The sequence below is a fragment of the Scyliorhinus canicula genome, chromosome 10 (assembly GCF_902713615.1).
Source record: "Scyliorhinus canicula chromosome 10, sScyCan1.1, whole genome shotgun sequence".
NCBI lineage: Eukaryota > Metazoa > Chordata > Chondrichthyes > Carcharhiniformes > Scyliorhinidae > Scyliorhinus > Scyliorhinus canicula.
Window position 1 is genome coordinate 176,000,612 of NC_052155.1, and position 1,153,433 is coordinate 177,154,044.

Here is a 1,153,433-nt window from a genome sequence, read left to right on the forward strand (position 1 = left end):
TATTCTTTCACCCCTAGTTTAAAGAAATGAAGCTTAATTTGTGCCAAACAAGCCACATATCCTGCTTTAATCACACCCTTTTGATTGATATGTTTGCATCTGAAATTTGTGTACTATATTATTAAAAGTGTATATAATGTACAATTATAAAAGCAGTAATGAATTTTCCCAGTTATATTTGTTCATTATCTTTAGTTATTCTACCATTAATTATATGAATGTTATATATTAGTACTCAACACTTTATTAAAAGGTTTGTAATTTGTCCAAGGTTGTGCTGAAAATATGTCGTTTCTGTATTGCACCTCCCAGGTGTATTTTGGGACTTGGGAAGCCTTTTGCATTGTCTCTCATTTGGCCACTTTGGTGCACAGTAAGGATGCAGGCCCTCCGATGTGCTGTCTCCTCTCTTCCGCAAGGCTGCCATCTGCCTTTGCTCCAGGAACTCTGCAGGCAGCCCCTGTACTTGGTACTGCTCGATGGCACTAATTTGGCATGAAGCTCACACTGGCCCAATTTGGGTACCTACATTGGGACCTGGAAATTAGACGGGCGTGGGATTCCTGACCCCGAATTGTAAATCAAGCCCAATAGGTTTGTAAAACCAGAGTCTGAATACGTGAACTTCCTCTACCTACGGTGAAGCAGGAATCACAAACCACCTGTAATGAGAGATCCTGGGCTGGATTCCTCGTCGGTGGATCCTCCATTCCTCCAGCAGCGCCCACGGATTTCCCGATGCCGCAGGGGTGCCCACAATGGGAAACCCCATTGGCTGGCAGCCGGGACGGAAGATCCCGCTGCCGATGGTCCCCACCAGGAAACGGGTGCGGCGGGTCAGAGAATCCCACCCCCTGACTCTGCTAGAGCTTCTGGGTCAGAACATTTATGCAAGGACAGAAGGTTGCAAGCATTAGTGTGGTGCACCCCAGGTTCCTGCTAGATAGATGAAATTTAAGCTGCAAAGCTATGTTGTTGCATTAATATAAATCCAACAGGACTGGCTGGAATAGCCCACTTTAAAAAAAAAAGTGAATTCAAAGTCTTCAGGCAAGAATCTGATGGAGCGTCACAGGCCATGACCCTGGTCTGGAACCAAGGTCTTCCGCCATTCACAGGTATTACAAGCATATATTTTTCAAGTATGTTGTACATTGATTCCTCAGATGGGAAGCCTAATGTTCAACAGCAGCCCTCTGTCTCCTTTCTGCACACTTAACCTTGAGAGGATGCAGGGGATCTCTAGGCATCCTCAGCAAGAATTCCCTCGGCGTGATCTTCAGAGAGGTACCCCGGCATCACCCAGTCAAGTCCCAGCGCCTGGCCCTGCCATCTGTCTTCGGCTGGACCTCCAGCCCAAGTACAAGACTGGCTGTGAGAAGATTCAGGGCTGGAGCGACTGAAGAAAGGAAATTTAATGAATGTATCAATTCAGGAAACCTTTGATATGGTGCCACGCAGACACTTGTTACAAAAAAAGGAAGGTACGTGGCACTTGTAGGAATGCAGCTTGTTGGATAAGAGCTGACTGCAATTGGCTGAAATATTAACACAACAGAGAAGCATATCTTCAGATGGCAGGAACTTCCAATGACCTTTCACCAACAGTGAAATCCATTTGTTTGGTTGGCGTTTATGCTGCGTAACAACCTGATGCCACTGCATCTCCTGACTTAAAGTCTTTCACCTCCATAATGTAAACGATGCATGCCGACGCTAGTTCTTCATTACTCAGTTGAAATCTTGGAACTCTCGACTTAACAGTCCTCCCCAGACAAGCCTGCAGCAATCCCAGAACAAAGACCCACCAAGACATTCTCAAGGACAACTGAGATGGGCAAAAAATGCCAGTCTTGACAAACAAGACTAGCACAGTGGGAGGACTTCGGCCTCACAGCTCCAGGGACCCGGGTTTAATTCTGGCCTCGGGTCACTGTCTGTGTGGAGTTTGCACTTTCTCCCCGTGTCTGCGTGGGTTTCCTCTGTGTGCTTCGGTTTCCTCCCAAAGATGTGCAGGTTAAGTGGATTGGCCATGCTAAATTGTCCCTTAGTGTCCAAAAGGATAGGTCGGGTTACGGGTAGGGTGGAAGCGTGGGCTTGAGTAGGTTTCTCTTTCCAAGGGCTGGTGCAGACTCGATGGGCCGAATGGTCTCCTTCTGCACCGGAAATTCTATGATAATTCTATGAACACCTGTATGCTGGGAATTAATGACCAAAGTCTTTTGTAGTAACAATAGCATAAGATCCAGAAGGATGTACGCTTTGAAGGCTTCACAACTCCTACAGTTGGTTAAGATTGTACACGTTGCTCTTCCTGATTGTCCTCGTTGTCCTTCTTTCCTCCAATTTTTTTCCTCAATCGGCCGATGACTCCAAGAGTTGGCTTCTTTGCAGGGCAAAGATATGGAACTTGCAGCAGACCACCCACCCACCCCACAAGTCTGGAAACACTCCTTTTAAAAAAAAAATAAATTTAGTGTATCCAATTCATTTTTTCCAATTAAGGGGAAACTTAGCGTGGCCAATCCACCTACCTTGCAGGGTTGTGGGAGCGAAACCCACGCAAACATGGGGAGAATGTGCATTCCGATTCCAAGCCTCACAGTTAACCATTCTGCTTACAAATGCCTACCAGGAGGAAGAATAACATGGATTGCAATTCACGTTTCTTCTGCCATTAGATCATAGATTCCCGGCAGAAGGAGGACATTCGGCCCATTGAGTCTGCACCGAACCTCTGAAAGAGAATTCCACCCAAGCTCACTCCCCCGCCCTACCCCCAATAACCCCTTAACCTAAACTACACATCTTTTTGCACACCAATAGGCAATTTATCATGACCAATCCACCTAACCTGTGGGAGGAAACCGGAGCACCTGGAGGAAACCCACGCAGCCAGTCACCCAAGGCCAGAACTGAACCCGGGTCCCTGGAGCTGTGAGGCAGCAGTGCCACCCTGCCACCCACTGTGGGTCTGGAGTCACATGCAGGCCAGACCAGACCTGGATGACTGATTTTCTTCCCAAAAGGCACTACAGAACCAGATGGGATTTTACATCAACGACAGTGGTCATGGTCACCAATACTGAAACTAGATTTATTTTCCAGATTTATTAATTTAACCTCCACCAGGATGAACAAATTCCTGCTTGGTGTAAAAATAGATGCCAAGAAACATTCACGACACCTGACCAAGCCGCCCACATTTGCTTAAATAGACGGGAATGTGTTTCTAACACAATTTAATAGCTGTGATTTTACTTTTGACACACTGTCGAATTGCTGTCTGTTGCTGACTGCTATACAATAAAAGAAACTTACTGCGGATGCTGGAATCTGAAACAAGAACAGAAAATGCTGGACAAACTCAGCAGGTCTGGCAGCATCTGTGGGGAGAGAAGGGAGCTGAGGTTTCGAGTTTGGGTGACTCTGTCAAAGCTGGTGAGAATGCGAGAGAGAACGGCTGACGACTGTCATTTCCCCCGCTCTGCCCATTTTCAAACTTCCGCTCACCATTGCTCCCTCCCTGAATGTTTGAGGAGAAGGGATTCCACAGCTGGGGTGAGGGTTTTGTCCTCCAGTCACGACTCAAGTGTAATTCTGTAGGAGGCCCGAGGGGAATGGCAGAAAAGACGTTTTACTTTCTCCCCCTATCATTATGGTTGGCAAACCTCGGGGAAACACCAGTTGGTTAACTCCTTGCTGGCGTTCCATATGCTACTCTTCAACGTGGCAGCCCAGAAGGTGGGTAGACCAGGGGAGCACAAGAACAGATCTCACTCCCGTTCCCACCAGCCATCAGTAGAGCTGCACTTTCTTTTTTTAAATATAAACTTAGAGTACCTAATTCATTTTTCCAATTAAGGGACAATTTAGCATAGCCTATCCACCTACCCTGTGTGGTGGTATGCATCACTGTAAATACACAAGGGGTTAAAGTAAATACATGCAAACTAAATAGACACTAGAGGGAGAACCAGAGACATGACACACAGACATTCAACCAATAGGTCAGTAAGATAGGACACGACCAATGGGCATTCACGACACACACAGAGGTGACACTACCACAGGGGGACATGACACCAACCCATATAAAAGGACACAGCACACATGGGGCGAGATTCTCCCAAAACGGGAGAAATCGTAAAGCTGCCGTAAAACCCGGGCGGGTTATACGGCAGCGCGCCCCTTCCCGACGGGGGACCGATTCTGGTCCCCGGTCGGGGCTAGCAGCCCGATGCCGTAGGCTCCGGCAAGACGGGCTTAACGAAAATCGTTAAGCCCGCTTACCGGAGTTAGCGCCGGCTGACGTGTCATATGACGTCAGCCGCGCATGCGCAGTTTGGAAGACTCCAACCCGCGCATGCGCGGGTGACGTCATCGCGTTTTTGCGCAAAACCCGCGCATGCGCGGGCCGGGTTGCCCCTCAGCCGCCCCGCGAATGGATACTGCGGGGCGGCGGAAGGACAAGTAGTGCGCGGGCATCGGGCCCGCTGCCCGCGATCGGTGCCCACCGATCGCGGGCCCATGGCACCCTTGGCACGGCCGTGGTACTGCCGTGCCAATCGGTGCCATGGTTATAAAAAGCGAGTTAGTGACGCCGTTTTTACGAACGGCAAGACCAGGTGTGTTTGCCGTTCGTGAAAACAGCGGAAAGGGCTGGGACTTCGGCCCATCTAACAGCTGAGAATCGCTGCCGGCCGTAAAAAAACATCGGCAGCGATTCGGGTCGGGACTTCGGCGGGGGGGTGGGAGAATAGCGGGAGGGCGGCAAAAATGTCGGGAAGGCCCTCCCGCTATTCTCCCACCCGTCGTGGGGGGCGGAGAATTTCGCCCATGATCTTCCTCTTTCCAATGGAGACACTTAGTGAGTACAGGCACAGCGTTGATTGAAACACACCACACCCACCATGTGGATTGTAGCAGACTGGTTCGTCAGTCTGAGTAGGTATAGCAGGGTTAACAGGAGAGTCGAATCCAAGTAGGAGAATTGTTAACAGTTTAATAAATGTGTTAAAGCTATCTCCAAGTCTGAACCTTCCTTTGTCAGAGTGCACATCAAGGAAGCAGCTTATGCTACGTCAAGAGCATAACAAAACAGACAGCAGGGAGGTGCAGGTGAAGGTGAATTAAGTCTAAGGGCAGGTGAACTAATCACCTGTCAAGCTGGGAAACGGCACTTTCAGGAGAAGTGCTTTGAGCAGCAGCCTCAGCTATGACTGAGGCTCTTCTGTCGTCAGACTGGCTGAATGGAGCAGAAAGTAGATCCTATCGTTGGCAAAATATGTCTCAGGGAATCTTGAGGCAAGATCTGAGTTTCAAAGAGAAATGTCCTCAATCTGGGTATTAAACTTGAGTGGCTGCTGTTCATTGTTATCCTTATCAGACCCTAGAACTCATGTTGTTGACATAAATGTAACCCAGAATGAGGAAATGAAACATAGCAAACGCTCCCCTCAAGGACTGGGAGACAAGAAGGCGACAGTAATAATGTTGGCTCAGTTGAGCATTCACAGTGGACCAGTTTAGACGGGAGCAGATCCTCATTGCGATATTCTGCACAGAACGTTAAGGACTAAACAAATAGCACTGAGGGCAAGGGTGGAACAGGCACTTGTACAGGAACGGAGACTGAAGTCAGCTGGTCAAGTGGAAGCCAAGAATTACAGTCTGAATAATGAAATCAGCTTGAAGCTATGAGGGTGACTCCGTCTCGCGTTTATTTGGGAGACATAATGTGGTGTCTGCACCATGACCGTTATCACACCGTGGACATGTATAATATAACCTGCTGGGAATTGCACCTCAGCATCCAGGCCACCAATCAGAATTTGGCACGAACCATATCCAGACAATTCAGATTAGCTGTTTGGATCCACTGCCCATGAATGACATTCCATTGCTCTGATTGGCTGGGCAGCACCAGACTTTGTAACCCAGGGTAACGATCGAAATGAAATTAAATGAAAATCGCTTATTGTCACGAGTAGGCTTCAATGAAGTTACTGTGAAAAGCCCCTAGTCGCCACATTCCGGCGCCTGTTCGGGGAGGCTGGTACGGGAATCGAACCGTGCTGCTGGCCTGCCTTGGTCTGCTTTAAAAGCCAGCGATTTAGCTCAGTGTGCTGATTGGACAGTGTTCGGGGAAATAATGCTTCCTAAAATTATAGAGGGTCGCGATTCATCTTCAAATGACTTGGTATTGCCAGGGTGACCCAGAGGTCAGAATGGCAGCAATCAACACCCCTTGTTCCAAAATATATCAACGATTCCTGAACTCCTTCAGACTTCCCATTTCCTCAAACAATACCCAAATCAAAGAGACCTATTTGTCAAAACCAAGTTATAGTTATCACACAATACAGGAATGATACTCAAATCTGGGAAACGTCTTGTCCTGGTCCAGCAAAGCTATTTAAATGCCCCTGATGAAGGTTTCTGCACTGCTATGGCTCCTGGATGTACAGGTCTCCAGGCTGCGAGATGTAAAATAGCCTCTGTGTTTCTGAGGGTACTGGCAATTATATCATTGTTCCCCTTTGCTTCTACATTCTGTGTATTGGGCTGTCTGCCTCTCTCACATCCCTTGACTTTATAAATTATCATATGTATACCTCACTGATCTCCCAATTGTCTAGGCAAGCTGCTTCCATGAATAGGTGATTCACACCGGATTATATCTAGGTGCCTTCTAATCTTGTTACTGCAAAAAACACATCTTATCCTGCCTTTTGACTGTTGGCTACTGTTTTCGCCAGGCAGATTTCCACCAGCCACTGGGCCGATTGCATCCTATTATGGTCTTGTTAGATTTGTGTTACTGCTGTTACTGGGCAAATCCATTACACCAGGATCCCCCGCCTGCTGCAATATTCTGTAACATCAGGACCACCTCAGTGTGGATCACTCACTGGTCAGGGTGGATTACAGAGCAGCTGATTGTGCTGACGGTTGTGTTTCTTATTTACACCAAATATGGCAGTAGGAATTTAATTTCATAGTTCAATATCAATGCGAAGCAATAGGTGGAACAAGATCCTTGTGAATCTGTACAAACAATGAAGAGGTCAGTCACAACTCGTTTGATTCAGCAGTGGATTTTACTGTGTCTCTTTAACTCAGCCATGCCATTATCTGCTTCCTTCTACATTTTCCAGCCTATCGGCGTGATAGCACAGTGGCTAGCACTGTTGCTTCACAGCACCAGGGTCCCAGGTTCGATTCCCCGCTGGGTCACTGTCTGTGCGGAGTCTGCACGTTCTCCCCGTGTCTGAGTGGGTTTCCTCCGGGTGCTCTGGTTGCCTCCCACAGTCCAAAGATGTGCCAGTTAGGTGGGTTGGCCGTGATAAATTGCCCTTGGTGACCTAAAAGATTAGATGGGATTACTGGGTTACAGGGATAGGGTGGAGGTTGGGCTTAGATAGGATGATCTTTCCATGGGCTAGTGCCGCTAAGATGGGCCGAGTGGCCTCCTTCTGCACTATCTATCGTAGATGCCGGGTGGGATGATGTGGTGAATTTGTCAAAGTGAGGATTTCTCACGATGCTCAGGATTTCATGGATGGCCACTGCTGACATCTGCAGCATCTGACAGCATTCCAATTGGGCAGAGGATAGAATGGCTGAATTTTGCATAAGTTGCTGAGACCTCAGCAACCACAGGAGTTGTGAGAACCGGGATGTCCGACCCACTGGGTCTCACTTAGCTGCAGGTCCTACTGGGGCATCCGAGGGACTGAAATACGTTATTCACCAAGAATGAGAGGAAGAGGCCAACCCAGCAAATGGTGATGGGTGGAAGCGGTCAAGGAAGTCATTAAGTCACCCTGCAAAATTGGCGACTGTTCCCAATAAGGGAAAGTAACTATTCACTTTCTCCTTACAGAAGGGAGTGCAGAACCGCAGGGAGAAGCAGAGAACCCTGTGTTCAGCTCTCCATCAACAGGTATCTTGTCAATCCCTGATAATGCATGTCTAACTTGTCCACAAGATGGAGGTTTTGTTCCAGGAGATTGCAGATGTCGGCAGTTATCTGTCAGGAAAGCCTGAGCCACATGGTGAAGCTTAGTTGCTTGGATCTGATGCTCTCAGGTGGTAGAATAAACTGACTCTCTGACGGGAGACCCCACTTATGGGGGTCTTGCCTCCTCACTGCCCGATCCCCGTGTTCAGCTCTGTGGGCCAGCAGGTTGCTGAGGAGGGGGCAGCTGGTGCTGCTGCTGGTCTTTCTCCTTCCGCAGCTGGTGTTCCTCTTGTTCCTCATCGGTGGCTCAAGGTGTGGCTGCATGAGGTGTCCCCCTGCTGTGGGGAAGGCTGACAGCAGGGAGGAGCAGGTGAAGGTGAATTATGTCTAAGGGCAGGTGAACTAATAGAACATAGAACAGTACAGCACAGAACAGGCCCTTCGGCCCTCGATGTTGTGCCGAGCAATGATCACCCTACTCATCCCACGTATCCACCCTATACCCGTAACCCAACAACCCCACCCCCCCCCTTAACCTTACTTTTTAGGACACTACGGGCATTTTATCATGGCCAATCCATCTAACCCGCACATCTTTGGACTGTGGGAGGAAACCGGAGCACCCGGAGGAAACCCACGCACACACGGGGAGGACGTGCAGACTCCGCACAGACAGTGACCCAGCCGGGAACCGAACCTGGGACCCTGGAGCTGTGAAGCATTTATGCTAACCACCATGCTACCCTGCTGCCCTCACCTGTCAAGCTGTCACCTGTCAAGCTGGGAAACGGCACTTTCAGGAGAAGTGCTTTGAGCAGCAGCTTCCCACTCAGACATGACTGCAGCTCCTCTGCCTTCAGATTAGCGGAAAGGGGCAGAAAGTGAATCTTATCATCGGGATTCATTGGCAAAATCTGTTTCAGGAAATCTCGAGGGATGATCTCAGTTGCAAAGAGAAATGTCCTCAATCTGGGTATTAAACTTGAGTGGCTGCTGCTTATTGTTATTCTCATCAGACCCAAGAGATCAGATTATCGACACCCAAATGTAACCCAGAATGAGGAAATGAAACATAGCAAACGCTCCCCACAAGGACTGGGAGACATAAAGGCGACAGTAATAATGCTGGCTCAGTTGGGGAAAGAACAGAATTTCACAGTGGATCAGATCCTCATTGTGATATTCTGCACAGAATGTTAAGAACTAAACAAGTAGCGTTGAGGGTAAGGGTGGAGGCACGTGTACAGGAACGGAGGCTGAAGTCAGCTGATAAAGTGTTAGCCAAGAATTTGCCAAGAATGAAATCAGCTTGAAGCTATGAGGGCCACTCCCTGTTTGAGTCAGTAGTAGCTTGCCATGGGCTATCTCTCGTGGCATTCATCAGTTTTTGGTTGGGATTTGTTCCCTTCTGAATTCGATCCACTTGCCTTTAATGTTCCATTTCTCATGAGGAACCTGTGGGTAACCTGATTAAAAATCCCATCGCCACCCACTCTTCCCGACCCCAACTGTGTAGCTGTGGCAGAAGGAGAAAGTAGACACAGCAAATACCGGATTGCAACAAGCGCAACAATGGATAGTTTATAGTTTCTCCTCATAAAGTCAAACCACTTAACCCCAAAATACGGAATATAAATTCTGGGGGGGGGATTTAGCAGTTTCTGGCCCAATAAAGACTATTTCTATCATGTGCATTGAGCAATTTCTTCAACTCTCCAGCTTACATTTGTCACAACACACTGGGCCCGGCCAATTCCAGTCCCACTTGACCCAGAGTCACAACACAAGTGAAACTAGATTTTATATTAATAGCCGTGGCTTTGCTGGAGTTAAATTGACGACACTCATCAGATTTGAAAATTTAAACACAAGCGTTTATTTATTTTTTTTTTAAATAATTTTTATTGAAATTTTTCGATACAAACATTTACCCCTATTACATTTTAAATTATAACACCACCAGTCCCCCCTGGAAAAACCTCCCCACGCCCTCCCCCGCGCACACCCCCCCTCCCCCCCCCCCCCCCCCCCCCCCCCCGCGCTATCAGTCTAGCAACCAAACCGTTTTTCCCTTCCTGCCGATGGCCTCGGGCAGTAATTGCCCGCGACCCCCCGCTGACGTGCTCCCTTCGTTGCTATCCCCCCCCCCCCCCCCCTCCCCCCCCCCCCCCTTTTCTCCCCGGGTTGCTGCTGTTTCGGCCTCCAGTTCCTATCTCTGATCCAGAAAGTCAAGGAAGGGCTGCCACCGCCGGAAGAACCCCTGTACCGACCCTCTCAGGGCGAATTTGATTCTTTCCAATTGGATGAAGCTTGCCATGTCGTTTAACCAGGTGTTAACACTTGGTGGCCTTGTGTCCCTCCACTGAATCAAGATCCTTCTCCGAGCTACCAAGGACGCAAAGGCCAATATTCCGGCCTCCCTTGCCTCCTGTACTCCTGGCTCCACCCCAACCCCAAAAATCGCTAGCCCCCACCCTGGTTTGACCCTGGTTCCCACCACTCTCGATACCGTCCCCGCCACCCCCTCCCAGAACTCCTCCAGTGCCGGACACATCCAGAACATATGTACATGGTTCGCAGGGCTTCCCGAACACCTGACACACCTGTCCTCACCCCCGAAGAACCGACTCATCCTAGTCCCCGTCATATGGGCTCTGTGCAGCACCTTAAATTGGATGAGGCCCAACCTTGCGCACGACGACGACGAATTGACCCTCTCTAGGGCATCCGCCCATGTCCCATCTTCTATCTGCTCTCCCAGCTCCGCTTCCCACTTGTCTTTCAGCTCCTCTATCGGTACCTCCTCCACCTCCTGCATTATTCTGTAGATGTCCGAGACCTTCCCTTCTCCGACCCAGGCCCCTGACAGCACCCTATCACTCGCCCCTCCATCGGGAAGCATGGGGAATCCTTCCACCTGTCGTCTGGCAAATGCCTTCACCTGCAGGTATCTAAACGTGTTCCCCGGGGGGAGTTCAAATTTCTCCTCCAGCTCTCCCAGGCTCGCAAACCTCCCCTCTATGAAGATGTCCCTCAGTTGCCTGATGCCCGCCCTGTGCCAGCTCTGGAATCCCCCGCCAGTGTTCCCCGGGACAAATCTGTGGTTCCCTCTCAGTGGCGCCGCCATCAGACCCCCCACTTCCCCCCTGTGTCGCCTCCACTGCCCCCAGATTTTAAGGGTGGCTGCCACTACCGGACTCGTGGTATACCTTGTGGGGGGGAGCGGCCATGGTGCCGTTACTAGCGCCCCCAGGCTTGTATTGCCGCAGGACGCCCTCTCCATACGTTTCCAAGCTGCCCCCTCCCCCTCCATCACCCACTTGCGCATCATCGATGCGTTCGCCGCCCAGTAGTATCCGGAAAGATTGGGTAGCGCTAATCCTCCACTGTCCCTACTCCGTTCCAAGAAAATCCTTCTCACTCTAGGGGTGCCATGCGCCCACACATAGCCCATAATGCTGCTAGTTACCTTCTTGAAGAAGGCCCTGGGGAGGAAGATGGGCAAGCACTGGAACAGAAACAGGAACCTCGGGAGGACCGTCATTTTGACTGACTGCACCCTCCCTGCTAGCGACAGCGGTACCATGTCCCACCTCTTGAACTCCTCCTCCATCTGCTCCACCAGCCTTGAAAAGTTCAGCTTGTGGAGGGTCCCCCAGTTCCTTGCCACCTGCACCCCCAAGTACCTGAAGCTCTTTACTGCTCTCCTAAAGGGGAGCCGCCCAATTCCCTCCCCCTGATCTCCCGGATGTATCACAAAGACCTCACTTTTACCCACATTTAATTTATATCCCGAAAAGTCCCCAAACTCCGCTAGTATTTCCATTACCTCCGGCATTCCCCCTTCCGGATCCGCCACATACAACAACAAATCATCCGCATAGAGTGATACCCGATGCTCCTCCCCTCCCCTTGTCAGTCCTCTCCAACCCCCTGAACCCCTCAGTGCCATCGCCAACGGTTCGATCGCTAATGCAAACAGTAAGGGGGATAGGGGGCATCCCTGCCTGGTACCTCGATGGAGCCCAAAATACTCCGACCTCCTCCCGTTTGTAACCACACTCGCCATCGGGGCCGAGTACAGCAGCTTCACCCACTTGATAAATCCCTCCCCAAACCCAAACCGTTCCAGCGTCTCCCACAGGTATTCCCATTCCACCCTATCGAATGCCTTCTCCGCATCCAGTGCTACCACTATCTCAGCCTCCCCCTCCACTGCTGGCATCATAATTACATTCAACAGCCTCCGGACATTTGTATTAAGTTGTCGTCCCTTTACGAAACCCGTCTGGTCCTCATGGATTACCCCTGGCACACAATCCTCTATTCTGGTTGCCAGGACCTTTGCCAACAGTTTGGCATCTACATTCAAGAGGGAGATAGGCCTGTAGGACCCGCACTGTACAGGGTCTTTGTCCCGCTTCAGGATCAAGGAGATCAGGGCCTGTGACATTGTCGGGGGCAGAGCCCCCCCCTCTCGCGCCTCATTGAAGGCTCGTACCAGCACTGGACCCACCAAGTCCACATACTTCTTATAAAATTCCACCGGGAACCCATCCGGCCCCGGCGCCTTCCCCGCCTGCATCTGGCCTATCCCTTTAACTAGTTCCTGCAGCTCTATCGGCGCCCCCAGCCCCTCCACCCGTTCCTCCTGGACCTTTGGGAACCTCAATCTATCGAGGAAGTTCTCCATTCCCCCCCTCCTCCTGGGCGGCTCAGACCGGTACAATTCCCTGTAGAAATCCCTGAAGACCCCGTTCACCTCTTGCCCCTTCTGCACTACGTTCCCTCCCTTCTCTCTCACTCCCCCAATCTCTCTGGCTGCATCTCGCTTGCGCAGCTGGTGTGCTAGCATCCTGCTCGCCTTTTCCCCGTACTCATAGACCGCACCCTGTGCCCTTCTCCATTGCGTCTCCGCCTTCCTAGTGGTCAGTAGGTCAAACTGGGCCTGTAAACTGCGCCGCTCCCTCAACAGCCCCTCCTCTGGTGTCTCCGCATATCTCCTGTCCACTTCTATAAGTTCCCCCACCAGTCTCTCCCTTTCCTGCCTCTCCTTCCTTTCTCTGTGTGCCCTTATGGAGATCAGCTCTCCTCTGATCACTGCTTTCAGGGCCTCCCAGACTACCCCCACCTTCACCTCGCCCGTGTCGTTCGTGCCCAGATATCTCTCAATGCCCTTCCGGACCCTTCCGCACACCTCATCGTCCGCCAGCAGCCCCACATCCAGGCGCCACAGCGGGCGCTGGTCCCGTGCTTCCCCCAGTTCTACCTCTACCCAGTGTGGTGCATGGTCCGAGATCGCAATGGCCGAGTACTCCGTGTCCTGCACTCTCGAAATCAGCCCCCTGCTCAGTACAAAAAAGTCTATTCTGGAGTACACCCTGTGGACGTGGGAGAAAAAAAGAATACTCCCTCGCCCTTGGCCTGCCAAATCTCCAAGGGTCTACCCCCCCCATCTGCTCCATGAACCCCCTTAGCACCTCCGCCGCTGCCGGCCTCCTATTCGTCCTGGAACTCGATCTGTCCAGCCCAGGGTCGAGCACTGTGTTGAAGTCCCCCCCCATGATCAGGCCTCCTGCCTCCAGACCCGGAATGAGGCCCAACAGGCGCCTCATAAAACCCGCGTCATCCCAATTCGGGGCATATACATTTACCAGCACCACATTCTCTCCCTGCAGCCTACCCTTCACCATCACGTACCTACCCTCCTTATCTGCTACCACCTGCGCCGCCACGAACGACACCCTCTTTCCCACCAAAATCGCCACCCCCCCGGTTCTTTGCGTCCAAGCCTGAGTGGAACACCTGTCCCACCCACCCCCTTCTCAGGCGCACCTGGTCTACTACTCTCAAGTGAGTCTCCTGCAACATTGCCACATCCGCTTGCAGTCCCTTTAGGTGTGAAAAAACCCTTGATCTCTTGACCGGTCCGTTCAGCCCCCTCACATTCCAAGTAATCAACCGGGTCGCGGAGCGACCCGTCCCTTTCCCCTGCCAATTAGCCATGTTCTGTCCCCTGTTCGCCCCGGGTCGACCCTCCCCTTCTAACCCGTTCCCCATGGCGATGGCCCCCCCCCCCCTTCTCTCCTCCCGTCCTTCCCTTCCCGTCCTCAGCCTTTCCAGCAGCAACCCGGTATCCCCCCCTCACCCCCCCCCCCCCCCCCCCCCCCCCCCCGGCTAGGACCCCTCCTAGCCGCAGTGTATCCACCATCGTACTCCCGAGAGTCAGCTGGTTTTCGCTGACCCGGCTGCCCCTGCCACACTCCGACTCCTCCCGATGTGGGGGGGGGGAGGGGCCTCCCCCCCCCCTTGCCATCCCTCCCTGACCCCGCTTCAGCGCGGGAAAAACCGCCATTGCTGGCCACACCCCACTCTTCTCTCCTCCCCCCTCCTCCGTCCCGCGCGCGGGAAACAGGGGAAAGCCCGCGCTTTCGCCCGGCCACACCCTACCCCGCCATCTTCAATTCCACCCCCGTCCCCATCCACACCGATAACAAAGCCCCCTTAAAACGAGAGGAAGAAAAAAGAGAAAAAGAAAACACGCATAACCCACTTGCTCCCCCCCCGTCCCGCCTCCCCAACTTAACAATATAACAATATAAATAACAAATCGCAAATAAATACATAAATACATAACTATGCCTGCATAACTAAATAACTAAATAACTACCCAATAATAACGTACTTAACCAACAGTAACCATAACCCTTAAAGAACAGATCAAAAAACAGTAAAAAAGCCCCCCCTACAACAACAATAATTAAGGGAAGTTGGCAACGGGAAGAGACACATAAAAAGGAACAAAGAAACCCCCCATAACACAAGTTTCAAAGAAACCAAACGATCCATCAACTTAAACCAAGTTCCGACCTGGCCTAAGAAAGACATGGGCCACTTGATCAGTCAAGGGTACTCGGGCGGCCTCGACCGCCGGCGTTCCCAAGTTCTAGTTCAGGTCCAGCTTTTCCTCCCGAACAAAAGTCCATGCCTCCTCTGGGGTCTCAAAGTAATGGTGCTGGTCCTTGTAGGTGACCCACAAGCGCGCTGGCTGCAGCATTCCAAACTTGATCCTTTTTGCGTGCAGCACCGCCTTCGTTCGGTTAAACCGGGCCCGCCGCTTTGCCACCTCCGCACTCCAGTCCTGATATATCCGCACCGTCGAATTCTCCCATTTGCTGCTTTTCTCCCTCTTGGCCCACCTCAGAACTTTCTCCCGATCGCAGAAACGCTGGAACCGCACCAGCACCGCCCTCGGGGGCTCGTTTGCCCTAGGCCGCCTAGCCATGACCCGATATGCTTCTTCCAGCTCCAGGGGCGATGGACCGGCCCCCTCTCCCATCAGGGAGCTCAACATCTCCGCTACATATTTCGGGAGATCAGGCCCCTCCAGGCCTTCTGCTAGGCCCAGGATCCTCAAGTTCTTCCGCCTCATTCGCGTGTCCAGCTCCTCAAAGCGGCTCTGCCATTTCAGGTGGAGTGCCTCGTGCACCTCCACCTTTCCCACGAGGACCGTGGCTTCCTCCTCCCTCACCGCCATCTCCTGCTGCAGCTCTCTTATCGACGCCTCTTGGGTCGCCTGGGCCCCCATCAGCCTTGTGGTCGTCGCGTTCATGGACTCTAAGAGTTCCACTTTCAGCTCCGTAAAACACCGGAGGAGAGCGGCCTGCTGCTCCTCCGCCCATTTTCTCCAATCTTCTAGTGCGCCACCGGCCGCCATTTTGGTCCTCTTCCCCCGCTTTTTTTGGGGAGCTGCTGCCGCTTTTTTTGTCGCCCCTCTCCGAGTACCGACCATCAAGTTGGTCTCACTCTCCTCAGGGAGCCTTCCCCCACCGGGATTCGTCTTTACAGTACCGTCGGGGCCCTCCAATCGGCCCTTAAACACCTTTGTCGCAGGAGCTGCCAAATGTGCGACTTAGCTGGTCATAGCCGCAACCGGAAGTCCCACACAAGCGTTTATTAACAGTTATTTTAATTAATTAATAGGCAAAAAAAAGCAACTGGCTTTCTACTATCTGATTCTCAATACCCCCCTCGTGCCCCCCCCACCCCCCCCCCCCCTTCCGTCTTTGTAACGCTCCCTACTCTCTGTGAACACACAGATAAACAACACAGAGGTTGAAAGGGAAACAAATAATAATAAAATGAAAGAATAAGGATCTGTGATTCAGGTTGATGTCTTCCAGATAGATAGAAGATAGAACAGTACAGCACAGAACAGCCCCTTCGGCCCTCAATGTTGTGCCGAGCCATGATCACCCTACTCAAACCCATGTATCAACCCTATACCCGTAACCCAACAACCCCCCCCCTTAACCTTACTTTTATTAGGACACTACGGGCAATTTAGCATGGCCAATCCACCTAACCCGCACATCTTTGGACTGTGGGAGGAAACCGGAGCACCCGGAGGAAACCCACGCACACAGGGGGAGGACGTGCAGACTCCACACAGACAGTGACCCAGCCTGGGACCCTGGAGCTGTGAAGCATTTATGCTAACCACCATGCTACCCTGCTGCCCCAGTTAGATTCTTTCTCGAGTTTAGGCCCTCAGCTGGGAACTTTCATTTCCTTCAGCAGGTGACAGTCTTCACCGCAGACCCACAGAGACAGCAGGCAACGGACAGCAGACAGAGAGAGAGAGGGAGGAAACACAGCTCCTCTTCATTCGAAAGTCTAGAGGTTTCTGGCAAGTTCTCTCCGGAAAAAAAAGAACACCTGGCAGGAGCCAATTGCCGATTGCTGTCAGGCAGAACACGCCCTGGCCAACCCATTGGTTGCCTGTTAACCAATTGAACCAATCCACTCCTGTCTGCTGGGTGCCGAAAAGTCCGATTTTTCCTTTCCCAAATACAAAACTCGAGAACACACTGTTCCAGCAAACAACTGTTTGAAACTTTGAGTCATACATAGGATATAGAACAATACAGCACAGTACAGGCCCTTCGACCCACGATGTTGTGCCGACCATTTATCCTAATCTAAGATCAACCTAACCTACACCCCTTCAATTTACTGCTGTCCATGTGCCTGTCCAAGAGTCGCTTAAAAGTCCCCACACTTCACTGGCAATTCATTCCACGCACCCACCACTCTGTGTAATGAACCTACCTCTGACATCTCCCTTGTACCTTCCTCCAATCACCTTAAAATTATGTCCCCTTGTGACAGCCATTTCCACCCTGGGGAAAAGTCTCTGGCTATCCACTCTATCCATGCCTCGCATCACCTTGTACACCTCTTTCAAGTCACCTCTCCTCCTTCTTCACTCCAGTGAGAAAAGCCCTAGCTCCCTCAATCTTTCTTCAGAAGACATGCCCTCCAGTCCAGGCAGCATCCTGGTAAATCTCCTCTGCACCCTCTCCAAAGCTTCCACATCCTCCCTATAATGAGGCGACCAGAACTGGACACAATATTCCAAGTGTGGTCTAACTAGGGGTTTATAAACCTGCAGCAAAACCTCGTGGCTCTTAAGTCCTTTACTTCCTCTGCTTGATCCACAGACCAAAAATGATAAAGATAAAATTAAAAAATGGGAACAAAGGAAATCAACGGAAGGACTCTTACGCACTCTTCAAATCTTAACCCCGAGATCCTGAGGGCAGCACGGTAGCACAGTCGTTAGCATAATTGCTTCATAGCTCCAGGTTCGATTCCCGGCTTGGGTCACTGTCTGTGGGGAGTCTGCATGTTCTCCCCGTGTGTGCATGGGTTCCTTCGGGTGCTCTGGTTTCCTCCCACAGTCCAAAGATGTGCAGGTTAGATGGATTGGCCATGCTAAATTGCCCTGTGTCCAAAAAGGGTTGGGTGGGGTTGCGGGATAAGGTGGGGAGGTGGGCTTAAGTTGGGTGCTCTTTCCAAGGGCATGTGCAGACCCGATGGGCCGAGTGCCTTCTGCACTGTAAATTCTATTCTATGATTCTAATGATCCCAGTGTTGGGGGATAGTTTGAGAAGCTGATTATTTAATTGTTCACTCCCTCCCTTAGTGTCTGCCCTGAGTCATTCAATACAACCCAAAACAATATTCAACACCAATCAGTGGCCTCAATAGGAAGGTTCTCAACTACATGTATAAACAAACCTTATACAGCAGCACCCTTCTCGTTGTCAGCTGGCTAGCTGTATTTCCTTTGTATCATGCTCGCTTCACAAAGGAAAGCTGTTCATACATTCTGCACGTCTACATTCGCCCCCAAAGGGATCAGCCAGAGAGAATAAGCATTAGCGCAGCTCCATTGCCGTCACTGAAACTGCACCCTTCCTCAAAACCTGAAACCACTCAAAAATAGTTTGCACGAAGCATTCTGTATCTTCATCAGTTAGAATTAATGCACCTGTGAGAACAGTAGTCAAAGCACGGGGTTTGGGCTTATTTTTATTACTTTACCTAGTTCTAAATGGGATTCTTTTGTGTTTTGTTTTCCAATTCAAATGTGCAAATTCAGGACGGTTGGTCACCTTGCTTCCAATGTTCGCAACTTTCCATTGAATGTACCAATTGATAACTTTAATATTGTTCAAGCTCCCTTCACAAAGTAAATTTATTCAGATTTTCTAGCTGGCCACATTCACTCCCAGATAGATGGGCCAGCATTAACACCCGGTTCTGCTCCATTTCCTTCACTTAAACTGATCGTACAAACCTTGCCTCAAATTCACACAGTTTACAAACGTATTGTGAGGTCGCATCTTACAGTGACAGACATTGTCAGCGGGCCATTTGTTCTGTGATGTCACGCTTTGACCCCTCACCTTGATGAAATTGTGTTTGGCAAATCCATGGGTTTAATTTTGGGTCCAATAACTTACTGCGATGGTGTGCAATAATGCCCGCTGTAGAATGTACATTGTAAATATTACAAGTATTGCAATGGCGTTGAAGCACCTCGGAATGGAACATGTTTGGGGTGTTCTCTGCAAACAAAAGGAATATGTTCAAGCCTTGCGGCTTTTTGAATAATCCAGGAGCTTGGGGAGCCTGTAGCTTTCTCCATGCCAATGCGTGGGCCAATCAGAGTCGTCATGCGAATCAATCAGGGCCTTTTGTTTCCTGTCGTATAAATTGTGATTGTTTGAAATTTGCCATTCTTGCATTTGTCTTGATAAGTGCAAGATGAGAAGCAACAGGCCTTTCTTCAGCAATATATAAGTTCTGAACTATCAAGCAACTGTTTACAAATATTAAGATCCAATAAGATACAAATATTTGAAAAAATTGCTTGTTGTCACGAGTAGGCTTCAATGAAGTTACTGTGAAAAGCCCCTAGTCGCCACATTCCGGCGCCTGTTCGGGGAGGCTGATACGGGAATTGAACCGTGCTGCTGGCCTGCCTTGGTCTGCTTTAAAAGCCAGCGATTTAGCCCAGTGTGCCCAACCAGTCCCAAGCCCAATATTTCATGCAAATATTTGATCCAAAATTACATTTAATACATGGGGGTATTGCAGCTTTAAAGCCTTTTGATATGATGTATGGAAGCTCAACTGAATCATCTTCTATAAGATTAATACTGTTCCCTACAGTGGTCTGACTCCACCTAAGTATTCTAAATCCCTTTCACCTGAGGAAGGAGCAGTGCTCCGAAAGCTAGTGTTTGAAACAAACCTGTTGGACTTTAACCTGGTGTTGTAAGACTTCTTACTGTGCCCACCCCAGTCCAACGCCGGCATCTCCACATCATAAATCTCTTTCACCGTCCCTGGAAAGGCCAATTCAATCTCGGTGCATCACATCATCCAGAAATATGAGTTCTTATAAATGCAGCTGAAGCATTTCTAATTTCCATATCGGAAGGTCTGATCTAAGCGTCATTTTGATTATTGGCTCGAGTTCCTGTTGTCGCTTAGATACATGTCTGCTATAAGTCTACAAGCCGTGCGCACTGCTGCACTCTTAACTTGTCACATCAAGAATAAGAAATGTCTTAGGTTTGAATGATTAGAGCAGAATAAATCCCTTTTCTGATTCTTGTTTCGAAAAAATCAAGGTAATTAATGACACCGCATGTAACTCAGAAGTAATGTAACATGGCACGATAGCACAGTGATTAGCACTGTTGCTTCACAGCGCCAGGGACCCAGGTTCTATTCCCGGCTTGGGTCACTGTCTGTGTGGAGGTTCTCCCTGTGCCTGCGTGGGTTTTGTCCGGGTGCTCCGATTTCCTCTCACAAGTCCCGAAAGACGTGCTGTTCGGTGAATTGGACATTCTAAATTTGCCCTCAGTGTCCCCGAACAGGCGCCGGAATGTGGCGACGAGGGGATTTTCACAGTAACTTCATTGCACTGTTACTGTAAGCCTACTTGTGACACTAATAAAGATTATTATTATTAATGGCCATTATCAGATACTAAAAATAATTGTGTCGCAGCTAAACAAAACAAACTGAACGTGAATGTAACTCCTCTCTGAAATATAAGGCGTGATCCAATGGCCTCGTCGCGCTGGACTTGGTGATCTTGTTAGATCTTGTGAGACATCATGATCTGGATCTCACTCTCACTGGGCAAGATCCAGATGAACATATTTAAGTGAGCCATTAGGTTTATTTAATTATGTCGCCTCCCGATTCTCCGGAGGCCTGGGAACGAACGCCTGCGCTTGGGAGACTTCGGCAAGGTGCCTTTTAGCACTGGATCACACAAACGTGGACTAGGTGGAACGACACCTGGGGGGTCTCCCAGCTTATTGGAGGCCCATGGGTGGTCAGGGACGGGGCAGATGGCTCTCCCCCTGGCAGATAGGCACCTTCATGCTGACAGACTGGCACCTTGGTACTGCCATCATGGCACTGCCAGGATGCCAAGCTGGCAATGCCCAGGTACCAGGGTAGCACTGCAAAGGACCAGGGCCTGAGGGGGCCATGCCCAGGAAAGGAGAGATGAGGGTATTATGAAGGGTGGGGAAGTGAAGGATAGGGGTCCTGAAAAGGGGGGAGGGGGGAGCCATAAGGGGGGTGGGAAGACCTGAAAAGGGATGCTCTCAGCAACCCCATAGCACGGTGCCCTCACGGGGGTGTAATGCCCATGTGTGCCGTGGGTGTGGGGTGTGGAGAACCCTCAAGCTCACTTAGAGATCTGGGGAACCTTTCAAAATGGTGGCCCGATCTCTGAGGAGCCGGTCTGGCCGGCAGGTTCAACTCCAGGCTAGCACAGAGAGTGTTGCTCGTTATGCTTTCCATAATTTGCTCTGTTTTAATTACCCTTGCTCAAGAGTCACCGGGTATCTTTCTGATACCACCACAAGGTTCAAAACTGAATACTGATTAATGACTCGATACACCAGTTAGTAAGTTTGAAATCAATGCACATTTATTTACACTTACAGTCAATTATTACTCATACAAAAACTCTACTCACTAAACTACAACTACTACTAAAAGCCTATACTTAGCTACAGGTGCCCACTCAGTCAGAGGAACAATGGCCGTTGTCCGGTTCTGATACTGCTGGCTTCGAACTGGTATAGAATAGTAGCTAGGAGTGTCTATCTCGTAGCGTGCGTTGACCTGAGACTTACTTGGCTGGTGCTTGGCAGGCCTCTCGTCGCTGAGAGCCAAGGCCAAGGTGAAGGTGAAGAAGAAGAGAGCGATCTGTCTTTGGGGACTCCTCTTTATACCCCAAAGGGTTTCGCACCCTTCTGGGCGGCTCCTGAACTTGGCCCCAATTAATTGGACCATGTCCCAATCATTTGTATTGATTCTCTCCAATAAAGGGGTCGTTGCTTGATCGCTGGGCGGGCCCTAGGTAACCGTTGGCCTGCCTTTGTTTTAGTCTCCACTGGCGCCGGGGAGTCTGCCCTGGAACCGATTGCTTAAATGTTTCTCTTTTGTCCCTGGAGATAGCTCATTACTATGCTAATGGCTTGTAGTATTGGTTCTGTCTGGGAGCTGCAAGTTCCAATCCACAGGCAAACCTTGCACCTGCTTGTTTTCCTAGCACTGTCCAATTTTCCCTGTACTCTTTGTGAGTGTCCATTTTGAAATCGGGACGTGGCCACCCAGGTGGCTACAAGAGAAATACCCCAAGGCTCAGAAAAAGGCAAGATCGACTGGTCATGTTACCCCCAAAAGGAGCAGAGCAACGTGACCAGTAGATGCCTGGTGATCCCTCTTCTGGGAGCTAACCGGCTCACCACGCTTCACAAATTCTAACGTGACCTCGTGATGTGAAACCCGCCCATTATGGACGGGATCACGTTTTAGCAAATCTGCATAGTAGAGAGAAACAGCAGCTAGTTTTGCTCTAATATGCATTCCCATGATCTACCCAAGGCGTGGGATCTAACTCATTTGTCTTGGGAGATCTCGGCCGAGCACCGTTCAGTGCTGGTCTCCACAAATGGGGACCAGATGGAGCAGCACTTGTGGGGGTCTTTCAAGGGATCGAAGGCCCCGCAGTGCTTGCCCTCTGGACAAGGTGATATCCTGGCACTGCTGGTGCAACCTTGGCACTCCCAGCCTGGCACTGGCAAGGTGCCCAAGTGGTGTTGCCAAGGGCACTGCCAAGATGCCAGCCTGGCAGTTTCCTCATGCTGTGAATCGGGCCAGGGGTGCCCTTTGGGGATGCAGGGGTCCGGAGGACCCCCTTATTTGTGAGTTGGGGATTGGGGTCATGTCGGGAGGATCGGGACATTGGGAACACATTTAACAATGGCATCCCGATCTCTCCTGCACTGAGGAATTCTGGGAGCGAGTGGAGCTCCTCCGTGCAGCAAAATGGGACAAAGTGCGGCCTTAGCCGCACATTACCCACTGAGGCCCTCAATCTACCCGAATTGCCGTCTGATAGCTTGGTGTTTCTCAACGCTCCGAGTGCCGGGAAACACTCGGCTAATCCCGTGCGCTGCAAGACTCTGTTTTCAGTCGTTTAGATTGTGCCCAAAGTGTGGTTAGATAGCGGTGGGGAGTTCACTGACAGAGCCAGGGAGAAACTCCCAGCAAAACCCGCCTGAAATGACATTTGGATATTTTTCCGTTAGATCGCGCCCTTCATCATTTTTTTGGGTCTTGGGGAGTTTCTTCGTCGTCTAGCCCACACTTAGAGGTGTGGAGCTGAACTCACCGGTTTGATAGGCTACCCAGAGATTGGGCTGTCATTTTGAAAATGGTCAATATCACCCCTTGCACACATGGGCATTACCCACCCCGCCCCCCACCAAATCGGGACACCCCCGCTACGGGGTCATTGAAGGCTCCCCTTTTCAGGCCTCCCCATTGTACCTTTTGGGCCCCCCCTTTCAACACCCCCACCCTTCATCCCTCAGTGTTTAAGAGGCCCCTTCACATCTGCCCTTTACCCCCCCCCCCCCCCCCTCCCCCCCGGCTGCCCCGCACACCCATTATAATTCAATTTGGAACTTTTCATAAACCATGTTGAAGTTGCAGAGGTCACGTGACCCCCTTGTAGCCACCTTAACAGTTCATCAGTGTTAATGAAAAACTGTTTAAAAATGTATGATATCTTTATGCCTGTATTGGCAGGACATGGCAAATATCAAACAGGCAGCAGCTGCTAATCGGTGAGGAGTTGGAACAGCTTTATGTACCCATCTCCTTGCAGGAGAGATGCTGGGGATAATTGGAGTGGCCATCACTCAGACAGGCTGGTGGCTAAAACCATCAACAAAAACGGTATATGTTTTTGCCTTTTGCACATTCTCACATCCTACCTCACAGTTAACAGATGGTGTAACCGTGTACCTTGTGCTTTCCCCCCCCTTTTCCCTCACCCCAAGCCTGCCCTTGAGACGTTATGCCCTCGTACACTCAAGGACTGCTGCCTGGCCAACCAGGCAGTGATGAGAGAGGCCTTGAGGGAGAAGAAATTAAGGAGGAGGTCACTCAATCTGACACTCGCAGCCACCAACGCAAATGCCAACACTGCCCAGTCATCAGAGGGCATCACGGTGATCTGCAGATCTGCGTGTGATTGGTCACCGGGCACCAGTGGGTTACAGCCAGGCCAGGGGAAGGGGCAGCGTAGATGCTCACTTCCTGGAGGGCAGTGTTAGACACACGTTCTTCTGCAGAGGACTTGGGGACGTTAAACACAAAAAAGATTAATCATTGGCCCATTGGCAGGCTTGTCAGAGGACAGGAGGTTGTGGTCAAGGAGATTGGAGAAATCTGTCTCCAACTTGGCATAAGGCGGCAATAATTTCAATAGGGTGCTCTTTCCAAGAGCCGGTGCAGACTCAATGGGCCGAGTGGCCTCCTTCTGCACTGTAAATTCTATGCTAAGCTATGATTAATCTAGGACAAAGGTTCGGCACAACATCGTGGGCCGAAGGGCCTGTTCTGTGCTGTATTTTACTATGATTAGGTAGCACAAACCCATATCCATTTTCAGGGGCCGTCCATTTTTCCCTCAAAGCGTTAGCAAACCGTTTGCCTACGTGAGAGGACGAAGATCAGCATCACAGCTGAGTTTGATCCCCACATATGCACTTCCCTACAACGATCACTAGATGGCGGCCCTGAACAATAACCCAAGCTGATGGTTTAATTCCATCTTCCGCCCCCATTCCACCAGATATCAGAAGCTCAATAGTGATGCCGCAATCCAGTCTCAACTATGATTGGTTAACCCAGCTCAGTTAGAGGATTAATCCTGATATCATGCTCCGTGCCAAGAATTTGAGTGTATAATCCTGGCTGACACTTCAGTGCCATACTGAAGAGTGATATTCATACGATGTTAATACTTCTGTCGGAGGTTTTCCACATGGCCTGTGGGACCTCTGGGGAGGGGAGGACTCTGAGCCATGGCAATGGGGATGACTCCCTTCGAGGCCATCGAAGGGAGGTTTCCCACTTAACACTTTGGGCCTCTTCTTCCTACTTCACAGCATTATCTCGTAGAAGCTTGCGTTAAAATACAGTCAAGGTGCTATTGATGTATCTGGACCACAATCTGCTTCTTTAGTCGTCCCACAGGTGAGGGCATCAGATGGTGGAAACTGGGGTGACTCCAAGAGTGGGCGGCAGGGGGGTAATAGCAGATTACGGTGAGCCTGGAGCATCTGTGTCCTCTTATGGTGTACAGAGGAGTGTTTCTGCTGTCCTTGGCCTCACAAAAATAAATCTGAACGTAACTTTTTGGACTGTTTCTGTTTTATTTCACCAACTCCTCGAGGATACCTGCCCCTCGGAGCTGCTGCGGGCAGCTAAAACCTCTGACCTTAAATCTCCAAGAGGGCATGGTCGCACTCAGAGTGTGCTGAGATTCAAATGCTTATCTTCTTCGGTTCGTAGACCAGGAACTAGTTTCCGACGAACCGTGTCCTCTTGATCAATCTCTGGCCTCGACATGTGCGATTGGGATTTTTTACATTGTTCAGGCCAGGGACCTGCCCTGCCTGCTCGCACAGAAGTGAAAAGAGAAAACAGGGCAAAGAGGCACCAAAGAGAAAATGCTGGAAAATCTCAGCAGGTCTGGCAGTATCTGTAGGGAGAGAAAAGAGCCAACCTTTCGAGTCCAGATGATCCTTTGTCAAAGGAGGAACAGCATCTCATCTTCCGGTTAGGCACGCTGCAGCCTTCCGGTCTCAACATCGAATTCAACAACTTCAGATGATTAGCTCTACCCCACCTCGACCCCTTTTAGAGTAGCTTTGACAAAGGGTCATCTGAACTCGAAACGTTTGCTCTTTTCTCTCCCAGCAGATGCTGCTAGACCTGCTTGAGATTTTCCAGCCTTTTCTCTTTGTATTCAGATTCCAGCACCTGCAGTAATTTTCCTTTATCCAGTGCAAAGAGGCAGGTTACTTGATCAGAGTTGAGGGGCCATTATCTTGCAGGTGTGCGTCAATGAGGGTCAATCCTCTGTGTCTCACGCAGGCATCAATATTTCAAAGACGCCATCTTCAAATTTACCTCAGTTCGGACTTCCGGTGACGGCGGGTGGGAGGCAGCCGCACATTGGAGGGCTCCCATTCGGGAACGGTATTTTCGGGGCTTTAAGTCCGGTCCCAGGGGCCACGGAGGCGGCAAAAGCAGGGAGAAGGCACAGAGAGGAGGCACAGTGAAGGAAAATGTCGAGGGTGAGCAAACAAACGGCCATAAAAAAAACAGCTGAAGGTCCGTCGGGGAGTGGAAAGGTCACCGCGGGGTCACCAAGGAAAATGGAGGCTGGAGCACCGGGGAGGCCGCATTGCTTACGGCTGAAGAAATGACTAAGGTGATGGCTGTGGAATTCGAAAGGCAGTTTACAAAACACATGGAGGCAATGAGGAAGGAGATGAGGGAGGTTTTGAGTGGAGGAGGCGATTTCCCCGGTGAGGATGGAGGTGGCGAGCGCAGTGGCGGAGGTGCGGGAGCAAGGGGAGGCGCTGAAGTGGAGGAGACAATTTTGCAGCATGGTGATCAACGTACCTCGATGGGGAAGGAGATGCGGAAGGTGCTGGAGGTGAACAAGGATCTGCGAGTTAAAAATGAAGAGCTGGAAAACAGATCCAGGCGACAGAATTTGAGGATTGTGGGGCTGCCCGAAGGAGTTGAAGGGCCGAGGCCGACTGAGTATTTGCTGCGATGCAGCGAAGCTATTGGGGGAGGGGGAGGATCCCTCCCGATAGGAACTGGATCGGGCTCATCGGTCGTGGAGGTCTGTACCAAAGGCGAGTAAGCCGCCAAGGGTAGTGACTCTGTGCTTCCGTAGGTACAGTGTGAAGAAGAAGGTCCTGTGCTGGGCCAAGCAGAAGCAGGTGGTGCAGTGGGCTGGAGCTGGTATATGTGTATACCAGGACTTTACGGTGGAGCTGGCGAGGAGGCGGGCTGTCTTCAACCGGGTGAAGAGGGCACTGTACATGAGCAAGGTGCAGTGCGGCATTGTATATCCAGCGAAGCTGAGGGTGACTTACAAGCTCAAGGACTTTTATTTTGGAACGGCGGAAGCAGCGGAGGAGTTTGCGAAGGCAGAAGGACTGTGGCAGAACTGAGAAATTGAGAAATGGTCATGTGCCGATGTAACCTCATGACTGTATTTTCTTATTTTTTGTTTCACTGCGTGCGGGTGTATGGGCTAAAGGAGCCGATGTTGTATATATTTGGACAAGGGAAGTGATGGGACTTTCACTCGAAATGAGGGTTCTTTGGGGTGTAGGTGGATATGTGGGGTTTGTGTGTTAAAAGGGGATTTCTGGGCTTTCCTAGGGTCGGGCAAGGGGGGAAGGGACCCGGGCGGGGGCCTCCACTCTGGCCGGTTTAAGCCGGCCAGTGAACGGGAGTGAGGTGGGGGGAGGGGCTACGGCCATCGGAGCCTGGCAGAACAGGGTCCGAGTGGTCTAGCCGGGGTGGAAAGTTGGGGGGAAGGAACCGAGGTTGGGGGGGGGGGGAAGAGTTTTACAAGAGGCAGTGGAGGGGAGGAGTTGGAGAGGGGGGGGGGGGTTACAACTCTTGGGTATCATGAACGGTACTCTTTCAGAGGTTGGATGGCATTGAAGGGGGGGGGGGGGCTGGGGGGTGGAGTGGACTCTATGGTGACTATGCGCGGTCCCGGACTCCTTTTTCTTTCTCTCCTTTGTTTTTTGTTTCCACCGTGGGAGGGTTTGTTTTATTGGCTGCATGTATTGACAGGTGGGCCGTTGTTTGGGGTGGTGGGAGGATGGGATCGTTGTTATTGTTAAGGGGATTGATTTTGTATTTGTTACCGTTTACTGTCTGTGGGTGGGGTGTAAATTTTGAAGGAAAATGTGAAAATGGAGAATAATAACATTTTAAAAAAAAATGCCTCTGTTCATTGCGGATGACAAAGCGTCTTTAAATCTTTAAACACCCTCGCCTCAGCCCACGTGAACTGGCTGGTTAATTCAGAGACAAAAAAACAAGGAGAAAAAAAATGCAGATCCCGGAAAAAAAGGAAATAAAAACAAAATGCGAGAGACACTCAGCAGGTCAGGCAGTGTCAAACAGAATTGATATTTCAGGTCAACGACATTTCATCACAAGATTAATTCAAATAATTCCCTTATTTGACTTTGGAAAGTTTTCTTTCATCTAATTGACTTTATTTATGGATGCTGAGGGACAATTTCTGTTACCCAAATTGCTGTTGCATTTTCACCCGAGTGCAGCTGGTTTTTCGAAGCAAAGTTCACTGTTACCTCTCAATGCACAAATGCAAGGAAGTGATTTAAAGTTGTGGCTGGTGCTCCGGGCAATTACTGCACAAAATATCACAGTTCACAATGCTTGCAACCTCGCTATTCGGCACACTTTAACACAGGTGAAACGATACCCTTGTTTGTGCACTTTTAATCCAACGATAATTTTTGGAATCTCATTTGCACCTTGAAATCCATCAGGTTGTAACTCCCCAGCATCGGAATGGGAGGGGGGGGGGGGGGGGGGTGAGTTGGAAATCTCCTAAAATGCACTGGGGAATCCCCTTCGGAGGTTCACAGCTAAGGTTTGCAAACTTCCCCTGTCCTTGGAACCACCCGTAAACATGATTGAAATTGCAAACTTCAGTTAGTTCTGACTCGGTTGCACCATTGGTTACCCAGAAAAAGTTAAAAGGATTAAAACCACTTCTAACTTCTGGGTTACTATTGCACAGAACCAGACCTAACCGCTGCCTCTCCCCCCTCCCTCCCCAGCCACGGGAGTGTCTCTGATCCCACCTCTGGGACTTGCCCCCCCTCCAACACACCTGACCCCCACTGAAGAACGTCCAACAGTGAAGTAGTTTACATCCTGCTGGGTTGAAGGTTTTACAGTGTTGGTTACACTGCTGATACAAAATCACAGACCAATGTGTTCAGAGTCTATCGAAAATTCCCACCTGCTCTCCAGGCCGGATTGTGATTGAGAACCAGTTTGTTTCATTTGGTCACCTTTTAAAATCCTCTGCACATCCAGCCTTCAACATTCAAACTGGGGGAAGTGGAGGGTGGGTGCGGAGGGGGGGAGGGTGCAGGCCGTTTCGCAGTGCGGAATAATGTGACAGAGGCTTCACATGTCTAGCGCGTAATGTGTTTTGATGGTATACCATCGTGGCCCTAACTGTTCCAAGCTACCATTGGTGCGCCCCCCCCCCCCCCCCCCACACACACACACACAGTGCTCTCTCAGTGATCCTCAATCTTCTAAGCCCTCTGAGCTCTGCCACTACGTCTAGGTGTGTTCCCAGGATGCACACCAGAGGTGGAGACAGCCTGCTACTTACTGTGCCCTGTGGATTTTGATGCCCCTAGCTTACATCCTCTGGAGGGCCTGGAGCCTGAGGGCCCGGTCAACTAGCCGGTGGTACTTGCCTCGCCGTTCTGCCCGCTGACCCTGAGATGCGTCATTGTCAGGAGGGGGTCTCCGGAGAGCTGGTTACCGCTGTTGTCTCCCTCTAGAGAGGTTCTGTTTGGCCTCCAGCACTTCCTCCTCCCGGTCGGTGCCCGTAAGGCCCTGGGGTTCACCTTGGGGTGGTTGGAGTGAGTCCCAGAGGCCCCTGTGTCATCTGGCTCTGCCAGCCCTGGCGGCTCCCCAATGTACGCACCTTGGCATCAAGACTCTCAGTGACGCCCCTCTGGGGGTGAATAAGGATAGAACGGACACCGACGTCGAGCTTGGCCTGCCCCACAGAGCTGAATATCCACTTGCCCCCAGCTGCCATACATGTGTTGTTCATACCAGACAGAATGACCCTGCTTTCTGATAGAACTCAGCTGTCGCTTATAACTACTGGCCAATCAGACAGTAAGGTCAACAATCCAACATGGGTAGTTTACCAGTGGGAGTTTGTTTGGTTCGAAGTCACATCTCTGCACGCTCCAGTGGAATAAGTGCCTATCAGCAAGACCGGCTGGCATTAGAGCGGCTGATCATGTGGTTTATTGGTTGGCCTTCCAGCTAACATTAACGTCAGGTTGGATTGGGGTCTGCTGAGTGCAAAGTTGAAATACTGTGAGGTGGAAGCTGCCGGATTGAGGTATGGATTCTTGTGGAGATATTGGGGCTGCGGATCGGAGATGTGGCCTGATTAACAGCGGATGCAAATTCAAGAAGAATCCCACTTGATCGTTTGGGATGGTGAGCAGGAAGGCACAGTTTAGTCAATCACTCACGATCCACTTTCCCCTTCAAGATTCATCAATCACCAAACCATCACAGAAAGGCCCCTGTACAATGGTGTCATCCATTGCTGGCATCGTGCTACAAATATTGTTCGATAGCTATGCAGCATGGGCCATTAACACTAAACATGCTAACAATATAATGCAGTGTTAGTTTGTGTGACCCTATAGGTGACTGCATTGTGACTGTTAAACAAATCAGAAAGTACAAATTTTACTTTAGCAGCATTGTGCAATATTGTTAATTTGACAGGAAAATATCCTATTAGTTATTGATAACACTGTGCAGATGATAACACTGATTTTCGTGATTCCCTCAACCTTCATTGACATGTTCGGCACATTGCACCACACAGACACAGTAACAGCAAATTTATGTTTGGAGGAAATATTCAAAATTTGCAACCCAGATAAACTGCGTAATATCTTTTCCATTCTGTAGAAGCAGAAGATTTCCTTCTGCCAGGGTGTGTGATATTATTCAATGTAATTATTTCATTGGAATTGGATTTTATTTTATCAGTAAAGTCACAGCATGGAAAGATCAAATGACTTCTGAGCAACAAAGTGGAATGACTGAATAACATAGGTCTTTACTGTCAGTGAGAAGCATTGGACCCCTCTGGTTTCTCTGTGGAACACAGGTCGGGATTCTCCGTTTCTGAAACCAAGTGTGGACGCCAATGCAGAATTTGTGGACTTTCATGACAGAAAAACTGGCGCCACCACAGGACCAATTCTGCTACTATTAAGGAGCTAGCACTGGTGCCGCATGGAACACAATCGATTCCAATGAAAAACGGTGCAGGATTCGTCGGGTCCGTGATTGACACTCGGGAGGCTGACAAGCTGCAGCCGCACATACACATTACACTCCCCACACACACCATCCTAGCCAACAAGATGGCGCTGGTTGTGCTGGATACAGCTGATGTGTCAGCTGTGGCCAGAGGGCACTCAGGGGGTGCCCTGGGGGACAACTATATGACCCGTGGCACCAAGTTCAAAGTGGGATGTTAGCAGTGTGCGCAGCTGCATGGCTGCCTTCCCGGCTGCGGCAATGGTGTTCCGTGCCGTCTACCCGACCCCACGGCCAATTTCCTGGCCATCCCCCACCACTGCCCGCAGTCCTGGCAGAAAGCCCCCCCCCGGCCAGCGGCGCAATTGTCAGCAAACTATGGCGATGTTGGACACCTTCCGTAACCCCTCTCTCTCCCTCAGCAGCCGCCACGCCAGTTTCACGATTTTTAAAAGCACAAGTGAACCACACCGTCGGGAACTCGGCCCATCGGAGAATCGCAGAGGCCCTGGAGAATACCGGGTCGGGCCCTCTAATGTGGAAACGGTATTTACTATACATGCGTTCCGGAACGCCTTGATGCCACTGTCGAGGTGATGGAGAATTGTGATTTGCTGTCAAATCGGCGCCTGCCGCGATTTTGCCGTCGGAATCAATTCTCCACCCAATCGCGTTACCCGATTTCAGCGTCGGCCAATGAATAATCCCGCCCACAATCGTTAGGAGGCCAGAGGACAAAGACTGAAAGGTTCACAGTGGTATCTGGATCTACATGATCAGCAAGTCTGAAGTCTCTGCTGACTGCTGCCTCTCACTATAATACATTGATCAGAAACTTTCAATACTTCAAAATACACACACATAGCCACAAAATAGAGTGGGATAATAGGTAAGTAGACAAAAGTGAAAGATCTAAGTCAGTGGAAAAGACTCGAGAACCATGTGCAGCATAAAACAGATGACTGATTCACTATGAACCCATTATGCACTTGACAACATTACTTCACAAGTACCCCCTCATAGTAAACTTTCATTTGCAACAAAATTAACAGAACTCCAGCCATGATTCCACCTATATTTACAAGATAATTATGGATGACAAACGGCTATCTAGCCCAGATAATCTCGTCCATCCCTGAATGACAAGCAAATACAGATATTGCCTACTTTATACCAGTGACTACAATACAAAAGTACTTAATTGGCTGTAAAGCAATTTGAGACATCTCGAAAGTTGCTGTATAAATGTAGGTTTTGTTTTTCTTTCATTATATCTGCATGCAGTTGACAGTGATTCGGGGAAATTGGAAGTCTGGCATTGATTCTCTAAGGATAATTAATCATAGAACAATCAACTGATGCTAGGAAAGTGGTTACAAAGAAATCATTACATTTACAAAAGAAATGAAACCCTGTAGCTAACCTCCCTTCAAGCCGCACTCCAATCTCCTGCCAAGAAGCCCTCTCTCTCCCCAACTCCTCTTTAACCACTCTAACCCACTCTCAAACTGCCCCCAAGCTCCTTCTAACCAATGCAACTTGGACACAAACCTCCCCCAAAGTCTCCCTCTAACCTACCGCCAACCCCCACTCCAACCCCTCGCCCAAAACCCTTTCACATCCCCAACCAGCACTCAAACCTTACCCAACCTCTTCTCAAATGCCCCCAATCTTCTTCTACTCTCCTCTCAACCTGCACTCATTGCTCCCTCTTAACCCTCACTCTAGCCTCCCTCTAACCTTCCCCAACCCACACTCAAACCTCCCCAACCCCGAAACCCTCCCTACCAACCTTCCCCACCCCAAGCCCCTTTCCCCCCCATCCCAACACCCCCTATCTACACCCCTTCCCTCCTCACACATACACGTTTTACTTCGCTACTTATCATTTTTTAAGCAAGAACACCCTCCTGATAGTTGCTGTGTTGTTGTTGACTGTCGGGCAGCTGCAGTGTTCTGGCGAGCGTTTCAATAAAAAATTGATCCAACAAGCTGCCCAAAGGCTGGAGGCAACAGCACAGTAACTCAATGAAATTGACACTGACAGACTGGCTTTAAAAAGATCCAAACTCTCCCTGGTGTTTGGCACTGTTTGCACCCCCTTCTCCCAGGCCATGGATAAATAGAGACTTGAAGATTAAACTTTTAGAGGAATAGACAATTTAAGCATCATAATACAAGATACAAGAAATGTTATTAGAAAGATTCTTAACCCTTGGTACCTAATGTCTCTGTCTTCTCTTCTTCTCTCTCTCCCTTATCTCCCTTTCAGAGGCTTCTCACTACTGTTTTATGTTTATAATTCGTCTATTTGCTGCTTTGTAGTTAACCGACAGCGCAGGGCTGGGAATCCTCAAGGAAGTGCTGGTTCTGGGATGCAGGTGTGGTGATATGCATCACTGTAGATACACAAGAGGTTAATGTAAATACACGTAGACTAGCTAGACACTAGAGGGTGCAGCAGAGACATGACACACAGACATTCAACCAATAGGCCAGTAAGATAGGACACGACCAATGGGCATTCACGATACACACATAGAACATAGAACATTACAGCGCAGTACGGGCCCTTCGGCCCTCGATGTTGCGCCGACCTGTGACACCATCTGAAGCCTATCTGACCTACACTATTCCATTTTCATCCATATGTCTATCCAGTGACCACTTAAATGCCCTTAAAGTTGGCGAGTCTACTACTGTTGCAGGCAGGGCGTTCCACACCCCTACTACTCTCTGAGTAAAGAAACTGCCTCTGACATCTGTCCTATATCTACCACCCCTCAGTTTAAAGCTTTGTCCCCTCATGTTGGTCATCACTATCCGAGGAAAGAGACTCTCACTGTCCACCCTATCGAACCCTCTGACTATCTTATATGTCTCTATTAAGTCACCTCTCAGCTTTCTCCTCTCTAACGAAAACAACCTCAAGTCCCTGAGCCTTTCCTCGTAAGACCTTCCCTCCATACCAGGCAACATCCTAGTAAATCTCCTCTGAACTCTTTCCAAAGCTTCCACATCCTTCCTATAATGTGGTGACCAGAACTGCACGCAGTACTCCAGGAGCGGCCGCACCAGAGTTATGTACAGCTGCAGCATGACCTTGTGGCTCCGAAACTCAATCCCCCTACTGATAAAGGCTAGCACACCATATGCCTTCTTAACAGCCCTATTAACCTGGGTGGCAACTTCCAGGGATTTATGTACCTGGATGCCAAGATCTCTCTGTTCATCTACACTACCAAGAATCTTGCCATTAGCCCAGTACTCTGCATTCCTGTTACTCCTTCCAAAGTGAACCACCTCACACTTTTCCGCATTAAACTCCATCTGCCACCTCTCAGCCCAGCTTATCTATGTCCCTCTGTATCTTATAACATCCTTCAGCACTATCCACAACTCCATCGACCTTCGTGTCATCTGCATATTTACTAAGCCATCCTTCTACACCCTCTTCCAGGTCATTTATAAAAATGACAAACAGCAGTGGCCCCAAAACAGATCCTTGCGGTACACCACTAGTAACTGAACTCCAGGATGAACATTTGCCATCAACCACCACCCTCTGTCTTCTTTCAGCTAGCCAATTACTGATCCAAACCGCTAAATCACCTTCAATCCCATACAGAGGTGACACTACCACAGGGGGGCATTACACCAACCCATACATAAAGGACACAGCACACATGATCTTCCTTTTTCCAGTGGAGACACTCAGTGAGTACAGACACAAGGTTGATTGAACATCACACCCACCACGTGGATTGTAGCAGACTGGTTCATCAGTCTGAGTAGCTATAGCAGGATTAACAGGAGAGTCAAATCCAAGTAGGAGAATTGTTAATATTTCAATAAACGTGTTGAAGCTATCTCCAAGTCTGAACCTTCCTTTGTCAGAGTGTACATCAAGGAAGCAGCTTATGCTATGTCGAGAGCATAACAAGACAGCAATTTTATACAGGTTGTCCAGCTGGAAAGGACTTTGAATTGGACCAGCTGATAGTATCTACTCAGGATCCTACTGGCTGGCAATTTCCAACAGGGCCTGTGGGCTTGTTACTTTTTAAGCAACTTTATATGACTCCTCTTTGGATCTAATGCAATCCTTAATTTATTTTGTTCACTATGGTTGGGCCGCTTTTCCTGTTGTGTTTTCGGGCCAAAAAGGATTGTGCACAATAACTTGTGCAATGCATACATGTGTTTCTTAAATATTAACCATTGCCTCTCCACCATGATGCCTTTTGATCAAGTTCACCAATCTATCATTCACGGGATGTGGGCGTCGCTGGCTGGGCCAGCATTTATTGCCCATCCCTGAAGGCATTTAAGAGTCAACCACATTGTTGTGGATCTGTAGTCACCTGTAAAAAAAATAAAAATAATTGCTTATTGTCACAAGTAGGCTTCAATGAAGTTACTGCGGAAAGCCCCTTGTCGCCACATTCCAGCGCCTGTTCGGGGAGGCCGGTATGGGAATTGAACCCGTGCTGCTGGCCTTGTTCTAGCCTACTGTGCTAAACCAGCTCCAGACCAGGCAAGGATGACAGATCTCCTCCCCTAAAGGACCGGATGTTTTTTTATGACAATGGTAAATTTCTCCTTCTGCCGTGGTGGGATTCGAACCTGGGTCCCCAGAGCATTACCGTGTCTCTGGATTACTAGTCCAGCAATAATACCACTACGCCACTGCCTCCCCAAATAATGTCCACCACTTTGAAGAAAGGCAGGGCCGAAGCAGCGGATTTCTCACGTCAGGAGTATTCTCGTCCCCAGCCACCTTACCACCCAGCAATCTGAGCACCAGGTGAACCGGATACATGAGCTGTGGAACCAACAACAGAGGAGTTTACCTGAAATCCAAGTCACAGTTCTGTAGGTGACATCCAGGCCATGAACATTTACCAGCTTCCCCCCCAACATTTGGTGTCCAAGAGCATGTATTGGTTGACGCGCACACTGAGCATGCCTACATCAATTGACCCCCTTCCTGACCTATGGTGAGGTCAGGTGCGGAGACCACCAATGGCTAATCTGCTGCACAACCAGTTCAGCCCTGTTTGTGTCCTTTCCGCAGATCGATTGGCCTTCTTTCATTGAGCATTCTTTCATATGCCTCAGGCTAGGATTTACACCATTCCCAAGGAAAATTCAATTCAGGCTAACTGAATTAAAGTCTTAATGCTCCACTGTCATAACAGCACCAGGCTCAAACTATAATGACCAATGTGTACAAAGATGGCACCTGTTTTCCTTCTTTGCCCTTCACCTGAAGTAAACAAAATGGTCTTCACCCGGGGGCAGGCTGAGTGGTGGGGGACGGTCCATATAATCAGGTGGGAAACCCCGGGTGGAGAATGCATCCCCTTCTCAATGCCCCTCCATTAGATCACGGCGGGAATTGTTGTAGTTTGCTTCCTCCCCTCGGCCAAGTGAGGCTCCTAAGTAGCTAAGGGCATCTGCTCTTTCTAGGAAGCACCTGAGAACAAAAAGGTAGCCTTGTAAAAAAAAAACTACGGTTAGAGAAACTGCTGCTCCCCTGAGTTAATGGATCCCTGCAGAGTTATATCAATAAATAATCTTAATCCACGCTTTGAAGCGACATAGTAGCACAGTGGTTAGCACTGTTGCTTCAAAGCACCAGGGTCCCAGGTTCAATTCCCGGCTTGGGCCACTGTCTGTGCAGAGTCTGCGCGTTCTCCCTGTGTCTGTGTGGGTTTCTTCTGGGCACACCGTTTTCCTCCCGCAAGTCCCGAACAATGTGCTTGTTAGGTGAAATTGGACATTCTGAATTCTCCCTCTGTGTACCCGAACAGGTGCTGGAATGTGGCGACTATGGGATTTTCACAGTAACTTCATTGCAGTGTTAATGTAAGCCTACTTGTGACACTAATAAAGATTATTATTATTAAAGCTGCCCCGACCTGTCAATCGAGATTTATGAAATTGAATGTTAACAATGCAGTTTAAAGCTTTTAGCCTTCTAGGCATACACACACGTTTCTATGCTTTAAAGGACAATGAAATTGACTGTGAGAGAGCCACTTCACCACCTTGAAGGGATTACTTTTAACTTGATCTCACAGACCGTTAAACCTGGCATACAGACAGACTTTTTAAAGGGCTGAGGGGTATATAGGGGATCACTTTCACTTTATAATGAGATAAGGTTAATTTTTAGATACTGCTTGACTGTTTAAAGGGTTTAAAAGCTGCAGGTGGGAAGAACAGCTGATCGAGCCCCACCCCAGATCCAAGACCTGAGCCCCTCCAGCCTAGACACTGAATATATTTAATAAGGGAATAGATTTCTCGACTCAAAAGGCCTCATGGGGTATGGGGAGAGTGCGGGAGAGTGACATTGAGATAAAAGATCAGCCATGATTATATTAGAATTAGAACACAATTCCTACAGTGCAGAACAAGGCCATTCAGCCCATCGGGTCTGCACCGACCCTCTGAAAGAGCACCCTACCTAGACCCACTCCCCGCCCTATCCCCATAACCTCACCTAACCTCCACATCCTGGACACTAAGAGGCAATTTAGCATGTCCAATCAACCTAACCTACACAACTTTGGACTGTGGGAGGAAACCGGAGCACCCGGAGGAAACCCACGCACACACGGGGAGGATGTGCAGACTCCGCACAGACAGTGACCCAAGCCAGAATCGAACCTGTGACCCTGGAGCTGTGAAGCGATTGTGCTATCCACAATGCTACCATGCTTCCCAGTTGAAGTTAAAACCTCAACTGCAAGACAACAGGACATATTTCAAATTGGCAAGTGTCAAGTTCAAGACTGATGCCTGAAAGCATTTCAAGTACAAATTAATGGCGTGAACTACCAGGAACGGTAGTGAAGTCAAAAAGATGAGCGAGATGGATCGAATGTGAGCCTTCACCCGTTCTATTCCTTTGTGATTTCTGCAAATTTGACAAGACAAAAAAAAACACTTAAAAACAAACAGATTCTCGGGATTGAGTTTTTGATCAAATCATTGTCACACAGTATACAGCCAAATTGCATATCCCCCCCCCCCTCCCCCCCCCCCCCCCCCCCTCTCCTTGTCCCCAGTTACTCAATCCCGAAAATATCATGGCAATGTTATTGTTGAAGAGCAGGAAGTTTGGACTGATGAAAAACAAATGAAGGTTGGAAGTCAATGACCACAGGATGAAGAATGAAACTTAAATTACCGGATAAACATGGTTCAAGTAACCGTCTCTTTGACACTGGAGAGTTCTCCCAATTATGTACATGCCTCACTTGGGATCACCAAACAGAGCTGAGGGAATAGAGTTTCACATCTGGGTGCTGTGTACTGTTATGCATATAGACTCAGAGCAGGTATATCGGGATGCTGTCTTGATGATCATTGGATAAGCATCATACAGTTCGACCTCAGACCACCACTTAGAAAACTCAAGAGCGCTCCAAGTAAGAGAGGAAGAAGGGCTTGCTGAAGCTGAGTTATCCCTCTGTGTCTTGGAACCTGAGCTCTCGTCACCAGACCCTGTTTTACCCAGACCCGAATCTACCAATGGCATAATAATATATCATAATAATATAATCATCTTTTATTGTCACAAGTATGAAGTCACTGTGAAAAGCCCCTAGTCACAAGGATCTGAACATCTGCAACATATTAACATATATATGCAGGGGCCGCCCTTCCAGGTTGAGATCTTCCCCAACGCCCCGCAAAAAAAGCATATTTTTATCTTAAAAGTTCAAATCCAGGCTACATCTTAAATTCTGCACAGTGAATCATTAGCACATATCTCCCAGCTGCGAGAGTTAATCCCCAGAGAACAGTGTCAGTTCCTTTTCAATATTAAATTTTCAGGAGAGTACCAGAATAGTTGAATTTAGAGGAGAATGTTCTCATTGTTTTTGCAGAGTGTGGCAGCAGGCAGGAAGTGTCGGTCTCAACGGCAGCTTCCTCCGCCATATTTCGGCAAACATAGAAAAGAAGCTCAAGGGGCAGGTCTCACGTCACATTTGGCAAGGTGGGCTCAGCCAGCAACCTAGGTTTCAAACGATCAGGGTGCAGTTTCTAAAGACCAGAAATCCAAAATAGAATACCCCCACCTCTGAACATACCCACCCCCTGAATAGCGCCAACCCAACAGGACCCCACCCCACCGCAGAACACCCTCTACAGAGCAAACCCCCTCAAGGAACCCCCCCCCCCCCACACCGTGGACCCCTACCCCCTATTGTCAGGGGCAGTGCCAGGGCATGACCCTTTCCCCGCTGAGCAATGCATTTACCTGAACCTCTTTGGTGGGTTCTGCTCACCAGGTGCATGCCATGGGAGACCTGTTGTGATTCATGTCAGCGTGCCCATATGCCGATGGAAATGGACAATCTAACGGGGCATGGGGTGGGGGAACTGGGGGGTTGGGACGGATAATTCAACATGGACGCCTGATAATTATATTTAAATGTATTCTAATGGGCATCCTGACGTCGGGATTCCTATTCCGCCATTGGTGAAGGGGGTGGAGACAGTCGCTATGGGAAAGCCTGCCCATGTAAATCGTGTTGTGGGACTCCCGCTGCTGATCCTGCACCCCCCCCCCCACCCAAAACTCCGCAAATCAGAAAGTCTGTAACTTGGCATTAATTGATCCGCCTCTTCAGCCGCTGTCTCAGGCAGATCCAGTCTCTTTGCAACCTCAGTATTCTACCTCAGATGTACCTCATTGGTCGTAAAGCACTTTGCAGAATCCTGAGGTCATGAAAGTTGCCATAAAAATGCCAGTCTGTCTTTGTTTTCATTTATAATGGAAACTACCTATGTAAACTTGTCACGCTGTATTTACAAGTGGTGATACTGGGCGAGATTTAAATTCTGGGGTCCGGAGCTCAAAGTCACGTCCCTTTCTGGGCTCCTGCACACACATTGCTACTTTAATTGAAAATCCACTTAATTTACAGGGTGGGTAGCTGAACCTGGCATCCTGACGCTATGAAGCAACAGTGCTAAACACTGTGCAACCGTGCCACCCAATATAGGTTATAGGGAAGTCTGCAAAGTCTTACCCAAATGAAAAGCAGCAAGTGGCGAGGGACAGGCAGCACCGTTCTTCAACTTGCTGGCTAAATGGGAGAATAAAGCCAGGGAGAGTGAGAAGGCACCTTTAGATGATGATGTTTCCTCCCTCACATCACTGGCAAATCCCAAGGAGCTGCTCTTCGATCTGGCCAGAGTGGCAAGCAGAAGGATGTTGGAGACAGAGAATTGGGAGTCCATAGTAGACAAGGTGAAAAATTCTCAACAACCCCAAGTTCAAGGGGTGCACAGAAATCTACCCTGTGCAACGAGCTGCCGGCACATTGTTTTCAGCAGCGGAAGTACATAGAACATAGAACAGTACAGCACAGAACAGACCCTTTGGCCCTCGATGTATGTGTTGATTGTGCTGATTTCTCATGACCGTCTGCACCATTACATCCTCTTGAACACTCTGTACCAGCACAGACTCTCAGAACATAGAACATAGAACAGTACAGCACAGAACAGGCCCTTCGGCCCTCGATGTTGTGCCGAGCAATGATCACCCTACTCAAACCCACGTATCCACCCTATACCCGTAACCCAACAACCCCCCCCCCCCCTTAACCTTACTTTTAAGACACTACGGGCAATTTAGCATGGCCAATCCACCTAACCCGCACATCTTTGGACTGTGGGGGGAAACCGGAGCACCCGGAGGAAACCCACGCACACACGGGGAGGACGTGCAGACTCCGCACAGACAGTGACCCAGCCGGGAACTGAACCTGGGACCCTGGAGCTGTGAAGCATTTATGCTAACCACCATGCTACCGTGCTGCCCAATGACCTCAATGAGATCTCGCGCATTATTAGATAGGATGGCACAGGGTGAACCGAAGACCACATCAGAGCGAGGCCGGGGGGGGGGGGGGGGGGGGGGGGGGGGGCAGCAGCAAACAGAGTGGATGCAGGAAGAGAGTGCTGACATGTACAGAATGCTTACTGTAGTCTGGCCCATTGACTGGTAAATGGTGAAATGGTGCAAAGAAGCACCGAGTGGATGCCACCTGTACCCCGGATGGTGGTTAACTCCAGCGATCAAGGGCGAAATGAAAAAGCTGAGGTGGCTACAGCTGATGATAAGGACCCCCCCCCAATGGGTCTCTGTCATCATCATCTGCCTTCTTGGTGCCTCTGGTGGATGAAGCATCTGTAGAATTAACTCCTGTTGCAGTGATATCGACACAACCTTTGCAGGTGCCTCTCCAGCACCACCTTGATGAATTGAGCACCATTGGCATCTCAGTCCCGGATTGGCAGTAGCGCACAGCCTACTTCCACTTCATCCTCAGCCAACAGGATGAGCACCTCATAAGAGTGGCTGTGAATGCAGGTCGCCACAACAGTCATTTTCGGCCACCCCGTTGTGCCAGGTGCCGATCCGGGCGCAATGGGTGAATCACATGTGCCCCAAATCGGGCTCTGTGCCATGTGCCAATGGGTCATTTAAATACCCAACGCCAGGTCTCACCAGCCATGCCTGTGAGACCTCGCCAGACGCTGTTTAGTCGTGGGCCAGGTGTCAGGGCATCTGGTGGGGGGGGGGGGGGTCTCCCAGGTCATTGGAGACCGACTAACCCCCTCCCCCCAAGGTATGCACATCCTGTAGTCCCTTTTAATAAAAGAGACACTTCAGCTGATATCAGGTCTTGACATTTCATATACAACAGATGTTAATTCTTATTCATTTTCATTACTTTTAATAAGTTTCTTTCCACAGTTTGTGCCAATGTATTTTTAAAATTGGTAAATAATGAACTATTTCCGTGCTTATACATGCAACTTTTTTTCTAATGGTTAGGAGCTTCAACCTGAAATCATTCCGTAAAAATTGATATTTCAGAATTAGTTCAGGGTTGTGCACAAAGTGCTCAACAATTTTGATTAAGTTCAGTTTTCCAAGCTGTGTGACTTTGCAATAAACTGCTCTGAATAAACAAAATGACTGTGCAATTCCACCATCGACCTAACTCTGGGGCTGGGGAGGAGATCAGACGTCTCGCTGTTTCTAAGGCAACAGATATTTTTACGGTCTTTGCATCCTGTCGGAGGGCGGATACGTGAGTGTGTCAAATAAGCTCGGGAACATCTGGAGGAGCAGTCGGTGCTCAATTCACATCGAGCATTGGCAAAGCTGCAGGTGGGTGATTTTCCTTCAGACTTCATGTAGATTATTTTACAGCTATCAAAATATGGATAATTACCTAATGTCATCTGTCACAGGTGCAAGCTTGAATACAGAAGTAATTGTAACAGATTTGTTTTAACAATATACGTTCCTCAGATATACTGGTGCATTCCCCAATATTTGAGGCGACTCTTTTTCCAGCTTGCCGGATTGTAATGAATACATTTCATGTTCGGTTTGAATGAAAGGTTTGAAATGTGGACAATTAAGTGGCTGAAAGAAAGATTCCGCAAACTTTATATGAGCTCCTAAGTTGGCCACTCATTGTGCTATTTGCCTGTTTCAGTGCAAAGTGTGATGTCACTGAAGAAACCAAACCAAATCCAGCCACTGACGATTGCAAATGTATCAGCAATTTCCAACAAAGCACAGGTAATGTTTTATATCACTTTGTCTTAAACTCCTTATTCCCCCCCACCCCCCCACCGTGCCTCACCTCCCCTCCCACCAACCCCTCGAAAAAAAAAAGGTCCTGGTATATTCCTGGGTTTATTGTTCAGTGCTGTGACTGAGATCTCCATTCTTTTCTTTAATTATAATAAGGATATCATGAGGTTCGGGGTTGGGATGCCTGCAGTGATAACAGCTTCCTCAGCTACTAACCAACTTGGGAGATCGTTTAAGGAAAGGGTGTGGCGTTTGTCAGCCCCTTCTGCTTCATGTGGCCTGCTAATTGCAGGTGGAATCCTAATCTGGGCAAGCCTGATCACGAAGTATTCCTTCTGTTATTTACAAGTGCTGTAGCAAAATATTATTGATGTACCAAAAATACATTATGCGAATGTACATAACAAACACCCACAGCCACGCATACATACACACAAACACCGGTGTTGCAGAATGCTACATTCTTACAGCATAACAGGAAGCCATTCAGCCCATCTTAACTCTGCTAGACCTTGGAAAGAGGACTCCAATCAGCTCCTCTCTCCTGTTCATTCTCCATAACGCTGCAGTTTGTTTATCCTTTTCACTTTCAGAAGCTCCTGCTGAATTTCCTCCCACTACCTTTCAAGCAGCGCACCAACCAAATAGTAACATATCGCCATGTTTAAAAAAAAACCTCCTCTTCTCCTCTTTTTTTTCTTCTGCCAATTATTTGAAATCCGTATCCTCTGTTTACCAACCCACCTGCCAGCAGAAACTGATCCTCCTGTTCTTTCAATACCCCTCAGAATTTTGAACGCTTCTATCAATTCTCCCCTTAATCTTCTTTGTTCGGAGGATAAGAATCCTAGTCACTCTCGTCTCTCCGCACAACTGAAGTAATCTTGAGAAAACTTTGCCAACGGAAGATTTCCTCTGGCTTAAATCCACAGCACTCCAACCATACATGCTGTACAAAGGAGGTGCGGCCAGTGTTAACCTTTCCACATTCTTCACTATCACTTTAACGGTATTCCACACACCTAGGCTTTGTGCTTGAGTGTTTGTTCTCATCATGTTGACTGAGTTCAAGTCAGCTAGTGTCAACCATTGTCAGGCCGAAGCCAGCATTGAGATCTACTCAATCGCAGAAAAAGATGCACTTGTCCAGGTGTAAAGCCAATGCCACCTATTATATCCACCAAATTAAACCAGGAATTGACTTCTCTCACAAACCAATGGGGTGGCACGGTGGCACAGTGGTCAACATTGCTGCCTCACAGCGCCAGCAGCCCGAGTTCAATTCTGGCCTTGGGTCACTGACCGTGTGGAGTCTGCATGTTCTCCCCGTATCTAGAACATAGAACATAGAACAGTACAGCACAGAACAGGCCCTTCGGCCCTCGATGTTGTGCCGAGCAATGATCACCCTACTCAAACCCACGTATCCACCCTATACCCGTAACCCAACAACCCCCCCCTTAACCTTACATTTTAGGACACTACGGGCAATTTAGCATGGCCAATCCACCTAACCCGCACATCTTTGGACTGTGGGAGGAAACCGGAGCACCCGGAGGAAACCCACGCACACACGGGGAGGACGTGCAGACTCCACACAGACAGTGACCCAGCTGGGAATCGAACCTGGGACCCTGGAGCTGTGAAGCATTTATGCTAACCACCATGCTACCATGCTGCCCCCTGCGTGGGTTTCCTCCGGGTGCTCCGGTTTCCTCCTACAGTCCAAAGATGTGCAGGTTAGCTGGATTGGCCCTGCTAAATTACCCCTTAGTGTCCAGGGATGTGCAGGTTAGGTTATGGGGTTACGGGGTTGGGGTGGACAGGGGGAGTGAGCCTAGATAGGGTGCTCTTTCGAAGGGTCGATGGAGACTCGATGGGCCGATTGACCTCCTTCTGCACTGTAGGGATTCTGTACTTGATCTCAGCCAAAATGCTGAGAAGCGACACACCAATACAGAAGTGACAGAACAATTGTTAACACTTTGGTGCATGATTGATATCCAGAGCCAGTGTAACCGTGATCCTTCAGTCATCAACATTATTGCCGCCCTACATCTTATCTCAAGTGAAACCCCCAGTTACCCTTGTGGAAACTGCCCGATTTTCATTTCTGTGGACTTTAATAGATGAGAATCATAGAATGACGAAGGACAAAAGGAGGCCACTCGGCCCATTGTGCCTGTGTTTGCTCTTGGACGAGCGAGCCAATTAGTCCCAGTTCTTTGCATTTTCCCCATAATCCTGCAATTTTTCCCATTCAAGTGCTTATCCAAAGCCTTTTTGAGAATTATTACTGAATCTCCTTCCTTCACCATTGCAGGTAATGAGTTTCAGATCACAACAACTTACTGCCGAAAACAAATTTCTCCTCCTCTCATTTATGGTTCTTTCATTAATTACCATAATCGTGTGTCCGCTGGTTACTGAACCTCTGTCAGTGGTACCAGTTTCTCCTTATTTACTTTGTCAGAACCCTGCATTATTTTGAACACCTCCTCTGAATGTCCTCCTTGAATCTTTTCTTGTTCTAAGGAGGACACCCCAAGTTTCTCTTCCAGTCTCTCCATGTGACTGAGGTCTTTCCTCCCTGGTACTCATCTTGTAATTCTCCTCTACACCCTTTTGAAGATCTCCACATCATTCCTGAAGTGTGGTGTACATTCACCTGAAGAAGGAGCCGTGCTCCGAAAGCTCGTGTTTGAAACAAACCTGTTGGACTTTAACCTGGTGTTGTAAGACTTCTTACTGTCCAGAATTGGACACAGTGGGCAGGATTCTCTAATCCTGAGACTAAGTGTTGACTCCGTAGTAAACGGCGCCACGTTTCTTGACGGCATCAACACGGCCTCAGGAGCAGCAATTCTGGTCCCTACAGGGGCAGAGCATGGCACTGGAGTGACCCTCGCCGCTCCAGCTCCTTATCCCCGCGTCAACTGGGCGCTGCGGGGTCCATGCATGCGCAGTGGCACCGGTGCCAACACGCGTATGCGCAGTGTCTCCCTTCTCCGCGTCGGCCCTGACGCAATATGGCGTAGAGCTGAAGGGGCCGGCGCGGAAGAACGGAGGTCCCCAGCCCGAGAGGCCTTCCTGCCAATTGGCGGGCCCCGATCGCGGGCCAGTCCACAGCAGAGCCACCCACCCCCCCCCCCCCCCCCTCACGGGGTTGATCCCCCCCCCCAAACAGGACGCCCCCGAGCCCTTCCACGCCGAGGTCCTGCTGACTACGAGCAGGTTAGAACGGCGCCGGCGGGTCACGGGTTTTCTGTTACGCCTGCTCGGTCCATCCCGGGCGGAGAATCACCGGAGGGGCCCCGTAGAGCGTCCCCCAGCCAGCGCCGCGCCGACCGAGCAATGCCAACGATTCTCCGCTCTGCGGAAAATCACGTCCTGGCGTCGGGGCGGTGTGGTGAGATTCTCGCCGGTCGCGACGATTCTCTGGCCCGGGCTGAGAGAAGCCCGCCCAGTACTCCAGCTGTGATTTTTAAAAGTTTAACCTAATGTTCTAGCTTTTTGTAATTTATTTATGAAATCAAGGATCCTGATTGGTCTTTTAAAAGCCTCCTGCCAACTTTCATGGCGCCCAGGACCCGTGCTCGGTCCCAGCCCCGGGGAAGTAAATTAACATGTAAATTCCTGCAGTTCAGGAAAGCGATTCCTCTTTCATATTGCACACAGCAAATATGCTGCAGGATTTAGGAAAAAAGACATGAAATTCATGTCACTTGGCATTATGATGTGCAAACGGCAAAACAGTATAGAACCAAGAATTGTAATGTCCACCTCAAAATACCAAGAACCCTATTATGCAATCCACGTGTTTTAACTAGTAAGTACATTTCTCCCTCCATGATACCTTTTAAGTCACTGAGTTTGAAATCTTTACTGTATTACTTCATAGACGGCACACGGCACAGTGGTTAACACTGTTGCCTCACAGCACCAGGGACCCGGGTTCAATTCCAGACTTGAACGATCGTCTGTGTTGGGTTTGCAAATTCTCCCCGTTTTTGCATGGGTTTCCTCCAGGTGCTCCAGTTTCCTCCCACAGTCTAAAGATTTGCAGGTTCAGTGGATTGGCTGTACTAAATTGCCACATAGTGTCCAGGGATGTGTAGGTATGGGGATAGGACGTGTGGGGGTGGACCTGGGTAGAGTGCTCTTTTAGAGAATCAGTGCACACTCAATGGACCGAATGGCCTCCTTCGATGATTCTTTTAAGCATGGTACAATGCCACATCACTACTGTGGTGATTGTCCCTTTAAGGGCAACACAGCAGAGTAAGGGGTTCATGGCAAATCAGGAAATCACTTCAGGGTTCTCCTCAGCAGAGGTATTTTGGAATTAACTGCAAAAAAAATGGTGCTGCTCTTGAAGATCACTTTTGGTTCATTAATGAACTCTCTGAAAGTATATCATTGTAATGACATCTCATGAAGTCAATGTATCAGTGTGCTGTCCAGGAGATGAAACACTTTAATTTCTCCATAATTATTTTGAAATTGAAATTAAATTTGAAATGTCATTGATTAGACAAAGTGAACTTTCTTGGTTGCAGCTCACAGGTTCATGGCATATGCTTGAGGCTTTGCAACAGTGAGCTGTGAATTTGTGAAGTGTCTGACCTGTGCAGAGCAAGCAGCATGGCAAAATGGTGGTGTAATTACTAATCAAGTTATTTATATAGAAACAGCCAGAAATGAGGCAAATGGGCCGCCCATTACAAATTGCACAAAGATTGTATTCAAAAAAACCCCTGCACAATATCCCATTAGATCGGTATTCCAAAATATATGCCATCCCACTAAGATTTCAAAACAAACTTTTGTCTTCATAAACTTGGTAAGGTTGTTTTGGGTCTGCAAACAGCAGAAATGCTAAAAGTTGAACTCATGAGACCAGTTGTCACTAGTGTTGCGAAAGATTAATTGTGGCTTTAAATTCCAAGCTATGAAAACTCTATTATCAGTTAAGGTTTGTCATGGTGGGTCAGTTTTCGTAAAGGAATTAAAAAAAAAAATTCTAACCCTTCAGAGTGTGGACTACTGAGAATTTTATTTTAAACTACACAAATATGGGGTCAGATTCTCCGATTCCGAGGCTCTGAGTGGAGGTTCTGTGGAGGTTTACGTGGAAAAAAAAATCAGCAGCGCCCCCTCACAGCCTCCGACTTGTGAGGGGATAGTATCCGTGCCACGTAAAACACTGGGCCTCCACGAAATAAATGGCCGGAGAATGGCGGGGTCCGTGCATGCGCACGGCGACGACCTGCTGCGGTCACTCCGTAAAAAATGCCGCCGACCGTGCGCGGACCTGACCTGATGAGATAGAGCCCCCTGGCCACCCTATACCAGTCGCCCCAGTGCTCAAGGAAGCCCCCCAGCCAGCAGCACGCCTCCCGCCCGCCTGTGACGGCGCTGGACACAGTCAGCAGCCGCTACGCCGGGTTCCCGTAAGGCTGAGACCATGAGTGAACTGCGCCATTGTGAACTTGGCCCACCAAGGGCAGAGCACTGGGGGAGGCCTTTAGGTGACACGCTGAGGCCATCCCAACGGCGTGTGGTGTGCTGATGATGCAGTTTCGGAGGGGGCAGAGCATACGAAACCTGCGTCAAACAGACGTCACCCCTGATTCTGGCATTAAAAGGGATTCTCTGCCCGATCGCCGATTACAAAACTGCTGTCGGGGAACGGAGATACCCGCCCTTAGGTTTAAAGGCTTCAGATCCATAATGAAGACAACATTAAAATTATAATATTCAGCGGGTGGTATTTTGTCCTTCACTGAACTATCATGATTGACCTTCCCAGTTTATTAAAAGAAATTATATTTTCAACTTTGCGCACAGGCTGAAATAACGCTCTGGGAAGAATTCCTCTGTGCACTATTTGTTACCAAATCGTAAACGTGTTTATAAAGAGGTTGTTTATGTTTTTCTGCTTATGGGCTCAGAGGGATTAGCTTATAGGTCAGGAAACCAGATGAATCACAGACATACATTGGCTCTTCGCTGGTCCACCAACACCTCGATTTAAAAATTCTGACACTCATTTTTAAATCCCTCTCAACCTTGTGCATTCCTTCCCCTGCAACCTCCTCCAGCCCTCCAACTGTCCGAGGTTGCCACTCTGCTCCAAATCCAGCCTCTAATGCATCCCTAATTTTAATTACTTCACCATTGCAACAGTGCATTCAGCTGCCCAAAGTCTGCCATTGCCTCCGTAAATCTCTCTGCCCCTCCATCTCTCTCTCCTTCTTTAAGATACTCCTTAAAACCTATACCTCTTTGGCTAACCTGTACTAATGTCATCTCATGTGGCTTGGTGTCATATTCTGTCCAAATGCTCCTGTAAAGTGCCTTGGCATGTTTTGCTACGCTATATAAATGCATAACGTTGTTGCATTTTGTAAAGTTTTATTCACAGTGCTCATGTCAAACATGAAGAGATTATTGTGCTGCAGGATTAATGGCATTTTTCTTTTTCATCACTACAATTGATCTTTGGTTTTAAAATCAGGCTTTAGTCTGATGTATGAATTTTTGCTTGCCGTTGAGAAATTTCTGTCTTTTGGCATCCAACAGTTGATTTTCAACTTTCTGAAAAGTGGTCAGCTGACAGAGAGGGGGAGCCAGAGCCCCATCTAGGCCCAAGGCCTGCCTTAAGCAATTTTCTGTTGGGTCTGTAAGTGGGCAAACAGCACACTGGCCTTTACCCACAGGCCTCTGCTTAAATATTCAAGTAATGATCCCAAATAGGCTGTAGGACGCCATTGACAATATCCAGGCAAGTTGGCTTGGAAGAGAGTGTACGGTTCAGAAATGTGTACAACGCATTGAGCAGCTTCCTGGAAATGCTGGAAGCTAAGGAAATGCAGACAAGCAAACTATAAGTCGTTAATTTTGTGCTGTTGGAATGAGCAGGTCCTTTGGGCAACAGTCGGATGCCTATTTGACATCTGGGGTTCTCTGGTAGCATTACTTGAATGAGGACAGAATCCAAAAATGGTTTGGACCTGTCTTTGAGTGAACAGTGCAGCAGCTCTGTCAAATTCATGCCCATCTTGGGCTGAGATCAAAGATTCTCATCATCCCCATGCCACCCCACAAACCAGTGTCAAACATCCCATGTGACAGATACTCCCAAGTCAACGCTGTTTCTCAAGTCCGTGGTAGCAAGCAGGATAGATAATGGGGAGCCAGTAGATATAATATACTTGGGTTTCAAAAAAGTGTTCAATGAGGTACTGCCCACAAGTCTACATAGTAAGAGCCCATGGTGTTGGGGTAGTATATTAGTAAGAGTAGAGGATTGGCAAAATTAATAGAAGACAGAGACTTTGGATAAGAGGGCATTTTCAGGATGCCACAGGGACCAGTGCTGGGGCTACAATTATTTACAATATATATTAATCACTTGGACAAAGGAAGGGAATGTACTATTGCCAAGTGTGCAGATGACACAAAAATGGATGGGGAGACAAGAGCTGAGGATGACCCAAAGAGGGATATAGACAGGTTAAGTGAGTGGGCAAAAACTTGGCAGATAGAACATAGAACAGTACAGCACAGAACAGGCCCTTCGGCCCTCGGTGTTGTGCCGAGCAATGATCACCCTACTCAAGCCCACGTATCCACCCTATACCCGTAACCCAACAACCCCCCCTTAACCTTACTTTTTAGGACACTACGGGCAATTTAGCCTGGCCAATCCACCTAACCCGCACATATTTAGACTGTGGGAGGAAACCGGAGCACCCGGAGAAAACCCACGCACACTCGGGGAGGACGTGCAGACTCCACACAGACAGTGACCCAGCCGGGAACCGAACCTGGGACCCTGGAGCTGTGAAGCATTTATGCTAACCACCATGCTACCGTGCTGCCAGATGGAATACAATGTAGAAACATGTGAAGTTATGCACTTTGGTAGGAAGAATAAAGGAGCTGAATATTATTTAAATGGAGAGAGATGGCAGAAAGCTGCAGCACAGAGGGATTGAGGGTCCTCATGCATAAAAGACAAAAATCTAGAATGCAAGTTCAGCTGGTAATAGGGAAAGCAAATTGAATGTTGGCCTTCATTTCAAAGGGAATCCAGAGGATTCCTACAGAGCAGAAGGAGGCCATTTGGCACCGATTCTCTGAATGCGCACTCTATCGAGGTCCCCTGTCCCGCCCTATCTCCATAATCCTGTTACCCCACCTAACATACACACCTTGAGACACTAAAGGGCAATTTATGCATGGCCAATCCACCTTAAAATGCACATAGAACATCTTTGGATGGAGTATAAAAATAGGGAAGTCTTGCTAAAACTGTACTAGTTAGACCACACCTGGAATACTGTGAACAATTTGGGTCCCCTTTTCTAAGGAAATATACTCTGGTATTGGAGGCAGTTCAAAGAAGGTACACTAAGTTGATCCCCAGTATGGAGGGTACATACTCATTGGAATTTAAAAGAATGAGAGATGACCTTATTGAGACATATGATTCTCAGAGGACTTGATGGGCTTAGAGCAGGGGTGGGCAAACTTTTCCGTGCAAGGGCCGCATTCAGAAATTCACAATTCACAAAGGGCCGCATAGTATATTAAGTAAAATAATTACTTCACCCGGTTATGATTCTGGGCGCCTCATATAGAACATAGAACAGTACAGCACAGAACAGGCCCTTCGGCCCTCGACGTTGTGCCAAGCAATGATCACCCTACTCAAGTCAACGTATCCACCCTATGCCAGTAAGTAATCCAACAGCCCCCCCCACCCATTAACCTTTAAAAAAAAAAATTTAAAAAAAAAAAAAAAATTTTTTTAGAAAAATTTTTTTTTTTTTTTTTTTTTTTAATGACTTGGTGGGCCGCAGAAATACCTTTGGCGGGCCGCATGCAGCCCGCGGGCCGTAGTTTGCCCACCCCTGGCTTAGAGGATGTTTCCCCTTGTGGGAGAGTCTCGGACCAGAGTGTATAATCTCAGAGTAAGGGGTCGTCCACTTAAGACAGAGATGAGTAGGAATTCCTTCTCTCAGGCGGTACTGAATTTGTGGAATTCTTTAAAGCAGAGGGCTTCAGGAGCAGAGTGGTGCAGCGGAAGCGTGCTGAGCTCATAACCCAGAGGTAGCACAGTGGTTAGCACTGTGGCTTCACAGCACCAGGGTCCCAGGTTCAATTCCTGGCTGGGTCACAATCTGTGCGGAGTCTGCACGCTCTCTCAGTGTCTGCGTGGGTTTCCTCCGGGTGCTCCAGTTTCCTCCCACTAGTCCCGAAAGACGTGCTGTTGGATAATTTGGGCATTCTGAATTCTCCCTCAGTGTACCCGAACAGGCGCCGGAATGTGGCGACTAGGGGCTTTTCACAGTAACTTCATTGCAATGCAAGCTTACTTGTGACAATAAAGATTATTATTATGGTTATTAGAGGTGGGCCGTTTAAGGCTGAGATAGACAGATTTTTTATCGTAAAAGAATCAATTGTTGTGGGGATAAGGCGGGAAACTGGAGTTAAGGATTATCATCAGATCAATCATGATCTCACTGAATACAGAAGCAGACTCGATGGGCCAATTGACCTGCTTCAGTTCCTATATCGATGTTCTTGTGGCTTACTGTCTAACCAACTAGTTACAGTCACTATAAAATGGGACTGATGACTCACTAACCACAGTTCAACCACCGAGCCAATGTTAGATTAGATTAGCTGCACAGTTATTGAACATCTTCCAGCACTGTGTGGCAATTTTTCGATGGTGGAGGCCTGCACAGTGATTGCTTCAGCAGCCTTCCTGAATGCAGCGTGAACTACCCTCTTGTAGAGCTCCCTACCTTCAGTTCTCGACAGTTGCTGCCTTCTAGCTCTTCCAGTAAAACATGAACCTTTGATTGACTTTCGGTAGTCAATCTCCAGTGGCTTCTGTCCCCAGATAAGTCAGCCCCTTTTAACTAGCTGTCAAGCTATAAATGCTTCCCCCCCCCCCCCCCCCCCCCCCCCCGGCTGTATAATCTTATTTATCACGGTCAGAAGTATGCAATGCGCTCTTCATAGGTGGTTTGGGTTACTTTTAGTCAATATGAACAGACAGCAATACTGCTCTGTTCCTATATGTCAGATACCCTATCCTCTAATTTTATTGATCCTCTATGGCCTGCCATAAGTGGGATGTGACCAGCCAGAATTTAGTAATGTGCGCAGTGTTTTAGACACAGTGGGTCAATTCTGACTTTTGGATGAGCTGCCAATCCCAGCGGCCGAGAGGCCACAGCCATTTTGAAGCCCCCAGCTTTGGGGCATCAAACTGACCTCCTGAGCATTTAGGCCTCAGGAAAGTGCTGGTTCAGCTGCCAGGAAGGGCGTGGTGGTCTTGATCACAGAGGGTGGAGGTTCCCGGTGGGGTGGGGCAACTGCCCAGATTACTTTTATGAGCCTTTTGACAACAACTTTCACTTCTATAGCACTATGACTGCAAAAGAAGTCACACAGTGTTTCATGGGGATGAAATGGATAGAGAGCTAAAGAGGGAAATATTTGAAGGGGCGGTCTAAGACATGGTCAAAGAGGTGGGTTTGAAGGTGATTCTTAAAGGAGGAGATAGGCAGAAGAGCAATACTAAGATTGTATTGCTACTAGACAATTAGGGACCAGTCCTTTGAGAGATTTTAAGACCTACCTAGAACTGCCAGTGAACAGAAAGGGAGCAGGTAATAATTTGAATGAGTTGGCCCTGCACTCATTGGAGTTTAGAAGAATGAGAGACAACCTTATTGAGACATATAGGATTCTCAGGGGCGTTGACAGGGTAGATGCTGAGAGGAAGGGGTCGCTCATTTATGACAGAGATGAGGAGGAATTTCTTCTCTCAGAGGGTAGTGAAGCTATGGGATTCTTTACCACAGAGTGCTGTAGAGGTTGGGCCGTTAAATATGTTCAAGGCTGAGTTATACAGATTTCTGCTCAGTTAGGGAGTCATGGGTTACGGGGATAATGCGGTAAAATGGAGTTATCATCGCGGATCAGTAATTACCTGATTGAATGGCAGATCACACTCAATGGGCTGAGTGGCCTCCTTCTGCCCCTAAGCTGTCACAGGCACTGTGCTGCATCTCTCATTAAAATCATATTTCTTTTTTAATATAAATTTAGAGTACCCAATTCATTTTTTCTAATTAAGGGGCAATTTACGTGGCCAATCCGCCTGGCCTGCTAAAATCATATTTCAATTAAAATTAAGATTATATTGATTGGGTTTAAGCCTATTCACTCCAATGCCTGGACATTCACATCAGACAATGACAGCCCCAAATAAATGCAGTGGACATCTGATCTGCAAATAATTAATTTTGAAAAGTACACTCTCCTGTTTCTTTCGATCTTTCCAAAGGACGCACTCACCTGAATTCAGGAGCTTGACTCAGGTCTCAATGAATGCTGCTTTGAGTTCACCACCAGAGGGTGTTTGAGGTTATTGGCCGACGACCTCACTTCCTGAGCAGTGCAGGCCAAGAGGAAACGCTAAACCTGTCAATGAAGCAACTCGAGGAACATCACAAAAATTAGCGATTGCTCCCAAATTACAGAGATTAATACTTGAATGCAGCCAAGGAAAAATAAAAACTGCAGTGTAAATGAAACAATATTTGGCATTTGGAGAAAGGTTTTTTGATTTCCTGATTGAAGGGCCACGATACACACATGAGAGGTGCCAGGCATCTGACCACGTTTATATGGAATTCTATAAAATTCAGAGCACAAAAACAGGCCATTTGGTGCAAGGTCTGTGTTATACTTCACAAGAACCCTCTCCACATTACTGCATCTAATCCCACCAACACGTTGTATTCCGCTCACCCTCATGTACCTAACTAGATTCCTTTACGCATACGAATGCTATTCACCTCAACTACTCACTGTGGGGAGGGTGGAGTGGCAGCGACCAAGATTATTTACATAATTCAACAATTTATTTGGTAGACTTCTTTACTTCCATCACCTATGGAAGTAAAATGGCAAAAATGGCAATCGGGGTCCTATTTACCTGATTGGACCATGATTTCTTTAGTAACCATAGAAACATGGAATATACGAGCAGGAGTAAGACATTTGGCCCTTCAAACCTGCTCCGCCATTCATTATGATGATGTTCCCACCGTCCACCCATATCCTTTAGTCTCTTTTACCCCAAGTGCTATAGCTAACTCCTTTTTGAAAACATGCACAGCGGAATTCTCCGTCGGCAGCATCCTCCTGCTGGCAGCGCACCTAGGCCCACGGGTTTCCCAATGGTACGGGCTGGCCACAATAGGAAACCCCATTGGCCGGCTGCGGGACCAGAGAATCCCGCTGTGGGGAGGGGGGTGGGGCCGCGCTGTGCAGGAAAACACGGCTGGTGGACCGGGGAATTTCGGCCACAATGTTTTGGCCTCAACTATTTACTGTGGTAAAGAATTCCAGAGGCTCACCACTCACTGGGTGAAAAAGATTCTCCCCATCTCTGTCCTAAATAGTTTACCCCTTATCCTCAGACTGTGACTCCTAGTTCTGGACTCCCACAAAAATCGGGAACATCCTTCCTGCATCTACCCTCTCTCGTCCTGTTAGGATTTACTATGAGATCCCACCTCATTCTTCTGAACTCCTGCGAATGTAACCCCAACCGACTCCGTCCCGCCAACCCAGCAATCAATCGGGTAAACCTTTGCTGCACCCCCTCTATAGCAAGAGCATTCTTCCTCAGCTAAGGAGACCAAAATTACACAGGTGTGGTCTCACCAAACCCTGTATAATTGCAGCAAGTTATCCCTCCTCCTGTACTCGAATCCTCTCACTATTGTTACGACACCCTGGGCTAGTGCATAGTCAATCCCAGCCCCACATGCCCCAGAGTCACAACACAAGTGATTTAACCAATAATTCTTAGAACAATACCCAAGTCTTTGGCCCTTGGCAGCTTACTAATTACAGTCACCAGGTTTGTAAGTTTAAATACAATTACTGTTTATTTATAACAAGGGCTATCATACAATATGCAGTAAATACAACTGGGTAACAACAAGCTAATATCTAATACTCACTTTAACTATCTCAACCTTCACCCACATACACAAGACAGACAAACGCAGATGGGGCGGGGAGGGGTGACAAATAATACAGTTGTAGGTCACAAGTTAAGATCTGGTTCTTTTAAAAAATATATTATTATTTGTTTTTTAACATTTTATACATCAAACGAAACAATGTAGAACAATAACACCCCCTCCCCCACCCTACCAACCAACAACCCAATAACTCAAAGAATAGCCCCCCACCCCCATAGCAGCTGATGGTAACCAACTCTTTAACATGAAGAATAAATAGGCCCCATCACTTGTGGAACCCCTCAATCAACCCCCTCATTGTAAACATAACCTTACCCAAAGGGGACATGATCCTGAAAAACGACCCCCAAAATTTCTCCAACTACAGACAGGACTAGAGCACATGTACCAGGTTGGCCGGAACTCTCCCAGACTGCTCCCAGGTGTCCTCCACCTCCTCAAACCAGATTATCCTCGACCGCGTTAGGTGCTCCCTGTGCACCATCCGCCACCAGGATGGTAACCCTACCCACCAGGTTCGTAAAATTCAATTTACCGAGCTGGGCCCAGTCCCGAGCCACCTACATCCCCATGTACCTGAAGTGAATAGTTGCCACACAAAGCGACAAACCTCTCCCAAGCCAGATTCCAACCCCCCCCCCCCTTTCCTCCCTCCACCCAGCGAGGGAACCAAAAAGCATTCTCTCTTCTCCAAATTCAATTTATATCCCGGAAAGCCCTAAATCAGCTGAGAAGCCCCATTATATCCCCCACCATAGGACCCGGGTTAGAAATATACAACAAAAGGTCATCAGCATACACTTTATGCTTCACCTCCCTCTCACTATCCCCTTCCACCTATCCAATCTCCTCAGCACAATGGCCAACGGCTCAATCACCAGCGCAACAAAAGGGAGGGCAATTGAAACCCCAGTTCCGTTCCCCTATGCAGCCGAAAATATTCCGAGTTCCCCTCATCTGGACAAACAGGCGCCTTCAGTTCCTTATATAACAATTTGACCCATGTCACAAACTTAGGCTCATCCTCAAACTGCTCCAACACCGCAAACAAATAACTCCACTCTACTCGATCAAACGCCTTCTCCGTATCCTGTGCCACCACCACCTCCAGCTCCCCCCCCCCCCCCCCCCCCCCTCGTTCTGATGGGGACAGCACCACATTTAGCAAGTGCCGCGCATTCAAAGACCCTTTACAAACCCTGTATGATCCTCCCCAACCACCTGTGGGAGGCACTCCTCTAACCACAACGCCAACACTATGGCAAGAACCTTGGCATCCACGTTTAATAGGGATATTGGCCGATATGACCCACACTCCACCGGGTCCTTATCCTTTCTTTTGATTTAAAGTGTCCAATTTAGCGTGGCCAATTGACCTACCCTGCACATCTTTGGGTTGTGGGGGTGTGACCCACTCAGACACGGGGAGAATGTGCAAACTCCACATGGACGGTGACCCTGGGCCGGGATCAAACCCAGGTCGTCGGCGCCATGAGGCAGCAGTGCTAACCACTGTGCCGTCCTCCTTATCCTTTTTAACAACAGCGAAATAGATGCCTGTCCCATCGTCCCTGGGAGGGCCCCTTTAGCCATTGTATCGTCAAACATCTCCACCAACAGCAGCGCCAACTTGTGCAAAAACCTCTTCTAGAATTCCACTGGGAACTCACCCGGCCCCGGTGCTTTACATGTTAGCATCTTCCCTATCGCTGTCCGAACCTCCTCAATCCCCATTGGCTCCTCCAACCCTACCTTCTCCTCTTCTCCTACATAGGACATTCCAGCCCCTCCAAGAACCTCCTCATATCCGCCATCCCCCGGAGGCTCCGACCTGTACAATCTCTTATAAAACTGCTCAAATGCCCTGCTCACCTACTCCGGCTCCACCACCAGCTCCCTCGTCCCATCCTGGACCTGAACAATCTCTCGTGAAGCCACCTGCTGGTGGAGCTGTCCGTCCAGCAAGCAACTGGCCTTCTCCCCGTACCCGTGCATCACACCCTTCGCCCACCTCAATTGACGTACCGCCTTCCCTGTGGACAAAAGATCAAACTGCATCTGAAATCTTGTCCCATCCCCTCCCCCCTCACCATGAACCTCAATACTTCCTGGAAGCTTTTAGTGCATTTTCCACAGGATACCTCAGAGGCTTAACATCAACAGCCAGATGGGCCACATATGTTGATCATAATGCAGGTAACATAGGATCAGGCCAGTACAATTAGGGCAGGTCTAATCACCCAATGAGTAGGCGTCATAAATATGTCTTATGTGTCAACATCATTGTTAGACTTAATAGCTTTTGCCTTTACAATTAGGACTCTTGTTAGTAAATATGCATTGATTGCAAATTAGGTTATACCATTTATGTGAAAATTGGCAAACACCCATGAGTAATTATTTCCAATGTTTAGTACAAATGTAGTAAAACATTCTAAGGTGCTTTACAGATTCACTCTTTACATTTGGTGCCTCTGATTTCCTTAATTATCTTGTGGTCTAACAATATTTCGATTCAAGTGGCTTTCTACCTGCTGCTAATTTTAACTCTAATTTATTGCCAGACAGTAAGTGAAATCCTGCGCACACATTAATAGAAATCACACTGTATGACATTAATAATCAGCATGTTAATGTGCTTATATGATACCTATTTGTGTGTGATTTTAACAGAGCTGTTAACCTGTTTGTTTTAAACGCTGCACTGCATTGATGATCACACAGTGGGATTTCAGCGCAAAATGATCATTCAGACAAAGATGGTTCCAATTTTCCAATGTAGGTTTGGGAAGGTGGGATAGCTTTTATTCTCGGTGAGTTGAAAACAGGAAATTGGAACCATTTCTTAGTTCATGGGATGTGGGCGTTGCCGGCTGTGCCAGCATTTATTGCCCATCCCTAAGTGCCCTCGAGGGGGCAGTTAAGAGTCACCCACATTGCTGTGGTTCTGGAATCGCATGTAGGCCAGACCAGGTAAGGACAGCAGATTTCCTTCCCTAAAGGACATTAGTGAACCGGATGGGATTTTCCAACAATCGACAACAGTTTCATGGTCATCATTAGACATTTTGAATTCCAGATTTTTATTGAATTCAAATCTCACCATCTGTAGTGGCGGGAATTGAACCTGGGTCCCCAGAGCATTACTCTGGGTCTCTGGTTTATTAATCCAGTGACAATACCACTACGTCACCACCTCCCCAATTATCAGATGAGCAAAGGCATTTTATTTTAGCCATACTGTGCTTTCTGAATAGTTACCGTGGTAAGCTCAGATGCAATGAAAAATTGTGCGAACCAGACTTACCTCTGCTTCCCATTTCCCATAGTGCATAATTATTGCCTGAAGCTCTGTTTGAGCAGTCATGGTGATATGTTAGAGAATTCCAGGGCATTAACCCTGCAGCAGTGACGGAACACTGATAATGTGCTGAAGTTAGGATGATGTGTGATGTGCAGGGAACCGGTAGGTCAAGGTGTTCGCTAGATATTGCTGCATTCGCCGTAGAGGTCACAGGAGAAAGCGATGCAATATGGACATAACTTGGGTGAGGCATTTCAGTAAATTGTAAATACTGCAGTATAGTGTGTTTAAGCTCCTGGGTTGCTCTAGAGCAAAGGAGACAAGAGTTCTGCTTCTCCACAAAACACCTTATTTCTTTGATCCTACTTCCCACGCAAATCTCCACCAACAAATAGTGCCACCTGTAACCTCTCTATATATCAGTCACTTCGATTGGATAATTGACATCAAATTCGTATTTAATTGGAAGGTCTGTTAACCCATTCCTAACATAGTGCATTGGTGGCAAAAGGTGTGGGTATTACGTTGAGTGACATTGGCACTGATGAAGCAAACTGCCCTGCCCTGGTTAGTATTGAGCTTCTGAGGGTTGTTACAGCTACACTCATCCAACAATTGCGAAGAGAGAGGAAATTAAGCCAGAGTATTAGCCAATTAACCATGTGTGTGTGTGCGTGTGTATCTGTGTGTGTATCTGTGTGTGAATCTGTGTGTGAATCTGTGTGTGTATCTGTGTGTGTATCTGAGTGTGTGTGTATCTGAGTGTGTGTGTATCTGAGTGTGTGTGTATCTGAGTGTGTGTGAATCTGTGTGTGTATCTGTGTGTGTATCTGTGTGTGTGTGTATCTGTGTGTGTATCTGAGTGTGTGTGTATCTGAGTGTGTGTGTGTCTGTGTGTGTGTCTGTGTGTGTATCTGTGTGTGAATCTGTGTGTGAATCTGTGTGTGAATCTGTGTGTGTGTGAATCTGTGTGTGTGTGTATCTGAGTGTGTGTGTATCTGAGTGTGTGTGTATCTGAGTGTGTGTGAATCTGTGTGTGTATCTGTGTGTGTGTGTATCTGTGTGTGTATCTGAGTGTGTGTGTATCTGAGTGTGTGTGTATCTGTGTGTGAATCTGTGTGTGAATCTGTGTGTGAATCTGTGTGTGAATCTGTGTGTGTGTGTATCTGAGTGTGTGTGTATCTGTGTGTGAATCTGTGTGTGAATCTGTGTGTGAATCTGTGTGTGAATCTGTGTGTGTGTGTATCTGAGTGTGTGTGTATCTGTGTGTGTATCTGAGTGTGTGTGTATCTGTGTGTGTATCTGAGTGTGTGTGTATCTGTGTGTGTATCTGAGTGTGTGTGTATCTGTGTGTGTGCGCGCAACTTGCAATGATTCAGTGCTCTCACAACAGGAGGAGAGAACTGGTGAAAAAGAGCAGCAAGGCTGTGACAAATGGTGCAGTGTACTCTGATGTTTTTCACTGATAACATCTCAGCTATATTTGACTATTGATTGCTATCTTTTGTTAACTCAGTCCTTGCAGGAGAATCCATATGATTTTCGTTCGAAAAATATTCAACACATTTTGAATATTTCTCCACAGGAAACACAAAAAAGCACGCTGGTTGTGACCATACCAGGGAACGAGGACGATGCAGAAGACAAGTGGAAGGACTATGTGCGAAAACGACGGCTTCCACATAAACATATACCATTTAAAACGGATGCTGAGCTCGGTAATGTGGCCTTAAATTTACTGAGGTTGTGGTCAAATTCTTTAATTTTCACAGCAAGTTGGGGGAAAGCAGACTGCTACGGCTGAGTGACCAGAGATGTCTGGTGGTGAAGTTCTATTCCCCAGTTTATTGGGTAAGGTTCTTCTGAATCATGTGTGGCATTTGGTTAGCGCTACTACCTCACTGTGCCAGGGACCCGGGTACAATTCCGGTCTTGGGTGACTATGTGGAGTTTGCACATTCTCCCTGTGTCTGTGTGGATTTCCTCCGGGTGCTCCGGTTTCCTCCCACAGTTCAAAAGATGTGCAAATTAGGTGGATTGGCCATGCTGAAATTGACTGTACTGTTTCCAGGGGGCGTAGCCCCTCCAGGGTTCCAAGCCTCTTAAAGGGGCAAGGTATTCCGATCATCACAACCGTAGTGTCCAAAAGTTGGGTGGGGTTATGGGGATGGACCGGGGGGAGTAGGGGCAGTGGGCCGGGTTGCTATCTCAGAGGATCGGTGCAGACTCTATGGGCTGAATGGCCTCTTTCTGCACTGTTGGGACTCTATGAAGTGACACATTTCAAGAAAGCAAATAATATTATTCCCAATGTCTTTCTGTGGAATCATAAACCGGACAGGGTGTAAAATGAGCAAACTTGCCGGGTTCAGGACTCCCCGCGAGATTCAATGGCCTTGTCCCAACACCAAGTCCAGTGCGACGAGGCCGCTGAATCGCATCGCTAAAGTGAAGAGTATTAACATCAGCCAACACTGATTTCAGAAATGAGCAAATGTGAAAGAGTTCACTGAGGGGGTGACTTATTTGGAGATTAGAGAATTACAATGAATGTGTTGTTTGTGGACTTTCGGAAAGCCCTTGGGGGGGGGGGATTTTCCGTTCAGTCCCGCCGGAATCATGAAATGTGATCGGGCGGAGAATTCGGCATTAACCAAAAAGGTTGGCGCCAGGCACTAAGTGGAATTCCAAGCTTCGGTACCTCGACAGCGGCGTGAATGCGTGGCCACCGGCAGCTCTGCCTCCCTGTCCCACCTCTTTCCCCCCACCCCCAAAATCATTCCCCCACTCCGCACAGAATCCGCCTTCTCCTAAACCTCTCGCCCCTTCCCTGTCCCTCAGGCCTTCACTCCACGTCCCGTGTCCCTTAGTCCTTTATTCCACCTTCCCCCTAGCCTTTCACTCCTTCCCACCACCACAGCTCTCCTCCCCCCCCCCCCCCCCCCCCACTCTGAGGATCCTACCAGGATCACCACAGAGTGTTGGCCCTGGGTTGGCAGTGTCAGTGGGTCTTGTCCATGGGACGAGAATAATTAGGTGAGTTCAGGTGTTTCTCAGATCCTCCGCACACCCCGGAGCACCACTCTGGGGAAGACACCAACATTTTGTTATTGCTTTACCCAGCACCATCCACCATCACAGAGACTATCGCCTTGGTGGGTAATGTTTAGTGATCAGGCTCCTGGGTCACCCACTGGCGAGCGTCACACACATGCTGCAGCACATCAGGTGGAGGCAGGATCTGCCCAGGGGGCGGACAGTTGGAGGGCTGCCGATCCCAGGAAGCAGCTGTCATCCAGACAGATGTTGCACATCTGGAAAGTCTGATCCCATCAGTGGTGCAGATACAGCACACAGGCAGATATTACAGGAAGGGGTGTCAGCGATTTTCCAGCGCCTGCTGGAGAAATCCAGCTGCCTTCAGGTGCAGGAGATGGTGCTGACAATGTGTGGTACCCAGGCCAACACTGAACAGGGGTCGCCATGCTGAAAGGCCTGGGGAAAGACATCAGAGCTATGTGTCAGGACGTCCAAGAAAAAACGGTGCAAAAAGGCCACCGATCCTCCGTCTGTTGCGGGGGCTAGCAGGCATGCAGCCTAGAACACCTGAGTCTAGCTGCCGATATGGCTGGAGAATGGCCGGGTCCGAGGCCGCGTAAGTGCACGGAGGCGGCCTGCAACATGGCACCGGCCGTGCGCGGACCCGGCCTGCCAAATAGTGACCCCCTTTGGCCCAGCTCACCCCCCCCCCCCCCCCACCCCCAGACTGTGACGGCGCTGGATTTAGTCTGCAGCCGTCACGCCGAAAATACCACACGCGACCAACGCCCATCGGGGGTGGAGCATCGGGCGGCGGGGCCTCAGGTAATGGCCTGATGCCGTCCCAACGGCGTGCGGTGTACTCTGCGAGCACACTGTTATGGAGGGGGCGGCGCCTAACATTCGTCTTCACCCTGGCTCGGGTGCTATTCCTCTGATTGTGGAGCCACTAAAACATTAGCAAGAGTCTCGTCTCTCTCTTTTGGGGGATGGAATTTGAAGTGTATCTCATGGCGATAATTTGGTTGTTTTATGGGTCCATGGAAAATGGACAACAGGAAAATGGGGTATGGGATCTTTGGTGGCCAGTATACAATGAACTGAGAATTTCTAATATGTGTGTATCTATGTCTATGTCTTTGAATATTTCCAATTTCTAATATGTGCTCTTGGTGAATGAAGTTTCCCGTCAGTGATGTGAATGGTAAAATTGCTCCTTGTATGTCCCTTCCATGGATATATTGGTCTTCACAGCTTATAACAGGCATAACCATGTGAACACATTTGACCCTTATTCGCACAGGTTAGTATAACGTGCCAGCCTGATTACAGTATAAGAAGAATGTTCCATCTGTTTATTTTGTCCAGTTGCATCCACCTTTCCAATCCAAACTATAATCCCGCACCATAGAGGACTTCGAGGCCTTCAGTCCATGATTATTAATTGAACATTAACAAGGTTTTATTTACTAATTGACTCACTTATCTTTGTTCTTGCATTTAGCTAACCTAACCTAAGGCAGCGCTAACTAGTGAGTAAGGGCAGCTGCTGTTGCTGTCCAAACCGTTAAGTTACCACAACCGACAACTTTGAAATTATTGAAATTGACCTTAATGATATTATATCGCCTTTTTGTTATCAAATGCCTGCTTTAAATGTGGCCACTCTAAGTGGTGGGGACTGTACTAATGTCTCCATATAGATTCCTGCATTAAAATGACCGGAAACGTCTTTTAAATTGTGTTCCTTTTATTTCTAATATGAAATACATGCTTCCTATTTCACTTAAAGTGCCCTTAAAAGTTTATTATTTCAGATATTATTTTTTAGTCTAGCATCACCGAAGTCAGGTAGATGCCAATGATAATGGCAATCATTGCTAATCTCATAATTCTGTTAACAGAGACCACAGATTCTGCCACCTATATTGGCTTGAAGAGGATTACAGATGCAGGACAGCAAGTTGCGACATCGAATCAAGCAGTCCAGGGACAAGCAGGGACAAGCAGTCAGAACCAAAGTACTAGTACTTCCCCCACCACAGCCTTTCTTCAGTATTTCATCATAGCGTCAAAGAGAGGCAATGATAGTGAGGTAATTTGTTCCTTTACTTTGGTTCGTTAAATAATTTGATGTAACATGTTAGAAAATCTTGTAGAATCGATCTGCATTTTCTCCAAAGCAACTCGAGCGTTAAAATGTTACTTTCTTGCTGCTGACTCCATTACCGTGATGCTTGAAAAAGTATCCAAATAGAGCATGCTTAAGTAAAACAAAGTAAGAGGTGGATCTCTGTATGCTTGGTACCCCCGCATCTTCGGGTATCATGCATGAGCAACTACCTTAGCGCCCATGTCAGTTCCAGCTGTTGAGCCCATGTCAGTTCCAGCTGTTGAGCCCATGTCAGTTCCAGCTGTTACGCCCATGTCAGTTCCAGCTGTTGCGCCCATGTCAGTTCCAGCTGTTGCGCCCATGTCAGTTCCAGCTGTTGTACCGATGTCAGTTCCAGCTGTTGTGCCCATGTCAGTTCCAGCTGTTGTGCCCATGTCAGTTCCAGCTGTTGAGCCCATGTCAGTTCCAGCTGTTGAGCCCATGTCAGTTCCAGCTGTTGAGCCCATGTCAGTTCCAGCTGTTGAGCCCATGTCAGTTCCAGCTGTTGAGCCCATGTCAGTTCCAGCTGTTGAGCCCATGTCAGTTCCAGCTGTTGAGCCCATGTCAGTTTGGTTTTGCCATTGGAACATGAGTACAGGCAGGACAATCCCACTGGAACTCCAGGGAAAATTTCTGACAGATCTTGGGCGGTCCGTTTCCCAACGCCGATTTCATAATCGCCATTCAGGCGGAGAATCCCTTTATACGTTGGAATCGGGAGCGGTGCCTGTTTTTGTATGCTCCGCCCCCTCCAAAACGGCATCATTGAGGAGCACACTGCATGCCGTTGGGATGTCCTCAGGGCGTTATCTGAAGGCCTTCCCCAGATGCTCTGCCCCCGATGGGCCGAGTTCCCCACAGCGCGGGGGAGGTATAGCCTCAGTGGTGGGGAACCCAGCGTGGCGGCTGCGGACTGTGTCCAGCACCGCCATAGTCGGTCGGGAGCCGCGCTGCTAGCTGTGGGGGGGGGGGGCTGTCTTCAGCGAGGGCTGGGGGGACTGATGGGGGGTGGCCAGGGGGGCACTATCTGGCAGGTCGGGTCCGCACATGGCTGGCGCCATGTTGTACGGCGCGGCCGCTGCAGGTCGTCGCCTTGCACATGTGCGCCCATGGACCCAGCAGTTCTCCGGCCGTTTATTCCGTGAAGGCCGGGCGTTTTACATGGCACGGCTGCTAGCCACTCACCGGCCGGATGATTGGTGCTGGGGCTGCACCGATTTTTTTTTTTTGACGTAAAATGCCACAGATCCTCCGGACATAGTCTGGAAATCGGAGAATCCATCCCCTTGTCTCCAGTGTGATTTTTCTTTCTCACCCCCTGGTTCCCTTTTCATGGGCGCTGCTGTTTGGGTACATTCACATCAGGAATCATACAATAACATTGAATCATACTCTAGCTGCAAACAGTCAATACAAACTCACTAATTCTGAGTGACAGCTGCAGGTCAGTGTTAGACCCTTTGCTGCTGAGCCAAAGGTTTTTGAGTTCGGGTCTCACTCCAGAGTAAATTTGGCGCCTCCCAAATTTAGGGCGTAGCTTTAATCTACGCTGCCTTGAGGTAAATACAGTAAAGTCATATTGGATGTGAACCAGGCAGTAAACCAAACCCATCCATTTCCCACCCAGCTGGCTATTTTTGCTTGGGGCTTTAATGACTTTTTCAAATTGTTCTTCGATAGAATTTGGGAACGATTCACTGGAAGAATTTCCAAGTCCGGTTTCAGGCGGGTTTGGCAGGGCGTTTCTCAGTGGCTTCAAAGGCACTTGGCTGTTTTATTGGGCCTCGTTGCGTTTCTGTTCATTGAGACCACACATAGAAAGAATTCCTGCACTTGGGAGCTCAGCTTTCCAGGAGTTCCGGCTTCTCACATTCCGGGGCACCATTTTGAAAGGCTGCCCCGATCTCTACACCCCTTCGCCCCCGCTAACCTTTCTTTAGCCCCCTTAAACAGCCCTCTCCCCCCTTTCACGGGCATCTCTCCCGCCCAGGTTAAGACCCTTGGCAGTGCCAATCTGGCACCCGGGCATCTTGGCAAGGCCAACCGGGCACCCTGGCAGTGCCAAAGCGCCCGACTGCCAGGTGGAGAGTCAGGGTACCACCCTAGTCTGTCCCTGATCACCCGGGTGGGTTCTAATGGCCTGCAGGGTCCCCCAAGGTGCCATCATGTCTGGTCCATGATTGTGGAAACGAGTGATAAACGGCACCTGGTTGAGGCCTCACAGGCGCAGCTATCGACTCCCAGGTGCCGGGTAAATATGGCTCATGATGTCCAGCGAGGGCGTGATCCAGATCGCACCGGGCAGCAGATGCAGAGCCCGATTCGGGGCTCTCCCACGATTCGCCCATTGTGCCGGGTCTGTGGTGAGAAAATTACACCCTTTATTTGCATTGGCCAGCCCAGTTGAGCGAAACCAAACCCTGATACGTCAGGCAACGTCTGCCCAATGCCATTACATTATCAGCCCCTCCAATCCCACCCACCACAGATATTAGTGTGCTATGATTTGTGTTCTGTACTGATTTGCTATTTGTGAATTCCTTTATTCATAACAGCAGATCTAATCCAAAATAATTCAGTATTTGGGGTCTGGGTGGATTTGTGCAATTCTTGTTAGCTTTACGGCAATATCAGCATTGTCATGAAGGAGTTTCCCCACCAGCACTGATTCTAAAAAGAATCTTTCCCTTGTTTCCTTGGTAGTTCAGTGGGTAAAGTACTACGCAGTGTGATCCACGATCCCAGATTCACACAAAAAAGATAAATTCAAAATTATTCCTTTTCAACCAAAGATTTAATCCATTTACATCTTCAATGAATAACCAGTTCAATTTTTGATCATATGCACACAATGTGGATATATAAAGCATGTGTGAAGCATGTTTTATTTTTAATCTAATAATGCAACATTAATGTCACTTGGAAGATTATTCTGCAAAGCAGGAACTTCCTCCCCACATCTACAGTTATCAGTGTCAAGCAAGTTGACTTGGAAGGACTGCATTTGCTACCTTGGAAATCATATGATCTATCTAACATACTTGATACATTCTGATTGACTTGGTTGTGCAGTGAATAAATTGCCCATCCCTAATTGCCCATGTGGCGAGCTGCCTTCTTGAACCGCTGCAGTCCATGTGGTGTAGGTGCACCCACTGTGCTATTAGGGAGGGAGTTCCAGGATTTTGGCCCAGCAACAGGGAAGGAACAGTGATATATATCTAAATTAAGATAATGAGTGGCTTGAAACGGAACTTGCAGAAAGAGTTCCCATATCTTGACTGCCCTTCTCCTTCTATATGGTAACGGTCATGGGAAGGTGCTATCTAAGGAGGCTTGGTGAGTTGCTGTAGTGCATCGTGTAGATCAGGGGTGGGCAAACTACGGCCCGCGGGCCGCATGCGGCCCGCCAAAGGTATTTCTGCGGCCCACCAAGTCATTTAAAAAAAAAAAAAAAAATTTTTTTTTTTTAAAAAAAATTATTTAAAAAAAACCAAATTTTTTTTTAAAGGTTAATGGGGGGGGGGGCTGTTGGGTTACTTACTGGTATAGGGTGGATACATTGACTTGAGTAGGGTGATCATTGCTCGGCACAACGTCGAGGGCCGAAGGGCCTGTTCTGTGCTGTACTGTTCTATGTTCTATATGAGGTGCCCAGAATCATAACCGGGTGAAGTAATTATTTTACTTAATATACTATGCGGCCCTTTGTGAATTGTGAATTTCTGAATGTGGCCCTTGCATGGAAAAGTTTGCCCACCCCTGGTGTAGATGGTACAAACTGTTGATATGGCAGTGGTGGTGGGAGTGAATGTTTGTGGATAGGAGCTAATCAAGCAGATTGCTTTGTCTTAGATGGTGTCAAGCTTCTTGAGTGTTGTTGGAGATGCATTCATGCAGACATCTGAAGAGTATGCCCCCACACTCCTGACCTGTGCCTTGTAGATGGTGGATGTCATGATAAAAGGATTATTGTAGTTGTTAGACACAATACGGTACACTCTGTAGTGCATGAGTGTTAAGGGGTCGAAGGTAGGTTTTAACAAGGCCACAGATGCCTAGCAGTTGTGTGTTCATGTTCTGAAAATGTGTTGGAGATGGTCATTGCCGGTCACTTGTGTGTTGTGAATGTTAGCTGTCACTTGTCAGCCAAGCCTGGATACTGTCCAGGTCTTGCTGCATGTGGGCATGGACTGCTTCAATGTCAAAGGAGTCCTGAATGATGCTGAACATTGTGCAATCATCAGCAAACCTCCCCACTTCTGACTTTACGAACAAAATGATGAACAATTGATGAAGCAGCTGAAGCTAATTGTGCCTCGGACACTACGAGGAAATCCTGCAGCGATGTGTTGATTATTGATGTGGAGTTGGTCCTGGGTAGGAATGGATAATGGCTGCTAAAAGAAATGAGAGATAAATATCATAATCTGTTCAATGATCAAAATGTCTGCACTGCACTGATATAACAATGGTTGGAAAGAAAATTGGGCATTTCAGTACTAGCTGTTTACTGTATGTAGTTGATGCAGAATGGATGGTACTGTAATCTAAACTGTGTGAAGCACATGTACACAGCTCAACATTATGAGTGCTATATTGATACAAATATTAGTATTTATAAAGAGGTGGGGAAATGATAATATTCAGAATTGGCAAGAGGCAGTATGTAGCACTCCACTCAATGTTGTCTCCACTCATTTGAGTGATGAGTATCTGTTCCCTCAGTCTGTTGACCTACTGGTAATATTAATGTTCAGAACAAAAAAAATCTGGAACCTTTTGTTTTTAGATTGATTTGGAGCGCTTAAATACGATGCTGGAAAATGGAGCCGACATCAATGCTACTGACAGATACGGACAGGGTGTTTTGCACGGGGTAATGTGAGCCCGATGGCGTGATTAATTTCAAAGAAAGTATTTTTGCCTCGAGTCATATGTTATATTTAATGATTATGATTTTTAAATGTGGCACCATTCCTGCATGATATAAATATTTAATAGATATAGAAGGGGCAGCACGGTAGCATGGTGGTTAGCATAAATGCTTCACAGCTCCAGGGTCCCAGGTTCGATTCCCGGCTGGGTCACTGTCTGTGTGGAGTCTGCACGTCCTCCCCGTGTGTGCGTGGGTTTTCTCCGGGTTCTCCGGTTTCCTCCCACAGTCCAAAGATGTGCGGGTTAGGTGGATTGGCCATGCTAAATTGCCCGTAGTGTCCTAAAAAGTAAGGTTAAGGGGGGGGGGGTTGTTGGGTTACGGGTATAGGGTGGATACGTGGGTTTGAGTAGGGTGATCATTGCTCGGCACAACATCGAGGGCCGAAGGGCCTGTTCTGTGCTGTACTGTTCTATGTTCTATGTTCTAAGATTCTGCTCAAGAGAAATGTCTGTCATTTGCTCACTGATATTTGTCATCAGACAATAACAACTTGCATTTATATGTAGTTAAAAAAACAATCCTAAAGCAAACAAAAAAATGTTGGAACACTGTCTATCATCATGAAAGTGTGGTTAACAATAATTGTGTACAATTGACCTTCTACAAGTATTTTGGAAAATCTACTCTTGACTCGTAAACATATTTATTAAAGGTGTGGAATGATAGTTTTCCCTTCTTTATCATTCATGTAAGCACATCAAACAAATCGCCTCGGCAGTCAGACATAGCGTGCAATTTAAATGAAATGTCTCTCTGGGAAAGGGGTCAGAGGCAGCCACAGGACCTGCCAGGTTCAAAAGGTTCACCTCTGTTCTTTGGGATTTTGTCCCAGTTAAAATTAAAATAAAAAGGCCCTCTAGTTCTCACCCCATCCATCGCACCTCAAGCCCCTCTGCCCAACCCCCGTGGCCACTTATGGCCTCTACACCACTTTATGCCCTTGCACTCACCGCCCATTGTCCCCTCATTCCCCCAATGCCAAGTTATGGTACTTACACGCTACTGACTCATGATACACTGTATAGAACCATTGAACACTATAGTGACAGTGGTATGTGTTTTTTTTAAAAAGCTTTGAATGATTTAAAGGGCCTGATGTTTTTGTCATTAATATTTTAAAGCGTCTGGACGATGACACTTTCTTTGCCCTGGGGAAATAACATTTTTACCATGAAATATAATGAATTCAAGATCTTTTTAAAAGTCTTTTTATGCATCCCACTGTCACTAAGGGGTTCACTGCTTATTCACAATGTATAGTTGGTCATAGTTCAGCATAGGATCCATGATGGGCCACAGCAGAGTTGGTGGAGTACCATAGCTTGGTATTGGGGGCATGAGGGTTCATCGGGATGGGTGGGCAACCTTACCTTGGCATGGGGGCATGAAGAGGACTTTCTGAAACCTAGTTATGCGGACTAGGATTTGTGTCTCATCTGGGGTGCTGTGAACCATGATTCTTTCCAAACCTGGCCCGACTCCAGGAGTATGATTCTCGCTTTGGGTGTTTCGGTCTCAACGTTTGCGAGAGGTCCCGGGTTCAAATGCCAGATGAGCAATTGTGGGCAGCACGGTCGCACTGTGTTTAGCAGAATTGCTTCACAGCTCCAGGGTCCCAGGTTCGATTCCCGGCTTGGGTCACTGTCTGTGTGGAGTCTGTGCATTCTCCCCGTGTCTGTGTGGGTTTCCTCAGGGTGCTCCGGTTTCCTCCCACAGTCCAAAGGTGTGCAGGTTAGGTGGATTGGCCATGATAAATTGCCCTTGGTGTCCAAAAAAAAAGGTTCGTTGGAGTTACTGGGTTATGGGGTTAGGGTGAAGGCGTGGGCGTATGTAGGGTGCTCCTTCCAAGAGCCGGTGCAGACTCGTTGGGCTGAATGGCCTTCTTCTGCACTGTAAATTCTATAATTGCAAAGGTGTGGAACATGCCTATCTCTGCAATGGAGCCTGCCATGTGAGGAATGCATTTGGCCCGTATCAGCCCACCCAAAAATCAGCCCACAATGGGGTCAAGAATCCCAGAATCGGGACACATCCGTCAATTTTAATGGACTCCCTGACTTGATGAAAACCCACCCCATATATGTGCTCATCCCTCACTGCCACTTATGGCATTTCAATAATGCAGGGAATTTAACTGTATGCTAAAAAAATATACATTACTTTTTAAAATCATGTTACATTTTCAGACAAACCTTTCCCTGGTGGGTCAATCTAAATCCTTCAATGTGTTATATTAGTAGCAGGAAAAGACCTATTGATGACATGATCAGCTTTGAATTTACATTGCCCTGAAAGTTGGCTCATTCAGTGTTATTGAAATGGAACTTCCTCAAAATCCTAACTACACCTCAAAATCTCTGTCAATAGGCAGCCCGAACATGGCACCCTGATGTTGCCAAGTTTCTGATCGAGAGAAATGCTGACGTGAACAAGCCTGATAACTACGGTGTGACCCCACTGCATGTGGCCGCAGCAAAAAATTATCCCGAAATGGTTGACTTTCTCCTGGATTGCGGCGGTAAGTTATTTTGCATGAGAAGCCACATGAGAGCAGCGCTGCACAAGGTTATTAAAGAATGAAAAACTTGCATTAATATAGCATTTTCCATGACCATTTGGTGTCAGAAAGCACTTAACAGCCAATTAGGTACCTTTAAAATTTCATCACTGTTGGAGGGCAGGAAATGTGGCAACCACAGTGTGCACGAATGGTGTATTCAATTGCAATGTTGACTCACTTGAGCATAAGAACCAAGACTGACACTGCAGCACAGCGCTGAGGGATTGTTCTATCTTTCAGATGAGACGTTAAATTGAGGCCTCACTTGCTTGCTCAGGTGGATCCAAATAATCCCATGGCACTATTTTGAAGAGGAACAGGGGAGTTAAGTCTCCTTGTCAATATTTATCCCTCAATCAACATCACAAATGAACAGATTATCCTGATTAACTTTAGGACCTGTGAACCATAATTATGATCACAATACTGTTTCAGAGATGTGATTAACTGATTTGATTTAGATTTTTTGTCACGTGTACCAAGGTACAGTGAAAAGTATTGTTCTGTGTACAGTCCAGGCAAATTGTTCTATACATGAGAAACGTAGGACATACGTTAAATACACAATTTACATACATAGACATTGGGTGAAGCATAGAGTACAGTACTACTCAGTAGAGAAGATGCATAGAGAGATCAGATCAGTCCATAAGAGGGTTATTCAGGAGTCTGGTAATGGCGCGGAATAAGCTGTTTTTGAATCTGTTACTGCGTATTCTCAGACTTTTGTATCTCCTGCCCGATGAAATAGGTTGGAAGAATGAATAACCTGGGTGAGAGGGTTTTTTTATTGTGCTGCCCACTTTCCCAAGGCAGCGAGAGGTGTAGATGGGAGTCAATGGATGGAAGGCAGGTTTGTGTGATGGACTGGGCTGTGTACACGACTCTGTAGTTTCTTAGGGTCTTAGGCCGAGCAGTTGCCATGCCAGGCTGTATTGCAGCCAGATAGGATGCTTTTTATGGTGCATCTGTAAAAATTGGTAAGTGTCAATGTGGACATGCCGAATTTCCTTAGTTTCCTGAGGAAGCACAGGCGTTGTTGTGCTTTCTTGGTTGTAGCGTCGACGTGGGTGGACCAGGACAGATTGTTGATGATGTGCACATCTAGGAATTTCAAGCTGTTGACCATCTCTTTCTTTTGGTGTGCACAAAACTGACTGTCGCATAGTCTGCATTATGTTTCAGAGATACCTCACTGTCTCAAACTACTGGATAGCCAACAAACGGTTGTGAAAAGCAAGTCTTTCTTTTCATATTTTTTTTTAGCTGTCCTCGCACTACTCAAGAAATGATGACTTCCTATTTACAAAATGGACCTCCCTTCTCCCCAACAAAAGTGTCCTGATCTTGCTGCAACCATTTCTACCCCTGAGGCAGCAGTGTGGCTTATAGATGCTGCTGTGGATAGCCAGTCTCTTCACTGTGCTGGGCATGCTATGGTTATATGAAAAGCAACTGACCTTGCATTATTGTATGAAGTCAGCTCATAGGTACATGCCACGCCCAGAGAACAATTCATCAGACCCAAGCTGTGGCCGCTTAAAGGATGGATTTCAGAGGTCTGGGAATCAGATGCTTAAATGCGTTGGGAAGGTGGACTTGGTCAGTCCTCGAAGCATAAAACAGGCTCAGGGCAAATCAGAAGTCCCTTGTATATTATATCCAATGTTCTTTTCATCCCACTGTCAAAGGCTTGCATCACATGCACCTCTCCTCTAGGCTAGGGAATGTAGTAACGTCCAGAGAGACTAATGTAGGATACACAATAGAAGATCAAACGCAAAAACAAAATTCATTGGATTATCTCCAAGTGGATAACAAACTTTTGTCAGAAATCATTGCAACAGATATGTTTCATTTTAATTGCTGCTTTATGACCTCCACTCCTGACCTATATCGGACGTAAGAGCTGATTAATTTTTCAGTGCTAATTTCAGTGCCAATCTGTAGTCAATTGAAAAGAGGCAGTTTCCTCTTTTCACCTAACTGCTCTTCTTCTGCTCTGAGATGTACATTATGAACTTGACTAAGCAGTATTGGAACTCATCCTAACTGTAGTAGGACTGTGAAGGTAACGGTCCTGGCGTCGTAATGAAGCGATGGCCATTATTTTTGAAAATGTCGACTTTAAACTGTCAATGAGCATGTCTACAAGAGCAGATCAGAGGCTGGGATCCTGCAACGAGTAACTTTCCTGACTCCCCAAAGCCTGTCCGTCATCTACAAGGCACAAGTCAGGAGTGTGATGGACTACTCTCCACTTTCCCAGATGAGTGCAGCTGAAATAACACTCAAGAGGTTTGACACGAGCCACGACAAAGCAGCCCATTTAATTGGAACTCCACTGACAAGCATTAATTCCCTCCTCCACCGACGAATAATAGCAGCAGTGTGCACGATCTACAAGACTGCAGAAACTCACTAAGGTTCCTCAGAAAGCACCTTCCAAAACCACGGCTGCCACCATCCAGAAGAACAAGAGCTGCAGACTCATGGGAACACCACCACCTGGAAGTTCCTCTCCAAGCCACTCACCATCCTGACTTGGAAATAGATTGCTGTTCCTTCACTGTCACTGGAGTATCCTCACCACATGGGTTGTAGCAGTTCATGAAGGCAGTTCATCACCACCTTCTTGAGGGAAATTAGCAATGGGCAATAAATGCTGCCAATGCCCACTTCCCACAAATTAATTAAAAAGAACAAATGTTGTGATTTGAACTGAGACAGGGGAAACTGCTAAAAAATACAAAGCCACATCCCAAAGTGAAGGTGAGAAGCAAACAACTCACCCTCAGAGAAGTGTGAAGAGAGACATTTCCAACAATCTAGGCACCCATTGAAACTCGTAACCGTCTAATGAAGAGATATTAAAAATACAAAGTACTGGATATTGAAACGATGGCTGCCACAGCCAGACACAACCAAAACCTCTAGCAAATACACAATGGGTGAAGTATTTCAAGGCATGATTGACCAGCCATTTGAGAGAAATGGCAAATGACACAGATGTGTTCAGAAAGTCTTCAGCAGAATAAACAAGTTGAAAAATGTGTTTTTCTGCTTTTAGTAAGCTTTTTATATTGTATGAATGAAGTGGCGTATAAATTTCACCTTAAGCAGTAGCGCAAGCAGGCAGTATCAAATCAATCAATCTGACCAATACTCAGCTTCACCGATGAGTTTCTATCCCAATGTTTGGATTTCAGCTTTCTTTGTGTTCTATGAAATGAAGTTCAGAGGTGCTGGGGGTGACATTTAGCAGGCGGTGAAATCCATATTGTGTTGTTGATTGGTAGAAAAAGAATCAGTGATTTTTAAGCTGCCGCATCAATATGCTGGCTTTTCTGCTACCCAAAAAGAAGTATTATGTTAAAGTACCATGATACCTAAAGTGACAAGAAAACTTGGCTACAATGCAGTAATGTGAATATCACAGAATTGTGTACTATTGTCATCTTTTTTAGCGGACGTTGAAGCAAAGACATCTGGAATGCTGCAGACACCAGTTCATTATGCGGCTAAGTATGATGCTAATAATTCCCTGCACTGTCTATTAAAACATGACGCCAACATGAAGGCTCGAGACTACAAACAACGGACCCCTTTGCAACTGGCAACAGAGCTTGGTAAGATTCATAATTTATTTTTATTAGATGGGCTCATAAGGTGTGATTTTCCCATGCTCGGCAGCCCTGGACCACCCAGAGTTCTGTTGGCCACGTACACTTGCAAGGCAATATATTTAATTTTGCATCAACTTTGTTTGGTCTGAGGATCCGGGTTCCTCCCATTTTGCAGCAGCAAGGATATGACCTGAAGATTCGGAACTTTGGACGAGGCGCTGTAACTTCCCTGCTGCTGGGGGCATCACCTGAAACTTCTCCATCGTCCTCCCGCAGCATGGACTTGTGTCACTCACTGATGGTGCAATTGTGCTTCAAAATCTCTTGGCTCCCCAACTCTCCAACATTAGGTACAACCTAGAAAAAGACACTCCATTTATCCATTTGATCAGTTGTAGAGAGTGAGGGCTTCCGTTCTCTCTCTTTTCCTTCACAGCCTGAGATCTTGTTTCCCTCTTTATTGGTACCACACATGTACCAATGGTTTCGACAATTATTCACCCTTCCATTCATTGTATTCTGTAGTTTACTGTAATTCATTTTACATTCCCACAAGTTACACCCCCCCCCCCCCCCCCCCCCCCCCCAACTACAATTAACCACAAGCCTTCTCTTCCAACCTCATCAGCTTGGACTTGTTTGCAGTAAATTACATTTGTCACTTGTCAGCCCATTTTCCCCAATCTGTCCAGATCCATCTGTGTTTGGTCACTTGTCTGCTATTATTTGTAGCTTTCACCATGTATGCTAATGACCAGTTTAGATGCCAGCGCTAAAGAAAGTGCAATTAAACAGACTGCCTGATTTGCACTGAGGTTTAGTGTGTGAATATATGGAAAATACACGTGTAAAAATGACATCAAAAGACCTTGGGCGCAATTCTCCCAAAGGGAGATTGGGCGCAATTTTCCGCTCCCCAGGCCGGGTGGGAGAATCGCGAGAGGGCTGCTCTAGCACCCACCGCGATTCTTTCCCCCCCCCCCCCCCCCCCCACCCCAGGGGGGCGGCCTGGGTCTGCCTTGGAGCCACCGCCGGATTGTAGAGTGGCGTTTCTGTGTGGAACATTGGGGTGAGGTGGGCATGGCTATCGATGCGTCGGGGATCTGTGACAGCTTCTGCCGGTGGTTGGACCTCCAAGTCGAAATCCATGCCGGAAAGAAGTCGGTGTCCGGCGTCTCTTTCTCCGACACCTCGGCATCCTGAATCGCAATGTAATCCAGAACCAGGGCAAGATCAGGGGCAGTGAAACCTGTGGGGCTGGGACATTTTGGATTGGGTTCAGCTGCGGACGTCGTCAATGTTCCAGTTGCCCTCCCGGCCTCGTGCGTGCACTGCATAGGAAACTGGCCAGCACTTGGCTAACACGACACTCAGGATCCATGCGGCTCCTTCGCCAAAACTTCGGATGTACACCGAATCGCCTGGGGTGAAACAACGCAATGACATGCGGCGGGCGGCCTGGGTCTGCCTTGGAGCCACCCTGCCCGCAGTGGACCTTCCCAGCAGGGTCTAGGATGGTCAAGCTCAGCCGGGTGCAGAGGCGATGACCCAGCTACAGTCCAGCCAGCACAACCCCATCATTCTGTGCAATGTGGTCCAATAACTAATCATGAACAGTGCCAACTGAGTCTCCCAGGTCTGTTTCCGTATCCCCTGCTTAAACGCCTGGACCGCCCGCTTGGCCAAACGGTTAGAAGCTGGGTGGTACGGGGCAGTGCGCGCATGGCTGTTCCCATTTGCGGCAACAAAAGAGGCAAATTCAGGGCTTGTAAAAGCTGTCCAGTTATCAATGGAGCCAACACTTATGAAAAATAAATTTAACTGAGAGTCTGAGCTATTCAAAATGTGCAAACTCTACCGTCCTTAGACATAGACGGAAATTGCAGGAAATACCCAGCAGGCCTTGCAGCATCTCTGCTGAGAGAAACAGAATTAATGGTTCACGTCAATGATCGTTCATCAAAACCTGATTTCCAACATCACCATGTTCTGAGGCCGAGGATGGATCAAATTTTAAATCTGCTGCAGCATTGTTTGTAACTGCCTAACATTCCTGCAGGTAACCAAATTGTTCTTTTTTTATAATGTTCTCTCTCAGATCGATCTGAGTCAGCTCAATTGTTGCTGCAGTGTCAAGCAGATGCAGGAGTTCATGATAATACAGGGCAATCGTGTCTGACGTTGATGGCTGCATGCATGTCTCAACTTGTGAGTAAATGAAACATTAATTTTGATGTCCGCATGACAAAAGATGTGGTACAGGGGCATGGTTCTACTGCAAATCTACAAGTGATCTACGACTGCCCGTCTCCCATGCACCCTTCACTGTCACACTCGATGACCATTCACTCTCCTCCTTTCACTCCACTGCCTGGTGCTGATCTTATAGCTCTCACCCTCTCTGCAATTCTCTCCCATTCACTTTAGCACTGCCCTCATGCTTTCAAATGTCTCCTAATCCTTCACTTGAACGCACTTCTATTCTCCCCAAGTAAATTCCTCACTTTCACTTCCCAATCATCAACTTTTCTTTCTCTTGTATAAGGAATGCTATATAATCTGAGTTGTTGTTGTATGATTCCATCATGTGGTTTAGCACTGAGGCTTAGAGTCAGGGAGGCTTTGGTCTGGAGCTTAGTTTGTTAGGGCAGTGCATGAGTATACATAAAGGGGTGTGGTACAGTGGCTAGCACTGCTGCCTCACAGTTCCAGTGTCCCAGGTTCAATTCCGGCCTCGGTGACTACCTATATAGAGTCTGCACGTTCTCCCCGTATCTGCGTGGGTTTCCTCTGGGTGCTCTGGTTTCCTCCCACAGTCCAAAGATGTGCAGGTTAGATGGATTGGTCGTGCTAAATTGCACTGTAGTTTCCAAAAAATGTTTAGGTGGGGCTACTAAGTTACGGGGATAGGGTTTGGCGTAGGCTTAAGTAAGGTGCTCTTTCCAAGGGCCGGTGTAGACCCAATAGGCCGAATGGCCACCTTCTGCTCTGTAAATTCTATGACTCCATAGGAGGGGAAGGGAGCTAGGGTTGGTGTTTCTACTTCTTGTCCAGTGACCCTTGCTATTGGATGTACACAGTTAATCACCAATTAATGGCCACAATTTATGAGGGCAGAAAAGAAAAATCATCTTTGTTAAGATACTAAAGAGTTACCAGCGTGCATAGAATTGTATTCTAAAGTGACTGACTACCTTCATGAAAGGCAAGGAGGTGGGGCAAAGTTTAGAAGGATATTTAAATCATCTCCAGAATGTATGTTGAATAAAGGATCTCTTTTTCCTTAATCTCCTAGGCATATCTAGCCTTGGATCAATTCATCATTAAGGATAGAGCTAACCGAAAACAATACTTCATGCTGAACCTTCTGATACCCCAACCTTCAGGTGAGTTGACTCATCAGTTAAATAAATGTGTTGTTTTACAGTCTGACTCGAACAAATAGGCTGAGCCTCAGCTGAATACTGTGGACCCATGTGCAAATGTTATGGATCTAAGACTTGAACAATTATCAGGGGACATCTGATTGTTGAACAAGTTAGATTAATGCCCAATCTAGAGATATAACTGTGCTCCAGTCACATGGTAAGCCTCCAATGTATATCCACCTGCATACCTACCTCTTCTTAACTCTTTATAAGTTTAGATGAAGTGAGTGATATAACTGCAGTACTGCCAAAACTGCTTATTTAAAACAGACAGGGAGCAGGTCATTCACAACTTGCTCATAGTCCATGTCTGTTCTCCTTGTCCGGAAGCAGCTTTGTTACTCTTCTTTGAATCCTGTCCGGGGATCAATAACTTTTTCCAAGATAGGACACACAAAATTGCACTCAGATTTGCACAGTGACTTTATCAGTGATTTAGAATTGTTTGTGTTGTCTGAGAAACCCCCAGATAATTCATAGATGGCTTTGCTGATCAGAGCTACAAATAAGCCGGTGATTTTCAATGAAGATTCAGCAGCTCCAAATCTTCTTTTCTAATTTTGTTAATAACCCCTCGTGTTGCTATTTGTTGCTGGAAAATCATTGCATTGATCTCCCCTCACTTCACTGTACAATATAGTTTGTTGTTTCAACTCCTTTTGTTTCCAAATCAGTTTAGAAATCAATTTACTGTCACCACTATCCAAACAAATGGCATTTAAGTGCGTCCTAATGGAGCGAGGTGGCTCTGCATTTGACCAATCAAATTCAAAGTAGGACCTTTCCATTGTGTTGCCTTATAAGACCATAAGACATAGGAGCAATTAAGCCATTCGGCCCATCAAGTACACTCCACCATTCAATCATGGCTGATACGTTTCTCATCCCTATTCTCTTGCCTTCTCCTCATAACCCCTGATCCCCTTATTAATCAATAACCTATCTAGCTCTGTCTTAACGACTCTCAGCGATTTGGCCTCCACAGCCTTCTGCGGCAAAAGAGTTCCACAGATTCACCACTTCTGGCTGAAGAAATTCCTTCTCATCTCTGTTTTACAGGATTGTCCCTTTAGTCTGAGGCTGAGTCGTTTCTCCTACTAATGGAAACATCCTCTTCACATTCACTCTATCTAGGCCTCTCAGTCCAAAATGCACACCCTCGCACATTTCTACATTGTATTCCATCTTCCACGTTCACTCCATCTAGGCCTGCTGGGACCTTTCCATTGTATTGCCTTGTAGGACCTGCAGAAAATGTATCATGACTCCCCAGATTTAACAATTTTCATTTAATTTTATTGCACTCATTTATTCTTCTGTTTAAATATCAATTTCAGCAGGCCTACCAAGTCCAGAAATGTAATGTAAGAGGAGGCACTTAATTGGGTTCCAATGAAGCTAGGCTAGAGTGACTCTGTTTAAACTGCCTGTTGTATTCTGTGGCAGAATTCTCGGATTAATTTTTCTACCTGTGTTTAATTTAGTCATTAAAGGTTTTTCATGTTTACTTCATTTGAGAAGTCGCTGTAATCTTCACAGTTTTATTCAATAAAGGGAAGAGATTAATGGATCCTGGTCAGGTACAGAATTTTCAAAATTCATAGACCCATAGGTCTATCTGAAAAGAACTTATTTTCCTTCTGCAAGATCCACACACAAATTCCTCATTTATGAGATAAAGCGTGCTAATGCTCCTTGGCTTTGCAATGCGTCACTTCAGAGAGAGCCAGTAGCAAGTGCACGGTTCATAATCCCTCAGATTCCAATTTCATTTTTAAACCTCTTGTTAAAGAAATGCCTCTCCAATAATCCAGTGGTGATCAACGCATAATGTTGTTTCTTCTAATGCTAGTGCCATCTGCCTGCTTGAGTGGATGTAAAAGATCCTTGGCACTATTTTGAAGAAGAGCAGTTCTGGCCAATATCTATCCCGTAATCGATATCGACGAAAAAAAGCAGATTATCTGGTCATTATCGTATTGCTATTTGTGAGAGTTTTCTGTGTGCAATTTGGTTGTGCAGGTGCCTACATTACAACATTACACTTCAAAAGTATTTAATTGGCTGTAAAGCATTTTGAAATGATCAGTGTCTGTAAAAAGCATTATATAAATGCAATTCTTTCCCTCCTTTCTCTTCCAGTTTGAGACTTTGTCCAGTCCAGTGCTAAACTGGATTGTGCAGGCAAGGAATCTTCCTGGTCCATATCAAGTTTGAATCAGAGAATTGTATGGAAGAATTTAATTGAACTTGCCAGAGCAGGCAATTTGGCAGGGGGATTGGGAGCTGGGAGAAATGGATGAGAGTACCTACCATCCTATTCCCAGCATCAGGAAAGCCACGCCCCTATTATGTTGAGCGCTGGGGGGGCTTGACACAAGAATCCCAGCTGCTTCCAGGAGAATGCCTATCAGGCTCATTAATGAGCCACTTCACATCAATTATCCCTGAGCCCACTGGAGCATAGTGGTGGCGCGGGGATTTAATGGGACCCACATAGCTCTCCCCTGGCTCCTGAAGGCTGGCCTGGAAATCCTATTAGTATTGTGTGAGGTTTCATAGTGGGGGATTCCCTCATTGACAGATACCCATAACCCAATTGAGGGACCTATCATCAGAAAGCGAACCCCCCCCCCCCTCACCCCCACGCACCCATGCTACAACCGTTCCTGCCACCCCAACCATCCCTCCACTCTCAATCGTGTCCAGGGATCCTCTGGTTGGGTGCGGAGCCTGACAGCATGTAAATTAGCACAGTGGGCTAAACAGCTGGCTTGTAATGCAGAACAAGGCCAGCAGCGCAGGTTCATTCCCGTACCAGCCTCCCCGAACAGGCGCAGGAATGTGGCAACTAGGGGCTTTTCGCAGTAACTTCGTCGAAGCCTACTTGTGACGATAAGCGATTATTATTATTATTATTATTATTAAATTGCATCACATTGTGCCTCCCCCACCAAAGGCAAGCGGGCCTCCCATTGCTTCTCCAACCGATTGCAGGGGGAGTCTTGTCATGGGAATTAAATCTCAGCCACGGCATGTTTACAGCAAAAAAGAAGCCAATTTGGCACATTAAGTCTGTGTCAGCAGTCTGCAAGAGCAACGCAGCTGGTCTCAGGCGCCTGACATTTCCCCAAAGCCCTGCAAATCTTTTCTCATCGGGCACTTGTTTAGTTCCCTTTTGACAGTCACATTGGATCACACTTGCAGGCAGTGCATTCCAGACCTTAACTACTTGCTGTGCAGTAAAGATGTATCTCAGGTCACCAATGGTTGGGGACAGTACATTTGCCCTGAACATCTCTGTGAAGGAAAATTCACCCGGAGTCCTTTGTTGCTGCCTGCCCAACGGCCGACGTGAACTTGTAGGTAAAATCGTTATGTTGGATTCACCAGTGAGGCTCAAAGATAAACAAAATGATCATTAAAATGTCAGTACAAGAGGAATTCAGAAAATCAGTGCTTCCGTGTTGCTTCTAATTCACTTCAAGAGACAACGCTGCAAATCAGTCTGGAGTTCTGGCATCCTGTTATAGCTTTATGGTGACCATCATGCATCGGGTCCTGTCCACTAGGCACAAACTCCAGACTAGTTTTGTGGAGACAGAGACTCTTCCTCAGCGTTTGGTATACGTCAGTGGGCAGGTGCACAGATTCCATCTGTGTGTAATACCTGCAACTTGTTTTTTTGTATAAATTTAGAGTACCCAATTATTTTTTTCCAATTAAGGGGCAATTTAGAGTGGCCAATCCACCTAACCTGCACATCTTTGGGTTGTGGGGGTGAAACTCACGCAGACACAGGGAGAATTTGCAAACTTAACATGGACTGTGACCCAGGACCGGGATTCGAACCCTGGTTATCAGTGCCGTAGTCCCAGTGCTAACTACTGCACCACGTGCCGCCCAATACCTGCAACTTAACCTTCATTCGGTACCTGATTTTTACAAGAACAATGCTTTACCATTTGGTCACCACGCCTACAGTCACTAGAAACCAGAGGCTTGTATGGTGATACATTTCAATTAGGTTGAAACAGCACCGAAGTAAAAGGGAGCTGGAGTAGGAAATAGATCAACCTCATTTACATTATCTGCGTCATGAAGTATTCATTCAGATGTCCTACTTGCATCCTCAGCTTTTCTCACACCTACTGATTGAGCAAAGACATGCCTGGTGAGCTTCATTGATGGTGATGGAAATGTACCTCATCTATGAGTTTAGGTTTAGAGTCTGAAATGTTTTTGTTAGATATTCTGTACACCCTGACATGAGGAATAACCTCTGGCACATGGATGGACGGAAGTGGGAATGGGGAACTGGAATCTCCCAGTCAATCCACACCTCCCAACACCCAGCAAACTTCAAGTAGTACTTCCAAGATTTTTGGCTCAAAGTGTGTTTCTAGAAGGCCTTCTACTAATCCGAGTCTTCTCCTCCCACAAATAAAAGGGAGAGTCATTAGTTAATCCTCTGGACTGATTTTCAGTACTATGGACAGGTCCTAGCATTTACAATGGATAGTCCCTTCTCCACCCTACAGAATTCCAGTGCCTTTAACTTCTCCTTTCCATTCGGGCTTGGGAAGGTACTGGCAGGCACACAGATGCAAACCACCTGAAACCCAAAAGATGAACACATTTTCTAGATTTCTCCTTTATGAATGTCACTGGAATTATCCAGCAAAACTCACTCTGTAATGGCAACTTTTGTCTTGGATTATCTTTAAAGTCATTACGCAGGGTCCCAGTCATGAAGCACCAAACTTGAGCACTTGGAATTCATACATTTATTATAAGTTGCGCAAAATTCTTGTTTAATGAAGTTGATTTATAATAGAGGCAAAGAATTATGGACAGATACTGCAGTTGTAGCTTAATCATATGCGATAGTAACTTTTACAAATTCTGAAAGTTGTATTCAGTATTCAGTAACACTTGCGATTTTTCACATCTCCTTTGAAATAGAGACCGACAACAGTCGTGCCAAGTCCTTAGTAAGTATTACCTCAGTTTTGATGAATAGAAAGTTATGCTAAGGCTCTTGGGAAAACCTCTGTTTTCACTGAAATGGATTGAACAGAGATTGATTGTTACATGAGGTTCCTCAAAACTAACAATCAATCATTAGCTCATACCCATGAACTAAGAACGGTCCAGTATTTTAGCTGGACCTATTTGTAATTGTTAAAATATTCTTTCATCGGATGTGAGTGTTGGCTAGCAAGGCCAGCGTTTGTTGCCCATCCCCTTTGAGAATACGATGGTAAGCCGCTTTTATGTTTTCACTGAAATTATTGATGAATGCCTTGAAGTTCTATTCCATGTTTAAATTGGCAGGGCAGTCTCTTTATTCAGAGATCAGGTATAAGCTCGTTCTTTCAAATGTCAAGTGATCAATAGATGGTAAACAGAAGAATGAATCCAGGAATGAATTCATGTGAGTGGAAAATTTGAAATGTTTACTTTCAGTCATCAAGTTTCAATTTCACCACGTGAACTATTTTCAATTTTGCTATTTAATTTATCTAATTAAATTAATTTCTCTGAAACTACCCTTTTTTTAAAAATCGATCTCTTTAAGATGTCACCAACTGGAAACATCTAAAGAGAAGTATATGGCGAGGAAATGTTGCCGTGTTCACAGAAAATAATTTCTGCACTGGAGAGATTCTTTTTAACTAATAGATTAATCTGTGCAGATAAACTTTATTCTGTAACTTTTCAAACACGGTAAACAGAAGCTCCTGCCCACTTCAAATAATCTTTCAGCATTCAAGATTAGAATTGACATTTCAAATCTATTAAGCTTAGAATGTGTTTGAGGCTGAGAGTTTAGATGCTTTTGAAAGGAAATTAGGCAAGTGCATGAGAGAAAAGGAAATAGAAAGACAAACTGAAAGGCGGAGATCAAGTAGGTGGGACAGGTACAGATCCATGTGGAGTATGATACCAGTTGGGCCAAATGGCCTACTACCGCACTGTGAATTCTTTGCAAATCTTTGTCAGTTGATTGCACGATAACAATATAATGGAGTGGTGTAGCATTAGTTAGTGTTCTCTGCTGGGTCATCAGATTGAGCTGAAGGCTGAACAATTTGTTATAGTAAATGACAGAGAAATGCTTGGACCCAGTTACATTACTACTGTACTGTTGGGGCAGCTATTGTGTAAATGGTACCCAACCCGAGTGCAAAAGAGTGGGAATCCAAGGAAGAGATGGGCTCAATCTGCTTTGCGTCGGTGTCAGTTTGTGCCTGGATGTTTGGTTTGCAGTAAACAAGTTTAGCGTTGGTGTGAAATTACAGACTGTTTTGTACGAGTATTGGGGTATTGTGTGTGTGTGAGCGCATCGTAAACAATGTCCTTGTGCATTTCCTGGTGGTTGGTTGTAGAGCATCATTGACAAAGCCTGTCCTCTCACTTCAGAAATGGGAAGGCAGCAAACAGGATATTCAGCACAGAAACAGGCCATTCGGCCCAACCAGTCTATGCTGGTGTTTATGCTCCACTTTAGTCTCCACCCATCTTTCCTCATCTTAATCTACCGTCATAACCATTCATCCCCTTTTCCTTCAAATACTTGTCTTACTTCCCCTTAAATACATCTATGCCATTCATTTCAACCATTCCCCCTGGTAACGAGTTCCACATTCTCACCTCTCTTTGGGTAAATAGTTACTCTCTGAATTCCCTATTGGGTTTCTTGCTGACTATAATATTGACAACCTTCACGGACGACAGGATCGCAACACTGGACGAACTGACAGAGAAATTTCGGCTAGCTGGGGGGAACGAGCTACGGTACCTGCAGCTCAAAAACTTCCTACGAAAGGAGACAAGGACGTACCCACAACCGCCACGACAGACACTACTGGAAGACCTACTGGACGCAAGTATCCTAGAGAAAGGGAACTGTAGTGACATGTATGACCGACTGGTAGAAATGGCCGACACCGTACAGGACGCAACAAGAATGAAATGGGAGGACGACCTGGGGATTGAGATAGGGTGTGGACTCTGGAGCGAAGCACTGCATAGGGTCAACTCCACCTCCACGTGCGCAAGGCTCAGCCTGACGCAACTAAAAGTGGTACATAGAGCCCACTTAACAAGAAACCGTATGAGTAGGTTCTTCCCGGAGGTAGAGGACAGATGTGAATGGTGCCAAAGAGGCCCGGCCATCCACGCCCACATGTTCTGGTCTTGCCCCAGACTTGTGGAGTACTGGACAGCCTTCTTTGAGGCTATGTCCAAAGTGGTGGGGGTGAGGGTGGAGCCATGCCCGATAGTGGCGGTCTTCGGGGTTTCAGACCAGCCAGATCTATTCCTGGGGAGGAGGGTGGACGCCCTTGCCTTTGCCCCCCTGATCGCCCGCCATAGAATCCTGTTTGGCTGGCGGTCAGCAGCACCGCACAGAGCTGCAGACTGGCTGTCCGACTTCTCGGAATCTCTCCAAATGGAGAAAATCAAATTTGCCATCCGAGGGTCAGACGACGGCTTCCACAGAACGTGGGAGACATTCATGCAATTGTTCCGGGACCTGTTTGTGGCCAACGTACAAGAGGAAGAATAGTCGGGTGGCCAAGAATCAGGGGAAAATGGACGGGAATCGAGGGAAGGTAGCCGGGGGGGGGGGCGCTACGGGTTCGTTATGGGGGTTTGATGGCTAGCTAAGGCCCAAAACCAAACTGTAAATAAATGCCTATAAACATGTGCCTCGGCCATTTTGGGGAATGTAAAATATGTATGCCGGCTAAAGGGGGCAGCCACAGTTGTTATTATGAAGATGCTTACCTGTAAATATACATGTAAATTTTTGCATGTTTTTTTATCTCTCTCTCTCTAATAATTTGTAATTTGTTGGATATAAAATATGAAAACTCAATAAAAAACATTAAAAAAAATATTGACAATCTTTAGTTTCACTCTTCTCCACAAGGGGGAAACAACTCTATCAAAATGTTTCATAATTTTAAAGACGTCTATTATGTCACCCTGAGCTTTTTCTTCCCCCAAGAGAAAAGAGACCTGCCTTTATCAATATTTTCCTGATGTGTATATCCATTTATTTCTGGTAACATACTTGTAAATGTTCTCTGCAACCTTCCAGTGCCTTGCTATCCTATATGACAGAGTATAGAAACATAGAATATAGGAGCAGGAAGAGGCCATTCAGCCCTTCGAGCCTGCTTCACCATTCATTATGATCATGGCTGATTATCCAACTCAATAGCCTGAACCCTCCTCCCCCATATCCTTTGATCACCTTCGACTAATGTGCTATATCTAACTGCTCCTTGAAAACATACAATGTTTTGGCCTCAAGTACTTCCTGTGGTAATTTCTGCAGGCTCACCACTCTCTGGGTGAAGAAATGTCTCTTCATCTCTGTCTTAAATGGTCAAACCCGTATCCTCAGACTGTGACCCATGGTTCTGGACACCCCCACCATCGGGAACTTCCTGCATCTACCCTGGCCAGTTCTGTTAGGATTTTATAGGTTTCCATGAGATTCCCTTTCATTCTTCTGAACTCCTGCAATTACAATCCTAACCGACTCAATCACTCCTCATACGTCAGTCCTACCATCCCAGGAATCAGTCTGGTAAACCGTTGCTGCACTCCCTCTGGAGCAAGAACACTCTTCCTCAGCTAAGGAGACCAACACTGCACACAATATTCCAGATGCGGCCTCACCAAGGCTCCGTATAATTGCAGCAAGATGTCCCTGCTTCTGTACTCAAACCCTCTCGCTATGAAGACCAACATACCATTTACCTTATTTACCGCCTGCTGCGCCTGCATGCTTACCTTCAGCGACTGGTGAACAAGGACACCCAGATCTCATTGCACATTCCCCTCTCTTAATTTATGGCCATTCAAATAATATTCTGTCTTCCCATTTTTGCTACCTAAGCACATTTATCCAAATGATACTGCATCTGCCATTCATTTGCCCACTCACTCAACTTGTCCAAATCACACTGAAGGACCTCTGCATCCTCCTCACAGCTCTCCCAACGTTGTGCCTTGAACACTCAACCACGAGAAGCTAAATATATCTGAGATTATGCCATTCGTTGATCATTAAACTACTTCTCTCCTTTTGCCTGCAAATGTGATTCAGCTTGAAGTGATTGTTCAATATCGACAGCTGGACCTCATCATGCATCCTGTTGTGCAAAAATTAATTCAAATTAAATGGAAACGCTTTGGAAGGTAAGGTTAATTTCCTCAAATTGAACACTTGCCCTTAATTTCCTCTACTTAAGCCTTTGTCTTCAGCCTCCACGACAAAATCCAATCCCTCGCTATCAATTTCATTCCCCTCTATAACCATTGTCTCAGGTTGAATCAGACTATTTGCCACCTTGGCAATCCTATTTGACCCTGATGTTGAGGTGCCAACCCAATATTCTCTTCGGCACCAGATTGGCTGTGTCCACCTCTGTAATATTGCTCCATTCTATTCATCAACCCATGTGCTGTTGAAACCTTCAACCATATTTTTATGACCTCCAGGTTTGGCGATCCCAATGCTCTCCTGGAGTCTCCCATCTTTCACTCTTCCAAAATCTGAGTTCATCCAAAGCTCTGTTACTTATCTCCTAACTCACATCAAGTTACTTTTGTCCATTATTGCTGTGCGCCCTGACATGGAGAGGCTCTTGATCCACAAAGGCCTTGACTTTAAAATTCATATTCTTGTTTTCAAATCCCTCCATGACCCCATTTTACATTTACAGTGTAGAATGAGGCCATTTGGCCCAGCGGGTCTGCACCGGCTCTTGGAAAGAGCACCCTACTTAAGCACACACCTCCACCTTATCCCTGTAACCCAGTAACCCCACCTAACCTTTTGGACAGTAAGAGGCAATTTAGCATGGCCAATTCACCTAACCTGTACATCTTTGGACTGTGGGAGGAAACCGGAGCACCCAGAGGAAACCCACGCATAAACGGGGAGAAAATGCAACTCCACACCGACAGTTACCCGAGGCCGGAATTGAACCTGGGTCCCTGGAGCTGTGAGGCAGCAGTACTGCCTACTGTGCCACCGTGCCGCCCTAGACAATGGAATTCACTTCTCCCCTTCCTACAGTCTTTCCTTAAAACATAGCAAAAGTCCCTTTCTTTGCACTAGTGTTAATTTTTATCGAGTAACATCGTGGAAATTGTTTTGGGATGGTTGACGATGTTTAAGGTGCCATACACTAACAACAACTTGTATGTTTATTATTTTTGTCGGCTGCATTATATGCTTAAACCTTTCTGTTTCCTCACTAAAGGAGGAAATTCACAATGTGTTTGGTTTTCTAGGCGAGGGGTTGCAATTATGTTGATCCTAAATATCTTCTTCATTTTGTCGTGGACTATTCTTGGGCTTACTTCACACCTGTCATATGATGACAAGTTAAAGTACAATCTTCCTGGTGTAAGTACAGTATTTCTACTTTAACTCCAAATTACATCAAGTCAGAATCAATTTTTTACAGATAAAAGAAAATAGAGTCAATTTAATTTTGAGTAGGCAATGGGAATGACACTGGCTCAACTTGCCCAAAGTCTTTGCCAGGTGGCCAGGGCCATATTGAGTGTGGGGCCTTATTTCAATGTTGTGGATGGGCTACAAATGGGTTTCTGAAACTCACAGGTAACTTACCAGTTGGGAGCTAGTGCACATTTCAAACTTGCACGTCAGATACGCGTGCTCGTATCTGAGCTGGTACCTGGTAGTGAGAGAGGGTGTGATGTGGGTGAATCTGTGTGCGACTCTTCAACTGGTGTCAGTGGAGGGTCCTTGGGGTGTCGGGTACCTCTGGAGGATGGTGCATCTGAGGGAGGAAAACAATTTGTCAGTGATATCCATCAGCAAATATTGAATGTGCATGCAGGTGAGACTACGGACAGCAGCAGAATGGTGGCACCATAATCGTTGGATCACTGGGGCCTCTTGCTTAGATGGGAGGGCCCTACATGTTTTGCAGTCTCTGGCTGTCTCGCATCTATCCACTTGATTTTTACCTTCCTCCGAGACGCCTGCCTCTCCATGACCCTGGGTTTCCAGGACATCCACCTCACATTTTCTCAGGATGAGCAGGTTGGCCAGCCCACCACCTGTTCTTGGGCTCAGTGGCATTATGTCTTCTCTTGTCCTGATGGACAAAAATCTACTCATTAGTCCACCCTCCACCTGAAACACTGTAATCAGGCTGCCCACCCTCCCCTCCAAATTTTGGAAACTAAGTTGAAGTGTCCATTACATTTGCAGACCTAACCCTTATTTACACCGAGATCTTCCTTAGCCTTGGAACAGTAAGAAGTCTTACAACACCAGGTTAAAGTCCAACAGGTTTGTAGGACTTTAACTTGGTGTTGTAAGACTTCTTACTGTGCTCACCCCAGTCCAATGCTGGCATCTCCACATCATTAGCCTTGGCAGGCACAGGTGCATGTGCCTTCTGTCACTGAATCCTATACCCTTGAGTGACATGAAAGATGCCTCCCTTCAACAACTCTCCGCATAGTACCATCCTAAATCAACATTCACTCTTGCCGAACATACAAGATCATTTTTTTTGCACTGTATCCAGGTGCAGAACACCAGGTCATACCCGCTGACCTTGGCTGCCACCTCTGCCCAGGTCTTCTTTGTTTGGTATGGTGGTCTCCTCTTGCCATCCCACAGCATCAGGGTGTCGCGCCTGGCACTCACCGCTTTCCACTAGAGTGAGCAGGTACTCATCTGAGAAGGGGGCACTGAGGCTACAACTGCTGCCAGGTTTATGATTCTCTCCTGGCCAGCTCCCTGAGGCTCCTCACCAATTCGTGCCAGCCTTCGGGGAGCTGCCTCTGCTCTTTTTAAAGCCCCCAGTGGGTCCCCATTGGACCCAGTGCCCATCAAGCTCCCGCCTCTGAGCATATATCCGGCTGTGTTTCACGCTAGCCTGCCCTTAATTGACCAGCCAGTGTCGCATCATGAGTCAATGCAATTATGGCCAGAAGCTTCCAGGCCCACTGATTGCGCAGGAAAGACGTAGGGCTGGATTCTCCGATTTGAGGCTATGTCCGGAGGGAGTGTCTAGTTTGACTTCAAAAAAGTTAGTGCCGCCCGCCCCCTCACCGATGCTCCGACAGGTGAGTGGCTTGCAGCCCCGCCACGTAAAACATACGGTCTTCCCGATATAAACGCCCGGAGAATTGCCGGGTCTGCTGCCACATATGCATATAGTGATGACTTGCAGCGGTCGGGTAGTACAACATGGCGCCGGCCGTGCATGGAACCGACCTGCTAGATAGTGCCCCCCTGGAAACCCCCTCTTCACCCCTGGGCCACCCCCACCAGTCTCCCCAGCCCTTGCCGAATACACCCTGGCCAGTAGAACGGCTCCCCCCCCCCCCCGGACTGTGGCGGTGCTGCACGCAGTCCGCAACCACAATGCCGGGTTCCCGGAGCCCACATGTCCCCCATGCCATCATGAACGCGGCCCATTGAGAGCGGAGCATCGGGGGACGGCCTTCAGGTAATTTCCTGAGGCCACCCAATGGCGGGCAGCGTACTCCTCAATGGTGCCACTAAGGAGGGGGCGGAGCATCCAAAACAGGCACCGCCCCCGAATCACTCGTAAACAGGGATTCTCCGCAGGATCACCAATTACGATATCAGCATCGGGCAATGGACAATCCCGCCTTGTGTCCATAATTCAGGCTTTGGACTGCAAAAACTGGATACACAGATTGCAGAAATATACTAACTCAGTGAGTCAATAGGATTCAATGTACCTTTCATGGCAGGCTATGAATATAATGTTCATGACTAGCTAGTTTTCCTCTTCAATATCTGTGTCGTAGCTGTTGGCGTGGGTGCGGGTTAGCTCAGTTGGCTGGATAACTATCATGTGGTTTAGGGCCATGCCAACAGCATAGCTTCAATTACCTTTCTGGCTGAGATAGACGAGTGACCCAACTACCTGCCCTGGCCCTGAGAGTGGAAGGCAATAGCAAACCATCACTGAAAGGAAACTGCCAAGGAAATATTTGTTTGAAGCATCGGGTCATGGGCCACGAGCAGACAGGAATGAATGATTAAATTGTTGGCTTATCCTGACTCGACTTACTTCAGCTATCTGGACTTCTCAGGGCTCTGTTCTGCCCCCCAATCAATAGGCTCATCCATTCATGATGGAACCCTGTCTACCTATTTGCTTAAGTAATTCGGGCATTATTTATTATGCGCTTTCAAGAACTGGATAACATCGAACATTAGTTGGGGGGGGGGGGGGGGGGGTTGGGGGGGGGGGGGGGGGGGAGGGGGGTTGTGTATATTAAGGATGACTATGGGATGGCGAGTGTACGGACCAACAATACCAACTCCCAATACTTCCAGCTGCACGGGGCACCAGACAAGGATGCCCACTGTCCCCGCTGCTGTTCGCACAGGCAATCGAACCGCTAGCAATCGCGCTCAGGGCAGCAAAAAATTGGAGGGGGATCCAAAGGGGAGGCAGAGAGCACAGAGTCTCACTCTATGCAGATGATCTGCTCCTCTACATCTCGGACCCACAAAGCAGCATGGACGGAATCATCGCGCTCCTGAAAGAGTTTGGAGCCTTTTCGGGCTACAAACTCAACATGAGCAAAAGCGAGATCTTCCCAGTACACCACGGGGGGGGGGGGGGGGGGGGGGGGGGGGGGGCAGCACAGCACTAAAGGGGCTGCCGTTCAAACAAGCCCGACATAAATTCCGCCAGCCTGGCGGAGGAAGTAAAAAAGGACCTGCAAAGATGGAACACTCTCCCTCGCGGGGAGAGTCCAGACGATCGAAATGAACGTATTGCCCAGGTTCCTCTTCCTGTTTAGATCCATTCCAATCTACATCCCCAAGGCCTTCTTCAAAGTACTGGACAAACTTATCATGGCGTTCGTATGGGGGGGTAAAAATGCTAGGATCCCAAAGAAGGTCCTACAAAAAACAAAATCCGGGGGGGGGCTAGCTCTCCCGAATCTACAATTCTACCACTGGGTGGCAACAGCCGAGCGAGTAAGGGGATGGATCCAGGAGCCAGAAGCCGAGTGGGTGCGTGTGGAGGAGGCCTCCTGCATGGGGACCTCCCTCCGGGCCCTCGCCACGGCAGCACTCCCATCCCCATCCAAAAAACACTCCAGCAGCCCAGTGGTGACAGCCACCCTCCAATCCTGGAACCAACTGCGGCAGCAATTTGGCCTGACCAAAATGTCGGACAAGGCTCCCATCTGCAACAACCATAGGTTCACACCAGCACTGACTGACGCCACCTTCAAAAGGTGGAGACAGGACGGGGGGACACTGACAATCAGGGACCTATACACGGACGACAGGATCGCAAAACTGGACGAACTGACAGAACTTTCGGCTAGCTGGGGGGAACGAGCTGCGGTACCTCCAGCTCAAAAACTTCCTACGAAAGGAGACAAGGACATACCCACGACAGACACTACTGGAAGACCTACTGGACGCAAGTATCCTAGAGAAAGGGAACTGTAGCAACCTGTATGGCCGACTGGTAGAAAGGGACGACACCGTACTGGACGCAACAAGAAGGAAATGGGAGGACGACCTGGGGATGGAGATAGGGTGGGGACTCTGGAGCGAAGCACTACATAGGGTCAACTCCACCTCCACGTGCGCAAGGCTCAGCCTGACGCATCTAAAAGTGGTACATAGAGCCCACTTAACAAGAAACCGTATGAGCAGGTTCTTCCCGGAGGTGGAGGACAGATGCGAACGGTGCCAAAGAGGCCCGGCCAACCACGCCCACATGTTCCGGTCTTGCCCCAGACTTGTGGAGTACTGGTCAGCCTTCTTCGAGGCTATGTCCAAAGTGGTGGGGGTGAAGGTGGAGCCATGCCCGATTGTGGCGGTCTTCGGGGTTTCAGACCAGCCAGATCTATTCCTGGGGAGGAGGGCGGACGCCCTTGCCTTTGCCTCCCTGATCGCCCGCCGTAGAATCCTGTTTGGCTGGCGGTCAGCAGCACCGCCCAGAGCTGCAGACTGGCTGTCCGACCTCTCGGAATCTCTCCAAATGGAGAAAATCAAATTCGCCATCCGAGGGTCGGACGACGGCTTCCACAGAACGTGGGAGCCATTCATGCAATTGTTCCGGGACCTGTATGTGGCCAACGAACAAGAGGAAGAATATCGGGTGGCCAAGAATTGGGGGAAAATGGACGGGAATCAGGGGAAGGTTGCGGGGGGGGGGGGGGGGGGCCTACGGGTTTGTTATGGGGGTTTGATGGCTAGCTAAGGCCCAAAACCAAACTGTAAATAAATGCCAATAAACATGTGCCTCAGCCATATTGGGGAATGTAAAATATGTATGCCGGCTAAAGGGGGGAGGCCACAGTTATTATTACGAAGATGCTTACCTGTAAATATATATGTTAATTTTTGCGTGTTCTTTTTTTTTCTCTCTCTCTCTAATAATTTGTAATTTGTTCAATATAAAACATGAAAACTGAATAAAAAACATTTATAAAAAAAAAAGGATGACTATGGGTAATCCTTGATTCCTTTTTGTTATTTGTTTATGTAAACATGCGGGCTAATGTTTGGGGGGTTGGTGGGGGATGGGATCGTTGTTATTGTTATGGGGATTGACATATCTGTTGCTGATTATTGTTTATTGTTGGTGGGTGTAAATTCGGGAGAAAATATGAAAAAGGAGGAGAATAAAAATATTTATTTTTAAAAAAAAGTAATTCATTGCACACTCATCAACCTGCCCCAATACGAATGCCTTCAGTACATGTAATTTTATTTGTTCGTGTAATTTAGTAGTTGATTCACTGAACCAATCACCTCGATAACACATGAAAATCCTGTCCTTTTTTTATTCCTCAGAGTCAGTTCTTTTGTCTTCCATAATTCATATGCTATGTCTTTCGTGGCTCCACACTTGGTTTGTTTTTCACTGGTATTCACTGCTTCATCAGCTTCTCTGGTCACAAATGGAACACCCACATCTCCATTTCTGCTATTTAAAAAAGTCCTCTTTTTCAACTAAATACACCTTCTGAAGGTTTAAATATTACCTTCATAGAGCTGGGGTAGATCTACAATCCTCCTTTGCCTACCTGGGCAGGATACAAAGAAATAGTTTCTATCTATTGCAACCTTTCTTTTCTGCTTGTATGCTGTGCTCTATGTATGTCGTTCTTCTTGTATCCTCACTGTTTTGAATTTAAGATGTTCTTATTCATTTTTGGGATGTCAGTGCCACTGATGTGGCCAGAATGTATTTTCCGACGCTAATTGCCCAGGAGAAAGTAAGGTGAGCCACCCTTTTGAATCAATGCAGTCGTTGTGGTGTATCCTGCTCTAATCCATCCCTTTCTAAAACATAAGTGTCTCACCCTGTTCCTCACCTCCTTCTACAATCCTCAGACTTTAACCCTGCCGTTATTATTTTTTAATTGTCTTTGGCATTTAATTGCACATTCTAAGTTGCCATGAGATGGTTTCAGTGGGCCACTTTCTATTATTATTTTTCAACTGAGTGGCTTCCTTGACAAATTCAGATGTCATTAAAAGTCAATCACATGGTGTGAAAATGGAGTTCCTTGAAGGCCAGACCAGGCAGTGTTGGCAGATCCCCTTCCCCTGAAGAGTATTCATGAATCAGTTGAGTTTTTGAGACAAACTGGTAGTTTTCACCAGAATCTTTTCTGATGCTGGCCACACATGGCCAGATTTTTATGGAATTCAAATTTATTTCACCCTCATTTACCTTGCTTTTTTTTTTAACCTTGCCACTCAAGGCCTTGGGCCTTATTCATTTTTCATTGAACAAACTTGAAGCATTAATAATGCTTTTTTGAAATCATGCAAATAAAATTAGTTCTGATTCATGTTCCTTTCTCCCCACATCCCTATTTTTCTTTGATGTTGAAATGTTGCATTTAATCTTGGCATTACTTCAACTGGCTGGGAGGATTTTAAAAAATAAATGCTTTTATTGTCATTTTATACAAAAAATGCAAACAACTGTAAACTAAAAAAAAGAAAACAATAATCTAATCTACGCAACCTGCACCTCTCGAAACAAGCCCCCCACCCCCCACACCCCCCCCCCACCCCCCCCCCCCCCCCCCCCTCAACCCCCCTGTAGCAGCCAATGGTGACCAATTCCTTGAAATACAGTATGAACCATCTGCGGAAGAGCCCTTTAATTGACTCGCTCACGGGTGTATTTGACTTTCTCGAGATGCAAAAACTCCATTAAATCCCCATTTCATGCCAAGGCACTAGGTGGCGTCGTCAGCCTCCAACTCATCAGGATTTACCTGTGAGCAACCAAAAATAGGTTTTGCCACATGTAAGAAAAAAGTGTGATAACCCTCCCGAGATTGATCTCCCCGCAGACTTCGTAGAATAAGTGGTCCCGTGGTGCGTGGGGTTCGCTAGCGGGACCTTTAAATGCAGCTCCTGGACCCAGACCACAGTTCCCGATAGTCCTGGGCCGGGACGTTTGATTTGTGTGCCGGGTAGAGGCTTTATTTTCAGTTTAAAATAAACCAGTTTGGCCTTTCACTCCGGAATCATTACAGAAGGAATAGTATGTGTTGCATTTGATGTGTGGATTCTGAAATCATAACAGTATGAGGTGTAAAGTCATAGCTGAAGGACAATGCTAAATTCTTAGTCTTTTGTTCCTTTTGAAGGTATTTTCTTTCTCTTACGTTGTATGAATACAGGACTGGTGGAAAATACTTATTGCTGCCATAGCAGTTGCACTCACTGGCTCTCAGCTTATAGAGGAATTTCTAGAAATCCATTCTTCGAATAGAAATTTTACTCGCTGGAAAGATTGGAAAGCCAAAGAAATAATGAAGGATCTTAACCTGTGCCACCCAAGGTGGCCAGAGGTAAGCAAGATGATCCGACGAGAATTTTTTCTGTTTAAAAAAAAATCTGAAACATTAAAAAGCAGGGTGGCACAGTGCTGCCTCACGGCACTGAGGACCCGGGTTCGATCCAGCCCCGGGTCACTGTCTGTGTGAAGTTTGCACATCCTCCCCATGTCTGTGTGGCTCTCACCCCCACAACACAAAGATGTGCAGGTAGATGGATTGGCCACGCTAAATTGCCCCTTAATTGGGAAAAAAAAATTAGGTACTCTAAGTTCAAAACAAAAGAAAATAATTTTTTTAAAAAACATTAAAAAGTAAACCGTGCAAACACATTTCCTGCAATTCTTTTTCAATAATTGTTTAGCAATGGAAAAAATAGATTACTGCTTAATACATGATTTAATTCTTGCAATGCCATTGACAAGTTTTATTCAACCAATCAGCTTCAGAGATAGCAACATATACTTGACCTTGATGTGTAAATCTTCACACCTGGTGCTTGGAAATGTTACTTCCACGGCGAAGGACCTGAATGGTGCCATTGTCTACGTAGGAGGCACAGCCAAAATAATGGAGAAAATTATAATTGTACGCAGGAACAGGAGTAGGCCATTCAGCCCATCAAGTCTGCTACGTCATTCAATTAGATCATTGCCGATCATCTATTTCAATTCCACTTTCCCACACTATCTACATGCCTCTTGATGTCATCAATCTCCAGAATTCCTTTGAATAAAGCTCTTTCTTTCAGTTTATAATGCGAATGGGTTGGTCAGTAGTTTGTGGCCTCTAATTCCCAACTAACTATTCACCATCTCTCTATGAGTGTCAATAAGAGTCCACACCTGGTTTAACTAGGGAAGAAGCAGCCTGAAAATATCAATGGGTGACATCTTATCCTATTTATACAGACACTGTGATGCCATCATTTTGGAGACTGATTTCTGTCTTGAACATATTCAATGATCGAGTTTCCCCAGCCCCCAGGTGCAGAGATTTCAAAGTTTCAAAGGTACTGAAACAAACCTGTTGAAAATAAGTTTTTCATAGAACAGTCATCGAACTTTTCAGCAGACATTTTCCTGGGCTATTTTTTTCCAAGAGGCGTTCGGCTAGAGTAAAATTTCCTTAATCTCTCGCTCATAGATAAGGTCTCAGTCTGGTTTGAATGAATATACAAGCACTGTTTATTTCTTTAAGAACTCATTTTGGTACATTCACACAAAATTAGATCAAAAGACTTTCCCCACGTGCCTTGAAATATCCTTCAGACACTGAAGAGTGAAAGCAAAAACTTCAAGATAAAAGTGACTCCAGATTTACAAATTAAAAGTCATTTCAACAAAAGTCCTTAAAAGTAATTTGTACAAATGCTTCAAGGATTCTCCGACTGCTAAAGTTCTTCTCTCCAATCAGTCAAATGGATCTAATTCTTCAGGGAATCCTTATCTGGGTTTAGCCCCTTACTTAGTTTCATTGGTTCTAATTCTCAGCTGAGACCCCCTTGATTCGTTCAGGAAAATGTCAGTCACTTAACAGGCAATTGGCTAATTAGATTAATCAATTACTCCAAATGAATTATCTTTCCCACGACTCTTGCCCCATGTTCAAACTCCCTACGTCACGTCTGGTCTCAGTTACGAGATTGTTTCAAACTCGTTAAATGTGCCCTCAATATCTCTTACTTTCAGTAAGAGTACTTGCAGTACATTATTCGTAACATCTGAGACAGTCATGGACAGTATTCAAAAGTTTAGCCAATTTTATAGCCTACTCATATTTCTACAAATTCAATAATTTTCGAGAATCATTTAATTTTCCAGTATATTTTAGATAATATTTTAAAGGGCTGCCCCCTATAATTGTTGAATCCAACAGCTGGATTCTCCAGTCCTCCAGCCACGTGTTTCTTGGCCGTGCGCCGTTTGCTGGTGGCGAGATTCCATACTCCCACCGCTCCCACCTCTTGTCAATGGGATTTCCCTTTGAAGCCACTCCACCACATCACCTGAAATCCACGGGCAGGGATACACTGTCGACGGGAACAGGGAATCACAATGACCAGAGAATTTCAGCAGTTATTTTGATGCTCCAAAGTTTGTGTTCACAATTGAAGCATCATCTGCTGTGCTTGATGCTGGAACTGGATACATCTGTTTACAGATATTGATCATCCTGTGCTAATTTGTTTTGACTGACAGGAGGAGTCTTATCTCAAGAAACAGCTGGCTGGACTGGAAGAAATGCATCCCAGCTATTTTAAAGATTTCTGGTAAGTCTGTTGAATAAAGTCTGTTCAATTTACATTGCGAATGGGTCGCCTCCACTGTTCTCTGTGGGAAACAGTTCCATGGACTCATGACCCTCTACGAGAGAAAAAACAATTCTAATTTCCATCTTAAATAAAGCAACTGCTGAGACCCTAGATGCTTTGGTTTTAATTTTCAAAATTCCCTAGATTCTTGGACTCAAATTGGAAAATAACAATTGTAGCTCTTCTATTCATGAAAGGAGGGAGACAGAATGCAGGAAACTACAGGTCAGTTAGCTTAACATTTGTCACAGAGAAATTGCTGGAATCTATTATTAAAGAGGGTTTAGTGGGTACTTCGAAAATAGGTTATCTTGTTGTAACATTTAAGGTCCTGAGGGGTCTTGACAGGGTGGATGCTGAAAGAGATGTTTCCCCTTATTGGCGAGAGTAGAGCTAGGGGACACAGCAGACTTCTTATGTCTTCCTCTCAACTTGTGTCATTAGCAGATTTAGCAATCATACATTCAGTTCCATCATCCAAGTAATTGATATAAGTTATAAAAGGTTAAAGACCCAGCACTGATCCATGTAGCACTTTGTGCATCATATCTTGCTAATCAAACCTTGGCCCATTTATGCCTACTTCCTGTTTACTGTTAGCTAGCCAATCCTCCATCCATGCCAATACGTTACCCCCTACATAATGAGCTCTCATTTTGTGTAGTAACCTTTTACGTAGCAGCAACTTATTAAATCCCTTCTGCAAATGTAAGTACAGCCCAGCCACAGGTTCCCCTTGATCCACGTGGTGTATCACTTCCTCAAAGAACTGCAATAAATTAATTGAACATGATTTCCCTTTCACAAAACCATGCTGACTCTACCTGACTGCATTGAGATTTTCAAAGGGCCCCATTATTTCCTCTTTAAAAATAGATTCCAGAAATGTCAGGATAACTGGCCAGTAGTTTCCTGTTTTCTGCCTCCCTCCTTTCATGAATAGACTCGTGCTGTCAGCTGAAGTGAATTGTGCTATTCCTCTTGACTATACTGTCCCCTACTTACATTGCATTCCTATTACCTCCCCCTGCTTGAATGGTGCCATGGTCAGTTTGCCCATGCATCTTGCAGTTACCACTTTCATCCATGAGGCTGCAAGCACTTCATTCCAGTTGGACATTTTCAAAAGCTGAAGCCCCTTCCATTTTATGTTCTGGGTTCCTATACCTGCCTCAATCGGAGTCACATCCTTCTGTCCCTGATCACTGACCAAATCAGAAGTCCATGTCCTAAAGGGTGTGACTGCCCCGGTACAAAGTGTCCCGGTAGCTTTCCCACCTCCCTGATGCCTCACAGTGTCTGCAGCTGACATTTGCTCAAATAACCCATCAAGGCCCCGCTAGGCAGCATCTTCTAAACTCATGACCGCTCCCATCTAGAAGGTCAAGGTCAACAGGTACATGGGAACCACCATCTGGAAATTCCTCTCCAAGCCACTCAACATCCTGACTTGGAAATGTATCGCTGTTCCTTCACTGTCACTTGGTCAAAATCGTGGAACTCCCTCTCTAACATCCCTGTGGGTGTACTTATACATCATGGACTGCAACAGTTCAATAAAGCCGCCTCCAACCACCTTTATCAAGGGCAATTAGCCATGGGCAGAGAATGCTGGCCTAGCCAGCGAAGCCCACAACCCTTGGATAAATAATAAAATGGACTCTGAGCCAAACCTCCTCAAGACGCAGACATTTACTACAGACGTGTTTGCCCTGGATCACACTGGCATCCAGGAGCTTCCACATTCTGTAGTCGCAGCACACCTCCCTACCCTACCATATTTATTATGTTAATTGATTTATTTTTCTTAATTTACAATTAATAAACACTTCTGCACCCGATAACCTTTAACAATGCTAGTAACCCTTACTACAACTGATAAAGTCGTATAATTACTGATAAACTAAGTGAGTTTTGTAGGTAAATGAACTAAATATTCATAACCATTACCTGTTTTCCTGTGATGTCACACTTTGATTTTATTCATCTAGAGCCAAAGACGTTGGGATTGGACTGTCTCCGGCTCCTCTTTTCACTCACTCTTCTCCATGGGGTTACTGTCTCCGCCTCTTTTCACTCACTCTTCTCCATGGGGTTTACTGTCTCCGCCTCTTTTCACTCACTCTTCTCCATGGGGGTTACTGTCTCCGCCTCTTTTCACTCACTCTTCTCCATGGGGGTTACTGTCTCCGCCTCTTTTCACTCACTCTTCGCCGTGGAGGTTACTGTCTCCGCCTCTTTTCACTCACTCTTCGCCGTGGAGGTTACTGTCTCCGGCTCCTCTTTTTCACCCACTCTTCGAGGTGGGGGTTACTGCCTCCAAACTCACTTTTTGTCTATTCTTCTAGGTGATGGGTACTATCCAGGATTCTCTTTACCCAACATTCTAGGCGGTGGCCAGAACCTCTGGGTCCTCTTTCTGTCTGCTCTCCCACACGTTGGTTGTTGCCTCCAAACTGTTTTCACCAACTCTTCGATTACTGCCTCTGGTGCTCTTTTCACTTTCTCTTCTCGATGCTTTGGGTGTTTATTTCAGTGTTGCTAATGGGAGCTGTGCTCATGTTGGCTGCTGAGCCTTTTACAAAAAAAACAATGGATGAAATTCTCCATTTGGGAGATCCGCCAGAGCTCAATTGCACTTGACTTGCGTTCCCAATGAGGAAGCGATTCCCAATCCTTCCTATGCAAATTTATGCATGGCGAGGAGTGCAAGGGATTCTTGAAGGAATCCCACTATTGGGCTGCCATTTTGAGGTTCCACAGTTGGCCATCGGCCCCCCCTCCACATCACAATTCAACCACCCCCCCCCACGCCCCCCACCGTGCACTTCAGTCCCCTCTCCCAGATTTTCTGAGGTGCCCCTCCCCCAAGTACAGGGGTGACCTGATCCGTGCCCCCACACAGAGATTATCTGAATAAAGGGACCCCCCTGACACCTTCTGAATAAAGGTCAGATCTTGGGCCCCCTGAGACCCCTCTAAATAAAGGGACCTCCCCCACAGACCCCCCACCCCTCGATAAGAGACCCCTATCAGGAAACCCCCAAGAAGATAGCAGTCCAGACACAGGCAGTGAAAAAGTCACTGCTTTAACACTCACCTGTGCAATACACCTGCTGGCTCAGACACAGCAAGCAGTGACACAATGTGTCACCTCTTAGAAAGAGAGAACAATCATCTGTGTTTAACCCCCTCAAATCTTTGTCTGCAAGTCATTCATTCATTTCTCTTTAATACTGATTTTGTGAGGCTGTGATGAACATGTTCTGGACTACCTCTTTGTTCTTTTGTTCTTAGTACTGTCATCTCAGGTCAACCCATGACTCCACTTATCTCCATGGCCCTCTATAGCACAAATGCCAACCTAGTGCTAACTAGAGGCAGCACGGTAGCATGGTGGTTAGCATAAATGCTTCACAGCTCCAGGGTCCCAGGTTCGATTCCCGGCTGGGTCACTGTCTGTGCGGAGTCTGCACGTCCTCCCCGTGTGTGCGTGGGTTTCCTCCGGGTGCTCCGGTTTCCTCCCACAGTCCAAAGATGTGCAGGTTAGGTGGATTGGCCATGCTAAATTGCCCGTAGTGTCCTAAAAAAGTAAGTTTGGTTGGGGGGGGGGGGGGTTGTTGGGTTACGGGTATAGGGTGGATACGTGGGTTTGAGTAGGGTGATCATTGCTCGGCAGAACATCGAGGGCCGAAGGGCCTGTTCTGTGCTGTACTGTTCTATGTTCTAATGCCAACCCATGGCCACCACCTTTTACCCTTACACCACCCATGCCAACTCACCCAGTCTCTACCATGGACAGACCTTGGGAGCCATGCTAAGATGAAAGAAAATAAAAGTCAAAAGTGCACAGTGCAGACTTCACTCATTTAAAAAAAACATTCTAATTCATAAAAACATTCTATACATTCAAATTCCTTCAAGTACTTAATCCCATATAAACAAAACATTACTTCAAATAGTTAATTCCATGTGAAAACACTTCAAAGACAGCTGATCTCTTTCTAACCACTTGGACCTGTCAATCAAGCTGTGAATTTACAAGCTCTCTGGTGTGATAATGATTGGAAGTAGAAGCAGCCAAGAAACACTAATCATATAATGATAACCCTCAGGCTTAGGTCAACAAGGGAAATTGCAAGCAGAGTCACAAAGGGCTTTTACAATATTTTTACAGGGTTTTGGATTTAAACGACATGACAACTTTAGGTTCCACTGAGCTTATCCAGTTTTTATGCACATTCATGGCTACTCTTTTTTAAATAAATTTAGATTATCCAATTATTTTTTCCAATTAAGGGGGCAATTTAGTGTGGCCAATCCACCTACTCTGCACATTTTTGGATTGTGGGGGCGAAACCCACGCAGACACGGGGAGAATGTGCAAACTCCACACGGACAGTGACCCAGAGCCGGGATCGAACCTGGGACCTCAGCGCCGTGAGGCAGCTTTGCTAACCACTAGGCCACCGTGCTGCCTATTCATGGCTACTCTTAACAATTTTTCCCCTCCCAAAGGGAACCTTGCCTATCCAAATAACTCTGACAGCTTTAGTCCCTTTTCTGAAATGTTTAAATCCACAAGCCATGTTTTGCCCGTCCCAGTAATGGAAATTGCTTCCGTTTGAAGGAAGCTGCACTTTTACATGAACAGCTGCCTCCATGGACCACAGATGTGCAAACTACAACCTGACTCTATTCCCCCCCGCACTGGTGAAAACGATGGGTGCCGGGTTCGGGGAAGGGATTTCCAGAATCGGGGCTCTGACGTGGAGCTCTTCCAGCTTTGTGAAAATTGAGGCCAAACTATTTCTGCTCACAGCACTGTTTGTTCACTAATGCTGAGCACCCTCTGGACTTGCCTGTACTTAAAATTTACATAACTATTGTCATTATTATTCCAGGAATCTGTTTGATTGGATGGTTTACCTGCTTCTCTTTGCTCTGATTGCAACTCATGTGGCTGATCTGTCAATGGACAGTGACTTTATTCATGTTGCGCATATTCGACTATTTGCTGTGACCATCATATTCCTTTGGCTGCGACTCATGAAACACGTCCGAGCTATCAGGTATGTAACTCACTGGTGTGATCTTTTCCCTGAAATAAAGATGTCTATAGATTATGATACATTCCTTCCCTGTTCTGAACACTGTAATTCACGTTTCCATGATGCATAAAGTAATGCAGGTGAATATTATGCATGACATTCTCTTGTATTCCCATTCAGTTTATGAAAGATGACTCATCGTTTGCTATGAAGGTTCTGCTGCTCAATTTCAGGATTAAAATTTGCTGCAGTGAGTTTATGGCTATTACTCTCTGGAACAGTGGGCAGGGTTTAATGCTCTCTAGCTGACTGATTTGAAGACAGGTGGACTCATGAAATCCAAAGCATGGATTTTCTGCTGCCTACCCACTTGCTGCTGACATGTCCAAAGCATTAGAGCAATGGCAGAGGTGTCTGCCCACCATTGAGCTTATCGAGGTCTATGTGACAAATTAATGGTCACTTAAGGGCCTCATCCTGTCTCTGTCGCTATTTTATCCATAGCATGAAGAGGCCCATGACCTGTTGGAAGTGTAGCAGCTTTAGCTGTACAGGCTGGTGTTGGGTGGGGGTGGTGGGACCTTCTTTGCAGGTCAACTCCTAGGCCCTTTAGCTCTCCCACCCCCAGCACCATCCCCCACCAAGGTCCTACTCCACCCCTGACCCTCCCTATTAGCTTCTCAAACCCAGATTGAACCCCTTTCCCTGACCTTGCCAGCCTGGTCCCAGTGATATCTTGGATCTATGTCCGCGCTTCTCTTTGTCTGCCTTGCCTGTAGTCACCAACAGTGGCTATCACTCCCATCGTGTGCAACTGGGATTACTGAGCTGTCAGCCATTTGGGACTTCCTCCCGAGATAGCGGAGCAAATCTCGCCTAAACCCAATTAACGCTGTTTTCCAGTGTTAAATTGCAGTCGGGCAGCCATCAGAATCGTAACCGTGAGGGTGAAGGTGTGGGAGGCAGGGACCACATCACCTAATAAAATACAGCCCAGCTACATCCATCTTATTTAGATTGAATGCAATGTTAACAAGAAGTTTTATTGTTATAACCCCCATGAAACCCACGAGGACAACCCGATTGATCTCCCCATGGGGTTTGCGGAGTATGAGTTCCTCCGATGAGGGGCATAGGTCCAACAGCAGGTCATTAATTCCCCGCATTAAATGCCAGGCCAAGGAACTGGCATCTGAGGATGGTCCCGGCTGGGACTTGGACTTTTGCTTAGTTGCTGTGTTTACTAGCTGTGAGTAGGAAATAAACTACTTTTGACTCACCTTTTCGGGACTCCTCATTGACTACAATATTGGCGATGAGGATAAAATGAAACTACAGACGGTGCTGCTGGCCACATAGACTACGGCTGCTTCTCAACGCAAATGAGCAAGGTTTGCACTGTTTCAAAATTGCCGCTCTTTGATAGACTCAATGCGTTTGATGAGGGTGTGAAAGACTGGGCTCAGTTCGCAGAGTGTATGCGCTATTTCTTCAGGGCTATCACTGGGGAAAACTGCCAGAAAGTGATTCTTTTGGCCACCTGTGGAGACACTACTTTAAGCATCATAGTCTAACCTACCCTGTGGCCCCAGGCTCCACGATGTTCGAGGAATGGTGCTCGTGAAAACCACTACGACCCAAAACCGTCGGTCATTGCTCAAAGATACCAATTTAATATGGCCATGAGAATCCCCGGGGTGTCTGTAACCGAGTTTCTAGCACAATTACGCAAACTGGCGGAACAGTGCGAATATGGACCATCCTTGCCCGAGATGCTACGAGACAGCCTTGTATAACGGCGTGAACAACATGGCAACAGAGCTTAAATTGCTGGTCGAACCGTTATTGGAGCAAAAAAAGGGCCATTGTAATCTCCCTCTCACAGGAAAGCACATGGAAGGGAGTACAGGAGATCCAGGGTACATCCGGGGTGGAGGTGAATAGCATAGAACACCTGCCATTCAGATGAGTTGTGCCCCCTAAGAGCGGGACCTCTGAGACCCACCCTTGCCCAAACACTGTCAGGGTCAGGCCCATTGGCCAGGGGCCACTGCAGCCAGTTGAGACAGCTTCCCAGAACCACTGGAGGAGGATGACCAGCTGTGCAACACCTGTAGCCGGAGAAACCACAGAGACCAGCAATGCCAGGTCAGCCAAGAAGCGTGTCACTCTGGTCAAGGCTAGCACCCACCTAGAGCTAGGACCCTCCACCTAGAGCAGCCCAAGGAAGACAAATGTATGCAGTTGATTTCAATGCCGCGCCCGCAGATTGTCCCTTCAAAATCACTGTCCAGGTGAATGGTCATCTGCTAGAAATGGAGCTGGACATAGGGACTCAGTGATAGGATGGCAGACATTTGAAAAGATCAGGATGGAAATCCACCAGAGGATGAATGTAACCTCCTGGAAAACCTGGCAATTAGGTATTTGTATTGAAACCAGACAAAACCATCCGCCTGTGCGGGAATTACAAGGCCTCTGTAAAAAAGGTCTCTCGTTGGGACAGATACATGATTCACGAATAGAAGATCTCCACGCAAAGTTGGCTGGAGGACACTCTTTTTCTAAACTCAAATGAGTCACACATACCTCCAATTGGAGCTAGATGCAAATTCCAGAAAATTTGTGACCATTACTACCCACAGTGGCCTCAAGGTTGCCATTCAGAGTGTCATTGGCTTGTGCCATTTTCCAGGGAATCATGGAGAACATCCTCCAAGGACTACCAAGAGTAGCGGTCAAGTTGGATGACGTCCTGGTCACCGGAGCCACTGAAAAGGAGCACCTGAGCAACCTGGAGGAAGTCCTCTGCCGGTTTTCCAAGACAGGCATCTGCCCTAAGAGAGGAAAATGCATTTTCTACGCCAAAGAGGTCACATATTTAGTCGACCGCGACGGCCTGCACCCAGTTGGGGAGAAGGTGCAAGCAGTCAAACAAGCTCCCACACCAGAGAACGTGACCGAGTTGCTGTAATTCTTAGGACTTGTGAATTATTACAGGAAGTTTATCCCTAACCTGGCAACCCTCTTTGCACCACTGCATGTGATGCTGAAGAAACATCAAGAACGGCGTGGAGAGCGGCGCAAGAAGAAGCCTTCGCCAGGGTGAAGCAGTGACTGTCGTCATCAGGGTTGTTGACCTATTTTGACCCCACAAAGTCCCTTTTGGTCAATTGTGATGCTGCTCTGTGCGAAATGTGGGTGGTGTTATCGCATCGTGTGGACGACGGACAGGAAAGACCGATAGTCTATGCTTCTCAGACTTTGGCCGCTGTGGAGCGTGACTGTGCCCAGATTGAGAAATAAGGGCCTGTTGTCTTTACGGTGAAGAAATTTCCCCAGTATATGTATAGGTGTCGATTCATCATCATAATGGACCATAAGCCATTGCTCGGATTGTTTAAAGAGGAAAAGGCGATTCCGGCAATAGCATCTGCCCAGATACGGCGATGGGCCCTATTGTTAACGGTGTACGAGTATGTGTTTGAGGATCTCCTGGGCACGCAGATCGCAAATGCGGATGCTCAGAGCCGGCTCCCATTGCCGACACGATACCCACCATCTCCCCCAAGGGCTGACGAGGTCATATCAACCTTAAATATTATGGATACCTTGTTGATCACCACAAATAAGTGACTGGACGCAGAAGGACCCAGTGTTGGCAAAGTAACGCCAAGTCGTCTTAGACGGGTGCCAGCCAGGGAAACCACCAATAAGCTGCAGGCTTTTGAGACTAAGCATCAAGAGCTCAGCATGGAGGGCAGCATCTTCCTGTGGGGAGCTCGTGTTGTGATACCAAGCTAAGGCAGACAGACCATATTCCAAAATCTACACAATGGACATCCGGGGGTGTCAAAGATGAAAATGCTAGCCAGGAGCTATGTATGGTGGCCAGGCCTGGACGGCAAGATTGAGTAACTGGCCCAGCAATGCACCATGTGCCAGGAGCATCAGAAGACCCACCAGCTGCACAACTCCACCCATGGGAATGGCCGGGCCAGCATTGGGCACACCTACATGCAGATTTTGCCGTACCTTTCCGTGATTCAATGTTCTTGTTGATAATGGACGCCCATTCCAAATGGCTAGATGTCCACTGAATGCTGTCCTCCACTTTAAGGGCCAACGTCAAGAAGCTACAGCTTTCATTCCCATGGCATCCCAGAGGTATTCATAGATAGCATAGACTGTACAATGCAGAAGGAGGCTATTTGGCCCATAGAGTCTCCACCGGCCCATGGAAAGGGCACCCTGTCTAAACCCACACCTCCACCCATAATCCAGTAATCCCATCTAACCTTTTTTGGGACACTAAGGGAAATTTAGCATGGTCAATCCACCTAAACTGCACATCTTTGGACTGCGGGAGGAAACCGGAGCACCGGAGGAAACCCACACAGACACTGGTGTACGTGCAGACTCCACACAGACAGTGATCCAAGCGGGGAATTGAACCGGGACCCTGCCGCTGTGAAGCAACATTGCTAATCACTGTGCTACCTTGCCGCCCCCATTGGTCATGGACAAAGGTACTCCGTTCACTAGCGAGGAGTTTGCACACTTCATGAAGACTAACAGGGTGAAGCACATCCAGACGGCCCCATACCACCTTCCTCAAATGGTCTGGCTGAAGGACCAGTGCAGATTTTCAAGAAAGGCATGAGGAAAACATGCCGTGGGACCCAGGGAGATAAGGCTTGGGCACCTTTTGTTCAGCTATCAGACCACACCACACGCTTCGACCGGAGTGGCACCAGCTGAACTGTTGATGGGCCGGAGACACCGAACCCGCCTTAGCCTAACGTTCCCCAATATTAGCGGAAAAGTAGAACAAAGACAAGACCTTGAGAGGCAGTACCGAGGCAGACAGGCGCAGGGCAGAGGTTTCCAACAGGGGGATGCAGTATGTGTCCAAAACGTCAGAGACAGTGCCCAGTGGATACTAGGAACTGTGGTGAAACAGACTGAACGGTACCGTACTCAATAATGACACAAGAACGGACGGACCGTGTGGAAGCACCTAGATCACCTCCGGAGCAGGAGCCAACATCAGGACAAACCTCACTGGAAGAAGCGTCGCCCAGCCAGGCCGGCCCAGCACAGGGAAATCTGGGGATCTCACCCCCTAGGGTCCCCGATACTGAGTCGCATGAAGCAGAGGATTTAGGATCCGACATGAAGACTCAGAAAACCGAGTTTTCGGACAATGGCCTGGCCAGGGAACGGTCGCCGATGGTGCCTCTCAGACGATCGACACAAAAATGTGTTTCCCGACTCCGCTTTTACCCCCACAGGGGACACAGGATAAGGTAGTTTCAAAAACAGGGTTGGGAGACGGGAAGGTCTCGTAAATTTCTAATGGAGTGGGAGGGAACCCAGATATAGGAGATAAAGCACAAATGGGAAGATGAGCTGGGCAAGGAGCTAGAGGCAGGTCTGTGGGAGGACGCTCTGAGCAGAGTTAACACATCCTCAGCATGTGCCAGGCTCAGCCTGATTCAATTCAAGGTGGTTCACCGGGCACACATGACGGTGGCCCGGGTGAGCAGGTTGTTTGGGGTAGAAGACGGATGGGCAGGAGGGCCCGCAAATCATGTCCACATGTTTTGGGCATGACCGAAGCTTAGGGGATTCTGGCAGGGATTTGCCGATGTCATGTCCACGGTGTTAAAAGCGAGGGTGCCGCCGAGTCCAGAGGGGGTGATTTTTGGAGTGTCGGAAGACCCGGGAGTTCAGGGGGCGAGAGAGGCTGATGTTTTGGCCTTTGCCTCTTTGGTAGCCCGGAGACGGATTCTATTATCCTGGAGGGACTCGGAGCCCCCGAAATCAGGGGGGTATGGGTTAGCGACTGGGTTTCTCTGGCTTGAGAAAATTAAGTTCGCCCTGAGAGGGTCAACATTAGGGTTCGTCAGGAGGTGGCAGCCGTTTATTTACTTCTTGGGGGAAAATTAAACTGTGAGCAGATACAATAAAGGGGGGGGGGGGTTATGGAATGAGGGGGGTAGGGGAGATAGTTAAGTTTAGGCGGAGTCACCATAAATGACTCAATAAAATGTTTGTTAAAGAAAAAATGTGTTCCCCGACATGCTACATGCCCCCAACCCAGCCCCACAACAACCAGAGGCGCAACCGTGGGCAAAGCAGAGAAGACAACCTCCTCCACTCCCGACAACAGAGGGACCTACGCACTTTTGGGGGGGGGCGAACCGAGTGATCTCCCCGTGTGGCGCATGGAGTACGAGTTCCCTCGCTAATGGGCGGAGGCCCAACAGCGGGGCTCTTTAAATCCCCCGAGATAAAAGCCGGCCCAGGAAGGAGCCGGAATCTTGGGATGGTCCCAACTGGGATTTGGACTGTTGCTTAGGTGTTATATTTCCAAGCTGTGAGCAGGAAATAAACTACTTTTGACTCACCTTTTCGGAGCTCCTCATTGACTACAATATTTGCCACCCTGTTTTTTTTTTCACATTTACTGCTCTTTCTCCCGCTTCTCCCCCTCACTAAAATGCGTATGAGCAATTGGATGAGAAGAACAGACTTATTGTGTAGTGACCTCTTTTGCAATTGTTGCAGTGTCTTCCGACACATGAATGATTTAGAACTCTTGAAAAAGATAGTGAGGCATCATCAGTGCCGATAAACCATCCCACAGCAAGCGTCACTGGCTTTAAATAAGGAGCAGAGACAATTCATCTGATGTCATGTATTGTTCCCGGCAACATGACTTGTCCCCAGTTTTCTCCAGCTGCTGCTATTGAGCCACAATCCTAGGTGATGCGTCCTCCGATATTTTTCTTTCACTGGGAGAAAAGTACATGTGACAGCACATCTGATCATGAAAATGTAATTCTGCCCAAGCATCTGAGCTCCCCCCTCCCCCGCCCCAGCTGGATAGCCTTCCACAATCCAGATCCAAACCAAAACACTGTAGATGCCAGAAATGTAAAACTCAGTGTGCGATCTAACGGAAATGAAACAGAGTCTCGTTTTGGGCTCATATAGCTGGGTGTTTCCTGACGTGCCGAGAACAACCAGACTATTGAACGGGACTCTGCTTCATTTTCAGGCCTCGGCGAGACACCACCTTGCCGGCCACCCAGGGGTTCCCGATCACCTGGGCGAGCCCCCACAAACGCCGGTACGCCTGGTCCACGTTTGTGGAAACCAGTGCTAATCGGCGCCCTCTCCGGTTCTTTGAGGCAAAGCCGTTAGATCCCGCGCCTTGGGACGTTGAAAATACTCAGCAGGACAAGCAGCTCCTGTGGAGAGAGAAACAGAGTTAATGTTTCGGGTTAAGGATCTTTCATATATAATACACATGCATACAAAACCATCATGCACTTCTGTAAGTGTGACTGTCTGTTGGAAAATTTGCCATGTTATTGCTAGTGATAACGGGGCAGCAGGGTAGCATGGTGGTTAGCATAAATGCTTCACAGCTCCAGGGTCCCAGGTTCGATTCCCGGCTGGGTCACTGTCTGTGTGGAGTCTGCACGTCCTCCCCCTGTGTGCGTGGGTTTCCTCCGGGTGCTCCGGTTTCCTCCCACAGTCCAAAGATGTGCAGGTTAGGTGGATTTGCCATGCTAAATTGCCCGTAGTGTCCTAATAAAAGTAAGGTTAAGGGGTTGTTGGGTTACGGGTATAGGGTGGATACGTGGGTTTGAGTAGGGTGATCATGGCTCGGCACAACATTGAGGGCCGAAGGGCCTGTTCTGTGCTGCACTGTTCTATGTTCTATGTTCTATAATTTAAGGGTCAAGGATTAAAGATTGAGAATATTTTCTATTAGAGTGTAAAGACTGTCTCAATTCCCATCCTTTCCGAATGGCAAGTTACAGTCAAGCACCAACCTCTTGCCATTCTTCTCGTATACATTTAATGTTGATGTGATTTTTGACAATAGCAGCTGAATTATGTCCAGTCATTATTTTAAAAGTTAATATAAAAATTTTTATACATAGAATTGCATTGATTCTATATTTAGTCGCACTGATCTCTCCCAGAGTTCATGCTCCACACAAGGCTCCAGAGCCACTTTTCATTTAACTGTATCAACATATCCTTTCTCCCTCATGTGCTTATCTAACTTCCCTTTAAATGCATCTATGCAACCTCATCTATTCCCTGTGGTGGCATGTTCCACATACTTGGGAATCTTTGGTTGAAGGAGTTTCTCCTGAATTTTCAATTATTAATTTATTAGTGACTATCTCATATTTATAGCCCTGAGGTTAGGATTCCTACACAAGAGGAAACATCTCTACCTTTGCTTAACAAATCCCTTCATAATTTTAAAGACTATTATGTTACCACCTAGCCTTCTCTTTTATAATGAAAAGCGCCCCAGTCATTTAAACCATTGCAGATAAATATATCCTCTGAATTCTGGGGCGGAATTCTCCGACCCCCCCCCGCAGGCGAATCACCTGGGGCCGGCGCCCGGGGCCGTCGTAAATCCCGCCCCCGCCATGGCCGGAATTCTCTGCCACCCAGGAATCAGCGGGGGCGGGAATCACGCCACACCGATCGGCGGGCCCCCCGCGGCGATTGTCTGGTCCGCGATGGGCCGAAGTCCCGCCACTGTCAGGCCTCTCCCGCCGACGTGGTTGAACCCACCTCTGGTGCCGGCGCGAGCAGGCGGCGCAAGCGGGCCCCGGGGACCTGGAGGGAGCGCGGGGTGATCTGACCCCGGGGGGGGTGCCCCCATGGTGACCTGGCCTGCGATCGGGGCCCACCGATCGGCGGGTGGGCCTGTGCCGTGGGGGCACTCTTTTTCTTACGCCGCCGCCAAGGCCTCCACCATGGCGGAGGCGGAAGAGACCCCCTCCACCGCACATGCGCCGGGGTGACGTCAGCAGCCGCTGACACTCCGGCGCATGCGCGGACTCACGCCGACCGGCGAAGGCCTTTCGGCCAGCCGTTCGCGTCAGTCAGCGGGGCGCCAAAGGCCATTCGCGTCGGTCGCCGGAGCGGGAGGCACTTCAGCGTGGGCCTAGCCCCTAAAGGTGTGGAGAATTCCGCACCTTTGGGGAGGCCCGACGCCGGAGTGGTTCTCGCCACTCCGGTATGCTGGAACTCCCCGCCCCGCCGGGTAGGGGAGAATTCGGCCCTGGTTTTGCCCTTGCAAATCCTTGGCTCTATTGTCCTTATAGCACGGAAACCAGAACAGTACACAATTCTCTGTGGTCCAGCCAGTGTTAACGTGGACATAAATATTAACATAACGTTTGACATAACTTCTCCGCTGTCCAATTCTATCCCTCTTAAAATGGACCCACTCATTGGTTTGCTTTCTAATGGCCTTATTAACCTCCATCACTACTTTTGGTTTTATGTATACCTATACCCCTAGATCCCTTTGCTTCTCCATCACATTTAGATTCTTCTCATCCAGGCAATATGTGGCCTGTTTATTCATCTGGCTAAACTGTAACACCTCACTCTTCCATTTATTTATTTGTATAGTATTGTTATTTTTCTCATTTAGGGCTCTGGGACCTTTCATTGTAATGCTTGGGAAGATTATCATCGACCTCTTGAAGTTCCTCTTTATTTATGGAGAGTTTTACATTCCTTTTGCGTGTGCATTTTGGATCATATTTGGCGGTAAGTCCTGCAGATTATTAGACGGAAATCGCATTTTAGCAATTTGTTGAGTTAAGAGGACATTATATCTCTTTTGGACAAAGGATTAGTAAATGCCCATATTTCTCAACAATTAATTAGCTATAGATAAGATTGCAGAAGGGCGTGACTGTAAAAGGAGCAATTTCTGCCAATACCGTTTCATTAGTGGGCCATTAACAAGCACTCTCCCATTTCTCATTAAAAGGGAAATTTCAACCTGATCAGCAGAACACTGAAAGCTATTAAAGTTTTAAGGATTACAGAATCATGACTCACGCAAAAAGTAGGAATTATTTCACTGTGCAAGGGTAATAAAGATAACCCAAAGAACAGAAGTGACAGGAGCAGCTTTATCTGTCAGGAGAATTTGGGAATTGAGGAAGATTAATTTGATATTCCAAGAGGGTAGACAGAAAGTGAAATGGTCTGGCTTGAGTCATCGAACTGATGGAGAGAGCATTGAAAATCTGGATGTGCTGGAAACTCTATATGAAGAATGATGACAGCAGGTTATAGGATGAGATAAAAAGGGTGGAGGATGTCGAAACATTAGTGAGTTAGCAGTACATGCTCATTGTGACTGATTTTTAACAAATTCATTTCTGGGATGTGGGCGTCGCTGGTTAGGCCAGCATTTATTGCCCATCTCTAGATGCTCTTCAGAAGGGGGTGCTGAGCTGCCTTCTTGCATCATTGCAGTCCTTGAGGTGTAGGTACACCCACTGTGCTGTTAGGGAGGGAGTTCCAGGATTTTGTCCCTGTGACAGCGAAGAGTATGATGCCATGTTTTCTAAAACAAGAGGTGCGATTTAATGGCCTTGTCGCGCCTGACTTGGAGACAAAACTAGGCCAATGAATCTCGTGAGAGGCCAGTCGCGAGATACGTGACACACAAAACGTCTCGCGACGTGATCCAGCTCTCGCCCTCACGTCTGTGCCACACAAACGTGGACCAGGCACCCTGGGGGGGGGGGGTTCTCCAGGCCTTTAGAGACTGCCAGGTGGTCAGGCTGTGGGCAGAGTGGTATCCTGGCACTTCCGCTGGCGCCAAGGCACTTTGGTACTGCCAGGGTGCAGGCTGGCAGTACAAGGTGCCCAGGTGCCAGATGGTACATACCAGGCATCCAGCCCTGGGGTGCTCCCTTAAGAGGTGGGGTGAGGGAGGGTCGAGGGCCCCGTAAGAGGTAAGTTGGATGCAGTGAGGGGGTACGGAGGTCGTGGTGTGGTGGCTGAGGGGGGTTGAAAGCTCAGGGCGGCATTTCAAAATGGCACCTCAATCTGTGAGTACGGAGTAGGGGGGTTGGGTTTGATCGGGGTGCTGAAGCGCTCCAGGTCAGGGATCGCCCCTGGGCCAGGGGGGTTGAAGGGCTTTGCCTCTGTGAGGCCTCCAAGCCCTCTTTGAATATTGTGAAAACACATAACAGAGGCATCCACAGCCGCAGCCTGTCTGTCCTCCCAAACTTTCCCAGGACAGAGCCCTGCTGCAGCTTCTATCCTGAAGGTCAATTTCACCCTCTTTGACCCTGAGCGATCTTTAGCTTCACAGGTTGAAGGCTACGTCAAATGAGGAATTAGCATTGTTAGTTGTGAGAGCATTTCATGCTCCTCAACTCTCAAGAGGACACAAGTGCCATGTTTCAGAGGATGAGTTGCACTGTATGTCCAGCAACCTTTGATGCCTAAACAATGTGCCTGAACTCCCAGAGCTTCTGCATCATGGAGGCAGCTGGCAACAATCAAATTCTTAAAGAGCAGGGCTTCACCACTGAGGATCCCCTTGCGGAGGATCCTCTTGCGGCCAAAGGGTAAGTGTGAGGATGAGTGGAGGGCATCGGAGCACAACCTCCCGAATGTTCCCGGCAGAGTCTGGCGTCCCGGTGCCTTTGATGTGGCCTGCGGTGAGTGTACAAAGCCAGGTTTGCCAGCACAACTGGCTCGGTGGATGGCACTCCGAGAGAAGGTGGGACAGTCATGGTAACGCAAGGGGAGGCTTGGGAGATATGAGGGTTCCAGGATGGAAACCCTATCTGATTGTTGGTCTCCCTCCCTCTCCAATTCCTTCCAGATGAAATAATGTTTGCTGGTGTGGATCGCGCGGAGGCTGCTCTCACTGTCCTTGTGGACTTGACACCCAGTGGAGGAGGATGACACCTGCTCCCGGTGGCCTTGAAGACCACCGCAGCCCTCAACATCTGTGTCAATGGGTTATTGCAGGGCATGAGCGGGAACCCATGTGGCACCTCGCAGGCATATGCTCTCAGGTGTATCCGGGAGTGACTGAGAGGGAGGGGGTATGCAAAGTGTCCAACATCGCCATAGTTTGCTGACAGTTGTGCTGCTGGCCGGGGGGGCTTCTGCCAGGGCTGGGGGGGGGGGGGGGGGGGGGGGGAGTAGTGGGTGGTGGCCAGGAGGTGGGATTTGGAGCTGCGCACACAGCGAACAGTCCACTGTGAACTTAGTGCCACGGGGCGTATGCATGTCCATCCAGGGTACCCCCTTGGATACCCTCTGGCCCCAGCTGACCCATTAGCTATATGGGTGCGCGGAGTACCATCTTGTTGGTTTGGGTAAGTGTGTGGGGGGAGTGTAATGTGCAAGTGCGGCTGCAGCTTATCAGCCTCCCGAGTGTCGATCACCGACCCGACGAATCCTTCACCATTTTGTCATTAGAATCGATTGTGTTCCACGCGCCACCGGTGCTAGTTCCACAACGGTAGTGGACTCGATCCAGGTGCGGCGCCAGTTTTTCTGTTGTAAAAATCCACGGAATCTGCGTTGGCATCAACACTTCGGGCTGGGTTCTCCGATTGCTGACGGAGAAATCGCGTTGAGTGATCGGTCGGAGAATGCGTTCTCACACTGGAATCGGGGACGGCGCCATTTTTCCGATGCTCCGCCCCCCTCAAAAACGGCGTACTCGAGGAGTACGCCACACATCCTCGGGATGGCCTCAGGACGTACCTGAGGACCTCTCCCGATGCTCGCCCTGATGGGTTGAGTCCCCGACAGCGTGGGGCGCGTGTTCTCACAACGTTCGGGGACCTCATGTGACAGCTGCGGACTGTGTCCAGCATCGCCACAGTCGGGGGGTGGGGGGGTGCCATTCCGCTGGCAGGGGGGGGGCCTCAGGGGGGGGCTGGGGGCACTGGTGGGGGTGGTCCAGGGGTGGCAAGGGGGCTACAGGGGGGTCGTTTTTGGCAGGCCGGGTCCACTTGCAACCAGCGCCATGTTGTACGGCATGGCCGCCGCCTTGAACATGTGTGGCCACGGACCCGGCCATTCTGTGGCCGTATCTGCAGGTAAAGCCGTGGCTTTACGTGGCGTGCACCGGGCAGAGGATCAGTGCGGGGGTGGCGCCGGCTTTTTGGTTGTAAGGCCAGGTGGATCCTGCGGACATAGCCGCAGAATCGGAGAAACCAGCCCATGGTCTCAGAAACGGAACCCCCCCCCATTATGTTTTTCATGTATGGAACAATCTGTCTAGACTATACGCAGAGCAATACTTTTCATGTACCTCGGTACACGTGACAATAAACCCAAATCCAATTAACCCAAACCCAATCCAATCCAACAGCGAGGTGACTTGCTGGTGGAAGTGGAGGAGGGGGAGGCGAAGGGACATGTGGCCTCGTCTGAGGAGGAGACAGACCTGGAGGACAAACCCAAGGAGAGCCGGAAGATGGAGGGAGGCTGTGGCAACGGTCCGACATGCGAGGAGGCCCACGGAGGCCCACATCATCTCCAGATTCTCCGAGGATGAGGCTGTGTTCATCAGCTCAACACCACCCACACCCCTATTTCCCTCCTATCCCCCATTTTCCTCCCCTACCGTTTTCCCCACCCCATCACACCGCCCCCTCCTGACCACCCTGTTTCTCTCATTCTCGGGTCTGTATGACATCACCCCAGGGTGCTGGGCCTATGTCAGCAGGTCAATATACAAGGCAGGAGAGATGATCACTCACTCTGAGGAAAGCTCTGGTGCTCCTCAGGATCTCACAAAGTCTGCCTCCTGTCTTTCTGCTGACAACGCGCTTGGACCCACGCTCTAAGCTGCAACTGCATCGAGGGCTTTTGATCTTGGACCACTGTGCATCGGGGACAGGGGACGGGAGTGCAGGCAGACCCGCTGTGAAGATCAAAGTGACAGAGGCTTCACATGTATCAGCAGTGACATGTTTTAATAGTGAACATTTTAATAAGACACATTTACATTCCCCCTAGCTACAGATAGTGACCTCACCACTGCCCACTCGGTGTTCCTCACTCTTCTTGGTCTTCTGTGATCGACTGCTACATCTAGGTATGTCCCCAGGATGCACTTCAGAGGTGGTAGCAGTCAGCTGCTTTCCACATCCTGTGGCTTTTGAATGCACTTGACGGGGGTCCTCTGGAGGGCCTGAAGCTTGAAGACCCCAGCCAACTTACTGGTGTGACAGGCATCACCGTGCCACCCTGTTGTCCTTGAGATGTGTCGGTGGGGGAGTGGGGGGGAAGGGTGGGAAGGGGGGGGGGGGGGGGGGGGGGGGGGAGGGGGGGGGGGGGGGGGGGAGAGGATTTTGAAGAACTGGGGACCGCCGTAGTATTCTTGGTGAAACTAGCACTTTCCAAGGTTCAGGACGATGTGCTGAGGGATGCAATAAAACTTTGGGAATCCACCCCAGAGATGCAATAGAGATGGTGGATGGGAGCAAAGCGGTTGATATTATGTACATGGACTTCCAATGGGCATTTGATAATGTGTCAAACAAGAGGCTTGTCCACAAAGTTTAAGCATAGTGTACAAAAGCGAGGAATTAAAATAAATCTGAAAAACACTTTAAATTTAGTACTTTATCCAGTTCTGGGTACTTCATTTTAGGAAAGATGTGAAGACCTTAGAAAGGGCACAGCTAAGAGTAGCAGGAAAGTGTCATGGATGAGGAACTTAAGTTATATGGATAGATTGGAAAAGCTGAGGATGTTTGAAAAGCTGAGGATGTTTTCCTTGGAGAAGAGAAGATAAGAAGAGATTTGGTGGAGCGGTTCAAAGTCATGAAGGGACTGGAAAGCGTAGGTAGGAGAAAATGTTCTCATTGTTCTCAAGCACCAAAGTGCACCAATTTAAGGTGATTGGCAATAGAAGCAATATGAGGAAAAACGTTTTTTATGCAGTGAGTTGTTAGGATCTCAAATGCATTAGCGGAGTGGAGGCAGATTAAATCATGGCTTTCAAAAGAAAATTAGGCATTTGGTTGAAAATTGCAGGGTTCCAGGGAAAAGATGGGAGAGTGAGACTAGGTGAGTTGGTCTTACAGAAAGCCAGAATCGATCTGATGGGCCAAATGGCCTCCTTCTGTGCTATAACCACACTCTATGATTCTATGATCTGTTATCTTCCATAATTTGTATGTTTCTAGGGTTAGTATCAAATATGACAACTCTGCCCCAGATGTTGTTCACTGTCTTTCGTATTACTCTGGTTGATGATTATCGGTTTGAGGATATGTATTTAAAGGACCCAGTAATGGCCTATTTTCTCTGCGGAACATTCCTTGGGATCTCAAGCATTCTTTGTATCAATCTTCTGATCGCTCTGCTTTCAGACACGTTCCAAAGGTAAGTCTTTGTGAAAAATACTTAAGACAGGGCATATAATATGACTTTGCTTATTCGGTCATTGGGTTAACGCAAGCGTTTTGTTACAGTTACTGATACAGACCTTGGGTAGCAATGATGGTGATATGGCACATCGTAGAATTTGTGGGGCAGAGGAGGGAAACTCGTCCTGCTTCCCGATCCTGAGTACATTGATGGACCTCAGTAGGGCCTTCATTAGATAACAAGCAAGAACATGATCAGATTTTGCTGTAGTGACTCCATAGCAGAATGGCACTTCACAACAGGTTTGGCAAGCGCGTTCACTGCCATCAGCACAGCTATTAATACCCTAGAGAGCCCAGAGAGTGAGGTTGAGAAAGGTGCAATAGGTGAATTATAACTCACAAGTAAAAGCATCCGAAAATAAATTAAAAAACATCTGGCCAAGTTGCAAAGCCGTATCATATGTCATAAGTATAGACAAAAAATTGCCATTGTCATGGGCTTGTGTTATAACCTGCCCAAGTCCTATGGGGTTGGAGCAATCAATCGCCCCGTGAGTCTCGCTGAATATGAGCTCCTCCATTAAAGGGATAGAGAACACTAAATCATCCACAGTTGAGTTCTGTATAAAGCTGGCCAGGTATGGTACTGACAGTTTGAGACACAGCTGGGATCTGGTGTCAATTGTAAATACGGCAGTGTGTCAATGAACCACGTTTTCCGAAATCTACTGGGTCCGGACTTGTTTGTGATCTACAAAAGCTTGTCTTCATTGTTTGCCACATTCTTTGACTGTACCATGAGTAAATGCAGCAGCTGTTGGATAATTTACAATAGTGAGTCGCCAACATCATTGTAGACCTCCTGGAGGGACTTACAGAACTGCAGTGTCATGAATAGAATGACATTTCCATGGTGACATGCAAAGAAGCCAAAGGCAGGGAGTGGAAAAAATGCAGAAAACGCATTTTCACACAAATGCTATGACTGATGGCTGAGTCTTTAGGCACCCAGTTACTGGAGCCATTCACTGCCATATTTGATAGTCTGGTAGGTTGTTTGGAGAGAACCATGTTAATGAATATAGTCCACATTGGAGATACCCTACTTACATTTCTTTTTTTCTTAGAAAATATTTTCCTGAAGCATTTGTAATTTTCATTTTAACACATTCACGTCTCTTAAACAACCGCGCAGGCCGACCCACGTAATAAAAGAAAAAAAAAACAACCTATAGAACACCCCCTACTCTTTCCCCCCCCCACTCTATTCTCTAGCTGCCTGTAAACTATATTCTCTGGCCCGTTGCCATGCCTCCTGTTTTCCTACCCCCCCCAACCCCTTTTTCCCTCCCCTCCCCTTACTGCTGACATTCAATTTTCCTTGAAGTTTTCCTAGGGGCTGGTTTAGCACAGGGCTAAAGAGCTGGCTTTTAAAGCAGACCAAGGCAGGTCAGCAGCACGGGTCAATTCCCGTACCAGCCTCCCCAAACAGGCGCTGGAATGTGGCGACCCGGGGCTTTTTACAGTAACTTCATTTGAAACCTACTTGTGACAATAAGCGATTTTCAAGTAGTCTATGAATGGCTGCCATCTCGGGGCGAACCCTTGAATTGATCTTCTCAAAGCGAATTTAATTTTCTCCAGACTGAGAAACACTGCCATATCGCTGATCCACACTCCTGACTTCAGGGGCTCCGAGTCCCTCCATCCCAGCAAAATCCGTCTCCAGGCCACCAGGGAGGAGAAGGCCAGAACATCAGTCTCCCTCCCCCTCTTGGCCCCCGGATCTTCCGATGCCCCAAATATTGCCAATTCTGGACTCGGAGTTACCCTTCCTTCCAGGACCTCTGACATAACTTCTGCAAATCCCTGCCAGAATCCCCCCCCATACTTACATTTCTGAGGTGGCCATTACCAGGGCACAGCAGGAGCAGAACTGAATAAATGCTTATCCTTTGAAGTACATCTCTCCATTTTTGCAAATCTTTTAAAATAATTAAGAAAATACCAAGCATTGATAAGCTCTGGGTCCTACTGCATTATCAGACCATTCCAGTTATTGCAAGAACATATATGACTTGGCACCCAACATTGCCTCATCGTTTGCCCCAACATTTTAGACATGTAAAAATTAAGGTATTGAGGCTGGCTGTTCAATTTTTACTCCTGACAGCATAATCTGAAATGTTGTGGAGCCTTGGATAACCACAGATGTCAATTATCAATTTTGCTTATCTTCAAAAACGCACTGGTGCATTCAAAGGGTTTCAAAGGAAAATCTCCAAGCATAGCACTCTGGCAATTCATAATCCTTCAAGAGTTGACCTTCTTTTCAGTGGAGTAAAGATTGAGGAAGGAAAATATACAATTGCTGTGGAAAAGGTAATGGAGAAGTAAGATATTTATTTAAAGTAGGGCATGGGTTCAGAATTTTCGGCAGTAGTATCAAAATCAATAAGCAAAATAGACTCAAGAGGAGTATTTCCCAATTGGATGATGCATTGGAATAACAAGCACCGAGCAAGGGCAATTTCATCTGTGTCAATTGGCTCTTCTTATAGATGAGTTTGAAGATTACAGTAACTGTATTAATGAACAGTAAGAAGTCTTACAACACCAGGTTAAAGTCCAACAGGTTTGTTTCAAACACGAGCTTTCGGAGCGCAGCTCGTGTTTGAAACAAACCTGTTGGGCTTTAACCTGGTGTTAACCTGGTGTTGTAAGACTTCTTACTGTGCTCACCCCAGTCCAACGCCGGCATCTCCACATCATGTATTAATGAAGATGGTTAAATGCTCAGTGGGATATGATGATGGGTGTGTTCTTGGAAGGTGGGACTCGGGCGCGATTCTCCGCAAATCCGGCGAGCCGTGAAGGCTGGCGTGAAACTGGCCGTGTTTCACGCCAGCCTCGGAGCTCCGTCCCGGGACCCGATTCTCCCCCCACCCCCCCGGGCGGGGCTAGTATCGGGGCCGGGGGAATCACGGCGACGCAGAGTTAGCGAACGGCGCTAACTCCGCCCACCAAGAGTCACGGCGGCTGACGCGCACGATGACGTCAGCCGCGCATGCGCGGGTTGGACGGCTCCAACCCGCGCATGCGCGGATGACGTCATCACGCAGACGCGTCAAATCCACGCATGCGCGGGCCGTCATGCCCCTCAGACTGATCCTGCGGGGCGGCAGAAGAACAAATAGTGCGCGGGTATCGGACCCGCTGCCCGCGATCGGTGCCCACCAATTACAGGCCCATGCCACCCTTGATTTGGCACCCGTGCCAATCGGTGCCATGGTTGTCTGGGACGGGCACTTTGCGGCCGTTTTCACGAGCGCTGAAAGCAGGTGTGATCGCAGCCGTGAAAACGGCCGTAAACTCCGCGGTATTCGGCCCATCGGCCTGCGGAGAATCGCTGTTCGCCGTAAAAAACGGCGAGCAGCAATTCGTGTCGGGGTGCGGCCGGAGGGGGGGAGAATAGCGGGAGGCCGTGAAAATTGTCAGGAAGGCCCTCCCGCTATTCTCCGTCCCGTCATGGGCAGCGGAGAATCGCGCCCACTGTTTGATAATACTTGTGTGAAATATCTTGGGGACATTTCGCTATGTTGAAGGCACTGCATAAACACATATTGTTGCTGGAGGGCAGGACTGAAAAGTGGAGAGGTGAACAAACATATTAGAGGCAAAGTTTGCTTACTTTCAGGATTATGGCAGTGATATTCACCAGAATTGCGATATTGAAGCATTTTGAGAGTTTTTGCACGAGAGTTAGGGTGGGACTGCTGTGGATTGGTCAGGGAGGGTAGAGTTTTGAGAGCACGGATGTGGGCGAGGGGCATGCATGTTGTGAAAGCATGGGCAGGAAGATGTTGTGAGAAGTGGTAATGGGAGGGAATGTGTGAGAACTTGTGGTGGGGGGGGGGGCAGGCGCTGTCACTGGGGAGTTGTGGTAGAGCTGTCAGGAGGATTTGAGAGTGCAAGATGGTGTAGTTAAGGCCGGCTTGGAGGGGGCGGTGGAATTTGTGAGATCAGGACGGAATTGTCAGGGGCAGTGGAGGGAGCTGTGAGAACAGGGTAGAGTTGGGGGAGCAGAGAGCAACAGTTTCTTCACAATCGCCTCGCAGGCTCCACTGGGGGCTCTGCTGGTCCTCGAAGCTCATTCTCTGAGGAAACCCCCTCCAAACCAGAGCTTGCCCCAGGGCGGTCTCACAAGAGTCTCCACTTCATAATCAGCACGACTGCCTCGGAGGAGGAGGAGCTCACAACTCCGATTATTTTCAGGGCAGTGATTCACAGTTTGGGAACTCCTGGCTTAAGCAGTCATAATATAGTTCAGATAACAGCCTGGGGAAACGTAATAAGAGGCTAGGAAAGAGACATCTCAACTGCATAATGAATACCAATGACTTAGGACACACTTAGACAGAACCTTCCCTCAAGGGATTAATGCAGAAGGTGGTGGGATGGTCAGTTGGAAGAAAGTACAGCCCATGATGTGGTATATTGTACATGTTCTGTGGAAAGGGTGAAGACATCTTCCAAGGTTTTCTTTCATGCCTATGTTTGTAGTTGATTTTGTGACATGATCTGTTGATTGTTGAAGCTTCTTATTTCAGAGTTTATGACAATGCAAATGCAAATGCAGCCATGCAACAGGCCAGCATTGTACAATACGTTGAAGACCATCTCAGTCGTGACAGAAAGAACACATTCAAAGAATTTATTCATAAATCATGCGCGCCTTTAGAAATATTCTTTGACGATGACCTAACGGTAGATCAAGAAGATGATCTCAAAAAAGTCACCATCCAAATAAAGGTAGTGTGAATCTTCTGATTAAACCGTATTTGGTTAAATCGACTGCACCACAGGTCTGAAACAACTGCAGCATAAATTAGAGTAAAGGGGAATTTGATGCTGCGGGGTGGGTAACAAAATTGTCGTCTGGGAAATGATTTTGTATTCAATCCAAACTGACCACCCAAGGGAGTGAAGGTTTACTTTATTTGAGGCTTGCAGGCATTTCATATGGAATAGTTTGGGAATTCAAATTTAGTTTTAAAATGTAGAAATTCAAAGCTGACGTTGAAAAAAGTATTCATAAAGATTTTGGATTCATTTCCAGCCTGACCTATATATGACTGTGGTCCCAGGCCAAAGTGGTTGCCTCTTAATCCCTATCAACTGGCCTAGCAAGCCATTCAGTTTACACACTGCAGTTCAGGGAAGAAGGCCCATCAACAGCATGTCAAACTTCTAAGGGATGGACAAATAATGCCTTTCCTATGATACCCAGCTCCCAAGAACCAATTAAAAAAGAAAATATGGGCAGCACGGTGGCGCAGTGGATAGCACTGTTGCCTCACTGCTCCGAGGTCCCAGGTTCGATCCCGGCTCTGGGTCACTGTCCGTGTGGAGTTTGCACATTCTCCATGTGTTTGCGGGGTTTCTCCCCCACAACCCAAAGATGTGCAGGTTAGGTGGATTGTCCATGCTAAATTGCCCCTTAATTGGAAAAAATTAATTGGACACTCTAAATCTATTTAAAAAAAAGAAAATATGCTTGGGCATTTTAATATGCTCTTGGAAAGGGGCAAGATTCAGGGATATGTTTAGAAGATAAATAAATCAGTTTTAGATCTGTGCAAAAAAGAGAGTCTTTCTGGACCTTGGCCTATCTTGAGAATAATTTTAATATTCTTAGTTATAATTCAGTTCAGAATGAACACAGGTCCACGTGACAATACTGTTACAACTGTGTACAAGTTTGGCAATTTTACTGAGAAGCCAAAAGGAAAGCTGGTAAGGGAAATTAAATTAATTGTATCAAATCAGTTAAGGCGTTGAGAAGCATCTGACCATCTGACCATTTGACCAAGTAGTAATCAATATGGGCTGATTTGTCCAACAAGTATCAAAACAAGGCATTTACCCTAAACTCTGCTGTATTGATGTCAATGGGTAATAGAATCGAACTGAGTGTAAAACCATTATCGTTTCATTGTATTTTTGCATGACCTGCAATATTTCACCCCCTTTGAGCTTAATAAGGCAATGGACTTTGGTGCGACAAAATGAAATGTTGGTCAATCAGTCACAGCATTGAGCGCTCACATAGTGACTCAATAATTGGATGCAGGGGATATATTTCTTGTTGATTCCGAGTAGGAAAAAGGCCACTTTAAGAGTCCAATCACGTGATATATTGATGACATCATCGGCCGTTTGCGTGGGCTATCCTAACAACATGTAGAGTAAATAACTTTCCAATTAAGCTCTTGTTTGTTTGTACCTTCGTGGTCTGCAAATGTATCCTTTAAAAATACCACGATATCCACCTATGGTTCTTCATTCCAACCTGAGAAGAGAACCAATTCTGTTTCCTATTTAGCTCGTCTCTGTTCTCTGAGAGGGGCAGTTAAGAAGAAAGGCCTGTCCAATCCATTGCACCAGTCAATGTTCTCAATGCTTGCTTCCTAAGTAAAACAGAACTTATCTGAGGTTATGTACTCACTATTATCGATAGCTAGAAATTTCTTTCATTTTAACCTCAAACTCTGAAATGTATCCCTGTTCAGGAAGATATAGATAATCTCACAAAGTTATTACAAAGGGAACAATGGGAGATGGCTGATTATCAACAGAGTCCGAGAAGCAAATATTTCAGAAAGTCTTGGGGTAACAGCCGCAGCCAAAGTCAAGATGAAGATTCGGAAGAGTAAGTAGCTGGACCTATATTTTCAGTCTCTCTTCTATTGCTCACATTACGACACAGTTGTTGAGTTCATGTTTGCCGTTTTGCATTTGACATCAAATATTATTGTCCAGCAGCCATCAGGTTGTGGGTAATCCGTACAGGCTCTCAACTAATAATTGCATGATTAGGACAGCTTTTAATGTTTGGTTTTATTTGAAATATCTCTCCCTATACATCTCTGCTTCTCTATCTCGCTCTTCGCCTTTAAGGTGCCCTTAAAACCTACCTCTTTGATCCAGTTTTTGGTTGCCTGTTGCCTGTTGTGAAATTTTGCTGATAGGATTCCTCTGAAGTGCTTTGGGATTTTTTTTCTAGGTTAAAGGTTCTATTTAAATACAAGTTGTTGTTTCTGCCCATAAAGATGGATTGAATGCAAAAGATTCAACAAGGTACCTTTTTCTCTGGGATCCAATTTTATAATCAGAGCTGCAAAACAGAGCAATGGACGCAGTCGGCAGATGGGGTAGAGGAGCCACGATTGTCAGTTGGGAGGCTAAAGACTCCCTCAAGAGGCCTAGTTGGGGAGCACTCCTGCCCCACATGAAACACATAGATCTGGGGTGGGATTCACCGACGGCGGGATCCTTCGCTTCGCCGGCAGCGCACTCACGCCCGCGGATTTCCTGAAGGAATAGGAGTGGCTGCAATGGGAAACTCCATTGGCCGGCTGCCGGCGGGGGTGCACCGTGCCAGAAACCGTGTCTGGTGGATGGAAAATCCCGCCCCTGATCTTTATAGAGCTGGCAGTCCCTGCCTCCCTTTCACTTCCAGGGAAACCCACATGGCAGCAGTGAATTTTAATTTGGGCTTCCAATTGTCATGTGAGTGCCCAATTTATTTTTTAATTTTAAAAAGTTTTTCCAATTAAGGGGCAATTTTAGCATGGCCAATCCAGCTACCCTGCACATCTTTGGGTTGTGGGGCTGTGACCCATGGGGAGAATGTGCAAACTCCACATGGACAGTGACCCGGGCCGGGATCGAACCCGGGTCTTCAGCATTGTCAGGCAGCAGTGCTAACCACTGCGCCACCTTGCTGCCCCTTGAGTGCCCAATTTAAATATGTTAAGTAGGTGCCCCGCCTCTCTTTGGCAGAATAATTGGGCAACCCAATATATGCGAGGTGCATTTGAGACAAGTTGGGGACATACTCCCTGTAGTTATGACCTGTAAAAGCCAGTTCTATGCATCCCAACCCCATTGCTCTCCCCAGGCATTGGGGGAAGTTTAATATCGAGGCCATTGTTTCTGATGTGTGGGAAGATCTGTGAAAATCAGTGACTGGAGAACAAGCTGGATGACCTTCAGAAACAGGAGGTATTCAACAAGCCAGAAGCCCTGTGTGCATCATGTTGAGTTGAATTGATTTGATTTATTATTGTCACATGTATTAGTATGTGAAAACTATTGTTTCTTGCATGCTGTACAAACAGTGCATACCGTACATAGGGAAGGAAGGAGAGACTGCAGAATATAATGTTACAGTTATAGCAAGGTGTAGAGAAAAGATCAACTTAATACGAGGTAGGTCCATTCAAAAGTCTGATGGCAGTAAGAAAGAAGCTGTTCTTGAGTCGGTTGGTACGTGACCTCAAACTTTGGTATCTTTTTCCTGATGGAAGAAGGTGGAAGAGAGTATGTCCGGAGTGCGTGGGGTCCTTCATTATGCTGGCTGCCTTTCTGAGGCAGCGGGAATTATAGATAGAGTCAATGGATGGAAGGCTGGTTTGCGTGATGGACTGGGCTACATTCACGACCTTTCGTAGTTTCCTGCGGTCTTGGGCAGAGCAGGCTCCATACCAAGCTGTGATACAACCAGAAAGAATGCTTTCTATGGTGCATCTGTAGAAGTTGGTGAGGGTCGTAGCTGACATGCCAAATTTCCTTAGTCTTCTGAGAAAGCAGAAGGGGAAGTATTATGAATACCGCTCTTTTAGTATTTTCCTGTACATCCACATTGCAGCAGGAGCTCATTTACATTAAACTGCCTCTTCACACTAAGATGCTTCATTCCTCATTTACATGACGTCATCCCATTAACAGTATATTGCTTCATTATCGTTACACTAACTAATTCACATTACATTACTGTATTAACAATGCAGTGCCTCATTTAAATTGCAACACTTTATTTAAGTTGCATCTTCTCTATATTCCACCACCTCATTTACCTTACACTAATTCAATTACTTATACACCATTTTACTTACTTTGTACCATCTCATTAACTTTCGATTATCTCATTAACATACAATGCCTCATTTATTTTGTAAGGCATTCACGAAAGATAGGGTTACTATTGACTGAAGTGCTGTAATTTAAAGAAAGCCATAATGTTTATTTTCTTTTTCAGAGGCACAACGCTAAATATAGCACTGCACGAAGAGATTACGAACCTGCAGTTGAAGGTTTCGGCCCTTCACGAGCAGCAGGAAAATACTACGTCAAAACTCACCAGCGAAATGCAGAGAACACAAGATTTGATTAATGAAATTCTCAGGCACATTGGAGCTGGTAATAAATGAATACTATTATAGAAAACCATCTGCAAGAAATTACCAATGATTAATCTGAATACCAAACATAGAAAGTTTAAATGGTTTTATGGTGAATAAAGTTGCCGTAGTCCCAGATGACTGTAGATTGTTTTCCCCTTTGAGAGGGGGGCTGACTGGGGGTGATTTAACCTGAGGGCCACCACACCTTAGGTGAAGGGGCAAGGCTGTGAAGGCAGGGCCTTCATGAATAACCTCAGCAGGTACAAGAATTGAACCTGCATTGATGGTCTTGCTCTTCATCATGAACCAGCTGTCCAGCCGACTAAGCCAAAGCGACACCCTAGGGTGAATAGCAGGACTTCTGAAGTGATTACAAGCTAACCTTATTTGGAAGCATTCAGCAGTTCAGGCAGCATCCGTGAAGAGAGAAACAGAATTAACATTTCAGGCTGATGACCTTTCACCAGTTCATTAATTTTGTTTCTCTCATCAGAGATGCTGATGGACCTGATGAGTGTTTCCGTATTTTGTTCATTTTCATTTCGGATTTCCAGCATGTGCAGTATTTTGCTTTTGCATCACCTTATTCGGGCTTTGGATGGTATTATTTGAACTAAGACGGAGCTTCAAGATATCCATAATAGTTATCTGCATCAAAAAAAATGTCACCATCATCAGAATTTACCTCCCTCGTCTTCACACCTACTGGCTCTTCCTGTTCCCTTTCCAGCTCTTTCGACTAGGTATTTTCCTCTCATCGGTTTTTCTCTTTCCATTCTTCAATGGAGTCTTCCTCACTCCCCAATTCTCTTTTAGTCATTCTATTTTTCCGTTGCACCTTCTGCGCATCTATGCGTGTATGCGCCTCTCACTCTCTCTTCCCTGTTGTGGCATTGTCAAACTAAAATTAAGTAAAATCTGGAGTCTGATGGTTGGGCATTGATTCCAGCACATTTGTATATTGGTGCCGCTTCAGGTTGTTTGGAGAAGGAGTCCAAACCATAAGATAGGACCTGAAAATTATTATTTTCCTGGCAGTGGATTTGTGCACACCTTCATTTTGTTTACATGTTTTCGCTATTTTTTAATGTCAGCAATATAAAACACATTTTTAGGTGAACATCATGGCCAGGTGAGGAACAGCCAAGACAGCTGTGTCAAAATTGCTTTTGATTAAATATAATTGAGAGAAATTTAAATATAATTGAGAGAAAATGAACGTTAGGTGGAAAGTTTTCCAAGTTACAGTAAATTAATGTAACAAGTAGGAAATAACAAATTCACAAGGAGAAAAACCTAGTGAGTATGAAGAAGAGAAACTCAAAAGACAAACACAATGATCAAATTGTGGATGACAGATAGAACGCACATAATGGGCGAAATCGAAAGGCCGCACGCTCCCGATCAAGGGTGCGATACAGCCGGTAAATCTCGCGAGAGGCCTCTCAGGATTTACCTGGCTCGCCACGCCTCGTGAGATTTAACGGGATCTCACAAAATGTTGCATTCTGGATCCCGACCACAATGGGCAGGATCCAGATCTGGTTAATCTGCATATTGACGTGCTTCACTCAGCAGCCAGGGGACCAGGCATACCGGCACTTGGGGGGAACTGCCAGGGGTTCGGGCCCCTGGGTGGCGCGGCTCTGGGCAGGGTGGTATCCTGGCACAACAGAGGCCATTTGGGCACCCTGGCAGTACCATCCTGGCACCCTGACAGTGCCACCCGAGCATCCTGGCATTGCCAGGCTGGCAGGGGTCTTACCAGGCTGGCAGTGCCAAGGTGCCTGGGTGGCATTTTGCCTGTGCCAGGTATCGTGCCCGGGGGTGCACTGCCCTTATTAGGTGGCGTGTGGGGGAGCCCGAAGACCCCCTTATAGGTGAGTTGGGGCAGTGGTGGATCTGGGGTTCGCATTGGAGAGTCTCAACCTGGCGCCCCGATCTCTTCTTGGGACTAAGTGCGGCCTCGGTGGGGCATTCCCCGCTGAGGCTCCAAAATAAAACAGATTCCCGTTAGGTAGCAGCGTCTTTCTTGGTGTTGCAAGCGCTGTGAAACACCCGGCTAATCCAAAATTCTATGATTAACCTAGGACAAAAGTTCGGCGCAACATCGTGGGCCGAAGGGCCTGTTCTGTGCTGTATTTCTCTATATCTATATCTAAATGTGCTCAACATGGGATTCTGTTTCATTTCCGTTAAATCGCACCCAATGTATTCTCATAAAAATACTATGGGGTCATTGGGGGCATTTTGTGCATCAATTTTAATACCAGCAGGCGTCATAGTAGATTTTGACATCGGGATGTTCCATATATTTGGTGAATGATAAAGTAAATTTCAAGATATTAAGGAAACAGATGGGAGAAACCATTTCCTCCAGTTGTGGAATACAGAACTAGGAGCGTAGTCACAAATGTAGAGCCAGAGCGTTAAGTACTGAAAGTTTGGAAGTTTGGAACTCTCCTCTGTAAATGACAATTGACACTAGATAATTTGTTAATTTAAAAATTGAGATTGATGGCTTTTTGTTAATGCAGAGGGGGGATATGTGAGTTAGGTCCCATATTAATGATCAAATTGAATAGTGGAACAGGTTTGAGGGGCTTGATGGCCTGGCCTTCCTATATTCCTGAAGGGGCTTGATAGGGATGATAGAGGCTGAGAGATTGGGCTGGATTCTTCTGCCCCGCCCACTGCAAGATTGCCACAGGCGGGACGCGGACCACATAAAAGTCCATTGACCTCGGGCTGGAATTTCTGGTCGCTAGGGACAACGTGGCCGGAGAATCCCCTGGGCGGGATTTTCTGATCCTGGGGCTAAGTGTTGGCGCCGTCGTAAACGCTGGAGCGTTTCACGCCGGAGTCAACAGGCCCCTAGGAGCAGGGATCCTGCACCGCACAGAGGGCTAGCAGGGCACTGGAGAGCCTCACGCTGCTCCAGCTGCCGATACCGGCTTCAGAACGGGTGTCGCAGGTCCGCTATGTGCGCTACAGCTGGCGCGAATTTGCGCATGGGTTGCCTTCTCCGCGCTGGTTCCGACGCAACATGGCGGAGAGCTACAGGGGCCCAGCAGGAAGGGATATAGGCCCCCACCAGGATAAGCCCGCTCGCCGATCGGTAGGCCCCGCTCGTGGGCCAGGCCACTGTGGAGGCCCCCACCGGACTCAGATTGCCCCCCCCCCCCCCCCCCCCCCCACCATCAAGCCGCCTCCCCCGTGAACGCCAAGGTCCCACCGGGTAGGACCAGACAAGAATGGTGCCAGCAGGACTTGGACTAACTCGGTGGGCACTCGGCTCATTCCCTCCCCCCCCCCCCGGGCAATTCTCTGACCCGGCGTGGTCAGAGAATACCGCCCATGGATTTTTGGTCTCTTGGAGAATTGAGCGATATGGGGAGCTGGCAGGAAAGTGGAATTGAAGCCCACGTTCAGTCACGATCGTAATGATCAGGCTTGGTGAGCCATGTTAGTCTACTCCTGCTACTATTTATTTGTGTTCTTGTGTTCCTGGGTCCATGCTGAAGATCAATGGTCATGAGCTGCTGGCCAGAGAAAAATAAGAAATTGATTCGGGGTGCCCATTGACTGAAAGTCAAAACAGTGCTGGCTAAGAGCTTGTTTTTAAGCCTGTCTTTTTGTTACCTTTGACCATAGGCTTTTTTCCCCCTCAGCTTTCTTGAAATACTAATTTTGTCCCTTTTGGAGCAGTGAGAAAAGAAGGCTTAAAATTTACAAAAAAAAACAGTCAATACCTGAGGTGATGCACACGAGGTGTAACGATGAAGTGTGGTTACAGAGTGGTGTGAGCAGCTGTGTAGACATGAGTCAGTCTCTGTTTCAAGGTCAAACTTCCCGTCCTTATTTTTATACTTTCATGACATTCCTTAGTCTGTATTTATAATAGAAGGAGCCTTTTTCCTCCCGCATTCACACCTTTCTATCAGTGGGATTTTGCTGCAATTCCTCTGGTAAGGGAGATGTAACTACAGTGTGAGAAGTTCATGTCGCCAGTTTTAGTTACAAATGTGGACGCAGGAATATATAATGGCAGAAATGGTACACACAAAATTATGGGTTGGCAGGGTTGTGAGGTGGAGGGGGGAATGGTTGTGTTGCTGGTGGTCAATTATTCCATCATTTTCCTGAAAGCAAGCAGGTTTGCAGCAGAGGTGGCAGCAAAATGGGCCTGAGAGGTCTTTTGTCATGTCACCCCTTCTATTTAGATTTCTCAACCCTTGTAATTGCCAGGACAGCTGGCTTCCCTATCAGCTTTGTGCTAATGATAGTGGAGCTGAGATTAGTGAGGGCAAGGCATCCAAACCTGGTCTCATTTTCGGTCCTTCGTTCTACCTGCATTAACAGTGTTTCAGAAAACTACAGTCAACCTGGTGGTAGCTGACACCATGCCATTCTCTATTCACTGGAATTTGTGATAGCTTAGGTCGGAAGCGAAGCGTCAAATGGTGGATTTCCCAAACCCCAATATTAGGATTGGTCTTCAGTTCTCCTGGGACGCCATGGTGAGCTGGGGCCCTTGACTGCCCAGCCTCTTCCCCACTCTCCTCAACCCCTCAAGGACAGAGCAGCACCTTGTTTTGTGTCCTGATTTATGTAACTCCCCATTAATCGGTGTTTTTGATTAACCAGTACCACCCATTGCCGCAGTCTGCCGGATAGTAAAAATGTCACTGTGCTGTGGGGAAAGTTGTGAGAAATGGATGGAACGGCACTGAAATGGCTTCATGGAGGAGGAGGACCTTCTTGTGGTCTACAGAAACAATACTAAGAAACAATACTTTTCACTGTATACTAATACATGTGACAATAATAAATCAAATCAAATCTTTCACCAGTTTATCCTTAATGGCATATTGGTTAAGAGGCCTGGACCTTGCTGAGGCTTCCAGAGGATCTTGCTTTCAGATATTTAGGGTGCTTCTGCCCTATTAAATACCTCATTCAATATTCTGCTGCCACAGTATTTTGGAGTTTGCTCCTTTGCACTGGCGAGCTTCCTGTTTACAACATGAATCCCCAGGGACCTGTCGCCTTCTGCAATGACCAGCAATTATGACACGACAGAAAATTATGAGACATTGTTATTGCTTTGCTCATGCACCAATAGCTCATACAAATATTGTTGTCTTGCGCTATTCAATAGCAGCTTTCATTACAGATTGTTATCTTTCCATTCATAAACAGCTTTCCACACACACGTTGCTTTGAATTTATTGACTGACAGTTCATTGCAAACGTTTACCTTCCTTTCTGATTATTCACTGAACAAATGTATCAGTCTGGCTTCTTCCAATTACTCATTGGAACATTAACAGGATTAATTGGCAGACGGGTGAAGGGATTCCTGGCTGCCTGTGGATGGATGTCACTAAGGCTCATTGATGAACCAATTGGTGCCCATTATTCATGAGCCCACTACAATTTAGTAGTGGCTTAGGGTTTAATTGCAAGAGTTTCCTGCACTACCCAAAGGGTACACAGCAAACCCTATGTGGTTCACCACCAGCATCCAGGTGGGGCCCCTCATAGTCTGTTACTCTGTGCCTCATCAAAAGACCTCAGCATTGGGAAGGGAGAGGATAATTGAAAGCTGCCCTTGCTGCCTTCTCCTGCGACCGATACCCCACAATCCAAATCCTGCCTTCACTCAACTTTGATTGGAGTCCAGCAATAATCCTAGGCCTCTGGTGGGATGTATTGTCACCAGTTATCATCACCCCTGCCGGCACTGGCAACCTGAGGCACTGCCCGCCCACTGATTGGCCAGCAGCTCATGGTGGGTGGGGATTCCACCAGCAAACACAAGAAGGCTCACTGGTGGCCACTTAATTGCCTGAAGAATACTTGATTCCATCGGGCATCCACATGGAATTTAGAGGGATTCCCTGTCTATTTTCCGACCAATGGATGAGATCTCGATCAGGCAGACAGAATCCCACCCTAAGATTTTCCTGGAATTTCCTCGAGGGTTCTCCCCATCTCCCACTATGTTCTTAACAGGAATCCAGGAGAAGTAGCAGAATTGACCATGAATGCAGTTTCTCCGAGGTTTCCACCAACTTTAGGGCGTGCAGTTGGAGGAGAACCTGCAGGAATTCCAGGCACGAGTGGCAATAAATTAAAATCCCAAGTCTCATTACATTGTGATGTTAGGAGGCACAATAAATTGTCTTGTACCTATTTTATTAATCCAATATGGAACACCGAAAAAGAAGATTGAGTATTTTATATATCGAAGAATACGGTCAACACTATTTGCAGCAAACCACAAATCAGTTTGTTTATGCTCTCCAACAATAAAAATTACTTTTTATCCTTTCTCTCTTCAAAATCATCTTTTAGGTACCAGTGGGACCCATTCATCACATGAGCCACATGGGGATACACAGGGTCGCACTACCCAATGGTAACCAGTGTTTATTTGGTGTTTTGCATTGTTCCGTGCTCCTTAAGAGTGTATTTTTGTTGACTGCTAATTCTCCAGATTCCAGCTCAAAATTACAATCTCTTTCTCTCCTATCTGCATCTATACAATTCCGACAGTGCAGAAGGAGGCCATTTGTCCCATCAGGTCAGCACTCGACACTCTGAAAGAGCACCCTATCTCGGCCCACTCTTCCGCCCTATCCTCCACCTTATCTACACATCCATGGACACTTAGGGCAATTTTAGCATGGCCAATCCACCTAACCTGTACATCTTTGGACTATGGGAGAAAACCAGAGCAGCCAGAGGGAACCCACGCAGACACAGGGAGAAAGTGCAAACTCCACACAGGAAGTCACCCAAGGTCCCCATTGAACCTGGGTCCCTGGCACTGTGAGGCAGCAATGAGGTTGCAATGTTTGCTCACATTCTGTCCCGTATAACAGCTGAACACTGGAAGGACTGCAGGCAAACAGCTGCTCTACTGCATCTATTCTAGTTATTTTACCTCCTTCATTCCTTTTGGATGGCGGTCTGGAAACGCTTTGATGGTTTTAAATATCCTCTAGATCCCACCCGGGTCTACATGGCCTGCTTCTGACAGAGGGATACCCATAACCAATCAATTGCCTCATTCGTGCTTTCAGTGGCAATAGAGTATATCCACTTATGTGATGCAGCATGAGAGTCACACAACATAGACAAAGCAACTTGGGACATTTGCCAGTCCAAATGAATAATTCACAGGCTGCAGGGAGAGCAGGGGAAATGATACAAGGTGCGAGTCCTATTACTGCAAACCCCACCCTACCATGAAACCAGCTGACCTCATTCAAATGAGAGGGCCATTGGTTCAGTAAAGTATCTAATTCATCACACAATCCAAGCTTCCCTGCATCAAGGAAAAAGTGCTGAACCTGTCAAACACATTGTCAACAAAATATCCTGAGCTCTGGTAAGATCGTCACTGCCAGGAACCTCAAATACTATACAATGACCAAAAACTATACATCTATTTATCTACCCAGTATCTATATCCAAAATAATAATTAATACTATAAATATATATACACTTTAATACGGTTAACTGCTTGTGCAGATTTTATTACTCTGAGTGTGCTGCAGAATGTTAAACCACACTGCAAGTAGAGATAATATTTAATCCACTTTTAAAAAATTTAAAGTACCCAATTCTTTTAATCCAATTTTGGGCAATATAGAGTGGCCAATCCACCTCTCCAATATTTAATCCATTATCCGTCATGCACTGTCTGTAAGGCAATCAAATTATAATTTAGACCTGATCTTATTTTATGCTTACTTGTCTCTATGAACAGGTCAATGCATCGCCATATATCACTGAAAGTAACACTCCATTTTTGTGTGACTGACTGCGTCTTTCTCTTTTCCCTAGAAATCCCTTGGCATGTACGCAATTAATTCCTCAAGGCGAGGATTCAAAGTGTAAACTGAACAAGAGGTCTGGTGAAAAAAATGCTGCTGCAGAAATGTCAACACAATTAGAGACATTTTATAGAGAAACATTTTATTTCTGATGGATGGATGCAAATGTTGACATTAGTGTATTCAGAGATAAAAGATTAATTATAAATATATACTAATTACAGCATCATAACTTACTACATTAAGCTTACATCGTTACCTTCCAACATTCATAAACTATTTTTGATTTTAGGTGCATGACTTTAATCTAGTTTAAGCTATGGACTATGCCAAAGCTATGGATATTATACCAAAATAATTAGTTGCATTTTTGCAAGAGAATTGCAGCTTCCAAAGAGGTTGGCGATAACTTTGGCTTGATGTGTTAATCTAAATTATGTGATAATATTGAATCACCAAGCCATTTTACATCCCTCCCAATATTTGTTGCAATTGATTCCACCTGTTGAGTGCAGTTGGCTGCACTTGGGGTCAGAGTGGGAACTAAGTGTGCCAGGCTGTGTTTTGTTGAAATTAAAATTCCTATTGCTCATGCATTTGATGATTTTCCCAGAAGAAGCCTTGCTACAGAAGTGTCTGAAAAATGTTGCTCACCAACCACACTTCCTCAGGGAAAAGCACACACAACGGGATGTCTGCCTTTTGTGTATTGTCCATTAGTAGCACTTGGTGTGGCATTTTGATAATTGTATAATATCTGATTACAAGCACAATAAGTTCCAAGGTATCTCCTACAGTGGAACATCCCTGGGTTTCATAGCAGGAAGGCAAAAGAATAATCTCACTGGTACCCTTTGGTTGCTAATCTCGGGTTTCATCAACTTGATGATTACTTTGTCTATAAAATAAGGATTGTTTATGGCCCTGTCATGTCAATACTGCTGAAGGATAGATTGACGTTAGTCCTGTTAGGGTTAAGAGCATTGGGAAGAACCTGCAACACTTGTGTTTTTGACGGAGAGGGAAGTCCCAAAACAGTAGGAACCGAGGATATTTCTTTGGGATGTATATTCCATGTTCAGGATAAATGAAAGCTGCAGGTGTACAAAGTCAGAACTGACTTGCATTGTTTGTGGCCGCCTCACAGTCAAGCTTGCGATTATCAAATGATCTATCAGAAAGTGACTGCGAAATTAGGATAAAGTTACCTTCCCAAGTGAGTTGGCTTTTAGGTATTGCAAATCATTATTAACGAAAAGCTTAACTTAAATAAGATATGCTGGCCTCTTCTACACACCAATTTTCATCAGTGCATTGGTGGCTGTATCTTCAGCTGCCTAGATGCTAAAATATCTCTGCCTTTTTAAATCTCTTTTCCCTCCTTTAAAGACGCTCCTTAAAACCTACTTCTTCCACCAAGCTTTTGGTCACCTGTTCTAATATTTTCTTATATGGCACAGTGTGACATTTTTGTTTGATCACACTCCTGTAAGGCATCTTGGGACATTGTACTATGTTGAAGGCACTATGTAAATGCAAGTTGTTTATTTGTAAGAAGCTGTGAGATGATTTATACAATGTTACTTGAAGCCTCCCAACTTTTTTCTTATCTTTAAATTTTGCTAATTTCCATCTGTGATTTCAATAATCAACTTTATTGTATCAGAGATTGTGCGAAATGTAATTAATTTATTGACTAATAAAGTCTGTTCCACCTTGAATTCGTAGTTTGTGAGTACCTTTTAAACAGCGGATTGGCTGTAGTCATATTAAGGAAAGTCCTGTCCTTGGGTTGCCGTGGTTGAACGCTCCATTGATCCCAAGAGCAATGCAATTGGGAGCCTTATGTTCCTGGCAGGGTTACCCATGATGGTAAATTCGGAGGGGAGGAACCAGACAAAGCGCAATCCAAAACAAGTCCTAATGGCAGATCATGCGGAGGATACTTGTACGGTATTAACGACTGCGATGGGATGATGGCTACAGCAGTAGGAAGGTCCCCAGGAGTCGAGATTCCTTTGCTACTGGAACTGGACCTACCTTCTGTCAAGGACCATGTGTCTGCTGGTGAGTAACAGCATATCCACGTTAAAAGATGTCCCACCCAGGCATTTTCCTAGAGGAAACCAGCACCCCAACAAGCCCTGTGGCGAGAGGTGATAGGGACAGAGATCTGGAAGTCCCTACTTTGGACTGACACATAGGCGGTTGAGTTCGATTTAGTCGTCTCACTTTTGGAATAGGAACAGAAAATAGGTGTTTGACAGTTCCTGTTAAAGGAACTTTGGCAAACTGCTGCAGTGCATCTCATTGCTGACACTATGGCCAGGATTCTCTGACCTTGTGCCAGGGGGCCCCCACATGGCCTGGCCCGTGATCGGGGCCTACCAATCTGTGGGCGGATGGTTCTGTGGGGGCCTTCTTTCCTCCATGCCGGGCCCCTGTCGGGCTCCGCCATATTGCCCAGGGGCCGGCGCGGAGAAGGGAACCCCCGCGCATGTGTGGAAATACGCCGGCCGTTTTGCGCAGGCCAGTCCGCGCATGCGTGAGATCACGCCAGCCGAACGACTTTCGGTTGCGGCTATGCGGAGCTAAGCCGCACGTTCGGCAGCTCCCGCTACTTAAGGACTTTTGGGCCGATTTGAGGGCCCCAAACGGCGCTGTTTCGACGAATCCCGGTGGGGGAAGGTGTCTAGAGGAGCATTCCCCATAATTTATGGTGCTCACCCGGAGTGGGGCAAAGGAAAAAGCTGCAGCAGCTCCCCAAGAAAAGCGGGGGAAGAAGGACAAAATGGCGGCCGGCGGAACACCCGAGGACTGGTGGAAGTGGGCGCAGGAGCAGCAGGCCTCTCTTCTGCGCTGTTTTGCGGAGCTGAAGGCTGAGCTGTTGGACTCCCTGAATGTGACTACCAACAAGCTGCTTGGGACCCAGGCGGCCCAGGAGGCGTCCATTCGGGAGTTGCAGCAGCAGGCCACTGAGAGGGAGGAGGAGGCCGTGGTCCTCGTGGGGAAAGTGGAGTTGCACGAGGCACTTCACAAAAAGTGGCAAGAGCGCTTGGAGGAGCTGGACGTTCGCACGAGGCAAAAGAATTTGAGGATCCTGGGCCTTGCGGAGGGGCTGGAGGGGTCGGATCTCCCGGCGTATGTGACCACGATGTTGAGCTCATTGATGGGGGCGGGGTCCTTCCATTTGCCCCTGGAGCTTGAGGGAGCTCACAGAGTGCTGGCCAGGAGGCCTAAGGCAAATGAGCCCCCGAGGGCGGTGCTGGTGCGGTTCCATCGATGCAGCGACCGGGAGTGTGTGATGCGCTGGGCCAAGAAAGAGAGGAGCAGCAAGTGGGAGAATTCAGTAGTGAGAATCTACCAGGACTGGAGTGCGGAGGTGGCGAAGCGGCGGGCCGGGTTCAACCGGACGAAGGCGGTGCTGCATGCCAAGCAGGTCAGATTTGGAATGCTGCAGCCTGCGCGCCTGTGGGTGACATACAAGGACCGGCACCACTACTTCGAGTCCCCGGAGGAGGCATGGGCCTTTGTACAGGCGGAGAAGCTGGACTCGAACTAGGGCCTGGGGACAAACTATGGCCGTTGCTGTTTTCGCTGTTGCTGTTCTTTAACTTTGACATGTGTGTTTTTTTATGCTGGTTTTCTTTTTGCTCTGTTTCCGGGTGGGTCTGTCTGTTGGGTATGGGTGTGGGGTATGTGGGGAATGTTGGGGGTTTGTATTTTATATGTTCTCTTCTGCACGGGGCTGGGGGTTGGGGTGAAACTGGATTTTGGGGAGCTGCGTCAGAAGGGTGGGGTGTGGCAGTGTGAAAGCGCGGGCTTTCATCTGGTATCCCGTGCCGCGGGGCAGGGGGGGCGGAGCTGGCGGTGGGGTCGTGGCCTCTACTGGTTTTCTTTCCCGCGCTGAAGCGGTGCCAAGGAGGTGTGGCAAGAGGGGGATGACCCCATGCCGGGAGGGGATGGGTTTTGGCGGGAGCTGCCGGGGTCAGCAGAAGTCAGCTGACTCATGGAAGTACCATGGAGGGTGCGTCGCGGCTAGGAGGGGTCCTAGCCTGGGGGTGGGGGTGGGGGGGGGATACCGGGTTGCTGCTGGAATGGTCAGGAAGGAGCTGGTGTGGGCCGGGGGGCGGGGTAGAGGAGAGGGGTTATCGCCATGGGGAACGGGTCGGGCGGGACGAGCTGGCCTGGGGCGAGCAGTCGATAAGCTATGGCTAGTTGGCGGGGGAGGGGGGTGGGTTGCCCTCTGATCCGGCTGATTACCTGGAACGTGATGGGGCTGAATGGGCCGGTTAAGAGAACTAGGGTATTTTCTCATCTGAAGGGGTTGAAGGCGGATGTGGCTATGCTCCAGGAGACCCACTTGAAGGTGGCGGACCAGGTTCATCTGAGGAAGGGGTGGGTGGGGCAGGTTTTTCACTCAGGATTGGATATGAAGAACCGGGGGTTGGCGATTCTGGTGGGGAAGAGGGTGGCGTTCGAGGCGGCTGAGGTGGTGTCGGACAAGGAGGGCAGATATATTATGGTGACGGGTAGGCTGCAGGGAGAGAAGGTGGTGCTGGTTAATGTATATGCCCCGAATTGGGATGATGCTGGCTTCATGAGGCGCTTGTTGGGCCGCATTCCGGACCTGGAGGCAGGGGGCCTGATCATGGGGGGAGACTTTAACACAGTGCTGGATCCCCCACTGGACCGGTCCAGTTCAAAGACAGGTAGGAGACCGGCGGCGGCCAAAGTACTGAGGGGATTCATGGACCAGATGGGAGGGGTGGATCCCTGGAGGTTTGGGAGACCGAGTGCACGAGCGTATTCCTTTTTCTCTCATGTCCTTAGGGTTTATTCATGAATAGATTTTTTTGTCCTGAGCAGGGGATTGATCCCGAAGGTGCAGGATGCCGAGTATTCGGCCATAGCGATTTCAGACCATGCTCCGCACTGGGTTGATCTGGAGATGGGGAGGCGCGGGACCAGCGCCCGCTCTGGCGCCTGGATGTGGGGATGCTGGCTGATGAGGAGGTGTGTAGGAGGGTCCGGAGAAGTATTGAGGGGTATCTTGATACCAATGACACGGGGGAGGTCCGGGTGGGGATGGTCTGGGAGGCTCTGAAAGCAGTGATCCGGGGGGAGCTGATCTCCATCCGGGCCCACAGGGAAAGGAGGGAGAGGAAGGAGAGGGAGAGACTGGTGGGGGAGCTCCTGAATGTGGACAGGAGATACGCGGAGGCACCGGAGGAGGGGTTGCTGGGGGAACGGCGTAGTTTGCAGGCCAAATTTGACTTGTTGACCACCAGAAAGGCGGAGACACAGTGGAGGAGGGTGCAGGGCACGGTATATGAGTATGGAGAGAAGGCGAGCAGGATCTTGGCGCATGAGCTCCGTAGGCGAGATGCTGCTAGGGAAATTGGTGGAGTGATGGATGGGGGTGGGAATGTGGTGCAGAAGGGGGCAGAAGTAAATGGGGTCTTTAGAGACTTCTACGAGGAACTGTACCGGTCGGAACCTCCGATGGGGAGAGGGGGGATGGAGAGCTTCATGAACAGGCTATGTTTCCCAAGGGTTCAAGAGGAGCTGGTAGAGGGGCTGGGGGCACCGATAGAGTTGGAGGAGCTAGTCAGGGGGATTGGACAACTGCAGTCAGGTAAGGCCCCGGGGCCGGACGGGTTCCCGGTGGAATTTTATAAAAAGTATGCCGATCTGGTGGGCCCCCTGTTGGTGCGAGCCTTCAATGAGGCATGGGAGGGGGGGGGGGGGGGGGGGGGGGCTTTGCCCCCGACGATGTCGCGGGCACTGATCTCACTGATCCTAAAGCGGGATAAGGACCCCTTGCAGTGTGGATCATACAGGTCTATCTCGCTCCTCAATGTTGACGCCAAGTTGCTGGCGAAGTTCCTGGCCACCAGGATAGAGGATTGTGTGCCAGGGGCGATTGAACCTCTGGCTATGGCGTTGAGGGAGTCAGGGAGATCGAGGGGTCTGGTGCGGTGTGGGGAGGAACATCGGGTATCGCTGTATGCGGACGACCTGCTGTTGTATGTGGCGGACCCAGAAGGGGGAATGCCAGGGGTGATGGAGCTGTTGGCGGAATTTGGGGGCTTCTCGGGCTATAAGTTAAATTTAGGCAAGAGCGAGGTATTTGTAGTACACCCGGTAGATCAGGAGGAGGGAATTGGGAGGCTCCCGTTTAAGAGGGCAGTGAAGAGTTTCAGATATCTGGGGGTGCAGGTGGCCGGGAGTTGGGGGACTCTCCATAAGCTTCATTTTACCAGGCTGGTGGAGCAGATGGAGGAGGAATTTAAAAGGTGGGACATGGTGCCGCTATCGTTGGCGGGTAGAGTGCAGTCCGTCAAAATGACGGTTCTCCCAAGATTCTTGTTCCTCTTCCAGTGTATGCCCATCTTTATCCCTCGGGCCTTTTTTAGAAGGGTGACCAGCAGCATAATGAGCTTTGTTTGGGCGCATGGGACCCCGAGGGTGAAGAGGGTCTTCTTGGAGCGGGGTAGAGATGGGGGGGGGCTGGCGTTACCCAATCTCTCGGGGTACTACTGGGCGGCCAATGAGTCGATGGTGCGCAAGTGGGAGATGGAGGGGGAGGGGGCAGCATGGAAACGGATGGAGAGGGCGTCCTGTGGAGATACAAGCCTGGGGGCCCTGGTAACAGCGCCGTGGCCGCTCCCTCCTACGAGGTATACCACGAGTCCGGTGGTGGCGGCTACCCTCAAGATTTGGGGGCAGCGGAGACGACATAGGGGAGAAGTGGGGGGCTCGATGGAGGCTCCGTTAAGGGGGAACCATAGGTTCGTCCCGGGGAACATTGATGGGGGATTTCAGGGTTGGCACAGAGTGGGCATCAGGCAGCTGAGGGACTTGTTTATTGATGGGAGGTTTGCGAGCCTGGGGGAGTTAGAGGAGAAATTTGGGCTCCCCCCGGGAAACATGTTCAGGTATCTGCAGGTAAAGGCATTTGCTAGACAGCAGGTGGAGGGATTCCCTTCGCTTCCCGCGAGGGGGCTGAGTGACAGGGTGCTTTTGGGGGTCTGGGTCGGAGAGGGGAAGATATCTGATATCTACAAGGTTATGCAGGAGGTGGAGGAGGCGTCAGTAGAGGAGCTGAAAACTAAGTGGGACGGGGAACTGAGGAAACAGATCGAAGACGGGACATGGGCTGATGCCCTGGAGAGGGTTAATTCTTCCTCCTCGTGTGCGCGGCTTAGCCTCATCGAATTCAAGGTGCTGCACCGGGCCCACATGACTGGGACGAGGATGAGTAGGTTCTTTGGGGGTGAAGACAGGTGTGTCAGGTGCTCGGGGAGTTCAGCGAACCATGCCCATATGTTCTGGGCATGCCCGGCACTGGAGGAGTTCTAGAAGGGGGTGGCGAGGACGTTGTCAAGGGTGGTGGGATCCAGGGTCAAGCCAGGATGGGGACTTGCGATTTTTGGGGTTGGGGTGGAGCCGGGAGTGCAGGAGGCGAAAGAGGCCGGTGTGCTGGCCTTTGCGTCCCTAGTAGCCCGGCGAAGGATCTTGCTACAATGGAAGGATGCGAGGCCCCCAAGCGTGGAGACCTGGATCAATGACACGGCGGGTGTTATTAAGCTAGAGAAGGTCAAATTCGCCCTGAGAGGATCGGTACAAGGGTTCTTTAGGCGGTGGCAAACTTTCCTCGACTTTCTGGCTCAATGATAGGGTACTGGGACAGTTGCAGCAGCAACCCAGGGGGGAGGGGGGGGGGGAAGGGGGAGGGAAAAGGGGGGACAGGGGGGACGATGACTATGTTTGTTTATTTAATTTTAAATTATTTTTAAGTTCTCTTGTTGGGGTGGGGGGGGGGGGTTGGGGCGGGACATGATACATGCGTTGATACGGTCTGGGGGGTGTTACAGTTGTTATGGGTTTTTTTGTTGCATTGCATTGTTTGTTGTTATATTTTATATTTTCTGTAAAAAATTCCAATAAAAATTATTTTTTATGGTGTGAGATCACACCAGCCGTTCCGCGCATGCACAAACTCGCGCCAGCCCTTCGCTGCCGGCTGGAGCTGCGGGGACAACTCCGGTGGCAACCTAGTGCCCTAGAAAGGTGAGAATTCCCCACTTCCTCACTCCGTTGACACCGGAGTCATTGGCACCCATTTTCCCACCGGCGTGGGGACATTGCCCCATTTTGAGAGATCCCGCCCTATGTATTGGTGGTGGAGGGAGTGAATGTTTAGGGTGGTGGATGGGATGCCAATCAAGTGGCCTACTTTGTCTTGGCTGGTGTTGAGCTTCTTAAGGGCTGGAGTAGCAAGTGGAGAGTATTCCTTCACACTCTTGACTTGTGCCTTGTAGATGGTGGACAGGCTTTGGGGAGTCAGGAGGTGATTTACTCGGCGCAGTATTCCCAGCCTCTGACCTGCTTTTGTAGTCACAATATTTATATGGCTGGTTCAGTTCAGTTTCTGGTCAATGGTAACCCCCAGGATGTTGATAGTATGGGATTATGGGATTCAGTGATAGTAATGCCATTGAATGTCAAGGTAAGACGGCTAGATTTGCTTCAGTTGGAAATGGTTATTGCCTGGCACTGGTGCAATAAGAAAGTTACTTGCCACTTGTAAGCCTCAGCCTAAATGTTGTCCAGGTCTTACTGCATGGGCTGCTTCATTATCTGAGGAGCTGTAAACAGAATTGAACACTGTGCAATTATCAGTGAACATTCGCAATTCTGACTTTCTGATGGAGGGAATGTCACCAATGAGGCAGCAGAAGATGGTTGGGCCTACGATACCAACCTGAGGAACACCTGCAGCACCCTCCATGACTGAGAAGATGGGCCTCCCGCAACCACAACCACTTTCCTTTGTGATGGAAATTATTCCAGCCATCAGAGTTTTAGCTCCAACCCCCAGATTTCTATTGTCTTCAATTTTACTCGGGCTGCTTGATGCAGCATTTGGTCTGGCATTACCTCTGGAATTCAACTCTTTTATCCTTGTTTGGAACAAGGCAGAAACGAGGACTGGAGCCACAAATTAGCATCTGTGAGTAGGCTATTTGAGGGTCGGTAGCCATTGGTAGCAGTGTTGACTATACCTTCCATCAATTTGCTGATGATTGAGAGTAGAATGCTGGGGCTGTAAGTGGCTGAATTGGATTTGTCCTGCTTGTTTTGAATCAGACGTACCATATGTATTTTCCTCTTTGTCGGTGTTGGAACCAACAATTCTATGGACACGTGCTTGTAGGATTAGAATAGCGGTTTTAATATACTTACAACAGAGCCAGCCTGTTAGCCGTTGAACTTTCAGTGAACTGGCCGGCTGACCCTGTGGCACTGATCTTTATACAGCAGCTCCCGGGGCGAGGAGTCCTGGGCGGAGCCAAGGGAGGAGCCCCGTACAACTCTCAAGCATTCCCAGAGCTACTCCCCCTGGAGGTCAGATAGTGCAACTGCACTTATAATATACTTAAAATATAGACACATGTATATACAGGTTATGATCCGGTGTGAATCACATTCACCACATTCACCCCCTGTAAAAAAGATCGAGTCCAACGGGGGTGGTGGCTCACAGAGTTAGTCTATCCGGTGGACGAATTGTTCTTTTCGATCTGCGGAGCACCAGGGTTGCAGCCTCTTGCGGTGGCTGGGTGGGTGTTGAGAGCTAGGGTACTATGGCAGACTCCGGGGCGGGTCTCGTCCGAACTTTATACACCTCTGGCTCGACCGGAGACTGGGGGCGCTGGGGGCGGGCTGGTACTGGCGCGTGGAACCGGTGGGGTGAGTTTGCGGGATCGGGGGCGCGAGGGGGCGGCAGCATAGGGAACGGGATAAGGGGTTCCTCAGTGGGGGTAGGGGGGGGCTGGATCCAGCGTGTGCCAGGTCCCGAAGGGATACTGTGTCCTGGCGACCGTCCGGGAACTCCACGAATGCATACTGGGGGTTGGAATGGAGGAGGCGCACCTTTTCAACAAGGGGGTCAGTTTTGTGCCCCCTGACGTGCTCACTCAGGAGGACCGGGCCTGGTGTCCTCAGCCACGCCGGAAGTGAGACTCCCGTGGTAGTGCCCCTAGGAAAAATAAAGAGTCGCTCGTGAGGGGTTTGATTTGCAGCTATACAGAGGAGGGATCTGATAGAGTGGAGCGCGTCTGGGAGGACATCTTGCCATTGGGAGACTTGGAGTTTTCTAGACCGGAGGGTCAGTAGGACGGTCTTCCAGACCATCGGGTTCTCCCTCTCCACCTGCCCGTTCCCCCTGGGCTTGTAACTGGTAGTCCTGCTCGAGGCGATGCCCTTGTCGAGCAGGTACTGACGCAGCTCGTCGCTCATTGGGCTCACTGGGCTACATCGCTGGCTTTTAAAGCAGACCAAGCAGGCCAGCAGCACGGTTCGATTCCCGTACCAGCCTCCCCAGACAGGCGCCGGAATGTGGCGACTAGGGGCTTTTCACAGTAACTTCATTGAAGCCTACTCGTGACAATAAGCGATTTTCATTTCATTTTTTCATTTCATAAAGGACGAACCCCGGTCGCTGTGCACGTAGCTGGGGAAACCGAACAGGGTGAAGACACTATGCAGGGCCCTAATGACTGTGTGGGAGGTCATATCAGGGCATGGAATGGCAAAAGGGAATCGGGAGAACTCGTCGATGATGTTGAGGAAATAGATGTTCTTGTTAGTGGAGGGGAGTGGCCCTTTGAAATCGATCGCAAGGCGTTCAAAGGGCCTAGAAGCCTTGACCAGGTGGGCCCTGTCTGGTCTATAGAAGTGCGGTTTGCACTCCGCACAGATCGGGCAGTCCCTGGTGACCGCTTTTACCTCCTCGTTGGAGAAAGGCAGGTTTCGGGCTCTGATGTAGTGGGCGAGCCAGGTGACCCCTGGATGGCAGAGGTCCACGTGGATGGCTTTCAGACGGCTGATCTGCGCGCTGGCGCATGTCCTGCGGGATAGGGCATCCGAGGGCTCGTTGAGCTTCCCCGGTCGATATTTAATATCGTAACTATAGGTGGAGAGTTCGATCCTCCACCGAACGATTTTATCATTTTTTATTTTGCCCCTTTGCGAGTTGTCAAACATAAAGGCAACCGATCGTTGGTCGGTGATGACGGTGAACCTCCTACCTACGAGGTAGTGCCTCCAGTGACGAACAGCCTCCACGATGGCTTGTGCTTCCTTCTCGACTGAGGAGTGTTGGAGTTCTGAAGCGGATAGGGTATGGGAAAAAAATGCAACGGGCCTCCCTGCCTGATTTAAGTTGGCTGCTAGAGCAGGGGTGGGCAAACTACGGCCCGCGGGCCGCATGCGGCCCGCCAAAGGTATTTCTGCGGCCCACCAAGTCATTAAAAAAAAAAAAAAAAAAAAAAATTTTTTTAATTTAAAAAAAAAAATTTTTTTTTTAAGATTAATGGGGGGGGCTGTTGGGTTACTTACTGGTATAGGGTGGATACGTTGACTTGAGTAGGGTGATCATTGCTCGGCACAACGTCGAGGGCCGAAGGGCCTGTTCTGTTCTGCGCTGTACTGTTCTATGTTCTATATGAGGCGCCCAGAATCATAATCGGGTGAAGTAATTCTTTTACTTAATATACGATGCGGCCCTTTGTGAATTGTGAATTTCTGAATGTGGCCCTTGCACGGAAAAGTTTGCCCACCCCTGTGCTAGAGCTACTTCTGAGGCGTCGCTCTCAACCTGAAAGGGAGTGGATTCATCCACCGCCCGCATGGCTGCTTTGGCGATGTCCTCCTTGATGCAGCTGAAGGCTTGGCGTGCCTCAGCAGACAGGGGAAATCGTGTGGCCTTAAAGAGTGGGCGGGCTTTGTCCGCATATTGAGGGACCCACTGGGCGTAGTATGAAATGAACCCCAAGCACCGTTTGAGGGCCTTGGGGCAATGAGGGAGGGGGAGTTCTAAGAGCATGCGGTCCGGGTCTGGGCCCAGGACTCCGTTCTCCACGACGTAGCCGAGGATGGCCAGTCTGTTTGTGCGGAAAACGCATTTCTCCTTGTTATAAGTGAGATTTAATTTCTGTGCCGTTTGGAGAAAACGGTGGAGGTTGGCGTCGTGGTCCTGCTGGTCATAGCCGCAGATGGTAACATTGTCCAGATACGGAAACGTGGCCCGCAGCCCGTACTGGTCTACCATTCGGTCCATTGCTCGTTGGAACACCGAAACCCCGTTGGTGACGCCGAAGGGAACCCAGAGGAAGTGGAAGAGGCGGCCATCGGCCTCGAACACTGTGTAGTGGCGGTCCTCCGGGCGGATTGGGAGCTGGTGGTATGCAGACTTCAGATCCACCGTGGAAAATAGCCGATATTGGGCGATCTGATTAACCATGTCTGCAATTCTGGGGAGGGGATACGCGTCTAGGAACGTAAAGCGATTTATGGTCTGGCTATAGTCGACGACCATGCAAAATGTTTCCCCGGTCTTGTCGACCACCACCTGAGCTCTCCAGGGACTATTACTGGCCTCTATGATCCCCTCACTGAGCAGCCGTCGGACCTCCGATCGGATAAAGACCCTATCTTGTAGGCTGTATCGCCTGCTGCGAGTAGCTACTGGATTGCAATCTGGAGTGAGATTGGCGAAGAGCGGAGGGGGGGATATGCGCAGCGTGGCGAGGCTGCAGATAGTGAGTGGGGGCAGGGGCCCGCCGAAGCTGAGGGTGAGGCTCTTGAGGTTGCACTGGAAATCCAGGCCTAATAAGAGTGGCGCGCAGAGGTCGGGCAGGACGTAAAGTTTAAATTTAGAATAACTAGCACCTCGAATTGTGAGTGTAGCGATGGTGCGTCCTTGGATTTGGACTGAATGGGAGCCCGAAGCGAGGGCGATAGTTTGGCTCATCAGAAAAATAGAAAGCGAACAGCGTCTTACCAGTTCTGGGTGTATAAAGCTCTCGGTGCTCCCGGAGTCAAAGAGGCATGGCGTGCTGTACCCGTTGATCTGGACCTCCGCCATCAAACTTCGTAGGTCCTTGGGGCGGGATCGATCCAGGGTGACCGCGTTGAGTTGCGGGCCGCGTGGTGAGTGCCCGAGGAAGTCGTAGTCTTCAGATGAGCTTTCTGAGCATGCCGATGCAGATGGGGCCCGTGGATCGCACGTGGTGAGCGGCGAGGAAGATGGCGGCCCCCATGAGTCGCACGTGGCCGGCCGCATGGTGGGGGTTTGCCAAGATGGCGGCCCCCATGGATCGCACGTGGCGGGAGGGGGCGGAGTCGGGGCGTAGGCCGCAGCGTTTCGGGCCCCGCGGGCCCGCTGGTGTTGGGGGCAATTTGTTCTCTCTGCAGTGGAGTTAAAAACTGGGGCCCTTTTCATAAGGCACACTCTGGCATAGTGGCCTTTCTTTCCGCAGCTGCTGCAGGTCGCGAATCGGGCTGGGCAGTGCTGCCGCGGGTGCTGGCTTTGGCCACAGAAATGGCAGGCTGGGGCAGCTGAGTAGCTGGCTGGGGCAGCAGAGTAACTGGCTTTGGCAGCGCGGTAGCTGGGGGGCCGTGCAACACAGGCCTGGGGGGACTGTTGGTCGGGGGTCCACGATGGGGTCGCGGGGTCTGCGGGAAATGACGTGAGGCTGCGGAAGGAAACTTCCATAGTGGTAGCAGCCTCCACAGTAGTGTCTAAGTCCTGGGCCCCCTTTTCTAGCAGTCTTTGGCCCCCATTCAGCACAGTCGGGTATATGTAGCTTTACTGGAGCAGCTCGGCGAGGGAGTGGGTCAGTTCCAGAACCCAAGTCCTCAGTGCTACAACTAGGACGTATTGGGCTTTGTTGCATTCCATGTGCTCAGCCGTTTCTTGATATCTTGTGGCGTGAGTCAAGTTGGCAGAAGCCTGGCACCAGTGATGTTTATGATTTTTCTCCTGGGATGCTCACAGTAGTGTGCTGGATATTAATCTTGAGTTGTTGGAAATGCCAGGATAATGCTGGCAATTTCCATTCTCTGGTCTATAGTGCCAGTTCCATATCTCTGAACCCTCTATTTTCTGTCCCCTTGGCACTCTCTTCTTCCTTATCATGCTATTCCTTTTGCAATTCTCTCAGCTTCTGCTGATCTGATTGTAACATGACGTTACCCCATTTCTCCTTGGCACTGTACAGACAAAGCTCCAAGCAAGACAAAAGACAGGAAAGGATATGTGAAAGGTAATTATTTATGATTGTACAAATACTAGACCAGGCTCCAGATCCAGAGGTTCACTGGCATTCCTGATCCTACAAATAATCTGTTTTTCCATGTCAAGTTCAAGCCCAGGTCCCAGTGTACACAGTAGGAAGCCACTGCACCACCCAGTTCCTTAAATTATTTTTAAATGGCCTCTTTGTCATCGTCAGTTTTATATATACACAGAAATATGATGCTTCATCAGTGTAATTGTGCATGTTCTGCATTTTATTTGCTTATCACAGATTATTTTCATATTACCACCCAAGTATGTTTCACAAAAACGTCCTTTCTAAAAATTACTTCCTTTTTCTTCTCCTGAAGCCAGTTCCATTATATCTTTTTATAAATGCTGACAATCGTCCAATACTTTACTCAAACGATGCTGTTTATACCGGACTGTAGGCAAGGTGTTCTGCAAGCTATTCATCTACTGGAGGGGGCCATAGCCAAACCCATACATTGTATCCACTTGTGCACATTTTTAAGTTGGATCGGTAAGCAGGTAGGAGGACCCTGCCGTTAACCTCGAGTGCTGAGATAATGGAAGCACCGCCCTGTCAGCATCATTGAGATGACGTAATTCAACATGATCAGCCAGGGGTCAGTACTGAGAACTACCTGATATGGTTCAGAATCACACCTCACCATACGTGTATCTACTGAGTTGTTGGGTGAAACAATTATTTTTTGGAAAATAATATATTTTCCTGAGGTATATTTCCCCCCGCCCTTCCTCGTCTCTTCCTGTATCAGGTGTATGTATCATTTCAACTCAAAAAGATGGATAGTTGTTTTTGTCAATGTTTGAGTCAAGCATCGGCTATGTATCAGTTGGTGGCTGTTTTGCCGTTGAGTCTCAAGGCTCTGGATTCAAGTCCACTCCAGGGTTTGGGCACAAAAGTCAAGACTAACGCTTGGACTCAATGCTGAGTACCTGCTGTAGTGTTAGAGGTGTTGTCTCTCAGATGAGATGTTAAACCGAGGTGTCTTCATGGGTGAATGTATACGATCCCACTGCGTTATTTCAAAAAAGAGAAGGGGAGTTATCGCTGGTGTCCTTTTCAATCGACACCATAAAAACAGATTGTCTGACCATTATCACGTTGCTGTTTTTGGGAGTTTGCTGAGTGCAAATTGGCTGCTTCCTTTCAAATTGCAACAGTGACAGCACTTCAAAAGTATTTAATTAGCCAAAAATGACTTTATGGGGCGGAATTCTCTGGCCGCGTCCGGCCGGCAACTGGAAATTCCCGCCCTGTGTCAATTGACCTTTCCATGGTCCTTGTCCCCCCGTGGCAAACCTGCGGCAGGCGGGGCGGAAGAACCAAGCCCAAGATCTTTTGGACGTGAAAGCTGCCACAGAAATGCAAGTCTTTCCTTTACAAGCCAGCCATTAGAAAATGCTTGAGATGACACCTGGAATGTCTCTCCGCCTTGTTACAACAACCTGAGCTAGTGCCTGGTCAATTCCTGGTCCATTTGACCCAGAGTCACAACACAAGTGAATTAACCAATAATTCTTAGAAAAATGACCCAGGTCTTTGGCCCTTGGCTGCCCAATAATTACAGTCACCAGGTTTGTCAGTTTAAACACAATTACTGTTTATTTATAATAAGAACTATAATGGAATATGCAGCAAAACAACTGGTTAACTATTACCTAATTCCTAATTCCCCACTTTAAATTGTACCCCACCCTCTACACTCACAGACAAGACAGACAAGCACAGAGGGGAAGTAAGGGAGTTTTAAAAATAATAAGTAGAAGAGAAAAAGAGCCTTTCTTTCAAATGCGTGTTTCCAGCACTTTACATCTCTTCAGACTTTGCTTTACAACATAGAACATAGAGTGCAGAAGGAGGCTATTCAGCCCATCAAGTCTGCACTGACCCACTTAAGCCCTCACTTCCACCCTATCCCCATAACCCAATAACCTCTCCTCAGCTTTTTTTTTGGTCACTAAGGGCAATTTATCAAGGCCAATCAGCCGAACCTGCACGTCTTTGGACTGTGAGAGGAAACCGGAGCACCCGGAAGAAACCCACGCAGACACGGGGAGAACGTGCAGACTCCGCACCGATAGTGACCCAGTGGGGAATCAAACCTGGGACCCTGGTGCTGTGAAGCCACAGTTCAAGGCTTTTACTGCCCATTCATTCAGGCCTTTGTTTCAAGAATACAGTATTCACAGCCTTTCAACAGAGTTCTGGGGCTGGATTCTCTGAAACGACGCCAAAATTGCATTCGGTGATGGGGCGGAGAATCCCTGATGATGACAAAATCGTGGGCAGCAACGCTTTTGTGATGCTCCGCCCCCTGAAAAGAGGTATACTCTAGGAGTACGTCACAAGCCATATCCATGGCCTCAGGCCATTGTCCGAGGCCCACCCCACGATGCTCCATCCCCGACTGGCTGAGTTCCCGACGGCGTGGGGCACGTGTGGTCTCACACGTCGGGAACTCAGTGTGGCGGCTGCGGATTCAGTCCAGCACCTCCACAGTCGGGGGTGGGCCGATCCGCGTGCAGGGGGGGGAGGTTTATTCAGGGCTGGTGGCACTGTGGTGGGATGGTCCGGGGCGCACGAGCGGCCAAAGTGGGGGGGCTATTTTTGTGGTCCGAGTCCGCAGGCTGCGTCCACCATGAAGCACAGCGCGGCCGCTGCAGACCGCCGCCATGCGCATGCAATGCTCCGGGCCGTATCGGTAGCTAAAACTGGGAGCACTACGCTGCCTGGCTGCTAGCCCCCTCCCCCCCCGGAGCAGGGATTCGGTTGCCATCTTCCACCAGATATCCTGGCATAGAACACCACCGTTTTCACGCCGGCGTGAGGACTTTGTCACCCAAACGGAAAATCCCAGCCCCTGGTCTTTGCTATCAAGCCTGTAATGATTTTCCTGTAGGTTAATTCATTCAGATTCTCTGCAGCTTCGGGAATACAGCACTCACAGGTGCCAAAAGATTTGAAGCTCCTGTTCAAACTAGCAGAGGTTAGCAGAATGTTCTCTCCTATAAACTACCCATTCTCTCTGCTGTCGATTTAAAGATACATGTCCATTGATCAGCCATGGATCGAAAATGATACTGGTAAAATAAAAGAAAGGTGAAATAATGGAGTAAAGAGGAAGGACCCTTACACTCTGAATTTCCTTCCCATTGCATGGAAAAATGCTTGCTTTTCATCAAGTAAGGTTTGTTCATTGTCGTAAAAGTGGATTCTCCGCCCCTGCACCAAACGGAGAATCCAGCCCCCTACCTCTGCAGTCTTTTGTGGAAGAGAGTTCCATTGACTCACTTTTTCCCCTCTATCTCTGTCTTAAATGAGCAAACTCTTATTTTTAAGCCACAACCCTCTAGTTCTAGATTCTCCTCCAAAAGGAAATATCGGGCGCGATTCTCCAGCCTCGTTGCACTCTCGCTCGAGCGAACCCCGCCAGACCCCACCCCACACACTGAGGACCCGGTCGCCCATCAGATCAGGGAGGGACCCACAGGGGAAGTCCCGCAACAGTCCAGGATGTACAGGCGTCGCTAGTCATTCAAACAGAGGACGCACAGTGCATGCAACAGGAGGCTCCACTTCAACAAGGAGACAGTGCGGCACCTGTGCCATGTTGGCACCACGTGGAGAAGGAGGCAGCCGCTCCTGGTGACTGCCAAGGTCACTGCAGCCCTGAACATTTACGCTCAGGATCATTCCAGGGCTCGAGCGGGGATCTGTGTGGCTTTATCAGAGGGGGTAACCCCGGGGCCGCGGGTGGCCACCGTCGCCCTCCAGGGGACGGGTCCAGGTTGGCACCCAGCGTCCCTCCTCCCGATCGGTGCCATCGGGCCCTGGGGTTCACCGTGGGATGGAGGGTCAGCTGGCTTGAGCCCCGGCTGCCCCTGCATCATCAGGTTCTGCCAGCCCTGGTGGTTCCTCATGATCCGCACCAGCGTGTTGACGCCCTTGGTGATGCTCCTCAGTGACTGGACAAGCTCCGCAGCGCCTCAGTCATTCCCATCTGAAAACGCGAGATGTCCCGCAGAACCTCATCAAGGTCAGCCTGGTACTGGGTGACATCCAGTGAGTCGGACATTCTGGCCAAACCCTCAGCCCTGTTCATCACTGACTGCACAACGCCTTGGACATCCTCACTAATGGTGCCGACAAAATGCACCAGGCTCTCTACTGTGGTTACCACCTTAGCAGTGTTGATCTCGGTGCCACGCATTGCTGGTGACATCTCCTGCACCCTCTGGGACTCCTCCAAGCGGTTATGAACCTGCTGGAGTATCACTGACATCTCCCTCTGAGTGCCCTGGCCGCTTCCTAATGTCGCCATCAGCTCCGGGATGACCTGTTCCAGAGGCTCAGCATCAGGCTGGGACACAACTGGGTCCAGGGATCCATCAGACCTCTGATTACTGTCTCACCTAGGGGTTCCTGCCTCCACCTAATGTACATCAGCAAGTGTGTGGTGCTCACCAGATTGTGCCCAGAAGCCTGACAAACTTTCTCACTGAGGTGCGTGTATCTGCGCTGGTGGAGGGTGGGGATGACAGCTGTGACACCTCAATCGGGTCTTCCATGGAGCTCCCCTCTGATGTGTTCTCCTGGGATGTTGGCGAGACGGTCACTCGGGATGGACCAGAGCCGGTGCCATCGGCTGGAGGACCTGTGGGAGAATGGACATTTGGTCAGTGGGAGGAATGGGTCAGTCAGTAAGGCAGTAACAACTCACATGTGACAGGTCCTCCGGGTGTGGCCCGGTGGATCTCACCTCTGTGGCCTCCGCCAGTCTCCGCGTTAGTGACCGCCCTGTCCCCGGCCACCACCGTCACCTCTAGGGCCCACTCCTCGAAGGTGGTGAGGATCCTTATGTCTGACACCCCTCCCCCAGTCTGGGCCCTCTCCTGGCGATTGTGGGAGAGCTTTTCCTGAGGAGACACAGAGAGGGTATCATTAGCCACACAAGGGGTTCACAGTGGTGGGAAGGGAGGTGTAAAGGAAGGGTTGGGGGTTGCATGGAGAGGTGGGGGGGTGGATGCTCATGTGGGACGGAAAAGTCTCAGGGGTTGGGAGGGGGAGGGTGTTAGTGTCAACTCACCCATGCTGCCCGGTGTAGGGTGTTGGCCTTCTTACGGCACTGGAGGCCAGTCCTCCTTGTCTAGCTCCCCGAACTTATAGCAGCCTCCACCCCATCCCAGGCAGCTCTGGTGCCTTGCGGCTCATCCTTTGGAGCCCTCGGGGAATAGGACACCCTCCGGGCCTCGACCGCATCTCGGAGACTCGCCAGGTCCGCATCACCAAATATTGGAGCCTGTCTTCTCGGCACCATGGCTGCTAGCTGCTGCCGCTTGCTGCATAAGTTCTGTTTAAATGTTGCTCTCCCTTTATACAGGGAATTTAGAGCACATGTCTAATACAATTTTACACCAACAAATTTGTGAAACTTTGAGCCAGGTGCACAATATATATCAAATCAACTTCATTGCATGGGGCAGCATGGTATAGCACAGTGGTTGGCACATTTGCTTCATAGCTCCAGGGTTCCAGGTTCGATTCCCGGCTTGGGCCACTGCCTGTGCGGAGTCTGCACATTCTCCCCGTGTCTGCGTGGGTTTCTTCCGGATGCTCCGGTTTCCTCCCACAGTCAAAAGATGTACAGGTTAGGTGAATTGGCCATGCTAAATTGCCCTTAGTGTCCAAAAAGGTGGGGTGGGGTTACTAGGTTATGGGGATAGGGTGGAGGTGTGGGCTTGGGCAGGGTGCTCTTTCCAAGGGCCGGTGCAGACTCGATGGGCCGAATGGCCTCCTTCTGCACTATAAATTCTATGATAGTGACAATCAAATTTATACAATTGGTGTTGTCTAAAAATTTCAGCTCATTTCGGTATGGTCAACATTTTCCTTCAACCACTATTATCGAGTTATCAGGTAATTTATTTTATTAATTTCTGTAAAGAAGTTGGAGGATATTACAGTGAGAAAATTATTTGCCGCATTTTTCTACATTGAAGCAATCTTCAAAAGCACATCACTGTCTGTAAAATGCTTTGGAGTGTCTTGATGCTATATAAATACATACTTCTTTTGTTTTAGAGGTGATTAACATGATTGTTTTGTAAAGGTGGGGCAATCTTGCAATAATGGTCATAACGCTCATTCTTTATAGGTTAACTATTCATTTCCACATTTCTTTTAGGAATCTGTGCTTGGGATATGGGCAACTCTATCAAGGCACATTTATGTCCATGTCAAATTGCCCTGAGGGTATTAAGAGACAACCACAGAGTGTGGCATTGGTTCACATAATAGACCACATCAGGCTCCTAGGTTAATGGAATTTCAACAATTTATCTGTTTATTTTTCTGGTGCCAGCCCCAAAATTACTGCTAATCCAATGCAATCACAACTTGGCTGCTGTGCCCCCACATTGAACCCTCCATTGTTGGTTATTTACCTAAATGGAGAAGAGAAAATGGAGTGCGTGTGATCTTTAAAATGTGGAGAGGCAAAGATAATGCTTGGTATAAGGAAGCTACTTACACAAATGTAGGGCAGATTTAGCAAAGCAGAAACGATGCTAGACAATATAAGGGATTTACATTCCCAAAAGAGTAGAGGGTCTGTAAAATATTTTACAGAAACAGGAGGTACAACCAATTAACACCTGGAAGATTCTAGTATTTGATTATCTCTCTTTATCATCTAACCACAGACAGAAAAATGATCAAATACTCTGAGGAAACTAGATGATTCTTGTGCATTGGGGGCCAAAGTAGTGTATAGTAGGTGAAGGGGCATTTTACAAATTTGCTCTCTCGGCGCAGAACTCTATCCAAGTAATAAATTTTGGAAATTTAGACCCCCCCTCCCCACACACACACACAATTTTCCTTCTATTAATTTTAAGGGATGACAAGCTGGGCAGCACAGAGCACAATTCCCAACATCTCCCTTCAGCAGGCCACGCACTGCAGATGGAGTGGAAATTTATCAAATTACTCCTATGATTTAAATCGAGATGTCAGAATATTGTTGAGATTTATTTGACTATCTTTTGAGATCAAGATAGAATTTTTGCATTGTGGTGAATGTGATTCACACTATATATAGTTGCCAATATCACTCCATGTATGTATGTTCGTTATCTACCCATTGTAAGATCAATGCTGTATATAGTTGCCAATCTAACTCTGTGTATGTTCACTATCCACCATTGTAAGTGCAGTTGCACTATCCGAACACCAGGGGGAGTCGCTCTGGGAGTACGCGAGAGTTTGTACTGGGCTCCTCCCTTGGCTCCGCCCAGGACTCCTCCCCCTGGGACCGATGTATAAAGATCAGTGCCTTAGAGCCAGCCTGCCAGTTCATCTGAAGTTCAACGACGAATAGGCTGGCTCTGTTGTAAGTGTATTAAAGCCTCTGTTCAGATCCAACTACACGTGTTCGCTGGATTGATGGTTCCATCAATTTAATACATTTAAGAAGCTGCCGAAGTAAAGCATGGAATCCGCTCTAAAACCAGGACGTCTAGAACTCGATCCGCAGGATGCAGAGGCGAAAGAAACCTTCTGCCACTGGCTGAAATGTTTTAAGGCCTACCTGGCCGAAATCAGCACTGCTGAAACTACGGAGGAACAAAAGCTCAGCCTACTGCACGCGAGGGTAAGCCACAGAATTTCTACACAACTAAATCCAGCTGGTTCCTACAACGCAGCGCTGGCGATTTTGGACAAAATGTATATTAGGCCCATGAACGAGGTTTTTGCCCGCCATGTGTTCACGACTCGCCGACAATGGTCTACTGAAACTTTAGCTGAATTTGCACGCGAATTGAACAATCTCGCAAATGACTGCAATTACCAGGCCGTAACCGCGGCCGAACATAGGGAGCTTGCTGTGCGGGATGTTTTTGTAGCGGTCCTTCGATCTAGCTATGTACGCCAGAGACTATTAGAAAATGGGGTTCAGGGCTTAGAGACTACCGTAGAGGCTGCTATCACAATGGAAGTTTCCTTCGCAGCCTCAACTCGTTTCCCCGCTAACCCCGCATGGGCCCCCGACCTGAGGACCCCCCAAACCTGTGCCGCAAGGCCCCCCAGCGATCGCGCTGCCACAGCCGGTTGCTCTACTGTCCCAGTCAACTACTCAAGCTATCCAGCTGCTCCAGCTAATTACTCAGCTTCCCATCCAGCTACTCAGCTTGCCAAACCAGTTATTCAACTGCTCCAGCCTGCCACTTCTGTGGACAAAGCCAGCACCCGCCGCAGCACTGCTCAGCCCGATCCGCGACCTGCAGCAGCTGCAGGAAGAAAGGCCACTATGCTAAAGTGTGCCTCGGCAGAAGGGCCCCAGCCCTCAACACTCCAACAGTCCAAAAACATCGCCCCCAGCACCAGCAGGCCCGCGGGGCCCGAAATGCTGTGGCCTACGCTCAGGCTCCACCCCCTCCCACCACGTGCGATCCATGGGGGCCGCCATCTTGGCAAACCTCCACCATGCGGCCGGCCACGTGCGATTCATGGGGGCCGCCATCTTGGACGCCATCTTGATCACCACCCTCCATGTGCGATCCACGGGCCCTAGCTGTATCCCCAGACCCAAACAGCTCATTGGAGGAGTACGACCTCCCCGGGCAGTCACCACATGGCCCGCAACTCAGCGCAGTGTTCCTGCATCAAGCTCGCCAGAACGCAGCGGCATCTACTCGGCAGGACGCCCGATCGGAAGAATACGACTCCCCCGGGCACCCACCATGCGGCCCGCAACTCAACGCGGTCACCCTCGACCAATCTCGCCCCAAGCATCTGAGAAATTCGATGACGGAGGTCCAGATCAACGGGTACAACACGTCGTGCCTCTTCGACTCCGGGAGCACAGAGAGCTTCATACACCCAGAGCTGGTAAGACGCTGTTCCCTCCCTATTTATCCCGTCAACCAAACTATCGCCCTCGCTTCGGGCTCCCATTCCATCCAAATCTAAGGCCGCACTACAGCAACGCTAATGATTCGAGGCGCTAGCTATTCCAAATTTAAACTGTATGTCTTGCCCAACCTCTGCGCGCCACTCCTCTTAGACTTGGATTTCCAATGTAACCTCAAGAGTCTGACCCTCAGCTTCAGCAGGCCCCTGCCACCACTCACTATCTGCAGCCTCGCCACGCTGTGCATCGCCCCCCCCTCCTCTCTTCGCCAACCTCACCCCGGATTGCAAACCGGTAGCCACCCGCAGCAGGCGGTACAGCCTGCAGGATAGGGTATTTACCAGAACAGAGGTCCAAAGGCTGCTCAGTGAGGGGATCATAGAGGCCAGTAACAGTCCCTGGAGAGCTCAGGTGGTGGTCGTCAAGACCCGGGGAAAATTCCGCATGGTCGTCGATTATAGCCAGACCCTCAATCGCTTTACGCTCCTAGACGCGTATCCCCTCCCCAGAATTGTAGACATGGTAAACCAGATCACCCAATATCGGGTATTTTCCATGGTGGATCTGAAGTCTACATACCACCAGCTCCCAATCCGCCCGGAGGACTGCCACTACACGGCGTTCGAGGCCGATGGCCGCCTCTTCCATTTCCTCCGGGTTTCCTTCGGCGTCACTAACGGGGATTCGGTGTTCCAACGAGCAATGGACCGAATGGTAGACCAGTACGGGCTGCGGGCCACGTTTCCGGATCTGTATAATGTTACCATCTGCGGCCATGACCAGCAGGACCACGACGCCAACCTCCACCGTTTTCTCCAGACGGCCCAAATATTAAACCTTACCTATAACAAGGAGAAATGCGTGTTCCGCACAAACAGGCTAGCCATCCTCGGCTACGTCGTGGAGAACGGAGTCCTGGGCCCAGACCCGGACCTCTTAGAACTCCCCCTCCCCCATGGCCCCAAGGCCCTCAAACGGTGCTTGGGGCTCTTTTCATACTACGCCCAGTGGGTCCCCCAATATGCGGACAAAGCCCACCCACTCTTCAAGGCCACACTATTTCCCCTGTCTGCTGAGGCGCGCCAGGCCTTCAGCTGCATCAGGGACGACATCGCCAAAGCAGTCATGCGGGCGGTGGATGAATCCACTCCCTTTCAGGTTGAGAGCGACACCTCAGAGGTAGCGCTGGCAGCCACTTTAAACCAAGCAGGGCGGCCCGTTGCATTTTTCTCCCGTACTCTATCCGCTTCAGAACTCCGACACTCCTCAGTCGAGAAGGAAGCACAAGCCATCGTGGAGGCTATCCGACACTGGAGGCACTACCTCGCAGGTAGGAGGCTCACCCTCATTACCGAACAACGGTCGGTCGCCTTCATGTTCGACGACTCGCAAAGGGGCAAAATTTAAAATGACAAAATTCTTCGGTGGAGGATTGAACTCTCCACCTACTATTACGATATCAAATATCGACCGGGGAAACTCGGATGCCCTATCCTGCGGGACATGCGCCAGCACGCAAATCAGCCGCCCAAAAGCCATCCACGATGACCTCTGCCACCCAGGGGTCACCCGGCTTGCCCACTACATCAGAGCCCGAAACCTGCCTTTCTCCAACGGGGAGGTAAAAGCGGTCACCAGGGACTGCCCGATCTGTGCGGAGTGCAAACCGCACTTCTATAGACCAGACAGGGCCCACCTGGTCAAGGCTTCTAGGCCCTTTGAACGCCTTGCGATCGATTTTAAAGGGCCACTCCCCTCCACTAACAAAAACATTTACTTCCTTAACATTATTGACGAGTTCTTCTGATTCCCCTTCGCCATCCCATGCCCCGATATGACCTCCCACACAGTCATTAGGGCCCTGCATAGTGTCTTCACCCTGTTCGGTTTCCCCAGCTACGTGCACAGCGACCGGGGTGCGTCCTTTATGAGTGACGAGCTGCGTCAGTACTTGCTCGACAAGGGCATTGCCTCGAGCAGGACTACCAGTTACAACCCCAGGGGGAACGGACAGGTGGAGAGGGAGAACGCGACGGTCTGGAAGACTGTCCTACTGACCCTCAGGTCCAGGAAGCTCCAAGTTTCCCAATGGCAGGAAGTCCTCCCTGACGCGCTCCATGCAATTAGATCCCTCCTGTGTACAGCTACCAACCAAACCCCCCACGAGCGGCTCTTCATTTTTTCCAGGGGCACTACCACAGGGATCTCACTTCCGGCGTGGCTGAGGACGCCAGGCCCAGTTCTCCTAAGGAAGCACGTCAGGGCGCACAAGACCGGCCCCATTGTTGAAAAGGTGCGCCGGCTTCATTCCAACCTACAGTACGCATTTGTTGAGTTCCCGGACGGTCACCATCTACCCCCACCGAGGAACTCCTTTCCGCGTTCCCTATGCGGCCGCCCCCTTGCGCCCCCGATTCTGCGAGCTCACCCCACCAGTCCCGAGCGCCAGCACCAGCCCGCCCCCTCCCCGCCCCCCGTCTCCATTCGACCAGGAGGTGTATGAGGCTCGAACAAGACTCGCCCCGGAGCCGGCAACCGTACCCCAGACCTCGACGTCCGCCCAGCCAACGCAAGAGGCTGCAACCCCGGTGCTCCGCAGATCAAAACGGACAATTCGTCCACCGGACAGACTGACTCTTTGAGCCATCACCCCCGGCGGACTTGATTTTTTTAACAGGGGATGAATGTGGTGAATGTGATTCACACTATATATAGTTGCCAATATCACTCCATGTATATATGTTCGTTATCTACCCGTTGTAAGATCAATGCTGTATGTAGTTGCCAATATAACTCTGTGTATATATGTTCACTATCCACCATTGAAAGTGCAGTTGCACTATCCGACCACCAGGGGGGGAGTTCCTCTGGGAGTACGCGAGCGTTTGTACTGGGCTCCTCCCTTGGCTCTGCCCAGGACTCCTCCCCCTGGGACCGATATATAAAGATCAATGCCTTAGAGCCAGCCTGCCAGTTCATCTGAAGTTCAACGACGAATAGGCTGGCTCTGTTGTAAGTGTATTAAAGCCTCTGTTCAGATCCAACTACACGTGTTCGCTGGATTGATGGTTCCATCATGCATAACTTTGCTTAATATATGATGAGATAGAATCTAGGAAAAATTGTAATGAAGGTAGTCTGTAAGAGAAACAGATTGAATGACCTTGTTAAATGTTAACAAACCTTTTTAAAAATAAATTTAGGGTACCCAATTATTTTCTTTTCCAATTAAAGGGCAATTTAGCGTGGCCAATCCACCTAACCTGCACATCTTTGGGTTGTGGGGGTGAAACCCATGCAGACACGGGGAGAATGTGCAAACTCCACATGGACAGGGAACCAGAGCCGGGATTCGAACCCAGGTCCTCAGCGCCTTAGTCCAGTGTTAACCACTGCGCCACGTGCCACCCTTAAATGTTAACAAACCTGACGTTAAAAGGGTAACTAAAGTAGCATTTATAGCATTTACATCAATGGAATGAAAATTGGATGGGTTCTGTAAACAGCAGGTGATCTGCTCTGACAGGTAACCTCCCAGTTGGTGAAATTGCAAATTACTCCCATGACAGTTGAAATTGGGCTCAGTTAGACCTAATTTTTGGAAATTACAAGGCTCCTTGAAGTTCCAAATGGCAACCACAGTGTGTGCAGACACATGCAGCATGGCAGCACAGTGGTTAGCACAGTTTCTTCACAACTCCAGGGTCCCAGGTTCGATTCCCGGCTTGGGTCACTGTCTGTGCGTTGTCTGCACGTTTTTCCCTGTGTCTGCGTGGGTTTCCTCCAGGTGCTCCGGTTTCCTCCCACAGTCCAAAGATGTGCAGGTTAGGTGGATTGGCCAGGATAAATTGCCCTTAGTGTCCAAAAAAAATGTTTAGCTGGGGTTACTGGGTTACAGGGATAGGGTGGAGGAGTGGGCTTATGTAGGGTGCTCTTTCCAAGAGCCGGTGCAGACTCGATGGGCCGAATGTGCTCTTTCTGCACTGTAAATTCTATGATTCTAAGATCTGTTGCAAAGTGCACCAGATGTCATATTGGTTAAAGCAGGGGTGGGCAAACTACGGCCCGCGGGCCGCATGCGGCCCGCCAAAGGTATTTCTGCGGCCCACCAAGTCATTTAAAAAAAAAAAAAAAAAATTTTTTTTTTTAAAAAAAAATTATTTAAAAAAAAACAAATTTTTTTTTTAAGGTTAATGGGGGGGGGGGCTGTTGGGTTACTTACTGGTATAGGGTGGATACATTGACTTGAGTAGGGTGATCATTGCTCGGCACAACGTCGAGGGCCGAAGGGCCTGTTCTGTGCTGTACTGTTCTATGTTCTATATGAGGTGCCCAGAATCATAACCGGGTGAAGTAATTATTTTACTTAATATACTATGCGGCCCTTTGTGAATTGTGAATTTCTGAATGTGGCCCTTGCATGGAAAAGTTTGCCCACCCCTGGGTTAAAGGGTTGCACATATATTGCATGCCAGAACAAAGCATAGTGGACACATCATATGGACACATCATAATGTCAATGAGCACATTTTGGAGCTCCTCACTGCAGCTTATGCCTTCTCTTAACTTCCCAGAGTTGAATACATATTCACCAGTGCCAGAAAAAGGATCATCAACTTCTTACAGGTTAGGGCGTGGTTTATTTTTTCTGGCAGTTGTTGAAATTCCACATGTTTTGAGTGCTTTCCCATACTTGTTAGAAGTTTCAATAATGTCTAGGGAGTGGTCTGGATGACGCTGAAGTACTTACATGGTGACTTAAAGGCTTGTGCACAAAGTAGTTACTTCCTGTCATGGGTGGCTTGGTAGGGCATTGCTGGCATTTAGCATGACTGAGAAAATGATCAGAGACCACATAAAGCAGGACTAACTGCATGATGAGGTAGGAGGAAAGAAGGGCCCAGAGCTAGAGGCCATATTCATATTTATTCTTTAGGGAGTATTACGATGCCAGTTGGTGTTATAGCTGGATGGTAAGATCCCAGAATGGAACCCTTGCTCAAAAAACGTGGGTGGGAACGTTAGCCGTGCCGAAATCGGGAAATGCAATTGGGCAGAGAATAGCTTCTGATGTCAAAATCGTGGCAGGCACCAATTTGACGGCAAATCATGATTCTCCGTCTCCTCGAAAATGGCGTCAATACGTTCCACTTTGCACAGACAGTAGACAGCGTTTGCAGATCACTAGCGGGCCTGTATTCTGCAGGGCCTCCACGATTCTCCACTCCCAATGGGCTGAGTTTCTGATTGCGTGGTTCACTTGTGCTTTTAAAAATTGTGAAACTGGGGTGGTAGCTGCTAAGGGAGAGAGAGGGGACACGGAAGATATCCAACATCGCTATAGTTTGCTGACAGTTGTACCGCTGGCCGGGGGGCTTCTGCCAGAGCCGGGGGTAGTAGTGCCGCAGCCGGGAAGGCAGCCATGCAGCTACGCACACAGCTAACAGTCCACTTTGAACCTTGTGCCAAGGGTCGTATGGGTGATATCCCGGGGCATCCTCCTGGGTGCCCTCTGGCCTCAGCCGACCCATCAGCTGTATGGGCGCGCTCCAGTGCAACCAATGCCATCTTTTTTGCTTTGATAGATGCGTATGGGTAGTGTACTGTGTATGTGTGGCTGCAGCTTGGCAGCTTCCCAAGTGTCAATCACGGACCCGGTGAATCCCGCACCGTTTGGAATCGATTGTGTTCCACACGGCGCCAGTGCTAGCCCCTCACCCGTAACAGAATAGGTCCAGGTGCAGCACCGGTTTTTCTGTCGTAAAAGTCCACGGATTCTGCGTTGGCCTTAGTACTTGGTCTCAGAAACGGAGAATCCCACCCCGTAACCGTTCAAAAATAAAATGTGGAGGAACAGTCTTAGGACTGCTAATTAGTTTTAACAACAAGAAAAACACATTTATGCAATATGAAAAAATTGGATTATGATGCAATACTCCTTTACTCCCCCCTTAGCTTCACAATTAAACACATGTTTTAGGATTAATAGGGATTACAAAGTACTTCTTAATCTACAATGGTCACATTAATACAAAGTCCCTTTTTTTATAAATGTTTTTTATTGGGTTTTTGAACAAAGTATATTTACAGTTATGCACACAGAATAAAATATATATAAGAACATAAGAACATAAGAACTAGGAGCAGGAGTAGGCCATCTGGCCCCTCGAGCCTGCTCCGCCATTCAATTAGATCATGGCTGATCTTTTGTGGACTCAGCTCCACTTTCTGGCCCGAACACCATAACCCTTAATCCCTTTATTCTTCAAAAAACTATCTATCTTTACCTTAAAAACATGTAATGAAGGAGCCTCAACTGCTTCACTGGGCAAGGAATTCCATAGATTCACAATCCTTTGGGTGAAGATGTTCCTCCTAAACTCAGTCCTAAATCTACTTCCCCTTATTTTGAGGCTATGTCCCCTAGTTCTGCTGTCACCCGCCAGTGGAAACAACCTGCCCGCATCTATCCTATCTATTCCCTTCATAATTTTAAATGTTTCTATAAGATCCCCCCTCATCCTTCTAAATTCCAACGAGTACAGTCCCAGTCTACTCAACCTCTCCTCATAATCCAACCCCTTCAGCTCTGGGATTAACCTAGTGAATCTCCTCTGCACACCCTCCAGTGCCAGTACGTCCTTTCTCAAGTAAGGAGACCAAAACTGAACACAGTACTCCAGGTGTGGCCGCACTAACACCTTATACAATTGCAACATAACCTCCCTAGTCTTAAACTCCATCCCTCTAGCAATGAAGGACAAAATTCCATTTGCCTTCTTAATCACCTGTTGCACTTGTAAACCAACCTTCTGTGACTCATGCACTAGCACACCCAAGTCTCTCTGAACAGCGGCATGCTTTAATATTTTATCGTTTAAATAATAATCCCGTTTGCTGTTATTCCTACCAAAATGGATAACCTCACATATAGAAGAGAAGAAAACAAAAAAAAAACTGGTAGGATATTGTGCACTAGCACAACAACAGCAACTCTGTACAGTTAGCAATATTATTTTTAACACAGAAGTAGGCACCTGTTTGTGGGGAGGGTGTGAAACTGGGGAGATACATATACATTTAGGTGCCGGAGAAACAATTACATTAGGCATGCCCAATACAGAGAGGGCAATACAAGAATGGATCTGGTGTTGGTGTTGTTACTTGCTTCTCCCGGACAGTTTTCGCTGCTGTTGTCGTCTCGCGTTCACCTCCGCTTCAGCCGTTCGGCCCGTCTTTTGCCCGTATTTTCCTTATTCTCTGTTCCAGTATTAGCCAAGTTTGTTATCGTTTCCCTTGCTCTCCTTTCGGCTATCATTCCCTTGGCTCCCCCCCCCCCCCCCCCCCCCCCCCCCCCGGTTCCCCTCAATTATTCCCTGTCTCCTCCCTCTTCCCCCCTCCCTCCTCTCCTGTGGTTCGCCTTTCTTTTCTCTTAGGTTTAGCTGTCTCTCCCCCCCATACAAAGTCCCTTTTAAGCACACAGGAGGACTGCAGTCAAATGCACGTCTTGCGCTCTGATCGCAAGTTAGTGCCCGTGGATTTCTCATCAAAATTCCCCCAGATGATGATGACATGAGAGTTTCCAAATGCTACTCCCAAAAACACACTTTAAAAATCTCTCATAATAATGTTTTCCCTCAGTGGTTTACATTCTGAAAACCCAGACCAGGTTTTACAAATGACTTTTTTAACCCAAGATTCAGTTCCACTTTTAACTGCAAATCCAGTCCAGGACTTTACACCATCCCTTTTTAGATTTCCTTTGTCTTAACTTCTTTTACAGAAATTCTGAGTTCCAGCAACCGATTGGCATAGTTAAATCAACTCACATTCCACAGGCTGTAGTAAAATCTCACATCTGAAAATCATTCAGACATATTTCTGGTGTCTCAGCCCTGTCTTACCTTTACTGAACAGTTCCATGTTCTAGTACCTTTAAGATCAGGCTTCTTGGAAACTACTGTTCATTTCTCTGGTTTCCTGAACTAGTTGCTCTTCAAATCTCTGTACTTCCTTTATTTAAAAAAAAAATGTTTCAATTGAGTTTTCATGTCTTATATCCAACAATTTATAAATTACAAAACCGCGCAAAAAAACCCAAATATATTGACAAGCGAGGATCTTCACAACAATTGTGGCCGTGACCCGCCTTTAGTCAGCATATATATTTTGTATTCCCCAATATGGCCAAAACATGAAGTTACGGGCATTTATATTCAATTTGGGCCGTATATAGCCATCGGACCGGTCTCTTGAGCCTATGTCCCTCCTGGTTGTCCGTTGCCTTCCTTTTGTGTGCCCTCGCCCCTCCCCCTTTCCTCCCACCTGCTCCTTCCTTCCCCCCGTTCCTTTCTATCTTGCCTGTGGCTCTCCCGTGTCTTGCCCCCCTTCACCCCCTCCTTACTCTACTAGTTGCTGGCTACGAACAGGTCTTAAAACAAATTGGTGAATGGCTTCCATGTCCCATGGAAACCTTTTTCTGACCCACGGATATCGAATTTTATTTTCTCCAGCCAGGGATCATTCTTGTGAACCTCCTCTGGATCCTTTCCAAGGCCAGCACACCCTTCCTTCGATACGGGACCCAAAACTGCTCACTATACTCCAAATGGGTCTGACCAGAGCCTTATGTAGCCGAAGAAGTACATCCCTGCTCTTGTATTGAGACAATTATACATATATAAGACAACTCGGGATGGGCAATCAACCCTCGGATTTGCCAATGATTCCCACACTCTGAGAATGAAGATTAAAATATGCAACAAGGCTCTTCAGTGCATTTTGAATCTCAATTAGCTAGGCATTCAAATGAAGCAACTTCAAATTACTAGGAATACATCGTACTGCAGCTATCCATATGCTGCTGTATCTGTTCTGGCTGTATAATGGCTAATATCATAAGGAAATAAATCTTGTGCTTAAACATAATTTTGTTACTCTGAAGAAGATCGGCTCCCTTATTGCAGACTTATTATTTTCTCCCTTGACCGGTTTCCAACTGATTCATTTGAGAACAAAGTCAACCATTTGCAAATATGCAAGCTCCAAATGCAATTACAGCTCAGCATGGATTCTCCAAGGCAGTGTGAAAGTGGCACTAGAATCTGGCTGGGAATCCTGGCACTCTCCCATATGACCATGTGATGAGCTTGGTCTCGACCGGTGTACAATCTGTGACTGTGGAGACACGCGACAAGCACTTCAGCCTCTTGCAAGCATTGCAGCAGCCCTTTCCTACAGCTTTTTAAAAAATAAAATTTATTTGCAAGAAAACCATTTTAACATGCAGTACTTTCAAAGGTGTCACCATTACGTTTACTCCAAATTGGCCCCGAGAATTTTCTTGTCAAACAGAAATAGCTGCAGATGGTATCTCCCACAATAATTGGCATCAGTTACTAGCAAGCATGTGATTCTTCAATGATGTTAAAATAATGATATACTGACTGTGTTATTTTTCTAGTTATCATCTGCAGACAATCACTTGGCAAACTTGCAGCAATCATATTAGAATCAATACTCCTCCGTTGAGGATACAAGAACTCTGCAACAAAACTGAGCATCTTGGCCGCTGATGTTTGCCATGATACCCGCGGAAATAAAACTCCTATCAATTCCACTGGATGTAAAATGTAATCATTATGGATATATTGGAGTGATTTCCCAGAGGTACTTTCATTGCAAGGTACAGATGAGCATCATCTTTATCCATCAATGAGATCACAGGATTTTATTTATTGCCCATAATTTTCTCTGTAAACCAGCAGCTTTTCCTGTTGACTGCGGCTTGGCAATCATCCCTGTTACATTGTTCTCCAGAGAAGCACTAACTGGAATGCACAAGGAAAAATACATGCGTAAATAGCTGTTCAAATATTTAAAAGATGTTACGATGGAAGCACAGGGTAAATTATTTCCATTCAGCTGACAAGAACAGATTTTTAACATTTGGATGAATTCCAAGTCCCTAGATTTCCCTCTCTTCTATTTTAGCTTCCTTTCACACATTGGCTTCCTTTCATTCTGTTTCTCTTTGTTTTTGACTCTGCTGCTCTCCTTCTCCTTCCCACAATGACACAAGCCAGTCAACTTACAAACACAAGGGGTGATTTTGAGTCTGGGTGAGCCATCAGTGAGAACAGCGCCGCGGGTGGAAAATTTGGTGAGAATCGGAAAACACGACTCTTCCGGCGAGATTGCAATTTCCGATTTTCCAGACCCCTTGTTAACAGTGTGATGGGAAATCCACCGCGGAAGGCCGGGAACCTTATTTTAATGCATTCTAATATCGTTAGCGAGCCCTTCCTCTGGGGCTTCCCCACTTACTGAATATTGATCAGTCACCAGTGTAATGTCACACCGGCACGATTTACAGCAGCTGTATAAAAAAACAGAACCTGGCGACCTCACCTCCGAAGCAGATATTGTAGGACAATGCTCAGTTCGCCAGAGGGGCCAGTGGAGAGGACACAGGGGACCCAGATAGGATCATCCCGGAGCCAGTGCAGTGAGGGGGATTCAGTTTTGGCATTTCGGGGATGGGGTCACTCGCAGGCCTTAGAAGCCCTTCATCTCTGTGAGCCACTATGTGTAGAGGGGCTGGCGGCTGGTATCCAGGAAGCCCTTCCCAAGTCCCCCTTGCTGGGTTTGTGGCAATATCACCACTGAGGGTTTGCCCTTCCAGAGTGGCAGCTGGAACGTGGGTGGGACCAGGTGCATCAACAGGGACAGCACTGGGGATGACTGTCAGGTTTTTGGGTGGGGTCCCATGAGAGGCCAGGCTGCATGGGCAGAGTAGGGTACTTTGAGAAGGGGTATTTTCCAGCCTTATGAGGCCTGAAGGCCCTCATACAGGGGAAGGACGACTGCAGTCAGAATTACCCCCCACACTCATGCAGCACTATGACACCAGGCCACATGTACTGTATGGAGGTTCAAGGCCACTGGTTATAGAGGCCAAACTGTCAGGGATTAGTTTTGGGAGGCTGGCTGTTCCAGTTGAAAGGCTTATTTAATTCGCAACCCATGTGTAAATTTTAGTTTAATAACATTATCAAAATACAGAAAACAGTGCAACAAGGACACCAAACACTTGGCACCCCAAAACACATATACCACCAGCCCTCCCCTGACCTACATCAGCGGAAAAGGACACCGGCCCAACGCACCAGAATAGGCCACTCCAACACGGAGCACGGCAGACGAGCAAGAGAAAGAACAGTCCACCCCTCTCAAGAGGGCCATAATTCAGCCTGGAATAACTCCAGCACATCATAAACCGAACCGTACAGAGCACATCAAAAGACAAGGAGAAACGCTACCAGCTGCCGAGGCAGTGCCTCCCCCCCACCCCACCCAGGCCGCAGAGACCTACATCGGTGAAAGAACACTCAGTACGTGTATGGGAAAGTATGCGATGAAAGTAGTTCATGCATATCGGCGTAAGAGTGTGCATGCATAAAGATATATGTGTGAATAACTGTGTGTGCTCACCAGTCAGAGTATGTGTGCGTGAAAACGAGCGGCCCAACTCACTGGAAAAGGTCTCGCTGGCACGGGGTGGAAGGGAAGAAAGAGAGGGAATATCCCCACCCCCACCAGCATCAGTAGTGTACACTGAAAGAAAACACAAAAAACGGGCAGAAACATAGCAAAGACTCCAGCGCAGACAGTAGACAAAAAAACCAGCACCAATACCAATACCAATACCAATACCAATATAAGCATATGAGCAAACATTAAACAACAATATGCAACAGTACAAAGACACCAGCCATTAACATGGCCTTCCAAACTGGAACCAGAAACAGTTCCAGTTGGAAGTGGCCAACTGCCTTCAAGGACGTGTCATTACGGCCTCTGGGGTGTCCAGTTGAGGTGAGCTACCACTACCTCCTCCTGTAGTCCCAATGTCCGGTCGCTTGTTCCTGCCAGCCCCCAGTCCAGGCCACAAATGTAGGAGCGGCAGGAACAACACTTGACTTCCATACATTGGCTTCCAAGCAGAAAGGGGGACAGGCAATTGCTAACTCCAGCCTCAGGCTGAACCCCAGGCCAGGCCTTATCTCTGTCTGTCTGCCTGTCTGTCTCTTGACCAGGAGAAGGCATTCGATAGAGTGGATCGTGAATATTTATTTGGAATTCTGCCGGAATTCGGGTTCAGGATGCACTTTGTCGACCGGATCCGACCTCTGTACTCTGCTACAGTCTGTCTTGTTAAGGTTATCGGGTTCTTTATGGCACCCCTTCGCTTTGGAAGAGGCATGTGTCAGGGCTACCCCTTGTCTGGTCAGCTATATTCTATCCACGTGGAGCCTTTCCTGTGCCTCTTGTGGAGGAAGCTGTCAGGGTTGGTTCTGTGCAGGCCGGGCATTGGGGTGATCATTTAGGCCTTAATGATGACATGCTCCTCATGTTCATGGACCCTGCTGACCTGCGGGGGATACGCAAGTGCCAGACTGTGTACTCTGCCAGGATCAAGTGTTCCGGGTTTCAGGTCAATCCATGGAAAATGGACTCTCTCCCAGGGGAGCTCAGGCCTTTCACCTGGAGCAGGACCAGCCTCCTCTACTTGGGAGTCCACCATTGCCTGGCTGAGGAATACTGGCCGGTGAATTGGCAGGAGCTGGAGGCCAAGTTCACCTCTTGCCTGAGATGTTGAACTGAATTGGTCTGAATGCTGTCTTACAGGGGTCGAGTTCTGGTCATTAACCAGATGATTGCCTCCATGCTGTAGTACTGCCTGAACACTTTGATTCTTTGACACCCGACAAGTTGATGCATCGCAAAGCAGTGAAAATCTGTATCACAACAAATGACATCCATGACCTCAAAACAATCGTGCTAAGACCCAACGGTACTTGTGGTCTTGAGGCAGCGCAGATGTGCGGTGGACTCCCATCTGAGCGTACCCCTGTTCGGCTGGAATTTCACACTAGCCCCAAGCCCCAAACCCTGCCTCAGTAGCTGGAGCTCCACAACTTGAGCCACCAGAGGAAATTACCTCTGTGCCCTTTCGCGCAGTGTGGAGGGGTTTCTTGTTTGGGCTGCTGCTGCACAGCCCTAACTTCCTTGCCCTCGCCCGGACACATCTTGGTGCACCCTGTTTTCATCCGGATTCGGAAATCCCCAATGAAGGTCCCTCCAAGGAGGAGTCCTCCCTCTTAACAGCGGGGAACTAAGGTGGAGGGTGTTGCACGCAGAATTCCCATAACAATCATAGGATGCATCGGTTCATGGAATTGCAAGATGCTGCCTTTATTGCAGAGGCCTCAAACAGGCATTATATACTGTCTTTGCACGTACAACAGGCCCTCAACTTACACAAAACATCGTTATGTATTCTGGTCTGAGACCCCAGACATCCATTAGGCTTTGAAACACCTGAACCACGGGAAAACATTGCTTGATTGACAGTTCTATCTCTTTGCCAATCGCACAAATGTTAATTTACACAAGATAATTCAATTTCAAGTGCTTGTAGTTTCAGCTATTGATACTTTAGAAAAATTACTTTATCAGAGTTACAAAGCCATAGCTCAGTGTGGACAGGGGCAAACCCCTAATCCAGCTCCTTGTCTTCTCCAAAAAGCAATTCAAATTGAATGGAATTCATGGTCCCCACAAGAGAGACATACCAGATCCAGGCATTACACCTGACCTCACACTTATATTAGCTAAAAGGCCAAGAAGCGATACCTCGTGATAATTTAAAGGGTCTGGATGATTGACACTTTAATTGGGCTATACTAAAAAGGAGGTTTTTAAAGAAAGTATAAAGTTATCAATTAGTCAATTCAGAAAGATTTTTTTTTACAGATCCTATTGCCACTATGGATGGCACGGTGGCACACTGGCTAGCACTGCTGCCTCACAGCACCAGGGACCCGGTTAGATTCTGGTCTGGGGTCTGTCTTTATGGACATTGCACATTTCTCCTGTGTCGTCGTTTTTTTCCGGGTGCCTCGGTTTCTTCCCATAGTTCAAAGACATGCAGGTTGGGTGGATTGGCTATGCTAAATTACCTCTTAGTTTTCCTGTGTGCGTGGTGGAGGGTTATGCTTGATATGGTGTAATACCTCTCAAGTTAAAAGGCCCTGGCGACTCACTAATCCAGGAATAATTAGCTGCAGAACCAAACAGAAGTTTGATCGATGCATCGTCAGGATGTGGAAAGGTTGAGAGAGATTGTCACTATATTACTCATTGCTTCCTTGCAGTGAGTGGATAATGGGCAAAGACATGCCATAGCTTGGTATGGGGGGCATGAGGGACCACTAGGGTGGATGTAGGGCATACCTTGTCATGGGGCATGAGGTAGCATGGATGGGACATGGGGAGTGTGTGGGGAATGAGGGAGTGTGAAGGGTGAGTGTGGAGGTCTTCTTAGAGAAAGCTGAGAGTAGATTTGACATAGGTGTTCAAACTTATGCGTATATATGCATAGATGACGTGTTCCCATTGAGGAAGGGTCGAGAGCCAGAGAACACAGATTTAAAATGATTGGCAAAAGAATCAAAGGCAACATGACGCATAGCCTTTTTAGGCAGCAAGTGGTTATGATCTGGAATGCCCTGCCGAAAGGGGTGGTGGGAGCAGATTCAATTATGTCTTTCAAATAGGAATTGGATAAGCACCTGAGGGGGAAAAAAACATGCAGAGCAATGAGCAAAGGGTAGCAGGTAAGGTAGTCTTCCTTGTGGATTTAGAGTGTGTAGAAGCTTAATGGGGAACTTCATTGGACCGAGGAAGAGGCGACCAAGCTGTTGCATTAAGTTCAGGTGGCGATTATCCAGCGAGATTGGACCATGAAGGTCCAAAGGGTCATGGGGGATGGAGGGAGGGATTTGGACAACTAAGGGAATGCCAATCTCTGCCGAAGGCAGTTCAAGCATGATACAGGTGAGATCAAGAGTGATTGAGGGTGGTCAAGAATGAAGCTGGGAAAGTTGAGGGTAACAGAGGACAGGTCAAGGGTGATAGGAGTGTCGAGAATAACGGTTGGCAGGTTCAGAGTGACGCGGTCAGGCAGATCCTGGGTGCTGGTGGGGGGGGGGGGGGGGGGGGGGGGCGGGTGGGGAGAGGGGGCTGCTGTAGCCACCGAAGTTGGCCATTTCCCTGAATACAAAATGTAGGAACGCAAAGCATATAGGATAAAATGGACAATGTTTGCAGCCCCAGCAGGCTGCACCTAGCAGGTGTGGATTCTGTCTGCTAAGAAAGTAGACAGCACAGAAACGAACATTCTGTATACTAATGAGGCAAACACCGGGATAATTAGCATGTTAATGGAACGATTCCAGATATAATGGACACAAATGGGGAAGCAACTGCAACATTGTAAAGGATACCAGACACTCAGGCACCAGCAGGGTTCGAAAACAAAGAGCCTGAGAACCTGCCCAGTAGCTAAGGAACAGCCTCAGTATTGGGGGGGATTCAAACATATCGATTGGGAAGAGACCCAATCGATTCCAAGCAAGGTAAAGGAGTCCACCCAAAGGGGCGCGGATCCCTGGGACCTATAAAAGACAGGTCCCACACATGGTTCAGTCTTCTTGTCCAGCCCTCCTCTCTCTTTGACCTGCACTCCTCCGTGGACCAGCACCTCGACCAGCTTTTGCCAAGAAGACCCTGAAGGAGAGAGAGAGAGAGGTACGGACAGCAGCCGCCAGCAAGTAAGTGTCTCACAACGATCGCTACCAGAGATAGACACTCCTGACCCCTTTTAACTTATACCAACCTGAAGTATACAGACTAGAGCAGAGCAAGAGGCCTTGTTCCCTGACCCGGCAGTTCCTTCGAGATAAGTATTAGTTTATTTAGCGGTAGGAATAGCTTAATCCTTTTAGCGTGTGCATGGATAGTTATTATAATTGTATTATAATAAACTCAGTTGTTTGAACTTACTAATTGGTGTATGGTTTTATTGCTTTGAACTTCACCTTGAACTTGTGGCGGTATCTTAACGGTACCTGGCGACTCCAGAGCTAAGTAAAGAAACAGAGCCAAATTGAGTGTTAAGCACACTCACCCAGAACGACCAACACTGCTCGACGGTGACAGGCTTGAGGGGTGGGCAGCTCAAGGTTAACAGACAATTGATCAAAGATGATGAATGGCCCGAGGGTCACAAAAGGCAGGGATAGGGTGATGGGAGGAAAGATGGAAGGTGACAGAGATGGTGCAGGGTGATGGCCTGGAGCTCCAGGGATCCAAGTATGGAATATGGGAAGAGTTTGAACTGAGGGGAAGGATGGAGGGGTTCTAAAATTCATGGGCATTAATCATTGTACACTTTCAAGAACTGGACAACATCGAACACTAGTTGGGGGCAGCAATTCAGGTTCAAAATCCTCCTCTTAAACAGGTAGAATGATGCTGCTGGCTTGCTGGGAGTGGATTGTCCATTCAGGTGGCATTTAAACGTGACACACGGGCCTTCAATTGCTGTGAGGCAATGGCAAGGTTAGCGGCATTCTGCTGCTCCCACCACACAATTGGCCATACACCTCAACTGTGATTAGTTTTTAAAAATATATTTTTATTCTCCTTTTTCACATTTTCTCCCTAATTTACATGCACCAACAATAAACAATAATCAGTAACGAATATGTTAATCCACATATCAATAACAACGATCCCATCATCCCACCAAACCCCAAACATTAGCCTGATGTTCACATAAACAAATGAGAAAAAGGAATCAGGAATCACCCATAGTCACCATTAACACACACAGTCCCCCCCCGCACCCTCCCAACCACCCCCCCCCCCCCCAACTAGTGTTCGATGTTGTCCAGTTCTTGAAAGTGTACAATGATTAATGCCCATGAATTTTAGAACCCCTCCATCCTTCCCCTCAGTTCCAACTTAACATTCTCAAGAGTCAAAAATTCCAACAGGTACCCTGCCACGCCTGGGCACAGGGTGGAGAGGTTGCTCTCCATCCCATCAGGATCCGCGATAGCTACAACATCTGCCTCCACATCCGTTTCCAACCCCGGCTGGTCCGACACCCCGAATATGGCCTCCCGAGGGCCCGGGTCCAGTTTCACGTGCACCACTTTAGAGATTACCCTAAAAACCTCCTTCCAGTAATCCAGCTTTGGACAGGACCAAAACATATGAACACGATTTGCAGCCCCCCCCCCCCCCCCCCCGCAACGTTCACACACATCTTCTACCCCTTCAAAGAATCGGCTCATCCTCGCCCTTGTGAGGTGTGCTCTATTTACCACCTTCAGCTGTATCAGCCCCAACCTTGCGCACGAGGTGGAGGTGTTCACTCTCTGGAGCACCTCACACCAGAACCCCTCCTCCATATTCTCTCCCAACTCTTCCTCCCACTTTACTTTGATCCCTTCTAGTGGTGCCTTCTCCTCTTCCAAACTAGCTCCGTAAATTGCCGACACTACCCCCTTCTCCAGTTCCCCTGTCATCAGCACCTTCTCCAGCAATGTGGAGGGCGGCTCCACCGGGAAGCTCTGTATTTCCATTCTAGCAAAATCTCGAACCTGCATGTATCTAAATATTTCCTCTTGCTCCAGCCCATACTTTGCTTCCAGCTCCTTCAATCCTGCAAACCGACCGCCAAGAAACAAATCTTTTACTGTCCTAATCCCCTTCTCCCATTTCCAAAAATTTACATCCCACTTCCCTGGCTCAAATCTGTGGTTCCCCCAAATCGGCATTTCCCTTGACTCTGCCCCCAACCCGAAGTGTTGGTGAAACTGCCTCCAAATTCTCAATGAAGCTATTATTACCGGACTCCCTGAGTATCTTCCCGGGGCCATCCTGAGCGGCGCTGTTGGTAGTGCCTTCAATCCGGACCCCCTGCACAAACTCTCCTCCATTTTGACCCACTGGGAATCCACCCCTCTGACCCAGCTCCGCACCTTCTCCACATTCGCCGCCCAGTAATACATCAGGTTCGAAAGACCCAAACCCCTGCCTGCCTTCCTCTCTGTAGCAGCTCCCTTCTGACTCTGTCCACCTTCCCTCCCCACATGCTCAACTGTGATTAGTTAATTGGCTATTCATTACGTGATTATGTGTGACCAGCCTTCCCGCCATTGAGTGGAGGTCCCGCTCACTCCTGGTCCCACTGTGTGGGCACTCCCTGTTGCAGTAAGATTCTGCACATGCTTCCTGCCCACCATGGTGGTATTACATAAGCTGGTTGCTGCTTCATGGCTGAATTTATGGGTCAGAGTTCATGCAATGCATCTTTACTGAATGACAGGCTCCTTTAGGTAAGCCTCTCTGATGGTCTCTCAAAGATTCTGGCGGAAAGATACCCCTGTTCAGCTTTTTCCTTCAGTGTAGCATTTTGCTGTATGCCTCTCTCATTTCCTCTTCAGTGTTGCTTCTCTTCGTGTTACTGACATGTCGAGGTCCACTGCTCACGCTGAAGAATTAACAATGGATTGAAACGAGGGCAGGTTTATTGGGCGACAAATTACAATTAATTTTCAAGTATAATCTAATTAATAATTATTATAACCCACTAAATCTATTCCAGCAATAATAATCTTTTAGCATCACAGCAAATCTGTTCTCTGGCCTCAATTTGAGGGACAAGTTTAGACAATCATAAAGATGGACTGTGTAATTATTGACATAGGGGCAATATACTGATTCTATCAGGACACTTACTGTCCTCTGATATGAATAGAATGGTACATTGTCGTTCTCAATAACTATCAATTTGAGAAGTGTAAAATATCAGAGTTCGGTTAAGTGTTCAGGAGTATGTAAAAATTAAAATTATACCCAAAAGAGAGCAAGGTTGGAAAAAAACAGATCAGCTAGAAAAAACCGTGAAGGCACTAAATCAATGCATAAAGTGAAGCTGTCCTTCTCCATCGGTTAATAATGTTACTTTCTTGTTTTTGTTCTTCATTTTATGAAAATGATTGGGCGGCAAGGTAGCATAGTGGTTAGTGCTGTTGCTTCACAGCGCCAGGGTCCCAGATTCGATTCCTGGCTTGGGTCACTGACTGTGCGGAGTCTGCACATTCTCCCCGTGTCTGTGTGGGTTTCCTCCGAGTGTTCCGTATTTCTACCACAAGTCCAGAAAGACGTGCTTGTTAGGTGAACTGGACATTCTGAATTTTCCCTCTGTGTACTAGGGGATTTTCATAGTAACTTCATTGCAATGTTAATGTAAGCCGACTTGTGACAATAATAAAGATTATATATATTATATTCCAAACCCACCAAAAAATACACATTGAGAAAATTCTAAGATTTTCTCAGCTGAATCAAATGGGCTCATAGCACCTGACATCTTGGCAGGAAGTGCCCAAATTGTCCCACCTGTGCCCTCTGGTTGTGATCCCACCCCTTCCTTACTGTTTTCCGGGCCAGGGAAAGGTCAGTGTATTTGAATGAAGCAGGTGGGCACCTACATCAAAAGGGGTGCATCCAGGCAGCTATATATTGTGGCAAAGTGTGCTGGCTTGGGAGGGTACTGATACTTTCACACAAATGTATAATCTGTGCCCCAGTGGCCTTATTTGCAAGTGGGCTAAGAAACATTGAAAACATTTCCTGAGGAACATAGGAACAGGGTGGGTCATTCAATCCTTCAGAACCCTGGTGCTGTGAAGTAACAGTGCTAACCACTGTTCTACTTGCCGCCCAATCATTTTTAGTAAGATGTTGTTTCTGCGGCCTGAAATATTCTGACCATCAGTTTTGCGATTTCCAACAGCTTTTTGGAGAAAGGAGATCCAGATTTCCGCCACCCTTTGTGTGAAGAATGGCTTCCTGAGCTCATCCCTGAATGATCAGGTTCTAATTTAAGGCTTTGTCCCATTATTTTGTATTCCCCCACCTAAGGAAATAGTTTCTCTCTATCTACCCTATCAGTGATGATCCAGGTCAAAAACCAGGCCTGGATGCAGACAGCCACCAGCCAAGCAGTTGATTATGTTTGCTTTCATTCAGCAATGTAGCTTATTCATGTCCCACCAGGCCTAACCTGGGATTGTCAAGTCATACCTCCTCTTAGATTGTTGTACTGCTTTTGTGGCAGGCTGATGTTCTGCCTCACAGAAGCTCTCGGGGAAGGTGCACCCGGGTCCCTGTCTAAGTTGTGGTGCTTCCAATGTACTCCCATCAGGAATGCAATAGAGCAGTTGCAGATTTTCAACCACCAGTAGTTATTGTATTGCATTGTTACTGCATACTAGACTGTTAACACTGAGGGCCACTGAGTAGGAGGTTGCAGAATTGAGCCTCATTGGGTATACAAACCTCCAATCTTTCATTGGATCCCATTAATGTTGGGAAAGCAGAAACTACTACTGCGGGGAGTCAGTGTCCCTGACATGATGTAGCCATCCCCGAGGTGAGACAGCGCAGTTTTCCAGCAAAGGCTGGATCCAGGTAGATCCAAGATCTGCACTGTGTTGTCTGTTGAACTCCCGTTGGGTGTAAGATTCGAGGCCTGCGAAGTTTCAGGGCAGCAGGTAATATGGTGTACCATAAATTGGGTGAAAAGAGGTCCACACTCTATTCTGTCATTTGCATTCCAAGTCAGTGAATATCTGTACATTACTGTTTCTTCTCAGAACTCTGAAAGTTAAAAGATTGATTCATTTAATAGGAGCCATATGCTGAGTTAATCCTTTACTAATGCCAACATATAATCAAAAATACTACACTTTTGTAACTGACGGGGCAGCACGGTGGCCCAGTGGTTAGCACTGCTGTCTCATGCCGCTGAGGACCCGGGCTCAATCCTGGTCCCGGGTCACTGTCCGCATGGAGTTTGCACATTCTCCCCGTGTTTGCATGTGTCTCACCCACACAACCCAAAGATGTGCAGGATAGGTCGATTGGTCACGCTAAATTGCCTCTTAATTGAAATAAAAAATTTGCGCACTCGAAATTAAAAATAAACTTTTGTAACTGATGAGTTATCTCAAGATGTGTTCATATTTCAAACCATTCAAGAATTAAATAGAGATCGCAACATGGAAACAAACTGTTCCGCCCAACCTATTCACGTTGATGTTTATGCTTTGCGGGTGCAGCAGACCTAACCCTGTATGCCCATCTTATTCCTATATCCAATTAATTCCTCTTCTTTCAAACATCTAGTTAATTTGTACACGGGGTTCAATTTTAATTTAGCAAGGCCAGTGTCATACCTGGCTAGGAATAGCAGCAGACAGCTTTGGTCAGTTTCAATGGCCAGACCTCATTTGCATGCTGCTTGCTGGCCAAAATATTTGGGTGGGCAGGGGGAAGCAGCAGTTTGGCCTTTAAAATCATGGGGACTGACAGCCGGGGGAAACCTCACACAAAATGAGTGGATTTTGGTGGGGCTCAGCAGAGGACACAAGAACATAGGAAGTAAGAGCAAGACTCGGTGATACTCCTGAACATTCTGGACTCAGCAGCCTCCTGCTATTTTCTGTCTTGGGCTTTGATGACCTATGTGCTGCCAATTGCAGTGACCAACCTCTTTGCAATGTGTTTGCCATTTTGCTTGCAACGATAGGTTACAACATCACTAGCCTACCCACCATTCAATAAGATCTTGGCTGATTATCTCTATCATTCAATAGAGCTGCTATCTTCCAAACTCTCTGGTCAGTGGCAAGATCTTTGTCACCTCCACTAAATACTATCCATAATGGCAAAGATCTATGTAAAGAATTGCAGTCTCCATAGATACAGAAACAATGACTGATTTTTGGAAACATTGCACAGCATGACTAAATGCAAATTTCAGACTCGACCTAAAAAGCGAAAGAAACTAAATATGCCTTTTTAAATTTCAAAACATTTTTATCTTACGCCTTCAATATCTAAAGTTATGCCAAGGCAAATTCTGATCCAGATGGTAGAAGGTGTGTGGAAGCAATTCTAAATCGATTGACCTGCCAATTTCCCCCCCTCGCACCATGTGGCAAAGTGCTTGGGTTCTGTTAAGCAGCTGTTTCCAATGGCACAACTGATACTGTAAGTTCTTGTTGTTGGCAAGAACAACTATTGTACCAAAGTCTACATTATGGAGTGTCGGAGATTGGGATTGCATTTAGACTTCAACGTGGCGCAGATGAGTTATGGATCTGTGGCCAATATGTCGCACATGTCAAATTTGTGAACTGGTTTGTACAGTCCAAGTAAGTTACTGAATATTAGGCAGACCACAGAGTGAGGAGAAAGTACAGGCACAATAACTTTGGGAGGTCTTGTTCATCTTCTAAATGTGTCACCGTTGATGAGGTGGTAGCACCTTCGTCTCTGAAGATTGTGATTAAAGTTCAATCCCACAGAATTGCGCACAAATACTGACGCTCTAGTGGGACTCAGTCCTGCCCTTTCAGTAGTGCCAGCGTTCAGATGAAACATTAAGCTATGCTTTCAGACAGATTTAAAGTACCCGATAGCATAATTTCAAAAAAGAGGGAAGAACTTCTTTCTCGTGCCCTTTGCCAATATGTATCCTTTAATTAATAAAAACAGATTGCCTGGTCATTATCACGTTACTGTGTGTGTGCCAATTGGTTACTACATTTCTGACATCATAACAAAGACTATGTTTCAAAAATACTACATCAAATGTAAAGCCCTTTAGGAAGTCCCAAGGCCGTGAGAGTCCAATGCAAGTCCACCTTTCGCTCTTCTTTCCACCTAAATAAAGTACAGCATTGGCAAAAGCCTGGGAGCAAGTTGTTTGTCCAGAACAGCCTTCATAAAAGGGAGGCTGTGGAGAAAGTCTGACTTTCACTCTGTATAATAAAAAAAAACTCAATAAAGAACAGCTGTATTAGTCAACGTACACCCTAAAATTTCACGAACAATGTTAAGGATTTGATCAATATTATAGGAGCTTAGAAGGTGTGACATAGGAACAGGAGTAGGCTATTCCGCCCTCAATCCTGTCCCACCATTCAATGAGATCATGGCTGATTTGTGGCCTAACTCCATATACTTGCCTTTGGCCCATACCCCTTATTATCTTTGCTTAACAAAAATCTATCTCAAATTTAAAATTAATAACTTTTCCAGCTTTAACTGCTGTTTGGGAGAGAGAGTTCCAAACCTCGTCCACTCTTTGTGCGAAGAAATGCTTCCTAACTTCTCTCCTGAACGATCTGGCCCTAATGTTTAGACTGTGGCCCCTGAATCTCCAACCAGTGGAAATAGCTTATCTTTATCTACCCTGTCTTTGCCTGTTAATATCTTGTATATTTCGATCAGATCACCCCTTAACCTTCTAAATTCTAGCAAAAATAATCTGCCACCTAATCGGGTGTACCTGATAACTGGTATTGAAATGTTCAATAATTTACAGGATCTGATCAGTGTTTATCTACAAAGTACAAAGAACAGAAGGGATAATCAGCATAGACTTGCAAACAACAAATCATGGCTTACAAACCATAGAATTCCTACAGTGCAGAAGGATGCCATTCGGCCCATCAAGTCTACACCGATCCTCTGAAAGAGCACCCCATCCAGGCCCATTCCCCTGCCCTATCCCTGTAACTTCATAACTCCACCTAACCTACACACCTTTGAACACTAAGGGGCAATTTAGAATGGCCAATCCACCTAACCTGCACATCTTTGGACAGTGGGAGGAAACCAGAGCACCCAGAGGAAATCCATGAAGACACAGGGAGAATGTACAAACTCCACACAGTCAGCCAAGGCCCGAATCGAACTCCGGTCGCTGGCACTGTGAGGCAGCAGTACTAAGCACTGTGCCACCGTGCCACCCCTACTGGAATTCTTTGAAGGGAACAAAATTGTTTGACAAGGGTTATCCAGTGATTGTTATTTATGTGAATTTTGAGAAGACATTTAATGATGTTCCACATATAAGGCTCTTGGAGATTTATGCTCATTAACATAATGGTAAATTAACTAATTTGATGGAAAGCTTGGCAAAGGGAAGCAGATGGTCAAAAACCTGAGGACAGCTGTAACTGTTTCCCACAAAAATCTTTTCTGAGTTAGAGGGAGGACATCAGGTGTTTTCTAAGAATTTTATATTAATTTCAATTGTGTTGCGACTCCGAGTCAAGTGGGGCTGGAATTGACCGCCCACTTGCCCATAACAACAGTTAAATCAGTACAAGCAGAAGAGCAATTTCTACACATATCCTGTTGTCTAGGGTATTACAGTGAAGAGAGAGAGAGACCATGACTGCTGGTCACATGGTGACATTCAGGTACTTAGCTCACCTGCATGTTGAGCTTCTTAAAGGGACATCACTCTTAAAGTGATGTTACAACATTGGCCAGAATGGTCAACATCAACTTAGCACAGAAGAGGTCCACTATCCAGTGCAGGATGAATGATCTAATTTGTATGGCCAGTGTGAGTCAACCTTCTCCTCACTCCCACAAGCCCAACGGGCATTTTCAGGGTTACATTCTAAATGGGATCTCACACATTACCAGCACAAGTAACATCATCACTGATTCTCTCACACACTTTGACATATTTGTTTCTTCTCAAATCCTGCGCAGTGCATATTTACCCCTTACAGAGGTCCACTCAGCACCCACACAAGGCAGGCATTTTTATTATCTGCCTTGACATCTGTCCTGCTCACAGGCTGTCCATTTGTTCTTTATGTAGGCAAGCTGGTCCACAACAAAAGGGAGAGATCCCAGACCGGAAGGGATTTCCTGAGCTCAGGCCCCTCTCTCAATTTGAAGAGGATGCAGCAGAGCTGACCAACAAGGACCAGGATTGTGCCTGCATGACGGTGAGACCAGCATCTACCAAGTAAGTGAGAACTCATCACAAGCTCATCATTCACCCAGTGAAACTGTGAATGTTTTGTAATGTTGGTTACTATGCAACAAACGAGTAATTATCTCTTCTCTCTGTGCAGGCACCAGTGAGAAATGGCAGAGGTCCACAGGCAGTCAGCTCCTTGGCAAAAGCTTACCGACCACCTCAAATGAGGATCCTGAGGGCCCACTAGATACAGAGCCATCACAGTATTCTCTGCACCTTCCACCAGTGCAAAGGCACATACCTTGCTAGAACTTAGTTGTAGATAGGCTCAGGGTCACAATCTGGTGAGCATAGCATTGATTCTGGTCCACAAAAGTCGGAAGTAGGAACATCCAAAGTCTCAGACACGGAGTACTGACATGCCAGTGCTCCACGTTCAATACTAATACGGTGGAAACAGCCATGGAGAGCTTGGTTCAATACATCAAGCCAGATATGTGGCAGGAATGGCACTCCATTGCTGTAGACAAAGGTAGGATGCAACAGTGGCTGAGCAAGAGGGGACAGAGAACCTCAACCTCACTCCAGGTGCACCTTCTCTTCAAGTGGTCAGCCAGGAGCCCTCAGGCACCAATAGGAACAACAGCAGCTAGACACTCTGGGCCATCCATCCAACTGATTACAAGCATGTTCAGCTGATCAGAGATTCATCTGCTCTCCAGTCATGTGCACATCTGTACATCACCTCAAGATTACTACCCACCCTTCCACCTCCATGTTTTAGAGCTTTAGACCTCATTGACACATGTTGGTCCCTGTGCTTCCTGCTAGATAGTTGAAAGTGTGTAACCTAGGAGTTCTGTGGAGAGGTCCCAAAAGACTGATGTGGACATGAAGGCAATATCCATGAGTGAAGATTGGTCTCTGTGAAGTACCTGATCACAACGCAGGCAAAAGGCCACATGTGCACTGAGGATTTCAGGCTCCTGTAGGCTGATGAATGCAGTGAAATACTGGTAAGATGCTTGAAGAGGCTGCACCTTCTCAACTGTATTCATGAGACATCCTATTGTAGTTATCACATTACAGAAAGGCTACATGCTCCCAAGGCTGCCTTATCTCCCCTCTGGCATGTCGGGTTATGCAGGGAGCAGCAAGCCACAATGATGCATGAAATCCTCTGTGGACTGTACTGGAGAACACCTGAGCTGTCCAGACATCAGAAATACATCTTGAAGATGTTGATGTTGTGCTCTATCAATGAGTATGTTGCGGCATGATCAGCGTTATACCTTTCTTCTGAAGCACTTCATGGTGCAGAACGGACGTCTGAGCCACATATTTTGTCTTTGTCACTGAGGAGCCAACCCTTAGATACGTTGAGCACCTTGATGACACCTGCAGGTGACTAGACAAGTCCCCCGGGCCTGATGGAATATATCCAAGGATTCTATGGGAAACAAGAAATGAAATTGCAGAGCCGTTGGGAATGATCATTTCGTCCTCGCTGTCAACAGGGGTGGTACCAGAGGATTGTAGAGTGGCGAATGTCGTGCCCCTGTTCAAAAAAGGGAATAGGGATAACCCTGGGAATTACAGGCCAGTTAGTCTTACTACGGTGGTAGGCAAAGTAATGGAAAGGGTACTGAAGGATAGGATTTCTGAGCATCTGGAAAGACACTGCTTGATTAGGGATAGTCAGCACGGATTTGTGAGGGGTAGGTCTTGCCTTACAAGTCTTATTGACTTCTTTGAGAAGGTGACCAAGCATGTGGATGAAGGTAAAGCAGTGGATGTAGTGTACATGGATTTTAGTAAGGCATTTGATAAGGTTCCCCATGCAGAAAGTAAGGAGGCATAGGATAGTGGGAAATCTGGCCAGTTGGATAACGAACTGGCTAACCGATAGAAGACAGAGAGTGGTGGTGGATGGCAAATATTCAGCCTGGAGCCCAGTTACCAGTGGCGTACCACAGGGATCAGTTCTGGGTCCTCTGCTGTTTGTGATTTTCATTAACGACTTGGATGAGGGAGTTGAAGGGTGGGTCAGTAAATTTGCAGATGATACGAAGATTGGTGGAGTTGTGGATAGTGAGGAGGGCTGTTGGCGGCTTCAAAGAGACATAGATAGGATGCAGAGCTGGACTGAGAAGTGGCAGATGGAGTTTAACCCTGACAAGTGTGAGGTTGTCCATTTTGGAAGGACAAATATGAATGTGGAATACAGGGTTAACGGTAGGGTTGTTGGCAATGTAGAGGAGCAGAGAGATCTTGGTGTCTATGTTCATAGATCTTTGAAAGTTGCCACTCAAGTGGATAGAGCTGTGAAGAAGGCCTATGGTGTGCTAGCGTTCATTAGCAGAGGGATTGAATTTAAGAGCCGTGAGGTGATGATGCAGCTGTACAAAACCTTGGTCAGTCCACATTTGGAGTACTGTGTACAGTTCTGGTCACCTCATTTTAGGAAGGATGTGGAAGCTTTGGAAAAGGTGCAAAGGAGATTTACCAGGATGTTGCCTGGAATGGAGAGTAGGTCTTACAAGGAAAGGTTGAGGGTGCTAGGCCTTTTCTCATTAGAACAGAGAAGGATGAGGGGCGACTTGATAGAGGTTTATAAGATGATCAGGGGAATAGATAGAGTAGACAGTCAGAGACTTTTTCCCCGGGTGGAACAAACAATTACAATGGGACATAAATTTAAGGTAAATGGTGGAAGATATAGGGGGGATGTCAGAGGTAGGTTCTTTACCCAGAGAGTAGTGGGGGCATGGAATGCACAGCCTGTGGAAGTAGTTGAGTCGGAAACGTTAGGGACCTTCAAGCGGCTATTGGATAGGTACATGGATTAGGGTAGAATAATGGAGTGTAGATTAATTTCTTCTTAAGGGCAGCACGGTAGCATTGTGGATAGCACAATTGCTTCACAGCTCCAGGGTCCCAAGTTCGATTTCGACTTGGGTCACTGTCTGTGTGAAGTCTGCACATCCTCCCCGTGTGTGCGTGGGTTTCCTCCGGGTAATCTGGTTTCCTCCCACAGTCCAAAGGTGTGCAGGTTGGGTGGATTGGCCATGATAAATTGCCCTTAGTGTCCAAAATTCTATGATTAACCTAGGACAAAAGTTCGGCACAACATCGTGGGCCGAAGGGCCTGTTCTGTGCTGTATTTCTCTATATCTATATCTATATCTACATCTAAAGATGTAGGAGTCGTGTGAGTTTCCAGAGTATCTCACACATACCTGCATAATCTGCTTGTGGTAATTGCAGATCAAATGTATATTGAGTCAGTGGACACCTTTCCTGTTGATGACTTGAAGTGGCAGCTGTTGGGGAGCCCTTAAAGCCATATAAATGTAGTCAATAGCACTATGGACCTATGGGAATCTGGAGATAGCAGCAATGTCCACTGCTCTGGCAGCCAGGCCGATGTCAATTAGAGAAAACTGCACATAATTGTGAACCTTGCTAAATTGGGCATCGATGACCTCCTGTATATATTTGTGAGCTGATGCTTGAGAATTCCCAGAAGTCCCCAGTGGAGCCCTAGATTGAGCCACTCGCAGAGGTTCAGAGGGCGATGACTGGGAATGGATAGCCTTCCAGACCCTGCAGCAGTAACATCTCTTCTACAATGTAGCAGATGTGAGCCACCACATTCCGAGACATGGGAAGGCATTGATGACACCATCTCTCACTCCTCTTCAGGTATGAGAAATGTCTTCTGTACAGCACACAGACAGTTAGGTGAACATTTCTCGAGGTCACGATTAAAGCGCAGGTCGATAAGTGCACACCATTTATTTTTGGTTGTGAATCACGTTCATCTATTTAGCTGCCGGTGTGGCCTTTTGATCTGGAGTGGGCAAGTGATTCTGGGGAGCTGTCTTTTAATGAGTATTCATGACATTTAAATGTATGCAAATGAATTTCCCAACATGGCACGGCAACCTACCCAACCCGTCAAGAAAGCTGGCAGCGGATAATTGCTATCTATCTTTATGCCGGCGGGAAACTTATTTTTGGACGACCATCAAATTTTTCCAAGCCACCTGCCATGATGACATTGCTGGCAGAAGTTTAAAAAAATACTGCCCTACGTTTAATGCTTATAACAGCTTAAGAGTGAAAGATATACAAATGTTTACACTGATCAGTCGTGGCTTTGATTATCCCATGAGGTTAAAAATGGTCAATATACTTGTGCAAATATTTAACTTTTGTGTTAATCAAAATCAGTATTTGGGAACTGAAAATATTTTGACAAATGTGATGTGGTACAGGTGGGATGTGCAGTACAATTTCCATTAATTTCCCCCAAATCACAGAATACTACAATGCAGAAGAGGCCATTTGAGCCATTGAGTCTGCACCGACGCATGAAAGGCCCTGATCTGCCCATCTAAACCCACTTGCCAGCACTTGGCCCATAGCCTTGAATGTTATGGCGTGTCAAGTGCTCATCCAGGTGCTTTTTAAAGGATGTGAGGCATCCCGCCTCTACCATCCTCCCAGGCAGCGCATTCCAGACCGTCACCACACTCTGGGTAAAAACATTTTTCCTCAAATTCCCCCTAAACCAGGGCAGCATGGTGGCCCTGCAGCCTCATGGCACCTAGGTCCCAGGTTCGATCCCGGCTCTGGGTCACTGTCCGTGTGGAGTTTTCACATTCTCCCCGTGTTTGCATGGGTTTCGCTTCCACAACCCAAACATGTGCAGGCTAGGTGGATTGGCCATGCTAAAATGCCCCTTAATTGGAAAAAAATTAATTGGTTACATTAAATTTTTATTTTTTTAAAATTCCCCCTAAACCTCCTACCCTTCACTTTGAACTTGTGTTCTCTTGTAACTGACCCTTCAACTAAGCGGAACAGCTGCTTCCTATCGACCCTGTCTATACCCCTCATAATCTTGTACACCTCAGCCAGGTCACCCCTCAGTCTTCTCTGCTCCAGAGAAAACACCCCAAGCCTATCCAACCTCTCTTTATAACTTAAATGTTCCATCCCAGGCAACATTCTGGTGAATCTTCTCTGCACCCCCTCCAGTGAAATTACATCCTTCCTATAATGAGATGATGAGAATTGAACACAGTACTCCAGCTGTGGCCACACCAAAGTTCTATACAGCTCCATCATGGCCTCCCTGCTTTTGTAATCTTGCCCCAATTGATAAAAGCGAGTGTCCCGTATGCCTTTTTTTAACCACCCTATTAACCTGCCCTTCTGCCTTCAGAGATCTATGGATAAACATGCCAAGGCCCCTTGGTACAATGGAACTTGCCAGTGTCAGGCTTTTCAGAGTATATTTTCTTGTTAAATTACTCTTTCCAAAAAGTGTATCACTTCACACTTTTCGGGGTTAAATTCCATTTGCCATTTATCTGGCTATTTGACCTTCCCGTTTATATCGTCCTGTAACCCAAGACACTCAACCTCACCGTTAACCACCCGACCAATCTTTGTGTCATCCGCAAACCTTTTGATCCTACCCCCTACATAGTCATCTGTGTCATTTATATAAATGACACAAAAAAAATGTCCTTTAGCCCCAATCTCAGATGTACACTCTTTATTGCTCTTTTTTCATTTCCGAAGCGAATATTATGATAGAGAATCCTTGACCACTTGTTGCCCAATTGTTGTGCAACCTAGAACTGAATTCAGATCAACCTTCATGCTATCTACCTTGGCAGGATTAAAAAAAACAGAACTATATGAGCAGTGTGCAATCCCATATGCTACTCAGTCCAATTATATATTTTTAATATTATTCTTGGTTCAGGTGTAGTACAAATTTCTCAAGATGAGCAGTTGGGGTGTTTGGGATGGGTAGGTGGCCTTCTTTTAAGGTCCTACTAATTCCCCCGTTTAGTTAGTTACCAGGAAGAGTTCGAAAAGAGGCCAGGTGGTGCTTTCGCACTCTTACATCTTCTTCAATGTGTGGGGTAGTCAGAATCTCTTCATTGGTTTGAAAGATTCATATTTAGTGGTCTGGCGATACAGCACATAATGTACTCATACATTATGTACAGAAGCTGTAGGCTGTGAGTTCTAAGCTGAATCTATAATTTCTTACTTGGTGAGTTCTCACTCTCAGTGTTTCTCCACAGGGAAGGATAACAAATCAGATGGTGAGTCATCCCATGCTTTCTCATTATTCCAACAGTTCTGTTTATCTGTCCTTGCTCATATTAAAGCATCTCAGTGTGTCCTAAAATGAATTGCTTGCAGAAGATCTGTGGTTGATGTTATGAAGACAAATGCACCAGTCAACTTGGTGCGAGCAACATACCATTAATAACAGTAAAATGAATGACTGGCAAAATTTGTTTTGCTGGTACTAAATATTGAGGAATGAGTGTTGGCCAGGAACCCATGCAGTTTTTTGAATACAACCATGAGTTTTATGAAATTTCCCTGAACTATTGGAATAGGTATATCAACTCATCTAAATCAGGCATTGTCAAACTCGGGGGCGCGACCCGCGGTTCGGTCGCGGGCGGGTGTCGGGAGGGTCGCGGAGCCGTCCGTTGCGGCGCTCCCGATCGTGCAAATCTGCACGCAACAGCCTCATGTTAATAATGCCGGCTGCAAGCGGTCTTCAAAATGGCCACGAACATGTAAAAGAAATGTGGCCACACTGCGCATGCGTGCCAAATCATCGGCTCGCATGCCAAAACGGTTGCAGCTTTTTGTTTTACAAGTTCGGGGAGGGTTTTATTCATTTATTTTATTCATTTTATTTTTATTTTATTCATTTATTTTATTCATTTTCTTTTTCTTTTACAAGTTCGGGGTGGGGGGGTTTATTTGATAAACTTTTGCAGGAAGAAAATGCAGAACTTTGGACAGATGGAGACTCCATACCTTCCGACACCGGAAGGCTTCACCTTCATCCAACCGGTTCCATTGGAGGTGCGTGTACGAGGGCCAAAGGGACCCAAAACCATTTCCTCCGTTTTTATCAGCAGCAAACCAGGAAAGAGAAAATGGTGGGTCGTGCAGATCAGCCGGCGTGGGTTGCGAAGGTCGGCTAGTGTGGATCGCAAAGGCTGGCCGGCGTGGGTCGCGAAGGTTGGCTGGTTGATTAAAATGGGAAAAAAAGTGAAAAACACTGATCTAAACGACAGTAATTCAGAAAGTGCAAAGTTCCTGGATATTTCACTGAAGGGGTGGACGGAAGGTTCATGATTAGCATTAGTACAGGTTTCACATATGCACTTGAGAATTATAAATATAAGCCGAGAAATTTGACCATGCCACATCCATTTGGCAAGTGTTAAATGGCGTACAAGCCTCAAATATAATGGGCAGGAAAAACACTCTTTTCGAGGAAGCCTATGAAACTAATGATTAATATTCCACATTGTACGTGATGCATTGTCGTGACAGGTACCCACCATGGTTATCAAAAGTCATCAATAAAACTTCAGTACTTGACCACCTCCTTGGCTATAGAGTCAGGGAAATATTTTATTCCAAGGCTGGGGAAAGGCACTTGTAAGCTGACTAACTATGAACTTGTAAATAATTATTTATGTTAACTCTCGAAAAAAGTTGGAATTGAGTTGTTTGATAAATGTGTCTTTTGTTCTGAATTTGGTGTTGGGTGTTTATATTTGTACAAGTGAAAAAATATTCAAACTAGCTGATGTGAAGGAAGGTAATCAAATGTTGGTGGCTAGGAAGCTGGTGATATGGATTGCAGGACAGTTTGGTGTATTGGAGATGGAATGGACAATTTAAATGAAGACCTCTGCTCAATCATTCTTCAAGAGCTCTGGCAACTTGGGAAACTGGTAGTCAATGCCATTCCTGCTAGAGTTTTCGCTGTTCAGGCGATGGTAAAAAATGTCCCTTATGATGATCAGCAGCAATTATCACAATCTGGATATTTCCTCAGGAGTGTCGCACACAACTCTTTTGGAATGATCCAAGTGGCAGAACTGTAGGTTCAGCATCATGACGCTTTGCTGATCATGTTTTCTTAAAGCAGCATGGATCTCATTGTAAGCCTGCTCTAAAACTGTGTGCATGTTTCTGGCAGAAGTTATAATGCACGTTGAAAGGGGATATGCTTTATTGCCCAGTAGAAAGCCTCCAATTTTCTGGCCTGATTGGAATCAAGGCAGCACAGAGGACTAATGCAACATGAAAGAGCCATGACTGCTACCTGGAAAAGAGGCACACACCCACCATATGCATTGCCTGTGTTCACAAACCAGCTAAATCTCCTTATTTGGCCTGGCATCCATTTTCTGTGAGCCTTCAAATAATATTCTACATTAAAGCTGCTATTTAAATGCAAGTGATTGTTGGACAAAAATGTTTAAACAAATAATTTAGCCCTTTATTATAAATCATAGGCTAAATGTTGGAGCAGGTTGGATTTTCCAATATGTCTGTATTATGTCTATTTCTCATTACAGCAAATGTCATTTTAGGCACTTGCTAAGTTTTCTCTAGCAATTGATCATTTGCCATCCTAGTCAGCTGTTTTACCAATAGTTTCCTTGCAAAATTCACTAAAAATTCAAAGTGAATATGAACACTTTGATTTCTGTTTAGCTTGTTTCAAAGTAATTTCCTATCATCTGTTCACCCTTAGCTAATGATAATAATAATCCTGGTTAATTAATTCCATCTGTAATCGTGCATTGGGCACAAATGTCCCTTAGCTCCACACAATTACTCCCTCCCCCATAGTTTCAACGACGACTTGAGTGGAGATTCATTAACTCAGCAGACAGCTGTGGTATGGCTTTATCAATAAGTTTATGAAAAATACAGCTTGGATATTTCTTCTCACAAGTTTTTTACCTTGTCTTAAATATCTTGCATACCTGCAGCAAAATTAGAAGTGTGTTCCTTCAAAGGTTCTTCCAAATTTTGCTACTTATAACATGTAAAGAAACATTTCTTCTGCTTCATACACAGGGCATGAGCTTAATAATCAATCAATCACAATGATATATTGCAAATATCTTATAAATCTGAAAGTTTAAGCTGGAGCTGAACATAAACCAAAAATTCCAGCAGCAACATAATCTTAGTACAGTGGGGTTTTCGCAGAATTTTTGGTGCAGGCTGCGTTAGTTGTTTCAGAAACTTAAATTGCCTGAGAACTGCCCAAAATGGTAGAACAATCGTTTCCTGGTAATAAAGCTAAAATGATTTGGATGTAGTCTGCAATGTGTTAGATTTGCAGTGCAGTTCAGCAGTTTACACTTGTTGATTGACCTTATTCCCAGCTCGAGACCCCTTGAAAATATAACAATCAATTCTCACAATTTGACATTTACTGGACGGAGAATTTTCCACTGAAGCTATTCAGCAAAAAAGTGACAATCATAAATGTATCTGGCAAATAAAATGTTGTCATATCCAATTTTCACAAGGGTATATAATGCCATTGTGATATTTTAAAAAAATTATTTTATTAAGGTATTTGAAAATTTAAATAAAAATAACAATGACATCAACATGGTATAATAAACATTCCCCCGCCCATCTCAATCTTCTCACACCCCAACCATGAAACAACAATCTGACCCTACCTCCCCCATTGGAATACTGCATCTGCTGACATTTTAATTTTCCCCGAGAAAGTCGACGAACGGCTGCCACCTCCAAGTGAACCCAACCATTGACCCTCTTAAGGCAAACTTTATTTTCTCGAGACTGAGAAACTCATCCAGCAGTTGTCTACACTTGGGGGCTTTGAGTCCTCCACATTAATAAGATCCATCTCAGGGCTACCAGGGAGGCAAAGGCCAAGACATCAGCCTCTTTCGCCCCCTGAACTCCCGGCTTTTCCGACACTCCAAAGATCGCTACCTCCGGACTCGGCATCACCAGTGTTTTTAGCACCATGGACACTGCCTTAGCAAAACCCCGCCAAAACCCTCTAAGTTTCGGGCATGCCCAAAACATGTGGACATGATTTGCTGGGCTTCCCGTGCACACCGATCTTCTACCCCGAAAAACCTGCTCATCCTAGCAGCTGTCATGTGTGCCTGCTGGACTACCTTAAATTGTATCAGGCTGAGCCTGGCACATGATGAGGAGGTATTGACCCTGCTTAGGGCATCCGCCACAGACCCGCCTCTATCTCTCCTCCTAGCTCGCCCTCCCATTTGCCCTTAAGTTCCTCCACTGGAGTTTCCTACGCCTCCGAAAGGTCCTGGTAAACATCTGAAACCTTCCCCTCTCCCACCCAGGTACTAGAGACTACTCTATCATGTATTCCCCCGTGGCGGCAGCAGCAGAAAGACCGGCACCTGTTTTCTCAGGATGTCTCGCACCTGCAAATACCTAAACCCGTTCCCTGCTGGCAATTCAAATTTATCCTCTAAGGCTTTCAAGCTGGGAAAGCTCCCATCTATAAATAGATCCCACATCCTCCTAATTCCTTCCCTATGCCATCTCCTGAACCCACCATCCAGCCTACCCGGTAAAAACCAATTATTATTATAAATCGGGGTCCAAACCGATGCTCTCTCCACTCTCTTATATCTCCTCCACTGCCCCCAGTTTCTCAAAGCCGCCACCAGCACCGGACTTGTGTGTTATCGGGCCGGCGGGAACGGAAGAGGTGCCGTTATCAGTGCTCCCGTGTCTTTACATGACGCAGCCTCCATCCGCTCCCATACCGACCCCTCTCCCACTACCCACTTCCTAACCATGGCTATATTAGCCGCCCAGTAGTAGTTGCAGAAGTTCGGCAGTGCCAACCCACCCTCCCCCCCAACTGCGCTCCAGCAACACTTTCTTCACTCACGGGGTTTTACTCACCCACACAAAGCCCAAAACAACCTTATTCACCCGCTTGAAAAGGCCTTTGGGATGAAGATGGGGAGGCACTGAAAGACAAACAGAAATCTGGGGAGTACCGTCATTTTCACGGTCTGTACCCTCTCCGTCAGTGATAGCGGGAGCATGTCCCATCTCTTAAAGTCCCCTTCCATTTGTTCTACCAAACGGGATAGGTTTAACTTGTGCAGTGCCTCCAATTCCCGGGCCACCTGGATTCCCAGATATTGAAAGCTCTTCCCTAACATTCTAAGTGGCAGCTCTCCCAGTCTCTTGCCTGGATCGCGAACATCTCGCTTTTCCCCATGTTCAATTTATACCCCGAAAAATTGCCAAATTCCCCCAGGATTCACATTACTTCCCCCAGGGGGATGGGAACCGATGCAGGAAGTTGGAAGTTAGTAAAACAGGGACAGAAGCAAAAGGAAGTAAGGGGGAAAGTGCAAGGCAGAGAAGACATAGTCAAAAGTCAAAAAGGGCGACAGTACAAGGTACAGTGACTGAGGGGAGCCCAGTGAATAGGCCCAGTAATACTAAAAGGAATAAAACTGGAGATATTAAGATTCAAAACAGAGGTAAAAAAACCAACATAAGTGTACTTTACCTGAATGCTCGTAGTATTCGGAATAAAGTAAATGAGTTGATGGCGCAAATCATCGTGAATGACTATGATTTAGTGGCCATTACTGAAACATGGTTAAAGGATGTTCACGACTGGGAGTTAAATATCCGAGGGTATCAAACTATTCGGAAGGACAGAGTGGATGGTAAGGGAGGTGGTGTAGCTCTGTTATTTAAGGATGACATCCGGGCAATAGTAAGGGATGACATCGGTGCGATGGAGGATAAGGTTGAATCCATTTGGGTGGAAATCAGGAATAGTAAGGCGAAAATGTCACTGATAGGAGTAGTCTATCGGCCAACAAATAGTAACGTTATGGTGGGGCAGGCAATAAACAAAGAAATAACTGATGCATGTAGAAATGGTACAGCAGTTATCATGGGGGATTTTAATCTACATGTCGATTGGTTTAACCAGGTCGGTCAAGGCAACCTTGAGGAGGAGTTTATAGAATGTATCCGCGATAGTTTCCTAGAACAGTATGTAATGGAACCTACAGGGGAACAAGTGGTCCTAGATCTTGTCCTGTGTAATGAGACAGGATTGATTCATGATCTCATAGTTAGGGGTCCTCTCGGAAGGAGCGATCACAACATGGTGGAATTTAAAATACAGATGGAGGGTGAGAAGGTAAAATCAAATACTAGTGTTTTGTGTTTAAACAAAGGAGGTTACAATGGGATGAGAGAAGAACTAGCTAAGGTAGACTGGGAGCAAAGACTTTATGGTGGAGCAGTTGAGGAACAGTGGAGAACCTTCCAAGCAATTTTTCGCAGTGCTCAGCAAAGGTTTATACCAACAAAAAGGAAGGACGGTAGAAAGAGGGAAAATCGACCGTGGATATCTGAGGAAATAAGGGAGAGTATCAAATTGAAGGAAAAAGCATACAAAGTGGCAAAGATTGGTGGGAGACGAGAGGACTGGGAAATCTTTAGGGGCAACAGAAAGCTACGAAAAAAGCTATAAAGAAGAGTAAGATAGAGTATGAGAGTAAACTTGCTCAGAATATAAAAACAGACAGTAAAAGTTTCTACAAATATATAAAACAAAAAAGAGTGGCTAAGGTAAATATTGGTCCTTTAGAGGATAAGAAGGGAGTTTTAATAATGGGAGATGAGGAAATGGCTGAGGAACTGAACCGGTTTTTTGGGTCGGTCTTCACAGTGGAAGACACAAATAACATGTCAGTGACTGATAGAAATGAGGCTATGACAGGTGAGGACCTTGAGAGGATTGTTATCACTGAGGAGGTAGTGATGGGCAAGCTAATGGGGCTAAAGGTAGACAAGTCTCCTGGCCCTGATGGAATGCATCCCAGAGTGCTAAAAGAGATGGCTAGGGAAATTGCAGATGCACTAGTGATGATTTACCAAAATTCACCAGACTCTGGGGTGGTCCCGGTGGATTGGAAATTAGCAAACGTGACACCACTGTTTAAAAAAGGAGGTAGGCAGAGAGCGGGAAATTATAAGTCAGTGAGCTTAACTTCGGTAGTAGGGAAGATGCTGGAATCTATCATCAAGGAAGAAATAGCGAGGCATCTGGATAGAAATTGTCCCATTGGGCAGACGCAGCATGGGTTCAATAAGGGCAGGTCGTGCCTAACTAATTTAGTGGTATTTTTTGATGACATTACCAGTGCAGTAGATAACGGGGAGCCAATGGATGTGGTATATCTGGATTTCCAGAAAGCCTTTGACAAGGTGCCACACAAAAGATTGCTGCATAAGAAAAAGATGCATGGCATTAAGGGTAAAGTAGTAGCATGAATAGAGGATTGGTTAATTAATAGAAAGCAACGAGTGGGGATTAATGGGTGTTTCTCTGGTTGGCAATCAGTAGCTAGTGGTGTCCCTCAGGGATCCGTGTTGGGCCCACAATTGTTCACAATTTACATAGATGATTTGGAGTTGGGGACCAAGGGCAATGTGTCCAAGTTTGCAGATGACACTAAGATGAGTGGTAAAGCGAAAAGTGTAGAGGATACTGGAAGTCTGCAGAGGGATTTGGATAGGTTAAGTGAATGGGCTAGGGTCTGGCATTTGAATACAATGTTGACAAATGTGAGGTTATCCATTTTGGTAGGAATAACAGCAAATGGGATTATTATTTAAATGATAAAATATTAAAGCATGCTGCTGTGCAGAGAGACCTGGGGGTGCTTGTGCATGAGTCACAGAAAGTTGGTTTACAGGTGCAACAGGTGATTAAGAAGGCAAATGGAATTTTATCCTTCATTGCTAGAGGGATGTAGTTTAAAACGAGGGAGATTATGCTGCAATTGTATAAGGTGTTAGTGAGGCCACACCTGGAGTATTGTGTTCAGTTTTGGTCTCCTTACTTGAGAAAGGACGTACTGGCACTGGAGGGTGGGCAGAGGAGATTCACTAGGTTAATCCCAGAGCTGAAGGGGTTGGATTACGAGGAGAGGTTGAGTAGACTGGGACTGTACTCGTTGGAATTTAGAACGATGAGGGGGTAACTTATAGATACATATAAAATTATGAAGGGAATAGATAGGATAGATGCGGGCAGGTTGATTCCACTGGCGGGTGAAAGCAGAACTAGGGGGAAGTAGGGGAAGTAGATTTAGGACTGAGTTTAGGAGGAACTTCTTCACCCAAAGGGTTGTGAATCTATGGAATTCCTTGCCCAGTGAAGCAGTTGAGGCTTCTTCATTAAATGTTTTTAAGGTAAAGATAGATAGTTTTTTGAAGAATAAAGGGATTAAGGGTTATGGTGTTCGAGCCGGAAAGTGGAGCTGAGTCCACAAAAGATCAGCCATGATCTCATTGAATGGTGGAGCAGGCTCGAGGGGCCAGATGGCCTACTTCTGCTCCTAGTTCTTATGTTCTTATTCCCTCCAACGGGTCTGAAATATACTAGAGCAGGTCCACTGCATAAAGCGAGATCGGTGCTCCACCCCCCCCCCCCCCCCCCCCCGGAACCAGCCCTTTCCAGTTCCTAAAGGCTCTTAACACCATAGCCAATGGCTCTATGGCCAGAGCAAATAGTAATGGGGAGAGGGGGAACCCTTGCCTCATCCCTCGGTGTAATTTAAAGTACCCTGACCTCAGCTGGTTCGTACGCACACTCGCTACTGGTGCCTGATAGAGCAACCGCACCCAATCAATTAAGCCCTCACCAAACCCAAACTTTCCCAGTGCCTCCCACAGGTAATTCCACTCCACCCGATCAAAAGCCTTCTCCACATCCATCGCTACCACCACCTCCACCTCTCCTTCTGAAGGCATCATAATAACATTTAAAAGCCTTCGAACATTGGCCTTGAGTTGCCTGCCCTTTACAAATCCCGTCTGGTCTTCCCCTATCACCCCCGGACAGTGGCGGACTGGGTCTAAAAATATTGGTTGCCAGGAGACAAAGGGGGCCCACCCACAACTACAATGCTATCATTTAATTTTCATAACGAATAAATAAAATTTTCAAAAAATACATATGGAAAAAAGGGTACAATTAAAATTTTTGTTGAAAAAATGTGTATTTCTTAGTAATTACAGTGTACATGTACTGTACATATTACTGGCAGTAGATATCAAATGTAAATACAGAATGTTATAATTGAATTTTTTATTTCTTTTTTTTTAATTTTAAGTAATTGATTGATATTTTTAAATAGTTTACTGCACAATTTACACATTAACAGATAGTTCAAAAGCACAATAGAGCATTGCATGCAGTCCACTATATTAAGAGCAATCGTTTGTGTTCGCTAGATGATTGTGCGAATCTGCCAATAATTCCTTCTGCATCCAATTCATCTAACAATTCCTTTTCAATGGATAGCAACATGTATGATTCCAAATTCTCCTCAGACAGCGAATTTCTTAACCTTGTCTTTATGATCTTTAGCTTTGAAAATGTCCTCTCACATTGGACTTGAGTAACTGATAGTGTGCAGATAACTTTATAAAGTTCATAAAGGTTATCATATGCCTTGTCATGAAGTCTGTTGGATGCCAGAATTTTTAGTACACACGATGGGCAAGTGCTGCAAATTTTACAATTGTTGCAACTGGAATCCATATTCTCACCATCATTAAGCAATAGCTTTAATACATTAAAGTTTGAAGCAAAAGAAAACAATTCCAATATTACTTGATCTTTGCTGATTTGTGAAAACAGCTTAATAATACTTTCCAATGCTTCATCTTCAAGGCCCTTCTCTGCAATAGTTTAAAACTTTGCTGGGTCCAAGCAGGACAAATCTTTATACAACTGTTTGTGTTGTAAAAAGCGTGATTCTAGTGACTGGACAATGCGATCCATTATTAGGTTAAACACATTTACTCGAAAATCAGCTAGAGAATCTGAGGAATTTCTTTCATCATCAATAAGCTCATCTGCCATTCTTTTCTTCTTCCTCTGCCTCTTAACTGGCAATGCTGTTTCCAACGTATCAATTTCCAATGTTTGATTTTCATCCATATTCATCTGTGAAATCCTGTCATTACATTTATTTACAAATTCCAAAGCCTTGCTGTGAACGTTATCAAATGTTCTTGTCTGTTCCTTCAACTTTGTTGTAGCTGAATCTACCAAACTCCATGCAGTAAACATATCTAAACCACTTGTCTGTAGATAACCTGATAACGGGGTTGTAGTTTAAAATATATACAAGTAAGTAAATGCTGTCAATATGGTTTCAAACTTTAGAAGACTTTGAAGTAAAGCATTTGCTTCATGTTTTGTTTTTGCATCAACCTTTTCTGAATCTTGTATCATTGATAAGCATGTCAATAGATTTACGAAAGTACTGGCAGCGGCATCATCAAAACGTCCAAATATAGTTGTTGCTGCATTGGATTTTCCTGACCATCTGGTCTCACCAATTAGCTTTAATCGTTTAATTTTTTCTTGTCCTAGATATTTTCCAACAACCTCTATCCATACAGCCATTCTCTTGTATAATGCTTTCACAAAAGTTGCTATATTCTGCAGCAAATTGAAAAAAGAAACTGCAGGCACACAACATTTTGTTGTTTCAGTTATCACCAAATTCAAGACATGGGCATAGCACCATATATGAACATGTTGATCAGCCACATCAGCAATTTTACTTTGTAAACCATTATACTGGCCATGGTAGCTTGCAGCGCCATCTGTGCTATCAGATAAACATTTTTGGGGGTCAATTTTAAGATGCTGTAATGTTTCAATCAATAGATCAAAAAGTCCCTGTCCTGTACCATCATTACTTGGCACAACTGAAAGTAGTCGCTTACAGATAATACCATTAAGCACATACCGAATAATAATGCTAAACTGATCGATGGATGAATTATCTTGTGTTGAATCAACCTGAATAGAATAATATTTTGCTTGAGAAACTTCATGACTAATTCTTTCTTGTATCATATTCTTCATAATTTTGATTAACATGTTTATAGTTGTTTTACTCAGGTATGTAACAAGTCCACCACGGCCTTTACTTTGAGCCTTTCCTTGTTGCTCTAATCGTTTGATTCTTTGTTTAGACTTGTTTTGCACTGCAGAAACGTGAGCTGCCATAATGGGGTCATATTTTGCCATCAACTGCACTGTAGCTAAAAAATTGCCATGATTCAGAACCTCATTATCTAGAGTGTAGGCCGATTCATTTCTGTGACCTCGAAAAGGAAGTGCTTGCTTGCCTAACATCTTTATGATGTCTATAATCCTCATGACAATACTTCTCTGCTTCAATACTTCTTCTTTCCTTTTAATTAGTGATGTTGCAAAATATTTATCTAAGTTGCCATCATTAACCACACTGATATATTGCTGAGCTTTTCTGACATGTGTTGTTGTCGATTCATGTAAAGTCAAGCTCTGGCTAATATGCCTGTAGTCACTAAAGCCACGTACAAAGGGTGATGGATTACAAGTGTTGGGAAACTCAAAGGCTAAGCAGTATGAACAATATAAGCATCTATTTTCTTTGTTATATGTTAGCCATTTTCTTGGGACTGAGTCATTCATAATTTTCCTCTCATACAAACGAGCATCAAATGGCAGATCATCAAGTGGCTGAAGTGGATGTTCAGCAAAAAACTGTTTTAGCTTTGCTCGTGATGGATATTGGAAGATTCCAGTAATTGATCTTTCATTTTCTTGCGTAGGTTCATTTACAGGATGTGCTTCAGAAACCAAGTCATTTATGCTTGAAGGAATATCTGATTCCCTGTCACTAGTTGAAGCTATGTGTTCAGATGTTGCAACTACAGGCAGTACAGATACCGGAACAAGGAAGCCAGAAGAAATATTGGGCCTGGGTTGATTAGTAATGGATGCACTTGTATTTGTCTCTACATTCAAAGTAGCTCTTCTCTGTTCTTGTAACTCGCATGTCATTGCATCATCACCATGAGCATTGTTTCTTGCTTCTTGATTATTTGTTGCAGAACTGGATATTGATGTGGATTGTGCTTGTGGTATTTTTTTTTTTTTTTATAAATTTAGATTAGCCAATTATTTTTTCCAATTAAGGGGCAATTTAGCGTGGCCAATCCACCTACTCTGCACATTTTTGGGTTGTGGGGGCGAAACCCACGCAGACACGGGGAGAACGTGCAAACTCCACACGGACAGTGACCCAGAGCCGGGATCGAACCTGGGACCTCAGCGCCGTGAGGCGGTTGTGCTAACCACTAGGCCACCGTGCTGCCCTAATGCTTGTGGTATTATAAACTCTGTAATAGGACTGCATCGCTTGGCTGATTCCTTCCTTTCTGCTTCTTTTTGTTCTTTGCGTTTTAGTGACCCAGATTTATGCTTTTTCTTTTCCATGCTGGTAGGGGTAATATTCCTGAAATAAAAACTTAATTAAAAATAGCCCACATTGGGAAAAATGAATATTGATGATTGCAAGAATAACTTGAAGGAACGCCAGATAAACCCCTACTTGATAAAAAATATAAAATAACTTACTTACACTTCAATAGGCTATGTTCATTAGTCAATACTACTGTGGCCTATGCAGCTTCAGAAGAGGAGACAATCCACTGTCCAGTGTTCACACCAGCAAGCAACTGAGACAACTGTTGAAACTTAGAAGTTTGGTCCGACTATAGTAAGACATTAAGAATGGTCCCACGACCAAAGTTAACATGTCCAGTTTGATACCAGTGTAGTGTTACAAGTCGCAACCCTTTGAGTTTACCGATCATGGCTTATCACTTCAATATCTTTGACCTCATGATTCACGGTCAAAGGTACCGCTTCTCCTTTTCGATGACCTCACGACCCTATGTAGTGCTTGATATCCTTTCAAGTTGCCGACCATCTCAAATCACGAACTGTAACTTTATCTTTAAATTCACACACTCTTGCTGAAAACGTGGATTTCCAACTATGTCCGACCCGGGTGAACCAGCCCCCCCTCCCCAACTCCTTTTCACATCCGTTTAACACTGCTTCGTTCCTTCATACACTGAGTGATTATTTGTTTGTTTCTTTATTGCATTTTTATTTGGTATTGCTCTTTTTAAAAACAATTATATTTTATTAAGTTAGAATACATATCTCAGGAAAGAAGTTGGAGATTTATTTATCTAATTAATTATAATTTTTAAGGGCCCTTCAGAGATTCACGGGCCCCTTCTTGGCTCTCCGGGCCCTGGACCGCTGAACCAAGACTACTGCTTGATATCCTTTGAAGTTGCCGACCATCTCAAATCACGAATTGTAACTTTATCTTTAAATTCACACACTCTTGCTGAAAACATGACCACTACCTCCCCTGCTTCGTTCCTTTTCATGCACTGCTTACTTGTGTCCTGTTCTCTTTTTTTTCTTATTCCTTTTTTATTACTAAAACAGTTGTCTGTGTTTGTTTCTTTATTGCATTTTTATTTGATATAGGGGGCCCACTTCATCAGGGGCCCATTTGCCATCGGGCAAGCTGACACCCTGGCCAGTCCGCCACTGCCCCCGGGACACAGTCCTCTATCCTTGTGGCCAGTATCTTAGCCAGCAGTTTGGCGTCCACATTCAGTTGAGAAATTGGCCTGTATGACCCGCATTGATCCGGATCCTTCTCCCGTTTCAGGATCAATGAAATTGAGGCCTGCGACATTGTTGTTTGGGGGGGGGGGGGGGGGGAGGACTCCCTTCTCTCTTGCTACATTAAGTGTCCTCACCAGCAGTGGGCTCAATATCTCTGAAAACTTCTTATAGAATTCCACCGGGTAGCCGTCAAGCCCCCGGGGTCTTGCCCGACTGCATGCCTCCCAGCCCCCTGATTATTTCCTCAATCTCAATTGGGGCTCCCAGCCCTTCCACCAGATCCTCATCTACCCTCGAGAACCTCAACTGATTCAAAAACTGCCTCATCCCCTCCACCCCAGCCGGGGGTTCCGACTCATACAATTTACTATAGAAGTCCTTAAACACCTTGTTCACCCCTGCTGGGTCCAGGACAGTATTCCCGCCTCTACTCTTTACTTTACCTATCTCCCTGGTGCCTCCCTTTTCCTGAGCTGGTACGCCAACATTCGACTTGCCTTTTCCCTGTACTCATAAATTGCCCCCCCTTGCCTTCCTCAAATGTTCCACCGCTTTCCCTGTGGTCAACAGCCCAAACTCCACCTGCAACCTCCGCTCCCTCAGTAGCCCCGTGTCCGGGGCCTCCGAGTATCCCCTGTCTACCTGGAGTATCTCCTCCTCTAATCTATCCCTCTCAGCCCGTTCCACCTTTTCTCTGTGGGCCCGACCTCCCATTTGTCCCCAAGTAACAGTTCCTCCCCTGTCAGCAAAGCAGCTCCCCCCATCTCCTTCACCATTCCCCCCCCCCCAGCAACAACACTAGAAACTCAACCCCCCCCCCCAAGTCAATCCCCAGCTTAACACCTGCTCACCCCCCCACTGCGCTTCCGAGAGTCAGCTGACCCATGCTGACTTGATAGCGCCCGCCCCCGGCACCAAGCAGTCTGTCTCCCCATTGTTCTCTCCCCTCCCTCCCCACATGGACAAACATTTTAAAAGCATCACATTCTCCAGTAAACAAACATCTGAAAAAAATGAAGAAACAGCCACTTTAGAAAAATAATCAACCAAAAAGCAGAACCAACCCCAAAGCCCATCCCCCCTCTAACCAGCTCCCTGCAAGACAAAGTTACCTTTAGCCACCCAAACAGCCCCTTACTACACATAGCACTACTTATGCAGCCCAGCACAACAAATCACCGCCACAGTACTTCTCCAAGGCTTCAGTGTCTTTTAATTCGCCTCCAGCCTCTTTTCTTTAATAAAAGTCCATACTTCGTCTGGTGTTTCAAAGTAGAAGTCCCGTTCCTCATGTGTGACCCACGGACGGGCTAGGTAAAGCATCCCAAACTTCACCCTCTTCTTAAAGAGGCCGGTTAAACCCAACTCACCTCTTGACCAGATCCGCGCCCAGGTCATGATAAATGCGCAGCTCTCCCAGTTCTCCCATTTGCTGCTCCGTTCCTTCTTGGCCCACCGCAGAACGTGTTCCTTGTCCAGGAAACGGTGACAGCGTACCACCATGGCCCTCGGCAGCTCATTCGCTCTGGGCTTCTTTGCAAGGGCTCTGTGCGCTCTATCCACTTCTAGGGATCGAGGGAACGCCTCAGCCCCCATCAACTTCTCCAGCATGTCCGTCACATAGGTCCTCGCATCCGATCCCTCACTGCCTTCAGGGCTTCAGGGAGGCTGACAATTCTAAGATTCTGCCTCCTGGACCTGTTCTCCAGGTCCTCCAGCTTCTCCCTCATTCTTTTCTGGCGGTCGGTCATCATCTCCACCTTGGGCTCCAGCATGGTTATGTACTCCTCGTGCTCGGACACCTTTTTCTCCACCTCCTGGATGGCTCTCCCGTGTGTCTCTTGATTCTGCACAACTTGATCAATCGAAGCCTTCATTGGGTCCAACGTGACCTTCTTCAGCTTGGCGAAGCAATCTTCGAAAAAATTCACCAGCTGTTGTCGACTACTGTACCTTCTCCCCGCGGCCCTTGTCTCCGCCATGCTTTCCTGCGTTACCAGCTCTGCTCGTGTCTTCCTTACAGGACTTTGTCTTCTCACACGGCCACTTCTGGTCCAATTCTCCATACACCGGAGGGGGATTTCTCCTTACTGTCTCACTCTTCACCGATTTATCCCATAAATTCCGGAGAAAACCGGGGGAAAAAAGTCCAAAAGTCCGTCACAGGCGGGAGCTATCAAATGTGCGACCTACTCCTCCATGGCCGCCACCGGAACTCCCCGCCGTTATGTGATATTAAGTGAGTCATGACTTGTGTGGGCTTCAGGACATGAGTGATTGCCTAACCTTCCAGTTTGCCTTGGTCAAGAGCTTTAATGCCACAAATCCTGTTCTTGCTTGTGAATCACATTTTGCAACCATGAGACTTGCCACACCCTAGATTAAGAACTTCAATGCACTAACACAATCAGTTTTTGTTCCTTTTCTGATTCTGATTATTTTTTGAATTTTACCATTTTGCTTCCTATGCAATTCTTCCAAACTGAAGTGATGGTGCTGTACTGCGTTGCCTTTGAGCATTCAGTTACCTTTAAAGGCTGTGTCATCATCAAGTTACCATATTTATATTATGAATAGCCTGAAGTGAATACCCCAAAATGCTTGCCGAATGATGCAGTACAGTACAGTTTAAGGGTTGTCCAAAGCAGGTTGTTTGCCTTGGACCAATGTGCTCTCCCTCTCTCTATTCATTCATGGACTGTAGGCGCCACTGGCCAGATGGGCATGTATTATTGCTCTTCAGATGACAATTATATTAATGGAAATGTGAGGGCATAGTTTTTTTTAAGACCAGTGCAGCAACGGGGCTTTGCACACATCCAATCTGTACCAGAAAGTGATGGGCTGAAATTAATTGATACATCTACCTTGAATGATACCTCTTCAGTGATGATACCTCTTAAAGCTAAATAGTTAGCATGCCACTAGCGTAGTTTTACATAAGTTACTTTATTAAGGATTCAGATAAAATATAGAAAGTGTACCGAGTAATCATTATTAACCATTAAACATGTATTTTTAGGACATAGCAGAAATAAGTAATCAATAGTGAAACAATCCAGGGTGCTGGTTCTGTTATTCAGTTTCTCACAAACAAACAGCACAGGATGTTGAGATTGTACATAGCTGTCAGGATGAGGATCCTGGCATCAATCATGGGTTGCTTGCGATTCTATTGGGTGAGTTTAAACATAGCAGCTTCAGGGATTGGATCACATCCAACTGGGGAGAGCTATTGATTTTTGAATGCTGTGTATATGCTGAGTTTGTGTCTTTGTTCTGTAGAAGGACTTTGGCAGTTTTCCAGGTCTCTCATGTACATGAAAGCAAGCTTGTAGAATATTAAACCGTCTTCAGATTTTTGATGTGTCTGCTGTTCTTTGTACTGAGTTGAGCCACAGGGGGAAAGCCCACATGGAAGCCGACTCAATACACAGGCCTTGAAACCGCGCCTACATACCTTCCCTCACTAAATCGATGCACAGGATTACTGGGAGTGGTACGATAATAAAAGAAGATTAAAAAGCTCTGCAAAGATTGATGAGATAATTTGAAGAAAAGTTTTGCAAGCCTGTTTTTCCCCCCCTCTGGTTCTGCTTAACTGTTCCCGGTTACCTGTAGCAGTTGCCTAGATGCTGTTATTTTTCACGTGTGATCCATAAAACAGCAGAATTTCCAATGAGAATTTCTTGGCCCTGTAGCTCTTCAGAGAAACAGGAAGACCAATGGAGAGATATCAGGGAGACCAGGTGCACCAGAGGTAGCCTACACACACCCACCAGAATTGTTATGCCCTCATTGATAGACTCAGGTGTGCATATCACAATGCCATATTGGATAAACAGTGCCTGTGGAAATTAAAATTAATAAGGGGAAACATGTATCACATGTTCCAAGTTAACCTGAGGACAAAGAGGTGGAAACTTGGGTTTCTTCCGGGTGCTCCGGTTACCTCCCACAGTCCAAAGATGTGCAGGTTAGGTGGATTGAACATGATAAATTGCCCTTAGTGTCCAAAAAAGTAAGGTGGGGTTACTGGGTTACGGGGGTGGGGTGGATGTGTGGGCTTGGGTAGGGTGCTCTTTCCAAGGGCCAGTGCAGACTCCATGGGCCGTGAAAGATCATTGTATTTTCACTTACCTTTCCACCCTTCCCGAATATCTGCTGCCTCAGAAAAAAGTATTTAGAACAGCAGCTGTTACAAGTTATCAAAGACTTCCTCTGAAGCCAAGTACACTTCAAAGGGCTTCAAATCCCCTGAAAGTCTTTGAAATGTAAACATTCCATTCAATTAACATAACAATACATTGCATTAGCCAGTGATGGCTAATGCAATGTGCTTGGTGGATTGTTGATCTATCTTTCATTTCATGCTTAAATGCATCTCAAGTATTCTGCTTTGATGCTAACCACAATTTCCAAACACTCTTTAAACTTCTTTTCCAATTAAGGGTCAATTTAGTGTGCCCAAACCACCTATCCTGCACATCTTTGGGTTGTGGGGGTGAGATCCACGCAGACATGGGGAGAATGTGAAAACTCCACATGGACAGTGACCTGGGGTTAGGATCAAACCCTGGTCCTCGGCACCATGAGGCAGCAGTGCTAACCAATGCACTACCGTGCTGCCTGTTTATAACACTCTTTCTATGATTGACAGTTCCTCACCACAGCAGAAGCAGCTAAGCACTTTCACTTTCTCTTTTAACAGCAGATGGAGGTCTCTGTGGGGATCTCTGATGAGATGTCGTTGATGGGGTGGATCTTTGTTCTGGTGGTCTCTGTTTGAGGGGGGTTCTCTGTTCAGGGGTCGCTGTTCGGCAGGGTCTCTATTTGAGGGGTCTCTGTTTAGGAGGGTCTCTGTAAGGGGGGGGTCTCTGTTTGGGGAGTCTCTAATGGGGCATTTGATGTGGAGGCTGGGGGGGGGTCAGTATTGGGTCGCCCTCATGCATGTGTGCTGTGGGGGTGGGGGGAGGTGACCACTTATTTCCGTAGTGGGGGGGGGGAAGGATGCCCCTTCTTGTCAGCAGAGAGGGGGCAGGATTTTCATTGTGTGGGGGAGAGGGACTTGCCGCTGGACCTCTATATTGGACCGCCCGGTCTAAACGACAGCCCAATGCCAGGATTCGATGGAATTTGGTGAACTCTCTTCCATGCACAAATTAACATGGTAAAGGAGAGGTAATCACACCTGGCCCGTTCCTAGCGGCAGCAGAGACCAGTAGCGAGTCTCCGCTAGCGGGAGCACTTAGTCCTCAGAACAGAGAATCCAGCCGAAACTTTGTTGTGCAAGACTAATACCCATTGGTAAAACCCGATACCCGGGTCGACACCTGAACACGTGGCATCCGAGCTCACTCCACAATGGAAAGAAATAACTTTGAAATAATGTGGGAGAATCATGATTTCAGGGAGGAGGCAAAAGTAAAATGCAGTGCAGGCAGTCAATACAGGCAGCCATTGTTGAAAGTTTCATTAGCTGAGCGCAAGTGTGGGGATCCACTTTGTCAGCAAGTGAACAGTGACGCCATCGTGAAATTCAGGAAGCTCCGAAAGCAGAAGATACACCAAGGACCAAGGACGCGATTCAACAACCGTATTGCACCCAGCATGGATCCAGACCACCAGTGAATAGTAGGAGAGGGACAAAAAATTGAGATTTGTGCCGGGTGCAAAACATTTTATGATTCACCGGGTCGACTCCTGATCATGCCCCAAAATGGCGAGAATATCATTAACCCTCATTTGCATTCATTTCAATCTCATTAACGAGGTGGAAGTTGAATGCAGCAGCCTCCTGGTAATTACCTGACACCCCAGAGGGAAGTCACACAGGCGTCGTTTAGTGCTTCTTTAACTCCGTGACTGCATTATTCTGAATTCTCCCTCTGTGGACCCGAACAGGCGCCGGAATGTGGCGACTAGGGGCTTTTCATAGTAACTTCACTTCACTGTTAATGTAAGCCTACTTGTGACAATAAAGGTTATTTATTTAATTTAAAACTGTCTTGAAGCCAAAAGTAGTCCAGCACCATAAAAAACATGCTTACAAAATTCATAAATTAGTTGTCATTAAAAACCAGGCATGAAAAGGTGTATATTTTAACCAGTAATCCAAAGATTAAACCAGCAGCTAACCTGATAAGCCCTTTGAATGGTGATGCCAACATGGCTTTCCTACCTATGTTCGGGCAATGAGATAGTGAGTTTATCATGCAGTGAATCAGATGTAGGTCAGTCCAATTTCAGGAGTGAGTTCCACAACAAGCTTCGGACAATTATTTAGAGATTTACAGGGGGCGATTCTCCGCTCCGCGGACCAAGTGCCCGCGCCGTCGTGAACGCCGTCGCGTTTCACAACGGCGCAAAGAGGGCCCAGGCACGACCTATTCTGGCCCCCACAGGGGGCCAGCACAGGGCAGGAGAATCGCTGCTCGCCGTTTGCGCCGATTCTCCGAGCGGCCCAGCGCGATTCGTGCGGCGCTGGTTTCGGGGGGGGGGGGTGGGAGAATTGTGTGTGGGGGTCAGGGTGGCGTGGCGTGATTCGCATGGCGCCCCGGCGATCCTCCCACCCGGCGTGGGGGGGGGGGGGGGGTGCGGGGAGAATACCGCCTGTAGTCTTTTTAATGTTTCCAAAGGAGCTCAATCTAGGGTAGGTGGTGCACTTTCAGTATGGAATGAGCATGTGCACCTGCTATAATGGACCCTTCAATGCCCTTTTTCTGTCTTTGCGAAAATAGGCACGGCCCACTCCAATTTCTATGTCAACATGACTGAGAGATACATTATAGGATATGTCTTCACCTTGTTCCTGTAGAATGACAATACCCAGAATACTTCAGTGCAACCAATATCATTTGCCAACAAGGTAAAAAGGCAAGAGACCTTTCAGTATCATTGGCAAAAAAATTTATGTGACAGAAAGAATGTTACAGTTTCCACCTTATGGGGAATTGCAATGGCAGCATGTATTGTGACAGCCAGGCCAAAAATGTATAAATGTCAACTGTGACAATTAATTTTCTGTAGCTTTTTGTGCTGCTTCCTCTGCTGTTTGAAATGAGTGGGGCTGATGTGTCATGGTTCTTTACTGATGGAGTGAGCCATTTCCCACTTACATGCTGGGAGTGGATTTCAGAAAAATATGCATCACCAGCCTGTGATTTTCCATCCATTAATTTTAATAAACAGAAAATCAGGAGTTGAGGGTGTGCCACATCCTGACATGCATTTAGAATATCTGCCAGGACTCACAAGAAAGATAATTTCCCCTCATGAGTTATGAGGAAAATATAATAAAAAGAGTAGAAACTAATCCATTGTGGCTGCTTATATATAATAGTTTCTGCAACACCTTCTGTCTGTCATTTGTCTTTCTGACATACTGAAAACATCCAAAGGTCAAAAACAAAGATTGATGCTCTTCTAACAGCTACTAAAGCAACAAAAAAATATGTTTTCACAATATGAGGAACTTTACCTCAAAATATTCTCGTGTTCCTGATTGCATTCATTGATGTTTTTCTTCATGTATTTTTATATTTGACAGAATAAGATGAGTTTGGTGTTAGTTGTATATTAAGTGCATGCAGCGGGGCGAGGGTGGGGTGGGAGGCATTAACTGGAGATTCAATTGTGTCCCTACAAATAGGAACAGACTGAAAATGCGTGGAGTGTGGAGGAGCATGTTTATCTCCCATGAGTAAATGCTTATGAAAGAATGTAAAGAACGGTTCCAGTTCTATCCTCCACCACCTGGCCTTCTGGTGTATAACATGGTAGCAAAGGACCCAAAGGTGAAGGTTGGAGATGGAGAAAAACATTTCCAGAGTAAAAATTGCAAATCCTTATTACCATTATGGAAAATGGCTGAAAGCAAGTGTAAATTGTTGGGGTGAGTATGATTACAGACTCAAAGAACACCAAATGGTACCATATGACCAGTGGAAGAATTAACTGGACATGTGGACACAGGTTACATCTGTACCAAAGAGGAAACAAAGTATGGCTTTGGTGTTGTCGTAAAGTATTTTGTGAACTGGATGCCTGTTGGTTGGATAGTGATGAAGGTTTGGACCTTCCATTCGAGCTTTGGTGTGAAATTTACAAGAAAGGTAATCGATTTAAATAGTTTTGAGGCCTGGTCAAAGTATGATAGATTTTGGAAAATGGATGGTTCTTCCTTGAAAGATTGTGCAAAAGATTGATAAAATTCAATTTGGGGAGGCCTGAATCAGTATTAGTGTTTAAATTACTTGTATGTGCTTAACGGGTCTTTATGAGGACATATGGGGCAGGATTCTCCATCAGGCGATTCCAAAATCGGGAAAAACAATCGGGCAGAGAATCGGTCTTGACTCAAAATCGTGGTGGGTGTTGGGTTCACGCCAAATCGCAATTCTCCGGTGCCTCAATGGTGGTGTCAATGTGTTCCACTCCGCACGTACGGTAAATGCAATTTGCATATCATTAGCAGGCCTGACCGGGTATTCTCTGGGGCCTCCGCTATCCTCCGCTGGAGGGAATGCCAGATGGTGCGGTCCACTTGTACATTTAAAAATCGGAAAACATCGCCGTAGCTGAAAACGGAATGAGAGGAGGTAGGCCATGCAGAGGCGAGCCGAGGGCTGCAGGTCCTGACACTGGCCAGGCTGGCCGGAGAGAGCGGCCAGGCGATGGGCCGTGGGGCCCCCCAACGGGACTGGGGTGTCCAGGCACAGACCGCCAATGCTGCAATCTGCAAGATAGCCTTCTTGCTGTGCACACCACTGACCGCCCACCGTGGCCAGTGGTTCTGCAGAGTCACACCTGCCTTATGAGCCAGAGATGTGGAGCTGATGGGGTGGGGGTTGGGGGGGGGGGGGTCATGTAAAGGCAGGGCCCGCAGTAACAACCAAGGCCATTATCTAGCCCGCTAGACCTGGGGGGGTATGCACCATGCTAACATGTCTGACCTTCACCCCCCGCAGACAATGGATATTGGAATTCATCTAGCAATAGTGGCCTTCCTCCTAGTCGCTGCAGCCCTGGAGGATGCACTGCGACTGTATGAGCTGGAGCTGCTCGAGGAGAAGGACGATGCAGCAGTCGAGCCTGCCCCAGAGGAACTGGAGGCAGCCTGCTGCCCAACAGGCCGAGGAGGAGGAGGAGCAAAGGAGGCTCCACATGAGGCCTCGTGTGTACCGACAGCGCCTGTCATTTGAGGACCTGCCGGACCCGGCATGCCTAAGACTCCAGATGAGCAGGGGGACAGTGCAACATATCTGCCAGATCATGGCGCACCTTGCAGTGCAGGGGAATGGGGGAGGACACCCGCTCCTGGTGAACGTCAAGATGACGGTTACCCTGAACCTCGAGGCAACAGGGTCTTTCCAGGAATCAAGTGGGGACCTGTTGGGGATCTCTCAGAACTCAGTGCACAGGTGCATTTGCTCCATCACGGAGGTCCTATATGGGGCCCGTTTGGCACAATACATCAATTTCAATGTGAACCGAGACCACCAGGATGCCCAGGCAGGGGGGGTTTGTCCCCATCATAGAGATGCCCCGGGTCTAGCGGCTGATCGCGGGTTGTATGTCCCCTGCAGTAGACAGGCAAACTGAAGGAGGTTCCACTCGATGAAGGAGAAGTTGGTGTGTGACCATGAGATGCGCATCATGCACAAATGCGCCCGATACCTGGGCAGTGTGCACAACGCCTTCATCCTGGCACACCCTTCGAGCCCCCCCTCGCCCCCCCCCCCCCCCCCCCCCCCCCCCCGGGCTGGGGTTTTGGCTTCTTGGTGACGGGGTTATCCACTGCAGTCGTGGCTGATGACACCTATCCGGAGACCAGAAACCGATGTGGAGACCAGCTACAACGACACCCATGCCACCACCAAGGGGGGTGATCCATCGGTGCTTTGGCATTCTGAAGATGCAGTTCAGGTGCCTGGACTGCTCTGGAAGGACCCTCCAGTATAGCGCCAGGTGAGTCTCCCATATCGTGTTGGCATACTGCGTCCTCCACAACATCAAGCAGTAGAAGCGCAACGTGCTGGAGGAAGAGAATGAACGCAGGTCTCCTCGTCAGATGAGGAAGGTGCAGGGGAGGGGGAGGGTGGCAGGACATGAGACCCAGGTAGGCACGGGAGGCTGCAATAAGTGTGCTCCTGGGCCGGTGAGCACGGGACGCTCTGATCACCTCCAGGTTCACCGACTAAAAGGACTGACCAGAGGCACGGACATCCCAACTGGCCACCGTCCCCTCCCCCCCATGGACACCCTCTGTGCGCCCCGCCCCTATTGCAACCCCACTGTGATTCTTACCTGACTCACTATGGGGTGCGGGCCCTATGGTGGCAGTAACAGCGGGAAGGCCCTTGTGACTCTTGCCCACTGTTGCACTTTCCGCCGTCCACCTGGATGATCCCTGCATGGAAATTGACCACTCCATCACATGGTCCCACCAAATCCCTGGGGTGGTGGTGGTGGGACGCCAAAGTGGTGAGCGCAAGCTGAACTGTGGTCCCTGGGCCAGGGATAGGAAGGGGGAATCTGAGGCACTGCAGTATTTCAACACCTCACCTGTGGGAATCTTACTCCCTCGAGGTGCCGATGGCCCTCCGAGTTACTCCATGGGATGGGGTTACGAGTGGAGCTAATCCCCGAGGCCTGCTCACCATCTGGCACTGCCAGTCTTGGAGGCCCGCTCTCTCATTGACTGGGGTCTGCGTGCTCACGGCCATGGAGCACAGGGAGTGGACCACCTGTGTCTGGGACTGCACCACATCAGGCTGCGATTGTGCCACCACCTACTAGTAAATGCGCTCATGGTAATTTACCACAATTCTCTGGACTCTGGGGCAGATTGGAAAACAGCAAATGTGACATCACTGTTTTAAAAAGGAGGTAGACAAAAGGTGGGTAACTATAGGCCAGTTACTGGGGAAAATGTTTGAATCTATCATCAAGGAAGAAATAGTGAGACATCGGGATAGAAATTGTCCCATTGGGCAGACGCAGCATGGGTTCATGAAAGGCAGGTCTTGTTTAACTAATTTACTGGAATTCTTTGAGGACATTACGAGCGCAGTGGAAAGTGGAGAACCGGTTGGTGTGGTGTATCTAGATTTCCAGAAAGAATTTGACAAGATGCCGCATAAGATAAAGGTGCATGGCCTTAAGGATAATGTAGTAGCATGGATAGAGGATTGGTTAACTAACAGAAAGCAAATAATGGTGATAAATGGGGTTTGCAAGTGCAGCAGGTAATTAAGAAGGCAAATGGAAGTTTGTTTAAAAACAGGGAGGTTATGTTGCAGCTGTAGAGGGTGCTGGTGAGGCCACACCTGGAGTACTGCGTACAGTTTTGGTCTCCTTACTTGAGAAAGGATGTACTGGCATTGGAGGAGGAGCAGTGAAGATTCACTAGGCTGATTCCGGAGTTGAGAGAATTGGCTTATGAGGAGAGAGCGAGTATACTCATTGGAATTTAGAAGAATAAGGGGGGATCTTATAGAAATATATAAAATTATGTAGGGAATAGATTACAAGCAGAGAGGTTGTTTCCACTGGCGGGTGAAACTAAACGTGGGGGCACAGCCTCAAAATAAGGGGAAGCAGATTGAGGACTGAGTTGAGGGGGAATTTCTTCACCCAAAGGGTTGCGAATCTGTGGAATTCCCTGCTCAGTGAAGAAGTTGGGGCTACATTGTTGAATGTTTTTAAGGCAAAGATAGATAGATTTTTGAACAGTAAAGTAATTATGGCAAGCGGGCAGGTAAGTGGAGCTGAGTCCATAAAAAGATCAGCCATGATCTTACTGATCAGGCTCGAGGGGCCAGATGGCCTACTCCTTCTCCTAGTTATTATATTCTGGATCGGAGCCACATCAGCTGGTGGCCATGCCATCTCCCTCTGTGTCTGTGTCACGTCAGCCAGCAGCTGGGCAATGCCGCCGACACTCTCAGCCATGACCCGCTGGAGCACCGCTGCAATGTCCAGGTGGCTCATAGGCGGACATGTGTCTCATCGATCACCCCCTGGACCTGGGGCATCTGGGCCGTGACGACGAACCCTGCTGACCAGGCATTCTGGTGGGCTCGGTCCATATTGAAGCTGATATATTGTGTCCACTGGCAGCTTGCGGTCACGCCTCTGGGAACATGTCTTACCTCCTCTCCCTCCCTCAGCAGCAAGTTTTGCGAGACAATTCTGTGGCCTTATTTCATCACCTAATCTATTCTAAGTTATAACCACCTATCTATAGGTGCGGCCACTGGGTTGGCAGTAACAGCGGGTCTGGTACATGGGATGGAGGATGATGGCAACCTGCTCTGCGAGGAGTTCTATTGTTCGTACCGTTTGACATCTGACTCCTGCCCACGGTAACACTTTCCACTGTCCGCTTGGGTGACCCCTGTATGCGAGCTGGCCATTCCATCACATGGTCCAATCGAACCCTTGGAGTCAAGAAGGGGTGCGGCAGGGGGGATGTTTTTGGGCGAGAGGGAGGGGGAGGTGCGGGGTACTGGGGCAGATAACTGGATCCGACGTGGGGGCCCGGCCCCACCACCTCCGCTGTCCCGCCCATCTTCCTCCTCCTCTTCAGTCAGCCTAGCTCAGCTCAGCCCATCCCTCACACCCTTTTGAAAGAGCACCGAGGCAGGCTGGAACTTTGGTGCACAGATGTTTGTTTTGAAAATAACATGTCAACATCACAAAAAAAGGTTTGTGCCATAGCCCCTAACGCTGTCCTTTGTGCTGCACCCATGCCAACTTAACTGGTGTCTACCTTTCTGGCCTTACGGACTCTAACGCTACATCTAGGTGGATTCCCAAGCTACATCAGTCAGTGACTGTGCCACTTCCTGCCACGATTGGCACAAGTCAGCCAGCGCCCAGGCAAACCGCCGATGCTCTCAGCATAACCCGTTGTGATTGGGCCAAGCTCTGGAGCGCTCTTACAATGTCCAGGGCAGCTCTGTCCTGCGCCTCAGCTACCGCCCACAGAGTGCCCCAGGCCTTGGACATCCTGTCCCATGGCCGATCCCTTCGCCCCCCCCCCCCTCCCCCAAGGCCCCACTGCAGACGCCACCCTTGTATTGTTGATCTGGGTGCCACTCATTGTCAGCACCGCCTCCTACCTCTACCTCCAACTGCACCTGCAGGCACGCGATTGTTGCTGATAGCCCCTCATGTAATCCCTGGCTCTGTGTCTGCATTTCTATTATCAAAGGGACCACCCTTTACCCGTCTGGACGGCAGCTAGTCCCTGGGATCGGGCCGTCCTTCGACCGTCTGAACTCTCGGGGGTTCCTACCTCCAGCACGGTAGCATTGTGGATAGCACAATGGCTTCACAGCTCCAGGGTCCCAGGTTCGATTCCGGCTTGGGTCACTGTCTGTGCGGAGTCTGCACATCCTCCCCGTGTGTGCGTGGGTTTCCTCCGGGTGCTGCGGTTTCCTCCCACAGTCCAAAGATGTGCAGGTTAGGTGGATGAGCCATGATAAATTGCCCTTGGTGTCCAAAATTGCCCTTAGTGCTGGTGGGGTTACTGGGTTGTGGGGATGGGGTGGAGGTGTTGGCCTTGGGTAGGGTGCTCTTTCCAAGAGCCAGTGCAGACTCGATGGGCCGAATGGCCTCCTTCTGCACTGTAAATTCTATGAAATCTGATGTACCGGAGAACGTGTGTGGTGCGCAACTTATAGTGCCCCAGGAGCATCTTCACTAAAGTACCCAACCGAGGCGAGTGTCTCTGGGTGGAGGGTGTTAGTGACAGATGTGGCAGGAGGTCAGTGTTGTTCGCGGACTGGTGCTCCAGGGTGTCTTGGACTGGCGATTGGGGGCTCGCGTCAATGTCCGTGTCCTCGACATCGTCCCATTTCCCGAAATGACATGAGCTCTTATCTTGCATGTTAAACTAACCTTTTACATTGTACTTTAATCGGATGGCTTATGGAAATCAAAGTATACAAGACATACCAGTTCCCCTTTATCTACCTTACCAGTTACATCTTCAAAACAATCCAATTAATTTATCAAACATGATTTCCCTTTCTTAAATCCATGTTAACTTTGAACACACAGTGCATTGTTAAAACTTCCTTACTAACAGATTCCAGCATTTTTCTGATGACTGGTGTCAGGCTAACTGGTTTGTAGTTCCTCTTATATTTTCTTTCTCCCTGCTTTCCAAATGTATTACATTTTCTAACTTCCTATGAGCTGGGGCCATTCTAGAAAATTTGTAATAATCATAACCAGTGTATCCACCATCTCTGCTAGTACCTTTAAAAATCTAGGACACTGGCTGTGGTGATTGTCCCTTTAAAAGCAACAGAGTAAAGGACATCTGGCCTGGATGACCAATCAGGACTCAGAGTGAGGAAATCACTCCATAGCGAGAGAGGCTCCTATTCAGAGACGTTTTGGGAGCCAGCTACAAACATGTGGCTGCTGTAAAATTCTTGGTAATAAATGCTTTATGTTCATCAGTGGAAGTGCATCTTTACACTGGTCAACAGGTCCTGGATGTTTGTCGGCTTTTAATCCCTTAAGTTTCTCTAATAGCTTTTCTCTTCTGATATTAATTATTTTAAGTTCCTCACTTATTAACGCCTTGTTATGTAATTTATATATTTTACTATGCAGAGGGACACGATATTTATTCAATGTCTCTGCCATTTTCTCATTCCCCAAGATAATTTCTCCTGTCTCTGCCTCTAAAGTCCCAATGTTTGCTTTAGCTGCTTGCCTCCTTTCTACATACTTCTAGGGCAGGATTCTCCCCTACCTGGTGGGGCGGGGGTCCCGCGGGATGGAGTGGCGTGAACCACTCCGGCGTTGGGCCGCCCCAAAGGTGCGGAATCCTCTGCACCTTCAGGGGCTAGGAACGCCCCGGAGTGGTTTGCGCCCCGCCGACTGGCGGGGAAGGGGCTTGGCGCCGCACCAACCGGTACCAAAGGGCTTCCGCCGGCCGGTGCGAGTCGGCACATGTGCGGGAGCGCCAGCGCATGCTGGCGCCATCCTCGCGCATGCGCAGAGGGAGTCGCTTCTGCACCGGGAATGGTGGAGGACCACGGTCTCCGGTGCAGAAGGATAGAGTGCTCCCATGGCACAGGCCCGCCTGCGGATCGGTGGGCCCCGACCGCGGGCAAGGCCACCGTTGGGGCACCTCCCGGGGCCAGATCCCCCCGCTACCCCCCAGGAACCCGCCCGCGCCGCCAGGTCCCGCCAGTAAGGGACCTACTCTAATTTACGCCAGTGGGACCAGCTACAGACGGGCGGGACTTCAGCCCATCGCGGGCCGAAGAATTCGGGCGGCCCAGACGCCCACTGAGTCGCGCCGGACCCTGCCATTCTCCGAGGCGGGCGGCACGACTCACGCCGGGCCGGTTTTTGGGGGGTGGGAGAATTGGGAGGATGGCGGGGGCAGGATTCATGCCGACCCCTGGCGATTCTTCCACCCGGCGGGGGGGTCGGAGAATCTCACCCCCAAAATCTCTTGCATACAATCTGGTTTCATAATCCCGAGTAGTTTACTAGTTTGGTCATAGAGAGATCTTGCCACTCTTTAGCAAACAGCCAAGACTTTTTTCCACCTGGGACTACAGGCATCAAACGGGTCACTGGCAATGCAGTACTCCATCAGTAGCATTAGTAAGAAGTCTTACAACACCAGATTAAAGTCCAACAGGTTTGTTTCAAACACTAGCTTTCAGAGCACTGCGCCTTCCTCAGGTGAATGAAGAAGTATGTTCCAGAAACATATATACATATAGACAAATTCAAAGATGCCAGACAATGCTTAAAATGTGAGCATTTGCAGGTAATCAAGTCTTTACAGATCCAGAGATAGGGGTAATCCTAGGTTAATGATGTGTGAATTGTCTCAAGCCAGGACAGTTGGTAGGATTTTGCAAGCCCAGGCCAGATGGTGGGGGGTGAATGTAATGCGACATGAATCCCAGGTCCCGGTTGAGGCCGCACTCATGTGTGCAGAACTTGGCTATAAGTTTCTGCTCGGCAATTCTATGTTGTCGCGCGTCCTGAAGGCCGCCATGGAGAACGCTTACCCAGAGATCAGAGGCTGAATGCCCTTGACTGCTGAAGTGTTCCCCAACTGGAAGGGAACATTCTTGCCTGGTGATTGTCGCGCGATGCCCGTTCATTCGTTGTTGCAGCGTCTGCATGGTCTTGCCAATTTCCAACCTTCGGGACATCCTTTCCTGCAGCGTATGAGGTAGACAACTTTGGCCGAGTCACACGAGTATGTACTGCGTACCTGGTGGTATCTCACGTGTAATGGTGGTATCCATGTCGATGATCTGGCACGTCTTGCAGAGGTTGCCATGGCAGGGTTGTGTGGTGTTATGGTCGCTGTTCTGAAGGCTGGGTAGTTTGCTGCAAACAATGGATTGTTTGAGGTTTGCAATTGTTTGAAGGCAAGTAGTGGGGGTGTGGGGATGACCTTGGCAAGATGTTCATCTTCATCGATGATGTGTTGAAAGCTGCGAAGAAGAAGTTTCTCCGCTCCGGGAAAGTACTGGACGACGAAGGGTACTCTGACGGTTGTGTCCCGTGTTTGTCTTCTGAGGAGGTTGGTGCGGTTTTTTGCTGTGGCGCGTTGGAACTGTCGATCGATGAGTCGAGTGCCATGTCCCGTTTGTACGAGGGCATCTTTCAGAGTCTGTAGATGTCTGTTACGCTCCTCCTCATCTGAGCAGATCCTGTGTATACGGAGGGCTTGTCCATTGGGGATGGCTTCTTTAATGTGTATAGGGTGGAAGCTGGAGAAGTGGAGCATCGTGAGGTTATCTGTGGGCTTGCGGTAAAGCGAAGTGCTGGTGTCCTGTTGGGCTTTAACCTGGTGTTGTAAGACTTCTTACTGTGCTCACCCCAGTCCAACGGCGGCATCTCCACATAGTAGCATTAGTGTCATCGAACTGGGGTCCGCAGGCCGCTAGGGATCTGAAGAGATCCTGCAATGGTTCTGCAATGCAAGACCTGTCCAAGGGTAGTCCAAGTTGCTGAATGCCCAGTGGTCATAGTCAGTGACCAGCAACTAGAGACATTCCCTGTGTCAAGCTCTTCTACACTCCTCTAATGTACCTTTTCTGCATTCTTGCTTTTTCAGTACTCCACTTTCATCAAAATGTGCTGCCCCCCCCCCCCCCCCCCCCCGGCCAACCCGCCAATTGTCTTTGCTTTCCCTCTGTTCTGCTAGGGAGTTTCCATGTTCTGCTCTCCTTGGAACCTGTTAAAGTGGACAGATGTTGCAGTGTGAAGTAGTCACACCCATCTCACTGATAGTCTTTAGATGTAACACCTACATTATGTATATTATAATTCAGATGGAGATCTGTGACTCCTAATCCACTTCAAAAGGGGTCATTAAACAAAAATGTTTGAACCACTATTTTAGTTTATGTGGCTAAATTCTTCTTGGAGCTTGACAATTCTTTACTCCAAAAGGAGTGCTTATAATTCAGCCAAGTTGAAAATATGTTTGTGATCATCAAGTGAAGGCAAGATCAGGCTCAAATGTGATTTAAATCTATTCAGCTCTGAGGATATTGTACGGTCTCACACATGGCACTTCAAATTGTCATGGACACAAATAACCTTGCAGTACATCAAACTGTATCTTAAGCATGAGTCACTATCTTTTGGAGAAGAGGGAGGAAACATGAAACAAAAATGAAACAAGCAAATGAAATTAGCTGTTAAAACTATGTGGTGAAACAGGCCAGAGAGGTTTGACTACAACACCCATATTACGTCTTTAGATTAAGCTAACCGTGGTAGCTAGAACTGAGGGCGTAGCAAAATCCAAAATACTTTGTTTTGCATGTGCACTGGGAACCATGCCATTAGAGAGTTTAAACCAAATCTTCTGTGCATTGCTTCCTCCACATCCTTTAAGCTACCGTCAAATTGCATCACAATGTGATGTGACATGCTTTGTCGAGACTATATTTTTTAGTAATTTTGATTTCCTGTTACAGGATACCTACCAATAATAAAATGCATTACCTTTTAACTGGAAACTTGGGAGATTGTAGATGTGTGTTTCTGCTTGCTCCTCACTTCCTTGAGGTCGTGTTCCATCTAACAGATCTGAGAACACCTCATTAAATTTGCCAATGAACACAATTGTGGTTGAGTGATAACTGTCCCGGAGTAAGAAAATTGCTGTGCTAGGACAAGTATTCAAACCACATCATCACCTGGACTGCAGCCATTTTACTCTGTCCTATTTTTAGTGCAAGAAGGTTATTTTTACCGATAGGCAATTAGACATAGAATGTGTTCAAAATCATATATAATATACCTTCCCGTTTAAAAGTCTGTTTAAAAATGTGGATATGTAATATTTTGAAGACATCAGCCCGGTTTTTCATCATTTTTAAATGCAAGGTATAAATTTCTTGGATATATGTGGGGGAAAATTGTCATTTTGTATTGCGTGCAGATAGAAAGTGCAAAAATGGCCAAACACAAGTTATTACTGAACATTCCGATAAGGCTCTAATTTTGACTAACAATAGTTATTTATACCGCCATAATGCACAAGTGAATATTTAGAACCAGTTATCACCAAGAAAAATATAATGCGAGAGGAACACAAGATATGATCCAAACTTGACATAACCAAACTGTCAGTATGCAACTAAAACGGATCACACAACTATGAAATGGCAATGAGAAGTGACAATCAATGTCATGAAAATGCATCCTGATAAATGTCATTCTGTAGTTGTGTAATCATATTTTGTGTGCTATAAAGCATATGTGATGTCTTCAGAGATATTTGATTCTTATGGGTCATAAAGTCACATTCAGTGAATTGTACTGAAAAAAGATGGTGCACACATGTGCGTGTGGGAGTGTTGTCCTGAGGGGAAAAAGTCCATCTGCGGCTTCATTTTATTTTGAAAGCTTGACTTGATATATAGAGAATTGAAGTTTATATAGAAAGTACATTATAAAAGGGCATAGTACCAAGCCATTATTGAACAGTCTGAAAGAAAGACTGCAGTGCCGAGTTCACTTTATAGTTATGCAGCCAGTATTTCAAATGTAAAATCTACATTTCTGCATTGTGTGGATAAGCTATTAGGAAAACAAAGGTAGTTTTAAGGGATTTATATTTGTATGGGTAAACATTAGAAATAAGATATATTTTTAAGTGGGTTTGATTTTATGTTTCTGTGCTTGGAAGAGTAAAATCTATAGTTAGATTTATTCTGAACAAAGATGTTTGTATGTGCTGGGTTGGTTAAGCTCCAACTGGGTTTCTATTGTGCTTAGAGATGGCGACGCTGTGAAAAATTAAAAAAAGGCCTGAGCATGTGGAGGGTCTTTGTAAGGTAAGAAGATTTTAAGTTTTAGTTTAGGTAATTTGAGAGCAGTTGAAGGTAAGATCTTTATGAGTGAACATCTCTTAACTCTGCCAGAGGAAAGACTGGACAGGGCAGGTGCTGCAAAGAGGAGTGCAAACCACCAAGGGAAAGCATTATTATGAGAGGATTTTAAAGCGTGTTTTTGGGAGTGAAGTTTGGAACCTCTCATAGAATTTACAGTGCAGGAGGAGGCCATTCGGCCCATCGAGTTTGCACCAGCTCCTGGAAAGAGCACCTCCACCCTATCCCTATAACCCAGTAACCCCACCCAACACTAAGGGCAATTTTGGACACTAAGGGCAATTTATCATGGCCAATCCACCTAACCTGCACATCTTTGGACTGTGGGAGGAAACCGGAGCACCCGGAGGAAACCCACGCACACACGGGGAGGATGTGACTCCACACAGATAGTGACCCAAGCAGGAATCGAACCTGGGACCCTGGAGCTGTGAAGCAATTGTGCTATCCACAATGCTACCGTGCTGCCCTCTCATGTGGCAACCATCTGGAGGGATTCTTTTTAAAAAAATTTTTAGAGTACCCAAATCATTTTTCCAATTACGGGGCAATTTAGCATGCCAATCCACCTACCCTACACATCTTTGAGTTGTGGGGGTTAGACCTGCGCAAACATGGGGAGAATGTGAAAACTCCACATGGACAGTGACCCAGGGCCAGGATCGAACCTGGGACCTCAGCACGGCAGGCAGCAATGCTAAATACTGCGCCACCGTGCTGACCCTATCGGGGGGATTCAGAGGAGAAATCCACAGACACTAACTTGAGTTCAGAGCACAGTGTATACTTGACCACAGTCATGTTGTGCACTAAAATTGGACTTTTTTTTGCGTTAATGAGACCATTGTAGCCTTGCAATCCATTTGACCTTTAAATCTGTGTGTACTTGTTGAACTAAAGGGAGAGTAAAGAAATATTGTAGAATAATCCAACTTTTCATGTTTAATAATTTTTTTCTTGTTGTTAAAACTAATTGACTCAGCCTCCACATTTTATTTTTAAAAAGTTAAAGTTACAGTCTTTTGAGCCATCTAGTCTGGAATCTTCCCGTTCAGTTATATCAACTGGGGTCGTAACAAAGCAAACACACTTTTTCTACAATTAGCAAAAAAAGACACAAAATTAAATGAAGCGCATAAAGTAGAGTAAGGTAGTAATTATGTTACTGAAATAATAATGCATTTGAGTACATTGTTCAAATATCATCATGTCAATTTCAAAATTTGAGTTTAGTTTACAAAATGTATAAATAAAAAGCTGATACCATAATAAGTAACGTTAAAGTTGTCAGATTGTTGTAAAAACCCAACTAGTTTGTTCATCCCCTGTAGGTAAGGAAACCTCCCACCCTCATCCAATTTGGCTTGTTTGATTCCAGGCCTACATCAGTTGATCTGTTTTCTGAAGTGGCTGACCAAACTAGCTAACTGTATCAAATGTCTCCCAGAAATATTTGCCAGTGGCAACCTCATCTCAAAAATGAATTTTAAAGAGTGAACAAGATTTTCACCCAGAGCCTAGAGATGGAATATAAACAATTTTCTTTGCTATCATTTTCTTCCTTCAGGTGGACAAACAATATTGTTTTACTCAGATTGAAATTGCCAAAGTATAGAACCACTTTTAAATGTGATTCAGTACTATAAATGAAATTTTAGAAGAGCAGCGCCGATCTAGCGGCACAACAGATGTATCATAGTCCATTCTATGTATTAACAGCACCATCTTCACATTAGTCTTGTTTCTTTACTTAATTTGAGTGTTGGATTTAACCAACTTCCTGGCACCACTCTCATCATTGACCACCCACTTTGAAAAGAAGTACTTCCTGACCCCAGCCCTAAATCAGCTCTTTACAATCGTAGTCTGAAAATTCTTGTCCTGCTATTCTATTTGAAAGTATTGTTTTGAGTTTGCTTTAGATATCTGATTACAATGCTCTGTTGGCTGATGTTTTCAATTGATAAATGTTTTCCAGCCATTATGTTTTGCACACCATGTGGATGTCCAATTTGCCTCTTTTTATTCCTATCTACATTTCACATTTTTCCTGATGTGCATGCCGTAACTTTAAAAAAATATTTTCAATAAACCTTTTGTCATGAATTTACTGTGTTTAATTCCTGTCTCAATATAACATAAAAGATAAATGCAATGAATAAGAAGCAAAAAAAGAGCAGCAAGTCTGATTTGATGTGTAATGGAGAAATCAGTAATGAGGAAAGGTTAAAGGCAGAGTTATACAATATGTGGTAAGATTACATAATAATAATAATCTTTATTTGTGTCACAAGTAGTCTTACATTAACACTACAATGAAGTTACTGTGAAAAGCCCCTAGTCGCCACAGTACGGTGCTGTTCGGGTACACGGAGTGAGAATTCAGAATGTCCAATTCACCTAACAAGCACGTCTTTCGGGACTTGTGGGAGGAAACCAGAGCACCTGGAGGAAACCCACGCAGGCATGGGGAGAACGTGCAGACTCCACACAGATAGTGACCCAAGCCAGGAATCAAACGTGGGACCCTGCCGCTGTGAAGCAACCGTGCTAACCACTGTTACCACTGCTTAAAATTAAGACAGCGGGAAGAGACGGAGAGTTAAATTGCCGAAAGAGATCTTTAAAATTCAGCTGAATGCCACAATTGGAAAATTAGGTTTCTACAATGATGAGTTTCAATGGGCTTGAGTAGCCTTTACTAACTTATTATGGTCACAAAAAGCAAACACTCAACTACAGAATTATTCATTTTTACTTCTGCATGCAGGAGTATAATGCATACAATTTTAAGAAACCTAATTTTCTGAGATTGTGTTCACAAACTTCTGCCACAGTACCATGGCTTCAAGAAATAGCTTCCTAATAGGCTGTTGAAGAATGAACCAGAGAAAATCCCTGATCAAAATAGCAGCAGTCGCTAAGAGTGTTGTATTAAAATACCATCAGCAAGCTGATCTGAGTCTCCCAGATATACAAACGCAAATAGAATTATGTAGATGTCAAGCTTCTGTGCAGAGTCAAGACAGCTGAATAAGTATTAGGATTCCAAACGTGAACTATACAGATACTGTGATGCAAGGACACATGGTATAGGCCTGAGTTGGAAGAAACTTAATAGAGACTGACATGGTTGAATTGAGAAAATCAGAGAATGGCAGAGGGGTACTAAATGCACTATATAAATGTAAATTAGTGTTGTTGCCATCTATTCTCCATTTGGTATTTTTCCACAGGAGGTTATTTGAGATTGAGAAACACACAGGCACAATCTCATTGTACCCTGTATCGCACAACACGACATATTGCATTGTCATCCAGATACTTTGGGAGAAAGTGTTGGCAAGTGTATGCATACGTAGATATGAAAGAGGTCAGTGAACTGCAGTATAACAATCTGACCAAAGGCTTCATAAACTGCAATTAGGCCACCTAAACCCTTTATTTGTAGTGTTGATGAAAGATCATTAGCCTGAAAATGTGTCTGTTAATCTCTCCAAGAGGTGTTGCTTTATCAGCTGAGTGTTTTCATTGTTCTATGTTTTGTTTGATTTCCAACATCCACAGTATCTTGCTTTTGCAAAGTCTACATTACTTGTTTAAATTCATGGAGGCAAGTCAATTTTTGTACACAATGATACACACGCATTCTTTTATTTGTTTCAAGAAGTTAGCCCTTCCTCTTGTAGAAGAAGTTGACTATTTTCCGTGAGTACAATATCATAGCCACTTGTCTCCATCCTCGCCAAGTATCCATTAGTTAAACACTGATGGTGAGCTTTGACAGACCAGTTGACTGACTGTAGAGATTGATGCGCTCTCAACCAATGTTTAGACTTTCAGCTATGATTGTTTGATAGCAATTAAGAGAAGGAATCCTGGACAATTTAATCTCCCTATCCCAAGGTCATTGAGGCCAAATGTAATAAGCCAACTGATCCCTCAACCCAAAGTAGCTCCATTCAGGCTGAGCATGGGCCATATGCTCAGCTGCTCACAGGATAATCTTACTGATCCATCCATTGGACTTCAAAAGAATTTATTTTAGTTTAGTTGAAATTATGAACTTTAGAACACAGTTATCAGACTAAAAGGTATATTGAATCTAGGATTGAGGGCTTACGGTATTGCCATTTAAAATTCTGAACTACATGATAAAAACTTCCTGTTTTGAACAGAATATATGCAAAAGTGACATTTCCTATGAATTTTCATTCAACAATAATTAATGATACTGCAAATCCTCTTACTAAATTAGATGTTCAGATCTTTTGTCATAAATAAATTCATATAAATCTTGTATAATAGACTTGATGATAGCCTTTAACCCAGGTCAACACTTTCATATTTCAAACAGCAAAAGGAACCTTTCTCTAAAACAGGGGACATTAATTGACTTATTTTACCCTAAAGAATATACATTTATGTTCACACACAATAATGGATAATCAAATAAGTAATAATGAAGCCACTAAATGTATCTGAAGCACTAATGTAATCATGTGGTACCAGATGACATTTGTAAACCAGTTGTGAGCTTTCCTCCACAGTATTTACGGTCACCTGAACCCCTCCATTGGATTATTGTCTCGTAATTCATTTAGAGGCAACCATTACAGGCTGTGCAACACTATCACATTGTAATGGAATTAAATGAAAGAGGAGTAATTCTTTCCCATTTACAATATATAAACTCTGCTATTTTATTAACTTGCTTCCTTTGAGTGTGGCCTGTTTTCATTGCCTGGTAGGATAATTTAATACAAACAATATGCAGGTGAAACTATAGGGCTATCTATCAATAGACAGTTGTTTTTCTTTCTCTATCTGACTGGGTGAGCAATTATTTAATAATAATAATAATCTTTATAGTGGTTGGGGCGTGTTTACACTTAGGGAGAATTCAGAATGTCCAAATTACCTAACAGCGCGTCTTTCTGGACTTGAGAGGGGAAACCGGAGCACCCGGAAGAAACCCACGCAGACACAAGGAGAACGTACAGACTCCACACAGACAGTGACCCAAGCCGGGAATCGAACCTGGGACCCTGGCACTGTGCAGCGACAGTGCTAACCACTGTGCTACCCTCAATTGTTTTGTTCTGCTTTCCAGTCATTCATGTACAGATATTTAAATATTTATTTACACATATAAAAAAAATCTACCACTATTAAGATTATTTAAAAATGCCCATTTTTAAAATATAAATTTAGAGTACCCAATTCTTTTTTCCAATTAAGGGGCAATTTAGCATGGCCAATTCACCTACCTTGCACATCGTTTTGGGTTGTGGCAGTGAGACCCATGCAGACCAGGGGAGAATGTGCAAATTCCAAACAGACAGTGACCCAGGGCTGGGATTGAACCCAAGCCCTTGGGGTCATGAGGCAGCAGTGCTAACCACTGTGCCACCATGCTGCCCCCATATAAATGCATATTTAATACAGTACACATGCAAAGGATGCATAAAATATATGTAATCGGAGCAGAAGTAGGCCATTCGGCTTTTCAAGCCTGCTCAGCCAGATAATGGTCTCTGGGGCCTCACGGTAGCATGGTGGTTAGCATCAATGCTTCACAGCTCCAGGGTCCCAGGTTCGAGTCCCGGCTGGGTCACTGTCTGTGTGGAGTCTGCACGTCCTCCCCGTGTGTGCGTGGGTTTCCTCCGGGTGCTCCGGTTTCCTCCCACAGTCCAAAGATGTGCGGGTTAGGTGGATTGGCCATGCTAAATTGCCCGTAGTGTAAGGTTAATGGGTTAAGGGTATACGGGTTATGTGGGTTTAAGTAGGGTGATCATTGTTCGGCACAACATCGAGGGCTGAAGGGCCTGTTCTGTGCTGTACTGTTCTATATAATGGTTGATCTGTTTGTGTTTCAAGTTCCACGTTCCCATCAACCTCCAATAACAAAGAACAATACAGCCCTTCATCCCCCCAAGCCCGTACCAGTCATGATACCAACCATTGCCAAAACCCTCAACATTTCCTTGTGCCATATCCCTCTATATCCAAAACCCAAGATTCCCTTGCCAAACAAGAACCTATCTACCTCCGCCTTAAAAATATTAATCGCCTTTCGAGTTCTAAAGCCACACAACTCTCAGAGGAAACATTTCTCCTCATCTCTGTCCGATAAGGGCAACCCCAATTTTAAAAACAGTACCCTGTGTTTGTTTCACCCACAAGAGGAACATTCTTTCCAAGTCCACCTCGCCAAGACCATTTATAGACCATTTATTATATCTTATATACATCAATCAAGTCACTCCTCACTCTTCTGGACTCGTGGAAAACAGCCCAACCTGTCCTCAAAAGGCAACCCAATCGTTCCAGGTACCAATCTAGCAAATCTCTGAACTGCCTCCCATGCATTTACATATCTCCCAAGGAGACCAAAACTGCACACAGTATTTGAGATGTGGTCTCATCAATGCCCTTTATAACAGAAGCACAGCATCCTTACTTTTATGTTCACTTCCTCTTCTAGTGGAAGATAGCATTTTATTACCTTTATTACGTCTACACCTGCATACTAACCTTTTTATGACTCGTGCACTAGAACACCTAGATCCATCTGCACCTCGGAATACTATATCTGTTCTGTTTAAGTAACCCTTTCCTCCTGCCAAAGTGAACCACTTCACATTTTCCCACATTATGTTCCATCTGCCAGATTTCTGCCCCCTCACCTCATCTATCGATACCCTCCTCCAAACTCCTTACGTCTTCTTCCTAACATACTTTGTGTCATCTGCAAACTGACCTACCCTGCCTTCGCCCCCCCCTCATCCAAATCACTGACACAAATTGTAGGCAGGTGAAGCGAACAGCATAAAGGCTCGGCAAACACAAAGAAGGTGAAAATAATAGAACACGGTGCCTGGGTTAAATTAAATTCGGATTGGGGGGGGGGGGGGGGGGTAAAGAGGTCCCCGAGGAGAATAAACATCGTAGTTGCACACAATGCTGCAAATCCTGTGTCATTCAACATATATATATATATATATATAGCCACTCGATAGCAAAAAGCGTCAAGCTTACTCGTTGAGGAAGAAGGCCGGGGGGGGGAAGCAGACAACCTTTTGCAGGGCTCGGGAGCCCGTCGGCTTCCTCAACGGTTTTTAACGGACAGCCCCCCCCCCCCAACCTCGCGCGCGTGCGTGCAGGCGGGGCTTCACCGGCACGCGCACCAAACCGCCGGCCCTCCGGGGGAGGGAAAACTGAGCCATTGACGTCACCTAGGTGCCGCGCGCTGCCCGAGAGCGCGTGCGCGTGGCTAGCCCGCCCCCCCGAGCCCCCCCCGAGCCCCCGATCGTCGTTCCATCCAGCCGAGGCCGGTCGCGGTGGCTGTTGCTTTCACTTCCCTTCCCTGTGCTGTGAGAGCCGCTTTCATTTTCTTTCTCCCCACCCCGGGTCGGAGGGTGTTTTCTTTTGTTCATCGGTGCACTCAGCAAGAAAGCAAGCACTCTGTCCACGCCCCCCCCCCCCCCCCCCTCCTCCTCCCGGTGTGTTTTCCGCCCCCCTTTTTTTCCCCTCTTCGCAACCTGCCGCATAATGTCGACATGATCCGTGAGGAGAACAATGGCAATTCTCGGCATTGCGAAAAGAGCAGCAGCTCTCACTCACTCACTCCGGCGATAAACACTGACTGCAGACAATAGTAGCGCGTATTTTTTATTGTTTTGCAATCGTCTCCCAACAAACACCTTTTCGCAGCATTGATCCCCCTTCACCGCCACTTTTCTCTTCCTCAGAAGGAAAGGCTTTTTATTTATTTATTTTTGCTCAGGAGGACGGGCGCAACTGTTGGGTGGACTGTGAGGGAATTGTTTCGCTCTCCCCTCCCTCCCCTCTCTCACTCGGAGCGCAGAGTGTGAAGGTATTTTCATCCTTTGGTTTGTGGACGCCAGGCTTTTTTTTGTGTGTGTGTTTTATTCGGAAAAATGGAGGCTGTTATAGAGAAGGAATGCAGTGCGCTTGGAGGACTCTTCCAGACCATCATCGGCGACATGAAGGTTGGTGGCTTAAAAGTATTAATTATCCCCCTGATCATTGCATGGAATAGATTAAGCAAGGAGTTCGCGCGTTTGCACTTGTTTGCTGTTGCCACCCACAAGGAAGGGGGATTTGTGACAGTGGCCAGAATGTACACAAAGTTAATTGTCGAACATTATTAGGGCGATGGGGACGGCGGTTTGTCCTTTTTCCCTTGTAGGTTTCCGAGGAAAATATATACATTGACTGGATTAAAAACTAAAATGCACAAGTGTGCCCCTGAATTCGTGGTGTTTCTGGTCGCAAATATTTTTCAACAAAAACTGTTTGGAAGGCTATAATAACCAGTTTGGAAACTGCACCTGTCAAGTTTCTAATAATATAAATATACGCTACTGGTTTTTCTTGGTACAGTTGGAATTTTGCACACTACATGTACATAGGCAGTTCCATGATTCACGATCCCCCCCCCCTTCAAATGTTAAGGTTGTAATCCGCACTGGGAGCTGTTTTCATTTTTAGCGAACGTATAAACCGCTTTTCTGCAAACGAATCTATCTTGGTGTTCGAGTTTGATTGAAGCATGTGAAATTATTTCTGCCGAACTGACTTGGGAATTTTCATTTATTTAGTATTGACGTTCAGAAGCTCGGTACTTGGACTTGAATCGAATAAGCATTTTACCGAGATGAACAGTGGATTTGGCACATTTTCAGTTTACCTCCTAGTCCTCAAATAAAAACCTGTTTAACTTCAAGTGGTTATGCAGCGTTCTTGCCCAGTTGATTTTAAACAGGTTGTATGTTTTTAAAAATGTGTTTACCAAATGAATTTTTTTGCAAAATCTATTTCAACAATTTGTCATCTTGTGACACTGCTCGCCAGGGCATGCTTTAAGCGATTATAATTTTTAACCCAATTATTTTGTCACTCGATTTGTACTCCTATAATTTTCCCATTGACATTGTGTATGCTGGTGTCCCTGTAAAAGGATAATGTTAATTCCTGTCAAAGTGTGCCATTAGGCACTAAATTTATGTAGATTTTATTGTGACTGGGTTATGTGATTTTTTTTTCCCTGAAAGGAGGTGTATTTTCTTTGGGCGTAAAATCTTATGAATAGTGCAAATTCATTTGCTGCCTTTTCCAGTGATGAACTAGATTCAAATCCAGTGCAATATAATTCTTATGCGAACTGGAAATTGGATAATTTATTTTTTCAGATTTTTTTTTTGCATTTCCCTTTCTTGAAGCTATTGACTATTGTTGGGTTACAAAGGCGTTGATTGCAATGCCCTTTTGAGCCTTTTGAAGGCAACTCAAGCAAATCCAGTTTTGGGAGGGTCGAGTGGCAGGAGTATGTGGATGTGTGGGTGACTAATTTTCTCCTCAATGAGCAAGGAGTGCTTGAGGCCAATTGTATCACTCCTACTTAAACCCTGGTTGAAATCGGCTAATAACACCGTGTGTGTTGAATCTGGAACCGTGTCTATATGGCCCAGCTACATGGCATATTTAGTGTTTGAGACATTGGAGAGTTTGTATCTGTAATGTAAAGCAAATTCCCAAGTCCATTTTGGTTTGGAAAGAAAACGTTTTTTTGTTGCTAATTTGCTGCCTGCCTCCTCACTTGAAGGTGGTTACTTCTGGTGGGGTACAGATCCAGAACACAAGAAATAGGAACATGAGTAGACACAAATGGCCTATCGAGCCTGTCCTGCTGTTCAATATGATCATGGCTGATCTTGAGCTTCAACTACATTTTCCCACTTACTCCTCAATCCCTTAATTTACTGTGAGACAAAAAATGTGTTCCAACCTTAAATGATGGAGAAAACAACCCTCTGGCATTCTTCAATTTTTCATGCACCACTCTAGACCTTCAGTGCTAACTATTTCATCAAGCAAGACATTGCAACTGATCCAAACCCTGTTTTCACCTGACATGTATTTTCTTGGAGAAATCACTTGAGAAGTGGAAACCTTGATGGATTTGACATCCTCTTGATCAGGAATGTTGAAACTAATGTGGACAGCACGGTGGCACAGTGGTTAGCATTGTTGCCTCGCAGCGCTAGAACCTGGGTTCAGTTCCGACTTTGGGTCACTGTCTGTATGGAGTTTGCATGTTCTCCCCATGCCTGTGTAGGTATTCTCCAGATGCTCCTGTTTCTTCCCAGTCTTTGAGGGTCAGACATGATGGGCCGAATGGCCCCCTTCTGCACTGCAGGAATTCTAATTCTAATGGTAGCATTTCTGTAATCACACCCCACCTAATCCCTAACTGAGAATGTTTAACTTTGCACGATCTGTAAATTGCATATTAAGTCATCTGGCCACTATTTTGACAATTTAAACTTCGTGCAAATTGAATTGCCCTGGGTACAGATTTGTGAAGCATTTTTTTGGTTGACAAGGTTGATGGAAGGGTTTGAATAATTGAGTTCATTTGCACTGCTATAACACTTTCTTATGGGCAGATCAAGAAATACATCAATTTGTGTGGTATTTTCAGGTTGTCATGGAGCATCAACATGAAATTTCATAAAGTGGTGCAGTATGCATTTATGCCCACTGTCACCCACAGATTAAATTCCTTATCCCAGCAATACAGCTGCATATATGTTGTCCCTTGAATTTGAATGGAGGCATTTTATTCACTTCCTTGGTTGTGCTTATTAGATTTTGCGCAGTTAGTTTTGCATGATTGGGATGGAATCCTGGAATATGGGTTGCAGTTGCTGCCCTGGGTTAGACTGAACAATATGGGAATGTGGGGACCAAGGATGTTGAAATATGTAAACAGGTCAATGTGTGTCATGACAGTTTTTTTCTACTCGTCTCCAGATTGTCTATCAACAGTGAGGGCCATCTTGTTTCCAAGTTGCCTATAATATCAGTCCTGAATGATCAGATAGGAGGTATGAATCATCTCAGATGACTGCAGTCAAAATGTTTAAATTTTTCCCCCCAGCCACAGCATTCCCAAATTTTCAGAAGTTTATTTGTGTTGCAGGTGACAAGCTACAATCTGTATCCTGTTCCTCCTGGGCATTTTAAAATATTGCGCAAATATTTATTTAGCGTCTTACAGTAAAGCTGGCATTTTTTTGATTTGATGCAGTGGTTGTAGATGCATACCAGCACAAAAATGCCGATGTCTCAGGATACTAAAAAGCAAAATAAAGGTGGGAGATGCTTCCAGGAGCATGACTCGCATATCTTTTTCAATTTGCACAGAGTGGTACATCGATACAGCCTTAATCTGCATTAGCTTTTGATTAAAATGTAAGTATCTGTGCATGGGTGGTCTGGTAATGTGGTATATTGTTCTGTGAAATCACTACGTGGATTCACGTCTGAGAGCCTGAAAATTATCAGCAAGTGCTGAATAGGTATTAGGTGACAGCACAGCAAGGAAGCAAAATTGGAAGGCTGGAGTACTATCATTTACATATTTTCCAGTAATTAGCGATGTCTGCCCGTGTCAGAAATTTAGATTTTGTTATATTAAGTGTAGTTGGGGAAGTGAAAGATTAAGGCACGCTTAACTCAGCAAGGAACAGCTTGTTTTGGATTTGGTAATTTTGAAGCCTGACCTTTCATCTGTGTTTTTAAGTGAAACAGATTTAAATGGATGCAAAACCAATCCAGATTGAAGGCACAAAACCAAGACTGCAATTGTGTGTCATCCTGTATTTGTTGTAAGTTGATTGTGAAGGACTGTCATTCCATGATTTGCTAATAAGGAGAGCAGTGACCTCTAAAGTTGACCTGAATCTAATTGGATTTCGTTTGTAAAAAAAACTTTTGAGTTGCTAGTTCTTTCAAGCCAAATGGATGTCTCATTTAAGAATTATGGAGAAATTTGTAATTTAAGAAAATGGACTATAGCTTCAAACTATGCATACCTTTGATTTGTAGCATCCTCAATTTTCTTTAAGTTTCATGGAGTTTTTCTTGTTCAGTAAGTAATTTATTTTGAAAAATATATGCTGCTTTCTAAACAAATGTTTCTTTATGCTGCTGTGGGTAAACCATCAGTTGCCAACAGATGTGAAATGTATTGATTTAAAAATAATTTGCAAAGTTGCAGCAGTAATATTTGGCTAATTGTAGCAACTAATTAGCTTAACGTTTTGTTCAAAATGGTGCATTATTTCGAGGAGTTTCTTTTTGATACTTGAGTTTCACTTACAAATCTATTTAATTTCTCTTGAAGTTATAAATCATAGTGATTTGGGCATGATGTGTTTTGGGAGAATTTCCTCCCATCTTAAGCCCATGGGATGTGGTAGATTTTGTACTATCACTCTGGAATAGTGTTTTATGTGTCAATTTTATTTTGTTTTCTGCCATTTTAATTTAATTGCAGTTAATACAGAGTTCCACTTGCCAATTGGATAAATACTAGGTGAAAAAACTGATGTATATGGGGAAATAGCAAGCGAGTGGGACTAACTGACTAACAACATTTGCTCTTCGAAGGAGCGGCATACAATCCAGAGGCCAAATAATCCCCGATGCTTAGTTATTCTGTGATATATTATTCTTGAAATTCAGGTCAATTTGTTTGGCAAATTATTTGTTATGTACAGGCCACTAAACCAAAAGAAAGGCTGTTTTGACAGGTAACATGCATATATAATTTGCAAAGTAGAAACAAAGAAGTTGAACAGCTTCTCCCAGACTTGTGGAGCATTCTAAGCCTAAAACAGAATTAAATATGTCTGCAACAGACCAACACTGTGTCCTCTGACCTCCTAAGTCGTGTGTTTTGAATCCAACTTGGTTATTTGAACACCCTGTGGCTTTTTTGGATGTTAGACCATTTCAGAGTGAGATTGTTAAACTAAGCACAGTGGGTTGGTGAAAATTGTCAAAGTCTGGCTGCATTGAAGGGTCTCTAATTGACAGACCAGTGACTGATATACTGTTTTGATCCTCCCAGATGAGGTCCTACAATTAAAACATAGTACAAAGCTCTGTAAAAGAGCAGTAAGTCTAAACAACCAAAATTATTTGTTCTTCAATGTGATAATCTATTTCTGTTAGACTCATGAATAGTAAGAACATTCAAGTTTCAGTATTATTCAGAGTTGTTGCTAGGATTTCAGTAAAATGTTATGAACATGGTGTTTCCGTGCTCTGTCCATTGTGAAAACAGTGAAAAATAAAACTGTAGGATGTGCCCTGATAGCTTCGCTATGACTGCAGAGGGAAATCTAGCTAATTGCATGTTTCTTACTGATAGTAGTGGTTAGAATAATGTGAGGTGATTAATTTAGGGTATTTTGCAAGATAGAACATATTGGTTTAAGTGTTTTTATTCCCACCCCCCTCCCCTCGCACAGCACAGATATGATAATTCTGGTTGACAAATTTATTTTAAGAGTATATGGTCGTAAGAATAATTCCTCCTCGTGATTTTGGAAGATTAGTTCAATAATTCTTCACAAAACAGTCTATTTTTACTGTAATGAGACCAGGTTAATTAGTAATCTGATGATTAGGAATCCTTTGAGGAATAGTGATCAGATAGCATACAATTTCGCATTGAGTTTGATGTGACATACCAAAGTTTGAAACTAGAGTCAAAATTTAAAGCCCATTACATAGACATAAAGAGTGAGTTTAAGGTAGGTTAGGAAATTAGATTACAATTGGGACACAATTTAAATATTATTCATGGTTAACTAAATAAAAAGTTTAAGGGTAGTGTTCAATCAATACAGCACGGTAGCATTGTGGATAGCGCAATTGCTTCACAGCTCCAGGGTCCCAGGTTCGATTCCGGCTGGGTCACTGTCTGTGCGGAGTCTGCCCATCCTCCCCGTGTGTGCGTGGGTTTCCTCCGGGTGCTCCGGTTTCCTCCCACAGTCCAAAGATGTGCTGGTTAGGTGGATTGGCCATGATAAATTACCCTTAATGCCCAAAATTGCCCTTAGTGTTGGGTGGGGTTACTGGGTTATGGGGATAGGGTGGAGGTGTTGACCTTGGGTAGGGTGCTCTTTCCAAGAGCCGTTGCAGACTCGATGGGCCGAATGGCCTCCTTCTGCACTGTAAATTCTATGATAAAAAGGGGAGAAATCCTATATTGTCACGGACATAGTTTGTTTTACTTTTGTTCATAATCAAGTTTTTTTTAATGTGAGGTGTATGTCTTCTCTTACCCCTCAGGGTGGCTTGTCCCAATTTAGATACATTCCAGCAGCAAGCTTTTGTGAATTTAAAAAGAAAGATAATTTTTGCAGCAGAGATGTTAACACATTGGGCGGGATTCTCTGGCTGCGTCCGCCCGGCGACTGGAGATTACAGGCACTGACCCAGTAGATTGGAAGGTAGCAAATATAAGAGTGTTATTCAAGAAAGAAGGGAGAGAAAAAACTGAACTACAGGCTAGTTAGCCTGATATTGGGGGAAAAGCTGGAATCTGCTATTAAGATCATGGTAACAGAGCACTAAAGTAAATATAAAAACAGGCAGTCAGCATGATGTTATGAAAGGGAAATTGTGTTTCACAAATCTATACGAGGTTTTAAGGATGCAAGTAGCTGGCTAGATTGAGGGGGGGGGGGGGGGGGGGCGGCGGCGGCGCATGTACTGGATTTGAATTTCCAAACAAAATTGATACTGTTGTGATGAAAGGTAGTTGCACAAGATAAAGATTTGTGATATGTTGGTCTTTATTAAGAGAGGGGTGGTGTACAAAAGTAAGGGAGTTTTGTTTCAATTGTAAAAAGCTTTGGTGAGACAACACTTGGTGTGTTGTGTTTAGTTTTGTCTTCCACAGCTGATGAAGAAAATACTTGCTTTGGAGGGAGTGCAATGTAGGTTTGCTAGATTGATTCCTGAGATGAGAAAGTCTCCTATGAGGAAGGTTTGAGTCAATTTGGCTTATACTTTCTGCAGTCTAGAAGAATGAAAAATGAGCTCAGTGAAATACACAATATTCTGAGGGGGCTTGTCAGGTGTAAAGATAAAGTCGCCATAGCCCCAGATGACCATAGGTGGCTTTCCCCTTTGAGGGTGAGAGCTGACAGGTGGTGATTTAACCTGAGGATCACCACACCTCAGGTGAGATGCAAGGTTGAGAAGACGGGCCTTCAGGGGGTACGGGAACTGAACCCATTTGCTGACCCACTGAGCTATATTGCTGAGAGACTGTTTCCCCTGATTGGGGAGTCTAGAACTAGGACAGAGATGAAAAATTTCTTCACTTGGGAGGGTTGTAAATCTTTGGAATTTTCTGCCCCTGTGGGCTATAGAGGGCATTCAAGGCTGAGGTTGAGAGAATTTTTGACTGAGGAGATTGCAGGGAAGAGGGTTAGTGTGGGAAAGTGGAGTTAAGAAGCAATCATGATCTTATTGAAAAGTGAAGCTTGCTTATTGGCAGTTTGGCTGCCACTCCTCAAGTTCTTTACAAATATAAGAAAGTAATACCCTTAAATAAAGGCGATTTAGAGAATGCAGGAATATGCAATGGATCTTAATACAGCCAGTTTTTAAGTGATGTTGAGTAGAGGCCAAATGGTTCCTCCTTGCTGATGTAGATAAGGAAAGAAAAATTATGAATGAATTACTGCTGGAAAATTCCTTGATATCCCTACCTAATAAATATCTGTTGATCTCCCTAAGATCAATCTCTAGCATTATATTATATCCACAACAAGTTCACTGCTTCAAAGGAGAACACAGATTTATTGGCAGCATCTTTGTTGCTGTGGAAACTGGTGCTAGGATACCAGTAAGATTTTTATGCTGTCTTTGTGCTTTAATATGGTGAAAAATAATGGTTTGAATTTAGGTCCGAGTGTTGTTTCCGTGCCATTTTTAGATAAGTTTACACTGCTACCTTTTTGAACTGTTGTGCTTTAATTTAGTATCAAATGAGTATTTGAGTTCTGCTTAAATCGGGTGTCAAGAATTAAGTATAATTGTGAGCTTGTAAGCCAAACCCCAACAAAATGCGCCATCTCAAATAAATCTTGCATGTTTTATCCATTATACAATGGCTTTGCTAACACACAAAATTAAAGCAAACATTGACAATGAATGTTATTAATCCTTAGTGTAGCAACAAATGCACTACAACATCAATGATGAATTCTGATCAGCTGCTACCTGATCACATCACAGAAGGAGGCATGTTTTATGGTGATTTGTGCTTCTCGTATACCTCCTATCTGCCATTCACCTACTGACAGTTTAAATGACTGTGCTTGGACATTTAATGACTGACTAGTGATATAATCTGCTCTTCTAAATTAAATGTTGCTTAATTCAAATTATCTGATCTTTTTTACATTTTCATTTGGCTCAATATTTCAAATGATTACATTTTTTTATGGATGGGAAACATTTTCATTATCAAGAGTAGACTGATGGACTCTGCAGGGGTTGGAGACAGAAGAGCTTTAGTGGATTTTCTTTGGAATCACATTGGTCCACGGAGGTATGTCCAGCAATGAAAGATAGGAACTCATTGAATGACCCTTTGAAAAGATTTCGTAATCTGACACTTGAGACAGAATGGTTAACCCGACTCATTTAATGTAACCTGGAGGACTGGGCTGTCATTCAGGATTGAGGTACTTTCCACGTGGCTTCAGGTAACCCTGATTAGCGTAAGCAGTGGTACGACTACAGGTACCAGACCCCTTATCTGGACCTGCAAGCCATTACATTTGAAGCTGGGGCCCTGATTAGAAATTTGAATAATACCCTTTTATTCTTTATTTTTCATAGTTGCTAGGCCTTGCCACATGTCTGATCCTGAGCCTCCCAAATACAGGGTCTGGTACCTGTAATTGGGCATTTTTCTGTGGTCTTCACTGGTAAACCTTGGTTAAGACTCCCTTGTACACATTGGTTAGCATGGATAGGTATACTTACCAAATATGGGGTCTAACCAGAATGTTTTAACTGACACCAGTTCCACGCCTTTATAATCGAGCCTCCTGAGATTAATGCGATGATTGGATTGGCCTTTTTAATTTATCTTTTGCACCTGACCACTACTTGTAGTGATTATATAGGTCCGTAAAGCACTTTGATCCCCCACAATCCTAGCTGCTTTTCACTGAGGAACTGACTTTTATTTACTGCTTGTCTGAATGCACAGTATATGATGCAGGATGCTGTTCATCAGATTAGTGTAATTACTTCAGAATTAGGATCAGGACTAGGCCACTCATCCTGCTCTGCCATTCAATTAGATCATGGCTGATATGTTTGTAACCTCAACCCCACATTCCAGCCTACCCCCGATAACTTTTCACACTCATGTTAATCAATAATCTATCTAGCTCTGCCTTAAAAATATTCAAAGACCCTACTTCCACTGCCTGTTGACAAAGAGTCCTAAGACTCATAACTCCGAGAGAGAAAAAAATCTCCTAATCTTTGACTTAAATGAGCGACCCCTTGTTTTTAAGTAGTGACCCCTAGTTCTAGATCCTCCCACAAGCGGAAACATTCTCTCCACATCCACCCTGTCAAGACCCCTCAGGATCTTGTATGTTTTAATCAAGTTGCCTCTTACTCTTCTAGACTGCAGTGGATACAAACCTAACCTGTCAAAAAACTTTCCGCCTAAGACAACCCACTGGTTTTGGTCCAGTGAACCTCTCTGAACTGCTTCAAAAGCATTTGCATCTTTCCTTAAATAAGCAGACCTACTTCACACAGTGCGACAGATATGGTTTCACCAATGCCCTGTACAGCTGAAGCATGACCTCCCTAATTTTGTAACAAATTCCGCTCACAATGAACAATAACATTCTATCAGTTTTCCTAATTACTTTCCTAATTACTTGTACTTGCATACTAGCCTTTTGCGATTCATGCATGAGGACACCCAGATCCTCTGAATCAGAGATATCTGCAATCTCTTACCATTTAAATAATAAGCTTTTTTATTCTTCCCGCCAAAATGGGCAATTTCACATTTCCCACATGAGACTCAATTTGCCAGATCTTTTCCCACTCGCTTAATCTATCCATGTTCCTTTGTGGCCTCCATATGTCCTCTTCACAACTTTCTTACCTACCTTTGTGTCTTCAGCAAATTTAGCAACCATACATTTGGTCCCTTCATCCAAGCCGTTTACGTAAATTGTAAAAGGTTGAGACCCCCAACACTGATGATCCCTATGGCACACCACTCGTCACATCCAGCCGACCAGAAAAAGACCCATTTTTGCTAACTGTCTCCTGTTTGTAGCCAGTATTTTGCCCCCTAGATCATGTTCGTTTATTTTCCACAATAACCTTTGATATGGCATCTTATCAAATACCATCTGGAAATCAAAGTACAATACATCCACCAGTTCACATTTGTCCACAGCACTTGTGACTTCTTCAAAGTAATTGGTTAATCTGTTGCATATATTTGTTGCCAGGGCCCACTTCTAATTCACGATCATGGGCATATTAGGGATATTATGCCATACCAGTATTGAAGTGTAGCAACAAGACCAACCATCTCCAAATTCTGAAAGTACAATAAGAATATTGTTTTAATTAAGCACCAGAGATTTTATTTAAATTTCTGATTATTTACTTGTGTTGCTAATTAAGAACTCCTAGTCATATCAAAAAGGTGGGAGAAATTGTGCTTGTTTTGTATTTGAGAGGATAGATGTTGTTGACGAAGAACTCGCATTAACACTGGGTATCAAAATTGTGCTCCTGGGTCAGGAATTGTACAGGCCAAATGCAAAGCAAATTTCTATTTGCAAAAACAATGTGTTATGACACCAACCATGTGCTTCAGTTAGCAATGTTTTATAATAATTCAGCTGGGTCACATGCTTTTGGAGAGAAAGCAAAGTGGCTGACATAAGTAATCAGGATCGACAGGCAGACGTTTTATTTACAGCTAATGTTCCACATTACTCTTCCTTTGGCATCTGCCTAATTTCTAGTCCAAGGTAATCTGACATCAGAAAATGCACACCTGGATGGAAAATGCAGAAAAATTATAAGTTTTATGCTTCATGTATGTCAGAAGTTTAATCTCATTGGTTATCATATGACATAAAAATTATTAGTTGTTATAAAATGCTGTGTTTCACAATGTTTTCTTTTCCCCATAGGGGAGTTACCCAATCTGGGAAGATTTTATTAACAAAGCGGGTAAACTACAGTCCCAACTCAGGTAAGATTTAACGTTTGTTTCAAAACACTTCCTGCTTCCATAGTAGTATTTGGAGACTCGTATCTGAATATAATGCTTCTGCTTTGAATTAAAAGGCACACGAGGGAGGGGATAAAGGTAAATTTATATGGTAAAATAAAAAAAATAAAAAAAATCCTGTTGTTACCAGGATATCCTCCTGAGAGCTTCATGTTGTCAGAATGACGGGCTGTCAAGTTACCAGCAAAGGTCAGGAACATACGACTTGAACTTGTAACAATGGATTGCATTGGGATTTGGGAGTGGTCTTACTCAAATCTGCAACATGTGGATTATGATCAGAAAGGTTAAAGGGGAAAACTGCAGCCGCAAAGGCAGATGGTCTTTCCCTTAAAATTGCAGTATACCACAGAAAATTGATTAGAATGATAATTGCAACAAGTCCCATGACATTTTAAAAGTTTTATAATAGTTTAATAAAGAAACAACTGCTTATGTTGTCTTCACTTTATTCTGATGTAAATTAATTGAAGGCACAAAGACTCTGATTACTTTTACTATATTTTTTTATTTTCACAAAATTAAGGTCCACTGCCACTTCGCAATGCACAATAAATTGCCCAATTCACTATAGCCACAATATTTAATGGGTATTGTGTAGGATATGTAAATGTTCAGACTGATCTGGCAAAAGGTTCATTCATGTGCAAAATAGAAAAAAGGTTTATACCCTAAACCGTGGAATGTTTGATGTTTACATTGGATAACAAGTAGGAATGATTAGCCTTGCTTCCTCATTTGTACAACTTCATACAAATGCAAAATTGCTATCATCCTGTGGGGAGCAAAAAAAAGGACAGAATCTGTATGATGTGAATGCATCAGCTGCTAAAGTTTTCCTCATTCCCTACATGAAATACTTAATAGGTGTTTTACCCTTACTGGTATATCTGGACATAGTCCTTTATACTTTTCCTTTAAGTATACACTGTGGGTGTTTTCCTCAGTACGCATGGCTCAAGTTGTCATGTTCCGGCAGGACTAGAAAATAACTAGTCAACTTGCTATTTTCAGGGACCAATGTTTCAGGTGACTGAGTAGATAATTTCAAAGATTTCACAGTGCACTCCTGGAGATAAAAATTCTCTCAAATGAACCCTCCAAATTGACCCTTGCTGCAGTCCATGCTTCTGCCTTTCAAAAGTTGTGGCGGTTGGGAACAAGGTGGGGGAAAAGGAAATAATGATATTTCCGGTCAAGGGAAACTGCTAGGTTTGAGGAGGAGGATAGCTAGAATTTGGGCAGAAGAAGCTGCATCCCCCCTATGACTCCTGATCATTGCTCGATCGCAGAATTTCAATTGGGAACTCCCGCTAGATGGATCGATCTTGTTGAATTGGAAATATGTGGAACGAGGAGGAGGTGCTGCTCACAATTTTGGAACGACATTCTTGGGAACATTAGAGTGCTGGGAACATCAGAGTGCTCAACTCAAAGAGCCCTTGACTCAATGTACGTGCAGGTATTTGTGCTTTTTCCGCACCCAAGAAATCTGAACACTGCAGTTCCTATTAATTTTGTGACTTCCAGTCTTTCTAGGACCAATAAACAATAATGGTTACAAATTCTTAGTTCCACTGTGGTGAAAAGAAAGCTTGAGATTTAATATTACACTTGGATTAAGGAAGATGGTTCACATTCCTATCTTTATCCATTCTTGGATAGCACTATTTTAATGCATTTTTTGTAACAGTTGGCAACTCTATTCTGAATGGCTTGCACTTGTGGAAGGAGAATGGATCCAAGGCATTGAGACTGCTTCAACAGGTGGCATAGTAGCATAGTGGTTAGTACTGTTGCTTCACAGCACCGGGGACCTGGGTTCAATTCCTGGTTCGGGTCACTGTCTGCGGAGTCTGGAGTCTGCATGTTCTCACCATGTCTGCGTGGGTTTCCTCCGGCTGCTCCGGTTTCCTCCCACAAGTTCCGAAAGACGTGATTGTGAGGTGAATTGGGCATTCTGAATTCTCCCCCAGTGTACCCGAACAGGCGCCGTAGTGTGGCGACTAGGGAATTTTCGCAGTAACTTCATTGCAGTGTTAATGTATTCCTACTTGCGACACTAATAAAGATTTTTATTATCTTAGGAATTGTGCTTGAAATTGGTCAATTTGCTCTGTTATTTCCTTACCCAATTCAATGGCAAACATTGGCATATGCTAGGGAAGAAGTATGGCCAGCTTCCATCAGAAATCTTTGCTACCTACAACATTGCATATTATAAGGAAGGACGATGTCTGCCCTTCTGCCAGTTATAGAGTCTTAAGTGTGTGAAGCATTTTTTTTCATTTGTCTATGGGATGTGGGTGTCACTGGGTGGGCCAGCATTTATTGCTGATCCCTGAGGGCAATTAAGAGTCAGTCACATTGCTGTGGGTCTAAGGTCACATGTAGGCCAGATCGGTAAGGACAACAGATTTCCTTCCCTAAAGGATACTAGTGAACCAGATGAGTTTCATGGGGACATTTATTACTAGTCCAGTGACAATACCACTACGCTACTGCCTCCCCGAGAATTAACCTGGCCAAATGAGTTTCCCTGCATCTGAAAATCACAATTGTGAAACTATTCCACAAGGTTTAAATTGTGAACATCATGGTCACATGTATGCCCCTTAGTATGCAATATTTTATGTATTCTACAGTATTTGCAGATATTTTTCTTCAGGTCTAGCTCGCTAACTCATTTGAATGGTAATAACTTGACTCAGGAACTCGTGACCCACTTTTGGCAAGGGGATCAGTTGGACACAACTCTGGTGAGGCTTTAGAATGTGAGAACTAGGAGCAGGAATGGGCCATTTGACCCCTTGAGCCTGCTCTGCCATTCAATAAGATCATGGCTGATCTTTTTTGGACTCCGCTCCACTTACCTGCCCGTTCACCATGACCCTTTATCTATCTTTGCTTTAAAAACATTCAATGAGGTAGCCGTAACTGCTTCACTGGTAAGGGAATTCCACAGATTTATAACCCTTTGGGTGAAGAAGTTCCTCCTCAGTTCAGTCCTAAATCTGCTCCCCCTTATTTTGAGACTATGCCCCCTATTTTGAGTTTCACCCGCCAGCGGAAACAACCTCCCTGCTTCTAACTTAACTACTCCCTTCAGAAAAGCGGGGGAAGAAGGACAAAATGGCGGCCGGCGGAACACCCAAGGACTGGTGGAAGTGGGCGCAGGCGCAGCAAGCTGCCCTTCTGCGCTGTTTTGCGGAGCTGAAGGCTGAGTTGCTGGACTCCCTGAATGCGACTACCAACAGGCTACTTGAGACCCAGGCGGCCCAGGAGGTGGCCATTCGGGAGTTGCAGCAGCAGGCCGCTGAGCGGGAGGAGGAGGCTGTGGTCCTCGTGGGGAAAGTGGAGTTGCACGAGGCACTTCACAAAAAGTGGCAAGACCGCTTGGAGGAACTGGACGTTCGCACGAGGCGAAAGAATTTGAGGATCCTGGGCCTGGCGGAGGGGCTGGAGGGGTCGGATCTTCCGTCTTATGTGACCACGATGTTGCGTTCGTTGATGGGAGTGGGGTCGTTCCATTTGCCCCTGGAGCTTGAGGGAGCCCACAGAGTGCTGGCCAGGAGGCCCAAGACAAATGAGCCCCCGCGGGCGGTGCTGGTGCGGTTCCATCGATTCAGCGACCGGGAGTGTGTGCTGCGCTGGGCCAAGAAAGAGAGGAGTAGCAGGTGGGAGAATTCGGTAGTGCGAATCTACCAGGACTGGAGTGCGGAGGTGGCTAAGCGGCGGGCCGGGTTCAACCGGACGAAGGCGGTGCTGCATGCCAGGCAGGTCAAATTTGGAATGCTGCAGCCTGCGCGTCTGTGGGTGACATATAAGGACCGGCACCGCTACTTCGAGTCCCCAGAGGAGGGGTGGGCCTTTGTACAGGCGGAGAAGCTGGACTCGAATTAGAGTCTGGGGGCACACTGTGGTTTTTGCTGTTGCTGTTTTGTAATTTTGACATGTTTTTTTTATGCTGGTTTTTTGCTCTGTTTCCGGGTGGGTCTGTTGGGTATGGTTTTGGGCTATGTGGGGAATGTTGGGGGTTTGTGTTTTTTATTTTCTCTTCAGTACGGGGCTGGGGGTTGGGGTGAAACTGGATTTTGGGGAGCTGCGTCAGAAGGGTGGGGTGTGGCAGTATGAAAGCGCGGGCTTTCCTCTGGTTTCCCGCGCTGCGGGGCGGGGGTGTGGAGCTGGCTCTGGGGGCGTGGCCTCTACTGGTTTTTCCCCGCGCTGAAGCGGTGCCAAGGAGGTATGGCAAGAGGGGGATGACCACATGTCGGGAGGGGACGGGTTTTGGCGGGAGTTGCCGGGGTCAGCAGAAGTCAGCTGACTCACGGAAGTATCATGGAGGGTGCGTCGCGGCTAGGAGGGGTCCAAGCCTTGGGGGGGGGGGGGGGGGGGGGGGGAGGGATACCGGGTTGCTGCTTGAATGGCCAGGAAGGAGCTGGTGTGGGCCGGGGGGGTGGAGGAGAGACGTTATCGCCATGGGGAACGGGTCGGGCGGGGCGTGCTGGCCTGGGGCGAGCAGTCGATGAGCTATGGCTAGCCGGAGGGGGAGGGGGGGCGGGTTGCCCTCTGATCCGGCTGATCACCTGGAACGTGAAGGGGCTGAAGGCGGACGTGGCTATGCTCCAGGAGACCCACTTGAAGGTGGCAGACCAGGTTCGTCTGAAGAAGGGATGGGTGGGGCAGGTTTTTCACTCAGTATTAGACGCGAAGAACCAGGGAGGTGGCGATTCTGGTGGGGAAGAGGGTGGCGTTCGATGCGTCTGAGGTGGTGTCGGACAAGGAGGGCAGATATTTTATGGTGAAGGGTAGGCTGCTGGGAGAGAAGGTGGTGCTGGTTAAAGTATATGCCCCGAATTGGGATGATGCTGGCTTCATGAGGCGCATGTTGGGCCGCATTCCGGACCTGGACGCAGGGGGCCTGATCCTGGGGGGAGACTTTAACACAGCGCTGGATCCCCCACTGGACGGGTCCAGTTCAAGGACGGGTAGGAGACCGGCGGCGGCCAAAGTGCTGAGGGGGTTTATGGACCAGATGGGAGGGGTAGATCCCTGGAGGTTTGGGAGGCTGAGGGCGCGGGAGTATTCCTTTTTCTCTCCTGTCCATAGGGTTTATTCCCGAATAGATTTTTCCGTCCTGAGCAGGGGATTGATCCCGAAGGTGCAGGATGCCGAGTATTCGGCCATAGCAATTTCAGACCATGCTCCGCACTGGGTTGATCTGGAGATGGGGGAGGCGCGGGACCAGCGCCCGTTATGGCGCCTGGATGTGGGGATGCTGGCTGATGAGGAGGTCTGTAGGAGGGTCCGGGGAAGTATTGAGGGGTATCTTGATACCAACGACACGGGGGAGGTCCGGGTGGGGATGGTCTGGGAGGCCCTGAAAGCAGTGATCCGGGGGGAGCTGATCTCCATCCGGGCCCACAGGGAAAGGAGGCAGAGGAGGGAGAGGGAGAGACTGGTGGGGGAGCTCCTGGATGTGGACAGGAGGTACGCGGAGGCACCGGAGGAGTGGTTGCTGGGGGAACGGCGTAGCTTGCAGGCCAAGTTCGACTTGTTGACCACCAGAAAGGCGGAGACACAGTGGAGGAGGGCGCAGGGCATGGTATATGAGTATGGGGAGAAGGCGAGCAGGATGTTGGCGCATCAGCTCCGTAGGCGAGATGCGGCTAGGGAAATTGGTGGAGTGAGGGATAAGGGTGGGAATGTGGTGCAGAAGGGGGCAGAGGTAAGCGGGGTCTTTAGGGACTTCTACGAGGAACTGTACCGGTCGAAGCCACCGATGGGGGAGGGGGGGGGTGGGGGGATGGAGAGCTTCATGAACAGGCTATGTTTCCCAAAAGTTCAAGAGGAGCTGGTGGAGGGGCTGGGGGCGCCGATAGAGTTGGAGGAGCTAGTCAGGGGGATTGGTCAAATGCAGTCGGGTAAGGCGCCGGGGTCGGATGGGTTGCCGGTGGAATTTTATAAAAAGTATGTGGATCTGTTGGGCCCCCTGTTGGTGCGAGCCTTCAATGAGGCATGGGAGGGGGGCGGGCTTTGCCCCCGACGATGTCGCGGGCGCTGATCTCTCTGATCCTGAAGCGGGATAAGGACCCCTTGCAGTGTGGATCATACAGGCCAATCTCGCTCCTCAATGTTGACGCGAAGTTGCTGGCGAAGATCCTGGTCACCAGGATAGAGGACTGTGTGCCAGGGGTGATACACGAGGATCAGACAGGATTTGTCAAGGGACGGCAGCTCAACACTAATGTGCGGAGATTGCTAAATGTTATTATGATGCCGGCAGTGGAGGGGGAGGCGGAGATAGTGGTGGCGCTGGATGCAGAGAAAGCGTTTGATAGAGTTGAGTGGGGGTACCTGTGGGAGGTGCTGGAGCGGTTTGGATTCGGGGAGGGGTTCATCAAATGGGTGAGGTTGCTCTACGCGGCTCCGATGGCGAGTGTAGTTACCAATGGAAGGAGATCTGAGTACTTCAGGCTCTACCGTGGGACCAGGCAGGGGTGCCCCCTGTCCCCCTTGGCTCTTTGCACTGGCGATTGGACCTCTGGCAATGGCGTTGAGGGAGTCAGGGAGGTGGAGGGGTCTGGTGCGGGGTGGGGAGGAACATCGGGCATCGCTGTATGCGGACGACCTGCTGTTGTATGTGGCGGATCCAGAAGGGGGAATGCCGGGGGAGATGGAGCTGTTGGCGGAGTTTGGGAGCTTCTCGGGCTATAAGTTAAATTTAGGCAAGAGTGAGGTATTTGTAGTACACCCGGGTGATCAGGAGGAGGGAATTGGGAGGCTCCCGTTTAAGAGGGCAGTGAAGAGTTTCAGATACCTGGGGTGCAGGTGGCCAGGAGTTGGGGGACTCTCCATAAGCTTAATTTTACCAGGCTGGTGGAGCAGATGGAGGAGGAATTTAAAAGGTGGGACATGGTGCCGCTATCGCTGGCGGGTCGAGTGCAGTCCGTCAAAATGACGGTTCTCCCGAGGTTCTTGTTCCTCTTTCAGTGTTTGCCCATCTTTATCCCTAGGGCCTTTTTTAGGAGGGTGACTAGCAGCATCATGAGCTTTGTTTGGGTGCATGGGACCCCGAGGGTGAAGAGGGTCTTCTTGGAGTGGGGTAGAGATGGTAGGGGGCTGGCGTTACCCAATCTCCCGGGGTATTATTGGGCGGCCAATGTGTCGTTGGTGCGCAAGTGGGTGATGGAGGGGGAGGGGGCAGCATGGAAACGGATGGAGAGGGCATCCTGTGGAGATACAAGCCTGGGGGCCCTGGTAACGGCGTCGTGGCCGCTCCCTCCTACGAGGTATACCACGAGTCCGGTGGTGGCGGCTACCCTCAAGATTTGGGGGCAGTGGAGGCGACATAGGGGAGAAGTGGGGGGCTCGATTGAGGCCCCGTTAAGGGGGAACCATCGGCTCGACCCGGGGAACATTGATGGGGGGTTCCAGGGTTGGCACAGAGCGGGCATCAGACAGCTGAGGGACCTGTTCATTGATGGAAGGTTTGCGAGCCTGGGGGAGTTGGAGGAGAAATTTGGGCTCCCCCCGGGAGACATGTTCAGGTATCTGCAGGTAAAGGCGTTTGCTAGGCGGCAGGTGGAGGGATTCCCTTCACTTCCCGCGAGGGGGGTGAGTGACAGGGTGCTTTCGGGGGTCTGGGTTGGGGAGGGGAAGGTATCTGATATCTACAAGGTAATGCAGGAGGTGGAGGAGGCGTCAGTAGAGGAGCTGAAAGTTAAGTGGGAGGGGGAACTGGGGGAACGGATCGAAGATGGGACATGGGCTGATGCCCTGGAGAGGGTTAACTCTTCCTCCTCATGTGCACGGCTTAGCCTCATCCAATTCAATGTGCTGCACCGGGCCCACATGTCAGGGTCTAGGATGCGTAAGTTCTTTGGGGGCGAAGACAGGTGTGTCAGGTGTTTGGGGAGTCCAGCGAACCATGCCCATATGTTCTGGGCATGCCCGGCACTGGAGGAGTTCTGGAAGGGGGTGGCGAGGACGGTGTCGAGGGTAGTAGGATCCAGGGTCAAGCCAGGCTGGGGACTCGCGATTTTTGGGGTTGGGGTGGAGCCGGGAGTGCAGGAGGCGAAAGAGGCTGGTGTGCTGGCCTTTGCGTCCCTAGTAGCCCGGCGGAGGATCTTGCTACAGTGGAAGGATGTGAGACCCCCAAGCGTGGAGACCTGGATCAACGACATGGCGGGTTTAATTAAGCTAGAGAAGGTCAAATTCGCCCTGAGGATCGGTACAAGGGTTCTTCAGGCGGTGGCAACCTTTCCTCGACTTTCTGGCTCAACGATAGGATACGGGGTCAGCGGCAGCAGCAACCTGGGGGGGGGGGAGGGGGGAAAGAGGAGGGGGGGGGGGGAGAGACGATGACTATGTTTGCTTATTTAATTTTAATTTGTTTTTAAGTTTTCTTGTTGTTTACTGGGTTTGGGAGGGTGGTGGGGGGTGTGATGCATGCGTTGATACGGTCTTGGGGGTGTTACAGTTATTATGGGGTTATATTGTTGTTTTCATTGTTTGTTATATTTTCTGTAAAAAATTCCAATAAAAATTATTTAAAAGAAAAATACTACTCCCTTCAGAATTTTATATGTTTCTATCAGATCCCCTTTTATTCTTCTAAATTCCAACGTGTATAGTCCCAGTCTACTCAGTCTCTCCTCATAAAGCAATCCTCTCAATTCTGGAATCAACAAAGTGAATCTCCTCTGGACCCCCTCCAGTACCAGTACATCTTTTCTCGAGTAAGGAAACCAAAACTGTACACCGTACTCCAGGTGTGGCCCCACGAGCACCCTGTACAGCTACAATATAACCTCACTGTTTTTAAAGTCCATCCCTCTACCAATCAAGGACAAAATTCCATTTGGCTTCTTAATTACGTGCTGCACCTGCAAACCAACGTTTTGCGATTTATGCACAAGGACATCCAGGTCCCTCTGTAAAGCAGCGTGCTGCAATTTTCTAACCATTTAAATAATAAATTTTGCTGTTATTTCTATCAAAATGGATGACCTCGTATTTACCAATTTTGTACTCCATCTACCAGACCCTTGCCCATTCACTTAAACTATCTATATCCCTCTGCAGACTTTGTGTCCTCTGCACACTTTGCTCTACCACTCCTCTTAATGTCATCTACGAACTTTGACACATTGCAATTGGTCCCCAACTCTAAATCATCCAGTAAATTGTGAATAACAATAGCCCCAAAATTAATCTCTGAGACACACCACTAGCCACTGATCATCAACCAGAAAATCCCCTATTTATCCTTATTGTTTGCTTTCTGTTAGTTAACTGATCCTCTATCCATGCTAATACATTATCTGTAATACCGTGCACCCTTATTTTATGCAGCAGCCTTTTGTGCGGTACCTTGTCGAATACCTTCTGGAAATCCAGATACACCATATCCACTGATTCCTTGTTGTCCACCGCACTTGTAATGTCCTCGAAGAATTCCAATAAATTAGTTAAACATAACCTGTCTTTCATAAACCCATGCTGCGTCTGCCCAATGGGATAATTTATATCCAGATGTCTCTCTATTTCTTCCTTGATGATAGATTCAAGCATTTCCCCCACTACAGAAGTTAAGCTAACAGGCCTATAGTAACCCACCTTTTGTCTACCTCCTTTTTTAAACAGTGGCATCACATTTGCTGTTTTCTAAATCCCCCAGAGTCCAGCGAACGTTGGTAAATTACCACAAGCACATTTTTTATTTCCCCCGCCATCTCTTTTAATACCCTGGGATGCATTCCATCAGGGCCAGGAGACATACTACCTGTAACTCCATTAGCTTGCCCAACACTACCTCCTTAGTAATAATCATTTTTAGATCCTCACTTGCCACTTTGTATGCATTTTCTTTCAATTTGATACGTTCCTTTATTTCCTTCGATATCCACTGTTGATTATCTCTTTTCCTACAGTTCTTCCTCTTCATCGGTATTATACTTTTGCTGAGCACTGTGAAGAATTGCTTTAAAAGTCTTCCACTGTTCCTCAATTGTCCCTAAAAGTCTTTGCTCCCAGTCTATCTTCGTCGACTCCTCCCTAATCCCATTGTACTCTCCTTTGTTTAAGCACAAGACATTGGTATTAGATTTTACCGTCTCATCCTAACTACGAGATCATTAATTATTCCTGTTTCATTACACAGAACCAGATCTAAGATAGCTTGCTCCCTCATAGGTTCCATTAAATTATGTTTGAGGAAACTGTTGCGATTACATTCTGTGAATTCCTCTTCAAGGCTGCCTTGATCGGCCTGGTTTGACCAATCGACATGTAGATTAAAATCACCCATGACAACTGCCACACATTTTTACATGCACCAGTTGTTCTTTTGTTCATTGTCCACCTAACCATGATGTTATTATTTGGTGAAGAATATTTGGAAAGTATAAAAAAAACACTTGCCATTTGACTCTTAGTCTGAGTGAATGAATGTCAGAACAGTTTAATTCAGTTTCCTTGTAACTTACACTTAACGCTGTTTGCTCTTATTTCTGTATTAGAGATGCTGCTTATCTTGGGCATGCAGACAGAATAGTGAAAACCAAATTTTAAAATAGTTATTTGTATCTGAAATGCTTTTGTTTAAATAAATTACCATGCAAGCCTTTTGTTGAAAGCAAATATTAACTTGTTGAACATCTGATCAATAATTGACAGGATAAGACCATTGGCCAATACAGCCTGTTCCAGATAATTGTGATGTGTTGTGCATCACAATGGATGCATTCTCCACTCATTCAAAAGCCATGACATCTCCTGGGAGAGGTAGAAAAACAGTTCGATTAAACCAGGCCCCAAAGGAAAAAAAAATTGAACTCTGTCCACCTTATTGGTGTTTGCAGTTACTCTGGGTGACCAATCTAGCTCTGATTAATGTTGTACAAAAGCACATGACTGTACAAGGTGATGTGCACCTCAATCAGAAACCAGCCTAATTCTTGATTGAAGGAATTCATGAATCGTCTTTCACCTCAGAAACAGGCAGCCTGATCCCCAGGCCTACTTTTAGCTGGGAACATGTATATAATTAATGCAATTCTTGGTAAACCGAGCAGACCGTCGCAAGTTGGACATTAGTATGCATCTCTTGATGTTTTCCAGCTATGAAACACAGCCAGGGAAAGTGTTCGTGCATTTTATTCCTTCCGTAGTAATCTGATGAGCCTTCTCTAAGCAAAATCTCACCTAGGTTTCTAATCTTGATTTGAGCAGGCAAATGCCATTTTGTTTCCCCTGTGGCCTTTCTCCTTGGAACCTATTTACAACTCAACATTATACTTGAACCAACTTTTATGTTGCTGAACAGTTTTGATTTAAACTTTCAGTTTAGGATGATCAATTGTACATAGCTGAGAGGATTGGGATTATCTGGGGAAATAGTGCAGAGGTTCCCAGGGAAGATATTTAGTATCTCTATTTGTGTAAGTGGACATTAGACTGCAAAGCAAAGAGTGGCTAATCCATTCAGTAGTAATAATCTTCCAGCATTCTCAAACTGGCAACTCTCTTGAAATTGGTTTAGATGGATTACTCTTCAGTACTAGATTGGAGAACTTGGCAAGGTAAAGCTCTTATCACAAAATCAGGCACATGATATGTATGATTTTTCATTCATTCATTTTAGCTGGTATTGCCAAGCACCACTTGTGCCCACTTACATATGAGGAATATCAAACCTCTTAGCTAGTCACTCTCCAGACAGATTGCTCGACAGAGCTGGCATATATCTAACCAATGGAACTATTTTTTAATAAAACAATAAAATAAGTAAACCTTATTTATTAACAGTTTTCACATTTTTATTTTTGTTATAGGACAACGGTGATGGCTGCTGCTGCCTTTTTGGATGCCTTTCAGAAAGTGGCAGATATGGCTACAAATACCCGTGGTAAGTAGTCCTACCTTTAGTAGCTACTGCAAGACTTTAACTGGGTGACTTTGTTTCCAGTTGGGTTGCATTTGGATAATACTTTCAATGTGTCACCCATGAAATTAATGCTTTGGTACTGCCACACACCAACCTTTAAATTATAAACTTAAGGGGCAGCAATGAGAGTTTAATGCTCTGTTCCTCATATAGATTGACTTTTGGTTGGTTACTGCAACTACACATGGATTTTCTTTCTCATTATTTGCTCCAAGAAATGAATAGAATGTGTTGTAGAAAAACTGTGGTGATGTTCTGATTATGGATTAAAAAGACATATGTTATTGAAATAAAAACGAAGTGCTGGAAATACTGATGTCTAGAAGCATCTGTGGAGAGAGAGAATCATCATTAATGTTTTGGACTCCAATGTGATGGGTTTTATGCAGTTGAAAAGGAATGGGGGAAGGAAGAACATAAATGAAGGTTTAGGATAGGGTAGAAAGTGGGAGTGATTAAATGGCAACCATGTCATGGGACAACATGTGTAGTAATGGTTGTAGTTTATCATAAGAGCACTTGCTCAGAGTGAATGTGAACGGCATAACATGCTCTCTCCGAAAGCAGAAACTTGGGGGGGGGGGGGGGGGGGGGGGGGCGGCGGCCGCAAGTTTATGGTCTGTAATTGTTGAACTTGGTCCAGAAGGCTGCAAAATAAAATGTCTTCTGAAATCAGTATATTCACAAAGTAAATCCTCCTTGTGTCGTGCATTATAATAAACATTTTAACCAAATTTTATTTTGAAGTCCCTTCTGTTCTTTTCTAGGCTCATCATTGTATGAGCACCTGCAATGGATGATATTGGCAAAGGGACAGCCTTGGCATATTCCTTTATGTTGGTGTAGAAAATGACTGTGTAATTAATGCTGTCAGTCATCTGGAGACACTTGTTAGGATTGTGTGGGGAGGGGGCAAATTGCTTGTGCAGATAGTTTTACATGCTGATTCTTGGACCAGTGAGTTTTAGTTTAGCCAAGGATGATAGGAAATTTAGATTTGTGTGTAGACTGAAACTGCAAAACTAAAATTCAATATGATATCTAAATTTGTTATATTGTAGCAAAAGCACTCTGTAATTATCAAGACCTACATCGAAGATAAAGGGATTTCAACATAAATCCCTTCTGTTTGCCTGCTATACCTGTGTGAGAAAAATAAGTGAATGATCCTCCTTGGCTTCATAAGTTACTGCTTTTCAGACAGCAATGTAGAGTCAATTAAGTTCACTGTATGCAACATTAAGAAGTGACTGCACAGGCCACGACAGCTGTTGCCTCTGCAAATATGACAGGTGAAGTGTCAAAGACCACAGTTAGCTGGTCACTCTCCAGACAGATTGTTCGACAGAGCTGGCATATTTACATTTATTGTCGCGTGGAAGATAACCCACTTGTATCCATCCACAAAAGATGAGATTAATCTAAGGCAGCCAAATTATCATGCTATCATCTTCCCATGATTATCAGTAAAGTGTTGGAGTCATCACAGTAATATCTTTGCAGCCCCATCATTTTGAACCCTGGATATAGACCATCAGGTCCTGGGGATTTGTCAGTTCAAGCGCCTTTAAGTGTTCTCCAGAACCTTTTCTCTGCTGATAACGTATTTCCTCACTTTTAACATCTTGGTTACCTTCTCTTTCTGGTACGCAACTCGTGTCTGTGACGACAGGCACAAAATATTAGCTACTCTGCCATTTTGTCATTCCCAATTATTATTTCTCCTGACTTTTTCTAAAGGAAAAGCTCTCTTAAGCTTCTCTCTTCCTTTTCATATACTTGAAAACGCTCTTACAATCTTTTTATATTCCTCACTAGTTTGCGCTCATTCTATTTTTTCTTTTTTATATCAACTTTTTGGTGGCCCTTTGCTGTTTTGTAAAATCCTCCTTATCCTCACTAATGCTACTATTCTTTTAATTTAATTCTAACTTTTAATCTAATTCTATCCTTAACTTCTCTAATCAGCCACATTTGGATCTTTCTTGCTGAATTTTGTTTTTCATGGAATGTATTTTTGTTGAATATTTTGAAGTGTGTCTTTAATTGTTTCCCACTGTTTATGGCTGCGCCTTTTAGACTATTTACTCGCTCAAATGTAACCAGTTAAAATCAAATTACTGCGGATGCTGGAATCTAAAACAAAACAGAAAATTCTGTAAAATCTCAGCAGGTCTGCTAGCAACTGTAGAGAGAAAACAGAGCTAACGTTTCAAGCCTGGATGACTCTCATTAGAGCTAGAGAGAACTGGAAATAGGATGAGATTTAATTTATACTGTTGTATGGGTGGTGGGAGCACAGTAGGGCTGGATAGAGGGCCAACGATAGGTGTCGGCTGGGGAGAGATTAACAGTAATGGCATGGACAAAAAGACAAAGGGGATGTAAATTGTGGTGATCATAGCTAAGAAGGGTCCTGATAGTGGCCCAGAATCAGAATATATTAATGGCAGAACAAGGGTAAGCAGTTTGTCAAAGGACAACCTGTAACAAGGAGCAGATGGCCCTTGTGGGGTGGAGGAGGGGACGAGTGTGGTAAGGGAAAACCAAGATGGAAAGTGGGGTGAAAAGGAGATGGAAAAATGAATCAATGGACAAAATAAATAAATTGGATATGAAAATGGGATTCATGAAAATGGGATGATGGTGGAGGAGAGAGTTCACACTCTGAAGTTGTTGAACTCCCTGTTAAGTCTGAAAGTCTGTAACGTGCCTAATCAGAAGATGAGGTGTTGTTCCTTCAGTTTATATTGGGCTTCACTGAAACATTGCAGCAGGCCAAATATGGCCATGTGGATATGAGAGTAGGATGGTGTGTTAAAATGGCAAGCGCCAGGAAGGCCTGGGTCCTGCTTGTGGATGGATTGAAGGTGTTCTGCAAAGTGGTCACCCAGTCTGCGTTTAATATAAATATAGAGTCTAATATAGAGTAGACCGCATTGGGAGCAGTGAATGCAGTAGACTGCTGGATTGAAGGAGGTGTATGTGAAGCACTGCTTCACCTGAAAAGTGTGTTTAGATCCTTGGATGGTGCGCAGGGAATAAGTAAAGGGACCGGTGTTGCATCTTCTGCGATTGCATGGGAAGAGGATGAGATGCTGGGGGTGATCGAGAGTGGACCAAGGTATCCCGGAGGGAACAGTCGCAGCAGAATGCTGACAGAGGGAGTAAGGGGAAGATGTGATGACATCATGCTGGAGTTGCCAGAACTGGCAGAGAATGATCCTTTGATTGTGGAGGTTGGACTCTTAGCCAGTTCTCCCCTCATACTTTAAAATAAATTTAAGAGGACCCAATTCATTTTTCCAATTGAGGGGCAATTTAGCGTGGACAATCCACCTACCCTGCACATCTTTGGGTTGTGGGGGTGAAACCCACGCAGACATGGGGAGAATATGCAAACGCCACACTGTGACCCCAGGGCCGGGATCGAACCTGGGACTTCGGTGATGTGAGGCAGCAGTGCTAACCACTTTGTCTCCCCTCATACTTATGTAATTGGCTTTGTTTAGGTTTAAGATTCTTGTTTATGATGTTTTTAAACTTAACATTGTATTATGATCACTAATTCCCAGTTGATCTTTTATTCTTTTATTTTGAGATTACGAATTAACTCTACCTCATTACACAATACTAGATCTCATATAGCTTTATTCCTGGTTAATTCCACAATGTATTTGCTCCATTTTAACTGTCAAGGAAACATTCTACAATCTCAACTTCAAGACCACCCGTGCCAATTTAATTGGTCCTTTCTATATGAAGATTCAAGTCCTACACAATTATTACATTGTCTTTAAGACACGTTTAAATAATATTTTCTTTAATGCTTTGTTCAACAGTATTAACTACTGTAAGAGGGCCGATAAATTATTCCGTGTTTCCTAACCGTGCTATTCCTAATTTACACCCATGCTAATTTTACTTAATCTTCTGAGTCAGGATTTTTGCCCAGTAAGGTCCTGCGGTCAACCTTTGCCATCAGGACTACCCTTCTACCTTTTCCATTCTGCCTGTCTTTTCAAAATATTATGTACCCTGGAATATTTATTTCCCAGCCTTGGCTACCATGCAGCCGTGTTTCTGAAACATCAATTAGATCGAAACCATTTAGAAACATAGAAAATAAGGATGGCACGTTGGCGCATTGGTTAGCACTTTTGTCTCAAGACGCCGAGGACCCTGGTTCGATCCCAGCTCCGGGTCACAGTCTGTGTGGGGTTGCACATTCTTCCCGTCTCTGCGTGGGTATCACTACCACAACCCAAAGATGAGCAGGGTAGGTGGATTGGCCACACTAATTTGCCCCTGAATTGGAAAAAAAATGAATTCGGAACTTTAAATTAAAAAAGAAACACAGAAAATAGAAGCAGGAGGAGACCATTCGGCCCTTCGAGCCTGCTACGCCATTCATTATGATCATGGCTGATCATCTAGTTCAATCCCCGGATCCTGCCCCCAGTACTGAAGAAGCTTGATTTCATCCAAGATGAAACGGTTTGCTTCTTTGACCCCAGAGCCACTGAATTTCCTATCCACATCTTCTACAACTGATGCACTAGAGCAGTTCAAGGGGGATAGCTCATCGCCATGTTGAGGCAGCTGGAAAGAAGCAATACATTGGCTTTCTCAGTGCCGCCCAGTTCCTGAGAGCAAATTTTGGGCATATGCTTCTGTGTCTCCTGTGTCTCTATTGTATATTGTCCTTCTATAATGTGTGCAGGATCAGAGGGACCTGGTTTCATATGTGCATAAATCAATGAAGATAGCAGGACAGGTTGAGAGAGCAGTTAATAAACCATACAGCATACTTGGCTTTATCAGCCTCAGTTGGAACATTGAGTCAAGTTCTGGCCACCACACTTTACAAAGGATGAATGAAAATGAAATGAATGGAAATCGCTTATTGTCACGAGTAGGCTTCAATGAAGTTACTGTGAAAAGCCCCCAGTCGCCATATTCCGGCGTCTGCCCGGGGAGGCTGGTACGGGAATCGAACCGTGCTGCTGGTCTGCTTTAAAAGCCAGCGATTTAGCCCAGTGAGCTAAACCAGCCCCTATGTGGAGGCATTTGAGAAAGTGCAGAAAAGATGAACAAGAATGGTTTTAGGGGTGAGGAATTTCAGTTACATAGAAAGGTTGGGAGAAGTTGAAACTGTTCTTGCTGAAGAACAGCAGATAGTAGAGGTTTGACAGAGGTATTCAAAATCATGAGGTATCCGGACAGATTAGATGGGGAAAACATTGCCATTGATGGAAGGTTGGAGAACCAGAGACCACAGATAGTTGGTAAAATAAAACAGTGGCGACATGAGAAAATACTTGCGTACTGAGAGTGGTTGGGATCGGGACAGCACAGCCTGAGCATATGGTGAATGCAGTCAGTGGAGGCTTTAAGAAGGGAATTGGATCATTATCGGAAAATTATATGCAAGACAATGGGGATGTGTTCAGGAGAATAGCACTAGGAGAATTGTTCCTTCAGAGAGCTATAGGAACACAATGACTGAATAGCCTCCTTCTTTGCTGTAACCATTCTATGCTAATCGGTGATGAACTTGTGTAGAGATGATTTTGTTTGCTCCAGTTAACTCTACGGTACAGTTTCATGGGTTCCAGCAGTGCCTCTATGCCAGATGAAGTTGTTCAGGTATGAATCGTAGCTAAAATACTGACATATGTTGGCATTGGTGGCTGCTCTAGGCAGAGTGTAAACTTATGTGGGTAACCACTTGAGAAGAATCTGGGTGATATTCATGTGGACTTCCGTGGATATCTATTTTGTACAAGATCTGAATTTCCTTATTAACAGTAAGAAGGAAACAAAGACCATGGCTACATGTCACTGATGGTTGATGAATATTAAAACCGCTATTCTAATCCTACAAGCACGTGTCCGTAGAATTGTTGGTTCCAACAATTTAATATACTCGGGAAACAGTCGAAGAAATCATGGCAGCAGCCCTCAAGCCCGGACGCCTAGAACTCGACCCAGAGGATGCAGAGGCTAAAGAAATTTTTTCCCACTGGCTGAGATGTTTTAAAGCCCACCTGGCAGAAGCCAGCACCGCCGGAACAACGGAGGAACAAAAACTCAGCCTACTGCACGTGAGGGTAAGCCACAGAATCTCCACACAGCTAAATCTGGCCGGTTCTTACACCGCAGCACTGGCAATATTGGACAAAATGTACATTAGGCCCATTAACGAGGTTTATGCACGCCACGTGTTTACGACTCGCCGTCAGCGGCCTACAGAAACGAGTTTGTAAGGGAATTGAACAATCTTTCCAATGACTGTAATTATCAAGCCGTTACCGCGGCTGAACATAGGGAGCTTGCTGTGCGGGACTTTTTCGTGGCGGGCCTTAGGTCTAACTATGTGCGCCAAAGACTGCTGGAAAAGGGGGCCCAGGACTTAGACACTACTGTGGAGGCTGCTACCACTGTGGAAGTATCCTTCCGCAGCCTCACTTCGTTTCCCGTGGACCCCGTGACCTCATCGTGGACCCCCGACCAACATTCCCCCCAAGCCTGTGCCGCACGACCCCCCAGCTACCGCGCTGCCAAAGCCAGTTACTCTGCTGCCCCAGCCAGTTACTCTGCTGCCCCAGCCAGTTACTCTGCTGCCCCAGCCAGTTACTCTGCTGCCCCAGCCAGTTACTCTGCTGCCCCAGCCAGTTACTCTGCTGCCCCAGCCAGTTACTCTGCTGCCCCAGCCAGTTACTCTGCTGCCCCAGCCAGTTACTCTGCTGCCCCAGCCAGTTACTCTGCTGCCCCAGCCAGTTACTCTGCTGCCCCAGCCAGTTACTCTGCTGCCCCAGCCTCTAACCCTCCCACGGCTCAAAGCACTCGTTCCCTGAATTCACAGGCCTGCAGGCCCCGAAATGCTGCAGCCTGTATGCCGACTCCGCCCCCACCCGACATGTGCGACTCATGGGGGTGGCCATCTTGGCAATCCTCCTCCATGCGGTTGGCCATGTGCGACTCATGGGGACAGCCATCTTGGCAATCCTCCTCCATGCGGCCGGCCATGTGCGACTCATGGGGGCGGCCATCTTGGGATCCATCCCCATCAAACTCTGAAACTCACCTCGACGACTACGAACTCAGAGGGCAGTCATCACGGGGCCACTCCAGCACAGCTGATCGAGCCGCCAACTACCCGCAACTCAGCGCAGTCACCCTGGATCAATCCCGCCCCAAGCACCTACGAAGTTCGATGGCGGAGGTCCAGATCAAGGGGTACAGCACGCCATGCCTCTTTGACTCCGGGAGCACCAAGAGCTTTATATATCCAGAGCTGGTAAGACGCTGTTCGCTTTCTATTTTTCCGGTGAGCCAAACTATCGCCCTCGCTTTGGTCTCCCACTCAGTCCAAATCCAAGGACGCACCATTGCTACGCTCACAATTCGAGGCGCTAGTTATACTAAATTTAAACTTTATGTCCTGCCTGACCTCTGCGCGCCACTCTTATTAGGCCTGGATTTCCAGTGCAACCTCAAGAGCCTCACCCTCAGCTTTGGCAGGCACCTGCCCCCACTCACTATTTGCAGCCTAACCACGCTGTGCATCTCCCCCCCTCCGCTCTTCGCCAATCTCACTCCAGATTGCAAGCCAGTAGCTACTCGCAGCAGGCGATACAGCCTACAGGATAGGGTCTTTATCCGATCGGAGGTCCGACGGCTGCTCAGTGAGGGGATCATAGAGGCCAGTAATAGTCCCTGGAGAGCTCAGGTGGTGGTCGTCAAGACCAGGGAAAAATTTTGCATGGTCGTCGACTATAGCCAGACCATAAATCGCTTTACGCTCCTAGACGCGTATCCCCTCCCCAGAATTGCAGACATGGTTAATCAGATCGCCCAATATCGGCTATTTTCCACGGTGGATCTGAAGTCTGCATACCACCAGCTCCCAATCCGCCTGGAGGACCGCCACTACGCGGCATTCGAGGCCAATGGCCGCCTCTTCCATTTCCTCCGGGTCCCTTTCGGCGTCACTAACGGGGTTTCGGTGTTCCAACGAGCAATGGACCGAATGGTAGACCAGTACGGGCTGCGGGCCACGTTTCCGTATCTGGACAATGTTACCATCTGCGGCTATGACCAGCAGGACCACGACGCCAACCTCCATCGTTTTCTCCAAACGGCACAGAAATTATATCTCGCTTATAACAAGGAGAAATGCGTTTTCCGCACAAACAGACTGGCCATCCTCGGCTACATCGTGGAGAACGGAGTCCTGGGCCCAGACCCGGACCGCATGCGCCCGATATTTAATATCGTAACAATAGGTGGAGAGTTCGATCCCCCCCCTCTTAGAACTCCCCCTCCCTCCCTCATTGCCCCAAGGCCCTCAAACGGTGCTTGGGGTTCTTCTCATACTACGCCCAGTGGGTCCCTCAATATGCAGACAAAGCCCGCCCACTCTTTAAGGCCACACGATTTCCCCTGTCAGCTGAGGCGCACCAGGCGTTCAGCCGCATCAAGGAGGACATCGCCAAAGCAGCCATGCGGGCGGTGGATGAATCCACTCCCTTTCAGGTTGAGAGCGACGCCTCAGAAGTAGCTCTAGCAGCCACTTAAATCAGGCAGGGAGGCCCGTTGCATTTTTCTCCCGTACCCTATCCGCTTCAGAACTCCGACACTCCTCAGTCGAGAAGGAAGCACAAGCCATCGTGGAGGCTGTTCGTCACTGGCGGCACTACCTCGCAGGTAGGAGGTTCACCCTCATCACCGACCAACGATCGGTTGTCTTTATGTTTGACAACTCGCAAAGGGGCAAAATAAAAAATGATAAAATCCTTCGGTGGAGGATCGAACTCTCCACCTATAGTTACGATATTAAATATCGACCGGAGAAGCTCAACGAGCCCTCGGATGCCCTATCCCGCGGGACATGCGCCAGCGCGCAGATCAGCCGTCTGAAAGCCATCCACATTGACCTCTGCCATCCAGGGGTCACCCGGCTCGCCCACTACATCAGAGCCCGAAACCTGCCTTTCTCCAACGAGGAGGTAAAAGCGGTCACCCGGGACTGCCCGATCTGTGCAGAGTGCAAACCGCACTTCTATAGACCAGACAGGGCCCACCTGGTCAAGGCTTCTAGGGCCACTCCCCTCCACTAACGAGAACATTTATTTCCTCAACATCATCGACGAGTTCTCCCGATTCCCTTTTGCCATTCCATGCCCTGATATGACCTCCCACACAGTCATTAGGGCCCTGCATAGTGTCTTCACCCTGTTCGGTTTCCCCAGCTACGTGCGCAGCGACCGGGGTTCGTCCTTTATGAGCGACGAGCTGCGTCAGTACCTGCTCGACAAGGGCATCGCCTCGAGCAGGACTACCAGTTACAACGCCAGAGGGAATGGGCAGGTGGAGAGGGAGAACGCGACGGTCTGGAAGACCGTCCTACTGACCCTCCGGTCTAGAAAACTCCAAGTCTCCCAATGGCAAGAAGTCCTCCCAGACGCGCTCCACGCAATCAGATCCCTCCTCTGTACAGCTACAAATCAAACCCCTCACGAGCGACTCTTCATTTTTTCTAGGGGCACTACCACGGGAGTCTCACTTCCGGCGTGGCTGAGGACACCAGGCTCGGTCCTCCTGAGGAAGCGCGTCAGGGGGCACAAAACTGACCCCCTTGTTGAAAAGGTGCGCCTCCTCCATTCCAACCCCCAGTACGCATTTGTGCAGTTCCTGGACTGTCGCCAGGACACAGTATCCCTTCGGGACCTGGCACCCGCTGGATCCAGCCCCCCCCTACCCTCGCTGAGGAACCCCTTACCCCGTTCCCTATGCTGCCGCCCCCTCGCCCCCCAATTCCGCAAGCTCACCCCACCGGTTCCACGCGCCAGAACCAGCCCTCCCCCAGTCTCCGGTCGAGCCAGAGGTGTATAAAGTTTGGACGAGACCCGCCCCGGAGTCTGCCATCGTACCCCAGCTCTCAACACCCACCCAGCCACCGCAAGAGGCTGCAACCCCGGTGCTCCGCAGATCGAAAAGAACAATTGATCCACTGGACAGACTAACTCTGTGAGCCACCACCCCCGCTGGACTCGATTTTTTTCACAGGGGGTGAATGTGGTGAATGTGATTCACACCGGATTATAATCTGTATATACATGTGTCTATATTGTAAGTGCAGTTGCACTACCTGTCCTCCAGGGGGTGTAGCTCTGGGAATGCTTGAGTTGTACGGGGCTTCTCCCTTGGCTCTGCGCAGGACTCCTCCCCCGGAAGCTGCTGTATAAAGATCAGTGCCACATGGTCAGCCGGCCAGTTCACCGAAAGTTTAATGGCTAATAGGCTGGCTCTGTTGTGAGTATATTAAAACCGCTATTCTAATCCTACAAGCACGTGTCCGTAGAATTGTTGGTTCTAACACCTTGTACCTGAAACATTACAAAGTGAATATCAGTAATTCCTCATTTCAATCTGAGGTATTTATGCTTTGAAAGCAAACAATGCCATTAACTTGCATTGGCTTGAAGGAAGTTGTCCACACCAACTCTGGTTCCTGATTCTCATGTGGTTGTTGAAATTAGGAGGGAGTTTTGAAACCTGAGATTTGCAGCTCATGAAAGTACATCATTGTCGCTGTGGGTGTTAAATTAATTTTGTGCCTGCAATGTTGTAGTTGGAGGCATTAAAGTGACTACCATTTTACGGCAACTTCTTTTTCCCAGCAGGGCCAGGTTTGGTATATTTTATTGTACTTGTGTTTGTATAAATTATTTTCAGCAACTGCCACCCATGGTGATTTATTGATGATACTAGCTTTCCGGAGGTAGGTGCACCAGTGTTACATAGGTTTTTTTGTGTTAAAGCCCATATGTCTCCTTTTCTTTGAGGGCTTCTGGCAGCTGCATGTTGGCTATTTAGTACAGTTACTGGACATTGTGAAAATATGCTCTGAGACAGAGTCATAATGTTGCTTAAGTTGTACATCTCTACATTATACACTGATCTTTTCAGCAAATGAGATCACAATGCTTGTTACGCTGAGAGAATTGCCACTTCCGAGATGTCAGGAAGCCCTTAATTATGCTTTCTAGTGGGAAAATAGCAGTAATTTGTTCTAGACCTATAGATCTGCTTTTGAGCATTGATATGATCTGAAGAGGCATAAGCTGCTGTTTTGCACAATTATCTACTCCTTTTGAACTTGTTAACTTGTATTTGAGTTTTGGCCAGACTAGACAGCCAAACCATTTAATGTGTTAAAGGTGCTAAATATCTTGAGAAAATGCTGATATAAGTTTTGCTAGAACTGCCCCTTGACTTTGAGGATATGTAATTTCTTTTGAGTAAATTTTCCTTTTTTTGTTAAATAGTGAATATATTGGTTGCATGCAAGAGATTAACTTGGAAGGAGACCATTCAATAAACCCTTTCATTCAAAATATAGCTTGCATTAAGCCTTGGAGCAATGTTGGACTTTTACTTGGTTGTTTGCATTCGTTAATTCTTTGAAAACTTGTAACGTGGTCCAGCTTTTTTATTTTCCAAGTGATATGTGCAACAGATGCATATCAGCTGGTTTGCTGTTTGAAAGTCTGTGTGAATGGATTTTGAGGAAAGAATAATTGCAACTAATATTTATTCATAAATGGACTGGATTTTAAGGAGAGGATAAATATTAGTTTCATTTGTACTTAAGAATAAGGCTCCATCCTAATTAATCTGATTCTCAGGATGACCTCCATGCTGAGAGTGGAACCAACATGATATTGTCTAAACTAAGCAGTCTTATAACCAATGGAAAATGATGGAAGTGACTCACAGTATAGTTAAGTTGTACCTACTCGCCAATAATTTGTTTGATGCTAAATATAGATTTAATCAGAAATGACGTGTTTCAGGTCTCATTGCAGCCTCAATTCAAATTTAGTTGCAAGAGTGGAATGCAGAGGAAAGATGGGAGTAGTTTCCATTAACATAACATTATTTGACTAATGAGACCGAGCAAAACTAAACGGGGATGGGGTTGGGGCTGTAGGGGGATTAAACTCCAGTCGCTGGAGATTTAACTAACACAAGGGAAAATAACTACGGTTGCCATTAGTGCCAATCATCGCAGCCCCTGGGGATTATTGCTAGAGTTCCTCGGGGAAGCACACTCAGGCCAATTACCTTAAGCTGCTTTAGCAATCTGTCTGTTTGCTGATAATTCCACAGCGTTAAACTCCAGGCAAAAATCCGGCATGATTTTTAAAATAGAAATTCCAATTAAGGGGCAATTTAGTGTGGCCAATCCACTTACCCTGCACATTTTTTGGGTTGTGGGGGTAAGACCTTCTGCACTGTAAATGCTATGATTTCCATGACCCAGACCCACACAGCGACAGGGAGAATATGCAAACTCCAGACGGACAGTGATCCGGGACTGGGTCCTCGGTATCATGAAGCAGCAGTGCTAACCAGTGCACCACAATGCTGCCGAAAAATCCTACAATGATGAAGCAATTCATACCGATCTATAAGAGCATTTGGATTGTGTTCAGGTTTAGACTGGGGAGTGGCACTTGCATATATACATGTACCACCTTCAATAGGATTGTAAGGCCCAACAATCCTACTCCTCTCTTCAATAAGGTTGTAACATCATGTTGTTATCGTTGACCAGAAGGCTAAAAGCATCAGGCATTTCAAAAATGTGGATACAGAGGCTAGTTACTATACAATTAATTGTTTATCTTCTAATCCTTCAAAGCTTTTACACCATCCATAGGTTTAAGTCAGGAGTTTGATGGAATATTTGTGACTCATCTGGATGGGTACAATTGCAGGATATTCACTACTATCCAGGGTACAGCATTCTGCTTGATAAAAGATCTTGCCATTGGAGCTTATTTAGCCTCTCTGCCACTGGCCACTGGAAGTTAGCTGATGAATTGCATTAACTCACCAAGCTTACTGAACAGCATCTTCCAGCATGAATCCTCTACCACCAAGACCGAAAAGAGCAATAATATCACTGGAGCATAATTGCCTCCAAGTGCCACACCGTTTTTACTTGTACCACCGTTGCAGCTTAGCCTTCTACAATAGCCATGCATTCAGATGCTTTTGTTTGTTGCTGTTGTATCTTGTGAATGCAGTGATGCTGCATTAGGAACTGGATCAGTTCAAGCAGAACACTGCCAACTCAGCAACTTGTGATGGGCAACTGAAATGTAACTCTGACAGCATTCTTCAGATCCTAGGAATTGAAATTAAAAAATTATAAGGCCTGTGCAGTTTAGGGAAGTAATTAATTTTGGAGAGTGTCCGTTACTGTGGCAAAGTTGATGGCTTAGTATGATTTCCTCCTTGCCTATTTTTTTGTGTTGCTCGAGAATTTGTTTGCTTAGAAAATGAAACAAATGGGGATCAAAGCAAAGTTTATTGCAATCAAATTGATGACAAAACAATCTAATAATTATTGTTCTGTAGGTATTGCCAGTTGAAATGCTCTTGAGTGTGCATTTTGGATCTGAGTGAAATGCTATCTTCCGTTTCCCCTACTTGCCAGCTGACCATACTTTGCCGCAGTTGATTTGTGAGCAATTCCTTTCTAAAGTTTATAAATTTATTTTTAACTGACATTTCCTGTCATGAGGAGCTACATTTAGCTAATTTCCCCGTAAAACTGCTGATGTCGTGGTTGAAACGGGTACTAGAATTGGTCAGGATGGTTGCGGCAGCTGTATTTTATTTTGCCACCAGATTGTTTTTTATATTTCCCTTGTGGAAGTGTTGTGCTGCAAAGAAGCACAGAGCAAAAGGGGATAATTTTTTAGTGTAGGATTAGGTCTTCAGCAATTCCGCAATATTAAGGGATTTCAGATATGAGCTATTGAATTTCTTTACACTTCGGTCTTTATCCATAATTAAGATAAGAATATTGACTGTCAAAACTAACTTGAGCCTTTGTAGAACTTGAACCCTGGGGGTCCTGACTTATGGAAGCAAAGCTCACACCACCCTATCTTGCTTGACGAAGAACGTATTACCAAAATCCAATGTGCTGAGAGTCACTTGGGGAAATAAAACAAGGTAGCAAATTGAGTATTCCGGGTGCAGACAAAGCTGTCTGCATTTGCCAGAAACCTGATTGTTTCCTTACTGATGATTTGATAGAATCAACAGGGTACAAAACCAGGCATGTATTTCAGTGGGAGGCAGTGATCCGGCCAACTGTAAGGCGACCATTTGAAAGGCACAATCAAATTGAGTTGTGATTTTTAACCAAATTACGGGGTGCTGGTATCTATTGGTCTTATGCGTTGTATTATATGAATACAGTCAATCATAACTGGCAGTATCAGAAATAACTTGACACTTTCACAAGCTGCAAAATCTTCCATATTTCTGCGGTGGTTTGATGGAGCTAATAGCCTGCCAGACATACTGCTGAGAATGTTCATTACATGTGCAGTGGGATTTGAGGACCTTGGTTGCTATGGGAACATGGTCATGTGCCAGATTGTGGTGTTGCTGTGGGACTTAACCTTTTTTCAGTTTTTTTTGTTTCCTTTTGTTAATGGCGGATTTAATTCATATCCACAAAATTGCACAATAAGGATCCATTCAATGATGTAGAATAAACCTTTTAACATATAAAGCTTTTAATTGCTTAGTAGTTATTGAACATTTGCATTTTGCAATCTAAAACCGTAAGGCCATAAGACATAGGCGCAGCATGAGGCCACTTGGCCCATCGAGTCTGCTCTGCCATTCAATCATAGCTGATATTTTTCTCATCCCCATTCTCCTGCCTTCTCCCCATAACCCATGATCCCCTTATTAATCAAGAACCTATCTATCTCTGTATTGAAGATACTCAAGTGATTTGGCCTCTTCAGCCCTCTGTGGCAAAGAATTCCACAGATTCACCACCCTTTGGCTGAAGAAATTCCTCCTCATCTCTGTTTTAAAGGATTGTCCCTTTAGTCTGAGATTGTGCCCTCTGGTTCTAGTTTTTCCATCATGAAAATGGAAGACTGTTTTTAGACCTATGGAAGTTTAATATCCAAGCCATATGCACCTTGAGCCTACTCCATCATTCAGTAAGGCCATGGCTCATCTTCTACCTCAACACTACTTATTCTACCATGTTCCTGTATCACTTCATTCTCTTAGTGTCCAAAATTACTCTTGTGTTCTAGTAACAAAGGAGTTGTACCTCAATTGCCATACATATCTGAGCAGTTTCAACTGCCAGAAAGGCAGACAGGCAGAACTGAGATATAAGTAAGATATTAAGTTTTTGATTAGTAAGATGTCGGCCATCAAAATATTCACACATTCCTCAATTATATTTACTTAGTTCGTCAGTATTCATTTCACCGAGATCTCCATAGCTGTCTTTTGCTTCCTTCTGGTAAGTTGGCCCAGCTGGTGGACAGTTGATCTTGTCGGAGCTGCAGGCTTGCAATGTTCGGTTGCACTCACTGGTATTACATCAAAGCAAATTTGTAAAACTGGTCGAGAAATAACATAGGTTGAAATACCTGGCAAATTTACTTTAATGTTGCCACTGGCTATGCAATACATAGTACAGGAGCTGACACCAAAGCACGATTTGAAAGAGGCTTATGTGAGTAAGGCCATTTAGTCTGTGAGCATGTCTAAAACATCAAGAATTGCAACAATTGTATTTAACTAGCAGTTCCAGACGAGCTAAAGAAAGCATTGGGGCGAGTGTCCATTTGTTAATCCTGATGGTGAAATGCAACAGTAAAATCTCCATTTGAACAGTTGCAGGCATTGAACCCTGGTTTGCATTTTGGCTAATTTAACCTACCAAAGTGTGTGGGGATAAGTTGTTTGTTACAGTGTTGGGGTGTCTTGTAGAATCATAGAATCCCTACAATGCAGAAGGAGGCCCATCAAGTCTGCACCGGAGGGTGCTCTCCTTAAGCCCACACCTCCACCCTATCCCAGTAACCCCACCGAACCTTTTGGACACTAAGGGGCAATTTAGCATGGCCAATTCACCTAACCTGCACATCTTTGAACCGTGGGAGGAAACCGGAGGAAACCCTGTCTTCTTTCCTTTGACAGGCAAACCAGTTACTCATGCTAATGCAAACCACTTCTGTTTTTGGCCCTTGAAGTAATACTATGTGGAAGAAGCTGCTTTAATATAGAAGAGAAACCTCCATTTGTACATGGGAGATTAGAAATGACGGCCATTGTTTTCATTGCCTTTTATTCCAAACCGATGAGGTCAATACTTACATGACTTCAAACTAGTTTGGTTATGAGAAATGCTGTTATTTGCATGCAACCTCTGATTTGTATACAATATCTAGACAGGTGTGTACCATGGGGTACTCCCGCTGTTATAAACCCCACAGCTGAAATCCTGTTTGTTCCAAGCTAGGAAACCACAAACATTGAATACAGCCTGTCATTGTCACATTGTAATTCTCGATTTAAAAGATCATTTGTCATTAGTTTGTCAAAAGTAATAAAGCAGTGTATTTCATACTGTTGCTGCTTTGATCAGATTCAAGAACTCTGTTGTCCAACTCTTGGTGATTACACTTCTCAACCTGACTCTCAACTGGCAGCAAACTCTTGATGTTATACATGTCAGAAGACGGAATATTCCCTTCCTCCTGGGTGCCTAAACCTTTATCCCCCTGCCCCCCAAAATCTGGTCCGTAAACACCCCCAACTTACTCGCCATTGACTTGTGTTTACTTGTGCATCAATTTTCTTTGTGGTTGGTAAAGCAGTTCTGTCAGGGATTGTGGGGCGGAATATGCTGGAATAGTGATTTCGGACCATGTGTCACATATTTGGATGTAAGCTATAGGATGGGGCGGGCACAGAGACTGGGGTGGAGGTTGGATTTGACGTTTTTGGTGGATAAAAAGCTTTGTGACCAGGTGGTATTGGCGATACGGGGAGGTCTCTGTAACTAAATTCTGGAAGGCATTGAAGGCAGTGGTTGGGTTGCAGGTACTCAGTGGCCCTGACTAGGGAATTGCTGGCAGCAAGGAAGAAATTGCAGGGACAGTTTGATTGGTTGGCGTGGAAGGTGGTGGGTCAGCTATGTCGGCTAGGGAAGGTGCAGTATAAGTATGGGGTGAAATCTGAGGTGGCAGGTAGCGGTAAGAGAAATTGTGCAGGTGAGGACAGCGGGGGGGGGGGGGGGGGGGGGGGGGGGGGAAGGAAGAAGAAGAAGAAGAAGTAGAGAGAGTGAGCGAATGTGAGAGTGAGGTTGGTGACTGAGCCAGAGAAAATAAATGAGGTGTTAGAGGCCTTTTATTGGGGGTCTATTGGGCTGAACCACGAGGGCAGGAGGCAGACCTGGGACGGTTCTTGGACGGTTAGTGTTCCCAGAGGTGGAGGAGGTGTAATGGCAGGCATTGGAGGAGTCTTTGGGGTTGCAGGAAGTAATGGAACGTATGGGTATGATGCAGTCGGGGAAGGTGATGGGGACCACACAGCTTTCCAGCAGAATTTTACAAACAATTTTTGGCAGAGTTGGCTCCTCACCTTTTGAGCATGTTGAATGAGTCACTGGAAAAGGACGAATTGCCAGCTATACTGGCACAGTGTTGATCCTGAAAAAGGACCAGGATCTTGCAGGCCCATCTTGTTATTGGCCGTGAAAGTGCTGGCCAAGCTGTTGGCGATGCAATTGGAGGGGTGTGTGCTGGGGCTGGTCTGGAGGACCATACTGGGTTCGTGAAGGGGCGGCAGTTGTCCAGTAATATTAGGAGATTATTGAATACGATTATGACCCTTTCATGGGAGCGAGTGCCGGAGGTGATTGTCTCAATGGATGCGGAGAAGGCCTTTGACTGGATGGAATGGTGATACTTGTTCGAGATCCTTGGCAGGTTTGGCTTTGGGATTGGGCTGAGTTAGTTGTTTGTGTACGGCTATTGTACCTATCCCCCATGATGAGTGTGAGAACACATTTGGGGCATTTAATAATAATAATCTTTATTGTCACAAGTAGGCTTACACTAACAGTGCAATGAAGTTACTGTGAAAAGCCCCTAGTTGCCACACTCTGGTGCCTGTTTGGGTACACAGAGGGAGAATTCAGAATGTCCAGTTTGCCTAACTGCACATCTTTCGGGACTTGTGGAAGGAAACTGGAGCACTTGGAGGAAACCCACGCAGACACTGGGAGAACATGCAGACTTTGCACATACAGAGACCCAAGCGGCAATCGAGCCTGGGACCCTGCCACTGTTGAGCATCAGTGCTAACCACTGTGCTACCGTGCTGCCTTAGGCTGTATGGGGGAGAAGGCGGGGATGCCCGTTGTTTGCATTGACGATTGAACTCCGAGCTTCAAATGAATGGCAGAGGATTGTGAGGGGGGTTCATGAGGGTGTCTTTATATGCTGAAGATTTATTGTATGTGGCGATTCCATTGGAAAGTATGGGAGAATTATGGACTTGGGGAAATCTGGGGCATTTGTTGGGTATATATTGAATGTTGGGAAAAGCGAGGTCTTTCAGGTGAATGCCCAGGGGAGAAGTGTGAATTTTGGGGCCTTGCCATTCAAGGTGGCCAGTGTTCGGTTTTGGTATGGGATTTGGGTGGCACATGATTGGATTACTATGCACAAGTGGAATCTGACAGGTTTGGTAGAGTGGGTTAGAGGGGATCTGAAAAGGCGGGATGCCCTGTATCTGAAGCTGGTGGCAGGGATAAAGCGGTGAAGATCAATGTGTTGCCAAGATTTTTGTTTATTTTTCAACCCCTTTCAATTTTCCTTCCCAAGGCGTTTTTTTCCGGAGGTTGAATAAACTGGTTTCAGAATTTGTTTGGGCAGGCAAGACGCCGAGGGTCAAAGACGCCGAGGGTCAGTAGAGCATTGTTGCAAGGGGGAGGGGGGGCTGGTGCTCTCAAACCTGTTGCATTGCTATTGGGCAGCGAATGCTGAGAAGGTGAGAGATGGTGATGGAGAGAGGGCTGGGGGTGGTCAGACATTGTTGGGTTGGAGGAGGACTCTTGTTGGGGGACGCGTCTGAGGGCCTTGGCAGTGGCCCGCTTACGATTTCCCCGGGGAAAGATACGAGCAGCCCGTGGTACAGTATCCAATTAAGATTTGGAACCAGTTCAGGAGGCACTTTAAACTAGGTCATATGACAGTAATGACCCCAATATGTAGGAACCATACGTTTGGACTGGGGGGGCGCGTGCAATAGATGGATGGATGGGAAGTGGCGGGGCAAAGGATAGAGCAGGTAAGAGATCTGATTGCAGAGGGCACGTTTGTAGGGTTGGAGGAAGTGTGAGAGACGTTAGAGTTACCAAGGGGGAGTGAGTTTAGATACTGGCAGGTGTGGGACATTGCGGGGAAGGAACAGTATTTTTTCCTCAGTTGCCAGGGTATACGTTGCTGGTCCTGGACAAGTGGGAGGGAGGGAAAATTATGGATATATATGGGTGATTGGGGAAGAAGGGGATGGCGCTGGTGGAAAGGATCAAGCGGGTGGAAGGAAGAGCTGGGGGTTGAGACTGGGTGGGGAGAGTGGAGTGAAATAATGTGTTGGATCAGCTCAACCTCCTCTTGTGCGAGGATGACCCTTATACAGTTTAAGGTGGTAACTAGGGTTCATATGACTCTGATCCAGATGAGTGGGTTTTTCCTGGGAGTAGAAGATGTGTGGGAGGGGGCTGGCGAACCATGCTCACATGTTTTGGGGACGTGAAAAGCTGGACAGCTTTTGGGAGGTGGAGTTTGAGAGCCTATCGGGTATTATGGGGATTAAGATGATGCCGTGCCCTCTGGTGGTGATTTTTGGGGCGTTGGAGGCACCAGGGCTGCAGGAGGGAAAGGGGGCCGATGTTGTGGCCTTGCCTCTCTGATTGCCTGGTGACGGATATTATTGAACTGGAGGACGGCAACACTGCCTTGGGTTGAGGTGTAGTTGGGGGATTTGATTTGATTTATTTATTGTCAGGTGTATTGGGGTACAGTGAAAAGTATTGTTCTGCGTACAGTCCAGGCTGATTGCCCCATACATGAATACATAGAACATACTATAAATACACAAACAAAATACTTAAACATAAGACATTGGGTGCAGCATTCGGAATATAGTACTACAACAGTAGAGAAGAAGTGTAGAAAGATCAGCTCAGTCCGTAAGAGGGCCATTCATGAGTCTGGTAGGAAATAAGGTGTTTTTGAATCTATTGGTGTGTCCAAACAATTATATCTTCTGCCTGATGGAAACAGTTGGAAGAGAAAATAACCCGGGTGGGAGGGTTTTTTGATTATGCTGCCTGCTTTCCCAAGGCAGCGTAAGATGTAGACAGAGTCAATGGATGGGAAGTGTGATGCACTGGGCGGTGTTTGCAGCTCTCTGTAGTTTCTTACTGGGCCATACCAGTTGCCATACCAAGCTGTGATGCAGCCAGACAGGATGCTTTCGATGGTACATCTATAAAAATTGGTAAGAGTTATTTTGGACCTGCAGAATTTCCTGAGGAAGTAAAGACGCTGGATTGCATTTGGAATAAAATATATATATTTAAAATATTTCATTGGAAGCATTAATTCTGATGATGTTGAGCATTAATCAGACGCCCAACAGAGGTGGTGTTTGGGTGTTTCCCAGCTTCCTTGAATTAGAAAAAATTAAACCAGTACTTTGTCTAAAAATTAAATAACTTAATCGATGCTTGAGTTTCTATGTCTTGTATGTTTAAAAAGGCCACCATCCAACAGAGGTAGAAGTGAAATTACTGTATGTAATTTGCAAAAATGTGTGCAAATTGACATGCTACTTTGCATTTATGTTTAAATAAGAAGCTGATTTGATGGTAGGTTGTTCCCTGTATGCTTAGAAATATAGCAGATGGAGGGAGAACTGTGTATCTACACGGATGTAGTGTAAAAACATATTTTGTATTGTAGCTGTAATGATGTGCACCTGGGTTCATCCTTGTGCAAGTGACATCTAAAAGGCTGGTGACAACCTTTCCCTGAATCCTGCAAAAGTGGTGAATTCTGAACTTGTTTGTTTATTCCACTGATCTGTACTTATTTGAATTAGATTAAACATTTACATGGCACTGATGTAGAACTTGTACCCGTATGACCTTTTTTGTATATTCTTGCCAGGCAAGGATCGCTTAAGGAAATTATTCTTGTAATACCAGTTCAGTGGCCAGGATAACGATGGCCTTTTTAAAAAAACATTGGATGATCGAGAACATTGGTTGCGATAATGCCAAAACAGCTGCTGTGTGGGGAGCTGAGCTGCATGGTCAGAAACCATGGTTGCTTCTGAAGAACTACTTTGTTGTCAAAAACTGCACTGCCTTTTGAAGCACCTGCACCTACCTGCATCTTTTGCTGGTGCTTTCGGCCTTGAGTGGCAACAGTTCAAATGATAGATTACACTGGTATAATCTGCTCTGGCTCTGTGCAAGGTTACATTCAAGAATGGCTTTGCAGATGTCAGGACGTTTAAGGATATCATAAGATGGGTGGTGCTTCCCAGGTGATTGGAGGCCCCCAGATAGTTGGCCTCTGGGCAGGGTGGCACCCTGGCACTGCTGGTGTCACCTTCGCACTGCCAGGCTCACGGTGCCAATTTGGCAGTGCAAGCCTGTCACTGCCAGGGTGCCCAGGTGGCACTGCTAGGCTGGCAGGGGCACAGGGTGCCAGGCTGGTGGTGCCAAACTGGCATTTTTCCTGTGCCAGGGATTGGGCCCAGGGCTGGGGGGGGGGTCATGACCTTGGGGGGAGGACCAATGGTCGGGTGGTCGTCGCTGGGGCCAATATGACAACAAAGTGCCGTTAGATAGCGAGGTTGTTCCCAATGATGAATGGCTGCCATCTCTGGGCAAACCCCTCCACAGACCCTCAAGGCAAACTTTATCCTTTTCAGCCGAAGAAACTCTGCCAGGTCACTCATCCACACCCCCTGATTCTGGCAGCTAGCAGGGATTTGCCGACGTTATGTCGAAGCTCCTGAAGGTGAAGATGGTCCCGAGTCCAAAAGTGGCGATCTATGGAGTGTCAGAAGACCCTAGAGTCCAGGGGGCGAGAGAGGCCCATGTTTTGGCCTTTGCCTCCCTGGTAGCCTGGAGACAGATATTATTAGAATGGAGGGTTGCGTCGGGGGTGGGGTGGGGTGGGGGGGGGGGGGGGGTTTAAAACGTTTGCCTTGAGAGCGTCTGTGGAGGGGTTTGCTCGGAGATGGGAACAGTTCATCGATTTCTTTGAGAACAGTTAAGGTGGCAGCCTTGGAGGGGCTAAAATGGGGAGGTTGGGGAATTGGGGGGGGGGGGGGGGGTGGGGGGGGGGAGAACGGTGGGATGTTAGGTATTTAGTTGATTTGGTTATATGCAGCCCGTCAGCTTGTTTTGTTTTTGTGTTTGATGTGTAAATATATAAATGCCTCAATAAAACATTTTTCAAAAAGAATTTCACAATTTTCAAACCTATCTTAATTGGGAGGGTGAGAGGAAGGAGAACAACAAAGGATATGGTATCTGTGTTACATGTTCATTTTTGACTTCCTATAAAGTAAGAAAAGCCAGCTGGCTGCATGCAACCAAACATGTGTGAAACTTGCTCCTTAAATAGAAAAGGAGAGTAAATGCTGAGAGGACAGCTTTCTTTCCAAGCTGATAAATACCATCTGCTGTAGATATGGAGAAATGCCTTTGAACTCTGGATAACAAAATGCAAACTAACACCTGCAATCTGAAATCACTCAGTATCAACATCCAAAAAGTCATCAAAGTATTTGTAAGACTCTTCCTGTAACATGGCTTTGAGACTTTGAATATTCAAACCACTTGTATCAAGGAGGTCCTAAGTTTGATCTGTCATAGCTGACCTTAGCTAATCATTGCTGTATCTGTGTAACCTGTATGCCTTTGGTGAGTAAGGGGTAAAAACTTGTCCAGGATTTGCATTCTTCAGGTGAGGACGAGAACAAAGATAGGCTATGTTTGCCTGACAGCACCTTCCAAACCTGCAAACCCTACCATCTAGAAGTAAAAATGCACCGGATGCATTGGAATACCTCCACCTGCAAGTTCCCATCAAAGACGCACATCTTCCTGACTTGAAACTATACCATGATGTGGAGATGCCGGCGTTGGACTGGGGTGAGCACAGTAAGAAGTCTTACAACACCAGGTTAAAGTCCAACATGTTTGTTTCAAACACTAGCTTTCGGAGCACTGCTCCTTCCTCCGGTGAATTCACCTGAGGAAGGAGCAGTGCTCCGAAAGCTAGTGTTTTAAACAAACATGTTGGACCTTAACCTGGTGTTGTAAGACTTCTTACTGAAACTATACTGCCATTCCTTCACTGTCACTAGGCCAAAATCTTGGATCTCCCTACCCAACAGTACTGTGGGTTGCAGCAGTTCAAGAAGGAGGCTCACCAACATCACCTCGAGGGCAATTAGGGATGGGTAGGAAATGTTGGCCTAGCCAGCAAGGCCAACATCGTGTTTAAAAGATGTGGGCCTTGTTTAGAGTAAAGCAGTTTAGGTTTCTGCATAAGTAATAGAACTTACAGTGCAGAAGGAGGCCATTCGGCACATCGAGTCTGCACCGGCTCCTGGAAAGCGCACCCTACCCAAGGTCAACACCTCTACCCTATTCCCATAACCCAGTAACCCCACCCAACACTAAGGGCAATTTATCATGGCCAATCCACCTAACCTGCACATCTTTGGACTGTGGAAGGAAACCGGAGCACCCGGAGGAAACCCACGCACACACTGGGAGGATGTGCAGACTCCGCACAGACAGTGACCCAAGCTGGAATCGAACCTGGGACCCTGGAGCTGTGAAGCAATTGTGCTATCCACAATGCTACCGTGCTGCCCTTGGCAGCAATGACCACTTGATCAAGATATTGGAGGGTGACTGATGTCCATCGAACCATACCCCGATAGAGGATTAGTGCATTCAGAAGAGGAAAGAAGAACCGGCAAGAGAAAACATTTTTGAATATGCATTCCAGTGAACATGTGTATATTTAAAAGAATTCCATGTTATTTTCTGCATTCTCATTCTCTTTGTAATATGACATGCATATACACTGTTGGCTTCTATTCAGTTTAAAAATGCTTGTAAGCTGGGGTTGTTGGTGGGGGTAGAGAGGTGTTTCACTTCATAAAGATTCAATTAGTCTCACTTGGTAAAATGAGATGATCTGCTTGTGACATGATTATAAGACTTTATGTGGAGATTTTCATTTTCCTGGGTTAGTGGATTTTTTGAAACCGTAAAATCCCTCTCAATGGGAAATTATTGTAAGCTCCCTTTCTTTAGCAGTAGGTTATACCAATTTGATGCTCCACAACTGTACTTGGCTATAGATTCACACGTATATGGATTATCCTCTTTCCGCTCCCCTGTGCACAATCATAACCTCAAATAATGTGGACCAGGAATGTCTTGGGAAGGAATTTTCCTAGCCATTCTCGTGAGAGCATAATAGGAACATTTTATTGTAAATTTCAAAATCAACACTTTGTGTGAGACATGGCATGGTGGCACAGTGGTTAGCATGGTTTTCTCATAGCGTCAGGGACCCAGGTTCAATTCCGACCTTCGGTGACTGTCTGTGTGGCGTTTGCACGTTCTCCCCATGTCTGCATGGGTTTCCTTCCACAGTCGAAAGATGTGCAGGTTAGCTGGATTGGCCATGATCACTGCCCTTTAGTATCCAAAAGGGTAGATGGGGTTATGGGGGTAGGGTGCAGGTAGCACGGTAGCATGGTGGTTAGCATAAATGCTTCACAGCTCCAGGGTCCCAGGTTTGATTCCCGGCTGGGTCACTGTCTGTGCGGAGTCTGCACGTCCTCCCCGTGTGTGCGTGGGTTTCCTCCGGGTGCTCTGGTTTCCTCCCACAGTCCAAAGATGTGCGGGTTAGGTGGATTGGCCATGCTAAATTGCCCGTAGTGTCCAAAAAAAGTAAGGTTAAGGGGGGGGTTCTTGGGTTACGGGTATAGGGTGGATACGTGGGTTTGAGTAGGGTGATCATTGCTCGGCACAACATCGAGGGCCGAAGGGCCTGTTCTGTGCTGTACTGTTCTATGTTCTATGTTCTAGGTGTGGGCCTAGATGGGTGCTCTTTTGAATGGTCTGTGTAGACTTGATAGGCCAAATGGACTTTTTTTGCATTGTAGGAATTGTATTACTTTGTCATTCCTTTTAGATGTTCTAATGTGTTGGGATATGGTCATATTTATTTTGAGAACTGTCATAATGGAATAAAAAGGAGAAAAACCCCAATATAGTAGTGAAACATTTTGTGTGAAATTGTAACACACATTCTTCCATGTACGAAGTGCATTGCTAGCTGTAAAGTATTGGTTCCAATGGAGCACTTCAGTGTAAATGTTCAACTGCATGTTTAGCCGTGAAGTGCTACGAACGTGAACTGTGGAATTTACCAATTGTAAATGTTGAACTGTTTACTGCACTGGTAATTTCTCCATATTTTGACTTGGTGACTCTAGAAATCTTGTTGGATTTGATCAATTTTAGCCATTCTGACATGAACTCTGCATTTGTTTGATTCTAGAATTTGGTACTGATCAAAGATATAGTGTTATGCTTTGATTTCATGGAAAATGGCACCCAAGCCAATAGCAAGCAAGGGAAAATGAATGTAAAAATCGCAATGTCTGCAGAAAGTGTTTGCATGGTTATACAGAAAATCGGCTTATTTTGTAGAACAGTGCGAATTGTTTCAGAAAATGTTAGATATGAAGTACTCCTCCTTACATACCTGTTTTGTTAAACTTTTAGCACCGTAAAAAGAAATGTGCTGCCTTATATTTAGTTCAGGTGTAACCAATCCTATTACATTTTAATTAGATGTTTTTCAACATGTGAACTGCAGAGCTGCTGCTTGTGGGGTTGGGATGGTCAGGCCAGAATTGAAAGATGGGTAGGGGTGTGGGGCAAGAATATGGGAATGATATGGGAAGGATAATATTTCATGATGTGAGGATGGCATGAGAGGTGAGAGGAAGGGGATGGCATCAGAAGGGTGCTATGAGAATAGTAGATGAGTCGATGGAATTTGTTAAATATACTCAATTTGATTGCATATATTTTGTGGGTCATGGCTAGCCCAATGTAATTGTCACTGGATACAAGCAAATAATGGAGAATCTGATAGATGGAATTACTGGAGATTTTTCCCTTGCAAAGTCAAAAATGATCATAACTATGCTATGACTTGGTTGTGATTTGTAGAGTGAGCTATGCAGACAACATATTGCTGCAAATTAATAATAGGTACATAATGTATTGGGTATTAAGAAATGCAGTATATTTTGATGTTCTGACCAACTGCGTAGTTATCTCTCTAGCTGTGCACAAGGTCATTAATTCAGACCATATTTTGAGCAATAATTCTAGTTGAATCTTAAGTTTTATAAAGTTGCTAATGAAATGAGTTATTTCTGAAGCATCTATCGGAAAGTAGTACCCTGACAGTGATGTCACATAATGACATCCATTGCTGGTATTGGTATTTTTGTCACTGGATAATGTATTTAAAGCTAGTTTTGCTCCCATGGTGCTGCACACTGAGGGAAAAATGAAATATACTTGATGTAAGTTAGCGTGAACTGGTAGGGATAGTTTGACTGGGGCGTGTAGGCTTGAAAATTTCAATGCAAATTATAACAAGAAATGTTGGGCGCGATTCTCTGGCCTCCCCGTGGTGTGTTTCTTGGTGGCGGGAGGCTGCCTGCCGTTGGCCGGTGGTGGAATCTAGTTGATGTGTTTTCCCACTGAATCCACCCCACCACCAGAAGGTCCTGCTGGCGTGAACAACCGGAAGATCTTGCACGTTATGTTTAGATACTACTATTGGTAAAATTATGTCTGTCTACAATTCCCGCTGCCTCGGAAAGGCAACCATCATAATTAAGGACCCCACGCACCCCGGACATACTCTCTTCTACCTTCTGCATGGTACCGTGGTGGTTAGCATAAATGCTTCACAGCTCCAGGGTCCCAGGTTTGATTCCCGGCTGGGTCACTGTCTGTGCGGAGTCTTCACGTCCTCCCCGTGTGTGCGTGGGTTTCCTCTGGGTGCTCCGGTTTCCTCCCACAGTCCAAAGATGTGCGGGTTAGGTGGATTGGCCATGCTAAATTGCCCGTAGTGTCCTAAAAAGTAAGGTTACGGGTATAGGGTGGATACGTGGGTTTGAGTAGGGTGATCATGGCTCGGCACAACATCGAGGGCCGAAGGGCCTGTTCTGTGCTGTACTGTTCTATGTTCTATGTTCTTCCGTCAGGAAAAAGATACCAAAGTTTGAGGTCACGTGCCAACCGACTCAAGAACAGCTTCTTCCCTACTGCCATGAGACTTTTGAATGGACCTGCCTCGTATTAAGTTGATCTTTTCTCTACACCTTGCTATAACTGTAACATTATATTCTGCAGTCTCTCCTTCCTTCCCTATGTACGGTATGCACTGTTTGTACAGCATGCAAGAAACAATAGTTTTCACTGTATACTAAAACATGTGACAATAATAAATCAAATGAAATGATTTATTAACAATATAAAAGCACTTTACAAAAGTCATCTATAAATATAACATTTAACCAAAAACACAAAATTAGGATGGTGCTGTAAATTGTGATGGATTTTAGCTGACATACTGTTTTCAAAATGTTTAGCTCCTCAGCTGCAAGCTCATCATTGATTCGTCTCATTTGTTGATGATACCAAATTATTTTGCTAGGTTTTACTGCTGACCATGTTTTTTTTCAGCATATTACATGGTTGTTTTATGAATAAGAACTAAATGCTCCATTTAAAGCTGCACGATGAAAGAGGTGTCTTTGAAACCAAATATAGCAGGCAGGTGGTCATGTTGTCAGATAGTCATGTGGTGTATGATTGTTTCCTTGATGCTGAGAAGTGTAGTCACAACATGTGGGTTGTTTATAACAGTTGATGGAACTTCCATTTCTCTCTGTGCTGTTCACGTTAGAACATGATCACATGGACATAATGAATTTCTACATTGATACATTAAAGCATTTAGTTCCCAACTTTGAGAAAATGAGTTTCCTTTGTACATCTCTTTTTATTTGAATAAAAATAGAAAGTTCCAACTTTAAAAAAAAAGAAAAGGTAATGGGGTGACTGATTTTGAAATAGTTACGGTACATTCTTAGTGAGGAGGTATTTGCTTTTCCTTGCAGAGTGGCGTCTTGGCTCCCCTGGGCAAGTTCAAATTGGCAAAACCCTCATTCCTACCTTTAATTATTGTTGGGATTATGCTCAATTCAAGAAAATATTTTCAATGTTTTTACCACCAGATCAGAGCTTTTTTGGACTTCGCAACTGCTGAAGCTTCAGTCTTGTATTTGGAGATTATCTAACTATCCTGGCTGAGCTGCATGGAAGAGTTTTAGTATTGCAGCACTGTTTCCTTCTTGTTATCTACAATTTCAGTATATAAAAAAAAAAATTCCATTGAAGGGGCAATTTGGTGTGGCCAATCTGCCTACCCTGCTTTTAGGTTGTGGGGATGAGACCCACACAGACATGCGGAGAATGTGCAAACCTCCCACGGATGTGACCCGGGGCCAGGCTCGAATCCGGGTCCTCGGAGCAGTGAGGCAGCAGTGCTAACCACTGCGCCACTGTGCCGCCCACAGTTTCGGTATAACGATGATGGTAACATCAGATATAAGTGGCAATGACCGAATTCAAACTCTTAAATAGTTGTGTGCCTGGGAATATGTTGATGTATGCTATGAAATTTGTTCCTCCAAACTTTTTTGTAACATCTCTTTTTCCAGTGTGGAGTTGCAAAAGGATTATCGCATAGTAGGAAATAACATGAGATACAGGGAGAACATCATAATTAAACAGCTGTTTATAGAACAGTACAGCACAGAACAGGCCCTTCGGCCCTCGATGTTGTGCTGAGCAATGATCACCCTACTTAAACCCACGTAACCCAACAATCCCCCCATTAACCTTACACTACGGGCAATTTAGCATAGCCAATCCACCTAACCCGCACATCTTTGGACTGTGGGAGGAAACCGGAGCACCCGGAGGAAACCCACGCACACACAGGGAGGACGTGCAGACTCCACACAGACAGTGACCCAGCCGGGAATCGAACCTGGGACCCTGGAGCTGTGAAGCATTGATGCTAACCACCATGCTACCGCGAGGCCCCAAACATGACTGTTTGAGCAGTCATCCTGTTATGACAGAACAGCACCGTATTCAGATGTTCACAGTAGACATTAACTCGATCAGGGACCCTTTTGCAGTGGTAATCACTGCAGTGGCACATCACTTTGTACAAAAATAGCTGTCATAATAAAAATACATATATATAGCTGTGTTGCTTGACACCTGCACCTGCTTAAGGCTGCATCATGTATTGCATGCTGCTGCTTTAATTGTATTTATTAATATAAAAGCAAAATGCCCTTTTAGTCAAAGATGCTCATAAATAATCTATTGTATTAAATGATTGTAATGTTAACTCACATATGATGTTTAAATGTTAAAGTTGGAATCATGAAATCAAAATGACTTGACAACCTAGTTAACGAGATTTGGGATGTGCTTTGGATTGCACAGTAACAAGGTGACATCATGGCAAACTCCGGTGCTCACAAAATAGGATATTCTCAACATGAGTGCAGAAGGGAACTGGAAATGTTATTCTTGTATGAACTTTTTTATTGCTGCAGATTTTGTGATGGTAGTCTCGGTACAGAAAATATGGGACTGGGAGATGTGATCTAGTTAATAGAGGATCACGGGAATGCATGCTATTCAGGCAGCAGTTTCCAAGTATCAAACTGAGGGGCATAAAATTATTTATTTGAACATCCTAATCTGCCTCCAAAATGAGAATCAATAACCACCTTAGGATGCTGAAGGACCTCTGAATAGAATCATAGAATTTACCGTGCCGAAGGAGGCCCATCGAGTGGGAAGGTATATGATCCGAAGAATAGGGTTAAATAATTGAGAAATTCTCTGTACAAGCTGCAACCTCTTTGTTTTTCTCCTCCCAAACCCAGAAAATTGAGTACAACTCGAAAACAGCAATTGACATTTGTTGAATTGCTCAACTTTTAATTTGAATATTATTATCTTGAACCTTCTATCCCCATTCCTAATCGACTGTTTACCCTGGAACACCCATTACTGATAATATGGTACATAACAGAAGAAATATCCAAGGCTAACCACATAGTGCAAAGCTTAAGCTCAAGGCTGTGCGTCACGCTGTAATCAGTAACTGTATTAATATAAAAGATCGCTATTGAGATGTCAAAATTGTTTACGTATCACATTGGCATATTTGCACATCAAAAGATTTCAATTTGGAGCCAGGTAACTACACGCCAATTTGCTGTAGCTCAGAAGATCTAAAAAGGATCATTTGCTCAAACTCCATAACTGAATTTGTTGAACTTGTGGCCAATGCTTTGATAAAATACATTCTTCTTTCTCTACTGACAAAATATTTGATAGAAGATGATGTGCTTAATTAGCCTGAAAGAGGTGTCTGGTAATAGATACTACCAGTTATGGATTGTCCTTCAGCAAGTACCTTTTTAATATCTACCCTTGAATAGCCTAATTGATATTGATTTTCTTGGTGGTGTTTGTAAATCTTGCACCAATTGCTGTTCCAAGTAAATGGTAGCTTTTCCCTTGCACGTTTTTCACTGCATTATTTTTCAATTCTTTAAACATACTATCTTAACTTTAAAAATTGAAGGATGTGTTTTCAGTATAAGAAATAGTGCATCAAAGTCGGTGAAATTCTTGCTGTAGAGTTTAGTAAATTTGCAAATATGAGGCAGAAATTGACCAGCTTTGCTTCAGGTTTTATTGTGGTGGGATATAATTCTTGGGTGTCAGCAGCACTTCAGTATTTCACCCAAATGGTTGTGTTTGTGTTTTTTGGCAGGCTACTTGATCTGATTTTTATCCTGAGCTACAATTAACGCCTGCACATTTTGAAAAGGGACATTCGATCAAGAGCAGGAACCTTAACTTTTCCTCCCTCCTTTGTAGCTCAGCCATGTCAACCTGTTGCGAGATCAACAAGTTCTGCACACTGGGATGAAACCTTACATTTTTTTGGGACTGCACACTTCCATCACAAAAGAGAAGGGGCATTTTGCAGTTTCATTTGCATTTTCTGGGGAAGGAATGGAGGAGGCAGATAGGATTATTGTGCCCATTAAGTAACAGTAATGCATTGTAGTTGTGGGTAAATACTTGGCTGAACTGAAGTGGTTTGCATAACAATGCAAGCTTCTGTGAGATTTTTACATCAGTAAGTGAATTTAAACTGGACTTGTTGCACCACTCTAAATGCAAGGGAGGGAGTGAATTTGAAATTAATTTGTGAGCTATGGAATATAACAAGCTTAGATATCCAACTAATGCAGAGCTGTAATCACCAAAACCAATAAAATATTGAACTACACAGCTAGAAGAGTAAAGTATATGAAATGTTGGATGGGATAGCAAAGGTCATTCAGGAAAATTATTTGGACAGGAGCATGCACTCAAACTCCTAAAAGTGAAGTTTCTGATTGCTGTTAAAAGTTTTTTCAATATATGGAATTGACTTGCCGTTAGAGGAGTAGAAGCTACTTATGTTTAGCTGCAACATTGGGCAGCAGAGAGACTTGTGCACTCTGATTTTGCTTTGCTATGAATTGACATGAAAATTGAGAAGAATCCCCGTAACCCCACCTAACCTTTTTGGACAAGAACAATTTAGCATGGCCAATCGACCTAACCTGCACATCTTTGGACTGTGGGAGGAAACCGGAGCATCTGGAGGGAACCAGCGTGCACACGACGAGAAAGTGCAAACTCCCCACTGACCGGAATTAAACCCTGTGGCTGTGAGGCAGCAGTGCTAACCACTTTGACACCGTGCCATCAGATATCAGTTTCTACTGTGGACCAACCACCTTTTTTGTTCCGGAGAACTTTTCGTCCTTCCCTATTGTTGAAGGCAGGGCACCTGGCTGGGATACGGTATCCACAACTGAAGTTATGTTCCGATTATTTCACCTGGTTGACCATTCTTTTTTTTTTAAATTTAGATTAGCCAATTATTTTTTCTAATTAAGGGGCAATTTAGTGTGGCCAATCCACCTACTCTGCACATTTTTGGGTTGTGGGGACGAAACCCACACAGACACGGGGAGAATGTGCAAACTCCACATGGACAGTGACCCAGAGCCGGGATCGAACCTGGGACCTCAGCGCCGTGAGGCGGTTGTGCTAACCACTAGGCCACCATGCTGCCCCTGGTTGACCATTCTTAGTGAAAAGTATATGTTAGGGTTTTATTCAGTCCATCGGAGTAAATCTTGATTGCATACCAGCCCCCAATATCTTGCAAACTGTTGAGAGTGGTTAAGCTCTCTATCCCCCGCCCCTTTAAGGTATCTAGCCTCTGCCCCCTTTCACTTGAGAGGCACCCAAGGCAAATTTGAACAGCTCCATCCAGACTAACTAATAGTGTCTTTAGGGATTCAATCTGGGAAATTCCTGGCTGACCTATTCACTGCTAAGATATTTGTAATTTACATTAATTTAAAACAATACTTGGGTTTATACATTTTTTTGTTTTCTAAAAATGACTAATTTTATGGAAACCTTTTTCTGTATTTATAAATATTTCAAAAATAAGCATTGTTCTTTGCCTTTAACCTCACTTTGAGAAGAACACATTTTGATAGCCGATAGAGATGAATTGGCAGGGCCATGTTACATTTTCAGTGAGGATTTAAACTTGTGTGACTGGGTAGAGCTGTAGGGATGTTTGGTTTGTTGATTGGTTGTTCTTGTGATAAACGATCCAGTTTGGACAGTTTAATATTAGAGTTGGTGCAAGCTGTTTCAATCAAATTGCTATGTTATTACTTTTGTTGCAATACCAGTTAATGTTATAACTGGAGGGGAATAACAGAATGGGACTGACCCTGGTTTCTTCTAAAACGTGGAGGAAAGATTCTGAGGATTGCTAATTAGTTTTAACAGCAAGGAATTTAAAAAAATTAAACATGAAAAGTTGGATTATTGTACAATGCTTCTTTACTCCCTCATAGCTTAACAAATACACCCCAATATTAAAATTAACATGTGTTGCAATGTACATCTTAAGCTACAATGGTCTCGTTAACAAAGTCTCTTTTAAGCACACTGATTGGGTGTGGTCAAATAGACACACTCCGCTCTGAACCCAAGTTAATGTCTGTTGAGTTCTCCTTAGAATCCCCTCAAATGATTGTCACTTGAGAGTTTCCAAAATCCACTCCCAAAAATGCGTTTTAAAATTTTCTTTCCTAATAATGATTTGCATTCCAAAATCCAGATTAGGTTTTCTAAATGACACTTTTAAACAAAGTTTCTGCTCCACTTTTACAGTGAATCCAGTCTAGGATTTTACACCAAGCCCTCTAGGATTTCTTTGTCTTGACTGCTGTACAAACGGTTCACAATTGCTTTAACGTGTGATTCCCAGGCCATATTAAAATAGCATCAAACATTTAATTTCTTCTGAAGTCTGCTGTCCCAGTTTAAAACTAGTTACTGCAACTATATTTTTAACTCCGATACTTAGTTTACTGTTCCTTGAATTCTTCTGAAAACACCTAGTTTACTGTTCCTTGAATTCTTCTGAACACACCCTGGTATCTGTTCACTTAACTTCAGTTGCCTTAAACATTCTTTCTGTCCCAATTCCCTGGTTATCCGCACTGTTCTTTAGAAGCTGCCTCTTTGCAATTCTCTTGTCCTGTCCAGCTTATCCTGGCAGAGTTGAGAGGAACTCACTTCCCAATGTCCTGTTTCCAACTGCAATATATCCAGCTAAAACTTTAACCCTTACAAAGGCCTCCAGTTGTTAAGCCATCCCTGCTAGTTCTGTTTATTCTTCACGCCCTAACCCCCTCTACACACAATAGAATCAGTGTTGGAACTTAACCAACCCCTGCACATACAAACACCGTTGTCCGGAATGTATCTAACTATAGGTTTTACCCTTCCAGCCACACATTAAATTAAACCCATTTAAAACCATACTTGTATGTGTTTCTGGAGCCCACCTTTTCATTTACCTGAGCAGTGCTCCAAAGGCTAGTGATTCGGAATAAACCTGTTGGACTTTAGCCAGGTGTTGTAAGACTTAGTACTGTAAGTATTCATTAGTCTTTCTTTGGTTAACTTAAAATTAATATTGAGAATTATTTTGGGTGCTGGAAATTAGAAATAAATACACCAATGAACACCAATAAGTTGGCCTATGGTGTGCTAGCGTTCATTAGCAGAGGGATTGAATTGTGAGGCAATGCACCGCCTGTGGAAGTAGTTGAGTCAGAAACATTAGGGAACTTCAAGCGGGTATTGGATAGGTACATGGATTACGGTAGAATGATGGGGTGTAGATTAATCTGTTCTTAATCTAGGACAAAAGTTTGACACAACATCATGGGCCGAAGGGCCTGTTCTGTGCTGTATTTTTCTATGTTCTATGTTTACCAATGCAACCTTTGCTACTACCTTTCTTTTCCTAACACTTTCCTAACACTGTTACACATTGACTTGTTGAAGTTTACAAAATCATAAGAGTTAAAACCTACGTTTTGAAATTACAAAAGCTTTTACTTTCCCCTTCCCACAAAACAAATATTTGCAGTTTCTTACCTGAGTATATCAATCCCTTGTTGGATGTGGACTAGTCTCGATGAATGGCAGACGAGCAATCTGATCCCAGGTTTCTGACCTCCTGCCAAACCAGCTAAATCTTTTACAGTTACTGTTAAACAAAATAGGTTAGGAACTCAATTTGACATTTTAAAAATATCTATCTGTTGTATTCATTCATGGTGTGCTGTGCTAATCCATTAAAGCAACAAAACATTGCTCCATGAATTCAATCTTTTAACAATAAGTCAAGTTCCATTGTAGTGAACCGAAGAGAGCAATCAGCCTGTCGTTTGGACATTAATTATGTATAATCTTGAGCCCTTTACGTTTGTGAACCTTCTGGATTCCTTTTCAGTATCTGACATGTTTGACGCCAGCAGTGAAGAAGCTGCTGTCTATAAAACCACACCCTTCAAATGTATTTTGGCATCCAGTTTGGCATTGATATAGCGCTTTATCGTTTCCTCAGCACCTACCATTCAATAGATTACTTTGTAGCAGGGCTCTCTTCTCCACTCCACCCACCAATCCCACCCAAAGCATTTTTTTTTGCTTGGGAATCAATTTGTAGCACTCCTAACCAGTTACTCAACATGGAAAAATATTTTCTCCGGAACTTGAGTCTGTATTTACTCTTTGCTTTCTTTTTCTTTGATTTCTCACGCTTACTGCCCTATCTTTCTTCAATCCTGTGCACATCAAATTAAACTTGAGCTCCACTTGTGATTCCACCCCAGGTAAGGGACCCAATTTTAGCATTGCAATACAGGGGGCGAGGGCATGCATGACTGCCCCTGTTCCAAACTAAGCAAGTACCAATCTAAATATTTAGTACCGACTTTCAGAAGTTGATGCTGATTTGATTCTACATTTATGTTTTTTCTCCCATGTGCGCAGAGAAGAAAAGTGATGTTGGAGTGACCTTCATATGCATTTATTTATGATTTGCCCTGTATACCTGATGGGAGCCTGATTTGAAAATCAGGGATGTGTTCTTGAGCTGATTTGCGGAGTATCCCATGTGCTGAGAAACAGTGACTGGAATGCAACCCACTTCTGGTCCAGGCTTAGCAAGTTGAAGTCTGGACTGCAGCGAGGAACATCACATCATGGTTCATAGAAAAAGACCTGGAAGCAGATGCAGAACTGCCTAATTTACAACTAATTTAGGTCACATCAGGATGCAAAGAATCAACTTGGTTCATTTAGTGGTGAACCTCCAGAAAATGTGTTTGATCTGTAAACAGCAGTTCCAATAAACGTAACACTATTTGATGAAGACCTGACTTCTATGAAAGTAGACTTCATTTGAGGGTGATGTTGGAGTAGTGGTCATGTTACTGGGCTAATAATCCAGACTAATGCTCTGGGGAGTTTAAATTCAGTTGAATAAAATGCTGAAATTGAAAGCTAGCCTCAGTAATGATAACCATGGAGCTATCCGAGATTGTATTTAAAATAAACATCTGGTTCAGATTGTCCTTTAAGGAAGGTAGTCTGCTGTCCTTCCCTGGATTACCTACATATGACTTCAATGGTGCAATATGACCTCTGCAATGGTGCGGTGAGCCATTCAGTCCAACAGTATTAGGATGGGCAACAAATGCTGACCTTGTAGGTGACGCTCACATCCTATAAAAGAATAAATAAAAAAGTATATTTTCCAAGGTGCTTGATCCATGAGTTATGCCTTATTTTCTCCGTTCTCTTCCCCAATATCTTTCTGCTGTTCCTCACTATCCTTTTCCTATTGTTTGATCCATCTTGTTGGACGACAGCAAGCTTTTTCCTGTAAGTGGATAGTGGTGAAAAATGTGCAAGAAAGAAAACAAGGTTTCGAGAAATAGATGTCTGAGAGGATGTTGAGTGGTGTGGCGCTCAAGGATAAAGGAACTTAGAGATAGCTACAACCATGGATTAGTCTGCAGTTTTAAATTTTATTTCCCTGCTTAATGCAGTTGTACATTTCTACAAGTAATACCTCTTGTCTGGAGAGGCATTCTGGGACATGGTACCACTATCACAGGCACTGCCACAGCAGTCCTTGAGGTGGATGAAGGTTTTATTTGGTAAGGAGAAAAACATGACTTGCTGGGGGAGAAAACTTGAGCCAGCCCAATCTTTTTTTCTTTCTTTACCCTTGCTGCCCTGCCCAAGCCCAATTCAAGATGGACTTGCAGCTGAAAATGAGCCTCCGTACCATACTAGCAGAAATAAGCTAACTGCTGCCTTGTGTGCTGCAATTTCTACATAGATTGCTTCTTTCATCACCCTGTGGCGTTGAGACCAATTTGTAGCAGACTAACAGTTGTTGATTGGCTAACCTCGACAAAGATTGCAGTTTTAACCTGGGGGCTCCTTGATCTGTATGGTTCAAATTTCACATACGATAACAAATTTATCCAAGAAACATCAGGGGAGTCTGATCATTCACGCTCTGATGGAACATCATTTTACAGCTGTTACGGATTTCAGTGGTGTTTAGCAGGGAGGGAGAAAAACCCTTGTACTAGTTTTGTGAAATTATTCAGATTGCTTTTGATGTGTACACTACACTTTGTCATTTAATTCAAAGCACGATTTGAAAGAATTCAAAAATAGCATTTATCCTATCCCTTATACTATGACTTCATGAGATAGCAGTTAAGGCTAACTAAATTTGACCATGCTCTTTAGAAACAAAATTTGACTTGAATTGTCGGTGTTCTTTAGATTCTCCTGTTCTTTGTGATAACGAGCTAAAATTAGCGCTGAAGACAATGGCAAGAAGAAACTGAAAATATAACTGACTTTGAAGATAAAAAGTGAAAATTGGTTAATAACTGCTGTAAGCAGCATAAAGTTCTGAGTAGCATCGAGAAGGAAAGTTGTGACCGCTTCCTTAGCGAGTATTTAATAAATGAATTATGTTTGAACTGTAATTTTCCCAGAATTGAAGTTAAATATCAGATATTTTTATTAAGGCATTTGTATGAACATTAAATACAAACCAACACGAGAGTAAGAACAAACTGGAACAGGTCACATTTGTCATTTAATGTGCAGTGTGGCATGTTCAACCACAGTTTGCCTGTTAATTCATATTTACCTTGTGTTAATTCTTTAAAATTTTTTTTAGAGTACCCAATTATTCTTTTTCCAATTAAGGGGCAATTTAGCGTGGCCAATTCACCTAGCCTGCGCATCTTTGGGTTGTGGGGGTGAAACCCATGCAGACATGGGGAGAATGTGCAAACTCCACATGGACAGTGACCCAGGGCCGGGATTCGAACACGGGTCCTCAGTGCCATAGGCAGCAATGCTAACCACTGTGCCACATGCCGCTCGAACCTATTGTTAATTCTGAATGAAAATTGTTTTAATTCGTATAGTAAAGTTTAATTTATTTGTTTGAAATCTTGGGCTTTCAAACTTTGTCTACTTTAAACAAAAGGTTACTGGTCCCTGACTAGATTGTGACATGTAACACTGAATTGCATAATTATGATGAAGCTCAGAAGAACATGTACCCTCAAATTTGCAATAAATGTAAAATCTGACCCACTTGGTCTGCCACTTAGATATAATCAAATTTCAATTAGGTATCATAAAAGCAAAAGCTTCATGGTTTATATGAAAGGAAAGACTTGCATTAATATACTAACTTGGGCACCCCAAAGCACTTCACAGATAATGAGCTTCATTTGAAATGTTGTCATTGCTCTAATGTAAACAACATGGAAGTGGATTGTTGCTCAGCAGGTTTGCGATGAAGCAAAGGATCGTATATCTGTTTTACTTGTTAGGTGAGGGCATAAATGTTGGCTGGAATGCTGAGAGAAACCCCACTGCTCTTCAGAGTAGTGTAGTGGAATATTTTGAAACCACCTATAAGGACAGGTGGGGTTTCGGTTTAACATCTCATCTGAAAGATGGCACCTCTGACAGTGCATCACCCCATACTGTGCAAGTGCACGAGCCTAACATATGGACTGAATCCACAAGCTTGTGACTGAGGCGAGAGTGGTAACACTGAGTCCAGTTTTGACATCAGCGTGTAACAATTGCAATTGAATGGTGTGACCCCAGAGACTAATTACATTCCCTGACCGTGGGTTGGGTTTTGTATTTGCTGAATTATGAATACTGTATCTGGAGACTCTTCCAGAGACACTTCCAGATCCTATGGGGATCATATTAAAATTGTCTAAACCGTTATAGTGGCGAACTTACTAATGGGCTAAGCTGGGTTTGAACCCCTTCCCAAAAGTCAGGAGCTGACTGCTGGTGTATTGCACAATTTAGTCTCCTATTAAGATTATAGTTTTCAGATTTTTACACAATTTTGCAAAGTAACTGCTTTCAAGCAGGTCAGCACAGTGGATGCTTTCAATTTTTCTTGCAAATTCTTAAATAACCTTAAAATCAAAACCTAATGCTAGTTAGCATTGTTGCTTCACAGTGCCAGGGTCCCAGGTTCGATTCCTGGCTTGGGTCGCTGTCTGTGCGGAGTCTGCACGTTCTCCCTGTGTGTGCTGAGTTTCCTCCAGGTGCTCCGGTTTCCTCCCACAAGTCCTGTAAGATGTGCTTGTTAGGTGAATTTGCCATATTGAATTCTCCCTCAGTGAACCGGAGTGTGGCGACTTTCACAGGATTTTCACAGTAACTTCATTGTGGTGTTAATGTAAGCCTACTTGTGACAACAATAAAGATTATTTATTTATTTAATGCAAGAGAGGTTGTGCACTGTACACAAAATCTGAATAATGTTCAAACACAGTTCTGAGATTGCCAGATCATTGAGAAATGGGTCAGTCTTAGATTTGTAGTAGCATTTGCATAATTGTGCACTAGTGTAACATCGTCTAAAACTAATTTTTGTCAACCTTCATCCATGTGTGAAGTATTAGACTGAACTAAACTATCTTGTGTTTTCATGGTTTACATCACCTGTCAGAAAATCTCTTGAAAAAACTTTATTTTTGGAATAATATTTGCGTCTTATTTTCACGTCACATTTGGTGACGACTTAATTTTTAAAACCTCCATATATTTTTATTCTGTAAAATATAAGTTAATATTCATGCAAAATTGTCTCCACTGTGGACAATTTTAGAAAAGTTAATTGGACAGGATTCATAGAATCATAGAATAGTTACAGCACAGGAGACCATCTGGCCCATTGTGTTCTGCTAGATTAATGTTTTTTTTGGATTAATTTTAGATCATGGGCTAAAAGTCCCTTGCTGTAAATGTTTGCCATATTTATGAAAACTGAATTTAACCATGGAATATTTATTAAGTTTCAAGCTGCGTACTATTATTATGGGAGGCAATTAAGTGGGTTTCAGTTTCAAAATATTTCTTAAAGTAATTCTGAAGCTCATTAGGAGATGTACAGTACAACTTCCATATAAATGTTGCAATCATTACACATACAGTCTTTCAAATCAGAGTTAAATGTAGATGTCTCCATGCCAATACATTTAAAAAGTTGCTTTTAGGAACACCCATTTGGCTAAAGTACAACCGAAATGTGGTATTTTGGAAAAATGCGATATAAATAAACATTCAATTTTAATAGATAAAATTACTTCTACTGAGACAAACAATCTTAACAAGTGTTTACTGTCTGCATTTTGTTAAGCATTAGTGGATGTCAACTTCGCATCTCATTTGGTGTGAGCAGTGATGATTCAAGATCATAGACATAGGGACACATAGGTAGAATCAGCATTTTCTTTTCTCGTTTTGAAGTCATTGAAACATTTACATAAATTTGTAACTATTCACCTGAGTTCTTTTAACGTGGCTGAGTTCATGCGAGTTTCCACAGAATTACATGATTCCTTTCCAAGATCACAAAGCCACCTTTAATCCTTTTAGCAGCAGGGACACCCTCTGATGTGAGTTCATCTAGGAAGCACCACATTTAAAGATCTCTCCCTCAACCTGCATACTTTATAAGGGCCTTTATGTGTAGTAAAACATCCCAAGGCACTTCACAGAAGTGTTATCAATTGAAATCGGACACTTAGCTGGCGACTAAACTACACTCTTGTATACAGGAGCAGGAAAAATGTTGCAGCTGTATGGAATGGAATGTGTCTGCACATTTTACACATTGGTCGGCTGAACTGTGCCCAGCATTGTGCTTTTTTGCATGTTTTCAGTCTATTACATAATTACCCGGGAAACGGTACTGACAGACGTCCAGTGACATTCTGTCTGACCGAGTTTTTAAGTTCAACAGTTAGGGCTCCGGTTTCTGAAGTTGAAGTTGTGAGTTTAATTTCCTATTTGAGGTCGTGTTCAGCTTTGAATGCATGAACATGACGTTGTTAAAACTGCAATATTGAACCTGTTAATCTTTCCAGATGCTAACAATGGATGTGAAGAAATAAAATAATCAACTAATCTTGAGTTGCACTCTTTAGCAAGATCAGGGTAGAGCTGTTGTTTAAGGTGAAAACAACAGCTCAGTTTACAATTTTTACATTTAATAGTACAGAAGTGCCAACAATGAGTGTGACGTTTTTAAAGTAATTATGGAGAATCTTCTGAAAATGTGGCGTGGATCGTGATTGTCGGTCATTCTGTAAACGTGGGTCGCTGGGAGAAAAAGTTTGAAAAACACTGGCTTAAATCAATTTCAGAGAACAGTATTCTTGTTTTTAAAAAGGCAACTTCATATGGAGAAAAGGGGGAACAAGGCGTGGATAGCCTTTATTGAGATGGGATGGTTTAGGGTGGATGGGTCTGTGTTCACTGAATAAGTTGGAGAGGAAATAGCAAGTGGAAGATCAAAGATTATCTGCAAGCAGATATTTTGCTAATGGACAAACAATGGTATAAAATCTCTTGCAAGACAAATGTAAATAATTCATGTACTGTCTGACAGACATATGACTTTGAATGTCTGCCATGGAGCAAATAGAAAATAAATTATAGAATGCAAATAATGGTTTTTGTTAGCCATTGCTCCATTGCTGGAACTTAGAAGTAACTGAAAGACTTGTTTGGCTTATTGAAGTGAGCATATTGCGTTAACAGGCTGCTAGAGAATGATGCCCTTGTGTTTCTCCACATGCGAAAGCAAGATTATAAAAACTACAGGCTGATCAAGTGCCTTTTTTGAAGTATAGTTGTTCACAACAGAATGTTGCACTTCGTTTAAGCAATTATATATTTTTTTGAAAATCATAGTATATTTTGTAAATGCAGTAGTTTTCAATGAATGAAAACAATTCAGCTAAGTTTACGGTATTCCGAATGTAAGGACTGTGTACTTTTCGACCTTTATAGCGAGGGTGGGTTTCACATTTGTATCATTGACTAAACCAATTACATAGCTAATAATAAATATATAGCGGGCTCTATTTTACTGATCAAACTGATTAAATCCTGGCTTCGATTCTGCATTATTCAAGTGAAAAGATCAGTAAGTCTGCACTGTGGGAGCATGGGAGCGCAGAACTCTGCATGTGCACATTACCCTGATAAGATTCCACTTTGGTTCAATGTTCCTTGCATTTTTTTGTATTCATAACTATTATATGTATCTATACTTGGTGCCTAGTTAAAACATGTCCAGCTACTGAAATGTCAAAGCTCTGGAACAAGATCAAAATGAAGTTCCATCCTGTGACAACAAGCTGTTCCAGTTGGACCCATCCCATCTCTTCTCTCTTCCCCCCCCCCCCCCCCCCCCTATCCATCCCCATTCTTCTGAAGGGGAGGTAAGTGAGTCGTTATCACTGGATGGATATGTGACAACCACATCAGAAGTAATGCTGGTAGAAGTCTTGGTGTAGGAAGGTCTTTTACAGGTTAATGCCACAGGAGAAAATTTGGGCAATCTAGTGTCCATCTTATCCCCTCTGGTTGTAAGTTAACAAATTAAAGATACTGGCTCGTTGTTTCCCTCCAGTGAATTGTTGTAAAGCTCTTGAAAATACCAGTTTGAAAGATACCAACTGCTCTGTTGAAAATCGTTTACTGAAAATAACCGTGTGAGACTGCTCCAAAAGCATAATACAATTATATTAACTTTACCTGTTTGACAAAGGGTCACCTGGACTCGACGTTTTCACTTTTCTCTCTTCTCTCCTGACAGATTTGTTGGGATATTCCAGCAGTTTCTCTTTTGGTTAACTTTACCTGTATTGGGCTGCAAGGTCCAGATTTTTTTTTCTAATTCTGATTGAAAAGGAGGATACTTTCTCACACCTAGACTGGATTAAAACTTGATGAACTTCAAATATAAATAACCTATGTTAAGATGCACAAGAGTTGCTGGATAGTTACCAAGAGGGCTAAGGATTATCATTGATGTAAAAAACCCATCTGGTTCATTTAGTGCCTTTTGGGAAGGAAATCTGTTAGCCATTATTGGTCTAGCCTACATGTGACTCCAGACCCATAGTGGGAGCTGCAGTGGTTAGCACTGCTCCCTCACAGCTCCAGCAACCTGAGTTCAAGTTTGGCTTTGGCTGACTGTGTGGAGTTTGTGTGTTGTCCCTGTGTCTGCGTGGGTTTCCTCCTAAAGTCCAAAGATGTGCAGGTTAGGTGGATTTGTAATGCTAAATTGCCTATTAGTGTCCAAAAAGATGTGTGGTTTAGGTTAAGGGTTATTGGGTTAGGGTGGGGGAGTAAGCTTGAGTGGTGTGTTCTTTCGGTGGCTTGGTGTAGACTCAATAGGCCGAATGGCCTCCTTCAGCACCGTAGGGATTCTATGATTCACAAATGTGGTCAACTCTTAACTGCCTTCTGCAATGTCCTAGCAAGACACTCAGTTCAAGGACAATAAGGATTGGCACCAAATGCTGGTTTTATTAACGACGGTCACATTCCATGAAAAAATAAAGGTAAACGACAATATTGTTGCTTACAATTGATTGTTGTCCCAGTTTAGAAGGATACTCTGCATGGTGTACACTACATTGTGCTAATTGGTTTGTATTTCAATAGCGTTTCTCACCAAGTTAACACCATACGTGGCTAAGAAGAAACTAGTTGATAATTTTAGATGAGACTGATGAGAACAGTATTCTGAAGCAAATTACCTCTATATACCACGTGCATTTAATGACCTTGTCTTCAGTCATTTTAAGAAATGAGTTTCTCTGTGCCATGAAACTAGTGCATAGTTGAATAGTAGTATTTGCATGCAGAGAGAAGACAGGTGTTGCACCCCAGGAACGAACATTTCCGAAGAGCAAATCATTAACCATCTGCTCACAAGTAGAACTGTAAACCAAGCAATAAAAGTACTACACATTATTGATGGCGTACAGCATCTTATTTTTTTGAGATGATATTATCCATGCAGCATGTTTCTTTTGTGTCCACACTACAGCATGTCAGCAGAGAGCATAAAGCACTTTTATGTTGTTTCACTCCCTAGAGAGCTGCATTCAGACATTCATAACCTCCGGGCACAAGTCTCCCATAGTTTATTTCTTAATACTGCTGTCACGCTTGTTGGAGATGACTTTTGAATGTGACTGGCATGTGAGATGTGAGAGCTGTTTTGCAACAAAACCCCAGTTTCGGTTTGCTCAAATTCATACTGCACCAGATTACTTCTGTCAGTGATTTAAATTTTTTTTGTGTATAATAGACTCATAACTATATAACAAAAATGCTTTCCTTTCCCATTGGTCAAATAGTAGCCTTTTTGCTCTGCATAAATACATGTTTAAGCACTGAAACTAATACTTTTTTGATATTGACCATGTTCGTAGTTTAGCACCGATAGGCTGGTTTATGTTCTATGTGAAGCTAGGTATTGGGAAAGGAAATCACTGCACACAGAAAAATGTGCAAGGAATCTTAAAAATTTACAGAACTGTGAAATTGGCAGTGTCTGATGACATCTGCAGCTCGGGAATCTGATTCCCTTTATGTTTAAGCAATGCCAAATGCTGGAATACAGTGGACCTGCTGTTGATTGCATGCTCGAAATACAAAATTGCCTATAGTGTTATTGTGGTATATTGAGGGAAGGGTTGGGACTTGGGGAAAGCACATTATTGGTAATTGCACAAACTAATCATTTTATTTCCCTCGGGTAGAGTGAGAAAGAAAGACCAGACTGCTTTTGGAAAGGCATTCTTTTTTGAGGACTGTTTAATGCAATCTTTCGCATCAAAATGAGCTGTAGTATACCAGCTTCATAGGGTATTTGTCCTAATTGTGTAGGTCTGCAAATTAGGATGATTAAGTTTAATACAGAACTTCACAGTTTTGCTTATCCTAATGGTCCCCTGAAGTTTATAGAAGAAATCAGTAACGCCAACAATTTGTTTACTTACAAAATATATGGGCACAGATTCCAATAATCTAACAAGCAATTAACTGGAAGCTGAATAGCATTATGACATTATGGAAATCACCGATGCTCAGTTTGGGTTCCGCCAGGACCATTCTGACCTGATTTTGTTACAATCTTGGTCCAAGTATGCACAAAAGAGCTGAATTTGAGAGGTTAAAGCATTTGATCCAAGTGTGGCATCAAGCAGTTCCAATAAAATTGAAATGGGGAAGAAAACTCCCCACTGCCTGGAGTCATATGGAGCACTAAAAAAGATGGATGTTAGAGACTAACAAACTCAGCCCTCAGACCAGGATGCAGAGATTTATCAGGGTAGTGTATTCAACCCAACCATCTTCAGCTGTGTCAGCAATGATCTTCCCATAATCGGGCAGATATGGTGATACTTGTTAATGTTCAGTTGCATTGGTAGCTCATTGGGTACTAATGCAGCCTGCTTGCATGCAGCAAGATCTGGAAAGCATTCAGCTTGGGCTGATAAGTGGCAAGTAATATTTGTGCCACAAGGTGCCAGGCAGTGACCATGTCCAACAAGAGAGAGTCAAACCACTTCTCGTGGACCTTCAGCAGCATTTCCATCATCGGATGCCCCACTGTCAACATTCTAGGTGTGGTCACCATTCACCAGAAACTTAACTAGAGCAGCCTCATAAATGCTATACGTGCAGGAGCTGGTCAAGGGTTGCATATTCTGCAGCACATTGTCCATCTCCTGACTCCCTGAAACCTGTCCACAATCCACAAGGAAAATATTAGGAGTGTGGTGGAATGATCTCCACTACCCTGGATGACTATTTGATTGCATTATTGGCTGATCCCTCATTCTTCATAAACTTGAAGTCATCCAAAACTTCTCTTGTGTCTTCGTTCGTAGCAAGTTCCCTGACACTCCTGTACTCATTCACCTACATTAGCTCCTGGATAATCTATTTGGATTTTAAAAACTCATCTTTGTTTTCAAATCCCTCTAATGGCCTTGAACCTCCCTACCTCTGTTATCTGCTCCAACCCCAGAACCTTCTGAGACATCTGCACTCTTCTAATTCTGGCTTTTTGAGCATTCCTTGTTTTGATTGTTCCACTATTGGTGGCCATGTATTCAATTGCCTGGGCCCCACGTCTGGAATACTTTCTTTCCACTCTCTGCCTCTCTACCTCACTTTCTTCCTTTAAGACACTCCTTAAAACCTATCTCTTAGGTCAGATGATCCAAATCTTGGCCAAATATATCCTTGCATGGCTCCGTGTCATACTTTTAAAATGCTCTTCTAAGTGCCTTGAGATGTTTCATTACATTGAAGGCACTATATAAATTTTGTTCTCTTTGAGTGCATCTTCAACAACACTGAAGAAGTTTGGCACTCTTTTGGACAAAGCAGCCTGCTTGATTGGCATCTCTTTGAGCTTTTTCTCCTCCCCACTACTGGACAACTCGCCTGCAGGATGTACCATTCATAAATTGCACTGCAGCAGTTCACCAAGGCTTCTTTAACCGCAACTCCCAAACCTTTGACCTCTGTCACCTCGAATGGCAAGGGCAGTTGGTTCATGGGAACACCTCTTGCAAGTTCCCTTTCAGGTCACACACTATTCTGACTCCTGGAAATATTGTTGTTCTTTCACTGTCACAGAGTCAAAATCCTGAAACTCCCAAACCAACAGCATTGTGGGACTATCTGCACCATGTGGACTGTAGAGGTTCACTTCTACTTTCCAAGGGTAGTTGAGGATGGGCAATAAATGCTGGCCTTGCCAGTGACACCCACATACTGTGAACAAATTCAAAAAAAGTGTGGAATTGCTTAATCATTACTTTAAGATTTACATCTCCTTCTCTCCTAATGTTTTCAACTATTGTATTCTCCTGAAGTACAGCATAAGCCATGTTAACTGGGTGTCCCAATTTTAAAAGAAATAGAACATGGATAAATACAGCGCAGAACAGGCCCTTTGGCCCACGATGTTGTGCCGAACTTTTGTCCTAGATTAACAAATTAATCTACACCCCATCATTCTACCATAATCCATGTACCTATCCAATAGCCGCATGAAGGTCCCTAATGTTTCCGACTCAATTACTTCCACGGGCAGTGCATTCCATGCCCCCACTACTCTCTGGGTAAAGAACCTACCTCTGACATTCCCCCCCTATATCTTCCATCATTCACCTTAAATTTATGTCCCCCTGGTTTTGTTCCACCCAGGGAAAAAAGTCTCTGACTGTCTATCTATTCCCCTGATCATCTTATAAACTTCTATCAGGTCGCCCCTCATCCTTCTGCGTTCTAATGAGAAAAGGCCGTGCACTCTCAACCTTTCCTCGTAAGACCTACTCTCCATTCCAGACAACATCCTAATAAATCTCCTTTGCACCTTTTCCAAAGCTTCCACATCCTTCCTAAAATGAGGCGACCAGAACTGCACACACTACTCCAAATGTGGCTTAGTACAGCTGCATCATCACCTCACGGCTCTAAATTCAATCCCTCTGCTAATGAACGCTAGCACACCATAGGCCTTCTTCACAGCTCTATCCACTTGAGTGGCAACTTTTAAAGATCTGTGAACATAGACCCCAAGATCTCTCTGCTCCTCCACATTTCCAAGAACCCTACTATTAACCCTGCATTCCGCATTCATATTTGTCCTTCCAAAATGGACAACCTCTCACTTTTCAGGTTTAAACTCCATCTGCCACTTCTCAGCCCAGCTCTGCATCCTATCTATGTCTCTTTGGAGCTGACAACAGCCCCCCTCACTGTCCACAACTTCACCAATCTTCGTATCGTTTGCAAATTTACTGACGCACCCTTCAACTCCCTCATCCAAGTCACTAATGAAAATCACAAACAGCAGAGGACCCAGATCCCTGTGGTACGCCACTGGTAACTGGGCTCCAGGCTGAATATTTGCCATCCACCACCACTGACTTTATCGGTTAGCCAGTTCATTATCCAACTGGCCAAATTTCCCACTATCCCATGCCTCCTTACTTTCTGCATAAGCCTACCATGGGCAACCTTATCAAATGTCTTACTAAAATCCATGTACACCACATCCACTGCTTTACCTTCATCCACATGCTTGGTCACCTCCTCAAAGAATTCAATAAGACTTGTGAGGCAAGACCTACCCCTCACAAATCCGTGCTGACTATCCCTAATCAAGCAGTATCTTTCCAGATGCTCAGAACTCCTATGCTTCAGTACCCTTTCCATTACTTTGCCTACCACTGAAGTAAGACTAACTGGCCTGTAATTCCCAGGGTTATCCCTATTCCCTTTTTTGAACAGGGGCACGACATTCGCCACTCGCCAATATCCTGGTACCACCCCTGTTGACAGTGAAGACAAAAAGATCATTGTCAACGGTTCTGCAATTTCATCTCTTGCTTCTCATAGAATCCTTGGATTATATACCGTCAGGCCCGGGGGACTTGTCTATCCTCAAGTTTTTCAAAATTCCCAACACATCTTCCTTCCTAACAAGTATCTCCTTGAGCTTACCAGTCTGTTTCACACTGTCCTCTCCAACAATATGGCCCCTCTCATTTGTAAAAATGAACAGAGGTAGGAGGGAAAGAGGCTAAAATGGCCTAATTTTCCCTTTTAATTTTAGCGGAAACCATTCAAAAAATAGTTTAGCAGATAGACACTGCATCACTTTGTGAACCTGTCATGGCACCTTATTAGTACTGGGTGGTGCATGAAGTCTGTGATGTTACATTTGACCGAGAAATCAAGATTAACAGAGCTGCCCAAAATAATGGCTGTTGAACTACAATTCCAAACCAACAGATGCTGATACTTACATCATTAACCTAAATAATTTTTACAGTCACCACTTTATAGTTGCAAATTTAAATTTCCTGTTTTGAATATTCACAATTGTTGCTCCTATAAATTGAGAAAATCAGCATTCCCTTTATAAATAATCTAAGGAAAGGAAATGTATTTCCTGTTCAGATTGAAATGTAATGTGGAGAGGGACTGCATAATTTTCAGTATGCTAATGATTACTTTGAAGCCTTAAACCCATAACGTCATTTGATTAACTGTAGGAATAATGAAGGAGCTGCTTCCCCCTTTCCCTCTATTGGGAATGCTGCTTTGAGCACAATTTCAAAGTACTGCTCTACATATGTGATGGTGTTACATTTCCAATTAACAAGCCATATGTTTTCATAAATGGCACGTTTATGGATTCAAGACCAATGTAGAAGAATGTTTTGATAAACTATGGTGAATTAGGTTAGGGATACCAAGCAAAGCTTTTATTTAGGTACATGTATACACACATAATACATTGTAAACTTCAATATCAAGAGTTAATAAATCCGTTCTGCAGCTACATTTGATACATACACTATTGTAACGGCCCAACTTATATTGCGAAAACCGGAAACTAGCAGGTCAGTTGACATCTGTGGAAAGAACAGGAGCTTGCATTTCATAGAATCGCTATGGTGCAGAAGGCCATTCGGCCCATAGAGTCTGCACCAACCCTCTGAAAGAGCTCCCTAGCCTAGGTCCAATCTTTGGACTGAGAGGAAACCGGAGCATCCAGAGGAAACCCAGACACGGGAAGCATGTGCAAACTCCAAACAGACAGTCACCCAAGGTCCGAATCAAACCCAGGTCCCAGGTGCTATGAGGCAGCAGTGCATGCCACTGTACCATCCACATATGTTCAGGGAAAGGGTCTGGATCTTTAATGTACACTTACCTGTTTTCTTCACAAATGCTGACAGATCTAGTCTATATTTCCCCAAATTTCAGGTTTCTGCTTCAGACTTCCAGCACCTACTTTGCTTTATGCAGTTGTATTCTGTTTAGACCTTTGGAGCTGAATGTTTATCTGAGTGTGAAGATGTGCTATTGGCCACACTTTGATGTTTTTGGGGGGAGGAAATCCAATTTTCCTCCACATTCCCGTCCCCATGCCATTTTCCACTGGCCTTTTTATGTGTTGGACAAAGGTAATGTGCAAAAAGCACCTCCATCCTTACCCAGGCCAGATTTCCTCCCACATTCTATTTTTGCCTGGTGGTGTGGGGTTTTGGAAGCCCATTAAAAGCAAGCTAAGATAGAGAGTTGTCACGAAAATGGGAAACTTGCTGAGGCGTCGGCAACATTCTGAAAAAATGTTTTGCAACAAAATATCACTTTTCAGTACTATATTGTAATGGAGATGTCTGCATTTTTAATACAATGGTTCTTCCAGGGGATCTCTCGTGCAAAGGTTAATTGATCTTTACATTGTCCATTCTCCATTTAAATTATACAATAATGCAGTGATAATGTTATGAAATTCCCTGTCACGCTGTGCTGTCATCTTTATACTGTGATTTACATGGCGTGACAGTCCTGTCTGATTTTTTTTTTGTTTAAAAATCCTTTTTGTGACACCTGAAAAATATCTAGCCACCTGTTCCATTCAATTGATTGACAGGAACTCTGCTTAGAAGTTGGAATGAGCACTTTGTTTCCATTGCAGAGTACTCAATATTTTGGACTACTGTGACTATTATGAATACTTGGCTGAACTTCAAGTACTGCTGGGTTGCAACACATTAGGCGTTCCATTCATCTGAGAATGAAAGTTTTTGAGAGGTTATAATAGACTGTGACTTAGAGATGGTTTTGAGTTTGTTAACACGAGCTAATAGGACTACAAGTATTTTTGTACCCACATGGCAGAATGATTAATTCTTATCAATGATGGTGTGTTTGATTGATGAAAGCTTTTATTCTATTGAGAGGTTTATTTTATTTCAAGGACTGTTAGATATTTTCCATTGATATTGCATGGAATCTATAAATACATGATGGATGCTGGGTGAGTGGCTATGAAAGATAAATTGGAGTGCGTGGGGTGGTGATGGGGGTGAAGGGTGAGGTTTAGGGCATTTTAACTATGCTGAAGCAAATTAATGCCACAATCATTTTAAATATCCTTGATCAAAATTAATTGGAAGTACTGGAACTGTGGTGCTGGCTCTGAGGTCCGTTGCTTGCCTGCTCAGCAGCCTGCCTCTACACTCCTCCAGTACTGGTTCACGGCTTGCAAACTGCATTGCAAAGCCAAACTCTGCGGGGAAAATACAACAATCCCAGGCAAAGTCGCATATCCGTTTAGAGTTCAGTTTGCAAGCTGCAAAATGGTCAGACTTACAAAATGAATGCCCAAGAAGAAATTACAGTCCTTGGTCTGTACAGTAAAAAGCCTGTATCTTTTATGCCTGGTTGAAAGTCATTTTTGGTGTTTATGGGGTATGTTAAATTTATTATCTGGTATACATTGCATTTAAACATTTTGCACATTGCATGTAGGTTTCCATGTATTGTAACCTATACACAGTTTACCATTTATAATGCCGTAAGAAGTTTGCTTTCGTTAATTTGCTTTCACCCTGGTGTAGTACTCTGCAGGCTGCTGCTTTGTTTAAGCGTGTGACCTACATACTGGGAAAATGGCTGGTTGCTAGATACTCGCATTGCTTCTTCAGAGACTGACTTGGAAAAGAAATCTAAAGGGCACTTTGAGCCATTCCAACCTATTTTTAAGTACTCTCAATTGATTGCTTCTATCTAAGATGTTTTAAATTATTGTGGCATTGATTTGTTTCAGTATGGCCTGAAATTTTTAAGATCAAAAGCTTGATTTTTGGCACTGAGCCATGAAATATTGCCAGTGTGTGTAATGCTCTTGGTTTTTTTCCGCTGCTTGATGCCAGTATTTCTTCTTTTTTTCTTGCACCCTTCTCTGCCTTTCTCACCCATCATCTCCAATTCTATCAAAACTGCACGTCCACACTAATTTTGTTTTGTGAAGCTTTGAATACAGGAAGCATGAAACACATATTGTGTACAGAATTGACTCCTCGTCAGCGCACAAGCTCAGCTGTTTTGTTTAAACCTGTTCCATTTTAGTTTTGTTTATCCCTCTCTCAGGAATATTGTTTTTATAAGCAATGCAAATCGAATTGCAGAACCCTTTCCTGTTCAAATAAGAGTGGTAACCAGAGTGCATACCCTATTTACACACTTCAAATATGACAGCATAGTAATTGGGGTCCGTGGGCTGTGGCATGCTGGAGCCAGTTGGAATGCATTACTCCCATTCAGTTAAAATTAACTAACAGACCTGGGATTGAACCTGATTTCTTGGTGTTTAAATTTAAAGACCACAACCATAGAATCATAGAATTTACAATGCAGAAGGAAGCCATTTGGCCCGTCGAGTCTGCACTGGCCCTTGGAAAGAGCAACTTGCGTAAGTCCACACTTCCACTATCCCCGTAACCTCATAACCTAACCTGCACATCCCTGGACACTAAGGGGCAATTTAGCATGGCCACTCCACCTAACCTGCACATCTTTGGACTGTGGGAGGAAACCGGAGCACCCGGAGGAAACCCACGCAGACATGGGGAGAACATGACAGACAGTGACCCAAGGCGGGAATCGAACCTGGAACCCTGGAGCTGTGAAGCAACACCACTGTGCTACCGTACCGCCCACATTAAATCAGTGTCACACATTATTCTATTAGGGAGTTAGAAAAGTGTGTTTTTTTGGAGGCAATAGATTATCAGGTGTAACATATAGTATTAGAATTTTCTCTGCATTGGATGGTTGCGCTGTGTCAAATGAGTTTTCTTTGGCTAAGTGTTTAGAACGGTTTTGGCTAACTGGATTGATATAGTCCATGAGGGGATATATGCATCTTCCTGTTCACCGCAATTCTGCAGCTGCTGTCATTCCTCCCTTCATCCAGTTTTTTATGAAGTCCACCTATCCAGTCCACCTCCGATGTGACCTGATGTTTCACCACCTTTTGTCACCAACAGGAGACTTAACCTGCCTTTCCAGTGGTCATATTTTTAAAATTTCCGCATCACTTCAACTAAATGTCTGAGATGCTTTACTTTAATTTCCCTGTGGAAATGGGCTCTTCATCCTGTCCAGCAGACACTCATGATACTTTGACACATTTCAATAGCTGTAATTCTCTTATCAGCCTTCCAAGGGTCCAGGTCTTGCAACCATATCAGGACTTTTGCTTATTCAAGTGAATAGCAGCAAAAGTATCCAGTTCACACTCTGGTTTGAGTTTTTTCTTCATCACATGTCAGCAAAAATAATTTGGAATTAACTGCTGCCATAACAGTTTATTGCTTTTGAAAAATAAATTGAGAGTGTTGTGTTATGTAATTTGGAATAACATAAGCTGCCACTTGATGCAGTTTTAAGTAGAAGATGCTCCAGACTTTGAAGTGAGTTCAATGTGTTTTATTGAACTATTAGCACAGTTCTCAATGAGTTCGACACTCTGCTAATCTAAATGTAGTAACTCAGTCTGACTGAACCAGCCTTGCTCTAAGCCATGTGCTGGGGTGTGTCCCTCTCTTACTCTGTCGATGTTGGTCTGTGGAAGCAGGCGGGGTGTGAGTGCCTCATCCCTTTTATAGTGAGATACCACCCCTGAGTGTCCTGATTGTTCATTGGTCATGTCCTATTCTGTGTGTTCATTAGCTGCATGTTTGCATATCATGACAGTACCCAATTATTTTTTAATCCAATTAAGGGGCAATTTAGCATGCCAATCTACCTAACCTTTGGGCTGTGGGGGTGAAACCCATGCAGACACGGAGAATATGCAAACTCCACGCTGACCCGGGGCCGGGATCGAACCCGGGTCCTCCGTGCTATAGGCAACCACTGCGCCACTGGGCTGCTTCTAACAGTTTATTGCTAATACTCCAAAAATGAAATATAAAACTTGATACAAATACAAAATTCAAGAAAAAAAATCGCAGATATAGCCATCCATTTGTAATCATTGGAACGGCCACAATTCTTGATCTTCGCTTTACTCCTCCCCGCATGGTCCAGTTAACCCAAGAATGTATATGAACCACCCATTTCCTGATGCTTTTAACACTTTTATAGTACAAAGAACCACTCGTGCTGTTGCGGCTCACCTTCCAGCATGACCCATGCAATGAGCGCACTTGTACTGTGAAGACAATCTGGCAGAATGAACAACTTGCATTTACATAATGTTTTTAATGCAGAAAACATCAAAAAAATAAAAGCATACAGACTGGGACCCCGGCAGCATTACGAAAAAAGGCATCAATCTCCCTGAAACTCACTGTTCCTCCTCCCACACTACAATAGCCCAAAGTCACATAAGTTGCTGATCATCATCTCCAGCCCCCATTCCAACTGTGCTGCCTCCTGCTCACAAGCATGTTCTTTTTCGTTACCTGTAAAAGCAGTAATGATCCTTCCAGTTTCCTGCCTTCGACCTTGAGGCCTGTTGACATCACTGTGTTACTACCTGCTGCAGCTTGAATTTATTTTGCTAGCTTCTGTCCACCAAAGGTAGTCCTGAAATAATGCAGAATTGTTGTTCAGATAGATCCCAGAAACCACTGACCCCTGAATCAAGAGGGCGGCATGGTAGCACAGTGGTTAGCATTGTTGCTTCACAGCACTTGGGACCCGGGTTAGATTCCAGGCTTGGGTCACTGTCTGTGCGGAGTCTGCACATTCTCTCCATGTCTGCATTTGTTTCCCTGGGTGCTCCGGTTTCCTCCCACAATCCGAAAGTTGTGCAGGTTTGGCCATAGTGTCCAAAAACGTTAGGTGGGAGGGTTACTGGGTTACGGGGATAAGTGGAGGTATGAGCTTAAGTAGGGTGCACTTTCCAGAGCTGGTGCAGACTCGATGGGCCAAATGGCCTTTTTCTGCACTAAATTCTATGATTCTATAACCATATAACCAAAGAATAATCATATTATCTCTGAAAATGTCATTTTGAATGGCAATTCACAAATTCTTCTCGTTGTGCCAAAAATTGAGATTTACAGCAGTGCATTTATACAGTCATAGAATTTACAGTGCAGAAGGAGGCCATTCGGCCCATCGAGTCTGCACCGGCTCTTGGAAAGAGCACCCTACCCACGCCCATACCTCCACCCTATCCCAGTAACCCCACCTAACACTAAGGGCAATTTGGACCCTGAGGGCAATTTAGCCTGGCCAATTCACCTAACCTGCACATCTTTGGACTGTGGGAGGAAACCGGAGCACCCGGAGGAAACCCACGCACACACAGGGAGAACGTGCAGACTCCACACAGACAGTGACCCAAGCCGGGATTCGAACCTGGGACCCTGGAGCTGTGAGGCATTTGTGCTAACCACTATGCTACCGTGCTGCCCTTGAAAATAAGCTGTGAAAAAGCGCTTTGGGAAATCTGTCTATAAACCCGACTCCAACAATATATTCCATTCTTCTCTCTGCAAAAGGTGAAGTAAACGATATGACCCTCTGAGCATTCTTAAATTGTGGATTAAACCTCATCTTCAAAGCCCTCATTATCCACTCTGCTAGCTGACTGTCAACGTTTGGAGGCTGAATGATCTTATCTGTGGTAAAGAAGGAAAATAAATATGTACGATTCAATTACTTATGTCAAGGGCTGACATTCTCGGGGACTAGCAAGAGCATACGTTTGCTAATCATGCAAAAGCATTCTTCTTGATATCACTGTTGGTACCCCAATCTATGTGTTTGCAGAAGGCTGTTCTGATGAGTAACTATATTAATGCTGCCAAAAAGGGGATATGAAAAAGGACTTGCGAATAAGATTGGGGAGAACCCTAAGATATTCTATAAATACATTACATTAAGGGAAGAGGTTAACTAGGGAAAGAGTAGGGCCCTATAGAGACCAAGAGGGCAATCTGTGTATGAAGTCGCAGGACATTGCTACGGTGTTAAATTACTACTTTTCATTGGTTTTCACTCAGAAGGAGGAGGTAGGAACAGAATTCAGGAAATGGGACTGTGGGGACCTTGAGCAGTTTGACATAGGAAGTGAGGAGGTATTGGAGGCTTTGACAGGCTTAAAAATAGGCCCCCCTAAGCCCGGAGGAATCCCATGCTGCTGTGGGAGGCCAGGCAGGATATTGCAGGGACGCTGATGCAAGTTTTTAATTTCTCTCTGGCCACAGGGAAAGTGCCAGTGGACTGGAGAACAGTTAATGCTGTTCCAATTTTCAAGAAGGATGGTAGAGATAAACCAGGGAATTAGTGACTGAGTCTTATGTCAGGGATAGGGAAACTATTGGAGAACGTTCTGGTGGAGAGAAATAATTTCCACTTGGAAAGGCGTGGGTTGATTAGGGATAGTCAGCATGACATTGTCAGAGGGTGGCCATGCCTAACAAATTTGATAGAATTCTTTGATAAAGTGATCGAATCTGTGGATGAAGGATGTGCAGTTATGTGGTTTATATGGATTTTGGCAAAACCTTTTTACAAAGTCCCACATGGGAGACTGAGAAAGTAGAAGCTCTATGATATAGATGAGAACGTGGGAGGAATGATGAGTAAGTTTGCAGATGGCACCAAGATTGGTAGGGTGGTTAACAGTGAAGAAGAGGGTCGAAGGTTACAGGAAGATATAGATGGGTTGGACGGATGGGCAGAGCAGTGGCAGAAGGTATTTAACCCTGATAAGTGCAAGATGATGCACTTTGGGAGAAGAAAGAGGACAAAGGCATATGTAATGAACTTTAAATTCTTCTTTCCACTCTTCAAATTTCATTTTGTATCTTCAAATGTGTCCATTACATTGCTCACTACTTAAAAGATTTGATTTAAACAGTAGAAAATAGAAATGCTGAGGTTTATAGGACAGTTTTGGTTCAAAATTATGGGTAAATACTACCCCACATAACCTAAAACCTAAGTTATTTCCAGGTCTAGATGGAGAACCAAATATACCTGGAACTGTGGTACAATTAACATTATTGAGGTAGTGTCAGTTCCAAGCATTCAACAATTTTGGTGTTTCCTAGGAGGACAAGTACCCACTTGTCAAGTATGCCTGGTGTAGTATAATTTCACTGGTCACAAGACTTTGTTTAATATGAATTTGATATCAAAAGTTACAATAAGAATTCCTATATACGTAGTTGTATTTTAGAGGTTGTGCGGTGCAATGGTGCAAAAAAATATTTTTGAGCAGTCTATCAAGCACACTAAAGAATATAGTAGTCATTAATCTAGGTCTTTTTTTTATTCCAGAGAGCAGTCGAGGCTGGGTCATTGAACATATTCAAGGCTGAGTTGGGCAAATTTTTGATCTACGAAGGATTATAAGGGTCAGACAGGAAAGTAGATTTTAGTTCATGATCAGATCAGCCATGATCTTATTGAATAGCAGAGCAGGCTTGAAGGGCCAAATAGCCTATTGTTATTCCCATTTGTTATCATCTTAAGACACTAGAGTTGATCTGTGCAAGATGTGATTGTGCTGTGCAGATGACTCTGAGCATTCTTCAGCCACGCTGGAAATAATATGCCAATAATTGTGAAATGAACATGGCTGCCTTTGAGGCAAATATAACATAATTTGTTATGGCTGTCAGTATGATCAAATCATTTTATTTTTTTTCCCTGTGATGGGAAATATTTCAGCCTTAAACACGGTCTGTCAAATTGGGCAAGATTTGTTATAAACATGTACTACAAACCTCAGATACAGTGGAATTTTGTTTGTCTTATTGTAAGTCGCATTTAAAAGAGCTTCTAAATTTTTGGTGGGGAAATGTTTGGAGTACTTAGCAGTAAATGCATATGTTTATTGATGACCGAGGGCTTAATTGCAGAAATGTCAAGTTCACATGACAGATGAAGGAGACTAGTTTTGTATTATGTTGACTGCCGATGTGGCAGCCTTCATATGTTTTTGACATTTGAAATTCTCAACGCTTGGCAGAGGGGACGAAAGGAAAATTGATGCAAAAATTTGTACTTTAAAAAAAACATGTGTTTGAGTATTTTATCCATTGTTGATCTTGTTAGTTTTATTTGAACCTTTCTTACCCCTGCAAAACGTGGTGATAAGGATGGGGAATGTTCTTTTCTGAGGGTTTCTCCCCCTCCCTCTTTCCCAAACAACAATGTCATTACCATATCCCAAGAAACCTAATTTTGGGATAGGGTGGGTTGGACTGTAAATATGACTATCTAATCAGTTGTTACTGTGATTGGTGTGGCCTAAGGTCTGCTGACTCTGTCCCAATATGAGTTGTCCTTCTCCAGCAGCAATTTAGACCTATGCCTGTCATGTGCAGGAGCTGAATGAGTTAATGATATCTTCAGCATCTTGCTCGTGGTTTTGTACATTTAACTTGGAAGAGCAAGAAGGTAAAGGCAGTATAAAATTCCTGGTGATCACAGGGAAAGATGAACTTTGGTCACCATCTGGGGTCTCTTCCAATGAAGCAGAAGCATTTGTTTGCATTGTGTTGACTCATGGAAAAAAAACATCAGTTCCATTTGGGAGCCTTTATTGCAACAGAACTGTTGCTTTGTTGTGGCCCTGCACCATGAACCCAGTCTGAATGGTCTGGTAGACCAGTATTTTCTACATGTTGAGTAACCTGCAGTTCATTTTCATTTGGCATACCTGACAGAATGGGCATCGGTGTAATTCTGGGCGTCCTGCAATATGCTCACAGCAACACTGCTCACTGCCACATACCGTAACACACAAAAATGAAAATATAGAAGATTGAACCATCTTTGGTTTCATTTTTCACTCGGGTGGCACAGGGCTTGCATTTGAAATTCTGCAACTTGAAAGAGGGAGATGACTAGCCTCAATCGAGAGGTTGGGGGAGGTGTTTTGTTGGGCTGAAGAGAGGATGAGTTAGCATCAGAAATTCCATGGAATCTTGCAAGGGAGAGAAAAAGTCTGTGATTGCATATTTGCAACCTTAACAAAAACGAATAATATTCAAAGGAGCACAAAACTTGGTCGTAATTGGGGCCAATGAAGTTGCAATGGAAAAAGAGATTGAGAACACAAATTGGAAAAGCCTTTTCATATATCCTGCCCAGATGTATAAGAAATGGTTGTGCATTTAAGAAGCAGTAATTGTGTTGGATGGATTTGGCCTTGTATGGTCAGCTTTTGTTGAGGAAAAAAATTAATCTTCGTGATGAAGGGGGAAGCTAAGCTCTTTACCACCTTAATTAAGGATAAATTAGAGTTATATTAGGTGTCAGTGCACTTGGCCACAAATGTCAATAAGATCAGAGAGCATTTATTTACACATTGGCCTTGTGACCTGAAGTACAGAAGTGACCATGTTTGCGCACTAGCTCTCAGCATTTATATTGTTCAAAAGGGTCTTGATGGCAAATCCTAAACCTACAAAACATGGTTCAGCCTGTGGTTTTCACTATTGCTAGAACTGCAGACCACTAAATATGAAACTGCCGGGTGGAGACAGCACAGCTAAGAGCTGATAATTGATTATTGGACTTGCAATAGTGTGATCAAGTTGTGCACCTGAAGACTTTTCTAAAAGGCATTGAATAAAACCAAGATATTGTGATTCAGCCATTGCATTGTATGTAGCATGTATTGAGAAAAGGCTTTATGATAAGTGAATGATGAGCAAAAGAGTGCAGAAGGATTAGATTCTCACTGGAATGAAAAAAAAACCGGTTCAGTGCAGTCCTATTTTTCTTCACCCAAAGGGAGGGTTATTAATGTTAGAGAACAGAATATTTATTTCACTTTTCGCATCCAGTGACCAAATTGGGCATGATGTGAGCAGCTGTCCTGATTGAACCATGATTTTTAGCCTCCTGCCTGACTTCAAGAGGTCTTTAATGCACCAGTGTGACACTTCTACTTTCCACATCATTCTTTCTTTGCCTCTGAGATTTAGTTTGAGCTAAATTTATTTTGTGTTTTAGGCCCCTGTCCAAGACTGCCAAAACTTATGTGGGATCCTTCTGGCCCATTAGCCAGAATTAGCAACAATCAATTTGTTTCATAAAAAAACATTTTTTCAATTTTATTTTATGCATGTGTATATAATTTATGTATTGGTGATCTTCATACAATGAACACACTCGCTATCATCAGAATTTACATCACAAAGGATTTGCATATCTTCCATAAATTGTATTAGGTGTGGTTGTGTTTGGAAGGATTTCATTCCAAGTACTGCTGGGGGAGGGGACTAAGATAAGAGAAGTAGGACAGTAACCAATTGTAACATTTCTGGAGCAAAACTTGAAAAGTGGCAAACTGTGATTGATGGCTGCTATGAAGAGAATTCTTTCCCCCAGTTTCCACTGTTTCGTTCAATCAGAAGGTCATATATTTTTTTTTAAAGCAGAAGTGACCAGATACGCCATTCTGAATGGAGGCTAGTTGAAGCTCCATGTAAGTTACCTTTTTCCTGCTCCATCAAGGTTTCCTGCTACATCAAGGTTTAATGTGCCATTTAATTTGCAAGTTAGTGTTTGATGTAATATCAAAACTTTGTGTATAACTAGCTTGAAATCGGGGCACCATGCAGGTATAAATTCTGTTTATTGTGCCATAGGCACAAAACACTCACTGGAAAATATATTATGAATGACCCAAATAATTACATTCCAGCATATGACTGTTCACAGCCATGATTTTATGGACCCTGAGAGGGGTTTCCAACCACGTATTTAAATTAACACCTTTTTTCACTTCTAACAACACCCAACTTTACCCAATGTCGGCTCACCTGATGCTGAAACTCTTGTTCATGGCTTTGTTACTTTCAGACTTGACTATCACAACGTACATGTGGTCTCCCCTCATTCTATTCTTCATAAACTTGAGGTCATCCAAAATTTTGTTAACGTGTCCTAACTCGCACCAAACCCTTCCCCACTTGTACTTGCATTGGCCTGTTGTCAAACATTGTCCTGTTAAAATTGTCCTTTCTTTGAAATTCCTCCGTGGCCTCTCTTTTCTATCTTTGTAATATCCTCCAACTCCACAATCATCTGAGATATCTGCATTCGTATAATTCTGATCTCTTGAACATTCCTGATTTTATTCTCTCCCCAATGGTAGTCGTGCTTTAAATTGCCATTTGGATCTTTAGGAGAGTGCCTCTATCTTGTGGCGCCCTCTCGCAGTCCACGTGCATGAGTACTGCTTCCCTTTCCCAGTGGGGCTGTTGGTCAGTAATTTGGACCCTACTTAGCCCAACCAATGTACTGTTCTTCATCTTTCATTGGATTGCCAAAGCAAATTCTCTACTAATTGGCTGCCTCTCGGAAAATTAAGCTGGCAGGCTCACTACCAGAATACACGTGCTCAGGTTGCAGAAATTGACCTGACGTCACATTGCAGGTGTTCATGGGATAATTAGGCCTTGCATCTCCTCATGCCTGTTCTTCACAATTAAACGGTAATATCTAAGTAAACAAGTTGTGTTCAGAATACAGCAACTGAAATTCCGTGATGACCGAGATTAGCTGGATTGCCTTTGGGGATGGTGGAATTTGGGTCAGAAATCAGTTTTATTTCAACAAATAAATTCTAAATCAAATTCCACTTGGGTGGCAGTAGTTGGGGGAATGTCAGGGGACTGATTATCTTGCACATAAATCAAAATTACTGATCTTTACTAGTATTTCTGGATCATGATCACTTATTTGAGTGGCATGCTGTTTTTACCCTGTGAACAGAATGGTGCTCATGTCTTTGCACCTTTTGTAGCACAGGTTGCCCTCTTCAACTTATGGTGATAACTCCATCCCAGGGTCTGCATTGCTGGTCATGGACAAATTGAGGCTCTGCTTCTGCTGGCAGAAAAGCACTCAATAATTTTATTCCCACAACATTTATTTTTTCACAATCAAGTTCATTGAGTTTTCTTCTAAACCAAGAATGGAACACTTCCAGCTTAGTTCAATTATAGCAGTAATATTTTTTTTAATGGTTTATGGTTGCTCCATTAGCACAACTGTTTCCTTTTATAAGATTCTACAAATTATTTCCAGGTTATTAATTCACACGGCAGCAGCTTCTGGATATAAAGGAGCATTATTTAGATATTTTGCTGTCTTAAGCATCCAAAGTACATCTGGAAGTAGCAGTCCTATCTGTCTCCCTTTCTCCTATATCACTGGTACTGGACACTGACTCAGCATGGCTACTTATCAGGAAGATGGACGAAATAATAGCAGTCAGATTAGTGAAGCCCTATTCAATTATTCTTTGTAATGAATCTTAAGATTGCTTGGAAGAAGCAACTACATGGGGACCTCTAGTGGAGGCTTCCATTACCAGATGCTCTTGTAAGTTCCAGACTTTTAGGGAGTTGTGAAGCAAGCCCCTGTGCATTGCAAATGTTGCTCATATGATCCCATTGCCCCCCCCCCCCCCCCCCCCCCCCCGCAAACTGCCAGCTGCATATTCTGTTAAATGCTGGTATCCAATATCTGATCTAAGACATGCCTTACAAAATCCAGACCCAGGTGATCCCTATCATTGAGCCAAAGGAGCTTTTTTTAAAAATGGTTTCTTAATGTCAAACCCTTAAGTCATGCATGTTTTAAGTTGTGCGTGTACCCTGATTGCTCCATTTGGTTTGAGTAACAGTTGTGCATCAAGGATACTATAAGGCAGTACTTGTTTAATGCAAATATCTTGTGGATCATACAGTAATGTATTTTTGCATATGTGCTGTTCAGTCTCATCATTCATGATCTAATCATTGAAGCAGATCATTGTTCAGAGTTTAGTGCTAAGCTTGAGGTACCTAGGAATGGGGTCTTCCAACTAATAGCCTTGCTATGTCGATATCAAGTGTTTTTGACCTTGCTTGTCACAAAGGGTTGGTTTGCTGCTTTGCTGTCAATAGGGGCTTTTCTAGATCACGTGGGCATTCCTAGCAAGTTGTTGAGTGGCATTAACAAATGTAGATGTCCACTGGCTCAGCTGGATAGCTGCCTCAATGTGTGCAACGCTGATGTGAATTCCTAGCTAATGTGGGACGGGAAAATGACTGCTGCTTTTGCAAGATCCTGAGGGCGAAGATGCTATCTAAAATGGAAGATTTTGTAGCTTGAACTAAATGCCCATTTACTAGTTGCTGCATTTGTACACTTTTGCTTAATTGATAGTTGTGCCAACAAATCTTACTTGTAGACAGTATCCTTTAGTTATCAACTGCAGCTATGAATACTATTTTTAGTTAATGAAATAAGAATCTTCTACGAATGCTTATTATACAAACTGCAGCTGTTGAGCATTCTCAAGTCCCCGAGGCATTTATGAAATCCATGGTCTCTGTTGTTGAATGCTATACACAAAATTTGGAGTAAGGAGTTTGATACAAAGGGAAGCTTATCTTAAAAATTATATTGATTCTCAAATTTAGTTCACTGCCAGATTTAAGGTGTGCTGAAACATAAGACTTAACTGCACGAGTTGTTGACTTCTAACAATATGTTAGTTTCTATGTTCGACATCGCTGCTGTGTTTGGCCACACCATTTCAACCTATATTTCAAAGTAATTCATTACTTTATGCGTTGAGTTATTTTGAGGCAAATCTCTTCTATTTTGCTCTTTCGCCCTTGTCTTGCCCTTTTCTACTTCTCTTTTCCTTCTATCCGAGGCTGGTACATAATGCTTCAGCAATACATGTGATTGTTTAGTTTTTAGTTTGATTTCACATGACAACTTTAATTAGTGTTTCCAGCAGCAGTTTTATTTTTGTAGTCATCCAGTTTTGAAGCATTCCTAACATGGAATCCATTGTATGTAGTTGTTTACATTTCTATACAGTGTTTCTTTGTTGGGACAAGTGCAACAATGGCAGACCATAACGCTTGCATCTTGGTTCCAAATTTTCTTAAAGGATCTGACATATTGATGACCAACTTTCCTGGCGTATCCTTTTTTTTTTTTGTGAGGTCAAATGTTTAATAATATCTTTCTGATAAGTGCTTCTGTATTATCCATGATTGGGAACATTTCTGTAGCATGCGAGTTAGGTGGTATAATAGAGTGCATGCAGTCACAACTATAACGAGAATAGATGTTTCAAAACATGCTAGTTGGTAAGAGCAAAGAAAGATTTTGTGTTAAAAATGTAATGTTCATGTGACTGCATTACAATATTAGTTGAATAATTGCTGGCTAATTTTAATGGCAGATATTCCTTGAACGGCAAGATCCTGAAAAGTCACCCACTGTAGCCACCCCTTTGAATTTCATTTTAACAGTTCAAAATTTACTTTCTACCTATTAAGTGTGTAAAAAAAAAACAAACCAAATGTACCTGATTTTTAAGCCACAAGCTTCTGTTATATATTTGCGTATCTTCCGTCTGGGTTCTGATTCATTAACCTGACCATTTCAGCACAGCTATACATAAAATGTATGATTTTATTGTAGGAAAACTTTGATAGCAGTGGACGGGTTATTGAAATTATCACAACTGAAGCCCTGTCACTAATCATGTTGGGCCAGCTGCATTGACAGTTAATAGACAAATAATTATTAGGGTAATAGAAAGAATTTACTCCAAAAGAGAGGATAGGTGTCCAGTCGGTCATTTTGTAGTTCCCCAAAAGACAGAAGGACTAAGTCTGACCATGCAAAATTGATTTATCGAACAAATTTTAAGATAGTTATGCTACTACAGGTTATCCCAACCAAGGATATTGGCTGGCTGTCATAAAGATAAACAATGCATGCTTTTATGTTGCCATATAGTTTCATGTAGTAAAAGGTTCAAAGTATTCTTGTTCAACTCCTCAAACTTGTTATTTTCAGAAAGTAGTTGTTCAGCATGGTTGGGTGGGGTGCAGCTGGATCTCCTTCAACCCCACTACTTCCGAAACAAAGTTGACATGGAGCTGACTTGTTAAACAAGGGCTGCGTTGGATCCTGCCCCTCATTGGGGCAGAGGTCCTGCCCTCGGGAGCTGCTGGCCTTTGGGATTGGCCAGCAGCTCTATCAGTCCTGGCAGCTCCAATAGTGCTTTAGTGACCCTTTGCCAGGACTGCAAGAACAGGAAGAAGGCCCGTGGATCCCCAAAAACAGGTCAGTCCAGTGTCTTGACCATGGAAGTGGCAGATAGGTCAGAGAGGGATTGAGGCAAGCAGAGTTCAAGGCTACCGGCTGCTTTATCTTGCGGGGCGGAGTGGGGGGTGTCCCCTGATTGGCAATGAAAACCCCCAAAGATCGAAGACCTTGCTTTCTGCCCTTCATCAGTCATGTCTGACTGCTCATGCTAAATGTTTTATGGTGTGGGCAGTGAACTATCTGGGTCAACTGGCCTGAAAAGAAGCTTATTTGACTTATGATTAGCTACTTCAAAATGAGCAAATAGAAAAGCAGATGGTAGGTCGATCATTTATTACAAATCTCAGATGTGATGGGTAGCATTGTTGGTAGCACAATTGCTTCACAACTCCAGGGTCCCAGGTTCGATTCCGGCTTGGGTGCAGAGTCTGCACATCCTCCCCATGTGTGCGTACATTTCCTCCGGGTGTTCCGGTTTCCTCCCACAGTCCAAAGATGTGCAGGTTAGGTGGATTGGCCATGATAAATTGCCCTTAGTGTCCAAAATTGCCCTTAGTGTTGGGTGGGGTTACTGGGTTATGGGGATAGGGTGGAGGTGTTGACCTTGGGTAGGGTGCTCTTTCCAGGAGCCAGTGCAGACTCGATGGGTCGAATGGCCTCCTTCTGCACTGTAAATTCTATGTGCTATCCTCAAAGCATCGTCATTAGTCCTCAAACAGAGCTAATTCAGCTTCATACGTTTTATCAAATAAGAGCTTGTGATCATGGTAACAAGTCTACCAGGAAGATGAACACCAGTTTTTGCAAAATACATTGATCCGTTGATAAAAGTTGAGTGTACTTCATAGGAATTAGGAGCAGCAGTAGGCAATTCAGCCCTTCAAGCCCACTCCACCATTAAATAAGATCATGGCTGATCTGGTCTCAAAGCCACCTCCCTACATGTTCCCCATATCCCTTTAACCTATTTGTTTTATCAGAAATATATCTATCTACCCTCTTGAAACCATTGAATAATTCAGACTCTACCGCACCAGGGGACAGTGAGTTGCATAAATTCATCACCCTCTGCGAGAAATAGTTCCTCCTCATCTCAGTTCTAAATTTACCACTTCTCAAGCTATATCCGTGACCACTTGTTCTAGATTAATAATAATAATTGCTTATTGTCACAAGTAGGCTTCAATGAAGTTACTGTGAAAAGTCCACATTCTGGCACCTGTTTGGGGAGGCCGGTGTGGGATTTGAACCCGTGCTGCTGCCTTGTTCTGCATTACAAGCCAGCTGTTTAGCCTACTGTGCTAAACCAGCCCCACAAAGGGAACATTTGGTCTATGTTTACTTTTTCAATCCCTTTCAGTATCTTATACACCTCACAGTTCCCCTGTCATCACTCCAGCGAGTATCAACCCAAACTGTTTAATCTTCCCATCATACATCAACCTCTTCATCCCTCGAATCAATCTGGTGAACCTCCAACTCCCTCCAATGCCACCACATTCTTCCTCAAGTAAGGAGACTAAAACTGGACACACTACTTCAGACGTGGTCTTGCCAACATCCTACACATCCTACACAATTGCAGCAATACTTCTCTACTTTTATACTCCAGTCCTTTTGCAATAAATGCCTACATTCCATTTATCTTTTTAATTACATCTGCATACCGGTTTTCTGTGATTCATGAACAAAGACACCCAGATCCCTCTGCCTAGACGCATTTTGAATCTGTTTTCCATTTAGATAATTTGCCTTTTTTCTCAGCCAAAATGGATAACCTCATACTTATCCACATTAAATTCCATCTGCCAAATTGTGGCCCAATCTCCTAGCCTTTCGAAATCCATCTACAAAACCTCTTCACTGCCTGCTTTCCCACCTATTTTTGTATCATCCTCAAATATTGCTATGTTACACTCTGTCCCTGCTTGCAGATCATTTATACAGATTGTAAACAGTTGAGGTCTGAGGACTGAACCCTGCGGCACTCCATTCGTTGCAGTTCGCCAGCCAAAGAAGGACCCATTTCACCCGACCCAGATTCCTGGAACTTTTAAGTATTGATGTTTAAAGTAGGCAGTTGCACTCTAGTTAAATGATTAAACCCTGAATTAATTTGAGGGAATGGAGTTAAAAGGAGGGGTGTTTATAGCCAACCCTGAACTTTAAAAAAAATATGCCATTAACTAATAATTGACCACAAAAATGTACCATTTTAAACCACAAGTTTGTTTATTCCTATTTGATTTAATCTAATGTACTAGTTAAAGTCATTTACAAAAGGCTTTGTATGTATGATAAAATATAGAGTTTGATTGCCATTATCTTAAGAACTTGCAAACAAACTGAAGCTCAGTCCGTGGGTTTACACAATTGACAGTCCTTTCTGATACTCAAAAGCAGCATTAAATAAGGTTAATTATTGTTTGACACCATTAATGAGCTTCCTTTATGAGCAAAAAAATATATAATTTTAGCTAGCAAGAATAATTGTCAAGTCTCTGAACGACATGAAAACATCTGTTTCTCACATTTGAAGTGATTAATCAACATTTGTCCTCTTTGATTTTTTTGTTCAGGGTCAAATTGTTATTTTTAATATTTAAAACCGAGAAATTGGCTTAAATGTGTTTGCAATTCAATGTCAGAACTGCTCAATTTTTTTTCATAGTGCGTCAATGATTTGTGTGGTACTGTTTCCTCACACTGAACTGCCATGAGCAAAATTTACTTTAATGTTGTGTCAGTCTGTAAATTGTGCTTAACTGTGCTGTTATAATACCCCAATCATGAAGGTTTTAAAAACACAACCAAATCGATATTTCCAGTATAGAACAAAAAGGCTCCATCTTCAAATAATAATTGAAGATGACCGTGGGCGGGATTCTCCGTTCTGCTGCACCAGTTTTCTGATGCGCGCCCCCCGCAAGCAGCAAGATTCTCCATTCCGCAGCCTCACGCCGCCGGGAAAAATCCCCGGGCGAAGGTTCGCTGCCGGTACAACGGAGAATGCCAACAGCAGAGAATCCAACCCCTTGTGTTTTGCATAGCTGACTCCTGGCTGTGACTGGCGACATGTTGCATTGCAGTGGAAGTGTCTCCAAAGTAGTATTGGGTCAAACAGGGTAGCATTTAAATAATGATGTTAGCAGGGAGCTGCCCATTCACCTGTTGCTGGCCACCTTTGAAGGGCAATGAACTTATAGAGAAAAACAGTTTAAGTTCAATCAATTAGAAATTCAAAGCCAATTAAGATGTTCTCCTGCATTTTTTAAAACTGGCTGTAATTGTAAGCAATGTAGGACCATCTTTGCTAGGTGATCATTATGTGCAGCACCAGAAAGACCACCTTAACTCGGTGGACTGATTTCTGCACAACCTCTCCAGTTGTACTGGAGGTTATGAATGGGGGTGTTAAAATCGGGTCATGCTGATGCCAAATATAGTGCTGTACAAGACTATTATAACATCTGTGCTGACCTGATTTGTCTTGTAATAGATACAAACTCAAACCAGGGAAATAAGGGTAGCATGGTGGTTAGCATAAATGCTTCACAGCTCCAGGGTCCCAGGTTCGATTCCCGGCTGGGTCACTGTCTGTGTGGAGTCTGCACGTCCTCCCCCTGTGTGCGTGGGTTTCCTCCGGGTGCTCCAGTTTCCTCCCACAGTCCAAAGATGTGCGGGTTAGGTGGATTGGCCATGCTAAATTGCCCGTAGTGTCCTAATAAAAGTAAGGTTAAGGGGGGGTTGTTGGGTTACGGGTATAGGGTGGATATGTGGGTTTGAGTAGGGTGATCATGGCTCGGCACAACATTGAGGGCTGAAGGGCCTGTTCTGTGCTGTACTGTTCTATGTCTATGTTCTAAGTATCAATGGTAGTAATTCTAAAAGTTAACATCAGTGTTGGCCAGTTTTTTTCTAATAAGTTAGTGAAATAACTGTAGAAACCACATAAGTGGTAGAGTACTGGCCTCGAAGTCTTATTCTGGAATAAATTGTGTGTCATTTTATTAGTTTCATAAAGCAAAACAATCCCTGATACATTTGAATCGTGCATCATTTACATGATTTCTTGCATCGAATAAGCTTAAGAGAAGTGCTGATAAGTGGGCATTCCTGTATCAACTGATGAAACAATCATATAATCTTTGCATTCCAGAAGAAGAACGTTTGGCCCATTGAGTTTTCGGCACTTTTTTGACATTTGTCACCAAACTTCTGAAAGAGCACCTGACCTAGGCCCCACAACCCCACATTATCCTCGTAACCCCACCTAACCGTTGGACACTCGAGGCAATTTAGCATGGCCAATCCACCTCACCTACACATCTTTGGATTGTGGGAGGAAACTGGAGCTCCCTGAGGAAACCCACACAGACATGAAGTCAGAATCAACCCTGGGTCCCTAGCGCTGTGAGCCAGCAGTTCGAACCACTGTGCCATTGTTTGAGAAATCTGATTTTTTTTTTTGTTTGGCTTGGCTCATTGCATGACCATCTGTATTGCGACCATCTGTTTTGCTTTTAACTATTGCATGTTATTATAGGGGAAACAGTGGAACGTAAGTTATGAGGTGGTGGAACTCTGAAATGGGACTTGTTTTATTTGTGCAGTTGTTGCTCTTGGGCAACATCACTAGCAAACCGTGAATAACTTGCTGCTTTCTGGATTTGAGATAGTATTCAATGTATTGTTTCTGTTGGAAACAGGGCTGAAAGGCACTGAAGCCTTTTGGTGAAACAGATTTAAGGTATTCTGCAGGCTAGTTTGACCAACAGGAGGGAAGAGAACAGGATAGCATCAAATTTAGCTTAGTTGCCACTAACCTGCCTGTTATCGTATGAAAAGGCATGCTTGCCCATCTGCCTTGTGGATATTTTTAAAAACTTGCCAACAGTCTCAAAACAATAAATTGTTTCTCTCTTTCAGATCAGTTTTAGAAAAGTATGGACAAGAGTAATTTTGGTCTTGTTAAAAAGAGTAAAGTTGAAAGATGAGGATGGTAACTTCAATTGCCACTGTTTCAAAATTGTTTGTGGAATTTTCCAGCTATCCGCACTTGTACAAACTCCACTGAGGAAAAAATGGAAAATAAATATATTTAATCAAAAAGTTGGATTTGCGATTTGATGGTGGCAAACAGGCAAAATTGCTTTCTTCTCACCAGATGACTGCACCTGGGTAAACAGGATAGGCAATGATTTGTTCATTTTCCAACTTTTATTTATAGAGTGCCTTAAGTTTTGAAATATGTCCAAGGTCGTTTGCAGTTGCAATAGGTAGGAAAACAGATCTTGTGATTTGAAGGAAGGGTTAGGAAGAGTGACTAAAAAGCTGGTTGATAAGAAAGGCCAGATTAAAATAATCAAGATATGACAAAAACATGGATCAAGATTTTAGCCATGACGGTACTGAGGGTTTGGCTTAGGCAGTTTTGTGAAGCTGGAAGTATGTAGTTGGTGATTTTGCCTGAGTTTGAGGTCAAATAGGCCTTTAAGATTTTACATGGTCTGTTTTAGTTTTGGTGATGGGAATGGAATCAAAGTGAAGTTTTTGATCTCTGCCGTCAACTTCACCTCGTGTTCAGTTGGGAGTATGTTGTGGTTTGTGTATGAATTGATGTCAGTCAGACAGTTTGACACTATAGAAATTGTTGTGTGCTTGACTACTGTATGCTGCTGAGAGATCAAGGATGAATGATACATTACAGTCAGAGTGATATTTGTGATTTTGACCAGGGCAATCTTGGCACTTTAAGGAGAGGGGGAGGCTAGTCCGCAGTGATTTTAAACAGTATTGACAGATGTGCACAGAGTCATGAGATGTCAGAACCTTGGAGAGAAACGGGAGTTCAGACAATGGGATTAGTTGGAGCATATGTTAAATCATTTTTGCATTAATTATTAAGCTCTCAGAGAGAAATGCAGTATGAGCATTACTCTTTTATAGCTGCACATGTGTTGTCAGTCCTTGTTGGAGATTCTAGAGAAAGGATTCTATGCTGCTGATCTGTCAGCAGCCTGGTGCTCTCTGTTGGAAGGAGTTAGGCTCATTTTCTCTCAGTGTTGCTGGGCACAATGCATCTGCCAATGGTACTTAGGAATATCAAATCTTTCTCTTTTCTAACCAGTTTTCATCTCTACCAGTAAGACAATTAAGATGGCACAGTTATTGCTGCAGAATATTGCATAATGGCATGATTGGGTTAATCTTAAATTCTTAACACTGGGAGAGCTTCTGATCTGAGCTGAAGTAGCAGAAAAATACAAATCAGAACAGTGCTTCCTCGCAGGCAAGTCAGGAAGATTTCAAAGTTCTTTAAGCTGATGCTTATTCATATTTTATGAATGCTTAATGTATTCACAGTTTCTCTGCAATTTTAACCATCAGTAACCTATTCAAGGGTTAACCCCTTTAAACAGGCAAAGGAATTTAGTGTAACAGGACTATGTTCATATAAAATTGTTCTGTATATATTCCAGCCTCTCAGAACTATTACTGGACCATCCAAAGCAGAAGAGGATTAGAAGAATATTTAATTCAAAGAGCCCGTTTAAATGCAGGTCAATTATTTTTCTCTGCCATTAGAAACGTTATTTTAAATAAAAGCTAGGATTTAGGAGCAGATGCACGAAAAGTGTTATTGTCTGATGCTGACTTGGTAAGGATTGGGTGATAGCAAATTTTGAAACTCATTTTCCATTACCTCTGAATTATTGAAAAGGTCTCACTTTGTTAGTGGTCTTGTTTTGCCATTCTAAGTTCTCAAAAGAGGGATCTTTTACATGACCACTTGAAGGTAAAGGTTAAAAAAATGTATTTCTACCCTCTGTAGATTTGTTGTCATTTTAATTTCCTAATGAGCAGCTTCTCCAAAGATGTTCGAGTGATGACATGGACATCATAAGCCAGCTTTATATTTGGCCTAAAAAGCCATTTCAGAATCCTGGCAGGAGCAATGAGTCATAAAAATAACCCTTCTAGTCATTGCATGTTCGAGTGAGCGTCACACTAATTAGTGATTGAATAGCTCGAAGAATATTTTCAACTGTGATGACTTTCATTTCATAATACAAGCTCGTTTTGTTCCCATTATGTGCATCTACAAAATAAAGTTGATCAAATGCCATTTAGACTTGAGCTGAAAATGTATTTTTCTTAACGACAATAAAAGAGTTAAGATTGTGGAGTGAAAGGAGAGCACAGTAAGGCTTGTGATCCTAACTGTTAACCAATTGTCTTAGCCCACCTTTCCCCAGAAAAAAGTCCAGAATTAGATATTTAATCAATCTATCGTTAGTTGCGTACCAGACAACTATGGCTGCCACTTTTAACTCTGCTTCGAAGAAGTGCTTATGAAAGTTAATTCAATTGGTTATGCTCCTTGAATTTATCAGTGGCGAAATGTATTCTCTTATTCAATTATTGCCCGTGAAGGAAGGGAGGGGAAGAATTTGTTAGCTCCAGTACTCTCACTTTACTCTCGCTTTACTCATAAGTGAGTCTGTACTGGGTTGTAGTTGTTGGTATTAAGGTGCTGAAGGGTTCTATATTACCTTGTGTGCTCAGTATTTTTTATCTATCTCATTCTCAGTAAGTTGGGGTGCTCCCTTGTCTTTGCATGTCTTTCCCCTCTCATTTACATTGTTTGCTAATTTTCCTTGGTTAATTGCTCCAAGGAAACCATTTGGTCTGCCCCAAACCATGTCCCCAGCTAATCATCAAAAGCCCTATAAAGAACATCTTAGTGCAATTTCTGACATTCTATTGTTGCTCGTTGTGCTTTACTTAATTTGCTCTGTTTAATCACCTTGCTCTAGAGTCGCCAGGTATCTTTATGATACCACCACGAGGTTCAAGTTTGTGCTGATCAATAACTCAATACACCAGTTAATAAGGTTCAAATCAAAACACATTTATTATATATACAGTGAATCGCTACTCATGCATAACATACTACTCACTAGACTATCTCTGACACTAAAAGGCCAATACATAGCTTTGGAAACTGGCCCACCAGGTCAGGGGAACAAATGGCCTTTCGTTCGATTCTGAGTCTGCAGGCTTCAAGCTTGTATGGACTGGTAGCTAGGAGCTCCTATCTCGTAGCGTGTGTTGACTGGACACTTACTTGGTTGGTGCAGCTGCCAGGCAGGTCACGGTCAAGGGTTGTTTCGAGCTGCTGAGACACCCTGCCAAGAAGCTGTTAGGCCGAGATCTCCTCGCTGAGAGCCAAGTGCCAAGAAGAGCGAATTGAACTTGGGGACTCTATTTTATAGTCCCCAGGGGCTTCGCTCCCTTTTGGGCGGACCCCCTACCTGGTTCCAAGTGATTGGACTAAGTTCTGATCACTTGGATCGATTTCTCCAATACTGGAGCTGTTCCCTGATCGCTGGGCGGTTCCTAAGTGTCTGTTGGTCTTCCTTTGTCTTGGCTCCTGCTGGCGCCGAGGAGTCTGGTTTGGTCTTGATTACTTTAATGTATCCAATTGTTCCCGGGGATCGCTCATTACTATGCAGATGGTTTTTGGTTTCGGTTCCGTCTGGGTTCTGCAAGTCCCAATATACAGGAAACTTTGCACCTGCTTGTTTTTCCCTGCGCTTGACTGAATTTCCCTGTATTCTTAGCGGGCATCCATTTTGGAGTCGGGAAGTGGCCAACCCAGGTGGCTACACTATCCTGGTCATAATTACACTTCTGTGAATACCAAACCCAGATTAGACCTCTTTGTTGCTTCGATACTCTGATCATAGTACGTCATCTCTCTCTGTGTCTAATCTTTTCATGTTAATGGTTGATTAGCCTAATTGCTCCTGTGGTACTTATTTTGCTGTAACATTGCCGATTCTGAATATAGTCTGTTGCTAGCTATTTTTTTAAAAATTCTTTAGTTGCTTGGATTTTTTCCTCATAGACTTTGAGCTATTGTTATCTATCTTCAAAAATAAAGTTTTTATCATTAATTTACTGCAAAAATGAGGATTTGTTGGATGTTGCAATGTCATTCATTTAAAGGCTTGATGAAAAATATCAGAAGTCCTGGTGTTGTTTCCAGATACTGAAGTATCATGAGGGATTACATTCATTTACTGTTGAAGCATCTTTTGAACTGTAGCAACACAACACTGAGGCAGTTTTAATTTGAAGTGGAACTGATTAGCTCTGCCATCTTGTGTACAGGTTAATTTTACATTTACAATTGAAATATACAGTGCAGCTTTACATATTTTTGCTAATTCACTGGTTGCATCACATCTTAATTAGCCACATAGGAAGTGGCTGCAGATTATGTAGAAGGTAACAGTGTTACCACATCAATGCCTCAATAAAGCTAATCACAGAAGCTTCCTGCTGCATTGCAGTGTGCCTGCGTCATAACTGAATAGTAATACAGCGCAGCTCACTAAAATTCACATTGATTTTTTTGAGCTAGAAATATGCCCTAAACTAAAATGTTAATTTAACTGATCTTTTTTTTGAAAGCAACAGTTTTATTATTGTGCATTGTACTGTTCTAGTCTTCGGTTATCTCACTTTCTTAATACACTGCAAAGCAGAGAACAATTAAGTGATATTTTATGCCTGACACAATCAGGGATTTAAATAAGCTGCAGAGCAGAATCTGTTGAGTGCACAGTAACCAGCTGGAGTGAAAGGAGAGAGAGTCATGTTGACGTAATTTACTTGATGTGTGGAGAATTTTGGCATACATAAACAGGCCCATTCATTGCGTAAAACCAGAGCAGATAATGCTATTAACTGGTGTTTAACCAAGCGGTTTATTTCATTAGAATTCAATTTGACAATCAATAAGAATAGTACATACAAGTATGTTAATATATATAAAGTAAGTGAGGGGAGAACATTAAGGTTTAAAGTTGACAAACTAAGTTATGAGGAAATTAATACAAAGCAGATTGTCCTGTAGTCATTGTGTATGTCTGCTCACGACAATCGTTCATTCGCATTTTAAAGTACTGACCAATTTTACGTTCACTCCCTCTTGCAAATATATGCAAACTCATGGAGGAAGGTATTCTGAATAGAAGAAATGCCCTCTTTGCCAACCCAGTGAATTAAATGGATTAATAATCTGCAGTGGTACATGTAATTCATAACTTTTCTAATTTGGTAACTTCTGCTAGGTTTAGCAACTGCATGCTGTACGATTTTAATTTATTTGTGTGACTTGTAATGCAGAGGATATTAAAATTATACAGTAATGCTCATTTATAATGCTATCTTTAATATTGCAAAAGATTTTCATACCCTTATCCATCCTGCTTTTAGGAAGCAATTTGAGTTCAGTTGCCCAAAGCAGGCCTCTCACTGAGGATTGAAGATGTTCTGGGTGTAAGTGTACAAGGTTACTCCTCTGTGTGTGTATAAGCATGTGTGTGAAAATGATGTGCAATAGAGGTAACAGGTAGTGGCAGTCTGCTGTGAAAAGGCACCTCTAGTCTGTGGAATTAAGAAGATTAGATTTAAAAGGAAATTTACCTAATTTTAACCCAAATGAGCCTAGGTTATATCAGGTGACTTTTAGACTAGTTTTAAGACCAGACAATTCAGACAGCATTGGTTTGAAGTTTGGTGTTTTCAGTATTTAAATTGGAAAAATTAAACAGTTGTACACTGCTTTCTTTCAGTGTCGGCCATCCATATCAGACTGCCTCTTGAATCCATCTTAAAGACAAAAATAAGCAGAGCACCAATTGCTGAATGTACCCTGAACAACATGCATGTTTCTATTTGACATCCCTCTTTCTACAAGTGCTTTAAGCATGCTCCTATTTAAAATTAGTGTTCTGGATGTTTAAAGCCTCTGGGTGGAGCATCTATTGAATGTGTAATAAGATGGATTCACCCAAGTAACCAACTAACATTGCATTCAATAATAAGTACTTTGCAGGCTGGCAATATAAATATTTAGAACTCTTATTTTAAAGCCGACCACACAACTGCCAATGAGAAAAATGTGTTGAAAACAGCAATAACCATTTTCTGGATATTCAATGCACTAATCACTTGCAAGTATATTTTGAGAAATTTGCATAATCGCAGGCAGCCAATATTGAAACTCGGGTGGATGGAGCAAGATAGAGAATTAGCAATTAATCTAGCATGAATACAGCTATGATCCCAGTAATTTGATTAGACCATTATATTTATACATCACGACAGTTACATGGCAGGGACACCTATATAATTACTAGGAAATTCTTCTCGAGCAGTCCTTCAAGACCTAGGATGACTTGCTTCCACTCTGATTCAGTGGGTTGAAATGGCTGATAAGTCCACTGCTCAATCTGCAGGCTTTACCACATGAGGGACAGGAGGTGCTTGAAGAGTTGGCTAAATGGATTTTACCTCTGCATGTTCCCGACAAAGTCTCTTGATGTTCTTGGTGCCTTCCTGATTGAGCCTTCTCTATTTTGATTGGTCATAACCCAAGACCGGACCTCCCATGAGTTAGTATGTTTCACCCCTTCAGTCCAAAGATGTGCGGGTTAGGTGGATTGGCCATGCTAAATTGCCCTTAGTGTCCAAAAAGGTTAAGTGGGGTTCCTGGATTATGGGAATAGGGTGGAGGTGTGGACTTGGATAGGGTGCTTTTTCCAAGGGCTGGTGCAGACTGGATGGGCCGAATGACTGCCTTCAGCACTGTAAATTCTATGACCACTTCAGTGATGCTTTGAGGACATCCCAAAAGTATCTCCGCTGTCTTCCTGGGAGTCTCCTTCCACAACCAAGTTCCCAGTTGTTTCAGGAGTCTGGTGTCAGGCATACGAACAGCATGTCCCATTTAACGGAGCTGGTTTTGAATGATTAGAGCCTTGATGCTGGGCAGGTTGACTTGGGAGAGTTGGCTACTGTTGGACCACCTTGCCACTGGATTTGGAGGATCTTGCAAAAGGACGGTGCTACTTTTGCAGAGATTTGAGGTGCCGACTGTAGGTTATCTTCTAGCAAATGGCAGTGGGATTCCTCTAAAGAATAATAAGCACTTGTATAGATGGAATTTATTGCAGGGCCTCTTAATTTACAGAAAATAAACCACGTTGTATTTTTCCAAATTTAACAGTACCTCAAGAATTACAGATTTCCATCTGTCTTTAGGAATATGGCATAATATTTGAGTTGACTTGTAATTTTGATTTACTTCATTCAGTTCTCAGATGGTAGGCTCTCAAATTACTTGGTGGGAGTGATTGGAAATCATGGCCATATTCCTGAATTGTCAATCTGGATAATCTACCTGGTGTAAATATGCAGTTAATTGATTTTAAAGTTTTACATTGTGCATCTAACTTTAGAAATATTGCCTTCATTTATACTCTGGGTTACTTCAAGGATAGAGTGAAATCAGAAAGCACCTTTTTACACGAGAAGTAGTGGAAATTAGAAACTCTTCCCCAAAAGGCTGTGAATGTTAAGTCAGTTTAAATTCTCAAGACTGACATTCACACGGTTTTATTTGGTAATGGGATTACTGTAAAACATAATAAACTCCAAATTTTGAGTGCAACAAGTAAAGAGCATCCTTTGACAGAAATTTCCTATTTGAAATATTGTACGCAAAGTGAGTTGTTTGGCACCTGGGATTTACCCTTCTAAAATGTTTAGTCATGATATAGTCATTGTTGCACCAGAATTATTTCAAAAGGATTAAAATGATGGTCTACAAATTTAACTAAGTGGCATTTGATGTTTTGAAGTGTGTAATAAAATGTATTGAAGTAAATTAAAACTGACGTGTGAAAAAGTTTGTGAAAAAATTAAATCTTTATGAAGTTTAATCTAAACTTCTCTTACCGATCCTGCCAGGATAAATGAGGTAGCTTGTGCAGTTTATATGTGCTAATATATTATGTGCAGTGTTCAGATCAGATTATTATATAACATAGCTGAACGCCAAAATAAAAAGATTATTTCAGACTGAAATTGGACAGTTTATTCCGATGAAGGATTGCGCTCCTTAAATTGGTGTAATGTTAACTTTTTATGGAAATTGAACAATTCATTGGAAGCTGTATAATTAATGTCCTGTTTTTGTTGGGAGCTCAACTCTGGATTATGGTAGTCCTGTATACTAGTGTACAATAGTCCTGTAAGGCATTTATATTTAATTGTCCTCAGGACTGGCAAATCTGGAAATTTAGATAATTTTATTTAAACATCCATCAAAATAATGGTTGGCAGTAATCCTGCAGTATGTGAGGTGATACACTTTGAAAGGAGAAATGGAGGCATAAATGGGAAGCAGCTTAGGAAATCAGAAGCACAAAGGGACTTGGGAGTCCTTGTTCACGATTCTCTTAAGTTAACATGCAGGTTCAGTCGGCAGTTAGGAAGGCAAATGCAATGTTAGCATTCCTGTCGAGAGGGCTAGAATACAAGACCAGGGATGTACTTCTGAGGCTATATAAGGCTCTGGACAGACCCCATTTTGAGTATTGTGAACAGTTTTGAGCCCTGTATCTAAGGAAGGATGTGCTGGTCTTGGAAAGGGTCCAGAGGAGGTTCACAACAATGATCCCTGGAATGAAGAGCTTGTCGTATGAGGAACGGTTGAGGACTCTGGGTCTGTACTCGTTGGAGTTTAGAAGGATGAGGGGGCATCTTATTGAAATTTGCAGGATACTGTGAGGGCTGGATACAGTGGATGTGGAGAGAATGTTTCCACTTGTCGGAAAAACTAGAAGCAGAGGATACAATCTCAGACTAAAGGATGATCTTTAAAACAGAGATGAGGAGGAATTTCTTCAGCCAGAGGGTGGTGAATCTGTGGAACTCTTTGCCGCAGAAGGCGGTGGAGGCCAAATCACAATGTCTTGAAGACAGAGATAGATAGGTTCTTGATTAATAAAGGGATCAGTAGTTATGGGGAGAAGGCAGCAGAATGGAGATGAGAAAAATATCAGCCATGATTGAATGGCAGGGCAGACTCAATGGGCCGACTGGCCTAATTCTGCTCCTATGTCTTATCGTCTGATGGTCTTATTTATGGTGTATGTATGTACATCTGCAGTATTTTCCTGCATTAGACAGGATTTAAACTTCAGCATTAAAAATATAATTATGAATTTCCATTCTTTGTGATAATGTTTGTTATCAGCTTGCTATCAACAGGAACACACTGCTTTTCAAAAAGAACTTTGAAAACCTGTTATCATTTAGCAATTTTTGGCACTGGGAGTGGAGACAGTTTCCTGGATCAGATGGAGTCTGCTATCACTGCAAGATTAATTCATTTCCTTTAATGACTGTAAAAGCTTGTATGCTTGTGCTATATAATAAAGTAGATTCTGAAATGTTTGTTTGATTGCTCGAGAAGTACACAGCTGCACATGTGGCAATTGTAATAAAGGATCTCAAAGTTCAGCGCAAATTGATCTTTTAATAACATCCTAGGTTTCCAGGGTATTCAGCAAAAAGTGAAAATAATGAACGGGATGGTCTTATTTAGTCAGCTTTGGAACACAAAAGGGCATTTGTCACTGAAGGGCTCAAAGTCATTTCCTGGAGGGTATTCACAGTCAATTTGAATTGATAATTTGAATGTTTGAATTTCAAGACAAGGGTTGATTGTAGCTTAACCGGAATGAATGAACTTCCACTGCAGTTGCACATCTGAACTTTTCACCAAATGATGATTCCACTGATATTTGATCAGCATTCAATAAACTTGTACTGTGGTAATTTATACTCAGCCTCAGTTTTATCTAAAAGTGGGACTGAATACTGACTGTCATGGGACTGATGAACTATTCATTATTGCCTTAACACTTAACAAAGGTTTTCTTGTTCCTCCTTGAGATCTCCAGCACACAGATGCCAATCTTCAGCTAATTCGGCAATTATAGAGTAGTTATAATGGGGGACTTTAATTATCTGAATATAGTAGTGTAAGGGGAAGAGAGGGGCAAGAGTTGCTAGAGCCGGCTGGTCCAATGTATGCATCCGGCCCGCAAAGCTCCTCTGTGCGGCACCTGGAGTCAGTTTTCAAAATGCCAGTCAGAGGTAAATTTACATGGAAGGTTTTGTGTAGAGATGCTCCCCAATCACACACCATTTCTCACCTGTGTTTGCTGTTGATAAGGCTTACGAGTCACCATCTCATTTGGCCTTTCCCAGCATCCCCTCCCTCATACCCTTGTTATAAAAGAGAAAAAGTATGGAGGTGCCACACTCTGGATTCTTACAAATATGGTGAGAAATTTTATTAAGAGATGTTGCTTGTACAATCTACGATGGAGAGCTGCAAACACAAGCAAAACACACTGCTGATATCACAACAGATCATATGATGCTCCACAGCAGGGATGTATTCTCTGATACGTATCACACCTCCCCCCTTCTTTAGTACAATGACTTACCATTTATACCCAGACCCACCTATGCATTATCCCTATATGTGTATATATACACAACTCAATACAGTCTCTCAGGTGGACGTCTGTACCTATTGGATTGAATTCGACATTCTGGAACCTACATACTCAAGACCTTGGAAGTATTCTCTTTCCCTTCAGTAGGCAGTACTTCCTGGGAAGTTATTCCAGTGTCCGTCTCTGTAGGTATTGGAAAATCCTCCGAAACAGAATCTGTATTTGTCTCTGCCAAAGTATCGCTGTCTAGATTTTCCAATGAAAGTACTTGAGAAGGATCAGTAAGACATTGCCAAATTCTTTCATCATCTGTCTGCACGGTGTACAATATTGGACCTGTCTTTGCTAGCATCACACAAAGGTATAATTTCTCGGTGGTGTAGCTTCTGGCTAGCACTTTCTCCTTGATTGAATATTTGCTTTTTAGAGTTTTGCTCCCTCCTCACAATCTGTTTGTTGTCATTTGATAATCTCTGAAGTATTAGCTGGTATCAACAAATCAAACCGTGTTCGCAATTTCCTTTTTTACAGCAACATTGCTGGTGAACTCTGTGTCATTACGTGTGCGGTGTTCCAGTAAGACAATGAGAATTTGTTCACTTTTCTTGCCAATGTACCTTGATGGAATGTTTCAATGATTGAACAAAACGTTAGGCCAATCCATTTGTGGATGGTACGGAGCTGATCTGATGTGGTGATCATTTCCCTTAGGCAGTCCTTGGACTCCTTTGAAGTGAACTGAGTACCATTGTCACTTGGATTTGCTCCAAATTTGGCAAATATTCTGTCTAGCTTCTCAATGGCCTGGTCTGCCATTGTGGATTTCATGATCACAACTTTCGGCCTTTCAGAGTGGGCATCCACAATCACGAGGAACATTGTGACCCTCCACTGGACCAGAATAATCTGTGTATTCTCTGCCATGGCTGTGTCGGCTATGATACAGGGCCCAAAATTGCTCACTATACTCCAAATGGGTCTGACCAGAGCCTTACACAGCCCCAGAAGTACATCCCTGCTCTTGTAATCTAGTTCTCTTGACATGAATGCTAACATTGCATTTGCATTCCTAATAGCTGACTGAACCTGCATGTTAACCTTCAGGGAATCTTGAACTAGGACTCCCAAGTCCGTTTGTGCTTCTGATTTCCAGCCTTTACCCATTTAAAAAAAGAGCTTGTCTCTGTTCTTCCTACCAAAGTGTATAACCTCACACTTTTCGACTTTGTATTTCATCTGCCACTTCTTTGTCCATTCTCCCAGCCTCTCCAAGTCCTTCTGCAGCCCCCCTGCTTCCTCAATACTACCTGCCCCTCTGCATATCTTTGTATCATCTGCAAACATCGCAACAGTGTCCTCAGTTCCTCCTTCCAGATTGTGAAAAGTTGTGATTCCAACACCGACCCCTGAGGCACATCACTTTTCACCAGCTGCAATCCTGAAAAGACTCCTTTGTCCCCACTCTCTGCCTTCTGCCAGTCAGCTAATCCTCTATCCACACCAGGATCTTACCCTTAACACCATTGTGTATTAACTTATTTAACTTCCTCCTATACGGCACCATGTCAAAGGCCTTGTGGAAATCAAAATAAATCACGTTCACTAATTCTCCTTTATCTACCTTTCTTGTTACATCCTCAAAGAATTCTAACCGATTTGTCAGACGTGACCTCCCCTTGTTGGTGCTGACTCAGTCCATTTTATCATGTACTTCCAGGCACTCCGCAATCTCATGTTTAATAATGGACTGTAAAATCTTACCAATGATCAAAGACAGGCTAAGCGGCCTATAATTTCCCATCTTCTGCCCCCCTCCCTTCTTAATCAGGGATGTTACATTAGCCATTTTCCAGTCCTTTGGGGCCCTCCCTGCCTCCAGTGATTCCTGAAAGATCATGACCAATGCTTCCACAATCTCCTCAGCTATCTCATTTAGCTATCTCGGGTGTAGTCCATCCGGTCCAGGTGATTTATCCACCTTCAGATCTATCCGTTTCCTCAGATCCTTCTCCTTAATGAAGGCCACTACATTCATCTTTGCCCCTAATTCTCCTGAAGTTATGGTATCCCATTGGTGTCTTCTATCTTGAAGACTGATGCAAAGTAACTATTCAGTTCCTCTTGTCATTTCTTTGTTTCCTATTACTATTTCTCCAACCTAATTTTCCAGTGGTCCAATATCTATTGCCTCTCTTATTACCTTTTATATATTGAAAAAAACCTCTTGCTGTCTTCTTTTATATTGCTAGCTAGCTTAGACTCCTATTTCTTCTTCTCTCTCTCCTTCCCCCTTAGTGCTTTTTTACTTGTCCTCTGCTCGCTTTTAAAGGCATCCCAATCCTCTGGCTTCCCTCTATTCCATGCCACCCTGTCTGCTTTTTCTTTTGCTTTTTTGCTGTCGCTTGTCTTCTCTTGTCAGCCATGGATGCCTCATCCTCCTCTTTGGGATGAATTTTGGTTCTGCCTCTCGAATAAGCCCCAATGCTGATCCACTGATTTTCCTGCTAGGCTCCCCCTCCAATCAACTCCGGTCAGCTCCTCCCTCATCTCTTTGCAGTTACCTTTATTCAATTGTAATACCGTTACATCTGATTTTAGCTTCTTCCCCTCAGACTGCAGGATAAATAATTCTGTCATATTATGGTCGCACCCCCCTAAGGGTTCCTTCATTTTTAGTTCATCAGGTTTACTTTAAAGCCCTAGTTATGAGATTCGCAAGGACTCTGGTCCCAGCATGATTCAGATGAAGACCGTCCCATCGGAACAGGACCCCTCTTCCCCAGTACTGGTGCCAATGTCCCATGAATTCAAACCCATTTCTCCCACACCAATCTTTGAGCCACGCATTTACCTCCTTAATCTAATTGACCCTGTGCCAATTAGTTTGTGGCTCAGGTAGTAATCAAGCGATTACCTTTTTGGTTCTGCTTTGTAATTTAGCTCCTTACTGTTCACACTCCCTTAGCAGAACCTATGTCCTTATTCTACCTATATCGTTGGTACCCATGTGAACCATGGCAACTGGATCATTACCCTCCCACTCCAAGTTCCTCTGCAGCCCAGCTGAGATAACACAAACCCAAACACCAGGCAAGCAACACAACCTGCGGGATTTTTCGATCCTGGTTACAGAGAACAGTGTCAATGCCCCTAACTATATTATCCCCAATTATGACTAGATAAATTTTCTCAACCCCCACTTGAATGACTCCATGGTGCTGTAGTCTGTTTGCTGATCCTCCCTGCTATCCCTGATCCCGTCCACACAGGGCTCAAGAATCTCAAATCTGTTGGACAGGGACAAGGGCTGAGGCTCCTGCAACCCTACCTCCTGGATCCCTCTACCTACCTCACACGCAGCTGCACCCTCCTGTCCCTGACCACTGGCTGAATTTAAGTTAGTTATTCTAAGGCGTTCCTTTATCCTCAGCATAAGAGATGTCCCTCATGTCATTGGTCAAGGACTGTACTACGCAAGCACAGAGGAGTAACACTCTGATTCCCCATAATAAAATTCAATTCTGGACTGTCAACTCTAGTCTTCTTGTGATTTGGGCTTGATGTCTGGATTTTTCCAATGAATTTCTGACTGGGTTCTGTTTTGGACCATATCCATCACCTTCTCCATAATAGAATCAGTTCTTGTGTGTCTCTGAAGATAAAGTCACAAATACATTATCCACAAGTGAGAAAAACAAGATGTTGACAAAATGTTCTCCTGAGGCATGCTTTACTTGCAACTGCAATCTTGACAAAGCATCAGCATTTCTATGGTGCTCTGACTTCAGATATTGGATGTTGTACATGTACGACGGCAATATCAAAGACCATCTTTGTAACCTACCTAAAGAAGGTATAGCTTTATATGGCCCAAAGATCATTGGCCAGGGATGATAGTCCGTCAAGAGTAAAATGACGTCAATAAAGGTGGTGGTGGAACCTTCTCACCCCGAATTGATGAACAAAGCCTCTTTTCTTTTCTAACTGAGCGTATTTAATTTCTGCACTAGTAAGAGCCTGTGAAGCAAGAATTATCAATCATTCCTGTTCTGAAGGCATTAAGCACGAGACACCTGCACCAACCCATAGGGGTTGTAACCTCCATTTGGGATTGTAGTGAACCAACAACTCTGACTTCGGTAAGGCATCTTTCACCTTATTGTGTGCAGTTTTGCATTCTTCTGACCAGTGTGATACCTGTTAGTCACATAACAAAGTGTAAAGCCTTCAATCGTGTTGCTAAGTTCGGCACAAATTTACCATAATAATTGACCAATCATAAAGATGACCTTCGTTGTGTCTTGTTTTAAGGACCTGGTGCTTCTAAGTTATGTTAACCTTGCTTCCCTGTGCAAGCCATGACCCAGGTAATTTATGGATGTCTTGGAAAAAGCCCACTTTTCCATTTTAACTCTGAGAAAATGGGTGGGATTCTCAGTCCCTGGTGTGGCGCACCCTCGGGACTCTCCATCTCACCAGCAGGGGTTTCCTATTGTGGACAGCCCCAAGCCGCCGTGAATTCCCCGGGCTGCCGGCGCAATGGAGAATCCCGACAGCAGAAAATCCGGCCCAATGGCTCTCTAGTCGCTTTAGAGGAGCTTCCAAGTTCTTCAACCTTTCCTGTTCAGTTGAACCGGTGATGGTAATGTCATTTAAAATACCATTGCACCACATTTAGCCCACTCAGAATTTGATCCATGGACCTCTGAAAAAGAACAAGAGCAGATGTTATTTCAAAAGGAAGTCTTCCGTAATGAAACTGACTTTTGTGCATCACTCTAGTGAGTAGTGGCTGTGATTTTGTAGCCACATTCATTTATACATACGCCTGTGAAAGATCAATTTTACTGCATTTGTACCCTGAAAGTCCAGCAAACAAGTCTTAAATCAGCAGCAATGGCTAGTGATCTGCGCACAATACTGGGTTAATAGTTGTTTCAAAATCTCCACAAATTCTCACTGAGCTATTACATTTGAATTCAGGAAATATTGGTGTTCCCAATCATTTGTAGCAACTGGCTCAATGATTCTTGTTTGGTCTATCTTTTTTAGTTCTTCTTTGACTTTTGGTCTGATGGCATATGGAATGGTTTCATGAAGGCCCTCCTTCATCTCTCTCCTCGCCTGAGGTGTGGTGATCCTCAGGTTAAACCACCACCAGTCAGCTCTCCCCCTCAAAGGGGAAAGCAGCCGACGGTCATCTGGGATGATAGTGACTTTACCGTACCTCTAGCTTTGAGACACTGTCTCAAAATTTTGCTTGATTTTTAGCAGCACTTCAACTTCAGCCATTGAGCTTAGTGAATCTTTGAACACCTTCTCGTACTTCTCCAGAAGTTATTGTCGGTTGCTCTTTTTAGTCCACTCGTTGATTTACTGCACCCCAGTTGAATTTAATCTTTGCCAACCATGCTCTATCAAAAAGAGCAGGAGAATTTCCAAGAACAACAAGAAGAGACAACTCCACCGTCTGTCCATTTGCTTTTACTTTCACCATAATGCATCCTATTAATAGTATGACCTCTTCTGTGGACACCCATCGGATCATGTTTGACAGTTTTAAAGGCAGATGCTTCATTTTTTGATTATAACTTGTCTCCGGTATTAACAATGTAGCTGCACCCTAATCTAGTTTGATTTTGTGACCCTCTAGTTTTGGATATGCCCAAAAGCATTGTTGTTTGCTCTGCATCCACAAGATGCCTAGTTTCAGCTCCCAAAGTTGTTTGGGTAGGTCATTTTCTGTGTGATCTTGAACTTCAGCTGCTAATTTATAGATATGGCTAGACTGCTTAGATGTGGACCTTTTTGCACAGTTCCTGTGTTTATTTTCTCTACTCCAGCATTCCCCCGCTGAGTGTCCAACCCATGTACATGGGTAACATGGTTGTCTTGTTTCCTGTGAACCTTCGCTCCACTCCCTATCTGTGAAGCTTCTTTTGTTGCTAACTCCATAAACATGGCAACTTCCACAGCAGCTTTGAGAGTTAAATCGCTTACAGTAAGCCGTTTCCTCTAAATAGCTTTGCTGCGGAATCCACAAGCCAGTCTATCACAAAGAGCATCATCAAGTGCTGCACCAAACTTTCAGTATTTTGATAACCGCCTTAAAGTCTCTACGAATTATAAAATGCTTTTACCTTCTTCCTGACTATGGTGGTGGAATCAAAACCTTCTTGCAATTAACAGGCCTAGGTGAGAAATGCCCGTATAAAACTTTCATTATTTTGCAATAGGAATTGTCTCCCAGTTTTTCCGGATGAAGCAAATTATGTGCCACCATAAAAGTTTTATGCCTACCGAACTGAACGACTCAAACACTGAAGTACCTATGAGATATAACTGGAATCATCCCTCATAAGTTCCAAATCCCATAGTTTTAATCAAATTTATCCACGATGCCCATTTTTCGTGCTATTGCAGATACTGGATCCTCTGATCTACACTCAACCAACTTCCTCCCTTCCGATTCTTTGGATATATGGCACAAGTGATCCCTTTATCCACAAGGCAACTTTGAATTTCTCTTTTTGCCTGACTGGGAGTAGCGGCCTGTACAGAATCAGAAGACTTCACACGAGCGTCAGGCCTGCCAGATCCTTCCCTGGGCCTGCGCTAGAGCAATGCCTCTCCATAAACTCCAACCACCCACCTATGGACGATGGGAGGAAAGTCATATTGGCCACTAATACTGCTGTTTTATCGTGGCTGTGACTGCGCAGGAGTAGGGTCAGCTGTATCTTGTGGTGGCACTGACTCCAGTGATGAAAGGGCAATGGTAAGGGGAGGCTTTGAGCAATTTCCTCCCTCACTGCTCAGAGAAATGCAGGAAAAGTGACACCCTGGGAAGCCCAAGCTCGGGATACAGGACAGCAAGTCAAATTCCGGGACAACCCTGGAAAATTCAGGTCACGTGGTCAGCCTGGGGTTGTGTAGAGACAGCGACATAGCTGAGGTATTAACCGGATACTTTGCAACTGTCTTTACCAAGGAAGGTGCAAGAAGAGGTAATTCAGGCATTTGAAGGATTTAAAATGGGCGGCATGGTAGCACAGTGCTTAGCCTTGGACCCATGTTCAATTCCTATCTTGGGTCACTGTGCGGAGTCTCCAAGTTCTCCCCGAGTCTGTGTGGGTTTCCTCCGGGTGCTCCGGTTTCCTCCCACAAGTCCGAAAGACGTGCCTGTTAGGAGAATTGGACATTCTGAATTCTCCCTCAGTGTACCGGACAGGCGCTGTAGTGTGGTGACTAGGGGATTTTCACAGTACCCTAAAAAGCCAATTTGTGACACTAATACAGTTTGTTGCTATTATTATTAGAAGTTGGGCATAATCTGAGAAAGAGCAGCATCCTAGACTGACACCCACACCCAACATTCACTCTCCACTACCAATGCACAATGTAGCATATACAAGGTAAACTACAGTAACTCACTTTCTTCATCGTTCTTTCAGTGCCACCTTCCAATCCCACGTTTTCCACCACTGTAATAGTCCTTCCTGATTCCCTTATGTCTCCTTCCCTTATTTTTGCTGTTGGTCATTTTGATCCATGGATGTTAAATGGACTTATGCCTTCAAGTCGAGCAGGGGGAGAAAGGAACTCAAAAGTTACAAGAGAACACTCTGCGAGAGATGGGGTGGGGCTTGGCTTGATTGATTGGTTGGTTGGTAGCCAATGAATTGGCCAAACTGCTATATTCTGCCCGGTAACAGGTGGTGATTGGATCCTGCCTAAGAGGGGTGATTTTTCAGAGACCCAAGGAGCTCAGTTTGAATCCTGGACACTTGAGGGGAAGGACCTGATCCTCGCTCTGGCTCTCAGAGTTGATGTATCCATGAACCTACAGTGAAAACCTTGAACTGAAAGCAAAGTTTGAAGAGGAGAAAGGTGCTAGAAGCAACCATCTGAAACGAAGACACTTATCCCTTGACTTTCACCTTATTGTTTTCACCCATCTCCTCCCATGTGTGTGTAGAGGGTGGGAGCAAGTTAAAGTGGGGGGATTAGGATTTAGATAATAGTTAACTCTTGTTTGCTGCATACTTTTATTGTTCGAAATTGTGTTTACATTGACAAACCTCGTGACTGTAATAATTAGGCAGCCAAGGACCAAAGATTTTGGGTATTTATCTAAGAATTATTAATTTCAATTATGTTGCGACTGTGGGGTGGTCGGACTGCAATTGACCGTGCCCTAGCCCAGGGTATTAAGAACATGAGAACTAGGAGCAGGAGTAGGCCATCTGGCCCCTCGAGCCTGCTCCGCCATTCAATGAGATGATTGCTGATCTAATAAGAACTAGGAGCAGAAGTAGACCGTCCGGCCCTTCGAGCCTGCTCCGCCATTCTATAAGATCATGGCTGATCTATTCGTGGTCTCAGAACCACTGGACTCAGCTCCACTTTCCGTCCCGAACACCATAACCCTTAATCCCTTTATTCTTCAAAAAGCTATCTATCTTTACCTTAAAAACATTTAATGAAGGAGCCTCAACTGCTTCACTGGGAAGGAATTCCATAGGTTCACAACCCTTTGGGTGAAGAAGTTCCTCCTAAACTCAGTCCTAAATCTACTTCCCCTCATTTTGAGGCTATGTCCCCTAGTTCTGCTTTCACCCGCCAGTGAAAACAACCTGCCCGCATCTATCCTATCTATTCCCTTCATAATTTTAAATGCTTCTATAAGATCCCCCCCTCATCCTTCTAAATTCCAACGAGTACAGTCCCAGTCTACTCAACCTCTCCTCATAATCCAACCCCTTCAGATCTGGGATTAACCTAGTGAAGCCTCAAACTGGAAATTGAGGGAATATCTGCTCCACTGCTCAGAAGAAGTATTGTAACACTATGTATAAGGACAAGGACAGCAGATGTATGGAAATACCACCACCTGTAAGTCTCTCTCTCTCTCTCTCTCTCTCTCTCTCTCTCTCTTTCTCTCTTTCTCTCTCTCTCTCTCTCTCCCCCCCCCCCCACCCCCCCCCAAAGCTCCTGTTTCGGGACTATAATGCCGCTCCTTCACTATTGCAGGGTCAAAATCCTGGAACTCCCTTCCTAACAGCTCTCTGGGTGTACCTACACCATTTCGACTGCAGTTCAAGAAGGCAGCTCACCAGCATCTTTTCAAAATGCTGGCCGTGCCAGTGACACCAACATCCCAAGAAAGAAGTTGTAAAAAGCAACAGTTTAAGCCCGTATTGTATTATGCACAATGCTCCATGCTTCACTGGGCCTCAAACTGGAAATTGAGGGAATATCTGCTCCACTGCTCAGAAGCAACTTTCAAGAGCGCTGAATTCTATTGTAAACCAGTTGTCTTATCCTTGTAACTTGTGAAAAGAAAGACCATACAGACCTGTCTTCTGCTACTGTCACAAAATGCTACTCTTCTACGTGCCAATCTTCGATAGTGTGGTGACTAAAACATGTATTATAGTTAACAATGCATGCTCTGTTAGATGTTATACACACTAGATGGTTAAATAATAACCATTGCATTACATTGCTTATATTACCAGAAATTAACTGTCACTTCTTTTCAAAATGTTGTTACTTGGTTAATTTTGAGCTTTGAACTTCAAGGGAAAAGAAAAATGTTCACATGGGCATGAAAAGAATCATTAATTAAATTTTAAAAAAGTATGGAAAATTAAACTGAATTGGGGTTGTGATTGACAAATTGAAACTATTGCAATAATGCTCGGTGGCAATGAGTAAAGAACATCAAATGTCATGATCTATGGATCAGGCTTCCACCAACACGATGATGGAAGCAGATAGTATTATTTAATTTGAATGAAATTTGGAGATTTGTTTTCCGGAAATATATTTTGAGATATAGGTTTAGTAACTAAAACATAGCATGTGATGAGTGTAACCTACTTGGCAGGAAGAGCGTTGTACATTTGGATCCCAAACTTTATACAAATGGGTGTTTTCATTGCCTCATGTCTGGATATATTATGGACTGTAACATAATTACGCAAAGTCATGCACATGCAACTACCAGAAAGGAGGAAGGCAAACAAGCTGGACCATTGCCTTTTCTCATCTCGGAATTGAATGTCCCAATTAGCTTTATGGAGATCGGGTGCTGCAAACTCTGCAGCGTGCACATCCCTTAATGTGCAATGCCATTGGATCTCACTGCAGTGAATCTGGTGCTTTAATTTAAATTGCATTCTTTCATTTACTTCCTTTGCCACAATAATTTAAATTCTGCTTAATTTGAAACGAGCTGTTTATAAAACAAATTGACATTTCAGTGTTTGTTTTACACTCAAATCCAAATTTAAGGAGCTGCCTATCCCATTTTCTCCTTTAATCTTTACGGTACAGCTTCATTATTCCTGATTTGTAGTTTATTTTGCTTTTATAAAATATTTCTGCTTCTGCAGATGAGCCATCTCATTTTGTCACTGAGACATGTTGATTGACATGACATAAACATATTGTTGATCATGGTCATGTTATTACCCGAGGACAGTGCTTATCAAACTTTTTCCAAGGTCCCACTTTTAGCAACCGGCGGAACTTTGCGACCCACACCGACCGACCTTCACGATAAATGCCATGTTTGCTTACCTTTAATGCAAAAGGGGAGCCTGCATGGTCCTCAGAATCTCACTTAATTCAAATGCAAAGCAGGAGAGGACAATGCACAAATCAGGTGCTGACTTCAATCAGTTCCTTTGGGACTGTCTTCATCTTTACGAAAATGAACATATAAATCCTCATGAAGGACAAAACCATACCTCAAAAAATCATCTTTACTGCTTTGTTCCCAAGTTAAGTTTCTTCTTTGTAATCAGGTTAACCAAAGGCCCTGAAGGTCTGTGCAGAGCGAGTACAAGCACTGCTCTAACCTGCCATGGACTCCTGAGCTGCTCTGTCGAGCAGATTCTGTTGGGAGATTCTGTCGAATAGGTAAACTGCCTTTTTGAGTCTCTGGCCTTCTCTTACTTTTATAAAAAAAAAACCATTCATCTTCGGGGAGAGTAGCTCACCAAGCCTCGGGCGCAGGAATCGGTTCAAAATACTCGCAAGGAAGAATCTTCTTTTCAACCATGGGGATGGAGCACCTCAGTTGCCTGGTCTCACTCATCCTGAGCACCCTGTACAAAACCTCCTGGACACCAGCCGACACTCAGATGTCTCCACACAAACTGGGGCTGAGCCCCAAGCCGCAGACATTTCTGTTTCTCTCTTCACCACGGTGACCACTCCCCATCACTGACTTGCCCTCTCCGTCAGACATTTTCAAACTTGCCCACCATTCTCAAAGTAAAAGACGGGCTGCCCTCCTGCAATCAGGACCACAGAAGGAACAGCATGCCCGATCTTTCCCTCCCCCCCCCCCCCCCCCCCAAACACCCGTGGATCGCGACCTTGACTTTGAAAAATCCTGCTGTAGGAATCTGGTTTGGAGTTGGAACAGACAGGTTAGGGTGCAAGTGGAAAAAGAATGCACAGCTGCATGTGGGTCACCAAAATAAATAAGAATTACTGAAAAAAGGGACATGCTGTTGAAGTTTTTTGTCTTGCGCTTATCAGAACAGATTCTCAAGAATAATTCTGCTTGAGAAAAGAATGCTGATTGGTTGGCAAATGCATCTGGGTGAGGTGTTGCAATGGAGAATGCACCAAGGAATGCCAAGCTTCTGTTTAAATTCAAACCAGGCAGGTTGACTCTGATCAAGGCATTGCAATTTGGATTGAACTAGGGAAGGCTATCTCTTTCCTCCCCCACCCCTAAGCTTTTGTTCAGTTGAAAAAGGCGCAATGCATAGTGGTTGGCAAACTTTTTGTTGTATTACAAATTAACCAAAGTGTGCTGATATTGAGCTGTAGCAGAACTGTTGTTGAACTGCAGGCAAGACTACCTGCATCATAGAAATTACAGTGCAGAAGCAGGTGATTCGGCTCGTAGAGTCTGCACCGGCCCCTGGAAAGAGCACCCTACTTAAGCCTCCACCCTATCCCAGTAATCCCACCAAATCTTTCTGGACACTAAGGGCAATTTAGCATGGCTAATCCACCTAACCTGCACCTTTGGATCTTCTTAATAACATTGAAAAGATTTTGCATAAATCAGTTGCTTTCAAAACTGGGGTTTCAAATGAGATTGAAGTTAAATTTCAAATGATATAAGATGGACTCTAGGGCCTTGTATTGCTTGTCTTCATTGTGCTTGAGTGGTGGTTAGGGACCTTGCGCTTTAGTTATGCAGCCACGTTTTGCATCAAGTAGACTTCTGAAACTTAATTTTTTGTACAATTTTGACAATTGCACCGTGAGTAATGTATTAATCGCAAGGCAAAAAAAATAGTTAGCCAAGTACTTGTGATTTGGTTCAACAACCGGTTTAAAATTTTTAAGTTTAAAATTGTGTGCAGCACAAATGTATGCATTTTATTGCTGTATTTTATGATTTAAATCTACCACTGAGAGAATAAAACAAAAGAGATGTTGCTTAGATTATCTATATTTTTGCATTTCAGAATAATGCCGATCTTCTATTCTGGAATTCTTTTTTTCCCTAACGTTCATTAAATGAGGACCCTGTCAATCCCATTTTGTTTTATTAAAATCTGTACATAGACTAGACTTAAAATTGGGACTATTTGTATGTTAATATACCCTAATTTGCCACCATATTGAGACTTGCATTGCATCACGGGCAGCATTTTAAAAACATGTTGTTGCCAAAGGGTTTCAGTTCTTCTTACTATGTGTCTAACTATTGATTTCAAATTCGAATGTGAAATAACAAAGGCTGGAATCTCAAGTGCTTTTCTGTATCGATGTTGGTTGAGTTGAGTGCTGTTATTCACATAATAGATTTCTTGTGTACAGCACCGCCATTCTTATTGGATAGACTACATAGAGTGTATTTTGATTAGCTCCTTGGAGTGGTACTTTTCCAAAACTGGTTGGCAGCAGTTGCCGACAAATTATTTTTAAATGACAGTGATCCAGATCAAAACCACTTGCTCGAATGCTGTTTCCATGACCTCAGTTTTACTTTATAGTAAGAAATCTTATAACACCAGGTTTAAGTCCAACAGATTTGTTTCAAACACTTGCTTTCGGAGCACTGCTCCTTCCTCCGAGGAAGATTCAGCTAAAACAAAACAATAGAAGTGAATTTACCCCTTCTTAAATCTAGGACTTAGACTAGATGAGCAATTTCCTCTGAGGAAGGAGCAGTGCTCTGAAAGTTAGTGTTTGAAACAAACCTGCTGGACTTTAACCTGGTGTTGTAAGACTTCTTACTGTGCTCACCCCAATCCAACGGCAGCATTTCCACTAGTGAATTGATTGCTTTTTTAGCAGAATTGCACATCAGCTATTTTCTCTGCAAAAATGTTTTAGTTCCTCATGTAACTGAACCTTTTACTAAATCCTATTTTATTGGTGCTACTTCATGACAGATAAGAACATAAAACTTCCAGTACAATTTTTGCACTTGCATAACCCAAGAAAATTTATGCTGAAAGAAATTTATTTGCTGTTCTTTTTAATGCACGTTAAAATGAAATTGTTCATCTAGTCGAAGTCCTTGATTTAAGAAGGGGTAAATTCACTTCTATTGTTTTGTTTTTAGCTGAATCTTTCAGCGGTGGCCAAGTATAGCAGATGTGCAGCTGGTTATTGAGGGGAAAAAAAACTTCCATTGCTTAAATTTCAATTTGACTGTGGGTGTAGAGCTGTTGAGTGATTTCCATTTTGCTGATGCAAATGCATAAAATATATCGCTGATAATATTATTAATAAACAGAAGAAAAACACATCACTAAATTTAAACATTGAAAAATACATAGCTGAGTGGTAATTGTCTCAAAGAGAAGCGGTGCATAAATATTTTGAGCTGCTAAACAGAGCCGTCTGTACCTAACTTGAGAAGGCACCAGTTGTGAACTTAATTTCGATCATCTGAACATTCCCAAATGAGCATAACTGAACATTTTTAGTCACAAATTAAACATCGCAATGAGCAGCATAGTGCTATTTGTAACTCGCTTTTAGCATCTACGTTCCATGGAACGATCTTGTGACAAATGTTATTGAAGATAACTGGGTCAATTCTCAAAAGGGAAAGATAAGAATTTTAGGCAGTGTTGAATGGAAAAGAACCAGGCAAAATGTACTTATGCAATACGATATAGTGACTTGAAAATAATGCGTTCAGAAGGGAAATGCCTGAAGATAAAATATATCACCATGAAGGTCAATTTTGTACTTTTGTATGTGAAATTTAGTAAATATTCCACGAATAGGCTTCCAGTGCTCTTTCCATTGACCTACATATCATTAGTTCAGTCAAAAATTAAATAGTTAGACGACAAATATTTTGAGGGGGTTTAACAGTTATTTTCTGAAGGAGTAATGTAATGACATTATATACTATTTGAGCATTATCAGCCAAATGTAACAGATGTAGACGCATTTCATTTGAACTTAATCTTTCCCATTTCGTCAAGGCACTGACACTTGCTGAGCTCCATTTTCATTGGTGCTGAAACCCACTAGTGCTCCACTCAGATTCCTTCATGTGTACTTTTATGGTGGCTTTCAGTGGGTAATCTAATTTTGACCTCACCTGCTGTTGAGACGTACACAACGCTTTTCACAACAGAGATGACTGGATACCAAATGGGAACCCTACCATGCATTTTTCCTCTTTACACCTTCCTACCCCTCTTTTCCATTTTCAAATTCCTCTCCGTTGCTCTGTCTGTTTCCCTCTTCCCTTCCACAAAAAACATGGGAGCTCAGTTGTTATAGTGCCCACAACTAAACTAAAGTGGAAGTTGGGAGAAAAGTATATTTGTGAGCTGCATTTATGTCTCTCCTTGCTTCTGTGCCTGATTCAAAATGAACAAGTAGTTTTAATACTACTGAACATGTTTACTGAGTGTTGTATCCTCAATTAGTGACATTTTTCATGGCCCAAGTTGAGGAGTAACTTATACAATGAGCAACTGTCTATTCTCCAAGGTACTGGCACACGCTAAGTACAATAGTCAGGGCAGCTGAATAAAATCAAGCTCAGGCATTTCACAACAGTTGCTTTTCTAATTCCATATTGTTTGTTGCAGTTTTCATCAGCAGCTGAAAGTGAATAATTTCACTGGGTTTCTGAAATAATTCCCAATTTCTGGGAATTAGATTAGTCCATGATTTTGTAGGAAATATTTACAGGAATCTGAAATGTCCTTTGGAGATCTTTTACTCATCCCAACTAATCGAAGAAAATTCTGTTATATAGCTGTTGCATTTGTGTATATATTCATATTCCTATTTTGTCTAAACCAAAGTTATCCTACTCCATTCTAGCCAGAAACTCTACAGAAGTGCTGATTCTATCCTTCTCCCTGGATACTCAGTGAAGTTAAACTTGATAAGGTACACCGTTGTTATCTATCACCAAGACTGCCAAATCCTAACGGTGTTGCTGTCTATGTCCTAATTTAAAGAAAAATTGTTCATTGGATGTGGGCATCATTGGCTAAACCAGCATTTGTTGCTCATCCCTAATTGCCTTGCGAATTCCACTGTAGATAAACTCCCATCCTCCTGTACAGACCCTGACAAGGTTTTGTTCTACCACACGTCTGTAACTCTTTGATCTTCTACACTATTGATATTGGTGCTTTCAGTCTGCTCTCTGGAATCTCTTGTCAGATTTGATGAGGTATTCAAAATCAGGAAAGGGTTTGATAGTTAATAAGACTCTGTTTTGACAGGCACCAGTGATCATAGAATATCAATTCAAGATAATTGGAAAAGAACTAGAGATGAAATTAGAAGAGGTTTTTTAACTTGGCGAGTTACAATTTGAACTGCATTTCCTGGAGGATAGTAAAAGCAGATTCGGTAGTAACATGCAAAACTGCCTTGGGAAAAAATTGAAGGTGAGAATATTGCAAGATTGGGGAAAGAGCAGAGGAGTGGGGCTACACAAACGTGATGGGAAAATGGCAGTCTCCTGTGCTGTATGTTTTAAACATCCCATAAAATTAGCAGGTTGCTGGAATGTTGACCCTTTCTCTTTCTAAGAATACCTCAGAGATGACCTAAATAGCATGTAATGCCCAAAGCACTACTCTTTGATGTTAACTAGAATTACATTGTTTAAATAAAAGTCAATACAGAGGATGTTATGATGATAGTTAAGCATACTACCATTTTCATTTCAAAAGCAGGAGTCAAATTGGATTTGGGTTTATTGTCACATGTCCTGAGGTACGGGCGGCATGGTAGCATAAAAGTGGCACGGTAGCACAGTGCTTAGCACTGTTGCTCCACAGCTCCAGGGACCCGGGTTCGATTCCCTACTTGGGTCACTCTGCAGAGTCTGCATGTTCTCCCTGTGTGCGTGGGTTTCCTCCGGGTGCTCCTGTTTCCTCTCACAAGTCCCGAAATATGTGCATGTTAGGTGAATTTGACATTTTGATTTCTCCCTCAGTGTACCGAACAGGCGCCGTAGTGTAACGACTAGGAGATTTTCATAGTAACTTCATTGCAGTGTTAATGTAAGCCTACTTGTGACACCTAATAAAGATTGTGTTGTATAGTGAAAAGTATTGTTTTGCGTAGTTGAGACAAATCGTTCCAAACATGAAATAATATAGGCCACACATGGACACGGGCACAGGTGAAGCATACGGAGTGTAGTGCTATTAGGGGAGAGAGAGGCATAGTGGTATTGTCACTGGACCAGTAATCCAGAGACCCAGGGTAATGCTCTGAGGACCTGGGTTTGAATCCTGCTAGGGTAATTGGTGGAATTTGAATTCAATAAAAACTGCAACCATGAAACCATTGTCGATTGTCATAAAAACCCTCTGGTTTGCTACCGCCTTTTTAGGGAAGGAAATCTGCCTCCTTACCTGGTCTGGCGTGCATGTGACTCCAGATCCACAGTAATGTGGTTGCCCTCGAGGATGGGCAATAAATGCTGGCGTCGACATCCCATGAATGAACAAAAATGACCCAAAAAAATCCAGTTCAAATTGAGGTGATGAAAGTTGTCGTTTCGCTGTCAATGTCTAGTGAAGCAACTCCTAATGGGTGCATGGCAGGGATGGGTAGTTGAAGGAAAAAAGCAGAACCGTGCCCTTGTAAATGGACGATTTGAACTGAATATAATTCTGTAAAAGCGCACAGTCTGTTTTGTTTATTTCAATCTGAAGGCACGGTGGCCCAGTGGTTAGCACTGCTGTCTCATGGTGCTGAGGACCCGGGTTCAATCCACTGTCTGTGTGGAGTTTGAAGATTCTCCTCGTGTCTGGGTGGGTCTCACCCCCACAACCCAAAAAGATGTGCAGGATAGGTGAATTGGTCATGCTAAATTGCCCCTTAATTGGGAAAAAAAATAATTGGGTACACTTTTTTAAAAATTGCAATCTGAAGAGAAACTATTGTGTTGCACTTTATATATTCCAAAGTTTGCCATATTCTGAATTTTGCCTTTCCTAACTTGTAGCAAATTCCATTCATTCATTATCTTTGTGATTGCTGACCTATTTTGACTTCAGTTCAGCACTGCTTCTGTTCATCCACAAATCCCTCCATGGCCTTGCACCCCTACTTTCTCTCTATCCTCCTCCAATTTTTGGTACTCTGCATTCCTTCAACTCTGGTCTCTTGGATTGGCAGTTCTTTTGTGCTTGAATCCCAAGATTTTGAGTTTGATCGAGTACAAAAATCCACACTAACATTCCAGTGCATTATTGAGGGAGTAGCTGCATTGTTGTAGGTGCTGTCATTTGGATGTGATGAATTGAATCCCCATCTGCCTGCACACGTGGCTGTAAAAGTTCCCATAGCACCAGTTCAAAGAAGAGTAGGGGAGCAGTGTCTTGCCAAGTATCTTGACCCTGTGATCAAAACACAAAGAAACAGATTATCTGGTCATTATCAAGTTGATGTTTGTGGAATTTCTCCGTGTGATATGTTGGCTGGTATGTTTCCTATGTTACAGCAGTGACTGCATGTCACAAAGTGCTTCATTGACGATACTGTAAAATCTGGTGGTTGTGAAAATTGCTATATAAATCCAAGTTTTTCTTGCGCTTGTGCTTTGTCAATTACCTTTGATCTTTTGAAGGCCATCGGCCAACAAGGCACTAAACTTTGGAATTCCCTGCTTAAACTTTGCCACCTACTCACCTTGCTCTCCTCCTTTAAGATGTCACTTAAAACCCACCTCTTTGACCAAACTTTGGTCACTGAGCTTAATGCGATGTCTTTTGGTTCACTGTCAAATTATGCTCGTTAATGGTACTGTGCATGCGATGGGAATGTGGAAATGAGGTTGCAATCAGATTATCTGAGATCTTATTGAATGGCAGAGCAGGCTCGAGAGGTTGAATGGCCTACCCCTCCTAATTTTTATGTGAAGCCCATTGGGATATTTTACAATGTTAAAGGTGTTCTATAAATGCAAATGTTTGTTCAACTTCTACAACAAAACCTCTCAAATTTCACTTTCTTATACATAAGCCACGTGAATTATTTTTGCATGGAAGTCCTTTTTGCTGCGTAGTAAGGAACATGTTAGGGAAAATGAGGGGATGTTGTCTTTACCGTTGTCGGTTCGCCATCTTCCCTTACAATCAGGTAGTTTTTTTGCCAAGGAAATTCTGGAAATTCAAAACATAATTACTAAAAGGGAGTTCTCATTAGCAGTACCAAGAATATTCACAGTCATTAATGCCCGACCTTCCCTGAGTGGAGCAACTAAGCTCTTTAAGCTCTCTACAGGCTGTGATGATGCATTCTGAGGTGGATTTCCTTGCTGAAGCTCATGTTCCTCATTAATTAAGAAGGTTCAGCTCGAACTGGCCCCAGTGTCTGGTATTCGTATGTTATGTTCCAGCTATCTTTGAAGAGAGAAAGTTGGCCCACAATCATTTGCAAAACCTTGTCCCTCTCAGCTGCGTAATATGAGAGTTTTGATGCAGATAGTTTGAAAAAATAGATATGACGCACTTAATTGCTGCAGTTAAACTTTCCTGCTTTTTAAACACCGAAGCACATTTTGTATTCCTTGAGAATTAATAATTTGTAACTTTGAAGATAATTGCACTTTCTGCCTCCTTAACTTTGCAGTTAAATGGGTTTAATGCTCTCGTGTAATCTTGTATTATTTGGCACAAACAGGCAATCTGTGACTTTCTCTCCCTTTATGGAACCAGGGTGCACAATTGCTTTATTTGATAAAGCTATCTCAACCCATTAGCAAACAAGGTAGGTGGATGGTAGAATACGTTGTATTATATTTCATGTGTTGAAACACCATGTGTTGTTATGATACCCTGGGCGAGTGTGCGGTCAATTCCATCCCCACAGGCTCTGGAGTCCCCAACACAAGTGAATTAGCCAATAATTTATATATAGGTTCTGAGATCTTTTGACCCTTGACATCTCCAATTACTTCAGGCACCAGATTTGCAAGTGAAACACAAAATAATTGTTTATTTGTAGCAACCATCAGATAAGACATGCAATGATTATCATAGAATATTGGCAATCTATTATTCCTGTCCCCCCTTTACCGTCCCACCCTATACCCAAACGCACAGGACACACACACACACACACACACACACACACACACACACACACAGGAAAGGGGTAAAATGCTAGGGATTGAAATAGTCTCCTGGTTGCTGATAATGAAATTGTTGCAGCTTGTTGTCCTCCCAGGACACGAGTGTTGAAACCCCACTTGGATTGCTAACAAAGTTCTGGCTGGAGCATTCAGGCAGGACTCTCAGGCTGTTGAATCTCCTATAGGGTGTCATTTTAACTTGTATTTACCTGGTCTTTGAATGATCCACCTCGGGCCTGTTTAATTCTGACTTGCCCCCACCAGATTAATGATCAGCCTCACTGAGATGACACGAGTTCTCCACACCTGAGAATTTAAAAAAGGTTTTCAAACAAACCTCCCTGCCTGCAGATGGTGCTGGACTGAATTTTCTCTATAGGTTACACTGACTGTACAGAGAAAGATCTTTATCCTGGACTTTCAGAAATAATTCATCAAATGAGAGAGAAATCAAGAGTTAATCAAAATTATCCCACCCGAGACGAGTAGGACATAGGTTTTGTGTTTGCTTGGTTTCTCAAATGTGTGAAAAATAGTGGGTGGATTCTCTGGCCCTGACCATGGCAGGGCCTGTTGCGAAGAATAACACAAAAATTGTCATTCCAGCCAGCAACACCGGAAATGCTGACAAAATCTGATGAAATGGCAGCTGCATCAATGACCTGTTTTGCTTGCAGAAGAATAGTTTCCAAAACATTGTGAAGTCATTATATTTGATTTTTAAAAATGTGTTAAAGGGATATGGGCAACAGGTGGGGAGGTGGATTTGAGACCAGGAAGAGATTAGCCATGATCTGATTGAATGGCGGAGCAGGCTCGAATGGCTGAATCCCCTACTTCTGCTCCTAATTCCTATGTTCCTAATGCCTTCTAGCTGCATGATCAAAACAAAACTAAAACTCCTGAGAATAAATCTGCCTTTGCAGAACGTTCTGAAAATAGCAACACCAATCAGCATTGAGTGTTAATTAAGACCTGGGAATTCAAAGTGGTTTGTTGGCTGCCAGCCAAGTCCATCAAAATGTGTCATCATGAGACCAGACCAAACAGCAGATCTTACCGGGGGATTCCTGAGACCAGACCAAACAGCACATCCTGCCTGGGGTTTCTTTTTCCTTAAGTAAAGGAGAAATCCATCTTCAAGGCGTAGACTCCAGTAATTGCCCAGGTACAAAAATTATAAAAGCCAAAAAGAACCAAAACTACAAGGATTTACACGAGGATCCTTACATTGTGCAAACACATTCTCAAGATTATAAAGAAAACAAGCAGAAAATATTGAAGTTGGGTCGCGTCTGTGGAGAAAGAATTAGTTAATGGGTTGAATTTTCCCACGGGCTTCAAGAACTCTACATCGAGGCCAAAGACCACACTTGTCATCAAGGTACCTGCCATGCAACTTTGCGTGTGGCAGGCTCCTAATTGGGTACTTCTATGTCCACCAACCAGTAACGGATAGTAGCAATATCCCAAGCCATACAGCTCAGTGAGAGGGCTTAAGTGTTCTTGCCTTGTGGCAGTTGCCCCAATTGAAGTGAGGCAGAATTGTGAGCTCTTGGACACCTCACTGGAGGCGCTCTCGGAAGCCAGCTGAAATTTTTTAATTACAGCGAGCTCACAGTTAGGACTATCAGTGTGGTTGCATTGGGAAGCTGTTCCAATCTGTATTTCTCTCCCCATTTGCATCCTAGCCTGCTGCTGGGAACATTCTGGGCAATCTTTCCCCCTCTGTCGATTTACTTTGAATCTGTTACATTGTTAACATTTTTCAAGGACACCAACCTGAATATTGCACAAATTTCATTGTCCACAGCTGCTGTCTGACGTGTTGAGTAATTTCAGAATTTTGTGTTGATGTTTCAGATTTTGGGTACCTGCAGTATTTTGCCATTCTGCAGACAGTTCTGTTGATAGTTAAATGATTACTATATTACTTTCCCAGACTGTTCTCAGCTGGACAACTGATGATGCTGACTTGGTGCTTCACTTTTCCAATATCACCTCAAATATTTAAATCCTAGTTGACCATTTTCAGAACTGTGCTGTATTAGTATAATCTAGTTGTGGAGATTAAAATACGTTCTGGAGATTGAAATACGTTCTGTGCAGTCATTGAATGTGGTTCCATCTCCTCCATGTGCAAAACACCATCCTGCTTACAACTATTTTCCCTGAAGTATGGCAAAGGGCTTTAAACTCAACATTTTCATATATTGCAGCTCTTGTCTGCTTTTGTCTTCCAACAAAATTATTCCAGCGCAAAGTCTTAGGCAGTATAGGCTCTGACGATCATGTAGTTTGCACATTGTTGAGTGAGAATGTAACCTCCTATGTTTCTCTATTAAAAATTATGCACTCATAATTTAAGCAGGTTCAAGAGCATTTAATCAACAAAGAAATCTCTGCTGAATGTGTGTAGTTATTTGTTATCTATTCCACTGTTGGAGATTACGATTGAGAAGTAGAAAGGTTTTTTTTTTAAAAAACCTCCATATTACATTGTTACCTTTTGGGGATAACCAAGGCATAATAAATGCCTTGCTTGCATCCCAAAAGTGAATTTTTTTAAAAAATGACTAAAAATGTTACAGTAAATAAAATATTTTGTCACCTCGCATTAAATCATTCTCTGTCATTTGAAGTGTTGGGCCTTAAATCACTGCTGTAGTGTCTTCAGTTTTTTGATAGCTCTTCAGATTTTTTTTGATTGTTTCAGTTGGCAAACCTCTCATCAGTAAACTATATTGTGCCAGTAAATGCAAATATGGGAATAAATATCCAATGGCGAGTACAAAAGTTTGGTGAGATGTTGAAGAATGGTGTTGTGAAAGCAGTCTTCTGAATAAATAGCCCATCTGGATTTGTTAAGAAAGAAGGCTGTCGTGGCAGTATGGTGGCGCAGTGGTTAGCACTGCTGCCTCACGTCGCTGAGGTCCCAGGTTCCATCCTGACTCTGGGTCACTGTCCGTGTGGCGTTTACACATTCTCCCCATGTTTGCGTGGGTTACGCCCCCACAACCCAAAGATGTGCAGGGTAGGTGGATTGGCCACGCTAAATTGCCCCTAAAATGGAAAAAATTAATTGGGTACTCTAAATTTATTTTTAAAATATTTAAAAGAAAGAAAGAAGGCTGTCACAACTACTTAAGCTTGTCCTAATTCTGTGTCTGTTATGATTTTTGATAAAATGATATTATCAACACTTTACATGCTGTTCATTTTCCCTTCTGGTTTTGCTTTTGTGAACTAGTTTTTCCATCACGAGAAAGCATAGTAAAATTCAAATGTAGTCTTCCTCAATATTTAGATTTTTCTGGTAAAATTCAAGCTGAAGTTTCACAACCATGCCTTATTATTGTTTTGTGGAGTGAGTTGATGTTAGCCGTGAATTATGCTTTGAAACCATTGAATGCAGCAGCCATGCAAAGAGATTTATAATTTGTAAAGAAAATGGACAGTCTATTAACTGAAGTGGTAAAGTTGGGCGGATCGGTAGTGTTAGTGGATGTAGCACCATCTGCTGGAGGCACTGGCTGTCTAAATTGTACGTTCTCTTGGACTTTGCCTAATCAGTAAAGAAGTGCACATAGTTCCCTTTCATGCACATCAAATACTTCCCTGATGGTATACTGGGTAAATGCATTGTGTGGTGTGGTACTCGCTCATTCAATCTTGCTCTGCAGTGAGTTAATCTAGGCCAGAGCGGCAAATGCTGTGCTTAATTTTTCCTCAGAACCTCAACAGAAACCAGTTGGCTGAGGTTCCTAATCCTGATTGTTAGCCCATGAATAATTTTGGAAATGGGCAAAGATTTGATTAAACTTGCTTGTCCTACCCTTTGCAAATGAACACCCAACTCGAGGAAGAGTTGAAATCATAGTGCATTCATGATGACATTGAGTGCCCTGGTGAGAAGAACTAGAATTCGATCAACAAAATTATTGTGAACCCGAGTGCTTTGCAGAGCTTTGCTTACTAATTGGCAATGAAATTGGCAATGTTAAGTGAAATAGCATTCATTTGTGTTCCCCAACAGAAAGATATTTGGATGCGTATATACCAGATCTAGTAGCCGAGTTGAGAGGGCACCGTGTAAAATTCTTTGGAGTAACAAGGCTCACAGTGATTCAATTTGACATTGTTTGAATTGATAGTATCAAACTGGGTTGAAAAGGTGGTTGGGATGCTTTTACCTCCCTGAATGAATCATAGCTAATATGTGACTTAACTCCATTCCTTGGTTCTATATCTTTTAATACCCTTACTTAACAAAAATGTATCATTCTCCGTTGCAAAATTTTCAGTTGACCTAGCCTCGATAGCTGTCAGATTATTGTCACTGAAAAATTTACCTGCTTTGTGTTGAGTAGTGCACATGGATTTAACCATGCAGTTAAAGTATGGTAGCTGCAGTGTAAATGCAGCATTAATAATGTTCTTGATGTGTCTATTAGTAAATTGTCCTTGGTGCACTTTTATGTGAAAGAACTTGTGTGGAAGAACTACTTCAAGAAGAAGTAGATCAATGCTAGACTTGATTCCTGGATTCTCTTCATTTGGGTGCCTGATGGCAGCCAGAAAGAAAGTCCAGTATTGGTTTCTAATGATGTAATGGTACAAGCCACCTCTTCAGATGGCCTTTTCTTCATTCCCCATACAATCCTGGGGCATTTGGGGCAGCACGGTAGCATTGTGGATAGCACAATCGCTTCACAGATCCAGGGTCCCAGGTTCGATTCCGGCTTGGGTCACTGTCTGTGCGGAGTCTGCACATCCTCCCCGTGTGTGCGTGGGTTTCCTCTGGGTACTCCGGTTTCCTCCCACAGTCCAAAGATGTGCAGGTTAGGTGGATTGGCCATGCTAAATTGCCCTTGGTGTCCAAAATTGCCCTTAGTGTTGGGTGGGGTTACTGGGTTATGGGGATAGGGTGGAGGTGTTGACCTTGGGTAGGATGCTCTTTCCAAGAGCTGGTGCAGACCCGATGGGCCGAATGGCCTCCTTCTGCACTGTAAATTCTATGTAAAATCCTGCTTTGTATTGGAGATTGTTTCTGGCAAAAGCTAGCATGTTCGGAGCCTATTGTGCTGAGAAGTGGTGTTCCGACTACAAATGTAAACACTGACGAGATAAAATGCGAAGTACAGAGGCCCAAAATGTTACAAACCAACATAACTGCTATATATTTTGACCTTTAGAAACTGACTTCAGTTAACATATCACTGCAAATAAATAAAAGTGCTTTATAATTATGTGCAAGGAGGCATCCATCATGGTTGTTTTCTTCTGCGTGTTTATGCTCCTTGTTCTTTTTAATTTTAGAGTATAGTTTGTTAATTCAGTGTGCTTTTGCATGAAAAGAAGCATAATTAAAGTAGTATTTAGCTTTGCACTAAAAAAAGTTAATTCAAGTTGACTTGCAATTCAAACAAGTAAATTTTGTTTTGGCCCGTGTGAAACAGGAGTGCATTTGAGAAAAGGTGGAGTTGAACAGCCTTTAGTTCTATTTTGAAACATAAATTTAGAAATATTGGTACAAAAACAAAGTGACTGGACAGCTATAAAGGAGTTTAATGATTCTCTTTCCTTCCCTTGTTAGGTGCAACAAGAGAAATCGGTTCAGCATTAACCAGAATGTGTATGAGACACAGAAGTATAGAGTCGAAACTTCGTCAGTTCTCAGCGTAAGTTCTGCTTTTTAAAGTGTTAAATTATGAATGCACAGTGTAGAAATAGATTATACATTTTAATTGATTCAGAATCTGCTTAAACTGATAATCTTGAAACTGATCTGGCCAAATTCAACAGGTGCTTATATAGAGGCCTAGTTTTCAGGAAAATGTATTTTCTCTCATTGGGCTGACCCAATTCATTCTCCGTTTTGTGCTTCCAATCTGCCAAGTGACATCGATTTACATTTTTAAATTTCTGTTTGGGCACTGTTTGGGTCACTTTAGGTCATACATGAACAGCTTTGTCTGGAGAACATTTATACAAGCAAAACACGAAAATATTTAAATGAAATCTTTACTAATCGAGTTGAGTACATTATATTTAATGTTGCATGTTATCATTTTAAAAATAATTTTATAATGGTAATTAGCATATTGGTTGCCTTTCCATTCAATGGCTTCTATATAACTGCGTTTACAGTACACAGGATATTTTTGTTTATTCCTTCGCATTAAAAATAACAATTGTCTCTTCTAACATTACTTCGTAACTTAGAGCTCTGATCGATTGCCTGATAAATCCACTTCAAGATCAAATGGAAGAATGGAAGAAAGTGGCCAACCAGTTGGACAAGGATCATGCAAAAGGTACATTTAACCAAGGATTCAAATATGGTTTTATAATATGCTGTAAATGTCTCCAGTCAAAGAAATACAAAAGTACCTTTATTTGAAACAATCTAGTCTCATTTACTATAAAGGTATTGTTTTGAAAATAAGTTAAATATATAATTGACTCCCCTTATTTCAGATTAACCTAAATGACACATGCCAGGGGTTGCCAGACTTTGAGACACGGAACCTCAATGGGACTCTTAAGAGCAATGGGGAACCCCAAGCATTCTCAATGTTGACGCCATCTTTTCTTTTTTGCTGCAAAATTTTTTGTGCAAACACAGAAATCAAACGTAAACCAGTCTTTTCTAGCTAGGCTTACAGTCACAAATGCATTCGCCAGCTGCATAGCCCCCTCACATTAAACACTGGCAAAGCCACCCTCCCATAGCCCTTAACATTAACCCTTGGAAGAATTACCCACTTTAGGAGTGGATAATATGGTAATAAACATCTCTCTTATTGAAAAAATATACTTAAATCTTACCCATTGTCATTTTTAATTGGAGGAATGATGCTGGAAAGCTGATTCTCATATCTGACCCAGACATCTCTCACTCCCTCACACACATATACACAAACTCACCTCATCCCCTCTCACACAAACACTCCTCTCTCTGAGCCCCCCCCCCCCCCCCCCCCCCCCCCCAACCACACACACACACACACACTTCCTGAGGCCACACCTCTGCCTATAGGTTACGCGCATCCTCTCCTCAATGCTGTTGTCCCACTTCTGGCCATCTCCCGTCTCACTTTCAATCTTCACTGTTGGCCATGAACTTTTCTGCCCAGCAACAGAGGTTGAATAAATCAAATGGGCCAAGCAAGATGTCTCTGAGCACTGGATGCTGGTAGACCTATTTGATTTCTCCTTTTAAACTTTGCACTTTTGAACCGGTGTTTGTGGACCCCCTGAAGTCCCTTCACAAACCCCGGGGGGTCCATGGATCAGTTTACTACGGTGCTATCACATATGTTACAGTGCCATGTTAGTTCCAAAGTTACAGGTAGGCAGGAAGGCGCACATGCGCATGGCTTCACCATTTATATGCAAATTCAACAGATCTGGATCTCACGACACCTCTCCATCTCTGTATCTCACTTACCACCTCTGAGACGCTGCTTAAAACCCACCTCTTAAAGCAGGCTTTTGGGCATCGGGCCTAATATCTCCTCATGTGGCTTGGTGTTGGGTTTTGTTTTGTAATGCTCTTGTGAAACACTTAGGATATTTTATTATGCTAAAGGGTCGACATACAAAAGTAAGCTGCTGTTGTTGCTTTAAGGTTGAAGTCATGCTACTTCGCTTGAAACCTATTGCATCAATTTTATGCACTATTCGGAAAATCAGCAGATGTGGTATTCATGCCAAATATCTGCTGATTTTACTAAATAGCAGTGTGCTCTACAGTAGGAGATGAATACAATAGAGAAATTGCTATAGTAGGGAAAGCAATGTAAAATATTATATGCCTTGACAGAAGTTTTCTTTCATTAAAGAATATAAGAAAGCTCGACAAGAAATCAAGAAGAAATCATCTGATACATTGAAACTTCAGAAGAAGGCAAAGAAAGGTACGTCATCTCAAAATGCATATTTGCACTACTGTTTCTTATTACTCTATAGTGCAATGTAAACATTTTATTGGTGGATTTATCTCATTAACTATCATGATTTTGAACCAACTTTTTGCGCACAGCTGTATAATGTATTGATACCAAATTATGGATATTGTCGCCCAATTCATATTAACCCAGGCAGAGGTAGACAGGAAGAATATATTGACTCAATACAGCTGCTTGTGCCAATAAAAATAAACTGTTGACTTGAGTAATACAAGAGTGTCCAGGCCTGTTCTTAATTGGTTTCAGACAACATTACATGCTAATTTCTGTGACATAATAACACCGTTGTACTTGAATTTGGTTTACACATTGTACCATTTTTAAAAGAAAACAAACTTTAGCTTGTGCCAAATGAGTATTCTATTTATTTCTGAAATGAATTGACATGCACCACGAGAGGGGCAAAATACAAGTACTGAGCAATTTCTGCATTAATTTACACTCTGCACTTCCCTTCTAGGAAGATAAATCAGTGCCGTCAGCATGAGTGTAGGATTGATGCTCATCAATGTTACGGTTTCTTGAATCCCAGGAAACCCAAGTAGCGTTCAAGGTTATCTTTCCAAGGGACCAGACCAAAGCAGCAAATTTTGAAATCCCATTATTTTTAGAAAGTTATTTATGCATGAGAAAAAGCATGCATTTCTCCAAGTTCATTCTTCTGCTCGAATCTGCAATCATATCAGAGTATTCAAGAGTTAATTTGAGTAATTCCTGTGTTCATGCTACCATACCTGGAAGACCATTTTCTTTTTCTTGTGCTAATCTGCCCTCATCCGCATATGATTTACTGTTTGGGCGTTTTAAGAAGTTCATTGCAACAGGTTCATGCAAATCAGTACTTGTATAATGTCTCCCATCTTGAATTATTATTGGCAATCTGGTCCACAATGAAGGAAGAAAATTGCAGCACCTACATATTGGAAAGAATCCATCAATGACTGATTACGTTTGTAGGGATTGGTACAGGGTCTGAATTAATTCTCTGAAAAACTGGTGTCAACCATTTTGAGATTTGGGCCCATCCAAATGTTGTATTGCTCCTGTGTCATCAATGAGCCCTGAGATGCTGAGCATCAGCCATTGTGTTTAAATCAGCTTATGAATGCAATATCCTTTTTAAATATAGATTATACTATTTCAGATCTGGCAGAAGATCATTTTAGAACATTTTTTAAAGGTGAATTTTGTTTTTGGGTCATATCCAATGTAACAGTTTGTTTCATGTGACTGAAAGTAATGAAACCGTTAATTGCTATAAATTTATCACGGAAATTAATTCATTATCCGTGTTTGCATTCTTTCAGGGAAGAATTAATTGTGAACAAAGAGTGCCTATTATTTGAAATCGTTCAATTAAAACTGATTTTTGTTATATTTTGGGTCACTGCACATTTATGATCGCAGTGTAATTTATGGCACAGATTAAGAAATTAGGCCGTTGCAGCATGCCACAGGTTACCACTAGTATTCTAATTTTAAAATAATTGCTAATAGAATTTTTGATCATGTACAGTCAAAACATCCTTGAATCCCTTTGTCTTAATTCTCTAGACTTTTCAATGAACATTTTATGTTACTTAGCATTGCTACCTGCTTTGTTGCACACAATGTATTGCTTTTCCTAAAGACAACTTTGGCTTTGCTTTTCTCAATATTAAATGTTATTTATTGAAGGATGTGTAATTGTGCTTGTATCAATTACTAATGTCTGTTTGTGTGCCACAGCTGTCCCACATCTTGGCTAGTTAATTTTTCAAATGTATAATTTTTCATGTAAAAGAAAGTTAAGCATTTTAGCAACAAATCTTCACAGGATATGAATCTTGTATAAAAGGCATTAATTTATGATTTACATTTTTTATTCGGAATCTTAAATCAATATGGGAGTATTGAGAAATACTTTTTATAAAGCAAAGCTGACCAATACATTTTTTTAGCCGTCCATAATTTTGGTAGAATAAATTATGTATCAACAATAAGCTCCAGCATATTTCTTCATCTTTTTAAAAAAAAAAGGTGTGTGTGGTTGCTGCGTGCGTGCACTTGGATGCTGTTCAGTTCTGATTCCTAACCTCACCCAGACTCCAGTATTAATGTTCCAACATAACTTTCTGATCTCTAGCGCGTTTGACGAAAACTGAACATAATTTACTTTTAGAAGCTTTCTTTGAGTTCTCATATTTTATATCCAAGAATTATACATTGTCAGAAAAAAACACGCAAAAACTAACACATATATTTACATGTGAGCATCTTCTTAATAACTGTGGCCGTGACCTAACTGGCATACATGTTTCAAGACCTGCTCGTAGAATGTAAAATAAGTTGATGAAAGGCTTCCACATCCTAAGAAAGTTGCCTTCCTATCCACGATGGAGAATTTTATTTTCTCCAGCCTGAGAAATTCCGCCAGGTTGGACAGCCAATCTGCAGTCTTAGGTGGTGCTACCGATCACCAGCCCATCAGGATTCTCTGGCGGGCGATCAAGGAGGCAAAGGCTAGGGCATCGGTTACTCCCTCCCCATGAAAAAACGGGGTGATCTGATACCTAAGGACCGCCATTTTTGGGCTTGGCTCCATCCTCACTCCCGTAACCCTGGACATGGCCTTGAAGAAGTACGTCCAATACCCGGCAAACCTCGGGCAAGCCAGAACATGTGGATGTGGTTGGTCGAGCCTCCCTGGTACCATTGGCATTTGTCCTGCACCTCTGGGAAGAACCTGCTCGTTATAATTCTGGTTAGGTACGCTGTGCACCACCTTTAGCTGCGCTAGGCTCAGCCCTGCACACGTGGAGGTGAAGTTCGCCCTGTGCAGTGCTTCGATCCAGATCCCTCCCCTTATCTCTATGCCTAATGCCTCCTCACATTTGTTCCATGTCTCGCCCTGGGGGAGCGTACCTCCTCCAGCAGTCGCCCATAAATGTCCCCACAGTTTCCCTCCCCTAGGTCACCCGTGCTCAGTCTTTCTACTAATGAGTGGAGTGACCTAGGGGAAGGAGTTTCATTATCCCATGCTGGTCCAGAGGTTTGAGATGTAGAGAGCAGGTCATCTGCATAGAGTGAGACTCTGTGCTCTCTGTCTCCCCTTTTGATACCTCTCCACCCTTCGCCACTCTGAGGGTGATCACCAGTGGCCAGAGCAAACAAGGGTGAGGACAGCGGGCATCCCTGCCTCTGTGCAGCCGGAAGTAGTTAGAGCTGGTGGTGTTTGTCGATAGCCTCGCCATGGGAGCACTGTACAGCAGTTTCACCCAGGAGGTGAAATCTGGCCCAAACCCGAACCTTGCCAGCACCTCGATGAGGTACTTCCATTTGATTCAGTTGAAGACCTTTTTGCATCTGGTGTTTTCTCTCTGGATGGGGTCATTATCACGTTTAACAGGCGCCTGATGTTCAATGTTGGCTTCCTGCCCTTGGCAAAGTCCGTCTGGTCCTCCGCGACTACCTCTGGCATGCTCCAACCACCTCGCCAGGGCCTTCGTCAGGATCTTTGAGTCAGTGTTAAGTTGTGAGATGGGCCTGTAGGATCCGCACTCCATCGCATCTTTGTCCTTTGTGGGTATCAGCGATATTGAGGCTTGGACCAGTGTTGGTAGCAGGGTGCCCCTTACTAGCGAGTCTGCGAACATCTCCCGCAAGTGCGAGGCCAGTGCAAGTGCAAATTCTTTTCCAAGTCCCCTGGGAATCCATCTGGTCCCAGTGCCTTCCCTGCCTGCATGGAGTTGGTACTCTCCATGACTTCCCCCAGTTCGAGTGGTGCTTTCAGGCCCTGTCTCTGATCTTCCCCCATGACTGGCATGTCCAGTCCTGTCGAGGAAGTGCTTCACATCTGAGTCTCCCTCCAGGGGAACGGAGTTGTATCGCCCTTGATAGAAGGTTGCAAAAGCTTTGTTCTTTTCTGATGCAGCGACTGGCCTGCCGCTTCTGTCTTTGACCTGAGCTATTTCCCTTGTAGCTGCCTGCTTTCTCAACCGGTGAGCCAGCGGGAGCTGGTTTAGCTCACTGGGCTAAATCGCTGGCTTTTCAAGCAGGCCAGCAGTACGGTTCGATTCCCGTACGGGGAGGCCCCGGACAGGCACCGGAATGTGGCGACTAGGGGCTTTTCACAGTAACTTCATTGAAGCCTACTCGTGACAATAAGCGATTTTCATTTTCAACAGGCGGCCGGCTTTGTCTCCATGCTCATAAAAGCCCCTCCATGTCTGGCAAAGCTGGTTGACTGCTTTCCCAGTGGAGAGCAGGTCGAAGTCCATTTGCAACTTTTTCTTCTCCGCCACCAGTTCCAGAGTTGGTGCTATGGAATATCGCCCGTCCACCTTCAGTATGCAGTCGACCATCTGTTGCATGGCTGTCCTCTCCTCCCTGTCTTTACATGCCTTGAATAAGATCATTTCCCCCCACGATCACCGCCTTCAGCATCTCCCAGAATATGGCGGGTGAAACATCCCCATTCTGGTTGTTGGTTACATACCCATCCACGGCCTGTGATACCCGATCGCACAAAGCCGTAACGGCAAGGGGGGCTCGGCCCAACGTCCATGGGTGGGGGGGGGGGAGGCTGGGGCTGTTGAGCCCGGCCCGTCTCCAGTCTCACATCCACTTGCTGTGGAGCGTGGTTGTAGATTACGGTTGCGGATAATTCCGCTCCCCCTACCCCTGGAAGTATCAGTTGTCGAAGTCAATCCTCGACTAGACCCTGTCGACCTGGGAGAAGAAGGAACATTTCTTCTCCCTGCGTGTGCAAACCTCCATGGGCCCACTACCCCTATCTGTTCATTGAAGATGTTCAGCTCCTTTGCCATATTCATTAGCTTTCCTGATTTGAGGCTGTATCTGTCCGTCCCTGGATCGTCTCCCCCCCCCCCCCCATCGCTCTCTCTCTCTCTCTCGCTCTCTCTCTCTCCCTCCTTCTCGCTCTCTCTCCCTCCTTCTCGCTCTCTCTCTCTCCTTCTCTTCTCTCTCCTTCTCTTCTCTCTCCTTCTCGCTCTCCACCGGATGTGTCTGTCGGGGATTTCAGCCATGGTTTTCTATCTGAATTCCACACCGTCCCAGTTGGGAGGGTACGTGTTCACGAGGATTACTGGCACTCCTTCCATGAGCACCACTAACCATGATCCCCCCCCCCCCCCGTCCATAACTGCCTCTGTCGCCGTGAATGCTATCCTCTTGTTCAGTAATATGGATAATCCCCTAGCCCTTGTCCCGTAACACGATTGGGATGTCTGACCCAACCAGTTCTTCGTTGCTGCAGTTGGTGCTTCTCCCTCAGGTGTGTCTCCTGGAGGACCGCCCTGGGGATCAACCATACTTTTTTGGATGCACCCCTGCGTTCCAGGGTTTCCCTTTGTCCAGGGATCATCCAAGATAGCTGTCCGTGCCAGTCACTCTCGTGTGGCTGGACCCCTGCACTCCCGGATGTTCAGGGTCCACCAAGATGGTTGCTCTAGTTGTCACCATTTTCTCTGGCTGAAGAAATTCCTCCTCATCTCAGCTTTAAAGGATCGTCCCTTCAGTCTGAGCCTGTGTCCTCTGGTTCTAGTTTTCCTACTAGTGGAAACATCCTCTCCTCATCCACTCTATCTAGGCCTCTCAGTATACTGTAAGTTTCAATAAGATCCCCCTCATCCTAAACTCCTAACGTGTACAGACACAGTGTCCTCAACTGTTTCTCATATGACAAGCTCTTCATTCCAGGCATCATTCTTCTGAACCTCCTCTGGACCCTTTCCAAGGCCAGCACATCCTACCTTGGATATCAGCCATGATTGAATGGCACACAGACTCAATGGGCCGAATGGGTTAATTCTGCTCCTGTGTCTTAGGTCCAGTCGCTGAGAAGTATGGTCTACTTAGGGCAACAAAATTTATGCAGGACATTGCTCAGTTGTATGATAGGCAGAATGTCTTTTTAGACTGACGGGACCATCCTGTTAATGACAACTACCACTCACATAACGACTGCAGAGTAGCAACGTGAAATGGCTTGAGATTGAGATACTTTACTTTTCCAGAGTAATTTGAAGTTGACTGGACATTTTTTTCAGGTTTAGAGGTGGTGGTCTTTGGCCTATTTAGGGAAGGCAGTGGCATAGTGTTATTGTCACTGGATTAGTTATCCAGAAACTTGGGGTAATGCTCTGAGGACCCAGGTTCGAATTTATTGAATTTGAATTCAATAAAAATACAGAATTGGAAAAAAAGAATCTAATGGTGACAATGCAACCATTGTCGATTGTCGTAAAAACCCACGTGGTTCACTGGTATCCTGTAGGGAAGGAAGTTTAACATCATTATCTGGTCTGGCCTTTGTGACTCCAGATCCATAGCAGTGCCCCCTCAAGGGAAATTAGGGAGAGGCAATAAATACTGGCCTAGCTAGCGATGCCCACATCCCACAAAAGATTTGTTTTTAATTTTGCGAGTTTGCATGACACATATTGAATAATGATCTGATCAGGATAGCCATTGTCCCGCAGGATAGCTTTGATGTGAATTTATTTATCTGTTAAGTTTTTAGGTTTGGGCCGTATTTACAAGATTACTGACGATGCTTGTCTATGGCAGTAGTAGAGAACTCTTAGTGGATTTCTTAATTATCACCTGGAGGCAATATAGACATGCTGCCATTTTCTAAACCCATATCCATTGAACTTATGAACTTAGCAACTCGTTCAGCTTTAATTGCACCGTGTTTGTCCAAGTGGATGGTAGCCATGGAATCTCCTCTAGATCCAGCGCTTGCCAGCACTTTTGTTGATTTCAATGGGAAATGCATTTTTGATGGAATGAACACTCTCACCCCTCTATCCCCTGCATATTTCTGATACATAGATGACATGGTCACAATCTTTGAATTTGCAGCCATGTTTAAGGACTTTCTTGTACACCTTAATATGCTCCACCCTGCGCCCAAATTCATTTTTAAGATGGTGCAATCTAACGCGTTCCTTTGGGCATTCTAGTTGAGAAATCTCCGAATGAATTCTCCACTACTGTCAACTGCAACCCTCCCTTCGCTGGAATTCTCGTCTTGGGCTCCAGAGAGCATGTTTCAATGGGTCCGTCCCCATCATTCACTTTCTTCAATTCCAAATAGTGATGGATGCTTCTCTGTTGGTTTAGGAGCATAGGAGATTAATCTTCAAATAGTCCAGGTGTCAAGCACTGACGTTTCTGGCAGTTCTGCTGGTATTGAAACATTTTCTGCTGTTCATTTAGGGCATTTTTCTTTGGATAGATACTGTTTGATCAACAACTGAAGAACAGAAGCTCCTTGTACGTTGTTTCAGGATGTACAATTATTTGTGATAGCTAAGGAATCTCTTTTGCCCCTCCACTTAATAGGAGTGAACTAGTGCAACAGGAATTCTATCACTTTCCCATCCACAAAAATAGAAGGATCATTGCTAATGTAATTCAAATAAATTTCCTCAAATTGCATAGCCCAAAATCTACCTGTTTGTATTCCTTTTCGTGCTTGTACTATTCAGCTTTGATTCTTGGGGAACTGGTTAATCTGCAAGAAGAACTTTGTCATAGTAGGAGGGTCATATTCTGTGTCCAAAGCCAAAATATTTTCATCTGGTAGTATGGTTATTGTACAATGCTTATTTCAAACTGAAGTCTTTCCATGTTGGCGGTTGAGTGATGTTTGCCAGGGATCTCTTTTAAAACAGCCTCAACTTGACATCCTGCAAAGCATTTTCATGGGATGTGGGCATCACTGTTAAGATCAGCATTTTTTATATAACAAAAAAAATGCATGGAACAATTTGCCACCTGCAGGGATGAGACCCCAATTTCAGCAATTCCTTTCCTGAGTCACCAAAGTTAGATGGCATTGCAGGAATAGAAATCTCATCATGAGACGTGTCCTTGCGTTACCTGATGCCATTCCTGACTTTCTGCAACAAATGTAATTCATACTTAAGGTGCAAATCCAGCAATTTCCTAAAACCCCTGGTGAGATTAACAGCAGGAGTGCATTTTTGCAAGGCAATTGGCAAAGCACTGCACATGATCCAGCTATTTGTGGCTATTTGCAACTCCTAGCGTATCTCATTCTTCCTAAAAATTGTTTTTTAAATAAACACACAAATGACGATGTGTGCGGTAAACTCTCCGTTATTTTCCCATCAAATCCTGTGCCTGTATATCACATTTCACTAGTCTATTTATCACCACTGTGCCCTACCTCCTCATCATTTTGCAAATATGTTCTAAAGTTATCTCCTAATTCCATATGCTCTCATTTTGTCTGATAATCTCATGCAAACCTTATTAAAAACCTTCAGGAAATCTATCTGGATAATAACCATGGACACATCCCTGTGCTCCTTGCCAGTCATTTCAGACATATGCTACCCTTCACATGTCTGGTGATGTTTTGATCAGCTCATGCATGTTTAAATGCTATCATTCTGTCCCTGATGATCAGTGACTTTACCAAAACTAGTGCTAAACTGGCAGGCCTGTAGTTTGCTGGTTTCCCCTTCTAAAATAAGTGTAAATCCATTTTAGATCTTTATTTTAGTTACAGCATTATGTAATGTGCTATATTCTGGATTTAGGAAGTGGTCCCGTTTATTGGTTACAAACAATATAATATATTTTAATTTAAATATGTGATGCATTTAGCAAAATTCCCCTAATTGTCAGTGGTTTGAAATTTGACACAATGCCTGGGTTAGCAATGCAAAAAAATAATTTGAAGACTCTCTTCCTGAAAGTGACCCAATATCTTAGGCTGCTGAAAAATGTTCAATGCAGCCTGTAAATGGCAGTTTTGTGTCAGCTCTGTTGATCAGATTCTGATAGCAAAGAGACGAACAACATTCTCGAGGGTTACAGGCAGAAATTTGTTCTGGTTATTTCAATACGTTCATTGTCCCATTGCAAAACTGGAAATTTATTCTATTCCCTTCCCTGTACCCAAATTTCCCGGTCTTACCAGACCAGATGCAAATTTGTATTTGGGAAACCGGACTACAAACCCCAACAATTTTTCAATTTGTAAACTTTGAGGAAATGATACTTCAGTCCCAGGAGAGATTCCACTGACAAATAGGAATTTTTTGTATTAAAACAAGCTTTATTATTAACACAGGATTAACCCCATTAACATCCAATGAAATAACAGTTTTTCAACTAATAGTTAAACAGTTCTTTAAAATAAAAGGTCTTTGAGCTTACTTTCCCATCTCGTTCTAAAATTTCAATTAAGCAAAATCCACATACAGGTCAAATACCACTTATTAATAATATATAAATATAACTTGGTGGCTTACAGATTTATTCACAAAGTCCTTAGAGAGAAGCTTTCAGAAGTCAATCTGAGAAACGCAACTCCTTTCCTCAGAATCCAGCAGAACTCTAAGATGGAACTAAAAACACACAGGTTAGAGTTGTAAACTAAACTAAAACAGACCCACCCCCTCCCATGAGTGACATCTCAGCCTGCCTAGCTGTTAACCTGTTAGTCAGACCTTTAGAAGACATATTAACTGGATACCTTTACACCAAGTTATGTTAACAAAATATTGCTGCAACAGACATATATATAAAAATTTCATACATTCATCACACCAGCCACTCTGATTTTCTTCATGTTCTTTAATACGCTGTAGGAGGTTGGTTTTGTTACGCCTATTCTGCCTCTATGGAAGCTCCTTCTGATCAAGAGTACAGGTTGTGAGGATTTGAGCCTATGGATCCATGTCATCTCATTCCTAAGATAGCACAGCCTACCAACAATACTTTACGAGAAGTAGTTTCCTCTGTTGTACCTTAATAACTGATGAAAGTCACAAATAAATTTAATCCTGTGATAAATGCACAGTAGGCAGTTTAACTTGGTTGCAATCTTTGCTTATGAAATTAAATTATTCCTCTTACTCCAAAATAAGATACTACTCTTTAGTGTTTTAAAAGCAACCTGATTGCTTGTTTGGATTCCAATTAAATATGTGTCCACTGCTCCTCTTTGTTGCTGGCCATCAAGAGACCCAGTTTAGAAGCATAGAAGTGGCTTTACAAATGGGTTTGAGTTTGACTATTTGAGTCTTGGAATTAATTAACTGGCAGGAAAAATTTGAAATCATCAAAGTTGGAATCATTCAGTACACCATGCCTGTTCTAACTTTTTGAAATAACTGTCCAATTAGTCTCACTTACCTATTCTTTCACCATGACCCTACAAAATTTTTATTTTCAGAAGTATGTATTCGATAGCTTTTGGTAAGCTAACATCAAACCTGTCTCTGCCATCCTTGTAGAAAATTCCAAATTCAAATTCTGCTTACGTTTCCTTCGCCCTTCCTTGCTCCTTGGTTTTTTGACAGCTATCCTAAATCTGTGTCCCCTGGTTACTAACCCTTCTGTCAGTGGATACAGTTTCTCCCTGATTATCTTCACAGAATCACAGAATAATATAGTGCAGAAGAGGCCTTTCAGCCCATCAAGTCTGCACCGGCACAAGAAAAACACCAGGCCTGCCTTCTTAATCCCATTTGCCAGCACCTGGCACATAGCCTTGAATGCCTTGTATTTTATGACTTGCCAAGTTTTCATTCAGGTTCTTTTTAAAGGATGTGGGGCAACCACCCTCTATCACCCTCCATGGGCAGTGCATTCCAAACCGTCACCACCCTCTCGGTGAAAACAATTTCTTCAAAATCCTCCTTAAACCTCCTGCCCCTCACCTTGAATTTGTGTCCCCTCGTGACTGACCCTTCAACTAAGCTGTCCCTATCCACTCTGTCCATGCCCTTCATAAGCTTATCCAAACTCTTCATAATTTTGTATACCTCTATTAAATATGGGCGAGCAACCCTAACTTCCCTGGTTTCTCCATGTAACTGAAGTTCCTCATGCCTGGTACCATTCCATGAAGTCTCCTCTGCACTTCTCACATAGCCGTCCTAAAGTGTGGTGTCTGGAATACCCCAGCTGAGATCCATGCTATACAACTTTAAATAAACAAATCTCAGTTTAGCATTAAAGATTGTAAATTATAGTTGGAATAAATTATAATGGGCATCAGCCTTTACATTTAAGTTTTTACAGTTCTATATTTTCTGATCTTTAGGGGATACCTAACAACTGCAACTTCTAATATTGTACTGATAGAAATTTAAACTTGCAGTAAGCTTTTGATAAATTTGGAAAATGTGTGGTTCTGAAAATATTAACTCAATGAATATATGGTCACATAAAATGCCCTTTCATTTGCAGAATAGTATCAGAGCCTTTATTTATTAACATTAATTCGTTTGTGCATTTATACTGAACCAGCTGATCAAAAGTGATGTGTATAAATGGCTATAGTGAATCTTTACTTTTCTTTCAAGTCAACTTGTGTTGAAATAATTTCCACAACTTTTCTAATTTTCTGCTTTATGTTTAAAAAAAAAAATTAAATAATAGGATAAGATAAATTTAACACATTGTGATATGGGTCTTAAGGATGATTCATTTTTGACTTTTATCTTGTTATCACATTATTGCATATAATTTTTCCTATATTGATCCTTACCTTGTTACATTAATGTCATCTAACTGTTGGCATCCGCGAAAAAGTAATTGGCCCAAAACGCCATGAGTGGCTATATCATGAGTACAACAAAATTGATTGGACATTTTTAATTCCTCTATTAACTCTACATCGGATTGTAAACCAATATACCATCAGTGACTAACTTGGAACCTTGTAGGACAGTGTAACCATGCACAGATATAACTTGAGTCAACAATCTTGTTGTTCTGTTGAAATAAAGTATGGTTTGCATATACATTTATGAATTGGCACAGAAGTCGATGCAGATATTGTGCATAACACCATGAAGATTGGTTTGACTTATTCTTTTTTCCTTTTTGTATCAAATTTTGCTGTGCCATATCTTCTGCTAGCTGATGTTTTTGGTAAGTTGAGCTCTACCGTGCTGGCTGGTGATTAAAACCTTTTTGTGGGATACATGTGTATAAATGATATTCACCAGTAACTGCCAGTCTGTTTCTTCCCTTTGCCTCTCTCCTCTTCACATCACAAAGAGTCTTTGAATATCTCAATGTTCTTATAGTAGCACCTTTGTTTTGAAATGAATACAAGAGTGGCACACTGTGCAATATCTGTTCTGTTATACCTTAATTAAAAGTAAATCTAATGCAGTGAAATAAATATTTTAATCTACAATGTGACTGAACACCATTGCCTAGAAAACATTTGCATTTTAGCAATACTTGAGAAATTGGGGATTAAATAACACCAGAAGTTTGCTAATGAATATGTCAAAATTCTATTGATACAATATGTAAAGGATTATGATGGTGACGGATTTAACTCTCCTTATGAATTTTATTTCAGAATGATGCTTTTCTTAACAGTTTAAAAACTTGCATTTATATTCATCGCACAATTTTGATATCTGAAAAATGTGATTTAATCGTAAGACATAGGAGCAGAATTAGGCCACTCGGCCCATCGAATCTGCTCGGTATTCAATCATGGCTGATATTTTTTTCACCCCCAATCTCCTGCCTTCTCCCCCATGACCCCTGTTCCCATTATTGATCAAGAGCCTATCTATCTCTGTCTTAAAGACGCTCAGTGATTTGGCCTCCACAGCCTTTTGCGGCAAACGTGTTCCACAGATTCACCACCCTCTGGCTGAAGAAATTCCTCCGCCTCTTTTTAAAGGATCGTCCCTTTAGTCTGAGATTGTGTCCTCTGCTTCTAGTTTTTCCTACAAGTGGAAACATCCTCTCCACGTCCACTCTATCTATGCCTTGCAGTATCCTGTTAAGTTTCAATAAGATCCCCCCCCCCCCCCATATCCTTCTAAACTCCCAACGAATACAGACCCAGAGTCTTCAACCATTCCCCATGCGACAAGCTCTCCATTCCAGGGATCACTCTTATGAACTGCCTCTGGACCCTTCCCAAGGCTAGCACATCCTTCCTTAGAAACAGGGCCCAAAACTGCTCTCAGTACTCCAAATAGGGTCTGACCAGAGCCTTGTATAGCCTTAGAAGTACATCCATGGTCTTGTATTCTGGCTCTCTCGATATGAATCTCAAAAATCAACTGTTAGATTGCTATTACTCGTATGCTTGCCACTGGCTGCTCGATCATTTTGATGTAGATTCTTAATTTTACTCAGTTACATATACCTTTGCTTGTAACAAATGATTCATCAATCAGCAAAAAACTTGAATTGAACTTCTTTGTATGAATGTGCTATACACAGATTTTCAAGCTGTAAATTATACAATCTCATAGCTTAATCATATGTTTAAGTGTTGTAAGGTCCACTTCAAATTCAAATCTTCATACCTTCCAAACTCGCAACTTCTACTGCCCAGAGGACAAGGGCTGAAGATTCATGGGAACAAGACCAGCTGCAAACTTCCCTCCAAGTCATACAACATCCTGACTTGGAACTATATCACTATTGGTGGGTCCAAATGTTGGAACTCCTTTCTTAACACCACTGTCGGTGTTCATGCAACACATGGACGGCAGCAGTTCAAGAAAACAGCACACTCCTGCCTCCTCAAGGACAATTGGGGATGGGCAATAAATGCTTGCCAAACCATTGAAGCCCACATCGCAAGAAGAAATATAAAAAAAAGGATCAAATATAAAAAATACCAGAAACACATTTCAGATACACCCTGCTCATGATGTTGTAACTCTTAATGCATGCTTCTGAATTTTCAGTGTGCTCTTCTGACAAGCATAGCTTCCAAGAGTAAATTTACTCGCACATCTTCAAATTCCCCACACCACAAAGCGGTATAACATTCAACACATATTTTGGCACTTCAAGAGTTAGCTCAAAAACGACATTGGGAAAGGTTTGGGAGCCATCAGCCTATAATTGACTATTTTCCCACCCTCTAGCCATCCTTTCTCAAAGGGACTTTCTGAATAGTAGGCCAAAGGGAATTTGTCACATTAGTACAATCTTGCCACCAGGAGAGAGGTATAAGCCTAAAAACCTTTCGAGTCAGCAATTTGATTTAAGGGAGGAAATATAGGTAGTGACGGCTGTACATTGGAAGGAATACGAAACCTAATCAAATTTGTTGTGTGTGCAAAAACCATAAAGTTGCTGGAATGCTTACTTCAGTTTTCTAACACTTGATTTTTAATTTAAAAAATGTTTTAAATTAAAAAGTTAGCAAATTAGGTTAATTACTAATTGGCATTACAAATGGGCATAATAAGGCACACTGAAGTTAAGAAACATTTACAAGTCTTGTAGTGAACAGATTAAAAACTGCAACATCCTCAATTCATGTGCTGAAGACCTGGAGTGGATCTTAATCTCACCATAACAACTTGTATAGTGCCTTTAGCATAGAAAACATTGCAAGACATCTCACAGATCTGTGCTCAAAAAGAAATTGATGCTAAGGCAAATAACGATATTGGGAACAGTGAATTCAAGTTTGGGACCTCGATGCCTGAAGGTATGGCCACTAAATAATGGTGTTAGGTAATGGGCGTAAGGGTTGTCCAAGAGTCCATTTGGAGAGAAACAGATGTGACATGCCACCACTAAACCAAGGTTGGCATTTCAATGTTAGAATATATCTCAAAATAATACTGAGGCTCTAGAAGTTATGTTAAATCATGTTCCGTGCACTTTTGATCATGTAACGCAGAAAAGACAGAAACTTGCAAGACTTCATTCCAGATATGAAGGGGACGGGTTATAATTAAAACTGAAGCTTTATAGTCCAGAAAGGTCAAACGCAAACCACATCAAATTACCCAATTTCAAATTGTAGACCGGCAAACTCAAATTATTTCAGGGGACACCAATGAAGTAGAACCAGAAAAACAAAAATGGGAATGAATGAGTTCTGGAACAAAATCATGAAAAATACTTTAGATGGTGAGAATAATCACCCAAGCGACACAAAATAGACTATATCATGTAATAGTATTTAAATTACAATTACTTTATTATCATGCAGCGGTTAATGTACTAGAGGGATGAGCTTCAGTGGTCAAAGTTATTTCTCATCTGACTTTAGGACAATTTCCCCTTACCTTTACTTCCCCTGCCCAGGCACTGGCTTGGGCACAGTTGTATTAGGTGTCAACCAGTGACTTTTGTACAGTACCTTGCCAATTATGCATGCCTGACCTTGAGTTTCAGCAAGCTGTTTGGAACATGACAGCCAACTCTAACTCAGGATGGCACGGTGGCGGCCTCACAGCGGCACAGACCCGGGTTCAATTCCAACATCGGGTGACTGTCTGTGTGAGGATCGCACTTTCTTCCCATGTCATAGTTGGTTTGGTTTCCTCCCACTTTACGAAGATGTGCAGGTTAGGTGGATTGGCCATGTTAAATTTCCCCTTCATGTCCAAAAGGTTAGGTGGTGTTACTGGGATAGGGTCGGGGTGTGGGCATAGGCAGGTACTCTTTCCAAGGGTCAGTACAGACTCAATGGGCCGAATAGCCTCCTTCTGCACTGCAGAGATTCTATAATTCTATGATAAGGGCATAAGAAAAGCAAGCAGGAGTTGGCTATTCAGTTGTTTGAACATGTTCTGCCATTCAGTGAGATCAAGGCTGATCTTTTACTTCAACACCATTTTTCTGTATTATTCCCATATCCAATGATAATTTCTCCCCTGGTTCTCGACTTGGTTTTGTGAACCTTGGTTACACTCCCTCTATGGCAAGTACACATTTCCCTTGGTTCAGAGACCAAAACTGGTGTGGTCTCGCCAAGGCGCTGTTTTTATACCTATACTCAAATCCTTTTGTAATAAAGGCCAACATACCATTTGATGACTTAATTACTTGCTGTACCTGAATGTTCGTTTTCAAAAACTCATGAACCCAAGTCCCTTTGAAGTACAACACTTCCCAGCCTTGTGTAATTTAGGAATATTCTCCATTTGTGTCTTCCCTATCCAAGTGGGAAACCTCATATTTATCCCCATTGTATTCCATCTGCCAAATGTTTCCCACTTTTTAAAAATCTCTCCAAACCCTTTTGAAGATACTTTGCATCCTTCCACAACTGCGGAGCAGACTCGATGGACTGAATGGCCTAATACTGCTCCTATATCTTATGAACTTGTTTCTTATATTTCCACCTAGTTTTGTATTAGCTGCAAACTTGGAAATATAACATTTAATCATTGATCCAGATTGTGAATAGCTGGGACCGAAGCACAGATCCTTACAGTACACCACTAGAAACAGCCTGCCAACTTGAAAATTATCCATTTAGTCCTCCTCTCTTTTCTGTCCATTAAACAGTTCTCAATCCATGCCAGTATATTCCCCCGAATGCCATGTGCCCTTGAGCCTCTTGTGTGGAACCTTATCAAACGTTTTCTAAAATGCCACATCCACTGATTTCCCCATATCTAGGTTTGTTAAACATGATTTTCCCTTTCATAAATCAATTTTAACTCTGTTCACTCTTATCATTATTTTCGAAGTGTCCCCTTGTCATATACTTTATTATAGATTCTAGCATTTTCCCTACGACGGATGTTCGGCTAACATTGGGAAAGATTTGGGAGTCATCAGCCTATATTTGACTAACTTCCCACCCTCTAGCCATCCTTTCTCAAAGGGACTTTGAATAATAGGCCAAGGAGAACTTGTGTTTTGTGACATTAGTACATTATTGCCACCAGGAGAGAGGTATAAGCCTATAAACCCAAGAGTCAACAATCTGACCTAAGGGAGGAAAATAGAGGCTATTAACTCCTTTCTTAAATAGTGGGGTTACATTTGCCACCTTCCAATCTGCAGGAACCATTCCAGAGTCTGATAATTTTTTCATCTCTCACCTGCATATACATTTCTCACAGAATCGCGATGAATAATGAGAATGCTTAACTAAATTTCAGCTTCCAAACACCGCAGTGCTGAGACCAGTTGTGCTTCTTCCATCAGAGATCATCTAATTCCAAACAGTCTGACGTTTGAAACTGCTTTATTTTCTATTTTGAATTTTGATGTCATTTCCACAAAATGCTTTTGATATAACATCAAAACCACAAGGACTTGAGACTTGGACAGAAGAGAAACTACGCCCGAGTTTGCATATTGCCCCTCACACCCGGCTTTACCCCTCCCACCCGGCTTACTCACTCTTCCAACTTCTTCCATCGGGCAGCAGATACAGAAGTCTGAGAACACGCGCGAACAGACTCAAAAACAGCTTCTTCCCTGCTGTTACCAGACTCCTAAATGACCCTCTTATTAACTGACCTCATTAACACTACACCCCTGTATGCTTCATCTGATGCCGGTGTTATGTAGTTACATTGTATACCTTGTGTTGCCCTGTTATGTATTTTCTTTTATTCCCTTTTCTTTCCATGTACTTAATGATCTGTTGTGCTGCTCGCAGAAAAATACTTTTCACTGTATGTCGGTACACGTGACAATAAACAAATCCAATTCAATCCATACGCTGAAACAACATGCAGAGACTTGATTTAAATCTTTCTGATGCCAGGGATGAATTCTACATAGTCTGAGAGTTGTCGGCTAAAGTTTGTTGCTTGGTCTTACCTTTCATTATATGAGCATCTTGTATTATGGAAAATTGAGAAATAAAATATTCCAGTAAAAGTGAGACGAGAAAGATAATTCTACAATGGCTACAGTTCAAAACCATTGATGTTTACATCGTTTAATGATTTATGTAATTAAAAAGTTACAACATGGTCTAATGACTGCCTTTCAAAACATTTAGAAGAGCATATTTTATTGATGACCGAAGAATTACAACTTCTACAAACTATTGCCCAATTTTAAAATGCCATATAAGTAGTAGAAATGTTAATGTTTGAAACAAAAGATCTGCCGAGCATTAATAGTGGAACTGAAGAGGAGTCTGCAACTTTACTGTGATAATTTGAGGAAGAGAGGAATTTTTGTGCTGTGATAATCTGAGGAAGAGGGGAATTTTTGGGCAGGAATAGCGTTAGGATAGAAAGTATTCTCACTAGCATCATAATCCTTTACAAATCTTCCTGCCTGGCAAATTTATTTTTCCAATGGATAGCATACAACGCTACCAATCTTATTTGTTTCAGCTCAGCCAATTCAGAAGTAAATATAGTCTCACTATCTATTTGTCATTCAACCAAATCGTTTTGCTGTTATGAGTGGGTTTGCTTTGAACCCATCTCCATTTAGATTGGTTCTACGAGGCAAAGGGAGCTGAAACACCCCTGTACCTGTAGTTGATGTTTTCCTTTTATTCTCCCATCACACTTCCCACCCCTCAAAGTAAACCTCTGTGTAGTAGCCTTGTTCGTGGTTAATTGTTCCTACTGCACTATCTTGATGTTTTGTGAGTAGATGTGCACTGAAGTATTATTGTACTGGTGATCGCATTATAGAGGCACCATAATTTGTAACATTAATTCCGCATGTTACTGATGTCTTGTCCAAGTTTATGACTATTCATATACTTAAAACATGAGGGATGCTTTTGGTGTTTCGTGATGGATTACAGGTTGGGAAGCGGGCACAAGTTTGCATTTTTAACAGCGTTATAATCTGGTCCATGATCAGTTTTGATATTTCTGCATAAGAAATCTGAAATTGGCCTCATATTATGAAAGATGGCATTTATGTAATTGAATGTATTAGACCTTTTACTGAAAAGCTCTCCAGGTCCATTATCCTTTCTAATTTACTGAACATCTAAGAATATTTGAATGCAAACAAGTGTTATTTCCTGAAATAGTAAGGTAAGTAGCACAAATTTGGACATTTTATTTCTGCCAATGTAGGCTTTTTCGGACCCACTGGAATATGTTATTTAAATATTGTTTTATCACTTAAGCATTGTTTTTTAAAACTGTAGGCATCATTGACGGTCAAGAAAAGCATAATTTGGTCCAATGCGAAAGCAAATAGTTGGTTGCAAATTGTGTGAAATAATTAAAATAATTACTTTCGGCTGTAGCGCAAACCAGAAAATCAGATGAAACATTTACAATGCTCAAGATTTGAGAATCAAATCTGCAGCATTCATTTGGTAATAAAATTTTCATCTGCATATTTGTTTTACCTCTGTTTGTTTATTTGGAGGGGGTGGCAAATCTTGCCCCTCTTGTGTATGGAAAACCAAAATACATTTTATTTTAATACTTTGGCAACAGATATACTCCAAATGAAGGGGATTTCTGTTTAAATTTTGGTGGGGGTAAAGAAAAGGAAAGCTAGTCAAGGACAATGGCACCAATTTATTCAGCTTTCTCGTCAGTAGTGTTTGTTTACTTGGTCTGTAGCACTGCACTAAAATGCTGTTTATGGTCTACATAACAAAAATAATTGTTCACAAAAATAATTGTTCATAGGCTGCAAATTCAAAGAAGAAATGAAAACAACTCAGTGTCTGATAGCCTAGTTTATTTATAAATCTTAGTACCAAGTCCGAACACTTAGCAGAGAAAGCAGGAATATTGCAAAACACACAATTGTAGAAGAGAATTTATAAATTGAATTGGCTCCATGCCCATAACTATCTGTATAAAGTTGTAAACTATTTTCAGAAGATTGCGTGTACATCTTAGATTTTTCTTCTCACACAGTATCTGAAATTTAAAGAAGAATTTGCCCTTTACAAAACCATAATTGCTCATTTTTAAGATCATTTCTCAAGTTCCCCCGCTTGGATCCTGTAAGCATCTCCGTGGTCAGTCGAGTAGCCACCGATACTGCAGGAGCCTCTGCCGCTTTGCTCACAGAGCTCTTGAGGCTTCCAAGTTCGGCGACGTTTCCTTATTTTTCTGCTGCCTCGTCTGGTATTTATTGGACATCCCTTTGATGTGGGAATCTTAACTCAATAATCAAACCAAACTCCAGCCCAAATCTCTCCCCAAAATTGGGTGAAAACGGCTCAAATAAAAGTTTTCTGGTGGGAGCCATCTCGTGTGCGACTGGTCTTCTACATGACGCCACCGGAAGCCAATAGGGGAGACAGAATCTCTTATGAGGTAAAAGGAAATGAATGGTGATAGGGCAAAAAAAGAAACAAGAGGTGCCTAGAAAAAATGTGCCACTGTCTGAAAGCGAAAATAAGAGGAAAAACTGAAACATGCAAAGTAAAGGAAATAAAGAAGGGAGGCGGGTAGTTTACAGGCTGAAATTGTTGATCAGGGAGGAACAAGATTTCATCCCAAATATATTTTGATTTAATTAACACAATACTGCAGAGTCTGGAAATATGAAACAAAACCAGCAGCCGCTAAAAATCCTCATGTTTGTCGACATGCAGAGAAAGAACAGACCAAGTAACGTTTCAGGTGTGGACTTGATCAAAAGGAATGGCTCTATTCCTGAAACATTAACCTGCCCTGCTGGGTGTTCAGAGGATTTTTTTGGTTTTGTTAATATTCTAGGAAGGCGAAGAGAAAAGATGAAGGCCATTAATTTATTTGTTTGAAATTGATAATTATTTCTCTCTTTTCAGGAAAAGGAGATATTCAACCCCAGCTGGAGAGTGCTTTGCAAGATGTAAATGATAAATATCTTCTTCTGGAAGAGACAGAAAAACAAGCTGTCCGTAGAGCCCTCATTGAAGAACGCAGTCGCTTCTGTGCTTTTGTCTCCATGCTACGACCTGTAGTTGTAAGTTTGTTTCTCATTATATTTAATTAGTAAGGATGTTTCCCGAAATACATTGAACATTACAAAAACTAGAGTCTTTTGCATTGGCCGGCTGGGTGACGAATGTATTCATTTTACTCCATTACTTGGATTCTAAACCCATTCTTTATTTCTGTTCGAAACAAGGTTATGTCCATCATTGTGCTACAATTTTGTGCATGTTTAATCCCTATATAGGAGAAAAGAAGCACTTGCATTTATGTAGCACCATTCACAACCTTGGGATGTCTAATAGCACTTTAAAGCAAATGAAGTGTTTTTGAAGTTTTAGTCATTGTTCTCATGTAGGAAATCACACAAGCCGATTTGCACACAGCACCAATAAGGTGCAATGTGACCAGATAATCTATTATCGTTATATTAGATGAGGGATAATTATTAGCCAGCATATTGAGACCTCTCCTGCTCTTCTTCACAGCTGCCTTTGGGATATTTTGCACCCACTTGAGAGAGTAACCTGGGTCTTGGTTGAAAATCTTAACCGAGTGATGATATCTAGTGAGGTACACTCTCAGTAACGTACTGAGATGCCAGTGTGGAACATATGTTCAGGGTTCTGGGGCAAGCCTTGAACCCATGCCTTCTGACTAGGCGTCAGAGTGCTATTATTGAACTATGGCTGAAAAAGTTTAGAAAAATGACCATAACAAAGTACATAGAACATAGAACAGGCCCTTCGGCCCTCGATGTTGTGCCGAGCAATGATCACCCTACTCAAGTCAACGTATCCACCCTATACCAGTAACCCAACAACCCCCCCATTAACCTTATTTTTTAGGACACTAAGGGCAATTTAGCATAGCCAATCCACCTAACCCGCACATCTTTGGACTGTGGGAGGAAACCGGAGCACCCGGAGGAAACCCACGCACACACGGGGAGGACGTGCAGACTCCGCACAGACAGTGACCCAGCCGGGAATCAAACCTGGGACCCTGGAGCTGTGAAGCATTTATGCTAACCACGATGCTACCGTGCTGCCTTAAAGTACAATATAAATAACTGTTTCCTGTCATTTGTACAAAGACTTAATTATTCATCTCACCAGACTTTTAAACTCCCTGAAGTTTTTGTACCAACACCAAAAATGTTTTGTGTAATAAAAATGCTGTTTGGCCAGGTTAAAAAGTTAATAGCAGATAATTGAGGTTTTACTATATGCTATCATAGAAAAGACTTTCTCTTCTCACTCCTGGACAGTCATCAAAACAATACTCTCAATTGCTATTCCAAACTTTGAATAATCTGTTTCTTCCCATCTCCTCCTTTGACAATTCTGCTGGCAAACTCACCTGATCTTCCAGTTTACTGATATTCCATGCACACATTAGCTGTGAAGCCTGCCCCAAACTGAGTCAGCCAGAAATGCTCCCAATGCCTATCACTAAGTTGGGAATTGAAAGGTAATGTGAGCTCAGCGCCAGCTGTGCAGTACTTTCAGCAGAGAGGAAGACTTGAAGACTCTGCTTGCTTTTATGCATTTGTGTAGATGAAAATGCATTTAAACAAGCAGACCCTCGCATCCAGATTAATGCCACTGAAGCTGCAAGTGGGATTGCTGGACGTAAGGGCGCAGCTTTAGCAATTGACTCTGTTCAAGGATGGCCATGGCTTACACTGACTCTCTCTATGTTGTCAGAAGCAGATGGGCGAGTCAGCTGCATGGCAACAGATCAACTGTGCAGCACTAACTGTTCTTGCCAGCAGGATAAATGGACAGGAATGTTGCTGAAAATTAACACTTGCTTGTTCGTGCAGATGGTTGAGAAAATGCATAATTGAGATTCTACTGTATTTCCTAATAGTTGTTGCAATGAGAGTTGGGTGAATTGTTACAATGGTGTGATGCATTATTTGAAATACACACTTGTGCCTCACTTTTCGGTCAGGTTTGCTCTTCACAGCTACTGGTACTTTTAAGAAAATAGCTTTAATATAAATATTATGTGCAAAACTGATGTGTTTGTTATTAATTTAGTTTTATGCAGCTAGCAGAAGTAATGAACTCGAGTTATTCAATGGAATATAACCGACTATCCAGCATTAAAATAGGGGCCTGACCTGAAATTCCAAATAATTAAGCATTGAATATTAACCTTAAAAGCTGTTTCTCATGAGTGAAATTTACACTTATAGTTCAATACATTACGTAATACAGTTTGCAATTTTAGTCTTTCCTGCATTTCACTTGCCTCCAAATATAGGCCCAAATTTTCCTACCATTCCCGCCGGCGGGGCTTTCTGGCCCTGCCGACGGCGAACCACTGTCGCGGGAAACCCCATTGACCGTGTCGAGAGCAGAGAGAACATAGCATTGAAGCATGTGTTATGAGGAAAGATTGGAGAAACCTGGGCTAAATTTGTACTTTTGAACCTTGAAACACTGCATCCAAGAGAAAACCTTGGAGGTATGCGATGATACAAAAAAGTCATCTAGAAAATGTATGTTCATCGAATTGCAAGAATAAGACAAAGGGACACTTTCAAGTGAGTAAAATGTAATTTCAGGATAGCTTTCTGGAAGCAGTTCACCTAAACAGTTATCAATGCTCTTAGAGTTCCTGATTATATTTGTTTCCAATTAAGGGGCACTTTAGCGTGGCCAATCCACCTCACTTGCATATCTTTGGATTGTGGGGGTGAAACCCATGCAGACACGGGGAGAATGTGCAAACTCCACGCGGGCAGTGACCCGGGGCCGGGATCGAACCCGGGTCCTCAGTGCCACGAGGCAACAGTGCTAACCACTGCGCCACCGTGCTGTCCAGAGTTATCAATACATGGCACCTACACTTCCAGATAGTCCTAAAAGAGAATTCCCTGAAATCATTTAAGAAACAATTGTATTCTGCCATCTAGAGACTTTTAAGTCCTTCTAGATGGATGAACTAAGATGGGGCGAATGGATTTTCTCATTTATAATTATCTGAGAGATGTAGAGTGGTGAAATATAAAATCAAGCCAAATCTTTTCAAATCAAACCATATGGAACAGTAGCACTGGAGCTTCTGCAGTTTAATCATGAGACTGCAGTTCGTCATCCACTATGACACCCACGTATGGCATAAATATTAAAACCACCCACACAAATTATACCCACCATACATCAAAGATTTAATCTTGACAAAATCGCCCTAGGCTTGACTTGATGGTTTATTTTCATTTGACTCCGTTGCTGTTTCCTCCTGGTAATGCAAAAGTCAGGTGCTATTTGTTTAGCTTGCTTTTGCCCACTTAATTTCTGTGAGCTTTTTGCTTGGCAAGTTTCTGTTAGCAGAAGATTAAAATTGCAGTTACCTTCATGGGGCATCAGGGCCCCGTGAGTGGTGCAAACAACTGTACACCTCCTTAACCGTAACCAGTCAGATTGAAGAATTGTGAGTGAACAGTGCTAAGTCTGAACCAAGAAGAGCAAGTTGGAATAATTCAATATCAAATCAAAACAGAACAAGCAGTTAGAGAGGGAAAGAAAAGTTGGGTTGAGAGAGGAAAAAAAGAGACAAAGAAATAGTAAAATAAATTGTAAGTATTGAAAAAAACATCTTCAACAACAATTAGAAGGTTAAAGAATGAGAATCCACACTTGTCAAAGTTCATTTTCAGTGCCAGAGAGGTTGTGTAACAGTAAATAATCACACCATTAAAAAGGGTACTTAGACTGAGGTAAACACATAATAATAATAATCGCTTATTGTCACAAGTAGGCTTCAATTAAGTTGCTGTGAAAAGCCCCTAGTCGCCACATTCTGGTGCCTGTTCGGGGACGCCGGTACGGGAATTGAACCCGTGCTGCTGGCCTTGTTCTGCATTACAAGCCAGCTGTTTAGCCCACTGTGTGCCCACTAACTTCTTGTGGTGATTTTAGTCCATATCAACGGCCCAGGTACAGGAACTTTATGTCAAATGTTGAACAAATTTGAACAGGGAACTGGACAGTGAAATGCCATTTCCATGCAGCTTACAGCAGAGTAGCATATCACAGGTAATTGTGTACAATATCATTGCGTACTTTGAATATTTAACTGCGCCTCAATACACAAAGTTGCTATCCACTTTACGCATAAAGAAAGGTGAGTGTTTTTAACCTGTTTTTTTTTGAAACAGTAAATTGTGATCCATTCTGTTTTGTCTCTAGAAGTGGACCTCTGCTTCAGTTAAGTGCATCTTTCACTCTTGTCAATTTGCTAGTTGTTCATTTTGCACATCAGTGGCTTCAGTGAGAATGCCAGTTCTCTGCAGTGTGTCTGTGCCCCCAGAAACTGGATTGGGTTTCTCCAAGCTGCATTGGGTTTGTCCAAATAAGTTTCATGTAGGAACTTCAGTTAACAGGTGAATTTCTTCTCATCAGTCTGGGTTGGTTTTGATGCTGAGCCCCAGAAGTCAAGCACAAGTACCAAACCCACTGCAATTATTAAAAAATGGATTAATTTTTATGTACTCAACTCCCTCTTTTCAATAATAAATCTATATTAGTGAAGTGTGGAGTTAGTAGTGACAGAGCAGGAAATGAAGTAGCAAGCTATCACTTTGGGAAATTCCGTTGATCCACATTGGCAGCATGCATATCTATCATGATAGTGATATCTGCAAAAAAAAAAAAAAAAAGTTAAATATATTAGCCAGGCATGTTATAATCTTCACAAATCCAAACTGACTCTCTTTGAGTAGCTCATACTTTGTCGCCACTGAATGCTGCTTTGGGCATTTAGGGCATTTTAAGGGTTAATTTCTATCTAAAGTTTAGTCTTTCTTTAATTTAGTTACTGTTTGGGTTGGAAAAAGGTGACTTTTAGGCCAGCTTTTAGGCAGGGTTTATACAGACTTTGCTAAGTAGGATCTGGGATGTAAGAGCGCAAGGAGAGCGGCAAAGACACAGGATAAAGAATGCAAGGTGAATTAAAACAGCAGGGAAAGGGAAAGTGGCTTCAAAGTGACGTCACAGGGAAACGGTGAGCTGAATGGCTGGTAAGGAATCTACATTTGGGGACTAATATTAAATAGCAGTAAATTTATAAAAATGTATTATAATTAAGGGACTGAGAATAGTTTAACTGTATTAAAAAACCTAATTAACTGAACTAGCGATGGCAGTGCAGGCGATTTGTTGTAGCTGTGGTTATGTGGGAGCTGGTGGATGCCATTGCAAGCCACGGTGACCACATCTGCAGAAAGTGTTTGTAATTCAAGGAACTTCAGTTCAGAGTTGATAAGCTGGAGTTTGAGCTTTGGACACTGTGCCACAAGGAGGAGGAGAGTTTCAGGCAGCCTGTGTTTCAGGCAGCCAAACCAAGTCAGTTAAGTACATCAATCTTGGCCAGTGGTCAGGGACAGGAGGGTGTGACTGCAAGTGAGGCAGATGGAGGGATCCTGAATTTAGCATTGGAGAAGCCTCAGCTCTTGACCTTGTCCAAAAGTATGAGGTACTTGCTCTCTGTGTGGATGTGGGAAAAGACTGTAGGGAGGCTGGACACACAGACCACTGCACTGTGGTACAGGAGGCTATTCAAGTGGGGGGAGCAAAAAGACGTGGTAGTGGATTCCATAACCAGGGGTACTGATAGCGCCCTTAAGCAAGACAGAGAGTCCCGCATGGTATATTGCCTACCCGGTGCCAGGATGAGATACATCTCTCACCGGCTTGAAAGGATATTGGAGAGGGCGGGGAGGGATCCAGGTATTGTTGTCCACATTGGGACAAACTACTGTTTGGGGACTTTCAGGAACTCGGATCAAAATTAAAGAACAGGTCCTCAAGGGTTATAATTTCTAGATTATTACCTCGGGATAAGGATGAGAAAAATAGCTAAGTAAACATGTTTTTATGGGGCGGTTTGGGAATGAGAGGTTCCATTTCGTGGGGTACTGGCATAAGTATTTGGACAGAAAGGATCCATACAATTGGGACAGGCTCCACCGGAACTAGTTTGGGACCAGTGTCCTAGCAGAAAGGTTAAATAGGGTGGTCACAAGGACTTTAAACTCTCAATTGCGGGGGAGGCCTCTGGGAAGTCGATAGATACAGTTTCAAAAACAAGTCACAGGACAGAGGGTAAATCCTACTTCCGGTCAGCAGGTAATGGCAAAACTAATATAAGAAATATATTGATTAAACCAGAAGAGAGAAATAATAAACGGATGAGTAATGCATCTGTGCTGAGGGACAGGTTAGAGTGCATGACCCACATAAGAGTTCTATAAACAAATGCACAGAGTGTAAGGAATAAACTAAATGAGTTGCAGACACAAATTCAAATTTGAAATTATGATATAGTAGCTGTTACTGAGACATGGCTGTGGGATGGTCAGGACTGGGAACTTAATATACCAGGTTATAAGGTTGACAGGATGGATAGGGAAAATGGCAGGGGGATAGTAGCCTTACTGATTAGAAGCAGAATCAATTCATTGGTAAGAGAGGACATAATGAAAGGAAAGCATCTGGTGGAAACCTTGTGGATGGAACTCACCACCACCTTCTGAAGGGCAACTAGGGATGGGCAATAAATATTGGCCTAACCAGCGATGCCCACATCCCGTAAATGAATTTTTAAAAATTGAGGAATAATGAACGATCAAAAACTGTGATAGGTGTTGTATATAGACCCCTGTTAGCCGCTCTGGAGTGCTAGGTTGTATAAATTCAGAAATTAGGCAAGTGTGTCGCAAAGAGTAGATTTTAACTTTAACATAGATTGTTAGTTAGGAATAATTTCCCGACATCAATGTGTCCTGGATGCAACAAGAGGACAAGCAATATTGGATTTAGTAATGAGCCAGATTTAATTAGTAACCTAATTGTGTGTGAACATTTAACAAATAGTGATCATAACATGATAGTTCAATGTAATGTTTGAACGTGAAAAGCATAAATCAGCTACTAGAATTTTAGATTTAGATACGGCCGACTTTAATGATATGAGACACAGCTTATCCACAGTAAATGGGGGAAATCTGCGAATGGATAAAACACTGAAGAACAGTGGGAAATGTTTAAAGAAACATTTAATGCAATAGAGAACCAGTTTATACCGCTGAGTGGGAAAAGCTCCACTTCACAGAAAAAAAAAACAACCATGGGCAACTAAAGAGATAAGGAATAAAGAAAGGGCTTAGAAAAAGGCAAAAAATGGTGCAAATACTACATAATAGGAAAGATACAAAGACTGGCAAAGGGCCACAAAGCAGCTTATAAGAGCTTCTAGAAGGGATTATGAAAAGAAAGTTGCAAGGGACATCAAAATTAATAAAATGACGTTTTATAGTTACATAAAGGGTCTGGAACAATGTTAGCCTGCTAGAGTCTGAAAGTGGGGATATTGTCAATAACCATGGGGAAATGGCAGAGATGTTGAATAATTACTTAGCCTCAGGTTTTACAGTAGAAAAGGATAGCTTGCCGGAATGCCCGAGGGTATTAATTGTGGATCAGGGTCAAAGACTAAATAAAATTAATGCAAGTAAAACATTAACAATGAGGAAATTAATGGAACTAAAGAGTGACAAATCCTCAGGACCTGATGGTTTCCATCCAAGAGTGTTAAACGAAGTAGAGGAGCATACTGTAGATGCCCTAGATATCAGATTTCCCTAGATTCAGGGGTTGACCCTCTGGATTGGAAAATTGTCACTCCGTTTTTTAAAGAAGGACAAAAGAGGAAAACCAGCGAATTACAGACTAGTGGAGTCTATAATCAAGTATAGGGTAACTGAACACATCAAAAATTTCAGTTAATCAGGGAGAGCCAGCATGGATTCATAGGTCGGTCATGCCTGCCAAATCTTGTTGAATTTTGTGAAGAGGTGACTTAAGGTAATAGACACAACCCCGCCCTATTCCAAAACCCCACCTAACCTTTAGACACTAACGGGAAATTTAGCTTGCCCAATCCACCTAACCTGCAAATCTTTGGACTGTGGGAGGAAACCCACGCAGACATGGGATGAATGTACTAACTCCAGACAAGTCGTTTGCTGCCTTCATTCTTTGCTATTTAAAGGAAATAACTTGCTCTCCAGGAGTTCTTTCTTATGCACTTTTCTCCAAGTCTGTGGTGAGCGCGCCTTATTCTGGAGGTTTGTCTTCCAAGGATTCCATGAGTCTTAATTTTGAACTACCTCGCAGGTGTCCCAAGTTTAAGTTGTGAATATATGACTGCATTAGGGGTTTTGTTGTCACTCATATGTACTACATGCCCACTCCACCCGAGCTGCTTTTTGAAGTACCACGATGTTAGGAATTTTGTCCTATTTGATACTCATGATGTTCCAAATACATACCAATTGGAGCCCATCAAATTCCCTACCCTGGAGGAGGTGGTCTGTGTCTCATGGGCATCCACATATTACCACAGCTATGAGCATAGCAGATTTTGTTGCCAGTTTGAAAGCTTGTTTCCTCCACAGTTTCTGAAGTAAATGGCCAAATGCTGAGCTTGCTTTGGCATTTCTGTTTGCCACCTTGCTGACAGTGTAGATATTTCAGGACATTGTGCTTCAAGTGTAGATTAAATTATCTACAGTCTTCAGGATTGTACCATTGATGGTTAAAATGGGTGGAGTATCTGTCTTCCTTAAACTAATGTGAACCCAAAGTCATCAGCTTCTTTTAAGGGACAGTCCATGATCCTTTGAAGGCCATTCTAACAATGTGACACACAGGTGCAATCATTAGCAAACATCAATTCCTGCATCATCTCTGATACCTTAGTTGAGGATTTCAGTTATTTACGGTTGAAGAGATTCCGGTTGAATTGGATGTTTATTATTTTCATTTAATGCACCAAAAGGCGTGGCAGCAAAGGATATAATAAGTACAGCAATGATGATGCATACACCATTCCATCATGAAACTGCTATGTTAGATTTTCAGCTCTATCAGCGTATGCAAGTTTGGCTAAGACTTTACACCAAGCACCTATTTTGTGTGCCAAAGGGCTTTGTCAGGTCAATAAAAGGCATATAGAGTCCCATCTGTTGTCTGCAGCATTCACTTTATATTTGCAGGAGGATGAAGATTATGTCACAAATGCCTCTCCTTTTTCTGAACTCACTTTGACTTTCTGGCAGTACATGCTCTGCTATGTGGCATGATGGTTGCCTTTTTGGTGAGGTATTACTTTTCACCTTGGTGCATGCATCCTGTGGTTCGTCGAGCATTCCACTCAACCCTTAACTCTGGTGATTATAACAGCTTTTATGTTGCTGATAAAGTCAATCTGCCAGTGTTTGGATCTTGGATGAATCCAAGTATTTTTGTACTCTGCCTTCTGTCTAAAAATGGTGTTCGTGATTGACATATTCTAGCAGGTGCAAAGATTCCATGCCATCACTGTTAATTCTCCCCACACACTGATTCCCCAGGACCCCCCCCCCCCCCCCCCCCCAGCCTGATAATCAGCTTTTACCCTTTCACTGAAGTCCACCCTCATGTGCTTGTCCTCCTGTGGAGTATTTCCAGTTGTTTGTCAAGTTCCTCCAAGAATTGGTCCCTGATATCCTCGGGGCTATCCATTGTTGAATTGTACACAATGATGATTGCTGCATACTTATTTCAGAAGGGGTAGGTGTAGTCATGAGGCAAGTGTGTCTGTCCCTCGGAAGAGTATCCAAACTTCCTTGCAATGTCAGACCTGATGGCAAAGCTGGCACCTCCCATTGGCGCCTCACTGGTTGGCTTGCCTACCCAGAAGAATTTGTATCTTGCAGATAGCTCTGTTAGCTGGCCCCCTCTGCTAGGTGAGTTTTGCTGAAAGCTGCAGTGTCAATATTGTTTTGTGATAGCTCCTTGCCAACCAGAGTAAGGTGGTCAGGAGCTGTTGTCTTTATCAAGTAGACTTTATACATTCCAAGAAGCTAAATAGAGTTCCTGTTTCTTCTTCAAAATGAGTGCATTTCAGGATCTAATGGGAAGGAGTCAGTAAGATGTGCACACAAGAAACATTTGTGTGTGCATTGATTGTTCTGGAAATGGATTGCACTTGGCTGGCTTCACTCACTTGGTCGTGCACATCTGATTCCAGATGTGACACGTTAAGACAACTGGGGCTGTTATCAATTACAATGGATAATCTATAGCACCTTCTGCACCAAGCCGATGGACTGTGTGAAAGGCAGTCTATATAGCTGTGCTGTGATTCTTTCAGTACCATTGCCTCTACTCTGTCTGTCAACCTGCTTTTTTCATGCACTTGAAAAAAGGTGATTGGAAATGCACACGAGCTGCGTACTACTGTCACTTGCTTTAGCCTGCAAACCAAGGTATGGCCTCTGACTTGCACAAGTAGCTACATGGAGCCAAAGGTGAGCTGGGTGAGTGTCGAGGAACAGGTGCAGTTATCAATCCAGCTATGAAGTAACACGCGCCTGACTTTTGGCATGACCCCTCAAATAGCAAAACAGCCATTGCCAGCACAGCAGGAGTGGATAATGTCCAGGCTTGGGCTGGCAAGTAGCAGGTAACACATGTAGCAAGTGAGTGGCAGGTGATAAGCATCTTGAAGACTAATCTTCCACCAACCACCAGTGTTATCCCAATTATTTTAGAGCCCTCACTATCAGCAGGAGGCGTTTAGGGGCCATTGATTTTTTAAAAAAATTTAGAGTACCCAATTATCTTTTTTTCCAATTAAGGGGCAATTTAGTATGGCCAATCCACTTAACCTGCACCTCTTTGGGTTACGGAGGTAAAACCCACGCAGACACGGAGAATGTGCAAACTCCACACAGACAGTGCCCCGGGGCCGGGATCGAACCTGGGTCCTCAGCGCTGTAGGCAGCAGTGCTAACCACTGTGCCTCCCGCTTGGGTGTCACTGTTGATCAGAAGTTAACTGGACCAGCCATATTAACATGGCAACGTTCTGACTCCAGATTGGATTGGATCTGCCATTTGAACCATCAAAGCCTCCCTGCCTTCCATAGAGTTTAAGTCAAGGATATCATAGATTACTCACCACTTGCATATTTGGGTGCATCCGTAATAAAACTCTGGGTCAACAACATCCAGGACAAGGCAATCTGATTTGATGCATGCCTCCACCCCATTGGGCTCGATATGCTCTATCTCCGCCATAATTTGGTACAATATATGGCATGTATAGCAGAAACTTATCAAGGTTATTTCAACAATACTTCACTCCCTTGTAACATCTGTCACCAAGGAGAGTGGGGGCTGTGAATACATTTGAATTTCATTACCTCCAGGTTCGCCTCAAAGTCATGCACCATTCTGATTTGGACATACATCATCCAACCTTAAGTATTGCTGAATCAATGCGAGAGGAAGAGGCTCCACAAATATCCCCATCCTCAATGATGGGGGAGCCCAGCACATCAGTACAAAAGACAAGGCTGATGTATTTGCACCAATCTTCAGCCAGAGATGCCAAGTGAATGATCCATCTTGGCTAACTCCAGAGGTCCCAGCATCATAGATACCAGTCTTTAGCCAATTCAATTCTCCTAATGTGTTACCAAGTAATGGTTGAAGTGACTGGATACTGCAAAGTGTCCTGATAACATTCCGGCAATAGTACTGAAAACTTGCTGTGCCCCTATTCAAGCTGTTCAGTCTAACTATAATACTGGCATCAACCTGGCAATGTCAAAAATTGTCCAGTTATTCCTGTACACAAAGCCAAACAGATCCAACCTAGCCAATTATCGCTCCATCAGCCCACTCTTAGTAAAGTGATATAAGGGGTCAACAACAGTGCCATTAGGTGGCACTTGCTAGCAATAATGTGCTCGCTGATGCTCAATTTGGGATCCATCAGGCCACTCCGTTCCTGACCTCATTACAGCCTTGGATCAAACATGGACAAAAGAGCTGAATTCCAGAGATGAGGTGAGAGTGACTGCCCTTGACATCAAGGCAGCATTTAATCAAGTATGGTATTAAGGAGTCCTAGCAAAATTGGAGGCAATGGAAATCAGGGGAAACGCTCTGCAAGCTGAAGTCATACCTAGCACAAAGGAAGATGGTTGTGGATATTGGTGATTAATCATCTCAGTTCCAGATATCACTGCAGGAGCTCCTCAGGGTGATGTCCTAGGCCCACCCATCTTCAGCTGCTTCATCAATGACCCTCCTTCCATCATAAGGTCAGAAGTGGGGTTGTTCGCTGATTGCACAGCAGCACCCTCAGATACTGAAGCAGCCCATGTGCAAATGCAGATAGAACTGGACAATATCCATACTTGGGCTGACCAGCAGTAAGTAACATTCACAGCACACAAGTGCCAGGCATTGACCATTTCCAACAAGAAAGAATCTAACCATCATCCCTTGTCATTCGATGATTACTATTTCTGAATCCCATTGCTGAATTCCTGACTAACAACACCTTAGGGATTACCATTGACCAGAGACTGAACCAGACCAGCCATATAAATACTGTGGCTATATCAGTATTGACCAAATGGTGAGGAACTCACCTGCTGACTCCCCAAAGTCCGTTGACCATCTACAATGCACAAGTTAGTGAGGGAGATGGAATACTCTCTACTTGCCTGGATGAGTGCAACCCAGTCGCAACGTATGTACCGCCAACAAGATGCACTACAGCAACTCACCAAGGCTCCTTCGACAGCTCCTTCCAAACCCACTATCTTAGGACAATAGCAGAAGACATGAGCGTGAATTTTCCAGCCCTTCATGCGTCAGAATCTTCTGATTGCACAGGTGTGAACAGAGATTTCAATGGTTTGCCTGCCCTGCCGCAGGGAAAACCAGCTGTGGGGGGGGCTGAAAAACTCTTAACCATGGGAACGCCACCACCTGGAAATTGCCCTCCAACCCCCACACCATCCTGACTTGGAAATATTTTGCCATTCCTTTACTGTTCCTGATCCAAAATCCTAGAACTCTCCTGTAACAGCAGCATGGGTTTATGTACACAACATGCAGTGGCTAAAGAAGGCAGCTCACCACCTTCTCGAGCGCAATTAGGGATGGACTATAAATGGTGGTCTCGCCACTGATGCCCACATCAGTGAATGAACAAAAAAATACTGCCTAATTCCCTACTGAACACAATTGTGGAAGCACCATCGTCACAAGGACTGCAGTAGATCCAGAAGAAAGCCACTGTAACAGGATAACTTGGGAAATATAAAGCCAGGCTTGCTAGCATCGCCGTCACACTGAGAAAAATATATAAACTGAAGAATACAAAAGATTACTGTGAAGTTGAATTTTGCTAAATTCTGGCTTTTCAAATTAATCTATTGCATGACCAATTTTAAATATTAACATTAGTGAACAGTATATTAACCATATGAGGCCACTGTCTTTTCGGAAATATTGAAACATGAACTGTTAATTGTTTTCATGTGTTCAATGATTCGGACTAGTTTTGGCATGCTAGACAAGGTCATCATCTTTAGAAGTGAGCCTATATAGGGGCTGGTTTAGCACACTGGGCTAAATCGCTGGCTTTTAAAGCAGACCCAGGCAGGCCAGCAGCACGGTTCAATTCCCGTACCAGCCTCCCCGAACAGGCGCCGGAATGTGGCGACTAGGGTCTTTCCCCAGTAATTTCATTTGAAGCCGACTCGTGACAGACAATAAGCGATTTTCATTTTTCATATAAATGAATTTTAAATACAAGTACTTTATCTCTCTTAGCAGGAAGAAATGTCCATGCTGGGAGAAGTAACCCATCTGCAGACTATTGCAGATGACCTGACTAACCTGACAATGGACCCTCATAAACTGCCGACAGCCAGTGAGCAGGTCAGTGATTCGATTCAGGAGCCCATGAAATGCTGAAGATTTTCCCTTGTGCTTGAGAAACCATGACTTGAGTGTTTTGCATATATTCAGAACCTTCGTGTGTCAGTTGCAAATCCTGTGGTGACAATTCCGTGTATTTTGTCAATGTGTCTCAATGTTGAAATGATCAGGGTCACATTGCAAGTTTGCTTCCTACATTGTAAAATGTATAAACTATGATTGATTTTGCAAGGAGTTTTTTATGTTGTCAATTTTATTATTTTTCTTCCAGGTGATTATTGACCTGAAGGGTTCTGATTATAACTGGACATACCAAACCCCTCCATCTTCTCCGAGTACCACCATGTCCAGGAAATCAAGTGTCTGCAGGTATGTGAATGTACAGACTATGACTAACTGTAACTGCAGGGTGATTTTTACATGCCGATTAAGAGATTGTGTCAAAATTTAATGCCTGATTTGTATCATATTGTAGTGCCTGCATTTTGCCCACAAGTTTGGTTTGTTTCTTCTGTGAAAGACAGGCATGTCTCTGTTTAAATGTAAACAATATTTATTAGCTGCAGTATTTCAGGAGCAATTCATATGTTAAAATATCAGTGTGTAGAAAGACAATAGCAGCTGCTGATTAGAATTTGATTAGACAGTATCTATTGCAGATTAGATTTATTTTTGTATAGCATTTAGCTGCCCACCGTGCCAGTGCCCGCTCTCTGAAAGCTATCCACTTGGTCGTATTTCTTTACCTGTTCCTTATTAAATATTTATTTCTCATTTGTATGAAAAGTCAATTGAATGATGTTATCATGGGATTTCATGATGACCTACTGTACAGGATTAACATCCTACACTGTACTTTCCTGCTAGACAATTTATCAATCTTCTAAATGAAGTTTCATCTCCTGTCTTCTCGGGTCATGACTTTCAGGTGGACATGACACTTAATTATTCATTCTGGTAAACCATTTAATTAAGGGGGAAACAACGTCAAGCACCCTTCAAGAAGTTCAAATGCTGAACATTCTGTTTCGAATCCATTCTGACCCACTTAAGAGTTCATTATTTACTGCTTGTTTTCTTTGGAACAGATTAAAATTGTATTTAGCTTTCTAAAAAGCTGAAGAATTTATTTAAGTCCTACATGTAGTGTCTGGGAATCCAAAATTGTATAACTCCGGAGAATGCTTGTTGACTTTGAGATGTGACATCAACTTACTGTAAACCTGATCTCCCTTACCCCCAGTGAGAACCATTGTAAACATGTGTTTCAAGACTTCATCTGCACAGGGCAGTAAAGCAGTGGCTCCGCAGGGCCACTGATTTCAACTTTAAATTTATAGTGATCCTTTTTTATCGGGTTTGAATATCTGTCAGCATTTTACAGAAAGTGTTTTGTCATTCTGTTTGTTCTCAGAATTAACTTTTGCAGTTAACCTTCACTTGATCTGTTGAATACAGACTGTCCCATTGCAGCTTTTAAATTCCACTGTTTTCTATCTAATCTCTAAAAAATAATGTAATAAAACCAGTGGTTGTAAAACTGCGGAATATTTGAAAAGCGAGCTCAAATAATTGTTTTTTTTATGCAAAGGGCCAAACATGAAGTATTTTATGTTTGCAGAAGAATAAATGTTTCCCAATGTGATAGTCAACCTTCTTGTCCTGTGTCTAATTGATTATGTTGATCACTGTTGGAAAAAGCTCCCATTCTTTGTGATGTATAGTAGCTGTTTGCATGCTGTGTTTGCATTCATGTCATAAATACTTGTTCCTCATTTTGCTCCAAACAAGAAAAAAGTTGCAAGGTGTATTGCTGTCTTTAGTTTATTGGATGGACACGCTACTAATTTGAGCTAGCTTGGTCACATTGTCAAATAAATAAAGCTGTAGGCTGAAAGAATCAGCTGGCATGCCAGGTGTAGTGAATGCCCAACAATTTGCTTTTCCTTTCTGCACCAATGGCACAGTTCCTGTTTATTTTACTTTCTTGGTGTTTTTGCGGCTTAACAGTGAATGGCTAATGCTTCTGATATGTGGAGCCTGAGTGTTTAATTGTACATGGCCTTCCCCTTCCTGTCCTCCCTTTTGTCTCTCTTAGCAGTCTGAACAGCGTTAACAGTAGTGACTCCAGATCCAGTGGATCCCACTCTCACTCACCCACTTCACACTATCGCTACCGCAGCTCCAACCAGCCCCAACAGGTTCCAATGAGGCTGTCCAGTGTATCATCCCATGACTCTGGCTTCATGTCCCAGGATGCATTCCAGTCAAAGTCGCCTTCCCCAATGCCACCAGAAGGAACCAACCAGGTATGTGAAATTGCATGGAATGTCAGCTGCGAACTATGCTGTTTTTGGATATTAAAAACCTATATTAATGTAATGCCATGAACCCAGTGAATCTTTTGAGGGCTGCCAAGATGAAACATAACCATGTATGACTGTTCAGGCTAATATCAAACTATACATTTCTCAAACTTTAAAATGTAATCAGCAATGGAAAGCTTGAAGAAATTTAGCAATGCTAAATAAAATTGTTTGTAGTTGAAAATCTGCAAATTTCTCTGCATTTGTCTTATGCTTATTAGTTCTTAAAAATAGATGTTTGACAGGTTAGGTGCATTGGCCGTGCTAAATTGCCCCTTAGTGTCCAAAGATGTGCAGGTTAGGTGAGGTCGCGGGGATAGAGTGGGGCAGTGGACCTAGGTAGGATGCTCTTTCAGAGGGGCGGTGCCAACTCGATTGGCCAAATAGCCACCTTCTGCACTGTAGGAATTCTATTTAAAAAGTAAGGAGTTGTGCTATATAAACTCAATTCAAATTTTTATGAACATTCATGCGAATGTTGCTGTTTGTTCCTTGCAATTGTTAGTGGTAGTTAAGCAGCAAGACAAACTAGGGCAGTCGAAGGAAAATTGAACACTTAATTATCTCAGTCCCAAATGTTAAACCTGTAGGCTTGTTAAAAGCTCAACACTTGAGATTTTGGAAAGAAAATTGATCGTTCCTATTATCATCATCTCATTCTTACATCTGGTTAATTTCTGCAATATAGATCTTCAACCATTGCCAATAACTACTTCTAAACATTATTCAGTGCAGGCATATCTCCATATCACTGTTGTAATGTGGAAAACAGAGCAATTGGTAATATGTTATGCAGTTGTCTCTAGAATCATGAGACAATGGGCATTGCCATCCAGTCTGAAGTTCTTGCTTTCTTTTTAACTACTATTTTTGTCTAGTTTCTTTTAGCTGTCTCTCATATAATCGAGAGATATGTTCATACTAATTCAGATTTAGTAAGATAGAATTAAAAACAAAAAAATGTTGGAAATATTCAGCAAGTCAGGTCACATCTTTGAAGGTGAAATAGATTTAACGTTTCAGGTTGAAGACCTTTCACCCAAGCAAGGATAAGTTACAAATATAACAGGTTTGAAATAAGCGAAAGCGGGAGGGTAGACGGCTCAAAAGGGAAGGTCTGTGATTGGTGGAAGACGGGCGAGGTTAAACAACAAACAAATTGGTGGTGCAGGGTCAAACATGATTGGACAAGACACAAATGATTTCTGGAGGAGGTGTGAATGGCAGAATGATGAAGATCTTGCATGTGAAAGCAAAAACCTGTTAGGAAAAAGGAAACAGAATGAGGCACGGTTTGAAATTGTTGAACTTAATGTTGAGTCCAGAAGGCTGGAGAATGCCTAATCAAAAGTGGCTTTCCCTCCAGCTTAAGTTAAGCTACACTGGAACACAGCAGGATGCTAAGGAGAGCGAGGTTCGCCTGAGAGAATTAAAATGATAGGCGACCAGAAGTTTGGAGTCATGCTTGCAGGCTGAACGGATACCTTTAATGTACAGTGTCATCGCTAATTCATAGTGGGGCTACTTTTTGCATGATTAGTAATAGTATCATTTAACCTCTTGTAGTAGTGTAACATTACTTTTTCTCACTTTATGTGCAATCGGTGTGTTTGAAGCAGATATAGACATGCTAAGTGTAATCGCATTAATTATGTTCATTTCTATTGCAAGCATACTGCTTTTTCCATTAATTAGGCTTGCCAATCTAGTTGCCTTCTTAATTTGAAACAAGATTCTTCAACAAACTAAATTGTTCACTTTGAATCTTTGTGTTCTGTGCATTAGTATGAACTTTCTTGCCTTTATTTCCTTGCAGTTTTTTGATGGAGTTAATTGTTGAAAGTGTTTTGTGGCAAGTTGGCTCTAATGCAGTGCTTTTCTTCTCTGCTTCTTTTGCTTTTCCTCTTCCATTTCTTCCCTCCCACCTATTCCTTTTCCCCCATTCGCCATATTGGTGTGCTGCAGAATTCGTCAAGCTCAGCCTCCTCTGAAGCATCTGAAACGTGCCAGTCAGTGAGTGAGTGCAGTTCACCCACTTCCGTAAGCTCGGGTTCTACCATGGGAGCCTGGGCATCAACAGAAAAGGTGATAAATCTCCCAGTGTGTGAAACTACAAATTGAGGACATAGGAAATGTTCAGATTACTCTTATCTTAGGCACTTCCATCTTTTTTTAATCTGTTGATTCCCATAAAATGTATGTTTGTGGATTGGAGTGTTCTGAAATCACACAGTGCTAAGGACTCAGTTAAATAAAGCCCTCACTGACGTGACAATGAACTGTATAGACCTAGATTAGACACACTAGTTGGGATTGTGATGGAAACACAGTTGATCAAGGATAGTGTGTGTGTGCCCAACAAAATTGGGATCAATTGTTAGTGTGATTTTCTTTCTCTCTCCTCTTCCCCCCCCCCCCCCCCCCCCCCCCCCTCTCCATTCAAATAAAAATTGCTTGCTCTTGCTGACGGAACTCTCCGGAATCAATGTTTGGTTGAGGTTCTAGAGGGCCATCAAGCCATCAACATCTGAGCAACTGGACCTGAAAAAAGGACTAGTGTTTTCAGGAGAGGATGGGTGGAAGATCTCGTTTAAAAATGCACCAGCTGCTAACTTTATAATCATGTAAACCTATACTAAAAGGGGGTACGTTTGCATCTATAACTTAACAATGGCAAACTGTCGGTGTAGATCCCTCTACTGTAAAGGAATACCTGAGCACAATACCTTTAGCAGAGTTATGGAAAACTACAAAAATGCTTTTGTGATATTTGTAGTTATATGAGGTCATTAATTTCCTTAATAAATTTTTTTATTTAAAGCAAAGGTTCAGAAATATAGAGTGCTTGCTTAAAATATAAGAATAATCCTTGTGAGCTCATTTTGTACAGGATATTTGTAATAATTTGGAAATAGTGTTCCCAATTCATCGATATTTCTTCCACTGAATTTGTATTTTGGTTACTGTGACATTTTTCACAATCATTTTTATTCCATTTTGTGTGTTTTTGTTTTGTTTTCCTTTTCTGTTTATTTGCAGTTGACAAATGGGTTTGATCACTTCAGTTCATCTAGTGAACCATACCCTGCTTCAGTTGGTACACACTTTCTCCCACATTTTCAGCCCTCTTCCCGACCCTGTTCCAGACCTTGTTCAGCCGCTCTCCCAGTTTATCCTCATTATTATACCATTGGGCCTGGCATGTTTCCATCATCCAAGGTTCCTAGCTGGAAGGTTTGTGCTTTTCATGTTTTTTTCAAGTAGCTTTTGAAAGTATGTTTCCTAGAAAAGTTTTCTCATGTTTTTATAAACATAATGACAATTTGTAACAAGCTCTGATAATTTTGTAATTTTTTCCAAAGTATACTGGATGTAATTTAGTAAAGGTAAATGGCAGTATTTGCAGTTAATTTATATTGTTGCTTGCATAATAGCTTAGCTTATGCTGTTAGTAAAGTAAAGCCATGGCGATATGGCACTGTGATCACACGTGCACACACACACTACTTTCTGGGGGGGGGGAAATTCCACAGACACTCCTCCAAGGGGGAAAAAAAATTCTCTCATCTCGATCTTATGCTTAAACTGTGTCCCCTCGTTTCAGTCTTCCACGCAATAGGAAACCCTAATATGAGCGTGTTTGATCGACCTCACCGCGTCTGACTAGGTACGCGACAAGGTCAGTAAATCGAGTCACGCCTCACAAGATCTCATGAGGCGTCGCAATCTGGATTCCGTCCACTGAGGTCGGGACCCAGATTTGCATATTCAAGTGAGCAGTTAGTCTCAGCCTCACCTTGGAAATCTTGAGTGGGCGCCGTTTAGCACTGGCTTTCACAAACGTGGACCAGGCATATTGGCACTGGGAGGGGTGTGTATTTCTCTGGTAATCGGAGGTATGTCTCTGGCAATTGGAGGCCCCTGGGTGGTCGGGCTCGGGGCAGGGTGGTATCTTAGCACCCCGATACCATCTGGGGGCTGGCAGTGCCACGGTTGCCATTATGCCTGTGCCAGGGATCGGGCCCTGGTGTGTACTTCCCCTTGTGAGGGGGAGACACGGGGGGCTCTGTGACTCCCTTATTGGTGGGTTGGGGGATTGGGAGGTCCGGAGGCCGCAGTGGGGTTTCTATAGATCAAATGGCGCTAGTGCAACCTCGGTGGTGTGTTCTTTGCGAGGCCCAGAAATGAAGCAAAGTCCCGTTTAATAGCAAAGTTGTTCTCGCTGCAAGAAAACACCCGAAAAAACGAGCTTGATACGGGAATCTGTTTAATTTCTGTTAAATCACGCCCTATATTCACCCTATCAAGTCTCCTCAGGGTCTTGTATTTCAATAAGGTTACACCTCATTCTTCAAAGCCAATGGGTGTAGGCCCAACCTGTTCAGTCTTTCTTCACAAGATAAGTCCTTCATCCCAGGATGAGTCGAACCTTCTCAGAACTGTTGTTAAAGCATTTAAACCCTTTTTCAATACGGAAATCGAAACTACACAGTTCTCTAGATTTGGCCTCGCCAAGATTCTGCACAGCTGTAAATTTTAATATTTCATTTCTTTAGCAGTAATGAGCAACATTCCATTTTCTCTCCTAATCACTTGCTGTACCTTCATACCAGCCTTTTGTGATGTTGTATAACAGGACATCCAGACCCCTTTATACCACCTTCCTCCCTTTTAGCAGAAATAGTGCTGCTGTGCTGAAGCAGTTGTGTATTACAGTAATTTATTTAAGTTGTAGCTGTTACTGTCCTCCCTAATCTTCTCCATTTGTCTATCTCCTCTTCTTCCTTTGACTAAACTTTTAGCCATCTGCACTAATATCTTTTTATATTGCTTGGTTTTGTTTTTAACACTTTATTACTTGGAAGATGCAATGTAAAAACAAGTTTCTGTTGCTATTAAAGAATTTGGGATGGGTGCATGCATAGTTTTCATACACTACCTTTTCTTGCATGATTCCATTAAATTATCTCCCATCATTTCCCAAGTTCTCTTCCTTCCTACCCCAGCCTACAGTATCCCAGAAACAATTCCTTGTCTGAGAAGGCAATCTGTTTCCAAGCTGTCAAATCCATTTGATTAAACTAGTGAAGGTAGCCATTGGTGGTACTGCTTCCATCTTGCTTTTATTTATACACATATATAAACCCCAGTGGAGAAACATCTGTTTGACTTCTCTAATACTTGAGGGTGCAGTGCTTTGGAGCTTTCAATTTGATATTCATATGAAAGTTGAAAAATGCAAATTTATTTACTTATTTAAGCGCGTATTGTATTTTAATTAGGACTGGGCCAGACCAGGTCCCTACGATCAGCCAGGAGTAAATACCTTACCAAGGCGTAAAGACTCTGAGCAGCGACGAGATGCTGAAGCTAAGACCCCAGCATCTATTGGCCAGAATATCCAAATAGAGGAGGCACAGAGAACTAGAAGTATGACTCTCTCTACTACAGCAAGGGTAATAACTATTATGTTGTCAATTTAATATTAATTTGTGCCCATTTTTGGAGATGCTAAATACTTAATATAACCATTCGGGGATGGATTGCATACATCCTTTTCTTATCATTGCATATGAAATATTTGTCAGTGGCCTTGACATCTATCATTATGAAGTACTTCGAGAGGTTGATCATGAGACACATCAACTCCATGCTCCCAGAATACCTTGATCCACTGCAATTCTCATACCGCCACAACCGGTCCACAGCAGACGCTACCTCCCTGCCCCTTTACTAATCCCTGGAGCATCTCGACAAGAATTACACCTACGTCAGACTCCTATTCATTGACTGCAGCTCCGCCTTCAACACCATAATCCCAACCAAGCTCGTATCCAAACTCCAAAACCTAAAACTTGGCTCCTCTCTCTGCAACTGGATCATCGACATCCTGACCCATACACCACAATCAGCAAGGATAAACAACAACACCGCCTCCATGATAGTCCTCAACACCGGGGCCTCACAAGGCTGCGTCTTAGGGAGCTTACTATACTCCCTATACAAACACGACTATGTGGCAGAATTCGGCTCCAACTCCATCTACATGTTTGTTGATGACACAACCGCAGTGGGTTAGATTTCAAACAACGATGAGTCAGAGTACAGGAGGGAGTAGAGAACCTAATAGCATGATGCAACGACAACAATCTCTCCCTCAATGTCAACAAAACTAAGTAGCTGGTCATTGACTTCAAGAAGCGAAGTGTCATACGCGCCCCTGTCTGCATCAGTGGTGCCAAGATGGAGATGGTTCAAATTCCTAGGTGTACACTTCACCTTGGTGCACCAACGTCAACGCTATGACCAAGAAAACACAACAGTGCCTATACTTCCTCAGGAAACTAAGGAAATTCGGCATGCTCACATTGACTCTTACCGTTTTTTACAGATGCACCATAGAAAGCTTGGTATGACAACTGCTCAGTCCAAGGCAGTAAAAAACTACAGAGATTTGCGAACACAGTCCAGTCCATCATGCACCCACCTTTCATCCATTTATCTCCTGCTGCCTCAAAAAACGGGCAGCATAATCAAAGACCCCTCCCATCCGGGTATTCTCTCTTCCAACCTCTTCCATCAGGCAGAAGATTCAAAAGCCTGAGAACACGCACTAACAGATTCAAAAACAGCTTCTTTCCTGCTGTTATCAGACTCCAAAATGGCCCTCTTATAGACTGAACTGATCTCTCCACACATCTTCTCTACTGTGTAGCACTACACGCCATATGCTTCCCCCAATGACTTACTATGTATTTACATTGTATACCTATCGTATGTCCTATAAATCTTAACTTGTATTTTGTTGGCTTTATAGAATAGGCATAGTTAATGCTGGGTATGATTTTACATTGTAAATCGTTTCATAGTCTTTATAGCAAATTCAACTTGGAAGTTTATTTTAAGTGGTTCAATTTTGAGACTGAGTTTAATGGTGCAACAATTCATTTTGTATCCGCAAAGGGTGAATTCATGAACAAATTATTCCTCGGAAGAGCTTAGAACAAGCTCAAGGATGTCAGTTTTTAAATATGAGAAACTGAGCTAGTATTTTGCGAATCTTGATTTGAGAACTAAAATGGTAGGATTAGATTATAGCTGTAACATTAGTGCAGTTATAACTTACTGTAGATTCTGTGTATTTAGCAGCAGGGAGAAGAGGCGGAAGTTCATGAAGAACTGGCACTGGCCCTCAGCAGAGGTCTTCAACTGGATACTCAGAGGAGCAGTAGGGATTCCTTGCAGTGCTCCAGTGGATACAGCACACAGACAACCACACCATGCTGCTCTGAGGACACGATCCCTTCGCAAGGTAAATGTCATCACGTAACCTTTTTTTGTGGCTCAACAGCTCGATTCTTGCAATGCTCTGACACTATAATGGTCAGAGCAAACTTTAATGAAAAGCAGGTCTAGTGGTGGATAAAGCAATATCAGACTCTGTTCAATATCCAATTCCATGTCAATTTCCTAAAAGTTACCATAAATCATACTGTATAAGACAACCCCATTTTTCTAGCTCCAACAATCGTCTTTTGGGTGTAGCTCTCACCCCCACCCCCTCTTTTTTTTTCAGCCACTTCATGCTATACGCCAAGCAGTAGTCAACCTTAATTTTTCACCCCACAGATGCTTATTTTACTTGCTGATGTGTTATAACTCGGTGCAAGGGATAGAATGGTAAGCTCCATCCAGGAAATAGTAGTTTAAAAAAAATGAAATTAATGGCACTTTACCTGAATGCATGAAGCATCCGCAAGACAAGAGATGAATGAGTGACACTAATAGAGCTATATGGTTGAGATCTAATCACCATTTCAGAGACATTGACACATGGTGACCAAGGCTGGAAAATAAATATTGCAGGGTACACAACATTTTGAGCAGACAGGCAGAATGGAAAAGGAGGAATTGGAGTCCTGATAGTAAAGGATGACTGAAGGACATTACTGAAGAAAGATCCTGGCTCAGAAGATCATGACGTAGAATCAGTATGGGGGGAGAATAGCAAGGATCATAAAACAGTAGTTTATAAGCCCTCTTGCAGTAATACTGTTGAACAAAGCAATAAACAAAATATTATTTAGGGGTTTAATTGTGTTGGACTTGAACCATAATATAATCCAAAAGCCACGGGTGATCTTGAAGCATCTTCATATAGAAAGGACAAATCACAAAGGCAAGGGTGGACTTGAAGATGAGTTTGTAGAATGTTTTCTTCACAGTTTAAATGGAATAATACATTGTGGAATTAACCAGGAATAAAGCAATTTTAGATCTAATATTGTGCAATGATGCAGAGTTAATTAGTAATTTCATAGTAAAAGAGCCACTGGGAACTAGTGATCATAATATAATTGAATTCAATGTTAGGTTTGAAAGCACCTAAACAAGAAATTTAATCATGTAATTGGCTTTGTTTAAATTTGAGGGAGAACTCATTGGGTAAATAAACTAAAAGATATAGCCATAAATAAGCAGTGGGAAACATTTAAAGACACGTTGCTCAACATGACCAATAAAACTAGATGCCATTGAAAAACAAAAACTGAGCCAAAAAGATCCATTTGTGGCTTACTAGCGAAGTTGGTGATAGAAGTAGATTCAAAGAACAGAAATAGAATTAAATGAAAATAATAGTAGCATATATGAGGATTGGGAGTGTTTTAGAAACCAGATACGGGCCACAAAAAGGTTGATATGAAAGGGAAAAAATAGAATGAGAGCAAACAGATTGTAAGTGAAAAAGAAGAGAATAGCTAAGAAAATTCTGATCCCCTGAGAAGCAGAGACAGAAGAAATTATTATGGGGAAATGACAGAGATATTGACAAATATTTTGGGTCTGTCTTCACAGGCACAAGTTGCATTCCAGAAATAGAGGGTAACCAAGGAGCTTAAAAAAAAATTCATATCAGAAGAGAAAATGTACTGGAGAACCCAAAGGGACTAAAACTGACAAATCTCTACCACCCGATGGCCTATATCTAAGGATTTGAAATGAGATAGCTGCAGAGAAAATGAAGGCTGTGGCTATGATTTTTCAAAGCTCCCTAGATTCTGGAACAATCCCAGCAAATTGGAAGTTAGCAAATATGACGCCACTGTTCAAGTAAAAAAAGGAGAGAGAAAATAACCTGACATCAGTTGTTGGGAAAGTGCTGGAATCTATTTTTAAGGAAGTCTTAACAATGCACTTAGAAAATTGTAGTTTTTAAAATATTCATTCACAGGATGAGGATATCGCTGGTTAGGCCAGCATTTATTGCTCATCCCCGATTGCACTTAAATTGAATTACTTGCTAGGCCATTTCCAAGGGCAGTTAAGAATCAACCACATTGCTGCGGGTCTGGAGTCACACGTAGGCCAGACCAGGTAAGGATGGCAGATTTCCTTCCCTAAAGGACATTAGTGAACTAAATGGGTCTTTACAACCATCGACAATGGTTTCATGGTCATCCTTAGACTTTTAATTCCAGATTTTTAAAAATTGAAGTCAAATTTCACCATCTCTGGGTGGAATTCAAACCCGGGTCTCCAGAATATCATTCTTGGTCTTTGGATTGTTCAGTGACAATGGAATCCCAATGTCAGTGGAATCAGATATTCTCTACATATTTTTATGAAAGGAAAATAATCTTCGATACATCCATTTGTATTTTTAGAGGATGCTACTAATAAGATAAATAAAGGAGAACCAGTGTATGTAGTGTCCCTGGATTTCCAAAAGGCATTCAATAAGATGCCACACAAAAAGGTTAAGAAGCAAGATAAGGACTCATGGATTTGAGGGTAATATATTCATGAATGGAGGATTGACGAAGGGACAGGAAACAGTAGGCATTAGAGGCATTCTCAGGTTGGCAGGCTGCGACTAGTGGAGTGTCACAAGAATCCGTGCTGTGGCCTCAGCTATTTCTAATGTATATTAATTCTTAGACAAAGTATAAAGTATTGTCTCTAAGTTTGCTAGATGGCAGTATAAGTTGTGAGGAGGACACAGGCTGCAAAGAAATATGGACAGATTGAGTGAGCAACAAGATGAAGTGTAATATGTAGAAGTGTGAGGTTATTCACTTCGGTCATTAAGAATAGAAAAACAGAATATATATTTTTTTAAAGGCATAAAACTTATAAAAATCGATTTAAGATGTTGTACAAAGGTGTGTGGGAGTTTAAGACAAGCTCATCCCTTGCGTCAGATGTTGGTGACATTTCAAAATGGCGACCGCCTAGACCCATGCTGACAGTTCACTTTTCTTACTCCGCATATAAGCCGAGCCCAACTTCATAGAATCCCGACAATGCAGAAGAAGTCCATTCGGCCCATCAAGCCTGCACCGACCCTCAGACTCGAGTACCCTGCTGAGGACCACTCCCCTGCTCTATCCCCGCAACACCACCTAACCTGCACATCTTTGGACTGGAAGGGATAATTTTAGCATGGCCAATCCACCTAACTTGGACATGTTCAATGGTCAACTTATACACTGGTTGCCGTACAAACATCAGTGTTTACACCTCTATTTATATGAGATTTCTACCATATGCTGATATTGCTAAATGATGTGGTTGGAGATGATCAGGAGATTTTTATATTGGAATGGGATGTATTATATAAGTTTGTAGCACATTAATAGCAATTTAACTGGAAAACAGTAGCGTGGTAACACCTTTGATTTTCATCAGAATAATAGGGAGGTACTTTAATTCTTTAACGAATTGAGGCATGTTTGTCTTTGAATAGCTTCCATCATTTGACTTCAAACATCATTCAGCAGTGGTATAAAACAATGGAGCAATTAACCTGCTTCTGACACCTCCTTTTGATATGTTCCCCTTAATTCCAATTCAGCCAGATGTGCAGCAGTCTGTTTTGCTAAATTGATGTAACTAATAATTTCCTATCGTAATTTTTTTGACAAAACCGATCATATCATAATTGGACAACTCATTTGAATTTGTTTTGAAAGGCAATCAGCTTTGTTCAACTGATTAGTGTACAGATATTGGTTAATGAAACATTGAACCGTATTTAGAATTATATAATTCCTACAGTGCAGAATGAGGCCATTCGGCCCATCGACCCTCTGAAAGAACACCCCACCTATGCCCATAAACCCACCTAACCTTCACATCTTTGGACACTAAGGGCAATTTAGCATGGCCAATCCACCTAACCTACACATCTTTGGACTGTGGGAGGAACAGGAACACCCAGAGGAAACCTAGGCAGACACTGGGAGAAAGTGCAAACTCCGCATGGCTGGAATAGAATTGGGATCCAAAAATTACCGTTTCGGATTTTACAGTCTGTAATCACTGTGCCACCCAGTTAGTTTTTTTCACTGTTCAAGACCTTCAAGTCGCCCACAAATAAGTGATTTATTTATAAGAAAGGATCAACTATTTACAATTTCTCAATTGGCAGAACTATTACAGAATTTTACTTCAATGCAGAGTTGATTAAAATTTTGAAATTTCTAAAATTAAGTTTGTTTTAAATGTCCTATTCAGTTTCAGATTATGATTACTTCTCGGTTAGTGGTGATCAAGATATTGAACAGACAGAGTTTGACAAGTCCTCCACCATACCACGGAATAGTGATTTAAGCCAGTCGTATCGTCGAATGTTCCAGGCAAAACGTCCCGCATCCACAGCAGGTTTGCCAACAAACAGCGGACCGGGGATGATGACGCCAGGAGTCGCTACAATCAGGCGGACGCCTTCAACCAAACCATCAGTCCGAAGAGGAACTATAGGAGGAGGCCCAATACCAATTAAGACTCCGATGATCCCTGTTAAAACACCAACTGTGCCTGATGTAAGTAGCTTGTCAGGTGTGCAGCCTGGGCCAGAGGAATATCCAGAGCAGGGTTCCGAAGCTGCAGAAAGCTCACAGGTCTCTCCAAAGAGAAGTAGTATATCATCAGTTGCTTGCACAAAGGCGCCTGTAATCTCAACGGTGACATCCCAATCCATTAGCCCCACAGGCGAAGAGAGGAAGTCTGTGACGAGCCAACAGATGATGACAGAAGTTGGAGCATCCAGCTTGGATACCACACTGGCAGCTGCACCTGGGGATCAGTCTTGTACCGGTACAGCTTTGACCCTGCAGGAATTGGATACAGCAGGTGAGCATTCCATGGCTGGTGCTGCAGAGCCCCCTCAAGGTGAAGATATGCTGAGCGCCATTCGACGTGGAGTGAAACTGAGAAAAACAGCAACTAATGATCGCTCGGCTCCAAGGTTTTCATAAATGTATAAATTGTATGGTAGAGATGACAATAGAGGTTTCTGTGACTTGGAGAAATCTATTTTGTTGTAATCTCAATAACATACTACCATGTATTTTGTTTGAGAAGCTCCTGAGAGAGGAAACTGGTGGAATAAAGAGAAAAGGCAGTGGGAGTGGGGAATCTTTACTAGTTGCATTACCGTTTGGATTTTACGGTCTGTAAATATTGAACATTGTTTTCTGTTGTAGCTGCTTTTTGGTTTACCTGTTGCTTTTTTTCCCTCCCTTCTGCCAAACCAGAAGGTGCCAAATCATATCTGACATGCTATGGATTTCATTGTAATTTGACAGAGCACAACATGATAAATATTTTTTAAATTCTGAAATCAATAATTTCATTTCAGAAACTATTGCATAAGGTGTTTTTCCACTGAAAGCTGATGAAGAGTGCACTGCATTTCTGGTGCACAGAGAAAAATGAAAGTTAATTTATTGGATTTTTTTCCATGTTAGAAGATTTATTTCTATAGGATGGAGCGATAAGCAGCATCACTCAGTATTAACCTTAGTTACTGTCTGAACAGTAATTAAATGGAATTATACCAGACTACCAGCTAACATTATTTAAGCAATACAGTGCAAATAGGGTAAAATGAGTCGGCGTGAATTTAATGTTTAGTCATAAATTGGTGCCATTACAGTAACAATCCTTACGAAATGGATGTTTTTACACTTATAGTTAAACATACAATAGTTTTCTAGTGCTTAATGTTGATCCTATTGAAATGAGCCATATCCAATTACACAATTATAATTTCATGTTGTTTAGACATGGATTTCTGTTAAATTTAATTGTCCACAGAAATGAGCTTGTTTGTATGCACGTGATCAGATGTTATTTCTTTGTACCCACAGCAGATCATATGCTTTCTTCACCCTTTCTTTTTCCCTCTATTTTTCTAATTTTAAATACAACTTTTAGGCTAACGCAATGGAAAGGTAACATATCTTTTAAAAATAACTCAAAAGGTAGCAGGGAGTTCTCCAGATAACAATGCCTTTTTCTCAAAATTTCTTCTTTAAAAAAAAATAGTTTAACCCAGCAGGCTGGGGTAAGTGAAAACCCGTATAGTACAACTTTAAGAAAAGTAAACAAAATCTTCATGCTATGACAGAGCAGTAGCCATACAATTACAGCTCAGGTCTCATCCCTTGTGCAAGTGTGCGTTCTTTTAAAAATAATTTCAGGGGCTTGTTTGTTACATATTGCAGCTCTTGATTCATTTCAAACATATAGTAATAAAGAACATCACAAAATAAGAATGTACGAGTATTGTGCGCAGTTGCCACCTCCTGTGTGCACAATTATTTCTTCAATACATATTTAGCATTTCTGGTAAATGCGAGTCCTTACTGTCATGTCAGTTTTGTATTTTATTCATTATGCTAACTAATAATGGCTGGTATAAATCATGGAGTTTTCAGTAAATACATAATGTCACCTTCAACTGTATTCTCTCTCTCTCTCTCTCTCCTTCATTCCCAATGCCCTTAAGGTGTCAGCAAAAGGTGATAGTAGGTATGTTAACTTATACCACTTTCTTCTCTTAAGTGTTGGCCACTTAATGCATTTAAATGCAAGTGTTTTTAACCCCCTGACTTGCAGATGTTTTTGCATAATCTTTTTAACTCCTCAGGAGTCACGGACAACAGGAGATTAAATAATTTCCATTAAACACTGAGAATACAAGGACGTTCGGGATGTTCAAAACCTAAAGCCGGTGTTTATATTAAATAAAGTGGTGTGAAGCTATTTTTATAAGAGAAGTTGGGAAAACCAACAATTGGAAATTTCATAGTTGCAACATGTTTAATAAACAAGCCCCTGGCTAGACAATAGCATTATCTTTGTAGTGCGCGTGGTGATTCTGATACTAAAACAAAACAGGTGATACAGGAATAGTTGATGCACAGTAGTAACTCCAGCTGATGCAGATTGCAGATGATGCTAATAGGTGATCGTTACTTAATAGCTCTTAAAAATAAAATCATAGAGATACAGTTGTAACTTCAGTTCTATAAAAGCGTAGGAAATCTTTTAAATAAGACATAGTGTGTCAAAGTAGATTCTAACATTATCACATATCTTGCATCTCTTTATGAAGTTGAATATTAAATGATGTTGCCAAAATTTTAATAATGTGTAAACTGACGATTGTTTTTGAAATAGTAAAAATTTGATGTGTTTTGCATATTGTAAAAGCAGGCTATCACACTGAAACTAGAATTGTTTCTAATGGTAAATTATTGTGGTTTTGTTCTTGGGTTTGTATTGAGAGTTGACCTCTCCACGTGCAGTTTCTTTTGTTTGACAGGTGTAAATATAACAATCTATAATTTTTGTGTCACCCTTTTCTGTGTAATGATTGCTTCAGCCCACATTAAAGAAATGTTAAAAAAATGTTTTGCTTTTGTAATTAAGTATGTGTTCATAATTTATCCAAGTTGTTCTAAAGTTGAAAGATAACTTGCTCTTGTAGTTATTTTCTGATGTCAAAATTTGCATGTACTTTGCATTAGGTGTTGGCAACCAAGGTATTGCCAGCATAAATTTGGTAGGGGAGGGGGGGGGACTCCTTGCAGGTCTTCTCCAATTACATAATTAAATTTGATGGCATAAACAGCAGCTTGTTTCTCCATTTTTTAAGATGCATTCTTTCATGGGTTGTGGGTGTCACTAACAAGGCAAGCATTTGTTGCGTATCCCTTATTGCCCTCGGGAAGGCAGTATTGAGCTGCCTTATTGAACAACTGTAGCCCATGTGGTATGGAGGTACACACAGTGCTGTTAGGAAGGGAATCCCAGACTTTTGACCCAGTGACAATTAACAAATGGTGATATAGTTGCAAGTCAGAATGGTGTGTGACTTGAAGGGAACTTGCACTTGTGCTGTTCCCATACATTTGCTGTCCGTGTCTTTCTAAATGGTGACGTGCATGAGTTTGGAAGGTGCTGTGGAAGGAGCTTTGGAGAGTTGCTGCAGGGTATCTTTTAGATGGTGTACACTGCTGCCACTGTGCATCAGTAGTGGAGTGAGTGAATGTTTTAGTGAGTGGATGGGGAACCAATGAAGCGCGGCTGCTTTGTCCTGGATAGTGCCTCGCTTCTTGAGTATTGTTAGAGCCACACTCATCCAGGCAAGTGGAGTGTATTCAACCACACTTCTGACTTGTTCATTGTAGATAGTGGACAGGATTTGGGAAGTCAGGAAGTGAGATACTTTCTGATGAGCTCTTGTAACCACAGTATTTATATGGCTGGATCAGTTCAGTTTCTGGTCAGTGGTAACTCCCAGATTTTGATGCTGAACTCCTCATTGACGGTAATGCCATTTAGGGGGCCAATTGGTTCCTTTGGCTAGATAGCTAGCATGTGTATTAGTGCCAATAGCACAGGATTTGATCCCGTTTCCAGCTGAGGCAGACTCTGAACCTGCCTCTTCTTCCTACCCAAAGTAAAAATCACAGAAAGCTAATGTGGTTTAGCCATTAATCACCAAGTCGTCTTCAGGTAGAAGTAGAAAGAGAATGCTATTGAATGTCCGTGGGAGATGGTTAGATTCTTTCTTGTTGGAGTTGTTACCTGCCACTTGTATGATATTAATATTACTTGCCACTTATCAGTCCAAGTCTGAATGTTTTCCAGGTCTGACTGCATAAGGACATGGACTACTTCAGTGTCTGAGGAGTCATGTATGCTATTCAACATTTCTGATCATCAGTATAATGAAGCTGAAAACTATGGTGTGCACATATAATTGCAATTGTGTAATAGATTGAATGCTATATTTTCAAAATAGATGAGATATCAATAGGCCATATCTTGCCACATGCTATGCTGGCAACAGAGCATATTAACCAAAACGATCCGGGAGGTTTTCTATAGCTACAAAAAACATTTGTGGTTTTATAAAAGTAGAATTGTGAAGTGGATGATATAACAAATCAGTGAGCTATTGTACCTCTAGTTCTTGTTTTGGAATCAACTCCAAATGAATTTGGTTGTTTTGTGTAAAGTGAGGTAATAGTGCAATGAGGGAGGTGGTGAATTCTTTTTAATTCTGCATTTGAACAAAAGGATTCAAGTGCGATAGTTCCTCTGGTAACAGGCCGTAAAATGTTCACTGATGTTCCAGTCTCTTTTCAGAATAATAGTTAATTGAGATAAAACGGTCGGTGTGTACATGGAAGGCATACTTTACGATTACCTCACGGTCCACTTACAATGTTCTGACCTGTGAGTGGACTCCTTTGATGTGGAGTTAACACAATGGGGTAGAATTTGCATGGGGATTTCCACATTCTGCTGTGCTTTGGTGAAAAATCAGCAGAACGCCGATCAGTAGAAAGGCATCACTAACATGAGTCCAATGCTCCTACTCCAACTTTATAGACTTAAGACCAGTAAGTAGATTCATCGTCTGTTTGAGTGAAAATGATTAATGGCTTTGAATCTTTTAAGAAAATCTGGCGTGCTATTGAGAGGCTTCCCACATATTAAGAAGAAAACATTTCAGGTATAACCACTTGAGCTGCTGTGATTGCTTCTTTTGAGTACGAACAAAAATGTGGAGGAGAATAACTGGATGGTGCAGTAATTTGGATGGCTGAACTCTGGGTTCAGATAAAGCTAATACTTCAATCTGCTTGCTGTAAGAATCTAATGTAAACTGAGCTGGGCCAGGCTCATTCCCATTCGTAATGGGCATGGACCACAGTGCACCACTGTGCCGAACAGTGTAATCTTAGTAGGGCAAAAGGATAGTTGACCTAGGAAAGAGCTGGTGCACAAACAGTGTAGTTGGGGGCTTTACTCGGCATCTGACTATATTACTGGAGGCAAGAATAATTGATGCTAACACTTGCTCCGAAAAAGGGAAAATACTCTTCTCCAATACAAACATTCCTTGACTTAATAAGTGCAACTATGAAAGTAAAACCTGGAAGCCGCTGTGTGTTAATTCACTTGCTCCATGGAAATACCAACACTTTCCTTTGAAGCAAAAATGAAACGAGACGTTGCTAATCTTAGTTTTAAAAAATTGTCAGTATAACTTCGGTTAACAAATGGACTAGTTTGGTTTTAAAAATTGTAACAGTGATCAGTGCCAACACAATAACCACCTGATCATTCCAACAATGCACAACTTAATTCTGCTGTGGATTAGCTTTATTAGCTAATGGAATTCTAATTTCATAATGGTAAAGTGGCATGATTTCATGCTTTTCTTTAAGTTATAGAACAGGCCCTTCGGCCCTCGATGTTGTGCCGAGCCATGATCACCCTACTCAAACCCACGTATCCACCCTATACCCGTAACCCAACAACCCCCCCATTAACCTTACTTTTTTTAGGACACTACGGGCAATTTAACATGGCCAATCCACCTAACCCGCACATCTTTGGACTGTGGGAGGAAACCGGAGCACCCGGAGGAAACCCACGCACACGGGGAGGACGTGCAGACTCCACACAGACAGTGACCCAGCCGGGAATCGAACCTGGGACCCTGGAGCTGTGAAGCATTTATGCTAACCACCATGCTACCCTGCTGCCCCTACTACCCTGCTGAAATGGGTAAAAGAGCCAAAAAAGTGGCAGACCAAAGAGGCATGATATGGAAACATGCATTTTCACTGAGTGCAAGGAAAACAGTGCAAGGCAACTGTGCCACAAGGTGGCAATATAGTATGCCTGGCAGACGATCACAGCCAAATCAAACCTCAGCAATAACCTGTAGGGCCAAGAATACTTGCAGAAAATAATATACCATGAGGAACACAATGAGGTAAGTGTGGTCAACAGCACCATGTGTTCTATTGACAGTGTACGGTTACATTACAATATAGGTAAAAGGTAAGAGGCCGTACTGGACCTGGTATTGGGAAATGAGCCCAGCCAGATGATCAAAGTTACAGTCGGGGAGCATTTTGGGATCAGTGACCATAATTCAGTAAGTTTTAAGGTACTGTTGGATAAAGATTAGTCCTCAAGTGAAGGTGCTAAACTGGGGGAAAGCTAATCATAACAATATTATGCAGGAGCTGAAGAATCTATATTGGGGGCAGTTTGAGTGTAAATCAACATCTGGCATATGGGAGGCTTTCAAATGTCAGTTGATAGGAATTCAGGACCGGCATGTTCCTGTGAGGATGAAGAATAAGTATGGCAAGTTTTGGGAACATTGGATAACAAGGGATATTGTGAGCCTAGTCCAAAAGAAAAAGGAAGCATTTGGAAGGCTGGGAACAGACGAAGCCTGTGAGGAATATAAGGAAAGTAGGAAGGAACATAACCAAGGAGTCAGGAGAATCTTGGCTTTTTATACAAAGAGCAAGAGAGTAGCCAGGGAAAGGGTTGGCCAACTCAAGGACAGAGGAGGGAATCTATGCACGTAGCCAGAGGAAATGGGCATGGCACTAAATGAGATTTTGCATACGTATCACCAAAGAGGACATGGTGAATGTTGAGTCTGGGGAAGTGTGTGTCAGTAGTCTGGGTCACATTGAGATCAAAAAGGTGTTGGGAGTCTTGAAAAACATTAAGTTAGATCAGTCCCCAGGGCCTGATGGGATCTACCCCAGAATACTAAGGAGGAAATTGCTAGGCCTTGACAGAAATCTTTGTATCCTTACTGGTGAGGTTCGAGAATAACCAATGTTGTTCCTTTATTTAAGAAGGGTAGCAAGGATAATCCAGGAAATTACAAGCCAGTGAGCTTTATGTCAGTGATGGAGAAATTAGTGGAGATGATTCTTTGAGACAGGATTTACTCCCATTTGGATTTATTAGTGAGAGGCAGCATGTTTTTGTGAAGGGGAGGTAGTGTCTCACTAACTTGATTGAGTTTTTCGAGGAAATGACAGATGATTGATGAAGGTAGGGCAGGGCAACCCTAGCTCTTGACTGCTCCACCAACCACCCATAACTCTCACTGACCACAGAGGCCTCTGGTCTTGCAGCTGAAGACTGTTATAGGGAATTGGCAATCATGGTTAAGTATGCACTTCATACATCCCAAGCGGATCCCTGTGGGTGGGAGGGCCATGTAGCATGTGGCGATTTTGCCTAGCAGCCCAATCACACCTCAATGCATGACATTGTGCTTGAACACTGAGCCAGCACCACAGACACTGGCCACCTTTGACCACCCCGGGGATGGGCTCTAGCCCTGGGCACGTGTCTTCTGCAGCTGGGTGTCTCAGGTGGGAGGGCTGGGGGGGTGTGAGACATGTCTGGGAGAGATGGAACATGAGATTGGTGGTTAGCCACATCGTGGAACAAAGGGCCAGAGCCGTCATTGATTGTGGTGAGGATATTTTAATGTTCCTCATACATGTGTACAACTCCCCCGCCCACCCAGTGTCCTCAGCGATCCTTGATGTGCTTTGCCTTCCTTGATCAACCATTACGTGTAGGTGTATCCCCAGGAGGCACATCAGAGGTGAGGTGGAGGCAGCCAGTTGCTTACCGTGGCCTTTGATGCCCCTGGTTGGTATCCTGTGGGGCTGGAGGGCCCTGGCGCACTTGACTGGATTGAGGATTGGCTGACTGACAGCAAAGGGTTGGGATAAATGAGTCCTTCTCTGGCTGTCAAACTGTAACTAGTGGGGTGCCGCAGGGGTCAGTCCTCAGAGCTCAACTATTTACAATCTATATAAATGATCTGCAAGCAGAGGCAGAGTGTAACATTGCAAAATTTGCAGATAATACTAAAATAGGTGGGAAAACGGGCAGTGAAGATAAGATTTTAAAAATTAGATGGATATAGATAAGTTAAGAGATTGGGCCAAAATTTGGCAGATGGAGTTTAATGTAGATAAGTGTGAGGTTGTCCATTTTGGCCAAAATAATAAAAAGGTAAATTATGGAAAGCAAATTCAAATTGCATCCAAGCAGAGGGATCTGGGTGTCTTTGTTCATGAATCACAAAGTTGGTACGCAGGTACAGCATGTAAATAAAAAGGCAAATGGAATGTTGCCATTTATTTCAAAGGGCCTGGAGCATAAGTCGAGAAGTGTTGTTGCAATTGTATAGGATGTTGTCATTAAATGGTTTCAAGAAGATAATTTCTGCTTTTAAAAAATGGTTTCAAGGGATATGGGGAACAGGTGAGATAATTTGAGACCAGGAAGAAATCAGCCATGATCAGATTGAAGGCTCGAAGGGCTGAATTGCCTGCTTCTGCTCCTAATTCCTATGTTCCTACTTGCCAGGAGAGACACGAGATATTGGAAGGAGTCATGGAAACACCAGCTGTTTATCCAGATGCTATCAGACCTGTTGATTCTCCAGCATTTTTTGTTTCAGATTCCAGTATTTGCAGAATCTTTTATCTTGAAGTACATCCATGGAATCAGAAAAATTTCCAAAATGAATCACTTCTACACTAAGGCTTTGATGCCCTTCCTATGGCAGTGTGGGGTTCATAATTGAATGAGGCCAAACTAGTTATTTATAATGGTTTAGCATAACTTCCTTGCCCTTGTACTGATCAGATTTGATAGCTCAGCATCCCATGTGCTTTTTAAGGACTTTTTCAATGTGTCCTGTGACCTTCGTGCATGGAAACACCCCGCCATGTCTTTCTGCATCCACTTTAAAATTAGATAATTGTAAACTTAAAGCAGAATGTGATGTAGTTTTGATTACACTTGCAGAGCCAGCACCCACATAATGGACTAAATAGTGCTCTATCTGTGCTGTAGAGATCTTTGGTTTGTGCAAGAGAACACAATCTTGTTCCAGATAATGTGAGTTGGTGCCTCTAAGCAATATTCTACCAGAATATAGAGTGCATTATCTACCCAAATATTTATGGACTATAACAGCTTAGAAAGGAAAATCCACTCCATTAAATTATGAATTGTAATTCTGGTTTATAAAAATGTAGCTTCATATCTGAACTTCCCCTTGTGGATAGTGAACACATTACACACTGCTAGAAAATTAGAAACTAACATCTAAATATGATTCAAAACATTAGCTCCCCTCTCTCTCTCCACAGATGCATCAAACCTGCTGTGATTGTCCAGCATTTTCTTTTTTTGTTTCAGATTCCAGCATACACAGTAATTTGCTGCTAACTCACGAGTGTAGGACATACTCTTAGAAATATTTAAAGTCAGCAACTTAATCCAGGAATTAATCAAATTTTTACCTAAAGCAAGACATTTTGTAGTAGTGAGATATCCCAGGGGCCTTCACAACAAGCACTGTTGGACAAGGCTGATGCTGAACCACATGGGAAGATTTTGGGACAGGGAGGGAACTGGCGATTTGGATAAAGAAGTAGGTTTTGGGATGGAATTTCAGGGCTGGAATGAAGGCACAACCACCGTTGGTGGAGTGATGAAAAGTGGGAACGTACAAGAGGCCAGAAATGGAAGAGTGAATAGATCGTGGAGAACATCCTTCATCATAAAAAAAGACAAACATTTATTCTCAGTTTATTAGACTTCATTAAGTATACAAACATTTCAAAGCCGTGTAGGCATCAGCTCTCTGGATATATCATCTACTGTTGACAACACTGGGACCATCTTTTTCTATCTGCTATCTGTTCTGCTTCTTATGCTGGGCGTTCACGGGGTCTTGTGACAATGTTCCACCACAGTGGAGGACGGTCACCCTCCTTCCGAGCAGGGGGCAGAGCCTCATTCTGAGGATTATCAGTCACTTCCTCTTTCAATTGCTTCACCTATAGAGGGGAAGAAAATAAAATGTTACAATGTAGGTAGCCTTCTCTTCCTTCTATACAATATCAGGATCAAGCCAATACTAAATGCAGTTTTAGCTTGTTTGTAATGATTTGACTTCCAAGTTGGGTCTAAATCCATACTTTTAAAATTAGAACCCTACACTGGCTGTAAAGAACGACTGACATTTTTTTTTTGACCAGAGATTATAGTTGCATTTTTGCTCAAATGTGTAAATCAATTTACTCCAGACCTTTAAACACAAATTGCTCCATCTGCTTATCACCTGGCTTAGTGTGCCTACGGTTGACATTTATTGCAACACTGACCCTTTGAGGACAGTGGTCGTCAGTGCAAATTAAATTTCTGACCACTCATGCAGTGATAGGGAGGCAAGATGGAGAGAGGGGTGGAAAATTGTGGCAAATGGGCTTCTTCATTTCCCGACCTCACAACACTGACTGTAGATGTTACAATGTGCTGAATGGCACGTTGAGAGGGATGTTTCTCCAACCCCACTATTCAATAGAACTGTAGTTTTTTTGGGCCTCAGCAAGGAACTCCCCGTCGAGGTCACTAAGTAATTTCCGTGCAGGAGGACTACATAGAGCATAGAACAGCACAGCACAGGCCCTTCAGTTCACAATGTTGTGCCGACTATTTATCCTAATTTAAGATCAACCTAACCTGAACCCCTTCAATTTACTGCTGTCCATGTGCCTGTCCAAGAGTCGCTTAAATGTCCCTAATGACCCTGACTCCACCACCTCTGCTGGCAGTGCATTCCACACACCCACCACTCTGTGTAAAGAACCTACCTCTAACATCTCCCCATTACCTTCCTCCAATCACCTTAAAATTAAGTCCCCCCCGTGACAGCCATTTCCACCCTGGGGAGAATACTCTGGCTATCCACGCCTCTCATCACCTTGTACACCTCTATCAAGTCACCTATCTGCCTTCTTCGATCCAGTGAGAAAAGCCCTAGCTCCCTCAACCTTTCTTCATAAGATATGCCTTCCAATCCAGGCAGTATCCTGGTAAATCTCCTCTGTACCCTCTCCAAAGCATCCACATCCTCCCTATAATGAGGCAACCAGAACTGGACACAATATTCCAAGTGTGGTTTAACCACGGTTTTATAAAGCTGCAGCAAAACCTCACGGCTCTTAAACTCAATCCCCCTGTTAATGAAAGCCAACACACCATACGCCTTAACAACCCTATCAACCTGGGTGGCAACTTTGAGGGATCTATGTATGTGGACCCCAAGATCCCTCTGTTACTCCACACTTCCAAGAATCCTGCCTTTAACCCTGTACTCAGCATTCCCGTTCGACCTTCCAAAATGAATTACTTCACATTTATCTAGGTTTAACTCCATCTGCCACTTTAAGCCAAGTTCTGCATCCTGTCAATGTCCTGTTGTAACCTGCAACAACCCTCAACACTATCTACAACTCCCCCCAACCTTGGTCATCGGCAAACTTACTAACCCACCCTTCCACTTCCTCATCCAAGTCATTTCTAAAAACCACAAAGAGCAGAGGCCCCAGAACAGATCCTTGCAGGACACCACTGGTCACCGACCTCCAAGCGGAATACTTTCCATCCACTACCACTCACTGTCTTCTTTCGACCAGAAAATTCTGTATCCAGACAGCCAAATTTCCCTGTATCCCATGCCCCCTAACTTTCTGAATGAGCCTACCATGGGGAACCTTGTCAAGTGCCTTGCTGAAATCCATATACACATCCACTGCCCGACCTTCACCAATGTGTCTCGTCACATCCTCAAAGAATTCAATGAAGCTTGTGAGGCATGACCTGCCCCTCACAAAGCCATGCTATCTTTAATCAACTATGTTTTTCTAAATAATCATATATCCTATCTCTCAAAATCCTTTCCAATATTTTGCTCACCCGACGTATGGGTCTGTAATTCCCAGGGATTTCCCTATTCCCTTTCTTGAACAGGGGAACAACATTCGCCTCCCTCCAGTCATCCGGTACTACTCCAGTGGAGAGTGAGGACGCAAGGATCATCGCCAACGGCGCAGCAATCTCCTCCCTCGCTTCCCGTAGTAACCTTGGGTATATCCCGTCAGGCCCAGGGGACTTATCTATCCTGATGCTTCTCAAAATTTCCAACACATCCTCCTCCTTAATATCAACCTGTTTGAGTCTATTAACCTGGTTCACACTGTTCTCATGGGCAACAAGGTCCCCCTCTCTAATGATTAGTGAAGCAAAGTACTCATTTAGGGCCTCCCCAGCTTCTCAGACCTTAAGCACAATTTCCCTCCACTATCCCTGATCAGCCCTACTCTCACTCTGATCATCCTCTTATTTCCCACACAAGTGTAGAACGCCTTGGGGTTTCCCTAATCCTACCTGCCAGGGCTTTTTCATGTCCCCTTCTAGCTCTCCTCAGTCCATTTTTGAGTTCCTTCCTGGCTACCTTGTAACCCTCTAGAGCCAAGTCAGATCCTTGCTTCCTCAACCTTACATAAGCTTCCTTCTTCCTCTTAACTAGAAACTCAATTTCTCGTCATCCAAGGCTTCTTCATCTTATCATTCCTTCCTCGTCTCAGTGGGACAAAACTATTCAGCACTCGCAGAAAGTGCTCCTTAAACAATCCCCACATTACTGTTGTGCATTTCCCCAAGAACAATTGTTCCCACTTTATACTCCCCAGCTCCTGTCTAATAGCAGTATAATTTTCCCTTCCCCAATTAAATACCTTCCCATGCTGTGTGTTCCTATCCCTCTCCATGACTGGTAAAGGTAAAGGAGTTGAGGTAACTGTCACCGAAATGCTCTCCCACCGAGACATCTGACACCTGGCCTGGTTCGTTGCCAAGCACCAAGTTCAATATGGCCTCCCCCCTAGTTGGCCTATCTACATACGAGTCAGGAATCTTTCCTGTACACACCTGACAAAATCTGCTCCATCCAAACCATTTGCACCAAAGAGGTTCCAGTCAATATTAGGGAGGTTGAAGTCACCCATGACAACAACTGTTACTTCTGCACTTTTCCAAGATCTGCCACCCAATCTGTTCCTCTATCTCTCTGCTGCTATTGGGGGTGTCTATAGAAAACTCCCAATAAAGTGACTGCTCCTTTCTTGTTTCTGACTTCCACCCATACTGACTCTATAGACAAACCCTCCTTGACAATCTCCTTTTCTACAGCTGTGATACACTCCCTAATTAACAGTGCCACTCCCTCTCCTGTTTTACCTCCCTCCCTATTCTTCTTAAAACATCTAAACCCCAGAACATCTAACAACCATACCTGCCCCTGTGAAATCCATGTCTCCGTAATGACCGCAACCGTAGTTCCAAGTACTGATCCAAGCTCTAAATTCATCTCCCTTATTTCTGACACTCCTTGCATTGAAACAGACACACTTTAACCCATTCCACTGAGTGCAACTTTGCCCTATCAACTGTCTATCCTTCCTCTCAGACCTGCTGCATACTATTTCTGTCTGTTCAACAGCTACCTATCCTCTGATCCATAGCTCTGGTTCCCATTTCCCTTCCAAACTAGTTTAAACCCTCCTGAAGAGCTCTAGCAAACCTCCCACGGACAATATTGGTGCCCCTCCAGTTTAGCTGCAATCCGTCCTTCATGTACAGGTCCCACCTTTCCCAGAGGATATCCCAGTGATCAACGTATCTGAAGGGTTCCCTCCTGCACCAGCCCTGTAGCTACGTGTTCAGCTGCACTCGCTCTCTGTTCCTTGCCTCACTTGCACGTGGCACCAGTAGCAATCCTAAGATCACTACTCTGCTTGTCCTGCTCTTTTGCTTCCAACCTAACTCCTTAAAATCACTTTTTAGATCCTCATCCCTTTTCTTAGCTATGTCGTTGGTGCCTGTGTGTACCACAACTCCTTGTTGCTCCCCCTCCCCCTTAAGGATCCTGTAGACTCGATCCAAGACATCCCTGGCACCCGGGAGGCAACAGACCTTCTGGGAGTCTCGCTCGCGACCCCAGAATCTCCTACCATTCCCCTAACCATCGAGTAAGTCTCCTATCACTACTGCTTTTCTATTCTCCCCTCTTCCCTTCTGAGCCAGAGACCTGGCCGCTAGGGCCTTCCCCCGGTAGGGGCGCCCCCCCCCCCCCCCCCCCACCACCACCACCAAAAAATCAGCATCCAAAACGGTATACTTGTTTTGAAGGGGAACAACTACGAGGGATTCCCTGCACTGTCTGCCCAGCTACTCTTGTCATGTACCTTGGGTGTGGCTACCTTTCTGTAAGTCTTTATCACCCCCTCTGCCTCCTGGATGATCCGAAGTTCATCCAGCTCCAGTTCCCTAACACGGTCTCTGAGGAGCTGGAGTTGGGTGCACTTCCCGCAGGTGTAGTCGGGGACTCCCTCACCACCCACATCTTATAGGAGGAACATGCAACTGCCCTTGCCTCCATCCCCTCTGATCTTACAGAATGTAGCTGCCCTGTGGACCAACTGGAACTCCGCCCTCCAACTCTGCTCCCAGTCAGCCGCACTCCCGGCTCCCTTCTCGCTCTGAGGAAATGAAAGGAGCACCTTGCTCCCTCCTTACCCAACTCCCATAATCACCAAACTCACTATAGCACTCAAATGCACCCAAATTCAGCACTCGATGCAAACAAAGTCTGCAGTGTAGCTGGCTCACTTTTATACTGTGACTCCAGCCTCTGAAAACTGGCCTAATTCAATTAACTAATTAACAAGCTCCAGCTGAAAGTAGAACCCTGGGGTTACAGCTAAATTCACCTTCTAAACCAAACAGCAACTTTTAAGTTAATTAACTAAATAAAAGAAATTAGACTTTAGATAAACCTGAACCCTTATTTGGCGACTAGGGACTTTTCACAGTAACTTCATTTGAAGCCGACTTGTGACAATAAGCCAGTTTCATTCATTAACATCCCTCAGTCACCAAACAAATGCACCCAGATTCAGCACTCAGTGCAAAAACCATTTATAAAAGGCAGCCCCCCGATCTTTCAAACATTCTCTTGCGCACCCAACCCGGCCTCGGAAATCCCCACTTCACCCAACTTACTTCTTCTGGGGTCCTCGAACAATCCCCTCCTTTACCTCACATGGGCAAGAACCTGCCCAACCTCTGGCATAGTCAACATGGTACTGCCAGCCTGGAAGTGCCACCCAGGCACCACCCTGCCCAGTGGCTGACCACCTGAGGCCTCAATTCCCCAGCGAGACCACTTCTCTCCCCCCCCCCCACCCCCGGAGGTGCCATCACGACTTTGTGAGCCAGTACCAAACTGCGCCCTGTTGAGGCCTCGCTTGCCAGTGAATCCGAACGAATTGGGAGAGCTTAATTTAAATGAGCCTAATGGATAACTTAGATATGCACACTTGGATCTGGCCCAGCGAGGCTGCACCCCTGAATCGTGCCCTGTATCTTGATTTTGTTTTATTTGTTCATTGGACTTGGGCGTCGCTGGCTGGGCCAGCATTTATTGCCCATCTTGACATTTAAAAGTCAACCACATTGCTGTGGATCTGGAGTCACATGTAGGCTAGACCAGGTAACAATAACAGATTTCCTTCCCGAAAAGGACATTAGTGAACCAGATGGTTTTTTTACAACAATGGTTTCATGGTCATCATTTACCATGTTGCCATGGCACCATTTGAACCCAGGTCCTCCGAGCATGACTGAGTCTCTGTGTTACTAGTCCAGTGACAATACCACTGCCTCCCCATAATTGGTTGTAAAATCCTTTGGAATATCATGAAATTGAAATACAAGTCTCTCTTATATAGAAATTACACATGTATAAGTATATCGAACACCACAATGGGCTTGTACCCACCTCTTTCTCCCAACTCTGGAAACGCAGGTTCTTCCATTGCTCTCGCTTGGCAAAGTAATCTGGATACATTGCCTTCTCAGACGGATGCCAAAAATCCAGATAGGATTCAGATGTCTATCAGAAGAGGGGGGAAATCTGCAAGTCACTCATTAGATACATCAAAGCAGGATACAACTAAGTGCAAAAGCAACTATGTTTAAACCAAAACTTTTGAAATTTTGCTTATAACCCTGTATCAAGTTACCCTACGGACTTCGGAACCAAGACTATATATCCAGACTTCTCTCCAAACTTACCTTTTTAAAATCTCCCAGGTAGCTTAAAGTCAGAGAATGTGTACCAAGCCCTGGAAAGATCAGTGTGGTCAGCAGAGTGAAAGCAGATTGGAAAATCCAGGTCTTTGCCAAGTTAGAAAATCACAGCCAATGAGTCAGTCGAATTGCTAGAGTTAACCAATTTCACCAGATTATGGATATAAAAAATATACTTATTATCCTCCAACAATCCCTGCTGGAACCGAGGATTTGCAGATGCAGGTCGAGGGCAGGATTTAATTCAGAGAAAAGTTTAAGAAATAACTAAGACAGCTCTCAGGTCAGCCAAAGGGTTAATGGGAAAGGAGAATTATTTGTAATTGTGGTCGACTAGGAACAGCGTTGTCAGCTATAATGATTCAGGGTATTGAGGTGTTGAGCGATGTGCAAAGAGAGCTGAAAGGACTCGCAACGTCTAGTGGATAGACTAAATTGGTACTTTGTCTCCGTCTTCACTCAAATATGGTACGCAACTGGAACTAAATTGCGCTATCAGTAAAAAGTTTTAAAATAGATGGACACACAGTTTATAAATAATAAATAACTTTACAATAGCGAGGGCTGCTGGCTAGGGTGTTGTCCACCAAGAATTTTTTTTAAGGAGATAGGGCGATTCTATGGCAGCCCCTTGCCTGCATCATTAATAGTTCACTGTAGTCTAGGCTCTGCCAGGCGCCTCATGTAGCTCTATTCTCTGAAAAGGAGATGAAGGCGGACATGGATAACTATGGACCTATGAATGTAACTTGGGTAATATGACTACGGGAATCATTAGGGATGGAATATATCACTTAGAGAAAGCCATATCAGGGTTACTTAACACTGACTCTGAAAAAGGTCACGCATTACCAATTTGATTGTATTTTTAAGAATTTGCCATATAGTGAATGAAGGGAACCAGAAATAGTTTGATTTGGCTTTTAGAAAGCACTTAATAAGTTACGTCATAAGAGGCTGTTTATAATGCATTAGTTTTATATAGTAAGGATTTCACCTCACACCTTGTAGCAATCATATCTCTCATAGGACGTGCCTCCTGGTGCATCGGGGAAAATGTAGGGCTGCGGGTGCTGCTTTGACCAGAATTCCTCCTCACCAGCTTTCAGCAGCTTAGTCGCCTTTATCATGTCTTTTTCATCTTTATGCTCATCGAATCTTGCTCGCAGCATGCAGGCATAAAAACGGTACTTGTCCCTAATTAGGAAAAAAAAAGCAAGTGTCACAAACAGTGGTATGTTGTGTTAATGCAGGATCTGTATTTTCACAATTCATTCCAACAATTTTGCACTCTTAATGAATTAAAATGGTGGTATGTGTATCCCAATATTACTGTTGTGACCGTTTTCTTGTTTCAGTTACCATAAATACTTTAGAACATAGAACTGTACAGCACAGTACAGGCCCTTGATCTCGAGTGGTGAAAGGTAAAATGCTCAGCGCCAATATTCCACTGTGCCTCTCTGGATATTAAAAGGTGATATAGAAAGTAAATAATTTTGGGGGAAAAAATAAATTTGGTCCACTAGTGAAGAGTTTGTTTCTTTTCTCTCTGCAGACTTGAACATCAGTTTAAAAATGCCCAGCAGCCTGTTATGCATACAATGTGACTGTCTCCTTGAACTAAAGTCATAATTAGCATTGAACAAATATGTGTCTCATTTTTCACGTAAACAATGTTCTGCGTACAAACCAGCAATACAATTTTGGAAGGAATAAATACTCTTGGGAAGACAGTTGAGCTTAATGCCAAAAGCTTTTAGCAGAAACCCGTGTAATATTTCTGAAATGTGCCCAACACTATTGCTGCCATTTGATAGAGAAGGTGAAGTGCTCTGTACTCCACATCAGATAACATCCAGTATGTGCAAACAAACAAATGTAGACCATTTGATAAGATCATGGCTGATCTGATAATAACATCAAATCTGCATCTGCCTACCTCCGACACCTATCACCCCCGTGCTTACCAAGAATGTACCCTTAGAAATATTAAAGGACTCTGCTTCCACCACCTTTTCAAGAAGAGTTCCAGTCTCACGACCCTCAGGAAAACATTTTACTTCATCTCCATTTTAATTAGCCAGCCCCTTATTTTTAAACAGTGGCCTCCTAATTCTAGATTCTCTCACAAGAGGAAACATCCTCTCCACATCAACCTGGCAAGATCCCACAGGATCTTGTATGCATCAATAAAATCACCTCTTACTCTTCTATCCAGCGCATACAAGTTTAGCCTGTCCAACTTTTACTCACATGACAACCCTCCCATTCCTGGTATTTAGACTGGTAAACCTTCTCTGAACTGCTTCCAATGCATTTACATCCTTCTTTAAATAAGGTGACTTATACTGTACACAGTACTCCAGATGTGGTCTCACTCGTACTCTGTATAACTGAGGAATAACATCCCTACATGTCTTCAATTCCCTTCGCAATAACATGTTCATAGACTTCAGCACCGCCTTCAAGACTGTCATCCCGACAAGACTAATAATCAAACTCAATCTTGGATTGACCCCTCCCTGTGCAGCTGGATCCTGACTTCCTCACCAACAGACTAGGATAGGTAACAGCACCTCCTCCACAATAGTCCTCAACACCGGGGCCCCGCAAGGATGTGTGCTCAGTCCTCTACTGTACTCCCTATACACACACGACTATATGGCAAGATTTAACTCCAATTCAATCTATAAGTTTGCAGATGATACAACTGTGGTGGGCCAGATCTCAAACAATGATGAATCAAACTACAGAAGGGAGATAAATCACTTGGTTGCATGGTGTATCGAAGACAACCTCTCGCTATACGTTGGTAAAGCCAAGGAACTGATCATCGACTTCAAGAAGCGTAGCACCCCCTAACCCCCTCCACATCAATGGCTCCGAAGTGGAGACAGTCGATAGCTTTAAGTTCCGGGGGGGGGGGGGGGGGTCACCATCACCAACTGCCTGTCCTGGTCCAATTACGTTGATGCAACAGTCAAGAAAGTTTAATATTCTGTTCATGACGGTGTATATCAGGGGTGGGCAAACTTTTCCGTGCAAGGGCCGCATTCAGAAATTCACAATTCACAAAGGGCCGCATAGTATATTAAGTAAAATAATTACGTCACCCGGTTATGATTCTGGGCGCCTCATATAGAACATAGAACAGTACAGCACAGAACAGGCCCTTCGGCCCTCGACGTTGTGCCAAGCAATGATCACCCTACTCAAGTCAACGTATCCACCCTATACCAGTAAGTAACCCAACAGCCCCCCCACCCATTAACCTTTAAAAAAAAAAATTTTTTTTTTTAAAAAAAATTTTTTTTTTTTAATAAAAATTTTTTTTTTTTTTTTTTAATGACTTGGTGGGCCGCAGAAATACCTTTGGCGGGCCGCATGCGGCCCGCGGGCCGTAGTTTGCCCACCCCTGGTGTATATCATCTCACTTTCCCCAGTAATGGTGCCAGTGCCCAACAAACTAAAACTCATGTCTCTCACACCAGTCTTTGAGCCACGCATTCATCTCCCTAATCTGAATTGTCATATGCCAATTTGCAGGTAGCTCAGGTAATAATCCAGAGATGGTTACCTTTGAGGTTCTGCTATTTAATTTAGTGCCCAGTTCCCCACATTGATTACACAGAAGCTCCTTCTTGTCCTGCCTATGTCATTGGATTCTCCCCCTCCCACTGCAGGTTCCTCTCCAGCTCTAAGCAGAAATCCTGAACACCTGTACCAGACAGGAAAAGCAGCCATCAGGACTCATACTCTGTTGTAGAGAACGGTATCAATCCTTTAAGGTGCCAGTTTAGTTCACTTGGCTAGATAAGTGGTTCATGATGCAGAGCAAGGCCAACAGCGTGGGTTCAATTCCTGTACCGGCTGAGGTTACTCATAAAGGCCCCACCTTCTCAACCTTGCCGGAGGTGTGGTGATCCTCAGGTTAAATCACCACCAGTCAGCTCTCCCCCTCAAAAGGGAAAGCAGCCTATGGTCATCTGCAACTATGGCGACTTTACTGTCCTCTACTATTACATTCCTTGTTACAACCACCACCACCACCCACCCACCAAGCAGCACAGAATGGCTTCCTTTATCGGTTACCACCCCCCCAAACCGTGAACTGCTTCCTTTACCACACTGCCAGAGTCCATTAACCCATCCACCCTGCAGCCCCCATTCATCCAAACAAACTGGGCAGAAACATACCGGTAGAGAAATGGAGGCGAAACCTGTCGATTCGCTGAATGTTCTACCTAGAGGAGGGGTTTTAATGTTTAAAATGGAACGGTAAGTTGTGGGCAGCCCCGTCAGAAGTACTTAACCCTGATAAAACCAGAAAACAAAACACTGCGGACTTGAAAAACGAGGAAGGAGGCATTCCCAAAATAAAAAGCTTAGATTTTGAAATGTTCTGCATTTAGTGTATTCTGACTGCGAAATTATCTTTAAAATGGTAGCATTTTAGAGAGGTTATTTTTCCTCAAAGGAATATCATGGAATATCACAAGTACAAAGAGTTACTGGATAAACAAAACCCATGTTTAAAAGCAATTGGAGTGGTGTTTCTTCAAATTGATTGAAGTCGCTTTATAAGATTAATTTTAAATAGAATTATGATTGTTCAAATACATTTCTTCTTCAAATGGTGTTTCTCCTACGAGAGGCCAGTATGCATCACTGCTCAATATCAAACTCGATCCTACCCCATGCGACATTTTGCTCACTATCCTAGAATTTTACTGTCCATGTGGAGTTTGTACATTCTCCACATGTCTTCCCCCACAACCCAAAGATGAGCAGGGTAGTGGATTCACTATGCCAAATTGCCCATTAATCGGAAAAATTAAAAAAGATGTGAAGAAACATTCTTCAAAAAAAATGTTCACTGTCCTTTCAGGGGCATGAAGATCAAATGTATTGATTCACCCATTTTACGGTGTTCAAAATTGTGACAGTGTCTGAGGACGTGCGATCTGAAGGATCTGTAGCGTGAAACCGTCAGCAAAATGTTGGATAAGTTTGGTTGAGCGCATGGGATCACTTATAGGAAGGAATGTAGAGCGCGAGAGCAGGGGAGTTATGGAGATGCCGAAAATTATGAAACGAATTAATGGATAAGCTACTGCTAACACTTACAGCAATGTGAAGCAAGCTAGATGGTTATGATCATTATACTTTGGCAAATTGTTTCGACATGTACGGTGGGATGTCAATGGTAATGACAAATTATTTGAAGTATTCAACAGTTGAATTCAGAAGGTACAAGAACCAGAGTAGCTTCCCACAATAATTCTTGTAGCATTCAATTACTATGACATAAGACGACCTCACAAAATGGGATCAATGAACATTGAGAACACTTTGGCTCGAATCCTATATGACACAAAAGAAGTTGGCTATTGAAGGCCAATCTTGCAGCCCTGGGTTACCGTTGCAGAAATAACATTTTTTAACCCAACACAACCAATTACCTTTCTTCCAAATTTGGGAGGGGGGAGGGGGGTGGGCTATTTGTTGAAAATTGTACATTGTTTAGCTTCATTCACAATGAAGTGGCCAACTGTAGCCCTCTGTCATTTATCTCTAGTTTTACGCTGACAAATGGCAGGTAACATTCATGCCACACAAGTATCAAGCAATGACAATTTCCAAGAAAATGACTAATTATCCATCCAGCCTTCAAAAGCCAGATCAATAAAATGAGAACAGGGGAGAGGTCTTGACTCTGCAATGAGTGCCTCATCAGGTCTTTCCACAACCCACAAAGCTGTAGCTGTGGGTTAATGCATTACTCAGGTTACGGATGCCTAGACAACTCTTAACAGTGGCTAAAAGACTGGGCCATATGCCACAGCTTTAACTTTTAATGCAGCATGGAAAGATCAGTTTGTTCCAGGAGTGATGATATAAGAAATAGGGCGTGGTTATTTTATAAGTAACTTTTTATATAACTTGGTTATATTTAAATTTTTACTTCAGCTATAAAACTAACAGATTACAAGCAGTTTCTTAAACTTAACAGACTTGTTCCACTTACACAAACAGGCACGGGTAAGATATGCATTTAACATAGCATATTTCTTCTGTTAGGGACATTTGATCAGAACCCTTTTCCAAAGCCTGCGTCGGTGGCAACATTTGGTCTTTCCACAGCCTTTTCCTGTAACTGTTCAAAAGGAGCATTCCTTCCTCTCTCTCTCTCTCTCCAGCCACCCCCTGAAACAAAGGTTTTCCCCTGAGGTGGCCAGACCTGAATCCTTTATCGTCATCTTGTTTGATTGCCCATTCCCGTTTATACAGAACACAGCTATACCATTCATATGCAACTAATCTGCCACTGATGGACATGTAGGTCATCAGGCTCTGTGATGGATAATGGCTGGTCAACAATATAGTCCCAAATGACAATGGATCTTGAGTGGATCATCCTGGCTGAATCGGGGCATCCTGTGTATTCTCACTAATTCAGAGGTTAACTTTGAATGGGTAACTGTGGGTATATCTCTTTGACTTTGCTGCTAGCAGTCTTTTTCACTCAAATTGCCTGCTACATCTTGGACCCCATTTCTGCACCAAAGTTCCTAATATCTTCCTCTCATTACATTCGCCATTTGCTTGGCTGGATAGAATTGCATTAACGATAATATAATCTTTATTAGTGTCACAAGTAGGCTTACAATAACATTGCGATGAAGTTACTGTGAAATCCCCTAGTCGCCACACTACGGCATGTTCAGGTACACCGAGGGAGATTTCAGAATATCCAATTCACCTAGCGGCACATCTTTTGGGACTTGTGGGAGGAAACCCATGCAGACACAGGGAAAATTTGCAGACACCTCACGGACAGTGACTCAAGCCAGGAATTGAACCCAGGTCCCTGGTGCTGTGAAGAAACTGTGCTAACCACTGTGCTACCATGCCACCCTAGTCGTCAAGAAAGCATAGCACAATTGAGGACAGAACAATCTACATCACTGGCACCTCTACCACTAGACTCATTATTTAGTTCCTTCATCAGCAGCACAATGTGGCTGTAGTTGTGTCAGGTACAGGATACACTGCAGCAAGTCATCATAAATTATTGCAACCTCTAGAGTGACATTTTGAAGGTAATTTTGTTCCCACATTCATCTCTAAGTCACACACAATCTGGAGTAAAAATTGTGGAATTGCCTACCAAATATCATACCACAAGAATTTCAGTGGTTCAAATCAGCAGCATGCGATCACCTCCTCAGACAGAATGGGGCGTGCCTAAGAATCCAGCAGCCCAAGAACAAATATAAAATATAATAAATCAATTTTTTGTTCCTCATTAGTGGAACATTGATCAGCTATACTGGTGTTCATCTTTATCAGTTATCAACCTGTGTATTTATTCCAGTATGTTGATTTTATTTTTGATTTAATACTTTTCAGCTCATTAGTTCTTAATAGTTTAAAAGTTGTCTTTTTGATAATCTTTATTGTCACAAGTAGGCATACATTAACACCGCAATGCAGTTAGTGCAAATCTCCTAGTCGCCACACTCCGACGCCTGTTCGGGTACACTGAGGGAGAATTTGGAATGTCCAACTCACCTAACAGCACGTTTTTCGGGATTTGTGGGAGGAAACCCACGCAGACACTGGAAGAGGGTTTTCCTTGCAATAAATCAGATAATCTAAGGAGAGTTCATGGACAATATATATTCTGCTTAAGTGAATTTCTGATGTTTAATGGCTTCAAATACTAATTGTAAGCAGTGAAAGTAATTCAGTTTCAAGCTAGAACTTAATTGCGGTTTGGTTCTGGAACTGTGAAGTCAGGAAAATGTTTAGTAATTTCAAATTTATGTTAAAGTTTTAAAACAAAACAAGGCACAATGGACTGCTGCCTCACAACGCAAGGGACCTGGATTCAATTCCAGCCTTGGGTGATTTTGGATTTTCTCCACGTGCTTCAGTTTTCTCCCACAGTTCAAAGATGTGTAGGTTAGGTGGAGTTACAGGTATAGGGCGGGGAAGTGGGCCTTGGTAAGCTGCTGTTTGAGAGGGTTGGTGTAGACTCGAAAGGCTGAACAGCCTCCTTCTGCACTGCAGAGTCTATTGTTCTGAAGTATGGCAGCCGGAACCAAAGCAGCAACCATGCAACTTACACAAAGAGGTCAAATAAACTATGTTAACATTTCAGGTGGACTACTTCATCAGAACAGTCCCACTCCCACATTCCCACAGGGGCTGGTTTAGCCCACCAGGCTAAATCACTGGCTTTTAAAGCAGACCAAGCAGGCCAGCAGCACGGTTCGATTCCCGTACCAGCCTCCCCGGACAGGCACCGGAATGTGGTGACTAGGGGCTTTTCACAGTAACTTCATTGAAGCCTACTCGTGACAATAAGCAATTTTCATTTTTTCATTCCCCCCCCGGTCTTTCTCCTCACAGATGCTGCCTGACCTGCTGAGTGTTTGGAGACAATTTTATTTCAGATTTTCAGCATCCGCAGTATTTTTCTACTGACAGTTGTAATGTTATGAACAAACATGTAAACGCACAATGTTCTGATTTACAAGCATTTGTGCATTCTGTCGTTTTGCATGAGAGCAATTAAATATCCTAAAACAAAACACCTCCTCCATGCATTTCAGCCGAGAACCTTGTGTGAATCGACCAACCCCCCCTGGACCTCTGTGAATCCACCTCCAACACCACCACTTTCCCCAACTCTGAACCCTCGTTTATTGCATTGACTCAAGTGGGATAAAGGACGAACCTGAATATGCACCAGGATTCCAAGTGCCGCAAGGCCCTTTTGTAAAGTCGAAGTACTTTCTGCTGGTGCGTCAAGTAAGCTGCCATCCTTCAATCCGTCCTTTCCCGTCACCTTCCCTTGCCGGGCACCATGGGCCGGCGGAGGACTGCCGAGGCCGAGAGGGATCATGGGATGGCGGAGGCCCGCACGCCGGTGAGGCTGACGGGAAGGCGGAGGGCCTTGAGCCGCCAGCGCCGCAAGGTGTGATGGGAATGCGGAGGACCGAAGCGCCATGGACTCCGAGCATTTAATGTTAGCTGCAAATCGGTTTTTATACTGGAGTTGTTTAATTCCGGTGCCCATGTTCCAGGCTAATCAATGTATCAACCATTAAAAAAAATAGACCCGGATCTCCCGGATAAACCAAACAGATTTAGCAATGTAAACTGGGGACAGTCTCAGAATATATGGCCAGTATGCAGTCACTGAGACGAGTAAGTGCCTACTGGTGATTTGTGATGCATTCAATTGTCGTGACATTGTTCAGTCTCCAAAAGAATGTTTTTGTTGCCCACCCCCCTGGAAATACCTGAAGGTTCCAGTGAGGTATTTATAACCCTTTCAAAAGACATTAATCCCTACAAACAAATCCCATCAAAGGGTTACTCAGATGGATTTGGTTGCAACCTCAAAGGGAAGCTCGGGTAGACATGTAAGTGGACCAGAGTAGCCTCAGAGATTTTAAAAAAGGGACTTTCTTGACAACTTGTCTTTAACGCAGTCAAAATGCATAACGATTCATCAGAGTGTTATCAGACAAAAGAATGAATTTGCTCAGGTCGTTCTATGGCTTTGTACAGCAAATGAAATAGTTTTGAATGGCAGTCATTTAGTGTGCAGGTTTTGCAGCAGCCAATGTGTACAGCAAGTTCCCACAAAGAGCAGTGAGATAATGGCCGGAAATCTGCAAGAATTTCTTAAATGTGATCCTGAAATACCCACCTGAGAGGCAGATGGCGTATCGGTTAAAAAATTCACATGAAATTAGATTCTAGAAGCTTTAGTGGAATTGTTGCGAACATACTACACACCTGGGTCTTTTATCCTCTTTATTCCTTAAATATTTGGGCCTCACCATTGATTCTAATTTAGAAATCTCCATAAGCGAGCCCTATTTCTCCATGTTTTCAATGTTTACTCTGATACCTGGGTAAGTTTGGTTGTGTATTAGAATGATAAACAGAAATGCTTTTGTAAGGTTTTTGGGTACCGATTGGTATGTCTCTCTTGCAGGGACCATGAATTGAATTCAATTTGAATTGGTTTTGGAGCTGGCAAGGAGCTGGATTAGGGATGTGCCCCTTCCACTCTGAGCTTTAGCTTTGTAAATCTGATAAAGTAATTTTTAAAAATTTAAAATCTGCCGTATCTCCCAAGAAGTAGCAGAATGACACTATATCAGATCTTAATTTACGCTTTGTATTGACTGAATTGATCAAACAAGCAAAACGCCTGTTCGTTATTGCTCCTGCGAAGGACCTATATAATCTTGCACTGAAAAAGCGCCGTTAAATTGTAAAATGTCCCAAGGAGCTTCACGTGGGATTTATTAGAAAGTAATTGACACAGAGCCAAACTAAAAGTTTGGTCAAATAGGTAAGTTTTAAGAAACGTTTTAAGTGAGGAAAGAGAAATGGAGAGGTTTAGGCAGGGAATTCCAGAACTTCGGACCTACAGCTGAAGGTACGGTTTCCAGTTGAGCATGGGAGCGCAGGAGTTGAGGATGTGAAGGAAATCAAGGACGTGCAAGAATCCAGGATGAGGGGAAGGAATAATTCTCAAGGGTTGTTGGAGATTACAGAGATAGCGAGGGGGAGGCATTGGAGGGGTTTGTACACAAGTATGCGAGGCTTAAATCTGAAGTGATGCTGGACCAGGAACCAATGTAACTTAGCATGAAGAGAGAGTATTGATGGGTAACTGATACAAGTTAAGATATGGGCTCAATTTTACAGATGGTGGAGTAGATGTCCAGTTGGCAATAGCAGGCTGGAGGTAACATCAGATAGGCTGTGGCATCTGTGCATATAGCCTTCCGCTAGAAATGATATCTAGCCTATATGCAGTTTAGGTTTTGTAAAAAAAAATCTGCAGCCTACTGCAATTGCATATCATAGGTCGATAATTAGGACTGAATTTGAGTTGTGAACAAAACTGAGGCATCATTGCTAGTGGCTAATATTCTAGGTTGGCATACACTAAGTTTCAAAGTTGTCCTGATCTCACGCCAGCACATTTCCCATTAAAGGAATTGGGAGATTGATTTGCCCTACATACCCCATTCATCACTATCTTAAAATTATGCCGCCGCTGGACTGGGGTGGGCACAGTAAGAAGTATTACAACACCAGGTTAAAGTCCAACAGGTTTATCTGGAATCGTGAGCTTTCGGAGAGCAGCTCCTTCATCAGGTGACTCGCCTCAGCCATCAGTCGGCCATCACATCCATCCTCGTGCCGCACTGCCTCCCTCCGCCAATTGAGAAGCAAAAAGACTAATTAACCCAATTGGATGACGCTTGTCTGTCAGCCAAACAGCCCTCCCCCCCCCCCCCCCCCCTCCTTTTTATTGATCGCCCCAAGATCTTTCTCCAGGGTTGGATAGAGCAGCGACCTGGAGATTGACTTTCGATTCCTGGAGACTCCAGCCCAACCCCTGGAGAGGTTTGAGGTGGAGATGCCGGCGTTGGACCGGGGTGAGCACAGTAAGAAGTCTGACACAACACCAGGTTAAAGTCCAACGTGTTTGTTTCAAACACTAGCTTTCTGAGCACTGCTCCTTCCTGAAGAGGCTGGCACTGCACCTGACTATTCAATGGACACGCTCTGTTTTGTAAACGTTTCTGAATCGGAACCTGCCGTGGGCTAGTGGCAATGGGAGGGGGGGGGGGGGGCGATTTGCAGGTGGATGGACTGTGCAGTTTTGGCATCAAGAACAACCCACCCAGGTTCGCCATTATCACCCCCCGGGCTGGAGGTTAACACGGTGCAGCCAAAAACCCGGGGGCGCGCGCGGGAATCCGGGCCACGTTCCACTATCCGAACCCGCGGCGGCAGATTTGAATCCCTGACGGTTGGTCTGGCCGGCACACTCGTCCTGGGAATAGGGAAGGAACCGACAGTTTCTGCCCCGCTGCCGGATTGCAACTGGCTCCTCCAAATGGCCGAAGTAAGACCAGGGTGGAAGCAGCTGACATTTACTTCGACCCCGACCCGACCGCCCCCCCCCCCCCCCAAAAAAAAAATCCGAACCGTTTCGCATGATTTTAGGATAGAAACTGGAAGAGTTGTCAGACGAGGGGAGACGCAATCCGCGTTTGGAGCTCAGAAAAGGTCCAACCCTCTCCAAAAACAGAATTACGTTGATGTAGCCCAGGACTCCCCAAAGGGCTTTCCAACCAGTCAATCAGCTTTGAAGTAACTTGCTGCCTTTGGAAGGAATTTGTGCACAGCGCAGTCACAAATGGCCAATTGACCACATAATCTGTTTTATTTAAATATGTTGACCTCTTCCCCCTTCCTCTTCTTCAAAGTAGTCATTGGGATATTTTGCCTCCACCTGAGGGAACAGACAGGACCTGGGTTTAAGGACTGTTTGAGAAAGAGGACACTTCTGACAGAGCAGCACTCTCCTCAGTGCACAAGCTTTGATCTCTGTGCTCACCTCCTGGGGTGAGATTGGAAACCACAGATTTCTGACCATGGAGTCCATTAATATTACACCCTGGACACCTATGGGACCCTCTGACATAGAATTTACAGTGCAGGAAGAGGCCATTCGGCCAATTGAACCTGCACCGGCCCTTGGAAGGAACAACCTACTTAAACCCATGCCTCCACCCCATCCCCCTAATCCAGTAACCCCACCTAACCCTTTAAACACTAAAGAGCATATAGTTGCAGTTCCAGGGCACCCTAACACGTAAGGTTTCGAACTCTGGTTGCACCTGTTTTGTGGAATTTCATTATCTCCCACATCCTGGTCAGCATCATCAATCCTCAACTTCGGTCAATCAGGCCTTTTTACACCCCCATCTGTATTTTATTTTACAATTCATTAGCAAAATTATTCAAAGTCTTTTTGTTAAAGAATGCAATGTTATTAGCACCCCAGTTATTTTTCTCCAGGATTGCTTGCAACAGTGCCCTTCGATCACTGGTGAATTCCTGGAATCGCCAGGATAGTTCTGGAGGGTTGACAACCCTGTGATGATGAACCATGTTGCATGATTCTTGGCTGATGGAAGCCGAGTTGTACTGCGCACATCTTTCAATTAAATTGGACCCAAAAGGGGCATGTTGGGTAGTGGTCTACTCCCTGACGAGCAATAGACTTCAGATATAAGAAAGAAGTTTGAAAAATAAGCTCCTAGAGTGGTTAGGAGGCTGAGAGGACCATGAAGATGATTTTAAAATTCCTGCTTCTATGTGCCTAAAAAGCCAGAGTTTTGTTGTGAGTTCTGTATTGATGCATATAACTGCATCTCCAGGAAGTATCGCCTTGTTGAAATCGTATTGACGTAACTCTTAAATTTTTTAACCATTTTAAATGTTGCAATAATACTACTCTAAATATCAGGCATTAATATTTAAAAATATACTCATGCATTGTCTGTGGTGTTGTTCAGCAAATATAGGAAAACATGCTAACATAAGATAATTAAGGCATAGGAGCAGGAAAAGACTGTCAGGCCCGTTGAGCCTGTCTGCTATTCAGTATGATCATAGGTGATCTCCACTTTCCTGCTTGTTCCTTCATTCCCTGAGGCTAAAAATCTGTCTATCTCAGTCTTAAATATATGCTATTTTACAAAACAGGTGCATCGTGACGTAGAACCATAGAATTCTTGCATTTGGCCCATTGAGTCTGCACCGATCCTCTGAAAGAGCATCTTACCTAGACCCACCCTCACCCTATCCCCCTAACCCCAACTAACCTGCACATCTTTGGACATTAAGGGGAATTTTTTTACCATGGCCAATCCACCTAACCTGCACACCTTTGGACTGGGAGGAAACTGGAGCACCCAGAGGAACCCCACACAGACTCGGGAGAAAGTGCAAACTCCACACAGACAATCTGCAAGGCCGGAATTGAACACAGGTCCCTGGCGCTGTGAGGCAGCAGTGCCAACATGTAATGCATATATATATAATTTTGTTGTGCTCAAGGTAATAATATTTAATTACTGTAAACAAACCAAGAGTAGTCAGGGTTTAATTGTTGCTGGTGACAAACAGTTTGTCAGAATTGAAGAAAGGTAAATGTGAAAAAGGAGAATAAAAATATATATTTTTTAATGAATTGAAGAAAGGTTAATGCGGTCAGAAGGTATGTATTATATGTAAGTCTATTTTATAAAAAGCTAGACGGCATCCTAAATATCAATTTTGGATAACAAAATGGAAATGAGTAGAGGTAAAAGGGCAATTTTCAACCAGGATGTGGAAGGAAACAAGAGAAGAAAGTTTTCAGTAACGCGTTTTATAAGAGGTCTGGTGCCTTGAAAGCAGACCACAGACCCACTTCAAAGTTGCATAATTCAATGTTTTGTAAAGGGTTGCTCCGAGCTTGCTAGTATGCTTCCTGTAAATGATATTACCAGAGCAGGCTAGCAAAGGGAATAACCTTGTACAAGAGTGCTCATGTCAACAATTTTTTTCTAAGAAAGACTGATATTTTCTTCTGTTGGTGAGTTAACAGGGCAAAAGTCAGTGGTTAAAACAATGAGGGATAAAATTTAAGGGGGGGGGGGGGCATGGCGGCACAGTGGTTAGCACTGCTGCCTCACAGCTCCAATCCAGCCATGGGTGATTGCTTGTGTGGAGTTTTCATTTTCTTCTCATTCCTTCAGGTGCTCTGGTTTCCTCCCACAATCCAAAGATATGCAGGTTAGGTGGATTGGCCATGATAAAATTGCGCCTTAGCTTGCAGACTCCTTCTGCACTGTAGAGATTCTATGGTCTTACGGAATGTATGAAGTCAATGTGGGTATTTAATTTCTGGTGGAAATATACCCACAGTGACGCTGTCAAGGTCAGACTCTTCTCACCTCCCCTCTGGAGTTCAGCTCTTTTGTCCTTGTTTGGTAAGAAGTCTTACAACACCAGGTTAAAGTCCAACAGGTTTGTTTCAAACACGAGCTTTCGGAGCACGGCTCCTTCTTCAGGTGAATGGAAAGGCTTGTTCCAGAAATGTTTATATAGACACAGTCAGAGATGCCCCGGAATGCGAGCACCTGCAGGCAATCAAATCATCAAAGATGCAGAGAGAGAGATGCAGAGAGAAATCTTTGATGATTTGATTGCCTGCAGGTGCTCGCATTCCGGGGCATCTCTGACTGTGTCTATATAAACATTTCTGGAACAAGCCTTTCCATTCACCTGAAGAAGGAGCCGTGCTCCGAAAGCTCGTGTTTGAAACAAACCTGTTGGACTTTAACCTGGTGTTGTAAGACTTCTTACTGTGCTCACCCCAGTCCAACGCCGGCATCTCCACATCATGTCCTTGTTTGGAGCAAGGCTCTTGTAGTAATCCACAGGGAGGCAGGAGTTCCGTCACCACACCAATATTTATTTACAATAACGATATTACAGGAGCAGCTCCAAACAATGCTGCTAGCAGTCCAGTCAACTTAAGACTGGCTCACAGAGCCTACACAGGTGCTTATATGGGCCCCCTCAATGAGCTATCATTGAGGGAGCTCATACTCCAATTGGCCAACCAATAAAGCTAATTGGAGTTCATTACCCCCCTACCCCCCCCCCCCCCCCCCCCCCCCCCCCCCCCCTCCTCCCAAGGTCCGAGGAATTCCTACCAGCTGGCATTCCTCTGAGCTTCTTCCTGCTCCTCATGTCTGGGTCTGTCACCTCTGTCGTCCGCCGGGTCATTCTCCGATGTGGGCGGGGTGTACCTTATAGGTGCCCGTCTTTTCCTTGACGACCTCCTTGGAAGTTGTTCTTCCTCCTCCTTGGGGAGAGGTGTCGCGGCGGCCTCGTCGAACGTGTCCATCTCTGACGACTGGATTACGGGGTCTGGAGAAATTGCTCGGGGCTGGGGTGTAGGTATCCTTTCTGTCTGGGCTATCCCAGCTTGAGGCGGTCCTGCTTCGCCTGCCTCCAGGTGGGGTTCCGCTGCCCTTATTTGGTCTAGGTGTTTCTTCAGCACCTTACCTCCTATTGAAACCTCATAATATGGGCCCTGTTTGGGACTCTACCGTGCCTTTGACCCACGTTGGTCCATTCCCATAAGTCTTGGCCCAAACCGATGCCCCCACCTGGAAATGTCTCTGCTGCCGACTATTATCATGCCCCCTGTGTTGGGCCTCCTGTTGTTTCTCCACTTTCCCCGTTAAATTTGGGAAAAGGAGAATCAGCCTCGTTCGCAGCCGCCTTCCCATTAAGAATTCAGCTAGCGCTATGCCCATTGTGGAATGCGGTATGGTCCTGTAATCAAACAGCCAGCGGGAGAGCTTTGTGTCCATTGACACTGCCGGCTGCTTCTTGAGTCCCGCTTTAAGTGTCTGGACCGCTCTCTCTGCCAGGCCGTTGGTCGCTGGATGGTAAGGAGCCGTTTTGATGTGACGGACTCCATTTTCCTTCAGGAATTTTACAAATTCCCAACTTGTGAATGCCGTTCCATTGTCGGACACCAATACCCCCAGAAGTCCATGTGTTGCAAACGAGGCCCTGAGCTTTTCAATTGTCGATGCTGTGCTTGCCGCGTTTACCCGGTGGATGTCCAACCATTTGGAGTGGGCGTCCACTATCACCAAAAACATTGAGTCCATGAAAGGGCCGGCGTGGTCAATATGCAGGCGGGTCCACGGTCTGCCTGGCCATTCCCACGGTTGCAATGGCGCCGCTGGTGTCACTCTTTGCCCCTGTTGGCACTCCTGGCACCGATGTACCAAGGCTGCTATGTCTGTGTCCAAACCTGGCCACCAAATGTAGCTTCGAGCTAGCATCTTCATTTTAGACACCCCTGGGTGTCCGTGATGTAACTCGGTTAAGATTGCCTGACGGCCCTGAGCTGGGACTATTACCCGGGCTCCCCATGATAGAATACCGTCTTCTACGGTTATTTGGTCCCTTCTGCTCCAGTATGGGTGCATCTGGGGCTCCACTGGTCTTTCCAGTCCCCTGTTAGCAGTAAATACTTCATCTTGGCTAAAACTGGGTCTTTTTGCGTCCACCACCGAATATGTTGTGAGTCTACTGGTAGGGTGTCCAAAAAATTTAGAGTCATTACTGTCTCCTCTACTTTTGGTATTTGCAGCGGAGTGTCCGGGAGGGGATGTCTGCTCAAAGCATCTGCATTTGCTACTCGCGTTCCCGGTCTGTGCTGCAGAACGTATCTATACGCCACCAGTAGCAATGCCCAGCGTTGGATTCTAGCTGATGCAATCGGGGGTATTGACTTGTCTTCTTTTAACAACCCTAATAACGGCTTATGGTCCGTCACTATGGTGAATTTCCGCCCGTACAGATACTGGTGAAATATTTTTACTGCGAATATCACCGCCAGTCCTTCCTTCTCGATTTGGGCGTACTTCCTCTCAGCCATCGCCAAGGTCCTCGAAGCATAGGCTATTGGCCGTTCTTCCCCATTCCTTCCTCTATGGGCTAAGACGGCTCCTACCACGTAGGGGGATGCATCACAAGTGACCATCAACTCCTTCCTTGGGTCATAATGCTCTAGGACATTTTTGGATGACAGCTGTTCCTTAATGTCCCTAAATGCTCGGCTTTGGCGGGCGGACTATTTCCATTCTTGCCCCTTTTTTAGTAGCTGGTGGAGGGGTTCTAGGATGGATGCCCTATTTTCAATAAATTTTCCATAATAGGTTACCAACCCTAGAAATGATCGTAACTCCTGGACCATGGTGGGAGCTGGGGCTTATTTTATTGCCCTTACTCTGTCTTCTAATGGGTGTAAGCCTGATTCATCTACTTTATATCCCAGGTACGTCACTTGTGGGACCAGAAAAACACATTTTTCCCTTTTTAGCCGTACGCCTGCCTTTGCGAAACGCCTGAGCACTTCCTCCAGGTTCCTCAAGTGTTCCCTGTTTGTCCTACCCGTGATTAAGACATCGTCCAATTAAATCTCCACCTGCGGTAGTTCCTGCAGAATATTATCCATCGTACGCTGGAATATAGCGCAGGCTGATGACACTCCGGAAGGTAGCCTAGTATAACGAAAAAGGCCCTTCAGGGTGTTGATCGTAGCGAACTTCTGGGAGTCCTTGTCCAGTTTTAACTGCAGGTAGGCGTGGTTCATGTCCAGTTTCGTGAACAAAAGCCCACCTGCCAATTTGGCATATAGGTCGTCTATTTTCGGGATTGGGTATTTGTCCAGCAGTGCGTATTTGTTTACCGTCTGTTTGTAATCTCCACAGAGATGTATCGAGCCGTCTGGCTTCAAAATTGGTACCACCGGCGCTGCCCATTCCGAGAACTGTACTGGTCTGATAATGCCGTCGCGCCGTAACCTTTCTATTTAGTCATCTACTTTCTTCCTTAATGCAAAAGGTACCGGCCTGGCCGTACAAAATTTCGGAAGGGCTTCTGGGTCCACGTGCAAAGTTGCTTTGGTGCTTATGATTTCCCCCAAACCTTCCTGGAAGACCTCCGGGTATTTTGGAGTACTCCACTCAACTGCCCGCTTCCACTCTGGAAAAGTTTCATCCAATCTAATTTTAGGTCTTTCAGCCAGTTTCGTACAATTAAGCTCGGTCCGGAGCCCTCTACTATCGTCAACGGTAATCTGAGCAATTGTTTCTCATATTCCACGGGTACATGAGTCGTGCCTAGAACTTCCAGAGGTTCCCCCGTGTAGGTTTTGAGTTTCGTCGATGTTTTTGTTAGGGTTAGTGGCTGGAGTCCATCTTTCATTTTTCTAAATGCTGCCACTCCCATTACTAATACGGCCGCACCCGTGTCTATTTCCATTATTGTCGGCCGCCCGTTCACCCGTGGCGTAATCTTAATGGGTTCTGCTTTCTTTGTTGCAATATTATATAATTGTTCCCCTTCGGAGGAGGATGGGGCATCTAGGTTGTGTACTTCCCTGCGTCCCCACCTGCTATTCCTCTTTTGCCACCTCCTTCTAGGGTTTCTGTCGCTGTAACCCCACTCTGTCTGGTGCCAGAAACGGTCCTTCTCTGTTGGGGGGGAGGGGGCCTCAGCCGGTACTTCCCTCTGTCTTCAGTTAGTCCTGGCAGACGTGGGGGCAGTTCTGGGGTTTTCCTTTTTCCCTCTATTCCTCAGGCTTTTCCTGAGAGCGGCTATCTGGTAGCTGGACCCGTTGTGGTAGTTCCTCTCACAGGTATCTACCTCCATTGGCGTGCCCTGTAGTTCCTGTGCCCCACTTGCTGCCTTTTCTAGGGACAGTGCGAGCTGTAACGCCTGCCTGCAGTCTAGCTCCGTTTCCGCCAACAGGCGTTTCTGTATTGTGAGGTCGTTTATACCACACACTAACCGGTCCCGAAGCATTTCATTTAGCGTCGGGCCTAACTCACATTTTTCCGCCAGCCTTCTCAGGCGGGTCAAGAAATTTGTGACTGACTCCCTGTCTTCCCGCTTCGCTGTGTAGAATCTGTACCTACGCAAAATGAGGGGTGGTTTTGGGTCGTAGTGCTCTTTCACCAATTCCGTTAATTCTTGGAAAGTTTTCGTGTCCGGCGCATCGGGATAAGTCAGACTACGTATAATGGCGAAAGCCGAGGGTCCGCACTCCGACAGCAGGATAAGCCGTCTCCTTTCGTCCGTCAGTATATCATTTGCCCGGAAGAAGTAACACATTCTCTCCACATACTGGGACCAGTCCTCAGTAGCCGGGTCGAATGCCTCTAACCTCCCAAAAGACGGCATTTTAAAAATGGCAAGGCTTACCCTCCGAGTGCGGCAGCTGGTCTCCTCAAAATTCTTAGTTTACCTCGTCGCCACTGTAGTAATCCATGGGAGGCAGGAGTTCCGTCACCACACCAATATTTATTTACAATAACGATATTACAGGAGCAGCTCCAAACAGTGCTGCTAGCAGTCCAGTCAACTTAAGACTGGCTCACAAAGCCTACACAGGTGCTTATAGGGGCCCCCTCAATGAGCTATCATTGAGGGAGCTCATACTCCAATTGGCCAACCAATAAAGCTAATTGGAGTTCATTACAGCTCTAATGAGGTCAGGAGCTAAATACCTTGTCGGAACCCAAACTGCGCATTAATGAGTAGGTTATTGTGTCAGTGCCACTGGATAGCACTGTCAACGACACTTTCTATCACTTTGTTGATGATTGAGAGAAGACTGTTGCGGCAGCAATTGGTCGGTTTTGATTTGTCCTGCTTTTTGTGGACAGGACTTACATGCCCAATTTTTCACAGTGTTGTGTAGATGCCAGCATTTTAGCTTTAATGGGACAATACAGTGTGGATCAGAGAAAGAGAAATCAGAAAATTTTATTAACTAGAAGTTCTGAAGAAGCAAAGGGATTTCAGTATCCACGTACACTAAACCGTCAAATGCTAGTGTGCAGGTATAAAGTGTAATCAAAATGGCTCGGAGAATGATGGTCCTTTTCTCAAACGTGCTTGAATACAAAAGTGAAGAAATGATTCTTCAGTTATTGGTATTATATTACCATGGTATTGCTGAGACTCCCAACTAGATATATCGGAACTAAACCTCAAGAAAGATGTATTGGCTTTAAAAAAGGCACAATGGAGATTCACAGAATAATACTAGAGTTTAAAGGGTTAAATCATGAAGCCAGGTTGCATTAGCTTAGTTTGTATTCCCTTAATGTTAGAAGGTTAAGTAAGTGACTTACTTCAGGTATTTAAAATGATAAAGAGATTGAATAACTTAGACTCAGAAAAAGTATTTCAGCTGCTGGAGAAATGCAGAATAAAAGTCATAATCTTAAAATGGGCCACTTAGGCATTACAGAATTACAGAAAGACAAAATCACAGATGATTTCAGCACAGAAGGAGGCCATTCAGCCCAAGGTACCTGTGCTAGTGCTCCAAAGGAACAATTCACCTAGTCTTGTCCCTGTAGCCCTGTATATTCTTCCTTTTCAGGTAATAATTCAACTCCCTCTTGAATTCCTTGATTGAACCTGCCTCCGTCACACTCTCAGGCAGTGCATTCCAGATCCTAATTACTCGCTGCATAAAAATGTTTTTCCTCATGTCACCATTGCTTTTTAAAAAAAATTCTGTGTACTCTTGTTCTCAGTCATTCCACCGATGTGAACAGTTTTTCCCCATCTATTCTGTTCAGACTCCTCATGATTTTGAATCTCTCTCTCTCAATCTCCTCTTACCTTCTCTTCTCCAAGGTCCTGTATAGTATAGGACCAACTTTTCCAATCTATATAGGTCAGCGGTGGGCAAACTTTTCCGTGCAAGGGCCGCATTCAGAAATTCACAATTTTAAAGGGCCGCATAGTATATTAATTAATAGTCCCGGTCGTAACCAATTAGCGTGCGGCATATACCTCAGCGCTTCCCCCGGCGGCATCCTGCCTTTAGCCCTCTTTTTCTCTACTTTTCAAAAATGGCGCTTCACCCGGTTATGATTCTGGGCGCCTCATATAGAACATAGAACAGTACAGCACAGAACAGGCCCTTCGGCCCTCGATGTTGTGCCGAGCAATGATCACCCTACTCAAGTCAACGTATCCACCCTATACAGGTAACCCAACAGCTCCCCCCCCCCAATTAACCTTAAAAAAAAAATTATTATTTTTTTTTTGATGACTTGATCTTGGTGGGCCGCATAAAGACCTTTGGCGGGCCGCATGCGGCCCGCGGGCCGTAGTTTGCCCACCCCTGATATAGGTAGTTGAAATTCCTCATCCTTGAAGCCATTCTCATGAATCTTTATTGCACACTAATGATTTTACACCCTTTATTATTTATTATTCGAAGGTGTGTCACTCAGAACTAGACACAAGATTCCAATTGAGGCTGAACCAGTCATCTATACATATTTAACATAGCTTTGTTGTTTTTGTACTCCATGCCCTATTAATAAAGCCTAGGCTACTGTATGCCTTAATAACCACTCAACTTGTCCCCCCGCCTTCAATGAATTACGCTTTTATCCCAAGGGAGACTCACATTTAAAAAATCAAACTCTCAGTTATTACCTGGAAGAACTATGCCACAAATTTGCTCTTTTAAATAGAAACTTCTACTTTACAAGAGTTAAAAAACAAGTATAATTCATTTAAGCCTTATTTCACAAACCCTTATTCTTGAAATCCAAAATTCTTGACAGACCATTTCCCATTTTGTTTTTAATCCACCGAAGCTTTACAGGACATTGCAGGTTCTTTAACACTTCTCCTGGGGCAAAACCAAGATGTGCCACAGCTCTCAGGAATTCACTTTTATTCTTTTCAGTTTTGCAATCTCGCACTTTGACTTCCAGGGCTGTTTCCATCTGTGAAGATTCCACTACTAACCCCTCCTCTAGCTTCATGAGACAAATTTGACGATTTAAATTCTTCCTGAATTTGATTTAGACTTGATGGGTCCACTCACACTCCATACATAATGATTCCAGATCAGGAAAACCAAGATTCCATTTTTTTGAAATAATTTTTATTGGAATTTTTTACAGAAAATATAACAACAAACAATGAAATGTAACAAAATAACCCCATAATAACTGTAAAACCCCCCAGACCGTATCAGTGCATGTATCACACCCCCCCCCCCAACCCCAATGAACACCAAAAGAAAACTTAAAAATAAATTAAAGTTAAATAGACAAACATAGTCATCGTTCCCCCCCCCCCCACTTTTCCCTCCCCCTTCCACACCCCCCCCCCCCCCCCGGGTTGCTGCTGCTGCTATCATTGAGCCAGAAAGTCGAAGAACGGTTGCCACCACCTAAAGAACCGATCCTCTCAGGGCAAATTTGACCTTCTCCAGTTTGATAAATGCCGCCATGTCATTGATCCAGGTCTCCACTCTTGGGTGCCTCGCATCCTTCCATTGTAGCAAAATCCTTCGTCGGGCTACTAGGGACGCAAAGGCCAGCACACTGGCCTCTTTCGCCTCCTGCACTCCCGGCTCCACCCCAACCCCAAAAATCGCGAGTCCCCATCCTGGCTTGACCCTGGATCCCACCACCCTCGACACCGTCCTCGCCACCCCCTTCCAGAACTCCTCCAGTGCCGGGCATGCCCAGAACATATGGGCATGGTTTGCTGGACTCCCCGAACACCTGACACACCTGTCCTCACCCCCAAAGAACTTACTCATCCTAGACCCGGACATGTGGGCCCGGTGCAGCACCTTGAATTGGATGAGGCTAAGCCGCACACATGAGGAGGAAGAATTAACCCTCTCCAGGGCATCAGCCCATGTCCCGTCTTCGATCTGTTCCCCCAGTTCCCCCTCCCACTTAGCTTTCAGCTCCTCTACTGACGCCTCCTCCACCTCCTGCATAACCTTGTAGATGTCAGATATCTTCCCCTCTCCGGCCCAGACCCACAAAAGCACCCTGTTGCTCACCCCCCTCGCGGGAAGCGAAGGGAATCCCTCCACCTGCCGTCCAGCAAACGCCTTTACCTGCAGATACCTGAACATGTTCCCCGGGGGGAGCCCAAATTTATCCTCCAACTCCCCCAGGCTCGCAAACCTCCCATCAATAAACAGGTCCCTCAGCTGTCTGATGCCCGCTCTGTGCCAACCCTGAAATCCCCCATCAATGTTCCCCGGAACGAACCGATGGTTCCCCCTTAACGGAGCCTCCATCGAGCCCCCCACTTCTCCCCTATGTCGCCTCCACTGCCTCCAAATCTTGAGGGTAGCCGCCACCACCGGGCTCGTGGTATACCTCGTGGGAGGGAGCGGCCACGGCGCCGTTACCAGGGCCCCCAGGCTTGTATCTCCACAGGACGCCCTCTCCATCCGTTTCCATGCTGCCCCCTCCCCCTCCATCCCCCACTTGCGCACCATCGACACATTGGCCGCCCAATAATACCCCGAGAGATTGGGTAACGCCAGCCCCCCCCCCCCCCCCCCCCATCTCTACCCCGCTCCAAGAAGACCCTCTTAACTCTCGGGGTCCCATGCGCCCAAACAAAGCTCACGATGCTGCTGGTCACCCTTCTAAAAAAGGCCCTAGGGATAAAGATGGGCAGACACTGGAAGAGGAACAAGAACCTCGGGAGAACCGTCATTTTGACGGACTGCACTCTACCCGCCAACGATAGCGGCACCATGTCCCACCTTTTAAATTCCTCCTCCATCTGCTCCACCAGCCTGGTAAAATTAAGCTTATGGAGAGTCCCCCAACTCCTGGCCACCTGCACCCCCAGGTATCTGAAACTCTTCACTGCCCTCTTAAACGGGAGCCTCCCAATTCCCTCCTCCTGATCACCCGGGTGTACTACAAATACCTCGTTCTTGCCTAAATTTAAATTATAGCCCGAGAAGCCCCCAAATTCCGCTAACAGCTCCATCACCCCCGGCATTCCCCCTTCTGGGTCCGCCACATACAACTGCAGATCGTCCACATACAGCGATACCCGATGTTCCTCCCCACCCCGCACCAGACCCCTCCATCTCCCTGACTCCCTCACGCCATAGCCAGAGGTTCAATCGCCAATGCAAAGAGCAAGGGGGACAGGGGGCACCCCTGCCTGGTCCCACGGTAGAGCCTAAAGTACTCCAAGATCCTTCCATTGGTAACTACACTCGCCATCGGGGCCGCGTAGAGCAGCCTCACCCATTTGATGAATCCCTCCCCGAATCCGAACCGCTCCAGCACCTCCCACAGGTACCCCCACTCAACTCTATCAAACGCTTTCTCTGCATCCAGCGCCACCACTATCTCCGCCTCCCCCTCCACTGCCGGCATCATAATAACATTTAGCAATCTCCGCACATTCGTGTTGAGCTGTCGTCCCTTGACAAATCCTGTCTGATCCTCGTGTATCACCCCTGGCACACAGTCCTCTATCCTGGTGGCCAGGATCTTCGCCAGCAACTTAGCGTGAACATTGAGGAGCGAGATAGGCCTGTATGATCCACACTGCAAAGGGTCCTTATCCCGCTTCAGGATCAGAGAGATCAGTGCCCTCGACACTGCCTCCCATGCCTCATTGAAGGCTTGCACCAATAGGGGGCCCACCAGATCCGCATACTTTTTATAAAATTCCACCGGGAACCCATCCGGCCCCGGCGCCTTACCTGACTGCATTTGTCCAATTCCCCTGACTAGCTCCTCCAACTCTATCGGCGCCCCCAGCCCCTCTACCAGCTCCTCTTGAACCTTTGGGAAACATAGCCTGTTCATGAAGCTCTCCATCGGAGGTTCCGACCGGTACAGTTCCTCGTAGAAGTCTCTAAAGACCCCATTTACTTCTGCCCCCTTCTGCACTACATTCCCACCGCTATCCGTCACTCCACCAATTTCCCTAGCCGCATCCCGCCTACGGAGCTGATGCGCCAACATCCTGCTCGCCTTCTCCCCATACTCATACCACGCCCTGCGCCCTCCTCCACTGTGCCTCCGCCTTTCTGGTGGTCAACAAGTCAAATTTGGCCTGCAAACTACGCCGTTCCCCCAGCAACCCCTCCTCCGGTGCCTCCGCGTATCTCCTGTCCACATCCAGGAGCTCCCCCACCAGTCTCTCCCTCTCCCTCCTCTGCCTCCTTTCCCTGTGGGCCCGGATGGAGATCAGCTCCCCCCGGATCACTGCTTTCAGGGCCTCCCATACCATCCCCACCCGGACCTCCCCCATGTCGTTGGTATCAAGATACCCCTCAATACTTCCCCGGACCCTTCTACACACCTCCTCATCAGCCAGCATCCCCACATCCAGGCGCCAGAGCGGGCGCTGGTCCCGCGCCTCCCCCATCTACAGATCCACCCAGTGCGGAGCATGGTCTGAAATTGCTACGGCCGAATACTCGGCATCCTGCACCTTCGGGATCAATCCCCTGCTCAGGACGAAAAAATCTATTCGGGAATAAACCCTATGGACATGAGAGAAAAAGGAATACTCCCACGCTCTCGGCCTCCCAAACCTCCAGGGATCCACCCCTCCCATCTGGTCCATAAACCCCCTCAGAACTTTGGCCGCCGCCGGTCTCCTACCCGTCCTTGAACTGGACCGGTCCAGTGGGGGATCCAGCACTGTGTTAAAGTCTCCCCCCATGATCAGGCCCCCTGCCTCCAGGTCCGGAATGCAGCCCAACAAGCGCCTCATGAAGCCAGCATCATCCCAATTCGGGGCATATACATTAACCAGCACCACCTTCTCTCCCTGCAGCCTACTCTTCACCATAATAGATCTGCCCTCCTTGTCCGACACCACCTCAGCCGCCTCGAACGCCACCCTCTTCCCCACCAGAATCGCCACCCCCCGGTTCTTCGCGTCCAATCCTGAGTGAAAAACCTGCCCCACCTAACCCGTCCTCAGACGAACCTGGTCCACCACCTTCAAGTGGGTCTCCTGGAGCATAGCCACGTCCGCCTTCAGCCCCTTCAGACCCCCCCCCCCCCCCCCAGGCTAGGACCCCTCCTAGCCGCGACGCACCCTCCATGGTACTTCCGTGAGCCAGCTGACTTCTGCTGACCCCAGCAGCTCCCGCCAAAGCCCATCCCCTCCCGGCATGGGGTCATCCCCTTCTTGCCACACCTCCTTGGCACCGCTTCAGCGCGGAAAAGAAAACCTGTAGAGGCCACGCCCCCACCACCAGCTCCGCCCCCCCCTGCCCCGCAGCGCAGGAAACCAGAGGAAAGCCCGCGCTTTCATACTGCCACATCCCACCCTTCTGACGTAGCTCCCCAAAATCCAGTTTCACCCCAACCCCCAGCCCCATACAGAAGAGAAAACACAAACCCCCAACATTCCCCACATACCCCACAACCATACCCAACAGACAGATCCACCCGGAAACAGAGCAAAAAGAAAACCAGCATAAAAAACACGTGTCAAAATTGCAGAACAACAACAGCGAAAAACAGCAACGGCCATAGTGTGTCCCCAGACCCTAGTTCGAGTCCAGCTTCTCCGCCTGTATAAAGGCCCACGCCTCCTCCGGGGACTCGAAGTAGTGGTGCCGGTCCTTGTATGTCACCCACAGGCGCACAGGCTGCAGCATTCCAAATCTGACCTGCCTGGTATGCAGCACCGCCTTCGTCCGGTTGAACCCGGCCCGCCGCTTAGCCACCTCTGCACTCCAGTCCTGGTAGATTCGCACTACCGAATTCTCCCACTTGCTACTCCTCTCTTTCTTGGCCCAGCGCAGCACACACTCCAGGTCGCTGAATCGATGGAACAGCACCGCCCGCGGGGGTTCATTTGCCTTGGGCCTCCTGGCCAGCACTCTGTGAGCTCCCTCAAGCTCCAGGGGCAAATGGAAGGACCCCGCTCCCATCAACGAGCTCAACATCGTGGTCACATACAACGGGAGATCCGACCCCTCCAGCCCCTCCGCCAGGTCCAGGATTCTCAAATTCTTTCGCCTCATGCGAACGTCCAGCTCCTCCAAGCCGTCTTGCCACTTTTTGTGAAGTGCCTCGTGCAACTCCACTTTCCCCACGAGGACCACATCCTCCTCCTCCCGCTCAGCGGCCTGCTGCTGCAACTCCCGAATGGACACCTCCTGGGCCGCCTGGGTCTCAAGCAGCCTGTTGGTAGTTGCATTCAGGGAGTCCAGCAACTCAGCCTTCAGCTCCGCAAAACAGCGCAGAAGAGAAGCTTGCTGCTCCTGCGCCCACTTCCACCAGTCCTCGGGTGTTCCGCCGGCCGCCATTTTGTCCTTCTTCCCCCGCTTTTCTTGGGGAGCTGCTGCAGCTTTTTCCTTTGCCCCACTCCGGTTGAGCACCATAAATTATGGGGAATGCTCCTCTAGACACCTTCCCCCACCGGGATTCGTCGAGACAGCGCCGTTTGGGGCCCTCAAATCGGCCCAAAAGTCCTTAAGTAGCGGGAGCTGCCGAACGTGCGGCTTAGCTCCGCATAGCCGCAACCGGAAGCCCGAAAACCAAGATTCCTAATGGCTTCTATGTTCCCTCTTCTGATGGCTGGATGATACACCATTACATTCTCACAGTCCTCCAAGCTGGCCAACTGTTGCTGTGAGAAAACACACAGATAAACCTAAAACAAATGACTGCCTGCCTGAATTCTACCCCATAGCGACATGGCACACCTGGGATGTTTTAGATAGATATTTTAATTTATTATCTTATATTTTAACCTGGTTCTTAGATCTGAAAAGTGTATGGATACTTTAAGATCTTCACTTGCTTACCCGTTGCTTCCAAACCTTTCTTTGATTTAGGACCCACGTGAATAATTTAAACCCATTATGAAGACACTAAAAATTTTGCCTGTACCAAGACCCAGAAAGGTGCCATTATTGTTTACTGTTTTCATCCCTCTCATCTAATCCCTTTAAGTAAATATGGACTTCCCTTTAATTATAATTACCTTGGGTGTGTTTACCAATTTCATTTATCTTATATGTAAAAATCCAATTCCTAAAACCTATGAATTATGACATTAAACATTTTCACCACAATGCACATTTATACTGAGATCCTGCTGTTCCTGTACCCCCTTTAGAATTGTACTCTTTATTTTATTATTTCTCCATGTTCTTCCTACCAAAATCAATCATTTCCCACTTCTCAACGTAAAATTTTATCTGCCACTTGTCTGTTCTTCCACAAACTGTTCTTTTGAAGTTTTACACTATTCTCTTCATATTTCACAATACCTGTACTTCCAAGTTTTCTGTTGCCCATAAATTTTGAAATTGTGCCCTGTACATTATGGGCTAGGTCATTAATAAATAAATAAAATAAATAATCGCTTATCGTCACAAGTAGGCTTCAATGAAGTTACTGTGAAAAGTCCCTAATCGCCACATTCTGGCATCTGTTCAGGGAGGCCGGTACGGCAATTGAACCTGCACTTCTGGCCTTGCTCTGCATTACAAGCCAACTGTTTAGCCTACTATGCTAAACCAGCCCCTAATCTGGAAGAGCAGAGATCCTAGCACCGTCCCCTGAGGTCAACTCGCCTTCCTCCAGATTAAAAACATCGATTAACCACTGTTTCCTGTAACTCAATCGATTTTTTAGCCATGTCTGTTGTGCGGCACTTTGTCTTTTGGCAGTCCATGTACACCATATCAGCAGCATTACCCTCATCATCCCTCTCTGTCATCTCATCATCATTAAATTAAATTAAATTTTCACAGATAGTGGAAATCTCAAATTCCTTCCCCAAAGGACTGCAGATACAGGGTCAATTGAAATTTGAAAGATATATATATTTTGATATAATTTTGATTGGTAAAGTTATCCAGGAATATGCAACAAATCTCAGTAATTGTAGCTTAGGTAACAATCGTCCATCAACCAACAATAGTGGAACTGGATCTTGGAGCTTAATTATCCATTCCTGTTTCTATGATTTCTTGACAATTTGGTTATTTTGGTGCATGAATCTATAATGTGAGCAGCGATCAGTTAAAAGGAGTGTTAAAATAAATGTAGAATGGCTGGGGCCAGGCAGAAGGCAGTCAATAATGAAATAAAAAGGATGTGGCAGCAAATAGTACTGGGATGTGGCTGAAACCTCAGAAATGGTGAGACCGCAAGAATTGATGAGATTGAGGAGATGGCTGTGGAGATAGGTGTAAGGGTTGTTATGCAAGGTGTCTGAATGAGGATAGAATGCACAGAAATCAAGAGAGAGGCAAGGAGAATGTAGGTATAGGTTGAAATTATTCAGGATACAAATACAAGGAAGCAAAATTTCAGAAGGGCATCGACCAAATAGAATCATAGAATCCCTACAGTGCAGAAGGAGGCCATTCAGCCCATCGAGTCTACACTGGCATTCTTAAAGAGCACTCTACATAGGCCCACTCCCTCACCCCATAATCCTACCTAAGCTTTTTTGTTTTGGACACTTGGGTGCAATTTAGCGCCCCAAGTAACCTTCCAATGACAGGGCCAGTGTAATTTAGTGTTAATGTAAGCCTACCTGTGACACTAATAAAGATTATTATTATTATTTGACAAGTGGAGTCGGGTTGGGGGAGTGTGATTTAGAGTCCGACTTGCTAAAAGTGGCAGAGCTTTGAATATGTCACACTTATTGTAGGGTGTTTTATTGAACACCAGCGAGGAGAGCGTTGCTGTAGTTAAGGTTTGAGCTAATAAAGGAATGTACATGAATTTTAGTGGTGGTGTGGCTGAAATTGAGGCGGAAGTAAGAATGGGAACGTTGCAGATTTGAAATCAATGACTGATCAGAATTTTCCAATGAATCATCAATTACTTCCCTCTCTGTGTTTCCCTCCAGAATGCATGATCACTTGTAAACAAGACCCTTGCCACCTATAAGCTCTTTGTGGATGACTACATTAACATCATGGTTTTGTCTGAAACTTGATTCAAAAGGTGCTGATATTGTACCAAAGCCTCATAGTCTGATAATTCTGTGCTGCCCAAACAGTCTTTGTGGCAGCTTGGCCCTAACCACAAATCACACCTTGGTCTCTGTGTAGCCTGGCATCTTCTCCCTCGAGCAGCACGTTCTATTTCAGTTGTTTAAAGTCTTTGTTCTTTATGGGGTCCTGTGGTTGTTGACAAACTATAGCAATGATATTCTACATCTATCTGAATGTAAAATAAGACAACAGTAACAGTACAGACTGCTTATTTGGACTGCAGTGTTTTATATGAGGATGCAGTTATTCACTAATAATCATAGAAAGAACTTTACCTTGTTTTCTACACTGATTTTAGGTTGATCCTGAATTGAAACGAAAAAAAAGGAAAGATCAGTCAAAATTAAGTGGAATTGCCAAAGTTAAACGAAAATATTCTTATAAATCCAGACGGGCTGATAAGAGCACCATATCAGGTAGGTGCAATCCTAAAAACATTTCAAATTTCACAAAAATGTTTCAAAAGACCTTTGATGTTATTGTATTTGCATGAAGCAATTTGGGTCTGTCGTTCTGTTTCCGCCTGTTACGTGCAGTTCTTTGTTTGGGGCATGAATTATAATGTGCCCTACGCATTATGCTGGTGAAGACCAGAAAAAAGTCATTGATGGTCTTTACCTGGATTGGCGCTAGACATATGCAAATATGATGAGGCCGAGTGGCAGCATGCGATCTAATGGAAAAGTTTCTAAGCGTCATTTCAGGTGGGTTTGGCTGGTGGTTTCTCCCTAGCTCTAGTCGACGAGTTCCCCACCACTGTCTAACCACATTTAGTCAATTTTCTGGGCCCCGGGGAGTTTCTTGCTGGGCTAGCCCACACTTAGAATGATTTTCATCACTGGAGAGCTGGTTAGATCACAGGAAGCCATTAGATCGGACTTCCATCTTGAAAATCAGATGGAAATTACCTTTAAATTGCCTTAATTAGCTTTGTGCCGCGTCTGGGTGGGATCTGGATCGCTCGGCGCTGATCCCGATTTGGGCCTCTCCCTCGATCTAACTGGCTCACTCGATACTCGCCGGGTGCAACGTGACCGTTAAATCGCGCCTGCAGCATTTGAATTAGCCTCTCTATACTGTATTGTGAAAATGTGGTCTACATGCACCCAAACAGCAATTCTTAAAATGCTGGCTCCAATGAACCATTCATTAAATACAGAACTGGAAGGTACAGAAGTGGTAGTGCTCCTGTTAGCTAAACTACACTGTTGCCAAATCCTACTCGGCCCCTGTTCAGCTTCTGCCCTCTCTACGGATTGCTTTCCATTAACAAACACCTCCTACCCCATTACTATCCCTGGACCTAACAGAGAGCTATGAATGCAGTTGCCAAAATTTTATTTTATTTTTTATAAATTTAGAGTATTATTTATTTATTTTTCCAATTAAGGGGTAATTTAGAGTGGCCAATCCACCTATCCTGCACAAATGCACTGCCAGCAGAGGTGGTGGAGTCAGAGTCATTAGGGACATTTAAGCGACTCTTAGACAGGCAGATGAACAGCAGTAAATTGAAGGGGTGTAGGTTATGTTGATCTTAGATTAGGATAAATGGTTTGCACAACATCGTGGGCTGAAGGGCCTGTACTGTTCTATGTTCTATCATTGGGTTGTGGAGGTGAAACCCATGCAGACATAGGGAGAATGTGCAAACTCCACACAGACATTGACCCAGGGCCGGGTAATGAACCCAGGTCCTCAGCGCCACAGTCCCAGTGCTAACCACTGCGCCACATGCCACCCCAGTGACCAAAGTTTTAATCGTTTTAGTGCTGAGGTGACTGAAAACTAAGTAATTTGCTTTTTCATTTGCGGAATGTGGACTAAGCCAGCTTTCAGTGCCCATCCTTAATTGCACTTGAGAAAGTGGTGGTGACACTGGGTGGCGACATGTAAAAGCGGGGTTTGCACTTTTGGTTGCTCCGGCCGGGATCTATATTTATTTGGATGTTTTAACCCCTTTATTCATTCTAAACAGGTACAACAGGTTCCTCTTGCTCCAAATTCATACCCCAAAGGAAGGGGAAAGAAACCAGGAAATCTGGAGTAGATATTCCTTCCACGGACTCGGGGGCCTTGTGGAATTCTTGAGTAGCAAAGATAGTGACCGCAGAACCACAGCCATCAGCTGTCTTGATTACAATGGATATATTATTGGATGCACCTGCTGAGGCAGTGTTTTTCAAAGTGGGGGTCATGACCCGCAGGTGGGTCACGGGATGATGTGAAATAGCTCGCCAAAAGGTCTGCAAAAATGATCCGCGAGGATTGCCTGACCATGTTGCCCATTTTGTCCCTGGGTGAATTCTGGCTGCAGTACACTATGTGGCCACATGAGGCTGAGTAAAGGCCGGTGCTGTGGGCTTTCTATCTCCCTGGGTCATTCTTATAGTCACCGCCACAGCCTCCAGCAGCCCCTCCCGTTTGTGCAGCAGCTGATCAGCCAGGTTAGTCAGCACCTGCACCTACAACTGAAGAGTTTAAAAGAAAAAAATTAATTATCTTTAAATTTATTTCCTGTAGATTCTCCTCCTGCACAGTGTTAGTTTCCAGCACCCATTTTTAAAAATCAGGCCTGCATCTCCCACCCAAAATCAAGTGACTGCTGACTGGAATATATTTCCACAAGTACCCCAGTCAGTAACTCATAGCTGGAACACTGCCATCTACAGAATTTCACAGACAATTCTTGTGTAGCCTTTGGGGATCTCCCCACCTTTCAATTGGTCCATTGTCACAACGCTGATTTATGTTTGTCCCAATCTGAACTTGGCTCTGGGGCAACGGGTGTGGGTTTGGGAACTCCATCCATCCCAGTTAGGGGGGAAATGCATCTGTTCAAGTACAGCTCACACAAAGAGACCGACTTCAGGGTTAACATGTTGAATCGGATGCCACTGTTACCATTGTCCATTAATCTTGAATTTCTGTTACCATTAACGTTGTCAGTGTTGGTTCAATTTCTGCGTCAGTTAATCTTGTTGATGTCTGTTGAGTTTCAGTTACTCTTAACCTTGTCAATCAGATCTATGTTTAAAGTTGTGCTGTGTGTGCGTAAGGGGTTTAATGCATATTTTAAATTGGGATCCGCTTTCCATGCACTTCCTGAGATCAGACTTTGCGATCAATGGAGAGTCTCCTTCCTTCCCCATCAGCCCAAAATCCAGACGTGTTTCCAAGAAATTCCTCATTTCCCCTTCAAACACCTCAGGACTCGCACACTGATCTGTGCTGAAATATTTATTTAAATTTCCAAATGGCAACAAAAATAGAAAATATATTTTTATTTACATTATTTTACATGTAATAATATAGAAGTGATGATACAGAACAATGAATGTTATATTTGAAGAAGGAACTACGGAGAATCTATTGTGAACGTGGCGAGGGTCGCGAGAGGTGGCCATTTTGTAAAAATGGGTCGCCAGAAAAAAAGTTTGAAAAACACTGGGCGAAGGAATTTAATGTACAATTTAAAAAGCACTTTGAGAGGCAATGGAAGTTGGTCTCTGAAAGATTATCTAAGTTGATTGAGGAAAAGTTGAGCCCAGAGGGAAATGCCCTTCTAAGACTTTCATTAATTCAATGTAGGACTTATCTTCTGGTTTTGCTGGGTGAGCTAAATCCTGTAGTAGCATAAATGTTTGCGGCCAGCTGAACCAAGAAATGTCATGACCATTAGGATCTCCAGTGTCTGATTTGCTATTAGAAACAATTGGAATATTGTCTCATATGAATCACATGTCTCATAATCCTCATCAAACACACCGTGGCCCCCATTTTTCCTGCCATTTTTGGATGCCAGCTCCTCGGAGCTACACTTCCTCCTTTCTAAGTTTTAATAGGTAATATGGCACAATCGCTTTTAACAAGCAACTAGAAATTATTTTCTGTTTTGCCTAACTATAGTTCGACTATTTCCCCGAATAGAGACCCTTGCAGAGTCGGTCGACTTCGAAATGCAACCATTCCCTGCAGCCCCTTTAGCTTCCCCACGTGCCTGTTCCCTGAAGCCTAGACCCTACTTCAACACAAGCAAGTCAACCGCAACTGACTTCTTACTCACAGTTGAAGTCAAAAAATGTCTTTTTAACCTTCTGCATTGTGACAGTACTTTGCCCGACGTCTGTGCAAGTCCGGTCTTGAGAATCTTCCGTTGTTCCCGATGCCGTCCCACTGTTCGTCAAGAAATCTTCCTTTTGCAGCGAGTTTTCCGACCTCAATCCTCGTCGCCAGTGTTCTCTCCTGTTATAGTTCTTTTTTGCCACAAAGAGAAATGGGTATGTAGGTGCCCACACTCTGAATTCTTCTAAAACACAATGAAATGAAAATCGAGAGGTTCATTAGAGATGTTGCTCATACAATCAAAAATGATAATCTCCCCAAAGCCCACACACTCTGCTGACGTCACTACACATCACGTGATGCAAAACCAGCAGGAATGTATTTTCTGATACAGAACACAATGGTTGTAGTAATCCACGGGAGGCAGGAGTTCCGTCACCACACCAATATTTATTTACAATAACGATATTACAGGAGCAGCTACAAACACTGCTGCTAGCAGTCCAGTCAACTTAAGACTGCTCACAAAGCCTACACAGGTGCTTATACGGGCCCCCTCAATGAGCTATCATTGTGGGAGCTCGTACTCCAATTGGCCAACCAATAAAGCCAATTGGAGTTCATTACACCCCTCCCTCCCAAGGTCCGAGGAATTCCTGCCAGCTGGCATTCCTCTGAGCTTCTTCCTGCTCCTCATGTCTGGGTCTGTCACCTCTGTGTCGTCCGCGGGTCGTTCTCCGAAGTGGGCGGGGTGTACCTTATAGGTGCCCGTCTTTTCCTTGACGACCTCCTTGGAAGTTGTTCTTCCTCCTCCTTGGGGAGGTGTCGCGGCAGCCTTGTCGAACGTGTCCATCTCCGACTCTGACGATTGGATGACGGGGTCTGGAGAAATTGCTCGGGGCTGGGGTGTGGGTATCCTTTCTGTCTGGGCTATCCCAGCTTGAGGCGGTCCTGCTTCGCCTGCCTCCAGGTGTGGTTCCGCTGCCCTTATTTGGTTTAGGTGTTTCTTCAGCACCTTACCTCCTATTGAAACCTCATAGGATATGGGCCCTGTTTGGGACTCTACCGTGCCTTTGACCCACGTTGGTCCATTCCCATAATTCTTTTTTTTTTAAATAATTTTTATTGAAAAATTTTGAATTTATACAACAACAACGAACCATAATAAAATACCAAAAATAACAATAATATTAGCAATCATAAACATTCGCCCCACCTCCATGAACAACACAGCATTTTAACAACAACGTAAATTAACACAATATTAAGTTACATAATAGAAACTACAATAAGGAACACCCCCCCCCCGGTTGTTGCTGCTATTGACCAAGATACCTACCTTTGAGCCAGGAAGTCCAGAAAAAGCTGCCATCGTTTATAGAACCCTTGTATTGATCCTCTCAGGGCAAATTTGACCCTTTCCAATTTTATAAATCCCGCCATGTCACTGATCCAGGTCTCCACACTTGGGGGCCTCGCATCCTTCCACTGCAGCAAGATCCTTTGTTGGGCTACTAGGGACGCAAAGGCCAGGACACCGGCCTCTTTCGCCTCCTGCACTCCCGGCTCTACCGCAACTCCAAAAATCGCGAGTCCCCACCCTGGTTTGACCCTGGATCCAACCACCCTTGACACCGTCCCCGCCACCCCCTTCCAGAATTCTTCCAGTGCTGGGCATGCCCAGAACATATGGGCGTGGTTCGCTGGACTCCCCGAACATCTGGTGCACCTGTCCTCACCCCCAAAGAACCTACTTATCCTAGTCCCGGACATGTGGGCCCGGTGCAGCACCTTAAATTGGATGAGACTAAGCCTCGCACATGAGGAGGAAGAGTTGACTCTCTCCAAGGCATCCGCCCAAGTCCCATCCTCTATCTGCTCCCCAAGTTCCCCCTCCCATTTAGCCTTCAGCTCCTCCACCGATGACTCCTCCACCTCCTGCATTACCTTATAGATGTCAGACACCTTCCCCTCTCCAACCCACACCCCCGAAAGCACTCTGTCCATCATCCCCCGCGAGGGCAGCAAAGGGAATCCCTCTACCTGTCGCCTAGCAAACGCCTTTACTTGCAAGTATCTGAACATGTTCCCTTGGGGAAGCCCAAATTTATCTTCCAGTTCCCCCAGGCCCGCAAACCTCCCGCCAATAAACAGGTCCCTCAATTTACTGATGCCCACCCTTTGCCACCCCCTAAATCCCCCATCCCTGTTCCCTGGGATGAACCGATGATTGCCACCCAGTGGAGCCTCCATCGAGCCCCCTGTTTCCCCCCGATGCTGTCTCCATTGTCCCCAGATTCTTAGGGTCGCCGCCACCACCGGGCTCGTGGTAAACCTCTTAGGGGAGAGCGGCAACGGCTCCTTTGCCATGGCACCCAGGCTCGTATCTCTACATGACGCCATCTCCATTATTTTCCACGCCGCCCCTCCCCCATCACCCATTTAGGCACCATTGACACATTGGCCGCCCAGTAGTACCCCAAAAGGTTGGGCAGCGCCAGCCCGCCTCTATCCCTCCCTTGCTCCAGGAACACCCTCTTCACTCTCGGAGTCCCATGTGCCCACACAAAGCTCAAAATACTGCTAGTCACTCTCCTAAAGAAGGCCCTGGGGATAAAGATGGGCAGGCACTGAAAGAGGAACAAGAACCTCGGAAGCACCGTCATTTTGACGGACTGCACCCTCCCCGCCAACGACAATGGCAGCATGTCCCACCTCTTGAACTCCTCCTCCATCTGATCTACAAGTCTGGTGAAATTATGTTTGTGGAGAGTTCCCCAGTCCCTGGCCAGCTGCACCCCCAGGTACCTAAAGCTCTCCCCTGCCCACCTAAGCGGGAGCCTACCAATTCCTTCCTCCTGGTCTCCAGGGTGTACCACAAACACCTCACTCTTGCCTAAATTTAGTTTATAACCTGAAAAGTCCCAAACTCAGCTAGCAGCTCCATCACCACCGGCATCCCTCCCACCGGGTCCGCCACATACAGTAACAGGTCATCGGCATACAACAACACCCTATGTTCCTCTCCACCTCGCATCAAACCTCTCCACCTCTCTGAATCCCTCAACGCCATCGCCAGCGGCTCGATTGCCAGTGCAAACAACAAGGGGGACAGGGGCAACCCTGCCTGGTCCCTCGGTAAAGCCGGAAGTACTCCGACCTCCTCCCATTCGTGGCCACGCACGCCATCGGGGCCTCATATAGCAGCCTTACCCATCTAATAAACCCTTTACCAAATCCAAACCTCCCCAACACCTCCCATAAGTACCCCCACTCCACTCTATCGAAGGCCTTCTCCGCATCCAGTGCCACCACTATCTCTGCCTCCCACTCAATCGCCGGCATCATGATGACATTCAACAATCTCCGCACATTCGTGTTCAGCTGCCTTCCCTTCACAAAACCTGTCTGGTCCTCGTGTACAACCCCTGGCACAAAGTCCTCTATCCTGGTGGCCAGGAGTTTTGCCAGCACCTTGGCATCTACGTTGAGGAGAGATATGGGCCTGTATGAACCACACTGCTGGGGGTCCTTGTCCCTCTTTAAAATTAACGAGATCAGCGCCCGCGACATTGTCGGGGGCAAAGTCCCCCCTTCCCACGCTTCATTAAGTGTCCGCACCAGCAAGGGGCCCACTAGGTCCACAAACTTTTTATAAAATTCCACCGGGAACCCATCCGGCCCCGGTGCCTTCCCTGACTGCATCTGCCCGATCCCCTTAACCAGCTCCTCCAGCTCAATCGGCGCCCCCAACTCCTCCACCTGCTCCTCCTGCACCTTCGGGAAAGAAAGCCCGTCGAGGAACCTCTCCATTCCCCTCCTCTCCCCCGTTGGCTCCAACCGGTACAGTTCCCCGTAAAAGTCCTTGAAGACCTCATTCACCTCTACCCCCTTCCGCACCACATTCCCACTCTTGTCTCTCACTCCAGCAATTTCCTTAGCCGCATCCCGCTTGCGGAACTGATGAGCCAGCATCCTACTCGCCTTTTCACCATGTTCGTACACTGCCCCTTGTGCCTTCCTCCACTGTGCCTCCGCCTTTCTAGTGGTCAGCAAATCAAATTTAGCCTGCAGGCTGCGCCTCTCCCCCAACAGTCCCTCCTCTGGTGCCTCTGCGTACCTCCTGTCTACCTCCAGCATCTTTCCCACCAGTCTATCCCTCTCACTCCTCTCCCTGTGTGCCCGGATGGATATCAGCTCCCACGAATCACTGCCTTCAGGGCTTCCCAGACCACCCCCACCTGAACCTCCCCCGTATCATTCACCTCGAGGTACCCCTCAATACTTGGCCGGAACCTCCTACACACCTCCTCCTCCGCCAACAACCCCACGTCCAACCGCCACGACGGGTGCTGGTCCCGCACCTTCCCCATCTCCAACTCTATCCAATGTGGAGCGTGGTCGGAGATTGCAATGGCCGAATACTCGGCCTCCTCCACTCTCGGAATCAGTCCCCTACTCACCACGAAGAAGTCTATCCGAGAGTAGATTCTATGTACGTGGGAGAAGAAAGAGTACTCCCGTGCCCTCGGCCTCACAAACCTCCAATCCACCCCACCCATTTGGTCCATAAACCCTCTCAGTACCTTGGCCGCCGCCGGCCTCCTACCCGTCCTGCCTCCAGATCCGGGACCCGTCCCAACATACGCCTCATAAAGCCCGCATCATCCCAATTTGGGGCATACACACTAGCAAGTACCACCTTCTCTCCTTGTAGCCTGCCCCTAACCATAACATACCTACCCCCCTTATCCGCCACCACCTCCGATGCCTCACACAACACATTTTTCCCCACCAGAATCGCCACTCCCCGGTTCTTCACATCCAACCCAGAGTGGAAAACCTGCCCCACCCATCCCTTCCTCAGACGGACCTGGTCTGCCACCTTCAGGTGGGTCTCCTGAAGCATTGCCACATCTGCCTTTAGCCCCTTCAGATGAGCAAGTACCCTCGACCGCTTCACCGGCCCATTCAATCCTCTCGCATTCCAGGTGACCAACCGAATCAGAGGGCGTCCCGCCCCCCTCCCCCGTCGACTAGCCGTAGCCCGTCGACTGCCCGCCCCAGGCCAGCACCCCCTGCCCGACCCAGTCCCCACAGCGACAACACCTCACCTCTGTCCCCCCAGCCCCCACCATCTCCTTCCTGACCCTACCAGCAGCAACCCGGTATTCCCCTTTCCCCCCCTCCCTTCCTCCCCAGGCTAGGAACCCTCCTAGCCGCGAACCATCCTCCATTGTACTTCCGTGGGTCAGCTAACTTCTGCTGACCTCGGAAACACCCACCAATAACCCGACCCCTCCCAAAGTGGGTTCATCCCCCAATCTATCCCTCCTCCAGGCACCGCTCCAGCGCGGGGAAGAACCAGTTAAGGCCCCGCCTCCCCCCCGTCATCGTCTCCACCCCCCAGCCCCGCAGCGCGGGAAACCAGAGGAAAGCCCGCGCTTTCGCACTGCCCCACCACACCCTTCTGACGCAGCTCCCAAATACCAGCCCCCCTCCATACCCCCACTCCGACATAGAATACAACAAACCCCCCCAACCCTCCCCGCAAGATACAAAACTCAAACAATGTCCCACAGCAAAAAAAACATAACAGAACAACACCCCCATAAATAACCATATCAAAATTGCAAAAGTACAAAGAAAAGAGAACACAGCAACAGCAGAATCCAGCAATAAAGTATTACAACCGACCCCGCAACCCCCAACCCCTAGTTCAAGTCCAGTTTCTCCGTCCGCACGAAGGCCCACGCCTCCTCCGGGGAATCGAAATAATAATGCCGGTCCAAATAAGTTACCCACAGGCGCGCAGGCTGCAACATTCCGAACTTTATCTTTTTCTTGTAAAGCACCTCTTTCGTCCGATTAAATCCGGACTGCCGCTTAGCCACCTCTGCACTCCAATTCTGGTAGATCCGTATGACCCCATTCTCCCAATTGCTGCTCTTCACCTTCTTGGCCCAGCGCAGCACGCACTCCCGATCACTGAACCGGTGGAACCTCACCAGCACCGCACGCGGGGGTTCATTCTCCTTAGGCCTCCTGGCCAGTACTCTGTGTGCTCCCTCCAACTCAAAGGGAGCTATGTTTCTGCCCATTTCAACAGCCTGTTTATTCCCTCTTGAAGTCTATTACCATCGTCACAGTTTACTACACCTCCGGGTTTTGTATTTGCTGAAAATATTGTAATTGTGCCTTTGAAAGAACTAGAAAAGAAAAAAAATGCCGGGTTATGGGAAAAGTGCAGTGAAGTGGAACTAGTTAGACACTTCTTACGGAGAGTTGAAATGGATTGAATGGTCTCCTTTGGTGCTGTATTATTCCATGATAATCTGCCAGAATCTGTAGCTTTTCTAACCTTGACTGTCTTTCTGTTGTCTACTAACTCCCTGGGCGGGATTCTCCGACCCCCCCCACCGATGGGCTGAAGACCCGTCGCTGTCAAGCCTCTCCCGCCGGCGGGAATCAAAACACCTACCTGACCGGCGGTATTGGCGGCACGGACGGGCGCCGGGGTCCGGGGGGGCGCGGGGCGATCTGACCCCGGGGGGTGCCCCCACGGTGGCCTGGCCCGCAATCGGGGCCCAGCGATCGGCGGGCAGGCCTGTGCCGTGGGGGCACTCTTTTTCTTCCGCCTTCGCCATGGTCTTCACAATGCACGTTCGGAGACCAGGTGCGGAGACTTCCATACCTTTGGGGCGGCCCAACGGCGGAGTGGTTCACGCCACTCCAATACGCAGGGACCCCCTGCCCTCCCGGGTAGGGGAGAATCCCAGCCCCTATTCCTGTCATTCATCATGAGATAATGGGGCGGGAGACTCCGTTTGCCGACTTCAAAATTGCGATACGTGATTGGAAGGAGAATAGGTTCCAACGGCAAAATCGCGGAGGGCGCTGATTTGACACTAAATCGCGATTCTCCGTCACCTCAACAGCGAAGTCAATGCGTACTGGAATGCACATACAGTAAACACCATATGCATATCATTAGCGGGTCTGACTCGGTGTTCTCCAGGGCCTCTACGATTCTCCCCCTCCGATGGGCGTGAAACCGGCATGGTGGCTGATGAAGGAGAGAGACAGGAGGGAGGAAACAGAGAGGAGCGACTGTGGGCTGCTGGGCCGGACACAGGTCGGGCTAACTGGGGTGGTGTGGTGAAACAGGGCGAGCGGCTGGGGTGTCCCCCCCCCCTACCCGTCCCCCCCCCCCCCCCCCCCCCCCCCCCCACCCCCCCAGGACAGGACCTTCATCAAGTCTGAGGTCCAGCGGCTACTGCGGGAAAGCATCATCGAGGCCAGCAGCAGCCCCTGGAGAACCCAAGTGGTAGTTGTAAAGACTGGGGAGAAACACAGGATGGTCATTGACTACAGTCAGACCATCAATCGGTACACGCAGCTCAACGCGTACCCCCTCCCACGCATATCTGATATGGTCAATCAGATTGCACAGTACCGGGTCTTTTCGACAGTGGACCTGAAATCTGCCTACCACCAGCTCCTCATCCGAATGGCGGACCACCAATACACTGCGTTCGAAGCAGTCGGCTGCCTTTACCACTTCCTTAGGGTTCCCTTCGGTGTCACTGAGGGGGTCTCGGACTTCCAACGGGAGATAGACCTAATGGTTGACCGGTACGGACTGCGGGCCACCTTCCCGTACCTCGATAACGTCACCATCTGCTGCCACGATCAGCAGGACCACGACGCTAAACTTTTCAAATTTCTCCACACCGCCAAACTCCTGAACCTCACGTATAACAAGGAGAAGGGCGTGTTCAGCACCAACCACTCAGCCATCCTTGGCTATGTGGTACAAAATGGAGTTCTAGGGCCCGACCCCGATCACATGCGCCCCCTCATGGAACTCCCCCACTGCCCCAAGGCCCTCAAACGATGCCGGGGGTTCTTCTCATACTACGCCAAGTGGGTCCCTAACTATGTGGACAAGACCCGCCCACTCATCCACTCCACAGTTTTCCCCCTGACGGCTGAGGCCCACCAGGCCTTCAACCGTATCAAGGCCGACATCGCCACGGCCGCGATGCACGCGGTCGACGAGGCCATCCCCTTTCAAGTCGAGAGAGATGCATCAGACGTTGCTCTGGCCGCCACCCTCAACCAGACAGGCAGACCCGTGGCATTCTTTTCCCGCACCCTCCATGCCTGCGAAATTCGGCACTCCTCTGTCGAAAAGGAGGCCCAAGCCATTGTTGAAGCTGCGCGGCATTGGAGGCATTACCTGGCCAGCAGGAGATTCACTCTCCTCACTGACCAACGGTCGGTTGCCTTCATGTTTATTAATACACAGCGGTGCTCAGGCATGGAACGCCATTACTAGATCCATCTTGCTGTGCACCCACTGGCCACCCACCTTGGCCCTGCTTCTGCAGAGTGACACTGGCCATATGGGTGCCTCCACCCTTGCAACACACCCTCCACCCAGCCGCCACCGATCAGTGGCCTACCCAGGGCAACACCCACAGTAGCCCATATGGGGCCACTGTACAAACCCCTGGCAGGGGCATCACGGATGGGCGCCAGGGCCAGAGGCTCATATGGTGCCGGCCAATGATGGGGCCTGCGGTGCAGGGAAGGTGGGGGGTGGGAGGAACACGCGGGGGCAGAGCTCGCGGTTTCAACCGGGGCCATCATGTAGCCGTTGGTCCTGGTTGGGCGTGGGAGTATGTATGGTGACGGTCGCCCTCAACATTTACGCCACGTGGTCTTTCCAGGCACCGAATGGGGACCTGTCCGGGATCTCTCAGACCTCGGTGCTGCCACGTTGGCCCTATATGCCCAGGCGTCTTAATACATCCATTTCAATGCGACCGTGCCCATCAGGCTGCCCCCGCGGGCAGTGGGGTTCACTGACATTGAGGGGTGCCCCGGGTCCAGGGCGTGATCAACGGGATGCATGTCCCCATACGAGCAGCAGCTGATGACAGGCCGCTCTACGCCAACCAGAAGTGTTTCCACTCAATGAACGGGCAGCTGATATGTGACCATCAGCTGCAGATCATACATGCCTGCACCCCATACCCAGGCAGTGCACATGACGCCTTTATCCTGGCACACCCGCCAATTCCTGACGAGATGTCGTCCCCCCCCCCATGGCTGGGGAGTTGGCTCCTGGGTGACAGAGGTCATCCACTGCAGTTGTGGCTCACGTCACCTATCTGGTGGACACAGAGACCCGCTACAATGACGCACATATATCGACCAGGAGCATGATTGAGCAGTGCTTTGACTGCATGAAGATGCAGTTCAGGTGCTTGGACCGCTCTGGAGGGGCCCTTCAGTATGAAGCTGACAGGGTCACCTGCATCATGGCTGACTGCTTCGTCCTCCGCACCATCATGCAGCAGGGGGAGCGATGTGCTGGAGGAGGAGGAGGAATGGCAGGCCTCGCCTGACGAGGAGGTTGCGGAGGAGAGTGAGGATGGCCAGGACATGGGGCCCAGGCAGACAAGGGAGGCCACACACGACGTGTGCGCCAGGGCCAATCCACACAGGAGGCTGTGATCACCTCCAGGTTCTGGCCAGGAGCATGGACACCGCAGCCCCCCCCCCCCCCACCTGCAACCCACTCTGTGATACATACCTCACACTACGGGGTGGGGCCCTGGTTTAGCAGTAACAGCGGGTCTGGCCCATGGGATGGAGGATGGTGACAACCCGCTCTGTGATGAGCCCAGGTACTTCGCATCGTTTGGCAATGTCTGACCCCTGCCTACTGTAACACTTTCCAGCGTCCACCTGGATGACCCCTGACCCCTGCATGCGAGCTGGCCATTCCATCACACGGTCCCATCGAAACCCTTGGGTGACTGTGGGGGTGGGAGGGAATGAAAAATGAAATGAAATGAAAATCGCTTATTGTCACAAGTAGGCTTCAAATGAAGTTACTATGAAAAGCCCCTAGTCGCCACATTCCAGCGCCTGTCCGGGGAGGCTGGTACGGGAATCGAACCGTGCTGCTGGCCTGCGTGGTCTGCTTTAAAAGCCAGTGATTTAGCCCAGTGTGCTAAACCAGCCCCTAAGAGAGCCCAAGCCACCTATAGGGTCTGCCCATTCCCCCCCAACATCCGCCCATTCCCATCCCCCTCCCCACGCCGGACCAGCCCAACCCTCACACCCATTTGACAGAGAGGCGAGGCAGGCTGTAACAGTGTGAACAGGTTTAATGTGAACGAATATATACAGATTTGTGCTCTAGCCCCTATAACTGTACTGTGCTCTACACCTGTGCCAAATCAACTGGTGTTTAACTTTCTGGCCTTATGGGCCCTAACGTTATGCCTGGGTGGTTCCCAGGCGGTACAGCAGGAGTGGAGGTGGTCTGCTGTGATTTCTGCCCTGAGATTTGGGTCCCCTTTTGAGAGCGTCTTCTTGGGCGCCCAGGCCTGGATGGGCCCGGCTGCTGCTTGACTGTACTAGGTGGCGTGGTTCCGCCCTTTCCTGCCCACGCATGAGACGTTCTAGTCAGCTTCAGGTTCACCGACAGCAGCAGCATCCTCCACCCCCACCAGCCAACCACCCCCTCGCATGAACACCCACCCTGCGCAGCAGCGGGTCTGGCCCATGGGATGGAAGATGATGACAACCCGCTCTGGGATGTGCTCTCGTGCTCCAAACCATTCAACAACGTCTGACTCCTGCCCACGGTAGCACTTTCCTCCGTCCACCTGGGTGACCCTTGCACGCGAGCTGGCCATTCCATCACACTGTCCCATCGAAACCCTGGGGTAGGGATTGGCACTAGATTGGTGAGCGCTGGCTGAACTGTGATCCCTGGGTCAAGCCCAACTCCAACATCTGCAGCCCCCCACCCCCTGCCGTCCTGCCCTGTGTGCACCCTCTTTTATCTGAACAAATATCTATAGGTTTGTGCCCTAACCCCTAATGCTATACTGTGCCCTGCACCCGTACCAACTCAACGTTTGTCTACTTTTCTGGCCTTACGGGCCCTAACACTATGCCTAGGTGGATTCCCAGGTGGTACATTAGGAGGGGATGCGGCCTGCTACAATTCCCACCGTGTAACCTGGGTACCCTTGGCAGCCGTCTTCTGGGTGGCCGGGCCTGGATGGGACTGCTGCTGCTCAGTTGCCCCAGTTGACGTGGTGCCACCCTGTTGAGGTGTCCCAGGTAGCCTGCTGCTCATCGGATGCATCAGGGACGGGGGGGGGGGGGGAGAGAGAATCTGAGGGGCTGTGCTGTTCCAGCCCCTACCAGCATGAGCCCATCACCTCTTGCTGCCTCGGGGTGTCCGATGGCCCCTGGCTACTCCATGGGACGGAGGGTGCGAACTGAGCTGTTGCCTGAGGTTGCCCCGCCACCTGGCACTGCCAGTCCTGGATGACCACATCCGCCCCGACCAGAATCTCTACGCTCGCGGCCATGGAGCATAGGGAGTGGATCTCTTCCCCTGGGACTGCGCCACATCACGCTGCGAGTGCACCACCACCCTCTGGGTCCGTGCCACATCAGCCAGTGACTGCGCCACCTCCCTCTTGGTCACATCGGCCAGCACCTGGACAATGCTGCCGATGCCCTCAACCATTGCCCGCTGTGACTGGATCACTTTTAGGAGTGCCATTCCAATGTCCAGGTGGCCCTGGCACAAGGCTCCCTGTGACAGGGCAGGCCTGTCCTAGACCTTGGCCACCGCCCACACAGTGCCCCAAGCCTTCAACATCGTGACCCATGGCCGAAACATTCGCCCCCAAGGCCTCCACTGCGGATGCCACCCGTGCGGTGGTGGCTTGAGTGGCACGCATGTTCAACACCATCTCTTGCTACTGCAGGTGGTTCAACTCCTCCAACTGCACCTGCAGGCACTGGCCCATTGCCGACCCATCATGCAGTCTCTGGCTCTGAGACTGCATCTCCACAAGATGAGACTGCCCTTTCCAGAAGCCCAAAACCCATCCGGGCGGCAGATAGCCCCTGGGGTCGGGTCGCCCTCCGACCGTCCGCCCCCTCGAGGATTCTTATCTCCACCTTCTGTACCGCGGCATGTGTGTGGTGCACACCAGATCGTGTCCCAGGAGCCTCTTCACTAAATTGCCCAACTGAGAGGAGTGTCTCTGGGATATTGGAGGGTGTTGGAGACAGCTGTGATGGAAAGTCGGTGTTGTCCCTTGACTGGTGCTCCAGGGTGTCTCCAGCTGCGGGTCAAGGGTTCCTGTCTGTGTCCTCCTCCTCCTTGCTGGTCTCCTCCTGTGGTTGGAGTTGTGGTTATGGTTGGGGAACACCAGAAGGGTGCTGCAAGACACAAGACAAGACGCATGGTTGGGCTGCAGTTTGGGATGGGGATCGGGGTGGTGACATACGTGCCATGGGGAGCTGCGACAGCGGGGTCCCATTTGCTGGCCCAATGCTGACCTCCGTCTTGGCCACTGCCCGCTCCCACCGATCAAGTCCCGGGCCTGCTGCTATGCTGCAGTGAGGGGCTGCGGGCCCGGCGGTCCCCCTCCGGTTTTCTCCCACTCCCGCCATTTGGGCAGCACCATCTCCTTGTGGAGGGGGAGGGGACAGAAAATGTACAGTGTTAGACAGTCCGATGCATGCAGTACATGGGGTAGGACGCTTGTGGCCTTCATGGCCAGGGCACTCGGGCATGGTGGCCAGTATGGCTGCTGGCAGGTGGTGCAGGGTGAGGGTTCGGTCACGTCTGAGGGGATGGGGAGGGGTAGGGTTATTGGTGTGTGGGATGGGGTTAGTGCCAGGGGCATTGTGAAGCCCACTCACACCGGCCGCCTTGAGAAGGTTATGCAGTTTCTTGCGGCACTGCTGGCTGGTCGTAGCGGTGTTGCCCATGGCACTCACAACCTCCCCTACCTGCCCCCAGGCTCATGCAAGGCGGTGGGTGCCAACCTCCTCCCCACCACGGGGTCCAGCGTAGACCTCCTATCCTCCACTGCATCTAGTAGGGTCTCCAGCTCAGCTTTGGGAAACTGCGGTGCTGCTCTCCTTGCTGCCTTGTTCGATGGGATGGTGCATGTGGGAGTGGAGTATTTATATGCGGCTGCAGCTTGGCAGCCTCTCGACTACCAATCCCAAATCTGCCGAATCAGACACTATTTTTCATTGGAATCGGTCGTATTCCACGTGGTGGCGTTGGAAGGTCTTAACTGTTGGTGGATTGATCTGGGAATGGCGCCAATTTGTCATAGAACACCACTGATTCAGTCCTGGCATCAGCACTTCGTTTCTGGCGCGGAGAATTGCGCCGCAGATGTGATCATTTTGTCATATGTAATCTCGTAGTACCCATTGCTATCTAAGATTTTGTGAGTATTCCATTGTACTTTAACAGCAGTCCACATTAATTTATTTATTTTTCCCCAACAGCTTCTGGAGCTCATCACAGCACTTTTTCAGGTTTAGACTGGAGAAATGTACCTGGTGAAGAGTTTAACCTTGATTTAGGAAAATTTACGGAATCAGAGGAGGCAGCACAACAACTAAATAATGCCTTGATCCGATATTTTATTTTTGTTGCAAGATCAAGATCAGTTTATGCACCTGGCACGGTATGATAAAATTCTGATATTGTTATAATAGTGGATGGTTGATCACAGAAAAAGGTGTTGAAAAGACATATTGTAGCACCTGATATATCATCAAGCGGTGAAGGCAGATAGATATCTAGGGCGCGATCTACAGGCCACGTTGCGCTTGATCAAGAGCACAACGCAGCCGGTAGATCCTGGGAGAGGCCTCCCCCAGCCTTCCCGACAGTCACGCCTCGTGGGATAGATTTAGATTTATTGTCACATGTACCGAGGTATAGTGAAAAGCATTGTTCTGTGTACAGTCAAGGCAGATTGTTCCATACATGAAAAATATAGGACACATGATAAATACACAATGTAAATATATAGACGTAGACATCGGGTGAAGCATACGGAGTGTCGTGCTACAACAGTAGAGAAGATGCGTAGAGAGATCAGTTCAGTCCATAAGAGGGTCATTCAGGAGTCTGGTAACAGCGGCGAAGAAGCTGTTTTTTGTATCTGTTAATGCGTGTTCTCAGACTTTTCTATTTTCTGCCCGATGGAAGAAGTTGAAAGAGAGAATAACCCAGGTGGGAGGGGTCTTTTGATTATGCAAGGCAACGGTAGGTATAGACAACGTTAATGGAAGTAGAGGCAGGCTCGCATAATGGACTGTGTACACAACTCTCTGTAGTTTCTTATGGTCTTCGACCAAGAAATGATACAGCCAGATAGGCTGCTTTCTATGGTGCAACTGTAAATATTGGACAAGTCAATGTGGACATGCCGAATTTCCTTAGTTTTCTGAGCAATTATAGGCGCTGTTGTGCTTTCTTGTTTTAGCGTCGACATGGGTGGACTGGGACAGATTGTTGGTGATGTGCACACCTCGGAATTTATTTGGAGCTGTCAACCATCTCCACCTCAGCACCACTGATGAAGACAGAGGCGTGTACAACACTTCACTTCCTGAAGTCGTTGACCAGCTCATTAATTTTGCTGACATTGAGGGAGAGATTGTTGTTATTGCACCATGCTACTAGGTTCTCTATCGCTCTCCTGTACTCTGATTCATCATTGTTTGAGAACCGGCCCACTACGGTTGTGACATCAGCAAACTTGTAGATGGAGTTGGAGCCGAGTTTTGCCAGTCGTGTATGTAAGGTGTTTAGTAAGGGGCTAAGTACACAGCATTGCAGGAGCCTGGTATTGAGGACTAACATGGAGGAGGTGTTGTTGTTTATCCTTACTGATTGTGGTCTATGAGTCAGGAAGTTGAGGATCCAAAGGGAGGACCCAAGTCCTATGTTTTGGAGTTTGGGTATGAGCTTGGCTGGGATTATGGTGTTGAAGGCGGAGCTGTATTCAATAAATAGGAGTCTGACATAGGAGTCCTTGTTTTCAAGTTGCTCCAGGGATGAGTATAGGGCCACGGACCACAGACTTAGCATCTGCTGTGGCCCGGTTGTGGCGGTATGCAAATTGCAGGGGACCAAGGCAATCTGGGAGTATGGAGTTGATGTGTCTCATGATTAACCTCTCGAAGTACTTCTTACTGATAGATCTCAAGGCCACAGGACTGTAGTCATTGAGGCACGCTGCCTGGTTCTTCTTTGGCACCGGTGTGATGGTGGTCTTCTTGAAGCAGGTGGCCACCTCGGAACAGAGTAGGGAGAGGTTGAAGATGTCTGTGAACATACCCTCCAGTTGGTCTGTGCAGGATCTGACTGCAAGACTAGGGACTCCGTCAGGACCCGTTGCTTTCATTGTGTTCACCTTCAAGAAGGCCAATCTAACTTCTGAGGCTGTGACGGTAGGTATGGGTGTGTCCGAGGCTAATGGGGCAGTTGACAGTGGTTTGTTGGCTTCCTGCTTGAAAGGAGCATAGAATGCATTGAGTCCATCAGGGAGGGATGCTTTGTTGCCAGAGATTCTACTTGGGTTTCCTTTGTAGCCCATTATATTGTTTAAGCCTTGCCAAAACCGACGAGAGTCTGTGTCGTTAGTCTTTGACTTTACCTTGGTCTGGCATTTTTTCTTAATGTCCCTGATGGTTTTGCAGAGTTTGTACCTAGATTTATTGTATAGGCCAGAGTCAACTGTCTTGAATGCTTCAGACCTAGACTTCAGTAGGGAGTTGATCTCCCGGTTAAATCATGGTTTCTGATTGGGGAACCGATGTAATACCTTTTTTGGTGGGCACTCTTCTACACACTTACTGATGAAGTCTCTGATGGTGGTGTCATACATGTCTAGGTTGGCCGTTGAGTTCTTGGAATATGGCCAAGTCCAATGATGCCAAGCAATCTGTTGGAGCTCTTCCATTGCCTCGGACCAGCATTGCACAACCTTCTTAACTGGATTCTCCTGCTTAACTTTCTGCTTATATTCCGGGAGAAGAAACACCGTCTTGTGGTCTGATTTTTCAAAGTGTGGTCGGGGGATGGATCGTTCGGTGCCTTTGATGTTTGTGTAGTGGTGGTCAAGGATGTTTAGGCCCTGGTGGTACAGGAGATGTGTTGGTGGAATTTTGGCAATACGCTCTTGAGGTTGGCCTGGTTGAAGTCCCCGGCCACAATGAACAAGGCCTCTGGGTATTCTGTTTCATTGTTGTTTATAGTGGTTTACAATTCATCAGCCTTCTTCACTTCCGCCTGTAGACCACTGTGATGATGGCAGAAGTGAACTCCCATGGAAGGTAGTATGGACAGCACTTCACAGTCAGGTATTCCAGGTCCGGGGAACAGTAATTCGCCAAGGTCGCCATGTCTGAGCACCAGGAGGAGTTGACGAGGCGGCAGACCCCTCCACCCTTCACCTTGTCTGATGATGCCGTGCGGTCCATCCAGTTATTGGGAAACCCTCAGGTTGTATGATACAGTCCGGTGAGGCAGGAGTGGCCATGTCTCTCTGAAACAGAGCACACAAAGGCAAGTCTAGCGTTAAGCTCATCCAACTTGCTTTGGATCTTTTGGACTTTTTCCAGGTGTATGCTGGGGAGGGGAGATTTGAAACCGTGTTGTTTCAGTCTCACCTGCAGACTGGCGTGGTTCCCTCGTTTCCGAGATCGGCAGCTGCTTCTGGATGGTCCCAGGATCTGATGGGAGAAGTCTGACCTTATGGAAGGTAAGTGATTGAGTCTGGAAGGGTCCTGGGCTCAGGTTGTGGTTTCATTGGCCAGGCCGGGTGCTCCGGGAGCCAGGTCAATTTCTAGTCAGGGTCAGGCCCCTGCATCGGACCTCTTCCAGGTCGAGGTCAGCGTCGGGTTGCTGGAAGAGTCCTGCTGGGTTGGGTCATGTGTGTCAGTCCACAGACTTTTGGAAGATACCCAGACCTCTAACTAAACATAAAAGAACATTGTTAGAGAAACTACTTTTAAAATTAAGTTTTAAAAGGTTTATTCGATTATAAGATATGTAGGAAGAGGATCTGTGGGGGAGAGCTCACAGAGAGTTGCCACGCCCACGTGCCATCTTGGATTACCCAAGTCCCGTGAGGTTTTGGAATCAGTTTCCCGCCCAAAGGGGGCGTGATCCATTTAAACCTATTTAGGTAAGCTTATCCAGAAACTACTGGCCTCCCAGAAGCTATCAACCTACCCAGCGAAGCCGGGGGCGGTTCACCACTGGACCACACAAATGTGGATCAGGCAGAATGGCACCTGAGGGGGGAGGGGTCTCCTGGTTCATTGGAGGCCCCTAGGTGGCCAGAGATAGTGCAGGGTGGCCCACTGGCCCAACCCTGGAAAGTGGGCATCTTGGCACTGCCCAGATGGCACCTTGGCATCGCCACCTGGGAATTACCAAGGTGCCCTGGTGCCACTGCCAAGCTAGCAGGAGTAGTGCAAGGGTGACAGGGTGCATCCCACCCGCACATCCCCCACCCCCACAGATTCGTGCCCTATCACTAAACTGTGCCCTGTACCCGTGGTAACTTAAATGATGTCTACTTTTTGGCCTTATGGGCCTAACACTATACCTATGTGGATTTCCAGATGGTACCTCAGGAATGGAAGTGGCCTTCTGTGATTCCCGCCCTGTGACATGGGTCTCCTTTGGCGGCCATCTTCTGGGGCGGCCGGGCCTGGATGGGCCCGGCTACTGCTCGGGTGTCTCAGGTGGCATGGTGCCGCCCTGTTCTGCCCGCTGCCTGTGTGATGCAGCAGGGACAGGTATGGGGGTGGGGGGAGGTCCGAGTAGCTGCGGTGTTCCAGCATTACTCCTGTGGGAGTCACTGGCACAGGAGCCATCACCCCCTCCTCCCTCATGGTACCCGATGCCCCCCGGGCTACTCCATCGGATGGGGTTGCTCCACGAAACCAGCATGTAAATCTTCTGCAAGCTGCAGCCCCTCCCCACCTCACTTTCATTTACGAGCCATCCTAAATAAGCTAGCAAAGTAGCTCCCCGCCAGATCCTATCCTATCCCAAGAAATAACAAATAACAAAATACGTCACTAATCAAAAACCCCAAATCCCTTGCCCTACATTTTTACCTTCAAGAAATTGCTGGGCTCCCTATTCCCTTCCCCCTAAAATACGCACTCTAACTCTTGAGAATCCTATAAGGTTCAAAAAACCAAGGACAAAGGGAGATAAAACCCCCATACTAACTAACAACTATTTGAAATGTAATCAACTGTATCATTCAAATTAGTAAAAAGGGGGGAAAGGGTCAATGCACACAGAAATATAAATATAAAACATTTGTAACAACAACATCTCCACAAGACACGTCCCAACCATCAATCAAGTCTCATATCAAGTGGGCAGCACGGTAGCATGGTGGTTAGCATAAATGCTTCACAGCTCCAGGGTCCCAGGTTCGATTCCCGGCTGGGTCACTGTCTGTGCGGAGTCTGCACATCCTCCCCGTGTGTGCGTGGGTTTCCTCCGGGTGCTCCGGTTTCCTCCCACAGTCCAAAGATGTGCGGGTTAGGTGGATTGGCCATGCTAAATTGCCCGTAGTGCCCTAAAAAGTAAGGTTAAGGGGGGGGGGGGTTGCTGGGTTACGGGTATAGGGTGGATACGTGGGTTTGAGTAGGGTGATCATTGCTCGGCACAACATCGAGGGCCGAAGGGCCTGTTCTGTGCTGTACTGTTCTATGTTCTCTATATCAAGTCCCCTCAGTTCAGTTCAAGTCCTTCCGCTTTGATAGACGCCCCTGCTTCCTCCGCGGTACCGGAAAAATGACCTTAGGCCTTGTGTGTAACCCTCAGTCCCACCGGGTATACAATAATAAACTGCAATCCGATGAGATAAAAGTGGCAATTTCGCTCTATTGAAGGACGCCCTCTTACTTGCCGATTCTGTGGCAACATGTTGACATATGCGGATATTGGTACCTCCCCATCACACCTCTTGTTTTCCATGACCCATTTTAGAATCCATTCCTTCGATCGAAAGCTATGAAAACATGCCATCACATTCCCTCATGGCTTCACCCAAGTGACCAGTGGGCCCAATCAAGCACAATGGAGGGCCCCTGATTATCCTCCACCACCAATGTCTTCAACATTGCCTCAAAATATTGAGTCGGCCTTGGACTCTCCACCCCCTCAGGAAGCCCACGATCCTCAGGTAATGCCACCTTAATCTATTTTCCAGGTCATCGACGATCACTCTCAGGCCCTTATTCTGCTCTTTCATTCTTTGCAACTCAGCCTTTAGTGAGGTCATCTGGTCACTGCTGTGACAGCGCCCCTTCCACCTCCCTCAAAACTTCGCCGTGCTGCTGCATTTTCATCAATGTCTTTTCCAGGTACTAGGGCCTCACCCACTGATTTTCTAAGGGTCGCCATCATTTCTCTCCCATGCCACTCAAAATGCTTGCCGAATTGTTTAATTCAGCAGCCATTGCCTCAGCTAATTTATCAAATGTAATCGGCATGATTCCACCTGAAGTACTTGCCTCCACCATTTTAAGTCTCCCTGAGCTGTGCACCTTACCCGATTCCTCCAATGGATTTGCTGTTTCCACCTGTTTTAATTAAGGTTTTTTATGTGCCACTGGACATCTTTAATCCCTAAATTCTTGATTGGGCTGGTCTGCTCTCTAAATGCTCCTGAAAAAATTGCCAACTCTGGTGGAACTACCTTCCACCCGGCCGCCTTCTACCTCCCGATCCCAAAAAAACGACTCTTATTACCTTACTGATGGGCAGTAGTTAACCATGTATTATTTTCTGCTTCAGATATTTTTCTTATGTGCAATGATGTTTGCCTCAACCATGTTTGTGGCAAAACATTCCATGTTCATAAACGTCCTGCATAAAGAAATTTTAAACTGGTAAGCCCTTGTCATTGATTTCTCAATCATGTTAATTTTACCTTTTTCACTCAATAAAAGCCTTTCAAAGTTTTGCAATTATCTATCGAATCTACACAATGAATGTTTAACAAGCAACAAACTAGTTTTCCACTGGCAAAGAGCAGTTGAAGGTCATTAAGAAGGAAGCTGAAGGTCGGATGGAGAAGTAACAAAAAATAGGAAATCAGTGAAGGGAGAGGAGCCACCTTTTGGAGGAAGAAGGAAATTATGAGAGCAACTGAGGAGAGCAGAGGAAAACAAGGAACGTGAGAGAAAATGTGGGGCAAAGTGCAAGGTAATGTTCACGTACGTATCCTTCCAGTTAGTGTTGCTGGAGAATGGTCAGGAGTGGGATATCCAGCTCACTTTATATTCGCTCACCCAAAGGTGCTAAGACCAACTGTAACTTTCTAATTATTATCCTTACTGAGATCAGTGAAACAGACACAGGATGAGGGTGGGTCTGGAATCTTGGTTTGCCTGACTCATTAGCATACAGGGAAAGTTGCTGACCCATTAGGAAAACAGCGTGACAGTTTTCATTCCAGAGGCAATGTACCCCACCCAATTTTCTTTAAGGACTTTATGGTATTGCATGGTACAATTTATTTATTCAAATTAAGCAATAGTCAAGCTCTTTAAAAAATGTCTTATTCCCTTTATTGTACTGAAATTTGATGAAAAAAATCAATTGTGTTCTAGATCGATCGGGAAGAAATACAGAAGTTATTACAACAGGGAGCGAAAATTGACTCAACAGATAAATACGGACAAACATTGCTTCATGAGGTATTTATAGATTTTAACTTTTAAAGCAAGTCTTGTAATGATTTTTTCATACCATCTGTGTGTTACTGGCAAGGTCAGCTGCTCATCCCTAATTGTCCTTCAGAAGGTGATGGTGAGTCAGCTTCTGGAACTATCTGGTTCAGGTACACCCACCGTACTGTTGGGAAGGGAGTTCTAGGATTTTAATCCTGCAGTAGTGAAGGAATGGCAATATAGATACAAGTCAGGATGGTGTGTGACTTGGAGTGAACTTTCCGTTGGTGGTGTTCCTGTGCATCTACTGCCCTTGTCATATTCTAGATGGTAGAGGGTTGGAATGTGCTGTCGAAGGAGCTTTGTGAATTGCTGCAATGCATTTTGGGCGGGATTCTCCATGACAGGACGTGTTCCCCGATGGAACGGAGAATAGGGCCCGGGGCAAAATCGGGACCTGATCGCCTTGCTCTGGACCCCCCCCCCCCCCCCCCCCCCCCCCCTCCCCACTGGTGGCAGGAACAAGGTCCATGCTGCATGCCAGTGAGAACATGTAAATAGATGCAAATGAGTCTTAATGATCTATTTGCATCCATTTAGCGGGCCCAGCGCCCTACGCTCCAGGCTTTCGTGATTGTCTGGTTTCCGTGGCCGGGAATCACGTGGGCACTGAGCACTTGTGGTCTCTACCAGCATGGCCCTTGCGATGGCCAAGGGTTGCCCCTGAGACCACCTGAGGGCCACCCTCCCCAAACCATGCCCAGCATACCCAATCCTCCTCTACCAGACTGCCCAACCCAACGGACCGGCTACGGCACCTTCCTATCGGGCTGTCCACTGAGGTAGGCAGCCCGATAGCGGAATTCCGTGGGAATCCCTCTTATTCCATGCCATACATACATTTTCATGGCAAGAAATGCAGAATTCCTTACCAGTTTGCGCTCCCAGGTGGATTGTTAAACCGGTTGTAATTCAGCTCCAGTGGAGAACAGCCTCCCAAACAGAGAATCCCGCCTTTTTTATACAGTACACACTGTGCATCGGTAGTGGAGGGAGCTGATGTTAAGTTGCTGGATGGGATGTCGATCAAATGAGCTAATTTGTTCTGGATGGTGTAGAGTTGTTGGAGCTGCAGTCCAAAATTCCTTCACATTCCTGACTTATGTCAGTAGATAATAGACAGGCTTTGGGGAGTTAGGAGGTAAGTTATACACCCCAGAATTCCAAGCCACAGTATTTACATGGCTGGTCCAGTTCAGCTTCTGGTCAAAGATGGCCCCAGGATGTTGATTGTGGCGAATTCAGCAATTGTAATGCCATTGAATGTGATGGGTAGATTCTCTCTTGTTGGAGAGAGTTATCACTGGTACGTCTGTGGAATGAATGTTAGTTACCACTTTTCAATCCAAGCCTGAATATTGTTCAGGTATTGCTGAAGATGGACACAGACTACTTCAGTATCTGAGGAGTTGCAAATTATGCAATCGTTGCACAATCATCAGCGAAAATCCCCGCTTCTGACCTAATGTTGGAAGAAAGGTCATTGATGAAGCAGTTGAAGATGTTTGGGCCTAAGACCTGAAGAATTCACAAGACAATCCTGGGACTGAGATTATTAACCTTCAACAACCACAATCGTTGGTTTGCAAATTGCACAAGGGCCTCCTTGGTCTTCTGGGCATGCCAGACCCTCTCTGCCGCCGCCTGTCTATCCTTTGGCTGGTCCTGTGGGTCCTCCTCAGGCTCGTCGCCCAGCCCTTCCTGGTCCAGTTCCTCCTCGACCTCCTTCTTGGAGGTGGCTGCACATTTCTCCTTCTCCACCTCCAGTACGTTGCTGTGCCAGGTTGTGGAGGGCACAGCAGTCTACCACCAAGCAGACGACCCCCCAAGGGGTGTACTGCAATGCACCACCAGAGCGGTCGAGGCATCGGAACCGCGTTTTGAGCAGCCAATGCACCACTCAATGACTGCCCAGGTGGCCATATGGGCTTCATTATATCGATTCTACGCAACGGTCACCAGCCTCCATACTGGCATCAGACAGGATCTTCACAACTCTGCCAACCTTCAGGGTGCCATACATATGCACCCGGTCTCAGCAAGTTCCTGTGGACTCAGACCCTGGACTCCAGTCACCCACTCGGAACATTACCTGGACCAGATGCTGTTTCCCTTCCCAGTCCACACACCCACCCTCTAGTCACGGGGATGGCCCCAATGCTGTGGCCCAGCTCCTGGGTGTTGGAATGTTGGCTGCTGATGCCTCCGGAGTTCAAGCAGAGTGTCAAGGCCTCTCAGTCTGATTGGGATGTTTGGAGGTAAGAACCGCCTGCGTCATGGCACGTGTACCCATAGGGATCCACTTGGGAATATTTTTGTTTATTAAACAGTCAACAGTAACAAAGTGTTGACTTCTATCTTTATTACCATTAATAACTACAATGTGTGAGTGTGTTCCGTGTATTGGACAAATGATCACACAACAAGTATTTAGTATAATCACAGTTTATTATTGAGCATAGGATTAGTTCTATATTCAATAAATTATAGGCTACTACACATTAGACTATATCTAGCAGTTTAAACAACCTTTACTTAGCTTCCAAGTGACCGGCTCTGTGCAGGTTAGATAAGGCCTTTATCTGGTTCCCCATTTGTGGTGGCTGGAGGTTTTCTAGTTCGTCTTGGCTGCATGTCGTCTTTCAGGTGCCGATCGCGAGTCCTTGAAATTGGCTAGTTGATGTGCTGCGTTTGGATGACAGAAGCCAGTCCCAGAAAAGACGCAGAATGTTGGTTGCGCAGTTCTTCTTATCCTCCGATCTTTCGCGCTCTTTTGGGCGGTCTCAGGTAGGGATCCAATTGATCGATAGGATTTCAATCTCCCTAATCGATTCTGGCCAATTAGGGGTTGGTACCTTGATGGCTAGGCAGGTCCCAGGTCGGTAAGTGTCCAAGGCACGTAGGCAATCCCAAATAAGGCAAACAGGCACCCCCGAGTCTGCCAGTTATGGCAAATTTAAATCTGAAGCCCATTGTCCTTGGAAGACCTGTGAGTGCCCGCTAGCAGGTGCGGGTTTCTGTATAAGTCTGAGTTGTTGTTTGCAATATACACAAATTGTGTCCTGTCTGTGTCCAAAATTCCCATCATCCTTTGCGGGCGCCCATTTTAGATGGCCACAAAAGATTTCAAAATCAACTACATAACAATCCACAAATCACATTAATCATTAAACGACAAGAAAATGTCACTGTTCCATATTGGTACCAATACAAAGCTATATCAGCTCATTTTCACAAAGAAAACCACACAGTATAACCCATTGCAGGTTACACTACAGAAACAGAGGAAATACTAAGAATGTGTTATCATGTTCAGTACTTTGTCATAGAAATGATCTGTCCATCAATGTGTTACTTGCTCCACGTATCAATGCCATTCTCCATCCAGGAGCTGCAGCTGTGCAACCCCTCCCACATGGCCCAAGCGCACCGGAGCGAAATTCTGGCATCCACATATTCCATGGGTGCTCAAGGTGCAATTGAACATCTTTGACTTCCAGAGTGCTTAACTTGCATTAATGTGGCAGTCACATGCAGCACCCACCACACCAGCAACAAAAGTATCAGCAATCTGTAAAAGCATTTCTTCAATAGCATCATCAGGTGGCATGTTTGGACCAATGTCATGCACCACATCCCGCAGCCTTTTTGCTTCAAACCAGATTGCGTTCTAGACTCGCTCGTCCCACTGAACCCGGTGTTCCAGGACTTGGCTATCATGGAAATAATTGTCCTTTCCGGCTACAGAAAAGGAAGGAAACAGCAACAGCATCTTCCAGGTATTTGCAGCCACCAGAGAAGCAAGAAGCGATCATAGCCTGCAGCTGTGAAATGCTTGCTTTGCTAGAATTGCCAATTCTCCATTAGAAATAGGTTTCAGCTGTGCAGCCAGAGGCTGCCACGGTCAATGAGAGTTAAGTTGACCATCACCATATTACCGCAGTCAGGGCTCCGCCCCAGGTGTGTTTGGTGGGATGGACACGAAACAACTGGAGCTGACCCCATTATAGGTATACATGATCCGGGGTTGGGGGTGGTGGCTCATGAGCACTGGAGGAAGGAAAGTGTGCTTGATTTACCTCGCAATAGTGGAACAATGAAAATTAGGTTAAATGTAATGGACAATCAAAGAAACTGGATTCAAAGAATCTCTACAGTGCAGAAGAAGGCCATTGAGTCTGCACCAACGCTTTGAAAGAGCACCTCAACTAGGCCCACACTCCGCCTTAACCCTGGGGGAACCTAACCTGCACATCCATTAACGCTAACCTGCAGATCCTGGGTCACTAAGGGCAATTTTATCATGGCCATTCCACCTAACCTGCACATTTTTGGACCGTGGCAGGAAACCGGGAACACCTGGAGGAAACCCACGCAGACATGGGGAGAACTTGCAAACTCCACACAGACAGTTGCCCAAAGCCAGAATCAATCCCAGGTCCCTGGCGCTGTGAGGTAGCGATGCTGATGATTGTGCCACCCTCCTAGTAAGTTTGCTGTAACAGTACATATGACGCTTTCTAGCTATGTAACCAAATCTCTGATTTTCTTATTTTTAATTTATATTTTAGGTGGCACGAAATTGGCATGTTGATACAGCTACCTTTTTAATTGAAAAAGGAGCTCAAGTAAACCAGGCTGATTATTATGGTCGAACTGCTCTCCATGTTGCTGCAGCCTTGAACTACATTGGAATGATTGAACTGTTGTTAAAAAATCAAGGTAAATATGCAAATGGATTGTTGATTTGTGATGATGCAGTGTGCCTAATTTGTGTTTCTGATTTGGACACCAACTGGTGTATGGCAACACAATTTGAATACCTTACAAAAATTCTGGGGTGTCATTGGTTTTACCCATGTAGCCATCTAGCCCAATGTACAAAAAAGGGTTTAATATTAGTGTTCAATTGATGTGTGATCATCAGAACACAATGATGTAAGTGATTTCTGTGCTTCCTGGAGTTCTCACATTACTGTAATTATAACGTAATTAAGCCTTTATTTGAAGCAGTGGGCAGATTGGAAGCATGGTTCCTGGGAGACAGACTAAGAGCAAAATATTACCCATCCTCCTCTCTGGAGAAATGGTAGGACCATTTTCAGGTTGTGAACCCAACCTCTTGATTCGTGAACCTTTCATAGCTTTTTACCCGAGCAAACCAATTAAAACCTCACCTCAGGTTCCCAGAGCAATTAGGGAGGGCAGCCACTGTCAGAGGAAGGATTCCTTTATAAAAGAGACTTATGTTTCAATAAAGCTCAGGTAGGGCCGAAGGGCCTGTTCTGTGCTGTACTGTTCTATGTTCTATGTTCTATGTTCAGGTTGCAGGACCCACAGGAATGGAGACGCATTCTGGGAAGATGCTCCTTAGTCTCTCATTTTATTTGAGCGTGCAGCTGAGGGAGTGCAATGAATTGATATTTCCGAAAACAGAAAGGTGGAAGAGGTCTGCCTCACCAACTAAAGGGATGTAGATGGAATTGGCCAATATGTTTCTTTTAACCTGCAGACCATACATGAAAAAATTTCAATACCTCAGGAAGGTATGACAGGTGAATGGCACAGTCCCCACATTCTGAGAATGGTCAGCATTCATCTACACAGCCAGTTTCAAACCAGCATATCTCGTCACTCCAGTTCTCTCTCTTCAGGTACGTTGGGCAGGATTTTCCTTGTGGACGTCTAAACCCTGCCAACAGGCTTAAATATGGATCCGAAGACTGCACTGTGTGGGAAACTTTGATTTTCCCCACACCATCTAATTAATGGAAAGAGGAAAGCTCACCATCCAGTTAAGACCATCAGGCAGACTCTTGAAGCTGAAGGGCCAATTAGACACTTCAAAATGGCAATGCCTCCTTTACTCATTTTAAAATTGGCTTTTGCAACCTGCCCATCATTGGGAGCTCATCTCCTTTCAGCGGCCTCTCAGCATCCATTCCATCTGCCCTCTGGAATGACGCAGCACTGGAGACCACATGCAGTCCATGAATCCCATGCCAGGGTCTGTAAAACAGGCCAACTTTCTTGCTTTTCCCTATAATTCTTTAAATTCTTCTTTAAGTATTCATTGAATTCTCGTTTGAAAGTTTATTAATTAATCTGCCACCAGGATTTCAGGCAGTAGATTTTAGATCGTAACAACTTACTACAAAACAATCTCCTCATGTTGCATCTGGTTCTCTTGCCAATTACCTTAAATTGATGTCCCTTGTAATAATAATAATATAATAATCGTTTTTGTCATAAGTAGGCTTCAGTGAATTTACTGTGAAAAGCCCCTAGTTGCCACTTCCGGCGCCTGTTCGGGGAGGCTGGTGCGGGAATTGAACCTGCGCTGCTGGCATTGTTCTGCATTACAAGCCAGCCGTTTAGCCCAATGTGCTAAACCAACCCACAGAAAGGGCTGTAGAAGCTTGAAACTTTCACTGACTAAATGATAGCTAATGCCCCATGCAAATCTGTCCAAACTGGCGTGAAAGGACTGCTAATTCCAAGTGCTGCAGGGGGCCAACAGGGACCCGGTGTAAATCTAGCAGCTTTTGCTGCAGATACGGGCCCCCGCACTTCCGCGTCAGAGGCCACGCATGCGCACGGCGGCGGCCTCCAGCGACGCACTGTGCTCCATGGCGGACTTGGACTGTGGAGCCAGATCCAAGAAAGAGACCCCCTGGTTGGCCGCGCGTCCAACCCTCAACCCCCACACGAACATTCCCCGGCTGCCTATAAGACCCCCCCTGGCCTCCGATCCGCCCACTCCCGACCAGTCCGCAGCCGCCACGCGAGTATTCCTACCGGCTGGAGCACATTAGTTCCACGCCGTTGGGACTTCGTCCGGTCGGGAGCGGAGGATGTCGGAGCGGGCTTCTGGCAATGGCCCCAGGCGACCCGCAAAATCGGTGACTCAGCGCTGGTTCTGGTTTCTTGTGGGAACATCGATTCTCCGCCCCCACGCCGGCCACGATTTCAGCGCGAGGGTGTGGAGAATCCAGCCCCATGTTTCTAAACATGGGCAGCACGGTAGCACAGTGGCTAGCACTGTTGCTTAACAGCTCCAGGGTCCCAGGTCCGATTCCCGGCTTGGGTGACTGTCCGTGTGGAATCTGCACGTTCTCCCCGTGTCTGCGTGGGTATCCTCCGGGAGCTCCGGTTTCCTCAGTTCAAAGATGTGCAGGTTAGATGGATTGGCCATGCTAAATTGCCCTTAGTGTCCAATAAAAAAGGTTCGGTGGGATTACTTATTTACGGGGATAAGTTGGAAGTAGAGGCTTAAATGCGGTGCTCTTTCCAAGGACCAGTGCAGACTCGATGGGCCAAATGGCCTCCTTCTGCAATGTAAATTCTATGATTCTGTGAACATCAAGTTTATTGTGGTACCTCTTGCAACTAAGGTGACCATTGAAGGATCTTCGGAATACTGGACTCCCCTGCCAAACCCCATACATACATGCGTGCACAATTTTTCAAATAAAACTTAAAAATGCACATAATGGCCTGGATTCTCCCAACAAGAATTGTGATTGGTCAGAGAATGAAAAGTGGAGTTAAACAAATTGGGAATTGTGTTCAGCGCCAATTCCCACATAATGCTCTGGTGGTGGCAGTGAGGTTGGTGTGCCGGCGGCCCCATGCAAATCCGTCATTTGCATAGATTTGACTGCGATTAGCAGGTTGGACACAGCATGCTCCACCTATCCGTGATGCTTTACCCCTCAGGCGGGAGTACACAAACGTGAAATGGTGTAAGCATTTAAAAGCGGGGCCTGGGCACCATCGCTGCTAATGGGAAGCGAGACAGTAAGGGAACTCCCAAAACATTCGGCCTTGCTGGGGATGCCTGCCTGAACCGCAGGGAGTAGCGGGGAATGACTTGGTTCCACATCTGTGCACTCCGGGTGCCCCCTTGGAATCGGCCCGCCAAGTGTAATCCTCAGAAGCGCAGCCCCACTGCAGAGGAAGCAGGGAATTAGCAGAGCTTACCCTGGCCTTTGGCACCTCCCTAGCACACAGCCCCTCTCAGAGTACAGGCCCCACCAGTAACACTATCAGGTAGCCCACCCCTCAGGACCAGGAGCTGTTTGCAAGCCCTGCCAATATACCTCTCCCCTGCTCCCATCAATCCTGGCCAGGAAACCCAACCAGCTTCCTGTCACAATCCGTGTGTTACGCCCAGGCCACATCAAACTGAAGCTCAGCTCACAGAAAATGCACACTTCCCTCCCTCTAGAAATTCTAGAATCCATTATCAAAGATTTGACAGCAAAGCACTTAGAAAACAGTGGCATCATCAAACAGAGTCAACATGGATTTATGAGGTGGAAATCATGCTTGACAAATCTACTGAAATTCTTCGAGAATGTAACTAGTAAAGTTGATGAGGGTGTTGATGAGACCATCAATTCACGCGACACGTGGTTAGAAGTGAGCAGTGGTTTTAATCGTCTTACAACAGAGCCTTCCTGTGACGAGATGAACTCTAGATGAATTGGCAGGCAGGCTCCGACTGCCAAGCTTTATACAACCAGTGGGGGGCGGAGCCAAGGGTGGAGCCCAGTACAAACGTCCGTACATTCCCAGTACACCTCCCCCTAGGGGCAGAGCCGCGCAACTGCTCGTGTGCCGAGCTTACAGAGGCATGGTACAACATGTGTGATAACAGTGTAAATTATGCTATTATGATTCACCACAGGGGTGCCAGTGGATATGGTTTATTTGGAATTTTAGAATGCTTTTGACAGAAGTCCCACATAAGAGATCAGTGTAAAAATTAAAGCACATGGGATTAGGGGTAGGTTACTGAGAGGGATAGAAAACTGGTTGCAGACAGAAAATCAAGAGTAGGAATTAACGGGTCTTTTTCAAATTGGCAGGCAGTGAAGAGGGGTTGACTGCAGGGATCGGTGCTATTCACAATATCTATTAATGATTTAGAGGAGGGAACAAAATGTAATATCTCCAAATTTGCAGATGACACCAAGTTGGGTGGGAGGCTGAGCTGTGAGGATGATGCAAAGATCCTTCAGTGTGATTTGGACAAGGAGAGTGAGTGGGCAAATGAATAGCAGATGCAACATAATTTGGATAAATGCGACACGGGGAGAATGTGCCATCTCCACACGGACAGTGATCCGGGGCCGGGATCGAACCTGGATCCTCGGCGTCGTAAGGCAGCAGTGCTAACCACTGCTCCACCGTGCTGCCCCCCTGAAGCTAAGTGTTGTCACCGGGGGAGAATTAGTGGATTCTACAACAGCAAAACTGGTGTCGCACCTGGACCAATTCACCGACCGTTAAGGGGCTAGCACTTGCACCACGTGGCACACAATCGATTCCAATGAAAAACGGTGCCAGATTCGCTGCGGTCGGGATTGGCACTCGAGAGGCTGACAAGCTGCAGCCGCATATGAGCACTCCACTCCCCACACACACCATCCCAGCCAACAAGATGGCACTAGTTGCACTGGGGCGCACCCATCCTGTTAATTGCCGGCTGGGGCCAGAGGGTACCTAGGGGTGTGCCTGGGGGGAGGGCACCCATACGACCCATGGCACTAAATTCACAGCGGGCAGTCAGTGGCGTGCGCAGTTAAATGGATGCCTAGCAGGCTGTGGCAATAGTGTTCCGTGCCCGTCCACCCTAACCCCACAGCCCACCTCCTGGCCAACACCTACTACTCCCCCTGGCCCTGGCAGAAGCCCCCCCCCCCCCCCCCCCCCCCCCCAGCCAGCAGCACAATTGTCATCACACTCAGGTGATGTTGGACACTTTCCGTAACCCTCTCTCTCCCTTATCAGACACGGCGCCTGTTTCACGATTACTAAAAGCACAAGTGAACCTTGCAGTCGAGAATTTCTCCTGGCGGAGGATCACAGAGGCCCCAGAGAATACCGGGTCAAGACCGCTAATGATATGCCAACAGCATTTACTGTACATGAAGAATGGAATGCATTGATGGCACTGTCGAGGCACCGGAGAATTGCAATTTGGCGTGAATCCGGTTGCCTGCCACAATTCCGGTGTTGGTCGCCGGAGAATTCCGCCCTGTATATTTTCAAGAAGCAGTTAGCGACAGCACTTGGGGCAAAGGGGAACAAGGGATATGGGGCGGAGGGGGGAGTCAGGATTATGCTATTGAGTTGGATGATCAGCCATGGTCATAATGAATGGCGGAGCGGGCTTGAAGGGCTGAATAGCTTCCTCCTGCTCCTATTTTCTATGTTTACCCCTGCGTCCCCACGACATGAGACTTATCACAAAGGGTAAATGCTACCATCAGTCAGGCAGGCGTGCAAAGCTTACAGAAGCCATGTAAAGATAATGGGATGTCCTCACTGGATGTTCTCATTACCCTCCATGAATCTAGCAGCGAGTGTGACCTGAGCTCACCTTCCAGTAAGCGCATCTAGAGCTCCACTGCCACATCTGGCCATCGCAATTGCATTGTAGCCAACATACTTTCCCTAAAATCATAGAATCCCTTCAGTGCAGAAGGAGGCCATTCAGCCCACACCCCCACTACTTGCCTTCAAACAATCACGCAACCTCAAACCATTGTTTGCAGAAAACTACCCAGCCTTCAGAACAGCGACCACGCCACCACACAACCCTGCCATGGCAATTTCTGCATGACGTGCCAGTTCATCGACATGGGTACCACCATTACACGTTAGAACACCACCCACCAGGTACGTGGTACATACTCGTGCGACTCGTCCAATGTTGTCTACTTCATACGCTGCAGGAAAGGATGTCCCGAAGCATGGTACATTGGCGAGACCATGCAGACACTGCGACAACGGATAAACGGACATCGTGCAACAATCGCCAGGCAGGAGTGTTCCCTTCCAGTGGGGGAACACTTCAGCAGTCAAGGGCATTCAGCTTCTGATCTCCGGGTAAGCGTTCTCCAGGGCGTCCTTCAGGACACACGACAACACAGAATCGCCGAACAGAAACTTAGAGCCAAGTTCCGCACACATGAGTAAGGCCTCAACCGGGACCTTGGATTCATGTTGCATTGCATTCATCCTCTACCATCTGGCCTGGGCTTGCGAAATCCTACCAACTGTCCTGGCTTGAGACAATTCACACCTCTTTAACCTGGGATTACCCCTCTCTCTGGATCTGTAAAGACTTAATTACCCGCAAAAGCTCGCATTCAAAGCATCGTCTTGCATCTTTGACTTTGTCTATATATATGTTTCTGGAACCTACCTCTTCATTCACCTGAGAAAGGAGCAGTGCTCCGAAAGCTAGTGATTTGAAACAAGCCTGTTGGACTTTAACCTGGTGTTGTAAAACGTCTTACTGTGCTCACCCCAGTCCAACGCCGGCATCTCCACATCATGTTATCATCTCCAAGGAGACCATTAACTTTAAAAAAAAAAGAAATTCAATAACTATATGTATTGTTTAGCTTGCCGTGCTTTGCAAGCCAGTGGAACCACAGAATCCATGTTGCTAGTTTGGTTGCTGAAGTAAATAAACAGAACCTGCAAAGTTAAATCACCACCATGCCTACATGTGTATTGATTAATCTTTGAAAAGCTATCAACAGTATCAGTATTAAAACGGAAAGAATTACACCACAGGTTGCACATTTCTAACACAAACTGCTATCATATAAGAATTAAATAAAACAAGTACGACTAACTTTTCATAAAAACTTATTCTTAAAGCCAGAAAATCTTGATCTGTCATTCCTCATTCTATTTTTATTTTTACCCTATATTTTCCATGATCTTGAGGTTTTCTATCCCAGGACCAAACTAAAATGTACTGTCACTTGATTCACCTTTTGAGGTATGAGGTTTCTTGGGGTCCTTCCATCAGCATTCAGCTAAATGACCCTCTAACTCCTCTAAAGGATCTCACGATTGTGAACAGTCCAGCTCCAAGCATGGTTTCACTATCTTCTTGCTTGGCTGCCTATTGCTCGGTTTAGCTTAGTCGTCTGGCAGCTGGTTTGTGCTGCAGAGTGACCCCAACAGCCGGGTTCAGTTCCCATACTAGCTGAGATTATTCATTAAGGCCCTCCTTCTCAACCTTGCCCCCCGCCTAAGGTGTGGTGATCCTCAGGTTAACTCACCACCAGTCAGCTTTTCACCTCAAAGGGGAAAACAACCTCTGGTCACTGGGACTATGGCAACTTTGCTTTTACAGCTCCTGGCAGCTTTCTCTCTCTACCTGTTTCTAAGCTGTTTCAGTTCCAAACAAATTACCAGTTTTCTGTGACAGATGTGCCTAAAATAACATGGTACCTCGCTTGGAACATATCGCCATGGCAAGGTGGCACATCTGGGATATCCCAGTTACAAATCTTAACTAATTAATTTGAATTGCCCAAGCCTGTCCCTTGATCTGAAATATATCTGGACTCTTTAAAGAACTTGCCTTCTTTATCAGTTGCTTTCCAACCACCCTGAAAAATGAAACATGCTGTTGAAGCTTTTCATTTTGCACTCATCAGGACAGTTATAAGAGTACCAAATATTGAAGGGAACAGCAAATTTATAATGCAAGAGAAAAGGATGTTGATTGGTTGGCAAGTGGACACTGATTGGTCGAGTGTTGCCATGGGCAATGCACCAGAGAACAGTTGTACCCCAAGCTTTTGTTTAAATTCAAAATGGCAAGTTGATTCTGATTAGTCAAGGCATAGCGATGGGGTATTCCTCAGCGAACAGTTGGCCCCCATGCTTTTGTTTAAATTCAAAATGGCAAGTTGATTCTGATTACAGAGAGTTGGTATTTGCCCCTCTATGATGATATTTTATTTTAAAGGCTGAAAAGATCTTACAAATTAGGGAGTTTGTTTCACAAATTAGTACCTGGGACAACATAATCTGTGTTCGGGTTTCGTTGGGTCATGTGGGATTCTTGTATGAAGCCCACTTTGAAGAAACAAATCTTTTTCACATATTCTTACTTGTATCTCTTAATTTATTTCTAGCAAACATTGAGGCACGAACTACTGAAGAATGGCAGACCCCATTCCATTATGCAGCTAAGTATGATGCAACAAATTCTCTCCAGTGCTTATATGACAAGGGTGCAAATATTCATGTACTGGATTACAAGCAAAGAACTCCATTGTATCTTGCAGCACTCTATGGTAATTGTCAAACTGAGTAAAACTGAATAATTAATCAATGCCATACATCAGTGTACCTGTACTTGGGAGTGATAAGATGCATATTTGATCTCATAGTTGTTAAGTAAGATGTTTCTTTGGAGGAAAAAAATGAAGGATGAGTCAATCAAACATTTTAGTAACAACGTAGATCTAAATAAAAATCGAAACAGAGGGCAGCACGGTGATGCAGTGGGTAGCACTGCTGCATCACAATGCCAAGGTCCCAGGTTTGAACCCGGCTCTGGGTCACAGACCGTGTGGAATTTGCACATTCTCCACGTGTCTGCGTGGGTTTCGCCCCCACAACCCAAAGATGTGCAGAGTAGCTGGATTGGCCACACTAAATTGCCCCTTAATTGGAAAAAATGAATTGGGTACTCTAAATTTATAAAAAAAAGGAAACAGAAATTGCTGGAAATACTCTCAATGTCAACCAGCAAGTGCGGAGAGAGAAACAGGGTACATGGACTGAATTTCATGCTCTGCCACTGGCAGTTTGAAGGTGGAGTGGCCCGTTAAATCCAGAAAGTGGACTGAATTACAATCCCAGTTGACATATAACTGGACGGAACCCTCAAAAGACCTTGAGCAGGATTCCCCATCGGCTGATACGGAATCGGGAAGAGAGATTGGGTGAAGAATCGGCTCTGACGCCGAAACTGTGGCGGGCGACTGTTTCATGCCAAAGCGCAATTCTCCAGTTCCTCGACAGCGGCGTCAATGCGTTCCACTCTGTACGTACATTAAACACCATTGGCATATAATTAGCAGGCCCGGGTCCTCCGCGATTCTCTGATTCCACTGGGACAAATTCCCGACGGCAAGGTTCATTTGAGCTTTTAAAAGTGGAGAAACATTTTGAAATGGAGAGAGGTGGTAGGACATGGAGAGGCGCGACTGTGGGCTGCCGGGCTGGACACTAGCTGGGGTGGGGGGGGGGGGGGGGGGGGGGGAGTCGCTGCCAGGCTGGATGGGAAGGGGGTGAATGGGGTACGGGCATGGGGAGGGGTGACCACACCATCACAGGATTGGGGTGGTGTCCAGGCAACCTCGCTATCAGTGATTGATCTATCCTCTGTGCCTGCAATCTCCAGGGCTCGTTCCTCGTATTGGGTGAGGACTTCAACCTCTGGTAGTCCGTCCCTTGTTATGGATCTTGCCTCCCCCCCCTCACCAGGCGGGTGAAGGGCAGCGCACCTGGTCATGAAGGGGCTGCACTGGTCAGTGCACAGGTGAAGAGGTCCAAGCATGAAGATCGGATGTGGGAAGGGTGAGAGCTGTCAGCCAATGATTTATGGAGGGAGGGGTTGGAAATTTGAGGGATGGCAGGTGAAACTGATGCCAGAAGAGAGGTGGTAACGTACAGATCAGAAGAGGAGCAAGAAGAAGGGAACTATTGCAGCTAGAGAAACTTTGTGCGACACAGGTCAAGATGGCGGAGGGTAAAGGGTCTGCCTTGCCTGCCCAGTGATCAACAGGTCACCTGATGGACTTCTTAAATGAGAATTTTAGCTGACAGAGGAGGGAGGCCCAGGAGGACCTGGCCAAAGGGCAAATTGATCGTGCGGAGTAGAGGCTGGAGTCCCAGGGCCAGGCCATTTGGAAAGTGGAGGAGGCAGTGGGGGAGCACAAGGAGCAGCTCGCCTTGTTGGTAGCTAATGTGGGTCTGATGCGAGAGACCCAGAAGCGGTTAATGGAGAAGGTGGGGGACCTAGAGAATTGCACCCGGAGACAGAATCTATGAATCATGGGGATGCCTGAAGGCATCGAGGGAGTGGAGGCTGGCATGTATGTGGCCAAGATGCTGTAAAAGTTGATGGGGGAGAGGACTTTAGACCGGCTCCTGGAGGCCAACCGAGCGCACAGGGCACTGATGAGGAAGACGCAGGCGAATGAGCCACCGAGGGTGATGGTGGTGCATATTGACCGGTTCCTGGAGAAGGTGAAGATATTGAGATGGGCAAGGCAGACGAGGAGGTTCACCTGGGAAGGGAACGAGCTTCGGGTATACCAGGATCTGGGTGCAGAACTGGCAAAGAGGAGAGCCTGGCTTATTCGGGTGAAGGCCACCCTCTTTGAAATGGGGGTGAAGTTCAGAATGTTGTACCCGGCCCGCCTTTGGATGACTTTTAATAGCCGAGGACATTATTTTGGAACACCAGAGGAGGCAAAGGAGATTTTAAGAAACAATAGACTGGCAGGAGAATGAAGACATTGAACTGTGGAGGAGGTGTGAGGAGATGGGTACTTTTCTGTCCATTTTTGTTTGTATCTTTTTTCGTTTGTTGGTTGTTGGAGAACTTTTCTCCTTCGAGATGTTTTGTTACGTTGAGGGTGCATCTTTTTTCTTCTTCCATTGTTGTTTGTGCTATGGAGCTGCGTGTGCAGTGGGGGGTGGGGAGAGGAATTAGTGAGAGGGGGTAGGAGACTCAGGCTCCTTGTGCGGGGGCTGCCAGGCTAGCTGGGCGGGCTAGTTCATGAGAGCACAGTGGGGAGTGGTCAGTTGGTTAATGTAACAGTGGAGGATGGGATTGTTGTTTTGTTCAGGAGAGGGGGCTGCTGCTGACAAAGGGGTTGTTGCTGTGGCGTATCATGGGAGGGAGTGGTGATGGTGGACATCCGTGGGTGGGTCTGGAGGGTCACGTGACATGGGCCGTGTGCTGGTCCAAGAAGGCTGGTTGATCAGCAGGGGAGGGGGTTTGCTCTCCAACCAGGCTGGTCTCATGGAACGTGAAGGGGCTGAACGTGAAGGTTCTGTGCTGTACTGTTCCATGCCCATGTCCATGAATGGGCCAATTAAACGGTTGTGCGTTTTCACACACCTGAGGAACTTTTTGCAAGAAACACACTTGAAGATCAGGGATCGGACAAGGCTAAGGAAAAGATGGGTAGGGCAAGTCTTCCATTCGGTATTGGACATGAATATGCGGGGGTTGGTGTTTGAGGTGGGGAGTATAGTATCAGATTCGGCGGAAGGTTCGTGATGGTGAGTGGCAAGCTGGAGGGGATTTTGGTTAATGTTGGTGAAGATCCCGGACCTGGACTTGCACCGGTTGATTATGGGGTGGGGACTTTAACACGATTATTGACCCAGTGCAGTGGTTGAGCCGAGGTCGGGGAGGGTGTTGGCGGTGGCGAAGGAGCTGACGGTATTCATGGAGCTCATGGGGTGGTGGACCCGTGGCAGTTTGGCAGGCCAAGGGTGAAGAAGTTTTCATACTTCTCCCATGTGCACAGGGTGTACTCTCGGATTGATTTTTTTGTTGTGGGCAAGACATTATTGGCGGGGGTGGTCGGCTCGGGGTACTCGGTGTCATAATATACACACAGGTATATGATGGTGAGCAGACAGGCAGTGATTGACACACAGGATGACCAATGAACATACAGAACACAGCAGCCAATCACCAGACAGGACACGACCACTATAAAGCCAGAGGGCACTAGTTTTCCCGTTCTCTTGGGATCCAGCCTCTGAGACAGTCAGAGCCCATGAGTAACAACTAGAACATTCGCCATGTGGTAGTAAGATAGTTAAGAATTCAATAAAATCAGGTTGCATTTCTTCAAGTGTTGGAAGCCTGTCTCTCTCACCGCTGCAGTAAACGCAGTCCTCGCAGACCCAGCTTACTCAACACATCACTCGGTGATCGTGATTTCAGACCACGCGCCGCATTGGATGGACTTACAAGCGGACTGAGGGGGGCACATCACCCACAGTTGAGGGTGGACATAGGGTTGTTAGCGGATGAGGAGGTGTGTGAGCAGGTGAGGCACAACCCTCATCCCACCTCACCCCACCACCACCCTTCACCACATGCCGACACCTGTACCAGCTGCCATGCAGACATTTATCACCCCTCCTGCAGACACTTATACTTTACCCGATTGATCCTATCCCTTGAGTTCAGCACCATGCATGGGGAAAGTAGGACCTAAGCATGGCATGAATTTCAGCCTTAAGCTACCTGCAGAGAGGGTTGGAAGCCTCTGGGGTTTGACATTTATACTACTTTATCCCCAAAACTCCCTCTTATAAAGTATTTTACAGTACACATTGGAGAAGCGATTATAGACATTAGTTACAAAAAATACTTGTGCCATCCACAAACACAGGCATCAGGGCAACAGCAAAAGGATAATCATTAACCTTGCTGAGTACTTCTCCTGAGCCATAATGTCTGCCTGAGACTTAAGGCTAACAGGTGTATTGACCAACCACCAGGGTCATATGTGTTCGGGCAACTTTATTAAACTGGTATCATACTGACATGAGTGCATCCATGAGTGAATTGGTTTTTTATTTTCTTGAAAGCTGCCACGTTCACTGACTTGGTGATGCCATGGCTGGAAAGACTGTACCATGTAGATTTGCTTAAGGATGTGTGTTAAGAGAGTCCTAATCACATTCCACAATGTCCACATAATGCTTTTGCTGATGTTGCAGATGTGGAAATAAAGGTTACACATTATGGTGAGATTGTGTGAGAATTAATGCAATGGAAGATCCAGATGGGAGTTTATTGTGGAGGATGGCGGGGTACATTTTAGACCCTTGAATTAATGTGGGACATTGAATCACATTGAATATCTGTTGAATGCATGATAAGGATTAATGCAAAATATATTTACAAATGTGACAACTATACACAATGAGTGCTACAAGTGTGCACTCAAAACTTCTTCATTTCTCTTACCCAGCACGACATTGAGGTGCAGCCCCAGTATCTGGAGCAGAGGTGACTGTCGACTGTTATGCATGTTGTCTGGGATGGCTTCAGTGGCTTCAGCGGGTGTCCTCTTGTGGCCCAAGGCCTTGAGGGCCCCAGTCTGCCAGCGGTTTCCTGCTCCGGTGTAAGTGCATCTTCCTTAGCCTGACCTGCTGGAGTTGATGGGGTGACTGGCAGAGTCGAGGTGAAGCAGCAAGGCACTCTTGGAATGTCTGGGATTGTTGCTCCCATAGCACATTTCTGGTGCTCCTCCTCCCTTTGGGTGCCCGATGGTCCCTCACTGGCTACTTGAGGAGAGGAGGCATTTGGAGGGACATCGAGGTGCACTGCCTCCACTCACCTATGCACTGCTGGAAAGGGCCTATGGCGAGAGGTATGGTGTATAGGTCTGAACGCAATTACAGCAGAAACTTGAACCTGGAACTCCAAGACAACCACCATCCTACCAACTGAGACTTGGATGCTTTCGCATGCCAGAGCCACAACATCAGACAGAACGTGGACAAATTCTTCCATCTTTTGTTCCAGTTTGGAATGGCATTCTGACAACTCTGCTTGATGTTCCCCTGCCTCTCCCTGCATCTCCAAACATATCTCTTAGGGACGATTCGAGGCGCTCACATTGGATTCAGCAAAGGCTTCCGAGCGCCAGACCTCAGCTGCCGCTGCCTCTATCTCCTGTGAAAATGGGTGTGTGAGGTGTTCACCAGACAGTGAGCCCGAGCCTATTCTAGAACTAGGTCCCACCAATGTGCGTGTACCTGTGCTGGTGGAGGATGTGGATGAACGCAGTGACGGTTCTTCACCTGAGTTACAACTGCTTCCTCCTCAGAAATGGTCTGGGTGCCGGGGCTGAGTCATCTGTTGGAGGATGCCCTCCCCCTTTTTCTTGCTGGTAAATAGAATAGAGAGAATTAGTGATTGACTAAGGAGGCTCAGACATTAAAGATCACTTACAGTCATCCACATGTTGTCAATGCATACTGGATGCACTGTCTCTAGCTTTTTGAGGAGGATCTTGCCTTCCGTGCAGAAACGATCCTTATCTACACTCTCCAGTTCTGCGGCCTGTCCTTCGAATGGTGAGATGATCCAAAGCTCCCTGCTGGCCTTGGCTCCCTCCTTTTTGTTATATGAGATATTGTCCTGCACAAAGATAGATGTATTGATGGATGCATTATGAATCAAAGAGCCGTTCAGAAGCATGCATGCCTGTTGTCTGCTAACCCCTGCCCAGTAAAGGATTCAGAAGACTTTTTTGCAGGAACGCACATGAGATGGTGATCTTAAAGTGGCTGGTAGACATTCAGTGATGATGTCCCATCCGCTGGTCATATATGAATTTTTGTAGACTCTAACCCTTAGATTGCCTGATGTCCTTATGAGAGTGCGAGTTTGCAGTGAGTAGAAGTTTCACTCATCCTAGCAGAGCAGAGAAGATCATTCAAGTATTTGCAGCACTGCAGGAGGGTCCTTTTCTGAGTGCCACAGGTGCTAACCTCCCCAATGACTTTCTTCCAGGTTGCATGGTCAGATGGAAGGAGCTCCTGCTCCCATCAAACTCTCTATGTCACATCTGGTCTCAGTTACGATATTGTTTCAAGCTTGTCGAATGTACCTTTCATATCATATCATATCAGAACTTGTACATTATCCATAACATTTGAAACAGTCTTGGACAATATTCAAACGATTATAACATACTCATATTTCTATAAATTCAGTCATTTTCAAGAATCATTTTAGGTAATATTTTTTTTTAAACCTCTATAATTGTTAAATCCAACATTATCCATCAGCTCATGGAATGACCAATGACGATTGTACACCTTGGGCTGTCACTGGCCTCCCCTTCTGGGTCCCTCCTTAGCCTAATGGGTGGCTGGGTCTTCAGGGTTTGCGGCAGCCCTCTGCACATGGTCTGCCCGCCTTGGCTGTTGCAAGCAATGCAAAGGCAGTCTCCGTAGGATACACGGCAGCAGATATTGTTATATCTGTAAGGAATTGGAGAAGGAGAGGAACTGACAATCAGTTGGGCCTTACACCCCGAGACGCTCAACTCCCCCAAGCCTCCCCCACTCTACGTATTCCGCCTTCTTTCAGATTGCCATTCAGCGAGCCTCTTGTGCTGGCAAACCTTGCTTTGCAAACTCACCACCGGTCATATCAGGAGCCCCCAGACCCCAGACGCCTGCTCTTTAGTGTTTGATTGTTGGCAGCTGCCTCTATGGTGCTGACACTCCTAGAGTTCAGCCACACTGTGCAGCCATCATATGCAGTACACTAATCATCCACTGAGACATGGTACATGTGCTCTTGAGGAGGCACTTGAGAGTTGAGGAGTGTTAAGTGCTACCACAACTAACAAGGCTAATTCCTCATTGGAAATAGCCTTCAGCTATGAGGCTAGAGGCTGCTCGCAGTCAAAGGGAGTGAAATTGAATTTTATGAGAGAAGATGCAGCAGGGCTCTATCCCGGAAGTGCCTGGCAGGGCAGACAGGCAGCAGCAGTGGTTGCACCTGTTATGGGTCTCCACAATATTTAAAGATGGATTGAAGACCTCTCAGGTGCACAGACCCTCACCCCCCCCCCCCCCCCCCCCCCCCACCCCGCCGAGAGTGCTCACGATCTGGATCCAACCCACCATGGGCTAAATTTCCATAATGAACTTTGCAGTTAGGAACAATTAAATATGTCTCCACCAGAGCTAACCAGTCGGCGGAACGGCACTTCAGGGGGTCTCCCTGGTGATCAGAAGCCCCGGGTGGTTGGCCTCTAGAGTGACACCCTGGCACTGCTGATGCCACCCAGGCATCTTGGCACTGGCAGTGCCACCTGGGAACCCTGGCCCAGGCTGGCACTGCCAGGAAGCCCAGGGGGCACTGTCAGGCTGGCATTTTGCCCACGGCCTGGAGGTGCCCTGCCCTTATGAGGGGGGCTGGAGGACCACATAATCGGTAAGGTAGGGTATTGGGTGGGGTCTGATGGTCACATTGGGGGATTGATCTCTTCCTGCATTGGTGAGTGGAGCTCCTCAGTGCAGGAAATGAAGGTAAGTGTGGTGTCAGCAGGGCTCTCCACGCCGAGGTCCCAAAAAAAAATTCCTTTCGATAACGGAGTCGTTCCTGGCACAAACACCCCACTAAATCCGCCCACAGCTGGACTCTGTTTTTTTTTCCATTAAATCGCGCCAATACTAGGCCTGCACGGTGGCGCAGTGGTTAGCACTGTTGCCTCACAGCGCCAAGGACTCGGTTTCGATCCCGTTCCTGGGTAACTGTCCGTGTGGAGTTTGCACACTCTCCCCCTGTCTGCATGGGTCACACCTCCACAACCCAAAAAGATGTGAGAAATACGCTGAGTAAATTATATTTATCACCATTGAATGACATTGAATGGTTAATGCATCAAAATACCTTTTAAACATGGAGCTGTAATAAAATGATTTTTTTTAGGTCGGGATGAAGCCGCATTATTTCTCTTGAAGCTTGGCTGTCATGCTGATGCGCTAGATGTTGATGATCAAAGTTGCATGAACATAATGTTACTCAAGCAGCCTTCTGTGGTGAGATATTAATTGACATTGCTTAGATTTTCAGCGTTTTTTTTAGTATTTACTGCAATGGTGATATATTTTGCAGAAATTAAAAAACCCTGCAGTAGAGTTTTTGCTTTGGCACTGTCAGGGGAATAAGTCTGAAAGAATCTCCAAACATTAAACAATTTATTGATTTAACACCTGCAAGGAGCAATTCACTGGGTGCACCATGCACTTCTCCTCTTAACAAATAAAATAATCAATTCTTACGCAGTTTGAACACACAACCCACTTGAGCTGGACACAATCCAATCGTAATGATTATAGATTACATACATTGATTGTTAGATCCAATGAAATTGGTTACTAGGCAGCAAGGGCTGCGTGATCAGCTCATGAACGGATAGAGGCCCCCTCATGATGTTTTCCAGAGCCCCTTGTCAACTATCCTTGGGTCTTCTTGATACATCGCAAACTGAGACTCTCTTATCTTAACCTCATTACTGACTGGTACCACAGTCAGCATTCCTCAGAGGCAGCTGCCCAGGGGCTACTGATAAGGGAAGTTCTGCTGAATGAACCATTTCTGTGTAAGTTGGCCTTCACAAAGGATGTGGCCAAGTCAGTTAGCTAAACCCCATGATGCCTCACAAACTGTTCCACTTCATTTCTAGCTAGAATTATACATTATTAGTGTGTATCAAAGAAATTCTAGGTATTCAGAATATGACACTTTTAGAAACACACACACACATATACATATATATACATGGGTATTGCAGATGCCTCTGCCCTGGGAACTCACCTCAACAGCACCATCAGTGATTACAACAAAATTGTACACATTTTGAAAAGTATTTTATTCCTCCTGAGTTGCTGCTAAGATTCATGTGCACATCGGCGAAATCTTCCATGAACCACTGCAATCCTTATTTAAAGAAGGAGATCATAGAGAGAGTGCAATGGAGATCTGCCAATCCTGAGATGTCACCGTTGTCTTAAGAAGAGAGATTGAGGAAACATGGAGAAACGTTACTGAACAAATTCACAGGAGTTTGCTGATATATATTTAACACAATGGGCAGAATTTTCCTTGGATTGCATTAAGTGTGATAGCGGGTGAGGAAATTGTGTGCTGATCCTGCTTGTCACAGTGATGGGTTTTCACATCCTGCTTCATTAATTGTGCATTCTATGAAACTTGCCAGATCACTGTTGGACGGCTTCCGGTTTGCCAGCCCTAACACGGCTTCATCGATTTTTGTATGTGGATGTCATATTTAAAAGGGTACAGCACGCACACTTCTCAATACTTACAGCGCAAGAGTGCTCCACTGAAGAGATGGCCCCAAAGGCAAAGAAGAGTACGACCCCCAGATTTAGTGATGCCCATTTGAGTGTCTGCTGCACGCCGTGGAGGTCCGCTGCTATGTCCTCTACCCCTGCTCTGGCCGCAGAAAGGGCAGCTACCTGACAAATCCAGCTTGACAGGTGGTGGCAGCGGTGATCAATGTGAACAGTGCCCAGAATATGTCAGTGCCAAAATAGGATGAATGATCTCATCTGTTCTGCCAAGGTAAATCTACCATCTCATCACTCACAACTCACACATAGGTATCACCACTCACTGTCCCACACATGCTCTCACATCGCCATCTGCACCAACCCCTCTGCTCATCTCATCCACATTCCTTCCATGGCTCTACTAACTACCCACAAGTGCCAGCCATCCTTCTCATCTGTCTTGTCGTGCGTCTTGCTTACATCCTCTCTATTTATCTTTATGCAGGATAAGAGCGCGCACAATAAAAGGGAGAGATCCTAGAATAGGAGTGGTATGATAGATATCGAAGGCCTGAGCATCTTTAAAAACAGAGCCATCATGCTGGCCGGAGATGATGTTGATGGTGAGGTCAGTGGCATACACCCACGTAAGATCCTGAACCAGTACATCCCTCTGTCAACTACTCTGAGTGCACCATACTGTGTGTTACACGGCTGCCATGCATGAATAATGTCCACTTTCTCTCCTAGGCAAATCTGCCACGGGCCTGACGCCCTCGGGCAAGCTGCACCCTGGCTTCAGCACTGAGTAGACCTCAGATGAGGACCCTGAGGTCAGCATCGTACCAAGTCCATCACGGCGCTCACCTACTCCCTCCATCAGCACAGCGGCACACACCTCAGTGTAGATGCAGAGCAGGCTCAGGGTCATAACCTGCTGAGCACAGGACATAAATTGGTCCACAGCAAGCAAAGGCAAAGGCAATTGAGGTCGCCGGCACTCGGAGGACTGCTGGAGGCAAGGAATCTGATCTGTCTGAGTCAGATGATGAGCCTCCAGACGCGATCCTCAATCAGTTGATGGAGCTGCAGTGACAATTACGGGAGCTTCAGGAAGGAATATCAGCTGCACCCCTCAGATTGCAACGCACGATGGAGGAGTCTGTTTACCTTCAGCCTGAGGCGATTGTGCAGTCATGCCGATGCACTGATGTCTACCTTGGCAGGTTGGTGATCTGCATTGCTGTGTGGGCTGAAATCCATCACTGAAGCCATAGCTGGCCTCCAGTAATGTCAATGCAAAGAGGGGTACAGGGCAGCTCATCTCGCTCCAGCTTACCCTTGTCCTCAAGGAATCAGCAGGGGTCCTCAGGCACCTATTGAGAGGAGGCCCAACAGCTCAACGCCCAGGGGCCATCCACCCAGGTGACCCTGGAAATGTCCGGCTGATCCAAATCCCCTCTTCCTGTGACCCCCATCAGCTGCATCTTCAGAGGAACAGGAGGTTGCACCTGGAGCACAACAGGACACCCAAAGGAGACCGGAGCCCTTCAGGTCTTGGCCCTCCAGAGGATTCCGGCCAACGTCATCACAGGCAACAGAGTGTAGCAGTCAGCAGCCTGCCTCCACTTTCGCTGTGGATGTTGGGATGCACCAAGATATAAGAGTAGGGTTAATAAAAATAAGAATTATTAGGAGCACAATTGTGGCATGGGTGTTCACAAGATGCATATCAGATTCACAGCTGTAAATATAATATGGCCCATTCCACATCTCTTGTGTTTCCCCCCTTTCGATAAACAGCTATGTTGCAGTCACTCATCATAGTCCCTCCCTCCACTTATTGTGAATGTCATGATCATGCACATTCATTTGTGTAGGATGGTCACATGTTACTGCCGTGTTTGGCCATTTTCATCTCATTTCTAACATCACTGATTTGGTGCCTGTCATGTTATCTGTTCTTGCAGAGGGCATGTTGTACAAATACTTGCCAAGGATGCCTCCTTTTCAGTATTGGCTGTGTGACATGGAGACAGAAGTCTTCTCCCATGTTGTATGCATGATTAAAAGATGAAATTGTAGTACGGAAGGTCAGAAGTGTTGCCACATGGAGAAGGGTGATATGTCCTGGAACTTCATGCACTCTGTCATCTGCCTGGTCTTGGATGCTATGACCACGTACTATAAGGAATTGAGCGATCCTGTCTGGCAGCCACATTTGTGACTTCCTGACTACGTTCAATAAGCTGTGCAATAAGTGCATGCACCTTTCCAACTTCAATGTACTAGACTCTGGCCCACTCAGCCAAACCTTGCGCTGGAATCTACAGACCTGAGCGTCTGTTACCATGGAGGTGTGTGTGTGTTGTGTTCATACGACCTTTGTTTCAATGTATGGCTGCAGCGCTGTGCATTCCCTCACCTGATCACTGGACATGCTCACTAATGCTGCATCAAAATGGTCACATGTGGTGGGCCATTGATCTGTTGAGTATGATTGGGGCATGAGACATATAAAACTGAAGCTTCAGTCTGTTCAATATTGTAAACATCCTGCGGGCCCAATGGTGTCAGAGATCCTTCAAATCACCATGAGTGCACAATGTATGAGGTAACCGGCTGCCATGCAATTGATTGAATGTTGACAACCTCAGATGGTGCGCGTCCAGGTGACAAGACATGAAGGCTGTCATCCCTGAGTAAGAGGCCCAGTGGGATTGATAAGTAGGTGACACGGAGGACTGACTCATATGTACGTGGATTGAGACTTCCCTAACCTTTGGCTGCCTTGACCGCAGCTCACCCCTCAGTTGCACCATCACCATAACTCAGAATACATAGTTCCATTGCTGATATGGATTGCCTCGAGGAGGGCTGTCCAATTGAAAGCTACCACTCGCAAGACAACTCATGATAGTGCATCAGCTCCTGCATCATGTAGGCTGATGTATGAATGGAAAGCTGCAGAGATGTTAGCACCTTCGGACCTTTACTGGCAAAATGCCCTCCCCCAGACAGCGTCTCATATCAATGTTCCCAAGGCTTCACCAACATTCAGAGGATAATGCCAAGGGGAGCCTGTTGGGGACATACAGACTCCCATTTTTAAAAATGTTTTTATTGAGGATTTTTGTAATATACAGAGCAAAGATAAGCAGGGACATACATTTGAAAATAAAAGAAAATAAAGAGAAATATATACACATCGTTGGCTTCTGTTATTTACATCTGTTGTCTTACATTATTTACAATGGTTACAGCTTTTTTTTTCATTTTCCAATAGGCGTTGGTTCTGACTGGGTCCCCTGCTCCTCTCTCCTCCTTTCTTCCCGACCCCCCCTCCCCCTTTGGCCTTCTGGTGTGCCTTCCCTCAACTGCTCTTGTGTCCTGCTCCTGTTGGGTTTGCGTGGTGCCATGTATTTTTGCCGGGCATTGTTGTGTTCCATGCCTCCTTAATCCCCCCCCCTTCCTTCTCCTTGTTGTACCGTGACTACCCTATCCCTTTCTATTGGCTTATTGGCTGTTGACTACAAACAGGTCTTGGAACAACTGGGTGAATGGCTCCCATGTTTTGTGGAAGACCTCTTCTGATCCCCAGATGGCGAATTTAATTTTCTCCATTTGGAGAAATTCCTATAGGTCGGACAGCCAGTCTGTAGCTTTGGGTGGTACTGCTGACCACCAGCCAAGCAGGATTTTCCAGCAGGCGATTGGGGAGGCAAAGGAAAGGGCGTCGGCCCTCCTCCCCATGAAGAGATCTGGCTGTTCTGATACCCCAAAGACTGCCACTTTTGGGCAAGGCTTCACCCTCATCCCCACCACCTTGGACATTGCCTCGAAGAAGACTGTCCAAAACCCAACAACTCTGGGGCAAGACCAAAACATGTAGGCGTGCTTGGCTGAGCCTCTTTGGCACCATTCACATTTATCCTCCACCTTCAGGAAGAACCTGCTCATTCGGGTTCTAGTGAAGTTTGCCCTGTGTACCACTTTTAGCTAGCTTCATTAAGCTTAGCCTTGCACATGTGGAGATGGAGTTGACCCTGTGCAATGCTTTACTCCAGAGTCCCCACCCTATTTCAAACCCCAAGTCCTCCTCCCACTTTTCATTTGCCTCATTCAGTTGAGTGTCAGCCCTCCTTTGTAGTCGCCCATACATGTCGCCGCAATTCCCCTTCCCTAGATGCCCATGTCCAGTAGGCCCTCTAGCAGTGGTTGTTGTGGTGGTCGTGGGTATGTCTTCATTTTCCTGCGTAAGAGGTTTTTGACCTGCATGTATCTTAGTTCATTCCCACTCGCCCCGTCAGCTGGAACTTCTCCATTAGTTCCTCGAGTGTTGTCAATCTGTTATCTGTGTAGATGTCCCTAACTGTCAGCGTGCCCCATCCTGTCTCCACCTTTTGAAGGTAGCATCCATTGTCATGACAGACTCCCATTTGAAGTACAGAGTTAAAACGATAGAACTCCCAATGCTCGACTTGTTGTTGACACCTCATGTAGGTCACTTTTCCAACGGGATGCTCACTCCATCTCCTCTTCCTCCTCCTGGACTCTTGTGATTATGAGGTCTTCCCATGTACACCTCCCTTATCTGGCCTGTACTATGGCCTCTTCACTTACATCATCTGCTTCCTCAACCTCATCGTTGTCATTCCCTTTGAGGTCCTCTTCATTGGAGGAAACTGGCAACTCCTCTACCTCATCATCAGCAAATTTGTCCCTCCTTTGCAGCACCAGGTTGTGTAGCATGCAGCAAGCCACAATGATCCGTGACACCCGCTGGGGAGTGTACTAGAATGCTCCAGCAGATCTATCCATTCATTGGAATCACATCTTCAGCACCCCTATGGTGTGTGGCATTAGTCTCATTTTACCTTCGCTCTGCAGGAGTCTGAGAACACTGCCCTCGAGCCAGCCCTGGATACCGTGTGGTCGCTCAAAGATCTCCAGGATCTGTGATCTATTCAAGATACATGAGTCATGGGCGCTTCAGGATATCTGGCACAAATCTGCAGGATTTGCATGTTATGGTCGTTTACCATCTGTACATTTAGGTAGTTTATGTATTGTACTGCCTGCTGCCAGGGAGCTTTGATAGCCACATGAGTACAGTCAAAGGCACCCTGCACCTGTGGAAACCGGGAAATTTAATCTTGGACCAGAACTCTGGCATCCTGGTGTGTTTGATCTCTGTTAAAGTTAATGTAATTTGTAGCCTTGACAAAAAGGGCATCTTACCTCATATATGTGTGGGGATGCCTGAGAAATCCCCATTCTAGCCCTGTAAGGAACCAGTGGCTTAGAGGTTGAGCTGTTACTCCAAAATTCCTAACCCTCTGATTTTTTGAAGAAATTACAAATGTATCTAACTGTGCAGCTTCTGGGTCAAAGGTCAGGACAAGTTTAAGAACTATAATTGTGATCGAATGAAGTTATCTTGAACTTTCATGCTGGATGATTTTGTTCAAATCTACATATTAATTTTATATCCTGATTTTTTTCAATTATTCTCCTCAGGCATATAATGCACTAAACCAGCTCCACCTTATTGATCATTCAAACAAAATACAGTTTTTTTACCTCAAGTACCTGGAACCGGATATGCATAAAGGTGGGATTTATTTTTATATGTGAAATGCCGTAGATGAGTTCATGTTTAATTCAGGAGGTAAATTGATTGTCTGTTTCAATTTGGTAGAACTACTGGGTGGAAACAGTGGACCGGATTCTCTGTTCCAGCGGCTAAGTCCCAAGGTCGGGAACTCGCCCCATCGGGGGCAGAGCATCGTGGGAGGTCCAACCGATGACATGCCAACACCATTGCAAAGGTGTGCGGTCCGCGACGCAATTATGCCACTTCTGAGGGTGCAGAGCATGTCAGACTGCCATCAAACCGGCGGTGCCCCCGATTTGTGCATCTGAATGGATTCTCAGCCCGATCACCAATTATGATATCAGCGTCGGGCAACGGAGAATCCCGCGCATTGTGTTTGGGTAAAAACATACCACCCCAAACCTGCTCTTTATCCAGCAGATTAGTCAACTTTGAAAGGACAATTGTTGGACAACTGGATTTCATCCTGAATCAGGTGGAAAGTCAATTTAAAATGCATTGCGCATGCTCACTATAGTATCAGCTAGAGTTGTAATGGTGCTCAGAATATATGTTTGAAGTTAGGTTGCGTGGCTGGCAAGAACAGGCATGCTCCTCCAGGCTTCGGAAAAACAAACTGCTGCCATCCTGAATTCCTCCATCCTGGGAGTGTTTTCCTTGCCCCTGGACCTCTCTTCTTGGGCAGGATTCTCCGACCCCCCGCCGGGTCAGAGAATCGCCCGGGGCCGGTGTCAATCCCGCCCCCGCCGTGTCCCGAGATTCGGTGGGGGCGGGAATCGTGCTCCGCCGGTCGGCAGGACCCCCGCAGCGATTCTCCGGCCCGCAATGGGCCGAAGTCCTGCCGCTGACTAGCCTCTCCTGCCGGCGTGGATTAAACCACCTCTCATACCGGCGGGATTGGCGGCGCTAGCGGGCGCCGGGGTCCTGGGAGGGGGCGCGGGGCGATCTGACCCCGGGGGGTGCCCCCAAGGTGGCCTCACCCGCGATCGGGGCCCACCCATTGGCGGGTGGGCCTGTGCCGTGGGGGCACTCTTTTTCTTCCGCCATGGCGGAGATGGAAGAGACCCCCTCCCATGCGCATGCGCCGGTATGACGTCAGCAGCCGCTGACTCTCCGGCAGAAAACCAGTTGCCCAGGGCACCATTAAATACAAGGGCCGGGATTCTCCCCTACCCGGTGGGGCAGGGGGTCCTGGCGTGTTGGAGTGGCGTGAACCACTCTGGCGTCGGGCCGCCCCAAAGGTGCGGAACTCTCCGCACCTTTAGGGGCCAAGCCCTCACGCTTCTGGGATATGGGATGTTGGGCGGGGGCAGTGTTGGAGGATGCCATGGGGCGGGGCCCCCAGGACACTTGAACGTTCCATGTGGAGTCACTCCCAGAGAGGTGGCAGGGAACAGGACCAGAAGTATGAGGTTGACTTGAATGACAGCCTACTCAGTGAGCCGCTCCCCCCGATATGTTGCCTTCCACAGTGCGCCCCTACCCCCAACAGTGAGTGGCACAAGGCCTGTGATGTGGGGAGATCTATTGTCACCACTCGTCCTTGTCAATAGGGATACCGGTGGCTGCTGCCACTCATGTCAGCGATAGGCTCTGTGGCCCATGTCCTATTTCCTCCAGTGGGGTCTACTGTGGGTGTGCTCGTTGGGTGGACAAAGTGTTAACCTGCTAGCGGAGGGGCGCTTGTTTGTGTGGTTGGGAAGGTGACCTTGTGCCACCAATTGCCACCATGCTTAGAGGCCTGTGTGTGGGCAGGCACTACAAATGGGGGTGAGGGAGGGAAGTGTGTGTCTGCTGGAAGCTGACCTGCAGTTTGATGTGTGTCCTGGGTGTGACACACAAGTTGTGACAACCTAACTGGGGGCTGGATGGATGGGAGCAGGGGCAGGGTGGGCAGGCAGGTCTTGGAGAATGCTGGTGGTCCTGAGGGATGAGCTAGCTGATAGTGTCACTGGTGAGGCCTCTGCCCTGAAAGGGGCAGCGTGCCAGGGAGCTGTCAAATGCCATGGTGTTATCATTCCATTTCATTTTAGCTGTCTTTTACCTTTTATTTATTTCTTGTCTTTCTTTATATATATATATTCCCCCATCTTATCCCCCCTTACCTTCTCTTCCCTTTGTTCCCCCTTCTCCCCTTTTTCTCATTTTACCTCTCTCCCACCAATGTCCCCCCCCCCCCCCCGCAGCTACATCTGTCACAGCTTACCCTCCGATTTTAGTTTCTCTGCTATTTGGCTTTTCACACCATTTATTCTCCCTCGGGACTGACTATTAGCACTCTTTTCTCTTGGTTTCTGTCTCATGACTCATCTTTCATCCCCTCACCCAACAGTATAAATATGTCCCACTTTCGAATCCGTTTAGATTTGACAAAGGGTCATCTGGACTCGAAACATTAGCTCTTTTCTCTCACTAGACGTGCTGAGATTTTCCAGCATTTTCGCTTTTGGCGCCATGGTGCATGTGTCCTTTGCTTGCAGTGAGCTCTGCTATTCCCCTGCTTCCCCTGCAGTGGGGCTGAGCTTCTGATGAGTGAACTAAGGAGTGGCAGCACCTGGCGGGCCACTGATTGAGCTTGGCCACGCCCACCCCATTGATGATACATTTGGGGTCTGAGGGTTTCCAGAGGGGAAGCCTGGATGGGCTCCCAAATGACCTGAGGCTCTCTAAACACTTGCAGGACAGAGTAAGCAGTAAGCAGAGTGAACAGCCAGGGGCCTGTAACTTGTACCAAAGGGATGTATTTAAAACAAATACTGCAGCAATGGCGGCTTGAGCCAGGCCATAGATAGAATTTCATAGAATTTACAGTGCAGAAGGAGGCCATTTGCCCCATCGAGTCTGCACCGGCTCTTGGAAAGAGCACCCTACCCAAGGACCACACCTTCACCCTATCCCCATAACCCAGTAACCCCACCCAACACTAAGGGCAATTTTGGCCACTATGGGAAATTTAGCATGGCCAATCCACCTAACCCGCACATCTTTGGACTGTGGGAGGAAACCGGAGCACCCGGAGGAAACCCACACAGACACGGGAAGAATGTGCAGACTCTGCCGGGAATCGAACCTAGGACCCTGGAGCTGTGAAGCAATTGTGCTATCCACAATGCTACCATGATGCCCCATCTCTCGAGGGGGACACCCAAATACACGATGTGTCACCAGGTTGTCCCATGCTACTCCCCCTGGCCCAGGCAGCCACCCCCAGCAAGTCTGACAACTTTGAAGACTTCTTAAAAGTTTACTTACCTTCACTCCTCAGCAACCATAGTATCCAGACCTCGTTTGTAAATACTTGCACTAATTCGCGCCCGCTTGATTTCCACCTGACAGCGGCAGAGCATCATGGAAAGGCGGACCACACTGTGCCCAAACCGCTAATCACTTTTAAATGCATGCAGATGGCAGATTTGCATGTCCCCACCATCACAGGGTGCAAACCTTGTTTTTGCTGCCAGGGAGGGACTGGGGAATGGCACCGGAACTGGTGCCAGGCGCAAGCCTCGATTTTAGAAGCACGGCTCATTCTCCGGCCAATCTTGATTTGCGTTTCTGGCATCGCGAGGTGGAGAATCTAGCCCATTCTGTCCCTGCTCTCATAATGTTCCGCTCACAAATGTTGACTTTCTTATTTTTATATCAGCTATTATTTCATTGTACTGTTCCTAACCTCACTTGTCACTAAATTTTAACATTAAAGCCGGTACCCAAATCAGATTCAACCACTGTATCAAGTATAATCATATTTTATAAAAGCAAAATGCTGCAGATTTTGGAAATCTGAAATAAAAACAGAAAATGTGGATAAACTCAGCAGGTCTGGCAGCATCTGTGAATAACTCTGTTTCTCTGTCCAGAGATACTGCTAGGCCAGCTGAGTTTATCCAGCATTTTCTGTTTTTATAAGCAGACATTAGATTGTTTCTGGATCCAATCGATGTTTGTTGTCTATTTCCTTGAAGCTCCACACTGGTAATGCCAAACTGTCTTGTGTTCAAATAAATTCACTTCATGAACTTCAGGGAATCTTCTAGCAGCAGATTCTAACACTGATTCTCATGCTGTCTATTGACACTGCTAAATTAAAGCAATAGTTAATGCAAGTCTGACAGCCAAGTTAAATTTTAAATTAATGTGAAGCACAATGGTACAGTGGTTAGCACTGCTGCCTCATAGCGCCGACAACCTGGGTTCGATCTCGGCCCAGGTCAATGTCTGTGTGGAGTTTGCACATTCTCCCTGTGTCTGCGTGGGTCTCACTCCCACAACCCAAAAAGATGTGCAGGGTAGGTGAATTGGCTATGCTAAATTGCCCTTTAATTGGAAAGAAAAGAATTGGGTACTCTAAATTTAAAAAAAAAGTATCAAATTATGTCATCAACAATATATACTGAATCCTAAAGCCATTTGGGCTTGATTGGATCCAACAACTAGCAGAGCAACGCCCTGTCGGTGCTAGTTAGAAACAATCTATTATGTATAAACATTAATCACCACTGATTTTCAAATGTGCATTATCAAGCTATATTCTGCTAGCACAGTCCAAAACCAGCTCACCGCTGAAGCATTTGATCAGCTTACATGGTAGTCTGACATATTTAACTTCAATTTGCACAGTGCTTCAAAATGGTGACACTCTGGCATGGCCCCCTAAACACAATGGGCATACATTAGTGAGGACATACATTCCTCACTACCTCTGACTTGGCAGCGATCAAACTAGTTCTGGGTCAACCTTCAGATTGTAGGCAACTTAAAGACTCTTTTCTATTAATTCTTTTCATTTCTTTGGCAATGTTCTGATTCCAAAACGGATTTCTCGAGAATGGCAAGGGCTTAACTTGAGTGAATTTGAATCTGAGCAGTTGGTGTGGTTTGTCCAATTCTCTTTGTTTTCGTAAAGCCTTGACACTTCATCCTGAGAAAGAAATTTAAAATCCTCCAGAGACAACTGGGAATTCGAGTTTGATAGCAACATTGAAGGGTATGAGCCTTCAATCCTTCCTAAGGCACTGCTTCACTGCACAATTCTTCCTAAGTCACTGCTTCACTGCACAATCCTTCCTAAGGCACTGCTTCACTGCACAATTCTTCCTAAGCCACTGCTTCACTGCACAATCCTTCCTAAGCCACTGCTTCACTGCACAATCCTTCCTAAGGCACTGCTTCACTGCACAATCCTTCCTAAAGCACTGCTTCACTGCACAATCCTTCCTAAGGCACTGCTTCACTGCACAATCCTTCCTAAAGCACTGCTTCACTGCACAATCCTTCCTAAGGCACTGCTTCACTGCACAATCCTTCCTAAAGCACTGCTTCACTGCACAATCCTTCCTAAGGCACAGCTTCACTGCACAATCATTCCTAAGGCACTGCTTCACTGCACAATCATTCCTAAGCCACTGCTTCACTGCACACTCCTTCCTAAGGCACTGCTTCACTGCACAATCATTCCTAAGGCACTGCTTCACTGCACAATCCTTCCTAAGGCACTGCTTCACTGCACAATCATTCCTAAGCCACTGCTTCACTGCACAATCCTTCCTAAGGCACTGCTTCACTGCACAATCCTTCCTAAGGCACTGCTTCACTGCACAATCATTCCCAAGGCACTGCTTCACTGCACAATCCTTCCTAAGGCACTGCTTCACTGCACAATCCTTCCTAAGGCACTACTTCACTGCACAATTTTTCAATGTGTTTAATTCTGGAGTTTCACAGAGCTACAAAGTGTTTTTTTGGACATTACTGCTTGGAGGATAGAGGGTGGGATTCTCCGTCGACCAACGCCAAAATCAGGAAAGGCAATTGGGCGGAAAATTGGTCTTGATGCCGAAATCGTGGCCGGCGCCAGGTTCATGCCAAATCGCGATTCTCCTGCGTCTTGACAGCCGCGTCAATGCATTTGCATGCCATTAGCTGGCTGACCTGGTATTCTCTGGGGCCTCCACCACCCTCCGTCTCCACTGAGGGGGGGGGGGGGGGGGGGGGAATTCCTGACAGTGATGTTGTGCTTGGTCTTCTATGCCTGGGAAGGAGACACCACATGAGGCTCAAGCATGCCACCAGTGCCTGTCATTCAAGGACCTGTCAGATCGGGCATGCCGTCAAAAACTCCGGCTGAGCAGGACGACAGTGCGACACATCTGCCAGATCATGGGGAAACCGGCACTGCAATTCTCTTTGTTTTCGTAAAGCCTTGACACTTCATCCTCCAGAGACAACTGGGAATTCGAGTTTGATAGCAACATTGAAGGGTATGAGCCTTCAATCCTTCCAGAGGGGGGAGGACCTCCACTCCTGGTGGCCCTGGTGGTCAAGATGACGGTCACCTTGAACTTCTACGGCACGGGGTCATTCCAGGCGTCGAGTGGGGACCTGTCCAGCAGCTTACAGAGCTCAGAGCACAGGTGCATCCGTGCGCCACATTGGTCCTATATGCCCGGTTGGCACAATACATTAATTTCAGGGTGGACCAAGTCCATCAGGATGCCCAGGCAGCGGGGTTCGCCACCATTAGATGTCCTCCATATAGTTCTCTTTGAATTTGGTCTCTGCAGCGTACTGAGTGTTGTTAATGTCATTTCAAAGATAATGGTGTTTAAGTTGAAAATATTTAAAGTGTGTGTGTCCCTTTAAGAAGTCAGAAGATTTCAAAGTGGCACCACAGAAGATTTGCATGCTTCCAACTTTCGACGTGAGTTTTATAATAGCAGGGCCAGGCAGGAGAAGGATAAAGCTACAAAATTACCGTGACTTGGATCAGAACTATGAACCAGTACAGTGGTGTTGGCTTACCATGGATAAGGTCTGGGTAGGGATGGCAGAGGTCTTGCTGGCCGGTGAGCCAAAATTTTTGTGAGACATTCAGGCTTTCATTTTAACAGGGGTTTCTGTGTGTTTGATGATTTATTTTTCTTTTGTTGTGCTCCAGACTTGGGAACCATGCCAAATTGGAGGTTGGGCTAGCAACAAATGTGCCTGACTGAAGAAATAGTTTAGGCTTCCCTAGAACATTAAAAAGATTGTGGGCGGGATTCTCCGTCGGTGGGATCCTTCGCTTCGCTACAGTGCACTCACGCCTATGCATTTCCATATAGTGTGAGGGTGGCCACAATGGGAAAATCCCATTGCCTGGCAGGAGGATCCTGCTGCCGGTGGGGGCGAGCCACACCAGAAAACGGGTCAGGCAGGACGGAGAATCCAATGTTGTATCTCACCCTGCAGGCTGTTGGCTCTGCTTTGTTGATCCACAGGGATCCAGTGAAGACTTTAGCTTGAGCTTAACGTCTGCCCTTTGGAACCATTGACCGCTGAGCCAACTCTGAAGATCTGTCTTGGTTAAATCTGATATTTAATGTGTAATTTACAGTTAATAATTAACAGTAATTTGCCTACCAATCCTCGTTTAACTTATGTTAATTCTGGGTTTTAGAATATAGGTTATCTAAGAATTTTTGTTTGCTCTGTTTAATTCTTGCATAGTAAATATTATTTTGGTTTCAATCATGGAATCGTGTGTCTTCATTCTTTCAGTAAATAACTAGGATTTCAGATTTCTTTAAGTAAAAACTTAATGAGTGGCATTGCAATGTTTGTTCTCATAACCCTTATCTGGAGGTATTTTGAGCTTACTTCCATGGTTTGTAATAAAATAAGAAATTCCTGTAAGGAGGACAACCCAAGTTTTTACGTCAATACAAAACATTTTTCCCCATATACAAGTAACTTTTAAAATAAATTTGGAGTACTCAATTTTTTTTTTCCAATCCACCTACCCTGCACATCTTGGTTTGTGGTGGTGAAACACACACAGACACGGGAAGAATGTGCAAACTCCACACGGGAGGTGAACCCAGGTCCTCAGTGCGTAGGCAGTAGTGCTAACCACTGTACCACATGCCGCCCCCTATACAAGTAACTTAAGATTTACTTAACTCCGAGGAAAATATAACTATAATCATCAAAATTAATGGGACTAATTGACAGCCTGGATATTAAATATGCTGGGTTGAGTGCACAAAATAAAATCTAGTAGGGATAACTATGCGTCTCTTACAGAACCTAATATCCCTTTCTTTAAAATCAATGGAATTTTGTACCATCTGAGTTTCACACATTGTAATATCACAATCATGTATTGGTGCACATCAAGTTTCTTTTTTTAAAAATTTAGAATACCCAATTCATTTTTTCCAATTAAGGGGCAATTTAGCGTGGCCAATCCGGCTAGCCTGCACACCTTTGGGTTGTGGGGGCGAAACCCACGCAAACACGGGGAGAATGTGCAAACTCCACACGGACAGTGACCCAGAGCCGTGATCGAACCTGGGACTTCGGTGCCGTGAGGCTGCAGGGCTAACCCACTGCGCCACCGTGCTAAACAACTAGCCAAGAATGGTTTTCGATCCATCGACCTCTGGGTAATGGGCCCAGCACACTTCCGCTGCGCCACTCTGCTCGCGGGTGCACATCAAGTTTCTACACAATGTGACATTATCCAGATTATTATTTCTTTTGTTGATAAATATTAGCCATGACACTGGGGAGAACTGTTCAAAATAGTGCCAATTGACCTTTCACATTCACTTGACATGGCACATGGGACCTTGGTGCTGTACTGGGATAGTCAAGATTTTATGTTCCAGTCTCTGGACCCGCAAACTTCACACTCCGAATCCAGAGCATTGCCACTGCAGCAATGCTCAGTTTTCACTGGAACAAATAGAAATTAAAATTTGGTGTAATAAATTAAAATCAGTTTTGATATATTTAATGCTTGTGTTTTTGCCTACAGGACAAGAATCAAACAGAAATAAAACAGTACGTATTTTTTTGGAGGGAAATAGCACTCATTTCAAGACTGCAACTACAGTTTGGACGAGTGTATTCTACCTAGCCTTAAAAAATATTTAAAGTAACTAAGTAGTAGCCTGCATAACAATATTTTTAACTCAATTATTTCAAAACTAGATTTTTAAATAATATTTCACTGTTCTATAATTGCTTAATTTAAAAAATATATTTTAATTCTCATTTTCCACATTTTCATCAAATATACACCCAACAAAAGATAATCAACAATAACAAATACAATAGCAATCCCCCGACCAACAACCTCTTGATTATACAAACCCCTGCATCCCAAATACAAAACAAGAAAGAAAAAGAGAATCCACGGTCATCCCATACATGGTAACCAATAAACCATAAACTCAACACCCCCATCTAATATTTGATGGCATCCAATTCTTGAAAGTGCATGATAAACATTGCCTATGAATTGTAGAACCCCTCCATCCTCCCCCTCAGCTCTAGCTTCACCTCTTGAGCATTAAAAATTCCATCAGGTCCCCCCCGCCACTCCGAGCCGCAGGGAGGAGAAGCTGCCCTCCACCCCAACAGGACCCGCCTTCGGGCAATCAGCGAGGCGAAGGCTAAGACATCCGTCCCCGCACCCGCCTCCAGCCCAGGCTGGTCCGATACCCCAAATATGGCTTCTAGGGGCCCTGGTTCTAACCTAACGCACCATCCCCGAGATTACCTTAAAGATCTCCCTCCAATACCCCTCCAGTTTCAGACAGGACCAAAACATGTGAAAATGGTTTGCGGGGCTCATCCCACAGTGCTCACACACATCCTCCACCCACTCAAAGAGTCGGCTCATCCTCGTCCTTGTGAGGTGCGCCCTATATACCACATTCAACTGTATCAGCCCCAACCTCACACACAAGATTGAGGCATTCACCCTCCGGAGCACCTCACACCACAGCCCTTCCTCCATACCCTCCCCCAACTCTTCCTCCCACTTTGCTTTAATCCTCTCCAATGATGCCTTGTCCTCCCCTAGAATCCTCCCTTGGATCGCCGACACCACCACCCTCTCAATTCTCCCTGCCGTCAATATCTTCTCCAACAATGTGGAGGCCAGCACTATCGGGAAGTTCCTTTCTGGCGAAATCTCAGACCTGCAGATATCTAAATATCTCCCCTACCTCCAGTCCATATTTCTCCCCCAACTCCTCCAATCTCACAAAACGACTCCCCTGAAACAAACCCTTTAATAACCTAACTCCCCTTTCCTCCCATCTGCGAAAACTCCCATCCCCCTTCCCTGGCTCAAACCTATGGTTCCCCCTAATTGGCATCTCTATTGACCCTGCCCACAACTTAAAGTGCTTCCTCAACTGCCTCTCGATCTTCAAAGTCGCCACCACCACCGGACAGTTGCTTAAATTAATGAATTAATTTAAAACATTTCAGTGTAACAAAGAAAATTGAAAATTAGTGCAATACGAAAGACAATATTTCCTTGCTGTTTAACATATTTCCAGCACATTATAGAGGCAATTTAAATTTTTATCCTGGAAAAATTGTGAGGAAGCCTTTCTTTCATAAAATTGCTTCCTCCTCAAGATATCAAGTGCCTTAATATACTTATATTATCAGGAGTGCCAGTGGCACTGGAACTCTGGGTGTCTCACTTTCATATCCCCAGTGCATTTAAAGTGACTTAGACTGAAATTTATAGGCAGCACAAGTCATATAAGGATCTTACTGTGGAGATAAATATAAGATGAGTGCATTTCACCAAAGAAGCACTAGTATGGTACTATCACCTATTGCATGCAAGAGCACCTGTAACCTCACTCACCAGTTAACATTGAAGGTAACCACTGCATTCAAACGTTATGCCATAGCCATCAATGTTTGTATTAGGCCATGAAATGATCCTGAAACTACTGTTAACAATGCAGCCTCTGTAGTGGTTGGCCTCTGCTTACTACTGCCTCTCTCTGAGGGAACAAGTCAGTTGGCAGATGAGGCATTAGCCTGACAGCTGGCTGCCACATTCATGCCTAGCTGAGAGGTGAAGAAATGACCAACAATCTTGTCTGAATAAACCCTTAGTTCCAATTGGGATTGCAAACCTGCTGTTGGTTTCTCTCAAGGTGATCCACTCGCCTCTCTCAGTTTTCCAGCAGAACATTCAAACTTTTGTAATTAGAGTGGGTTTGTTTGATCATTTGCCCTTGCTGAACTTGCATAGCTGCTTTTCAATGCACCAAAGACGCTTAGATAAGGGGAGCCTAGCTGTAAAAGAATTGCTTACAAAACATTCTTGTTTTTTTAATAGCTTGAGCTGATAGTGAAGTACCAAATATTTGACATCTTAAAACATCCTGTAATTCAATACTACATTGATCTGAAGTGGGAAAAATATGGATTGTAAGTAAATATTATGCTTTCTTGTTAATTATCATTATAATGGTGAAGGATTTCCACTTCTCTGCTCTCGATTCTAAGATTCAGACCAGGCAACATCCTGGTAAACCTCCTCTGCACCCTCTCCAAAGCCTCCACTTCCTTCTGGTGGTGTGGCAACCAGAATTGTGCGTAATATTCCAAGTGCAGCCTTACCAAGGTTTTATACAACTATAGCATGACTTGTCAGTTTTTATACGCGATGCCCCGTCCAATGAAGTCAAGCATCCCAAATGCTTTCTTGATTATCTTGTCCACTTGTGTTGCCGCTTTCAAAGATATGTGGACCTGCACGCCCAGATCTCTCGACTTTCTATATTCCTAAGCTTTGCCACTTACAGTATATTTTCTCTCTATGTTAGACCTACCAAAATGCATAACTTCACATTTGTCTGGATTAAACTTCATTTGCCATTTCCGTGCCAAGTCTCCAACCTATTTATGTCCTGCTGTATCCTCTGACAATCCTCAACACTATCTGCCACTCCACCAACGTTGGTGTCACCAACTTGCTAATGAGACCAGCTACATTTTCCTCTGAATTGTTTACAAACAAGAGGTCCCAGCAGATTTCTGTGGAACGGCACTAGTCACAACATTCCATTCAGAAAAACACCCTTCTACTGCTATCCTTTGCCTTCTGTGACCGAGCCAGTTCTGTATCCATCTTACCACCTCACCCCTGATCCCGTGTGACTTCACTTTTTGTACCAGTCTGCCATGAGGCACTTTGTCAAAGGCTTTATTGAAGTCCATGTAAACAACATCCACCGCCCTTCTCTCATCAGTCATCTTTACCTCCTCAAAAAACTCAATCAAGTTATTGAGACACAACCTCCCCTTCACAAAGTCACAGCACGACCTGCAATGTTCATCTCCTTCCCAGCAATGTTCACCGCTCTCCCAGTAACGTTGATCTCCCTCCGAGCTCATCTCTAGGCTGGAGAGTACTCACCCCCTCCCACACTTACTCTACCTCTCGACTCACCTTCTGGAATCCCTGGCCAATGCCAGAATCCCCAGCCAATGCCAGAAGAGTCAAGATTGTTGAGGAGTGTGGGATGCGGGTTGAGAATTTTTGTGAGGTGAAAGCACAAGTGAACACTGTTAAGGGGTGAGAGAGAGGGAGTGATTGTCATTGGCTGTGAAGAAGGAGGTGAACATATCGGGCGGTGAGGGTGGGTTTTGAGCATTGTTGAGGTGGGGAGTTTCACACCGTCAATGGGGGGAGGCTCTGCAGTGCTGTATATTTAAAACAGTCTAAGTCAATGAACGGAAGACAGACCTTAAGGGGAATGGCTGCACTGGAATTGTGATCGCCACTTGGCCTCCTGACTCTATCCCTGAATCTCTGCTGCGCTGACATTGGTTAGCACTGCTGCCTCACAGCGACAAGGACCCGGGTTCGATCCTGGAACCGTGTTTCTGTCCGTATGGAGTTTGCACATTCTCACCCCCGCAACCCAAAGATGTGCAGGGTAGGTGGATTGGCCACGCTAAATTGCCCCTTCATTGGAAACATTTGAAAAAAGATGTTCGACAGGCAGGGGTTGGAGAATTATAGCTAAAGTGAGGTTTACGACTCTTGATTGCTATCCAATGACTCCTGTTGGAAGTATAGTTGTGGGCATCAAATGAGAACAGCAGTGAATCATAGAATCCCATAGAATTGCAGAAGGAGGTAATTCAGTCCATCGAGTCTGCAAAAGAGCACCCTACCAAGGCCCACTCCCCCCACTCTATCCCCACCTAACCTTTGGGCAGTCTAAGGTGGCCAATCCACCTCACCTGTACATCTTTGGACTGTGGGAGGAAACTGGAGCACTCAGAGGAAACCCACGCAGACACGGGGAGAATGTGCAAACTCCACACAGGCAGGGACCCAAGGCTGGAATTGAACGCGGGTCCCATTGTCAAGGCTTACATATGATGAATCATTACTTGGACAAAGTACCAAAGGATATCTGAAACTCCTGGAATGGAATAAAGAAGCTAAGAATTAAAAAAGTAATCATCTGCCACAATTCAGGCATAAATTTCCCTGAATGTAATGCAGATAACGTTAAATTAAACTGGGAATTCAAAGCGTCACAAACGCTTGACAGATAAAATAGGCATGGTCTGTATGATCACACGAAAAATTTAAGTAATCAAATTATATGTATGAAATAGACAGTGTCAGTAGTCACATTTTGGCTAAATTATACCTCTTTTGTTAAACTGAATAATACACAAGGGCTCTAATCATTTTAAAATCAATTTTCAGTTTTGGAGCCTGCGTGAATTTGCTGCTAAAGTTTTTGTTTATCATCACTTGGACTATCTTCTTGACAGTAGTAGATTGGGCGTTGAGGCACATTTACCGTTTCCCCAAGGTAAAATTTAAGTGAATTGAGAATGTCACAAAATCACCATTTGTTTACTGTGATTGTTTTGTGCATTATCTCTATTTATTTGTTGATGGTTTTCATTAATATGAATAAACCTAATGATGAACTTTCATTGACTTTGAAGGTAAATTACGGAATATTGATCCACAAATTGCTTTTACATTTAACAATTTAGAGTATCCCCTAGTACGTGTAGCCAGTCATTTTCCAATTATTTGAATGACAAAGCACAGCAACATTAGATATTTTAAATCTATCTCTTGTACAAAGACCAGACGTTGTCTGGTGCAGTGGACAGCCTCTCTGTCTTTGAACCAGAAGCTTTGGGTTTGTGTCCCACATCAGGGCTTGAATGACGAAGGAATATGCATTTGTTATATGGCTAAACAGGGGCGAAATTCTCTGACCCCCAGCAGGGTCGGAGAATCGCCTGGGGCCGCCAAAAATCCCGCCCCCGCCGTGGCAGAGATTCTCCGCCACCCGGGAAGTGGCGGTGGCAGGAATCTTGCCACTCCAATCGGCGAGGCCGAAGTCCCGCCGCTGGGAGGCCTCTCCCGCCGCCGAGGTTTGAACCACCTTTGTAACGGCGGGATCAGCGGCGCGAGCGGGCCCCGGGGTCCTGGGGGCGGCGGGAGGCGATCGAACCCCGGGGGTGCCCCCACGGTGGCCTGGCCCGTGATCGGGGCCCCCCGCTCAGACTCCGGGCCAGTGCCCTGGGTGCACTCTTTCTCCTTCCGCGGCCGCCACGGCCTCCGCCATGGCGGAAGCGGAAGAGAAACCCACATCGCGCATGCGCCGGTGGTGACGTCAGCGTCAGCTGGCCACTGACGTCACTGCCGGCGCATGCGCCGACCGGCGAAAGCCTTTCGGCCAGCCCCGCTGCCGGGGGCGCCGGTTTTTTGCGCCAGTCTTCTGGTGCCAACCGCTCCGGCACGGGGCTAGCCCCCAAAGGTGGGGAGAATTCCCCACCTTTGGGGAGGCCCGACCCCGGAGTGGTTGGCGCCACTCCCCTACGCTGGGACCCCCGTCACACCGGGTAGGGGAGAATCCCGCCCTATGTTGAGTATCAACCTGCAAATCCCTCCAATTCATGCCAAAGGCCGGCGGAGGAGCCTAAATAATTCCTGGTCACTCATGTGATGGAAAGAACTTTGGAGCCTCTATCATCAGTATCCATAGCTATAACATGCACGTGAAAGTGCACGTTGCAACAAAAATTCAGGCTCGCTCTGAACACTGTACTGTATGGCGAAAGTGACTGTCCATGTATCAAAGATTATTTTTGTGCTTTTAGAAGCAATTTTGATAGAGACTTGTTATGGTAATAAATGTTTCAGTTAGGCAATGCAGTAAAAACACCAATTGAACCAGTTAGTGCGGTGGGAAGAGAAAGAAGACAAGTCATGCTGTATATCCAAATAATACAATTATTGTCAGAATATACACCAGTATATCATGGTGCAGACACATACTGATGGACACACACAGGGACCAATCAACAGGCACAAACACGGCAGCCAATCACCAGTTAGAACACATGCACTATAAAGGCAGAGGGCATCACTTTTCCCGCAGATTCTGGATGCTGCCTCTCAGAAGCACAAGAGCTCATCAAGTATAGTACAGACTCACGCCACGTGCTGAGAGATTCAACTGGTTCGGACAGGTCTCTAGTTAAACTAGCTTCGTGTAAAGCCACAGGGCGCGATTCTCCGCACTCACGCCGGTTCGGAGAATAGCGGGCCGCGCATATTTTCACGGCAACGCCGGTCCGACGCCCTCCCGCTATTCTCCGAACCCCGCACAAACTACACGTCGGCATTCCCGGCAAAGGCCTCGAAAGACCCCCCGACATGACCAGAAGCCCGACTTATTGGCCCCCCGCTATTCTCCGGCCCGGATGGGCCGAAGTCCCGACGTCCTCACGCCATGTTTTCACGCCAGCCAACACACCTGCTTTTCAAGTTCGTCAACCAGTCGTGCTGGCTGACGAGAGCTTCGAGTAGGTCAGCGCACCGCTCAGTGCACAGCTGGAGTCTGGCCACAACGGGGAAGGCATCCCCGAGAACGGGAGGGGGTCCAGAGCGGGGGGGAGTGTGGGAGATGGAGGGGGGAGTGTGGGAGACTTAGGGGGGGAGTGTGGGAGACTGAGGGGGGGTGTGGGAGACTGAGGGGGGAGTGTGGGAGACTGAGGGGGGGAGTGTAGGAGACGGAGGGGGGAGTGGGGGAGACGGAGGGGGGGAGACGGAGGAGGGAGTGGGGGAGACGGAGGGGGGAGTGGGGGAGACTGAGGGGGGAGTGTGGGAGACGGATGGGGGGGAGTGGGGGAGACGGAGGGGGGAGTGGGGGAGACTGAGGGGGGAGTGGGGGAGACTGAGGGGGGAGAGTGGGAGACTGAGGGGGGAGTGTGAGAGATGGAGGGGGGAGTGGGGGAGACGGAGGGGGGGAGTGGGGGAGATGGAGGGGGGAGTGGGGGAGACGGAGGGGGGGAGTGGGGGAGACGGAGGGGGGGAGTGGGGGAGACGGAGGGGGGAGTGTGGGAGACGGAGGGGGGGAGACTGAGGGGGGAGTGGGAGATGGAGGGGGGAGTGGGGGAGACGGGGAGGGGAGTGGGGGAGACGGAGGGGGGAGTGTGGGAGACGGAGGGGGGGGAGACTGAGGGGGGAGTGGGGGAGACTGAGGGGGGAGTGGGGGAGACAGAGGGGGGAGTGGGGGAGACTGAGGGGGGAGTGGGGGAGACGGAGGGGGGTGTGGGAGACTGAGGGGGGAGTGTGGGAGATGGAGGGGGGAGTGGGGGAGACGGAGTGGGGGAGACGGAGGGGGGAGTGTGGGAGACGGAGGGGGGGAGACTGAGGGGGGAGTGGGGGAGACAGAGGGGGGAGTGGGGGAGACTGAGGGGGGAGTGGGGGAGACGGAGGGGGGTGTGGGAGACTGAGGGGGGAGTGTGGGAGATGGAGGGGGGAGTGGGGGAGACGGAGGGGGGGGGAGTGGGGGAGACGGAGGGGGGGAGTGGGGGAGACGGAGGGGGGGAGTGTGGGAGACGGAGGGGGGGAGACTGAGGGGGGAGTGGGGGAGACTGAGGGGGGAGTGGGGGAGACAGAGGGGGGAGTGGGGGAGACTGAGGGGGGAGTGGGGGAGACGGAGGGGGGTGTGGGAGACTGAGGGGGGAGTGTGGGAGACGGAGGGGGGAGTGGGGGAGACGGAGGGGGGAGTGGGGGAGACGGAGGGGGGAGTGGGGGAGACTGAGGGGGGGAGTGTGGGGGATGGAGGATGGGAGTGGGGGAGACAGAGGGGGGAGTGGGGGAGACAGAGGGGGGAGTGGGGGAGACTGAGGGGGAGTGGGGGACACTGAGGAGGGAGTGTGGGAGACTGAGAGGGGAGTGTGGGAGACGGGGGGGGGAGTGTGGGAGATGGAGGGGGTGAGTGGGGGAGACTGATGGGGGAGTGGGGGAGACTGAGGGGGGAGTGGGGGAGACTGAGTGGGGAGTGGGGGAGACTGATGGGGGAGTGGGGGAGACTGATGGGGGAGTGGGGGAGACGGAGGGGGGGAGTGGGGGGGTAGGGAGAGAGTGAGCGAGTGACCCGTCCAACCCCGGTTACAAAATGTCTGCCACCATGCCATGGCGTGCCGGTCACGAGGACACGGCCGCTGGTTGCCCTGTGGCTTATGGACACAGGCCACTGACGCACCGGTGAAGAGGATGTAGTTAACTGCCCGTTGGATGCAGAAAGTGACCAGGAGTTAGGCTGCCCGCGTGTCAGCAGCGCGACCAGGCCACCGGGACACACAGGTATCCCGTGGCAGGCGGCTGCCGAGGTGTCGACTAACCTCCATCTAACATGTCCCGTTTCTCTGCCCCCCACCACCCTTCTGTAGGTTAGCACAATGTCTGCGAACAGAACGGCTATGTTCTGCGCAGTGGTGGGGGCCGCTCTACTGGATTTGGAGATGCAGCAGCATCCACACCCACAACCCGCAGTGGATGCAGGGCCAGCTGTAGCAGCAGAGGGAAGGGCCGAGGAGTTGCCAGTCGTCGAGCAGCATGGGAGGGAGGAGGGGGAGGAGGAGAGAGTGAGGGTGCAGCCACGGCACCAGAGGCGACAACCAAGGCCGAGGGTGTACCGTGTCCGGATCTCTTTCCTAACAACGACGGACATCACCTGCAGGAGGAGACTCCGGCTGAGTAGGCGGACGGTGATACATATCTGTCACCTCATGGCGCACCTCGCCCCACGTGGAACGGGGGGAGGACACGCGATCCCGGTTGCCATCAAGGTGATGGTCGCTCTTAACTTCTATACGACCGGCTCCTTCCAGTCTCCGAGCGGGGACCTCTCCGGGATCTCCCAGTCATCGGTCCACAGGTGCATCCGGGATGTGACTGACGCCCTCTATGCCATCGCGGACCGCTACATCACCTTTCCCGAGGACCGAGCAACTCAAGACTCACGAGCTCGTGGATTTGCCAGCGTGGCCGGGATACCGATGGTGCAGGGGGCAATCGATTGTGTTCACGTCCCCATGCGCCCGCCTGTAGGGGACAGGGAGGTGTTCACAAACAGGAGGGGGACATACTCCATGAATATCCAGGTGGTATGCGACCCCCACATGACGTTCATGAACGTCTGTGCAAGGTTCCCAGAGAGTGTGCATGACACCTACATACTGGAGGAGTCGTACATCCCTGCGATGTTTGAGGGACATCCCCCCCCGGCTGAGGGGCTGGTTGCTAGGCGACAGGGGTTATCCGCTGAGGTCTTGGCTGATGACGCCTATACGGAGGCCTCAGACCAATGCGGAAACACGATACAACGAGGCCCATGCAGCAACCAGGGGTGTGGTGGAGCGCTGCCTTGGCCTCCTGAAGATGAGATTCAGGTGCCTGGACCGATCTGGAGGGGCCCTGCAGTACCAGGCCGACAGGGTTGCTCGCATTGTAGTGGTCTGCTGTGCGCTGCACAACATCGCGATGCAGAGGGGAGATGACCTGCTGCAGGAGGCGGAGGGAGAAGCTAGTGGCAGTGGTGCCAGCACAGAGGAGGAGGAGGAGAGGGAGGAGGAGGAGGAGGCTGGCAGAGTGGCGTGCACAGCACGCAGACACGACCCAGGTGCTGGTGATGTCGAGGCGGCACGACGGGCCCGGCGAGGACGGCGGGCACGCGACGCCTTGGTGGCAGCACGGTTCACGCGTCGCATGCGACGTCCCCGCTGAACACCGAATCACCACCTGCATCGCTAGTCGTGCAGAGAGTCAACACACAACTACCACCACCACAAACCCCCCCCCTCAGTGTACAATGCTCCACTTCGATATCACCCTTATCACTGGGTCCAGACGGTATGGCACAACATTGATGGCTGTGTCAGCGGGTGTGATCAGTGCCATGTGGAATGATGACAGTCCGCTCTGCGATGAGCTGTGAGCTCAGAATCGTTAGAGAGAGTCTGACCTATGGCAATAGCTGAATCATCCACCTTGGTGGCCGCTGAGTTCGTCACTGACACTCCATCATGTGCCCGCGTGGGCTAGCTGTGGGAGGGGGGAGGGGCAGGGACTGCACACCCGGCACCGAAGTTTCACCGCTCGTCAACCCCAGCGACACTCAGTCACCATCACGATTCCTGTGGCTGTGGAACAATCACACGGTATTACAAGTAAGGTGGAACAGTACGTTTAATATTAACAATAATTTACAGGTGCCCTAGCCCCTATAACTAAACTGTGCCCTTCACCCGTGCCAACTTACTCAGTGTCTCTCTTTGTTGCCTTACGGGCCCTACCACTATGTCTAAGTGATTCCCCAGATGATACAGCATGAGTGGAGGAGGACTGCTGCGAATCGCCCCCTTCGACTCGTTTCTCCTTTGGCAAGCGTTTCCTGGGGCGACCCGGCCTTGATGGGCCAGGCTGCTCTGCGGGCGTCTCGGGTGATGTTGTGCCACCCTGCTCTGCCTGCTGCCCACCCGATGCACCAGGGATGGGACGGGGGGAGGCCAAGAATTCCGGGACGTCCCGTGATGGAGTTAATGGGACGGGCCCCGAAACCTCCTCCTCCCTCGGGGAGCCCGGTGGCCCCCGGGCCTCACTTTGGGACAGAGGTGCGAGCGGGGAGGTGCCCCGTCGCGCCACCGACACCTGGCGCTGCCAGTCCTGGAGGCCTGCAACGGTATCCACCAGGATCCGAAGGTTTGCAGAGGTGGAGTCCAGGGAGTTAGACATTCCCGCCAGGGACTGTGCGATCTCAACCTGTGAGTGCACGATGCCATCCAGCACATGTGTCAATCGGTTGATGCTCTCCGCGACTGACTGCTGGGACTGTGCCATCGACTGCTGTGACTGTGCCATGGCGTGCTGCGACTGGGCCATGACCTGCTGAGTCTCGGCCAAGGCCCGCAGCGCGCCGGCAATGTCATGTTGGCTCTGGCGCATTGCTGCCTGTGAGAGGGCAACCCTGTCCAGGGCCGAGGATGATGCGTGCACATTAAACCCAATGCCTTGCATAACCTGACCCATTGCCTCCACTGCGGATGCCACCCGTGCGGTGTCGGCCTGGGTTGCTGCCATGAGCGGCACCACTCCCTGCTCGTGGACGTGGTTCGACTCCTCTAACAGCGTCTGCAGAGTCTGGAAGACAGCCCTCATCCCGTCATTGTGTCCCTGGGTTTCTTGATGCATCGGCTGTGCGGGTAGGTTGAGAAACTCCAGGAACTCGGAAAACGTCTAGGAGCCAGCTGGATGCTGGGCCTGGCCTGCCCTCCGCCAGTCCGGGCCCTCGGCTGCTCCGACCTCCACCTGCTGTACCTGCTCAGCTGTGATGTGCGACCCAGACTGTGACCCAGGAGCCTCATCACTAAATAGCCCAACCGGGGTGAGTGTCTCTGGGATAGAACATAGAACATAGAACAGTACAGCACAGAACAGGCCCTTCGGCCCTCAATGTTGTGCCGAGCCATGATCACCCTACTCAAACCCACGTATCCACCCTATACCCATAACCCAACAACCCCCCCCCTTAACCTTACTTTTATTAGGACACTACGGGCAATTTAGCACGGCCAATCCACCTAACCCGCACATCTTTGGACTGTGGGAGGAAACCGGAGCACCCGGAGGAAACCCACGCACACAGGGGGAGGACGTGCAGACTCCACACAGACAGTGACCCAGCCGGGAATCGAACCTGGGACCCTGGAGCTGTGAAGCATTTACGCTAACCACCATGCTACCCTGCTGCCCCTATGGTGATGGTGGATGGTGTGCCGCAAGCTCGAGGTCGTCTTGGGTGGACGCCTCCTCTATGTCATCGGCCCGCTGAGAGGCCGCAGGGCGTTCGCGGGCCATTTCTCTCTCTTGCTCTGTCACCGCCCTCTGGGCGTCCTACTCCACAGATTCGGTTGGGGAGGATGGGACACCCCGCTGATCGGGCACCCTCTGTCGTGCGGCCCTGGGTGAGGTGGGGGCAGATGCCTGTGTCCGCCTGGAGGCAGACGGCCCTGGTCGTTCGGCATCACGTCCTAGGGAAGAGAATGAAACGGGTTATTTAGAGACGCTCGGCCGGGCGCTGGACGGTCCCAGTGGGCAGGGTGTGAAGTGACAGAGGATGGTGGAGGTGTTCCAGTGGGCAGGGGTGTGAAGGGACAGAGGATGGGGGAGATGTCCATGTGGGCAGGGTGTGTGAAGGGACAGAGGATGGGGGAGGTGTCCAAGTGGGCAGGGTGTGTGAAGGGACAGAGGATGGGGGAGGGGGGGTGTTTGTCATGCAGGGTTGTCTCACTTGATGCAGCTCCACCAACCTCGCATTGCGCGATCTCCCGGGTGGCAGATCCCCCAACAACGTCCAGTGCCCTCTGCTCAAATGTGGTGAGCGGGTGCAGGATGGGCGAACCCCCTCCAGTCTTGTTCCGCTCACGGGTGTTGTGAGCCGTCTTGTCCTGTTGGGGGAGGGGGCATAGGTAGATTATTACAATACGGCAGGTATCAGCAGTCCGTTCAGATACTGGCACAGTTTGGGGGTCAAGTTGTAATAAGACCATTGCATCTCTCCACAGGGGCCAGAGCGCTGGGTCTGTGACAACTTTGTGAACCACCTTCCACTCACTCTGCCCCAATCCCCCTCCACCCCCCCCCCCGTGTCGGGGGGGGGGGGGGGGGGGGGGGAGGGGAGGTGGGAGGTGGGTGATTAAGTAAAGGGGGGAGGGATGGTTGTGACCTGGGGGCACCCTCTTGGCACTTACCCTGGCAGCCATGGTGAGGTCGTGCATCTTTTTCCGACATTGCTCTGCAGAGCGAGGGGTCTGCCCCACAGCACTGATGGCAGCAGCCACCTCACGCCAGGCCTGGCGCACCGCGCTGGCAGGGTGGCGATGCCCTCTACGCGGGCAGATGATGCCCCTCCTCTGCTCGATTGATTCGAACAGCGTCTCCACGTCAGCCTCCACGAATCGCGGGGCTGCTCTCCTGAGCTCTGACATCCTGGCCTACAGTTTCTGTGCTCGCCCGCGCCTTTTTACGGCGTCAGGCGGCATCACGTGGGCGTGTTCGTGTCGTCGTCGCATTCCGCCGTCATCGCGCACGTGGTTGACGCGGCCCCGTTCCTAGCCCATTTCCCGGACGTGAATACGTCGGGAACTGGGCCGTATCGGGACGTCGCAAAAGTCGGCCGTTTTGACGGCCGACTTCGCGATTTTCCGCGGGTGCGGAGAATCGCGCCCACAGTTATCGTATGTCTATTATTTTATAAGTAGTTAATAAAATAGTGTTGAACCTTCTTCAGTATTGGGGGCATATGTCTGCTTCACAAGTCCACAGTGCCCAACACTTCATGGTACCAGTAGTTGAGGGATCTTAGTACTTCTGAGACCTACTTATCAGTGATGAGCCTTCCACCAGTCTTCAGCGATCCTGCAGTATGGACTCCGTTCACCTGCCGCCGCTCCTCCGCATTACCGGGAACCTGGGGTCCAACTGGAAGATATTTAAACAGCACTTCCAGCTATACCTCGAGGCCATGGACCTGGAAGCTGCCTTGGACGCACGGAAGATTGCTCTCTTCCTCTCCACAGCCGGGGAACATGTCCTCCACATCTTTAACTCGCTCACCTTCGCTGACAGGGAGGATAAATCAAAGCTCAAGACGGTCCTTCTAAAGTTCGACAGCCACTGCGAGGTCGAGGTAAACAAGAGCTTCGAACGATATGTATTTCAGCAGCGCCTACAGGGTAAGGACGAACCTTTCCAGTCCTTTAGCACCCACCTCCGTGTCCTTGTGCAGTCCTGCAACGACGGGTCCGCCTCTGACTGCATGATACGTGACCAGATAGTGTTTGGTGTGCAGTCGGAGCCCCTGCGCCATCAGCTGCTTAAAGTAAAACAGCTCACCTGTCCACTGCCATAGAGACCTACGTGTTCTATGAGCACACCTCCACGTGATATTCCCGCATCCAGGCCGCTGAAACGGCGCAGCAAGCTCCCCACGAGGCAGAATGGGTCCAGGTTATTAAGTCTCTCCAGGGTCTAAGTCTGGACGAAGGCGGCCATTTCGCGCTCCCGCGCTGGGACGCAACGAACATGGTGACATCAAGGACCGTATTACGCAGGCGCACACGTCGCTGGATCGCACCGCGCATGTGCGGTGGCGCAACGAACGAGCCGACACAACGGCGTGCGGCAACTGTGGCTCCACCCACTTAAAGCGGCAATGTCCTGCGAAGACACGACGATGTTTGCAGTTTGGCAAGCTTGGCCACTATGCTGCTTTATGCAGGTCGACCCAGCCTGCTAGTTTCAGGAGATCCAGCCAGCCTCGCAGGGATGTCCGGGCCATTCAGCCCACAATCAACGAGCCTGTTCCAGACCTGTTCTCCAACTTTGACAGCAATGACCTGCAACCCCCTTTCCAAGTTAGCATCATAACCAAGCACAGGATGTCTCCTAAGCGCAGCACCAAACCCATTCCGATACACAGTATTGATCCGGATGATGAGTGGTGTGCCACCCTTACGGTCAACCGGTCCCCAGTGAAGTACCACCTGGACACTGGCGCTTCCGCCAATCTCATTGCATCGTCTGACCTTCGCAGCCTCAGTGTCCAGCCTGCCACCCTGCCATCTGCATGCCAACTGCTTGACTATAACGGGAATGCCATCGCTGCCAGTGGATCCTGCCAACTCAAAGTGACACACCGTGCTCACAAAGCTGTCCTATCTTTTGAGATCGTTGCCGCCTCAAAAGCCTCCTTGCTTGGTGTGCAGGCATGCAAGCTGGTGAACCTGGTGCAGAGGGTTCACTCTCTCTCTCCCAGCGACGTGTCTGCCTCTCCTGACACCGACTTCAGAGCGCAACTTGACTCCATCATCCAAAACTACCACAACGTCTTCGTGGGCATGAGCACGCTCCCGTATACATACAAGATTCTACTCAAGCCCAACGCCATGCCTGTGGTACACGCACCTCGCAGAGTCCCAGCTCCCCTTAAGGACCACCTCAAAAAACAGCTCCAGGTCCGAGGGGTCATATCCAGAGTCACGGAACCGACCGACTGGGTGAGTTCCATGGTCTGTGGGAAGAAACCGTCCGGTGAGCTAAGGATCTGCACAGATCCTGAAGGTCTTCATAGGAATATCATACGGGAGCAGTACCCGATTCCCAAACGTGAGGAACTCACGTGTGAAATAGCCCACGCCAAACTCTTCCCAAAACTCGACGCCTCAAAAGGTTTCTGGCAAATCCAGCTGGATGAATCGAGCAGAAAGCTGTGTACATTCAACACGCCCTTTGGCAGATACTGCTACAACTGAATGCCATTTGGCATCATCTCGGCGTCCAAAGTATTCCACAGAATAATGGAACAGATGATGGGGGGAATTGAAGGAGTCCATGTCTACGTCGATGACATAATAATCTGGTCCACCACCCCGCAGGAACACATCAGCCACCCCAAACGCGTCTTCAAGCGCATTCACGAGCATGGCCTCCGCCTCAATAGGGCCAAATGCTCTTTCGGCCAGTCGGCCATTAAATTCCTGGGTGAACATATCTCCCATTTGGGTGTGCGACCGGATGAGGACAAGATTGCTGCCATCACATCCATGAAAACGCCCAAGGACTAGAAAGCGGTTCTCTGGTTCCTGGGCATGGTACACTTCCTGGGAAAGTTTATTCCCAATCTCGCCTCACATACCGCGGCCCTCAGGAACCTGGTTTGTAAGACAATGGACTTCCAGTAGCTCCCTGCCCACGTGCTCGAGTGGAGGGAACTGAAGGCCAAGCTATTCACGGCCCTAGTGCTGGCCTTTTTCAATCCGAACAAGGAGACTAAAATCTCTACGGATGCCAGTCAGTCTGGAATTGGAGCCGTGCTTCTGCAGCGTGATGAGGCATCATCATGGGCCCCCGTTGCGTGTGCGTCACGGGCAACGACCCCCACGGAACAGCACTACGTGCAAATAGAGAAGGAGCACCTCGGCCTTCTGACCGATGTCGTGAAGTTCCACGACTATGTATATGGACTTCCCCAGTTGATGTGACCATCAATTCACACGACACATAGTCGGAGGTGAATAGTGGTTTTAATGATCTTACAACGGAGCCTGCCTGTGACGAGATGAACTGGCAGGCAGGCTCAGACTGCCAGGCTTTATACTTCTGGTTAGTGGGAGGAGCCATGGGCAGAGCCATGGGCGGAGCCAAGGGTGGAGCCCAGTACAAACTCCTCATCTCTCCCGAGGGGCAGAGCCGCGCAACTGCTCGTTTACCGAGCTTACACAGACACAGTACATCATATATAATAACAGTGTGACTAACACGAACTGTGATTCACCACATTCACCCCCTGTAAAAATTGAGTCCAGCGGGGGTGATGTGTCTACCAATTCCCAATTGAGAATTACAAGTTACAAGTTACAATTTACAGGTTATAAATTACAGGTTAAGTCGATCTGGCGGCCGAGTCGGCCTCTGGGATCGATCTATTGGTGGCTGGGTGGTGGCGGTCAGCGAGGGAACCATGGCGGACTCCGGGGGTGATTCGGCCAGAGCTTTGTGTCCGACTGGTTCGACTGGTGACGGGGAGCGCCTGAAACCCAATGGCGCGGGGGCGCGGAGCACGGGCAGCGGAACTGCAGGCGTGGGGGCACCGGGCGCGGGGGGTTGGGAGGGGTATAGTGTGAGGGGTATCTCAGCGGCTGTGGTGTCAGAGTTGGATCCTGCAGGTGCCAGGTGCCGGAGGGAAACAGTGTCCTGACGGCCGTCAGGGTACTCTATAAATGCGTAGTGTGGGTTTGAATGGAGCAGGAGCACTCTCTCTACGAGTGGGTCAGTCTTGTGAGTCCGGACGTGCTTCTGGAGGAGAACTGGGCCCGGTGTCTTTAACCATGCTGGGAGCGAAACCCCCATGGTAGTGCCCCAGTTCTGGGTGTACGAAGCTCTCAATGCTCCCGGAGTCGAAGAGGCACGGTGTCCTGTACCCGTTGATTTCAACGGTCATCATGGAGTTGCGGAGGTGCTTTGGACGCGACTGGTCCAGTGTCACTGCGCTGAGTTGCGGGTAGTCGGCGGCTCGATCAGCTGTGCTGTGGTGGCCCTGTGATGACTTCCCACTGAGTTTGTAATCTTCTAGTCGAATTTCTGTGTTGGAAGAAGATGGCCAGCCCCGTGGATCGCACGTGGCGGGCGGCGAGGAAGATGGCACCCAAGATGGCGGCCCCCATGAGTCGCACGTGGCCGGCCGTGTGGAGGGGGGTTGCCAAGATGGCGGCCCCCATGAGTCGCACGTGTCATTTGGGGACGGAGTCGGAGTACAGTCCGCAGCATTTCGGGGCCTGCGGGCCTGTGGATTCTGGAAACGGGTGCTATGGGCTGCGGGGGAGTTAGAAGAGGAAGCCTGTTTTGCCAAGCAGACCCGGGCATAGTGTCCCTTGCGACCGCAGCTGCTGAAGGTCGCGTTGCGGGCCGGGCAGTGCTGCCGTGGGTGCTGGGGCTGCCCGCAAAAGTGGCACACTGGGGCTGCGTAGTGGGTGAGTGGCCGTGTGGCGCAGGCCTGGGGCAGTCGCTGGTCGGGGGCCCAGGATGGGGTCCCTTGGTCCGCGGGGAACGAGGTGAGGCTGCGGAATGAGACCTCTATAGTGGTAGCTAGTTCTACCATGTCCTCTAAGTTCTGGGCCCCTTTTTCTAACAACCGCTGGCGCACATAATTCGATCTGAGGCCTGCCACGTACACATCCCTAATGGCAAGTTCCATTTGCTGTTCAGCGGATACAACCTGGTAATTACAGTCCCAAGCTAAAATCTTTAACTCCTGCAGGAATTCTTCCAACGACTCTGCGGGGCGCTGGCGGCGGGTCGTAAAAATATGGCGCACGTAGACCTTGTTGATGGGCCTCATGTACATTCGATCTAGCATGGCTAGGGCCCCTGAATATGAGTTGGTACTATTTAGTTGAGAAGATATACGGTGGCTCACCCTTGCGTGCAGTAGACTGAGTTTCTGCTCCTCTGTAGTTTCTGGAGTACTTGATTCAGCCAGGTAGGCCTTGAAACATCTGAGCCAGTGTTGAAAGATTTCTCTTGCCTCTGCAGCCTGCGAGTCGAGTTCTAGTCAGTCAGGTTTGAGGGCTGATTCCATAATTGTTTTTTGAATTGTTTCTTCGATTTCTTCTTATCAATTTCTTCTTGGTTCCTAAGATCATTAAATTGATGTGACCATCAATTCACACGACACGTAGTTGGAGGTGAACAGTGGTTTTAATGATCTTACAACGGAGCCTGCCTGTGACGAGATGAACTGGCAGGCAGGCTCAGACTGCCAGGCTTCATACTTCCGGTTAGTGGGAGGAGCCATGGGCAGAGCCACGGGCAGAGCCAAGGGTGGAGCCCAGTACAAACTCCTCATCTCCTCCTCGGGGCAGAGCCGTGCAACTGCTCGTATACCGAGCTTACACAGACACAGTACATCATATATAATAACAGTGTGAATAACACAGACTGTGATTCACCACACCAGTTTACTGTTGAGACCGACCGTCACCCGCTCGTCAACATAATACAAAAGGACTTGAATGATATGACGCCTCGCCTCCAACGCATCCTGCTCAAGCTCCGGAGGTATGATTTCCAACTCGTTATACCCCTGGCAAAGACCTAGTTGTTGCCGACGCCCTCTCCATGTTGGTCACCACTCCATGCGATCACGAAGGGTCCGGTTGCCAGGTCGACGCTCACGTTCAGTTTGCAGCCTCCCACTTGCCAGCATCGGATGCACGCTTGGTACTCATTTGCCGCGAGACAGCGGCTGACCCCCTTCTGCAGCGTGTCATGCGCTTAATGACAGACGGGTGGCTAAAGGGCCAATGCCCACAGTTTTACAATGTTCGTGGCGATCTGGTGGTCGTTTACGGGGTTCTCCTGAAGCTAGACCGCATTGTGATCCCGCACAGCATGCGCCAGCTGGTCCTAGAGCAGCTGCACGAAGGCCATCTAGGTGTTGAACAATGTCACCGCAGGGCCAGGGAAGCTGTCTATTGGCCGGGAATCAATGACGACATTGCCAAAGTGGTACTCAACTGCCCCACCTGCCAGCATTTTCAACCCGCCCAACCACAGGAGACCCTGATGCCCCATGAGTTGGTCACATCGCCCTGGACCAAGGTGGGCATTGACCTGTTCCACGCATTGGGCAGGGACTATGTGTTGATCATTGATTACTTCTCTAACTACCCGGAGGTCATCAGGTTGCACGACCTCACATCTTCTGCTGTCATTCGGGTGTGCAAAGAGACGTTTGTCCGGCATGGCATCCCGCTCACAGTGATGTCGGGCAATGGCCCCTGTTTCACAAGCTAGGAATGGGCCAGCTTCGCCCGGCAGTACAACTTCGCACACATCACGTCCAGTCCCCTGTGCCCTCAGTCCAATGGCAAAGCGGAAAAGCTGGATTCATATAGTCAAGCGGCTACTCTGCAAGGCTGCCGATGCCGGATCTGACTTCCATCTCGCTTTGTTGGCCTATCTCTCCGCTGGGCTGTCGCCTGCACAGTTACTGATCAACCGCACCCTCAGGACGACGGTGCCATCGATTCACACCCTGAATCTCGATCATGTCCCCGTGCTTCACAGGATACAGAAGTCTCAGGCCCAGCAAAAAGCGACACACGACTCACGTGCTGCTGATCTCCCTGACATCCAGCCAAACGACAAGGTTCACATTCATCTACCGGATGGTGGCTGGTCTGCACCTGCTGTTGTCCTCAGGCAGGTGGCCCCCCCGTTCCTTCCTGGTCTGCTTACCGGACAGATCCATTCGGCGCCGCAATCGGCGTGCCCTTCGCCTTGTTTCACAGTCGTCACGGGATCCTCCGAACAGCTCATCTGCTGACCCTGCCATGGACTGTGCAGAGCTTCCAGTCACTCTGCCTACCCCTGACTGTGTTGCAGCCCACCCAGCTCCTGACTTGGCGGCTATTGACCCACCCTTGAGGCGGTCAACCAGAGTTCGTCGCCCACCTCAGAGACTGAATTTATGAACTTTGCAAATTTATGGACTCTCTGAGATGTTTCCTTCCTTGTTAACTCGTTTTCTATTGGTTTGTATATAGCACTGTTCTTGTTCAATTTGTTGCATACCAATTATCTGCACCAGGCACCTTCCCTTGTATATAGCTTCGTTTTCCTGTATATAGATTTGTACATATGTCTTCGCACCTCAAAAGTAGTTAGGAACATTCTTCATGCACCCACACTATTTATTGTCACACATTCACATCACAATTTTTTAAAAGGGGGAGAATGTCATAATATACACCAGTATATCATGGTGCAGACACACACTGATGGACAGACACTAGGACCAATCAACAGGCACAAACACCGCAGCCAATCACCAGTTAGAACACACGCACTATAAAGGCAGAGGGCATCACTTTTCCTGCTCATTCTGGATGCTGCCTCTCAGAAGCACAAGAGCTCATCAAGTATAGTGCAGACTCACACCGCGTGCTGAGAGATTCAACTGGTTCGGACAGGCACAGGTCTCTAGTTAAACTAGCATTGTGTAAAGCCACAGTTATCGTATGTCTATTATTTTATAAGTAGTTAATAAAATAGTGTTGAACCTTCTTCAGTGTTGGTGGCGCTTCACAAGTCCACAGTGCCCAACACTTCAAACCGCACTTTTACCGGCCAGACCGTGCATGCCTGGTGAAGGCCTCCCGCCCCTTTGAACGCCTCAGCGTGGACTTCAAAGGGCCCCTCCCTCCACCAGCCGAAACACGTACTTCCTCAGTGTGGTCGATGAATATTCCCGATTTCTCTTTGTGGTCCTATTCCCTGATATAACGTCTGCCACCGTCATCAAAGCCCTCAACACCATCTTTGCTCTGTTCGGTTTCGCCGCCTACATCTACAGCGACCGGGTATCCTCATTTATGAGCATTGAGCTGCGCCAGTTCTTGCTCAACAGGGCATTGCCTCGAGCAGGACGACCAGCTACAACCCCGGGGCAACGGGCAGGTGGAGCGGGAGAATGGGACGGTCTGGAGGGCCGTCCAGCTGGCCCTACAGCCCAGAAATCTCCCGGCCTCCCGCTGGCAGGTGGTCCTCCCCGACGCACTTCACTCCATTCGGTCGCTCCTGTACACCGCGACTAATGAAACCCCCCATGAACGTCTCTTTGCCTTCCCCAGGAAGTCCACCTCCAGGGTTTCACTCCCAACGTGGCTGGCAGCTCCAGGACCTGCTCTGCTCTGTAAACGCGCGCAACTCCACAAGGCGGACCCGTTGGTTGAGAGGGTACAGCTACTCCACGCCAACCCGCAGTACGCTTATGTGGCGTACCCCGACGGCCGCCAAGACACAGTCTTCCTCAGGGACCTGGCACCAGCTGGTTTCCCCCCCGCCCCGGCGACAACCTCCTTTCCCCCGGCACACCCCACCGCAGCCCCCGCTCCAGGACATTCTGTCCTCCCACCCGAGGATGAAGAGGATTTCGACATGCTTCCGGAGTCACCGATGACCAAGCCGGCGCTGGAGTCGCCACCAGCACTGCAACGCTCTCGACGACAGATCAGGCACCGGACCGTCTATATTTGTAACCTTCTCTGTAATTTTTAAAAGCAATCTGTATGTATATAGTTCTCCACCACCCCCGCTGGACTCATTTTGAACAGGGGGATGAATGTGGTAGTCACCACTGATGTATTATACTGTATATATGGGTTTTACGGTAAGACCCCTGTACTACAGGTACGGGGTAGATCCCTGCCTGCTGGCTCCGCCCAGTTGGCAGAGTATAAATGTGTGTGCTCTCCGTACAGCAGCCATTTTGTCAGCTGCTGTAGGAGGCCACACATCTCTGTGTAATAAAGCCTCGATTATATTCTACTCTCGTCTCGTCGTAATTGATAGTGCATCACTATGGACTGCTATGAAATTCTGAACTTTAATCAGTTTCTCACCACAGATGAGTTTGGGACCCAAACATAGGCCCGGGCCCTGTTTCCCACCTTTGTGACCAAAATCAATCCCATTATCTTTTCCTGTTAAGTCTTATCAACCACTTCACAATTCTAAAAACCGGGCGGGTTTTATGGCAGCGCGCCACTTCCCGACCGGGGACCGATTCTGGTCCCCGGTCGGGACTAGCAGCCCGACGCCGTAGGCTCCGGCAAGACGGGCTTAACGAAAATCGTTAAGCCCGCTTGCCGGAGTTAGCGCCGGCTGACGCGTCATATGACGTCAGCCGCGCATGCGCAGTTTGGAAGATTCCAACCCGCGCGTGCGCGGGTGACGTCATCGCGTTTTGCGCGAAACCCGCGCATGCGCGGGCCGGGTTGCCCCTCAGCCGCCCCGCGAATGGATACTGCGGGGCGGCGGAAGGACAAGTAGTGCGCGGGCAGCGGGCCCGCTGCCCGCGATCGGTGCCCACCGATCGCGGGCCCATGGCACCCTTGGCACGGCCGTGGTTATTAATAGCGAGTTTGTGACGCCGTTTTTACGAACGGCAAGACCAGGTGTGTTTGCCGTTCGTAAAAACGGCGGAAAGGGCTGGGACTTCGGCCCATCTAACAGCTTAGAATCGCTGCCGGCCGTAAAAAAACGGCGGCAGCGATTCGGGTTGGGACTTCGGCGGGGCGGGGGCGGGGGGGAGAATAGCGGGAGGGCGGCAAAAATGTCGGGAAGGCCCTCCCGCTATTCTCCCACCCGTCGTGGGGGGCGGAGAATTTTGCCCTGTGTTTTGTCTATTCTCATAAAACACCATCTTGCGATGAAAAAAAACCTTTGTGCAAATCAGGTGAGCTTTATTTAAATCATAGAAGCTTACTTTTGCATAATATCTTTGGAATAGATTTTCTGAAGTTTCTGCAATTCTAATTAAATTTAACATTTGCTTCTTGTTTGATTTTTAGGATTGGTGGAGAGTTGTACTCGGCATTGTTTGTGTCACTGAACTCTTGGTGTTTGTTGGATTTAAAATGGTGAATTTCATAATCTGTAAAAGGAGGTTCATGGCATGGAAAATTGCAGAAAAACGGATAATTCTTCAAGACAAAAGATTTTGTCATCCTTGTTGGCCATTGGTAAAAATCTATTTAAGTTTTCTTATATTCTACATTTAGAACTGAAGCGTTTATGAGCATTACTCTTAACTAATCTTTTCTAATTATAAAGCAACATTATTTTCTCAAGTGGTTTTCCAAACTTCCTACGTTTCCTCTACAAACCCTACTGCCTTTCATCTCCATCCAATAGCAAGGGAAAAGTTTCAAGAACATTTATGCTTACATTTTGAGGCAGTATCAGTATCTTAATACTTTGTCCACCAAAATACACCCCTGTTTCCAACATGAAAAGGGAACGCTCATCTGACAAAGTTGATAAGAGACTCAAAGCAGATTTGGCTTCAGGCCTCAATTGAAAAAAATGTACGAGCTCTGGACACCAATCGAGCACCAATTAATCAAACCAGTGCAGCTGGACAGTTGAGACCTGATGAGCCCTGAATGACTCCAACCCCAAGCCAGCCAATAGGTAGGCTTTTGGGTGATGGGGAGCAGTTGGGAGGCAAAGTGGGTAGACAGGCCAGGTGGGTAGTGGTTAAGCCTAGGTAGCCAGGCTTCAAGCAGCCTCCAGTGGTTCCTTTAAAACCACTGGATAAATTGCTCAAAATATGGTAAAGCTATAATTGCACAAATTTGAATTGCCTTCCAAGTAGATACAAATTTCAAATTGTTGCCTTCTAACTGACAATAATACCCCATTGTGCATATACAATGCACCTAATGGCTATTTCAGAAAGCCACCTGATTAGTATATATATGCTCCTATTAATAATAATCTTTATTAGTGTCACAAGTAGGCTTACATTAACACTGCAATTAAGTTACTATGAAAATCCCCTATTAGCCACACTCTGTTCAGGTACACTGAGGGAGAATTCAAAATTTCCAATTCACCAAACAAGCACATGTTTCGGACTTTGGGAGGAAACCGGAGCACCTGGAGGAAACCCACCCAGACATAGGGAGAAAGTGCAGACTCCACACAAACAATGACCCAAGCCGGGAATCAAACCCTGATCTCTGGTGCTGTGAAACAATAGTGCAAATCACTGTGCTACTGTGCCACTAAGCATCTTACCATCTTTCTAATCATGAACCTGAAAAGCTGGCAGGACTACCATTCAAACAAGCCCAAAGCAAATTCCGTTATCTGGGGATCCAGATTGCCCACGACTGGACACGGATCCACATATGGAACCTGGCCGGTCTGGCGGAGGAAGTCAAAAAGGACCTACAGAGATGAGACATACTCCCGCTCTCCCTAGCGCAGTGTTCTTCAAACTTTTTTTCCGGGAACCCATTTTTACCAACCGGCCAACCTTCGGGACCCAACCCGGCCGACCTTCGCGACCCACACCTGCCGACCTTCGCGACCCACTCCAGCCAATCTGCGCAACCCACACCGGCCGACCTGCGCAACCCACCATTTCTCTTACCTTGTTTACTGCTGACAAAAATGGAGGAATTGGTTTTGGGTCCCTTTGACCCTCGTACACGCTCCTCCAATGGAACCTATTGGATGAAGGTGAAGCCTTCCTGTGTCGGAAAGTATGGAGTCTCCAACTGTCCAAAGTCCTGAATTTCTTTCCTGTAAAATTTTATCAAATAAACCTCCCCCTGAATTTGTAAAAAAATAAAAAATAAAATGAGTAAAATAAGTGAAAAAAATTAATAAAACCCCCCCTGAACTTGTAAAAAAAAATGAATAAAATAAATTTTTTTAATGATTAAAACCCCCCGAACTTATAAAAAAAATAAAATTATTAAAATAAATGAAAAAAATAAAAATTAAATGAATAAAATAAATGAATAAAAACCACTACAGAACTTGTAAAACAAAAAGCTGCAACTGTTTAAAAAAATAGCGGCCGCACTGTGCATGCGCGCCGATCATCGTGCACACATACGCAATGCGGGCAAATTTTTTTTTTACATGTTCGTAGCCGCTTGCAGCCGGCGTTATAAAGAGCCGGCTGCTGCACGGGGACTTGCGTGATCGGGGGCGCCGCGGACAACGGCTCCACGACCCTCCCGACACCCGCCCGCGACCCACCCGCAGGTCACGCCCCCGATTTTGAAGAACACTGCCCTAGCGTGCTCCCTAACATGGAATGAATAAGGATGGTGGAGAGCTCCTGTACAGGTATCACCCTCCAGGCCCTTACCATGGCAGCACTTCCATCCTCGCCAGCCAAACACTCAACAAGCCCAGCGGTGGTAGCCACACTCAGAACCTGGAATCAAATGAGACAGCTCTTCGGCCTAATCAAAATGTCCACTATGGGCCCCATCTGCGGCAACCACAGGTTTGCGCCAGCCATGCTAGATGCTAGATGCCACCTTTAGCAGGTGGAGACAGGATGGGGGGATCTTCTACACCGAGGACAAGCTAGCGACCTTAGAGCAACTGACAAAAAACCTACAACTACCCAATGGGAACGAACTGTGGCACCTACCACAAGGAGATAACAATATACCCACGGACCCAAGACACATTGTTAGAGGAACTACTGGACGCAACCTGGGAGGGGGGAACTGTGGGACTTGTATGAACGACTATTAGAAAGGGAATGCTCCCCACTGGACGAAACACGGGAAAAGTGGAAGTAAGAAATAGGGATAGAAATAGGGCGAAGCACTGAACATTGCCACCTCCACCTCCACTTGCACAAGGCTAAGCCCCATGCAATTGAAAGTGATGCACCGAGCATACCTAACAAGAACTCGAATAAGCAGGCTCTTCCCAGAGGTGGAGGACAAATGTGAATGGTGCTAGGTAGGCCCGACCAACTACACCCACATGTTCTGGGCATGCCCCAGACCTTTTGGGTTCAGCCTTCTTTGAAGCAATGTCCCATGGTGTGGGGGTGAGGGTGGAGCCAAGCCGAAAGTGGCAGTGTTCAGAGTATCGGATCAGCCAGAACTATTTATGGGGAAGTGGGTTGACACCCTTGTCTTTGCTTACCTACTGGCTCGCCAAAGAATTCTGCTCGGCTGGCGATCAGCTGTACCACCCAAAGCTGCGAACTGGCTGGCAGACCTGTCGTAATTTCTCCACCTGGAGAAAAACTAATTCACCATCTGTGGGTCAGAGAAGGGCTTCCACAGATTGTGGAGGCCATTCACCAACTTGTTTCAGGATCTGTTTGAAACCAACAGCCAATAGAGCAAGGGGAGGGATGTGCCCACGGGGGCCAACAAGGCACCAGGGACAGGAATGGAGGGTGGGGAGGGAAGGGGTAGGCTAGGGGGAGAGAGAGGGTGGTTGAGAAGCAGAGTGCAGCTCCATGCAGCTGAAATGCTGTTGTTAAATCCGTGTAGCTGGAACATAGGATGAGCCCAGGAGCAGTTGATAATTCATGTAGCTGGGGAATTGGAGCTGAGAAAAGCCCTGGAGCAGTGGTTGCTCAGTGCACCTCTGAGTTGAGGCTCAGAAATCATAAAATCATAGAATTCCAACAGTGAAGAAGGAGGCCCTGGGTGGCCCACTGGTATGTGGCAGCCGGCTGAAGGGGTTGTGGCAGAGGGGTGAGGAGGGTGGCGGAGGGTGGGGTTTGGGGGTGGAGGCACACATACGGCCGGTGTCACGGTGCAGAACCAGGGTCCAAGGTGGGTGGTGAATGGGTGTGCAGTAGGATGGCCGCGGTAATGGCGCTCCATGCCAGGGCATCACTCCAGTCCCATAGGGTGGGTAACCCCGGCCACGTGACCTGTTCCCCCATCACCTCCCCTTCCCATGGTCCTGGCAGACCCTGCGCCCACCCTAGCCAGCCCGGCCACCATCCGGCCTGGCTGTCCATAGTTGCTCCTCTTTGTGACCTACCTCCTCCCCTTCATCAGCCACCACACCGGTTTCACGATTTTTAAAAGCACAAGTGAACGGGCCCATCAGGGGAAGAGAATCATAGAGATCCCGGACAATACCGGTTCGGGCCCGCTAATGATATGCAAATGGTGTTTACACATTGCAATACACATTGACGCCGCTGTCGAGGTGACGGAAAATCACGATTTTGGCGCGGAACCTATTCTCCGCCCAATCGCATTTCACGATTCCGTTGTGGCAAACGGAGAATCCCGCCCCATATTCCCATGGCCTTTTGACAGTTCTGGAAGGCCTTGGATACTAAACATTCACCCACTCAGTTTCAGCACAGCGGGTGGTCTACTGATCCAAAAGTGATTGAAACTTTTAAGAGACTGCAATAATAAATGCCTTTCACATGATTTCTTGTTTGTTTACAAATTTAATAGGTACTCAAAGCATTACGGTTGTTTTTGCAATGGAGTACTTTTTTATTTTGCGTATCAATAATGTTGGAATTCAGGGTTTTGTTAGATTATTAGAGTTTAATATATCTTACAGCACGTTAGCATTGTGGATAGCACAATCGCTTCACAGCTCCAGGGTCCCAGGTTCGATTCCGGCTTAGGTCACTGTGCGGAGTCTGCACATCCTCCCCGTGTGTGCGTGGGATTCCTCCGGGTGCTCCGGTTTTCTCCCACAGTCCAAAGATGTGCGGGTTAGGTGGATTGACCATGATAAATTGCCCTTAATGTCCAAAATTGCCCTTAGTGTTGGGTGGGGTTACTGAGTTATGGGGATAGGGTGGAGGTGTTGACCTTGGGTAGGGTGCTCTTTCCAAGAGCCGGTGCAAGCTCGAAGGGCCGAATGGCCTCCTCCTGCACTGTAAATTCTATGTACAATGGTTCTAAAATAAATCCCATTGCTGTTGGATGGCTCCTGAGTACTGTACATTGTTAATACTGGGTCAGTGGCTATGGAGGATGCACTTGGGGCATAGGTTAGTATGGGATGAGAGGGTATGGAGGTGGGTAGGGCATAGGGGTTGGGTGGTGGTCAGGGGGTATGGGGTGGAATGGGTGATCTGCAGCATGGATGGTGGGTGAGGTTTCGGGGACCTTTAAATAATATTGGGTGATGGGCTTCTGGGCTATTTGGCCAGCCTCTGCACCCACACTCCTCACACTTCCTATCACAGCTCACAAAATGCACTGCAAACCCGACCCCTGGGTGAAAGGATAGAAATCTTGGGCAATGTCACATATGAGTCAAATGCGCATTTCGGAAACCCCAATAATCTGCATCTTGCGTTGCCCCAAACTGACACGAAGATCCAGCTCCAAATATTCAAAATATGTGATTGTGCATCCAGGTTTTGGTGCTGACCATCAAGTTTCAGAAAGGCGAAGTGGCGCAGTAGTTAGCACTGGGACTACGGCACTGAGGACCCGAGTTCGAACCTGGCCCTGGGTCACTGTCCGTGTCTGCGTGGGTTTCACCCCCACAACCCAAATATGTGCAAGTTAGGTGGATTGGCCACACTAAATTGTCCCTTAATTGGGAAAAAAATAATTGGGTACTCTAAATTTATTTTAAAATAAGTTTCAGCAAGGCAGCCAGAAGCTTCTCACCTCAAACTGATGCAACTATTATGTGATTGTGTGTCTATGCTGTGATCAGGAGGGTCTTGTCAATTCACCCACACACTTTATGATTAGTTGTGCTGCTCATCATGCCACTGAGAAGTCAAATCGCAAGGACCCAAACTTTTGTCTGCAAGAAATCTAATAACTTTTAATTATCTTCTTTGACAAAAGGCAGTTGTGGTTCTTGGTTTCAAATAGCATTTTTGATGATCTGAAATTGCAACCGAGTCAACCCCTTGTGATAATCTAATACTTAATCCCGTTATGTTTCAGGATGCAGTTTATTATTGCCCTGGTGACTCCCCTGGAAGCACTATAGTATTACTTTGGGACTGCTCTCTTGATCGAGATGGGTCTTCAAACCAATGCTCATGTTTGGAAATCATAGTTGGACAAACAGCAGGAAGCTCATAGTTTACTGTACTGTATTTTGACAGGTTAAATTGCCAAACTCTCCAGATTCATATATGTGATGTGTGCCTCTACTGGGGATAGAGTGCATTTTGAATTAGGCAAAGGGAAACTTCTCTCCCTCTCTCTTTTGGTTTCTTTCCCATGTTACATGGGGTGCCACAATGCTGATTGACCACCTTTCATAACAACTGGCATTCTTGGACTTGATGGTTGGCTTTACAGCCGGATACCCTTCCTGTTCTAACCCTCCCCATTTATTCGGACTGGGAACTTCAACCAATATATACTGGATACTTGCACCAGTGGCTGGGTTCTTCCTTGACCAACAAATCTGAGAATGGGACACAAAGGTAGAACATTCTGGCTCAGAGGCAGAGATGCCATGGCCTGAATCACAGTGGCTCATATTTATGTGGATTTCTCTATTGATTGCTTTTGAAAAGCCTTGTGGTTTTATTGTGAATAACAACATTTCCATTGAACAAAAATAATCTAATATTGAAGGAAAATACTGTGAATGATGCAAATCTGAATTTAAAAAAGAGAAAATACAGGGAAAAACTCAGCGGATCTGGGAGCATCTGTGGAGAGCACTCTGAAGAAGTCATACGGACTTGAAACTGATTTAGCGGACTCAAGTTCAGCGGATCCATGCCAGCCATATCGGAGTTGTTGAATAGAGCCTGTTAACGCTGTATCTCTCTCTACAGATGTTGCAGACTTGCTGAATGTTTCTACCCTTTTCTGTTATATTTTTTAACAATCGAATGTTTTGTGAGCATTTATAAGTTCGCAAAGTTGATTTGCCCATAAATAATTACTTCTATTCTTACATTAGGAGGCAACTTTTATACAGAATGAACTGAATAATCTTGCAGCAACAAAATTATATAGCCAAAAGTTTGGGTGAGTCTGATAGATTTAATTGTGCTTTTTTTCAAACGTTTGCTCCAAATGAAATATACAGAACTGTAAGCCCTGATGTTAAAAGACTCCTGGCACAGTGGTTGGTGTTTTATAATTTATAATACTTGTAATTTTCCAACCATATGGATTCAGGGAACTTTTGCCTGATGGCATAGTTATTAAAAACAATTCCAGGTGCAGCAAAAATCCAAAATGTTTAGCTCACTGGCTAAATCGCTGGCTTTTAAAGCAGCCCAGCAGGCCAGCAGCACGGTTCGATTCCCATACCAGCCTCCCCGGACAGGCACCGGAATGTGGCGACTAGGGGCTTTTCACAGTAACTTCATTGAAGCCTACTCGTGACAATAAGCGATTTTCGTTTCATTTAATTTCATTTAGTTCGCTGGTATGTATCAGATTAATCATACTCAGTAACGGATGCAATGGGATGCACAGTTGCCATTAATATACATGGACTAGGAAGGGGAAATCTGCTGGTGTTCTTGCTCCTGGTTATTATTTAGTGACTATTGCTGAAAATAATGTGTGTATACATCAAAGAAGAACAAGATTAGACTTGACAAATGTTTTCCACAGTCAAATTGTTGATTGACCCTCACTGCTTTTTCTGGGATCTGAAGAATAATCTTTTGGAAGAAACACTGAACAGTAGTGTATGCCTGTGAAGCTATATCTAAGTAATAGTTAATAAGCATGAAATTCCCTCTCTATGGCATGTGGAAAGCCTTTTGTGTGCCCTGTGCCATTGACCACTTCCTGCATGATCCTGCCTTCTGGGATTGCAATAGGAGTGCAGGAGCGTTTTCAAGACCTGTGTATTGAGTCAGCTTTCACATGGGGTTCTTCCCTGTGGTTATGGCTCAACGTAGTACAGAGAGCAAAGACACAACAACCTGTATAAGACGACTTTATTAACCCAAGCTTGATTTTGTGTACACGAGAGATGAGACCTGGATGCTTGCCAAGATCTATTTACTAAACACTGATAAAAACACATCAATTATACGATTTCCAAAAATCAATAACCCTCCCAAGTTGGACTTGATCCAATCCTTGAAGCTGTCATGTTCAAACTATACAATAAAATTGTGACCAACCCATGATTTAACCTCATCCTGTCACCTGTTATTTACCCAAATTCTGTATCCATTCTAACATTGTTTTTCTCGGTCCATGGATTGTGTCAGAGGTTATTGGGGCCACTGATAAAACTTGTTTACTATGTCCGCTGTGTAATCTGCTGACTACACATCTCGTGTGTCTCAAAAACATTGGCAAGTTAGCTAGCCTAAATCCCATCATGCATTGTGGCTACTGCTCGTAGCCAGAGTTTACATGATTATCACTGCTATATCCTAAAATACAGGTTTAATGATTAATAATGATTACTGGGTATACTTTCCATAATTAATCTCAATCCTTAATAAACTAACTTCTGCAGAACTACTTTAGTGACATCCAAGCTATTCAGTTTTAAGAGGTCTCATTGCTGGACACCTCCTTCAAGGAGAAGGACCCAGGCTGACATATTCATTGCCTGTGCTGAAAGGCTTTGAATTGTCATCTGGCTGCTTTGAGGTCAGGATTTCAAATTTGGATCTCACAGATCAAGGCCACAAATTCGTACATCACCAATCAATGATGAGGCATTGTGCTGCAAGACAGGACCTCAATCAGTGCTAAGTATAACCCCCTTATGCCCTCACCTCAATAAATTTCTGGCTCGGTACAACGTTGAACACTTCTTCCATCGCCTTTGTCTCCATGCTCACTTCTTAGGGAAGTAGCCTCCCCCCACCTACCCCCATTCAACAGATCCTTTCACTCACCTACTGTGCCTCTACCTGGACCCTCCCTCTAGCCTTTTACTTGTGTGGTGAATGTAATTCACACTGTAATATATATGATACCATATTATTACAAGCGCAGTTGCGTTGCCCGACCACTAGGGTGAGTAGCACTGGGAATGCATAGGAGTTTGTACAGGGCTCCACCCTTGGCTCCGCCCATGGCTCCTCCCCCTGGACTGCTGTATAAAGATCGATGCCCAGAGCCAGCCGACCAGTTCATCCAGGGTTCATCGTGTTACAGGCTGGCTCTGTTGTAAGTAGATTAAAACCACTATTCATATCTTAAAGCACGTGTCTCGTGAATTGATGGTCTCATCAATTTAATCTACTTAAGAAACAGTAAGGAACAATCATGGAATCAGCCCTCAAGCCTGAGCGATTGGAACTCGACCCACAGGGTGCAGAGGCAAAAGAAATATTTTCACGTTGGCTCTGATGTTTTAAAGCCTACCTGGCTGAAGCAAGCCCAGCTGAAATGATGGACGTCAACCTCTACCATTTTCTCCAGACGGCTCAGAAACGAAATCTTACATATAACAAGGAGAAATGCGTTTTCCGCACGACCAGACTAGCCATCCTCGGTCCGGACCGCATGCTTAGAACTCCCTCTCCCTCATTGTCCTAAGGCCCTCTAACGGTGCTTCGGATTTTTTTCCTATTACGCCCAGTGGGGCCCTCAATATGCGGACAAAGCCCGCTCACTCTTTAAGGCCACACTATTTCCCCTGTCAGCTGAGGTGCGCCAGGCCTTCAACTGCATCGAGGACATCGCCAAAGCGGCCATGTAGGCGGTGGATGAATCCACCCCCTTTCAGGTTGAGAGCGATGCCTCAGAGGGAGCTCTTGCAGCCACTTTAAATCAGGCAGCGAGACTAGTCGCATTTTTCTCCTGAACCCTCTCTGCTTCGGAACTCCGACACTCGGCAGTCGAAAAGGAAGCACAAGCCATTGTGGAGGCTATTAGTCACTGGAGGCACTACCTCGCAGGTAGGAGTTTCACCCTCATCATCGACCAAAGATCGGTTGCCTTCATGTTCGACAACTCGCAAAGGGGCAAAATTAAAAACGACAAAATTCTGCGGTGGATGATCGAACTCTCTACCTATAGCTACGATATTAAGTATCGACCGGGGAAACTCAACGAGCCCCCAGATGCCCTATCCCGCGGGACGTGTGCCAGCGCACAGAGCGACCGCCTAAAAGTCATCCACAACTACCTCTGCCACCCGCGGGTCACCCGGCTCGCCCATTACATCAAAGCCCGAAATCTGCCTTTCTCCACTGAGGAGGTAAAAGCTGTCACCAGAGACTGCCCAATCTGTGCGGAGTGCAAACTGCACTTCTATAGACCAGACAGGGCCCACCTGGTCAAGGCTTCTAGGCCCTTTGAACGCCTCGCGATCCATTTCAAAGGGCCACTCCCCTCAACTAACAGGAACGTTTACTTCCTAAACGTTATAGACGAGTTCTCCCGCTTCTCCTTTGCTATCCCGTGCCCCGATATGACCTCCCATACAGTCATTAAGGCCCTGCATAGTATCTTCACCCTGTTTGGTTTCCCCAGCTACATACACAGCGACCGGGGTTCGTCCTTCATGAGCGACGAGCTGCGTCAGTACCTGTTCGACAAGGGTATCGCCTCGAGCAGGACTACCAGCTACAACCCCAGGGGGAACGGGCAGGTGGAGAGGGAGAATGCGACGGTCTGGAAGACCGTCCTACTGACCCTCCGGTCCAGGAATCTCCCAGTCTCCTATTGACAGGATGTCCTCCCAGACGCGCTCCACGCTATTAGGTCCCTCTTATGCACCGCGACCAATCAGACCCCTCACAAGCGGCTCTTTAGTTTTTCCAGGGGCACTACCATGGGGGTCTCACTCCCGGCATGGCTGAAGACACCGGGCCCTGTACTCCTCAGGAAGCACGTCAGGGCGCACAAAACTGACCCCCTTGTAGAGCAGGTGCGCCTGCTTCACTCAAACCCCCAGTACGCCTTCGTAGAGTTCCCTGATGGCCGTCAGGACACCGTATCCCTCCGGGACCTAGCACCCGCAGGATCCAGCATCCCCACTATCATTGCAGAGGTACCCCTCACTCTACACCCCACCCAGCCGCCCCCTCGCGCTCCTGAGCCCACTAGCTCGCTACAATTATTTCGCGCACCCACACCGGCTAGCTCCCAGCGCCCCCAGTCCCCAGTCGAACCAGACGCAATAGCCCCCGGAGTCCGCCATCGTACCCCAACCCACAACACCCATCCAGCCACCACAAGAGGCTGCAACCCCAGTGCTCCGCAGATCGCAGCGGACGACTCGACCGCCAGACAGACTCAATTTGTGAACCACCACCCCCATCGGACTTGATTTTTTTGTACGGGGTGAATGTGGTGAATGTAATTCACAGTGTAATATATATGATACCATATTATTGTAAGCACAGTTGCGTTGCCCGACCACTAGGGGGAGTAGCACTGGGACTGCATAGGTGTTTGTACAGGGCTCCACCCTTGGCTACGCCCATGGCTCCTCCCCCTGTACTGCTGTATAAAGATCGATGCCCAGAGCCAGCCGACCAGTTCATCTAGGGTTCATCGTGTTACAGGCTGGCTCTGTTGTAAGTAGATTAAAACCACTGTTCATATCTTAAAGCACGTGTCTCGTGAATTGATGGTCTCATCAACTTGCTCGTGATCTTTTCATTCAGCGTGACAGAAGCCATCTTAATTTCTCTGTTCCTCTCACCTACTCCAATCAGTCTCCTTCTGAACTCTCTGAACTCCATTCTCTCAAGTACAGCCCTGAGTTTGTTATTAAACCTGCCGACAAGAGTGGTGCTGTTGTTGTCTGGCATACTTTCTGAAGCTGAGTGCCAATTCTTAGACACTTCTTCCTATCTCCCCTGGACAATGATCCCACCATGGAACATCGAGCCATTGTTTCCAGGACTATCACTGACATCTCTAACTATCTTGGGAAAATGCTGGAAAATCTCAGCAAGTCTGGCAGCATTTTCTGGCAGAGAGTCATGAGACTCGAAACGTTAGCTCTTTTCTCTCCCTACAGATGCTGCCAGACTTGCTGAGATTTTCCAGCATTTTCCCTTTCGTTTCAGATTCCAGCATCCGCAGTAATTTTCTTTTCTCTAACTATCTTCCTTGTACACCTTCCAACCTCACAGTCCACAACTCCACACAGCCCACTTCTACCTCCTTCTCAAAATCTACAAAGACGACTGTCTTAGTAGACCCCTTATTTCAGCCTGTTCCTGCCCCACTGAACTAATTTCTTCCTATCTTGACTCTTTCATCATTCCCCTTTTCCAATCTCTTTTTTTTTATAAATAATTTTTATTGAAGTTTTTACAAAATACAAAATATAAACATCATAACTCTATTAGCGTACACCCGCGGTAACACTCCGTAAACAGTGCCCCCCAGCTGCAAGAGCAACTTCAAACAAAAGGAAACAAAAACAAAAAAAAACTAAACAGAAACCAAAAGACAGAGAAAAGAGAAAAAGAGAAAAAAAAACAAGGGAGAGAGATAGCACCCTCCACAAACCCATGTGTACAGTTCTCCCTCCCCCCCCCCCCCCCCGTCCTTACCCCCCCCCCCCTCCCCCCCCCCCCCCCCCCCCCCCCCCCCCCGGGGTTGCTGCTGCTGTTGGCCTATTTCCCTACCGTTCCGCCAGGAAGTCCAGAAAGGGCTGCCACTGCCTGAAAAACCCTTGTACTGATCCCCTCAGGGCAAATTTCACCCTCTCCAATTTAATGAACCCTGCCATATCCGAGATCCAGGCCTCCACGCTTGGGGGCCTCGCATCCTTCCACTGGAGCAAGATCCTCCGCCGGGCTACTAGGGACGCAAAGGCCAGGACCCCGGCCTCTATCGCCTCCTGCACTCCCGGCTCCACTGCCACCCCAAAAATTGCGTGTCCCCAGCCTGGCTCGACCCTGGATTCCACCACCCTCGACACCGTCTTTGCTACCCCCTTCCAAAACTCCTCCAACGCTGGGCACGCCCAAAACATATGGCCGTGGTTCGCTGGGCTCCCCGAGCACCTAGCACACCTGTCTTCGCCCCCGAAAAACCTACTCATCCTCGTCCCGGTCATGTGAGCCCTATGTAGCACCTTGAACTGTATGAGGCTAAGCCTCGCACAGGAAGAGGAGGAATTCACTCTCTCCAGGGCATCCGCCCATGTCCCCTCCTCAATCTCCTCACCCAGCTCCTCTTCCCATTTACCCTTCAGTTCCTCCACCGAGGCCTCGTCCACCTCCTCCATCACCTCCCTTCTCCGACCCACACCCCCGAGAGCACCCTATCCCGCACCCCCCGTGGAGGCAGCAAGGGGAACCCCTCCACCTGCTGCCTGGCAAACGCCCTCACCTGGATGTACCTAAACATGTTCCCCGGGGGGAGCCCAAACTTCCCCTCTAACTCCCCCAAGCTTGCGAACCTCCCCTCCACAAACAGGTCCCTCAACCTCCTAACCCCTGCCCTGTGCCAGCCCGGGAATCTGCCATCAATGCTCCCTGGGACGAACCGATGGTTCCCCCGTATCGGGGCCTCCATCGAGCCCCCATTTCTCCTCTGTGCCGTCTCCATTGCCCCCAAATTTTGAGGGTAGCTGCCACCACCGGGCTCGTGGTATACCTCGTTGGAGGGAGCGGCAACGGCACCGTTACTAGCGCTTCCAGGCTCGTGCCCACACAAGACGCCGCCTCCATCCTCTTCCACGCTGCCCCCTCCTTGCCCATTACCCACTTACGCACCATCGCTGCGTTGGCCGCCCAGTAGTACCCACAGAGGTTGTGCAACGCCAGCCCCCCCCTATCCCTGCCTCGTTCCAGGAACACTCTTCGAACCCTTGGAGTCCCATGCGCGCACACAAATCCCGTGATACTGCTGTTGACCGTCCTGAAAAAGGCCTTTGGGATAAAGATGGGGAGGCATTGGAACAAGAACAAAAACCTCGGGAGCACCGTCATCTTGACGGACTGCACCCGCCCCGCCAGTGACAGCATAACATATCCCACCTCTTAAACTCCTCCTCCATCTGCTCCACCAACCTTGTGAGGTTGAGCTTGTGCAGGGCCCCCCAACTCCCAGCCACCTGGACCCCTAGGTACCTGAAGCTCTTCCCTGCCTGCTTCAGCGGGAGCCTACCAATCCCCTCCTCTTGATCCCCCGGATGCACCACAAACACCTCGCTCTTGCCCAGGTTCAGCTTATACCCCGAGAAACCCCCAAATTCCCCAAGGATCCTCATCACCTCCGGCATCCCCCCCCCACCGGGTCCGCCACATACAGCAGCAGGTCGTCTGCGTACAGTGACACTCGATGCTCCTTCCCCCCCCCCCCCACCCCGCACCATGCCCCTCCAGTTCCCTGACTCCCTCAATGCCATGGCCAGGGGCTCAATTGCCAACGCGAAGAGCAAGGGGGACAGGGGGCACCCCTGTCTCGTCCCCCGATGCAGCCGAAAGTACTCCGACCTCCTCCTATTTGTGGCTACACTTGCCATCGGGGCCTCGTAGAGCAGCCTCACCCACCGAATAAACCCCTCCCCAAACCCAAACCTCTCCAACACCTCCCACAAGTACTCCCACTCCTTTAACTAGCCTCACTAGTCTCACTCCCTCTGGATACCCTGTCTTTATGCCTGTCTTTTTGTGGTATTTTTGGAACACTCCTTGTTCCAGTCCTATTCAGACCCATTCTCACAATTCTTTTTCCGGTACATTGATGATTGTGTTCGTGCTGCTTCATGCTCTCATCTGGACCTGGAAAAATGTAACAAATTTGCTTCCGATCTCCGCCATCTTTCACCTTCACACGGTCCATCTGAAACTTCCCTTTCCTGACTTCTCTGTCTCCATTTCTGGTGATAGACTAACACCAATGTTCATTAGAAGCCCACCATCTCTCACAGTTACCTCGACTACACCTTCTCGCACCCTGCTTCCTGCAAAGGACTCCATCTGCCTCTGTCGCTAACTTTCAAAACAGCATTTCTGACATGTTTTCCTTTTTCCAGAGCAGAGGTTCCCAACCCTCTGTAGTTGACAGGGCCCTCAACCATGTCTGACCCATCTCCTGCACTTCTGCCTTCACCGCTCCTCCTCAGAACCATGATTAGGTTCCCCTTGTCCTAATTTTAAGCCCGACCAGCCTCCACATTCAAAGGGTTATTCTGTGCCATTTCTGCCAACTCCAGCATGATGCCACCACCAAACATACCTTCCCCTCACCCGCCTTGTCAACATTCCATAGGGACTGTTTCCTTTGTGACAACCTGGTCCACTCTTCTTTATCCCCAATGCCGTTCCCACGGCACCTTCCCATGCAATCGCAGGAGGTGTAACACCTGCTCCTGTACCTCCTCTCTCCTCACCATCAAAGGCTCCAAACATTCCTTCCAGGTAAAGCAGCGATTCACTTACACTTTGTTCAATTTAGTCGACTGCATTCAGTGCTTACAATGCAACCTCCTCTACCCTGGGAAGACTAAATGCAGGCTGGGTGACAGCATTCCGGAGCTGTCAGTCGCTTGCCATTTCAATTATCCATTTTGCTCCCATACCCATATTCCTCAGCCTGCTACAGTGTTCCAGTGATGCACAATGTAAACTCAAGAAACAGCATCTCAGCTTTGGATTAGATATTTACAGCCTTCTAGAATTAACATTAAGTTCAACAACTTCAGACGATGAATTCTATCCTCCATTTTGATGTTCTTTTATCGAACCCTCTCCCCACCAGCCCCACCCCCAGGAGCCAGTCTGTAACCTGTTCTTAGGTTTTGCTTTCAGAGACCGCTGACCCTTGTTTCACGATGAACACATTCTGCTATCTACCTTTGTGCCACTATTATCACCGGCCTTAGTTTTTAACAGCATTATTACCACTCTGTCTCATATGACATGTTAGTCAAATCTCTCCTGAGCTGTCAACTACCATTGACTGCCTTCTCTTCTGCATCTGACTCGGATGCCGCTCCCCCCTCCCCACCCCAGCTCAGGGTGCTACAAGACTGCCCCCTAATTGGGGCCTTATCTATACAAATTGCCTGCCCTCATCCGTGGAGCGAGCAAGCAATCTGCTTCTCAGGAAGAGAGAAAACATCGGGCAGGGGTGATTTTGATGCAGCCCCTTCCTACTTCCTATTCCTGAACTCACTGCATGAACCCTCTGAGGTGTCCCCCTGCAGTACAGCTGTGATATTCTCCTTAATAAGTAGTGCAACTCCCCCAACCATTTTATCCCCACTATCCCACCTGAATCATCCAAATCCTGGAACGTTCAGCTGCCAATCCTGGAACGTTTAACTCCCTCAACCAAGGCTCTGTAATGGCAACAACATCATAGTTCCAAGTACGAATCCAAGCTTTTGAAATTCATCTGCCTTACCTGTTATACTTTTCGCATTGTAACAACTGCACTTCAGACCACCAGTCCCGCTGTGTAGAGCAACACGTCCCTGCTCTTTCTTTGAGTCTTACTGGCCCTATTCTTTCATTCCCCCTCAGTTATTTCAACTTCTGACCTATTGCTTTGGTTCCCATCCTCCTGCCACATCAGTTTAAACCCTCCCATATGTCACCAGCAAACCTTGCGGCCAGGAAATTTATGCCCCTCCAGTTTAGATGCAATCCGTCCTTCTTGTAACAGTCCCAACTGCCCTGGAGGAGATCCCAATGGTCCAGATATCTGAAACCCTCCCTCCTATACCAGTTGTTTAGCTGTACTATTTTCCTATTTCTAGCCTCACTGACACATGGCACAGGGAGTAATTCCGAGATTATAACCCGAGAGGCCTTGTTTTTTAACTTTCTACCTAATCCCTGAACTCCTGATACAGGACCTCGTCACTCTTCCTGCCTATATCGATAGTACCAATATGTACCACAACCTCCGTCTGTTCACCCTCCCCCTTTAGAATACCCACTTCCCGTTCAGAAACACCCTGGACCCTGGCACCAGGGAAGCAACATACCATCTTGGAGTCTCTTTCACATCCACAGAAGCACCTGTCTGTGCCCCTGAATATCGAGTCCCCTACAGCTATTGCTCTTCTGTGCTTTGTCCCTCCCTGCTTAACAACAAAGCCAGCCATGGTGCCACTGCTCTGGCTGCTGCTGCTGTTTTCCCCTGATAGGCCATCACCCCCCCCCCCCCACCCCCCCAAACAGTATCCAAAATGGTATACTTGTTAGAGAGGGGATATCACAAAGGATTCCTGCACTGACTATCTGCCCCTTCTAGCAGTCACCCATCTGTCGTCCTGCACCTTCAGTGTAACCACTTCTTTAAAACCCCTGTCTGTGACACTTTCCTCCACCACCATGCTCCTAAGTGCATCCACCTGCTGCTTCAAATGATGAATACAATCTGCGAGGAGCTGCAATGGGTGCACTTCCTGCAGATGTAGTTGCCCGGAATGCTGCAAGCTTCACAGACCTCCCACATCTCACAAGTGAAGCATTTTACCCTTCCACTGCCATTTCTAGAACTAATTAATAAATACATATAAAAATAAATACATATTAAATTAAAATAAGTTACAGTTAACTATATGCGTGCTGACACTAGATTTGTACTATAAAGGTAAAATGCTAATTTCAGTAATCTCCTGCTTCTAGTTTAAATATCCCTCTACTTATGATTAAGTAATTAATTAATTAGGTTCAATTAGTTTAACAATGTTTCATTTTCAAGCTGAGTGCAGATTCCCTACCAACAATCAGGTTACAGATTTCCTGTGATGTCACTTTTTCAGTTTTTTTCACCTGAGGTCAGTTCTCTATTTACTCACCGGCTGGAACTCCCCCCTCTGACTCTGCTCCCAGTCAGTGGCTCTCTTTGTAAACTCCCGGCTCTCCTCACGCTCCTTGAGGAAATGTAGGAAATTAAAGGAGCACCTCGCCCTCTCCTCACCGAACTCCCTCAGTACCAAACTTCCACTTTAGCACTCTAATGCAACCCAAAGTCAGCACTCCAGTTCAGATGTAATCAGCACTGTAAGGTGGCTCATTTTTATACTGCCTAAATCTAGCCTCTGAAAACTGGCTTAGTGGGGGAATGTAAAATTCAGGCCAATATATAGACAAATAACAGAGTAAGAAGGCTTCTTCCGAGTCAATGATTCATCATTATCTCCATCACTTTTTAGCATCTCTATTCTATTAACCCATTACAGTGTTCTATGGGCTCTCCTGCTGCATGCACAGGTAGCTGAAAGAGTTTAAGGAGAAGGAAGCAACTTGGGACCTGTTCAGCCAGTTGTTGCAATCATGCAGGTGAAGTGGCTACATCAAATTTCTGTACTGGTCATTTCAATCTGAACAAGTGCAGGCAGGTGACCACTGCATCCAAAGATTGGGACAATTGTTTTCTAGCTCATCGTCATTCAGGGCAGCAAGGAAGCAAAACAAACAAAATACTGTGGTTGCTGGAATCTGAAACAAAATAGAGAATACTGACAAAGCATGGCAGCATCTGTAGGGAGAGAAAGCAGAGTTAACATTGACCCTTCTTCCGAATGAAAACGAGGGAAAATGTGTCGGATGTTATACTGTAGCTGGGAGAGATTACAGCAAAAAAAGTAGCAAACTTAAGAACAAGAGACAGGTGGCCTGGTTGGGGTGGGGGTTGCATTGAGGCAAAAAATGTATGGGATAGAAAAAAGAGGCGTTAAGATGAAGGACAAAGATCATTGTCAAAAGTTGTTGGGCTCAATGTTGAGCCCTGAGGGCTGTAATGTGCCTAATCAGAAAATGAGATGATGCTCCTCTAGTTTGCGTTGGGCTTTACTAGGGCATTGCGGCAGGCCAAGGATGGACAGGTATCCATGAGAGAAAGGTGCTAAATGAAAATGGTAAGCAACAGGAAGGTTGGGGTCATTCTTGCAGGCTGGGTGAAGATGTTCTTCAAAGCGGTCATCCAGTCTGCATTTATTCTCCTCAATGTGGAGGGCACAGCAAAGAAACAACATTGAAGAAAATAAGGGGAAAATAAATAAATGAACAGTTAAATTAAAAAAGACATTTTGACTTTTGTAAGTAGTTATATTTTAATTTCATTTTTTTTAGGTTCCTTTATGACTGTCTGGTAATTGCTCTGCTTCTGCTTGTCATACTCACACACGTGGTGGATATCAGTTCACGTCCCAACTACATTTTGTCATGGCTTCATGTGCAGTGTGTAGCAATTACACTTCCTCCTTTGTGGCTCTGGAACTTGAAACACTTCCAGCCTTTCAAGTGAGTCATTTTGAGTAATCAAATCCAATGTGGTTGAGTACAGTAACATTTTATTGATTTTGTTCAACAACATTTGATATAAAAGTTGAATTATATGTGGTTAAGCCTAGGCCCAGATTTTTGCTCCCGGTTCTTGTGTACCGAGAAGGAAATTCCCAGCCCCATGACCTGACCTTTAAAATGTCTCCCTGAATGTCTGATTTTCGGGCCTGGGAGGGGGAAGGCTTGTGGGTAGGTGGGCTAGAATGAGAGTCAAGATGAATGATCCTGCAAGTAGTGAGGGGTCAGAGACAGGTCCAGCATGGATTGGGCAATTTGGATGCAGAAAGACACATTTGAGATATAGGTTGTCAGTGGTGAAGTTCCTGTTCCTCGAAGAAGGCATCATTGCCTTGTCGTGTGAGTGTCAAAGCTGCAAATGGTATCTAACTGTTAGTTTACTCTGGAAAAGACACCCCATCATCAGCTTTTTCTATGGGGGAATTGTCATTGTTGCTGCCCTATCAAAGGAGGTAGGAGAATGGGGATGACAAATATATCAGCCATGATTGAATAGCAGAGCAGATTCGACGGGCCGAATGGTCTAATTCTGCGTCTATGTCTTATGATCTTACTCTCGACTGAATCACTAAAAGCATGGGATGGACTCACAAGCCACAGCCATGGAGATGGAATCGCCATGCCACCACTTGGCACTGATATTATGCAGTCATGTAGTTAGCTGTCAAGATTTAGTGGGTGGATGAGTGATGGACACTGCCATGCTCATTGTCCCATCCAGTTTCCTCTTGCCATTAGGGTGGCACAGTGGCATGGTGGTTAGCATGCTGCCTCACAGTGACAGAGATCTGGGGTGAATTCCGGCCTTAGGTGACTGTCCATGTGGAATTTTCACTTTCTCCCTGTGTCTGTGTGGGTTTCGTCTGGGTGTTTCAGTTTCCTCCCACAGTCCAAAGATGTGCAGGTTAGGTGGATCGGCCATGCTAAATTGCCCCTTAATGTCCAAAAGGTTAAGTGGGGTTACTGAGTTATGGCGATCTCTCTGTATCTGTGAACTTGAAGGGGGGGGGGGGGTTGCAGGTTTAGTGGTCTATTTTCGGTCTAAAAGTGCCAAATTCCAAACTTCTAGGAGTAAAGCCACCTTTCCTGTGACTGCTCAGCACATCCCTGCTAGGAAGTTGTCCCACACGTTTCTGATCAGGGCCTTCACGTTTAAGTGGAAGGTGTCAGAAAAGAAGACCATTACTCTACCCTGTTGGCTTCCACAATGAAACTGCAGCAACCAAAGAAGCCTGGATCCAAATTGTGGCTGCGATGAGCACAGCAAGAGACCATCAATGCTCATGGATTCAATGTAGGAAAAGGTTCAATAACTTACTGGTTTCTGGCAAGGTGAGTGGCTTTTCTCATCCACTCAGAGTTCCAAGGGAAGGGTGATAACTGTATTCTACAGCTTGGTCATGAGACATGGTACATGTCTCTACTTCAGCACTGAGGCTTCTATCTGTACCAGCTCATGTAGATATGGACAGAACAAGTGTGAATGAATACACGCAGTGAAGAGCAATATCCCTCTATGCACTATATATGAGGCGAACATATATTTGTTTCTTTACAGTCCAAAAGGGTGAAAAATGCTACAGAGGCGGCCTAGATTGGGAATGGGCCAGCCTTCCTGAGAGGCATAAGTTCTGTGGAACAAAATGGCCATGGAGATTGCCAGGGTGTCAAAGAGCTGTCTTGTGATGGTGAATCCCTGTTAGCAGGTGATAAAGGGAGTGTTGAAATCACTTTGGCACAAGGTGGTAATGGTGGAGGTCATGCTGTCAGCTCACTGAGCATAATGGGACATTGGCATGAGAGGGAGTGCAACAATGGCGTTGCGACATAAGGGCAGTGTGAGCATAGTTAAGACAATTGTGTAAATCAGAGAGTGCTTTTGGGATAAGAAGGACTATACCTAAATACCACCTTTGTGTCTGACACAGGTTCCAGGTCTGCTCTCTCACACTCTGGGCTAGGTCATCCCTTGGGCATCAAAAGGAAGAAGAGATGTCCAAGGAAGTTACATCACATCTTACTTACCCATACACTGTTGATTCAGATACAAGCACTTGGGGGAAAGTCACCTCACCAGAGTCATCTGTGCACAGATTCCATTGGAGGAGGGAGGGAAGTTATCCTCTAATGGGCAGCAATGTGGGAACCTCAGGAGTCTGAAATGCTTATTAAGCTAGACAGAATCCAGCGCAAAAAAAAATACACTTGATTGACACCCATCTACCACCTTTAAACTTCAGTCTCTTCGCCACCAATGGAGAGCGGCTCTATATCTTGTTAATTTACAGAAGACATGTGGATATCTGATGGAGTTCCCTGAGGCAGTGAGATTTTTATGACTGTTAATGGAGGAGCCCACCCCAGCCATGAGCTCCACATTGTCCCAGGGGTTCAACTACATGAGCTCCAACCTTGAGAGATTGCCCCCCCCCCCCCACCCACCCCATCTCCATCACCTGGGACCTCATAACCATTAACCTGCCTTCCCTCCCCAGTGAACCCATACCAGTCACAGTGCCAATTCCCCCCAAAACCTGCCCACTTCCATTTTCTATGCTACCAGTCTTGTCCTCCTCATTGACAACTACACTTGCCACACCCAAATCCTGACCTTCCCACCCTACCACATCCCACTTCCCTCTCCCATTATCATAATTGCTTTGTTCCATCAGTCTTTCCCCAAGACCTTCAGTCTTTCCCCAAGACTCTGCTATTGACTCCACTGACCCTTCCCTACTTTTGTAATCTTTATTTTACAAGTAGGTATACATTAACACTGCAATGAAGTTACTGTGAAAAGTCTCTAGTCGCCACATTCCAGCATCTTTTCGGGTACACAGGGAGAATTCAGAATTTCCAAATTATCTAACAGTACGTCTTTCGGGGCTTGTGGGAGGAAACCGGAGCACCTGGAGGAAACACACGCAGAAACAGGGAGAACGTGCAGACTCCACACAGACAATGGCCCAAGCCGGGAATCAAACCTGGGACCCTGGAGCTGTGAAGCAACAGTGCTACCCACTGTGCTGCCATGTTACCCCTATAATATTCTCCCCTCTTCGCCACTCACATCCACTCTTGCCCACTCACTATCCACCCTCCCCTGCATCCCCTTCAATTATCCTCTTCTCGAGCCTTCAATGCCCCCTTCTCGTGCTTTCACCTCCCCACTTTCTACCTTCCCACTTTCTACTTTCAGCCTCCACCATCTTTATGCCTTCACATCCCCCCCTCTTCATGCCTTCAACCTCTCACTCCTTGTACCTTCAACCGCTCCTCTTCGTGCCTTCAAACACACCTGCCCCCCCACTTCGCTTATTGCCTCCTCACATCCTGAGCAATTGTCCAGGCAGCATCAACTGACTGGTAAGTCCTATAAGTTTCCCGTGCCGGGCGTATGCCATGTTTGTCAAGTTGGGTATCTGAAATGTGTAAATGCCCATTGTCAGTGCAGTAGATTTGCTGACGATGCAGATTCTGGTCTGTTTCCCTGTTCATGCACTTTCATAAAATGCATTCCCAACTTTCACCAGCAGGAAAGGCAACCTCCCATTAACCTGCCTTGCTCGTCTGGTGAGCAAAATTCTCACCTGATTACACAACATCATGCAACTGATTTTTGGCCTTCCACCACATCTTCTGCCTCTACCTTTCAAGATTCCCATTGTTGCTAGGAGGGGAAGATCCCGCCCAGAGTGTGAGACCAATGTCAACACAGGTTGACTTACACAAGATACATAAAAGCAGCTGGTCATTTAAATCACCAGCTACCTCCACTGAAGTGGGATTTTGGAAGAACAGGAATGTGGAATCTGGAATGCACAGATTAGAATAGGTAAGAGGAGGACTGAGCTTGGTGGATTTTTATGGACAATCAAGATACCCCTTTGGAGAGGTAAGATACCCCTTTTGATAGGGTGTCAGTATATATTTGGGGGAGGTAAGGCAACCCTTGCGATTGTTAAAAGGGAATATTATTATACATTTTCAATGCATAAACCTATTGGAATTTGAAGCTACAAAAGAGCTGTTTAGTTGTCAAGAAAATGTTCAGGAACTATCCTTCTGTAAAGGAACTTTCCAGAAACTATCCAGCTGTCAAGGAAATGTCCAGCTGTCAAAGAACTGTCTAGCTATTGAGGAAATGTTAAGGAGCTGTCCAGCAGTTAAAAATACCCAGGAAGTGTTAAAAACTGTCAGAACTATTCGGGAAGTGTCAATGCTTTCAAAACTATCCAGAAAGTGTGAAAGCTGTCAAAGGACTGTTAATTAATGCTGGATGAATTGGCATGGAGGAGGTAACGGAAAATTACAGTAGGTGGAAAAATAGGGTGAGTAGAAGCTCATTAAGTTGCCTAGGGGTGTGGATAATTGGATTGGCTGCCGGGAAGGCATGGATTAACATAGATAGGCATGGATGTGGCAAAAGAAATGCATGGGGGGTGAGGTCTGGTTGGATGTTTTAGTTTCGTTATTTATTTTATTTCAAGGCAGTGCTAAAATACAGATGCAGGCCTTATGCCCAGCCTGCCTTTGCAGCTGGAAGCTTGCAGATTTGTTCTGAGGTTGTCCACCCCAAATCACTTTTGAGCCCACACCTCTCACCCTACTCTCCAGTTGAAAATCCAACCTGTGGGCGGGCATTTTAAAGGTCAGGTTTGATGAGCTGTGAGATCTCCCAACTTGGTGAACCAGGCCTGGGGATGAAAATCTGGGTCAAAGAGTAAGTAAATTAATAAAATAAGCTTGAAATTCTGTATGGGAGATTGTTGAATTGCCATTTGGTTGGAAGATCAAAAGAATGATGTGGAATCTGTTTCTGTCAGCATTCTGCTCTGTGGAATGAATGCAAGGAAATTACTGTGCTTATATAAAACATCATTGCCTCAGTATAACAGCTCAGGCCAAGTGATTCATAGCATGTTGGTGTAAGACAATTTGAAATTATGGCTTAAAGCCATTCTGTCATTGTTTTGTATTTTTAGGAAGAATGAATGGGCGGTGGCCTCCTGAAAAATTGGAAGAGCAAATTGACAATATGTTTTAAGTTAATATTCGTGTTTTAGACCAAATTATACTTCAATCATTACCATATCATGTACAGAATATACTTCACTACAACAATTCAAAGAATTCAATATATGTCTATTGATGAACGAAACAAATTGCAAAAATTTGTAAGACGTGTTACTTATGTTGTCTTGATATTTAATGTTAAATTATTTTAGAAATGATGTGCATACTTTCTCCCAAAGGTTTTTTGGACCATTTCTAGCTATGGTTAGCAGCGTTATTCCAACCATCTTTAAGTTCCTTTTCATCTACATACAATTTTTTGTACCATTTGCATTTGCCTACTACGTGATCTTTGGAGGTAAGACAAATATTCAATCTGCTTAAATAATGGGCATTGTTTTAGTAAATATTCCATCCTGTATTATTTTAATAACACAGTGATGTATATGGCAGCAAGGTTTAAATCAAGTGGGATCATTTGAGTTTATTGCAAAAGTAGAAAATAATAATTTAAGGCTACCAATCTGTTGCATTGTGATTTGTTTGTTTTTACCACAAAATATACTTAGAGCTTGATTTTCCCACTGTGTTGCACCCAGTGCCAATCAGGGTGCGGTGAGTGAATCGTAGGAGAAGCCTAAATCGGGATTCGCGCCTATGTTGCAATTCATCCGGTCCTTTCCCGATGGTGAGATGAAGATCTCACCCAAAAATGGTGAGAAGCTCATTAAGCCTAATTTGCATTCATTTCAATCTTATTAGCGAGATTGAAGTCGAACGCAGCGGGCTCCTGGGAGTCACCCGCTTTCCCAGCGAGATGCCATGTGGGTGTCGTTGAGTACTCCTGTGCAAAAATGGGAATCCTACGCAATGGCTACCAAGGGGATGTGAGGAGGTGAGTAGCCCTTTCCATTTACCATCAAACAGCTCAAGGACACCTGAGCTGCTGCCCCAGTGTTCGGGGAGGGGGGGGGGGGGGGGTTGCTCTACGTTTGTGAGGCCTTCAAGCTATCTCCAAATATTGTGGAGAGCACTAACAGGACAAACAGAGCTGCAGCTTGTGTATCCTACCAAACTCTCCCAGGATAGAGTCATGCTGCAGCTTCTCTCATGAAAGTCATTTTTACCCCCTTTAACTGTGAGCAACCTCTAGCTTCACAGCTTAAGGCTATTTCAAAGGAGGGATTAGCCTTGTTAGTTGTGATAGCATTTCACCCTCCTGAACTCTCAAGCGTCTCCTCGAAGCAACAGGTGCCCTGTCTGAGAGGATGATTAGCGAACTGAATGTGCTGCACCATTTTATGATTGAACAGCTTGCCTGTACTCTCGGAGTGTCAGCACCAGAGAGGCACTTGTCAACAATTAAACACTAAAGAGCAGAACTTCACCATTGACGACCTTCTCGTGGTCAAAGAGTAAGAGTCTGGATGAGCGCAGGACAGCTGAGTGTGACCTTCCTAATGTAGCTGGCAGAGGTCTGGGTCTAGGGGTTCCTCATCTGGCTAGAAGGGAGTGTGCAGAGTGAGATTTGCCAGCACAACCGGCTGGCTGGATGTCACTCTGAGAGAAGTCAGGACAGTCATGGGAAGGGTGGGAGAGGTTTGGGGATTTGAAGGTCCCAGGATGGAAGACCTAACTGACTATTGGCCTCGCTCCTTCTCCAATTACTTTCAGATAATAATATGTTAGCTGGACTCGATCCAGTGGAGTCTGCTCTCACTGTGCTTGTCGCAGCCGAGGGAGTCAGATACCGAAGAAGGCAATAAGATCAATGCAAGCTGGAGGTGGTACCACATGTGCGGGCTGCCGCTGTACACCCTGAAGACCCAGCCGCCCATCAGGCTGAGGAGAGGGCCAGAAGGGGAGACCACGGACGTACCAAAGTGTACCGGAGCCATTGGTCTCTCCATGAACTGATGGACAGCATATGCTGCAGAACACGTCTCCTCAACAAAGAGATAGAGCGGCACCTGTACCACATCTTGAGGACATAGCACACTGTGGAGGAGGAGGACACCCACTCCATTTCTACACCAACGGTGATTTCTGGACTTGAGCAGGGTCCTGTGTGACATTTTGCAATCTCCTCTCACTGGTGCATCCTAGAGGTGATGGATGCTCTCTCTGCTCGGCATCCAACGATATCACCTTCGACCTTGACCAGGCCCACCAAGATACCCAGGCTGCAGGATTTGCGACCATTGCCGGGATGTCCCAGGTCCAGAGAGCTATTGATGGCATGCATGTCACCCTGCGAGCATCGGGGCATCAGGAAGTGCCCTATATTACCAGGAAGGGATTCCACTCCCTGAATGTTCAGATCATGTGCGACCACCGCCTTAGGATCATGCATCTGTGTGCCCGCTATCCTGGTAGCATGCATGACAGCTACATCCTGGGCCACTCAGAGATCCGAAAGCCTGAGACCGAGGTGGAGACCCAATCCAATCAGGCCCAGATTGCCATCCATGCTGTCATTGAACGGTGTATAGGGCTTTTAAAGATGCGGTTCCGCTGCCTGGACCGCTGTGGTAGGGCTGTACAGTACAGCTTCCAGACGGTCTTCTGCTTTGTAGTGGTCTGCTGTGCCCTCCCCAATCTGGCACAGCAGCGGGACGACATGCTGGGCAAGGAGAAAGAGAAGGAACATGCCGCCTTGTTGGAGGAGAACGACATGAGGGGCTGGAGGATGAGCCCAAGGATGAGCCGGAAAATCAGCTCAACACCCCCCCACTTCCCCCAATCACACCGCCCCTCCCCGGCGACCCTGATTCCCCCTCCACGGATCCATGTGACATCATAGAAAATTTACAGTGCAGAAGGAGGCCATTCGGCCCATCGAGTCTGCACCGGCTCTTGGAAAGAGCACCCTACCCAAGGGCAACACCTCCACCCTATCCCCATAACCCAGTAACCCCACCCAACACTAAGGGCGATTTTGGACACTAAGGGCAATTTATCATGGCCAATCCACCTAACTTGCACATCTTTGGACTGTGGGAGGAAACCGGAGCACCCGGAGGAAACCCATGCACGCACGGGGAGGATGTGCAGACTCCGCACAGACAGTGACCCAAGCCGGAATCGAACCTGGGACCCTGGAGCTGTGAAGCAATTGTGCTATCCACAATGCTACCGTGCTGCCCATCACTCTATGGTGATGGGCCTGTGTTGGCACTGTCAGCAACCCACCATACAAGGCAGGAGAGCGATAACTCGCTGTGGGGAAAGCTCTGGTGCTCCTCAGCTTCTGCTAACACTGACTCCTGTCCTTCTCCTGTCCGTATGCTCACATCCATCTGCATGGTGGAGTTTGTATCAGGGGCTTTGGCCACTGTTGGGGGGAGGGGAGCGGAGAGAACAGGGGGCAGACTTCTCTTTCCCCCATCTTACCCAGCCATTGCTCTACAGAGTTCAAGCAGGAGACAAAGGCATGCAGGTATTTCCATATCTCGAACATCTACAGGATGGTATGTTGGAAATAGTTGGAAATGGTTGTCAATCTTTTGACAGAGGATGCCATGCGTGCACACGCCAGAGTCATAGCGCTACTAATGCCCTGGATGTCTATCTCCATCATTCACTCATCGGAGCGCATAACCTCTGGAATCTCTAAGATGCTCCCGCAACCTTATTGCTTCAAGATAAAAGACATTTGGTTGAATAATCCTTCTTTGGCAGGATCTAAAGCATTAGTTTTATCACTGGGAGAAAGTTCTGAAATATTCCTTCCTGACCTCACAAGATAGCTGAACCAATATGCACAATATCTATCTAAATTAAACTAATCATTTGGAATCTAACAAAATCAAGGAATTCAGGAAGATTGAATTGAGGCATGATGTCTCATCATGTCTCACCATCAATTTGACTCAAGACACATTTAGGATCGAACTGTGGCTTTAATCAGCTAGTTGTTAGCCCGGTGGTCGACTACAGAGAATGACTGACCGCCGGGAACCCTGGGTACTTATACCCCGCCTCGGAGGCGGGGACTACTTGCCTCTCGACCAATTGGAGCGCAGTCACATGACTAGTCCCAACCAATCGGACGGGAGGCACATGACCAGCCAGAGCCAATGGGAAGCCAGTGCTCTGCACCAACGGCAGTCCTCATATCCATACCACCACATTCACCCCTTGTGGAGAAAGAAGTGGGGGGGGGGTAAGTGGGAGAGGTGGGGAGGGGGTCCGAGGACTGGTGGTATGAGCAGCGAACATCGATAGGGGTGAGCTGCCCACTGGCTCGTGGCGAAACAATACTACTACTACTAACAACAGAATAATCGCAAAAATGTCCAAGAAAAAAAAAATGGCAAAACAATACTACTATACTAATAACAACAGAATAAAACGAAATGTCCAATAAAAAGTCCCATGGCCGCATCAGATGGAGACGATCAGCCTGTCGGGTGCCCGTGGTGTTCTGGATGACCTTCGCAGTGGAGCCGGTGACGTCGGGCCGATGGTCGTCCTTGCCTCCGGGAGCATCGGTCGTAGATATGTCTCCGTACCCCGGGCCGGTGGTGGAGACGCTGTGATCGGGGGAGAGGGGGCATGTGCGCTGGGGCGTGGGGGGCGCCGGGGGGAATTGGGGTTGGAGGGGGGGTGTTGGTGTAGGGGAAGAAGGCCGCACGCCGGCGGGTGCCAGGTCCCGGAGCGAGACCGTATCCTGCCGACCGTCGGGATACTCCACGTACGCATATTGCTGGTTGGCGTGGAGTAACTGGACTCGCTCAACCAACGGGTCGGACTTGTGCACCCGCACATGCTTCCGGAGCAGGATGGGCCCGGGGGTGGCCAGCCAGGTCGGGAGAGGGGATCCTGAGGACGACTTCCTGGGGAAAACAAGAAGACGTTCATGAGGTGTTTGATTAGTGGTAGTACAGAGGAGAGAGCGGATGGAATGAAGGGCGTCGGGGATGACTTCTTGCCATCGGGGAATAGGGAGATCTCTGGACCGTAGGGCCAGCAGGATGGTCTTCCAAATGGTGCCATTCTCCCGCTCAACCTGACCGTTACCCCAGGGGTTATAACTGGTCTTCCTGCTAGAGGCTATGCCCCTGTTGAGCAGGAACTGACGCAGTTCGTCACTCATAAAAGAGGACCCCCGGTCGCTGTGGATGTATGCGGGGTAACCGAACAGGGAGAAGATGGATAGGAGGGCCTTTATGATGGTTGGTGTGGTCATGTCGGGACAGGGGATGGCGAAAGGGAATCGAGAGTATTCGTCGATAACACTCAAGAAATATGTGTTACGGTTGTTGGAGGGGAGGGGACCCTTGAAGTCTATACTGAGACGTTCAAAGGGGCGGGATGCCTTGATCAGATGCGCTCGTTCGGGGCGGTAAAAGTGCGGTTTGCACTCGGCGCAGACGTGGCAGTCCCTAGTGCCCGTCCTGACTTCCCTCGACGGAGTATGGCAGGTTACGGGTCTTAATAAAATGGTAGAAACGAGTGACCCCTGGATGGCAGAAGTCCGTGGGGAGGGAGCGGAGGCAGTCAATCTGCGCGCTGGCGCAGGTACCGCGGGATAGGGCATCGGAAGGCTCGTTGAGCTTCCCAGGACGATACAAGATATCGTAGTTGTACGTGGACAGCTCGATCCACCACCGCAAGATCTTGTCGTTCTTGATCTTGCCCCTCTGTGCATTGTCGAACATGAAAGCTACTGACCGTTGGTCTGTGAGGAGGGTAAACCTCCTGCCGGCCAGATAATGTCTCCAGTATCGCACAGCTTCGACTATGGCCTGTGCCTCCTTTTCCACCGAGGAATGGCGGATTTCGGAAGCGTGGAGGGTTCGTGAAAAGAAGGCCACGGGTCTGCCCGTTGGTTCAGGGTGGCCGCCAGAGCTACGTCAGACGCGTCGCTCTCGACCTGGAATGGGAGGGACTCGTCGCTAGCATGCATCGTGGCCTTTGCGATATCCGCTTTGATGCGGCTAAAGGCCTGGCGGGCCTCCATCGACAGGGGAAATGAGGTGGACTGGATGAGGGGGCGGGCTTTGTCGGCGTAGTTGGGGACCCACTGGGCGTAGTATGAGAAGAAGCCCAGGCAGCGTTTGAGGGATTTGAGGGAGTTGGGGAGAGGGAGTTCCATCAGGGGGCGCATGCGTTCGGGATCGGGGCCTATCACTCCGTTACGCACTACGTAGCCAAGGATGGCTAGACGGTTGGTGCTAAACATGCACTTATCCTTATTGCAGGTTAAATTAAGGAGTTTTGCGGTTCGGAGGAATTTTTGGAGGTTGATGTCATGGTCCTGCTGGTCGTGGCCGCAGATGGTGACGTTATCGAGATACGGGAAGGTGGCCTGTAAACCGTGCTTGTCGACCATTCGGTCCATCTCCCGTTGGAAGACCGAGACTCAATTTGTGACACCGAAGGGGACCCTGAGGAAGTGGTAGAGGCGTCCATCTGCCTCAAACGCGGTGTACTTTCGGTCACTCGCGCGAATAGGGAGCTGGTGGTAGGCGGACTTAAGGTCCACCGTGGAGAAGACTTTGTACTTCGCGATCCTGTTAACCAGGTCGGAAATACGGGGGTGAGGATACGCGTCCAGCTGCGTAAACCTGTTGATGGTCTGACTGTAATCGATGACCATCCGGTTTTTCTCCCAAGTCCGAACTACCTGCACTTGGGCTCGCCAGGGACTGTTGCTGGCCTCGATAACTCCTTCCTTAAGGAGCCTCTGGACATCGGACCCGATGAAGGTCCGGTCCTGGGCACTGTAGCGTCTGCTCCGAGTGGCGATAGGTTTACAATCTGGGGTGAGATTAGCAAACAAGGAAGGGGGGTCCACTTTGAGGGACGCGAGGCTGCAAACAATAAGGGGGGGAATAGGGCCGCCGAATTGAAAGGTCAAGCTCTGCATGTTGCACTGGAAGTCCAGTCCCAGAAGTGCCGGAGTGCATAGACGGGGGAGAATGAGGAGTTTAAAATTTTTGAAAACCCTCCCCTGGACTGTGAGGTCCGCTATGAAGCACCCGGTGATTTGGACGGAATGCGAACCTGAGGCCAATTCAATTTTATGTTTAACTGGGTGGATGGGGAGCGCGCAGTGTCTTACTGTGTCGGGGTGGACGAAACTTTCCGTGCTCCCGGAGTCCAGCAGGCACCTCGTTTTGTGTCCGTTGAGCTGCACCGTCATTGTAGCCTTGGCGAGCGAGCGTGGTTGCGACTGATCGAGCTTGATGGAAGCCAGTCGTGGTGAGAGTTCCAGATCCTCCTCAGTGGCAGAGTAATTGCTTGCAGGGCCTTCCGAGTTGATCCAAGATGGCGGCGCCCAGGACCTGCACATGGAGCCAGGGCCCCAAGATGGCGGCGCCCATGGCCCGCACATGGCGTCCGGGGCCCAAGATGGTGGCGCCCGTGGGAGCCTCGTGGCGTCTGGGGGCAGTGTCAGCGGCGTCCGCGAGACGGTCGGGGCAGCTGGGGGCACGGGTCGGGAGGGCCGTGGGGCCGTTGCGGGAGCCGGGAGGCGGGCCGGAGAGGTTGGTGCGCTGTGTGGGGCCCTGGGGGGCCCGGGGGGGCAATCCCCGGTCGCTGCGCGGGACAGCAGCGACCGACTTGGTCTGGCAAACCACCGTGTAGTGGCCCTTCTTCCCGCAGCTCTTACACAGAGCGGAGCGGGCCGGGCAGCGCGGGCGGGGGTGCTTGGAGAGGCCACAGAAATAGCAACGGGGCCCCGCTAGTTTATCGGAGCGACCCGCAGCGCAGGCTTGGGGGGGGGGTCGGGGTCCACGGAGGATGGGGGTTGCTGCATGGCCGGGGGCGTATGCGCGGGCGTTCAGGTCAGCAACCTCCAGGGAGGTTGTCAGAGTCCGTGCCTCAGCTAGGCTGAGGGTGTCCTTTTCTGACAATCGTTGGCGGATGGAAGGAGACTGCATGCCAGCAACGTAAGCGTCTCTGATTAGAAGTTCCATGTTCCATGAGACATGCACACGTTCTCCCTAGAGCTGCGAGGGCCTGGTAAAACTCATCGAAGGACTCACCAGGGAACTGTTGTCTAGTTGTCAGGAGATGCCGTGCGTAAACTTCGTTGGCCGGCCAGAGAAAGTGTCCTTTGAGAATCTCCATGGCCGCATCAAAGTCGTCTTCGTCTTCGATCATTGCGTAGACCGATGTGCCCACGCATGAGTGGAGGATGTGGAGTTTCTGCTCCTTGGTGGGCTTGCCGGCTGCAGTCGTCAGGTAGCTATTAAAACACGCCTGCCAGTGTTTAAAGATTGCAGACGCATTTGCAGCATGCGGGCTGGTACGGAGGCAGTCAGGCTTGATGCGAAGCTCCATTCCAAAATTCTAGCTGATTAAATTGATGTACCATCAATTCGACTCAAGACACATTTAGGATCCGAACTGTGGCTTTAATCAGCTAGTTGTTAGCCTGGTGGTTGACTACAGAGAATGACCGACTGCCGGGAACTCTGGGTACTTATACCCCGCCTCGGAGGCGGGGCCCACTTGCCTCTCGACCAATTGGAGAGCAGCCAAATGACTAGTCCCAACCAATCGGATAAGAGGCACATGACCAGCCAGAGCCAATGGGAAGCCAGTTCTCTTCACCAATGGCAGTGCTCATATCCATACCACCACAAGGCAGAAAATCAGTTATGATCTTATTGAATGGTGAATCCAGCTTAAAAGCCAGAATGGCTTACTCCTGCTCCGATTTCTGATATTTTTCTGTTTTTATCTGGAAGTCTCCCATCTCATAAGAAGATGGTTGGTGCAAAGGTAGTCAGTCCTGTGTTAATCATTGTCTGGTGTGAATCAGGACCCCCACTCTGGCACAGCATTTCTGTCGGCATTTGCTGCAGAGGAATACAGTGGAGTAAGAAGGTGCTTGATTCTGGCCTCTGTTTTCTCTAGGCCAACTTTTTGGCCAGCTGAGCTTTATGTTTCTGCTTATCTCTTCCAATGTCTTCCTAAACAGTCAGCCTCCAGACATCTGCAATTGGCATCTTCACAGCTCACTTGCAGGTATTCTTGCAAAGGAGATATGAACATCTCGGAGGTTGTGACCAAGTGACCAATTCACTCTACAGAAAATCTTTGGGTTCATGATGTCAACCATCTGATGAACCTACAGCTCTATCATTCAAGCACTGCTAACTGCTGTACTTTAGTAGTCCCAGTAGTATACCAACCACTCTGTTATAAACACATTCTATCATCTCTACCTAGAATTAAAACTTTTTTAAAAAACATTTTATCGAAGGCATTTAAAAACATTTGCAAACACAAAATGGCAAAATCAAAAGGACAATGGTAGTACAAGCCCCAACCACCATACCATCAATAAACGGCTTCCACCTCGAAATGAACCCCTCCTCCACCATACAAATGGCGAACTTAATCTTTTCCAACTCCAGAAATTCTGCCAAGTTGCTCACCCATATCCCGCATTCAGTGGCTCCGGGTCCCACCAGCACAACAAAATCTATCTCCAGGCTATCAGTGAGGCAAAGACCAAAGCATTGGCCTCTCTCCCCACCTGCACTCTCAAATCCTCTGACACTCCAAATATCGCCACCTCTGGACTCAGAGCTATCCTCGCCTCCAAAACCGTTACCGTAACCTCTGAAACCCTTTCCAGAATCCCCTCAACTTCGGGCAAGCCCAAGACATATGAACACGGTTTGACGCCCCCCCCCCCCCACCCCCACCCCCTGCACACCTATCCCCTGCACACTCCCAAGAAGAACTGACTCATTCTGGACACCATCTTGTGGGTCATGTGCATCACCTTAAACTGAATAAGGCTTAGCCTCGCACACGGCAAATGGCTCACACATGGCTCCTCCTCCCACTTACGTTTAATCTCCTCTACGGGATCACTCTCCCTCTCCATCAACTTCCCATACATGTCCGCCTCCCCAACCTCATCCTCTGATAGAAGCTTATCCTGCAGCACCGAGGGTGGCAGTCTCGAAAACAACAGCATCTCCTTCCTCACAAAGTTCCTAACCTGCAGATACCTGAAACTGTTCCCCTTTAGTAACTGATACGTCCCCTCTAACTCCTCCAAATCTGCAAATTCCCCAACGAATAAATCCCTGAAACTTTCTATCCCTACCTGCCGCCACCCCCGGAAACTCATGTCCAGCCCCGCCAGCGCAAACCTATGATTATCACATATTGGCACCCACAAAGATATGCCTTCCAATCACAAATGCTGCCTAAACTGGTTCCAGTGCCTTAGTGCTGATAGAGAGGAAATTGCTGAGGCCTTGACAGAAATCGTTGGATCCTCACTGTCTTCAGGTGATATCCCGGAGGACTGGAGAATAGCCAATGTTGTTCCTTTGTTTAAGAAGGGTAGCAAGGATAATCCAGGGAACTACAAGCCGATGAGCCTATCGTTAGTGGTAGGGAAATTACTGGAGAGAATTCTTCGAGACAGGATCTACTCCCATTTGGAAGCAAATGGTGGTATTAGTGAGAGGCAGCATGGTTTTGTAAAGGGGAGGTTGTGTCTCACTAACTTGATAGCGTTTTTCAAAGAGGTCACAAAGATGATTGATGCAGGTAGGGCAGTGGATGTTGTCTATATGGACTTCAGTAAGGCCTTTGACAAGGTCCCTCATGGTAGACTGGTACAAAAGGTGAAGTCACACGGGATGAGGGGTGAGCTGGCAAGGTGGATACAGAACTGGCTAGGTCATAGAAGGCAGAGAGTAGCAATGGAAGGGTCTTTTCTAATTGGAGGACTGTGACTAGTGGTGTTCCGCAGGGATCAGTGCTGGGACCTTTGCTGTTCGTAGTATATATAAATGATTTGGAGGAAAATGTAACTGGTCTGATTAGTAAGTCTGCAGACGACACAAAGGTTGGTGGAATTGCGGATAGCGATAAGGACTGTCAGAGGATACAGCAGGATTTCGATCGTTTGGAGACTTGGGCGGAGAGATGGCAGATGGAGTTTAATCCGGATAAATGTGAGGTAATGCATTTTGGAAGGTCTAATGCAGGTAGGGAATATACAGTGAATGGTAGAACACTCAAGAGTATTGAAAGTCAGAGAGATCTAGGTGTACAGGTCCACAGGTCACTGAAAGGGGCAACACAGGTGGAGAAGATAGTCAAGAAGGCATACGCATGCTTGCCTTCATTGGCCGGGGCATTGAGAATAAGAATTGGCAAGTCATGTTGCAGCCACACTTGGAGTATAGTTTTCAATTTTGGTCGCCACACTACCAGAAGGAAGTGGCGGCTTTAGAGAGGGTGCAGAAGAGATTTTCCAGGATGTTGCCTGGTATGGAGGGCATTAGCTATTAGGAGCGGTTGAATAAACACAGTTTGTTCTCACTGGAACGACGGAGGTTGAGGGGCGACCTAATAGAGGTCTACAAAATTATGAGGGGCATAGACAGAGTGGATAGTCAGAGGCTTTTCCCCAGGGTAGAGGGGTCAATTACTAGGGGGCATAGGTTTAAGGTGTGAGGGGAAAGGTTTAGAGGAGATGTACGAGGCAAGTTTTTTACACAGAGAGTAGTGGGTGCCTGGAACTCGCTGCCAGAGGAGATGATGGAAGCAGCGACCTCCCCGTGTGTGCGTGGGTTTCCTCCGGGTGCTCCGGTTTCCTCCCACAGTCCAAAGATGTGCGGGTTAGGTGGATTGGCCATGCTAAATTGCCCGTAGTGTCCTAAAAAGTAAGGTTAAGGGGGGGTTGTTGGGTTACGGGTATAGGGTGGATACATGGGTTTGAGTAGGGTGATCATGGCTCGGCACAACATCGAGGGCCGAAGGGCCTGTTCTGTGCTGTACTGTTCTATGTTCTATGCGTAGGATGGGAATAGAGGGATACGGACCCAGGAAGTGTAGAAGATTTTAGTTTGGACGGGCGGCAATGACAAATCTGTTGGAGTTCTTTGAAGATATAACCAGTGCAGTTGACAAGGGGGAGCCCGTCGATGTGGTATATTTGGACTTTCAGTAGGCGTTTGACAAAGTCCCGCATAAGAGATTATTGTGCAAAATTAAAGCACATAGGATTGGGGGATGTGTATTGAGGTGGATAGAAAACTGGTTGTCAGAGAGGAAACAAAGAGTAGGAATTAATGGGTCCTTTTCAAATCAGAAGAATGAGGGGGGATCATAGAGACTTATAAAATTCTAACAGCATTAGACAGGGTCGATGCAGGGAAGATGTTCCCAATGATGGGTGTGTCCAGAACGAGGGCTTACAGTCTGAGGATTCAGGGTAAACCATTTTGGACAGAGATGAGGGGACATTTCTTCACCCAAAGAGTGGTGAGCCTGTGGAATTCATTACCACAGGAAGTAGTTGATGTTAAAACATTAAATATATTCAAGAGGCAGCTGAATATAGCACTTGGGGAGAATGGGATTAAAGGTTATGGGGAGAAAGCAGGATTAGGCTATTGAGTTGAATGATCAGCCATGATCGTGATAAATGGCACAGCAGGCTCGAAGGGCCAAAAGTCCTCCTCCTGCTCCTATCTTCTGTGTATCTATGTATATACCCCAACAACCCCTTAGCCATCGCCAAAACCTTCCGGGACCCAGGGCATTACCAATCCAACCCTGAATCCAGAATCATGTTAAAATAACCTCCTATAATCAGCTGGTACGCGTCCAGGTCAGGAATCTTCGCTGAGACCCGCCTCTCAAAATCCACATCGTTCAAATTTGGAGCATATACGTTCACTAGCAGCACGGTGTCCCGTCCAGCTTCTGTCTCACCATCATGAACCTCCCCCCCCCCCCCCCCCCCCCCCCCCCGGATCAGTCACAATACTGCCCACCTCAAAGGCCACCCTTTTGTTAATCAGTAACACCACTCCCTCGTCTTCATATCTAACCCTGAGTAGAACACCTGCTTCACACAGCTCTTCCTCAGCCTCGTCTGGTCCCCCAACTTCAGGTGCAACACCTGCAAAAAATGTTCACCTTCAAACTCCTTAAATGAGCAAAAACACGCAACCTTTTGACCGAGCCATAGAAGCCCTAGCATAATTAACTGGATCAGGGGGCTCCCTGCCTCCTCCCCCCCAGGTCCAATCCTCGCTCCCCCTTAAGTCCTCCCCAAGATGTTTGCCGCCACCTCTTCCTTCCCAACTGCACATCAACTCCGCCCTTGTCAGCCTCCCTCCCCCCTCCCCCTAACCCAGAAACAAACAGCAAAGGAACCCAACCTTTCCTCCCCATTCCCTCCACAACTCGAACCCCCACTTCACTCCCATTAACTAGCAAACCAGTTAGCATGGTGGCCCCCTCTCGAAGCCTAGGCATACCCCTCTTCCCCCAACCGCCCCTCAACCACAACTCCCCATAAACCACAGTAGAAATGAGAAAAAAGTCATAAAGAACACACTCACCCCTCCGCAACTGTGACCATTAAATATACCCATTGACCCACTGTACAAACCCACATTCCCCACATTAACATCTCCATAGTTTAATGTTCCCAGTTCATGGTCTCTCGTAAATTCACCCGCGTGCTCCGTGGAGTGTGTTGAAATAAAACTCCCGGTTCTGGGGCGGGATTCTCCCCTACCCGGCGTGACGGAGGGTCCCGGCGTAGGGGAGTGGCACCAACCACTCGGGTCGGGCCTCCCCAAAGGTGGGGAATTTGCCCCACCTTTGGGGGCCAGCCCCGCGCCGGAGCGGTTAGCACCAGAAGACTGGCACAAAAAACCGGCGCCCCTGGCAGCGGGGCTGGCCGAAAGGCTTTCGCCGGTCGGCGCATGCGCCGGCAGTGACGTCAGCGGCCAGCTTCCGCTGATGTCACCACCGGCGCATGCGCGATGTGGGTTTCTCTTCCGCTTCCGCCATAGCGGAGGCCGTGGCGGCCGCGGAAGGAGAAAGAGTGCACCCAGGGCACTGGCCCGGAGTCTGAGCGGGGGGCCCCGATCGTGGGCCAGGCCACCGGGGGGGGCACCCCCAGGGGTTCGATCGCCCCCCGCCCCCCCCAGGACCCCGGGGGCTCGCTCGCGCCGCTAATCCCGCCGTTACAGAGGTGGTTCAAACCTCGGCGGCGGGAGAGGCCTCCCAGCGGCGGGACTTCGGCCCATCCGGGCCGGAGAATCACCGCAGGGGTCTTGCTGATCAGCGTGGCGAGATTCCCGCCACCGCCACTTCCCGGGTCTCTGCCACGGCGGGGGCGGGATTTTAGGCGGCCCCAGGCGAGAGTCGGAGAATTTCGCCCCTGATGTGTGATCCACAAATGAGCGGGGTACAACACCCCAAACTTTATCCTTTCCTTGTGGAGGGCAGCCTTAATGCGGTTATACCCGGCCCTCCTCTTAGCCAATTCATCTCCCAAGTCCTGGTAGATTCTCAGCTTGTTACCTTCCCAGATGCACTTTCTTGTCTGCTCCGCCCATCTCAAATTTTTCCTTGTCCAGGAAGCAATGCAGCCTTTACACCATCACCTTCGAAGCCTTCCCACCCTTCAGCCACATGCTCAGCGCTCTGTCCACCCGATCCACCTTCTCCCTCAACCTCTTTTTGCCTCTCCAGCACAAGCACCATCTTGATCTCCAGCTATTCCTCATGTTCGGCCACCGACTCCTCCACCTTCTGGAGCGTATAGCCCTGTGCATCCAACCTCTGCTCCACCCTCTCGATCACCACCCTCAGGGGCTCCACCATCTTCGCCAGATCCACGGAGGCCTCCAGCCTCTGCTGCTGGAACTTTGCATTTAGGAATTCCACTAGTTGCTCGGTAGACCATTGGGCAGGCAATGCCACCCCAGCAATCTCCACCATCGTTTCTTGTGTCGCACCTTTATTACCCTCTCGCTCAATAGTTGTGGAGTGGGTGAGTGTGTTATTTATGACTTTATTCTCTGCCTCCTACTCATCACACTTCTTGTCAAGTAAACCATAAACCGTTCACACTGACAGAGCAACACTATCCCTCTGTGCTCATGCACATTTAACCAACCAAGACCCCTTAATTCAGGTGAAAAAGCTCCATGGAATTCCACCTTGAGCCAGAGCTACCAAATGTGCGACCACTCACACCATGGCCACCACTGGAAGTCCTATAAAATTAAAACTTAACCACAACAGCAACAGTTTGTATTGATATAGTGGCTATAAAATGTCTTAAGGCACTTCATAAGTGAATTATTAAACAAAATTTTACTCTGTGCAACGTCAGGAGATATGAGGGCAGATGACTAAAACCTTGGACAACTAAGTGGGTTTTAAGAAGAATCTCAAAGTTAGAAAGAGATGTAGAGAGGCAGAGGGGTTTAAATAGGAAATGCCAATGCTTTGGGCCGAGGTGACTGAATGCATGTATGGCAATGGTGGAGTAATTAAAATTGGCCATCTGGAAGAGATCTGAATTGGAAGAGTACACATATCTCCATGGGTTACAGGGCTGGAGGACCTTATAGAGAGAGGGAGGGGTGAGGTCATGGAGAAATATTGAAATGAGAGAGAGGTTTTTAAAATCAAGACCTTGCTTAACTTGAAACGAATCCAACAATTGGTGAACCAGAGATCATTGTAGGCCAGTGAGCACATTGGTGACAGATAAATGGTTTTGGTGTGAGTTAGAATATAGTCAGCAGAGTTTAACCATTAATTGCATTTTCAAACTAAATTTTAGTTTGTAACTAAAATAGCCATTGCCTTATTAACTGTTTTCTTTGCATTACATTCTGAGATTTTAGTACAGTTTGTACTTTTGTTATTAAAAATACTAGTTTAATTATCTTTCTTTGATTACTTTGAAGGTCACCCTCATCTACCTGAATTCAATAACATCGGAAGCTGTCTATTCACTGTGTTTCGTATTAGTGTTATTGATGGTTACAATTATGAAGCAATGCATGAAAAAGATACAGTTATGACTTATATACTTGTAGGATCATTAATTGCTTTAGAAGCAATTCTAGCTATGAATCTTCTTATAGCCATGTTAACGCATGCATTAAACAGGTAATTTATATTAACCGTGCAACTCATTTGCAGTAGAGTGTATAATGATGATTTCTTATGTGTTTCCTCATTATATACTATTAACTCCCCATTCTCACTCTCTGGAGAGCCAACACTTACTTTACTTACTCGTTTCCTGTTTAAATACCTGTATAAATTCTTACTATCTGTATTTATATTCCTAGCTTCCTATACTCCTATATTCCTACATTCCCGTATCAGCCTCCCCGAACAGGCGCCGTTTTGTGGCGACTAGGGGCTTTTCACAGTAACTTCATTTGAAGCCTACTTGTGACAATAAGCGATTTTCATTTTCATTTCAGCTACCTTCCTCTCATACTCTAATTTCTTCCTCCTGATTAATCTTTTAGTCATTCTTTACTGTTCTTTATATTCTGACCAATCATCTGGCATGCCACTCATCTTTGCACAGTTACATGTTTTTTCTTAAATTTGATACTTTCCTTAACTTCTTTAGTAACCACAGATGGTGTCTCTTCTCTTTCGAATTTTTCTTTGCAACAGGAATACACTTATTCTGAGTTTTCCGAAATATCCGCTTAAATGTCTGCCATTGCTCCTCTATTGATCTATACTCTAGTCTAGTATCTCAGTTCACTTCATCCAGCGCAACTTTCTTAACCACATATTGCTTCTATTTATGTTTAAAATATTAACCATACACCCGCTCTTCTCTCTTTCAAACAGAATGTAAAATTCAATGATATTGTGATCTCTGCTACCTAGGGGTGACTTTACTCCGAGATCATTAATTAATCCTGACACATTACACAATGCTAAGTCTAATATAGCCTGCTCTCTGGTTGGTGTCAGACTAATAAATTATCTCAGAAGCATTCAAAGAACTCTTCATCTAGGCTACAACTGCCAATCTGATTTTTCCAGTTTATATGTAGATTGAACTCATCCATGATCACTGGCGTTCCTTTATCACAAGCACCCAATATTTATTCTTGCATACTTTGTCCTATATTGTGGTTAGGGGACTATAGACCACTCCTGCTAGTGATTTATTTCCCCTGCTATCCCTCATCTCCACCCAAATTAATCCCACATCCTGATCTCCTGAACCAAGGCGATTTCTAACTATTGCACCAATGCTATCCTTTATTAACAGTGCAACCCCTCCATCTTTATCTAATTTCTTATTCTTCTTGAAAGTCATTTATGTGTCAATATTCAGGACCCTGTCCTTCCCTCCCGCAACCAGGTCTCTGTAATGGCTATCAGATCATATTTATTTACTTTCGTCTGTGCTACCAATTTGTTTACTTTGTTATGAATGCTACATTCATTTAGACATAAAGCCTTTAGTTTTGTCTTTAACAATAAATCATCAAATTCTGAAAACATAAAAGAGTAGCAAACCTTGGAGGGTAGCCCATAGATTCCCGAAGATAGCAGGTTGGGTGACAAGGTGTTCAAGGCATAAGAGATCTTTTACTTTATTGGCCAAGGCCTAGAGTATGTAAGAGTAGGGAGACTACGCTGGAACTGGAAATAACACTAATTAATGTGCAGCTAGAGTACTGCCTGTAGTTCTAATCATATTACAGGGATGATGTGATGATACTAACAATGTGCCAGGAATGGAGAATTTTAGTGAAGAGCAAACATTGGATAAGCTGGAACGGTTTTGTTGGAACAGAGGAGGCTATAATTGCAAAAAATTATAAGGGGCTTGCATACAGTGGTAGAGTGGATAGGAAGGACATTTTATATTAACAGAGAGGTAAATTACCTGGGCATAGGTTTAATAATTGGTGGAAGGATTAGCAGGGAGTTCAGAAGCGCTTTCTTTTCATTTAAAGGATGGTGGGGGTCTGGATCTCAGTGCCGAAAAGTGTGGTTGAGGCAAAAACTGTCACTCAATTTAAAAACACTTGGATATGTACTTGAGGTGCTGTAACCTACTGGGCCGTGGACCAAGAGTGGTAGTTGGGATTTAACTGGATAGGTTTTTACCAGCCAGCATGGACACACCCCGGCTGGGATTCTTCAAAACGGCGGTTAAGTGTTGACGCCGGTGTAAACACCGGAGTGTTTCACGCCGGCGTCAACAGGCCTCTTGGCCCAGCGATTCTGTGGCCCGCAGGGGGTTAACACTCTGCCGGCCCCACGCGACATGGCGGACCTACACAGCGGGCCAGCGCGGAAGGTAGCCCCCCCCCCCCCAGATTGTCCACGCCCGTCGATCGATGGCCCCCGTGGAGGCCCCCCCTGGAGACTGATCCCCCACGCCTCTCACCAGGACGGCCACCGCCGCTGATTGTCCAGTCGCCAGAGGTTTGCGTCCCGGTGTTGGGCTCGATCGTGGGTCTGACGCCCCATTCCCCGCGCCGAGCGCAATTTCAAGGCGGAGACTCGGAGAAGCACGGCTTCCAAATGGCTTTCTCCATTTCTCAGTTTCTATGCTTCAATTCCTCAGATGAGGAATGCGGCTCATATGAGAATATCAATGGGATGGCATACAGAGGAGTGCTGAATGGAATTGCACACGAACATGCTGGGCTTTTGTCACCTTTTTTGTCACCAACATGGTGGTGTCCAACTGCAACTTGCCAAAAAGTATGTTGTAAGGCTAGTCCTCTCTGCAGCCTCTGTTCCATCACCCAGCTGCATCAAAGGCATTGGCACTACTGTGCCGATATCTGTTTAAGTCTTTGTGTGCCCAGGCCACCTAATTCTCTGCCACTCCTGTGAGAATGAGACAAGACTCTCAGTCAAATTCAGCAGCTCACAAAAACATCTCAAAAGTACATTCAGACATATTGGGCGAGATTTAACGGTCTTGTCGTGGCCGACTTGATGTAGGGACAAGGCCATTGAATCTCGTGAGAGGCCTCTCACATTATCTCACAATAAGAAGTCTTACAACACCAGGTTAAAGTCCAACAGGTTTGTTTCAAACACGAGCTTTCGGAGCACGGCTCAACAAACCTGTTGGACTTTAACCTGGTGTTGTAAGACTTCTTACTGTGCTCACCCCAGTCCAACGCCGGCATCTCCACATCATTATCTCACAAGATATTGCACTCTGGATCTCAACCTCAGCATATTTACAAGAGCCATTAGGCGGGATTCTCCCGGCACCCTGGACCTAATGGCTGCGCCGGGGAGACTTCGCCAGGGCGCTGTTTAGTACTGGTTTCCACAGACTTGGACCAGTCATAATGGCCCCTGGAGGGAGGGGTATCACAGGCCTTTGGACATCCCTGGGTGGTCAAGGACAAGGTAGGGTGGCACCGTGACACTCTTTATGGCACTCAGGCACCAGGGTGATTAGGTGGCGCCGACAGGCTGGCAGAGGCACTGACAAAAAGCCATCGCCAGGGATTGGGCCTGGGGCGGCCTTACCAGGTGGAAGGGGGCTGAGTGGGTGTTTCCGGTGGCCTCCCCGAGGTTGATGGGTTGAGGGGGGTCAAAAAAGGAGGAGAGGGCTGAAAGGCAAGGGAAAAGATCGGGGCAGCCAGAATAAACGGCGCTCTGATCTGCAAGGAGCCTTTCCTGCTGGGCTCACCAGCAAGGAATGACTCTAAGTGCGACCTAGGTGGAGAGGAACTCCCAAGGCCAAAAAAATGGCAAAGTGCTATTGAATAGCAGAGTGCTGCAGCCATCTGGAAACACCCCACTAAACCTGCCCAAAATTGGACATAGATTTTTTTCTGGTTAAATTGCGCTCATTGCAATATAAAGTACAAAAAAATTACCAATTTTGATATCTGGCCTTTTAAATACATCCACTAGGGGGTCAATCTTACTGTTTGATCATTTTCTTTTCAACAATGGGTGTTGGCAAGGCATGATTTGTCCAAATTTGGATTCTGGCTCATCAATCAGTTGGGCTGCGTGCCATCAGGCTACTGTTAATTCAACATGGCTGGGCCGCACAGGGCATGTGTCCATATCTTTAGAGAACGCCGCTTGGACCTCACAAGTAGCCAGTTGTGTATCCTGCACCACCATCCTAGATGCAAAATTGATATGAATGTGTATGAATTTTAAATGAAAACTGATTGAATGAGTGTTTCACTTTGAACAGCTTTTTCCTCAGTGGTGTCCTTGTTTGTCACATCTATGAAATAAGATAAACAATTCATGAAGCTGATGTCACCATGCACTGAGAAATAGATTGGCTTGGTACTCGATCCTGGAAGTATAATCTTATTATTGGACAGTTTACTGCGTATGTTATGATTAGAGCAATTAGTCGAGATTGCTTTGAGATAAATTTTCATCTTAAACACTTTGGGTGACAATCTGACAGATTGGATCACCCCACTTTACAACTTGCCGTGATTTATATTGTCTTGAAGTCATGTCGAGAAGGAACTAGCTTATTTCAATGTGTCATAAAGATCTTTAACTCATCTGTTTAATGAATCTCTTTATAGAGATTACCTTACTGGGATTGAAAATAATTTGAAAAATATCTCAAAAACATTGTTCAATTAATTCAAGGTGCGGTTTATAGCAATAGAATTTCATCCTTCAATAATTTACTGCAATGCTTTGATTTTATTTTTTATGCAGTGATAAAAGTTACTTGCAGGAGCAACTGTACATGCAAAGGGCACAAATCCTGTTGTCCTTGGAGAAATACCCATATTTTTCTACAAAGAATAATGAAGTGCACAATTATATCTATGCTATTGCTGATCCAATTGTAGCACCTTATTTCAAGGAGGAGAACATAACTGAGGAAGAGCACTATTTAAACACTGTTGTATTAGAAATAAAAGTAAGTGGTACAATTAATTTCTAACAAATTATACTATCACATTTATCTTATTTACTCCCTGCATTTTACTTCATAATAGTTGATGCATCCCATAACTGAAAAATATAATTAAGAACAAATCCAGCCTACCTTATCAAACCCAGCCTACCAAATCCAGCATTCTTATCTTATCCCATAATCTATTTTCTTTCTAAAACCAAATGTACTTGTCTGCTGAAGCTGCCTGTGACTTCTGCTCCAGTGGGCCTTCTCATGCAGTTTATTCCCTAATTCAGGTTTTTTTTTGGGCGGGGGGCGCGGTGGTTAGCATTGCTGCATCATGGCGCTGAGGAGCCGGGTTTAATCCCGGCCCTGGATCACTGTCCATGTGGAGTTTGCACATTCTCCCCTTGTCTCATCTCCACAACCAAATTTCAATGTGGACTGAGCCCACCAGGATGCCTGGGCAGTGGGATTCGCCACCGTCGCCGAGATGCCCCAGGTCCAGGGGGTGATCGACAGGATGCATATCACCCTACGAGCACCTGAAGGTGACAGGCCATTCCACTCGATCAAATGCATCTCATATGTGACCATCAGCTGTACATCATGCACATCAGCACCTGATACCCAGGCAATGTGCACGACACCTTCATCCTGGCACACTCGCCAATACCCGGCCTTTTCGAGGTCCACCCACGGCTGGGGGGCTGGCTCATGGACAACAGGAGTTACCCGCTGCGGTCGTGGCTGATAATGCTTATCTGGAGACCATAGACCAAAGTCGAGACCCGCTACAACAACACCCATGCCGCAACCAGGGGTGTGAGTGAACGGTGCTTCGGCATCCTAAATATGTGGTTCAGGTGCCTGGACCTTCTGGGGGAGCCCTCCAGTATGATGCTGAGAGGGTCGTCCACATCGTGACGGCATACTGCGTCCTCCATTGTACAGCAGATCGACGACGTGCTGGAGGAGGATGATGAACACCTGTCCTTGTCTGACGAGGAGGATCCAGGGAAGGGCAAGTAAGGGCAGGTCAGGGGGTCTGAGCAGGCACGGAGGCCGCTCAAAGTGTGCACCAGGGCCAACGAGACACTCCAGGTTCCCCGTCTGGGAGTGGGCAAGGGGCACAGACATCGCATTGTACCTCCACACACCCCACCCCCTCCGGCCGCAACCTCCTCCATGATACATCGCTGCCGCACTACGAGGTGTGGCCTTGGATTGACAGTAACAGCAGGTCTGGTCCATGGAATAGAGGATGATGACAACCTGCTCCGCGATGAGCCCTGGTGCTCCACATCGTTTAACGCCGTCTGACTCCTGCCCATGGTAACACTTTCCACTGTACACCTGGGAGATCCCTGCATGCGAGCTGGCCATTACATCACACAGTCCTATCAAATCCCTGGGGTGGCGGAAGTGGGGATGGTGAGGGGGTGGAGGGGTGGCACCGGAGCAGTGAGAACTGGATGAGCTGCAGTCTCTGAGCCAAGCCCACACACAGTATCCGCCCATTCCCCTCCTCCTTTCCACCTGCTCCACCTCAGCGGCCAGCTCAGACCAGCCGACCCTCACACTCTTCTGACACAGCACCGAGGCAGGTTGTGAAAATTGTGCACAGGTGTTCAATATGAAAACATATATACATACACTTGCCCTAGCCCCATCACTTAATTGTGCCATGCACCCTTGCCAACTTAACTGGTGTCTACTTTTCTGGCCTTACGGGCTCTAATCCAATGTCTAGTTGGAACCCCAGGTGGTACATTAGGAGTGGCAGTGGCCTGCTGTGATTCACGCCCTGTGACCTGGATCCCCTTTGGCGGGTGTCTTCTGGGGCACCCGGGCCTGGATGAGCCCGGCTGCTGTTCGGTGTCCCAGGTGGCGTTATGCCACCCTGTTCTGCCGTTGCCCACCAAATGTGGCAGGGACAGTGGAGGGGGGGGGGGGGGGGGGGTAGTCTGAGGTTCATAAGTTCATAAGCTATATGAGCAAAATTAGATAATTCAGCCCATCGGGTCTGCTTCGCTATTCTATCATGGCTGATATGTTCCTCATCTGCTACTTACAATTTTACAGGCCAAGAGCTGGATTGCAAAATCAGCCAGAGCATCTTCTCCCTGGAATATATGACCTAGGAGCGGGAGTAGCGAATTCCTCAAATTCACAACCCTTTGGGAGAAGTAGTTTTTCCTCAAATCTGTTTTAAATTTGCTACCTCTTATTCTATGACCTCTCATTTTAGAATGCCCCACAAGAGGAAGCATCAGCTCCACATCTACTTCATCAATACCTATTAGCATCTTGTGTACCTCAATGAGATCTCCCCTCATTCTTCTAAACTCTAGATAGTATAGACCGAAACTGCTCAATCTCTCCTCATACGACAAACCCCTCACCTCTGGAATCCATCTCGTGAACCTCCTCTGAACTGCCTCCAATGCCACTACATCTTTCCTCAAATAAGGGGGCCAAAACTGAGCACAATATTCCTGGTGCGATCTTACCAATGCCTTGTATAGTTGCAACAACACTTCCTTGCCTTTATACTCAATTCCTTTTGCTATATATGCCAGCATTATTATTTACTGCACCTGCATGCTCGTTTTATGTGACTCCTGCACGCGGACACCCAGATCCCTCTGCATCGGAGCACCTCGAAGTCTCTCCTCATTTAGATGATAGGTTGCCTTTCCATTTTTTTGACCAAAATGCATGACCTCACACTTATTCACATTAAACTCCATCTGCCATATGTTGGCCCACTCTCCTAATCTATCTATATCCATTTGCAAGGTTCTTATTTCCTCATTGCAATTTACTGTCCCACCTATTTTTGTGTCATCTACGAATTTGGCTACAGAACCTTCTATCCGCTTATGCATGTCGTTAATAGAGATTGTAAATAGTTGGGGCCCAAGGACCGAACCCTGTGGCACCCCACTAGTTATATCTTGGCATCCAGAAAAAGACCCAATTATCCCAACTCTCTGTCTCCGGTCCATCAGCCACTCTTTTTTTCCAAGCAAATAAGTTACCCCTAATACCATGTGATCTCACCTTGTGAATTAACCTTCTGTGCGACACCTTATCAAACGCCTTTCGGAAGTCCAGATATACTACATCAACAGGATCCCCATTATCCACTTCGCTTGTTACATCTTCGAAGAAAATTAGTCAATCATGATTTGCCCTTCATAAAACCATGCTGACTCTGATGAATAGCACTTTGGCTTTCCAAATGACCTGACATCACGTCCTTCATAATTGATTCTAACAATTTTCCAACAACAGATGTTAAACTAACAGGTCTGTAATTTCACACACTCCCACATTCTGCCTCTCTCCCTTTTTGAATAAGGGCGTTACGTTAGCATTTTTCCAATCCATTGGAACCTTTCCCATGTTCCTGCGGGAGTCACCGGCATGAGCCCCATCACCGCCTTTAGGTCCTCCTTCAGCTGCTGTAGAAGTTCACGAATCCTGCCCCGCCGTCAACACTTGTCTCAGGAATGGAGAATTCCGCCAAAGATTCCTGAGGAAACAGACCCGGGTTGAAACCAGATTAAAAAGAATACACACCCATTTGAGCTCAGATCCCAGTTGTGCTGTGCAGAGACTGAAGAAGAAGGAGAATGGATCCAGGAGCTAAGAATAGGCAAATACAGAATTCTGCAGCATTTTCCATGCCTCCAGGTCCATTGTGAGCAGAGTTGAAGAGGATCTGCAGATTTGTACCATTTTTGTGAAGACCCATGGAACTCTAGTTAATTGGATGTTGCTATCAGTTTGGGATTAGGATAAATCCTCAAAGAAAAGGAGCTGGTATTATTCAGAGAAATGTCAGTGCTTTGAAGGAAATCATGGCTCTATCCAGCGCCATATATGTGAGTGGACTGCTGGTAAATCCATGAGATCTATCTTTGTTAAATCTGCTATTTTAAGTGTGATATATAGTTTATATTGACTACAATTTACCTATTAACTCATGTTAAATATAAGGTGATTTTGGTTTGATTGTTAAAGTAAAAGTTATAAAAAATGAAATCTTGTCCATTTTTTTACTAGACCATTCAGCAAATTTTGTTTTGTAATTTGTTCATCTCCACGGTGATTGCAGCAGCCATAATTACCCCACGGATTTTCTAGGCAACTGTATAAATATTTCTAATTTTCAATTCTGTTAATTTAGAACTTGTGGGGAAGAGCTAATATAATGCCACGCCTATAAACTAAAGGATAACATCGAAGAATTTGTGTTTCTCATAAGCAGCGTGGCAATGCATGATCAAATTCCCAATTGATCTCAATGCTACAGAGTATCAAGTGCTCAGTATAACGGGCAGCTGATTCAATATTGCCTCTTTTATGCCATGGCATAACACAAATTTACACCCCAAAATTTTGGCAAATTACCTTACATAAATATAAATCTACAAGATGGTCAAAGACTATTGTCCTGACATCAAACATATCTTTAAGGAACTTCATCCTTCTGATTTCTCACAAGCAAATTGGATTACCTCCTACTTGTATGTGAATGGAGAATAGTAGGTAGTTTTTTTCATGCAGCCAAAGTAAATTATTGAGTATTAAATTAGGGGCACGATTCAGTGGACTTGAGTTGGTAGGCTGGCAGGTGCCTGGGTGCCAGAGGGAGAGCCAGGGTGTCACCCTGCCCTGTCTCCAACCATCCAGAAGTCTCCAACCACCTGGGAGACCCTTTCAGGTGCCATTATGCCTGGTTCATATTTGCGTGGATCAATATTAATTGGTGCCCTGGTGAGGTCTCGGACGTCGGGTGAATTCAGCGAACATATATTTAAACGAGCCAAATGGCTCATTTACATATGCTGATCTGCACCACGCCCAGTGAGGACGAGATCCAGGTCGCAACGTCTCGCGAAATGTTTTGAGTGTTGCAAATCTCGTCAGAGGCCTCTCATGAAACTCAACAGCCTCGTCCTGATACTAAGTCGGGCACGACGAGACCGCTGAATCCTGCCCTAGACCTTCGTACAAAACATGGAAATTTGCGTGTTTCTTGTGAACCACAGTGATATATTTTATTATGCTTTCTATTGCAGTCAGATTTAGAGAAACTCATACAAAAAATTGAAATGGATGAACACAATATCTTCCTGCACCAATTGATAAAAATGTATGGAACGGAGGAAATAATAGGAAATATGTCAACAAGACTTAGGTAATATACAGTACAGGAATAGTTTGCTGATTGTTGGCTCCCAATGTGCAGGCATGTCTGATGAGAGCACTCATGTGGAGGTCAGGACTAAAATGTGTGCTACGGTCCCAGCTGAAGTTTCTACTGGACAGTCAGGTCCCAGAGTGCAACATGGTTCGACAGATCCTAACTTTTATTTTTTGTTTTTTTAATATTTATTTTTATTAGAGTTTTCCCATTTTTACAAAGAACGCAACAAACCCTCAAAACTGGTACGCTTCTGCGTACATGAATGCAGAAAAAGGCAGGAGACAACCAACCATCACGTGCAGTGAGTTCAAGACAGTGCTACAAAACGTTTGGAAACCTTGTAGGAACAAGTCAGACATTAAGGAACCTATAAATTTGAGATAAGGGTTCCATGTTTTTTGGAAGGCATCCAATTTAGAATGGAGTATGCAAGTTAGGAACTCCATTGACATTTATTCCATGATAATTTTATTGCCAATTCTGAATTGAATGATATTTATCGCTAATCCAGGAGCAAAGGATCTTCTTCCATGTCGCTAAGTTAGAATATTGAACAGCCTTTTTTCATCAGTGTCAATAATTCTCCTTTCTGGGAGCCCTAGAACTAGGAACTAAGGATCAAATTCGAAGGCCGTACCAAATATTTTCTCAAACTCTAAGTAAACCAGATCAATAGGATTTAATTTTGACACAGGACCAAACACAGTGAATGTAGTCTCCCGCGACTAACTTGCACTTTTGGGACAGCAAGGATATAGATGGGTCAAACCTGTGTCTCAAGCTTGGTTTGATATGCAGATGGTGTAATATTTTGAATGGAGTCTCCATCGTTCTATTATAGACTGAAATTTTATTGACATTTTCCCACATAGTTCCCCAGGTCCCCTCATCAATGTAGACTGTGAAATCTTTTTCTCAAGCCCGCAGTGTCTCCACTATACTCACACGCATTCTAGAACATAAAGTGTCATAAAACCTGCTGATTAATTGCTTAGGTTCCATAGAGATCAGAATTTTTTTCAACTGAGGAGACAGATGAGTCAAGATGCACGGTTGTCTTATCGTCTCTGATTTGTAAATATTTGTAAAAGGAGTATCTCGGGATATCAAATTGTTGGCAAAACTACTCAAATGATAACAAGGAAGCAGCATTAAACATGTCGCCCAGCCTACATATACCTCTATCCCTCCAGATATTGAATCCATGGTCCATAAGACCTGGTGATAAATTGGGTTGCCCTAAATGGGAGAGAATGTGGACGTTAATTTAGATCTCCCTTCCAGTTGATGGACCATTCTCGATGCTCTTAGAATGTTGATAATTATAGAATTTTCACACTTGACAAACCTATCCTTGAAATTCGTGTGAAACAACAGGGACTGTAAGGAGTATTATAGACTGGGCTGATTCAGTGTCGAGCCAAATGGAGGACGAGGTTCTCTCTGACCTATTCACTTATGAATTTGAGATGAGAGGCTAATTGATACACTTTAATATTCGGCAGCCCTAACCCACTTTGAGGTTCATTTTTGTTCCATATCAATGAACTGAGCATCCCATTGATTTCCTTCAGGACCCTAACAGACAATACGATTGGCAATAAAGATTGGCTAAAAAGGCAAATTGAATGTTAGCATTTATTGCAAATGGATTGGAGCATAAAAGTAAGAGACATGTTGCTGTAATTGTATAGTGTGTTGGTGAGACCACATCTGGGTATTGTGTCCAGTTTTGGTCTCCTTATTTGAGGAAGAATGTGGTGGCATTGGAGGCAGTTCAGGGGAGGTTCACTAGATTGATTCGGGAATGAAAGGGTTGACGTATGAGGAGAGATTAAACAGTTTGGGCTTATACTCGCTGGAGTTTAGAAGGATGAGAGGGAATCTGATCGAGGTGTATAAAATACTAGATAAGAATGATAAAGTAAACGTAGATCAAATTTTCCCCCTTGTGGGGAAATCTAGAACGAAAGGTCATGGATATAGGTTGAGAGGCGGTAGATTTAGAACTGAGGTGAGGAGGAACTACGTTTAGTAGAGGGTGGTGTATTTGTGGAACTTGTTGCCCCATAGTGTGGTAGAATCTGAGTCATTAAATGGTTTCAAGAAATATATAGATTTATTTATTATTTTTAAAATGGGCCAAAGTGATAGAGGCAAAAGGTGGGGAGGTGGATTTGAGACCAGGGAGAGATCAGCCATGATCTGATTGAATGGCAGAGCAGGCTCTAGGGGCTGAATTGCCTACTTCTGCTCCTAATTCCTATGTTCCTATAGATCTGTAAAGGATAGGCAACATAATAATATTAATAACCTTTTATTGCCACAAGTATGAAGTTCCTGAGAAAAGCATCTAGTCGCCACATTCTCGCGCATGTTTGGGTAAGCTGGTGTGGGAATTGAACCCGCGCTGCTGGCCTTATACTGCATCACAAACCAGCTGTCTAGCCCACTGAGCTAAACCAACAAATTCATCTTAATCACTGTTATCCTGTCCAGCCATGACATCGGCAAGGAACACTAATGGTTCCACTTAATAGATGCAAGTAATGTGGAGGGAGCTTGCCCCATACAAATGTCTAAAGGAGGGAGTAACTTCAATACCCAAATAAATAAACCCTGAAGGGGACACCTAACTTGGAAATTGACAAAGGGGAGAGGTCTCCCACTAAGCCTTCCCAATGTCACAACCTTAGACTTTGTAAATTTGACTTTATAACCCAGGAAAAGGCTAAATCTACCCACCAGATCAACAGAATCATAGAATTTAAAGTGCAGAAAGAGACTATTCGGCCCATCACATCTGCACCAGCCCTTGGAAAGAGTACCCATTTAAGCCCACGCCTCCACCCTATCTCCGGAACCCAGTAATCCCACCAAAGCTTTTCTTGGACACTAAGAGCAATTTATCATGGCCAATCCACCTAACCTGCACATCGTTGGACTGTGGGAGGAAACCTGAGCACCTGGAGGAAACCCAGGCAGACACGGGGAGAACGTGCAGACTCCACACAGACAATGACCCAAGCCGGAATCACACCTGGAGCTGTGAAGCAACAGTGCTAACCACTGTGCTACCGTGCTGCCCTCATAATATTAGCAGGGATGGAAACCTCTGGCTTAGATACAAATAGCAACATGTCATCTGCATATAGCGCAATCTTTACGATGCTTCCCACCATCATGTAACCCAGAACACTAGGGATCCAGTCTAATTGCATCCGCTAGGTGCTCAATAGTTATTGCGAATAATAATGGGAATCATGGGCAACCCCTGCCTAGTCCCTCGCTAATGATAAAAATTCTTAGAACTAGAACCACTCATAACCAGCCAGAGGTCTTTTATAAAGCACTTGTTTCCACCTAGCACATTAACTCCCAACACATAAACATATAAAATAAATAATTCAATTTCACCCGGCCAAAAGCATCTAAGGAGATTACCACCTCATCTAACGCCCGTTTTCTTTCCTTCAAGGCAAGAGCCACTTCCCCTCTAGAAATGGGAGCATTCAGAACCAATCTTTGGTCCCCTCCTCCCTCCATGGCTCTTTCCCCACTTCACTTCCATTAACTGGCCTACTTGCGAGCTGGATTCCCTCACCCGAGGCAAATAGCCCACTTCCTCTGTACCAGACTACCCTTCCACCGGCACCTTTTTATTGACTAATACTGTGACACTCTGATTGCTAGATGAGAACAAGATAAAAAATACCTTCCCACCTAATCCCTCCTCGACTTTTAAGTGCTTCTTGTCATCTAAATGAGTTTCTTGCGACAACGCTATGTCAACGTTCTCTTTTTTAAAGAAAGACAAGGAGTTGGATTTTCTGGAGACTAAGTGCAGCCGCCAGAGTAGAATTGCAGGAGCTGCATGCTCCCGCTCGAAGTGCCAGCCAGGAGAAATTCAGGTCACGTAAATGGGCCAGCATGCTGCCCAGGTGCTGCCCAAATGATTCCCAGCACTGCTGGTGCTTGATTCGCTGGGGTCGGGAATTGCATTAATAGCCTGACAAGCTTGAGCAGCATTTAAGCGCTCCACTCACCACAGACTGCCATCCAGCCAAGAAGCTGGCTGCGCGAAGACCTACTCCAAGGTCCCGGCAGTCGAAGATCAACACAACGTTGGACGCCATCGAGGAGAGGAGGGACGGGAATGGGACTATTTGGCGCCGCCCTTTTGGCGCCGATCATTTGGCGCCGACCTTTTGGCGCTCATCGGTTTTGGCGCTCGCCTTTTGGGCGCTCATCTGTTTGGCGCCAATTCAGACTACTTCAGCAATTAATGATAACAATCTACAGCCTTGGTGCTACATAAGCCTGTTCTCTTTTCACATTTGAAAGCTGGAAATACAGTTTTGCTTTTAATTTCTCTTAGACCCCATACCAGAAATGGCTGAAAAAATTCTAAGCAAGAGAGACAAACCAAAATTAACACACGATGGATATTTATACGTATTTGATAAATGTAGCAAAAGCGACCCATTGTTAATGTTTTGGAAATGCGAATTAAAAAACGAGTGTAAAGGTCGCATTCACACTAAAAACAATGAAGTAGTGAAGGAAGTGAACGGACATTCTCATGGTGCTTCAGCAGTGGGTGTGGAAATTGCTACCATCAAAACAAGTTTGAAGCGTAAAGCTGAAGAAACTCTTGAAGTGCCGTCAACAATTATAAACGGATGTCTTGAAAATAGTTCTCAAGCTGCACAAGCATCACTTCCAAACTCAGAGGCTATGAAAAAAATCGTAAGAAGAAAACAAAATCTAATAAAGTCTGCTCCTCCAAACCCTGCAAATTCAAGAGAGTTGTTGATCCCTGACGAGTACAAATGCTATGTGACGAGCAATGGTCAAAGTGAGAACTTTTTAATTGGCGATGGTGGTCAAGAAGATGAGAGAATTTTAGTTTTTGGGAGACAGAGCTGGGTAGTTTTTTTACGTGATTCAGAAGTGTGGTATGGAGATGGGACATTTAAGATGTCTCCTCCGTTATTTTACCAGGTTTATGTCATTATGGCAAGAAGGCATGGTGGGGTTTTCCCTGTGTTGTATGCTCTATTACCGAATAAGCGTCGAGTAACATACGTTAGAATGTTCCGGATGATTAATGATTAATGCTCCAAATCAAAAACTTCTGAAATACATTAAGGCCGATGAGCGTATCTTAAACATCGCACAACAGTTTGATTCACGGGCACCACTTGAATATTTACGTGGTTTATCCCACAGCTATGAACTGCATTAAACTTTTATACTCATTTTACTTAATATTTGGTGTTAGAAATAAATGTCATGTTTTATCCATTATTATTATTATTATTAGAACATAGAACATAGAACACTACAGCGCAGTACGGGCCCTTCGGCCCTCGATGTTGCGCCGACCTGTGAAACCATCTGAAGCCTATCTGACCTACACTATTCCATTTATAGAACATAGAACACTACAGCGCAGTACGGGCCCTTCGGCCCTCGATGTTGCGCCGACCTGTGAAACCATCTGAAGCCTATCTGACCTACACTATTCCATTTATAGAACATAGAACACTACAGCGCAGTACGAGCCCTTCGGCCCTCGATGTTGCGCCGACCTGTGAAACCATCTGAAGCCTATCTGACCTACACTATTCCATTTATAGAACATAGAACACTACAGCTATTATTATTAACTATGAAATGCATTAAACTTTTATACTCACTTTACTTGTTATTTGGTGTTAGAAATAAATGTCATGTTTTTATCTATTATTATTATTAACCTATCATTACATTCCTGGCAATATATTCAATACACAACAAAGGCGCCAAAACAGCTGGGCGCCAAAATAATGAGCGCCAAATCAATTTAGCGCCAAAATAGCGGTGTCAAATGATCGGTGCCAAAAGGGCGGCGCCAAAACATACCCGACCCAGGAGGGACACCCTCTTCCCCAGGGTAGGGCGGAGACTCAAGCCCTCCATTCTCAACAATGCCTGGAATGAGGTGGCACAAGCTGTCAGTGCCACCAGCATCACGAGGAGGAACAGCACACAATACCGAAAGCAGATCAACAACCTCCTTATGGCAGCTCAGCTGAAAAACCACATCTGTGCCCCTACCATCATTAACTTCCCTCGCTCCTCACATCAGCCCCCAATTCCCTAGAGGTTAACAACAGCCCACCTGTTGCAACGACAATAATCTCTCCCTCAATGTCAAGAAAACATTGTCATCGACTTCAGGAAGCATAGTGGAGAACATGCCCCTGTCTACATCAATGGGAATGAAGTAGAAAGGGTCGAGAGCTTCAAGATTTTAGGTGTCCAGATCACCAACAACCTGTCCTGGTCCCCCCATGCCGACACTATAGTTAAGAAATCCCACCAACAACTCTACTTTCTCAGAAGACTAAGGAAATTTGGCATGTCAGCTACGACTCTCACCAATCTTTGCAGATGCACCATAGAAAGCATTCTTTCTGGTTGTATCACAGCTTGGTATGGATCCTGCTCTGCCCAAGACAGCAGGAAACTACAAAGGGTTGTGAATGTAGTCCAATCCATCACTCAAACCAGTGTCCCATCCATTGACTCTGTCTACAATTTCCACTGCCTCAGAAAGACAGCCAACATAATTAAGGACCCCACGCACCCCGGACATACTCTCTTCCACCTTCTTTCGTCAGGAAAAAGATACAAAAGTTTGAGGTCACGTACCAACCGATTCAAGAACAGCTTCTTCCCTGCTGCCATCAGACTTTTGATATTTCATTTGGTCTATCCCTGGCAGCACCGTCTTCCCCACCACAAAGAAGTCAATTCTGGTGTATACATTGTGCACTGGGGAGAAGAAGGAGAACCCCTTCTCCCCTGGGTGGGCGAACCTTCAGGGGTCTACCGCTCCCATCTGTTCCACAAAGTGACCGAGTTCCCTTGCCATGCTTGGAGTATCCTCGTTTTGGAGCTTGATCTGTCAGTCGTTGGATCCTGTACACAGTTGAAGTCCCCCCCCCACCATGATTAGTCGTTGCGTCGCTGTGTCGGGGATTTCTGCAATGGTCTTTTTGTTGAAGCTCGTGTCGTCCCAGTTGGGCGCGTACATGCTAACTACTGGTGCCCCATCCAGGGCCCCACTGACCATGACGTATCGTCCCCCTGGGTCCGTAACCGTCTTCGTCGCCCTAAACATCGTCTTCTTCCTGATCAGTATTGCCACCCCCCTGGCCTTTCGTCCCATAGCAGGAATGGTAAGACTGCCCCACCCAGCTTTCTTACCCACAGTCGGTCCTGCTCTCTCAGGTGTGTCTCTTGGAGGAAGATTATGTCGGCTTTCATATTTCTTAGGTGGGTGAGGACTCTGGATCTTTTCACTGGGCCTTTGGGTCCCCTTACCTTCCAGGTGACTATCCTAGTGGGGGGCTTCTGCCCCCTCGCTCCTGTGGGATTAACCATACTTACGTGGTGGACGTGCCCCTGCCCTCCGGGGTTTCCCTTTGTTAGGCAGCCGTCCAGGATGGCCGCTGTCACTGCTCTCCCCAGTCGGGGCCCTGCGCTCCGGGGTTTCCCTTTGCCCAGGGTGCACCTGAAATGGCCGCCCACTGTGCGTCCGCCACGCGGGTGTCCCCTGCACTCTGGGGTCTCCCTTACTGTACTGGGTGGATGCTTGCAGCGATTCCTTGTTCCGAGCTTTTGGTTGTGCCATTTTGTAGCTCTATTGCTATTCTCTTTCTAGCCCCCCACCCCCTCGGTCCCTCCCTTGTCCCTCCCTTTCCCATAAACCTCTCTTTTGTCCCTCTTTCCCCTGCTCCTATCCCCGTTTGCTCTCCCGTCTCTGTTGAGTGGTTCCCCCATCCCATCCCCCCCGGCCTGGTGCCGTCCCCCCTGTTGGGGGCGCGCTCGGCCCTGCTTTGTTGCATGTCTCCGGCGCTAGCTTTCCTGCTAGTACGGTGGCCCCTCTCTCGGGGATTACTGTCTCGCTTCCCCCTCGCCCGACCTCTACGGTTTCCTGGCCACTCTTCCCCCGTCCTACCCTGCACTCCTCTCGCTTGCTCTCCCTTCTCCACTACTCTCGTTCCCTCACACTGGGGTCTGGTCTCCCACCTGAAACGGTCCATCAGGTAGTTGTTTGCTTTTTGTTTGGGTGCACTTGCCGTGGCGGGGATGACGACAGGGGGGGGGGGCCTGGCGTTGCCTCACCCCTCCACCATCCCCTGATGCGTGCTGTTTCTACCCTTGCTGTCGGCTTTCCAGCCGGTGCTCCTCGACAAATTTGTTTGCTTCGTCGGGGGCTGTGAAGAAGTACTCTCTTTCTTGGTATGTGACTCAGAGTTTCGCTGGGTACAGCATACCAAAACATACGTCGTTCTTGTGAAGAGCTGCTTTCGCTCTATTGAATTTGGCCCACCTCCTGGCTAGGTCTGCCCCAATGTCCTCGTAGACTCTAATGAAGTGTCCTTCCCATTTGCAGGTTCTGTTTTGCCTGGTCCAGCGCAGGATTATTTCCCTGTCTTGGTACCGGTGCAGTTTAGCTATAACTGCCCTCGGGTGGTCCCCTGCCTTGGGCTTCGGGCGCAGCGACCGGTGTGCTCTCCATTTCTGGTGGGTTGGGGAAAGTTTGCCTCCCGACTAAGTTACCCAGCATCTCAGCCACATATGCCGTGGGGTTTCTACCCTCGATCTCCTCTGGAAGACCCATTATCCTCACATTTTGCCTGCTTGAGCGGTTTTCCTGATCATCCACTCTGCCCTTCAAGCTCTCCTGTGTTGTGCCCAGTCTCGCCACCTCCTTCTCCAGGGCCGTGATCCGGTCGCTCTTGTCAGTCGCGGCTTTTTCCAGCTCCTTAATGGTCACCTCTTGGGCTTCCAGTTTCTCCTCTTGGGCTTCCAGTCTCTCCTCTGCTCTGGCCAGGGCGAGTTGCACCTCCGCCAGGGCCTTGGTCATTGCTGCCTGCACCGCGGCCTCCATGTCTGCCCTAGCCTCTGCCTTGTTTTCCTGCTGATGTTCCCTCAGTGCCTCAGCAAAGGCTGCCTTCCAGTTCCAGTTGCCCCCTGGCCCAAGGGGGCAAAGCTCCTGTCTGCCCAGTTCTTTTTGTTGCGGCGAACCTTCCATTCCGCCACTGCGTTTGCCGGTTAGCTCGTCTGAGTGGGCTCGCCCATGGCCCCTTCTGCTTCTGATGCCCTTTCTCCCTCTGCTTTGGCTACCTTCTGGCATTTTTTTCCTTTTTTTTTCTCCCCCCTTTCCCAGCCTGACATAGTCATACTCACAGAATCATACCTTACAGACAATGTCTCAGACACCGCTACCATCATGCCTGGGTATGTCCTGTCTCACCGGTAGGTCAGGCCCAGCAGAAGTGGGGGCACAGTGATATACAGTGGGGAGGGAGTTGCACTGGGAATCTCCAGCATTGACTCTGGACCCCATGAAGTCTCGCAGCTTCAGGATAAACATAGGCAAGGAAACCTCCTGCTGATTACCATGTACTGTCCACAATCAGCTGATGAATCAGTACTCTTTCATGCTGAACACCACTTGGAGGAAACATTGAGAATGGCAAGAGCGCTCTGGGTGAGGGAGTTCAATGACCATCACCAAGAGTGGCTCGATAGTATCACCACAGACCGAACTGGACACGTCTTAAAGGACATAACTGCTAGACTGGAACTGCAGCAGGTGGTGAGATAACCTACAAGGGGAAAAACATACTAGACCGCATCCTCACCAACCTGCCTGCTGCATGACCGATCAGTAGAACTGACCACCAGACAGTCCTTGTGGAGTCCCGCCTTCACATTGGGGATACCCTCCATTGTGTTGTGTAGCACTGCCGAGCAACTCAACACTGGGCATCCATGAGCCACTGTGGCCATCAGCAGCAGCAGCAGAATTGTACTCAAGCACAATCTGCAACCTCATGGCCACATATTCTCCACTTTACCATTACCACCAAACCAGGGTACTTCCATTCGACTCTGGTGAAGGCCTTTTCAGCGTCCAGGGAGACAATCACCTCAAGTGTTCTCTCCCCGGATGGGATCATGATAACATTCAGCAGGCGTCTGATGTTCTCTGTTAGCTGTCTACCCTTGACAAAGCCCGTCTGGTCTTCGGCTACCACCTCTGGTAAGCAATCCTCCAGCCTTTTGGCTAAAATCTTGGCCAATATTTTCACGTCTGCGTTCAGCAGCGAGATGGGTCTGTAGGAACCGCATTCTGTTGAGCCTTTGTCTTTTTAGGTATCAGTGAGATTGAGGCTTGTGCTAGCGTGGGCGGCAGGGAGGCCCTTGCCAGCGAATCTGTGAACATCTCCCACAGGTGCAGGGCCAGTGCTGTCGCAAATCTTTTGTAGATGTCCACCTGGAGGTTCCCCTTCAAATCCCTCACCACCCGGACTTGGAAATATATTGCCGTTCCTTCATTGTCACTGGGTCAAATCCTGGAACTCCCTCCCTAACAGCACTGTGGGTGTACCTACTCCTCAGGGGCAGCAGAGGTTCATGAAGGCAGCTCACCACCACTTTCTGAAGGGCAACTAGGGATAGGCAATAAATGCTGGCCTAACCAGCGATGCCCACAACACCGTAAATGAATTTTAAAAAAATATGTCGTCCATGACTGTATAGATGCACCTGCGTGTGGACGCTTGCGATATTCCACACAGGCCCCTGTTCGTTCCCTGGAATGAGCCAGTGGCATAAACGTTTAGGGCAACTGTCATCTTGGTGGCCACCAGGAACAGGTGTGCTCCTCCATTCCCCGTGATGGCAGGTTTGCCACCATCTAGCACAGGTGATGCATGGTCTCCCTGGTGAGCTGAAGTCGATGGCAGCACATGTGGTCCGAGGGACAGGCGCCGATGGTATACACGTAGTCTGATGCAGCGCCTCTGCTGCACCTCTCCTTGGCCTGTAGGACGGCATGCACTTGAGACTCACTGGCTGGCCCCTGCTCTTCTGGGGTAGGCTCTTCTTGTGCAGGATCCTATCAGGGCTGGATCTGGAGCTCTCGCCACCATGGATACTTGATAGCAGTAGCGGCCAGTTAGATAGCGAGCATCGCAGGTTGTAGTCTGAAATCCAAGTCTCTGCGGAGGAAGGGGAGAGAGGCAGAGGATGCCAGCAAGGTGAGGATTTCCTTGACCATCTGGCACAGCAGTGGGGTGACATGCCAGATGAGGAGGAGGAGGAGGCGGACCAGGAGGTGTTGGTGGACAACAAAGATGAGCCAGAGGATGGAGGACAACCTGAGAGGGCCCAACACGTCAGGAGGATCAGGGAGGCCCTCATTGTCTCCAGACTCTCCGAGGAGCACTCAACACCCCCACCCATTTCCCACCCCCAACCCTCCCCCTTTTCCCCCCCATTTCTCCCTCCCTTCAACATTCCTCCTCCCCCATCACATTCCCCCTCCCTGACTACCCTGTTCCCTCCAAGGGTCTATGTAACATTAATCCAGGGTGATGGGCCTGTGTTTGCACAGTCAGCGGGTCACTATACAAGGCAGGAGAGTGATGATCACTCATTCTGATGAATACTCTGGTGCTTCTCAGGATCTGATAAAGTCTGACTCATCTTTCTGCTGACAACACGCTCACACCAATCCTCAGAACAGAGTCGTCATCGGGGAGCTTTTAATTGACCACTGTACGGGGGGGTGGGGGGAAGGAACAGGGGTTGGGGGGCGTGTAGGCAGGCCCACTGTGATGATTAACATGACAGATAGTGAATATTCTAATATGACCGATTTCCACTCTCCCTAGTTACAGATAGTGAAACCGCCAGTGTTCTTGATCTTCCGTGGTCTAATGCAACATCTCGATGTGTCCACAGGATGCATATCACAGGTGTAGGCAACCTGCTGCTTTCCACGCCATGTGGTCTTTGATACCTTGGTGGATGTCCTCTAGAGGTCCTGGAGCCGAGTACCCCTGCCGACATACTGGTGTCACAGGCATCACCGTGCTCCACTACTCCCTGCTTCCTTGAGACGTGTCAGTGTCAGAGAGGGGGATTCAGAAGAACTGGAGATTGTTGTCGTCTCCTTGGTGGCAGGCCCCAAGTTGCTTCCAGTGCCTCCTTCTCCCAGAGAGTGCCCATAGGGCCCTGGGTGACTCCAGGGGGTGGAGGGGCAGCTGGAATGAGCTCCAGAAGCCTCTATGTCATCTGCCAGCCTTGGAGGCTTCCCATTGTCCATTGTTTGCGCCATGATGTCGACACCCTCAGCGATGGTCCTGTGACTGATCCACATTCTGGAATGCCTCGGCAATACCCACCTGAGCCTGGGATATGTCCCTCATCGACGGTACATGATCTTGAGAGCCTCAACCATGGTCTCGAGACTGAGCCATGCCTTGGACACCACTACTCAAGGCGCGGACGTGGTGAGAGAGAGAAACTGAAAAACTGCCTCGAAAATCATTTTTGTGATGCTCGAGATGCTGTGAAAACTCTAATTCAGTTCTCTGAATATTGACCCAATAATTCCCAGCAGCAAGTTATGCCAATGTACCAACTAGAATGTAAAATTTATGATGATAAATGTAAATCAATGAAGCAAGCAACTGCACAAACTGTTCATGGGAACTTCTAAATCAGGGGTGGGCAAACTTTTCCGTGCAAGGGCCGCATTCAGAAATTCACAATTCACAAAGGGCCGCATAGTATATTAAGTAAAATAATTACGTCACCCGGTTATGATTCTGGGCGCCTCATATAGAACATAGAACAGTACAGCACAGAACAGGCGCTTCGGCCCTCGACGTTGTGCCAAGCAATGATCACCCTACTCAAGTCAACGTATCCACCCTATACCAGTAAGTAACCCAACAGCCCCCCCACCCATTAACCTTTAAAAAAAAAAAAAAAAAAAAAATTTATTTTTTTTTTTTTTTTTTTTTAATGACTTGGTGGGCCGCAGAAATACCTTTGGCGGGCCGCATGCGGCCCGCGGGCCGTAGTTTGCCCACCCCTGTTCTAAATAGTCTGAGGGCTTAGTCAACTGCACTCTGACACCAATACCAAGATGTCCAGCTGCACCTCGACACCAGCATCATCTCTCACACCCAGATCTGCATTCTCACTCGCAAAGATGAGGAGAATGAACTGTTGGATAGAATGAACCACTGGATATAATGGATGTTGATGCATCTGCTGCCAGTCAGTGAATGGTGCAGTATTGTAAATTCAAAATAGATATGTTGCAGCATTAATAAAAAATAAACCTTTAGTGCAGTGTCATCATTTGTAGATTCTCTTTCTGGTGGTGCAGCTCCTATGTCACATCATGTTCCGTGATTCAACAGACACTCGTTGGCAACACGTAACTTCTAGTGCTTCTGTACCAAATGTTAGTGCAATTATGTACAAGAATGTTATATTGCTTTACAGTATGTAATATGTCTAGAAATGATATGCAGGCACTGTATGTATTGTTTTATAAATAATTGTAATAGACTTGCTGTTTGGAGTGAGTGTTATTTTGGTTTATTTTTTCGGTCGATTAGGCTGAAGTGCTCCCTCATAGAAATTATTTTATTTAATCATTTGCTGATGCCACTGTGTTTTTGTGTATGGTCCTTCATTGTGAAAAAAAATCCAAATTTTTGTTTGACCGTGTCACTGTTCTCTGATTCTCCTGCCTTCCACAATAATGTATAAAATCTATTTATACAATCATATAGAGTAGGCTATGTATTTGTTAATGAAGGAAAAACACAGGCCTACATGCTTTATTTTCCAATATTATTAATATCATTGTTTTACTGTAATTCTTTTTTTAAATTATGTTTATTCTCCTTTTTCACATTTTCTCCCAAATGTACATCCAATAATAAACAATAATCAGTAATGAATGTAATGTCAATCCCCATATCAGGGTTGGTTTAGCACAGGGCTGGTTTAGCACAGGGCTAAATCGCTGGCTTTGAAAGCAGACCAAGGCAGGCCAGCAGCACGGTTCAATTCCTGTACCAGCCTCCCCGGACAGGCACCGGAATGTGTCGACTAGGGGCTTTTCACAGTAACTTTATTTGAAGCCTACTTGTGACAATAAGTGATTTTCATTTCATTTTTTTTCATTTCAATAACAACGATCCCATCCTTCCACCAAACCCCAAACATTAGCCCGCATGTTGTTTTACAGTAATTCTAAGGTGAACCACACAATAACAGTTTTGAAAAATATATATTTCATTTCAAACACAAAGTTAAGTTCAAAAACAGTGATCAACTTGTAACAGGTTACAAAGTTTGAAAGAAAGGCTTGTCATGTGAGTTCTGTTTGCTATCTTGAACTGGAGGAGGGTCATCCTAGCACAGGATGAAGTTGAGTTAATTTGGTGCATGATCTTACTCCAAATCCCTCCTCAAAGTTCGATTCCCAACTCCTCCTACCACTTCTTTCTTATTTCTTCCATTCGTGTCATCAGTTTCCAGTAGCCACCCATAAATATCTCCAATCTTTCCCTCCCCAGGGGGGAAAAGATCTTCCAAATCCTAGGAGTTTTACATGCCCACACAAATTCTGAAATTAATCTGTCCAGTCTACCAAAGAATACTTTTGGGAGGAATATTGGAAGGGTTCGAAAGACGAATAAGAATCTCGGTAGCACATTTATCTTAACTGTCTGTATCCTTCACATCAGGGACAACGGCATGAATTCTTCAAATCACCTTTCACTACCTCAGCCATTTGTCCATTGTGGGCTGTTCATGTGTTATTTGTATACCCAAGTATCTAAATCTTGTCCTGGTCACTTTAAACAATAAAAAATACCAATTTTAAGGAAAACCCTTTTTAACGGAATGAACTTGGCCCCAACTCATCTCGTAAAAATGGGATTTACCTGAAGTAAGTAAAAGAATGAGCAAAAATATAAATGGGCTATGTTGCAAGTGAATTTTTTTATAAATGGGTTGTAAATACTAATACATTCTTTTACATGGAACAATAGTATTCCTTAATGTGTTGCTTTAACGAATAGAGTATTATTTTTGCTGAGGAAGTTTTTTTTTATTGTTCAAGGAATATGTGTTCCTGGCAAGACCAGCTTTTATTGTCCCATCTCTAATTGTCCTTGAGACGGTGGTGGTGAGCCATTGTTCCCATTGAATACAGAATGCCGTCAATATATTTTTCTATGCAAGAAGTCTCAACAGGATTGTTGCTGTATTGTATATAGGAGATACTATTGAGCCATCACATTGTCAAGAAATTTAATTCAAGCATTTTATAGATCATAATAAACCAATGATTTTGATAGTGGATGACTGTAGAGATTAATTAGAGTTAGTTGCTGTACTGTTCTATGTTCTATGTACGTTTAGGTGAGCAAGCTGACAATTTTAATATCACCAGGAAATAATTGTCTCATTTGTTGGATGTCGGACATTGATCCATCAATAATGAATACCTAAATATATTACTTTATGTCCTCTCCTATTAGTGAGGAAAGGGTGACAGTGATCCTGAAAAATGTAACAAACTTGCAGAAAGCCGTCACGGTGCTCCACAAAGAACAGGATGAAAATTACAATCACCTAAAGAATAACATTGAGGAGCTGTGCAAACTATTTGAAATGGAGCTAAAATACAAACCTAGCAATGGTAAATTAAATACTTTATTACTCATTGCTTTAACATTTTAATGATTTAAATTTGTGTAGCTGCCAAATGTGCTGTTGGAAAATTTTGTAACATCATCCAAGTGTGCACCCATATTCCTGTGAACCAATGTACACAGTGGGGGACATTGGAATGGACGTCGGGATATCAGTGGTGCACTGCCCATTTTCCTTCCATCCATTAAATCTAAAGATAGAAATTTGTAATCCATCTGACCATGATCTTGCTCTCTCTAGAGGGGTGGCTGGCTGATGGGTGTACTGACAGTGAAAGTCCTGGTTGGTAGTATTGTCCCACAGGAGAGAAAATTCAGAAAATTGGTCCTGAATTTTGAGAATTATGAAATTGCTCTTTTTGGGATGCATATTTGGACTAATATCACTCTGCAAACACATTCTAATCTCAACTGTACTGTGAAGAACACATGCCAAATGGCTGGGGCACTTTCTAAAAGTGATGAAGTGAAAGCAGAAAGGGAGCTTTCTCAGTCCTTTTTCATATTGATGCACTATCAATTAAGACGAGACGGGAGTAGAGTGTAATCGAGTGTGGTGAATGTAACTTAGTAATTCACACTGTATTTACCAATACCATTGTAAACGCAGTAGCGTTATCCGACCACTAGGGGGAGTAGCTCTGGGAATGCTCAGGAGTTTGTACAGGGCTCCACCCTTGGCTCCGCCCATGACTCCTCCCCCTGGACTACTGCATAAATACCCTTGTCCAGAGCCAGCCTGCAGTTCATCGAGAGTTCAACGGGTAACAGGCCGGCTCTGTAGTAAGTAGATTAAAACCACCGTTCATATCTTAAAGCACGTGTCTCGTGAATTGATGGTTCCATCAATTTAATCTACTTAAGAACAGTCAGGATCGATCATGGAATCAGCCCTCAAGCCTGGACGCCTAGAACTCGACCCGCAGAATGCAGAGGCAAAAGAAATCTTCTCCCACTGGCTGCGGTGCTTCAAGGCCTACCTGGCAGAAGCGAGCACAGCCGAAGCAACAGAGGAACAGAAGTTAAGTCTACTGCACGCGAGGGTGAGCCACAGAATCTCAACTCAACTAAACTAGGCCGGTTCATATACTGCAGCGCTAGCGATACTCGATAAGATGTATGTAAGGCCCATTAACGAAGTTTACGCACACCATGTGTTCATGACTCGCTGCCAGCGGCCTACAGAATCACTCGCCGAATTTTTAAGAGAGCTCAATAATCTATCAAATGACTGTAATTATCAAGCGGTTACCGCGGCTGAACATAGACAACTTGCTGTACGCAATGTTTTTGTAGCAGGCCTCAGGTCTAATTATGTGTGCCAACGACTGCTGGAAAAGGGGGCCCAAGACTTAGAAACAACTGCGGAAATTGCTACCACGATGGAGGTCTCCTTCCGCAGCCTCACCTCATTCCCCGCGGACCCCGCGACCCAATCATGGGCCCCCGACCAGCGACTCCCCCAGGCCTGTGCCACGCAGCCGCCCAGCCACCATGCTGCCCCAGCCAACCACCATGCTGCCCCAGCCAGCCACTATGCTGCTCCAGCCAGCCACTATGCTGCTCCAGCCTGCCATTTCTGCGGCCAGAAACAGCACCCGCGGCAGCACTGCCCGGCCCGCAACGCGACCTGCAGCAGCTGCGGGCGGAAAGGCCACTACGCGAGAGTGTGCCTCGCAAAAAGGGCCCCAGCTTCCAACTCCCCAGCGGCACAAAGTAATCGCTCCCCACACCCGCAGGCCCGCGGTGCCCGAAACGTTGCAGCCTATGCCCTGACCCCGCCCCCTCCCACCACGTGCGATCCATGGGGGCCGCCATCTTGGCAAACCTGCACCACGCGGCCGGCCACGTGCGACTCATGGGGGCCGCCATCTTGGGCGCCATCTTCCTCGCCGCCCGCCACGTGTGCGATCCACGGGCCCGACCTGCATCTCCACGCTCGGACAACTCATCGGAAGAGTACGACCTCCCCGGACGCTCGTCACGCGTCCCACAACTCGGCGCAGTCACCCTGGATCAATCACGCCCGAAGCATCTGCAAAATTCGATGGCAGAGGTCCAAATCAATGGGTACAACACGCCATGCCTTTTCGACTCCGAGAGCACTGAGAGCTTCATACACCCAGACCTGGTAAGACGCTGTTCGCTCCCCGTTTTCCCCGTGCGGCAAACTATCTCGCTCGCTTCAGGCTCCCATTCTGTCCAGATCCAGGGGCGCACCGCCACGACACACAATCTGAGGCGCGAGCTACTCAAAATTTCAACTCTACGTTTTGCCTGACCTCTGCGCGCCACTCTTATTAGGCCTAGATTTTCAGTGTAACCTTAAGAGCCTCACCCTCAGCTTTGGCGGGCCCCTGCCCCCACTCACTATCTGCAGCCTCGCTACGCTGCGAATCTCCCCCCTTCCTTTCTTCGCCAATCTCACAAAGGACTGTAAACCCGTAGCCACTCGTAGCAGGCGATACAGCCTGCAGGCTAGGGTATTTATCAGATCAGAGATCCGAAGGCTTCCCAGTGAGGGGATTATAGAGGCCAGCAATAGTCCCTGGAGAGCTCAGGTGGTGGTCATTAAGACCGGGGGAAAATTCCACATGGTTGTCGACTATAGTCAGACCATAAATAGATTTACGCTCCTCGACGCGTATCCCCTCCCCAGGATTGCAGACATGGTAAATCAGATCGGCCAGTATCGGCTCTTTTCCACGGTGGATCTGAAGTCTGCATACCACCAGCTCCCAATCCGCCCGGAGGACCGCCACTACATGGCATTCGAGGCCATTTCTTCCGGGTCCCCTTTGGCGTCACTAATGGGGTCTCGGTGTTCCAACGAACAATGGACCGAATGGTGGACCAGTACGGGCTGCGGGCCACATTTCCGTACTTGGACAATGTCACCATCTGCGGCTATGACCAGCAGGACCACGACGCCTACCTCCACCGTTTTTTCCAGACGGCACAGAAATTAAACATCACCTACAACAAAGAGAAATGCGTTTTCCGCACAAACATACTAGCCATCCTCGGCTACGTCGTGGAAAATGGAGTCCTGGACCCAGACCCGGACCGTATGTGCCCCCTCTTAGAACTCCCCCTCCCCCATTGCCCCAAGGCCCTCAAACGGTGCTTGGGCTTCTTCTCCTACTACGCCCAGTGGGTCCCTCAATATGCGGACAAAGCCCGCCCACTCTTTAAGGCCACACGATTTCCCCTGTCAGCTGAGGCATGCCAGGCCTTCAACTGCATCAAGGAGGACATCGCCAAAGCGGCCATGCGGGCGGTGGATGAATCCACTCCATTCCAGGTTGAGAGCAACGCCTCAGAGATAGCTCTAGCAGCCACACTAAATCAGGCAGGGAGACCAATCGCATTTTTCTCCCGTACCCTCTCCGCTTCAGAACTCCGACACTCCTCAGTCGAGAAAGAAGCACAAGCCATTGTGGAGGCTATTCGTTACTGGAGGCACTACCTCACAGGTAGGAGGTTCACCCTCATCACCGACCAAAGATTGGTCGCCTTTATGTTTGATAACTCGCAAAGGGGCAAAATAAAAAAATGATAAAATTCTTCGGTAGGGGATCGAACTCTCCGCCGATAGCTATGATATTAAGTATCGACCCGGGAAGCTCAACGAGCCTCCGGATGCCCTATCCCGCGGAACATGCGCCAGCGCGCAGATTGACAGACTGAAAGTCATCCACAACGACCTCTGCCACCTGGGGTCACACGGCTCGCCCACGACATCAGAGCCCGAAACCTGTCTTTCTCCAACGAGGAGGTAAAGGTGGTCACCAGGGACTGCCCGATCTGTGCGGACTGCAAACCGCACTTCTATAGACCAGACAGGGCCCACCTGGTCAAGGCTTCTAGGCCCTTTGAACGCGTCGCGATTGATTTCAAAGGGCCACTCCCCTCAACTAACAAGAACGTTTACTTTCTAAACGTCGTAGATGAGTTCTCCCGTTTCCCATTTGCTATCCCGTGCCCCGACATGACCTCCCACACAATCATTAGGGCCCTGCATAGCATCTTCACCCTGTTTGGTTTCCCCAGCTACGTGCACAGCGACCGGGGTTTGTCCTTCATGAGCGACGAGCTGCGTCAGTACCTGCTCGACAAGGGCATTGCCTCGAGCAGGACTACCAGCTACAACCCCAGGGGGAACGGGCAGGGGGAGAGGGAGAACGCGACGGTCTGGAAGACCATCCTACTGACCCTCCGGTCTAGAAAGCTCCAAGTCTCCCAGTGGCAGGAAGTCCTCCCAGATGCGCTCCACGCTATTAGGTCCCTTTTGTGCACAGCGACCAATCAGACCCCTCACGAGAGGCTCTTCATTTTTTCCAGGGGCACTACCACGGGGGTCTCACTTCCGGCATGGCTGAGGACACCGGGCCCGGTACTCCTGAGGAAACACGTCAGGGCACACAAAACCTTGTTGAGAATGTGCGCCTGCTCCACTCCAACCCCCAGTACGCCTTCGTCGAGTTCCTTGACGGCCGTCAGGACACAGTATCCCTCCGGGATCTGGCACCCGCAGGATCCAGCGCCCCCTCTACCCCCACAGAAGGACCCCTTACCCTACACCCCATGCTGCTGCCCCCTCATGCTCCCGAGCCCACGAGCTCGCTCCACCAGTTCCGCGCACCCGCGCCGGCCAGCCCCCAGCGCCCCCAGTCCCCGGTCGAACAAATTCAGACGATCGGGCGCCTTGATCCGTCGTTGCGAGCGCCGCAGTTCTGGTGGTGATTCAGGCGTCGGTTTGGTCGTCGGTGACTCTGGGAGCGTGTCGACCTCATCTTCATCCCCGGGTGGGACCAAGGGGAGGACGGATCACCCTGGAGCGGGGGCTGTGGTGGGGTGCGCTGGGGGGAGGGAGGGTGGTGCCGGGGCAGAGGGGGTGGTGGTGTGGGGAACAGCTGGTGCCAAGTCCCTGAGAGAGACTGTGTATTGGTGGCCATCGGGGTACACTACGTAGGTGTACTGCGGATTCGCGTGAAGTAGCTGTACCCTCTCAACCAACAGGTCCGCCTTGTGGAGCTGCACGTGCTTGCGGGGAATGGGCCCTGGAGCTGCCAGCCACATTGAGAGTGAAACCCTGGAGGTGGACTTCCTGGGGAAGGCAAAGAGACGTTCATGGGGAGTTTTGTTAGTTGCAGTGCAAAGGAGCGGCCGAATGGAGTGAAGGGCGTCGGGGAGGACCTCCTGCCAGCGGGAGGCTGGGAGATTTCTGGACCGTAGGGCCAACTGGACGGCCCTCCAGACCGTCCCATTCTCCCGCTCCACCTGCCCGTTGCCCCAGGGGTTGTAGCTGGTCGTCCTGCTCGAGGCAATGCCCCTATTGAGCAGGTACTGGCGCAGCTGATCGCTCATAAATGAGGATGCCCGGTCGCTATGGATGTAGGCGGGGAAACCGAACAGAGCGAAGATGGTGTTGAGGGCTTTGATGACGGTGGCAGACGTCATATCGGGGCATGGGACGGCGAAGAGGAATCTGGAATATTCGTCGACCACATTAAGAAAGTATGTGTTTCAGTCGGTGGAAGGGAGGGGCCCTTTGAAGTCCACGCTGATGCGTTCAAAGGAGCAGGAGGCCTTCACCAGGTACGCTCGGTCTGGCCGGTGGAAGTGCGGTTTACACTTCGCGCAGACCTGGCAGTCTCTGGTGATAACCCTGACTTCCTCGATGGAGTAGGGCAGATTGCGGGCCTTTATGAAGTGATAAAAGTGGGTGACCCCTGGGTGACAGAGACCGTCGTGCAGGGTCCAGAGTCGGTCCATTTGTGTGCTGGCACATGTACCTCGGGATAGGGCATTGGGGGGCTCGTTGAGCTGACCGGGGCGATGTAAAATCTTGTAATTGTAGGAGTGGGCGTAGTACGAGAAGCCCAGGCATCGTTTGAGGGCCTTGGGGCAGTGGGGGAGGGGGAGTTCCATGAGGGGGCGCATGCGATCAGGGTCGGGCCCTAGAACTCCGTTTTGAACCACGTAGCCGAGGATGGCTAATCGGTTCGTGCTGAACACGCACTTCTCCTTGTTGTAGGTTAGGTTGAGGAATTTAGCGGTGTGGAGGAATTTGGAAAGGTTAGCGTCGTGGTCCTGCTGGTCATGGCCGCAGATGGTGATGTTATCCAGGTACGGGAAGGTGGCCCGCAGTCCGTACCGGTCAACCATTCGGTCCAGCTCCCGTTGGAAGACCGAGACCCCGTTATTGATGCAAAAGGGAACCCTAAGGGAGTGGTAAAAGTGGCCGTCCGCTTCAAACGCGGTGTACGGGCGGTCCGCCTTGCGAATGGGGAGCTGGTGGTAGACAGATTTCAGGTCCACTGTCGAGAATTCCCGGTACTGTGCAATCTGATTGACCATATCAAATATGCGTGGGAGGGGGTACGCGTCGAGCTGTGTGTATCGATTGATGGTCTGACTGTAGTCAACGACCATCCTGTTTTTCTCCCCAGTTTTCACAACTACCACTTGGGCTCTCCAGGGGCTGTTGCTGGCCTCGATGTTACCTTCCCGTTGCAGCCGCTGGACTTCAAACCTGATGAAGGTCCTGTCCTGGGCACTGTACCGTCTGCTCCTGGTGGCGACGGGTTTTCAATCTGGGGTGAGGTTTGCAAACAGAGAAGGCGGGTCGACCTTAAGTGTTGTGAGACCGCAGACAGTAAGGGGTGGTAGGGGCCCGCCATATTTCAGGGTTAGGCTCTGGAGGTTGCACTGGAAATCCAGGCCGAGTAGCAAGGCAGCGCAGAGGTTGGGGAGGACGTACAGCTGGAAGCCGCTGAACTCTACGCCCTGGATGGTGAGGGTGGCGGTGCAGTACCCCCGGATCACCACAGAGTGGGATCCGGAGGCCAGGGAGATTCTCTGGTTAATGGGGTGTACCGTGAGGGAGCAGCGCCTTACCGTATCGGGGTGGATGAAGCTCTTAGGGCTCCCGGAGTCCAGAAGGCAGGATATCTTGTGCCCGTCGACCTTCACTGTCGTCGACGCGGTCGTGAAGTTGTGTGGTTGGGACTGGTCGATCGTGATGGAGGCGAGACGGGGCTGGTCGGTTTCAGGCGATGAGCAGCCCAATGAGGTGCCTGACGAGCAGGGGTCCTGAGGCGGGGAAGATGGCGGTGCCCACGGGCCGCACGTGTCCTGGGGCAGGCAAGATGGTGGCGCCCACAGGCCGCACGTGTTGTGAGGGGAGCAAGATGGCGGCTCCTACCGGCCGCACGTGGTCTGAGGTGAGGAAGATGGCGGCACCTGTGGGTCGCACGTATGGGTTGCAGGGACAATAGCGGCGATCGAGCGGGCCTGGCACACAGCAGCGAAATGTCCTTTCTTCCCGCAGGCCTTGCCGAGCACGCTCCGTGCCAGGCAGCGTTGCCGGGGGTGTTTTGTCTGTCCGCAGAAGTAGCACTTGGATCCCCCGGAGTTGGTTGGCTGCCGCACGGCGCAGGCCTGGGGTTGGCTGGGGGTGGTCGCTGATGGGGTCCACGATAGAGTGTTCGCTGGCGGGGTCCACGATGCCCAGGAGGGGTGGGCCATGTGGTCTGGCGCATATGCCTGTACATTGCGTGAGGCGACTGTGAGTGAGATCGCTAGTTTCTTGGTCGCCGCGAGGTCAAGGGTAGCCCCTTCTCAGAGGTGCTGGTGGATGTAGGCCGACCCTATGCCCGTAACGAACGTGTCTCTAACTAGCAGGTCAGAATGTTCAACGGCTGAAACGGCCTGGCAATCGCAGTCTCTCACCAGGGCGTGCAGGGCACGCCAGAAATCTTCCACAGACTCACCGGGGAGTTGATCCCGCGTGGACAGGAGGTGCCTGGCATAGATTTTGTTGGTCTGCTGAGTGTAGTTCTCCTTCAGTGGCGCCATGGCCTCAGCGTAGGTCAGCGCGTCCTGGATGAGGGAAAAGATTTCGGAGCTCAGCCACGTGTAAAGGATCTGGAGCTTCTGTGCCTCTTGAGGGTGGTTCTGTCGCAGATCCGATGTTGGCTTCAAAGCAAGCCAATGTGCGAAGGCCGACTTGGCATTGTCTGCTTGAGGATGCAGCTACAGGCGATCCGGCTTGATGCAGAGGTCCATCGTTGTACAATCTCTGCGTAATAAATTGATGCACTATCAATTACGACCAGACGAGAGTAGAGAGTGATCGAGGCTTTATTACGCAGAGATGTGTAGCCTCCTGCAGCTGCTGCCAAAATGGCTGCAGCTCGGAGAGCCCACACATTTATACTCCGTCTACTGGGCGGAGCCAGCAGGCAGGAATCTACCCTCATACCTGTAGTACAGGGGCCTTACCGTAATACCTCGTATGCGGTATATACAACAGTGGTGACTACCACACATATATCTCTTATAACCATGTATCGAGCAAAAGTGACAGGAAGCACAGAATGAGGGAGTAAACAGGAAGTGGCATATGCTCTTGCGATGCATGTTGGTGCAGACTTGATGGGTTGAATAGCCTCTTTTTGCACTGTCGGGATTCAATCAACCAAATAGGAAAGACAAATGCATTAGGTAGATGATAAATGCTGCAAAAATGCTAAATGAAAACAAAATGTATTTCAGCTGCCAATTTGGACAATGTTGAAGATCGGACAACACCATTACTGAAGTTAATAAAGAGGAAGTGGACTCATAGGTATGTGATATTTAGTAACTAAGAATATACACAAAATTAAGGATTTTCCTCTGGATTCGCTTGATCAAATAAAACTAATATACTACATAACCACATCACATTGCTTCTGTGACCTGAATTCCAGAGAACACAATTTTGCACTCATTCACTCCTCAGTGTGTGGTAGATGGCTTCATGCAAGAGTGAAGACCCTACAAACTAGATTAACTTTTGTGTCAATGCGATGACATTTCATGCTGTACATGACACAAAACTGTCGTACAACTGAGTAAAGTTGTTGAAGGGTGGTGATTTTGGCAAGCAGTATGAGAATGCTTCCTCACTATCATCATGATAGTAGGCAATCTTAAAAAATTTGAAGTTAAATTTTTAACTGACATTTTTATTTCAACTAAGCTTCACTTGCTTGACTCCGCGGAGTGTGATACAGAGCTCGCAATACAACTTAGAGCTGTTGAATGTAGTACAAAGTACAGCATAGTACAATTGCTAATTTTCATTAATTTTCTTATTTACACATATGTGCATTTATCTTCAGATCCACCCAAAAAATTGAAGATGTGGAGCCTAATAAAGTATGATGCAAAGAAAGGAACAAGAATCAATCTGATTTTTTTTCTCAATGTTATCACTTCTGTAAAATTAAAGATGTAGTTCCCATAATTATATTTTTCCAAGTGTAGGTAAGAATTAATCTATCTGTGAAATAATGTACTTTCCCACATGATCCATTTTAAAGATAGTGGTGTTTTCCAGAAGAGGTTATGTATTTGGGCACCTGTAACTTAGCATCATTCATCGGACTAGTTTGCAAAGCCTAAGAGGGCGAAATATGAATACATAAATGGTGTGCTTCCCAATATCAACAGTGATGGGGAGAATTACATTATCTTAAAATAGATCATGTGGAAAACGAAATATTTTAACGTGTAGATAAAAGTTATTTATGGAAGTTTTACAATAATAAAGAGTTTCCTATTGCATTTTTGGTGTGTGTAAATATGATAATAAATTATGTTTTGAAAGCTGATAGATTTATCCATATTACTAGAAATTATGTTATTATTTTATGGGTGTCACTGTCTAAGCCAGCATTTATTGCACATCCCTAATTGCGCTTGAGAAAGTAGTGGTAAACCGCCTTCTTGAACCACTGCAATCCATGTGGTGTAGGTACACCCACAGTGCTGTTAGGAGCAGAGTTCCAGGATTTTCAGAGTGAAGCAATAGCGATATAGTCCCGAGTCAGGGTGGTGTGTGGCTTGGAGGGGAACTTGAAGGCGGTGGTGTTCACATGCATCTGTTGTCTTTCTCCTTCCAGTGGTACATGTCATGCATTTGGAACGTGTTGTGGGAGCCTTGGTGAGCTACTGCAGCGTATCTTGTTGTACATTGTTGCCACTGCGTGTCGGTGGTGGAGAGAGTAAATGTTTAATGTACCAGCCCCTAATATTATGATTGTCAAGTATTGGGAGCCTGAATGACATGTTACATTATTCTGATGGAGCCTATTGGTGGTGGGTGCACAAATAATTTTACCACTTAATTTTTCTTCTTGCATGCCATTGAGAAGACTGCCCACAGTGCACACTCTGGCCCTGAAGGCTGCTAAAATTTCATCTATTTCACAAGACCCAAATTTTCATGGATTACAGACGCTTCCTCCTGATTTAGGTAATTGGCTGTCCTGCTCAAATGTTCTGAGGGGGAAACAGGGGCTGGTTTAGCACAGGGCTAAATCACTGGCTTTTAAAGCAGACCAAGGCAGGCCAGCAGCATGGTTCAATTCCCGTACCAGCATCCCCGAACAGGCGCCGGAATGTGGCGACTAGGGGCTTTTCACAGTAACTTCATTTGAAGCCTACTTGTGAGAATAAGCAATTTTCATTTCATTTCATTGTAGCAAAGAGGGAACAGAGCGAGGTAAGTCACAAATAGTGATTTTATCTTTGCTACCACCCTATTCTTGTTAAGCAGAGGAAGTTAAAATCGTCCTTCATAGACGTGATGACCCTCATGAGGACCACGGGAAATCACTCGTAGATCTACGCATGGGGCTCGTGGGGTACGTGTTTCCATGGTAATGGGCGGAGGCCCGCCCTGCAGGGACCCATTACTGAGCCGTTTAAATTACATCCCAGATCCGCACTGGGTATTCTGTTAGTTCTGGGTTGGGACACCTTGGGTGTGACTTGACTTTTGAATTTAGAATAAATCTGTTTAAACCTTCACCTTCGTGTCTCCTGGATTGCTACACTGGCAACGAGGAGCAAGAACAGGATTCTAGACATTACCACTGTTTGGGAAACTTGAGCCATATGATGCAGGTGTGGAGAATTGGCCCCAGTACACCGAAAGAATGCGCTATTTCTTTTGTGTGAATGGCATAGAAGGTGATGACCAACTAAAGGTAATCCTTTTGCCCGCTTGCAGAGCTCCGACCTTCGGCATCATAAAAAATTTGACTTACCCGGCAGCCCCGTATTAAAAACTTTTAATTAACTGCTAGAATTACTGGCAAACCACTCCGACCTGAAACCATTGGTAATTCTCCAGCTGTATAGGTTTAATGCAGCTGGAAGAATCCCTGGAGAACCCATAACGGAATTCCTGATCAACCTCAGGAAACTGGTAGAACACTGTGAATATGGGTCATCCCTGCCTGAGATGCCACTGGACCGACTGGTATGTAGGATAAACTACTTTGTGACACAGAGAAAACTGCTTGCAGAACCTGTCCTGGACTTGAAAAGAGCCATAAAACTGGTGCTGCCCCTTGAAAATGCTGCGAAAGGGGTCCGGGAACTTCAGAGTTCAATGGACTGCAGCCTTGTTCAACTTTGCAGGATACCTGTATAGGAAAGCGGGGCTCCCCGTGGAAAGCATCTCCGTGCCCCATTTACCACCTGTGCACCACTCAGCCACAACATGCAAGGATATGGGGTTGAGGGCTGAGAAACCCCAGAAATGTTTGGGAAGCTTCCCCAGAGGACTTTGGGGAACAGCTCCTCACCACATCAAAGGAGTTAAGTGCTTTCTGCTGTGATAAAAGAGGAAGTGAAACCACTTAGCATGTTGATGTGGAAGGGAAAGAGTAGGAATTGTATAGAATCTGTAGTTAAAAGAAGTGGGCTACAGAAATGCAATGTACATAGTTAAAAATATAATTCCATGTTGTTGTTGAAAATAGTGTAGTATACTTTGGGGAGATGCAGTATAAAGGATTAACAGATGGTGTCGATGATGATACGCCACTGACATCAGTTGGTCATGTATTAGACTTTCTCTCTCGGTTGCAATCTGGCCCACAAGCTTCATACCTACTTTGTGACCTGTTTAGATGTAGAACTAATAACTAGTGTAAACCAGATCCCAGCGTCTTTCTACTAACCAAGTCCCATGCCGAGGACCATCTGAGAATAATGCCAATTTGTTTATATTAAATGGTGATTTGAGTTTAACTTATTTTTTAAGGAAGGTGTCCTACTTATCATGCTGGAATGGGGCTTGCCTAGGACTTGATAATCTTCCAAAGCTAAAATTATGGCAGGAGTACACTAGCTAAGCCCAGTAGTTTCAGCCCCTTTTTCTCTTAGCTTGAACTATGTGTAGCATTAGTTTGCAATACATCTGATAGCACAGTATTGTCACTTTTGCTATGTTAAATTCACAGCAAGATGTCAAAACTCTCCTGATATCTCTAACTGACAAACAAATAACTGACTATGCACCTCACTCTACAAATTATGAATCAGATTTATTAAGAAATAGAATTAGAAGAGCAAACTCAACATTTCATTAGGTTACAAAAACAAGCTTATAGTTCATATTTCAAAACATAAATATGCCTTTGAATTCTAGCTACTCTGTAATATTACACTGTACCTTGGACCAGTGTCCATTATGCAAAGTATATATGTAAATTTGGTTATTCATAGAGTCCTTCATCATGAACATATTTTAAGGGAAATTATGCAGCTTGATACAGAAGATTTTCATAACCTTGTCATTAAAGCGATATGCACTACATTTAAACTCTGTATACAATTTTATTGTTAGAATATATCATTCACTACATTAATATATTTTAAAGTATACACTGATACATTCCATTCTTGTAAAAAGTATTTATCTCAACAGTTCCATAAATAATTCTATGCTGAATCCCTATGATCAACAACAGCTTTTTCTGTTCCACTCATGCAATGTGCATTAACTGTCATCTGTAGTCTTGTAGTATTTGCCATATCTGCAAAAAGAATTTACAGTTACCATAACGGTATAATATGAAAAGTACACTTCACAGAATGTGAATGTATTTGAAAGCAAAATTATTATTTACACTATATACATGTAATATCTTCAGTGATTCAGGCTCCAAATAAGAAAATGCTCACAAATGTCTTCACTATCTTTAACAAATTAATGATCCCCAGTCTCAGGATCTTTGCAGCAGTCACAACCTGCAGATGTATCTCTGGGTCAGAGGATCCAGAGGTGACATTGTCTTAAGCTGTGTCACTTCCAAGCACCAGAGACTAGTACTCTGGGGTAAGTTAGAAGTGCCTGCACATGTTAGTGCACCCATCTCTAGTGAGCGTCAGCAAGAAAGAAACAGCTTTCTGGCGGACAAGCTCCTCTCCCAGCTCAATGAAGGAGAACAAAATGACAACCTTTGGGGTCCAGCTATGAAAAGAAACCTGCCTCTTTTATATTAGGTATTTGAAGGCCTGCCTGGGAGTTTCACCAACATGGGTGACAGAATGGAGGAGTCTGTTTCCTGCTAATGTGGTGTCATCTTACCAGGCATCACTACTTTGCAATCTGCTTTGAAGAGTGGGTCATCCTCTTAACATGAGTCAAAGTTCACCAATGAAACTTTGGTGGATACAAATGACTGCCATAAATGCTCTGAACTCAAACCTGTGCTTTGATAGCATCACTCATCTGCAATCAGCTCTTTCAAAGATCAGAGTAAATGTTAAATCTCAGCTCATGGAAGTGGCAATGGAACACCAGGAAAAGCATGTGCTGCCCTCCGTCAGCATGTCGGCATATCTGCTCTCTTGCCACCCCATCAACCAACACCAACCACGATCCAGAAAGCCAGACTGCCCATCAGCAACTGGAGTCTATATTCATGTCCTCAGAAGCTCGAGCTTCAACCCACAAGGGTTCCCAAAAGAAGCAACAGTAGCCTTCCACAAACTTTGTGGAGGCTACTGGGAGAGCATCGTGTAGGAGTAGATATTTTTAGTAAAACACTGGGTTGCTCATTTGGGCAATGAAATAATTCACTACACTTGTTTTTAAAATGAAATTGAACATCTTTATCACACTTGGAATTTTGTTTATGCTTGGCAGCAGCCATGTGTGTAACTTGGTCTCTAACAGTCATCCATTGTCTTTCATAGATGATGTGGAGATGCCGGCGTTGGACTGGGGTGGGCACAGTAAGAAGTCTGACAACACGAGGTTAAAGGCCAACAGGTTTGTTTCGAATCACTGCTCCTTCCTCAGGTGAATGAAGAGGTAGGTTTGTCTTACTATGTGTTTGTGGAATCCATCTGTTCATTCTCCTGATGAAGGAGCTGTGCTGCGAAAGCTAGTGATTCGAAACAAACCTGTTGGACTTTAACCTGGTGTGGTAAGACTTCTTACTGTTTCCTAGATGAGTATACAAATAGGAGGATGGATGAATGTAGCAGAATGAAGACATCATGGTGGCTGCCAGCAAAACAAGCACTGACTTCTATGAGAGCACAGCCTCCTCATGTACTCTTCCAAAAAACTTTATGAAAACCTCTGAGCCTCATCCCTCACCATCCAAAAGGCTTTCTTGCTGTTTGTGCTAATTGTTCAGGCTTCAGTTGGCCCTCTTTGGAATCACAGAAAGCTTACGGTACAAAAAGAGGCTCCTTGGCCCATTGTGTCTGCATAACCAAAATACGAGCCAGCCAGCCTAATCCAACTTTCCTTCATTTGGTCTGTAGTCCTGCAGGTTACAGCATTTTTGGTGAAAACTAGCACATTCCCCAACTATTCATGCATCCAAGGGAGTGAAGAAAATACTGCATCTATGATAAGCAGTGAATGCTTAATCAGGGTCATAAGGGGAAAATAAATCAGAAAGAAACAATCTGGAAGGTCAAAGCTGCCTTCACAGTTCTAATGAACTCTGTGTGGATTAGTGTCCCCTTAAGGCAGTTTTCAGTCACATTAGTCAGTTTGTAAAGCCAATTCTGTTCAGTTTTACTGTGAGTTTTCTGCTGGTCAGGACATCTCACCCACTCTGTTAAAATCACATGAGGATCCTAATGCTGCCATATGACACCCAATTTTAAGTTATTCTCTTCTGGTGGGTGTGTTTGCTGTTTGAATCAGCTGTGGAGTTAAAATGGTAGGTGGAATGCCCCCATCCCGGAACTAGGTCCCATTGCAGGGTGAGAATGTGGAGAGTTTCCCGTGGACCTTGGTCCGAGGAGATGTGTCTTGGACCAAGTGCTGTGGTTTTCCACGGTCCAAGGTTGCAGGCAGCCTCCATCTCCAGGCTCCGGAGGCCACCCAGGCATTGTTCAATTGAATGCTGACATCTGCATGCCACGTCATTTCAAATGTGTTCCACGCCAAAAGGGGGCTTAGGACAATTCTACCCAGTGGGTCGAGTGACCTGGGTGGTAAGTAGATTTGAGATTTTACTGCTCACTCATCTTGTTCCCATCAGGCAGTTAGTTAAGGTTAAAATTGGGGAGGTTTATTTTTAAATGCATGTGTTAGACTCAAGTCTGATATCAGATATTAATTTGCACATACAATGTGGGGCCTCACGGTAGCATGGTGGTTAGCATCAATGCTTCACAGCTCCAGGGTCCCAGGTTCGATTCCCGGCTGGGTCACTGTCTGTGTGGAGTCTGCACGTCCTCCCCGTGTGTGCGTGGGTTTCCTCCGGGTGCTCCGGTTTCCTCCCACAGTCCAAAGATGTGCGGGTTAGGTGGATTGGCCATGCTAAATTGCCCGTAGTGTAAGGTTAATGGGGGGATTGTTGGGTTACGGGTATACGGGTTACGTGGGTTTAAGTAGGGTGATCATTGCTCGGCACAACATCGAGGGCCGAAGGGCCTGTTCTGTGCTGTACTGTTCTATGTTCTATGTTCTATGACATGAATCCTGTGGACATTTCATACTAATTAGGGAGGGCTGCTGGTATCAGGCATGCACTTGGACTTTAATGATTAATGAACATAGTTAACAACAATTTGAATCTACCCTAATAATGTTCTCGCAAATTACATTTTCTTAAAACTAGTATTCTCTGTTGAACTGCTGGACTTCTTCCCAGTAGGACAGGTCTTTATTCGTCAATGCTCAGGATTAGATAAGTTTCCCTGACTCCCATGTGCTGGCAGTAATCATGCTGTTAAGATATTAGTCACCTTGAATATCAATGAAGGTGATGAAGCATGTAAAGGCTGGACTGAAATTAGATGGGACAGAAACCTTGGCTTGTTGCCTCTCTCATTAAAAATAGATTCCACTGACTAAGGAATATATGAAATAAGGAATGGAATTCGCCGGCTGTTGGGATTCCCTTTTCCCGCTGGCAGCACACACCTGCATACGGGTTTCCCAGCAGTGTGGGGTGGCTTAAATAGGAACCCATTGATAAACGGCGGGAGTAGAGAATCCTGCCGCCAGTGAATGTCGCTCCGACAAGAAACAAGCGCTGGGACACTGGAGAATCCAGCCCAAGATTTTGTCTTTTGAGTGATTTAAAGCACAACATTCCATTGAAAAATTGGTCAACAATAATAGAAACATAAAAAGTGTTAACCGCATGTTTAAGATGTAACAAAAAGATATAACATCTCATTTTAGGTACCTGGGGATGCAGGTTGCTCGGGAGTGGGGGGTAGGGTTGGGGGGGGGGGGGGGGGGGGGGTTCCGCAGGTACAACATTTCTAGTTTGGTGGGGAGAGTGTGTGGTGGTATGATTAGCATAGCTGCCTGCCATTGGTGCAGAACACCGGCTTACCATTGGCCCTGGTCGGTCATGTGCCTCTCGACCGGTTGGTTGAGACCAGTCATGTGACGGCTCCCCGATTGGTCGACAGGCTGAGTTAACCCCGCCTCCAGGGCGGGGTATAAATACCCAGTACTCCTGGCAGTCATCCGTCTACTGTAATCGACCGCAGGGCTAACATCTAGTAGATTAAAGCCATACTTTTGTTCAGCAACGTGTCTCGCGTTCAATTGATAGTACATCAATTTAATCTACTAGAAATTTGAAGATGGAGCTCCGGATCAAGCCCGAATGCCTCCGCATCAGTCGGCAAACTCCGAACGCATCGGCAATCTTCAAGCATTGGCTGGTGTGTTTCGATAGCTATCTGGCGACCGCAAGCAGCCCCCCCACCATGGCACAGAAACTTCATATTCTCCATTCCAGCGTGGGCATGGCGGCCTACGCGATGATAGAGGAAGAAAAGGAATATGACGTGGCCATGGATAAGCTAAAAGGACAATTTCTTAAGCCGGTAAATCGAGTGTACGGCCGACATCTGCTGGCTACCAGACAACAGTTCCCCGGTGAATCCTTAGACGATTTTTACCGGGCCCTCGCTGTCCTGGAGAGGAATTGCGCCTGCCTCCAAGTTTCAGCCACTGAGCACATGGAAATTTTGATCAGAGATGCTTACGTGGCTGGTACGCAGCCCGCCACTATCCGCCAGCGGATGCTGGAAAAAGACGACCTCAGCCTAACTGAGGCACGGACTCTCTCCACCTCCCTGGAGGTCGCCGACTTAAACGCCCGCTCCTATGTCCCCAGCCGTGCTGCAGCGCCCTGGGCCTCCTGGCACGCTTCCCCACCGCCATCCGCCGCTCCCGACCCCCCTCAGGCCTGCGCCGCGGGACGCCCCGACAAGTTCGCGGGGCCCCGCTGCTATATCTGTGGGCTTGCCAAACACCTGCGCCCGCGCTGCCCGGCCCGTTCCGCCCTTTGTAAGAGCTGCGGGAAGAAGGGCCATTTTTCGTCGGTCTGCCAGACCAAGTCGGTCGCTGCTGTGCCGCGCAGCGACCGGGGATCTCCTCCTCCGGGCCCTTCCGGGCCCTTCCAGCGCACCGGGTCAATCTTCCCTCCCCGCCCCCGGCCTGCGCGCCTCTCTGCTCCCGCTCTCAGCCGCTCCGATCGGCCCGCCTGCACCGCTAACCCCGCCCCCAGCAACCACGAGGGTCCTGCGGGCGCTGCCACCTTGGGCCCCGGACACCACATGCGGGTCCTGGGCGCTGCCACCTTGGGCCCCGGACACCACGTGCGGGTCCTGGGTGCCGCCATCTTGGGACCCCGACTCCACGTGCGGGTCCTGGGCGCCGCCATCCTGGACTGGCACACAAGGTCCTGCCAGCACCCACTCGGCCGACGACGGCGATTATGGATCTTCTCCACGGCTTGCGGCCATTCAGCTCGACCAGTCACGTCCACGCACGTTCGCCAAGACGGGCACGAGACGGACTGCCTGCTGGACTCCGGGAGCACGGAAAGCATCGTACACCCTGACACGGTAAGACGCTGCTCGCTCCCTGTCCATCCTGTAAAACACAAAATCGGGTTAGCCTCAGGTTCGCACTCCGTCCGCATCACCGGGTGCTGCATTGCGGACCTCACGGTCCAGGGGAAGGTTTTTTAAAATTATAAACTCCTTATCCTCCCCGACCTTTGCGCACCGGCACTCCTAGGACTGGACTTCCAGTGCAACCTGCAGAGCTTGACCTTCCAATTCGGCGGCCCTATACCCCCCCTCACTGTCTGCAGCCTCGCGTCCCTCAAAGTGGACCCTCCCTCCTTGTTTGCTAACCTCACTCCCGATTGCAAATCCGTCGCAACCCGGAGCAGATGGTACAGCGCCCAGGACCGGACCTTCATCAGGTCCGAGGTCCATAGGTTGCTGAAGGAAGGGGTCATCGAGGCCAGCAACAGTCCTTGGCGAGCCCAAGTGCTAGTGGTCCGGACTGGGGAGAAAAACCGGATGGTCATCGACTACAGCCAGACCATCAACCGGTTTACCCAACTGGACGCGTATCCTCTCCCCCGTATTTCCGCCATTGTAAACGAGATTGCGAAATACAAAGTCTTCTCCACGGTGGACCTCAAGTCCGCTTATCACCAGCTCCCCATCCGCGTGAGTGACCGCAAGTACACCGCGTTCGAGGCAGATGGGCGCCTCTACCACTTCCTCAGGGTTCCATTCGGTGTCACAAATGGGGTCTCGGTCTTCCGACGGGAGATGGACCGAATGGTCGACAAATACGGATTACGGGCTACCTACCCGTATCTCGATAATGTCACCATCTGCGGCCACGACCAGCAGGACCATGACACCAACCTCCAAACATTTCTCCAAACCGCAAAACTCCTTAACCTGACTTACAATAAGGATAAGTGCGTGTTTAGCACCGACCGTCTAGCCATCCTCGACTACGTAGTGCGTAACGGAGTGATAGGCCTCGCCCCGAACGCATGCGCCCCCTGATGGAACTCCCTCTCCCCAATACCCTCAAATCCCTTCAACGCTGCCTGGGTTTCTTCGCTTACTACGCCCAATGGGTTCCCAATTACGCCGACAAGGCCCGTCCCCTCATTCAAACCACAACCTTCCCGTCGTCGACAGAGGCCTGCCAGGCCTTTAGCCGCATCAAAGCGGACATCGCAAAAGCCACGATGCGCGCCATCGACGAGTCCCTCCCCTTCCAGGTCGAGAGCGACGCATCAGAAGTAGCTCTAGCGGCCACCCTGAACCAAGTGGGCAGACCCGTGGCCTTCTTCTCCAGAACCCTCCAGGCTTCCGAACTCTGCCACGCCTCAGTGAAAAAGGAAGCCCAGGCCATAGTCGAAGCTGTGCGACACTGGAGGCACTATTTGGCCAGCAGGAAGTTTACCCTCCTCACAGACCAACGGTCAGTAGCCTTCATGTTCGATAATGCACAGAGGGGCAAGATTAAGAACGACAGGGCAGCACGGTGGCCTAGTGGTTAGCACAACCACCTCACGGCGCTGAGGTCCCAGGTTCGATCCCGGCTCTGGGTCACTGTCCGTGTGGAGTTTGCACATTCTCCCCGTGTCTGCATGGGTTTCGCCCCCACAACCCAAAAATGTGCAGAGTAGGTCGATTGGCCACGCTAAATTGCCCCTTAATTGGAAAAAATAATTGGGTAATCTAAATTTTAAAAAAAAAATTAAGAACGACAAGATCTTGCGGTGGCAGATTGAGTTGTCCTCGTACAACTACGATATCTTGTATCGTCCTGGGAAGCTCAATGAGCCTCCTGATGCCCTGTCCCGCGGTTCCTGCGCCAGCGCGCAGATAGACTGCCTCCGCTCCCTCCACGCGGATCTCTGCCATCCAGGGGGTGACCCGTTTCTATCATTTCATAAAGACCCGCAACCTGCCCTACTCCATCGAGGATGTCAGGACAGTAACCCGTGACTGCCACATCTGCGCTGAGTGCAAACCGCACTTCTACCGCCCCGAGCGCGCGCATCTGATCAAAGCATCCCGCCCCTTCGAACGTCTCAGCATTGACTTCAAGGGGCCCATTCCCTCTAGCAGCCGCAACATTTACTTCCTGACGGTGATCGATGAATACTCCCGCATCCCCTTCGCCATTCCCTGCCCCGACATGAGCACATTGACCGTCATTAAGGCCCTCCTCTCCATCTTCTCCCTGTTCGGCTACCCCGCGTACATACACAGCGATCGAGGGTCCTCCTTTATGAGCGACGAGCTGCGTCAATTCCTGCTCAGCAGGGGCATTGCCTCTAGCAGGACGACCAGCTATAACCCCCGGGGTAACGGACAGGTCGAGCAGGAGAATGGTACCATCTGGAAGACCATACTACTGGCCCTCCGGTCCAGAGATCTCCCTATTTCCCGATGGCAAGAGGTTATCCCCGATGCCCTACATACTATCCGCTCCCTCCTCTGTACCACAACTAATCAGACACCTCATGAACGCCTTCTGGTTTTCCCCAGGAAGTCGTCCTCCGGATCCCCTCTCCCGACGTGGCTGGTCACCCCCGGACCCATCTTGCTCCGTAAGCATGTGCGGGTGCACAAGTCCGACCCGTTGGTGGAACAAGTCCAGTTACTCCACGCTAACCAGCAGTATGCGTACGTGGAGTACCCCGACGGTCGGCAGGCCACGGTCTCCCTCTGGGACCTGGCACCCGCCGGCGTGCGGCCTTCCCCCCCCTTCACCACAGACCCCCCCCCTTGTCCCTTTTCCCCCAGCGCCCCACCAGGCCACCCCTCCCCCATCCATGGCGTCTCCACCACCAGCCCGGGGTACGGAGACAGTTCAAGGACCATCGCTCCTGGAGTCCAGGACATCAGCTGACCCACCACCATCAGCTGAACCAACGTCACCAACTCCACTGCGGCGGTCTGCCAGGACGTCACGGGCAACGAAAAGGCTGATCGGGCCCATTTAACTTCAGCACCACCATGGACCTTGTATGGAAACTATGTACTGTTGCTAAATGTCTGGGCCAGTGGGAAGCCAAGGATACATTTTTTTTTTCTCTCCTTACTACTCATACCACCAGTTCTCCCCCCCCCCCCCCCCCCCCCGGCTTCTTTCTCCGCAAGGGGTGAATGTGGTGGTATGATTAGCTTAGCAGCCTGCCATTGGTGCAGAACATCGGCTTACCATTGGCCCTGGTTGGTCATGTGCCTCTCGATCGGTTAGTTGAGACCAGTCATGTGACGGCTCCCCGATTGGCTGAGTTAACCCCGCCTCCAGGGCGGGGTATAAATACCCAGTACTCCCGGTGGTCGTCCTTCTACTGTAATCGACCGCAGGGCTAACATCTAGTAGATTAGAGCCATACTTTTGTTCAGCAACTCGTCTCGCGTTCAATTGATGGTACATCAGAGTGAAAGCCGATCTGGCAAGGTGGGTTGGTCTCTCTCTGTCACTGGTGGGTCGGGTACAGGCGGTTAAAATGAACATGTTACCGCGATTTCTGTTTATTTTCCAATGCCTACTGATTTTCCTGCCAAAGGCATTTTTCAGAGAGATTGAAGGAATGATTACCTCGTTCGCATGGGGAGGGAATGTGGCCAGAGTTAGAAAGGTGCTGCTACAGAGTGGAAGGCAGGAAGGGGGTTTGGGTCTTCCGAACCTGATATATTATTACTGGGCGGTGAATGTGGAGAAGGTACGGAGCTGGGTCAGAGTGGTTGATTCCCAGTGGGACAGAATGGAGGAGAGTTTGTGCAGGGGGTCGGGATTGAAGGCGCTAGCAACAGCACTGCTTCCGACGGCCCCGGGGAAATACTCAGGGTGTCTGGTAATAATAGCTTCATTGAGAATTTGGAGGCAGTTTCGGCAACACTTCGGGTTGGGGGCAGGGTCAAGGGAAATGTCGGTTCGGGCGAACCACAGATTTGAGCCAGGGAGGTGGGATGGAAATTTTCGGAAATTGGAGGAGACGAGTATTAAGACACTAAGGGCGGAATTCTCCACAAGGCCCGACGCCGTCGTGAAACCTGGAGAGGTTCACGACGGCGTCGGAAGCCTCTCCCGGCCCCCTATTCTCCCCTACCCGGGGGGATAGGCGGGCCATACCGGGAAACTCGACGGAAGGCCCGGCGCGCCAAGAATGACGCCAGCCGTGCATGCGCGGTTGCCATCTTTCCCCTCAGCCGCCCCGCAAGACGTGGCAGCTTGATCTTGCGGGGCGGCGGAGGGGAAAGAGTGCGTCCCCTTGAGACGCCGGCCTGACGATCGGTGGGCACTGATCACGGGCCAGTCCCCTCCCGAGCACGGTCGTGGTGCTTGATCCCCGATCTGCCCCCCCTAAGCCCCACACTTACCTGGCGCACCATGTTCACAATAGCAGCGACCAGGTGTGGCAGGCCGATCAGTCCATCCGGGTGAAAAACGGCGGCCCGCGTTTCTCCGAGCCGTGTGTCGGAAAACCGGACACGCCATTTTAGGGGGGGTGGGAGAATAGCGGGAGGTGCGGGAGCAGACCTCCCGCTATTCTCCCACCCATCGTGGTTGCGGAGAATCGCGGCCTAAAAGATTTGTTTCTTGGGGGTCGGTTTGCAGGATTGAAGGAGCGAGAAGCGAAGCATGGCTGGAGCAGGGGGAAATGTTTAGGTACATGCAGGTTCGAGATTTTGCCAGAAAGGAGATACAGAGATTCCCGGTGGAGTCGGCCTTTACATTGCTGGAGGAGGTGCTGACGACAGGGGACTGGAGAAGGGGGTAGTGTCGGCAGTTTACAGGGCTATTTTGTAAGAGGAGAAGGCACCACTAGAAGGGATCAAAGCAAAGTGGAAGAGTTGGGATAGGGTATGGAGGAAGGGTTCTGGTGTGAGGTGCTCCGGAGAGTGAGCGCCTTCACCTCGTGCGCGAGGTTGGGGCTGATACAGTTGAAGGTGGTATACAGAGCACACCTCACGAGGGCGAGGATGAGCCGGCTCTTTGAAGGAGTAGAAGGCGTGTGTGAACGTTGTGGGGGTGGGGGGGGGGGGGGGGGGGGGGGGGGACGCTAATCAGTTTCATATGTTTTGGTCCTGTCCAAAGCTAGAGGATTACTGGAAGGAGGTTTTTAGGGTAATTTCTAAAGTGGTGCACATGAAACTGGACCCGGGCGCTCGGGAGGCCATATTCGGGGTGTTGGACCGGCCGGGGTTGAGAACGGGTGTGGAGGCAGATGTTGTAGCCTTCGCCTCGTTGATCGCTTGAATACGGATCTTGTTGGGATGAAGAACAATCTCTCCACCGTGTGCCCTGGCGTGGCAGGGGGAACCTGTTGGAATTCTTGACTCTTGAGAAGGTTAAGTTTGAACTGAGGGGAAGGATGGAGGGGTTTGATAATTCATGGGCGTTATTCATTATGCACTTTCCAGAATTGGATAACATCGAACATTAGTTGGGGGGGGGAGGGGGACTATATGTGTTAATGGTGACTGTGGGTGATTCCTGATTCCCTTTTGTTGTTTATGTTAACATGCGGGCAGTTGTCTGGGGTTTTGGTGGGAGGATGGGATTGTTGTTGTTGATTTGGGGATTGACATTATATTTGTTACTGCTTATTGTTTATTGTTGGTGGGTGCAAATTTGGGAGAAAATGTGAAAAAGGAGAATAAAAATATTTTAAAGAAAGATATAACATAGTACCTTTATGACTCAGTATTCTTTCTGGATTTCTTGTTTAAAGCAGCTAGTAAAGCAGAATTCTTCTTCTCTAACCTTGGGAGTTAAAATAAATAGATTTTTGATGTGATTTGGTTAATCATATAGTTTCCCCTCCCAATAATAAATCCACCATGTTATTTATATGGTAATCATAGCTAAAAATTGTAATCAATCAGAATTTTGTTTCAGCTGTGATTTGCATCGTCCAATGTGATTTACATTTCAGGGACAAAAAACAGTAAAACAAAAGTGAGACTAATGAGAAGGAATTAAAATGCATTTATATAGAATAATATAGTAACCATAGCCAAACTTGGAGGAACAATGGAATGAAAGGGTGAAACACAACTTTTAGAATAAGTCAGACAAAATACAATAAGTGGACAGGAAAATAGCAGATCATATTTAATGCACCACCAATGGGAAGGAATAATGGGCATATATTCCATAGATGCTGTTGAAAAACAAGGATGAAGTTTAAAGAGATCTAGAAGCTTTAACAAATTCAACACTAAACAACTAATGTCGACCAGAATCAAGTTAATTGAATGTTGAACTGCATATCTGAAATAATAGAATACAAGTCAGAAGTAAACATGGTCTAACAATACAGTGCTCTGGTGAGACTGTTTTTAGTATCTTGTGCCCATTTCTGTTATAAAGTATATATAAAATCAGTGTTACCTCAGAATCTGCAAATTAAACATGCGGAGTCTCTGGTCAGCAAACTGGACTATTTTGTTCAATCCATCAACCTATTAAAAATGCACATTCAGCATTGAGGATATACTGGAAAACAATGAAATGCTCAAGTCTCAATCAATGTAAAATTAAAATTACTGCTCAATAAAAATGTAGCTATTCACTTTGTTGGGCTTTAATTCTTCAAATAATGCGAGCTTCCTAGTGGAATAGAATTAGCCTGTACTTTCAAGTGGCTGAAAATAGCTCAGGGAAGTCAGGAATGTGAGGAACATTGGATGATATCTGAAAATGTTAGTTGTATTGCCAAAAAAAGGATCCGACAAGCATTTTGGTGGTGGTTTTGCTGACATCTGCCCCACACCCTAGAAATTCCTCTACTGCCAGGTTCCCTGCTGCCAATATTCTGGATATATTGAAGAAACTGACACCCAGGTCTTTGCAGAATTGAAATTAGGGTCCGGCATGGTCCTGACTTTGAAGATCCCAAAGTTGATTCTAAATTTTTTGCCAACTGCTCTCTGTCAAAGTAATTTTGAGGAACTCTTAGGGGAGATAGAGACGGCTGGCAGCATTTTTAAAAGAAATATTGTCATGACAATGGATCATAACCTCGAAATATGTACGGACATGCTGAACTTTTAAATGAGACATGTGTTTTTAATAAAAGAACATGCAGGACAAAACTGGCTGAGAATGAAAATTAACCATTGGCTAGATTTCCTTGACAGCCCAAGGTGTACAGGCGACACTGGTCTTTCGAACTGATGTTGGACAGCATGTGCCACAAGAGGTTCCGCCTCAACAAGGAGACAATGCGGCATCTCTGTCATGTTCTTATGTACTTGACACCACATGGAGGAGGATACACGCTCCCGGTGCCCGTCAGGGTCACCACAGCTCTGAACCTCTATGCCGTGGGATCATTCCAGTGCTCGAGCGCTGACCCCAAGACGTGCCATTGTCAGGAGGGTGGACTCAGGAGAGCTGGCAAATGCCATCATCTCCCTTCGGGAGACTCCAGGTCGGTCTCCAGCACTTCCTCCTCCCGATTGGTGCCAATAGGGCTCTGGGGGTAAATTTGGGATGGAGCAGTAGCTGGATTGGGCTCTCGATGTCCCTGCATCATCTGGCTCTGTCAGTACTGCTGGCTCCCGAATGTGCACACCATGGTGTTGATACCATTAACGATGCCCCTCTGTGAGTGGGCAATGCTCTGCAGCGCCTTGCCAATGTCCACCTGAGTCTGGGACATGGTCCTCAGCGACAGGGACATGCTCTGGAGCTTCTTAGTGATGCCCATCTGAGACTGGGACATGCACCGCAGCGCCCCGGCAACGTCGACCTGAGACAGGGCCACATCCCCCAGCATCTAGGATATGCTCCGCGGTGTCTCAGCAATGCCCACCTGAGACTGGGACATGCTCCGCAGTGTCTCAGCAATGCCCACCTGAGACTGGGACATGCTCCGCAGTGTCTCAGCAATGCCCACCTGAGACTGGGACATGCTCCGCAGTGTCTGAGCAATGCCCACCTGAGACTGGGACATGCTCCGCAGTGCCTCGGAAAGGTCCACATGTGTCAAAGACATGTTTCTCAGAGACTCAGACATGCTGTTGAGGCTCTCAGCCATGGTCGCCATAGCTGAGCCATGCCTTGGACACCACCACTCATGGGGCTGACATCGGGCTCCAGGCTCACCGCTGTGGTCGCCATGCTAGCAGTGTTTGCCTCGGTGCCACGCATCGCTGGCGCCATCTCCTGCGCCCTTAGCCTCTCGGACTCTTCATTTCAGCTATGGACCCACTGGATCGTCGCTGACATCCCGTGCTGAATCTCAAGGCTGCACCCTATCAACTGCATCAGCTCCTGGATAACCTGGTCCAGAGGCTCTGCACTTGACTGGGACTCAGATGAATCTGGGGATTCAGCAGATTTCCGACTGATGTCTCCCCTGGACGTTTCTGCCTCCACCTGATGAGCATCTGCAACTGTGTGGTGCTGACCGGATCATGCCCCAGCAGCGTGTCCCCTACTTTTGCCCAGTCAGCGCTGGTGGAGGGGATGATAGCCCTTCTGCAAGGTGTTCTCTCGAGAGGTGAGGGAGGGCCCTTTTTGGGCTGGCACCCGCCAGCTGGAGACCCTGTGGGGAAGGGACATGTGGTCAGTGAGAGGGAAAGATAATCATGCTGGCATGAACAACTCTCGTGTGACAGGTCATCTGGGCTGGGCCAGCGGATCCTCACCTCTAGCTCGACATCGGTGTCCTGCTGCTCGTCTGGGCGCTTTCCTGCCGATTGTGCGCCAATTATTCCTGCCGGACACAGGAGGGGGCATCGTGAGCCGAAAGCTTCATGTACTGTGGGTGGGAGTGGGCATGGCGGGGAGCAGGCATGGACACCACTGCTGGGCATGGGTGGGGTTGGCTGTGGCACGGTATTGTGCTCGGGGGGGGGGGGGGGGGGGGGTGCCAGGTGCAGAGTCACCGGGGGGGGGGGGGGGGGGGGGGGGGGTCTGAGGACAGCAGGCGGGACCGGTGCCAGTGGACCGCTGTCAACTCACCCGTGCGGCCTGGTGGCGGTCATTCATCCTCTTACAGGCAGCACAGGCTGATCTGTGGCTGACCCTCCAAACCCCTCAGGGGAACAGAGTATCCCTCCTGGACTCAACCGCGTCTATGAGCCTGGCCAGGTCGGCATCCCTGAGCTGGTCTGCGTGATGACATGGCTGTGTGCTGTCTGGGGTTTGCTCTGTGCAATCGGCGTAAGTGCTGCTCCCCCTCATTAGAGGAGAGCTGCCGGACATTGTCCCAACGAATCTATTGGCGGGACATTCATTTGCAGGGTAAAGCCCGTAGGGCATCATTAAGTGTGCTAATTAACGTTAGATAGCGGTGACAGCCTTGCCGGGTCAGCCGCCGGGAATTGGCAGATTCCACTCCCTACCACGTTTAGAACAAATTTAGTTACATTGCATCCTTTATATACCATAGTAAAGTATTTCCATGTGGACAGAATAAAATGGGAAAAGATATTTAAATTCTATGAGATACAGGCAAGAGTCCATTCCTAATGTTGTGGGATAAAGATATTTGTTGTCCAGAGGGGATATTGAAGAAAAAAGTTTGGATCAGCAGCATTCTTGGTGAAACAAAAAAAATTCCTTTGCTAAATATAAGCTCAGTAAGAAGTCTTACAGCACCAGGTTAAAGTCCAACAGGTCTGTTTCGAATCACTAGCTTTCGGAGCACCGCTCCTTCCTCAGGTGAATGACGAGGTGGGTTCCAGAAACATTTATATCGACAAAGTCAAAGATGCAAGACGATACTTCGAATGCGAGCATTTGCAGGTAATTAAGTCTTTGCAGAGGCAGAGAGAGGGGTAACCCCAGGTTAAAGAGGTGTGAATTGTCTCAAGCCAGGACAGTTGGTAGGATTTTGCAAGCCCAGGTAAGCGTTCTCCAAGGCAGCCTTCAGGAGGTGCTTCAACGTAAAATCGCTGAGCTGAAACTTATAGCCAAGTTCCGCACACATGAGTACACCCTCAACCTGGAATTCATGTTGCATTACATTCCCCTCCCCTCCCCCCCCACCATCTGGCCTCGGCTTGTGTAATCCTGCCAACTGTCCTGTCATTACACTAGGAAACCCGTGCTCTCTCTAAATATGTGAAAAGGATAAATAATATAATTTCTCCTGAAGGTTACATGTTGCACTTTTGTTTATCTTTATTTCTCTTGAATCGAGGTGAAACATGTGGGGTCGATTTCTTCAAGGCACTCCCTATTCCACAAAAACAATGAGCAGAAGTTTTCTATTAATTCATTAATTTTGCAACCGGGTGTTTTGTACCGTATTCCGTGGCGGGGGAGGCCTGATGGAACATAGTCTGCCATTCTATCCGGACACCATGTTGAAAAGGTGCCCAACATCACTGATCCACTACGGAAGGTGGGCGTCCTGAATGAAGATGGGTCTTCAGGAGTACACTGAATTCAGAAGGTGGCCCTCCAGCAACATTCTGGAGTTGGAAGACGGACCGCTTCCAGTACACCGCATCTGGACAAACCACCTGCAGTTGCTCCTCACCCACCGCTGTGGTGTTCCAGGGTCCAGTGTTCCCAGCAGCCCCACATCCTGAACTCCAGGAGGCATTGTTCACTGAGTCATTGTAAATGGTACAGAAATTGACGAATTGACCGACAAGAAGATCACTCACTGCTATTATCTTAACGTATATATGATGAATATTGTTCATTAAAAACTCATGTAAAATTGTGGCCTCCGTGGCATCAGAACACCAAGGCATTGGGCGAAATTCTCCCAAAGGGAGACAAATGGCCGACCCCGGAGTGAAAACTGGAGTGTTTCACTCCAGCGTCGGAGGCCGCTCCTCGCCGCCTATTCTCCCCTCCCTGGGGGGCTAGGAGCGGCGGTGCGTCAATCTCGGGCGCCAGGCCTTGACGCTTGCGTCAAAGCGGCGCCGCCTGAATGACGTCACCCGCGCATACGCAGGTTGGCCGGCGCCAACCCGCGCATGCGTGGTTGCCATCTTCCCCTCCGCTGCCCCGCAAGACATGGAGGATCGATCTTGCGGGGCGGCAGAAGGAAAAGACTGCGTCTTTCAGAGACGCCGGCCCGACGATCGGTGGGCACCGATCGCGGACCAGACCCCTCCTGAGCACCCCCCTGGTGCTCGATTCTCCCTCCGCCCCCCACAGGCCCCACACGCAGCGGTCGCGCGTTGTTCATGCCGGCAACGATCAGGTGTGGTTGGCGCCGGCGTGAACCGCTTGGCCCATCCAGGCCGGAGAATCGCCGCTCGACGTGAGCGGCGATTCTCCGAGCGGCCTGTCGCACAACGCGACACGCCGTTTTGGGGGGTGGGAGAATCGCGTGCGGGTGCCAGGGCGGCGTGGCGTGATTCGCCCGGCACTCCCGCGATTCTCCCACCTGGCGTGGGGTCGGATAAAAAATTCTGCCCAATGTTTTGAGTCCGTAGCACTTCTTCAAAGCTAGAGAGAGATAGAAAGGTGATTCATTTTATACTGTTTAAGGTGGGGTGGAGGAGGTGAAGCAAAATAGGTCAAGGATTAAAGACTAAAGACAGTGCTGATAATGGCATAAAGGTAAGATGGCAGAATTTGTTAATAACAGAACAAGGGTCAGCGCTTTGTGAAAGCAAGACTCAAGAACAAACAACAGATGGCCCTGGAAGGGTGGGAAACTGGAGTAAAAATTGGATTTTTAAAAAAGGAGGCAACTTGGAAGAGACAGTTCATGAGCCTAAAGTTGTTGAACTCAATGTTAAGTCCAGAGTGTACTATAGCACTCTTTCTTTTCAATAAACATTTTATTGAGGTATTTTGGTATAGAAATAACAATAAAATAGACAAGATACATGAAACCATAAACAGTGCAAAAACCTTTTATCTTTCGTACAGGTCCCACCCTTATGGATGGATTAGCCATGCTAAATTGTCCCTTAACTGGAAATAAAACGTTCTCTCTCCACAACCAGACTGCTGAGTTTTCCCAGTTTTTGTTTTTATTTTAGATTTCCAGCACCCGCAGTGTTATGCTTTAATGATTAATATACTACCAGCTGAGTCGAAACACACAAGCCTTCCTCCCTGCGCCAAAATCAAGAAAACTGCCCCACAGACAAGTCCAGTGACATTGTCCTATTCACAGAATCAGACCTTTCAGACAATGTCCCAGACTCCTCCATGAACGCTCACTCTATCCAGTCAAACAAGGGAAGAAAACTTCCTAATCACCTACCCATCCTCCCTCAGCAGATCAGACTTCAGACAATTTGATTACCAAAGAATGGTTCCGTGCACCAATGATGAAAAGTATATCTATCCCAGCTCTGGTGTTGAAGCCGTGTGCTCCAGAATCAGCCCACCTTTAGTCAAGCTTTTCCAGGAATACACTTGTGAGTATATAACCAACAGTGGGGAAAATGTCCAAGGCGCACCCTGTCCACAAAAAGCAGGATGAATCCAAGCCAGTCAATGGACACCCCCTCAGTCTCCTCCCAATCATTGGAAAAGTGATGGAAGGTATTATTAACAATGTTATCAAGCTACAATTACGCATAATAGCCTATTCACTGATGTGACCTCATTACGGCCATAGTTCAAACATGGGCAAAAGAGCTGAACTCCAGAGGTGAGGCTAGCCTGATTGCCCTTGTTACCAGGGCAGTTATTAACCATGAAGGAGTCTTGGTAAAATTGAAGTCAATGGGAATTGAGGAGTAGGAAATCTCTTCACTGGTGCGAGTCATATCCAGAGTAAAAGAAGATGCTTATCGTTGTTGGAGGCTATCATATCAACAGGAGGTCATCACTGCAGGAGTTCCTTAAAACAATGGGCTGGATTCTCTGCTGCATTGTGAACTCCACTACTGGCAGAGTGGGCAGTGGAGAATCCTAGTGAGACTAGCTGTCTCACTCTAAAATGCAGTTTTGCCAAAAAAGAGATCCCCCCACAATGGGCGGGATGCACATTGCGGCATCACAGTAATGTAATCTTCACAATAATGAGTACCTTGTACTGGAGTTCATTCACACACGTGTGGAGCCTTATATTTTCTGTTGCAAGCAATTTAAGCTCCTCAGTCGATTTGCCTCGTTTATATTTTGATTTCACTGCCTGAAAATGTAATATGATGGATTCCAGTTAAACATTTTTCTGAACATTGACCGTACAGCGAAGATGATCATTTAGTATTATTGGTAATTGATGCATATCATTACAATAATTAGGAACAGCTCAATAATTTGTTCTTAATCTAGGACAAATGTTCGGCACAACATTGTGGGCCGAAGGGCCTGTTCTGTGCTGTATCTTTCTATGTTCTATGTTCTAATCCGCAAATCTTTGTTACAGCATTAAACTGCATCATTTTCAGTGTTACAGGATAGATGAAAAAGCTTGGGCTAGTGTTTCTCCAAACAAAATGAAAGTACATATGAGTATAAAACAGTAATATTCCCTTTATACTCGTTCCGTCAAAATTAATGAAGGCAAGAAAATATATATCTCTCTATTTATTTTATCAACAATGAGGTTGAATGACATTAAAGCCATTTTTAGTTCAATCTGGAAAACAAGTTGCATGTTGGATAGGTTTGAAACAAAACACCTCATGAAATTCTGCTCTGCCATCGGGCACATTTGTTCCCGTGGAGAGTTGTTCCTGCAGCATTATTTGTGCACTAGACCATCCCGGGGGCAGAAGAAAATGTGGGAGAGCAATTAGCAGAAAGGGCAAGGAAGTCAGAATGGTTCGTGCCCTGCGACAGGCGAAGCTGAGAATAAGCATTCTACACTGCAGGCTCTTTACTATAAACAGAACATTTTTACCAGGTTGACTTGAGCACAAAGGCAAAAATACTTTATCTAAATTCCCAGTTAAAGGATGGTTGGTTATGCACCAGACTGCTTCACACCCTGGATTTTGCAGTAGGCACCATATAAATATGTTAAAAGGAAAGATCCAAAAGCATGAGTGTGTTAACATATAAGAACACAAGAACTAGGAGCAGGAGTAGGCCATCTGGCCCCTCGAGCCTGCTCCGCCATTCAATGAGATCATGGCTGATCTTTTGTGGACTCAGCTCCACTTTCCGGCCCGAACACCATAACCCTTAATCCCTTTATTCTTCAAAAAACTATCTATCTTTACCTTAAAAACATTTAATGAAGGAGCCTCAACTGCTTCACTGGGCAAGGAATTCCATAGATTCACAACCCTTTATATATTGTGGCCATTCACATCTTCACATTTGTCAACATTTTCCAATAAAACTAAACAATTTTTAGTGTAAAATGTTTCCTTTAAAACTAAGGAAAGTGTGTAAGGCCCATAATAATCTGATTTCCTTTTCACCTGGTCCTGTTTCTGTTTACATGATGTCACAGCTTTCGTTTGATGGTAATCTTCAGTATGTTTATTACCCTCTCCTGGGATTGGCTTGTGTGTATTCACATCCTGCAAAATATCAATTAATCACCTGATTTAACTGAGCAAGTAAAATGTCACAAAATTCTTTTTTTGCTTGGAAGCAGGTGTAAAGGTTTTGGGACAACTGAGAGATGGTGGGCTGATTTAGCATAGAGAGGACTGGACACCTCTCTTCGCCCCTCTCCTGAATTGATAACAGTTTGAGTTTGAAGAGAAGCTGATATTGCCAATTTAATAGATACCCAAGAGTGTATAGCTCAGTTCAAGAAATAAGCCACCAGGTTCCTTACTTTAACACGTAAAGAGTTAAGTTTTATTGACGAAACTCACTCCGGTTAAGATGCAGAAATTATTAACAAAAGGTTTAAAATGTACAAATATGTCCAACTACCACTCATGCGAAAGCACACATACAATTCCCCCACCAGCCTGCCAAAATATAAATAAAACTCTGCCGATATCAAAAAGCTTGGCCAAGGATCAGGTCGGGAAAATAATTCATGGTAACTCCAGAGGCTTATTTACAGCTGAAGGGTCCTTTTCCAAAGTGGAGCAGTCGGTCTGCAGTCGTGCTTGTTGATTCAAATTTCACCGTTAAGAAATCTCGGCCTGTAGCAATGAGGTCTTCTGGTGGGTTTCTTCACATCAGAAACAGTTCTGTTTTGAGCGAGGTTTCGGAAGAGAGAAAGGCTGCCGCCGCGTGGCAGTCTTTCTGACAATATGAAATTCACTGGGTGGGATTCTCTGTTGGCGGACACCAAAATCGGGAAACGTGATTGGGTGGTGAACAGATTCCGAAATGCCAAAATCGGGCCAGGTGCCGATTTTCCGCCAAATTGTAATTCTCCGTACCGTGACAGTGGCGTCAATGCGGTCTGGAACGCATCTACAGTAAATACCATTGGCATATCACTAGCGGGCCTCCACGATTCCCCGGCTCCGATGGACAGAGTTCCCGATGGCGCAGTTTACTTGTGCTTTTAAAAACCGTGAATCCGGCATCATGGCTGCTGAGGGAGAGAGAGGAGGTAGCACACAGACATATGTGACTGTGGGCAGCCGAGCCGGATGCTATTGGGCTGGCTGGGGTGGGGGGGTGTGGGGGGGGGGTGGGAAGGGGGGGGGGGGTGGGGGTGGGGGGGGAGGCCTTGCCAGGGCCGGAGAGGAAGGGGGGCTGACAGGGGAACAGCCCCCCCCTCCCCCGGCCATAGGACTGGGGCAATGTCCAGGCACAGACCAGCACTGCTCCCACCTGCAAGGCAGCCAATGTGCTGCGCACCCCTGACCACCCACCTTGGTCCCTGGTTCTGCAGCCCCATTCAGCCACCATCAGGGGCGTTACTAACTGTAGCCCCAATGGGGGCACTGGGTAGAGGCTGCGGAGCGTACTGCTGGCAACAGCAGTGCCAGCCGACGGTACCCCGGCATCAGGGACAGGCACCAGGGCCAGAGTCCCCCACAGTGCCAGGCACCAACAGAACGAGGGGTTGCAGGGATGGGGTGGATATGCGGGGGGGGGCGAGCCCGTAGCGTCAACCGCGGCCATCATGTAGCCCGTTGGACCTGGTTGGGTAGGGGGGAACGCACCATGCTAACATGTCGGCCTTTCACCCCCTGCAGACAATGGATATTGGAATTCGATCAGCAATAGTGTCCTTCCTGCTAGTTGCCGCAGCCCTGGGGGATGCCCTGCGGCTGTATGAGCTGGAGCTGTTTGAGGTGCAGGAGGAAGCTGCAGCAACAAAGCATGCCACAGAGGAACAGGAGGCAGCTGCCCAGGATGGTGAGCCGGCCGCCCAAAATGCCGAAGTGGAAAAGAAGGGGCGCATAAGGTCTCGTGTGTACCGGCAGCGCCTGTCACTCCAGGAGCTGCCGGACCGGACATGCCGTTGAAGACGCCAGTTGAGCGGGGAGACAGTGCGACATATCTGCCAGATCATGGCACACTTGACACCGCGGGGGTATGGGGGAGGACACCAGTTTGCAATGGCCGTCAAGGTGATAGTCGCCTGAACGTCTAAGCCACGGGGTCTTTCCAGGTGCTGAGTGGGGATTTCCCAGACCTTGGTGCGCAGGTGCTTCCGTGCCGTCACGGGGGCCCTATATGCCCAGGCGGTTCATTACATCCATTTCAATGTGGACCCAGCCCACCAGGAGACCCGGGCAGCAGAGTTCACCACCATTGCCGGGATGCCCCGTGTCCATGGAGTGATCGATGGAATGCATGTCCCCCTACGGGCACCTGGAGATGACAGCCACTCTACACAAACCGAAAGGGGTTACACTCAATGAATGTGTAGCTGATATGCGACCATCAGCTGCGTATCACGTAAGTCTGCGTCCGATACTTGGGCAGTGTGCACAACGCTTTGATCCTGGCACGCTCGACGATTGCTGAAATGTTCGAGATGTCGCCCTGGCTGGGGGGGTTGGCTCCTGGGGGACAGGGGTTATCCACTGCGGTCGTGGATTCTGACGCCTATCCGGAAGCCACAGACCAATGCGCAGACCCGCTACAAGGCGCATGCAGTGACCAGCAGCGTGATTGAGCGGTGCTGTGGCCTCCTGAAGTTGTGGTTCAGGTGCCAGGACCGCTCTGGAGGGGCCCTCCAGTATGATGTTGAGGGTCGCTCGCATTTTGGCGGCCTACTGCGTCCTCCACACCATTGTGCAGCAGACGGGTGACATTCTGGTGGAGGATGATAAATGCCAAGCCTCGTCCGACAAGGAGGATGCAGGGGAGGGTGAGGATGGGCAGGACATTGGGTCTAGGAAGGCACGGAAGGCTGCATGATGTATGTGCCAGGGTCAACACGCATGGGACACTCTGATCGATTCCTGGTTTGCCGACTGGGCTGAGGGAAGACACACTATCCAGGGGCATGGACACCTTGGCAGTGCCACCTGGGTACCATGGCAGTGCCAGATTGGCACTCCTGGGTGCCAGCCTGGCACTGCCAAGGTGCCCAGGTGGCACTGCCTGGTGGAAGGGGTACTACCGTGGTGCCAGGTTGGCACTGCCAAGGTAGCATTTTTTGCGCGCGCGCTATCGGGCAGGGGATGGCCACCGTGAGTGTTAGAGGTGGCAGCTTTAGGCTTTTGAAACTTGCTGGTCTTCATGAGCTGAACAGAAACAAAGACATATGGATTCACACAATGGCACTGAACAAGGTAATTATTGTTCTAATGTCCTCGTACCATTCCGTCTGCCGCTTTTCAATTTGCAGCATGCAACCTTCCAACATAACGTGCCATTCTACATCAAATATTTTATTGAAATAAATCTTTCGGAGGTGGCATGCTGAGACTGTGCTTTGAAGGTTCATTTTCTGAAAGGACTGGTAGGAGATGGCAAGGGGCCAGAACTCTCTCAACTCTGTCGATGTGCAGGTGCCTGGTTGAACTCAGCAATGAAGGGGAAACTGAAGCACTGGGATGATCTTGTATGGAAAGAATTGTAAAGCATTCGCAGCACAGAAACAGCCATTCGGCCCAAAAGCTCCTATCCAGTGTCAATGCCTCATGCGAGACTTCCCCCACCCTCATCATTTTCATAACATCTCCCTCTATACCTTTCTCCCTGATATTCTCAGCTGGCTCCCCCTTAAATATCTCAATGCTATTCGTTTTATGGGCGGCACAATAGCACAGTGGTTAGCACTGTTGCTTCACGGCGCCAGGGTCCCGGGTTCAAATGCCCGCTTGGGGTCACTGCCTGTGTGGATTCTGCACATGTCTGTGTGGGTTTCCTCCCACAAGTCACAAAAGGCGTGCTTGTGGGGTGAATCGGACATTCTGAATTCTCCCCGAACAGGCGCCGGAATGTGGCGACTAGGGGCTTTTCACAGTAACTTAATTGCCGTGTTAATGTAAGCGTACTTGTGACAATAAAGATTATTATTCTATAACTATTAGCAAATTCCACATTCTAACCACTCGTGGGTAACAGCAGAACAACAGCTTGTTGTTGGCAGCTATTATGAAACGCCTACAGTAGGTGTATCGGTGGAACTTTTTTACAGCAACCACAACCGGCCAGCCCTCTTTCTCAATTTGAGAATACCTCCACTCAGCATCTGAAAGGGTCCTGGATGCGTATGCCATAGACTTTTCCATTCCATCTTTCCAGCGGTGTGAAAGTACCTCACCAATCCCGTGAGGGGAAGGATCACATGACAAAACAAGTTCCTTCTTCGAGTCCAAATGGCCAATAAGTTGGAATGCAGCAATTGTTGTTTAACTTTATTGAAAGCCTCCACCTGTGGTATCTCCCAAAACCTTCTGTAGTACTTCTGTAGGAGGGTATGCAAGGAGGTGAGTAAGGAGGCCAAATTTGGGATACATTTCTCTCAATAATTTACTAATCTCGGGAAAGATTTTAACTCAGTGACGTTTTTTGGAGTTGGTGCTACATTGATGGTCTTCACCTTGTGGGGTCCTGGGTGTACAAGGGGGTCCAGGGTGTACATGGGGTCCAGGGTGTACTAGCTAGATGGATAAAGAATTGGCTGGGCAACATGAGACAGGGAGTAGTAGTGGAAGGGAGTTTCTCAAAATGGAGAACTGCGACCAGTGGTGTTCCACAAGGATCCGTGCTGGGACCACTGTTGTTTGTGATATACATAAATGATCTGAAGGAAGGTATAGGTGGTCTGATTAGCAAGTTTGCAGATGACACTAAGATTGGTGGAGTAGCAGATAGTGAAGGGGACTATCAGAGAATACAGCAGAATATAGATAGATTGGAGAGTTGGGCGGAGAAATGGCAGATGGAGTTCAATCCGGGCAAATGCGAGGTGATGCATTTTGGAAGATCCAATTCAAGAGCGAACTATAGAGTAAATGAAAAAGCCCTGGGGAAAATTGATGTACAGAGAGATCTGAGTGTTCAGATCCATTGTACCCTGAAGGTGGCTGCGCAGGTCGATAGAGTGGTCAAGAAGGCTTACCTTCATCGGAAGGGGTATTGAGTACAAGAGTTGGCAGGTCATGTTACAGTTGTATAAGACTTTGGTTCGGCCACATTTGGAATACTGCGTACAGTTCTGGTCGCCACATTACCAAAAGGATGTGGATGCTTTGGAGAAGGTGCAGAGGAGGTTCACCAGGATGTTGCCTGGTATGGAGGGCGCTAGCTATGAAGAGAGATTGAGTAGGTTAGGATTATTTTCATTAGAAAGATGGAGGTTGAGGGGGGGCCTCATTGAGGCCTACAAAATCATGAGAGGTATAGACAGGGTGGATAACAACAAGCTTTTTCCCAGAAAGGGGGACTCAATTACTAGGGGTCACGAGTTCAAGGTGAGAGGGGAAAAGTTTAAGGGAGATATGCGTGGAAAGTTCTTTACACAGAGGGTGGCGAGTGCCTGGAAGGCATTGCTGGCGGAGGTGGTAGAGGCGGGCACGATAGCGTCATTTAAGATGTATCTAGACAGATACATGAATGGGCAGAGGGATACAGATCCTTAAAAAATAGGCAACAGTTTTAGATAGAGGATCTGGATCGGCGCAGGCTTGGAGGGCCGAAGGGCCTGTTCCTGTGCTGTAATTTGTCTTTGTTCTCTGTCATCTACCTGATGTAAACCTTTTTTATTCACCTGAGAACCCAAGTAGGTCACTTCATTTTCTTGAAAAACACATTTTCCATCTTCAGGTTTACCCCAGCTCTCGAGAATTTATGCAAGACTTCTAGGTTCACCAGGTGCTCTCGTTCGGAAGTCCCCATAACCAGGATGTCATCCACGTATACCACCAATTTGGGTAACCCTTGGAGTATGTTCTCCATAATCTGTTGCTAATGAGACCCCAAAGGGAAAACAAGTGAACTCAAATAGGCCCTTGTGCGTGTTGATAGCAACACACGTCCGGGATGGCTGGTCTATTTCAAGTTGAAAATAGACGTGGCTCATATCCAACATAGTGAACGTCTGGCCACCGGCTAACCTGGTGTACAGGTCTTTGATTCGAGCCATGGCGTATCTATCTAGCTTGGAAACGTGACTGACAGTTAGCTTATAATCTCCGCAGCGGCGGACCGATGTGACCAGGTTAAGGACAGAGATGGCAGGCGCAACCACTCTGTAAACTGTATGGCCATTATTATGCCTCGATTATCCAGGCAGCCAAGATTGGTCTCCACCTTTTCCACGAGGGAGTATGGAACTGGTCTCACAGTAAAACATTTAGGCGTAGCATCGGGATCAACATAAATCTTGGCTTTGGCTCCTCTTATTTTTGCTGTGTGGGCCTGTAGCGGCCTTGGCTTCTTCCTTGAACAGCATTCATTTTGCCTATTCCTATAACTTTGTCTTGGTTGTGCCCCTTGGCAGTGCTTACAACAGTCCATCATCTGGAATTTGCAACCTTCCAGAACATGTTTCCTAGCCATTGCATTTCCTTGATTGCTGGCGATGCGGGTTGAGCTCCGATGCTGTAATGGATTATCTGACATCTCACTTACACAGCGCCCTCAGATATGAATGGTCATAGTTACACTAGGCCCCGCCCCTAACCGGAAGACATTAATGTCTGACACCCTTGTAGCTCCTGAGCTCCTTTATCTGCATTTTCCAATGATACAGTAGTCCCCCTTTATAACGCGGGTGTTGGGGTCCAAGACCCCCACCCGCGTTGCATCCGAGCCGCGGATATCCACGATGGGAGTTTTAAATTTATTTTAAAATCTATGCATGCGCTTCCCATTGTGAGTCTCCGGGGGGCGGGGGGAGAGGTCAGACCCCCGTAGACTCACAATGGGAAGCGCATGCATAGATTTTTAAATAAATTTACAACACCCATCGTGGATCTAATTAAAACAAGCACTGCTGCATTTTTAACAACTTAAAAGTTGGATTGGAGGGAGCGAGCAGCCGGCAGTGTCAATTTCAGCGGCCGGCTGCTCTCTCCCTCCAATCAGCGGGCAGTGTCAATTTCAGCGGCCGGCTGATTGTTTCAGTGAGAGAGCAGCTTCCCTCTCCGGATCAAAGTGAGCCGGCCCCTGAAATTGACACTGCCGGCTGATTGGAGGGAGCGAGCAGCCGGCAGTGTCAATTTCAGCGGCCGGCTCACTTTGATCCGGAGAGGGAAGCTGCTCTCTCACTGAAACAATCAGCCGGCCGCTGAAGTTGACACTGCCGGCTGCTCTCTCCCTCCAATCAGCCGGCAGTGTCAATTTCAGGGGCCGGCTCGCTTTGATCCGGAGAGGGAAGCTGACAGTTGGGGTCCATAAGCCCCCCCGCCATATATCGCGAACCGCGGTATTGCGGAGCGCGGTATAACAGGGGACTACTGTAGAACTATTACGAGGGCCTTTTAAAATCCAGATGGGGTTCAGCCAATAATTTTGTTCTGGATTGTCAAGTTGTTTATTCCGCATACCAATCTGTCTCGCAACATTTCGTTCAGAGATGGTCCAAATTCACAATGTTCTGCCAATTTCCTAATCTGGCCAAAGATTGGGTGACAGGTTCTCCCAGGTTTCCCCCTCCTGTGTTAAACCTATATCTCTGGGATGTAACAGAGGGCTTCAGATCATAATAGTTTTTTACCAAGTCTACTGAATTGTTAAAAGTCTTTGAGTCGTGGAACCATCTGGTTAGGTCAGACTTCTTACCACGCTGAATGTTGGGGTCCCGCATGCTGTCACTTTCTGTTTGTCACCTCCCTCAATATTATTAGCCCGGAAGAAGTAATGCATGCGCTGTGAATTGGGTCCAGTCTTCTCCGCTTACAACAGAGGGTTCACGTTTACTGAAGAGAGCCATTTTTTTTCCTTACCAGAGAAGCCGCTTTTCTCAACAATGAAGGTTGCTTGGGGAAAGAAACTGCTTTACTCCTCGTCGCCAATGTAACAATCTCATCTTAAGGCCAATCTTCCCACACCATACCCTCTTATTTCCATAACGGAAAAGGCTGCAGCCACAATTTACAGCACACAAGTCCAAGCCCGGGGACCTACAGAATAGCCGCTCAGGTTGAAGCAGCAGGTTTCCCCGCTGCTCATTTCCCTTGGGCGAGCGTCCGCCTGCTCATTAGGGAGGTTCATACTCCATACAGGGAGTATGATGATCCGTAAAGATGATGGAGGAGTAAGGAGGTGAGTTACTTGCTGCAGAATTCTTAGCCTCTGATGTTCTGGCCACCGTATTCATATGGTTGGTACAGTTCAGTTTCTGGTCAGTGGTACCCCTAAGTTGATAGTTGTACAACAGACCGATCCAGGAAGGCTAGGCATGCTCAGGAGTGTAAACCTCGGCTGGGCACAAGGCCAAACTAGGTTCGCTCTGTTCTAGCCCCACTAAAGTCATGGAAAATATGCACATGTTGTAAACCACACTAGAGAAATTTTAAATTCTATTTTGAGTTACTTTATGGCTCAGTCACTAAAGAAAGGATTAGATACATTTTACACAGCAATGAGAAGCTCTTTGCAAACCCATAGAACTATCGCTGTATACTTTATTAACAGACCCTTTGATAGATAAATCAGAGTGACATCCTCATCATTAAAATAAAAAATTATATTATAAAGCAAATCCATGGTGGGTGGGGGGGGAAACAACTTTTATTTATTAGTAATTAAGTCCTTTTATCTAACCTCATCTTCACATTCAATAGCTGTCTTCTTATCCGACGTATCTTCCTGAGGAACAGATTTGCCAATATCGGGATCTAAGAATCAGTACAGAAAAAATAAATTTGTGTATTTCATATTTTACATCGAGTTTCTTTTGGAATGTTAACTCTACTTGCTTGGGGGTGGTGGGGGCAAAGAGAGTTTCAGATCCCGATGACATGCGGGAGAGAGGCAGGTGTAGGTTACAATTTCAGAAATCTGAAGGCCAGCCCTGAATCAGCTCAAACGTGTTCACTTTCAATTTTAATGGTGACTGGGCAACTGATTCGTGAGAGGCAACTCCGTTTTTTTTAAGTATGCTAATAAGGCTGCATGCCTCAACTATTTAGTTTTAGCAGCTGTGACCTGGCTTCGCAGAATTTGGTAGCTGAGGGGAGACGAGAACAGCAGGTTGGAGCAAATAAGTGCCTTTCCAGCACTGCATGTGGGCCAAGAGGAGCAGGAGTGCTTCCCACTTCAGCTCTCCAAGTAAACCTGCTTCTCTCTCACCTGTGTTCTGAAGCTCTCCAACCAAGTGATTTTTCCCTTTCCTGACCCGCGATCTCTTCAAAACGCTTACCCCATGTTCCCCCTCACACCATAATCCTTCCCTCACTCATCCCCACCACTCAGCTTTGGCCTTCCAACATCTGCCTTCCCAGCCAACAGCTGTCCATCTTTTCAATCTGGCTGGCTGCTGGATAGGAAACAGAAATAAAGTTCAAATGAGATTCAACATGAAATTCAATAGGGCCACTGGATAACCCGCATTTCTGGACTGCTATGAACCCCACAGGCCCAACCCCATAGACATTTGGTCCTCTATCCTCGAACAACTCATCACAACTCTAGCCTCCTGCAGTAAAAACTCTTCTATCAAACACCGATTTGGAAACTATAACACTTCTCAAAACAAAAGAATATTTGGAATCTCTGCATCAATGCAATTTGCCTCAAACACTCTATGTGCACATACCCACCACGATGCATGAATAAGTTCCTCCTAAATTATTTTATTGGCCTAATAAAGATCCCCATGCTTGGGAATCAGCACTCGCGTCCCCTCCATCAAATCCTTTAATAATCTAAAATACTTCAGCATACATGAATCCCTGATGGGATTGCTGGAGGCTAATTTTCTCAAAGTCCATTAATCTGTCCTTACCACAGTAACTGGCATTGCAAACCATTTCATCTCTTTCAGCATTGTTGGTATCATTCACATCATCCTGAATTTGAGGTTGAACAGAAAGAGATTAATGTTGTGTCAACCCCAAAATGTAATTAAGTAAAAACGTCAGCGCGCTTAATTAATTTCACTGCGGTCCAAGTTCCAGAAATAAACTTGCCATACTGGCGGGAACGGTTTCTCATTTCCAAAAACTGACGCTACAGTACCACAGAGCAGTAAATTTAGTGGTTGCCTTTTATCTGAATCAGCCCATTACTCACCCTATATGGTTTCAGTCAGCATTGAAGATGTGCATCCAAAGTTCCGGATCAAAGAAGGAGTTTTATTAATGTATTGAAATGTGGGGCAGAGATGTTCTGTATTCAAACTTCCCAGTATGTGGATATGCAGGGCGCTAACAGAAAACTATCCCCAGGAATCTAGGGTCAAAGTGTTGCTATGGACTGGGACGTCAAGTAAAAGTTCATTTAGGAGGGGACAGAACGGAATGATAAGCTTTTTATCAAACAGAGGTCTCTGTTTGACCATTTTTCAATTTGTTTACCTTACTCTCTAAGTTCCACCTAATTTTATACTAGTGCAGTGCGCCAAAGAGTTATTTAAATCTGCACGTTGCTGTGAAAATTATTCAAATTAGCACATCCTGGAGAATTATCATTAGCACTTGACATTTCAGGCAGGATGCGCACCAGTTCTAAGTCATTGATAACTGACCCCTGTAAGCAAAAACACACCCAAATATTTTACAGAACAACAGGAAGAATGTTTCAGCGGCCTGATTTCTTTTCAGGATGCTGAGTACTTGGCTGGCCCCCTTGCCATTTCAGGTTCAAATGCGCACTGATTGGCGGCAGGCAGGACCTCCGTCAGATTGGCTGACAGTTCTCCAGCCCATCCAGGCATAGCACTGCACTGTCATACCTGAGACTAAGTCCCAGGAACCACAGCTCTGGTAAATATCAAGGGCACCGGGAGGTCAGGGTAGGGGTTGCCCTGAGGGGTTGTGGGAAGGCTCCAATCTGAAGGGGTCATACCCCCTTCCCACCCGAGATCGAGGATGAGAACCTGTTCTGTTTCCCACCCTCAGTCATCGGCCACCCATTAGCCTAAGAATTGAGGCTGGCTGGGAAAAGGATCTTTAGTGACCACTTAAGGGCCATAACTGGGGCATGGACAGGTTTCCCTTGCAAGGTCCTGTCCACCCCACTGTAAAATCACCTCCGGGTCGGGGCTGGTGAGGTGCCAGAGAGAATCCAGTCCATGCTATTTTTTGCTCCCACCCCCACCTCGGAACCCACTGATGGGGGGGGAAAGGGAGTTCAATGATGTCAAGAATGCTACAGGTAGGAAGGATGCATTGCAACACATCTGACTAGAAGCAAGAGCACATCTCGCAGTGTCATCGTAAGTTAAACCTTTCTTCTCAATCTTCACCTCAATGTTTTTGCATGGTGATTCGCTGGAAATGTGTGTTGATAATAGCGTAGTCAGGGCAACTGTCTAAGACAGTTTAAGAATTGAGAAAGAAATGGAGGAAGAATTAGAGTCAGATCAGGTACAGAAGGAAAGAGGGAGAGAATGGAAAATTGACCAGCAAGATGCAACACACACAAGTCACTTACCCCCCAGGAATTTGCTGGTTGATTTGCACATTAATAATGCCATGAATTGTTAACACACCTTTACGTTCGAAGCCAGACCAGCCAATTGTTTAACCATCAGCGCCTGATAACTCACAGAAAGGGTGAAAGGTTTTTTAATATGTGAGACTTTCAAAGTGGCTCAGTTTCTGCAATGGTTAAAGAATTGGACAGAGCAGGCAGGGATTGACTCACGCAGATTAACAGAATCCTATCTGGACATTAAGATCATCTAGGGCAGGGGTGGGCAAACTTTTCCGTGCAAGGGCCACATTCAGAAATTCACAATTCACAAAGGGCCGCATAGTATATTAAGTAAAATAATTACTTCACCCGGTTATGATTCTGGGCGCCTCATATAGAACGTAGAACAGCACAGAACAGGCCCTTCGGCCCTCGACGTTGTGCCGAGCAATGATCACCCTACTCAAGTCAACGTATCCACCCTATACCAGTAAGTAACCCAAACAGCCCCCCACCCCATTAACCTTAAAAAAAATTTAAAAAAAAAAAAATTAAAAATATTTTTTTTTTTTTTTTTTTTTAATGACTTGGTGGGCCGCAGAAATACCTTTGGCGGGCCGCATGCGGCCCGCGGGCCGTAGTTTGCCCACCCCTGATCTAGGGAATCCATGTTTCCCACCTTGCTAAGGTCATTGTCTATTATTACCCAGCTCCCCTATGCTTTCCCATCTCCTACACCCACCCCATAATAATATCTACTGGCCACCAGTATATTGAAATTTTTTGTACAATAATACAGCACCGTTCTTATCTGTAAGGCGTTGAGAGATGAATTAATGATGAGACAAAAATAAACTAGAGTTTCACACAATATGTCAACTTTTATGCTTATCGTATCCAAAAAGTTATCTTTGTATCAAGCCATGACGGTTCATACCTGTGATATCTCTGAAGTTGTGCCAATGGTGTCAGTTTCTAAGTACAGCTCATCTTTCTTGTTGCAAACTGAATAAATATCTGGTTGAGAAGTGCTGCCTAAATGATGCCGTCTGCTGATACAATCCTCGGATTCTGGGTTATCCGCTCCTTGACTGTGTTTCTCATTCTGTTTGTTGCACATTTTCAAATGTTGCATCATATCTGCAGAAATATCACAAAAGATCATTTCAAAACGTGCATCATAATCTTTATTATTGTCACAAGTAGGCTTACATTAACACTACAATTAAGTTACTGTGAAATTCCCCTAGTCGCCATGCTCCGGTGCCTGTTCAGGTATACAGAGAGAGAATTCAGAATGCCCAATTCTCCTAACAAGCAAGTGTTTCGGGACTTGTGGGAGGAAACCAGAGTACCCGGAGGAAACCCACACTGACACAGGGAGAAAGTGTAGACTCTGCACAGACAGTGACCCAAGCCGGGAATCGAACCTGGGGCCCTGGAGCTGTGAAGCAACAGTGAGAACCACTGTGGTACCGTGCCGCCCATAATTTAGCAGAAAGCAAGATTCGGGTTGAGCCGGCTGTAAGTATATTACTGAGCACCTGGGCAGGGGACAGGGAAGGCACGAGCTGGCACACCTGGCAGAAACTCTCTGAAAGCTGATGTAACACCTGTGGACGAGAGGGCAGCCAAGTCCCAGGTTAAGCTGCAGGGGTAAAAGATTTGGATCTGGGCATGCTTTTCTATTTCATTATCCCAATGTCTGCTTTATTTCTGTAATTGTAACCGGAAGCCTCAGTGGCAGGTTGGGACCAGATAGATCAATATCAGTCAGCATGAGATGGAGTCCTGCTCTCTCTCCTTTTTAAGGTTTTAGCCTCACTTCCAACCACTTGCTCACCTCCTCACCAATACGACAAATTCTCAACAGCTCTCAGTTCTGACAAAAACCCTTTCAAGTCCTAGTGCATGCCAGGATCTCTCACCTCACCTCACCATTTCTGGATCCCCCAATTCCACGACCGCGTTCCCAGTATTCTGATGTGACCAAGGATAAGCACACGGATTTTAAAAATTCTTTGATGGGATCTGGGCATCACTGGCAAGGCCAGTGTTTATTGCCTTGAACTGAGTTAAAAGTCAACCGTATTGCTGTGGATCTGGAGTCACGTGTAGGCCAGACCAGGTAAGGGCGGCAGATTGCCTTCCCTAAAGTGAACCAGGTGGGTTTTTACAACAATCGATGATGGTTTCATGGTCACCGTTTCTGAGGCTAACTTTTCAATGCCAGATTATTTTTCATTGAATGAATTTATATTCCACTAGCTGCCATGGGGTTTGATCTCCTGTCCCCGGTACATTGGCCTGGGAATCTGGACTACTAGTCCAATGATATTAACACTTTTCCACCATCTCCCGGTAAAAGTAACAATGATATCCTAACTGGCTTGTGACATGGGTCAATCTTCCCTCCTCGCCCTTCTCAACCTGTCTGCAGCCTTTGACACGGTTAACTTCACCGTCCTCCTCCAACCGCTCTCCACTGCCATCCAGCTGGGTGGGACTGCTCTCACGCCTTCCCATTCCTATCTGTGTAATCATAGCCAGAGTATCACTAACAATCACTACTCTTTCTGTTCCTGCATCAGTACCTCTGGTGTTCCCTCAGGACCTGTCCCCTCCTATTTCTATTGGCAACGTCATCTGAAGGCACAGCGTTATTTCCGCACGCACGTTGACAACATCCAGCTACCATCTCTCTCAACTCATCCATTGTTACTAAATTGTTGGACTGCTTTATCTGAGATCCAATGCTGGATGCGCAGAAATGTCCTCCAATTGTATAATGGGACAGACTGAGGCTATTTCTTTCAGTCCCTGCTCCAAACTCTGTTCCCCAACTATCAACTCCATCCCTCTCCCCTGCAATAGTCTTCAGATTAGGCCAGTCTGTTTGCAAACTTGGTATCGCACCTGATCCTAAGAGGAGCTTCCGACCTCCTATCTGTGCCATCACGAAACCTGCCTATTTCCACCTCTAACACTGCCTGACTTTATCCATCTCAATGCTTCTGATGTTGGACCACTCATTCAGGCCTTGTTTCCGCTGGATTTGGACTCGGTACAGTCAGAGTTTACAGCAGAGAAAGCCACTTTGGCCCCTCCTGCCTGCGCTGGCCATCATGCACCAATCTATCCAAATCCCATTTTCCAGCCCTTGATCCGTAGCCTTGTATGCTCATCTAAATGCTTCTTAAATGCTGTGAGGTTTCCCGCCTCTACCATCCTTTCAGGCAGAGAGTTCCAGATTCCCAACCTCCTCTGGGTGAAAAGGGTTTTCCTCAATCCCCTCTAAATCTCCTGCTGCTGACCTTAAATCTATGCCCCTTGGCTATTGTGACCTTTACTAAAGGGAAAAGTTTCTACCCATAACTTTGGACACCTCAATCCAGTTTCCCCTCAGACTTCTTTGCTCTAAGGAAAACAATCTCAGCCTAACCTCTTCACCTATTCCCCCTGTTCCGCTGCCTTCAGGGATTTTGGGACAAGCACACCAAGGTCCCTCTGGTCCACTCTACTTCCTAGCGTCAAATGAACTTTCTATTCCAATGCACTCCTGGCTGGTCACCCAGATTCTACCTTCCGTAAACTTGAGGTCATCCAAATACCTGCTTGCCTGTCTTTACATACAGCAAGTCCAATTCCACTGTCATCCCTGTGCTTCCTGATCTACACTGGCTCCCATTCAAGCAAAGCCTCAATTTTTAAAATTACATCGTTGTTTTCAAATTTCTCCATGACTTCGCCTTCCCTCTATGTTTGTACACTCTTCCAGCCTCACAACTTTCTGAACGATATGTGCTCCACTAATTCTGGCCTCTTGTGCATCCCCGGTTTTAATTACTCCCCCATCGGTGTCCGTGCTTCCAATTGCCTGGGTCCCAAGCTCCTCCATAAGCCTCTTTGCTTCTCGATCTTACATTTCGCTTTCAAAACACCCCTGGTCGTCCCCAGACTTTGAACATCATGAGAACTAATTAGGAAAGGCCCACCTTGAGCATCGCAAACATCAGGTGTATTGTGGTTGTTCTGTTCTGCCCTGAAACGATAAGTCCTCCCACTCGCATGACTGCTGCCACTTGTGGAATCTGGAGAACTGTTTTTAATAGAGGGGGACATTTTAATAACGACAGCAAGATTTTGAGCCAATCTTAGAAATACATTGGGACAGAAGTGGGCAATTCAGCCCCTTGAGCCTGATTCACCATTCAGTTAAATCATGGACACTTATATCTTAATTCTGTTTACCACACAGTAGATGTATCTCTTAATACATACATTTATTACTGCAATGAACCCTATCCCTTCAAAATGCTCCAGATCAGATGGCATCAATTCGGTTCACATATAGGACTGACTTCCCTGGTTTCTCTCCAGTCACATTAGCAGAAATTGGGTCAACATCAACTGACCAAATAATTGGTAACATTTCTGCTGGGACGAGAAAGCTAAATATAATTTACAAAGAACCTTTAATTATGACGTTAAATTTGGGAGTAGGGAGTGTTAGTAATGAGCCAGGTTTCGGCTGCATTGCCCAGAATGCCCTGCACATATACTGGACATTCAGCCCAACCAATCCATGCTCCTTCGTCGAGTCTCCTCCCGCCATCCCTCGTCGAATCCTATTGGCATAACCTTCTAAGAAGGATCTTAGAGATCCTGACCAGAATCTTTCGGTTGTCACTCTTCTTATCGTTACTGGATTCTGGTTTCCAGTCTTCCTTAGGAAGCAACCACGCAGCACTTGCACCCAACAAAAGTGCAGAAACTTAATGGGCGTGATTCTCCACCCCCTACGACGGGTCGGAGAATAGCGGGAGGGCCTTCCCGACATTTTTCCCGACCTCCCGCTATTCTCCCCCCACCCCCCCCACGGCCGCCCCACGACACGAATCGCTGCTCGCCGTTTTTTTACGGTGAGCAGCGATTCTTCCCTATCCGATGGGCCGATTTTCCCAGGCCTTTACGGCCCTTTTCATGAATTTAAACACACCTGCTATCACAGTTCGTGAAAACGGCCGCAAAGTGCCGTTCTGCACAACCATGCCACCGATTGGCACGGCCGCACCACGGCCGTGCCAAGGGTGGCATGGGCCCGCGATCGGTGGGCACCGATCGCGGGCAGCGGGTCCGATTCCCGCGCACTCTTTGTCCCTCCGCCGCCCCGCAGGATCAGTCCGCGGGGCGGCTGAGGGGCATGACGGACCGCACATGCGCGGGTTTGACGCATATGCGCGATGACGTCATCCGCGCATGCGCGGGTTGGAGCCGTCCAACCCGCGCATGCCGGCTGACATCATCGTGCGCGTCAGCCGCTGTGAGTCTTGGCGGCTGGGCTTAGCGAGCGTTCGCTAAGCCGGCGCTGCCGTTCTTCCCGGGACCGCGATGCTAGCCCCGACCGGAGGGGTGAATCGGGTCCCGGGAGGGGGCGCGGAGGCTGCCGTGAAACACGGCCGGTTTCACGGCAGCCTTTACGACTCTCTGCATTTGCGGAGAATCGTGCCCAATGTGTGTGCATGATATTCGATAAAGCAATGATGTCGCTGGAGGAAATGTTCTTACATAGAATCTCTACAGTGCAGGAGGAAGCCATTCGGCCCATCGAGTCTGCACCGACCCGCCAAAAGAGCACCCAACCAACTCCTCCACTCTCTTCCCGTAACCACAACTAACCTTTTGGACACTAAGGGGCAATTTAGCATGGCCAATCCACCTAACCTGCATATCTTTGGACATACATTTAGTATTACTGTAACATGGATGGGAGGATTTCAACTAAGAAATTGAGGAAGGCGAATGGCAAATCCTACAGTATGTCGGTGGGGGGGGTAGTTAAGAATAAACATAGTGAAGGTGCAGCTCAGATGACACGAACAGATCAAAAACCCTTACCCTTTATAGCTTTTTAGACTAGAGCATGTGATGGATGTAGGAATTTGGGATGTTTTACATGTTGTTGCAGTCATGTTATTAAAAACCCTGGTTTAAAATATATACAAGACATAAGAGTATCAGTACTAAATTCAAGTTTGGAGCAGCATTTGTGACAAAACATAGAGCTGAGTTTTTAAGATGGCCAGGGCTCAACCGCACATCCCATCGACTCCAACAGGCTCGCTGCCATTTCGTGTTCTATTGAGCAATGTTTGGCGGCAGGTAGGTTTTCCATCTTCAATTGCACGGCATTCCTGCCTTGCAGAGCTCCCGACTACTGCAGCGCTGTGTCTGGAGAGCTGGCTGATTGGCTGATAGATCCCCATCCTCTACAGAGACAGCATTGCAGTAGCTGAGTAGTCGGAAGAGGCTCTGCAGCAACATGCCTGGGACTAAGAGATGGGACAGGGAGGCCAGCTAAGTGTCAGGGATCCCGGGGAGGGAGGGGACTCCTGGGGAGTCAGTAGGGTGGAGGGGGGTGTGATCGGGGTATTGACTGATAGGCTGACAGGCGAGGGCGAGGAAGGAGGTCTGGAGATGTGGGTCCTTGAGGGGAGGGTGCCCCAGTCAGAAGGAGTTTTGCTTGTAAGTTTTGGGGGGGGGGGGGGGGGGGGGGTAGTTAAGAATAAATATAGCGAAGATGCAGCTCAAATGACACAAATAGATAGGAAAACACTGGATCGTTTCTACCTTTTTAGAATGGAGCCTGTGATGAATGTAAGAAATTGATATGTTTACATTTTGCGGCAGTAATGTTATTAAAAACCATGATTAAAATACATAGTGCCTATGTTAAAGCTGTAATTAAGATGTCCACTTACTTGGTTACTGATAAAGGGTTAATGAGCATTGTTTATATTCTGGATGGTTCCCTGGAGTGTAGATAACTTATGAGGGATGGCATTTAGTCCTAGATAAGCAGGTCATGGAACTTAGCGGGATGTAATTAATGGGAGGAGCCAGGTCTGTCTGTAGTTTTGCAAGATTGTAAGTTGAACAGCTGTTTGCCATAGGATTTGAGGCTGACAAGACAGAGGTGTACTGGATCTTCTCTTGAAAGGGTCTCTCTCTAGAAGTATTTACACAGATAAGCAAGTAACCCGTTTTGTTAACTTCATTTAGAAGTGACATTTGAAATGTATTTATTGGGTTGCTTAATTGGAATTAATGGCAGGTGCATATCGTAAGTTCAAGTTTTGCCTTTTATTTAAGAACTGTTTAACTGATCACTGTAAAGCTATTTTTTTGACGTTGATGTGGTTAATTCTGTGTTTAAATTAAAGTTTGATTTAACATAAAAGGTACCTATTGGTTAGAGTCATTACTCCTGGGGTGAAGAATCCTTTCCTCACAGTTTTATAAATAGAAAAATAGTTTGGGGCTCCCGTCTGATATCCTAACAAAAGCTGGGGTCCAGTCAGGTATCATCAATCTTTATCCCAAAATCTTCCAAAAGCTCTTAGACTATTCGGGGAATTGTGGCGGTACATTCTGGTACAAAACCCTCCATTGGTCCAGTCCCTCCCTGCTGCAGATGTTCTTACAGAAATATTTCAATATGACATAATCATCCTCAAAAATGGAGATTATTTTTTGGTGTAACTGGTCATGGCAGGCACCCTTTTTACTCATAGCAAAAACATACAAACATATGAATTAGGAGCAGGGTTAGACCACTCGGCCCCGCTCTGCCATTCAATAAGATCGCGGCTGATCCGATTGTAACCTTGACCCCGCATTCCTGCCTACCCCCAATAACCTTTCACCCCCCCTTGTTAATCGAGAATCTGCCTAGCTCTGCCTTAAAAATATCAAAAAGACTCTGCTTCCGCCGCCTGTTGAGGAAGTTTCAAAGACTCACCGCCCTCTTCAGAGTCATATGGACAAACTGTGTTTCTCGCTCCACAGTCGCTGCCAGACCTGTTGGGTTTTTTGAGGGTTTTCTGTTTTTGTTTCAGATTTCCAACATCTGCAATATTTTGCTTTTATTATACCCTTTTCCTCAGCACCAGCTTCAGCTAAGCCATCGTAGTAATTGTTGATGTTGCACAATAGTAATCACGGCCTGAGGGGCTTGAGCATAGGTCTCAACATTTTGATAAAAATCCATAATATCTGCTTTTTATTAAAATATCTGTCTGCCTGTTGAGAAAGCTCACAGTAAATGAATTATCTTTGAAATATAGTCCCTCATTCTGTTCCTTACATTACAATAGTGACTACACTTCAAAAGTATTTCATCCACTTTGGGATGTCCCAGGATGAGAAAGGGAATATACCTCCTGCCTCCCAAAACCTGTCCACCAGCTACAAGGCACAAGTCAGGAGTTTGATGGAATATTGTCCATTTGCTGGATGAGTGCATCTCCAACAACACTCAAGGAGCTCGACACCATCCAGGACAAAGCGGCTCCCATCATTGTTGCCCCTTCCATAAACATTCACTCTCTCCAGCACCAATGCACTGCGACAGCCGTGTGTACCATCTACAGGAACTCACCAACATCACTCAGGCAGCACCTTCTAAATCCATGACCACCACCATCTAGAAGGGCAAGAGCAGCAGATACCTGGGATCCCTGCCACCTACATTTCTCCTGCAAGTCACTCACCACCCTGACGTGGAAATATATCGCCGTTCCTTCACTGTCACTGGGGCAACATCCTGGAACTCCCTCCCTAATTGCACTGTGGGTGTACCTACACCTCATGGAGTGCAGCGGTTCAAGAAGTCAACTCACCACCACCTTCTGAAGAGCATCTAGGTATGGGCAATAAATGCTGGTCCATCCAGCGACGTCCACATCCAGTAAATTAATTTTAAAAATGCAAGTACTTTCTTTTCAATGCGACAGCCTGTTTGCATATAACAAATCCTCCAAATATCAATGAAGGGCACGACTCAGCAGACAAACGTTTTCACCCCCCAACCTTGTCAAGGCCCTTGGGAACCCTCCACCCCCCTCTCCCAATTGGCAAGACTCTCATGGGCCGAACCCTTGGCAGTGCCAACCTGGGAACCCTGGCAATGCTCTGGTACCCGAGGATCTCTAATGGACTGCGAGACCCCCACCCCCGAGGTGCCGCCACGGCTAATGGCTCATTTAAACATGCTGATCTGGATCTTGCATAGAGAGGGAGAGATCCAGATTCCCACCACTCTTTGGGTGAAAACATTTTTCCTCACATTCCCTCTAAACCTCCTGCCCTTACCGTAAACCTATGCCACCTGGCCATTGACCCCTCCACCAAGCGGAAAGGTTTCTCCTGTCTACTCTATCTGTACCCGTCATGATTTTATACATTTCAATCATGTCCCCCCTCAGTCTCCTCTGCTCCAAGGAAAACAACATCAGTCTATCCATTCTCTCTTCATAACTAGAAATTGCCAACCCAGGCAAACTCCTGGTAAATCTCCTGTCCACCCTTTTCAGTGCTATTCCATCCCTCCTATAATGAGAAATCCAGAAATGCACACAATAATCTAGCTGTGTCCCAACCAACGTTTTATATAGTTCCAGCACAACCTCCCTGCTCTTAAACTCTATGCCTCGGCTAATAAAGGCAGTATACCATCTGCCTTCTTAACTACTATGTCCACCTGCCCAGCTACCTTAACGGACTGGTGTACATGCACCACAAGGTCCCTCTGCTCCTCAGTGCTTCGCAGGGTCCTGTTGTTCATCATGTATTCCCTTGCTTTTTTTGTCCTGCCCAAGTGCATCATCTCACATTTATCTGGATTGAATTCCATTTGCCACTGATCAGCCCATCTGACCAGCCTGCCTGTATCCCCCTGTTGTCTATGGCTATCCTCCTCACTATTTGCCACCCCACCAATTTTCATATCATCCACAAACTTACTAATCAACCCTCCTACATTCATGTCTTAATCATTTACATAAACCACAAACAGCAAGGGCTCCAACATTGTTCCCCTGGGGGGGGGGGGGGGGGGGGGGGGGGGGGGCCATTGACAGAGGCTTCCAGTCAGGAAAACACTTCTCACCCTCTGCTTCCTGCCACTCAGCCAATTCTGGATCCAATTTGTCAAATTTCTTTGGATCCCATGGGCTCTTAGCTTTGCTACCAGTCTTCATTGGAACCTTATCCAAAGCCTTGCTGAAGCCCAAGTAGACTACTTGGTCAAATGCATTGCCCTCATCTACACACCAGGGGCTGGATTCTCCGACCCCCTGCCGGCTCGGAGAATCGCCGGGGGTCGGCGTGAATCCCGCCCCCGCTGTCTCTCAAAGTCTCCGGCACCAGAGATTCGGCTGGGGCGGGAATCGCGCCGCGCCTGTCGCCCCCACCCCCACCCACCACCCCCCCGGCGATTCTCCGGCCCATGATGGGCCGAAGTCCCGCTGCTGTAATGCCGGTCCCACCGGCGGGAATCAAACCACCTCCCTTACCAGCGGGACTGGCGGCAAAGGCCCTTCCTGCCGGCCGGCGGGGCGCCAACCAATCCGGCGGGGGCCTAGACCCTCAAGGTGAGGGCTTGGCCCCTGAAGGTGCAGAGAAATCCGCACCTTTGGGGCGGCCCGACACCGGAGTTGTTCACGACACTCCATCCCACCGCGCCCCCCCGCCCTGCCGGGTAGGGAAGAATCCAGCCCCTGGTCACCTCTAATTGGCCTCCCCATAACAAGACCATGCTGACTGTTCTTGATTAATCATTGCCTCTCCAAATGCAGATTAATTCTATCTCTCAGAATTGCTTCCAATAGTTTCTCCACCACTAAGGTTAGACTGACTGGCCTTTAGTTTCCTGGTTTATCCATTTCTCCCTTCTTAAATAATGTGTGGTGAATCACAGTAGCGTAATTCACACTGTATTACACATGTTGTACTATGTCTCTGTAAGCTCGGCACACGAGCAGTTGCGCTGCTCTGCCACTAGGGGGAGATGCACTGGGAGTGTACGGGAGTTTGTACTGGGCTCCACCCTTGGCTCCACCCACAGCTCCTCCCCCTAACCGGAAGTATAAAGGTTGATGCTGAGAGCCTGCCTGCCAGTTCATCTGGAGTTCATCTTGTCACAGGCAGGCTCTGTTGTAAGACGATTCTAACCACGTGTCACGTGAATTGATGGTCTCATCATAATGGCACCATATTGGCTATACTCCAGTCCTCCGGTACCTCTCCTGTGACCAAAGAGAAATTGAAAATTATTGCCAGTGCCCCAACACCATTAGAATCGTATTTGAAAGAAGATTTGTCAAAGAGTCATTGGTCTCGAAACGTTGGCTCCTTTCTCTCCCTACAGATGCTGCCAGATCTGCTGAGATTTTCCAGCATTTTCTCTTTCACCACGATGCTTTTGTTGTGTTGCTTTCCAGCGTCCGACCATCATAGCTTGGAGCCATGTCTCCCTTGGCAGAATGGAGAAAGATGGAATCAGGCCGCTGCCACTAAGTGGCAAAGAACAGACTGAAGGAATTTCTGGTGCTTGTGGAGGGGTACAGTCAGCAGCCAGAGAAAAGGCCAACAACAAATAGGCCAGTGCTGTTGATAAAGGTGGACTCACCAACTACTGTCACTTCACATCTCCTATTTCCCCTTCCACCAAAACAACCCCCGCACCAATACCTTCATAAAGTCTCTCACTACCACAGAGTTTCGACAAGTTCCTTCAGAAGGTAAAAGTTCCACTTTTCCTCTGCCGGCTTCCAAATCCCCCCCCCCCCCCCCCCCCCCCCCCCACCCACCCCCCGCTGACAACTAAACCTCCTCCCCTTCCACAGAAATGATCTCCGAATTCTCTGCAACAAACAAGTATTTGTGGGTTTAAAACAACGATTTACAAATGCATTCAGCTGAAAACATGAAATTACAACAGTGACCACACGTCGGAAGTACGATATTGGCTGTAAAGTGCTTTGCGATGTATCAAGGTTATGAAACCTCCTGTACAAATGCAAGATTTTCAATTCATGTGCCAAAATGTTGCCAATTAAAACAACGGTGCTATACCTTCCTCTCGCCTCATTTTTCCTGGGTCTTTTGTTTAAAGCAGCTAGCAAAATGGAGTTCTTCTTTTCTAACCTATAAAATGAGAGAAAACTATTCGTCATGGTTCATGTTTTCAGTGATTTCCCAATCTGACCTTCATCAGTAAAGGATATAATTTGGCACATGCAAGCCATTGAATGGTGGTGCAGACTCAATGGGCCGAGTGGTCTAATTCTGTTTCTATGTCTTATGGAGCATAATAACAGTTTAAAGACAAGCAGAGTTCCTCATTGAAAAAAGGCTATTAATTATTTGAATTATTTGTGATTAGGGTCAACCAAAACCTGCAGACACAAATATTATTCCAAAGTCTTCTGGTCTTTCCAACGTTGTTACTTCTTTTAAATTAAAACCTAATGGTCTGGATTTGACGTGCCCCGCTCCCCAGGTTTTGCAACAAGGCGAGGGAGCATGAAAGTGCATGGACAGGATTCACTCCAGGATCCCCCCCCCCATTCAGATTTGGAAGCAGTTGTAGGTGGGGCGGGGGGCAGGCGGGGCCTTTGACAGGTAACCTGCCCTTACCCCAGTTAAGGCCCCTAAGTGGCCACTTTTCCTACCCTGCCTCAATGTTTAGGCTGACAGGTGCTGGATAGATTGGGGGCGAGTGGAGGGAAGAATTAAAAACAAATCAAAATCATCAATCTTGGGGGTGTAAAGGTAGCGGGGGTGGGGGAACACACACTCCATCAGAAGCACCCTTCCCTCAAGGACTGCATGTGTCCTGACCTCCTCCCTACACCCCCCACCCAGAAACTCTTCATTGATCAGTCCCATCTCCGCAGCCTAGTCTGAATGTGTTCAATGACAGTGGCAGTCTGTTACAGCCACATTTCTTAGCCAAGCCAATAGAGAGGGAAATCTGTCTTACTGATCAAAAATATTATTTTGTATTTTAGAAATGAGTAGGAAAAGCTACTGACCCCAAAAGCATAGAATTCCAATAACACATTCAGGATTTTAAAACTTAAAAGATGTATTCACCAGAAAAAAACGTAAACACATAAGATTAAAATTACATACTTAAAACTGTCTTACAAAAATCACCCCCCCCCCCCCCCCCCCAAGCCCCAAACAAAAACCCCACCTGGTCAACATTAATAAGTTACCTTCTTGCCAAGAACTCCCTTCTAGATTTTTAACTATATAAATCTAGTAATATGACTCAATGAAAGGACTGCTGTCACTTTAATAAAGGTATACCACACGACTCCTGAAACAATTCCACTTTGATGTGGGAATCCAAAAGAAAAATTCAGAAACAGGCTGATTTCTGAAAACAAAGACTTTACTGGCTTGACTGGGATGAGTGCTTCAAATGCGCAACTTCCACACCTCCCAGTACAGATCTGATCTCAAGACATTTCCCCACACAGCCACCACAGCAACTCTGCTGAACATATTTCCTTAAATATCCTTTTTCCCTTTCAGATTCCATTGTCCTCAAACACCTCTTTGAAATAAACTTTTCCAAAATATAAGAATCTTTCACGTTTTCCTTTTCCCTTCTCTTTCAGGTCAATAAAATGTAATATACCTTCCCCTGTTTACTCATGGAACCGTGGTAAGTTGTAATCGTTCGCTGCCACTTTGGAAATTCTCTTTGATATTCACCAGCTGAAAAGTCAAGTTCCTCCTTATCTCACAATGCAAATTTTAAATCCAACCTATATGCTTGTAAATCCAACCTCATCACAACCTCTCATTGCAAATGCCTAAACCGTACACCATTGATCTCTCAGCTCTCAGAGACAGGCTGTCTCTAATGACCTTCCCCCCATTCAATAAATAATGGACACACACACACAGAGCCTACTTTACAGGATGCAACATAATCTCCAAAATGTTTTTTAAAGTATCCATTACACACAATCTTATTATATTGGCCTTTTGGCACCATTCATAATCTCAAAATTTGGATGAGTAGGGTCCCAGTGGATTATTTGTGCTGCAGAATTTGTGAAATTTCACTTGGAAAAACTGCTAAAGGCTTCAATGATTAAATTTGTCTTTGTGAAAGTGTGCACATTGTCTACCTGTCTACTTGCTACGATTGCCTCTGCTAAGCAGATTTGTCATTATTGTTGCAAGATCTGCAATAATATGCATTACCTTAAAATGTGCAAATTATTCATCTGAAGTCGTTGGTCAGCAAACTGGATTATCTTGTTGAAGCCATTAACCTGTTGAAATTTTAACACAATGAAGTCAACTAATTTAATAATACACTCAGCATCCAAATGGTGTGAACAACCTGTTGTTATTGCAATCATTCAATCAGCTATTGAAAGGATACGGACAGTCCAATGGTTATTCACAGCTCATTGCACCTATGAGTACATGAACCTAAATGTTGTTTTGTTGCAGCTCCTCTCAGCACACATACCATGAAGTAATCATAATCAATAACAAAAATCAAAGAAAGAAGTCCATTGGAACAGGAGGCTAGAGGGCCAATGCGAGATCTCCCAGTAATGAAGTCACCACTCCACTGTCACAGATGAGGGCTGCTAATGTATGGGGGAGGTAAGGGTAAGGAGAGGAGGGGCAGAGGGCGGGGAGGACAGGAGGTCACCTCAAGAGGTTAAGAGATTTTAAAAATTTGGATCAATAAAAAATGGCCACTGATTCTCCGTTTTGCTGGGGGCTAGCAGGATGGCAGCGTAGAGCACCCGGCTCTAGCTGATGATACGCCCCGGAGAATTGCTGGGTCCGTGGCCGCGCATGGCGGCGGCCTACAGCGGCCGCGCAATGCTTCATGGCGGAGGCCGCTCGTGGGCCCGCAAAATCGTCCTGCCCCTCAGCCGGCTCGCGCATCCCGGACCACCCCACCACAGCGGCCCCAGCCCCGAATAATGTCCCCTCCTGCCCGCGGATTGGCCCTTCCCCGACTGTGGCGCCACTGGACTGGGTCCGCAACCACCGCGCTGAGTTCCCGACGGGTGGGACCACACGGGTCCCGTGCCGTCGGGAACTCGGCAGGTCGGGGACGGAGCATCGGGGGGGGGGGGGAGACCTCAGGCAATGGCCTGCCGTTGATACATGGCGCGGTGGAGGGGGTGGAGCATTGGGGGGGGGGGGGGGAGACCTCAGGCAATGGCCTGCCGTTGATACGCGGCACGGCGTACTCCTCAAGTACGCTTTGGAGAGGGCAGAGCATCGCGAAAGCGGCACGGCCCCTGATTTGGTCTGGAAATGTGATTCTCTGGCCGTTTGCCGAATGCATTTCAGCGTCGGCGACCAGAGAATCCAGCCCATCGTTAACAAGACCATAAGATATAGGAATAGAATTAGGCTATTTGGCCCATCGTGTCTGCTCCGCCATTCAATCATGGCTGAAATGTTGCTCATCCCCATTCTCCTGCCTTCTGCCCAAAACCCCTGATTAATCAAGAACACCATATTTGTGCTTGGGGTGATGTTACATACAGGGCTACAGACCAAGAGCTGGAAGGTGGGATTAGACAGACTAGTTCTTTCTTGGAACCTAAGAACAAGGAGCGGGAGTAGCCAATTTAGAATCTTGGGCCTGCTCCACCGTTCAATACAATCATAGCTGATCTCATCGTGGCCTCAACTCCACCATCCTGCTCCTTCTCCGTAACCCTTCAACCCATTACTAATTAAAAATCTGTCTAACTTCTCCTTAAATTTACTCATTGTCCCAGCATCCACCGCACTCTGGGGTAGCGAATTCCACAGATTTACAACCCTTCGGGAGAAGTATTTCTTCTCAAGTGTTTTAAATTCGCTACCTCTTATCCTGAGATTATGACCTCACAATCGAGAGCTCCACAAGAGGAAGCATCCACTCCATGAATACTTTAGCCATACCTTTTATCATCCTAAATACCCCAATTTCATCTCCCCTTATTCTTCTAAGCTCTAGAGGATACAGGCCTAAACTGCTCAATCTCTCTAAGACAAACCCATCCTCTCTGCAATCAACCTAGTGAACCTTCTCTGTACTGCCTCCAACGCCACTACATCTTTCCTCAAATCAGGGGGTCAAAACAGTGCACAATACTCCAGGTGCAGTCTCACCAATGCCTTATATGGTTGCAACAACACTTCTGTACCTTTATACTCTATTCCTTCAGCTATAAGTGCCAATGTTCCATTCACATTCTTTGTTATCTACTGCACCTGCATGCTAGTTTTCCGTGATTCATGAACGAGGACCTCTGGATCCCTCTGTACCTGCGCATTTTGGAGTCCCTCCCCATTGAGATAATAAGTTGCCTTTCCATTTTTCCGACCAAAATGGGTGACCTCGTACTTAGAGCATAAAACATATAGTGCAGGAGGCCATTCGGCCCATCGAGTCTGCACCGACCTACTTAAGGCCTCACTTCCACCCTTCCATCCCCGTAACCCAATAACGCCTCCTAACCTTTTGGGACACTAAGGGCAATTTGGCATGGCCAATCCACCTAGCCTGCACTTCTTTGGACTGTGGGAGGAAACCGGAGCACTCGGAGGAAACCCACCGTATCCACATTAAACTCCATCTGCCATATTTTGGCCCACTCACCTAACCTACCTACATCCATTTGTAAGGTTATTTCCTCATTGCAATTTACTGTGCCATCTATTTTAGTGTCATCTGCAATTTTGGCTGGAGAACCTTGTATCTCTGTATCCAAGCCGATAATACAGGGCCCCATGTTCGATTCCCGGCTTGGGCCACTTTCTGTGTGGAGTCTGCACGTTCTCCCTGTGTCTGCGTGGGTTTCCTCCGGGTGCTCCGGTTTCCCCTCACAAGTCCTGAAAGACATGCTGTTAGGTAATTTGGACATTCTGAATTCTCCCTCCGTGTACCCGAACAGGTGCCGGAATGTGGCAACTAGGGGATTTTCACAGTAACTTCATTGCAATGTTAATGTAAGCCTACTTGTGACAATAAAGATTAATATTATCCAAGCTAATAAATAACCCTTACCCCATGTGATCTAACATTGTGTATTGACTTCCTGTGCAGTCCCTTATCAAACACCTTCCGGCATGTCCAGATTTGATTTGATTTGATTTATTTATTGTCATGTGTACAAAGTGTGGTCGAACGACCACCTAAAATGGCGTCCCGCAAAGGATGCTGGGAAAGTTAGCCAAGTATAAGGACAAGCAGTCTGCAGTTTAAATAAACATTGACGAGCAAGCTGCAGCCTAGACATCGCAATACACAGGAAAAAGACCATCTCCAGGCCATCCCAGGAACAATAGAATTATCCCGTCAATCACACTTGTTTGCCAGACACAGCGGCGCCCAAACTCCTTATTTGGAAAGCCTACATGCCCCCAACACTTGCAGGCATGGCCACTGAGCGCCTACCCCGAAACCGATGTGGCAGCCCGATTGGACTTGATCAATCAGGGTGATCGAACCCTGTTCAATTGATTGGCAATGACCCAGAAACCGCCCAAAAGGGGCGCAAAACGCAAGCAGGTTAAAAGGTGCTGCACCATCTTAGGATCTTCCTCTGCAGCAGCGCGAAACAGAACAACGGTGATCTTCACTGCCCACCATGAAGAGGACCATCATGCCACCAAAAGAAGACCAGAGCATCAGACCAGACCAAGGACCGAACATCGAGGACTACACAAGTTGAATACAGATAAAGGCCTTTAGCTGCCTGGGTACTTGCTACTCATAGAGGTTTACAGCATGAAAACAGGCCCTTCGGCCCAACGTGTCCATGCCACCCAGTTTTTACCACTAAGCTAATCCCAATTGCCCGCATTTGGCCCATAACCCTCTATACCCATATTTCCCATGTAACTGTCTAAAGGCTTTTTAAAAGACAAAGTGTACCTGCCCCTACCACTGCCTCTGGCAGTGCGTTCCACACACTCACCACCCTCTGTGTGAAAAGATTTCCCCTCTGGACCCTTTTGTATCTCTCCCCTTAAACCTATGCCTTCTAGTTTTAGATTTGCCTACCTTTGGGAAAAGATGTTGACTATCTACCCTTCTATGCCATTCATTATTTTATAGACCTCTATAAGATCAGCTCTAAGCCTCCTTCGCACCAAGGAAAAAAGTCCCAGTCTACCCAGCCTCGCCTTATAACTCAAGCCATCAAGTCCGATAGCATCCTAGTCTTTCCTGCACTCTTTCTATTTAATAATATCCTTTCTATAATAGGGTGACCAGAACTGTACACAGTATTCCAAGTGTGTCGTTACTAATGTCTTGTGCAACTTCATCAAGACGTCTCAACTCCTGAATTCAATGTTCTGCCCAATGAAACCAAGCATGTCGAATGCCTTCTTCACCACCCTGTCCACCTGTGTCTCCACTTTCAAGGAGCTATGAATCTGTACTCCTGGATCTCTTTGTTCTATAACTCTCCCCAACACCCTACCATTAACTGAGTACGTCCTGCCCCGGTTCTCTACCAAAATGCATTACCCACATTTATCTAAATTAAACTCCATCTGCCATTCATCGGCCCACTGCCCAATTGATCAAGATCCCATTGCAATCCTTTTTTTTTGGAAATGTTTTTTATTGAGTTTTCATATTTTATATCCAACAATTACAAATTATTAGAAAAAAAAACACACAAAAATTGACATGTATATTTACAGGTAAGCATCTTCATAATAACAACTGTGGCCGCCCCCTTTAATAGGCATACATATTTTATATTCCCCAATATGGCCGAGGCACATGTTTGTAGGCATTTGTTTACAATTTGGTTTTGGGCCTTAGCTTGCCATCAGACTGTCGCTTGCGGCTTTGTCCTTCCTTTTTTTTTGGAATAATTTTTTCAAGTTTTCAACAACAAATTTTTATCACAACAGAGAAAAACAGTAACCCCTCCCCTCCAATACAAAAACAATAAATTAACAAGAAAAGAAATAAGCGTAAAACCATGCGAACAAACCCCATAACGAACCCGTAGCCCTCCCCCCCGGCTACCTTCCCCCGATTCCCGTCCATTTTCCCCTGATTCTTGGCCACCCGGCTATTCTTCCTCTTGTTCGTTGGCCACAAACAGATCCCGGAACAATTGCATGAATGGCTCCCACGTTCTGTGGAAGCCGTCGTCTGACCCTCGGATGGCGAATTTGATTTTCTCCATTTGGAGAGATTCCGAGAGGTCGGACAGCCAGTCTGCAGCTCTGGGCGGTGCTGCTGGACCGCCAGCCAAACAGGATTCTACGGCGGGCGGCTTTAAAATTCCGGCTGCGAGCGGCTTTAAAATTGCGCGTCTTCAATATGCTCAATGGCTGAGCTGCAGAAATCTCTTTGATGGAGAATTTTAGAGATTAAAAAGATTCATAATACTTGAGTTAAGTAATTCCTCCCCATCTATGTCTAAAATCATCACATTGCAATTTGTAGACATATCCCCAGGCTGTAAACCACCCATCAGAGGAAAACTTACATTCTGCATATGCACTGTAGAATCCTGAGAGAATAATGCCTGTTTCAATGAGGCCATTTCTCATTCTTCACTACTCTAGGCTATAGAATATAAGCCCAGGGCTCACCTCCCGCATTAAAGTTAAGAGAAATGGTGAGTGTGAAGGTCGGCCGGCGTGGGTCACGAAGGATGGTGGTTGGTAAAAATGGTTCCCGGGCAAAAACGTTTGAAAAACACTGCACTGTGCCACCAATCTTGTTGTCATTTGCCTCCTCAATTCTCATCCAAATCATTAATATAAATAACAAATAACAGTGGACCCAGCACTGATCCCCGAGGCATAGCGCTGGTCACAGGCCTCCAGTTTGAAAAACAACCCTCTACAACCACACTTTGCCTTCTGTCGTGAAGCCAATTTGTATCCAATTCGCTACCTGACCTTATGCAACAACGTACCATGCGGTACCTTATCAAAGGCCCTGCTGAAGTCTGTGCAGATAACGTCGACCGCACTGCCCTCATCTACCTTCTTGGTTACCCCTTCAAAAAACTCAATCAAATTAGTGAAACATGGGGCGGGATTCTCCCAACGGGAGACTAAGTGCCGACGCTGGAGTGAAACCTGGAGTGTTTCACTCCGGCGTCGGAGGCCGCTCCTCGCCCCCTATCTCCCGCGCGCCGGGCCTTGGCGCCGCGTAAAATGGCGGCGCGTAAATTAAATGACGTCACCCGCGAATGCGCAGGTTGCCATCCTCCCCGCGGGCACCCCGCAAGAAATGGAGGAGTAATCTTGCGGGGTGGCGGAGGAAAGGAGTGCATCCTTCAGAGACGCCGGCCCACCGATCGGTAGGCACTGAGTGCGGGCCAGACCCCTTTTGAGCGCCCCCCTGGTGCTCGATCCTCCCTCCCCCCCCCCCCCCCCCCCACAGGTCGCCCCCGCAGCGTTCGCGCACTGTTCATGCCGGCAGCGACCAGGTGTGGTTGGCGCCGACATGAACCCGTCGTATTGGGTAGGACGCTCGGCCCATCCGGGCCGGAGAATCACCGCTGACCCATTACAAACGGCGAGCGGCGATTCTCCGAGTGGCCTGCCGTAAATCTCGGCGCGCCGTTTTGGAGGGGGGGGGGGGGTGAGAATTGCGCCCATGATTGTCCACACACAAAGCCATGTTGACTGTCTCTAATCAGTCCTTGCGTCTCTAAATGCCTATAGATTCTGTCTCTCAGAATACCTTCCAACAACTTACCCACCACAGACGTTAGGCTCACCGGTCTGTAGTTCCCAGACTTTTCCCTGCGGTCCTTCTTAAACAAAGGCTCAACATTCGCTACCCTCCAATCTTCAGGCACCTCACCTGTGGCTGTCGACGATTCAAATGTCTCTGCTGGGGGACCCGCAATTTCCTCCCTAGCCTCCCACAATGTCCTGGAATACATTTCATCAGGTCCCGGGGATTTATCTAACTTGATATGCTTTAAGACTTCTAGCACCTCCTTCTCTGTAATATGTACACTCGCAAGTTAAGTTAAGGTCTAGTATGAATTTAGTATTCTGTAAAATAACTTGTGTTGGATGGTGTGATTGATTAACTGTGACATTGTGCGATTGTGAATACACATTATTTGATTAAACAAAGCCAGCTCACAGTCATTTGTCCACTGCATAGGGGTTAAAGACGAACTATGGCAGCAAATAAGGTGCAGTGAAAAGTATTGTTCTGCTTACAGTCATGGCAGATCGCTCCATAAATGAATGCATAGAACACACAATAATAACGGTTATAAAAATATGCAGAAAGAGGATCTGTAGGGAAGAGCTTGCAAAGAGGCGCCACACTCCAGCACCGATATACTACATCTACAGGATCTCCATTATCCACTTTGCTTCTTACATTTTCAACGAACTCCAGCAAATTTGTCAAACATGATTTACCCCTCATAAAACCATGCCGACTCTGATGGATTGAGTTTTGACTTTCCAAATGTCCTGATATTAATTCCTTAATCATAAATTCTAACAATTTGCCAACAACAGATGTTAAGCTAACTGGTCTGTAATTTTCGACATTCTGCCTCCCTCCTTTTGTGAATAAGGACGTTACATTAGCATTTTTTCAATCGGTTGGAACCTTTTCCGTGTCCAGGGAATTTTGGAATATTATAACCAATGGATCCACTATCTCCGCTGACACTTCCTTTAACACCCCAGGATGTGGGCCATCAGGCCCGGGGGACTTGTCTGCCCTCAATCCCAATTGTTTGCTGAGTATTGTTTCCCTATTGATGCTGATTGTTCTCAGTTTCACCCTTTCTATTACCTCTGAATTGGCCGTTCCTACAGGGATGGTACTAGTGTCCTCTACCGTGAAAACGGAGGCAAAATATTGATTTAGCATCTCTGCCATTTCTGTGTTCCCTAAGATTAACTTTCATCTTCCAAGGGACCAACATTCACGTTAGCGATTCTCTTCCCTTTTATCTACTTATAGAAGCCTTTTCTATCCTTTTTGATGTTTTGGGCTAGCTTTCTTTTGCAACTTACTTTTTCAGTAATCCTTTGTTAATGTTTAAAAACTTCCCAATCTTCCATCCTGCCACTGGCCTTCGCAACATGGTATACCTTAGATTTTATCTTTACAATGTCTTTAACCTCCTTGCTTAGCCATGGATGATTTCTACACCTCTTATCATCTTTCTTCTTCTCTGGAATATATTTTATAGTTGTGAGGTATTAGGTATTTCCTTAAACAACTGCCCCTGCTCATCAGCTGTCCTACCATTCAGCCTTCCTGCCCACTCTACTCGGGCCAAATCTGTCCTCATGCCTGTGTAAAATTTTACCTTTGTTTAATTCCACAGCGCTAGTGTGGGACTCCACTTTCTCACCCCCAGACTGAATTTTGAATTCTGCCATACTATGGTCACTATTCCCTAGATGATCCTTAACTATGAGGTCACCAATTAATCCCTCCTCATTACAAAATACCAAATCCAGAGTAGCCTGTTCCGTGGTTAGTTCCGAAATATACTGTTCCAAGAAACAATCACTATTACATTCAATGAACTCTCCCTCGAGGCTACCCTTAATCCAGACTATGTGCATATTAAAGTCACCCATGATTATTGTTGTACTTTTCTCACAAGCCCCCAGTATTTCCTGGTTTATACTGTACCCCACTGTAGAACTACTGTTGGGTGACGTATAGATTATTCCTACCGAGGACATCTTCCCGTTGCTATTTCTTAGTTCTACCCAGACTGATGCCACATCTTGATCTCCGCTACTTATATCATTTCTCATTACAGCACCAATCCCTTCCTTCACCAGCAAAGCTACACCTCCTCCTTTTCCTTTCAGTCTATCTTTCCGGAATAGAGTACCCTTGGATATTCAATTCCCAGACATGGTCTACTTGTAACCATGTCTCAGTAATCGCCACCAAATTATACCCCTTTGTCTCTATTTGCTGCGTTAACTCGTTAATGTTGATCTGAATGCTTTCTGCATTTAGATACAAAGCTTTTAAATTTGTTCGATTGTCAAGGTTTCCTACCCTTTTATAATTCCTTGGTACAAGAGGACATTCACCCGTTCTGTCTCTCACCTTTATTTTCTGGTAACCATCCACCACATCGCTAACCTCTTCCTTTAATTTAATTTTGGTTTTCTAATTTTCCTTGCAACTGAACACCCCCCCCCCCCCCCCCCCCCCCCCCCCCCTGGCGCCCGGCCCCCATTCAGTTTAAAATCCTATCTTCAGCCCTAGTTATGCGATTTCGCCAGGACTCTGGGTCCCAGCATGATTCAGGTGAAGACTGCCCTACTCCAAACAGGCTCCCCTCCTTCCCCAGTACTGGTGCCAATGTCCCATGTATTCAAACCCATTTAAATCTCTCAGACCAAAATGTGCATCTGCACATTTTATACCTTGCACGTCAGTTCTTTCACACATTTGTGAAGTTTTACATTTTCTGCTGCGAGAATCTTGCACTCTTCGTTCTTCTTCACGATGCGTTTTTGCACCATTTCATTCTAAACGTAAATTGAAATTAAACAATGGAATTGTAAAATGATCACCAGAATCTCCATAATGCCTCACCACAGAAACCAGAAATGTTTCTTTTATAGAAAATGTACAGGAACCAGAGAAGTTGAATGTATGTGTAAGACAAATGAAAGGAGAGGAACCACAAACTCTGGCGATTTACATAACAAAGGTCAGCATTAGAGTGTTCATGGAAAAAATCATTTCAAAATTAATTGGAAAAGGAACTTGGCAAATATTAAACACATTCATTTGGTAACGCAGAACTTGAGTATTTTTTTTTTAAATTTAGAGTACCCAATTATTTTTTCCAATTAAGGGGCAATTTAGCGTAGCCAATCCACCTACTCTGCACATTTCTTTGGGTTGTGGGGGCGAAACCCACGCAGACACGGGGAGAATGTGCAAACTCCACACGGACAGTGACCCAGAGCCGGGATTCAAACCTGGGACCTCAGCGCCGTGAGGCAGCTGTGCTAACCACTAGGCCACCGTGCTGCCCTTAGAACTTGAGTATTGCTGGCATATTTTGTCAAAGCTTTTTGTCTCGACTCATCAGGAAATTTTACAAGAAGTCCAATGTCAGGGGCAACCACAAATTTATATATAGTGTGCATACGGTACAAATTTGCTGTATTCCTGCAAAATGCCCTGATGAATGCCAGATGAAAACGGGTGGCATAGTGGTTAGCAGTGCTGCCTCACCACGCCAAGGAACCAGGTTCAATTCCGGCCTCGAGTAACTGTCTGTGTGGAGTTTACACGTTCTCCCAGTGTCTACGTGGGTTTCCTCCGGGTGCTCTGTTTTCCTCCCACTGTCCAAAGATGTCCAAAGGGCAGCACGGTAGCATGGTGGTTAGCATAAATGCTTCACAGCTCCAGGGTCCCAGGTTCGATTCCCGGCTGGGTCACTGCCTGTGTGGAGTCTACACGTCCTCCCCGTGTGTGCGTGGGTTTCCTCCGGGTGCTCCGGTTTCCTCCCACAGTCCAAAGATGTGCGGGTTAGGTGGATTGGCCATGCTAAATTGCCCGTAGTGTCCTAAAAAATGTACGGTTAAGAGGGGGGGGGGGGGGGGGTTGTTGGGTACCGGGTATAGGGTGGATACGTGGGTTTGAGTAGGGTGATCATGGCTCGGCACAACATCGAGGGCCGAAGGGCCTGTTCTGTGCTGCACTGTTCTATGTGCAGGTCAGGTGGATTGGCTATTCTAAATTGCCCCTTAGTGTCCAAGTATGTGCAGGTTAGGTGGGGTTATGGGGATAGGGCAGAGGAGTGGGCCTAGGTAGGGTGCTCTTTCCAAGGGGCTGTGCAGACTTGATGGGCCATGTGGCCACCTTCTGCACTGTTGGAATTCTATGGGAGCACTCTGTCGGCCATGCTCTGCCAGAAAAGCAGCTCGCAGCTTGGCCGGTAAAGGCTGGAGACCCTACTCCCGGGATCTACATGGCTCACAATGCCCCGCAAGATCTCATTGGACGTTGCAATGTAAATTCAGCCCAGTGCGGGAGGGATCACTTTTTGGCAAATCTGCATATTAGAGCGAGACAGCTAGTCTCACTCTAATATGTAGATTCCCGAGGTACCTGAGGCTTTGGGATTCATCCCCTTCGCCTCAGGAGACCTCAGGTGAGCGCTACTCAGCACTGGTCCCCACAAATGGGGACCAGACGGAACAGCACTCTTGGGTTTCTCCTTCTCTTAGAATGATGTATGGTTCATAAAATCACAAGGAGGGAGAGGCGGAAACAAGCGGAGCCAAAACATACTTAAGAGAGATTACAGATTAAGCATCTTGTTTGTAGGTTTCTGGCATAGGATCACGCCCACAGGGAATACAGGTGGGAAAATTACACATTTATGGCCGTGTTTTTCCATCCACTAAATTAACTGATGTAAAATTAATTAATTGACGCCTCTGTCGATGTGTCAAGGGGCAAAACTTGCGCGTCTATTTTTTCTTCTCGAATACAAACACTAACCTTGCTGGTTCTATGGGATGACGTAGGGCTGCCTAAAGAGTCTCTCACTTTCAAATCAACTGCTGCACATTCCTGAAACCAAGCAAATGTTTCTTTATGAATTGCTTCTCCCACCTTAATGTCTGGTGTTTGCCAATAGATTATAGTTACTTTCCCATTAACTAGTAAACTATTGTATATATTACATAATGGAGCCTTCAGCCGAATTACTTTTCAAGCGTTAACATTCTTTATTAAAATAGTGGAGGAGGTTAAGGGAGGGAGGGAGGTGGGGGGGGGGGGGGGGGGGGGGCGTTGAGGCAGGAACAGTTAGTGGGGGAGGAGGGACTGGGGAAATGTGTATGTAAACCACGTTGGCTGGTTGTCAATTGGGTGAGGGTTATTTACTTTGTTGTTTATCCTCTTGGCCTCCACCCCGTATAGCAGCCGCTCAGCGTCCCCGAATCTTGGGGCAAGTCTCCTGCGCGCCATTGTTGCGAGCTGGCTGGGTGAGCAAGTGCAGCTTAAGTGCTGCTCAACCTTGTTAGCTGGGGGGGGGGGGGGGGGCTGGCGAGCGCGGTGCCGGCGAATCGGCTGCGAGCCTTCATTTGCGGCGAGAGGCCAAAGGGTCTCATTAGTGGACCAATTAATGTTGAATTGCGTTGCCGGCCTCGCTGGGCCCGAACGCCGGGAAGCTCGCAGCAGTTCCTGCTCGCTGCCACACTTAGAAATCACTTCCGGAGAATCGCGCCCCAAGTCCTGTGGCGGGGGCTGAAATTTGGAAGTGTTTCCCCTGTGGCGGGCGGCAAGAAAACATACCAGATCTTCCAATCCCGACCTCATTATTTAAGCACCTGGGTGTTATATGGCGTGTTCAATGGTGGGTCAGCCCTGATGGCGCTATCGTATCTGGGCACCGTATCCAAGAGGCGCCCAACATCACTGACCGACTATTGAAGAAAGAAGGTGGACCACCTGGAATTGAAGATAGATCTCCCGGAACACTCCGAGGCCAGAAGGTGGACCCCCCTGAGAACGGACATGGATCTCCCGGAACATGCTGAGACCGGAACACAGACCCCCCCTCCCAGGACACCTAATCTGGAAGGTCCACCTGAAAATGTTCCCCAGTTCCACTGCTCTGGTGTTCCAGGATCGCAGGCGGCCTCCATCCTGTCCCAGGCATTGTTCAGGAGAGCCCCAACATCCGCAAGCCACGCTGTTCCGAACATGTTTCATGCCGGTGTGTTTTCTTGCCGGCATCACAGAGAATCGGGAATTGGGGGAGGGCTTTATCTGCATCCAATTAATGGGGTGCAAATGAGTTTCATGCCGGTCTTTGGTGGGTTTTCTGGCCTGCTGTGGTGGGCAGCAGCGGAAGATTCCCCTGTAAATTCACGCCACCGGAAAATTATTTCTGGGTCTCCCGCCATATTCAGCCCCCTCGCCCACCATTGAACCCGCCGAAGGAGGCTTGGGAAATTCCGCCCCTATACAAGTTCAAATAGACAACAAACCGGACAATCGCTAAAACCCAATAAATAGAAAGAAAAGCTGGTAATGGTTTCTTTTCTTACAGATACATTCCTGATTAAAAGCATAGGATTTGATTTTCTTGAAAGTGGTTAATCAAGCCTCATACCATAACAATCTGTACTAAACATATATACTAAGGATGTTCACCTCTTGTTTCGAATGTTTGATATTATTGTTCGTCTCAGGTGCTTTTTCCTTCAAATCTATGTTTTCTTTATGGCCAGTGTCCTCACCTGGAGGTATACCATTAGAACGGCTGTTGGATTCCTGGAACAGAATTACATTGTACACCTTAACGCACTTTTTACCTGACCACATTTGTGGATTAATCGCTGTAATCTGGGCACTTCCACTTAAAACAGACTAGGAATCTCATGAATATTGTAAATGAAGGTCAATTGGCACAGTCACAGGGTCCAAGGATATCATCAACTCTGCCTGTTTGCTCCAACCAGCTCTTGCTCCTGCCCACTGAGGGAGAGGTGAGGAGGCACCTATTTAGAGTGAAACTTGCAAGGGAACCTCAGGTGCGTTTAAGGAAAGCTTGAAGCAAACTCGTTTTTACTGCAATTAAAGAAAAATACTGTGGCAATCGGAAACAAAAACAGGAACAAGCAGGAGCTCCCTCTCTGTCGCTCTGAAGTAGAGCCACATTGGGCTTGTAACATTAACTCAGTTTCTCTCTCCACTGATGCTGCCAGACCTGCGGAGATTTTTCAGTATTTCCTGTTTTATTTTGTTTTTAACTGCAGCTGGGGTAGGCGATGGGCCTTAAAGATTTCCAATATTTTGCCTTCTTGCAGGCAAAGATGCTGCATAAACCTTTCCCTCCCACGATTAACGCCTACTCTTTTTCACTCTTCTTCCCTTTTAAAGTTGCTGCTGCAGGCTTATCAAAATCATATTTCATGCACTCTACAAAAAGTGTCAATGAAAAAAGGTTAAGGATAGACATCGCAAGTTTGAAGCAGATTTTCGGACAGAGGGGAAATAGCAAAAATTAAATGGGTCGACAGTAGCTATCAATTGTCAGACTGTTTTACAAAAAGAAGGGCTAGTTCACAGAAACTTTTGGATATTGTTAATGAAGGGTGCCTGTTTCTGTGACTGTTATTTTTTTCTTCCAAAAAAAAAGAAAAAACGAGAAGGTGGGGGAAATTACATGTGTGTTTTTGAGTTTCTTATAATTTTGTTTTCACCTAATTATTTTTTTTCTCCAAGAAAGGGGAGACTTTTAAGTAATGGGTTAAGAGTTTATGTTAAGTATCCAATAATTGACACTGATATGTAAAGAGGCTTCAGGTGGCCTTTGGATCAGGTGATGTGAAGATAGTGTTTTGTCCAGTCTGTTGAAGTGAAATAAAAGTGTTTGAGAAAAGGAGAAGAACCTTTGACTCTTTATACAACAGCAGCTAAAAGTCTCACAGGTAACTGACCCTGTTATGATAGAAATACTGCTTGAGGTAGTTTGCCCTCTGAAGGGTACATCTGGACCTCCCATGCCTTGAACTCCTGCTGTGCAGGTGATTGATCATTCTGGCTGGCAGCTGTGTAGTTACAGCAGTGCCAGAAGACAGTAGTGGCCACTGTTGGGAAAATAACCAGCCCACATGAAGAGAAGGTAAGTTCGGGAATTTGCGGGGAGGGGGGTGCATGGCTGGGTAAGTAGTCAAGTTAAAGAAGCTGAGGGTGGAGGAAGGGCAGAACATTTGGGAACAGAAACTATAATCAAACTGAGTCAGCGTGGCTTGATGAATGGGAAATAATTCCTGACATTTATTAGAATTCTTTGTGGATATATAAAGGGGAACCATTAGATGTAACATACTTGGATTTCCAAAAATGTGTTTGATTAAAGTACCGCATAAAAGGTTACTAAATAAAATAAGAGCCCATAGAGTTGGTGGTAGTATATTAGCATGTATCGGGATTGGCTAACTGATAGAAAACACAGGGTTGAAATTAGCCAGCCTCTTCGCCGTGGATGCAAATCCCGTTATGACCGCTAAATCTTGTGAGAGGGCATAACGGTTGTTGCGCCGTTGAAATATCAGTTTGAGTTCTTACCCTCCTCCCGCTGGTGACATGTCAGGTTAACCCCAGAAAGGGTATGAACCTGATTTTTCACAGTTTTTAATATATTTACATTCACTTACCGGGCTTCACGCCATTGCGCAGGCATTACCAGTGGCGGGGAGAATGGGTGGTACCAGTGATGGGTCAGGGTGTGTCCAGACGCTGATGGAGAGGAGGGGGTTGCGGGGGTCTTGGGTCACCCTTATGATTGCGTGATGTGCGGGGGGTGGGTTGCCCCGATCTTTGCATGGTGGGGGAGTTGGTTGCCCTTCTATGAGTGGGGGTTGGGGGTGTTTCCTTTACCCGCTGGGGGGTCCCGAAGTCTGTTACGTGGCAGAGGGGGTGTCTTTAATTTAACCTTAAGATTGTTGAGACCTTTCAAAATTCCACGCCGATCTCAGACTCCCTGTTTTGCTGGTGTGTTTTGGCCCCGCCCCTCCAGCTGGCTGTGTGATCTTCACCAAATTCTTGCACACAGCATTGTATTGCCAGGCGAGAGAGGCGTCTGAGAAGCCGGCGAATTTCACACAGCTTTTCTCTCCTGATCCAGCACTCTGCAATTTTGGGAAAATTCTTCCCAGAGAATTGGGACAAAGGGGGTATTTTCAGGATGGCAACCTGTAACTAGTGGAGTACCACAGGGATCAGTATCGGGGCTAAAATATATATTAATGACTTGGATGATTTGAGGTGAAAGTTTGCGGATGACACAAAGATAGTTGGGAAGGCAACTGATGAGAATTGCACAGAGTCTACAGAGGTGTAAAGACTGGTTAGGTGAGTAGACAAAAACTTTGCAGATGGAATGAAATGTAGGAAAATGTGAAGTTATTCCCTTTGAAAGGAAGAATAAAGGAGCTAAAGTTCAGCAAGTAAGGGAAGGAAAATGGGATGTTGACCTCTATTTCATAGGGAATGGAATATAAAAACAGGGAAGTCTTGCTAAAATTATTCCAATCACTAGTTAGACCACACCTGGAATACTGTGAACAGTTTTGGTCTCCATATCTAAGGAAAGATAGACTGGCATTGGTGGCAGTCCAGTCTAGGTTCATTCTGGGTATTGAGGGATATTCTCATGAGGAGAGGTTGTGTAGATTGGACCTGTACTCAATGAGGTTTAGAAGAATGAGGCAACGTTATTGAGACATATCGGATTCTCCGGGGGGTTGACAGGGTCGATGCTGAGAGGCTGTTTCCCCTTTTGGGAGAGTCTAGGACCAGAGGGCAGAATCTCAGATTAAGGGGTCGCTCATTTAAGACAGAAATGAGGAGGAATTTCTTCTCTCAGAGGGTAGTGAATCTATGGAATTCTTTATCATAGAGGGCTGTAGAGGCTGCATCGTTAATTACGTTGAGGCTGAGATAAACAGATTTTTAATCAGAAATGGAATCAAGGGTTATGGGATAAGGAGGAAAAGTGGATTTGAGGATTATCGCATCAGGGCCGGGATTCTCCCCTATCCGGCGGGGCGGGGGGTCCCGGCGTAGCGGAGTGCCGCCAACCACTCCGGCGTCGGGCCTCCCGAAAGGTGCGGAATTCCCCGCACCTTTGGGGGCTCCTAGGCCCACGCCGGAGTGGTTGGTATCACGCCGACTGGCGCCAAAACCAGCGCCAACGGCCTTAGACGCCCGCCGGCTGGCGTCGGGCTGGCCGAAAGGCCTTCGCCGGTTCGCGCATGCGCCGGTGCGTCAGCTGCCGCTGACGTCACCACCGGCGCATGCGCGGTAGGGGGGTTCTCTTCCGCCTCCGCCATGGTGGAGGCCGTGGCGGCGGCGGGAGAAAAAGAGTGCCCCCATGGCACTGGCCCGCCCCGCCGATCGGTGGGCCCCGGTCGTGGGCCAGGCCACCGTGGGGACACCTCCCGAGGTCCGATCGCCCCCCCCAGGACCCCGGGGGCCCGCTCGCGCCGCCAATCCCGCCGCCACCAGAGGTGGTTTAAACCACGGCGGTGGGAGAGGCCTGACAGCGGCGGATTTCGGCCTATTGCGGGCCGGAGAATCGCCGCAAGGGGCTCGCCGATCGGAGCGGCGCAATTCCTGCCCCCGCCAATTCCCGGCTGGCGGAGAATTCCGGCCATGGCGGGGGGCGGGATTTTCGCCGGCCCCGGGCGGTTCTCCGACCCTGCAGGAGGTCGGAGAATTTCGTCCCAGAGCAGTCATGATCTCATGAAGGAGAGACCTGATGGGCCGAATGACCTACTTTAGCTGCTATATCTTGTGGTCTTATGGGGAAGCGTAAAGAGGGTTACCATGTTGGGTGAGGTGCCCGCAATGGGCTTGAGGTTCTCCAAAAGAAGATATTTCCACCTACTTCCTTCCTGTCGGACCGAGGCCTCTGCAGTGAAAGCTGCCAAGCAGCTCGCCTTGTCCCCACAAGCTGAAAAAATTGTGATGGAAGCAGAAGGAAGTCCTTAATTGTTCACTTAAGGGCCTCAATAGACAGAAGGGCAGGTGGGTTGCCTGATACCTTCATGTCAAACAACCAAGGAATGGGTATGTGTTCCTCAACTAAACGCTTATTTACCCAACTATGAAACTTAGGCTAATGAATTTGTAAACAGACAAAATTCCAAATGCTGATTATAATTACCCGGCAAATAATGATTCCTTCCATTGACGAAAGGATGACATCTATTTTGGAGAGTATTTGGCTGGTTCTCCTGACGCAGACAGAATTGGCGCAATCTCCTTTTTCTGATGGTTTTTTGGTCGATAAATCAGAGTGCACCAACTTCATGTCCTAGGTCAAAATGTAGTAATTAAAGCAAACTTTAGTTGTACTTCAAAGCAAAAGTAAAAAAAATATATATATATATACTGGCAGGAATGAAATCAAATTATAGGCTGAGATTTTTCGCCATTCCCCGCTGACGGGATCTTCCGTTCCCGCTGATGGCAACTCCCATCAGGCGGAAAAGTTTGCGAACAATGGGAAACCCTATTGACAGCGGCGGGACTGGAAGGTCCTGCTGCTGCCCAATGGTGGGTCACCTCTGTAAAACACACCGCTGGCGGGGTGGGGGGGAGATTTTTCAAAATTCTCAAGATGTGACGGAACTGCACGGCAAAGCTGCATGTATTGACTGAGAAACTAACGCTTGGCTATGTCAATGAAACTAATTGTTGGTGCAATTGTGCGACTTGCAAGGACAATTAAGAGTCAATCGTGCAGTGCAGGACTGGAGTCAGATACCTGACTGACAGGGTAAATGTTGCGCGTCTCCGTGCTGAAGATCATTAATAAACCGGTCTTCTTTTTCCCCCACCCTGGTGCTCGCCCACAATTTACCAAATCTCATGAATTCAACTTTGCGGCATACCATGGGGTGATTTGAATTCCTGGTTTACAAGCTGGTAGCCTGCTGCACAGCACCTAAACTACTGTGTATCCTTTTAAAACATTAGGCCATAATTATAACATTTTGACAAGATTGGGTGAACACAATCATTATGCACAGTTATTACCTAACCGTAACAATACCATTGTACGGTAATTTGCTTTGGAACCACTAGAAAGCTCAAACATTAAATGAAAATGCTTTTTAAATATCTTTTGCCATTTAACAAGTGAACTGGGACTTTTTGAGCCTTTCAGCATTGGAAAATAACACCTAGTTCCACTGTAAATAACACATGGTGCAGGTGGGAAATTCGTAAAGAGAAGTTGTTTTTGGACAAGGAACAGCATTTTGCTGATCCTATCCATCAGCCTCCATATTTCTTCTTTACTGCTTGTTATATTCTCAGCCACACTTTTTCACCACTGTTCTTGATTTCTCCAAATGCAGATCTCCCAGATTCCTACCTTGGTGAATTTCTAACTCGTCCAAAATTCAACTAGAACTACCTTATCCCACATTAAGTCCTGCTCATCCATTCATGCACCAGGTTCTTAGCCTCCCCAAATACATTGGATTTAAAGTCATCATCCTCATCGTCAGATCCCTCTCCTCAGCTCTGCCCCGCTGTAATTTCAAAAGATCTTTCAGGCTTAATGTCCTCACCAAAACCTTTTGTCCTCCGCATCCGGCCTTCTGTGTATGTCCCTCGACCTCCCTAATTGCTTCTTTAGCTGGTTGATGCTACTCCCTCGCCAAACCCTCCATTCACTCGTCTGGACCTCCAAAAAAGTCTTGTGTGAAACCCAATGCTTCCCACCAACATTTTGGTCGCCTCTCCTAACTCCCTGGCCCTTAATATGTTTGGTGTCTTCAGATGTCCCCTATGCAAAGCACCATGAGACATGTTTTTACACTGAAGTTACAACATCAATGAAATGTGTTGCCATTGGCTTCTTCTAACATGTAGAAAGACAAACATTATTTTTGAATGAAGTACACACAGACAGAGTACCACAAATAGCCATTGCCTAAAACTCCCAGTTAAAAAGAACAAATATATTTAACGTCTCACCAGAATAATGTTAGCCAGCATTTTCATGTTTTGTCTGATTTCTTTTTCTTTCAGTTTGGAAGTATCTTTCAATGTATTCATTTCAGTTTTCAACGTCTGCACCACAATATTGGTTTGCCTTTCCTAACCAAAAACACAACGTAATAAAGGAGGGAGGAGGAGGAAGAAATGTAAAAGTTGTTTACATTTTCCACACGACTTTGTTTTTCCTTCTCGTATTTACTACGCTTTTTGATTCTCTCTGCAAACAACGCATATGTGTAAAACCTTTACTTTTTTGAATCTTCAGGAAGTTAAAAAAAGTTAACTTAGGAGTGAGTCCCTGTTAACATCCAGAGGCAACATGGAGCCAGACTCATTCGCTGCGGTTTGAAAATGTAACGCATCTTAAGTTCAACTGGGTTTTGAGCCATTAAATGTCTCTGTGTCGCATCTTTTGATTGTAAAGCTCAGTTTCAACATATCCCCACTCTTGGAAGCTCTGTTAAAAGATCTTGCTGAATACCTTTCATTAATCCTTACAGGCTGTTTTTTATTAAGGTACAAACCACAGCCAACGATCTACTAACTACTTAACTTAACAAATTGCTATAAAACACCACATAAATGCCATGACTGCTGTCTTTAGGGGCAGTCTATTTCATAAGGTAATTTTTCCCATAGAAATCCAGTGCGAAAAGTTCTAACTTGAGCCTTCTAGTTTTCTTTTGAAGACTTCGGTTCAACCTCATATGATAAATGGCACAGAAACAGGCCATTCGGCCCAACCAGTCAATGCTGGTGTCTGTGCTCCATTCCAGCCTCCTCCCATCTTTGCTGATCTACCCATGGAACAAAGAAGCAAAATTGACAGTCGCTCCATGTCAGGAGCGAAAATGAAAGTTGCCTAAAGCAACAAAAGGGCCTTTACAAGGAAGATGGTGGAAGGATATTGCCCCTGGCTGGTGTGATTTTCCAGAGCCAGCCAAAGGTCCATTGACTTTGGTGACACCGGTAAACCCCACTTGCGGGTGGGACCGAAGGATCCCGCTGGAGAACCAGGGTCAGTCCCAGAAGAAGCGGTCAGTGGCATTTAGGAATGAGATAAGGAGAAAAGCAACTGGTTGTGAGTCTTTGGAATCCTCCAATCCAGAGAGTTGTCCATGCTCAGCCTTTGAGTATATTCAGGACCGAGATCAATAGATTTTTACATACTAACAGAATCAATACTAACAGATATGAATCTGGAGATAGTGCAGGGAAGTGGAGCCGAGTTAGATCAGTCAAGATCTTACTAAATGGCAGAGCCAGCTCGAAGGCGCCTATGATCTACTCCTCCTATTTCGTATGTTCAAGTATCAAAGTTACGTGCTGATATCTAATTGTTTCATTATGGCTCCCACAATTTCTCAGAGAGGTTGGTTTTCCCGCAGGCTTTGCCCCTGCTCAAACTGTGCACAGCGAACCCTGCCGTGGTCTTTCAGAGCCAATTCCAATTCAATGCGCCCAGTAAGAAATTCCCAATTAGAACGGCGCCTCCCACTATGACAACTCGGCAATGGAGAGGAGCACAATAGCTGCCACAATAAAGGCTTTGAAAGGACTGCAGTTTGCATTTTGATGGGATATGGTCATGTACTGGTAAGCTACCACAGGTGGGGGTCAAACACTGTTTCTTCCTGTGCAAAGGGTGTAGGTAGTAAAGCAGATTAGGAGACAGCAAAAGGATTCTGTGGTGGGGGGTAGCACACGAACCATCTGTTGTGTAGACAGTGATGCGACAGTACCTTCACTGGCATTCCGATCAGCTTGCCCAAAGAGCAGTGGAAGATGGGCGTCAGAGAAATCCCTGCCTACAGTTCCCACAGTAACTGTGAATAGACAGAGAAGGAGGCAGCCCGCCATCAGGGAGCAGCAGAGGCATTGTAGCCGACTCTCATGTATGCACTTCACAAAGTTGTGACCAGCAGAATGCTGCACATCTACTGCTGCCTTACTGAAAGAACATAGAACATAGAACAGTACAGCACAGAACAGGCCCTTCGGCCCCCAATGTTGTGCCGAGCCGAGAACTCTGATACTTACTCACACTAAAGGAAACACAGGCATTTGGAATCCTGAAGACATTTCAAAGTGCTTCACAGACAATAACATTGCTTTTCGAACTGCTGCCTCTGTTTTGTAGACAAGCACAGCAGCCAAAGTGTGCACCGCAAACTCTGATAAATGGCAGTGCCATAAATCATAGAATCATAGAATTTACAGCGCAGAAGGAGGCCATTCAGCCCATCGAGTCTGCACCGGCCCTTTGAAAGAGCACCCTACCCAAACCCACACGTCCACCCTATCCCCATAACCCAGTAACCCCACCCAACACTAAGGGCAATTTTGGACACTAAGGGCAATTTATCATGGCCAATCCACCTAACCCGCACATCTTTGGACTGTGGGTGGAAACCGGAGAACCCGGAGGAAACCCACGCAGACACGGGGAGAACGTGCAGACTCCGCACAGACAGTGACCCAAGTCGGGAATCGAACCTGGGACCCTGGAGCTGTGAAGCAATTGTGCTAACCACCATGCTACCCAATGACTAATTGGGACTTATTTTGCAGTGCTGATCAAGGGATAAATTTTGGCCACGACATCAGCACTGCCACGCTCATCTTGGCAGGCAGATAGTGCCTTTAGTTAACATCTTACTGCCACACCCACAATGGTGCGGCACCCCCTGCCATACTGAACTGAAGGCGAGAATAAGCACTCAGATCCTTAGGCGGCGTTTGAAGTTGTGATTTTTGGACTCATCAACTCGTAGGGTTAAACTCCTAGGTTAGGAGTGCTACCTTACACTTGCTCTTCCACAAAGTTTGCCTATGTTTAAGTTGACAGATATTGGTGCTGCAGCTCACAGTTGTATGAAAGCCCTGGCATGCCAACAACTTGCAAAGTGCATCACACATTACATTTCTGTAACACAGCCTTGCTGCACAATAAGAACAAACATGCGCATATTAATAACCTTTCGTGACCCTGGGGCATGCCGAGGTGCGGACTTTTGAATGTTAGGCAGACACATCAGGAACCAATTTGCACACATCAAGATCCTATGCACAGCATAAATCACCTTTTTGGTGATTTTGGGTGAGGAAAAAATGTTGCCTTTAACACAAGAAAAACTCCCGTGTTCTTTGAATAGTGCAATCGGATCCTGTGTTTATGTGTGCCTGAGAGACAAAATGGGGTGTGGGTTTAATGTCTTGTCCAAAAGGCAACCCCTTTACTTGTGCAATGCCCCCTCCTCGGTGCCACACTGCACTGGAGGGTCGACCAAGATAATGTGCTGTGGTTTCTGACATGGCAGCCTGGAAGAACAACGCCCCACCACCCTTGAACACACCTGCACACGTCCTCCAATTCTCACCCTCTCCATAATGTTTGCAAGCAGCAACTCGGCTGTGGCGGCTGAACAGTACACTGGTGAGGAGCAGCACGTTGTGTAGCGGCTAGCCAGCTGAGGGCTAGGAAACACATGGCCCAATGGTCACATGCTGCTGCCTTTTATCACTCACCCCCCACAGCCCTTTGGAAATGTAGCCGTGCCATGACATTGGACCACCATCAGATCACTGGAGCACCACAAGTTAGCGAATCTCCCTCTCTCTGGCACTAATTTGGTTTGTCCAGCTCTTTCAAGCTACTTTCTGATATTTCTAATGTTGCCTTGAAGCTCATCCCCGAGTACCAATTCCAGTTTCGACCTTCTATGGGTGGCCATGTTACAAGGGCAGTTTATTCCAGGAGTGCAAAACGATCAAGCTTTGCAGAAATGCCTTGGTACACAGTATATGTCCTGTAAACAAAACTGGAAAAAGCACTCTTACAGCTACCCCAGAGTGCGGTGGATGCTGGGGCAGTGAGTAAATTTAATGAGGGGTTAGACAGATTTTTAATTGGGAATGGGTTCAAGGATTATGGAGAAAGGGCAGGCCGGTGGAGTTGAGGCCAGGATGAGATCAGTCATGATTGAATGGCGGAGCAGACCCGATGGGCCAAATGGCCTAATTCTTCCCCTACATCTTATGAACTTATAAAAGATTTTCAGCCAACAACTGCTCAGAATGTGACTACCTTTCGCGTGCACCTTATTTTGTCTGTATGCTGCTCTGCCAAGGACTCTGTAGCCACTTTAACTTAAGGCAATTAAATTGGCAGCAAATGTGTATCCTGTCCTGCCACCTGACGGTCTGCTCCTGCCTATCTGCTGATCCCAGCCAGCTTCAAAGCAAGCAACTGAGCCAATGTAAAAAGACGCGGCCTGGTGTCCAAATCGCTCAGGCCTCATAGTGCCGAGGTCGGGACAATTTGGCCACCCACCCTCCACCCAATTTCCACCGCAATTTGAAACCAGGGTTTCACATTTGCATGCTGGCGTGCCAATTATTTGCCACTCGATTGTAAACAAGTATGCCCACATTATTTGTAAAAAAAAAAAATCGCCTGCCTGAATTTGTCACACTGAAGTGACAGCATTCCATTGGTGGAAGCACTGCTGGATTACCACCGGCAGGAAGGTGTAATTACAGCATCGGCAACTTTGCACAGTTGCCAGAAATAACGACGTAGGAATTTATTGTGAAAATAACACAAGTGATTAGGACAAAAAATATTACTTTAAAATGGTGGCTGGAAGTTCACACTCAGCAGTGACCGGCAATAAATAATTCATGCACATAAAAACATCTTCCTTATCCTTAATCATTTCTCAGGCGAGTCTGCTCTCAGCATGAAGTCATTTAGTGAGAACGTACTTTCTCCTGCTGCTCGGCAGCCAGTATGTCAAACTCCTTTTTCCACCTCTTGGCGTCCAGCTCAGCTAATCTCTTTTTCTTGGTCTCCTCCTCTGCGACCTGTTGTAGCCGGTGGTTCTCGCTCCTCACTGCGGAAATTTCTTGCTTCAGGTTCAGTGTGTTGCAGTGCTCCTTCTCAGTCCGCACACGAAGCACTTCAATCTCATCAACTAGCTTGCTGTAGTTTTTGTTAATCTGCTCCCTCTCCGCAATCCTTGCCTCCTCGTGCCTCTTGTACTCCTCCTGGCAAGGAGAAAGGAAATCAATTTTTCTCTGTGCGTTTCTTAAATAGAATTTTAAAAAGGGCTTACTTGCTGAGAAATATTTTGAGAATCTAAACCCAGTTCGCCTTGAAGGGTTGCAAACAACAAATACAGGTGTCCGACAAAGCCCACAACTTCATTGACAGCAAAAAAAGATAGTAAACGTTGTTTAATTATATTCTCTAATTCTTTAGGCTAAGGTTACTTTGATTTTGCAGTAATATTGAACCTTTTAGTTAAATTTATTGAGACTGTCACTTCACACTGAGGGACCAAACTGTGCTTCCTGCAAGCCATGGAAACACTGCTATACGTTAGTGTAGAGAGATATATCGTTCAGTTTGACTGGCTTCCACTCTAATCTGTTCGGAATTAACCACAGGTTCCATTGTTTCCATTCATTGAATAGGAAATAAATTCATGGAATAGCTAAACGTTCCACGGATAAGCATTGTTTCCTTTGAGGTAGTTAAATTGAAATAAACAAGCTCGTGACATGAGGTGCAAGATGAGACATATTCTACATTTGCCATTTTTGTTTTGGAGGTTGTGGGGAGGAAGGGGAGATGCCAAGAGAGTACATTCAAATTCTTTTCTCGGGAGTGGCGATGGATTGGGTGGGGGAAACACATTATGCACAGTCCGTGGAATGAATGAGCATGGTTGCGAGTGAATTACCTTTCTCATTCCAAAAACAGTGGGCGAGATTCTCCGCAAATGCGGAGAATCGTAAAGGCTACCATGGGACAGGCCGTGACCCACAGCAGCCTTCACGGCCACTTCCGGGGCCGATTCACCCCCCCCCCCCCGGGCGGGGCTAGGAGCGCGGCCCCGTGCGTCACGGCCTTGACGACGGTCGTCACGGCCGCACGTCAAGCGTCACGGCGGCTGACGTGGCCGATGACGTCAGCCGTGCATGCGCAGGTTGGACAACGCCAACCCGCGAATGCGCAGTTGGCGTCTTTCTCCTCAGCCGCCCGGCAAAACATGGCGGCTTGATCTTGCCGGACGGCAGAGGGGAAAGAGTGCGTCTGCTTTGGACGCTGGCCCGACGATCGGTGGGCACCGATCGCGGGCCTGTCCCCTCCCGAGCACAGTCGTGATGCTCCCGTGCCAATCGGGCCTCTAGATGCCCCAAACGGGCATCTGGCGCCCGTTTCACGACGGCAGCGAGCGGGTGTGTTTGCTGCCGTGTTGAAATGGGCGTGAAGGCCCGGCCGCTCGGCCTCGGAGAATCGCCGCTCGCCGTAAAAAACGGCGAGCGGCGATTCGTGCCGTGGGTCGGGCGTGGGGGGGGGAGAATAGCGGGAGGGCGTGAAAAATGTCGGGAGGCCCTCCCGCTATTCTCCCACCCGGCATGGGGGGCGGAGAATCGCGCCCAGTACTTTTTATAGCACCTCTAATATAGTAAAACAGCCCAAGACGATGCGCAAACAAACCTTGAGACACTGAGACATGTAAAGAGATACCAGGAGGGGGAAGCAAAGGCTTAATCAAAGAGGTTGCTTTTAAGGAGAGTCTTCCAGGAGGTGGGAAGAGGGTTAGGGAGGGACTTGGACGTGCTGAAGGTACGGCCAACAGTGGTAGAATGATGAAAATCAGGGTTGCGCATGAGGTCAGAATTGAAGGCTAACAGAGATCTCGAGAAGTGCAGGGTATGACCAAGTTACAGAGATAGGGACAGGTAAGTCCATGGAGGAATTTGAAAATAAGGATGAGAAATATAGGGCACGGTTTACTGGCCACGTCCCGCCAGAATTGGGATGGGATGGGACATGGTAGGGAGAGGCCTCTTCCGGGGTCCCCGACAGTCGTTAAGCAATCTGGTTCCCGTCCACAATGGACAGGGCCCAGACTTGCAGAGTTAAGCAAGTTTAAAAGCTCACTTAACTCTGCTGATGGCCGGCTGAACCAGCACCCGGGATCTACCAGTCTTGCCAAGGAGACCCCAGCCAGGCCCCGTTTACTACTTGTCCCTGAAACGGAGGCCCCAGGGTGGTTGTTATCTGGGCAGGGTGACACCCTGGCGCTGCTGATGACACCCAGGCACCTTGGCACTGCCAGCCTGGCAATGACACCTGGGCACCCCGACAGTGCCACCTGGGTGTCAGTGTTGGCACTGCCAAGGTGCCCAGATGGCACTCCCATTGTGCTACGCTGGCACATTTCCTATCCCAGTGATGGGGCCCGGGGCTGTGTGGGTGGGCACGAGGACCCCCTTATAGGTGAGTTGGGGGGTTGGGGGGAACGCTTGTCAGCGTTCCTCAGTGCAGGAAATGACGTTAAGTGCGGCCACGGGAGGCATTCCCCACCGGAGCCTGAAAACACAAGAGTGCCATTAGATAGCGGGGTCGTTCCCGGCGTGTAAACCTCTCAGAACAAACTCTGGTTTTTTTTGGTTAGATCGCGACCATCAAGTCAATGTAGGTTAGGGAGCACAGGGTGATGGGTAAAATGGATTTGCTGCGATTTAGGGTAAGGACAGCAGTGTTGTGGATGAGCTTAAATTTACTGAGGGTGCGAGGTAGGAGCACAGAAATACGTAGTCAAATCTGGAGGTAACGTAGGCATGGATGAGAGTTTCTGTAGCAGGCGGGTTGAGACCAGGAGGAAGGTGATGTTTTCTCAGGTGAAAGGCGCTGAGCCTGGAAGTTGGTGATCTTGGAGATGGTGAGAATATGGGGTTGGGAGTGAAGCAAGAGTCAAACAGCATGTCATGGTTGCGAACAATTTAGTTCAGTTTCAGACAGTGGCTAGGGTTCTATGTTCGCTTTCATATATTTGAAATAATGCTACTTTACAGCTTTGTAAGAGCAATTTGTACATTGGCTGCAGCTGACATGATTGTGATGCACGCTGGAAAAATAACACATCCGCACTCCACATCTGCACTCCTGCACGTCAGGAGTTCTCCGAACCACTCCGACAGCTGGCTCAGAACAGGATTGATTTGGAAGGTCTGGTAGCCGATTTCTTGGCTGTCTCCTTGGCTGTGGGGGCAAAGCCAAAAAATAGGAGGCTCGGATAAGGGTACAAGGTAGATCTGCAACTCTGAGACCACAGACTGAACTCAGCTCGCTAATATTTCAAGGTTGTTCCTGGCACACGAGGCAAGATGTGACAGGAGATCACTGAATTCACAATAGTGATGTTGGCTGCTGTTAATCATGACCCTTAAAGACATACCAGTATGTTGGGCCTCGCAATGGCTCCCACAAGAAATGACGGACCTGGTGTTATGGTCCTATGCTACACATCTGGCTTTACCTTAGATACCTGGTTGGGTTTAGTGGCAGTTACCTTCCATAACTTCTGTGTCCCTTGCATTCCAGAGTTGCAGCACATGTGTGTTGCTATATTCCTGGTGATGTAATATGTCCCTCCTTGGCGTAGAAACTGGAAAGCACATCTTTCACGCAAGCTCACGTAGTGCTTCCGCCACCCCCCCCCCCCCCCCCCCCTCCCTCCCCCCCCATGGAATTGCTGCTCCCATTCATGTCCGGCATGTACAGCGATGGGAGTGGCTGACCTGGTGGCATAGTTTCACATTCATCATAGAATCCCTACAGTGCAGAAGGAGGCTGTTCGGCCCATCGACCACACTACCTTGGCCGAATCCCCTGCCCTATCCCTGTAACTCCATCCAACCGCTGGACACGAAGGGACAATTTAGCATGGCCAATCCACCTCACCTTCACATCTTTGGACTGTGGGAGGAGCCCAGAGCAGCGGGAGGAAACCCACGCAGACACGGCGGGAAGTAAAAATTCCACACAGACAGTCACCCGAGGTCAGAATCAAACCCGAGTCCCTGGGGCAGCGGTGCTAACCAGTGTGCTGTCGCGCTGCCCATTCCTGGAACAAAATCGCTCAAGTTGTGCTTGTGTTATCTAATACTGACAGTTCTGAAACAATGGGATAGTGCAGAAGAACAGCCAATGCTAGAAATGCATATAAGTTATTACTTGATACAGTGAGAGTGAGATGATCACTCGGATAAATGCAGTTGCCAAAGTGACCAGGACAATGAGGCCATGTGCAATAGGGCCTGCCCAAATGAACGTCCCAGTCCATATCCAGAACTTTCCAGCCGTTCTCACCGGCAGGATTTCTGACCCTGCTAACAGTGAGCCTCCGCCGTGGGTTTCCCGGCGCTGGGGAGTGCATAGAACGGGACACCTCATTGGCCAGCGGCAGGATCTTCTGATCCCACAGCCAGCCAATGACGGGCCTGCTCTGCAGCCGCAAAACACACGGCGCGGGGGCACAGAAAAACCCACTCCCTTGAAGCTGCCCAAAGGTAGAACATGTATCAAATTATGTCATTCTAGTTATTTTAGGGGACACCAGTACTTTGTAATAGCAATATATTAGCAGTCAACCAACTGAATAGTTATTACCCTACAATTTTCAACTTGCAGCATCAACATCATTAAGGCAGCATGATTGAGCTTAGGGCACTGACTAACTCACACACCTTTATGCATACATACTCAATCACCACTACTATCCAATGATAAGCAGACATGAAGCACAATTCTGGTGGATAATCATAGTTTTGCCTGTTCTAAGCTAAGGACGTTCTATAATGTTATGATTCTATATGACCCCTCTTTCAAGAAATAAAATTTAAAATAAACTAATAATTTTTTCTTACTTTTAAGGACTGGACTTGCTGCTCCAATTTATTTTTTTCTGTTGAGATTTCGGTTAAATTCACAAGGGCCGCCTCTATCCTTTTCTCCAACTTGGCTATGACAATGAGCATCTGCTCATTTTCCGCTGCTGTACTGTTTAGATTTGCTTGCAGATCAACACACTGATCTGCCAAACTTTTGTTCTCACACACCACACATTGGTGATGTTCCTGTATCTGACTGTAATCAGCATTCAGTTTCCCAATTTGCAAGTGAAGGCTCCTGTTGGCCGCCTCTAGTTCCATAAGCTGCCACTGGATTTTTTGCAATCTAACCTTAACGGTCTGCGCAGTATCTTCAATTGCGTCTTTTGCCAGCAAAATCTTCTGGTTGTACTGATGCATTTCTTCTGCAGCACCTTCCAAGTCTTTCAAGCTTATGATCATCCGATCTTTTTGTGGCGGGCTTTTGCCCACCAGTTCTACTTCGGAATGGTCGCATTTGAGACTCGAGACCGGGGTCCGAAGAGCCTCATTGTGCTGTTCTGAGTGCTTTTCCAGATCGGGCACCCTCTCCTCCAGGCACATGCTCCCTTCTTGCGGCTTTACAGTCTGAACATAATTGTTTAGGCAATTCACATTGCACCTTGAGTGACACGTTTCAGAGGGTCCACTGGCAGTTTCACACTTTGCATTTTCAATAGGTGCCGTTAACAAACTGCTTTGTTGCTCCGTCGCTAAATTATGATCATCTTCGCAAACACTAGCCAGAGATGATTCCTCCCCAGGAAAAACGAGAAGGCTCTCACTGTCAACTTCACTAATCTCATCCTCCTGGAATGTTCTTACCTTTTTCGAAAGGAAAAGGGAAACTGTGTTAGGGCCGTTAAGAGAATTTTTATTCCGTCTTTCATTTTAAAAGCAGTTATTTTTCTTTTATAAGGCATCATGAGATCTGCTTCCTCTACTGTTTTTGATGGCACTTTCTCCCTTTTATGCTGATCTGGTCAGCGACTTAACACCCACGGCAATACTTTTCCCTGTTATAACTTTATCAAGGTTCATCATGACTGTGAGTGCTTCTATCCAAAATATTATCCCTTTCTGCTCTAAAAAATGAAGGTGGGATTTTCTGGTCCCTCTCACTGGCGGGACTTTCCGGACTTCCTGAAGCTGGCCCACCCAAGGTGGGTTCCCCGACGGCAAGGCCAGCGTGTAACGCAAATCACCAGTGACTTTGGTGGGGCCGGAAGATCCCACTGGCACCCGTTCCTCTGCATAACTCCCATCTCTGATAGAATGTGGATTAATTTCCTCCGTACCTCCACCTAGGCTGTCAGATCTAAATAGGGCACAATAGTCTAACTCTGGGCCAATCGGCTTACGATTGGAAAATACATGGCCAGTTGGGCTGAATGGCTTGTTTCTGAGATGCAAATCCTACCGATCGGTAACTCTCTACAATGTAGTCGGGATTTTATTTATACTGTGGCCAGGATTTTCTGGCCCCGCTTTAACAAGCTTCCCATTCAAATCTTCACTGACTTTGGTGGGAACAGAGGAACCCAGCGGTGGGCAGGACTGGAACATCCCGCTCTAAATTTAATTCTGCAAACGAAACACACATTTAGCGTAACAGTTTCATCCCACATTGGGAAAATGAGCGATGGACTGAATATTTTTTTGTTTCATTGTTGCCACAAGTGCTTTGATGAAAGTAAGGAAAAAACAACATATGAATGAACCTCTTACTTCATTTTTAGGCATTTGACACCATATCTGAAGCAGCTTGGTTCGAAGTCCCTCTGTCAATAATTGATTTGCCTGCATTAAAGCCTTAACGTGATCGAGCTGCTTTGCCACAGAATCATGCTGCTGCTGTATCTGTGAATTTTCGGTGATCGTTGTACTGAGCTCCTGTGGTCCGTTCTTCAGCTCATCCTGTTTGGGTTTATTTGCCTTCTGAAACATGAATCATATTTTTTAAATGGTCAGTACTGCTGTCATGTTACAGAGGGCTGCTTAATTGAGGACTGGCAGTGACAAGGGGCAAGACTTTCAGCTCTGTAGCGTCAAGGTTTTGGGCCAATTGATTGCTGTTTAGAGTTCCAAAATGGTACCTATGGTGCGTGCACATACACACTTGTGATGCAAAAAGAGCGCTGGATACCATGCTGGTATAGGCACTACGTCATGATGTAAATTACCGCGCCATGCTGATTTGATATCTGCTTTGGTTCAAGGTTCAACCGATATACCCCCCCCCCCCCCCCCCCCCCCCCCTTTAGCTTGCGGAATAAGCTTTAAGCTGCAGGGAGAGCTCACCCACCGTCAACCACTAGGCCCAACACCCCACTCCAGCAGCCTAATTTAAAGGCCTCATCAACTACTTCCAGGTTACAGACTGGTTGTTGTTTGAATTTGGCTGGTTGTTGCTTTAATTTTACACATTTTGCACGTTATTCTGTGACTGCTTCAAGTTTAAAAGTGGAAGGGCGTGGTGTGGCAGGTAGTGGAAGGGCCTGCTCTTGCTCCCCATTCGTATGTTCGGAGGTATATTTTGTTATAATAGGATTCATTGCTCTCCCAGAGACACAACTTCTGCACTTATCAGAGCTTCACATACTCCGATTAGGCTCAGCCACAAGTTGCTGCAACATATCTGGTCAGTCCTTGCAGTATCCCCAAATTGAGGAAATGAAATTGAGAATAATCAAGGAAGCATATATGATGATCACAAAGCTGTATATAACTCTGATGATTGAGGTGGCTGGATCAATGGGATGTCGGTGCCAAGGAATACAAAGGTACAATTTAATGTTGCAGCTCCCATCATCAACAAGCACCACCTGGTTGGTTATTTGCAGGAGTCGTGTAGATTTGGCAATCTCAGTACTGGCATTCTAATAATATGGAATGTACAAATATAATTTTTCTACTGAGTCAAATCAAAGTAATATTGTCAACCGACCTCCTCTCCAGCAGCATCACCTGCCTGCTTGTCGGAGTTGAAAACATCATCCTTCATGATGGATTCTTCACTATCACTGTCTAAGAACAAAAACAGAAATAGACAGGCATGTTACATACTACACTTCCATAGACCTGTGAAAGGCACAGTGTTTCTTTCGGAAGTCTAGCCAACTTTAAATCCCACCATCATTCATTCTTCACTACATAAGACAAGTATCTTACTTGAAAAAATGACCTTACTTCTAGTCAGATTTAATGACTAACAATTAAAATTGCGCTGGCTGGTGGGTGCCATTTTTTGGCGGTCAATTTGTGAAACACAATTTTGTTTGTGACTGAAAAACAAGGGGCAGAAATGTGCTGGTGTTTTTCTAGATAACTAAGAGTGACCCATGATCAGTATTTATTTTGAAACAATGGAACTTATCTGATACCTTCAAAGAATGCGTGCGGGCCATATGGGCAACAACCTGTCCTCAGTAAATTAACAAGTCCAAAATTTCTTCCCTTCCATTCTTGCCCATCCTAATCTTACCTTTGATAATATCCCTTCCACATATTTTAAGACAGTTCCATACTGTTTATAAGTGTCAGTCAACTGTGCACTGCCATTTGGAAAGCCTAATTAATTAAGCCTTATATGAAGGTACTGATGGATGGTCACAAGAGCATGGCAATGTGTAACAGACTAGAAGCAGAGTTTCCAACCAACAACCTACACTCACTACCATAGAAGGTGCATGCAAGATTGGTGAAAAAAAGGTGGCAACTCTTTTTGCTGGTTTCCGGCCCAATTAATGCAGCGCGCAATATTCCAAAAGGTGCAATTTCTGGTCTAAAAACAGAAAGAGTCATACGGACTCGAAACGTTAACTCTGTTTCTCTCTCCACAGATGCTGCCAGACCTGCTGAGCTTTTCCAGCATTTTCTACTTTTAATTTCAAATTTCCAGCATCCGCAGGATTTTGCTTCTGTACAATTTCTAGAGCTGTGCACTCCGCTTGATGCTGAAAATGAAAGCCCCAAATATGCAGAGCTCTTTAAGGTGCTGTTGCTATTTTTGTCCATTATTTTTGTTCGTTTTCAGTAACTTTGCAGGCGCATTTTTTGGAATGATTTTTCTTTTTAGGGTATTCTATTGTTTTTTTTCGAGCCACCAAATTAGGTGGGCAATGTGATGGAGGCAGGAAGAACATTGGAATCCTGCCAGAAATAGTTCACTTTAACAGAAGCATATGCAAGACTTTAAAACAGGTCTTATGAAAAGAGGCTCAAACAACACAAACATGCACACAGCTTGGGAAATTCTCAAAAAAAACTATTCATTCCTTTCACAGATGAGCCCCCCAGTACCATTTGAGCGCATCTATCTCAACCCTGAAATCTAGATAACTAACAGCGATCCATGCCGAGTGTTTATTCGGGGATCTATCCTATACCTTAGAGTCCTTCACTGTACAGTGGGAGAGCCATGAGACGGGATTCTCCGAGCCCACGCCGGGTCTGAGAATGGGCGGTGACGCGGGAAATTCCCGGCACGCTGCTCCGACGCTGGGAAGCGATTCTCCGGTGACTGGAGAATCGGCGCCAATCGCGCCTGCGTGGTCAACGCGGCGCCGGCGGCCCCACCGGCGATTCTCCCTGGGCGACCGGCCGAATTCCTACCGAGTCCCTCCAGCGTGGTTCCAACCTGGTATCACCCGGCAGGAGCTCAGACCCGCAGTTGCGGTGGCTGTCCTCGTGGGGGGACCGGGGGGGGATCAGACTCCGGGTGGGGGGGCTCCACGGCATCTAGGCTCGCGTTCGGGGGCTATCCATGGGCGGGCACCCGCGATCTGGAGGGGGCCTACCTCCTTCCACGCAGGCCCGCTGTAGGGCTCCATCATGTTGGTCCAGCGCGGAGACGGCCGTTGCGCACATGCGTGGACCCGTGCCGGCAGTGCAGGGCCGCCTTCTGCCGCCGGAGCACCGGAGCAGCGTGCAGCACTCCGCGCCGTGCTGGCTCCCTGCGGGCCGCTGAATCATGGGCCAGGAGGCCCGTTGACGCCAGCATGCACCACTCCGGTGTTTACGTCGGCATCAATATATGTCACATCATATCAGATCTCATTCTCAGGTTAAAAATAAAGTGAATTTATTGATCAACTAACAAGTCAATAACCTGAAGGATAAAATGCAATCATGGACTTATGGAAAAGTAAAAAAGAGTCGCAATTTATTGTAAGCCCATTCTTTTAAAGATAACTAGCTCCACCACTTTACCTTTTCCTGTGAAGATTCTAAATGGTTTTAGTATAAGACCATAAGACATAAGAGCAGAATTAGGCCACTGGGGCCATTGAGTCTGCTCCGCCATTCAATCATGGCTGATTTTAGTATAGTATAGTACATTAATGCATCTTAGTAAACAAATAGACCCTCTTCATTCATGACTTTTCCACCAGTTAGAGTCACAGAGCTTTACTGGGAAAAAGAGGCCCTTTGACCCGTTGTATCTACGGTGGCCATCGAGTACCTATCTATTCTAATCCCATTTTCCTGGTCCATAGCTTTGTATGCTTTGGCATTTCCAGGGATCACCTAAATGCTTCTTAAATGTTGTGGGGGTTTCCGCCTCTCCCACCCTTTCAGCCAGTGAGTCCCAAAGTTGCAATGGCTATCGTTTTTTGACCAGCATTTGGTGCCAGGTTTTAGAGGAAGAGGGCGACTTCTGCCCTCTGCCTCAATCCCACTGTAACCTCGTCCCATTTCCTGGAGTAGAGGATAATTGAGTACAGAAGGAAATTGCTGTGGCACATCACTACTGTCTAAGTGTGGCCTTCATTCTCCAATCAATTGCTTTTGAAAACGGGCCACTTGGACATTCAAACATCTCCTTTCACTGTCCAACATTCCATTTGACGTTTTATTTACGTGCTGTACCTGCATATAGCTTTCTGCACTTCATGAACAAAGACACCCAGATCCTTCTGTTCAGACGCATTTTGAATCTGCTTTCCATTTAAATAATAATTCGCTTTTCTATTTTTTTTGACCAAGATGGACAACCTCACACTTATCTACATTAAACTTCATCTGCCAAATTTTGGGCCAATCTCCAAACCTATCTATATCCTTCTGTAAAATCTTTATCTTCCTTCACTGCCTGCTTTCCTACCTATTTTAGTATCATCCGCAAATTTTGCTTTGTTACACTCCCTGCGTGCAGATCATTTATATAGATTGTGGCAACCCACTAGTTACAGTTCACCATCCAGAGAAAAAGCCATTTATCCCGGCCCACTGCTTTCAGTCAGTCAGCCAACCCTCAATCCAATCTAATACTCTAACCCCAAACCCCTGCGATCTCAGCTTCTGGATCAGTCTTTTATGTGGCCCCTTGTCAAACGCCGTCTGGAAGTCTAGATATACCACATCCACAGGTTCCCCATTATCCACCTTGCTGGCTACGTCCTCAAAGAACTCAAGCAAGTTTGTTAAGCATGACTTAGCCTTCATAAAACCATGCTGACAATGGTGGATTGAGCTTTGTCTTTCCAAATGTTCAGTCATCTCCTCCTTAATGATTGATTCCAGCAACGTCCCAACCACAGAGGTCAAGTTAACCGGTCAATAGTTTCCTACTTTTTTGCCTCTCTCCCTTTTTGAATAGTGACGGTGTTTCCAATCCACTCTTTCAGTGTCTTGCATCATTTTTCTGGATGTGGGTGTTGCTGGCAAGGCCAGCGTTTGTTGCCCACCCCTATTTACCCTTGGACTGAGTGCCCTGCTTGAGCATTTCAGAGAGACGTGAATCAACCACATTGATGTGGGTCCGGGCAAGGGAAGTCGATCTCCTTCCCTAAAGGACATTAGTGAACCAGACTCGATAATCATTGTCGTGGCCACATTTATTGAGACTAGTTTTCAATTCCAGATTCATCAACCAAATTTAAATTCTACCATCTGTTCGGTGGGATTTGAACTCGTGTGCCCCGAGCATTAGACTTGACCTCTGGATTACTACTCCAGTGACATTACCACTAGGCTACCATCACTCCATAATCAGAAGATTCCACTGGTTCAGTCAACTTACCACAGGAAAATGTCCCAGAAAAAGATGATAAATCCAGATTTTGTGAAAATTCTTCCAAAGCATCCAAGCAAAGAAGACTGCTACCACAATCTGCTTTTCTTATTTCCTCTGGGTAGTCGTTACTGTTCATTTCATCCTGGTTTGAAACAAACAGAAACAGAGAGGTGGTACATGCACCAGATTTGCAAATAGTATCTTGAATACAAGGGCACCAATTCATGCACTAAAATCCTCTACACTTATCCTCATGGTGTACAAGATTATGAGGGGCATGGATAGAGGGGCTGGGCAGGCACTCTTTCCCAGGGTGGAGGGGGTCAGTCACCAGGGGGCATAGGTTTAAGGTCCGTAAGGGCAAAGTTTAGAAGAGAAGTGGGAGGCAGGTTTTTTTCCCACAGGGGATGGTGAGTGCCTGGAACACGTTGCCAGGGGAGGTTGTGGAAGCAGATACACTAACGGTGTTCAAAAGACATCTTGACAAACACATGGATAGGATGGGTATACAGGGTTACGGCACAAGGAAGTGCTGAGGGTTTTGCAAAGGTTGGTATCATGACCGGTACAGGCTTGGAGGGCCTGTTCCAGTGTTGTATTGTTCTTTGTATATGTATATAACTTTGCATAAATTACCATGGTATATTTGGAAAATTACTGATTTTCAGTTTGTTATAGTTAAGTGCAAGCTACTGTGCATTGTTGTAAAGTAAATGGGTATAATGAGAAACGTGTGAATGATAGCGAAGAAGCAAAGTGTGAAGTAGAAAGGGATCTTTTGTTTGAAACCTCATACCATTATTCCAGCGCATCAGACAAAGCTATAACTTTTGATTCACCCAATGGACGAACAAGATCACCGTAAGAGACACATCAGCATGGGCTTCAGATAATACTCCAACCAGAACACAGAAAAAAATGGCCTCCATCTTGGTTTCCATTAAGGGCCCAATCAGATCATAGAAAAAAAAAGACAGATAGCCAGCTCATGAGTTTGAATGATATTTCGCATTTCCCAACAGATAAACTTCATTATAAGCTCCTTAAAAATAGACCTGGGATGAAAATTAAAAGAAGATATTATTTCAAAGGTGTAATCTGAAAGAAGTGGGGCTGGAGTTTCAATTGCTGGTGGGGGAAAGACCTCATGCAGACGTGACTTAATAATGATGGTCCTGGATGTTGTCTCCGAATCCCAACGCCTCGGGGGGGGGCAGTCTGCAATTTTCAAAGCGAGGGTGGGGCAGAGTGAGCACTGAACCTGCTCACCTCCAGGTAAGAGCCTAAGGTTCCTTTAGGGTCCTGCCACTAGGCCAGGCAGGCTGGGGCTCATTTTCAGTGAGGATTTAAGCCAGGGGTGGGCAAACTACGGCCCGCGGGCCGCATGCGGCCCGCCAAAGGTATTTCTGCGGCCCGCCAAGTCATTAAAAAAAAAAAAAAAAAAAAATTTTTTTTAAAAATTTTTTTTTTTTTAAATTTTTTTTAAGGTTAATGGAGGCGGGCTGTTGGGTTACTTACTGGTATAGGGTGGATACATTGACTTGAGTAGGGTGATCATTGCTCGGCACAACGTCGAGGGCCGAAGGGCCTGTTCTGTGCTGTACTGTTCTATGTTCTATATGAGGCGCCCAGAATCATAACCGGGTGAAGTAATTATTTTACTTAATATACTATGCGGCCCTTTGTGAATTGTGAATTTTTGAATGTGGCCCTTGCACGGAAAAGTTTGCCCACCCCTGATTTAAGCAATGCTGCCGCTGCCTTGCTGAAGAGAGCAGACAGCTCCTCAGAGGGCTGTCATCTCAGGTTCGCTGCGGGGAAAGATGAAGTTTTTTTTTAAATTGCTGTTTAAAGTGGTTGAAACCTCAGATATCCTGCAGTGGATCGTGCAATTTATGCTGCTGCCCCCCCCCCCCCCAAGGAGCTGACTGCTCTCTTCAGCAAGACAGCGGCAGGCCCCATCACAGCTGTGTTTGACTTGGCTGCTGGTGCGAGACAGGCAGCTTCTGCTCGTCTCTAATTGGACACCTCCTGCTTAATTAGGGTATTTAATGTTGAGGCATGGCCGTCGGGAACCAAAATTCATTCAAGCGTCAGGTTCCCAACCCACCCTGAAAATGTGGTCAGTGGTTTGAATGGCCCGAATATTTGTCCCCAGGTTGGGGGTTTACCAAGTTGAGAGATTTCCCACCTTGGTGTTTTAAAACTTTTAAAACTTTCAGTCAGAAAGAGAAGTTGGGGCAGTCGATCCTGGTAAGAATGCACGGCTGCCAGAGTTGGAGACGGGCTGGGCACAAGGTTTGTTTCAATGCTACAGCATTGTGTTTAAATAAACAAAAAATAATCAAGCAAAAAATATTTCTCCAACCTTCACCCACTCCCTATGCCCATTAATGTCAACCTATGCCTATCCCACTTATGCTAACTCACCTAGTACCCTTGGGAAGTTCCTTGGCAGATTTGATACAACCTGGACAGGGTTGATACTTCCTGATTAGCTTTGACAGGTTTGACAGCTGTACAGCTGGACAACTTTTTGACAGCTTGACAGCTCCAATACGTTTGTGCAAAGGGTGCCCTTGATGCTCCCAAAAGGTTCCTTACATCATAGAATCCCTACAGTGCAGGAAGAGGTCATTCAGCCCGTTGAGTCTGCACTGATCTACTCAGCCCTATATCTGTAACCTAACCTACGCACGAAGGGCAATTTAACATGGCCAATCCATCTAACCTGCAAATCTTTGGACTGTGGGAGGAAACCGGAGCACCCGGAGGAAGCTCACGCAGACACAGTGAGAAAGTGCAAACTCCACACAGATTGTCACCCAAGGCTGGAATTGAATCCGGGTCCATGGCGCTGTGAGTCAGCGGTGCTAACCACTGTGCCACCATCTCTCAAATGTATCCTGAGCCCCTATCCAGAGGTGTACCTTACCTCTCCAAAGGCTATCCATAAGAATCCACCAGGTCTCCTACCTGTGCTATTCCGGTGCTACTCCAGATTTCAAACCCCTTCCAAAATGCCACTTTATCTGGGCCAAAGTCCCTTATCATTACGAACTGTGAAACAGAACCCACACTCAAGTTTGCAAAATTTGACATAATGTTAACACATCCACACTCATAAGTCCTGTCTGATCTGTGGAACATACACAACATTATAAACATGATATATATCATTCGTGCTTCCTCCACTCAGGTTGGTCGTAAATGCAAGTGCTCTTACCTGTGATAGCTCTGAAGATGCACTGATAGTTTCGGTTGCAAATGATAGTTCGTCTTTTGTGTTGCTTATTGAACTAGTTTCCAATGGAGAAATACTGTCACACTGACATTGATTGTAGCTGGCTCCCTTTGCCTCTAGGTTATCCATATTCTGATTCCACTTTTGAACTTTTTCATTACTCATTCCCAACTGCAGGAAGATTTCTGCAAAAGTATCAAATGTACAAGTTAACATATAACATTTTATTTAAAGATATTTTACGCCAACATACACTTCTTTAAGCAAATGCGTAACCACATATACGGTATTGCTTTACACACTTGATAGCCCCTTCAATTTCCAGCTTAAAACCTCCCAAAAACCTATGTCGCGCATATAAAGTCAAACCACATCTCCCAGTCTGCTGCCCACTCCTAAAGGATTGAAGTTCATTGTTCCCTTCCCTCTATCACATGGGTACCACCATAAGGCCATATTTAAAATATCATCGCCTAGATTTTCCACTCGAGTTGTGTCAGGGTCCAGGTATTACACCAGTGGACTTAGGCAGAAGTGTCTTCAGCAACCACTCCACTAAGTCCCCACTCTCTTCTGTCACTTCCAGGATCTCTGACTAGAAGTGATGGGGATACACATATTACCTAAAACAGTTGTATTATAAAGTGAGACAAATTACAAATACGGGCTACCCATTGTATTTTCTAGCATGCTGATATAGCAACGCTAAATGGGTTTTTCATGATTTCCATCCACTGCTGTCTTTGACTGGTATACGGGTCATTTAAATGTTAGGAAGGTAAATCTATGGGTGGAATTTTCCTGTCCTACCCGCCGTGGGTATTGCAACAGGCGGGAGCGGAGAATCTAGCGAGATCGAGAAAACCACCAGCGTAAAAATGGTTTGTAATTTTCCCAATGGTGGGTTAATGTTGGTGTCGTGACAGGAACGCCTTCTGTATTCATTGCCATCTTATGAATGTGTCATAATATACACCAGTATATCATGGTGCAGACACACACTGATGGACACACACAGGGACCAATCAACATGTACAAACACCGCAGCCAATCACCAGTTAGAATACACACACTATAAAGGCAGAGAGCACCACGGTTCCCGCTCTTTCTGGGTGCTGCCTCTCAGTGTAACAAGAACTCATCCAGCCCAGCACAGACTCACAACACGTGCTGAGAGAATCAACTGGTTCGGACAAGGCTTAGGTCTCTAGTTTAAGTTAGCATCATTTAGGCCCACAGTCATCGTGTGTTAGTTAGTTAGAAGTAGTTAATAAAATTGAGTTGGACCTTCAGCAGTGTTGGAAGTGTCTGTTCATCTCTCAAGTCGACATGAGCCAACACTTCAGAATGCTTGTTAAATTAGCATCATGCGGCGCCTTCCAATCTTGCGCTATGGCAGCAGGGAATCATGTCAGTCAGAATCTTGTTTGGAAAAGAGTGGTTTGCCCAGGTCAGAGGTCGGTTCGCTCGCGACTTCAAGGTGAGGGCAACAATATACAAAGGCTAAATGCCGCAGTGCTGCGCCGGTGCCAGTGCAATGCCCCCCAACGTTGTAGGGTTGGTCTGCACCTGACGGCTGCCTCTGTAGTCACAAGGACACCACTGTCCAGTGGTACTCTGGCAGGGCTCAACATTCAATTAGAGACCATTACTGCGACTGAAGGTGGGGTGTAGGGTTTGTGCACAGCATGGTGTGCAGTGGTTGCTGTCCATTGGTTTATCTGCAGATGAGAAGCTAATGGTTATTGGAGGCATCTACAGCCTGTATATGGGGATAAAATAATAAAGGTCAGAGAGGGGGGAAATTTCTTTGGGGTATTCTCCTCGATATGTGGTCGTGTACAAAGCCTCTGGCTGGGGGTTGGTAAGAGATCCACATGGAGCATGGGCACATTAACAGTGATGGGCTTGGGGACAGGGTGGGAATATCAAACCCAACAACAATGGGACCCAGCCTTACTGGGGGAGTCTGCAGAATAAGAGAGAGCTCTACCTTCACATCGCGAGAATCCAAGTAGATTTCTGGGACACGGACAGCGAAGGGGGAGTGTGAAAGTTGGGAAGTTGCCTGAGTCTTCCCCTCTGAAGACAGACCTAAAGTAGTTGTTGAATTGCTCCACCATTTCCTTGTCCTCTATCATAAATTCTCCCATTTTGGGTTGTAAGCACTGTTGGTGCAAGAGACCTGGTCTGGGGATGCTTCTAACCTGTTGCTGCCACTTGTCTGAGCTGAGAAAAAGGAGGATGACATCCTTGGGAAGGTAGCTATTGCAACGTATGCCTTTTTCAGCGTAGTAACAGGAAAATGTAGGAGTCTCTGGCTTAACATCACAGTCGCTGCATTTCAACATTAACACACAGGAATGTGAATTTTGGCAATTCAGGCAACCATTAAGGAGATACATGTTTGTAGCATTTTTGACATTCCTGAGGACTGTCACCTGCTTTCAAGAGTTCAATTTATAAAGGCCCAAAATGCATCCAGTCATTAATCATGAGCAACTTATTGGTAACGAATATGCCTGATCAGAGATCGGACCACTAAACTAGGTCAGGTCTTGCATGTCATTCAAACCTGCTCCAACCTCTGTGGGATTCGATGTAAAGTATCCGGGTTGGCTTCTTGGCACCTGGTGTGTCTGTTAGCATCTCAGACACAAGACTGCATCAGTGGCAAAGTTAGTAGGTCAGAAACCACCATTGATCATTACAGCTGCAATCGATTATAAATTCTGAGCTTCGCTAAGTTCAGCCATTAATCATTAATCTTTCATTTCAAGAAAAGGACAAAACCATTCCGGATGCAGGGCTCAATGCTGCTTTTTTTGAGGTTTCTAATTCAATGGCGGAATAGGAGGAGGGAGGGGCGAGGTCGATCGCTACCTCAGGAGGATGAAAGTGTAATATTTTTACAACAGTGGTTGCACATCCGATACCCAAAAGTGATTTCAATATTTCCATACTGTCCTAACCCTACCACTATGCCTGGGTGGAACCCCAACAGAGCAGCAGAGGTGGAGGCAGCTTGCTGATAGCTATGTTCTGATGTCTGCAATGACTTTGGCAGGTGTCTTCTGGTGATCTGAGGCCTGTAGGCACCGGCCTGATACAGTCTGCTGATCAAGGGCAAATGCACCCTCATTGGCTCGAGCAGCTGGTATGGAAGGGGTCACAAGTAGAGACTCAGAGTAGCTTGTCACCCTTGGAAAGTCATGAGTGGAAACCCCAGGATGTTCAACTGATGCTCATCTACCCTGTGGGTGTCCAAGGGTCTCTCTCTCACTGCATGGGGAAAAGGGGAACATTGTCCCCTCTTGCCTAGACATTGATGGTGTCCACCAGCGCACGTGGACATGGAGTCCATAGGTTGAGCGCAAATCCAGCAAAGCCTGCTGGGTCACCTTTCCAACGTTACATCGAGACGCTCACATATCGGGGCCACGACTTCAGGCACAATGCGGATGGATACTCCATCCTTCGCTCTTGTCTGCTGCGCAAAGATGGACTTATACTGAAATACAGAAGTCGCTGTCAGTTTGATTTTTGTTTGCAATTGATTACGAAGGGATAGGGTAGACATAGAGACCTTTCCACTAATGGATGAGGCCAGAACTAGGGGTCATAAATATAAGGTTTCTGAAAACAGACATGTCAAAGCTTTTCATCTTGAACTCATCAGGTCTCTTCACAGAAATACCAGTATAAGGGGAAAACAAAAATTTATGCTGCAGGAGAAGAGAATGCTGATTGGTTGGTAAGTGGACTTTGATTGGTAGAGGCGTTGCCATGAAGAATGCACCAGTTGATGGTGACTGACAGATAACTGCCAAGCATTGTTTGAAATTTGAACTAGGCAGCTTGACCCTGATTGGTCACCGCATTGCTTAGGGGAATAAATCAGCGAATGGCTGTAACTTATTTTGTTTAGCTGAAACAGGCGCAATCTATGTACATTTATTTTCGGTCTGCAAAGAACAGGGGCTGTGTGTATTAACATGTGTAGCTTCCAGTACATGCGAATATGCCACACTGCGAGCTTGACGCACAATCTTAAATTGGTTGTCAGCGTAATTTTTAGCACACTGAGGGTTATTTAGCAAATATTGCGACCAATCACATCTAATGTTGGACACCGCATTTTGTGTTCTGTAAGCATGGGCTGGTTGTGCATGGTCTGTACCTTGCTGTTCATCTGACCCATAAGTTAGCCATCTAACCAACTGAGGTAACCAACCCTCACTTAGTATAAGATAATCATTACTAAATCCAATAGGGAATTCAGGAGAAACATTTTTAGTCAGAGTTTGATTGGAAAGTGGAACTTGCTATCACAAGGAGTGATTGAGACGACCACAGATACATTTAAGGTGACTCTAGATATGAGGGAGATAGGAATAGAGAGTTATATTGATAGGATTAATTGAAGAGTAGCGGAGAGGGCTCGTGTAGAACAGAAACACCAACATGGACCTGTTGGAGCAAATAGGCTGGTGCTGTGCTATCGATGCTACATGGTGCAGTGGGGTCTCTCATTGCAGCTGTTCCGTGTGGTAGTCACCACTGTTTGTATAATACGTATATGAGAGGAAATACGGTAAGGCTCCTGTATTACAGGTACGAGGGTAGATCCCTGCCTGCTGGCTCCGCCCAGTAGGCGGAGTATAAATGAGTGTGCTCAACGAGCTGCAGCAATTTCGGCAGCAGCTGCAGGAGGCAACACATCTCTGTTTAATAAAGCCTCGATTACTCTATACTCTCGTCTCGTCGTAATTGATAGTGCATCATTCCGATGCACCAAAGATACAAGGGCTGCAGTAAGAGGACATTCCCCAGCTGTCTCCCAGTCCTGACCAAGAAATATGGAACAAATAGCATTACGGAGAGCCAAGCAAAGTGACGCGGGACAAAATATAAAGTTACAGGACAGTCCTGTAAAATACAAGATGCTTGATCAGCCTGTTAACTGCTGTAGTTCGCTACCAAAACTCGATTGAATTTATCCTTATGCCCTCCCACAAAGAATGGCTTATAAAAACCCATAAAGTTTGGAAAATACTGACTACATCATACAGCAATTAAAGAAACAGGGGCGGGGCAGCACGGTGGCTCAGTGGGTTAGCACTGCAGTCTCATGGCGCCGAGGTCCCAGATTCGATCCCGGCTCTGGGTCACTGTCCGTGTGGAGTTTGCACATTCTCCCCGTGTTTGCGTGGGTTTCACCCCCACAACCCAAAGATGTGCAAGGTAGGTGGATTGAACACGCTAAATTGGCCCTTAATTAGAAAAAATTAATTGGGTACTCTAAAAAAAAATTTTTAAGAAACAGGGGCGATACATACGTAAAGGAAAAGTGAATTTTTTTTTACACTCACCATTGTGGGTGGATATTTAAAATGGAACAGTGAAAAGGGGAGGAAGCTAAAACCTGATCCTTGCAAATGACCCGAGTCCATTCATGCTCAAAAATCACAGCTACGGGCAGCACGGTGGCCTAGTGGTTAGCATAACCGCCTCACGGCGCTGAGGTCCCAGGTTCGATCCCGGCTCTGGGTCACTGTCCGTGTGGAGTTTGCACATTCTCCCCGTGTCTGCGTGGGTTTCGCCCCCACAACCCAAAAATGTGCAGAGTAGGTGGATTGGCCACGCTAAATTGCCCCTTAATAGAAAAAATAATTGGGTAATCTAAATTTATAAAAAAAAAAAAAAAAAAAAAAATCACAGCTACATCATTGTCTACAATTGGAAACTATTTCTGGTGTTTTGAAAAGTGTTTTGTAACTAGTTCTGTGAATGGGACATCGACCAATCACATCTGGCTCACAATTCAGGTTGTTCACCTCTAAGCGTCACAGAATGGATAAATAATTTTAAAAATAAATTTAGAGTACCAAATTCTTTTTTTCCAATTAAGGGGCAATTTAACATGGCCAATCCACCGAGCCTGCACATCTTTTTGGGTTGTGGGGGTGGAACCCACGCAGACATGGGGAGAATGTGCAAACTCCACACAGACAGTAACCCATGTCCAGGATCAGACCTGGCGTCATGAGACAGCCAGGGCCGGCCCAAAGTACCGGCAACTCGGGCAGTCGCCCGGGGCGCCATGTGCTAGGGGGCGCCAGAGACTCGGGTCCCGCGCATGCGCAGTTGGGCCGGTGCCAACCAGCGCATGCGCGGTGGCCACCCTCCCCCAAGGCGGCCCCTTCCGCCCGCACGCCGTCCGCCGCCCCCCCCCCCCCCCGGCCCCCCCTAGGCCCCCCCCCGCCCGGCCTCGGCCCCCCCCGGCCCCCCCAACCCCCCTCGCCCCCCCCTCTCGGCCCCCCCCTCCTCTCGCCCCCCCCCTCTTGCCCCCCCCTCACGGCCCCCCCCTCTCGGCCCCCCCTCCCTCTTGGCCCCCCCTCGCCCCCCCCCCCGAAGGGCGCCGAAGTTGAGCTTGCCCGGGGCGCCAGCAACCCTAGGGCCGGCGCTGGAGACAGCAGTGCTAGCCACTACGCCTCCGTGCCACCCCTAGAATGGGTAAATTTCAACGGGTTTTGTTCTCCCGATGTCTGGGTGGGTTTCCTCCGGGTGCTCCGGTTTCCTCCCACAATCCAAAGATGTGCAGGTTCGATGGATTGGCCATGCTAAATTGCCCCTTTTTGTCCAAAGGTTTTATGGGGTTAGGGGTTGCGAGGGAGTGGGCTTAGGTGCTGTGCTCTTTTAGAGAGTTGGTGCGAACTCGGCACGGTGTAGGGCACAACAGCGGTGCAATGGTTAGTGCTGCTACCTCACAACTCCAGGGACCCGAGTTCAATTGTGGCCCCAGGTGACTGACTGCCTGTCTGGAGTTTGCACTTTCTTCCCGTGTGTGCGTGGGTTTCCTCGGGTGCTCTGGTTTCCTCCCACAGTCCAAAGATGTGCAGATTAGGCATATTAGCCAGGTTAAATTGCCCCTTAGTGTCCAAATGGTTAGGTAGGGTTAACGGGTTACAGGGATCGGGTGGAGACATGGCTTAAGTAAGGTGGTCTTTCCAAGGGCCAGTGCAGACTCGATGGGCCGAATGGCTTCCTTCTGCACTATAGGGATTCTCTGATTCTGAGATTCAATGAACTGAATGGCCTCTTATTTCAGTGTAGGAGTTCTATAGTTCTCTGATTCTATGACTTCAATTACTTTCACCAAGATCAAAGAAAATATCAGAACTAAAGCATTTAAGTCACCCTTACCCTGCACTTCCATTCATTTGGTAAAAGTGGCACCATAATCTTTTGTTTGTGGCATCGTACAATCATTGATACACACTTCCTGCAATGTTCTTACTGTACTTCTGCATTACACTTTTTTAACATAGCCACGTTTATACAAAATTTTTGTTACTAATTCCTTGCAATCATTTGACATATCTAGAAATTTAATCCATCTCAACCAAACTTCCTCTAGTTGACTGAATCCTAGAGAATAAATCTTCGTGGTGTTCACATATATTCATCTGTTAGAACATCAGCAACAGCTTAGCAGGCAACCTAGCTACTCAGGAAACTCCAAATTCTTTAATTTGCTACTATCTTCTCATTAGCAGAAATTTCTAAAATTCAAAATGAGCCTTTAAATTTCATTTAAGTGGATGAGAACTAGCAGGTCACAATCATGTGATTAATCGAATCAATGAAGTTGTTTTGTGCATGCTTAAATAGCTTCATTAATAACCTCAGCCTCTGTTAAACATAGACATAGACATAGAACAGTACAGCACAGAACAGGCCGTTAATGTTGTGCCGAGCCATGATCACCCTACTCAAACCCACGTATCCACCCTATACCCGTACCCAACAACTTGGGCCCACCCATAACCTTAACCTTACTTTTATTAGGACACTACGGGCAATTTAGCATGGCCAATCCACCTAACCCGCACATCTTTGGACTGTGGGAGGAAACCGGAGCACCCGGAGGAAACCCACGCACACAGGGGGAGGACGTGCAGACTCCACACAGACAGTGACCCAGCCGGGAATCGAACCTGGGACCCTGGAGCTGTGAAGCATTTATGCTAACCACCATGCTACCCCGCTGCCCAAAAAAAGCCTGTAGTAAGAATTTTAACTGAGGTCTCTCAATTTCTTAGTTCCAGGGAGATGCCAGAGTTTAATTGTACACAGTATGTACAAATCCCTCCTATCAATCAAGAGGATTTTCTCATTACAGTTTGCCCTCTGATTAAATTTCTTTTTCTTCCAAATAATCCCACAAGACCTTGGATAACAAATTTTCATTTTCCTTCCTCACAGAATGTTTACATGGGCCTCAAATTTGTATGTAAAGTCCTCCTGGTTTACCACTGCAACTTTTGGCATGAAATTAGCAGCACTACACAAATCGCACTCCCCCCCCCCCCCCCCCCCCGGGAGAAATCTTCCATTAGAATCCTCTGGGTGCTCCGCTTTCCTACCATGGTCCAAGGATGTGCAGGTTAGGTGGACTGGCCATGATCAATTGCCCTTAGTGTCAAAAAGGTTAGATGGGGTTACTGGGATAAGGTGGAGGTGTGGGTTTAGGGAGGGTGATCTGTCCATGGGCCGGTGCAGACTCGATGGGCCGAATGGCCTCTTTCAGCACTGTAAATTACATGTCCATGTCTACAGCAAGGCTGGGTTAGGGTATCAGGTGGGCGGGAGGAGAATTGTATTCATTGTAAAGTGGAAGCTGGCATTCTGAGATTGGTATGGCGTACTGGTCTCCATGAGGGTGGACGTGACCCCCACCAGCGGGCTCCATGTGGAGAAAGTTTATTTTGGACTGGGTATGAAGCAAATGGGCCAACTGCAGCATTGGGGTGGGGATTTGGTTGGCATGGGTACAGCCAACTCAGATTTCCAGTGGCTCAGGTCAAGCAGGTGCTAAAGATGCAGCACAGGTGACATTTGCACCTGTCTGCTCCTCTGACTACATACAGGTCAGCATGAGAGGGGACTGGCAGGTGTGATCTCAGCCCAACTATTGGGATTGCCATCTGTAGAATTCCAGGGTTATTGTAACTACGAGCAACTGAATGAACTGCTTAAATTTTATCCCTGAGCGAGAGTGAGATAAGCAATAGCTGTCCTTTTCTGTCATGCCTACTTACAAAGCCAAACAATTAATTAATTTATCTCAATGGGAAGCAGACTAAGATTTTTTTTTGTTCTTCACTGGAAGGAACGTCACCCCAGTTATGAGGTAAAACATTACTCCAGATTTTCCTCTGAGCTACGACCATTCCTTTTGCTGTAACTGCCCATTGGTCGCAGAGTATGCAGCAGGCTTTTGGTCCATTCTATCCATGGCATGTGCAGTCCAAGGAAGTAGGAGAAAGGAATTGCCCAAACCCACATCATTAGCTGACGAGAGAGTTGTTTTCACAAGCAAATTGCAAAGCAAGGAAGTGACTCCTGGTACTTGAAGAGGTTTCACTCTTTAGTCTTCCACAAAGGGATTGTCACGGGAGGTGCACAATGGTAACATTCGTTTTCTTTTAAATTCAGCAGGTTTTTCTTAAATGAATCCTTAGAGGGTCAACGGAATCCTTAAAAAGACTTACCCTCAGCAAAGCCAATATTCATCCCATGTGGCTTGTTTTGTTCTGCAATGCTATTGATGGTCTCTGCAGTCAGCATATCATTGGCACTGAGGAAAAAAGGTCATTTTCAAGACAGTTGCACTGGCAAGGAGGACCAAGTTGACAATGGTCATTGGGCTTTTCAATGTTTCAGGAAGTTCTGCATTCAAATTGCGCAAGTAAATTGGGTGTAAACTGCCTTCCAATATTTGTGGTTTTATTCAAACCAGCATTAAATTTCAAAAGACTTTTAATGTTGTTGCCAATTTGTTTGACCCCCACTGGTCTCGGAGACAGGAGGTTGTGGATTCACGTCCACTATGTACTTCCAATCTAGGCTGACTCTTGTAATGTTGAGGGAAGCTACATTGTCGGAGGTGGCATTGCTTAAGAGGTGAGATCTCAGACACCGCAGCCTCACCTGTCTGATCAGATGGGACACAGAGAATCTCATTGCCCACGTGGGTAGAATATTTATTATGTCATGGGATGTGGGCATCACTAGCAAGGCCATCATTTGTTGCCCATCCTGAATTGCCCTCAAAATGAGTGACTGGCTAGGCCATTTTGAGGACAGTTAAGGGTCAGCCACATTATTGTGCAACAGGAGCCACATGTAGACCAGACCAGGTAAGGACAGCAGATTTTCTTCCACAAAGGGCATCAGTGACTAGATGGTCTTTTAGGACAATCGATGATATCTTCATGGTCACCGTTACGTTACTGGGACGAGCTTGCAATTCCAGATTTTCTTAATTGAATTTAAATTTCACTAGATGTCATAGTGGGATGTGAATCTATGCCCTGGCAACATTAGGCTAGGCCTCTGGATTACTAGTCCAGTGATATTACCACTACACCACCCATAGAAAGCAGGATCACCAATCCTTCAGTTGCAGCTTTGAGTCTCCAGAAATTGATGAGCAATGCTGGAAAAATGCCATTGGGGTATTAAAAAAGTATGTCAGTCATTTTCTTTGAGTGTTTAATTAAAATATTAAAAATGGGGGTAATAAGAAGGTTGTTGGGCTGACAGTCAAGCATCATCCAATTGGGAAATGAGTTTTCCAGTTGGTGTAGGAAGGCCATGTGCCCGCATTGTGGATTTTTGGTCCAGTAATAGCTGGAGCATGGAGGGCAAGCCAAGTATGGAAACCTCTAGCAACACAAGCTGGCAACCTACAAACAATAAACAATGGAAGGGTGGCACGATTCATCTGTGTTACTCTGCCCTCTGGTATAGCTGGCTTACTTTGCCTGGCAGTTCAATTGAAAACGCTCACCATTTGCTGCCATCCTTCACGGTACCATAGTCAGTGAGACAGAGGGAGGAGAGCCAGGTGTTGTTGTCCATTTGCACTGTGCCGCCTGGTGATAGCCTCCCAAGGCGCTGCCTCGTCAATTCACACCTGAGCTCGTCCCGCCCCGCGCGCCATGCGGCTCAGACCACGCATGGCGTCACTCGCCCCCCCCCCTTTTGTGACGTCACAATAGCCCCGTTTCGTTACACCTCGCGTTGCTCCATGACGTCACCCATTGGCAACATTGTGCTGGCGGGAAAGGGCCGGCAGTCACTTTTACCAGTATTTCCCATAATCTCAGCTGGATTCTTCTCCGAGATATTTATGAATGCAATATATATAAAACGACACAGGCGACTTAAATGTTACCCTCCAAAAATAATTTTATTACTTTTATTGCTGATCACATTACTTTTACTATCTGCTTTTCTATAATTTTAGGTGTGTTCTTAAAATATATATAAACACATTCTATAATACATGCATATAAAACGAATACTTTTTATTTCTTATCACTACTTTTATTACCTGTATTTTTAGAATAGCAGCTGTATTCTCTAATATATATATATACACACACACACACATTATATATAACGACACCGGGTACTTCGATATCATCATCTATTAAACAATAGGTATTACTTTTATTACTCCTCACATTACTTTTAGTACCTGCATTTCTATTAACTCGGCTGCATTCTTCTCTGAAATATATATTTCTAAACACGTCCATCTATAGAACAACTATTTATATATACATATCTGTTTAGAAACCGAGGAAGGTCGCTTCCATGTTATCATTCAAAAAAATCGTTAAAAGATTTTTTTGTAAACAAGGAGTCAACCTCACGTGCATAAAAGAAACGTGTAAAACTTTAAAAGTCATGTTATTAGTCTTTCCACTCCCGTCCACACGCCCAGCAAACACATTTTGAACCGTAGTCACAATAAACCTTGGGTTGCTCGCTGTTAGAGAAATATTGCAAAAAAAAAAAACAATTTTTGGTTTGTTTTCAGAACTTTTTAGGTCGAGGTGGGTTATTCACTGACAGTAGTTTTGAATCGTTGATGAAATTGGTCGGGGGAATAAGTCAAATGAAATGGAAATGTTATGAGGGCGGACTTTTCTAACTTTGTGGAACCTTTTTAAATTAACCTGTCAACACCATCACTGAATTGGCTATATTTTAAAGAAAGGCCGCCCCAGTTTATAACCATGAACGCTGCTGAGTGGAGAATCTGAGCTGGCCATTCTGGGTTGAATTTTGGCGTTTCTGGTTCGGCGTTTCGAAAACGCGTTCATTCGGACGGAGCAGTACCGGCGCGGCCGCCGTTGTCATGGCCGCCTCGTGTCCTGGCCGTTACCGGGGGATGAGCAGAGCCCGGGGCCTCTCCCCGCTCCCCGGGCAGTTTGACGATGCCGAGTCCGAGCACAGGTACAGGAGGAGCCGGGAGACCGGCCCGGGCCCCAGGGACCGAGTCTCTCATTCCGGCTATTGCCTCCCCCCCTCCCCTCACCATCCCCTGCCCCCCTCTCGCCATCCCCCCCCCCTCTCACCATCCCCTGCCCCCTTCTCACCATCCCCCCTGCCCCCCTCTCACCATCCCCCCTGCCCCCCTCTCACCATCCCCCCTGCCCCCCTCTCACCATCCCCCCTGCCCCCCCTCACCATCCCCCTGCCCCCCTCGCCATCCCCCCTGCCCCCCTCGCCATCCCCCCTGCCCCCCTCGCCATCCCCCCTGCCCCCCTCGCCATCCCCCCTGCCCCCCTCGCCATCCCCCCTGCCCCCCTCGCCATCCCCCCTGCCCCCCTCGCCATCCCCCCTGCCCCCCTCGCCATCCCCCCTGCCCACCCCTCGCCATCCCCTGCCCACCCCTCGCCATCCCCTGCCCACCCCTCGCCATCCCCTGCCCACCCCTCGCCATCCCCTGCCCACCCCTCGCCATCCCCTGCCCACCCCTCGCCATCCCCTGCCCACCCCTCGCCATCCCCTGCCCACCCCTCGCCATCCCCTGCCCACCCCTCGCCATCCCCTGCCCACCCCTCGCCATCCCCTGCCCACCCCTCGCCATCCCCTGCCTACCCCTCGCCATCCCCTGCCCACCCCTCGCCATCCCCTGCCCACCCCTCGCCATCCCCTGCCCACCCCTCGCCATCCCCTGCCCACCCCTCGCCATCCCCTGCCCACCCCTCGCCATCCCCTGCCCACCCCTCGCCATCCCCTGCCCACCCCTCGCCATCCCCTGCCCACCCCTCGCCATCCCCTGCCCACCCCTCGCCATCCCCTGCCCACCCCTCGCCATCCCCGCCCACCCCTCGCCATCCCCGCCCATCCCCTGCCCACCCCTCACCTCCCCCTGCCCACTCCTCACCTTCCCCTGCCCACTCCTCACCTTCCCCTGCCCACTCCTCACCTTCCCCTGCCCACTCCTCACCGTCCCCTGCCCACTCCTCACCGTCCCCTGCCCACCCCCTCACCTTCCCCTGCCCACCCCTCACCTTCCCCTGCCCACCCCTCACCTTCCCCTGCCCACTCCTCACCTTCCCCTGCCCACTCCTCACCTTCCCCTGCCCACCCCTCGCCGTCCCCTGCCCACCCCTCACCTTCCCCTGCCCACCCCTCACCTTCCCCTGCCCACCCCTCGCCGTCCCCTGCCCACCCCTCGCCGTCCCCTGCCCACCCCTCGCCGTCCCCTGCCCACCCCTCGCCGTCCCCTGCCCACCCCTCGCCGTCCCCTGCCCACCCCTCGCCGTCCCCTGCCCACCCCTCGCCGTCCCCTGCCCACCCCTCGCCGTCCCCTGCCCACCCCTCGCCGTCCCCTGCCCACCCCTCGCCGTCCCCTGCCCACCCCTCGCCGTCCCCTGCCCACCCCTCGCCGTCCCCTGCCCACCCCTCGCCGTCCCCTGCCCACCCCTCGCCGTCCCCTGCCCACCCCTCGCCGTCCCCTGCCCACCCCTCGCCGTCCCCTGCCCACCCCTCGCCGTCCCCTGCCCACCCCTCGCCGTCCCCTGCCCACCCCTCGCCGTCCCCTGCCCACCCCTCGCCGTCCCCTGCCCACCCCTCGCCGTCCCCTGCCCACCCCTCGCCGTCCCCTGCCCACCCCTCGCCGTCCCCTGCCCACCCCTCGCCGTCCCCCTTCCCCCTCTCGCCGCCCGTCTTCCCCCTCTCGCCGCCCGTCTTCCCCCTCTCGCCACCCCCCTTTGCCCCTCACCTCTTGCCACCCCCCTTTGCCCCTCACCTCTTGCCACCCCCCTTTGCCCCTCACCTCTTGCCACCCCCTTCCCCCCTCTTGCCACCCCCTTTCCCCCTCTCGCCACCCCTTCCCCCTCTCGCCACCCCCCTTCACCCCCTCTCGCCACCCCCCTTCCCCCTCTCGCCTCCCCCTCTTGCCACCCCCTTCCCCCTCTCGCCACCCTTCTCACCACCCCTTCCCCCCTCTCGCCGCCCCCTTCCCCCCTCTCGCCGCCCCTCTTCCCCCTCTCGCCGCCCCTCTTCCCCCTCTCGCCGCCCGTCTTCCCCCTCTCGCCGCCCGTCTTCCCCCTCTCGCCGCCCGTCTTCCCCCTCTCGCCACCCCCTTTCCCCCTCTCTGCACCCCCTTCCCCCCTCTCTGCACCCCTTCCCCCCTCTCTGCACCCCCTTCCCCCCTCTCGCCACCCCCTTCCCCTCTCGCCACCCCCTTCCCCCTCTCGCCACCCCCCCCTTCCCCTCTCGGCACCCCCTCCCCCCCTCTCGCCACCCCCCTTCCCCCCTCTCCGCCACCCCCTTCCCCCCTCTCGCCACCCCCTTCCCCCCTCTCGCCACCCCCTTCCCCCCTCTCGCCACCCCTTCCCCCCTCTCGCCACCCCCTTCCCCCCTCTCGCCACCCCCTTCCCCCCTCTCGCCACCCCCTTCCCCCCCTCTCGCCACCCCCTTCCCCCCTCTCGCCACCCCCTTCCCCCCTCTCGCCACCCCCTTCCCCCCTCTCGCCACCCCCCTTCCCCCCTCTCGCCACCCCCCTTCCCCCCTCCTCGCCACCCCCTTCCCCCCTCCTCGCCACCCCCTTCCCCCCTCTCGCCACCCCCTCTCACCACCCCTCCCCCCTCTCGCCTCCCCCCTCTCGCCTCCCCCCTCTCGCCACCCCCCTCTCGCCACCCCATCCCCCCTCTCGCCATCCCCATCCCCCCTCTCGCCACCCCCCATCCCCCCCTCTCGCCACCCCCATCCCCCCCTCTCGCCACCCCCATCCCCCCTCTCGCCACCCCATCCCCCCCTCTCGCCACCCCCCTTCCCCCCCTCTCGCCACCCCCCTTCCCCCTCTCGCCACCCCTCCCCCTCTCGCCACCCCTTCCCCCCTCTCGCCACCCCCCCCTTCCCCCCTCTCGCCACCCCCTTCCCCCCTCTCGCCACCCCCTTCCCCCCTCTCCCCCCCCCCTTCCCCCCTCTCGCCACCCCCTTCCCCCCTCTCGCCACCCCCCTTCCCCCTCTCGCCACCCCCCCCTTCCCCCCTCTCGCCACCCCCCTTCCCCCCTCTCGCCACCCCCCCTCCCCCCTCTGCCACCCCTTCCCCTCTCGCCCCCCCCCTTCCCCCCTCTCCACCCTTCCCCCTCTCGCCACCCCCTTCCCCCCTCTCGCACCCCCCCTTCCCTTCCCCCTCTCGCCACCCCCTTCCCCCCCTCTCGCCACCCCCTTCCCCCTTCGCCACCCCTTCCCCCCTCTCGCCCCCCCCTTCCCCCTCTCGCCACCCCCCGATCCATGCCATGACTATTCCAGTGCTCTCCTGGCCATACTCCCAATTCCATAACCTGGAGCTTATCCAAAACTATCCTAATTTCTAGTGTCCTCTCTATCCATCAGCCACTGGCCTACAATGGCACCCCATCAGACAAGACTGCGGCTTTAACATTCTGAATCTTGTTTTCAAATCCCTCCATGGCCTCAGCTATCTCTTCCTGCCCTGTAATCTCCTCTAGATCTAGATCACCTTTCGTGAGCTCTGCACTCCAATTCTGGCATCTTGCATATCCCTATTTTTGTCCTTCCACCCTGGCTGCATGCTTTTACTGTCTAGGCTGTAAACCTCCCTACACCTCTCCACCTATCTACCTCACTTTAAGACACTCCTTAAAACTTACCTCTCTATAACCAAGCTTTTAGTGATTTTCCCCAACGTCTCCTTTTGTGGCATTTTAAAATTTTGTTTGGTAGCACTCCTGTCCAGCATCTTGGGATGTTTTACTATGTCACAAGTGCTCTGTAAATGCCAGTTTTTGTTGTTTAGTGATGATGGCTGTCCTGAGAAAACAAAAGAGGCAGCAAAAAACGTCAAGAGTCTGCATCTGAACAACTCGGACAAAGAAGAAACTTATATTGAGAGTGATGATGGTGAAGACTGGGACTGGGATGATTGTGATGGAGACTTCACCAAGCGCTACACTGCTTCCAGGGGTTATAACCAACAGGTAGACCGCTGCTTTGAAATTTCATTCAATGTTGACATCACTTATTTGGTTGTTTACAGTGGAAAATGGAAGACCATATTGGTCCCGATCTTTTATTTAAAACAAGTCGACATGCATAATTCTGCTGCTATCTGATTCGAAGAATTTTGAGTTAATTCACTTTCCTGAGGCGTTCACCATATTCAGTGATGAAATTAACTAAGAATAAAACAGTCGGACAATTTTGTCTTGTATTATTGAATGCTTCTCTGTGTTCCAAATCCAGAACTCCTCATATATTTGAGAAATTTTGTGTAAATTGAAAACAAATTTAAGCAAACCATGTTGTTAAAGCACATTGCATTTAGTAGCTATGTAAATAAAGCAATATGTACTTGAGTTTTAATTGTTATTAAAGTTCACCTAGACATTTCATTTGTTTTAAAGCCTCTTATAATGGTGGATTCTGTAGTATTTTTCTTGTACTAATCTTGTATGTTAAAATTTGATGAACAGGAATCTTTTGTCTTGTGTATTGTAGTTAACTGTTTCTTAATGTTAACATATGCTCGTTTATTACTAAGGTCTAATCTTAATTTTAAGCCTGTGACAAAATGTGATTCATTGTTTCTTTGTTGTGTCATTTCAGGCAAATCGACAGACTTCTGGTAATTTGGCAAAGATGTCCACTCCTACGGACAAGGTTCTGAGAAGGTTTGAGCATAAAATTAACCTTGGTAAGTTTGTTGGGACAGAACCTGTTCCAAGTAGATGAAATAACTTGATTTAATAAAATATATTTGGTTGTTTAAGTTGTTCAACTAAATTATCTGTAATATTCAGTACTTGAGTGAGTGGTGTTTCCATGGCTTTATAACTGCAAATTATTTGCCAAACAAATATAAAACTTCTGAATTCTGTTAACTTTAAACTGCAAATTTTTTTTGCATGCTGCCTGGGTGGCACGGTAGCACCGTGATTAGCACTGTTGCTTTGCAGCGCCGGGGTCCCAGGTTCGATACGCGGCTTGGGTCACTGTCTGTGCAGAGCCTGTACGTTCTCCCTGCATCTGCGTGGGTTTCCTCCGGGTGCTCTGGTTTCCTCCCGCAAGTCCCAAAAGACTTGTTAGGTGAATTGGACATTCTGAATTCTCTCTGTCTACCCAAACAGCCACGGAGTGTGGTGGGTGACATGGGGATTTTCACAGTAACTTCATTGCAGTGTTAATATACGCCTACTTGTGGCACTAATAAAGATTATTATTATATCGTTTAGTTCATTTTACATAAAATGGACACTTGACCTATGATACGGAATTGAGTTCAAATTCAACGAAATGATCATAACATTTCTATTTGAGTTTTTGACCTTTTTGTTCATTTATTATGCATTGAACCCTTGTGATGTAGCAATTTGGTACAGATGGATAGGAGGTGAGGTCATGCTTTTTCCTGAGACGTTGAATTTCAAATCTCAGCGCACTAAATTATGCCAGAATGCATCTTTACAGGGAGAGCCAGAAGGAAACTAGAGATGCATTAAAACTGGGTCGGTATCATGCGCCTCCTAATGACTAATTGTAAAGTAGTATTGTCAGATACTACAAGGGCTGGTTTGGCACTCTGGGCTAAATCGCTGGCTTTTAAAGCAGACCAAGGCAGGCCAGCAGCACGGTTCAATTCCCGTACCAGCCTCCCCGAACAGGCGCCGGAATGTGGCGACTAGGGGCTTTTCACAGTAACTACATTTGAAGCCCCCTTGTGACAATAAGCGATTTTCATTTTCATTTCATTTCAGAAGTCGAGGGATAGGCCACTTCCCTGCCTATCCAGTTTTTCAGTGGTTCATGTTGTTAGGTGTAAGGAAAGCTCTAATGCAGCCTGTATGTTACCATCATTACAAGAAGATAGATCTTGGTGATGGGTGCAGAAACGTCTTTTCTGAAGAATAATTTCTCGTCTTTCAACTTTTTTTGTCAGATAAACTAAATTTTGATGACTCTGTGATAAACAGGGTAACTGAAAAGTCAAGGCAGAAACATACAGACATGTAAGTAAAATTTGGAGAGGTAAAATTTTAAAATGAGTATCACATTTGAGCAGTTTTTATTAGTGTAAATAATACGATGTGTATTCTTATTTTTTTTACAAATACAGATTTCTATTGCATTACGGTTATTGATAGCTAAAGAAAGATAGTTCCATTAGTGGCTGAACTAATTTATCCAGTGAGTAACTGAGCTATTTTATCAGATTTCAGGTTCAATCCTGAGTCTGTGATGAGTTAGATGATATCAACTGGGACAGCAACCCGGATGCTATAATTGATCTCCAAGCTAAGTGGTTAAGGACAGGTGAATGAGCCAGAGCTGCTACTTCTGTTTGCTGTTCATTGACTTGTTGCTCGTTTTACTGGAGTGTGATTAACACGCCTCCGTTTAAAGGCCGTGTGCTTAACACTACTATGGCTCTGTATGTGTAATTATGCTCGGAGTCGCCAGGTGCCGTATTTAGATACCGTCGCAAGTATATCAAGGTCGGGTTCAAAGTAATAAATCCGTACACCGATTAGTAAGTCCAAACGATTGGTGTTTATTATAACAAATATAATAAATACACATGCATACGCTAAAGAGACTAACTTACTTCTAATACTAAACAACTAAATACTTATCTAGACAGGAACAGGCAAGATCAGGGAGCAAGGCCTTCGTCCCGTTCTTGGTCTGTAACTTTCTGATTCGCAAAGTTGTCAAGGGCTAGCAAGGTCTGGATCACGTAGCGATCGTTGTGTTGGCGCTTACAGTTCGATGGCTGAGGCTCAACGGCCGGTGATGAAACTGGAGTCAGGATGTGATGTAACAGGTCTGGGCCGGAGCAAAACAACAGACCTGGGCCGGAGCAAACAACAGACCGAACCATGTGCGGGACCTACTCTTATAGGTCCTAGAAGTCCGTGCCCCTTGGGGCGGGTTCTTTCACCTGCTAGGTATCGATTGGGTCTTTCCCAATCGATATCTTTCAAACTCCCCAATCTTAGGGTCGTTCCTCGATGGGTGGGGCGGTCCCTACGGCTCTTTGTGTTGGTTGCTTTGGCGCCATTCTGTCTGGGCGTCTATGGAAAAGTATCCATTGATACTTAAATGTTTCTATTGTCCGGGGTCTGGATCTGGATCACCTCATTACTATGCAGATCTGTTTCCCATTTGCACCTTTGGCTGAAACTCGGCACCTGGCTAGAAACTGGTTTCTGTACGTGCAAAATGCAAAACAGTCTTCTGCAAGCTGTTTGTCCTCACTAAGACTGTTTTTCCCTGCAGCCTTAGCAGTTCTCCATTTTGTAGCCCAGTGTCCATCTTAGATGGCTACAGACTCCTGCTGGAAGTGCAAATGTTAGGGTTGGCTGCAATGATTATTATCCATGGGGCAGAGCCCAAAAATAAGTCGAACCTCTTGAGGAAAACAACACAAGAAATATAGAGGGACAAATAAGACATTTAAGTTGAGCTTTATTTTAATTTGTTCTCTGGTTCTGTAAATTGCTGGCATGACCATGTTATTTCGAATCCTTACAGTGCATAAGGAGGTCATTTGGCCCATTGAGTCTGCTCTGACCCTCTGCAAGAGCATCCTACCTGGATCTATTGTCCCACCCTATCCCTGTAACCTCGCCCTAGCTGCACACCTTCAGACACGAAGGGGAAACTTTAGAATGGCTAATCCATCTAACCTGCACATCTTTGGGCTGTGGGAGGAAACCGGAGCTCCCAGAGGAAACCCACGCAGACACAGGGATCACGTGCAAACTCCATACACAGTCACCCAAAGCTGGAGTTGAATTCCGGTCCCTGGCACTGTGAGGCAACAGTGCTGATCATTGTGCCACCATGTCATCAGTAGTTCCCTTGAAACAATTACCATGTGGCTTACGATTGAGCTACTGTAGTCCTTATAGTGATGGTGTTAGCTAATGAATCCTAGCGTTTAGTTTAGCCTTCAGGTACTGCCTAAAATGTGTAATTCAGATTGGATTAGAGCTAAATTATTGCTGCAAAATAATGATGGCATCTCAATGATGCAAACTGTCACTGATGCGCACATTGGTCAGTCTGTGGAATGGAAAGGAAACCCTGTGAATTGTAAATTGCTGGCTGTTTGTAGCATTTCTCCTTCCCTGGATTTGCTTTGTGAAGATGGTTTCTCGCCCACCACATTCACATGATGATATTCATGAAATTGCTGCATTTGCACACTAATTTCTCGTTAAATCTACCATATAGATTTGTCTAGTAAATACCCTTTTAGCGATATATTACTTGTTAATGATTGCCAATCAATCCTTCCCAACCAATCAAGCCGCAATCCTTCCCCAGTGAACTGTAAAATATAAAAAATGTCAAATTTTAAGTTTACATTTTTTTTCTTTGAATCAAAAGAGGAAGACGACCTTCTTTCTTTCCCTCTGTTTCCCTTTCTGTATCTGATATGACATGGAGTTCATTCTCAGTTCTTCCACTATTTCTCAATCCTTTAATCTCACTGTTTAAGGAGATATGTCCCAGGTGCCCTGTTGCCCTCGCTATGCCATTATATGCTTGTGCTTCCAGCAACTTTATGCGAAGTATTTTAAAATTTGCACGTGCTGCAGCAAATTAAAGTAACAGGGGTAGGCCTTATGTTTCCCTGCTCCAGCAAAAGTAGGCCAATTTTTTTAATATCTGAATGTAATGAATGGTCTACAAGTGGTTTTGAGAAAGCCTGGGGAGGGTCCCATAGAGCTCCGTAATAGGACCCTTGCTTTTGTGGCATATGTGGGCAGAAAGATTACAAATATAATTCAGTTGAGAGCCATTTGAGGTGGTGGTCTGTTCCAGGAAGCAGCAATTCCTGTTGGATTGTTCACTGCTCCTATTTTGCAGTGCCACAATGGAGCTATGCATTTCTGGCCAGGTCTTCTGGTCCCAGCTTCTTCAGAAGTGGAGTTGTCTTCCATTAAACTGCTTCCTCATAATGCTAGCATGTCAGGTGGGAGGCAAGCCATGCCCTTGTTTTACTGATGCACTGAAAAGCTTTGGAACATTTAAACAGCTTTTCAGTGTTTTAGTATGTGGCTGAATATGTAGGTATGTAAATGGAAGGGTGGGTAAGGTGGCAGGTGGGTTAAGGATAATTGGGCTTGGTCAGGAGGAGTTATCAGGTTGGGCGGGGAGTCGGTGGTTCAGGGGTTAGGTGGGGTTTCGGGGAGGGAGTCGCTGGGTCAGGTTAGGTAGTCGGGGGAGGGGTCGGTATCAGGGGGAGTAGTTGGGCTAGGGGGAGTGTCACTTGTTTGGTTATCCACGAGAATACTAGGATTTTTCCAACTAAAATTTCCTGGGTAATCAGCCAGGTAAATAAATGTTTGAAGTCATGCACTAACTTGGAGCCAGAGACTTTGGAAGGTCCCGTAGAGCAGAGGAATTGCCCATCAAACTTTGCAGGCAGTTCCCAGAGAGAGTGGTGGGACTGATCGGAAGATCTGAGCCACTGGGTTGGCAAACAAGCCATGGAAACATAAAATAAATGGTAGGACATTTAAGAAGTGTAGAAGGACTTTGGAATGGATGTTCACAGATCTCTGAAGATAGCAGGGCAGGATGAGGCAGTTAAGATAAATGGGGTATTTTCTCTTTACAGGTTTTTAAATCTGTTGTTTGCCACAGTTATGTTGTATCTGGAATGTTGCATTACACTGTGCATAACCTGACGTGTATTTGAGCTGGTTTAACTTTCTTCATTACTGACTTTTTTTTAGGTTCAGAGTTAAAGATAAATCTGACCGAGCCACTGTAGAACAGGTAATGATCAATTATATGAATGAAAAACATACATGTGCTTGAGTAGCTCAGAGAAATGATGTATGTTGCAATGCTACCTTTAACCAGGATGCGCATAACATTGGTATGTTTCAGTAAATCAACAAGTGTTTAAAGATTTGTACTCGTGAAATATATAACAGCAACTTGTACTGCGGCATGGTAGCACAGTGGTTAGTGCTGTTGCTTCACAGCGCCAGGATTCTAGGTTCAATTCCCAGCTTGGTTCACTGTCTGTACGGAATCTGCATGTTCTCCCCGTGCCTGCGTGGGTTTCCTCCGGATGCTCCGGTTTCCTCCCACGAGTCCTGAAATATGTGTTTGTTAAGTGAATTGGACATTCTGAATTCTCGCTCGGTGTACTCGAACAGGTGCCAGAGTGTGGCGACTAGGAGATTTTCACAGTAACTTCATTGCAGTGTTAATGTAACTTGTGATACTAATAAAGATTATTCTTATTATTTATATGGCACCTTTAATTAATAAACATCCCAAAGCACATAGCATATTGCATATTTATAAAAGTTAGAATTTTTGTATTGCTATTTTAATATGTATAATTTATAACTCCAGAGCAGAAATGTGTACATAATTAAGTATCAAATATTGTGGCAGAAAAATTGCCTTCACAATTTATCTGACATTTCCAATTATCCACATACAGTTTTCTTTTTGTTAAAATGGAACTGTCTGGCCATTTTGAAGCAGCAGGTGAAATGAAAGGTGCAGACTTTTATTTGGTATAAAACATATTCATTATGCAGCCAGAATTGGGTTACTGACATGCTAAATTATTTATATTTTTAAATAAGTACTCCAGGAAATGGAAAGTTGGGAGGTCATTTTCTGTTTGAAAACCCAAATAAAATAAAATTAGCTAAAATTTTTGGCTTTGTCTAATGCAACATAAAACATGGACTTTTCTGGTCCTGTAAAGACCCCCTATTTTGAGTTTCCGTTTCCCTCCTCAGTAGCTCCAAGATGGATGTCACAGTCCGAGGATTCAGGGTAAACCACTTTGGACAGAGATAAGGAGACATTTCTTCACAGAGTGGTGAGGCTGTAGAATTCATTGCCACAGGAAGTAGTTGATGCTAAAACATTGAATATATTCAAGAGGCGGCTCAATATAGCACTTGGAGAGAATGGGATCAAAGGCTATGGGGAGAAAGCAGGATTAGGCTATTGAATTGGATGATCAGCCATGATCGTGATGAATGGCGGAGCAGGCTCGAAGGGCCAAAAGGCCTCCTCCTGCTCCTATCTTCTATGTATCTATGTGAGAGACTTTGGAGAGATTGCCTTGAGTGTACATTTGGTCTACTGCATTGCGCAAGCATCTGTTCAGTTACTGTAAATCAATGTTTTTTTAAAACTCCAGCTTTTACCATTTTTCAGGTATTAGATCCGAGAACTCGAATGATTCTCTTTAAAATGCTGAGCAGAGGAGTGATCTCACAAATCCATGGATGTATCAGTACAGGCAAGGAGGTAAATCCTTTCTAAAGGCGATGAGAATCACTTTATCGTGAAAAGTATGTACTGTCCCCCTCTAAATGTTAAGTTTTCTCAGCACATGCTAACCATAGTTATGGGATGGGGCCAGCTAATGGCAAAATTATTCTTAACTTTGGAATGACACAGGAAACGGGATAAGAAAATATAAAGCTGGTTATTAGAACTGGGGAAGGAGTGATGAAGTAAACTTTCTGGGAGTCATGACTTGCCATGGCCAATTGACAACTCCACAACAATGGAAATGTCAATAAGTAATGTCAGTAACACTGAGTAGCAAGCTCTTAATGTTGTACTGAAATCTCTCAATCTGTTGACATGGAAGAGGCCAAAATTATTGACGATAAACAAAATGCAATGTGCTTGTGGGAATCCTAAAGATGGCCGGAGATAGTGGGGGAAAGAAAGTTAAAAATAAAATGATCCATTGAATGGGAAATAAACCAGTACTATTACAATAAAACTTTAACAGGAAATTAGAATGCAGCTGGAATGTTTCACCCTTTGACAAGTCAACAACCTGATCTCCCCCGCCACCTCCAAGATGAAATTGACTGTTGCTCAGATTGAAGCCCTTCTCTCATCTTTGCCTTCCCACCTGTACTTGAAGCAAAATCAGTTTACAGACGCCTTTGGAGCAATATTTGCATTCAGAATCCCCCCCCCCACCCCCAGGTCACTTAAAGCTTCACTACCTCATCCATCTCTACCTGCCATTTTCCTATTTTCTTCTCCTCCTTCGCCCCCTCTTTTTCTCTACATCTTTCTCAATCTCCCATTCATCTGTACTCTCCTCCCACTTTCTACACATCAAGGCTGCTTCTTTGACCTTCAGTTCCTTGTTTCCCAGCAATGGTCTCCTCTGCTACTTCAGAAATGCTGTCAGGTGGAACCAGTCAGTATTTTCCCTGTTCTATTTAGCAATCTACTCTTGCCCCATTTCCTCCTCTGACCTTGCCCTTGCTGGGGTGCCAAAGCCAATAGTACTAATTGTGTTTTAAACACCCCAGTTGGGTCAGAGCAAACTGGGAAACAAAACTTTTGGTTTGGATAGTTTAGTATTAATAATTGGCAGGGGTGGGCAGGACCTCTGAGGGGAAGCTGGCCGTTGCCCGAATTAAGGCCCTTAAGTGGCCACCCAGCCTTACATTTTAGGCTAGTGGGTGGATGACAGCTTGGTGGGGGGGACTGGGGTGCACAAATGAACATAGCTGGATCTCAGGTGGGGGTGGTGGGGGGGGGGGGGGGTGTCCCTGTCTCCGTCTCCGTTTCGGTCAGAATCCCTATAGCCCCCTTTTGACTTGGGGCACCCATCCCCTTAAGGCCCAGTGACCTCTGGACCTCCCTCCACACACACACATACACACAACCTCCTGACCCTGATCACATCATTCGCTGTTCTGGAATCCCTGCCACTTGTCTTCCAGTTCCCAGGTCCGATTGCTAGGCAGCTCTGTGCAGTGATTCTTACGGCCACTGCAGCGCTGGGCAGCAGCTGTCCAAGGTGAGACTTCCTCCGGACAGTGAGGCAGAAGTCTCGCCTTATACCAATCAATACCCCTTGGGTCATTGTGATGGTAGGGGCCGAGTCCCGCCATCCTGATAATTTAGGCTACAGTTAGTATCTATCTTCTTTCAAGCCTCCTTTAAAAGTCACCTTTCTGTCTCTATTTACTAACAGGCAAATGTATATCATGCAACTACAATCACTGGAGAAAGCAGAGCAATAAAGATCTACAAAACATCAATCTTAATTTTTAAAGATCGTGATAAATATGTTAGTGGTGAATTCAGGTAGGTTTTTCTCAAATTCCTCTTTTCTATGTTAAGTTTCTTAATTTATAGGCGCAGTATCTTAAATGCGATTTGTGAACTGTAGAAACCAGAGGAATGTATTTATCCCTCTGTTATGTACAACAATTCATGAATTGCATATATGCATACATATCCATTTTAAGCACCAAGACACATGCAATATTAGGTCAGATGACCAAAAGCTTGGTCAAATAAGAAGGACAAAAGCAGGTGGCGAGACGAAAAGATGTAGGGAGAAAATTCCAGGGCTTGGAGGCCGAGACAACTGAAGGCACGTCCACCAATCGCGGAACAATTATGATTGGGAATGCGCAATAAGCCAGAATTAGGGGAGTGCAGGTATCTAGGAGAGTTGTTGGTTTGGGAGCGGGGGCGGGGGAGGAATGGCACGGAGGGATCTGAAAACAAGGATGAGAAATTATAAGTGAAAATGATGCGTAACTGGGAGTCATTGTACATCAGCAAGCATAGCAGTAGGATTATGGTCGACCTCAAGTTTATGGAGTGTAGAATATGGGACACCAGCAGGAGTGCATTGAAATAGTTGAGGTAACGCAATAAAAATTGGTAAAATTTTATTGGCAGTAGTTTAAATGGAAAACTACAACCTCTGAGTTAATCATCAGGCCTTCGAATAGCTTCTGCACATTGAAATTGTCTACCATCCCAGGGGCCACATAGTAATTGTTATCCTCAATGTTTCTTACCTGTAAGTCTTTTTCATTGCCATTCAAGTGGTTGGACATGCAATGTTTTTCAAAGATATTTATAATAATCTATGGCTCCAATGTATTTTCATATTTAAAGCTACTAATGTTACAGCAGGATCTCCGCTTTATTCACTTTCATAATGCTGGTTATGTATTTCACACTCTTCATGATGATTTAAAATCTGCACAAGAACTGCCATTAGTTGTAGAAAGATTAAAAGAAATGCATTTGCCTAACAATTGAAGTAGTGATTTGGAAATATTAACGCTTTTGGAAACCAACTTATTGAATTTAATGTGCTTTTTGAACAATAAAGAAAAATTGAAAGAAGCAGTAACTCTCTTTTCTAGATTCCGCCATGGATATTGTAAAGGAAATCCAAGAAAAATGGTGAGGACTTGGGCAGAAAAGGAAATGCGAAATTTAATCAGGTACCATGAGTAACATGTCAGGACTTTTCGATTCGCCTTTATACAGAGCTGTATAAAAATAGCAAGCCTACAATTTAGTTATAAAAAGTGTCACGGTTTTGAAGTTAGAACAGATTTGCAAATTTTCTTAAAATGCCCTCCGTGCTGTGAATCAAGCCGACTAGAACTTGGATTGTCCTCCAAAGTTGTCTTGTTGCTCCAGCATAGTGCCAGGGATACCAGGGACATCAACCAACACTACTCTGTTCCCCAAGGCAACAGGCCAGTTTTCCAGAACAAACTGGCTACCCTTACTTAAGGAATACGTTATTGTCCATTCTGCACAGTGGCCCGATCAATAGCAAGAATGTTCATGTGCCTATTACAAACACAATGCCTGAACTTCCTTGGAATAGGGAATCGGCATCGGATTGCCACTCCGTGCCCAATTACTTATTTTATTTTCCAGCCTGTCTCGCCTGACCATCTGACTCGGGCAGGGTTGAGATCCAGGCAATGCAGCACATCCCCGGGGCCTGGAGTGGAAGTGAAGAGGCAGCACTCCCCTTTTTTTAACGGCACGACCTGCCAGAAGCCAGATGTGTTCAAAGGTCCATTGAAATTGAGGGGCTTGGAGCAGGCTGGTGGGAGGGGCTCGGACCAGGTAGTGGGGGGAGGCCGGGCCGGAGGTTGCTGGGGTGAGGATGGGGGCCACAGGAGGTCGCTTGGGGGGGAGGGGGGGGGGGGGGGGGAAAGAGAGATGGCGAAGGAGGTCACCAGAGGTGGAGGACACCGCGACCGGAGGAGGTTACTGGGCAGGATCTGCAGGAGGTCATGGGGCGGCAGGCCGGAGAAAGTCGCTGAGGGTGGGGAGCCAGCCAGAAGGAGTCCATTGGGGGATGTGACCCGGAGGTAGTCGCTGAGGCGGAGGGCTCTGGGAAGGGATAGATTTGAGGTCAGGAGGGGAACCAGGAAGGTTGAGTAGGTTGTCGAACTTCGTATTGGGGACAGCTGGCGTCCCGACTTGCCAGGGAAGGGGGGTGGTGATTGTTGTGCGGGTGGTATTGGGCCTTGAGAGTGTGAGAGGAGAGTGCCCGGTGAAATTCTTGCTCTTGCACTTTATTGATTCTTTAATTATATGTTCTCTTGAACTAATAAAGATCTAGGACGATACGATTTGAACACTCGAATGCAGCTCCAGAAAACTTGCTCTAAATAAACAGATTTAATATGATAAAATAGGCGATGATGGTATTCTGTGCAAGCATGCTAAATGTTTGCGATAGCAAAATGCAAATGCCAGGTCATCTATTTTACAAAGATGTTAAATGTAATTCTGTTTATTTTGGACATAGGTTGCAAACAGCAGAAATCCCCTGTCCAGAACCCATCATGCTGAGGAGTCATGTGCTTGTTATGGGTTTTATTGGTAAAGATGATATGTGAGTATTTTTTTCCTTTTGTGGAATTCAAATCTGCACCTTTTTATTTAAGAGATATTCGATAATTTAGCTAACAAAGCTGTATGTTATGCACATACTCATCTAGGATTGGAAGAAGATAGGATAGTTAAATGGGGGTTTATGGTGGCGATTGTGGTTTTTTGTTTAATTAATTTATTACCCATCCTTAATTGCCCGTGAATTGAACTGAGCGACTTGCTAGGCCATTTCAAAGGACATTTTAGAGTCAACACATTACTATGTATCTGGAGTCGCATCTCAGGCCAGACCAGGTAAAGACAGCAGATTTCCTTTCTGAAAGGACATTAGTGAGCTGGATGGTTTTTACAACAATCAACAATGGTTTCATGGTCATTAGCCCTTTAATTCCAGATTTTAAAAAAATTCTATGATGTGCTGGGATTAGAACCCAAATCCCCAAAGTATTACGCTGGTTCTCTGGATTACTAGTCCAGTGACAACACCACTACCTCCCCTATGTGTGTGTGTCCTGGAATCAATCCTTTGCTTTTGTGGAAGTCATTCATTTCAACCTTTGGTGGGTGTACTTGTAAATAAGTGATAGGCACACTAAGCCGAACTGAATCTGGCACGGTTATGAAAGGAAATAAAGTGATTCATAAACAGAGCGTATCAAAGGATTCAAGTAACAAGGAACATCAGTTTACGCAACAACCTGCACTTGGGTAGAAACTTCAGTACAGGAATAGGTGTCACGGCAATCACAGGAACGTAAACAACCAAAATTGTAATCAAGAAAAGGAAATATTACCACAGGTACTTAGAGGCTAGGTGAAAGAGATTGGGCATTCTGAAAGAGGAGGGAGAGAGGTGTAGAAGCAGAGGGATATAGGCAGGAATATAGACCTTGGAGTCTAGACAAGTGAAGACATGGCCACAAATGGTGGAATATTGGAAGTGTGCGATGCACTGGAGACCAGAATTAGAATAATTTTTTTGGAGAATTGTAGGGCTGGATGAGGTTGGGGAGCAAGGTAAGGATGAGTCAATGTAGGTCAGCAATGCAGGGGTGATGAGTGACTGGAACGTGTTTTGGGTGAGTTCAGGTTAATGGAGGGTGTAAGCTGGGAGTCCGGCTAGGAAAGCATTGAAGGTAACAATAGCATGAATGATTGTTCCAGCAGCAGAAAGGCTGAGGTACGGTTGGAGACTGGTGATATTATTGAACTGTAAGTCAGTAGTCTTTGTGAAGGACAAGAGTTGGAAGCTCAGCTTGGAGTCACATAGGATACTGTGGCTGGTAGAGCCTGAGTGAGTGGGGAGGAAGAGCAATGGAATTGGTGGCAAGGGAATGGAGATTGTGGCAAAGCCAAAAGGCAGTGGTCTTCTCCATATTTAATTGGAGCCAATTGTTGCTCATCTAGGGTTGCATATCAAATAGGCAGTCTGATAACAAAGAGGCAGTGGAAGAGTTGAGAGAAGTATTGGTGAGATGAGACAGATTTCACAGCATACACATGGACCTGACTTTGTTATCTTTGGATGATGTTGATATGGAGCAGAAATAGGCTAATGATAGATTCATGGATACGCCAGAGGTAACTGTGCAGGGGCCGCTTCGGAAAACCATTTCAGGAGATTATCTGACTGAGTGGGTGTTTGAGTGCAATCGGGTAGGGGCAGTCCCACTCAGCAGTATAATGAGATTAATATTTTAAATATCATTGGAACATTTTCACCCTAAGGGTAATAGAACAAAAACTAGTGGGTTTGAAAGGACATTGAGTGGATGTAAAAGAATATTCTGTGAAAAGAATAGGAGACGCTAATCTTTCGAAAGGAAGCTTAATGAGCCCAAGGGTCTACTCCTATTTGCAAAATTTATGTATTTATATACCAAATTTACTCCCTAGGTTTCTCTTCTACTTTGCCAGTTCTAATTTTTATATTGTTCTAAAACTCTCAAGCAAAGATTTAATTTTCCTGATCTGTATATAATCTGCTCTTTGATTCTTGATGATAAATTATTTCACTAACCTAACTAAGCGCAACTTTTAATAGTAAGAAGTCTTATAACACCAGGTTAAAGTCCAACAGATTTGTTTGGAGTCACTAGCTTTCGGAGCGCAGCTCCTTCCTCAGGTGAGGAAGGAGCTGCGCTCCGAAAGCCAGTGACTCTAAATAAACCTGTTGGACTTTAACCTGGTGTTGTAAGACTTCTTACTGTGCCCACCCCAGTCCAACGCCGGCATCTCCACATCACAACTTTTAATAGTATTTGGAATGCCCCATTTATCTTTAATTTGCCACTCTAGTTCTCCCAAAGACTAGAGGTGGAATTTACCGGCTGTTCACGCCAGCGGGATATTCTGGTCCCACCTATGGCTCACGGGTGTCCTGGCGACGAGGATGCAGTCAACGAGAAATCCCGTTGACGACGGCGGGACCAGAAATTCTCACTGGTGAGTCACCTCCACCACTGAAAAACATGCGGCGGGTTGGCTGGTAAATCCCTCCCTAAGTGAATTTATTAAATGAGTAGCTGAACCGCACGAATCAGCAAAGTTCCAGCTTTGCTCTCAGCCAGGTAAGCTGATTTCAGTTAGGACAGCAACAGCTGAGACATTAAGGAGGGTGTAGTCAGCACAGGATGTTTGCACTTGTTGAATACTGTGGTAATAGTGATCAAGATTTAGACTGAGTTTGTTTGTATTGGTTGAAAAGCCTCCTACACCTACTTTCAAAGCACAGATACTTGAACAAAGTAGCAAATTATTTCTGGCACCCTGGGACAACTCCAGAAAGGAGTCAATGCCTTGGGAGAATATCTTATCAAAATACTTTTTCCGTACGTTAAACATTAACTGACATCAACTTTTGTGTCATAACCTCCTTTAAAAATGTAAAATAAACATAGATTTGCAGAGTAAACTTTGCAATTTTGAAGAACATACTAAAACATAATCAAAATGCTCATAAATGAAGCCTAATTAAAAACATTGCATATTTGAAGATAATTCAAAAGTTCAAATGTCTATTGATTTTCCTGTTGACCATGCCATACATACTCACTTTATGTTGGTTGCACAACCAGATATCTCTTTTATTGTCTATAAAAGAAAATTGTATACATTTTTGTTTCATTTCTTGTGAGCAACTTGTTTTGAAGAAGGATTTTTAGGAATGACTCGATAATAATTCTACAGGGTTTAAGTAGCTATCAATGGACATATAGGTTCCCTGCAATCTGTACACTAAGATCTCACTATAAAACACAAAAATTTCTATGTATAGTTTAGAAATAAATTGTTGAAGACTTGAATTCAATTTTGCTACAAAAAATCAGTGAATATACACAAACATTTTGCAGTGAAGGGAATTAATAGCCAGTGCTTTAACTGCCTTGCCTTTTATTCCCTAGGCCAGCCCCACTGTTGAAGAATGCTCACTTGTCTGAATCCAAGGCCCGTGAACTATACCTATTCATTATTCAGTACATGAGAAGAATGTACAAGGATGCCAAGCTGGTTCATGCAGATCTCAGTGAATTTAACCTGCTGTAAGTTGTACCCTGATGTCTTTCTACCTATTGAATCTTGACAGCCGTTAGCCTTTCTAATGCATTTGTTCCTTTATAACTTCTCTCAAACTTCCTCCATACCCTGTCCAAAACAGAGGCAGTTTTCTACGTTAAGAACGCTGTATAAATGTGCATTGTTATTAGGTTATCTGTTGCATTTACCTATCCTGAAATGACCAAGACCAGTATGTAATTCTGTAATTTCTTACACCAAAAGTTACAGAAATGTTTTGACATGTGTAATAACTGAAGCAGCAAGTACTTGCATTTATATTGCTGTTTTAATATCAGAAAACGGGTAGTTCGCAAGACTGTAATCGGCAAAAAATTGACTCACGGCTAAAGAAGGAGGTGTCTGTGTGTGATTAAAAGCTTTATCAGATGGGTTGTAAGGAGGAGTTAATAGTGGATAGTGAGATATGGCCATGATGATTGCCATATTATTCAATACATTATTGATTATTACACATTATTGCACATCAATATAGAATGTAGGAGTAATAGTGGACCTGGAAGCAGTGAAACTTGGAATAATTCACAATGAACTGTGTAAATTTATTTCCTGCCTCGGGCTGCTTATTGTGTGTAATTTCAGTCATTTGTTTTTCTCTCTCACACACTCCCGGCCGTATTGTATGCCTATTTTACACAAATTACTATTTTTTAAAAAGAGGTGTTTTAGTAAGGAAAGAAAACTTAGTTGAGCTTCATTACAGTGGGTGGACTAGACTATGATGGGGGGAAATCACATAGAATTTAGAGTCAAAGAAATGGCTGGAAATAGATCCAGGCCTCGGAGCTGACTTGTGGGAGAACCAGGACCTTCAAAGTTAACAAATGTAAAAAAAATAAGAAAGTGGCATCGCAGGACAGCAGGGTTGGCTGGTGAGTATTGCAGTTGAATTTTTACTCTTTAAGCTAGAGAGGCGTGTCAAGCTCAGAACAAAGTATCTAAGTTACCATTGCTTAATTAATGAGCTTTTATTAAAACAACCTTGAGTTTATTTCTGTTAAGTTTAGTTGGGCTAATAAGTAGAGGCATGCAAGGGCATCTCAGTCCCATTTATTGCACATCCTGTTCCATGTGGGTATTCCAGGACAGTGCAGATAGTGTTTCAGCTGGAGGAGATTGAGCTCCGCGCTTTGGAACTCGAGCAGTCATTGGTGGTGCATCCGTGTGGCTGGATTTCGTTGGTAGCACATTTGTAGAGTTTGTCAGCCTGCAGCCTATCAGTATGTGGGTAGAAAGCGAATGAATGACTGAAATCCTGGGTTTATAGGTGGAGGCATAGAGCACAAAAGCAAGGTCATTGTGATAAACCATACAACACTGTGGTACGGTCTTAACTGGAGAATTGGGTATGGTGTTTTAGAAAAGTTGTGGAGACTTGGAGAAGGTGGGGAATGGTTTCAGTTTGGTTGTGTGGGTAGATTGAAGAAGCTGGGGTTCTCCTTGGAGAAGAGAAGGTTGAGTTGAGATTTAGTGGAGAGGGGTCTGAGCAGAGAAGATAAGACAGAAGGGCCGAGAACCAAAGAATGTTGATTTAAAGGTGATTGGCAAAAGAACAAATTGTGGCATTGAGTGAAAACCCTTTTACTTAGCGAGTGGTTAGATTCTGGAATGTGCTACTTGAGCATGATGTATGCAGAGGCAATCAGGGTTTTCAAGGACTAATTGGAAAGTACTGGGGGGAGGAGTAATGCAGGGCCAGGGATAAAGGGTGAAGGAGTGTGACTAACTTAGTTGCTGTTGTAGAGAGCTGGCACAGACATGGCAGGCTGACTTACCAGCTTCTGTGCAATAACCATTCTCTGATGTTAGGAATTTGCATTTCATTAATAGGCCAGTCAGCTCAACTGGCCTCTCCACTCCACACAAGTCTTCTCTCCTTATTGCATCTTACCTCATCTGCATTTCACATTCTAACCATTCTCTGGGTAAAACGTTGATTTTCCTGAAATGTTTGTTCAATTTCTAGTTATGAGCCCTTGCTTTGGAACCCCTACAGGTAGAAACATTGTCTCTGTGCCCACTCTGTCAAACCCTTTTATACAAGCCCTACATTACGTCACATCTCATTCTCTTGTCTTTCATGATTGTTGTAACCTTTCAGATCTGGCATAATCCTTCTAAATCATTTTTGTACCTTCACATCCTTGTAATATGCACACAGTACTCTAAATATGATATGTTAATAGGTTTCCCACCAATATTAAATAAGCAGCTATGCTAAGTATAATTTATTACTGCATTTATAGGTGTATAGAATGATTTTCGAAGAAATTGATGGGACTATTTTTGTATCATTTGCCATAAGTATGTTGAAATTCATTTCAAAATAACTCATCTTCATGACTTTGTTTAGTTTTATCTGTAAAAATCTTGGTACAGCCTTGATGGAAGTCAAGACTTTGAAGAAGGAAGGTGATTTGTACACACTTTATTTTTCTGGTATCCTGCAGGTACCACAATGGGGGAATTTATATAATTGATGTATCACAGTCAGTGGAGCATGATCACCCTTGTGCCTTGGAGTTTCTCCGAAAAGACTGTCTCAACATTAATGGTGAGTCAAAAACAACTAATTTTTAAAGTGTTTATTGCAATTTTACATTTTATAAAGTAGCGCAACAAAGTTAGAAAATAATACATTGCTGTAAGCAAGGACAGGAGGGGGGGGGGGGCAGAAACAGCTTAACCCACATGAGTGCAGAATGGAACGGGAGGATGACATCAGAACTGTCTTAATACAATCCCCATCACAACCTTCTCTTTCTAGATACCAGACTATCTGTAGCCAAGAACAGATTAGTATACACACCCTTGTAAAAAACAAAAGAACGTACACAGAAACCTCAGATCTGAGTGGAATAACGTGCGTACTACAAAGTGCAACTAAACCCCCAAAACAAACCCAAGGCAGAACCAAAACTATGAGGGGGGGGGGGGGGGGGGGGAAGAGAGAGAGGACTGGCAACAATAACAACACATTCAGACTATGATCAAACCTTCAGGGCCTCCCAAAATAAAATGGGAAGGATAGAGAAGCAAAGGAAAACCTATCAGGGCTATACAACCAGATGGTGACACCCACCAGTGAAGAGGAGAGCAGGCCACTCAATCGACAAAAGGGTGACCCGACACCCCCCCCCCCCCCCCCCCCCCCCCCCCCCCCCCCCCCCCCCCCTGCCGAGGGGAATAGTAGGGTACCCACCAAGACACACAACTCAACCCTTTCCCAGGGCTCCGTGTACCAGCGAGACAGGGAAGCAAAGCCCAGCCTCCAGGAAGCCCCTTGCCTGCGTGTCTGTGTCCCGTGTCTGTAGGGGCACCAGGATAACGGGCACAGCACTGGACCTGGCCAGACCAACATCAACCGACATGCAAGAAACTATATCCCCAGGACCTCCAACACACCCCAGACACCTGCACCCTCGTCAAGTCTGTACCTTTCCAGCCCCATCTACTGCAACGTGCCATAAGAAGATAAGAATTCCAGCCTGGGGAGGGGGTCCTCCTGCCTGGGAAGAAGAAGAACCGTCTAGACACCCAACATTAGGCAGCCTGGGAGTGGGCACCACCGGACCACATCAGCACAAGAACCAACATAATGATCATCCGAATGAAGAGAAGAAAAGAATCTCCAAAGAGCAGACAGCCAGCCTAACTTAAAGCAACCACCATCACAGAAAGGATATCCAGAGCAATTACCTCCTCGGCAACCCAACCACTACAACAGTCCAGGGGAGAAATGCTGAGAGAGACACCCAAATGGAGGAAAGAAAAAAAAAACAATCTCGAGGAGGAGTCCAGTCCTCCCCAGGATACAAACTCAGCCCAGGCCAAAGAAGGATAAAGACACCGATTCTTAATTCAAAGAACATTAAAAATAAATGTATGAATCCAAAAGAAAAACCTGAAATAGGTTAGCTCTAACTGGATAAGCTCAACCTCGGTGAGGGCAAACTAACCCTACCAACCACATCCATCCTCCCACCCGTCACCCCATCACAGCTCTACTCATCCTCTTCGTAGACAGGTCAGGGAAACAAAAGACGTTCCCCTTCCCCAAACACAAGGATTATAAGACAATAACCAAAAGAGGTAAAACTGCACAAGTCACACTTCCCATAATTTGTTCCATGATTTTGCTGGAACAGGATATGGATAAATCAACGACCATGGTCATCATGTGAACATTTAAAGAAAAGACAGCAATGTAAAGTAATCAGCAGGGAGTAACATCCAGGAATATAGAAGATCCACACAGTAAGTTACAGGATAAAGACACCCTCCATGTCACATGAGAAGGCAAAGGATCAATGAGCACTCAACAGGATCTCTCAAGGATTCCAACAGTCGAAGCGCAGTTCTGTAATTCAATCAGGAACTTATCTCCCATCTCTAGCCATGGACCAGGCTCGTGGGGGTACCCTGCCCGACTCCTATCTCGTGAACCCAGCAGGTTTATCGACACCATGCAGCAGGATTTCGACAATGCAAAGGTGGCCCCTAACCAGGGACAGTGCTCTTTCAAGTGTAAGAACCCTCCCATGCGCCTCCACCACTCTTCAAAAGGTACCTCACAGTCCTTCACAGTGAGCTCTAATGACCTGCACCGCAGAACCAAAATTCTCAATCAAGACAACATCTTCAATGGCGGCCATTATCGGATGCACACAGCACCTCCCAAGCGAGAGCCCGCTCAGCCGAAACAGAGCCACTGCAAGCTGGGAACCACTGCAGCTCACTCCGACGGTCTCTGCTCTTTCCTGCAAAAAAGCAATCGGGATCTTCCGGGGACATAGCACTAGCCAAGCCAGTACGCAATGTGCACTAGAATGAATCATGGGATTAAAACATGAGCAGAGCTGGAGTTCCCAAAAACGCAACCACTCCGCGCTCACATCATGTGACCCCCGCACAATTATTTTTGTTTTTGCTCTGATCTTTTCCTTGCTATGGGCAGCACGGTGGCATAGTGGTTGGCACAGTTGTTTCACAGCTCCAGGGTCCCAAGTTCGATTCCTGGCTTGGGTCACTGTCTCTGTGGAGTCTGCACGTTCTCCCCGTGTGTGCGTGGGTTTCCTCCGGGTGCTCTGGTTTCCTCCCACAGTCCAACGATGTGTGGGTTAAGTGGATTGGCCATGTTAAATTGCCCTTTGTATCCAAAAAGGTTATGTGGGTTACTAAGTTACGGGGATAGGGTAGAGATATGGGCTTGTGTAGGGTGCTCTTTCCAAGGGCCGGTGCAGACTCGAGGGGCTGAATAGCCTCCTTCAGCACTGTAAATTCTATGAAAATGCTCAATAGTTATATAGTAAATCTGTCATATAGTAGGTTAAACATAGAATATTTCATGTAAGTGTCCCTTTAAGAAATGTGGCTTGAGTGATGTCATTGTGTGGGTGGAGCTGGGCTGTGGCTCTGTTTTACTTTTAGTTTACACTGTTGGAAGCTGGATTCAGCCAAAGAAGGTTTCTCTTCTCTCTGCATGTTAAAAGGTATCCAGATCATCGATAATTTGCTGTTTTCTGTAAATTCAAACCTACTGTTGTAGCGAATAGGGTTTGTCTGGTTTATTAGATGTTGTTATCAAACAGTTAAAAGGGAAGTTATTAAGGGTTATATGAGAACTGTACCTGTTTGCTTACTGTGTGTGTTTATAGAAATGTTAACTGAATTCATAGAATAAACTTTGTTTTTGATTAAAAGTGTTTAAGGCCTTTGTTGAATAACACCTGAAAGGTTATGTCCTTATGCTCCTCATAACCAAAATCTATAAACGGTTGTGGGTCAGGTGAACTCCATGATATACTTTGGAGTTTTCTAAACCCTGGCCCATAACAATATGCATAAACCAGCTAAAGTTTTGAGTGTCAGAACAAGCAAACCACCACCACGAGAGAAAGTAGTGGTACTGCCACTAGACTACTATTCCAGAGACCATGGCTAATGTTCTGGGATCCTGGGGTTCAAATCCTGCCACGCAAATGGTGACAATTGAGTGCCATAAAAATCTGGAATTAAAAGTCTAATGATCATGCAACCATTGTCAATTGACTTAAAGGTAATCTTCTCGTTGCCCTTTACGGCAGGAAATCTGCCATCCTACATGTGATTCCAGCTCTATGGTTGACCCTTGAGTACCCTCTGAAATGGCCTGGTATGCTGCTTCAGTTCAAGGGCAATAAACTCTGGCCCAGGCAGCAATGCCCGCATCCCCAAGTAATTAAAAATTATCTATATTTTTTTATATATGCACTATGAGTTGACCCCTGATACCTTCTCCCGAGTGCACTACTACTTTTTTAAATTTTTATTATTTATAAATTTAGAGTACCTAATTATTTTTTCCAATTAAGGGGCAATTTAGAGTGGCCAATCTACCTACCCTGCACATCTTTGGGTTGTGGGGGTGAAACCCACGCAGACACGGGGAGAATGTGCAAACTCCACACGGGACAGTGACCCAGGGCCGGGATTCGAACCCGGGTCCTCAGCGCCGTAGGCAGCAATGCTAACCACTGTGCCACCGTGCTGCCCCAGTGCACGACTATTTAAGAAGTATTTTTAATTGTGTAAATAGAATTTAAAATGTTGTCTACTGTGTATCCATTGCACTGTTCATTTCAAGCAAAGGCTGTCCAATTAATTTGCATTTTTCTACTAAAAAGAGCATAGTGTTTATGCTTATATTGTTTTATTATTCACTATTTTATTGGCTGCAAATTGGCATACTGTTTAAACGTGTTTGTTTCACTTTTACGATATGACATTTTGTTAAATTCTGTTCACATTGTATCTGATTGGGAGACGGTAGTACAGTGGTATTGTCACGGGAGCGGTAATCCAGAGACCCAGGGCAATGCTCTGGGAAACCGGGTTCAAATCCTATCAATAAAAATCAGGAATTAAAAGTTTAATGATCATGAAACCATTGTCAATTATCATTAAAAACCTCACAGGTTCATTAATGTCCATTTAGGGAAGGAAATCAGCATTCCTTACCTGGTCTGGCCTACATGTGACTCCAGATCCACAGCAATGTGGTTGACTTTAAACTAGTGATGGGTCAGTAATATTTATGTTGGTAGTTTTGAGATATTTTTATTATTCCACAACAGTGTTGTTCCATATTTATACACTGTCTTCATCTAATAGCTGCCTGAAACAGACCTCCTTGATCTGTAGAATGTTCCAGATTTGCATGCTCGGTCTTTACAGAATTGAAAGAATTGTGTGTTTTCCATTAATATTGAAATGTCTTCATTATTGTCTTCTTTTTCTTTTGATAGAATTTTTCCGTAAACATGATGTTGCTGTCATGACTGTGCGAGAACTTTTTGAATTCATCACAGACCCTTCAATTATGAAAAATAATCTTGATGCTTACCTTGAGAAAGTAGGACTTTGTACACCTGTATTTTTATAAAATGAAACATTATTTCTTTAATCAGTAAGACCCAGAAACTGTGCTCTTGTCTGTACACATCCTGCCAACTGTTTCTATATTTAAATTCCTATCTATCGATAGAGGATGGAAATTGCCTACATAGGCTTTTCATGCAATTCAGTCTGTGTCTTTACCAATGCCAGTGTTGTACTTCTGGTAATTAGGCAATGGAAATAGCTGCAGAAAGAACAGAAGACGAACGATCCAACCAGGACAAAGTAGATGAAGAGGTGTGTATCTTCGACTCAAGAGAATCTATTGGAATGTTGTTACCTATATTTTGGCTTTCATTTTATGCACATGCTTTTTAATGTTCGTCCAGTGACATTATGGTTCCCTTTTGGCACAACATGGCACTGTTGTGGCACAGCAGTTGATAAGTACCAGACTACCAAAATTCCCAAGGGAAACTTGAATCAACTGCCACAACAATTTGCAATTTGTGTATTAGGAGGAGTTATCTAAAGTCAAGATATGTAACATTCAGGACATGTGATATTAAATATTAAAGTTAAACATTTGTTAAAATAAAATGACACTTAAAATGCAAGAACAACTTTACACAGTTAACAGTACTTCTATCAACAGTTCCTAAAATATTTTGGTTAAACTTGATGGCAACGATCCTCATAGAGTTTTAATCTATAGAAAATATTGACATCTCATGAAATTATATATTTTTTTAAAGCAGCCATGTTGCACACAACAAGATCTCATAAACTGCAAAAGTTGCAAAATACCAGTGGTGTTGTTCATAACACTGGGAAACTCCGTGCTTCTGTTTTACTGTGCATGGGAAGTTGCGTTTGAGATGGTGCCTCAGTTTAACATTTCTGTTTTCTAATAATGCGGCAACGATAAGTGTTCAGAGTCCTGTGGTAAGCCTTGAAACTGCAACTTTCTGGCTGGGAGCTGAAAGTATTATCTTCTGACCAAACTAGAACTGTAATTGATTATTTTGTGTAAAACTTAGGACGGTATTGCACATATAATCAATCAAATAAACATACTTTAAAAAGGCAGTGAATGTAATCCTCACTTCGACACCAAGATAGTGTTAATATTCTAGAATTATTTTGGTTAATTCTTGTCAATTCTGACCAGTGGTTATTATTTTTAAATACATTTATTAACCTTTCTGTAGGTGTTCAAAAATGCCTACATTCCTAGGACGCTGAATGAAGTGGAACATTATGAACGAGATGTTGACATGATGATGAAGCTCAAGAAAGAAAATGTGACCACAGATAGACAGCATGACAATGTAAGTGGCTGGGGAAAAAAGATTGAGTTTTGTGTGAAATATTCTAAAGATTTTCTGCTCATTAAAAGAATGCTCCAGGGAAAGACATTGGCCCTGTCCTTGTTCATTGGTGAAAATATTCCCACTTCTTAAAAATGAATTATCCATGTTCCTACCCTCAAGAAACTGTTCTTCCAACAGAAATTGTTATTTTCATGTTCTTCCAGCTGGACCTCTGAAAGTTTTTGTTCTACTTCTTTAAATTAATTCATGGGATGTAGATGCCGTGGGCTAGGCCAGCATTTATTGCCCATCCCTAATTGCCCTTGAGAAGCGCGATTAGCCGAGAGTCATCGCAATCACCCGGCTTTTTCTGCAGCGGTGACAATCTGACAATTTTGGATATCCACACGTGCCTGGTTACCTGCAGATATCTGGAGGTTGCTGTCGCAGTGCTGGCTGCTAGACTTGGCATTGAAATCGCTGTAATGGCATGAAATTTTGTTACTTAACCATTAGTTCCACACTAAAGACGAGTTTTTTAAAATAGTATATTCAGGAGTAAGGCAATCTTTAACCAGGTAATGAGTGATAAATACTTGCTGAACAACCTGTGACACTGGAAAATCTATTTTAAAACTGGCGACTCATTCCCTCAGAAGAAAATTATGTTGTAGCTTTTTTTAAAAATCTGCTTTTTTCCCCCTCTTTCACCCGTAATCCCATCTATATGTGCCAACCTTTTATTTCACTTCCTGTACAATAGTATAAATATACTGTTTGTTTCCTTTTTATTTCTTGGTTTGCCGCCTGCCTCAGTGAAGATACCCTTGCTTTGCTTGTTCTGCTGATAAATGTCACAAATTCCCAGTATGTATTGAATCAGGTGCTGGATTAATAGAGATAGCTGATGAGAAACCTGCAAAAAGTCTGTGGCCATGTGCACTTGAGGTGAACAACAGCTACTGTTCCTTTGCCACTGAGGGGACAATTAGGTCATTGTGTATCTGTCAGACCCCTGACTTAGGTGAGGATATCATAGGCCCGAAGGTGAGCTAAAGAAATATATATATTTATTGGTGATGGCAAACCACACAATGATACCTTCGTGCAAAGGTGTTTACTTGTACTCCAAATCCCAGTACAAAAATATTATTTACAATATACCGGGGAAAAAATGTTTTGACAGACGAAAATAACAACAACTTAATCAAACACAAAACAAACCCTTCCCCAGTATGGCTTTTCAGCTATGAGCTACTGTGTTGGTTCCAGCTGCCTGAAACAGGCGCGAGTCCAAATACAGTAAATACTTAAAATAACATACACCATTATAATCACTTGCAAATTAACAATCCGGATTTTAGATACAAATCAAATACAGAATAAATCTAAATACAAGTATAATAATTCCATAAGTTAATCAGACACTTTCAAAAACACTCCCGACTATGGATCTCCCCAACATCGGAGATCTGAGCATGTGCAACTTTTGAACAGACACTATACCGAACATGAAAAACAAGGTAAGTAATATAGACAATGTCAAGTAATCTATTTTTTTTTTTTAAAGTACCCAATTCTCTCTTTTTTTCCACTTGAGGGGCAATTTAGTATGGTCAATTCACCTACACTGCACATCTTTGGGTTGCGGCGATGAGACCCACGCAGACACGGGGAGAATGTGCAAACTGCACACAGACGGTAATCCGGGATTGAACCTGGGCCCTCTATGCCGTGAGGCAGCAGTGCTAACCACTGCGCCACCGTGCCACCCCAAGTAATCTAGATTTACTGAGGTTATTAACAGCATGCCAGAAGGCCATTGACTGGGCTCTCTATCAGTCTCTTCAACATTTGATTATAGAGATGAATCAGTAAAGTGAGGGAAATTCAACAAAGAGAATTCTGATTTCACATCCAGTCTCAGAAACAATGGTACAGAAACAATGGTACAGCAACCATCAGTAGGCCATCCGTTATGTGGCACAAGTGTATTAGGAGGGGCCATGGTATTTTGCATGTTCCTATTTAAGGCACCCCTACAGAATCAACCTGAATCGGAGCATCAGTTGAAGAATGAAATTTGACTAACTCTGACCTAACAAAATGCAAAATATCCAGATCCCATTTGAAGCTGCCTTTGTGGCCTTCGAGCTATTCTCTAATGTTCCAAACTAATGATGTATTGTGCAAATATTTCCTTCAGTGCTGATTATTGTAGCATAGTGGTTAGCATTATGGCTTCACAGCGCCAGGGTCCCAAGTTCGATTCCCAGCTTGGGTCACTATCTGTGCGGAGTCTGCACATTCTCCCCGTGTCTGCGTGGGTTTCCTCCGGGTGCTCCGGTTTCCTCCCACAAGTCCCGAAAGACGTGCTATTAGATAATTTTGACATTCTGAATTCTCCCTCTGTGTACTCGAACGGGAGCCAGAATGTGGCGACTAGGGGCTTTTCACAGTAACTTCATTGCAGTACTAATGTAAGCCTACTTGTGACAATAAAGATTATTATATTCATATTTTAATTAATTGATGTTTTAACATAACATCCTTTTTAGAAGGGCCAAGTTCATGTATTCTTTAAGAAGTATCGCGTATTTAATAGATCAAAACCTTTTGTTCAGTAAAAGCTACATAGGCAGAATTGTTCTATCTATCTGTTTATATCCATCCTTAATTATATTGTATGCCATCATAAAAGCATAATATTAACAAATGTTTTACACTGGATTTAAAACCACATAACTGAACTTTTGCTTTTACTTAGATTCTGTACCAGACAGTGACAGGAATGAAGAAAGACTTAACTGGTGTACAACAAGTAAGATTTACAATCATTATGCCAAAGAATTTCAGAAGTAAAGAATCTTGTATCCAGTTTTTTGAGAGACCTTCCGGATCTGGTTCAAATTACAAGCAAGGTTAAGGAAGTTGGACTTATTTTATTTGGAAATGAGAAGATCAAACGGTTATAAAGGAGATTTATAAAATTGATCTGGGCAAAATATTCATTTTGGAGAAGGACTAACTTTCCAGAAATGCCATTAAATAAACAATACAAGTACAATTTTGAACTAATTGAATCAGTTTCTGAAGACACGATACTTGGGCTTGTTCAGCCAATTAGCTTTTCCTGTTAAAAAACTCATCAAAGAAAATGAATAATTATTGTCCATTTGACTGCACTAATAATGAACTTGTCAGTGGGGCCCTTACTGTTAATTTATCATACAGATTCTGATGGCAGATTATTTCTTATTAATCCAAATTAATTTTTACTTATTTATACCAGGTGCCTGCTCTTCTTGAGAATTCCGAAGAAAAGTCTAATTCTGAAAATGATACCTCCGACTCGGAGCTTGGTTCTGAAGAAGAAGGGCAAAGCATCTCCCCTAAAGAAGATGAGCAGGCAGACAAAACTAACAAAAAGGTTAGCTTTCATTTGATAGTAGATTCCTTTGGCAGTCATACACAGAAGAAGGGTGGGGGGGGGGGGGGGGGGGGGGAGCTTTGTAGGTTTATTGGTGTCCTCGCATTTAAAATCAGCCAGTGATTTAACTGATGAATTATGCTGTGTTTGATTATTTTGGTAAATGCAGCAAATTAGGTTTTAGTGCTGTTGTGTACTTTCAATGTAATTGTTCAAAGTAAAGTTACGCGAACTAATATTTAGGAATCCTGAACAATTTATAGCTTGGTTATTCATTATTTATCACTAATACTAGTCGATAACCACGGGGAGTAAAGATGAAATCCAAACTTCAATTCTACAGTTAGAGGCAGGGTATAACTTAGCCAGGGCTGAGCTAGAACTGCAGTGATAGAGACTAGATAGTATTAGAGGGAGATTTACAGACAACACAAAAAGTGACTTTGAACATAAAGAAAAAAGGTGGCTTTGTGCTATCCGGCCAAAGAGTTTCAAGGTAAGTGGAATGCCTGGGGCTTGCGTTTGTTGATATTGCTAAGAATGACTGGATGGTGTGAGAGATTTCACCATTGACTGGTTGGGGTGGGCTCGATGGACCTGATTCTTTTCCTTTTTGGGGCCAATCACGTTCTAGGACCAAGGAAGTAAGTTTTGAAGCCAGGCCCCCAGTCAAAAATAACAGTGGTTTCCTTGGTTACGAGGAACACTGGACGTAGTGGATATTAGCTTTTCTAACTAGTGCAATCTTTTTTGACAGTAAAGTTGTATTCCTGAAAATATAAGATGAAATTATCATTTCATTATTTGCGCTGTTCAATGAGCTATTGTGGTAAACTGACGAAGTTGCCTGGAAATGAATACACAGGGAAAAAAAAGTAAAAATAGTGTTGTTTCATCTATGTTTATGACCCACATCTGAACAATGTTATTTCTGTTTCTAGGATAAGAAAAGAATAGTTAAAGAAGCCCAGCGAGAAAAACGAAAAAACAAAGTACCTAAGCATGTCAAAAAAAGAAAAGAGAAGGTTGCAAAAATGAAGAAAGGGAAAGCATAGAAATTTGAATAGTGCTTTGTATTAGAGCAGCTGGTGACTTCAGAATTGGTTGGCAACCATTCACAAGATTATTAAATAAGGAAGACCATATGGTGCATCTTAAGCAGAATTTCTGTTCCTGGACCCAGATTATGTGACAAATTCTTGTGGCGTGACCCAGATGGAGATTTTGGAGAAGGGGCAAATCAAGTGGCCATCTTGGGGGGACCCCATTCAATTACAGACAGCAGGTGGGCTCCCAAAACTGGAGGGCCAATAGGAGCCATCCAACTCTTGAAGATCGGTAGCACCACCATCAGAGGTGGATGCTTCTGGTGTAGGTTGGCATTTTTCAACTGCATTCCGAACCTTGTCTGAATCACATCGTAAACACAAATGTTTGTGCAGCAATTTGGGAGCATGCATCCCATTTCTATGGAGACCAATAACTCAACCAGTACCATATAATCCATAACAGTATGAAATTTCCTGAGGGGCTTCGGCTTCAGCCTGGATGCGATCAGGAAACTCCCAGAAAGTTGTGTCCTCGAGCAGTATAATTGGATAGTCACTGCTGGCAGGCGGATGGCCTTGAACCCAACCCCCCAAATCTTAGTCAGCATCCCGCTGCCGAGCAATCTCGAGGGGCCGTGGTGGCAGACTGCCAGGTAGGGCGGCATTGGATCATTGCCTGCTGCCTGCCCTCCGATTTCATCTCCGCAAAAATTCAGCCTCTTGTCTCATCCATAGAACCATTGAAAAATTATAGAACAGAAAGAGGCCTTTCAGCCCATTGGGTCTGCACCACCTATTGAGAACAACCCTACAACTCCCAAGTTGCTGTGCCTAATTATATCTTGAACAGTTCCTCTGTTTCCTCATCCACTACTCTATCTGGAAGTCAGTATTATGCATGTGCAAATAGAAGGAATGTGAATTCCAGGAAAATATTTATGAAGGCACCTGCTGTCAGAATTTAGCACATATTTTACGATCGACATTTCTGAATCGCGCTAAGTGGATCGTAAACAAATTGGGGCAGGATTCTCCGTTGCCCGATGCTGAAATCAGGAACTGTGTTCGGGCGGAGAATGGCTCCCGACGCCGAAATTGGGGAAGGCGGCAGTCTGGCGCTGGGTCACGGTGCTCTGCCCCTTCCAAATCGGCCTCATCAGGACACGCACCGCGCGCAGTCGCATCCCTGTTGGAATGTCCTTGGCTGGCCCACCCACAATGCTCCACCTCCGAGGAGCCAAGTTCCTGACGGCGCGGGCCACGTGTGGTCTCCGTGGTCGGGAGCCTTGCGTGCCGGCTGCGGGGAAAGAGAGAGGACATGCGACAGTGTCCAGCACCGTCATATTCGGCCGAGATCCGTATTGCTGGGTGGGGGGCTTCTGCCAGGACTGGGGGGAGTGGTGGAGGGTGGACAGGAGGTGGGCTGCAGGATCGGGGTCGGTGGGTACACGGTCCAGCACACCTGGCGCCATCATTTCTGGCACGACCGGTGCATGTGTGGGCATATGCAAAGCTGCAGTCTGTCAGCCTTGTGCGTGTGCAGCACGGACCTGCCAATTCTCCAACCGTGTTCCTCTGGTGTTTCACGCAGCGCCGGTGCTGGCCCCTCACTAGTAGCAGAATCGGTGAGGGTTGCGCGCCGATTTTCCCATCATGAAATACCACGGATCCTCCGTTGGCGTGGCACTTAGTGTCGGGAACGGAGAATCCAGCCCAAGGTGTCCAATGAATATATTTTCTCCAAAATTTTAATTTCCTTTATTTTTAATGTATGTGCATTGGAAAAATGTTCAATCAAAAAAGCATTCAAATAAATGGAATAAAGATTACAGGAAACACAGTTTGAGTATTGTTACAGAATGGCGAGTTGGGTTCACATTGAGCCCAAACTGAGAGGGTGGCTGATTTTGATCCCAAATCCGAATAATGAGTTCACACTCCGCTTTTGAAGAATGCTGGTCAATAGCACTGAATTTTCTAAAATGCGGCACAAATTGACAATTACATTCAGAGAGCCTGAAGGATACATTGTTGGAAAATTAAAAATTTTCAAGTTGAGATTAAAACATGTTATTCGGGCGACGTAGGGGGGAATTCTTAACTCTGCCTTTGACTATTGTATTGTCCTCAGCATGTCTTTGTGCTTTCATGATGTTTCCAAAGTAAAATACGTGTCTTTCCAAATCACTAACATCACCTTGGTGAGTTTTTAAAACATATAGACAACTTGTAGCTCCAAATCGTTTTGAATAATCAGCTCTCATTATTAATATTTATTATTACGTCTACAGTTCTTTTCGCCCTTCATTGAAGATGTCTTGTGGTGTCATTACCATTGTTGGGTCTGCTCCCTCAGCAAATTGTTAATCTTCTGAGCAAGATTTCCAGCCACAGTAACTAGGGGGAAATGTTCAACACGGCTTAGCAAATCTTATGCTTTTGTACATACATAGAAACAAGTGACTTATTTTTGAATTTTAAAATACATTCTGCAGTTTTTTATCAAGTATAAGTTAATCGACCGTATGCTGCATTTTCTTGTGCAAAACATAAGAGTTTTAATTCTTTTTTTATATGCATTTCTAATTGAGCTTTTTATTTGTACACACTGGTAAACCCAATGCTTGTACAAAATAAAACTTAATACCATGGCATCTGTGCCTCTTTTATTTGAATATGAGATCGCTTGTAAACTGTATTGTCTCAGCTTTATAGCAAACAAAACAATGTGCAGGTGAGGTTCAACACTAATTAACTCTCCAGATTGAGATAGTATTCACATTTGTTTTGTTTTCAAAGTTCAGAACATCCTCTTAACATTTCATTTGAATTAGTTTGAGGACGCACCCCAACCCCAATTTTTTTCAAAAATCTTTGCAAATTTGCCTGTGAAGACAGTGTAACTATGGTGACTATACCATGTGGGCGAATGTCGACTAGAATTGAGGTACAAACTTCCAATTACCAATTTTGTAGGATGTGTCAACCATAACAATACACAGTTGGCTACTGCAAGCCATAGAAATGCCACAATGAATTGAGATGAGCTCTCTGGGACATCATTATTGGTTTTCACTAGTGCACTGACAACACCCAGCTCAATTTTACCACCATCTCTCTCAACTCTACTGTTGCTAAATTGTCAGACTGTTTGTCCGACGTCCAGTACTAGATTCGTGGAAATTACCTCCAACTTCATTCGCCCGCTGCCAACTCCATCCCTGGCAACTGCTTCTGTTCAAAACTTTTTTGACTGAAATGAGCTTTGAACCACATGATTGAGCCATCACCAAGGTCACCTATTTCTATCACCCAACTTTGCCCCAACATCAGCCCACAAAGCTTCATGATACCTGCCCTCTGCTAATTCTGACCTCTTGAACATCTGCAATTTTAATCGCTCCAAACATGGTGGCTGTGCCTTCAGTTATCGAGGCCCTGAGCTCTGGAATTCCACTTGACGCCTGCCTGGCTCTCGACCTCAATTACCTCCTTTCAGACATTTGGTCATCAGACCCAATATCCTTGTGTTTCTAAATGTATTTTTTAAAAAAATTTTTATAAAGCTGAATTTTTAGAAATAGCGTATCAACCTTTCCATTTGATTTGACCATAATTTTTTTTAATTCTCACCTTGCCATTCCCCTCTAACCCCTCCGCCTCAGTAAAGGTAAGGTGAAGTCGCCATAGTCCCAGATGATCAAAGGCTGCTTTCCCCTTTGAGGGGGAGAGCTGACTGGTGGTGATTTAACCTGAGGGTCACCACACTTCAGGCGAGGGGCAAGGTTGAGAGGGTGGGACCTTCATGAATAACCTCAGCTGGTACAGGAATTGAACTTGCGCTGCTGGCCTTGTTCTGCACCACGAACCAGCTGTCCCATAACCTGAACCACCAAGGCAGTATTTCTACTGGATCTGATTTTTTTTTTTTAAAAACCAGCTGGTTCCAGATCTGGAACAAATTACTTTATAATCTCTTCATAAATGTCTTATCCTTACACTAGGAATTGGTAAGAAAGTGGCTCTAAATTAGAGGATGTAATTGTGAAAACTGGTTGTGGATTGCTTGAATAGTCAAGGCCACAGTGTGGCAGTGTTGGTTTAAACATCTCCACATAGTGCTTTAAAACGGAAATATTGATGCCAATTGAATTTGTGTAGTAATTTTAACATGGATACATGTCACTTCTCAGAGGCATAAGACAAAAATGGACAAGAAAAAAAATAGCTACTGGGAGAAGTGGTCTGAGGTTGAATCAAAAAGGTGGGATTTAAAGAATGACTAAAAAATGGAAAGGTTTACGGTGGATCCCTGGGATTCAGCGGTTAAAAGCATGGTTAACATTGATCAGGTGAAGGGAGGAGACATATAGTGTAAAGTTTAGTCGGAAATGCAAAGCAACAGGAGTTGAGTCGCATGAACTTGGAATAGTTATGAGGCAAGAGAATGAAGAAAGAAACCTGGTATAGAGGGGAGCCTGGAATTCGGGTTTAATTTAGGGGTAAAGTGGAGCAGAAGGATCCTGGGTGTTTGGTTTTGGAAATAGAGTCAGGAGTGTTTGTTGTGGTACAGCCACATCTGATGATGGTATTGTACAGCTAAACCGGTTTCACTCGGGTATCCTGAAGTCTGCTCCCCTTGACCTGAGGGAGTGAAGGTTGGGAGGGCACGTGGGGTGCTGGTGTCCCACCGCAAAGATCAACCAAAATGGGAGAGTGAATGTTTGCTGGGAACATGAAGGTATAATGAAGCAGATCAACAGCTGCAGGATTATTGAGACAAATGGTTGGCCAAGGATTGTTTTAGGATTGAGAATCATTGAAAGTGTGGTCATTTGAAGGAAGGGACAGCATAGGGCTCTTTATGAAGGGAATTTTATTCTCTCAAATACTTTTCCTAATGAATGAAAGAAACTACTGAGAATCCTGATGGTTAGAAGTGTGCTTCAACACTTCAGATGCTTTCCACATGTATTCATGAAAAAACTTTTATCTTGTTAGATTGCGAGTTGCTTTTACTTTTTTGTGAATTTTGTACTTTTCACAATGAGCGGTGTTGGTGCAGGGAACATTTTCCATTTCGAGCACTTTTTTAGGGATTAGTTAGAGTAAAACTCCCTCTCCTCTGCTTCAACGAGCACACTTACCACACTACTTCTCACCTGCAGCGAATCTGAATGCAATTAACAATCCAATGTTGAATTTGAATTCCAGGCTCCCCTCTATACCAGGTTTCTTTCTTCATGCTCTTGCCTCATAACTATTCCAAGTTCATGGGTGTTGTGGTAGAAACCCAAGCTCACTGAGAACAGGATTGATACCATGAAAATGGTACCACTTTTCTCAGCACACAGGAGATTCTTACTCCATCCCTTTGTGGTGAATAGGAAAGGTGAAAGGCTAATGGTTACGATTGCACCATTCAGTTCCCTAACCTACCTTTACAGTTTTAAACCCAAATGTTTCTTTAATGACGCCATCCAGGTACACCATGTGAAAAACGGGTCACATTAGACAGAAAGCATTATATGGAATTTACAGCACTGAAAGATGCCATTTGGTTTAGGAAGTCCATGCCAAGGTTTATATTCCACAGAATCTCCTTTCACCTTCATTAAGCTGCATCAACAAGTCCTTCTCTTCCTTTCTCCCTCATGAGTCCCTACAAATGCACCTCTGCGAGTCACCTCAACAATTGGTCGTGAGTTCCACATTTCAACCTCTCTGGGTCAAGAATGTTTCCCTGAATTCCTCATCAGATTGACGAGTGACCATCTTACATTTATGGACACTAGATTTGGTCTTATCTGGAAGTGGAAATGTTTTCTCTATTTTTGCCATATAAAAACTCTTATCAACTTAAAGACCTTCATCAAATGGCCCTTCTTTTCCATAGAAAACATCCCCATGTTGTTCAATCTTTCCTGATGGATATAACTTTTCAATCTGTCATTCTCCTTTGTAGCTTCTACAGAGCCCCTATTTTATAATATGAAGCTCCGAACTCTTCACAATGTTGTTTAATCTAGACATTAAACACGACTTCTCTATTTTTAAAGTTCTATTTAGATCTAGAAATGAACTCCAGTGCTTTACTCACCTACAATGCTACTTTGGGTATGTGCTTCACTCTTGTTCCTCTGTTTCATTGAGGCACTTACTTTCCAAGCAATATGAAGCCTCCATCTTCTTGGATGACTTTGGAGTTTGCACGTTCTTGCCATGTCTGCATGGGTTTCCTCTGGGTGCTCCGGTTTCTTCCCACAGCCAAAGATGTGCAGGTTAGGTGGATTGGCCGTGCTAAATTATCCCTTAGTCTTTTTTTTTTAATTTAAGAGTGCCCAATTATTTTTTAACCAATTAAGGGGCAATTTAGCATGGCCGATCCACCTAACCTGCACATCTTTGGGTTGTGGGGGGTGAAACCCACACAGACACGGGGAGAATGTGAAAATTCCACCCGGACAGTGACCCGGGTCGGGATTGAACCCGGGTCCTCAGCACCGTAGGCAACAGTGCTAACCACCGTGCTGCCCTGCCTCTTGGGGATAAGGTAGGGACTGGGCCTAGATAGGGTACACTTTCAAAGGATCATGCAGACCTGATGGGCTGAATGGCTTCCTTCTGCACTGTAGGGATTCTATGATTATTCCTACCGACGTGCCACCTTATACTCATTTATATTTATATTTGTACTGCTATTTGCCTATCACTTTATCAAACTAACTTCCAATGCAAATACCCTTTGTTCTTTCCTCCCCGAATCTCTTGTTCTCCATCAGTTACATCATAAAATATATATTTTTTCCACATCCCCTCGGTATATTTCCAGTTTTTGCTCAGGATGAATGAGGTTGCATTAATATAGCACCATTCACGGCAGTCCCCTAAATGCTTTGTACCAAATTAAGTACTTTTGAAGTGTAATTACTGTTGTGATGTAGGGAAATGCAGAAATTTGTACACAACAGGGTATCACAGACACCAATGAGATAAATGACCAGGTAATTATCTGGATTTTGGCAGAGTCATGGAGACTCCACACTTTCTCCAAAATGACACTGACCCGCGATCCCCATTTCCAACAGATCCTATTTACACCAGTGGAGGAAACTGGGCAGGATTTCATTCAGACATGTGGCAAACCCAAACCCAGCAGGGCTACTTCAACTTAGTGGTAACTTCAAACAGACCCTATTTATTTTGCTGGAGCAAATTCCAGCAAAATAGGACCAGTATGTGACCTTTGATCTTTAAGAGGCGATGTGAATGTGCATTAAAGGTGGATAAGGTCTGTGGAACCGTCAAGCTGTCAAGTTATTTAAAACCCCTGGTCTTTAAATTTGGGGAGAAACTGCCTGTTGTCCCTGTGTTGAAAGAAATCGGTACTTACCGTTTCAATAGCCATTTGTTGACATAGGTCTAACGCCTATCATTATAGTATTATTCTTGACTGCTTTCACAATGTATCATTATCATAGTGGAGGCTGTAAATTCACAGGGTGAAATTTATGACACATCCCGGGGTTATTCAGGGATTTGCTGTCTTTGTGTAGCAATGTATACAGATGTTTGTTTTTATGAGATTAAGTACTCAAAAGGTTTTCAATGGCTTTTATCAATGAGAGTATTTTTCTTGTAGTGGAGTCTGTAATAGATACTTAGATTTTTATCATACCATGGTTCCTGAGATCCGTCTGTGGTGGTTGTGAGTGAATGGCTAGGCAAAGGGTGATGGGTGGGGGCCATGGGTTGAAATGAGTTGACACTAATTGACATAAGGGATTAAGGGGCCATGGGGAGCAGTAGACGAACATAGGTTGGCATAGAAGGGGCAAGGATGGGGGCATGAATTGGCCATTGGGTGGGTGGGGGGTGAATGATGAGAGCTGAGGGCCTAACATTTTATTGCAACTGGGTCAAAGTCTGAGAGCACCAGCCCACCTCGGCACGGCGGTTCCTGTGGGCACCTCCAAACCGTCTCTGGGGACAGTGGGCATAACTATAGCATGCACCCGTTCCCCTCCACCTGCCCCCGGAACAAAATCTGGCCATGCGGGGCTGTTGTTTTTCCAGAGGCAGGGGCACTGCGCTGGGAAATTTCCAACTCTGAGATTACACCTTGAGAGTGAAAATTCAGGCCCACAGTTTGAAGGATATTGGTTGATGGACAATGATACAAGCATCCAGGAAGCCAGGACCTTGGTTTAACATCTAATCCAAAGGATTGTAAATCCGACGGAGCAGCATTGCCTTAACTGACCGTCACTGCACTGGGAGTGATAACGTCCTGTCCACATGTCCCTGCAGTGGGAGTGTAACCAAAATAGGGTCAAGTATTCAATCACTGGAAAAATAGCTTACACCGAGAATTAGTCTACTCTGAAGCTTTTGTAGATTGAGAGCTGCTTGTAAAACCTTGGCTTTCGTCCTTGGGAAGAAGCCAATTTGTTAAGGTAGCAAAAGTGTAAGAAAAGTGTAAGAAAGTGAATCAATCACTTTTTTTTTATTAACTGACTCACTGAAGGGGTGAGACTGAAATGTCAAAGATGTGTACTAAGTTGTTTTTTTTTTTTAAATCCACCGACCAATCGGGTCTTCTGCCAAATGCTGCTCAGATTGGAAGCAGTTGATTTGCTCTGTGAGTCAGTCTGTCAGGGTCACACCCCTTGACTTGCCCGCATGAGGAGACATCTGATCTTTTCTCAGCCCCTCCCTGTGCAGGTGTGGTTCAGACTGCAAACTCAGCCAAATGAGAAAATGAAATGTGCATGCCTCAACCTTCGACTCTCGTGTATTCATGTTCGAGTGCTTAGCGCCAAGTGTGACTCACTCTAAGGTATAAAAAGAGGAAGGATGCAACATTCACCCATAATGAGATTCTGCTCGAATAAACCAAGCCTCATATTCCTAATCTGATCGGTAATTAGATAAGTGATACGGCACTTGGACAGGCAGGTACCTGACAAGTTCCGGGTTTGATTCTGCTGCGCTAGCTTATCTTCTTTGGTCTTTGGCCTCATTGACATGAATGTAAGAAAGAAGAATTTTGGTTTGGGCCCACGCTTCTGAACACTGATCAATGACCTCGCCTGTGAAATGCATGTATCATATGGAAACTATAGCAGGTGTGGCTCTAATCACCTCCAGCATATTTGAATATGCAATGTTCAGGCTTGAATGGAGAGGAGCAGGCACTTGGGTGGGACACCTGAGGACTGTCGGTGCCTATTGAGCTGCCTTCAAGCCAAGGGGCAAATTAGGAATAATTCGGTTGATTAGAAGCTGGCACATGGAGGCTATATGCAGATATTTTTATTGTTTCACAGATGTAGACATCACTGGCTCGGCCAGCATTTATTGCCAAGCCCTATCTGCCCTTGAACTGAATGGCTCAGCCACTTGTGTGTCAAAAACATTGCTGTGGGTCTGATGTAGGTCAGACCAGGTAAAGACAGCAGATTTCCTTCCTCGAGGAAGGAACCAAATGGATCTTTTTTACGACAATCATTTTGTAGTTACCACTAAATTTTCATTGGATTTGCCATGATGGGATTTTTTAAAGATATAGTCTTATTGGAGTTTTCCCATTTTTACAAGTAACGCAGCAAGCCCTCAAAACTGGAATAGTACGGCATGAATATTTCTCCATCTATGAATAGAGAAAAAGACAGGAGGACACCAATGTAGTTGGTTCAGCTTAAATAATTTGCTCAGCAATCACCATTTATACAAAAAAATATTATTGAAAGGACAAGTGAGAGGGTGGGGCAAAAGGTGATAAAGCTATGAAAGAACAGTGCACATTTTGTGTACAGTATGTTAAAGGCAGTGTTACATAGCTTATGGGAAACCTTGTAGGAGCAAACCAGACATTATAGAGCCTATATATTTGAGAACGGGCTCCTATATTTTTTGGAATGCACCTGATTTGGATCAGAGTATGCAGATTAGGAATTCCATTGGGATACGTTCCATGATCATTTTGTGCCAACTCTGAATGGAAGGAAATTTATTGTGAATCCAGAAGCAGACAATATTCTACCATACTGCAAATGTTGGGATATTATGCAGCCGTTTTTAATTAGCCTCAATTATCTTTCTATCTGGGAGCCCCAGAATTAAGGACAAAGGATCAGAACATCTTCTCAAGCTTTTTAAGTACATCGGACCAATGTGTGCCAGCCTCCCCAAACAGGCGCCGGAATGTGGCAACTAGGGGCTTTTCACAGTAACTTCATTTGAAGCCTTCTTGTGACAATAAGCGATTTTCATTTCATTTTTCATTTCGTAGTCTCCCTCAACTACTTTGCACTTTCAGCACAGTCAAGATATGGTCAGGTCAAACCTGTGTCTTAAGCTTGGCGCGATATGCAGATTGTGTAATATTTTAAACTGAGTCTTTGTTCTATTGCAGACTGAGATTCTATTGGCATTTTCCCATATATTACCCCAAGTCTCCTTAACAATATTCACTGCCAAGTCTTTTTCCCAAAACTCCAGAGCCTCTAGTATCCATGCATGACCTAGAGCATAGTGTCATAAAACTTGCTGATTAACTACTTAGGTTCTGTGGATATCAGGATTTTTTTCCACCAAGGAGATATAGTGTAGTAATGCAGAGATGTCTCCTTAAGGATAAAGTCTGAAAAAGGAGTATCTTGGGATATCAAATTGTTGACATAGTTGCTCGAAAGGTAACAAGGAAGCACCACTAACCATATTGCCCAGCCAACAAAAACCTCTATCCCTCCAGATATCAAATTAATGGTCCATACGACCTGGTGGGAATCTGGATTGCCCTGAATGGGGAAAGTGGAAGTTAAATTAGATCTCCCTTCCAGCACACAGATCGTCCTCCATGCTCTGAGTGTGAATGATTATAGGATTTTCACACTTGACAGACACAGCCTTGAAATTCCTGAGAACGAACAGAGCCTGCAAGGAGTGTCTAGACTGGCCAGCTTCCATATCAAGTCAAATGGAAGAAGGGTTCTCTCTGACCTATTCTCGTATGAATCAAAGAAGAGAAACTAACTGATACATTAAAATATAAATACATTATAATATTCGGCACCCCTAATCTTTGAACTTAGAAACTGCAGTTTGGCTAGTTTTAAGCAAGGTCTATTTTTGATCCATGTAAAAGAATTTTGATTTCCTTTAGGACCTTAGCAGAAAGCAAAATTGGCAAGATATGCCAATATGTAAAGGATCTGCCCATTCATCTTAATCAGTCCTATCCTACCCAGCTACAATGTCATTTGAGTACAACGTGCTTAACAACGGGGGAACCATCTGGGGGGGGGGGGGGGGGGGGGGGGGGGGCTTCCTTTAAGACTTCCCAGAGGCATAGCCTCAGATGTTGTAAAATAAATTTTATAACCCGAGAAAAGACTGAATCTACCCACATCAATAATAGTGGGAACAGAAATGTCCAGCTTAGGGGGGGGGTGGCACATCAGCACAGTGGTTAGCACAGTTGTTTCACAGTTCCAGGGTCCCAGGTTCGATTCCCGGCTTGGGTCACTGTCTGTGTGGAGTCTGCACATTCTCCCTGTGTCTGCGTGGGTTTCCTCCGGGTGCTCCGGTTTCCTCCCACAGTCCAAAGATGTGCAGGTTAGGTGGATTGGCCGTGCTATATTGTCCCTTAGTGTCCAAAAAGGTTTAGGTGGGGTTACGGGGAAGAGGGTGGAGGTGTGGTCTTAAGTAGGCTGCTCTTTTCAAGGACCGGTGCAGACTCGATGGGCCAAATGGTCTCCTTCTGCACTGTAAATTCTGTGAGTACGTCATCCATGTACAGTGTAATTTTATGATGCTTCACTCCACTGAATTACTCAAATATCAAAGGATTGAGCCCCCAGGGGCTCAATAGCAATTGCAAACAATAACGGATAACTTTGCCTAGTCGCTCGCTGGAGACTAAAATGATCAGATCTATAACCACTAATAAGAACTGTCACCGGTGAACCTTTATAAAGCACTTGCATCCACTTAACAAACTCCCCATACAGCCCAAACGTCTGCGGCGTATGAAATAAATAATTCAATTCCACCTGATTAAGAGCTTTCTCTTCATCCAGAGAAATCAGTAAGCAATCTAACGCCTGCTTTTGAAAGACCTGAACGATATGCAACAACCTCCTGACATTGTTGCATGAATTTTGGTCCTTTATGAGCCCCGCCGGGCCTCCCTGGATGGTCATGGGGAGGATGCTGTCTAGGCATCACGCCAGCACCTTCGACAATATTTTCAGAAATCACGATACTGCCCATGGAGCAGGAATTCACTGTGTGTTGAATTGTTTTTGGAATGAAAAAATAGCCAATTCTAGTATGACATTGGTGGGGAGCAGAGAAGAAAGTGAACATTTTGGGCGGAATTCTCCGGCCGTGCCCGCCCGGTGACTGGAAATTCCCACCAACGGACCTTTACATGGTCCCCATCTCGCCTGTGTCGATCTTGCGGCGGGTCTGGCCGAAGAATCCAGCCCCTTATCATAGGATGCAGTGCTCTCCACATATCTAAATACCCCTCCTCCTCGCAAACCAATGCTAAAGCCTTTTGTTGGTTGGGTGGGGGATTCCTAATTTCAGGGAGCATGGGCAGCACGGTAGCACAAGTGGACAGCACTGTGGCTTCACAGCACCAGGGTCCCAGGTTCGATTCCCCGCTGGATCACTGTCTGTGTGGAGTTTGCACGTTCTCCCCGTGTCTGCATGGGTTTCCTCCGGGTGCTCCGGTTTCTTCCCACAGTCAAAAGACGTGAAGGTTAGGTGGATTGGCCGTGATAAATTGCCCTTAGTGACCAAAAAGGTTAGGAGGGGTTATGGGGTCGGGTGGAAGTGAGGACTCAAGTGGGTCAGTGCAGACTCGATGGGCCGAATGGCCTCCTTCTGCACTGCATGTTCAATGACAGCTGAAGTCTCCACCGACAAAGGAATGCGTTGATGTTAATTCAGCGGAAGACTTTAGTAACAAAATCAGGGGAATCATTTGGAAGACCATAGACATCAATTATCGAGATATTTTCCCCATACAAGTAGCCCCTTGACAATCACATACCTACTCCCTTATCCTTCACACAGTCCCCCATTTAAAAAGGCGCATTTTTATTGACTAACATGCAACTGGTTGAGAATGAGGCAAAAAACACCTGCCCCACCCAGTCCCTTTTTAATTTTAGGTGCTCCCTCTCATCGAAATGAGTTTTTTGCAATAATGCTTCGTCAACTTTTTCCTTTTTAAGGAAAGATATAGGGTGGAATTTAATACAAACATTTCTAAGTTCATTTGTGGAAGGTTTTTCAGGGAGTTTCCCATCAGCTCTGCCAGCGAGTTCCCCACTTGCTATCAAACAACACTTAGTCACGTTTTTGAACCCTGGGGAGTTTCTCACCGGTTTAGCCCACACTTAGAATTTTTATCAGCACTGGGGAGCTGAACTCAGAGATCGGGCCACCATTTTGAAAGGGTGCCCTGATCTCTAAGTGAGCTTGTGAGTCACCCTCACCCATAGGCTATGTCATTCCCCCACACACATGGTCACTATCCCATACACCATTCCCCCCCCCCCCCCCCACCACCCCAAGTGAGGGCACCTCAAAATAGGGGTCCCCCCTCTTCAGGTCCCCCTCCATGATCCCCATCTGTCATCCCCCTCAACCTCCCAGGGGCCCCTACCTGCCCTGTAACTCCCCACCCTTCAACCCACCCCCACCCTCCTTTCATGGGCATGACCGTTACTGACCCTTGTCAGTATTGTCCTGGCACCCTTTCACTGCCACCCTGGTGCCTTAGGAAAGTGTCAGCTGGGCAGTGTCAACGTGCCCGCGTTCCAGGGGGAAGGCCAGGGAGCCACCCTGCACTGTCACTGACCACCCGGGGGTCTCCGTTGGCCCGGGAGGCACCCCAGGCGCCGTTCCACCAGGTCAACGCTTATGTGGACCAGTACGGAATAGAACCCAGCTGCAGCCTCCCTGGGGAGGCTGGTAGATCCCAAGTAAGCTCGTCTATGTAGGTTGAAACCCTACTTAGGTGAGCACCTTTTGGTCACACCCCCGGGATTTCGATTCCAGCACCTCGCGGCATCTGGGTAGATTCCATGAGGCGTGAATGCTGTTGGGAAGCCCGCGAGAGGCCTCTCCTAGCATCTACCAGCCGCGTCGCGCTCGAGCAAGAGCACAACGTGGCCGGTAGATCGCGCCCATAATTCTTTTCTTTTAATAAGTTGCACATTCCAGGAGCAAAGTTCCAAAGTAGCTGCTGCCATTGCTTATTCAGCCACAGAGAGTGTAGGTGTTGATAGATCGAGAAAAAAGGCTTTTGGTGTATGCCCTGCTTGGGCATAGACCAAAACATACCTCCTCCATCTCCAACCTTACCAGAGACGCCATTGACACATTATGAAGTATTTTTCTAGGATATGAGAGCTGCCTGTACACTTGCAGGAACTAATCAACGATTCCTTAGCCCCAAAATTTAAAACAAATATGCAAAGTTGTCAGCTCTAATTTCATTAGAGGGTATTCCGCACCAAATGTGAGGTCCCTAAGGGCTTTACTTACAAACTTTCCATCATTACAGCAAGCAGTCTTTCCTGCAAAAAAGAGGTGGTAAGGTACACCACAATAAGGATAAGTGTCAAATGCTTCCTGCATCCTAACCCCTCCCATTAAGACTTAAACCACTCGCCCATCACCCAGCAGCGGCACTACTCATATTTATCATGATTATCATGATACGACCATGAAGCATATACTATCATTATAAACATACGGATAAGAAGAAGGGGATTTTCACAGTAACTTCATTGAATTGGCAGATATCACCCTCAGTATAGCAGGATATAGCAGGGCATAATGCACTCAGACAGCCTTCAGCCATTCACTAACTTAATTAAAACCCTTACACCTCTGCTGTATGCTGCTGAGAAATCTTGGAAGAAAGAGACTATCATTCCATCACAGAGCAAGTTCCCATTACGTCTCGTTGCCTCCAATACTCTTTGATGATCTCCAAAGTTATGAAAGTGCATAATTACAGGCCAGGGACGCTGATTGTCCCTCAAAGACAGGATACAATGTGCCCTTTCTAACTTCATGCACCCAGCTTTTGTATCCAGATTAAGAATTGTGGTAGCCAGCTCTCGAAGAATTTAACCGGGAGCTTACCCTCAGCTCCTTCTGGTAAACAGACAACCCGGACATATTTCCTCTGGCCTCGGGTTTTCAGATCGTCCAGTAATTCTGGCAACGCCATGTAGCTCTTTTCCAAGCATTGTAAGCGGTCTTTCGACAGTAAGGAGTCTCTCCTCCACTTCGTCGAGCCTTTTATCAATGTTCTGCAGTTCCATGGCATGAGCACTGATGTTCTGTGCTGCCAAGCCAAGTTTCTCATCAATGGCCGTCATCAGCTGTAATGCCTTCAAGAATGTTGGATCGAGGGCCCGTTTGAGGATCAAGCCCTACCCAGTTCCTTCTGACTGCTCCCTTTTGTCGATGATTGTTTAAGGATTTCTCGGCATTTGTCACCAACATTTAGCCGAAAGTCCTCCAGGGGTATAGCTTGGAGTTCTCACTCCTGGATTAGGCATGAGCACAAGAAATGAGAGGATGAAAGGAAATGCACCTATTCCTGCACTCAGGGATTTGAACCAGGTACACACAACATTGCCCTGGGGCTCTAGATCATTAGTCCAACTGTAATACCACTATGACATTGCCTCCCTGTGCTTTTGCACGTACTGTATAGACATATAGATAATGAAATCAGATGGATTCCACTCATTTTACTAGAGCTTGTTTAAAATAAATGCTTTGTAATGTAGCCTTTGTGAATCTAACTCCTGTTTCCCACAGGAAAAGGGGAGATAATACTGGTGACAAATGCCTAGTCACAGGGATTGCCTGATGACGTTCCCAGCTACTGCCTGGATTGTTAGAGTGGAGTTGCAGTTGTTTAGATTTCAGTCAAAAGCTGACTGCTGTGGTTTAGATTATTCCCAATCAAGTCATTCATTTAAAAAAAAAACACAGGTCATCAGTAAATGATTTTAATGGTGTAACCCAGTTTTCAGTCGCTTATCGTGCTTTACTTATCTCGGTGAGGTTACCAGACACATCTGGAATATGTCAGATCTGACAATGAATCCCTCCAGGAAGCATTACAGCTGGTTTTCTGTGGTATTTGAAACTAAAGTAAAGATGAAGATGAATCCGAGGAAACATCTCTCGTGGTATGGTAGGGTCTTAATGCTCAACATTAATTAAGAGCCACTTACAACAATAGTGCACCATAGGTTTCTAACGTTTGTTAGTAGAATAACACCCAATAAACCCTGAACTACAATACCGAAAGGGAGGCAATAAATAACAAAAACGGAATTCTGTTTAGTGTTGGGGAGGCGGTGGAGTAGTGGTATTGTCACTGGACTAATAATCCAGAGTACTCTGGGGTCCCAAGTTCAAATCCTGTTCCTGCAGATGGTGAAATTTGAGTTCAATAAAAAAAATGTAGTTAAAAGTCTAATGATGATTAGATGAAAAAACCCATTTGGTTCATTAATGCCCTTTAGGGAAGGAAATCTGCCATCCTTACCTGGCCTGGCCTCTATGTGACTCTTACCCCTCAAGGGCATTTAGGGATGGGCAATAAATGCTGGCACAGCCTACGCCGCCCACATCAATTGAACAAATAAAAGAAAAAATATTCTCCAAAATCTCAACTGACCTTTTGGAATTTTCAAAAAGTATCCTTTACAGAGTTGAAAGTCATTTGATTTCAATACAAAATCTCACTCTGGCAAAATCAGTTTGTTCCTCTGGTGTAAATGTTTAGTACGTGGGCAGCACAGTAGCATTGTGGATAGCACAATCGCTTCACAGCTCCAGGGTCCCAGGTTCGATTCCGGCTTGGGTCACTGTCTGTGCGGAGTCTGCACATCCTCCCCGTGTGTGCGTGGGTTTCCTCCGGGTGCTCCGGTTTCCTCCCACAGTCCAAAGATGTGTGGGTTAGGTGGATTGGCCATGATAAAATTGCCCTTAGTGTCCAAAATTGCCCTTAGTGTTGGGTGGGGTTACTGAGTTATGGGGATAGGGTGGAGGTGTTGACCTTGGGTAGGGGGTAGGGTGCTCTTTCCAAGAGCCGGTGCAGACTCGATGGGCCGAATGGCCTCCTTCTACAATGTAAATTCTATGATAATACATGCTTTTTTCTTTTTGACTGAACGTTTGAGGGTCACAATAACGTTGCAGAGTACAAATGTTGCGATGGGGAGAGTTGAGGGAGTAGGAGCAGGAATCGGCCATTTGAGCAGATGCCACTGCACATTGTTTGTGCTACATTTTGAGGGACTCTGAGGGTACATTAGAATCTTACAGCACTGAAGAGGCCTTCCAGCCCCTTGTGCCTGAGCTAATTCTTTGAAAAAGTGGTAATTCTTAATCCCGCGCCCCCACCTTTTTGCCCATAATCCTGTAAATTTCTCACACACAGTAACTTCCCTAATTTCCTTTTGGAGTTAATTATGGAATTATATAGAACCTGGAATCAGTGCAGATGTTGCATCTGCTCCTCTTGCAAGGGAAGGTGCTATGAGAAGGGAATGGTGTTCCGTGGGTGATGGAAGAATGGACCAGGGTATCACAGGACTAAAAGTCCCTTTGGAATGTTGATAGGGAAGGAGGTGGGGAAGGTGTTTCTCCAGTCTTATTCCAGGTCTGAGTCACGGATCCTTCTTTTTCTCGGATCTTCCATGCGCCCCATATACCCTTTGCTATCCTGCTGTGGCCATCACACTCCTTTAGACCCCAACCTTTTGTCTCTTTACTTGTCTCGTCCACTTCTGTCTTGCACCATCATCCCTTTTGTCATTTGATCACTGTTGTCTTCCATCCTATAACAGACCTTCCATTTTCTTATTTTCTGAAGGAACTCAACCTATTCATAGAGCAGATAAGGGCTTTGGACCCATGGCGATTCACCCACCCAGGTGAGAAGGAGTTCTTCTTCTCCCAAGTACGTAGGGCGCGATTCTCCGCCCCCCCCACGCTGGGTGGGAGAATAGCGGGAGGGCCTCCCGACATTTTTCACGCCCTCCCGCTATTCTCCCCCACCCCACCCCCACGCCCGACCCACGCCACGAATGGCCGCTCGCCATTTTTTACGGCGAGCGGTGATTCTCCGAGGCCGATGGGCCGAGCGGCCGGGCCTTCACGCCCGTTTCAACACAGCAGCAAACACACTTGCTTGCTGCCGTCGTGAAACGGGCGCCAGATGCCCGTTTAGGGCATCTGGGGGCCCGATTGGTACGGCAGTACCATGGCCGTGCCAAGGGGGGTCATAGGCCCACGATCGGTGTCCACCGATCGCGGGCCGTGCGTCCATAACGGACGCACTCTTTTCCCTCCGTCGCCCTGCAAGATCAAGGCACCACGTCTTGCGGGGCGGCTGAGGGAAAAGACTCCAACTGCGCATGCGTGGCCGACATCATCGGCCGCGTCAGCCGGCGTGACGCTTGACGTGCGGCCTTGACGACCGTCGTCAAGGCCGTGCCGCCGTGACGCACGGGGCCGCGCTCCTAGCCCCGCCCGGGGGGGAGAATCGGCCCCGAAGTGGACGTGAAGGCTGCCGTGGGTCACGGCCTGTCCCACGGCAGCCTTTACGATTCTCCGCATTTGCGGAGAATCTCGCCCGTAATGTCTATTCACATATTGACTTCTTTGTAATGGTAAAATCGTGCTTCCAGGGCTAGTAAGGGCTGAATACTCCACGATCGTAATCTCTGACTATGGTCCACACTACATGGATGTGAGGTTGGAGACGGGCAGTGCCTGATGCCCCCCATGGAGGTTGAACATTACCCTACTGGCCGATAAGGCTTTCTGCGAGAAAATATCTCAGGCCATAGACAAATATATTACTAAGATCCAAAGTGGGGAGGTCTCGCCCTCCATGTTCTGGGAGGCACTGAAGGCTGTGATCGGGGGAGAAATTATCGCTAATAAACCACGGAGAGACAGGGCAGAGAGGGTGGCCAGGCAACAACTAGTCGACTCCATACTGGAGGAAGACCGGCGATACTCCGAGGACCCGACCGTAGAGCTCCCGGTGAAGAGGAAAAAGCTACAGATGGACTTTGACCTGCTCTCCACAAGGAAAGCAGTGCACCAACTGCGCACGAGGACCCTGTACGAGCACGGAGACAAGGCCAGCCGCCTGCTGGCTCACCAACTGAGAAAGCAAGGCAGCCACGAGGGAATGAACACATATCAGGGATAGCAGAAGCAAATTAGTAGCGGAGCCAGACGTCAGCAAGGCTTTTGAGACCTTCTACCAGGGGCTGTACACCTCGGAGCCCCCAGCACGAGACTTGGGGATGAAGCAGTTCCTTGATGGACTGGACATGCCAGTCGTGGGGGAGGACAGGAAATGGGGCCTGGAAGCACCGCTTGAACTGGGATAGGTCATGGAGAGCATTAGCTCCATGCAGGCGGGGAAGGCTCCGGGAACAGACAGTTTCCCAGCGGACTTCTACAAATGGTTTGCGACAGCACCTGTGAGAGATGTTCACAGATTCGCTAGCGAAGGACACAGTGCTGCCTATGCTAGCACAAGCCTTAATCTCGCTGATACCTAAAAAGGACAAAGACCCAACAGAATACGGTTCCTACAAACCCATCTCGCTGCTAAACGCATATATTGGCCAAGATCCTAGCCAGCAGGCTGGAGGACTGCGCACCAGAGGTTGTAGCAGATGATCAGACCGGCTTTGTCAAGGGTAGACAGCGAACATCAGACGCCGGCTGAACGTGATCATGACACCATCCGGGGAGAGAACACCTGAGGTGATCATGTCCCTGAACGCTGAAAAGGCCTTCGACAGAATCAAATGGAAGTACCTCACAGAGGTACTGGAGAGGTTCAGGCTTGGAACAGGGTGAAACTCCTGTACTCCCACGCCGAGCGTGCTGGCAAATACCACCAGCTCCAACTGCTTCCAGCTGCATAGAGGCAGCAGGCAGGGATGCCCGTTATCCCCACTGCTTTCGCCCTAGCGGTCGAACCACCAGCGATCATGCTTAAGACGATAATGAACTGGAAAGAGATCCAGAGAGGAGGCAGAGAGCAGAGTCTTGCTCTATGCGGATGACCTGCTCCTCTGCATGTCGGACCTGCCAAGCAGCATGGAAGAAATCATAGTGCTCTTGAAAGAGCCTTCTCGGGCTACAAACTAAACCTGAGCAAAAGTGAGATCTTCCCGGAGTACCATACGGTACCCTAACACCCAAGTCCACGCACACACGCAATCAGCTATCATCGTAACACAAAAATAAGCAAACTACTGCGGTGCTGGGAATCTGAAACAGGGGCAGATGATGCTGGAGGTGAGGGAAAGATGTTTTCAGGGTAGCATCACTCTGGAGTTGGCGGAAATGGCAGAGGATGATCCTTTCAATGCGGAGGCGAGCGGGATGGAAAATGAGGGCAAGGCTGTAGCCATGCTGGCCACGCAAAATGGACACTGAGCCAAACTAAAATGGAAGGCTGCTGGGAAACAGACAGTTCAGCCAGAACAGCAGTCTGCAAAGAGCAGTTTGCATTCTGCAGCAGCAGAAACCAGTTTGGGCTCAGGTGAAGAGACCTTAGCTAGGTGCAAATGGCAAAACGCTTTGCATGCTAATGAGGCCATCAGACTTGAACACCCACACAATAGATACATTTGGTTCTGAATGGACACATTCCAATCAAGACCCAGACATCGAGGCACCAGAAACCTCCGAACAAAAGGACATAAGAAACGCCCCCTCCATCACGGAGACCCCCTCACATTGGGGAATTAATCCAGTATCGATAAGAAATTGATCCAATAGGTAGAGCCCGCCCGAGAAGAGGGAAGGACAACGGAACCCCTATAAAAGATAGGGACCTCGTGTTGTCCGGTCTGTTAAACCTGTGCTCCGGCCCCGACTGACACCTGGTATCCTGACTCCAGCCGTTGAGCACCAGCCGCCGAAACCGTAAGTTCAACGCTCGCTACGCGATCCAAGCCCACTAGACTCCCAAGTGCCAGAACGCTTGCTGAAGGCTGCAGACAAAACCAGGACGAAGGCCTCGTTCTCTGACCTTGCCTGTTCCTGTTAGATAAGTATTCTGTTTGCTTATGTTTAGTTGTAGCTTAGTCTCTTAGTGTGTGTGTGCATGAGTATTTATTATTAACTGTATAATAAATGTTGATCGTTTGAACTTGACTAATCGGTGTATCGTCTTTATTACTTTGAATTTGACCTTGGAATACTTGTGACGTTGCCTATACGGCAGCTGGCGACTCCAGAGCTTAAATAATTACATAGAACAGAGCCTAGCAGTGTTAAGCACACGTCGAACTCGGAGGCGTGTTAATACACTCCAATAAACGCGTTTTACGCCCATAGTAAAACGTGCAACATTTAGTGGCGACATCCGCCGGGACCCTGTTGCAAGTGGAAACACCACAGTGTCCAGGACCCTGAAATTTGAATTAGAACTCCAAATTGCAGAGAAAGAAAGAGATCACAAGTATTCAAGGTGTTCAAAATAATAAGCGAAATTCGGAAGTGTGTTTAGTGCATGCGTACTAACAGGGCTGTAAGGTAAAACTGAAAGCTTTTTGTTGCGACAAACTTTCGGTAGTTTTGTAATCGGAAAATAGCGTAAGCCGTACCCTTTTTCGAAACACCACCCCAGCAACCCCCTGTTCCAAATTATAAAAAGAGAGTCAGAGGAAATGGCCATGCAGGCAATGGAACGTCTGATGGATCCAGCAAAGTTTGTGGTCGCAGCGACCAGCAGCAGTAGCAGAGTAGGCCAGTGTCCCACGTGGGAGCTGGAACTCCGCAAATATTTACAAGGAAAGGGATGGCCCCTTTGGAAAGAGTTTTGTGCAAATGAGGAGACAGGTCCCGGAAGTATAGGTCATACTTGGTGGGAGAACCTCTCTCAGATACACAAAAAGAGTTTAAGTAAAGCACGCAAGCCGATGGCGATTGTGTCCTGCTTGGCACAGTTGCGAGGCGCAGAGGAGGTCATCAGGACGCTCCGGGCAGATTTAGAGGAAAGGAACCGAATGAGTAAGGTCGATGTCAGGGACATCGAGAGAGAAAACCTGGATCTTAAAGGGAAGTTGGCAGAGAAGGGTAGAGAGGTGGATGATGCCAAGAGGGCTCACCAGTCTTGTCTAGCTCATCTGAACAGTTCCCAGACCCAGTATGAGAAAGCCTATCAGGACGTGCAACGTGCCGTTCTGATAAGACAGGAATCGGAGAAGCAGGTGGAGGCATTGCAGAGGCAATGCTCCGATCTCAAAGCAGCTTTGAGAGCACTCCACGCTGCAACGACCGAACAAAGACAAAGCACAGTTGACCACGCGAAATGCAGGAAACAGATTGCGGAACTGCAATCTCTGCTTTCGGTGCAGAATGGCTTCCAAAGCACCTTTGGAGCTCAGTTAGATGGGGAAAACGCCCCAGATTGGCAGGAATTAAGCGAGACAGCGCAGCGGTATGTTCAGGGAACATGTGCGCCCGCAGCTCAGCAGAAACGACAGGCACCCCAACCCCCCACAGCTCAGATCATAACCGCACCCATGAATCCCGTAACCACACAGAGGAAAGCCGAATCCGAAGGCGCCCCAGACATAACTTACACCACCCCTTTAACAGTAACCCAGCTAAGGGACGCTTGTGAAAAGATCACTCCGTTCCTCCCCACCGCAGACCCCCACCAGTTCTTCGCGAAAGTAAAACAGCAGGCTACCATGTACGGCCTGGATGAGAGAGAGCAGGTTAAGCTCACCGTGTTGAGCTTAGACCAGAGTGTAGTGGCAGCCCTCCCCGACCCACAAAACGTGGCAGGAGGCAGCCTAGAGGAGATGCACACTGCTATTTTAGATGCCATCGGGTACAATAGAGGTGACCCCGTAGAAGGCTTGAATAAGTGCAGGCAGAAGAGATCCGAACACCCCACAGCATTCGCTGGAAGGCTGTGGATTCACTTCAGCGCAGTTTTCGGACAGCTAGATAGAGCGCATTTAACCCGCGAAAACATGGTTAAGTGGACGCGCACAATTATCTCACACGCAACAGAAGCAGGACAGAGCGCTTGCAATAATTACGACCCCTCAGAAGAGGCCCATAACGAGAAATGGGTCCTCAAAAGATTGTCCCGCGCTTGGGAGCAATCGCTTCAGGCAAAAGCAAAGGTTAGATCCCCAGAAGAGGCTCAGGCTGCTGCAGATATCCAAGCAGTCAGAGAGCACCAGAAGCCCGCATGGGTAAATGAAGGCAAGAGCAGCCCTCAACAGAAAGGACAGGAGTGCTATAACTGTGGACAGTTAGGGCATTGGGCAAAAGAGTGTAATGCACCCCAGCGATCTCAGAGAGGCCAGCAGACAGGCACTCTGAACCGCAACAAGGCAAAACCCATCCACAATGTAGCAGTACAGTCAGGACCCACCAATGTGGATGAGACGAACTGACGGTGTTCGGGCTCCCCCACTTGGGTCTGTGACACACTATGGGACTCATCAGGGAGGCCCGTAGTCACGGCAAAAGTCAAAGGGAAGCCCATAGAGTTACTGTGGGACACAGGAGGATCCCGCACAACCATTAACTCCACAACCACGGCACACGCAGACACGTGGCCGACCACCTCCACCATCACACTTAGCGGGTTCACCGGACACTCGCAGCAGGGACATATCACAGCACCCGTAGCGATCCAGCTAGGGAACATTAGCACAAGACACCCCGTAGTTTTAGTAAATCTTCCCCGGACAGCAGAGCACATCCTGGGGATAGATTTTATGAACGCTCACAGCTTGTCGTTCGACCCAGTGAACCAGTGTGTCTGGCGAATGGCTAGATCAGACAGAGCCCCAGCCACCCTCACAGTAGGAGACTACGCTAATCGGATTAGCGCAGTGGGAGAGTACTCATTCGACCTGACTACACTCCACACCGACAGACAAATTAAGGCCCTACTAAACAAACACAGGACAGCATTTGCAAGTCACCGTCATGACTGTGGCAGAATGACTGGACAAGTTCATGTTACCGGACAGGACCCCCGACCGCAAAAGCAGTATAGATTTCCCCTCGAGGCAGAGGTGGAAATAGAAAAAGTTATAGGCAGCTTGTTGGACCAAGGTGTACTGAGAACGGTAGCCTCCACCAACAATGCCCCTATTTGGCCAGTGAGGAAGCCCGATGGATCATGGCGTCTGACCATCGATTATCGGGAACTCAACAAAGTAACCCCCGCAGTAGCCCCAACGGTAGCTACTAGTCCCGAGACCATGCTCAAGCAGGGTCTCAACGCCAAGTACTTCACGGTATTGGACATCAGTAATGGATTCTGGTCAATACCATTGGCAAAAGCGTGCCAATACAAATTCGCATTCACTTTTAAAACGCAGCAGTACACGTGGACATGCCTCCCACAGGGATTCCACAATTCACCCTCCATTTTCCACCGACAGCTGGCAAGTGGATTAGAAAAATTTTCCCGACCCGAATGTCTGGTACAGTATGTAGACGACCTACTACTGCAGACAGACACAAAGGCAGAGCACATTTCGCTTCTGGCCGAACTCCTAGAACTCTTAACTGAAATTGGCTGTAAAGTTAACCCGAAAAAGGCCCAAATATTGGAAAGTAAAGTGATGTATTTGGGATCTGTCATCACGCACGGCAAACGCGAGATCGAATTCAAAAGAATTGATTCGATTGTCAAATTGCCCCTTCCCCAGAATGTCTCAGCCCTCCGGTCGTTTTTAGGACTGGTTGGCTATTGTCGGAACCACATCGACGGATTCGCGACAAAAGCCGCCCCACTTTCAGACCTCCTTAAGAAAGGAGCCCCCTGGGAATGGCTTCCGCAGCATACAGGCGCTGTGGAAGAGTTGAAACGAGCCCTTAGTGCAGCACCCGCGCTGCTAGTCCCCGACCAACTTTCACCGTACGCAATAGAGGTAGCGAGCACAGATCTGACCCTCTCGGCCGTGTTGCTTCAGGAACGGCACGAGCAGCTAAGACCAGTGGCTTATGCCTCCCGACTGTTAGACCCAGTAGAACAAGGATTTTCGGCCTGTGAGAGGCACCTCCTTGCTGTCTTCTGGGCAGTACAGTACTTTTCCTACATAACCGGACTCAACCCCATTACTATTCTGACCGAACACACACCCACACAGCTACTACTAGACGGTCGACTGAAGGACGGTTCAGTTAGCCAGATTAGGGCAGCTAGGTGGACCCTACTTTTACAAGGACGGGACATTACTGTAAAACGGACACGCACCCACACATACTTAGCAGACAACCTCCAATACCCCGGACAGCCCCATGACTGTGAAATTGTAGCTCCCCTGCATAACACAGGACCCTTTTTAGCCAAAACACCCCCCAGGAAGATAGGGAACCCGAAACAAAGCCCCCAGCCCACAGACACGTGTGGACCCTTGAGGATTTATGTAGACGGTTCCTCCACAGTTTTAAATGGTGAGCGTATCACAGGATGCGGCATCTATGTAGAGGACGCGCAGGGGCGCGCTCTCGAAGAAATAGCTCTTAAGTTACCAGGTCACTTAGGCGCGCAGGCAGCAGAGCTAGCAGCCATAGCGTACATAGTGGACCACCCCGATTCTTTCCCCAGCCCAGCAGACATATATTCAGACAGCTTATATGTCTGCAATAGCCTGACAGATTTTCTGCCCCTGTGGAGGACACGAGGTTTTGTCTCCGCAGACGGAAAACCCCTTCCATCAGCCCCTCTACTCCAGCATATTTTAGCGAAAGCGAAGGACAGGACCTTCGGCATTATAAAAGTAAGAAGCCACCATAGGTCATCACCCCCTGGGAATGTAAAAGCCGACGCGTTGGCTAAGGCAGGTTCCAGGAGAGGACACTTATGGACCCCCCCAGCTAGCGCACCAGCTAGCGCCCCTGTGAGCGCAGTCCAAGTCTCACAGACTGATATTAAAGATCTCGTGGCAGCACAAAAACAGGACGGAGACCTCAGGGAGGTTTTCAAGGGAAACTTTGTGCCTGCTTACGAGCACTTTAAACACGCACTGACCACACATGAGGGTGTGATCATTAAGGACCGACTTTATGTGGTCCCACAGCAGGACAGGAATCAGATGATTGCCTTATTCCATGACGGACACGGGCATCAGGGAATTGATGCAACAACGAGGCACCTCAGGCAACTCTGTTGGTGGCCTGATCTCAGGAATGATGTAACACACTACATAGAGAATTGCCTGATTTGTGCTCAGAATAACCCGGACAGGTATTCTAAGAAGGCACAACTTCGGCATACTCGCCCAGTTAACGGCCCTTGGACAAACCTCCAGATCGACTTTATAGGTCCATTGCCCCCTTGTCGGAATGGCTATAAATACGTTCTGGTGGTGATAGATACCTTTACCAAGTGGGTAGAGGCATTTCCCTCACGAACAAATACAGCAAAGACAGCTGCAAAGATCCTGACCCACCACATCTTCACGAGATGGGGTTTACCCCGAAGTATCGATTCGGACCAGGGATCTCACTTTACAGGACGGGTCATGAGGAACGTCCTGACAATATTCGGAATCAAACAGAACTTCCACATTGCGTATCATCCACAGTCCAGCGGGATTGTGGAGCGCATGAATCGGACCCTAAAAACTACCCTTAGGAAAATGGTTCAAGAGAACAATTCCACATGGGATTCAGTGCTCCCCTTTGCACTTATGTTCATAAGGAACACTGTCTCCACATCGACAGGATACACACCACACACACTCATGACCGGACGCCCTATGAAAGGTACAGAATTCCTTTTAGGACTGGACATGACAAGCCCCGAAGTGACGGCCCTCACACATGAAAAGGCAGTTAAAGAACTAGTTGAGACTGTGAGGTCTGCACAGCTCGCAGCCGCAGTCCAGCTAGGGAAACGCCGACAGCAACGGACTGCCTGTTTCAATAAGACCGTACACACCACAGAATTCCAGGTTGGGCAACAGGTAATGTTATCTGTTTATAACCCCAGCAGTTTTTTGGCTCCAAAATATTCCGGTCCCTACTCAATTTCGGACAAAATTAGCCCCTCCGTATACAGGATCAAATATCCTAATGGGAAGACCGCGTGGTTCCATATAAACCAGTTAAAGGCATATGGAACACAGGCCAACCATGCTCACCATGTCCTGCTGGATGCAGCAGAACACTTCACCCCGCCCACCAGAGACACTTTTCCACCATCCCCCTCACAGACCAGTTCATCAACGGACTCGCCCACGACTCCGCCCACAGACCACCACAGACCACGCCCCGACACGCCCACAAGCTGCCACAGCAGAGACAGTAGGACAGACACTGACTCTGAAGACAGCGACACCACACAGCCATACAGCCCACACTGCACCAACTACGACCCCGACTCCAGTGACCCCATGGAACTCACTTACCTCAAAAACCCCGAACCACCACCCGACCCCGACTACCCCGACAACACACTCGACGCTACACAATGGCACAGGGACAATTCCTACAGACTTGTCCGCAATGACGAGAGTGACCCCCGGTCACACAACTCCAAAATAGCATGCCTGATCCACACAAGGGTGTGGGATCCGGGAGAGCAGGACGACACGGTGTCTGACTCCCGACACGGCAACCCCTTTGTGACCCTGTTCACAGCGGCAGAATCAAAGTGAGGTGTCCAGATGATGTAAGATAGGAATCGTTTGAGGGAAACGATGTCCTTTCTGATGGAACCTGCACGTATGTTTGTCTTCGTTTTATGTTTGTTTGTCTCAGGAATGTAAATGTTTCAGCTGGAGGATGGACATCTTCTTTTCAGCTGAAAAGATTGTGACCACCTCACATGCACGTTAGTTTGTCCGCAGATACTTCTGAGAACTTCGGTTTGATTGGAGATCTTTTCCAAAGTTGTAAGGCCACACGCCAAATAGTTTATCTGCAGATATCTCTGAGAACTTCAGTGATGTCCTCAGTTGGAGCACCTTGGCTCCATTGTTTTTAGGTGCCCCTCTATTCGGCGAAATAGAGGCTGCAAGTCATGGTAAACACATTCGTACCCGTTTTTTCCAGGTTACTCAGGCAGTGGACAAACGGCACTGAGGACCCGCCCTGTCTGAGAACCAACCCTTGGTCAGCCAAGCTCGGGTATGGCACAGCACGCCCTACCCGGGGATTCCATCCAACTCGTACCCGTAGCGGCCCATACGCAACTCATTCGGATGTTTCTTTCCAAATCTTGTTTTCATTTTACGTTAGGTAGCCCTTCGGCCACCATCCCACATGCTATTTACATCCGGGAACATTCGGATGGTAAATCAGCAAAGCCTGCGAGACGGCTCGCAGAAGGAAGGATTGTTAGGTGTATGCTGGTCTTTAAATTCGCTTTTTGAAAAAAAAATGAGGGGAGTCACAGGGTGTGACTTAGCCAGTCATTTTAAAGGGTCAATTGGGATTTGAAAGACAGATGCACTAACAAGTAAAGGTCTTAAACTGTGTATTGACAGATACTGTGCTTGATCCCAAAGGTTTCAAAGGACGAGACAGAGGTCGAAGCCAGGATTGTCAATACCGGAGGAAGAAGGAAGAGAAAGAGGAAGAACAGCAAAATGATGGAAGCCCACTTATACATATGACATTAAATAGTAATATGTGTGGAAACAAGACACGTTTCCCCCACAACCCCCACCGTAAATGTTAGTACAGCAAACCCCCAGTGCTCAGCTCTGATCAGCGAGGTTCAGACCTGGTGTACTAAATTCATGACGTGGTACTCCATGTCCTACATAATCGAATCACTGTTGGTGATTGCGATCCTCACCATCCTAGTGCAGACCCTCAGGTTGAGGAAATGGAAGAGGAGAGCCTCTCGTTCCAGCACCTCACCCATCTATAGAGTGCAATCCCCCATCTTCGGATTCCACCAAACCCCTCAACCCCTCACTGATTACAACACTCTGTAAATAAAATTCAGCCATGTATTATATTGTTCCATACTCGACTGCCGAGTTGGGAAGTGTGATGTTGTGGTGTGAATGGTTAAGGTTTAGAGTGATTAAATGTTTAAGTTAAGTTAAGGTTAATAGTGATAGGTAGAGGTTCCCAATTGTAGTAATGCATGTCCCTTTGACATAGGGCCAAGTAGAAATGTTAGTTAAATTTTTTTTCTCTTCTTCCCATAGTTTAGAACAGAGTAGAACAGGAACCGGCAAGAGGTCAGAACACAAGGAGGCAAAGCACATAGGTGATCCTTCACAATAGTATGATTGTGAGGATCACAAGGAGGGAATGTAGCCATGCTGGCCACGCAAAATGGACACTGAGCCAAACTAAAATGGAAGGCTGCTGGGAAACAGACAGTTCAGCCAGAACAGCAGTCTGCAAAGAGCAGTTTGCATTCTGCAGCAGCAGAAACCAGTTTGGGCTCAGGTGAAGAGACCTTAGCTAGGTGCAAATGGCAAAACGCTTTGCATGCTAATGAGGCCATCAGACTTGAACACCCACACAATAGATACATTTGGTTCTGAATGGACACATTCCAATCAAGACCCAGACATCGAGGCACCAGAAACCTCCGAACAAAAGGACATAAGAAACGCCCCCTCCATCACGGAGACCCCCTCGCATTGGGGAATTAATCCAGTATCGATAAGAAATTGATCCAATAGGTAGAGCCCGCCCGAGAAGAGGGAAGGACAACGGAACCCCTATAAAAGATAGGGACCTCGTGTTGTCCGGTCTGTTAAACCTGTGCTCCGGCCCCGACTGACACCTGGTATCCTGACTCCAGCCGTTGAGCACCAGCCGCCGAAACCGTAAGTTCAACGCTCGCTACGCGATCCAAGCCCACTAGACTCCCAAGTGCCAGAACGCTTGCTGAAGGCTGCAGACAAAACCAGGACGAAGGCCTCGTTCTCTGACCTTGCCTGTTCCTGTTAGATAAGTATTCTGTTTGCTTATGTTTAGTTGTAGCTTAGTCTCTTAGTGTGTGTGTGCATGAGTATTTATTATTAACTGTATAATAAATGTTGATCGTTTGAACTTGACTAATCGGTGTATCGTCTTTATTACTTTGAATTTGACCTTGGAATACTTGTGACGTTGCCTATACGGCAGCTGGCGACTCCAGAGCTTAAATAATTACATAGAACAGAGCCTAGCAGTGTTAAGCACACGTCGAACTCGGAGGCGTGTTAATACACTCCAATAAACGCGTTTTACGCCCATAGTAAAACGTGCAACAAGGCGGAACCCCATCATGGTTATCGGAGTGGTGGGAAAGGTTGAGAGCTGAGCTGCGGGGAATGGGCCGAACCTGGGTGAGTGCTCGGGGGGGGACCTCAGTTAAGGAAAAGAAGCAAACCTTTCAGAAGCACCGTTTTCAAAGGTGACACATTCAGAACAGATGCGACGGAGGCGGAGAAACTGGGAGAATGGGATGGAGTCCTTACAGAAAGCAGGGTGTAAGGAGCTGTAGAAAGAAAGAAAACATAGAAAAAATACAGCACAGAACAGGCCCTTCGGCCCACGATGTTGTGTCGAACATTTGTCCTAGATTAAGAACAAATTAATCTATATCCCATCATTCCACCGTAATCCATGTACCTATCCAATCGCCGCTTAAAGGTCCCTAATGTTTCCGAGGGTGGACTTTATACTTTAGGGTAGACCGAATGGCCTCTTTCTGCACTGTAGGAATTCTATGCTTCTTGGAGTGTTTTTTCCCTTCCTTCCTTCTCCAGTGGTACATCTTAACCATCCTCCCAATCACCCAACAACAGTTCGTGCCATGATGAGACTGAAAGCCTTCAGCAACTTGTGACCACCCCCCCCCCTCCTTCCCTCCTTCTTCCTGTGGAAAAGTGCAGGGACTCTGCTTTTTGCCTGCCAAGTCATGTAGTTGAGGTAGCTGGGAGTTGGTGGGTTTGCAATGAATATTGATGGTCAGTCTATCACTAGAAATGGAGACAGCGAGGTCAAGGAAGGGTAGGAAATGTCAAAGATGGAAGGAAGGGAAGGAAATGTCAAAGATGGAACATGTGAAGATGAAAGAGGGTGGAGATTGGAAGCAAATTTGAGACATTTTTCCAGGTCCAGATGAGAGCATAAAGCAGCACCAATACAGTCATCAAAGTAACAGAGAAAGAATTGTGGTAGGGAAGCCGAGTAGGACTGGAACGAGGAGTGTTCCACATAACCCACACCAGGCCATCTGTCTTTTGTTTGCTGTGATAACTGCTTTCTCTCCTACAGATGCTGTCAGACCTGTTGAGTTTCCAGAATTCTCTGTTATTGTATCACCATAACACAGCTGGGTTCTTCTCTTAAGCTGGAAAGCCTCTGATTGATCCTCCAATGTCAAGAACCTGTCAACCACCCTCTATAGACCAGAGAGCCTAACGTCGGTAGTAGAGAAGTTGCTGGAGTCAATTATCAAGGATTTCATAGCACAGCATTTGGAAAGCAATGGTGTAATCAGGCAAAGTCAGCATGGATTCACGAAAGGAAAATCATGCTTGACAGATCTATTTGAATTCTTTGAAGATGTAACTAGTAGAGTTGACCAGGGAGAACTGGTGGATGTGGGTAATTTAGACATTCAGAAGGCTTTTGACGAGGTCTCACATAGCAGATTAACATGTAAAGTTAAAGTGTATGGGATTACAGGTAGTGTCTTCAGGTGGATAGAAAGCTGGTTAGCGGTCAAGAAGCAAAAAGTTGGAATAAATGGGTCTTTTTCTGATTGGCAGGCAGTGACTAGTGAGATACCTCAGGGATTTGTGGTCAGACCCCAACTGTTCACGTTATATATTAATGATTTGGACGAGGGAATTAAATGTATGATCTCCAAATTTGCAGATGATACAAAGTTGGGTGGGAGGGTGAGCTGTGAGGAGGATGCTTCAGCGGGATTTGGGCAGGCTGAGTGAGTGGGTGCACGCATGGCAGATGTATTATAATGTGGATAAATGTGAGGTTATCCGCTTCTGGAACTAAAATAGGAAGGCAGATTATTATTTGAATGGGTTTAAATTGAGAGAGCTGGATTCTCAGCGAGACCTTGGTTATTTCGTTCATCAGTCACTGAAGGTAAGCGTGTAGGTACAGCAGGCAGTAAAGAAGGCAAACGGTATACTGGCCTTCATAGCGAGAGGATTTGAGTATAGTAGAGATATTTCACTGCAATTGTATAGGGCAATGGTGAGGCCACACCTGGAATATTGTGTGTAATTTTGGTGTCCTTATCTGAGGAAGGATGTTCTTGCTATGGAGGGAGTGCAGCAAAGGTTTACCAGGCTGATTCCTGGGATGGCGGGACTGTCATATGAGGAGGGACTAAATCGCTTTGGGTTATATTCAGTGGAGTTTAGAAGAGTGAGAGGGGATCTCATAGAAACTTACAAAATCCCAACAGGATTAAACAGGGTAGATTCAGAAAGAATGTTCCCGATGGTGGGAGAGTCCAGAACTAGGAGTCATAGTTTGAGGATAAGGGGTAAACCTTTTAGGACTGAGGTGAGGAGAAATTTCTTCACCCAGAGAGTGGTGAATCTGTGGAATTCACTACCACAGAATGTAATTGAGACCAAAACGTTGTGTAATTTCAAGAAGGAATCAGATATAGCTCTTGGGCTAAAGGAATATGGTGGGAAGGCGGGATCAGGGTATTGAACTTGATGATTAGCCATGATCATATTGAAACGGTAGAGCAGGCTCAAAGGACCGAATGGCCTCCTCCTGCTTCTATTTTCTATGTTTCTATGAACCTGTCTCCATGTCAATTAAGGGGTCAGTGACTGTTTCTCCCGGAGGGGTGAGAACAGGTCCTGGAAACAACCCAGGCTCCTGTTTCTCACCCTTAAAGCAAAAATTGCGTCCTTCGTTTGACCATGCACCTATTAAGTGCCTTGAGATATGTTGCTGCTGCATTGAAGGTGTTACGGACAGGACAGAAAGAAACTTAACTTCTTTATCCTCTCCCTATCTGTCTGCAAGCAGGCGTGATTTTCAATTATTTTTAAAGTAAGCTGTGGTGTGTTTCCCCAATCCCTCAGACAGAGTAATCCCATTCTTGCAGAAAACTCAGGTTATGATTAACTCAGAAGGTTAGTTCATTCACATTCAACCCAAGAGGAGTGGGGGAGGGAGGTGCTGGTTTGCAACATCACACGCTCAGGGGACATAGAAAAAAGGATTATTTACAACTATGGGTAACAACAGTAAAAGAACCACAGAAATGAATATAAGTTCACCCGATTTCCAGGGTTCAAGAAGTCAAGATCCAAAGGTTGTCTCCTTCACGGTGGGGTTCAGTCCAGATGAGTTCCTGATTCCAACCAACAGCACAAAAATCCAGGCACAGTGGTTAGCACTGTTGCCTCATAGCACCAGGGATCCGGGTTCAGTTCCAGCCTTGGGTGACTGTGTGGTGTCTGCGTGTTCTCCCCGTGTCTGCGCGGGTTTCCTTTGGGTGCTCTGGTTTCCTCCCACATTCCAAAGATATGCAGGTTGTGTGATTGGCCATGATAAATTGCCCATTAGTTACAAAGGTTGGGTGGGGACATGGTGGGGGAGTGGGCCTAGGTAGGGTGCTCTTTTAGAGGGCCGGTGCAGACTTGATGGGGCGAATAGCCCCGCTCTGTAGTGTAGGGATTCCATGATCCTATGAGTCTATGAAAAATACTTGAGATAAATGACAATGCAGCACTTGGCAGGCATTGATCATCGACTTTTAAAATCAACCGGGATTCGAGGAGTAGGGAAACAGTGGCTTACTGCTTGGTTTATTGGCAGATCTGCTGTAGCTCTTTCTGGTTGGTGTTGAATCATCAGACTGAGGTTTTCTCAGTTCTCAAAGGAATATAGAGATTTCAAAATGGTCATTCAAGTCATGTGACCTTCTTTCTCACAATGGGATATTTATCTATTGTCTGGGACTGACTTTGATTTCAGGACTGATAATGTCCCAGCCATTAACCTTTGAAAGAATTACCACTCATATTGAGGTTCTTCTGTTGACTACCCTAGAAGGGGGAAACTTATCAAGGTGCAATGACATTCATTGTCCTCTCACTGGTCCCCTCTTGACATTGACTTGGACATGGGTCTGTTAACATAATGCAGGCATAATGAGTTTTGATCAGTTTTGTGATTACAATAGGGTGTGAGATTCCTTGTTGATGAGGGTAAGATGTTTTTTTCTTGTAACCCCTGTTGCTAGCTTCCCGAACAATGGGCCAATCCTGTGATCACGTGACTTGCAGCAGCTATCTTTTTGGTTCCGCAGAAAGTCAATTTTAAAACTAACAAAAAAAAAACAATAACGTTTTGATAAATGCAATTTTGGATGTTTTATTGACCTAACTAGGTCAATCCCCTGATCAATTCCTTTGGGGCTTTGATGAATAAGCTGATCTGAAAAAAAATAGACAAGGGGGCAACACATTTGGTCTCAACTCACCTGAACTTGGGAGTGGAAGATAAAGATTAGCTAAGAATTTCACTGCTAATGATCGTCTGGTAATTCCTGCTGCAAAGCGAACATTATGTGCGCACAGAATTGGGATTAACAATAATAGCCTTTTCAACACTAGGTAACCTGACACTCACTATTTAGACTTGCACATGAAAGTGGCTACTTTGAGAAGACATCAGAGGGGATTTAAAATCATATCCTCACATGAGTTACTAGATTCAGCTGACACAGGAATCTGTAGGTGGAAAGGTCTGACTGACAGAATTTCTGCCCTTAAAATACTATTCTGGGCAATGGTGGCTGTTTTGCTGATGAAGGCAGAGTTAAAGAAAAGGAAAGGACGTCTCAAAACACTAATTTTGCCCAGAAGAGATCTTGAGGTATTCCCCTTCAGTTTATGAATTATGAATTGGCAACTTTGATTTGGCTTTGATAAGACAATTGCTGGCTGGGTGATCAAGTTCAACAAGGGTGTAACCAGGGACACGTGGGCGGGGTTAGGCAGAGATAGTCAGCATTAATGCAATCTGGCCAAAAGAAACCTGTATCGCCTGTAACTGGTGGAATACAAGTGAGTCATTGTGAGAACATCACAGATAAGGTACAAGGGCAACTTTTTGTGGTATTTCAAATATTGTACACTGAGTTAATATTTTCTGATATGCCACTGCAGATTAACACTCTGTAAATTTATAAAGGCGCTCTATGTCACTCTGAGTTCTCGGGTTGCCAACTTATTTCTTGAAGCATGAAAATGTGATTTTTGATCATGTGGTGTTTGATTGTGGGACAATTGCCTGCAGTTTGCAAATACTATTACATTCACCTTGTAAAGGCTGGGACACATGAAGTTGAGTGTCTTTGTCCCCCGCAGTAAGCCAAATAAAATGTTTTTGCTAACTAACAGGGAGGGAACCACTGGGCAGAAGAGTTGGCAGATGGAATTTAACCCTGAAACGTGTGAGGTGATACACTTTGGAAGGAGTAATTTGACAAGGAGGTATTCAATGAATGGCCTGACACTGGGAAGTTCCAAAGTACAAAGGGACCTTGGCGTGTTTGTCTACAGATCTCTGAAGGCAGAAGGGCAGGTTAATAGGATGGTGACTGGAGTTTGCACATTCTCCCCATGTCTTCGTGGGTCTCACCCCCACAACTCAAAGATGTGCAGGATAGGTGAATTGGCCATGCTAAATGGCTCCTTAATTGGAAAAAAAAATGGGTACTCTCAATTTAAAAAAAAAATAGGGTGGTGAAACAGGCAGATGGAACACTTGCATTTATCAATCGAGGCATAGATTAAAAAAGGAGGGAGGTCATGTCGGAGATGTATAGAACTTTGGTGAGGCCACAGCTGGAGTACTGTTAGAAATTCTGGTCGCCATATTATAAGAAGGATGTGATTGATCTGGAGGGGGTGCACAGGTATTTCACCAGGATGGTGCCTGGGAGTACAGGGGCACGGATGTCTTGCTGCAATTTTACAGGGTCTTGGTGAGGCCACACCTGGAATATTGTGTGCAGTTTTGGTCTTCTTATCTGAGGTAGGATGTTCTTGCTCTAGAGGGAGTGCAGCGAAGGTTTACCAGACTGATTCCTGGGATGGTGGGACTGATGTTATGAGGAGAGATTGAATTGGTTAGGATTGTATTCATGGGAGTTCAAAGAATGAGGGGGGATCTCATAGAAACCTATAAAATTCTATCAGGTCTAGACAGGGTAGATGCAAGAAGGATGTTCCCAATGGTGGGTGTAGAAGCCAACTATTTTCTAATACACTTGATAGATAAAAGATAGCTATTTAGTGTAAATATTAAGCCCCAGTTTTCAAATTCCCATTTTAAATTCATTCACTCATAACCTCAGGTCATCCCAAAACATACAGAGACACAAAACAGCATGAAACAGCATAATTCCATTATAGATTAAAACAGCACATTTGCAAGACAGTTTGACACTATACTTGTGCTGTCAGATCAAGGACAGAGCAACACCATAGTAATATGAAGGCACCATTGTTCACAACGCAGATAACAGCTAAATCAGCAGAAGACCAATTTAAGCTGGTCGCGATAACAGCACAGAATCGCATTCCATAACATGCACAAGTATTCAGACATGAAACAATTAAAACTAATGTTGCACATTGAAGATTGACAGCTAACCATCAAATCAAACTCATTTGATTCTAACCCAAACCAATTAGGATTACATAGGGGTGTAGATAGGTGGCTAAAGACTGATATGATTTAGTATAACCGTGAGGGTCCGTATGGCCATTTTTATCTGGATCATTCTATACTTTGATCTAAACTATTCTCTATCTCCATACTTTCATTTATCCACTCTAACTCTTGACGTAAATGCAAGTTGTTTGCCGTAAGCAAGAAACCATTTCTGTATTATTTTAAAAGTTAAATTGTGTACAAGTCGCTTCTCTTTAAGTCCTTTTACTAGCCAAACTTATTTGAGAATAAGATTTAAGTTATTCTCAATTGTGATCAAATAGAGGCAATAAACGATTCTTATTTGCATCCGAGAAGTTTTAACTCAAATTTCTACTGAGTTTTAGTGTTCGCAAGTGCCACTAGATCAGCATGGTAGATCTCTTACAGTGGTGTGTCCAGAACCAGTCACAGTCTGAAGATACGGGGTAGACAATTTAGGACAGAGATGAGGAGAGATTTCTTCACCCAGAGGGTGATCGGCCTGTGGAATTCATTACCACAGGAAGTAGTTTATGCCAAAATATTGCATATTTTTAAGAAGCATTTAAATATAACACTTAGGTGAAGGGAATCAAATGATAGGGGGGGGAGGGGAAAGTGGATTAGACTATTAAGTTGGATGATTAGCCAGGATCATAATGAATGACGGAGTAGGCTCAAAGGGCCAAATGGCCTCCTTCTGTTCCTATTTTCTATGTTTCTATGCACATTTAAGTTATGAAGAGAGGTTGGATAGGCTTGGGTTGTTTTTGCTGGAGCAGGGAAGATTGAGGGTCGACCTGATCGAGGTGTACAAGGTTGTGAGGGACATGGACAGGGTAGATAGGGAGCAGCAGTTCCCCTTGTTGAATGGTCGGTTACGAGGGGACACAAGTTCAAGGTGAGGGGCAGGAGGTTAGGGGGGATTTGAGGGAAACCTTTTTTACCTAAAGGATGATAATGGTCTGGAATGCAGTGCCTAGGAGGGCGGTAGAGGTGGGTTGCCTCATATCCTTTCAAAAGCACCTCGATGAGCACATTCAAGGCTATGGGCCAAGTGCTGGCAAACGGGATTAGGTAGGCAGGTCAGGTATATTTCATTTGTCGGTGCAGAATCGATGGGCCAAAGGGCCACCTCTGTGCTGTTTTATTCTGTAACTAATGGCCGAAATTGGGAAATTCCCTGATGCCATGCATGGTTCTCCACTGCCCGAAGAGGTGCTCTTTGTCTCCATTGAAAATTACTCACTGACCCTGTCCGCGAGCGACTCCATGTCCCTGTCTGACAGTTATACCCAGATCCCATCGTAGAGCTACTCTCTGATTCCTCACACCAACTGAGTTACTCTCTGATATACCAATGTGGGAATGTTCACTGCCTCCCAGAAACTGAAAGGACTCTATTCTGTATAATCCGCAAGCACAGCAGAAATGTCGGGAATTACCCAGAAGGCCAGGCAACTTGTCTAATGCCGGTAAGACATAAGCTTGTTGGTCACTGTGTCTGATCTACCCCCTCTCGGTGCAACGTGTAAGTGAGTATTTGTGAGAAGAACATCAAAACTTAGCTGAAACTGCCCTCATCCAATATTCTCGTGTCTATATAATTCTATGTAATTTTTAAAAACCTTCCTTTATATAGTGCTTTCTATACATAGAAATCTCAATGCATTTTAGCAGGCAATGGAGTTCTTTGTGCAGCATGTTGGAAAGAGCAGCGCCTGGTGAGCATAACAACAACAGAAATGCTGAAGACAACGAGGAAACTCAGGGCCATTCATTTTCTTTTCCTTTGACCTCTCCAACGCACCCCTCCCTGATGAGCTCAATGCATTCTATGCCCGCTTTGAGGAAGAGGTCAGTGAGAGCGAACCCTCCACCCCAGAAGCCGCTGATGAACTTGTATCTGAGATCACCACTGCAGGCCTCAGAGCAGCCTCCTCGAAGGTCAACCCACGGAAAAAAGCTGGCCCGGAGGGGGTACCTGGACGAGCGCTTAGGTCTTGCGCGGATCAGCTGGCGGGGGTATTCGCAAACATCTTCAACCTCTCTTTACAACAATCTGAGGTCCCTATCTACTTCAGGAAGACGACCATCATCCCTGTGCCAAAAAAAAGTCAAGCAGCGTTCCTTAATGACTATCGTCCAGTGGCTCTGACATCCATTATCATGATGTGGAGATGCCGGCGTTGGACTGGGGTGAGCACAGTAAGAAGTCTTACAACACCAGGTTAAAGTCCAACAGGTTTGTTTCAAACACGAGCTTTCGGAGCACGGCTCCTTCTTCAGGTGAATGGAAAGGCTTGTTCCAGAAATGTTTATATAGACACAATGTGGAGATGCCGGCGTTGGACTGGGGTGAGCACAGTAAGAAGTCTTACAACACCAGGTTAAAGTCCAACAGGTTTGTTTCAAACACGAGCTTTCGGAGCACGGCTCCTTCTTCTCCTGAAGAAGGAGCCGTGCTCCGAAAGCTCGTGTTTGAAACAAACCTGTTGGACTTTAACCTGGTGTTGTAAGACTTCTTACTGTATATAGACACAGTCAGAGATGCCCCGGAATGCGAGCACCTGCAGGCAATCAAATCATCAAAGATGCAGAGAGAGAGGTAACTCCAGGTTAGAGAGGTGTGAATTGTCCCAAGCCAGTTCAGTCGGTAGGCCTCTGCAAGTCCAGGCTTGTTGGTGGGGGCCGAATGTAATGCGACATGAATCCCAGATCCCGGTTGAGTCCGCATTCATGCGTGCGGAACTTAGCTATAAGTTTTTGCTCAGCAATTTTGCATTGTCACGTCTCCTGAAGGCCTCCTTGTAGAATGCTGACCCGGAGATCAGAGGCTGAATGTCCTTGACTGCTGAAGTGTTCCCCAACTGGAAGGGAACAGTCCTGCCTGTTGATAGTCGCACGATGCCCGTTTATTCGTTGTCGCAGTGTCTGCATGGTCTCGCCAATGTACCACGCTTCGGGACATCCTTTCCTGCAGCGTATGAGGTAGACTACATTGGTCGAGTCGCACGAGTATGCGCCGCGTACCTGGTGGGTGGTGTTTCCACGTGTAATGGTGGTGTCCATGTCGATGATCTGGCATGTCTTGCAGAGATTACCCTGGCAGGGTTTTGTGGTGTTGTGGTTGCTGTTCTGAAGGCTGGGTAATTTGCTGCAAACAATGGTTTGGACTTGCCAACAAGCCTGGACTTGCAGAGGCCTACCGACTGAACTGGCTTGGGACAATTCACACCTCTTTAACCTGGCGTTACCTCTCTCTCTGCATCTTTGATGATTTGATTGCCTGCAGGTGCTCGCATTCCGGGGCATCTCTGACTGTGTCTATATAAACATTTCTGGAACAAGCCTTTCCATTCACCTGAAGAAGGAGCCGTGCTCCGAAAGCTCGTGTTTGAAACAAACCTGTTGGACTTTAACCTGGTGTTGTAAGACTTCTTACTATCCATTATCATGAAATGCTTCGAAAGGTTAGTCATGGCACGAATCAACTCCAGCCTCCCAGATTGCCTTGATCCATGTAGCCATCTAAGGTGGACACCAGTCTACAAAATGGAGAACCGCAAAGAATACAGGGAAAAACAGCCATAGTAAGGACGCACAGCTTGCAGAAGCATTTAGCATTTAGCACGTTCAAAAACCGGTTTCAAGGCAGCTGCAGAAACTCAGCCAAAGGTGCAAATAGGAAAGCGATCTGCATACTAATGAGGTGATACTGGCCCAGTCCCAGATACAATAGAAACATTTTAAGTATCAATCGATACTTTTCAATAGCTACCCAGCCAGGATGGTGCCAGAGAAACCAGAACAATGAACCCTAGGAACCGCCCCAGCCATCGAGAAACGACCCCAGGATAGGGGAGTTCAAAACGTATCGATTGGGAAAGACCCAATCGATCCCCAGCAGGTGAGAGAGCCCGCCCCAAGGGGCACGGACCTCTGGGGACCTATAAAAAGAAGGTCCCGGACATGGTTCGGCCTGTTTTGTCTCCGGCTCCTGCTGTCTGCTGTTGCCTCCTGTCTCCGGCCTCCGACTCCAGCCTCCAGATCCTTTCTTTTACACCAGCCGTTGAGCAGCAGCCATCGATAAGTAAGTGCCAAAACGACGATCGCTACGTGACCCAGGCATTGCTTATACTCTTGCCGACTATTAGCGAACAGAAGTTGCAGACCAGAAAGGAACAAAGGCTTTGTTCCCTGACCTTGCTTGTTCCTACTTAGATAAGTATTAGTCGTTTAATAGTAGAAGTAAGTTAGTCTTTTGGCGTGTGCATGAGTATTTATTATAATTGTTATAATAAACTCTAATTGTTTTGGACTTACTAATCGGTGTATGACTTTATTGACTTGAACTTGACCTTAGCACTTGTGACGATGTCTCTTCCAGCACCTGGCGACTCCAGAGCATAGAAATAAGAAACAGAGCCAAACGAGTGTTCAGCACACTGTCTCTATTGGAGGAGTGTTAAACACACTAACTTAGAACGACCAACATCCACTACAGTTTGCCTACCGCTGCAACAGGTCCACAGCAGACGCCATCTCCATGGGGTTGGGCGAAGGTTCAGAAAGCACCAGGGAAATCGAAAGCAAAATTTCCACGGCCATTAAGGGCAAAACACAATTGGTGTTTTTGCGTTCATCATAATAACCTGCGTCAAAAACTAGATAACCATGGTAACTCATTGTGACCAGCCTCCTCACCTTGTCCCATGTGTGTGTGTTGGGTGGTGCCCTTCAAATTATGTATAGACAATTGTCTCTTTCTAATGGAGGCAGATGCCTAGGTCCTTTGCAGACGTTGGCCAGTGACCAATAATGGGACAATAGGAACATAGGGACAGGTTTAGGAAAGTATTCATAGTTACAGTTACTACTAAATTATATACAAATCAGCTTTGGAAGAGGCCTGGTCAGATCTTTTTCATTAAGGAAGGGCACTGAAAGTCTTTTTACTAAATACTTTGGTTGCCTCATCATGAGCTCCGATCCAGTAAATTTGGCATCTCCCAGATTTTCACTCCCCGCCAACTTTCACATTCAGGATGTATACCTTTAAAAACCTCCACCCTGCGTCCACAGGATCCACTGAAACCACCTATAGATTCCTTGGTGAGTAGGCACCAAACTGTGAGCACTTTGAGACAGGGAAAAATTAAACTGTCAACGGTAAGATCCGTTTGATCTGAATTGTTTTTTTTAAATCAAGCAGTTTATGAAAATGTTTTGGCCGAATTGTACTGACTCATGTAGCTCTCCCTACTTGTCAAGGCTTTCACTGTTAATAGGAAGAGAAATTAATATTTAAAAAAATACCCTTCATCAGCAATTTTGTCGGTTCCTCATTCGTTATCGAGCTGGGAAAAAAATTTCAATATAGCTTTGGGCAAGGGTGGTTCTGTCTTACAGAATTAGATTCAATTCTGTGAAGTGCATATGGTCTAATTAACTGATTGAACCACAGCCCATTTTTAATTTCACCTTTTATCCCAGTATGCAGAGCGAAGCTGTTCCCATTGATAGGCTGTGACCAATAATCTCTCCCTCTGCCAAAATTTCAGCAGAAATCACAGGCCAACAAAGGACAAGCGTCCTCTTTAATTTCTTGGCATCATGTGTTCCAATCCTATTCCACACTAACTGGCTCTCCTCAACACCCAGTTGCCCAAGTTTCACCAAGGGCATGTGTTTCAGTTCCTTAGCTGCTTCCTTATTGTTGTTTCATAGAATAGAATTTACAGTACAGAAGGAGGCCATTCAGCCCATCGAGTCTGCACCGGCTCCTGGAAAGAGCACCCTACCCAAGGTTAACACCTCCACCCTGTCCCCGTAACCCAGTAACCCCACACAACACTAAGGGCAATTTTGGACACTAAGGGCAATTTATCATGGCCAATCCACCTATTCTGCACATTTTTGGACTGTGGGAGGAAACCGGAGCACCCGGAGGAAACCCACGCACACACGGGGAGGATGCGCAGACTCCGCACAGACAGTGACCCAAGCCGGAATCGAACTTGGGACCCTGGAGCTGTGAAGCGATTGCGCTATGCACAATGCTACCGAGCTGTCTGCAGCTCGAAAACAGGGTTAGTATTTCTCTCTCTTCATTGGCTCACTGCCTGGGCCAAACAGTAATATTTTCTCACAGACAAAAAAAAAATCCTAAAATTGTAACCTGCTTCGTCCCAAACGCCCGAACAGTGCATGAATGATATGGGAGTGTTGAAGAAACATAGGGTGGAATTCTCCCAAAAAAACATCTAGGTGTGGTTCTCGGTGGGAAACAAGGTGCCGTTCCCGCCGGGTGAATCGGCGTGATCAAGATCGCAATCAAGTTCCACATTTGGAAATTTTGGGACCAGAGGTGATTCGCGCTATGGGACCAGAAGAGCCGGGAAGACAGAATCCTCAGGGATTGGGCCACCATTTTTAAAGGGAGCTCCAATCTGAGAATAACCCTACAGCCCCCTCCTATCACTGGCAAGGGCGCTCCCCCACCCTCATTGCTGGCAAGGCACCCAGCCCCCAATCCCTGGCCGGGACCCCACCCCTTAATTGCTGGCATCAGGCACCCCCCACAAGTAAACAAACCCCATTATGGGGTCGCCAAAGGCCCTCCACCCCTTCAGGCTCTGTAAACCTGCCACTGCCCACTAGCACCCTGGCAGTGCCAACCTTTGTTCTGAGCACCTGGAAACTCTTGAGAACAGTCTCTTTTTAAAAAACTGCAGTTAGTAAAACAGCTGCTCCTCAGAGTTGATGGACCCCTGTAGAACTATATAAATAAACAACAGCAATCCTCTCTTTGAAACTGCCTGGACTTGCCAATCAAAGTGATTTTAAGAGGTAATGGTACGCAAAATTGAATGTCAACAATGTAGTTCAAAGCTTTTAGACTTCTAGGCATACAAACTGGCTTGAAAAAGTTAAAGGACATTGAAATTGACTGTGAAACAAAACCCACTTACCTTCAACTCACAGACTTTTGGACTTGGCATGCTGACACTGTTTAAAGGGTTTAGGACTTTCGGACGAGGTTCACTTTAATCCCTCATAACTTTAGTTTTGAGATGCTGACAGAATGTTTGAAGGGTTTAAAGATGGCAGATGAGAAGACCAGCCAAATGACCCCATCCTACGAAAGACGGCGACCTAAGCCCCTCCAGTGGGACACAAGCCCTCTCCCACCCTGTCCCCCACCTCTCATGAATGATCCCTCTTGGCACCCTGGATGCAATTGTAGGGAGGGACTAAGCCCTTTGCCTCCCCTCCGAGTGCATTCTGCCAGTTCCCCGTTTCTAAAGACTTGCACAATTTCACGCACGCCTGGCTGGGGGTGGGGTGGGAGCTGGAGCATCCCTGGTGGCTGGTGATCGGGTGTCCTGCTAGTAAATAAGATTCAGATCAGCTCTAATGACCCGGGGGGTCCCGGCGTGTCGGAGTGGCGTGAACCACTCCGGCGTCGGGACGCCCCAAAGGTGCGGAATTCTCCGCAACTTTAGGGGCCAGGCCCTCACTTTGAAGGGCTAGGCACTCGCCGGAGTGGTTTCCACTCCGCCGGATGGCGTGAACGGCCTTTGGCGCCACGCCGGGGCAGTGCCAGGATGCCAAGGGGCAATGCCAGGGTAGTACATGTGCAGAACTTCTCCCCCCAGGGCTTTACTTACCTGTGTGCGCCCAGCGGGTTCCCTTTGCCTTGTTCATGTTTTTCAAAAGAAGTTGTACATCTCGCCGACGTAATTATATTATAATTAATTGAAATGAGGTCCTTGACCTTCTTGGGCACGAATCTCTTTATATCACCGGCGAGGGGGGGAATCAGAAAATGAGGTTTCATTTGCTGGCAATGTTCGAAATGACAAAAGGAAAATTTCAGACCAGCATCGTGAGCTATTTCACTCAGAGTGATATTGGATTAAACTCAGGTAGATTAATGGATCTGGAATCTGGAATCATACAAGAGGTATGGGTTATAAGGCAAACTCTCAGATCGTCATAGATGATTGGGCAGACATGCATTCCATTTCCAAATCTTCTCGCAGTTTTGTCAAAGATCTAATGGGATCTTTTGAAATTTGGTTATGGGAGAACTGAATATGGAGGACCTAACAATCTGTCCATAAAAAATTGCCAATAAACAGGCATGAAAATTATGTTGCTATTTATATTTTTTTGTGTTTTCTCTTTGGAATACATTGGAATTTCAAAATGACTCTGGCGATAGCTCATAATATGTTCTGAAAGTTTATGTCTGCCTTGTCACAGGTGATAAACTAGTCCCCACTAAGACCAAAGCTGAAGTATTCAGCCAGTGTTGTAGCAGTTTTTTGAAATAAATTCCTGAGAAATTGCAACATGAACAGAGAATGCTGGACAATCGCAGCAGGTCTGACAGCATCTGTGGGGGGAGAGAAGGCAGTTGACGTTCCGAGTCTGGATGACTCTTGTTTCCCCCTCCCCCCCACTCCATTTGGGCCAACTGTTCCTGGTTTCTCTTTAAACACCGCCCACCTTTGATATGCCATTCACACATTCTAACTTTGGGTGCCACTATCAACGTGCTTCGTGGCATTACAATATGTTGCCAAGCATAGTTTGGGGGTTGAAACCGGTCCGTCGTGCATTTTTCTTCCTCCATAATTGTGACGCGAGCAAAAAGCCAAACGGGTAAGCTCCTTTCAACAAACAAAACCCAAGTTACAACTTGAAGCCATAGGAAAAGTTGTTAGCTGTTGAGGCTGTAAAGGGTTTTATAACTATTGAAGGTCTCAAAATTAGAACTCAGTGGCAACTTTGCTTTTCTGTCTCGGCTTGTTTATTTCAATATCTTTTAACAGTGCGCCAAACGCACAACCCAACCCCCGCGAACGCGCCCCCCCCCCCCCACCACTGCCACCATTACCAAAGAAGCATCTCACGACCAACAACTAAAATTACAACTTGTACTGTTTATTTTAGCACATTTGCAGTACAGCTTCCCAAGATGCTTCATCAGAGCATTGTCAAACAAAATTTGACACCGAGCCACAAAAAGAGGTATTATAAGTCAGTACTTGTTTGATAAAGTAGGTTTTAATGAGTGCTTAAAAATAGGAGGGGAGGGGCAGAGAGGTTTCGGGAGAGAATTGCAGAGGGCCCGGCAGCTGAGGATGCCAATGGAGGAGCAGTTAAAAGGAGGTTGTGCGAAAGGGTAGACTTGGAGGAGAGCAGAGCTCTCCAGAAGGAGTAGGGCAGAGAGAAGTTATAGAGATGGGAGGGACATGGAGGTATTTGAAAACAAGGATGAGAATTTTAATATCCAGACGTTACCAGTCTGGAAGTCAATGTTGATCACCTAACTGACTAAATATAGGTTGGGGAGGGGCGGCACGGTAGCACAGTGGTTAGCACTGTTGTTTCACAACAGCCGGGTTCGATTCCCGGCTTGGGTGACTGTGCGGAGTCTGCACGTTCTCCCCGTGTCTGTGTGGGTTTCCTCTGGGTGCTCCCACAAGTCTCGAAAGACGTGCTGTTAGGTAATTTGGACATTCTGAATTCACCCTCTGTGTACCCGAACAGGCACTGGAAAGTGGCGACTAGGGGCTTTTCACAGTAACTTCATTGCAGTGTCAATGTAAGCCTACCTGTGACAATAAAGATTATTAACATCAGATTATGAATGCTTCAGCACTTTCTCCCTGTATTTGCGTAGGTTTCACCCCCGCAACCCAAAATTGTGCAAGGTAGGTGGATTGGCCACACTAAACTACGCCTTAATTAGGAAAAATGAATCGGGCGATCTAAATTTTAAAAAAAGATATGAATGCTTTAGTTGCTGTTTCAAAAGAGCGAATAGTTTTAACTTTTTCTATCCCAAAAATCTTCTCTTATTCGGAGAGATTTAAAAATATTTTTAAAAATTATTATTTTTCAAATGGCAAATAGAAAATAAGTTGCAAAATAAGTATATCAATGAAAAAATTCAGGGCGGTATTCTCCCAGCCACGCGCCGGGCCGGAGAATCCCCGCAACCGTGCCACGCCACCCCGACACCGGCACGCAATTCTCCGCTTCGCTGAGAATCGGCGCCATTGGCGCGGCACCAGTCGTGGGCCGCTGTATGCGGCGGGGCCACCGAGTCTCCAGCCCGGATGGGCCGAGCGGCCGCTCGAAAAAGGCAGAGTCCCGCCGGCGCCGTCCACACCTGGTCGCAGCCGGCGGGAACTCTGCGCGCAGGGTCGGGGGGTCGGCCTGGGGGGGGGGGGGGAGTGAGGGGGGGGGGGCAGGAGGGGGGCCTCCGATAGGGCCTGGCCCGCGATCAGGGCCCACCGATCAGCGGGCCGGCCTCTCGCTCTCCGGGCCTATTTTCTTACGCGACGGCCCCTGAACTCCCGCGCCATGTCGCATAGGGGCTGGCACGTTGAGGAAAGCCACTGCGCATGCGCGGGTTGGCGCGGCGCACAGTTCACGCCGGGATGGGAGGCTGGAATGGCGTGAACCGTTCCAGCGCCGTGCTGGCCCCCTGAAGGGTCCAGAATTGGTACTCCCAGTGGCCCGTCGTGAAACGCGACAGTGTTTCTGACGGTGTGCACACTCTGCCGCTGAATGGGAGAATCCCACCCTCAGTGTTCATGTTCATTGCTTTTTCCAAAATACTCGAAGATTTTTAAATAAATGTCAAAATCAAAAATGTTTCTGGAGGGTCATAAAATATTTTGGAGATTGTCCCAAAACATTTAACCTTCATTACTTGTTTCCTCTGCAGGTTTTCATGAGTAATTGACTTATAAAGGTGTGAGTAAAGAAATGTTAGCCATACCTAAAGATTAAACATGACAACAAGGGCGGCACGGTGGAACAGTGGTTAGCACTGCTGCCACACTGTGCCAAGGACCCGGGTTCAATTCCGACCTTGGGGGGGGGGGGGGGGGGGGGGGGGGGTCGGCCTGTGTGGAGTTTGCAAGTTCTTCCTGTGTCTGCAGGGGTTTCCACTGGGTCCTCCTGTTTCTCCCCACAGTTCAAAGATGAGCAGGTTAGGTGGGGATAGGGCGAGTGGGCATAAGTAGGGTTCTTTTGGAGAGGGTCGACGCAGATCCGATGGGTGGAATGGCCTCCTTCCACACTGCAGGAATTCCATGGTTCCATTGTTCTAGGACATGGTTTAAATCCCACTATGGCAGCTGGTGGCGGAATTTAAGAGCAATTAATTAATAATTCTAGACTGGGAGGTTATTCTCAGTAATGGTGACCATGAAACTATCGTCGATTGCCGTAAAAACCGATCTGGTTCACTCGTCATCCTTTTGGAAGGAAACCTGCTATCCTTACCCAATCTATCTAATGTGGGGCGGGATTCTTCGCCCCCCTGGGGCCGGTGTCAATCCCGCCCCCGCCGTGTCCCGAATTCTCCGCCCCCCGGAATTTGGCGGGGGCGGGAATCGCACCCGTCGGTCGGCGGGCCCCCCACGGAGACTCTCCAGCCCACGATGGGCCGAAGTCACGCCGCTGACAAGCCTCTCCCGCCAGCGTGGATTAAAGCACCTTACTGACCGGCGGGATTGGCAGCGCGGGCGGGCTCCGGGGTCCTGACCCCGAAGGGTGCCCCCACGGTGGCCTGGGGGTCCTGTGCCGTGAGGGCACTCTTTTTCTTCCGCCTTCGCCATGGTCTTCACCATGGCGGAGGCGGAAGAGACCCCCTCCCCTGCGCATGCGCCGCTATGACATCAGCGGGCGCTGACGCTCCGGCGCATGCGTGGACTTACGCCAGCCGGCGAAGTCCTTTCGGCCCCGGCTGGCATGGCGCCAAAGACCGTTCACGCCATCCGGCGGAGTAGGAACTCCAACACGCCGGGACCCCCCCGCCCCGCCGGGTAGGGCAGAATCCTGGCTGTGATCTCCAGTAATGTTGTTGACTCTTAACTACCTATGAAATGGTCCAGCAGGCTATTTGGTTGTGGCAATTAAGGATGGACAACAAATACTGCCTTTGCCTGCGACACCCACATCCATCACTAGAATAAATAATTGTAAGAAATACTTTCTATTGAGATCGGTATATATTTTGGACTAATTTTCCAGCTCCACCGCCATCACCTTGGTCATCTTCTCCACCGTACGTAGTGCGGCCCCACCATGCGGTCCGGCATCTGCCATCTTGTCAGCACTTTTGCTGGTCCTCTCATTCAACTGCGAGCCCGCGTTTCCTCCCTTCTTCGACGATATCAGGAGCGGCGCTGTTGCTAGTGCTTTCAATCCCGACCCCCTGCACAAACTCTCCTCCACAGGACTCCGAGCAAAGCTCGAGGACTTGGAGAACCGCTCGAGGTGGCACAATCAGAGAATTGTGGGCTTGCCCGAATGGACAGAGGGCCCAAGGCCAACAGAGTATTTTGCTCAGAAGTTGGCGGAGTTGACGGGGGAGGGTGAGAACCCCTCCCGGTATGAGCTGGACCGAGCTCATCGGTCATTAAGGCTGAAGCCCAAAGTGAATGAGCCGCCAAGAGCAGTAATTATCTGCTTCCATAAGTACTGCATGAAGGAGAAGGTGTTAAGCTGGGCGAAGCAGAAGCGCGAGATGCAGTGGGATGGTGCTGGAGTTCGGATCTACCAGGACTTGACGGTGGAGTTGGCAAAAAGACGAGTGGCGTTCGGGCAAGTGAAGGTGGCACTGTACAGGAAGGGGGTGCGATTTGTTATGGTATACCCGGCGAAGCTGAGGGTGACGTATGATGCCAAAGACTTTTATTTCAAGACAGCGGAGGTGGCTGAGGCGTTTGTGAAGGCAGACGGCTTGGGACAGACGTGAGGAGCGGAGCTGGAAGAGAGACTGTGAACTGTGATTGGGGAACTGGAAAATGTATAAATGCTATAACTTTCTTTTTTACTGATGTGTATTGTAATTTACTTCTCTTCACATTGTTACAGAGTTCAAGTTATTGGTTGGGTTGATTGGCATTCTGTGTTGCGACGGTTATATCTTATTTTAGTGAATTGTATGTGTTGGATTGTTGTTTTTGTTTTTTCTTTCTCTGGGACTGGGTGGGAGGGGACAGTATACCTTGGCGGGGGGAGCCACCTTTGCTAGCTAACTAAAGTCGGCTAGTGAACGGAGGTGAGGTGAGAGGAGGGCTGCAGACATTGGAGCCTGGTTAGCAGGTTTCGATGGGCCTACGAGGCGAGCGAGGGGGGAGGGGGGGGAGGTGAAGGGATTGATGCTGGGAGATGTTTTTGCGAGAGGAAATGTAGGGGGGGTTTTGTGAGGGGGAGAAGGGGTTTGATGTTAATAATGGGTCGGGGGGGGGGGGGCTGGAACTTGGTGCAGGAGCCAAGGTTGGACAGGTCACGGCCGCGCTCGCTGGTCCCATCGGGGGGGGGGGGGGGGGCGAAGGCGCTGGCTGGGCTAATGGTGGAAATGGGAGGGGTGAACCCTGGGAGGTTTCTGCACCCGAGGGAACGGGAGTACTCGTTTTTCTGAGCAGTCCATAAGGTATACTCGCAGATCGACTTTTGCGTGGTGGGAAGGCTTTGCTGGCTGGGGTTAAGGGGTCGGAATACTCGGCAATTGCAGTGTCAGATCACGCTCCGTATTGGGTGGATATGGTGCTGGAGAAGGGGGTAGCGCAGCGGGCAGGGTGGAAATTAGATGTGGGGCTTTTGGGGGACCAAGGGTTCTGTGGCAAAATTGAATAGGTAATTGAGGAATATGTAGGTTTCAACTGTACGTGTGAGGTGTCGAAGGCAGTCGTCTGGGATGCTCTGAAGGCGGTGGTGAGGGGGGAGGTGATTTCCTTTAAGGCCAGGGTGGACAAAGAGGAGAAGTTGGAGTGGCAGAGGGTAATAGATGAGATTTTGGAGGTAGATAGGAGTTATGCAGAGGATGGGGACCCAGCGAAGCTGGAAAAGAGGAAGGAACTACAGGCGAACTTCGACCGACTATCCACCAGGAAGGCAATGCGTCAACTGAAACGAGCAAGGGGTGCAGTTTATAAGTATAGTAAGAAGTCTTACAACACCAGGTTAAAGTCCAACAGGTTTGTTTCAAACATTAGCTTTCGGAGCACTGCTCCTTCCTCAGGTGAATTCACCTGAGGAAGGAGCACTGCTCCGAAAGCTAGTTTGAAACAAACCTGTTGGACTTTAACCTGGTGTTGTAAAACTTCTTACTGTGCTCACCCAAGTCCAATGCCGGCATCTCCACATCACGGAGATAAGTATGTTAGCAGGTCAGCTCCGGAGGGAGGCAGCGGTAAGGGAACTTGTTCAGGTGAGGGATAGGGCAGGGAAGTTGGTGATGGCTCCGGATCTGACTAACAAGGTTTTTGAGGAATTTTATGGGAGGTTGTACAGGTCAGAGCCACCTGGGGGAGACCGGGAGATGCAGGAATTTCTAGCTGGGTTGGAGTACCCGAGGTTAAGGGAGAGGGACAGGGATACATTAGAAGGAGCGATAGTGGAGCAGGAGATAAAGAATGCAATTGGGAGGATGCAGTCAGGGAAGGTGGCAGAGCTGGATGGGTTTCTGGTGGAATATTATAAAAAATTCAAGGATAAGCTGGCACCCCTGATGATGGGGATGTTTGAAGAGGTGATCGTGAAGGGGGTGTTGTCACAAACTTTGGGACAGGCATCGATTTCCCTGTTGCTAAAAAAAGATAAGGATCCGACGGAGTGTGGGTTGTATAGGCCTATATCACTTCTAAATGTGGACGCAAAAGTGTTGGTGAAGGTACTGCGGGTAGGCTGGAGGAGTGCCTCTCGAAGGTGACAGGTGAAGATCAGACGAGGTTTGTGAGAGGGAGGCAGCTCTTTTCAAACGTTAGACGGGTATTGAACGTCGTTATGACACCGGCAGAGGGGAAGGAAACAGAGGTGCTTGTGGCATTGGACGCTGAGAAGGTGTTTGACCAGGTAGAATGGGTTCTTACATAGAACATACAGTGCAGAAGGTGGCCATTGAGTCTGCACCGACTCACTTAAGCCCTCACTTCCACCCTATCCTCGTAACCCAATAACCCCTCCCTAACCATTTTGGTCACGAAGGGCAATTTAGCATGGCCAATCCACCTAACCTGCACATCTTTGGACTGTGGGAGGAAACCGGAACACCCAGAGGAAACCCACACAGACACGGGGAGAACGTGCAAAATCCACACAGACAGTGACCCAAGCCGGGAATTGAACCTCTGCCGCTGTGAAGCCACAGTTCTATCCACTTGTGCTACCGTGCTGCCCCAAAACTAGAACTTGATGGCAGTTCTGGAGTGGTTTGGGATTGGACCAAGATTTGTGAACTGGGTAAAGCTACTATACAAGGAGCTGAGGGCGAGTGTCCGCACAACCAACATAGAATCATAGAATCATAGAACAGTACAGCACAGAACAGGCCCTTCGGCCCTCGATGTTGTGCCGAGCAATGATCACCCTACTCCAACCCAGGTATCCACCTTATACCCGTAACCCAACAACCCCCCCCCTTAACCTTACTTTTTTTTAGGACACTACGGGCAATTTAGCATGGCCAATCCACCTAACCCGCACATCTTTGGATATCAGCTCGAGATACTTTTCTCCCCATTGTGGGACGATGCAGGGATGTCCTATTTCCTCCCTGCTGTTTGCACTCGCGATTGAGCTGTTTCTATCACATTAAGAAGTTCGAGGATATGGAAAGGAATCGTGCGGGGGGAGGGATAGAGCATAGGGTGTCCTTATATGCCGATGATTTGCTGTTAAACGTGTCGGAACCAAGTGTGTCGATAGGGGGAATATTGGAGCTGCTTCAAGTGTTTGGGCCTTTCTCAGGGTACAAACTAAATCTAGGCAAGAGTGAGTATTTTGTGCTGTCTCAGCCGGGGGTGGGGGCAGGGGTGGGGGTGGGGGTGGGGGGGGGGCTGGGGGGGGGCTCCGCAGGTACAACATTTCTAGTTTGGTGGGGAGAGTGAAAGCCAGCGCCGGCCCTAGGGTTGCTGGCGCCCCGGGCAAGCTGAACTTCGGCGCCCTTCGGGGGGGGGGGGGGGCCGGAGTGACCACCTGCGAGCCTGGATCCATCCGCCATGTTTGTGCAGGGCGGCCTGAGGGAGGGCGGCCACCGCGCATGCGCTGGTTGGCACCGGCCCAACTGCGCACGCGCGGGACCCGAGTCTTTTACGCAGCGCCCCTAGCACATGGCGCCCCGGGCGACTGCCCGAGTTGCCGGTACCTTGAGCCGGCCCTGGTGAAAGCTGATCTGGCAAGGTGGGATGGTCTCCCTGTGTCACTGGCAGGTCGGGTACATGCGGTTAAAATGACCGTGTTGCCACGATTTCTGTTAATTTTTCAATGCCTGCCGATTTTCCTGCCAAAGGCTTTTTTCAGAGAGATTGAGGGGAGGATTACTTTGTTCATATGGGGAGGGAAGATGCCCAGAGTGAGAAAGGTGCTGCTACAGAGGGGAAGGCAGGCAGGGGGTTTGGGTCTCCCGAACCTGATGTACTATTACTGGGTGGCGAATGTGGAGAAGGCACGGAGCTGGGTCAGAGGGGTTGATTCCCAGTGGGTCAGAATGGAGGAGAGTTTGTGCAGGGGGTCAGGATTGAAAGCACTACCAACAGCACCGCTCCCGATGGCTCCGGGGAAATACTCAGGGAGTCCGGTAATAATAGCTTCATTGAGAATTTGGAGGCAGTTTCGCCAACACTTGGGGTTGGGGGCTGGGTCAAGGGAAATGCCGATTCGGGAGAACCACAGATTTGAGCCAGGTAGGTGGGATGGAAATTTTCGGAAATGCGAGGAGAAGGGGATTAAGACACGAAAAGATTTGTTTCTCAGGGGTCGGTTTGCAGGATTGAAGGAGCTGGAATCGAAGTATGGGCTGGAACGGGGGAAATGTTTAGATACATGCAGGTTCGAGATTTTGCCAGAAAGGAGATACAGAGCTTCCCGGTGGAGCCGGCCTCCACATTGCTGGAGGAGGTGCTGACGACAGGGGGACTGGAGAAGGGGGTAGTGTCAGCGGTTTACGGAGCTATTTTGGAAGAGGAGAAGGCACCGCTGGAAGGGATCAAAGCAAAGTGGGAGGAGAGGTTCTGGTGTGAGGTGCTCCGGAGAGTGAATGCCTCCACCTCGTGCGCAAGGTTGGGGCTGATACAGCTGAAGGTGGCATACAGAGCACACCTCACGAGGGCGAGGATGAGCCAATTCTTTGAAGGAGTAGAAGATGTGTGTGAACGTTGTTGGGGGGGGGGGGGGGGGGCGCTAATCACGTTCATATGTTTTGGTCCTGTCCAAAGTTAGAGGATTACTGGAAGGAGGCTTTTAGGGTAATTTCTAAAATGGTGCACGTGAAACTGGACCCAGGCCCCCGGGAGGCCATATTCGGGGTGTTGGACCGGCCAGGGTTGGATACGGGTGCAGAGGCAGATGTTGCAGCCTTCGCCTAGTTGATCGCGCGAAGGCGGATCCTGATAGGTTGGAGAGCAACCTCTCCACCTTGGCGTAGCGGGGGGACCTGTTGGAATTCTTGACTCTTGAGAAGGTTTAGTTTGAACTGAGGGGAAGGATGGAGGGGTTCTACAATTCATGGGCATTATTCATTACGCACTTTCAAGAACTGGATAACATCGAACATTAGTTGGGGTGGGTGGGTGGGAGGGGGCTGTGTGTGTTAATGGCGACTATGGGTGATCCCTAATTCCTTTTTGTCATTTGTTTGTGTGAATATGCGGGCTAATGTTTGGGGTTTGGTGGGAGGATGGGATTGTTATTATTGATAAGGGAATTGACATATTTGTTACTGATTATTGTTTATTGTTGATGGGTGTAAGTTTGGCAGAAAATGTGAAAAAGGAGGAGAATAAAAACTATTTAAAAAAAAAAAATAACCACCAGATATTTCAAATTATTTTCCCTCAGAAAGTACAGAGATATTTACAAGGATGCTGGCTTCTGGTCAATTATCTCATTTGGCTAGAGCTGGTTTGTGATGTGGGGAGAAGCCAACAGCAGTGGTTCAATTCCCGTGCCGGCTGAGGTAATTCATGAAGGTCCCATCTTCTCAACCTTCCCCTCCCTCGCCTGAGGTGTGGTCATCCTCAGGTTAAAACACCTCCAGTCAGCTTGCTCCCAACGGGGAGAGCAGCCAATGATCCTCCAGGACTGTGGCGACATTTACATTTTACCAGAACTGAGAGAGGTTACACCCATCAGGAAAGACAGAAGAGGCTGGAGAAGGCTTTGTGAAGATCTGATTGGGGCCTTTAAGATTATGAAGGAGGTTAGCGGGATTAAGAAGGAAGATGAAATGAAAATCACTTATTGTCACAAGTAGGCTTTAAATGAAATTACTGTGAAAAGCCCCTCGTCGCCACATTCCGGCGCCTGTTCGGGGAGGCTGGTATGGGAATTGAACCCGCGCTGCGGGCCTGCCTTGGTCTGCTTTCAAAGCCAGCGATTTAGCCCTGTGCTAAACCAGCCCATTTGTTGGAGAGACCGTAACTGTAGGCCACAAATATATGATTCTCACTAATAAATTCTAAAGGGAATTGAGCAGAAACTTATTCACTCACAAGGAACAGCAGAGATATAGATGCATTTAAGAGTAAACTAGATAAACATGAGGGAGAAAGGCATGGGTTATACTGATTGGGTTAGTTGAGGAGAAGTGGGAAAATGCTGAAGTGAGACATGGAACAGTTGGGCCAAAGGACTTGTTTCTACCCTGTATATTCTATGTAAGTAAAAAGTAAAAGTAAAGTCGCCATTGTCCCAGATGACCATAGGCTTCTTTCCCCTTTGAGCGGGATTGCTGATTGGCGGTGATTTAACCCAAGGATCGCCACACCTCAGGTGAGGAGCAAGGTGCAGAAGGCGGGACCTTCATGAATAACTTCAGCCGGTCGGGGAATTGAACCCAAGCTGCTGGCCTCGCTCCCCATCACGAACCAGCTGTTCTGCCAATTGAGCTGAACCGGCCCATATACTATGCAATGCGCGCAATCTGACATTCATTCAATTCTGTATACGCTGAATAACGGTAGAGGTAGAGGGCGGTACGGTAGCACAAGAGTTTGCACTGTTGCTTCCCAGCTCCAGGGTCCCAGGTTCGATTCCTGGCTTGGGTCACTGTCTGTGCTGAATCTGCACGTTCTCCTCGTGTCTGCGTGGGTTTCCTCCGGGTGCTCCGGTTTCCTCCCACAGTCCAAAGGTGTGCAGGTTAGGTGGATTGGCCATTTAAATTGCCCCTTATTGTCCAAAAAGGTGGGGTTACCAGGTTATTGGGATAGGGTGAAGGTGTGGTCTTAAGTGGGGCACTCTTTCCAAGGGCCAGTGCAGACTCGATGGGCCGAATGGCCTCCTTCTGCACTGTAGATTCTATGATTCTATGAACTGTTTTGCCCATCTCATTGTGTGATTAAAACGTGGGCTGTGATGCAACAGCGGCAATTATAAAACAGCACAGTGGAGTGGTGGAACTAACAAATAGCTCTTTGTGCTGATGAAAACTCTCCCTCAGGCAAAGGCTCTTATTCAAGAATAACCTGCCTCTAAAGACAAGGGCGTGGTATGAAGAGTTTTGGTAAAATGCTCTTCCTCATCTTGCTAAATCTGATTCAAGAAACAAAATGTAAATCTACAAACAGTGATTAGGGCATTGCGAACAAGATTAGGAATCCTATTTTACATTTTATCTCACGTACACTGTAGATTTAACCACTTAACCTCACAAAGGAATTTTTATGGGGCGGGTGCTGGAAATCTGCTACACTTCAGAAGACGGTCAGTAGGAAAAGGGTTCGGAATATTATTTTACACTGTGTTAACAGTCACACAAAAATGATTCCACGCAGGAAATAAAGCCAAAAGTGATGGTGTAGATGCTTTACAGCAGAAAATTCCTCAATCAAACAGAATGTAAATCTATTTTGTTGTTGAAAAGACGTGTATTGAGTTGGGAGAGGGGGTTGGCGCATTTTCTCCTTGCTGGTGCTAGACTAAGCACAAACTCGCTGCAAGTTTGTTTTGAGTTTTACAACAGACTGTATTTATGTAGCATTTACATGTGTCACTGTGTGAAAGGGGCAGACCGGGTTGTACGGGAGATGAAAAGAAAGAGGGGGCTGAGTGAATACAGCATTTCCACTAATAGCCTGTTTGTTATCCCACTTTTCATTGTCATGTTGCAGCTTCGCTCTCTATGAGGCGGAAGAGTGAGGGATGGATAGGTGACATTCAAAGGTTAGCCATTCTTGAAAAACAGATTACCATCAGGGGGAAATTCGGATGGTAACATCCTTTTTTAAAAAAAAATTCCCCCCGTTAAGGGGCAATTTAGAGTGGCCAATCCACCTACCCCGCACATCTTTGGGTTGTGGGGGTGAGGCCCATGCAGACACGGGGAGAATGGGCAAACTCCACACCGACAGTGACCCGGCAGAGGGCACCACGGTTCCCGCTCATTCTGGGTGCTGCCTCTGAGTGTAACAAGAACTCATCCAGCCCAGCACAGACTCACAACACGTGCTGAGAGAATCAACTGGTTCGGACAAGGCATAGGTCTCTAGTTTAAGTTAGCACCATTTAGACCCACAGTCATCGTGTGTTAGTTAGTTAGAAGTTAGTTAATAAAATTGAGTTTAACCTTCATCAGTGTTGGAAGTGTCTGTTCATCTCTCAAGTCTACTCTAGCCAACACTTCAGTGGGGTTCCCAGTTATCTGCAGCTCTTGTCCTTCTAGATGGTAGTGGTCGTGAGTTTGGAAGGTGCTGCCTGAGGAACCTTGGCGGGTTACTGCAGTGCATCTTGTAGATGGTACACACGGCTGCCACTGTTTGTCGGTGGTGTAGGGTTTGAATGTTTGTGGAAGTGGGAGCAATCAAGCAGGCTGCTTTGTCCTGGATGGTGTTCAGCTGCATTCATCCGAAACATTGCATGCTCTTCTTCAGAGCTCTTCTCCACTAAGTTCAGTGACGCTTTGGACTGCTGCTGCTGTTGTTTTTTTTCTTTTGCAATGATGCATTTTGCCTCGAGCAGCTTGAATGTTCCCCTTTTGGTTGCTTCGGAAGCACACAAACACACTAAAGCCCCCCCCCCCCCCCCCCCCCCCCCCCCCCCCCCCAACTCCCTCGTTGATAGGAGGCCACCTCAGATTTGTGTTGATACTGCGAGGCCTTCCCGCTCCTTGGGTCCTATCCTGTGCCAGGACTGTGTCCGGTTCTCTGCTGTGCCTGTTGATCCCGCTGCAAACCTTGCAGCCACACAGCCTCATGTGTGGTTAACCCTCCCTTCAGCCACGCTTTGAAGCTTGGTGGCTCCTTTTTTAGTGCACTCCGTCGTCCAAGATATCTCAATCGCTTTTTCCAACGTAATGGTGGTCTCCGTCAGAAGCTTCTAATAAGGTTATTAAAGTTATGGATCCCACAAATCAGCCGATTCCGCAACATGTCACTGAGTGAGGTCCTAAACTCAGTGAGTGCACAGCAAGCTGGAGAAGCCCGGCTATGAAAGCTGATACAGAGTCTTTGTGGTCTCTCATTGCAGAGTTATAACATTGGAGGATAATCGAGGGCCTTGTGTGGAAATGTTCTTTAACCAATTTCTCGATCTGGTCAAAGATCTTGAAGTCGGGTGCTCTGGGTCCGTGAGGCTCTGAATCAAATTATACAGTTAGGGCCCACAAACTGTCAGAAATATCACCTTCTGCTTGTCCTCGCTTGTGATCTTGCTCACAGTAAAGAAAACAGAACCGTCTGATGTACTGACTCCAACTCTTACCCCCTTGGTCAATCGAGTCCAGTTTTCCAGTGATAGGCATTTCCTCTCATGGTTCGAATGATTCTGACACTTGCTGGAGCTTCTCTACTTTCTCAACTGTTCCTTCCTTACCTCCTCAATTCACAAAAACCATCGGCCGTGATCGAAAGCTTTTACCTCATCGCCAGTGTGGTGGCTTGAGGCATACACTGGAGGCTTCCCGCAGTTAAAGGGGTTTATTGATAGAATGCAAAGGCAGTTAGATAACAGGCACATAACACGATACAACAGATCTTAACACTTAGGCTCCCTGGTCCACATTGCCTGGGCTTCTGCTTTCAAAGCCCTCCCCCCCCCTACCACAAACTCCCCATTGGCCATGGTGTGATTGGCCCTGAGCAGATCACCTGGTCTGTGGAGGCCACCTCCTAAAAGGGGCTGCGCTGCCACAATCGGCTCCGTAAATACTAGGGCACAAGAGCAGGTCAGAAGCTGGGCATTCTGCAGAGGGTAACTCGCCTCCTGACTCTCCAAAGACTGTCCATCATCCATGATGCACGAGTCAGGAATGTGATAGAATACCTTCCACGTCTGGATGAGTGCAGCACCATCTTGGTACCATCCAGGACAAAGCAGCCTGCTTGACTGACACCCCATCCACCATCTTAAGCAATCACGCTCTCCAACACCAGTGCCCAGTGACAGCAAGTATGTACCATCTACCAGGTGCACTGCAGCAATTTTCCATGCCTTCTTCGACAGCACCTTCCTAACCCAGGACCTCTGGCATCTAGAAGATTAAAGGTCACATAATTACGGGAATGCCTCCACCTGAAAGTTCCCCTGCATGTCACCTAACATGCTTACTTCAAAATACATCACTGTTCCTTCGTTGCTGTTGGGCCAAAATCTTATGAGACATGTGTTGCTGTACATCTTACAAAATGTGCTAAAATGAACTTATATACATAGGAAGGTGTAGCGCAGATGAAACGGTAGAAACTATATTTACAGAGGTCAAAACGATGAGGTAACAAAATTGTGCAAAAGTTCAGTCTATAAGTTTAGTCTCTGTGGCGGGTGATGAATTCTGGTTGATCACCTCAAGGGTGGATCAGGGGCCGCCTGCACTTGGATAGGCAGGACCGCCGCCAATGCGGTGGTCGCAGGGGTCGGCAGGAATGCTGGTAGATCGGTGGCCTCATGGTAGGGCACGTCCGGAGGAAGCATTGTGTGTGGCGGGGCATCACAGTCAGGTGGCGGGCGTGGAACTCTGCGCAGCGCCCGTCTGTTGCGTCGTAGGAAGGAGCCATCAGCCATGCGGACGAGCAACGATCTCGGGGCTACTTGCTTGACCACCACAGCTGTGGCTGACCAGCCACCGTCAGGCAATTTTACACGAACATGATCAGTTGGGAATAGCGCGGGGAGATCCCTGTCATGAGCGTCGTATGCCGATTTCTGTTGGACCCGAGACTACTGCATCTTTGTATGACCGTGTGGTAGTCAAGATCTGGAACATGGATGGCTGGAACTGTGGTCCTCAGAGTGCGATTCATGAGCATCTGCACCGGAGACAACCCAGTGGACAGCGGGGTTGCCCTGAATGCCAGCAGTGCCAGGTTGAAGTCGGAGCCTGAGTCTGCAGCCTTGCATAGTAATCTCTTGACGCTATGGACCCCTTTTTCAGCCTTCCCGTTTGACTGCGGGTAGGAGGGGCTGGAGGTTACGTGACGGAAGTTGTACAGCCGTGCAAAATCAGACCATTCCTGGCTGTAAAAACAGGGACCGTTGTCACTCATCACCGTGAGCAGTATCCCATGCCTGGCGAACGTTTCTTTGCAGGCTTTAATCACTGCCTTCAACGGGAGGTCAGACAGTTTCACCACTTCTGGGTAACTGGAGAAGTAGTCGACCAGGAGGACATAGTCACACCCCTTGGCTTGGAAAAGGTCGACACTGACTTTGGACCATGGGGAGGTCACTATCTCATGTTGCTGCAAAGTTTCTTTGGGTTGAAGTGGCTGAAATTTCTGACATGTAGGACAGTTGAGGACCGTGTTGACAACGTCCTGGCTGATGCCCGGCCAATAGACTGCCTCCCGAGCTCTGCGTCGACATTTCTCGACCCCCAGGTGACCCTCATGGAGTTGGCCGAGCACCATAGCTCGCATGCTCTGCGGAATCACGATCCTATCGAGCTTCATGAGGATGTCGTCCACCACCCTCAGGCCGTCCTTGATGTTGTAAAACTGGCAACACTGTCCCTTCTGCCAGCCATTCGTAAGGTGCTGCATCACACGCTGTAGCAGAGGATCCTTGGCCGTTTCCTCACGAATTTGGATAACCCTCTCATCAGAGGCCGGAAGGTTGGAGGCACACAATTGCACCTGCGCGTCGATTTGGCAGACAAAGTTAGTTTGTTCACACACGGTGTGGTGATAGACCTGGAAAGGGCATCTGCAACAATGAGTTCTTTGCCTGGCGTGCAGACAAGTTCAAAGTCATAGCAGCGTAGCTTGAGAAGGATTCGTTGTAACCGAGGCATCATGTCATTTAAATCCTTCTGGATGATGTGGACTAATGGCCTGTGGTCCGTCTCAACCGTGAATTTTGGGAGGCCATACACATACGTGAAACTTGTCGATTCCTGTTAGGAGGCCCAGGCAGTCCTTCTCAATCTGAGTGTACCGTTGCTCAGTGGGCGTCATGGCTCTGGAGGCAGACGCCACTGGAGCCCAGGACGAGGAGTCATCCCGTTGGAGGAGCACCGCCTCAATACCGTCCTGACTTGCGTCAGTGGATATTTTGGTCTCCTTGGTAGGGTCGAACAACGCCAGAACCGGGGCTGTGGTGAGTTTTGCCCTCAGCTCACGCCATTCTTTCTCATGAGCGGGCAGCCACTGGAATTCCGTCGACTTTTTGACGAGATGGCGGAGGGCTGTGGTGTGGGACGCCATGATGGGAATGAACTTCCCGAGGAAGTTGACCATCCCTAGAAAGCGGAGGACCGCTTTCGTGTCCTCTGGGGTCTTCATGGTGTTGATCACTGAAACCTTGTCAGCATCTGGCCACACGCCTTGCTGCGAGATGTGGTCACCAAGGAATTTGATTTCTGATTGACCGAACGAGCACTTGGGCCTGTTGAGTTGGAGACCATGCTCATGGATTCTGTGGAATACCTGCCTGAGGCGATCGATGTGTTGTTGAGGAGTTGTGGACCAGATTATGACATCGTCAACATACACTCGCACCCCCTCGATACCCTCCATCATCTGTTCCATGATGCGGTGAAATACCTCCGAGGCAGAGATGATGCCAAAAGGCATCCGGTTGTAGCAGTAGCGACCGAACGGGGTATTGAATGTGCACAGCTTGTGACTGGATGCGTCCAGCTGTATTTGCCAGAACCCCTTGGAGGCGTCCAGCTTCGTAAAGAATTTGGCATGAGCCACCTCACTGGTCAACTCTTCTCGTTTTGGTATCGGGTAATGTTCCCTCATGATGTTGCGGTTTAGATCCTTGGGGTCGATGCAGATTCGAAGTTCCCCTGGCGGCTTCTTGACGCAGACCATAGAGCTGACCCAGTCTGTGGGTTCTGTGATCTTTGATATGACGCCCTGGTCCTGGAGGTCCTGTAATTTGGGGCAGCACGGTAGCATTGTGGATAGCACAATCGCTTCACAGCTCCAGGGTCCCAGGTTCAATTTCGGCTTGGGTCACTGTCTGTGTGGAGTCTGCATATCCTCCCCGTGTGTGCGTGGGTTTCCTCCGGGTGCTCCGGTTTCCTCCCACAGTCCAAAGATGTGCAGGTTAGGTGGATTGGACATGATAAATTGCCCTTAGTGTCCAAAATTGTTTTAGTGTTGGGTGGGGTTACTGGGTTATGGGGATAGGGTGGAGGTGTTGACCTTGGGTAGGGTGCTCTTTCCAGGAGCCGATGCAGACTCGATGGGCTGAATGGCCTCCTTCTACACTGTAAATTCTATGATCTATGATCTAATTGCTGCTTGAGGTGGTCCTTGAGGGGTGCTGGCACCCGACGTGGTGCGTGAATTACAGGGGTGGCGTTTGGTTTGAGCAGGATTTTGTATCGGTATGGGAATGTGCCCATTCCGTCGAACACGCTGTGGTACTGCGTGATGATGCCATTAATTTCAGCCTGGACGTTTTCACCAGGTGAGGCCGTCGCCTGTGAGGATGATATGGTGTGGACTCGCTGAACCAGGTTCAGGAGCTTGCAGGCCCGAGCACCGAGCAGGGATGCTCTGTCAGGTCCTACGATCTCGAACCGCAGCGTCACTTTAATTGACTTATTGGACACTCCGAGTTGGCACGAGCCACTGGCAGCTATGGCATTGCCATTGTAGTCAAGGAGCTGGCAGGCCGGTGGAAGAATACTTGGTCAGATGCGGATGGTGTCGAGATCGGATTTCGAGATGAGGTTCGCCGATGCGCCGGTGTCCAGTTTGAATTGGATGCGAGCCTTGTTAACTGTGAGGACAGCACACTACTCATCGTCGGGATCCATGCTGAGGATCGGGAGGTGCTTCACTATCTTGGAGAAAGGCAGTGCATGCTTCGTAATGATGCCCACCCGGTATGGGGATTTTAGGCACTCAGCATCAGGATCTGTTGGGCTGTCGGGGTCGGAGTCTGGCATACCCTGCTGTAATGAACGGACACTTCTGCGCCGTGGCTGGGATCGCTGGATGCTGAGCAGTGGAGCAGATCTGCAAAGGGCTGCGTAGTGGCCAAGCTTGCCACACTGTGGACACCGTCGTGATTTTTGCCAGACATTGCCGCTTTAAATGGGTGGAGCCACAATTCGGACACGTCATGACGCTAACGTCAGTACGTTCCGTGAGCCATCGCGCATGCGCAGTGTGGTCGAACGACGTACGCACCTGCACAGTCTGGTCGTCGGTCTCGCAGTCCCCTCGGTCGTGGCGCGCATGCGCAGGGGCCCAGGAAAAGCGCGCAAAATGGCCACTTTCGTCGATACTTAGGCCCTGCATTTGTGCGATAGCCTGCATCCGTTCCGCCTTGTGGGAGGCTAACTTTTCCGTTTCTGCCGCCCTGATGTGGGAGTACCGATTGTTAGCATGTTCGTGGAGAATGCACGTTTCGATGACGATGGTGAGGGTGAGCTGCTTGACTTTCAGGAACTGCTGGCGAAGGGAATCGGAGTGGACCCCGAAAACGATCTGGTCCCGGATCATGGAATCAGTTGTGGAGTCATAGTTACATGACTGCCCGAGGATGCGGAGATGGATCAAAAAGGATTGAAAAGGTTCATCCTTACCCTGAAGCCTCTGCTGGAAAACGTACCATTCAAAGCTCTCATTCACCTCAATGTCGAAGTGGCTGTCGAACTTCAGCAGGACTGTTTTAAATTTCGTCTTGTCTTCGCCTTCAGTGAATGTATGTTAGTTGTAGATGTGGATGGCGTGATCCCCGTTTGTGGAGAGGAATAGCGCGATCTTCCTGGCGTCCAATGCGGTCTCAAGGTCGGTGGCTTCGAGATAGAGTTGGAACTTTTGTTTGAAGATCTTCCAATTTGCAGCGAGGTTGCCGGCGATGCAGAGCTGCGGAGGAGGGCGGATGCTGTCCATGTTACCGGATGGCTGTTTGCTGGTCAACGCTGATTCACTCAAGGTAGGTCCGTCAATTTTCAGCATCACTCACTGGTACCATGATGTGTTGGGCTGGCTGAGTCGATGGGGACTGCACTTGCTGCAGTGTAGCGAGAGACAGACCTCCAACACTTGATAAGATGCAACACAATTTTATTTAACGTCTAAACTATTATACATGTTCAACTGTGGGTTGACACTACGCTGACTTAACTGGAGACCTGGTACTAGCCTGACCAGACTTACTAGCTACCACATGGTGTTTGCACTGGCTAGATCACAAACTCTGATTGTCTCAGAGGCTGGGCCCCGAGAGAGCGGGAAACCTAGTGCCCTCTGGCTTTATAGTGGTCGTGTCCTGTCTGGTGATTGGTTGCTGTGTTCTGTGTGCTTACTGGTCATCCTGTGTGTCAATCACTGCCTGTCTGCACTCCATTATATACATAGATGTATATTATGACATTGTCCTCACTGAATATTACAATACACTTTCATATTTTGTATTGACAATTCCTGGATAATAAAATTCAATTGGACTCTAAACCTTTTTTTTTTAAATTGTAAATAAACAACCACCATTGAATGTTTGGAAGGTTATAAGCACAGGAACAGGATGCAGTCCAAGCCTGATTGGGCTATGAGGTCAAAATAAAATCACATGTTTAAATAATCTATTTATTTAGATTACGTCTCAACCTATTGTTACAGATAGATTTCTAACCCTACAATGTTCAATATCTGACTTGTCTTACGCTGCAAGAATATATAACGAAGGAGTGACACACATGCAAAGAGATTGCAAGGACGAGGGAGAAGGTTTTTAATGAGGACGCGAGGAGTCCACACTGTGTAAGAATAGCAAACTTGGTTTATTTGCAATGACTTTATATACAACTCCCAGTAGATCCCAACCAGGCCTCTCCTTGGAGAGAGGGGGTCTATCCCCGTCAGCGGGGGAGCTTGTACTCTGTGAGAACCATGGGGAAGATAATCATTTCCACCCCGTAAGCCCCTTGTGGGATATTACAAGGCTGTTGACCTTTGTTGTTCCAATGCGATCACTAAGCTTGCTCTTGCACAGCCAAGTCTGGCATAGTGCCCTGGCACTGCGAGTTTAAAGAAATAGCAATCACTGTCACGGCCAGCTCCCTCCACAAAGTGCACACCACATTATGGTCAAGCCCCTGCCCTCCAGACCTAGCCCAAACTCAATCAAAGCTCTTTCTTCATTAGAAGGAGTACAGTAAGAACTCTTACAACACCAGGTTAAAGCCCAACAGGTTTGTTTGGAATCACTAACTTTTGGACCGTAGCTCCTTCATCAGGTGAGTCACCCGCAAAGTAGCAGTCGTGTATTTCAGGCATTGTCAAACTCGGGGGGCACGACCCACTGCTGGGTCGCGGGCAGATGTCGGGAGGGTCGCAGAGCCGTCTGTCGCGGCGCTCCCGATCGCGCAAATCTGCGCACAACAGGCGCAGCAGCCTGCTATTAATAAACTATGCGCATGCGCGCTGATGATCGGGCACGCATGCGCAGTGCGGATGCTTTTTTAAAAAATGGTTGCAGCTTTTTATTTTACAAGTTACAATTCATTTTATTTTTATTTTTATCATTTATGTTATTCATTTTATTTTTACTTACAAGTTCGGGGGGGTTTTATTTGATGAGATTTTACAGGAAAAAAATGCAGTTCTTTGGACAGATGGAGACTCCATACTTTCCGACACTGGAAAGCTTCACTTTCATCCAACAGGTTCCATTGGAGGAGCGTGTACGAGGGCCAAAGGGACCCAAAACCATTTCCTACATTTTTGTCAGCAGCAAACAAGGTAAGAGAAAATGGTGGGCTGCGCAGGTCAGCTGTCGTAGGCCGCGAAGGTCGGCTGGCGTGGGTCGCGAAGGTTGGCCGGCGTGGGCCGCGAAGGTCGGCTGGCGTGAGTCGCGAAGGTTGGCCGGCGTGGGTCGCGATGGTCGGCCGGGATGGGTCCCAAAGGTTGGCCAGCTGGTAAAAATGGGTCCCCAGAAAAAAGTTTGAAAAACACTGGTGTATTTTATCATCTGTTTTCAGCACACACACCATCTCCTTCCACACTCTCCTCCAGATATTTTCAAGCCCTACTTTCTCATAGCCTACTTGGGAGATAAATGGAACCCGCATTACAATATTTCATTCCTCCTACGACATGTCACGCCTGAGCCATTACAAAATTACTTACACAACCTACATGCCTCTATTTAAGTTAATTCACGGTTGCCAGTATGTGGGCTGAAGTTTCAGCCAGCTTCAGTTCTGATGGTACAATGGCAGTGCGGATATTTTGGGTCCCATATTTCTGTACATTGGCCTTCTGTATTTCCTACTTAAGTGTACTGAGTTTCGCATTTCCTATCCAAACATAACACAGACGCACTTTCATTTTTTGAGCTTCTCTGGGCTTCAAATTCGCTTTAGAAATGTTTACACAAGCTTGTTTAAAAATGTTGCAGTCAATCTTGCTGACATGGGCAAGGCAGAATTGGAAAAGGGACTGAATGGATAGTCGGGCATGAAGGTGGGCAGTTATTACGAACTACTTAAGGAAAATAATAATAATTGCTTATTGTCACAAGTAGGCTTCAATGGAGTTCCTGGGAAAAGCCCCTAGTCACCACATTCCGGCACCTGTTCGGGGAGGCCATTACGGGAATCGAACCCGCGCTGCTGGCATTGTTCCACAATGCAAGCCAGCTGTTTAGCCGACTGTGCTAAATGGGAGGTAGTAATTGAGTAAGATAAAGAGCTGAGGCTGGGCCTTTAGAGGATAGGAGTATTGAAGGGTGGAGGGTACAGTTAATAATTTATTGAACATTGGGCCACGGAGGTAGTTGCATGATGAAAAGTTGTGTCTGGATGGAAAACCTGGGCAGAGGTGAAGGGTCTCTTTGAGGAAGTGAGCGCTATGAGAAGGATGACAGGTGTGGAATAAACCATAGAGTGACGATATTGTTGCTCCTTTACTGTTGCTGGGTCAAAATCCTGCAACTCCCTCCCTGACAGCACTGTGGGTGTACCTACAGCACCTGGACCATAGCAGTTCAAGAAGGCGGTTCCCCACCACCTTCTCAAGGGTAATTAGAGATCAATAATAAATGCTGGCTTAGTCAGCGATGCTCACATTTCAAGAACAAATTTTCTAAATCCCCTTTGACAGAGTCAATGCAGTTTTGTTGGTCTTGATCTTCGAGTTGTGTCATGCTACACATCGATGATATACTTAACAGACCATTTAGAAAATAAAATCATCTACTTCATAGCCATCTGATAATAGGTTAGAAATGTTATTTTTAAAAATAGCAATCCAATTATTAACAATTGTACTTGTACTGCACTCACCACTGTTTCTAAGTTTCAATTTTAGCATCATTACTAATCCCTTCACTCTCCACAGCGTCAATGCCCCTTTAAATGTTCAAACAGAAAGAAATGTTTTTCCCTTTGAGTCAACAAAGGTTGAATAACCTTTTTATGCTCAGCTATGAAGGCCACTGCTCGCTGCCTCTCACATGCACCAGGTCTGGTAAACCCCGGGCTGTGATAGCCAAGGAATAAGCAAACAACAAGTTGATTGATAGGTATGCAATGAAGAGGTGGTCCGTTCCTGCTCTGACTCCTTCAGCTATTTCCCACAGCCAGTTTTGTGTTGGCGGTAGCAGATGTTTTGTGTCTGTTTCTGTTACCCAACACCAATGAGATAATATGTGCGCAAGTAGGACTTTGATTGAGGTATGTGCACACCAAAATGATCTTCAGAGTCCTGACCAAATTTCAATTTATTCTTACCACTGCACCACTGAAGTAATCAACACATTTTTAAAGAACAACAAAACCAACCTGCCTCAAGCTCACTTTTCATCAGCCAATCATCAAGCTGACAAGGGCAAAGGTGGTATGCAAGTATACAATGGGAGATTGGAAAAGAATGAGGAAGGCAACTGTTTCACGCTAGCCAAGTCAGGGATTGAAATCCAGACCTCCATTTAATGGGCAGCAAACTATTGAACTCAAACTGTACCCGGAGTTTAAATCGCGTCACTCCCTCCGAGTGGCAATCTCTGGCGGATTGCCACGCTTGATGGACTAACCCACACCGGGATTCCAAAGCCCCTGTCTCTCCCAACCCTCCTCACCCAGGATGGGTGAGACAGTTGGTGTGTTGGGTAAGCGAGGACTGCGTTTACTGCAGCAGTGAGAGAGACAGGCTTCCAACACTTGAAGAAATACAACTGGATTTTATTGAACTGAACTCTTAACTATCATACATACTTTAACTGTGAGTTGACACTATGCTGAGTTGACTGGAGACCTGAGGCTAACCTGACCAGACTATCTTACTAGCACATGGTGTGAGTTCTAATTGTTTCTCATGGGCTCTGACTGTCTCAGAGGCTGGATCCCAAGAGAGCGGGAAAACTAGTGCTTTATAGTGTTTGAGTCCTGTCTGGTGATTGGCTGCTGTGTTCTGTGTGTTCATTGGTCATCCTGTGTGTCAATCACTGCCTGTCTGTGCACCATCATATACCTGTGTTGATATTATGACAACAGTAGCAGCAAAGCCCTGCATCGGTGAGGAATAAGTGGGGTGCAGAGAGGTAAGAAACACCCTCTTTTTACAGCATTAGCTGCCATAAAGGAGGTGCTTAAAGGGAGAATGAAGAGGTAAGTGGGACAAACAACAATGGTGGGGGTGGGGTGGAGTCAGGTCAGACCGGTGAGGGGGGGGGGGGGAAGTGTGGTTGCACCGGGACTGGGGGAGGGGGGGAAGTGGGGTTGCACCGGGACTGGGGGCGGGGGGTGGGGTTCGAGTTGGGCTGGGGTGGGTTGGGTCAGGAGGGATGGTGGGGTTGGGAGGAAGGGATCGGGTCGAGGTTGGTCCGTATGGATGGGTGGGGGGCAGTGCCGGCTCAAGGCACCGGCAACTCGGGCAGTCGCCCGGGGCGCCATGTGCTAGGGGGCGTCAGAGACTCGGGTCCCGCGCATGCGCAGTTGGGCCGGTGCCAACCAGCGCATGCGCGGTGGCCGCCCTCCCCCAGGGCGGCCCCCGGCTCGGTCCGCCCCCCCCCGCTAGGTCCGCTCCCCCCGCCCCCCGCTCGGGTCCGCCCCCCCCTCGGGTCCGCCCCCCCCCCCCTCGGGTGCGCCCCCCCCTCGGGTCCGCCCACCCCCCGCCTCGGGTCCGCCCCCCCCCGCCTCGGGTCCGCCCCCCCGCCTCGGGTCCGCCCCCCCCCGCCTCGGGTCCGCCCCCCCCCCCCACCTCGGGTCCGCCCCCCCCAAGGGCGCCGAAGTTCAGCTTGCCCGAGGCGCCAGCAACCCTAGGGCCGGCGCTGGTGGGGGGGGTGTCCTGAGTGAGGCTGGGTCTGGGGATCTTTTAAATAGTTACTCTAGAGTTAGAAGTGATTTTTTTTTTCATCTTACTCTTTCAGAGTAACCATCAGGGTAAAACTGGCAGAACCATCCAAAATTAGCGATCTAAATTGCTTCTGTCAGATGGTTCCCTGCCCAGCGCAATTGTAATAATAATAATCTTTATTATTGTCACAAGTAGGCTTACATTAACACTGCAATGAAGTTACTGTGAAAAGCCCCCAGTCACCACACTCCGGCGCCTGTTCGGGTACACAGAGGGAGAATTCAGAATGTCCATTTTACCTAACAAGCACGTCTTTCGGGAATTGTGGGAGGAAATGGGAGTGCCCGGAGGAAACCCACGTGCACACGGGGAAAACGTGCAGACTCCGCGCAGACAGTGACCCAAGCCGGGAATTGAACCCGGTCCCTGGTGCTGTGAAGCAACAGTGCTAACCACTGTGCTATTGTGCCGCCCATACCCGGGGAAGTTCGCACTTCTGGGAGACTGCCAGGTAAACTCTTATGTGGGAACTTCCTTGAGGGATTCCCCAGCACATCACTGGGGTACTCCTAACTGTGAGGCTGGGGAACCAGCTAATCTCACTTTGCCACAAGACGGACGAAGCCTTCATTTATGGCTTTGTAACAGCCAGGCCCCACTTCTTCCTTGCCGGTCCACCAAATTGCATAGGATCCACCTTGTTCAAAACTCCATTGCCCACATTCCAAATCATACAGGCTCTGATTCTGCCCTACTGCCCTCTCCCCCAATGTCTGGGCTTGCATCCTCTACTCATCCATCCAACTTCATTCTACAACACCTTTAATCCCTCAAGGACATAGCTTTTAACCGTCATGTCTCCGCTCTCAGATGTTGCATTCTCAAACCACTTAATCTTGCTGCATCACTCCCGACCTTCAAATGGATCCTCAAAATCGATCTCTTCAAGTACACCTTTCTTCTAGCTTCATTCTGGTGTCTACTCCTCCAACCCACACCTACTTCTTTATGATTGGTAGAATTGAGTGACTTATCAGGACATGTCAAAGGGCAATTAAGAGTCAACCTGATTGCTGTGCGTCTGGAGTCACACGTAGGCCAAACCAGGTAAGGACGGCAGATTTCTTTCCCTAAGGGACATTAGTGAACCAAATGGATTTTTATGACAATCCCATAGTTTTATGGTCATCATTACTGGGAATAGCTTTTAATTCTGGATACATTAATTAATTGAATTTAAATTGAACCAGCTGCCATGATGGGATTTGAGCCTGTGTCCCCATAGCATTACCCTGAGCCTGTGGATTACTAGACCAGTAACAATTTTGTCCAATACCTACACAAGATAACGTGCAGTAGTTCAACCGCATGACTCACCACCATCGTCTCAAGGCCAATTAGGGATGTCAATCACGCTCCCAACCAATGAAATTGTTTTAAAAATATAACGGTTTACAACATCTTCTGTTTGACTGTTTGTTCTTTAGGCATACAAGTCCAGTTGCCATGCAAGTCCCACACCCTATGTGGAATTCCTAAGGCATTACAGCATGCACCAGTGCAATGGTCGGAAACTAATGAGGTAATTTCAGATGTCTGTTGCCTTGGAGATGAGTTAGCCTTTCAATGTTTTAGAAGTTGTGAAAACTGCATTTTGGTAAAAGATAAGCCTGGCAACCATGCCTCATTCAGCAGGAGATGGATAAGTTTGAAGATATAGACGTCAGTCTAATGGAGGGCAGCTCCCAAGATGCAGAACACCATGGAAAGGGGCCTTTGGGCAATGTGTATACATGGAGAAGTAGGAAAAGAAAAAGTGTCCGAAAACAGCACTCGACTATAATGGAATATGACAGGCTTTCTGATGTCTGTATTTTTGTATGATTTTGAATATTGCTGAAAAGAGAAACAGGTTGCTGAAGCTTTTCATCTTGCACTCATCAGGACAAATGCAAAAATGCCAAATTTGAAACAATCACAATTTATACTGCAGGAGGAAAGAGTGCTGATTCATTGGCAAGTTGACTCTGATTGATTGAGGCATTGCCATGAAGGGGAACTCATAGAATCCCTACAATGCATAAGGAGACCATTCGGCCCATCGGGTCTGCACCGACCTTCTGAAAGAGCACCATATTTAGGCACAATTCCCCACTCTATCCCCGTGACCCCACCTAGGGACAATTTAGCTTGGCCAATCCATCTAACCTGCATATCTTTAGACTGTGGGAGGAAACCAGAGCACCCAGAGGAACCCCACGCAGACACGTGAAGAATGTCGGAATCGAACTCGCGTCTCTGCCGCTGTGGGGCAGTAGTATTAACCACTGTGCCACCCCCAGCTCCCCGAGCTCCTGGATAATTCTAAAAAGGCGCAGGCTTGAACACATTCCTTTTGTTAGCACTGCTGCCTCACAGCTCCAGGGATCCTCATTCAATACCAGCCTTGGGTGACTGTCTGTGTGGATTTTGCACATTCCCCCCGTGTCTGCGTGGGTTTCCTCCAGATGCTCTGGTTTTCTCCCACTATCCAAAGATATGAAGGTTAGATGGATTGGCCAAGATAAAATTGCCCCCAAGGTTAGGTGTGGTTATAGGGATAGGGTGGGGAATGAATCTAGGGTGCTCTTTCAGAGGGCCGGTGCAGACTCAATGGGCCGAATGGCCTCCTTTTGCACTGTAGGGATTCTATAGTTTTAGAGATCAGGTCCATGCTTATATACGTCACTTCTACCAACTGTATATTGAACCAGGTTACAAACATGACTGAATATTTTAAATATTATCACCTTGCACCATTGGCTTTGTCTTTATATGCTATGTTTGTGTAACCTACCTCTTCACTCACCTGATGAAGGAGCTACGCTCCGAAAGCTAGTGATTCAAAATAAACCTGTTTGACTTTAACCTGGCATTGTAAGACTTCTTACTATTTTAAATGGGTTGTTCGTGTAGATATTACTGCACTCAGGATTGTTCAGCAAGTGCTGCATCACAGAGACACATCTAACAGTAGCTGTTTCGTTTTGAGTTTGCAAGCACGGGGTGGTGAAGTACAATCTGTACTCTGCATATTATGAACGATAGAAGGAACATGCTGTTTGATCAGCCAATCACTGGGACCCCTGTCCCTTCTGGTACTTTGAAATTTGTTGTCCTATTCTATAACAATGTTAAATCTAATTGAATTACGACCACTGCCAGCAAACTTGCTCCTACTGAGACCCTTTCCATCTGCCCAACTTCATTCCCTAAAACAAAATCCAAAATTTTTCCTTTTTGAAGTAGGTTCCCCATGCACCAGTACCAACTTCCCCAAAATGTATTTTAAAAATCTATGCTCTCGATGCCTTTTACACTGATTTTAACCCAGTTCGTATGAGCGTAAGGTCTGCCTTATGTGCTATGTTTTGCATGGTTCAATCGTCTGCTAGAATTCACCCTCTGGGATTACAGATTAAAAATGACAGCTCGGTAGCTGGAGGCTGTCAGCGATGGTGGAATTGCAGCTCTGTCTGTTAGTTCTTGCCTTCAGAAGAGAATGGGAACTGAATAAAAATGTCCCCGCTCAGCCTAACCGAAAACACTTCAAAAACTTTCAGGCGTTCAATTCAAAATATGTTTGCTTAAGATTTTTTCAGTTGCACAAGAGCCTACAAACATTTCGAACGCAACTAAAACTTTGAACTGCATGGGAGTGCGCCCATGGTGAACAAGTAAGAGCCTGCATTCACTCAGAGCCAAAAATGACTGTAACTTTGTACCTTGCCCCAGGTAAAGGTGTGGTTTGGGAAACTGTCTGACAGGCCCTCCATACAGTATTAAAACTATTTAGTGCCTCGAATGTGCAAACAGACTGATTGCACCACATCACAACAGGGGAATGGCCAGTATAAAATCCCAGCCAAACACATCACATCAGTGACTCATCTTTGCAAAGTTTGGTCTGTATCATTTTTCTAGGTCATTAAAAAGTGGCATCAGTGAAGTGGGCAAACATGTATATATTTTTTTTAAAATACTTTTATTCTCATTTTCCACATTTTCAACACCCAACAAAAGATAACTAACAATAGCAAATACAATAGCAATCCCCCAACATACAACCCCTTTATCATACACACCCAAACCTCCTCCCTGCATCCCAAATGCAAAACAAGAAAGAAAAAGAGAATCCATGGTCATCCCAGACATGGTAAACAACAAATCAATAGACTCAACATCCAACCCCCCCCCCCCCCCCCCCCATGTTCAATGGCATCCAATTCTTGAAAGTGCATGATAAACAATGTCCATGAATTGTAGAACCCTTCCCCTCAGCTCGAACTTCACCTTCTCGAGCGTTACAAATTCCAGCAGGTCCCCCCGCCCACGCCGAGGCGCAGGGAGGAGAAGCTGCCCTCCACCCCAACAGGATCCAGCTTTGGGCAATCAGTGAGGCGAAGGCTAAGACATCCGCCCCCGCGCCCGCCTCCAGCCCAGGCTGGTCCGACATCCCAAATTTGGCATCTAGGTGCCCTGGTTTGAATCTCACATGCACCACCACCGAGATGACTTTAAAGACCTCTTTTCAATACCCGTCCAGTTGCAGAGAGGACCAAAACATGTGAATATGGTTGGCGGGGTTCCTCCCACAGCGCTCACACACATCGTCCACCCCCCTCAAAGAATCAGCTCATCCTCGCCCTCGTGAGGTGTGACCTAACGGCTGTTTGGAAGGGCATCAGAAAAGGCAGCCAGGAATGATAAGCTCAACTGGCTGTGAAGAATGCCAAACAAAATTGAGGCCAACGATTGTGCACCCTCTCAATCCACTCTCTTTCCAGCATCAGAGACTGCCTCCAGGAAAGGGGTACCTGAGCCATACCAGGTGATGCTTAACACAGAGTTGACCTTCGTCTTACGAGATGAAAGGCTGCCACCAACAAGCTTATGACCAGTTTAGAGGAAGTAGACAAAGACAAGCGGTTTCCATTTGCTGATTATGCAAGTACTGGGGGACGGAGAGAGATACGCAGGGCAACATGAGGAAGCATCTTTTAATGTAGCGAGCATTTATGGCCTGGAAATTACTGTCTTCCGAGGTTTCAAGTGAGAGCACAGAGTGATGGGGAAAAGACCAAACTCTAACAGAGCACCCTCTTCCATATGAATTCTTTCATTGTCTACACTGCCCGTGGGTTTACGCTCTCCCCCCCGCCCCCCCCACGCCATGGCGGATTTTCCAGGGTGGCAGCTCGCCAGAGGCCGCGAGCAGTGGCATTTTGCATGGCTCACTGCCCATGCCTCCGGGGAACCTACCAGTCAATGGCAACCCACCAGCCAGCGCCCAGAGGTCACAGCTGTCAGCAACTGTCTCCCAGTTGTCAGTGTCAATTTACATCTTCATATCTCATTTGCAACTATCCTTGTAGCGGAGGTAGGGACGACCAGGAAGGCGTTGCCAGTTCATCACAGAGAAGGTCTTTGATATACAACTGTCACCTATCTGATGAAGGTGGCCAAATCAGTGAAGACTTGGTCGACTCAGTAATGGGTGCCTGCTGATGGAATTAGCATACTGCCGGGACCTCTGAGTTGGTGACCTTCTCACGGCTCACATGGCACAGGAAATGTCGCCGAATTTTAGGACTTTGCACAAAGTTCCATGATCCATTGCATGTTATTATTTCTGTGCGTGAGAGATGTTTTGGTGCATGCACAGAAGAAACAACTTGTGTATATTTTTTTTTTTATAAATTTAGATTACCCAATTATTTTTTCCAATTAAGGGGCAATTTAGCATGGCCAATCCACCTACTCTGCACATTTTTGGGTTGTGGGGGCGAAACCCACGCAGACACGGGGAGAATGTGCAAACTCCACACGGACAGTGACCCAGAGCCGGGATCGAACCTGGGACCTCAGCGCCGTGAGGCGGTTGTGCTAACCACTAGGCCACCGTGCTGCCCTACTTGTGTATATTCTGCATTGAATTAAGGAACTTGTGATAGGCACGTACCTATTGGTGGCTCAGCTTGCTGTACAACATTACACTTCGAAGTAAAAACAGAAAATGCTGGAAAAGCTCAGCAGGTCCAGCAGCATCTGTGGAGAGAGAACTAGAATTTACATTTGGAGCCTATATGACTCTTCAGAGTGCATGCTTTGAAGTATTAAACTTAGTTAACTGATAATACTAGCATATAAATAAAACACCCTTCATCCTTATCCAGCATCTTTTATTTAAATGAAGTCCAATGACCATATTAGATTAACCGCTCAGGGAATCTAATCCTGAAAACATCTGTTTCAATATTTAAGTGGTCAGAGCTAAGAGACAGACATTTGAGACTGGATTTCCCCCACTCACCTGCCTGAAATTGAGAAGACACATTGGACAAATTGGAGAGCAGAGCTCAGTTTTCCTCTTTCTGTCACTGCCAGGATTGCCACCCCTTTCCCACCGGACGCAGGACCCGACAAGCCTCCCCATTTCTCTCCTGTTTGCCACTCTCTCTGCCAATTCCAGGGACTGCCACGAGAAAGAAGGAATGGCACTGGAGTGGGGAACAGGAGAGGGGGAGGGGGAACAGGAGAGGGGGGGAAACAGGAGAGGGGGGAAACAGGAGAGGGGGGAAACAGGAGAGGGAGTTGATCTTATTAGGTGCACAGTGCATTAGGATTCTAGTATCATGATGGAAGAAGATGTCAAGATCCTTTGATGAGCTTACAATGAAGTGTGCCACGTCAATCATATAGAGCTCATACTGAAATGTAGCACTTTATTATTGTTTGCATGCTCTATATTGCTATTAAATCTAGTAAAGTACATGACCACTTCAGCTGTGAATTTAGGAAAGCTAAATTGTAGCAGGTATTCAACCTATCCCTAGAATGAACTTTGTTGTGCTTCTTTTGTCTAAGGAATTGCTTTTTTACAACATAATAATAATCTTTATTGTCACAAGTAGGCATATATTAACACTGCAATGAAGTTACTGTGAAAAGCCCCTAGTCGCCACATTCCGGCGCCTATTCGGTACACAGACGGAGAATTCAGAATGTCCAATTCACCTAACAGCACGTCTTTCAGGACTTGAGCACCAGGAGGAAACCCACTCAGACACGGGGAGAACATGCAGACTCCACACAGACAGTGACCCGAGCGGAAATCGAACCTGGGACCCTGGAGCTGTGAAGCAACAGTGCTAACCACTATGCTACCGTGCCGCCCATCTATTTAATCTGTCCCATGTATTAGCTTTTTAGGAAATTATATTTTAGTTCACGCTTTGTAAAAAGTTAGCCACACTGTTCGAGTCTACTAATGATATACTGCTATCCCTCCCTCCCCCCCTCCCCCCCCTCCCCCCCCCCCCCCCCCGGGTTGCTGCTGCCACGACCCCGAACGTCTATCTCTGATCTAAAAAGTCAAGGAAAGGTTGCCACCGCCTGGAGAATCCCTGTACCGACCCTCTCAGGGCAAATTTGATCCTTTCTAGCTGAATATAGCTAGCCATATCGTTAATCCAAGTTTCAACGCTTGGAGGCCTCGCGTCCTTCCATTGAATTAATATCCTTCGTCGAGCCACTAGGGATGCAAAGGCCAGTATTCCGGCCTCCCTAGCCTCCTGTACCCCCGGTTCTACCCCGACCCCAAAGATCGCAAGCCCCCATCCTGGTTTGACCCTGGACCCCACCACCTTCGACACCGTCCTTGCCACCCCCTTCCAGAACCCTTCCAGCACCGGACACGCCCAGAACATATGCACATGGTTCGCTGGGCTTCCCAGACATCTGACACACCTGTCCTCACCCCCAAAGAACCGGCTCATCCTTGTCCCCGTCATTGAGCTCTATGCAGCACCTTAAATTGAATGAGGCTCAGCCTCGCACACGAGGAGGAAGAATTGACCTTCTCCAGGTGCATCCGCCCACGTCCCGTCTTCTATGCTGCTCTCCCAGCTCCCCTTCCCACTTGGCTTTCAGCTCCTCCCCTGATGCTTCTTCCGCCTCCTGCATTATCTTGTAGATGTCTGATATCTTCCCCCCTCCGACCCAGACCCCCGAGAGCACCCTATCACTCGCCCCCTTACTGGGGAGCAGGGGGAACCCCTTAACCTGCCGTCTAGCAAATGCCTTCACTTGTAAATATCTGAACATGTTTCCCGGGGGGAGCTCAAACTTCTCCTCCAGCCCTCCCAGGCTCGCAAACCTCCCCTCTATAAACAGGTCCTTCAGCTTGCCGATGCCCACCCTGTACCAGCTCTGAAATCCCCCGTCGATGTTCCCCGGGATGATCTATGGTTCATTTCTAACTATATAGTACCAATATTCACGTTTAACGTTTGCCTGTTAAGCTTAATGGTGTAATCAATGTTAAAGTAGTGACCACTGAACTGTTGAACTGAGGCTAACACGACAGCAATGATCAGTTCAATCATGTCAGTAAACCTAATTAAACACTTTCCGAACTGTAAGTTTCAGAAAATGTTAATTATTTGATAATAAGTGTGAGAAAACAATTAGTTCTGCAAAGGAGAATGTCTAGGCATACACCACCAATTATACAGAGCAATACAGGCTCATAATTGAAGGTTTCAGCTGGTAAATAGATTAACAATTATATAAAAAAGACTGTAATTATCAATGATAATTATGTAAGCGGGTTGTTGTATCAATCTCCTTACCCAAAGGAAAAAGAGGCAATTAAGCAAGGAAAAGGACAGTTGTTAATAAGAATTAAACCACTTACATTTTCTTTAAAGAGTTGTATTTAACTATTGTGTAATCATTTCATAGAATCATAGAATTTACAGTGCAGAAGGAGACTATTTAGCCCATCGAGTCTGCACTGGCCCTTGGAAAGAGCACCCTACTTAAGCCCACCCCTCCACCCTATCCCTGTAACCCAGTAACCCCGCCTAACGTTTGTGGACACTAAGGGTGATTTATCAAGCCAATCCACCTTACCTGCACACCTTTGTACTGTGGGAGGAAACTGGAGCACCCGGAGGAAACCCATGCAGACACGGGGAGAACGTGCAGACTCTGCACAGACAGTGACCCAAGCCGGGTATGGAACCTGGGACCCTGGAGCTGTGAAGCAACAGTGCTAACCACTGTGCTATTGTACCGCCCAAAAAGGGGCAGCTGTTATTGAGTATGTGGATCAGTGGGGGCGGTGGGTTAGTGGTATTGTCACTGGGCTAGTAATCCAGAGGCCCAGGGATAATGCTCTGGGAGATGGGTTTGAATCCCACCACGGCAGCTGGCTAAATCTGAATTCAATAAAAATCTAGATTTAAAAGTCTGATGGTGAATGTGAAACCATTGTCAATTGAGTCACTAATACCCTTTAGGGAAGGAAATCTGCCATCTTTACCTGGTCTGACCTACATGTGACTCCAGACGCGCGGCATTGTGGTTGGCTCTTAACTGCCCTTTCAAGGACAATTAAGAATGGGCAATAAATGCTGGCCCATCCAGTGATGCCACATTCAATAAAAATCATTTTTTTGTAAATCATTAAAATCAAAGATAATGAGCTCATACCCATAGTATAATGTTTTTGAATCTCCAACCTAACCAACATCAGGTGCAGTTGTAATTACCAACTTTTAAGTGCATGAATTTAGTACCTATGCATGTTTGCTTAATGAAGTTGTGATACTTGATGTCAATGTTCAAGAACCTTTTGATAAAATCTTGCTGCACATTCAACTCAATTAGGAGTAAAAGATAGCTACAGCCTTGCATGTAGTGTCATCATTGTTCCTTCCTTTATATCTATGTTCATGACAGCACAATTGATATCTTTGTTTCCATATATTGACCTATTTTCTTGACCATATCACCTGTGATATTTTGAGCTGCATCCTGTTGAATACTTTTGTGTTGCACTCTTGCTCCTGTCATTAAATTTGACTTTGTTGTGAGTGTGACCTCTCATCTAAATCTAATCTGACTATTGTGCATTAGGGTGGCAATGTCAGCTAATTTTTTTAGATGCTAAATCCTACAGTGAGAGATATGCATAGAATCTAATACTGGGTGTGTACATCTCAAAAGTGTTTAAGACGTGACTGCAAAAATCCTTCACAGGTGTCAACATGTTCCAACAATACAACCTACTCATCATTGACTTTTTTCTGACAGCAAAATAAGTAGTATCTATGCACTAGCAAATGTCCTATTCCAATATCTCAACGAACCTTTTATACCTATCTAAATATTTTCAACAATATTTGGGCTTAATGTTGAATTTATGACTGCATTCAATGTTGACAATTTTAATGACAAATATTGTGTGTTATTGTGAGCATTCCCCATTGCAGAGTTGGAACGTGATCATTCTATTGAGTAGGGGAGATGATTAATTTGAAGACAACATGAATTGTGTTAAAGATATGGGCAGGATTCTCCATCCCGCCTCATCCGTTTTCTGGTGCAGCATGTCCTCGCCGGCTGTGCGATTCTCCGTCCCAGCAGCTGGCCAATGGGGTTTCCGATTGTGGGCGCCCCCACTTTGTCAGGAAATCCATGGGCGTGAGTGCGCTGCCGACAAAAGGGAGGATCCCGCCGAAGGAGAATCCAGCCCCGTGTTCATATGGTTTAGTGGGACATGCACCGACGCCTCATGAAATAAATTTAACAGCTGCAGAATAAACTACTATTAATAAATTATGTTGAACCACTAATTTAGAAACAAGCTATGAATTATTTATCACATAGAGGCTACTTTATATGGACAATATATTTAAAACTTGTGACTGAAGAATTGTCAATCTACCCACATGATCCAGAACACAATGCGATCGCCTCTTTACAGCTTTTCCATCCTTTCCTGGTTCACATCGTTACAGGGAATTCTTCAATGAATTCAGTGAAATTTACATGCTTTCGAGGATCATTGTTATTCACAAATTGCACAGTGCTTGCCGATATGTATATTTTGGATCATACATAGATCGGTATTTGATCCGGCATCACTATTTTGAGTCCCCGGAGGAGGCGTGGGCCTTTGTGCAGGCTGAAAAGTTGGACTCGAACTAGGGATTGGGGACTGTGGGGATTTTTTGTATCACTGTTTATGCTGTTGCTGGCTATTCTGGTTTTTTTTTCTGCTTTCGGATGGTGTTGGTTATGGTTTTGTGTTTTAAGGGGGGGTGTTGGGGGTCTGTTTTTTGGTACGGGGTTGGTGGATGGGGTGGGACTGCTATTTGGGAGCTGCGTTGGGGGGGTGGGGTGGGGCAGTGTGAAAACGCGGGCTTTCCTCTGGTTTCCCGAGCCACGGGACAAGGGGGGTGGAGCTGGAGGCAAGGGGCGTGGATATCAGTTCCGTTTTCCCGCGCTGGAGCGGTGCCAAAGAGCTGCTGCAGGGTGGGGGTGACCCCATATCGGGAGGGGTCGAAGTTAGGAGGGGAGCTGCCGGGGTCAGCAGAAGTCAGCTGGCTCACGGGAGTACTATGGAGGGAGTGTCGTGGATAGGAGGGGTCCTAGCCTGGGGGGGGGGATACCGGGTTGCTGCTGGAATGGCCAGGGAGGAGCTGGTGCGGGTCGGAGTGAGGTTCTATCGCCATGGGAAACGGGCCGAGTGGGGGGTGCTGGCCAGGGGCGAGCAGTCGATGGGCTATGGCTAGTCGGCGAGTGAAGGGGGCGGGGTGCCCCCTGATCCAGCTGATCACGTGGAACGTGAAGGGGTTGAATGGGCCGGTTAAGTGGGCAAGGGTGTTTTCGCATCCGAAGGTGGACTTGGCCACACTTCAGGAGACTCACCTGAAGGTGGCGGACCAGGTTCGTCTGAGGAAGGGGTGGGTGGGGCAAGTTTTCCATTCAGGGCTCGACGCGAAGAACCGGGGGGTGGCGATCCAGGTGGGGAAGAGGGTGGCGTTTGAGGCGTCTGAGGTGGTGGCTGATAGTGGTGGCAGATATGTGATGGTGAGGGGTAAGCTGCAGGGGGAGAGGGTGGTGTTGGTAAATGTGTATGCCCCAAATTGGGATGATGCTGGTTTCATGAGGCGTATGTTGAGCCGCATTCTTGACCTGGAGGCGGGGGGCCTGATCATGGGGGGGGGGGGGGGAAACTTCAATACGGTGCTGGATCCCCCACTGGATCGTTCTAGTTCTAGGACGGGCAGGAGGCCGGCGGCGGCCAAGGTGTTGAGGGGGTTTATGGACCAGGGGTGGATCCCTGGAGGTTTGGGAGGCCGAGGGCTCGGGAGTACTCTTTTTTTCTCCCACGAGCACAGGGTTTATTCCTGTATTGATTTTTTTGTCCTGAGTAGGGGGCTGGTCCCGAGGGTGGAGGATACCGAATATTCGGCTATAGCGATTTCGGACCATGCTCCGCATTGGGTGGATCTGGAGATGGGGGAGGTGCGGGACCAGCGCCCGCTTTGGCGTTTGGACGTGGGGTTGTTGGCTGATGAGGAGGTGTGTAGGAGGGTCCGGGGATGTATTGAGAGGTACCTCGAGGCCAATGATACTGGGGAGGTCCGGGTGGGGATGGTGTGGGAGGCTCTGAAGGCAGTGATTAGGGGCGAGCTGATTTCCAACCGAGCCCATAGGGAGAGGGGGGAGAGGAGAGAGAGGGGGAGACTGGTGGGGTAGCTGCTGAGTGTAGATAGGACGTATGCGGAGGCCCTGGAGGAGGGATTGTTGGGGGAGCGGCGTAGCCTGCAGGCTAAGTTTGATTTACTTTAAAAAAAAATTTAGAGTACCCAATTATTTTTCCAATTAAGGGGCAATTTAGCATGGCCAATCCACCTACTCTGCACATCTTTGGGTTGTGGGGGCGAAACCCACGCAGACACGGGGAGAATGTGAAAACTCCACACGGACAGTGACCCAGAGCCGGGATCGAACCTGGGACCTCAGCGCCGTGAGGCAGCTGTGCTAACCACTAGGCCACCGTGCTGCCCTAAGTTTGATTTACTGACCACCAGAAAGGCGGAGACACAGTGGAGGAAGGCGCAGGGAGCGGTCTACGAATATGGGGAGAAGGCGAGCAGGATGCTGGCGCACCAGCTCCACAAGCGGGACGCAGCTAGGGAGATTGGTGGAGTGAAGGATAGGGGTGGGAATGTGGTGCGGAAGGGGGTAGAGGTTAATGGGGTCTTCAGGGACTTCTATAGGCAACTGTACCAGTTGGAGCTGCCGGTGGTGGTGGTTGGGGGGGGGGGGGGGGGGGGGGGGGGGGAGAGAGAGAGAGAGAGAGAGAGAGAGAGAGAGAGAGAGAGAGATGGAGAGCTTTTTGAACAGGCTGCGATTTCCAAGGGTGCAGGAGGAGCAGGTGGAGGGACTGGGGGCGCCGATCGAGTTGGAGGAGCTGGTTAGAGGGATTGGCCACATGCAGTCGGGAAGGCGCCGGGACCGGATGGGTTCCCGGTTGAATTTTATAAAAAACATGCGGACCTGTTGGCCCCCCTGTTGGTTCGGACCTTTAACGAGGCATGGGAGGGGGGAGTTTTGCCCCCCGACGATGTCACGGGCGCTGATTTCCCTGATCCTGAAGCGAGATAAGGACCCCCTGCAGTGTGGATCAGACAGGCCAATTTCACTGTTGAACGTGGACGCCAAGTTGCTGGCGAAGATCTTGGCCACTAGAGTAGAGGACTGTGTGCCGGGGGTGATACATGAAGATCAGACGGGTTTAGTGAAGGGGAGGCAGCTGAACACTAACGTGCGAAGGCTGCTAAATGTGATAATGATACCGGCAGCAGAAGGAGAGGCGGAGATTGTGGTGGCATTGGATGCGGAGAAGGCCTTCGATAGGGTTGAGTGGGGGTACTTATGGGAGGTGTTAGAGAGGTCCGGGTTTGGGGAGGGGTTTATTAAATGGGTGAGGTTGCTGTACGAGGCCCCGATGGCGAGTGTAGCGACAAATGGGAGGAGGTCCGAGTACTTCAGGCTCAACCGTGGGACGAGGCAGGGGTGCCCCCTGTCCCCCTTGCTTTTTGCGTTGGCAATTGAGCCTCTGGCCATGGCGCTAAGGGAGTCGGGGAGGTGGAGGGGTCTGGTGCGGGGTGGGGAGGAGCACAGAGTGTCGCTTTATGCAGATGACTTGTTGCTGTATGTAGCAGACCCGGTGGGGGGAATGCCGGAGGTGATGGAGATTCTTGCTGAGTTTGGGAGTTTCTCGGGCTACAAGTTGAACCTGGGCAAGAGCGAGCTGTTTGTTGTACACCCGGGCGATCAGGAGGAGGGGATTGGTAGGCTCCCGCTAAAAAGGGCAGTGAGGAGTTTTAGGTACCTGGGGGTGCAGGTGGCTAGGAGTTGGGGGACTTTGCATAAGCTTAATTTTACTAGGTTGGTGGAGCAGATGGAGGAGGAGTTCAAAAGGTGGGACATGCTGTCGTTGGCGGGTAGAGTACGGTCCGTTAAAATGACGGTGCTCCCGAGGTTTTGGTTTTTGTTCCAGTGCCTCCCCATTTTCATTCCGAGGGCCTTTTTTAGGAGGATGAACAGCAGCATCACGGGATTTGTTTGGACGCATGGGATTCCGAGGGTGAGGAGGGTCTTTTTGGAGCGGGGCAGGGATGGAGGGGGGCTGGTGCTGCCCAACCTCTCTGGTACTATTGGGCGGCTAATGTCTCGTTGGTACACAAGTGAGTAATGGATGGGGAAGGGCAGCATGGAAAAGGATGGAGATGGCGTCCTACGGAGGCACGAGCCTGAAGGCACTGGTAATGGCGCCGTTGCCGCTCCCTCCAACGAGGTACACCACGAGCCCGGTGGTGGCGGCTACCCTCAAGATTTGGGGGCAGTGGAGGCGACACAGGGGGGAAGTGGGGGGCTCAGTGGAGGCCCCGCTGCGGGGGAACCATCGGTTTGTCCCAGGGAACATTGATGGCGGGTTCCTGGGGTGGCACAGGGCGGGCATAAGGAAGTTGGGAGACCTGTTCATTGACGGGAGGTTTGCGAGCCTGGGTGAGCTGGAGGAGAAGTTTGAGCTCCCCCCGGGGAATATGTTCAGGTACCTTCAGGTCAAGGAGTTTGCTAGGCGGCTGGTGGAGGGGTTCCCTTTGCTGCCCCCGCAGGGGGTAAGGGATAAGGTGCTTTCGGGGGTGTGGGTCGGGGATGGGAAGGTGTCTGACATCTACCAGGTGATGCAGGAGGTGGAGGAGGCGTCAGTAGAGGAGCTGAAGGCTAAGTGGGAAGTGGAGCTGGGGGAGCAGATTGAGGAGGGGACATGGGCGAATGCCCTGGAGAGGGTGAACTCCTCCTCTTCATGTGCGAGGCTTAGCCTCAGTTCAAGGTACTGCACAGGGCTCATATGTCCGGGACGAGGATAAGCGGGTTTTTTGGGGGTGAGGACAGGTGCATTAGGTGTTCGGGGAGCCCAGCGAACCATGCCCATATGTTCTGGGCATGCCCGGCACTGGGGGAATTCTGGCAGAGGGTGGCGAGGACGGTGTCGAGGGTGGTAGGGTCCAGGGTCAAGCCAGGATGGGGACTCGCGATATTTGGGGTTGGGGTGGAGCCGGGAGTGCAGGAGGCGAAAGAGGCCGGTGTTTTGGCCTTTGCGTCCCTAGTAGCCTGGCGGAGGATCTTGTTGCAATGGAAAGATGCAAGACCCCCAAGCGTGGAGACCTGGATCAATGACATGGCGGGATTCATTAAGCTGGAGAAGGTCAAATTCGCCCTGAGGGGATCGATACAAGGGTTCTTTAGGCGGTGGCAGCCTTTCCTCGACTTTCTGGCTCAACGATAGGGAACTAGGTCAGCAGCAGCGGCAACCCGGGGGGGGGGGGGGGGGGGGAAGTGTTCAGGGGGTATTGTTTGTGGTAATTTAATTTATTTTTAATTTATTTTGTTGTGCATTGGGTTTGGGTGGCGGGGGGGGGGGCTCGTTATGTGCGTTGTTACGGTTCCGGGGGGTGTTTATTATTGTTATTATTATAGTTTTGTTGTTATACATTTTTCAAAAATTTCAATAAAAATTATTTATTTATTAAAAAGATCGGCATCTGGTGATAGCACGACATGTTGAGCTATGTGGAAGCTTTGTTCCGGTCGTAAAGATGAATCAAGGGTTTGATTATATGGAGCAGATACTTTGTCAACAAGCCACTCCAGGCACAAACAACTTAATAGCATATTTGTGCCCTCCTATCAATTTACACTGTCCTCCACAAAGTGATGTTTATCCTTTACCATACTTTAGTGTAGGGGTAAAAAGGAAAACTTGCATTTATGTATCACATCACAAAGACATGTTCCAAAGAGTTTTACATACAAGAGTTTTGAAGTGTCATCACGGTTATTATGTGGGTGAATGCAGCAGCCACTTTGCACGCAACAGAAGGGAGCCCTTTGCAGAAAAGTGTTGGCCGACCATAACAACATAAAATAGATCAGTGCATTGCAGAAACATCATTGTACTGTTAGCAAATAATGCTCCGTGTAGCAAATTATCTCATAGGCAGGGGCTGTGAGTTCAAACAATCCTCACAATATCTGTGGTGGCGTGTTACCGTACACTCAGTGAGTCCAAACTGCTGTGGCAACATGCACTTCCACATGCATGTTGTTGTCTGGAGTGATGGATAGCAATGGTACAGGCTCCGACATTCTTTCCGTCACTTGACCGGGACTCTCTCCCACTCTTGCTGGCATATGTTAGAAGATTTGAGAATACTCAACCTAGTCTGGCCACACTGTGAACGCACCTTCCTTGGCATCAAGTTCTGGGGTGGGACTCAAACCTCCGCGGAGCTTCTAGCTCAGAGGCAGCGGCACTAACCACTGCACCCACAAAACCTCCCAACAATATATGTGTAGTGCAATTAATATCATAAAGTGCTGCTTGGTGTTTTGCGCAATGTTACGACACCCTGGGCCACTGCGTGGTCAATTCCAGCCCCACTTGACCTGAAATCGCAGCACGGTTGTAATTAACCTTTATTTTTTAAATATCCAAGGTCTTTGGCTGCTCAATAACTAGTCACCAGGTTTGTAAATTTAAACACAATTAACTTTTTATTATTAACTGTTACTATAATTAAATAGGGAACAAATACAACTGGTTAATTACTGTCTAATCTCCAACCACCCCCTTTTTTAACTCACCCTACCCTCTACAAATACACACAAACAAACACAGAGGGGAAAAGAGGGGTGTGAAATAATGATGAAAGTAAAAGGATATGAGACTTTGTTTCATAGTGAGCATCTTACAGTTTTCAGTTTCTTTCAGATGGATGTCACATTTTCTTTCAGCTTGTAATGGTCTTCACTGCAGACTCCCAGAAATAGCAGGCAGCCAGCATTCTCGAGAGAAAGAGGGAGAGAGAGAGAGAGGGGGAGAGGTTGAGAGAGAGGGAGAGACAGCTTCTTCTTTCAGGGTCTAAAAGCTTCTGCCTTCAGACAGTAGGCAGCAGAGCAGAGAGAGAGAACTGCTTCCAGCTTGAGGCTTCTCCTGGGTTCTCTCCAAAAAGCCACACCTGACAGGAACCAACTACTGTTGGTTGCTGGGCAGAATACTGTCCCTGGGCAATCCACTGACTACCAGTCAACCAAATGAACCCCTCCAATCTCTTGGGTGCCATAAAGTCTGGGTTCTTCTGCCCACAATACAAAACTTTATAACACAGTATACTATTTTGACACGTTGAGTCCCTTACTTCCTCTGCTCGGCTATGGTATGTCTCCATTTATGATCCATAGACAAAAACACAAAAGAAATATGAACTAAGGGAGTCAACCAGAAGGACCCTTACAACATGAGAACAAATGAAACTCTGGGAGAATTGACCAAAATATTGTTTTTATTGTTGTCATAAAGGCAGGGAAAATCGCCCATGTAAAGAGCATAAAGGAGGGCATTTCAGAGGATAAGGGCATAAAAATTTGAAAGCTTTGCCACCAAGATAGGAATGGTGGTGTGATGTGCCAAGGGAAGATGCACTGTTGACTAGAATTGAGCTAAGAATAATGCAAAACCCGTGTTGCACAGGAACATGGCAGAATATGGGGGATGGTCGCATAGTGGTTACAGGACTAGTAAATCCAGAGACTTTGACTAATGACCCAGTAATCCTACCATGGCAGCTGGAGAATTTTAGTTTAATTAAATAATGATGAAATAAAAAAGCTAGTGTCAGTAAGGTTGACCATGAAACTATTGCATAGTTGTAAAATCTCACCCTGGTTTCACTAATATACTTTATGGGAGACAATCGCTCTATTTACCTGATCTGGCCGACAATTAACTCCAGATACATAAATTGGTTGATCCTTAAATGCCCTCTTAAATGACCAAGCAAGCTATTTCATTATATTCAAGAAGCAGGTGACCATCACTTTCTCAAGAGAAATTAGGGATGGACAATAAATGATGGCTTTGCCAATGCTACACATAGCTTATGAATTCATTCAGGATGTAGATAAGGACTAAGATGTTGAATTTGTTACATTGAGAGACAGAGAACTAACGGACATGGAAAATAAATTGGGCAATGGGAATTACTATGGCACAAGATATTGGCAGCAGAGTTTCGGACAAATTGGTACACGAGGAGATTAGTCACTGCTGTGATAGTGTAAGCAGAGGCGGACTTACACTTTTGGGGGGCCCCGCGCTCTCCCTCTTAGCAGCCCGCTCCCATAGCCAATGATGTCAAGACACACCCCAGTGCTGTCAAGCCCTCCCGCAATGATGCCATGTCCACCACGATTCCGAATAAACATGTCAAAATCCCAACACATTGGCTCACCCAATGACCATCGCTGGTCAGGCTCATCCCAAGTGTACTACGGATCTCTTGCTGCGAACCGATTCAGTAGGTTTGTGGAGTCACCAAATCCCATTCCATCATCAGGAAATGACCCAATCATCATGGAGAATACATAAAGCAAACACTGGATATAAACATGTTATGTGTGTGACTGTCTATTGTACATATATGCATGGAATTACTGTAAGGTTTGTGTTGTAGCGGCCAGGCTCTGTACAGGTATGATCTGTGTGACAGATTTGCATTCTTGCCCTCAGAGGTCTCTGATGTTTATACCCCGCTGAGGGCAGCCTGAATCTGACCTTCGGGGTGGAAGCTCCTGACTGTGTTGGGGTGGCTGGCTGACTGGCCTCTTGGGGAGCCAGGGCAGGGACTGAGCCAGCCTACCCTTCCTCGGCCGAGTGTAGCCAGTACAGGTCCACCATGGAATGCTGGATCACCGGGTCATGGCCGGGTGGAGGGAGGCCCTGTGGGCCGAACAGCCGCAGCTCAAACTCCTGGAGCAGGCCCTCGGTCTGCAGGGTGCTCGCCCCGTCCCCCTGAGTTGGCCTCCTGTTGCCGGGCAAACTTCCTCCGGCCCATCTCGGGGATGAGTCCGGCTGAGCATCTGAAGAGGACCTGACAGAGCAGGAGCACAATCGGAGGTCGTCTCTCTGTGGAATGGGACAGGGCGATGTTAATCCATGCAAGGGTTACAAATGGCAACTGTGATAGTGACATATGGAAGCTGCGGAATTTGAAAATGTTCCACTATTGTGCAACTTCATACTAAAGGACCCACCATTTGTTATTTTAAAGTATTTCCCCCTGCAATTTTCAGTTTAAATGGCAAATTGTTTGCAAGCCTCTGTTTGAAAGTGGTGATAGGAAAGCATGCAAACGTGAAACACAACCCTGCACTCCACCCCGATATATCTCTGCTCCAATTGGCAGCTAGCCTGGGTCAGACAGAGGTTTAAAGCATTTTTTTAAAAATTAGACAAAACAAAAGTTCGCCTTTCATTTCGCCTGAAATATCGCACCTCACTTTCACTTGATTAAAAAAGGACTATGTACTGGAAAAGTTTCAAGAACTTCAACAATATTGTCGGAAATGTAGGCTCAAAAATCATAGATCATAGAATTTACAGTGCAGGAGGAGGCCATTCGGCCCATCGAGTCTGCACCGGCTCTTGGAAAGAGCACCCTACCCAAGGTCAACACCTCCACCCCATCCCCATAACCCAGTAACCCCACCCAACACTAAGGGCAATTTTGGACACTAAGGGCAATTTATCATGGCCAATCCACCTAACCTGCACATCTTTGGACTGTGGGAGGAAACCGGAGCACCCAGAGGAGACCCACGCACACACGGGGAGGATGTGCAGACTCCGCACAGACAGTGACCCAAGCCAGAATCGAACCTGGGACCCTGGAGCTGTGACGCAATTGTGCTATCCACAATGCTACCGTGCTGCCCATAAATGTTCAACTTTGAGTTTTAATGAGCTGGAGCTCAAATCGTGAGCATTTAAAATAGTTTTTCTTTGACACAGAGAGTACCCGTCTCCCAGCTAACATTAATACTTTCACCATTTTCACAAAACTGAGTGATGTGTTATGTACTCTGGGATAACACAGGCTGCAACTAGATGCAGCTTTAACCAAAAGATACTCCAGACCTTGAAAGTTAGTTCAATCTGATTTATTGAACCAGTAGTACAGTTAGCACAGTTCTTTGTGAGTTCGACTCTCTGCTAACCTAAGCGTGGTTACTCTGTCTGACTGAACCAGACTAGCTCTTAGCCACGTGCTGGAGGTGTGATACTGCACATACACCCTGACTCACTCTGTAGATGTTCATCAGTGGAAAGAGACGGAGTGTGAGTGCCGCGTGCCTTTTATGATCAGATATCACCCCTGAGTGTCCTGCCTGCTCATTGGTCATGTCCTGTTCTCTGTGTTCATTAGCTGCCTGTCTGTATATCATTATCTGTATGTCTGCATATCATGACACTGAGGTGTTGGGTTAGGCTTAATATTGACACACTTAATCGTTTGCCAAACTTATCAGCGGCTCTCCAGCCCCACACACTGCGGTTTTTAAAACAAACACCGCCCAACATGGTAGCACAGTGGTTAGCACTGCTGCTTCACAGGGACCCGGGTTCGAATTTGGCCTTCGGTGACTGTGTGTGGAGTTTACATGTTCTCCCTGTGTCTGCGTGGGTTTCGTCCGGGTGCTCCGGTTTCCTCCTACAGTCCAAAGACATGCAGGTTAGGTGGGGATAGAGTGGGGGACTGGATCTGGGTAGGGTGCTCTTTCAGAGGGTCTGTGAAGAATCGATGGGCCAAGCGGCCTCCTTCTGCACTGCAGGGATTCTGTGGAAATCAGCGACTCACAAATTTTACACCAATGCTTCTTGTGAACACTCTACCTGGTTGGAAAAGAAAACGTCAGAAAAGGGGTGTGGGTATGATCTTTATCTCAGCACAACAGTTGTTTCACTCCTCAGAACAGAGAAGCAGAGATGGACTTGTACTTTTGGGGATGCGGGGCACACACACAGTCACCTCCCAGAATTCCCCCCACCGCCATTCGCCGGGGCCCTGCGCTGCAGCTCTGTGTGTTTCATTGTAAGTCCTCCTCTGGGTGTAGGCCAAGAATGTTGCTGAGATAAGTAGCATAAGATATGGGGGCAGCACGGTAGCATGGTGGTTAGCATAAATGCTTCACAGCTCCAGGGTCCCAGGTTCGATTCCCGGCTGGGTCACTGTCTGTGCGGAGTCTGCACGTCCTCCCCGTGTGTGCGTGGGTTTCCTCCGGGTGCTCCGGTTTCCTCCCACAGTCCAAAGATGTGCGGGTTAGGTGGATTGGCCATGCGAAATTGCCCTTAGTGTCCTAAAAAATAAGGTTAATGGGGGGGTTGTTGGGTTACTGGTATAGGGTGGATACGTTGGCTTGAGTAGGGTGATCATTGCTCGGCACAACATCGAGGGCCGAAGGGCCTGTTCTGTGCTGTACTGTTCTAAGTTCTAAGTAGCATTCTTAATGATGGGAATATGGGATTTGTAAGGATCAGTTATCAGGTCACACAGGACACGAAAGTTGCGCATAGTTTATTCAATTTGAGCAAGAAGCCAGGAAAGTTGTACAGTATAACAGTCAGTCTGGAGTTGAGACAATGCTTCAACAGTGACCACACTTCATAAATACTTCATAGTCTGTAAAATGCAGTGGGACATCCTGGGGCCATGAAAGGTGCTGCAGAAATGCAGCCACTCTTGTTGTTAACATCAGAGTCTAAATGACTATGGAAAATGTTAAGCACAGTCTAAATCAGTATTTTCCTTCACCACAACAAGATGAACACACAATGATGTTTCAGCTTAAAGTACTAGATTGTTTATGATAAACATTTGTATTCGCATTTAACGTTAACTGCGGTCACTGAAACACCACAATCGGGCATGTACAGCTACATGTTTTAAGACATAAAATATTAAGACACAAAATACATTCTTTAAAGAACTCAAGTTCAATTATACTCAATTTTGTTGGCAAATGTTTATCTTTCAAATCTACTTGTGAAGTACTCACTCTGCGATAGTTTGCACTGTCTGAAGTCTGTGATCACAAGAATTGTTGACCAACCATACCCAGAGATAATGAATTGCATTTTTGCAGTTCCACTCACAAGTCTCACAGCCTTTCACTGGCAGCCACGGCTCGGTAACTAGCACATTGGTCTTTGAGTCAGAAGATTCCAGAGTCAAATCCCACTTGAGCTAAAAGACTAAACTGACAGCCCAATCCAACGCAGTAACGAGGAGATATTTCACTGTCGGCGGTTCTGTCTTTCAGACTAGACATCAAGCCGAGGCCTTATCTACCTTCTCAGATGGATTGTAAAAGATCCCATATGGCCCTGTTTTGCAGGGGGCTGAACCCAACTGCCCTTGTCAATATTTATCCCTCAATCAACCACCACAAGAATGGATTATCTGGTCATTATTATCTTGCTGTTAGTGGGAGCATGCTATGCACATAATTGGCTGCCATATTTCCTTCATTATTTCACCTCATAAGTACTTCATTGGTTGTACAACACTTTGAGATGTCCACTGGTCATATAAATGCAAGAGCTTCTCTTGATTGGCACAAAAACAGGTGGTCTATGAATTAGAGCCTTAGATTGGACTACTTCCTCTTCTGGAGATGTCTTTCAAATTGTTTTTGTTTTGTATGGGGAGTACATTTGCAGGGAACATTCTTCTCCCTGAAGTTTGTGATCTAAAATCTCTCAAATCAAAAGCTGAGAGGGGCAGCGTGCCAGGGTGGGTGCCAATGACCACGGTGCATGCGTCTGCTGTTTGTGGTGCGCTCTGCTCTTCTCCTGCTTCCCCTGCGGTGGGGCAACGCCTCGGATGGGTGCACCGAGGAGTGTCAACACCTGATGGGCCACTATCTGCACCGGACCTTGCCCATCCCATTGATTGGTCGGCTGGGGTCGGAGGATTCTGGGGGTGGCCTGGGTGGGGGCGCCCATATGGCAGGTGGCACCCCAAACCCATAGCCCATCTACTCTCCCGTGGCCCTGGCAGATGCCCCAGCCAGCGGCACAACTGTCAGCCCACCGTTGCACCTTTGGAATCTTTGTTTTACCTCCTCTCTCTCCCTCAGCAGCCACGACGTCCGGTCCCCACTTTAAAATATCACAAGTGAACCAAGCCGGCGTCACTTCTGCCTGGGGGAGGCGGAGCATCGCAGGAGGACAGAGACGACTGGGTCGGACCCGTTAATGATACGTTAACGAATACTACTGGAGGTTTTGCATGCCCTGCTGGAGCAGGGCGTGGAATGTGTTCTCATCTTATCATTTCATTGAAAATAATAACTAGCTTTTAGCAACTTTGAAAGTATCTCGTGAATGATTAACTAGCTCTTCAATTACCAGACGTGTACATAAATACCACATCTGTGTGCAGTCAGCATTATATTGTGGCAAAGAAAGAATTGGTTTTGACAAAGTGTCATCCGGAATCGAAATGTTAGCTCCCTTCTCTCTCTCCACAGATGCTGTCAGACCTGCTGAGAATGTCCAGTATTTTCTGCTGTTGTTTCAGATTCTAGCATCCTCAGTAATTCGATTTTAGCTATAACGTAACAACTGTATTTATTTCCTGCTTTTCTGGACTCTCGGAGTAATCCACTAACTTGATTAATAGAATCGCAGCTGATTCACTCCCAGGTTTCTGTCAAAAAATCTGCATTATCTGCTATCTATTAAACAGGTTTGGAGGTGATTGTTAAGGAGAAATCTGCACCTCAGCTATCGTTCATGTGGACAGAGACACTACAGTGTTTCTGGGTTGCTCTTTGTAAATTTTAGTACACATAACATCTATTTATGTGGGAATTTCATGTTTCAAAATCTGACATGGGGATTTCAATAAGTCAAACCCAAGCACACAGAAATCTCCACATTGGTGATAAGGTTTTCATGTTGAAGTGGGAGGGTGTGGGTAGGGTGATGAAGAAAGCTGGTCAAAATGATTGGTTGGTGACAGGATTTCAAAACAAAAAATGTGTGTTGCTGCCTCAATATTTCCACCAAAAGTTGCATACGCCCACCTGAGTAATGCACGTACAATTAAATTATAAATTTAAAAAAACTTTTTGCTCACCATTGCTTCAGCCATGAAGTTCTTTATTGCCCAGAAATTAGATTTAAAGTTGATTTACTAAATCTGGTAACACAAGCAAGTTAAACTGGGTACTGGGACCATCTTGAACTGACCATTGGAGTAACATTGGGGTAACCATCAGCACCAAAATATAACAAGCGCCTCTGAAAGAGGCGCAAGGTGAAACTAAAGCTAAATCATAATTCATTTTCTTCAATGATTATGGACGTTTTGTGGTGTACATCTGCCAGGGTCTCAAGTATCCTGTGGACCTGTATGAATCCGTAGAATCAAAAGAAATCTGACAGTGCAGAAGGAGGCCATTTATTTAACTCATTAAGTCTGCATCGACCCTCTGCTCCAGAGGCAATGTGCTATGGAAGGAAAGGGAGTAACCAAGTTACATCATCTAGTTACATCAAGTTTACAGCACAGAAACTGGGATATAAGACCGTAAGACATAGGAGCAGCATTAGGCCACTCGGCCCATCGAGTCTGCTCTGCCATTCAATCATGGCTGATATTTTTCTCATCCCCATTCTCCTGCCTTCTCTCCGTAACCCCTGATCCCCTTATTGATCAAAAACCTATCTATCTCTGTTTTAAAGACACTCAGTGATTTGGCCTCCACAGCCTTCTGCCCAAAGAGTTCCACAGATTCACCACCCTCTGACTGAATCAATTCCTCTTCATCTCTGTTTTAAAGGATCGTCCTTTTAGTCTGAGATTGTGTCCTCTGCTTCTAGTTTTTCCTACAACTGGAAACATTCTCTCCACGTCCACTCTTTCCAGGCCATGCAGTACCTTGTAAGTTTCAATAAAATCCCCCCTCATCCTTCTAAACTCCAACGAGTACAGACCCAAAGTCCTCAACCATTCCTCATACACCAAGCTCTTCATTCCAGGGATCATTCTTGTGAACCTCCTCTGGACCCTCTCCGAGAAATTTAAAAAAAAAATGAATGTTGCAGCAAAGTACAAACGTTCTCAGTCCACCACCAGTCCTTTCCTTTTCGCGAAGTCCAGTGCGTCCTCCGGCGACTCAAAATAAAAGTGCTGTTCCTCGTATGTGACCCAGAGATGGGCCGGATACAACAGTCCGAACTTCACCTTTTTCTTAAAAAGGATTGATCTGATCTGGTTAAAGCCCGCTCTTCTCCTGGCCACCTCCGCACTCAGATGTTGGTTGATCCGCAGGATACTGTTGTCCCACTTACAGCTCCGTGTCTACTTGGCCCACTATAGAATGTGTTCCTTATCTGAGTACCTGTGGAATCTCACCACCATTGCCCTCGGGGGGGGGGGGGGGGGGGGGGGGGGGTCTCCCATTCACGGCTTCCTCGTGAGTGCTCTGTGAGCCTTTCCATCTCCAAGTGTCGGGAGAATGCCCTATCCCCCAGCAGCTTCTCAAACATGTCCGCGATGTATGCCCCAACGTCCGCTCCTTCGGACCCCTCTGGGAGCCCAACAATTCTCAAGTTCTGCCGGCGGGACCTATTCTCTAGGTCTTCCACCTTCTCCGGGAGCTTCTTCTGCTGGTTTCTCAGCATCTCCACCTCCAGCTCCACCGCAGTTTGATGTTCCTCCTGCTCAGCCAGCGCCTTCTCTACTTTCTGGATCGCCCGATCTTGGGCATCCAATCTAAGCTCCAGCCGCTCAATTGACTCTTTTATCGGGTCCATGCAGTCCCGTTTCTGCTTAGCAAAGCCTTCCTGAATAACTTGCATCAGCTGCTCCGTTGGCCGCTGGGTCGACAAGCCAGAGGTCCGGTCCTCTGCCATGCTATCTCCCACTGCAGCTTCAGCCCAAGCCTTCTTTGTCTTTCTGTTTCTGCCTTTCTGAGTACTTCTCCATGCACCAATGTGGGAATTCAGTACACAATTGCCTCGGTCATCAATTTTTCAATTCAAGTCCGGTAGAAAATGGGGGGAAAGGTCCAAAACTCCGGCCTGAGTGGGAGCCACCAAATGTGCCACTTACTCCTTCACAGCCGCCACCGGAAGTGCTCCTCTGGACCCTTTCCAACACTACCACATCCTTCCCTAGATACGGGGCCCAAAAATGCTCATAATACTCCAAATGGGGTCTGACCAGAGCCTTTCTAGCCTCAGTGGCAAATCTAAGTGGACCTCTGGAGCAGACCTTAATGCTGTTTGATTTTGCTATGATCTCGCATGGGAACAGGATTGTTTAGCAATGCTGCTATATAAGGAACATTAATCAAAGCTTTGTAGAATTCCATAAAATTCAATTCCACATCAGAAAACTACCTGAAAATTTACCATGAGGCTTCCAGTCTGTGTTGCATTCAGCAGTTTAGAATATAGTGACATTGGTATAAATTAAGGTGAACAAGGAATGGAAAAGGGTCCATGGTCACTGGAGAATGCGTTCAAATCTAATCCAAAATCATGAGATGAACTTCACCTCTGTTTGCAGATTGTTAAAAAAGTACTTTAAATACATTAACCAGTCTCAATGAACCTGAGGAAGGAGCTGCGCTCCGATAGCTAGTGATTTGAAACAAACCTGTTGGACTTTAACCTGGTGTTGTAAGACTTCTTGCTGTGCCCACCCCAGTCCAACGCCGCCATCTCCACATCATGAGTCTCAATGAAGTTCAAGTTGGCATAGATGGTCAGGACCAAATTTGGGATTCATTTAGCAAATCTCACTCTGAAAGGATGGAAGTATTACAGTGTAATGATGTACATACACACTTACGAGACTTGGGCTGACGAACTGGGGGGAGTATTGCCTAGAAACTATTACCCAGTTCGGCCCCACCGGTCTGTTTATCCTTCAGAGTAAGGATGACTTCTACTCTCCATCAAATCAAACTCTCGGCCACTGTTTCATATAAGGGGCGTGGTCGTTGAAAAAGTTCCACTATTGTGCAGCGTTAACATTCTTCTTATTAAAGAGCCCAACATTTGTTATTTGAAAAAGTGAACCTTCAACTCAAAAACAATAAAAGCAGGTTATTTAATCATAATTGCAGAGCTGTTTGTGGGATGTTGCCATATAGAAATTGGTTGCTTTGCTTTTGTGTGTTAGGCAGTGACTACATTTCAAAGGTAATTAATTGGCCGTCAAGTGCTTTGGGACATCTTGAAAATCAATTTACATCTCCCTGACACTGCCCACATCTGCCCCACTGTAGCTCATCCACGTGGAAACCCTGATCTATGCCTTTTGTCATTTTTGGACTGAAGCCTATTCCAGTGCGTCCTTGGCTGCCCTCGTTCCTTGTACCCTCCATAAACTTGAACTCAACCAGGACAGAGGTTCATCAAACTCTCGGCCACGGTTTCATATAAGGGGCGTGGTCGTTGAAAAAGTTCCACTATTGTGCAGCGTTAACATTCTTCTTATTAAAGAGCCCAACATTTGTTATTTTAAAGCCACTCTTAGTTTTTTTAAAAAGCGGTAAGTTGTTTACAAGCCTTTCTGTTCGAAAGTGACGATGGAAAAGCAGACTTGAAACACGACCCTGCTACTCCACCCCAGTAGTTTAAAAAAAACAATCAGACAAAACAAAAATTCACCCTTCATCGGACCTGCAATTGTTGATTCAGTCTCAATTAGTCACATTATAAACCAGGAACCCTATTTCAGATTAAATCCCAGTTGATCAGAAGCATTTTCAAATGTTTCCAGTGCCCGACCACCTCACTTTCACTTGATTTTTAAAACAACTTTGTGCTTAAACACCGGGAACTTCAACAATCGAGTCGATTAAAAACTCAAAAGGTTTCAACTTCCAGTTGTAATGAGCCGGAGCACAAATTTGGATCATAATAATACTAATCTTTATTGTCACAAGTAGGCTTACATTAACACTGCCACCACTTTGAAACCAAGCAACAACACACAGATTTTACTCCATAATGCTTCTGGTGTACCCGGTTAGAGATAAAAGTCTGAGGGGAGGGGAGATGATGTGAATCTCGTTCGAATAGACATTTTTCTTTGAAAAGCACACACACACACCCTAAGACTTGGTCGCTGGAGGGCAACAGGCGTTCCAGTCTCCAGCACAGGGAAGGCAAGTTAGTTACTCAGGTGTGGCTTGGCTGAGGGTGTAACTTCGCAGCTCACAAAGTTTGGGGAGGAGTTTGAAGAGGCGGAGGGAGAAAGATTGCTCTTGCAGTTTGATTGCAGTGGCTGCGGGAGGTGGAGAGGGAAAAAGAGCTCTCCTCCCGTGCAGCGCAGCCGGGTTGGATTTTCGATCTCTTTGTTGAGGGTGGATTGAGGGCAACCCCCCCGGTTGCAGCCATGAGTTTGCACGGCTCGCAGACGGCGCTGAACCGCCGCTCCGCCTCCCACCTGGCCCGCATGTCCGGCGACTACTCCACCCGCAGCGACGGGCCGGGCGACGTCTTCATGCCCGCCATCCAGACGACGCACGGCGGAGGCAATCTGCACCTGTCCGGGCAGAAGCTGCACCGCACCCTGGGGGCTGGCGGCGAGCAGCCTGTCAGGTACGAGTGCCGGACGATGATGGCCAGCATAAACCCGCGGATGTCCACTCACAACATAGTGGAGACAACACATCACCCCAGGTAAAGACTCTTTTGATCTCCCCCACCCCCAACTTTGCGACAAAGTTATTTAAAAAAAACATTTTGTTCTATTTTAACACCTCAAAATATTTTGGCATAATTTTCTTTGGTAATTGTATGTTTTTTTGTGTGTGGGAGAAAAGGACTTGGGTGTGGAGGCGCGATCAGAAAGTACTTTCAGAAGTCCTTCAAAATGGACACATTGCTGGCAGAGAGTCTCACCTGCACAGGGCGTGTCAGGCCTCTGGCGCACCTTATTTTTTTTCAAAAAGAAACAAAACAAAATGAAGTCATGAAACGAGATAGCTGTGTTTCTGCAGTTTGCCTGTCGGCAGACAGTCGACGTGACCTGGAATCCGGCCTCTTCCGCAGTGTTGGGAACCAGGCCGTCCAATTCTATTGGATCGCTTGGAAAAAGTGACATGCTTTCACAAATTAAGCACTGTGCAATAATAATAATCTTTATTAGTGTCACAAGTAGGCTTACCGTAACACTGCAATGAAGTTACTGTGAAAATCCCCTAGTCGCCACATTCTGACGCCTGTTCCCGTACACTGAGGGAAAATTCAGAATGCTTGATGTCAGATTTCTTTTAAATCCTCGCTGGTATTGAACCTTCAACTCAAAAACAATAAAAGCAGGTTATTTAATCATAATTGCAGAGCTGTATGTGGGATGTTGCCATATAGAAATTGGCTGCTTTGCTTTTGTGTGTTAGGCAGTGACTACATTTCAAAGGTAATTAATTGGCCGTCAAGTGCTTTGGGACATCTTGAAAATCAATTTACATCTCCCTGACACTGCCCATATCTGCCCCACTGTAGCTCATCCGCCGTGGAAACCCTGATCTATGCCTTTTGTCATTTTTGGACTGAAGTCTATTCCAGTGCGTCCTTGGCTGCCCTCGTTCCTTGTACCCTCCATAAACTTGAACTCAACCAGGACAGAGGTTCATCAGACTGTATCTTGACTTATATTATGACCCACTTGCCCATTTACCCTGCACTCATTGGCCCCTTCGTTTCAAGTCCTTCCAATGGCTTCACTGCCAATGGGAAGTAACAGGTGGGGAAGAGGGTTTCGGCGGTAGATGAGCTGAGATGGGGTAAGGTCAGGCAATGTTAGAGAAATAGGGGGTCTTGGTGGTGGCTAGCAAGTATGGCCGAACTGAAGACATGGCTTCAGTCTTCCCAGTGTTCAGTTGGAGGAAATTTCTATTCAGCCAGTACTGGACATTTGGACAAGAAGTCTGACGGTTTAGAGCTGTAAACACATTGAGAGAGGTGGTGATATGGTAGAGCTAGGTGATGTCTGTCTGCAAGTGGAAACTGTTTTCTGATGATACTGAGGGGCAGCATGTAGGTTAAAAATGGCGGCGAGGATATATCCACAGTGAATGCTGGAGGTAATGGTGTTGGAACATGGAGAAGGCATTGCAAGTAATGCTAGCTATGACTAGTGAGATTAAAATGTGAATGCAGTTCCACATAGCTGGAAGATGGTTAAGAGGTATTGGAAAGGCCAGGGCCCCTAGAGGCCATTTTCAGGGTGTCAGTCCGGCCTGGGCTGCAGGTGGGTGCGGGGGCAGATAATTTAGCCTTCGCCTCTCTGATTGCCCTGAGGTGGGTCCTGTTGGGGTGGAGGTCAGCTTCTCCGCCCTGTGCCTCGGCTTGACTGGGGGACCGGCTGGAATTTTTGATTCTCGAGAAGGTGAAGTTTGAGCTGAGGGGGAGGATGGAGGGGTTCTACAATTCATGGACATTGTTTATCATGCACTTCCAAGAATTGGTTGCCATTGAACATGGGGGGGGGGGGGGGGGGGGGTAGAGAGGGGGTTATTGGTGGTGTTGAGCACATTGTTTATGGGATGGCAGTTAATTTTCTGTCTGGGCGAAGTTGAGGTTTGTATATTGAAGGGGTGCTGTTTGGGGGTTGGTATTGTATTTGTTATTGTTGGGTTTCACTTGTGTATTTGTTGAAAATGTGGAAAATGAAGCAAATAAAACGATTTTCAAAAAGAGGCATTCGAAAGATGGAGGATGATTTGGTTAATTTTATTGAAGGCTGCAGACAAGTTGAGATGGATACGCTAGTTTACCGTGATCATAGTAACAAAGGATTTATATTGTGATGTTAGAACTGTTTCTGGAGTGTGACAGGGCGGAAAACTGACTGGGAGAATTCAGACGTATTGTGCGAAAGATGGGTCCCGATTCATAAGGCGACCACACATTAAATGACTTTGGAGAGGAAAGGGAGGCTGAAGATGGAATAGTAAGTTTGCAAGGAGAGTAAGGTCAAAAGTTAGTTATTTTGAGAAAAAGGGTAATGGCAGCAGATTTATCCTGAGTGCTTAGTACAGTATCTGAAGAGAGAAAACCTTGGCTAAATCAGCTGGATGGGAGCTAAAAAGGAAAGTTGGCTGGTCAGCACTTTGGGAATTGGGTTGAGTGAACAGTAGGTGGGTCAAATGGAGAGGATGAGCTTGGAGAGGGCATGAGGGGAAATATGAGCACAATGTGAGAAGGTTTTGCATTCAAGGCTAGGGTGGAGAGAACCCTTTGGGTCTGGGAGGGAGGCAGCTGATGGGTGGATCTCAACTTTAGTGAAAAAGAAGCCCACGCACTCTTCGAGGAGATGGGTTTAAGAAGATAGTTCGACAAAGAAATTAAACTAGGATTATGTTTACATTTCATAATGATCCTGAAATAGTGAGCATTTCTTGCAAGGATTGATCTGGTCCACCTAGTTCTGGTGATGAATGGCTGAACTAAATGTTCACAATTCCATATTCCCTGGACTTAAGGGATTGGCGATGAGGGTGACACCTGGGGAACAGTCTGGGCGCGAGAGCATAACTGGGGCATGTATCAAAGGCGGAGGTGAGTGTGTGATTTATAGCAACTGTTTTGTTGTACAGAGGAACAAAGGCTAGGCAATTGACATTTTGAAAGTTGTTTGTAGTTGTAAATTAAATGGGAGTGGTGGAGTGGACACAATGAAGTAGGAAGGGGTAGTGCGAGTGGAAAATGATACAAGGAAGTGATCAGAAATGGCCCCTCTGTGATTAATGTGATGGAAATGGTGAGACCATGGATGATGGTAAGATCAATGGTGTTGTCATAGTTATGGCTTGGGTGTTTACATGGAGGGGAGCACTGGGTGAGGGTAGGAGGGCAGTGGAGAGGGAGCATGAATTGAGATGGAGGTTGAAATGATTGAGGGTGTGAAGTCACTTGGGCCAGAGGATGAGGAAAGAAAGCAGTGAAAATATCTTGGTGAGAAAACTTTAATTGTACTTAGGTGGGTTGTAGCGAATAAGGATTTTAAATGAAAGGTGATGCAATGGAACAAGGCGAGAATTTAAACGTGATACATGGGGTTAGCTTTGGGAGGGGTGATTTAGCAAAATTGACCCCCAGTGAATGTGGTAGATAGGAAACTCCATGAATAGAGCGGGCCACTTCTGGTTGCTGCTCAAAGGGATGCAGTGATGAGTGTCTTGATGGGCCCTTCGGAGGATACCAAGAGAGGCATCATGAGAAGCTGTTGGCTTTTCGAAGGGTGTTGAATCTAGTGTGGCACCAGGATAGCAGAACGGTCAAGTAGCTCTGAAGGTAAGGTTGGGTTGGGGAATTGGGTTGGCATGGGAGAGATGAAAGAAAGTGTGACGACAGGTGTCTAGGAGGGTAAAGATTAAGAATTAAAAAAGAACTACAGCCGTGTGTTAATACAGAATAAACTGATTTTGATAAACACGTTTGATTGTACTGCACACACTCTTGTCTGTTTCTTTTTCAGTAATATGGATTCGCTAAAAAGGCACTATAACCTGATTGGAGAGATAACGGAAAGCTGTGCGAAGAACCTCCATCAGGCAGACCAGCTACTTCAACAGGTACATTCTCACAAAGATTGGAGCAAAGGTTTTAGAATACAAGAACACCTTTCATGAACAGAATGTGATATTCATATACCTGCAGTATCAATGTAACAAAGGTCAAAAGTGATTTCCAAATGTACTCTATTTTTAAAATGAAAGTACATGATCCTGCGCACTGGCCTTGGGGTTTTCTGTTTTATTAAAACCTTCCAGTCATTTTTTTATTGGCTTCTTCCATTAATAATGTATTGGTTTCATTTTTACCCCTGTAACCTCAAGTTTTCAGTCATTAGACCTATAATATGATTCAGACAGTGATCACCCTTACAGGTATGATAATACTATGTAGAGGTAGTGGGGTAGAAATACATCTCAGAGAGTTGTGAAACACGGAGCTTATCGCACCAATTGTCCGCTGTCTAATGTTCAGTTATATTGACTTCATTAGAAGTGTATATTGTACTTTACATTTAACAGGTGGCTTGTGAATAGTGTCTGGTTTGCAATATTGTATAAGACTAATATCAACTCCAGTAAAACTGGAAAATAGTTGATTTGCTGATCATTGGCATGATATTTAATTAAAAATATTCTTGAATTATAGTGAAGTTGGAATTGGTTTTCTATTAACATTCTTGTCTAAGCTGCCACCCAACATAAAACATTTTTAAAAAGTCAACACCATTAATAAATTTGCCACAATTAGAATACTTGCCAACTTCCAATGCTGCAGGGGACACTCTTGTTTTAAACATCTCTCCATGCAAGTCTCACTGCATATTGAGAGTGTTTTTCAGATGAGGGGACAGACTTGGGCTGAAAAGTGACGGGAGTATTTGCAACAACAAGAAATGGCTATCTTCAACCCTAATCATCCAAGACCCTGCCTGCCGTTATCAGACCATAATTTTCATCTTCTGCGGGTGTTGCCATTTATCATAACCATAACTAGATAGCATGGTAGAAGCTGGGTATTCTTCAGTGACTTCCAGACTTTCTGCTTTTTAAAAATAGATTTGTTCTTCGGTTGGAGGCGTTGTTGGTAAAGCCAGCATTTGTTGGTGGAGGGGAACTGGCTTCTTGAACCACTGCATTCCACCTGCAAGGCTTAAATCAGGAATATGATAGAATATTCGGTGCAGCTGCATTGCACCAATGCTGAAGAAACTTGACAACATTCAGGACGAAGTAGTTTGCCTTACCCTGGAGAAAGTGAATCTTGGAAGAATTTACTCCCAATTGTGAGAGAGTAGAACAGACCACCTGGGGAAGATTATGGAAACAAAGTAATTTGATATATTTAAAAGCATATGGATACTTAGTTGGAAAGTGTGGGTGGGAAGGGATGTGGAGAAGAGGCAAGGAATTTGGGTTAACAAAATTAGGGTGCAAATTCGATGCACTTGTCTCCTTACTATTTTTGCTTTTGCACCTATGTTACAATAATAAGGTTGGCACTTCTTCAAATTTTAGATATCTAGAATGAGGGCAGTTTGTTGCTATCAATAAAGTGTCTGAGCCAACAGAAATTGTTACAGCAGAAAAAATTGGATCCTGAAATACCTGACAAAAATTTAGAGTACCCAATTAATGTTTTTCCAATTAAGGGGCAATTTAACGTGGCCAATCCACCTACCCTGCACAGCTTTGGGTTGTGGGGGCGAAACCCACGCAAACGCGGGGAGAATGTGCAAACTCCGCACGGACAGTGACCCAGAGCCGGAATCGAACCTGGGATCTCGGCGCCGTGAGGCAGCAGTGCTAACCCACTGTGCCACCGTGTTCTAATACCTGACTTTTTGAAGGAAGATTAAGAATTGGATTCCACTTATATTGTTATTTGTGCCATCTTCAAGGGCCGGATATTTGCTCCTGAGTTGGTGCATGCGAAGGTTTATGTGGTTCACTTGCTTGCAGTAACTCCCCAATTGCAAATCACATCAGCTTTTACAGACTCGACGTAGAATGGCCAGCATGAACACTTTAAATAGTCTGGCTGGTTTGAGTCATAGAATTTACAGTGCATACATGGCCTTTAGTTTTTTTCCATGTCGGTGCAACATCGAGGGCCGAAGGGCCTGTACTGCGCTGTATCGTTCTATGTTCTATTCAGCCCATCAAGTTTGTACCGACCTTAAACTGCAGTGTAGTGCACTCTATGATGCAGTAACTGGTTTAGTTTTTAAAATGTCTGCTGAACACAAAGTCGTTTCTGACCATGCTAATGTCTACATGACTAAATAACATATCCGATTCAGACGACAACATAATTGTCACACTACAAATATTGATTTTGAAACTGAGGAGTTTAAGTTGGAAGAATTCTTGAATCAGCAGATCTGCCTCAATATAAAGGGCCTATTCAATGCAGTCTTTGCTCTGGGCTGGCAGAGTGCATGATGGACTTTGACCTGCTGCCTCTGGAGACAGTTTGGGTTTTGAGGCAGGCTGGCTTGAAGAATTGCCTCACTTCTCTTTTTTTAAAATTTTGGCTCATTCTGTAAAAGACTATTGGGCGCTCTAGCCCTCATCCCTCCAATCCCATGCCGCCTCACTACAGTCGGCAGTTCTCCACTGCCTTGTGCATTTGAAAAAAAACTTCTAACCATCTAATAACTTTAATTCGTACACACTTGATACAGAAAATAACTTTCATTGATGAAAACCCATTCAAAGATTTTAAATACTCTCAAGTGGTCAATCTGTGATTTAAAATAAACTTCTATTCAGTAATCACATCCAAGACAGCTGATTAGTTAATAGCTTAAGAGCATCAATCAAAATTGAGCTAAGTGGTTTTAGCCTTTTGAATCTCAGCCAAGCATTCATAATGAGCTCAGCTATAATAAAAACCTTTGGGAAATGTCTATAATGAAACTGCAGGAACTGTTTCTAAAGTTAGACCACATTGTTTGTCAATCAGTGCACTAAAAGGCATGTGCCTTTTCAAATTCTGACATTTATAGCCTAATTTGTTTATTTTTGAAGGGCTTGTGGGTTTAATTCACTTCAGACCATAACAGGTGAACACTCTCTTGATCTGCTTACTACTCATCCACAACTTTTTGGCTCCCACAACTTAAGCCCCATGGGAAAGCTCAGCAGGTTAATGTTTTGTCTCTGTGTGATTTGCTGCCTGAGCCCCCTCCCCACCCTCTTTCCTCTATCGGAGAAAATTTTATCAGTTGGAAATGGGGTGGCACATTTGCATTCAGGTCCTCCCCTCCATTTATAAAGATCCCTGGAGTCAACCCTACTCTGTGAAAATCCGGCCCCCGAATCTCACTTTCCATGCGGCAGAGGGAGCTAAGCAATGTATAAAATTACAATTGAAAAGATACAACTGAAATGGCTTAAACAGTCCATGTCAGCATTTATACTTCACTCAAGCATCCTCTTACTCTTATTTAACTTTTGTCAGCATCACCCTCCGTTCCCTTCTCTCCCTTGTGCCAATTTATGGGCAGTACAGTGGTTAGTACTGCTGCCTCAGTGCCGTTTTGACCTTGAGCGACTGTGTGAAATTTGCTTTCTTCCCGTGACTGTGTGGGTTTCCTCCGGGTGCTCCATTTCCTCCCACAGTTCAAAGATGTGCAGGTTAGGTGGATTGGCCGTGGTAAATTACCCCTTAGTGTCCAAAATGTTAGGTGGGGTTACTGGGTTATGGGGATAGTGTGGGGCTTCGTCTAGATAGGGTGCTCTTTCGAGGGTCGGTGCGGACCCAATGGACAGAATGACCATCTCCTGCATTTTAGGGTTTCTGTGATTTAGTTGCCCCTTGAATGCAATTATGCTTGTTTTAATAAGGCCACAACGAGTAAAATAAAGAAACATAGTTTTATTTACAATGCAACATATACAATACCCAGTAGATCCCTACCGAGTTCCTGGTTTAGTTGGTGCCTTATTGGCTTTTATCAGAGGTTAATAGAGATCCCGGGCGGAATTCTCCGCTCCCGCGCGGCATCGGGAATGCCGTCGTGAACTTGGCCGAGTTTCACGACGGCCTCGGAGGCCGCTCCTCGCCCCCTATTCACCCCCCCCCCCCCCCCCCCCCCCCCCCCCCAAAGGGGCTAGAAGCGGCGCTCCGTAAATCTCAGCTGCCGGGCCTTGACGCTTGTGCCAAGGCGGCGCGCCGAGAATAACGCGACAGCGTCGCCTAAGTGACGTCAGCTGCGCATGCGCAGGTTGGCCAGCTCCAACCCGCGCATGCGCGGCTGACGTCACAACGGCTGACGGCTCCAACCCGCGCATGCGCAGTTGCCGTCTTCCCCTCCGCTGCCCTGCAAGACGTGGCGGCTTGATCTTGCGGAGCGGCGGAGGGGAAAGAGTGTGTCCCTTGGAGACGCCTTCCCGACGATTGGTGGGCACCGATCGCGGGCCAGTCCCCTTCCGAGCACAGCCGTGGTGCTCACTCCCCTCTCCACCCCCCACAAGCTGCAAACGGAACTTTGGCGCCATGTTCACGGCGGCAGCGACCAGGTGTGGTTTCCGCTGGCATGAACAGGTCGGGAACGTCAGGCCGCTCGGCCCATCCGGGCCGGAGAATCGCCGGTCGCCGTAAAAAACAGCGAGCGCTGATTCATCCGAGCGGGGGGTGGGAGAATCGCGGGGGGTGCCAGGGCGGCGTGTCGTGAGTCGCCCGGCCCTCCCGCGATTCTCCCACCCGGCATGGTGAGCGGAGAATCGCGACCCCCCGTACTCCGCAAGGACCACAGTGAAGACCATCATTCCCACCCAGAGGGTCCGTCCGGACTATTACAGTTGTTCGTTAACTGTTTCCTCCCATTTTCTACCAAAGGTGTTTAGCTTTGATGGAAAGTAGTTCCAATATGAGAGATACCTCACCCGAGGCCTTTCCTCATAATTGAGCCGCCAAGTTGGTCCTGAAATTCAGCAGCAACCTCCCAATTTTCTGTTGGGGAAACTTCTGGAGAAATGCCAAAAAATGGCCAATTTCTTTTCCATTTCTCTGTCACACTGCGGGGACACCACAGCACAGCTGTTCTATTCCACAATCCATGAATGTGCGCTTGCAGCAGGAATTACCGGCAACCACTGGGGAAGGGAATCCTGGCTGATTATCGTTTTTACCCCAGACGTTGAGGCTGGCTGCAATATGCCTCCCGCCATCCCAACTCTGATTAGCGAATTCATCACAAACTAGAAGTTCAACTTGAGACCGTCTTGACGTATAGCTTTCCATTGTACCTCGTGTTTATAAGTTCTGGGTATGTTTTGTACAGTTTTAAATTTAAATTGCAGTTTGAGACACATTAAGGGCTTGGTGCTATTTTCTGTTAAGCACCATGGCTCTGGACGTGATGGTTGAAGCTCTATCAAGGCATTTTCTCAGTGTATTTATTTAGTTTTACCAGGCGGTTGCCTTTATTTACTAAGTATCCTCAAAGACCCTCCTGGCACTAAAATGTATGCCACAAAACCAAGGATGATTTAATTTGCCTCTTTATGCTCCCCCTCTGCAAACAGTGTGCTATTATCAATGGGAGAAAACCCAGATTTAAAACGTAGGAAAATGTAGCTCAGTGGGTACCAGCTATTTACAATCTATATGAATGACTTGGGTACAGGGATAGAAGATTCTACAGCCGAATTTGCAGACGACATAGTTTAGTTTAGGCAGATACAGCGAGAAGAGATGGAGGGACTTGGGGAGCGTGTGTATAGGCCAAGTTGGCAGGGTATTGTTGTTGGTTGGGGGGGTGTTACGCACTGAATTATGTTCACATTAGTATTTGTATCTTTTGTTGTTATAAAACCATCCGTGCCTTAATAAAATATTTGTTTTAAAAAAGTTTAAAACATTTGCAGATGACACAAAAATAGGTGGGACAGTAAGTTGCATTGAAGAAATAAGAGCCTTACAAATGAATATAGATAGGTGAGGAGAATGGGCCAAAATGTGGCACATGGGGTTTAACGGGTATAAGTGAGGTCATGCATTTTGATCAGAAAATTGGGCCGGCAACTTATTATCTAAATGGGGAGAGACTTTGGGGTGCTCTGTTGCAGAGGAATCTGGGGATCCTTGTTCATGAGTCACAGAAAACTAGCATGCAGGGGCAGCAGGTAATAAAGCCAATGGAATATTGGCATTTATAGCTAAAGGAATACAGTATAATGGTCAGGAACTGTTGTTGCAACTATACAAGGCATTGGTGAGACCATACTGGAGGACTATTGTGCACAGTTTTGGTCCCCTTATTTGAGGAGGCTGTTCTCGGGAGGTTCATTAGATTGATTCCAGAGATGAAGGGTTTGTTGTATGAAGAGAGATTGAGAAGTTTAGGCCTATACTCTAGAGTTTAGAAGAATGCGGGGAGATCAAATTGAGGTATACGAGATGATAAAGTAGACATGGAGCAGGTGCTTCCTCCTGTGGGGCATTCGAGAGCAAAAGGAAAAGAGGTAGCAAATTTAAAACAGAGTTGAGGAGAAACTACTTCTCCCACAGGGTTGTGAATCTGTGGAATTTGCTACCCCAGAGTGCGGTGGCTGCTGGGACAGTGAATAAATTTAATGAGCAGTTAGACAGATCTTTAATTGGTAACGGGTTGAAGGTTTGTGGAGAACGGGCAGGACGGTGGAGGTAGGCCAGGATGAGATCAGCCATAATTGAATGATGGAGCAGACTGGATGGGCCAAATGGCTTAATTCTTCCCTATATCTTATAAACTTATAATAGAAGCGCAGCTGGATTGTCTTCTTAAACATGGTTTATATTTTCTTGAATTTAAAAGATTGAGGTGTAACTTAATCAAGGTGTTTAATGTGAACAAAATGGATTTGGTAGTTTAGATGCAGATAAACTATTTCCTTTGGTGAGAATATCAAATATCACCGGAGTTGCCTCCGCAATATCCTGAAAATCCACTCTCAGGATAGACGTCCTCTCCCAGGCCAATATCGCCAGTATCGAGGCACTGATCCCGCTTGACCAGCTGCGATGGCCGGGCCACATTATGCGCATGCCCGACACAAGCATCCCGAGCAAGTGCTATACTTGGAGCTCTGCAATGGTAAGCGATCAGTCGGAGGGCAGAGGAAATGCTACAAGGATGGTCTGAAAGCCTCCCTAAATAAATGCAACATCCCCATCGACACATGGGAATCGCTTGCCTTAGAACGCACCAACTAGAGAAGAAGCATCCGCGAAGGCACCAATCACCTTGAGCGCCTTAGGGTGGAGCATGCGGAGGCCAAGCTTAAACAGCGGTAAGAGAACGCAGAATCCAGAACTTCTCACCCACCCACCCCATCAAACGCCACCTGCCAAACCTGTGGCAGAATCTGTGGATCCAGCATTGGACAATTCAGTCACCACAGAACCCACCTCCCCAGAGCGGAAGCCAGTCACCATCGCCACTGAGGGACTGCCCAAGAGAGAGAATCCAGAATAAGGAGAGATAACCTTAAAATTAAAGCTAAGCCATTTCGGAGTGAAATTGGGCAGTACAACAAAAGGTAAAGGGAATCTGGATCTTACTTCCCTAAAGGACCACAGGTGTGGAATCAGGTGAAATCATCAGCACCAGGTTTGTTAAGGTATAGAGAGTACAGAGCAGAGGTAGGTAATTGGAATTAAGCTTCAGATCAGTTATGATCTTGCTGAATAGCAGAACAGGCTCGAGAGTGTAAATGGCCGTCTCCTGTTCTAATGTCTCCAGTTCCACACGTACTCTGTCAAACTGGTTGAACAGGACTCCCCCATTCCTTTCAAAGCTAATCATCACAAGCAGTAGGGACTTTTGTAGTGTCCGTACCTCTGAGCCGGCGCTCCAGGTTCAAATTACACCCCCGCGACGTGATGCTCCAGGAAGGTGCATTCATAACACAACCAGATTGACTATCAACCTGCAAATGCTTCTCTTGCATGTCTGTGGCAAGAGCGGGAGAGATTCCTGGTCAGCCTTGTGATGGAAAGAAAGGTGGATCCTCTACAATTACTATCCATAGCACCAGGTGACAACATGCACACCACGTGTGTTGTCACAGAAACCCTGACTTGCTGAGTGAACTGTAACACGCCACCTTTGATTCTTCTTTCCAATTATTTTCTAGATTCATAACGAAGCAAACGATAGTCAATGTTGATTCTTGCTGTGACATCAACTGCAGTTTGAAACATTTGGTACCAATGAATGGTTACTAATGGCATTATGTGGGAAAACTAAGCAATAAGAATAGTGTCTGTAATCTGATCTATGCCAAGCCCCACTGTGCTCTGGAATGGAAATTTCCACGATTGGTATAATTTTCCCCACAGCACAAAATGTGCCACCATGTAAGAATAAACATTTCTTCTGAGGAACATTATTGGTTATAATTTTTATGCGGCTAAATTAATATTGTTTTGTATATGAATGGAGTTGTGTAAAAGTGGACCTGCAAAGATTTTGTTTAAGCGTAAAGATATCTTTTCATTGTAAAGGTTTTGATGGGCTTCGCTAATATAGGGCCCCAAATATTAAAGGATATAACAGGGCAGTGGTAATAGGAGTAAACTAGCAACATAGATACATAGAAGATAGGAACAGGAGGAGGCGGGATTGTTGGGTTAAATTCAATATTGGAATCAGTACATCTGGTAATTCATTGGGCTAAAAACAGAAAAAGTGACTATGAAACCTACACCAAGTGGGTTAACTTGTAATAACCACCTGTAAAGCCATGAACACAAAGCACAAGGGAGGGTGTCCCCTTCACAGAGCAAATAGGAACAGGTAATAAATGTGGATCAACATTGTGCACATCCTGACGACAAAGCCCGGAGCTACACGCTGGAATCTTACCGTGAACTTCAGGATCCCAATGTCACTGCATAAAGTGGGTCCTGAGCCTTCATGTTCTGGCAGTTGGAACGGCTCAGCAATTTTACAACAGTGGCAGCCTAATTGACTGCCTCCAGGTCCACCATTCAATTAGGGACAGTAGGCAGGCTCCTAATGCTGTCCATTCAATCAGAGGACTGACAACTATGAAGCCTCAGTTGCCACCAAGTGAGGCGGATACATAGATACATAGAATATAGGAGCAGGAGGAGGCCTTTTGGCCTTTCTAGCCTGCTCCGCCATTCATCACGATCATGGCTGATCATCTAACTCAGTAGCCTAATCCTGCTTTCTCCCCATAGTCTTTGATCCCATTCTCCCCAAGTGCTATATTGAGCCGCCTCTTGAATATATTCAAAACTTTCGCATCAACTACTTCCTGTGGTAATGAATTCCACCGGCTCACCACTCTTTGTGTGAAGAAATGTCTCCTTATATCTGTCCAAAATGGTTTACCCTGAATCCTCAGGCTGTGACCCCTGGTTCTGGACACACCTATCATTGGTAACATCTTCCCTGCATCTACCCTGTCTAGTCCTGTTAGAATTTTATAAGTCTCTATGATCCCCCCTCATTCTTCTGAACTCCAGCGCGAACAATCCCAACCTAGTCAATCTCTCCTCATATGACAATCCCGCCATCCCTGGAAACAGTCTGGTAAACCTTTAATGCGCTCCCTCGAGAGCAAGAACATCCTTCCTTGGAGAAGAAGACCAAAACTGCACACAATACTCCCAAGTGTGGCCTCACCAAGGCATTGTACAATTGCAGCAACACATCCCTGCTTCTATACTCAACCTCTTGCAATGAAGGCCAACATACCATTAGCCTTCTTTACCGCCTGCTGCACCTGCATGCTTACCTTCAGAGAATGGTGTACAAGGACACCCAGGTCCCGCTGCACACTCCCCTCTCCCAATTTACAACCATTCAGGTAGTAATCTGCCTTCCTGTTTTTGCTTCCAAAATGAATAACCTCACACTTATCCAAATTATACTGCATCTGCCATTGGTTTGCGCAGATCTTGCTGTAGGATCACTGCATTCAATCTTCCCACCTAATTTGGTATCATCTGCAAACTTTGAGATGTTACATTTTGTTCCCTCATCCAAATCATTAATATATATTGTGAATAGCTGGGGTCCCAGCACCGATCCCTGTGGTACCCCATTAGTTACTGCCTGCCAATTTGAAAAGGACCCATTAATCCCTACTCTTTGTTTCCTCTCTGTCAACCAGTTTACTACTGTATCCACCTCAATACATTTCCCCCGATCCCATGCGCTTTAATTTTGCACAATAATCTCTTATACGGGACTTTGTCAAACACCTTCTGAAAGTCCAAATATACTACATCGACTGGCTCCCACTTGTCGACTGTACTGGTTACCTCTTCAAAGAATTCCAACAGATTTGTCAAGCATGATTTTCCCTTCATAAATCCATTCTGACTCTGATTGATTCAGCCACTGCTTTCTAAATGTTCCGTTATAAAGTCCTTGATAATGGATTCAAGCATTTTCCCCACTACCGATGTTAGGCTTACTGGTCTATAATTCCCTGCTTTCTCTCTACCTCCCTTTTTGAATATTGGAGTGACGTGAGCTACCCTCCAATCTGCAGGGACAATTCCAGAGTCTATAGGATCATGGAAGATGACCACTAATGCATCCACTATTTCCAGAGCCACCTCCTTAAGCACTCTGGGATGCAGATTCTCAGGCCCTGGGGATTTATCCACCTTCAATCCCATCAGTTTTCCCAGCACCATTTCTCCAGTAATGTTGATCTCCCTCAATTCTTCCCTCTCACTAAACCTTTCATTCTCCAACATTTCTGAGGTCTGATTTGTGTCCTCATTTGTGAAGACAGACCGAAATATGTATTTAATTGCCCAGCCATTTCTTTGTCCCTTATTTAGTATTTCTCCTGTTTCTGTCTGCGTGGGCCTACATTTCTCTTTACCAATCTCTTTCTCTTCACATAGCTGTAGAAACTCTTAGGGCGGGATTCTCCGACCCCACCCCGCCGGGTAGGAAAATCGGCGGGGGTCGGCGTGAATCCTGCCCCCGCCGTCCCCCAAATTCTCCGATCCCCCCAAAAATCGGCCCGGTGTGAATCGGCCGCCCGCCTCGCAGATTGGTGGGGACCGGCGCGACTCAATGGGCCCCGGGGTCGCCCGATTTCTGCGGGCCGCAATGGGCTGAAGCCCCGCCCGTTTTTTGCCAGTCCCACCAGCGTAGATCAGACTAGGTCCCTTACCGGCGGGACCTGGCGGCGTGGGCGGGCTCCGGGGTCCTGGGGGGGGGGGGGGGGGGGGCGCAGGGCGATCTGACCCCGGGGGTGTCCCCACGGTGGCCTGGCCCACGATCGGGGCCCACCAATCCGCGGGCGGGCCTGTGCTATGGGGGCACTCTTTTCCTGCGCGTTGGCTGTGTCAGCCTCCACGATGGCAGACGCGTAGGTGAACCTCCCCAGCGCATGCGCGGGGATGACATCAGCAGCCACTGACGCTCCCGCGCATGCGCGGGCTCTCGCCGGTCGGCGGAGTCCCTTCGGCCCCGGCTGGCGTGGCGTCAAAGGCCTTCCACGCCAGCTGGCAGGGTGCAAACCACTCCGGCTCTGGCCTGGCCCCTGAAGGTGCGGAGAATTCCGCACCTTTGGGGCGGGCCGACGCCAGAGTGGTTCAGCTCACTCCGTCCCGCCGGGACCCCCTGCCCCGCTGGGTACGGGAGAATCCCGCCCTTTGTGTCAGCCTTTATGTTCCCTGCAAGCTTCCTTTCGTACTGTACTTTCCCCTTCTTAATCAATCCCTTTGTCCTTTTTTGCTGAATTCTGAACTGCTCCCAATCCTCAGAACTATTAATTTTCTTGGCCAATCTGTATGGTTCTTCCTTGGATGGGATACTATTTCTAATTTCCCTTGTAAACCATGGATTGGCCCTCTTACCCCCTTTGCTTTTGTACCAGACAGGAATGAACAGTTGCTGTAGTTCCTCCATGCGTTCCTTAAATGTTTGCCATTGTCAGGGCAGCACAGTGGCCTAGTGGTTAGCACAACCGCCTCACGGCGCTAAGGTCCCAGGTTCGATCCCGGCTCTGGGTCACTGTTGGTGTGGAGTTTGCACGTTCTCCCCGTGTCTGCGTGGGTTTCGCCCCCACAACCCAAAAACGTGCAAGCTAGGTGGATTGGCCACGCTAAATTGCCCCTTAATTGGAAAAATGATTGGGTACATCCGAATCAACTACTTCACTCTCCATCTTGATAAAAATTTCTATCATGTTACTGTCGCTGATCCCCAACGGGTCTCGTACAGCCAGATTGGCAATAATTCAGGAAGTCTTAACTAAATGAGAAATTCAGAGGGCCAAGCGTCAGCGGGGAAGCCCTTCAGTAGGGCGTTGTTGGGGCTGCCTTCCTTCCGCAGCTCCTTCTTTGGACCATGGAGCCTGCGGCTCTGCTTCTCTCCCCTCCCCGCACCTTGCAGATTCGATAAAATGTCCCTTAGTGGAGCCTCTAAGTATGCAAATTGATAGCTCACTTGCTTGGAGAAGACTGCTGTTCTCCATTTGATCCTACCAGTGGCAAAATATCACAGTGATGGGACTGCATCAGGGAGCGGTCCTGAGTCACAGTATGGATTACATCAGGGAGTGGTCCTGACAGAGCTCTGCACCCCACCCTCTCCATTAATTCGCTCTTCCATCAATGGCTCATTGGTTAACATTGAGTAGCCCGGTTATGCAAGTAGCCTGGTTATGCAAGCCAAGAATTAAAACAAAATTATTATTGTGATGTTTGCAACTGTGGCTAGGCTGGCTTTTATTTTGAATTACTGTGGGTCACTTTGAATTACCGTGGTCCGTGCAATGGTGATGTTGTTAGGTAATGAGTTCCAAGATTTTGACCCAGCGATGATTGAAAGAACAGCATTTTATGTGCGAGTTGGTAAGAGAGCCTGGAGTTGATGGTATTCCAATGCATCAATGTTCCTTTTACATCCCAGGCCTGACCCAACATCCTGACATGATAATAATCTTTATTATTGTCGCACGTAAGCTAACAATGCAATGAAGCATCTGTGGAAATCCCCCAGTCGCCACATTCCAGCGCCTGTTCGGGTACACGGGGAATTCAGGATGTCGAAATCACCTAACAACACGTCTTTTGGGACTTGTGGGAAGAAACTCCGGAGCACCTGTAGGAAACACAGGCAGACATGCGGAGAACGTGCAGACTCCACACAGACAGTGACCCAAGCCGGGAATCGAACCTGGGACAATGGCGCTGTGAAGCATCAGTGCTAACCACTGTTCTGCCGTGCCGCTCACATTTGGCATGGGTCACATTCAACACATGCAATTTGGACACACCTAAGGTAGTAATTGGCATGTTGTAAAACAAGCACTGTTAGATGTCCAAGAGTCGCTATGTTGACCGTCACAGTTTGACAGCGTTGCTGGTGGCCATCTGAAAGTGATGTTGGAACAATTTAAAAATGCAAAGAATAGCCCTTTCAGAGGTCCTTCAACAAAATGCACAACAAAAGTAAGATGGAGCAAGTGCTGTGTATGCTGTGACTGGTTATGTCAGTTCTACAGTGACCTTGGACTGGAGGGTATTGAAGAAAAGTGGGAAAGGAGATTTTCAACTGACTCCAGAGCACTAATGTGCGCCCTTTCCAGCTGAACTTGGTCCTCACCTGACATCCTTTATATATGAGATGGGCTGGAAGCTGAATATTAGTTGGTGTTCAGTCTCGCTGGTGGGAAGAATGCCTCTTGGGCAAGATTCTGAAGATGTGCATGACCTCCACAAAATCATAAGCCAGCAAGTTGTCAACTTCAGGAGAGAAGGAATGTGAAACTCATAATGTGTTTGTTGGGAGAACCCAGTCTAATATTTCCTTGTTTTGGGTGTACAGTTATAATAGAGCATCAAGTGAGGTTAGGAGCATGAGGAAGAACTACCTCTATTCCATGGCAAAATTCCTGTGGTGTGTATGTACCAGAGTTGCGTGCAGTTTGAGTAGTAATTGTTACTGTGTGACTGGGGGCTACAGACATCCTGGGTGGAATTCTCCGCTCCACTGGCAGCGCACCCACGCCCACACATTTCCCGGTGGCGTGCGGTGGCCATAATCCCATTGGCATGTGGCAGAAACAGAGAATCCTGCTGCCGGCAAGGGCGCACTGCCCAGGGGCACGTGGCCGGCGGTCCAGAGAATCCTGCCCTCTGAGTAGTTTATAAATGGCAACTTAACATTCAGGGTACGTTCAACAATTGCACTACATCGAGAAACTGCGCAAAATACAATGTATTCAAACGCAATTACTGAATGCTTCAGCCAAACTAAAACAACTTGTCATATTTCTGTACAAAATTATTTGAATATTTTAACATTAGTCATTTGTAAAATGATGCCGTTTCTGCTTAGTGGAATAGAATTTTCTTTGGTGAAGATCCATTTTTGTTCTCGCACTATTTCGTTGTAGGATTTGAAAGGTTTTGATTTGGGTTTGCAAGGAAAATACAGATTACAAATTGATGAACATTTGAAAGTCGCTGGTGAGCAACTAGCAAGTATTGAAGACCATGCCAATGTTTTGAGAATTAACGGCTTGGATTTTGAACCAACTCTCAAAAGGTAAGGAAAAATACTTCTATTCAAGTGTAAGCTGAATTGAAGATCTGTTTAGAATTGTAGAACTGGGAATCTGCCATTCAGGCCTCTGGGCCTGTGCCACCATTTGACTAGATCATGGCTGATCTGTACCTCACTTCCATCTCCATACTTCATAATATCTTCACAAAAACTTGTAAATATCAGTTGGGCATTGTGATTGGTAACAGAACGTGTCCTTCTGATATCGCAAAATTGAAAACCTATTGGCTGAAATGTTATGGTCCCTTGCTGGTGGGTTTGTAAAATGCAGCGCTCCCCCCAGACCCGTTTCCCATTGGGCGTTGGGCAGCCCATCTGTACTTGGGCCTATTGAGGCTGTTAAGTGGCCAATTATTCAACCTGCCACTATTATCTGGACAGTTTTGTTGACTTAAACATGGGGCAAACTAAACAGTGCACAGAATACAGGTAAGAATATGGCCAGGAACTTTTATGTCAAACAATTCTGTCATTTAATTTGCAGAGTCCAATGTGTACTTTTGAATTGAAGCAGCACTAACTAGGGTAGCATGGTGGTTAGCATAAATGCTTCACAGCTCCAGGGTCCCAGGTTCGATTCCCGGCTGGGTCACTGTCTGTGCGGAGTCTGCACGTCCTCCCCGTGTGTGCGTGGGTTTCCTCCGGGTGCTCCGGTTTCCTCCCACAGTCCAAAGATGTGCGGGTTAGGTGGATTGGCCATGCTAAAATTGCCCGTAGTGTCCTAAAAAGTAAGGTTAAGGGGGGGGGTTGTTGGGTTACGGGTATAGGGTGGATACGTGGGTTTGAGTAGGGTGATCATTGCTCGGCACAACATCGAGGGCCGAAGGGCCTGTTCTGTGCTGTACTGTTCTATGTTCTATCTTAATTCTGTTCCGTATTATGATGGTGTAGGCATGTTAAAAGTAACTTACTTTCATTCTCAATTGCTCAAAAAGATCTTCCCCTCTGACAAGCCATTGAAGATCAGACACTCATTTTAATAATAATAAAAATAATAATCTTTTATTATTGTCACAAGTAGGATTATATTAACACTGCAATGAAGTTACTGTGAAAATCCCCTCGTCGCCACATTCCGGTGCCTGTTCGGGTACACAGGGAGAATTCAGAATGTCTAATTCACCTAACAGCATGGGCGGGATTCTCCGACCCCCCCCCACCCTGCTGGGCCGGAGAATCGGCAGGGTGCCGCGCGAAGAGCGCCACACCGCCCCGCGCCGGGACACCATTCTCCTGCCCGTGAAAAACCGGGCGGGTGCGCATGGTGCAGGGCCGCACGGAGAATCGCCGCAAAAGGCCGTAGCGGCGATCCCCCGGCCCAGATGGGCCGAGTGGCCGTCCGAGTCCCGCCAGCGCTGTTCTAACATGCTCTGGGCCGGTGGGACCTCGAGGTTGAAGGGTCCGGGGGCGGCCTGTGGAGAGAGGGGGGGGGGGGGGGGGATCCAACCCCGGAGAGGGGATCCAACCCCGGGGAGGCCCTCCGTAGTGGCCTGGCCCGCAATCGGCGGGCCAGCCTCTCTGGCTGCGGACCTCTTTTCATCCATGCTGGCTCCTGGATCCCTGCGCTATTTGGCGTCGGGGCAGGCGCGGGGATGATGGCTACTGCGCATGCGTTAGTTGCCGCCGGCCCAACTGCGCATGCGTGGACCCCGCGGTGCTGGGTCGATGACGGACCGGCAGCTGGACCGACGTGGGCTGCCCCAGCGCCGTGCTGGCCCCCCCAGGATCCAGGAATCGGGTCTCAGAACCGGCGCCGGCGTACTTCCATTTTGGCCCCGGCGCCAGCACTCTAGAATCAAACCTGGGACCCTGGAGTTGTGATGCGACAGTGCTAACCACTGTGCTACCTTCTCCATCTGGGAGATCCAATCTGTCACACTTGTAAAATAAAATAAAATGTTTTTGCGGCAATTTTTTTTCTGTAGCTCCAAATTAAATGAGACCATTTTAACTTCAAAGGCTTTTTCATTGCAAGTCCAGCTGTCCCTAACTGAGCTCGCCATTAAATTTATTTGCCAGGGTAATAAAAAAATGTTGGATGAATTGTGTAATTACCGAAATTCTGTAACTGCGATATCATTGCAAATCGGAATAATGATGGAAGCCCAGGAGTATTAAGGGTGAACAGAAAACAAAGTGGGCCAGAAAGTCACCTGTTTATTTTTACAATGTTTGTTGCAAATTAGTCTGATTCATCAGATTCTTGTGTCCTTTTTGGCCCAATTTTAACCCACCCTCACCCAACGAGAGTAGTGCGTAGCATGGTGGTTAGGATCGAGCAGAGTCCACTTACTGGCCTATGACTGTGCTGTTAATGCCTGGGCACGTTTTGCCTTATTTTTGAAGTCGGCGGAGGTTCCTGCTGCAGACGAACATGTGGCTAGTTTAAATTGAGAAGTCTCCTCCCAATGACAGAGTAGTCAGCAGACACCAAGATGCGTAAGATTTGTTGGGCTGGAATCCTTAGGATGGGTTGTTGAGTCATTAATATGAGGAAATGGCTGAGGAACTGAACAGCTATATTGGGTCGGTCTTCACACTGGAAGACACAAATAACATGCCAGTGACTGATGGAAATGAAGCTATGACAGGTGAGGACCTTGAGACGATTGTTATTACTAAGCAGGTAGTGATGGGCAAGCTAATGGGGCTAAAGATAGACAAGTCTCCTGATGGAATGTATCCCAGGGTACTAAAAGAGATGGCTAGGGAAATTGCAAATGCTCGTGATAATTTACTAAAATTCACTGGACTCTGGGGTGGTCCCGGTGGATTGGAAATGAGCAAACATGACACCACTGTTTAAAAAAGGAGGGAAGCAGAAAGCGGGTAATTATAGGCCAGTTAGCTTAACTTCGGTAGTAGGGAAGATGCTGGAATCTATCAAGGAAGAAATAACGAGGCATCTGGATGGAAATTGTCCCATTGGACAGATGCAGCATGGGTTCATAAAGGGCAGGTCATGCCTAACTAATTTAGTGGAATTTTTTGAGGACATTAGCAGTGCGGTAGATAACTGGGAGCCAATGGATGTGGTATATCTGGTTTCCAGAAAGCTTTTGACAAGGTGCAACACAAAAGGTTGCTGCATAAGATAAAGATGCATGGCATTAAGGGTAAAGTAGTAGCATGGATAGAGGATTGGTTAATTAATAGAAAGCAAAGACTGGGGATTAAAAGCAAATTACTGCGGATGCTGGAAACTGAAACGAAAGAGAAAATGCTGGAAAATCTCAGCAAGTCTGGCAGCATCTGTGGGGAGAGAAAATAGCTAACGTTTCGAGTCCGATGACTCTTTGTCAGCTCACAGGCAGAGAAAGTGGGAAATATTTATATGAGTGAGAATGAAAGATGAGTCATAGCCACAGAAACCCAGGGAAACAGGGTATTAATGGCCACAGAAACCAAGGGGAAAGAGTACTAATGGCAGTCCCCAGAGAGCACAAAAGATGTGAAAGGTCATACAGCAGGGAAACTAACATCCGAGGATGAACTGTAGATGTGGGGGGAGGGGAAGCAAAGAGGAGAAAGGTGGATAAGATGGGGGGGGGGGGGGGGGGGGGATTAAATGTATATTAAGAAAGAAAGAAATCATAAAAGATAGTTAAAATGGAATGAAAACAAATGGGTCGAGGTGGAGTAGAGCTGATCATCTGAAAGACTGGTGATTAATGGGTGTTTCTCTGGTTGGCAATCAGTACCTAGTGGTGTCCCTTGGGGATCTGTGTTGGGCCCACAACTGTTCACAATTTATATAGATGATTTGGAGTTGGGGACCAAGTGCAATGTGTCCAAGTTTGCAGATGACACTAAGATGAGTGGCAAAGCAAAAAGTGCAAAGGATACTGGAAGTCTGCAGAGAGATTTGGATAGTTTAAGTGAATGGGCTATGGTCTGGTAGATGGAATACAATGTTGACAAATGTGAGGTTATCCATTTTGGTAGGAATAATAATAAAAGGAATTATTATCTAAATGATAAAATATTAAAACCTGCTGCTGTGCAGAGGGACCTGGGTGTCCTAGTGTATGAGTCGCAAAAACTTGGTGCAACAGGTGATTAAGAAGGTGAGTTGAGTTTTATCCTTCATTGCTGGAGGGATGGAGTTTAAGACTAGGGACTTATGCTGCAATTGTATACGGTGTTAATGAGGCCACACCTGGAGTACTGTGTACAGTTTTGGTCACCTTACCTGAGAAAGTATGTACTGGCTCTGGAGGGTATGCAGAGGAGATTCACTAGATTAATCTTAGAGTTTTTTTTTTAAATTTAGATTAGCCAATTATTTTTTCTAATTAAGGGGCAATTTAGCGTGGCCAATCCACCTACTCTGCACATTTTTGGGTTGTGGGGGCGAAACCCACGCAGACACGGGGAGAATGTGCAAACTCCACACGGACAGTGACCCAGAGCCGGGATCGAACCTGGGACCTCAGCGCCGTGAGGCGGTTGTGCTAACCACTAGGCCACCGTGCTGCCCTAATTAATCCTAGAGTTGAGGGGGTTGGATTACGAGGAGAGGTTGAGTAGAGTGGGACTGTACTTGTTGGAATTTAGAAGGATGCGGGGGGGGGGGGGGGGAATCTTCTAGAAGCATATAAAATTATGAAGGGAATAGATAGGATAGATGCGGGCAGGTTGTTTCCACTGGTGGGTGAAAGCAGAACTAGGGGGCAGAGCCTCAAAATAAGGGGAAGTAGATTTAGGACTGAGCTCAGGACGAACTTCTTCACCCAAAGGGTTGTGAATCAATGGAATTCCCTGCCCAGTGAAGCAGTTGAGGCTCCTTCAGTGAATGTTTCAAGGTAAAGAGGAATAAAGGGTTATGGTGTTCGGGTGGGAAAGTGGAGCTGAGTCCAAAAACGATCAGCCATGATCTCATTGAATGGAGAAACAGGCATGAAGGGCCAGGTGGCCTACTCCTGCTCCTAGTTCTTATGTTCTCTCTTGACTTATTCCTGTGAGGTAGGCTCTGTTACGGACACAATATCCCAATTTTCGTGCTTTGTGCTCCACCTAGAGGATAAAGAGGAAAATTGATTCCACAAATTTGCTGGATACCTCTCATAATAACACTAGTGTGGCAACCGCAAGATTAAAACTGACAGCGGAAAACTGATATTATACTTTGTTGGTGCTCTCTTCAGCTAGACCTGTTCAGTATTCACTATCTTTGAAACTTCCCTGCAGTGTGCAGCAGCTTCGGAATCAGATGCATATCATTTCAAAGACTATCACCGACCGATACAGTGAGCGAATGATTGAACGGAGCCGGTCACTAAGGCACCACAGCATCCCAAGACACAAAACCTCCTGGGACGAAGGAATGTCAAGATCGACTAGTGAGCTGTTCAGTTGGTTAAGCCAACAAAGGGTAAGTCAAGTTTTTAAAAAGTGTCTTAAGTGTTTTGAGAATAATGAAAAGAAGGATTGGCTTTATTAATTAAAAACCTGAATTCAAAGTTTTTTCTTCAGTTTTTTATCCTTACGTTGTGCCATTTGTCCACTGAACCATTTTTGATTTTAAAGAAAAGGACACCAGGAATAAATCTTAACAGATTTGGTGATAAGCATGGAATGAAGTTGGTGTTTACATCAATTAGACATTCATCTGTCGAAACTATGGGAGAATTCATCAGATGCAAATTAGACATATTTTCCCAAAAGTGAATATAATGGGGCGAGCATGTTGTTATGCCACCTATTGTATAATGAGATGGTTAATAATGTTGTTATTTCCAGCTCAATGTAAAGTGGCTAGAAGGGAGGGAACTGGGCTCGGTTGAAGGAAAATTGGGATTCTTTTTGATCTTCACAACGCATGCATGTTAACTGACTCATTAATTTATTTCTTTATAAGGCATCCCTCTTAATGTTTCTTATTGCAGTCCCTAAGTCCAAGGCTGATGAAGTTTAAGTGGCAGCTTGAGGAAATCCTACACTGCCAAGCATTACCACAATGAAATGTCTGCAGAATCTCAATTATTAATCAAGTAGCACTCAGCACTTTGTTGTACCTATTTTACAGCTTCTGAGCTTGGTTGACAGAGAGGTGTTATCAGCCGTGGCTGAAAGGATATTTCTGGTCATGTTGTTATGGCTAGGGAGGTCAGGTATCATTGATTGTCTGAGAACAAAAGAATGGCAGCTGTTTGCGTAAAGTGTGTTGCCATGCAGAGGGAAGTAGCCGGTGTCACTCGCAAGCCATTAATCCAGCAATTTCCAACGAGGCTTTTATTGCCTCATTGGTGTTGCAGTCTTCCTTTGTAGCATTCCATTTCTTTGTTCTCCCTCCCGTTCAGTCTCCCCACCTGTTTCCCCCTCCCTCTAATAATTTGGGTATATGGTTGAAAATAAATTAATTTGATAAGAGCCTGATCAGCTTTTTCGCCAACTGTTTTGCCAACTGCACTGTTGCTTGTTGGAATATAATCTGAAGCCACTTGAAAATGGCCAGTTACCCCTTTGGAGTAGTTGTCACTTTTACAGCTGTGCCCCAATGGCAAGAAGCTGCATGTTATGTGCCAACTGCTGGTAAATCTCATTTTCTGCACTGGGGCAAATGGAAATCTTATTACACAAAAGCAATAAGAAAAATCTAGATACGAATTATTTTGGTCGGTCAACCGTCTGGTATTGGTATCCACAACGTGGGCGCTGCCTGTGCTCCAGATACTGTCCTTTCTTGGTTTCCGTCCTCCCCTCCATGTAGCCTTCATCCACTTACTCCCAAGCATGGACATCATGGAACTCCAGGAGGTAATATAGTAACTATCAGTTGTATAATGCCACATGCCTCATGATGCTATTAAATGATCAATTTAATCACTTGTGCACAATCTACGCAATGATTTATTCAGCTAGAAGTTTATTACTTTTTAAAAAAAAACATACTTCACTCATTAGGCCTTTAGGCTAATTAGGTTGATTGAATAGTTGTGCTTTGCTTTATGAAGAACTCTTGCTATCTAGCCTACAATACAATGATATGCATTTACTGGCGCAACACGGACAGAACCGTCTGCAGCTAGATAGGTCCTAGCAATACAAAACCTGTGTTGTACATGGTGACACCCGTGCTTCAAGTGGTTTTGGTATCCGTGGCCGGAGAGCAAAATTGTGCCGGTTTAAAGAGTTTCAAAGTGGAATTTAGTTAAGGGCAGGATTATTTCCTTGGGCATGGGGCAAGCATCCACTGCCAGAGGGGGAATTGGGAAATGAAAGGGAGAGAGGTATGTTTCGAGTGGCTGGCTTTGGAGGCAGGAATCTGGCTATAGACCTTGCTGCTTGGGTGGTGTTAGGGGAGTTAAATCCAGTTCTTGTGTGTTAAATGTCAAGGCCATCAGTATTGTTTTTATGCTTGATTTTCCGAACCACGTGGACAGAACTGTGTCTCTTAAGGTTTAATTTTTTTTCACCCCTCTGGTGTCATTCCTAAAGCTTGTGTCTTGTATTAAGTCAAAATGTTTGGCACCAAGATCGCAATTGACAATTAGCCTTGTGTAATAGGAATGTATAGTAATCATAAATATTCTTATTAAATTGATCCCTCCATTTTCCATACAGCAAGCATTAGACATGCAAGAATGGGGAGTAGATGCAGCCTCGGTAGAACACCAGATAAACGAGCAAAGAAAATACCATAGGAGCCTCGAAGACTATCGTTGGAAAATAAATAAAGCCAAAATGGAACAGGTAATTATGCAAAGCCATTGTTGAATATCCCCCCCCCCCCCACACACACAAATAATGCTTTGCTATAATGGAAATAGATTTGGAAGGAAGGCTATGACTGTACTTGGAACAGTATTCCAGAAAGCAGGACCATGCTTACAGAATATTTTCCAAACGGGCCTTTGTTACTCGAGACACTGCTGAAAATGGAATGTTCTCAAGCAAGCTGTAAACATTCCCTTCCTGATATTGTTGCACTGTTGTTAGGGCAGGGTGGTGGCACTGCTGCCTCACAGCGCCAGGGACCCGGGATCGATTCCGACCTTAAGTGGCTGTCTTTGTGGAGTTTGGACGTTCTCCCCGTGCCTCTGTGCGTTTCCTCCGGGTGCTCCGGAATTCTCCCACAGTCCAAAAAATGTGCAGGCTAAGTGGATCGGCCGTACTAAGTTGCCCCTAAGTGTCTAAAAGTTGGGTGGTGATACTGGGATAAGGCGAAGACTCGACGCAGACTCGATAGGTTGAATGGCCTCCTTCTGCATTGTAGGGATTCTATGATTCATTCTCTTGAGTTGTATGGAAGTGGAAATCCACGGCCTGTGTTTTTGGTTATGAGGAGATTCCATTTTTGCATGAACTGTGAGTGAGGCTGCAGATTTATCATTTTTAGCATTTGAAAATGAGCATGATAATGTAACCAGAAATAGCCTAACGAGTATTAAGCTTGTGCTGGAAGTATGTATGAAGATGTTTTTTAAAATTGAGACTGAGAATTGGTGAAGAACCTACGAACATCATTATGTCATGGTGGGATATTTTGCTGAGAGTTACAGGTCAGTGTCTTGCTTCAAACCACATTGTTTTACTGCGGACTGTGCCCCTCCTTCCATAGCAGTGGCGCTAACAGGTAGTTGTTCCATATTTCAAAGTACAGCTGGAGAGACACTGGGACCAACAGCTTTGCTTTCGTTTTGAGTTATAGAGAAAAAAAAACTGGTGCATTTTCTTGGTTTGGGTGACATTCCATGGCTAAGCCAGCTGTGGGGGTGTTGCAGATGGTTCACCTCGTTTGCACAGTTGAGGACAAGGTGGGCTGCAAGTGGTCCCCAATGTATGAGACCCATTGTTGTGTTATTCGACCGGCTGCCTTAGCAAATAGCTCCAAAGCCTCGGAGAGTTTGTTGCCAACACTGAGAGAACTAGAATCTCTCTGTAGCCATCGTTGAACTTTTGTTGCGGGTCAGTTACAATTTTAGAACCAAGATCTGGAGCTGGCCATCTTGGTAAACACGTTAAATTTGTAGGATTCTGGTGGCTAAATGACCTACAGCCCTCTGTTGGTAATTTTTAAAGTTGCAGTTAAGCACATCTGCTTCTAAGCAGAACTGAAAGTTTAGGATTTGGGCTTCGCTGGATAGATCAGCATTTATTGTTCATTCCTAATTGCTCTTGAGGAGATGGTGGTTAGCTGCCCTCTTGAACCATGTGGCGTAGGTACACCCATAGTGCTGTTCAGGAGGGAGTTCAGTGATTTATATTTTCCACAATGTATTTCACAGTTTAAAAAATAATGGGCATTTAGCATGACCTTGGCCAATAATACTTTATGTGCATTCACAAAATCCATTTTAGATCATTTCACTTATTTGTGCAGTTGCTTCTTTGAAGTGTCTGGTTTTACTTCAAGGCCAACAATGGCTGTGCTGCACAATACAAATTCATTCACACTGAAAGTAAAATTCCCCACCATTGCAGAAGCCTAGAATACGAGGCATGTTCAGATTTATTTTCCGATTCTACAGTGACTTAATCAGTAGTATATATTGGGCCACTGCTGGCCCCTGCTTTCATAACCCGACTGGAGGCCACAGGGTCTGCAACATCAGAGTACCAGTGGCCCCACCTGAATATGATCTCCCCAGATCAGGGGCCGGAGCTACACCCTTAAGTAAAGGTTCACTGGGATGTAAATACCCAAACATGGGCCAGGTGCGGGAGACCCTTCGGGGAGTAGGAGTTGTATTCTAGTAGGTAAAATAAATATTTTTCTAACAGCCATCGCTTCCGTGTGGTCGCTCGCCTGGAATCTTACATTGGGCCTCCCTCATTCTTTGGAGGAACAGCAGGCACCTCTAGCTCGCTGCAAATATTATTACAGGAGGCACGGATTTTATTGACATGGTGACCTGGTTAGGCTGTATACTGGATGCATGCTATTAGTTGTGGAATGAATTTCAAGTCCATTCTATTTGGAAAATAAGAAGGTGGGCCAATGCATATGCCAAATGACTCAACAAACAATTTGCTCAATTGCAGCTTCGGACATTATCCTTCAATTACCACTTGTGATGCCTTGCCGATGCCTGCTTTACCTTAACAGTAAAACTTGCATGGAATTGAAAGATTTTAAAGACCTCATATATTTCATATTATGCTAAGCTGTGCACTGGTGACACTCACCTGTGGGTAAGATTTTAACTTTCATTGCCAAGTGAGAAACTGGTGGCAGCAATTTAATACCGTTGCACAGCCCTCCTGATTTTGTTTTACTTTTCCTTGCCAAGCGTAACGATATAATGTGTGGCTGATCCTTAAAGTTTTAAAAATAAATTTAGAGTACCCAATTCTTTTAATTCCCATGAAGGGGCAACTTAGCGTGGCCAATCCACCTACCCTGTACATCTTTGGGTTGTGGGTGTGAGGCCCACGCAAACATGGGGAGAATGTGCAAACTCCATACAGACAGTGACCTGGGGCCGGATCGAATACGGGTCCTCGGCAGCGTGAGGCAGTAGCGCTTGCCACTGTAGCACTGTGCCTCCCTGTGGATCCCTAATGTTAATGGTACATTTACTGCCTGCTGCTGAAGGTTAAAATTTCTCCTGCCTACTTCCTGGTGTTACGTACTTGTCCTTTCGGCTGAAATTCAGAAGTAACTTTGAGATTTGCTGTGGGTGTCCCAGGTAATACAGTAATGAAGTCTTTCTGGTTTACTGATCGTGGCCAATTCTGACAAGCCTGCTTTCTGATTGGAGCAAACTGAACAAGACGTGGATATGCTGAGTGGGTGTCATTAACGAGGATCTTCTGTGATATTAAATAAGTTGTGATTAATTTATTTGCTGCTTAATTACTCTTGTCTATGGATTTGAAGATTAAGCCATCTGGATAACAGTGTCCACTGATTACACGCTTTGCCTTTGTCTCCAGACAGGCAACTATTCTGACAGTACCAGAGAAAACTTGCTACTTATGGAAAGTGAATACGATATGATTTTGGTAAGCACAAATCTTTCATTGAGCTAAAAGCAGATTTTTTTGGTAACTTAATTCAACAGATAATGAGTCTTGATTTTTGCATGCATACTAGAAAGCTTCATCGGATAGACTTGATCAACTAAGAAAGCTCCAGAGCATAATTTCAGCCACAAGCAATGAAATTATGTGGATCAATGAGCGTGAAGAAGAAGAACTTGTTCACGATTGGAGTGATAAGAACACGAAGATTGCTGAAAAACAAGAAGCTTTTTCTGTAAGTCTTTATGCTTTGGGATAAAACTCATTCTACAGGTTTAAATTGTTGTGACCGTTTGAAATTTGGCATTCTTGCATTTGTCTTGATGAGTGCGAGACAAAAAAGCTTTGACAACATGTCCCTTTTCAGCAATATGCAATTTCTCTACTATCAAGTGTTCACTGCTTTGTTTGTGGGCATCTTATGTTTAATTATTAACATTTTACTTACTTTTGCTAGATAATGATGAGCCAATTGGAAGAAAAAGAAAAGCAATTAAACATACTCAAACAAGATGGTGACCAGCTAGTAGCAAGTAATCATCCTGCAGCTGACAAGATTGAGGTAGGGATGCTTGGTTAATCCTTCATTTAGGGGCAGTGTAAATCTTGACCTAGTCTTGTCAATCAAGGTTAATGTCAGGTTCAGAGATAGGGAAGTGATAGCACTTATATACATATAACAGGCGCAATTCCACGCTCCCCACGCCGGGTGGGGGAATCGCGGGAGTGCCAGACTCTGGCACCCCCCACGATTTTCCCACCCCCCCCCCCCCCCCCCCCCCCAATGCGACACGCCGCTCGGAGAATCGCCGGTCGCCGTTTTTCACAGCGACCGGCGATTCTCCGGCCCAGATGGGCCGAGCGGCCTGACGATCCCGACCTGTTCATGCCGGCGGCAACCACACCTGGTCGCTGCCGGCGTGAACACCGCGCGACAGGTAAGTGTGGGGCCTGTGGGGGGGGGCGGAGGGAAGAACGAGCACTACGGGCGTGCTCGGGAGGGGACTTGCCTGCGATCGGTGCCCACCGATCGTCGGGCCGGCGTCTCTAAGATGCACTCTTTCCACTCCGCCGCCCCGCAAGATCAAGCCGCCACGTCTTGCGGGGCAGCGGAGGGGAAGACGGCAACCTGCGCATGCGCGGCTGATGTCACTTAGGCGCCGCCGGCCGCGTCATTCTCGGCGCGCCGCCTTGACATGCATCAAGGCCCGGCGGCCGGGTTTCTCCCAATGCCACTCCTAGCCCCCCCCCCTGGGGCGGGGAAGAATAGGGGGCGAGGGTGGGGGGAGAATAGGGGGCGGGCGGGGGGGGGAGAATAGGGGGCGAGGGGGGGAGAGAGAATAGGGGGCGAGGGGGGGAGAGAAGAGGGGGGAGAATAGGGGGCGAGGGGGGAGAGAAGAGGGGGGAGAGAATAGGGGGCGAGGGGGGGAGAATGGGGGGGAGAATAGGGGGGGAGAATAGGGGGCGAGGGGGGGGAGAATAGGGGGCGAGGGGGGAGAGAATAGGGGGCGAGGGGGGGAGAGAATAGGGGGCGAGGGGGGGAGAGAAGAGGGGGGGAGAATAGGGGGCGAGGGGGGGAGAGAAGAGGGGGAGAGAAGAGGGGGAGAGAATAGGGGGCGAGGGGGGGAGAATAGGGGGTGAGGGGGGGAGAGAAGAGGGGGGAGGGGGGAGGGGGGAGAGAAGAGGGGGGAGAATAGGGGGCGAGGGGAGAGAAGAGGGGGGAGAGAAGAGGGGGAGAGAATAGGGGGCGGGGGGAGAATAGGGGCGAGGGGGGGGAGAATAGGGGGCAAGGGGGGAGAGAAGAGGGGCGAGGGGGGAGAGAATAGGGGCGAGGGGGGGAGAGAATTGGGGGAGGGGGAGAATAGGGGGCGAGGGGGGGGAGAATGGGGGGGGAGAGAATAGGGGGCGAGGGGGGGAGAGAAGAGGGGGGAGAATAGGGGGTGAGGGGGGGAGAATGGGGGGGAGAGAATAGGGGGCGAGGGGGGGAGAATAGGGGGCGAGGGGGGGGAGAGAATAGGGGGCGAGGGGGGGAGAGAATAGGGGGCGAGGGGGGAGAGAAGAGGGGGAGAGGGGGGGAGAGAATAGGGGGCGAGGGGGGGAGAATAGGGTGCGAGGGGGGGAGAATAGGAGGTGAGGGGGTGGAGAGAATAGGGTGGAGGGGGGAGAGAAGAGGGGGGAGAATAGGGGGTGAGGGGGGAGAGAAGAGGGGGGAGAATAGGGGGTGAGGGGGGGAGAATGGGGGGGAGAGAATAGGGGGCGAGGGGGGGAGAATAGGGGGCGAGGGGGGGAGAGAAGAGGGGGCGAGGGGGGAGAGAAGAGGGGGAGAGGGGGGGGAGAGAATAGGGGGCGAGGGGGGGAGAGAATAGGGGGCGAGGGGGGGAGAATAGGGGGCGAGGGGGGGAGAATAGGAGGTGAGGGGGTGGAGAGAATAGGGTGGAGGGGGGAGAGAAGAGGGGGAGAATAGGGGGCGAGGGGAGAGAAGAGGGGGGAGAGAATAGGGGGCGAGGGGGAGAGAATAGGGGGAGGGGGGAGAGAATAGGGGGCGAGGGGGAGAGAATAGGGGGCGGGGGGAAGAATAGGGGGCGAGGGGGGGGAGAATAGGGGGCGAGGGGGGGAGAGAATGGGGAGAGAAGAGGGGAGAGAATAGAGGCGAGGGGGGGGAGAGAATTGGGGGGAGGGGGAGAATAGGGGGCGGGGGGGGAGAGAATAGGGGGCGAGGGGGGAGAGAAGGGGGGGAGAGAATAGGGGGCGAGGGGGGAGAGAAGAGGGGGGGAGAGAATAGGGGGCGAGGGGGAGAGAATAGGAGGCGAGGGGGGAGAATAGGGGGCGAGGGGGGGGAGAGAATAGGGGGCGAGGGGGGGAGAGAATAGGGGGCGAGGGGGGAGAGAAGGGGGGGAGAATAGGGGGCGAGGGGGGGAGAGAAGAGGGGGGGAGAATAGGGGGCGAGGGGGGGAGAATAGGAGGTGAGGGGGTGGAGAGAATAGGGTGGAGGGGGGAGAGAAGAGGGGGAGAATAGGGGGCGAGGGGAGAGAAGAGGGGGGAGAGAATAGGGGGAGGGGGAGAGAATAGGGGGAGGGGGGAGAGAATAGGGGGAGGGGGGAGAGAATAGGGGGAGGGGGGGAAGAATAGGGGGCGAGGGGGGGGAGAATAGGGGGCGAGGGGGGGAGAGAATGGGGAGAGAAGAGGGGAGAGAATAGAGGCGAGGGGGGGAGAGAATTGGGGGGAGGGGGAGAATAGGGGGCGGGGGGGGAGAGAATAGGGGGCGAGGGGGGAGAGAAGGGGGGGAGAGAATAGGGGGCGAGGGGGGAGAGAAGAGGGGGGGAGAGAATAGGGGGCGAGGGGGAGAGAATAGGAGGCGAGGGGGGAGAATAGGGGGCGAGGGGGGGAGAGAATAGGGGGCGAGGGGGGGGAGAGAATAGGGGGCGAGGGGGGAGAGAAGGGGGGGAGAATAGGGGGCGAGGGGGGGAGAGAAGAGGGGGGGAGAATAGGGGAGAGGGGGGAGAGAAGAGGGGGGAGAGAATAGGGGCGAGTGGGGGAGAATAGGGGGCGAGGGGGGGAGAATAGGGGGCGAGGGGGGGAGAGAAGAGGGGGGAGGGGGGAGAGAAGAGGGGGGAGAATAGGGGGCGAGGGGAGAGAAGAGGGGGGAGAGAAGAGGGGGAGAGAATAGGGGGCGGGGGGGAGAATAGGGGCGAGGGGGGGGGAGAATAGGGGGCGAGGGGGGGAGAATAGGGGACGAGGGGGGGAGAGAATGGGGGGCAAGAGGGGAGAGAAGAGGGGCGAGGGGGGAGAGAATAGGGGCGAGGGGGGGAGAGAATTGGGAGAATAGGGGGCGAGGGGGGGGAGAATGGGGGGGAGAGAATAGGGGGCGAGGGGGGAGAGAAGAGGGGGGAGAATAGGGGGTGAGGGGGGGAGAATGGGGGGAGAGAATAGGGGGCGAGGAGGGGAGAATAGGGGGCGAGGGGGGGAGAGAATAGGGGGCGGGGGGGAGAGAATAGGGGGCGAGGGGGGAGAGAAGAGGGGGAGAGGGGGGAGAGAATAGGGGGCGAGGGGGGGAGAATAGGGGGCGAGGGGGGGAGAATAGGAGGTGAGGGGGTGGAGAGAATAGGGTGGAGGGGGGAGAGAAGAGGGGGAGAATAGGGGGCGAGGGGAGAGAAGAGGGGGAGAGAATAGGGGGCGAGGGGGAGAGAATGGGGGAGGGGGGAGAGAATAGGGGGCGAGGGGGAGAGAATAGGGGGCGGGGGGGAGAATAGGGGGCGAGGGGGGGGAGAATAGGGGGCGAGGGGGGGAGAGAATGGGGAGAGAAGAGGGAAGAGAAGAGGGGGAGAGAATAGGGGCGAGGGGGGGGAGAGAATTGGGGGGAGGGGGAGAATAGGGGGCGAGGGGGGGAGACTGGGGGGGGAGAGAATAGGGGCGAGGGGGGAGAGAAGGGGGGGGAGAGAATAGGGGGCGAGGGGGGAGAGAAGAGGGGGGGAGAGAATAGGGGGCGAGGGGGAGAGAATAGGGGGCGAGGGGGGAGAATAGGGGGCGGGGGGAGAATAGGGGGCGGGGGAGAATAGGGGGTGGGGGAGAATAGGGGGTGAGTGGGGGGAGAATAGGGGGCGAGGGGAGGGGAGAATAGGGGGCGAGGGGGGAGGAGAATGGGGGTGAGGGGGGAGAATGGGGGTGAGGGGGGAGAATAGGGGGCGGGGGGAGAATAGGGGGCGGGGGGGAGAATGGGGGGGGGAATAGGGGGCGAGGAGCAGCCTCCGATGCCGGCGTGAAACACTCTGGGTCCCAGGTTCGATTCCCAGCTTGGGTCACTCTCTGTGCGGAGTCTGCACATTCGTCCCGTGTCTACATGGGTTTCCTCCGGGTGCTCCAGTTTCCCCCCACAGTCCAAAGATGTGCAGGTTAGGTGGATTGACCATATTAAATTGCCCCTTAGTGTCCAAAAAAAGGTCAGGTGGGGTTATTGGGTTACAGGGATAGGGTGGAGGCGTGGGCTTAAGTAAGGTGCTCTTTCCAAGAACCGGTACAGACTCGATGGGCCGAATGGCCTCCTTCTGGTTTAGCACAGTGGCTAAATAACTGGCTTGAAATGCAGAACCATGCCAGCAGCGCGGGTTCAATTCCTGTACCGGCCTCCCCGAACAGGCGCTGGAATGTGGCGACTAGGGGCTTTTCACAGTAACTTCATTGAAGCCTACTTGTGACAATAAGCGATTATTATTATATTATTCTGTACTGTAAATTCTATGATTCAATGAAGCTTCTTGCTGTCATTTCCAGAGTAGAAGTGCCACGTGTATATTCTGGAAGATCCTAGAAATAAGAACTTGGCATGCATTTTTGCCCTGAATAATCATGATCCAGTACATGGACTCTAATATTAAACGTCACCTTTTTCAAGAGTCCGTATGCATGGAACAAAAAAAAAATCTTCATGCTTGCTGTTTGAAAAAAATGTTCATAAGAGTCTTCAGCTTGCAATAGAACAGAAAACACTAAGAAAAAAAAATATGTGGGGGATTCTCCGGGGTCGCCAGCTAGCGACGGGAGTCAAGATGACCCGGTGAATTGGGTAGGAGGGAAATAAATAGGTTTCATGTCAGACATGTAATCCATTGCTGGTCTCCTGACCGACCCTGTCGGCCCTGATGAGGTTCCTGCTCACTAAAGCCTGAATGTAATTTACGTACAAGATGCCCGATTAGCTGCTGCCTGGGATACTCCAGGATTCGCACCGCCGTGAATTGATGCAAATCCTGACAAATGGGGAGCTGGTGGCTTGCGCTCTGAGGGGCGATAAGGAGCTGAGTACTTTCCTTACACTTGTCTCCAGGGTGCTGAGGGGGGACCTTCATGGGAGCTGAGGGTGGGGGGGGGGGGGGGGGGTGCTGGAGGTGCTCAGATCGGGGATGTTTACTGGGATGCGGGTTGTTTGGCTGGTCTTCCCATTTGTAGCCTTAAACAGTTTGACAGCATGCCAAGTTCAAAGATCTGTGAGATGGAGGTAAAAGTATTCCCTTTAATGTAGTGGAAACCTTTTTGGATTTTTTTTTTCCACATTGCCCGTTAATTTTGTCAAGTCTGTTTGCATGGCAAGAAGCTTTGAACTGCATTGTTTGCGTTCAATTTTTACGGACTGTTGCCTTTTAAAAGCCTTTTGATTGGCAGATCAAGATAGCTTCAAAGGAAGGGTTGTTTTTGTTTATTTATAAAGCTCTATGGGGGTCCATTAACTCTGGGGAGCAAGAGATTCCTTGAAAGCCCACTCACCTGCCAGAGAGATCAGGACCTGCCCCCCTCGGTTCCAGCAAAAACCCCAATGTGCCATTGAATGGCATGTCCGGTTCGCTCCTAACGCCAGCGGGAAAAACTCCGGTTTTCCGGGAAACTTGTGTAGCTTTATAAGAACACTGACAGCTACGTAATTTTTTAAAAAAAGATGTGCACCAATGGTAAAGTCACATATGTACCTATGTGTCAAACATATGAAACATGTATTCGGACACCAGGAAAAGCTTGTGTAAGAATGGTAATATTCATCAGAGCAAATTATACATTTCTATTTTCATCACCATATGATTTTTTTTTTACTGAATCAACAGAAACATTTTAGAGAATATTATGCACTTTTTTTAAAATTGCAGGCCTACATCGATACTCTACAGACACAGTGGAGTTGGATTCTCCAACTTACCAAGTGCATTGATGTTCATCTGAAAGAAAATTCCAATTACTTCCAGGTATACTATCCAGTTCAGCAAATCAGTCGAATGTAATTTAAATTTGAAAAATTATTTGCGGCCGATTAGGTGAGGTACTTTTGTTTCTTGTGTTAACTTTGAAGACTTGCTGATGGGGCAGTGTGAGCTGGAAGAAAAAAAAACAATATTTTAATAACCACTTTGCCCTGTGAGTTTGCACCCTCACTCTGTCTAACTCTGGCACCTGGGATTCCTCAACATTGACTCTGGAAGTCTCATGGCTTGAGGTTAAAATATCATGGGCAAGGAAACCTCCTGCTGATAACCACATACCGGCCACCATAAGCTGATGAATCAGTACTCCCCAATGTGGAGTGAAGGTGGCAAGGGCGCAGATAATGCTTTGGGTGGGGGACTTCAATGTCGGATCAACCCTGGTTCAATGAAGAGTCTGGCAGGAGCAACGTCAGGCATACCGAAGTGTCAACCTGGTGAAGCTACAACATAGGACTAGTGTGTCAAACAGCATCAGCAACAAATAATAGAGCAAAGGGATTCCACAACAAACACATCAGATCTAAGCTCTGTAGTCCTGCCACATCCAGCCGTGAATGGTGCTAGACAATTAAATAACTCACAGGAGGAGGCGGCTCCTCAACTATCTCCATCCTCAATGATGGAGGAGCCCAGCACATATCTGCAAAAGACAAGGCTGAGGCATTCGCAACAATCTTCAGCCAGAAGTGCCGAGTGGATGATCCATTTCTGTCTCTTCCGGATAGCCACAGCATCACCAATATCAGTCATCAGCCAATACGACTCACTCCACGTGATATCCAGAAACGGCTGAAGGTACTGGATACTGCAAAGGTTATGGCCCCGACAATATTCCGACAATAGTACTGAAGACTTGTGTTCCAGAACTTGCCACGCCCCTAGCCAAGCTGTTCCAGCAAAGCTATAACACTGGCATCTACCGGCAATGTGAAAAATTGCCCAGGTGAATCCCGTACGCAAGAAACAAGACAAATGCAAGTATGCAACCCAGCCATCAACCGTCCTACCAGTACACTCTCCATCATCAGAAAAGTGATGGAAGGAGCCATCAATAGTGTTATCAAGCAGCACGTACTCAGCAATAACCTGCTCATGGACGCTCAGTTTAGGTTCTGCTGGGGTCACCTCCCGACCTCAATACAGCCTTAGTTTAAACATGGACAAAAGAGCTAAATGGCAGAGGTGAGTGACTATCCTTGATATCAAGGCAGCATTTCACCGAGTCTGGCATCAACAAGCCCTAGCTAAACTGGAGTCAATGGGAATCGGGGAAACTCTCCATTGGTTGGAGTCATACCTGGCACAAAGGAAAATGGTTGTGGTGGTTGGAGGTCAATTATCTCAGCTCCAGGACATCACTGCAGGAGTTCCTCAGGGTCGTGTCCTAAGCCTAACCATTTTCAGCTGCTTCATCAACGACCTTCCTTCCATAATAAGGTTGCAGATGACTATGTTCAGCACCATTTGCAACTCCTCAGATAATGAAGCAGCCCGCTTGATTGCTCCCCCTTCCACAAACATTCAATCCCTCCACCATCGAAGAGTAGCAGCCGTGTATACCATCTACAAGATGCACTGCAGAAACTCACCAAGGTTCCTTCGACAGCGCCTTCTAAACCCACGACCACTACCATCTAAAAGGATAAGAGCAGCATATACCTGGGAACCCCACCACCTGGAGGTTCCCGTTCAAGTCACTCGCCATCCTGACTTGGAAATATATTGCCGTTCCCTTACTGTCGCTGGGGCAAACTCCTGGAACTACCTCCCTAACAGCTCAATGTGTGTACCTACTCCTCGGGGACTGCAGCGGTTCAAGAAGGTCAACTCACCACCACCTTCTGAAGAAACTAGGGATGGGCAATAAATGCTGGCCTAGCCAGCGATGCCCAACACCAACATCCCGTAAATGAATTTTATTAAAAAGGGAAAAGTATTTGACGGAAATGGTTCGGTGTCAAGAGATTTCAATTAATTGGCTAACTTGCACTCTTCACTGTACATTTGTCTGATTCTGTTCATGCTGATATATATATATTAACTCCCACGTTCCTTCATGTTTTTGTAGTTTTTTGAGGATGCTCAAGCAACTGAAAACTCATTGAAGAAAATGCAGGAATCCCTAAGAAAGAAATATGTTTCTGATAAGTCAACACCATTGCAGCAATTGGAAAAGATGATTACAGAATCCGAGGTATTTAATAAATCATTGGAGATCTCAACTTTAAAATGTTAGAAGAATTATCAGATATGCTAAGTTTCCTAAAGATCTAACAATTAAACATTGGATGTGACTTTCCTATGCTTTCTCCACATGACCTTTCTCCACGTGAAAAGGGGTGGAGACCTATTGTGTCATCCTCTGTACCTCTGCATTGCACAGGAGTTCCCATGGGAGAGGAGAGCTGGGTGTCTCTGCCTTGTGTTATCAGAGAGCAGCTACAAAGCTTGAAGCTACATTTTGCTTCTGATGCTGGCATTTCCTAACTCACGGGCCTGCGCTAGGAATGCCCCAGGTCGTATCAACAGCCCGCAACACCAAACTCAGCCATTGTTCAACTGGATGGTGGCAAGCGAAGGTGTGGTCTCAGAAAATTGGGAGCAATTAACTTTATGGGCTGTTACTTTTGTTTAAATTATTTTTGGAATGCGGAAGCATGAGACATAAGATCGTACCGAGCATACAAATGGAACAATTTTGATGTACTCTTGGACTTCTCAACATTTTATGGTAATGCAGTAGCACATGTAGGAACATGCGATCCCAGTGACCTGCTTCCTACTATTTGGCTTTGAATTTTTCATTCGTTGTATATGCTTTCTTTGTTTTACTTTGGCAGAAAGATCAAGAGAAAATCCATGAATACAAAAGACAGGTGTCAAACCTGGTAACCAAATCACAGAAGATAGTACAGTTGAAACCACGCAATCCCCCTATTAGCACTGATCATCGGACTCCAAATCAAATCGTTCTCAAGGCTCTCTGTGACTACAAACAGGATCAGGTATAATTTCTGCTGAACATTTTGCTCACTGATCCTTGTCAGCTCAGTCACTCTTGTAAATCTTTAAAATAGCCAGTGCAAAGTGGGGTTTCTATTTTTAAGTGTTGAAAGGCTGGCTGGTAAATGATATTTTTTGTGCAGAGGGTCCAGTGAAGCATGCTTATGACGTACAAAGGAAAGTACAGCACAGAACAGGCCCTTCGGCCCGCTAAGTCTGTGCCGATCATGATGCCCTATCTAAAATAAACCTTCTGCCCTTACTCAGTCCGTTACCTTCTATTTCCTCCCTATTCATGTACCCACCCAGATGCCTCTTAATGTTGTTAATGTGCCTGCTTCCACCGCATCCTCTGGCAGCACGCTCTAGGCACCCAGCACTCTGCATGAAAAGCTTACCCTGCACATCTCCCTTAAGCTTTCCATCTCTCACCTTGAAACTGTGCCCCCTTGTAATTGGCACTTGCACCCTTGGGAAAAGTCTCTTGACTATCCACCCAGTGTAGACCTCTATCAGGTCTCCCCTCAGCCTCCATCTTTCCAGTGAAAACAATTCTAGTTTCCTCAACCTCTCCTCATAGCCAACACCCTCGAGACCAGGCAACATCCTGGTGAACCTTCTTTGCACTCTCTCCAAAGCTTCCACGTCCTTCTGATAATGTAGTGAGCAGAACTACATTGGAAGAATATGCTTGCTTTATATTGTTATAACAAATAAAAATCCGTTCGAACATGTGGGATATGTCCGATCAAACTGAGAAACTACCCCGTTGGACAAGAAGACAAAATACTGTAGATGTTTGAAGTCTGAAATAAAAACAAAAATGCTGGCAATACTCAGCGGGTCAGGCATCATCTGTGTAAAGAAAGAAACGGGGTTAATGGGCGGGATTTATCCACCATCCCGCCTTGTGTTTGTCAGTGGCAGAGGCAGCCCACTAGTGGGATCTAGACAACGGTTACGCCTTTGTCAATGGGATTTACCGTTGATGGCACCACTCGTCACTGGGAAACATGCGCACTGGTGTGGGACTGGAATCTCCCACCGGACTGAACAGCCGGTAAATCCCATCCAGTGTTTTAGTCAGGATGACCATTCATCTGATGACAGGTCGTCATGATCTGAAATGTATTTTTCTGCTCTCCGCAAATGCTACGTTGCCTAATGGGTATTTCTAGCATTTTTGTGTCATTTTGTTAAATAGAAATTGAAAGTATTAGAAACTTCCTTCAGCACTACGAAATTAAGCACCTCTAAAAATTCCATTGTGTCATATTTCTTTATGTTTGTATCTTTCCCATATTTGTTTAGTTAATTGTAAAATTACGGTGTCACTGGAATAATCAGATGCCACAATTAATCTTTTTAGATGTTATGCCAATGTAACCAATCCATAACATTTTATTTGTGACATTAATGAAACGTTCATCGAGTCAGAGGTCACACCAGTGCTAAGATTAGTGTAAATTCAAAATAGCTGTGCCAAGGTTTTAGCATCGATCTGATCTGATGAGAGTCAGGTCAGGCCCATTATGATTTTAGTGAGCGGTAATGGTGGCCTTGTGCAGCAGAGTTTATCAAATGTATTCTGCTAAGCTTGGGTTATGTACGTAGCCTTTTTTGCTTTCTATAACATCAGATTGCAGTACATTTTTTTGCACTGTGAATTTTGGGCTACCAAACAATTGGAATAAAACTGATTTGAGGATTTTTATGGGCGGTATGGTGGCACACTGGTTAGCACTGCTGCCTCACAACGCCAGGGTCCCAGGTTGGATTCCCAGTTTGGGTCACTGTCTGTGTGCAGTTTGCACGTTATCCCTGTGCCCGCGTAGGTTTCCTCCGGGTGCTCCGATTTCCTCCGACAAGTCCCGAAAGACGTGCTTGTAGGTGAATTGGACATTCTGAATTCTCCCTCAGTGTACCCGAACAGGCGCCGGAGTGCGGCGACTAGGGGATTTTCTCAGTAACTTAATTGCAGTGTTAATGTATACCTACTTGTGAAACTAATAAAAGATTATTATTATTATTATTAAAGCCCAAGTTGTATTATCCAGTAATTCAAATTGAGTTATTTTAAATTAATAACTAAGTTAGTGGCTGAGAACGGTTTGAGATTGCGAAGAGTTGCCAGGAAACAGTTTATCAAATATTGAAGTGTTTTTTGGTTCAAGCGTAGGTTTCCTATAGTTTACTGGAACCAATATGCTAAATAGTGGCAACATTTACTTCATTGTACTTTCCTTGAGGGGATATAATATGCTTTTAAATAATTTCGCTACAATTTTAATAAAATAATTATCTTTTCATTTTTATTTTCCAGCGGGTTGTCCACAGGGGAAATGAATGCATTTTGTTGGACAACGCACAACGCAGCAAATGGAGGGTGATAGGACCTGGTGGGATGGAAATGATGGTTCCATCTGTTTGTCTCATCATCCCACCTCCAAATCCTGGTGCAATTGAGCTTGCAAACAAGTAGGAAATTCCATCCCTTGTTCCGTTATTTGTCTTTGCAAGTTATGAATACAATTTAGATGCTTTGTTGATTGTTATTTTGTTCTTTGAAATCAGAATTGATCAGTACTATGAGGCTATCCTTGCTCTGTGGAATCAATTGTATATTAAGATGAAGAGCTTGGTATCTTGGCAATATTGCATGATGGATGTCGAAAAAATACGCAGTTGGACCATATCAGTGGTAAAGACCTTCAAAATAAATTTTTGTGTGTTCTCAAAATCTTAGCTGTTTGTGTGTGTGTGCGTGTTGGGGGGGGGGGGCTGTTGTGATGGCACATTAGGTCATTCATAATATAGAAAACAAGTAACAAGTGTATGTCGCTTCAGTACTGTATCGATTAATTTCAAGACCGGCGTTCCACAATAGCCAAGTACAACACGATTGTCGGGGACATCTTAAGATGAAACAAGGAAGGACAATGGCTTGGATTTCGCTGTAGTTAAGAAATGAAAATTGCTTATTGTCACAAGTAGGCTTCAATGAAGTTACTGTGAAAAGCCCCTAGTCGCCACATTCCGGCGCCTGTTCGGGCGGCTGGTACGGGAAAGATGGAAAAGCTGTCAATGTTTGCCATCAATGTTCCACTTAAAACTGGCAGCAACTTTGGGGGTCCAGGTGACCGCAAGATAATGCGGAAATTCGGAGGTTGCAGTTGGAATATCCACCTCCATAAAGTGCACCATAGAGGTTTCTACAGGATGCAGTCTCTATTGCAATAATGGTGATAACTTCCACTCCTACACTGTCTTGCTGTAAAACCCCTTATAAAGTTACACTTTGTTGAATGAGGTGTAACTGGGTTTTTAACTTGATAATTGATGCTATCTTCCATTCCTGGCCCTGAAAAGCTGATTTAATTTATTTGTGGCCAACTAATTTTTTCCACCATGGCAGCAAAAATTCCATATTTTCTTAAAAATAAAATGGTTTTTTATTTTTCAGTCTCTCTTCATTTTAGCTTCTACCTTAATACAGTCATATGATTTTGGTACCTGAGAATTTAAATGAATACTGGAAGATTTTAAGTGCTTTTAACTTCTTAGTTTGCAGTGTGTCAGTTTGATTGGTTGCCTGCCTGCTTGCTGATGTCACCGCTGCTGCATGTAGAGATACCTCTTTGGCTTGATGCCAGATTTAAACGGCCACTGGGAAAGGGAAATTCCCACCATTGAGATCATAGGGGCGCGATTCTCCGACCCCCACGCCGGGTGGGAGAATCGCGGGAGTGCCGGGCGATTCCCGCCACGCCGCCCTGGCACCCGCACACGATTCTCCCACCCCCCCAAAACGGCGTGCCGAGTTTTGCAACAGGCCACTCGGAGAATCGCCGCTCGCCGTTTCTAACGGTCGAGCAGCGATTCTCCGGCCTGGATGGGCCGAGCGGGCCTGCCCAATCCAACCGGTTCCCGCCGGCACCAACCACACCTGGTCGCTGCCGGCGTGAACAGTGCGCGAACGCTGCGTGTGCGGCCTGTGGTTGGGGGGGGGGGGGGGGGGGGGGGGGATTGAGCACCAGGGGGGTGCTCAGGAGGGGTCAGGCCCGCGATCGGTGCCCACCGATTGGCGGGCCGGTGTCTCTAAAGGACAGACTCTTTTTCCTCCGCCGCCCCGCAAGATCAATCCTCCATGTCTTGCGGGGAGGACGGCAACCACGCATGTGCGGGTGATGTCATTTAAGCGCCGCCGGCCGCATCATTTAGGCGCCGCTGCTTTGACACGGATGCCAAGGCCCCGGCGTGCAAAATTGACGCGGCGCCGCTCCTAGACCCCTGGGGGTGGGAGAATAGGGGGCGAGGAGTGGCCTCCGATGCCCGAGTGAAACACTCCGGTTTTCACTCCGGCGTCGGCACTTAGTCTCCCTTTGGGAGAATCGCGCCCTAGATCTTTTGTGGGCAGCTTTCTTTTGAGGTCAGTGGTGAGTGACCTCGCTTCGCCACTGACTGTAAACTCCAGGCTGTGACCTGTCCTGCTGTGATGAACCACCGTCACAGCTAGCTCGTGGATTAGCCTGTAGAGTGAAGCCTCTGCTCTCCATCAATACATGGGACTTAAAAGATGGGCAAAATTTACGTAAAATGTTGAAACTGAGAAGAAAAATAAAAAAACTTCATCATGTCTGTCTATTCAACTTTGCTAGCTATTAGAGAATTTGTTTGTCCTCTTCCCGTGGGGAATAATCTGCTCCAGGGGTGCGTATCAGAAACTTGAGGTTATGGCTTGAATGTTTTGCTCCCATGTCAGGAGCGCACAGTTGGGACAATTCTCATCCCCGCAAACCCGGCTTAGGAGAAAGCGCCCCAGAAGTTGTCTTTTTTTGTTCCGGGGTGGTGGGGTTCCCTGGGAATTAGGCATGGCAACCTGGAATGACTACCGAGGATGCTGGGTGTGGAGGTGGGCTGGGCAGAAGACCCGCATCAGTGCTGCAGTATTGTGTTGAAGTTTTTTCAATTTAAAAAGTAAACACAAAACACCACCCCCCCCTCCCCCAAGCATGACAACCAATGTACTCCACCCACCTCATGGCAGTTCATACCCTCCATGCCGAGTTATGCCCCTCAGCCAATCTCAAAAGCCCTTTATGGCCCTTTTGCCAAAAGTACCAACTCATGCCAATGCATCCCTAACCACCCACCATCCTTTGCCCCGACAGCAATCATGGCAACATATCCAGTATCCACCATGGACAGACTTCTGGAACAATGCTGATGTGACTGGAAGCAGTTGTTAATTTGTATGGGCAGCTGCCTCCGCAAAGCGCACGAAGGTGAAATACGACCTGCTCCTATTCCCGACCCTGCGAAAATGGTTGGTGCAGGACTAGAGTGGGACTTCTCATTTTTGGCATCTCTACCGTTTTTACAGAAACATAGAGACTTCCCATCATTGTGAAAATCCAGGCCTATGTTACACCGGCTTTCCCCCCAGGGAGCTGATGTGACCTGGTAGGGAAGTAGCTAACAAAGAAGCGTACCTTGCAAGTAATCTTTCTTTTGTTTTCAGTTACGGACAATGTCTCCTGAGGATTATGAGCTTGTCATAAGAAACCTGGAAAAGAACTTTAAATATTTCCAGTTGTACAGTAAGGATTCGCAATACTTTTCTGATGAAGATAAGAGAAGACTGGAATCAGATTACAGCTCCAGCAGAGAGCAATATGTAAACATGGTGAATGTTTTGGTTGACGAACGACGAACCAAAGAAGAACATGGTTTGTAATATTACCATTTTGTGTGTGTGTGTGTCTCTGCTGCCTGGTACTGCCACCCTGGTACTGCCACCCTGGTACTGCCATGGTAGCACTGCAAAGCCAGCAGGAGCATTCCCAGGGTGCCAGGGCAGATATGTCAGGCTTCCCAGGTGCCAGGATGGCACTGCCAAGGGTCAGGGCCTCGGGTGGGTCATGCCCATGAAAATGTGGAGGGGGTTATGAAGGGCTTGGGAGGTGCAGGGGTCTCTGGAGGGTTGGGGGGTGAAGGGTGGGGTCCTGGAAGGGGGGGCTCTGAAAGGGGGCATGAGAAGACCTGAAAAGGGGGGCACTCAACAACCTCCAAAGCGGTGTGTCCTTACTTGGCGGAGGGTGGGGGTGGGGATATGTGTGGTGAGGACTCTCAAGCTCACTTAAGGATTGGGGACCCTTTCAAAATGGCGGCCCAATCTCTGAGGAGCCAGCCTGGCCAGTGAGTTCAGCTCCGCAGCAATGAAAATAATTGTGGGCTAAATCAGTGAGAGACTCCCCAAGGCCTAAAAATGTGACTAAAAGTGATCCCGTCCATATTTACATAGCGATATCGTGCAAGATCAAGTTAGATCTTGTGAGGCGTTGCGGGCCGGGTAGACCCCGGGAGCGTGGTCTCCCAACTTCTATCGGCCAGGCTTCGCCACGGCGAGCTGTTTTTCGGGCTCAGCGTGACGTAAGAAGCATGTCGTAAATATGGCTAGATAGCAGTGGGGAACACGCTGACAGAGCCGGGAGGAAACTCCCAGCAAAACCCGTCACAAATGAAATGAAAAAATGAAAATCGCTTATTGTCACAAGTCGGCTTCAATGAAGTTACTGTGAAAAGCCCCTAGTCGCCACATTCCGGCGCCTGTCCGGGGAGGCTGGTACGGGATGACTTGGCAACATTTCCGTTAGATCGTGCAGAAATGCACAACCAGGAAGTGGCAAACATGTTAAAAAGATAACTTGTATTCCTTTTAACATTAGAGGAAAACAACATATCAGGCATACAAGGGAACCTAAATCACAGAACGGTGCAGAAGAGTCCCTCCGGCCCATTGAGTCTGCAATGATGCATGATAGACACCTGACCTGTCTACCTAATCCCGTTTACCAGCCGTTGACCCATAACCTTGAATGTTATGACGTGTCAAGTGCTCATCCAGGTACTTTTTAAAGGATGTGAGGCAACCTGCATTTAGCACCCTCCCTGGCAGTGCATTCCAGACAGACACCACCCTCTGGCTGAAGGATTTTCCTCAAATCCCCCTAAACATCCTGCCTTCACCTTGAACTTGTGCCCCTTTGTAATTGACCCTTCAACTAAGGGGAACAGCTGCTCCCTATCCACCCTGTCCATGCCCCTCAGAATCTCGTACACCTTGATCAGGTCACCCCTCAATCTTCTCTGCTCCAACGAAAACAATCCAAGCCTATCCGACCTCTCTTCATAACTTAAGTGTTCCATCCCAGGCAACTTCCTGGTGAATCGCCTCTGCACCTGCTCCAGTATAATCACATCCTTCCTATAATGTGGTGACCAAAATTGCACACTCGACTCCAGCTACCGTCTCACCAAAGTTCAGTACAATAACGTGACCTCCCTGCTTTTATAATCTATGCCTCGATTGATAACGGCAAATGTCCCATATGCCATTTTCACCACCCTATTAATCTGCACTTCTGCCTTTAGAGATCCAAGGTCCCTTTATCCCTCGGAACCTCCCAGTGTCAGGCCATTCAGTGAATACTTCCTTGTCAAATTACTCCTTCCAAAGTGTATATCCTCACACTTTTCAGGGTTAAATTCCATCTGCCACTTCTCACTTCACTTGACCATCCCGTCCATATCTTCCTGTAACCTAAGACACACAACCGCACTATTAACCACCCGTCCAATCTTTGTGTCATCCGCAATCCCCCCACATAATCTGATCCAACTCCCCTCATAATAGGCGAGGGATTTACAGGTATTAGTGAAAATAAAAATTAATGGGACTTGAAATAGACAAATCTTCAGGACCTGACAGATTCTACCTCATGTTATTAAGAGAAATATGTGAGGAATTTGCAGGCACGGTAAGTTATTCAGTGGTTGTGGGCGTGGCTCCCCATTGACTGCTGACGTGACCTTGTTGTCCCACTGAAATGCATGGCTATTTGCGTTACTCACCGGCCAGACCACCGGGGTCTCTACCGCAGGAGCTCGCTTTCGACAAGACCAGGGGAGCTGGAAAATATCCCCCACCCGGCTCCTCTGATTCAGAAATTTTTGGTATTGATTGGAAAATTACAAATGTCACTATTATTTCGGGGCGGGGAAGGGGAAAACAATAAACTCCAGACGTCCGAGTTTTAACATCAGTTATGGGTTTACTGGAATTTAACCAAGGACAGGATAGCTGAGCGTTCAAACAAGTAGGAGGTAATATCAATATGTTTAACTGACCTAATTCTTAATGAGTACTTTGCATCGGTATTCACAAAGGAGAGGGACAAGGCGGATGTTGAGGCTAGGGATGGATGTTTAAATACTCTCGGTCAAGTTGTCATACGGAAGGGGGAAGTTTTGGGTATTCTAAAAGACATTAAGGTGGACAAGTCCCCAGGACCGGATGGGATATATCCCAGGTTACTGAGGGAAGCGAGGGTCGAAATAGCTGGGGCCTTAACAGATATCTTTGCAGCATCCTTGAGCACGGGTGAGGTCCCGGAGGACTGGAGAATTGCTAATGTTGTCCCTTTGTTTAAGAAGGGTAGCAGGGATAATCCAGGGAATTATAGACCTGTGAGCTTGACGTCCGTGGTAGGCAAACTGTTGGAGAAGATACTGAGGGATAGGATCTATTCACATCTGGAAGAAAATAGACTTATCAGTGATAGGCAGCATGGTTTTGTGCAGGGAAGGTCATGTCTTACAAACCTAATATAATTCTTTGAGGAAGTGACAAAGTTAATTGATGAGGGAAGGGCTGTAGATGTCGTATACATGGACTTTAGTAAGGTGTTTGATAAGGTTTCCCATGGCAGGTTGTTGGAAAAAGTGAAGTCGTATAGGGTTCAGGGTGTACTAGCTAGATGGATAAAGAACTGGCTGGGCAACAGGAGACTGAGAGTAGTGGTGGAAGGGAGTGTCTCAAAATGGAGAAGGGTGACTAGTGGTGTTCCACAGGGATCCACATAAATGACCTGGAGGAAGGTATAGGTGGTCTGATTAGCAAGTTTGCAGATGATACTAAGATTGGTGGAGTTGCAGATAGCGAGGAGGACTGTCAGAGAATACAACAAAATATAGATAGATTGGAGAGTTGGGCAGAGAAATGGCAGATGGAGTTCAATCCAGGCAAATGCGAGGTGATGCATTTTGGAAGATCAAATTCAAGAGCGGACTATATGGTCAATGGAAGGGTCTTGGGGAAAATTGATGTGCAGAGAGATCTGGGAGTTCAGGTCCATTGTACCCTGAAGGTGGCAACGCAGGTTGATAGAGTGGTCAAGAAGGCATACAGCATGCTTGCCTTCATCGGACGGGGTATTGAGTACAAGAGTTGGCAGGTCATGTTACAGTTGTATAGAACTTTGGTTCGGCCACATTTGGAATACTGCGTGCAGTTCTGGTCGCCACATTACCAGAAGGATGTGGATGCCTTGGAGAGGGTGCAGAGGAGGTTCACCAGGATGTTGCCTGGTATGGAGGGTGCTAGCTATGAAGAAAGGTTGAGTAGATTAGGATTGTTTTCGTTGGAAAGACGGAGGAGGAGGGGGGACCTGATTGAGGTCTACAAAATTATGAGAGGTATGGACAGGGTGGATAGCAACAAGCTTTTCCCAAGAGTGGGGGTGTCAGTTACAAGGGGTCACGATTTCAAGGTGAGAGGGGGAAAGTTTAAGGGAGATGTGCGTGGAAAGTTTTTTACGCAGAGGGTGGTGGGTGCCTGGAACGCTTTACCAGCGGAGGTGGTAGAGGCGGGCACGATAGCATCATTTAAGAAGCATCTAGACAGGTATATGAATGGGCGGGAAGTAGACCTTGGAAAATAGGAGACAGGTTTAGATAAAGGATCTGGATCGGCGCAGGCTGGGAGGGCCGAAGGGCCTGTTCCTGTGCTGTAATTTTCTTTGTTCTTTGTTTTGTTCTAATTGTAGTTTTCGAGGAGGCTGCCAAAATCGTGGATAGGAGACTATATGCTTGTGCTTGTAAAAGGCAGTTGAGGTTGTCCAAAATAAGTTGTTAGAGTAAAGGCGCACACAATTTGGGAAACCTTTTGTTGTGGGTTGCTAATTGTTTGACAGGTGGAGGCAGAAGGGAGGGATGTTTCCGAGGGTGGAATATTCCGGCCCCCTCCCGTCAACAGGATCTTCCGGTCCCGCCACATAAACGTCCGCCCTCTGGGTCTGTTCTCTGCTGGTATCTCTCCGATGAAGGCAATTTTTGCGAACTCTTTTTTTTTTGTCTTTCATTAAAACCTCATCTCCAACCATAAGACCATAAAACATCGGAGCAGAATTAGGCCACTCAGCCCATTGAGTCTGTTGCGCCATTCGATCATGGCTGATATTTTTCTCACCCCCCTCCCCCCCCCCGTAACCCGTGATCCCCTTATCAAGAACCTATCTATCTCTGTCTTAAAAGCCACTCAGTGATTTGGCCTCCACAGTCTTTTGTGGCAAGGAGTTCCACAGATTCAGCACCCTCCAGCTGAAGAAATTCCTCCTCATCTCTGTTTTAAAGGATCGTCCCTTTAGTCTGAGATGGTGTCCTCTGGTTCTAGTTTTTCCTACAAGTGGAAACATCCTCTTCAAGTCCACTCTATCCAGGCCTCGGAGTATCCTGTAAGTTGCAGTAAGATCCCCCCTCATCCTAAATTCCAACGAGTACAGACCCAGAGTCCTCAACCCTTCCTCATACGACAAGCTCTTCATTCCAGGAATCATTCGTGTGAACCTCCTCTGGACCCTTTCCAAGGTCAGCACATCCTTCCTCAGATATGGGGCCCAAAACCGCTCACAATATTCCAAATGGGGTCTGACCAGAGCCTTATACAGTCCCAGCAGTACATCCCTGGTCTTATTCTAGCTCTCTCGACCTGAATACTAACGTTGCATTTGCCTTCCTAACTGCCGACTGAACCTTCATGTTAACCTCAAGTGAATCTTCAACAAGGACTCCCAAGTCCCTTAGTTCTTCTGATTTCCTAAGCCTTTCCCCATTTAGAAAATAGTCTGTGCCTCCATTCCTCCTTCTAAAGTACATAACCTCTCACTTTTGCACATTGTATTCCATCTGCCACTTCTTTGCCCACTCTCCTAGCTTGTCCAAGTTCTTCTGCTTCCTCAATACTACCTGTTCCTCTACAGATCTTTGTATCATCTACAAGCTTAGCAACAGTGCCTTCAGTTCCTTCTTCCAGATCATTAATGTATATTGTGAAAAGTTGTGGTCCCAGCACTGACCCCTGAGTCACATCACTAGTTACCGGCTGATCCATCCTCCTTCCCTGCAACTCCACTATTATCCAGCTAGGTGAGACTGTTGCTTACCTAATGTATCATTCTTATTTACCTTATCGTTGTTGGTGAATCTCCTTGCAATGGTTTTTCATCCTGCTCCTGCTCTGTTAAATCTGGACCTATCCTTGCCCCTTCTATTTCTCATCTGTATGCTTGTCCCTGGGTAACATATCTGAAAGCATTTAGTTATCACGTGGTCAGTTTCAGTATTAAAGACAAACTCTGGTTAGCACTTATCTGTGAGGCAGATGTGAATCTCTGAAAAATTATGGTGGTGAATCAATGTTAGTGTTTTAATTGTACTGGCCAAAGGACATGCAACAGGAAAGCTTTGAGAGATCAGAGACACCTTTCGTCTTCCTTCTGCATCAAACTTTTTCCCACTTGCCCCAACCCCACCCCACAAAGTAAGCACAGAAAATACAATTCATGTCATGATTAACTTAATAAAACAGTAGAATACCCACATGGCTAAGAATGGAATTGAAAGAAATGAAGGTAAGACTAGATCAATTAATCAAATACCATACTGGAGGGTCCTCTGGTGTTGATGGAACTGAATGAATCACCGATGGAATGCAGATTGACAGATTTATACAGAACGTTAGCTGTTTCTTTATTTGTGAGGTGGGTTGTTGAGAAAAATGCTGCATTATCATTTTAGAGCTTTGACTGCTTTGTGGGTAATGTACGCTTCTTGAGACTGAGGATTCCTGATGAAGCTAATTCTCTGTTTTTAAAAAATAAATTTAGAGTACCCAATTCTTTTTTTCTAATTAAGGGGAAATTTAGCTTGGCCAATCCACCTACCCTGCACATCTTTTTGGATTGTTGGGGTGAGACCCATGTAGACATGGGGAGAATGTGCAAACTCCACACAGACAGTGACCTGGGGCTGGTATCGAACCCAGGTGCTCAGTGCTGTGAGGCAGCAGTGCTAACCACTGTGCCACCGTGCCGCCCTCTCTATGGTTCTTGAAGGTAATGGTCTTCATAGACTTTATTGATTTATCTCATCCAAAGCTTTTACATTGTTTTGAAACACAGGAACATACGCAGTACCGCCAAAGATTGACATGAATTTCCAGCATGAACTGCAGAACATACGTCGCCGTTTAGATCAGAATGAGAATAAAATGATGGAAAAAATACATCTCCTCATTGATTCTAATGCGCAACTGGACTTTGCGCACAGGATGTCTGAGTTGGAGGTTAGTAGGAAGTGACAGCAATCTGAAATTTTAATGTTGAAATTTTATAGCAGTTATTTGTAATGCTTGTTTGCATTTATTGGTGATGAACTTTATAAATATATACCAATTGTGTTATGAAACCTGGTTAATATGTGTGCAAAAATAGCTCCAAGTTGATCACTACTCAGCTAACTAAATAATAGGTTATTTGGAGAGGTGACATGAGTCCCAGAGCTGTAAGAAATGTTTTAACCTTTGGCCTAACAATGACAGAATAGGCAGCGTTTGACAAGGGCCCCCAAACGTTTCTTATTTAATGCTTTTATCTTATTTGTATTTGTTTTTTAAAGCATTTGCTTTTATCTTATTTACTGTTTCTGGTTTTAATAACTTGGCTAAGTTCACCAAATAGCTTTATTACCCCTAAGAGTATTTAAAATAAGAGGGAAAAGATGAAATGAGAGAAACCCCCCCCCCCCCCCGCATTGGCCAGCAGTGGGATCTACCCCCCCCCCCGCCGCATTGGCCAGCAGTGGGATCTCTCCCCCCCCCCCCCCCCCCCCCCCCCCGGCCGCATTGGCCAGCAGTGGGATCTACCAGTCCTACCAATGTCTCTAGGATTTTGCGTGGCCTGAACCTGGGAGCCAGCTGCCAGGGGGCCGCTATCGGCAGTACACTAAGATCCCACCAGTGGGAAGGGCCAGAAAATTATGCCCAAAGAAATGATGGAAGACAGAAAATCAGAAATAGAACGCTCTTCACTGAATCGGAGATATTTATAATGTTGCGTCACAGCAACCTTTGTACTAGAAGTGACTGCACTTGACCATAGACAGACTGACGAGAATGCATTGGAATTGGATTCTTCAATTATTAGCATGTCTAACAAGTTTTAAAAAAAATCTTACATTTTGTTGGAACTTGTTAATTTTAAATAGGTTGAACATTATCAATAATTAGCAATATTCAGAAACCCCAGGCTAGGTATTCTGCTTTCAAATTAGTGATTAAAAAATCCAGGTTGTGCAATTTCTGGTATAAATGGTGCCAAAGGGGCAGCATGGTGGCCTAGTGGTTAGCACAACTGCCTCACGGCGCTGAGGTCCCAGGTTCGATCCCGGCTCTGGGTCACTGTCCGTGTGGAGTTTGCACATTCTCCCCGTGTCTGCGTGGGTTTCGCCTCCACAACCCAAAAATGTGCAGAATAGGTGGATTGGCCACGCTAAATTGCCCACTTAATTGGAAAAATAATTGGGTACTCTAAATTAAAAAAAAAATAAAAATAAATGGTGCCAAAGTAGAATTTCACCGTGAAATAGGAAAGCACTCCATTAAACAATGTTTTTATCAAGATGGGTACAATTCAGTCAAATAAACTCATTGCGGGCATCATGGTGGTGCAGTGGTTAGCACTGCTGCCCCATGGCGACGAGGGCCCAGGTTTGATCCCGACTCTGGGTCACCGTCCGTGTGGAGTTTGCACATTCTCCCCAGCTTTTCCCACTGTATTTTCCAACTCTTAAGGGGCGGATTCCACTATGTCATGCTGGCGGAGCGGACTTGCCAGAAGTTTAAATTTCTGAACGATAAAGGGGGCCCTGATTTTAATAAACACCCCCCCCGCCTCCCAACCTGGCAATGCCAGGGTACTGCCCGGACATGACCGTATCCCCCTTGGGGGCTGTACTTAGCTGTGCACCACCACCCTGTTCTGTTTATCAGTTCCTTGTTTTACAAAACCCATGTAAACCATGCTGGCGTGACAGGAATTTCCTATGTAGGAGGGGAGATACAGCAGTAAGCCCCGTTAAGTACATGGTAATGTATTCTGATGGGGCTCCCGTCATTACATAAACTCCCATTACTGGCAGGGGCGGCTGGGTGGGGACAATCGATTTGAGAAAATCTCACCGGCATGAAGTCCACTTTGGGACTCCCCCCTCGATTCTCTGCATCTACCGCCATTGCCACCAGTGGCCCGTCAGCCCGTTGCACAGCGCTGCTCAAAAACAACTCGCTACGTATTCTGCGTCCCTTCATCACATATTAATGTTCGGCATTAGTGCATGAAAATTAAGTAACGGACTCTTTGCTGGTTGGTTAATCTTTGTGTGCTATCTCTTAGAAATAGTGAATCTACTAGGCATCTAGATTACATTTGAAATCTGTCCTGGATTTTTAAAACCCAATTTTGGGTTTAACATCAAGTTTTATTACAAGAAATGTTGAATACTGCCAATTTGTTTCTGTGTTTGTTTATCTTTTTTCTTGATTTCACTTCTTGATTTTTTTTTTACAGGTTGCCCACTATGAGTTGAATACAATTGATGATGACTTTGTCAACCTACAGAACAGGTTGTATCAGTTGCCCAATATGTCAAGTGAATTAAGAGCATTCTTTGAAGCAGAATTTGGAGGGATAGCCCAGAGACTGAAGAACGGCAGTGATTTTTCTTCTGCTTATTTAGAAAGGTGCGAGGCAGAGAAAATGAAAGCTATGATTTATAAATTTAAGTAATCTGAATGAAACTGCAATGGATCACATGCATGTACAAATGTACTTTAGAATAGTATAAATATGAAAAATGCAAAGGGTGATGTTGGGTAGGGGAATGCAACATTGAGGGTGGTTTTGTCTGCCATATAATCCTGCCACATGGAAAAAAAACCTTGCAGTCACAGTACCATGATGTATCGCTGGCCGGACGGCCTCTAATTTGCCCATTGCGCAATGAAATCGGACATTCGATGATCCGGGTGCCATTTCTAAAGTTCACCCTAGTACACGACTAGCAAGCCAGGAAACACATTTCACCCAGGTGCATCCCCCTGGTACTACCCTGGAATGACCCTCTTGAACTAAACTCAACTCGAGCTTTTTTGGGAGTACTGCTTGCCAGATGCATGCCTTTTGAGACCAGTCATGTATCACGGTACCGTGGATGGATTTTTTTGATGTGGGGGGAGTGATTCCACCATGTGGGCCTGATAATTATATGTAAATTTATTATTTCATTATAATGTGGTTCCCGATGTTCAACATTGAGAAACGTGGTCTGTCACTGACGGCAGAGGGAACAATCGCTTCCTGCTTTGATGCTGTGAAAAGCAACTTTGGCCTTCTTGTGATATTTTCTGCTCCCATTTCCAAACTCGCCCAATGCAAATTGGAGCAGAAAACCTTGGCCATTGTCTACTTCTACACGGACACGGACCCTATATGTCTGCTGTTGAAACCCTCAGCCATGCTTGTGTTATGTCCAGACTCGCAAGATCCCAGTTCTTCCCTGACTAACCGTTCACATTGCATTCTCCACTCATCCAAAACCCTGCATGCCCAAACCCCAATCACTCATTACCCCTGTACTTACTGACTGACCATTGGCTCCTTGTTCAGCAATTCCATAATTTTAAATGATAATTAATTATTCATTTAAAAAATTCTATCCATGCTTTCAAACTTCGTCATAGTGTTTCCACTCTCTATGGGCGCAATTCTCCGCTCCCCACGCCGGGTGGGAGAATCGCGGGAGGGCCGGGTGACTAATTTCACGCCCCCCCCCCCGGCGATTCTCCCACCCCCCGCTCGGAAGAATCGCCGCTCACCGTTTTTCACGCCGACTGCCGATTCTCCGACCTGGATGGGCCGAGCGGCCTGCCGTTCGCGACCGTTTCACGATGGCGGCAACCACACCTGGTCGCTGCCGTCGTGGACATGGGCGCCAAAGACCCGTTTGAAGCTTGTGGGGGGCGGAGAGGGGAGTGAGCACCATGGCCGTGCTCGGGAGGGGGCTGGCCACCGATCGTCTGGCCGGCGTCTCAAAGCGACGCACTCTTTCCCCTCCGCCGCCCCGCAAGATCAAGCCGCCACGTCTTGCGGGGCAGTGGAGTGGAAGACGGCCACCGCGCATGCGCGGTTTTGAGGCGTCAGCCGTCGTGATGTCAGCCGCGCAGGCGCGGGTTGGAGCTGGCCAACCTGCGCATGCGCGGGTGACGTCACATAGGCGCCGCCGTCGCGTCATTCTCGGTGCGCCGACTTGACGCACAAGCGTCAAGGCCCTGCGGCCGAGAATAACGGAGCGCCGCTCCTAGCCCCCCCGGGTGGGGGTGAATATGGTGAGAGGAGCGGCCTCCGAAGCCGTCGTGAAACTCGGCCGACTTCACGACGGCCTTCACGATTTTTCCCGGGAGCGGAGAATTCCGCCTTATATCTCTCTAACTTCCCTCAACCCTCTGATATCTGCTCTCATCTGTTCTTTCTCCCACTACTTCATGGGTGGCTCTGCCTTCATTTGCTTCTAGAGTTCTTCTAGAAAGTATCTAGAATTCCCTCCAAACCCCCGGCCACTCACTCATTACTTCAGTCCTTTACTACCTGCCTCGTAGACCAAGCTTTTGGCCACCTGCTATTGCATTATGGTGTTGTCAAATTTTGTTTGTTAGTAGTTCTTCAGATAAAACATATTCCATTAGCACAGAAGACTGGTAAGGATGCATCCTAAGAAATCAGGGAACTGTACATATACAGACTGCATGATCCCAATTCAGATCATAGTTATGCCAATGTTATAATTGTGGTTTGAATTTGGCCCAGGTGTTTTCTAGAGGCTGATATCATCAAGCATAAGCTTTAATGGAGGCACATGAAGATTTTACATTTCAATTCTGTTAGTCCATTTAGTCATCCTATTGTGAAATATGTTTTAAAAATCTAGTTCAAACTCTTATTTTTGGACATTAGAAATTACAGTTTGCAGGGGAAAAGCAGCTGATTTTTTTTTTAAGAAAGCATTTTGAATAATCATGGAAAGCTGGTAGCCAGACTACACAATGACAAGCCTTCCCTGTTTTATTTTTTCATGGCATGCCAGAGTTTATTGCTCACACCTAATTGTCATTGAGAAGGTGGTGCTGAGTGACCTTCTTGAACTGCTGCAGTTCGTACAATGTTGATACAATCTTAGTGGTGGGAAGTTGTGTGTGGAGGCTGAGGAGATAAGCCAGATACTAAATGAATACTTTTCGTCAGTATTCACTCAGGAAAAAGATAATGTTGTGGAGGAGAATGCTGAGACCCAGGCTATTAGAATAGATGGCATTGAGGTGCGTAGGGAAGAAGTGTTGGCAATTCTGGACAAGGTGAAAATAGATAAGTCCCCGGGGCCTGATGGGATTTATCCTAAGATTCTCTGGGAAGCCAGGGAAGAGATTGCTGAGCCTTTGGCTTTGATTTTTATGTCATCATTGGCTACAGGAATAGTGCCAGAGGACTGGAGGATAGCAAATGTGGTCCCTTTGTTCAAGAAGGGGAGTAGAGATAACCCCGGTAACTATAGGCCAGTGAGCCTCACGTCTGTTGTGGGTAAAGTCTTGGATAGGATTATAAGAGATACGATTTATAATCATCTAGATAGGAATAATATGATTAGGGATAGTCAGCATGGTTTTGTGAAGGGTAGGTCATGCCTCACAAACCTTATCAAGTTCTTTGAGAAGGTGACTGAACAGTAGACGAGGGTAGAGCAGTTGATGGGGTGTATATGGATTTCAGTAAAGCGTTTGATAAGGTTCCCCACGGTCGGCTATTGCAGAAAATACGGAGGCTGGGGATTGAGGGTGATTTAGAGATGTGGATCAGAAATTGGCTAGTTGAAAGAAGACAGAGGGTGGTGGTTGATGGCAAATGTTCAGAATGGAGTTCAGTTACGAGTGGCGTACCACAAGGATCTGTTCTGGGGCCGTTGCTGTTTGTCATTTTTAGAAATGACCTAGAGGAGGGCACAGAAGGTTGGATGAGTAAATTTGCAGACGACACTAAAGTCGGTGGAGTTGTAGACAGTGTGGAAGGATGTTGCAGGTTACAGAGGGACATAGATAAGCTGCAGAGCTGGGCTGAGAGGTGGCAAATGAAGTTTATTGTAGAGAAGTGTGAGGCGATTCACTTTGGAAAGAATAACAGGAATGCGGAATATTTGGCTAATGGTAAAATTCTTGGTAGTGTGGATGAGCAGAGGGATCTCGGTGTCCATGTACATAGATCCCTGAAAGTTGCCACCCAGGTTGATAGGGTTGTGAAGAAGGCCTATGGTGTGTTGGCCTTTATTGGTAAAGGGATTGAGTTCCAGAGCCATGAGGTCATGTTGCAGCTATACAAAACTCTAGTACGGCCGCATTTGGAGTATTGCGTACAGTTCTGGTCGCCTCATTATAGGAAGGACGTGGAAACTTTGGAACGGGTGCAGAGGATATTTACCAGGATGTTGCCTGGTATGGAGGGAAAATCTTATGAGGAAAGGCTGATGGACTTGAGTTTGTTTTTGTTAGAGAGAAGAAGGTTAAGAGGTGACTTAATAGAGGCATACAAAATGATCAGAGGGTTAGATAGGGTGGACAGTGAGAGCCTTCTCCTGCGGATGGAGGTGGCTAGCACGAGGGGACATAGCCTTAAATTGAGGGGTAATAAATATAGGACAGAGGTAGGTTTTTAACGTAAAGAGTGGTGAGGCCGTGGAATGCCGTACCTGCAACAGTAGTGCACTCGCCAACATTGAGGGCATTTAAAAGTTTATTGGATAAGCATATGGATGATAATGGCATAGTGTAGGTTAGATGGCCTTTAGTTTTTGACTTCCCATGTCGGTGCAACATCGTGGGCCGAAGGGCCTGTACTGCGCTGTATCGTTCTATGTTCTATGTTCTCGTGCCATTTGGAAAGAGTTCCAGGATTTTGACCCAGTAACAGTAAAGGAACAGTGATACAAGTCCGCATGCTTGGAGAGGTGGTGTTCCCATGCATTTGCTGCCTTTGTCCTTCCAGGTGGTGGTGTTCACCGATTTGTAAGGTGCTGTTGAAGGAGCTTTGATGAGTTAATGCAGTGCATCTTGTATATTAAGTCGTCTCACAACACCAGGTTAAAGTCCAGCAGGTTTATTTGAAATCGCAAGCTTTTGGAGCACTGCTCCTTCATGGATGAAGTGGAGGCAGGTTCACAAACACAGCATACATAGGCAGAGACACAATTGCAAAGACAATTACAGGTTGGAATGTGAAGAATGTTTGGAATTCGAGTCTTTACAGGTAAACAAGTCTTTACAGGTACAAACAGTGAGAGTGGAGTGAGCGATAATTACAGGTAATCGAGGTGAGAATTGTCTCAAGCTGGGACAGTTAGCAGGATTCTGCAAACCCGGGCAGTATGGTGGGGGTTACATGTAAAGTGACATGAACCCGAGATCCCAGTTGAGGCCGTCGTCGTGCGTGCGGATCTTGGCTACCAGTTTCTGCTTGGCGGTTCTGCATTGTGTGTCTTGAAGGCATCCTTGGAGAATGTTTACCCGAAGATCAGAGGCTGAATGTCCTGACTGCTGAAGAGTTCCCCGACTGTAAGAGAGCACTCCTGCCTGGTGATTGTTGCGCAATGTCCGTTCATCCATTGTCGTAGTGTCTGCATGGTCTTGCTGATGTAACGCACCTCGGGACATCTTGTATATGGCACACGCTGTTGCCACTGCGTCATTGATGGAGGGCGTGAATATTTTGGGGGGGGTGCTGATAAACCATGCAGCTTTGTTTTGGATTGTTTTGAGCTTGAGTGTTGTTGGAGTAGTACCGGCCAAGTGGAGAGTATTCCATCACACTCCTGATTTGTGCTTTTTGGACAGGCTCTCTAGAGTCAGGAAGTGAGTTGCCTAGCTCAGAATTCTTAGCTTCTGACCTGCTCCTGTTGTCACAGTATCCAAATGGCTGGTCTAGTTAAGTTTCTAGTCAGTGGCAATCCCCAGGATGTTGATAGTAGGGGATTTAGTGATGGTGATACCATTGAATAACATGGGGTGATGGTTAGATTCTCACTTGTTGGAGATGGTCGTTGCCTGCCGCTTGTGTGGCATGAATGTCATTTGCCACTTATCAGCCCAAGCCTGAATGTTGTCCAGGCCTTGCTGCATGTGGACCACAGACTGCTTCATTATCTGCGGAGTTGCAAATTAAGCTAAATGTTACACAATCATCCTACATCTGTCCTTATGGGCTGGAGATCATTGAAGCAGCTGAAGATGAGGGTGGCACAGTGGTTAACACTGCTAGCTCACAGCGCCAGGACTGGGGTCGATTCGACCATAGGTGACTGACTGACTATGTGGAGTTTGCAAATTCTCACCGAGTCTGTGTGGGTTTCCTTCGGGTGCTCTGGTTTCTTCCTACAGTCCAAAGATGTGCAGGTTAGGTGGATTGGCCATGTTAAATTGCTCCTTCGTGTCCAAAGGCATGAGGATAGGGCAGGGGAGTGGGCCTAGGTCGGGTGCCCTTTTATAGGGTCGGTGTAGACTCAATGGGCTGAATGGCCTCCTTCTGTACTGTTGGGATTCAATGTATGACTCCAACCAAACTTTTCCGTCATTCCCATTGACTTCAATTGTGCCAGGATTTTTTGGGTCACTCACAGCTCTGGAATTCAGTTCTTTTGTCCATGTTTCGACCAAAGCTGTAATGAGGTCAGGGGCACCATGCCCCTGGTAGAAGCAAACTGAGCCTCAGTGAACCAGTGAACCAAGTTGTAGAGTAAGTGCTGCTTGGTAGTACTGACAGCGACCCTTTCCATGACTTTGTTAATAATTGAGAGTAGACTGATGGGGCAGTATTTGACCGGGTTGAATTAGTCCTGCCTTTTGTAAACTGGACATACCTGGGCAATTTTCCACATAGATGCCAGTTCAGCGACAACTCTAGTGGATGCTGGTGTGGTAGCTATACTGGAATAGCTTGGATAGTTCTGGAGCACAAGTCTCTGTTACTGCTAGAACGTTGTTGTGGGCCCATACCCATTGCACTACTTGGGAAAAACCCATAATAATAATAAACTTTAAGGTGTCACAAGTAGGCTTACATTAACACGGCAATGAAGTTACTGGGAAAATCCCCCAGTCAACGCACTCCGTTGCTTGTTCGGGTACGCTGAGGGAGAATTCAGAATGTCCAATTCACCTAACAGCACATCTTTTGGGACTTGGAGGAGCACCCAGGCGTGCAGACTCCACACAGATAGTTACCCAAGTGGGAATCAAACCTGGGATCCTGCCGCTGTGAAGCATCAATCACTGTGCTACCATCCGAACATAGACATAAGAATTATTGGTGAATAAGGCTTCCCCATTGCAATTGAATCAAAAATGTATCCTTCTGCTTTATTATAGCTTTGTAGAATCCCCTCTTCTCAGCTTTAAGAACCATGCTGGAGTGTTATTTGTGAGCCCATGTTAATTGTTTATTTCTGTTTTTGCACGAAAGCACTAATTGCATTAATTTGGTTTTAGAATGAAAGCACTGAAGTTGCTCTTTCAAAATATTCTGGAGGCGGAGGATGTGATAAAAGTTTATGAAGCTCGACTAACTGAAGAGGAAACAGTCCCAATGAGTTTGGATAAAATAGAATTACACAGATTCAATCTCAAGGTAAACAGAATTGTTTTTAATTTGTTCAGGAGGTGAGGGCGTCGCTGGCTGGGCCGGCATTCATTGGACTGAGTGGTTTACTGGATAATTTCAGTGGGCATTTAAGAGTTAGCCACATTGCTGTGGGTCTAGAATAACATGTAGTCCAGGTAAGGATGGCAGATTTCCTTCCCTAAAGGACACTAGGGAACCAGGTGGCTTTTTACGACAATCAACAATGATTTCATGGTCATCATTAGACTTTTATTGACTTCAGATTTCACCATCTGCCGTGGTGGAATTTGAACCCGGGTCCCCAGAGTATTATTCTGGTTCTCTGGATTACCAGTGACGACACCACTGCTCCTCTGCCTCCCCATACCACTGTGCCACAGCCTCCCTGTATCCTAACTATATCAGAGCCACTTGTGTTAACTTTCAGTTCTCATTAAACACATTGGGGGTAATTTTCACCTTTTTTGCGGGTAGATAGTTAAATTGTTGTGGTAGATTGCCCGTCCATTGTAGAACTTGTCCTATTTGGTCCCATTGGTTTCCACAAAGTCCATGTGATCTGCTCAAAGTATCACTGGGGTACATCTCAATATTTCTATTTTTACCCCTGCAGTACAAAGGGATCAGTTTTAGGGTGAAAACAGTGAGTGTTAGGTTATTCAGCGATGGAGGGAATCACACCCAAGACTGGATCTGTACTCCCACAACATGCATACACTTTCCAATAGCAGTCAGTGAATCAGCAAATCTTCCCCTGAAAAACTGCCTCTGCTTAAGCCCACTTTGATCTGCCTCTGCTAAGCCCACTTTGAGATACCAGATAACTTAGTTACCTAACTGAGGAGTCTAGAAAATGGGACAAGATTCTGCAAACGTCACTGGGTGGTTTTGTCTTCCACCCTGCCCATCTCCCGCCAGTTTTACGCTGGCACACCTGGCCAGTATTAATGTTCGAGCTAAAAGCCAAACCATGCAAATTGGAAGTCTGAAAAGTAATTTGATGGGACAGTGTCAGGGTGCTGGAGGGAGGGCTATTGAGGAGCTCCACTGGGGGGGGGGAGGATTCCTCATATTGGTTTTGTGGGCGGGAAGGGTGGTATCGTGTGCATTGTTGGGGGGGGGGGGGGGGGGGGGGGGGGGGGATTTCCGGTGTCGCATATCGCCAATCAGAGCTCCCATTAAAACGCTGCCCTGATCTTGGATTCCCGGCTGTGCAGGGAATTGAAAATTCCGCCCGTTATCTTTTTTTTAAATAATTAGCCTTGTGCACTAATGTTTTACACTGTTTTTCTCTTAGAAAATGAAGAGTGAACTGGATCAGAAGAAAGACTTAATTATGACGATGCAGCAAAATATGCAGAAGTCCCACCGAATCAATGATGACATAATGCCATCTTTCTACAAATGTGATATTGACCTCACGAAATACAATGAAAAGGTCACACAGCTGTCTGACCGATGGCAGAGAATTTACAAAGAAATTGATAGCAGGTTGGATATTGCCTATTTATAATTTTTTAAAATTAAGTTCAGTTCAGTCGGTAGCAATCTTGTCCTGAATGAAGAGATTATAGGTTCACATTTCATGTCAAGGATCCTGGAAGTTTGAGCTTGTCAATTCTACACTGAACTGGGTTTTAGTTGTAAATTGAAGGGAGGGTACACAAGAACAGGAAAGGTAACTAATAGTTTGAACACCACTAAACACATCCAGTTTATAGTACCTCTGATAAATGTACAAAATCCTGCTGAAGTATTGGTAGCTGTCATAGAACCATCAAATCTCTACAGTGCCAGGGGAGGGTTAGCCCTCCCGAATCTACAATTCTACCACTGGGCAGCAACAGCCGAGCGAGTAAGGGGATGGATCCAGGAGCCAGAAGCTGAGTGGGTGCGTGCGGAGGAGGCCTCCTGCATGGGAACCTCCCTCCGGGCCCTCGCCACGGCAGCACTCCCATCCCCACCCAAAAAACACTCCAGCAGCCCAGTGGTGACAGCCACCCTCCAATCCTGGAACCAACTGCGGCAGCAACTTGGCCTGACCAAAATGTCGAACAGGGCTCCCATCTGCAACAACCATAGGTTCAAACCAGCACTGACCGACGCCACCTTCAAAAGGTGGAGGCAGGACGGGGGGACACTGACAGTCAGGGACCTATACACGGACGACAGGATCGCAACACTGGACGAACTGACAGAGAAATTTCAGCTAGCTGGGGGGAACGAGCTACGGTACCTGCAGCTCAAAAACTTCCTACGAAAGGAGACAAGGACGTACCCACAACCGCCACGACAGACACTACTGGAAGACCTACTGGACGCAAGTATCCTAGAGAAAGGGAACTGTAGTGACATGTATGACCGACTGGTAGATAGGGACGACACCGTACTGGACGCAACAAGGAGGAAATGGGAGGACGACCTGGGGATGGAGATCGGGTGGGGACTCTGGAGCGAAGCACTGCATAGGGTCAACTCCACCTCCACGTGCGCAAGGCTCAGCCTGACGCAACTAAAAGTGGTACATAGAGCCCACTTAACAAGAACCCGTATGAGTAGGTTCTTCCCGGAGGTGGAAGACAGATGTGAACGGTGCCAAAGAGGCCCGGCCAACCACGCCCACATGTTCTGGTCTTGCCCCAGACTCGTGGAGTACTGGACAGCCTTCTTCGAGGTAATGTCCAAAGTGGTGGGAGTGAGGGTGGAGCCATGCCCGATAGTGGCGGTCTTCGGGGTTTCAGAACAGCCAGATCTATTCCTGGGGAGGAGGGCAGACGCCCTTGCCTTTGCCTCCCTGATCGCCCGCCGTAGAATCCTGTTTGGCTGGCGGTCAGCAGCACCGCCCAGAGCTGCGGACTGGCTGTCCGACCTCTCGGAATCTCTCCAAATGGAGAAAATCAAATTTGCCATCCGAGGGTCGGACGACGGCTTCCACAGAACGTGGGAGCCATTCATGCAACTGTTCCGGGACCTATTTGTGGCCAATGTACAAGAGGAAGAATAGTCGGGGGAAGGTAGCGGGAGGGGGGGGGGGCTACAGGTTCGTTACGGGGGTTCGATGGCTAGCTAAGGCCCAAAACCAAACTAAATAAACATGTTGAGGGGGGGGGGGGGGCGCAGTTACTACTACGAAGATGCTTACCTGTAAATATGTATGTTAATTTTTGCGTGTTTGTTTTTTTTTCTTTCTCCTAACAATTTGTAATTTGTTCAATATAAAATATGAAAACTGAATAAAAACATTTATAAAAAAAAAAAAAATCTCTACAGTGCAGAAAGAGGCCATTCAGTCCAGTGAGTCTGTACTGACCCTCCAAAAGAGTACCCTACCTAGACCCACCCATTAACACCAAGGGGCAATGTTAGCATGGTCAGTCCACCTAACCTGCATATCTATGGGCTGTAGAAGGAAACCAGGGCACCCAGAGGAAACCAACGCAGGCACTGGGAGAACATGCAAACTCCACACAGTCACCCAAGGCCGGAATCGAACCCAGGTCCCTGGCGCAGTGATGCCATCTACGCACTGACTTTGTGGCTGGGTAATTCAGGATTTGAATTTTGAATGGTCGGATTGCTATAAGGAGATAATATTTGTAAAGAAACGGTAATTGAAGGAGTGCGCCTAATTCCAGCATACTGGACTTGGTAAGATTGGTTGTGCATTTCAATTTACATTCCTTTGGGGGTGGTTCAAAAGGCATCTTCAGCAAGAAGCCTGCCTGAAGGAAAGGCTCCATCTTGAATAAAATGCCTTCTGGAGCCAGAGTGTTGTGGCCTTAGACTAATAGTTTGGGGTGACACGGTGGCACAATGGTTATCGCTGCTGCATCACAGCACCGGGGACCCCGGTTCGATTCCGACCTCTGGTGACTGTCGATGGAGTCTGCCCATTCTCTCCGTGTCTGCGTGCGTTTCCTCCGGGTGCTCCGGTTTTCTCCCACAGTCCAAAGATGTGCAGGTTAGGTGGATTGGCCATGCTAAGTTGCTCCTAAGTGTGCAAAGCTTGGGTGGGGTTACAGAGATAGGGCGGGATTGGGTCTGTGCAGGGTGGCCTTTCAAATCGCCGCAGCAGACTTGACGGGCCGAATGGCCTCCCTCTGCACTGTGGGGATTCTATGATTCTATGTCAATACCCAGTTTTCTGGTGAAATGGCCTCATTTGTCTCCATTACTGACGAGAGGCTGAGGTCACTCCAGACTGTCCCCAGTAGAGAATGTGGAGTTAAAATCTAGTAGTGGGGAAACATGGCAGCTAAGGAAGGTAGAAGTGTCTTAATAAGGGGCTTTTCACATTAACTTCATTGCAGTGTTAATGTAAGCCTACTTGTGACAATAATAAAGATTCTTGTTATAGTGAAATGAAAGATATTAAATCTTATGGAGAAGGATTTGGATACTCCCACAGATAGACATCAAAGCACTTCACAAAAATTGTCCTGAGTGTATCATAATCTCTGCCCCATTTTCATAGAATCCCTACAGTGCAGAATCAGGCCATTCAGCTCATCGGGTTTACACCGAACCTTCGAAAAAGCCCTCTACCCACGCCCATCCCCTCTATCTTCGTAACTCCATAACCTGATCTGCACATCCCTGGACACTAAAGGGCAATTTATCATGGCCAGTCCACCCAACATGCACATCTTTGGATTGTGGGAAGAAACCCACAAAGACATTGGGAGAAGGTGCAAACTCCACACAGGCAGTAACCCAAGGCTGGAATTGAATCTGAGTCCCTGGTGCTATGAGGCAGCAGTGCTAACCACTATGCAATCATGCCGCCCTTTAAATTAAGTCACCCATTTTATATCATCTCTGCCCCATTTTTATAGAATCCCTACAGAAGACGGCCATTCAGTGAATTCTTATATTGATGTGAAAGTATATTGATGTTTGGTAGGTGAAGATGTTGAGGGATGTCCAGATCTGTAATCAAGTGGGGGGGGGGGGGGGGGGGAAACCCAAGTACCTGTGTCCCAAACAATTTCAGGAAAAGGGTCCAAATTTTTGTGGGCTCCAAAGTAAAGGGTGTTGAAGTGGACCAATTCTGAACCCAGTTTAATGCCACCCATACTGACAAAATCAGGTCATAGCAGATTCTTAATGTTTACTGATGTTTGTAGGACTCTTTTAGGATTAGCATCAGTCAGCACTAGCTGCCCAATAGCAGTTCATTTACATTTGGGGAAGATTGTGGTTTCAACGTAAATACTGGACCAAGCAGTGTATATTGTAATGTTCACGTTTAAAAAAAAATTCATTTATAGATGTGGTTTGCGCTGGCTCATCCAGCAATTTTTCCCGATCCCTAATTGCCCTTGAGAAGGAGGCGGTGAGCTGCCTTCCTGAACTACTTCAGTCCTTGTGACGTAGGTACACGCACCGTACAGTTCTAAGATTTTAACTCGGCTACAGTGAAGGAACGGTGATATATGCCCAAGCCAGGAAATTGAGTGGCTTGGAGGGGAACCTCAAGATGGTGGTGTTCTCGGAGTCTGTTGAGTGGTCCTTCCAGTTGGTAATGGCCATGAATTTGGGAGGTGTTGGCTGAAGAGCCTTGGTGAGTCTGTGCAGTGCGTTTTAACGATACACAGCAGCAACTGTGCGCCGATGGTAGAGGGAGTGAACGTTTGTGGATCGGGGCCACCAAGCGTATTGTTTTGTCCTGGATGGTGTTGAACCTCTTGAGTGTTGTTGCAGCTGCACTTATCTAGGCAGATAGGGAGTATTCCTTCACACTCCTGACTTGTACCTTGTAAATCATGGACAGCCTTTGGAGAGTGAGTTACTCATTGCAGGATTCCCAACCTCTGATCTATTACAGCCATGGTGGCCGGGAGTTTCTAGCACTAGCCCCCCATCCTCCCCTGCACCATGTTTTCCAGCAGTGGAGGACGCTCGCCATTGGCCGCTGGCAGAATCGTCTGGTCCCACTGAAGTCTATAGCGTTCTGCATGGTTCGCTCGACAGTCCCATCACCGGGGAACCCACCATGGGGGTCACCTTCAGCAGGACTGAAGGAGCATGCTGGTAGAAAGGGCTAGAAAATGCCGCATAATCATTTGGCAAGACCAGTTCAGTTTCTGGTCAATGGTGACCCCCTGGATGTTGATAGTGGGGGACTCGGTAATGGTAATGTCATTGAATGACATGGGGATGATGATTCTATGATTCTTTCTTGTTAGAGGTGGTTTTTTTCCTGTCACTTGCGTGGTGTGAAGATTATTTGCTACTTGTCAACCCAAGTCTGGATATTGTCCAGATCTTGCTGCCTTTGGACATGGTTTACTTCAGTATCTGAGGAGTTCCAAATGGTGCTGAGCATTGTGTGATAATTAGCAAACATCCCCAATTAGAACATAGAACAGTACAGCACAGAACAGGCCCTTCGGCCCTCAATGTTGTGCCGAGCCATGATCACCCTACTCAAACCCACGTATCCACCCTATACCCGTAACCCAACAACCCCCCCCTTAACCTTACTTTTATTAGGACACTACAGGCAATTTATCATGGCCAATCCACCTAACCCGCACATCTTTGGACTGTGGGAGGAAACCGGAGCACCCGGAGGAAACCCACGCACACAGGGGGAGGACGTGCAGACTCCACACAGACAGTGACCCAGCCGGGAATCGAACCTGGGACCCTGGAGCTGTGAAGCATTGATGCTAACCACTATGTTACCCTGCTGCCCACCTTAAGATGGAAGGAAGGTCATTGAATCAGTTGAAGGTGGTCGGGCTTCGGACACTACCCTGAGGAACTCCTGCAGTGATATTTTGGAACGGAGATGTTTGACCTCCTGCAACTGTTTTCTTTGTGGGTGTGACTCCAGCCAGCGGGGAGTTTTCCCCCTGATACCTATTCACTCCAGTTTTGCTGAGGCACCTTGATGCCACACTCTGCCAAATGCTCCTTGATGTCAAGGCTGCGACTCTCTCTTCACTCTAAGTTACTCACTCATAGCTTCTCTTATTCATGCTTCTCCGGCAGCTGTTCCTTGCTACAGCCCAAAACATTTCTGAAGTTGTGGCTAGAAACCTTGATATGACAGTAATTTTGCTGGCTAATAATTTACAAGAAAAAAAATAAAAGTTAAATCATAAAGACATTGCAATCAATTCATTATTACTCCCGTGGAATTAGTTATGTTTTTTTCCTTTATTCTGCAGATATTTAGACTTAGATAAGGAACATAGGCAATTGAAAGACTATGGAGAATTGTTCCAGAACCTGAGCAAGTGGATTGACGTGACAAAACAGAAACAGGATACATTGCAAGTTAATAGATTTGGGGATATAAATATCCTAGTGGATCAGCTAAATGAGCAGAAGGTTTGTATGAATTTACCTTTTTGAACTATACTGTCTTCTTGTAATTACTGGACAAAGTCATTGTTATACGTGTATTGATTTCAAACCGATTTAACTGGTTAAATCCAGTGAAAGTTTCATAAGAATGTAGGAACCAGGAGTGTCAGCAATTCAGCCCCTCGAGCCTGCGCTGTCATTTAATACAATCATGGCTGACCTCATCTCAGGCTCAACTCCACTTTCCTGCCCATTCCATAACCTTTCAACCCATTACTAATTAAAAATCTGCCTGCCTCCTCCAATTTACTCCAACATCCCGGTATCCACCGCACTCTGGGATAGGGAATTCAACGGATTCATGAGTAATTTCTCCTCGTCTCCGTTTTAAATCTGCTGCCCCTTATCTTAAACTATTCTAAATTGCCCCACAAGAGAAAATATTTGCTCTACGTCTACTTTATCAATACTTTTTATCTACTTGTGTACCTCAATTAGATCTCCTCTCATTCTTTTAAACTCGAGAGTATAGACCTAAACTGTTCAATTGCTCTTCATAAAACCAACCCCTCATCTCGGGAATCAATCTAGTGACCCTTCTCTGAACTACCACTAATGCAACTACATCCCTCCTCAAAATGTGGAGATGCTGGCGTTGGACTGGGGTGAGCACAGTAACCTGAGGAAGGAGCAGTGCTCCGAAAGCTAGTGTTTGAAACAAACCTGTTGGACTTTGACCTGGTGTTGTAAGACTTCTTACTGTGATCCCTCCTCAAGTAAAGGGACTAAAGCTGTACACAGTACTCCAGGTGTGATCTCACCATTGCTGTATACAATTGCAGCCACACTTCCCTACTTTTATACTCTATTCCATTAGCTATAAATGCCAAAATTCCATTTGCCTTCCTTATTACCTGCATACTAGTTTTCTGTGATTCTTGCACGAGGGCACCCAGATCCCTGTGCACTGAAACACTCTGGATGTTTCTCTCCATTTAGATAAGTTGCCTTTCTATTTTTCCGACTAAAGTGGATAACCTCACATTTATCCATGTTAAACTCCATCTGCCAAATTTTGGCCCACTCACCTATCCTATCCATATCCATTTGTAAATGTCCTATTTCCTCATTGCAACTTACCATCTGCAAATGTGCCTTTTGTACCTTCTATCCCGGCATCCAAGTTGTTAATATAGGTTGTAAATAGTTGGGGCTAGAGGACTGAATGCTGTGACATCCCACTTGCAACCAGAAAAAGACCCATTTATGCTGACTCTTGGCCTTCTTTCGGTTAGCCAGGCCTCTATCCAAGGTAATAAATTAGGTAAGATAAAGTCGGCATAGTCCCAGATGACCATGGGCTGTTTTCCCCTTCGATGGATTGTGTTTTGACATTCCAAATATCCTGTTGTTACTTCCTTAATAATGGATTTGAACAATTTCCCAACAACAGATGTTAAACTAACTGGTCCAATGTTTCCTAATTTCTGCCTCCCTCTCTTTTTGAATACGGACATTATATTAGCATTTTTCAAAATCACTGGAACCTTTCTTGCATCCAGGGAATTTTGGAATATTGCAACTAATCGATCCATTATCTCCACTGCCACTTTAAGACCCTAAGATGTAGGCCATCCGGCCCTGCGGACCCCTCTGCTCTCAATAGTTTCTTCAGCACTAATTGAGGAGGGGACGTGGACGGATGCCCTGGAGAGAGTGAATTCCTCCTCTTCCTGTGCGAGGCTTAGCCTCATACAGTTCAAGGTGCTGCTTAGGGCCCACATGACTGGGACGAGGATGAGTAGGTTTTTCGGGGGCGAGGACAGGTGTGCTAGGTGCTCGGGGAGCCCAGCGAACCACGCCCATATGTTTTGGGCGTGCCCAGCGCTGGGGGAGTTTTGGAAGGGGGTAGCAAGGACGGTGTCGAGGGTGGTGGGATCCAGGGTCAAGCCAGGCTGGGGACTCGCAATTTTTGTGGTTGCAGTGGAGCCGGGAGTGCAGGAGGCGAAAGAGGCCGGTGTTCTGGCCTTTGCGTCCCTAGTAGCCCGGCGGAGGATTCTTCTTCAGTGGAAGGATGCGAGGCCCCCAAGCGTGGAGGCCTGGATCAATAATATGGCGGGGTTCATCAAATTGGAAAAGGTGAGATTTGCCCTGAGGGGATCAGTACAAGGGTTTTTTAGGCGGTGGCAGCCTTTCCTGGACTTCCTGGCGGAACGGTAGGGAAATAGGCCGGCAGCAGCAGCAACCCGGGGGCGAGGGGGGGAGGGAGGGCGGGCGGGAGGGGGGGGGGTTTGGATCGGGGGGAGGGAGAACTGTATACATGAGTCTGTGGGATGTGGCGGGTGTTATCTCTTTCCCTTTTGGTGTTGGGTGTTCTTTGGTTTTTTTTCTTTTGTTTGTAGTTGCTTTTGAAGTTGGGTGGGAATTGTTCTTGGGGTGTTACCGCGGTTGTTTTGTTAATAGAGTTGAGTTGTTTATATTTTGTAAAAATTTCAATAAGAATTGTTTTTTTAAAAAAAATAGTTTCTTCAGCACTTTTTCCCCATTGATGATGATTGTTCTGTTCGGTCCTTTCTATTACCTCTCCATTACCTGTTACTTGAAAAGTGAGGCTTTATTAGGCTCTCTGCCATATCTGTGTTCCCCACTATGAACTCTCTGATCCCATCCTCCAAGGGACCGACATTCATTTTAGCTACTCTCTTCTGTTTTATATACTTGCTGTCCTTAGTTATATCTTGCACTAGTTTTCATTCATAAATTTACGTTGGTTCTTTTAATTACCTTTTTTCATAACCCTTTGTTGATCTTTAAAAATTTCCCAATCTTCCATCCTGCCACTGGCCTTTGCAATATGACATGCCTCAGTTTTTGTCTTTGTATTGGCCTTAACCTCTTTGCTTCGCCATGGACATTATTCCCCCTCTTGCAATCCTCCTTCCTCTCTGGAATATATTTTAGTTGGGAGGAATTGAATATCTCTTTAATGACTGCCACTGCTCATCAACTGTCCTGTCTTTTAGTCTTCCTGCCAAGTCCATTAGAGATAAATCTGTCCCCATGCCTAGTAATTACCTTTATTAACTCCAGAAAGCTCGTGTTCGACTCCAGTTTCTTGTCCTCAAACTGAATATGAAATTCTAACATGCTATGATCACTCTTCCTTGGAGGATCCTTAACTATGAGATCATTAATTAATCCCCTCTCATTGCACAGTATCAGATTCAGAATAGCTTGTTCCCTGGCTGGGTCCACAACATATTGCTCCAAGAAACAATCTCTTATGCGTTCAATGAACTCTCCCTCAAGGCTACCTTTGCCAATTTGATTACTCCAGTCTTTTTGCATATTAAAATCACCCATGATTGTTGCCGTACCTTTCTTACAAGCCGCCAGTGTTTCCTGGTTTATACTGTGCTCCACCGCGGAACTACTGTTTGGGGACCTATAGCTTACTCCTACCAGGGACTTCTTCCCTTTGCTATTTCTTATTTCTACCCGGACTGATTCTATGTCTTGATCTCCAGTGTCTTTTCACTACAGCACAAATCCCTTTCTTTACTAGTAAAGCTACACCACTTCCTTTTCCTTTCTGGGTATCCTTCCAGAATACCCTTGGATATTCAACTCCCAGGCCTGGTCTCCGTGTAACCATGTCTCAGTAGGCGTCAACAAATCATATCCCTTTGTCTCTATTTGCGCCGTTAACTTATTGATTTATTCCGAAATGCTTCGTGCATTCAGGTACAAAGCCTTCAAGTTTGTTTTATTATCAAATTTCCTTACTCTTGTAGCCCTAGATGTGCGATTCGCCAGGACTCTAGTCCAAGCTTGATTCAGGTGAAGACCCCCCCCCCCATCGGAACAGCTCCCACCTTCCCCTGTACTGGTGCCAATGTCCCATGAATTCAAACCCATTTCTTCCACACCAATCTTTGAGCCACATGTTTACCTATTTAATCTTATTGACCCTCTGTGCCAATTAGCTCGAGGCTCAGGTAGTAATCTGGAGATTATTACCTTTTTGGTTCTGCTTTTTAATTTAGCCCCGAGCTGCTCATACTCCCTCAACAGAACTTCTATCCTTGTTCTGCCTATATCGTTGGTACCAACGTGGGCCAGGACATCTGGATCTTTTCCCTTCCGCTCTCAAGTTCCTCTACAGCCCAGATGAGATATCCCGAATCCTGGTACCAAGTAGGCATCACAACCGTTGGGACTCTTGATCACAGAGAACAGTCCCTATGCCCCTAGCTATCCTATCCCCAATTACGGATACAATTCTCTTTTCTCCCCTCGCTTGAATGGCTCCCTATACCACGGTGCTGTGGTCAGTTGCTCCTCCTCCGTACAGACTCCGCTCTCATCCACACAAGGAGAAAGAATTTTGCCCTGTTGGACAGGGGCTGAAACTGCTGCAACCCCCCTGTCCCTGAGCACTGTCCAAATTCAAGGTAATTAATCTAAGGGGGAGTGGCTATCTCCTGAAATACAGTGGCCAGGTAACACACTCCCTCCCTAGTGCATCGCTGCAACCGAAGCTCAGACTCCAGCGTGTCAACTCTGAGCTGACGTTACCCGAGCAACCAACACTTGCTGCAGATGTGGTCACTAGTAACCAGCTCCCACATCATGCAGGTACAGCACATCGCCTGGCCTTGCATCTCTATTTTATTTACTTGCTTTTAAATTTGCATTTAAAAAAAAATTTCCTGCTGATATTTAGTGTTTTTAATCTGTTGAAATATTTCTCCTTTTCACCTTTAACTGGCCGGGTCCACCTCTCTCCATGTTGTTTCTCGCTCTGAATCTCCTCTCCCTTTTCCTGCTGCTTTAACTGACTGGATCCTCCTCTCTCTATGCTGTTTCTCGTTCTGAAGCTGCTCTCCCTTCCCCTGCTGTTCTAAGTGGCCTGGTCCACCTCTCTCCGTGCTGTTTCTCTTGCTGAAGCTGCTCTCGCCCCTGTTGTTGTAACTGGCCGGGTCTGCCTCTGTCTGTGCTGCTCCTTGCTTTCCAGATTGTTCATTGAGCATCTCAAAAAAGCTGATGACCAATTGTGGTATTGCATATTTCCACAAAAAAAGATTTACAGTAACTGTTCGGTATCTATTTTGCCTGCATTTTGGGGTTGGAGCCAAGAAATGGTGCGAGTTGTTCCCTCTCTTAAGCTTTAGGAAATCTAAATCATGCTGAAACCAAACTAAAGAGAGAAAGACTAATGAGATTGAGAGATAAGGGACAGAAAAATAGTTAATTCTTAACCCTAAAAACGCTGAAGGAATCTGACTCCACATTTGTAAAGTAAAATTTTCAGTGCCAGAGAGGTTATTTGGAAATAATTATGACATGGCATGCGGTTTAAAAATTAATAATAATCTTTACGAGTGTTAGAAGTAGGCTTACATTAATACTGCAGTTAAGTTACTGTGAAAATCCCCTCGTCACCACACTAGAGCGCTTATTTAGGTATTACACTTGAAAGCACCAGGGTTAGTTTATTCCACTATGCCCAGTGGACAATTACAGCAACTTCATGTTGTTGCATGGATTTCAATTCTGGACCTCTGGGAGGACTGGGGTAACTTAAAAAGCAACTTTAGGATTTGCATTTTTAATTGTACATGTGCGCGCTTTGGAAGTTGTCCAATTTACTCCATAAAAAAGTGAGTGTTCAGGGCATCATTGTTCATTTTAGCATAAATCTGGGCCCTGAATTATACACTGGCAATGATTAAAATACATTGTAGGATCATCATAACTTGTGTCTGTTCTGCTTCTCCACACCGTTTTATTTTCCCCACTTTTCTGGTCTTTCCATGGCATGCAACAGTTGTTGTGGATTGAGAGTGGGAAGTCCGCCCCTCAAGTTCCCTGTCGATTCTCTTACCTACTCGCAGCAAAACTCATCATTATGGCTTTGTTGTACCTCATTCTAGTTTTTCACAACCCTCTACCCGCTTTGGGCAGGCGCTGAAGTTTCTGTCGGACAGCATACAGCTGCGTTCAAGATATTCGCGGAAACCCAGTGTACTTCATTACCCTGGTCCAGTGTAGGGAAGGAAATGTGTGTCCTTTCCGGCTTGCAACATTGGTAATGACCTACTGTGGGAGCAGCCAGGGATGCTTTCATCAAAAAATTGGATTTATACAGCATGTTTGACATGGTTTAATGTCTGAAGCCATCTCAGTGAAGTATTAGTAAACAGAATTTTGAGGTTTTAGGGCAGATAAAAGCCTGGTCAAAAAGTGAGATTTTCACAAGCATCTCAAAGGCTGAGATGTGTGCTGGTGGAGGGATGCTGTTCTGGTGTTTTGGGTCTATGTAGGTGGAGGCATTGCAACCAAGAAAGAAGTTATTGAAATTGGAGATGGTGGAGTGGGGGAGGGTGGTGTGGTGCGGGGTGGCTAGAATTAAGAAGCACAGAGTCTCAGAGGTTTGTATGGCTCAAAGAGGTTACAGAGATGGGGAGGTAGTGATGTCATTGAGGGATTTGACAAGAATTTAAAATATAAACAGTGCTGGAAACACTCAGCAAGCCCGGCAGTAACATTGGAGAGAGAAACCGAGTTTAATGTTTCGATTCGCATATGACTTACCTCCCATTCACCTCAACTCTGAAAATGAATGTTAATTCCATTACCAACCATTCATTATTATAACTGAGATGGACTAATTTTATTGAAAATGTTTTCCTTATTGAATGCAAACATACTTTATTGTTGAACAGAAGTTGTACTCTGAAGTAAAGAGCAAACGAGGCAATGTTGAAGATTACCAAAAGCATGCAGACCTATGTGCAACGTCAGTAAAGGTAAGAAACTCCAATACGGTCTTGTAGGCGAATAATTTAATTTTGTATGTGTTATTGTGGGATATGTTACATACATAATTATTTGTTAAACAGGATTATGAGCTACAACTAGCGTCCTACAGTGCTGGTTTGGAAACACTGCTTAATATTCCAGTCAAAAGACAGCTGACTCAATCAATTTCCAGTACAATTCTTCATGAGGTAGGAAACACTTACTTGTTCTGAACTTTTGCTGCAGTCTATTGCCTTGTCTTGTGTTGAGCACAAAAGTTATCACTGACTAAAATAGTAATTGAATTTTTAACCCCTTGACATGACATTCTCTGTTCACTATTTCAATTACGGCATAAATCCATTTATTTAAACCCATTAAACATCTGGTTGCTAATGAAACCTAGAATAATTTGCTAACCTTGTTAGGTGTTCATTGAAGTGTAAAATGTGTTTTTGAATGTTAGCCCTCACTTCAGAAATATTGGGCGACATGTTTGACCACGATAGAGGCAGAGTGCCATTGGCTGGCAGCAGGATATTCTGGTTCCATGGTCCCATCAATGCCGACGGGGTTTCCTGGTGTTTGCACTGGGGCTACCATTGCTGGGGGGTTGCCGTCGGTGTGACCAGGAGATCCCGCTGTCTGGAACAGCCGGAAAACTCTGGCCATTGTTTTAGAAACGCCATTAAGGTGTGCTGTGTGTTCCTGTACTTGAAAGTTGCTGTAAAATTACATTTTCTATCAAGCTGCATGACAATCAGTAAGCAACCGATTACTACTGGTAATAACTACAGACCAACGCTTATCCTTGACCTTCCTGCATTCTCAGTTAATGCAGCATTTAAATCTTAATTAATCTTAATAAATCCAACACTATTAAAAGTTATATTTAAATTATTGCTCATAAATTTCCCATGTTTTCCACTCTGTGGGTTTTTTCCCCCCTTTATACCATCTAGTTATTGTTGCATAGTCTGAGCTCCCCCCCCCCCCCCCCCCAGTCACGGCTAATTTAAATAATACAAGTTCATATATGAATGGCAGTATAGCACATCGGAGTTTGGAGAATATTATAGTCCCAGCTAATCACATCAGCAGAAAGTACTTTCACCTTGAGCTGCTTCATCTCCCAGAATGTTAAGCTGGAGTCTGAGGTGTAGACATTATGGGGTATCAGGGAAGGGAAACATTGACAGGTTTGATTCGGGGGAGAGGGGCCGGTTTGTTGGGAAGTGGAGAGGACTGCCTCCTTGCACTTTTACCAGTGGTGGCTTCAGAGCAGCGGCAGCAATCCACCCACTCGCGGTGGGAAGCCAATAACGGTTTTGGAAAGCTATGTGGCGGGATTCTCCATAGCCTTACGTCGAAATCTGGAAGGCGATTGGGCGGAGAATGGCTCCTGATGCCGAAATCGCAGCAGGCACTGGTTTGACGCTGGGTCGCGATGCTCCACCCCCTCCAAGTCGGCGACATCGAGACGTGCGCCGCACGCAGTCGCAACCAGTTGGAATGTAATTCGCGGGCCTGCCCATGATGCTCCGCCTCCGATGGGCCGCGTTCCCGACGGCGCGGGCCATGTGTGGTCTCAGCAGTCATTAGCCTGGCATGGCGCCCGCGGAGGGAGAGAGAGAGAGGGCATGTGGACAGTATCCAGCACCGCCACACTCGGCTGAGATCTGTGCCGCTGGCCGGGGGGGCTTCTGCCAGGGGGGAGTGATGGGGGTTGGCCAGGAAGTGGGCTGTGGGGTTCGGTGGGTATGTGGTCCAGCACAGCTCGGGGCCATCTTTTCCGATGCAATCGGTGCGTGTGTGGGGTGTGTAGACTTTATGGTCTGTCAGCCCTGTGCCTGTGAAGCACGGACCAGGTGATTCTCCAAAAATTTCCACGCATTCCGCTGGTGTTTCACATGGCACCGGCGCTAGCCCTTCACCGGCAGCGGAATCGATGAGGATTTCACGCAGATTTTCCCATCGTGAAACACCATGGATCCCCCATTGGCGTCGTACTTGGTGTCATGAACAGAGAATCCAGTCCATGGTAGTTTGACAGTGGCAGATAGGACCCTACATGTCTGCAGCTTGTCTACTCACAGGAGGTGACAGCAGCACGTGAGGTTGGAGTGCCACTGGATATATATGCAAGGGTCACCCTAAATCAGGATATCTGCAAACCTAAAGCTTGAAATGTCTTGAGTCATCTGCAGATCGATCCATTGGAGATTGGCCAGAATTCTCCTTTTGGGAGGCTGTTTTGGGAGCACAAATCAGAGGCGATTCACTAGGCAAGGGATTTCTTTGCGAATCCCACTATTGGGCTACCATTGTGAGCAGGCGGCTTCATAGCGAGGTCTGGCGACTTCCTCCTCTTCTCTTCCCCTCCCCCCCTCCCCCCAAACAACTCAATCCCGCACCTTCAACATGTGATTTTCTGTTAATCCGCCCCCAACAGTACGAGGGTGACCTGCACCCTGCTCAGAAACCACCCCCCTCCATTACAGAGACCCCTGCCTGGAGCAATCCAGACAGAGACAGTGAAAATAATCGCTGCTTTAAAACTCGCCTGTGCAATAAACCTGCTGGCTCAGGCAGAGGAAGCAGCCCCTGTCAATTTACAGAACGAGAAAGCCACATCAGCTTAATTTAAACTCCCTCAGATCTTTGATCTGCAATGCTTTCATTCATATAAATGTGAAATTGATTTTACTGGGCTATGATTGACAGCTTCCACACACCACCAGCTCCTTGGATTATTTAATCTCATTTCCCTTCACACTCGAGTGGATTTCAAGTAGTCAGCTGTGAAACTAACAGCATGTTTCATAGAAGTTACAATGCAGAAGTAGGCCATTCGACCTATCGAATCTGTGCTGGCCCTTGGAAAAAGCACCCTACTTAATCCCATGCCTCCACCCGATCCCCACCTAACCTTTTTGACACTTAAGGGGAAATTTAGCATGGCCAGTCCACCTAGCCTGCACATCTTTGGACTATGGGAGGAAACCCGGAACACCTGGAGGAAAGCCATGCAGACACTGGAAGAACGTTTAAACTCCACACAGTCACCCAAGGCGAGAATTGAACCGGGGGCCCTGGAGCTGTGAGGCAGCAGTGGCTGCCCTTTTCCCTTTTGTTTCAGATTCCAGCATCCGCAGTAATTTGCTTTCATATTATATGGCTTTGTGCCAACGTGCTGCCACCAAGTTTATAAACATCGAGCAATGATTGACAGCTTTTCAACCACATCAAAGACGGTTAAGTGCTTTCTGCAAAGAAAAAGTGGAAGTGAGAGCAGGATTTGCAGCATGGCAGCACAGTGGTTAGCACAGTTGCTTCACAGCTCCAGGGCCCCAGGTTCGATTCCCGGCTTGGGTCACTGTCTGTGAGGAGTCTGCACGTTCTCCCAGTGTGTGCGTGGGTTTCCACTGGTTGCTTCGGATTCCTCCCACAGTCCAAAGATGTGCAGCATACGTGGATTGGCGATAATAAATTGCCCTTAGTGTCCAAAAAGGTTAGGTGGGGTTACTGGGTTACGGAGATAGGGTGGAGGCGTGGGCTTAAGTAGGGTGCTCTTTCCAAGGGCCGGTGCAGTTTCAATGGGCTGAAAGGCCTCCTTCTGCACTGTAAATTCTATGATTAGCATTGTGGAGGGGGGGGGGGGGGGGGGGTGGCCTTCGATGAACTTTGGGGGGAACTCCCTTCCAAGACCGCGCAGGCAAATACGTGCACCCATTTTCATTCACATGTGCCCCGACCCAAAGTACGGAAGATTCAGACAGACTTGGAGAATCTGGTGCTCAACCCATTATTAAGATGCGAATGGGTCAGTTTGACCCCTTTTGCATCACTGCATCAGGAACTTTGTTACTGGCGGCGGGCAGCAGAGAATCCAGCCCTGCATTGTGTGTAGGTAAATAGCTTCTGATCCCATCAGCAAGATGGCATCTCCATCTTTTGTCTCTCCTTCAGTAGCAGGTGGCATTCACATTGGCTCTGCTGGCAGCCCTTCACTTTGGGTACTCTGGCCGTCCCAAATTCTCAGGTGCTCATTGCCCCTAACTGGTGCTCCAGTGATCCCGGAGACATTGATTTAATTGGTCCTTTCTGTGAAAGTTGTGCCCATTTATTTGCCATGCATGTATCAAATTTACAACTTCGAAATGAGCCCAATATTAGGCTCGTGACTTGAAGGGGAAAATTCACCCTATCCTGTCTGTCATTTCCCTTTAGCTTGGAAAATTGCACACGTCATTTTACTATTTAACAAAAGTGAGTGGACAGCCGAGGGAATTGTAGATATAAACGTCTGCTGCCGGGAGTCTACAATTAAGGATCAGATGACTAAACGAGCACCTTGAAAATTTTTGGCCGACAGATGGCCAACATTGGAATTGTAAAAAGTATCCCCTGCCCAACAAACCTGATTGAATTTATTTAAAAAGGTGACGAAAATTGTGGATGGGGAATGCCCGGTTGTCATTTATGTGGTGTTTCAGAAGGCATTTGAGAAAATGTCTCATAGAAGACTGTTGCCCGAAGTAAATCGAGTTTTGTAAGCAAAATTACAGATCTGGTTCAGAAATTGATTGAGTGGTAGGAGTTCGAAAGCAGGGATAAGGGGCAAATTTTCTAATTGGGAGGATATAACCAATGCTGTCTCACAAGGACCGGTATTGGGGTAGAAAGCTGCATGTCCAAATTCATTGATGGTACAAAGATAGGCAGTATTATAAGCGGTGCTGATAGAAGCATAAAATTACAGATATTTTGTAGATTAATTGAATGGTAAAACTGGAGCAAAGGGATTTTGGTATAGGTAAATGGGTGGTTGTCCATTTGGGAGTTAGATAGAATAGAACACGGTACTTCCTAAATGCTAGAAACTGTGAGGATCCAGGTACATGGATCATTAACCAAAGAGAAAATGCTCAAATCTCAGCAGGTCTGGCAGCATCTGTAGAGAGAGAAAAGAGTTAAAGTTTCGAGTCCAGATGACCCTTTATCAACATGGATCATTAAGGTGCCATGAACCAGTGCAGAAAATGATTTGAAAAACTTATGGAATGCTAGCCTGTGTATCTGGAGGGCTGGAATGAAAGGAGGGTGATGTCTTGCTTTGTCAGTGATACAAAGCACTGGTTAGATCATACCTGAATTACTTGAACAGTTCAGGTACCGCACCTTGGGAAGGTCTTGGAATGAGTGCAGAGGCTAATATACAAAGAGAAATTATACAAACTAGGGGGTGTATTCTGTTATGTTCTTCGTTGCAGCCGCAAAGAGAGGGACTTTGAGTTGGCACATGTTGAATTCGTAAAACATAGTGCATGGGGTTTATTTATAAGATGCTGCTCAAACGGGTACAATGGTGAACTCCACAAAAACCTGTGAAACGGTCCGACGCTGTCATTGCGGAACACGTGACATTACACTATTACACTCTGATACATAACGTCCTTCCCTCATTACTCCTTTAGTGTCCCTGACATTTTTACTTAATCAAACATTTAACACAGATCCAACATACGATGTCATAACTAACATTATATTACGGATACACATATACATTAGTAAGACAGTCTCTTGGGTGGATGTCTGTCTCTTTTTTTAATAAACAATTTTAATGAGCTATTTTTGGCATTACAAACAACAACAGTATAAAACAAAGGACAATAAACATAGTGCAATCACCGACTCCCATTCCGCCTAATTGACCCCCTATTCTACGCTACCCTAGCCCTCCCCCCATGCTGACGATTAGTTCTCTGCGAAGAAGTCGATGAATGGTTGCCACCTCCGGGCGAACCCTAACAGTGACCCCCTCAGGGCGAACTTAATCTTCTCTAAGCCGAGAAAGCTCGCCTTGTCAGTTAGCCAGGTCTCCGATTTCAGGGGCTTTGAGTCCCTCCAAGCTAGCAGTATCCGTCTCCTGGCTACCAGGGAAGCAAAGGCCAAAACATCAGCCTCTTTCTCCTCCTGGACTCCCGGGTATTTCGAGACCCCAAAAACCGGCACCTCTGGACCCCTTGCCACTCTTGTTTTCAATACTCTGGACATGACGTCCGCAAACCCCTGCCAATATCCCCTAAGTTTTGGACACGTCCAGAACATGTGAACATGGTTCGCTGGTCCTCCCGTACATTTTGCACACCTGTCCTCTACCCCAAAGAATCTACCCATCCGGTCATGTGGGTCCGGTGGACCACCTTGAATTTGATCAGGCTGAGCCTGGCACATGTTGCGGTCGCTTTGACTCAACGCGTCTGCCCATAAGCCATCCTCCATTTCACCACCAAGCTCCTCCTCCCACTTACGCTTCAGCTCCTCGGTCTGCGTCTCCTCCAACTCCATGGGTTCTTTGTAGATGTCCGAGATGCTCCCCTCCCCCACCCATCCTCTAGACACTACCCTGTCCTGGATCCCCCTTAGTGACAGGAGTGGGAAGGATGATACCTGCCTACGCAGAAAGTCCCGCACCTGTAAGTATCTAAAGTCGTTCCCCCTTGCCAACCCAAACTTCTCCTCTGCGTCCTCAAGCTAGGAAAGCTCCCCTCTAAGAACAGGTCCCCCATCCTCTCAATTCCCGCCCTTCGCCGTACTCGAAACCCCCCCATCCAAGCTCCCCGGGGCAAACCGGTGATTGTCACATATTGGGGACCAGACTGATGCTCCCACTGATCCAGCGTACCTCCTCCACTGACCCCAGATTCTCAGGGCTGCCATCACTACGGGGCTGGTGGAGTACCTCGCCCGCGGAAAGGGCAGAGGTGCCGTTATCAATGCCCACAGACTGTACCCCTACACGAAGCTGCCTCCATCCGCCTCCAAACGGACTCCGCCCCTACCACCCACTTCCTTATCATGGCTATGTCAGCCGCCCAGTAATAATTACTAAAATTTGCCAGCGCAAGACCCCCCCCCCCTGATTCCGCTCGAGCATCGCCTTCACTCATGGGGACTTACCCGCCCACACGAAGCCCAGGATGATTTTATTAACCCTCTTAAAAAAGGACTGCAGGATGAAGATTGGGAGACACTGAAATAGGAACAGAAATCCTGGTACGACCGTCATTTTGACCGTCTGCCCTCTCCCAGCTAACTGCAGTGGGAGCGCATCCCATCTCCGAAACTCGCCCCTCATCTGTTCAACCAACCGGGCAAGTTCAACTTGTGTAACCAGCCCCAGTTGCTCGCCACTTGTACCTAAACGGCAGCTCCCTCAGCCGACCCTCCTGACCCCTTCTCTGGACTACAAACATCTCACTCTTTGTCATATTCAGTTTATACCCCAAAAACCGGCCAAACTCCCCCAAAATCGCCATAAGTTTGCCCATCCCTGCCCCTGGATCCAATACGTATAAGAGCAGGTCGTCCGCGTACAGCGAGACTCTATGTTTCACCCCCCCTGAACCAGGCCCTTCCAACCCCTTGAAGCTCTCTGAGCAATTACCAGCGGCTCTATAGCTAACGCAAACAACAGTGGGGAGAGGGGGCACCCCTATCTTGTCCTCCGGTACAGTCTAAAATAGACCGAGGTCGTCGTATTCGTCCTTGCACTAGCCTCCGGGGCCTGGTACAACAGCCTGACCCAGTCGATAAAGCCCTTACTGAACCCAAATCATCCCAGCACCACCCATAGATAGTCCCACTCCACCCGGTCGAACACCTTTTCCGCATCCATTGCCACAACTACCTCAACCTCTCTACTCTCCGGGGGCATCATGATCACATTGAGCAGCCTTCTTATATTGGCCACCAACTGCCTGCCCTTAACAAACCTGGTTTGATCCTCCATAATCACATCCAGCACACACAATCTTCAATCCTGGAGGGCAAAATTTTGGCCAGCAACTTGGCATCCACATGATGTCTGTCTGTTGACAGAACATAACATTCAGGAACTTGACTCTTTGAGGTACTAGGAGTGTATTTCTGTACACTGGTTGGTGTTACATCTAGCGAAACCAACTCGGGAACTGTTTCTGGTTGTGTGATGGTTCTGTCAATAATTTTGGCAGTTGTAGTCCTCCAGTCGGGTCTGCCACTGGTAAAAACATCTGGTACAGATTCTGTACTCGAACTACGTGTAGATAATAATTGGTCAGTGTGCCAGCGCCAGATTTGTTATACATCGGATTGTAAGTATATGAAAGCGGACCAGTTTTGGCTAATACAATTGCTGGAGTCCATTGTCGAAGTCTATGGACTTCTGAACAGCTCGGGGCATTTCTCGGCCCCAATGGGTCTGTAAAATTCCAACCGAGGAAATGCTTCTATACGCAGGTCTTGTAGAGTGTTCTGAACATGAAATTGATGCTAGATCATTCTAATTCTTAAATCTGCGATTAGTAGATATTTGTTACCCAAAGACAGGCTGCTGAGCAGCCACGATCTCGTTGGTTGGCAGCACAGGCTTGAGGGATTAAATAGCCCATAATCCAAAATGTTCCAGTCCTGCAGAAACGTTTTAAGTAAAACAATCTATTTCCTTCTTAACTCGTGCAATTTTTTCTATGCTTCTCCTTGATGCCTTTCAGTCCCAATCTCTTTTCCTTTGTGCATCCTCATGTCAGGACAGCTGATGCTTTCCAGCAGGGCCTTGCGAAACTGAGGCTGTAGGTCATTTTCTGCTTCAGTGTGAAGTAATTTGCCTTCCACCTTATGAAATGCAGTCCGAATCATAGAATCTATGGCACCGAGACAGGCCCTTCGGCCTAAACTGGTCGATGCCAACCAAAAAGCCCATCTTTTTGGGCCAAAAGCTAGCCCCATTTGTCTGCATTTGGCCCAATAGAATCAACGGCACGGACACAGAAAATTTAAAGTGATGGAAGGTGTAATCAACAATGCTATCACCGGCATTTTCTCAGCAATTACCTGCTCAATGGTGCTCAGTTTGGGTTCTGCGTAACAGCCTTGATTCAAACATGGAAGCGATCCTCGAACCCCCCACCCCAGCCCAAGCGCACTATGGGAGAGTCCCCGCCCTGCACCCCAACACCCAAGCAGGGCACCCCCAGCCCGATCGTGTTCGAAAAATATCTGATTGGCATCCTTGCAGCACCCTGGCCGTGCCGTTACCATCTGGCAGTGCCAGCCTGGCACCCAGGTGGCACTGCCAAGGTGCTAGGCTGGCACTGCCAGGGTGCCCAGGTGCCACCAGTAGTGCCAGGGCACCACTCTTCCCAAAGGATGCCAGAAAACATTCTTTAATGAGGCTGATATCAGGTGAGGAGAGTGATCAAACATTTTGTCACTGAACTTCTGGTGCTAATTGACTCTGCAGCAGTTGATGTAGGTCACTGCATATAGTAATAGTGGTTATGTGATAGTAAACTAGTAATCTAGAGGTCATGCCAATACTATTTTAGCAAGATGTGAATTCAGTGAACATGGTAATATGAATTCCAGAAATAATCTGGGGCCTTTTATAAAAATCCCTTCTTGTTTTAATTTAGTCTGCAGATCTGCAATCTCGTTACGTAGAACTTCTTACAAGATCTGGTGACTACTACAAGTATCTAAGTGAGATGCTAAAGAACATGGAAGAAGTAAAGGTGAACTTATTTTTCTTTAGCTGTTCCAAGAAAGTTAATATTCACATTGTTGCTCTTCCTGAAAATATTGCAATGGTAGCGGGCTGTTTTCCAATAGGAAGTAAAAAGTATTCTCTTTTGTAATATAGTTTGGTGTATATTTACCAATTGAATAGCCTTTTATTTACTCTCTAAAAAATAACGATGGGTACAAATATAAATAACTTTTTAGATTGCATTTTGTTTGTATTAAAATGTAGGATACAAAGCAAAATATCACAGGCCACTTCCATCTAATTTTAATTATACAGATAAAAAACACAAAAATAGAACTTTTGGAAGAGACACTTAAACATTCCCAAGATGAGAATGCTGATAGTATTCAGAAGAAGAAGTTTCTTGATCAACATTTGAGCCAGGTTCAAACTGATTGTACAGACTTGAGGAGAAGGATTATGATCCTAGAGGAGCAGAAGCGAAATATTGAGTTGGACCGTGATACCATAAAGCAGGGGAAGGATGCATATCTTCTCCAAACAAAAGAAATTAATGAGAGCATTACAAAGCTGACATTTGAAGTTGATGAGGAAAGAAGAAAGAGAAAAGCAGTTGAAAACCGGTACGAACAACAAAAGAATGAACATGACAGAACTTCACAGTTGACGCAGAAAGGACTGGATGAGACTTTGTGGCAAAAATCAGAAATTGAGAAATCAATCAAAGACAAAGAGAGAGATATAGAAAGGCTTAGGAATGCATTGCAGGAAGAGTCTTCAAAAGTCAGACGTCTTGAAAGTGAACGAGATAAGCTTAGGGACAAGTTTGAGGAAGAAAACAGGACCTTGAAGTCACAGATTGAAAGAGAGATTCATATAAGAGAAACCACGATTACAACACTGGGTCAACAAAAGGAAGATGGTATCACAACTTTGAAAATTCAGTTGGAGAAAACATTGAAAGAGAAACAGAATCTCACGGATGAAATAGAACGATTAAGAAGTTCCATCAGAGAGACAGAATTCAGGAGAAAAACAACAGAAAATGATGCTTTGCAGCAGAAATCAGCTTGCGTTGAGGAATCGAGAAAGAGACGGGAACTTGAAATAGAAATTGAAACACTCACCAAATTTAAAACAGATGAAACGCTGAGGCTTAAATTACTTCAGCAGGATACATCCAAGGCTATACAAGACAAAGGAAAGGAGATTGATAAACTAAGAAGTTTGTTCGACGAAGAAGTCAGAAAACGGAAATATTTAGAAAATGAAAATGACAAATTAAAACAACTGCAAATTGATTTTCAGAAGAAGGACACAGAAAGAATTAGCAAAGTTAAAATTACAGAGCAGGAGGTTACAGTCATAAAGATAGAACATGAGAAATTATCCAGAGAAAAATCTAGACTGGAGCAAGAAATTGCACGTCTTCAGAACGATATAAGGGAAGCAAACCGTGTCAAATACAAGGTAGACGAGGAATTAATACACCTGAGGAGGAATGTACTTGAAGAATCTTCAAAGAGAAAAAGGGCTGAAGAAGAAGCTGAACGCGTTGAAAAGAAACTCAGGGAGCATACGCTCACAATTACACAGCTCACGCAACAGATTGAGCATATCTCAATCATGAAGAAAAAAGTTGAAGATGATCTCTGCCAGCAGCAGAAAGCTTTTGACCAACAGCTGAAAGAAAAGAATATAAGCTCAGGGGAATTGAACAGACTGTATGTTGATGTAGAAACATTGCGTCGTCAGTTGAATCAAGAACAGGAAAATACAAGACAGGCGTATCAGAGAAACGAACATTTGCAAAAGACTATTGAAGAAAAAACCAAGGCTTTGAATGAAAGATTAAGCGACATAGATAGACTGCATTCAGTTGTAGAAAATCTCACAAAAGAACGACTCAAGCTGGAAGAAGAGTTAAGGAATTTGAGGTCAAATTATGATGATATAAATAGAGTCCAAAATGAAGCCGAAGATGATAAATCAAAAACTATCTCTGAACTGAGGCTCCAGCTTGAACTAACAAACAAAAGAACCACTGACCTTCAAGGGCTAATTAATGAGTTAAAGAATGAGAGGGAAAAATTGAGACTGGAGGTTGAAAGATTCCAAAAGCAGGCTCTAGAGGTACATGCAAGTTTTACTGTTTTATCATGTAAAGTATTTTTTATCAGTTTTATTAACAATCTTTACTCGGTGTATAAAAAAAATCCCCAAATGAATGCTTATCTAATTTAGTATTTTACTACTTCAAATATTCGCAGTTGGGCACCCTTAGTTATGGAAGTAAATTATGGAAGAATTCCTGTGAGAATTCCCCAATCTCCCAACATAGCAGATTGGTAAAATGGCTGTTCATTCTCTGGATTTTCATTCAAGCTACATCACCTAATGAGGGAACCCCTGCAGAAAGTATTGCTGCTTTGCAGAACACTCCCACACCGTACGTAAGTAGGACCCGGACCTTCTTGTCAATTGCCATTCCAACTTGCCGTCTTCCTCTCACGTCCAAATGTCCAATGTTCCAGTGAAGCCCAGCGCAAACTGGAGGAACAACACCTCATCTTCCGATTGGGCATGTTACAGCCTTCCGGACTTAACATTGAGTTCAACAACTTCAGACTGTGAACTCTCTTTCTCCACCTTCACCCTATTTTTAGTTCTATCAATTTATTTTCATTTCTCCCAGTGATCTAGTTTTCCCTCACCTTTGTTCCCCCTCTTCCCACCCCACATGGGCCATCTGTTCCTAGTTGCCCTTTGACAAACTGCTCACCTTTGTTCTGCAATTCACACACTAATCTCTTTCTGTGCCACTATCACCACCCTTCTTAGTCTTAATTACCCTCATTTATGTTCCTTTTGTCTTTCTGCCTTCTGCCCTCAACATCATGTGCAGGGAAGGTCATGTCTTACAAACCTAATAGAATTCTTTGAGGAAGTGACAAAGTTAATTGATGAGTGAAGGGCTGTAGATGTCATATACATGGACTTCAGTAAAGCATTTGATAATGTTTCCCATGGCAGGTTGATGGAAAAAGTGAAGTCGTATGGGGTTCAGGGTGTACTAGCTAGATGGATAAAGAACTGGCTGGGCAACAGGAGACTGAGAGTAGTGGTGGAAGGGAGTGTCTCAAAATGGAGAAGGGTGACTACTGGTGTTCCACAGGGATCCGTGCTCGGACCACTGTTGTTTGTGATATACATAAATGATCTGCAAGAAGGTATAAGTGATCTGATGAGCAAGTTTGCAGATAATATTAAGATTGGTGGAGTTGCAGATAGCGAGGCGGACTGTCAGAGAATACAGCAAAATATAGATAGATTGGAGAGTTGGGCAGAGAAATGGCAGATGGAGTTCAATCCAGGCAAATGCGAGGTGATGCATCTTGGAAGATCTAACTCAAGAGCAGACTATATGGTCAATGGAAGAGTCTTGGGGAAAATTGATGTACAGAGAGATCTGGGAGTTCAGGTCCATTGTACCCTGAAGGTGGCAACGCAGGTCGATAGAGTGGTCAAGAAGACATACAACATGCTTGCCTTCATCGGACGGGGTATTGAGTACAAGAGTCGGCAGGTCATGTTACAGTTGTATCGGACTTTGGTTAGGCCACATTTGGAATACTGCGTGCAGTTCTGGTCGCCACATTACCAGAAGGATGTGGATGCTTTAGAGAGGGTGCAGAGGAGGTTCACCAGGATGTTGCCTGGTATGGAGGGTGCTAGCTATGAAGAAAGGTTGAGTAGATTAGGATTGTTTTCATTGGAAAGACGGAGGTTGAGGGGAGACCTGATTGAGGTCTACAAAATTATGAGAGGTATGGACAGGGTGGATAGCAACAAGCTTTTTCCAAGAGTGGGGGTATCAATTACAAGGGGTCACGATTTCAAGGTGAGAGGGAAAAAGTTTAAGGGAGATGTGCGTGGAAGGTTTTTTACACAGAGGGTGGTGGGTGCCTGGAATGCTTTGCCAGCGGAGGTGGTAGAGGCGGGTACGATAGCATCATTTAAGATGCATCTAGACAGATATATGAGCGGGTGGGGAACAGAGAGAAGTAGACCTTGGAAAATAGGAGACAGGTTTAGATAAAGGATCTGGATCGGCGCAGGCTAGGAGGGCCGAAGGGCTTGTTCCTGTGCTGTAATTTTCTTTGTTCTTCTTCGTTCTTTGTTCTATCTTCATCTATTTTCACCTATCCGTGGCCCCCTATCCAGCACCACCGCTCCATGCTCTCCCCCCCCCCCCCCCCCCCCCCCCCCGCCCCCCCCCCCCCCCTCACAGTATAAATCTGACCCTATTTCCAGTTCTCTCCAGCTTTGACAAGGCATCATCCAGACTCCCTTCTATCTCCACAGATGCTGTCAGACCTGGCTGAGATTGTCCAGAATTTTCTGTTTATGTTTAAGAAACTTAGCATCTGCAGTCATTTGCTTTTATCTGATTGCTGCTTATTTATATTTACAGAATCTGGGATTTAAAATTTTAATTAAAACAATTAAGATCAAACATTACTACAGTGCGTTTTTTCCGAACACTTGTCATAACATGCAGATAATTGTCAATCCCAGAAAAATGGCAAAGCAGTTGTTTTCTACCATTTGATCTTCTGTCAAAGTTACAAAAAGATTGGGGACCCCTACCAACATTCATCAGTCTGTAATTGTGGTAGTAAAAAAAACGATTCTTTTCAATTTTCTTAAGTAGCATCTTGAGGTTTTGAGCACTGTGACATTGTGATTATACATAGAAAATGGAAGCAGGAGGAGGCCATTTGGCCATTCGAGTCTGCCCCGCCATTCATTATGATTATACACTGATCCTGCCTAGCCCCCCCCCCCCCCTCCCCAATAGCCCTTGATCTCTTTAGTCCCAAGAGCTGTATCTGATTCCTTTTTGCAATTGCACAACATTTTGGCCTGAACTACTCTGGTAGCGAATTCCACAGATTCACCACTCACTGGGTGAAGAAATTGCTCCTCACCTCAGTCCTGAAAGGTTTACCCCATATCCTCAAACTATGACCGCGATGAATCCAGTGATTCTCTCAATCGTAAAAGCTCCCAAATCTTCATTACCTAAAGGAACAAGGGGGACAAGTAAATGCAAAATCTCTTCCATGTCACACTCCATCTTGATTTGGAAGTATATTGGGCCAAAACCGCAGAATGTTGTAGAGTTGTGAGTACCTGAACCATGCGAACTGCAGTGGTTCAAAAAGGCAGTTCACCACCTTCTCGAGGATATTGACGATGGACCTTGCCAGTGATTTCCACATGAATAAAAGAAAATCTCCGTAGCACTACAAAATTACATTCCATTTTGTTGTTCCTCATGGGATGGAATTATTCAGTTTCTTGACCTTTTATGGTCATATATTTGTGCAGGAACACACAGAAAATGACTAAATGAACATTTACAGCTTTTGTCTGAGGTTCACCAAGCAGAGAGTTCCTCCTAGTGCAGGGGGCAATAGATGCCCTTCAACTGACATTATTTTTTAAGTGATTATGCGGGCATTATCTCATTGTGAGATCTCACTGTGTGCAAATTGGCTGCAGCTTTCCCTGTGGTACAGCAGTGATAACACTCCAAAAGCACTTTAATCCCTGTAAAGTGATTAGAGGCCTGTAAAGTGATTTGAGACACCTTGAGGTTATGAAAGATGCTCTAATAAATTGAAGTTTTTTTTTCTTTTCATATTTTATGTTTGGCACTCCTTTAAATTGCTCTCTTTCTGCCACTCAAACCCTTTGTTTTGTTTTTTGTAATTGATGTGATAGTGAAACATTAAGGATGTCCAATCTTTTTCATCCTGAATCTTTTATTTTATCTGCCTCTGCGAAGTATTGTTCATTCTTTTAAATTATTCCATGTTCTAAATGTTTAATAAGGGTTTTATTTCATTTCTGACTTAATTTTTTAAAACATTTTGATCGAAGAGTCCTTTTCAAAGATGCTCTTGTGTCAGTCAATGTTCCAGGGCACCCCCTGGTACTACCTAGGCAGTGCAGGGGTTCCCCGAGTACCAGGAGGTGCTTGGGCAGTGCTGGTGGTGCCAGGGTACTACCTGTGGATGACTCTGTTCTCCACCCCCTCCCCGAACACTGCATTCAACTGAGCTCCCCTGGGATGCCTGCTTATCTGATGCACACCTTTGGAGACTAGTCAAGATTCACACCGTTCTGTCATCATGCCACTGTGGATAGATTTTGTTTACAGGGGTGGGGAATTATTCAGGCATACGGGCAGGGGACAATGGGTCATGCGTTCATTGGAGTGGAAATTTCCAGACCAGTGTCTTTCACAAGCTCAGGGCATCCCAAAGCACTTTACAGCTCAGTTAACTACTTTTTTTTAAGTGTACTGTTGGAAATTATGAAAAACATTTTCCCTGTAAAATGGCCTAAAGGACAATAGCAGAAGCTGACCATGATTATTAAGGCCAATGTATTCACCTTTATTCTTTTCTTATCTAGATATGTTACAAGGACTCTGCTTTATTCTTCGAGTCAGTTTGTCTAAACCTGTTTCAGTTCTGTCTGGCTATAGAATTTGTGAATTGTCTGACAATGTTAACCTTCTGGTTTACTCGAGTAGATTCCCACAACATATCATTGATTCAACTCTCGCTTACTATTCACCATACAACTATTATATAGCATGACTAAAAGGCTATAGACTCTCCACATTTGTTCACATTGAAACAACCGGCTTCCTTCAACTTTTGAAATACCTAGCTGAATGAATGTTTGTTCCCCAAATTATCTGGGAATACTCAGATTCCAAGATTATCTTCTGATTTGCCAAAAGGAGACAAACAATTCTACTTATTCTGAAACACATGGAAGAGACGACATGTAGCACCTTAAAATGTAATAAAACACTCCGGGGCATTTCAGAACAAGATATAACACTGAGCTACATGAGGTATTGGGGCAGATGACTAAATTTGGTCAAATAGGTAGGCTTTTAAGAATTCCCGTAAAATGAGGAACTGAGGTCGAGAGGTAGAGATTTAGGGATGGGTTCATGACCTTTGGTCTCGGGCAGTTTACTCGCCCACCAATGGGGAACAATTAAAGTTCCGTTATCTTGAACCATGGCTTGTTACCTCCTTGTCGTTTATCAAAATTCCTATCCTCTTTGTCCATTGTCCATCTTGTTTGTGAAGCCCATTTACAGCTGTGGGAACTTCACAGAATTTTCACAGCAGTTTTCCAGAACTTTACTGTAATCAATTCACAAGGGAGCTCTGTGGCATTCAATGATTTTAACCCCTTCAAGAAGGGTGGCACAGTGGTTAGCATTGCAGTCTCACAGCACCAGGGACCCGGGTTCAATCCCAGCCTTGGGTGACTGTGTGGAGTTTGCACTTCCTCCCCGTGTCTGCGTGGGTTTCCCTCCAGATGCTCCGGTTTTCCCCCACAGTCCAAAGGTGTGCAGGTTAGGTTGATTGGCCAAGATAATAAATTGCCCCTGAGTGTCCAAGGTTCTACAGGTTGGTGAGGTTACGGGATAGGGTCGGGGATGGGCCTCAATCGGGCACTCTTTCATAGGGTCGGTGCAGACTCGATGGACCGAATGGCTCCTTCTGCATTATAGAGATTCCTGATTCTAGAAGCAATGCAACTGGGGCTCAAAACGTCATAGTTATCCTGGGCTTAAATATATATACAAGTTGATTTCCCATTCATGTTCTACCAGGTGGATAATCATATCTCTTTCCATGGTTTTTCTAAAAGAATGCTTGTCATCTTGATCTTCTTTTCAGTACTATCTGGTTATATTTTTTTCGAAATAAGTTCTATACTGCTTTTGTGAGTATTGTTAAATCTTACTTGGACAAACAAACAATAATTAATTGGACCACATTTTTCCTATGCATGCTCAGTACCAGGATACACCAGAAAATCATTGGTGTGTCACTTACAATTTTTCATTAAGTAGGCAAGGCGCCGTAACAGCATAACCTTGGAGTATTACCCAGAACTTGACTGCCAATGTCGGAAGGAGGAAGTATTTGATTACGAGGATCTCTGCTGTCTTAAAATGCGACTGCCCAGTTGCGTACAATCAACAATGGAGGCATATAACCCCTTTCAATAAATCGATTTCAGAATTACCTATTTTCTTTATATAGTGATGTGATATAAATAGATAGCTAATCACCGGAGGAATATTTTTGAGACTCATAAACTAAAATAACCTGGCTCCTCATTTGAAAGATTAATTTCTTCAACACAAACTTGAAATTAAGAAAGGGCGTACAACAAGGAATAGTTAACAGCAAGAACAGCAAGAAATTAGTTGTGTTACGATCCTAAATGGTGTCACTACTGGGCGGGAAGATTCCAAGATGGAATCCTGGCTCAAAAGATCGTAATTTTTACCTTTTTTTTTAGAAAATGTGAAGGAACAGAATTACAGGACCTCACAGCAAAAAAAAATGACAGAACATGAAAAGTTTGATTATAATACACTTCCTTTTAGCTTCATAAATGTATACAATTTTTAAAAATAACACACCACACTGAATCAAATGGCCATTGGCACTCAACTGACCACCTGTGGATTTCATTCACAATCCCTCCAGATGATTGTCACATGAGTTTCCAAATTCCAATCCCAAAAAAACCCCACACTTCAAAACCCTCTTTCAAACAATGATTTCCTCCGGCTGTTTGCATTAAGAATCCACTCCAGGTTTTCTAACTCTTTTCAAACTAAGTTTCCACTCCACTTTTAACAAAGAACCAGTATCAGGCTTTCCATCTTTCCTTTCAGGTTTCATTTGGCTCAAGTGCTTTTACAAACTCTGAGATTTTGCCACTGATTTCCACAGTTATTTCAACTCCCGTTCCACAGGCTGCAATAAAATCTCACAACCCTTAGATTCGCTTCAGCTATGTGGCTTGTATCCAACCTCATCAGCTTTTCTCTTCCAAAGTCTTTTAATTTTCATAAATAGCATCTTGCTCTCAAAGGCAGTTCCTCTTTTCCTTTAACTTAAGACTCCGTGGAAACTTGTCTTCATTTCTCTAGTTTCCTTAATTAGCTGTTTTTTAAGTTTCTTCTGGCAAAGTTGAGAGAGGTGTTCCCTCTCTAGCCTCCTATAACTAACTGATATGAAATCAGTTAAAAGCCTTCCTCCACTCTGGTTGCTAAGCCAGGACTTTATGCTTCTGCCAGCTTGTTTAATTTTCACACCGTAACACTCTCTAAGCATAGCAGAAGCACAGTTTTATCTGAAACAAAAAAAAACCCAGTTGCAAACACCTTTTGTCTAACATGAATCTAACTATAGGTTTATCCTTCCTTACACAGAAACACTAAATTAAACCCACTTAAAAACTCTATCTTATTTCAAATATTTAACAATGCAAATATAGATCCCTTAAAACTACATCTGTTGTGTTGACAGTTGGAAGAATCATTCTGAAGAACAATAGTCTGGTTTAAAATAAGCATTTTAAAATGTCATTCTGTCATACAGAATTTAAATATTGCTGGGAAAAAAAGAATCCATGCTTTCAAAGCTTTTTGTCTGGGACTCCTCAGGCTAGTTTGCTAGAATATCAATAGTAAAGTACTACTAATACTTATTAGTTGGCAATTGGATTCTGGTAGAGGCACTGCTTGTAGATGCCAGTTATGTAGGTTATACATCCCATCGGCTGGCAGATCACCCTTTGGCTTTTTGCAAAAGGCTAAGTACAGACCATGCCTAACCAGCCCATCCTTGCAAAAGGCAAAACATAGTGTTCAACATTAGATGTGATTCTGCAACTGGACAGCACCTGCTAAACAATCTTGATTGTGCTAAGAATTACACTGAAAAGCAATTTAAGATTATCAGTCAGACTCTCACGGTGGCTCATGTACACATGCTAGAAGCTATATATGTTCTCACACGACCCTGTCCTTTGCAGATAAGGTACATGTCCATGCATTGTGCCTTTTTCAACAGCCCTAACCACACTGTGGGTGTACCTACACCTCAGCGAATGCAGTGGTTCAAAAAGGCAGCTCACCACCACCTTCTGAAGGGCATCTAGGCTTGGGCAATAAATGTTGGGCAATAAATGATACCCTCAATCAGTGAACAATTAAAAGAAAAAGTTATCCTCTAGTTAATTCCCCATGGCAATGCCTTGATCAATCAGTCCACATGCCAATCAATCAGCGCACTCCTCTCATGCAGTATAAATGGTTGTTCCTTTTCCCTTTGGTATTCTTGCAAACTGTCCTGATGAGCGCAAGATTAAAAGCTTTGACAATTATGTCTCATTTTTCAGCAATACTCATTTTTAAAAGTTTCATATTGTTGACTTCACGTTTGAAATGTGAAAAAAATAATATTTATCTTCTACCCTGACATAGGCAACTAATATGATTCAACAGACCCGTACTGCTCATAAAGACATTTTGCAAGAAAAAGAATCGCTTCTACTGAAGATCAAACTATTGGAGCAGGATAAATTAAGACTTCAACATTATGAAGATGAATTAACTCGAATAAAGGCACTGCTAGAAGCTGAAACCCGCTTGAAGCTGCGACTTCAGGATGAAAATGATGCGATCAAATCTGATCTAAGTTACCAAAAGAATCAGGCAGACGTAGGACGGCGCGATAAAGAAAAGACGAGTAGTGAGTTTGAGCGTTTGAAGGCTGAAATCGACAGACTGCAGACAGAACTGAGAATGACGGAAGCAAACTATAGGCAGAAACTGACAGAAAGTGAAAGGGCAAAGCGATCTGAACTGGAAGCACTGCGCATAAAAACACAATTAGAAATTGACATGCTCAAACAGGAACCGCCAACACTCAACAAACAGACTCAGACAGATCATGTATTCACGGTAGATTCTTCAAAACTTTTATTTGATGGAGTCCGTAAAAGCGTCACAGCAAACCAGTTATATGATTGTCAGCTCATTGATAAATCGACTTTAGATCAGCTGCTAAGAGGACAAAAAACCGTCATGGATGTTTCGGGTGAAATCAAATTGAATCTTCATGGGTTGGAGAACATAGCTGGAGTCTACTCACAGAAAAATGGAGAGAAACTCTCACTGTCTGAAGCAACAAAGAGGAATATTCTTGCTCCGGATGTGGCCTTGTTACTTTTAGAGGCACAGGCAGCTACTGGGTACATCACCGATCCAAACAAAAACAAAAAGATGACCGTGGGAGAAGCCGTTGCGGTGGGCCTGGTCGACTACAAAGATGGAGACAAACTTCTGGTAGCGGAGAAGGCTGCAACTGGATTTAAAGATCCGTTCACTGGAAAAGTTATCTCCCTGTATGAAGCAATGAAAAAAGATTTTGTTGGCAGAGAAACAGCTCTCCGCTTGTTTGCAGCACAGATTGCAGCAGGTGGAATAATTGATTCAATAAACAGTGTATATTTACCAAAAGAGCTTGCGTATAAACGTGGGCTAATTGATGCAGAAATATATCAGATGCTTACTTCTCCTTTTGATGATTCAAAAATTTTTGTTGACCCAAACACAAATACAAAAGTTGCCTATCAACAGCTGAAATTAGCCTGTAGAACAGATCCTGGAACAGACATGCTTCTTTTGCCAGTACAAAAGAATGAAATAACATTACCAGGGATTAGAAAAGATGTGTCAGTAGACCATCTTTTGGAAGCCAAGGTTATAGATGAAGCTACAGCTGCTGCGTTTAAAAGTGGACTCATAACATTAGATCAACTCCATGAACTGTGTAGAGGTTACCTGCAAGGCAAGAGTAGTATCTCGGGAGTGTATGTTGAAGCCACAAAGGAGAAGCTTCCAATCTATCATGCCATGAAGAAAGGCTTGCTGAGACAGGGCACAGCTCTTGAACTTCTGGAAGCTCAGGCAGCCACAGGGCATATAATTGATCCCGTCAATAATCAAAGACTGACAGTTGAGGCTGCTGCTAAAAAAGGACTTGTCGGTCAAGAATTCTTAAATAAACTTCTTTCAGCAGAGAGGGCTGTTACAGGTTATAAAGATCCTGAAACTGGGAATATCATCTCATTGTTTCAGGCAATGAAAAAAGGCCTGATTGAACACACTCATGGAGTTCGCTTGCTGGAAGCCCAAATTGCGACTGGTGGAATTATTGATCCAAAGTTTAGCCTTCGTTTGCAAGTTGACGTCGCTTACCAATGGAATTACTTTGATGAAGAACTGAATGAAATTCTGATGGATCCAGGTGATGACACCAAAGGCTTCTTTGATCCCAACACAGAAGAAAATCTTACCTATCTTCAGTTAATGGACCGTTGCATTAGTGATAAAGCCACAGGCCTTTGTTTGTTGCCGCTGAAGGAAAAGAAAAAGGAATCCAAATCCAGCAGGTCTTCTGCGGTGAGAAAGCGTAGAGTTGTTATTGTAGATCCTGAAACAAATCACGAAATGTCGGTGCGCGAGGCCTACCACAAAGACTTGATAGATTATGAGACTTTTCTGGAACTTTCTGAACAAGAGGCAGAGTGGGAAGAAATAACAATTACAGCATCAGATGGGACCACAAAAACAGTTATTGTTGACAGAAAAACTGGTAATCAATATGACATTGATGAGTCATTAAAGAAAGGTGTCATTGACAAAAAGAGTTTTGATGACTACCGCTCTGGAAGGATGACACTAACGCAGTTTGCAGATATGTTCACTGATAAGATCAACATCAGCACATCTGAGAGCAAACCAAATAGTTTAACAAACAATTGTCCAAGTCCATTGCCAAGTTTTAAAATAACGGCTTATGAGTTTTCTGATGATTCCACCCCCATTGCAGCCATATTTGACATTGAAACATTGGAAAAAATAACAATTACCGAAGCCATACGTCGTAATATTGTTGATGCTATTACAGGACAGAGGTTGTTGGAAGCCCAGGCCTGTACAGGAGGTATAATAAATCCTGGAACTGGTCAAAAGCTGTCCATCCAAGATGCTATATGTCAAGCTATTGTTGATGAAGACATGGGAAAGAGATTAAAACCAGCCCAAAAAGCATATGTTGGTTTTGATGATGTGAAGAGCAAAAAAAGGCTTTCTGTAGCAGAAGCAATGCAAGAAAGTTGGCTACCGTATGAAGCTGGACAACGCTTCCTCGAGTACCAGATGGTTACAGGTGGATTGGTTGTGCCAAATAGTGCAGGACGAATCACCATTGATGAAGCAGTAAGTAAAGGGTTGATTAGTGCCAAATCAGCTGAAAAACTGCAAGACACCAGTAGTCATTCAAAAATCCTAACATGTCCCAAAACAAAATTGAAGATTTCATATAAACAAGCAATAGACCGTTCAATGGTTGAAGATAAAACCGCCCTGCGCATGTTGGAAGCGGCATCATTTTCTACAAAAGGAATTAACAGTCCTTATAATGCAGGCGGCTTCTCGGGACCAAATTCCCGTTCAGGTTCCCGGTCGGGTTCACGAAGTGGGTCGAGACGAGGAAGTTTTGATGCCACCTCATACAACACATCTGTCAGTACATTTACAACTGTAGTAAGCAGTTCTTCCTCACACTAATCCTTTGCTACAAATATCTAAATATTGTGCATTTTCAAAATGTTTAACAATCCAAATTTTTCTTTTTCTTTTTGAAACTCTCATGTTTTTATTAAACACTGGTTCCCTGTCAAGGTCAGTAGCTTTATGTTACAGAGAGAAAATTAATTTGCATTGAATTTAGTAATCCATAGCCCAAGGTTTCTAACAATGAGAAATTATATTTTACATAGTTAATGCTATGCGCAACATAGCAGTTTCGAAGTGCCATGGACTGGTGCCAATGCAGAGAAGCAGTTTAAAAATATTAAAACCGGAGGAATTCTATTGTACAGCATTGATGTTTTACTCTGCAGCGCAAAGTTTCTGTACAGAGGAACATAAATTGATCTTAAGTGGGCTCCACTGTAGTGAATGTAGTTTCATACTGACTTGTAGTGGGATGTTTCTAGATCCGGGGGGGGGGGGGGGGGGGGGGGGGGGGGGGGGGGGGGGGGGGGGGGGGGGGGGGAAGAAGAAATTGTGCTTAAAATTTCTTTTTTTTTGAACGATGAATATTCAGTACCAAGATTTTCCAGCCATATAAGACCATAAGACATAGGAGTGGAAGTAAGGCCATTCGGCCCATCGAGTCCACTCCGCCATTCAATCATGACTGATGGGCATTTCAACTCCACCTACCAGCATTCTCCCCGTTGTAATGAAAATAAGTGATTTTTCAGTTTGTATGCATGCTGAATTGTGTATTCTTGCTTTTCTTCATGAATAAACTTACATTATTTGAAGTGACTTTGTATATGATCAAATAATTAGATTATCAATGCTACCACGTTCACTTGTTGAAATATCATGGGCGGGATTCTCCCATTTGGTGGCAGTGTCCACGCTGTCGGAAACGCCATCGGCTTTCACGACGGCGTGAACGGGCCGCTGGGAGTACCGGTTCACGGCACTCCAGCCTCCCATTCCGGCGTCAACTGTGCGTCGCACCAATCCGCGCATGCGAGGTGGCCTCCCTCAACGTGCCGGCCCCGACTCAACATGGCGCGGGAGTTCAGGGGCCGGTGCGTAAGAAAATAGGCCCAGGGAGTGAGAGGCCGGCCCGCCAATCGGTGGGCCCCGATCATGGGCCAGGCCCCATCGGAGGCACCCCCGGGGTGGGAGTCCCCCACCCCCCCACAGGCTGCCCCCCGACCCTGCGCGCAGAGTTCCCGCCGGCTGCGACCAGGTGTGGACGCCGCCGGTGGGACTCTGCCTTTTTAGAGCGGCCGCTCGGCCCATCCAGGCCGGAGAATCGGCGGCCCGGCCATGTTGAGCGGCCCGCAACCGGCGACGTGCCAAACGAGCTGGCGCCAATGCCGCTGATTCTCCGCTCCGAGGAGAATTGCGTGCCGGATTCTGGGCAGCGCGGCACAGTTGCGGGGATTCTCCAGCCTGGCGCGGGGCTAGGAGAATCCCGCCCCATGAGTGTTACCTCCACATTCCCAAACCCGAGCCATTTTCCTTTGGCTTTTTTGTGGGTTGGGAATGCTAAGTGTGGAAAACACACAGTGGGGTTCCAATTCTAAATGAGGGAATGATGATCAGATTTCTTCCCACACAACATTCTTGTCTGGCGCTGAGAGGTTTTGGAAGCTTATATAAAGTACAACATAGAACATAGAACAGTACAGCACAGAACAGGCCCTTCGGCCCTCGATGTTGTGCCGAGCAATGATCACCCTACTCAAACCCACGTATCCACCCTATACCCGTAACCCAACCCCCCCTTAACCTTACTTTTTTTTTAGGACACCGGGCAATTTATCATGGCCAATCCACCTAACCCGCACATCTTTGGACTGTGGGAGGAAACCGGAGCACCCGGAGGAAACCCACGCACACACGGGGAGGACGTGCAGACTCCGCACAGACAGTGACCCAGCCGGGAACCGAACCAGGGACCCTGGAGCTGTGAAGCATTTATGCTAACCACCATGCTACCGTGCTGCCCCATCTGAGAAGGAATGACAATTTCAAGAAATTGTAATAACAGTTTGTCCCATTGATGAGGCATCTGGTTTGTTGACACAAGCTAATAGTTTACAAGTACCACAACGTTATTTTTCACATGGCAGGATACTTTTTTTTCTCAATCAATTATCTGGGAGACAAATAAAATGATCTCTAAAACATGAAATGGAGTTGACTGAAACCAGTAACTGGTGTCCTCTGGTAACGACACATGAGGTAGCATTCACACAAACTACAAAGCTTGATTGTTTCCAAGACAGTGCACCAATGATCTATCTTCACATGACGATCCCACAATGGAACAAGCCATCAAAGGAAATAGTTACAGCCCCATCACTTGAAATATTCAGAATCTATATAGTTTTCATTATCAGGGACTAACGTCTCAGCAGGCCATGTGTGGCTCAGCACTGCCCATATAAATGTTTGTAGAATGCGGATGTTAGTTTGTGATGCTGACACAACAGAAGGAGAAGGTTCTAGAAGTGGCATGATGATTTGAGGGGGCATGGGCTGCCAAGGCAGATGGGTGAGGGTGAGGATGAGGTTGGGGGGGGGGGGGGGGGGGTGTTAAAAAGTGTCGACCTTTAAACACTGTTGGAAGCTGGGATACATATGCTGGAAAACTGAGACGCGCCTTTTAACTGGCCCTTTTCTGCACCCACACACCTGACAAACTCCAGAGTAGCTCACAAACCCGACCCCGATATGAAAAGACAAAAATGGTGTATGAAGTCACACAAGGGTCAGTGCGCAGATTGAGAGCCCTGACAGTGTGCAGGTCCGGTTTTCCTGAGCCCAGAGGAAGATTTGGCCCATCGAAACTGGATGGTGTAAATGATGGATGTTGCTTTCTTAAATCTATTCCAGCTAAGTTGAAGTAGGCTCTCCATTGGTTAGTAACGGTTTAAGCAAATGGGCAACATGAATTTACTTTCTAGTGGACCAACAACATATCCAACAAAACGAGCATTGCATATGAGGAGTTCGAAATTCTGCTTGTAGATTCCAGAATGGTCAATTTAAGAAACATTGAAAACTTGCACATGTACACTTTCTACTTGGGTTTAGACATCTGTCAACAGATCCCCTGGGGCACTGGGGTAAGTGAATATTTATAACCGTTGGCAAGGATTCTGCTGATATCCCACCAAGTTGGAACAAATGATCAGTAGAACTCTGCTGAAATTCAGGGCTGCAATTTCTACTCTTTAGTCTAATGCTACAGTCTTGAATAATGCAACTAAATATTAATGTTTTGAATAGAATAGCAAAACTGAAAGACATATTAGCCTTAAAATTCCATATGGCAAGTTTGCTGGATTTGTATCAATGGATCTGGAGATGTACCAGTTGACTATCTACATGCTGAACAGACTAATGTAAGTGATGCACGTCTGACTCCTAGAGCCTCCCCATGCACACAAGGCATTGGCCAGGCGTGTAATGGAAAACTCTGAGAGGAACTGGATCAATGCTCAGGATGTTCAGTACCATCCAGAACACAGCATCTGCTTGATCTACACCATTCAACCAGCTTTCACATCCATTCTGCCCCCCCCCCCCCCCCCCCCAACTATTAACCCAGTGTGGCCACAATGTGTACTGTCTACAGGATGCACTGCAGCAAGCCAACAAAGCTTCTTTGGCAGCTCCACATAAACATGCAATCTACGCCACATGAAAGAATGAGCCAACACAGGGAACACCATCTCCAAGTCATGCACCGTTTTGACTTTTTTTTTTACATAGAATTTACAGTGCAGAAGGAGGCCATTCGGCCCATCGATTCTGCACCGGCTCTTGGAAAGAACATCCTACCCAAGGTCAACACCTCCACCCTATCCCCATAACCCAGTAAACCCACCCAACACTAAGGGCAATTTTGAACACCAAGGGCAATTTTGGACACTAAGGGCAATTTATCATGGCCAATCCACCTAACCTGCACATCTTTGGACTGTGGGAGGAAACCGGAGCACCCGGAGGAAACCCACGCACACACGGGGAGGATGTGCAGACTCCGCACAGACAGTGACCCAAGCCGGAATCGAACCTGGGACCCTGGAGCTGTGAAGCGATTGTGCTATCCACAATGCTACCATGCTGCCCCTTGAACATCTATCACTGTTTCTTCATTATCATTGGATCTAAATCCTGAACTGTCTACCACACTTGGATTGCAGTGATTTATGAAGAAGGCTCACTACCATAAACTTGAGGGAAACTGAGGACAAGCATTAAATATTAGCCTGGAAAGTGGTAGATTCCCGAGGTTACTTTCTTTTGCAATTGTGTAAAATATTAAATTTCTATGAGATGACTGCCAGCACAAATTCCACGTGAAACAGGAGTAACATGCTAGATACTTGGAAATTAAATGCAGCCACTTAAAAAATCTACCTTAAGTTCACAGCAGCAGGTAAGGGAAGGAAGTGTTGTCCTACTTTTCAAGAATGTCTTCTCTTGAATCATCTTATCTCTATCTATCTATCTCTATTTATATATCTCTATCTCTCTTTATCTATATCTATTTATCTATCTCTATCTATCTATATATCTATCTATCTATCTCTCCCTCTCTCTCCCTCTATCTCTCCCACTCTCTATCTCTCCCTCTCACTCCCTCTATCTATCTCTCCCTCTATCTTTCCCTCTCTCTATCTCTCCCTCTCTATCTCTCCCTCTCTTTATCTCTCTCTCTCCCTCTCTATCTCTCTCTCTCTCTCTATCTATCTATCTCTCTCTATCTCTCTAATTTATCTCTATCTCTCTCTAATTTATCTCTCTATCTCTACATATAGAGTTATTCTCACACAGAGAGACAAAACAGACAAACACAGAGTGGAGGAGTGGGGTGAACATAATAGGTAAAAGGAGAGTCTTTGTTTCAGTAGGTTGTTTTCTCCAACTAAGCTTTCAGATCCAGGACTCTGTTTGCAACCTGTAATGCTTTCACTGTAGATTCATTCATTCAGATTCTCTGTAGTTTCAGAAATACATCAACTCACAGCCTTTCTGGAGAGAGGGGGTAGTCCTTGTCCCTGTGCTTCCAGGAATCAATCTGACCTCCTTGGGTCTCTGAAAATCATTCCACTTGCGTATGAGTCAATTACCACCTGTTACCGGGCAGAATAGGATCTTTTGGCCAATTCATGCTCACCGGTCAATCAATTGAACCGAGTTCCACCCCATCTCTCAGGTGCTGAAAAGATTGGGTCTTGATGTCCGAAGCTAGCAGCACCATATACTATGTAGCAACTTCTTAAATTCCTCCTACTCTGCTGTTTGACTTAAAGCTGCATGTCCATTAAACATCCATTGATCAAAAACAAAAAGGGTAAATAAGGAAATCAGCAGGAAGGACTCTTACATACCTCCCTCCCTAAAGGGATAAAGTCAGGCCATTATAAGGTATACAATACATAAATCACAAACATATATCTATCCATCCCCATTATATAAGTTCCCTTCCCAGACTCTACATTAGTAACTAGTCTGCTCTTAAACCCGTTATAAATAATATCTAATCACATTATTCTTTCCGGGAATATGTACAATTTTAATATTGAACTGTTGTAATAATAAACTCCAACAGAATAATCTTGTGTTCCAAGTTTTAAACTTGCCTATAAACGCTAGCGGATTATGCTCCGTATAAACACATATGTCAGACATATACTTCCAAATACTGAAGAGTTAGTCCCACTGCCCCTACCCCCAGGTTACTGGCAACTGTGGCCATTTTAAATGAAAAGTCCAAGACTGCCGATACTAGGTCGCACATTAACATGGCCTTCAATCTCCCAAGCTCTACTTGGTGTTCTGTGGATCACATCTTTTTTGCTGTTTCCACAACATATTCCAGTCCCTAACTGAGACTGTCTTCGTGGTTTTAGTTGAGACAGATGTGGCTTATTGGTTCAGAGTTTCTTATGTCTACATCATGATTAGTTAATGGAGTGCCCCCTGGTGTTTACCTTCAACTCTCTGTATTCTTTCAGTTTCTTTATTAGATCTTCTCTCTGTTCTTCTTCTGCTGATAGGATTGCACCTTTGGTTTTAGAACTCCCTCTGGTATCTTCAAACAGTGCCTTGTTTTCACTCTCTTCTTCAAAATCAATGGCAACGTGCATCACTTTGTCAGGTTTCTGATCATCCAATTTGGAGAACCCCCCCCTGAATGAGTTTATTCTGCATTTCTGTCTCTTTCTGTGTCTTGTGTAATGCAGCCAATTTTTCTGATTGTCCAATGAATGTTTATCCAAATTTTGAGCATCTTCTGCAGCCAAACTACAAGCAGTATTGTCAATACTGAGGGAAATATTTGGTTCATTTTTAATCATAAACACCCTTCAACCCCTCCAGCTTTACATTCTCTCTTTTCCTTCGCATGGTTACTTTCAGTGACACGTAAAGCCGAGGGTCAATCTTCGCATAGTTGGATGACACTATAGGCACCAGTCTTTGATTTACAGCTTTTCCCTCTTCATCGCAGTCTTCGCAATCATAGCTCTTATCTCCATTTATTAATACAGATTTATACAATTTGCACTTTCCAGATTTAACTTTTCTTCTTTACTTTCAGATGTACCAAGGTGAAGCCTGTGGCTACGGGTGTCCATGGTGGATGTGTCAAATTGAATAGGTCTTGTTCCTTTAAATGGTGGTGTCCTGCAACTGCTTTTCATATCATTATCAGAATCAGACGATGGCACGTATTTGGTTCCATGAACTTTCTGCTTTTTGTTAACAGATGCGGTTGCAGAATCACTCTATGGTTCTTAATCCACCTTCCTAATTTTTTTAAATTAATTGATCACTGATCATTTCACCTCCTTTGCTATTTGCTTCCTTTACCTTGAAGAGATACTGTGTACCTTTACAAGGATGTGGGTTAATCAGCCATTTACTTGGTGTAACTTCACAGTTATTCCTGTCCTGATCCTGAATGCCTGATGCCATGCTATTGTGTATATTTCCCTTCGCAACAGGTATGCTCTGGGATATACTCGCACCTGAACTAAATGGCAACTGGTTTACTGCAAGAGCTGGTTTACTAACAAATTACGATTTTCTGTCTTCTTTCCTAGCCTTGAAAGAATTACTTGCCACTTGGTCAAGATCAGTTAGTAACAGGTCTATTTAATGGCAGTTGGTTTATCATTTCTTCATAATCTAACCCCAAATCGGATTCAGAACCCTCGTCTGAATCTTCATCACTGTTTTTACTACTAGATTCAGACTCCTTCTTAGGGTCACTTTCAGTCTTGGAGTTCTCTGAATCTGGTTTTCTGCTAGATTTTGTCTTTGACAATTTCTGTGAGGAATCATTCTCACAGTGATAATTTCATCACTATCCGCAGAATCAGATTCACTGCCATTATCAATTGATGTGATTAATGTCTTTCAACATTTCTTTCTTTGAGTCATTTAATGCCCAATGAGTTTTCCTAATTCCCACATGTCCTACCATTGGTATCTCGCGCTATCTGCAGTACTTCGCTCAGACCCTCTGTAATCATGGGTGAAGCTACAACCTTCACTACTTCCAAATGGCCAGCACTGTAGTACAAGTGGATAGCACTGTGGCTTCACAGAGCCAGGGTCCCAGGTTCGATTCCCCACTGGGTCACTGTCTGTGTGGAGTCTGCACGTTCTCCCCGTGTGTGTGTGGGTTTCCTCCGGGTGCTCCGGTTTCCTCCCACAGTCCAAAGACGTGCAGGTTAGGTGGATTGGCCATGATAAATTGCCCTTAGTGGGAGGGTTTGTTGGGGATAGGGTGGAAGTGAGGGCTTAAGTGGATCGGTGCACACTCGATGGGCCGAATAGCCTCCTTTTGCACTGTATGTTCTATGTTGTTCAAATCATTCCCCAAAAATAAGTACTCTGTCCAATAGGAATTTCTTAACCACTCCAATAGATACATAGAAGATAGAAGCAGGAGGAGGCCTTTCAGCCCTTCAAGCCTGCTCTGCCATTCATCACGATCATGGCTGATCATCCAACTCAATAGCCTCATCCTGCTTTCTCCCCATAGCCTTTGATCCCATTCTCCCCAAGTGCTATATCTAGCTGCCTCTTGAATATATTCACTGTTTTGGCATCAACTACTTCCTGTGGTAATGAATTCCACAGGCTCACCACTCTGCATGAAGGAATATCTCCTTATATCTGTCTGAAATACTTTACCCTGAATCCTCAGACTGCGACCCTGGTTCTGGACGCATCCTTGGTAACATCTTCCTTGCATTTACCCATGTCTAGTCCTGTTAAAATTTTATAAGTCTCTATGAGATCCTCCCTCATCCTTCTGAACTCCAGCGAGAACAATCCCAACCTAGTCAATCTCTCCTCATATGACAGTCCTGCCATTCCTGGAATCAATCTGGTAAACCTTCGCTGCACTCCCTCGAGAGCAAGAACTTCCTTGCTCAGAGAAGGAGACCAAAATTGCACACAATGGGCGAAATTCTCCGACCCCCAGCAGGAATCGCCCGGGGCCGCCGAATATCCTGCCCCCGCCGTGGCAGAAATTCTCCGCCACCCGGGAATTGGCGGGGGCGGGAAACGCGCTGCACTGAGCGGCGAGCCCCCTGCGGCGATTCTCCGGCCCGCGATGGGCCGAAGTCCCGCCGCTGGGAGGCCTCTCCCGCCGCCGAGGTTTGAACCACCTCTGGTGGCGGCGGGATCGGCAGCGCGAGCGGGCCCCCGGGGTCCTGGGGGGGTGCCCCCACGGTGGCCAGGCCCGCGATCAGGGCCCACCGATCGGCGGGCGGGCCAGTGACGTGGGGTCACTCTTTCCCTTCCGCCGCCGCCACGGCCTCCACCATGGCGGACGTGGAAGAGAATCCCCCAGCGCGCATGCGCCGGTGGTGACGTCAGCGGCAGCTGCCTATATAATCCGCACCTATCCCATTCACTAATACCTTTGCTTTAATTGAACTCTCTAGAGGGAAAACCAAATCGTTCTCCCATAAGAGACTTTGAGTAACACCTGTCCTTTAGGATAGTTATGAATTTGGCTACATCCGGTGATGCAAATGGGGTGATCTGCTCCTTCAAACAAAACCCCTATGTATCTCTCCTCTACCTCATTCATCACACCTGCTCCTACAGCAGTGTTTATCTCAGGTCTCCTTAGTCCCATTAAAGCTACAGTCTGCCCTGTAGTATTCTCCATTTTTGTTTCCTTTTCAGAATTCTCGTTATGAACTCCCATTATGCACCTTGGGCTTTCCTCGCTACTTCCAGCATGCTGAAGGAACGTGTCCCACCTTATTACAATAGTAGCACCTAGCCTTTTGAGTCTCACTTTTACCCTCAGTACCTTCCTTCCTGGTCTGAGGAGGAGTACTTGGAGCGTTCCCAGCTATCCATTCTTCACTTTGGCTACCTGCTTTCCTTTCACTCTCCCACTTCCTATCCTTTTCAAAATTACAGGGGTGATGAAACCAAAGTTTAAACTTATGGATTAGCTCATAATCGTCAGCCATAATTGCTGCTTGTCTAGCAGTCTTCACCCTCAGGTCTTCAACATGGGTTCTTATCTTAGAAGGTGGGGAACGGTTAAATTCCTCTTAAATACCTCTCTCAGAGCCTCTTAGGTAGTTGCAGCTCCCAATGCTCGTATCCGTCTATCAGAATTGTTCTGCTTAACCATTTCAATTTCGGCATACGCCGGTCCCAGCTGTCTCCTTAAATTCCAAAACTTGCTTCGGGAACTGATTCATATGCACCCAGAATAGCCTTTTTTACCTCATCATAATTCTTAGACACCCCCTCTCACAGGGAAGCATAGACCTCCTGTGCCCACCCCGTCAATTTACTTTGTATGGGTAATGTCCGCTTTTCTTTAGCCACTCCATTTGGGTTACTATTTTCTCACAAGTCCTAAAAAAGGTTTTTACCTCCTCTTCCTCTTCGAATTTTGGGAGGGCCTGTATAAATTTAAGCCACTGCATTTGTGTTACTATTTTCTCAAAAGTCCTAAAAAAGATTTCTACCTCCTCCTCCACTTCGGATTTTGGGAGGGCCTGTATAAATTTAAACCTATCTCCACTGGGTTCTATTCTAAAATTAAACTCCCCTCTAGTTCCGGAGAGCTCCCCTCTAATTTTGAGGGCTTTGAGCTGGAACTCTCTCTTTTGCTTTTCCCCCACTCTCTCTAATTCCAACCTCAGCTCAATTTTCACCTCCATTTCTTTTTCCATTCTTTTTAATTCCCTCTCATGCTCAAACTGCAACCGAATTCTCTCCAGCTCAGTTTCTCCACCAGAAAATGTCTTTGCTGCTCCGTGGACCCTCCTGTGTTTCTAACATCTCTTTCAAATTTTTAAACGTTGAGCAATTGCTTCAGTTATCTCTACCTTCCTAGCTTTAGCTGCACCCTCTATTTTTAATTCACTTGCCAATTCGACTACCTTGTCTTTTCAAAGCCCTTTTAAAAAAATATATATTTTCATTCAACGAGTTGCGGGACAATGTCGCAGTGATGCAGCTGGTAAGCACTCTTGCAATGGGTATAGTGCAAAATGTCTTTTTTGTAGTAGTGTGGATGCTAGCCCTCTCTTTCTCTCTCTTCTCCCCCCCCCCCCCCCCCCCCCCCCCCACCTCAGCTGCTGGTCATGAGCATGTCTGGAGTGGAATCCTTCATCCGACATCCTGATGGCAAATTTGATCTTTCTAGCCTCAGGAATTCAACCAGTCTGATGCCTTGGGCAGTGCTGCCGATCTCCAGGTGAATTATCAGGGAGGTGAAGGCCAGGGCGTCGGCCCCTTGCCCCCGAAAGCGTTCTGGCTGTTCTGACACCCCGGAGACCGGCAGTAATGGGCATACCAACACCCACAACCTCGGACATGGCCTCGAAAAAAGTGGTCTAGAATCCGATCAGTCTTGAACAGGACCAGAATATTTGAGAGAGGTTGACCAGACCCCACTGAAATCGCTCACATCTGTCTTTCATATCTGGGAAGAACCTGCTCATGTGCATCCTGGTCAGCTGTGCCCTGTGCACCATCTTCAACTGCATCAGGCTCAGCCTGTGCAAGATCTCACTCCAGAGTCCCCTCCTCCCCCGCCATCTCGATGCCTCGTTCTTCCTCCCACCTCTTGTTTAGTCCAGCAATCATCCATATATGTCTGCGCACTTTCCTTCCCCTAATTCGTCCAGATAACAATGTGGCTAGCAAGGCGTATCTCGGTAACTGGATGAACGATGGGACCTCCTTGCGGAGGCAGTCCCAAATCCGAAGGTACTGGAGCTCATTCTCGTTTGGGAGCTGGAGCTTCTCCATTAGTTTCCCCAGGGTTGCCACTCTGCCGTCTACATACAAGTCCTTGATGTTCAATACCCCTTCCATCCTTCTCCAGGTTTTATACGCGGCGTCCATTTTGGCCAGGATGAACCTGTAGTTTTTGCAGATAGGGGCTGAGACGGATGTGTCTTTTAGCTTAAAGCTGGTTCCAGGTTCTTAGTGTGGCTACCACTATCTGGCTTGTTGAGTACTTGGCCGGGGGGAAATGGGAGTGGGGAGGTGACCAGTGCCTGCAGGGAAGTCCCAATACAGGAGATGTCTTCCATCTGCACCCATTCTGGCTCCTCTAGCCAATCCCGCACCCTTTCTACATTTGCTGCCCAGTAATAGAACAGGAGGTTCAGCAGTGCTAAGCCCCCCGACCTCGCCCTCTCTGTAGGATGGTTTTGTGGTGTACTTTCTGGTGTTCTTTCCCGCCCACACGAAGACTGAGATTAGTTTGTCTACATTCGTGAAGAAGGATTTGGGGATGAAGATTGGGAGTGATGTAAACATGAAGAGGAAATTAAATTTTATGCTCTGCACTTTCCCCTGAGCTGAACATTGGCCCAAACCGTTCTAGTACCGCAACAAGATACTTCCACTCCACCCGGTCGAAGGCTTTCTCTGCATCCAAGGAGATGATCACCTTTGGTATCTACTCACCTGGTGGAGACATAACCACATTTAACAGGTGTCTGATGTTTGCCATCAGCTGTCTGCCCTTGACAAATCTGGATTGATTTTTCGCAATCACTTCTGGCAAACAACTCCCCAGTCATCTCGCCAGAGATGCTGCAGTATATTTTCCCACAGTTTCAATATTTCAGATTGAGTTTCAATATTTCCCCATTCCCCCCCCCCCCCCTTTGATTCTTCTAAAAATTAAAAGAGAATGAATCAATAAAAGCAAGCACAGAGGAACACATTCAGAAGTTGCCTCTGATCGTCCCTTTGTTTAAGAACAGCCTTCACACTGGAATGGGACAAGTCAATATACTGTTACAATCCTTTAAATATAGGAAGCTCGCTTATTAGAGAAGACGGGATATTTCGAGAGGCATAATCTTAGGAGGTGCTTTGGTTAATTTTTTCAGTCTAGTGGGTCTGGGCAGCTAGGCTCACCTGTAATTGTCCATTATGGATCTGTTCTTTGGAGCGCCTGACATAATCTTGAGCAATCTGTGCATGACGTGTTGGACCACCAGCATGTTGTCGATTCTAGGGAGCAGTCTGCAGTGCTTACATATGTCACGCCCTCCTTTATGGGTCCTTTAGACCTGGCACAGTAAACTCAGCGCCCTTTCTCTGTCCCCACCTGGCCGAATGATAACCATTTCATGTCCATCTCGGTGGAAGTTAAGAAAATTTAATTAATACAGGGAGACCAATAAATGTTGGGGAATAGTCCCGAATCTTAAATTCTCAATGTCTGAACGAACACTCACTGGTAAGTCTTGGGCTAATTTATTAATTTCATTCTTTGCTTCCTATGTGGATGTCATTTCAACTTGAGTCACATATTTTAAGGTTCCAGTTTTCACAGGGTAGTATCTTACTTTTTAACCCCTTATCTCATTATTATTCATGCATAGACTTAAAATGATCTCCAATCATCTGTATCCATCTTATGGATACTCCTCGCCAGGTTTACTTGCTACCAGGCTCTTAATTGTTCCTATCCGAATATACCCAGTCCCTTCAATTGTGCTCATTTTGACAGGTATCATTGTGTTTGATTCAATCCAAATTATTTTGAAGTCAGTTTCTCTGTGGGGTATGTGTCAGTGCCTTGATCATTTAATTGTGTTGTTTCACTCTATTGGCCCCATTTCTTGCCATGTTGTTTGTCAAATAGTGTGCTTGCAGGAATCTGGGGCGGGATTCTCCGACCCCCTCGCCGGGTCGGAGAATCGCCCGGGGCCGGCATCAATCCCGTCCCCGCCGTGTCCCGAATTCTCCGCCACCCGAGATTCGGCAGGGGCGGGAATCGCACCGCGCTGGTTGGCGGGCCCCCCGCAGCGATTCTCCGGCCCGCGACGGGCCAAAGTCCCACCGCTGACAAGCCTCTCCCGCCGGTGGGAATCAAAACACCTACCTGACCGGTGGGACTGGCCGGGCGGGCGCCGGGTTCCTGGGGGGGGGGAGGGCACGGGGTGATCTGACCCCGGGGGATGCCCCCACGGTGGCCTGGCCCGCGATCGGGGCCCACCGATCGGCGGGCAGGCCTGTGTCGTGGGGGCACCCCCCGGGAGACCCCCTCCCCTGCGCATGCGCCCGGATGACGTCAGCAGCCGCTGAAGCTCCGGAACATGTGCGGACTTATGCCGGCCAGCAAAGTCCTTTCGGCCCTGGCTGGCGAGGCGCCAAAGGCCATTCACGCCAGCCGGCGGAGCAGGAACCACTCCGGCACGGGCCTAGCCCCTCAATGTGAGGGCTTGGCCCCTAAAGGTGCAGTCTCCGCACCTTTGGGGCTGCCCGAAGCCGGAGTGGTTCACGCCACTCCAACACGCCGGGACCCCCCGCCCCGCCGGGTAGGGGAGAATCCCGACCCTGATGTTCAATGCATAATGGCAAGGAGTTTCAAACCCTTGAAAGGATCTATTTTCTTGCCTATTAGTTACTTCATATGTAACTCATCTGCACACTTACGCAGTGCCCCAAATATCACACCACACATTCTTGAACCTTTTGTGATCTCATCAAAAAATCTCAAAGTTGTTGCTTATCGCTCCACGTAGGGTCTAGATGCCTTGAGTGGTGTCCAGAGTATCAAAATTTTGTTCTCTTAAGTAAAAGCATAGACAAGGACACAAGCATTACCAAGAGAATGTTTATCAATTTACTAGCCTCTTCTAGACTTTCCCCTTCATATTAATGCCAGATTGAAATATTAGAACATAGAACAGTACAGCACAGAACAGGCCCTTCAGCCCTCAATGTTGTGCCGAGCCATGATCACCCTACTCAAACCCACGTATCCACCCTATACCCGTAACCCAACAAACCCCCCCCCCCCTAACCTTACTTTTATTAGGACACTACAGGCAATTTTAGCATGGCCAATCCACCTAACCCGCACATCTTTGGACTGGGTTCTATTGAATTGCACCCAATATTCTATTTCCTGTTTTGATTTCCTGTCCTTAACGCCCACCCTCAATTACTTAATCCTGTCCCAATCATGAGCTCTGGAGAAATCTTGCCGTCCAATAAAATATCTTCATATTTAAAACATTTCCATTTGATTCCAGGCAGTAACATTTTGATTGCTTGTTCTTTTTTAAGGTAACTTGTCAAATTACATTGCCTTTTCACATCCCAAATTCAAACAACAGTGTTGTTGGCATTCAGATTTTCATTAATGTCCAGTTCAGCTCTTCCGTGTCTTAAGTTGTAGGATCCCTTCTTCAAATGAGGCTTTGCCCTTATGTTCATGGGAACCACCTAAACTGTTGAGAAGGGAGAGATGGCGGCGGACATCTTGGGGTGGGCCTGGAAGAGTGCGTGACGTGGTCCGGGGGGGTCTGGCTTTAAAAGGGATATAGCTGATTGGCAGGGGAGGGGGACAGGGAGCAACCCCCCCACCCCTCCGGATTGGCTGGTCGCTTGGAGTGTGCAACGGCTGAATGGGCCGGATAAGTGCTCATGTGTTTCTGTGCACTTGAGGAGTTTGAAGGTGGACATTGTATTTTTGCAGGAGACGCAGCTGAAGTTGGGGGACCAGATGGGGTTGAGGAAGGGATGGGTGGGGCAGGTGTTCCACTCAGGGTTGGACATGAAAACGAGAGGGGTGGCATTGTTGATTAATATGAAAGTGGCATTGAGCTGGGGCCGATCCAGGGGGTCGGTATTGACGGTCATACTGATTATGGAGGGTGAACGTATCTTTGTCGTGTGCAAAGTTAAGCTTCATCCAATTTAAGGGGCGCATAGGGCCCACATGACGGAACGAGGATAAGCCAGTCCTTTGCAGGGGTAGAGGATAGGTGTGGGCGATGCGCATGGGGAGAGTGGGGGGGGGGGGGGGGGGGGGGGGGGGGGGGGGGGGGGGGGGGGGGCCTTAAATTACGTCCAAATGTTCTGGCCGTGTCTGAGTTTGAGGGGGTTCTGGTGGGGGTTCTCAGGCGTGATATTCGGTCTGTCGGAAGATCCGTCGGAAGATCCGGGAGTCCAGGTGGGGAGAGGCCGGCGTATTGACGTTTGCCTCCTGATATCCTGGCAGGAATTGGAGTCTCCGAAGGCATGAGTGACCTGGCAGAATTCCTCCGGTTAGAGAAGATCAAGTTCGCCTTGCGGAGGTCAGAGGAGGTTTCACCCGGAGGTGGAAACCGTTCATTGATTTCTTCAAGGGGAATTGAGGGGTCAGCAGGGTGGGGAATAAGGGGGAAAAATTAGGAAGGTGGGTTGGGGTGTTGGTATTGGGGAATGTTGGGGGCATGTGGTTTCTGTTCATGTTCTGTTCATGTTGATGTTTGGTCTTCTGATATTTTCATGTGTATATGTAAAATGCTATTAATAAAAATATTTTAAAATAATTTAAGGGCAATTTGGCAAATTGGATCCAAAATTGACTCAGTGGCAGGAGATAGAGGTTGATGATTATTTTTGTGACTGGAAACCTGTGTCCAGTGGTGTTCCACAGGGATCGGTGTTTGGGTCTCTTGCTTTTTGTAATATACATTGATGATCTCGATATGAATGTGGGGGGTATGATCAGTAAATTCACAGATTATACAAAAATTGGTAATGTGGTGAATTGCGAGGAGGAATGTCTTCGAATACAGGATGATATAGACAGGCTGGTCAGATGGGCAGAATGAAATTTAACCCTGAAAATTGTAAACTAATGCATTTTAGGAGGACCAACAAGGTCAGGGAATATACAATGAACAGTAGGACATTAGGAAATAGAGAGGACCCCAGAGGGTCCTTGGGGTGCATGTCCAAAGATGCCTGAAGGCAGCAGGATATGGAGATAGCAGGCATATGGGATTCTTGCTTTTATTGGCCAAGGCATAGATTATAAGAGGAGGGAGGTTATGATAGATCTGCATAAAATGCTCGATAGGCCACAACTAGAGTACTGTGTGCAGTTCTGGTTGGCACACTTTAGGAAGGATGTGATTGCACTTGGGAGGGTGCAAAGAAGATTCACAAGGATATTGCTGGACTGGAGCGTTTCAGCAATGAAGATAGGCTGGGGTTGTTTTCCTTAGAGTAGAAAAGCCAGAGGGGGGACTTCATCGAGGCATACAAAATTATGAGGGGTATAGATAGGGTAGCTAGGAAGAACCTTTCCCTCTCAGTCCAGGGGTTAATAACCAGGGGGCATAGATTTCAGGTATGGAGCAGGGGATGTGAGAAAAATCTTTTTCACCCAGAGGGGTGGGAATCTAGAACTCACTGACTGAAAACATGGTAGGTGCGGGAACCCTCAGAACTTTTAAGAAGCATTTAGGAGGGCACTTAAACACCTATAGCGTACAATGCTATGGACTGAATACTGGAAAAATATGTATTTGATGGCTGGCCTCTGACTCTATGAAATCAGTCGAGTCGGGGCCTGGAAGAGCGAGGTCGAGTTGGGGCCCGGGAGGACAGTAGTTTTGGTGGACTCCTGGAGGTCAAAGTTTGTGGGGCTTGGGGAAGAGACACTGCCCTGGTGTGTGGGGGGCGGTGTGTGTGCAGAGGTGTGACGGTGGGAGTGAGCGAGAGTGTGAGGATGTGGGAGTGAGTATGTGGGGGTGTGGGAGTGAATGAGTGAGTGTGTGGGGGTGGGAGCAGGTAAATGGGTAAGTGTGAGAGGCTGGGTGCGTGTGACTATGAATGTGTGGGGGTGGGAGAGAGTGTGTGTGGGGTGAGTATGTGGGGGTGGGAGAGAGTGTGTGTGGGGTGAGTATGTGGGGGTGGGAGAGAGTGTGTGTGGGGTGAGTAAAGTGTGTGAGGGTGTGGAAGAATGAGGGTGTGTGAGAGTGTGTGTGGGGGGGGTGGGGGTGGGAGAGAGTGTGTGTGTGTGGGGTGGGAGAGTGTGTGTGTGGGGCTGGGAGAGTGTGTGTGTGTGTGGGGTGGGAGAGTGTGTGTGGGGGTGGGAGAGTGAGTGTGTGTGTGGGTGGGAGAATGAGTGTGTGTGTGGGGGTGGGAGAGTGAGTGTGTGTGTGTGTGGGGGGGGGTGGGGGGGTGGGAGAGAGAGTGAGTGTGTGTGGGGGGGTGGGAGAGTGAGTGTGTGGGGGTGGGAGAGTGAGTGTGTGTGTGGGGGGTGGGAGAGAGTGAATGTGTGTGGGGGTGGGAGAGTGTGTGTGTGTGGGGGTGGGAGTGTGTGTGGGGGTGGGAGAGTGTGTGTGTGTGTGGGGTGGGAGAGTGTGTGTGTGTGTGTGGGTGTGGGAGAGTGTGTGTATGTGTGGGGTGGGAGTGTGTGTGTGTGGGGGGGGGGGGGGGTGGGAGAGTGAGTGTGTGTGTGGGGGGGTGGGAGAGTGAGTGTGTGGGGGGTGGGAGAGTGAGTGTGTGGGGGGGGTGGGAGAGTGAGTGTGTGGGGGTGGGAGAGTGAGTGTGTGGGGGGGGTGGGAGAGTGAGTGTGTGGGGTGGGAGAGTGAGTGTGTGTGTGGGGGTGGGAGAGAGTGAATGTGTGTGGGGGTGGGAGAGTGAGTGTGTGTGTGTGGGGGTGGGAGAGTGTGTGTGTGTGGGGGTGGGAGTGTGTGTGGGGGTGGGAGAGTGTGTGTGTGTGTGGGGGTGGGAGAGTGTGTGTGTGTGTGTGGGGGGTGGGAGAGTGTGTGTGTGTGTGGGGTGGGAGAGTGTGTGTGTGGGGGGTGGGAGTGTGTGTGTGTGGGGGGGGGGGGTGGGAGAGTGAGTGTGTGGGGGGTGGGAGAGTGTGTGTGTGTGGGGTGGGAGAATGAGTGTGGGGGTGGGGGTGGGAGAGTGAGTGTGTGGGGGTAGGAGAGTGAGTGTGTGGGGGGTGGGAGAGTGAGTGTGTGTGTGGGGGGTGGGAGAGTGAGTGTGTGTGTGGGGGTGGGAGAGTGAGTGAGTGTGTGGGGGGGGTGGGAGGGTGAGTGTGTGGGGGTGGGAGAGTGAGTGTGTGGGGGGGTGGGAGAGTGAGTGTGTGGGGGTGGGAGAGTGAGTGTGTGTGGGGGCGGGAGAGCGAGTGTGTGGGGGTGGGAGAGTGAGTGTGTGGGGTGGGAGAGTGAGTGTGTGTGGGGGTGGGAGAGTGTGTGTGGGGGTGGGAGAGTGAGTGTGTGTGTGGGGGTGGGAGAGTGTGTGTGTGTGGGGGTGGGAGAGTGTGTGTGTGTGTGGGGGTGGGAGAGTGTGTGTGTGTGGGGGGTGGGAGAGTGTGTGTGTGGGGGGGTGGGAGAGTGTGTGTGTGTGGGGGTGGGAGAGTGTGTGTGTGTGGGGGTGGGAGAGTGTGTGTGTGGGGGGTGGGAGAGTGTGTGTGTGTGGGGTGGGAGAGTGAGTGTGTGTGTGTGGGGTGGGAGAGTGTGTGTGTGTGGGGTGGGAGAGTGTGTGTGTGGGGGTGGGAGAGTGTGTGTGTGTGGGGGGTGGGAGAGTGTGTGTGTGTGTGGGGGGGTGGGAGAGTGTGTGTGTGTGTGGGGGTGGGAGTGTGTGTGGGGGTGGGAGAGTGTGTGTGTGGGGGTGGGAGAGTGTGTGTGTGTGTGGGGGTGGGAGTGTGTGTGGGGGTGGGAGAGTGTGTGTGTGTGGGGGGTGGGAGAGTGAGTGAGTGAGTGTGTGAGGGGGTGGGAAAGGAACAATAGAATCCCTACAGTGCAGGAAGCCATTTGGCCCATCGGGTCTTCACTGACCCTCAGATAAAACACCCCACACAGACCCCGCCCTATTCCCGAATCCCCGTAATCTTGCCTATTTTACACATCAATGAACATTAAGGGGCAAGTTTATCATGGCCAATCCACCTAATATCTTCGGACTGTGAGAGGAAACCAGAGCACTCGGAGGAAACCCACGCAGACATTGAGAAAATGTGTAAACTCCACCCAAGACCGGAAATGAGCCCAGGTCCCTGGCGCTGTGAGGCAGCAGTGCTAACCACTGTGCTGTCCAGATTCAGTGAGCGTTTGAGGGGGTGGGAGAGTGAGTGGGGATTGTATTGTTCTGTTTTCTTTACCTGGATGGCTTTGGATGCGCAGTGTTGAACAAAGAACAGCAAGCTTTGTTAACTAACAGAACTAATTTATTAACACTACTGAATAAGATTTCTATGTATTCCTAAAGAATCAGGTTACTAAATTAAACTGTGCCATTACTAACTGCAGAACTCTCAAATACACAACTGATCTATCTCACGCCTAAACACCTTCTACCCAGAATCCCAGGAGTCACATGATATTTATATGCCTGCCCTTGATCCACATCTGGTGGTGAGAAGTATTATACATGAAATTGTTAACTCTTTATTTCCCATACAATATACATACTGTTACAGGGATGGGAAAGTGAGTGAGTGGGGGTGGGAGAGTGAGTGTGTGTGGGGATTGGAGAGTGAATGGATGGGTTTGACAGACGTGATGAGTGGTTGGGTACCAGACTGAGGGTGAGTGTGAGTCTGCCTGATGCCCAGTCTCTGGTTTCTCGCTCACCACATACCAACAGATACGTGTTTTGTTACCTGTCTGGTAGGTAACATATGCTACTCAAACCTTGGTTAGTGATGAGGTATTCTGAATCCCGCTGAAGAAGATTCAAATTCTTTCAGTAGTAACAAAAGGTTTATTGAGTAACTACAACAATATTTACATGAGCTCTTTACTTTATCTTTGATACTAACGATAAGGTTAACAAGATCTAACTATGGTCACGATACGTAACTCCACTGGCCATCTGAACTAGTCTGTTGTTGCTTTGATCACCGTGCACCCAAGAGAGAGAGACCCAATGTGGCTGCCCTTTATACCCCCGTTGGTCCGGCCCTCTAGTGATGAAATGAAATGAAGTGAAAAGTAAAAATCGCTTATTGTCACAAGTAGGCTTCAAATGAAGTTACTGTGAAAAGCCCCTAGTCGCCACATTCCGGCGCCTGTTCGGGGAGGCTGGTACGGAATCCTGTGGTGCTACTAATTACACATTAACCCCTTGTGTACATGCACACAGTTAACAAGGGGCACATTCAATGGGAAACCCAGATCCCGTCGCTGGCCAAGGGCCTCACGCCCTTAATTTTATTTTGTGCCGAACGGTATCTTTCTGGAATTTGCTCATCAGCCCCCTGTGGGGAAAAAATATGGACATAGGAGTGAAAAGGTTGGCCAAGCCCGATCTGAAGGGTCACCCCGGTCCGGGCACTATTTCGAAGAAGAGCAGAATGCTGTATCCTGCATGGCATCCATATCCCTCAATCAACATCACGAGAAAGCAATTTGTCTGCTGCTGGTTGAGTGTTTGTTCGCTGGAACTTGCGGGTGGGCAAATCGGCTGCTTGCATTTCTTTCGTTGAAAATTGAAAAGAATGGTGCTTCCGATGATCGTGAAAGGCGCTATATAAATGCACGTCCTTCCCCCCCTTACCTGGAGTCCTCTCTTTAAAACAAAAACACGAGATTAAGCGCACCTTTCATGAGGGGTGTTGAAGCGTCAATCTCCCGCGGCGGTGGTTTCACGAGGACGATCACCAAGGGGCGGCGCCCCGGAGCCGGAACCTGGCTGCCGGAGGAAAGGGAGGAAGGGGGTGCCCGAGCCGGAGCCGGAGGAAGGAGCTGCCCGAGCCGGAGCCGGAGCCGGAGGAAGGAGCTGCCCGAGCCCGAGGAAGGAGCTGCCCGAGCCCGAGCCGGAGGAAGGAGCTGCCCGAGCCGGAGCCCGAGCCGGAGGAAGGAGCTGCCCAGATGGCGGCGGCGGTCGAGGCCAACATCGAGTATTCGAAGCGGCTGCAGAGCCGTTTGGAGCGCGCGAGCCAACTGGCCGAGTTCGCGCGCGACTGCGGCCGCTCCATCCGCGGCGTCCTGACCGAGCTGGGCTGGAGCGCAGAGGGCGAGGGCCTGGGCCTGCCGCCGCAAGCCGGGTCCGGGGCACAGCCAGAGCCGGTAGGAGAGGCCCAGGCTGCGTAAGGCCTGGCCTTAGGAACAATTGTATATCAACATATATATATACACACACACATTTCTATAGCAGGGCAGAATAGGTCTGCAATATATAAAACACACTTTCTATAGCAGGGGAGACTGGCCTGCAGTTAGCCCAGTTACAGAAGGTGATGTATATAAAACACTTCCTATAGCAGGGGAGAATGGGTCTGCGGTTAGCTCAGTTACTGAGGGTTTATATATAAGAGGGAAATATATATTATATATGTGAAATGGCAGGGATTGCAATTAGCCTACTTAAAAACAGTATATATAATAAAACAGACATTTCTATGTGAGGGGAGGATGGGTCTGAAGTTAGCCCAGGTACAGAGGATATATATATTTATATAAAAGACACTTTCTATAGTAGGGGAGAATGGGTCTGCAGTTAGCCCAGTTACAGTAGGTATATTTTTTTTTCAAAAAATATACTTTATTCATAAAATCTCTAATAAACATTACACAACATTTCAAATTGTCTTGACTACATTTCCATCAAATTTACACATTCACTTGTCTTCCATTCAATTGGGATAACATTACACACATATCCTTCTTTATGTTACAGCTCTTTCTTAAATATTTACATTGTCATGTTTCTTTTATACCTTGGAGTATTGAAGACCCGGATCGAGGGGTTTTACACTGTTACCCACCCCTCGGTGTACATTTGCTGGTATATACACACATTTCTATAGCAGGGCAGAATGGGTCTGCAGTTAGTCCAGTTACAGAGGGATGGTACGCAACTGAGAAACACGGGTCTGAGGTACTGGAGAATTCAGTCTATCATATGTCTAAATAAAACACATTTATATGGTAGGGGGTGGGGAGAACAGGACAAAACTCATCGTGGGAGGACAAGTCTACAGTTGGCCTACTTCTCAAGAGTATATAGAAATAATACACACCTCCATGGCAGGGAAAGTATATAATTCACACACATAAACCTCCATGGTGGGAGGGGATGTGTCTAACCCTAATTTACCCCAATTATAAAGTGTCAATCTCGCATATATCCACGGTGGTTGGGTGTAAATGATCTCAGTGCCATTTTGAAGAATAGCACTGGGGTTTACTACAATATCTCAGAATCAACATCTCAAAAACCAACAGACTATTTGGCCATTACAACATTGCTGTTTGTGGAAGCTTGCTGTGTGCAAATTGGTTGCTGCATTCCTACATTACAGCGTACATTACAACAATACTTAATTGGTTGTAAAACTCTTTGGGATGTCCTGAGGTCAGGGATGGCGTGATATAAATGCAAGTTTTAAAAAATCTTAACTCCAAAGAATAGAGTGTACTAACCATCCAGGCTGATGATGTGCAGTTACTGAGGACGGACTGAGTTCAGATTTTGAAATCTGATGAATTAACAGAAAATTAATGTCCTTTTTCGGTCCAAATAAAACCCTGTTTATAACCAGAATATCAGATTTAATGAGGAAAAGAAAAGGTGTTTTTTTCAAAAACACCAATAGATCCAGTTGTGAATTAAATAAATAGTCCTTATTGCAAAGTGGAAGTGCAAACTATGATATGAATTGTCCTACAGATTTAAAAAAAAATTTAATCTAAATTTAGCATTTGATAAAGGGAAGAATTATTGGGTGAAACTCTGAAAACAGGTCTGTCAGAATGTTTGTTTTATATTGAACAACATTTTCACTTGAGCATCGCTTTTTTTTAAAACCTGAATATAACGCTTTCTTCCCAAAAACTTTTTCAGCCTGATCCAGTGGTTATTTGTCCGTTCGATGCAGATCACAGGCTTCTGAAATCATCACTGGAAAAACATGTTGCATCTTGCCGACTAAGGAAGCTGGAATATTCTAGAGAAGAAGAGGTCTGTATTTGTTTAAATACATTTTTATGGGATGTGGGCTTTGCTGGCTAGGCCAGCATTTATTGCCCATCTCTAATTGTCCTTGAGAAGGTGGTGGTGAGCTGCTGCCTTGAACCGCTGCAGTGCATGTGGTGAAGGTGCACACATTGTACTATTAGGAAAGGAGTTTCAGGATTTTGACCCAGCTTCAGTGAAATAATGGCAATATATTTCCAAGTCAGGATGGTAAAAGGCTTGGAGGGGATCCTCCAGGTTGCAGTGTTCCCATGTATCTGCTGCCCTTGTCCTTTTTAGATGGTTGTGGTCATGGGTTTGGAAGGTGCTACCTGAGGGAGTCTTGGTGAGTTCCTGCAGTACATCTTATAAATGGTACACACTGCTGCTAATGCATGTTGGTGGTGGAGGAAGTGAATATTTGTGCAAGGGGTGTCAAATCAAACGGGTGCCTTGTCCTGGATGATGTTGAGCTTGTGTTTTTGGAGCAGCACTCATCCAGGCAGGTGGCGAATATTCCATTGTGCTCCTGACATGTGCTTTGTAGGTGGTGGGGAGGGCTTGGGAGATGAGTTACTTGCCGCAGGATTCCTAGCCTCTGACCAGCTCTTGTAAACAGAGTATTCAGTGATGGTAATGCCATTGACTATCATTGGGCGATGGTTTGATTTTCTCTTATTGGAGATGGTCATTGCCAGGCACTTGTCTGGTGTGACTGTTACTTGCCACTTGTCAGCCCAAGCCTGGATATTGTCCAGGTCTTTTACACGTGGACTGCTTTAATGTCTGAGGAGTCGAGAATGGTGCTGAACATTGTGCAATCGTCAACGAATGTCCCCACATCTGACCTTCTGTTGGAAGGAAGGTCATTGATGAAGCAGCTGAAGATAGTTCCTGAGGAACTCCTGCACTGATGTCCCACGACTGAGATGACTGACCTCCAACCACCACAACCATCTTTCTTTGTGCTAGGTATGACTCCAACTAGTTGGAGAGTTCTCCCCTGATTCCCATTGACTCCAGTTTTGCTCGGGCTTCTTGATGCCATACTTGGATCAAATGCTACGTTGATGTCAATGGCAGTCACTCTCCCCTCACCTCTGGAGTTCAGCTGTTTTGTCCATGTTTGTGTGTGTGCAAAATGTATTTGAACTGGGCAGTGTGTAACTCTGGGTTTTCTCTGAAAATCAGTTTTTGTTCAGATAAACTCAATTGTCCATTTTCTCACAAGTGTTCTAATCTGTATCAGTGAAACAGATTAGAGATGCATGGAAGCTGCATGTGGTACTTCAAATTTAATTGATTCACTTATTCTGTGATGGCAATATTCTATCTTTCCAGGGTGCCTGTCCCCCAATTGCTTATATTTCTATTTATCAACTTCCTGTTGAAGTTGATTAGCATTGTTTCTGGGAGCAGATTAGTATGGCATTGTCAGCAAGATATCTAGAACAGTGGAGAGAAAATAAAACATAAGTAGCTGCCTATGGCTCATAAAAAGGGTGGATTATAGAAGACTACTAAGGGGGCTTCTCCGTAAAGCTCTGTCCAATCTACAGACATGGTTACACTGAGGTAACAGTTCATAGAGATCTCTTTGAATTATTTTCATTTGGTAATGCAATTTTGCCCTTTGCTTCTTCCCTCATTTTTGGAGAATGCATATAATTTTCTGAAGATATTAATAAAAAGACCCAGTGTGCTCTCAATACTAACCACCCCTGTGTCAGTGTTTGCAGTGAAATCTATAGTAGTTGAAGCCTAGTAAATGTGATTTTCTTTAAAACAGTAAAACCTATTAGCTTATTTTCAATATGATATGTAATGTTTCTAAAATTAAAAAGTGGTCAAGGATTCTTGTAGAACTACGTTAAATGTGTGGCTGCTAATATCAAGCTTAAGTAATCAATCGGGATTGGCTATAAATTTTCTTTTGTATGTAAATTCAATTTTGAATGTTACAGTGAGTGTTTTCTTGATTCTTTTACTATTCAGGCTGCAATGTGTGATCCCTTGTTCGCCTATGAAAAAACTCTGGTACCTACGTTTAAAATGGGTATGTACGACATAGGTATTTTCAAGAAGACTTTTTAAAAAAAAATAATTTTTATTCAAATTTTCACAAAATATCAATAACAAAAAATATCAAGAAAAGAAAGAACAAACCCCCCCCCCCCCCCCCCCCCCTGTATACAAAAAATAAAAATAAATTAACGCCCGTCGTTAGCAATGAACAAATCTACACGTCCCTTCAGCCCAAAACAAAGAAAACTAGGGACGCAAAGGCCAGAATGCCGGCCTCTTTTGCCTCCTGCACTCCCGGCTCCTCTGCAGCTCCAAACATTGCGAGCCCCCAGCCCGGTTTGACCCTGGATCCTACGACCCGCTACACCGTCCTTGCTACGCCCTTCCAAAATTCCCCCAGCGCTGGGCCTGCCCAGAACATATGGGCATGGTTAGCTGGGCTGCCTGAGCACCTAATACACCTGTCCTCGTTCCCAAAAAACCGGCTCATCCTTATCCCGGTCATGTGAGCCCTATGCAGCACCTTAAACTGTATGTGGCTAAGCCTCGCGCAAGAAGAGGAGGAGTTCACCCTTCCTAGGGCATCCGCCCACATCCCCTCCTCAATCTCCTCACCCAGCTCCTCCTCCCATTTACCCTTCAGTTCCTCCACCGAGGCCTCGTCTACCTCCTGCATCACTTGGTACATTGCCGAGATCCTCCCCTCTCCAACCCACACCCCCGAGAGCCCCCTGTCCTGGACCCCACGCGGCGGCAACAGAGGGAACTCCGCCACCTGCCGCCTGACAATGTACCTAAAGGTGTTCCCCGGGGGAGCCCGAACTTCCCTTCCAGCTCACCCAGGGTCGCAAACTTCCCGTCTACGAACAGGTCCCTCAACCTCCTAACATCTGCCCTGTACCAACTCAGGAACCCGCCATCAATTCTCCCCGGGACAAACCGGTGGTTCCCCCGTATCGGGGACCCCATCGAGGCCCCCACCTCCCACCTGTGCCGTCTCCATTGCCCCCAGATTTTGAGGGTAGCCGCCACCACCGGGCTCGTGGTATACCTCGTTGGAGGGAGCGGCAGCGGCGCCGTTACCAGCGCCTCCAGGCTCGTGCCCACACTGGACGCCATCTCCATCCTCTTCCATGCTGCCCCTTCCCTGTCCATCACCCACTTACGCACCATCGCTGTGTTGGCAGCCCAATAATACCCACAGAGGTTGGGCAGCGCCAGCCCTCCCCTATCCCTGCCCTGCTCCAGGAACACATTTCTCACCCTCGGGGTCCCGTGCGCCCACACAAACCCTGTAATATTCCTGTTAACCCACCTGAAAAAGGCCTTCGGGATAAGGATGGGGAGGCACTGGAACAGGAACAGAAATCTCGGGAGCACTGTAATCTTGACTGATTGCACCCTACCCGCCAAAGACAGCGGCAGCATGTCCCACCTCTTAAACTCCTCCTCCATTTGCTCCAACAACCTCGTGAGGTTAAGCTTATGCAAGGCCCCCTAGCTCCTGGCCACCTGAAGCTCCTCTCCGCCCTTTTTAGTGGGAGCCTACCAATCACCCCCACCTGGTCCCCCGGGTGTACAACGAACAGCTCGCTCTTCCCCAAGTTGACCTTGTACCCTGAGAAATCCCCAAATTCCCTGAGAATCCTCATCACCTCCAGCATTCCCCCCACCGGGTCCGCCACATACAACAATAGGTCATCCGCATAGAGCGACACTCGGTGTTCCTCCCCACCTCGCACTAGCCCCCTCCAGTTCCTCGACTCCCTCAGCGCCATGGCCAGGGGTTCAATTGCCAGTGCAAAAAGCAGGGGGGACAAGGGACATATCTCCTGTCCACCCTCACCATCTCCCCCACCAGTCTCTCCCTCTTTCTCTGCTCTCTCCTCTCCCTGTGGGCTCGAATGGAGATCAGCTCCCCCCTAACCACCGCCTTCAGCGCCTCCCAGACCGTCCCCACCCGGACCTCCCCATTGTCATTGGCCTCCAGGTACCTCTCGATACATCCTCGCACCCGCCCGTCCACCTCCTCGTCCGCCAGCAGCCCCACCTCCAAGTGCCAAAGCGGGCGCTGGTCCCTCTCCTCTCCCAGCTCGAGGTCCACCCAGTGCGGGGCATGGTCAGAAATGGCGATCGCCGAATACTCAGCATCCTCCACCCTCGCAATCAGCGCCCTACACATAATGAAAAAATCAATCCGGGAATAGGCCTTATGCACATGGGAGAAGTATGGAAATTCCCTGGCCCTCGGCCTCGCAAACCTCCATGGATCCACCCCTCCCATCTGGTCCATAAACCCCCTCAACACCTTATCCGCCGCTGGCCTCCTCCCCGTCCTGGATCTGGAACGATCCAGTGCCGGGTCCAGCACCGTGTTAAAATCCCCCCCCCCCCCCCATTATCAGGCCCCCCGCCTCCAAATCTGGAATCCGGCCCAACATGTGCCGCATGAAACCCACATCGTCCCAATTCGGGGCGTATAAATTGTCCAGCACCACCCGCTCCACCTGCAGCTTACCATCACATACCTCCCGCCGCTGTCTGCCACCACATTCGACAACTCAAACGACAGCCTCTTCCCCACCAGGATGCATCCAGCCCCGAATGAAACACCTGGCCTACCCATCCCTTCCTCAATCTAACCTGATCCACCACCTTCAGGTGCTTCTCCTGAAGCATGGCCACATCCGCCTTCAGCCCCTTCAGGTGCACAAACACGTGGGCCCGTTTGACCGGCCCATTCAGTCCCCTCACATTCCAGGTTATCAGCCGGATCAGGTGCCGGTCCTTGTAGGTGACCCACAAAGGCGCTGGCTGTAGCATGCCGATCTTCACTCCCTTCCTGTGCAGCACCGCCTTCGTCCGATTGTACCCGGCCCTCTTCTTAGCCACCTCCGCACTCCAGTCCTGTTAGATCCGCACCACCGCATTCTCCCACCTGCTGCTCCGCTCCTTCTTGGCCCACCTGAGCACACGCTCCCGGTCAGCAAACCGGTGGAACCGCACCAGCACCGCCCATGACGGCTCATTCGGCTTGGGTCTTCTTGCCAATATTCGAAGGGCCCCCTCCAGATCCAGGGGCCCCTGAAAGGACCCAGCTCCCATCAGCGAATTTAACATGATGGCCACATAGGCCCCATGTTTGACCCCTCCAGCTCTTCCGGAAGGCCCAGGATCCGCAGATTTTTCTGCCTCGACCGGTTCTCCATCTCCACGAACATCTCCTGCCATTTTTTATGCAACGCCTCGTGCATCTCCACCTTCACCGCGAGGCCTAAGGTCACGTCCTCTCTTTCGGAGGCCTTTTGCCGGATCTCTCGGATCGCCACCCCGTGGGCCGTCTGGGTCTCCAGCAGCTTGTCAATTGAAGCCTTCAACGGCTCCAGCAGCTCCGCTTTAAGCTCCCTGAAGCAGCGCTGGTGAGTCTCTTGCTGCTCCTGCGCCCACTGCCTCCTGGTCTCCGCCCGCCGCCATCTTGTGCTCCTTCCCTCGCTTCTGCTTTGGCACTGCAACCACTTTCTTACTCGCCCCACTCCTGGTCCAGGACATATACTGCCGGGGAAATGTTGCTGGCTCCTTCGCACGTCGGGAAATGTCGGAAAAGTACCGCTGGGGGCCCTAAAAAGAGCCCAAAAGTCCGTTCCTGGCAGGAGCTGCCGAACGTGCGACTTAGCTCCACATAGCCGCAACCGGAAGTCCTTCAAGAAGACTATTACAGTAACTTCTAGATTTAATGTTCTTGATAAACTGATTCAATTAATTTTAATGAGATTGTGATTAACAATTGTACTCTCTGCACATAAGAAACAATGAATATCTACTTAACATGGGATATATGACAGAGAAGCAGGCCAGTTAATCCAACCTGGTCATGCTGGTGTTTAAACTCCACTTCAGCCTCCTCCCACTTTTTGTCATCTAAATCTATCATTGTAACCCTCTGTTACCTTCTGCCTCATATGTTTGACTAACATCCCCTTAAATGCATGTACACTATTCACTTCAATGCTGCAGTAATGTGTCCCACGTTCTCACCGCTCGTTGGTTAAAGAAGTTTCTCCTGAATTCCCTATTGGATTTCTTGGTGACTATCTTATATTGATGGCCTCTAGTTGTGCTCTTCCCCACAAAAGAAAACTTGCTCTCTCTCCACTCTTGTCGAAACTTTTCGTAATTTAAAGATCTCTATTATTTTAGTCACCCCTCAGCTGTCTTTTTGTTTCAAGGGAATAGAGACTCACCCTGTCAATCCTTTCCTGATATGTACACCGATGCATTTCTGTTATCATCCATGTAAATTTTCTCCGCACCCTCTCTATTGTCTCCATGTCCTTTTTTTAGAATACAGTGACCAGTGGATAGTAATCCTACTGGAATAATCAGTACATGACGCCACAAGAGTGTTGACAAAATGCAACTAGCAGATTGTTTTAGTTGCTGAAGTGGAGAAAAAGACTTAACAGTTTTACGTTTATTTAACATTTAAATAATTTTGTGTGTGTATTCTCACATGCTTTTTCTTGTCTTGTTTTTCATGTTATGATGCACATTTTCTTAGCAAAGACAAACCATGTGATTCTCAAGAGTATCTCTTTGAATCTCTTATTTGACTTTTTCATCTCTTAAGCGTACAACTTTATCTATGACATGCTATCATTCAAGATGATGAGAATTGTTTCTCGTTCTGTTTAGATAAAGATTTGCAGACTCAGATAATTCAACAAGCAAAAAGGAAAGCTCCACTTGGAAAAGAAGAAAGAGTGTTTTCTCAAGGTAAGAGAGTCCAAGTTGAAATTTAAAAAAAATTACAATATAATTTTAAAAGATCTTCAATTATATAATTCCAATGTAAATTTGGTTTAGTATAGGGTGTTAGCATCTACAATCGCATGATGGTGCCACTTCAAAATAATCGCCTTGAAATAGCTGCTCTGGCACTGGCTATTTGTACAGCTGAGGCATTATCTAAAGTGGTGATTGAACATTATACCATCTTTGAATTGCTGGTCTTCAGTATGTGTATCATTTTGTTCAGAAGGTGAAAGAAAATGTTGCTATTATGAACATAGGAAAATAAAACCCATCAGGTGCATCAATGATCATCCTAGCCATTAGATGGCGCAACCTCCTGCATGTGTCTCGGCACTGCTAGTAATGCAACTTCTGGGAAATACAAAAATTGTCAGTAGTTTCAGGACAAATTCTTGGGAAATTCCTTCTAGACTTCAGGTGGCCATGCTTACTCACAACGTATTTACACTAAAGCAGCCCCCCCCCCCCCCCCCCCCCCCCAAAAAAAAACATGCCTCAAAGTAATTTTGCAAGATTGCGATTGATCAATTCTTATTGGGTTAGTGAATCAAAGGATAGGGAATGAAGGCTGGTAAGTGTGATGTATAGAACAAACATAAACTCATTTAATGTCAGAAGAGGTTTGAGAAGCTGAATGGTATACCTGTACCAATGTTCCTATGGAACAGAACTGTAGACGACCAGAACCCATCATCTATTGGGCCTACTTTAAAGGTTATAGATTTCTAACCCTACTTTAATTCTGAGGCCCTTAAATAACCTTGTCTGCAACAAAGAAGTTTTGGATCCTGTTTCAAAATCATAACATCCTCAGTAACAAAGTTGTATCTTAAACCTGAAATTTTGGTTTCTCATCAAGCATGAATCCAAGTTGCCTTGCCCTTGAATTAATATTGAGAATCGTTCTGGAATCCATTTAATCTATACCCTTCAGAATCTTAAATATGCAATAACGTCACCTCTGTGCTTCCTTTCAATGTGAGCCTCCCGAGTACTGTTTCTCTTTCCTCATGGCTCACACCTAACTACCAGTTATCAATTACATTAGTAGAGGAGGACTGAAGAAGCTTCTATTTTAATAGTGGTAATAGCTGTTCAATTTAATTCAGTAACTTGTTAGTGGCAAATTCCTTCTGTGATTGACAATCTTCTGTTGCAACTGATCCTGCCTTGATACGGTCATGACTGCAATCAGTCTACAGTATAATGAAAGCTCACGTTGATAATTATCTCAAGTCTGCAAGTTTAGACATTTACTATCAGCTATTGAACTTCAATGTTTGGTAATCCCATGTTTTTTTAAAAAAGCATAGTGCAGTTGAACCTCACGGCACATGGCAAAATCTCTCCTCATACATTACCTGGAATTCTTCCCTTAAATCAGTCAGTAGTGGAGTTTTGAAGATTGGACTGACATATTTAACTCTCTTGGTGATAGCTCTTGGAGACCTTTGCAGTATGGAAATTGGGTTCATGGAAAAGCTAGAAGCCATTGTTCACCAGTTCTGATGGTCAAGAAAATCTCTTCGTTTTAATTGAATTGATTAATTAAACTGAGTGACAGCCTGCGCTCTAGTAGAGTTTTAAAAATATTTTTAAAAGGTTGAGTGGTTGATATGGAACCAGTTTTGAACAATAAAATATTCTTGCAATTGTAGTCTAATTCTGCTTTACTGAGTAATTACAGACTTCTCCTTGGGTAAATTCCCCATTGTGACAGCCTATTCTCTAGTAATGATCTATTGTACTTGCAAGATACAAGTGGTATTTGTTTCCTTTTGTTCGAAGCCGTTGAATTAATTGAATGGACTATATTTGCAATACTGTGAACCAGGAAGTAGTCTATTTCATGGCATTTGTTTGTATGTTATGTTCCTTTCTCTTCTTTTCTGGATATTTCAGGACAGTTGGTTAGTATTAGGGGCATGCACTGTACTCGAGACCAGTGCACGTGACAAAATCAGCATTTTATGTGAAATGTATGCAAGCTACACATATTATTTGTATTTGCCCAATGTATGTCTGGAGATTTTGGCCATGGGAAATTCCTAACTTTGCCTGTTTCACACCAGTTGTTAAATCTTGGTACCTCCTAGCTAAAGGTAATCTTCAGCCAATGCTTTTGAACATGATTTTGTAACTGTAAAATGGCAGTTAACTACTTAATTGTAATTCTGTTTCACTAAATATTTGGAATTTCTTTTGAACATGATAATTTAAATTTCTTGGTTTTTCTCTTTCAGTAACAGGGGTGAGTATATTTGGCAGGAATGATGAACATGAAAGAATGTTCTCCTCATGTACAGATTTGCACAGAATTTTACTTGATGTCATACAGTATCCTTTTAAAATTATATCCTTTAAATATGAACCTCAATTTAATGGACTGGATAAATCAAAGTAAACAATTGTATTAAGAAATATCAATCTGTATTTGTTGTTACGGAATAGACCTAGTTATACAGGTAAATGTGCATTAAAAAATAATGTCTCTTAGTAGGGGAGACTGTGGTGTAATAGTATTGTCGCTGGACTAGTAAGCCAGACACCCAGGGTAATGCTCTGAGGTCCCAGGTTCGAATCCCACAATGGGAGATAGTGAAATTTGGATTCAATAAAAATCTGGAATTAAAAGTCCATGACCATTGCTGATTGCCGTAAAACCCCATCTGGTTCACTAATGTCCTTCAGGGAAGGAAATCCGCCATCCTTACCCATCTGGCCTACATGAGACTCCAGGCCCACACAGCGATACCCCCACTGAAATGGCCTAGCAAGCCACTCGATTCAATTAGGGATGGGCAAGAACAAATAAGGAAAAAAAGGCCTGTACTTTATGGGTCTCTGTTTATAGCTAATTTCATTAGCTGCAATAATAGATGATGTTGAGTTTAACCAATTAATCAACACTTTCAAAAATAAAAGTTTGGGTTGTTGCCATTTAAACTGACTGCTACGAGCAAGAGGTGCCATAATCACAAGAAAGTTGATATTCGTGAAGAATCCATGACAGTAGAAAATGTAAAGCAGAGCATTTCAACAGTAACAACAACTTGCACATATATACTGCCTTCTGTGGCCCACGGCCCTTCTCAGGTACACAATTAGTCAAAAGCTGAAACTGAAAACAAAGGATTAAAACATATTTTGACCAAAACTTGATCAAAAATGTAGGTTTTAAAGAGGAGGGAAAGGAGTGAGAGAAAAACAGAGATTTGGGGATGAAATTATAGAATATAAAGATTGCTTGGCCAGTGACATGGGCACCTAATGTAAAATCATAGAATTTACAGTGCAGAAGGAGGCCATTCGGCCCATCGAGTCTGCACCGGCGCTTACAAAGATCACCCTACTCAAGCCCACGTATCTACCCTATCCCTGTAACCCAGCAACCCCCACTTAACCTTTTAGGACACTAAAGGGCAGTTTAGCATGGCCAATCCACCTAACCCGCACATCTTTGGACTGTGGGAGGAAACCCACGCAGACATGGGGAAAACGTGCAGACTCCGCACAGACAGTGACCCAGCCGGGAATCGAACCTGGGACCCTGGAGCTGTGAAGCAATTGTACTAACCACTATTAGTACTGCCCTGCCGTGCTGCCCTGAAAATGAAGGGTGGGGGATGGGCAAAAAGCACAGGTCTAGGAACACAAAACTTTCAAAGGGTTGTAGGGCTGGTTGGGGGGGGCAAGCCATGGGTAGATTTGAACAGGAGGATGAAAGTTTTAAAATTGAGTAGTTTCAGGATTGGGCACCAGTATAGGCCAGTGAGTAGCAGGTGAGCAGGATAAGGTATAACACACACTACAAAGCCTGGCGTGAGTTTAAGTTTACGGAAGGCAATAGATCAGCCAGGAGACTATTTGAATGATTGGGCCTGGAGGTAAAATCACGGATAAGGATATCGGCAGCATAAAAGGCTTGCGTTATGGAGCTTTAAGCCAACAGTCTTGGTGATGGGGAGGTTATGGAATCAGAAGCATAGGATCAAATTGGGATGCTGAGGTTGCCAACAGTTCTTTACCATTGTGTTTGTTAAAACATCTTCATACAGAAGTTTTTCAAGTATACCATATATGGACCTAGCTTGCAAGGTCTGAATCACTTGCTGTACATAGAGAACATCTGATGTATAGTAGTGCATAACTGTTTGGAAATGCATTTGGGGTAAATAATTATCCAATAAAGTTACTTCAGCTAAAGTGCTCTGGGCATATCTTGCGTTGTTATCCTATTTGCCATTCCTGCTGAATTGGCAGTCCTTTCTTAAAAGGCTTAGTTAATATAACAAAGATAATTTTAGGACCTGAATTTGTTGCATGCTTTCATGTGCATCTTGTCAGTATCTTCAATGCCTTGCATTAAACGGCAGAGACTGTCACTCACTTGTTAGCTGCTGGAATATGTAACCATATTCCTGGCATTGAAGAATACTGCTCTTATTTTACACCGATCTGTTCAGTTTCTGAGATGTCAGATTCCATTTTGAATATCCTCATTTAAATCTGTGGCGAGAAGCTTGATTTATCAACAGCACATAACCTGGGTGTAAAAGTATAGCTCATTTTAATTTTGGAGGGATATGTGATCAAATAGACCGTCACCACTCTGGGTAAAAATGTTTTTCCTCATTTCCCCCCCCCCCCCTAACCTGCCATCTTTTCCTGAGGCTTGATTCCCACTTGCACCACATGCCTTCAGTTGGTGTGGCAGAATAACCTAAACTGCTGACTTTGTTACAACATTTGGTAAATGCTGGAAAGCATCAGTCTGTGATGTGATGCTTCAAAGTAGGGAGTGCGTTCAGGGGAAGTCGCAGACTGTATGCCGAGCACTGTCCTTGAAAGATGTTCTTCTTACGAATGCTGACCACACCCCTCCCACCACCCGTTGTCAGGGTTTTATTGTAGAATGACCCCCAAATATGTTTTGAATGAGGTAGTCAGATCTTTCAGCTTATTGCAAGAGCTGTTCCTAGTGGCCTGCTCAAGACATGGCAATCTTTGATATTGGCGTGACAGGTTGGAACTCAAAAGTTAATGATATCACATTACTTGTACTGTCAATCCTGCTGGGCAATTGTAAACGTTAAAATATTTTTTTTCATATTCAAAATTTGAAATTTTGAAAATGTTCTCTCTAATCACCAGATATCTTTCAAGATATCAGCAGAATCTGTAAAGTATAAAACTAAATATTTTTTCTTTTGGTCGACAACGCATACAATAGCCCATTTTCCATGTGGAAGTTGGACTTACAGCCTTTTGTTTGAAAATTATGTAAAGTTTACGAATAACTGAATAAACTGTTAATATATATATATAGGTGATTATTCGTCAGTACCTCCTGAAGTTCCTGAGAATCATAAACGTTTCATCTGTGACCTAACTCCTGCGGATCGCCTAGCTATCTACGAACATGTTGTCAAAGAAACCAGTCATCAAAGAACTAAATCTATTGAAAATGATGGTGATTTGTATGTGGACCTTGCTGCAAAACTCAGTCGAGGTTTGTATTTAATTTTTATTTTAACTTCTTCAGAACTCAAATTTACTTGGTGTAGTCTTCTAATCATAGAATCCCTACAGTGCAGAAGGAGGCCATTCAGCCCATCAAGTCTGCACCTGCCCTTCGAATTAACACTCTACCCATATCCACTCCCCCATCCACCCCGCCCTATTTCCGTAACCCTATAACCTAACCTGCACATCCTGGATACTAAGGGCAATTTATCATGGCCAATCCACCTAACCCACACATCTTTGGATTGTGGGAGGAAACCGGAGCACCCGGAGGAAACCCATGCAGACATGAATGAAAATGAAATGAAAATCGCTTATTGTCACGAGTAGGCTTCAATGAAGTTACTGTGAAAAGCCCTTAGTCGCCACATTCCGGCACCTATCCGGGGAGGCTGGTACAGGAATCGAACCATGCTGCTGGCCTGCTTGGTCTGCTTTAAAAGCCAGCGATTTAGCCTGGTGAGCTAAACCAGCCCCTGCCCAGACATGGAGAGAATGCACAAACTCCACATAGACAGTAGCCTAAGGGTCTCTGGTGCTGTGAGGCAGCAGTGCTGACCACTGTGCCACCATGCCGCCATAATGTCAGAAAACAGTACCACGGCCAACAGTTGGTTTCAAATATAAGGTAATTACAAGGTCATTGTTTTAATCTAACTCTTAAAGTTTTTATTTTAAAAAATCTGATTGCAACAAAGTAGGTTTTATTCATGTTCAAGACGATCTGCAATTATTCATGATAAATAGTTATATGTCCAAGTTTGCTGGCATTAAGTTAGGTGTCACAGTCAATAGTGCAGAAAGTTGGAAAAGGACATTATTAGATTGAATGAGGAAAAACTTTGATAGATGGAGTTCCATGTAGGGAACTGAGAGGTCATCCACGTTGAACCTATGATCAATGTATTTTCTGAATTGGGAGTAGGTAGGAACTGCAGGATATTTTGAAGTCACTGAATGTTTATGGACAAATGCAAAAAATAACTTAAGACGGCAAATGGAATGTGAGCCGTTATCTTGAGGGGGCTGAAATCGAATGGGATGCTAGTTTTGTTACCGATACAAACAGTTTTAGTTGGACTCCATTTCGGTTTTGCACACTGTATCTCAGGAAAACCTTGTTTGGGGTACACAGCACATTCACCATACTGATATCAGTACTAAAAGTATTAAATTATTAGGACAGATATTGCAGACTGGGCTTGTATTCCCTAGAATAAATAAGGTTGAACAGTTATCTAATTGAGATGTTTAAGATTATTAAAGCAATTGATAGGGTAGATGGAGAGAAACTATTTTCTCTGGTAGGCAAGTCCAGAACAAGGGTGCATAGGTTTAGAGTTGGTCTGTTCAGGGGTGACATCAGGAAGCACCATTTCACACACAGATTGGTGAAAACTTGGAACTCTTTTCCCCCCACCCTTCCCAAATCTGTTGAAGCCAGGTAAAATGAAAATTTTAGTCTTGATAGATTTTTGTTAGGTAAGGGTTTTGAGGATTACAGAACCTAAGCATGTAGATGGTGTTGAGATACAGGTGAGGCATGGTCTAACTGAATGGCTCAAAGGGCTGAATGACAGTTCCTGTTGCTAACTAACTATATGCTGCCATAGCAAATTTTTACCTGGAACAGGTTGCTAACCTGTCACGAGAGGTTTAGCTGAGGGGCACCATTCCCCAGGCAAACATGGCTGACCAGGAGTTTCTCCCGCTCTTACCACCTGCCATTGGCGTGTTGGAAACATTTTGTAGGTTAATACTCGACCTGTAGACTGTGTTATGAAGGCACCTTCCTTGGCCATCAAGTCCTGGGGTGGAACTCTAACCTGGAGCTTCTGACTCTGAGGCACGGTTGCTACCCACTGTACCGCAAGACATCCTTTCTCTTGTACTGATCCTGTTAATATTTTTCAATAACCTCGGACAATCCGTACTGATTACTGGTTTAAAAAAATGTTGCATTTGATTATAATAAGCAGGGCCTTTTGGTCATCTTGGAAAATGGAATATTATTTTTAAAGCTCGTGATCATTTATCAATGTGCTACTAGGGATGATTGATAATTATCCTAAGACAAACTTGTAGTTGTCTAAATTAAACAATAGATTAGCACATCATAAATCATTTTAGTTTTTTGCGGGATACATACTTAGTTTAGGCAGTATGGCTATCCAAGGATATAGTTTGCTGGGAACAATGACAGCATAATATTGGTCTGGTATTAGTACAGGAGACTAATCATTGGAAGTTGTTGCGTTCCAAGTTATTTTGTATGATCCATACTTGCATTCAACTGTGATTATGCAGACCACCTATTTTATGCATCAAAAATGTCTTCCTCGCCCAAACATAGATGATGAACAGAGATGGCCAAAGTCGCACCTTGAAATCCTTGCTGAAATGAGAGATTACAAACGTCGTCGCCAATCCTACAGGGCCAAGAACGTTCATATAACAAAGAAATCTTACACTGAGGTAAGTGCCTGTGAGATAATGTTTGTGTCTTAATTATGATAAATGTTAAGTTAATTAAGGAGAAAATTACCTAGCTATGTCCTGTACACCAGAAACATGACTAATCCAATCCGGCCAATTACCACCCCATCAGTCTACTCTCGAGCATCAGCAAACTGATGGAAGGAGTCATCGGCAGCACTATCAAGGAGCGTTTACTCAGAAGTAACCTGCTCAGGGATGCTCAGTTTGGGTTCTGCCAAGGTCACTCACTTCCTGACCTCTTTACAGCCTTGGTTCAAACATGGACAAAAGAGCTGAATGTCAAGAGTTGAGGAGAGAGTGACTGCCCTTGTCATCAAGGCAGCATTTGGCAGAATATGGCATTCAAGCAGCCCGAGCAAAACCTTGAGTCAATGGGAATTCAGGAGGAAAACTCTCCACTGGTTGGAGTCATACCTGGCACAAAGGAAGATGGTTGTGATTGTTGGAGGCCAGTCATCTTAGTCCGAGGACATCACTGCAGAAATTCCTCAGGGTCGTGTCCTGGGCCCAACCTCCTTCAGTTGCTTCATCAAGGTCAAAAGAGGGGATGTTTTCAGATGACTACACAATGTTCAGCACCATTTGTGTCTCCTGAGATAATGAAGCAGTTCATGTCCAAGTGCAGCAAAACCCAGGAAATATCCAGTTTAGGCTCACATGTGGCAAGTAACATTCGCGCCACACTAGTGCCAGACAATTACCGTCTCCGACAAGAGAGGACCTAACCGTCGCCTCTTGATATTTATTGGTATTACCATTGCTGAATTCCCCACAATCAACATCCTGGGGGTTACCGTTGACCAGAAAATGAACTGGACTAGCCATACAAGTACTTGGTTGCAATAGCAGGTCAAAGGCTAGGAATCCTGCAGTGAGTAACTCTCCTCCCAAGCCCCCCCCCCCCAAGCCTGTCCACCACCTGCAAGGAACAAGTCAGGAGTGTAATGGAATATTCTCCACTTGTTTGGAGGAGTGCAGCTTCAATAATACTCCAGAAGTTCAACACCATCTGGGACAAAGTAGCCAGCTTGATTGGTGCCCCTTCCACAAACATTCACTCTCTCCACCGCTGATGAACAATATTTTTGAAACTTTTTTCCCCGGGGCTCACTTTTACTAACCGGCCGACCTTCACGAACCATTTTTGCTTGCCTTTACTGCGATAGGTGAGCCTGCTTGGTCCTCACAATCTCAGTTGCTTTGAATTTCAGTATTACATTTCTGCTAATGACTTAGGCTGATGATTTAAGTTCTCACTGCATCCTGGAAAAAAATCAAGAGGTTTGTCTTCGAACGCGCCATACTTAGTCTTCAAATGCCTTTGAAGTTTTGAGGATTTTAAACTTTAATTTGCCAGTCCTTCCCTGCATATAACACACATGGGATTTGCATCCTGATTTGCATTGGCTCAATTAACAAAGCCGTACCTCAAGAAATCATCTTTATACTGCTTTTTGCCCGATTTCAGTTTCCTTTTAGTTGGCTGTTTGCCAGAACCCTGGAGCTCTGCATTCAGCTCACACTAGCACTGCTTTGTTCTTCCGTGAACTCTTGAGAGCTCACACTAGTAGATTAATTTGAGAGTTCCGGGCCTGGTTGTGTCTCTGGCCCTTTCTTCATTACAGCAAAATGATCCATCTTCAGTTCTTACAGTCCTGTTGCCTGATGGACTGAAGCCTTGTAAATTTTATTAACCGTTAAATGCCCCATTGGCAATCTACAACAGGGCAAAATTAAATATTGCAGAGGGGGTTAGATCGTAATCGCAGGACATTCACATGGACTTGGAGGATGCCGAATGTCCTATTGGGTTCAGGGCGTGTCTACTGTGTTGGGACTAACAGAGAGCACCCCCTCCAAACCCCCCTCCCATCTACCACACACATAGTGTGTGACTACGTCAGCCGCTTCAGGCTATGTAGGGAGTCCGCACAGTTCCTAATCAAGATGCAGAGCTGCGAGCTGTATTCCACGGACAATTCCTGCTTCAACTCGCTGCAGGCCCACACCAGCTTCTGTAGGGCGGCTCTGCTCGGCCTTGCCGGGGGGGGGGGTTGCGTCTCTGCCGGTATGGGGAGGGGTCGGTTCAGGGAGCTCGGGAAAAGGGCAGGCAGAGCCCTGCCTTCGGTGAAAAGATCCAGAGTAGAGCGGGAGGGAAGCGGCTCCTCATGGCCTTTGAACATGCTCACTCACTCCCTCACTTAAGACAGGACCGCTTGTGGGTTCAAAGTTGGGTTGTCCTTGTCCACATCAGAATTCAACTCCTGACAGGCGACCTAGCAGTTTTTCTGTTTCAGAAAGATTGTTCCGCATTCTGGTCTAGCTACCGACACCCACCTTCTGTAAATGAATTTTTAAAAAATTAGTTCAGTAATTTTCTGTTTATTCGAGATTTCCCTTTCCCTTCGAGACCTTATTCCCACTCTTTCCCATGCTCATTTTGTGAATCTCATCAGGAATTAAGGATGTAAATGGAGAGCTCAAAACAATGCTTGGAATAGTATAAAGGTATCAATAAAGGGTTAATTTGGAGTTTAGTGTTGTTCTCCTTGTATTTTTTTCTGTGAACAACAATATGGCAGATTTGTCTTGCAAATATGTAATCTGTCTTGTCTGCTTACACATCTTTTGTAATTTACTTAATTTGAGCTTGAAACCAGTTCTGATTCCCTTTGAAAACTATGGCAGCTGGTGTCTAAAAGCAATTAACTTGTTCTGCTGACTCCATTTCTGAAAGCTTACCTAAATATCAAGGCCACTTGAAAATACAGTAATCGTAACTTGCCTCTTTTTTTTTGAGTCATCCTACATGAAAACTCAAAACTCTAGAATAATCGTGGAACGGGCCCAAAATCTTAACACTAGCAATCATCCTCAGCTATTCATCAGGTTTCCAGTGGGCAAATGATTGTATTTCATCCCACTTTTTAAAAGATTGCAACCCATTTGTACTTTATTTGAGTAATACTGCTGTGTTAGATTTGTGAGACTGAAGTGCGAGTACTATCTATCGTTGGCCAATTTCCATTCTCCAGCAGCAGAAGATTCTGCCCTGTGCAGTGCTAGATCATGGAAGGTCTGTAGTAATTGTAATATCACTTGTGAAATCAGCCTGTGGGTCTAAAGTCGGTTCCAATGTAAATTTGTTGTATTCACTCTCTACTTGTCAGATTATTGTGTTTAAAATGTAATCCTGTTTATTGTACCTAATTCATTTAGATAATTAAGGATGTTATTAATGTCCATATGGAACAACTGTCAAGACAGTGGAACGATCAGAATGACTATAGTAACACTGAAGAATATGATGATCAGAACACTTCGTTATCTTTGAAAAGCTCTGCAGTTTCTTGCAGGTATGCAGTTGTCAAGGTTGTTTTGATTTGACCATGAAAAGTGGCAAAAAATCCAGATAGATGAAGTGAATTATTGGTTAGTGAGTGTCTATACTTTTACTTTTGCTCCATTATAATCTTAAATCAACAGCCAGAAAAGATCGAAAATATATGTAAATGATTAAATTTGTACACTGAAATAGTAAAATTATATGTTAAGTGAAGAGTTTCTCATGCACGTCCAGCCACGCATTTGGAACAATGGGAGTCTGTTTTGGCCCGGAAGCAAACCATTACTATCTTACCATCAAATTTAGATACATTATTCCAAAATGTAACATAAAAGTCCACCTAGCACGGCAGCACCGTGGGGGCGGTAGGTGGCACAGTGGTTAGCACGGCACCAGTGTCCCGGGTTCAGTTTCCAACCTGGGTCACTGTGCGGAGTCTGCACGTTCTCCTCGTGTCTGCGTGGGTTTCCTCCGGGTGCTCCGATTTCATCCCGCGAGTCCCGGAAGATGTGGGGCGGGATTCTCTGCCAGCCGGATGCTCCGTTTTGCCCGCAGCCCGGGGGTTTCCCGATGGCCTGGGGCTGCCCCACAATGGGAAACCCCATCGATCGGCTGGCGTAACGGAGAATCCCGCCGGCGGGGTGAGGCAGAAATGTGGCGCGGCGGGTCGGAGCATCCCGCAGGTGCTTGTTAGGTGAATTGGACATTCTGAATTCTCCCTCGGTGTAACCGAACAGGCACGGATTGTGGAGACTAGGGGATTTTCACAGTAACTTCATTGCAGTGTTGATGTAAGCCTACTTGTGACAATAAAGATTATTATTATTACCTAAAAGTATATCTAAATTACCTGCTGTGCCGTTTGCAACAATAAAAATGTTGAGACCTATATTAGAATAAATTTTTATTTCCCCATTCTCTATCACACAAGCATGAGAGTGCTTGTCATCTCATGCAATGGGATGACAAACAATCATTGTCATTGCTTGAGTAAGTAAAATAAATTAAGTAAAATCAGTAAATTTAGCATAGATTCAGGGTTGAACTTGTAATTTTCTCGAGCTGTAGTACTTGTTTAATAAACCTGCTGAGGTGTAACCCACATCTTAGCAGAAGCAATCATATAAATATTGGAATGTGGTAGTTTCATTGCTTTCTGCGCAGAGCCAGTTTCTAAATTTCACAAGGGTGTGATGAGGAAGAGAAAGATTGAGGGAAATGAACAAATAAAGGCTAAAATTTTCCAACTAAATGAAAACCGTTGACTGAATTGCTTGTATGTTTCTCGTGGGCATACTAAAACAATGAGAAAAAGTACCCTTTTAGGCACAAAAAGTGTGAAGGAAGTTATAGAGAATAAATGTTATTGTGCAAACTTCTCAGTCATTCTGCTTTCATTTTACATTGAGTGTAACCATTTCATATTGGCTCTGTAATGTGCATTAATTGTGGAGAAATTTTCAAAGGGACGATTGGCGCAGGAATAGCCTTGTATTCCTCACTCAGATGTGTATTTTTCTGTTATAGAAGAAGGTCTGGTGATGACCGGTCTCCTTCAATAGAATCTCAATCAACTGGAAGTACCAAGTCTATTGACCATGACAGCCGACGAAAGAACCACACCCAAAGTCCACATGAACGGAAAAGAAGTCCAAACAGGGCTAAAGAAAGAGTCTCTAGGAAAAGACGAGAGAAGTGAGTATATCTCCGATTGGAAAGTAGTTTATTTTAGTTGCATTGAATGGAATCCTTGTGTGGCAGTACAGGTGTAACAGTTTTCATGTATCATTTCAGAGAGCATCATACTCGAGATGAGGACCGGCATCGAAGTCATAAGCGGCGGAAGTAAACCAGAAGGACTGATAGAACGAGGAGCTGGAATAAAACTTGTAAAATAATTTATAAGGACTGTATACAAAGACTGATTTTTTAAAACTGCAACCTTTTTTAAATAATGTCTGCAGCTGGTTATACAAAATGAAAATTGTTATTGAACGGTATCTGAATACAGTCATCCCATTATTACTTTAACTGATGTCGTCAGCCATAAAGCAGGAAGAAAGAGTAGCCCGTGCCAGACTATCTGAGTGACAAGTGTTGATATCTGAATCGTATATATCCAAACTGTTGAGTTTCATTTCATAGTTTGACATTGTTCGAACTGTAAGGCCTGGTTACAGCACAATAATCTTGAGTATTGATTAATCTGTTTCCCTGTTTACTGAATGTAATTTTTCCATGTTTTTAAGGTTAACCTTTTGATTAAGCTCATGTACCTTAAGCCGAATTCCATTGGGAAGAAAAATGCATATTAAACTTGAAATAAAGCTTCCTTCCTGACAAGATTCGAGGACCTTTTTTGTTAAAAGTAAATGTATTTTTGAAATTCTAAGGCAATTGACTCCTGTCTAATGATTACATTTCATGGGGTTTACATTTCATGAGATTTACAGAGGATAAGTAATTCTTGTGATATATGATTTTGCCAGTTGTTTGGAACTTCAACTTTTTACACATTTAAAAGGACTAATTAAATGTCTACATTTTTAACATAGAATATGCATTGAGTACACATTGGGTCACAGGTGCCATGTTTATTCACTTCAGTGAAAGACCTTTATAAAGAATTTTTATTTATATATTGTCTTTCATCTTAAAGATGTTGTACAGCACCCTATAGACTTCGGGAGGCAGCCATGAGGTGAGTGGTCACAAATTTGGTGGCTCCTGCTTGAGGTGGAATTTCTTGGTCCTTTCCCACCTAATTTAGGGAGTGATTGCTGGTGTGAGGTGCATTCCCGTAACAGCCTCCCCGAACAGGCGCTGGAATGTGGTGACTAGGGGCTTTTCACAGTAACGTCATTGAAGCCTACTCGTGACAATAAGCAATTTTCATTTCATTTTTTCATTAGCGCAGAGGAATTGAAGTACTCCATCAGTGAGATCAGTTTATGGCTTATCAGATGAGGAGTGTAACAAGTAAGAGGCAGCAGCTTGGGCGAAAGTTTATTCGAGGTGCGATATAGGAAAAAGGTGCCTGAGGTGCCTGCCCAGTCGTCTACCGTTAGTGGACTTTTTGAATGTGAAGTTCTAGCAGCAAAGGCAGGAGGTCTCCAAAGACCTGCCAACGGTGGTAGAGCCGCTTAGTGTGGCTATTGAGAAAGTGGAACAGAGGCTGGAGGTGCAGAGTCTAGCATTCCAAAAGATGGAGGAGTTGGTGGGAGAGCACGAGCACCGGCTGGCCCTGCTGGAGGCGGAGATGGTGCTCGTGCCGGAAGTTGGTGGGGGGGGGGATTTGACCGTTGCCACCCCCTTCCCGGTGGATCGATTGCACGGGGTGCTTAGGAGGAGACCAAAGACGAGGTGAAGCCGCTGTGGGTGATGGTGGTGTGGCCTCATCGTTTTCTTAATAAGGAGGAGATACTAAAGTGGGCGAAACAAATGAAAAAGTGAATCTGGGAATTAAACATGCTGAGGATTTACCAGGACCTGGGTGGGGAGTTGGCCAAGTGGCGGGCCGGTTATAATCCAATTTAGCCTGCCCTCTACAAGGAAGGGGTGAAGTTTGGGGTGTATCCTGTTCATCTGTGGGTCACACCAGAAACGAGAGTTTTATTTTGACATGTCGGAGATGAGTAAATTATGAGAGACCGAGGACTGGGAGGTATGTGAGAAACACTGAACTTTGGAGATGCTAAAATGGGGAATGTGGGTGTTTACAAGATGGATGCTGCATTTAATGAATATGGGTGCGGAGTGGGTGGGTAATGGGAGTAAAGTGGGGGGGGGGGGGGGGGGTCAACCTGTGGAGGCAGAGGGTGTATGGGAGCGTTTTCCCAAGGCCTGAGTATTGAGCCAGCTTTAACGTGGGGTTTGCTGCTCCTTGTTAGGCCTTAGCTTAATACACAGAGCAGACACACAACCTGGTTAAGACGGCTATTTATTATCCGAAGCTTGGTTTCGTGTACACTTAAATGGACCTGGATAATGCCAAGATCGATCTGCTGAACACTGATAAAAACACATCAATTATACAATTTCCAAAAATCAATAGCCCATCCCAATTGGATTCTATTTGATCCCTGAAGCTGTTATGTCCAAACCTATCCAATAAAATTGCGATCAACCCATGATTGAGCCTCATCCTGTTACCTGTTACCAAAAGCTTTATGTCAATCTTAAGTTTTCCCCACACTAACATCCTGCCAACTCATTGTTCAGTTTAAAAACAGGATGGCAGAACTGGCATCCTTTTAACTCCACGGATTGTTTCTGGGAGCCAGGATATCAGAAGTGGCTTCCTTTGCGCTTCATCGATTGTTCCAGAGGATATTGGAGGACACAGATAAAAACTTGTTTACTAGTAATCTGCTGATCACACATCTCCTGTGTCTCAAAAACATGGGCAAGTTAGCTAGCCTAAATCCCATCATGCATTGTGACAACTGCTTGTAGCCAGAGTTTATCACTGCGATGTCCTAGAATACAGGTTTAATGGTTAATAATGATTACCCAGTACACTTTGTATAATTAATCTCATTCCTTAATAAACTAATTTATGTAGAACTAATCTAGTGGCATCCTAGCTATTCAGTTTTAAGAGGTCTCATCGCTGGACACCCCGTTCAGTGTGGTTGGGTTTTCTTTGCCTTTGTTTATGGGGGGGGGGGGGAGGGTGTGCGGGGAGAGATGGTGATGTTGATGTGGCGCAGTTGGTTAAGAGGAGAAGATGGCGGACTTGTTAGGGAGGGCCCGAGGGTGAGCAAGGTGTGGACCTTAGGGAGCTGGCTAAAGAGGGGTTATGGCTGATCAACAAGGAGAGGGGGGACAGGGAGCCCCCTGACCCGGTAGATTACGTGGAACGTACAGAGTTTAAATGGCCCCGTCAAAAGGTTTTGTGTTTTTGCATCATTAAGGAGTTTGAAGATGGACATTGTATTTCTTTAGGAGATGCACCTGAAGCTGGAGGACCAGGCGAGGGTAAGGAAGGGCTGGGTGGGACAGATATTCCACTCAGGATTGGACATGAAGTCGATGGGGGTGGCGGTGCTGGTCAATAAGACGGTGGCCTTTGAGGTGGGCAGTATTGTTGGATCAAAAAGATACTTGAAATCTTCAATACTTTTAGGGATGGACAATGGCAGCAGGAAATGTGCCACGTCATGGCCACAAGTGACTAGTCTCAGAGGGGAAGTTTAAAGAATGATCTATACTGAATGTTTGCGTTGGAGAATTTCACACCTCAACCAGATGGCCCTCAGATGAGCCTGTGTGAAATTACACAGGGGCAGATGAAACTTGCAGTGAAGAAGCTTGCCGTTTGAGACCTGTCTGTCAGATGGTTCTGAGGAAAGAGATCTGACAAATCAACCACTGTGCTCCATTATGAATCAGAGCTTTTGAGCTTGAAGTTAGCTGGAAGCCAGTGTGTAGTGGAGGTGTTTTAGTGTGGACCAAAGTAATGGCATCTACAAGAGTGGAGGTAAGGGGAATGTTGATACATATAAGTCACAAAAATAACTTATTAAAACGCTGGTTAGTGGGAATCCAGTTCATTCTTATAAAGCACTGTGCTCTTGTTATGCTCAGCTACACAAGTTTGTTTTTCAAATATGGCAGTAAATGGTATTTAGAAACTGGTAGGGAGTCAAACTCATTACCTGGAAACTTGTTTTTTCCATTTAAAAACTGCATCTTTTTAGTCACTCATCTGTTGAAACACAACATTTTAATTAATTTCTTTTGACAACGAGGAACAGTACAGCACTTTTTTTTGTGAAATGTTACCAAGTTGCACCCAACAGTTATAAGGCAGGTTGTGCTCCCTAAATAGTGAAAACACCTTGAAATACAAAGCCCCAGTTTTGATGTGTAACAACTGAGGTTAAGTAAAATCCTAGTTGTGGGATTTGCGAGGGCGGGGGGGGGGGGGGGGGGGAATGCTTGAATCTGAATTGAAAGCAGAGATAATTGGAAATCAACAGGAGAGTGACTAAAAAGATGCACCGTTTTTAAATGGAAAAAACAAGTTTCCAGGCGATGAGTTTCACTCCCTACCCAAAGGTGAGGATCACCAGTTTCTAAAGTAACAAGAGAAAGGATTAGTATTTTATTATAGTAGATGATCAGTGTAAATACATTGAGCCCAAGGACAACATACTGTTGGGTTTTATCATTTAAACTAGTGGCGATTCAGGATCAAATTGACTTCTTGCTGTAGCCCTAAATAATTCAACTACACGGCAAATTTTTTAAAACTTTGCAGTCGCCTAAGTTAAATAGGATTGAGGCATTTTGATACTTTAAACCCATGTATGTATGTAATAAACCACAGTATTTTCATTTTGAAAGTTGACAATTAAGTTTCGATCAATTCCAACTGAATTTTAAAAGCAGAAGATGCAGGTTTTCTGAAATGACATTAGTTGTACGTACATTTGTAATGTTGCAATGTTTTAGTAGGCACAGCAAAGACCCGATAAAGGTGTTTTCACTATTTACGGAGCATGAACCTGTCTTATAACTGTTGGGTGCAACTTGGTAAACATTTTTTTAAAATGTGAGTGCTGCACTGTTCCTCATTGTCAAAAGAAATTAATTAAAATGTTGTGGAAAGTAAATAGGCTGTTTAGATTCACAAAAGGAATGAAGGCAGGGAGGGGTTAGGGGAATTGTTCAGATCGTCCACGTGCGCACCCATACCCATTTAATTTTCTTCTCTCAAACCCAGGCAGTCCAACATTCTGAGGGTCAAGAACAGCTCCATTTGTCCCATTGTATCCAGTTCTGATGTATTTCTTTTAGGAAACATGCCCGCGCCATAGAGGGGGTATTAGATTCATTAGGAGATGATTGTATCATTTGAGATTTTTCTTGCAATATCTCACAAGATACATTCAGTGTAGTTTACTTTGAGTCGGTAATATTTATGCATGTGTTTTTTAATTTAAAAATGCCACATCAAATAGGTTAGAAAACATAATCATTTAAAATACAGCTGTTGTCACTGAGTTAGCAGAGCATAAAAGATAGGCTGCCTTTATTCACAGTGGGATAACGTTTTGTTTGTTTCACATGGCAGAGTGAACAATCGAAGCAAATAAGACAGGCTGTGCGATGCTAAGAAACATCCTTTCTCGGCCCTTGTAGATAACGAGAAGTTCTCCCTTCATGTGAAATGTTTATCCGAGAAATATAATTGAGTAAACTTGTTAGATGACAAAGATTCACTTTGCTACATTTTGAATCTGTAAAATTTGCAGATCCATTATCTCACATTCATGTGGTACGTTGAAAATAGATTTTAATTTACGGGTGATACTTAAAAGTTTGATCGGATGACATTTTCAACGAATAACATTCAATAATGAAAATAATGTTAGAGTTTTGTACTTTTCAGATGGAGAGCTATTTCAGAAAGTTCACAGGTCTTTAAGCTTTCAAAATGGGACATTTTTTAATGCATTTTAAGCATTTGTGTTTCACTTTTCTTTCCTCAACAGTTTGCTTCCAAGAGAGCTTGATAGTAGATGCTGAGAGGATGTTTCCCCTGCCTGGAGAGTCTAGATCTAGGGATCACGTTGGTAGAGTAAGGGGACAACCATTTTGGATTGAGATGAGAAGAGATTTCTTCACTCAAATGGTTGTGAATTTTTGGAATTCTGTATCCCAGAAGGCAGTGGATGCTCAGTTGTTGAGTACATTCAAGGCTGAAATTGATAGATTTTTGAACTCGAGGGAATTGAGGGATAATTATTGAATGGAAAAGTAGAATTGAAGTTGAGGATTAGCCATGGTGTATTGAATAGTGGAGTGGGCTCAAGGGGCTGTGTGGTTTACTCCTTTCTTAGTCCTTACTTTCTTTAACTCTGCAATCTATGTCACGACCACTTTATGCTGGAAGTGACATAAATCTAACCCCAAACGATTGCTCTTTTATGTCTTCAGGTGGAGGAGATCATAGTGAAAAGAATGCCATGTGATTTCTTATCAATCCAAGATATTCTAAGAGGTTTAGTCTATAAATTTACGCCAATTATTATAATTTGAGGAGCATCTCATCAAAGTAATCACTGAAAATCAGCTTTATATGTCTCATAAAAATTTCAAATTACCTCAGACAAAAATACATTTTTTTTAATGCCCACAAGCTCACTACTGTAAATTCAGCATTAAATGATCAATTAACGCTAAAAAGATTTGGATATCTTAGAGGAGACTGAGTCCAGCAGACGGTTTACACAGTAACCTTTGACCCCTAACGGAATGCAGCTGCCATGAAAGCCCCTTCTGTCTATTGGCTGTAACAGGCCTATGTGAAATACGCTTGTGCATTCTCTGTGTAATTGTCAGGCAAGCGATGACTGTGGAAAAGTTTCCATTTATTCTCCTTACTATTTACACCACCTACTTCCCAAAGGCTCCCCCGCGCCCGGCCCACATCAGAGTCGGGGTACTTATGTCCCAGCAGTCCTTGGAAAAAGGGGGTAGCCCTCCCCCCCCACTCATCTGCAGAAATGGTACTCGGGTGAGGCCGCAGGGTCTCTGATCTTGCAGATCCCTGGGCCTCCTAGGGTTAGAACACCCCTCTCCCCTACCCCAGCCAAGTCCAATACGTCAGCCATTTCAACAGGAGGGGACAATCCTTTGCCTCCTTCGCCCGGGGTTGTCTATCTAGCATTTGCCACTCCAGGCCCAGAGGGGTATAGTGGACCGGGCAGCGTCACTTCCTGGTCGAACGTCTGGGAGGTTCCTCTGCCCCTTTGCTCGGCGGTCACCCCCGGATCTGCTTCCACCTCTGTGGGCAAACATTCCTTGTCCGACTCCTGCTCGGATTGGTCGCCCTCCCGCATTTCGGAGTCACAAAGTTCAGCTGCCTCGCTGGGCATCACGGCAGCTCTTCTGAGGTGGTGGGGGGGGGGGGGGTGGGGGAGGAGCACCACTGTCCTCGGTCGGTCCTCGGGCACCTGTTCCACCCGGCTTCGGAGATGGCCCACGTGTTGGTTGGTGTCTTTACCTTGTATTCGTATATGAGACCGGCCCGGGCCACTTTATTATAGTTTCTGGAATCCATAACCCCTTCTGCAAAATTGCGGATCCTATATCCAATGTCCGGTGAAACGGGGCTCAATCATGTGCAAGTTCAGCAGCATCACCCCGGTGGTAGCGTGGGGTGTGGTTCTCTAGAAGAACACGAAACAGGCCAGGCAGATTTCTGGGGAACCCGAGGTCTGTATTCGCTTCCCGAGTTTGAATGTGCGCATGGCACATTCCACCAACCCATTTGAGGATGGGTGATAAGGCGCGGTACGGACATGATGGACCCCATTTTGTTTCAGAAAATCCACAAACTCTGAACTTGTAAAAGTGGTGCCATTGTACCTCCGGGAGTCCGTGAACACTAAAAGTTTGCCTGAGTCGCTCGGGGGTGACTCGCGATGTAGTCATCGTCACCCGGTGCACATCCATCCATTTGGAATGTGCATCTACTATAATCAGGTGCATCGCCCCCTGGAAAGGCCCCGCGGAATCTACATGGAGGCGGGGCCATGGCCGGCCCAGACATTCCCATGGGTGAGGTGGAGCTGCTTTTGGTGTTCCTGGCACCGGGCACACTGTTTTGTCAGCTTCTAGATATCTGCGTCTATGCCGGGTCACCACATATTTCTTCGGGCCAATATTTTCATGTTAGAGACCCCGGGTGTCCGCTATAGAGGTCTTGCAAAATTGCTTCTTGGCCCTGTTCGGGGATGACCACTCGGGAACCCCACAACAGGATGCCATCCACCACGCTGAGATCTGCCAGTTTTGTGATAAATGCCCTCAGGTCCCCCGGGAGGGCACGGTGCTGGGCCCGTACAGCACTATGTGGGGGACTCTGGTCAGCAAGAGGTCTGTCTGTGTCCATGTCTTTACTTGGGCTGCTGTCACAGATACAGGGTTGGATTCTCTGTTTTTGGGAAACGGGTCTGTGGTCTGTATACGCTGTGAACGCAGGTCCATAAACATTTTTAAAAATAAATTTAGAGTGCCCATTTTTTTTTCCAATTGTCATCTGAGAGTACCTTTAAGAAATAGGTGTTTATCAAATAGCTGTGTGGATGTACCTTTAAGAAATGAGGTTGATCAAATAGCTGCAGTGATGCCAGAGCTGGGCTGTGTCTGCTTTGGGTTGGCAGCTACAGGGTGTGTTTTGTTGTGTTTTGCAGATTGGGAGTTGCATCCAGAGAAACAAGGTGTAATTCTGGTCTCTCTCTGTATGAAAATAATGCCTTCAGATCACTTGCTAATTTAAAAGTGATAACTGCTCTCAGTAGACAATTTAAACCTGATGTCTGTGTTAAAGAGGGTATATGTCTTATGGATGTTGCAAGGAAAGATTATGTGTTACTTATAGAGTACTGTATTCTTTCGGGGAGTGTTTGAGTTGATAGTTGCTAAAATGTTTACTGTGTGTGTTTAAAAATGTTAACTGGATTCATAGAATAAACATTGTTTTGTTTAAACATACTTTAGTTCTCTGTTGCACCAAACCTGTAAAGTGGGCCCGAGTGCTCCCCATAACCACAATCTATTTAAAGTTGTGGGTCAGATGAACTCCATGATACACTTTGGGGTTCTCTAAACCCTGGACCGTAATACAATTAAGGGGCAATTTAGCGTGGCCAATCCACCTAACCTGCATATCTTGGGTTGTGGGGGTGAGACTCATGCAGACACAGGGAGAATATGCAAACTCCACACAGACAGTGACCCAGGGCTGGGATTGAACCCGGGTCCTCGACGCCGTGAGGCAGTAGTGCTAACCACTGTGACACCGTGCCACCCCCGTATGTCCATAGACATAATGATGGAACCGTTTTACGCCGAGTACAAGTGCCAAACCTTTTTCTCTCTAAGCGTAATTACGCTCTGCTGCCACCAAAGTGCGTGGGCCGCTCGATACCATCGTCCATCTTGTGCGCCAGGATAGCCATGATTCCGAAGGACGAGGCATCGCTGTGAGCAACAAAGGTTTTGATGGGTGTAAGTGTGTCAGCAGATGTGAGGATGACAGTCGGCGTTTCACTTTGTTGAAAGCTCTCTGCTGCAGCGGGTCCCAACCCCACCGCTGGCCCTTCTTTAACAACAGGGGCAGTGGGGCCAACACTATCCCCAAGTCCAGGATGAACGTCCCAGAATAGTTTGTAAGGCCCAAGAACGAGCAAAGTTGGTTTCAAAGCGTAGGGAACAGGGCGTGCCCGAAAATAGCGGGGTCGGGCCTCTGGATCCACTGATATCTTGGCGGAGGCCCCCGGTTGGTACGGAGACCATTCTGGAATACCTTGGGGAAACGTGCCAAGACCACCTATGGCCCGTCGGGGTACATCCGGCATACTTTTTAACAAAAAAATTTGAGTACCCAATTCATTTCTTCCAATTAAGGGGCAATTTAGCGTGGCCAATCCACCTACCCTGCACATCTTTGGGTTGTCAGGGTGAAACCCACGCAAACAGGGGGAGAATGCGCAAACTCCACACGGACAGCGATTTGGATTTATTCTCCTTACTGTTTACGCCTCTTACTCTCCGAAGGGTCTCCCACACCCAGGCCGGGGTATTTATATCCCAGCAGTCCTAGGAAAGGGGTGAGCCCTGCATCCCTCATCCCGGGTAAATCGTACCCAGGGGAGGCCACAGAGACTCTGAGGTTGCAGGTCCCTGGGCCTCCTGTAGGGTTATAACACTCAGCAAGCAAGGCCGCGTAAATATTATTATGCTTATTATTTTGTATTAAATTGCCAATCTCAAGGAGACACAGTACGGAAAAATGTCAGTGTTTTTGTCGAATATGAATGTCTTTTCTGAGGCTCTGACATACTGTATCTGACGGTAATCTGCCTTTTAGTTCATCTCACTACGTTCATATCCACCTTATACTAGAAACACTCATGTGGATGCCACAATTATTGTTGTGGCAGGCGTGTTATAATTGGCCTGAGCACAATTGGATTGGGAATCAAAATGAACCAGTGAAATTGCTTAATTACTATTGAGTGCATACCCCAAAACAAGGTAGTTATCAATGTAGATGTCAGGTGAGAAAAGGATTAATTGTTCTATGATCATACAGCCTTCACCACAGTTGAATGATTTGATTTAATTTATTAGCATCAGACCTGAGGACTGGCCCCTTGGTACATTAACATGAGCCATTGCGTTCAGGACAGTGGGGGAGAATATTCAGAACAATATATTTATTTGTCCTCCATTGTCAGCTGGTGACTCCCAGGTTAGGTTTAGTTGAGGTTTAGGACCTTCATGTCACACCTACAAGCATCCTTGAAGTGGAGCTTTGGGCCTCCTACTGGTCGTCTGGCCCCGGCTACTCGGTCATACAGAAAGTCTTCGATCCATGTAAAGATCCCCAACCGATATGGACAGCTTGATAAGTGTCCATCATCTTTCTTAGATGGAAGGATGCCGGTGACAAATATTTGTTCATATTCACACTTCTATTTAAGAACGTCAATTTGGTAAAAGAAATTGAAGTAAAAGAAATCCATCCAGAATTTTCTTTGAAACCATATTGGGCTAAGGACCTTCAAGGAGACAAGGGAAGCAAAATTTGTAGTTGCAAAAAATAAAAATACAAATACCAACGGAGAAACGGAGTTAAGGCCACATGGACAATTAACTTTTGTTTCTCTCTCCACAGATGCTGCCAGACCTGCTGAGCATATCCAGCATTTTCTGTTTTTGTTATGCTCCTAATATTTTCTCCCAGTGTGACTATTGAAGGGTTGCTATGTGTGCATGGAACACTTTTATCGCAATTGTACATTCTGGGCATCATTCCTCTAACTCTAAGCTGTGTTTGAAGTTGGTGGTTATTTTATTCGCAGCTCTCTTCACAATTTATTCAAGTAATACATGAGAATATGTGTCCCACCGCTATATTAATTTAATGAGCCCTTCCATTATATCTCTTTGCTTACAAGGCAGTTTCCTTGCAAGGATGTTCTGATGCTATCAGGTTGGGAAGTGGTGTTTTCTAAAATATTAAGTATTAAATATATAACTTTACTTTCTATTTCAATCATCAATGTGCCATGTTTTCAATCCAAACTTACAGATTTCTTCCATGCCTGTGAGAAGACATATGCTGTGGCTTGTCGTTTGTTTCTTAACTTCACTACATTCACCTGACGTTAGTTGCCAGGAATATTTAGGCTCCGTCGCTGGTAAGTAGAATCTGAACGGCCAGTTTATTATCAACTCACCTCGGTGCCTTGATCTGACGATGTTCTGCAGAAACTGTTCTCCTATTTCTGTCTCCTCTTTCTGCTTCCTGGTTTTGCCTTTCATCTCTGTTTAAAAAAAATAATAATATCGTGGTCCTGTAATCATCAAATCACGTCCAGGGGATCTTATCAAAGTCTGAAGACTGATGGAACATTTTCCATCAAACAAAGTTTAACCTTTACACAAAGCCTGTGTTGGTGATCCCAAATTGGTAAAGTTTGATCATTTTTTGTTCTTATAATGCAGGGTTTATTCTTCTTGTGCCCCCAAATTATGCTTGGCAGAGGTTAAATATTTGGCTTTAATGTAAACTTGTCTGATAAAAACACTTCCTTGAATTTATTTATTGTTTGAATTTATTTTCTTGTTTATTTAGTTTGATGTGGCACTTTTTGGATATTATCAAGATAATTTTGCCCCCCCCCCCCCCCCCCCCCCCCCCCCGAGTAGGGCAGCACGGTGGCGCAGTGGGTTAGCACTGCTGCCTCATGGGGCTGAGGACCCGGGTTCAATCCCGGCTCTGGGTCACTGTCCGTGTGGAATTTGCACATCCTCCCCGCGTTTGTGTGGGTTTCACCCCCCACAACCCAAAGATGTGCAGGGTAGGTGGACTGGCCACGCTAAATTTCCCTTTATTTGGAAAAAATGAATTGGGTAAACTAAATTTTAAATAAAAGATCATTTTCCCTGTCACCTTAACTAAATCATGTAAAATGAAAGTTGTGTTTATGCCTATGTTTATTTCTGACTGATTATAATAATTACTAAGAAATAGAAATGTTATGGATGAAGTTTTCCTGGCTGCTGACGGTGTATTTTTCTGACCTCTTCGCAATATTTTGCAGTATATAAATACCACAGCTTATTGCATAATTAAATTGTTTCTGACACTCAGGATGAATGCAAAGTTTGTTAAACGTCAAGATTGTTCTGCCAAGTCAAGTTGGAAGAACGAGAGGTTTGCTATTTGACTGGCAGCTGCCATTCTCTACAAAGCCTTCCAGTTAAAGATTAGAAAAGTTTTATGGTTTTCCGTCTCCCTGACAGTGTTGTCTACTCGTTCCTTTCTAAAGAAGTGAAATGATGAAAAATTCCGGTGCTCGTATATATCCCATGTGGAAAAGTTCTGAAATGCTTTCATGCAGCTATTTAACATTGCTGGCTTTAATGAGGCTGTGCTTCTGACTACTAACTAACCAGTGCACAGTGCAAACATCCTGATAATACATGTGACTTCTAGTGAAGCCGTGCTTTCAGAGAATATAATTTCATGCTACATAGATGATGAAGATTAAAGGGTTGAAATGAGATTTGAGAGTTCTTGAAGTGAGTATTGTGAAAAATAGATGTTTTGATATGTTCTTTTTACACAAAAGTGCTTTGCTGGGAGCATGTACATTTTCTCTTTGGTTTGCATTGTAAAATGGTTAAATCCTTATGGGCAAATATATAATTGGTGGAAGGGGGATTTTAGTAATGGCCAATATCTTTGCAGATGTTTCAGGCAACTCTGGGTTTTGAATCCTTTTGATGTCTGAATTATGAAGGGGACATTTTTATTGATTAACCAGGCTATTTTAATGATTAGATAGCGTAGTGCAGTTAAATGCAAATCGACGCAAAAGGCAGTCAGTGGTTTGAAGTCTAAAAATAGCTCAAACCCCCCTTGTCACAATTACCTATATCTGATCAATGATACTGTAGTCCTGTTTGGCAGGTGGGAGGAGCGGATTCTCTTGCTCCTGGACCCTAAAGCCACAGAGCCCATCCAGATCATTGGACTGGATCTATTGCTGGAGTATAAATATCCTCTACAAAACCAGAGAGATGGGGTCCGACTCTTAGCCTTCCACATCACCAGGACTGCAACACGATTGATAGCCAGGTCTGTCTCTGTATGATTATACTGGAAATATAAGATATGCTGCAGATTCATCTCACCATTCTGCACCAAGTACCAGCAGCAGAACTTCATAAACCCTTCTGTCCTCGGAGTTGCCTCCTAAACAGTACCACCTGGAACTGTGTCACTTACATACAAAACTTCAAACACACTCGAGCACCATCAGGAACCAGGGTTATTGGAGTGTATAATATGCCATTGGAGAGGTCCAGGGGTGCCAACTTGCACTCTCTGGGGTTTTTTGGTACCGAAGGCAGAGTTAAGGCCCCGAGACCTTAAGGTACTCCATACTCTTGAATGTGTGTCCTGTGGCCTCATTGAAAATGCAGAAAATACTTCTGTAAATCCAAAAGTCAACACTATATAAGGTTGCTATTGAAGCTAACTGTTGTTTCCTTTAGGAGATGATGACATAAATGCCTTTGAAGGGTCCTCAGCTGAAGGTTTGCACAGAGAGCCATCAGAAAGCACAGGATCAGGAAGCGCTGCCTTTGAGAATGGAATGTCTGGTGATGGTAATGTAATCACAGCAGACATCCGTGATAATATTGAATCCCCATCAGGATATTACCCTGAAATAGAAATACCTGACATTGATGACCTATACCGCACCGTGTCTGGGAATCCTGACCTGGATGAAACAGGGTCCAGCATGCCAACGTTACAAATGGTCACGGACAAAGATTATCCTTACACTAATCCCGCAGGTGTTTACATCCCTAACAGAGAAGTCACTCCCCGCACAAGAATGCCATACACACGCCACAAGGAAACACCCGATGTGGAGATGGAGTCACTTCTCACCCATGATATATCAGAGGGACAAGGTACGTGAGCTAGCATGTGGCGGGGAACATGCATGCAATTTAAACAGAAGTGAGGAAGTGAGGTGTTTGCTTAATTTTCTGTTCAAACTAGGGAACACATTCCTCTCCCTGTGGTAATTATACAAGTGAAACTTTTTTTTTAGAAAATAATTTTAATTTCATCGTGTGGTGTGTGTGTGACTTTTAGATTGACCTACACTAGGAGTGAGTTTCAGTGCCCAGGCAACCTAATGGAGGACTCCTCGATATCAGACTTTCTAAACAATGCAGAATCGTTATGACAAAGGAAGTTGGGCCTGGATTTTACAGCAACCCCCCACCCCTCACCCACCACCCCAACAGGTGTGTTTTCAGAGGTGGGGGGGATGGGACACGTCATAATAATCTTTCTTAGTGTCACAAATAGGCTTACATTAACAGGGCAATTAAATTGCTGTGAAAATCCCCTAGTTGCCAAATTCCGGCGCCTGTTCGGGTACATCAGAGGGAGAATTCACCTAACAAGCATGTCTGTCGGGACTTGTGGGAGGAAGCTGGAGCACACGGAGGAAATTGAACAAGTAGAGAACCCCAAAGATCTTAAATGTCTTCAATTTTAAAATTACAAGCTTATTGTTTTTAAAATATTTTTTTATTCCTCCTTTTTCACATTTTCTCCCAAATTTACATCCAATAATAAACAATAATCAGTAACGAATGTAATGTCAATCCTCATATCAATAACAACGATCCCATCCTCCCTCCAAACCCCAGATATTAGCCCGCATGTTAGCATAAACAAATGACAAAAAGGAATCAGGAATCACCCATAGCCACCATTAACACACACAGTCCCTCTCCCCCCCCAACCCTCCCAGCCCCCGCTAGTGTTCGATGTGTACAAGCTTATTTTTTAATACAATTTTCTATTTTTATAAAATCGTTTTCTCGTGAGATAATGTTCTGTGGAAACTATAAGCTCAGTTATCAGTGGTATCAACTTACCCAAACGCATTTCACAAACGGAGTTCTCCAAATACAAAGTTCCAAATTGGATTTCTTCATAACAGAACAGTATGTGACCAGAACACTTGGCAGAAGACTATGTGAGTAAATTATGTCATGTGGGGTAAAGATATTGGTTAACTTGCAAGTTTTAGAGCAGAGCACTGTATTGTCTTCCATTCATATTCCATCATTAACTGTGACCTCATTACATCATCAACATTCATATCATGCATAGCTTCGCTAACAAGCTTTTGAAATCCCGCCCAGTGCTTGTTCCTCGGCCTTCACCCCTATTAAAAAATGTAGGCTACAAGAAGCCCAAAGTGATCCTGTCTTTTTGTTATTTAATGGCAAAGCACACTTGGCGCTTTTAGAGACTCAGTTATTGTGATGACTTTAGGGCTACTGGGGCTTGGCTCATGAATTGTTCGTGTTGCACATTAAATCACAGGGCAGCATGGTGGTGCAGTGAGTTAGCCCTGCTGCCTCACGGCGCCGAGGTCTCATTTTCGATCCCGGCTCTGGGTCACTGTCCGTGTGAAGTTTGTACATTCTCCCCGTGTTTGCGTGGGTTTCCCCTCCACAGCCCAAAGATGTGCAGGCTAGGTGGACTGGCCACATTAAATTGCCCCTTAATTGGAAAAATTAATTGGGTACGCCAAATTTATTTTTAGAAATCTAACCCCAGACATGACTATAGTGTGCCATGTTGCTATAAAGCACAAGACAACTGACTCCAGTGGCGTAAGAATTTGCTTATGAATGTTCAAACATGGTTTGACTATTCACAGGTTATTCGGTGCACAGCAACCGATGGAGTTGAGCAGCTTTTTCTCCATGTTGCTCTCCAGAATATTTAGTTTGCCTTTTCTTTTTTGATCGATCTGCGCTGCAGTGGTTTTTACTGCTCTCGTTTCAAAAGGTTTGTCTCTGTGTGACCTGCGGTGATGTTTATTGTGTCGTACTTTAGAGTTTACGCCGCCGTTTCAAAAAGAAGAAATGATCATGAAACATTTGTGGTTCTTCCAGTCAAACTAATCTTTCAGCCCTCAGTCGATGAACCCATGCAAAATGAAGAGGACCAGTGCATTTATCCAAAGGGATTGTGTCATTTCCCATCTGTACTGCAATTCCAAGCTAGTTTCTATCCGACTCTTTAATACTGAGATATAAGTGTGCATAAACCATGCTCAGGTAGGAATATTACTATCTAAATTGGATAAACACCTATAGATTTGTTACTAGTTACATTTGCCCTCTATTCCAGTTACTGACATGTTGGATGCCTTGAGGGTGTCGAGCACAATAGGCGTATATGAAGTGGAAGGATCTCAAATTCACCTAACAGCTTATCGCCTCGAGCCAAGTGTACCGATTAGGAGAGAAACAAGGTATGTAATATCATAGAAAGAAAATCTTGCATTTATATATTTATATATGTCCATTCAAGACCAATGCATGTCCAAAACTAATGATGTCCTTGAAAGTGTAGACACTCAACTATAAAGTTTAATATGGTACATATTCTATTATTTCTTGTCCTTAAAATGTATTTATTAATCTTCAAAATAGTTAAATAAAAGGGCTATACTCTAATAATAATAATAATAATAATAATCTTTATTATTGTCACAAGTAGGCTTACATCAAGACCATAAGACCATGAGAGATAGGCACAGAATTAGACCACTCGGCCCATCGAGTCTGCTCCGCCAATCAATCATGGCTGATATTAACACTGCAATGAAGTTGCTGTGAAAAGCCCCTAGTCGCCACACTCCAGTGTCTGTTCGGGTACACTGAGGGAGAATTCAGAATGTCTAATTCACCTAACAGCACGTCTTTCGGGACTTGTGGGAGGAAACCACAGCACCCGTAGGAAACCCATGCAGACACGGGGAGAATGTGCAGACTCCGCTCAGACAATGACCCACGCCGGGAATCGAATTTTAAGCAGAACCTTTTTTCTGCATTATTATTTTTGCAATATTATTATGACCAAGGCAAAGGTCACAAGCAACCAATATTTAAGAGCAGAAAGGTTTTTTTGACTCTGAGCAAAAAAGGTGAGAAAATGTGCAAGAAAGTATCAAGCTGCCAGCAAGATCTAGACATGGGTTGAGTTTCTCTTCTTCATTGAATGAGACCTGCATCAGTGTGGATACCAGCTTGATGTGAGCCTCCTGCTTTGCAGCTGAGGTCTCTTCTGTGGATAAGGGCGGCATTTCTGAAGGCTTTTATATAAATATTCTTTTGAACTACACCTCTACGGCTAGTGTCATAGAATCATAGAACCCCTACAGTGCAGAAGGAGGCCATTTGGCCCATCGAATCTGCACCGCTTCACTCCGCCCTATACCCGTAACCCCGTAATCTGACGTTCACATCCCTGACACTAAGGGGAAATGTATTATGACCAATCCACGTAACCTGCACATCTTTGGACTGTGGGAAGAAACCGAAGCACCCGGAGGAAACCCACACACAGGGAGAACATACAAACTCCACACTGTTGTCTAACTCCGGAATCACATCTAATGCTGCACACAGAGTTTTACAAATACGTGCTGGTTGGGTACGGTCTTGTTTCTTGCCCATATTAGAGGCCAGAGTGAGGAGAGATCAGAGATCGGAAAGCAGATTGTACACCAGGGTCAAGATCTGAAGCCAGAGCCAGGGGTCAGATCATAGGCCAGGGTCGGCGGGAGATCATAGGGACCAGATCATAAAGGCCATGGGGGAGATTGGAAGGAACACCATGGGAGGGAGAATGAGGAAAGTAAGCTGGATCCAGGTAAGTGGAAAGTCATTCACTCCTGAGGTCCAGCAGCACGTGTCTTGCTTAGTAGCCAGGTTTCTCAGGGCCGCAGAAGATTCTTCTGCGCCCAAGAAAACTTGCGGAATGAGGGTTGAATTTAAAATGATGCTTAAACATATGTGCATTTGAAATAGGAGCAGTGGTAGGCCATTCAGCCCCCTTCTCCGCTATTCAACAAGGTCATGGCTGGTTTGTTTGTGTTTCGCCTTCCACATTCTCACCTATGCCCGAAGACCTTAGATTCTTCTTAGGCAAGAAAATCAATCTACCTCCACTTTAGAAATGTTCAATGATCTCGCTTCCACTGCCTTTTTAGAAAGAGGGTTCCAAAGATGCACAAGAAACCCTCTGAGAGAAAACATTTCTCCTCATCTCTGTCCCATAAGGGCAACCCCTGATTTTAAAACAGTGCCTCCGAGATCTGGCTCACCCACAAGAGGAAACATCCTTTCCATATCCACCTTGTCAAGACCATTCAGGATCTTATATACTTCAATCAAGTCATCCCTCACTCTTCTAAACTCAGTGGAAACAAGCACAGTTTTTCCAACCTATCCTTATAAAAGCAATCCGCTCATTCCAGGTATCGACCTAGCCAACCTTCTCTCAACCGCCTCCTATGTATTTACATCCTTCCTCAAATACGGAGACCAAAACTGTACATGGTATTTGATCTCACCAATGCCCTGTATAATGGACAAACCTGAGGAAGGAGCTGTGCTCCGAAAGCTCGTGTTTGAAACAAACCTGTTGGACTTTAACCTGGTGTCGTAAGACTTCTTACTGTATAATGGAAGCACAGCATCCTTACTTTTATGTTCAATTCCTCTCTTAATAAAGGATAGTATTCCATTAACCTTCTTTATTACACCCTGCACCTGCATACAAACCTTTTGTGACTCATGCACTAGAACACCTAAATCCCGCTGCACTTCAGAATTCTCCAGTTGTTCTTTGTTTAAGTAACACTCTTGGTGCGATTCATCTAAATAGCGGTACCGAGAAACACATAGCTATACAATGCCGCTGGCATTAAATAAGGGGCCTCAGTGGGGAACGCATATAGCCCTGTTTTCTACCCCGAGGAGATCCGCTCGCCGAGGACGCCGACGCGATCCCCGACCCCCGCGGCTCCCCCCCCCCCCCCCCCAAGCCCCAGCACACTTGTACCTCCCCAGCACCCGGCCTAACCGCCAGCACACAGTAAAATGCCACCTTGGCACCTTGGTAGTGTCAACCCGGCAGCCAGATAGCACAGTGCCAGGGTGCCTGGGTGGCACCAGCAGTGCCAGGGTTCCACCCTGCCCAAAGGGCATGCCCCTGAGCGCCTCTGATTCCCCCATGAGACCCCCATGAGTGCTGATTTGTGGGGACCAGTGCTTAACGGCGCTTGCCCAAGGTCTCTGAGGCAAATGGAATAGATCCCACCGCCTCTGGTATCTTGGGAATCTGCACATTAAAGTGAGACTAGCTGTCTCACTCTAATATGCCGACTTGCCAAAAAGCAATCCCACCCACAATGAGTAGGATCGCTCTTACATCGCAACTTCTTGCGAGATCGCGTTAGATCTTGCGAGGCGTTGCAAGCCAGGTAGATCCCGGGAATGGGGTCTCCAGGCTTCTATCGGTCACGCTGCGCCATGGCGAGCTGCGTTTCGGATGAAGTGTGGCTGTTGAATCGCACCCTCTGCTTTTTTTTTCTTCCTGCCAAAGTGAACAACTTTACATTTTTGCACGTTATGCTCCATTTGCCAGGGCTTTGCCCACTCGCTTCACCTATCTACATCCGTCTGCAAATGTCTTCTTCACAACATACTTTGATACCTGTCTCTGTATAACCTGCAAATTTAGCAAACATGCCTTTTCTTCCCACATCTACGTCATTGATGTAATTTGTAAAAAGTTCAGCCCCAGTACAGACCCCTGCGAAACTCCACTCGTCACAAGCCTGCCAATCAGAAAAAAGACCCATTTATGCATGACAAAAATCAACCATTTAGAGGAGGGTTGGGGTCGGAATCCAGGGGTGGGACTCAACAATAAAAAGTTAGAGTGCCGTTTCGGACACGTTTGACGGGGTCTTTCTCGGCAGCTGCAGAATGACCCTGCTATCCAACGGCACTTTGCTGTTTCTTCGGGCCTCGGGGAGTTTCTCCCTGTCGAGCCGCACTTAGGCAGTCGTCCTGCACTGCAGCAGGACCAGCCCATCGCAGATCGGGGCGCCATTTTGAACGGTTCCCCCTATCTCGAGACACATCCCTTTCAGCCTCCCCACCCCTCCCCCCCGGCATTCAGGACACCCCCCAAACTTTTCTGGGGCCCTCAAAACCCTCCCCCACTCTTATGGGCAAGGGCCCCGAGGCCCGACCTTGGCACTACCAGCCTGACAGCGCTACCCGGGCACTCTGCCAGCCTGCCGCCCTACCCTGCCCCCGACCAATCAGGGGCCTCTAAACGCCTGCAAGAACCTCCGAGGTGCCATCGCACCTGGTTTGTGTGAACCAGTACTGGACGGTGCCTGGTTGAGGCCTCGCAGGCGTTGAATCCTGGGCACCGGGTAAATCCGGCAAATGCCTATTTAGGTAAATCTGATGGCTCGTTTAAATATGCATTTCTGGACCTACCCATTGAGGACGAGATCCAGATAGCGGCAGGCCTCGCAAATCCAGTAACTCTCGCAAGGTTTTCCCCCCTGTATGAAGGTTGATTTTGGTCTCTTCCTTGATTCAAACATTGCGTCCCGGCTCCAAGTCGGGTGCAACGAGGTCGTTGAATTGGGCACCAGGTTTTTGACATTTTTAAGTCCCAGCTGACCCAAACCCACAGATCGTTGGAGGTTAAAATCCGCCCCCTCCCATTTTGTTGACTGAACCTATGATCTATCTCGTTGTGATGCAATACGTAAGCACACCAATGAGGACAACACGAGAGGACATCCAGATTGCAATACAGAAAACATATATTCCCTTATTAAAAAGTAGGAAAGTCCTCATCGTTTTCCTTTTGAAATATATATATATATTTCTTGCAATTGCACGTAGGGAAATATGTATTAACATTTTTATGCATCCTGCAGATTTGTTCATCCGCATGGGTTCCCCAAAGAATTCTCAGTCGTCACAACCTTTAGAATGAGAGAAGGTACCCCTGATAGGGTCTGGAATCTGTGGGAGGTAACCGACAGATATGGTGACGAGCATTTCCACCTCCGACTGTATGGCGAGACCAACGCTGTTGAACTCTACAACGTGGCGGCTGTGGGAGAAGAGGTCACCACCTTTGAGAACGTGGGACAGCTCTTCAACCGGGGCTGGCACAAGCTTTCGCTCAGTGCCACCAGAACCCAGCTGACTCTATTTGTTGATTGTCAGCAGGTCGGCACAGCTCCCATTCGACAGTATGGATTCATTGGCACGGAGGGAGTTACTCTTTTAGCTACAGGAGCAAGGAATGGAACTACACTTCCAGTAAGCAGCTTTCATTCCATGATATTCCATTTTATCTCCTCGTCGCGTTCGTTCACACAACTATGAATAAAGAAATTACATTTAAGATTGGTTTTAGATGCAGATTGATGAGGCCATAACATTGGCAAATGAGCCGACCATTAAAAAATTTTCAGTGTTCGATGATTACACGTCTAAAATAAATAACTTGCTCACACGTGGATTCGTTCTGTTTGATTGGATACTGATGAATTCTTTGACTGAGGGGCATTTGTAGTAAATAGCAATTATGTGGTCAATCATGAGGTAAAGAGGTGCAACCCAGAGGGAGTGGAGACATTTATGTAGCTTTGTAATATTAATGCTATCTGTAATTTATGGAAATATAGCAGGAGCAAGGGTAATATAAAGTTCCCTTTGTCGAACACCAGACAAAGTTGCGAAATGTGTGGATATTAATACAACTGAGTATTACTGATATGCTGGCTTAGATTCTCATAAGAAGCACAGGTTGCCTCATGTTCTTTGTTTCAACATCTCGCTTGGAGGGATATTGAATAACAGCCTGGATTTTGCAGTGATAATGTTGCTGAAACTGTGGGCGGAAGTTTCCCATATTTTGGCTAAGTACTGCTTGCGGCATGGAAATTGGCGCGAATCCTACTGGCCCCGCCGGCATGATCTGGACCCCAATTTTTATGGCACTTCGGGGAAAAAAAATTTCCCCACGTAAAAAACGAACCATTTGACTCGCTCGCCCCAGGGGGTGATGTGAGCACTTTAATCAAGGGGATGCTGCGGTTTAAACAGCTCCACAGCACTTTCTCTCATTCATTCCAGGAGGATGGCAGCGAGGAATACTGCTCCACACTTCACAGAGGGGGCCCTATCCAGAACATTGAATGCCTTGGAGGAGGGAAGGGCCATAATTTACTCGCAGGCTGGCAGGAGTCACTCCGGCCAGGTCACAAACCCCGCCTGGGAGATGGTGGCCTCACCCTTGGGTGTCAGCCCCCTCCACAAGGGGCCAGGGATGGCAATGCTGCAACAATGTATTCTCTCTGCACGCCACCTTGCCATTACCCTCGGAATGCCGCCCTCTAGCAGGGCCCCAGCACCCAATCCCCCATAAGGTATCTCACACTCCGCGGGATTCTACTCCTCACAACCCCAGGTGTCCAACTAACATCATTCCAATTTGTTTCCAATTACAAGTGGATGTAATCACCAGCTCTTACATTCAGCGCATGGATGCACTAATGGGCGGTTGCCTGTGAGATTACACAGAGTTCCCCGGTGGAATCCTGGAATTACCCCATGATGAAGAAGTCCAGGGCTGCCATGACCTCGACCGGGAGTCCCGCGGCTGAACCCTGTACCAGACGCCCCTAGCCTCAGACTCCCCAGGCCTCAGATACCCCCAGCCTCAAACACCCCAATCAACAGCCTCCAGACTGACACAGCACAGACAGCAGACTGAGACAGCACAGACAGCAGACTGAGACAGCACAGACAGCAGACTGAGACAGCACAGACAGCAGACTGAGACAGCACAGACAGCAGACTGAGACAGCACAGACACAGACTGAGACAGCACAGACAGCAGACTGAGACAGCACAGACAGCAGACTGAGACAGCACAGACAGCAGACTGAGACAGCACAGACAGCAGACTGAGACAGCACAGACAGCAGACTGAGACAGCACAGACTGCAGACTCACACAGCACAGACAGCAGTGTGGTGAATGTGATTCACACTATATATAGTTGCCAATATCACTCCATGTATATATGTTCATTATCTACCCATTGTAAGTGCAGTGGCACTATCCGACCACCAGGGGGAGTCGCTCTGGGAGTACGTGAGAGTTTGTACTGGGCTCCTCCCTTGGCTCCGCCCAGGACTCCTCCCCCTGGGACCGATGTATAAAGATCAGTGCCTTAGAGCCAGCCTGCCAGTTCACCTGAAGTTCAACAACGAATAGGCTGGCTCTATTGTAAGTGTATTCGAGCCTCTGTTCAGATCCAACTACACGTGTTCACTGAATTGATGGTTCCATCAAGCAGACTGAGACAGCACAGACAGCAGACTGAGACAGCACAGACAGCAGACTCACACAGCACAGACAGCAGGCTCACACAGCACAGACAGCAGACTGAGACAGCACAGACAGCAGACTCACACAGCACAGACAGCAGGCTCACACAGCACAGACAGCAGACTGAGACAGCACAGACAGCAGACTCACACAGCACAGAGAGAAGACTGACACAGCACAGACAGCAGACTGACACAGCACATACAGCAGACTGACACAGCACAGACAGCAGACTGAGGCAGCACAGACAGCAGGCTCACACAGCACAGACAGCAGACTGAGACAGCACAGACAGCAGACTGACGCAGCACAGACAGCAGGCTGAGACAGCACAGACAGCAGACTGAGACAGCACAGACAGCAGATTGAGACAGCACAGACAGCAGACTGACACAGCACAGACTGCAGACTGAGACAGCACATACAGCAGACTAAGACAGCACAGACAGCAGACTGAGACAGCACAGACAGCAGACTCACTGCCAGTAAAGTCTTCTGCCCTTAACAGCTGACCTCTGCTTTCTCTCACCCCGCTCAACCCACCTGACTCCCTTCTTGCCCCCCAACCCCCCACCCCCGGAGATGCCCACTGGCCCTCTGTCCCATTGGACTCCCTAGTGCTCAGTAGAGACAGTGGTGTTCACCTGCTTGAAGCTCATGGTGCCTGTTTCCTGCTTTTAAAAAGCAGAAGTGATTTGCGCTGGCGTGATGGTGGTTTGAAAGATTCGATCAGGGCTCAAGATATGACATTAATCCCGTTAAGTATATGATAATGCATTAAAATCATGCTAATCAGGTTCACATCCTTCCTGGGCATGAACCAGATCACGTCAGCGGAGCGGGCCTGGGAACATTGCCATCCAAACCCTCGCCAGCGCAAATACCGTTTTGGCCTCTCCCGAGATTTAGTGGCCATTTGAGGATTTGCGCCCGTGGCTAATGGGCCACTAAATTGGGCCTTGTCGGGTTTCCCAATGTTGCTACACCGAAACTGGCTGCAACTCTGGGAATCCACACATGCTCAAAAAGATGTGGAAATCGGGAAGATGCTGTCAGTGATTCTGTGCTCTTTCGGAGGCTGTAGTTTTGAGTTCTCCTCCAGACAGTAATCAAAGGAAATCAACTGAATTGACAAGAAGTTGTGTTCAGACCCACCTAGTCTCTCTGTAAAAACCCTCAAAATGTAATAATAATAATAATCTTTATTGTCACAAGTAGGCTCACATTAAGACTGCAATGAAGTTACTGTGAAAAGCCCCGAGTAGCCACACTCCGGCGCCCGTTCGGGTACACTGAGGGAGAATTCAGAATGTCCAATTCACCCAACAAGCACGTCTTTTGGGAATTGTGGGAGGAAACCGGAATGCCCGGAGGAAACCCACGGAGACACAGGGAGAATGTGCAGACCCCGCACAGACAGTGACCCAAGCCGGGAATCGAACCCGGGACCCCGGCGCTGCGAAGGAACAGCCCCAACCACCGTGCCGCCCACTTCCCTAATAATTCACCGCTAGATTCACTGGGCAGCACGGTAGCATTGTGGATAGCACAATTGCTTCACAGCTCCAGGGTCCCAGGTTCGATTCCAGCTTGGATCACTGTCTGTGCTGAGTCCACACATCCTCCCCGTGTGTGCGTGTGTTTCCTCCGGGTGCTCCGGTTTCCTCCCACAGTCCAAAGATGTGCAGGCTAGGTGGATTGGCCATGATAAATTGCCCTTAGTTTCCAAAATTGCCCTTAGTGTTGGGTGGGGTTACTGGGTTATGGGGATAGGGTGGAGGTGTTGACCTTGGGTAGGGTGCTCTTTCCAAGAGCCGGTGCAGACTCGATGGGCCGAATGGCCTCCTTCTGCACTGTAGATTCTATGATTTTCTATGATTTCTGAGGTTTTGGTTTTTAAGGGTATAATTTTTGACGAATGTTTTAAATTCAGTTACAAATTATTGAATGAAGTGTGATTGTGTTTTAATGGTGCATCAACCTCATAATTTCTCATAAACATCCTTGCTTTCCCTGAACAATTGAATGTATATTTCTGAAATACCTAGGGCGAAATCCTCCGACCCCCACGACGGGTCGGAGACTAGCGGGAGGGCCTTCCCGACATTTTTCCCGCCCTCCCGCTATTCTCCCCCCCCCCCCCGCCCAACTCCCGACACGAATCGCTGCCGCCGTTTTTTTACGGCCGGCAGCGATTCACAGCTGTTCGATGGGCCGAAGTCCCAGCCCTTTACGCTGTTTTTACGAACGGCAAACAGACCTGGTCTGGCCGTTCGTAAAAACGGCGGGAACAACTCGCTTTTCATAACCATGGCACCTATTGGCACGGCCGTACCACGGCCGTGCCAAGGGTGCCATGGGCCCGCGATGGTGGGCACCGATCGCGGGCAGTGGGCCCGATGCCCGCGCACTATTTGTCCTTCCGCCGCCCCGCAGTATCCATTCGCGGGGCGGCTGAGGGGCATCCCGGCCCGCGCATGTGCGGGTTTCGCGCAAATACGCGATGACGTCATCCGCGGGTTGGAGTCTTCCAATCCGCGCATGCGCGGCTGACGTCATATGACGCGTCAGCCGGCGCTAACTCCGGCAAGCGGGCTTAACGAAATTCGTTAAGCCCGTGATGCCGGAGCTTGCGGCGTCGGGCTGCTAGCCCCGACCGGGGACCAGAATCGGTTCCCGGTCGGGAAGGGGCGCGCTGGCGTCAAACCCGCCCGGGTTTGACGCCAGCCTTATGATTTCTCCCGTTTTGGGAGAATTGCGCCCCTAATTTCTGCATTGTGGTAAAAAAGTTCCTAATTTTCAAAATAACTTTTTACATTTTTAAAAGTGTGATTATTTTTGTTTTATCCTCTATCTTGATCTAATCCTAATTATTGACTTCATCTCTGAAAATTTTGATTAGAAATGAAGTTTATGAAATGCTTTTAACCCCACTTGCCTGTTGTTTGTGAATGCTTCATTGTGACCCTTGTTGACATCTCTACCTTGGCACATCAAGGCATCCCCTTGACCAGGCAGCAGATTGAAATTGCAATTGGATAAGGGGGAATTCCTGCCACAGCCATTGCTGGACCTTTGTGGGCAATTTACTTCGAACTCTATGATGAGTGCTCGCGCCTTTCCAGTGACTGCAAAATCCAGGCCAATATCCAGGCATTTGAATCAAATGGCTAAAGCTGCTTATTTAACCTATGGTCATACATACATGTACCTGCTTGACCGCATGTCTGTTAACGTGCAAAAGCTGAGTAATTTGACATTACAATTTGGTACTTTTGAACCTGATTATAAAACTCTGAGTAAGTGAATGGGTCTAAAATCACCTGCCATACTTCCTTCTTGTCCGATAGGTGGATGTACAACAGTTCAATGTTTATAACAACCCAAATAAGGCATCTGAGGTGACTTGTTGTGAACTACCTGGTGTTGTAAGTACAAATTCCACTATATTATCTCTTCCATAGGTACTTAATTGTTGTTAATGATGAAAATGGCTACTTCCAATGCATTTCACTTCCTCTTTCAGAATAATGTGAGCTTGCATTTTGTCTTTCCTGTCCTGATGTTCTATTACTGTGAGTTCCACACTGGGCCGTCCCCATCTTTCATTCAAGAGGGCAGGTAAAGAGCATATTCTCAAGCCACTGTCAGCTGAGCTGCTGTCCGGCTGTTAGAAGGTATATGGGATGGGAGATAAGTCCAATAAGACGTTGCTATCTTTATTTTAGTTCCTTAGCGTTTGCATTCATCCATATCCCTTGCAAATGAGATCAGGGCTTCAGCACGATAGACTTGCTCAACCTTAAGGCCACACCACTGTACCACTGGTGCTAGGAACATGGGTGTCATCCATTCAGCTCCATGAGTCAAAAAATGCAAATCGTTGACAATAACATCTGTCCAGTGCCACTTGTGAAAAGTGAAAGTTGCCATCGGCCCAGGTGACCTATTTTTAGGGAAAGAGAGCTGACTGGTGGTGATTTAACCTGAGGGCCACCACACCTCAGGTGGAGGGGCAAGGTTGAGGAGGAAGGGCCTTCATGAATAACCTCAGTAGGTACGGGAATCACGAACCAGCCGTCCAGCCAACTGAGCTAACCGACCCCCTCGGTGCCACTTACGGAGATCATGACTAATCTGTATCCTAACTCAATTCGTCCACCTTTAATACCGTTAGCTAGCAAAAATCTATTGATCTCAGATTTAAAATGATTAATTCATCAAGAATCTACTGCTTTTTGTCAAAGCGAATTCCAGACCTATTCTACTCTTTGAGTGAAATGTTTCCTAATTCTCTCTTAAATGATCTGGCTCTAGTTTTAAGATGGGATGTCACACTACACAGTTGCCATAAAATATCATTGTTTTCTTTCTGAAAGGGTTTGTCCAATCGTTCTTGAATTTTCGAAGATTAAAGTGACTAACTTACGTTGTTTTCAAACTTTTGAACAACCAATATAGTGTGAAAGACAAAGAATTGATGGCACCTCAACAGAATGTCCTTGCAAGTCTGCACTGCCTGCATTCCCTGGGCCAAAGGTAAAGTTCTTCTCCCATTTCAGGAAGTTTTTCAGAGAGTAACCTTCTTACTTATGCTTGCTTTTTGTGTGGGGGTTGCATGTATTTAATGGTACTGAGGTAAATGCCATTGTTACAGGGTTACCGAGGCGACAAAGGTTCTCCTGGATTGCCAGGTGCCCAGGGTAGAAAGGTATGTAAGGACACCCTTGGGTAAGTTTACACTAATTCTTGTTCTTGGTTTCAGTGTGAAAACCATTCATTTAAATACCTCTCTTGAAAATGAACCTGATCTAATTGCAACACGAATGCCATTATGCATGATGAATTTAGTCACCTTTAGTTTAGGGCGATGAATGGTTGCATTTACCATGGGTGGGATTAAAAATACGCAACTTCTGCCATTGGATTCATAGATTAGCATGGGTGTCAATAAAGCCTTGTGGTTGGTGTTGAGATGTGGCACACCGATGGTTCCCCACATAGTAAATCTTCAGTTGTAATAGGACTGTAAGGGGGCAAGTGTAGGACAAATAGCCACGGTGACCAAATGTCCCGTATTTTTGGGGAATGTCCTGTACTTTGATGATTTGTGCCACATCCTGTACTATGTCTTCCGGAGGACCTATGGTCCCCTATTTCCAGAGCAGCGATGTGGGAGTCTCCTCTTGCTGCTGCCTTTGCCTCTTTGACTCTCTTGCTCAGGTGCAGTGATGTCATGCCATTGCCCATGAGGCGGGGGGGGGGGGGGGGGGGGGGGGAGGCAGTGGGACAAGCAATGGCAGATAATTGGAACTGCCACTTCACTGACCATCAGAGGGAGGATCATGTTGAGAGATAACTGACAATAAGGCCAATTTAAAACTCTGCTTCCCCATCCACTTCCGTTCTGATATTTAAAAATTAACATTTAGGAATGCTGTGTTTGGCCCTTTGTACTTTACGAAGGAATCCACCAAACACTTTGACTTGTCCAAACTAGAATCTTTTATTGAGTCTCGTGTGGTAAGATAGCAATCTGATACAGAGTACGTTATCGTGGAGCCTGCTAACTAGTCCTCTGGAACTTGTTCCCAGCACTGACTATTTACATGTATGACTTATTACCCTCTCAATCCTCTTTTCCACGTATGTCTCCCCTTATATCGGAGTCACAGGTCACATGACCTTGGTCTGGAGCCCGCATGGTGTGTCTGTACCACCACCTGCTGGTTGGAGGATGCACATCTTCCAACTATGATATAGCCCACAGGCATATCACCACAAGGAAGGGAGATGCCAAGGCCCATAATGAAGGAAGTTGCTAAGATTAGTTGCGGTGGGCAAGTACAATGGAAATGCTTGGGTAAATAAAGAGTAGTCATTGGATCATGTAACATTTAAAAGTACTGGGGTGATTGGCTTTGCAGATGAATAAACAAGCCCAAAGTGTGGGGTGGGGGTGGGGGTGTGAGAAGAGATAATGGCAGGGAACAATCCTTTTCGGTAAATTTTAAAACAATTCTGGTACCTACAGAGGAGAAACTTGATTGCTGTCCATGTTTGCAATGGATGCTAAAATTCAATGATTTGTATATGTCGTAGGGTTACCGAGGTTTTAAAGGCGCCCAAGGAAGACGAGGTGACCCAGGACCAATGGTAAACTTCAAATGTAATACTTAATAAATGCAGTCCATGACTTGTAAGAGAGGGCGTACGCCTTATATCAAGAGATCGAGATTTTTTTAGAGGTTGTATTCTTTATTTCTGAGTCCAACCAGGAAAACCACAAAGATCCCTAATTTGACCATTACTTAAGTTGATCTTAAGCGAGTCTATGATGTGGCGTCTCAGAGACCATGGACACGGTTACAAATGAGTTTCCAATTGCTATTGAAAGACCACCCTACACCCCCCAGCGCACCCTCATCTCTTTGCTGAAAAGATGCGGAGTGGACATCAAATCAAGACAGGGTTAGATTTAATTGGAACAGTCTTACATAACTACTGACACTTATACCCACAGTAATCAAATTGTGAATAGAAACATTTGTTAGTGAAACCTTGAAATCCTGCAAAGGGGCTACTAACACGTGTATCAATGTGCTAGTGTTAGGAGAATTCTTAGTATGCAGGGTGGGTGGAAGGGTTACTTAGTTTTGCTAATCGATGTGTTTACATTGATTATGGCAACTACTTCTAATTTTCAACTAAAGTAAAAGTAGAAAATCTGAAGGTGAAAAGAAAGAGAAAGAAGAATTGGATAAATAAAAGATGCTTCAATAGATAGAGAGGAAGTAAATGGAGCCCAGAAAATGGCCTCGCTATGAAAGTCGTTGGTCATGCTAAATTACATTGCGTGCTTATCAATAAAAAAAATGTTTGTCTTGTTTGCTGGTGAAACTGTGGTGTCCCAGGATACGTCTTTTGTACATTACACCTATAATTTTATGTCTTCCAGGGTGAAGAAGGTGAAGAAGGTTCTCATGGAGATTCGGGTTACTCGGGAGCTATGGTACACCTGTATCCCTTTGTTCAAAAAGACTTGAAAAGTATTGGACCACGTTTTCCTTTATATTGTGTAGAAATCTTAAAATAAAACTGGTCTTGCATTATAGGGCGATCCTGGTCCCCGTGGTGAGAAAGGTGTGCCTGGAGAACAAGGAGAAAAGGTACCAAGACAATATTGTACAGAGGAAAGAGCTAAGATTATGGGCGCCAACTCGTGGGAGGCTTTGGTTGACTATAACTGATGGACGTTTGGTACATATTTGGCAGCACGGTAGCATTGTGGATAGCACAATTGCTTGACAGCTCCAGGGTCCCAGGTTCGATTCCGGCTTGGGTCACTGTCTGTGCGGAGTCTGCACATCCTCCCCGTGTGTGCGTGGGTTTCCTCCGGGTGCTCAAGTTTCCTCCCACAGTCCAAAGATGTGCAGGCTAGGTGGATTGGCCATGATAAATTGCCCTTAGTGTCCAGAATTGCCCTTAGTGTTGGGTGGGGTTACTGGGTTGTGGGGATGGGGTGGAGGTGTTGACCTCAGGTAGGGTGCTCTTTCCAAGAGCCGATGCAGACTCGATGGGCTGAATGGCCTCCTTCTGCACTGTAAATTCTATGATAATATTGGGGAACAAGGTATCAATATATTCACTTCTGTGCTATACGTAGAATAACAAGAAACTGTAGTGAAAAACCAAATTAGATTTTCTCAGTTTAATTATTAAAATGTATTATTAAAAAGGCATGAGCATTGATGTCCACACCCACATTATACTAAAATTATTGAAAAGGAAAATATGCCATTGCTGGCTGTTATTATTGAATTAATCTTTGATCTTTGTACCCACACATCCCTGATATCAAAGTGCCAACGTTCACAATTTTAGAAGAAAAGATAATTTCAGTAACTTGAGGAAACCAGCGGTAAGAGAACAGAGGTATATTTAACTATATACAATATTCTGTTCAAGGCAGCAACTTGCTCCGAGTCCAGTCCTTGCTGGGAGATCTAACCACACCAGGCCCGGCTTTGGGCCGGCTTTTATGTGGATTGTAACAAGCTTCAGCAGGGTGGCCTGGGAAGCTTGTTACTCATGAGTCCTACAGGGAGATCAACAATGGTTTCACTGTGGTCCTTGTGGGGGCTATAACACCCCTCCCCCATCCCCAAAGTCCCAATGTCCCCTTCAGCTGCCAATGGTGGGGGCCGTCTACATAGCTTTGCCCGGGGCTGTGCTTCCGCCTCTGGCGGCCCTGGTTCGGGTGGAGTGTATCGGTTTGTCGACTGCCGTTTCCCGGCCGACTTCTGAAGAGTTATTGGCAGCACCTCAGTCCCGGATGCAATGTTGTCTGCAGGTATGGACACTTCTGTGCCCATTTCTGATCCAGAGTCATCTTCCTGCTGATGGACCAGGAGCCTTGATTCAGACGCCTGGGTCTCCTGGTTGAGGGGCGGTTCCTGGCAGAGATAAGACATCAATATATGTAGAATAACAAGAAATTTCAATGAAAAATAAAATTATGCTTTCTCAGTTTTATTATTTTAGACATGGTATCCATAAAGTTGAGAGTTGCAAACAATTCATCGGTCACTGGTGGGGATGGGGCACTCATGGCAAAGGCAGACGACTGATGGCATCGGCAATCTGCGTACTCTGCCAGTGCTTTTGCTGAACTCTCCCCTGAACCTAAACTTAGTACGAGACCGAACCCAGCACGACTCATGGGAACCAAAGTGCCCCACAATTGCGGGCATAGAATGCATTCCCTGAGTGAAATTGCCACCCTGGCGCCATCCAGTCATGGTGCTTCTTCTGCGTCTCTTGCTGCATCTTCACCTTCCTGCCGAGGCTCGAAAATATGGGACTCAACTGGGTTCCCAGTCATCGGCTCATCAACAGTTCCGCAGCGGTGACTGCCGTTGTCACTTGTGGGAACCGCGCTGGCTGCATGTCCATGGAACCCGTGGATTTATTTTTTAATGTCCCTTTGAAGGTCTGTTCCACTCTTTTCCCCAGGCCGTTGGAGAAGGGATGAGATGGGGCGGTTTGAATACGCCAAATGCCATTTTGTTTTGTTAACCGGGCAAATTTTTCGCTAGTGAATGGCACCCCATTATCTGTTACCAGGACCTCAGGGATCCCATGGGTGTTAAATGAGCCCCATCGCCTTTCTATCATGGCCGTGGATATTGTTGAAGTCATCCTGTACACAACTAGTCACTTCGAGTGGGCATCCACGATGACAGGGAGCATGGACCTTATGAACAGTCCCGTGAAATCCGCGTGTAGATGCACCCATGGCCGCCCTGGCCATTCCCAGGGATGAAGATCCTGCAGCAGGGACTCCTGACCCAGTGATGGGATGACTACAATATGAGCTCCCTACAATATGATAGGTCTTCCACGCTGAGTTTTGCAAACTTCTGGGCAAAAGGCCAGAGTGCTAGAGGAAGGGCCCCTTTTCTCTGCTGCTCAGCTGCCTGAGGTGAGGTTTTCCCAGTCCCAGATCACGCTGTGCCATGCGTGCACCTGAGAAGCTGTCACTGGCATGGTATCCATAAAGTTGAGAGTTGCAAACACTTCATCAGCCATTGGTGAGAATGGGGCACTCACAGGCAATGGCTGACGGCTGAGGGATCGCAATCTGCGTACTCCGGCGATGTCGAAATAAACATTCATACGGAGTGAGCTGAAGGGCCCTACGTTGAATTCTAGCCTCTGCGACGAGTGGGATTCCCTCATCCTCCACGTGGGTGTAGCCGGCTAGGCCAACATTTATTGCCCCTCCCTAGAGAAGGTGGTGGTGAGCTGCCTTCTTGAACCGCCACAGTCTCTGAGGTGTAGGTACTCTCACAGTGCTGTTTGAGAGGGAGTTCCAGGATTTTGACCCCAGCAGCAGTGAAGGAACCAGCAATATATTTCCAAGTCAGGATGTTGAGTCAGTGGAGGGGAATCTCCAGGTGGTGGTGTTCCCATGTATCTGCTGCTCTTGTCCTTCTAGATGACAGTGGTCATGAGTTTGAAATGTACTGCCTAAGGAGCCTTGGGGAGTTTCTGCAGTGCATCTTGTAGATGTTGCACAAGGCTGCCACTATTTGTCAATGTTTATGGAAGGGGTAGCAATCAGGTGGGCTGCCTTGACCTGGATGGGGTCGAGCTTCTTGAATGTTGTTGGAGCTGCACTCATCCAGGCAAGTGGAGAGTATTCCATCACTTGTGCCTTGTAGATGGTGGACAGGCTTTGGGGAGTCAGGAGGTGAGTTACTCACTGCAGCATTCGTAGCCTTTAACCTTCTCTGGTCACCTCTGTATTTATTTGGTTAATTCAGTTCAATTTCTGGTCAATGGTAACCCCCTTATCTACCTGTCTTGCTACCTTCATGGATCTGTGGAGAGACAGCCTAAGGCCCCTCCACACTTCTCAATGCCCTATCATGTGTAATCCCTTTCCTTATTTGTCTTCCCTCACGCTACCTCAAACTTCTCAAAATTAAATGCCATTTGTCACTTTTCTGCTGAACTGATTAACCAATTGGCATCTTCCTGCATTTAGTTTTCTTCTTTACGATCAACCATATGATCAATTTGTGTATCATCTGCATACTTCTTAATCATGCTTCCTAAATTTAAGTCGAAATCATTGATTAGATATCATGAAAAGCAAGGGACCAAGAGACAATGGAGCCTCATTGTAAACAACCTTCCAGTCACAAAAATGCCCTTTATTCATTGCCCTGTGCTTACTGCCACTAAGCCAACTTTCCCATGGGTTCCATAGGTTCTTAGTTTTCTGACTCGTTGCCATAGAGTTTCATAGAATTTACAGTGCAGAAGGAGGCCATTCGGCCCATCGAGTCTGCACCGGCTCTTGGAAAGAGCACCCTACCCAAGGTCAACACCTCCACCCTATTCCCATAACCCAGTAACCCCACCCAACACTAAGGGCAATTTATCATGGCCAATCTACCTAACCTGCACATCTTTGGACTGTGGGAGGAAACTGGAGCACCCGGAGTAAACCCACGCACACACGGGGAGGATGTGCAGACTCCGCACAGACAGTGACCCAAGCCGGAATCGAACCTGGGACCCTGGAGTTGGGAAGCCATTGTGCTATCCACAATGCTACTGTGCTGCCGTGCTGCCATGTTAGACTTTGTCAAAAGCCTTGCTAAAATCCATATCAATAACCTCATCAGCCCTCTGTGCCACTTCCTCAAAGATTCCCATCAAGTTGATCAGACATAAAATTCCAGGAAAAAATCCAAACTGACCAATTGGCATCTTCCTTGATTAATCTCGGTCTTTCTAAATGATGATTAATATTGTCCCTCAGAATGCTCTCTAATATTTTTACCTGACCAAAGTTAGGCTGACTAGCCTCCAATTACTTGCTCTATCTCTTCTTCCTTGTTTTAAACAACAGTACAACGTTAGCTGTCCTCAAATCCTCCAACATAAGGCTGCAGCCAGAGAGGATTGAATAAGGCAGCAGGGTAGCATGGTGGTTAGCATAAATGCTACACAGCTCCAGGGTCCCAGGTTCGATTCCCGGCTGGGTCACTGTCTGTGTGGAGTCTGCACGTCCTCCCCCTGTGTGCGTGGGTTTCCTCCGGGTTCTCCGGTTTCCTCCCACAGTCCAAAGATGTGCGGGTTAGGTGGATTGGCCATGCTAAATTGCCCGTAGTGTCCTAATAAAAGTAAGGTTAAGGGTGGGTTGTTGGGTTACGGGTATAGGGTGGATACGTGGGTTTGAGTAGGGTGATCATGGCTCGGCACAACATTGAGGGCCGAAGGGCCTGTTCTGTGCTGTACTGTTCTATGTTCTATGATGTTAGAGTCTCTACTCTTTCTTCCCTTTCTTCTCTCAGCAACCTCCATTCATTTTAGCTGGTCAGACGATCCTTCCACTTCCAAATATATCAGACCTCTTAATGTTTTCTCTCTCACTGTTTAAACTTCATGAAGGCCCGCTTCGCTGGCCCCTCGCCTGAGGTGTGGTGATCCTCAGGTTAAATCACCATGCTCTCCCCCCTCAAAGGGGAAAGCAGCCTATGGTCATCTGGGACTATGGCAACGTTACCTTTTTACCTTTATACTTCATACTCCTCCTTAACTACAATGTCTACATGGTCCCCCTCTTTTGTGAAGGTGGACACAACTGTGTTCATTAAGAACCATGGCCACATCTTCCACCTCCATATACAAGTCACCTTTTTGGCCTCTAATTAGTTATCCTCTTACTCTTTTTGTATTTATAAAAACAATTATTAGGGAGCCAAATTAATTGTAAGTCTTCATTATGACCCATTTCTAAATAACGTACATTATATGTAGTATTAGATACATACTGTACATAGGGACAAGCAGCTTACTCTGCAGTTACACTTGGCTCTCAGTCTGGGATCTTCACAATGAACAAAACCTGCTGTGGGCTGGGGGAAAAGCCTTGTGGGTGTTTGAAGAGAGCGCAAACGTGTATGTGCACAAGTATGACCAGAGCCATCTTGGAAGATGCCAGAGAGGGGCAGGGACTTCCACACAGAGAAGGAGAGAAATTCAAATGCAGACCCTCTCGTATACAGCTCCTCGTGGTATTAACAGACCCCTGAGAGCAGGTTGCCCCTTGTGCGGATTAACCGAGAGACTATTAACAGACCTCTGAGAGCAGGTTGCCCCTTGTGCAGATTAACCGAGAGACTATTAACAGACCCCTGAGAGCAGGTTGCCCCTTGTGCGGATTAACCGAGAGACTATTAACAGACCTCTGAGAGCAGGTTGCCCCTTGTGCGGATTAACCGGGAGACTATGTGACATGAAAGCTAAGAAAGGGAAAAGTAGAAAGTTTTACTTGTACAGATTATGTTATACTCTAATCTATCTAGGGGAAGGCTTGTTTAAATCTATCAATGATGAAGAAATAATACACCTGTCGTTCTGAAAGATATTTTGCAGTATTTTCAATTTAGCCCTGGATGTGTAGAATTTGCAGGTCAGCCGCTTATTATAAAAGTGTTTGACTTTCCCTTCCATTGCTTTTAATAATGACCACTGCCTCACCACTGGCTTTATGATCTTGAAAATGACCTCCATTGTTTTGTAGATCTTTGGGGGAATTTACTTTGTGAAGATTCAGTCCAATTTATGCGTCAACAACATAAATGTGGTATCACATAATGAGATGATGTTTTTATTGACTACACATTGTAGGGTGCTGTTGGATTTTTAGGACCACGAGGAGAACTAGGACCCAGGGGTGAAATTGTAAGTACCTTAAAAAACACGCATTATTGTAAACTATGTCAAACTCTTATTAGCATCAACTTACATTATGAGAGTCATAATATTTACAAGACTGGACAATGACTTTTAACTTATCTGAAGGGTGAAATTGGAGAAGCTGGAGAAGAAGGAAGTGCTGGATCCTCTGGTGAATTGGTAAGTACTGTTTCAAAGAACTATCAGTTCAAGAATAAATGAATGCTTCCTACAGAAATTCTAAGTTAACAAGTCCATTGCCTCAAATCAGGAAGCAATTCGCAAGACTAGTCGACAGATAATGGAGTTAACCTCTGAAATAATTGTACTTGTTGTTTACAAAAGGGTTCTCCAGGAAACCCAGGACCACCAGGACTACAGGGCATCACGGGATTAAAGGTGATTTCCAACAAACTTCTTTTTGACAGCATCTGAGGGTAGTGTGGCGACTAGGGGATTTTCACAGTAACTTCACTGCAGTGTTAATTAAGCCTACTGGTGACACTAATAAAGATTATTATTGTTATAAATTGCATAGAGGAAACAGATTCAGAATATAACTTAAGAGTAAGCCTCATGGTTAGAACTTGATGACAAGAATATAAATTAGCGGAAATAACTTTGCAATAGATCTTTGAAAGAAACATTTACTTTTGCACTAGTGAAAACAGGAATATAGAGGGTAATATAAGGCTGGATATGAGAGTTAGGGTTCCAAAGAAATGGAAACTGTAAGAGTTAGGGTACAATATAGCTGAAAACCATAAAAGTTAAAGCACTATTCAGCGGAATATTATGAGGATAGTGTGAGGGTTTTTGTACTTTACAATCTGAGTTAAGATACTCTCTAGCTGGAGAGAGTGAGGGTTAAGGTATTATGTAGTTGGATAGTATGAGCGTTATGGTATGAGATTTCAATATAGCAAATTACTTTTCACAATTTTCTAATTCGCTGAATTGTTTACTTGCCTTTGTATCTCCAAATGTGACAGGGATTTCCTGGTGATCCTGGATTCTCGGGAGATATTGGGGAACCGGGAGATATGGTAAGTTTGGAAAATCTCAAATTCCATTTTCAGGTGATAAATTTAATAGAGTATATGAACTATTTTAAGATGACGCAGTCAAATCAGGATCTTTATTGCAATGGTTCTTCTTTAAATACACAGGGGCCGATTCTCCCAAATGGAGCCCAAGTGTTTGCGCCATCGTGAATGCCGTCGCGTTTCACGACGGCGCAAAACGGGCATGGGGACGACCTGTGGGGGCCAGAATGGCGCTGGGGCGGTTCACGCCGCTCCAGCCTCCCTTCCTGGCGCCAAATGGGTGCCACGCCAACCTCTGCATGCACAGTTGGGCCGCACCAACCTGCGCATGCGTGGGGACTTCTTCAGCGCGCCGGCGTTGGGGCATCGTGGCGCATTTATAGCGATTCTCCGGCCCGCGCGGGGCTCGGAGAATCGCCCCCACAATTTCCAGTTATTCTTACACAGAATAAAACCTTCTCATTCAGGAAGAAGTCCTATAAAACTGTCCATGGATAAAAAGAGAACATAAATATAAATTTTGTCAAGTGTTCTGGTCTGTGACTTGTTTATAGTCATGGAAAGATTAAGTGGAAACTGTTTTCTCCTGAGTCGAAAATGCAGTTTTACATCGGATCATTGGGGGCATAAAGACTTTGATCCTCCATTCCTTCACGTCGACAGGGTTCTCCGTTCCGGTTGCAGTGAATGGAGATTTGGATGAGTGCGGACTCGCAACGGAGAATCTCGCCCAAATACTCTCCAGCTATCCCTTGTTTAGCATTCCTAATGTGTTCTTAAAAAATGGTGTGCGAAACGAAAACGTGTTGTTCGTTCCTGCAGCTCCTGTAACTTACATCTTGGAACTTTTACATTAAAATCCTATACATGTCCCTACACATGGATCATGCAATGTTGATCTTTATTGCAAGGGTGATGGTATATAAAAATAGGGAGGTTTTGCTACAACTATACAGGGCGAGAACTTGGTGAGACCACACCTGTGTATAGCTTTGGTCTCCTTACTTAAGGAGAGATATAATTGCATTGGAAGCATTTCACAGAAGGTTCACTCAGCTGATTACTGGGATGAAAGAATCGTCTTTCGAGGAAAGGTTGAGCAGGTTGGGATTATGGGCGCGATTCTCCGATCGCGGGACAGAGTTTCCGCGCCGTCGTGAGCACCGTCGCATTTCACGAGGGCACGAAATAGGCGCGGGCACTAGCGATGCTGTCCCCCACAGGGGGCCAGCACGGCGCTGGAGCGGTTCACGCCGCTCCAGCCTCACTTCCTGGCGCACAGGGGCGGCGCCAACCCGCGCATGCTCAGTGGCGACACGCCAACCCGCTCATGCGCGGTGGCTTTACGGAACGTGCCGGCCGTGACGCAACATGGCGCAGGGGTTCTGGGGCCGGATGCGGAACAAAATAGGCCCAGGGTGGGGGGTGGAGAGGCCGGCCCGCCGATCGGTGGGCCCTGATCACGGGCCAGACCCCATCGGAGGCCACCCCCCTGGGGACAGAGCCCCCCTCCAACCCCACAGGCCACCCGCCAACCCTTCGCACAGAGTTCCCGCCGGCAGCAACCAGGTGTGGATGGTGGCAGCGGCACACTGCTTTTTCCGCTCGGCCCATCCGGGCCGGAGAATCGGCAGCCCGGCTTCGTACAGCGGCCCGCGACCGGCGCCGCACCAAACAAGTCGGCGCAAATAGCGCTAATTCTCCTCACCCATCCCCCACACCATGCAGCAGCCCCCCCACCCCTGGATTCCCTGGGTGCTCCCCCACCCCAAGAGGTGACCTTAACCACCCCTCCCCAGGACCCCTGTAATAGGGTGACCCCCAGGGAGCCCTGTAATAGGGGGAGCTCCTGCAAGGACCCCTGTAATTGAGGACCCCCCATGGATTCCAAGCACTAAGTAGATTCCAATCACTCAAGCGTGCAATTCCACTGCACTTACCTCTCTTTGATGTGGTCAATGTTTGCATACAATGGGGTTTCACCACACAGGCCACTGAAGCGTGAAAGCATACGAATGGATCAAAGCTGCAGATGGTTTGTACGAGCTGGCAATCACAGAACACCACAAAAGCTATGAATGGCTTGCAGATAGTGGATCTGTGGGAACCAGATGCAGGCACAGCTGCTCTCCCATCGAGGAATGGACACGTGGATATACAAGATAAGTATTACAGCTATAATGCTTCCCACTGCCCCCGTCTGGACTGCACTCTAGCTTCCAGACCAGGAGTTTCTTTTCTGGGGGTGTGGTCTGGTGCGCCTTAGTCAGGGGGAGGAGCTTCCTTTATTCAGGGGGTCTGGGGGGGATCCCCCTATCACAGGGGCCCATGGGGAGGTGGGGCAATTCGGGTCACCCAGGTAATCTGAGGGTTGTGGCTGCTGTGTGGTGGTGAGGGGGGGGGGGGTCGGGGCTGATTTATGATGCGGGGGAGGGGCAGCTGCCCCCCCATGGCCCACCACAATGTCCACCAAGTCAGGGCCATAATTGTAGAGGCCACAGGTTATCCGCACCCACGTGATTCCCAGCTGCAAGGACCGGAGAATGACTACGACCCGTTTGCATTTATTGACATGCTCCCGCTGGCGTGCGCCGCTGATCCTGATTTTGCCCCAATGCCGGATTCTCCATCCCATCAGGGAAAATATTCCAGGCGTCCCGGGGATGGAGAATCATGCCAATAAGATTCTGAGGGAGCCTGACAGGGTAGATGCTGAGAGGACATTGCTCTTTGTGGGTGTGGTGATTGCCCCTTTAAGAGCAACACAGCAGAGTAAGGGTCACATGACCGGTGTGGCCAATCGGGATTCAGTGTGTGAAATCATCCCATGGTGAGAAAGGCTCTTTGACATTTTGGGATCTGGCTGCAGCCATGAGGCTGGTGTACCATTTTTGTTATTAAATACCTTTTGTGTTCATTAATGAAATCTCTGTAAGTGCAGCTTTAGGGTGGGGGAATCTATAATTAGGGGGCACAGTTTAAAAATAAGGGACTTACCATTTAAAATGGAGATGAGCAGTATTTTAGTTCTCTGGAGGCCGTTAGACTTCGTTCTCTTCCACAGTGAGGAGCGGAGGCTGGGCCATTGAATATATTCAAGGCTGAGTTAGACAGATTTTTATTCTAAAATGGAATCAAGGTTTATGGGGGACAGGTAGAAATGTGGAGCTAAGACCAAAATCAGGTCATCCATGATCTTATTTGGACAGGGCTGGTTTAGCTCAGTGGGCTAGATAGCTGGTTTGTAATGCGGAACAAGGCCAGCAGCGTGGGTTCAGTTCCCGTACCAGCTGAGAATTCTGAATTCTCCCTTTGTGTACCCGGGCGGGCACTGGAATGTGGCAACTTCGGCCACTAGGCACCCGGGACCGCCCGCCCACCCATAGTGCCTGCAGACCCGAATGAAGCCCCCCTGCCCGCGGATCGGCCCTCCTCCAACTGCGGCGCCGCCGGACTGAGTCCGCAGCCGCCATGCGACGTTCCCCGAACGGTGTGAGCACACGCAACCCATGCCGTCAGGAACTCGGCCGGTCGGGGACAGAGCATTGTGGGGCGGAGAATCCGAAAATCGGCGCCACTCCTGATTTCGGCGTCAAAAACGGATTCTCTGCCCCGTTTTTCATTTGCATTGTTATGATCTCGGCTGAGACCAATAACATCAAAAGAGATATGAATTTCCTGGTGACCGACGTAAAGGATCGCGCAAGATTTAATATTTTAAGGCTTTTACTGTAACAAATGAATTCATAATGAAGTAAAAAAACACGAATTAATAATAAAGTAAATAAACCACAGAAAAGGTATTTCCCCATTAACTAACTCAGCTGAAAATACATGAAGACCCATTGGTACATTACTTAGCATCCTTGTAGATTAAGTCCCACATTCTTCATGTTTTTCAACAGGTAGTCGTGGTACACACTCCAATCAGTTCATAACAGGCAATAAAATTAAAACTGATAAAACTGTGCACCTTCAACACCCGATAGTTAAATTGCAGATTTGCTGGTGAGACAAGCCACTTATGTTAATAATGTCGGCATACATGGAATACAGCAGCCCTGTAAGTGATTTCAGTGCAAATAACATACATCTTCCTGCATGATGCATGTGATACATACATCAGGACATACGTAATGCCGTGTGATTATAATAGCATTTTTTTTTATCGCCTGAAAACTTTGAATTCGTATTTGCTGACATGTAGAATGTTATTTTATGCATTTTTAAAAACTTATTCTTGCAGGGCTATCCAGGATCAATAGGATATAAAGGAATTTTTGGCAGCAAGGTAAATGTGTAATTTTTGGTACTTAGTAATGTTTAATGTGCCATGGATCTAAAGCTAATACCTTCATATGCTTTCTTTCAGGGTATATATGGGCTTGCAGGAATGCCTGGTACTGACGGTGTTCCAGGTGGTGATGTAAGTTGAAACTGGCTACAAACAACATTTTAAGCAATTGGCATTGAAGGCAAAGGTTCGGCGCAAAGTAAAACAATCCAAATGATCCTGGTCTTTGATTTCAGGGTCCTCTGGGTACACCAGGAATGCAAGGTGAAACTGGGCAAATAGGAGCAAAGGTACTTTCGTAGATATAATTTTACGCTGTATATTAAATGGGTTTGAAACATACCAGGTTTGGGTCATGCTGGTAGTTATGTGTCTATTGCAGGGATTTTAAACAGAGGACCATTTTCCATTGTATTTATACAGGGAGATAGAGGTGATCCAGGACCAAGAGGACCGCAAGGCCCGCGTGGTTTTCAGGTAAGGTTTATAACATTTTACAATAAGATATTGTGCTGGAACAACAGACCAAAGAAGAACAAAGAAAAAAGAAGAACAAAGCACAGGAACAGGCCCTTCGGCCCTCCATGTCTGTACCGATCATGATACCAACGTTTGCCAAAATCCTCAGCACTTCTTTGTGCCGTATCCCTGTATACCATCCTATCCATGTATATGTCAAGATGCCTTTTGAACGCCGTTAATGTATCTGCTTCCACAACCTCCCCTGGCAACATGTTCCAGGCACTCACCACCCTCTGCGTAAAAATCCCTGCCTCGCACATCTCCTCTAATAATAATAATATTTATTGTCACAAGTAGGCTTACATTAACACTGCAATGAAGTTACTGTGAAAAGCCCCTAGTCACCACATTCCAGCGCCTTATTTGGATACACAGAGGGAGAATTCAGAATGTCCAAATTACCTAACAGCACGTCTTTCAGGACTTGTGGGAGGAAACCGGAGCACCTGGAGAAAACCCACGCAGACACAGGGAGAATGTGTAGACTCCATATAGTGACCCAAGCCGGGAATCGAACCTGGGACCCTGGGGCTCTGAAGCAACAGTGCAACCCATTGTGCTACTGTGCTGCCCTAAACTGTCCCATGGACCTTAAACTAAGCTCCCTGTGACTGACCCCTCCACCCTAGGAAAGAGTGCCTGCCCATCCACTCTATCCATGCCCCTCATAATCTTGTAGATCTCTATCAGGTCACCGCTCAACCTCTGTCATTCTAATGAAAACAGTCCGAGTCTATTCAGCCTCTCAGCATAGCTAACACAATCCAGACCAAGCACCAATCTGGTAAACCTCCTCTGCACCCTCTCCAAAGCCTCCACATCCTTCTGGTAGTGTGGCAACCAGAAATGTGCACAATATTCCAAGTGTGGCCTTACCAAGGTTCTATACATGACCTGCCAGTTTTTATAAATATTATAACATTACAATTGTTTCTTAATCTGCATCTATTCCTAATTTGGCGAAATGTGGGTGGGGGGAACTAAGTGAATATTACTTGATCAACATGTTTATTTTATATCTATGTTTACAGCCTTTTTCAAGTTGTTGCTCTCCTCAGGAAAGGCAAGAAGAGACTTAAGTGAAGCATAAACACCAGCATATTCTGTGGGCCAAATGGCCTTTTTCTGTGTGGTATATTCTATGCATTTCCAGTGGTAGTGTGGGATATGGTAGCATAGTGGTTATGTGACTGGATTAGTAACCCAGAGGCCTGGATGAATGAACTGGTGTGCTCATGTTCAAAGCACTCCCATGACTTGTAGGAAACTTAAATGAAGTTAGTTAAAGAAATCTAGAGTTTAAAAAGCTAGTATCGGTCATGGTGACCAGGAAATGATCAGGTTATTGTAATAATCCATCTGGTTCATTGATGTTCTTCAGGGAAGGGAACCTGTTGTCCTTACCTGGTGTATGTAATTCCAGACTCCACAAAGCATGAACCTATCATCTCTAGGATTTAAACCCTGTCAGATCTTTGCTCTGCAAGGCTTTCATTCACATCAACAGGAAATTGCTTGTACTAGGCTGTGATTGACAGTTTCCCCACAGCCAGCTGTCTAGTTGGTTAATTTTGTTTCTCTTCGCGTTCGAATGGATCTCAAATGGATCTCAAGTACCCAGCTGTGTAACTAACCACAATGCTTACAAGCAGCTAACTATGATTGACAGCCCTTAACCACGTTAAAAGCAGTAAAGTGCTATCTGAAGAGAAAAAGAGGATGTGAAAGCAGTTTACTGAAATAGTTGCAATAGACAGAGCCAAATGATCCCACAGCCAATGGATCAGATATATGGGGCGGCATTCTCCCCTACCCGGTGGGGCGGGGGGTCCCGGCGTAGGGGAGTGGCGCCAACCACTCCGGCGTCGGGCCTCCCCAAAGGTGAGGAATTCTCTGCACCTTTGGGGGCTAGGCCCGCGCCGGAGCGGTTGGCACCACGTCGAATGGCGTGAAAACCAGCACCAGCGGCCTTTCAGGCCCGGCGCCAGGGCTGGCCGAAAGGTCTTCGCCGGTTCGCGCATGCGCCGGTGGTCACGTCACCACCGGCGCATGCGCGCTGGGGGATTCTCTTCTGCCTCCGCCATGGCGGCGGAAGAGAAAGAGTGCCCCCACGGCACAGGCCCGCCCACCGATCAGTGGGCCCCGATCGCGGGCCTGGCCACCGTGGGGGCACCCCCCGGGGTCCGATCGCCCCGCGCGCCCCCCAGGACCCCAGGGGCCCGCTCGCACCGCCGATCCTGCCGCCACCAGAGGTAGTTCAAACCTCAGCGGCGGGAGTGGCCTCCCAGTGGCGGGACTTCGGCCCATCGCGGGCCGGAGAATCGCCGCAGGGGGCTCGACGCTCGACGAGGCACAATTCCCGCCCCCGCCAATTCCCGGGTGGCGGAGAATTTCTGCCACAGCGGGGGCGGGATTTTCGGCGCCCCCGGGCCGACCCTGCGTGGGGTCGGAGAATTTCGCCCAAGCTCTGCAGTGCTGCCAGATATAGGTGTGATTCGTGGTGGACAATTAAACAGCTAACAGGAGGAGGAGGCTCCACAAATATCCCCATCCTCATTGATGGAGCAGCCCATCACATCAGTACAAAAGACAAGGCTGAAGTATTCACAATAATCTTCAGCCAGATGTTCTGAGTGGATATTCACAGATACTTGTCTTAAGCCAATTTAGTTCATTTCACATGATATCAAAAAATAGCTGAAGGCATTGGATGCTGCAAAGGCTATGGACCTTGATAATATTCTGGCAATAATCCTGAAGGCTTGCCCTCCAGAATTAGCCATTCCCCTAGATGAGCAATTCCTATACAGCTACAAAACTGGCATCTACCCAGCAATGTGAAAAACTGCCCAGGTAGGTGCTGTTTATAGAAAGCAGGGCAACCCCGTTATTATCGCCCCATCAGTTTACTCTCAACCATTAGCAAATTGGTGGAAAGGGTCATCAACGGCGCCATCAAGTGGCACTTATTTAGCAATAACCTGCTCACTGATGCTCAGTTTATATTCTGCCAGGGTCACGCAACTCCTGGCCTCATTACAGCCTTGGTCCAAACACGGCCAAATGAGCTGAACTCACGAGGTGAGTTGAGATTTTATGCCTTTGACATCAAATGTTATGATCCTAGTTTATGTTATAATTGGATCGGAAGCCTGGCTCAAATGACCATAACTTTTATTTTTGTTTGATAAAATGTGGAGGAACAGAGTCACAGGACTGCTAAATATTTTTAACAACAAGACCAAATATTTAATAAGCATGAAAAGTTGAATTATTCTACAATACTCCTTTACTTCCCCCTTAGCTTAACAATTACACACAGGCTTTAGGATTAACATTGGTTACAAAGTACGTCTTAAGCTGTAATGGCCTCATTAACACACAAAGTCCTTTTAAGCATACAAGATGACTGTGGTCAAATATGCACAATCCGCAGTTAGTATCTATGGATTTCTCCGTAGAATCCCCCAGATAATTGTCACATGAGAGTTTCCAAACTCCACTCCCAAAAACAGGCTTTAAAATCTTCACTCACTTTCCATTAGCAGTTTGTATTCCTAAATCCAGTCCAGAGTTTCAAAATAACACTTTGAAACAAAGCTCCCACTCCATTTTTAGCAATTGAATCCAGTCCAGGATTTTACACCAACCCCTTTAGGATTTCTTTGTCTTGACTGTTGCACAAACTGTTCACAATTACTTTAACTCTCGATTCCCAGACTGTTATTAAAATGGCCTCAAACAGTTCATTGACCTCTGAAGTCTACTGTCCCACTTTAAATCTAGTTCCTGCAGTTGTCTTGTTAACTCAGAACACTTTGTTTACTCTTCTTTGAATTCTCCTGAACAATACCTTGGTCTCTGTTCTCTTAACATCAGTTGTCTTGAGAAATTCTTTCTCATAGAATTATAGAATCCCTACAGTGCATCAGGAGTCCATTTGGCTCATCAAGTCTGCACTGATCCTCCAAAAGAGCAACCTACCTAGACCAAGGTCCCTGCCCTATCTCCGTAACCTCACTTAACAGGCGGAATTCTCCACAAGGCCCGACGCCGTCGTGAAACCTGGAGATGTTCACGACGCCGTTGGAAACCTCTCCTGGCCCCCTATTCTCCCCTACCCGGGGGGATAGGAGGGCCGTACCGGGAAACTCGGCGGCCGGGCCTTGTCCCTGGCTTCAAGGCCCGGCGCACCAAGAATGACGCCGCGGCGAAGACTAATGACGTCAGCCACGCATGCGCGAGTTGGACAGCTCAAACCCGCGCATGCGCGGTTGCCGTCTTTCCCCTCAGCAGCCCTGCAAGACGTGGCGGCTTGATCTTGCGGGGCGGCGGAGGGGAAAGAGTGCGTCCCCTTGAGACGCCGGCCCGACGATCGGTGGGCACCGATCGCGGGCTCTTCCCCTCCCGAGTACAGTCATGGTGCTCGATCCCCGATCCGCCCCCCCACAGGCCCCACACTTACCTGGCGCGCATGTTCACGACGACAGCAACCAGGTGTGGTTGCCGCCGTCGTGAACAGGTCGGGAACGGCAGGCTGCTCGGCCCATCCGGGTCGGAGAATCGCGGGCTGCTGTGAAAAACGGCAGCCCGCGTTTCTCCGAGCGGCGTGTAGGAAAACCGGACACACCATTTTTTGGGGGGGCGGTGGGAGAATAGCGGGAGGTGCGGGAGCGGACCTCCCGCTATTCTCCCACCCATCGTGGTTGTGGAGAATCGCGGCCAACATTTTGGACACTAAAGGGCAATTTAGCATGGCCAATCTGCTTTAGGCATATCTTTGGACTGTGGGAGGTACCGACACCAAAGGGATTTCAGCGGCTCAAGAAGACAGCTCACCACCACCTTCTCAAGGACAATTTTGAATGGACAACAAATACTGGCCCAGCCAGTGAAAGAATTAAAAAAAACAATAAGACAAGGGTGACAAAGCTTTCAGAGTCTGGACATTTAGAAGTCCTGTGGTTTTCTGGATAGTTTATATATTCAGTCGTGGATGGTTTATCTTCAAGTATAAAATGTTATAGATATGTCCATAGGTATGTAAAGAGAAAAGATTCATTAAAAACGAATGTAGGTCCCTTACAGTCATAAATGGGGGAATTTGTAATGGGGAACAAAAAATGTCTGAACTAAATTTGTGCTTTGCTTCTGTCTTCACAAAGGAAGATATAAATAATATACCAGAATTTCTGAGAACACAAGTTTCAGTGAGGAGCTGAAGGAAATTAGTATTAGTATAGAAATGGTTTTGGGGAAATTAATGGGATTGAAGGCAGATAAATCCCCAGGCCCTGATAATCTTCATCCCAGAGTACTTTAGAAATAGTAGATCCATTGGTGATCATTTTCCAAAATTCTTTGGATTCTGGAATGGTTTCTACAGTTTGGAGGGTAGCTAATATATCTCGGCCATTAAAAAAGTTAGAGAGAAAACAGGGAACAATAGACCAGTGAGCCTATTGTCAGTAGTAGGGAAGTTGCTAGAGTCCATTCTTAAGGATTTCATAGCACAACGTTTGGCAAGCCATGGTATAATCAGACAAAGTCAGCATGGTTTTACGAAAGGGAAATTATGCTTGACAAATCTAGTGGAATTCTTTGAAGGTGTAACTAGTAGAGATGATCAGGGAGAACCAATGGATGTGGTTTATTTAGACTTTCAAAAGGCTTTTGACAAGGTCTCACAGCAAGTAACTATGTAAAATTAAAGTGCATGGGATTACGGGTAGTGTCTTGAGATGGATAGAAACCTGGGCCGGGATTCTCCTCTACCCGGCGGGACGGGGGGTCCCGGTGTAGCGGTGTGGGACCACTCCGGCGTTGGGCCTCCCCAAAGGTGCGGAATTCTCCGCACCTTTGGGGGCTAGGCCCCTGCCGGAGTGGTTGGCGCCATGCCGACTGGCGCCAAAACCGGCGCCAACGGCCTTTGACGCCCGCCGCCCGGCATCGGGGCTGGCCGAAAGGCCTTCGCCGGTTCGCTCATGCGCCGGTGCGTCAGCTGCCACTGACGTCACCACCGGTGCATGCGCAGTGGAGAGGGTCTCTTCCGGGTGGGCCCCGATCGTGGGCCAGGCCACCGTGGGGGCACCCCTGGGGTCCGATCGCCCCGCGCCCCCCCCAGGACCCCGGGGGCCCGCTTGCGCCGCCAATCCCGCCGGCACCAGAGGTGCTCCAATTCCCACCGCCGGGATTGGCCTGTCAGCGGCGGGACTTCGGCCCATTGTTGGCCGGAGAATCGCCGCGGTGGGCCCGCCGATCAGCGCGGCGCGATTCCCGGGTGGCGCCGAATTCCGGCCATGGCAGGGGCGGGAGTTACGCCGACCCCGGGTAATTCCCCGACTCTGCGGGGGTCGGAGAATTCCGCCCCTGGTTAGCAGTCAGGAAGCAAAAGGTTGGAATAAATGGGTCTTTTTCCGATTGGCAGGCAGTGACTAGTACGTGCCTTAGGGATCTGTGCTCAGACCCCAAATGTTCACATTATATATTAATGACTTGGAGGAGGGAACTAAATGTATTATCTCCAAATGTGCAGATGGGAGGGCGAGCTGTGAGGAGGATGCAGAGATGCTTCTGTGGGATTTGGACAGGCTGAATGAGTGGGCATATACATGGCAGATACAGTATAATATGGATAAATGTGAGGTTATCTGCTTCAGTAGCAAAAATAGGAAGGCAGATTAGTATTTGAATGGGTGTAAATTGAGAGGAGTGGATACTCAGTGAGACCTTGGTGACCACGTGCATCAGCTGCAAGATAAATGGTATTTTGGCCTTCAGAACAAGAGGATTTGAGTATAGGAATAGAGATGTTTTACTGCAATTGTATAGGGAATTGGTGAGGCCACACCTAGAGTATTGTGTGCAGTTTTGGTGTCCTTCTCTGAGGAAGGATGTTCTTGCTGTGGAGGGAGTGCAGCGAAGGTTTACCAGGCTGATTCCTGGGATGGCGGGACTGTCATATGAGGAGGGACTAAATCAGTTAGGGTTATATTCATTGAAGCGTAGAAGAATGAGAGGGTGGGCAGCAGGGTGGCACAGTGGTTAGCATTGCTGCCTACCGCGCTGAGGACCTGGGTTTGAATCCCGGCTCTGGGTCACTGTCCGTGTGGAGTTTGCAAATTCTCCCTGTGTCTGCGTGGGTTTTGCCCCCACAACAAAGATGTGCAGGTTAGGTGGATTGGCCACGCTAAATTGCCCCTTAATTGGAAAAAATAATTGTGTACTCTAAATTTAAGAAAAGAAAAAAACTTAAAAACTTGTAAAATTCAAACAAAATTAGACAGGGTAGATCCATAAAGAATGTTCCCGATGGTGGAGGAGTCCAGAACTAGGGGTCATAGTTTGAGGATAAACCTTTAAGGACTGAGGTGAGGAGAAACCTCTTCACCCAGAGAGTGATGAATCTGTGGAATTCACTACCGCATAAAGTAGTTGAGGCCAAAACGTTGTGTAATTTCAAGAGGAATTAGATATAGCTCTTGGGGTTAAAGGGATCGAGGGATATGGGGGGAAGGTGGGATCAGGGTATGGAACTTGATGATCAAACCATGATCATAATGAATAGGAGTGAGCTCGAAGGGTTGAATGGCCTCCACCTGCTTCTATTTTCTATGTTCCTATGTTATCCTCCTGATGTGAAAAACAAGAATAATTAACAGGCTTGTGTAAAAAAAAGCAAAGAAATGCCAGTTGTAAAATCTGGGAATGCTTTGAATGCGTATATTCTGTGTGTTTTTGTTGTTTGTCCTCATAAACATCTGCCTAAAAATCAACACAATTCGAAGCTCTGCCCTGGCGCCCTATTTACTCAAAAACAGACAGTGACACTAGTGATACCCATGAGGAGAGGAGGGAGAGGGGCAGTGGAAGACAGGAGGCTAGGTACAGAGAGTACATAGAATTTACAGTGCAGAAGGAGGCCATTCGGCCCATCGAGTCTGCACCGGCTCTTGGAAAGAGCATCCTACCCAAGGTCAACACCTCCACCCCATCCCCATAACCCAGTAACCCCACCCAACACTAAAGGCAATTTTGGACACTAAGGGCAATTTATCATGGCCAATCCACCTAACCTGCACATCTTTGGACTGTGGGAGGAAACCGGAGCACCCGGAGGAAACCCACGCAGACACGGGGAGGATGTGCAGACTCCGCACAGACAGTGACCCAAGCCGGAATCGAACCTGGGACCCTGGAGCTGTGAAGCAATTGTGCTATCCACAATGCTACTGTGCTGCCCCCAGGTGAGGGAGGGTTTGAGACATGGCTGGCAGTTGGTGATGTTACGACCAAGTTAGGAGGGGTGAGCCAACTTCTCTCTTTGTCCGAATCCTGGGTTGGTTATAACAGAATTTCAATTTTGCAGAAGATGCGATATTGCCATTCAATAAGTCCTTAACTGTGTATAGCTCGGTGTAAGAATTAAGCCAGACAGCTTGAGTTAACATGTCATGAGTTAATTTTATTACTAAAGCTCACTCCGGTAAAGATACAGAAATTATTAACAAAAGGGTTTAAAATGTACAAATTGTTAAACTTCCCACAAATGCACAAAGCACACACACACCCAGGCATGCAAGGAAACAAATAAAACTTTATAGAGTATCAGATGTTAAAACTTGGCCAAGTAAAGAAGGTAAAGTCAGAAAAACTATTCACGGATTGTCCGAGTACTTGTTCGCAGCTCGAGAGCTGGCTGCTGGTCCTTTGGTTTCACGCTGAAGCAGTCGCTCTTTAGTCATGGCTGGTTGATTCTCTTTTCTCTTGAAGACAAGTGGTGTTGTGTTGGAATCCTTCTTTAAGAACTCTTGGTTTGCAACAATGAAGCCTTCCGGTGTGTTTTCAAAACCACAAACAGGGCTGAGCTTTGTTGAGAGAGGTTTCATGGAGAGGTTGTAAGGCTTTTGCACCTGTTGCAGTCTGTTAGTTCATATCCCGTATACTTTATACTGAAGAGCTGGATCATATGACCTCTCTCAGTGGGGGGCCCTGTATAAACTCAATCTGACGCAGCTAGTGGAGCAGATGGAGGAGGATTTTAAAAGATGGGATATGTTGCCACTCTCACTAGCAGGTAGGGTGCAGTCGATTAAAATGACGGGAGAAAAATGCAACGGGCCTCCCTGCCTGATTTAAAGTGGCTACTAGAGCTACCTCTGAGGCGTCGCTCTCAACCTGAAAGGGAGTGGATTCATCCACCGCCCGCATGGCTGCTTTGGCGATGTCCTCCTTGATGCAGCTGAAGGCCTGGCGTGCCTCAGCAGACAGGGGAAATCGTGTGGCCTTAAAAAGTGGGCAGGCTTTGTCCGCATATTGAGGGACCCACTGGGCGTAGTATGAAAAGAACCCCAAGCACCGTTTGAGGGCCTTGGGGCAATGAGGGAGGGGGAGTTCTAAGAGGGTGCGCATGCGGTCTGGGTGGATTGGGAGCTCGTGGTATGCAGACTTCAGATCCACCGTGGAAAATAGCCGATATTGGGCGATCTGATTAACCATGTCTGCAATTCTGGGGAGGGGATACGCGTCTAGGAACGTAAAGCGATTTATCGTCTGGCTATAGTCGACGACCATGCAAAACTTTTCCCCGGTCTTGACGACCACCACCTGAGCTCTCCAGGGACTATTACTGGCCTCTATGATCCCCTCACTGAGAAGCCGTCGGACCTCCGAACGGATAAAGACCCTATCCTGTAGGCTGTATCGCCTGCTGCGAGTAGCTACTGGCTTGCAATCTGGAGTGAGATTGGCGAAGAGCGGAGGGGGGGGAGATGCGCAGCGTGGCGAGGCTGCAGATAGTGAGTGGGGGCAGGGGCCTGCTGAAGCTGAGGGTGAGGCTCTTGAGGTTGCACTGGAAATCCAGGCCTAATAAGAGTGGCGCGCAGAGGTCAGGCAGGACATAAAGTTTAAATTTAGAATAACTAGCGCCTCGAATTGTGAGCGTAGCGATGGTGCGTCCTTGGATTTGGACTGAGTGGGAGCCCGAAGCGAGGGCGATAGTTTGGCTCACCGGAAAAATAGGAAGCGAACAGCGTCTTACCAGCTCTGGATGTATAAAGCTCTCAGTGCTCCCGGAGTCAAAGAGGCATGGCGTGCTGTACCCGCTGATCTGGACCTACGCCATCGAACTTCGTAGGTGCTTGGGGCGGGATTGATCCAGGGTGACCGCGTTGAGTTGCGGGCCGCATGGTGAGTGCCCGAGGAAGTTGTATTCTTCAGGTGAGCTTTCTGAGCATGCCGATGCAGATGGGGCCCGTGGATCGCACGTGGTGAGCGGCGAGGAAGATGGCGGCCCCCATGAGTCGCACGTGGCCGGCCGCATGGTGCGGGTTTGCAAAGATGGCGGCCCCCATGGATCGCACAGGGCGGGAGGGGGTGGAGACGGGCGTAGGCCGCAGCGTTTCGGGCCCCGCGGGCCAGCTGGTGTTGGGAGTGATTTGATCTCTCTGCAGGGGAGTTAGAAACTGGGGCCCTTTTCGCGAGGCACACTCTGGCATAGTGGCCTTTCTTCCCGCAGCTGCTGCACGTCGCAGATCGGGCTGGGCAGTGCTGCCGCGGGTGCTGGCTTTGGCCACAGAAATGGCAGGCTGGGGCAGCAGAGTAACTGGCTTTGGCAGCGCGGTTGCTGGGGGGCCGTGCGGCACAGGCCTGGGGGGACTGTTGGTCGGGGGTCCACGATGGGGTCGCGGGGTCCGCGGGAAATGACGTGAGGCTGCGGAAGGAAACCTCCATAGTGGTAGCAGCCTCCACAGTAGTGTCTAAGTCCTGGGCCCCCTTTTCTAGCAGTCTTTGGCGCACATAGTTAGACCTAAGGCCCGCCACGAAAAAGTCCCGCACAGCAAGCTCCCTATGTTCAGCCGCGGTAACGGCTTGATAATTACAGTCATTGGAAAGGTTGTTCAATTCCCTTACAAATTCGACAAGCGTTTCTGTAGGCCGCTGACGGCGAGTTGTAAACACGTGGCGTGCATAAACCTCGTTAATGGGCCTAACGTACATTTTGTCCAGTATTGCCAGCGCTGCGGTGTAAGAACTGGCCGGATTCAGCTGTGTGGAGATTCTGTGGCTTACCCTTGCATGCAGTAGGCTGAGTTTTTGTTCCTCCCTTGTTCCGGCGGTGCTGGCTTCTGCCAGGTAGTCTTTAAAACATCACAGCCAGTGGGAAAAAATTTCCTTAGCCTCTGCATCCTGTGGGTCGAGTTCTAGGCATCCGGGCTTGAGGGCTGCTTCCATGATTTCTTCGACTGTTTCGTAAGTATATTAAATTGTTGGAACCAACAATTCTACGGACACGTGCTTGTAGGATTAGAATAGCGGTTTTAATATACTTACAACAGAGCCAGCCTGTTAGCCGTTGAACTTTCGGTGAACTGGCCGGCTGACCCTGTGGCACTGATCTTTATACAGCAGCTCCCGGGGAGGAGTCCTGGGCGGAGCCAAGGGAGAAGTCCCGTACAACTCTTGAGCATCCCCAGAGCTACTCCCCCTGGAGGACGGGTAGTGCAACTGCACTTACATTATAGGCACATGTATATACAGGTTATAATCCAGCGTGAATCACATTCACCACAATCCCCAAGGCCTTTTTCAAATGGGTAAGCAGGAGCATCATGGGATTTGTGTGGGCGAATAAGACCCCAAGGGTGAAGAGGGTGTTTTTGGAGCGTGGTAGGGACAGAGGGGGGCTGGCGTTGCCGAATCTATGTGGCTATCATTGGGCAGCCAATGTGGCGATGATTCGTAAGTGGGTAATGAAGGGAGAAAGGGGTGGCGTGGAAGAGGCTAGAACAGGGGGTTTCCTTTTGGGGTGGCGTTGGGGTTAGGGTGGGGTGTTTCCCGATTGGTGTTCGTATTATATGGGGGGCTATTGTATTTTGGGGAAATCCCTATGTATAATTCTTGCGCGTTGTGTTCTTGTGTTCTCGTTTCTCTTTTCTGTAGGGGGGGGTTGTTGAAAATTGACTGAAAACTTGAATAAATATATATATTTTTTTTTAAATGACCTCTCTCAGGCTTAATTCTGGGCTGAGCCATTGGCTCTGAGAGTTCCGTAAGGTGTCTCCATAAAGTGGCTTGTGGCCTTCAGAAATGCAACTTCGCAACTGCTGAGTGTCCGTTTTGTCTAGTCCACAATATTCTATAATTTATATATCCAGCAGATCGCACTACAAATCATTATTCAATAAAACACATTTGCATAATAGTATGAAGATGGATTCATGAAGAATGTGATGTTTTCTCAAAAATTTTCACCTTTTCTAATAGTTGGAAATCAGGTATTATCTCAACGCAAAAGGAAGGTTGATTACTGAAGTGCGTTTTACCTGAATCGTCACCTACTTTATGACTGTTTATGGATTATGTTTCTTCATTTGCAGGGGCTGGAAGGTGATGCAGGGGAACCAGGGATTCCTGGAAAGCTAGGTGCAAAGGGAATGAAAGGCTTACCGGTGAGCAGATTTGTCATGGAAACTGCAATCAACTCTGAAACATTCCTCATGAAGAGCAGATGTCATATATTGCATGCTTTCTTCACAGGGTGCAAGAGGTGAACCAGGTCCTGATGGCCAGAAGGTAAGAAGCTGCAGTGGGAGACACAGGAATGCCAAGAAAAGCTTAACAGTTATCCTGCAAAACCACGTCCACCACCGATGCACAGTAGCAGCCATGTGTACCATCTACAAGATGCACTGCAGGAACTCACCAAGTCTCCTTAAGCAGCACCTTCCAAATTCACAACCACTAACATCTAGAAGGACAAGGGCAGCAGATACGTGGGAACCCCACCACCTGGAAGGAAGTTCCTGTGGTGATATGCATCACTGTAAATACACAAGGGGTTAATGTAAGTACACTACAACTAAGTAAACACTAAAGGGAGCACCAGAGACATCATGACATGCAGACATACAACTAATGAACTTTGGAATAGGACACGACCAATGGGCAGTCAAGACACCCAGAGGTGACACTACCACAAGGGGCAACCCATATAGAAAGACAGGGCACACATGCTCTTTCTCTTTCCACAGGTGACACTTAGAGAGTAGGACAGGGGCAGATCAGAAGCATCACACCCACCGTATGGCTTAGAGCAGACTGGTTAGTTAGACTGAGTTACTACAGCAAGATTAGCAGGAGAGTTGAACTCAAGTAGGAGAATTGTTAACTGTTCAATAAATGTGTTAAACCTATCTCCAAGTCTGAACCTTCCTTTGTCAGAGCATACATCAAGGAAGCAGCTTATGCTACATGAAGAAGGATAACACAACATCATTAACCCCGTTGTATTTACAGTGATGAATATGACCACAGTTCCCTTCCAAGCCATTCACCATCCTGACTTTGAAATATATTGCCGTTCCTTCACAGTCACTGGGTCAAATACCTAACAGCACTGTGCGTGTACCTACACCACATGGACTGCAGCGATTCAAGAAGCCTGCTCACCATTACCTTCTCAAGGACAATTAGAGATGGGCAATGAAGCTGGACTAGTCAGTGAAGCCCACATCCCATGAGGGTTATTACAGTGCTGAATGGCTACTTCTGGCCACTAATGTTGGCGGACTAACCCCATCATTATTCAGCCATTGCTGTGAGGTGACCACAGGCCAGGAAGTCCTCAAGAAAGTTTGGGATGAACGTTTCCTTCTCCCAATGCTGGAGAGACATCTAAAGTTTGCAGTAAACCATTAACCACGGTCTGGCTGGAACTGGAAGCACACACAATGAGGAATTAAATATGTGAATGGAACTCAACCAGAGTGCTAGCTGTGTTGCACTACTGGATACCGTTTTTGCAAATGGAAATGTTAATTTTACCATTCAAACTTTTATTAGGGTGAAACTGGAAGAACTGGATTTCAAGGTCAAACTGGACTCGAGGTATTTCCTACTCGGTGGCCACTAAATCGACAATTCCTGCTTGAGAGTTTGCAGATTTAAACATCTTCGTCTCTTCTTTCTTTATGCAGGGCGACAAAGGTGACATCGGCGACAAAGGACAGGTTTGTCATTCATTTCAAGGTACATCTCGGCCATGGAAATTGTTACAGTGGAAACAGTTTCACTGTGATTGAATTTTCTACAAATCGAATCCAGTCAGTGCACTGAAAGCGTTAGCACCAAAAGTAATCATCAAAAGCACGTGGATACACTAGTTAAACCTCAGCTGGAATGTTGTGTACAGTTCTGGGCGCCACACGATAAGAAGGATGTGAATGCATTGGAGAGAGTGCTGAAGAGGTTTACACATACGGTTCCAGGGATGAGAAACTTCAGTGATGAGGATAGATTGGAGAGGTTGGGACTGTTCTCCTTGGAGAGAAGAAAGCTAAGAGGAGATTTGATAGAGATGTTCAAGATCACGAGGGGGCTGGACAGAGTAAAGAGGGAGAAACTGTTCCCGCTCAAAAAGGATCAAGAATGAGTGGGCAACAGATTTAAAGTGATTTGCAAAAGAAGTAACCGTGATGTGAGAAAAAAAAACCTTTCTCACACAGTCAGTGGTCTGAATCTGGAATGTACTGCCTGTAATTATGATGGACACAGGTTCAGTTGAGGTACTCAAGAAGGCATTGGATGATTACTCGAATAGATTATAGAATTATAGAATAGAACAGTACAGCATAGAACAGGCCCTTCGGCCCTCGATGTTGTGCTGAGCAATGATCACCCTACTCAAACCCACGTATCCACCCTATACCCGTAACCCAACAACCTTAACCTTACTTTTTAGGACACTACGGGCAACTTAGCATGGCCAATCCACCTAACCCGCACATCTTTGGACTGTGGGAGGAAACCGGAGCACCCGGAGGAAACCCACGCACACACGGGGAGGACGTGCAGACTCCGCACAGACAGTGACCCAGCCGGGAACCGAACCTGGGAACCTGGAGCTGTGAAGCATTTATGCTAACCACCATGCTACCGTGCTGAATAGAAACAATGTGCAGGGGTACGGGGCAAAGGCAGGGGAATGTCATGATGCCTGTTTGGAGAGCTGGTGCTCTCGATGGGCCAAATGGCCTCCTTCGATGAAGTAGGTCAGTAGAACGATGGTGTCCAAAGATCATCACACTGACACCAATTTATAATAAAACTAATGAATCGATACTCTGATACACATTGGAAAAATATCAATACGGAATTATCATATTAAAGGCCAGTTAGCATTAAAATTTGCTTGACCAATCTTATAAATCTATCTAACAAAGTGACATCCCAGACCATCACATGATCGTATTTAGCCTTTCAAGAAAAAACCTTTGATAAAGTACCTCAGAATCTTATCGCTAACTTAGGTTAGTCGTTATCAAGGTTGAGGCATGGATGATGATTTAAGGATAGGAGAGGTGGTACAGCGATGACAGGAGAACTGGATGGCCGGGGAAATGGAACTCAGTGTTTCCAGAATTTCCTGTACTTCTTTATACGTTCACGGGACGTGGGTGTCACGGACAAGGCCAGCATTTGTTGTCCATCCCTAATTGTCCTTAAATTCAGTAGTTCTCCAGGCCGTTCAGAGGGGCAGTTAAGAGTCAACCACATTGTTGTGGGACTGGAGTCACATGTAGGCCAGACTGGATAAGGGTAGCAGATTTCCTTCCCTCAAGGACATTAGTGAACAAGATGGGTTTTTACAACAATTGATGATAGTTGTCATGGTGACCATCACTGAGTCTGGCTTCATATTGCAGATTTATTATGATTTAAACCCATGTCGCCAGGGCATTAGACTAAACCTCAGGGTTACTAGTCTAGTGACATTACCACTGTTTCACTGTCTACCCAATAGTTCAAGGGGGCGATTCTCCGAGCCCCGTGCCGGGCCGGAGAATCGCCTCAACCGCGCCACGACGCCCCGAGGCCGGCGCGTGATTCTCCGAGGTGCAGAGAATCGGCGCCATTTGCACCTGCACGTTTGATGTGGCGCCGGCTGCGGGCCACTGGAATCGGCGGGGCTGCCGCCACGCGGATACGACAGAGTCCCGCTGGTGCTGTTCTTCACCCCGGTCGCTGCCGGTGGGAACTCTGCACGAAGGGTCGCGGGCGGCCTGTGGGGCGGGGAAAAGCAGTCCTTCACCGGGGGGGGGCCTCCGATGGGGTCTGGCCCGTGATCGAGGCCCACCGATTGGCGGGCCGGCCTCCCCCCCCCCCTCCCCCGGGCCTACTTTCCTGTGCAGCCAGCCCCTGAACACCGACGCCATGTTGTGTCGGGGTCGGGGCCGGCGCGCTGAAGAAGTTCGCCGCGCATGCGGAGGTTGGCGTGGTCCAACTGCGCATGCGCGGGTTGACGCGGCGCCCATTTGGCGCTGTGAAGAGAGGCTGGAGCGGTGTGAACCGCTCCAGCACTGTTCTGGCCCCCTGTGGGGGACAGAATCGATCATCCCTGTGCCCGTTCCGCACCGTTGTGAAATGCGACGCCGTTCACGACGGCGTGAACACTTGGGCTCCATTTTGGAGAATCGCCCCCCAAATTTTAGCAATTGCGGTATTTTGCTTTAGGAGCTAGGAGTTTGACTGGACTGTCTCAGGAGCCCATTATGGTCATACTATAGGCACAGATAACCTGAATTCATAACTTCAAATTAACTTTATAAATGACACCAAGTTAGCTTAGACTGTGAACTCACAAAAACGCAGCTGAGAGCTCACAAAGATACCTCAAGAGGACTTGCTCTTAAGCAGCTGAGGAGTATGTTAGATTCAATGTAGAAAAAATCAAAACATTGCATATATTCTATCCTATATGTACTTTATAGGTGGGAGTATCTCATCATAGAAGAAGTTGAAACGAGACTTTACCAGGATGTTGCCTGGGCTGGAGAGTTTTAGTTATGAAGAGAGATTGGATAGACTTGGATTGTTTTCCTTCGGGCAGAGGAGACTGAGGAGGGAAATGATTGCGATGTATAAAATGATGAGGGGCATAGATAGAGTGGGCAAGAATAAACTTTTCCTCTTGGTGGATGGGTTAATGACCAAGGGGCATAGATTTAAGGTCAGGGGCAGGAGAGGATATGAGGAAACCTTTTTTTACCAAGAGGGTGCTCGGAGGTTGGAATTCGCTGCTTGAAATGGTGGTGGAGGCAGAGACCCACATAACAGTTAAGAATAATCTTTATTGTCACAAGTAGGCGTACATTAACACTGCAATGAAATTACAGTGAAACGCCCCTAGTCGTCACATTCCGGTGCCAGTTCGGATACACGGAGAGATTCAGAATTCACAATATTCAAATTACCTAACAGCACGTCTTGTGGGAGGAAACCGGAGCACCCAGAGAAAACCCACACAGACACAGGGAGAAAGTGCAGACTCCGCACAGACAGTGACCCAAGCCAGGAATCAAACCTGGCACCCTGGTGCCGTGAAGCAACAGTGCTAACCTCTGTGCTACCATACCACCCGAAGAAGTATTTAGATGTGCACTTGCGATTCCAGAGCAGACAAGGCTATGGGCCAAGTGCTGGAAAATGGGATTAGAATGGTGGTTGGCTTTTCGGTGGTTGTTTTTGACTCGTGTAGACATGGTGGGCCAAAGGGGCTTTCCTGTGGTGTATGATTAAATGACTCTTTGAGACCTAAGGATGCCTCACCCTGTGAGAAGGCAATAAATGAAAGGAAATTGAGTACTAATTGTATTGCCAAATCCATTTGGTTCAATTTGGACAGTGTTACTTGTCAACTGAGGAAGACATCTCTTCGGGGTCTTTATAGAGATGTAAAAGGTATTCCATGTATTTTAAACCTTCAGTGGGATGAATCTAAAACAATGTCAACAGATCTAATGGGGCAGCAACAAGAAAATTCAGGGACGCAAAGGAGAATTTAAGACTGATATTGGAAATATTCCTTTGTACAGAGTATGATGATCAGTTCAGAAGGGCTGCCAGGAATTGTGGTTGATACCAAAGGCACTCTTGATTTAAGAAACAGCTGAACAGTGAAAGGTAGCTCTCTATTAAAAAAGATGCACCAGCAATGATTTCAAGGACAGTTTCCATCTGAAGTTTGTCAGTACAATTGCCTTTTGTTTAAATGGTTACCACAACAGTAAATAATAAGCGTGTCTTTCCTGGCTGAACATGTGTCCAGTGGTTGGTGTGCACGTTGCTATACAATTTTGTTGAATGTTTGTTTTTAATTTAGCATGGACAACAAGGCCTTCCGGGAAATGTTGGAATCGAAGGCAGACGTGGTGTGCCTGGAATTCCTGGACCACAAGGCTTTCTGGGGCCCATAGGAGAGCAAGGTGAAGATGGATTAAGAGGAGAACCAGGACCGGTAGGAGCACATGTAAGTTCAAATTAATCTCCAAATAAATTTAGAAAAGGAAACCGTTCAATCTATGTTCTCGACATGCTCGACAGGCTGAATGGCCTACTCCTATAATGACAACAGGATGTGTAGAAAAAGTTTTAAAGAAAAGTAATTAATTTATAACTTTCCTCTTTCTTAAGCAAAAACTAATTTTACTGTAAGCAAATAAAGGTATCGATGACTCAGACCCTTTAAAGTATCAATAGGTAAAACTGAAAGCAATTGAAAGCTCTTTATCTTGTGCATGTAAAACATTGTGCAATTGGCAGCACAGATCTGAGAGCTAGAGCTGTCAATCAAGCAATGTTTTCCCTGGGGTTTAGCTGTTTCAACAGTCTAATGGAAGTTTGGGCTGTCAGCCAGGAATGCATATAAGACTTGTCTGAGAGTCCAGACATCCATTCAGGCTATGAAGCAGTTGAGCCTCAGGGATGATGCCCTTAACAGAAATGGCCCTTGGAAGAACAGAGAGCCATTGGCATGAGGCGAGGAACATTTATTGAGTGTTTCTTGACACAATATCTTGGACACATCATGGGAGGAATTTAATGCCCTCCCCACAATTCCTCCTCTGAAAGATGCCTGGGAGGTGGGGGCCACACCATGTGGGAAGGTTTTCAGATAAACCCTGGTAGGCCTGCCTGCAGCCTGATAGGGGTTCCTCCTTCTCAGGCACCCTGTGCCCAATGGAGGGACCCACTGACATCAAGGGCTTGCAGGAAGACACAGCCCACCCTTTACACTGAAACCCCTCCCCTTGCTGGGACCTCACTGACTGACCCAAGCAGTCTTGTCCCACTTCTGTGTTCCAGTATTCCAGCGATGATCCTCATGAGGCCTATTGTAGTAGCGGCAGTGGCCACTGCTCATTGTGGTGCTGCCAATGCTGAAGAGGCAGGAAATTCACCTGGCAAGACCTGAGAATCTTGATGGTATCCAGCAGTCTGCCTGATTAGGATTGATTCCTAACGGAGCTCCCAGAAATGGCCCTGGCAGTGTTGCCACTGGCTCTCCAGCCAATAGACAGACCCACCGCCGTGACTGTTCCATTTTGCTCAGGAATGCTGACCACTGGGGGAAAAGGTCATGATTTGATAATCAAACAGCTAGAAATGGACAAGATACTCCTACTCCATTAGCTGTAAACGAGCTGAGGTTTGGGGGAGGGGTGATTTGGAAATGTGGGTCAATTAACCTGTAGATTTTTCAGGAAGGCACCGAACACATTGAGAGACTTCGCTGGGAGCTTGCAGAGGTGCGCTCAAGACACCAGAAACCAAATCAATTGTTCTTTTCTTGGATATAAGAAATTCTGGTCCATGTGATCTGGTAACCCTTCACCTGGAGTCTGTAGCAACAGGAAGAAAGTTAAGACGAGAGCTGTATATCTGGCAGACATGAAGGAGAGCTAGAAGCAGACGAGCTGGAGCATGAAGGCCCAGATGCAGACGCAAAGAAAAATTTCGCAGATAGAAAAATAAAGAGGAACATATCAAATTCTTAGTGTATCCAATTATTTTATTTTTTTCAATTAAGGGGCAATTTAGAATGGCCAATCCACCTACCCTGCACATCTTTGGGTTGTGGGGGTGAAACCCACGCAAACACGGGGAGAATGTGCAAACTCCACACGGACAGTGACCCAGAGCCGGGATCGAACCTGGGACCTCGGCGCCGTGAGGCAACAGGGCTAACCCACTGCGCCACCGTGTGGCACATATCAAATTCTTGTGAGGAGTAGAAGCAATTCACTCTCAGGAAAAAGTCAATTTTCCTGTTTGGCAGAAAAGGTGACAGGGCTCTTTGAGACAATGTGCGAGCTGGCTTAAAAAGGTTTAACACCTGGAAAGATGTATGAATAGCCCAGAGATGCTAAAGAGCTGGGTATTTTTCCAGAAAGTGGCCAAAGTTGTGAACCAGTGTGTTATTATGTTGCCAGTTGAAAAGGAACTCTGGAAAATTGCACCATCAGGACTGTTGTGACTCAAAGGAGGTTGGCTTGGTAGAAGTGCGTCTTGCCAATGATAATTATACCTGTGAAACTCGGGATTGAAAGTTGTTGTTGGAAAAGGACTCCTGACCTACCTGCATGAATAAGGAAATGCATATTGTGGAACTACATAGCTACCTGGTATTATATTTAAGCAGTGAGAGGTGCAAATGCTTGAGGTCATGCAAGATATACCTTTGTTATATCGACTATTTCAAGTGGAAATTTACCTTCTTAGTTGAAGCATCATTTGGCTATTAATCCATGTTTCATTTACATTAATTCTGATTTGTGGGAAATTTAAAAAAAAGTGAAATCTTGTTGATAATTTCTTCTTTGAGGGGTCAGTTGGTAAATTTGGTTAGTTTGGTTTATTGTTACCGAAGGGGATTGTAACAAGGTGAAACATTATTTTCAGTCTAATTCGGATTTTGTTTTAATAATCATTCTTCAGGTAAAATATTCTTATCAGTTGTATTTTCTGGCATTGTGTCGCTTGTAACAAAAACTTAATTGCTTTGTAAACAGAAGCATTGCAAAGTTTTTAAGGTGCAAGCTCTATTGAAATGTCTTAAAACTATTTAAAATAACGTGTTTGTTTTTCTGCTAGGGCCCAGAAATGCCCATGGAACAAGTTTATGAATTGTGCAGAAGTGTAATAAATGAACAAATAGCAATCTATGCGTCTGCAATCAGACGGACATGTGCAAGGGCATGCCCAACCAATAACGTAACATTGATAGGGCCTCCTGGCTCGCCTGGATTACCGGGGAAACGAGGAGAACAAGTAAGATCCTCACCAGTATACAGAACACTGAACAAACCTTGGATTTTGCTATGTGTGTTTTTATTTGTGTCTGTATCATATATTATCGCTCTCATTTTTGTTTGCTCATTATTGAATTCTGGATCCCAGATAGTGATAGTGAGAAACCAAAGGCAAAACTTTCAGGTTGGGTGTCAACTGATTACAATATTTGTGCTGTGGCCATGGTTTCTGCCCTACATGGTGATCAGGAGGGTGGGGGTGGAGGGGGAGGTCAAATTGCCTTTGGAAATATATTCGGCCTTGCGATGTGGGCATCACTGCAAAGGCTGACATGTATTCCCCATACCTAGTTACCTTTGAGAAAGTGGTAAAATGTAACTTTATTTTACAGGTGTTCTATCCCTTTTGCACACCCAGGCTGGGATTCTCCCCCAGCCGGCGGGGCGGGGGGTCCCGGCGTGTTGGAGTGGTGTGAACCACTCTGGCGTCGGGCCGCCCCAGAGGTGTGGAAGTCTCCGCACCTTTAGGGGCCAAGCCCTCACATTGAGGGGCTAGGCCCGCTTGGAGTGGTTACCGCTCCGCCGGCTGGCGTGAACGGCCTTTGGCGCCACGCCAGCCAGGGCGAAAGGACTTTGCCGGCCGGCGTAAGTCCGCGCATGTGGTGAAGCGTCAGCGGCTGCTGATGTCATCCCGGCACATGTGCAAGGGAGGGGGTCTCTTCCGCCTCCGCCATGGTGAAGACCATGGTGAAGGCGGAAGAAAAAGAGTGCCCCCACAGCACAGGCCCGCCCGCCGATCGGTGGGCCCCGATCGCGGGCCAGGCCACCGTGGGGGTACCCCCCGGGGTCAGTTCGTCCCGCGCTCCCCCCCCCCAGGATCCCAGTGCCCGCCCGTGCCGCCTGCTCCCGCCGGTCAGATAGGTGGTTTAATCCATGCCGGCGGGAGAGGCTTGTCAGCGGCGGGAGTTCGGCCCATCGCGGGCCGGAGAATCACAGCGGGGGGCCCGCCGACCGGCGGGGCGCGATTCCCGCTCTCGCCGAATCTTGGGTGGCGGAGAATTCGGGACACGGCGGGGGCGGGATTGACGCCGCCCCCGGGCGATACTCCGACCTGGCTGAAGAAAGGTATCTTCTTATGAGTGGCAATGTATGAATTAAGCACAAAAATGGCAATTTTCTTTAAAATGGTGAAGGGTAGACTTCCTTCTTTAATGTACCCGGAAAATAGGTGTTTTACTGCTGCAGCGAAGAGGAAAAAGTGGTAGAGACCCATTATATTAGGTCTATGTCTCTCTTACAACACTGTACATTTTCCTAGGGCATCACTAGTGGGTCTGTGCTAAAGATGTTCTAGGTTCCATATGGTCATTGGGTAGGCATATGGACGATAAGGGAATAGTGTAGAGGGACTTCACAGGACGGCGCAACATCGAGGGCCGAAGGGCCTGTACTGCGCTGTAATGTTCTATGTTCTATGTGCAGGTTAGGTGGAGTGGCCAAGATAAATTGCCCCTTAGTATCCAAAAGATTAGGTGGGATTACTGGGTTTTGGGGCGAGGGTGGGGGTGTGGGCCAAGTTATGGTGCTCTTTCCAAGGGTCGGTGCAGACTTGATGGGCCAAATGGCCTCCTTCTGCACTGTAGGGATTTATGATACATGTCGGTCTTGCATTCATATTTTAACACCATGAGACTATTGGGGACTCCATTCCACTGAAACGTCTTGATGCAGAGGTTTGGGCCCCATAGACGCGACCTCTGGGCCACCTGAAAGAGCAAAGTGGCAGGTTCGTATTTTTAACGTGAATTCCCTCCCCACATGGCCATTGACGACACAAAGGCCCCCAAGGCCTTCTGGCTATTGCTCTCGGAGGCCCCCTTAAGTGGCAGATGCATTTAAGTTTCCTGCCCGCCGTTTAGGCTGCAGTATCCTGTCAGTGGTGAGCCTGCGCTGGAGATTTATCAGATCGTGGTGAATTATATACCTAGTAATTCACACTGTGTTGTATTACATGTATTATGTCCTTGTGGGCTCTGTATGTGAGCCGTTGCGCGGCTCTGCCCATAGGGGGAGATGAGGAGTTTGTACTGGGCTCTGCCCTTGGCTCCGCCCATGGCTCCTCCCACTAACCAGAAGTATAAAGCACTGCAGTCGTAAGCCTGCTCTCAGTTCATCTCGTCGCAGGCAGGCTCTGTTGTAAGACTATTAAAACCACTGTTTACTTCCAATCACGTGTCTTGTGAATTGATGGTCTCATCACAGATTATGCTCTGAAAACAGCGCACTGACGGACACGGCACATCCTCGGCGCACTGTACCTGCCTGGCATCCAGAGAGCTTCATAAACAGAACAGAGCTGGGTTTCATTAGAGCGAAAACAATTAAAGTGCAAAACGGGCATTTACTGTCCCGTTTGCTGATGTCACTCAACAAACCGTTGGCGAGAGCAGACTTTCTTGTAAATTAGCAGTTGGAAAAGAAGCAAACTTTTTGCTGCCCACGCCATTTGTTGCAGCAAGAGATATTCTGAGAAATCTCTTGCTATTTTTACAATTCCCCCCCCCCTGCAACTGCCTCTCGACTTTCAGAATCATTGCCAAACTAAATCGCTTGCTATACCCACAGCTCTGGTTTTGGAAATGCTGAGAGGAATGAATAATGTAGGTGCAACCAAGTTTTTTCACTTGGTTCATGAACATAGAATCATAGAATTTACAGTGCAGAAGGAGGCCATTCGGCCCATCACGTCTGCACTGGCTCTTGGAAAGACCACCCCACTTAAGCCCACACCTCCACCCTATCCCCGTAACCCAGTCACCCCATCTAACCTAAGGGCAATTTATCACGGCCAATCCGCCTAGCCTGCACACCTTTGGACTGTGGGAGGAAACCGGAGCACCCGGAGGAAACCCACGCAGACACGGGGAGAACGTGCAGACTCCACACAGACAGTGACCCAGCGGGGAATCGAACCTGAGTCCCTGGAGCTGTGAAGCAACTGTGCTAGCCACTGTGTTACCGTGCCTCCCTTTTTGAAGACACAAACAGCACACTGTACGTAGAAGCACATAGAAGTGAGAATATCAAACTAATGTTCATCTGGTGCCACAACCCTCACCCACGCCTTTGCCCTCCCGAGTTTACCATCCCAATGTCTTCCAGGCTGGCTTTCCATCTTTCATCCTCCATAAACTTAAGCGCATCCAGAACTCTGCTCCCATTCATCCATGACCAGGGGCTGGTTTAGCTCACTCGGCTAAATCGCTGGCTTTTAAAGCAGACCAAGCAGGCCAGCAGCACGGTTCGATTCCCGTACCAGCCTCCCCGGACAGGCGCCGGAATGTGGCGACTAGGGGCTTTTCACAGTAACTTCATTGAAGCCTACTCGTGACAATAAGCGATTCTCATTTAATTTTTTCATTTTCATTACCCTTGTGGTGGGTGACCTACATTGGTTCCTGGCTGAGCACCGCCTCAGTCTTTATATTTTCAGTCTTCTTTTTCAATCCCTCCGCTGTCTTGCCTCCCTCACTACTGCTGTAGCCACCGCCAGCCCTGCAACCATTCAGGATCCGTGCGCGCCTCCAATTCAGGCCCCTTGCGCAACCTCGATTTTAATTGCTTCACCATCGGCAGCTGTGCTTTCAGTTTCATTGGTGCCAAGCTCTCGGCTGCCCGCTCTGAACCTTTCTGCCTTTATTTCCTCCTTTTGAGGTGGTCCTGAAAACCTACCTCTTAGTCTGGCCTAATGCCACTCTGTGGTTCAGAGTCATCACATTTTGTTTGATAATGTTACTTTGAAGAACCATTGAATGACTCACTTTGTTAACGGTGCTGTGCCAACGTAGGTTGATGCTTTAGCAAGATTTGAGGTTTGGCCCAGACAATGGAAAAAGCATAGACAAGGGAATTGAAACTGTGTTCATTAATGTTCATTCATGAATTGACCCTTACAGCTTTCAGTCATGCATTACCATAGAATTTACAGTGCAGATGGAGGCCATTTGGCCCGTCAAATCTGTATTCGCCCTTGGAAAGAGCACCCGACTTAATCCCACCCCTCCAACCTATCCCCGTAATCCAGTAGCCCCATTTAAACCTTTGGACACTAAGGGGCAATTTAGCGTGGCCAATCCACCTAGCCTGCACATTTTTGGACTGTGGGAGGAAACCGGAGCACCCAGAGGAAACCCAAGCGGACATGGGAAGAGTGTGCAAACACCACGCAGTCACCGGAGGCCGGAATTGAACCAGGGACCCTGGAGCTGTGAGGCAGCAGTGCGAACCACTGTGCTACCGTGCCACCCATATTCAGTGCTGGGTAATGTGAATCATGCCCACTGGCTGGCTGACTGCTCTAAAGTAAACTTTATGTGCCGTGTTTTTGTAAAGGAGACGGATATCAGGAGTTGGGAAAGTTCAATTGAGGAGACCCCTGCCCGGCATATTTTCGTTCCAGGGAGGCATCCGCGGGAATGGAGTTGAGTCAGCCACTAGAGGCAGGCCAGAGGCAGTATTGCAGGCTGGCAGACTAGAACAGCTGTTTCACCAGCCCAGTTGTAATATCGCATGTCAGGCCCCTCAAACCCTCACTCCCTCCCCACGCTCCCCATCCACCCACATGACCCCCTCATAAGTCCCATGCCCCCATCCCCTGTCATATACCACATGTTTCTCCCATGCCCCCATCTCCTGTTATATACCACATGTTGGTCCCATGCCCCCCTTGCATCCTCCATACCCACTCTCATAGTATCCACTATGTATAGAACCAATGAGCCGTTGGCAAGGGAAGAAAGTGGCTGGTAAACCAAAGGCCCAGACTAATGTTCTGAGTGTCTTGTTATGCTCTTGGCGTATCCTTTATATATGGGTTGGTGTAATGTCACCAGAGGTAGTGTCACCTCTGTGTGTATCGTGAATTCCCATTGGTCGTGTCCTATCTTACTGACCTATTGGTTGAGTGTCTGTGTGTCATGTCTCTGGTGCTCCTGCTCCCTCTAGTATCTAGCTAGTCTACGTGTACTTACATGAACCCCTTGTGTATCTACAGTGATGCATATCACCACACTGAGGACGTGGGTTCACTTTGCACCACGGCAGTTGGTGGAGTTTGGATTCAATTAATAAAAATATGGAATTAAAAGCTAGTCTCAGTAATGGAGACTATGAAATCATTGTCAGTTGTTGTAAAATCCCATCTGATTCAATACTCTTTCCAGATCCAAGGAAGTGTCCCGTGGGAATGTAAAGGATACAAAGGTTTATTTAAACGTTGAATGAACACTCTATACACTCCCACTCCCCCAAGAGACTCCCGCCACCCAGGCCAAGGTTTTATGTCCAGGTTTGATCTCGGCTAACGAGGGAGCTCCACCCCCTCAGCGGGGTAACTCTTATTCCTTGAGCGTCATGGGGAACCTAATTGGTCCCGTCTCGTGGATCTGATGTAGGGTTATAACAGGAAGGAAACCTGCCAGCCTTACCCGGTCTGCCTCAGGCAACTCCAGACCCTTAGTAATGTGGTTGACTCTTAACTGACCTCTGAAATGGCCTAGCAGCCCATTCAGTCCAAGGGCAATTAGGGATGGGCAATAAATGCTGTCCTTGCCAGTGATACCCACATACCATGACAGAATTTTAAAAGAAGTCTTTGAAATAATCCTGAAACTGACATAGTATTCAGAGGTTTTGGAAAGACCCTTTGAAAAAATGGCACAGTTTATAGCCTCGTAGAAGTGCCAATAAACCACAGACAGAAAGTTTTATCCATTTTGGATCTCTTAAGCTTGTGTAAGTAAAGTAAACACGCAGGATTTGTTGTGCTCATCACAAGAGGGTGCTCCATATCAGAAACTCTATAATACACCGGATTGAAGCTCAGTTTATTTTCTGGCTTAACGTTGCACGTTGATGCTCTATTGGACATCATTGGACATGGACTAAATCATGACTGGCTTCCTTTTCGGGTGTGGAGCCTCCTTTGGGAAGGGTTTTAAAATTAAGTTCAGTACACAAATGTAATTACTGCAAGAATTCTTCCGAAGCTATGTTTTAGAAATAGCTATATATATTTTTTTAAGACTTTAAAAAATAATACGTCATTTCTCAACAGGGTGAATCTGGTATCGCAGGAGATCCGGGTAAACCTGGGCCAAGGGGTAGAGAAGGATTAGCCGGATCAATGGGTGCTCCTGGAGAGAGAGGTAATTTTTTTGCTTGATTGTACGCTAGAGCTGCATTTGGACCCTCTCCGCACAGAACCATCCTTGGCAGTGTTAATTGTTGCTGTTTGTAACTATCGTTCTTCTGTACTTTAGGAAATAAAGGTGAAAAAGGTGTAGAAGGAGTGCAAGGGGTTGGACTTCCTGGAACAGAAGGACTACAAGGACCTAGAGGTTCATTCTGTTATACTTCATTGTGCTTTACTGATGAGTAATGTGTGCGAATCTGCCTAATTTCCCATTAATTTGGACAAATTGTGGGAACACTAAACACTGGGCTTTATATCCCAATCCAAATCAGATTTAACAGACCAGCATTGTCTTTGTGTAAAACACTGGCAACTCTATTGTTGTTTCAGGGAGAAGAGCCAAAGGGGTGCCCAGTGTTTCCATGACAAACACACTCTCAAAATCCTCGTCAATCCTCCACATGTGATTATATTGTGTAAAACAAAATCGATATAATGTTACCAAAGCAGGAAAGTGGTATCCCTTTAAGACAATTTTTAAAAAAAAACACACTCGCAGATATTCATGGCCAATGAAGGAGGATTTTCCCTCCACCTGCAAACTTCCTTCAGACATCAATCTATTACTTTTGATTTTGAACATTTTAACGTAATACATCAAGACCTCAAATGCAGAAGTGGAGCTCTAACTGAACTGAAGACATCAATCACTTACACCTGGAAGGAATGTGTCGAAGGAGCAAAGTAAAATGAAGCCCTAGTTCCCTCTATAATTTGACTTAAGTAAGGGAGGGGTATTGAGAGGGGAGGTATGGAGAGGGGAAGGGGGGGAGTTCTTTTTTGGCAGAGATTTTTCTTCTGGTTCGTTGGACTTCTGGATTGATTCAGGAGAAATCAGATTCATATTCATTCTGTGGCAAATAAACTGTTTTGTTTGAATCTGTGGACGACAGGGGAGGAGACAGTGGTGCTGCATCAGTGGACACATTAGCGCCTCGTGCTGAATATTTATAGACGTCAACACACTTCAGGCATTGGCGAAATCTGCACATTTTTCACGCACCGCTCCCCCGAATTCACGATGCCTATCAGGTTCCAGATCAAGTCGGCTTCAAAGAACCAGTGCAAGGCTTTTATTTTTACTTGTGAGGGTGTTTTAGTTTTCACAGCGAAATGGAAGTAACCTCCTCTCTCATTCTATCCTTCAGGATATCCGGGACATCCAGGTTCTGCCGAAGAAGGGAAGCCAGGTCCACAGGGCCCAGTGGGATACAGTGGGCCTTCAGGTCGGCCAGGGCTGTCTGGCGAACCAGGGGTCCCAGGAATTTGTAAAACAGGCGACTGCGGAACCCATGCTGCTGCTCTTCAGGCCCAGTATGGACTTCTAAAAGGACCAAATTATTAGTGTTCATGGCCTGGAATAAAAATGAAAGGTGAGATAGTGAGATAGCAGGAACTGACCTGAGAAATGAGACACTTAATTTTATAACTTATACCCTTACATTCCCCAGTAAAATATACATTGTTGGAGTTGACAATGAATGGTTTTGATAGCTGTTTTCTTTAAGAATCAAGGTCGTATCACAACAATAAAATTGTGCTTAATAATTATTCTCCAAATTACATGTTTATGGAAATAGCTAGTCAGATTTCTCCCCATAATATATTCTGGCCTTTATTCTCATTAGGACATTTTTAGGTGATTTTTTATTTTACTGGCAGCTTAAAATCCCAGTTTATTTTTTTTTCCAGATGTATTCAGATCTTTTTATGAATAAAAAGAACATAATTGAAGGAAATTTTAATCTCCAATTGCTCAGGGAAAGAAGCAAACGGCTTCAAAAACAAATCATAATAAATAAATGTCCACCCATAATTATTAATATAGTTCACGGCACCACTTTTTGAGAGCTCTTGATCGCTCTCACTTAAAGTCCTACAATCAGATGTTCACAAACGTCTTTGGTTCTGATCCCTGTTCAGATTTACAATTTATTTTTTGGCACTCATAGACAAAGTTTATTTTCCAACTACCAAATTACACATAGGTAACTATGGGCGGGATTTAACTAATTGGGAACAAAGTCCCATAGCCAGCGCGTATAGCCGCATGTTTTCCCGGTGCTCGTGGTCCTGAAAAACACAACGCTATAAAACCCGGGTTAGATAAGGGAGCCTCAGCTGGGACTGCACAGCCGAGGCCACAGATAGCACATTTTGTGAGCGGAAGATCTCCACTCTCCGGACCACCGCACTCCCCCCAACACACACACAGGGCACCCCCGGCCTGATCGCACTGTGCAGAAAATTCCAGCTTTACACCTTGGCAGTGCCAGGCTGCCACCCATGTGGCACTGCATACAACACTATCAGGGTGCCAGCCTCACAGTGTGTGGTGGTATGAATGGGAGCACTGCCATTGGTGCAGAGCATTGGTTTCCCATTGGCTCTGGCTGGTCATGTGCCTCTCGTCTGATTGGCTGGGACTAGTCATGTGACTGCTCACCAATTGGTCGAGAGGCAAGTAGACCCCGCCTCCGAGGCGGGGTATAAGTACCCAGAATTCCCGGCGGTCGGCCTTTCTCTGTAGTCGACCACCGGGCTAATGTCTAGCTGATTAAAGCCTAAGTTTGGACCTTCATCGTGCCTCGCGTCCAATTGATGGTACATCACAGTGCCAGGGTTCCCAGGTGGCACCAGCAGTGCCAGCATACCACCCTGCCCAAAGGGCGTGCACCTGAGGGCCTCCAATCCCCTGGGAGATTCCCACAAGTGCCATTCCATCCGGTCTCCATTTGTGGAGACCAGCACTGAATGGCGATCAGCCAAGGTCTCTGAGGCAAAGGGGATTGACCCCAATGCCTCGGGTTCCGAGAGAATGTGCACATTAAAGTAAGACTAGCTGTTTACTTTAATATGCAGATTTGTCAAAAAGTGATTGCACTGCAATGTTTCATGAGATTACGATAGATCTCGTGAGGTGCTGTGAGCTAGGTAGAGCCCGGGAACAAGGTCTCCCGGCTTCTATCGGCCACAGCGAGCTGCTTCTCTGGCAGTGTGGCCGTTCAATCTCGCCCTTTCTGTCTATAATAATGTTTCACTTACCATTAATGCAATGGACGAGCATACATCCTCATTGGAGCATTAGCAGGAAGTAAAGTCGCCATAGTCCCAGATGACCCTTTGCTGCTTTCCCCTTTGAGGGTGAGAGCTGACTGTGGGGATTTAACCGGAGGATCACGACACCTCAGGCGAGCAGCGATGTTGAGAAGGCGGGGCCTTCTTGAATAACCTCAGCAGGTACGGGAATGGAACCCACGCTGCTGGCCTTGCTCTGCATCACAAACCAGCTGTCCAGCCAACTGAGCTAAACCCTTTCTCCCAAACCGCGGAATGTCCCACTCGGTCAGCAGCCCCTTTTCCCAACCCCCTAGTCCCACTCACTCACTCAGTAGCCCCTCATCTGTAACCTGCTACCCCCTCGCTAACACACTCAATCAGAAGCCCACTCAGTCCTCTGTGAGGAGGCACCAGGAGGGTGATCAGGCAGGACATGTCCTCCCAGCAACCACCTGCGGGGTGAAGCAGCTGCACCTCCCACTGGGTCAGTATTTGGGCCGGCAGTTGTTGCTCTCGCGTTACCGCCACGCCGGTGCTCGCCTGCTGTCTCTCTCCTTTCCATTACTCCGCCAATCAGCGGATGTTTCTCTCTCATGCTTTCAGTCAATAGGCACAACTGCAACTCAGCAATTAGCCTGGCAGCAGCAAGTGCAGGAGACAAACACCCTGGGATAGGAGGAGCAGGAAGGTGAGTGGCAGAACATTAGCCTGAGCACCAGAACCTATTGCACTTGGGAATGCTGAGACTACAGAGGGGGGGTCAGAGGTCAGACATAATTTCTCCTTCCTGAAAATCCACTATCACACAAAAAAGAGAAAAGTCCCCCCCCCCCCCCTCCCCCGGCAGAGGTATCTGCCGTACCCCCCAGGGGTGCACATACCCAACCCCACCTTGACAACCACTCTTCAAGATAGCCGTTTTTTAAATTAAAAAACTTTTAGAAACTCTATTTACTGTTGTGGCCCTTGCTAATTATCTGCCACTATGATGTTGATCTATTTAAAAATGACTGAAGATAATGTAAAAGTGAACTATTGTGATTTTGATTATAATAAAAAACATGCCTTGGTGTGTGACCTGAGTCAGCCTATTATTGATGGCCTCACTTTCCAGGGGAATAAGGGTATAGTAATTGCACCTGTACACGTCTGCCGTTGCCTCAGACCATTTTAGAATCGGAAGACTGACATTTGATGTCACAGTGGTAGTGTGTCTACCTCTGCGTCGGAAGCTCCCGGTTCAAGTCCCACATCAGGAATTGATGTTCATGGAAGGTGTGCTGAAAACATTCTTAGAAATATAACAAAGCCCTCCCGCCACCCCGGTGCCCAAATCGGAGATGATTGTTTCCCTAGACGCTCAAAGCGCATTTGATTGGGTGGAGTGGGGATATCTCTTTGAGATTCTTGGGAAGTTTGAATTTGGCAAAGGTTTATATCCTGGATTTGTTTATTGCATGGGGCCCTCACTGCTTGTATTTGCATGAATGCTTTGAATTCCGGCTACTTTCCACCGAATAGGGGGCACGAGGCAGGGTTGTCCTTTGTCTCCGCTCCTGTTTGCTTTGGCAATAGAACCATTTGTCACAGCGCTTATACCTTCCAGTAAGTGGAGGGGGATAAATCGGGGCAGAGTGGAGCATTGGGCTTCCTTGTATGCAGATGACCCGCTCCTTTATATTACAGAGCCAGTATCCACTATGGATGAGATAATGCAGATGCTTGGGAGTTTTGTCTCCTTCCTTGGGTATAAGTTGAATTTGGGTAAGAGTGCACACTTCCCGGTTAACCCCTTGGGAAGGGGAGCCCTATCTGTGGATGTTACCTTTTCACCTTGCCAGACCTGGCTTTCATTATTTGGGAATCCAGGTTGCCCATGATTGGACCTCGCTTCATAAATTAATTGATACTAGTCTGGTTGATGGGGTCAAAACTGATATAAAGTTGGAATAACCTCCCCCTGTCCTTGGTGGGTAGGGTCCAGAATATTTAGATGAATGTGCTCCTGAACTTTTTTTTCTTTTTCAATGTCCCCTCACTTTTCTCCCCAAGCCCTTCTTTGTCAAAGTTAATAAATTAGTATCCTCATTTATTTGGGCGGGTAAGACCCCAAGGATCTTGGCTTGACCCAATTTTATTTTATTTTCTTATTGGGCAGCCAATATTGAGAAGGTACTAGGGTGGTTTAGTGATCCGGGTTGCATATGGGGGCAGGTGAGTTCCTGTGAGTTGGTGCATTTGTAACCACATTGCTGCCATACTCTCCGTCAAGAGTTTCCTCGAATTCGGTAGTGGTGTCTACACCGAGAATCTGGAAGCTGTTCAGGCAGCATTTTAAACTTAATTCCATGTCTTTGCTGGCCCCTATCTGCAATAATCACCTCTTTTCGCCAGCGGGTTTAGACTCGACGTTTACATCACAAGAAGGGAAGGGTTTGGAGACTTGTTTGTGAAGGGAAGTTTTGCCAGAATTAAGGAGCTGTTGGAGATATTTCAATTCTCTGGTTCCAATCTGTTTACATACTTTCAGATTTGCGATTTTTCGAGCAAGCCTTTCCCTGTGGCACCACCTTCCTCCCAGTTGAGGAGGTGTTTGTCTTTGACCTGGTCTGGTGGGGGGATTATTTTGCATCTATACAGCCAGATCCTATCAGCGGAGTCGACTCCGCTGGATGAGGTAAAGGTGAAATGGGAGGGTGAATTGGGTCCTATTTTGGATGGTGAGGTATGGTGAGAGGTTCTTAATAATAATAATAATAATCTTTATTAGTGTCTCAAGTAGGTTTACATTAACACTGCAATGAAGCCACTGTGAAAAAACCCTAGTCACCACATTCCGCCGCCTGCTCGGGTACACGGAGGGAGAATTCAGGATGTCCTATTCACCTAACAGCACATCTTTCAGGACTTGTGGGAGGAAACCGGAGCACCCGGAGGAAACCCACGCAGGCACGGGGAGAACATACAGACTCCGCACAGACAGTGAACCAAACCGGGAATCAAACCTGGGTCCCTGGCGCTGTGAGGCAGTAGCGCTAATCACTGTGCCACCATTCTTCACAGGGTCAACCCCCTGTCCTCTTATGCTTGACTTGGTCTGACCCAATTGAAGGAGGTGCACAGGGATCATCTGACCAAGGCGAACATGAGCGGTTTTTTTTCTGGGGTGGAGGACAGGTGTTAGAATTGTTCTCAAGGGCCGGCTAACCACACTCATATGTTTTGGTCTTGTCCCAAGTTAGTAATCTTTGGGTCTCTTTCTTCAACACCATGTCAGAGATACTCAATGTCGATTTGGATCCATTTCTGCTGGTGGCTATTTTGGAGGTATCGGACTCGCTGGTGCTGCAGATGGGGGTGAGGGCAGATGTCCTTAGTTTTGCCTCATTAATCGCCAGGAGATGAGTTCTGCTTGGGTGGAGAAATCCTACCCTGCCCAGAGTCTTGGTTAGGTGACCTCTTGTTGTTCTTGCATTTGGAGAGGTCAAGTACACCAACAGGGGGTCAGTAGAAGTGTTCTACCTAAGACGGCAGCCACTCATTTCCTTTTATGAAGAGTTAGTTGTTAAGGGTTTACTTTAGGATTGGGGGATTAAGTTAATTTGTGCTTTTGATTGTCGTGTTCTTTGTCATTGTAACTTGAATTAATTGTTTTATATTATTTTGTTTCGAATGAAAAATTTTCAATAAACAGATTTTTTAAAAAAAGCTAAAGACATTTAATTGACTGTCCATCACTGATATTGAGTTTGGAGAATTGTTCTTTGAAGACTCTGATTGGATACGGCCTCCTACTGACAGCCTTGCTCCCCTCCTCCCTCCTCATGCAACGTGTCATTTTCTATGTCCCCTCCGATGTTCTCCCTATTACCTGGTAGGTCACGAGGGGGTGCAACCTACCAGACCCATGCCTGGGAGCAAGTGATCTGAACAGAACCCTTGAAGTCAGGACCAAGTCCATAACAACACAAACCACCAAACATCTCTACAAACTCAGCAAGAGCCAGTATTAACCTGGCAAGTGGTTGATGATCCCTTTAAATAGCATTGATGAGGGTATCCTTCCTACGACTGACTGTATGTCCAGCTGTACCAAGTTCAGAGAGGGTGTTAGCAGGAGTGTTGACCAAGAAGACAACGCTGATATCAATTCAATATTGTGCCAAGATTGACACCATGATCTACCTGCTCTGCATATGTCCAGGCACTGTTCACTGTGCACCAGCTAACGCCCACTCCAGTGTAGCATGTGGCATGATTTTCCCCAACAGGTGCATTCATACCGCAGACAGCATTTTGCAATTCTAAGGGCATTCATAACAGCCAAAATGCACACTATCAAACCCAACTTTTTTACGTGTTAGAGGGGGTGATTTGTGTTGTTTATTCAGGTCAAGTCAGGTTGGTTGGGGCAAAGCATTGTTCGGAGAATGGGACTAAACAGGCATGCAAATCCAATAACTAGTCTGGCACCACCCCACACCAACGCAGCATCAGATAAAATTGACCAGGTAAATTATTTCTTTTCAATTTTATTCAATTAAAATTGATACATGGCACATTCTACAAAATGTCTAGTTTTTGGACAACTGGATGTGATAGACTGTACTGTAGTTTTTTTATTACTTGTTGCGGATGTCAGCCCAACAGTGCAGGAATAGAAGATTATTATATATTTTGTGCACAAGGAAATTAACCTGTTTGCATTGTGAAGAATGTAGAGGTAGGCTTAAGCAATCTATAATTATACTATTATAGCTATAGAGGTATATAGATATAATTGGGTTTAATTTAGTGTTTTTGTGTAGGAAAGGGTAAAATTCTAGCTAGATTCATGTTAAACAATGGTGTTTTCATGTATGTGGGAGGTTCGATTTCAGTTGAAACCAGATTAAAAATTGATTAAATTGACGAGAGAAATGATAGAAATTGGAAGCAGTTGTAAGTTTGGTGTCCTTATTTCCAACCTTTGGCAATAGTAATATTTGGTTGAAGACTGAGTCCCTGAATTTTGTGTAGAAGTTTGGATGCTGCGGCAATTCAAGACAAAGGAAATACTGAAAGAAGAGTTGGATACTTGGAGACAAAGGGCGGGATTCTCCAACCCCCCGCCGGGATGGAGAATCACCGAGGGGCGGCGTGAATCCCGCCCCCGCCGGCTGCCGAATTCTCCGGTGCCGGGGTTTTGGCGGGGGAGGGAATCGCGTCCCGCCGGTCGGCGGCCGCTGGCAGCGGGCCCCTCCCCGGCGATTCTCCGGCCCACGATGGGCTGAGCGGCTGCCCGTTCTGGTTCACGCCACTCCTTGGAGCCGGGACCGCCCGCCCCGCCGGGTGAGAGAATCCTGCCCAAAGTCTTTCTAAAACAGTGAAGAGGAAGCCTTGTTTGAAGGGATAGTTTGAAAACCTGGAGGTGGATCCTTGATGTAAATATCCGAGAGAAAGCATTGTTTGGAAGTAGATTTCAAAGTGTGTCTGCTTGAGAGTAGAATTTGGAAACACTTGCGTGACAATCATCGGGGGAGGGGGGAATTTGAGGAGCAATCAACAGGAGATTGATTGAGTAGCATCTGCCACTGGATTTCAGAATAGGGTATTATCCTTGAAATCTATGCACATTTGTGAAGATAAGTGGGAATGAAGGAGTATTGTATTATAGTCAACCTTTTCATGTTTAATAAATGTTTTTTTCTTGTTGCTATAAATTAATTGTCTATCCTGTGCCTCTGTTCCTCCATGTGTTCTAACACAAAGTAAAATGATACGATCTTCTGAACTGAGTTCCATCCTGGGACCTTCCCGTCCAGTAGTAATACCAACTGAGATCGTAATAGCATTGTAAGTGAGCAATGTGTTACAAGCAAACACCTCAATTTCCTGTGTTGCCTATGGCAATGGGCCTTGCCTTACTCCCAATGTGCAATTGGAAATGATGGACAATGTCCCAATGATTTTTTTTGTATGGGTTAGCAATGGACATTCGCTCGGAAAATACACTGTTATCTGATCCAATAAAGTACATGTTCGGCATGAGCTGCAAACGGTACAGCACCAAATCAACATATTGGGTCAGATTATCCGGCCAGTGTCTACATCGCTCACATTTACGCTGCCCACGGAGATTGCTGTGACCTGACCTTTTCAGGATTTTACAGCTGGGATCAGACGCTTCAATGGGTTCGCGCAGCCATCCACGCAGAAGACCATACAGTGCAGGAAAGGATGGACAAAGACTTTTCACAACATTAGCTGCCATATACTAGTTAACCATCGAGTTATTAACCAGCTATTAACACGTGTAATAATTACAGGGTAAGTATGCAGCCAAGTACCAGGTATCTGCCCCAAGTCTCTGGCACCGAGTGCGGTGTCGCGACATTCGTGGAGGGTCTCGGGCAGAGGAAATCAGCCCATCGCAAGTTTAAATCTCCAGGGCAACTTCAACGTATGTGTATGCATCAAGACTTCCAAAGGGTCCTTATATGCATCTCCCAATTTAGGTCCAATCTGCAAAGATCTGCATAGTGGAGTATTTGGACCGATTTACACTATGAAATGGTACAATTTTAAAACATCAACAGTGCCAGATTTATTAAACAAAATTACATGTCAGAGGAGTTTCTAATTTTTTTTACATTATCTCTCTATACTCCCTCAGAGACATACCTTACACATTTGGAAGAACTGACTCGAAAGTCGAACAGAATTTAACAAGGAATAAAATTAAAACCAGAAAGACTGAAGGATAGAATGCAGTGAATTTAATGTTTGAAGCAGAGAATTTGTTGGTCTGCTGCAGAGGTGAATTGCTCTTGCAGAGTCTGCAAACACACACAATGGGGCAAATGGCTTCCTTTGCTGTAACTATTCTCTGATTTCTATGCTGCACAACCGACCATCATGAGACAATAGTCCTTCCCACCAGCTATATAGCCAGTCGCTCGGAGGAGGAGAGAAAGCCAGACAGTCCCTTTTTACTGGTAACTACATGCCCCATTCTCCATTCGCCAACCAACCCATGTCTTGCCCTCCCTCTATCACTGACTATCACAGCACCCGTTTTGCCACAATGCAAAAATAAAATCTACACAAATCTCAATTAAGTCTGGGTAAATCGAGAGCGGGTGAATGAATAAGTGGCTGAATGGCTGAGTGGGCAAATTGATGGGTGGGGGAGTGGTCATTGACTGAGTGGGCAAATGGATAGGTGGGGGAGTGGGCAAAGGGCCATACTCTGTATGTGTAGATGGTCTGGCCCATGCTCTCTATATAGTATACAAATGACCAGACCTATGCATTGAATGTATCAACATCCAAGTGTGTGAATTGCAACCATGCTCTTGACTCTGTAAAAGTCTACTCACCACCTCCTTATAAGAAAATCCCTCCATATCCAGGATCAATCTAGTGAACCTTCTCTGCACTGCCTCCAATGGCAGTATACCTTTCCTTAGATATGGAGACCCAAAACAGTTCACAGTATTCCAGGTGTGATCTAACTACTACCAAAACTTCCCTATTTTTATACTCCTTTCTCTTATACCCTGCCTTATATGCTCCCTTATTACACTGCCATTCTCTCTGACATTAACTAACCGAGCATCAACAGCTTAGAGCTGGGACTTCCTTGCCTCATAAAACTCAGCTCCTCACTGGATCTACTCTTTCTGATCCATTCCTGAGGTGGTGTCGGCTTTTGGCTTTGTGGCTTTCTTGGTCTGGCTCAGGTGAAACCAGGTGCGAGCCGGAATTCCATGCTCGGATAAATGAAAAAGCAGAATTTGTGTTGGGGTTCACAAGTATTTGGATGTCTCTCTACATAAACCTCAGAAACGCACATCAAGAATTAAGAAGGCCTTTTCGCCGTGCCAAATGTAACTTTTGTTGTCTGGGAATGCGGGTGGCCCACGATTGGGCCTCGCTCCATAAATGAAATTGCGCTGGTCTGGTGAATGGGGTGAAATCTGACTTGCAGAAGTGAGATAACCTCCCCCTAACCTTGGCAGGCAGGGTTCAGACTAATCAAATGAATGTCCTCTCGAGGTTTTTATTTCTTTTTCAATGTCTCCCCACTTTCCTCACCAAATCCTTATTTATCAGAGTTAATAAACTATTGTCCTCTATTATTTGGGCGGGCAAGACTGCAAGGATCCGGACAGTGTTCCTCCATTGAGGGGGGTGGACGACAGGTGTGAGCGGTGTTCTGGGGGGCCAGCTAACCACACCCATATGTTCAGGTCGCTCCCCAAATTATTAGGTTTCCGGATCTCCTGCTTCAACACCATGTCAGGGATTCTTATGCCAAACTGGAGCCTTGCCTGTTGGTGGCCATTTTCCGGGTATCGGACTCGCTGCTGTTGCAGATGGCGGTGAAAGCAAATGTCCTCGCTTTTGCCTTTTTAACAGCCCGGAAGCGGGTTCTGCTTGGGTGGACGTCTCCTACTCCGCCCAGTGCCATGGCCTGGTTGCATGGCCTCATGGAGTTCCCACATTTGGAGATGGTCAAGTATATGCCATTAGGGAGTCGGTAAGGGTTCTACTTACAGCAGCCATTCATTTCCTTTTTTAAAGAGTTAGTCACCGTCAGTTGTTAAGGGGGTTTAGTTTCATATTGGGGGGGGTTAAGATTGGATGTATTTTTGATTATTGTCTGTCCTCTTTTTACAGTGCAACTTGAAGCATCTGTTTTATAAAATATAATTATGTTGTCTTATTATCATGAAATTATTTTCAATAAAAATGTTTTTTTTTAAATTAGGAAGGCCAATGGTACATAGGGGCTGGTTTAGCACAGGACTAAATCGCTGGCTTTGAAAGCAGACCAAGGCAGGCCAACAGCACGGTTCAATTCCCGTACCAGCCGCCTCGAACAGGCGCCGGAATGTGGCGACTAGGGGCTTTTCACAGTAACTTTATTTGAAGCCTACTTGTGACAATAAGCGATTTTTATTTCATTTTTATCCTTTATTACATAAAAATGGCAATTTAGGAGTACAGGAGTCGTTTATGTATTAAAGTAATACAGTGGAACGTCACGTGATGTTCAGTGACATCAGCAGAGTATTTGCACGGGCTTATAGTTCGCCATCTTGTACTGTAAGAGCAACATCTCCTAATAAACCCTGCACCGTGTTTTCAGAGAAGCTAAAGCGTGGTCTCTGTTCCTTTCTCCTTGCGGTGATTAGAGAAATATAACAGAGTCTTGTCACAATTATATATGATGTGGAAATGCCGGCGTTGGACTGGGGTGAGCACAGTAAGAAGTCTTACAACACCAGGTTAAAGTCCAACAGGTTTGTTTGGAATCACTAGCTTTCGGAGGGTAGCTCCTTCATCAGGTGGCTCACCTGTTGGACTTTAACCTGGTGTTATAAGACTTCTTACAATTATATATGGCCTCGGTGTACTGATTGATGCCTGGAGTACTGTGTACAGTTTAAATTTCCTTACCTAAGGAAACTATACTTGTCTTCCAGGGAAGGAAGGTTCACTAGGCTAATACTTGAAACAAGGGGGTTGTCCAATGAGAAGAGGTTGAGTAGACTAGGCCTGCATTCTTTAGAACTTAGGGGAGTGAGAGGAGATACAATATCCACAAGGGGCTTGACAAGGCAGATGTGGGATGTTTCCGTTGGCTGACTAAATGCAGAAACGGGTGAATACTGTACTCTACGCCTCGATTCATTAAGCCAAGGATGTTGTATGCTTTAGTAACTGCTCTCTCATGTCTTCCCTCTGCTCCTGCATCCCATTCAGAATTGTGCACCTCCTTTGGAATTAAAGCAAGATCAGAGTGCCTTCCTCTCGATTTCCTTCCTTCACTCTTGATTTTCCCCAGCCTTGACCTCCTTTATTTTAAACAATTACCAGAGAAATTCAAATGATTTTCAAAGCTTTCAAACATTGAGCACTTGACCTCAAGGACAAAAGAGAAAGAAAAGGTTTGACCACCAGGTGGCAGTACATATTAACAGCTGCTCCTACACTAGATTTCGTATTCTATTCAGGGTTTACAAGAACATTATTGCCGAGACTGTGGGCTAGCAATTCAAAAGAAACTAAAGAGCATTCAGCAAGCCAGTGTTCCTTGGCAGCTGAACTAAACTCAGGTGACAGAAACCACACATTTCTGCATCAGTATTATTTTCAAGTTTAAGAATCCCATCTCCTTGAATAAAGTTTTTTTAAATATGTAAATGGTTAATTATTAATATTTTTTTACCTATTGTGCCCTGAATAATGATGAAGGGGAATAATGCTCACCTTTACTATAGAGTGCATCAAATTCTGGAGTTTGTATGTATCATAGAATTCCTACAGTGCAGAAATGGCCATTTGGCCCATCGGGTCTGCACTGACCCTCTGAAAGAGCACACGACCCAGGCCCAATTCCCCCGCCCTATCCCCGTAACTCCATGACCCTACCTAATCTGCGTACCTTTGACCCTAAGGGGCATGACCAATCCACTTAACTTACACATCTTTAGACTATGGGAGGAAACCAGAGCACCCGGAGGAAAACCACGCAGACAGGAGGAGAAAGTGCAAACTCTGGAATTGAACCTGGGTCCCTGGCGTTGTGAGGCAGCAGTGCTAACCACTGTGCTGGAGGCAGCGAAAAGTAGAGATCTGAAGTTGCAGTCTGAATTGCCGTGCTCCTTCAGAAGTTACCCTATAAGAGTGGGCATAGTTTAATTGCTGAGAACAGGCTGGAAGGTGGAGGGGGAACCCCTTTAATTGGGTTGGAAAGCAGGGTTTGGAGAGCTCGGTGCCTTCCAGATTCCGGCAGAGTGGCACAGTGATTAGCACCGCTGCCTCGCAGCGCCAGGGACCCTGATTTGGTTCCGGCCTTGGGTAACTGTCTGTGTGGAGTTTGTATGTTCTCCCCGTGTCTGTGTGGGTTTCCTCCGGGTGCTCCGGCTTCCTGCCAGAGTCCAAAGATGTGCACATTAGGTAGATTGGCCATGCTAAATTGCCCTTTAGTGTCCAGGGATGTGCAGGTTAGGTTATGCGATTATGGGGATAGGGTGGGGTGGACACGGGGGTGGTCCTGGGTAGAGTTCACTGTCAGAGGGTCTGTGCAGACTCAATGGGCTGAATGGCCTCCTTCTGCACTGTAGGGATTCTATGATTCCTTGATGATGTTTGGGGTGTGGAAGGTTTGATCCAGTATTCCTGGCTGGCGGCCAATTGAGGCCCTTCACGTGGCCAATTAATGGTCACTTAGGGGCTTCATCCCATGGCTGTTGCAGGTGGGGAGAGGGGCTAGAGGGTCGGCACCGTACATGACGGAGGGAGGGCCCTGTTCTGACTGGGCACCCTGCCTCCACCACTCTTAGACAATGGATTCTTGGGGCGGGGGGTCGGAGAATCGCCTGGGGCCGGCATCAATCCCGCCTCCACCGTGTCCCGAATTCTCCGCCACGCGAGATTCGGCGGGGTGGGAATCGCGGGGCGCCGGTCGGCGGGCCCCCCGCGGCGATTTTCCGGCCTGCGATGGGCCGAAGTCCCGCCGCTGACAGACCTCTCCCGCCGGTGTGGATTAAACCACCTACCTTACCGGCGGGATTGGTGGCACGGGCGGACGCCGGGGTCCTGGGGGGGGCGCGGGGCGATCTGACCTCGGGGGGTGCCCCCACGGTGGCCTGGCCTGCGATTGGGGCCCACCGATCAAGGTGGAAGAGACCCCCCCCGCCCCCCTGCGCATGCGCTGGGATGACGTCAGCAGCCGCTGATGCTCCGGCGCATGCGCGGACGTACGCCGGCCGACGAAGTCCTTTCGGCCCCGGCTGGCGTGGCGCCAAAGACCGTTTACGCCAGCCGGCGGGACGGGAAGCACTCCGGCGTGGGCCTAGCCCTTCAATGTGAGGGCTTGGCCCCTAAAGGTGAGGAGACATCCGCACCTTTGGGGCGGCCCAACGCCGGAGTGGTTCACACCACTCCGACACGCCGGGACCCCCCGACCCGCTGGGTGTGGGGGGAAATCCCGGCCCAGATCCTAACTATCTCAATGAGGAAAAACAGATTTTCCTCATATCACCTTTGCACCTTTTGCCAATCGCCTGGAATTTGTGCCTTCAGCTTCTCAGAACTTCCACCGGTAAGACTGGTTGCTCCCTGTCCACTCTGTCCAGTCCCCTCATGATTTTGAGCACCTCTATCAAATCCCCCCTCTCAACCTTAAGAAAGCCAAATACTCCGGATGCTGGGAATCTGAAACAGGAAACTCGGCAGGTGTGAGAGCAGCTATCAGGAGAGAACACAGACTTACCATTTCGGGTCATGGGCTCTGATGTCGAAACATTAACTCTGATAGATGCTGCCAGATCTGCTGAGTTTTTCCAGCGTCCTCTGTTCTTGTTCCTCTCCCAGCCTTCTCTTTTCCAACAAGAACCGTCCCAGCTTCTCCGGTCTACCTACTTATCAGAAGTTCCCCATTCCTGGAAATATTCTTGTGAATCTTCTTTGCACCCTCTCTAATGCATTCACATTTTCCCTAAAGTGTGGTGCCCCGAACCGGATGCAATACTCCAGCTGAGGGTGAACCGGTGTCTTATAAAAGGTTTATCATAACCTCCCTGCTTTTGTACTCTATGCCCCAATGAATGAAGCCTGGGATCATGTATACTTTATGAACCGTTTTCCCAATCTCTCCTTTCACCGTCAGTGATTTGTGCACATTTACCTCAAGGTCCCTCTGCTCTTGCACCCCAATTTATTTTATACCATCTCCCCACGCTCCTCCTGCCAAAATGAATCACGTCACACTTCTCTGTATTAAATTTTGTTTGCCATCTGCTCACCCGTTCCAGCAACCTGTCCATTTCGTTTTGAAGTTTAACATTCTCCTTCTCACAATTCACAGTACTTTCAAGTTGTCTGTAATTTTGAAATTGTGCTCCCTATACACCAATGGAAAAGCAAAGCTTCCAGATTCACACCCCGAGGAACTCCACTATAAACCTTACTTCAGTCTGAAAATCAATGGTTCATCATTACTCTCTGTTTCCTGTCACTCAGCCAATTTCATAGAATCATAGAATTTACAATGCTGAAGGAGGCCGTTCGGCCCATTGAGTCTGCACTGGCCCTTGGTAATACCATGCCTCAACCCTATCCCTGTAACCCCACCTAAACTTTTGGACACTAAGGGGCCATTTAGCGTGGCTAATCCACCTAACCTGCATATCTTTGGGCTGTGGGAGGAAACCGGAGCACCCGGAGGAAACCCACGCACACAGGGGGAGGACGTGCAGACTCCGCACAGACAGTCACCCAAGGCCGGAATTGAACCTGGGACCCTGGAGCTGTGAGGCAGCAGTGCTAACCACTGTTGCGACTGCCCCTTTGTTCAATGGACTCAGGCTTTACCCACAAGTCACTTGTGCGCTTTACTTCATGAATTCCTGCATGTCTGTAACACTTTGGGGGATTGACCAACCAATAAGCTTAATGGGCGGGATTCTCCCATGCCACGCCGTATGGGAGAATCGCCGTTTGCACCATTTTTTCCCGCGGCGCCCGTCCGACAACGGCAGGTGATTCTCCGAGGAGCGGGGAATCGGTGGCATTTGCATCAACGCGTTTGGCGGGCCGTTGTCCGCGGCTGGGCCGCCAATTCTCCGGCCTTGATGGGCCGAGCTTTCGCGCGGAAACAGCGAAGTCCCGCCGGCGCCGTTCACACCTGCTCGCAGCCGGCGGGAACTCTGCGTGTAGGGTGGGGGGGGGGGGGGGGGGAGCAGCCTGTGGGGCGGGGAAAAGCGCTCCTTCACTGAGGGGGGCCTCCGATGGGGTCTGGCCCACGATCGAGGCCCACCAATCGGCGGGGTGGCCTCTCCAGCCCCGGCCTATTTTATTACGCAGCCGGCCCCTTAACCCCTACGCCATGTTACGTTGAGTCCGGCGCGCTGAGGAAGTTCCCCACGCATTCGCGGGTTGGCGCAGCCCAACTGCACATGCTCGGGTTGGTGCGGCGCCCATTTGGCGGCGGGAAGGGAGGCTGGAGCGGTGTGTACCGCTCCAGCGCCATGCTGGCCCCCTCTGGGGGCCAGAATTGGTAGTGCCCCCGCCCGTTTCGCACCGTCATGAAACGCGACTGCGTTCACGACGGCGCGAACACTCTGTCTCCATTTCGGAGAATCGCGCCCCATGTATTAGGAATAGCTTGCTATGTTTAACTCCACATGTTTCCTTCATTTACTGAAAGATCTCACTCTCCTTTCACTTTTGGATTCGATTAAACATCTGTTTCCTCAGGTGATCAAATGTGGTTAGCTTTGCCTTAATAATAATAATCATCTTTATTAGTGTCACAAGTAGGCTTACATTAACACTGCAATGAAGTTACTGTGAAAAGCCCCTAGTCGCCACATTCCGGCGCCTGTTCGGGTACACAGAAGGAGAATTCAGAATGTCCAATTCACCTAACAGCACGTCTTTCGGGACTTGTGGGAGGAAACCGGAGCACCCGGAGGAAACCCACGCAGACACGGGGAGAATGTGCAGACTCCGCACAGACAGTCACCCAAGCCGGGAATCGAACCTGGGACCCTTTGCGCTGTGAAGCCACAGTGCTAACCACTGTGCTACCATGCCGCCCTTTCCAGTAGGCCACTCAGCTGCTGAGCTTGCTTCCCAGTAGCGCAAAATTAATTTGCTTGTCAGAAACACCACGGCATTTGCGCATAATTGATTCTCCCCGGTAGCTCGTGTTCTTTTTTCATTCTCCCCCCATAATTTCAGTGCAACGTGCACTTTGAAAGCTATTTTTCCTTTCAGTCCAGTGACTGCAATCTTGGATTTAGGTTCTAAGTGTATGGCCTTAGTGATACACGTTGGGATTGAAACTCAAATGTTAACAAGGGCAAGAGATATGGAGGAGTGCTGAGTCTGGGGAATTTTGAAAGAACTCTTGGTAAGTCGTATTTAATAAGGGTCACTTTGTACTTAACTGGCTTGACGGTCGAAAAGCTGTGATGTAATTTTGAGCAACTTAAAATCCCGATATGCTAATTGCTAGGATTGACAGTGTAAATTTAAAATAATTATAGTGTTGTTTTACATTTTTGCAGCTGATTATTTATTAGCTGGCCAGTAAATAAAGTTGAAAATACATTAAAGCTAATTTTCATGAATGGTGTTGGGCAAATCTTTTCAATTTAATCAGTGCTTTATTTAATGTATTAGGCTGTCTTAAAGTATTTCGGAACTGGAGGAGGCCATTTGTCGACTCGAGCTTTGTCGCTGAGTTATATCATGATTGATCTGAACTCAAACTCCTGCTTTTGGTCTATTTAGTAGACAGAGAGGAGTATGGAAAGGAGAGTCAAAACGAATGGTTTATTATTAACGTAAAGTACCGACACTGCTTAAAATAGCACCTATCTTTTATCATCGGTAAATTTGAATATACGATTTTCTATTCCATCATCTAAGCCCTTATTGAATACAGTGATCAGCTGAGGCCCCAACACAGTAATGTGTGGGGCACCTCTAGTCACATTCTACCAAGTAAAGTGCCTGCCCAATATCCCTACTCTCTGTCTCCAATTCTCAATCAACAAATTAATTTGCCTTCAGTTCCATGAGCTCCAACTTCAGCTAACATTCTCTTATCAGAAACTTATTTAATGCCATCTGCAAATCCATATAAATAGAACATAGAACATAGAACGATACAGCGCAGTACAGGCCCTTTGGCCCTCTATGTTGCACCGACATGGAAAAAAACTAAAGGCCATCTAACCTACACTATGCCCTTATCATCCATATGCTTATCCAATAAATTTTTTAATGCCCTCAATGTTGGCGAGTTCACTACTGTTGCAGGTAGGGCATTCCACGGCCTCACCACTCTTTGCGTAAAAAACCCACCTCTGACCTCTGTCCTATATCTATTACCCCTCAATTTAAGGCTGTGTCCCCTCGTGCTAGCCACCTCCATCCGCGGGAGAAGGCTCTCGCTGTCCACCCTATCTAACCCTCTGATCATTTTGTATGCCTCCATTAAGTCACCTCTTAACCTTCTTCTCTCTAACGAAAACAACCTCAAGTCCATCAGCCTTTCCTCATAAGATTTTCCCTCCATACCAGGCAACATCCTGGTAAATCTCCTCTGCACCCGTTCCAAAGCTTCCACGTCCTTCCTATAATGAGGCGACCAGAACTGTACGCAATACTCCAAATGCGGCCGTACTAGAGTTTTGTACAACTGCAACATGACCTCATGGCTCCGGAACTCAATCCCTCTACCAATAAAGGCCAACACACCATAGGCCTTCTTCACAACCCTATCAACCTGGGTGGCAACTTTCAGGGATCTATGTACATGGACACCGAGATCCCTCTGCTCATCCACACTACCAAGAATTTTACCATTAGCCAAATATTCTGCATTCCTGTTATTCTTTCCAAAGTGAATCACCTCACACTTCTCCACATTAAACTCCATTTGCCACCTCTCAGCCCAGCTCTGCAGCTTATCTATGTCCCTCTGTAACCTGCAACATCCTTCCGCACTGTCTACAACTCCACCGACTTTAGTGTCGTCTGCAAATTTACTCACCCATCCTTCTGCGCCCTCCTCTAGGTCATTTATAAAAATGACAAACAGCAACGGCCCCAGAACAGATCCTTGTGGTACGCCACTCGTAACTGAACTCCATTCTGAACATTTCCCATCAACTACCACTCTCTGTCTTCTTTCAACTAGCCAATTTCTGATCCACATCTCTAAATCACCCTCAATCCCCAGCCTCCGTATTTTCTGCAATAGCCGACCGTGGGGAACCTTATCAAACGCTTTACTGAAATCCATATACACCACATCAACTGCTCTACCCTCGTCTACCTGATCAGTCACCTTCTCAAAGAACTCGATAAGGTTTGTGAGGCATGACCTACCCTTCACAAAACCATGCTGACTATCCCTAATCATATTATTCCTATCTAGATGATTATAAATCGTATCTTTTATAATCCTCTCCAAGGCTTTACCCACCACAGACGTTAGGCTCACCGGCCTATAGTTACCGGGGTTATCTCTACTCCCCTTCTTGAACAAAGGGACCACATTTGCTATCCTCCAGTCCTCTGGCACTATTCCTGTAGCCAATGATGACATAAAAATCAAAGCCAAAGGCTCAGCAATCTCTTCCCTGGCTTCCCAGAGAATCCTAGGATAAATCCCATCCGGCCCCGGGGACTTATCTATTTTCACCTTGTCCAGAATTGCCAACACTTCTTCCCTACGCACCTCAATGCCATCTATTCTAATAGCCTGGGTCTCGGCATTCTCCTCCACAATATTATCTTTGGGGCACGTGGAATACGAGCTTCCCCACCCGTAGATGGAGGCCCACCCAGCTGGGGCGCGTAAGATCGAGCATAAAGGCCGGCCCGAACAGGGACCGACACACTGGTTGTCTGAACGGGACTATGCAGTGCAAATAGCTCACTGCTGTGGGCAGACTTTATGGTACCTTAATTAAATCTATGTTCCTCCTGGTCATCATAGAGAACATTGAGTAGTGGACTTGCATACATGTCTCGTTTTCATAGTATATCCCCAGATAGGTTTTTCAGCTCTTAGAACGGAGCCAGAAGAACATTTTTATTGTTTTACATTTCCTGGCAGTGGCATCATTTCCACTTGTCTGAATCACTTACTTTGCTAATCATGTTTGTTCAACCAAACACACTGGGGTGGGGGGAAACAGTGAAAAACATGTTGCATCATGAAAAGGCCGCCAATGGGTTAATCAGTAGAAACATTCCATGGAAACAATATTGGTACCAGAGAGTGGAATAAAACGGAGGGAATATGTTTGGTCCTGTTTCCTTGGCAGTGTTGCAGCTTATGGGCGATTGTCAATTGGCAGACCATGTTTGCTTTTGTTTCACATTTGAAAGGTTTTGACAGAGTAGCTAGTCTTTTTTTTACCGTCAGGAAGATGGGTAACCAGAAGATTAAGATTATTGTCAAAAGAAACAGAGGTGAGTCGGGGACAAAAATTTGATGCGTAATGAGTTATTATTCAGTAGTAACTTTTAAAGGGGATTGGATATATTCCTAAAAAGGGGGAAAATGCAGAGTTACGGGGAAAGGGCAGGGGGGTGGGACCAATTGCATAGTTCTTTCAAAGAGTTGAGCAAAAATGATGGGTCAAATGGCCATTTTCTGGCTGTATGACTCTACCACGTGCTCTGTAGAATACGATAATTCAAAGTATATGGAGTTATCTTACAAAAGTCACACTTCTGATGCCTATCAAGCTACAGTTTTGTACAAATGTTACCATACTATTAGTTAATGTTGCTGAGGTCTGTTCAAGATAATTGTGCTGAGGTGCGAAGAAAATGGGCTAAATTGCTTAGTGCATTGTGCAGAATGAAACAAAAAAGTTAGTGAGGTAAGTAAAAGTTATGAAGGGTGAATTGGACACACGGGAGGTGAGTATTACAGTAACTCTAGGGAGAGTCATTGAATAAGGAATTCCATCTATTTACAGAATGCAATGCCCCCTTCTAGTGATGGAGATAACCAGAAGGCTCATTCTATACCCTGGCTTTGCTTCATTCTCTAGCCAGGAAAATTGGAGCTGTAAAGAATCCTGAGCAGAGCATGGCTCCTGTCCCACACCGTGAAGCACAATCTTCCCAAGTTTCAGGTCGTGGGTCCAATCTGTAATCCAGCAACTGTGCGGGTGAAATTCCAGCACATGGGTTTTAATGTGAGGAAATGGGCGATCATTCAATTTGAAAGACAAATCTGAATATTTTATTAACGGTTATAAAGGGGCCTCACGGTAGCATGGTGGTTAGCATCAATGCTTCACAGCTCCAGGGTCCCAGGTTCGATTCCCGGCTGGGCCACTGTCTGTGTGGAGTCTGCACGTCCTCCCCGTGTGTGCGTGGGTTTCCTCCGGGTGCTCCGGTTTCCTTTCACAGTCCAAAGATGTGCGGGTTAGGTGGATTGGCCATGCTAAATTGCCCGTAGTGTAAGGTTAATGGGGGGATTGTTGGGTTACGGGTATACGGGTTACGTGAGTTTAAGTAGGGTGATCATTGCTCGGCACAAGATCGAGGGCCGAAGGGCCTGTTCTGTGCTGTACTGTTCTATGTTCTAAACTAAGAGCGATCTTCTTAAACCCCTCTCACCTGTCTCCTCTACCCTCACCTCCAACAATGTGTGAGGAACTCCTGAACTTTGTTGCTAAGATCGAGGCCATCCAATCAGCTGTCTCTGTTACTTCCTTCCTTTCCACTCGCCCAATCGTTCACTAAAGTGCACCCCCCTTCCCTAGCCCTGATTTTGAACTTTTATCTCTAATTTATCTCCCATCTTGCCCACTTCAAGCTCATCCTGTTCATGAGATCCCTCCTCCTGATCCCTTGATACCATGCCCTGCAAACGACCCAACTTGGCCTCTTGGTCCTCATGTTAGTTAATATTGTTAACACCTCTCTCTTTTTTAGCTGGTGTCCATTTCTCTTGCCGTCCACAGCCCTTTCCTCAAAAGCAAACGCTTGGTCCCCACGGTCCTTTCAAACTACTGCCCCATTTCCCACCTTCCTTTTCTCTCCAAGGCACCTGAACGTGTTGTGACTTCCCAAACCTGTGGCCACCCTTTCCGGAATTCCATGTTTGATAAGGTTTCTGCTCCTGCCAGAGTGCCGAGACAGCTCTTATCAGATCCACAAATGACACCCTATGCGGCTGTAAACTATCCCTGTTTGTCCTTTTGTACCTGTCTGCAGTCTTTGACACGTTGTCTCCACCTTCCTCCTCCAACACCTCTCCTCTGTCTTCCAGCTGGGTGGGACTGCTCTCACCTGGTTCATTCTTATCTATCTAATTGTAGCCAGTGTATAACTTGCCATGGCTTCTACTCCTGCTCCCACAGTGTTACCTCCGGCGTTCCTCATGGATCTATCCTTGGTTCCCTATTTCTCATCTCCATGTCGCCCCTCAGTGGCATCAACCTAAGCCATGCTTAAAATATAAAATAACCTAGGGCAGCAGGGTAGCATGGTGGTTAGCATAAATGCTTCACAGCTCCAGGGTCCCAGGTTCGATTCCCGGCTGGGTCACTGTCTGTGTGGAGTCTGCACGTCCTCCCCCTGTGTGCGTGGGTTTCCTCCGGGTGCTCCGGTTTCCTCCCACAGTCCAAAGATGTGCGGGTTAGGTGGATTGGCCATGCTAAATTGCCCGTAGTGTCCTAATAAAAGTAAGGTTAAGGGGGGGGGGGTTGTTGGGTTACGGGTATAGGGTGGTTACGTGGGTTTGAGTAGGGTGATCATGGCTCGGCACAACATTGAGGGCCGAAGGGCCTGTTCTGTGCTGTACTGTTCTATGTTCTAATACGCCTGTACTTTTCACATGTGTACTGAAGACACCGAGATGTATCTCACACCATCTCTAACGACACCTCCACTGTTACTAAATTGCCAAACTGTTGATCCAGAATCTGCATTGTCTTCGACATCTCCACATGTCTGTCCTTGGCCTGCTGCAATGGTCCAGTAAAGCCCAGCTCAGACTCGGCATGTTACAGCCTTCCAGACTTAACATTGACTTCAACAACTTCCGACAGTGAACTCCCTCCTTCACCTTCACCCCATTTTTAGTTCTATCAATTCATTTTCATTTCTTCCTTCGATCCATTTTTCCCTCACCAGTCCCCCTCCCCCCACCCCACTTAGAACAAAGAACAATACAGCACAAGAACAGGCCCTTCGGCCCTTCAAGTCTGCGCCGATCACGAGTCCCATCTACACAAACAGCCTGTATCCTTCTATACCCTGTCTGCTCATGTACCTATCCACATAAGTCTTAAAGGTCGCTAACGTATCTGCCTCAACCACCTCACTTGGCAGTGCATTCAAAGCCACCGCCACCCTCTATGTAAAAGAACTTTCCCCGCACATCTCCACTGAACCTTTTCCCCCTCACCTTGAACTTATGCCCCCTTGTAATTTTAAATTCTGCCCTGGGAAAAAGCCTCAACTGTTCACCCTATCTATACCCCTAATAATTTTATAAACTTCTATCAGATCGTCCCTCAGCCTCCGTCTCTCTAGGGAGAACAATCCCGGTTTATTCAATCTCTCCTCATATCTAAAACCCTCCATACCAGGCAACATCCTGGTAAACCTTTTCTGTACTCTCTCCAAAGCCTCCACGTCCTTCTGGTAGTGCGGTGACTAGAATTGGACACAGTATTCCAAATATGGCCTCACCAATGTTCTATATAACTGGAACATAATTTCCAAGCTTTTATACTCAATACCCTGCCCTATGAAGGCAAGCAGGCCATATGCTTTCTTTACCACCATTTCCACCTGTGCTGCCACTTTTATAGACCGCTATAAGATCACCCCTTAGCCTCCTATGTTCCAGGGAGAAAAGTTCCAGCCTATCCAGACTCTCCTTATAACTCAGACCATCAAGTCCTGGTAGCATCCTCGTAAATCTCTTCTGTACTCTTTCTAGTTTAACAATATCCTTCTCATAATAGGGTGACCAGAACTGAACACAGTATTCCATGTGTGGCCTTACACAACTTTAACAATGCGTTCAACTCCTGTATTCAATATTCTGACCAATAACACCTAGCATGCCGAATGCATTCATCACCACCCTGTCCACCTGCAACTCCACCTTTGATTTGATTTGATTTGATTTATTGTCACATGTACCGAAGTACAGTGAAAAGTATTTTTCTGCGGCCGAGGAACGTACACAGTACGTACATAGTAGACAAAAAGAATAATCACCAGAGAACATTGATAAATGGTACATCGACAAACAGTGATTGGTTACAGTGCGGAACAAGGGGCCAAACAAAGCAAATACATGAGCAAGAGCAGCATAGGGCGTCGTGAATAGTGCTCTTACAGGGAACAGATCAGTCCGAGGGGGAGTCGCTGAGGAGTCTTGTAGGTGTGGGGAAGAAACTGTTCCTATGTCTGGATGTGCGGGTCTTCAGTCTTCTGTACCTTCTGCCTGATGGAATGGTCTGGAAGAGGGAAAAGCCTGGGAGGGAGGGGTCTCTGATAATGCTGTCTGCCTTCCTGAATACAGTTGACAATTTTTTCTCAAACCCTTAGTGCTATGGCTGTCCCAGTTAATGTTGGGAAAGTTAAAATCCCCCACTATTACCTCCCTATTTTTCCGACAGCTATCAGTAATCTCGGTAAACTGTCTGAGACTAATCCAGGCTGTTTGCAACCTTGGTTAACCCTGAGATATGTTTCTGACCACATCCCCTTCCATAACTAAGACTGTCTATTTCCAGCTCTGTAACATCGCCCGACTTCGCCCCTATCTCAATTCATCAGCTGCTGAAATCCATGGTCATTCTTTCTTAGCTTTAGCCATGGCTATTCCAACAAACTCCAGGCTGGTCTCGTTCATTGCAACATCATTAATCTTCAGGTCAGAGCGGCATGTGGTGCAGTGGTTAGCACTGGGACTTGCGGCACTGAGGACCCGGGTTTGAATCCCGACCTTGGGTCACTGTCCGTGTGGAGTTTGCACATTCTCCCCCATGTCTGCGTGGGTGTCACCCCCACAACCCAAAGATGTGCAGGTTAGGTGGATTGGTCACGCTGAATTGCCCCTTAATTGGAGGGCAGCATGGTAGCACACGTGGCTAGCACTGTGATGTCACAGCGCCAGGGTTCCAGGTTCGATTCCCTGCTGGGTCACTGTTTGTGCGGAGTCTTCACATTCTCCCCATGTCTGCGTGGGTTTCCTCCGGGTGCTCCGATTTCCTCCCACAGTCCAAAGACATGCAGGTTAGGTGGATTGGCCATGCTAAATTGCCCTTAGTGTCCAAAAAGGTTAGGAGGGGTTATTGGGATGGGGTGGAAGTGAGGGCTTAAGTGGGTCGGTGTGGACTCGATGGGCCGAATGGGCACTGTATGTTCTATGTTCTAAAAGATAATTGGTTACTCTAAATTTATTTAAAAAAAATAATCTTCAGGTCAGCCAGGACTCTGCCCATGTCCTTACTGTACTGAGTCCCATTCCCCTTTCACACATCAGCCCACTGACCCCATTGTCTCCAGGTCAGTAACAGAGGGAGGTGGTGACACTGTGGCATTGTCTCTGGATATTGAGGGCCTGGGTTCGAATCTCACCAGGGCAGATGGTAAAATTTGAATTCAATAGAAATCTGGAATTAAAAGTCTAATGATGACCAAAAAAACCATTGCCGATTATCGTAAAAACCCATCTGGTTCACTAAAGTCCTTTCGAGAAGGAAATCTGTCATCCTTACCTGGTCTGGCCTACCTGTGACTTCAGATCCACAGGAATGTGGTTGATTCTTAACTGGCCTAGCAAGACATTCAAAAGCAATTAGGGATGAGCAATAAGTGCTGGCCCAGTCAGCAATGCCCACATCCCGTAAATGATTTTTTAAAAAACACCCTGATTTTAAAATTCTCATCCTTATTTTCAAATTCCTCCATGGCCTCACCTCATCTATCTCTGTAGTCTCCATCCTCCGAGATATTGTTGTCTAATTCTCGCCTCAATCGCACATTTTAATTGCTTCACCGTTGGTGTGCCCACACCATCAGTTGCCTCAGCCCTCAGCTCTGGAATTCCCTCTCTCACTCGCTTTCTTCCTTTAAGACTCATGTTTAAACCTACCTCTTTCGATTGAGCTTTTAAATATAGGTGGTTGCTGTTGTGAATGAGTATCGACATTTAGGCGTCCACTGCTGCCTCACAGCATCAGGGACCAGGGTTAAATTCCGGCCTTGGGTGACTGTGGAGTTTGCACGTTCTCCCTGTGTCTGCGTGAGTTTCCAGAGATGTGTAGTTTAATAATAATAATAATAATAATCTTTTATTATTGTCACAAGTAGGCTTACATTAACACTGCAATGAAGTTACTGTGAAAATTCCCTAGTTGCCCCACTCCGGCGCCTGTTCGGGTACACAGAGGCAGAATTCACAATGTCCAATTCACCTAACAAGCAGGTGGGGATTTGGGGATAGGGTGGGGAATGGCCATCGTCTGCACTGTCGGGATTTTATGATTCAATGTTCACTGATCATTTGATTGCGTTTGCACAGATACAAAAAGTAATCAAAAAGATGTAGAGAATATTGACCTCTTTTTCAAGAGAATTGAAATGCGAAAGTGAGGAAATGATGTTTCAATTGCACAAACCCTCGGCAGGAATCAGTGGAGAACTGTGTTCAGTTTTGTACTCCAAACCTCAGAAAATACGTCCTAACCTTAGAAAAGTGTCTATTTGCTTCTCCATACTGTATTTGATGGGCAGCATGTGAAAATGCCCTGTGAAAATAGAGATCAATAATGCCATTACGATGTAGTTGTAATTGTAGTTGTAGTTACGATCATAGTCTTTCAACTATGACAACAATTATGCAAAACATGATCTGCACCGATCAGAAGGTTTTGAATCTATGTACACAGAATTATTTTACATTGATAAACTTGACCAAACTGGCACATGCAGCATAAGAAAACACAGCTGTACACATTTACTTGGTTGAGAAATCATAGCGTAATGTGTAAGATTGTAAATTTAGATTGAATCTAGAAAATCTGCACCGTGCTAATCAGGGTATAACTGCTTTACTTGTGAGCTTTGGCATTGTACATTCGGATGAAAGGCTGTCTCAACAGTTTGGCACACTCTACGTGTGTTATTTTTAACAGTTGGCTTCTTTGTTGCATTAGGTTTATCTACTTACAGCACAAGAGATTGTTCAAGAGAATAGGGGATGGCACCAGCGAGGCGAGTCAGGGCCGGAGAATGCGATGAAAAAAAATGTAAATAATGTGTTCAGCATCAAAATACCTGCTGATAAGTTGTGCAAGACCTGTGCTTTCTTTACCTTGCCCAGACGTTGTGTGCGGCTGGATGTTGTGAATTAGCCAGTAGCAAATATTTGCGTTTCCTACATTAAAACTAATCTCAGGGTGTCTAATCTGCCTTTCATCTGCCCTCTGGTATGTGTTGGTTCTAGTTACCGACACAAGATGTATCGAGATAAATGAGGGTCTCTTTCATTCGGCAGGATGTTAGATAAAGGTGTCTTTCCTCTCTCACATGTTGATCAGATCCAGAGAGTGTAAGTCTTCGGATTTCTCACCTGATAACACAATACCTCAAGCAAGAGGACTGCAACGGTTCAAAAAGGTGGTTCGCCATTAATTACCACTTTCTCAAGGACAATCATTAAGTGCATTAAGTGCTGCGATGCTCACATCCTCTGAAGAAGCAAGAAAGAAGCCCGGAGTGTTTATTTATTTTAAAATCATGCAGGTGTGATAAGGGCCCTCGCGATAAAATCTGCTGCTCTCTGACATCCGGAAGCTGCTTTCTTGTGAGGACAGTGGGGAGAACGGTAGTTCCCTCACAGAGAGGGATCCAGGACCAAATCGAGCCAGGCAGCAAGCAAGCGACTTGCTGCAGTTAATTGTGACAATCAGCATGCCCTATTCCCCTGTCTCTCTGTCATTTCCTGTAAGGGCAGACGCAACATTCCCACATCTCTCTGACTGGTCGGAATTCCAACGATGTGGCGTATCTTGTGCAAAATAAAAACCCACCAGTTCCAAAATGAATTTCCCCAAAAGCCAGGCTTTTCTTACCCGGGGGGTGGGGGGGGGGGGGTGAGGGGGGGGGGGGGGGAGTGGTGCGTGGAAAGCCATTGTAGAGAACCTCAAGGAACCTCAAGGCAGCCCATGTCAAGAGTTACTTTTTAAAAGGGGAAACAATTGGTCGTAATACAAGCAGCATGGTAGCACAGTGGTTATCACTGTTGCTTCACAGCGCCGAGGTCCCAGGTTCGATTCCCAGCTTGGGTCACTGTCTGTGCGGAGTCTGCACGTTCTCCCCGTGTCTACGTGGGTTTCCTCCGGGTGCTCCGGTTTCCTCCCACAAACCCCGAAAGACGTGCTGTTAGGTAATTTGGACATTCTGATTTCTCCCTCTGTGTACCCGAACAGGCGCCGGAATGTGGCGACTAGGGGCTTTTCACAGTAACTTCATTGCACTGTAAGCCTACTTGTGACAATAAAGATTATTATTATAAATTGCCGTCCTTACATTATAAATTGTACAGGCACCAAATATATAGAGCGACAGAATATGCAATCAACATGAACCTATACACCCGTTTCCCCAGTTGAAATACAAAATTAAATTATTGCTCAGGGGTAAATTAAGGATTCAATGTTGATACCTAAGGGCTGATAACTATAATGCAACATTACACATTGCCCAATTACATCAATCATGAAAGTACAACAGTTGGACACTGGACTCCATCCCAGCAAGATCTTGCTCCTAAAATCGTGCCCCATTTCCCATTTAATGTAGATATTCGTGTATCCCAGCGAATATCACCTGGAAGTAATTAAAACTAAGAATATTACTGGAAATGCTCAGGCAGCGTCCGTGTAGAGCAGAAGGTGAAAGACAGTAAGACACACACACAGACACATCAGCAATAATGTGGTAGCTCGCCGCAGGCTGACAAGGGACATTGCTCAGCGCCTGGCAAGCCTTGCAGAGCGCGCCCCCGCAACCTGAGCCTGGGAGCGCGCGCGCCCTTGGAGCAGGGGGGTTGCAGGCGCGCGCCACCACGGGGAGCGCGCACTGGCTTGGGCAGGGACAAGGGGCCACTGGGCTATAGGCTGGGAGAATGAGTGCAGGGCTGCAAGTCAGCGACTCGTGAATGTGGATGTACCAGACGTAGAAAGGGTGGGATAGAGAGAGCGAGAGAGAGAAAACAGGACAGGACACAAGTGACAGAGATGCAGAGTGACCGGGAATAAAGTCAGCAGAGAGTTGCTGCTCACAGAGATTGAGAGACAAGCAAGCAGCACAATTTATTCCCAGTGACCGAGTGTCAGAGAACAACCGAAGTGCCAGCATCTCAGGACTACAACTTGTCTTAAACAGTGAGTGTGTCCCCATCTGAAAAAATACTGTTGCTGCCTGCGATGATTTTATGAATATTTTATGAATATTTTAAATTAAGCTTGTAAGAATGCCTGGGTATTAAAGTGTCCATTGTTTTCTTCGTTTTCAGGAATATGTGTTATTTAATTAATTTCCGTATAAATTAGAACCGATGCATTTTAATCAACTTGTAATGTATTGTTTTGCTAATAGGATACATCGTCCAGATTCTTCATTCACAAATATTACTGATGCAACAAGAGCTCTATGCTTGTTTAAAAACATTTCTGCCAATATTTTCAAAGCATGTGTCCTGTTTGCCGGCATCAATTGTACACAACTCTGGTACCTGTTAGATAAACAGCGACTCACGTCTGGATTGACACTTCTAAAGTGCTCTTGCTATAGTTTAAATGATTCTGGTCGGCAACTTGTGTGGTCGGTGGAAGACAATTCTAGTAAATTGATATCGGGTGAATTTAGTTAACATTTGACAGATTTCTTCCTGTTGTGGTCTGCATGCTGTTACAAGACTTCTTCATTTACTCAAGATCGCATTTCCCTCCCAGCGCAGCGCAGAATTGAAGTGTTTTTGGAGCGTTTTGTGCAAACTGTATAGAAATTTTAGAACATACTTTTTTAGCTGAAGTTGTCTGAATGTGCTTTAGGACATAATTATTATTTAGTATGGAATTGTAAAGATCCGGATATGCTTGATTAATTGAACCACTTGTTTGGGAAAAGTCATGCAGTGCATAGATAAAGAGAATATGGTAGATTTGCAGGAAGTATTTTATAAGGTGCCACATGAAAGACTTGCTGCAAAAATAGTGCAGGCATTAAAGAAATATAGCCTCATGGATGGAAAGATAGCTTTGGGGTTCTGCCCATTTATACTGTTGTAATGCAGAAAATATGGTGGTTAATTGACACAAACCAAGGCCCCACAAAGAACAATTTGTTTTAATGATGTCGGCTGAGCGATGAATGTTGGCCGGGGCACTGAGGATAACTCACCTGCCTTCTTTGAACAATGCCATGGAATATTTTACATCTGCCTGGGAGGGTTGATGGGACCTTGGTATAATCTCTGATCTGAAAGTGTCAGTCTAGATTTTAGCACCCAGGCCTGTGAAGTGGGACTTGAACTCACAACCTTCTGACTCAGGGAGAGTGCTATCAGAGGAGGGACATACTGTGCTGATGATCTTTGCCTAATTATCATGTGCAAAATAGTTCATTTTTTACATTAAAGTTACATTAAAATACTGATGCAACATGTAATTGTGATCAGTATTCACTTAGATTAATATAAAGGTGTCTGTAAGCTGTATATTTAGTATTTAAATAAAGAACTGCATGACAGGTAGTTTTCTCTGATCCTGTAAATATGTTCTTATGGGTAACTTTGGCTGGGGCAGATAGGCTGCTGGTCAACCTTATTTTTCTTTCAACCCTCAGCCTTTGGTTCCATGTGTACCAAAGTCATGTCACCAATTGCAATATGACTAATTTCTGCAGAAGAGAATTAGGGCACTTGTTACTGCTCCTTAAAGAAAAACATGAAGACAACAAGTGGCTGTTTGAAACTTGGAAAATGAACGCTGGTCGGAAACATTTTCAGCTTTTGCTTAATTGGTCTTAACAAGCTGTTGAATGTTTTTAAAAAAAATCATGTTAAGTATTTCAACATACATTTCTTGGCAATAGAAAACTGCCTTTCTGCAGCCCACACATAAGATGTAATCTTACACAGGACCTAATGAATGGAAAATCAAAGGCTGTGTTACCAATATTGCTGATGTACCTTCCCACCAGCTTAGATTCTGCTGGAGGAGTGCACACACATAACATTGCTAATGTAAGTATCATTTTTGTGAATCCCGTATGCAGTGCAGAAGGTAGTACCTGAAAAGTAAGGAAGCACTTTAGCACAAGTGGATAGCACTGTGGCTTCACAGCGCCAGAGTCCCAGGTTCGATTCCCCGCTGGGTCACTGTCTGTGTGGAACATAGAACATAGAACAGTACAGCAAAGAACAGGCCCTTCGGTCCTCGATGTTGTGCCGGGTATTGTCCGAAACCAAGATCAAGCTATCCCACTCCCTGTCATTCTGGTGTGCTCCATGTGCCTATCCAATAACTGCTTGAAAGTTCCTAAAGTGTCAGACTCCACTATCACAGCAGGCAGTCCATTCCACACCCTAATCATTCTCTGAGTAAAGAACCTACCTCGGACATCCCTCCTATATCTCCCACCCTGAATCTTATAGTTATGCCCCCTTGTAACAGCTACATCCACCCGAGGAAATAGTCTCTGAACGTCCACTCTATCTATCCCCCTCATCATCTTATAAACCTCTATTAAGTTGCCACTCATCCTCCTCCACTCCAAAGAGAAAAGCCCTAGCTCCCTCAACCTTTCCTCATAAGACCTATCCTGCAAACCAGACAGCATCCTGGTAAATCTCCTTTGCACCCTTTCCAATGCTTCCACATCCTTCCTATAATGAGGTGTGGAGTCTCCATGTTCTGCGTGGGTTTCCTCCGGGTGCTCTGGTTTCCTCCCACAGTCCAAAGATGTGCAGGTTAGGCGGATTGGCCATGATAAATTGCCGTTAGTGACCAAAACAAAAGTTAGGAGGGGTTATTGGGTTACGCCGATAGGCTGGAAGTAAGGGGCTTAAGGGTGTCGGTGCAGACTCGATGGGCCGAATGGCCTGCTTCTGCACTGTAGGTTCTATGTAAATGTCACAAAGCTGTCCACTATGAAACGTGTTTTACCTCACCCCCTTTTAGGTAGGATATTGTAGCAGAAAGTTTAAGAGGAACATTAGAACAATAATAGGACAGAAATTAGCCTGCACCCACCAGACAATACAGCACCTTTCCCAAACCAAGAGGCCTGAAGATTGCTGGAAAATTTTCCTCGGACCTCATCTTTTTTTATATTCTTTGCGACACTGCGTGTTGGTGGTGGAGGGAGTGAATGTTCCAGTTGGTCGATTGGGTGCCGATCAAGCGGGCTGTTTTATCCTGGATTGTGTTGAGCTTTTTGAATGTTGGAGCTGCACTCATCCAGGCAAATGGAGGGCATTCCTTCATCGTCTGCCGTGTTCCTTGTATATCGTGGACTTGGGGACCTGGGACGTGCGTCACTTGCTTCAGAATTCCCAGTCTCTGACCTGTAGCCTCGAGCTATACAGTTCCAGTAGAGTTACAGCACTGGTATCTACCAGCAATGTAGAAAGTTGCCCAGGTATATCCTATCAACTAAAGACAGGAAATATGCAATCCAGCCAATTACCATCCCATCAGTCTCCTCGCCGTTATCAGTAAAGTAATGGAAGGTGTTGATGACAGTGCTATCAAACAGCACCTAAACAGCCATAACCTGCTCAGTGATCCCTCCGTTTGGATATTGCCAGGGCCACTAGGCTTCTGACCTCATTACAGCCTTGGTCTAAACATGCACAAAAGAGCTGAACTCGCGAGGTGAAGTGAGAGTAACTGCCCTTGGCTTTAAGGCAGCATTTGACTGATATGGCATCAAAGAGCTCGAGCAAAGCTCGAGTCATTAAGACAGCATTTATAGGGCTGCTCCAGTTCAGTTTCAGGATGTTGATAATGGGAGATTCACTGATGGTAATTCATAGAATTTCATAGAATTTACAGTGCAGAAAGATATGGCTATATTCTCTCTTGTTGGAGATGGTTAATGCCTGGCACTTGTGTGATGTGAATGTTACTTACCACTTATCAGCCCAAACCTGATTGTTGTTGAGGTCTTGCTGCATATGGACATGGACTGCTTCTGTATCTCAGGAGTTGTGAATGGTACTAAACGTGGAGGAATCATCAGCAAACAGCCCAACCTCTGTCCTTGTGACGGAGGGAAAGCCATTGTTGAAACAGCCGAGGATGGTTGAACTGAGGACATTACCCTGAGGAGCGATGCCCAGGACTGAGATGATTGGCCTCCAATGGGGTGGCAATTGACTGGATTGAATTTTTCCTGCCTTTTGTGGATATTCCTGGGCAAATTTTCACATTGCCGGGTAGATGCCAGTGTTGTAGCTGTACTGGAACAGTTTAACTAGGGGTGTGGTTAGTTCTGGAGCACAAATCTTCAGTACCATTGCCGGAATGTTTTCAACCTTTGCAATTTCCATTGCCTTCAGCTGTTTCTTTTTTAAAAATAAATTTAGAGTACCCAATTCATTTTTTCCAATTAAGGGGCAATTTAGCGTGGCCAATTCACCTACCCTGCACATCTTTTTGGGTTGTGGGTTCGAGATCTACGCAAACACCAGGAGAGTGCGCAAACTCCACACGGACAGTGACCCAGAGCCGGGATCGAACCTGGGACCTCGGCGCCATGAGGCATCAGGGCTAACCCACTGCGCCATCGTGCTGCCCTCCTTCAGCTGTTTCTTGATATCACGCGGAGTGAAGATTAGCCTCTGTGATGCTGGGGACCTCAGGAGGATGTTGAGATAGATCATCCACTCAACACTTCTGGCTGCAATGGGGTGTAAATGCTTCAGTCTTCTCCTTTGCGCTGACATTCTGAGCTTTCCTGTCATTGAGGATGGGAATATTTGTGAAGCCTCCTCCACCTGTTAGTTGTTTAATTGTCCACCACCATTCATGAGGGGCTGGTTTAGCTCACTCGGCTAAATCACTGGCTTTTAAAGCAGACCAAGTAGGCCAGCAGCACGGTTCGATTCCCGTACCAGCCTCCCCGGACAGGCGCCGGAATGTGGCGACTAGGGGCTTTTCACAGTAATTTCGTTGAAGCCTACTCGTGACAATAAACGATTTTCATTCATTTTTCATTTTTCATGATTGGATGTGCCGGGACTACAGAGATTAGATCTGATCCATTGGGTGTTGGATTGCTTAACCTCATCTATCTGTTTTATTGGGGTGAGCTACAAGTGCTGGTCATGCACCCATGGGCTGTCTAGGGGCCACAATGGTGAAAATAATTTCTGGCCATCTCCCACACTGGCGCAAGACATAATAATTTGTATTCCAGTGTGTCAGAAAAAGGTAATACTTGTATTTCTTGGATAAACGTCAAATGAGGAATATTGGTGAAGGGAATGGAATGGTGTGAAGATAGAAAAATATCTACGGAGAATGTCGATTGGGTGTGATGAAGGTTGCTTATGGTTGTGAGCTTTCTTTAGGAGGATGTTAACATATTGCTTATGATATCAAGAGGAACAAAGATAAAGGGCTGTCTCAGCTGTAATGGTGTTAGATGGCTAGAAAATCTGACATGACATGTGATAAACCATAATTCAGTTCGAAATAAGTGGATGAAAGAAGTTCCAATTTAATTGCAGTTATTGCTTCGATGGGACTATTTTATTATCTGTTGGAGAGACACCCCTCCACTGCTACCAATTATGTCCCTAAGAATCAGATTGAACCAGTGACTGCTCTTGATCAACAGTATTGATCAATAGGAGCAGGCTCTCAGATTAAGCCATGTGAAATCCGAGAGGTAAGTTTAAACAAAGGCGAGGGAGAGCAATGGTAGAGTGGCAAAACAATTAGCTTCAAACCATTCAAACAAAAGAACATGGAGGGGAAGTAGGGTTAATAACATTCAAGACAGTGAAAAGAATGAAACAAAAGCACAATTCAACAAAAGTCCTGCAATTATACCAGGATGCTGGATTACCCTTTGGGGGCTCAGGAGTAGCTATGAGAGCTGTCACTAACCCAGGTAATCCAAGGAGGTTCTACCATTGGTGATCCTTGTATGGTAGTTTCTGAATCTTTTTCCTTGACCGGAAAAGTGAGTATTCTATGCCTGGCTCATAGTCACCCAGTGTAATCAACAATTCTTTCCATAAGGGAGTAAGAAGTCTTACAACACCAGGTTAAAGTCCAACAGGTTTGTTTCAAACACAAGCTTTCAGAGCACTGCTCCTTCCTCAGGTGAATGGAGAGGTATGTTCCAGAAACATTTATATAGACAAAGTCAGAGATGCCAGACAATGCTTGGAATGCGAGCATTTGCGGGTAATCAAATCTTTATAGATCCAGAGATAGGGGTAACCAGGTTAAAGAGGTGTGAATTTTCTCAAGCCAGGACAGTTGGTAGGATTTTGCAAGTCCAGGCCAGATGGTGGGGGGTGAATGTAATGCGACATGAATCCAAGATCCCGGTTGAGGCCGCACTCATGCGTGCACATCATTCCATAAGGAATACCACAATGGGGATTCTGAAGATTGCAGACCCTCTGATAGCTCACTGGTCCACTACTAATTGGAACTGAGGTTGACTGGAGCTGAAACGTTTAAACTAATCAAAGTTAGTGCACACTTCGTGCAAGCACTGGATTCCTTTAATAAAGGATTTCGATTTTGTTCACAAAAGCATTTCCTTCAATTGAAGGAGAAATACGCTTGATTAAGTAGCTGTAAAATGTGTTTTAGGTCAAATTTTATTATTGTGTAAAACTCACATATCTGGGTAAGCCAAGGTACATTTTGGTCACAGATCACTCACATATATAAACAATAACAAATTCAGAAGAGTTGTGTTGGAGGTAAGGATATGAAAGACTCACGGATACATAACAGGCATGTACCTAAATAACCTCCAATGTCCCAGGTTGTAGTTAATACTGACATTAACAAGATTTTTTATTAAGTCTTTGTGTGGTTAGCAGCGCAAGGCACCCAGGTTCAATTCCAGTCTTGGGTAACTATCTGTGTGGAGTTTGCACATTCTACCCATGTCTGTGTGGGTTTCCTCCAGGTACTCTGGTTTCCTCCCACAGTCAAAAGGTGTGCAGGTTAGGTGGATTGGCCATGATAAAATTGCACTTTGGTGCCCAGGGATGCGCAGGTTATGTGGGGTTACGGGGGTAAGGCGCGGGAGTGGGCCTAGCTGAGGTGCTGTTTCAGAGGGTCGAAGCAGACTCGATGGCCTGAATGGCCTCTTTCTGGGCTGTAGGGATTCTATGATTCTGTGAGGCTCCATGAGCATTTTTCGACATTTGTTTGTTGGTGTCATCTTCTTTCAAGAAGATTGGCTTCCATGGATCGCCACTTCTGTCCTTACACATTCCACATAAGTCAACTGCATCCATCCAGTCCATTACATCCGTCATCCATGTTCTCCTCTCTTTCCCTTTCCTAACGTTTTCCATCAATCTTTCCTTCCAATAATCGTCGCTGTATACCGCCTGCTCTAATAATGTGACCAAAATATTGTTTTTTTCTCTCTTCGGTGTTATGCATTAATTTCCTCTTTGTTTCAGCCATTTACAGCCCCTCTTCATTAGTCTTTCTGCCTGTGTAGGATATGTATAACATCCTCCTATAGGTCCACATCTCGACTGCATTCAGCTTAACAATCGTCTCTTTCAGGTATACACATAGTCATTTGGTAATACAGATTGCTGAAAAAAAGAGACATACTATCAAAGCTTTTCATCTTACACTCAGCAGGATAGCTCGCAAGAAATTACCAGCTGTCTTCTAGCATGCGTGCATGAGCCACGCTAAGAGCCTGATTGACATTCTTACATTTGTTTTCAATGTCATTATTAGCACAAACAGGATTGTTCAGCAAGTGTTGTCCAATCGCAAAGTCACATCTAATGCTGGACATTGTTTTGAGTTTTGCAAGCGTGGGCTGTTTGGGTATTGTCAGTTCTTTTGTCTGTTGCTAACAGCCAAACAGACGTGCTATTTGATAACACCCACTGGTTGGGAATTATGGCCTATATGCCTGGCATCACACAAGCAATGAAATTCATATACCACACTGCTCATTGTAAGAATTACACTGAAAACCAGGCAGAAGGAACTTATCCATGTCTGTGCCTTTTTCAACTCAATAAAAGCTTGGGGGAACAGCCATTCCCCGGATTATTCCCTCGGGCGATACCTTGACCAATCTGAGTCAACCTACCTAGTTTGAATTTGAACAAAGCTGGGAAGCTAACTATTCCCTGCTGCAGTCTCCACTGCAACATCTCCACCAATCAATATCCACTTAACAATCAATCAGCACATTCTTTTCATTTCTAAATTGTTGTTCCCCCTTGCTGTTGGCAGGTTCTTGGGAGTTGCCCACTTGACTGCAAGACAAAAAGCTTTGATAGCATTTCTCTTTTTTTCAGAAATGATCTCTCGGATTGTTGTCCGTGTATAATGTAGGTAAGAAAATGCAGCACCTCAGCAATGTTTTTCATCAGATTTGGGTACAGCTTCTTGATCTTAACACATCTTTCATTCTGAGCAAGCTGACCTTAGCCATCTCATTCCCCTTCGGATTTCATGATTACATCTCCCATTGGCAGCGATGGTCTGTCCAAGGTATCTGAACCTGTTAACCTGTTCCAGGACTTGTCCACTTACTTCAGTTATCAGCTCTCTGTTTATCATCATTGTCTTCGTCTCCTTCACATTGATTATTCATCCATTTTCCACACTAACTGCTTTTTCTGCATTAAAGATGCATAAATACCTGCAGGCTGCTAAAAATCCATGTCATAAAGGGCACAGCAATCACAAAATATAGTGCAAGACTCAATGCGTCATATGTCCTCCTTGAATGCAGTAATGACTTTATAACTCTAAGAAATACCACAGAGTTCACAGAATAGGACTAGTTCAGATGGTCAGCAGGACAATAGAGTTAAGGGGCTGAATGGCCAACTCCTGCTCCAATTTCTTATGGTCTTTGTAGTAAATGCAATGATTGATGACCACCAGTTGGCTAACAAACAACAAAGCGTTTATTAACTAACAAACTATATCCAGAGCACAATCAATGATATCTTAATTCTCACAACTGGCTGCAAAGCAGGTGCTCTGCCCTGAGAGCCCGCACTCGTTCCCCATTGGTCGACCATGTCACGTGACCCTTCCGATGCATGTCCCCTTTAAAGGGACAGCTACTACTACCTTGTTACTACGTGATTAGGATTTTACTTCCTCACGAGGAAGCAGTCAGATTTACAAAATGGGATGAGAACTGCAGGGTCTGTCGGTAAAATAATTGTTTTCCTTTGCCCCATAGGTACAATGAAGTCATGCATATTACGAGCTTTCGTGATCTGTTTGTCGTCATATTTGTTTAGTGAGGCTGTGCAGGATGAAAACATAAGAGCAGGTAAGCACTCTATGTAATATCTCAGTGCCATGTCCCACTCAAAGATCTGCAATTAGTCCTTTATCATTGGCTGTCATTTATATGGTAGATCAGATCTTGGATATTCTGAAATTATGCTGTGATTCTATTCTATTAGGTGTCCAAATCACATCAGAATGTTGGAGAAAATTGGGATTCTTTTCAGACTAGCTTTATAATGAAATGAAAAATGAAATGAAAATGAAATGAAATGAAAATCGCTTATTGTCACGAGTAGGCTTCAATGAAGTTACTGTGAAAAGCCCCTAGTCGCCACATTCCGGCACCTGTCCGGGGAGGCTGGTATGGGAATCGAACCGTGCTGCTGGCCTGCTTGGTCTGCTTTAAAAGCCAGTGATTTAGCTCAGTGAACTAAACCAGTCCCTAAGAACATAAGAACATAAGAACTAGGAGCAGGAGTAGGCCATCTGGCCCCTCGAGCCTGCTCCGCCATCCAATGAGATCATGGCTGATCTTTTGTGGACTCAGCTCCACTTTCCGGCCCGAACACCATAACCCTTAATGCCTTTATTCTTCAAAAAACTATCTATCTATACCTTAAAAACATTTAATGAAGGAGCCTCAACTGCTTCACTGGGCAAGGAATTCCATAGATTCACAACCCTTTGGGTGAAGAAGTTCCTCCTAAACTCAGTCTTAAATCTACTTCCCCTTATTTTGAGGCTATGTCCCCTAGTTCTGCTTTCACCCGCCAGTGGAAACAACCTGCCCATAAGAACATAATAATATAATTAATATATAATTTATTCTTTCGTAAGATGTGTGTTTCACTGGCAAGGCTGGCATTTCCTGATCACTCCTAATCACCCATGAACTGAGCGGCTAGACCATTTCAGTGGCCAATTAGATGTTAACCACTTTGCCACAGGTCTGGAGTCACGTGTCAGCCAGACCGGGTAAAGCCAGCAGATTTCCCTTCCTAAAGGACATTGGTGAACCAGACAGATTTTTTTCAACACAGCAATTAATGATAGCTTCTGTAAGTTATGGCAACTCTCCATCCGAGCCAGTTAGGGCAACATTGCTGCAGAAATGGCAAGACTTACAGACATTTTAAAATAAGAAAGCTTTCCTGCAAAAGCCTGCAACAAAATGGCTGTAAGCAGCCAGACAGAGATATACATATCGCAGAAGCCTGCAGGGGAGAGACACCCACAGCTATCTGTGACACCCAATTCCAGCCTGTTGTGGGGTAGAAAGAACACCCTTCTACACTTCATGGCACCATTACTGAGACTAGCTTTCAATTCCACATTTATTTATAAATTGGACTTAAATTCTACCAACTACAATGTGGGATTTGTCCCCAGACATTGGTGCAGGTCGTTGCATTACCAGCCAGAGACATTTTCACCACACCACCATTTCCCTTAAATAAGTAGAAAGCATAGGTGAAATGAAATGAAAATCGCTTATTGTCACAAGTAGGCTTCAAATGAAGTTACTGTGAAAAGCCCCCAGTCGCCATATTCCGGCGCCTGTTGGGGGAGGCTGGTACGGGAATTGAACCCGCGCTGCTGGCCTTGTTCTGCTTTACAAACCAGCTGTCTGGCCCGCTGTGCTAAACCAGCCCCAGTCAAGTGCGATGTATTTTCATATTTTCATTGAACAGTGTGGTTTGACAAAGACTGAAAATAGAAAGAGGTGTTGAAAACGTTTCGGCAAAAGATTTAACTTGGATACGAGAACAGTTTTAGTCATGACACAAGAACCTATTTTGGATTTATTCTTGGATGGGAGATGCACTGGTGGTGCCACAATTATTATCAGTTTAGTGGCTCCAGGAAACAGTTGGTGGGACTTATTCTTGAATTGCTGCGGTCCTTATAGTGATGGTGCCTCCAGCACAGTGGTAGGTAGGAATTTCCAGGCTATTGGCCCAGCAACACTGGGCCAACCATGGCAATATTACTCCAGGTGAGGCGGCTGTGTGATTTGGAGAGGAAATTGAAGGTGATGGTGCTCTAATGGTGATGCCTGACATCATTCCTGGTGGTAAAGTCCTTAAGGCTGGGAGTTACTGTTCAAAGAAACTTAACGACGCAGCCTGTAAGTCATACATGTTGTAGCCACTGCGTGCTGATGGTGAGAGGGGTGGATATTGAGTTCAGTGGCAAGGAGACTGATCAAGCAAATTACATTAATGTGGATGGTGTTTATCTTCTTGAATGTTATTACAGCCAAACCCACATAAACGGTGAGAACTCCATCCTAGTCCTGACCTGGGCCTTGTAGATGGTGGAGTGGGGTTAGGAGGCGTGACATTCATTACAGAGTACCCAGCCTCTGACCTGACGATAGCTATTCTATTGATAGTATTAAGCTCCTGCCCAATGCTGACCCCCAGGATTTTAATGGTGATGGTGGTGAGGATCACCAGGGGTAGAGGAGGCGATTGGAACTTTGTCTTGTTGGAGATGTTCAATGTGGATATGAATATTTCCTGCCGCTTGTCAATGCAAACTTGGAAATTGTCTACATCTTGTTGTAAACTGGTAACGGCCAGAGGTGTTATGAATATATAATATTGACTTATTGAAAACAAATTACAAATAAATTAAAGTTCGGTATCTCTTTAATGTCCAACAACTATGCTTTGTGTGGACCCTACATTGGTCTATTTTTGTTGCTGTTTGGAGGCCATGGCTATTATTTTGAAAGTAACATGATCTGAGGGACCACGGAAGTATCAAATGTTGTTCTGGTTGTTTGCACCCCAATAAAGTATCATTGCGGAACTTTAGGCAATATACATGGTTTCCATTCCTCTTACCTTGAGTCAAATTGCCCTCTTCGGTTTAAGGAAACTGTTCGTATCACAATTTGCCAAGACTGGAAGTTGCCTTTTGGCATTCCCTTGAATATTCAGATGTCTTATTGGTAAATGTAAGTTTCTGCATAAACTTTTAGCCTTTTTAACTCTGTCAATAGGATGCAGAACAGCAGTGAACGATTTGGTTTTCATCATGGATGGATCCTGGAGTGTGGGGTCTAACAACTTCGAAACGGCAAAGATGTGGCTTGTTAACGTCACAAGTGGATTTGACATTGGACCCGAATACACACAAGTGGCTGTTATCCAGTACAGCGACACTCCACGTTTGGAGATTGCATTTGGAGAATTCATGACCAATAAAGAACTAATTGCTGGAATAGAGAGTGTTCAATATCTGGGCGGAAATACTCAAACAGGCCGCGCTATTAAGTTTGCAACAGAGACTGTTTTTCCCTCTTCGCAGAGAAATAAAACAGTGAAAAACAAAATTGCCGTTGTGGTCACCGATGGAAAATCTCAGGACGATGTTGTCGATGCTTCTGTCGAAGCGCGTGCAGACAAAGTCATCTTGTTTGCTGTCGGGGTTGGATCTGAAATAACAGAATCAGAACTTCAAATGATTGGCAACAAACCCTCTACAACCTACGTTGTATTTGCTGAAGATTATGGAACTATCGACAGAATTAAGGAAACAATGCATCAGAAGATATGTGAAGGTGAGCATTCACTTATTTTAATGTTTGATGGTCTTGTAGCAATTCAATCTCACCCCGACACATCATTTGGCATTCAGGTTTCATGCTTGTAGTTTACCAGAAATCGCAGAATCTTTCCAGTTTTGAGCAACTGCATATTGCAGCCAAGAAGTGTTTCGATCCTGGATGGGAAAGAACTGGGACGGGATTCTCCGACAACCCGCCAGGTGGGAGAATCCCTGGGGAGCAGCGTGAATCCCGCCCCGCCGCTCCGACGCCGGCTGCTGTATTCTCCGGCGCGGGATTTTGGGCGGGGGCGGGGATCACGCCACGCCAGTCGGGGGCGATTGGCAGCGGCTCCCCCAGCAATTCTCTGGGCCCCGATGGGCCGAGCGGCCGTCGGTTTTTGGTCAGTCCCACCAGCGTGAATTGGACATGGTCGCACACGGCGGGACCTGGCAGGTAATTTGGCTGGTGCGGTCCTCGGGTTGGCATGAGGTGGATCCGACCCCGGGTGGGGTTGGCCCCCATGGTGGCCTGGCCCACGATCGGGGCTCACCAATCTGCGATCAGGCTTGTACCATGGGGGCGCTTCTTCCTTCCGCGCCGGCCAGGGCGGAATCCTACATGGGCCGGCATGCACAGAACCGCCGGCGTGGTTCAGCGCATGTGCAGACCGGCCGGCGTATTCGGGCGTATGCCGGCGCGGAGAACACACCCCGCTGCGCATACACCAGAATACGCCGGCCGGTTCTGTGCATGCGCTATCTCGCGCAGTCGCTTCAGCGCCGGCTGGCGCGGCGCCAACCCCTCCGGTGCCGGCCTAGCCCCCGGAAGTGCGGAGAATTCTGCAACTGCCAGCCGGCCTGACGCCGGAGTGGTTCGCACCGGTTTATACGCCGGTGTCAGGTCACCTCACTGATTCGGGAGAATCCTGCCTATGATGTGTAGCTTCATTTATTTAAATTCCATGAGCTAGTCATGCAATGATCTAGTCAAACGTAGAGAAGTTCACAGTGAAGGAGGTCCCACGCCATTGATTTGATTTGATTTATTATTGTCACATGTATTAGTATACAGTGAAAAGTATTGTTTATTGCATGTTGTGCAAACAGTGCATACCATTCATAGGTATGAAGAAGCGACTGCAGAATATAATGTTACCGTTATAGCAAGGTGTAGAGAAAAGATCAACTTAATACGAGGTAGGTCCATTCAAAAGTCTGATGGCAGTAGGGAAGAAGCTGTTCTTGAGTTGGTTGGTACGTGACCTCAAACTTTGATATCTTTTCCCTGACAGAAGAAGGTGGAAGAGAGTATGTTCGGGGTGCATGGGGTCCTTAATTATGCTGGCTGCCTTTCCAAGGCAGCGGGAATTATAGATAGTCAATGGATGGGAGGCTGGTTTTAGTGATGGATTGGGCTACATTCACAACCTTTTATGGTTTCCTGCGGTCTTGGGTAGAACAGGATCCATACCAAGCTGTGAACGCTTTCTGTGGTGCTTCTGTAGAAGTTTGTGAGAGTCGTAGCTGACATGTCAAATTTCCTTAGTCTACTCAGAAAATAGAGTCGTTGGTGGGCTTTCTTAACTATAGTGTCGGCATGGGGGACCAGGACAGGGTTGTTGGTGATCTGGACACCTAAAACCTGAAGCCCTCGACCCTTTCTACTTCAATCCCATTGATGTAGACAGGGGCATGTTCTCCACTACGCTTCCTGAAGTCGATGACAATCTCCTTCGTTTTGTTGACATTGAGGGAGAGATTATTGTCGTTGCACCAGTTCACCAGATTCTCTATCTCATTCCTGTACTCTGTCTCATCATTGTTTGAAATCCGACCCACGACTGGTGGTGTCATCAGCAAATTTGATGGTGAGTAGTGTTTACAGGGAATGATAGGAAGGACTAAAAGATGCCAATCTGCTGCCCCCTATCAATAAAGCATTGAAAACGGGAATAAAAATATATAGGGCTTTATCCAGTGACACCTCTGAAAATTTGCTGCAAATCTTTTGGTGCTTTTAGCGATTCTCATTATTCTGCATTACTTTCTAACAGTGACTACAAGCACAGATTTGTGTACCTCTGTTGCATTGATTGAAATAAATACATTGTCATGAAATGTTTCTTGAATTCCATGAGATAAATGGGGACTATTCTTGCGAATTACTGTTTGGTTTCTTCCTGTTTTATCACCACATCTCCTCTCATTGCTCCTAGATTCACTTAATTCAGGTGGCATTACATTATTGATTATTTCGTGGAGTGCTTTTGCGAATAATTAGCAGTTCAGCTCCTGCTCCATAAATCTCTGGAATTTGGGTTGCATCCACACAGGAAACCCCAGTCGCACAAGTTACACAATGTGAATGGCCAGAAAACAGGACTACAGCGAGCAACACTGAAACATGCAGATGGTTACTATTTCTAGACGTGTGTCTGCCATAAAGATGCTTATTACTCATTAAATTTGATGCATAGTAATTCTGAATAATAGGTCCAGCACCAAAATCCAGTACCAAAAAACAAGGATGGACTGCTGGGGCCTTGGTTTAACGTCACATCCGAAAGAAAGCGGCCCTGACGATGAAGCATTGCCCCAAGACTGCTTTGATGTCCACATTATGTGTTCAAGAACTACAGTAGGACCCGAAGCCACAGCTTTCTGGCAGCATTTGTGTTACAACTGAGCCAAATTCACATTTGAGTCAAACCAGCACTGTTGTCACGTCCACCGAAACTGACAATTGCCACATACGCTCAGCCCAGCAGTTATGTGACTGGAGTAAAAGACTACTTTGTAACTCTGAAAGATGCATTGGAAATCTAGGGAATGTGGGTTGATGCAGTGCCTTGGCAAGTGCCACTACAATTTCTCCTTAGTGACTAGAAATAATATTAGCCAGGATTTGGCATTTCTCAGTGTCTACATCATTGGGCAGTCTATACTTCTGAATGTAGCCTTTCTTGTTTAGGGTAGTTCATTCTGAGCGTGTCTCCCCCCCCAAAAGTGTCTGACGATTACAAGGCTTTCTCCTTGCTATCTTTCTCTGAGAATCTCCATTCCTGCTGCTCTTCTTCACTTCTTCGGAGAAGACGTTTCTCAAATACTTTAAAAGATATTGCAACCAGAGATCCTCGCGATGGTTTGCCCTTACACCAGGTTAGCGGCCTCCCGGGATTTTTTGGGGGGGGAGACACCCAGAATTTCGGATTGATCTGCTGGGGTTGCTGCGACCAATCTGAGAGAATAACCTGAGTTGGACGCAGCACGAGTCCATGAGCAGCGCCAGCGCACCATTGGGAAGGGGCAGGGTTTTAGCTGGTGGAGGTCAAAAGGCACGGGGAAGTGAGGTGGATTGGGGGGGGGGGGGGCTGGGGGGGTTGGGCCAAAAGTTCCATCAGCAGCTGCTCAAGCCTCAGTGTGAGCACCAAAGCCAGTAATAACTGTAGCTGGAACTATTTTGGGGAAGTTCTTGCCCCAACTTTGAGGTTCCAAGCAGTTTGTATTTCCATTTGTGAATTATTTGGGGACTGAAGTGAATCAAATTTCCTGCTGGATTTCTTTTCCTGCCTTGTAACGTGTTTCCCCCCCGCAGTTGACATTCAGTGATGTGGTGGGTGAAAAGAGCATTTAAAATTCCACCCCTCTGCTCCCAGTGCCCTTGTCTATGAAAGGGTCGCTGGTCCTTCCAGGTCACCGAATGCTGCCAGACTTGCCTGGTGGTTCCCGACTTTCCCGCTTTTGATAAAGAATTGACCAATTGTACAGGCTTGAAGGATCGGACAACAAGCCTGGGGGTGGGGGTAGGGGGAGTGAGAGGTCAGAGAGCCCAACACTCGGTCAAGGTGGCAGAGGTGTCTCAGGGCAGCGGAACATTAATTTTACTTTTAAGGGGCAGCATGGTGGCACAGTGGTTAGCATTGCTGCCTACAGCGCTGAGGACCCGGGTTCGAATCCCGGCCCTGGGTCACTGTCGTGTGGAGTTTCGCACATTCTCCCTGTGTCTGCGTGGGTTTCACCCCCACAACCCAAAGATAATGCAGGCCAGGTGGATTGGCCACGCTAAATTGCCCCTTAATTGAAAAAAATAATTGGGTATTCTAAATTTAAAAGAAGAAAATAAAAATGTTACTTTTAAATTTAGTATCTCGTGCAAAATTGCCCTTGATGACCACCTAAAGGAATACAGGCTCTAAAGAAGCCAAGGCAGGTACATGGGGTTAGAATCCAGTCAACCATGAGCTCACTGACTGATAATACAGGCTCAAAGGGCTGAATGGCCTGCCTTTGTTACTACGTTCCTAATTATAAATTCTTGTCTGCTTTCTCATATGCGCTGTAAAATCAAGTTAACTGGGGAATAATAGTGTCCTTAAATCCAATTTGGCACACAGAAAAAGTGCTTAATATAAACTTGGCTTGATTTGTAAGAGCTCTTTTGTTGAATAACCCAGGTTCCTTCTTGATATCATGGCTTGTAGGGTGGATTGGAAACATAGTATCTGTGTGATCCATTCCTTTAAATATTCAATTGTGCTGTAATCTGGGCGAGTGGTGCCAGACAGCACAGGAGGAAATCGCGCTAATATTCTGGATCACACACTGAAACCATAACTGCACACAACCACCCTAACTGCTATTGAAAGAAACATGCAAAAATAACTCTTCGATTAATGAAAGGAACACCCAGACAAAATGTGGAGGTATTTAAAAAAGAACGTAAAAACTAGGAGCAGGGTTAGGCAATTCAGCCCCTCAAGCCAGCTCCGCCATTCAATACTATCATGGCTGATCTCATCTCTGTCTCAACTCCACACTCCTGCCCGTTCTCCATAACCCTTCAACCCCAAAATCTGTTCACCTCCTTCTTACATTTCCTCAATGTCCAGTCATCCACCGCACTCTGGGCCGTGAATTCCACTGTAATTTCTCCTCATCTCTGATTTAAATCTGCTTCCCCTTTTCTTAAAACTGGCCTCTCACTCTAAATTCTCTCTGAGGCTGCATGGGTTTCCTCCTGGTGTTCCTTTTTCCTCCCACAAGTCCTGAAAGACGTGTGCTGTTACAAAATTTAGACATACTAAATTCTGCCTCTGTCTACCCAAACAGGCTCTGGAGTGTGACGACTAGGGGCTTTTCACAGTAACTTCATTGCAGTGTTAATGTAAGCCTATTTGTGACAATAAAGATTATTATTTTGAAGAGGTAACATCCACTCTATATCTACCCTGTAAATCCCCTTTATCATTTTATATACCTCAATTATATCGCCTCTCATTCTTCAAAACTCCAGAGAGTATTGGTCCAAACTGCTCGATCTCTCTTCATAAGACAAATCTCTCATCTCTGGAATCAATCTAGTGAACCTCCTCTCAACTGCTTCCAATGTAACTACATCCCTCCTCAAGTAAGGGGTCCAAACTGTACGCAATACCCCAGGTGCCTCATATAGTTGCAGCAACGCTTCCCTACTTTTATACTCTATTCCAATAGCTATAAATGCCAAAATTCCATTTCCCTTCCTTATTACCTACTGTACCTGTATGCTCGTTTTCTGCGATTCATGCACAAGAACACCCAGATCCTTCTGCATCAAAGCACTCCGGCATTTCTCTCCATTCAGATAATAAGTTGCCTTTCTATTTTTCCAACCGAAATGCATGACCTCACACTTATCCATGTTAAACTCCATTTGCCAAATTTTGGCCCGTTCACCTAACCGATCCACATCCATAAGTAAATTTCTTATTTCCTCATTGCAACTTACTATCCCATCTATTTCCCATCATCTGCAAATTTAGCTATAGTACCTTCTATCCCTGCATCCAAGTCATTCATACATATTGCAAATACTTGGGGCCCAAGGACTGAACCCTGTGGTACCCCACCAGTAACATCTTGGACGCAATTCTCCCAAAGGGAGACAAAGTGCCGACGCCGGAGTGAAAACCGGAGTGTTTCACTCCGGCGTCGGAGGCCGCTCCTCGCCCCCTATTCTCCCACCCCCAGGGGGCTAGGAGCGGCGGCGCATCAATTTTGTGCGCCGAGCCTTGGCGCCCGCGTCAAAGCGGCGCTGCCTGAAGGATGCGGCCGGCGGCGCCTAAATGACGTCACCCGCGCATGTGCAGGTTGGCCAGCACCCACCCGCGCATGCGCGGTTGCCGTCCTCCCCGCGGGCGCCCCGCAAGAATAGAGCATTGATCTTGCGGGGCGGCGGAGGGAAAAGAGTGCGTCTTTTAGAGACGCCGGCCCGACGATAGGCCCCACACGCAGTGTTCGCGCGCTGTTCACGCCGGCAGCGACCAGGTGTGGTTGGCGCCGGCGTGAACCGGTCGGATTGGGCAGGCCGCTCGGTCCATCCGGGCCGGAGAATCGGCGCTCGACCGTTAGAAATGGCGAGCGGCGATTCTCCGAGCAGCCTGTCGTAAAACGCGACACGCCGTTTTGGGGGGGTGGGAGAATCACGTGCGGATGCCAGGGTGGCGTGGCGTGAATCACCCGGCACTCCCGCGATTCTCCCCCCCGGCGTGGGGGTCGGAGAATCGCACCCCTTGCCAACCAGAAAAAGACGCATTTATCCTGACTCCCTGCCTTCTATTGGTTACAGTAAGAAGTCTTACAACACCAGGTTAAAGTCCAACAGGTTTGTTTCAAACACTAGCTTTCGGAGCACTGCTCCTTCCTCACCTGAGGAAGGAGCAGTGCTCCGTGATGCTCGATCAATGACTCCAGAAGCGAGATTGGATGACAATTGAAGGCTTTATTGGACTTGATGCTTCCCCCAGCAGTGCAGGTACAGAAGGCAGCTGCTAGAGAGACACACGCTCTTATACTCTGTCTTACTGGCCGGAACCAGCAGGAAGGCTTCACCAATGCAGTCTCTGGTACCTCCCACACCAATGGTCTTACAGCATTAACCTGGGACCGTAATACTTCTAATATCAACTACCACACTCCGAAAGCTGGTGTTTGAAACAAACCTGTTGGACATTAACCTGGTATTGTAAGACTTCTTACTGTGCTCACCCCAGTCCAACGACGGCATCTCCACATCATGGCTTCTATTGGTTAGCCAATCCTCCATCCAAGATACCAAATGACCCCGGGCGCGATTCTCCGCTGCCCACGACGGGTCGGAGAATAGCGGGAGGGCCTTCCCGACATTTTTCCCGCCCTCCCGCTATTCTCCCCGCCCCCCACGGCCGCCCCACGACACGAATCGCTGCTCGCCGTTTTTTACGGCGAACAGCGATTCTCCCCAGGCCGATGGGCCGAGTTCCCAGGCCTTTACGGCCGTTTTCACGAACGCAATCACACCTGCTCTCAGCGTTCGTGAAAACGGCCGCAAAGTGCTGTCCTGGACAACCATGGCACCGATTGACATGGCCGTGCCAAGGGTGGCATGGGCCTGCGATCGGTGGGCACCAATCGCGGGCAGCGGGTCCGATACCCGCGCACTATTTGTTCCTCCGCCGCCCCGCAGGATCAGTCCGCGGGGCAGCTGAGGGGCATGATGGCCCGCGCATGCGCGGGTTTGACGCATCTGCGTGATGACGTCATCCGCGCATGCGCAGGTTGGAGGCGTCCAACCCGCGCATGCGCGGCTGACGTCATCGTGCGTGTCAGCCGCCGTGACGCTTGGAGCGCGGACTTAGCGACGGTCGCTAAGCCCGCGATGCCGTGCTTCACGGGGCCGCACTGCTAGCCCCGCCCGGGGGGGGGAGAATCGGGTCCTGGGAGGGGGCACGGAGGCTGCCGTGAAACACGGCCAGTTGCACGGCAGCCTTTACGACTCGCTGCATTTGCGGAGAATCGCGCCCCCCATATCCCACGTGATCTTGCCACACGTATTAACCTTTTGCACGGCACCTTATCAAATTACTTCTGGAAGGTCTACTACATCTGCAGGATGCCCATTATCCACTTGGCTTGTTACATCTTTGAAGAACTCTAGCAAATTAGACAAATACGATTTACCCTTCATTGAACCATGCTGACTCTGATGGATTGCTTTTTTTACTTTCTAAATGTCCTGTTATTACTTCCTTAACAATGGATTCTAACAATTTCCCAATGACCAATGTTAAACTAATTGGTCTATAGTTTCCTACTTTCTGCCTCCCTCCCTTTTGAATTAGCATTTTTCCAATCCGCTGGAACCTTTCCTAAATCCAGGGAATTTTGGAATATTGTAACTAATGGATCCACTGTCTCCGCTGCCACTTCCTTTAAGACCTGAGGATGTAGGCCATCGGGCACTGGGGACTTGTCTGCCTCTAATAGTTTTCCCAGTACTTTTTTCCTATCGATGATGATTGGTCTAAGATGATCTATTTATTTTAAATTCTGCTAAATCTTTACCTGTACCGAATACGATTTATTTTCAAATGTTCATGGGGTTGTGCGATAATCTGTCAATATCAAAATCCAGTTAGAAAATAGCGAATACATTAATAGTTTTAAAAATAATTCATAAAGTAATGAAAACAGGCAACTGAAAATAGACAAGTACAGTACAGTAGCACCACAGTGATTAGCACTGTTGCTTCACAACGCCAGGGACCCAGGTTCGATTTCTGGCTTGGCTCACTGTCTGTGCGGACTCTGCACGTCCTCCCTGCTTGGGTTTCCTCTCACAGTCCAAAGATGTGCAGGTTAGGTGGATTGGACATCTCAAATTGCCCGTGGTGTCCAAAGGTTAGGTTGGGTTACTGGGTTTCAGGTATGGGACAGAGGTGTGATCTTAAGTGGAGTGCTCTTTCAAGGACTGGTGCAGACTCGATGGGCCGAATGGCCTCCTTCTGCACTGTGAATTCCATGATCTTTTCTCTGCACACCCATTGAAAGTTATTGTAATCAATGGGCTCATATGGGTTCTACAGCAGCCAGATGATTTACTCCAGTGGATTGCCAGCACTCTTCGTATCAGTCACTTTTCCTAATTCCACCACAACCTGGATCAGTTGACAAAAAGGCTCTTCTTTTGTTTTGCCCTCTTAATTATACTGTATAAAAGAAAACAAATATCAACAGACAGCTCTCACCTAATTTAACCTTCAAAAGAAGATTTGAGAAAGGATAGACTTTCCAGAGCGGGAGTACAGCGAAGCCTCACCAGACTGATTCCTGGGATGGCGCGGTTGTCATATGAGTAGAGATTGGGTCGACTGGGCCTGTATGTACTGGAGTTTGTGGGTACTGTGGGGATGGGACAGGGGGAGGATCCTGGGAACACTCCCATAGTGCCATTAAAAATGGCGTCCCTGTGCACATTCCCCACAGAGGCTCCCTAACTAACGTGACTGCCGTTTTCTAGCATTGTATTTCTTGGCACTGCGAGTGCCGGGAAACACGTGACTGAATGCGTTCACTATTGGACTTTGATCCCATTAAGTTAAATCCTGCCGTGCACTTTGAAAGTACATAAATGGCTCGAAAGCACCTTGAGGTTGGGAAATGTGCTGTACAAGTGCAAGATCTTTCTTTAAATTTGAGAGCAATCCGCATGAGGGAAAATCCACGAGGTGCATGTTTAAGAAGACAATCAGAAACAGAATTTTGTTAAATTACTTGCTCCTTTATTTGCCTTCACATTGTAATGTTGTCAACCCTCTCAAACTGTCTGGGTGTCTACCGAGATGGAAGCGGAATCTCCCAGCTGCCTTTGTCTGCAACCTCGGGGGAATAGGAAAGCTCCCTTCCTCATTGCTCCAACCCCTGTTCCCATCAAGGCCCATCAACCCTGCCTGGTATCGGAGAATTGGATGAGCCATTCTGCCTCACTGCTCGATGCCACTTCTCCATTCATCCTTCCAGCTAAATGGGTGTGAAATTTTAAATCAAAGAAAGAGAACAACATGGCTCAATATAGCGCCTTGCATATGACCTTGTGACGCCCAACGATGCTTTGCGGCCAGTAAAGTACTTTAGATTTGTAGTCACCATTGTTGAATGGAAAATGCCGTAGCCAAATTTCCACACCGTGTGGTCCCACAAACGGCAGTGGAACAAATGACTGGATAATCTCCTTTTTTATTAGTGGTGCTGAGGGATCAATGCTCGCCATGACAGTGGGAATACTTGCCAGCTCTTTGAAAAGTGACACCGGATCCTTTTAGTTCAATCAGAAAACAGGTGAGCTGCTGAAAAATCAAACTATGTAAACCAGTAAACGTCAGAACAAAAGCATCAACAAGAACGAGTTACAGCTCTGGTTGCCAAACCTCACAGACTGTCCAGGCATCTGCACGATTGGAAGGCGAAACTCCACAGGCAGTTTGAATCTCATTTCCAATCTACTGCCCAATGTCCAGCCCATTGCGAATGGGATGTGACTCCCGGCCTGTGCAAATAGGTGGCCACCAGCGTCCAGGGTGGTGCGAATACAGCTGAGCCCTGGCTGGGTACCAAAGCAGGAAAAGAGTTTGGGCACGGGAGACCCCAACCTTCCACCCAGGGGGCCACTAAGGAATTTAGAATTTGAATTTCGAATGGCCTTCCAATCCTCATCTCATTTGACTTTACCTGAAAGCAAAGATGTGATCAGGGCATCATGACATTATGAGAACCCGAACAAATATTCCAAAAAGGACCCCGCATTCTTTGGAGAATAGGGCCACGTTGCAGGTTGTGGAATCCAAGTGGGACATTGGTGGCTAAATTACCCGGTTGATTGTAACTGCTTACCCACCTGACATCTACTGAGGAGATAGGGTTAAAATTAACCCCACTGTTTAAAGAGTAAAATTATTTTTCACTTACTTCCTGGTGCCATGATCTCTGGGCGCATCTTTTGGATGCAAATGATCCTTTTCTCCAATTCTTTCATTATGCTAAGAGGATTCTGACAAGCCTTTGAAACTGTGTCTGATAAGATGCTGTGGTAGTTTCCTTTGCTTTTTGAGGACCTTCAGCTATTAATCTATTAAAGGCAGGTTTGGTTAAAAGTAATTTATTTTGTGCAATTCTACTGAGATTGTTGTTGTATTTGATCCCTTGTACTTTAAGATGAACTCACCAAATACTTGGATCTATCCAACCATATTGTGTCTCGCACAGTGGGATGGCAATCTGATACAGAGCACCTTATCATGGAGTCGTGCTACTCCTCCTCTGGAACTTGCAACTTCCGCTGACCTATTACATGTACGTCTTATTACCCTCTACCCCGTGGAGATGGCCGGATGAGCCTCTCTTTATATACAGTTCCCCAGGTCACATGACCTTGGTGTTGAGACCACATGGCGTGCCTGTACCGCCACCTGCTGGCCGGAGGCCTCACACCATCCAACTGTGATGTGGCCCTTGGGCGTACCACCACAATTGTGAGCTGCCATTGGGGTTCAGGGGCTCTATGGAGCCAGTCGGAGCATTTCAATCCTTCTGACTCCACAAAGCTTTTCTTTCCAAAAATTCTGTGTCTGTTTTGGAGTGGCCATAAGTGGTCCCTTTTCAGGGAACACTGGCAAGGTGGTCAGGAATGGGCAGAGCAGGAGCAGCTGTATTTCTCCCACTTGTACATGAACATTACAAATAGAATCCTTCAAAGAGAGTTCATCTGGATTTCCATCAGGTGTTTTCCTTCACTGTTGGCTACAGCAAAACATCGGAAGAAGGCTGGAGCCAGGACTTGCCATCACCTCAGCCAGTTACAATAGAATTCCATCACAAGCTGTAAAAGGAGACGATATGAATGCAACATAGGGAAAACAAAATGCACGGAAGTCTATAGTTAAGCGAAGTGCGACAAAGAATATGAAGGTAGCTCCTGCACAGAGCAGCTGTAATCCTCATTCTGTCTGATTTGTTCATCAGAATCGGTTTGCCCTACAAGGATTCCTGTAGCTGCGCGTGATGAGAAAGGGTTCGAGCTCATGTTGGGCTTTAAAATACCACAAAAAGCACAGGAAATATCCGGATCATTGACGACGGAAGCAGGTTTCCTTTTCACACCTCAAACGGACGCGACCGAGAACACCAGGTATGGTTCCCAGTTGAAGATGCAATAATCAGGCAGCACGAAGGCACGGTGGTTAGCACTGCTGCCTCACGGCGCCAGGGACCCCGGGTTCGATCCCGGCCCCGGGTCACTGTCCGTGTGGAGTTTGCACAATCTCCCCGTGTCTGCGTGGATCTCACCCCCACAACCCAAAAAGATGCACACGATAGGTGAACTGGCCATGCTAAATTGCCCATTAATTGGAAAAAACAATTGGGTCCTCTAAATTTATAATTAAGAAAAAGAAGATGCAATAATCTTTGCCTGAGCATATTCTTTTTTTTTTAAATATAATTTTTATTGGAATTTTTTACAGAAAATATAAAACATAACGACAAACAATGAAATGCAACAAAATAACCCATAATAACCGTACCACCCCCAGACCGTATCGACGCATGTATGCCATCACCCACCCCCCCAACCCCAATGAACAACAAAAGAACTTCAAAATAAATTTAAATTAAATAAACAAACATAGTCATCGTCCGCCCCCCCCCCCCACCTTTTCCCTCCCCCTTCCCCTCCCCCCCCCCCGGGTTGCTGCTGCTACTGTCCCCGTACCCTATCGTTGAGCCAGAAAGTCGAGAAAAGGTTGCCACCGCCTAAAGAACCCTTGTACCGACCCTCTCAGGGGGAATTTGACCTTCTCTAGCGTAATGAAACCCGCCATGTCATTGATCCAGGTCTCCACGCTTGGGGGCCTCGCATCCTTCCATTGTAGCAAGATCCTCCGCCGGGCTACTGGGGACGCAAAGGCCAGCACACCGGCCTCTTTCGCCTCCTGCACTCCCGGCTCCACCCCAACCCCAAAAATCGCGATTCCCCATCCTGGCTTAACCCTGGATCCCACCACCCTCGACACTGTCCTCGCCACCCCCTTCCAGAACTCCTCCAGCGCCGGGCATGCCCAGAACATATGGGCATGGTTCACTGGACTCCCCGAGCACCTGACACACCTGTCTTCACCCCCAAAGAACCTACTCATCCTTGTCCCAGTCATGTGGGCCCGGTGCAGCACCTTGAATTGGATGAGGCTAAGCCGCGCACACGAGGAGGAAGAATTAACCCTCTCCAGGGCATCAGCCCATGTCCCGTCTTCGATCTGTACCCCCAGTTCCCCCTCCCACTTAGCTTTCAGCTCCTCTACTGACGCCTCCTCCGCCTCCTGCATAACCTTGTAGATATCAGATATCTTCCCCCTCTCCGACCCAGACCCCCGAAAGCACCCTGTCGCTCACCCCCCACGCGGGAAGCGAAGGGAATCCCTCCACCTGCCGCCTAGCAAATGCCTTTACCTGCAGATACCTGAACATGTTCCCCGGGGGAGCCCAAATTTCTCCTCCAACTCCCCCAGGCTCGCAAACCTCCCATCAATAAACAGGTCCCTCAGCTGCCTGATGCCCGCTCTGTACCAACCCTGAAATCCCCCATCAATGTTCCCGGGGACGAACCTATGGTTCCCCCTCAACGGAGCCTCCATCGAGCCCCCCACTTCTCCCCTATGTCGCCTCCACTGCCCCCAAATCTTGAGGGTAGCCGCCACCACCGGACTCGTGGTATACCTCGTAGGAGGGAGCGGCCACGGCGCCGTTACCAGGGCCCCCAGGCTTGTATCTCCACAGGACGCCCTCTCCATCCGTTTCCATGCTGCCCCCTCCCCCTCCATTACCCACTTGCGCACCATCGACACATTGGCCGCCCAATAATACCCCGAGAGATTGGGTAACGCCAGCCCCCCCCCATCTCTACCCCGCTCCAAGAAGACCCTCTTCACCCTCGGGGTCCCATGCGCCCAAACAAAGCTCATGATGCTGCTCGTAACCCTTCTAAAAAAGGCCCTAGGGATAAAGATGGGCAAACACTGAAAAAGGAACAAGAACCTCGGGAGAACCGTCATTTTGACGGACTGCACTCTACCCGCCAGCGATAGCGGCACCATGTCCCACCTTTTAAATTCCTCTTCCATCTGCTCCACCAGCCTGGTAAAATTAAGCTTATGGACAGTCCCCCAACTCCTGGCCACCTGCACCCCCAGGTATCTGAAACTCTTCACTGCCCTCTTAAATGGGAGTCTCCCAATTCCCTCCTCCTGATCACCCGGGTGTACTACAAATACTTCACTCTTTGCCTAAATTTAACTTATAGCCCGAGAAGCCCCCAAATTCCGCTAACAGCTCCATCACCCCCGGCATTCCCCCTTCTGGATCCGCCACATACAACAGCAGGTCGTCCGCATACAGCGATACACGATGTTCCTCCCCACCCCGCACCAGACCCCTCCATCTCCCTGACTCCCTCAACGCCATAGCCAAAGGTTCAATCGCCAGTGCAAAGAGCAAGGGGGACAGGGGGCACCCCGCCTGGTCCCACGGTAGAGCCTAAAGTACTCCGATCTCCTTCCATTTGTAACTACACTCGCCATCGGAGCCGCGTAGAGCAGCCTCACCCATTTGATGAATCCCTCCCCGAATCCGAACCGCTCCAGCACCTCCCACAGGTATCCCCACTCAACTCTATCAAACGCTTTCTCCGCATCCAGCGCCACCACTATCTCCGCCTCCCCCTCCACTGCCGGCATCATAATAACATTTAGCAGTCTCCGCACATTCGTGTTGAGCTGCCGTCCCTTGACAAATCCTGTCTGATCCTCGTGTATTACCCCTGGCACACAGTCCTCTATCCTGGTGGCCAGGATCTTCGCCAGCAACTTAGCGTCAACATTGAGGAGCGAGATGGGCCTGTATGATCCACACTGCAAGGGGTCCTTATCCCGCTTTAGGATCAGAGAGATCAGTGCCCGCGACATTGTCGGGGGCAAAGCCCCCCCCTCCCATGCCTCATTGAAAGCTCGCACCAACAGGGGGCCCACCAGATCCGCATACTTTTTATAAAATTCCACCGGGAACCCGTCCGGCCCCGGCGCCTTACCTGACTGCATTTGTCCAATCCCCCTGACTAGCTCGTCCAACTCTATCGGCGCCCCCAGCCCCTCTACCAGCTCCTCTTGAACCCTTGGGAACCGTAGCCTGTTCATGAAGCTCACCATCCCCCCTCTCCCCATCGGAGGTTCCGACCGGTACAGTTCCTCGTAGAAGTCCCTAAAGACCCCATTTACTTCTGTCCCCTTCTGCACTACATTCCCACCCCTATCCGTCACTCCACCAATTTCCCTAGCCGCATCTCGCCTGCGGAGCTGATGCGCCAACATCCTGCTCGCCTTCTCCCCATACTCATATACCGTGCCCTGCGACCTCCTCCACTGTGTCTCCGCCTTTCTGGTGGTCAACAAGTCGAATTTGGCCTGCAAACTGCGCCGTCCCCCAGCAACCCCTCCTCCGGTGCCTCCGCGTATCTCCTGTCCACATCCAGGAGCTCCCCCACCAGTCTCTCCCTCTCCTTCCTCTCCCTCCTTTCCCTATGGGCCCGGATGGAGATCAGCTCCCCCCGGATCACTGCTTTCAGAGCCTCCCAGACCATCCCCACCCGGACCTCCCCCGTGTCATTGGTATCAAGATACCCCTCAATACTCCCCCGGACCCTCCTACACACCTCCTCATCAGCCAGCAGCCCCACATCCAGGCGCCAGAGTGGGCGCTGGTCCCGCGCCTCCCCCATCTCCAGATCAACGCAGTGCGGAGCATGGTCTGAAATCGCTATGGCCGAATACTCGGCATCCTGCACCTTCGGGATCAATCCCCTGCTCAGGATGAAAAAATCTATTCGGGAATAGACCCTATGGACATGGGAGAAAAAGGAATACTCCCGCGCTCTCGGCCTCCCAAACCTCCAGGGATCCACCCCTCCCATCTGGTCCATGAACCCCCTCAGCACTCTGGCCGCCGCCGGTCTCCTACCCGTCCTTGAACTGGACCGGTCCAGTGGGGGATCCAGCACTGTGTTAAAGTCTCCCCCCATAATCAGGCCCCCTGCCTCCAGGTCCGGAATGCAGCCCAACAAGCGCCTCATGAAGCCAGCATCATCCCAATTCGGGGCATATACATTAACCAGCACCACCTTCTCTCCCTGCAGCCTACCCTTCACCATAATATATCTGCCCTCCTTGTCCGACACCACCTCAGCCACCTCGAACGCCACCCTCTTCCCCACCAGAATCGCCACCCCCCGGTTCTTTGCATCCAATCCTGAGTGAAAAACCTGCCCCACCCACCCCTTCCTCAGACGAACCTGGTCCGCCACCTTCAAGTGGGTCTCCTGGAGCATAGCCACGTCCGCCTTCAGCCCCTTCAGATGAGAAAATACCCTGGTTCTCTTAACCGGCCCATTCAGCCCCCTCACGTTCCAGGTAATCAGCCGAATCAGAGAGCAACTTGCCCCTCTCCCCCGCCGGCTAGCCATAGCTTATCGACTGCTCGCCCCAGGCCAGCTCGCCCCACCTGACCCATTCCCCATGGCGATAACGCCTCTCCTCTACCCCCCCGGCCCACGCCAGCTCCTTCCTGGCCATTCCAGCAGCAACCCGGTATCCCCCCCACCCCCCCAGGCTAGGACCCCACCTAGCCGCGACGCACCCTCCATGGTACTTCCGTGAGTCAGCTGACTTCTGCTGACCCGGCAGCTCCCGCCAGAATCCATCTCCTCCCGGCATGGGGTCATTCCCCTCTTGCCACACCTCCTAGGCACCGCTTCAGCGCGGGAAAGAAAACCAGTAGAGGCCACGCCCCCACCTCCAGCTCCGCCCCCCCTGCCCCGCAGCGCGGACAACCAGAGGAAAGCCCGCGCTTTCACACTGCCACACCCCACCCTTCTGACGCAGCTCCTCAAAATCCAGTTTCACCCCAACCCCCGGCCCCGTACAGAAGAGAACATATAAAGCACATACCCCCAACGTTCCCCACACCCATACCCAACAGACAAACCCACCCGGAAACAGAGCAAAAAGAAAAGCAGCATAAAAAAACACGTGTCAAAATTGAAGAACAGCAACAGCGAAAACAGCAACGGCCATAGTGTGTCCCCAGACCCTAGTTCGAATCCAGCTTCTCCGCCTGTACAAAGGCCCACGCCTCCTCCGGGGACTCGAAGTAGCGGTGCCGGTCCTTATATGTCACCCACAGACGCGCAGGCTGCAGCATTCCAAATCTGACCTGCTTGGCATGCAGCACCGCCTTCGTCCGGTTGAACCCGGCCCTCCGCTTTGCCACCTCCACACTCCAGTCCTGGTAGATTCGTACTACCGAATTCTCCCACTTGCTGCTCCTCTCTTTCTTGGCCCAGCGCAGCACACACTCCCGGTCGCTGAATCGATGGAACCGCACCAGCACCGCCCTCGGGGGTTCATTTGCCTTAGGCCTCCTGGCCAGCACTCTGTGAGCTCCCTCAAGCTCCAGGGGCAAATGGAAGGACCCCGCTCCCATCAACGAGCTCAACATCGTGGTCACGTACCACGGGAGATCCGACCCCTCCAGCCCCTCCGCCAGGCCCAGGATCCTCAAATTCTTTCGCCTCGTGCGAACGTCCAGCTCCTCCAAGCGGTCTTGCCACTTTTTGTGAAGTGCCTCGTGCAACTCCACTTTCCCCACTTTCCCCACGACCTCCTCCTCCCGCTCAGCGGCCTGCTGCTGCAACTCCCGGATAGACACCTCCTGGGCCGCCTGAGCTCCAAGCAGCTTGTTGGTAGTCGCATTCAGTGAATCCAGCAACTCAGCCTTCAGCTCCGCAAAACAGCGCAGAAGGGAGACCTGCTGCTCCTGCGCCCACTTCCACCAGTCCTCAGGTGTTCCGCCGGCCGCCATTTTGTCCTTCCCCCACTTTTCTTGTGGAGCTGCTGCAGCCTTTTCCTTTGCCCCACTCCGGGTGCGCACCATAAATTATGGGGAATGCTCCTCTCGACACCTTCCCCCACCGGGATTCGTCGAGACAGCGCCGTTTGGGGCCCTCAAATCGGCCCAAAAGTCCTTAAGTAGCGGGAGCTGCGGTTAGCCGCAACTACAAAGCCGATTTTCTGACCGCTCCACTCCTAGTCCAGGCCATCCACCGGTGGAGAATCTGAGAAGGAGTGTTCCCACACGGGGAAAATTCCAAACAGCACCACTACGAGCCCTTAAAAGAGCCCCAAAGTCCGAAAATAGTGGGAGCCACTGAACTTGCGGCTTAGCTCCACATCACCGCTACCGGATGTCCGTCTCCGCTTCTTCAATGGCCTTGGTGAGATCTTTTCACAGTTCTTCCCTCTGCTGCTAGAATTCAGCTTTCATAAAGGCCCTCAAGTCAGCTTGAGACCTATAAGCTGGCCCTTCCCCCGCTTGCATGCTTGCAGAGGCATTTGTTTATTGCTGCTCAGACAAATCTTGCACTGTTTCTGAGGGTCTGATAACCAAGAAACATCCTATTCCTGGGGGGAAATACTCCTTGAACATTCACCCACGCCTTTTCATCGAAATTCCAACCCGTGCTGCCCAAAAAAGAGCTCTTTTCTGCAACCTTAGGCAGGAGCTGCCTTGTGTGCTCACTCACTTCATGATGCACACCGGAAGTCGCCTGAGCATATTCTACATCACAAAATAAATAAGGGGGAAAAAAGGAATCAAAATCTTAACATAGCAAGGCAAAAGCACATATGAGGTGAAGGTTTCCACCTGGTCAGAGAGGTACACTTAGGCCAAGACTTTAATGCAATTATCCACATCGCTACCACCATATTTCAACTGACTGATCCTGAGGAAACCCTTACTTTTTTTATTCTCAAATACCTGTGTGTCTTGCAGCTTCTGAGGAGCAAGTAAAAACGATGTCGATGGTTTAAAACTAACCTTTATTTCTGAATTGCCTAGTTATAGTTTTGCAGGATTTATGACATATTTTAAAAAGTGATTTCTTCGTGGGAGGCATAACGTTTAGAGATAATTAAAAACAAAATTGCATTACATGGAACGTCACCGCGGTAGCACGGTAGCACAAGTGGATAGCACTGTGGCTTCACAGCGCCAGGGTCCCAGGTTTGATTCCCCGCTGGGTCACTGTCTGTGCGGAGTCTGCACGTTCTCCCCGTGTCTGCGTGGGTTTCCTCCGGGTGCTCCGGTTTCCTCCCACAGTCCAAAGACGTGCAGGTTAGGTGTATTGGCAATGCTTAATTGCCCTTAGTGACCAATAAGGTTAGGATGGGTTATGGGGATAGGGTGGAAGTGAGGGCTTAAGTGGGTTGGTGCAGACTCGATGGGCCGAATGGTCTCCTTCTGCACTGTATGTTCTATGATATCTCCATGGGAAGTCTTGAACATTGCGATGAGAGTTTATAAACGTTCATGTAAAGTTGAATCTTTTGAAAAGCATCATTACTTTGCCAAGAAATGTTATCCCGAGACCAGAGTTCCTTTGGCCCGATAAAGAAAATTTAATCTGCAAACCTTTTATGGCCATTTCTTTGACAATTAAATCTGACACAATGGGTCTCTCTGGCTGTTGGGATTGTCTTTTCCTCCCGGGAGGGCATCCCCATCCGCAGGTTTCCCGGCAAAGCAGGGTGGCCTCAATGGGAATCCTCAATGATAATCTACTCCATTCCCGCCACTGGCGAAAGGTGCCCTGTGGAGAAACATGGGACTGGGGAATTCCGGAGAATTCCGCCCATGAAATCAGAATATACATCCAACAGCAAAAGTTTCTGGAGTTCTAAAATATACTGATGTCACTACAAAGTTGGCAAAAATTGATGAGAGTTATGCCAGTGAGCATTTAAAGATTAAATGTGAGTTTTAATGCTTAGATCGTGATGATGCATTTAAATATAATTATCATCCATTTTATATTTACCGCGTGATTTCCTTTACACTAATGGGTAAGACACTTAGGAAGAGTCTAAATAGGAGCTAATTATCTCTTCTTGTCCCCTACCAGCTCGGGTGAGATGTTATCCCCAGTAATGTTTCATTACTGGGAACTGGAAACAAATATTAAATGGTTTGTTTTATTGAAATACAGTTCACCGATCACAGATGAAATGGATTGAATGAAAATCGCTGATTGTTACAAGTAGGCTTCAAATGAAGTTACTGTGAAAAGCCCCTAGTCGCCACATTCCAGCGCCTGTTCGGGGAGGCTGGTACAGGAATTGAACCCACACTGCTGGCCTGCCTTGGTCTGCTTTCAAAGCCAGCTATTTAGCCCAGTGTGCTAATGATCTCATTACCAGATTATATGCAGCCAGTGTGGATGATTATGTTAGTATCCTTGCCGATTCCCAACATCACTTCCTGTCAAAAACACAATTTTGGCTTTTGCAGCTTGGTGTTGCACATAGATCATAGAATTTACAGTGCAGAAGGAGGCCATTCGGCCCATCGAGTCTGCACCGGCTCCTGGAAAGAGCATCCTACCCAAGGTCAACTCCTCCACCCTATCCCCATAACCCAGTAACCCCACCCAACACTAAAGGCAATTTTGGGCACTAAGGGCAATTTAGCATGGCCAATCCACCTAACCTGCACATTTTGGACTGTGGGAGGAAACCGGAGCACCCGGAGGAAACCCACGCACACACGGGGAGGATGTGCAGACTCCGCACAGACAGTGACCCAAGCCGGAATCGAACTTGGGACCCTGGAGCTGTGAAGCAATTGTGCATACAGTTTCACCAAATCATAAGACAGCTTTCAGTGCGATTTGGCAAGGAAGTCACAACCTTTACCAGTGTGAACCTAAATAACTGAGTTATATTGGCATTTAGTGAGTTTCTCCATGTGAAATACATCTACCGTTCATTGACTAAGAAATATGAAGGGTGACATTAGTTTTGGGCAGATTCACACCCCACCCAATTTTCTTTTCCATTAGCTATTTTCCCGCTGCTGTCCAATTCCTTGCACTACCCCTCCACGATATTGTTTAGAATAATGGTGAGATTAGCGGCCCTCCCAAATTGACAGAATGTATTTCTTTCTTCGGAGCACCCAACTGAGAACATGTGGTTTGTATGGACCCATTTCAAAGAGAACCTTATAGATTCATGAGGGAAGAATTAATTTCCACTTACGGGTGATAAGTTGCTAGTTAACTGTAATCTATGGTGAGTCATTGGATAAGTGACCATGTTGCTGTATTGGTGCAGAGGTTCATTTGGTCTAAACTAGCCTCAGAAAGTTAATTCCCGCCCATTTCAACCCAAATAGCCTTTGAAGAATATTAATTCCAGCCAGTCACCCTCTCTGGCATTGAGCAAGAACTGTTACATGCAGAATCTCATTCTGTTAGGGGCAGCACAGTAGCATTCCCGTACCAGCCTCCCCGGACAGGCGCCGGAATGTGGCGACTAGGGGCTTTGAAGCACAATCGCTTCACAGCTCCAGGGTCCCAGGTTCGATTCCGGCTTGGGTCACTGTCTGTGCGGAGTCTGCACATCCTCCCCGTGTGTGCGTGGGTTTCCTCCGGGTGCTCCGGTTTCCTCCCACAGTCCAAAGCTGTGCGGGTTAGGTGGATTGGCCATGCTAAATTGCCCTTAGTGTCCAAGATTGCCCTTAGTGTTGGGTGGGGTTACTGAGTTATAGGGCTAGGGTGGAGGTGTTGACCTTGCGTAGGGGGTAGGGTGCTCTTTCCAAGAGCCGGTGCAGACTCGATGGGCCGAATGGCCTCCTTCTGCACTGTAAATTCTATATCTATATTTTCTATAACATAAGAAGCAGGAGGAGGCCATTCAGCCCTTTGAGTCCCCTCCCCCATTCAGTGGGATCATGGTTAATCTTCGACTTTACTATCCGGCACTATCCCTGTATCCCTTGATGGTTTTAATATGTAGAAATCTGTTGACATCAATGACTTACTGAATGACTGAACTTCCAGAGCCCTCTGGGGTAAAAAATTCCAATGATTCACCACACTCTCAGTGAAGAAATTCTTCCTCATCACAGGCCTAAATAACTTGCCCCTTGTTTGAGACTACGTTCCCTTGTTCTAGACCCCCCCCCTCCGCAAGTGAAGGGAAACATCTTTCCCGCATTTACCTTGTCAAGCCCTGTAAGAATTTTATATGTTTAAATAATATCATCTCTCATGCTTCTAAACTCCAGAAAGTAAAGGCCAAGTCTATTCGATCTTTCCTCACAGGACGGTCCTTCCATCCCAGGAATTAATTTAGTGGAAACCTCTTCTACTTCCTCTTCGGCAAATCTGTGGCAAGTTGAAAAAATACTGTTCTGTTTCTCTTCCTATCAAATCCTTCCCTTTCTATATTTCTCTTTCAGCATCTGACTTGATGTGGAGATGCCGGCTTAGGACCTGGGTGAGCACAGTAAGAAGTCTTACAACACCAGGTTAAAGTCCAACAGGTTTGCTTCAGGTGAAGGAGCTGCGCTCCGAAAGCTAGTGATTCAAGACAAACCTGTTGGACTTTAACCTGGTGTTGTAAGACTTGCATCTGACTTGACATTGAATTTGCCCACTCCAATTTCCTACTCCGATTTTATGCCGGTAACTTCACAGTTCTTCAGCCTGATTGAGGAGATACACAGATGCTTGCGTTGATCATCAGCTCCCAGATACCCTGTTTCCAGTTTCCCTCACTGCATTGACATTAAACTCGCACATTCACCAGCTGATCATGCATAAAACAGGCAACGGGCAAGTCTAACCTACAGTGGATGCACTGCCGTAACAAAATTATGGCCCGGCGTTGCTAAATTTGGATTTCTGTAATGTTGAAGCAAGAATTTAAGAATGGCAAAAAAAAGGTCAGAGGGCTTGCTAGAACAGAGAAATATTTACAAATGTTCTTGGATTGCTTATGGCAGATGCCCATGAAACATGCACGTGCGTAATTCTGAAATCGGAGCCCACATTTCCCTCAGTTGGTTTGAGTGTGTGAAATATAATCGTGTTGTTCATGTGCTTCCAGAGACATATTTCCAGAAGGTCTGCCTCCCTCTTATGTGTTTGTTGCCACCCTCCGTTTACAAAGCCCAACTAACAAACAGAAATTTGACTTATGGAGAATCCTGTCTAAAGAAGGCATCGTTCAAGCATCCGTCACAATTGATGGGAAACAACAGTCCGTGTTCTTTACTACCACCAGCCTAGCCAATGAGATCCAGACAGTTACATTCAAAGATGGCAAACTACAGGTTGGTGCTCCAGATATATCTGTCTCAATGCTTTATGTAATACTTCTTTAAACTTCACAATAAATGGATGGATCATACCGAACAAGATTCTGCAAAATTAACAAGCCCCTTGTTAATTTTAATGTTAATTTGGTGTTGAGTTTGAATGTTTCTGTGGATAAATTTGACGATGAAATAGTGAACTGAATAATGTACAGGATGGAGGATATATAATGGATAGATACTCATCTAGGATGGCACATGCCAAATGGGCAGTCTTGCTCCGGCCACCTGTTCTACCCACTACCCGATGTTCAGTTCCATTGGCACTGAATATTGAACCAGGTAGCTGATGGGGCACCCAGTGTGATTCCACGCATTTGGAGTGTGCCCCACTATGAATTTTTATCCCTTATCCATTTACTGAATCCAGGAAATTTGATTGCCGCATTTTTAATTCACAAATTCTTTTTACGATAACCACAGTGATACATTTGTAAACCTTTTGGCAATGACCACACAGCTTGCTTGATTACTTTTGACAAAAGTATAAGTCACAAAGAATTACTGGCACAGTCCGGCTGTGACTCCAGATGGAAGCACTGGGGGTATTAACCCTGGGCCTGGGGGCTGCTTGCAGCCTCAATCTTTCCCATTGCCTCCATGCCCTTTTATACAAGGATGTCCAGAGTGACCACCTCCGAGAGAAAACACTTACAATTGTTGAGACCTCCTCCACTTTGTGCCTATTCGTTGGTATTTTGTGCCGTCTTGTCAGATGGGCATTGTGGTAGTTTTCTGATGTCGTAAATGGAAGGAGCAACACTTGCTCAACCCGCAGTCTCCCCTTTGTGTCAATGAATGAAAGCAACTGATGTGTTCTTTTACCGTGATAATGTGTGAAGCCTTTTGAAGCTGTGAGTGTGTGAAGACATTGGGTTGTATTTTGCAGCTTGAATATTTGTCGATTGGAGTACGGGCATGAATGGTTAGCAATGAAATAGCTGGAACAAGTACTTGGTGTGAGCAGCAGCTCAATGGGGAACATTTATGTAGCTATTTACTTTTAAATGCTCTGATGTCTATTTAACCGTTTGCAACATTCCTTAAGTTCCCACCACCTTTTGACAAGTTTTTAGTAAAGGGTCCATAGGGATCAGGAACTCTATTTGGGTAATAGGTTACAGTAATCACAGGAAGTTGTCTGAACCGCAAGTCAGCAAGCGTTAAGCATACCACATACACACTTTCTTCAGCTTTATTCCTGCCATTGCATTGAAAAGGAATAGTTCATTTATTGGGCTAACGCATGTTGGTTTAAAAACAACCAAGGCTGATTATTGAACATCCTCTTTCATCTTATGAGTAACGTTTCTATATGATGGGAATCATGGATCGACAGAATACAGTTGGACATAGTTCTCAAATTGCAGCTGTCCATTATTTGGTATGGGGTATACGAGGTACACTAGGGGTATACGGGGTACACTAGGGGTATACGGGGTACACTAGGGGTATACGGGGTACACTAGGGGTATATGGGGTACACTAGGGGTATACGGGGTACACTAGGGGTATATGGGGTACACTAGGGGCATACGGGGTATACGGGGTACACTAGGGGTATACGGGGTACACTAGGGGTATACGGGGTACACTAGGGGTATACGGGGTACAATTTTCCCCTCCCACCAGTAGTGGGGATCGTGGCGGGCCGGAGCTGGGAATATGCCGAGATGGAAGACATTGGGCGGGATTCTCTGTGCCCCGGCTTCGTAATCGGCGATCGGGCGGAGAATCCCTTATTACGATGGAATCGGGGGCGGTGCCTGTTTTCGCATGCTCCGCCCCCTCCAAAACAGGGTCATCGAGGAGCGTGCCTCACGCCATTGGGACGGCCTCAGGACGTCAGCTGAAGGTCCTCCCCTGATGTTCCGTCCCTGATGGGCCAAGTTCCCGACTGTGCGGTTGACTCATGGTCTCAGCGGTCAGGAACCGGGTGCGATGGCTGGGGACTGTATCCACAGTCAGGCAGGAGCCGTACTGCTGACCGGTGGTGGGGGGGGGGGGCTTCCGCGAGGGCTGGGGGACTGGTGTGGGGTGGCCAGGGGGTGTCCAAGGGGGGTACTATCTGGCAGGTCGGATCCGGGCATGGCCGGTGCCATGTTGTACGGTGCGGCCGCTGCAGGTTGCCACCATGTGCATGCGGCCACGGACCCGGCAATTCTCCGGCCGCTTTTGTCGTGGACGCCGGGCATTTTACGTGGCGCGGCTGCTCGCCCCTCACCGGCCGGAGGGTTGGTGCTGGGGCAGCGTCAATTCTTTTGACCTAAAACGCCACAGATCCTCCGGACATAACCTGATAATCGGAGAATCCCACCCATTGGTTTCGATGGCAGGAACGTGGCCTTTCCCGCCGAACATCGTGAGGGACCAAATTTGCATCTCATGAGCGCTAATTAAAACCTCAACTGACAGGAGTCGTCCCCCCCCCCCAGGCATATCTCTCGCACTGCCATCGGGAATTCACGCCAGTCCGATTCACCACTGGAAAAACCTGCCGTGCACATGGCGAGAGAGTTAATATCACTTCTCAGAGGAGCTGGGGACTGGAACACCGGAGAACCACAGGACCCTGGGAATGGTGCACACCAAGGAGACAACCTGGAGAGGGTGCTGGAGGGTGGGAGATGGGGGGAAAGTCTGAGTACATGAGGCGGGAGCAGAGCTGGAAAGGGCGAGGGAAAGTTTGGAACACACAGGGTGGGGGAACTGGAAGTCATGAGGTGGGGTGTTAGTCACCAGGAGGCATTAGTGGTGATGGGGGCGAGGGGAGAGATCATGAAAGATTAAGGGGGGTAGGGTGGGCAACCAGGTTAAGGTGGGAGGGTGTGACTAGTTGTTCAGAGGGATGGGTCACTGCTATCACTGTTGAATCCTGGGGGGAGGGAGAGGGTACTGATGGTAGGAGGGCACCGTGACTGTGAGAGAGGGAAGTGGGAAGCAGTAGGTGGGAGGGTGAGGGTCCGAGTGCAGCAGACCTAGTTCTTGTTGGAGGTTCGTTCATGGGGATAATAATTTTCACATGGATCTGGGAAGTGTGCAGGGTCAGGGTGGGACTGATGACTGTGCCAAGCATGGGCTCCATAGGGAAGGAAGGTATTCGAGGGGCGTTGGCAATGGGCTCTATGGTGAAAGTGGGAGGTCAAAAGTAACTGATGAGATGGTGAAGGTAACCTCCAGGTGGGTGGGTGGCGTTGATCGTGATGAAAGGGAAGGAGAATAGTCTGAGTGGGAGGCTTCTTATGCATGATTCACATTGCCTTGGCAATGAATGATGTCTCGATGTGCAGGCCTAGCCTGAATCCCTCCCCAGAATGGGGGTGGGGAGTATGCACCCGCAGTAACCATGGAAACCTCCATGAAGCGAAATCATTCATGTATTTACAAATGTGCTAAAACCTTGTACAATGATTGAACACCCATGCTACCAGTGTTAATGCTTCTGAGAATAATAAAAACATAGAAAATAAGAGCTGGAGTCGGCCATTTGGCCCTTCGGGCCTGCTCCACCATTCAACATGATCATGGCTGATCTTCTATCTCAACATCATACCCCCATACCCGTTGATATCTTCAGAGTATAGAAATCTATCTGTTTCATTCTTAACTACATTCAGTGGCTTGGCCTCAAAAGCCTTCTGTTGAGAGGGTTAGAATACAAGACCAGGGATGTACTTCTGAGGCTATACGGCTCTGGTCAGACCCCCCTTTGGAGTACTGTGAGCAGTTTTGGGCCCCGTATCTAAGGAAGGATGTACTAGCCTTGGAAAGGGTCCAGAGGAGGTTCACAAGAATGATCCCTGGAATGAAGAGTTTGTCATATGAGGAACGGTTGAGGACTCTGGGTCTGTACTCGTTGGAGTTTAGAAGGATGAGAGGGGATCTTACTGGAACTTACAGGATACTGCGAGGCCTGGATAGAGTGGACGTGGAGAGGATGTTTCCACTAGTCGGAAAAACGAGAAGCAGAGGACACCATCTCAGGCTAAAGGGACCATCCTTTAAAACTGAGATGAGGAGGAATTTCTTCAGCCAGAGGGTGGTGAATCTGTGGAACTCTTTGCCACAGAAGGCTGTGGAGGCCAAATCACTGAGTGTCTTTAAGGCAGAGATAGATAGGTTCTTGATTAATAAGGGGTTAAGGGAAGAAGGCAGGAGAATGGGGATGAGAAAAATATCAGCCATGATTGAATGTTGGAGCAGACTCGATGGGCCGAGTGGCCTAATTCTGCTCCTATATCTGATGGTCTTATGGTAAAGAATTCCACAGGTTCACCACCATGTGAGTGAAGACATTTTTCCTCATCTCAGTCCTAAATGGCCTACCCCATATCCTGAGGTTGTGACCCCCTGTTCTCGACCCTCCAGCCGGGAGAAGCATCATCTCTGCCTCCAGGCTGTTCAGCCCTGTCAAAAATTTATACATTTCAATTACATCCCCTCTCATTATTCCACACACCAGCGAAAACAGGCCCCGTTGACCCAATTGCTTTTCAAATGACAATCCTACCATACCAGGAATCAGTCTGGCTAACCTTCACTGAGCTCGCTCTATGGCAGGTATATCCCTTCTTGGATAAGGAGACCAAAACTGCCCACAATACTCTCGGGTGTGGTCCCACCAAGGCCTTGTACAGCTGCAGGAGGGCACGCTTGCTCCTGTACTCAAACCCTCGCAATGGAGGTCAACATACCATTTACCTTCCTAACTGCTTGCTGCTCCTGCATACTTGCTTCCAAGTGACTGGCGTACAGGAACACCCAGATCCCTCTGTACGTCAACATTTCCCAATCGATCACCATTTAAATAATACTCTTCCAGGCTGTTTCTCCATCCGAAATGGTTAACTTCACACATATCCACATTTCACCACGCCTGCCATGTATTTGCCCACTCACTCTACTTGTCTAAAGCACCTTCAAAACTCTTTACATCCTCCTTGCCGCTCGCATTCCCACTGAGTTCTGTATCGCCAGCAAAGTGGGGAACGGTAGCACAGTGGTTAGCACAGTTGCTTCACAGCTCCAGGGTCCCAGGCTCGATTCCCAGCTTGGGTCACTGTGCGGAGTCTGCATGTTCTCACCGTGTCTGCTTGGGTTTCCTCCGGGTGCTCCGGTTTCCTCCCACAGTCCAAAGTTGTGCAGATTAGGTGGATTGGCCAGGCTAAATTGCCCTGAGCGTCCAAAAAGGTTGCGAGGGGTTACTGGGTTGCGGGGATAGGGTGGAGGTGTGTGCTTAGGTAGGGTGCTCTTTGGGGCAGGTGCAGACTTGATGGGCTGAATGGCCTCCTTCTGCACTGTAAATTCTATGATTCTAAATATTATATTTGATTCCCTCATCCAAATCATTGATGTAGCTGGGGCCCAAGCACTGATCCCTATGGGATCCCACTAGTCACCCCTTACCTCTTCTCAATTTTTCTTATCATACCACTACATCTTGGTTCCTCAGCAAAGGTGGAGGCAACCTTATGACTACTATGCCCTCTTGTCAGTGACAAGTTTGGTGGGCGTTCTCTGGTGGGTAGAGGCCTGGAGGGACGTGTATTTTTTTGAGTCCGCTGCTCTGGCGCAAGTGGATCCGCAGTGATCTCAGGAGGCTGGAGCTGGTGGAGTTGCAGCCAGAACATTACAGTCGGAATACATGGGCAACCTTGCATTCCCCTGGATGGAAGCCCCAGGGGTCTTCACCTGATGCTTCTCCTTGCTTTGGGTGTCCAAAGGGTCTTCCCCGACTCCTGGAAATCTGGAAGGAGATCCAGATGCCTGTCTCCCTCTTACGTAGCCGCTGGACAAGCTTACCCATGGCTAGAGTGATGGAGTGCGTGTCCGAGTGCATATCTGATAGAAACTCTGCATTCTTCTGGTCCACGGTCTCCATGGCATCCACCATCCTTACCATGGAGACGTCCATGCTGGAGGTAGGAGATCAGACGGCACTCTTATTCACTCCTCTCTCTCTCTCTCTCTCCCTCCCTCTCTCTCCCTTTCTTTCTCTCGAGACGCTCTGTTGAGGGCCTCTGACACCTCTGCCTGATGTTCCCCTGTGTCTCTTCGATACTCCAGCATCTTTTCCATGATTGCTTCCAGAGGCTCATCAGCTGATACTGACTCACCAGGGGCCTCTTCTCTCGCAGTCCTCCACCTATCAGAGACCTTGGCTCTCATTGCCTCCTCCGACTGTGGACACGTGCCTGTGAGGTGACCACCAGCATGTGAGCCCGAGCTTAACCTGGACATATCACCCATTGTGCTGCATGTCTCTGGGCTGGCGGTGTAGGTGAACGTTGTGATGGCTCTACAGGTGTGAGGATGTGACTGTCATCGTCAAACTGTTCTTGTGTCTGGGGTTGTTTTCTGTCACCACACCCTGGGCTAGTGCGTCGTCAATTCCAGCCCCACTTGACCCAGAGTCGCAACACAGGTGAAATTCAATTTTTATTTAAAATACCTGAGGTTTATTGAGCCCAATAAACTACAGCCACCAGGTCGGTAACTTTAAAACACAAGTAACCTTTTATTATGTACATTATTACAATTGAACAGTCAGAACTTATAACAGACTATAAACAACTCTTTCCCAACCCCCCCCGCCCTTCCTAACTTGCCCCACTCTCTACACGCGCCCACACATAGGCAAACAAAACAGAGGGGAAAGAGTGGTGGAAAGGGAAAGAAAATATAAATAAAAATATAAAAGAATAAGGATCCTTGATGCACTGGGATGATTTCCAGTCAATGTCTTTCTGAAGTTCAGGGTTTCATTTTGGTGCTTCTTCCTTCTAGGCTTGAGATAATTTTCTCTTTCAAGGTTGTCTACTCCCTCTTCAGACTCAGCATCATTTCACTGCTTTCAGAACAACAGGGCAGTTCTTACCCTTCAGCCAGCAGGATAGAGAGGGCAAAGTGTTCCTTTCACTTCCAAAGCCGAAACAGTTCTGCCCAGTTCTCTCAGAAAGCATCACACAGGAACCAGTCAGTGACCATTGTCAGGCAGAACACTGTCCCTTGCCAACCCACCGGTTGCCAGTTAACCAATCAAACAGATTCTCTCCAAACCTAGTTTCTAAGATCCACTCAGCCCCTCATCCAGTGGGTTGGCAAGGGACAGTGTTCTGCCTGACAGTGGTCACTGACTGGTTCCTGTGTGATGCTTTCTGAGAGAACTGGGCAGAAGTGTTTAGGCTTTGGAAGTGAAAGGAACACTTTGCCCTCTCTATCCTGCTGGCTGAAGGGAAAGAACTGGTCTGTTGTTCTGAAAGCAGTGAGTGCCTGGCACACTTGGCTTCTCCTTCCCAAAATATAAAACCTGGGAACGCAGTGAGAAGACAAGCAGGCCGTTCCGACTTTGTGCCTCCTGCTTTAAGGCACTGCCTGATTATGGGTCCAATGACCAAAATAATAAAGTAAAATAAAGGAAATAAACAGGAAATACTCTTACACGACTGACACCTGGAGTGGAGAAGATGGAGAATGAGTGACAGCCTTGACTGCCTCCTACATCGCACAGATCATCGCCCCCAGCTTCCGATCTTCAGAGGTTATGAATGTTTCCTCACTGGATACTTGGGGGATACTGACTTCACCATCGCCCTCGACACGGTCACGATCCTTCCCCGTCAGCCCGGCAGCTTGTTGTTCTAATTGTGCGAGAGTCCGATCTGGGAGATGCCACCTCCGACCTTCTCCCTCTCTCTTGCTAGCTGTGTGCTGTCTTCTCCTGATTAAAGATGGATTGTGAGATCAGCAGGTCACATGCTGCTAATTCTGTCACTCCCCAAAGCCTGTCCACCGTGTGCAAGTGAGGAGTTTGAGGGGATACTGTCCGCTTTCCTGGCTCCAGTAACACTCAGGAAGATGGGCACCATCCAGGGTGAAGCCGATCGTTTGGTTGACACCCAATCCAGCACCTTCAATATTTAATCGCCGCACCCACCCATTGGCACCTGTTTGTGAAAGATGTACAGCTGTTAGTTCCCAGGGCTACTTCAGCAGCCCCCTCTAGACCCGCGGGCTCTCACAGCTATAAGGACAAGGGCCGCAGAGGCATGGGACCAGCAACATCTGCAACCTGCCCTCCAACTCAACCCCTCCACCCTCAACAATGTCTGTGCTTTCAGTGTGGCAGGGTCAGCAGCCCACAGTTGCCTCCTGATTAGCGAAGCACAGGGGTTGCAGGGGGGCAATGGGGCAAGACCCCAAGCGATTCTGTGATGGAAAGCACAGATTCCGGCCTTGCTAGTGATGACCACATCCCACAGGTCAGATTCAGAAAATGGTGAGGTGAGTTTAGACAGTAGAAGGTTCACTTACCCTCAGCACACAAATTAAATCACTCCTCCGTTTCCTACCCTGCAGGGTGGTCCTCCTCCTTGCCTCTCTGGCACTGGCCACCGTGCCAACCTCCTCCCAGCCCAGTGTAGTGAGCTGGCTTGGCCTCCCGCTCCCATCCCTGGAAATGAGGATCTCCTTCCTGTCCTCCAGGGCCCAGAGGAGAGTCTCCAGTGAGGCATCGCTGAAATGCGGGGCTGGTGCTTGCTACCTTCCCGAGGTCAGCTCGGTGTCCTGAAGTTCTAGAATCACTGGCTGTCTGGGTAGCTTTTTCATCTGGCGCTCGGGTATGACAGCTGGGTGTGCAACTTCCTGCCTGCTCTGCCAGCAGGATCATATTTTGCATGATTCTATCAGGTACCTGGCTCTGCACCTTTAGTGCTCTAAGCTCGAGGGCTATGAAATGAAATGAAAAAATTGAAAATCGCTTATTGTCACGAGTAGGCTTCAATGAAGTTACTGTGAAAAGCCCCTAGTCGCCACATTCCAGCGCCTGTCTGGGAAGGCTGGTACGGGAATCGAACCGTGCTGCTGGCCTGCTCGGTCTGCTTTAAAAGCCAGCGATTTAGCCCAGTGAGCTAAACCAGCTTGGGTTTAGGAACCAGGTGCAGGAAGGTGGGATTGGAAAGGGAACTTGGGTGCCCTCGGGCTGGCATGGACAAGATGGGCCAAATGGCCCCCTTCTGTGCTGTAACTTTTCTATGATTTCTATATTGTGAGACGAGTTATGAATCATGCGCATGCATAATTAATTAGGGAGGGAGCATGCCATTGCGCATGACGGCCAATCCCACTCGCTGGCGGGGAACACTCTGGATTCACGCTGCAGCGAGTGACCTTATGGCGGGAAGGGAATGTAAAGAGTTCCGCGCACCAGGGAGTCGTATACAAGGGGCCGCTCTGTAGGCGGCACCCAGTAAGCACCCATCTCGGCATCAGGCTAGTTCTCAGCTTATTAAAGCCTTCTTTACCGTCCTACTCTCTTGCGTCGATATTAAGAGTACTACAAGGCCAGACCGGGTAAGGGTGTCAATTTCCTTCCCTGAAGAACATTAAATGAAGCAGATAGCTTTTCGCAATATTGGCTTCATGGTCTGGCTTTCAATTTTAGATTTTATTCATTGAATTTAAACTCCACCGGCTCCCCTGATGGGATTCCCCATGCACCCAGAGCATTAATTTGGGCCTCTGCATTATGTATCCAGTGACATTACCGCTATGCTGCCATCTCCTCTTGCCTGTGTATCTTCTTCCACACTGCACCAACCCTTGATTAGCCAAGAGGTGCTTGTTGCGATTCACTCACGCCCCTTCAACCTGTGCATGACCGTAAAAAAAACATGGTCTGCGTAAAATTTCGCAGCATCGCGGAATCTTCACAGTGCAGAAGTAGGCCATTCGGCCCATTGAGTCTGCACTAGCTGGCTGAAAGAGCTGCTACCGAGTCACATTCCCCTGCCTTATCCTCACAACCTTATACACAATTTATTTTCAGATAGCCATCCAACTTCCTTTTGAATATCCCCATCCAACCTGCCTCCACCACCCACTGGGTGTAAACATTTTCCTCATATCATTTTTATTCCTTTTCTCAGTTATTTTGTGGGCAGGAATCTTCGGCCTCGCCCGCCCGACGATCGGAAATTCCCGCCCGTGTCCACGGATCGTTACATGGTCTGCGTCCCGCCCGTGGCGATCTTGCGGTGAGTGGGGCGGAAGTGTCCAGACCTCGAGTTCTTGTTGCTCTCTTGAGTGGGAGCAGTTTCTCACTATTTATGCTGTCCATACCCCTTAGGATCTTGAATAACTCCATCAAGTTTCCTCTCAGCCTTCTTTGCTTCAAGGAAAATAATTCCAGCCTCTCCAATCTATCCTCATAACTACAATTCTTGAATCCTGAATTCATTCTTGTGAATTTAATCTAATTGGCATATAAATTGGCCTTTAACTCCAACCGTGGCGACTGGCCACCCACCTCTCGTAATATTGAAATCGGGGGAGGGGGTGACTTTGAGAGCCTCTCCCACTCCTATCACGATCTAATTTACAACATGACAGGATGGCCACCTGCCCAGCCCCTGTGCCATTGAACCCTGTCCCTAATAAACTTCATGCCGGGGGGGGGGGGGGGGGGGGGGGGGGGGGGGGGGGGACTTAATAGAACAACAAATGCCGTGTTCGTATATATGAAAGAGAACCAACTCTGTGGGATCCTACATTGTGTATTAACCATTGGTATGGCACCTTTATCAAATGCCTTCTGGAGTTCCAAATACAATAAAACTACAAGACCCGCCGTGTCCACTTTGCTTGTTACATCTTCGAGGAACTTCAAATTAGTAAAACACTATTTATCCTTAAAGCCATGCTGACTCGATGGATTGAGTTTTGACTTTCAAAATGTCCCATTACTACTTCCTTAATAATGGATTCCAACAGTTTCCCAACAAATAAGTAAGGTTAGAGGGGGGGTTGTTGGGTTACGGGTATAGGGTGGATCCGTGGGTTTGAGTAGGGTGATCATTTGCTCGGCACAACATCGAGGGCAGAAGGGCCTGTTCTGTGCTGTACTGTTCTATGTAATTATAGTCCATTTATAAATTCAACTAATGAAGAATCATCAACAGGGCGATTTTCAGCCCACGTTAGCTGTCAGCGAGACCAGCGATGAAGGCGAAAATACGACCAGAATCGGGTAACGCGATTCTCGCTGGCGAGATCGTGTTTTCCGATTTACCAGGCCCCTCACTGATGATGTAACGAGAATTCTGCCACAGAAGGTCGGGAATCAAATTTAAATACATTGCCATCTCATTAGAGAGCCCTCCTACTCAATATTCATTGGGCGCTGGTGTGACGTCACGTCGGTGCAATTTACAACAGCTGTATGAAAACGAGACCTCGAAGGGGATGTCGGTGGTGAGCGCTCAGGTAGCCATCACCCTCCAGAGAGCCAGTTGCAGAGTGGGTACCGGACAGGACACGGGGACCTAGACAATTCCAACTCAGCGCGCTGGGGGAGGGGGGGCGGGAATCACTCATCAGTCACCCCGTTCAGGAGATGATGGGTGGCAGTGCCTCGTGAGGTCAGAACGCTGGTCCTTTGAATGCACTCGACTGCTCTTACTCCTCACCCTTGGGGGAGTCACACTGTGGATCGTCAACTGCGAGGTGCTCACCAGTGAGTGACCCAGAAGCCTATCTACTAGTTAATCTCACCGAGGTGTATCTGCGCTGGTGGAGGGTGTGGGTGAGAGGCCTCCTCAATGCCTGTCTACGCAATGTCTCCCTTAGAGCTGCTCGGGTCTCTGGTCTCCAGATGGCACGAGGATGGTCCGGCCTGGTCAACTAATTGACCTGCAAGGGAAGTGAGATGACATCAGTGCATCATAGGGGCCGACTGATGGGACAAAGTTAACCCATGTGAGGCTTGCACCGTGGCTGTATTACTTGAGGGTTCCACCTTTGTCTGCTGACTCCACATTGCCCTCTGTATAGGCGCTCTCCTGCTTCCCACGAGCCAGCTCAAGGGCTGCCTCCTTAAAGCGCATTTGGGTTTTCAGCTCGGGCATGACTCCAGCCAGCTGTGCCCGCTCACGTCGGTTCTGCAATGAGGCTGATGGGAGAGTATAGGCAGGGCGCTGTGCCAAGTGTTGGTACCCCATGAGGTGGCTGGATGAGCAATCACCATTGGGGTGTGATGAGTGTGTGAAGGGGTGCAGTGGGAGACATGAGGCAGCAGACCTACCCTGGCTGCACGGGGAAGGTTATTCATCTCTCAGCACCATCACCCCGTCCTCTTATGGAGTGAACTGGCACTCACCATCACGGCCACAGCCTCCCAGGCGGGGCTGGTGACCTTGCTTGCTGGATGTCTGTCCGATCGCGGGTACAGGATGTAACGCATCTGATCTGGCAGTACTGTCCCCCTGCTCAGCTGGAGTCTTAGACAGCATGCCCGTTCCGGCCGGTCGTTCCGACAGGTCCCCGAATGACAGCCCACGGTCGCTCCTCTCCGTTTCCTACCTCCTCTCTTTCCCTCATCAGCCACGGCGCCTGTTCCTCGATTTTTAAAAGCACAAGTGAACCTCGCTGTCGGCAATTCCCCCCAGTGGAGGCGGAGAACCACGGAGGCCCCGGAGAATACCGGGTCTGGTCCAATAATGAAATGCCATCGGTCTTTACTATACGTGCGGAGTTGAACGCATTGACGCCGCTGTTGAGGCACCAGACAAATGCGATGTGGCGTGAACCTGGCGCCCACAACGATTTTGGTGTCAGAGCCAATTCTCCGCCCAATCGCATTTCCCGATTCCGGCATCAGCTGACAGAGAATCCCGTCCAATGAGTTTTACGGACCGACATTTAAAAAGTTTGGAAAATTCCAACGCAATTGTTTTGCAGACTTTGGAAAGATAATCCACTGGTGCGTTAGAAATAAATCTAGGGCGAGATTCTCCGCAAATGCGGAGAGTCGTAAAGGCTGCCGTGAAATTGGCCGTGTTTCACGGCAGCCTTCACGCCCGTTCCCGGGACCCGATTCTCCCCCCCCATCATCGGGGCTAGGAGCGGGACCCCGGGAATCATGGCGTCGCGGCCTTAACGACCGTCGTTAAGGCCGCGCGCCAAGATGACGCGCGGCCGGCTCCAACCCGCGCATGGGCGGGTGACATCATCACGCCATTGACAGAACCCGCGCATGCGCGGTTCCGCTTTCTCCACCGCCGACCGACGAGATGTGGCGGCTTGATCTTGTCGGGCGGCGGAGGGGAAATAGTGCGTCCTTTTTGTACGTAGGCCCGACGATCGGTGGGCATCGATCGCGGGTCTGTCCCCTCCCGAGCACAACGGTGGTGCTCCCTTCCCAAACGGGCCTCTGGATGCCCCAAACGGGCATCCAGCACCCGTTTTTACGACGGCAGTGAGCAGGTGTGTTTGCTACCGTGACAAAACGGGCGTAAAGGCCCGGCCGCTCGGCTCATCGGCTGTGGAGAATCGCCGCTTGCCGTAAAAAACGGTGAGCGGCGATTCGTGTCGTGGGTCAGGCGAGGGGCGGAGAATAGCGGGAGGGCGCGAAAAATGTCGGGAGGCCCTCCCGCTATTCTCCCAACCGGCATGAGGGGGCGGAGAATCGTGCCCCTAATCTTTGCTGAAATTTGGAAACCTATAAATGCTAGGAATATTGGGCGGGATTCTCCGTCCCACCAGCCCCGTCTTCTAGCGTGGCGCGCCCCCGCCAGCAGCGGGATCTCCATTCCAGCAGTCGGCCAATGGGGTTTCCCATTGTGGCCACTCTACACCATCGAGAAACCCGCTGGCGTGGGTGCGCTGCCGGCGAAGCGAAGGATGCCACCGATGGAGAATCCCGCTTTTTGACTTGTTGCTCCCTTGGTAAAATGGACGAAAGGAAATTATGGGGGAGAAATGCCCGTTCGGAGACAATCAGCATTACAGTGTCGGATATAAATCCAGGGACCTCTACCTCAACTCAGCCTTGGCAAAACGCAAAGGAGGGGTAAGATTCCTGAATGTCACCAAAATGACCAAAATAAGTTTTTCTTTTTATCCAATAGGAATTGTTTGATGAAGACTGGCATCAGTTAAAGTTACGGATACTGGAAATGGAAGTCACCTGTTTTTTAGACGACGTACACATTCAGAGCAGCCACCTCGAGCAAGTCATCCCTATATTCATAAACGGGAAAACCCAACTGGCCAAACACGTGAAAAGAGAGACAACTGTACCCGTAAGTGAAAGTTTTCCTTACCTCACAGCCTGAGTCTACTGCAACGTAATCACCTTCAGATATTCCGGGTGGAATTTTCCGGTCACACAGCCACAGGACCGGGATTCTTGCTCAAAGTCAACGGACCTTTCGCTGGTCCGTCAAATATTCTGTCCCCCACGCATCGCGTCCTGCGCAAGGTGACACCAGAAAATTTAGGCTAACTATCTATTTTTTTACAGAAGTAATTATTTTCATTATTTAAGGCGATTATGCAGACAAGCAATATATAAATGCTCAGTATTTATTCACTGCTTTACTAAAAGTTAATGAGGATATTGACTTTGATTTCTGGTTTGGATTGCTCAGCCTGGCCAAGGGTTGTGTTCTCGTTCGAGCACTGATCCAGCTTTTGTTTTAGTTTCAACTCAACTTGAAGGAATTGTTTAAAGATTGGGACAAAAGTTAACACTAGCACAAAAGAAAAGTGCTGCCGATGCTGGAAATCTTGGGCAGGATTTTCCAGATGGCAGAGTTCCCACCCACCACTGCAAACGTCATGGGAAAGTGGCTCCATTGTGATTTAACATTCCATGGAGTGTTCATTCGCTGGAGGTCCGTCTTCCACCCTTTTCTCTGGAGGACATCCTGCCTCAGAGAGTTCCTGGCAAATCGATAGTCCCAACAGCTAAGTGTCTGAGTCCACAGTACCTATTAGGTCCAGGGTACTTGCAGTGGGTAAGGGAAGGGAGGCAGGGAGAGGGGGTGATGTGTGTGACGGCAATGCCAGGCAGGGAGAGAGAGGCAGACCTTGAGTGATTTGGAGAGTGGCGTGTTTGAGGCTCCCCTGCCCATCTCTCCTGCCCAATGACCGAACATGCTTGCCGCCGGCCTCTTCCCCATACCGAACACCTCTTGCCAGCCTCAGGGGTGCACGGTGGCACAGTGGTTAGCACTGCTGCCTTGCAACGCTAGGGACTTGGGTTCAATTCCAGCCTTGGGTGACTGTGTGGAGTTTGCATGTTCTCCGCGTGTCTGTGTTTGTTTCCTTGGGGTGCCCCGGTTTCCTCCCACAGTCCAAAGATGTGCATGTTGGGTGGATTGGCCATGCTAAATTGCCCCTTAGTGTCCGAAGATGTGCGGTTAAAAGGGGTTGTGCGGGAGTGGGCCTAGGTAGAGCTCTTTCAGAGAATCAGCGCAGACTCAATGGACCGAATGCCCTCCTTCTGAACTGTAGGAATTCTATGGGGCGTGATTCTCCGAAACCTGGAGAAATCGTGAGGCTGGCGTCAAAAACGGGCGGGTTTGACGCCAGCCTCCGCCCCCCCCCAACCGGGAACCGATTCTGGTCCGCGGTCGGGGCTAGCATGCCGCGGCCGTGAACTCCGGCATCGCGGGCTTAACGAATTTTGTTAAGCCCGCTTGCCAGAGTTTGCGACGGCTGATGCGTCACATGACATCAGCCGCGCATGCGCGGATTGGAAGACTCCAACCCGCGCATGCGCGGATGACATCATCGCGCATTTGCGTGAAACCCGCGCATGCGCGGGCCGGGATGCCCCTCAGCCGCCCTGCGTATGGATACAGCGGGGCGGCGGAAGGACAAAGAGTGCGCGGGGTAAGTACCCGCTGCCCGCGATCGGTGCCCACTGCCGATCGGTGGGCACCGATCGCGGGCCCATGGCACCCTTGGCACGGCCGTGGTACTGCCGTGCCAATCGGTGCCATGGTTCCCAAGATCACAACTTTACGGCCGTTTTTACGAACGGTCAGACCAGGTGTGTTTGACGTTCCTAAAAACGGTCGTAAAGGGCTTGGACTTCGGCCCATCGGCCAGCTGAGAATCGCTGCTCGCCGTAAAAAAACGACCCCCGCTATTCTCCGCACCGTCGTGAGTGCGGAGAATCGCCCCCATGGTTCTTGAGGCCTGGTGGGCAGCAGTCTTCAGCGTCCAATAATTGGATACTTAAGGACTTCAATCGGGCAAGGACAGGCGGCTGGCCTCGGCCTCACAAAATTGTGGACAGGTTGAGGATGGGCAGGTAGGCAGTGGGAAGGCTGTAGAGGGTGGAAGGCAGGAGAGATCAAATGACAAAAGATTTTATGGTTCAGGAAATGGTAATGGGTAAAGAAAACAAAAGATGTGTCTGGAAGAGGTGCGAATGGCAGGATAGCTTCTGTCCAAATGCATAGTTGCAGAAATAAGACAGAAACAAGACAAAAGACCAATCCATCAAAAATCATGAAACAAAATGGGGAAGAGATAATGATCTGTAATGCGCAGTTGTAAATGAGGTGCTGTTCCTCGAGCATGCATTGAGCTTCATTGGAGCACAGCAGTAGGTCGAGGACAGAGAGGTCAGAGTGGGAGAAAAGTGGAGAATTAAAATGACAGATGACTGCGTACTCAGGGTCACATTGGCGGCCTAAACAGGGGGGGGGTGTTCTGCATAGTGGTCATCCAGTCTGTCGTTGAACTTTCCCACTGTAGAGTAGCAAACTGAAAGCCATGTTAAACGGCGGCTAAATTTGGAAATGATTTTCAATGGGTGAGGGGGGGAAGCACTCTCGTAATTTTTTTTTCGACCTTTACTTCCATTTTTCTTCTTGTCGATATGAAGCCATTGGTTCCACAAACTCAATATCAGATGGAAACAGTGAAGGACTTGATGGACCAAATGTTTTTTTTTATCCCTATTCCTGAGGTTTCCATTTTTCCTATGAATTCTGCCAAGCTTCCCCAAGTCCTATGGACTCGCCTCTCAAATTAAGTGATTTCAGTCCAGGTTTAAGTTAGTAACTTTGTGTCTCCCCTGGCCAAGCCAACTTAAGGATCTTAAGTGGAGGCTTGTTCACTGAGGCCCAGCTGGACTGTTTTGTTTTTGGTGCCTCGCCAGCTCTATATATGGGACATGGAAGCTTGTAGCATACATTCACCAAAGAAGGGAATGGTTATGATGGCGGTGTGCAGCATGTAGGTTACCAGTACAAAATATAAACAAAAGCGGGAGGGAATATCTTGCCAGTTTTGGATTCCATACTAATAGAAAGATTATCAGTCAAATTTTAACTTGCCTCTTTCAATTTTGCAATTCCATGTGTAGATTTGCAAACACTTACCAGCCCCTCTGATGGATTGAAACTTGGCATCCCAACATTCACCCATTGTATTGTTTTTTTGATGAACGCGGTGCAATTGGAACAGTTTCTTTCTTATCCTAGGTGGTTATCCAAACCAATCCTGCCCCCAATAACGTGTTGTAAAAGACTATCTCAAAATAGAAGTCCCTTGCCTTGATTACATTGTGCGTAATCTGTGATCAGCTTAATCAATATTCACCCAGAATTGATTTATAAGCCTGGAGATTCATGTCAATGCACATGGTTATGGCAATGGGAAGCTGGGGAGAATATAACTGGGCGTGTGCCGTGGTGTACCACTCCCGATCCCTGCCCGCTATGCGTAATTCTGCTATGAACGGGAGGCCAAAACAGATGAATCAAACTGTTTGCTTTCTGCTAGACTAAGGGGAAATTCTGCAGCCAGTCACTGGGTTTCGTTCTCACTTTTTGAATATGCAGCTCGCCTGTCATGACTCGGGCTATATCACGTGGGTTTATGCCTGTTTCATTGGAAGTCCTTTTAGTATCTATTTTGAAACAATTATTGGTGTAACAACTATTTGAGGGATGGCATGGTGGCACAGTGGTTAGCACTGTTGCCTCACAGCACCAGGGAACCAGGCTCAATTCCAGCCTTGGATGACTGGGTGGACTTTGCTCTTTCTCCCCGTGTCTGCGTGGGTTTCCTCCGGGTGCTCCAGTTTCCTCCCACAGTCCAAAGGTGTGCAGGTTAGGTGGATTACAAGAATAGGGCGAGGGAGAGAACCTAGGTAGGTGCTCTTTCAGAGGGTTGGTACAGACCTGATGGGCCGAATGGTCTACTTCTGCACTGTAGGAATTTGTTGGGGATGGTAGAGTACAGGGAATGTTCCTGGAGAGACCAAAGTTTCCTCTTCTTGTGCTGTGTTTGAACAAACTATAGACCTAAGTAGAGCACCTACACAATCAGGGTCAAAATTATTACTGACTTGGAAGTAGGCTTTTATGAGACTAGACTGATCAAAGGTGCCTTTTAATTCAACCCCCAAACAACCATCATCCAAAGATCATTGCTGTCTATTGTATTCCATCACTTTGCTTTGCAAAGAAGTCAAACCATTGAAGATGGACAATGGTTATCCGCAATCAAGGCTAGACCAGGGCATGGACACCCGCAGAGAGGAAATAGGTGCAGAAACACTGGTGCATAATTACTGTACTAAACCTTGCTTTTCACTGGTGATCAAGAAGCTGACCCAGTACATCATGAGCCAACGGTGTCTTCAGAATTTCCTCCACCACCATCAAAGTCCATATTTTTAATGTTAATGACTCTGACTGCAGAGTGCACGTATGCCGGGGGTAAGTGACGGGGAAGCCCATAGCAATTCACCCCAATGAGTACATAAAATGTATTGAAAAACCAAGTGACGTATCGCTGTCAGGATCTTTTGCCGTGGCACTGTCCCTTGGTGCTTCCCTTGGTGCTATTGTTCTGTTTCAGACACCTGGCATTGGATGTTCCATTGCTTTTCTACGATTTACAAGACAAATAGGCTCGCAGGCTGCAAGCTTTGGTTGACCTGTTGAGATTCTGTTGGGTCTGGATGATTCTGGGCAGTATATGTGGGCCAACCCAGATCCTGACTGGTAGTGCCAGCTTTAAGCCATGCCCCCAATTCCTGGCACTTCAGGGGATGGGTAACAACAATGCTTTCTCAATCCCAGTTCTTTCACACCAGCTTGTAGCTGCTGCAGTTAAACTGGCTTGTCTCACTCATTACTGCCCAAATCTACAGCAGTCTGATCAGCAATCGGCAAGTTGTTCTTTTCTTGTCCCAGATTGATTCCAGAAGTTTGTCTTATGAAGGTAGATTGAGCAGTTTATGCCTCTACTGGCTCGAATTTAGAAGAATGAGCACGATATTGCTGAGGTGTATACGACGATAAAGGGGATTGACAAAGTAGACGTGGAGTGGATGCTTCTTCTTGTGGGGCAATCTAGAACGAAAGGTCAGAGTTTTAGGCTGAGGGTTTGCAGATTTAAAACAGAGTTGAGGGGAAATCACTTCTCTCAAAGGGTCGTGAAACTGTGGAATTCACTACCCTGGACTGTGGTGGATGCCGGGACTTTGAGCAAATTTAAGGAGGAGTCAGACAAATTTTTAAATTAGTAATGGGTTGAAGGGTCATGGATAATGGGCGGGAAAGTGGAGTTGAAGCTGAGAGGAGATCAGCCATGATCGTACTGAATGGCGGAGTGGGCTTGAGGGACTGAATTTTTAAATTTGTTTTACGAGATGCGGACGTCGCTGGTTAGGCCAGCATTTATTGCCCAGCCCTAGTTGTCCTTCAGAAGGTGGTGGTGAGCTGCCTTCTTGAACCGCTGCAGCCCCTGAGATGTAGATACACCCACCGTGCTGTTAGTGGGGGAGTTCCAGAATTTTGACCCAGCAACAGTGAAGGAACGGTGATATATTTCCAAGTCGGGCTGGTGAGCGACTTGGAGGAACCTCCAGACGGTGGTGTTCCCGGGTATCTGCTGCGGTTGTCCTTCGAGATGGTGGTGGTCGTGGGTTTGGAAGATGCTGCCAAAGGAACCTTGGTGAGTTACTGCAGTGCATCCTGTAGATGGTACACACGGCTGCCACTGTTCGTAGGTGGTGGAGGGTTTGAATGTCCGTGGAAGGTGTAACAATCAAGCGGGCTGCTTTGTATGGATGGTGTTGCCGTTCTTGAGTGTCGTTGGAGCTGCACTCATCCAGGCAATTGGAGCGTATTTTATTATACCCCTGACTTGTGCCTTGTAAATAGTGACAGGCTTTGGGCGGGTCAAGAGATGAGATACGCACCATAGGATTCCGAGCCTTTGACCTCACCTGGTAGCCACATTAGTAATATGGCTAGTTCAGTTCTGTTCCTGATCAATGGTAACCCCCAGGACATTGATTGTGGGGGATTCAGTGATAGCAATACCATTGAATGTCAAAGGCTGATGATTAGATCCTCTCTAGTAGGAGGTGGCAATTGCCTGGCACTTGTGTTGCCTGAATGTAACTTGCCACTTGTCTGCCCGAGCCTGGATATTGTCCAGGTCTTGCTGCATTTGGACACAGACTGCTTCATTATCTGAAAAGTCGTGAATGATGCTGAACATTATGCAGTCATCTTCGAACATCCCCACTTCTAACCTTATGATGGAAGGAAGGTCATTGATGATGCAGGTGAAGATGGCTGGGCCTTACACACTACCCTGAGGAACTCCTGCAGTGATGTCCTGGAGCTGAGATGATTGACCTCCAACCACCACAGCCATCTTCCTTTGTGCCAGGTATGACTCCAACCAGCGGAGAGTTTTCCCCCTGATTCCTATTGACTCCAGTTTTACGAGGGCTCCTTGATGCCATACGCGGTCAAATGCTGCCTTGCTGTCAAGGGCAGTCACTCTCACCCCACCTCTGGCATACAGCTCTTTTGTTCATGTTTGAACCAAGGCTGCACTGAGGTCAGGAGCTGTGACCCGGGCAGAACCCAAACTGAGTGTCCGTGAGCAGGTTATTGCTGAGTAAGTGCCACTTGATAGAACTGTTGATGACTCCTTCCATCACTTTGCTGATGATGGAGAGTTGACTACTCAGGCACTAATTGACTGGATTAGATTTGTCCTGTTTCTGGTGTACAGGATACACCTGGAAAACTTTCCATATTGCTGGATAGATGCCAATGTTATAGCTGGACTGGAACAGCTTGGCTAGAGGTGCAACAAGTTCTGGCGCACAGGTCTTCAGTACTTTTGTCGGAATACTGTCAGTGCCCATAGCCTTTGCAATATCCAGTGCCTTCAGCCGTTTCTTGATAATTGCCTACTCCTGCGCCCAGTTCTTACAGATGCTTAACTGTTTTCCAAAAAACTGACTTAGAAGATTTTGTGCTTTTCCCTTTACACATCGGTTGGCCCACTCTGAGGTCAGAATTTCCTACTCTGCCGTTGACTCGAGGCAGCAATATGTTGGCTAAACCTGTAGGAGTACATTCTCTCAGTAACTTATCATAGCTAACAATTTAGCTGTGAATTATACATTAACGGTAATTTCCAAACTAGTTCACAATATGGTTCAGGATGTGTTTGAAGTTGTCAAAATCGTTAAAAATAAACAAAGTTCCCGATTGCATCAGTTCTAACATTTATAATATATTTCACCTCAGCAAAGGTTTAGAATATTTCTTTATTCACAGCATGTGGCCATCGCTGGAAAGACCAGCATTTACTGACCATCCCTAATTGCCCTTGAGAGAGTGCAGCCCATGTGGTATCTACCCTCAGAGTACACCCACAGAGCTGTTAGGGAAGGAGTCAGATCATTGGACCCTCTCTCTGAACCACGTTTTTCTGCAATTCAAGAAATGCCGGTTTCCCGATCCACCATGGCACACACTGGCGGAAGATCCCGCTGCAAATTCAAGATGGTGTGAACATGGGTTTTGGGCCTTCCAACAAATTCTCCCCCCACTGCCACTCACCTTTGAACCTGCCGCCAAGGCCTTGGAGAATCCTGTCCCAAGTGTGGACCTTGTTCATTGTGAGTCCATAACACAAACTGCTCTTGATTGGGCCCTAGCTGGTTAGGTTGCACAAATGCCTTGAGTAGGGATTGTAAGGTGGTTCAGAGGTGGTTCGCTAGGATGATCCCCGGTATGGAGGGATTGTCTTATGAGGAACGGTTGGGGCTCTACTCATTGGAGTTTAGAAGAACGAAACGTGATCTCATTGAAACATTTTGAGCGCTAACCAATGGCTAAGCTGCGCTGGGAAAGCAGCTCGCTGCGACGCAGTGTGGATGATGAAAGCTGGGAGACTCCGCTCCCAGTGTCCAACGCAATCTCGTGAGACGATGAAATGTAAATCCAGCCCATCTGCAGATTAGAACGAGAACCTGGTCAGCCAAGCTTGATGTGGAGGCTCCTCAAGCCTCTGGTGGCAGATTAGTGACCTGATCCAGGAATAACTAACTATCAAAAGAGACAAAGGCCTGCCGAAGAGCAGCACTGGGTGTGAAAAGTGAATTAGAATATTTGCTGACCCTGCCAATGATACCCCCATCCTGTGAATTAATTTTTACAGAACTATTATTTTACATTGTAAAATTCAATCAAATGTTTGCCAGTATCGGGGGCAGCACGGTGGCACAGTGGTTAGCACATGGCGCTGAGGACCCGGGTTCGAATCCCGGCCCTGGGTCACTGTCCGTGTGGAGTTTGCACATTCTCCTCGTGTCTGCGTGGGTTTCACCCCCACAATCCAAAGATGTGCAGGCTAGGTGGATTGGCCGCGCTAAATTACCCCTTAATTGGAAATAAATATAATTGGGTACGCTAAATTTATTTTTTTTTAAAAAGAAGAAAAACAAATGTTAGCCACTATCAACTGGGTATTGTAATAAGTTGGCCCACACAAACCATTTACAACAATGGATCTGCTTACTTGTTTTCTTCATGACTAATGTTTTATTTTTTATTAAATAGATAGAAATACAGAAGCTTAGACTCTACTGTGACCCACAACAAAGTGATCGCGAGACTGCCTGTGAAATTCCTTCCGTGGTGAGTAATTTAGGCAATTAGCCATAGTCCACAGGCAGCCATGGAAATCTCTCTACATTGGAGAGAGACAATTGATCATATATTGAGGGGTACCACTCTACAAGTGTGGGACAAGGCGAAGGGGCAGGCCCCCGTCAACACCCGCTATGGGTGTTGTATCCACGCTGTTGCCTTCATTCTGCGTCATACTCCAGCCTCCTACAGCCAACTGAACTAGCCATTTGCCACCCCCTGCCACTTACCCCCCCCCCCCCCCATTCCCTGCCCCCCCCCCCCCCCCTTCTCCTCCCTCTCCCCTCAACCTGGTCTGCAAAAGCAACATTTAAAGTTCTACACGCGGCAAACTCTTTTAATTTACACTCAATGGTTTTCACACTGAAAGCATTGCTGGAATATACAACTTCAAACTTTACAAATAGTTTTTCAATAAAAAGGAAAAATTTCATTAAGTGCATGATGGAGCAATTCAGCTATTTATTTACTTCTCAGATAATGCCAGGCACATATCGATAAGATACACGTCTAATGCCTAATTCCCACAATAACAGATGAGAGTTCAAATGTTTGTTCAGCATTCTTCTATATTTTTTCATAGGTTTTATCCTGTCAAACCTGTCTGCTAAAATAACAGAGCAATGTCATTAAATGACCATAATGTTGGGAAAAATATTGGAAGAAAATTGTTCAGGCATGGCAATACAAATGATGGATGCTAAGTGATTTACATTATAGGGATGTATTTATCATTTGAACTCGTCCATTAAAACCCATCTGGTTCTCTAACGCCCTTTAAACAAAGAAATCTGCCATCCTTACCCGGTCCTGGCCTATATGTGACTCCAGACCCACAGCATTGTGGTTGATTCTTCACAGCCCTCCGCGCAAACCACTCAGTTGAAAGGGGTAATTAGGGATGGGCAATGTAAGTTGGCTTTGCCAGCGACACCCATATCCTATGAAAGAGAAAAAAGTTGCTCGCTCAGTCCCGTTGTTTGGTAGCCTTATTGCCGCATCTGAATTTTGCTCATGGAATAGCGCTGACCTTACCCACTCCCCCTCTCTGCAATATTGCTTTTACTTCTGTGTATCATAGCGGTGGGCCCTCTTTGCGGACTTAGTCACTTTGTCATTCCTTCTCTGCAATTATTGCCCGAAGACATCAATGTAAAACAGGGAGATGCTGCTTTGGATTGACAAGAGAAGGTCACTTTGAAAGGGAAAAAATTAATGATATGCGGAACGGAATGAGTTTATCAACTTGACTAAATTGCACGCAGTACTTCCCTCATTGGCGGCAGCACTGTCCCTCAGCTGTGTCAGCCAAGAGCAGCTTCTACCATGTAATGGCTGAGTCCTCTTTCGCTCAACACTCATTCTCATGGATTGCCTTTTGCTAACTCTTCATTCTTATTGTGTTTCATCCCCTGGGTGGAAGTCTCTGAGCTGGTGGGTGAGATGGAAAAGGAATGTGGTGCAGACATAAAGATCGGATCTGAGGGTAGAAGCAGAGCGAGTATAAGGATATTGGGATCAAATGGGAAAGTCAGGTATCCAGTAATGGGAATGTGTTCTGGTGGTGGTATGTTTAAAGAAATACAAACTACTTTAAAATGGAAATTGTAGGAAAGACCGGTTTGCTGGGTTGGTGGATCTAGGATTTTGATATGCTTATTCGCGTGGCAACACTGTGAACAAATAATTACGTAAGGCAGTGGGCAGCAGTGGGTGGCACGGTGGCACAGTGGGCAGCTCTGCTGCCTCACAGCGCCGGGGAACAAAGTTCAATCCTGGCCTTGGGTGACTGTGTGGAGTTCACATGTTCTCCTCGTGTCTGCAGGGTTTCCTCTGGGTGCTCCGGGTTCCTCCTACAGTCCAATGATGTGCGGATTGGCCCTGCTAAATTGTCCTTTAGTGTCCAAAGATTGGGTGGGGTTACAGGGATAAAGTGGAGGACTTGGCCTAGGTAGGATGGTCTTTGAAGGTTAGTTCGGATAAGGGAAGATCAAACGGAAAAGCAGTATATCAAGGGCAAGTTCACCCGATGTAAAGGAGCTGTTTTGAGACTGCAGTGCACAGCAGGTAGCTCTGTCAACTCCCAACTAGCTGTGCCTGGGGAAAGCCTGTTTGAGAAGCCAGTTACCTCTACCCTAAGTCAGAATGAACCCCAAAAGATATAGGTGCCTGGTGTGCTCTCTACTGCTGGATTTCATTTATTGTTTTAAAACCAATGGGATGTTGTTTGGAGAGGTTTAGCTCTGAGGTTAGGAAAATAGAAGTGTTTGGAACTGGGTAAATTTAGAGATGCTGTGGACAGCCATTAATGTAGTTAAGTGTAATTTTAGTTACTTTCTTGTGTGATTGACTGTTTAATAAACATATATTTTGTTTAAAATCATCACAAAAATGCCTTGGACACCCTTCTCTGATCTTCACATCTTTCCTAACTCAATAACAAATGCAAAATTCATTTGAGAGCACGCATTCCAAGTTTAGTTCTGGGATTTGGAATAGGTTAGCATTTAACATTAGCCGTGCTTTTAACAGGGAACCGTGATATCATCATCGTCATTATCCTTCTCCCCCTGATCTACCTCATTGAGAACTGCAGGTGGAGAGGAAAGGAGTGAAGAGTGGGTGTGCACTGTCGAGAGAGGAGAGTGCGAGAGAGATAATGACACTTTGGATGTTGTTTGACAGACGGATTCAGTTACTACTGCAACAGGTGCCAACAATGCTTTACACACACAGCCCCAACAACCTCTCTCTTACTGTCAGCTAAAGCAGAACATCTTCCTCGCAACTCCATTTACTGCTCCTCATTAGCCAAATACTGCCTGATTTCAAGGATTATCCTCATGGCCTGCCTCTTCTGGACATTCTGTTCTCCGTTGACGTAGAAACAGAGTAATGTTATTACCTTCCCTGCCCATGTCAGGTTATTGAACTCTTTCAGGTTCTGTTCTGTAGCCCCGAGAGTGAGGGCGAACCCCATTGCCTCCTCCCACCACATGGCTCCGACTCCACCTTTGTGTGTTTTTCAGGGGCGGCATTCTCCCCTACCCGGCGTGACGGAGGGTCCCGGAGTAGGGGAGTGGCGCCAACCACTCAGGGGTCCCGCCTCCCCAAAGGTGGGGAATTCTCCCACCTTTGGGGGCCAGCCCCGCGCCGGAGCGGTTGCCACCAGAAGACCGGCGCAAAAAACCGGCACCCCCGGCAGCGGGGCTGGCCGAAAGGCTTTCGCCGGTCCGCACATGCGCCGGCAGTGACGTCAGCGGCAGCTGGCCGCTGACACCACCGTCGGCGCATGCGCGATGTGGGGTTCTCTTCTGCTTCCGCCATGGCGGAGGCCGTGGCGGCCGCGGAAGAAACTAGTGCAGCCAGGGCACTGGCCCGGAGTCTGAGACGGGGGCCCCGATCGCGGGCCAGGCCACCGTGGGGGCACCCCCCGGGGTTCGATTGTCCCCCGCCCCCCCCCCCCCCCAGGACCCCGGGGGCCTGCTCGCGCCGCTGATCCCGCCGTTACAGAGGTGGTTCAAACCTCGGCGGCGGGAGAGGCCTCCCAGCGGCGGGACTTCGGCCCATCCTGGCCGGAGAATCGCCGCAGGGGCCTCTCCGTTCGGAGTGGCGAGGTTCCGCCGCCGCTACTTCCCGGGTGGCGGAGAATCTCTGCCACGGCGGGGGCGGGATTTTAGGCGCCCTCAGGCGATTCTCCGACCCTGCTGGTGGTCGGAGAATTTCGCCCCTTGTGTGTCCCCATGCTTCATCTCACTTAGTCCGTCAATATTTTGTGGTCAGCAGCAGAGAAATTGTAAGCTCTGTGCTGCCATGACATCGCTGCGCACCTGGAAAAGCAGCTATCTTTTCTGAAAATCTTCGCACAGCAGCACAGAAAATCTTCAAGTATTCACAGGTATACTGGCGGCTATAAAACTGAATTACCTGCTGACCCTTCAGGAATCAGGGATCATTTAATTTTCTGCAGGCCTTTAAATCCTGCAACAGCTTTCTCATCACAAGCCTACTTGTCGCTCGAGTCCTGCACATACTGTCGAGAGAGCCAAGCTCTTCTTTTGAGGAAGAAGTAGTCCCAATCTTCAATGATTGCATCAGGGCATAGTGATGTAAAGTACTAACTTGGAAGGCTCAAACAGTTTTTAATCAATGGGTAAAGGAGAGGGAGATCAAATGCAAAGTTTCAGATATCCTTAGGGATGCTTTAGAAGGTGAGATACGACTGGCAAATATTCAAGCTTTAAGTTCAATAAAAATGTCATCGTATTTCAGTCACTGGGAGAAAGCGGGGACAAAAATGATAGCTGTCATCTCACTGTGCTTCATAGTCAGGCATACATCGACATACATCGGCTCCAAGTTCATTAACCCTTTCATTTTAAAATTCCCATCCTTGTGTTAAAATCACTTCATGACCTTTCTCTGTAACCTCCTCCAGCCTTACCACCCACTCAGACCTTTCATCGACATAGAGCGGGATTTTCCGGCCCTGCCCACCGCTGGGATTATCCGGTTCTGCCAATGGTCAATGGACTTTTGGCTGGGCAAAACATTCTGCTCTTTGAATTAAGAGAAAGCCTTGGGATAAATATGTGGTGTTAAATGTGAAACATTACTCAGCAAATAAACAGGGCTGACGATCTAATGAATGGTTACATATCTCGGAACAAGTCAGGTTTTTATTTTATGACAAGATCACGAGATAGGTTGGGCGGGATTCTCCCTTCTGAGGACTGAGTCCCCACGCCGGCGGGAAAACTGGCGGCGACCACTCCGGCGTCAACAGCCACCGAAAGTGTGGAATTCTCCGCATTTTTGGGGCATAGATGGAAGCTGGAGGGGTTGGCGCCGCTCCAGCAGGCGCCGAAGGGCTGGCGTGATCTGCGCATGTGGGGAACGGCCGGCGTATTTTTGCGCATGCGCGGGGGGGTTCTCTTCTCTGCGCCGGCCCCCGGGAAAAATGGCGGAGCCCTACAGAGGCCCGGCGCGGAAGAAAGAAGAGCCCCCACAGAACAAACCTGCCCGCAGATCGGTGGGCCCCGATCGCGGGCCAGGCCACCGTGGGGCACCTCCCCCGGGGCCGGATCCCCCCACGCCCCCCACCCTCCCCCCCCAAGGACCACCCAC

The 1,153,433-nt window shown here is 46.5% G+C and overlaps 10 protein-coding genes across 35 annotated transcripts in view; 8 read left to right on the forward strand and 2 right to left on the reverse strand.

The window, feature by feature from the left end:
- Positions 1-42,001: 42,001 nt before the first annotated feature.
- On the forward strand, positions 42,002-136,325 carry LOC119972792 (transient receptor potential channel pyrexia-like). The gene is made up of 22 exons (XM_038810179.1): positions 42,002-42,035; positions 42,370-42,455; positions 60,451-60,583; positions 63,809-63,999; positions 68,849-68,935; positions 71,363-71,513; positions 75,023-75,184; positions 77,280-77,389; positions 78,477-78,567; positions 83,575-83,603; positions 87,737-87,828; positions 88,930-89,044; positions 96,343-96,513; positions 98,700-98,770; positions 103,717-103,884; positions 113,351-113,469; positions 118,890-119,088; positions 123,686-123,887; positions 125,648-125,787; positions 128,179-128,339; positions 134,684-134,747; positions 136,182-136,325. Coding segments are annotated over exons 2-22 (2,532 nt in total). The 5' UTR covers positions 42,002-42,035; positions 42,370-42,380; the 3' UTR covers positions 136,183-136,325.
- Positions 136,326-230,089: 93,764 nt separating this feature from the next.
- Positions 230,090-413,559, forward strand: LOC119972793 (protein MTSS 1-like). Of its 20 annotated transcripts, none has more exons than XM_038810182.1 (17): positions 230,090-230,806; positions 241,886-241,947; positions 253,824-253,897; positions 359,482-359,566; positions 360,111-360,202; positions 361,733-361,807; positions 373,772-373,783; positions 382,341-382,498; positions 396,164-396,271; positions 396,543-396,640; positions 398,373-398,580; positions 400,603-400,722; positions 401,677-401,871; positions 402,000-402,023; positions 403,920-404,093; positions 405,784-405,949; positions 410,155-413,559. In XM_038810182.1, the coding sequence occupies exons 1-17, from the start codon at positions 230,735-230,737 to the stop codon at positions 410,895-410,897; spliced, it is 2,466 nt and encodes an 821-aa protein (XP_038666110.1). In that variant the 5' UTR covers positions 230,090-230,734; the 3' UTR covers positions 410,898-413,559. The 20 variants fall into 20 exon arrangements, with proteins under 20 accessions (XP_038666110.1, XP_038666116.1, XP_038666112.1 ...); XM_038810188.1 differs by having other exon boundaries at positions 398,454-398,580; XM_038810180.1 differs by having other exon boundaries at positions 230,091-230,806; positions 398,370-398,580.
- A 6,812-nt stretch (positions 413,560-420,371) lies between these two features.
- LOC119972794 (NADH dehydrogenase [ubiquinone] 1 beta subcomplex subunit 9-like) lies at positions 420,372-435,769 on the reverse strand. Its single transcript, XM_038810202.1, has 4 exons — positions 435,545-435,769; positions 427,800-427,992; positions 426,485-426,598; positions 420,372-420,638 (listed from the first exon to the last, which is right to left on the reverse strand). Exons 1-4 carry the CDS (start codon positions 435,628-435,630, stop codon positions 420,510-420,512), a joined length of 522 nt encoding a protein of 173 aa, XP_038666130.1. The 5' UTR covers positions 435,631-435,769; the 3' UTR covers positions 420,372-420,509.
- A 63-nt stretch (positions 435,770-435,832) lies between these two features.
- On the forward strand, positions 435,833-617,354 carry LOC119972795 (transient receptor potential cation channel subfamily A member 1-like). 2 transcript variants are annotated; one of them, XM_038810203.1, is made up of 21 exons: positions 435,833-436,017; positions 457,386-457,503; positions 474,512-474,693; positions 481,670-481,756; positions 486,361-486,511; positions 494,746-494,907; positions 503,115-503,224; positions 510,002-510,095; positions 518,899-518,924; positions 521,239-521,330; positions 523,633-523,741; positions 542,157-542,327; positions 549,013-549,080; positions 561,044-561,214; positions 566,530-566,648; positions 582,007-582,211; positions 586,766-586,973; positions 592,046-592,164; positions 607,599-607,759; positions 616,335-616,407; positions 616,946-617,354. In XM_038810203.1, exons 1-21 carry the CDS (start codon positions 435,991-435,993, stop codon positions 616,986-616,988), a joined length of 2,496 nt encoding a protein of 831 aa, XP_038666131.1. In that variant the 5' UTR covers positions 435,833-435,990; the 3' UTR covers positions 616,989-617,354. The 2 variants fall into 2 exon arrangements, with proteins under 2 accessions (XP_038666131.1, XP_038666132.1); XM_038810204.1 differs by lacking the exon at positions 435,833-436,017 and adding an exon at positions 438,686-438,751.
- Positions 617,355-620,180: 2,826 nt separating this feature from the next.
- On the reverse strand, positions 620,181-716,092 carry LOC119972796 (cancer-associated gene 1 protein homolog). 5 transcript variants are annotated; one of them, XM_038810205.1, is made up of 24 exons: positions 715,937-716,092; positions 714,636-714,721; positions 705,061-705,263; positions 701,841-701,976; positions 697,764-697,843; positions 696,545-696,754; positions 694,814-695,641; positions 689,855-690,136; positions 685,064-685,186; positions 683,241-683,390; positions 678,719-678,838; positions 677,057-677,128; positions 674,959-675,063; positions 665,770-665,840; positions 663,619-663,690; positions 655,698-655,801; positions 652,640-652,842; positions 650,072-650,135; positions 648,889-648,962; positions 640,218-640,319; positions 638,873-638,977; positions 632,299-632,369; positions 631,597-631,668; positions 620,181-620,656 (listed from the first exon to the last, which is right to left on the reverse strand). In XM_038810205.1, the coding sequence occupies exons 1-23, from the start codon at positions 716,005-716,007 to the stop codon at positions 631,599-631,601; spliced, it is 3,402 nt and encodes a 1,133-aa protein (XP_038666133.1). In that variant the 5' UTR covers positions 716,008-716,092; the 3' UTR covers positions 620,181-620,656; positions 631,597-631,598. The 5 variants fall into 5 exon arrangements, with proteins under 5 accessions (XP_038666133.1, XP_038666135.1, XP_038666136.1 ...); XM_038810207.1 differs by lacking the exon at positions 685,064-685,186; XM_038810208.1 differs by lacking the exon at positions 714,636-714,721 and having other exon boundaries at positions 715,937-716,041.
- A 1,140-nt stretch (positions 716,093-717,232) lies between these two features.
- Positions 717,233-752,518, forward strand: riok1 (RIO kinase 1 (yeast)). Its single transcript, XM_038810211.1, has 17 exons — positions 717,233-717,393; positions 721,217-721,397; positions 722,026-722,113; positions 723,356-723,425; positions 727,167-727,209; positions 728,626-728,718; positions 730,424-730,536; positions 731,619-731,699; positions 733,034-733,120; positions 736,524-736,661; positions 739,146-739,249; positions 743,982-744,088; positions 744,304-744,369; positions 745,284-745,403; positions 748,153-748,206; positions 748,678-748,815; positions 749,757-752,518. The coding sequence occupies exons 1-17, from the start codon at positions 717,296-717,298 to the stop codon at positions 749,868-749,870; spliced, it is 1,695 nt and encodes a 564-aa protein (XP_038666139.1). The 5' UTR covers positions 717,233-717,295; the 3' UTR covers positions 749,871-752,518.
- A 95,375-nt stretch (positions 752,519-847,893) lies between these two features.
- LOC119972798 (desmoplakin-like) lies at positions 847,894-946,803 on the forward strand. Of its 2 annotated transcripts, XM_038810212.1 has the most exons (24): positions 847,894-848,303; positions 852,106-852,202; positions 866,537-866,688; positions 871,897-872,080; positions 874,273-874,401; positions 877,588-877,656; positions 877,748-877,909; positions 878,132-878,236; positions 884,307-884,402; positions 886,489-886,614; positions 887,261-887,425; positions 889,747-889,901; positions 889,998-890,124; positions 892,945-893,152; positions 899,723-899,886; positions 902,168-902,340; positions 909,181-909,319; positions 910,611-910,804; positions 916,492-916,654; positions 923,359-923,442; positions 923,536-923,643; positions 932,893-932,991; positions 933,282-935,099; positions 943,357-946,803. In XM_038810212.1, the coding sequence occupies exons 1-24, from the start codon at positions 848,017-848,019 to the stop codon at positions 946,507-946,509; spliced, it is 8,157 nt and encodes a 2,718-aa protein (XP_038666140.1). In that variant the 5' UTR covers positions 847,894-848,016; the 3' UTR covers positions 946,510-946,803. The 2 variants fall into 2 exon arrangements, with proteins under 2 accessions (XP_038666140.1, XP_038666141.1); XM_038810213.1 differs by lacking the exon at positions 933,282-935,099 and having other exon boundaries at positions 847,895-848,303.
- A 20,754-nt stretch (positions 946,804-967,557) lies between these two features.
- On the forward strand, positions 967,558-990,261 carry snrnp48 (small nuclear ribonucleoprotein 48 (U11/U12)). The gene is made up of 9 exons (XM_038810214.1): positions 967,558-967,820; positions 969,598-969,714; positions 971,704-971,764; positions 976,426-976,506; positions 981,875-982,057; positions 984,425-984,546; positions 987,790-987,926; positions 989,444-989,611; positions 989,711-990,261. The coding sequence occupies exons 1-9, from the start codon at positions 967,623-967,625 to the stop codon at positions 989,763-989,765; spliced, it is 1,122 nt and encodes a 373-aa protein (XP_038666142.1). The 5' UTR covers positions 967,558-967,622; the 3' UTR covers positions 989,766-990,261.
- Positions 990,262-993,220: 2,959 nt separating this feature from the next.
- LOC119972800 (collagen alpha-1(XXII) chain-like) lies at positions 993,221-1,061,397 on the forward strand. The gene is made up of 28 exons (XM_038810216.1): positions 993,221-993,398; positions 1,001,031-1,001,139; positions 1,003,505-1,003,930; positions 1,006,185-1,006,308; positions 1,010,812-1,011,202; positions 1,016,632-1,016,709; positions 1,017,743-1,017,820; positions 1,017,939-1,017,992; positions 1,019,384-1,019,437; positions 1,020,240-1,020,293; positions 1,020,397-1,020,450; positions 1,026,491-1,026,544; positions 1,026,665-1,026,718; positions 1,026,884-1,026,937; positions 1,027,531-1,027,584; positions 1,031,831-1,031,875; positions 1,031,957-1,032,010; positions 1,032,115-1,032,168; positions 1,032,302-1,032,355; positions 1,044,778-1,044,849; positions 1,044,938-1,044,973; positions 1,046,243-1,046,287; positions 1,046,377-1,046,409; positions 1,050,561-1,050,707; positions 1,053,332-1,053,508; positions 1,059,605-1,059,695; positions 1,059,810-1,059,887; positions 1,060,891-1,061,397. The coding sequence occupies exons 1-28, from the start codon at positions 993,378-993,380 to the stop codon at positions 1,061,085-1,061,087; spliced, it is 2,742 nt and encodes a 913-aa protein (XP_038666144.1). The 5' UTR covers positions 993,221-993,377; the 3' UTR covers positions 1,061,088-1,061,397.
- Positions 1,061,398-1,089,464: 28,067 nt separating this feature from the next.
- si:dkey-225n22.4 (collagen alpha-1(XXI) chain) overlaps positions 1,089,465-1,153,433 on the forward strand; it is a 229,012-nt gene continuing 165,043 nt past the window's right edge. Inside the window, exons 1-7 of the mRNA XM_038810217.1 lie at positions 1,089,465-1,089,756; positions 1,098,812-1,098,904; positions 1,101,875-1,102,435; positions 1,114,237-1,114,402; positions 1,125,267-1,125,492; positions 1,139,439-1,139,612; positions 1,148,217-1,148,294. Of these exons, the coding sequence (XP_038666145.1) occupies positions 1,098,817-1,098,904; positions 1,101,875-1,102,435; positions 1,114,237-1,114,402; positions 1,125,267-1,125,492; positions 1,139,439-1,139,612; positions 1,148,217-1,148,294 (1,293 nt within the window). The 5' untranslated portion in view covers positions 1,089,465-1,089,756; positions 1,098,812-1,098,816. The remainder of the gene's footprint in view (positions 1,089,757-1,098,811; positions 1,098,905-1,101,874; positions 1,102,436-1,114,236; positions 1,114,403-1,125,266; positions 1,125,493-1,139,438; positions 1,139,613-1,148,216; positions 1,148,295-1,153,433) is intronic.

Coding starts and splice junctions, on each gene's coding strand:
- LOC119972792 (XM_038810179.1), top strand. CDS start 42,381: ATGTCACTGAAGAAACCAAACCAAATCCAGCCACTGACGATTGCAAAT. Junction 60,584..63,808: donor TAAAACGGATGCTGAGCTCG/GTAATGTGGCCT, acceptor TTCTGTTAACAG/AGACCACAGATTCTGCCACC. Junction 83,604..87,736: donor ACAGTCGTGCCAAGTCCTTA/GTAAGTATTACC, acceptor AATGTGATTCAG/CTTGAAGTGATTGTTCAATA.
- LOC119972793 (XM_038810180.1), top strand. CDS start 230,735: ATGGAGGCTGTTATAGAGAAGGAATGCAGTGCGCTTGGAGGACTCTTC. Junction 230,807..241,885: donor CCATCATCGGCGACATGAAG/GTTGGTGGCTTA, acceptor TTTTCCCCATAG/GGGAGTTACCCAATCTGGGA. Junction 396,272..396,542: donor TGCCGACAGCCAGTGAGCAG/GTCAGTGATTCG, acceptor TTTTTCTTCCAG/GTGATTATTGACCTGAAGGG.
- LOC119972794 (XM_038810202.1), bottom strand. CDS start 435,630: ATGGCAGCTTACTTGACGCACCAGCAGAAAGTACTTCGACTTTACAAA. Junction 427,993..435,544: donor GAATCCTGGTGCATATTCAG/GTTCGTCCTTTA, acceptor TTTCCTAATTAG/GGACAAGTACCGTTTTTATG. Junction 420,639..426,484: donor TCCAGAGTTGGGAGAAAGAG/GTGGGTACAAGC, acceptor TCCCCTCTATAG/GTGAAGCAATTGAAAGAGGA.
- LOC119972795 (XM_038810203.1), top strand. CDS start 435,991: ATGGCCAGTATGCAGTCACTGAGACGA. Junction 457,504..474,511: donor TGATAAGAGCACCATATCAG/GTAGGTGCAATC, acceptor TTTCCCCAACAG/CTTCTGGAGCTCATCACAGC. Junction 592,165..607,598: donor AATATGTCAACAAGACTTAG/GTAATATACAGT, acceptor CTCTCCTATTAG/TGAGGAAAGGGTGACAGTGA.
- LOC119972796 (XM_038810205.1), bottom strand. CDS start 716,007: ATGGACAACAACACCTGGCTCTCCTCCCTCTGTCTCACTGACTATGGT. Junction 685,187..689,854: donor CTGCCGAGCAGCAGGAGAAA/GTACGTTCTCAC, acceptor GTTTTTGGTTAG/GAAAGGCAAACCAATATTGT. Junction 677,129..678,718: donor TCAAACATTCGAAACAAGAG/GTGAACATCCTT, acceptor GCTTGGTTTCAG/GAATGTGCAGCAGTTGATTT.
- riok1 (XM_038810211.1), top strand. CDS start 717,296: ATGGCCGCCTCGTGTCCTGGCCGTTACCGGGGGATGAGCAGAGCCCGG. Junction 727,210..728,625: donor ACCGAGCCACTGTAGAACAG/GTAATGATCAAT, acceptor ACCATTTTTCAG/GTATTAGATCCGAGAACTCG. Junction 736,662..739,145: donor CTCAGTGAATTTAACCTGCT/GTAAGTTGTACC, acceptor GGTATCCTGCAG/GTACCACAATGGGGGAATTT.
- LOC119972798 (XM_038810212.1), top strand. CDS start 848,017: ATGAGTTTGCACGGCTCGCAGACGGCGCTGAACCGCCGCTCCGCCTCC. Junction 852,203..866,536: donor CAGACCAGCTACTTCAACAG/GTACATTCTCAC, acceptor ATTTCGTTGTAG/GATTTGAAAGGTTTTGATTT. Junction 878,237..884,306: donor CTGCAGCTGACAAGATTGAG/GTAGGGATGCTT, acceptor TTAAAATTGCAG/GCCTACATCGATACTCTACA.
- snrnp48 (XM_038810214.1), top strand. CDS start 967,623: ATGGCGGCGGCGGTCGAGGCCAACATCGAGTATTCGAAGCGGCTGCAG. Junction 969,715..971,703: donor AATATTCTAGAGAAGAAGAG/GTCTGTATTTGT, acceptor TTTACTATTCAG/GCTGCAATGTGTGATCCCTT. Junction 984,547..987,789: donor CAAAGAAATCTTACACTGAG/GTAAGTGCCTGT, acceptor TAATTCATTTAG/ATAATTAAGGATGTTATTAA.
- LOC119972800 (XM_038810216.1), top strand. CDS start 993,378: ATGGCATCTACAAGAGTGGAG. Junction 1,026,545..1,026,664: donor TAGGACCCAGGGGTGAAATT/GTAAGTACCTTA, acceptor ACTTATCTGAAG/GGTGAAATTGGAGAAGCTGG. Junction 1,026,938..1,027,530: donor AGGGCATCACGGGATTAAAG/GTGATTTCCAAC, acceptor CAAATGTGACAG/GGATTTCCTGGTGATCCTGG.